This window comes from Scyliorhinus torazame, chromosome 2, assembly GCF_047496885.1.
Source record: "Scyliorhinus torazame isolate Kashiwa2021f chromosome 2, sScyTor2.1, whole genome shotgun sequence".
In the NCBI taxonomy this organism is placed as follows: Eukaryota; Metazoa; Chordata; class Chondrichthyes; order Carcharhiniformes; family Scyliorhinidae; genus Scyliorhinus; species Scyliorhinus torazame.
In genome coordinates, this window is record NC_092708.1 from 297,260,973 (window position 1) to 298,236,147 (window position 975,175).

At 49.2% G+C, this 975,175-nt stretch overlaps 3 protein-coding genes and 1 pseudogene across 3 annotated transcripts; 1 reads left to right on the plus strand and 3 right to left on the minus strand.

Annotated features, from left to right (window-relative positions):
- The first annotated feature begins 242,903 nt into the window (after positions 1-242,903).
- On the plus strand, positions 242,904-245,237 carry LOC140399265 (complement component C1q receptor-like). Its single transcript, XM_072488722.1, has one exon. It carries the CDS (start codon positions 243,015-243,017, stop codon positions 244,335-244,337), a length of 1,323 nt encoding a protein of 440 aa, XP_072344823.1. The 5' UTR covers positions 242,904-243,014; the 3' UTR covers positions 244,338-245,237.
- On the minus strand, positions 244,624-248,143 carry sstr1a (somatostatin receptor 1a). The gene has a single exon (XM_072488735.1). It carries the CDS (start codon positions 247,532-247,534, stop codon positions 246,437-246,439), a length of 1,098 nt encoding a protein of 365 aa, XP_072344836.1. The 5' UTR covers positions 247,535-248,143; the 3' UTR covers positions 244,624-246,436.
- Positions 248,144-418,401: 170,258 nt separating this feature from the next.
- ttc6 (tetratricopeptide repeat domain 6) lies at positions 418,402-972,454 on the minus strand. The gene is made up of 32 exons (XM_072488749.1): positions 972,301-972,454; positions 946,334-947,354; positions 845,721-845,834; positions 844,223-844,471; positions 822,546-822,691; positions 805,294-805,503; positions 793,459-793,618; positions 784,503-784,616; positions 776,791-776,886; positions 772,572-772,664; positions 766,338-766,840; positions 765,708-766,236; positions 753,135-753,264; positions 752,573-752,745; positions 735,766-735,902; positions 714,217-714,386; positions 709,651-709,771; positions 668,153-668,303; positions 646,681-646,763; positions 622,224-622,300; positions 609,564-609,712; positions 593,345-593,485; positions 593,111-593,260; positions 568,888-569,028; positions 563,101-563,214; positions 544,532-544,651; positions 540,094-540,167; positions 532,270-532,480; positions 511,302-511,454; positions 506,071-506,241; positions 480,252-480,477; positions 418,402-419,098 (listed from the first exon to the last, which is right to left on the minus strand). Exons 2-32 carry the CDS (start codon positions 947,330-947,332, stop codon positions 418,971-418,973), a joined length of 6,033 nt encoding a protein of 2,010 aa, XP_072344850.1. The 5' UTR covers positions 947,333-947,354; positions 972,301-972,454; the 3' UTR covers positions 418,402-418,970.
- On the minus strand, positions 702,707-704,336 carry LOC140385606 (nucleosome assembly protein 1-like 1; annotated as a pseudogene).
- Positions 972,455-975,175: the final 2,721 nt, after the last annotated feature.

The following is a 975,175-nucleotide window of genomic DNA, read 5'->3' on the forward strand; positions in this document are numbered from 1 at the left end:
CCAGAGCCACCTGGACATCGCAGTGGCACTCCTGAGCTTGGCCCAGTCACAGCAGGCCATAGCAGGGAACGTCGGCGGCATTGCCCAGGTGCTGGCAGGCGTGGCGTAGACACAGAGGGAGGTGGCCCAGTCCCAGAGGGAGATGGCGCAGTCACTGGCTGATGTGACACAGGCCCAGAAGGTGGTGGTACAGTCGAAGCATGATGTGGCGCAGTCCCAGACGGCAAAGTCATGAGTTTCATGCAAGCACTTCATTTTACTGGATTTCAATAAATCTTAATATCATACCCATGATCCCCCCTCACTGAATATTCAAACCTCACGTCACATTAGCGATGTTTACAATAGGTTTTTAAAGGTGAGATTCAGACAATGGGATCCCTCCGGAGGTGCAAAACTGTGTATAGCCCCCCAGAGGGAGAGGGACATGGCCTGGCACATGTTGGCAATGCCAAATTAGCACAGTGTCAACCTTGCATTGCCAATCTGGCATTGCCAACCAATGACAAGGGGATATGCCAGAGGCAGGCCCTTATGGGGTTCCAGTTATGTGTGGTCGGGGAGGAGAGCAAGCAGCGAGAGGGAAACTTTCAGGCTCGGGGGGAGAGCAGGCAGTGAAGGGGGTATCACTGGCAATACTTCTGCGATGGTTGTGGGGTAAGCCCTGGATGATTGTCCGGGTTACGGGGGGGGGGGGGGGAGACCCTGAAAGCTCCGTGGTGGGGTTCCACTACAGCGCTGATCGGCGCGTCCTTGAAAAATGGCACCTGACCTCTGTGGAGTATGTTGAAATAAGTGACCTGAGCTGCCTGTGCCGGCTTTATGAGGACCCGTCCTGCCAGATTGAAGGTATAAGCCCCACCCATTCATTTCCTTTACTCGGAGAGGCTGAAGATCTGGAGTGAAAGTGGCCTGTGCCACTGTGCTGGAGAGCTTCACGCCGATTTTCAGCCTGAACCTGACAATTTGAAAAAATATGGCCAGGGCCCACCCCGTATCTTTTCTGTGTCCATTGCATTCAGTCATTTCTCGATATCCTGTGAAATGTATCAAATTAGCTGAACATTAGCTTCTGTGATTTTCTTTTGAATTAATTTTAGGGGAGGACAGTGGTGCTCGTTAGGCCAGCATTTGTGGCCCACCCCGTATTGCCCTTGAGAAAGTGGTGGTGAGCTGCCTTGTTGAACCGCTGGTCTCCATGTGGTGTCGGTACACCCACTGTGCTGTGTAAAGGTGTTATCCACTTCAAAGTTCAGCGACTTGACTGTGAGGCAGAACGGCGGAGGCAGAGGAAGGAGCGGGAAGACAACCCGGGGCTGCAAATTCCACATCCCTGCGCAACAACATGCTCCCACTGCGGAACAACTTGTGGATCAGAACAGGGCTCCTCAGTCAGTAGGGAGAGAGTTCCAGGATTTTGACCCAGCGACAATGAGGCGATATATTTCCAAGTCAGGATGGTGAGTGACTTGGAGGGGATCCTCCAGGTGGTGGTGTACCCGAGTAGCTGCTGCTCGTGTCCTTCTCGATGGTAGTGGCGGTGGGTTTGGAAGGTGCTGCCTATGGAATCTTTGTGATGCCACAGCCATCTTAGTCAGTTTGCACAGTGCACAGCACATTCAGCTGCAAAAGAAGACAAAACCTCCATTAAAAATCTGTGTTCAGCCTCTGCGCCTGCCTTCAGCTTCATTTGTATTTGTCCAGAAAGAGATGATACAGCAATGATTGTGGCTCAATAAAGGAGCAGAACCAAAGATAAAACTCTAACCTATTCATAGTGAGAGCACTGTGGATTATTTCTTGGTGATTGGCTTATTCCTCTGTCTTGTGTCAGCACGGGCCAATTTAATAACTAACCGGACTGTGACCTCCGGAAGGGCACATGAAAATCCCACAGCTTTTTTATTTGGGAGAACATTTATACTACTGAATTTAAACAGGCATTTCAAAAGAGAAGTCAGTCGCTGAAAGCCCCAATGTTAATTTAGCTACCTCAAGCCTTGCGTAGGAAATAAGAAAAATAAGATTGTTGAATCATTAGTTGACCTGCTTGCCCTCTTCCATCATTTGCACCATGGTATTTCTTGAACACTGACATGTCGGGCTGCATTTTCTTGGCCCCGATTGTGCAGGAACAGAAGCAGGCCAGTTTGAAAGAAAAATGGCTCTGCACGGTCGCGAGTTCTGTCTCCGTTTTGTAGTCCATAAAGGATCCCACACCGAGTTGTGAATAGGAAAGAAAGGTGTATTACACTGCCTGGACCATCCAAGCCAGATCTCTCCCATTGGTACCCAAACTGGTTTAGCGCAGGGGGCTAAATAGCTGGCTTGTAATGCAGAATAAGGCCAGCAGCGCGGGTTCAATTCCCGTACCGGCCTCCCCAAACAGACGCCGGAATATGGTGACTAGGGGCTTTTCATAGTATCTTCATTGAATCCTACTTGTGACAATAAGTGATTATTATTATTTTTATTGTACAGAAGATAAATGATACATGTTTAGGGTTCCCCGCCCCCTTTAACGGGGGAGCTCGTATTCGGCAAGCTACACGGGGAGTTTAATCATTTCCACCTCGTACATCCCATGCGGGTTATGACACCCCTCACGCCCCAAAGCTCAAAGAATCCGCCAATGACTGTGGTGATCGAGGGCACAGACTCACTTCGTACCTGGCTGTGCGTTGTGTATCCACGATACTGGATCGGGTGGTGCGTACCGGGAAGGCGAACGTTGCTTTCCGCTGGAACGCCGAGGCGGATTCTCTGCCGGAGGCTGTACTGTGGACTCCCTGTCGGAGAGCACTGACGGTTGGGTCTCCATTTCAGTATCCGCGTCGACGATCTTTCTCATGTCGGCCCCCTTGCGTTCTGCACTGGCTTGTTCGAACAGCAGATTCGGCTGGCAAGAACTTTTCATTCACAAGGAATTTTACGAAGAATCGGTTGCCTGGACCTGATGTGATCTCAGTGTTTTTGCATTACATGACTGGAGGCACTTGATAGCAAACCGGCCCTGCATGGTGGATGACGGTCCCAGGGATCCACTGGGTGCCGTCTGCAAAGTTTCAGACACACACTGCGTCACCTGGTACAAAGCGCCTGGGCAGTTGACGTCCTTGCAGGTCTTGGTTGTGGCGCACCTTCCCGCTAATGTCAGGGAAGACCATGCTAAGGCGGGACCGAAGCCTTCGTCCCATCAGCATTTCAGCCGGGGCACCCTAGTCACGGCGGCGGGATGGCCCGGTAGCAAAACAGGAACCAGGCCAGCATAGTGTCCATCAACCCCGTATACTGTTTCCGCAACCCGCGTTTGAACGTCTGGTCCGCCCTCTCCGCTAGCCCATTTGAAATTGGGTGGAATGGGGCAGCCCAAATGTGTTGTACCACATCAGTCTTCAGAAACCCAGACAGCTCTTTGCTCGTGAAATGTGTGCCATTGTCCATGACTAACACCTTGAGTATGGGCAGCACGGTGGCACAGTGGTTAGCACTTCTGCCTCACGGCGCCGAGGTCCCAGGTTCAATCCCGGCTCTGGGTCACTGTCCGTATGGAGATTGCACATTCTTCCCGTGTTTGCGTGGGTTTCGCCCCCACAACCCAAAGATGTGCAGGGTAGATGAATTGGCCACACTAAATTGTCCCTGAACTGGAATTTTTTTTCAACTAAATATTGAGTATGTCATGGTACAAAAAGACAAACTCAGCTTCTCAATCGTTGCCCTGGAGATAGTCGTCCCATCTTGTGGACTTCCAGTTATTTGGAATGGGGGTCAATTAGGAGGAGGAACATTAACCCCTGAAATGGCCCGGCACAATCAGCATGCAACACTACCCATGCCCGCCCTTGCCTTTCTAAGGGTGGAGGGGCATGGCCGGTCGGAGCTTCTGGTGCTCCTGACAGATGGAACATTGCCAATCGGTCAATGTCAGCATTCAGGCACGACCACTAGTCACAGCTGCACGCTAACATTTTCATTTTTGACACTCCCGGGTGTCTGTTGTGGAGGTCTTGCAGGATCAAACTGTGACCCTTTTCTGGGACTACAACACACGCACCCCAAAGCAGGACATAAGAACATAAGAACATAAGAACTAGGAGCAGGAGTAGGCCATCTGGCCCCTCGAGCCTGCTCCGCCATTCAATGAGATCATGGCTGATCTTTTGTGGACTCAGCTCCACTTTCCGGCCTGAACACCATAACCCTTAATCCCTTTATTCTTCAAAAAACTATCTATCTTTATCTTAGAAACATTTAATGAAGGAGCCTCTACTGCTTCACTGGGCAAGGAATTCCATAGATTCACAACCCTTTGGGTGAAGAAGTTCCTCCTAAGCTCAGTCCTAAATCTACTTCCCCTTATTTTGAGGCTATGCCCCCTAGTTCTGCTTTCACCCGCCAGTGGAAACAACCTGCCCGCATCTATCCTACCTAATCCCTTCATAATTTTATATGTTTCTATAAGATCCCCCCTCATCCTTCTAAATTCCAATGAGTACAGTCCCAGTCTACTCAACGTCTCCTCATAGTCCAACCCCTTCAGCTCTGGGATTAACCTAGTGAATCTCATCTGCTACACCCTCCAGTGCCAGTACGTCCTTTCTCAAGTAAGGAGACCAAAACTGAACACAATACTCCAGGTGTGGCCTCACTAACACCTTATACAATTGCAGCATAACCTCCCTAGTATTAAACTCCATCCCTCTAGCAATGAAGGACAAAATTCCATTTGCCTTCTTAATCACCTGTTGCACCTGTAAACCAACTTTTTGCAACTCATGCACTAGCACACCCAGGTCTCTCTGCACAGCAGCATGTTTTAATACTTTATCATTTAAATAATAATCCCTTTTGCTGTTATTTCTACCAAAATGGATAACCTCACATTTGTCAACATTGTATTCCATCTGCCAGACCCTAGCCCATTCACTTAGCCTATCCAAATCCCTCTGCAGACTTCCAGTATCCTCTGCACTTTTTGCTTTACCACATATCTTAGTGTCGTCTGCAAACTTGGACACATTGCCCTTGGTCCCCAACTCCAAATCATCTATGTAAATTGTGAACAGTTGTGGGCCCAACACTGATCCCTGAGGGACACCACTAGCTACTGATTGCCAACCAGAGAAACACCCATTAATCCGCACTCTTTGCTTTCTATTAATTAACCAATCCTCTATCCATGCTACTACTTTCCCCTTAATGCCATGCATCTTTTTCTTATGCAGCAACCTTTTGTGTGGCACCTTGTCAAAGGCTTTCTGGAAATCCAGATATACCACATCCATTGGTTCCCCGTTATCTACCGCACTGGTAATGTCCTCAAAAAATTCCACTAAATTAGTTAGGCACGACCTGCCCTTTATGAACCCAAGCTGTGTCTGTCCAATGGGACAATTTTCATCCAGAAGCTATTTCTTCCTTGATGATAGATTCCAGCATCTTCCCTACTACCGAAGTTAAGCTAACTGGCCTATAATTACCCGCTTTCTGCCTACCTCCTTTTTTAAACAGTGGTGTCACGTTTGCTAATTTCCAATCCGCCGGGACCACCCGAGAGTCTAGTGAATTTTGGTAAATTATCACTAGTCTATTTGCAATTTCCCTAGCCATTTCCTTTAGCACTCTGGGATGCATTCCATCAGGGCCAGGAGACTTGTCTACCTTTAGCCCCATTAGCTTGCCCATCACTACCTCCTTAGTGATAACAATCCCCTCAAGGTCCTCACCTGTCATAGCCTCATTTCCATCAGTCACTGGCATGTTATTTGTGTCTTCCACTGTGAAGACCGACCCAAAAAACCTGTTCAGTTCTTCAGCCATTTCCTCATCTCCCATTATTAAATCTCCCTTTTCATCCTCTAAAGGACCAATATTTACCTCAGCCACTCTTTTTTGTTTTATATATTTGTAGAAACTTTTACTATCTGTTTTTATATTCTGAGCAAGTTTACTCTCATAATCTATCTTACTCTTCCTTATAGCTTTTTTAGTAGCTTTCTGTTGCCCCCTAAAGATTTCCCAGTCCTCCAGTCTCCCACTAATCGTTGCTACTTTGTAAGCTTTTTTCTTCAATTTGATACTCTCCCTTATTTCCTTAGATATCCACGGTCTATTTTCCCTCTTTCTAGCTTTTTGTTGGTATAAACCTTTGCTGAGCACTGTGAAAAATCGCTTGGAAGGTTCTCCACTGTTCCTCAACTGTTTCACCATAAAGTATTTGCTCCCAGTCTACCTTAGCTAGTTCTTCTCCCATTCCATTGTAATCTCCTTTGTTTAAACACAAAACACTAGTGTTTGATTTTACCTTCTCACCCTCCATCAGTATTTTAAATTCCACCATATTGTGATCGCTCCTTCCGAGAGGATCCCTAACTATGAGATCCTGAATCAATACTGTCTCAGTACACAGGACCAGATCTAGGACCGCTTGTTCCCTTGTAGGTTCTATTACATACTGTTCTAGGAAGCTATCGCGGATACATTCTATAAACTCCTCCTCAAGGCTGCCTTGACCGACCTGGTTAAACCAATCGACATGTAGATTAAAATCCCCCATGATAACTGCTGTACCATTTCTACATGCATAATGTTACTATTTGGTGGCCTATAGACTACTCCTATCAGTGACTTTTTCGCCTTACTATTCCTGATTTCCACCCAAATGGATTCAATCTTATCCTCCATAGCACCGATGTCATCCCTTACTATTGCCCAGATTTCATCCTTAAATAACAGAGCTACACCACCTCCCTTACCATCCACTCTGTCCTTCCGAATAGTTTGATACCCTCGGATATTTAACTCCCAGTCGTGACCATCCTTTAACCATGTTTCAGTAATGGCCACTAAATCATTAGGGGGCAGCACGGTAGCATTGTGGATAGCACAATTGCTTCACAGCTCCAGGGTCCCAGGTTCAATTCCGGCTTGAGTCATTGTCTGTGCGGAGTCTGCACATCCTCCCCGTGTGTACGTGGGTTTCCTCCGGGTGCTCCGGTTTCCTCCCACAGTCCAAAGATGTGCAGGTTAGGTGGATTGGCCGTGATAAATTGCCCTTAGTGTCGAAAATTGCCCTTAGTGTTGGGTGGGGTTACTGGGTTATGGGGATAGGGTGGAAGTGTTGACCTTCGGTAGGGTGCTCTTTCCAAGAGCCGGTGCAGAATCGATGGGCTGAATGGCCTCCTTCTGCACTGTAAATTCTATGAATCTATGATAGTCATTCACGATGATTTGCGCCATCAACTCATTGACCTTATTCCGAATACTACGAGCATTCAGGTAAAGTACACTTATGTTGGCTTTTTTACCTCTGTTCTGAATCTTAACACCTCGATCAGTAACCTCTCCTAAGTTATTTTTCCTCTTAACCTTTCTCCTAATTTTCCTTGTCGCTGAACCCATATCTTCATGTAACAACCTGCCGCGTCGCTTACCATTAATGTTTTTACTTCCCGTTTTATTCCTTTTAGTATTCCTGGTCCTATTCACTGAGCTCCCCTCAGCCACTGTACCTTATACTGTCGCCCTTTTAAATTTTTGACTATGGCTTCTCTGCCTTACACTTTCCCCCTTACTGCCTTTTGTTTCTGTCCCTGTTTTACTACCTTCCAACTTCCTGCATCGGTTCCCATCCCCCTGCCACATTAGTTTAAACTCTCCCCAACAGCTCTAACAAACACCCCCCCTTGGACATCGGTTCCAGTCCTGCCCAGGTGCAGACCGTCCGGTTTGTACTGGTCCCACCTCCCCCAGAACTAGTTCCAATGCCCCAGGAATTTGAATCCCTCCCTCTTGCACCATCTCTCGAGCCACGCATTCATCCTATCTATCCTGACATTCCTACTCTGACTAGCTCGTGGCACTAGTAGCAATCCTGAGATTACTACCTTTGAGGTCCTACTTTTTAGTTTAACTCCTAAAACCCTGAATTCAGCTTGTAGGACCTCGTCCCATTTTTTACCTATATCGTTGGTGCCTATGTACACCACGACAGCTGGCTGTTCACCCTCCCCCCCCCCCCCCCCCCCCCAGAATGTCCTGCAGCAGCTCCGAGACATCCTTGACCCTTGCACCAGGGAGGCAACAGACCATCCTGGAGTCTTGACTGCATCTGCAGAACCGCCTACCTATTCCCCTTACGATTGAGACCCCCATCCCTTTAGCCCTGCCATTCTTCTTCCTGCCCAGCTGCGCAGCAGAGCCAGCCACGGTGCCATGAACCTGGCTGCTGCTGCCTTCCCTGGTGAGCCATTTCCCTCAACAGTATCCAAAGCGGTATATCTGTTTTTCAGGGAGATGACCGCAGGGGACACCTGCACTGCCTTCCTACTCTTGCTCTGTCTTTTGGTCACCAATTTTCTATCTCCCTCAGTACCTTTCACCTGCGGTGTGACCAACTCGCTAAACGTGCTATCCACGACGTCCTCAGCATCGCGGACGCTCCAAAGTGAGTCCACCCGCAGCTCCAGAGCCGTCAAGCGGTCTAACAGGAGCTGCAACTGGACACACGTCTTGCACGTGAAGGAGCCAGGGACAGTGGACGTGACCCTGAGCTCCCACATCACACACGAGGAGCATGACATGGGTCTGAGATCTCCTGCCATGTCTTAAACCTCCGGTTAACTTCAACAACTACAATTCCCCCCCCAAAAAACAACGAAGAAAAACTAAATAAATATACCAATGAAAAGAAAAAGAAAACAGAAAAACTACTTACCAGTCACTTACCAGGGATAAAAAGCACTTCCTCCCCACACAGCTTCGAATTCCCAATAGATTCAAATTCCCAAACTCACTCTTTGCTGTCTCACCCTTGCTGTGTCTTCTCTGGCTCACTGGGAGAACTTACTGGGAGTGAGTTTACAAGTTGCACTTTTTAAATTGGCCAGAGTTGACTCCCCCCCCCCCCCCCACCTGCTTTTAGATCAAAGTAGATTAAAGTGACTGACACTTAACTGCCAACCAGTTATGTGAGTGGGTGGGGCAGCCCTTGTTAACCTACACTGCACAATTCTAGATTTATTTAAATTAATTTAAACTCCTGAAATTTAAAAGGAGCTGACATACTGATTTGATTTGATTCAATTCCCACCTAGATTCAAATTCCCAAACTCACTCTTTGCTGTCTCACTCTGGCTGTGTCTTCTCTGGCTCACTGGGAGAACTCACTGGCTGTGTCTTCTCTGGCTCACTGGGAGAACTCACTGGGAGGACACTATCCTCCACACTAAATTCGGACATCTTGGATAAGACAGCCCACCTCAGCTGGAAGCTGTTGATGCTGTCCACCATATAACACGAGTTGTCGAACTTTGGAAAGAACTGGGTCCGTTTGGGTCCACTCACGGATCCTAGGCTCAGTGCCCATCAACGAGTTCATAAAGTTAAGACTGGCGACAACTTCATCCGCCCTGAGAGGAGATGGAGGGCTAGTCGACAAGGGTAGTTGGCTCAATGCATCAATGAGCGCAATCTGAGTGCCCGGCCCATGTTCGAATGAGTACTCATATGCGGCCAACAAAAGGGCCCAGCCTGGATCCTTGCGGAAGTGCTAGGCAGGATGGCCCTGTCCTCCTTAAATAAGCCAAGCAATGGTTTGTGGCCAGTGATGAGGGCGAAATGGCGGCCATACATGTATTGATGACATTTCTTGACTGCAAAAAACACCACCATGCCCCTTTGCAATATGTGCGTACAGTTTGGCCACTGCCAACATCTGGGAGATGAAAGCGATCAGCCCATCCCTCCCATCCTGTGAGAGAGAACAGCCCCGATGCCGTACAGCGATGTGTCACACATGATGATGAGAGGCTTGCGGGATCATAGTGAGCCAACAACTCGGAAGACAAAGCTGTTTCTTCACCTGTTTGAAAACCGTTTCCTGCCACCTGCTCTGTGCCCACTCTTGGTTTTTCTTCAAAAGTAGATGCAGGGGGGCCAGCATCGTATCAAGATTTCAGATGAACTTGTTCACCAACCCTCAAAACGACTGAAGCTCCGTGACGCTCATCGGAGCAGGGGGCTGCTGAATGGGGCACACCTTCTCTGTGACTGGGAGTAGGCCTTCACAGTCCACCCACTAGCCCAAATATACCACTTGGTTCTGCGCAGGTGGACGCCAGCAGAGTACACAAAACGCCAGAGAACTTCTGCCCAGTTGTCCAGATGCTCCTGCTCAGTTGCTCTGGTGACCCGCACGTCATCTAAATATATTGCTACACGCGGTAACCCATGCAGGCTGTTCTCCATTATCCGCTGGAATACAGCAGAGGCTGACAACATGCCGAAAGACAACCTGGTGTACTCGTACAGACACAGTAATTTTGATGGGCTCAACCCGAGGCACCGCCACACAGTTCAGCTGCGTGGAGTCGTCTTCCTCTGGTTCATCCTGACGGAAAGTATGGGTCCTCGGAAGACACCTGCCTCTACCACAACTGATGGGGCATCACAAATTCTGAGGGCCAGTGGGTCCAGTGCTTGGAGTGGTCAGCTGTTGCCCTGCGATATCTTCAGGCAGAGGAAGATGTCATTAAATACAGAGGTCTCCCTGCTGCTTGAAGAGGGGGCCTTCTGATACCCTCGATGAAGAAACCCTGTCTTCTCCCCTCGCTCAAGGCCACTCGGCTTCTGTGCAGTCTCTGCTCCCAGTGGAGGGGTGGCAGTGGCAGGCTTTGGCGCACACCTCTCCCTGAGGACAAACAGCACCCCATCAGCTTTAATAAGGCAGGAAACAAGTCTCCATGTCAATTAAGAACTCACCCCTGGGAAAATCCAGAATTCAGTCAGTTTCCACTGGAGGTGGATTTCCACCACAAAGCGGCGGATTTTTATGGAGGAGGTGGGAAGGTTCAATTGGGAAACCTCACAACCTAGCAGACCCATATCCTTTAAAAAGACCCCTGACCACAATATTTCATGTTGAGGTGGCGGGAGCGAGATGGAGCTGGGTCTGACACCACTGGAGGCAGAAATGGAGACCCTTGAAAACATTATCCTTCACCGCCACCCACCCTATACATCTTCTCATATTCCTCGTGCCTCTCCATATTCCCTTTGCCCTCCCATTCCCCTCATACCACCTTGCCCATTCATGCCAATGCCTACTCCATGCCACCATGAATACCATAGCCTAACACCTAGTATCCGCTATGGTCCAACCTCAGGAACCATAGGCGGGATTCTCCACTAATGGGGCTATGTCCCCATGCCGGCGTGAAATCCGGCGCCAACCACTCCAGCGTCAATGGCCCCCAAAAGTGAGGAATTCTCCCCTTTCTAGGGGGCTAGGTTGGCACCGGAGTGGTTCCCGCAGCTCCAGCCGGCGGAGAACGGCCCGCCTGGGTTTGCGCATGCGCGGAACGGCCGCCGTATTTCTGCGCATGCGCGGGGGTTCCCTTCTCCGCGCCGGCCCCGGGCAATATGGCAGAGCCCTACAGGGGCCCGGCACGGAGTAAAGTAGGCCCCCATGGAACCAGCCCGCCTGCTGATCGGTAGGCCCTGATCGTGGGCCAGGCCACCATGGGGGCCCCCCCGGGGTCGGATGCCCCTGCCTCCCCCCCACAGGATGGCCCCCGCACACTTACCTTCCAAGTCCTGCCGTGTATGAGGTGAGTAATCCACACCGGCGGGACTGGGTCAAACCCGTCGGCCACTCGGCCCATCGGAGAATCGCCGGGGGGGTCGCTGACAATGGCCCCCGACTGGCACGGCGGTGTTCCCACTGGTGCCTGAAAAACGGCGCCGGAGAATAGGAGAATAGGGAAAGCGGCGTCGGGGCGGCGCGGCAGGTTTCGCGCCTCCCCCCGGGGATTCTCCGACCTGGCGCAGGGTCCGGGAATCCCGGCCCATGTCTTACTTGAAATGGAAATGAAAAAAAAATTTAACTTACAACAATTCATGGAGCTCTTGCTCAAACGCACTTCAGTCCCATTTAAAAATGTATATCCTCTCAAGTGGTCCATCTGTTTTAAAGACATACAAACATTTATTTCACTAACCATATCAAAGGCAGAAAATCCTTGAATAACCTTTTAAAACTGTCAATCAAAATGTGAACACAGCCTCCTATTGACATAAATAGTTCTATATCTTTTGAAATTCAGCCAAACATTCATAATGGGCTCAGTTATAACAACCAACACCAGGAAGTTTAAACAATGGAGTGTATTAAAACTGCCAAACAAGGAGGCTTTTCCTTGAAGCTACAAAAGATGTCCTGTCAATCAAAGCAGTCCAGGAGCAGCTGGGGTTTCCTTTTTTCTATGTGAAAACTGATGAATGTTTTTTTTAGTATTTTAAAAGGACTCTGTGCATTTAAATAGTTACAGACCATTACACAATCAGTGCAGTAAAAAATGTAACTTACAACATGTAACCAATGAAACTGAAAGGACAAATATTTTATTTTGTATTTCAAAGCCTACCAAAGAAAGATTTCCAGGAGCCGATGGCGGTGGTTTTGGTTCCCAACTGTGAACCTGGGGAGAGGGTGAGTTTAAATCATGCACCCCCTACAATTGAGTTGACAATGACGAGATCAATGCATGTGGACAGGCCATTCACACATTTATCCCATGCCAATGAAAATTGCCACAATAGGGACAAGAATCTGGGAATCGGATCCTGCCGCCCATTTTCAAATGACTGCTAAGTTCTCTCAACAGTGCAAGTATCTGAGCCAAGGACATCTAGCTTCTATAACCCATCTCCAAGAGGAAAATCCAGCCCCTGGAGTCTATTAGGCCTTTGGAAACTTCAACAACCAATGAGTGTTATGTAGGATTCCCGGTACAACTTTCCTGATTTTACAGTTTTAATTTGATTTGTCAAAAAGAAGGAACTCTCATTTACACAGCTCTTTTCACGACCTCAGCACTTGGCAATGAATTTAGCAGCGAATCGATGACCTTTACTGCAGTTAATTGTTGGAACGGAGGGAAACCTGGCAACCAATTTGTACACAGCAACGTTTCCACAAATCACAATGACGTAAACGGCTAATTAAAGTGTTAATGATGCTGGATGATAAACATTGGCCAGGGAGAACTGATTTGATCTTTTTCAAATGGCCCGATGGAATCTATTACATCCACCTGAGAGGGGGCAATAAAAACAGAAAATGCTGTAAATATTCAGCTGATCAGTCAGCCTTTGCGTAGGGAGAACACAGCGTTAATTTTTCAGCTGGATGCTCTTTCGTAACTAATGGTGTTGTCAGTTTTACCAAAAAGGCGTTCTCTACAAGATTAAAGTCTCGGATATATAAGTGGTGATATATTGAGTGGTATTGAGAGCTGACTGCCAGGAAGTAGTAATAGATTGATGAAGATCTGCTTGGAAACCGGTTGCCAGTGGGGTCCCACAGGGATCATATTGGGTCCTCAGTGTTTTACAATTTGTAGTTGTGATCTAGATTGAGGTGACGGCACAATCTGCAAATTTGCGGAAGATAAGAAGATCTGTGTGGGTGTAAGTGCAGCAAATGGTTTAAGCAGGCCAGAGAAGGAGAGTTATATATTAACCACATCCACGCCTCATTATGACTTGAAAAGCATATTTCGTCACATGGCTCCTCAACCTGCTTAGGTTTTTGAAGCGCCCATTGTTCACTCTGCACTTTTTCACACTTCCCCAGTTACCCATCTGCTGCTTGTTGCTCATCCAAACCCTTATGCAATATAATGTCAGCTCAGTTGCGTCTCAGCATTTACTTGAGCGCTGCCAGTGGCACTCGTGATGTCCCTGCCTGATAATCGACCTTAGCAAGTGCACTGCATTTGTTGGGTGAAAACGCACCTACAGGCATTTACAGATCTGCCAATCCCCCTTCTGGGAAAATGTGCCCAAGATACAAAGTGAAGGGCGAGGACAAGGAGGCCGAGAGGATGAGTGGGATGGAGAGAATGGAACTCTGCAGCTGCATAGTGACAGTGCTCGCATTCCGCGTGTCATTTAAAACTCGCTGACGTTGACAGTTTCAGCACTGAGTGAAATATGATCATTTTAATAATGCTGAGTGTTTTTACATTGCAATTATTCACTCATGACATCCCGTCCCTCCTCCAACGGCTTTACATGAAAACAGCAGCACAAGTCCCTGCGGCGTGATGAATTCTCAGAGGAGCTGATTTCTTTAGGGAGTGCACCGTCACAGGGGTCATGCCTACCACGCGCCAGGGCAGATTTATTAAATTCAGTGGGTTCCCTTTGAGATTGGGGTGGGTGGGTTTTCACCCGGTGACTCAGAATTCCAAGCTGAACAGGAGCAGAGAGTGATGGTAGAGGCAGCTGAGGAGACTCTGAATCGGAGGAAATGACCCTCTCCAAGTTCTGCTCAGTTGGGCACAGATGCTGAATCCCAGGTACCATTGGTGGAATGGATGATCATGGAAAGTTAGAGGCAGATTTGCCATGTTGTATCCTGCACATTAAGCACAGTAACAGAGAAGATGGAGGAATGCAGCTCAGGTACTGGTGGATTGATTTTGAAGGTCATTGCAAGGATGTCTTCCAGAGAGATAGGCTGGCTCTGCAGTGAAACTTCTATCATGGCTCTGAGCTCATGCAGGCCCTGACTATGGCCGTGAAGACTTTAGGTACCAACATGTTTGCTGTGTTAAGTAGGATGACAGATGCCTTGTCCGTAACCTTGCAACACTTCACTGATTTCCGTCAAGTTGTTCCCAGTTGGGAGATAGGAGTGAAATGGCTGGTGGTAGGGAATAGGGACAATGGGCAAGTACACTAATTGTCAGGGTGTGACTAGTGGTGCACCAAACTCATCGGTCCAGAACCCGGTGAGTTTGGATCATGACCAGAACATGTGGGTGTGGTTGGCCGGGCCCCCCGACAACGCTCACGCTATCCTCCACATCCGGGAAGAACCCACTCATCCGACCCTGGGGAGTTAACTGGGAAGCTCCATCTTCCAAAAGGGAATATGCTTCGGTACTTGCAGGTGCGAGACTTCCTCTGCAAGGTGACCATGACATTCCCCCAGATGACCCGGACTCACCCTACTGGACAGACTACTAGCGCTAGGGGACGATAAATGTGGCGCCATATACAGACGACTGTTAGAAGAGGTAAGGACCCCACTGGATGAGACATGAGAAAAATGGGGGGAGGAACTGGGCAAGGAGATAGGGGGGAGGATTCTGGATCGAAGAACTGCACAGGGTAAACTCCACCTCCTCATGCGCAGGGCTGAGCCTAATGCAGCTAAAGGTGGTGCACAGGGCACGCCTAAGCAGGATTCATTTATTAACAGCATAGATGAGTGTCACGGCGGCACAGTGGTTAACACTGCTACCTCACAGCACCAGGGTCCAGGGTTCAATTCCAGCCTTGGATAACTGTCTGTATGGAGTATGCACATTCTCCCCATGTCTGCGTGGGTTTCCTCCGGGTGCTCTGGTTTCCTCCCACAGTCCAAAGATGTGCAGGCTAGGTGGATTGGCCATGCCAAATTGCCCCTTCGTGTACAAGGATGTGCAGGTTAGGTGAGGTTACGGGGATAGACCAGGGAAGTGGGCCTAGCTAGAGTGCTCTTTCAGAGGGTCGGGCAGACTCGAGAGGCCGAATGGCCTCCTTCTGCACTGTAGCGATTCTGTGGTTCTATGATGGGATGGAAAACCACATATTCCAATTTGCTGATTGTAGCGCACAAAGACTCCGTGAGACGAAAGAGTGAAGTCGATGAGGCTTTATTAAGCGTGTCTGTTCCCCCGCAGCTCAATAGTAAACTGGCCTGCGGGGGAAGTCTCCGGCTTCTTATACTCCGCCTTCAGGGCGGAGCTTGAGGTCAACGGCCAACCAGGACCCGGGATCTGTCAGCCAATGACATTAGGGCTTCCAGTCCCACATGACCCCCAATACATACTACCACACTGATGATATTGAGCTAGGTGGCATTGTATATGGAATCGCACAGAGATATTGATAGATTAAATGACTGCGCAAAGCTGTAGCAAATGGATTTCGATATTGTCAAATGTGAGACCATCCAATTTGGACCTAAAACCAAGAAGAGGATTAGTTATGTCCCGGCTTACACGGGTTCCTCTTTCATGAATTTGCATATCTGTGCAAAAGTCTCTATACATCAGTGCATCCATCATCAGCCGAAATGTTCACTCCCCCACTGTTTCAAAAATAAAAAATAGAAACCATTTGAGAAAATTCTGGGAAAAAGAAAAATTGCCGAAATAAAGTTAGAAATGGAAGGTTGTCATGACATCTTGGCTACAGTAGGGAGTGTACCCTGCATGTCCATTGTCTGTTATTGTTTGCACATGGGGGAGTTCCTTGTTACTGTGATATAATTCCTGATCAGAGTACACCTCCACTCTCAAGTTAAGTACTGTAAGTGTGACAAGTGTTAAAATTTCCTTGCTTTATTAACCAATTTTCCAGTAAATTTCTCTTTCAATTTATGAGAAACATAGACCTGAATTTTCAGGATGGTGTGCGCTTGGTACCTGTCATCCGGAGAGTTAGCGGGGCCTCCGGGAGACCCATTTCACACTTGAACGAGCTCTGATTGGCAGCAGGTAGGACTTCTGTTTGCACTTGGAATTTGATTGGCTGACAGCTCACCAACCGAAACAGGCACAGTGCTGATAAGCACCAAGGGTCCTGGGCTGGGAAGATTAGGGGATGCCCTGTTGGGGGGTGCAAGAGGGAAGTCTCGCTAGCGAGGGTAGGAATCTCCAGGGGAGGGGTGAGTGGATGACTCCAGTCCATGAGGGGAGAGCACCTCCAGTCCAAAGGGGCATCTGAACAGAGGCCCCCCCCCCCCACTATTCCTACCCAAGATGAGGTGGGAGAGAGTGTTGTCAGTTTCCCACCATTAGTCATCGGGTGTACACCAGCCTAAAAATTTGGGCAGGGCGGGAAAAACCCTTAAATCACCAATAAATTTCCACTTAAGAACCTTAATAGGGGCGGACTTACCATACAAGGCCCTGTCCGCCCACCGTAAAGCCACGTCCGGATTGTGTCATAATATCCACGCATGTATATAATGAAGTGCAGACATGCAGTGATTGACACACAGGATGACCAGTAAGCACACAGCACAGTGCAGCCAATCACCAGACAGGACACCACCACTATAAAGCCAGAGGGCACTAGGTTTCCCGCTCTCTCTGGACCCAGCCACTGAGACAGAGTCCACGAGCTAGCACAGTTCAAACACCCGTGCGGTAGCTAGTAAGTCTGGTCAGGCTAGTACAAGGTCTCCAGTCAGTTCAGTATAGTGTCGACCCACAGTTAAATATGTATGTTAGTTCTATCGTTCAATAAAACCATGTTGGATCTTCTACAGTGTTAGAGGTCTGTTTCTCGCATTGGTGCATCAAGTCCAGTCCACACCAAACCGACCTGCCTAACACATCAGATCGGGGCTGGTGGGATCCGGGAGGGAATCCCGTCCATGCTATTGTGACTCAGAACCTGCTGTGGGGTGGTGAGCATAAAATTCTGGCCATATCCTTTTTGCCTTTGATCTTTTATACATATAAAATTTAAGGATGACTGGATGGATATAAGATGTAAGATGGGTATAGAGGGTTATGGGCCAAGTGCGGGCAACTGGGACTAGCTTAATGGTAAAAACTGGGCGGCATGGACTGGTTGGGCCGAAGGGCCTGTTTCCATGCTGTAAACTTCTATGATTCTATGATTCTATAATTGGTTGCCATTGTAAAGTATGTTCGTCATTCACGATTTTGCCATTTGCAAGGTTTTGAGGGAATGTAAACTCGGGGAACAGCAGGACTTTTAATGTACTTTCTAAATTGGGAAAAGCTAGAAACACCATCGGTGTCTCCTCCCCCCCCCCCCCCCCCCACAGGGGAGCGGGTCTGGTAGGGAGGGCTGGGCCCCTTTGGGGGGGGGTCGCCCCTGGGCTGGGTTGGGGTGAGGGGCTCAGTGACTGCAGGTCCCACAGGCCACTCCCCGGATTGTGTATACCCATAACAGGGGCAATTTCAGCTGCCGCCTGTCCGTCCCACCGGACAAGACCAGGGCTCTGCCCTGTCCTTGGTAATATGGCAAAGGTCACTTTAACTCCCTCTGACCGTGAGCAGCCTCTGGCTGCACAGCTGAAGACTATTGCTAAAAGGGAATTGACATTGTTAGTTATATGAGCACATCACAGCTCTCGAGTGAAATCCTGTGGGTACACGTGCCATGTCTCAGGCGAGTGTTATTGCCCAGCATCCCAATCAAACTTTCAGGCCTGGACAATGTTGCCTGAACCCTGGAGACGTCAACACCATAGAGGCAGCAACCAACAATCAAACATCCCAGAGCTGGGATTCAGCACTGTGGAGAACCCTGCGACCAGGGGGTGTATGTGTGTTGATCGGGAAGGGAACCTGAGCCCAGTCCAAGCAATGTTCCTGTCAGGGGTCTGGAGCGCAGGGTGTGGGATCCGGGGTCGGGGTGCCCTGCTGTGGATGCCTGTGCAGGGCAGGGTCCGACAGCACAACCAGCTCGTTAGATGGCACCCTGAGAGAAGGCTGGGAATATAAGGGTGGGGGAGGCTGGGGGGCTTGTGGGTCACGGGGTGGAAACCATAACTGATTATCGGCCTCTCACCCTCTCCAATTCCTTACAGATATCACATTATGGATGGTATTGTAGACCCCGTAGCAGCTGCCTTTGTGGTGCTGGTGGCAGTCCAGGCGGCTGGACGCCGTAGAAGGCGGCGGCAGCAGCGTTGACGCAGGCTCGGGAGGCAGCCCTTGTGCAGGGACACAGCCGCTCATCAGGCCGGGAAGGGACCCAGAGGGGGAGGCCAACGACGGTCCAAGATGTCTCGGGGTCATTGGTCATTTGAGGAGATCTCGGACAGAATGTGCTGCAGGACGCTCTGCCTCAAAAGGGGGACAGTGTGGCACTTGTGCAATATCCTTGTGGACTTGGTACCACTGGAGGAGCAGGTTGGCCATCAAGGTCACCGCAGCCCTCAACGTCTATGCTGCAGATTCATTCCAGGACTTGAGGGGCTGCTTGTGCAACATTTCCCAACCTAGAGCCCACAAGTGCATCCGTGATTATCTGCCATCGCCGGGGTGCTCCAGGTTCAGGGGGTAATTGATGGCAAGTATCTTGCCTTGTGCACATCAGGGCATCAGGGAGTGCCCTTCATTAACAGGACTCTGAATGTTCAATTTGTGTGCGACCACCATCTTCGGATCATGGACATGTGTGCACGCTTCCCAAGGAGTGTGCACAACAGCTACGTGCTGGGATGCCCGGAGATCACCAGTACCTTCGAAGGCAAGCCCAGGATGATGGGTTGGCTCTTGGGGTACCCCATGAGGTCCTAGCTAATGATGCCTCTCTCTGCCGCTCCCTCTCTCTCTGCCGCTCCCTCTCTCTCTGCCACGCCCTCTCTCTCTGTCACTCTCTCTGCCGCATCCTCTCTCTCTGATGCTCCCTCTCTCTTTGCCACGCCCTCTCTCTCTGCCGCTCTCTCTCTCTCTCCCGCTCCCTCTCTCTCTCTCTCTCTCGCTTCCTCTCTCTCTGTTGCTCCCTCTCTCTCTGCCGCTCCCTCTTTCTCTGCCGTTCCCTCTCTCTATGTCGCTCCCTCTCTGTCTGCCGCTCCCTCTCTCTCTGTCGCTTCCTCTCTCTCTGTCACTCATTCTCTCTCTCTGTCGCTCCCTCTCTGTCGCTTCCTCTCTCTCTGCCGCTCCCTCTCTCTCTCGCTTCCTCTCTCTCTGTTGCTCCCTCTCTCTCTGCCACTCCCTCTCTCTCTGCCATTCCCTCTCTGTCGCTCCCTCTCTGTCTGCCGCTCCCTCTCTCTCTGTCATTTCCTCTCTCTCTGTCACTCCCTCTCTCTCTGTCGCTCCCTCTCTCTCTGTCGCTTCCTCTCTCTCTGCCGCTCCCTCTCTCTCTCTCTCGCTTCCTCTCTCTCTGTTGCTCCTTCTCTCTCTGCCGCTCCCTCTCTCTCTGCCGTTCCCTCTCTCTCTGTCGCTCGCTCTCTGTCTGCCGCTCCCTCTCTCTCTGTCACTTCCTCTCTCTCTGTCACTCCCTCTCTCTCTGTCGCTCCCTCTCTGTCGCTTCCTCTCTCTCTGTCACTCCCTGTCTCTCTGTCGCTCCCTCACTGTCTGCCGCTCCCTCTCTCTCTGTCGCTTCCTCTCTCTCTGTCGCTCCCTCTCTCTCTGCCGCTCCCTCTCTCTCTGTCACTTCCTCTCTCTCTGTCACTCCCTCTCTCTCTGTCACTTCCTCTCTCTCTGTCACTCCCTCTCTCTCTGTCGCTCCCTCTCTGTCGCTTCCTCTCTCTCTGTCACTCCCTGTCTCTCTGTCGCTCCCTCACTGTCTGCCGCTCCCTCTCTCTCTGTCGCTTCCTCTCTCTCTGTCGCTCCCTCTCTCTCTGCCGCTCCCTCTCTCTCTGTCACTTCCTCTCTCTCTGTCACTCCCTCTCTCTCTGTCGCTCCCTCTCTGTCGCTTCCTCTCTCTCTGTCACTCCCTGTCTCTCTGTCGCTCCCTCACTGTCTGCCGCTCCCTCTCTGTCGCTTCCTCTCTCTCTGTCGCTCCCTCTCTCTCTGTCGCTCCCTCTCTCTCTGCCGCTCCCTCTCTCTCTGTCGCTCCCTCTCTCTCTGCCACTCCCTCTATCGCTGCTGCTCCCCTCTCTCTGAAGCTCATGTTCCATAGAACATAGAACATAGAACGATACAGCGCAGTACAGGCCCTTCGGCCCACGATGTTGCACCGAAACAAAAGCCATCTAACCTACACTATGCCATTCTCATCCATATGTTTATCCAATAAACTTTTAAATGCCCTCAATGTTGGCGAGTTCACTACTGTAGCAGGTAGGGCATTCCACGGCCTCACTACTCTTTGCGTAAAGAACCTACCTCTGACCTCTGTCCTATATCTATTACCCCTCAGTTTAAGGCTATGTCCCCTCGTGTCAGCCAATTCCATCCGTGGGAGAAGGCTCTCACTGTCCACCCTATCTAACCCCCTGATCATTTTGTATGCCTCTATTAAGTCTCCTCTTAACCTTCTTCTCTCCAACAAAAACAACCTCAAGTCCATCAGCCTTTCCTCATAAGATTTTCCCTCCATACCAGGCAACATCCTGGTAAATCTCCTCTGCACCCGCTCCAAAGCCTCCACGTCCTTCCTATAATGCGGTGACCAGAACTGTACGCAATACTCCAAATGCGGCCGTACCAGAGTTCTGTACAGCTGCAACATGACCTCCTGACTCCGGAACTCAATCCCTCCACCAATAAAGACAAACACTCCATAGGCCTTCTTCACAACCCTATCAACCTGGGTGGCAACTTTCAGGGATCTATGTACATGGACACCTAGATCCTTCTGCTCATCCACACTTCCAAGAACTTTACCATGAGCCAAATATTCTGCATTCCTGTTATTCCTTCCAAAGTGAATCACCTCACACTTCTCTACATTAAACTCCATTTGCCACCTCTCAGCCCAGCTCTGCAGCTTATCTATATCCCTCTGTAACCTGCTACATCCTTCCACACTATCGACAACACCACTGACTTTAGTATCGTCTGCAAATTTACTCACCCACCCTTCTGCGCCTTCCTCTAGGTCATTGATAAAAATGAAAAACAGCAACGGCCCCAGAACAGATCCTTGTGGTACGCCACTTGTAACTGAACTCCATTCTGAACATTTCCCATCAACCACCACCCTCTGTCTTCTTTCAGCTAGCCAATTTCTGATCCACATCTCTAAATCACCCTCAATCCCCAGCCTCCGTATTTTCTGCAATAGCCTACCGTGGGGAACCTTATCAAACGCTTTGCTGAAATCCATATACACCACATCAACTGCTCTACCCTCATCTACCTGTTCAGTCACCTTCTCAAAGAACTCGATAAGGTTTGTGAGGCATGACTTACCCTTCACAAAGCCATGCTGACTAACCCTGATCATATTATTCCTATCTAGATGATTATAAATCTTGTCTCTTATAATCCCCTCCAAGACTTTACCCACTACAGACGTGAGGCTCACCGGTCTATAGTTGCCGGGGTTGTCTCTGCTCCCCTTTTTGAACAAAGTGACCACATTTGCTGTCCTCCAGTCCTCTGGCACTATTCCTGTAGCCAATGATGATATAAAAATCAAAGCCAAAGGCTCAGCAATCTCTTCCCTGGCCTCCCAGAGAATCCTAGGATAAATCCCATCAGGACCCGGGGACTTATCTATTTTCAGCCTGTCCAGAATTGCCAACACCTCTTCCCTACGTACCTCAATGCCATCTATTCTATTAGCCTGGGTCTCAGCATTCTCCTCCACAACATTATCTTTTTCCTGAGTGAATACTGACGAAAAATATTCATTTAGTATCTCGCCTATCTCTTCAGACTCCACACACAATTTCCCATCCCTGTCCTTGACTGGTCCTACTCTTTCCCTAGTCATTCGCTTATTCCTGACATACCTATAGAAAGCTTTTGGGTTTTCCTTGATCCTACCTGCCAAATACTTCTCATGTCCCCTCCTTGCTCGTCTTAGCTCTCTCTTCAGATCCTTCCTCGCTACCTTGTAACTATCCATCGGCCCAACTGAAACTTCACACCTCACACCTCTCTGCATGCCCTCCTCCACTCAGGTCCCCATCTATGCTGTTCCCACTCTCTGCCATTCCCTCTCAGTGCTGCTCCCTCTCTCTGCCATTCCCTCTCAGTGCTGCTCCCTCTCTCTGCCATTCCCTCTCAATGCTGCTCCCTCTCACTGCCATTCCCTCTCAGTGCTGCTCCCTCTCTCTGCCATTCCCTCTCAGGGCTGCTCCCTCTCTCTGCCATTCCCTCTCAGTGCTGCTCCCTCTCTCTGCCATTCCCTCTCAGTGCTGCTCCCTCTCTCTGCCATTCCCTCTCAGTGCTGCTCCCTCTCTCTGCCATTCCCTCTCAATGCTGCTCCCTCTCTCTGCCATTCCCTCTCAGTGCTGCTCCCTCTCTCTGCCATTCCCTCTCAGTGCTGCTCCCTCTCTCTGCCATTCCCTCTCAATGCTGCTCCCTCTCTCTGCCATTCCCTCTCAGTGCTGCTCCCTCTCTCTGCCATTCCCTCTCAGTGCTGCTCCCTCTCTCTGCCATTCCCTCTCAGTGCTGCTCCCTCTCTCTGCCATTCCCTCTCAGTGCTGCTCCCTCTCTCTGCCATTCCCTCTCAATGCTGCTCCCTCTCTCTGCCATTCCCTCTCAGTGCTGCTCCCCCTCTCTGCCATTCCCTCTCAATGCTGCTCCCTCTCTCTGCCATTCCCTCTCAGTGCTGCTCCCTCTCTCTGCCATTCCCTCTCAGTGCTGCTCCCTCTCTCTGCCATTCCCTCTCAATGCTGCTCCCTCTCTCTGCCATTCCCTCTCAGTGCTGCTCCCTCTCTCTGCCATTCCCTCTCAGTGCTGCTCCCTCTCTCTGCCATTCCCTCTCAATGCTGCTCCCTCTCTCTGCCATTCCCTCTCAGTGCTGCTCCCTCTCTCTGCCATTCCCTGTCAGTGCTGCTCCCTCTCTCTGCCATTCCCTCTCAGTGCTGCTCCCTCTCTCTGCCATTCCCTCTCAGTGCCGCTCCCTCTCTCTGCCATTCCCTCTCAGTGTTGCTCCCTCTCTCTGCCATTCCCTCTCAGTGTTGCTCCCTCTCTCTGCCATTCCCTCTCAGTGCTGCTGCCTCTCTCTGCCATTCCCTCTCAGTGCTGCTCCCTCTCTCTGCCTTTCCCTCTCAGTGCTGTTCCCTCTCTCTGCCATTCCCTCTCAGTGCTGCTCCCTCTCTCTGCCATTCCCTCTCAGTGCTGTTCCCTCTCTCTGCCATTCCCTCTCAATGCTGCTCCCTCTCTCTGCCATTCCCTCTCAGTGCTGCTCCCTCTCTCTGCCATTCCCTCTCAATGCTGCTCCCTCTCTCTGCCATTCCCTCTCAGTGCTGCTCCCTCTCTCTGCCATTCCCTGTCAATGCTGCTCCCTCTCTCTGCCATTCCCTCTCAGTGCTGCTCCCTCTCTCTGCCATTCCCTCTCAGTGCTGTTCCCTCTCTCTGCCATTCCCTCTCAGTGCTGCTCCCTCTCTCTGCCATTCCCTCTCAGTGCTGCTCCCTCTCTCTGCCATTCCCTCTCAGTGCTGCTCCCTCTCTCTGCCATTCCCTCTCAGTGCTGTTCCCTCTCTCTGCCATTCCCTCTCAGTGCTGCTCCCTCTCTCTGCCATTCCCTCTCAGTGCTGCTCCCTCTCTCTGCCATTCCCTCTCAGTGCTGCTCCCTCTCCCTGCCATTCCCTCTCAGTGCTGCTCCCTCTCTCTGCCATTCCCTCTCAGTGCTGCTCCCTCTCTCTGCCATTCCCTCTCAGTGCTGCTCCCTCTCTCTGCCATTCCCTCTCAGTGCTGCTCCCTCTCTCTGTCATTCCCTCTCAGTGCTGCTCCCTCTCTCTGCCATTCCCTCTCAGTGCTGTTCCCTCTCTCTGCCATTCCCTCTCAGTGCTGCTCCCTCTCTCTGCCATTCCCTCTCAGTGCTGCTCCCTCTCTCTGCCATTCCCTCTCAGTGCTGCTCCCTCTCCCTGCCATTCCCTCTCAGTGCTGTTCCCTCTCTCTGCCATTCCCTCTCAGTGCTGCTCCCTCTCTCTGCCATTCCCTCTCAGTGCTGCTCCCTCTCTCTGCCATTCCCTCTCAGTGCTGCTCCCTCTCTCTGCCATTCCCTCTCAGTGCTGTTCCCTCTCTCTGCCATTCCCTCTCAGTGCTGCTCCCTCTCTCTGCCATTCCCTCTCAGTGCTGCTCCCTCTCTCTTCCATTCCCTCTCAGTGCTGCTCCCTCTCTCTGCCATTCCCTCTCAGTGCTGTTCCCTCTCTCTGCCATTCCCTCTCAGTGCTGCTCCCTCTCTCTGCCATTCCCTCTCAGTGCTGCTCCCTCTCTCTGCCATTCCCTCTCAATGCTGCTCCCTCTCTGCCATTCCCTCTCAGTGTTGCTCCCTCTCTCTGCCATTCCCTCTCAGTGCTGCTCCCTCTCTCTGCCATTCCCTCTCAGTGTTGCTCCCTCTCTCTGCCATTCCCTCTCAGTGCTGCTCCCTCTCTCTGCCATTCCCTCTCAGTGCTGCTCCCTCTCTCTGCCATTCCCTCTCAGTGCTGCTCCCTCTCTCTGCCATTCTCTCTCAGTGCTGCTCCCTCTCTCTGCCATTCCCTCTCAGTGCTGCTCCCTCTCTCTGCCATTCCCTCTCAGTGCTGCTCCCTCTCTCTGCCATTCTCTCTCAGTGCTGCTCCCTCTCTCTGCCATTCCCTCTCAGTGCTGCTCCCTCTCTCTGCCATTCCCTCTCAGTGCTGCTCCCTCTCTCTGCCATTCCCTCTCAGTGCTGCTCCCTCTCTCTGCCATTCCCTCTCAGTGCTGCTCCCTCTCTCTGCCATTCCCTCTCAGTGCTGCTCCCTCTCTCTGCCATTCCCTCTCAGTGCTGCTCCCCCTCTCTGCCATTCCATCTCAGTGCTGCTCCCTCTCTCTGCCATTCCCTCTCAATGCTGCTCCCTCTCTCTGCCATTCCCTCTCAGTGCTGTTCCCTCTCTCTGCCATTCCCTCTCAGTGCTGCTCCCTCTCTCTGCCATTCCCTCTCAGTGCTGCTCCCTCTCTCTGCCATTCCCTCTCAGTGCTGCTCCCTCTCTCTGCCATTCCCTCTCAGTGCTGCTCCCTCTCTCTGCCATTCCCTGTCAGTGCTGCTCCCTCTCTCTGCCATTCCCTCTCAGTGCTGCTCCCTCTCTCTGCCATTCCCTCTCAGTGCTGCTCCCTCTCTCTGCCATTCCCTCTCAGTGCTGCTCCCTCTCTCTGCCATTCCCTCTCAGTGCTGCTCCCTCTCTCTGCCATTCCCTCTCAGTGCTGCTCCCTCTCTCTGCCATTCCCTCTCAGTGCTGCTCCCTCTCTCTGCCATTCCCTCTCAATGCTGCTCCCTCTCTCTGCCATTCCCTCTCAGTGCTGCTCCCTCTCTCTGCCATTCCCTGTCAGTGCTGCTCCCTCTCTCTGCCATTCCCTCTCAGTGCTGCTCCCTCTCTCTGCCATTCCCTCTCAGTGCCGCTCCCTCTCTCTGCCATTCCCTCTCAGTGTTGCTCCCTCTCTCTGCCATTCCCTCTCAGTGTTGCTCCCTCTCTCTGCCATTCCCTCTCAGTGCTGCTGCCTCTCTCTGCCATTCCCTCTCAGTGCTGCTCCCTCTCTCTGCCTTTCCCTCTCAGTGCTGTTCCCTCTCTCTGCCATTCCCTCTCAGTGCTGCTCCCTCTCTCTGCCATTCCCTCTCAGTGCTGTTCCCTCTCTCTGCCATTCCCTCTCAATGCTGCTCCCTCTCTCTGCCATTCCCTCTCAGTGCTGCTCCCTCTCTCTGCCATTCCCTCTCAATGCTGCTCCCTCTCTCTGCCATTCCCTCTCAGTGCTGCTCCCTCTCTCTGCCATTCCCTGTCAATGCTGCTCCCTCTCTCTGCCATTCCCTCTCAGTGCTGCTCCCTCTCTCTGCCATTCCCTCTCAGTGCTGTTCCCTCTCTCTGCCATTCCCTCTCAGTGCTGCTCCCTCTCTCTGCCATTCCCTCTCAGTGCTGCTCCCTCTCTCTGCCATTCCCTCTCAGTGCTGCTCCCTCTCTCTGCCATTCCCTCTCAGTGCTGTTCCCTCTCTCTGCCATTCCCTCTCAATGCTGCTCCCTCTCTCTGCCATTCCCTCTCAGTGCTGCTCCCTCTCTCTGCCATTCCCTCTCAGTGCTGCTCCCTCTCTCTGCCATTCCCTCTCAGTGCTGCTCCCTCTCTCTGCCATTCCCTCTCAGTGCTGCTCCCTCTCTCTGCCATTCCCTCTCAGTGCTGTTCCCTCTCTCTGCCATTCCCTCTCAGTGCTGCTCCCTCTCTCTGCCATTCCCTCTCAGTGCTGCTCCCTCTCTCTGCCATTCCCTCTCAGTGCTGCTCCCTCTCCCTGCCATTCCCTCTCAGTGCTGCTCCCTCTCTCTGCCATTCCCTCTCAGTGCTGCTCCCTCTCTCTGCCATTCCCTCTCAGTGCTGCTCCCTCTCTCTGCCATTCCCTCTCAGTGCTGCTCCCTCTCTCTGCCATTCCCTCTCAGTGCTGCTCCCTCTCTCTGCCATTCCCTCTCAGTGCTGTTCCCTCTCTCTGCCATTCCCTCTCAGTGCTGCTCCCTCTCTCTGCCATTCCCTCTCAGTGCTGCTCCCTCTCTCTGCCATTCCCTCTCAGTGCTGCTCCCTCTCCCTGCCATTCCCTCTCAGTGCTGTTCCCTCTCTCTGCCATTCCCTCTCAGTGCTGCTCCCTCTCTCTGCCATTCCCTCTCAGTGCTGCTCCCTCTCTCTGCCATTCCCTCTCAGTGCTGCTCCCTCTCTCTGCCATTCCCTCTCAGTGCTGTTCCCTCTCTCTGCCATTCCCTCTCAGTGCTGCTCCCTCTCTCTGCCATTCCCTCTCAGTGCTGCTCCCTCTCTCTTCCATTCCCTCTCAGTGCTGCTCCCTCTCTCTGCCATTCCCTCTCAGTGCTGTTCCCTCTCTCTGCCATTCCCTCTCAGTGCTGCTCCCTCTCTCTGCCATTCCCTCTCAGTGCTGCTCCCTCTCTCTGCCATTCCCTCTCAATGCTGCTCCCTCTCTGCCATTCCCTCTCAGTGTTGCTCCCTCTCTCTGCCATTCCCTCTCAGTGCTGCTCCCTCTCTCTGCCATTCCCTCTCAGTGTTGCTCCCTCTCTCTGCCATTCCCTCTCAGTGCTGCTCCCTCTCTCTGCCATTCCCTCTCAGTGCTGCTCCCTCTCTCTGCCATTCCCTCTCAGTGCTGCTCCCTCTCTCTGCCATTCTCTCTCAGTGCTGCTCCCTCTCTCTGCCATTCCCTCTCAGTGCTGCTCCCTCTCTCTGCCATTCCCTCTCAGTGCTGCTCCCTCTCTCTGCCATTCTCTCTCAGTGCTGCTCCCTCTCTCTGCCATTCCCTCTCAGTGCTGCTCCCTCTCTCTGCCATTCCCTCTCAGTGCTGCTCCCTCTCTCTGCCATTCCCTCTCAGTGCTGCTCCCTCTCTCTGCCATTCCCTCTCAGTGCTGCTCCCTCTCTCTGCCATTCCCTCTCAGTGCTGCTCCCTCTCTCTGCCATTCCCTCTCAGTGCTGCTCCCCCTCTCTGCCATTCCCTCTCAGTGCTGCTCCCTCTCTCTGCCATTCCCTCTCAATGCTGCTCCCTCTCTCTGCCATTCCCTCTCAGTGCTGTTCCCTCTCTCTGCCATTCCCTCTCAGTGCTGCTCCCTCTCTCTGCCATTCCCTCTCAGTGCTGCTCCCTCTCTCTGCCATTCCCTCTCAGTGCTGCTCCCTCTCTCTGCCATTCCCTCTCAGTGCTGCTCCCTCTCTCTGCCATTCCCTGTCAGTGCTGCTCCCTCTCTCTGCCATTCCCTCTCAGTGCTGCTCCCTCTCTCTGCCATTCCCTCTCAGTGCTGCTCCCTCTCTCTGCCATTCCCTCTCAGTGCTGCTCCCTCTCTCTGCCATTCCCTCTCAGTGCTGCTCCCTCTCTCTGCCATTCCCTCTCAGTGCTGCTCCCTCTCTCTGCCATTCCCTCTCAGTGCTGCTCCCTCTCTCTGCCATTCCCTCTCAGTGCTGCTCCCTCTCTCTCCTTCCGCTCCTTCCTCTTGTCCATCTGTAGCTTCCTCCACAGTTGCTCATTGTCTTCCTTGATTGAAATTTGGGTCAGGATTCTTTGGGATTTCCCATTGAAGTCACCCCATGCCATCGGGAAACCCACAAAGAAGGGCGCACTGGCAATGGGAAAGAGAATCTGAATGGCCAGAGAATTCTAGCCCAATTCTATAAGAGTAATTCAGTCACCCCCTGGTGATGTTTTCTTTGTGAAAATCTCCAAACTATTCAAGCTAGTCTTTCACATAAAGTGCTTTCTCCAAACCATTTTCTGGAAGGAACTGAGGTAGCAGCTGTGAACAATGGGCCTCTATTAATCTCTGGGTTGGAGCTGGATTTTCCGCCTTCCAATGCCGGCAGGTAGAATGCCGATTGGGCAGAGAATAGCAGGTAATGCAAATATCCCGATTAGCGCCCCCACTGGCGCCGTTGGTGAAGTTCACGCTCTGTACCAGCGAGCCCATGCAAAACCGTAATTTACAAGGGATTGAATGTCATTAGTGGGTTGGACACAATATGCTCCGCCCTTCCGTGATGCTGCACCATTCTTAGACAGGAGTTACGCGGGCGTGAATTGGTGCAAGTATTTACAAGCAGGGCCTGGGCACCAAGGCTGTTGAGGGGGAATGAGAAGGTAAGAAAACACAAAAACTCTCAAAACCTGTTGGGTTGCTGGGGGGTGGCTGCCTGGGCTACGGGGAATAGTGAGATAGGAATTGGTGCAAGGTCCGTGGACCCAGGGTGTCCACCTCGGGATCGGGGTGACCTGGCTCAGACCTCCATTGCTGCAGTATGTGATTTAAAACTTCCCCTCCTGTGTTTCTTACAGGCCCCTAACTGTTGACATTGCTGACTGCTCACTGTGTCGTGTCAATGTCTCTGGTCATGTGGGAGCCCACCCAGGTGCTGCACCCCCCCTAAAACACCAGCAGTATCATCAAGGGGATGGGTGTGGCCATGCTCAGTCACTGGTGTACCAGGTGTTGGCACTCCTCAGAAGCATAATTCCACTATGGAGTAAGTAGGCGATTAGCAGAGCTCACCCCAACCAAAGGACACATACACCATGGTCTTTGGTCCATGGTTCTCCCTGGAACACTGCCCCTCTCAGAGCTGACACCCCACCAGTGAGACCCACCCCTCAGATCACGAGTTGTCTCCTCCTTTAGATACCGGCAGAACTGACTGCTTCTGCCGCCTCCTCCCTGGCACTGTTCAGGAGGGTGGGCCTGAGTCTGCAGCCCACAGTGGGGAAGAGAGTGTCCCTCCACTCCTCCCTCATTGCTGGAATAAGAACGTGTGATGAGTGGGTTATAAGCAGCTTCAACTTGCCAGGCTCTTTGACGCAAAATCTGGCTCCAGTGGATCCGCTGCCAGCGGGGAATGGCAGAGTACTGGCCCATTTGCACATCATAAGAACATAAGAACTAGGAGCAGGGGTAGGCCATCTGGCCCTTCGAGCCTGCTCCGCCATTCAATAATAATAATCGCTTATTGTCACAAGTAGGCTTCAATGAAGTTACTGTGAAAAGCCCCTAGTTGCCACATTCCGGCGACTGTTCAGGGAGGCCGGTACGGGAATTGAACCCGCGCTGCTGGCCTTGTTCTGCATTACAAGCCAGCTGTTTAGCCCACTGTGCAAAAACAGTCCCAAAAAGATCATGGCTGATCTTTTGTGGACTCAACTCCACTTTCCCGTCTGAACACTATAACCCTTTATTCCTTTATTCTTCAAACAACTATCTATCTTTATCTTGAAAACATTTAATGAAGGAGCCTCAACTGCTTCACTGGGCAGGGAATTCCATAGATTCACAATCCCTTTGGGTGAAGAAGTTCCTCCTAAACTCAGTCCTAAATCTACTTCCCCTTATTTTGAGGCTATGCCCCCTAGTTCTGCTTTCACCCACCAGTGGAAACAACCTGCCCACATCTATCCCTTCATAATTTTATATGTTTCTATAAGATCCCCCCCGCATCCTTCTAAATTCCAACGAGTACAGTCCCAGTCTACTCAATCTCTCCTCGTAATCCAACCCACCCCCTCACATTTTGGATTAACTTAGTGAATCTCCTCTGCACACCCTCCAGTGCCAGTACCTCCTTTCTCAGGTAAGGAGACCAAAACTGAACACAATATTCCAGGTGTGGCCTCACTAACACCTTATACAATTGCAGCATAACCTCCTTCGTCTTAAACTCCATCCCTCTAGCAATGAAGGACAAAACTCCATTCGCCTTCTTAATCACCTGTTGCACCTGTAAACCAACTTTTTGCGACTCATGCACTAGGACACCCAGGTCTCTCTGCACAGCAGCATGTTTTAATATTTTATCATTTAAATAATAATCCCTTTTGCTATTATTCCTACCAAAATGAATAACCTCACATTTGTCAACATTGTATTCCATCTGCCAGACCCCAGCCCATTCACTTAGCCTATCCAAATCCCTCTGCAGACTTCCAGTATCCTCTGCACCTTTTGCTTTACCACTCATCTCAGTGTCGTCTGCAAACGTGGACACATTGCACTTGGTCCCCAACTCCAAATCATCCATGTAAATTTTGAACAATTGTGGATCCAACACTGAGGGACACCACTAGCCACTGATCGCTAACCAGAGAAACACCGATTAATCCCCACTCTTTGCTTTCTATTAATTAACCAATCCTCTATCCATTCTACTACTTCACCCTGAACGCCATGCATCATTATCTTATGCAGCAACCTTTTGTGTGGCATCTTGTCAAAAGCTTTCTGGAAATCCAGATATACCACATCCATTGGCTCCCCATTGTCTAGCGCACTGGTAATGTCCTCAAAAAATTCCACTGAATTAGTTAGGCACGACCTGCCCTTTATGAACCCATGCTGTGTCTGTCCAATGGGACAATGCTCATCCAGAAGCTATTTCTTCCTTGATGATAGATTCCAGCATCTTCCCTACTACCGAAGTTAAGCTAACTGGCCTATAATTACCCGCTTTCTGTCTACCTCCTTTTTTAAACAGCGGTGTCACGTTTGCTAATTTCCAATCCGCTGGGACCACCCAGTGTCTACTGAATTTTGGTAAATTATCACAAATGCATTTGCAATTTCCCTAGCCATCTCTTTTAGTGCCTGGGATGCATTCCATCAGGGCCAGGAGACTTGTCTACCTTTAGCCCCATTAGCTTGCCCATCATTACCTCCTTAGTGATAACAATTGTCTCAAGGTCCTCACCTCTCATAGCCTCATTTCCATCAGTCACTGGCATGTTATTTGTGTCTTCCATTGTGAAGACCGACCCAAAAAACCTGTTCAGTTCTTCAGCCATTTCCTCATCTCCCATTATTAAATCTCCCTTCTCATCCTCTAAAGGACCAATATTTACCTTAGCCACTCTTTTTTGTTTTATATATTTGTAGAAACTTTTACTTTCTGTTTTCTGTTGCCCCCTAAAGATTTCACAATCCTCTAATCTCCCACTATTCTTTGACACCTTGTATGCTTTTTCCTTCAATTTGATACTCTCCCTTATTTCCTTAGATGTCCACGGTCGCTTTTCCCTCTTTCTACCATCCTTCCTTTTTGATGGTGTAAACCTTTGCTGAGCACTGTGAAAAATCACTTGGAAGGCTCTCCACTGTTCCTCATCTGTCACCATAAAGATTTTGTTCCCAGTCTACCTTAGTTAGCTCTTCTCTCATCCCATTGTAATCTCCTTTGTTTAAGCACAAAACACTAGTGTTTGATTTTAACTTCTCTCCCTCCATCTGTATTTTAAATTCCACCATATTGTGATCGCTCCTTCCGAGAGGATCCCTAACTATGAGATCATTAATCAATCCTGTCTCATTACACAGGACCAGATCTAGGACCGCTTGTTCCCTCGTAGGTTCCATTTCATACTGTTCTAGGAAACTATCGCGGATACATTCTATAAACTCCTCCTCAAGGCTGCCTTAACCGACCTGGTAAACCAATCGACATGTAGATTAAAATCCACCATGATAACTGCTGTTTCATTTCAAAATGCATCAGTTATTTCTTTGTTTATTGCCTGCCCCACCATAATGTTACTATTTGGTGGCCTATAGACTACTCCTGTCAGTGACTTTTTCACCGTACTATTCCTGATTTCCACCCAAATGGATTCAACCTTATCCTCCATAGCACCGATGTCATGCCTCACTACTGCCCGGATGTCATCCTTAAATAACAGAGCTACACCACCTCCCTTACCATCCATTCTGTCCTTCCGAATAGTTTGATACCCTCGAATATTTAACTCCCAGTCGTGACCATCCTTTAACCATGTTTCAGTAATGGCCACTGAATCATCGTCGTTCATGATGATTTGCGCCATCAACTCATTTACCTTATTCCGCATACTACGAGTATTCAGGTAAAGTACCCTTATGATGGCTTTTATACCTCAGTTTTGAATCTTAATACCTCTATCAGTAATCTCCGCTAAGTTTTTTTCCTTTTAACCTTTCTCCTAATTTTCCTTATCGTTGAACCCATATCTTCATGTAATAACCTGCTGCTTCACTTTCCATTTATATTTTTATTTCCTGTTTTATTCCTTTTAGAATTACTGGGCCTATTCGCTGAGCTTTCCTCAGTCACTGTACCCTGTACTGTGGCCCTTTTTGATTTTTGACTATAGCCTCTTTGCCTTACACTTTCCCCCTTACTGCCTTTTGTCTCTGCCCCGTTTTACTTCCCTCTGACTTCCTGCATTGGTTCCCATCTCCCTACCACATTAGTTTAAACCCTCCCCAACAGCACTAGCAAACACTCTACCAGGACATTGATTCCAGTCCTGCCCAGGTGCAGACCGTCCAGTTTGTACTGGTCCCACCTCCCCCAGAACCGGTTCCAATGCCCCAGGAATTTGAATCCCTCCCTCTTGCACCATCTATCGAGCCTCACATTCATCCTATCTATCCTGACATTCCTACTCTGAATGGCACTCAACTTCGGAACAAATAGTGCTCCCAACGAGAACACGAATTGCACGCGATTCAGTTCTGCCGGAAGCCTAGAGGACTGGATTTTCTGTGGCCCGCTGCCAGTAATGCAATTCCCGATGCACCGGAGAATCCGGCGTTGAGGTACCGAGACTCGCGCCCCATGTCAGCGGGAAGATGTAAATAGGTCAAATTGACCCGTTTACATCTTATTAATGGATTGGGTACTGGATTCTCCAAGCCTGCATGAATCTCCGCTCCTTTGGGCAGGGATTAATGTGGGCAAGAATTGGTGCAGGTATTTCCCAGCGTGGCCATGGCATGGTGGACCTTGCTGTGGGCCAAGTGGGTAACACTTTAAAGAAGTTACCCCAGTGTCCATTGGAAGGCCCCACTCCCCTCTTACAATGCAAATTCTGCCCACCCCTCCACCAAACACCCCTCAACAGATCCCCCCCCCCACCAGAAACTCCCCATTACAGAGACCCCCATTTCACAGACACACACCATTAACCCCCCACACACACATTACAGAGACCCCTGCTTGGAAGCTAGAGTCCAGACAGAGAGAGTGAAAAAAAATCACTGCTTTAAAACTCATCTGCGCCCTATACCTACTAGCACAGGTAGAGAATGCAGCAGCTGTAAATTCCTAGAAAGCGAAAGCCACATCAGCTGGGTTTAAAACCCCTCAGATCATTACTTGGACCGGGCTCAGCCTTTCATTCACATCAATGGGAATTGGTTTTAGTAGGCTGTGATTGACAGCTTGCACACACAGATAGCTGCCTGGATTGTTTAATTTCATTTCCCTTCACGCTTGAATGGATCTCAAGTCCCCTGCTGTGTAACTTACCACAATGTTTATAAACATCTAGCTATAATTGACAGTTCTTGGACCACATCAAAAGCAGTTAAATGCTTTCTGCAGAGAAAAAGAGGAAGTGAGAGACACTTAACTGCTTTTGATGTGGGCTCTCCTATGGGGGTCTCTGATGAAGGTTTATCTTACGAGGGTTTCTGGTGGGGGTCTCTCTTATGGGGGATCTGCAGTGGGGGTCTCTCTTATGGGGGTCTCTGGTCAGGGGCCTTCTTATGGGTGTCTCTGGTGGGGGGTCTCTGCAATCGGGGAGTTTCTGCTGGGGGTCTCTCTTATGGGGGTTGCCCTTAAGGGGGTTCTCTGGCAGAGGGCACTGTAATGGGGTCTCCGTGGGGGGGTCAGTAAGAGGGGGTGTCAGGTCACCCTTGGACTGTGGGGGGGCTGACCCAGCAAATCCAGTGGTGGGGGGGGGGTGGAATTGCGTTGCATGGGGGCAACAGCTGACGGACCTCGCTATCGGGCCGCCATATTTGCATGGCACGTGATAGTGAATCGCCTCTGGATTCTGGCTCCCGGCGCAAATCAGAGATGAGTCATCTCTGGGGCTGTTTAGCACAGGGCTAAATCGCTGGCTTTGAAAGCAGACCAAGGCAGGCTAGCAGCACGGTTCAATTCCCGTAACAGCCTCCCCGAACAGGCGCCGGAATGTGGCGACTAGGGGCTTTTCACAGTAACTTCATTTGAAGCCTACTTGTGACAATAAGCAATTTTTTTTTTCATCTCCTACTCTAGAAGTCTCCCAAAGTGAGAATTCAGCCCTGACCTTTATTTAGTCTCATGAAATATTACTCAATCACAGCTGCCTGTTAATGTTGAGCTTCCTGAAACCCCAGAAACCAGTGCAGAGGTTTTAATGTCAAATTGTGATGAAAATCTAATTAGCGCACTAACACAAAGCTACATCTCCAGAGGAGGTCAATTGCAGACATCCAAAAATGCTACGGTCCAAGGGTGGATTTGCACATGCTCAGCATTGGGTTTGACTTTTAGGTTTTTAACCAATGTGACTCTCCCACTCTCACCCAAATCTACCACAGAGGGTCTAAATTGCACTCCCCCCACCCTGTTGAATGAAATCCTGCTCTGTGGATTGGCCCCATGGCCTTCCAGAGAAGATCATTACCCCTTAGCCAAATCTTATCTTAAATACCAATTTGGGTAAACCAACCTGTTGAAATATTTAGCAGTGCCTTTTAAGGGGATAGTTTCCCGTGTCCATTGTGATTTTTAAAAATTTGTTGATGAGTTGTGAATGCCACTGGCAAAGAGAACATTACTTTTCCGTCCACAGATCCGTGGAGAAGGTGATGGTTTGCTGCTGCCTTAAATCCCTCCACACAACTACAGTGCTGATAGGGAGAGATTGAACCCGCTGCAGTGAAGGAGCAGTGATAATTCGAAGTCAGGATGGTGAGTGAGTTGAAAGGAAGATGGTGGTGTTTCCCTATGTCTGCTGCCCTTGTCCTTCTAGATGGTAGAAGCCACAGGTTTGGACTGTACTGTTGAAGAACGAGCGATGAATTGCTCAGTGCATCTTGTCGATGCTATACTCTGCTGCCACTGTGCGTTGGCAGTGGAAGGATTGATTATGCTGGGTGTGGTTTGATCAAGCTGGCTCCTTTTCCCTGAATGGTGTCCAGTTTCTCGAGTGTTGTTGGAGCTACACTCATCCGTGCAATTGGTGGGTAATCCATCACACTGCAGATCTGGAAGATGTTAGACAGGCTTTGGGAGTCAGGAGGTGAGTTACTCATTGCAGAATTTCCAGCCTCTGACCTCCTCTTGTAGCCCCAGTATTTATATGGCTGTTCCAGTTCAGTTTCTGGTCAACGGTAACCCCCAGGATGTTGATGGTATGGGTTTCCACCATGGTAAAGCCTTTAAACACTAAGGGGAGATGGTTAGATTCTCTTTTGCTGGAGATGGCCATTGCCTGGCACTTTTGTGGTGAAAATGTTATTTGTGGGGGCCTGTAATGCTTCATGTCTGCGTGCCCTTATGCTGTTGTGACTGGACAGTCGAACGTGGGGGGACAATCAGAGATGAGGAGGAATTTCTTCAGCCAGAGTGTGGTGAATCTGTGGAACTCTTTGCCGCAGAAGGCTGTGAAAGAAAAATCACTGAGTGTCTTTAAGACAGAGACAGATGGCTTCCGGTGGCGGCCATGGAGGAGTAGGTCGCGCATTCGGCAGCTCCCGTCTGGAACCGACTCTCAGGCCTTTTTCAGGAGTTTCCATAGACTTTTTGGGGCAGACTGGTGAAGCAAACACTGCCAACTTCTATGAAACGGACCAGAAGTGTAACGGCCAAAGGAGCGGCACTGGAGCAACGGGAGAAGCGAGGGAAAGAAAACAAAATGGCGGTGGCCAGGGACAAAGGGGAGCTGCAGGAGTTCATCAAGCGCTGCTTCGAGGAGCAGCGCGAGGAGATGCGCAAAGAGATGTTGGCACCTATGCTTTCGGCAATTGAAGGACTTGGGATCACGCAGAAGGCCCACGAAGCTAAGACCCAGGAGGTACAGAAAAGAGTCAGTCAGAACGAGGATGAGCTCGTGGGCCTGGCGGTGAGAGTGGAGCAGAACGAGGCGCTACACAAGAGGTGGGCGGGAAGACACGAAGACCTGGAGAACAGGTCGAGGAGAAAGAATCTGCGAATCCTGGGTCTCCCTGAGGGAGTGGAGGGGGCTGATGCCGGGGCATACGCGAGCACGATGCTCGAGACGATGATGGGCACGAAGGCCGCTTCGAGGCCGCTGGAGTTGGACGGGGCACATCGGGTGCTGGCGAAGAAGCCCCAGGCAAATGAGCCGCCAAGGGCGATGGTGGTGAGGTTCCACCGGTTCACGGACAGAGAGTGGGTCCTGAAATGGGCCAAGAAGGAGCGGAGCAGTAAGTGGGACAATGCAGAGATCCGAATATACCCGGACTGGTGCACGGAGGTTGCAAAGCGGAGAGCGGGTTTCAACCGGGCCAAAGCGGCGTTGTACCGGAAAGAAGTGAAATTCGGAATGCTGCAGCCAGCGCGACTGTGGGTCACATACAAGGGCCAACACTATTACTTTGAAACGCCTGAGGAGGCGTGGACCTTTGTACAAGCCGAAAAGTTGGACTCTAACTGAGGGTTTGTGAGGGTGGGGGGGATGTTTTGGGGTTTGATGTGTGATGGTTGTTGTATATAGGGGGTCAATTACGCGCAGGAAATGTTACATGGGCTGGGGGAGAGAGACAAGGCCGCGACAGGAGCTGCGCCAGAGGGGGCGGAGCGGGCTTTGGAAAGCACGGGGTTTTTTCACGCGCATGGGAAGAAAGGCGGGAAGGGGAACGAAGGAATGCATATGGATTGGGAGACTCCCACGCGGGGAGGTCAATGGGACGGCGGGGGAAGCCGGGGTCAGCAGGCGTCAGCTGACTTATGGGAGTGACATGGGGGGAGCAAAAAAGCTAGACAGGGGTCTAGCGGGGGGAGGGGAGGGGGGGAAGGGGGGGGAAAAAGGGTTGCTGCTGCACTGGCCGACAGGGAATGGGACACAGAAGAGGTGGTCGGGACGGGGGTCCCCCCTCTGGGGGACTGGAGGGTGAGGGAGGCGTGGACACAGGACTGGCCCAGAAAAGGAGATGGCTAGTCGGCGGGGCGTGGGGGGGTGAGAGCCCCTCCAATCCGGCTGATAACGTGGAATGTGAGGGGCCTGAATGGGCCGGTGAAGAGGGCTCGAGTGTTCGCGCACTTAAAGGGACTGAAGGCGGACGTGGCCATGCTCCAAGAGACACATCTGAAGGTGGCGAACCAGGTCAGGTTAAGAAAGGGATGGGTAGGACAGGTATTCCACTCGGGACTGGACGCGAAGAATAGAGGGGTGGCAATATTGGTGGGAAAGCGGGTGTCATTTGAGGCCAAGACTATTGTAGCGGACAATGGAGGGCGATATGTAATGGTGAGTGGTAGGCTGCAAGGGACGTGGGTGGTGTTGGTAAACGTATATGCCCCGAACTGGGATGATGCAGGATTCAAGAAGCGCATGTTGGGGCGCATTCCGGACCTGGAGATAGGAGGCCTGATAATGGGAGGGGACTTCAATACAGTGTTGGATCCAGCACTGGACCGCTCCAAATCAAAGATTGGAAAGAGGCCAGCGGCGGCCAAGGTACTTAGGAGGTTTATGGATCAGATGGGGGGAGTGGACCCATGGCGGTTTGCAAGGCCGCAGGCCAGGGAATTTTCTTTCTTCTCCCATGTACACAAAGCCTACTCCCGGATAGATTTCTTTGTTCTGGGTAGGGTGCTCATCCCGAGGGTGGAGGGGACGGAGTATTCGGCTATAGCCGTTTCGGACCATGCCCCGCACTGGGTGGAACTGGAGCTGGGAGAGGAGAGGGACCAACGCCCGTTGTGGCGGCTGGATGTGGGACTGCTGGCGGACGAGGTGGTGTGTGGGAAGGTAGGGGTGTATCGAAAGGTACTTGGAGGCCAACGACAACGGGGAGGTGCGGGTGGGGGTGGTATGGGAGGCGTTGAAGGCGGTGATCAGGGGAGAGCTAATTTCCATTAGGGCTCATAGGGAGAAGACAGAGGGTATGGAAAGGGAGAGGTTAGTGGGGGAGATTTTGAGAGTGGACAGGAGATACGCAGAGGCCCCGGAGGAAAGATTACTTGGGGAAAGACGACGGCTCCAGACGGAGTTTGACCTGTTGACCACAGGGAAGGGGGAGGCACAGTGGAGGAAAGCGCAGGGGGCGACCTACGAGTATGGGGAAAAGGCTAGTCGGATGCTGGCACACCAGCTCCGTAAGAGGATGGCATCGAGGGAAATAGGGGGAGTCGAAGATGGAAGGGGAGCCACGGTTCTGAGTGCGACGAAAATGAACGAGGTATTCAAGGCCTTTTATGAAGAGCTGTACAGATCCCAGCCCCCAGCGGGGGAAGAGGGAATGAGACGATTCCTAGATCAGTTGAGATTCCCGAGGGTGGAGGAGCAAGAGGTGGCTGGTTTGGGGGCACCAATTGGGTTGGAGGAGCTGAGCAAGGGTTTGGGGAGCATGCAGGCGGGGAAGGCCCTGGGACCGGATGGATTCCCGGTGGAGGTCTACAGGAAGTACGCAGACCTGTTGGCCCCGCTACTGGTGAGGACCTTTAATGGGGCAAGAGAGGAGGGGACCCTGCCCCTGACAATGTTGGAAGCGACAATTTCTTTGATCCTAAAGCGGGACAAGGACTCACTGCAATGTGGATCGTACAGGCCGATCTCGCTCCTCAATGTGGATGCAAAGTTGCTGGCAAAAGTGCTGGCCATGAGGATCGAGGACTGTGTCCCGGGGGTAATCCACGAGGACCAGCCGGGATTTGTAAAGGGCAGGCAACTAAACGCCAATGTGCGGCGGCTCTTAAACGTGGTAATGATGCCACCGGAGGAGGGAGAGGCAGAGATAGTGGCAGCTATGGACGCGGAGAAGGCCTTTGACTGAGTAGAGTGGGAGTACCTCTGGGAGGTGCTGCGTAGGTTTGGATTCGGGGTAGGGTTTATCAATTGGGTTAAGCTCCTTTACAGAGCCCCAATGGCGAGTGTAGTGACGAACCGGCGGAGGTCGGAGTACTTTCGACTGTACCGAGGGACGAGGCAGGGGTGCACCCTGTCCCCCCTGTTGTTCGCATTGGCGATCGAACCATTGGCCATGTCATTGAGGGAGTCTAATAAATGGAAGGGGGTGGTCCGAGGGGGAGAAGAGCATCGGGTGTCGCTATATGCGGATGACCTGTTGCTGTACGTGGCGGATCCAATGGAGGGGATGGTGGAGGTCATGCAGACTCTAAGGGAGTTTGGGGAGTTTTCGGGCTATAAGTCAATGCAGGGAAGAGTGAGCTCTTTGTATTACAGGCGGGGGACCAAGAAAGAGGGATAGGGGACCTACCGCTGAGGAGGGCGGAGGGGAGCTTTCGGTATCTGGGGATCCAGATAGCCAGGAGTTGGGGGACCCTACATAAACTGAATCTGACGAGGTTGGTGGAGCAAATGGAGGAGGATTTCAAAAGATGGGACATGTTACCGCTCTCGCTGGCGGGTAGAGTGCAGTCGGTCAAAATGGTGGTCCTTCCGAGGTTTCTGTTTGTGTTTCAGTGCCTTCCCATCGTGATCAGTAAGGCCTTTTTTAAGAGAGTAGGCAGGAGTATTATGGGGTTTGTGTGGGCGAATAAGACCCCGAGAGTAAGGAGAGGGTTCCTGGAACGCAGTAGGGACCGAGGAGGGTTGGCGCTGCCAAACCTGGGGAGCTACTACTGGGCAGCAAATGTGGCGATGATCCGCAAGTGGGTTATGGAGGGAGAGGGGGCGGCATGGAAGAGGATGGAGATGGCGTCCTGCAAAGGAACGAGCCTGGGGGCGTTGGTGACGGCACCGCTGCCGCTCTCGCTGACAAAGTATACCACGAGCCCGGTGGTGGCGGCAGCGCTAAGGATCTGGGGCCAGTGGAGACGGCACCGGGGTGCAATGGGAGCATCGGTGTGGTCCCTGATCAGGGGTAACCACCGATTTGTCCCGGGGAAGATGGACGGGGGGTTCCAGAGCTGGCATCGGGCAGGCATTGGAAGAATGGGGGACCTGTTCATCGACGGGACGTTTGCGAGCCTAGGGGCACTGGAGGAGAAGTTCAAGTTACCCCCGGGAAATGCCTTTAGGTATATGCAGGTGAGGGCTTTTGTGAGGCGACAGGTGAGGGAATTCCCGTTGCTCCCGGCACAAGAAGTTCAAGATAGGGTGATCTCGGGTGTATGGGTCAGGGAGGGCAAGGTGTCGGAAATACACCAGGAGTTGAAAGAAGAGGGGGAAGCGCTGGTAGAAGAGTTGAAGGGTAAATGGGAGGAGGAGCTGGGGGAGGAGATCGAGGAAGGTCTGTGGGCTGATGCCCTAGGTAGGGTTAATTCCTCCTCCTCGTGTGCCAGACTCAGCCTGATACAATTTAAGGTGGTCCACAGAGCGCACTTGACGGGGGCGAGGTTGAGTAGGTTCTTTGGGGTAGAGGACAGATGTGGAAGGTACTCAGGGAGCCCGGCGAACCATGTCCATATGTTTTGGTCATGCCCGGCACTGGAGGTGTTCTGGAGAGGAGTGGCGGGAGCAATATCTCAGGGGGTGAAAGTCCGGGTCAAGCCAAGCTGGGGGCTAGCAATATTTGGAATAGTGGACGAACCGGGAGTGCAGGAGGCGAAAGAGGCCGGCATTCTGGCCTTTGCGTCCCTAGTAGCCCGGCGAAGGATCTTGCTAATGTGGAAGGAGGCGAAGCCCCCCCAGCCTGGAGGCCTGGATAAATGATATGGCTGGGTTCATAAAGTTGGAGAGGATTAAGTTTGCCCTGATAGGGTCTGCGCAGGGGTTCTACAGGCGGTGGCAACCGTTCCTAGACTATCTCGCGGAGCGTTAGAGGAAGGTCGGTCAGCAGCAGCAGCAACCTTGCGGGGGTGCGGGGGGGGGGGGGGGGGGGGGGGGGGGGGAGGGGGGTGGAGGGTTGTCCTGGGAGTGGGGGGGGGAGGGGGGGAAAGGGGGGACTGCCTGGGAGGGTGGATGAGCAAGAGATAACATGAAGGGTTGGGGAAACTGGCACGTACGGGTGAGGGCCAGTGTACAAAGCTGTGTAAATATATCATTTTGCCATGTATATATCTTGCTCTGCGCGATTTCTCGGTTTTTTTGTTACGAGGGGGGGGGGGGGCGGTTATTGTTTGTGAGGGAGAAAAATTGTGTTAAAAAACTTTAATAAATATATATTTTTTTAAAAGACAGAGACAGAAAGGTTCTTGATTAATAAGGGGATCAGGGGTTACATAGAACAGTACAGCACAGAACAGGCCCTTCGGCCCTCGATGTTGTGCCGCGCTTTGTCTGAAACCAAGATCATGCTATCCCACTCCCTATCATTCTGGTGTGCTGCATGTGCCTATCCAATAACAGCTTGAAAGTTCCTAAAGTGTCCGACTCCACTATCACAGCAGGCAGTCCATTCCACACCCTAACCACTCTCTGAGTAAAGAACCTACCTCGGACATCACTCCTATATCTCCCACCCCAAAACTTATAGTTATGCCCCCTTGTAACAGCTACATCCACCCGAGGAAATAGTCTCTGAACGCCCACTCGATCTATCCCCCTCATCATCTTATAAACCTCTATTAAGTCACCTCTCATCCTCCTTCGCTCCAATGAGAAAAGCCCTAGCTCCCTCAACCTTTCCTCATAAGACCTACCCTCCAATCCAGGCAGCATCCTGATAAATCTCCTTTGCACCCTTTCCAATGCTTCCACATCCTTCCTATAGTGAGGTGACCAGAACTGCACACAATACTCCAAATGTGGTCTCACCAGAGTCCTGTACAGTTGCAGCATAACCTCATGGCTCTTAAACTCAACCCCCCTGTTAATAAACACTAACACACTATAGGCCTTCTTCACAGCTCTATCCACTTGAGTGGCAACCTTCAGAGATCTGTGGGCATGAACCCCAAGATCTCTCTGTTCCTCCACATTCCTCAGAACCCTGCCATTGACTCTGTAATCCGCATTCAAATTTTTCCTACCAAAATGAATCGCCTCGCACTTATCAGGGTTAAACTCCATCTGCCATTATTCGGCCCAGCTCTGCATCCTATCAATGTCTCTTTGCAGCCTACAACAGCCCTCCACCTCATCCACTACTCCACCAATCTTGGTGTCATCAGCAAATTTACTAACCCAACCTTCAGCCCCCTCCTCCAAGTCATTGATAAAAATCACAAATAGCAGAGGACCCAGCACTGATCCCTGTGGTACACCGCTGGTAACTGGTCTAGTCTGAAAATTTTCCATCCACCACCACCCTGTCTTCTATGTGATAGCCAGTTACTTATCCAATTGGCCAAATTTCCCTCTATCCCACACCTCCTTACTTTCTTCATGAGCCGACCATTGGGAACCTTATCAAATGCCTTACTGAAATCCATGTATATGACATCAACTGCTCTACCTTCATCTACACACTTAGTTACCTCCTCAAAGAATTCAATCAAATTTGTGAGGCAAGACTTACCCTTCACAAATCCGTGTTGACTATCCCGGATTAAGCTGCATCTTTCCAAATGGTCATTAATCCTATCCCTCAGAACATTTTCCATTAACTTACCGACCACCAAAGTAAGACTAACCGGCCTATAATTACCAGGGTCATTCCTATTCCCTTTCTTGAACAGAGGAACAACTTTCGCCATTCTCCAGTCTTCTGGCACTATCCCCGTGGACAGTGAGGACCCAAAGATCAAAGCCAAAGGCTCTGCAATCTCATCCATTGCCTCCCAAAGAATCCTAGGATATATCCCATCTGGCCCAGGACACTTGTCGACCCTCAGGTTTTTCAAAATTGCTAATACATCTTCCCTCAGAACATCTACCTCCTCCAGCCTACCCGCCTGTATCACACTCTCATCCTCAAAAACATAGCCCTCTCCTTGGTGAACACTGAAGAAAAGTATTCATTCAATGCCTCTCCTATCTCTTCCGACTCCATGCAAAAGTTCCCACTACTATCCTTGACTGGCCATAACCTCACCCTGGTCATTCTTTTATTTCTCACATAAGAGTAAAAAGCCTTGGGGTTTTCCTTGATCCGACCTACCAAGGACTTCTTATGCCCCCTCCTAGCACTTCAAAGCCCTTTCTTTAGCTCATTCCTTGCTACCTTGTAACCCTCAAGCGACCCAACTGAACCTTACATACGCTTCCTTTTTCCTCTTGACAAGACATTCAACCTCTTTTGTGAACCATGGTTCCCTCACACGGCCATTTCCTCCCTTCCTGACAGGGACATACCTATCAAGGACACGCAGTATTTGTTCCTTGAACAAACTCCACTTTTCATTTGTGCCTTTCCCTGACAGTTTCTGTTCCCATCTCATGCTCCCTAATTCTTGCCGAATCGCATCATAATTACCCCTCCCCATTATAAACCTTGCCATGCTGTATGGCCCTATCCCTCTCCATTGCAATAGTGAAAGACACCAAATTGTGGTCACTATCTCCAAAGTGCTCTCCCACAAACAAATCTAACACTTGGCCCGGTTCATTACCCAGTACCAAATCCAATGTGGCCCCACCTCTTGTCGGCCTATCCACATATTGTGTCAGGAAACCCTCCTGCACACACTACAAAAACTTCCCCATCCGAACTGTTCGACCTATAGAGGTTCCAATCAATATTTGGAAAGTTAAAGTCACCCATGACAATTGCCCTGAGACCTCTACACCCATCCATAATCTGCTTTGTAATTTCTTCCTCCACATCTCTATTACTATTTGGCGTCCTATAGAAAACTCCTAACAACGTGACTGCTCCTTTCCTATTTCTAACCTCAGCCCATATTACCTCAGTAGGCAGATCCCCCTCGAACTGCCTTTCTGCAGCCGTTAAACTATTCTTGAGTAACAATGCTACTCCTCCACCTCTTTTACCACCTTCCCTACTCTTACTGAAACATCTATACCCCGGAACTTCCAACAACCATTCATGTCCCTGTAATGGCCACAACATCGTAGTGCCAAGTACCAATTCATGCTCCAAGTTCACCTATCGTGTTCCGGATGCTCGTTGCATTAAAGTAGACACACTTCAACCCACCTTCCTGTCTGCCGGTACACCCCTACGACCTTGATACCCTCCTCAGTACCTCATTACTCTCAACACTGGCTTCTGGACTACAGCTCGTTTTCCCTTCCCCCTGACAAGTTATGGGGAGAAGACAGAAGAATGGGGATGAGAAAAATATCAGCCATGATTGAATGGCGGAGCAGACTTGATGGGCCGAGTGGCCTAATTCTGCTCCTATGTCTTAAGGTCTTATGGTCTTAAATATTTGATCTACATTGGAAATTAGATGTAAGTCAGGATCCCTGTTACATCATTGGCAGGGAGCGGGGACAATCGAGTGGGGAATTCCCATTGGGGTAAAAAACGTTTTGGGTCTCCCGCTCTATTCTTTGCCCCTTCTGCCATTTCTGCCCCCAAAATGGGGAGGGGAAATCTCCCCCTAACAACCATTTCGTGATAGCAGAAAGTATGCCTTGAGCTGATGGAACAGCAAAATTGGCCTGCGAAAACCTTGAAATTAACAGCTGTGCAGCTGCCATTTATAATGTTCATTGCTTGTTGACCCTGATTAATAAAGCAATAAAAAAACACTGACATATTTGAATGCAAGAAGCAAACAATTAATTTTGAACAAATCTCTGTCAGCAATGGATCATGGCTCATGAACGTAAGTATATCCTGACATTGTTACGAGAGAAAATCAACATGACATCCTGCAGTTTTAGATGGATCGATGCCCACTTTACCAATGCTTACTTGATATCTTGCTTGGATTATGTTGTGTTGTTCACCCTGGGGTAACACGGATTGCACACGATGCAATTAACTGATCATGTACACACCAAACAAAGGCGTTGGTTCAATATAAGATTTATTGAACCGTTAACAGTTCTCCTACTTGTGTTTGACTCTCTTGCTAATCTAACTATAGTAACTCAATTAACTAACCAGTCTGCTCTAATCTATGCAGTGGGTGTGATGCTTCCCTGTTCTGCTCCTGTCTCTCTGAGTGTCGCCTATGGAAAGGGCAAGAGCATGTGTGCCCAGTCCTTTTATATGGGTAGCCCCCTTGTGGTAGTGTCACCTCTGTTTGTGTCTTGACTGCCCATTGGTCATGTCCAATCTTACTGACCTATTGGTTGAATGTCTGTGTATCATGATGTCTCTGGTGCTCCCTCTAGTGTTTATCTAGTCTAAGTGTATTTACATTAATCCCTTGTGTATTTACAGTGATGTATATCACCACAGATTACAAATATTTATTTGCGACCAAACCTGTAAAATGACAGTGGTCATCACATTCTCCCCGTGTTTGCGTGGGTTTCGCCCCCACAACCCAAGGATGTGCAGGGTAGGTGGATTGGCCACACTAAATTGTCCCTTAATCGGGAACCTCATCCCCACACAAAGTTTAGACCTGCAGGGTGACCACCTCGTCTAGATTTTAAACAGGAAGGTGCAGGGTGGAGTGAACACAGGTCAGAGTAGAAATTTGTAAAATCTTTTCTCAGTGAGAAATAAGGGGCAAAATTCTCCGGTATCGGCGCGATATCTGCCGATTGGCGCCCAAAATGGCGCAAATCAGTCGGGCATCGCGCCGCCCCAAAGGTGCGGAATGCTCCGCATCTTGGGGGGCCGTGTTCCAACCTTAAGGGTTGGAACGAATTTCCGCCCCGCCAGCTGGCGGAAAAGGCCTTTGGTGCCCCGCCAGCTGGCGCGGAAATGACATCTCCGGGCGGCGCGTGCGCGGGAGCGTTAGCGGCCGCTGACGGCATTCCCGCGCATGCGCAGTGGAGGGAGTCTCTTCCGCCTCCGCCATGGTGGAGACCGTGGCGAAGGCGGAAGGGAAAGAGTGCCCCCACGGCACAGGCCCGCCCGTGGATCGGTGGGCCCCAATCGCGGGCCAGGCCACCGTGGGGGCACCCCCCGGGGCCAGATTGCCCCGCGCCCCCCCCAGGACCCCGGAGCCCGCCCGCGCCGCCTTGTCCCGCCGGTAAGGTAGGTGGTTTAATCTACGCCGGCGGGACAGGCATTTTAGCGGCGGGACTTCGGCCCGTCCGGGCCGGAGAATCGCGGGGGGGGGGGGGGCCCGCCAGCCGGCATGGCGCGATTCCCGCCCCCGCCGAATATCTCGTGCCGGAGGATTCGGCAACCGTCGGGGGCGGGATTCACGCCAGCCCCCGGCGATTCTCCGACCCGGCGGGGGGTCGGAGAATCTCGCCCAAGGATTCCATTCCCAGACTTTACAAGAACAATAAAACTGGTGATAGTGAGTAAACGTCATGGGCAGGATTCTCCCAGCCCTGGGCCGGGCCGGAGAATCCCCGCGACCGGGCCACGTCGCCCCGATGCCGGCATGCGATTCTCCAGAGAATCCAAAGCGGAGAATCTGCGCCATTGGCGCGGCGTGGTTGGCGCGGCGCCGGTCGTGGGCCGCTCTACGCCGCCACCCCCCACCATTCTCCGGCCCGGTTGGGCCGAGCGGCCGTAAGAAAAAAACGATTCCCGCTGGCGCCGTTCTAACCTGCTCTGAGCCTGCGGGACCTCGGCGTTGAAGGGTCGGGTGGCGGCCTGTTGGGGGGGGGAGGGGGGTCCGATCGCGGGGTGGGGGCCTCCGATGTGACCTGGCCCAAGATCGGGTCCCACCGATCGGTGGGCCGGCCTCTCTGGCTGGGGGCCTCCTTTCCTACGCGCTGGTCCCTGTAGCCCTGCGCCATGTTGAGTCGGGGCCGTCGCTTTGGAGGAGGCCACTGCGCATGAGCACGTTGGCACCGACGCCACTGCGTATGCGCGGATCCCTCAGCGCACAGTTCGCGCCGGTATCGGCAGCTGGAGCGGCGCGAACCGCTTCAGCTCCGTGCTGGCCCCCTGTAGGGGCCAGAATTAGTCCTGGCAGCGGCCCGTTCACGCTGTCATAAAACGCGACGGCATTTACGACGGCATGGACACTCTGCCGCGGGATTAGAGAATCCCGCCCAGTGTTTCGCAACACTCACAGTTTTTAGATTCTCAAGCCTCTGGTACATTAACACAATAAGTCAACAGAATTATGTCTAGTTTAGGGCTTAATGAAAATGTAGACTGCCATTTATATGCTGGTTCAAATTTAAAACTTAATTTTGGGAATTGTATATAATCTGGTTTTGTGATATTAAATCTTAAATTGATTCCGCCCGACCCAACTTCCCCCAACCTACCCTGCACCCCAATCCCCCAACCTCCAGAACAGCTCAACAACCTCCCTGTACCACCCCCACTAATGTCCCACCTCCAAACTACTCGCAAATCCCCATCTCCGTCCAACATCCCCCCAACCCCCCACCAAACAACCCGCAACTCTCCACCTCCCTCCAAACCCCCAACATCCACTTCTCTCCCTCCAACTCCCCCAATCTCCCCACCACCCTCCCCCCAAACCCCCATCTCCTCTCTCCCAATCATGATCTAGCCCTAACCTTAACCCACCTCACCCCCACCTCATACACATTCACAGCATCCAATTGATTCCAGAAATTACAGGGACTTCATTTTCACCTTTCAATCGAGAGCACTCTCCTGCACTGCCGCTGACCTGTGGGCACCTTTCTGGTTTTCTGGTGGCCTTTACAAAAACATCAGTGGCGTGATCTATCGGCCTCGCCACGACCTCTCGCGAGATTTACAAGCGTCGTCACGCCTCGTGAGATCTAATAAGATCTCTTGGGCATCGCAAGCTGGATCCCGCCCATTGAGGTCCAGGACCCAGATTTGCATGTTGAAGTGAGCAGTTAGTCTCATGTGAATATGTCTACACCGGATCTGCCCAGCACCCGGGAGCTAATGGCCTTGCCTCGGAGACCACGATTGACCGCCGTTTAGCACTGATTTCCAAAAATGCGGACCAGATGTACAGGCACTTGGGGGCCTCCAAGGCAATCGGGGGCCCCTGGGTGGTCAGGCTCTTGGTGGATGATACCCTGGCACCCCTGATGCCACTTGGGCACTGTTGCACTGCCAGCCTGGCAGCCTGACAGTGTCACCTGGACACCCTGGCAGTGCAACCTGGGTATTATCCTGGCAGTGCCAGGGTACCCAGGTGGCACTGTCAATCTAGCAGGGGTCCTGCCAGGGTGTGAGATTGGCAGTGCCAAGGTACCCAGGTGGCATAATGTCCATGCCGGTGATCGGCCCTGCGGGTGCCCAGCCCTTGTGAGGTTGGGTGCGGGGGGCTTTATGACCCCCTTATTGTTGACCCTTATTATTGAGTTGCGGCTTTGGGGGGAGGGGGTTCCAAAGGACGTGGTGAGGGGTTTCAGAGATCGGGCTGCCATTTAAAAATGCACCCTGATCTCTTCCTGCACTGGCGAGCGGATCCCGTTAGTGCAGGAAACGGGACTAAGTGCAGCCTCGCTGAGGAGTTCCTTGCTGAGGCCCAGAAATGAAGCCAAATCTTGTTTCATCGTGGGGTCGTTCTTGGCGCTGCCAGAACTGGGAAACACCTGGCCAAATGCATTCGACACAGGGCTCTTTCATTTCTATTAAATCATAGCCCAGGACTTTGAAGCTGCCTGAAGTTGAGAAGCAGCAATGCAGCAACTAATGAAACTGACCTGACAGACTGGCATTAAGAATATCGGAGCTGTCAGCCTGGAGGTTGCCATTACTTTAAAGCCAGACGTTCAGGTCTGATGCTCAGTCTGCTCAGTGCGGACGACTTCAGAACTCCACTTGAAAAGCAAAGGCAGCGATTCTCCCGATGGGCGACTAACTGCTCCCACCAATCGGAAAACCAGAATGATTCCCACTGGCACCAGGAGTGACCCCGATGTGCCATTCCATGGCATTTCAAACATATTTCACCCTCAATCTGGTTTTCAGTGTGTTTTTGAAAACTCACCACTATTCTTAGAAGTCCCTCTATACCAAAAAGGGCCGACATTCTAAATGGTGAACAGGGATTTTCACTCCCTGGCTGCGATGCAGGCTTCAGTGGATGCTATTCAGGTCAAACTATGTTTTCAAGTTATCCCCCGGTATAACCCATACCTTCACCGAAGATTTCATCTACTTACCATAGATCATAGAATTTACAGTGCAGAAGTAGGCCATTCGGCCCATCGAGTCGGCACCGGCTCTTGGAAAGAGCACCCTACCCAAGGTCAACATCTCCACCCTATCCTCATAACCCAGTAACGCCACCCAACACTACGGGCAATTTTGGACACAAAGGGCAATTTACCATGGCCAATCCACCTAACCTGCACATCTTTGGACTGTGGGAGGAAACTGGAGCACCCGGAGGAAACCCACGCACACACGGGGAGGATGTGCAGACTCCGCACAGACAGTGACCCAAGCCGGAATCGAACCTGGGACCCTGGAGCTGTGAAGCAATTGTGCTATCCACAATGCAACCGTGCTAAGTTACCACTTAGTAGCATCGATCCTTGGTCCCGCATTGCTAAGTAAGTAAAGTAGACTTTGGAATAACCACTATTTCAGGTTAAATTAAGTTATTTTATTATTATATTTTTTACTTTAAGAGCTGCAAATACTTCTCTTTACAGAAAAGTAAAAAGATGTTGCTTCTGAATCCTTCTGGTTGGTTGAAGGGACCTTCAGGCCCAACTTGACAATCAATCTTCTTTAAAGTCTGGTCTCCCTCAGATGTATTCGCTGATGAGCTCGGTTGCTGTGTCCTGTCTGTCCCATGTACCGAGCTGTGAGAGCTGACTCTGCTGGCTATCTCTGAGCTGACTCTGCCTACTCTTTAAATTCTAGTCTTCCTTAGATGTATTAGCTGTTTTAGCTCGGCTGCTGTGCCTTATCTTTCCCATAGCCGAGCTGACTGCAACCTGACTCTAGCTGCTTGTTCCTTCTCTGCTTCTCTCTCTCTCCCTCTGAGTTCTGGTTCTGGTTCTGCCTGTGTCGCCTTTCTTCGGGTTTATATATTTTTCTAACAGTTATCTAGTTTTAATGACTTTATTGTAAAGTAACTCTTGATTTTCTTTGATTGTAAAAAGTATCTTTGATCTAAACATTCTAATACAACATAGATCTGATTACATTGTTTCGTTTCTGATGTTCAAAATACTTTGACTTCAAGAGATGTTACTTTTGGTTTGGTTCCTGTCATTTCTATAGTTTTATTTTCCAATTGTGTCCTCAGCTCATAATTTTGACTTTGATTTTGGCTTTGAATTATGTTTCTCGTAGACTGATCATCTCCAGTTTTCTTTAATTTACCTGGTATTAGCAAAATTTCACACCTGGAATTCAACTGAACCTCATCCTTTTTTCCAGCTGCTTACTAAGATAGTTAATTTCAATGAAGGTGTGAACCATTGTTTTTACCTTCAAACAAAAATCCTGTTTGTCTTGTTTGCTAAGCCTGCTTGACCAAGGATATCTGCATTTTACAATCCTGCTCTTTGCAACTGCTGTTAACCCTTTGTGGGATCTTGCCCTGTATTCTCTCATGTTTCTCTCAGACCAGATATTGCCAGACTTCCATGTTTCAAATGACACATCTTTCCATATTTTCAATAACAAGTGCCATTCAGTGGCACACTGTGGCGCACAAAGACTCCGTGAGACAAACAGAGTGAAGTCGATGAGGCTTTATTAAGCATGTCTGTTCCCCAGCAGCCCGATAGTAAACTGGCATGCGGGGGAAGGCACCGGCTTCTTATACTTCGCCTTCAGGGCGGAGTATGAGGTCAACGGCCAACCAGGACCCGGGATCTGTCAGCCAATGACATTAGGGCTTCCAGTCCCACATGACCCCCAATACATACTACCACACACACCAAGCTCCTCGCTGGAACTGAGAAGGGCAGGACCTAATTTCTCTGACAGGTCCCACGCCTCAGAAACCGGGGAGCATTTTTAAAGGACTCCCGATCTCAAAGTGTTGCTGCCGCCCCTCCAGATCGCTGGTTGGGCACACACACCCCACCCTAATCGCTGGCAAGGGGCCCCCAATGCCCACCTTCAGTCCCCTCATTTCTCCTTCAGCCCCAATCATTCCTCCCACCCGCCAGACCCCCATTCAGCACCCCCAATTCCTCCTCACCCCCCTAGTCCCTCCCTTCAGCCTCCCCCTCATTCCCCCCTTAGGTTCCTTGGCACGTTGCAGTACAAGATGTGGCATGGGGCTCAGTACCCTCCTCCCTACAATTGCCTCCAGGTTGCCGAGGGATGTCCTTCATGGGTGGTGGGAGTCGGGGGGGGGGGGTATGGTGTGCTAGTGTTGTGCTAGAGGGGCTCAGGCTGGAGGTCTTTCCTGGGATGGAAATGATCTGGCTGCTCTTCCCATCTGCAGTCTTTAAACCCTTCTAGGAAGCACCTGAGAACAAAGAGGCAGCCACATAAAACACTGCGGTTAGAAAGCCACCTGCTATCCTGAGTTAATGGACACCTGCAGAGTTATATAAATAAACAATCCTAATCTCCCCTTTAAAACTGCCTTAGCCTGTCAATCAAAAATATTTGAGGAGGCAATGATGCATTAAATTGAATGTAAACAATGCATATCACAGCGTTTAGCTTGCTTGGCATCTAAAAAGGCTTCTATACTTCATACTTGTGACAATAAAAGTTTTTTTAATACTTTAAAGGCTATGAGATTGACTGTGAGAAAACCACTTCAAAGGTTTACACCACATTAAAGGGATTACTTTTACCCGCATCTCACTGACTATGGCATACTGACAGACTTTTTAAAGGATTTAGGGGTACAGATGGGATCACTTTCACTTTATTATGAGAGATAGGGCGGCCTGGTGGCACAGTAGTTAGTACTGCTGGTTCACAGTGCCAGGGACATGGGTTCAACTCTGGCCTTGAGTGACTGTCTGCGTGGAGTTTGCACATTCTCCCCGTGTCTGTGTGGGTTTCCTCCTGGTGCTCTGATGTCCTCCCACAGTCCAAAGATGTGCAGGTTAGGTGGATTAGACATGATAAATTGCCCCTTTGTGTAATAATAACATCTTGCCAAGGTCATCCTCACACCCCCACGACTTGCCTTCAAACAACCGCGCAACTTCAAACAAACCATTTTTTGCAGCAAACTACCCAGCCTTCAGAACAGTGACCACGTCACCACACAACCCTGCCATGGCAATCTCTGCAAGATGTGCCAGATCATCGACATGGATACCACCTTTACACATGAGAACACCACCCACCAGGTACGCGGTACATACTTGTACGACTCGGCCAACGTTGTCTACCTCATACGCTGCAGGAAAGGATGCCCCGAAGCGTGGTACATTGGCAAGACGATGCAGGCACTGCGACAACGAATGAACGGATATCGCGTGAAAATCACCAGGCAGGAATGTTCCCTTCCAGTCGGGGAACACTTCAGCAGTCAAGGGCATTCAGCCTCTGATCTCCGGGTAAGCGTTCTCCAATGCAGCCTTCAGGACGCGCGACAACGCAGAATCGCCGAGCAGAAACTTGTGGCCAAGTTCCGCACACATGAGTGCGGCCTCAACCGGGACCTGGGATTCATGTTGCATTACATTCATCCCCCACCATCTGGTCAGCGAAATCCTACCAACTGTCCTGGCTTGAGACAATTCACACCTCTTTAACCTGGGGGTACCCCATCTCTGGATCTGTAAAGATTTAATCACCTGCTAATGGTCGCATTCCAAGCATTGTCTGGCAGCTTTGAATTTGTCTATATATATGTTTCTGGAACATACCTCTTCATTCACCTCTTCATTCACCTGAGGAAGGAGCAGCGCTCCGAAAGCTAGTGATTCGAAAGAAACCTGTTGGACTTTAACCTGGTGTTGTAAGACTTCTTACTGTGCTCATCCCAGTCCAACGCTGGCATCTCCACATCATGTCTATCATTGACACCGCAAACAGCCGGCTCAAAGTGGAGAGGATCTCCAGGAAGTTCGCACATATTGATACTGACATTAAGTTTCTACAACGATGCAAGAAAGCAGACAAGATCCAGAAAGGGCTACAGATCACAAACCCACTCAAGTCGACCTACAACACAGACTACGCTGAGAGACTCTGCCGTCGCACCTCTCTCACACTCCTCAACCACCTCGTACGCCAGCTCTACAGCAGACGACGCAACCTGGAAACCAAGATAGAGGCCATATTCTCAACTTGCGCTCAGGACGCAGCAGACCAGCTGCGGAACACCGCCAAACAGATGAGACAACAATACTATGCCACCTCTATGCACACCAAGAACAGGAAGCTTGAGAAACTCGGCATCACCACCAGCAGCAACCAAGCCACCCCCGGTACCACAGTAGAAAACAATACAGGGAAATCTATTGTCAACTTGTCGGACTACACCCTTCAACCAGACGAAATCGAAGTCCTCAGCAGGGGGCTCAATTTCTGCACCACCACCAAAATGGACCCCATCAGTCTCGCGGCAGACACGGAGGAATTCATCAGGCGAATGAGACTCCGGGAATTCTTCCACAGACCCCAAGAGGCCAACAGCGAACCCAAGCAGATTACCAATGAACCGGAACAGCAGACCGAGAGATCTGCGGTGCGGCAACCGAAGAGGAAAGAATTGAATTGGACCCCCCCAGAAGGCCGCTGCCCTAGACTCGACATGTATGCTCAAGCCGTCAGGAGTCGCATCAATGCCAGATTCATCAGTCGCATTCACAAGACAGCCCCGAACGTCACGCAAGCACAACGCAATGCCATCCGCGCTCTCAAGACCAACCGCAGCATCGTCATCAAACCAGCAGACAAAGGAGGGGCCACTGTCATACTGAACAGAAAGGACTACTGCAAAGACGTATACCGACAACTCAACAACCAAGAACACTACAGACAGTCACCCGCTGATCCGACCAAGGAACACATCCGCCAACTCAACAGACTGATCAAGACCTTGGATCCAGATCTTCAGAGCACCCTACGTGCTCTCATCCCACGTACTCCCCGCATTGGAGATCTCTACTCCCTCCCAAAAATACACAAGACCAACACACCAGGCCATCCTATTGTTTCAGGCAATGGGACCCTGTGTGAGAACCTCTCTGGCTACATCGAGGGCATCTTGAAACTGATCGTACAAGGTACGCCCAGCTTCTGTCGCAACACGACGGACTTCCTACAGGAACTCAGCACCCTTGGACCAGTTGAACCAGGAACATTCTTCGTCACAATGGACGTCTCGGCACTCTACACCAGCATCCCCCATGACGACGGCATTGCTGCAACAGCCTCAGTACTCAACACCGACAACTGCCAATCTCCAGACGCAATTCTGCAACTCATCCGTTTCATTCTGGATCACAATGTCTTCACCTTTGACATCAAGTTTTTCATCCAGACGCACGGAACAGCCATGGGGACCAAATTTGCATCCCAATACGCCAACATCTTCATGCACAAGTTTGAACAAGACCTACTCACCGCACAGGACCTTCAACCAACGTTATACACCAGATACATCAATGACATTTTTTTCCTTTGGACCCACAGCGAAGAATCACTGAAACGACTACACGATGACATCAATAAGTTCCATCCAACCATCAGAATCACCATGGACTACTCTCCAAAATCAGTTGCATTCTTGGACACACTCGTCTCCATCAAGAACGGTCACCTCAGCACTTTGCTTTAACGCAAGCCCACGGATAACCTCACAATGCTCCACTTCTCCAGCTTCCACCCTAAACACATTAAAGAAGCCATCCCCTATGGACAAGCTCTCCGTATACAATCAGAGGATCTGCTCAGACGAGGAGGAGCGTAACAGACATCTAAAGATGTTGAAAGATGCCCTCGTATGAATGGGGTATGGCACTCGACTCATCGATCGACAGTTCCAATGCGCCACAGCAAAAAACCGCACCAACCTCCTCAGAAGACAAACATGGTACACAACCGACAGAATACTCTTCGTCGTCCAGTACTTTCCCGGAGCGGAAAAACTACGACATCGTCTTCACAGCCTTCAACACGTTATCGATGAAGGTGAACATCTTGCCAAGGTCATCCCCACACCCCCACTACTTGCCTTCAAACAACCGCGCAACCTCAAACAAACCATTCTTTGCAGCAAACTACCCAGCCTTCAGAACAGTGACCACGACACCACACACCCCTACCATGGCAATCTGTGCAAGACATGCCAGATCATCGACATGGATACCACCATTACACGTGAGAACACCACCCACCAGATATGCGGTACATACTCGTGCGACTCGGCCAATGTTGTCTACCTCATACGCTGCAGGAAAGGATGTCCCAAAGCGTGGTACATTGGCGGGACCATGCAGACGCTGCAACAACGAATGAACAGACATCGCGCAACAATCACCAGGCAGGAATGTTCCCTTCCAGCCGGGGAACACTTCAGCAGTCAAGGGCATTCAGCCTCTGATCTCCGGGTAAGCGTTCTCCAAGGCGGCCTTAAGTACGCGCGACAACGCAGAATCGCCGAGCAGAAATTTATAGCCAAGTTCCGCACACATGAGTGCGGCCTCAACCGGGACCTGGGATTCATGTCGCATTACATTCATCCCCCACCATCTGGCCTGCAAAATCCTACCAACTGTCCTGGCTTGATACAATTCACACCTCTTTAACCTGGGGTTACCCCATCTCTGGATCTGTAAAGATTTAATCACCTGCTAATGCTCGCATTCCAAGCATTGTCTGGCATCTTTGAATCTGTCTATATATGTGTTTCTGGAACATACCTCTTCATTCACCTGAGGAAGGAGCAGCGCTCTGAAAGCTAGTGACATCGAAACAAACCTGTTGGACTTTAACCTGGTGTTGTAAGACTTCTTACTGTTATTAATATATGCTAGTGAGGATAAAGTAGAGAACACAAAATGGCTTCTTATCTCAGCGTTAGCACAAAATGACATTTTGACCTTGTTAAACTATTACAAAGAATATAACAGGAAATTAACCTATAAAGAGATGTGGGTTTTTAAGAAACTATGGCATATTGAATGAGGAACTTAAAAAGGTGAAATAATACTTGTAAACTTAAAGTGTGAATGTTCATTACCAGCTCTGCTGATCAGGGTTAATTCTTTGGCTTGCTGCCAAAATACAATGCTTTCAATTAGTCTGTTTCTTCTGGCATGTGTGCTTAAGTATGTTATCGCTGTAATAGGCACATTGCTTCACCAACTAAATACATTAAAGGCTAATAGTACATATTGGGCCTGATTCTCCTTCGCCCGCTACCAATAGCGGAGTTCCCGATGAGGCAGAGAATCCAGTGTCAGCCAAAAAATGGGATCAGCACCGATTGGTGCAGGTATTTTCCAGAGTGGTCCTGGAGCGTTGGACCTCACAGTGGGCCAAGAGTGTAACTCGTTTAGGGAGCTGCCCCCAAAGTCCATTAGAGGGCCCCCTGCCTCCTAGAATGCAAATACTGCCCACCCCACACCCACCAGACCCACCTAACCACCCTCCAGAAAAGAGACCTCCACTAGAACACCCCAAATACAGAGACCCCTACCTGGAAGCTGGAGAGCAGTCCAGACAGTGACAGTGAAACCAATTACTGCTTTAAAACTCATCTGTGCAATACACCTACTGGCACAGGCAGAGAAAGCAGCACGTGTAAATTCCTAGAAATCAAGAACTACATCAGCTGGGTTTAAACACCCTCAGATCTTTGATCTGCAAGGCTTTTATTCATATCAATGTGAAATTGATTTTACTTGGCTGTGATTGACAGCTTGCACACACAGATAGCTGCCTGGATTGTTTAATCTCATTTGCATTCGCGCTTGAGTGGATTTCATGTAACCTATTGTGAAACTAACCATAATGTTTACAAACATCTAGCTATGATTGACAGCTCTTGGACCACATCAAAGGCGGTTGAGTGCTTTCTGCAGAAAAAATAGGAAGTGTGAGCCCTTAACTGTCTTTGACGTGGTCTAAGAGCTATCTCTATTATGGAGGGTGTCTGGTGAAGGTATCTCTTATGGGGAGTCTTTGGTGAGGGGCTAACATATGGGTCTGTCTAATGGTTGTCTTTGGTGGGGGGTCAGTGGAGGAGTTGGCTCACCATCGTACTGTGGGGGAGGGGTTGGTGACTCAGAAATCCCACTGTGGACGGGAGGGAGCTGAATTGCATTGCGGCTGGAGGGACCCAGCAACTGGATCTTGCTTTCGGGCCATCTGCTCAAAATGACAACCCGATAGCTGGATTTGCGATGGAATCCTCATACATTTGCATGATAAGGCATAGTGAATCACAGCTGATTTGCACTCCCAGCGTGAGCGCAAATTAGAGACGATCCACTTTGGACGGGAGAAAATAGTCTCCGAAGCGGAGAATTCCGGCCATTGTTTGGCTGATCCACATAAACATAAAAACCTGTTCTATGATGCCCTCTAGGTCATGCAGAGATTCAAAAAGAGTGGGAGCTGAGAGTCAGAGCAGAGATTTATAAAGAGCGGTAGCTGAGAGTCAGAACAGTGAACATCCCCACTCTGACCTTCTGATGGAAGGAAGATCATTGATGAAGCAGTTGAAGAAGGTTGGGCCTCGGACACTACCCTGAGGAACTCCTGCAGCAAAACTCTGGGGCTGAGATGATTGACTTCCAACAACCACAACCATCTTCCTTTGTGCCAGGCATGACTCCCACCAGTGGAGAGTTTTCCCCCTGATTTCCATTGACCTCTGTTTTGCTAGGGCTCCTTTATGCCAAAGTCGGTAAAATGCAGCCTCATTCACCTCACCTTGTTACATGAATAGCACAGAAGCATTTAACAGGAAGTCGGATAAACATATGAGGGAGAAAGAAATAGAAAGTTAGACTCAAAAGGTTTGATGAAAAGGTTTGGGAAAAACCCAGGTATAGTTGTACCGAGTGGTACAACTTGGCCTGTAAATATTATGTAGTTCCATGTAATCTCTTACTAATTTCAACAGAAACTAGTTTAATAGGCGGCATGTTGACACAGTCGTTAGCACTGATACTCCACAGCACCAGGGACCCGGGTTGAATTCCAGCCTTGTGATTGTCGTGTGGAGTTTGCATCTTCTCCCCGTGTCTGTGTGGGTTTCCTCCGGGTACACCAAAGATGTGCTGGTCGGGTGGATTGACCAAGCTAAATGTTCCGTTAGTGTCCAAAGATGTGCAGGTGTAGTGGATTGACCATGGCTGGAGGTGGGGGGGTGGGGGGATGGGTCTGGGTAGAGTGCTCTTTCCTAGGGTCGGTGCAGACTCAATGGGCCGAATGGCCTCCTTCTGCATTGTTGGGATTCTATGGATTCTCAATATCCCACATATTCTGAATGTTTATCAGGAGCTTTGACTGTATAATGTATGTGACACTCTGGCTCGCCAATACATAAAATGTGTCTCTCGTTGAGGAAACTAAGTAACAATGAACTGTCCCTGAATAATAAATGATTTTAGCACCATTATTTAAGGCCCGTTTCTTCTGCCCATTTGTGGGTCTGAGGATACCAGATGGAAATTATTCAGTGTGCAGATTTTATGGAGAACTTTCCAAAACGTAGTCAACCTTTGCATCTCTATCAAAATTAATGCCTTCAGCAAGCCAAGATCCAATAATGATTTAAAGATTCATTGTTTCTGGTGCTGTTACTTCTAAATTAATTAATTGGCATGATTTACCAACCTCATCGTGCCCACCTTGACAAGGCCATTGAATCTTGTGAGAGTCCTGTCGCAGGATTTGCGACGCGCGAGACATTTCGTATGCTTCAATCGAACCTTGTGAGATGTCTCAAATTTGTATTTTTTAATTAACCATTAGTGTAGGGCAGATACGAAGGGGCCTCATAAAGGTTGGAGTTTTAAGTGTGGGGGCCCTGAAAGCCTGAACTCTGAGGAGCTGGTCCCACCGGCATGTTCAGCTCCCCAGTGATGAGTCGCGATTGGGTGGAGGATCTCTCTCAGCCAAAAGGCGCTGTGGCCGATGCGGAAGAGAGAGGAGGCAAGCCAAGTTACCAAAGGCGCAAAGGTGTGCTGCCAGGTGTGTCACTGGCTGGGGGGCATCTGCCAGGGCTGCGTGATTGGTGGGGGCCATCAGGCGATGGGCTGTGGGGTCGGGGTGCTCCCTGGGACCGGAGTGTCCAGGCACGGACCGCCATTACCGTGGCCTGCAAGGCAGCCATCTGGCTGCGCCCCCCCACTAACTGCCCACTGTGGCCTGTAGATGTGCAGAGCGCCACTGGCCGTATTTGTACTCCCCATCCCAGGCCACCCCACTAGGAGCCAATCAACCCATCAACAGGATGTGCATGGCCCATCGCAGCCCATAGGTGTTGGCACACCCCAGTGCACCTATTCGAGCACCTGCCCCACTGCAATGAAATGAAAATCGCTTATTGTCACAAGTAGGCATCAAATGAAGTTACTGTGAAAAGCCCCTAGTCGCCACATTCCAGCGCCTGTTCGGGGAGGCTGTTACAGGAATCGAACCATGCTGCTGGCCTGCCTTGGACTGCTTTCAAAGCCAGCGATTTAGCCCTGTGCTAAACAGCCCCTTAGGGCTGCAGGGGCAGCCAGGGAGCCGCGGAGCTCACCCCAACCAGCAACGCATGTACCGTGGTCATCAGCACCCACCCTGGCACACTGCCCCTCACAGGGCAGACATCTCGCCAGTGACACCCTCAGCTAACCCACCCCGCATGACCACCGGCAGTCCCCAGCCCTGTCTGCACACTGCACCTTCGCCCCCATCCATCCCGCCCCCAGACAAGTAGACACAACCGGTGCGCTGCACAATGGACCAGCACAACACACCACAGTGCCAAGGCGCCCTGGTGCCAGTTTGCCCATGCCAGAGGTCAGGCCTGGGGTATACTTTACCCATAAAAGGTGGGGTTAGGGGTGACTCAAGGACCCCGGAAGAGGTAAGTTGAGTGAAGTGGAGGTCCAGTGGCCACGGTGAGGGGGTTCGAAGATCGGCGTTGCCTTTAAAAATGGTGCCTCAATCTGAGCTGGTTAGTGCAGGAAATGACTAAAGTGCAGCCTCGACAGGGCGTTCCTCACCGAGGTCAAAGAAAACGGCAAAATGACGTTGAATAGTGGGATCGTTCTCGGCGCTGCAGGCACCGAAAAACACTCTGCTAAACACGCTCGAAACCAGACACTGGCATTTTTTCATTGAATCGCGCCCTAAGAAATCTTTTGATTGAAGTCCGCCCAATGTCATCAAGTGATCTGATACTACAAGGATTACGGCATGGATGTTTTACAAATTGTTTCCAAATTTCCTTGATGTCGGCTGCACTAAATCTATTCGGAATGTATTGCTTGGCTTCTTCATGCACTGATTTACACTGTCAGTCTTTAAATAATTGTCAGATTTTCACACGTGGTCAAAGATAGGCTAATGAGTTGAATTTGGACAGGATTAAATATCTTTGCCTATTACATTTCGAGGAGTATTAATGCCTTTTCTAAAAGTGGTTCTGTGAAACCACGTCAAACCTGCTTATGCTAATTTTATCTTGTGTGATTCCACTCCATAAGTTAGTACTGAGGTGAAAATTGTCATAACAGCATACAAATGTGTTAATATATTCATGTTAAAATTCTTAGTCTGCTGTTTTAATAGTGGAAATAACCCATTTATTTTCAATGAAATAAGTTACTGAAAAAAGATTACGTGCCACAAGCCTGTCAACTGGTTTCTTTCCATGAGCTTCGTATTTCCTTCATCCGTGTGACGACCGAGATTTTCATCTTCTTCACCATTAGTTCCAATAGAATGAAAATCAGGAGAGTTCTGTAGTGTGTTGAATATTGTTCAATTGATCTTAATGACGTCTTTGTAGTCTTAAGTAGGTAAACTGTATTTATTACTTACAAGAACTATGTATATACAGTAAAGGATTCAGGCTAGGAGCTGTCTCCATGCTTGCTTGCACACACGTCTCTGGCAAACAATAGACTCACCCATAGGTGTGGGTCATGTGGCCTCTGACATCACTGTGTGGCTGTTACTGCACTCAGTCCCAGGTTAGTCTTGTGTGTCAGACCCTTATACTACTCCTCCCCCAATTCTTTACCCAATGTATTTCAACTTATTCTAGTTTATCGCATTTATTTACATCGTTATTACTACCTCAATCTCCCCGCTTCAATTCCCCGGGTTTATAGGTTCAGACGGTCGGGGGGCCTGATAATATTTCCATATTTCACTCACACTATTGTTAGAATAAAGTTAAGCTTTGTTGTTGAAGGTAAGCTGTTGATTTGGAGCTTGTCTCGGCATCTGGGAACCTTTTCAAAATATTACTCTGTTCCGTGGTATTGAACCGCTCTTTGACGATTCAGGAGTTCTGGTGATTGTTATTCCATCCCCATTCTTATGGGGTGCACGAACATTATGCTTGCTCCAGGTCATTCTTTCCTCTTTGTGTTTTGTTGCATGAATCATTGGGCTGGATTCTCCGGCCTGCCCGCTGCGTGTTTCCCAGTGGCGGGAGGCATCACGCCGCTGTCAATGGAAATCCTCATTGAAGCTACCTCACCTCACCAGGAACCCGCAGGCAGGGGTGCAACAATTTCTCCTTTAACTTGTCTCACTTCCTGCAAATAAAATGTGTGGCTCTGCCACGTGCATGGGGCGCAACAATGCCTGTCTTTTTGTGGGATGTGTGGAATATTCCTTGTTTTTTTTCTATTGCATCCATGACTATATCGGTGCTGCTTCACGCTTGAGTTTGGACCTGTAAAAACGTATTGATTTTGCTTCTAATTTCCACCTTCACATGGTCCACCTCCTTCCCTTCCCTGACTTTTCTGCCTCCATTTCTGGCGATAGACTGACCAGCAATACTTATTATAAGGCTACCAACTCCCACAACTGCCTCAAATGCAGCTTCTCACACCCGCCCTCTGTAACCAAGCTGGCATCTCTGCTCCAATGTCTTTTTGCTCAACTGAGGTTCCCCCCGCCCCCCACTGTGGTTGAGTGGGCTCTCAACCGTGCCTGACCTCCTGCCTTCAGCCCTTCCCCTCCATCCCAGAACCATGATAGGGTCCCTCTTGTCCTCACTTTGCACTGCACCAGCCTCCACATTCAAAGGAATATCCTCCGCCAACTCCAACACACTACCACCACTAAGTGCATCTTCCCCTCACCCCCACGTCAGCATTCCACAGCGGCCACTCCCTCCGTGATATCCTGATCCAGTCCTCCATTGCCCCCAACCCTTCACATCTTTCCCACCCACTATTCTATGCAATCACAGAAGGTGCAACACCTGCCCCTTTTCCTCCTCACCATTCGAGCGTCCAAGCACTCCTTTCAGGTTAAGCAGCGTTTCACTTGCACCACCCCCAACTGGCCATTAATCCTTGTTGTTCAGTTTTGCTCCCACTGAGCACTGACCTCTGTTTTCTTATTAGCACATTCTGCTCTCCTACCTTTGCCATTATTAACACTCTTCAGTCCCTAATGGCACTATTAACAGCCCCTCTGTTTCATGTCCATGGCATTGTTGTCAATCTCTTCTTAAATCTGCCCGATAAATATTGTGGCTACAAGAACAGGTTGAAAGTTAGGAATCCTGCAGCAAGCAACTTACCTCCTGACTCCCCAAAGTCTGTCTGCAATCTACAAGGTACAAGTCAGGAGTGTGATGGAATACACCCCACTTGTTTGGATGAGTGCAGCTTTAACAGCACCCAAAAAGCTCAACACCATCCAGGACAAAGCAACCTGTTTGATTGGCACCCCATCCACAAATATTCACTCACTCCACGACCAATGCACAGTATCAGAAGTGTGTACCATCTACAAGGTGCACTGCAGGAACTCACCAAGGCTGCTTAGAGAACACCTTACAAATCCAAGACTACTATCACCTAGAAGGACAAGGGCAGCAGACAGATGGGAATGCCACCACCTGGAAGTTCCCCTGTAAGCCACTCACCATCCTCACTTGGAAATATGTCGCCGTTCCTTCACTGTCGCTGGGTCAAATCCTGGAACGCCCTCCTTAACAGCACTGTGGGTGTACCTACACCACATAGACCTTAGCGGTTCATGAAAGAAGCTCACCACCACCTTCTCAAGGGCAATTAGGGCAATAAATGCTGGCCGAGCCAGCGACGCCCACATCCCAAGAATGAATTTGAAAAAGCCACTGAGGAAACACCTAGCGACAGTAGTATAACCTGATCCCTGCTATTTCCCGAGAGTTCCCGGGTTCCTGCAGGGGTTCTGCAGAATTTCAGCCAACTACACCTCTTTCTCAGTCACTGCATATTCTTTGTCAATGAGACTTTTGTTTTCACATGATACTGAAGTCTCATGTTGTTCTTTATTTTGTTTGCTTGCTGTGCCAGTTCCTCCATTAGATCCATTAATAGATGAAATACATTAACTCAAGGCCAGCTATGTGCCGTTCTGGAGCTTTTATATATTTCCTTTTATTAGATGGTGGTACTGGCCTTTGACATTTGTCTTGTTTCTTTACATTGTTTGTTTCATTTCCAAATGATCATATTGAAATGTTAAAAAGCCTAAGCTATCCTAGGATTGTATTTCCAACATACTGTGCACCAAATCACAGCAGCAGCTGTCATTGCCCAGGATCGTTCATGATAAGCAGCAGCAAATGTTACAATAACTAAAAGAGCTTGAGCCTTTTGTTTAACCTTTTCTTCGAATGTTAAAAACACAGGCAGCATGGTGGCCAGAGGTGAGCACTGATGCTTCACTGTGCCAGGGTCCCAGGTTCAATTCCCTCTTTGGGTCACTGTCTGTGCAGAGTCTGCATGTTCTCCCCGTGTCTGCGTGGGTTTCCTCCGGGTGCTCCGGTTTCCTCCCACAGTCCAAAGATGTGCAGGTTAGGTGGATTGGCCATGACAAATTACCTTTTAGTGTCTAAAGATGTGGAGGTTAGGTGGGGTTACGGGGATAGGGTAGGAAGTTGGCCAAGGCCGGGTACTCTTTCAGAGGGTTGGTGCAGACTTGATGGGCTGAATGGCCTCCTTCTGCACTGTAGGGATTCTATAGTTCAATGAGCAAGACCAGAATATATTACCCAATCTTAATTGTGCAGAGCAGTCATTTTCAAACCCAGCATCGATGGGACCACCGTTTCCAGAAGCCCGAGACCCATCTGGACGGCAGTTAGTCCCTGTTGGCCAGGCCACCCTCCAATCATCCGCCGCTCGGGGGTTACTACCTCACCTGATGTACCACAGCATGTGCTTGGTGTGCACCACATAGTGCGCAAGGAGCCTCTTCACTAAAACCAAGGTGAGTGTCCCTAGGATGGTGGAGGTTGCTGGAGACAACTGTGACAGAAAGCCGGTGTTGTCCCCAGACTGGTGCTCTGAGGTGTTGCGGGCTGGCATTTGGGGGCTCACATCACTGCCTGGTGCCTCCTTGTCACTCGAGGAGTCCTGGGGTTGTGGCCGGGTGGGGGGACACCAGAAGGGCCTGCCTCATCGTCAGGTGATCCTGTAAGACACAAGACATAACGCAATATTGGATCACGGGTTGGGGTGATGATGTTGGGGTGGTGGGTGGTGTGGAGGTGGTTGGGTGCTGGGGTTAGGGTGGAATGGGGGAAGTGGTGTGGTGTGGGATAGCTGGTGTGGTGTGGTGGTGGTGAGGTGCTGGGGTTGGGGTGGTGTTTGGGTGGTGGGGTGCTGGGGTTGGGGTGGTGTGGGGAAGGTGGGGTGGTGAGGGAGTTGTGGGGTGATGTAAAGGTGGTGGGGTGCTGGTGTTGGGGTGGTGTGGGGGTGGTGGGGTGGTGGTGGGGTGCTGGTGTTGGGGTGGTGTGGGGGTGGTGGGGTGGTGGTGGGGTGCTGGGGTTGGGGTGGTGTGGGGGTGGTGGGGTGGTGGTGGGGTGCTGGGGTTAGGGTGGTGTGGGGGAGGTGGGGTGGTGGTGGGGTGCTGGGGTTGGGGTGGTGTGGGGGTGGTGGGGTGGTGGTGGGGTGCTGGGGTTGGGGTGGTGTGGGGGTGGTGGGGTGGTGGTGGGGTGCTGGGGTTAGGGTGGTGTGGGGGAGGTGGGGTGGTGGTGGGGTGCTGGGGTTGGGGTGGTGTTGGGTGGTGGTGTGCAGTGTGGTGGTGTGGTGGTTGTGGGTTGGGGTGGTGTGGAGGAGATGGGGTGGTGTTGGGGTGCTGGGGTTAGGGTGGTGTGGGGGAGGTGGGGTGGTGGTGGGGTGCTGGGGTTGGGGTGGTGTGGGGGTGGTGGGGTGGTGGTGGGGTGCTGGGGTTGGGGTGGTGTGGGGGTGGTGGGGTGGTGGTGGGGTGCTGGGGTTAGGGTGGTGTGGGGGAGGTGGGGTGGTGGTGGGGTGCTGGGGTTGGGGTGGTGTGGGGGTGGTGGGGTGGTGGTGGGGTGCTGGGGTTGGGGTGGTGTGGGGGAGGTGGGGTGGTGATGGGGGGGCGATGGGGGAGAGGGGGGGCGGAGACAGAAAATGCGCTGTGATGACAGTCGATGTGGGCAGCACAGTGGATGGGCAGCTGGTGGCCTTTGTGAACAGGGCACCCAGCTATGGCGGATGGTATGGGTGCTGGCATGTGGTGCAGGGTGGGGTGCGAGCAGACTGCCGGCAGGTGGTGTTCGGTTGCCCTCCACGTGGGATGGGGGCCTGGTGCCGTTTTTCATTGGAATTTCTATCGTTCCACGTGGCTCCGTGTTAGCCCATTTACAGATCCTGAATTGCTCCAGGATCAGCGCCACTTCCGTGGTTATAGAACACCACTGATTCAGTCTCAGCGTCAGCACTTAGACAGAAAATCTAGCCCTTAATCTCTCTCCTGTACCATTCCACAAAGGGCATATTAGTACCAGAGAATCCCTACAGTGCTGAAAGAGACCATTCAGCCCCTTGAGTCTGCACCGACCCTCTGAAAGAGCATCCTGGCTAGGCCTGCAGCCCCGCTCGATCCCTGTAACTCCACATTTTTGGACATTATGGGGCAATTTAGCATAGCCACTCCACCTAGCCTGCACATCTTTGGACTGTGGGAGGAAACTGGAGCAGCCGGCGAAAACCCACGCAGACATGGGGAGAATGTACAAATTTATAGTTGCCCTTTGAATCCCAGATGGTGCCGTTTCCATTCATAAAGGAGCAATTGACACATCAGAATGACTCATTTCGAACTCGAAGGTCAATGGGAAAAGTTGGGAAGTGGAGCATAAAATGTTAATTGGCAACAAGTCCCTGATCACACAATACTGTGCTTTTTCCAAGTTTGATCCTGAACTTATTTGGACGGTTTTAGGTACAATGTTTAGAAACAGAAGGAAGCACATCAAGAACTTCCTCAATCGTATACCATCAATCATTTCCTATTATGAGCATTGTGCTTGAATTCACAAAGCTGATTATCCTGATTCATCTCTCCACCTGGACACCGGCCCAGTTTTCTTTATCAGGCACCTTTATGTGTTCATGGCAGGGATCTGGTGAGATTCCTATTGATAAGTGGGAGTGTGTCGATGATTTATGGCGGTGCTGGAGTGGGAACGCTGCTGCAGCATCTGAAGAATTTAAAGATACCCCAAAGAATGGAGCAGCACAATTATCGAAAACCTTGGGACAAGTCTGTGATCTTCATCAGCTGAGTGATCAGTGGGAATCGAGTCCTCTCCCTTCATTTTATGCATTGGACAATTCACCCCACTGCCAACCAGATGCGTCAGGGACAGGAGGTGGGGTGGGGGGGGGGGGGGGGGGGGGGGGGGGGGTCGAGTTCAAGGCTATGTGATTTCAAGCACCTCCCCTGCGGGAATTACCGGCACAGGCTCCATCACGTCCTCTCTTGGGGTGCCCAGTGGCCCCCGGACTACTCCTTGGGGCGGGGGTGTGACCTGAGCGAATTCCTGGGGCTCCCCCGCCACCTGGTGCCACCAGTCCTGGGGGTCCGCTCTCTTATTGAACAGGGTCTCCATGTTTGCAGCAATAGAGCACAGACACTGGGCCACATCATTTAGTGACTGTGCCACCACCCTCCGGGACTGGCTCAGGTCAGCCAGTGCCCGGGCAAAGCCGTCAACGCTTGCAGCCATAACCCATTTTGATGTTTCAGGAAGCTCAGGGAAGGTGGTAAAAGAGGGGGAGGTGTGGCATTGTTAGTCAAGGACAGTATTACGGTGGCAGAAAGGACGTCTGCTGAGGACTCGTCTACTGAGGTAGTATGGGCTGAAGTTAGAAACAGGAAAGGAGAGGTCACCCTGTTGGGAGTTTTCTATAGGCCTCCGAAAAGTTCCAGAGATGTAGAGGAAAGGATTGCAAAGATGATTCTGGATAGGAGCGAAAGTAACAGGGTAATTGTTATGGGGGACTTTAACTTTCCAAATATTGACTGGAAACGCTATAGTTCGAGTACTTTAGATGGGTCCGTTTTTGTTCAATGTGTGCAGGAGGGTTTCCTGACACAGTATGTAGATAGGCCAACAAGAGGCGAGGCCACATTGGATATGGTACTGGGTAATGAATCAGGCCAGGTGTTAGATTTGGAGGTAGGTGAGCACTTTGGTGATAGTGACCACAATTCAGTTACGTTTACTTTAGCGCAGGGCAAGAGTTATAGCTGGGCAAAAGGCAATTATGATGCAATTAGGCAAGACTTAGGATGCATAGGATGGGGAAGGAAACTGCAGGGGATGGGCACAATTGAAATGTGGAGCTTGTTCAAGGAACAACTACTGTCAGGCAGGGAGGAAGTGGTCGAGCGAGGGATCCGTGGTTTACTAAAGTAGTTGAATCACTTGTCAAGATGGAGGCTTATGTAAAGATGAGACGTGAAGGTTCAGTTAGGGCGCTTGAGAGTTACATGTTAGCCAGGAAGGACCTAAAGAGAGAGCTAAGAGGAGCCAGGAGGGGACATGAGAAGTCCTAGGCAGGTAGGATCAAGGAAAACCCTAAAGCTTTCTATAGGTATGTCAGTAATTAAAGAATGACTAGGGTAAGAGTAGGGCCAGTCAACGACAGTAGTGGGAAGTTGTGCGTGGAGTCTGAGGAGATAGGAGAGGTGCTAAATGAATATTTTCATCAGTATTCACATAGGAAAAAGACAATGTTGTCGAGGAGAATACTGAGATACAGGCTACTAGACTAGACGGGTTTGAGATTCATAAGGAGGAGGTGTTAGTAATTCTGGAAAGTGTGAAAATGGATAAGTCCCCTGGGCCAGATGGGATTTATCCTAGGATTCTCTGGAAAGTTAGGGAGGAGATTGCAGAACCTTTGGCTTTGATCTTTATGTCGTCATTGTCTACAGGAATAGTGCCAGAAGACTGGAGGATTATAAGAGATAGGACTTATAATAATCTAGAAAGGAATAATTTGATTAGGGATAGTCAACACAGTTTTGTGAAGGATAGGTCGTGCCTCACAAACCTTATTGAGTTCTTTGAGAAGGTGACCAAACAGGTGGACGAGGGTAAAGCAGTTGATGTGTTGTATATGGATTTCAGTAAAGCGTTTGATAAGGTTCCTCATGGTAGGCTATTGCAGAAAATACGGAGGTATGGGACTGAGGGTGATTTAGCGGTTTGGATCAGAAATTGGCTAGCTGTAAGAAGACAGAGGGTGGTGGTTGACGGGAAATGTTCAGCCTGGAGTTCAGTTACTAGTGGTGTACCACAAGGATCTGTTTTGGGGCCACTGCTGTTTGTTATTTTTATAAATGACCTGGAGGAGGGCGTAGAAGGATGGGTGAATAAATTTGCGGATGACACTAAAGTCGGTGGAGTTGTGGACAGTGCGGAAGGATGTTGCAGGTTACAGAGGGGCATAGATAAGCTGCAGAGCTGGGCTCAGAATTGGAGTTTAATGCAGAAGAGTGTGAGATGACTGTACTCGTTGGAATTTAGAAGGATGAGGGGGGATCTTATAGAAACATATAAGATTATGAAGGGAATAGAAAGAATAGATGCAGGCAGGTTGTTTCCACTGGCGGGTGAAAACAGAACTAGGGGGCATAGCCTCAAAATAAGGGGAAGTAGATTTAGGACTGAGTTTAGGAGGAACTTCTTCACCCAAAGGGTTGTGAATCTATGGAATTCCTTGCCCAGTGAAGCAGTAGAGGCTCCTTCATTAAATGTTTTTAAGATAAAGATAGATAGTTTTTTGAAGAATAAAGGGATTAAGGGTTATGGTGTTCGGGCCGGAAAGTGGAGCTGAGTCCACAAAAGATCAACCATGATCTCATTGAATGGTGGAGCAGGCTCGAGGGGCCAGATGGCCTACTCCTGCTCCTAGTTCTTATGTTCTTATGATTCATTTTGGAAGGAGTAACAGGAATACAGAGTACTGGGCTAATGGTAAGACTCTTGGTATTGCGGATGAGCAGAGAGATCTCGGTGTCCATGTACATAGATCCCTGAATGTTGCCACCCAGGTTGGTAGGGTTGTTAAGAAGAAGTACGGTGTGTTAGCTTTTATTGGTAGAGGGATTGAGTTTCGGAGCCATGAGGTCATGTTGCAGCTGTACAAAACTCTGGTGCGGCTGCATTTGGAGTATTGCGTGCAATTCTGGTCGCTGCATTATAGGAAGGATGTGGAAGCATTGGAAAGAGTGCAGAGGAGATTTACCAAGATGTTGCCTGGTATGGAGGGAAGATCTTATGAGGAAAGGCTGAGGGACTTGAAGCTGTTTTCGTTAGAGAGAAGAAGGTTAAGAGGTGACTTAATAGAGGCATACAAGATGATCAGAGTATTGGATAGGGTGGACAGGGAGAGCCCTTTTTCTCGGATGGTGATGGCCAGCACGAGGGGATATAGCTTTAAATTGAGGGGAGATAGATATAGGACAGATGTCAGAGATAGGTTCTTTACTCAGAGAGTAGTAGGGGCGTGGAATGCCCTGTCTGCAACAGTAGTGGACTCGCCAACATTAAGGGCATTTAAATGATCATTGGATAAACATATGGATGATAATGGAATAGTGTAGATGGGCTTTAGATTGGTTTCACAGGTCGGCGCAACATCGAGGGCCGAAGGGCCTGTACTGCGCTGTAATGTTCTAAAAAAAAAAATTCATTGTGACTGGGCCAAGCTCTGGAGCGCCGATGCAATTTCCTGGTGGCCCTGGCCTCTGACAGAGCAGTCCTGTCTTGTGCCTCGGCCACCACCCACAGAGTGCCCCAGGCCTTGGACATCTTTATCCATGACCGATACCTTGGCCCACAAGGTCTCCACACTGATGTCACCCGTGCGGCATCGGCCTGGGTGACACGCATGGTCGACACTGCCTCCTGCCCCTGTAGGTGGTTGGACACCTCAACCTGTGTTGGGTGGCTGCTGACAGCCCCTCATTGTAGCCACCTAAATTGGCCAACTCCCGATTTAAAATGGCGAATGGCAAAGGCTGATGGGAAAGTCAGCCAACACAGGTAGAAACCAGCAGGTGCAGGTTTGCTGTGTATTTAACTCTGCAAAAGCCCAAACAGCATCGATACCAGCGACCATCAGCATAACAATGCAGCAGCCATCTACATAGTAATGAGCAATCCCCGGGAACAATAGCAACATTTGGGACACTCAAAACTAAGCCAGACTCCCCGGCGCCAGCAGGAGCCAACACAAAAGAGGTGAACGAACACCTCAAGACCACCCATCGATCAGGGAACCGCTCCAGTATTGGAGAAATTGAACCAAGCGATTGGAACGAAGTCCAATCACCTAGAACCAGGCACAGGGTCCGCCCCGAAAGGCGGGAAGCCCCTGGGGACTATAAAGTTAAGCCCCAAGTTCAAATCGCTCTCTTCATCTCTTCGTCCTGCCCGGGTCACCCAGCAACGCGAACCAACCTTGACCGTGACCGGTGCAGTGACCGCCGAAAGAAGTAAGTCTTAATTCAACGCTCGCTACGAGATAGGCGCTCCTAGCCACCAATCCGTACCAACTTCGAATCCCGCAGACTCAGAACCCAAACGAAAGGCCATTTGTTCCCCTGACCTGGTGGGCCAGTCCGAAGTTAAGTATAGGCCTGTTAGTTGTAGAAGTAGCTTAGACGTAGAGTTTGTGCATGAGTAGCGATTACTGTGTGTAATAAATGTGCTTTGATTTGAATCTTACTAATCGGTGTATTGAGTTATTGATCATTACTTGGACTTGAACCTCGTGGTGGTATCATAAAGATACCTGGCGACTCGAGAGCAAAGGTAATAAAACAGAGCAATTGAACCAACCGGAAAGTTAGCAACATCATACATCCCTGGCTCTGTACTTGCATCTCCATTATCAATGAGACCGCACTTTTCAGATGCCCGGGACCTGTCTGGATGGCAGCTAGTCCCTGGGGTCTCCACGGACTCGAGCTCCAGGGTGTCTCGGGCTGACGTTTGGAGGCGCCTTTCTGTTGCCGACTCCTGTTGCTTGTGGTTGGAGTTGGGGTCAGGGTGGGGGGAGACACCAGAAGGGCCCGCCTCATCACCAGGTGATCCTGCAACACAAAACATGATTGGATCGCAGCTTGAGGTTGTGGGGCAGGTGGGATGGTGAGTGGGTGGTATTACAATGGTGTAGGGGAGGTGGGATGGTGTAGGGTGGTGCGGGGATGGTGAGGGGATGGTGAGGGTGGGTGCTGACGTGTGGTGCAGGGTGGGGAGCGAGCGTGCTGCCCGTGGGTGGGGTTCAGTCACAACCCCTAACGCCCACCCCACCCCCCCAGATGAGAGTGGGGGGTACATTAGGGCTGTGTGGGACAGGGGTTGGTGTTGGGCACAGTGCTGGTTACTCACCCTGGCCACCGTGAGGACGTTGTGCAGCTTCTTTCGGCACTGCTGGCTGGTCCTGGCGATGGGGCCCACAGCGCTCACGGCCTCTGCCACCTGCGCCCAGACCCGGTGTATGGTGGCAGGTGGCAGCCTCCTTCCCACCTCTTGGAACAGCATGACCCGCCTCTCCTACACGGTGTCAGGCACGGTCTCAAGCTCTGTGTTCGCAAACTGAGGTGCCGCTCTTCGTGCTGCCATCTTGTTGACTGGGATGAGTGTGTGTGGGGAGTGGAGTGCTGAATGCGGCTGCAGCTTGTCAGCCTCTCGAGTGGTAATCGACCGATTTCCACGTGGCGCCGGTGCTAGCCCATTAATGAATCATGAATTACTCCGGGACTTGCGCCAATTTGGTTGCCGCAGAAGTCCACCGATTCAGTCCCGGCGTCAACACTGAAATGAAAAATAGCACCCAATGTTTTCAGTGGTAGCAGGTCAGAACTGTGGAGATTAATCTGCAGGCCTAGGGCAGATTTTTGATTAGAAACTGGGGGGAATTAGCATCAATTAAAGTGCAAAGAAGGTTCACCAGAATGTTGCCTAGTCACGAGGGTGTTGGCTGTGAGGAGGGGCTGAAAAAACTAGGACTGTTTTCACTGGAAAGACAGAGGCTGAGGAGAGACTTGATAGAGGTCTACAAAATTATCTGGGCCATAGACGGAGTGGGTAGTCAGAAGCTTTTACCAAGGATGGAAGTGTCAATTACAAGGGGGCACAGTTTCAAGGTGAGAGGGGGAAAGTTTAAGGGAGATGTGTGGGGTAGGTTTTTGATAGGTGCCTGGAACGCGCTGCCAGAGGATGTGGTGGAAGCAGGCACCTTAGCCACATTTAAGAGGCATCTGGATGGATACATGAATGGGGACGAAATAGAGGGATACGGACCGAGTAAGAGCAGAGGGCTTTTTCTATTTAGGGCATCATGATCGGCACAGGCTTGGAGGGCCGAAGGGCCTGTTCCTGTGCTGTACTTTTCTTTTTTCTCTTTGATTTCACAGGAATTTGTTCCCTCCCCCAGGAATGCCTGAATTCTTGGGTCGGGCAGGGTGTCCTAGTAGATACTTAAAATAGGTAATAGGCCCGTTGAATATATTAATGCTGCTCATGGCTCCAAAGCAATATTGAGGTCACTGCTTAATCACGTTATATTAATAAATCTGTATTTAAATATATTTATTAGGCTCTCCCTTATATCTGGGGGAGAGCTGCTGACTAATTGAAGGTGAACTTGACACTCGAAATAAGTGCGACTTCAAAAAACTCAGTAATATTTCTGTTTCCAATTCACCCTCTTCATAAAGCTGAAATAAAAGTCAGGGGACTGACAAAAGAACCCCCAAACAATCGGTGCATTATTTCACCATGCCTCCCACTGAGGTCCAGTGGGAGATCAGAGAGAACCTAATCAGAAATGATTGTAGGCCCCCATTATAAGCAATGTGTAACGGTTGTGCACAGATATCCTCATTAATCGTTCTCTCATTGACAATGGGTGAAACGAATATCTGTGGCCTAGCTAAAAGTAAATAATCATTCCCTTATGATTGTTATAATTGGTCAAATCTTCCCCATGTTTTAGAAACAACGGACAAATTCCTAAGTATCATTTTGGGTGCGATTGGTGGGGTGTTTTGCGACAGCCGGGTTGCCGAGATCCTGGCCGGTATTTAACTTAGTGCCGAAAATGAGCCCCCTCGAATTTGTCGTCATCATTGGCTGACTCGCCGTCTGATTCACCTGACCTGCACCTCAGTGTTTGGATACAGAACTGGCTAGGCCATAGAAGGCAGAGAGTAGCAATGGAGGGATGCTTTTCTAATTGGAGGGCTGTGACCAGTGGTGTTCCACAGGGATCAGTGCTGGGACCTTTGCTCTTTGTAGTATATATAAATGATTTGGAGGAAAATGTAACTGGTCTGATTAGTAAGTTTGCAGACGACACAAAGGTTGGTGGAATTGTGGATAGCGATGAGGACTGTCGGAGGATGCAGCAGGATTTAGATTGTCTGGAGACTTGGGCGGAGAGATGGCAGATGAAGTTTAATCTGGACAAATGTGAGGTAATGCATTTTGGAAGGTCTAATGCACGTAGGGAATATACAGTGAATGGTAGAACCCTCAAGAGTATTGAAAGTCAAAGAGATCTAGGAGCACAGGTCCACAGGTCATTGAAAGGGGCAACACAGGTGGCGAAGGTAGTCAAGAAGGCATACGGCATGCTTGCCTTCATTGGCCGGGGCATTGAGTATAAGAATTGGCAAGTCATGTTGCAGCTGTATAGAATCTTAGTTAGGCCACACTTGGAGTATAGTGTTCAATTCTGGTCGCCACACTACCAGAAGGATGTGGAGGCTTTAGAGAGGGTGCAGAAGAGATTTACCAGAATGTTGCCTGGTATGGAGGGCATTAGCTATGAGGAGCGGTTGAATAAACTCGGTTTGTTCTCACTGGAACTAAGGAGGTTGAGGGGAGACCTGATAGAGGTATACAAAATTATGAGGGGCATAGACAGAGTGGATAGTCAGAGGCTTTTCCCCAGGGTAGAGGGGTCAATTACTAGGGGGCATAGGTTTCAGGTGCGAGGGGCAAGGTTTAGAGTAGATGTGCGAGGCAAGTTTTTTACGCAGAGGGTAGTGGGTGCCTGGAACTCGCTACCGGAGGAGGTGGTGGAAGCAGGGACGATAGGGACATTTAAGGGGCATCTTGACAAATACATGAATAGTATGGGAATAGAAGGATACGGACCCAGGAAGTGTAGAAGATTGTAGTTTAGTCGGGCAGCATGGTCGGCACGGGCTTGGAGGGCCGAAGGGCCTGGTCCTGTGCTGTACATTTCTTTGTTCTTTTGTTTGTCTCACCGCTAACAAGGGGGAGCTGCTTTTAAACGCTCCCTCACCACTCACTCTCAGTCAACATATAAGCATGGCAGCACGCAGACCTGCTCCGCACTTTGGCGATGCCGACCTGGCCAGGCTTCGCAACGTTGTGGATGATAGACGGGACATCCTGTTCCCCCGAGGAGGTCGGAAGACCAGCAGCAGGGTCACCAATATCGCCAGGCAGCAGTGGCAGCGACTGTCAGTGCGGGCAGCATGACCAGGAGGACCACCGTCACATGTCAGAAAAAGACCAATGACCTCCATCGAGCCTCAAGGGTAAGTTACTACCTCTCTCCTTGCCACCCCTCAAATTCCCAAGCCACACCCCCCACAAAACATCACTTGACACCTCGCACCCTCTCCACATCTGATCTTCGTGCTTGTTCCTCAGCACCCCTGGCACCCACCAGCACAACTCTTTCATGTCCAGTTGCGAAGCCCACACATGTCACCTGCTATAGACCCCCTGACCCATCAAGCGTGCTGCTCACAAAGCCCTCTCTTTGTCCCCACAGGAGAATATAGCCCATAATTAGCTGTAAGGGCCAAGACGGTGGGGTGGGGAGGGGGGAGGGGGGGGGGGGGGGGGGGGGGCTAGCATGGACGACCAGAGATTTGATCATTCACCCTCTTTGAGAATCAGGCCCTGAAAATCGTGGGGTTGTCCGAGGAGAGAGCAGTTACCAACAGCAATGTTGGCCTGCACTACAGAGGAGAGGGTCCACTGCCCCTTTACCCGCATGACCTGCCAGAGTAGTTCATGTCAGACAAAATGATGCTTCCCATTCACTGACCATATGCCCATTGTCTCGCATGATCTCCACGTGATGGGGCCGAGCCTTCCGGAGTCTTTGCCACCCCCCCACCCCCTGCCCCTGCCACCCAAGGGACCACCTTCGAGGAGAGCTCTGAGGATACCACCATTGAGGCATCACAGCTTTCACCCACACCTTCCATCAACACAGAGACACACACCTCGGTCGGCGACATTAGTGGATAGGTTTCTCGGGCACAATCTGGTGAGCACCACAAGTTGCTGATGCACATCAGGTGGACGCAAGAACATCCAAGGGCGGCAGCAGTCAGAGGGCTGCTGGATCCCAAGACTCAGTTGGGTCCCAGTCAGATGCCAAGCATCTGGGCAAGGTTCTCCCAAGCTGATGCAGATGATAGGACACAACCGTGTCATTCAGGAGGAGATGGCAGCGACATTCGAGCTAGTGCGTAGCTGATTGGAGGAGTCCCAAAGGATACGGGTGCAGGGGATGATGCAGACATTACGTGGCACTGAGGCCAACACTGCTAGGGTGGCGACCACAGTGGATAGCCTGGAGCAGGACCTCCGTGTCTGGAGTGGTGGTGCCCAAGGCATGGCTCTGTTTGTGACGACCATGGCTGAGGGTCTCGACATCATGTCCCAGTCACTGAGGGACATGATCCAGATGAAGGTGGACGTTGCCATGGCATGCCAGAGAATGGCCATTCACTGAGGATCATCGCATCAATACCATGGTGCAAACAATGAGGAGCTGCCAGGACTGGCAGCGCCAGATGTCTCAGAGACGTCTGAAGCTCACTCCAGCATCATTTTGTCTGGCATGAACTACTCTGACAGGTCAAGTGGGTGAAGGGGCAGTGGACCCTCTCCTCTGTAGCGCAGGCCAATCTTGCTATCAGTGACTACTCTCTCCTCGGGCAACCCCACAATTTTCAGGGCCTATTTCTCATAGTGGGTGATGGTTCAAATCTCTGTTCTATGGAGACCCAAGGGCCCTATGGGCACAGTCAGGGAGGAGGAAGCACTGGATGCCAAGCTGGGGCCTGCCACCAAGGAAGCGACGGTGGTCTCAGTTCTTCTGAATCACCCCTCCTGACACAGCACACCTCTAGGGCAGCGGGCAGAACATGGTGGCACACCTGTGACACCGGTAAGTGAGCCGGGGCGCCCTGGCTTCAGGCCCTCCAGGGGACATCCGCCAAGGGTATCAAAGGCCCCAGGGTGCAGAATGGAGCCGTGTGCCTCCACTTGTGATCTGCATCTTGGGGACACACCTCGACGTAGCACTAGACGATGAAAGATCAAGAAGAGCGAGGAAAACAGAGAGGACACCCATCCTACTGCAGACCCCATTCTGTCAGCAGAAAAACAAGATTCAGACTTTGGCATAAACTGAGGAGCACTGGGGCTAACCTCACAGCGAGTTATCATCACTTTGCTGCCTTGTCTATTGACCCGCTGACAGTGACGACACAGGCCCATTACCCTGGGGTGATGTTACACAGGCCCTTGGAGGGTGGAATCAGGGTGGTCGGGGAGGGGGGAGTTGTTTGGGGGGTGGGGAATGGAGGATGAAGGAAAGCGGGGCAGGGAGGGGGGATGGAAAGAAATGGGCTGAGTGAGGGGAAGGAGGGTTTGGGGGAAAGGAGGGAAATGAGCGGAAGCAGGTGGCACTGCCAGCTGGCATGGGCACTGCCAGGTGCCAAGCTGGCATTTTTGCACGCACACGATCAGGCCCTGCATGGGTGTTGGGGGAGGTGCGGAGAGGGGGGGGGCAGGGACCTCCCATAGTGCGTTTGGACTGGGGGGGGTTCGGGTTCGCTTCGGGGGCTTTGGAGATTGGGATGCCATTTAGAAATGGTGCCCCAATCTCTCGCTACACTGGGGAGTTCCGGCGAGCGGAGCACCCCAGTGTACAAAACACGGGACGTCAGCCAAGAGCTGTGCGCAGCCTCAGCCACGCATTCCCCACTGAGGCCCCTTATACAACGCGAGTCATGTTGCATAGCCATGTGTTTCTCGCCGCTGAGGGCGGCTGAACGTGCTCGTTATGAGACTTTGTTCCCAGTGTAATGGGTCAGGGTTTAGAGAATGCCAAAGTGTGTCATGGAGTTCGCCTGACCCACAACTTTTAATAGATTGTGGTATGGGGAGCACACGGCCCACTCTGCAAGTGTGGTACAGCAGAAATGGAAAAGTATTTTTAAAAACAAAACAATGTTTATTCTATGAACTCAAGTTAGCCTTTTTAAAACATACAGTTGAACATCTTAGCAACCAGTAATTCAAATACAACCCCCAAAGAATACAACACTAAGTAATCCTTCAGCTGTCCTTTTAACATCCATAAGCCTTAAACAAAACCTTCAAACAGAAGCACATCAGGTTAAAGTCACTACTGAGAGCAGTTATTAGTTTTAAATCACCAAACGATCGATTTACAGTTTTTAGATTACAGAGCGAGAGACTAATACCCCTTCTGGCTGTGACTGCAGCTATCCAGCTCTGAAAACAAAACTAAAACACACCCTGCAGTAAACAGCCTAAAACAAAAGTAAAAAGCTGACAGACAGCCCAGCTCCACCCACATTCTGACATCACTGATAAACACCCATTTCTTAAAGGTACATTTCTTAAACACCCATTTCTTAAAGGTACTCTCACATGACACCAGTTAGTTGAATCGTGCCCAATATCATATTGTTCTGTCAGATGTTTTGGTGTTTGCCGCTACTTGGAAGGTTTGGCCCTTAATATTGCTGTAAGATCATCAGTTATGTTAAGCAGAGTAATTTGATTTTTTTCTCTATTCTTGCACCAAGTGTGCTCTCACAATTTTAATTCATTATCAATGCAGCTATTTTGTGTTGGGAGCAGGTGACTTCTCGACCATGAGACCACTTGAACTTGCTGAAGGTGTTTGTTTCCTCTCAACCTTTGGGACATACAGGTTTAAGATGAGTAAGAAAAGTCTTCATCATCTGAGGGATGTCTGTTAAACAATATTATCCTCGCTACTCAGCTGCTGGTTGAGAAGTCTGACATTCATTACACCCAGAACTGTAAACTAGGCAGGTGGATGGATTGTATTTGCTAGGCAAAACCCAAGTGCAATTACTGCCACATCAAAATTGTATGTGTTTCTTCAATATTGTGGAGAACATAATGTGAGATGGATAATATGGCACAATGGCAAGTTGGAATCTAAAACTATTTTCAGTCATTTTATTATTTCAGATCATTACTTGTCTATGAATGCCACTTTCATGGATAACTTAGTCAGACACAATGTTAGACTACAGGGAACTACATCATGGGGATGAAACAAGATGACTTGGGGTCCTTTTAATAAAAACACCAGGTCCCAGTTCAAGGATTCCCGCTACCCATACCGATTTTTAACAAATGTTTTTAAGGATGTGGGCTGGTTCGGGGTTTGAGCCCAGATCCCGTGTTCCCGATCTGGCTGGCTTCATTGTGGGGATCCTACTCTTGCCCCACGACAAGGTGTGCCACCCACCCACCCCCTAAGGCCCTTCATGCCCTCCCGTGGTAAGGTATGCCCCCAAAACTAACCTCATAGCCCCTCATGCCCCCATACCAAGTTATGCCCCCACCATCCCCTAGAGCCCCCCATGTCAAGGTATGACTCCCAAACAACCCTATGACATCCTCATGCCACCCACCCATGTTGAGGTATGGCACTTCCATGCCAATTCACCCACAATACACTCTATATAACCAATAAACCTTACAGTGACAATAGGATGAGTTAAAAAAAGGCTTCACAAAAAACAATCATTCAATTAATAGCTACTCATTTGCTTAAAAATACATGGAAAGTGTAGTTCAATATAGATATATGTTGCAAAAAAGTTGGAAAAAATCTTAAATCGTAACATTATTGGTGAAGCATAAGAATATATAGATCCGAGAGAGCAGTTACACAAATCTTTTAAAACAGATGTCAGGTGGAAAAACATTTTTTTATAAAACAACAGGACCCCGAAGTTTACATAAAAGGGCAATGAATAATAAATGATGAGATGATGCTGAGGATATCTAACAAGCGTGTTCAAAATGATGAAAGTGTTTGAGAGAAATGCCAGCACGGTAGCACAGTGGTTAGCACTGCTGCCTCACGGTCCCAGGGACCCAGGTTCGATTCTGGCCTTGGGTGACTGGATGGAGTTTGCACTTTCTCTCCAGGTCTGCGTGGGTTTCCTCCAAGTGCCACGGTTTCCTCCCATCATTCCAAAGATGTGCAGGCTAGGTGGATTGGCCCTTCAGGTCCAGGGATCTGCAGGTTAGGTTATGGGTATAGGGCAGAGTGGATTAGTGCAGACTCGATTGGCCAAATGGTCTATTTCTACACTGTAGGGGTTCTATGGTTAACAGGGTACAAATTTTTCAAGGATTTTTCTTTCAGTGCAAAAGGGCAGTGATTTCAATTGAATGTAGTCCGAGAGGATTTCATCAGTGCCGCCCATGAGAACATAGAATTACTGACAACAACTTGTGAATTTCTGCATCTAGCTGGGCTGGGTGGATCCCAGAAATTGCTGCTGATTTCAGAGGAGTAATGACGGTGAATGCTGATAGATTCACGATCATTAATGCTGCAAACTCAAGGCTGAAGAGGGCTACACAGAAAATATGGACATCTGCAGCAATAGCATCCAGCACCATTTACAACTGTTCCCATTAGCACTAAAATAAACAATTTGCTTTTTTATTTCTGGTAGTTAAGTTCGGAGTGGAGTAATTCAGTGCGGGTAATTTTCCCTTTGGACAAAAGCTGCTGCAGATCAGTCTCCAATACATGCACCCAAATTTATTTTCTAAACGTAATTTAGGAAGCTTAAAATCATAAATAATTGCTTTGAAATTATGCTGTGGATTCGTAACACATAAATCTTAATATATCAGGGAATCCTTTGTCCACCATTTCAATAGAGATGTTAACCTACTTAAAACAAAACTGTTGGCACTGCCATTAGAACTGCAGCGAAAGGAACTCCATACAAAATTGTTCTTGTACTGGAATCCCACAGCATAACTTTTGTAAGGGCAAGAAGAGTCCACACTGAGTAGGTCAAAACAAAAACGTACTTTATTTTACAATAACTATTATATACAGCTTCAGTAGTCCCCTGCTGCGTGTTCTCTAGTCGGTGTCTTACTGGTCAACTCTATTTATACAAATCCAAGTATTGTTAAGGGTCCCCCGCATGTTCTGTGAGCCCAACAGTGTAGCTAATTATCACTACCCCGTAAGACCCATGTGGGTTATAACAATAACCTTCAAGTCACGATAATAGAGTATCCTTCAACTGTGCTATCCTCTTCCAACTTTATTGACTGCAATAATAAATAAACCAATTCTCCCTCACTCTCCAGCATTCAAACGATTCCAAACGTATCTGCAAATAATAAACACAAAAAGTAAGTTCTCAGACGAAACAGTAGCATTTCCAACTATTATAGGTCAATGACACAAAACTTAATGGGCGGTTTCTGTATCTTGTACGTTTCCTGTCTGGTGTCACCCATGCCAAGGTCAGGAAACAAGAGGTTCAACAGGAAAGCATGAAATTCAAGGGATAAGAAGATGAATGAAATTCATGAAAATACAATTCTGTTTACTTCAAAATCTGATCTGCATCTGTCATGGTATTCATCAGTTAAGTACAGCGAATATCTAAACAATTATGACCATTTTATGACATCTTCTTATCCTGATTAACACTTTGATGAGCTAGAACGCCTCAACCCACTTGGGCTCTGAATGATCCCAAGGCCTTTGCAGGTGTATCACGGGGTTGTTTATATCCACCAAGAGAATTAAACTTCTCAGGGTTTTGCTATAATTTGAGAACTTTTGGTCACAAAAGTCTGAGAGTAATGAGGAGGTGGGGTGGGAAAGGAGGGAATGGGGGAAAACCAAGCAAACTGATGAGATGTAAAATTGGGCCGAGTGATTAGCACTGCTGCCTACGGCGCTGAGGACCCGGGTTCGATCCCGGCCCCAGGTCATTGTCCGTGTGGAGTTTGCACATTCTCCCCGTGTCTGCGTGGGTTTCACCACCACAGCCCAAAGATGTTCAGGCTAGGTGGATTGACCACACTAAATTGCCCCTTAATTTAAAAAAATAATTAGGTACTCAAAATTTTTTTTAAAATTGGGCCGAGTGTAACATCGATTGTCAATCTGATCTCATCGGTTTTCTGTTGGAACATTAGATTAATAGTATCCCCATATCTTAGTCACCAATTAAGTTGTTTCTTATGGTGAACTTACTCATGCTCACATCCCAACTCCTCATCGGGGAGATGATGGTGTAGTGGTAATGTCACTGAGCTGGTAATTTAGAGGTCCAACCTAGAGATTACTTTTACCTAATGCTTTGGGGACACCAATGCAGCTGATGGAATTTAAATTCAGTCAATAAACAGGGAATTAAAAGCCAGTCTCAGAAATAGCAATCATGTCACTTGTCATAAAAACCCATCTAACTCACTAATGCCCTTTCGGAAAGGAGATCTGCCAACCTTACCTGGCCTGGCACAAGACACAAGACCCACAATATTGTGGTTGGCTCTCAACTGCCCACTGAAATGGCCCAGCAAGCCACCCAATTCAAGGGCAATTAGGAATGGGCAACGAATGCTGGCCTTGTCAGTGCCACCCAGATCCCAGGAATGAATACATTTTTTAAATCTCCTAACTTTCACAGGATAAGGTAAAAGGGTTTTTTTATTAGTCGGGGAAACCATTTTTTAAAAATCGCTGCAATTTTACACCCACGTGGGCCATGTTTCCAGGGTTTTCCTGCACAGAGAGCAGGATGATCCAGAGAGAAAACTTGGCTGTGCAGGCTGGTTTTCTCACCTCAGACACCACCCTGTGTGCAGAATGGAAAATACCGCTATACGTTAATTTTAGAATCTCACAATCCTCGGATTTTTTGACGGATATATCTGTCAACCTATTTCAGTTGTTTCCAACGAGTTTCTTTTTTCTTTCCTTTTAGGGCCTGGATTTCCATCTCCAAATGGAGGTGCGAATCAGGTCACAAGATGTTGAGCTTAGGGCGGGATTCTCCGGTCGCGCTCGCCCGGCGACCGGAAATTCCCACCCGAGGTCAATGGACCTTTACATGGCCCGCGTCCCGCCGTGGCGATCTTGCAGCGGGAGCGGCCGAAGAATCCAGCCCTTAGTGTTTTTCTGCTCAAAACATTATTTCCTTGGCTATTCCCACAACATTTTTGTATGGGTCAAGAAGGCGTTGGGTGATACATACTCACAGTGCCAGGGTGGCACTGCCAGGCTGGCAGGGACAGTGTCAGGATGTAAGGGTTCCAGGTTGCCTGTGCCAAGATTTGGGCCCTGGGGTGCTCTGCCCTTAAGAGGTGGGGTGAGGAGGGCTCGAGGGCCCCCTAAGAGATACGTTGTGGTAGTGGGGTGGGCCCGGAGGCCTCGGTGGGGATGCCGAGGGGGTCGAAAGATCGGGATGGCATTTAAAAATGGCGCCCCGATCACAGCTCATCAGTGCAGGAATTGAGGTAAGAGTGACCTCGGTGGGGCATTCCCCACAGAGTCCTGTTAGATAGAAAAAAATGGCAGAGTCCCATTCGATAGCAGGGTCACTCTCGGCACTGCAGGTGTTGAGAAATACCTCGCTAAACACACCCAAAATGCGACTCTGTTTTTTCTTTCTGCTAAATCATGCCCTGTGTTCTCCTGCCAGATTTGAATCGCGGAGGGGTGGAGCACTGGGGATCCAGCCTATAAATCATATTTAAATCTATGCAAATTGGTGTTTTGCATCGGGCCATCGGTGCGGGGCGTGTACCTCATTACCACCACCAATCGGGGACCGGAGCATCGCATCAGCCCGATGTTCGATTTCCGCCCGATCGCGATTCCCGCTGCGAGCATCGGGCAGCGGAGAATCCAGGCCATAATTGATCAAATTTCATGAATCACAGACTTAACCCTCAACATATAATTTTATAATCGTGAAGTTTAAAAGATTAATTAGTGGATTTTTAAACTAAGGATTTTCACAATTTTTAAATTTCTAACCTGACGCCATTTGTGTTGTGTTGGGTGTTCTGGTCTACAAACAGGTCAACACGGCTGGAGATGGTGTAACTCTATTTTATTAACAACTCAACTGTAATAACATACTGTAAGCTTGGGTACGTGCATTGCCAGCTTATCTGTGGACCCTGTCCTATCACTAGCTTTGGTGAGGCACTCAGCATATGGTGAATGTCTGAGAGGCAGGCTGTGAGCTCTGTGCTCTGAGCTGGCTTCTGCTAGAATGAGCGGGAACTCTGGTGTCCCCTGTCTTTATAGTGCGTGTGCTCTCACTGGTGATTGGCTGCGATGTTGTGTATGCTGGTTGGTCCTACTGTATATCCATCAGTGTGTCAGTGTGTGTGTGATTGCACCATGATATGCTGATGTAGTTCATGACAATTTGCATATCCCAAACTTTACTTTGCTCTGTATAAAAAGAACAAAGAACAAAGAAAAAAGAAAAAAGAAAAGTACAGCACAGGAACAGGCCCTTCGGCCCTCCAAGCCCGTGCCGACCATGCTGCCCGACTAAACTACAATCTTCTACACTTCCTGGGCCCGTATCCCTCTATTCCCATCCTATTGATGTATTTGTCAAGATTCCCCTTAAATGTCACTATCGCCCCTGCTTCCACCACCTCCTCCAGTAGTGAGTTCCAGGAAACCACTACCCTCTGCGTAAAAAACTTGCCTCGTACATCTACTCTAAACATTGCCCCTTGCACCTTAAACCTATGCCCCCTAGTAATTGACCCCTCTACCCTGGGGAAAAGCCTCTGACTATCCACTCAGTCTAAGCCCCTCATAATTTTGTAGACCTCTATCAGGTTGCCCCTCAACCTCCGTCGTTCCAGTGAGAACAAACTGAGTTTATTCAACCGCTCCTCATAGCTAATGCCCTCCATACCAGGCAACATTCTGGTAAACCTCTTCTGCACCCTCTCTAAAGCCTCCACATCCTTCTGGTAGTGTGGCGACCAGAATTGAACACTATACTCCAAGTGTGGCCTAACTAAGGTTCTATACAGCTGCAACATGACTTGCCAATTCTTATACTCAATGCCCAGGCCAATGAAGGCAAGCATGCCATATGCCTTCTTGACTACCTTCTCCACCTGTGTTGCCCCTTTCAGTGACCTGTGGACCTGTACACCTAGATCTCTCTGACTTTCAATACTCTTGAGTGTTCTACCATTCACTGTATATTCCCTACGTGCATTAGACCTTCCAAAATGCATTACCTCACATTTGTCCAGATTAAACTCCATCTGCCATCTCTCCGCCCAAGTCTCCAACAATCTAAATCCTGCTGTATCCTCTGACAGTCCTCATCGCTGTCCGCAATTCCACCAACCTTTGTGTCGTCTGCAAACTTACTAATCAGACCAGTTACATTTTCTTCTAAATCATTTATATATACTACAAACAGCAAAGGTCCCAGCACTGATCCCTGCGGAACACCACTAATCACAGCCCTCAAATTAGAAAAGCATCCTTCCATTGCTACTCTCTGCCTTCTATGGCCTAGCTAGTTCTGTATCCACCTTGCCAGCTCACCCCTGATCCCGTGTGACTTCACCTTTTGTACTAGTCTACCATGAGGGACATTGTCAAAGGCCTTACTGAAGTCCATATAGACAACATCCACTGCCCTACCTGCATCAATCATCTTTGTGACCCCCTCGAAAAACACTATCAAGTTAGTGAGACACGATCTCCCCTTCACAAAACCATGCTGCCTCTCACGAATACGTCCATTTGTTTCCAAATGGGAGTAGATCCTGTCTCGAAGAATTCTCTCCAGTAATTTCCCTACCACTGACATAAGGCTCACCGGCCTGTAGTTCCCTGGAGTATGCTTGCTACCCTTCTTAAACAGAAGAACAGCATTGGCTATTCTCCAGTCCTCCGGGACATCACCTGAAGACAGTGAGGATCCAAAGATTTCTGTCAAGGCCTCATCTATTTCCTCTCTAGCCTCCTTCAGTATTCTGGGGTAGATCCCATCAGGCCCTGGGGACTTATCTACCTTAATATTTTTCAAGACGCCCACCACCTCGTCTTTTTGGATCTCAATGTGACCCAGGCTATCTACACACCCTTCTCCAGACTCAACATCTACCAATTCCTTCTCTTTGGTGAATACTGATGCAAAGTATTCATTTAGTACCTCGCCCATTTCCTCTGGCTCCACACATAGATTCCCTTGCCTATCCTTCAGTGGGCCAACTCTTTCCCTGGCTACCCTCTTGCTTTTTATGTATGTGTCAAAAGACTTGGGATTTTCCTTAACCCTATTTGCCAATGACTTTTCGTGACCCCTTCTAGCCCGCCTGACTCCTTGCTTAAGTTCCTTCCTACTTTCCTTATATTCCACACAGGCTTCGTCTGTTCCCAGCCTTTTCGCCCTGCCAAATGCCTCCTTTTTCTTTTTGACGAGGCCTACAATATCTCTCGTTATCCAAGGTTCCCGAAAATTGCCGTATTTATCCCTCTTCCTCACAGGAACATGCCGGTCCTGAATTCCTTTCAACTGACACTTGAAAGCCTCCCACATGTCAGATGTTGATTTATCCTCAAACATCCGCCCCCAATCTAGGTTCTTCAGTTCCCGCCTAATATTGTTATAATTAGCCTTCCCCCAATTTAGCACATTCACCCTAGGAAAACTCTTATCCTTGTCCACCAGTACTTTAAAACTTACTGAATTGTGGTCACTGTTCCAGAAATGCTCCCCTACTGAAACTTCTACCACCTGGCTGGGCTCATTCCCCAATACCAGGTCCAGTACAGCCTCTTGCCTAGTTGGACTGTCTACATATTGTTTTAAGAAGCCCTCCTGGATGCTCCTTACAAACTCTGCCCAGTCTAAGCCCCTGGCACTAAGTGAGTCCCAGTCAATATTGGAGCAGTTGAAGTCTCCCATCACAACAACCCTGTTGTTTTTACTCTTTTCCAAAATCTGTCTACCTATCTGCTCCTCTATCTCCTGCTAGCTGTTGGGAGGCCTGTAGTAAACCCCCAACATTGTAACTGCACCCTTCTTATTCCTGATCTCTACCCATATAGCCTCACTGCCCTCTGAGGTGTCCTCCCGTAGTACAGCTGTGATATTCTCCCTAAGCAGTAGCGCAACTCCGCCACCCCTTTTACATCCCCCTCTATCCCGCCTGAAACATCTAAATCCTGGAACGTTTAGCTGCCAATCCTGCCCTTCCCTCAACCAGGTCTCTGTAATGGCAACAACATCATAGTTCCAAGTACTAATCCAAGCTCTAAATTCTTACCCGTAATACTTCTTGCATTAAAACATATGCACTTCAGGCCACCAGACCCGCTGTGTTCAGCAACTTCACACTGTCTGCTCTGCCTCAGAGCCATACAGTCCCTATTCCCTAGTTCTCCCTCAATGCTCTCACCTTCTGACCTATTGCTCCCATGCCCATCCCCCTGCCATACTAGTTTAAACCCTCCCGTGTGACACTAGCAAACCTCACGGCCAGGATATTTATGCCTCTCCAGTTTAGATGCAACCCGTCCTTCTTATATAGGTCACACCTGCCCCGGAAGAGCTCCCAGTGGTCCAGATAACGGAAACCCTCCCTCCTACACCAGCTGTTTAGCCACGTGTTTAGCTGCTCTATCTTCCTATTTCTAGCCTCACTGGCACGTGGCACAGGGAGTAATCCCGAGATTACAACCCTAGAGCTTTGGAACTTTTAAGCACTATTTTTAGCTTCTGTTGTGGGTCAATGAAAATCTTATTCTGTGTGAGTGGCTGCTTAGACAACCTGATGGAATCATTCCAACTTCATGCTGGAAACTCCTCAGTGAAGAACACTGTAATCAACTGCAGTGCCATTGCATAGTGATTGAGGTGAAATTCTTGCCAGAGGGATTGCTTCATCTCTCAGCAGCTCTTACTCCGTGGCAGACAGTGAGCACCTTTACTTTGCCACTGACCATAAGATGCATCCCAATGCTTTGATCAAAGCTAGATTTACTTTATCTCACAGCTGCTGCACTAGTTAGTGACATTACGGCAGCACGGTTTCACTGTGGTTAGCACAGTTGCTTCACAGCTCCAGGGTCGCAGGTTCAATTCCTGGCTTGGGTCACTGTCTGTGCGGAGTCTGCACATTCTCCCCGTGTGTGCGTGGGTTTCCTCCGGGTGCTCCGGTTTCCTCCCACAGTCCAAAGATATGCAGGTTAGGTGGATCGGCCATGATAAATTGCCCTTAGTGTCCAAAAAGGTTAGGTGGGGTTACGGGGATAGGGTGGAGGTGTGGGCTTGAGTAGGGTGCTCTTTCCAAGGGCAGGTGCAGACTCGATGGGCCGAATGGGCTCCTTCTGCACTGTAAATTCTATGATTCTATGATTAATCTTCCTCCTCCCCTTTTTCATGTTATAAAGTTGCAGGTTTAATAGCTCAATAATTGGAGTGATGTGATTGGTGTATATGGCCTTGCATGGATTTCTCTAATTTTGTGCATTGTTTCTTGTCATTTGCTTGCCTTGTTTAATTTTAACAAATTTTTTTTTGCAGTGCTATGCTATCTTATAATATCATCAGTCGCACATGTAATGCATCCAGAACAGAAAATGACTAGGACATTGGGCCAACAGTGCTTTACAGAGGAGGAATGATCTCTATAGAGGGGGAAAATGGCTTCACACTAACAGAACATGCTGCCATCTTAAACAATAAAATCATAGAATTCCTACAGTGCAGAAGGAGGCCATTCATCCCATCAAGTCTACACCGACCCTTTGAAAGAGCACCCTACCTAGGTCCATTCCCTTTTCCCGTAACCCCCCCTAACCTAAACACCTTTGGACACTAAGGGGCAATTTTTAAAATCATGGCCAATCCACCTAACCTGCACATCTTTGGATTGTGGAGGAAACCGGAGCACCCGGAGGAAACCCACGCAGACAGGGGGAGAACGTGCAGACTCCGCACAGACAGTCACCCAAGGCTGAGATTGAACCCCGGTCCCTGGAGCTGTGAGGCAACAGTGCTGTCCACTGTATCACCGTGTCACCCTGTTGGCCTTGAGTTTCCGCTCTGAGTGAAATCTGGAAAATGTACTAGAAGTTGTGCTGTTTCTTTTCTGTATTGAATACACAATTAAATTGTCTGCTCTGGCACATTTGCATACAACAGCACATTAGATTTCTCATAAGTCTGCACACAGCAATGTAAATAGGCGAGATCAATTAGTAATGAGGAACCGCAATCTGGACGGGGTCATGTCAAAGCTGCTATGAAGATCTTTCCTTCAGGATGAGGTGAAGACTGAAAGGTATGAGGACACAGCACTCTGCAAAGTGCTTTATAGCTTGATTCAACTGAATGATTGATTGATTCATTCATTTAATGCATTGGTTTTGGGAAGAGTAGTGAGTGATTTCAATCTGAACATTGTGCAAATTGAGGCCACTTGGTATGCTGCTCGGGGCAATGATTAAATTGCTCAATAGTCAATGCAGTGATGGTTCAAGCAAAGTGTTCGGTAGTAGCCCCCTCCCTGCGTCTGACTGACAAAACGTTGATAAAGGATGGTTGATGGGGAACTCTTGCCGTTCTGTCAGGATGCTGGTCGTCACTGCTGTTTGACTGATTGGGCGCACATAAGAATTTAAAGCCATCGTGACCTTCATTTGTAAAGTGATGGCTGTGCTGTTTATTGATCGCAGTTTAAGGTCCTCCTTCAGTTAATCTCAGAGCTGGTTGATTGTAGACTTAGTGACGTGTAGGTGGTACACAAACAGCTCCTCTGGCATCTCTTCATAACTTTGTGTATTCAAGGGGATTAGTTGTGAGTAGGGTGTACCCAACTATATTGTAGCCTCATTCATTTTGCTTCGAGGCTGTAGGGCATTACAGCTTCAACATTTGTTCACTCCTCTTCCTTTCCCTTCTCCTCCTAGTTCACCTCCATTATTATAACGGCAAGCGAAATAGCGAGTGTTGACCATTCGAGGCCTGGACCTAAACTCAATGTTAACTCAAAGGTTGGCTACAATAGAAGTATCAAGCATAATAATGAGCCACAAATTGATCTGATGTAACTATTTCTTTAATATAAATGCAGTATAATGATGGTAAAATGGCTCATTTAACAGACGTTAGGCGTCAGCGGCAGCTCAGCCTTGCCCTTGAGTCAAAAATTGTGGGACTTGTAAAATGGAAGTTGATAACTCCAACAGAATACTGAGGGAGAGCTGCACTCTGAGGGTCGCCCTATGTTGGATGAGGTGTTAGACCAAGGCCTTGGCTGCCCTCCCAGGCTGACGTAACAGATCCCGTCGCTCTATTTCAAAGAAGAGCAGGGAGGGTCATCCTCTGTTTATCTCTCAATTGACATTGGGATAAAGAGATAATCTGGGCATTGTCACATGACTGCTTTGGAGAGTTCCGTGTGCAAATTGGCTGCTGACGGTGATTACACTTCAAAGGTAACTTTGGCTGCAAAGCACTTTGAGATGTCCTGTGGCCACGGAAGATACTGTCCGGAATTGTACAGCCCTTCCAGCTGTGGAGGGGTTGGTGAACCTTTGACATCTCCATTCACATCAGTGGGAGATGGAAGATTCCATCGGCGTGAAGGGCTGGAAAATTATAGACTCATAAAATCATAGAATCCCTACAGTGCAAAAGGAGGCCATTCGGCCCATCGAGTCCGCACCAACCTTCTGAAAGAGCACCCAACCTAGACCCACTCCCCTACAACCCTACCTAGCCTTTGGACATGGCTTTTCTTTCTTTTTTAAGTATTTGCTCTAGGTCTTGTAACTTGCTGAGATGATGGTTGATTATTGCAGGAAGGTTGGAATCCATAGCTATCCCTAAAAAAGGAAAAACTGTAAATCTTGGAAATAAAGGCTACCAGTAAAACTTGTCCTAAGTGGTCTTGTATAGCATAAGACAAGGTTTTTCAAAGTGCGGGTCGCGACCCGCGGATGGGTTGTGGGGAGGTGTCGGGAAGGGCATTACCACGGTGGTCCTGATCATGGGAGAAGCACCAACAGCCACCACTGGCTTTTACAATGAGAATGGCAGCCGTTGTTGTCTTTTAAATTAAAATGAATTAGGCTCTGTGGAGTTAGTGCCCAGAAATGGCAGCAGAGAGCAGGTCAAGAGCTCTGCATGTACACGTGACGTCAAGTGCTCTCCAAGTATTTGATTTTGGCGCCAAATCACGGAACAGCGTTCCTTCCATTTTCCACCTGCTGGCAACAAAGCAAGTGAACTGTGAAGATGAATGGTTTTCTTAAAAGTAAGAGATGGCCAGAGACACAAATAGGCAATTTACCTATTGGACAGGATCTCACAACTGAATCTGCTGGAGAGAGCTGCGCAGGAGAGTCCAGGCCAGGACAGAGCAGTGCTGGTGTTAGAGCACCAGGGCCTCTGGTTAACAGCCTACAAAGAAGAAACTTAACTTGGGAACAAAGCAGTATAATTTCTTGAGGTATGGTTTTGTCAATTGTGCCAATGGAAATAAGGATGCAAAGCCCATTTTTGTTATGTGCAAGGAAGTAATGGTAAATGAGAGATTTTGAAAGTGGTGTGTGAAAAATGTCTTTTGAGGTTGAGACCTCAGAGTCAGTTATCAACTTAGAGCTGACTCTAAATGAAAAGACTGCGCTACTGCAGCGACCTGTGATACCACATTAAAAACATGCCAGAGCCGATGCAGCTGTCAGCATTCTAGTGTAGCATATCGTAGGAGTGCCCAGTGCTTAGTAAAACAGGAATTTTGTTGCTATTGCCCTTTAGGATGACTTACATGTGCAAATTTGATTTTCCGTTTTCATAAAGGTGAAGGTGGCACAAAGGAACTGGCTGAAGTCTGCACTTGTCATGCACATTGCCCTCTCCACCTGTGAACCTGATTGGAATGAGATCGTGAGGATGAAGTAAGCTCCCCTTACGCATTAAAGGTACGCGAACGTGGCGTGTGTCACAAAGGTCGGCTAGCGTGGATCCCGAAGGTCGGCTAGCGTGGATCCCGAAGGTCGGTCAGTTGGCAAAAGTGGATCCCGGGAAATAAAGTTTGAAAAACTCATTTACATTGAAAATTCTGCAATCTTCACCATTGATTTGATAAAATGCGCCCGGATTGCTTTGCTAAAGTTTAGCACAGTGGGCTAAGCAGCTGGCTTGTAATGCAGAACAATGCTGGCAGCACGGGTTCAATTCCCATACCGGCCTCCCCGAACAGGTGCTGGAATGTGGTGACTAGGGGCTTTTCACAGTAACTTCATTGAAGCCTACTTGTGGCAATAAGCGATTATTATTAAAACAAATAGAACCAATCGGAGACTCCAAGGCCATTGTGTAAATGGAGCACACAACAGAAAATGTTGAGGTATAGCATTATACTTTAATCATTGCAGTTCTGGAGCCCTCCTTGCTGTTGGAAGAATTGAGTGTTCCATTTTCTCTCACACATTTTCTTGCATTCTTTTGTATGTCTCAATGATCTTCACAACCAGTGTGAGACAGTGAGTTTTGGCAAGATTTTTAACTGTGGGAAATATCACAGAGGAGTGCAATCGTGCTCTCACTCCACATTTCCATTTCCAGTAATTGTTGCTCAGTCAAGATCAAAAATGGTATCTGTATCCAACTTCCTCCTGCTTCCTACTACAGGGCACCGAGATCAATCTTACTGTCTGATCATAAATCTCAACTAATGCAGCACTGCCAGGCATGTATGTCTCAAATGCTCAGTTGGTAAATCCATTGAGCCACTCGGAGAGTGGAAACCACTCTTTTAGCTGATTAATGGTTAAAAAGTAATCAAAATTTTGCAACGCATAGTCTGAATCCTTTATGACAGCAGGGATGTTCAGCTCGCATATAACACTGAATCAGATATAAAACAAGCTTCAGGGGTGACACTTTACCATCTGTAGCAAAATTAGGATAGTCTCATAGGCCGTTTCTTAGGTTTTGTCAAAAGCAGCATTCTGCGTTATAACACTATCAGGATGTGTTAGAAAACATAGAAAACAGGAGCAGAAGTAGGACATTCGTCCCTTCGAGTCTGCTCCACCATTCAACATGATCGTGGCTGATTCTCCATCTCAACATCATACTCTAGTGTTCTCACCGTATCCCTTGACACCTTTGGGGGTGACTTCTCCGCCTCCCCAACCCCATGTTTCTCGGCAGCGTGCCGCCATCGGCAGTGCGCCGTCATCGGCAACGCACCGCCATCGGCAGTGTGACTCTCCATTCCCGCCACCAGCCAATGGGATTCCCACTGTGCCCACCCTACTGGGAAACCCGTGGGCAGGAGTCTGCTGCCGGAGGAACGGAGACTCCCGCCATCAGAGAATTCACCCCTCAGAGTCTAGAAATCTATCTATTTCCTTCTTAAATATTTTCAGTGATTTAGCCTCCATAGCTTTCTGTGATAGAGAATCCCACACGGTTCACCACCCTCTGAGTGAAGTCGTTTCTCCTCATCTCAGTCCCAAATGGCCTACCTCGCATCCTGAGCTGTGACCCCTTGGGCGAAATTCTCCCCAAACGGCGCGATGTCCGCCGACTGGCGCCCAAAACGGCGCCAATCAGACGGGCATCGCGAATTCTCCGCATCTTTGGGGGCCGAGCCCCAACATTGAGGGGCTAGGCCGGCGCCGGAGGGATTTCCGCCCCGCCAGCTGGCGGAAACGGCCTTTGTTGCCCCGCCAGCTGGCGCGGAAATGACATGTCGGGGCGGCGCATGCGCGAGAGTGTCAGCAGCCGCTGACAGTTTCCCACGCATGCGCAGTGGGGAGAGTCTCTTCTGCCTCCGCCATGGTGGAGGCCGTTGCGGAGGCGGAAGGAAAAGAGTGCCCCCACGGCTCAGGCCCGCCCGCGGATCGGTGGGCCCCGATCGCGGGCCAGGCCACCGTGGGGGCACCCCCCGGGGTCAGATCGCCCCCAGGACCCCAGAGCCCGCCCACTCTGCCTTGTCCCGCCGGTAAATACCTACTTTACTTTACGCCGGCGGGACAGGCAATTTCTCGGCGGTACTTCGGCCCATTTGGGCCGGAGAATTGAACGGGGGGGCCCGCCAACCGGCGCGGCCCGGTTCCCGCCCCCGCCCAATCTCCGGTACCAGAGACTTCGGCAACCGGCAGGGGCGGGATTCACGGTGGCCAACGGCCATTCTCCGACCCGCTGGGGGGGTCGGAGAATGACGCCCCTTGTTCTCGATCCCCAACCAGAGGAAACAACATCCCTGCATTCAGATTGTCCAACTCTGTCAGAATTTATGTTTCAATTAGATCCCTTCTCATTCTTCTGAATTCCAGTGAATTCAGCAAATGTTTCTTGGAACATGTCCCACCAGAGGACAAAAAGCATTGTGAGTTGGAAATAGCTCATGATAATTAATCGTGTACACACGCATTTGCTGATTTTAAATTTCAGTCAGTGCAAGGTGTACGAGGCTGACAAGTGGCAAGTGTTGTTCACGTCACACAAGTGGCAAGCAATGACCATCTGCAACAAGAGAGGGTTGAACCAAATCGCCTTGAATTCAATGTCATTACAATCATTGAAACTCCCACCATAGAATTATTGAATAGTTACTGCACAGAAACAAGCCATTTGGCCCATGAGTTCATGTTGACTCTCCGCAAGAGTCAGGGGAAGCAGTGGTATTATTGCTGGATTAGTAATCCAGAGACCCAGAGTCATACTTGAGGGACTCGGGTTCAAATCCCCCCATGCCGGATGGTGAAATTTGAATTCAATAAAAATCTGGGATTAAAAATCTAAAAGGTGACCATGAAACCACTGTTGATTGTTGTAAAAACCCATCAGGTTCACTAATGTCCTTCAGGGAAAGAACTCTGTTGTCCTTACTTGGTCTGGCCGACATGTGACTCCAGATCCACAGCAATGTGGTTGACTTTTAAATGCCCTCAGGGATAGATAATAAATGCTGGTCCAGCCAGCGATGTCCGCATCCAATGAACAAATAAAAATGAAAAGATCAAGTAAAGACCAAGATCACGGTAGCACAAGCGGATAGCACTGTGGCTTCACAGCGCCAGGGTCCCAGATTCAATTCCCCGCTGGGCCACTGTCTGTGTGGAGTCTGCATGTTCTCCCCGTGTGTGCGTGGGTTTCCTCCGGGTGCTCCGGTTTCTTCCCACAGTCCAAAGATATGCAGGTTAGGTGGATTGGCCATGATAAATTACCCCTTAGTGTCCAAAAAGATTAGGAAGGATTATTGGGTTATGGGGATAGGGTGGAAGTGAGGGCTTAAGTGGGTCGGTGCAGACTCGACGGGCTGAATGGCCTCTTTCTACACTGTATGTTCTATGTTCTATGTAATCAGTCCCACTCCCTCTTCGCATAGCCCTGTAACAATTATCTCTTTTGAGAGCCACAATTAAATCTGTCTCCAGCAACCTTTCAGGGTGTGCACTCCAGATTGTAACCAGTCAATTAACAGAACAAGCCACATATATATACACTTGGAGTATAGTGTTCAATTCTAGTCGCCACACTACCAGAAGGATGTAGAGGCTTTAGAGAGGGTGCAGAAGAGATTTACCAGAATGTTGCCTGGTATGGAGGGCATTAGCTATGAGGAGCGGTTGAATAAACTCGGTTTGTTCTCACCGGAACAACGGATGTTGAGGGGTGACCTGATAGAGGTCTACAAAATTATGAGGGGCATAGACAGAGTGGATAGTCAGAGGCTTTTCCGTAGGGTAGAGGGGTGAATTTCTAGGGGGCATAGGTTTAAGGTGCGAGGGGCAAGGTTTAGAGTAGATGTACGAGGCAAGTTTTCTACACAGAGGGTAGTGGGTGCCTGGAACTCACTACCGGAGGAGGTGGTGGAAGCAGGGACGATAGTGACATTTAAGGGGCATCTTGACAAATACATGAATAGGATGGGAATAGAGGGATACAGACCCAGGAAGTGTAGAAGATTGTAGTTTAGTCGGGCAGCATGGTCGGCACGGGCTTGGAGGGCCAAAGGGCCTGTTCCTGTGCTGTACTTTTCTTTGTTCTTTGTTCTATATGAGCAGGTTAGAGGCTGGGTATTCTGCTGAGAGTGTTGTTGGATTTATGCTAAATGCCAAGTGTCTTTCTGACTCATCATACCTGTTCAGGTTTGACCTAAAAGTTTCTAGAAATAGAGCTTTTGCGTGAGTGGAGATATTGGGCTGAATTCTGATTGGGCGGACAGTGAAGAAGGTTATCGAGGATTGCAACAGGATCTTGATCAATTGGGCCAGTGGGATGATGAATGGCAGATGGAGTTTAATTTAGATAAATGTGAGGTGATGAATTTTGGTAGATCGAATCGAGGTAGGACCTACTCAGTCAATGGTAGGGAGTTGGGGAGAGTTGTGGAACAAAGAGATCTAGGGGTACAACTCCTGGAAAGTGGAGTCACAGGTGGACAGGGTGGTGAAGAAGGCATGCTTGGTTTCATTGGTCAGAATATTGAATACAGGAGTTGGGACGTCTTGCTGAAGTTAGTAAGGCCACACTTGGACTACTGTGTACAGTTCTGGACACCCTATTATAGAAAGGATATTATTAAACCAGAAAGAGTGCAGAAAAGATTTACTAGGATGCTACCAGAACTTGGCAGTTTGAGTTTGTGGTATTATAGATATTACGGTACCTGAGAGGCTAAAGAACCATTGGTGGAAACTGTATGCTTGCTATTGGTTAGAGTGTATGATAGATCCGCCCTGATAGGCGGAGTATAAGAACCCGTGTCGCCCCAGCAGCCCTCATTCTGTACCTGAGCTGCTGGGGGAAACATCTAGTTTATTAAAGCCTTCAGTTGGACTACAGCCTCGCTTTAGTGGTCATTGATCGTGCATCAGAGTTATAAGGAGCGGCCTGGATAGATTGGGACTTTTTTCTCTGGAGTGTAGGAGGCTTAGAGGTGATCTTCTAGAGGTCCATAAAATAATGAGGGGTATAGATAAGATAGATATCTTTTCCCAAAGGGAGGGGAGTCTAAAATTAGAGGGCATAGGTTTAAACTGAGAGGGGGGAGATACAAAAGGGTTCAGAGGAGCAATTGTTTCACACAGAGGGTGGTGAGTGTCTGGAACGAACTGCCAGAGGCAGTAGTAGAGGTGGGTACAATTCTGTCTTTTAGAAAATATTTAGATAATTATATGGGAAAACTGGGTTTAGAGGAATATGGGCCAAATGCAGGCAATTGGGACAAGCTTAGTGGTAAAAACTGGGTGGCATGGACAAGTTGGGCCGAAGGGCCTGCTTTCATGCTGTAAACTTCTATGACTCTGTGATGCCGAAATCGTGGGGGCACGGAGTTAACGCCAAATTTCCATGCTTCAATGTCTTGACAACGGCATCAATGCATTCTACTCCTCATGTACAGTAAACGACGCTTGCCTATCATTCGCGGGCCTGAAGCGGCATTCTCTCGGACCTCCGAGGGGGAATTCCTGAGGGCGAGGTTGTCTTGAGCTTTTAAAAATTGAGAAACAGGCTGATGAGGGTGAGAGAGGAGATAGGACAGCAGAGGCATGTTCATGGGCTGCCAGTCCTGACATTGACCGGGTTGGCTCGGGGTTGGGGGGAGTGGGGGGGGGGGGTGGCAGGGGGTGACTAGGGGATGGGCTGTGGGGCTGGGGTGACCATCCATGGGATCAGGCTGTCCAGGCATGCACGGCCATTGCTGTGGCCTGCAAGGCAGCTATCTTGCTGCACACCCCACGCCTTGGCCACGCGTTCCCCGCTGAGGCCCCTTATACATCGCGAGTTGCATTGTATAGCCATGTGTTTCTTGCCGCTGCGAGGGCCAGGAAATACGTAGCTAAACGCGCTCGCTATAGGACTTTGTTCCCAATTAATTGAATTGCGCCATGTGTTTCAACCCCACAGATCCATTCGCTGCAAGTCATTCATAACCCTCTAGTCGTGGGCTGTGATTGGCAGCTTCCACAAACCAGCTGCAGTCTTGATTTATTCATCTCCCTGCATAGATCAGTGACTCGAAGTGGTGAAACCCCAATGTTTACAAACATTAACCAAATCAAAGAGAGGTAAATGTATTCCAAGCACTAATTGCATTCCAATCATTCAAGTCTGGCACTGATCCCGATTTCCCCCCAACTCTCGATTCTCCATCCATCGGGAAATGTACTTGGGGCGTTGCAAGATGGAGAATACAGCCCATTGTGTTCGCTATCTTCAAATCCCCTCCTAAGATTTCTAAGTTTCTCATAAATAAAGCAGGAGCAGTGCTCTGAAAGCTAGTGATTCGAAACAAACCTGTTTGATTTTAACCTGGTGTTGCAAGACTTCTTACTCTGCTCACCCCAGTCCAATGCCGGCATCTTCACAACATACTAAATGCAAAGCACACGTTTCTTTGTTGTGGGTGCTGTCCACTGCAATTCGGGCAGTGTGTGTTCTGTACCGAGAACATTTCTGTTTCTCTCCGTAATTCCTCGGTGCTCCTCTCGGATTGCTCATTTAGTATGCAGACCCATGGCGGACTCTAACGTGAGGTTTTTCTCAGAGCAATTGCTTGCGGACAGCATCGCCATGTATACCACATAATAACAATAATCTTTATTGTCCCAAGTAGGCTTACATTAACACTGCAATGAAGTTACTGTGAAAAGCTCCTAGTCGCCACATTCCACGCCTGTTCGGGTACATGAGGGAGAATTCAGAATGTCCAAATTACCTAACAGCACGTCTTTTGGGACTTGTGGGGGCAAACTGGAGCGCCCAGAGGAAACCCACGCAGACACGGAGAGAACGTGCAGACTCCGCACAGACAGTGACCCAAGCCGGGAATCGAACCCGGGTCCCTGGCGCTGTGAAGCAACAGTGCTAACCACTGTGCTAACGTGCCGCCCACTATTCGGTCCCTAATGAGTACAACAGTGAGAGTACTGAATACTCAATTTTCTCCAGAATTTTCAATGTTGAAATGATTGCATTGATACATTGAGTTTCTGGTTAATGGTGTTAAAAAGATGATTACACTTATTACGGGCACGCATATCTGTTCAGATTTCTCAAGGTCCTCTTGGCCTTCCTCCTCTTGGAAGATAAAGGATTCAGACTTTTTGACTGGCTCCTGCCCTGAGAAGTTCAACAGTGTGTTGACTTGTACTTTCTTTGATTTATTGGAGAGATTGGTACATGGCAGTATATACGCCATTCCTTTTCAAACTTTTTCCAGTTATCGTAGATGCTCTCATCTAAGACGAGCGTGTCAAATGTATCAAAGTCCTTATGCATCTTGATCACTTCCTGACACCATGTAAAGTTTCTGGGTTGTGTAGGAATTGTGACAAAAGACTACTACTTAAATGATTTGACATAAATGATTTGCCATAAGACCTTCAGCAGCTCTTACACAAAATGCCTGTAGCCACACAGGCGAGGACACATTGCCGAGGACACCCGCGCCACGGACACATCACTTCCTGTGTACAGGTCATGGCAATATACATATGTATGGACATTCTACAATGGTGATGTAACAACTGTGTTCCTTTGTGGTCTGAATTAGATAGTTGTGTATTTCACATGTTCTCGAAGGTACACCTCTGCAATTTTTAGAATGGAAATTGTAAGTTTGTCGCTTGATGCCAGGTCACATTGTTAAGCTGTTTTATTTCACAGCAAGTTTATGTAGCGAGCAACAGTTATGATCAGATCCATCAAGTTAATCATTGCAATTGACTTTGCGTGATCATATAAAATAATAAACATGCTGCACTGACACCAGTGAAATATCTTGCTTGATTGAAACAAAGTAACTTCTACCTACCCTTTTGTATTCTTAATAGTACAACAATGGTTACATTTAAAAAGTAATTCATTGCCTGCACAGCACTTTGGGACACACTGAGGTCATGAAAAGGTCATAAAATGTCTGAATCGGAACATCTGGATTCAAGTTCGACCCCAACATATCATGGGGTGGAGCAGACTGCTCGGCCCCTGCTGGAAGCAAAGTCGATGTGGAGCCAATTCACTCCAGGTCAGGCCACCTCGCAGCCATAAGGCTCAATAGGCTGCCAGAGGGACCTCTGCTGCCAATCCGATTGGCTGGCATCTTCAGCAATCCTAACACCGCCAAAGGGGCATTAGAGGCTCTTGGGCACGGAGGGTTTGGGTAGGAAGAAAGAGAGAGTACTATCTTAGGGGGCCATCCTCAGATGCACCAAGATGCCCTTCGCATCCTTTTAAAATGTTTTCTCAAAAATTGGTCTGTCCACACCAACTGTATTATGGGGTACTCCTCCCGTTCCCTGAATAACTATGCTGCAATCTTAAACCATAATTTTAGAGGGTTCTAGTAATTGCCCAAAAGAAGTTAAAGCTGACCGGGCAATTCCACTTTCCAGTTCTTGGGCCCAAGCCTTGTAGGTTTTGGCAATCCGAGTGCATAATCCAAGTACTTTGCAAATTTCATGAGGGTTTTTATCACTACCACCATGTCTGGCAGTGAGTTCCAAATCCCCAACACCCTCTGGGTGAAAAAAGTTCCCTCGAATCCCCTCTGAATCTCCTGCATCTTACCCAAAACTTATGTCCCCTGGTTTTGAACCCCTCCCCCACTATCTCCACCAAGGATGTGAGAGCACTCCTACTGGATCTAGACCCATCATAAATTGATACACTTCAATTAGGAAACACAAACAACTTGGTCAAAAAAGTTAAAGTAATCAGTGTAGTATTTGTAGAATAATAATTTGATCGAAGAAATTTGACAAGATAAAAATTAATTTTCTCAGTGGGCTACATTGCAAACTCCATCTCCAATAACGAGTTCACAGTAACTATTATTTTTGCAACCGAGCGTCATCCGGTAGCTGCTTGTCTCATACACTGCTGTTTCCAATTTACTGCTGCTGCCATTCAAAAAAAGTGCTGTTCTTTTTAATGTTATAATTGCCTGTTAAATACTGAGAGGAAGGAACCTCGCTGCTACAATAATCAAATCGTTACAATTCAATGTTACAATTCAATCTTTCTCCTTTTGTATTTTGGAATGTTTTTGTTTGACCAGCTTGTACAACCTGCCAGTTTGATGATGTACAATGACGGCACGCTTACCGGAATTAATTCAGATTCCCCACAGTTCAGCCAGATAAGTCAATATTCTGGTGGTGTCAGCAGCAGTCACTGTTTAAGTTCTTTTTTTTAAAGATGAATAAATCAGAATGGTACTAACATTGATCATTGTTTTGTGTAGCTGCAGTAAGAGTCATTTTCTAACATGCTGTATGAAATCGTGAACACCAACAAATGTATTTCATCTCTTTCAAAAAACAGCTCACCCCTTCAAGTGAATTTAATATAGATATCGGCTGGAATTCTCTGTCCGTTGCGGTTCAGCTTTTTCCGCTGGCAGTGCACCCCCACCCGTGGGTTTCCCGGCGGCGTGAGGTGGCTTCAATGGGAAATGCCATTGACAAGCGGAGGGAGTAGTGAATCCCTCCGCTAGCAAATAGCGCACCGCCGAGAAACACGCGGCTGGGTGACCAGAGAACCCAGTCCATTATTTAAAATGCTCAGCGGGCGGGATTCTTCGGTCAGTGACGGCGAAAACGCGTTCGGCGATCGGCCGGAGAATACCCATTTCTGACGAAATTGGGGATGGTGCCGCTTTCACGATGCTCTGCCCCCTTCAAAGCGACGTACTCAACGGCTTCAGGACGTTGCCTGAGGCCCAATCTCCGATGCTCCGCCCCCGACCGGCTGAGTTCCCCACGACGTGTCGGTCGCGTGTACTACCATCCGTCGGGAACTCGGCGTGGCGGCTGCGGACTCAGCCCAGTGCCCCCGCAGTCGGGGGAGGGCCAACCCGCGGGCAGGGGGACTTTGTCAGGGGCCAGGGGCACTGTTTGGGGGGGGGCGGCCCGAGCTTGCGAGCCGGCCAAAGGGGGCTCTATTTTGCAGGCCGGGTACACGCCCGGCCGGTTCCATGGTGCACGGCGCAGCTGCTGTAGGCCGCGGCCGTGCGTACGCGCGGCCACGGACCCGGCAATTCTCCGGGCCGTATCGACAGCTAGAGCGTGGTGCTCTACGCTGCTCGGCTGCTAGCCCCCAGCCAAACGGATGAATGGTGGCCATTTTGCGCCTGTTTCGCAGTCGTAAAACACCACCGTTTCCATGCCATAGCCTCAAAATCGGAGATTCCAGCCCTGTTATTTTGCATGAAGACATTTCTGATATTAATGTGCTGACGTTCTACTTTTCCGCTGGATAATCAGTTGTGCCTAATTTCGTTCATTGTCTTCCTTACCAGAATGTGTAGATAAGGTGCAAAATCTAACGGGCATACCCTGCCAGACTGGGGATCAATGCAGCCTCTCATGAGATTTACCCGGCTTGCCACGCCTCGCGAGATCTAATGGGATCCTGCGAGGCGTCACGACCTGGATACTCAGTACCTCAGTTTAAAAAAATATATATAAATTTAAAGGATCAGAAGCTCCCGGGTGGTCAGCCTCTGGGAAGGGTGGCCCTCTGGCACTAGTGATGCCACCTAGACATCCTAGCAGTGCCACCCAGGTGCCATCCTGGCAATACAAGGATTCCCAGGTGACATTGCCAGGATGGCCGCAGGACAGCCATGGTGCCAGGCTGGCAGTGCCATGGTGCCAATGTGGCGTTTTGCCCACACCGGGGATTGAGCCCAGTGAGGTGGGGGGCGGGGGGCTCGAGGACCCCCAACAGGTAGGTTGGAGTGCTGGAGGTCTGGGAGTCAAGTTGGGGGATTGAGAGATCGGGCCACCATTTTTAAATGGTACCGCAATCTCTTCTCCCCCTCAGTGCAGATTTCGGCATCGGAAGCTATTCTCCGCCTGATCACATGCCCCGATTTTGGCGTCGGCCCATGGAGAATCCCGTCCCACATGTTTTGTAGCGAATCATTCTCTGCTTATTGTCTCCTGAGAGAAGACAATAAAAGGAGCCCACTCAGGAATCAATGAAGCATCCTATATAATTTAAATCGAAACTAATGAAATAAGTACCAATATAAACAATATGTTTAGATTATTGGAATGTTCAGGTTTATAAGTAGTTCTGAACTCTTAAGAGCTCCTTGAAACTTGACCTCCAAGACGTCTTGGATTTGAAGGACTGACCCACCCCTCATTGAGTATTGATTTTCGGTGGACTTATATATGGTACGAAAGCTGGAGCACATGATTTCCCTTTCTTGATTTTCAACACAATGTGCCTTGTTTCTATGTGATATCTCACGACAGCTAATAAAAGTTATGCAGCTAAGCCAAGTGAGCTGGCCTGACAAGCCAGGGGATAAAGGATAATAACCTCCACACAAATGACCTGCTAAAAACCGAATACCCCAACCACTTGAGTTACCCGCTTGCTCTGGATTTTACAACTGTATAAAACATACAACAATTTTACAGGACTTTTCAAATAAATCATTTTCAATCCCATAGCTGGACAGCTGGTTTGTGATGCAGAACAAGATCAACAGCGTGGGTTGAATTCCCGTACTGGTTGAGGTTATTGATGGAGGCACCGCCTTCACAACGTTGCCCCTAGCCTGAGGTGTGGTGTCCCTCAGGTTAAATCATCACCCAAAGGGTGATCATTCCCAAAGGGGAAAGCAACCTGTGCCATCTAGGACTATGGCGACTTTACTATATATATATTCTCTACGATTCCTCCCAAAGTGGTTTTTGTAGGCCATGATCTTTCTTTGACTTGCTAGAGAAGTTATTTCATTATTGGCAGTCCTGATCTTGAACCAGGTAAACCACAGGGAGCAGGCAAATTTAAAAATAGACTTCTGTTCCCGCATTGACATGTAAACCAACAGGAAGTCATATGAACAATGGTGTAAAGGCAGCGAGAACATTCAGCTTCTGGAATAATAGGCCTGTGGGAGGAAGTACGTAGTTGCTGCAAAGTGAACAGATTGATGGACTGGGTGAGAAAAAACAACTAAGTGTAATGTCTAATCATTCAACAATGTCAATTACCCGATTGGTTTCACATGTAGTATCCCTTGTATAGACCAATTTTAGTGATGTTATGACCATTACAAAAATAATTAAAGTGATACTTTATGTAAGTGCACAGCTTAAGTCAGTACATCATTAAGCTGCATGGTTGATTTTGTGAGCAAAGAAGGTTCCGGGCTGGATTTGCATGTTTTTTAAAATTCAGTTATGGGATGTGGGTGTCATTGATTAGACCAGCATTTATTGTCCACCCTGGTTGTCCTTCCAAAGGTGGAGGTGAGTTGGCTTCTTGAACCGCTGCAGTCCCTGAGGTGTAGGTACACCAACAGTTAGGGAGGGAGTTTCAGGATTTTGCCCCAGCGACAGTGAAGGAATGGCGAGATATTTCCAAGTCAGAGTGATGAGAGACTTGGAGCGGAACCTCTAGGTGCTGGGGTTCCCAGGTATCTGCTGCTCTTGTTCTTCTCGATGGTAGTGGTCGTGGGTTTGGAAGGTACTGCCGCAGGAACTTTGGTGAGATATTGCAGTGCATCTTGTAGATGGTACACATGGCTGCCACTGTTCATCGGTGATGGAGGATTTGAATGTTTGTGGAAAGGGGAACAATCAAGCGTGCTGCTTTGTCCTGGATGGTGTTGAGCTTATTGAGTGTTCTTGGAGCTGCACTCATCCAGACATGTGGAGAGTATTCCATCACACTCCTGACTTGTGCCTTGTAGATGACGGACAGGATTTGGGGGATCAAGAGGTGAGTTACTCCCCATAGGGTTTCTAGTCTTTGACTTGCTCTGGTAGCCACAGTATTAATATGGCAAGTCCAGTTCAGTTTCTGATCAATGGTAGCACCCAGGATGTTGATTGTGGGAGATTCAGCGATGGTAATGCCATTGAATGTCAAGGGGTGATAGTTAAATCATTTTTCGTAGGAGATGGTCATTGCCTGGCACTAGTGTGGCGCAAATGTAACTTGTCACTTGTCAGCCCAAGCCTGGATATTGTCCAGGTCTTGCTGCATTTGAACATGGGCTGCTTCATTAGCTCTGGAGTCGAAAATGGTGCTGAACATTGTGCAGTCATCTGCAAATATCCCCACTTCTGACCTTATCATAGAATCCCTACAGTGCTGAAGGAGGCCATTTGGCCCATCGACCCTGCACCGACCCTTCGAAAGACAACCCTAGCCAGGCCCAATCCACCTTCCATTCCTGCAACCCCACCCTAAAGGGTAATTGATCATGCCCAATCCACCTAACCTGCACATCTTTGGACTGTGGGAGGAAACCAGAGCACCCGGAGAAAACCCACACACACATGATGGAATGCAGGTCATTGATGAAGCAGCTGAAAATGGTTGGGCCTCGGGCAACATCCTGAGAAAGTCCTGTTGTGATGTCCTGGAGCTGTGATGATTACCTACCACAACCATCTTCCTTTGTGCCACGTATGACTCCAACCAGTGGAGAATTTTCCCCATGATTCCCATTGACTCCAGTTTTGCTAGGGCTCCTTGATGCCATACTCGGTCAAATGCTGCTCTGATGTCAAGGGCAGTCACTCGAACCTCACCTCTGGCATTTGTCTCTTTTGTCCATGTTTGAATCAAGGCTGTAATGAGGTCAGGAGCTGAGCGACCCTGGTGGAACCCAAACTGAGCGTCTGTGAGCAGGTTATTTCTGATTAAGTGCCGCTTGATAGCACTGTTGATGACTCCTTCCATCACTTTGCCGATGATGGAGAGTAGACTGATAGGGCAGTAATAGCCTGGGTTGGATTTGTCCTCTTTCCTGTGTACATGACACACCTGGGCAATGCTCCACATTGTCGGGTAGATGCTAGTGTTGTAGCTGTACTGGAACAGCTTGGCTCGGGGTGCGACAAGTTCTGGAGCACAAGTCTTCAGTACTATTGCCGGAATACTGTCAGGGCCCATAGCCTTTGCAGTATCCAGTGCCTTCAGCCGTTTCTTGATATCACGTGGAGTGAATCGTATTGGCTGAAGTCTGACATCTGTGATGCTGGGGATCTCCGGAGGAGATTGAGATGGATCATCCAGTCGGCACTTCTGGCTGTAGATTGTTGCGAATGCAGCAGCCTTGCCTTTTGCACATATGTGTTGGGCTCCTCCATCATTGAGGATGGGGATATTTGTGGAGCCTCCTCCTCCAGTGAGTTATTTAATTGTCCACCACCTTTCACAGCTGGATGTGGCAGGACTGCAGAGCTTAGATCTTATGCATTGGTTGGGCAATCGCTTAGCTCTGTCTATTACTTGCTTTTTATGCTGTTTGGTACACAAGTAGTCCTGCGTTGCAGCTTTGCCAGTTGACACCTCATTTTTCGGTATGCTTGGTCTTGCTCCTGGCATGCTCTCCTGCACTTCATTGAGCCAGGGTTGATTCCCTGGCTTGGTGGTAATGGTAGAGTGGGTATATGCCGGCCCATGTGGTTGCAGATTATGATTGAATACAATTCTGCTGCTGTTGATGGCCCACAGCATCTCATAGATGCCCAGTCTTGAGTTATTAGATCTGTTCGAAATCTATCCCATTCAATACAGTGGTAATGCCACACCACATGATGGAGGGCATCCTCAATATGAAGACGGGACTTTGGCTCCACAAGGCTGTGCGGTGGTCACTTCTACCGTTACTGTCATGACAGATGCATCTGCAGCAGGCAGCTTGGTGAGGATGAGGTCAAGTATAGTATGCTTTTCCCTCTTGCTGGTTCCCTTACCCAGTCTAGCAGCTATGTCCTTTAGGACCTGGCCAGCTAGGTCCGTGGTGGTGCTACCAAGCCACTCTTGGTGATGGATATTGAAGTCCTCACCCAGAGTGATCACCCTGGGCGTCGGAATTACTAGTCCAGAGACAATACCACTACGCCACCGCCTCCCCGAAGGGAGTTAGAGGCGGTTAGTGAACTTCCCAGCTTGGCACACCCATCTCAGGAAAAAGGGCCCTGAAATGCACGATTTTCATTCTGGGAGAGCAGGTGGGTGCTGACCTTTGGCCAACTGCCCACCTAAAACCCATTGGAGGTGGCCACAGTGCTGCCGAGGCAGGCTGGTTAAAACTCCACCTTGGTTCTCTCGGCCTTCACTCTCATTGCTTTGTTCAATGTTAGGCCCTCTAACCTCAACCCTCATCCCCTCACATTCCTTCATACCCACTCCCCATTCCCCATGCATGCTAACTTATGCATTTCCACCCACCCCAATGGCCCCATACCCTCCATGCTAACCCCTGCCCCTCCATTCACAATGGCTCATCATTCACTCCATGCTAATGCATAGAACTTCTATGCCCATTCACCCAGTATACACGCTACGAACCAATGAACCCGAAAGTAAGCAGAAGCTTAAAAACAGCCATTCATAACTTTCTTTAAAAGATTGCTGTGACTACAACCCAATAAAAATATCAATCAACCGGACCATTAAAGTATCGATACAGAAACTATAAGCATTTGACATCTCTTTAACTTGTGGAAATAAACATTGAACCCTTAACAATCACAGAAACACAGAATCACAGAATAAAACAGGACCTGCCCTGCCTACCTAAACCCATTTTCCAGCACTTGACCCATAGCCTTGAATGTTATGATGTGCCAAGTGCTCATCCAGGTACTATTTTTTAATTTTAAATTTAGAGTACCCAATTCATTTTTTCCAATTAAGGGACAGTTTAGCGTGGCCAATCCACATACCCTGCACATCTTCGGGTTGTGGGGCGAAACCCACGCAAACATCGGGAGAATGTGCAAACTCCACAAGGACAGTGACCCAGAGCCGGGGTCGAATCTCGACCTCGGCACCGTGAGGCAGCAGTGCTAACCACTGCACCATCGTGCTGCCCCTATCCAGGTACTTTTTAAAGGATGTGAGGCAACCCACCTCCACCACCCTCCCAGGCAGTGCGTTCCAGACAGTCACCACCCTCTGGCTTAAACGATTTATCCTCAAAACCTCCCTAAACCTCCTGCCCCTCACCTTGAACTCGTGGCCCTCGTAACTGACCCTTCAACTAAGGGGAATAGCTGCTCCCTATCCACCCTGCCCATGCCCCTCATAATCTTGTACACCTCAATCAGGTCGTCCCTCAGTCTTCTCTGCTCCAGTGAAAACAACCCAAGCCTATCTAACCTCTCTTCATAACTTAAATGTTCCATTCCCAGCAACATCCTGGTGAATCGCCTCTGCACCCCTTCCAGTGCAATCACATCCTTCCTATAATGTGATGACCAGAATTGCACACAGTACTCCAGCTGTGGCGTCACCAAAGTTCTGTACAACTCCAACATGACCTCCCTGCTTTTGTGATCTATGACTCGATGGATAAAGGCAGGTGTTCCATATGCTTTTTCACCACCCTATTAACCTGCCCTTCTGCCTTCAGAGATCTATGGACAAACATGCCAAGGTCCCTTTGTTCCTCGGAACTTCCACAGTGTCAGGCCATTCATTGAATACTTCCTTGTCACATTATTCCATCCAAAATATATCACCTCACACTTTTCAGGGTTAAATTCCATCTGCCACTTTTCTGTCCATTTGACCATCCCGTCTATATCTTCCTGTAACCCAAGACTCTCACCCTCACTGTTAACCACCCAGCCAATCTTTGTGTCATCTGCAAACTTACTGATCCTACCCCCCACATAATCATCTATGTCATTTATATAAATGACAAACAATAGGGGACCCAGCACAGATCCCTGTGGTTCGCGATGGACACTGACAAGATAGATCTAAGAAAAAAACCTGTTGATCAAGCAATGTTTGCTTGTGTGCAACTGTTTTAACAAACTTATGGATGTCTGGGTTCTCAGATGAAATCTGCAGGGGCCAAGTAGATGTCCACCCCAACAGTGGAGTCAGCCAGGTGGAGAATGCACCAGTTTGCTGCCTGCACTCTTCTGTGCTGGTGAAAATAATGGTGCTGGGAATGGGGGCTGAAATTCCGGAAGCAGTCTTCGTTCTCAATTTTTAAAGGGCAGCTGAGTGTTCCTGTCTCTGTGGAAATCCAGCCCGCCATGTTGTTTTGTTCCCTCTTGTGAATTTTGCTGGTAACATATTGAAAGCTCTAACACATAAGTTTTTGAAACAAAATGTTACTTCAAAAAATGTCCAATCTTCCATGGTTGTAAAAGTTGACTGTAAACACGTTGTGCATTTTACATATACTCAAAGTTTTGAACAGTTCAATAACTTTCTGTGGGGCTCAAGAAATTTTCATCAGAAATAGCCACTATTTGGAAACTGACTTGGAAATTGTTGAATTTGAATTCACAGACAGCAAAGATCTACAAAATGTTTTACTTGGGCTTATTATCAAATATTCTTCCAGTTGCAACGGGAGGTACCAGAATGAAGTCCTGCCAATATTTGTGCAGCAGTGATTAAACCTCCACCTGAGAGAAGCAATTTTAAACTTGTATTGTTTCCATGTCTTCCTGCTTAATTTGTGAATAAATACTAATCAAACGTTCTCAAAACATTAATCGGATTTTGTGAAAACAAATACTTTTGGCTTTAAATCTGTAGGAGCAAAATTCATTTATTTAATCTTCAAATTCATTTATTTAATCCCATACTCTGCTATTTTTAATTTATTGAAGCTGCAGCAATTTACGTGTTTCTCTGTTCACAAATTAGTGCAGATAATTTTCTGACTTGTCAGTCTTTCAAACATACTTGGCAAAATCAGGACATGCAACAGCCTATTGAACTATTGTAAAAGAAAATGACTGTGGATGCTGGAATCTGAAACAAAAACAGAAAATGCTGGACAATCGCAGCAGGTCTGACAGCATCTGTGAAGAGAGAAGGGAGCTAATGTTTTGAGCCTGGATGACTCTTTGTCAAAGCTGGAGAGAACTGAAAATAGGATGAGATTTATCCTGCCGTGGGGGTAAGGGGCGTGGAGCAGTGGGGCTGGATAGAGGGACAGTAATAGGTGGCGATGGACAAAGATGTTGTGGACAAAAAGGCAAAGGGAATGTAAATGGGGTGGTCATGGCTAAATAGGGTGCTGATTGTGGACATTATGAGGTCAGAATGTATTAATGGCAAAACAAAGATAAGCAGTGTGTCAAATGACAACTTGGAACAGTTGCCCAAGTGGGGAGGGTTGGGGGACGGGAGACGGTGGTGAGGGAAAAACGGATCGATGGAAGAAATGAAAATAAATTGATAGAAATAAAAATGGGGTGAAGATGGAGGAGAGAGTTCGCAGTCTGAAGTTGTTGAACTCAATGTTGAGTCTGGAAGATAAGGTGCTGTTCCTCCAGTTTGTGCTAGGCTTCACTGGAACATTGCAGCAGGCCAAGGAGGAACATGTGGACATGAGAGCAGGACCGTGAATTGAAATGGCAAGCGACAGGAAAGTCTGGTCCCTGCTTGCGGATCGACTGAAAGCTAAATTGCAGGTTCATCAAGCTATTGGGAAGGTGAGTGATATGTCAACCTTTATCGTAAGAGGATTTGAGTACAGGAGTAATGTCTTGCTTCAATTGTGTAGAAGCTTGGTTAGACTGCACCTGGAGTACTGTGTAGAGCTTGGGTCCCCTTACCTCAGAAAGGATATTATTACCATAGAGGGAGTGCAGCAAAGGTTCACCAGACTTAAATACTTAAAGGGATAGACAGGGTAGAACGCAGTTAAATGTTTCCTCCTCACTGGGGAGCATAGAACCAGGGCACAAATTCCAAAATAAGGGAAATCCACTTAGGACCGGGATGAGGAGAAAGTTCTTTATTCTAAGGATTGTGAATTTTTGGAATTCTCTGCCCCAGAGAGATGTGGAAACTCAGTCATTGAGTATGTTCAGTGCAGAGATTTATAGATTTTTAAACCCCAATGACATAAGTGGATATGGGCATACTGTGGGGAAAAGGCATTGAAGTGGATGTTCCAATATTGTATTGATTGGCGGAGCAGGCTCAATGGACCTAATGACCTAATCCTGCTCCGAAGTTCCTATGTTTCCTACGTTCCCATATCCACCCATTTTTGGAGGTAAAAATCCCTCCCCTCTGCGCCCCACTGACCCCACGAAGAAAGAGATAGAGGGCACAATTTAATGGCTGTGTTGCGCTTAAGCGAGAACATAATGAGTCTATTAAATAGTGGGAGAGGCTAAAATCAAGAACTGTGCCGGTCACCGATCTGTTTGCGATCTAACCAGCCCGCTCCCGTTAGCGAAATCAGGATCCCTCTGTAGCGCGGCGAGAAACCAATAATCAACACTTAAGCCCAACTTCTATACAATTAACGGGAGCGGCCTCCTATCTAACGGCTTCCCCAGCAGGTGGTCATGCGGGCTCCAATTAGTACACCTTTTAAAAAGGGTCCTCCTGCGGGGACCCGAGGAGGTGAGTAGCCATCTTTGCATCTTTGCTCACAGGCAAAGAGCCCAGGAAAACTGGGATTGTTGCCCCGGTGCTCGGAGGAGGGTGGGGGAGCTACCAGGCTACCAGGCGCCAGCCTCGGTCTGTGTGGGCCGCTATCGGTAAGGGAGGGGGGATTGCGGAATGGAGGGGGGGGGGTTGGCCGTCCATGGCCTGGGCTGGCTGGTGGGTGGGGGGTGATATGTATCTTAGCGCCCGTGGGTCTGCCATGCCAACCCCTGGATCACTTGCTCCCATTGCAGGGGCAACCCCAGCCCGCCTGCCCCACTGCCATCCATAACTCCCACTGGCCACGAGACTGAAGACTATTGCTAATTTAGAATTGGCAGTCCTAGTTAAGTGAGCACTTCACAGCTCCCAAGTCATTTCCCGTGGGTAGGTGGCCATGTAGCATGTGGGAGTTATTACCTAGCATCCCAAACAGACCATGACGACTTGGCACTGTGCCTGACACTGCAGGAAGCAACACCACGGATGCAGCGGTCAATATCCAAAGACCCAGGGGCTGGGTCCCAGCAGTGGTGACATTTCCATGACCAGAGCATGGGTGTGTGCACCGGGGCAGGGACCAGCACTCAGTCTAGGTAATGTTACGTGTGAGATTCTGGGATACACGGTCTGGGGTCCGATGAGCAGGGGCCCCCACTGCAGCTAGGGCTGCCGAGGCTGGGCGGGCCGTGTGGTGGGGGAGGTGGGGGGGGGGGAGCATTGGGGGAAATGGAGGGTCCCGGGATGGAAGATACCACTGGTTGTCCGTCTCTTACCTTCTCCCAATTCTTTAAAAGTATTAAACGGTATAGATGATATCTTGGACCCCGTAAAAGCTGCCCTCATGGTGCTGCTGGCAGGTCAGGCAGCCAGATGCCAGATACAGGAGAAGACGGCGGCAGCAGCATCGACAGAGTCTCGAGGCGCCGGTCCATATGTGATGCACTAAGCGTCAAGAACCACAAAGACATGTGAAACTTTAACCAAGGCTTTAATACACTACATAGGAAGCTTACCCGACACAGACGACCCCAGACAAAATGGGTCCGGTCTCAGAAGCTGGGTCTTATACTTAACTCCCCGGGGGAGTGGCCAAGGCGGAGCTCTCCGTGGCCAGGTCAGGTTACATACAGGTGACCGAACCTCTACAGAGCTACAGTACAATACACAGTACCATACACAGGATTACAGGGCCACGTTACACACAACTATTATATAACTATGTACAATGCTAGGGAAGTACAGTGGTGTATCATCACATTATGCACCAAGCTCTCCACTGCGGTCGCCACACTATGCCCTAGAAGTGTTGGGCTGGGTGCCGCGCATTGCCGGCACCATTTTGTGCACCCATAGCCTCTGCGACTCCTCAACTCAGCTGTGGACCCACTGGAGGGGCACTGACATCTCCTTCTGAATCTCACTGCCACACTCCAGCGTCCGCATCAGCTCCGGGTAAACCTGGTCCAGAGGCTCAGCATCTGTCTGGGACCCAGCTGGGGCCTGGGATCCAGCAGACCTCCAGCTGCTGCATTTCCTGCTCCAACTGATGTGCATCAGCAACAGTGTGGTGCTCGCCAGAATGTGCCCCAGACGCCTGTCCACTATCCTTGCCCATCGATGTGTGTGTGTCTGTGTTGGTGAAGGGTGGGGATGGCAGCCGTGCCGCATCGACGGTGGCATCCTCGGAGCTCTCCTCCGAGGTATTCTCATGGGAGGCACCGACTGGGGGGGGGGGGGGGGGGGGGCACCACTCCGGATGGGTCGGCGCCATCGGATGAGGATCCTGCGGGAGATTGGACATGTGGTCAGTGGGAGGGATGGGTCATTCCGTATGACATTCACAACTCATGTGTGACAGTTCATCTGGGTGGGGGCCGGTGGACCCTCACCTCTGCACCGTGTGCCGACCTCTACGTTGATGCCAGACCCGTCCTCGGCCATCCCTGCGACCTCCACGGCCAGTTCCTCTTAGGGAGTGAGGACTCTGATGTCCAGTGCCCCGCTGCTGGTCTGGGCGCTCCGCAGTCTGTTGTGGGTCACCTTCTCTTGCGGGGACACTGAGGGGCATTGTTAGCCACATAAGTCGTTCATCGTGGGGGAGGGGCTCGGAGGGGGGCGGTTCGGTGGAGAGGGGGGGTAGGGGGATGGTCCATATGGGGGCGGAATGGGGAGTAAGGGGGGAATAAGGAGTATCGGGGAATGGGGGGATGGGGAGTGGGAGGGAATATGGGGGATGGGTGGGGGGCGGCATGGGCGGCACTGCTGGACCTATGCTGGGCGGGGGCGCGGGCTGTGCCAGGTGCATTTTTGTGGCGAGGGGGGGTTGGGGGTCTGGTGCCAACCCACCCATGTGGCCTGGTGGAGGTAGTTGATCTTCTTTTGGCACTGGGTGCCGGTCCGCCTGGTGACACTCTCCAAGCTGGCGGCTTCTGCCACTCCCCCCCAGGCGGCACTGGCTGCCCAGTGGCTGACCTTCCTGAGCCACTCACAAGAACAGGGCATCCCGTCTGGCCTCGACCGCGTCCAATAATCTGCCCAGGTTGGCATCCCCGAATCGTGGAGGCTGGTCTTCTCGGAGGCATGGCTCTGAGCTGTGTGAGGTTCGCCGTACAGGAACGGTTTCAGTGCTGCTGTGCGTTGTTAGCGAGGAGCTAGAAAGTGCAGTCCTGGCAAATCAGCCGACGGGACCATCAGTTGCGGCATGAAGCCCGTGGGGCCTCGCTAAATTCACCAATTAACGTTTGCGAGCAGTGGCAGCCTCGCTGGGCTGAGCGTCAGGAAGCTCGCGGCAGATCCCGCTCGCTACCACACTTAGAGCTTTTTGGTTAAATCACGCCCAGCAAGGAAAAGAACTTCAGAACCTGTCTGAATCCTGGTGTTAGAATTAACCTTAATGTAGAAATGATCAGATTGACAATGTAACCTTTGACACCTATATCTCTATTGAGCATCAAGTAATATTTCTCCACATCATTGAGCACTGAGACTCAAATAGCTGTTACCATTGAGGTTAGGAATGTTCAAGCAGCTTCTTCCCCCAGTAAGCTGTTTAGTTCTTCACCACCATTCCCAACTGGATTTGACAGAGCTGTAGAACCTTGTCCTGATCTGTTGGTTGTGGGATCGCTTAGCTCTTGTCTGTAACATTCTGCTTATTCTTATTTTGTTGCTAGACATCAGTTTCAGTTTTACGATAATACGATCAGCGTGTATTGTTTTAAGCAAAACCAGTCATCATGCACTAAATCAGACTCCAAAAAGTCTTCTATCAAATGAATTAATTGGATCACTGATAATGAGGATGGCACAGTGGTTAGCACTGCTGTCTCACAGCGCCAGGGACCAGGGTTCAATTCAGGACTTCGGTGACGGTCTGTGTGGAGTTTGCACGTTCTCCCCATGTCTCCATGGGTTTTCTCCCTGTGCTCGTTTCCTCCCTCAGTCCAAAAATTTGGAAGTTAGGTGGATTGTCATATTAAATTACCCCTTAGTGTCCAAAGATGTGCATATTAGGTGGATTGGTGCATGATCAATGTGCTGGTTTACGGGGATAGGGCAGGGGTGTGGGCCTAGGTAGGGAGCTCTTTCAGAGGGTCAGTGCAGACTCGATGGGCTGAGTGGTCTCCTTCTGCAGTGTAGGGCTTCTACGAGTTCCATAGACACCCTCTCTTCATCAAAATAATGATAAAGTCCTTCTTAAATCCCACATAATTAATAAAACATTGTACATGATGTCCCCAAAATATTGAAAATCAAAGAATTTTTAAACTTATCAATTGCCTGTTTGTTTAAAAACTCCTGAGCTTTACAGAAGAGATTCCAAATGTTAAATGATTTTCAAAACTAGTGACATACCTTTAAGTAATATTCATGAGTTTGTCTTAATCCTTAGTCCCACACAACCTTGAAAAGATGTGAGGGCTGTAATCTAGCTCTGTTTAAATACCACATCTGACTTTGCATAGAGATATGCAACCACACGTTGCAATTATGTTGTGGGTGTTAGTGATTGACCTACTGAGGTAGTGAGCCTGATAGCAGCAGGCAGAAATATTTAATTCAAAATCTCCCTTCCTTAAAATAACAGCATAGAGAAATCTCTATCAAAGATTAATGCGTGCCTTATTGCAAATTACTGGCCCAGATCTCCCAGCCTCTGGATTATCGGAGACCGGGCGTACACTGCAAGATGTGCTTTGGCACCCTGCAGAAACCCCAATGCTCTGAGCCTGTGCGTAGGGGTGGATGACCTTGAAAGTAGCGAGAGGTTGGAGACTGGCCTGGCATGGGTTGAGCGAGTCAGGCGCAGATAAAAAGTGAGCATTTGGAAAGATCCGTTTGAGAGTTTCTTTGTCAATGATGAAGTCCATGTGCCTCGGAAGAGATATCATTGTCTTGTCAGGTGAGTGTGAAAGCTGTAAATGTGGAATGTATGCACCATCATGGGCTTTCCCTGAGGGAGAATTGTCATTGATGCTGTCTTATTAAAGTGCATTGTATTGAATCACTGAAAACATGCTGGTGGCATCGTCTTACCACCACTACCTGGAACAGATAAACGGAGGGACTCTCTGTTTGAGAGACTAAGTGCTGACGCTGGGACTGAATGGTGGGTGTTGCACGGTACCCATGTGGGTGCGACTGCCAGAACCATTCAGGACATGCTAATGGGCCAGAACTCGCGCCACGTGGAACAAGTGCAATTTCAACGCACGCAGGCGTGTGATTCACTGGGGTCGGGAATGGCACTCGAGAGCCTGACAAGCTACAGCCGCGTATAAGCATTCCACTCCCCATACAGTCTCATTCCAGCCAAGAAGATGGCATCCCACAGAGCGGCCATGAGTTTCGCAGGCGCAGAGCTGGAGATATTGCTGGATGCCACGGAGGAGAGGCAGGACACCCTGTTCGCCGGGGTAGGAAGGAGGCTGCCACCCATCAATGTCAACTGGACCTGGGCGGAGGTGGCAGAGGCCGTGAACGCCATGGATCTCACCACGAGGACTGGACAGCAGTGCCGTAAGATGCTGCATGACCTCCTCAGGGCGGCCTGGGTGAGTCACCAGCTCCGTGCCCCTGGTACCACACCCTTGTACCACACACCCCAACCCACGCCCAGCACTCCATCATGTCTGCTGTGCGGTTTTTGTGGAGGACGCAGTAGGCCACCAGACTGTGGGAGATCCTCCGAGGGATTTATTAGAGGACTCCACCGCAGAAGTCCAGGCACCTGAACTACACCTTCAGGATGCCAATGCACTGCTCAATGCTGCCCCTGGGGCTGCATGGGCATCATTCTAACAGTTCTCCACGTCGGTCTGGGGCCTCCCAACAGGTGTCATTAGCTAATACAGCAGATAATCCCTGTCGCCCTGGAGCCAGCCCCCCACCCAAGAGAGCGCCTTGAAGATGTGGGGCACTATCGAGTGTGCCAGGACGAATGCATCGTGCATGCTGCCTGGATACCGGGCACTGACGTGCACGATCAACAGTCGGTGGTCATACACCAACTACACATTCATGGAGTGGAAACCCTTCCCGGTTGATGAAGGGCACCACCTCATGTGCCAGTGCCTGTAGGTAGGACATGTGTTCCATCTATTACCTCCTGGACCTGGGCCATGCCTGCGATAGCGGCAAATCTCGCTGCCCAGGCAACCTGGTGGGCTCAGTCCACACTGAAGCTGATGTAGTGGGTCGCGCGGGCATATAGGGCAATCCGTGACAGCGCGATACACCTGTGAATGGATATCTACGATATCCCAGACAGGTGTCCACTCAGTGCCTGGAAGGGACCCGTGGCGTAAACGTTCAGGGCGACTGTCACCTTGACGGCAACCAAGAGCGGGTGTCCTCCCCCTGCTCCTCTGGGGCAGGCTCTAGTTCTGCAGGGTCCTCCTGAGCAGCTCCTGCTTGTGCGGCCTCAGTGCATCCTCAAGGGCCGTCACGGCCAGGCAGATGCAAACTATTCGTGGTTGGACTTCGAAATCCCTTGTCTGCAGGGGGTAATGGGCAAACATGAAGGCATGGTGCGTACTCCCATGCCAATCTTAGTCTAATGGGCTACATGGTGGCCCTGGCCACTGCCCCCACATATCCCAACTCGGCCATTCCCCCAACACTCTGCCTTCTGCACTGTGCCATTGACCCACCAGTGCCTGGCACTTGGGGGCCTCTAACCCCACCACCCATCCCTTCCAGCAGGGGTACTGGTGGCTGGCGCTACCCATGCCAGTGATACGCCCTGCAGCCCCTGTCCTGCGCCCTCCTGTGGGTCTACTGTGGCTGCCCTCATTGGGTGGGCCATGTGATACACCGCCAGCAGGGTGGCACCTGGTGGGAGTAAGTCACTGTCTGCCACCAACCGGTGCCATGCTTGGTAGCATGTTTGCGGACAGGGCCCAATGACGGGACTGGGTAAGGGGGTGGGTACCTGTTGGGACTATAGCTGCAGTGTGCTGTGGGTCCTGTGTGTGATGTGCCTACCTGTCTGAGGGCAGGATGGAATAGACCAGGGGAGCAGTTGGCAGGTGGGGCTTGGTGACTGCTGGGGGTCTTGCAGGGTGGGCTCGCTGATAGAGTCACTGGTGGGTCATCTGCCCTGAGAGGGGAACTGTGCCAGGGTGGATGCCAAAGGCCACCGTGCATGCTTCCACTGTTCGGGGTGTGCTCTGCTCTTCCCCTGCTCCCTCTGGGGCGCACTGAGGAGTGCCAATACCTGGTGGGCCACTGTCTGCGGTGGACTCCGCCCATTCTGTTGGTTGGGCGGCTAGGGTCTGAGGGTTCCTCGTGGAGTAGCCTCCCGTGTGAGTGCGCCCATATTCTGCACATTTATGCAACATGGTGGGCAGTCGGCGGAGTGCGCAGACAGATGGCTGCCTTGCAGACTGTGGCAATAGTGGTTCATGCCCGTAAACCCTGGACCCGGGTGGTCACCCCGAACCCATGGCCCATTTCCTGGTCGCCCCCCGCTAAATGCAGTTGCAGGGTTGGTGCAGACTCGATTGTCCAAATAGCTTCCTTCTGCACTGTAGGGATTCTATGGAAGATGAATGACCTCCTACGAGCTGCAAGGGTTAGTTACTACCTCTCTCCTCCTGCCATCAGTCCCGCCTGCTACCCCTAGATTCCAACACCGCCCCCCCCCCCCCCCCCCGCCCCCCCCCCCCCCCCCCCCGCCAATCCACTTGCTGGCACCTCGCACCCTCCCACACATGACACCTGCTAAAGAGCTCCTGATCCATCAGTTTACGGCTGACAATGTCCTCCTTTCGTCCCCACAGGACAAGATAGCCCATAATAGGAGGGGAAGATGAGGTGGGGGTGTAGCAGGGGGGAGTCCTCACCCCATTGGCGGAAAGGGTCCCGGAGATTGCAGGGGTGGCCAGGGAGTGAACAGTGACCAAAATACTTTGGACTTTGTATGTCCTAAGTATTTTCATGTATGGAATGATCTGCCTGAACTGTACGCAGAACAATTGTTTTCACTGTACTTCAATACACGTGACAATAAATCAAATCCAAATCAAATCAAATCCAAAATACAGATGACCTGTCTTTAGGGTGTTGTTGGTGTCCCAGGCCCTTGTCTCCCCTCTCACTGACCACATGTCCATTGGCTCGCAGTATCACAACCTGATGAGGCCGGGCGATTGGAGTCACTCCCCGCATACCACCCAAGAGACCACATCGGAGGATAGCTCCGAGGAGACCACCATCGAAGTGTCACAACTATCACCCGCACCCTCCACCATCGCAGAGACACACACTTCGGTGGGCACGATTAGCAGACACACTTCTGGGTCACTATCTGGTGAGCACCACACAGCTGCTGATGCACATCAGGTGGAGGCAGGAACATGCAAGGGGGAGGTCTGCTGGATCCCAGGAGACAGCTGTGTCCCAGCCAGATGTCGATCCTCTGGACAAGGTTCTCCCAGAGCTGATATAGATGATAAACTAGAGTCGTGAGATTCAGGAGGGGATGTCAGCATCATCCCTGCAACTGCAATGCCGATAGGGGGAGTCCCAAAGGTTTCAGGTGTCGGAGATGGGGCCGGCAATGCGTGGAACCCAGGCCAACACTCCAGTGGTGGTGGCCACAGTGGAAAATCTGGGACACAACATCCGAGCCATGAGTGGTGGAGTCCAAGGCATGGCTCAGTCTCTGACATCCATGGCTGAGGACCTTGACATTATGTTCCGCTCACTGAGGGACACGTCTCAGACACAGGTAGACATTGCTGAGGCACTCCAAAGCTTGGCTAGTCACAGAGAACCATCACTGAGGGCTTTGGCACCATGGCGCACACAGTGACAGGCCTCCTGGATTGGCAGCGCCAAATGACTCAGGGGCTTCTGTAGCTCACTCCAGCTGCCACGCTGTCCCATGGAATCAGCCTGGGGCCCACATCATCTGGAGGGAGGATGAAGCAATGAAGCCCGCCCCAGGGCCATTCGCCAAGAAAACCCAGGCGGTCACCAGTTCTTGGGACTCACCCCCTTCTGACGTTGGAACATCTCAAGGGTAGACCCAGAACAGGGTAGCACCTGTGACACCAGTGAGTCGGTAGGAGCCCTGCGGCTTCAGCCCCTACAGAGGACGACTGCCAAAGACATCATAGACCACAGGGAACAGGAAGAAGCAGACTACCTCTACCTCTAATGTGCGTCCTGGGGAGACAAGCAGCACTAGACCACGGAAGATGAAGTTATAAGAGCACTGAGTGGGCACTGGTGAGGTTAGTAATTGTTGTTAAGGAATGGCGAATTGTAACATGAAATGTTCACCATTAAATTATATCACACCTGAAACATGCAAAGCCTCTGTCATTTAAAGCTTTACACAGGATAGGTCTTTCCTCTCATCTGGACTCACTTCCTTCTACAGATTCCCCAAAAGACGCCACCACTGGGAGCCTGTGAAACCCACAGTGACGTACACCTTTGAATGCAATCATAGAATCATCATGGAATTTACAGTGCACAAGGAGGCCATTCGGTCCATCAAGTCTGCACCAGCCCTTGGAAAGAGCACGCTACTTAGATCCAGGCTTCCACCTTATCCCTGACAACCAATTTAACCTTTTGGACACTAAGGGGCAATTTAACGTGCCCAATCCACTTAACCTGCACATCTTTGGACTGTGGGAGGAAACCGGAGCAACCGGAGGAAACCTACACAGCACGGGAGAAAGTGCAAACTCCACACAGCATGGGAGAAACTCCACACACTCATCGGAGGCCAGAATTGAATCTGGGACCCTGGAGCTGTGAGGCAACAGTGCTGACCACTGTGCCATCGTGCCGCCCCATCACTCACTGGATATTCCACTTCTCCCCGCCACCCCTCAACAGTGGCCCAATACAAAGTGCCCCTGACGCACACTCAGTTGTGAGACTGGGAGTTATCGCGGCGTCAGCAGAAAGACAGGAGTCTAATCAGAGCCTGAGGAACACTGCAGCTTTCCTCACTGTGAGGAAATCACCCTCCTGCTTTCTATAGTGACACTGCCAATTCTGTGATGTTACATCTGTCATGATATTCAGGTAAACATCATAGCACATACATACTGATGGACAGATCAACGGACCAATCAACACACACACAAAACCACAGCCAATCACAGGCAAGAGCATACACAGTACAAAACAGGGAACACGACACTTCCTGGGCATTCCAGCAGGAGACAGCTCAGGGCACAGAGCTCATAGCAAGCCACTGAGACATCCACCATGTGCTGAGTGCCACTACAAGATAGTATTCGGAATAGGTCCACAGATTCTAGGGTTATGATCGAACCTCAGTAACCAGTTTACCACTGTAAATAAATGTTAGCAATGAAACTGAGTTGTACCATTCGCAACCGTGTTGGTTCGTCTGTGTAGCAGAGTACCCAACACATCAACATCGACCCTTGGAGGGGAGAGGGGGAACAGGGTGATCGGGAAAGGGGGAACAGGGTGATCGGGAAAGGGGGAAGAAGGTAAGTGGGGAAGGAGGAACAGAGCAATCAGGAATGGGGCGGTATGATATTGGAGGGGGGGGGGGGTGGTTGAGCTGACAGACACAGAGCCTTTTGTCATCTGAATCTGGAGGCTATGAGTGCCCCCTTGCCCTCCTGGCATGTTGGACCCATGCGGACCAGTCCTCCATCTTCCGGGTTCCCCTTGGCATCACCCTCCTGCTCCTCCTCCGCCTCCTCAGACGAGGCCATGTGTTCCTCCTCCTCTTTGTCCAGCATTCGGACCGCTGCTGTGCCATATACCTCGCTAAAGGGCTGGGATCAAGGAAGCAGTGCTAACCACTGCGCTACCGTGCCACCCATCTTACTTCGACTTTAGCGAGGTATATGGGTGACTCTGCTTTTCGAAGGAAATGTTTCACGGATATCTGTCACCTCTTGCAGGCAGACCTGTGCCCTCAAAGCAAGACAAGGACTATGCTCTCAGTGGCTGTGAAGGTGACCATGCCCCTGAATGATTGGGCATGTTAAAGCATCAATGGAAGCACAATGGGGCCATGTCTGAGTTTGATTCCACTGAGTTCCCAATTTAAGCTACACCGCTGTAGAGAGGACGCATCAGAGAGAGAGTGAACTTCCTGAACTGGCACAGGGTGCCTCCAAATGTGATGGAGATTTTCTTAGAGCTGCAATTTCTTTCCCATCAAAACTGTGCACATTATAAAAGATAATTTGAAATAAAAATAGAAAATGTTGGAAATACTCAGCAGATTGAGCAGCATCTGTAGAGAGTAAAACTGGGACTTCTGGTGGCGACTACACTGAACAGTTGTACATTTAGCAGTGCCCGCTCTTGGTGGTTTTTTGACGGCTTTTAAGCTGGATTTTCGCGGAAATGCTTTCTGACATAAGTGGGTAAAAGTGAGAGGAGGAGAAGGTGACCCCTATCCTATGGAATTACGCTCAAAAAATAATTACAAAAAAGGAATCAAAAGTTGGTTGGAAGTGAGGATCTGAGCTTGGTGGCTGCAATGGCAGAGAAGCGAGATCCGGCCCCGTCGGCTCAATGGTCGATGGATCGGTTGGTTACATACCTGGATGAGAAGTTCGCCCGGAACCGTAAGGAGTGTGCGGAGGACCTGACCAAGGTGGCTGCCTCGATTAAGGAGGATGTCGACCGGATGGAGGTGACAGTGAACACCCAGGGACTGTCGATTCAAAAGTTGCAGGAGCAGGCGACAGAGCAAGAGGAGCAGTCCACTGGGGTGACACAGCAAATTGGTGTTTTACAAGATCGGCAAAAGCGGCTGCTAGAAAAGGTGGAGGACCTGGAGAATCGATCCCGCAGGCAAAACGTTTGGATCGTCGGTCTCCTGGAGGGAAAGGAACGATTGGATACCGGTGCGTATGTTGTGAAGGTGTTCGAGAAAATGATGGGGGCAGAGGCGTCCGACAGGCTGTTGGAGGTGGACCGGGCTCACAGGGCACTTATGTGCAAGCCTAGGGTCGTGAGCCCCCGAGGGCGTTGGTGGTGAGGCTACACCGATTCCTGGACAAGGAACGCATCATGAGGTGGGCTAGGGAGACGAAACGGTTCATATGGGAAGAAGCTGAGATCCGGGTCTACCAGGACCTGGGAGCAGAACTTGCTAAGAGGAGGGCGAGTTTCAATAAAGTTAAAGCAGTGCTGTATGCGAAGGGAATAAAACTTCGACTTCTCCACCCGGCCCATGTTTTGGTAACCAACGAGGAACGGGAACTGTATTTTGCCTCGCCGGAAGAAGTAGCGGGCTTTATGAAAGACAACAACCTGGGGGACCCATAAGGACTTAATAAAAAGAGAAAACTGGCCGGTAGCGATTTACATCAACAGGTTCTGTGCTGCACTGTGTTGCTAATTGTGTTTCTCTTAATTTGGCTCTGAAGATGGCGGCCAATATGGTCGCCTTCCTTAATTCTAATTACGTTTGCTCCAGAGTCGCCAGTATCTCTCGATACCGCCACAAGGTTCAAAACCGAATACTGATCAAAGACTCGATACACCAGTTAGTAAGTTCAAACTCAATGCTCATTTATTTACGCACTGTCAAATATACTCATGCATAAAACTCTACAAACTAAACTACCACTACTACTAAAGCCTATACTTAGCTTCGGCGGCCACTCAGTCAGAGGAACAATGGCCGTTGTTCGGTTCTGAGGCTGCTGGGGTCGAACTGGTATGGAATAACAGCTAAGAGCATCTGTCTCGTAGCGTGCGTTGACCTTGGACTTACTTGTTCTGATGTTGCTGTTGGGCAGGTCTCTCCTTGGTGAGAGGCGGAGCCAAGAGAGCGATTCTCTCTTGGGGGATTCTTCTGATACCCAAAAGGGGCTTCGCGCGCTTTTGGGCGGGCCTTGAATTTGGCCCCAATTAATTGGGCCGTGTCCCAATCGTTCCTATCGATTTCCTCCAATAGAGGGGTGGGTGCCCTGATGGCTGCGTGTCCTAGGTGGCCGATGGCCTGCTTTGTTCTGGTCTCCTCTGGCGCCGGAGTGTCTGCCTTGGTATCGTTTACTTAAATATTACTCTTTTGTCCCCAGGGATGGCTCATTAGTATGGTAATGGGTTTTGCAGTTTCGGTCTTGTCTGGGAGCTACGGCTCCAATCAACAGACAAACCCTGCACCTGCTTGCTTTCTCAGTATTGTCCATTTTCCCTGCAATCTTTGCAAAGTGTCCATTTTGTAATCGGGAAGTGGCCATCCCAGATGGCTACAACTGTAACTTGAGTTGTGATGACCGGGAAGAGAAAGCAGGGGGGGGGGGTTGCTTTTTCTTTTTGAGTTACTTAACTTTGACCTTCCAGTGTATGGACTCAGGTACAGTTTCTTCCTTTTTGTTTGTGTTTCTAAAAGGAAAAGGTAAAAATGGGAAAATAATAATAAAGGAAAATAAAAGAATGGAGGGGGGAGGAAAAGAGTTTTCAAATTAAGATGGTCTAGGAGGGAAAGACATCTGTTCGAGTTTTTAAATATAGAGTTTTTTCTGTCTCTCCATTTACCCTGTTTGTTTGCACTTCTATTGTTTGGGGCTCTGTTTGAAGGTGATGGGATTGATAAGATGTTGTAAAGGGGGAGGGGTGGGCCATTGAGTTTGGGCCTTAAGTGGAGGGTGTGTTTGCTTTTTGCACTCGGTGCTATTGTTCTGAAAACTTATGTTCAGAGTTGGGGTGTAAATGATCCAGTAGCCGGTAGACTTTTAGGCTTCGGGGTGGAGCTGCTAGGTTAGCTGGTAAGGCTAACTCACCAAAGCGAAGTGTGGAGTAAGCTGAAAAGTGACGAGGTGGGGGGGGGGGAGGGGGTAGGGAGGGTGGGGGGTGGTTGCTGCTGATGATTTGAGGGCTTCCAGGAGGCTGCAGATGGAGACTAGATGGCGGTTACCGCCGAGGGGCGGATCTGGGGAGGTGCGGGCCATGGGCTAGGGGCTGGCCTAGGAAAGATAGTGGCTGATCAACAGGGGAGGGGGGGGGGCAAGAGCCCCCACCCCCCCCCGACCAGACTGGTTACGTGGAATGGAATAGGCCGGTCAAGAGGGCCCGTGTGTTCGCACACTTGAAACAGTTAAAGGCGGACGTGGCCATGTTACAGGAAACATACTTGAAGCTGGGGGATCAATTTAGGCTGAAAAGGGGATGGGTCGGGCAGGTGTTTCATTCAGGGTTGGACTTCAAAACAAGGGGGGTGGCCATCCTGATTAACAAAAGGGTGGCGTTCGAGGTGTGTAAAATGGTGACAGACCGGGGAGGCAGATTTATCATAGTGAGTGGGAAACTGGAGGGATTGGCAGTGGTGCTTTGGAATATATATGCCCCAAACTAGGACAATGTCGCGTTTGTTCGGAAGATGCTGGGAAAAATCCCAGACCTCGACTCGCACCGGTTGATCATGGGGGTGATTTTAATACGGTCTTAGATCCTAGGATGGACCGGTCGGATTCTAGGTCGGGGAAAGTGTCAGCAATGGCAAAAGAGCTACGAGGGTTCATGGAGCACATGGGAGGTGATGATCCGTGGAGATTTGAGAAGCCAAGGAGTAAGGATTATTCATTCTACTCCCATGTTCACAAGTTGCATTCCAGGATCGATTTTTTTACATTGGACAAAACATTATTAGCGAAGGTCGTGGACACAGAGTATTCAGCAATCGTAGTATCGGACCATGCGCCACATTGGAGAGACCCACAGGTGAACACGGGAAACTATCAGTGCCCACAGTGTAGGCTAGATGCAGGGTTGTTAGCAGACGATGAGATACGTGAGCAAGTGAGGGAGGCCATTCGGGGGTATATAAACACCACTGACATGGGAGAGACCAGGGTGGTGTGGAAGGCATTGAAAGCAGTCATCAGAGGGGAATATATTTCAATTCGGGCCCATAGGGAGAGGGCTGAACGGGCGGAGCTCGATAGGCTAGTAGGAGAAATCTTGCGTGTGGATAGGAGATATGCGGAGTCCCTGAATGAGGAGCTCCTGAAGGAACGGCAGAGACTTCAAATGAATTTTGGGCTCCATTCCACAGGCAAGGTGGAGGGACAGCTGAGGAGGGGGAAAAGGGGCAGTGTACGAATATGGGGAGAAAGCTAGTAGGATGTTGGCGCACCAGCTGAGGAAGCAGGACGCGGCAAGAGAGATAGGGAAAATTATGGATGTGAGGGGGAAAGTATTTCATAGAATTTCATAGAATTTACAGTGCAGAAGGAGGCCATTCGGCCCATCGAGTCTGCACCGGCTCTTGGAAAGAGCACCCCACCTAAGGTCAACAGCTCCACCCTATCCCCATTACCCAGTAACCCCACCCAACACTAAGGGCAATTTTGGACACTAATGGCAATTTATCATGGCCAATCCACCTAACCTGCACATCTTTGGACTGTGGGAGGAAACCGGAGCACCCGGAGGAAACCCACGCACACACGGGGAGGATGTGCAGACTCCGCACAGACAGTGACCCAAGCCGGAATCGAACCTGGGACCCTGGAGCTGTGAAGCAATTGCGCTATCCACAATGCTACCGTGCTGCCCTCTCTTCAAGTAGTGAGGGACCCGGGGGCGGTTAATGACGTGTTCCATGAATTTTATAGCCGTTTATATGAGTCTGAACCCCCTGCGGGGGAGGAGGGAATGAACCAATTCCTGGTGCGGCTAGAGTTCCCGAAGGTAGATGAGGAGCTGGTGGAAGTCTTGGGGGGCCCAATTGGGCTCGGTGAAGTGATAGACGGATTGGGGGCAATGCAAATGGGTAAGGCCCCGGGACCTGACGGATTCCCAGTGGAATTCTACAAAACGTTTTTGGGGCTAGTGGGACCGCTGTTGGTCAAGGCTTTCAATGAATCTAAGGAGTTAGGAATGCTTCCCCCAATGCTATCACAGGCATCAATCTCTCTCATGCTGAAGCGAGACAAGGACCCGGAGAGCTGTGGATCATACAGACCAATTTCCCTTTTGAATGTGGATGCTAAATTACTGGCAAAGATCTTGGCCACCAGAATAGAGGATTGTGTCCTGGAGGTAATAGGTGAGGATCAGACGGGGTTCGTGAAGGGCAGGCACCTGAAGTCCAATATTAGACGGCTTCTCAATGTTATAATGATGCCAGCCGAGGGGCGTGAGGCTGAGGTGGTAGTAGCCATGGACGCGGAGAAGGCTTTCGACCGGGTGGAGTGGAAGTACCTATGGGATATCCTAGGCAGGTTCGGGTTCGGGCAGGGATTTATGGACTGGGTCCGGCTGTTGTATCAGGCCCCAGTGGCAAATGTGAGAACCAACGAACCCGGTCAGAATATTTTAATCTCGGGAGAGGGACAAGGCAGGGATGCCCGCTCTCCCCATTACTGTTTGCCCTGGCCATAGAGCCTTTAGCAATGGCCCTTAGAGCATCGAGTGCATGTTATGTTACAGACCCGGTGGGGGGAATGACCAAAATCATGGAGGCACTGGGAGAATTTATGCGATTTTCAGGCTACAAGCTGAATATGGGAAAGAGCGAGATGTTTGTGATCCAGGCGCGGGGACAGGAAAGGAGACTGAGGGAGTTACCTTTTAAAGTGGTGACGAGGAGTTTCAGATATTTAGGGATTCAATTGGCTAAAGAGTGGGGGCAGCTCCACAAGTTAAATCTGGGCAAAGCGGTCGACCAAATGAAAAGGGATTTCCACAGATGGGACATGCTGATGTTAGCTGGAAGGGTCCAGACGATGAAGATGACAGTCCTCCCAATACTGCTTTTCTTTTTTCAATGCCTTCCGATTTTTGTCCCAAAGGCGTTTTTTAGAAAAATAAATGCGGCGATTACAGGTTTTGTATGGGCGGGGGAAACCCCGAGAGTAAAGAGTGCACTTCTGGAGCGGGGTCACGTGGAGGGGGGCCTGGTCCTCCCGAGCTTTATTAATTATTACTGGGCGGCCAACATATCGATGGTCAGGAAGTGGGCAGTGGGGGAGGGGTCGGCATGGGAGTGAGTGGAAGCGGCATCCTGCAAGGGTACGAGTTTGGAGGCTTTACTAACGGCGCCCCTGCCGTTCTCGCCGGCTCGGTACTCTACAAGCCATGTGGTGGTGGCAGCCCTAAGGGTGTGGGGGCAATGGAGGCAGCACATGGGATTAGAGTGGGATGAGTCAGTGTGGTCTCCGATCTGTAACAATCACCGGTTTATCCCGGGGAGGCTGGATGGGGGCTTCAGGAGATGGCAGCAGGCAGGGATCGAGAGATTTGGGGACTTATTTATCCAGGAGGGCTTTCCAACCTTGGAGGCACTAGAGGAGGAGTTTGAGTTACTGGGTGGGAATGGGTTTCGATATCTTCAGGTCCGGGACTTTGTCCGAAGGCAGGTTCGAAGCTCCCCTCGCCTCCCCCTGAGGGGACTACAGGATAAGGTGATGTCAAAAACTCATAGATTATCATAGAATTTACAGTGCAGAAGGAGGCCATTCGGGCCATCGAATCTGCACCGGCTTAAAACTGGGGTTGGAGAAGGGAGGACTTCGGAGATATATAAGAAGTTGATGGAGTGGGAGGGGGCCCCGATCAGGGTGGTGAAGTAGAAGTGGGAAGAGGAGCTGGGTAGAGAGCTGGAAATGGAAAAGTGGGAAAAAGCCTTGAAGAGAGTCAATTCATCTTCGTCCTGTGCCAGACATAGCCTGATCCAATTCAAAGTGGTCCACAGGGCCCACATGACGGTAGCCCGGATGAGCAGGTTTTTTGAGGAGGTGGAGGAGGATAGATGGGCGGTGTGGGGGTAGTCCGGCTAACCATGTGCATATGTTCTGGGCATGTCCGAAGTAGAGGGGATTCTGGCAGGGATTTGCGGATGTTATGTCAGAAGTTCTGCAAGGGAGGGTAACCCAGAGTCCAGAACTGGCAATATTTGGGGTATCGGATGATCCGGGGGCCGGCCGGGGAGGGGGAAGGGGTGAGGGGGAGGGAGTGAGAGAGAGAGAGAGGAGGCGGATGTCCTGGCCTTCTCCTCCCTGGTGGCCCGGAGACGGATTTTGCTGGGATGGAAGGACTCGGAGCCCCCGAAGTCAGGTGTGTGGGTCAGCGATATGGCAGGGTTTCTCAGCCTGGAAAAATCAAGTTTGCCTCGAGAGGATCAGCTCAGGGATTCGCCCAGAGATGGCAGCTGTTCATCGACTTCTTCAAAGACAACTGAACGTCCGCAGTAATGTGGGTGGGGGGGGGGGGGGGGGGGGGGGCGGGGGGGGGGTAATAGGAGGCATGGCAGTGTTAGATAAGGACAGGGAACTCAGTGTATGGATAGTTAGGAAATAGGGTGCAGGCAGTTGGGGACATCGTGGGTTTTTGGGGGTTTTTCTTGAGATATACATGTGTCGGCCCACGCGTCTGTTTCAAGAAATGTTAATGTGTTAAACTGTGAAAATTTTAAATGCTTCAATAAAATATTTTCCCCCAAAAAAGAGAGTAAAAGTGACTTAATGGGCTGGATTTTTCCCTTCTAGTGCAGGACCAACTCTTTTTGGGTGGTCTTTAAAAACGGCAGGCGGGACTCGATTCCAGGATTTCTTCCAAATGTCCATTGCCGACAATCTTTCGGGCATGAAATAAGGGTGGGGCCGGAAGCCCATGTTCAGCCACTCCGCATTGCCAGCTCTATTGTAGAGATGGGCATTTCAGGGTCCCCACAATTCTGATGGAATTAAGCTGGCTGTTAAAAGCCACATGGTTCACAGCAGTTCGGAGGATATGGCCAGCGATGTGCAAATCCTGTCCTAAAGTTGAGGACCTTTTGAAAAGCAAGTTCAAAAGGTGTTACCAACTTCGAGTGCCATAATTAAATGCTGTATCATAAGCTAACTATATTTTTAATGCAGGTATTGATGATAGGGCTAAGTTCCGAAGAGTAAAGGACGATTAAATTGACCAACAATGTAAAAGTGGAAAACTCTTCAAATGCAGTAAAGTAAATAATCTCTGGATAAAGCGCTTTTCTGCATTGAATAATTTTGAAATTCAGATTTGACTGTGACAATTGTCCCTGATGCTTTCAACTTTTCATTGGTTGAGAACTCAGGGCCGAAATTCTCCGGTTTTCGGGTTCACATTTCCCGCTGGCAGTGCATGCCCGCCCATGGGTTTCCCAGCGGCAGAGGGCAGTTTCAATGGGAAATCCCATTGACAAGTGGTGGGAGGATAGAATCCCACCGCCAGCAAACGGCGCACAGCCAAGAAACACATGGCTGGGGGACCAGGGAACCCCGTCCCTATTTCCCTGTTACAAAGCTTGAACAGATGGCTAATTGTATTAAATGCTTTAATGTATCAAATTCTGGAGGTTTGATCAACACAGTTATGCAATAAAGTCTCATTATAAATGTTTGACTAGGGTACAAACCAACTAATGGATTCCGCTCAACCGAAGTTGTTGACATAGCTGTCAAGGGGGCTTTGACTTTATTTATATGGAAAGTTTCATGAGCTCATCAGAGAGTAACATTTTTTGAAATGATGAGCATCTCAAAGACTTCCAAAATTAATTTTCAGGCTCATGAGGCCTGTACATAATGATACTGGGTGGGTGGACATGAGGGTTTGGGGATATAAGGGCATGGGAGCGAGGGTGTGAAAAGATATTGTGGGGGCATGGGGGTGGAAGGTGATTTGTTATGTTGTAGGTGCAACATAAGCGGCTTCCTTGTGGTGCAATTGACAAAGGAAGGTTCAGATGTGGAGATAACTTCAACACATTTATTAAACTATTTACACTTCTATTACTCGGGTTCAACACTACTGCTAATCCTACTATAGCTATCCAGACTGACTAACCAGCTGCTGCAATCCACGTGGTGGGTGTAATATTGAATCAACCCTGTGTCTGTACTCACTGACTGTCTCCACTGGAAAGAGGCAGATCATGTGTGTGGTGTCCTTTATGGGTTGGTGTAATGCCCCCCTGTGGTCGTATCACCTCCTTGTGTATCGTGAATGTCTGCTGGTCATTTCCTAACTACTTGATATATTGGTTGAGTGTGTCTGTGTGTGATGTCTCTGGTGCTCCCTCTAGTGTCTAGCTAGCCTACATGTATTTACATTGATGCACATCACCCCCCCCCTTTTTATATGTTCATATTTTCTGTACACTTTAAGAAAATCGAACAAAGAACAGGTAGATAAGGTAAGGTATATACAAGTCATGGGAACAGTGATTAAACAATAAGTCCAAATCATTCGTGTGAGTCCAAAAACCATCAATCATCATGGTGAAATGTCTCTCTTGGTTATGAACGCCATCAACGTCCCTGTGCCACAGGAACCAAGAAGTGGTCAAATCACTTCGCTGTCTGATTTGGAGTCCCTTTCTTTTTCCGATGTTTGTGATGTTGCTGTCAGATGGCATCTTGTAGCTGAAAAGGTGTTGATGTTGAAGAGGTACCATCAACAGTATCATTCGAGGTCATGGATGTGCCATATGTTGAAGTTGGATAAGACTGGACATACTGGTTCTGGCCATGTGTTGTGCTGGAAGGGTGATCCTGCTGAGAACCGTTGAAGCTTGTCGAATTAGAAACAGAATTGCTGCTCGCATACCTGGTGATGGTGTGAAACTAGAACCATGCATCTGATAGGAATATGCCATCTGGCCAGGCTGGGATGCAGCAAATCCTGGGCTGTAATTAAGGCATCCAGTCTGTAGTGCAGATTGCGCTTGCGGTAGTCCTCCTTCGGTCTTGATTCCATTAGTGGGCAATCCATAGTGCTGGCCTGTTTGAGAATATGCTGCATAGACTGCTGGCTGCTGCATGCCTGAATGCTGGGTTTGTCCAGCATGAGCTGTCATTGGCTACACTGCTGGTGTGGAAATAATGTGTGGATATAGCTGTGGTGAATATTGGTGTATTCCTCTTGGACTGTAGCCACTGCTTGTTATTACTGACCCAGTGTAATTGTTAAGTCCATCTCCTGTCGTTGTGGCATCTGCTGTCACCCTGAGCGTGCCATCACTGAGGTTGCGGCACTCCCTGTCTGGAGTAAAGTCAGGCTTACGTGAATCAGAGTCGGCATTTGGTTGCTCCCCATCTGGAGTCTGGTCTGTTTTAACTGAGTCAGTGTTGGTTTGTTGATGCTTCCCATCCGGAGTCTTAGCAGGTTCACTGGAGTCAGCTGAGATTTCTTGAAGCTGCACGTCTGGAGTCGGAACATGCAGGAATGCATGGACTTGTGGAGAGGTTTGAGCGAATGAGGGTGGAAGTATCGTGGTGTCACCGGAGTCACCAGTGGTCTCACAGTGATTGTCGAGTGCCTCTGTACAGACTAGCTGAGGTCTGTCACTTTGCACATCTTGCATGGGAAGTGGGATGCTGTCGTCACTCGTCTCACATACCATGGGTAGATCCTCAGTAGCCGTTTGTTGTTCGCTTGGGTTGGGTAAATTGTCAGAGTCTTCATCTGGTGGCGCACAATGTGGGTGGACTGTCATTGTCTTGCTGTTGTCCTTCATTTGGGCTTGGACTGTCATCGTCGCTTTGTTCTTCACTGTAGAATGATAGACCGTCATGGTCGTCCTGCTGTGCACTGGAGCGTGGTAGACTGTCATAGTCTTCTTGCTGTTTACTTGAGCATGGCAGACTTGCATCATCTGCTGCTAGTTGGTCAGAGGAGGTTGCTAGACCCTCATGGTCTTATTCCTGCAAGGACTGCGCGTCGGAGTCTTGCGTTGCTTCTATCGTGGAGGCTGTCCACGAGCTCGCTGCGGAGGCTTGTGACACTGGAGTCACGTCTTGTGTGTGCAAGGACTGTGCTCTGGAGTCTTGCGTTTCTTCTATCGTGGAGGCTGTCCACGAGCTCACTGTGGAGGCTTGTGACACTGGAGTCACTTCTTGTTCATGCAAGGACTGCGGTGTGGAGTCTTGCGTGTCTTCTTTCGTAGAGTCGGGAACCCTGAGCGGTGCGTGGACCACGCTCTGTGTGGCATCAGGCCGCTCTCTATGGGCTTGTACCGCTCTCTGTCTCTTGGTTTCAGGCTGCAGCATCATCCTGAACTCACGAGTTGGATGTCATATCTGCTGGGCTGAAGATCCTCAAATCCGAAGAACGATTCCGCGTCTGCGTCGGATTCAGTACGGGGGTCGCCAATGTACAACACGTCTAGTTGCAGTTCGGATTTGGTACTGGGGTAGCCTCCCAAGGTGAAAGCTTTGTCTGAGTCGTAGTCTTCTAGGACCATTTCATCACTGTTTGCGTCGGAGCTGGCATTGGGCTCGCGAGGTCCAGAGAAAATGTAAAGGTCGGTATCGAAGTATTCAAGGTCGGAATCATCGGTTTGGGCGTAAGTAACTGCTTGTTGCAGGATTCTTCAGAGGTTTATTTTATTTCCTGGTTCAATTTGAGGCATTGTGCTGTCATTCCAGGTGAAGGAAGGTTGTTTTACGGCTTGAAAAGATTTTTTCTTTGATTTGGGACGCTTCCCCTTTAAATAGGCGTGGTCCAGGACCTCTGACGTCATGACACATGTGATGAAATGCGTAGGAAGCGATGCGCATGCACAGATCGCTGTTCTACTTTGGGCCGTCTTTGCAACTGCGCATGCGCGGCTTCTCACGCATGCACAAACAGACATTCCCGTTCTGTGCGCTTCTCGCGCAACTGTGCAAGTGCAGTCCCTTTAGAAAGATGGACACCGATCAAAATCATTCTCTGCTCCGGGATTTAGGCCTCGAGGTGACTACTGGCGCTTCTCTTACCTTTTCTTGCTGGTTGGAGTATGTTTTCCTCACAGTATTTTCCGAATTTGTCCAAGACTGCCTGGAAGTCGCTCCTGTTTTGCCCCTTGGAGAACTTGAATTTTTAAAATATTTCTTCTGCTCTGGCACCGGCTATGGTGATGAGAAGCTCTGTTGTTTCAGGATCGGTCACTTCTTCTAGTTCGGCTGCCACCAGGAAGATTTCAAACTTTTGCCGGAATGCCCGCCAGTTTTCACGGAGATCGCCGTGGCACTGGAGCTGCTGCGGAACACGGATCTCGAACATCTTGCCTGGGTATCATTGCTGGTTGTCACTGTACGCTGAGGTTTGGCTATATGGATTGAAACAGTTCACTGCTGGTACCATGGTTTGTTATGTTGTAGGTGTAACATAAGCGGCTTCCTTGTGGTGCACTTGACAAAGGAAGGTTCAGACGTGGAGATAACTTCAACACATTTATTAAACTATCTACACTTCTATTACTTGGGTTCAACACTACTGCTAATCCTACTATAGCTACCCAGACTGACTAACCAGCTGCTGCAATCCATGTGGTGGGTGTAATATTGAATCAACCCTGTGTCTGTACTCACTGACTGTCTCCACTGGAAATTGGCAGATCAGTGTGTGGTGTCCTTTATATATGGGTTGGTTTAATGCCCCCCTGTGGTCGTATCATCTCCTTGTGTATCGTGAATGTCTGTTGGTCATTTCCTATCTACTTGATCTATTGGTTGAGTGTGTGTGTATGATGTCACTGGTGCTCCATCTAGTGTCTAGCTCGCCTACATGTATTTACATTGATGCACATACCCACAACAGGTAATGGAAGGAGCAATGGATATGAGGGGGGCAAAAGGTTGTGATGAGGTATGGGGATGTACAGGAGCTTGGGGGTTGTGTGGGGAGTATGGAGGTGAGGGGGTATATGAGGAAATGAGCATTGAGCGAGTTTTTTTGGGGGGGGTTATGTGAGAGCATGTGGGATATGTAGAAATTATTGGGTAAGGGGGATACGGGGGGATGGGAATATGGGTGTGTGGTATTATAGGTATTACGGTACCTGATAGGCTAAAGCACCATTGGTGGAAACTGTATGCTCTCTATTGGTTAGAATGTATGATAGCTCCGCCCTGCTAGGTGAGGTATAAGAACCCGTGCCCCCCCCAGCAATCTTCATTCTGTACCTTAGCTGCTGGGGGAAACATCAAGCTTATTAAAGCCTTCAATTGGTCTACAACCTCGCTTTAGTGGTCATTGATCGTGCATCAATTTAATAAGCTTGTTTTTTAAGAAGAAAGGATGGAGCTCCGAATCAAGCCAGAGTGTCTGCAACTCAGCCCCCACGCGGCGAACTCAGCGGCAATCTTTAAGCTCTGGCTGGCGTGTTTTAAAGGGTATCTTGGGACGGCCGAAAACACACCCACGGGAGAGCAGAAACTGCACGTCCTGCATTCAAGGGTGAGTCCGGAGATTTACACCCTCATCGAGGAAGTGGAAGACTTCGATGCAGCAATAGAGCTGCTAAAGGACACTATATCCGCCCGGTAAATCAGGTCTACGCCCGGCACCTGCTTACAACAAGGTGACAAACCCCTGGGGAATCGCTGAAGGAATTCTACCGTGCACTCCTGGTGTTGGGAAGAAGCTGCAGCTGCCCGCAAGTTTCGGCGAGCGAACACACGGAACTCTTAGTCCGGGACGCTTTCGTGGCAGGTATGCTATCTTCACAAATCCGCCAGCGTCTGTTAGAAAAGGACACCCTGGGTCTCAGGGAGGCACGGGCCCTTGCAGGCTCCCTGGACGTGGCCTCCAGGAATGCCCGCACTTACGTTCCCGACTGCGCGGCAGCCCCCTGGGCAGCGTGGAACCCCTCCGCGGCCGACCCCAAGACGTCCCCCATCCCCCTCAAGGCAGCCTGGCAACCCCGGGGGGCCCGCTCCTACTTTTGCAGGCAGGCCAAGAACCCCCGCCAGCGCTGCCCGGCCCGCGCATCCAACTGCAAGGGATGCGGCAAAAAGGGCCATTTCGTGGGGGTATGTCAGGCCAGTGAGGTTGCCGCGATCTCCGGCGGCGAATGCAGACCGCAACCACAAACTTCTCCACGGGCCCGTGCGGCCAGCGGTTGCTGCCATCTTCATATTCCAGGGCCACGTGCGGACCCCGGGCGCCGCCATCTTGTTCCACGGACGCCACGTTGGAGGGATGGGCGCCTCCACTTTGTGCACCCCCAGCAATGTGCGACCAATGGGAGCCGCCATCTTGGATGAACCCCCAGGACCCCAGCTTGGCTGACCGCGCACTGCCCGAAGAGATCAACTGCTGCGATTAGCCTCGGTGACTCTGGATCAGTCTCTGCTTCGAACACTCTCAACTGCTACGAAGACCGTATTCATCAACGGGCACGAGACGCCCTGCCTAATCGACTCTGGGAGCACAGAGATCTTCATACACCCTGACACGGTAAGGTGCTGTTCTCTGCTCATCCACCCCATTAATCAAAAAATCTCCCTGGCTTCCGGTTCACACTCGGTGGAGATAAAGGGGTTTTGTGTAGCAACCTCACAGTCCAGGGAAGGGAGTTCAAAAATTTCCGTCTCTACGTCCTTCCCCACCTCTGCACGGATACACTCCTGGGTTTAGACTTCCAGTGTAACCTTCAAAGTCTGACCTTCAAATTCGGCGGCCCTACACCCCTTACTGTCTGCGGCCTCGCGGCCCTTAAGGTCGACCCGCCTTCCCTGTTTGCGAACCTCACCACGGATTGCAAACCCGTCGCCACCAGGAGCAGACGCTACAGTGCCCAGGACCGGATCTTTATTAGGTCAGAGGTCCAAAGGCTTCTGAGGGAAGGGGTCATTGAAGCCAGTAACAGCCCCTGGAGAGCTCAAGTAGTGGTGGTAAAGACCAGGGAGAAGCATAGGATTGTCATCGACTGCAGTCAGACCATCAACAGGTTTACGCAGCTGGATGCGTACCCTCGCCCCCGCATATCCGACCTGGTAAACAGGATCGCGCATTATAAGGTCTTCTCCACGGTGGATCTTAAGTCCGCCTACCACCAGCTCCCCATCCGCACTAGTGACCGCAAGTACACTGCCTTCGAGGCAGATGGGCGGCTCTACCATTTCTTAAGGGTTCCCTTCGGTGTCACCAACGGGGTCTCGGTCTTCCAGCGCGAGATGGACCGAATGGTTGACTGGTACGGTTTACAGGCAACATTCCCGTATCTCAATAATGTCACCTTCTGCGGCCACGACCAGCAGGACCACGACACCAACCTCCGAAAATTCCTCCAGACCGCTAAAATCCTTAACCTTCCATACAACAAGGATAAATGCGCGTTTAGCACCGACCGTCTAGCCATCCTCAGCTACGTAATGCGAAATGGAGTTATAGGCCCCGACCCTGAGCGCATGCGCCCCCTTATGGAGTTCCCCCTCCCTCACTGCTCCAAGGCCCTGAAAAGCTGCCTAGGGTTTTTCAGTTACTACGCTCAGTGGGTCCCCAACTACGCGGACAAGGCCCGTCCCCTGATTCAATCCACAGTTTTTCCCCTGTCGATAGAGGCCCACCAGGTCTTCAGCCGCATCAAAGCAGACATTGCAAAGGCCACGATGCACGCCATCGACGAGTCCCTCCCCTTCCAGGTCGAGAGCGATCCGTCCGACGTAGCTCTGGCGGCCACCCTCAACCAAACGGGCAGACCCGTGGCCTTCTTCTCCCGTACCCTCCATGCTTCCGAAATCCGCCACTCCTCAGGCCAAAGTAGAAGCTGTGCGACATTGGAGGCATTACCTGGCCGGCAGGAGATTCACTCTCCTCACAGACCAACAGTCGGTTGCCTTCATGTTTGATAATTCACAGCAGGGCAAGATAAAAAATGACAAGGTGGAAGATCGAACTCTCCACCTACAACTACAAGATCTTGTATCGTCCCGGGAAGCTAAATGAGCCTCCTGACGCCCTGTCCCGCGGCACATGTGCCACCGCACAAGTGGACCGCTTCCGAGCCCTCCACGAGGACCTCTGCCACCCTGGGGTCACTCACTTTTTCCATTTTGTCAAGACCCGCAACCTGCCCTACTCCATCGAGGAGGTCAGGACCGCCACCAGGAATTGCCAAATCTGCACGGAGTGCAAACCGCACTTCTACCGACCAGAGAAAGCGCACCTGATAAAGGCTTCCCGTCCCTTTGAACGCCTCAGCATGGACTTCAAAGGGTCCCTCCCCTCCACCGACACAACACGTACTTCCTGAACGTGATTGATGAGTACTCCCGGTTCCCATTCGCCATCCCCTGCCCCGACATGACCGCAACCACCGTCATCAAGGCCCTCCATAGCATCTTTGCACTGTTCGGTTTCCCCGCGTACATACACAGTGATAGGGTGTCCTCCTTTATGAGCGATGAACTGCGTCAATTCCTGCTCAGCAAGAGCATCACCTCGAGCAGGACGACCAGTTACAACCCCCGGGGTAACGGACAGATAGAGAGGGAGAACGGAACGGTCTGGAAGACTGTCCTACTGGCCCTACAGTCCAGGAACCTCCCAGTCTCCCGCTGGCAGGAAGTCCTCCCAGATGCCCTCCACTCCATCCGGTCACTGCTTTGTACGACCACCAACCAGACACCTCACGAACGCCTCCTTGTCTTCCCTAGGAAGTCCTCCTCTGGGACCTCGCTCCCGACCTGGCCGGCAGCACCCGGACCCATCCTGCTCCGAAAACACGTGCGGGTGCACAAGTCGGACCCGTTGGTCGAGAGGGTCCATCTGCTCCATGCTAACCCCCAGTACGCCTACATAGCGTATCCCGACGGCCGACAAGATACGGTCTCCCTACGGGACCTGGCGCCCGCGGAACCCCACGCACATCCCAGCCACCAGTCCCACCCTCCCCTCCACCGCAGCACCTTACAGGAGGATCGGTCCTTCCGCCGGCCCTGTCTAAGCCCCCCCCACCCACCGATGCCCCCTGCAGGAGCTCCCTTCCCAGGTCAACTGTTTTCCCCACCAGCACCGTCTAGGGGTGCCGAAGCTGCCATGGAGATCGAAGCCATGCTCCCGGAGTCACAGACGCCCGAGCCTCCACCGGAGTCACCACCGAAGCTCCGACGATCACAGAGGACGACCAGGGCCCCCGATCAACTGATTGCTTCATTTTAATTGTAAACTCTAAATATAAACCATCAAATGTACATAGCTATCAGAATTGTAAATAGTTACTAAACACTGTACGGAGCTATTACGGTACCTCCATAACTAATTATACCACGTTGCCATGTTTTGTAGTTTCAGGCCACCACCCCCGCTGGACTCTTTTTTAACAGGGGGTGAATGTGGTATTATAGGTATTACGGTACCTGATAGGCTAAAGCACCATTGGAGGAAACTGTCTGCTTTCTATTGGTTAGAATGTACGATAGCTCCGCCCTGCTAGGCGGGGTATAAGAACCCGTGCCGCCCCAGCAGCCTTCATTCTGTACCTGAGCTGCTGGGGGAAACATCTAGCTTATTAAAGCCTTCAGTTGGACTACAACCTCGCTTTAGTGGTCGTTGATCATGCATCAGGGTGCAAGGGGGTTATAGAGGGGATATGGGAGATGCAAGGTGAGGGGACCTTACACTACTGAACCAGGCCCATATCCCAGTGAACAGAAGTGGGCCTTCTAAACTGCCTGCCCCAGTATTCACGCACCTTGGGCCTGCTTCAGGATGCAGCAGCCACCATTCCAGCCTTACCCTCGCTCCCCATATAAAAACAGAGTGGGTGGGCACTGCCAGGCAGGAGGTGATATCACAACATGGGGAAATGGCCTGACCTCAGATTCCCACCTCGAGGGTGAAGATTTGTCCCAATGTTTCAGGTTGTAATCTTTTGTTAGGGCTAGAAAAAGTTGGAGATGTAATAGGTATTTAGTGAGTATCGAGGCAGAAAAAGCGGGGAGGGGAAGAAAGAACAAAAAGAAAGGACTATGGAAGGCAGTAGAATTTAGATGACAAAAAGGATGATGGTGCTGTCATAATATACATCAGTACATTATGGTGCAATCACATACACACACTGATGGACATGCAGTAGGACCAACCAGCCTACATAACACCGCAGCCAATCACCAGTGAGAGCACAAGCGCTATAAAGACAGGGGACAGGAGAGTTCCCGCTGATTCTAGCAGCAGCCAGCTCAGAGCACAGAGCTCACAGCCTGCATCACAGACATTCACCATGTGCTGAGTGCCTCACCATAGCTAGTGATAGGAAAGGGTCCACAGTTAAGCTGGTATCGCTTATACCCACGTTTACAGTATGTTAGCATAGTTGAACAGTTAAGAAAATAGCGTTACACCACTTCCAGCATTGTTGGCTTGTTTGTGTACCAGAAACACCCAACACGACAGCTGCAAGGAAAAAGAGGGTGTAAATGGAACAAGTAAAGAAACATCGCTGACTTGTCTTTTGTTCTCCTTCACACTTTCCCTACCTCTGTCCATGAATTGTGTGTTCCAGTTCTGGCAAAAGAATATCGACCCGAAATGTTCACTTGTTTTTCTCTTTCCAGATGTATCTTGGCCAGCTGAGCAGCATATTCTGTTTGTACATAACCGAGTTGTACTTTGTGCAGGTGCTCGAACATTGGGGGGCAGAGAGGTAACGCATGAGCATGCGATACACACAGAAAGACACCACGCAGTAAACCTCGGCCATTCTCCCTTCTTTGCTTTAATCGTGACTCTCTGATCCATCACAAAAATCATTGTTGTGATGTGCTGTTGTTATTTAATAGCACACAAATCCCACTTCTTATTTAAGATATCCTGTAATAATTCATTCGCTGTTCTCTGAAATTGATGTGTCATAGCTTTTTCTGTTTATTTTAAGGGACAATTTTCTTTGGGGAATTGATCTATAAATAAAGTGTGATGGTTGAAATTAATAAAATCATTGTGTTTGCTTCTTGCCCGATTCATGCTGCAGGCAGACACTGACCTGTCTTTTTCTATGACGATTTACTTTGGTTCATGTATAATAAACCAATGATAAAGGTCAATGATGGATAAAAGCAATCTCTACTAATTTGGGGTTTATGTTCCTCGGTATTTCATCTGTGACAGCTTTATCTCATGTCATTACACCCTGAGCTTATCTGTTCGTCCAGCCGATAGCTTATTTACAAAATCTGGAAAAGTGGAACGTGCATCACTGATTTTACTGTACACCTGCAGTTGCAAGATGGTTACTAAGGGCTGGATTCTTCCGCCCCACCCGCTGCAAGATCGCCATGGGCGGGACGGGGACCATGTAAAGGTCCATTGACCTCGAGCGGGAATTTCCAGTTGCTGGGCAGGCGCGAACGGAGAATCACGCCCTGAGCTAATTTAAATCCTTTCAATAGTACGAACATTTTGTGAGGGCCATGAAGAATCCAGCATGAGTTTGTAGAGTCTTTTTAAAAATAAATTTAGAATACCCAATTCATTTTTTTCCAATTAAGAGGCAATTTAACATAGCCAATCCACCTACCCTGCAAATATTTGGGTTGTGGGGGCGAAACCCATGCAAACACAGGGAGAATGCACAAACTCCACATGGACAGTGACCCAGAGCCGGGATCGAACCTGGAACCTTGCTGCTGTGAGGCAGCAGTGCTAACCACTGCGCCACCGTGCTGCCCAGAGTTTGCAGATTCAAGCAGAAAGTAACTTTATTTACAACAATACGTACACATGGCCAGTAGTTCACTACTGGTTCCCTCTCTAGCCAATACCACACTGGCCAGCTCTATGTATACAGCTGCACTGCTAATGATTGCCCCTCCCCGTCTCACTGGGGGAGCTCATAGGGGCTCAAGGAACATGAGGTAACCAGTTGTCTCAGCCAATCGGATCCAGGCACGTTATAACAGAACACTTAAATTGTGCCTCAAGGTATTGCATTTAGTACTTACACTATTTCTAGATTAGTTTTCTTTTCATTCAAAAAAAAAATGGGGGCTAATTTATGTTCTCAATAGTTACTTTGGTTGACCTCCAGAATCCTCCGAGGTCAAGTAAAGAGTGGATCGTTCGTCTGTTCAACCAGTTACTATGGAAATGATATCAGACATGGAGCAGTCAGGCTGGTGGGTACGTGCAGTTACAACATTCTCATCTATCATTGTTCAGAGACCATGAACTTGGCCGTCACCCACCACTTTGTTGTAATTTACAACGGGCAAGACTTAACAGAAAGAAAGACCAGCATTTTGAAATTGTCCAGTGGACTCACAATAACGTAAATATTTTGCTGACATTGTCTACACATCATTGTTCTGTAATTATTGCCATGATGTAATGTTTACCTGACAGTAAGTTAACCTCCTGCTGGACAATACTTTTGATGTAAGATGCTGAAGTCTCTTAGTTACTGAAAATGTTTGGTAGCTGCAGAGACTCTTTCAGTGATTTATCTGATGAACATATTACTGATAGTCCTGGAACATTGTGTTAAAAAGATGTTAAAGCTTTGAAAACAGTCCCTTGAAATCCTGCAATCTAAGTAATTTTCTGTAAGGACACTCATCAGTACAGGCTCTTAAAGACACACACTTTACATTCTAATAACATGCACATGATCATGAAAGCCTTTCCAAGGAGAAGGGGTCACAAGCATAGTTGCAGAGTGCTTTAACCAAGAATCTTGTGAGGTTCTACGATAGAATCGTAGAATTTACAGTGCAGAAGGAGGCCATTCGGCCCATCGAGTCTGCACCGGCCCTTAGAAAGAGAACCCATTTAAGCCCACACTTCCACCCCATCCCAGCAACCCCACCCAACCCTTTTGGACACTAAGGGTAATTTAGCATGGCCAATCCACCTAACCTGCACATCTTTGGACTGTGGGAGGAAACCGGAGCACCCAGAGGAAACCCATGCAGACACGGGGAGAAAGTGCAGATTCCACACAGACAGTGACCCAAGCCGGAAATCAAACCTGGGACCCTGGAGCTGTGAAGCGACCGTGCTAACCACTGTGCTACTGTGCTGGCCACTATGTTGCATTATGTTGTGCTATTGCTCCATTCAAAGTGTTCCAATCTATTCAATTTTTAAAAATGTGAAGTGATACTTAAGGTAAAACAATGAGCAGAAAAGAATGCACACAGTTCAGGAGCCCTGAAAGATGAATTAATTAGGATTTGCATTGCTGTGGAAGTCTTAGAAGAGACACTCTCTGACTGACTCCGATCCAAAAACTTGACCCTGCCAAAAGTGATACAGATTGTGAGGCAGGCAGGATAAGAAAAACAAAGCAAAAATTTTACTTGAGGCAACAAAGAAATCTCGACGAGAAGTTCAGTTTATAGCATGTAAAAATTGCAGTGCAACAAATTCTAACCAGAGAAATAATTAGCTGCCAAATGTTGTCACTATGGTGAGAAAAGGCAGCATCATAAAATCATAGAATCATAAAATTTACAATGCAGAAGGAGGCCACTCGGCCCATCGGGTCTGCACCGGCCCCTGGAAAGAGCACCCTACCCAAGCCCACACCTCCACCCCATCCCCGTAACCCAGTAACCCCACCCCACGAGGGGCAATTTAGCATGACCAATCCACCTAACCTGCGCATCTTTGGACTGTGGGAGGAAACTGGAGCACCCGGAGGAAACCCACGCAGACACGGGGAGAACGTGCAACCTCCGCACATTCGTCACAAAGAATGCCCCACCAAAAATGTGGATTGCTATTCCTACAAGAGAGTCAATTTAAAAGCACAGCAAACAGCTTTTAACCAAACGATTAAAGCATAAACAACCAAGATCATGCACAATTCAAGAAATTAAAGATGAAAATGAATCAGAAGTACCATTCTCGGGAGAAGTCACCGGATATTGGAGTGCAGATACTATAGTCAACAGACATACATCCAACTTCATTTTAGACACTGGAGCAGGAGTTTCAATTCTTTCATTCATAGAAAAGTGGTTAAAACCAGAGATACTGCAGTCATCAACCAAAAGACTCCATGGTTCACAAGCTGAAAGTCAAGGGGCAGTTGACTGTTCAAGGAAGGGAAATCACCTAAACTTTGTATCTGATTCCCAATCAGGAATGTTCACTGTTAAACCAGAAAGCTGGCATAGATTCCCAATTTATCCTGAAAGGAGATGAATTGAAAAACCTAGAGGAAACCAGAATGAAAATTTCCCTGGAACAACAGGTGTAGGAACCAGGCAAATGTGTACAAGGCAAATAGCAAATTGAGCAGGGTCATTGTCATCCATTCCTGTTGAGAAGCCTATTGCGGAGGCATACATCTTTATGAGGAGGTAGAGGCATACTGCACAATCAGAACAAAATTGATATCAGGAGCCACATGGAGCTGACCAAAATCTGCCAAGCACAACAAAAACAGATGAAGAATGTGCTAACATCAGAGAATACCTTGAAATGGATGGCCAGAATATATTCCTCACAATCTCACCCTGAAACAGTACTTAGAGCAATGCGAACATCTCAGTACTGTGGATATCTTATAAATTTACAACAAGAGGTTGGTAATACCAAGAGTGCTCAGACTTAAATTCCTTCCGAGAATGCACCAGGGATACCTAGCATTTCAGAGCACAAAATTCAGTCTGGTGACCAGGAGTTTTAAAAGCACTCGAGGACATGAATTCCAGCTGCATTAGCAGTGCAATCCATCGGCAAGAATAGAAGGAACGTTTGATCATTCCTATCTAGACCCTGGGAACATCGTGGAATGGACCTAATTGAGCTCAAGGGTTAACCGTCTTCATGGGACAACCTCAGAAGCAGTCGTCAATTCACATAAAGAAATCTTTGCCGCACATGGCATTCTAAACCTTGTCATTTCAACGAATGAAGGGTTGAAGAAATTTACAGAAGACTATTTGTCCACACAGCTAGCTCACCCAGGTACCCACAAACAAATGGTGGGGCCGAAAGAGGAGTAAGTACGGTCAAAGCTTTATTGAAAGAGAATGATGATAAGCTGAGCATTTCAGAATGGATTGGCTCTGTCAGAACTACTGATAAGAAGAAGATTATACATGCAATTCCTGTTCTTTCACATACACTCATGCCAAGACTAAAAAGCTCTGACATTGAGAGACTGAGGGAGAAGGAGGATGAGTTTTGTACAAATCTGACAAAAAATTACAATCATTACCCCAGAGAGTATGAGTTAGCAGAACTCCAAGTAGGTGAACCAACCTTGATTAAAGACCAGTATATAGAGTAATAGAGTGAGAATTTTACACAACATAAAGAAGCCCTTTGGCTCATCGTGTCTGCACCTATCTATTCTAACCCCCTTTTCTAGCACTTGGTGCATAACCTTGTAAGCTATGGCGTTTCAAGTGCTCATCTAAATACTACTTAGATGTTGTGAGGGTTCCTGCCTTGACCACCCTTTCAAGCAGTGAGTTCCAAATTCCCACCAAGGCCAAGACACAAAGTCCAAGATCTTAGCTTGTTGAAAAAGAGAATGGGATGGGTGAGAAGACACAGATGTGTGCTCATAGCAACAAGAGGAAGGCCATCAACTGAATGAACTAACTATCCATATGGTCAGGAAGACAACCTAAACAGAGAACCAATATTCTCTGAAGATTTATAAGCTACTCCACAGAGTTCATGAGAGAGCATGAAGAATTGAATCCAATTTAATCTCCTGAGAGTGATTCAAACAAGGTTGTGAAGATTGGTGAAACCACCACAACATTTATCTCTCTGAATCAGAGATGAAGGCAGAAACGTCAGGAGAGATGTAGATTAAGGTAAATAATATTAATTGAGTCAGAGACGTTGGGGGAGATTGAGTATAAAGGGTTAATGTTAGATATGTAAATATATAGACTACTCACCAGTAATATAAGATTACATGATTACAGGGCATGCAGAGAGAGAGTTCTATGTCGAGCCTTGGGCAGGGACAACCTTGTAAATAGTTAGCATAATGTTCAATAAAAGAGAGCGTTTGCTTACAGTATTGCCTGCAGTCTTATCTGTAAGTTCAGGACAACAACTACCACATACAAGACCTAAAACAACAATAACAGAGGCGGGATTCTCCGAAGTCAGCGCAAAGACCCGACGGCGGTGTCAAAAACAGCGCGAAGCACTCCAGCGTCGGGCCGACCGGAAGTGCGAAATCCTCCACCCCAGAAGGGGCAAACACCGACGTGACACAAAGCGCGACGGCATGACCTGGAACGGGGTCACAGACACGCGCGGCGTAATTGATGCCGTGCGGTGTCGCTCCTCAAAAGACGCCACCGGCGGAGAGACGGCAACGCTGGAACATGGCCGCCCGCCGTGCAGCGCCGAGGTTCCAGGAGCGGGACATTGAGGCGCTCCTGGACGCAGTGGAGCAGAGGAGGGAGGCTCTGAACCCCAGACACGGCCACAGGGTCGCACCAAACATCAGCCGGTGCCTGTGGAGGGAGGTGGCAGATGCTGTCAGTGCCGTGGCCGTAACAGCCAGGACAGGCAGCCAGTGCCACAAGAAGGTCAATGACCTAGTCAGGGCAGCAAGGGTGAGTACCCCACCCCCCCCGATTCTCCCCCCCCCCACCTCCCCCGCCCAGGACGGGCGGCACAGTCCTAGCTGAAACCGACTTGGCTGCACCCACCCATGCAGGCTGCATTGGCAGGATGGGCTGTGAACCTATGCCAACATACGCACAGCCGCTGGTCTGCAACATCCGCCTAATACTGTTGACCTTTATCTCTGTCACCCCCCCCGCCCCCCAAGGAGAAGCGCGCCCATTCCCCCCCCCCCCAAGGAGAAGCGCGCCCATAACAACCGGGAGCGTGACAGTTCCGGAGGGGGTCCACCTGAATTGCGCGCCCTCACCGTTCATGAAGAGAGGGCCCTGGACCTTGCAGGCGGACCCGAGGACTGGGAGGTTGCGGATGCAGAGATCGGGGGTGCAGCACCAAGTGAGACCCCCACTGCCTTCTCCCTCCCCACCCTTCCCCGATCCCTGCTCCCCCATCCCCCTCCCCCTTCCCCCCATTCCCCCTTTTCCCCCATCCTTCTCCCCCCCCCCCCCGCACCCCCCGTCTGCGTGTCTAACCATGCATGCTGTATTGTGTATTGCAGGACCAAATGTTGACCCACCTGTCCCTGCGGATGCCGCCCACCCCCAGAACGTGCCAGGGCGACCACACACCAGGGACCGACCCAGGCCATCAGGCATACGACGCCCACACGCCAGGGACCAACCCGGACCACCAGGCGTCCGAGGCCCCCACCCGGCCTCTTGGCGACCACGAGCCAGGGATAGACCCGGACCATCAGGCATACGCCACCCCCATCTAGTGCCAGTGCGGCGACGCCGTAGGGCCACATCCAGCGACAGGGAAGGCAGCCACACCAACAGACCCCATCCCAGTCAACCCAGGACACTGACAGACAGGACACAACCACCAGACAATTAGAGAGGTCCTCAGAAAAAATAATGATTCCTTCGCCCAACACAAACATGATTGTGGGAAGTTCCCAGGAATGGTCACAATTTCAGGTCCCAATCCTAAGCCACAGAAGCAATACGATTTCCCACAACAAGCCGAGGGTGAGATTTCAAAAGTCATCAATAGCTTATTAGATCAAGGAATAATTTGGCCGGTAGCCTCAACAAATAATGCCCCAATTTGGCCCATGAAAAAACCCGATGGTTCTTGGCGACTGACAATCGATTACCGAGAACTTAACAAGGTCACCCCTTTAGCAGCCCCCACCATTGCCACAAGTCCCGAGATCATGCTCAAGCAGGGAGTACAGGCAAAGTACTTCACAGTGCGGACATCAGCAATGGCTTTTGGTCCATCTCGCAAGACAAGACCTGCCAATATAAGTTCGCGTTCACATTTCAAGGGCAGCAGTATACGTGGACATGCCTCCCGCAAGGATTCCACAACTCCCCCTCCATTTTCCACTGACAATTGGCCAACGACCTTTCCAAATTTTCCCACCCCGAATGCCTTATTCAGTATGTGGATGACTTACTCCTACAGAAGGACACAAATGAAGAGCATGTTAAGCTTCTTTCAGAATTGCTAGGTCTCTTACAATCAATTGGATGCAAGGTTAACCCGAAAATAGCCCAGATCCCAAAAGAAAAGGTCCTTTATATAGGCACCATTATCACCCACGGTAAGAGAACACAAACAAATTGAGTCAATAGTTAAATTGCCCCTGCCCCACAATGTCACTGCATTCCGCTCATTCTTAGGATTAGTTGGATATTGTAGGAACCATATAGATGGTTTTTCCACAAAAGCAGCCCCACTCTCAGAGCTCCTTAAAAAGAACGCCCCATGGTAATGGCTTCCTCAGCAAACGGACGCCATCGATGAATTAAAACGTGCCCTAGGCACAGCCCCCACTTTGCAAGTTCCAGACCCACACTCTCCCTATGCCATAGAAGTAGTGACCACCGACCGAACTCGATCAGCAGTACTCCTACAGGAAAGACATGACCGCTTAGGACCCCCAGCCTATGCCTCACAAATTTTGGATCCCGTAGAGCAAGGACTTACAGCCTGCGGACGGCACTTGCTTGCAGTCTTTTGGGCAGTGCAGTATTTTGCATATATCACAGGCCTTAACCCAGTAATGATTTTAACCGAACACACCCCAACGCAGCTATTGTTAGATGGTAGGTTAAAGGACAGTTCTGTCAGCCAGATCTGAGCAGCTCTTTGGACACCCTCAGCCTCATTGTTGAAACACATTCTTAGGACAGCTAAAGAACCGCACGTACGGTATTATTAAAGTGAGAAGCATCGTTCCTCCCCACCCGGTAATGTAAAGGCAGACGCTTTAGCTAAGTCAGGATCACGCCACAATCATTTTTGGCAACCCCCCGAAAGTGAATCGATACACGCAGTCCAGGTTTCGCAGACCAATATCGAGATCTATCCCAGGCCCAAAAGGCAGACGACACTCTCAAACAAGGACTCACTGACGGTACAGGACGGTATAGTTTTGAAAAATGGAATTTATGTGGGCCCCACCCAGGGCAGAAACCAAATAATTTACCAGTTTCATGACGGACACGGACATCAGGGGATAGACAATACCATTGCCCATTTAAGACCCTTGTGCTGGTGGCCCAATTTAAAATCCGATGTCACACATTATGTTGAGAATTGTTTAATCTGTGCACAGAACAATCCTGAAAGGTACTCCAAGAAAGGACAATTGAGACACACCCGACCTGTTAATGACCCTTGGACAAATTTGCAACTCGCCTACATTGGCCCCCTCCCCCCTTGCAGAAATGGTTTCAAATACGTATTAGTAGTAATCGACACCTTTACAAAATGGGTAGAAGCATTTCCCTCACGGACAAACACTGCAAAGGCCACAGCTAAGATTTTGATTCAACAGATATTTACACGCTGGGAACTCCTCCGCAGCATTGAGGCAGACAAAGGTTCCCACTTCACCGGCAGAATCATGCAAAATGTCCTAACGATTTTTGGAATCAAACAAAAATTTTGCATCGCGTATCACCCCCAATCCAGTGGCATTGTTGAATGAATGAATCGCACTTTAAAAGCGACCACTAGAAAGATGGTGCAACAGAATAATACCACATGGGACACAGTTCTCCCATTTGCCTTTATGCTTATTCGGAACACAGTATCCAGTTCCACAGGTTTCACCCCCCACATTCTCATGACCGGAAGGCCCATGAAAGGAACTGAATATTTATTAGGTCTCGATTTGGCAAGCCCCACAGTCACTGCCCTCATCCATGAAAAAGCAGTCCAACAAGTCACAGACAATATTAAAGCAGCCCAGCTCGCTGCAGCTGTCCGACTAGGCGCTAGAAGGAAACAGAGTAAAGCCTGCTTTGACAAAACCATACACCCCGTAGAGTACACATTCGGTCAGCAAGTAATGGTTTCCCTTTACAATCCCAGTTCTTTCCTCTCCCCAAATTTGCAGGACCCTACTCCATTTCGGACAAAGTGAGCCCCTCTGTGTACAAGATAACGTACCCCAATGGTAAAACTGGTTGGTTCCACACCAACCAGCTCAAAGTCTATGGAACCCAATGTAGCCACTCCCACCATATCTCCCTAACAATAGCAGATGATTCCGCCCTGCCCATCGACAACCTAGTCCAACCCTCCCCCAGCCCTGACAGCACGTCCACATTCACAGACCCGACCTTGTCTCCACCCACAGGTACGACCTTCCACCTTGAGCTTGACTCCGACGACAGCGCCAGCCTCCCCGAACTGACCACGATCACTGACGACTGGTGCAATCTCCCCGGCCCCAGTCACTTTAGCCCCCGGTACCACGACCAAGACAAGTTTGGCCCCCTATACCCCCTTCCACAGCCACAGCCAGAGCCACTGCCACCGCCTGACAACAGTAACTTGCCCTTCACTGCCACCGCCCCTACGCCTCATGACAAATGAACCCCTCTTTGGCACCGCGACAACTCTTGTGGACTGGTTACCCATGACGACTCGGATCCTATGACGGCCCACGCGGCCATGGCACAAAAACGGCAGACACGAGTCTGGCAACCGGGAGATGGTGATGATTCAGATTCTAACTCTGGTTACTGTAATCCTTTTACAACGCTTTTTGATACAGAACTCTGAGGTGTCCAGATGATGAGAAAAAGATGCCGCATAAGAATTACGGTGTCCTACTTTCTGATGGAGCCTGCCCGCCTTTTTATTTTCCTTCTTTCTTTCTTCTTGTTTCATGGTTTTAATTAATGTCGGCCTGACACCCAATTTCTTTATACTGTCATAGCTACTCTTCCAACGCCATTTACTGACGAATGGCCGTTAAAGGAACAATTGTTGGATCTCACATCTGTTACAAATTATTTCCGCTCGTTTAGGTCACGCAGGTAGGGAATAACGGCACTAACCTGTCTGAGGACCCAAATGCATCCGGTCAGTTAAGCTAGGGTAATGGAGCAATGGCATTGATCACTGCCCTACCCAGGGATTCTACCCATTCTTGCCCTGCCACGGCCCACACGCACCTCATGTACACGTCACTTTGAGTACTCTGGAATGATTCTTTACACTTTTCACTGTCTTTGGCAGATCTTAGTTTTCCCTTCTCTGCTCTTTATTGTGGTTTAAAGAATGCCCTTTGCCACAGTCTGTACACTCATCCCTTTACCTTCCCCGACCCTCTGGCCGTTCCCCACCTGCTATTTACACGCTTGACACACTTGGTTGCCACATATGGTGTTCCACGCGAACTACCTTTGGACCCTGGGATGAAGAATCTTTATAAAACTGGCCGCCCTAAAATTCGGCTGGTTAAGATGAGCCTAACCACCACTGGTTGCAAGTAAAGAAAAGACTGGTCGGAGAAATTGTCAGCCCACTCCCCGCATCGACCACAAGCTGCGAGAATCTCTGTACTTTAAAAATTGCTATTTCTTGGGCGGGATTCTGCGGGAATAGGAGGGGCGAGCAACTCCGGCGCCGGAGTGGTTTGCGCCGCGCCGGCTGGCGGGGATGCGGCTTGGCACCATGCCAACCGGTGCCGAAGGGCCTCCGCCGGCCGACGCAAGTTGGTGCATGTGCGGGAGCGCCAGCTTGTGCTGGCGTCATCCCAGCGCATGCGCAGGGGGGGGTTCATCTCCGTGTCGGCCATCGCAGAAGACCACAGCAGCTGACACGGAGGAATAGAGTGCCCCCACGGCACCGGCTCGCCCGCGGATCGGTGGGCCCCAATCGCGGGCCAGGCCACCGTGGGGGCACCTCCCGGGGCCAGATACCCCCGGCGGGACCGGCCTAAAATGGGCTGCCACTCGGTCCATCGCAGGCCTGAGAATCGCTGAGGGGGGCCGCTGCCGACCGGCGCGGCGCGATTCCCGCCCCCGCCAAATCTCCGGCGCCGGAGAATTTGGCAGCTGGCGGGGGCGGGATTCACGCCGCCCCCCCCGACGATTCTCCGACCCGGGGCGGGGGTCGGGGTGGGGGGGGGGGGGGGGGCGGTCAGAGAATCCCGCCACTTGTCTCTCAAAAAGTTATTTTTTTTTTTAAATGAGGGCGTCACACATGGTGACGATCATAATGGGAAATTGGATTAAGGAGAGAAAGACAAGTAAAACGAGATATTAACCGAAGATAATAACAGATATTATGCTTGCACCCTCAGGATCACACGGATTATGGAAGAAGAGAAGATGAAGCAAGGACTGATGACCTACATTGTGATCATCGCTGGACTCCTACAACTGCACGCGTTACAAGCCTCTGTACCCCACACCATACCAGCCCCAAACACCACCACACAACATGACACCCCTAGCCCGGACACCACACCACACATAGAGATAGACACTGAAACCCCCACTTGGTGCAAAAACATTGCCAAATGGTACCCCCTTTCATACAGTAGAGGCCCTTCTGGTAATTGCAATAATCAGCAGTGTCATCCAGACACTGAGACTCCGCAAATGGCGAAAAGGAGCCTCCCGCTCCCCGATATATACACTCCGAGCCCCCTCCTTTGGAATTCACCCAACTCAACAAACACTGTAACCGCTGATAAAAATAAAGACCGTATACCTCTCTAACTTTGATAGATTAAGTAGAAATGTGATGCTGCTGTTTTGAAATCTTGTATTGTACATAAGTTCTTTTTGATATTTGCCAGCAGCATGAGTGTAGCTTAGATAGTGTTAGTTAGATATTCAATTTTGCGGAACAGTGAAATGTTTTATAGTGACCCGGTAGAAATTATGAATGTATGATATGTTAATAAAAAAGTGAGATAAATGCTCCAAAAACATAGGACAGAGTAGTGTAGAACCTGTCCTTGACCAAGGGTAACCGGCACACCAGGGATGGATAAGGGAACAACAGTGTGATCCACCACGCTTCGCGTTCAGGATCAAGAGGACGGGATGTAGCCATCTCAGATGACCACCTGCAAAGGATCATGGGAATTATGGCCAACCCAGGACTCAGACAGACTCAGAGCTTCTGTGTGTATTTGCAACCCAGATAGCTAGACGCGATTGAAAACCCCGCTTGTTTGCAATCTAATGGCCCATTTCCCCAGAACAATAGGACTGCACTCAAGAAACTGCTACAGCCACAGACTGATCGGTGCCACTCCCTTTACTCAGGGAGCCCAAACAGCCAAGGTCAATGTCCGCTCAGGACACGCCCAGCCATCAAGGCACCCGCTCCTTTATTGGCCAAAATCGAAGGCAGTGATCGAAGCCTGCCAAATTATTGGGTCTAAGTTAAGGACCGCCCCAAAGAGCACGAAATCCCAGAGGGATAAGAAGAGACACAGCCATGTGCTCGGTCTCTCTTGGATCCGGCCTGTGCCAACCCAAGTGCAGCATAATGACCAGACAGACAAGTTCAAGACCAACGATCGCTACCAGGCGGTTAAGCCCAGCAGAAACAGAGCCACTTCTTCCACCCAGCCACGCAAGATCCGGACAAAGGCCTTGTCCATCTGCATAGAGCCGGTTGCCCTGAAGTTAAGTATAGGTTATTGTAGTTGTTAGGTGTAGTTTAACTTGTGTTTTGTGTTGCATGTCGAAGTAATCCTTGTGTGTAACTAAACCATCTTTGAACTTGAACTGTTTGTGTGGTCCTGTGATCGATATCCGGTAAAGCCTTGTGGTGGTATCATTTGATACCTGGCGACTCTAAAGAGCATCATTATTAATTGGCAACATTAATTGGCGACTCCGGTGCCGATTGGCAACACAGCGCCAGGCGCCAGGGGTGCCTCGGATGCTGGATCCATTCGCATCTCCGACCCATGGAGAACCCCAGGGCCCATCGGGCACCCCGAGGGAGGAGGAGGTGCTGGGGCCCAATCCGGGTCCCCATGCAGGGAGGTCCCACAACACCTCGACACCTCGGACTCCCCCCTTCCCTTCCAAGTGCATCTGGTGAGCAACGGGAAGAACAGAGTGGCAGCATGCCATCCCACTTGCCCGAGGCGCAGCCTGGCCCATCCAGGTCGGGCCGTCCCAGGAAACAGCCACCAAAGGGGACCCTCGTCACAGGGCAGGAATCACAGGAGTCCCCCTCCAGTTCTGCTGCACCGTCTGGGGAACAACCAAGATGTAATCATAGGGCCCGTAAGGCCAGAAAATTAGACACTGAGGACATTGGCACGGGGGCAGGGCCCAGATTATTCATAGGGACGAGGGCACATGTATGAACTGTTTGTAATTAAAGTCATTTTCACATCTATAGAAGCTGCCTCTGCGCTCTGTCCGATGCGTGCGGGAGTGGGTTGTGAGGTGATGGCTGGTGGGCGGGGTGTGGGTGGTGGATGGTGGGTGGGGTGTGGGTGGTGGGTGGTGGGCGGGTTGTGGGTGGTGGGTGGTGGGTGGGTGGTGGGCGGGGTGAGGGTGGTGGGTGGTGGGTGGTGGGTGGGGTGTGGGTGGTGGGTGGTGGGCGGGGTGAGGGTGGTGGGCAGGGTGAGGGTTGTGGGTGGTGGGCGGGGTGTGGGTGGTGGGTGGTGGGCGGGTTGTGGGTTGTGGGTGGTGGGCGGGGTGTGTGTGGTGGGCAGGTTGTGGGTGGTGGGTGGTGGGCAGGTTGTGGGTGGTGGGTGGTGGGCGGGGTGTGGGTGGTGGGTGGGTTGTGGGTGGTGGGAGGGTTGTGGGTGGTGGGCGGGGTGTGGGTGGTGGGTGGTGGGCGGGGTGTGGGTTGTGGCCGGGGTGAGGGTGGTGGGTGGTGGGCAGGGTGTGGGTTGTGGGCAGGGTGTGGGTGGTGGGCGGGTGAGGGTGGTGGGTGGTGGGCGGGGTGTGGGTGGTGGGCGGGGTGTGGGTGGTAGATGGTGGGTGGGTTGTGGGTGGTGGGCGGGTTGTGGGTGGTGGGTGGTGGGCGGGGTGCGGCTGGTGGGTGGTGGGTTGGTTGTGGGTGGTGGGTGGTGGGCGGGGTGCGGCTGGTGGGTGGTGGCGGGTTGTGGGTGGTGGGTGGTGGGCGGGGTGTGGGTGGTGGGCGGGGTGTGGGTGGTGGGCGGGTTGTGGGTGGTGGGTGGTCGGCAGGGTGTGGGTGGAGGGTGGTGGGCAGGGTGTGGGTGGAGGGTGGTGGGCAGGGTGTGGGTGGAGGGCGGGATGTGGGTGATGGGTGGTGGGCGGGGCGTGGGTGGTGGGTGGTCGGCGGGGTGTGGGTGGTGGGTGGTGGGCAGGGTGTGGGTGGAGGGTGGTGGGCAGGGTGTGGGTGGTGGGCGGGATGTGGGTGATGGGTGGTGGGCGGGGCGTGGGTGGTGGGTGGTCGGCGGGGTGTGGGTGGTGGGCAGGGTGTGGATGGCGGGCGGGATGTGGGTGATGGGTGGTGGGCGGGGTGTGGGTGGTGGGCAGGGTGTGGGTGGCGGGCGGGATGTGGGTGATGGGTGGTGGGCGGGGCCTGGGTGGTGGGTGGTCGGCGGGGTGTGGGTGGTGGGTGGTGGGCAGGGTGTGGGTGGCGGGCGGGATGTGGGTGGTGGGTGGGTTATGGGTGGTGGGTGGGGTGTGGGTGGTGTGTGGTGGGCGGGGTGATGTTGGTGGGTGGTGGGCGGGGTGTAGGTGGTGGGTGGAGTGTGGGTGGTGGGTGGTGTGGTGGGCGGGGTGTGGGTGGTGGGTGGTGGGCAGGGTGTGGGTGGTGGGTGGTGGGTGGGGTGTAGGTGGTGGGTGGTGGGCGGGGTGACGGTGGTGGGTGGTGGGCAGGGTGTAGGTGGTGGGTGGTGGGCAGGGTGTAGGTGGTGGGTGGTGGGCGGGGTGTTGGTGGTGGGTGGTGGGCAGGGTGTGGGTGGTGGGCGGGGTGTGGGTGGTGTGTGGTGGGCAGGGTGAGGTTGGTGGGTGGTGGGCGGGGTGTGGGTGGTGGGGGTGGTGGGCAGGGTGTAGGTGGTGGGTGGGGTGTGGGTGGTGGGTGGTGTGGTGGGCGGGGTGTGGGTAGTGGGTGGTGGGGCAGGGTGTGGGTGGTGGGTGGTGTGGTGGGTGGGGTGTGGGTGGTAGGTGGTGGGCAGGGTGTGGGTGGTGGGTGGTGGCTGGGGTGTAGGTGGTGGGTGGTGGGCGGGGTGACGGTGGTGGGTGGTGGGCGGGGTGACGGTGGTGGGTGGTGCTGTACTGTGCTGTCCGTGCCCATGCTCAGCGAATCCCCCCCTCTACTCTGTGAACTGTGCGGCTATCAACTCGTCCCGTGCATGCTGGCCCAACCGATATCCGTGGGCAGCCTCCCGTCCCTGTCCAGCCCGTATGTCCCGTACATTGCCACCCCCCCCCTCTCCACAACCTCCTCATCTGGGGAGGCCCGCCCTTCATCATGTTGCTCCTCACCCTCCCCCTCCTCTGCCTCCAGCACTTCGCCCCTCTGCTGGGCTATATTGTGCAGGATGCAGCAGACCACAATGATGTGGCCGACCCTCTCCGACGGGTACTGGAGGGCACCTCCAGAGCGGTCCAGGCACCTGAAGCACATCTTCAGCAGCCCAAAGCACCTCTCGACCACACCCCTGGTTGCACAATGGGCATCGTTGTAGCGGCTCTTCGCATCGGTCCATTGCCTCCGTATAGGCGTCATCAGCCAAGACCGCAACGGGTAACCATTGTCGCCCAGCAACCAGCCCAGCAGCCGGGGGTGGGGGGGGTGGGGGGGTGGGGGGGGTGGGGGGGGGGGTCCCTCAAACATGCCGGGGTGAAAGAGTGCCAATATGAACGAGGCATGCACACTGCCTGGGTACCTGGCGCAGACGTGCAGGATCTTCATGTGGTGATCACAGACCACCTGTATGTTCATGGAGTAGGCCCCCTTCCTGTTCATGAACACGGCCCTGTTATCCGCTGGAGGCCGCAGGGCGACGTGCACCCAATCGATCGTCCCCTGTACCATGGCAGCGAAGCCCGCTGCCCGGGCATGCTGGTGGGCGCGGTCCACTGGGAACTGGATGTAGCGGTCCACGATGTCATACAGGGCGTCAGTTACTGCACGGATGCACCTGTGCACCGACGCCTGGGGAATGTCGGACAGGCCCCCACTCGGCGACTGGAACGACCCCGTGGCATAAAGATTCAGGGCGGCTGTCACCTTGACGTCCACAGGGAGAGGGTGTCCTCCCCCAGTCCCACGCGGTGCCAGCTGTGCCATCAGGTGGCAGATACGGGCAACAGTTTCCCCTCCCCTCCCTGGCACCCCTGATCCCCTCCCCCGGCACCCCCGATCCCCTCACCGGCACCTTCGATCCCCTCCCTGGCACCCTCGATCTCCTCCCCAGCACCCGCGATCCCCTCCCCGGCACCACCGATCCCTTCCCCGGCACCACCGATCCCCTCCCAGCACTCCCCGAGCCCCTCCCCGGTATTCCCCGATCCCCTCCCCGGCATCCCCAATCCCCTCCCCGGCACCCCCGATCCCCTCCCTGGCACCCTCGATCCCCTCCCCGGCACCCCCGATCCCCTCCCCAGCACTCCCCGAGCCCCTCCCCGGTATTCCCTGATCCCCTCCCCGACACCCCCGATCCACTCCCCGGCACTCCCCGATCCCCTCCCCGGCACCCTCGATCCCCTCCCCGGCACTCCCCGATCACATCCCCGGCACTCCCTGATCCCCTGCCCGGCACTCCCCCGATCCCCTCCTCGGCACTCCACTCCCCGACACTCCCCTCCCCTCCCCTCCCTGACACTCCCCTCCCCGGCACCCCCGATCCCCTCGCCGGCACCCTCGATCCCCCTCCCCGGCACCCTCGATCCCCTCCCCGGCACTCCCCGAGCCCCTCCCCGGTACTCCCCGATCCCCTCCCCGGCACTCCCTGATCCCCTCCCCGGCATCCCCGATCCGCTCCCCGGCACTCCCTCGATCCCCTCCCCGGCACCCTCGATCCCCTCCCCGGCAGCCCCGATCCCCTCCCCGGCACCCTCGATCCCCTCCCAGCACTCCCCGAGCCCCTCCCCGGTATTCCCCGATCCCCTCCCCGGCATCCCCAATCCCCTCCCCGGCACCCCCGATCCCCTCCCTGGCACCCTCGATCCCCTCCCCGGCACCCCCGATCCCCTCCCCAGCACTCCCCGAGCCCCTCCCCGGTATTCCCTGATCCCCTCCCCGACACCCCCGATCCACTCCCCGGCACTCCCCGATCCCCTCCCCGGCACCCTCGATCCCCTCCCCGGCACCCCCGATCCCCTCCCCAGCACTCCCCGAGCCCCTCCCCGGTATTCCCTGATCCCCTCCCCGACACCCCCGATCCACTCCCCGGCACTCCCCGATCCCCTCCCCGGCACCCTCGATCCCCTCCCCGGCACTCCCCGATCCCCTCCCCGGCACCCTCGATCCCCTCCCCGGCACTCCCCGATCACATCCCCGGCACTCCCTGATCCCCTCCCCGGCACTCCCCGATCCCCTCCTCGGCACTCCACTCCCCGACACTCCCCTCCCCTCCCCTCCCTGACACTCCCCCTCGCCGGCACCCCCGATCCCCTCGCCGGCACCCTCGATCCCCTCCCCGGCACCCTCGATCCCCTCCCCGGCACTCCCCGAGCCCCTCCCCGGTACTCCCCCGATCCCCTCCCCGGCACTCCCTGATCCCCTCCCCGGCACCCCCGATCCGCTCCCCGGCACTCCCTCGATCCCCTCCCCGGCACCCTCGATCCCCTCCCCGGCAGCCCCGATCCCCTCCCCGGCACCCTCGATCCCCTCCCCGGCACTCCCTGATCCCCTCCCCGGCACTCCCTGATCCCCTCCCCGGCACCCTCGATCACCTCCCCGGCACCCCCGATCCCCTCCCCGGCACCCTCGACCCCCTCCCTGGCACCCTCGATCCCCTCCCCAGCACCCTCGATCCCCTCCCCGGCATCCCTGATCCCCTCCCTGGCACCCTCGATCCCCTCCCTGGCACCCGCGATCCCCTCCCCGGCACCCCGGCACCCCCGATCCCCTCCCCGGCACCCTCGATCCCCTCCCCGGCACCCCCGATCCCCTCCCCGGCACCCTCGATCCCCTCCCCGGCACCCACGATCCCTTCCCCGGCACCCTCGATCACCATCTCTGTCATTGTAGCGGTGAAACCTCACCACTATGGCTCGAGGTATTTCTCCTACAAAGAACAAAGAACAAAGAAATGTACAGCACAGGAACAGGCCCTTCGGCCCTCCAAGCCCGTGCCGACCATACTGCCCGACTAAACTACAATCTTCTACACTTCCTGGGTCCGTATCCTTCTATTCCCATCCTATTCATTTATTTGTCAAGATGCCCCTTGAATGTCCCTATCGTCCCTGCTTCCACTACCTCCTCCGGTAGTGAGTTCCAGGCACCCACTACCCTCTGCGTAAAAAACTTGCCTCGTACATCTACTCTAAACCTTGCCCCTCTCACCTTAAACCTATGCCCCCTAGTAATTGACCCCTCTACCCTGGGGAAAAGCCTCTGACTATCCACTCTGTCTATGCCCCTCATAATTTTGTATACCTCTATCAGGTCGCCCCTCAACCTCCTTCGTTCCAGTGAGAACAAACCGAGTTTATTCAATCGCTCCTCATAGCTTAGGCCCTCCATACCAGGCAACATTCTGGTAAATCTCTTCTGCACTCTCTCTAAAGCCTCCACATCCTTCTGGTAGTGTGGCGACCAGAATTGAACACTATACTCCAAGTGTGGCCTAACTAAGGTTCTATACAGCTGCAACATGACTTGCCAATTCTTATACTCAATGCCCCGGCCAATGAAGGCAAGCATGCCGTATGCCTTCTTGACTACCTTCTCCACCTGTGTTGCCCCTTTCAATGACCTGTGGACCTGTGCTCCTAGATCTCTTTGACTTTCAATACTCTTGAGGGTTCTACCATTCACTGTATATTCCCTACCTGCATTAGCCCTTCCAAAATGCATTACCTCACATTTGTCCGGATTAAACTCCATCTGCCATCTCTCCGCCCAAGTCTCCAGACAATCTAAATCCTGCTGTATCCTCAGACAGTCCTCATCGCTATCCGCAATTCCACCAAACTTTGTGTCGTCTGCAAACTTACTAATCAGACCAGTTACATTTTCCTCCAAATCATTTATATATACTACAAAGAGCAAAGGTCCCAGCACTGATCCCTGTGGAACACCACTGGTCACAGCCCTCCAATTAGAAAAGCATCCCTCCATTGCTACCCTCTGCCTTCTATGGCCTAGCCAGTTCTGTATCCACCTTGCCAGTTCACCCCTGATCCCGTGTGACTTCACCTTTTGTACTAGTCTACCATGAGGGACCTTGTCAAAGGCCTTACTGAAGTCCATATAGACAACATCTACTGCCCTACCTGCATCAATCATCTTAGTGACCTCCTCGAAAAACTCTATCAAGTTAGTGAGACACGACCTCCCCTTCACAAAACCGTGCTGCCTCTCACTAATACGTCCATTTGCTTCCAAATGGAAGTAGATCCTGTCTCGAAGAATTCTCTCCAGTAATTTCCCTACCACTGAAGTAAGGCTCACCGGCCTGTAGTTCCCGGGATTATCCTTGCTACCCTTCTTAAACAGAGGAACAACATTGGCTATTCTCCAGTCCTCCGGGACATCCCCTGAAGACAGTGAGGATCCAAAGATTTCTGTCAAGGCCTCAGCAATTTCCTCTCCAGCCTCCTTCAGTATTCTGGGGTAGATCCCATCAGGCCCTGGGGACTTATCTACCTTAATATTTTTTAAGACACCCAACGCCTCGTCTTTTTGGATCACAATGTGACCCAGGCTATCTACACCCCCTTCTCCAGACTCAACATCTACCAATTCCTTCTCTTTGGTGAATGCTGATGCAAAGTATTCATTTAGTACCTCGCCCATTTCCTCTGGCTCCACACATAGATTCCCTTGCCTATCCTTCAGTGGGCCAACCCTTTCCCTGGCTACCCTCTTGCTTTTTATGTACGTGTAAAAAGCCTTGGGATTTTCCTTAACCCTATTTGCCAATGACTTTTCATGACCCCTTCTAGCCCTCCTGACTCCTTGCTTAAGTTCCTTCCTACTTTCCTTATATGCCACACAGGCTTCGTCTGTTCCCAACCTTTTAGCCCTGACAAATGCCTCCTTTTTCTTTTTGACGAGGCCTACAATATCACTCGTCATCCAAGGTTCCCGAAAATTGCCGTATTTATCTTTCTTCCTCACAGGAACATGCCTGTCCTGTATTCCTTTCAACTGACACTTGAAAGCCTCCCACATGTCAGATGTTGATTTGCCCTCAAACATCCGCCCCCAATCTATGTTCTTCAGTTCCCGCCTAATATTGTTATAATTAGCCTTCCCCCAATTTAGCCTTTGGTCTTCGCGCCAGAACTCGATAAGCTCACTCCACCTCCAAAGGGCCGGTCGGGGCCTCCGATCCCATTAGTGAGTGAATCATCGTGCTCACATATGCCCCGACGTCCGCCCCCCCTGTGCCTTCGGGAAGACCCAAGACTCTTAAATTCTTCCTCCTCGAGTTATTCTCCAGGGCTTCCAACCGCTCCACACACCTTTTGTGCTGTGCCTCGTGCGTCTCTGTCCTTACCACCAGGCCCTGTATTTCATCCTCATTCTCCGCAGCCTTTGCCTTCACGACCCGAAGCTCCAGCTCCTGGGTCCTCTGCGCCTCCTTTAGCCCTTCAATCGCCTGTAGCATCGGGGCCAACACCTCCTTCTTCAGCTCTTCCACACAGCGCCGCAGGAACTCTTGTTGCTCCGGGCCCCATACCGAACAGCCACCTTCCAACGCCATCTTGCTTCGAGCTTCCCTTCCTTGCCGCTGCTCCAGTGGATCCACTGCAATCCAGCCGCTATCCTCTCCTTTATCCATATTTATCCGGGGGGATTCCCTCCTATTTCACCGCACAATGATTTTGGCCGTTAAAAATTGCCGTTGGGGCTCCTAATCAGAGCCCAAAAGTCCGTTTCAACGGGAGGTGCCGAAACGTGCGACTTAGCTGGTCATCGACGCACCCGGAAGTCCTTGCTACCCTTCTTAAACAGAGGAACAACATTGGCTATTCTCCAGTCCTCCGGGACATCCCCTGAAGACAGTGAGGATCCAAAGATTTCTGTCAAGGCCTCAGCAATTTCCTCTCCAGCCTCCTTCAGTATTCTGGGGTAGATCCCATCAGGCCCTGGGGACTTATCTACCTTAATATTTTTTAAGACACCCAACACCTCGTCTTTTTGGATCTCAATGTGACCCAGGCTATCTACACACCCTTCTCCAGACTCAACATCTACCAATTTCTTCTCTTTGGTGAATACTGATTCAAAGTATTCATTTAGTACCTCGCCCATTTCCTCTGGCTCCACACATAGATTCCCTTGCCTATCCTTCAGTGGGCCAACCCTTTCCCTGGCTGCCCTCTTGCTTTTTATGTACGTGTAAAAAGCCTTGGGATTTTCCTTAACCCTATTTGCCAATGACTTTTCGTAACCCCTTCTAGCCCTCCTGACCCCTTGCTTAAGTTCCTTCCTACTTTCCTTATATTCCACGCAGGCTTCGTCTTTTCCCAGCCTTTTAGCCCTGACAAATGCCTCCTTTTTCTTTTTGACGAGGCCTACAATATCTCTCGTTATCCAAGGTTCCCGAAAATTGACGTATTTATCCTTCTTGCTCACAGGAACATGCCGGTCCTGAATTCCTTTCAACTGACACTTGAAAGCCTCCCACATGTCAGATGTTGATTTGCCCTCAAACATCCGCCCCCAATCTATGTTCTTCAGTTCCCGCCTAATATTGTTATAATTAGCCTTCCCCCAATTTAGCACATTCATCCTAGGACCACTCTTATCCTTGTCCACCAGTACTTTAAAACTTACTGAATTGTGGTCACTGTTACCGAAATGCTCCCCTACTGAAACATCTACCACCTGGCCGGGCTCATTCCCCAATACCAGGTCCAGTACCGCCCCTTCCCTAGTTGGACTATCTACATATTGTTTTAAGAAGCCCTCCTGGATGCTCCTTACAAACTCCGTCCCGTCTAAGCCCCTGGCACTAAGTGAGTCCCAGTCAATATTGGGGAAGTTGAAGTCTCCCATCACCACAACCCTGTTGTTTTTACTCTTTTCAAAATCTGTCTGCCTATCTGCTCCTCTATCTCCCGCTGGCTGTTGGGAGGCCTGTAGTAAACCCCCAACATTGTGACTGCACCCTTCTTATTCCTGATCTCTACCCATATAGCCTCACTGCCCTCTGAGGTGTCCTCCCACAGTACAGCTGTGATATTCTCCCTAACCAGTAGCGCAACTCCGCCTCCCCTTTTACATCCCCCTCTATCCCGCCTGAAACATCTGGACCCCAACATTCTATTTGCTCTAGCTATCACTTCTTGGTGATATTGTAACATAAATTCTAATCATGTTCATTTGAGACTTTAACCATTTAGGTAACGGAGACAGTTTGGTGAAGTAACTCAGGAAATGTTTAATAAGTAGATTAATACTTATTAAAGACAAGGCAGACTTGACCAGCTGATGAGATCTACCATGTGGAATTAGTGAAGTCTTGCGACACTAAAACTCAGTAGAAATTGGAGTTAAACTTCTTGGATGCACACAAGAATCTTTATTGCCTCTATTTGATTACAATTGAGAGAAACGTAAATCTATTCTCAATAAAGTCCGGCTAACAAAACGACTTAAAGAGAAGTAACTTATAAACAATTTAACTTTCAAAATAATACAGAAATGTTTTTTTGCTTATGGCAAAACAGCTTGCATTTACTTAAAGAATTAGAATGGAAAAGTGAAAATATGAAAATAAGGATAGTGAGTAGTTAGATCAAAGTATAGGATGATCCTGGATAAAGATGGCCGTTCATGTTTAAGGAGAATCTTATAAGACTTTAGGCATTTTTTCTACACCTCTATGTCGTCCCAGTTGGTTTGGGTTAGAATCAAATACATTTGATTTGATAGTTAACTGTCAGTCCTTAATGTGCAACATAAGTTCTGAATGTTTCATGTTTGAATATTTGTGTATGTTATGGAATGCGATTCTGTGCTTTTATCAAGACTGATTTCTACTGGTTTTCTGCTGACTTTGCTTTTATCCACATTCTGGACAATGGTGCCTTCATATTGCTATGGTGCTTACTTGGCCTTGATCTGATTATTGGTACAGCTCATTTCTTAATGTCAAACTGACTTTGAAAATATGTTCATCAGGACAATAGCTTTTTCATCTTGCAGAGTGAAAATGTTGCTTTTATCTCCAATTAGTTTATGCATGTGTCAGGCTTTTTGTGTCTCTGTTGAAGCTATGTGTTTTGTCATGACCTGAGGTTATGAGTGCTAAAATCTTTATTTTAAAATGGGTATTAAAACTTGGTCGTACTATTTACATTAAAATAGCCTTTTTACCTATCAGATCTATCAGGAAATAGTTGATTCTATCGATCTGCCCTTTGATGAATCGAAAGATCAAGTGAGATATATCACAATAAGATAAATGCGATAGGATCGGTAAAAGCGCAAAGAACTCATTCATATTATCATCGCAGTTTTAAACAATAGAGTGGGCAAGCATTGCATTACAAGCATTGCAGCAAAAGATTATTATAATTCTTAAAGAATCATTATTATAAAATAACAATTAATCCATTAATCGAATTTGATTTTACTGATTCAGTATTAATCTATTAGCAATATGTTAATAATACAGTCAAATAAATGATTGATCAGTAACATTTCAACAATAATATTACAGTTCTATTTCATCTAATGATGATGCAGTGGGGTTAATGTGAATCATTCTGACTGTTGGGCCCTTACGTTTAGTGAATAGTTGTTTAATGCACTTGATACACTGGTAGGTTATGTAAATAACGAACTCTGCTACACAGGAGAAAAATATTATTTTTACTGTGGACATTCCTGTGGGTCCCAACCACCTGCAAAGTTTCTCCCAGATAGAGGTATCTGGGGGCGAACCAAGTTTATTGATTTCCTTTTGGATGTGCGATGCCAGATCTTCAACTTCGTTCGAGTTATCTGGAATGAAAGTTCAACACTCCGCACCAATCAGGGCGCAGGTATCGCCTTTTTCGGCGAGCACATAGTCAAGTGCCATTCGATTTGTAATGCCACGGTTCGAATTGCTCGCATTTCGTCAGAATTTTAATAATTTTAGCATACATTGCAGCTTGTAAGGTTATGGCACGTTTATTTCTTCGAGTGGTTGGTTCTGAAACATAAGAGAGATGAGGAAGATGACGGATGGCAGGTACTACGGGTGGGATTCTCCGGCCCCCCGCTGGGTCTGAGAATCGCCGGGGGGCGGCGTGAATCCCGCCCCTGCCGGCTGCCAAATTCTCCGGCGCCGGGGTTTTGGCGGGGGCGAGAATCGCGCGCGCCGGTCGGTGGCTGTTGGCAGTGGCCCCCCGGCGATTCTCCGGCCTGCGATGGGCTGAGTGGCCGCCTGTTTCCGGCGGGTCCCGCCGGCGTAAATCACGACAGGTCCTTACCAGCGGGACCTGGCTCCACAGGCAGCCTGCAGAGTCCTCGGGAGGGCGCGGGGGGATCTGACCCCAGGGGGGTGCCCCCATGGTGGCCTGGCCCACGATCGGGGCCCAACGACCGGGGCCCAACACAGGCAGGCCTGTGCCTTGGGGGCACTCTTTCCCTCCACACCGGCCGCTGTCAACCTCCGCCATGGCCGGTGTGGATAAAACTCCCCCCTGCGCAAGCGCTGGGAGAAAAAACACGTTATTTAACAGCACTTTGCCTTTTTCTTTGGCCTCAGCGTGGATGCCCAGCCAAGGCCGCACTTACATCATTTCCTGCACTGACAATCTCAGCTTACCAGTGCTGGTGCTCCCGCGCATTCGCCAACTCGCGCCAGCCGGTGGAGGCCCTTCGCCGCCGATTGGCGTGGCGCCAGACACTCCAGCGCCGGCCTAGCCCCTGAAGGTGCAGAGGAGTGGCCCGCGCCGCCGGTCGTGGAGAATCCTGCCCTATGTATCCTAAATAGCAAGATCCTGACCAGTATTTTGCTTTGTCATTACAAATAAAATAAGTTCCATTATAAGCAGAGTATTACCGTTCACTTCTTTGTAATAAATTGTCCGTACTTTTATAAGCTGTGTTAACATCCAAATAATTAGTACAAACGCTATTGCCCATTTTCATCCCTTTAGAGTGATTACTAGTAAGGCATATTAATCCTTTTTGTTTAATATTAGTTGGGAGGCTAATATATTTAGTATTTTTGTTGGGGTTATATTTAAGTTGGTGCCATCCTGAAAAGGTGTTTCGTGGATAGCCTGCAGATTTCCATAAGTTCATAAATTTCTTTAAATAAATCTTGTACCTTCCTTTTTCACATGAATATGCTCCAGAACGGACCACTACAGTGCGAGGGACACTTTGATTGATGCACCATTCTACTGTTTCTGAAGCATTAAAGGGGATAGTTAAGAAAGGAATACCTTCTCCTGAGGACCTCTTTCTGATGTCCCTTGTCAGGTGTGAGTGATGTGATGAACTTGTGTCCCAAAAGAAAACCCTATTGGGTCGACATACTTCGATTGTGTGTAAACTAAACTAAAATTAATTATTAAACATCAATTTCCCTACCTGTCTTCTTTAATGATTTGTAAGACTTTAAGCTTGTATGAAAGTTGAGCATTTGGCTGGTTCACATGTATGAAACTGTGCTTACCTAATTTAAGTACTATTTGCTGGTCATGTGCCCAATTTCCCACCACAGTAAGACTGTCCTAAAGAAGACAAACAATGCTGGCAGTCCTAAAACCCACACAGATCTTGATATTATTTCCAAATTTGCAGACTGTGCCTCAAACATCTCCATCCGGCTCATTAATTAAAAATAGCAAAGCTCAATGTCCCAAAACTGATTGCTGTGGGACACCATTGATGACCAGTCTCCAAACAGTTCCAAAACCACCCACAACTACTTTCTGTCTGCAGCCTGCAAGCCAGTCCACAGCCCAGTTCCATATATAGCCACGAATATACATGGGCAGAAGATTTGATTTTATAGGGTTTCTATGAGTCTATGATTTCAATGATTCTAAAAGCCTCCTATCAAGATATTTTTGAAGTCTAAATAAGCATCAGATTTTATTCCTATCTTTGCCTACCCCTCCAATGTCCCTAGGCCAAACAGCCGACTGTCATTTACAATCTCAGATTACATTTGAAGGAAGACCTCTTAGGCACAGCACCAGAGGATGTACAGTGGTTGGAGGACCACTTGAAATAATGCCTTAGAAGAATAGGACAAAATAGGGGAGGGGAAATTGGGAATGACAGGGGTTGAAGTGATATCCTTGGGTAAGGCAAGAGATATTCCATCTTCTGGTCCTTTACGCATTAATATTTTCCATTTGCAGCTTTGTGGAGCATAATATTTAGATTTTCACTTATTTAAGATGAAAGTAAACTTGGGGGCGGGATTCTCTGACCCCCCCCCCCCCCCCCCCGGCCGGGTCGGGGAATCGCCAGGGGCTGGCGTGAATCCCGCCCCCGCCGGCCGCCGAATTCTCCGGCACCGGATTTTCGGCGGGGCGGTAGGCCCCCCACCCCCCGGCGATTCTCTGGCCCGCGATGGGCCGAAGTCCCGCTGCTGTCATGCCAGTCCCGCCGGCGTGAATCAAACCACCTACCTTACCGGTGGGACTGGCGGCGTGGGCGGGGCTCCAGGGTCCTGGGGGGTGCCTCTACGGTGGCCTGGCCTGCGATCATCAGGCGGGCCTGTGCCGTGGGGGCACTCTTTTCCCTTCACCTCGGCCATAGCATTCACCATGGCCGACGTGGAAGAGACCCCCCCACCCCGCTGCGCATGCGGGGGGATGACGTCAACAGCCGCTGACGCTCCCGCGCATGCGCGGACCTCCGCCGGCCGGCGAAGTCCTTTCGGCCCCGGCTGGCGGGGCGCCAAAGGCCTTCCACGCCAGCCGGTGGAGCGGAAACCACTCTGGTGCGGGCCGAGCTCCTCAAGGTGAGGGCTTGGCCCCTAAAGGTGGTCCGCACCTTTGGGGCGGCCCGACGCCGGAGAGGTTCTCGCCACTCCATCCTGTCGGGACCCCCCCGCCCTGCCGGGTAGGGGAGAATCCCGGCCCCTGATCTCCATTTCTTCAAACTAAACTGCTCCTGGGTTTACCCAATATCTTGATTCATGATTCCTGTACTCTTAAGCCTGGACTGAAATGTCCTTTGTCCCACTAGCAGTGTAATGCAAAAGCTAATTCCAGGAGACATTACATACTAACTGCGATTCCCCACAGAGAGCAGTTTCCTGAAAAAGATCTGCTATTGTGCCCATTTCTGTCACAATTTAAAGGATGTTGCCTTATTAATCATGAGCTTTTGTCAAGAAACAAGCACTTGGTTGCTTAAGCTTGAGGATTTCATGCATTTTCAAGTAATACTGGAAGAGGTTGTTGGGAAAGCAGGAAAGAGCAAGAAAAGCTAAACAGGATGTCTCATTATAAATATAAATGCTATAGGCATTGTGCTTCTTTCTGTGTGCATGCCTGCGCCCATGCAGAGGATGTTAACTCTTTAGCAATAACAATGTTCAAACTTAAAACCTAACTGCAAAGTAAAGAATTTAAGCTCAAACACAAAAGCTAAATACTGGAGCTGGAAATCAAAAATAAGAACAGAAAATGCTGGAAATACTCAGCAGTTATGGCATTGTCTGTGACGAGAATTGATGGCCTGTGTTTTACCCCCACCCATCAGGTGTGTTTTCAGTTGGTGGGGCAGGCGGTGGGGGGAGGTTAGCTAACCACCTTCCTGCCCCCGAAACAACTGAGGGTCAATTGAGCTTATAAACCATACAATACATTTGGCGTGGGCAGGCGGACGGGAGTGGGTAGGCCATTCAAAAACAAAATTGTAACAATGGGAAGGAAGGGAGGCATATCAGTCAGGGAGCGCCCTTTGTACATCAGGGGAACTCCCCCAAGATGTTACTCCACCCCTCACCTTTTCCTCCCCACCTGATCTCGTAAACACCCCCTCCCACCGCCCCCCCCCCTCCATTGCCCCCCCTCTCTGACTTGCCCGATCCCTCTCCATCCAAGACTTACCTCCGCTTGGAAACTATGGCTGACTTCTTCATGGTCTTACGTACAGCCCCAGCAGCACCCAATACTGAATTCTGGCACTGCTGAGATTACTAGAGCTGCCAGCCAATCCGATTGGCCAGTGATAATAATAATCTTTATTGCCACAAGTAGGCTTACATTAACACTGCAATATAGTTACTGTGAAAAGCCCCTTGTCGCCACATTCCGGCGCCTGTTCGGGTACATAGAGAGAGAATTCAGAATGTCCAAACTACCGAACAGCACGTATTTTGGGACTTGTGGGAGGAAACCGTGGCACCCGGAGGAAACCCATGCAGACACGGGGAGAACGTGCAGACTCTGCACAGACAGTGACCCAGGCGGGAATCGAACCTGGGACCCTGGAGCTGTGAAGCCACAGTTCTAACCATTGTGCTACCCTGCTGCCCTCAAGGTTGGGACTTGGGACTGAGGGGTGGAATGCTGACTCTGAGCTTGCTTAGCCCATTGGCAACATGTTATGGTCATGGGCTGGACTTCTTTTTAGTGCTGACGTTTGCAATGGGACGGGGGGGAGGTGGGGGAGGCAAGCAGTCTGCACCTCCCTCGCCCCATCCCGCTGGTAAAACTCATTCCAACGTTTCTGGGCAATGACCTTTCATCAGAACTGGGAAACGTTAGAAATGCAATCGGCTTTAAGGAAATTAAAAGGGATTGGGTGTAAAAATAATAAAGGCAAGGTCAACATTAAAGTGCATAACAGGTGAAATTGAATGGCAAGAATACAGAGGTGCGTCCAGAAGAGAGATGAATGGCAGAATGAGGAAAGCAAAAAAAAAGATAAAGTAAGATCAAAACAGGCAATGAAAAAGGAAAAAAAATGGGGATGGAATTATGGTCCGGAAGCTTGCAAAGTTCCTCATCGAAGTATGAAGTGCTGTTCCTCACGATTGCCTGACCTTCCTTTTAATATCTGTATCTCTGATTTAGTCAGTGCTGTTCTGGACTTTTTTGCACGATGAAAATAACTGCAAATTAGTACAATTGAAAAGAATAGATATTTCAACCAGCACATTGCTCTCACGCTTTTTCTCGAACTAGAAGAATGGAGATTTATTCCTTTCAGCATCTTCCCAAAGGCTGAACCCAGAAAAGCTTGAATAACTTTGCCGTGGATTGGTAATGCACCAATCTAAGTACACAAGCCTGATAAGTGGGTCCCATTGCCTGTGGAATAGGAAAATGTATGATAGTCTATATGATTCTTGAACATCGATCTCAATAAAATGAGTTGAATCAACTCTTCGATTCTCAATTCTTCTTGTTAAATTTCTAATTTCAGAGATTATGTATCAGAGAGAGGCGCTGACACACGCTATTTTTTCTAATCTAAGTATTTTGAAAATTTATATTCAAATAAATGAAAAAGGGCTACAAAATACATCTGCAGGGACTAATTAATTTCCTTAGCTCAGAGATAAGTCTTCTTTGAGAAACATTAATATTATATGTTCCACAATAAACTTCAGTTTTCAATTAAATTATCCCCACTAGTATGATTGGATTTTCTGTATGCTAAATATTTAATTCATTATTATGTGAAATTGCTGCTTCCATTTTTATACTTAATTTCCTCTTCAGCAGCAGATGTAAATTATGTTTAAAAAAGGATACTGTAGCAGCTGAAATTTAACACTCATTCTATGGTTATTTGCTAAAAAGAATTGATGCTCACATCTTGGCACACTGGTTGCGAAATGCGCATTATGGGCGGAATTCTCCCAAAAAACAAAGTGTCAACTTGGGTGGGATAACCGGTATGAATGGTGCCAGAACGATCGGCGTGACACAGGAGCCCTACAGAGGAGATGTTTCTCTGCAACATGGTGCTGCCTTCAAGGAGGCCCATAGCATCCAGTGTCACTGAGAACATTGAAAATGACTGTATGTTCCTGCTCTTTGCCCCTTCTCAACTCCCAACCCTCCCTCACCCTCTTATCTGACAGGATGCTGCTGGTGTAACCATTGCCCTCTTCCTTGCCACCCACTCTCCTTCCCACCAACTTCCCCCTTTACGTTCTTAACAAGACAACAGATGATGTGACAGCAGAATGACACTGAATGATAACCATGATTATTTTTAAGTTCTGATCAACAACACCAACAATAAACAACAAAAATAAACTAATTGGCTGGTAGTGCCGGAGTGATAATTCCCAAGCAGGGTAAATAATATGAGAACATTCTTCTGGGCTAACAATCACACTGATGGATATGCAGTGGGATATGCAGTGGGACCTGACAACAAGTCAGTTTCTCTAGATTCGAGGTGGGCTCAATTCCAATTGCGTGAGCTAGAATTTGCATATTATTGAAAAATCTTTACCATGTAAGACACATTAAAAGTAAAAAATAATCAGTAAAATTAGATAAATCAGAATTCAGCAATTGGGTGATGCCACAGTCACTTTACCACCTACCATTCCCAAACTCAAGGGTAATAAGAGCTGACGTAGCAATCTTACTCCCACTAATGTCAGAGAATTCAGTCTATACCAGGAATCAAGGGCTCGATTCTTCCATCGGGCAGCTAAGTGCCGACTCCGGCGTAAAAACAGGAGTGTTTTACTCCGGCGTCGGCGCCCGTTCCGAGGGCGGGATTCTCCGACCCCCTGCCAGGTCGGAGAATCGCCGGGGAGCGGCGTGAATCCCACCCTGCCGCCCTGATGCTAGCTGCCGGATTCTCTGACGGCGGTTTTTCGGCGGGGGCGGGAATCGGGCCGCGCCGGCTGGGGGCTGTTGGCAGTGGCCCCCCCCGGGGATTCTCCGGCCCGCGATGGGCCGAGTGGCTGCCCATTTTCAGCCTGTCCCACCAGCGTGAAACACACCAGGTCCTTACCGGCGGCACCTGGCTCTGCGGGCGGCCTGCGGAGTCCTCGCGGGCGCGCAGGGGGATCTGGCCTCGGGGGGGGGGACCCCCACGGTGGCCTGGCCCGCGATCAGGGCCCACCTATCTGCGGGCGGGCCTGTGCCGTGGAGGCACCCTTTCCCTCTGCACCGGCCGGTGTAACGGTCCGTCATGGCCGGAACGGAGAAGAAACCCCCCTGAGCATGCGTTGGGATGACGCCAGCACATGCTGGTGCTCCCACGCATGCTCCAACTCGCGCCGGCCTGCGGAGGCCCTTCCGTGCCGCTTGGTGCGGCGCCATGCCCTTTGGCACCAGCTGATGCAGCGCCAACCCCGCCGGCGCCGGCCTAGCCCCTGAAGGTGCGGAGGATTCCGCGCCTTCCGGGCGGCCCGACACCGGAGTGGTTCACGCCATTTCTCGGCACCGGTACGGTCAGTTACCCGCCAGTTAGGGGAGAATCCCGCCCCCGATTCTCCGGGTCACAGTGGGGTAGCAGTTGATACCTTTTGGTTGGCTCTTAATTTGGTTCTGTTTAATCACGTTTGCTCAAGAGTCGCCAGGTATCTTTCGACACCGCCACAAGGTTCAGAACCGAATAATGATCAATGACTCGATACACCAGTTAGTAAGTTCAAAAGAAATGTTTATTTATTTACACACAATCAAATCTACTCATGCATAAACTCTACAAACTAAACTACCACTATTACTAAAGCCTATACTTAGCTTCAGGTGCCCACTCAGTCAGAGGAACAATGGCCGTTGCTCGGTTCTGAGGCTGTTGGGTTGAGCTGTTTACAGGGTAGCAACTAGGAGCGTCAACTCGTAGCGTGCGTTGACTTGGGACTTACTTGGTCTGGTGCAGCTGTTTTGTAATCAGGACATGGCCATCCCAGATGGCTACAGTAGCACGGTGCTGGAGCGGCCCACGCCGCTCCAGTAGCCGATCCCGGCGTGAATCCGGCGCCGCTGAGTCCGCGCATGCGCAGTTGGGCCGGCGCCAACTAGCGCATGCAAAATGGCCTTCTTCCCCGCGCCGGCCCAATGCCAAATGGCGCAGGGCTACAGGAGCCGGCACGGAGGAAAGGAGGCCCCCCAACAGAGAGGCCAGCCCGCCGATTGGTGGGCCCTGATCGCTGGCCAGGCCACTACAGAGGCTCCCCCCGGGGTCGGACCCCCCCTCCCCCCCACAGGCCACCCCGGACCCTTCAACGCCGAGGTCCCGCTGGCTCTGAGACTGTTAGAATGGCGTGGGCGGGACTCGGCTTTTTGGTGACGGCGCTCGGCTCATCCAGGCCGGAGAATCGGCGCGCCGGCTGCTTCCGGCCCGGGCCAGAGAGCCGGCGCATACCCCGACCGGCGCCGCGCCAACCACGCCGGCCCCGGTGCCACCGATTCTCCGCTCTGCGGAGAATCACGTCCCGGCATCGGGGCGGCGTGGCGCGATTCGCACGGCCCGCCGGCGATTCTCCGACCCGGCCGGGGGGGGCGGGGGGGGGGGGGGTGGGGGGTCGTAGAATTCCACCACAAACCTGAGTCTCTCCTCATCTGTAATTTTTATTTAGTCATTGAAAACCCAGAGAAAAGCTCTGTCCTGCTACTTTTTTGGCATAGTGTTAGCAGAGTGAATGTGTTACCTGTTACACCCTGCCTGAATGTCTTCAGCTATCTACCCACCTCCCTCAGCTTCGATGTGATACAACCACAGCAGCGTAAAGCTGGATCATAATGCTTCAGATAGTCGTTTTCAAGCAGTTGCATCATCCATGCACTGCAGCACCACGGGACTCACCATTGCGAAAGTCTGGCACCCATGATTACTACAGGAGCACATGGGCACTGTGACTTCAATCTCCTTTCCGTCTGGATCGCTGACAGTGTGTAAGTTTAAAAAATGTATTGGGTTCTACTCCTGCTAATAGAACTCTCACTCAATGTCCATCCACAAAGTTAAGTGTAGAATTACCTGCTGAATAAGGGTTGTTTGAGTACAGTTGGAGTTCAGGATGAAGAGGTCAGGCTCACATGCAGTAAGCCAGGCAGTATCATCACTGCTTTAAAAAGACAGAGTTATGGATCTCCAGTTTTGAGGTTCTGGAAAAGAACACGTGCCGGAAACTACCAAGAGTCCTGATTGCAACACAAAAGTGTGCAGGAGGCGGTGGGACATTCAAAGGTCTCCTCTTGATGCTGCACTATGCAACTGAGGGTGGAATTTTCCCTGCATTTGGCAGAGTGAAATATCGGGCAAGAAAAGTGCCATTTAACCCGCCGGTGGCATTGGCGGGTTTTCGCACCGTATTTTTAAGGGCTTTGAAAAACTAATTTTGACCATGTGTTTCACACTGCCTCCATGGCGAGTGGCATCTGATTCACCCACTCCACCATCAGCTACACTTTAGTCTGTTGGACACTCCTCAGCCACTTCTTCTTGGCCCAAGGCAAAGGATGGCAGCAAGGAAGTCAGCGCCAAGATTCTCAGAAGCCTCCCTCACCAGAATGCTCGATGCTGTAGAGGCGTAATGTGACCCTGTACCCACAGACAGGGAGGAGACCAGCTATTAGGGGCACCAATCCAGTATGGGAGGCGGTGGCTGCGCTGGCCAGTGCCAACTCCCTGCAAAGGAGGGCAGGCATCCAGTGCCGCAAGAGGACGAAGGATCTCCTCCGTTCTGCCAGGTTAAGTCACTCTTCCCATCACTCTCAACTCACACACCCATTACACATCCCCAGGGAGCTCACTCACTGCCAGCCCAAGGGACACCACCACTTGTTCTCTCCCACACATCTTCATCTCACCTGAGGGTCATCTCCTCACAGCCTCACTGTTTACACTCGCCAACAACACATGCCAGGCACCCTGATTATCTTCCCTGGCACACACCCTGCTAACACTCTCGCCATCAGTTTTCATGCAGGGTAAGCTTACACACAAGAGACAGGCAGAGGGATGACCGAGTTAAAAGTCCTCTCTGATTTCGAGGAGAGAGCCCTCCAGCTGGCTGGGGAGAAACTCGGCCATTCCTGAGCCGAGGATGAGGTGAGCGGCGACAAATCAAGTGAGGATCCAGTGCACCACCATCCAGCACATCGAGCTGATGTGAGTCATGTGTCCTTTATCTGAAGGCCCCTGCCTTGCAGTCATGAATTCTTCCTCCTTTTGCAGGCACATCAGGGAAGCGGCCCCGGGTCCAAGAGTTTACCTCAGAGACTACCACATTCGGAAATGGAGATCGAAGGGCCATCACAAATTTCACCCATACCCTCCACATACACATTGGTGAGGCTTAGTATTAAAGAGGTCACGCAGTCACATTCTGGTGAGTTCCTCACTCTCTCCGAACCACAGCAGGCAGAGGCAGGCTTGTCCAAGGGTGCCAGCACTCAGAGCATTGCTGGAAGCCAGAAATCTGCTGAGGCCCAGTCAGATGACCAATGCCTGGACTTGGTCATGCCTCAGATTTTGGAGTTCCAAAGGCAAAGTCGGGAACACCAGGAAAGAATGTCAGTGACACTCTTCGGATTGAAAGGTAGAATGGAGGATTCCCACTGTCTTCTGCCCAAGGAGATAATGCCAACACTCTGAAGCAACCAGCTCAACTCAGCAAGGGTGGCAACCACCGTGGCAACCTTAGTTGCAGCACATGCACTCCATGGTGCAGGCACTTGTAGGCATCCACGAGAACCAATGTCAAGAGACAGCGGGAACGTCTTGAGCTTATTCCAGCTGCCCCTCTTTCCCAAGGAGGAAGCCAGGGGCCCTCAGGTAACCAAAGTGAGGAAGAGAAGCTGGTGCACAGCCTGGGGACATCCACCCAGGTGATTCTGGGAGTGTCCAGCCATCTGAATCCCCGCTTCCTGTAACCGCCTCAGCTCCAGCTCTGCAGGCCAAGGAGATGACCACTGCCACACAGCAGGATCCTGAAAGCAGGCCAGGTCCCTCCAGGCCTCAGGTCTCCAGAGGACGTCTGCCAAGGCCAGTACAGGCAACAGGGTCTGGCAGACAACAGGTTGACTCCACCTCCACTATGGATGTTAGGGATGCATCAAGATATTGCGGCAGGGTTAGAAAGGGTCGGAAGCCCTAATTGCACAGTTTATGCACACAGGTGTTGGGCACTTGTCGATAGCATTCATCACTATAAATAAACTCTCACTTTTTGCACCCTTTCTATGGCTCCTTGTTCTGATGAGATGTCTTCCTGTATTGTCGCTCAGCCAACTGGATTCCTGTTCCACAGTCCAGAGCTTCCCGTTGTACCCTCTGCAGCGTAGCCTGCACATTGGTGGCACATTGGTCATGCTTGTCTTTCGTAGGGAATGAGGGCATCTCCCACAATGTGCCAGGCTACCGTCACTCACCCCAGTCATTGACAATGTACACTCTCATGGCCACAGGTCACACTGGAAGTGGTTAGATCAGGAGAGTTGAAGCTCTCTGCGTGATATTGCCATGATATGACCCTGGTCACTGAGAATAATCCTTCATCCAGACAGGAGCCAGACATTCACAGAAGCTCTGTGAGGATCTCTGAACTGACCCCACTACAAGTCATCATCATCCTCCTGCAATATAGGGACTATGGACAACTGTTCCCTCCCCAAGACAGGAGCCTTATCGTTGAGGCTATACGCTACCAGCAGTCAGATGGGAGTGCCTTGCTTGCAGGAGGGACATGAGGATGAAGGGGTGTGCTCAGTGGTCCGCATCATCGCCATCCATGAATCAGGCAACAATGAGCACGGTAGCACAGTGGTTAGCACTATTGCTTCACAGCTCCATGGTCCCAGGTTCGATTCACGGTTTGGATCACTGTCTGTGCGGAGTCTGCACGTTCTCCCCGTGTCTGCATGGGTTTCCTCCGGGCGCTCCGTTTTTCTCCCACAGTCCAAAGATGTGCAAGTTAGGTGAATTGGCCATGATAAATTGGCCTTAGTGTCCAAAAATGGTTACTGGGTTACGGGGATAGGGTGGAGGTGTGGGCTTAGTAGGGTGCTTTTTCCAAGAGCCGGTGCAGACTCGATGGGCTGAATGGCTTCCTTCTGCCCTGTAAGTTCTATGATTCTATGATTCTATGAGCACGCCCTCAACTAATCTGCCCCATCTGGCCATTAACACTGCCTCATTGCAAGGGTGGCACAGTGGTTAGCACTGCTGCCTCTGGCGCAGAGGACCCGGCTTCGATCCCAGCCCTGGGTCACTGTCCGTATGGAGTTTGCACATTCTCCTCGTGTCTGTGTAGGTTTCACCCCCACAACCCAAAGATATGCAGGTTAGGTGGATTGGCCATGCTAAATTGCCCCTTAATTGGAAAAAAAATAATTGGGTACTCTAAATTTAAACAAAAAACGCTGCCTCATGGCCAACCTCCTCACCCTATAGGATCTCCTCTTCATCGTGCACCTCGACATCCTCCTCATCCAAGGAAATGCGCCTCTCCTCCATCTCCTCCTCGGCAGTTCACCCACCCGTTGAAGCATCAGGTTGTGAAGAACGCAACTGACGACACCCTCTGCGGGCTCTGCAGGGCTCCACCAGACCGGTCCAGGTACCAGAACCTCACTTCCAGCCTGCCAGTGGTCTGCTCCACCAATGTGCGAGTAGCACCATGAGCCTCCTTGTATCTGGCCTCAGTTGCACTCTGTGGCTTCCGCACAGGCTCGCTCAGCCACATCCTCAATGGTTGTCCGCTGGTCCTGAGGAACCAACCCTGTAGCCACTGTGGACCCTTAAAAAGGGAGTGGATCTGACAGCGGCTCAGGATGTAGTTATTGTGAACACTCCCCAGGAACCTAGCACACACCTGGAGGTTGCGCTTTGTGTGGTCACAGACCAGCTGCAAATGTAAGGAGTGGAAGCCCTTGAAGCTGATAAGCTGCACTCCTTGATGCCACGGGGATCAGAGAGCTACATGAGTGAAGTCGATGGCCACCTGCACCTGTGGAAAGCCCGGAATCTGGGCAAACCCATGGCTCATGCATCCTGGCTACCCTGATCCCAATCAAAATGGATGTAGCTCTGTGCCCTTGTGAAGAATGCGTCCATCACCTCCTTGTTGCACTTATGTGCGGAAGCTTGAAAGATGCTGCAAAGGCCACCTGTGGAACCCTTAAAGGAGCCAGTCCACCTTCAGGTTGAGGGCGACTGTGACTTTCAAAGCTACAGGCAGTCGATACCCTCCTGATCCCAGTGGCATAGGTGAGCCACCAGGTCCCTTGACAGATGAAGTGTTCAATGATACTGGTTCTCGCTCCTCTGCAGGAAAGTCAGCCGCTGTCTGTAAGCCCTGGGTCATAGAAGGTCCCTCCTGTGGCAGCGGAATAGGCCCTGCCACCCCGTCCCCTGTCGGGTTCTGCTCCTCCCTCTGGAGAGCCAGGTGCCTCCATTGACATCTCGTCTCTTCTTGATGCCCCAGAAGAATGATAGCAAGTTTCACAGGCTCCATCTGTGCCTCGCACTAATCACTGCAAAAGAAAAGGGAGAGTTAACGGTTAGTGTTTGCCTCCAAGGGTTAACCCTTTGCCCATTCACCTTCATTAGCTGCATCTCAATGGTCATGACTAATTTGCTGGCCACCACATTGAGGACATGTCCCTCACCAAGTCCCTGATTGGGTACCAGCTTGACCGAGTGGCCACAGCTTTGACCAGCCTACTGTATCCTGAGCAAGGCAGAGGCATTTTACCCATGCTTCACTCCAAGGTCTTGCACACAGCCTGGTCAACAAGCAGCAGCACACGCATCTGATGGGTCAGAGCACTCTGATCAGCTAGTGCATCCTTGCTCACTGTGAAAGGATATGTATGTGCTTTCCCACTTGACCAGTAGTGCAGTGAAACCATAGCTGTCACTGAATATGCGCCATGGGCTAACTGCCGAGCCGCAATCAGTGGCACTTACACAGATCAGTAGTGAGGTGGTGGGCATAATTGGGTTAGCTGTCTCCCTGCAGGAATTGCAGTTGAACGATCACAGCTGCAAAGTAAAGTTCATTACTGACATGCTTCACCATTAGACTTGCCCTTACCAATATTGAATTCACTGGCAGCCTCCATCCACATATCAGTGGAGCCATCAATCCATGATGACTGACCATTCACCCATCACGCTAACCCAGGCTTCCCTTCGCAGTGTCAGGGCCCTCCAAGAAGGCAGAGGCCCAGGTGCGGAAGAATGCAGCATCAGCAAAGGTCAGTTTAAAACTTTGTTTTGCCCCTTCTGGCGCTAAGTCCTCCCCTTTCTGGTCCCACCTCTTCCCCACTTTTGTCACCAGGTCCTTTACCTCAGGCTCCATTGCCCCTTCAGCCTTTTCCCTTCAGCCCCTGAGCCTTCAGCCCTGGGCCTTCAATGCCTTGCATTCAGCATTCTGGTCCCTTGCATTGGCTCCTTCTGGTGCCAGTGTATCTCCTACTACCCCCCTCGCTGCTATCCCCATGCTGATTCCACCCTTGCTGGTTCGTTAGCCCACCCCCTCACCACTCCTTCACAGGTACACCCCCCTCACCTGAAGGCCCTTTGCCAGTTCCCCCTTGCCCTTACCTGTGCCCTCTCTCCCCTGTGAGTCAGCGGTGCCCGTGGCAAGCTGCACACTCACATCTGAACCCCCCTCGGAGGTGAGCTCGCCAGGTTCCTGTTTTTTAAAAGCTGTCGTAAATGGCACCATTGCGACATCACGCCACCACGGGCAGATGTTTGAGCGTCAGGGATGGTTTCTGTGAGGAGGCTTGATAATAAGATGCAAATGTATTCAAATGAGTTTCCCAACACTACATGGCAGGGACTCCATGACGTCGCTGGTGGAGACAGGGACAATCGGGACAAGACTTCCTGCCTACGTAAAATGCGCTTTGGGCCTCTCACAAGAAATTCTGTTCCTGTCGCCAGTCACGCCCAGTAAGAACTGATCCTGGCCCTCGTCTCATTTATATCTGCCACCAAGTGGCAGCTGGAACCCTGTGGAAGTATGGTGGAAGCTCAGATTTCCGCTGTATCATGCATTACCATCAAAACTTAGTTTCTAAAATAATTACGCTCCAACTAAGAACTCTGAATTCCTCTTAATTTTAGTAGCATTGGTCTTTGAAAATCCTGCTAATTCGTACTCCTAAATGCATAAAATGCATATTCATAGAATCTACAGTACAGAAGGCCATTTGGCCCATCGAGTCTGCACTGACCCTTGGAAAGAGCACCCTACTTAAGCCCACACCTCCACCCTAACCCCATAACCCAGTAACCCCACCAAAGCTTTTGGACACTAAGGGGCAATTTAGCATGGCCAATCCACCTAACCTGCACATCTTTGGACTGTGGGAGGAAACCAGAGCACCCGGAGGAAACCCACACAGACCCCGGGAGAAAGTGAAAGCTCCACACAGGCGCCCGAGGCTGGAATTGAACTGGGACCCTGGAGCTGTGAGGCAGCAGTGCTAACCACTGTGCCACCATGCCGCCCTTTTAAGATGTATAATATTAAAGCATAATATTATACATCTTTAAAGGAAAACATGGAACGAATTGGGTCAATCAAGATTCGCACTAGAACTCACATCAGCAGTGCAAGTCTTACTGTTGCAACTATTTTTTTCTATTAAATGGTTGTAAATTTTGAAATGTGGTAAAATTATTTTAAATGCAAACTGCTCCCTCTCTCTGAAGGCCACGCCTGACTGTTCTGCATTATCTCAAAGTTTAAAATTACTTATTTACAAGTTGTATACTTGTCATTGGGAGCTTTATTGAATTCACATTGACCTCGATGTGAAGCTTTTCTGATGAAAATAGCGGAGCCCGCCAAAGAGTTGGGCTTTCCTGTGCTAATACATCCACCCAAAAATTATTTGTTTCTTTGGGCTAGGCAAAGGCAAATTTCCAGCAGCCGTTAACTTACAACATGCTTGACTCCTGTTTCCTGCCATTTTCAAATAGCTTTCCCCAGGAAACTCTGCCTCTGAGGCTAACTTCAGGAATAGACGCAGAACGTTCCCAGGCTGAAACACTATCGAATCATAGACTGGTTACATCACAAAGAGGCCATTTGGCCCATCACATCTGCGTTGGCTCTTGCAGGGTTAATTAATCGAGTGCCACTCACTTGCCTTTTCCCTGTTGCCCTGAAAATTCTTCTTTTCTGATAATGATCCCTTTTGCAAGCCTCGGTTGATATTGCCTCCACCTCACTCTTTGGCAGTGCATTTCAGATCTTAACCCGTCATTGTGTGAGAAAGTTTTTCTGCGTGTTGCCATTGCTTCTTAGTTACCCCTAGCAAATCAAGGGGTAAAGTCAAGGCAGGAGAGCCAAATTATAACAGGGGAAATGAGACTCAGCAAATGGTCGGAGCGGACAGGGAGAAAAAGCCTAAGAATACGCCAACAGTCAAGTTTAGATGTTACAAAAATAACAAAAAGACAAAGGGCGGGCGGAATTCTTTACCTCACGCCAGCAGTCGCGGAATTCCTGGTGAGGTGGAAAATCCAGTGTCAGGGGAAAAACGGGATCGGCGCAGCCCCCCGTTGGCGTCGGGCTCAAGGTTCGCGTCGTGCGCTAGCGGATGGGCGCAAATGGGTCTTAATGACTCATTTGCATTCACATAGCGGGCCGGACACCAGGGCCGGGCTTCTCCAATAATGGGACTATGGGGCGAGATTCTCCGACCCCCCGCCGGGGGTTTTCTGTACATAAACGCTGGCTCTGCGCAATATGACAGACCCTCACAGCGAGCTGGCGCGGAAGAAGGTAAGCCACCCCCCAGATCACGCGTGCCCGCCGATCGGTGGCCCCAATTGGCCATTGTGGAGGCCAACCCCCGGAGACTGATCCCCCCGCCCCCCACCAGGACGGCCACTGCAGCTGCGACGCTGAGCTCCCGCCGGGTGGAACCATATAAGAACGACGGCGGTGGGAACTCGGCCGGTCGACCGCAGAGAATCGCCACGGTGGCCTCTTTCAACGGTCCCCGACCGCGCCGCGCACGAGACTGGCGGCGATTCTCCAGTCCGAGCATGATTTCGGCAAGGAGGCTCGTCGTATCCCGGCCCATATTCTCCGGACCCTTGTGATTCTCCGACCCTCTGGGCCGGAAATCACATGGGCGAGAATTACTGCAGGTATGGACAAGCGTGTCCCTGACGTATTGGACCTCGTGGTGGGCCAATGGGGTGGCTCCTAAAGGGAGTTAACCCAAATTCCATTCGAGGGCCACCCTCTCCCCCCCCCCCCCCCCCCCCCCCCCCCCACAATGCAAGACCTGCCCACCCCACCAACACCAGACACCCCCGCCGTCCCCTGCCAGAGACCCCTCCCAGAGACTGTCTAAATAAGGAGACCACCCCAGAGGCCCCGAAATAAGGAAATCCTCCACAGAGACCCCAAAATAAAGAGAACCCCCGGAGACCCCTAAATAAAAAGACCCCCGAGACTGCCTAAATAAGGGAACCCCCAAGAGATCGCCTAAATAAAGAGACTCCCATAGGCCCCCAGAAAAGAGACCCCGTCAGGAAGCTAGAGGATAGTCCAGACAGAGGCAGTGAAAACAATTACAGTTGTAACACTCACCTGGGCAAATCACCTGCTGGCTCAGACACAGGAAGCAGCACATGGAAAGCTGAAAGTGATGACTTGTGTTTGAACCCACTCAGATCCTTAAAAAAAAAATTTAGAGTACCCAATTATTTTTTCCCAATTAAGGGGCAATTTAGCGTGGCCAATCCACCTAACTTGCACACCTTTGGGTTGTGGGGGTGAAACCCCACGCAGACACTGGGAGAATGTGCAAACTCCACACGGACAGTGACCCAGGGCCGGGATTAGTCCGAATGTGTGTTTGTATGCTTCTTTTGGCAATTCCCGCATTTCTCCATTGGCTGATGCCAAAATTCAAAAACACAATTGGGCAGAGAATATGTTCCAACGCCAAAATCGTGGCGGTCGCCGATTTGGCGCCAAATCGCAATTCTCCATCACCTCAACAGCAGCATCAATGTGGTCCAGAACGTATGTACAGTAAACACAAATTGCATGTCACTTGCGAGCCCGACCGAGTATTCTCCGGGGCTCCCGTGATGCTCCGCCTCCGATGGGCCGAGTTCCCAGCGGCGCAGTTCACTTGTGCTTTTAAAATTGGTGAAACCGGTGTGGCAGTTGTTGAGGGAGAGAGGGGGTACGGAGAGTGTCCAACATCACCATAGTTTGCTAACAGTTGTGCCGCTGGTTGTTGGGGTTTCTGCCAGGGCCAGGGAGAGTAGCGGGATGGGCCAGGAGGAGGGCTGTGGGGTCTGGGTGGACAGACACAGAACACCATTGCCGCAGCTGGCAAGGCAGCCTTGCAGCTGCGCACACAGATAACAGCCCACTGTGAACTTAGGGCCACGTGTGGTATAGATGTCCCCCCCCAACACTTAGTCAACACTTAGTCTCAGAAAAGGAGAATCCAGCCCGTGACCTTTAGTTCTTCCATACTTTTACCAATGGGAACAAACTTTCCCCATCCACTCTGTCCAGATCCCTCATAGAATTGTTCCTCCTTTTCTCCACTCTCCAGACCACCCATGAATTTGAAAAGCTCTGCCAAATCTCCTCTTGCCCTTTTCACGATCTCCCCAGTCTTTCTACAGAACTGAAGATTCTCATCCCTGGAACCATTCTACTCAATGTTATCTACACCTGCTCGAATGCCTTCACTTCCTTCCTAAAGTGTGGTGCCCAGAACTGCACACAATACTCCAGTTGAGGCCAAGCCAGTATTCGAAACAGGTTTAACATAATTTCCTTGCTTTTGAACTCTATGTTGCTGTTGATAAAGCCCAGGATGTGTTATGCTCTATTAATTTTGTTCTCAACCTGTTCTGCCACTTTCAATGATTTTTGCACATTTATGTCCACGTTCTGCTCTTGTGCCCACTTTTCTTTCTATCACATGGATCACCTCACACGTCTCTGAGTTAAATTTCATCTCCACTGTCCGTGTGGAGTTTGCACATTCTCCCTGTGTTTGCGTGGGTTTCGCCCCAACAACCCAAAAGATGTGCAGAGTAGGTGGATTGGCCATGCTAAATTGCCCGTTAATTGGACAGAATGAATTGGGTACTCTAAATATGTATTTTTTAAATCAATAAAATTTTCATTTGTCACCTGTCCGCTCATTCCACCAACATGCACATGTCCTTTTGAAGTCCACACTAGCCTCCTCACTTTTCACAATACTTCCATGTTTTGTTTCTGTAAATTTTGAAATTGTGCCCTATACACCAAGATCAAGGTCATTAATGTATATCAGGGGAGACTTCCAGTGACGTAATGAAAGAGCAAGTCACACGAATGGTGGCTTCTGCCGGGGTCCCTGTTTTTCGATTCCTTTTGCCCATTTATGGGGGCTTTTTTGTGTTTAAATCCAGTGGCCAAACTGGGCAATGGTTAGTCAATGGGGCTATGTCGAAAGTCTCACCGAGAAAGCTCACTGGAAAGAAATCCCAGGCTGGTAACCCAGCGAGGAATGCTAAGGGAGAGAAGATGGCGGGGTCGGCCGTGCCCATCACGGTAGACATGCTGACTTGGTGATGGCACAGGAGCTAGAGAAGTTTGTGAAGCAGATGGACAGACAATTTGATCGGCAAAGTAAAGAGTTGAAGGAGTCTTTCAAAGTCACCATCGAGGAGGCATTGGGCCCGATCTGAACACAGCTGGGTAAGACTTTGAAAGCTGTGAAGGAGCAAGGCAAGACACTGAAGGGTGTGGAGGAGGCCTTGTCACGGCATTAAGTATTCATCCTTCCAGAGCTGGATGGGGCTAATTGGGCACTCCGGCAGAAGCCATGGCTGAATGAGCCACCATGTGCAGTGATTATTTACTTTCAGAGGAAAGAGCGGGTTCTGGAGTAGGCCAAGGAGAATAACAATATTGATTGGGTTGGACAACAGTGCAGATCTACCAAGACATTGGAACCAAGTTGGCAAAGAGGTGTGCAGCCTTCAACAAGGCGAAGGCCGTGTTACACAACAAATAAGTACGATTCTGGGTGGTGTATCTGGCGAGATTGAGAGTTGCGATGGACTCGACAGACCATTACTTTGAAACGCCGGAGCAGGCAGAGGCCGTCATTAAAGAGAAATGCCTGGGACTAGTCTGAGGAGGGCCAATGGCAACTTTTTATGCAAAGGACGAGATGAGTTTGTTGAAGATGTTTTAGCATTGTGTGTTAAATCTCCTTTTTGTCTGGATGTCGGTGGGGGGGTGGGGGGTTTGGTTTCTTAGGGTCTTGGGAGGGGTGTCAGGGCCATTGGTGTTTGTAAAGGGGTGATTGATATGGTACTTGGAGGGGAAATGTACAGTAAGAACGCTGGGATATGGCATTTGGGCAGGGAGGACTGGCCAGGGGATTATGTTTTTGCTTTCTGTTGTCTTTTTGGGTTTGATCCCTGCCTGGGGGCTGCCTCACTAGTGATAAGGAATAAGCTAGAGAATGGGAGCTAAGTGGGGGGAGGGGTTGCGACACGTTGTGCCAGTTTTGGTGAGGCACAATGAGTATAACTTGCTTGTTTGGTAGGGGGAAGGGGTTAGTCGAGGCGGCAGGTAGCCTGCAAGCTCGGGGTTGGGTGGGAAGGGGATGGGGGGGAAAGATAGAGAGCTAACGGTGACTTGGGGATTTTCTTTGTCTCATCGTTTGGGTGGGGTCATTGGCCATCTTAGGTGGGCCTGGGACCTAGGAGTTAGCAATGAAGGGATGATTCATCATGGTGGTAATGGCTGACTTGGCGGTTGGGGGGGGCGAAAGACCCCGACAAGGCCAGTCACCTGGAAGGAGCAGGGCCTGGGCAGGCCTGTGAAAAGACTGAGAGTTTTCTCTTATTTAAAGAGTTTGGAGACAATGTGGTGTTTTACAGGAGACACTTGCGGGTGTGGGACCAGACCAGGCTTCGGAAGGCCTCGATGAGCCGTGTTTTTAACTCTGACTTTGATAGCAGGACCTGGGGGTGCCGATTTTAATCAATGAAAGGGTCCGTTTCCAGGCAGGGAAGGTCCTGCTGATCAGGGAGGGGTCGGTAATTGATGATTGCAGGCACACTGGAGGGAAGGTCGGTGGTAAACGTATACGCCCCAAATTGGGATCATGTAACATTTAGAAGGAGGCTGTTGTCCGTAATACGGCATCTAGATTCTCACCAACTGATACTGGGGGGGGGGGGGGGGGGGGGGGGGGGGGGGATGTAAACTGTCTATTGGACCTGAAGCTGGACCGCTCTAGGCTGAAGTCGCTGGCCCCTTCCGGGATGGCGAAGATGCTTTCTGCGCTAATGACGGAGACAGAAGGTGCGGACCCGTAGCGGTTTGTGCTGCCGAGGGGTAAAGCGTTCTCATTTTTTTCCTCCAGTACACAAGGTGTACTCAAGGATAGATTACTTTGTCATGGGTAGGACTCTTCTCCCGGGGTGAAGAAGGCGGAATATTCAGCTGTGACCATGTTTCACATTTGGTAGATCTAGTGTTGTTTTTATTAGCCAAGGCATAGAATATAAGAGAAAGGAAGTCATAATGGAGCAGTACAAATGGTGGTTAGGCCGCAGCTGCAGTCTATGTGCCATTCTCGTCGCCACACTAGAGGAAGGAAGTGATTGTGGTGTTCTTTGTGGTTCAGATCCTAGGATGGTTGGCGCAGTGTTCACAAAGACCACAGCTACCTTTTATATTAAACAAAGCTTAAGATTTATTTACACTACTTAATTGAATTCGACTCTTACTTCTATATAATAAACAATTGACAATAAAAATACAACCTTCACTCATCTACCACTAATCTTTACACTAATACAATAACTATGATCTGCTCTCACTCGCACTATCTTTCCTACAGTCTGTTCTCTCGCCGTCTCTTCAACTCTCTCCCAGAAGGCTCAGCATTGATGCTTTATATAGTTCTGCATCTAGCTCCCTCTAGTGGTTGATTCGGACATGACATTAACCCTTACAGTTCTGTACATTTCTTATAAGGCCACAGTGATTGCACTAGAAAGGGCGCAACGGAATTCACCAGGGGGCTGCCTGGGCCGGACCGTTTCAGCTACCAGGAAACACTGGATAGGCTGGAGCAGAGAAGGCTGAAGGGGGACCTGGTTGAGGTGTATAAAATTCTGAAAGGCATGGATAGGGTGGATAGAAAGGACATTTTCTCCTTAGCGGTGGGGTCAATAACCAGGGGACATAGATTTAAGGTAAGGGGCAGGAAATTTAGAGGAGATGTGAGGAAAGGCTTTTTCACCCGGAGGGTGTTTGGAAATGGAACTCACTACCTGAAAGGGTGTTGGAGGCAGAGACCCTCATAACATTGAAGAAGTATTTAGATGAGCACTTGGAATGCCATAGCATACAAGGCTATGCACCAAGTGCTGGAAAATGGGATGAGAGTAGACAGGTGCTTGATGGCCAGCACAGACATGATGGGCTGAAGGACCTCTTTCTATGCTGTACAATTCTATGACTCTAAGGAAGAAGCCATCATCATGCAAGATTGTGACCACTCATTCTGAGATTGATGTCCTTCATTGAGATGTGGAGTTTAGCAAAGACGGTGTTAGTGTCAAGCCTGCATCGAGGGGACAGGTGAAATGGGCTCGCATGAGCAAGTTGTCTTCATTGCCCTGGGACCTTGTCGTTATCAGGGTCTCACAGCATCTCTGCCATGTCTGGCCCATGTCTGGCCTCTTCCTTTGGGGTGTCAACACCCTCGCTTTCTTCGAGGTCACCTCTTTTGCCATCCTCCTCATCAGAGGAAACATGCTGCTATCAATCTCTTCATGTGGCAATCATCCCCCCTTTAGAGTAGCAGGTTGTGTTGAATGCGGCAAACTACATTGATTCAGGAGATCCTCTGGGGAGAGTACTGGACAGTGCCGTCTGACTGGTTTTGGATTTGGATCTGGATTTGGATTTGTTTATTGTCATGTACACTGAGTTACAGTGAAAAGTATTGTTCTGCATACAGTCCAGACAAATCATTTAATACATTAAAAAACATAGGACATACATAATACACAATGTAAATACATAGACACAGGCATCGGGTGAAGCATACAGTGTTAGTACTGCTCAGTAGAGGAGATGTGTGAAGAGATCAGTTCAGTCTATAAGAGGGTAATTTAGGAGTCTGGTAACAACGGGGAAGAAGCTGGTTTTGAATCTGTTAATGTGTGCTCTCAGACTTTTGTATCTACTGCCCAATGGAAGAAGTTGGAAGAGTGAATCAGCCGGGTGGAAGAGGTATTTGATTATGCTGCCCACTTTCCCAAGGCAGCGGGAGGTATAGACAGAGTCAATGGATGGGAGGCGGGTTCGCGTGATGGACTGGGCTGTGTGCACGACTCTGTAATTTCTTACATTCCTGGGCCGAGCAGTTGCCATACCAGGCTGTGATGCAGCCAGATTGGATGCTTTCTTTGGTGCATCTGTAAAGGTTGGTAAGAGTCAATGTGGACATGCTGGATTTCCTTAGTTTCCTGAAGAAGTACAGGCGTTATTGTGCTTTCTTGGTCGTAGTGTCATTGTGGGTGGATCAGGACAGTTTGTTGGTGATGTGCACACCTAGGAATTTGAAGCTGGCAACCATCTCCACCTCGGCACCATTGATGCAGACAGGGGTGTGTGCGATACGTTGCTTCCTGAAGTCAATGACCAGTTCTTTAGTTTTACTGACATTGAGGGAGAGATTGTTGTCATTACACCACGCCACTAGGTTCTCCATCTCCCTCCTGTACTCTGACTCATCGTTGTTCGAGATCCGACCCACTGCGGTCATGTCATCAGCAAACTTGTAGATGGAGTTGGAACCAAATTTTGCCACACAGTCGTATGTGTATAGGGAGGATAGTAGGGGATGATGTAAGCTGCCTTGCAGGGCCCTGGTATTGAGGACTATTGTTATTTATCCTTACTAATTGTGGTCTATGGGTCAGGAAGGGAAGGATCCAGTTGCAGAGGGAAGAGCCAAGTCCTAGGTTTTGGAGTTTTGATATGAGCTTAGCTGGGATTATGATGTTGAAGGCAGAGCTGTAATCAATGAATAGGAATCTCACGTAGGAGTCCTTGTTGTCGAGATGCTCCAGGGATGAGTGTAGGGCCAGGGAGATGGGTCTGCTGTGGATCGGTTGTGGCGGTATGCAAATTGCAGTGGATCAAGGCATTCTGGGAGTGTGGAGTTGATGTGCCTCTGACCAACCTCACAAAGCACTTCATAATGGTCCAGACATCTGAAATGCATCTTCATCATGCCAATGGTCTTCTCAATCAAGGAGCCTGTTGAAGAATGCGGTGCATGGTACCTCTCCCTGGAAGCACTGTATGGCTAACAAAGGGTTGTCATTAGCCATATTATTTGGCCTTTATCACTGATGAGCCAACTCCAAATCTGCTGAAGGTCCTTGAAGATTTGAGGTACCTGTAAGTGACTCAATATGTGAGAGACGAGTGAGCTCCTGGGGTATCTTGCACAGATCAGCATAATCTGCTTTTAGTGATCACAAATGAGCTGCTTGATGAGGTAGAAGTTTTCACTATTGATAACATGTTGTTGCTGCTGCCAGGGAGCACTTAATGCAACAAGTGTCCAGACATTGGCACTCTGAACCTTTTGGAAGCCGGAGAGTGCTGCAAATTCCACTGCTCTGGTAACCTGACTGGCTTCATCAAGGGACAACTGAACATAATTTTGTGCCTTACTGAATAGGGCATCAGTTACCTCTCATAAGAGCGGAGAATTGTGATATTTCCCAGAGGTTCCCTATTGGAGCCCTGGAACAAACCACTCACAGAAAAGTTGAGTATGATGATCACCTTTCGAGCCACTGGCAATGGATAGCCTCTTGTTCCTGTGGTGCCGGATCCTCCTGAAGAATGTGGCAGATGTGAGCTGCCACACCCTTTGACAAGCAGAAATGTCTAACGCATTGAAATGCAAAAATGAGAGGCACCCTTGGTCATGCCAAACACTTTTGTGGAATTGGTCTCTCCTCCTCAGTTGCATGAAGCCATGTTGCCTGCTGCATGTTTCCTACATTCCACACTCCTCCTTTTGTGTCTGTGGAAAAATAGTTGAGAGACATGATTGAATATGATCCTTCAATAATCACCTTCCATTGCCAAGCTAGGGAGCCATTGTGAAGCCTTTGGGCAGCCCTCATTCCAGATATTTCATCCCCAGATCCTCCCTTGCAGCTGTGCAGTCTTAAGGATTACTGGTTGCTGAGCCGAACCTCTCCCACACTTCAGGCATGTCAGTGCATTCGCAAAGGTGGTTGGATATGAATGAATCAGCCAAGTGCAATCAACCTCAGTCAGGGCATTGACTTTGGAGTAGACTGGGGTCCAGCCTTGCACTAATGTATATTAATTTTTATTATTGTCACAAGTAGGCTTACATTAACACGGCAATGGAGCAATGGAATTGCTGTGAAAATCTACTGGTCACCACATTCTGGCGCCTGGGAGAATTCAGAATGTCCAATTCACTTAACAAGCCCATCTTTCGGGACTTGTGGGAGGAAACCGGAGCATCCGGAGGAAACCCACGCAGACACGGGGAGAATGTGCAGACTCCACACAGACAATAACCCAAGTGGGAATCGAACCTGGGACACTGGCGCTGTGAAGCAACAGTGCTAACTACTGTCCTACCGTGCACTTAATCATTGACCGGGAAAAGCCTGAACCTCTCAGCTGCAATGTGTAGTGTTGTTTGGAGCATTTTGCAAATGTGTCTGAGTCGTGACTCCTTTAGTTGGATCCTCTACCCTTTGTATATTCCTATGAGGGGGATGAATAGTCTCAAACTACATTTGACCCCAAGTCCGAATGAATTCTTGCAAGAATGCGCACCATGAGTTGAGGTCATCATAGAATCATAGAATTTACAGTGCACAAGGAGGCCATCAAGTGTGCCCGGGCCCTTGGAAAGAGCACCCTACTTAAGCCCACACCTCCACCCTATCCCCATAGTGTCCAAATCCTTCAACTGGCATTTGAGTCTTCCCAACATGTCTCAGCTGAGCCTTGCTCTCAATGTGCTAAAGCATAAATTAATAAGGTGCCTCTTCAGTCTGCTCAAAAGTTCAGTAGCCAACTCCTCTCACACAGCCTCGGACTCCACCCTTAGGGATTCTTTTCCAAAGGTATGTTTCAACTGTATAATTACATTGGCTGTTAAAATGGTGCTTCTCCGCTTCTACTACGAGACCAGTTTCCCACCACACCTCCCTGTCACCATCCAAGTCCATCCTGGCATTATGTGCAAGCTTCCTTCCCTCCAATCACACTCCGCCTTCCCCTTTAACCCTGGAGTCCATCGGTACTCTCGTAGATATCCCTGTCCTATCCCCTGAACCATTTTCTGTGGATGTCGGCCTTACCCCTTCTCCTTTTTAAGCCCTATGCACAGTGACCAACCGAGAACCCTCCCCATGAGAGTATCAAATGCCCCCCTCTCATTTGCCAATTCCCCCATTGACAGGCTGTAGATGCCACCCCTGACTGCGATTGTGTCACCTGCAACCTAGTACTAAGCCACCAACTCAAAGGAACAAAATGTATGCGGGACTGACCACACCTGCTTGGCACAACTGACATAGCGCAGACAGGCCCTCCCCTCCCTGGACTGGGTACAGGACATGGGTGCCAGGCATTGTAGCATGGTGCACACTGCCCAGGGTCTGACTTTGCTTTCTGGCTCTAACTGCTTGGTGCATACTGTCTCAGGACTACCCCAGACACATCCCACTCTTCGCTCTTCCTTCAATCAACCTCTCCCCATCCCAGTTATGTGTCACTGTTCACCTCTTCCCTTCTGGATTCCAGTCGTCCCCCCAACCCCCACCCCCACCCTCCACCGCCCCCACCCCCACCTTAATAATACAAGTCCCTTCTCCCTGCTCCTCCGACCTCTCACTGGCCTGACCTGACTAGCCACCTGAACCTCCAACTCTGCCCAACTCTCTCATCCCCACCTGACCCTCCAACTCCCATCCCCCCGACACTCCACTTCACTCTCAAACCTCCTGATCCTCTGATTCCCCTGACCTGACCAAATGTCACCACCCTACCCAGCTGGCACCTTCCCCCTCCTACCCACTTTGATACCTGCCACCCTGCCCAGTTGCCACCCTTCCCACCATACCCATTTATCTCAGTCACACTCATTCACTAAAGCTATTTAAAAATGCCAAAGCTTTTCCGTGTGTTCATGAAAAAAAAACATCTGGTTCGCTAATGTCCTTTAGGGAAGGGAATCTGTCACCTTTACCTGGTCTGGCTTACATGTGACTCCAGACCCACAGAAATGTGGTTGACTCTTCAATGCCCTCAGGGGCAGGCAATAAATGCTGGCCCAGCCAGCGACGCCCACATCCCATGAACGAGTAAAAAAATGAATGAAAACTTACCAAAAGAAGGGAGCTAATGCCATGCTAGGAAGGCGTGGCTCAGCTTCCCCTGGAGATCCTGGGAAATGAGGAGGAATCCCAGAGCAGGTCCGCTCCACATTCTCGAAAAGGCCCGGCTTGGAGGCCTGGGCCAGAACTGCAGCGCTCTGATGCAAGGTAGAAAATGGGGGTGGAGTGACAATCTGAATGGTTACCTTCCCTTGGCAGCTTCGGCCCTATTTTTCTGATCCTTCCTCATTAAAGTGCAGGTCCAAGGGAATTTTCTTCGCCAAATCAAAAGTGCAAGCTGTTGGCTCCGAGCCATTCTTCGCATTCCCCTCCAATACATGGGCATTAAGCCTAGCCCTTTCCAGTTCCCTATCTCTCTCCTTACTCCTTTCTGCACTTTCTAGCCTCTCACTTTCCAATTCTAATTCGGGTTTCCACATTGCTCCTTCTTCTCTGTCGATCTCAAGCTGTTAAAAAATTTCCCTCTCTCTTTCCTTCACCCCCCCTTTCTAATTCTACCTTTTTCATTTTGCTTTCTCTTTCAAATTCAAGTTTTTGCTGTTCTCTCTCCCTTCCAAATTTCATTCTCTCTTTTTCTAATTCACCTTTTGCTAATTCGACCTGAGCATTTGTAAAGCCAGCCTTTCCTTCCTTCAACATCAAGTACTGAGTCACTATCTCTGCTTTCCGAGCTCCTGGTGTTGCTAACTTTCTCCTTGGTTCAATTGGCTCTGTTTTATTACCTTTGCTCTCGAGTCGCCAGGTATCTTTATGATACCACCACGAGGTTCAAGTCCGCGTAATGATCAATAACCCAATACACCGATTAATAAGATTCAAATCAAAGCACATTTATTATACACAGTAATCGCTACCCATGCACAAATTCTATGTCTAAGCTACTTCTATAACTAACAGGCCTATACTTAACTTCGGACTGGCCCACCAGGTCAGGGGAACAAATGGCCTTTCGTTCGGGTTCTGAGTCTGCGGGATTCGAAGTTGGTACGGATTGGTAGCTCGGAGCGCCTATCTCGTAGAGAGCGTTGAATTAAGACTTACTTTGTTCGGGAGTCACTGCACCGGTCACGGTCAATGTTAGTTTGTGTTGCTGGGTGACCCGGGCAGGACGCAGAGGTGAAGAGAGCGATTTGAACTTGGGGTTTAACTCTTATAGTCCGCAGGGGTTTCCCGCCTTTTGGGGCGGACCCTATACCTGGTCCCAAGTGATTGGACTTTGTCCCAATCGCTTGGTTCGATTTCTCCAAGACTGGAGCGGTTCCCTGATCAATGGGCGGTCTTGAGATGCTCGTTCACCTCCTTTGTGTTGGCTCCTGCTGGCGCCGAGGAGTCTGGCTTTGCTTTGTGTGTCCAACATGTTACTTATTGTTCCCGGGGATTGCTCATCAGTATGCAGATGGCTGCTACATTGTTATGCTGATGGTCGCTGGTATAGATGTTGTCTGGCCTTTGCAGAGGTAAATACACAGCAAACCTGCAGCTGCTGGTTCCTGTCTATGTTGGCTGACTTTCCCATCAGCCTTTGCCGTTCGCCATTTAAATCGGGAGCTGGCCAATTTAGGTAGCTACACTGGTGCCAAGTCAATCCTTAACTCCTCTGCCACAGTCTTCAAGTTATCCTTGGTTAAATGTTCCAGGGCACCAAGTGATGAATGTGTTCTCTCCAGAAAGGTCTGAGCACTAAAGGTAGCAACATTGATTCCACTGGCTGGAGCAAAAGTAAATGTGAAATATTTTTGATTTAAATTCAGGAAAACTTCAGAATATTCAATATTTTGAAATCCCAGATAAGCCCCCAATTTATGCTAAACCACAGAGAGACTAAAAGCTTTTCTTAAACAAAAGGAATTCCCATGACACCAATACAAACAAAAGCACTGTGCGAGATTTTGGGCAGGCCAAAATCGGGTAAGATGATTGGGCGGACTCCAAAATCATGGTGGACGTCGGGTTCACGCCAAATCGCAATTCTCCGATGACTCGACACCGGCGTCAATGCAATCCACTCCACACGTACAATAAACACGGTTTGCATATCATTAGCCTATAGAATCATAGAATTTACAGTGCAGAAGGAGGCCATTCGGCCCATCGAGTCTGCACTGGCCCTTGGGAAGAGCACCCTAACTAAGCCCACACCTCCACCCTATCCCCGTAACCCAGTAACCCCACCTAACCTTTTTCTTTGGACACTAAGCACAATTTGGCATGGCCAATCCACCTATCTTGCACATCTTTGGACTGCAGGAGGAAACCGGAGCACCCAGAGGAAACCCACGCAGACACGGGGAGGACGTGCACCCCTAGCCGGGAATTGAACCTGGGACCCTGGAGCTGTGAAGCAACTGTGCTAACAACTGTGCTACCGGGCCTGACCCATATTCTCCAGAGCCTCCACGATGCTCCGCCCCAACTGGGGTAATTCCTGAGGGCGAGGTTCACTTGTGCTTTTAAAAATTGGGAAACAGGCACCGTGGCTGGTGAAGAAGACAGAGGAGGTAGGACATGGAGAGGACTGCCATTGCCACAGCCTGCAAAGCAGCCGTCTTGCTGCACACTCCATTGACAACTTACCTTGGCCCCTGGTTCTGCAGAGTGCCACCAGCTCGTTGGACCTGGTTAGGTACGAGCATACTCACCATGCTAACATGTCAACCTTTCACCCCCTGCAGATAATGGACTTTGGAATACAGCTACCAGTGGTAGCAGTCCTCCTAGTTACCGCAGCCCTGGAGGATACACTGCAGCTGTATGAGCGGGAGCTGCTCGAGGAGGAGGAAGCTGCAGCAGCAGAGCGTGCCCCAGTGGAACAGGAGGCAGCCACTGAGGATGGAGAGCTGGCCGTCCAACAGGCCAAGGAGGAGGAGGTGCAAAGGAGGTGCATGAGGCCTCGTGTGTCCCGGCACCACATGTTATTTGAGGACCTGCTGGACCAGGCATGCCGTCAAAGACTCCAGCTGAGTAGGGGGACCATGCAACATATCTGCCAGATCATGGCACACCTGGCACTGAGGGGAATGGGGAGGACATCGGGTCCCGGTGGCCGTCAAGGGCCATGTGGTCCTTCCAGGCGCCGAGTGGGGAGCTGTCCGGGATCTCCGAAACCTCAGTGCACAGGTGCATCCGTGCCGTCAGGGAGGCCCTATATGCCCAGTCAGCACAATACATCCATATCAATGTGGACCGAGCCCACCAGGATGCCCGGGCAGCGAGGTTCGCTGCCATCGCTGAGATGCCCCGGGTCCAGGGGGTGATCGACGGGATGCATGTCGCCTGCAGATGACAGGCCAGTTTTCACAACCTGAAAGGGGTTCCACTTGATGAACATGCAGCTGATATGTGACTATCAGCTTGCATCATGATGTCCTGTTGTATCCTCCACAACATTGCGTAGCAGAGGGCTGATGTGCTGGAGAAGGAAGATGAATGCCAGTCCTCAAACGACAAGGAGGATGCGGGGGAGGGGGTGGATGAGCAGGACATGGGGCCCGGGCAGGCACGGGAGGCTGCACAACATGTGCTCCAAGGCCAATGCACACGGGATGCTCGAATCACCTCCAGGTTCACCAACTGTGGGGAGGTAGACACTGGCCAGGGGCATGGACACTGCATACCACCTCCATTAAGGCCACTCCCACCCGCCTGCAACCCCATCTGTGATATCCATCTGCCGCACTATGGGATAGGTCTGGTCCATAGGATGAATGTTGATGCAATCTGCTCCAAGATGGGGTCTGATGCTCGCATTGTTTGACAGCATCTGACTCCTGCCCAGGATAGTACTTCCCACCGTCCACCTGGGTGATCCCTGAATGTTAGTTTTTAAAAAAATATATTTTTATTCTCCTCCTTTTTCACATTTTCTCCCACATTTACACCCATCAACAATAAACAATAATCAGCAAGCTATGTCAATCCCATAATAACGATCCCATCCGCCCACCAACCCCCAAACATCAGCCCGCATGTTTACATAAACAAATGACAAAAAGGAATCAGGGATTACCCGTAGCCACCCTTAATCTACACAGCCCCCCCCCCCCGCCCCCAACTAATGTTCAATGTTATCCAGTTCTTGAAAGTGCATAATAAATAGTGCCCATGACTTGTAGAACCCCTCCGAGCTTCCCCTCAGTTCGAACTTAACCTTCTCAAGGGTCAAGTATTCCAACAGTTCCCTCCGCCACGCCAGGGCACTGGGTGGAGAGGCTGCTCTCCATCCCAGCAGGATCCGCCTTTGGGCGATCAACGAGGCGAAGGCTATGATATCTGCCTCCGCTCCCGTTTCCAACCCTGGCTGGTCCGACACCCCAAATATGTCCTCCTGGGGACCCGGGTCCAGTTTCACACGCACCACCTTGGAAATTACCCGAAAGACCTCCTTCCAGTACTCCCTTAGCTTTGGACAGGACTAAAACATATGAACGTGATTCGCGGGCCCCCCCCGCAACACTCACACGCATCCTCTACTCCTTCAAAAAATCGGCTCATCCTCGCCCTCGTGAGGTGCGCTCTAGATACCACCTTTAGCTGTATCAGCCCCAACCTCGCACATAAGGTGGAGGCATTCACTCTCCGGAGCACCTCACACCAGACCCCCTCCTCTATAACCTCTCCCAGCTCTTCCTCCCACTTTGCTTTGATCCCTTCCAGTGGTGCCTTATCCTCTTCCAGAATAACTCGATACACCGTTGACACTGCCCCCTTCTCCAGTCCCCTTGTCGTCAACACCTCCTCCAACAATGTGGAGGCCAGTTCCTCTGGGAAGCTATGTATCTCCTTCCTGGCAAAATCCCGAACCTGCATGTACCTAAACACTTCTCCCCGCTCTAGCCCATACTTCGCTTCCAGCTCCCTCAATCCTGCAAACCGACCCCGAAGAAACAAATCTTTTAGCATCTTAATCCCCTTCTCTTCCCATTTCCGAAAACTTCCATCCCACCTCCCTGGCTCAAATCTGTGGTTCCCCCGAATCGACATTTCCCTTGACCCTAAACCCAACCCGAAGTGTTGGCGAAACTGCCTCCAGATTTTCAATGAAGCTATTATTACCGGATGCCCTGAATATTTCCCCGGAGCTATCGGGAGCGGCGTGTTGCTAGTGCTTTCAGCCCCGACCCCCTGCACAAACTCTCCTCCATTCTGACCCACTGAGAATCCACCCCTCTGACCCAGCTCCGCACTTTCTCTACGTTCGCTGCCCAGTAGTAGCACAACAGGTTCGGGAGACCCAAACCCCCTGCCTGCCTTCCCCTCTGTAGCAGCACCTTTCTCACTCTGGCCACCTTCCCTCCCCATATGAATGAGGTAATCCTTCCCTCAATCTCCCTGAAAAAAGACTTTGGCAGGAAAATCGGTAGGCATTGAAAAATAAACAGGAATCGCGGCAACACATTCATTTTAACCGCCTGTACCCGACCCGCCAGTGACAGAGGAAGGCCATCCCACCTTGCCAGATCAGCTTTCAATCTCCCCACCAAACTAGTGATGTTGTACCTGCAAAGCCTCCCCCACTCCCGGGCAACCTGCACCCCCAGATACCTAAAATGAGTCCCTGCTCTACGGAATGGCAGCCCCCCCCCCCCCTCCCCCCCCCCCCCCCCCCCCCCCCCCCCCCCCACCCTTGCCTCCACACCCGGCCGAGACACCACAAAGTACTCACTCTTGTCCAGGTTCAACTTGTACCCCAAGAAAGGCCCAAATACCCGCAGTAGCTCCAATATTCCTCCTATCGACGCACTCGGCTCCGACACATACAGCAGCAAGTCGTCGGCATATAAGGACGCCCTATACTCTATCCCGCCCCCCCGCACTATTCCTTTCCATGATCCCGAACTTCTCAATGCGATGGCCAACGGCTCAATCGCAAGTGCAAACAGCAGGGGAGACATAGGACATCCCTGTCTCGTCCCACGGTGGAGAGAAAAGTATCTCGAACTGATATTATTTGTGCGGACACTCGCCTTCGGTTCCTTATATAATAGCTTTACCCAGTTCACAAATCTTGGTCCAATCCCAAACCGCTCCAGCACTGCCATCAGGTACCCCCATTGTACCCGATCAAACGCCTTCTTGGCGTCAAATGCCTCAACCACCTCTGTTTCCTTTCTTTCCGCCAATGCCATAACAACGTTCAGAACCCTCCTAATGTTCGAAAACAGCTGCCTCCCTCTCACGAACCCCGTCTGATCTTCACCTATCACCTTCGGGAGGCACTCCTCCAGCCTACCCGCCAGTACCTTCGCCAACACTTTTACGTCCACATTCAGAAGTGATATGGGCCGATACGACCCACACTCCGTCGGATCCTTATCTTTTTTTAGTAACAGGGAAATCGATGCCTGCCCCAAGGTTTGCGGCAACACCCCCTTCCCTATCGCCTCCTCAAACATCCCCACCATAAGGGGTGCCAACCTATCCTTAAATTTTTTATAATATTCCACCGGAAACCCATCCGGCCCTGCCACCTTCCCCGACTGCATCCTCCCAATCGCATCCTTTATCTCCTGCTCCACTATTGCTCCTTCTAATGTAGCCCTGTCCCCCTCCCCTAGCCTCGGGTACTCCAACCCATCTAGAAATTCCTGCATCTCACGGTCTCCCCCGAGTGGCTCTGACTTGTACAACCTCTCATAAAACTCCTCAAAAACCTTGTTAATCAGCACTGGGGCCACCACCAACTTCCCTGCCCTATCCTTCACCTGAAGAATTTCCCTTGCCGCTGCCTCCCTCCGGAGCTGACCTGCTAACATGCCTTATCTCCATGTTCATAAACTGCACCCCTTGCTCATCTCAGTTGGCGCACCGCCTTCCTGGTGGACAGTCGGTCGAAGCTCGCCTGTAGTTCCTTCCTCTTTTCCAGCTTCGCCGGGTCCCCATCCTCTGCATACCTCCTATCTACCTCCAACATCTCATCTATTACCCTCTGCCGCTCCAACCTCTCCTCTTTATCCACCCTGGCCTGAAACGAAATACCACCGCCTTTAGAGCCTCCCAGACGACTGCCTTCAACACCTCACCCGTACAATTGAAGCCTACATATTCCTTAATTACCTTTTCAATTTTCTCACAGAACACTTGGTTCCCCAAAAGCCCCACATCCAGTTTCCACCCCGGTCTCTGCGCTACCCCCTTCTCCAGCACCATATCCACCCAATGTGGAGCGTGATCTGACACTGCAATTGCAGAGTATTCCGACCCCTTGACTCCAGCCAGCAAAGCCTTCCCCACCACAAAAAAGTCGATCCGCGAGTATACCTTATGGACCGCTGAGAAAAACGAATACTCCCATTCCCTTGGGTGCAGGAACCTCCAAGGGTCCACCCCTCCCATTTCCACCATTAGCCCAGCCAGCGCCTTCGCCCCCCCCTGATGGGACCAGCGAGCGCGGCCATGATCTGTCCAACCTTGGCTCCTGCACCAAGTTCCAGTCCCCCCCACAATCAGCTCATCTGTGTCCAAGTCGTGAATGGCCCCAAACACCTTCCTCGCGAATCCCACATCGTCCCAATTGGGACCGTATACACTTAACAGCGCCACTAATCTCCCCTCCAGTGCCCCTGTCACAATCACATATCTACCCCCCTGATCTGCCATCACCTTCTCCATCTGGAAGCGTACCCTTTTGCTGTCCAGCACCGCTATCCCTCGAGCCCTTCCATCAAATCCGGAGTGAAACACTTGGCTAACCCAGCCCTTTTTAAGTCTCACCTGGTCCTTCACCCTCAAGCGAGTCTCCTGCAGCATTGCTACATCGGCTTTCAAACTTTTAAGATGTGCAAGCACCTTTGACCTCTTGACCGGACCTCCTAACCCTCTCATGTTCCACGTGATTATCCTCACTGGGGGTCTCTCACCCCCACCCCACCTTTCTTATCCACCATCACCATACCACCGGGCCCTGCCCCATAAGCCTGACCCGCCCCTGTCCATTGTTAACATCGAACCCCTTCCCCCCCCTCCCAAGAAACCCCCCCCTATAAAAACATCCCCAACATCCATCTCTCCACCCCCTTTTGCTCGCCTCGTAGGCCCATTGAAGCCTGCTATCCAGGCTCCAACGTCCGCAGTCCTCCTCTCACCTCACCCCCGTTCACTAACTGACTTTAGTTAGCTAGCGCGGGTGGCTCCCCCGCCAAGACCTCTCGCCCCCTACCGCCCAGTCCCAGAGAAAGAAACACCAAAACAAACCCAACAATCCAACCCCTACAATTCACTAACGTAACATTTAACCGTCGCAACACAGAACGCCATTAACTTGAACTCTGTAACAAGGCAAAGAGAAGTAAAATTCAATACAAATCAGTAAAAGGAAAGTTGTAACATTTGTACATTTTCCAGCTGCTCAAACACAGTCCACAGTCTCTCTTCCAGTTCCGCTCTTCACGTCTGTCCCAAGCCTTCTGCCCTCACGAACGCCTCAAAATTCCGCTGTCTCAAAATAAAAGTCTTTGGCGTTACATGTTACTCTCAACTTCGCCGGGTACACCACACCAAACCGCACCCCCTTCTTGTACAAAGCCGCCTTCACTCACCCAAACGCCACTCGTCTTTTTGCCAACTCCACCATGAAGTCCTGGTAGATCTGAACCGCAGTATCATCCCACAGCACCTCACGCTCCTGCTTCGCCCAGCTTAATACTTTCTCCTTCATGCAAAACTTAAGGAAGCAGATAATTACTGCCCTTGGCGGCTCGTTCACTTTGGGCTTCGGCCTTAATGACCGATGAGCTCGGTCTAGCTCGTACAGGGTGGGGCTCTCACCCTCCCCCATCAGCTCTGCCAACTTCTTAGCGAAGTACTCTGTTGGCGTTGGGCCCTCTGTCCCTTCGGGCAAGCCCACAATTCTCAAATTGTGCCACCTTGAGCGGTTTTCCAAGTCTTCCAGCTTTGCTCGGAGTCCTCTGTTAACCTCCACCACCCTCCGCAGCTCGTCCCCCATCTAGGTGACCTGGTCGCTGTGTCGTGTCACGGCCTCCTCCACCTCCTTCATCTTCTCGCCCTGCTCTCTCACCTCGGACAATGCCTTTGCCACCTCCACCCTCATCGGGCCGATTGCCTCCTCCAACAATGACATCAACACAACCGCCATCTCTTTCCTCAGGACATCTATGTGCCTCACCAAACGCTGTTCCAGCTCCACCACCATCGCCTCGGTCATCTTCTCCACCGTAAGTAGTGCGGCCCCGCCTTGCAGTTTGGCTTCCGCCATCCTGTCAACACTGGTGCTTGTCTTCTCCTTCAGCGGCGAACCCACATTTCCTCCTTTCTTCGACGCTGCTCTTCACATCCTTTAGCGGCTTATTGTTTTTTATCTTAGTTCCTTTCTCCTCTCTCCCCCTCTCCACCCTCCTGCCCTTCATCAATCTGACATTCTTCTTTTTTGAGAAAAAAAAACTTTTACCAAACTTCCTTAAATTTTCTTTCTTTCTCCTCTGCATTCAACTGGGACCAGGCTTCAACCTTCTTTCTTCTTCCTAGGTGGGAGCCATCCGACGTGGAGCACCCTCCTTACATGGTGCCCTGGCCTCGCGCCTGTCGTCTCGTCCTCCTCTGTAGCTCCGCCCCCGCTGCTCTGACCTGCCGGGCCCAGCGCCTCAGCCCCCGCCGCCCGACACCCGCGCGAGGTTCTTCGCCGGTTTTTAAACCGGCCCCGCTGGCTGCTCGTGGCGGCCCCAAAGGCCGACAATAGTCGGGGAGTGCGTGTGAAGACTCGGGGATTTCCCCAAAATCACCGCGAATCGCGGCCACTGGCGGGGGCTCTTGTTATTGTGGCCACCCTGCTCGCCCACGCCACCGGAAGTCCCCCTGAATGTTAGTTGACCATTCCGTCACAAGGTCCCATTGACCAGGGACACTGGAGCAGTGGGCACTGGCTGAACTGCCAGGAATAACAGGAATGCGGAATATTTGGCTAATGGTAAAGTTCTTGAAAGTGTGGATGAGCAGAGGGATCTAGGTGTCCATGTACATAGATCCCTGAAAGTTGCCACCCAGGTTGATAGGGTTGTGAAGAAGGCCTATGGAGTGTTGGCCTTTATTGGTAGAGGGATTGAGTTCCGGAGTCGGGAGGTCATGTTGCAGCTGTACAGAACTCTGGTACGGCCGCATTTGGAGTATTGCGTACAGTTCTGGTCACCGCATTAGAGGAAGGACGTGGAGGCTTTGGAGCGGGTGCAGAGGAGATTTACCAGGATGTTGCCTGGTATGGAGGGAAAATCTTATGAGGAAAGGCTGATGGACTTGAGGTTGTTTTCGTTGGAGAGAAGAAGGTTAAGAGGAGACTTAATAGAGGCATACAAAATGATCAGGGGGTTGGATAGGGTGGACAGTGAGAGCCTTCTCCCGCGGATGGAAATGGCTGGCACGAGGGGACATAACTTTAAACTGAGGGGTAATAGATATAGGACAGAGGTCAGAGGTAGGTTCTTTACGCAAAGAGTAGTGAGGCCGTGGAATGCCCTACCTGCTACAGTAGTGAACTCGCCAACATTGAGAGCATTTAAAAGTTTATTGGATAAACATATGGATGATAATGGCATAGTGTAGGTTAGATGGCTTTTGTTTCGGTGCAACATCGTGGGCCGAAGGGCCTGTACTGCGCTGTATTGTTCTATGTTCTATGTTCTATATGTAACTGCGGTCCCTGGTCCAAGCCCACCCCCAACGTCCGCCCATCCCCCCCCCCCAGCACCCCCTCTGCAACCAGCCCAGAGCAGGCCAGCCCAAGCTTCTGACAGAGCACCGAGGCATGTTGCAACATTGTGCACAGGTGTTTAATGTGAAAATATATATACAGGTTTGTGCCTTAGCGCCTATCACTATTTTGTGCCCTCCACCCTTGCCAACTTAATTCTTCTTCTTCATAGCCTTCAACATGTCATCGATGAAGATGAACATCTTACCAAGGTCATCCCCACACCCCCACTACTTGCCTTCAAACAACCGCGCAACCTCAGACAGACCATTGTTTGCAGCAAACTATCCAGCCTTCAGAACAGCGACCACGACACCACACAGCCCTGCCATGGTAATCTCTGCCAGACGTGCCTGGTCATCGACATGGGTACCACCATTACATGTGAGAACACCACCCACCAGGTACGTGGTGCATACTCGTGCGACTCAGCCAACGTTGTCTACCTCATACGCTGCAGGAAAGGATGTGCCAAAGCGTGGTACATTGGCGAGACCATGCAGACACTGCGACAACGGATGAACGGACATCGCGCGACAATCGCCAGGCAGGAACGTTCCCTTCCAGTCCGGGAACACTTCAGTAGTCAAGGGCATTCAGCCTCTGATCTCCAGGTAAGTGTTCTCCAAGGCGACCTTCAGGACGCGCGGCAACGCAGAATCGCCGAGCAGAAACTTATAGCCAAGTTCCGCACACATGAGTATGGCCTCATCCGGGACCTTGGATTCATATCGCATTACATTCACCCCCCACCATCTGGCCTGGGCTTGCAAAATCCTACCAACTGTCCTGGTTTGAAACAATTCACACCTCTTTAACCTGTGATTATCCCTCTCTCCAGTTGCTCCGTCTGGACCTGTAAAGACTTAATTACCTGCAAAGACTCGCATTCAAAGTATCGTCTTGCATCATTGACTTTGTCAATATATATGTTTCTGGAACCCACCTCTTCATTCACATGAGGAAGAAGCTGTGCTCCGAAAGCTAGTCAATCAAAACAAACCTGTTGGGCTCTAACCTGGTGCTCACCCCGGTCCAATGGCGGCATCTCCACATCATCAACTTAATTGATGTCTACTTTTTTGGCCTGAGGGGCCCTCATGCTATACCTATGTTGATCCCCAGATGGTACAGCAGGATCGGAGGCGACCAACTGTGATTCCTGTCTTGTAACCTGGGTCCCTTTTAGCGGCCATCTTCTGAGACCGGGCCTGGATGGGCCCTGCTGCTGCTCAGGTGTCCCAGCTGGCTTGGTGCCACCCCATTCAGCCCGCTGCCCATGTGATGCACCAGGGACGAGAGTGGGGGGGGGGGGGGGGGGTCCGAGATGCTGCGGTGTTCTGGCATCACTCCTGCGGGGATCACTGACAAGGGCCCCACCACCCTCTCTTCCCTCGGGTTGCCAGGTGCCACCCAGGCTGCTCCATGGGACAACTCCATGGGACAATAAATATCAGGTGAAGGATATTTCAACTAAAAGATCAATCTCACTTTAAATAGTTGATACAACAAAGAAACACGTAGTTACAAGCACTTACATTACTTCCCGTACAAATGAGGGACCACAGGCAGTCTTTCAACTTTGACCTCTGCTACCATTTCCCACAGTTTTGGTAGCTGGGTCACATTCACCAGCAACTGAATTCCACCCGAAGTCCCCAGATACCGTTACCACTCACAAGGTGAACATCTACAAACTCACTCTCACTCTTGTCATGACAGTCCTGAAGGCACAGAATCACAAGGGACTCTCTGCCCTGAAAACTTTAGATAGTCTGAAAGACTCTGGCAACACTGAGACAGCAGCAATACGTTGTGCATTCATGTTTGTTCCGAGTTGGAACAAGTTCACTTTAAGAGTTTGATCACGTTACGTATTGATGGCACCATCGGCAGTTTGGGTGAACCAACGGTCAGTCTATTCTTGCAGCCTGTGAGAAAGCACCTTTCTTATGAAGCCTTTTTTAAATTTTGTACCTTGGTGGTCTGCAAGCCTCTACTTTTAAAATGCTGCACGATGGCTCTTGTCCAATCCAGAATGTTGCCCTTCCTGTCTTCAGCTGTTTGCAACTTTAAAACGCACAGACCACAGTTTCTGCTCTATTCTCAGGCATCTGCTTCAACACTTCTTCAACACTGCTTCAGGATCTGTTTGAAGACTGCCAAACAGAAAAGTGTTCCGTTTGGAGAGAACCTTGCTTGTTCCCTCTTGACACAAATTCTCAGTGCGTTTTCAATGACTGAACAGAAAACACTGGCTGAAATTTGCTTCCTTTTTTTCCCTTTGACTCTTAGCAGTTCAACCCCATACATGGCAACTTCATGTCATGGGCATTTCTTGGAAGCAAATAATGTCATGATCAGGAAGCCAATGAACCCTCTTTGGGAGGACTCCCACCCCACTTTGGCCTTAAAGGGACATTGCAAATAAGAAAATGGGTCATCACATTTTTTGGAAACTTATTTGCAGTAGATTCCAAGGAAACACCATTGAGCACTGTCCTACTTTTCTGTTGGAGATGCTGCCATTTTATCAGGTACTTGACATCAGAATCTTCAATTAGAAGCACTGAATGTCACGACAGAATTTATGATTTCAGATGTGCATCATCACTGTCCCAAAATATCTTTTTCAATTATATCTTGCACCAAAGCAATCACCTGCGTTGAAAATGTCTCCCTCGTGAGAAGGAAAGCGCTGGAGCTTGAAGGTTAGACAGGGAAGAAGTGGATACAATCAGTTCAGTGAGAGCAGTAGAAAGTCTAAAGCTGGACATGATACTCCCACAGCGGGCATAAAATTATTAGAATTTTGAAAGGTAGCAAACATAAATCTGTCTCTAATCAAAGATAATTGGCCTCAGATTGACACAAGACCACGTGGAAGTCTGTGATAGCTAGGACAATAAATTACTTGGTATAATTGATATAGATCACAGAGGAAAAGGAAAATCGTGCAACCTTTCAAACAATTCAAGTACTGGAAAAAGTGAGGCTAATTATTGTAGGCATTTTTAATTGCTCCTGAATTTATTGTGATAATGCAAGGGATTTTTTTAAAGGATCTTTTCATGACGGCCGTGCTAGACTTCTGTCTGGCACAGGGGGTAGATTCTATACCCCCTGCCACTGGTAGCGGGGTTCCTGATGCAGCAGAGAATTGAGCATCGGGTTAAAAACGGGTTCAGCACCGGTCCTCCACTCCTCTGCCAGCGACAGCCCCGTGTCAGAGGGAGGCTGTAAATGGGCCAATTGAACGCATTTGCATCTGATTAAAGGGCTGAAAACCCTATCCTCCATACCTACCAGCCAGGATTCACATGGGTGTGGAATCAAAGAGCCTTAGTAAAACTGGAGTCAATGGGAATCGGGGGGAAACCCTCTGCTGGTTGGAGTTATACCTAGCACAAAGGAAGATGGTTGTGGTGGTTGGAGGTCAATCATCTCAGCTCCAGGATATTCAAATTTTGTTTATTGTCACGTGTACCGAGGTACAGTGAAAAGTATTTTTCTGCGAGCAGCTCAACAGATCATTAAGTACATGAGAAGAAAATAAAATAAAAGAAATACATAATAGGGCAACACAAGGTACACAATGTAACTACATAACACCGGCATCGGGTGAAGCATACAGCGGTGTCGTGTTAATGAGGTCAGTCCATAAGAGGGTCGTTTGGGAGTCTGGTGACAGTGGGGAAGAAGCTGTTTTTGAGTCTGTTTGTGCGTGTTCTCAGACTTCTGTATCTCCTGCCTGATGGAAGAAGTTGGAAGAATGAGTAAGCCGGGTGGGAGGGGCCTTTGATTATGCTGCCCGCTTTCCCCAGGCAGGAGGAGGTGTAGATGGAGTCAATGGATGGGAGACAGGTTTGTGTGATGGACTGGGCTGTGTTCACGGCTCTCTGACGTTTCTTGCGGTCCTGGGCCGAGCAGTTGCCATACCAGGCTGTGATGCAGCCAGATAGGATGCTTTCTATGGTGCATCTGTAAAAGTTGGTCAGAGTTAATATGGATATTCCGAATTTCCTTTGTTTCCTGAGGAGGTATAGGTGCTGTTGTGCTTTTGTGGTGGTAGCGTTGACGTGGGTGGACCAGGACAGATTTTTTGAGATGTGTACCCCTAGGAATTTGAAACTGCTAACCATCTCCACCTTGGCCCCATTGATGCTGACAGGGGTGTGTACAGTACTTTGCTTCCTGAAGTCAATGACCAGCTCTTTAGTTTTGCTGGCATTGAAGGATAGATTGTTGTCGCTGCACCACTCCACTAGGTTCTCTATCTGCCTCCTGTATTCTGACTCGTCGTTATTCGAGATCCGGCCCACTATGGTCGTATCGTCAGGAAACTTGTAGATGGAGTTGGAACCAAATTTTACCACGCAGTCGTGTGTGTAGAGGGAGTATAGTAGGGGGCTAAGTATGCAGCCTTGCGGGGCGCCGGTATTGAGGACTATTGTGGAGGAGGTGATGTTGTTTATTCTTACTGATTGTGGTCTATGGGTCACAAAGTCGAGGATCCAGTTGCAGAGTGAGGAGTCAAGTCCTAGGTTTTGGAGCTTTGATATGAGCTTGGCTGGGATTATGGTGTTGAAGGCGAAGCTGTAGTCAATAAATAGGAGTCCAATGTAGGAGTCCTTGTTGTCAAGTTGCTCCAGGGATGAGTGTAGGGCCAGGGAGATGGGGTCTGCTGTGGACCGGTTGCAGTGGTATGCGAATTGCAGTGGAACAAGGCGTTCTGGGAGTATGGAGGTGATGCGCTTCATGACCAATCTCTCGAAGCACTTCATTACGACTGAAGTTAGAGCCACCGGACGGTCGTAATTGAGGCACGTTGCCTGGTTCTTCTTTAGCACCGGTATGATGGTGGTCTTCTTGAAGCAGGTGGGGACCTCGGGGTGGAGTAGGAACAGGTTAAAGATGTCCGCGAACACATCTGCTGGCTGGTCACTGCAGGAGTTCCTCAGAGTAGTGTCCGAGGCCCAACCATCTTTAGCTGCTTCATCAATGACCTCCCTTCCATCATAGAGTCAGCAGTGGGGATGTTCACAGAGGTTCAGCACCATTCGCGACTCCTCAGATAATGAAGCAGTCCATGTCCAAATGCAGCAAGACCTATCCAGGCTTGGGCTGACAAGTGGCAAGTTACATTCATGACACCCAAGTGCTAGGCAATGACCATCTCCTACTAGAGAGGGTCTAACCATTGCCCCATGGCATTCAATGACATTACCACCACTGAATCCCCTACAATCAGCATTCTGCAGGTAACCATTAATTGGAAACTGAACTAGACACGCTATATTAATACTGTAGCTACCAGAGCAGGTTAAAGGCTAAGAATCCTATGACAAGTAACTCACCCGCTGACCCCCAAAGCCTGTCCACCATCTACAAGGCACAAGTCAGGAATGGAATGGAATACACCCCACTTGCCTGGATGAGTACAGCTCCAACAACATTGCTTTGTTTGACATTATGTGGCAATGCCGGCTTTGGACTGGGGTGAGCACAGTAAGACATCTTACAACACCAGGTTAAAGTCCAACAGGTTTGTTTCGAATCACTAGCTTTTGGAGAACTGCTCCTTCCTCAGGTGAATGAAGAGGTAGGTTCCAGAAACCTATGTATAGACAAAGTCAAAGATGAAACTTTGAATGTGAGTCTTTGCAGGTAATTAAGTCTTTACAGGTCCAGACAGAGCGACTGGAGAGAGGGATAATCACAGGTTAAAGAGGTGTGAATTGTCTCAAGCCAGGACAGTTAGTAGGATTTTGCAAGCCCAGGCGATTGTTGCACGGTGTACGTTCATCCGTTGTCACAGCGTCTGCATGGTCTCGCCTATGTACCACGCTTCGGGACATCCTTTTTCATCCATTGTCGCAGCATCTGCATGGTCTCGCCAATGTACCACACTTCGGGGCATGCGGGCAATGGATGTCCCAAAGCGTGGTACATTGGCGAGACCATGCAGATGCTGCGACAACGGATGAACAACGTTGTCTACCACATACACTGCAGGCAACGTTGTCAACCTCAAACGCTGCAGACAACGTTGTCTACCTCAAACGCTGTAAGCAATGTTGTCTACCTCATATGCTGCAGGCAACATTGTCTACCTCATATGCTGCATGCAGCATTGTCTACCTCATACGCTGCAGGCAACATTGTCTACCTCATACGCTGCAGGCAACATTGTCTACCTCATACGCTGCAGGAAAGGATGTCCCGAAGCGTGGTACATTGGCGAGACCATACAGAAGCTGCGACAATGGATGAACGGATATCACGCGATAATCGCCAGGCAGAAATGTTCCCTAACAGTCTGGGTAGTCTTCAGTAGTCAAGGGCATTCAGCCTCTGATCTTTGGGTAAGTGTTCTCCAAGGCGGCCTTCAGGGTGCGCGGCAACACAGAATCGCCAAGCAGAAACTTATAGCCAAGTTCCGCACACATGAGTACGGCCTCAACCGGGACCTTGGATTCATGTTGCATTACATTCACCCCCCACCATCTGGCCCAATCCTACCAACTGTCCTGGCTTGAGACAATTCACACCTCTTTAACCTGTGATTATCCCTCTCTCCAGTTGCTCCGTCTGGATCTGTAAAGACTTAATTACCTGCAAAGACTTGCACTGAAAGTATCTTCTTGCATCTTTGACTTTGGCTATATCTATGTTTCTGGAACCCACCTCTTCATTCGCCTGAGGAAGGAGCAGTGCTCCGAAAGCTACTGATTCGAAACAAACCCGTTGGACTTCAACCTGGTGTTGTAAGACTTCTCACTTGTTTGACATTATTCAGGGCAAAGTAGCCCGCTTGATTGCTCCCGCTTTCATAAACATTCAAACCCTCCACCACCAACGAGCAGTGGCAGCCATGTGTACCATCTACAAGATGCACTGCAGGAACTTGCCAAGGTTCCTCAGAGAGCACCTTCTGTTGCTAATTTTGCCTTAGTTTAATTGCTCTGTTTTATCAACTTTGCTCTTGAGTCGCCAGGTATCTTTATGATACCGCCACGTGGTTCAAGTCCGAGTAATGATCAATAGTCCAATACACCGATTAGTAAGATTTAAATCAAAGCACATTTATTATACACCGTAATCGCTACCCATGCATAAATTCTATGTCTAAGCTACTTCTACAACTAACAGGCCTATACTTAACTTGGAACTGGCCCACCAGGTCAGGGAAACAAATGGCCTTTCGTTCAGGTTCTGAGCCTGCGGGATTCGAAGTTGGTACAGATTGATAGCTAGGAGCGCCTATCTCATAGCGAACGTTGAAGTAAGACTTACAGGTTCGATCGGCTCCTGAAGAGTGACGAGAGCTGGAAGAGAGCTGGAAGAGCTGGAAGAGCAGTGGAAGAGAGAGCGCCTTGAACTTGGGGTTCAATTCATATAGTCCCCAGGGGCTTTCCGCCTTTCGGGGCGGACCCTGTACCTGGTCCCAAGTGATTGGACTTTGTCCCAATCACTTGGTTCGATTTTCTCCAATGCTGGAGCGGTTCCCTGATCGATGGGTGGTCCTGAGGTGGTCGTTCACCTCCTTTTGTGTAGGCTCCTGCTGGCGCCGAAGAGTCTGGTTTTGCTTTATGTGTCTAAATGTTGCTCATTGTTCCCGGGGATTGCTCATTAGTATGCAGATGGCTGGTGTTTTGTTATGCTGATGGTTGCTGGTATCGATCTTGTCTGGCCTTTCCAGAGGAAAATACACAGTCAACCTGCAGCTGCTGGTTTTTGTCCTGTTGGCTGACTTTCCCATCAGCCTTTGCCGTTCGCCATTTTGAATCGGGAGTTGGCCATTTTAAGTGGCTACACTTCCAAACCCACAACTGCTACCATCTAGAAGGCCAAGAGCAGCAGATATCTTGGAACCCCACCACCTGGAGGTTCCTCTCCAAGTCACCCACCATCTCGACTTGGAAATATATCGCCGTCCCTTCACTGTCGCTGGGGCAAAATTCTGGAACTCCTTTCCTAACAGCACTGTGGGTGTACCTACACCTCCGGAACTGCAGCAATATAATAAGGCAGCTTACCACCCCTGCTGAAGGGCAACTAGGAATGGCAATAAATGCTGGCCTAACCAGCAATGCCCACATCCCGTAAATGAATAAAGAAATTATAAACATATTATAAATACTTAATTATTAATACAGATTCTCAAGGCGCTGGTTTAGCACACTGGGCTAAATAGCTGGCTTTTAAAGCAGGCCTGCAGCACGGTTCAATTCCCGTACCAGCCTCCCCGAACAGGCGCCGCAATGTGGCGACTAGGGGCTTTTGGAGGCAAATGGAATTTTGTCCTTCATTGCTAGAGGGATGGAGTTCAAGACTAGGGAGGTTATGCTGCAATTGTATAAGGTGTTAGTGAGGCCACACCTGGAGTATTGTGTTCAGTTTTGGGCTCCTTACTTGAGAAAGGACGTACTGGCACTGGAGGGTGTGCAGAGGAGATTCACTAGGTTAATCCCAGAGCTGAAGGGGTTGGATTACGAGGAGAGGTTGAGTAGACTGGGATTGTACTCATTGGAATTTAGAAGGATGAGGGGGGATCTTATAGAAACATATAAAATTATGAAGGGATTAGGTGGGATAGATGCGGGCAGGTTGTTTCCACTGGCGGGTGAAAGCAGAACTAGGGGGCATAGCCTCAAAATAAGGGGAAGTAGATTTAGGACTGAGTTTAGGAGGAACTTCTTCACCCAAAGGGTTGTGAATCTATGGAATTCCTTGCCCAGTGAAGCAGTAGAGGCTCCTTCATTAAATGTTTTTAAGATAAAGATAGATAGTTTTTTGAAGAATAAAGGGATTAAGGGTTATGGTGTTCGGGCCGGAAAGTGGAGCTGAGTCCACAAAAGATCAGCCATGATCTCATTGAATGGTGGAACAGGCTCGAGGAGCCAGATGGCCTATTCCTGCTCCTAGTTCTTATGTTCTTATGTTCTTATGTTTTTACAATAACTTCATTTGCAGCCTACTTGTGACAATAAGCGATTTTCATTTCAATTTTCAAATGCTGCGGAGTAAGAAGCTTATGTTTTTCTCAGGCCAACAGAATAAAAAGAGATAATATGACTTGTCAAGTTTGGCGGGACGGAATGAATAGATTGGTTTAAGGGGTCTCAACTTTGATTGAAAGACAGCTGTGTGGTGATACACCACTGTACTTCCCTAGCATTGTACATAGTTATATAATAGTTGTGTGTAACGTGGCCCTGTAATCCTGTGCATTGTACTGTGTATTGTACTGTAGCTCTGTAGAGGTTCGGTCACCTGTATGTGACCTGACCTGGCCACGGAGAGCTCCGCCTTGGCCACGCCCCCGGGAGTTAGGTATATAAGACCCAGCTTCTGAGACCTGACCCATTTTGTCTGGGGTCGTCTGTGTCGGGTAAGCTTCCTGTGTAGTGTATTAAAGCCTTGGTTAAAGTCTCCCATGTCTTTGTGGTTCTTGACGCTTAGTGCATCAATTTAATACACTACAGTTATAATGGAGGCTGCTCTGAAACCCGACAAGCTCTCGCTCGACCCCCACGCTCCACGCGCGGATCACCTTTTCAACTGCTGGCTCCGTTGTTTCGAGGCCTACCTGGAAGCATCCTCCGCCTTCGCCAAAACGGACGCTGACCGACTCAACCTCCTGTGCTCACGGCTCGACTATAGGCTTTTCGACCTCATCACAGGAACAACGACCTACGCCAATGCCATCGTGAAGCTCAAAAGCCGGTATGCATGAACTGTTAATTCTATTTACGCCCGCCACCGCCTCGCCTCCTGGCACCAGCAGCCGTGTGAACCCCTATCCGTGTTCGTTCGGGACCTCCGTGCCCTCGCGCTCACCTGCAATGCGCCAGCAGTCTCCGCTGAGCAGAACACTGAGGCCCTGGCGCTCGATGCCTTTGTAGCCGGCATCGCTTCCGTCCCAATTCGCCAACTCCTACTGGCACAAACTACCCTGACTCTGGACACGGCAGTCACTATGGCAGAGGCCCAACAGGCAGCCTATGACAATAATGCGTCCTACACACCTGCCCAAACTTCCTATGTGCCTGCCCACGTTCCCTACGTGGCCGCTACGTCCCTGCCGCCCGTCCAGCAACAACCCCTGCAAGTCACGGCCCATCCAGCCACACCAGCCATAAAAATAATGCCTGGGCCCCAGTGTTACTTTTGTGGCCAGGCAAAACACCCCAGGAAATGCTGCCCTGCTAGAGATGCTACCTGTTCAGCCTGTGGAAAGAAAGGCCATTTTGCAAACGTCTGCCGCTCCACCGCTGCCTCGGGGTCCAACACCGCTACTACTCCTGGGTGCCGCCATCCTCCGTTCCCGGCTCGCTATTTGACACGTGCGACGCATGGGTGCCGCCATCTTTGATTATCCCCGGCCCAGCTTCCTTCACTTCCGGTCCGCCGCACGTCACTTTCGGTCCACCGCCGATCGTCGCTTCCGGGTCCGCCCCGCCGCCGATCGTCACTTTCGGACCTGCGCACTCGACCGAAATGCTGCAAACAACTGAGATGCAGCCAACGACAGCAACCTGGCCTCCAATAGCAGTCTACGACGCCGGGGCGCCGCCACCTTCTTCCGCAGGCCGCTCCCCAGATCCGGCACCCTTCTCCAACAGCTCCACTATCGCATCCATCGTCCTCGACCAGGACCGACCGCATCAGCTCGCCAGATCCACCATGGAGGTTCAGGTAAATTGTTTCACTGTTACCTGCCTCTTCGACAGCGGCAGCACGGAGAGCTTCCTCCACCCGGACACCGTGCGCCGCTGCTCCCTCAAGGTACTACCCACGGGCAGGCATATTTCCATGGCCTCCAACTCCCAGTCGGCTGAGGTTTCGGGCTACTGCGTCGTCACCCTCTCAGTGAACGGCGCGGTGTTCCAGGATTTCAAATTCATGGTCCTCCCTCACCTCTGCGCCGCCGCGATCCTCGGCCTGGACTTCCAATGCCACCTGCGCAGCCTCACCTTGCATTTTAACGGCCCCTTCCCCCCCCCCTCACGGTCTCCAAACCCCAGTTCTTCCCTGATCCCCCCCCCAGGTCCCACCTGTAGTCTCTCCACGCTCAGGATCCCCCCCCCCCTTCACTGTTTGCTAATCTCACCCCCGACTGCAAGCCCGTGGCTACTAAAAGTCGGCGTTACAGTTTCGGGGACTGCCAATTCATTTGAGCGGAGATTAAGCGCCTTCTCTCGGAAAAGATCATTGCTCATAGCACCAGCCCCTGGCGAGCCCAAGTGGTGGTAGTCAAGTCTAGCGAGAAACACCGCATGGTCATTGACTACAGTCAGACCATCAACCGGTACACGCTGCTTGATGCGTATCCCCTGCCCCGCATATCTGACATGATCAACCGGATTGCACAGTACCGGGTGTTCTCCACCATAGACTTGAAATCCGCCTACCACCAGCTCCTTATCCGCCCGGAAGACCGTAACTTCACGGCCTTCGAAGCAGACGGCCGCCTCTACCACTTTCTTAGGGTACCCTTTGGCGTCACCAATGGAGTCTCGGTCTACCAACGGGAGATGGACCGAATGGTGGACCAGAACAGACTGCGGGCTACCTTCCCGTATCTGGACAACGTCACCATCTGTGGCCACAACCAGCAGGACCATGACATCAACCTCACTAAATTCCTCCAAACTGCCAAACGCCTCAATCTCACGTACAATGAGGCAAAATCTGTTTTCGGCACCTCCCGCCTTGCCATACTCGGCTACGTGGTGGAGAACGGTGTCCTCGGCCCCGATCCCGACCGTCTGCGCCCCCTTCTCGAACTTGACCGGAAAACCATTTACCCTAGTTACTGACCAACGATCAGTTGCGTTCATGTTCGACAACAAACAACGAGGTTAAATCAAAAATGATAACATATTACGGTGGAGGATCGAACTCTCCACCTACAACTATAGTATCTTATACCGGCCAGGTAAGCTCAATGATCCTCCTGATGCCCTCTCCCGTAGTACTTGTGCCAACGCACAGGATGACTGACTGCGGGCACTACATAATGACCTCTGTCACCCGGGCGTCAGGCGGTTCTACCACTACACCAAGGGCCACAACCTGCCCTTCTCAGTCGAGGAGGTCAAGGCCATGACTAGGGACTGCCAAGTCTGTGCGGAGTGCAAGCCGCAATTCTACAAGCCAGACAAGGCGCACCTAATCAAGGCTACCCGCCCCTTTGAACATCTCAGCATTGACTTCAAAGGGCCCCTCCCCACCCACAATCGCAACACGTACTTCTTCAATGTCATCGACAAGTACTCGCGGTTCCCCTTCGCCATTCCCTGCCCCGACACGACCTCCGCCACCGTCATCAAAGCGTTGCACGACCTCTTCATGCTGTTCGGTTATCCCAATTACATTCACAGTGACCGGGGCTCCTCCTTCATGAGTGAGGAGCTGCGTTGGTACCTGCTCGCCAGGGGCGTTGCCTCGAGCAGGACGACCAGTTACAACCCCCGGGGGAACGGACAGGTGGAGAGGGAGAACGCGACAGTTTGGAAGGCCGTGCTGCTAGCCCTCAAGTCCAAAGGCCTACCAGTCTCCCGTTGGCAGGAGGCCCTCCCGTCCGCACTCCACTCCATCCGGTCCCTTTTGTGTACTGCAACGAATGCTACCCCTCATGAGCGGATGTTTCTCTTCTCCAGGAGATCGGCATCCGTGACATCGCTTCCATCCTGGCTCCTGTCCCCGGGAGACGTCCTGCTCCGCAAGCACGTGCGGACCTCTAAGGCGGAGCCCCTGGTGGAGAGAGTCCGTCTCCTCCACGCCAACCCACAGTACGCGTACATAGCGTACCCCGACGGGCGTGAAGAGACCGTCTCCATCAAGGACCTGGCCCCCTCTGGGGCCCCTGCCGCCCCCGCCCCGCAACCTCCACCCTGCTCCCTCTCTGCTCCCGTCGATCCCTCGGTCTGTTACTACTCCGTGCCAGCCGCTGTCATCCCGCAGTTTCGCCTTGAGCCAGCCGAAGCGGTGGGGGACGTCATGCCGCCTCGCGACCCAGCACCACCGACCGCACGGATACCGCCGGACACTACCTCAGCGCCGCAGCTCCGACGTTCAAAGAGATCGACCAAACCCATCGTTCGTCTCGACCTCTGACGACACGGAACCTCCTGATGGACTCTGTTCGTTACTCCTTGTTTGTTCACTGTGTTTGCTACTCCATATTTTCATCCCGGACTTCTTTCTAAACAAGGGATGAATGTGGTGATACACCACTGTACTTCCCTAGCATTGTACATAGTTATATAATATTTGTGTGTAACGTGGCCCTGTAATCCTGTGTATGGTACTGTGTATTGTACTGTAGCTCTGTAGAGGTTCGGTCACCTGTATGTAACCTCACCTGGCCACGGAGAGCTCCGCCTTGGCCACTCCCCCGGGAGTTAAGTATAAGACCCAGCTTCTGAGACCTGACCCATTTTGTCTGGGGTCGTCTGTGTCGGGTAAGCTTCCTATGTAGTGTATTAAAGCCTTGGTTAAAGTCTCCCATGTCTTTGTGGTTCTTGACGCTTAGTGCATGTGTTAACCAATTTATGGCCGAGACTCAGTCTACCTCAAAATACATGACATAGTTTGAAAAGAAGTGCTGTTTTAAAGCAGAAACAATGTGCACAATTAATGTTTCGTAAACGGGTAAATTTTTATTTTACATTTGACACGTTATTGACCAATTGGCTATTTTCCCATAATTGGCGAAGGTGGGCATTCAACATTTTGAGGTGCAAGAACGGGGTCCCCAGAAGCCATGAGGGACACATGTCTTAGTTATGTGTTCTACAGATATTGTCTATTAGCAGATTGAAGTGTCCTATATCTGTGTTCTACAGATATTGTGTATCAGCAGATTGAAGTGTCCTAAATCTGTGTTCTCACATATTGGATACCAGCAGATTCAAGTATCCTATATCTGTGTTCTCAGATATTGGAGATCAGCAGATTGAAATGTCCTTTGTCTGTGTTCTCATATATTGGATATCAGCAAATTGAATTGTCCTATATCTGTGTTATCAGATATTGGGTATCAGCAGATTGAAGTGTCCTATATCTGTGTTCTCAGATATTGGGTGCCAGCAGATTGAAGTGTCCGATATCTGTGTTCACAGATATTGGATATCAGCAAATTGAAGTGTCCTATGTCTGTGTTCTCATATATTGGATATCAGCAAATTGAAGTGCCCTATATCTGTGTTATCAGATATTGGGTATCAGCAGATTGAAGTGTCCTATATCTGTGTTCTCAGATATTGGGTATCAGCAGATTGAAGTGTCCGATATCAGATATTGGGTATCAGCATATTGAATTGTCCTATATCTGTGTTCTCAGATATTGAGTATCAGCAGATTGACGTGTCCTATATCTGTGTTCACAGATATTGTGTATCAGCAGATTGAAGTGTCCTATATTTGTGTTATCAGATATTGGGTATCAGCAGATTGAAGTGTCCTATATCTGTGTTCTCAGATATTGGGGATCAGCAGATTGAAGTGTCCAATATCTGCTTTCTCATATATTGTGCATCAGCAGATTGAAGTGTCCTATATCTGTGTTATCAGATATTGGTAATCAGCCGATTGAAGTGTCCTACATCTGTGTTATCAGATATTGGGTATCAGCAGATTGAAGTGTCCTATATCTGTGTTCTCAGATATTGGGTGCCAGCAGATTGAAGTGTCCTATATCTGTGTCATCAGATATTGGGTATCAGAAGATTGAAGTGTCCTATATCTGTGTTCTCAGATATTGGGTACCAACAGATTGAAGTGTCCTATATCTGTGTTCACCGATATTGGGTATCAGCAGATTGAATTTTCCTATACATGTGTTCTCAGATATTGGGTATCAGCAGATTGAAGTGTCCTGTATCTGTGTTCTCGGATACTGGGTATCAGCAGATTGAAGTGTTCTATATCTGTGTTCACAGATATTGGGTGCCAGCAGATTGAATTGTCCTATAACTGTGTTCTCAGATATTGGGTGTCAGCAGATTGACGTGTCCTATATCTGTGTTCACAGATATTGGGTATCAGCAGATTGAATTGTCCTATATCTGTGTTCACAGATATTGGGTATCAGCCGATTGAAGTGTCCTATATCTGTGTTCGCAGATATTGGGTATCAGCAGATTGAACTGTCCTATATCTGTGTTCTCATATATTGGGTATCAGCAGATTGTAGTGTCCTATCTCTGTGTTCACAGATATTGGGTATCTGCAGATTGAAGTGTCCTATATCTGTGTTCTCATATATTGGGTATCAGCAGATTCAAGTGTCCTATATCTGTGTTGACAGATATTGGGTATCAGCAGATTGAATTGTCCTATATCTGTGTTCTCAGATATTGGGTATCAGCAGATTGAAGTGTCCTATGACTGTGTTCTCAGATATTGGGTATCAGCAGATTGAAGTGTCCTAAATCTATGTACTCATATATTGGGTATCAGCAGATTGAATTGTCCTGTATCTGTGTTCTCAGATATTGGGTATCAGCAGATTGAAGTATCCTATATCTGTGTTCTCAGATATTGGGTACCACCAGATTGAAGTGTCCTAGGTCTGTGTTCTCAGATATTGGGTATCAGCAGATTGAAGTGTCCTATATCTGTGTTCTCAGATATTGGGGATCAGCAGACTGAATTGCCCTATACCTGTGTTCTCAGATATTGGTTATCAGCAGATTGAAGAGTCCTATATCTGTGTTCTCATATATTGGGTACCAGCAGATTGAAATGTCCCAAGTCTGTGTTCTCAGATATTGGGTATCAGCAGATTGAAGTGTCCTATGACTGTGTTCTCAGATATTGGGCATCAGCAGATTGAAGTGTCCTAAATCTATGTACTCATATATTGGGTATCAGCAGATTGATGTGTCCTATATCTGTGTTATCAGAAATTGGGTATCAGCAGATTGAAGTGTCCTCTATCTGTGTTCACAAATATTGGGTATCAGCAGATTGAATTGTACTATATCTGTGTTCTCAGGTGTTGGGTAGCAACAGATTGAATTGTCCTATATCTGTGTTCTCAGATATTGGGTATCAGCAGATTGAAGTGTCCGATATCAGATATTGGGTATCAGCATATTGAATTGTCCTATATCTGTGTTCTCAGATATTGGGTATCAGCAGATTGAAATGTCCTTAGTCTGTGTTCTCAGATATTGGGTATCAGCAGATTGAATTGTCCTATATCTGAGTTCATAGATATTGGGAATCAGCAGATTGAAGTGTCCTATATCTGGGTTCTCAGATATTGGGTGCCAGCTGATTGAAATGTCCGATATCTGTGTTCACAGATATTGGATATCAGCAAATTGAAGTGTCCTATGTCTGTGTTCTCATATATTGGATATCAGCAAATTGAAGTGTCCTATATCTGTGTTATCAGATATTGGGTATCAGCAGATTGAAGTGTCCTATATCTGTGTTCTCAGATATTGGGTATCAGCAGATTGACGTGTCCTATATCTGTGTTCACAGATATTGTGTATCAGCAGATTGAAGTGTCCTATATTTGTGTTATCAGATATTGGGTATCAGCAGATTGAAGTGTCCTATATCTGTGTTCTCAGATATTGGGGATCAGCAGATTGAAGTGTCCAATATCTGCTTTCTCATATATTGTGCATCAGCAGATTGAAGTGTCCTATATCTGTGTTATCAGATATTGGTAATCAGCCGATTGAAGTGTCCTACATCTGTGTTATCAGATATTGGGTATCAGCAGATTGAAGTGTCCTATATCTGTGTTCTCAGATATTGGGTGCCAGCAGATTGAAGTGTCCTATATCTGTGTCATCAGATATTGGGTATCAGAAGATTGAAGTGTCCTATATCTGTGTTCTCAGATATTGGGTACCAACAGATTGAAGTGTCCTATATCTGTGTTCACCGATATTGGGTAGCAGCAGATTGAATTTTCCTATACATGTGTTCTCAGATATTGGGTATCAGCAGATTGAAGTGTCCTGTATCTGTGTTCTCGGATATTGGGTATCAGCAGATTGAAGTGTTCTATATCTGTGTTCACAGACATTGGGTATCAGCAGAATGAAGTGTCCTATATCTGTGTTCACAGATATTGGGTATCAGCAGATTGAATTGTCCTATATCTGTGTTCACAGATATTGGGTGCCAGCCGATTGAATTGTCCTATAACTGTGTTCTCAGATATTGGGTGTCAGCAGATTGACGTGTCCTATATCTGTGTTCTCAGATATTGGGTATCAGCAGATTGAATTGTCCTATATCTGTGTTCACCGATATTGGGTAGCAGCAGATTGAATTTTCCTATACATGTGTTCTCAGATATTGGGTATCAGCAGAATGAAGTGTCCTGTATCTGTGTTCTCGGATATTGGGTATCAGCAGATTGAAGTGTTCTATATCTGTGTTCACAGACATTGGGTATCCGCAGAATGAAGTGTCCTATATCTGTGTTCTCAGATATTGGGTATCAGCAGATTGAATTGTCCTATATCTGTGTTCACAGATATTGGGTGCCAGCAGATTGAATTGTCCTATAACTGTGTTCTCAGATATTGGGTGTCAGCAGATTGACGTGTCCTATATCTGTGTTCACAGATATTGGGTATCAGCAGATTGAATTGTCCTATATCTGTGTTCACAGATATTGGGTATCAGCCGATTGAAGTGTCCTATATCTGTGTTCGCAGATATTGGGTATCAGCAGATTGAACTGTCCTATATCTGTGTTCTCATATATTGGGTATCAGCAGATTGTAGTGTCCTATCTCTGTGTTCACAGATATTGGGTATCTGCAGATTGAAGTGTCCTATATCTGTGTTCTCATCTATTGGGAATCAGCAGATTCAAGTGTCCTATATCTGTGTTGACAGATATTGGGTATCAGCAGATTGAATTGTCCTATATCTGTGTTCTCAGATATTGGGTATCAGCAGATTGAAGTGTCCTATGACTGTGTTCTCAGATATTGGGTATCAGCAGATTGAAGTGTCCTAAATCTATGTACTCATATATTGGGTATCAGCAGATTGAATTGTCCTGTATCTGTGTTCTCAGATATTGGGTATCAGCAGATTGAAGTGTCCTATATCTGTGTTCTCAGATATTGGGTACCACCAGATTGAAGTGTCCTAGGTCTGTGTTCTCAGATATTGGGTATCAGCAGATTGAAGTGTCCTATGTCTGTGTTCTCAGATATTGGGTATCAGCAGATTGAAGTGTCCTAATTCTATGTACTCATATATTGGGTATCAGCAGATCGATGTGTCCTATATCTGTGTTATCAGAAATTGGGTATCAGCAGATTGAAGTGTCCTCTATCTGTGTTCACAAATATTGGGTATCAGCAGATTGAATTCTACTATATCTGTGTTCTCAGGTGTTGGGTAGCAACAGATTGAATTGTCCTATATCTGTGTTCTCAGATATTGGGTATCAGCAGATTGAAGTGTCCGATATCAGATATTGGGTATCAGCATATTGAATTGTCCTATATCTGTGTTCTCAGATATTGAGTATCAGCAGATTGACGTGTCCTATATCTGTGTTCTCAGATATTGTGTATCAGCAGATTGAAGTGTCCTATATTTGTGTTATCAGATATTGGGTATCAGCAGACTGAAGTGTCCTATATCTGTGTTCTCAGATATTGGGGATCAGCAGATTGAAGTGTCCTATATCTGCTTTCTCATATATTGTGCATCAGCAGATTGAAGTGTCCTATATCTGTGTTCACAGACATTGGGTATCAGCAGAATGAAGTGTCCTATATCTGTGTTCTCAGATATTGGGTATCAGCAGATTGAATTGTCCTATATCTGTGTTCACAGATATTGGGTATCAGCATATTGAATTGTCCTATAACTGTGTTCTCAGATATTGGGTGTCAGCAGATTGACGTGTCCGATATCTGTGTTCACAGATATTGGGTATCAGCAGATTGAAGTGTCCTATCTCTGTGTTCACAGATATTGGGTATCTGCAGATTGAAGTGTCCTATATATGTGTTCTCATATATTGGGTATCAGCAGATTCAAGTGTCCTATATCTGTGTTCACAGATATTGGGTCTCAGCAGATTGAATTGTCCTATATCTGTGTTCTCAGATATTGGTATTCAGCAGATTGAATTGTCCTGTATCTGTGTTCACAGGCATTGGGTACCAGCAGATTGAAGAGTCTACTTCCTGTGTTCACAGCTATTCTGTATCAGCAGATTGAAGTGTCCTGTATCTGTGTTCTCAGATATTGGGTATCAGCAGATTGAAGTGTCCTGTATCTGTGTTATCAGATATTGGGTCGCAGCAGATTGAAGTGTCCTATATCTGTGTTCTCGTATGTTGGGTACCACCTGATTGAATTGTCCTATATCTGTCTTCTCAGATATTGGGTACCAGCAGATTGAAGTGTCCTATATCTGTGTTCACAGATATTGTGTATCAGCAGATTGAAGTGTCCTATATCTGTGTTCTCAGATATTGGGTATCAGCAGATTGAAATGTCCTTTGTCTGTGTTCTCAGATATTGGGTATCAGCAGATTGAATTGTCCTATATCTGAGTTCTTAGATATTGGGAATCAGCAGATTGAAGTGTCCTATATCTGTGTTCTCAGATATTGGGTGCCAGCTGATTGAAATGTCCGATACCTGTGTTCACAGATATTGGATATCAGCAAATTGAAGTGTGCTATGTCTGTGTTCTCATATATTGGATATCAGCAAATTGAAGTGTCCTATATCTGTGTTATCAGATATTGGGTATCAGCAGATTGAAGTGTCCTATATCTGTGTTCTCAGATATTGGGTATCAGCAGATTGAAGTGTCCTATATCTGTGTTATCAGATATTGGGTATCAGCAGATTGAATTCTCCTATATCTGTGTTCACAGATATTGGGTATCAGCAAATTGAAGTGTCCTATATCTGTGTTCTCATATATTGGATATCAGCAAATTGAAGTGTCCGATATCTGTGTTATCAGATATTGGGTATCAGCAGATTGAAGTGTCCTATATCTGTGTTCTCAGATATTGGGTATCAGCAGATTGAAGTGTTCTATATCTGTGTTCTCAGGTATTGGGTATCAGCAGATTGAAGTGTCCTATATCTGTGTTATCAGATATTGGGTATCAGCAGATTGAAGTGTCCTATATCTGTGTTCACAGATATTGGGTACCAGCAGATTGAAGTGTCCTATATCTGTGTTCACAGATATTGGGTATCAGCAGATTGAATTGTCCTATATCTGTGTTCTCAGATATTGGGTATCAGCAGATTGAAGAGTCCTATATCTGTGTTCTCATATATTTTGTACCTGCAGATTGAAATGTCCCAAGTCTCTGTTCTCAGATATTGGGTATCAGCAGATTGAATTGTCCTATATCTGTGTTCTCAGATATTGGGTATCAGCAGATTGAAGTGTCCTATATCTGTGTTCTCAGATATTGGGTACCACCAGATTGAAGTGTCCTATGTCTGTGTTCTCAGATATTGGTAATCAGCAGATTGAATTGTCCTGTATCTGTGTTCACAGGCATTGGGTACCAGCAGATTGAAGAGTCCTCTTCCTGTGTTCACAGCTATTCTGTATCAGCAGATTGAAGTGTCCTATATCTGTGTTCTCAGATATTGGGTACCAGCAGATTGAAGTGTCCTATATCTGTGTTCACAGATATTGTGTATCAGCAGATTGAAGTGTCCTATGTCTGTGTTCTCATATATTGGATATCAGCAAATTGAAGTGTCCTATATCTGTGTTATCAGATATTGGGTATCAGCAGATTGAAGTGTCCTATATCTGTGTTCTCAGATATTGGGTATCAGCAGATTGAAGTGTCCTATATCTGTGTTATCAGATATTGGGTATCAGCAGATTGAATTGTCCTATATCTGTGTTCACAGATATTGGGTATCAGCAGATTGAAGTGTCCTATATCTGTGTTCACAGATATTGGGTACCAGCAGATTGAAGTGTCCTATATCTGTGTTCACAGATATTGGGTACCAGCAGATTGAATTGTCCTATATCTGTGTTCTCAGATATTGGGTATCAGCAGATTGAAGAGTCCTATATCTGTGTTCTCATATATTTTGTACCTGCAGATTGAAATGTCCCAAGTCTCTGTTCTCAGATATTGGGTATCAGCAGATTGAATTGTCCTATATCTGTGTTCTCAGATATTGGGTATCAGCAGATTGAAGTGTCCTATATCTGTGTTCTCAGATATTGGGTACCACCAGATTGAAGTGTCCTATGTCTGTGTTCTCAGATATTGGTATTCAGCAGATTGAATTGTCCTGTATCTGTGTTCACAGGCATTGGGTACCAGCAGATTGAAGAGTCCTCTTCCTGTGTTCACAGCTATTCTGTATCAGCAGATTGAAGTGTCCTATATCTGTGTTCTCAGATATTGGGTACCAGCAGATTGAAGTGTCCTATATCTGTGTTCTCAGATATTGGGTATCAGCAGATTGAAGTGTCCTATATCTGTGTTATCAGATATTGGGTATCAGCAGATTGAATTCTCCTATATCTGTGTTCTCAGATATTGGGTATCAGCAAATTGAAGTGTCCTATGTCTGTGTTCTCATATATTGGATATCAGCAAATTGAAGTGTCCTATATCTGTGTTATCAGATATTGGGTATCAGCAGATTGAAGTGTCCTATATCTGTGTTCTCAGATATTGGGTATCAGCAGATTGAAGTGTTCTATATCTGTGTTCTCAGGTATTGGGTATCAGCAGATTGAAGTGTCCTATATCTGTGTTATCAGATATTGGGTATCAGCAGATTGAATTCTCCTATATCTGTGTTCACAGATATTGGGTACCAGCAGATTGAAGTGTCCTATATCTGTGTTCACAGATATTGGGTATCAGCAGATTGAATTGTCCTATATCTGTTCTCAGATATTGGGTATCAGCAGATTGAAGAGTCCTATATCTGTGTTCTCATATATTTTGTACCTGCAGATTGAAATGTCCCAAGTCTCTGTTCTCAGATATTGGGTATCAGCAGATTGAATTGTCCTATATCTGTGTTCTCAGATATTGGGTATCAGCAGATTGAAGTGTCCTATATCTGTGTTCTCAGATATTGGGTACCACCAGATTGAAGTGTCCTATGTCTGTGTTCTCAGATATTGGTATTCAGCAGATTGAATTGTCCTGTATCTGTGTTCACAGGCATTGGGTACCAGCAGATTGAAGAGTCCTCTTCCTGTGTTCACAGCTATTCTGTATCAGCAGATTGAAGTGTCCTATATCTGTGTTCTCAGATATTGGGTACCAGCAGATTGAAGTGTCCTATATCTGTGTTCACAGATATTGTGTATCTGCAGATTGAAGTGTCCTATATCTGTGTTCTCAGATATTGGGTATCAGCAGATTGAAATGTCCTTTGTCTGTGTTCTCAGATATTGGGTATCAGCAAATTGAAGTGTCCTATGTCTGTGTTCTCATATATTGGATATCAGCAAATTGAAGTGTCCTATATCTGTGTTATCAGATATTGGGTATCAGCAGATTGAAGTGTCCTATATCTGTGTTCTCAGATATTGGGTATCAGCAGATTGAAGTGTCCTATATCTGTGTTATCAGATATTGGGTATCAGCAGATTGAATTGTCCTATATCTGTGTTCACAGATATTGGGTATCAGCAGATTGAAGTGTCCTATATCTGTGTTCACAGATATTGGGTACCAGCAGATTGAAGTGTCCTATATCTGTGTTCACAGATATTGGGTATCAGCAGATTGAATTGTCCTATATCTGTGTTCTCAGATATTGGGTATCAGCAGATTGAAGAGTCCTATATCTGTGTTCTCATATATTTTGTACCTGCAGATTGAAATGTCCCAAGTCTCTGTTCTCAGATATTGGGTATCAGCAGATTGAATTGTCCTATATCTGTGTTCTCAGATATTGGGTATCAGCAGATTGAAGTGTCCTATATCTGTGTTCTCAGATATTGGGTACCACCAGATTGAAGTGTCCTATGTCTGTGTTCTCAGATATTGGTATTCAGCAGATTGAATTGTCCTGTATCTGTGTTCACAGGCATTGGGTACCAGCAGATTGAAGAGTCCTCTTCCTGTGTTCACAGCTATTCTGTATCAGCAGATTGAAGTGTCCTATATCTGTGTTCTCAGATATTGGGTACCAGCAGATTGAAGTGTCCTATATCTGTGTTCACAGATATTGTGTATCAGCAGATTGAAGTGTCCTATATCTGTGTTCTCAGATATTGGGTATCAGCAGATTGAAATGTCCTTTGTCTGTGTTCTCAGATATTGGGTATCAGCAAATTGAAGTGTCCTATGTCTGTGTTCTCATATATTGGATATCAGCAAATTGAAGTGTCCTATATCTGTGTTATCAGATATTGGGTATCAGCAGATTGAAGTGTCCTATATCTGTGTTTTCAGATATTGGGTATCAGCAGATTGAAGTGTCCTATATCTGTGTTATCAGATATTGGGTATCAGCAGATTGAATTCTCCTATATCTGTGTTCACAGATATTGGGTATCAGCAGATTGAAGTGTCCTATATCTGTGTTCACAGATATTGGGTACCAGCAGATTGAAGTGTCCTATATCTGTGTTCACAGATATTGGGTATCAGCAGATTGAAGTGTCCTATATCTGTGTTCACAGATATTGGGTACCAGCAGATTGAAGTGTCCTATATCTGTGTTCACAGATATTGGGTATCAGCAGATTGAAGTGTCCTATATCTGTGTTCTGAGATATTGGGTATCAGCAGATTGAATTGTCCTATACCTGTGTTCACAGATATTGGGTATCAGCAGATTGAAGTGTTCTATATCTGTGTTCTCAGATATTGGGTATCAGCAGATTGAATTGTCCTGTATCTGTGTTCTCAGATATTGGGTGTCAGCAGTTTGAATTGTCCTATACCTGTGTTCTCAGATATTGGGTATCAGCAGATTGAATTGTCCTAAAGCTGTGTTATCAGATATTGGGTATCAGCAGATTGAAATGTCCTATATATGTGTTCTCAGACATTGAATGAATGAATGAATATCGCTTATTGTCACAAGTAGGCTTCAAATGAAGTTACTGTGAAAAGCCCCTAGTCGCCACATTCCGGCACCTGTTTGGGGAGGCTGTTGCGGGATTGTCCTATATCTGTGTTCTCAGATATTGGGTATCAGCAGATTGAAGTGTCCTATATCTGTGTTCACAGATATTGGGTATCAGCAGATTGAATTGTCCTTTCTCTGTGTTCACAGATATTGGGTATCAGCAGATTGAAGTGTCCTATATTTGTGTTCTCAGATGTTGGGTATCAGCAGATTGAATTGTCCTTTCTCTGTGTTCACAGATATTGGGTATCAGCAGATTGAAGTGTCCTCTTCCTGTGTTCACAGCTATTCTGTATCAGCAGATTGAAGTGTCCTATATCTGTGTTCTCAGATATTGGGTACCAGCAGATTGAAGTGTCCTATATCTGTGTTCACAGATATTGTGTATCTGCAGATTGAAGTGTTCTATATCTGTGTTCTCAGGTATTGGGTATCAGCAGATTGAAGTGTCCTATATCTGTGTTCTCCTATATTGGATATCAGCAAATTGAAGTGTCCTATATCTGTGTTATCAGATATTGGGTATCAGCAGATTGAAGTGTCCTATATCTGTGTTCTCAGATATTGGGTATCAGCAGATTGAAGTGTTCTATATCTGTGTTCTCAGGTATTGGGTATCAGCAGATTGAAGTGTCCTATATCTGTGTTATCAGATATTGGGTATCAGCAGATTGAATTCTCCTATATCTGTGTTCACAGATATTGGGTACCAGCAGATTGAAGTGTCCTATATCTGTGTTCACAGATATTGGGTATCAGCAGATTGAATTGTCCTATATCTGTTCTCAGATATTGGGTATCAGCAGATTGAAGAGTCCTATATCTGTGTTCTCATATATTTTGTACCTGCAGATTGAAATGTCCCAAGTCTCTGTTCTCAGATATTGGGTATCAGCAGATTGAATTGTCCTATATCTGTGTTCTCAGATATTGGGTATCAGCAGATTGAAGTGTCCTATATCTGTGTTCTCAGATATTGGGTACCACCAGATTGAAGTGTCCTATGTCTGTGTTCTCAGATATTGGTATTCAGCAGATTGAATTGTCCTGTATCTGTGTTCACAGGCATTGGGTACCAGCAGATTGAAGAGTCCTCTTCCTGTGTTCACAGCTATTCTGTATCAGCAGATTGAAGTGTCCTATATCTGTGTTCTCAGATATTGGGTACCAGCAGATTGAAGTGTCCTATATCTGTGTTCACAGATATTGTGTATCTGCAGATTGAAGTGTCCTATATCTGTGTTCTCAGATATTGGGTATCAGCAGATTGAAATGTCCTTTGTCTGTGTTCTCAGATATTGGGTATCAGCAAATTGAAGTGTCCTATGTCTGTGTTCTCATATATTGGATATCAGCAAATTGAAGTGTCCTATATCTGTGTTATCAGATATTGGGTATCAGCAGATTGAAGTGTCCTATATCTGTGTTCTCAGATATTGGGTATCAGCAGATTGAAGTGTCCTATATCTGTGTTATCAGATATTGGGTATCAGCAGATTGAATTGTCCTATATCTGAGTTCACAGATATTGGGTATCAGCAGATTGAAGTGTCCTATATCTGTGTTCACAGATATTGGGTACCAGCAGATTGAAGTGTCCTATGTCTGTGTTCTAATATATTTTGTACCTGCAGATTGAAATGTCCCAAGTCTCTGTTCTCAGATATTGGGTATCAGCAGATTGAATTGTCCTATATCTGTGTTCTCAGATATTGGGTATCAGCAGATTGAAGTGTCCTATATCTGTGTTCTCAGATATTGGGTACCACCAGATTGAAGTGTCCTATGTCTGTGTTCTCAGATATTGGTATTCAGCAGATTGAATTGTCCTGTATCTGTGTTCACAGGCATTGGGTACCAGCAGATTGAAGAGTCCTCTTCCTGTGTTCACAGCTATTCTGTATCAGCAGATTGAAGTGTCCTATATCTGTGTTCTCAGATATTGGGTACCAGCAGATTGAAGTGTCCTATATCTGTGTTCACAGATATTGTGTATCAGCAGATTGAAGTGTCCTATATCTGTGTTCTCAGATATTGGGTATCAGCAGATTGAAATGTCCTTTGTCTGTGTTCTCAGATATTGGGTATCAGCAAATTGAAGTGTCCTATGTCTGTGTTCTCATATATTGGATATCAGCAAATTGAAGTGTCCTATATCTGTGTTATCAGATATTGGGTATCAGCAGATTGAAGTGTCCTATATCTGTGTTCTCAGATATTGGGTATCAGCAGATTGAAGTGTCCTATATCTGTGTTATCAGATATTGGGTATCAGCAGATTGAATTCTCCTATATCTGTGTTCACAGATATTGGGTATCAGCAGATTGAAGTGTCCTATATCTGTGTTCACAGATATTGGGTACCAGCAGATTGAAGTGTCCTATATCTGTGTTCACAGATATTGGGTATCAGCAGATTGAAGTGTCCTATATCTGTGTTCACAGATATTGGGTACCAGCAGATTGAAGTGTCCTATATCTGTGTTCACAGATATTGGGTATCAGCAGATTGAAGTGTCCTATATCTGTGTTCTGAGATATTGGGTATCAGCAGATTTAATTGTCCTATACCTGTGTTCACAGATATTGGGTATCAGCAGATTGAAGTGTTCTATATCTGTGTTCTCAGATATTGGGTATCAGCAGATTGAATTGTCCTGTATCTGTGTTCTCAGATATTGGGTGTCAGCAGTTTGAATTGTCCTATACCTGTGTTCTCAGAAATTGGGTATCAGCAGATTGAATTGTCCTAAAGCTGTGTTATCAGATATTGGGTATCAGCAGATTGAAATGTCCTATATATGTGTTCTCAGACATTGAATGAATGAATGAATATCGCTTATTGTCACAAGTAGGCTTCAAATGAAGTTACTGTGAAAAGCCCCTAGTCGCCACATTCCGGCACCTGTTTGGGGAGGCTGTTGCGGGATTGTCCTATATCTGTGTTCTCAGATATTGGGTATCAGCAGATTGAAGTGTCCTATATCTGTGTTCACAGATATTGGGTATCAGCAGATTGAATTGTCCTTTCTCTGTGTTCACAGATATTGGGTATCAGCAGATTGAAGTGTCCTATATTTGTGTTCTCAGATGTTGGGTATCAGCAGATTGAATTGTCCTTTCTCTGTGTTCACAGATATTGGGTATCAGCAGATTGAAGTGTCCTATATCTGTGTTCTCATATATTGGATATCAGCAAATTGAAGTGTCCTATATCTGTGTTATCAGATATTGGGTATCAGCAGATTGAAGTGTCCTATATCTGTGTTCTCAGATATTGGGTATCAGCAGGTTGAAGTGTCCTATATCTGTGTTATCAGATATTGGGTATCAGCAGATTGAATTCTCCTATATCTGTGTTCACAGATATTGGGTATCAGCAGATTGAAGTGTCCTATATCTGTGTTCACAGATATTGGGTACCAGCAGATTGAAGTGTCCTATATCTGTGTTCACAGATATTGGGTATCAGCAGATTGAAGTGTCCTATATCTGTGTTCACAGATATTGGGTACCAGCAGATTGAAGTGTCCTATATCTGTGTTCACAGATATTGGGTACCAGCAGATTGAAGTGTCCTATATCTGTGTTCACAGATATTGGGTATCAGCAGATTGAATTGTCCTTTCTCTGTGTTCACAGATATTGGGTATCAGCAGATTGAAGTGTCCTATATCTGTGTTCTCAGATATTGGGTATCAGCAGATTGAATTGTCCTTTCTCTGTGTTCACAGATATTGGGTATCAGCAGATTGAAGTGTCCTAGATCTGTGTTCACAGATATTGGGTATCAGCAGATTGAAGTGTCCTATATCTGTGTTCACAGATATTGGGTATCAGCAGATTGAAGTGTCCTATATCTGTGTTCACAGATATTGGGTATCAGCAGATTGAAGTGTCCTATATCTGTGTTCACAGATATTGGGTATCAGCAGATTGAAGTGTCCTATATCTGTGTTCTCAGATATTGGGTATCAGCAGATTGACGTGTCCTATATCTGTGTTCACAGATATTGGGTATCAGCAGATTGAATTGTCCTGTAACTGTGTTCACAGATATTGGGTTTCAGCAGATTGAATTGTCCTAAAGCTGTGTTATCAGGTATTGGATATCAGCAGATTGAAATGTCCTACATCTGTGTTCTCAGACATTGAATGAATGAATGAATATCGCTTATTGTCACAAGTAGGCTTCAAATGAAGTTACTGTGAAAAGCCCCTAGTCGCCACATTCCGGCACCTGTTTGGGGAGGCTGTTACTGGATTGTCCTATATCTGTGTTCTTAGATATTGGGTATCATCAGATTGAAGTGTCCTATATCTGTGTTCTTAGATATTGGGTATCGTCAGATTGAAGTGTCCTATATCTGTGTTCTCAGATATTGGGTATCAGCAGATTGAAGTGTCCTATATCTGTGTTCTCAGATATTGGGTATCAGCAGATTGATTGATGTGTCCTATATCTGTGTTATCAGATATTGGGTATCATCAGATTGAAGTGTCCTATATCTGTGTTATCAGATATTGGGTATCAGCAGATTGATGTGTCCTATCTCTGTGTTCACAGATATTGGGTATCAGCAGATTGAAGTGTCCTATATCTGTGTTCACAGATATTGGGTATCAGCAGATTGAAGTGTCCTATCTCTGTGTTCACAGATATTGGGTATCAGCAGATTGAAGTGTCCTATCTCTGTGTTCACAGATATTGGGTATCAGCAGATTGAAGTGTCCTCTATCTGTGTTCACAGATATTGGGTATCAGCAGATTGAATTGTACTACATCTGTGTTCTCAGATATTGGGTATCAGCAGATTGAATTGTCCTATATCTGTGTTCGCAGATATTGGGTATCAGCAGATTGAAGTGTCCTATATCAGATATTGGGTATCAGCATATTGAATTGTCCTATATCTGTGTCCTCAGATATTGGGTATCAGCAGATTGAATTGTCCTATATCTGTGTTCACAGATATTGGGTATCAGCAGATTGAAGTGTCCTATATCAGATATTGGGTATCAGCATATTGAATTGTCCTATATCTGTGTCCTCAGATATTGGGTATCAGCAGATTTAAGTCTCTTATATCACATCCGCCTCCACCCTCCACCATGCCACTACCCTTCCCGCCAGCCGTCACCCAATGTTGCTGCATCACATAGCCCACTCAAAGGCAACACACTCACTGTAGCCCCTGTGGCAGCTCCGCACATACCACTGGCAAGAGCAGCACCTGCCAATGGTACTCCTGGCATCAGGGATGATCGCCAGGGCCAGAGGCCCCCATGATGAACGGCACCAATGGCGCCAGGGGTGAGGTGATGTGGGGGGCATACAGGGGCAGAGCCCACCGTACCAAGGGAGGCATGCAGGGGCAGAGCCTGCAATGCCAACGGAGGCTACCATGAAGCCCAGTGGACCTGGTTGGGCACGGGGATACACACCATGCTAACATGTCAGCCTTTCATCCCCTGCAGACAATGGATATTAGAATTCAGCCAGCAATGGAAGCCTTCCTGCTAGTTGCGCAGCCCTGGTGGATGCCCTGCGGCTGTACGAGCTGGCGCTCCTTGAGGAAGAGAAAGTTGAAGCAGTAGAGCGTGCAGCGGTGGAGTGTGCAGCAGCCGAGCCTGCCCCAGAGGAACAGGTGGATGGAGAGCCTGTCGCCCAACAGGCCGAGGAGGAGGGTGTGCCAAGGAGATGCCGCATGAGGCCTTGTGTGTACCGGCTTTGCCTGTCATTCGAGGATCTGCCGTATGGGGCATGCCAGCGGAGACACGAGCCGAGAAGGAGAAAGTGCCACATTTCTGCCAGATCATGGCGCACCTGGCACCCCAGGGACTGGGGCTGGGGGTGGGGGAGGGCGGGAGGCACCCCCGTTACCGCTCCCGGTAGCCGTCAACATGACGGTGGCTCTGAACGTTTATGCCACACAGTCCTTCCAGGCGCCGAGTGGGGACCTGTCAGTGCACAGGTGCATCCACGCTATCACGGAGGCCCTATATGTCCAGGTGGCTCAATACTTCCATTTCAATATTTAGCGAGACCAACTGAATGCCCAGGCAGCAGAGTACGCCGCCATCGCCGATATGCCTCGGGTGCTGGGGGTGATCAACGGGATGCGTGTCCCCCTCCGAGCACCTGCAGATGATAGGCCGCTTTACGCAAACCGAAAGGGGCTCCACTCAATGAACATGCAGCTGATAAGTGACCATCAGCTGTGTGTCATGCACATCTGTGCCCGGACTCAGGCAATGTGCACGACAGGGGTTGTCCGGGCGCAGACATGCATGATGCACAGCTGATGGTCACTTATCAGCTGCACGTTTACCGGGTGGGACCAAGGCAGGCATGGGAGGCCGCATGACATGTGTGCCAGGGCCAATGTGCACAGACTGATCGCTTCCAGGTTCACCGAGTTGGGGGGGGGGGGAGGATAGGGGGGGGGCGCGAGGGGGAAGGGGGGTTGGGCGGGTAGACTGGCCAGGGGCATGGACACCGCATGCTCACACTCCCACCTCACACTCTCCCCCCACCCCCACCCCCCTCCTCACACCCACCGCCTGCAACCCTCTTTGTAATACATACCTGCCGCACGACAGGGTGCGGGCCCTGGGTTTTGGTCCACGGGATGGAGGATGATGACAACCTGCTCTGCGATGAGCTCTGGTGCTCTGCATCGTTTGACTATGTCTGACTCCTGCTAGCACTTTCCACAGCCCACCTGGGTGATCCCTGCATGTGAGTTGGCCATTTCATTAAATGGTCCCATCAGATCCCTGGGGAGACGGTGGTGGGTATGATCGGGGAGCAAGGGAGGATGGGGAGACCAGCCTACCCGCAATGTCCTCAAAATCCCCTCCCCTGCCCTCCCCCTCTCTGGCCAGCCCAGACCAACCCATCCTTCACACCCATCTGACAGAGCACCGAGGCAGGTTGTTACAGTGTTAACAGGTTTTAATGTGCACAATGTTTTACAGATATGTGCCCTAGCCCCTATAATTAAACTGGGCCCTGCACCCTTGCCCACGTGACTGGTGCCTTTCAGGCCCTGACGCTACATCTAGGTGGTTCCCCAGAAGATACAGCAGGAGGGGAGGCGGTTTGCTGTGATGCATGCCCTGCAACCAGGGTCCTCGTCGGCGGGCATCATAGAACATAGAACATAGAACATACAGTGCAGAAGGAGACCATTCGGCCCATCGAGTCTGCACCGACCCACTTAAGCCCTCACTTCCACCCTATCCCCGTAACCCAATATCCCCTCCTAACCTTTTTGGTCACTAAGGGCAATTTATCATGGCCAATCCACCTAACCCGCACGTCTTTGGATTATGGGAGGAAACCGGAGCACCCGGAGGAAATCCACGCACACACGGCGAGAACGTGCAGACTCCACACAGACAGTGACCCAGCGGGGAATCGAACCTGGGACCTTGGCGCTGTGAAGCCACAGTGCTAGCCACTTGTGCTACCGTGCTGTCTTCTAGAGTGACCTAGCCTGAATGGGCCCGGCTGCTGTTTGGGGTCCCAGGTGGTGTGGTGCCGCCCTGTTCTGCCCACTGCCCATCAGATGTGCTAGGTGCTCTGGCATTTCTCCTGTGAGAGTCACCGGTATGTGCCCCATCACCTCCTCCTCCCTCAGGGTGCCCACTATTGGCCTGTCTGGATGGTGTTTCTCATGGCACTCAAGGCCTCTGCCACATGCACGCAGGCACGGCGAATGGCAGCATGTGGCAGCCTCCATCTCGGGACAGGGTACAGGGTAACCCGCCTCCCCTCCACTGCGTCCAGGAGGGTCCCCAGGTCGACATCCGTAAATTGTGGAGCTGCTCTCCTTGTTGCCATCTTGTTGGCTGGGAGTGTGTGTGTGAGTGCAGTGTGCATATGTGGCTGCAGCTTGTCTGCCTCCTGAGTGCCAATTGTAAATCTGGCGAATCCGGCATGTTTCTCCTTGGAATCGATTGTGTTCCGTGTGGTGCCCGTGCTAGCCCCGGAACAGTCGCTGAATCGGTCCAGGTGTGGCACCACTTTTGCTGTCGTGGAACTCCTCTAACCCTGTGCCGGCGTCAACACACCTCAGGAATGGGGAATCCAGCCCATAATCTTTTGTGTTCCCCCTGCCCAGTTTAATTATAATCATGTCCAGCCTTTCTAACATATCTACTAATGAATTACTTTTTAATTGTCACACAATTAATGTTGTCTGCTTAACTAATTTGGCTGGTCCCTAATAATACTGGTTTAGTTTTTATCAAAATGGTTTATTTATTTTGTCAGAAAATACCTAAGAACAAATAATACAATACAAAATGATAGTCACACTAAAACTAGTGATTTTGAAACTACCAACATACCCAGTGCGTGGTAACGCAGATATAGGGCACGTTTATGTGAGAGCACATTTATCGGTCACTCTGCCGGCTGGCACCAACTATCTGAGGACCAACTATTTGGGCAGCTCGGTAGCATTGTGGATAGCATAATTGCTTCACAGCTCCAGGGTCCCAGGTTTGATTCCGGCTTGGGTCACTGTCTGTGCGGAGTCTGCACGTTCTCCCCGTGTCTGCGTGGGTTTCCTCCGGGTGCTCCGGTTTCCTCCCACAGTCCAAAGATGTGCAGGTTAGGTGGATTGGCCATGATAAATTGCCCTTAGTGTCCAAAATTGCCCTTAGTTTTGGGTGGGGTTGCTGGGTTATGGGGATAGGGGGAAGTGTTGACCTTGGGTATGGTGCTCTTTCCAAGAGCTGGTGCAGACTCGACGGGCCGAATGGCCTCCTTCTGCACTGTAAATTCTATGATAATCTATGACACAGTTGTGGAACATTTCTACATTCTGGTATCCAATATCTGAAATCACAGATATTAGACACTCTACCTGCTGGTACCTCACACCTGTGAACACAGGTAGACAGTATTCTTCCCAATAAGTACCCCATGTCTGAGGACACTATTAGAGAACACTTCTACCTGCATTAATTGCAGGAGCAGCAACAACCAGAAGAGGTTTTGGAAGGAAGACGCTTACAGGCTGCTCGGCATATTCAGGTCACACTGCTGCAGGCGGTTTTCTCCTGACTATGACACCTGCACCAATATTCCTCTAAACTTCCCACTCTCCTCCTATTAACATGTCATAGTCTTCCTGTGATCATTATTCTCAATTAATCTACGCGCTCAAAGCTATTCCAAACCTTATGAGAAATAAGGCCTAAGTATGACCACTCTCCCTTTCACAGAGAGTTGGGGGGGGGGGCTGGAGACTCTCTTTCCCACACTGACCCAAGTGCAAGGGCACCTGCCCCGTAGAATGGGCTCTTCTTCAAATATGTCCATTGACCCCTGATGATGCAACTGGCACCCGACCCACTATGCTAAGCATAGACATGAGGAGCGCTAGGATTTAACTTGACTTCTTTTTCCCATCTTACAGTGATACCAATTCCAGGAAATTAGGAGAGAAATATAATTGTGTAAATAAAACACAAAGGACCAGTTTATGACTCTAAACCTTTAGACAGAAGGAGCCCATTCACAGCCAGAATTTTAAACATCTAAATGACGCAAGTGGACATTTAAGAAGAATATTTTGTCATGAAAACTGTTTTTACTGAAACTTGTTCTGCGTTATATTAGACTGGTGTGCCATTTGGAATTGTGATATGTTTCCAGATTCTCCTGTGCTGGTTTCTTTGAAGTACTTCTATTGTCAGAGTTGATTGTAATTCCCTTGTAAAGTTATACCTGCAAAAGGGAAAACGCTCAGGATTCTCTATCATATCGGAGGGGGTAATTTGGTCTCAGAAATGCACAATTATTTGGGGAGTTTGTAAGTGGTGAAATATATCTGAAATGAGCCAAAGCTTGCTTCTCCTGTAGAGGAGCTTTATGATGGAGCACAGAATTCATCAAGAAAAAAGAAACAAATCAATAACAAACCTGCACACTACCTACTCTGTAAAGAAAGATCATTCACTCTGAAATTGCTGAAATAAGGTGTGTGTGCCTGTGTTTACATTCCCAGTTATGTCTTGCTGAGAAAAACATAAGTGAAATAATCTCACTCAGCATAGCAAAATCAAAGCACAATTTCTTTACCAGGGTGCAAGGGTGTAGAATGCCCATTTGTAGAGCATCTGAGAACTCTGGCTGAAAAAATTCTCCGGTATCGGCGCGATGTCCGCCGACCAGCTCCAAAAACGGCGCAAATCAGTCCGGCATCGCGCCGCCCCAAAGGTGCGGAATCCTCCGCCCCTTGACCGGCCGAGTCTTAACCTTGAGGGGCTAGGCCCGCGCCGGACTGATTTCCGTCCCGCCAGCTGGCGGAAGTGCCCCGCCAGCTGGCACAGAAATGACATTGCCGGGGGCGCATGCGCAGGAGCGTTAGCGGCCGCTCACGGCATCCCCGCGCATGCGCTGTGGAAGGAGTCTCTTCCGCCTCCGCTATGGTGGAGACCGCGCCGAAGGCGGAAGGAAAAGAGTGCACCCACGGCACAGGCCCGCCCGCGGATCGGTGGGCCCCGATCGTGGGCCAGGCCACCGTGGGGGCACCCCCCGGGGCCAGATCGCCCTGCGCCCCCCCACCAGGACCCCAGAGCCTGCCCGCGCCGCCTTGTCCTGCCGGTAAGGCAGGTGGTTTAATCCACGCCGGTGGGACAGGCATTCTAGCAGCGGGACTTCGGCCCATCCGGGCCGGAGAATTGCGGGGGGGGGGGGGGGGGGGGGGCGCCAAACGGCACGGCGCAATTCCCGCCCCCGCCGAATCTCCGGTGCCGGGGAATTCGGCAACCGGCGGGGGCGGGATTCACGCCAGCCCCCGGCGATTCCCCAACCCGGCGGGGGGTTGGAGAATCTCGCCCCTGATCCTTTGCTCTGCTTCAGGCAACCTGCGCCAGCCACAGTGAGCATTTTGTTTCCATCTTCTCGGGTGTTAGCTTCCAATGATGGAAATCCCACCGCTGACCTTCTCCAGAAGATTTAAATTAAGTTGACCTGGGAAATTCACCAGAGTCAGAGGTGAGCCAGATGTGCAGATACCAAGTCAAGTAAACCCTGCAGGAGGAAAATCTCAGCTGTAAACATGGATTGATTCAAGGGCGATAGCCCTTAGCACCTTGGTGGCTCCTCTTGTGCAGGTGCGCCACATTGATCACAAACTTATGTATTCTCTGCAGAACTGCATCTTCCAAGACCTCCCTCTCTATGAATGACTTCACTCACCTTGCATGATGTCAAACATGCCTGTAGAACCATAGAAATGTTACAGCCCGGAAGGAGGCCATTCGGCACATTTTGTCCATGTCAGCTCAAGGAAACCCAGGTGCCCTTTCTAATCCTACCTTCCTGCACCCGGTCCATACCCCTGTAGCTTACAGCCCATAAGGTGCAGATCCAGGTATCTTTTAAAATAGTTTAGAGTCTCTGCCTCCAACACCAACTCAGGCAGCAAATTCCAGACTTCCACTACCCCACATAAGAACATAAGAACTAGGAGCAGGCCATCTGGCCCCTCGAGCCTGCTCTGCCATTAAATAAGATCATGGCTGATCTTTTTGTGGACTCAGCTCCCATAACCTTCAATTCCTTTACTGTTCAAAAATCTATCTTTCAACAAGGTAGCCTCAACTGCTTCACTGGGCAAGGAATTCCACAGATTCACAATCCCTTGGGTGACGAAGTTCCTCCTCAACTCAGTCCTAAATCTGCTCCCCTTATTTTGAGGCTATGCCCCCTAGTTCTAGTTTCACCCGTCAGTGGAAGCAGCCTCCCTGCTTCTATCTATTCCCTTCATAATTTTATATGTTTCTGTAACATTTCCGTTCATTCTGCTAAATTCCAATGAGTATAATCCCAGTCTACTCAGTCTCTCCTCATGAGCCAATCCTCTCAGCTCCGGACATCCTTTCTCAAGTAAGGAGACCAAACCTGTACACAGTACTCCAGGTGTGGCCTCACCAGCAAACTATAAAGCTACAACATAACCTCCTGGTTTTTAAACTCCATCCCTCTAGCAATGAAGGACAAAATTCCATTTGCCTCCTTAATTAACTGCTGCACCTGCAAACCGACTTTTACGATTCATGCCCTCTGCGTAAAATGTTTTTCCTCATGCCCCCTCTACATCTTCTGCCATTTATCTTGAATCTATGGCCCCTGATTCTAGAATTCTCTACCAAGGGAAACAATTTTATCATCATCACTCTATCTCTTCCCCTTATAATTTTGTACACCTCAATTAAGTCACCCCAAGGAAAATAACTCCAACCTATCCAATCTCTTCTCAAAGCTCCACTTTTCTAGCCTTGGCAACATTCTTGTAAACCTCCTCTGCACTCTCTCTAGAATAATTATGTCTTTCCTGTAATGTGGTGATCGGAACTGCACACAATACTCCAGTTGTGGCTTCACCAGTGTTTTATGCAATTCCAACATTATATCCTTACTTTTATTTTCTATACCTCTGCCAATGAAGGACAGCATTCCATATGCTTTCATAACAACCTTGTCTCTTTGAACTGCTGAACTGCTGCCTTTAGGGACCTGTGTACTTGTACACCAAGATCTCTCATTTTAACCTCCCTAACTGCATGACCTCACACTTCTCTGTATTAAATTCCATCTGCCATTTTATCACCTACTCCACCATTTTATCACCCACTCTTTATCTTTTGGAGATTATACCTATCCTCTACACTGTCCACCACTCGGCCAATCTTTGTGTCGTCTGCAAATTTCCCAATTGTGCCCCCCATTTTCACGTCCAAATCGTTAATATATAACATAAAAAGTAAGGGTCCCAACACTGAGACCACTTGAAACAACTTTCCAATTGCAAGGGCAGCCATCAACCATTACCCTTTGTTTCCTGTTACTAAGTCAACTTTTTCTTCAGTTTGCACTATCACCCTATGTCCCATGGGATTTTACTTTTTCTTAACTTTGTTCCACTATTTGCCCTGTTTGTTGAAGTACATCCTTTATACATTAGAACAGTGTGAATTAATGAGATGGACCCCTGTGCAAAATGGGCTTCCTGCTCAGGATACTATCATAGATCATAGAATTTACAGTGCAGAAGGAGGCCATTCGGCCCATTGAGTCTGCACCGGCCCTTGGAAAGAGCACCCTACCTAAGCCCACACTCCCCCCTATCCCCATAACCCAGTAACCCCACCCAACCCAAACCAACCTTTTTTTTGGACACTAAGGGTAATGTAAAATTGCCAATCCACCTAACCTGCACATCTTTGAACTGTGGAAGGAAACCGCAGCACCCGGAGGAAACCCACGCACACACGGGGAAAACGTACAAACTCCGCCCAGACAGTGACCCAAGCCGGGAAACAAACCTGGGACCCTGGAGCTGTGAAGCAACTGTGCTAACCATTGCACCGCCGTGCCCCCCAATGGCAGTAGTTCACGTGGAAATCTAATGTTGGATGACTGAGAACACGGCCAGAGCCAAGGAAGAGGAACACCCCCTCTTCCTTGACTGAGAATGCTCCAGCGGTACTGCTGCTCATTTCCCACAGCTGCCCTCTGGATTGCCTGGAAAGGGGAGACTATACAAACGATTGTTCTTTCCTGTGAGGAGGCCCTTGGTAAAGATGATTTAAAAAAACATTTGTTGGGTCAAGTGCATTTGCTGGAAATATTTGGCCCGGCTGCAACACAGAATTTGCATCTTGATATTTGATGAGCGTTTCGGGCCCTATCACCTTTCTCGTAATATCATAAAGATGTCCATGTTTATGTGCAGTATACTTCCTGCCCCGGCCCCTTTCAACTTGTTCAAATCCTTTCATATTTATATTTTCCTTCAGCTCTGAAGAAAGATCCCCGACCTGAAGCCCAACTCTCCACAGGTTGATAATCAACCTGTTACCTACCGACAAGTCCAGGGCAAGCAGTAAGACTGACAGAGAATTGCTGGTTAGCCAGGCTTGATGCAGGGTGGCGCCATAGAACCACTGATTCCCTACAGTGCAGAAGGAGGTCAGTCAGCCCATTGGCTCTGCACCAACCCTCTGAAAGAACATCCTCCCTCAGCCTCCTCCCCACCCCATACCCGCAACCCCACCTAACCTGCACTTCTTTGGACATAAAGCACTAGCTTGCACATCTTTGGATTGTGGGAGGAAACCGGAGCACCCGGAGGAAACCCATGCAAAATCCTCACTTCTCTCTCTGTGAAATAGAGAGAAATGCCCGACTGGGGCTAATGACAGGCGGCAGTATAGTCAGAATAAAGGATTGAAACCCAGGACTCGCATCAACCTGATGGGTTTTATTCAAAAATAGACATATGGTGCGGGATTCTCCAATCCCGCAGTAGTGTCCACGCCGTTTTAAACGCCATTGCGTTTTACGGATGCGTGAACGGGCCGCTCCCAGGACTAATTCTGGCCCCTACAGGGGGCCAGCACGGTGCTGGAGCGGTTCGCGCCACTCCAGCGGCGGATCCCGGCGCAAACTGTGTGCCGCAGGATCTGCGCATACGCAGTTGCGCCGGCGCCAACACGCGCATGCGCAGTGGCCTCCTTCAACGCGCCGGCCCCGACGCAACATGGCGCAGGATTACAGGGGTCGGCGCGGAGGAAAGGAGGCCCCCAGCGACAGAGGCCGGCCTGCCAATCGGTGGGTCCCGATCGCGGGCCAGGCCACAGCGGAGGCCCCCTCCAGGGTTGGACCCCCCCTACCCCCCCCCCCCCCTCACAGGCTGCCACCCTTCAACGCCGAGGTCCCGCCAGCCCAGAGCAGGTTCGAACGGCGCCGGCAGGTCTCGGCTCTTTTCTTTTGGCCGCTGGGCCCATCCGGGCCAGAGAATGGGCGGGCCGGCTGTCTAGAGCGGTCCGCGACCGGCGCCGCGCCAACCTCGCCGCCGGCGTCGGGGCGGTGTGGCCCGTTCGCGGGGATTCCCCGGCCCGGCCCAGGGCTGGGAGAATCCCACCCGGGATATAAGCAATTCACCTTTTGAATATTAATGCTGAAGAGCATCATCAGTCCAGTTGTTGCTAATGCTTGTGTTTGACTAAGATTTTTATATGTTTAGATCTTTTCTTAAAACACATCTACTGATATTGTTTATTTGTCCACAAATGGACCAACGAAAAACAAATCATAATGTGGCCACAAGAGCCGGTCAGAGATGAGGTAACTGAGTAACTCACCTCCTGACTCCCCAAAGCCTGTCCACCATCTACAAGGCACAAGTCAGGAGTGTGGCGGAATACTCTCCACCTGACTGATTTAGTGATGGGCAATAAATGTTGGCCCCCCCGTAAATGAATTTTACAAAATTGTCAATCATCCTGACTCGGCACAAACTTGTGTAAGATAGAAGGGCCCAGATTCTCACTTATACCCGACCTCGAGGCGACTGAATCATTCTCTATAAACGGTGCTCGCTTGATCCTATGTGTGCTTTTCGGAGCCTACAAGCTGTGTACCTTTACAGGATAATGTAACGATCCTGCTGTGCTGTAAACCTATTTAAACCGTGTGGCCTGATACACCGCAGTGTCCCACATTGGACAAAAATCCCTCCATATTGGGACACATTCCGCTGAAGTGAATGTCCCTTTAAAGTGTTCCTACTTCCTACCAACACGCCACAGGATATACAAGTCATAAATATCATTATCAGACTTCCCCTGTCGCTGGGGCGTATTGGAGTCTGTTTTTCTATAGAGGGGGAGTAGGAGTCAAGCTTAGACAAACGCTAACTTATTTCACAGGCTCTCGCTGGGAGAAAAGTGCGCTTCTGGGAGAAGCCGAACATGCTTCGTGTGGTGTTCATGTTCCTCTGGTTCCAGAGCGATTGGCAAAAGTCTGGGGTTCGGTCCGGGGCAACAGCACCCGAGTTCTGCAACGCTGGGGTGTGTTACAGTTTGCACTGGGAGGGAGATTCCTTTTCCCGGGCAAAGAAACTGTGCGAGGGCAGGAAGGGGATGCTGACCACGATGGAAAGCCAAGTCGAGGCAGAGAACATTCGGCAGCTTCTGGCAAAGGCCGCGGGAGCCAGGGCGCAGCTGATCCACCTGTGGATAGGACTCCAGAGAAAGGCCAAGCGGTGTTCCATCCAGGACAGACCCTTACGCGGATTCTCGTGGGTGAGTGGGACTGACCATTCCACGTACAGCCCCTGGGTGCAGGAACCTCTGCAGACCTGCACCCACGAGAGGTGTGTGCAACTGCAGGTGAACTTCACAAGGCCAGCCAGACTGGCGTGGACGACCTGCCACTGTAACAAAAGAAGCGACGGTTTCATTTGCAAGTACGCAAGGTGTGAGGCTTTAAACACTACTATTGGGAAGGTGGTCTATGAGGAATCCCCCCAGAGTGAAAATGTTCCCTCCCCTGGCCTATCCCGAGGTTCAGTCGCTATCATCAGCTGCGCCAATGGCAGGTCTGTTGCCTTGCGGTGCGAGCTTCAGAATGGGCGAATGGGGTGGCCAGCTCCGGGAGGACTGGAATCTCTGTGTACTAGCTGCTGGAAGAGAACGAGTGATGGGCCTTGTCCAACTGGCTGCTTTTCCTTCGGCCCAGGCCTTTTCTGTTACTGTGACAAGGGGTTCATAGTGGACCATCAGCAACACAAGTGTATTCCCGGGGCAGCTTCAGAAAGTGGCTCCCACCAGTCCCCCGGGACCCCTCCGGAAGGCACGCAGAGTCCAGCTGCCAACATCACTCCTCTCCATGTCTGGACACCCACCACCAACCCTCCAACAACCCCCCTGCAACCTGCTGAAAACTCAACACTGGCATTTTCTCCAGTGCTCAGGGGGGGTTCCGGACAAGGAAAGCCGGAAGCTCGTTCAAACGACCTCGTCTATCAGGTCGTTATCGGCGCTTTGGTTTTGATGCTGCTGGTCGCAATCGCGGTGATAGTGATCAGGGGACGGGGCAAAGTCAACGGGGCCGTCGGTCAAGCCGGCGTGGGGGCGCCCGCCCACACTCAGTCTCTCTTGCAAGGCAACGAAAAAGCCCCCGGGGACACAGTTAGCCACGAGAATCATTACGTTGAAACTCCTTCAGCGAGTGAAGGCGATGTCAACGCTCCCGTGGATCAGGGTGAAGTCAGCGAGCCTGTAGCACATTGAGGAGCCACTGGGCGGCGCTCACTCTACAACTGCCTTACCTCTGCCCCTGCTCCCCCTGTGTTCACTTCAATGGAAAAAATAACCTTTCTGGTGTGAGCTAGAGGGTGGGCTTTCGAACAGCAAACCCTGGGTGATGTTTAGGCTGCAGCCAGCACCTGGTTGAAAGGGAAACAAGAATCATTTTGAATGCTCAGGTCAGGCGGAGCGCTGATGCAACAGTGTTATTCTCAATTGTATATTGAATTATCCTAAATCACTCTTCCGGTGGCCTATTTGTTGCTGTGAATTATTTTGTGACAACCGGTGAATGATCGGCTGGAAGTGTTTATTAGCAATCTGTGCAAGAAAAATATTGCCTTGACCCAGAAGGACACTTGGTCAAATAGTCATTAACTTTGCAAATATGACAAGCCAAACAGTCCAATCGGAGGTGCAGCTAGCGTTACTTCAACCATCTCGAATTGACATTGAGCCGATGACTAAATGTCGTTTCCAGGAAACGCACGTTTGGAAGAGCCTCTCTCTATCCCAGAGAGAATCCGGCAAGAAATGTACCATGGCCTTGTTTAAAATAGCTTACATTTCTCTCTTAAAAACACCAACGACGCCGAACACAGACTTTTGATCTTTAATGCGTTGGGCTGTTAAATAATACTTGGTTTAAATAATGACACAAATCTGTGCAGCCCCCACATGAAGTGTCATATTGGACAGCAGACAACAGCGATACCTGGCGATGGGCAGCGTTCTCAACACATTGTTAGCCATTTACAAAGCAAACATCTACCCATCTGTTCACACCGCGCGTTTTCCTTTTCCTGGGGAGCCAATGTATTGCCCCCCTTTTGTTGGTTAATGTCAAATCAATGCGCCAATAAAAAAAGGAACTGTCGAAATCAACTGGGGTTTGCAGCTTTGATTTGATTCGAGGGTGAGCTGGGATGATTTGTATGAATGGGATGTGAGCAGCTAAACTAGCCGAAGGGTGTCCATGCGCCGATTCAACACCAGATGTAACTTCTAAAAGGCTGACAGTGGCGGGGAGGCTGATTGGAGTCCAAATAACAAAACTAGTTTGCCACATCCGCCAACTCTCTTCAGGTCGGTGTGAACCAACAGCCTTGGCAACACCAGTTTGCATGTGTGTCGCTCTTGCTGTTTGCCTGACCAGAAATGGCTATGATATAATCCGCTGATATTTAATAGCTATAAATAGAAATAGAAACTCCTGGATTCAGATTCAAACGCAGAGGAGCTCTGAATGTTGTAACTTAAAAGGGTTGTTTTTTGTTTCACTGGCTCCTAGCTTGGCACTTGTACAGATTTACACCTGACATTTGAAACATATCCCCTTCTCCTTAGCTGTCGCAAATCCTACCATTTAAAAAGGGGAGATACTTTCATGTGAAAATTAACACGGCATATACTGTACTGGCGGATTAACGTTTTAACTTGCTGTTAGTCACGTCTTAAGCCCATTAAAATGTAGAATAGTGGAAAAAAAACCCTCCTCCAGTGATGTGGGCGTTAATTCCTTGTGAAATTAATGCTGGGATTAGGGAATTTTTCCCCCTCAATCAGTACTCATTGAAAATCGTAACAGAAATCCATTCTGATTGTCTAAAGTATATTTTAGAGGAGTTGTAATAACAATCCTTCCTTTCTAAGCTGAAGTAAAGTACCATCCGGCAGATATATTCTGCACTTTCTCAGTGAATGTGGAGCAAAATTCACAAACTGACTTTCACCATCCGCTCCTCGATATGAAACTTCAAAACCTATGGAAACTTAACACAGTTTCAAAATGTCCCACTGCACCCATTTTCAAAAATCAAACTACCAGCGTGCTTCAGGCGCTACAACATTTCACCGAGAGACAGATTCACACACACACAAAAAAACCGACAGGTAAAAATAAAGGTTCAAACAGCAAGAATGGGACCTTGTGGAATATTCCTGTGCAAATATTCACACACTCGCAGCAGCCTAAGACAGCAGGAGAAGGGGGCAACGTCAGGAATAGGGAGCAGAGATCTGTCCCACAAGTAAATAACACATGTAGTGGTTTTCTCTCACACTCCCCAGCTTCAGTTGCTAACTCAGAGGGTAGTGGTCCTTGAGGTACAGGTACCGTTGCGATACACACTATTCGACTCCAGCGGGTCCTGTTGGAAGTCTTCGACGCTGTAAGCTCTGCTTTTGAGAGCGGTGGCATAGTAATCGATGGGCTCCTCCGCCACATTGTCCATCCACCGCAGGCACAGGATCCTCTGGAAGGATCTCTTGAAGTTGTCCGACAGGAAGCCGTAGAGGATGGGGTTGGCGCAACTGTTGGCGTAGCCCAGGATGACGGCGAGCTGACTGACGGTGGCGTCCTGTTGCCCCACGAAGACATTGACCAGTTGGACGATGTAAAAGGGCATCCAGCACATGACGAAGACCGTCACCACCATCATGACCATCAGGGTGATCTTCCTCTCCGACCTCTTGCGCTGCTGCCAGCCCGCTTTGAGGGCCACCACTCTCATCTTGACGATGATGAGGATGTAGCAGAGGCAGATGGCCGCCACCGGGAGGAGGAAGCCCATCAGGAAGGCGTACACCACGAAGCCCGCCAGCCACTGCTTGGTGGGTTTGGGCATCTGCATGTTGCAGGCGACCGAGCCGTCCGAGTTGGTGGCCGTGTCGGCAAAGATAATGATGGGCAGGATGACCATGATGGACATGAGCCACACGGCCAGGTTGACCAGCTTGGCGATAGTGGGTCTCCTGTAGCTGGCAGCTTTGATGGGGTGCACCACGGCGATGTACCTGTCCACGCTGAGCACGGTGAGGCAGTAGATGCTGGTGAACATGTTGATGGCATCCACGCTGAGCACCAGGCGGCACAGCAGAGAGCCGAAAGGCCAGTGGGCCAGCAGGGTGGAGGTCACCAGGAAGGGCACACTCAGCATCAGCAGCTCGTCGGCGATGGCCAGGTTCAAGATGTAGATGTTGGTGGCCGTCTTCATCTTGGCGTATCTGAGGATCACATAGATGACCAGAGAGTTGCCACACAATCCCACGAAACACACCACCGAATAGATGAAGGAGATCAGGATGGCACTGCACTGGGTGCCGCTGGCAGTGCCATTTCGGGTCAGGTTGGCACCGTCCAGGATGGCCAGGGGCTTGGCAGAGTCATTGGGCAACAACATCTTCAGGGGCTTTGACAAGGGGTTATCCAGGGAGCTGCCTTCTCCTCTCCCCAGGTACTGGCAGAGCTGCTGAGATTGTGCCAGTATTTTCAGATTCCAGTATCCGCTGTCGTTTGCTTTTACCTTCTGAGTGTCTGGCGCAAAGCGTCACCGTTGTTCAAATGAGCCCCTTCCGGGGAGCTGGTGGCTCATCCCGAGCTGTGCCTCCCGCATCTCGCCCCTTCCTCCCGGCGCACCCTGACTCCTGGGGACATGGAGCTGCCCAGTGAACTGGGCAAAGCTGGGGGAGAGGGATCGCTCCCCGGAACAGGGAGGAGGGTTCTCGCTCACAGACAAAGCTACAGAGGAATTGAACGCTGTCCTTTTTCTTTCTCTTTAAAAATCCGGAATGATTAACAGCGGCGGCGGCGGCCGGCTGGCGGCTCACATTGCGGATGTGCGAGGAGCCGCCCCAAGCTGATCTCCCTGTCACCCAGATAGCAGAAAGCAACACTGCTCCCAGAGCCCATACACACACACAGCCCGCACCTCATTCAGCTCTGACCCCTCTGATGCCCGGCTTTATACAGATTATCAAACACCAAGCACATCTTCCCCACTCCCTCACGTATTGGTACAAATTGGCAATCACGTGTACAGTTTGTTACGGAACACACGCAGCTCTGTGCATTAACACCCAGCATCAGTGGAAAAGTTTAATCCAAGTGTGGCAGCATTTACAGAAACCTGCAGGTACACAATTACAAATGCACTATTACACACAATTACAATGCACTATTACACATAATTACAAGCGCACTATTACACACAATTGCAAGTGCGCTATTACACACAATTGCAAATGCACTATTACACACACTTACATGTGCACTATTACACACAATTACAAGTGCACTAATTACAATCATTCATTCTTAACACATCATAAAACAATGCAGCTTTATTCCATGGGGATGCCTCACCTCAAAGAGGGTGTGACTGAATGTAGCTCTTTTGTGTTTGATTCCCCCCCTCCCCTTTCAGTGTTCATCGGGACAAAGATTCTTCCAGCATAAGTGCTGTTTATTGGTGCTAACATCACATTTCCATCAATGTCAGCAGGCCTGTCGGGCGAGGAAATTTGCAATGGGATTAGAACCCTTGAAACAGTGATCTCCGCAGGTGTCCAGGCGTCTGTGATCAAATGGCAGCAATTATTCGTGTCTGTTGTCTGCACACATCTGATGTGGGTCTCATTTTGTGGATACACGATTATTCGTGTCATATAGTGCCTAATGTAACTTCGTGTTCCAAAACTTGCAATGCCCCCATTGTTTATAATCTCTCTATATTTTCTGTGCTATTAAAAAGCTTTGATTTGTCAGTCGATTGACAATTTAACTCAGAAATTGAACTGCCTGGTCAAAATTATTTGACCAGAATTTCCTTTCCCCTCAGGATGTTTTCCACATTCCTGGAACCGCTGATTAAAATGTGTTATTTTCCATCAACACCGCTTCTCACTTGTATTGATATATTTTAGTTTAGTCCAATATCAGTTTTCCTCATCCGAAAGTCTGCACTTTCTTTCGACCAACATTTGGGGGAATTTTGCGATTCGTTCTTAAAATGCGGGGAAGTTTCAGATTGCTTAAAGTATTTAGAATGATCGTACCTTCGATGTGATTGCGGTAGGTAGTAACGAACACGCATTCAATTCCTTTGTAGAAACAGACCGATCAAAGCCTGCGTTAAAATAAGAAATTAAAACATGTCATATAGATATATTTAACACGTGGCCACTTTAATCTAAAACAATGTTAGATTGTTATAATCCCCACATTATTAGTGCGCTGAAGGTGTTCATATTTTATACTTATTACTACATTGTATATTTACCTTTATTCTTTCTCTCAACTTTCATTTTATTTAAAGCATATATTGATATATGATATCATAATCTCACTCTAAACGTTTTGATTCTTAGTGCTAATTATTGGGGCCAAGATCAAGGTATCCCCCACTTTACAAACTTGACCCAGAAATGGGGCACGTGATAACTATCTTGCAGGATAATGGCAATCCTGAATTGCTCACTGTCTATAATTCACAACTGAGCCAAATTCCACCACTTTCCGACGCGCGAAAAGTGGCTGGTCTACCTCGAATTACCCTGGAAAGAACCGGTTGAGAAAGCCACTTCACGCTGTTGCTATGCACTGGCTATTCCTGTAGTATTTTCCACTGACAGGATACTGCCATCAGCCCAGAAAAAGACCTCTTTGCCCGTCGCACTGATTGAGCAACATCATCTGTGAATTTCAGTGGCTGGTGTGATATCAGAGACTTAGGCGTTATGTGTCCCAGTGATTGCCATGTTCCTTTGCAGCAAGTTGAGTACAGGCCATACTCAACCAAACTCCCACTTGCAAAACCCAGAATAAAAGGCCTGCTTTCAGATGTGGTTCCGTGTTTGGGCAGCACTTGCTGAACAACCCTGAGTGTGCCCATAGCCAGGCTAACATCCAATGTACGTTCATCAGCCAAGCCCATAATGTGGCTCCTTTATGCTTGCCAGAAGCAGAATGCATTCATACACAAATAAAAGGGATATCTTCAAGCCTTGGACTTTTGTTTGGATTGCCCTGGGATTGGAAAGTCTATAATTCCCTAGTGGTAGCACAGTGATTAGCACAGCTGCTTCACAGTGCCAGGGTCCCATGCTCAATTCCTGGTTTGCGTCACTGTCTGTGCAGAGACTGCACATTCTCCTCGTGTCTGCGTGAGTTTCCTTCGGGCGTGCACTCCAGTTTCCTCCTACAAGTCCCGAAAGATGTGCTTGTTTGGTAAATTGGACATTCTAAAGTCTCCCTCAGTGTATCTGAACAGGCGTCGGTGTGTGGGGACTTCATTGCAGTATTAATGTAAGCCTTCTTGTGACAATAATAAAGATTATTATTATTGCTTTCTCCATGGCAATTCATTGGCTAATCAGTTTCAATCTGCCAACCAATCAGCATCTTTTCTCCTGCAGTATGAATTGTTGTTTGAAATTTGTCATTCTTGCATTTGTCCTGTTGAATGCATGATAAAAAGTGTTGACATCATTATGTCTTTCTTTTCAGCAATATGTTATAAAAGTAGAGATAATAACTTTAGATGATCTAATTCTGTTTCAACACTGACTTTGTTTTGAACCAACATAACTAGACTATAGGAGCAACTAGTTGATCAGGAATGGCCTTCAACCCAGACTGCATTGAGTTCAAGGCTCAAATCTCCCTCTAATATTTCAGTCATTTCCAGAAAAATGACCACTGCTACTTGCTTGGCACATATTCTAATTATAAGCACGTTCTATTCAGTCTGTTGTTTTGTTCAGCAATTGATCCAATCCAGGATTTCACAAGCTTTCAAAAATCTGTCCTGGTCCACCCACGTCGACGCTACCACCAAGAAAGCACAACAGCGCCTATACTTCCTCAGGAAACTAAAGAAATTTGGCATGTCCACATTAACCCTCACCAACTTTTACAGATGCACCATAGAAAGCATCCTATCGGGCTGCATCACAGCCTGGTATGGCAACTGCTCGGCCCAGGACCTCAAGAAACTTAAGAGAGTCGTGAACACCGCCCAGTCCATCACACAAACCTGCCTCCCATCCATTGACTCCATCTACACGTCCCGCTGCCTGGGTAAAGCGGGCAGTATAATCAAAGATCCCTCCCACCCGGCTTACTCACTCTTCCAACTTCTTCCACTCTTCCAACTTCTTCCATCGGGCAGGAGATGCAGAAGTCTGAGAACACGCACGAACAGACTCAAAAACAGCTTCTTCCCCACTGTCACCAGACTCCTAAATGACCCTTGTTGGGAATTTGTACTGAGTATTGTATAAGTATAGGTAACTTGTCCTAGATATGATATAACCTAGATATGGTATAAAGAATCATAGGGTTTAGTGAAATAATAAAGTAGAGTTAGGTGAGCAATGAAATGAATGTGTGACCTATGTAACCTGATGTAATTTAGAATAACCCTGTGTGAGGTAACATAATCAAACACAGCATAGACAACCTAATGTCATCAAGTATAGTTGATATAATCAAAGCAGAAGACCCAGAAAAGTAGCTTAGCAATTACTAATTAATAAAAGCAACTACTAATCACTTGGGAATACAGTGAATACTGCTTCGTGACTTACTTTAATAATAAACCATAATAAAACAGAATAAAGAAAGCAGATGTTTCCTATACATTCGGCCTAAATCAGCTAAACCACGATTGTTGCACAAGCAGAAAAGTATAGATAAGAGCAGGAGTTATAACCACTATGGTTTAAGAGACAGAGAGAGGAAAAAGGAAGCGACCAATCGTGACTAAAACAGATAAAAGGCATCTAAAAATAATAGTGGCCAAAAGCAAGGTCCGGCTGTAGAGTAAGATAAGAGAGATGAGGACCTTGAGATATGGAACTAAAATGTATATAAAAAGCCTGTAAGCCTGAGGGCTCTTCGGATTGTTCCGGACATCCCGATTTTATTCTCTTGTACTAGCTGAATAAAATCTGCTGCTTGGAAGATCGCTGTTCAGACTCTCTGATTTAATCGATAAACACGAATTGTCGTCCTGGGGAACCACGACAGAATTGGCGCTGCGAGCAGGGTTGGAGAGAGATCGCCCAGAAAAACATCTGGAAGGAGCGGCGGAGACGGAGGTCCGACCGGGGCTGGACATCCCAAAGCCGGCATTCTGACAGCAAGGTGAGCAAATTTATATTGCATGTAAATCCTTGTTGTCAGAAAAGGGATCTCGAGGCCCGGCGCACCCGGCTCTTTGCTGGTCCTGGATCTCCCCAAACCCAAAAGATATCCTGCAAAGGTGAAGCTAAATTGTGTAAAGTACTTTGAGAGACTGAGCCTGATCTGAAGAGTGGAGCATTGCATGCAAAAGCGCGCTGAGAATACTGTATTGTCTGTGAATGGGTAAAAAGTGAGACGGGAAAAAAGACCGAACGCTAAATTGATGCAATTAGGTTAAGTCAAGCGGTTTGGAGCGGGTTTTTCAGGTCACGACTTGCCCGGAAGAGAGTAAGTGTGGAAGAATCTGCCAGTCCAAACCTACCCAGGACCTCGGGAAACGGACGTCAACCGAGAGGGAGAGAGATCAGTGAGAGATCGCTCTCTGACCTAATACGGTAATTAAAAGCACATTACACTGACACGACCACCTAGTGGAGAGATTGATATAACAGGCTGAGAAGAAAAATCAGGGGATTAAAAATTAACAAAAAACAGAAGCAACCCTGGAGTGGGAAAAGATTACACACGTAACTAATATAGAAGAGATAAAAAATGAGTGGCCGTATGTGAACTGGGAAGAAATAACTGACAGAAATTGGATAGACGAGATAGAATTAGAAACTCTAGAGAAATTAATAAAGGAATCTGACCGGTACAGGGTTTCTGTACAAATAGACAAACAAGTGAGAACATACTACCCCATAGCCCGGGAGAGGAAGATAGTACCGGGACAGGGGACTACTGGGAAGTGGATATCGGAACCCCGGTTAGAGTTACAGATATTGACAAAGGAAACCCAAGAGAAAGGTAAACAGGGGACTAAACAAGGGAAAATAATACAGCAAGTAATCATCACTGTGATACCTAACTCTGACGAATTGAGTGATAAAGATTGTGACAATAACCCAAAAAGACGAATAATGGAACACAAGTTTAGAACACCAGTGGAGAAATTAGGGGAGAAGTTCCCAGCCCTTAGGGGAGATATAGAACACGTTTCTAAAAAATGGGCCAAAAGGACAAGTAAGACCAATACACAGTGGCCGGAGGAAGGCACATGGGATGTAGAGAGGTGTGAGGACCAGAAAGGAATGATAAAGAATTATAAAATTAAGGATAAATCGAGCAAAAGAAGGGAGAAGCGAGAAAAGGAGTTAGAGATACTAGCGTTATTTGAACAAGAGGGGAAAGAGAAAAGAAGGGCATGGAGGGGAGACAGGAGGCAGATGCCAGTACAATTTCGGGAAAAAGCAGAGTTGGAAGATCCAAACGAAGCCCCGCCCCCATATTTAGGGGAACAGAGCTCCAAGGGACTGTACCCAGTTATATCAGGTACAATGAACTTTGAGGGAGAATATAACATGGAACCAATGACAAAGGATGAATGGAAAGAAAGGGAGAGAGAAAAGAGACAAGATATAGAAGAAGCGGCAAGGAAAGTAGAAGAGGATTTGGATGAGCTGAGTCAAAAAAGAAAGGAATTGACAGAAGAAGTAAATATGGTAGAACTTTTGGAATGGGCAAAGAAGACAATGAAAGAGGATAAGGAAAGAGAAAGGAAAGGAAAGAATGTTAGAGATGGAGGCAAGTGGAGGACAGAAGAAGATCTCTCCAAGTATGGGAGTGAGGCGGTACAGGAAAAAATAGAAGGAAAAAGAGTAGGATGGAACAGAGAGGAGAAAGGAAGAGAAGAGATAGGCTGGGAAGCACCCGAAGGGATAAATAGACAAAGATTGGAAAAACCATGGGCATGGAAACACCCAGAGAGATACCCGGAGAAAAGTAGAACAAAGGGAAAGATGGAAGAAGAGACAGAAGCAAGTAGTGAAGATGAAGGAGGACAATCAGTGTTAGGGGGACGAAGAAAGTCAATGCGGAAAAAACATAAACCTGTGAAGTTTCCAGCTGAGGATAGGAGAGAAAAGAGCGTGTTCCCGGTGATTCTGAAGGGTGGCAGACTGCAGTATATCCCTTGGTCAGGACAGGATCTGCCTAGTTTAATTAATGAATTACCTAATATTTTGGATGGAGCTGGAAGGTGGATTGGACAGTTGGAGGCGGGAATGATGGGGAAAAGGATGGCACTGGGTGACATCAAAGCTCTCTTGACAAAGGTGCTAGGAATGGACCAAATGGCAGAGATAATGAGACGTGCAGGTATCCCGATGGCAGCTTATGACCCAGACGTAGATGGGACACCCATGGACCCGTATCGCCAAGACATATGGCAGGCATTGCGGGATACATACCCCAACCGAATGGATGTAAAAACCCTAAAGGGGGAGCCATTGGGTGAGGAGGAGAATGCGGCTGTGTATGTGGAAAAACAATTAAGAAGATGGAGAAGGGACACGGAAAGGGACATTCTAATAGACCCACTGACCAATGCCATGTTTCGGGCTACAGTGCTGGAGGGCTTGCCAGCCCCAGCTAAAACAAGACTGGAGGAGGTAGTGGGCTTGGATTCAAAAAGTTACCGAGAGTTTGTTGATTATGTTGCCCATGCAGTGGAGAGATATCGCAAAGATGAAAAGAATGCAGATAAACAGTTGAAGGAGATACAACGTAAACTCCTTCAAGCACAGTTGGAGGAGATCAAAAACAAGGATAAGATAAAGGCAAAAGAGGATCTCGTACCCAGAAAGATAGCACCGGTGGTGGTGGAACAAAAATTGGAGGAACAACCAGCACCAATAATATTAGGGGGGAGCGGAGATGGAGGCCAACCCATCGTAACCTATAACATTTCTGCCTTCCCGCTGTCCATGAACCCAGAAGCTTGTGGCCTAAATTATCAAAACCCATACGCCCTGCAAAGTCAAAATGACTGGAATAGAAATGGGAGAGGACAGGGAGGTGGTAGGCCACCCTATCAGAATCAAAGAGGACAGGGACAGGTTAGTAATCAGGCTCCAAGACAGGGACCATTGCCTGGCCCTTCAGGTGTGTGTTGGGGTTGCGGGGAAGCAGGGCACATAAAAAGGAATTGTCCGCGAAATTCCGACAGGCAGGGAGAGAACCAGCGGCAGACAAGCCAGCAAATGATCCAAGTGTCACCAAACAGCATCCCGACGTTTCAAGGGCCGGCAAATCATCAAATTTCCCCATAGGGAGGCCCAGAGAACCCCAAAATGGTAGGACAGTACGTACAAATAACAGAAACCGCAGAGCAAGAACCTATAGTTAACGTTAGAGTAGGAGGGATCGAGGTCCCCATGATGATAGACACCGGCGCCACATGTACGTGCATACAAACGAAATATGCGGATCACTTACCATTGTCAAACCAGTTTATAAAAACTGTGGGGTTCTCGGGAAAAGTAACATTAGCTCGAATGACGACGCCGGTGCCTGTTACCATTGGAAACAAGACTACCCATGTACCTGTTTTAATATATGATAAAACTCCTTTAAATCTATTGGGAAGGGATGCAATCCTAGGTTTGGGACTAAAATTAGAATGTACAGAACAGGGAATTGATTTGATGGGAATGTATCCACTTGAGATACCAGGAGATGAAAGGGTTAATGTATATTGGTTGGGAGATATAGAAGAACAAGTTAAAAGAGAAATATGGGAAATTTGGGGAAAACTTATAGACGCCAGGATACCACAAGCCAAATGGCCAAGAACAGAATTACACAGTACAATGATATTTGATGAGAAGCAGGAACCTGAGATTCAGGAGAAATGGGAAAGGGAGGCGGGACAAGAACAGGAAATAGAGACAGGAAGTATTTTAATTGGACTAGAGGGAGCAGCCCTCACAATCGTTAGGAATAAATGGGTTGATAAATGGTTTTCTGTACCTAGATCAGAGCCACATGTCACATTGAAAGTGAATCCGCAATATAGATCAAAAGACCTAGGGCCAATGGTGTTGAAAGCACAAGACTTAGAATTTGTTCAGACAGACAATGAAAACATTTGGACGTCTAGTGACGGACAAATGACGAAGATAGTTTTGGATGTTAAGTTGCTTGGGAAACCAAAGCAAGTAACAATAGGAGTGCAAAGTGAGAGACAGGAACTGGAATGGAGAGAGAGTTTAGAGAAGGATTTGAACTCCCTCCCACAGGAGTTGTGGTCCAGACAGGACACGGATGTGGGAAGGGTCAAAACTGCTAATCCAGTTGAAGTTAGATTAAAGACAGGACGCCAGGGGCCTTATAGGCCCCAATATCCAATCAAGACAGAAGCAATTGAGGGAATTAGAGGAACAATTAAGGGATTAATAGAAGCAGGGGTATTAAAAGAGACCCGGAGCAGGTGTAATACACCGCTGCTACCGGTGAAGAAAGCGGACGGAGAAAAATGGAGATTGGTGCATGACCTCAGAGCAATTAATGAGGTAGTAGAAGATATGCCGGTAGAGGTTCCAAACCCTTACACCTTGTTGACAAATATACCACCTGAAAGTAAATGGTTTACTGTGATAGACCTATGTTCGGCATTTTTTAGTGTACCATTAGCTCCAGAAAGTCAGTATCTCTTTGCATTTACGTTCGAAGGGAAACAATACACATACAACAGGATGCCCCAAGGATTTAAACACTCTCCACATGTATTCAATCAGGTGTTGAAAGAAGATTTAACAGGAGTGCAGTTGGAAGGAACACTGATACAATATGTGGATGATTTGTTGTTATGCACAGAAACACAAGAACAATGCAGGAAGGATAGTTTAAAACTGTTAGAAAGACTAGCAGAAGGGGGCCACAAGGTGTCCAGGAAAAAGCTGCAGATGTGCCAGGAGAAAGTAGAATACCTGGGAAGAGAAATATCAGCAGGACAGAAAGGGATAGCTTCTCAACAGATCGAAGCTGTATTAAAGATTCCGAAACCGCAGACAGTGGGCCAAATGATGACATTTTTGGGAATGACAGGATTCAGTTCAGAATGGGTGGAAAATTATGCAGAAAAGACACATGCACTACGAAAGGTGATGAAGGAGGCAGGTTGCGAAGAATTGAGAGCCAAGCTGAAATGGGATAACGATGCTTCAGACGCATTTGAGAAAATAAAGACAGAAATGGCACAAGCTCCAGCATTGGCTTTACCAACATATGACAAACCCTTTGACTTATTTGTGAGTAACAGGGAAGCCGGATTTGCTACAGCAGTGCTAACACAGGAAAATTGCAAGGGTAGACGAAGGCAGGCTGTAGCATATTACAGTACCAGGCTGGACGACGTAGCAATGGGATATCCTCCGTGCTACCAAGGCCTGGCAGCAGCTTGGTGGGCGTATGAAAAAGCATCTACAGTCACAATGGGATATCCGATAAACATACATGTGTACCATAAGGTAGCTGAATTGATTGAGAAAGGAAAATTTGTTTTAACACCGGCTAGAATTCATCATTTTCAAATGTTGACCACTTTCCCGGACATTACGATAGTGAAGTGTAATAGGGCCAACCCAGCTGACTATATGCCACTACCACATGAGGGAGAGGAGCATGAGTGCGTAAGAGAGACCAGGGCATTTATGAAATTAAGGCAGGACTTGAAGGCAGAAAGCTTAAGCACCGAAGAGAAGAGGACGTTGTATGTGGATGGTTCGTGTTGTAGGGATCATAAGGGGAATCATGCTGGCTATGCAATAGTCGAACAAAAAGGGGAATTGTTTGAGGTAATAGAGGCGAAAGAATGTGAACAGCCATGTTCAGCCCAGTTAGCGGAGCTTGAAGCATTGACCAGAGCATGTGAGTTGGCAAACGGAGAAGCAGTGGAAATTTATACTGATTCGGCCTATGCCCATGGGGTCTGCCACCTGTTTGGGGCAATATGGAAGCAAAGGGGATTCATGAAAAGTGGAGGAGGACCAATACACCACGAGGGTCAAATTAGAGCTTTAATAAAGGCCATGATGGGCCCAAAAGAATTAGCCATAATTAAGTGTCAGGCGCACAAAAAGGGGACGGATAGCATCACACAGGGAAACATCAAAGCAGACCAGGCAGCTAAGGAAGCATCAGGATACATTGAGGCTACAATAGCCCCAGTAGAGATAGCAAGGCCACACCCAGGGCCAGGTGTGGGGAATATTGAACCTCAAATCACTTTAGAAGATGTGACACAATTACAGGAGGAAGCCCCTGTAGCTGAAAAGACAATGTGGAAAGACAGAGGAGCGATACAAGGACAACATGATCAAGTGTGGAGAAATGGGGAGGGATTGGTCATAGCACCCACAACATTACTGACCGTACTAATCAGCGAAGCACATGGAGTGGACCACTGTGCCAGAGGAGAGGTGGCTAGAAAGATCAAGAAAGAAGGATTCTGGTCACCATACCTGCAAAACTCAATTGATTACATATTGAGTCAGTGTGAGGTGTGTGCTCAGAATAATATCAGAAAGGGCATTACTGCCCCAATAGGACATATACCCATTCCCGAGGGACCATTTCAACATTTATGCATGGACTATGTAGATATGGGAAAGGTGGTAAGGGGGAAAAGATACATGCTAGTGATTATTGATCGATTCAGCAGATGGATAGAAGCAATACCATCCAAGGATCAAGGATCTGGAACTGTCATTAACTTCCTGTCAAAAGAACTTATCCCGAGATTTGGCATACCCATGCAATTAAGTTCCGATAATGGGTCTGCTTTTATAGGGAGGGCACTAAGGGAAACGCTCTCAGCACTCCGAATAAAGCAGAGGTTTGGATGTGTGTATCATCCTCAATCCCAAGGGATGGTGGAGAGAGCAAACGGGACCCTTAAGGCTAAAATCAGCAAAATTTGCAGTGACACAGGAAAAAATTGGATGGATGCTCTGCCATTAGCTTTAATGCAATACAGGTGTCAGGAGAACAGAATCACACATCTGAGCCCACATGAGATGATGACAGGAAGAGTAATGCCGGTACCAAAGATCAGGGGAGCAGGTGGCCCTGCGCTGGAATGTTTAGATCAGGACGCAAGAGAGTATGTGCGACAATTAACTATTATACATAGAACTATATTTGAACAGGAAAAAGCCAAAGAGGAAGAGAGCCCTGCAGCAGAACACCAGATCAGACCTGGAGACCGAGTATACATCAGGAAGTTCCGGAGACGTTGGAACGAGCCGAGAAGGGAAGGACCATTTGAAGTCACTAAAGTGTCTCCCACGGCGTTGCAAGTTGAAGGCAGCACACTGTGGTATCACTTGAACCATTGTACCAGAACGGTAACAGGGGTAGAAGAGAGAGGGGAGGTTGAGGAAGGTGCCGGTGCGGATCAAAGTAGCAGTGAGGAAGACATAGAGCAAGACGAGGAGACTCGTGGGGAGGTAGATCAGAATCAAAATAGACTGGAAGGAGTAGATGATGATGAAAGTGGTCCTGTGCATGGGCTGGCTGATGGTGCAAATGCCCAGCCTGAGCCTGTTAGTCAAGGTGCCGAGGAAGGTGAGAACAGGGAGGGGCCCTCATTCCCTACCTGGGACTTGGAAACTATTTCCTTTGAGGACTTCCTTGAACCATGACAACGGGAAATGGGGTACAGAGACCATAAGGGTGCAGATTCAGGGAAGTGGAGCATTAAGACAAGCAAGACGTAAGCGATCAGCTAGCACAGATACTGTATGGGAGAAAGCACAGACAAACGCCTGGTGGAAATGGGCTGCATATACTGGTAAGAAAAATAATGATGGGAAAGACTGTGTGATATGTGCGGCGGACAGACCACGCACCCAGGTAGCTGATATACCATGGGGGTCAGGAGACTGTTGGACCATGATATTAAAATGGAAAAAAGAAATGTGTCGTCCATATAGCACAATCCCACGTATTTATGTACACAAGAATCGAACTTACAAGTATAATACAATAAACTGTTCAGGAAACGCATGTGATAACCTTTGTAAGGGGCGAATGCCTAGGTGTCAATTTGAATGTATCCTCCGTGCTGGGGCAAAACATCTTTCCTCCCATGTGGCCCGCGAGTGCCCAATATGGCCAAAGTCGGCTGTGGATGCGGCCCCAGAGGAATGGCAGGTAAAACCCAACTTACGCGTCCAAGATTGCTATTGGCGGGAAGAAAAGGCGGGAAGTAATTTGGGGAACTACACGGGACAGTGTGAACGGATTTGGGACATCTCCGATATCCGTGGCCTTCTCAACCCTGCTAATGCCAGACTGACAGGGGGAATGTCGCCCCCTCCTTATGTATTGGAACATCAATCAAATCAACTGGCCGATCTCTGGTGGCTTTGTGGCCCGGAAAAAGGGCTGCTGGCTACGTTACCACCAGATTGGCATGGCCTGTGTGCTCGAGTAATGCTGGCCCAGAGCACTGTGATACTACCGGTGGAAAGCGGTAGTACATCACATAGAGTTAAGAGAGCATATACCCTTGACCCTAATGTAAAACTAGATGCAATTGGCCAGCCCCGAGGCATCCCAAATGAGTTTAAAGCTAGGAATGAAATAGCCGCTGGATTTGAATCCATCTTTTTCTGGATATCACCCAATAAGAATACCGAGTGGATCAATTACATTTATTATAATCAGCAGAGGTTTATTAATTATTCGAACGATGCCCTGGCGGCTTTGGGAGAGCAGTTGGATGCAACCAGTAAAATGGCATGGCAAAATCGACAGGCATTAGATTGGCTTCTAGCTGAAAAAGGAGGTGTGTGTGTTATGTTTGGAGATCAGTGTTGCACCTTTATCCCTAATAACACTAGTCCAGAGGGGTCATTTACAAAGGCCATGAATAAGTTAAAGAATCTTGCGACAGAAATGAAAGATAATGCTGGGTTTGGACAGGGGGTATGGAGTTGGCTGGATAGAATGTTCGGAAAATGGGGGGCATGGTTTGCCAAGGCCGGAGCTATAGCAGTCACAACAATAGTTATTTTGGGATTAATCTTCTGTTGCTTCCTACCCGTTCTGAGATCCTTCCTTTCCAAGATCGCGGCACGACAGATGGTAACTCGGGTGCTCAGCAGTTCACGCCCAGGACGAACGACAGAGGAATGGGGAGACTTTAAGTCGCCCCCACGAAGTGAATTTACCATGACTTTGGTTGAAGTTGAATCTCGTCACTCTGTGAACTAACTGAGGTTCTGGACGATCGCCTGGTGACATGGATACGCACCTTGTTGAACAACGCGGCTGCCCAAAAGAACTTAGTCTGTAAACAGGAATCAGTCTTTTTTCCTTTCCTTGACAAATATGGGGAGGTTTTTGGCTGATGACTGTTAGGGGCAGGCAACCTGGGGGAGCAACCTCAGAATCTGAATCTGTCTAACCGCATTATGTTAAAAAGTATAACAGGGGCATTGGTCCCTGGCCAAAATTTTCAGCTCCTCCACATTGCCTGCAAAGAGCGATTTGTTTTCAAAACAATGAGGGGTTATTTGAGCTTGGTAAATTGTGATGAGGCTAGGAGGTAGCCTCAAAGGGGGGACATGTTGGGAATTTGTACTGAGTATTGTATAAGTATAGGTAACTTGTCCTAGATATGATATAACCTAGATATGGTATAAAGAATCATAGGGTTTAGTGAAATAATAAAGTAGAGTTAGGTGAGCAATGAAATGAATGTGTGACCTATGTAACCTGATGTAATTTAGAATAACCCTGTGTGAGGTAACATAATCAAACACAGCATAGACAACCTAATGTCATCAAGTATAGTTGATATAATCAAAGCAGAAGACCCAGAAAAGTAGCTTAGCAATTACTAATTAATAAAAGCAACTACTAATCACTTGGGAATACAGTGAATACTGCTTCGTGACTTACTTTAATAATAAACCATAATAAAACAGAATAAAGAAAGCAGATGTTTCCTATACATTCGGCCTAAATCAGCTAAACCACGATTGTTGCACAAGCAGAAAAGTATAGATAAGAGCAGGAGTTATAACCACTATGGTTTAAGAGACAGAGAGAGGAAAAAGGAAGCGACCAATCGTGACTAAAACAGATAAAAGGCATCTAAAAATAATAGTGGCCAAAAGCAAGGTCCGGCTGTAGAGTAAGATAAGAGAGATGAGGACCTTGAGATATGGAACTAAAATGTATATAAAAAGCCTGTAAGCCTGAGGGCTCTTCGGATTGTTCCGGACATCCCGATTTTATTCTCTTGTACTAGCTGAATAAAATCTGCTGCTTGGAAGATCGCTGTTCAGACTCTCTGATTTAATCGATAAACACGAATTGTCGTCCTGGGGAACCACGACACCCTCTTATGGACTGACCTCATTAACACTACACCCTGTATGCTTCATCCGATGCCAGTGCTTATGTAGTTACATTGTATATGTTGTGTTGCCCTATTATGTATTTTCTTTTATTCCCTTTTCTTCCCATGTATTTAATGATCTGTTGAGCTGCTCGCAGAAAAATACTTTTCACTCTCCCTCGGTACACGTGACAATAAACAAATCCAATCCAATCCAGTAAGGAAACTGAAATAGACATTTATTTCTGGCACTCATGGGGAAACTTCCTCTTTAGAAACATCTCAGATATTTTACTTCCCTTTCTTCTGCAATGATTGTTAAATGCACATGCCTAAAAATTAACCAGCAGGCTGGCTCAAATCTCACTGAGGGAATGCTTCCCATGTCAAAATGTTTAGGCCTGAGGGCCAGATGATATTGGACCTCGGGCCTCATATATATGGGACCCAAAGCAGCTTGAAAGTGAAGAAGCTTTAAATTTTGGGCGGCTGCATCACCAGCCTTCAGGTATGTCCTGGGATGAAGAGGGGGAAGTGAATGGAACAAAGTGGGTGACAATGTTGGGATGGACGAGTGAACAGGAGGGGGGCCAGCAACTGTCTGACATCGCAGTACTGCATATGGAGGACTGCTGCTCCACATTCAGGTAATCTTTGTGTAAAATGTATATTTTTGGTGGCGGCCACCATTGGTTCCTACAAGTTTCCTGAATGCAGCCAATCCAGTGCTCACTGTCTCAGACAGTCCAATTTAACAAAGGGAGTCTCAAACAGACATTGGGTTCAAACTTGTAAGACTTTTGCAGCAATAAACAAACTAAAAACAACATTGTCTAAACACTACATTGTAGACATCTTATTCTCTAGAAACACTTTTAAAATGTCCAAAAATCCCCCATCGCATTTATACTTTACTATGTCCCTAAATTCCACAGCACCAAGTCCAGAGTCATTCTCAGCTGCCACTGGCTTGCTTCTCTTTTTCTTTTCCAGTCGATCACATCTAACCCCTGAACCGACTTTCAGAGTGAGGGTACCCTGCAGATTCCTCTCTCTAGCCAAAACTGGGCAAATGTTTTAGCCTCATTTAAATCCTCTTGAACTTGGGTCACTTCAATTTGAGCATGAGCTCTCACTCGCAATTTGCATGATGAAGAACATAAACTGGCTGCCTCCCTCTCTCACACACACTCTCTCCCTTGGATTCTTGAACACTGACCTATCTGTAAAGTTCAGGGACATCCTAAGAAAAACCCTGTAACCTAAAACTAAAATAGCTTGCTATGGTCTCTTCCCCTTTTAAAGCCAATTTCCATGTCAATATGAATCACCTGGGTCTTGTATCAATGTAGAAATAATTAACCATCCTTTAGACACCCAACTTCATAATATTTTGGAATGAAATAGACAGTTTAAAGTATAACCATTTACAAAACCTGCCATTCCTAACACCTCCTTGTGACATGGAGACTAATAGTCTATTCACCATCAGCACATTGTTTACGGGTGTGAATATCTCACACCTACTTCTCAGTAAGACAACTTCCCAGCTCCCCAACCAAAACCTTTAACAACCAAGTCACCCAGGTTTCTTGTCAGGCAGAACTCAGAACAGGTCAAAATTCCTCCATTCCTCCATTTTATCCTAAAGAGAATCCCAAATCATAACAATCTTACAAACCTCATATCTGCAACACTTCACCTATAAGCTATGAAGGTTTGTAGAGCATGTGGAACATGAAATAGACATGTACAGCTTATGCCAGATTAGACGCTAACTGCCTCCTCTTCACACGGACATCTAGTTCCTCCTCACCTCCATCCCCACCCAGGACAGTCTGAGGGTTCTCCATCTCTACCTTGAATGGAGGTCTAAACAATCCCCATCCACCATCACCTGCCTCAGCCTGGCTGAACTTGTTCTCTAATTAACAATTTCTCTTTTAACTTGTCTCACTTCCTCCAAATAAAAGGTGTGCCTCTGGGTACCTGCATAGGCCCCAGTTACACCTGTCGTTTTGTGGGATATATGGAACATTCCTTGTTCCAGTCCTACTCAGGCCCCCTCCCCCAACATTCTGCGGTACATCAATAACTGTATTGGTGCTACTTCATGCTCTCATCTGAAGCGGGAAAAAGTTGATCAATTTTGCTCCCAATTTTCACACCCCTCTCACCTTCACTGGTCCAGCTCCAAAACCTCCTTTCCTTCCTTGATTTCTCTATCTCCATTTCTGGGTTTGGACTGTCGACCAACATTCGCTACAAACACACAGACTCTCACAGGTACCACAAATACACCTCCTAACACCCTGCTTCCTGTATATCTCCATTCCATTCTCCCAGTTTCTTCACCTCCATTACATCTGCTCTGATGATGCTTCCTTCCAAAACAGTGTTCCTGATATGTCTTCCTATTTCCTGAGTAAAGGTTTTGCCCCCATTGTGTTTGACAGTGCACTCAACCATGCCTGACCTATCTCCTTCTGCCCTCACCCCTTCCCCTCCCTCCCAGAACTATGATAGGGTTTCCCTTATCCAGCTGCCAGCCGCTGCATTCAAAGGATCATCCTCCACCATTTCCGCCAACCCCAGGATGATACCACCATCAAACACATCTACCACTCGCCTACCTGTCAGCATTCCATAGGGACCATTCCCTCTTTGACACCCTGATCCATGCTTTTATCATCTCAACACTTCATTCCCTTCCGGCGGCACCTTCCCATTCAATCGCAGAACGTGCAACACCTCCCTCTTTGCCTCCTCCCTTCCCACCATCCAAGGTCCCAAATACTCCTTCCAGATGAAGCAACAATTTACTTGCACTTCTTCCAACTTTGTTTACTGTATTCATTGCTCGCAACACGGTCTCCTCCATACTGGGGAGATTAAGTGCAGCTTGGGTGACCGCTTTGTGGAACACCTTTGATCGGTCCACAAGCATGACCCTGATCTTCCTGTTTCTTGTCATTTCAATTCAACATCTTTCTCTCTTGCTAGCATTTCTGTCCTTGGCCTAATACAATGTTCCAGTAAAGCCCTGTGTGAACTGAAGGAGCAATTCGGATTAGGAATTTACAGTCTTCTGGACTTAAAATTGAGTTGAACAACTTCAGACCGTGAACTTGGTTCTCCATTTTGATCACTTCCCTTTTATGTTTTTTTCCTAGCCCGTCCCCCCTCAGAGGGACACTGTTATGGGCCAAGGTTTAGAGAACCCCAAAGTGTATCATGGAGTTCACCTGACCCACAACTTTTAATAGATTGTGGTATGGGGAGCACACGGCCCACTCTACAGGTGTGGTACAGCAGAAATGGAAAAGTATTTTTTTAAAGCGAAACAATATATATTCTATGAACTCAAGTTAACCTTTTTAAAACATACAGTGAACATCTTAGTAACAATTAATTCAAATACAACCCCCAAAGAATACAACACTAAGTAATCCTTTAAGCTTTCCTTTTAACATCCATAAGACTTAAAACACCTTTTACCAGAATCACATCAGGTTAAAGTCACTACTGTTATTAGTTTTAAATCATCAGGATCGATTTACAGTCTTTAGATTACAGAGAGAGACTCTAATACACCTTCTGGCTGTGACTGCAGCTATCCAGCTCTGAAAACTAACCTAAAACACACCCTGCAGCAAACAGCCTAAAACGAAAGTAAAACGCTGACAGACAGCCCAGCTCCACCCACTCTCTGACATCACTGCAGTAATAAACACCCATTCCTTAAAAGTATTCTCACTACAAATACTTATATATACGCCCATTTATAAACACCCACTTCTTAAAGGTACTCTCACATGACACCTCCCCCCAAGAAAAAAAAATAAACCATGAACTTCAAGATGGTTTCATTTTTCACCTTTTCACTATCCTTTAAGAAATGCACACAGTAAATATACTTATCTTTCCAAAAAACAACACCCGCAAGCCGGTACAATAATATAGTCCATTTTTTTCTCGTTCTTCTTCCTCCAACTGAAATCTTTCTGGATTGACAGTCTCTTTGAACAAGAAGGTCTCTGCACGATCCATGCATTTCTCTACGCCTCGGCATTTCTCTTTAAAGTCAGATCCTTTAGTTCAATCTGATCACAGAGTCCCTTGTAATTCTCCAACACAGGAGCATTGGCTATCACAGCTTTCAGGCAGTCAAATGCCTGTTGTAACTCCGCTGTCCACTGAAATTTGTTACGCTTCTTGAGCAAGTCCGTCAGTGGAGCAATCACGCTACAAAACTTTCTCAAATGTTCGACCAAATCCACTCATGTCAAGAAATCGCATTATTTCCCTTTGTCTCGAGGGTATTGAAAACTCCTCAATAACTGTTGGTTTCACATCCCGTGTGACCTTTTGACCCTGTCCTATTGTATGGCCAAGGAAAGTGACTTGGGCTTTTCCAAATTCACTTTTGGCTAGGTTTATCACCAAACCCGCTTCCTGAAGTCGATCGAATAACTCCATCAGATGTTTTAAATGTTCTTTCCATGTCTGGCTGAAAATGACCAGATCGTCGATGTATACCGCACAATTGGGTAATCCTGAAATGATTTTGTTAGTTAACCGTTGAAATGTGGCTGGGGCGTTTTTCATGCCAAATGGTATAACTTTGAATTGGTATATACCATCTGGAGTCACAAAAGCTGAAATCTCCTTCGCCCTTTTGGATAAAGGTGCCTGCCAGTAATCTTTAATTAAATCCAATTTTGAAATATAAGCTGATTGTCCCACTTTCTCAATGCAATCCTCCAAACGTGGGATAGGATAAGAGTCCATTCTTGTAACTGCATTAACCTTTCTATAGTCCACACACAACCGTTGGTACCGTCTGGTTTAGGTACCATCACTATGGGTGAGCTCCATTGGCTGCAACCCACTTCAATTATGCCATTTTTAAGCATACTCTAAATCACTTTGTTAACCTGTGGCAATTTTAAAGGGTTAAGTCTATATAGATTGGAACAGCATTTCCCACATCTACATCATTTACAGCCATTTTAGTACTTCCCAATTTATCTCCACGACCTTGCCCATGTGATATCAATAACTCTTTCAGGTCAGTTTGTTTTTCCTCCAGAAGGTAATTCAACAATTTATCCCAATTTTTAAGAACATCCGCGTTTTCCAATTTAACTTGAGGTATGTCAAATTCACTGTCATCTGGATTTGGTTCGTCACTTTGAGTTAGAATCATTAAAACCTCCTCCTTTTTTTCTCCTTCCCTTTCAAAGTACCTTTTAAGCATATTCACATGACACACTCGGTGAGTCTTCCTTCTATCTGGTGTTTTTAACCACATAATTCACCTCACTTAGTTTCCTTTCAATCTGATATGGTCCACAAAACCTAGCTTTTAAAGGCTCACCTACAACTGGTAACAATACTAAAACCTTATCTCCACTGGCAAAACTACGAACTTTGGATTTCTTGTCCGCTACCCGTTTCATCACATTTTGTGCAACTTTTAAATGTTGTCTAGCCAATTCACCTGCTCTATTTAATCGTTCCCTAAAATTTGACACGTAATCCAATAATGTAATTTCTGATTTCTCACTCACCAATTTTTCCTTCATCAATTTATGTCGTCCTCTTACCTCATGACCAAAAATTAGTTCAAAAGTACTAAATTTGTTTGACTCATTAGGTGCATCCCTAATTGCAAACAGTACGAATGGAATTCCTTTATCCCAATCGTCTGGATAATCGTGACAATAAGCCCTCAACATTGTCTTTAATGTCTGATGCCACCTTTCTAATGCTCCCTGCAATTCTGGATGATACGCAGTTGATTTAAATTGTTTTATTCCTGAGCTATCCCTAACTTCTTTGAATAACCTTGAGGTAAAATTTGATCCTTGATCCGATTGTATTTCTGTGGGCAGTCCATATCTAGTATAGAATTTAAGTAACTCCTCCACAATCTTTTTAGCTGTAATATTATGTACTGGAATGGCCTCTGGAAACCTAGTGGACACATCCATTATAGTCAAAAGATATTGATTCCCACATTTTGTTTTAGGAAGCGGTCCTACGCAATCAATTAGGACCCTTGTAAAAGGTTCCTCAAATGCTGGAACGGGTATTAAGGATGCTGGTTTTATCACTGCTTGAGGTTTCCCTATCACTTGGCATGTGTGACATAATTGACAAAATTTAACTGCATCTTTATGTCGTCCAGGCCAATAAAAATGTTTCTGGATTTTAGCTTGAGTTTTCCTTATTCCCAAATGACCTCCCATTGGTACCTCATGTGCAACTCGCAACACCTCCTTTCTATACCCTACCGGCAATACTACTTAATGAACTTCTGCACACTTTTCATCCGCCTGCATATGTAAAGGTCTCCATTTTCTCATCAAGCCATCACTTTTACGGTAATAACACTCTGGTATACACTTAGATTCCTCTTCTGTGTATGCTTTCTGATACTCCGTTTTATTTCTATATCTTTCTGTTGTAACTCTGCCAATTTTCCTGAACTAAAAATATCCGCCTCATCCTTTACCTGTTCTTGTTCTTTTTCAACCATCTGATCAAAAATCATTTCTGATAATTGCATTTCAACTTTATCTTCGCTCTTTGATTTCTCCTCTTGTCTTAACCTGTGACTTTGCGACCTTGCTACTACACAATCTAGAAAAATCCCAGGAAATTTGTCCTTCAACACTTCAGTTGTCTGATTTTTCACTGGCTTATCAACCACAGAGGGCATCACTCCCACCTGCGATCCAGCTATATCATTACCCAAGATAAACTGTATTCCCGGACAAGATATTTTCTCTATTACTCCTACTACCACTTCACCACTCTTCACTGGACTTTCCAACCTTACCTTATATAATTGAACACTACTCCTCTCACCCGGAATTCCACATATTACCACCTTTTCTGGCAACATTATTCCCAAACTACATAACTCCTCATCTTTTACCATTAAAGATTGACTAGCTCCCACATCTCTTAAAATTGTAACTTCTTTACCTGCTCCTCCTGATACACATGAGTAAACTTTTCCCACACAAGTAAATTATTTAAAGAGATCTGGCACCTTCTTACCAATCAACTCTTGATCAGGCTGTACAATCTTTTGCACCTACTTCGCTTCACTTGGGCTTTCCTTTACCACTTTAACAAACCCCACTGTCTTATCCTGTTTTACCACATCAGCCTTCCCTGTGCTTTTCTTCAACCACCAACACTGTGACTTTACATGGCCTAGTTTATTGCAGTGAAAACATTTGAAACTTTTAATTTCTCTTCCACCCTCCTCGATTTCTTTTTTTATCTGAGGTACACCCTCCTTATTATCTCCCATCAGATCACCCTTACCTTTACCACTTGAGTATTTCTCATGTCCCCAGTTTCTATTCCTCACAGGCTGAAACTGATGTTGGAAACCAAGGTTTGATTTATGAACTAATTCATAATCATCTGCCATTTCTGCTGCCAATCTCACAGTTTTAACCCTCTGCTCTTCCACATGAGTTCTCACTACATCAGGAATTGAATTTTTAAACTCCTCCAAAAGTATAATTTCTCTGAGAGCTTCATACATTTGGTCTATTTTCAAAGCCCTTATCCACCTATCAAAATTACTCTGAGCTTTTCAAACTCCATGTATGTTTGACCAAATTCTTTCCTTAAATTTCTAAACCTTTGTCTGCAGGCTTCAGGCACTAGTTCATATGCACCTAAGATGGATTTTTTCACCTCCTCATACGTCCCAGATACCTTCTCCAGTAGTGATGCAAACACTTCACTCGCCCTACCTATCAGCTTTGTTTGAATCAGTAATACCCACATGTCCTGTGGCCATTTCATTTGTTTAGCTACCTTCTCAAATAAAATGAAAAAGGCTTCTACCCCCTTCTCGTCAAACCTTGGCAAAGCTTGGACATATTAAGATAGTTCCCCACCAAGCCTTCGACTATGACGCTCTTTCTCACTGTCCTAATCGCTATCCTGCAACTGTACGTTTCCCTTTACGTCTGCCAATTTTAACTGACTGTTATGTTTCATAGCCATTTTCTGAAGTTCAAACACTCTCGCTTTTTCCCTTTCCTCTCTATCTCTTTCATTTTCCTCTCTACCTCTCTCTTTGTTTCTTTCTTCCCTCTCATTTTCTTTTTCCATGATCTGGATCTCCCTTTCTCTTTCTTTTTCGCTCATTGCATATTCAAGCTGTTTTTATTCTTTTTCATATACAAGTTGCTTAATCTGCAACTTTGCCATTTCTAATGAGTCAAACTGTATCTGAGGCAACTTTAAATGCTTAGCCACTGCCATAATTACCTCATCTTTTCGCATTTTGTCAGTTAATGTTAACTACAAAGTTTTTGCCACATCTAACAGTCTACTTTTAGTCTCTGTCCGTAAGGTACTGCGTGTGACCGTCTCCACCCCCAAAAACGTCTGAGCCTCTAAAAGAGCCATTGTCCACAACACATTCCCCACTTAAACTAAAATACCACACCTGAAAAGCAACCACAGTATGCTCACCGATCACTGTCTTTAAGTTCACTAAGCCAATCCAATAGTTAGACTTTTATCCCAGATGAGCCCCCAGTTTGTTATGGGCCAGGATTTAGAGAATCCCAAAGTGTATCATGGAGTTCACCTGACCCACAACTTTTAATAGATTGTGGTATGGGGAGCACACGGCCCACTCTACAGGTGTGGTACAGCAGAAACGGAAAAGTATTTTTTAAAAAACAAAACAATGTTTATTCTATGAACTCAAGTTAACCTTTTTAAAACATACAGTGATCTCCTTCTCTTCAGCTCTGATGAAGAGTCATATGGACTCAAAATGTTAACTCTCTTTCTCTCTGGGGTTTCCGGTGGTGGCATGTAGGAGGAGGTCGCACATTGGGTTGCTCCCGGCAGAGTTCTGCATTTTAGGCCTGTATCACCTGTTTTCTGTGGAGGAAATTACATGAAAAGGTGAACCTATTGAGAGTGGTTATTGGAGGATGGCCAAGAACCTGTGGAAAAATTAGGGGAAGAAGGATACGAGCGCCAGTCCTCCAGGAGGTTCGAGCACAATTAGGGGTACGTGGGCAGGGACAATAGCAGAGGCGAGTGGGCCGGGTGGGGCCAACTATATGGCGGTGGGTACAATGACAGAGGTGAGGGCGGTGGAGTTTGAATGGCAGTTCAGTAAACACTTTGAGAGGCAAGGGAGGAAGATGCTGGATCCCTCAAGCATTTGGAGGTGGACTTGCTGGCCCCAATAAGGGGCACGCTCAGAAGAACGTCAGAGACAATGCAGGAGCAGGGCGAAGCTTTGAAAGGGGTGGAGGAGGCACTGCTGAGGCACAGTGACCAGCTCACCTCACTTGAAATGGCCAAGATGGAACATCAGAATAGGAGCCTCAGAGCAAAGGTGGAGGACCTTGAGGACCGGTCTCGGAGGCACAACTTGTAGATTGTGGGTCTGCTGGAGTGAGTGGAGGGTCCAAGACCAATAAAGCAGAGACACTGAGGAAGCTGATCGGGGGGTGGGGAGGGGGGGAGGAGGAAAATACAACCCCCGGGAAATTGGATAGGGCCCATCGATCGCTCTGGCTGAAGCCATGGGTGAATGAGCTGCCGAGAGCGGTGATCGTGTACTTTCATAGCTGCCAGACGACGGAGAAGGTGTTGAGGTGGGCCAAGCAGACATGGGAGATGAAGTGAGAAGGCACTGTGTTTCGGATTTTTCAGGATCTCACGGTGGATATTGCGAAAAGAAGAGCTGCCTTCAATAAAACGATGGCGGCACTGTACAAGAAGTGGAGTGCGCTTCGGGGTGGTCTACCCGGCAAAGTTGAGCATCACAAGCAATAGGACAGACCATTATTTTGAGACGGTGGAGGTGGTAGTTCGTTCAAGCAGAGGGACTGGACTTGGCTGATCATGGCAGACGAGAGACATTGATGTTGGTGGTGGGTTTGGGGGCTGGTGAGGGATGAACGTCTTGATAAATTTGTATGTTTTTGTTTGTCTAGCTGCTCTGATGCCCTTATTTTCTTGGAGGGTAGCTGGGGAGGGTGTAAGAGTTCAGGAGCTGGTCCTTTCGTACGGGTTTTGGTTTTGTTCAGGTGGCAGGGTTGATGGATTGGGTGGAGAGGTTTTGATTCCTTTGTTTCAGTGGGGGGAAGGGGATTCTGTTGGAGGTGCACCCACATTAGCAAGCTTTGGTTAGCTAGCGAATGAGAGTGGAGCGAGGGGAGCAGCTGCGGCCTGCCAAACCTGTGCAGGCAGGTTTTGGTGAGCCTAGGTGGTGTGAATAGTAGGGGGTTGGGTAGAGTGGGGAACAAGGTGGTTCGAGAGGAAGTGGTAGGGGGGTTTCTGGGAAGGGGAGTGGGCAAATTTTCTGATGGTGACTGGGGGGAGTGGTTGGACCATCCAATGGGTGGGGGGTAAAGTGTCATCTTGCACTGGCAAGTTGGGAGAGAATTGGAGGAGCCTTTGGGGGCAGAGGAAGTCAGGAAGGCAATTGGGAATATGCAGACGGTGAAAGCACTGGGGCCGGATGGGTTCCCGATGGAGTTTTATAAAAAGTTTGCGGATAGGTTTTGTCCCGGTGCTGGCAGAAGTATTTGAGGATGTGGTGGTTCAGGAACTGCTCCCAGACACAATGAGTCAAGCTTCCATTTCACGTTCTTTTGAAGAAGGATGTGGACCCGGTAGAATGTGGGTCTTACCGACCTACCTCGTTGAATGTGACGCAAAGCTTTTAGCAAAGGTGTTGGCGCCGAGATTGGAGGAGTGTTTCCCGCAGGTCATTGGGGAGGATCAGACAGGATTGGTGAAGGGTAGGCCATGTCTTCCAATGTGCAGCACCTGTTGAATGTGGTGTTATCTCAGGCAGAGGGGGGTGAGCAGGAAATGATTGCGGCGCTGGATACAGAGAAGGCCTTTGCTAGGGCGGAGTGGGGATATCTGTTCACGATGCTGGAGCAATTCAGGATAGGACCGCAGTTTGTTTCATTGATTAAGCTGTACCAGGAGCAAATACCAGTGTCCGGAGAAATAATGTAAGCTCGGGCTACTTCTGACTGCATAGGGACCGAGGCAGGCTTGGAGGGACGAAGGGCCTGTTCCTGTGCTATATTTTCTATGTTCTTTGAGTCAGAAGTTCCCTATGCCGTCTCTCCTATTTGCGTTGGCGATTGAGCCTTTGGCCATCGCCTTGAGGGACTTACATGAGTGGAGGGGGAGAATGAGGGAGGGGGGAGGAGCATAGGGTGTCTCTGTATGCCGACGACCTGTTGCTGTACATCACGGATCCGCTCCCGACGGTGGGGGTCATAATGGGGATACTCAAGCCGTCCGGAGCTTTTTCCGGGTATAAACTGAATTGGGACAAAAGTGAATGTTTTCACTTCACATCGAGGAGGGGAACTAATTTGGGGTTCTTGTTTTTCAGGTTAACAAACCCGCATTTCAGGTACTTACAGGCTAAACAGCTGGCTTGTAATGCAGAACAAGGTTAGCAGCGCGGGTTCAATTCCCGTACCAGCCTCCCCGAACAGGCACCGGAATGTGGCGACTAGGGGCTTTTCACAGTAACTTCATTGAAGCCTACTCGTGACAATAAGCTATTATTATTATTATTATGGGTACAGGTGGCAAGGGATTGGACGCAACTGCAGAAGCTAAAGCTTGGTGAGCAGGGTGAATGCAGATCTGCAGAGATTGGATAGCCTCCCACTGGCGTTAGTTACGGAAGTGCAATGATTGAGTCATTTATATGGGCTGGGAAAGTGATGATCATCCGAAGAGTGGTCCTACATAAGGACTGTCAGTCAGTGGGGTTAGGGCGGCCAACCTGCTTTACTAGAATTGGGCGGCGAATGAGGAGATGGTATTGGATTGGTGGGGGGGATCAGGAGTCAGTTTTCGTAAAGCTGGAGGCCAGGTCATGTGAGGGGACGGGATTGCGGGCACTGGTGACAGCCCGGCTCCCACCCTTCCCGAGGAAGTTTTTTTGGGGAACCCGGTGGTGGTGGCTCCGCTACAAATATAGGAGCAATTACGGCAGTACGTTAAGCGGTCGAGGATGATAGCGATCAGGGACATCCATCAGCTGGATTCTCCGTTCCTGAGACTAAGTGTTGATACCGGAGCAGGTTTAGGGGACTTCCACGACAGCAAAGCTGGCGCCACACCTGGATCAATTCAACGACTGTCAAGGGGTTAGCACCGGCGCCATGTGGAACACGATTGATTCCAATGAGAAACAGTGCCGGATTCACTGGGTCCGTGATTGACACTCAGGAGGCTGACAAGTTGTAGCCGCACATACACACTGCACTCCCCACACGCACCATCCAAGCCAACACATGACCTCCTCAGGGCGGCCAGGATGAGTACGCACTAAACCCCGTCCCACACACCGGTAACCCCACTCCCCACACCAGAAGATAGCCGGACCCCAACCCTGCACCACATGACAGCACCCATACCAGTCGCCATGGCCTTGTGCCCTGGCTACTGAAGCCACCAGCCACCCTGGCTGCATGCGTCAGACTGTCTAACACTGTGCGTTTTCTGTTTCCATCCCCCCGCCCCGCCTTCCCCAAGGAGAAGGCCGCGCACAACCGTTGGGAGCGGGATAAGACTGGAGTGGGCCCGTCGGACCTGCGGCCCCTCGCCGCAGCAGAACAGAGTGCACTGGATGTGGCCGGAGGGCCTGAGGAAAGGGCAGTCGGGGTGCGGAGGCCGGCATTGGGCGAGGAAGTGAGACCCCGCTGAGTTGCGGTTCCCATGGCATGTGTGTCACTGTCTCCCCACTCCCCCCCCACCACCCCCACTACCCCCACAGGGCTTCTCCACCATCACCGCCCTCTCCACACAACCCCTACCCCCCACACTCCCCACACAACCCCTCCCCCCCCCCACCACCACCACTCCCCGTTGACCCGCGATGCAATCATGCGTCTTGTCCTGTGTCCTGCAGTAGCTGCTAGTGATGGCTCGGGCAGTTCTGGTGTCCCTGCCCCCGACTCCAACCAGAGCCCCATGTCTCAACCTGCAATGAAGATGAGACTGACACAACGGCAGCCCTCGACTCACATCCCGAGACACCACAGAGCACCAGTCCGGGAAAGAACTGACTTCCTGTCACAGTTGTCTCCAACACCTTCCATATCCCAGAGACACTCACCTTGGTTGGGTACAGAGGCTCCTGGGACACTATCTGTAGCGCACCACACACATGCTCCGGTACTGCAGGTGGAGGTAGGAACTCCTGAGGGGGCAGACGGTCATAGGGCAGGCCAACCCCAGGGACTAGCTACCGCCCATTCCAGACGCCCCCAACCCATCTGGAATGGACCCATTGATTGTGGTGATGCAGACGCAGAGCCAGGGACTACATGAGGGGTTGTGAGTGAGCATCCAGGAGTTGCAGGTGCAGTTGGAGAAGTCCAACCACGTGCAGGAGCAGGAGGTGGTGCCAACCATGCGGGCCACCCAGACCAACACCACATGGGTGGCATCCACGGTGGAGACCTTGGGGCAAAGGTTTCAGCCATGGATCAAGATGTCCAAGGCCTGGGGCAATCTGTGCAGGCGGTGACTGAGGCCCAGGTCAGGGCTGCCCCATCACAGGCAGCCATGGACCAGAGCCACCTGGACATCGCAGCAACGCTCCTGAGCGTGGCCCAGTCACAGTAGGTCATGGCTGAGAGCATCAGGGTATTGCCCAGGTTCTGGCCTATGTGGCACAGACCTAGAGGCAGGTGGCCCAGTTGCAGAGTGAAAAGGCACAGTCACTGGCTGATGTGGCACAGACCGAGAAGGTGGTGGCACTGTCCCAGCGTGATGTGGCACAGTCCCAGATGGAGGTGGTCCACTCCCTGTGCTCCATGGCCACGAGCATGCAAATCCTGATTGAGACAATTCCAGGCCTCCAGGACTGGCAGTGCCAGGCGGCGGGGGAGCCTCAGGTGTTAGTGCCGCACGCAACCCCGTCCCATGGAGTAGCCCGGGATTGTGAGTGGGGTAGGAGGCGATGGGGCCCCTGCCAGTGACCCCTGCAGGGGAGGCACCGGAACACTGCAGCACCTCGGACCCCCCCCCCCCCCCCACCCCTCCTGTCCCTGGTGCATCACAAGGGCAGCGGGCAGAACAGAGAGGAACCTGCTACCTGAGACAACCGAGCTGCGGCCGGACCCATCAGGCCCAGAAGACGGCCGCCAAAGGGGACCTTGGTCACAGGTGGGAATTGCTGTGTGCCGCCTCCATTCCTGATGTACTGTCTGGGGATCCACCTAGACGTAGCGTTCGGGCCTTGAATAGTAGACACCAGTTACATTGACATGGGTGCATGACACAGTATAGCGATAGGGGCTAGGGGACAAAGCTGTACATATTTGTTCATATTACACACCTGTGCGCAACGTTGCAACTTGCTTCGGTGCCTGTCAGATGGGTGTGAGTGATGGGCTGGTCGCAGAGGGGGGGGATGTTGGAGTTGGTGGACGTTGTGGGTGGATTGGCACAGGGACCGCTGTTCAGCGAGCGCTCACCGCTCTGGTGCCCCACCCCAATCCCACTCCATCCCTCACCTCCGCCCCACCCCCCCACCGTCCCCAGCTTCGCCACCCCAGGGATTTGATGGGACTATGTGATGGAATGTCCAGCTCGCATGCAGGGATCACCCTGGTGGACAGTGGAAAGAGCCACTGTGGGCAAGGGTCAGACATTGTCCAATGATGCGGAGCAGCAGAGCTCATCGCAATGCGAGCTGTCACCATCCTCCATCCCATGGGTCAGAACCGCTGGTGCTGCCGGCCCAGGGCCTCACGTCATAGTGAGTCAGGTAGGAATCACAGAGGGGGTTGCAAGCGGGGTGGGGTTGCAGGGTGATGGTGGGATGCTTCCATGTCCTGCCCATCCTCACCCTCCCCGCAACCTCCCCACCGGATGAGGCCTGACGTTAATCCTCCTCCTCCAGCACTTTGCCCCTCTGCTGCTCGATGTTGTGGAACTCACAGCAGGCCCCAACGATGTGGGAGACCTTCGCAGCGCTATACTGGAGGGCCCATCCAGAGCGGTCCGGGCAGCTGAACAGCAGCTTCTGGATGCCGAGGCATCACTTGATCCTACCCCTGATTGTGCTTTTAAAAATCGGGAAACAGGCTGATGAGGGATAGAGAGGAATTAGGAGATGTAGAGGCGCCACCATGACCTGCTGGTCCTGACACTGGTCGGGTTGGCTGAAGGGGGGGAGTTGCCCTACCAGGGCCGGGGGAGGGGGGTTGACCATGGAATGAGCAGTGGGGTCGGTGTGACCCCCCACAGAATGGGGCGGCGTCCAGGCATGGACCGCCATTGCTGGAGAGGGAGAGGGTGTTCTCCCCCATTCCCCATGGTGCCAGGTGCGCCATGATCTGGCAGATGTGTCGCACAGTCCCTCTGCTCAGCCGGAGCCTTCGATGATATGCCAGGTCCGACAGGTCCTCGAATGACAGGCGCGGCCAGTACACGCAAGGCCCCATGTAGCACCTCCTTTGCACCTCCTCCTCGGCTTTTTGGACGACCGGATATCCATCCTCACCTGCTGCCTCATGTTCCTCTGGGACAGGCTGCCCTTGTTCCTCTGGGGGGTGGAATATTGGGGTGGTGGGTGAAAAGAGGGGTTGGTGGGGTGAAGTGTGGGGGCTGGGGTGTAAGGGGTGGTTGTGTGGGGCACCCATACAGTCGGTGTCACTCTGCAGAACCACGGGCAATGGTGTATGGTCAGTGGGGTGAGCAGCAAGATGGCTGCCTTGCAGGCCCCAGCAATGGCGGTCCATGCCTTGGCGCCGCCCCATTCTGTGGGGGGTCACACCGACCCCACTGCCCATTCCATGGTCAACCCCCCTCCCCCGGCCCTTGTAGGGCATCTCCCCCTCTTCAGCCAACCCGACCAGTGTCAGGACCAGCAGGTCATGGTCGCGCCTCTACATCTCCTAATTCCTCTCTATCCCTCATCAGCCACGACGCCTGTTTCCCGATTTTTAAAAGCACAAGTGAATCTTGCTGTTGAGATTCCCCCCAGTGGAGATGGAGCATCGCGGAGTCCCCAGATAATACCGGCTCAGGCCTGCTAATGATATGGAAATGCCGTTTACTGTATGTGCGGAGTGGAATGCATTGATGCTGCTGTTGAGGCACTGGAAAGTTGCGATTTAGTGTGAACCCGGTGCCCGCCATGATTTGGCATTAAGACTGATTCTTCGCCCAATCACGTTTCATGATGCTGGTGACAGAGAATCCTGCCCCATATGTTGAGCTGGCTAGGGTGGATGCCAGGTTTTGGGGATGGGAGGATAAGGAGGTGGCAGTAATGGGGGATTTGTTCCTGGATGGGTGGTTTGCGAGTTTGGAGGAGTTAGTGGAGAAGTACGGGCTCGCGCATTCGGAGGCATTCAGGTACTTGCAAGTCCGGAATTTTGCAAGGAAGGTTTATTCGAGTTTTCCGGTCGCGCCATCCGTATCATTGGTGGAGGGGGTAGTGTAGCTGGATGGGTTGGAGGAGGGTAAAACTTCTATGGCAGGCTGTTTGTGGAGGACGAGGCCTCCCTGGCGGGGATTAAAGTGAAGTGGGAGGGGGAGCTAGGGGTGAAGAGAAAGAGGGGGTGAGGTGTGAGGCCTTATGGAGAGTGAATGCCATGTTGTCATGTGCGAGGCTTGGGCACATACAACTGAAGTTGGTACATTGGGCACACTTAATGAGGGTAAAGATGAGTTGGTTGTTTATGGGTATAGAAGATAAGTGCAAGCGGGCGTGGGAGGGGCCCAGCGAATCACGTACATATGTCCTAAGCAAGTGACATTTTGGGGCTCTTTCTTATAATAATAATCTTTATTCGTGTCACAAGTAGGCTTACATTTACACTGCAATGAAGGTATTGTGAAAATCTTCAGCAACATTCAAAATGAAACAATCCAAAATGCTCTTTAAAAAAATCAATTCACCCAATTTCCCAATATTAACAGATCCTTCAAAAAAATTCCAAGATCCAAATATGGGTCCGCATCTCCATTAAAAACGGGGCAGCACGGTGGCGCAGTGGGTTAGCTCTGCTGCCTCACGGCGCCGAGGTCCCAGGTTCGATCCCGGCTCTGGGTCACTGTCCGTGTGGAGTTTGCACATTCTCCCCGGGTTTGCATGGATTTCGCCCCCACAACCCAAAAAGATGTGCAGGGTAGGTGGATTGGCCACACTAAATTGCCCCGTAATTGGAAAAAATGAATTGGGTACTCTAAATTTTTTTTAAAAGAAGAAAGAAAACCAGAAAAAACCGAATCCATTCTTCCTTTGTGTTGCGTGTTTCATTGAAACCCATCCATTAGTTTTGAGATAAATTGTTTACAGACAAAAAAAACAGCTGAAAATATTACCTTTGCCCATCTGCAATGGTGGAGCTAATAATCTGAGTGAATATACTCCTGAGCTGATATCACATATTTTACGGAATTAAATTTTAATATTGTAAGAATTAGAGCATTTCAAAATGGCAGGCAGAGGTTTCAGAATTGATTTTATAAATAAGGTGTTAGTTCATCCATTTCTCAACAGAGACATGACAGAAATAAGATATTAAATAAGCCACTAAACAGTGTTACAGTGGCAAAATATTGCTGCATTTCACAGTGGAGATGAAGGAGCCAATTAGTGTTCCAATACTGGAGGCTCAGAAATTCCTGTCAAATGTGGGTTTTTATATCCCTGCACCTGTTTGACTTGCTATAATGAGAAAATAGCAGGGAGTGGAGAAGAAGCAGGGAAGATATAATCTTGAAGGATGCCTTCTGCCAGAATTTTATTCGGACCTCATAGGACAACCGATCTGAGGAAGAGTGTTCTTGTTATAGAGGTAGTGCAGAGAAAGTTACCTAGACTGAATCCTGGGATGGCAGGACTGATATATGAGGAGAGATTGAGTCGTTTAGGATTGTATTCACCAGAGTTCAGAAGAATGAAGGGGGATCCCATAAAAATGTGTAAAATTCTAACAGGACAAGACAGGGTAGATGCAAGAAGGATGTTCCCGATGATGGGTGTGTACAGAACTAAAGGTCACAGTGTGAGGATATGGGATAAACTATTTAGGACTAAGATGAGGAGAAATGTCTTCATCTTAAGAGCTGTCAGCCTGGGGGGCATGTGGTGCAGTGGTTAGCACTGGGACTGTGGCACTGAGGACCCGGGTTCGAATCCCGACCCTGATTCACTGTCCGTGTGGAATTTGCACATTCTCCCCATGTCTGCGTGGGTTTCACCCCCACAACCCAAAGATGTGCAGGTGAGGTGGATTGGCCACGCTAAATGGCCCCTTAATTGGAAACTAAAAATAATTGGCCATGCTAAATCTAAAAAAAAAGAGTGGTCAGCCTGTGGAATTCATTACCTCAGCAAGTAATTGAGGCCAAAATACTGTGGGTGGGATTCTCTGTCCCTGGGATGCCCGGAATGCTGTCCCAATGGACAAAATCAGGATCGGTGCCGGGATGCAGGCGTGGAAAGCTGAATTACATCCCGCATTACGACCACCAGGGGCAATTCAGCTGCGCCAGGAGAACATAGATTCTCTGGTCGCCAATGCCAAAGTCACGTTCGTCGATTGGCCAGAGAATCAAAGTTCCCGACCAAATCGGGGGCGGCGCCACTTTCTGAGTACAGCACGCGACGTATCGACGGCCTCAGGACATTGCCTGAGGCCTACCTCCTGGTTCTTCGCCCCCAACCGGCCGAGTTCCCGACGGCGTGGGTCTCTCATGGTCTCACCCGTTGGGAACTCGGCATGGCGGCTGCGGACTCAGTGGGAGAGGGCCGATCCGTGGGCAGGGGGGGGACTTCAACAAAGGCTGGGGGCACTGTGGGGGAGTGGTCCGGGGCGTGTGAGCCAGCCGAAGGGGGGGGACTATTTTTCAGGCCAGGTCCGTGAGCAGCCGCCGCCATGTTGCACGGTGCGGCCACTGTCAGCCGCCGCCGTGCATATGTGCGGCCACGGACCCAGCAATTCTCCAGGCCATATTGGCAGGTAGAGCCGGGTGCTCTATGCTGCCTTCCTGCTAGCCCCCAGCACAACAGGGAATTGGGGGCCGTTTTACGCCATTTTTATCTGGCGTAAAACGCCACCGTTCCCACGCCGCCGTGTGGACATAGCCCCAGAATCAGAGAATCCAGCCCATAATTTCCCAAACAGAGGATCCAGCCCTGTATGCTTTCAAGAAGCAGTTAGATATAGGACTTGGGGCGAAGGGGATCAAAGGATATGGGAAGAAGACGGGATTAGGCTATTGCGTTAGATGTTCAGCCATGATCATAATGAATGGCGGAGCAGGCTCGAAGGGCCATATGGCCTCCTCCTGTTCCTTTCTTCTATGTTTCTATATTTGTATAATGGTACCATCAGTTAGAAAGTCTGGATAACTCTTTCTTCTGCAACAAGAAATAGCAGCTTTGTATAAAATCAATTTGAATGATGACCAAAGGCCAGCGTTGACTCACCAACTGCATTCAATCCCTGGGTAATTCCATGGGCACGAGTGTTGACACAAGTGTTGATTGCAATTCTTCAGGAAGTAAATGTATTTACTTCCTTTGTTTACTTGTTTTTATAAGACTGTGCAAAGTAAAAATCATTTCTAAGTTTTGTTGCAATATTCCACTAAAATCACAAATTCTTAACCAAGCTATGTTCCAAAATTTAAAGCAGCATCCAAAGATTTCTATTGCCATGGAAACTAGCTGGTGTTGTGGACCATATACTGATCTTTCCAATCTTTCCGAGAGCAAGTCCTGCATTTACACAGCACCTTTCATGACATCTGCACATCCCAAAGTACTTAGATAATTAATTGTATAAAACTATTGTAATTTGGAAACACAGCATCTAATTTGCACCCTGCAATGTCTGCCGAAAAAGCATGAGGTAATAAACAGACAGTCCATTTTTTGTTGTTTTGGGTGAGGGAAAAATATTAAACAGGGCAACAGGGAGAATCCCCTCCTTTTTAAAAAATACATTTAGAGTATCCAATTCTTTTTTTTCCAATTAAGGAGCAATTTAGTGGGGCCAATCCACCTACCCTGCACACATTTGGGTTGTGGGGTCAGACCCACGCGGACACGGGGGGTGGGGGGGGGGGGGGCGGGGGGATGTGCAAACTCCACACAGACAGTGACCCGGGACTGGGATCGAACCCGAGTCCTCGGCGCTGTGGGGCAGCAGTGCTAACCACTGCACCACTGTGCCGCCGTGGGAGGATCCCGACCTGGTCTTCACTGAAACAGTGTCATGGGATCTTTTACAGGTGCACGGTGGGACTGTGGTTAGTACTGCACTGCTGCCTCACAGCGCGAGGGCCCCGTGTTCGTTTCCAGGCTTGGGTCACTGACTGTGTGGGGTTTGCATTTTCTCCCCATGTCTGCATGGGTTTCCTCCCACAGTCCAAAGATGTGCAGGTTAGGTGGATTGGCCATGCTAAATTCCCCTTTAGTGTCTATAGGGTAGTTGGGGTTACTGGGATGGGTGTTGGTCCTAGGTAGAGTAGTCTTTCAGAGGGTCGGTGCAGACTCAATTGGCCGAATGGCCTTCTTCTGCACTGTAGGGTTGGCCTGATTCTATACATGGATAAGAGGGTATACAGGAGCTCAGTTTAATGTCTCATCCAAAAGACAGCACTTCCAACAGTGCAGTGTTCCCGTGGCACACGCTGAGGCATTTCAGGCTGAATTAAACTAAAATCCCCAGATTGGGATTAATAATGAACTGACATTGCGAAATGCTGCAAGGGCGGGTTTCTACACTTAAAATTAATGTGTTGTGTTATTGAAGCCGAGCCAATTTAAGCACCACTTACATTGTCTAAAGCATCTTCCCTTTCATTAAAGTATATAGATCTCCCTTTCACAAAACCATGTTGACTCTGCCTGATTGCCTTGAACTTTTCCAAGTGCCCTGCCAAAACATCTTTAATAATAGCTTCTGACATTTTTTTCAATGACAGATGTTAGGCTAACTGGCCTGTAGTTTCCCTGGGCAGGATTCTCCCTTACCCGGCAGGGTGGGGGGATCCGACGTAATGGAGTGGCGGGAACCACTCCAGCATCAGGCCGCCCCAAAGGTGCGGAAGTCTCTGCACCTTTAGGGGCCAAGCCCTCACCTTGAGGGGCTAGGCCCGCGCCGGAGTGGTTTCCACTCCGCCGGCTGGCGGGAAAGGCCTTTGGCGCCACGCCAGCTGGCGCCAAAAGGTCTTCGCCGGGCGACGCATGCGCGGGAGCGTCAGCGACTGCTGACGTCATCCCCATGCATGCACAGGGGAGGGGATCTCTTCTGCCTCCGCCATAGTGAAGAACATGGCGAAGGCGGAAGAAAAAGAATGCCATCACGGCACAGGCCCGCCCGTGGATCGGTGGGCCCCGATCGCGGGCCAGGCCACCGTGGGGGCACCCCCCGTGGCCAGATCGCCCTGCGCCCCCCCCCCAGGACCCCGGAGCCCGCCCATGCCGCCTGGTCCCGCCATCCCAAAGGTGGTTTAATCCACGCTGGCGGGAGAGGATTGACAGCGGCGGGACTTCGGCCCATCACGGGCCGGAGAATCACCGGCGGCGCGGTGCGATTCCCGCCCCCGCCGACTGGCACGGCGCGATTCCTGCCCCTGCCGAATCTCTGGTGGTGGAGAATTCGGTACACGGCAGGGGCGGGATTCACGCCAGCCCCCGGCGATTCTCCGACCCGGTGGGGGGTCGGAGAATCGCGCCCCTGGGGCGTCATTCTCCGACCCCCCCGCTGGGTGGGAGAATGGCCGTAGGCCGCCGTAAATCCCGCCCCCGCCCCCACCGAAGTCTCCGGTAACGGAGATTGGGCAGGGGCGGGAATCGGGCCGCGCCAGTTGGCGGGACCTCCCGCTGGATTCTCCGGCCCGGATGGGCCGAAGTCCCGCCCAGAAATTGCCTGTCCCGCCGGCGTAAATCAAACCTGGTATTTACCGGCGGGACCAGGCGGCGTGGGCGGGCTCCGGGGTCCTGGGGGGGTGCGGGGTGATCTGACCCCGGGGGGTGCCCCCACGGTGGCCTGGCCCACGATCGGGGCCCACCGATCCGCGGGCGGGCCTGTGCCGTGGGGGCACTCTTTCCCTTCCGCCTCCGCTACGGCCTCCAGCATGGCGGAGGCAGAAGAGACTCTCCCCACTGCGCATGCGCAGGAAATTGACAGCGACCGCTGATGCTCCCGCACATGCGCCGGGAAACTGTCCGCGGCCGCTGACGCTCCCGCGCATGCGCCGCATTTCCGCGCCAGCTGGCGGGGCAACAAACGCCATTTCTGCCAACTGGCAGGGCGGAAATCCCTCCGGCGTCGGCCTAGCCCCTCAATGTTGGGGCTAGGCCGCCAAAGATGCGGAGCATTCCGCACCTTTGGGCCGGCGCGATGCCCGTCTGATTGGCGCCGTGTTTGGCGCCAGTCGGCGGACATCGCGCCGTTGGGGGAGAATTTCGCCCATTATCTCTGTCTCCCTCCCTATTTGAATAAAGGAGTTGCATTTGCTATCTTCCAATCTAATGGAATCTTCCATGAATCTAGGGAATTTTGGAAAATTAAAACCAACTATCTCATTAGGTACTCCTTTTGATGACCTTAGGGTGAAGTCCATCCGGATCCAGGGATTTGTCACTTGCAGCCCCAACAATTTATGCAATACCACTTCCCTGGTGATTGTAATTTTTCTGAGTTCCTCCCACCCTTCTATTCCCTCACTTACAGCTATTTCTGGGATGTTATTGCTGTCCTCTGTAGTGAAGGCACAAACAAAATAACTGTTCAATTCATCCACCATAGCCCTATCTTCCATTATCAATTCTCCTGAGGAACTTTCTAGAGGACCAACGCTCATTTCATTAACTCTTTTCGTATTTGAATATCTAGAAAAACTCTTACTGTTCACGTTTATACTACTGGTTCAGCATTTTCTCGTAATCCAGTTTTTCCTTCCCTATCAATCTTTTTGATATTCTTTGATGTTCTTTAAGTTCTTTCCGATCTTCTGACCTGCCACTTGTCTGCACAAAGATTTGCTTTTTCTTCAAGTTTAGTACTATCTTTAACTTTTTAAATTAACTATCCTTGGAATTTTTATTTCTTATTGGAAAGTGTCAATTCTGTGATTCTGAAACATCCCTTTCAATGTTTGCCACTGAAAATCTATTGATCTTTCCCTTAAGCACATTTGGCAGTTCACTTTTGCTAGCTCCACTTTCATGCCCTCACAGTTGCCCTTATTTAGTTCAAAGTGAACTCCTCATCAACGCTACCTTTGCCCACCCGATTTTTCCAATCTAAATGCAGATTAATTCCCCCATGCAGTACCTTTCTGACAAGCTCCCATGAGCTCTTCTTTTATACTCTGCTCTGCCATGAAGTTACAATTAGGGGACCTGCATACCACTCCCACAAATGACTCCTTACCTTTATCATTTCACATCTGAACCCAGATTGCTTCTCCATCCTGGTTTTGTGAATTTCAGTCATCCTTCTCTAATGTGCTAATACCCTCATTACTTAAATGTCACACAGCCTTCAATATTCAGGCCCCAATCTATGTCACCCTGTGGTCATATCTCTGTAATAGCTCAGGTCTGTAATCAGATCGTAGTTATTCATTTCTATTTGCGCCATCAGTTCATCTGTTTTGTTTTGAATGTTACCTGCATTCAGATACAGATCCTTTAGTTTTGTGCTTTTATTATTTTTATAGCATCTATCCTTACCTGATTTACTCTTAAAATGTACTTTCTTTCCCATTCTTGCCACAGTCTGTTTATCATTTCCCACAATAGTAGTTTTCTCTCCTGTGTTCTCTCTACTCTTCAGTTTGCCACATCTTCCCATATTTGACCCCTTTCCCCACTATCAGTTTAAAACTCTCCCGACTTAGAATTTCGGTGGGAGCGGCATGCAGGGGCTGCCGGTGGGTGAGTATTTGAGTTTAAAACACTTACCTTGCAGGAGCAGCACTTGGGGTTACGGCGGGAGCGGCGTGCAGGGGCTGCCGGTGGGTGAGTATTTGAGTTTTAAATCACTTACCTTGCAGGAGCAGCACTTGGGGTTACGGCGGGAGCGGCGTGCAGGGGCTGCCGGTGTGTGAGTATTTGAGTTTAAAATCACTTACCTTGCAGGAGCAGCGCTTGGGGTTTCGATGGGAGCGGCGTGTGGGGGCTGCCGGTGGGTGAGTATTTGAGTTTGAAACACTTACCTGGTCCCGTTTCTGTTCTTTTCTGTTTTTTATTTTTATTTTATTTTTTAAGGCGGGAACCGGGGGCGAAATTCTCCCCCAACGGCGGGATGCCCGCCGACTGGCGCCAAAGCCGGCGCCAATCAGACTGGCATCGCGCCGGCCCAAAGGTGCGGAAGTCTCCGCATCTTTGGCGGCCTAGCCCCAACATTGAGGGGCTAGGCCGACGCCGGAGGGATTTCCGCCCCGCCAGCTGGCGGAAATGGCGTTTGTTTCCCCGCCAGCTGGCGCGGAAATGCGGTGCATGCGCGGGAGCGTCAGCGGCCGCTGTCAGTTTCCCCGCGCATGCGTGGGAGCGTCAGCGGCCGCTGAAAGTTTCCCGCGCATGCGCAGTGGGGAGAGTCTCTTCCGCCTCCGCCATGGTGGAGGCCGTAGCGGAGGCGGAAGGGAAAGAGTGCCCCCACGGCACAGGCCCGCCCGGGGATCGGTGGGCCCCGATCGCGGGCCAGGCCACCGTGGGGGCACCCCCCGGGGTCAGATCGCCCCGCGCCCCCCCCCAGGACCCCGGAGCCCGCCCACGCCGCCTGGTCCCGCCGGTAAATACCAGGTTTGATTTACGTCGGCGGGACAGGCAATTCCTGGGCGGGACTTCGGCCCATCCGGGCCGGAGAATCCAGCGGGGGGTCCCGCCAACCGGTGCGGCTGGATTCCCGCCCCCGCCCAATCTCCGGGAGCGGAGACTTCGGCGGGGGCGGGATTCACGGCGGCCAACGGCCATTCTCCGACCCGGCGGGGGGTCGGAGAATGACGCCCCGGAAGTTCGAACCGGACGTTCGACCCGCGGACTTCTGGGAAGGTTCCCCCCCCCCCCCCCCACCCAACCCCCCCAATAAATTCTGGTGGAGAGGAAACCCGAGACACTACACGTGTAGTGTTTCCCACCCGTCCTCCTCCTCTAACCTAATAATAAAACCCATTGGTGTGAGGTAAGTGCCATATTATATTATTATTTTATTTATTTCTTATAAAAAAATTATTTATTAGCCAGATCTTGGTTGGAAGTTAGAGGGATGGCAGGGAAGGGCGTGCAATGTTCCTCCTGCAGGATGTTTGAGGTGAGGGATGCCGTTAGTGTCCCTGCTGATTTTACCTGCAGGAAGTGCAGCCATCTCCAGCTCCTCCAAGACCGAGTTAGGGAACTGGAGCTGGAGTTGGATGAACTTCGGATCATTCGTGAGGCAGAGGGGGTCATAGATAGCAGCTTCAGGGAGTTAGTTACACCAAAGATTGGAGATAGATGGGTAACTGTAAGAGGGACTGGGAAGAAGCAGTCAGTGCAGGGATCCCCTGTGGTCGTTCCCCTGCGTAACAAGTATACCGCTTTGGATACTTGTGGGGGGGATTAATTAATTAATTACCAGGGGTAAGCCATGGGGTACGGGCCTCTGGCACGGAGTCTGTCCCTGTTGCTCAGAAGGAAAGGGGGGAGAGGAGCAGAGCGTTAGTAATTGGGGACTCGATAGTCAGGGGCACAGATAGGAGATTTTGTGGGAGCGAGAGAGACTCACGTTTGGTATGTTGCCTCCCAGGTGCAAGGGTACGTGATGTCTCGGATCATGTTTTCCGGGTCCTTAAGGGGGAGGGGGAGCAGCCCCAAGTCGTGGTCCACATTGGCACTAACGACATAGGTAGGAAAGGGGACAAGGATGTCAGGCAGGCTTTCAGGGAGCTAGGATGGAAGCTCAGAACGAGAACAAACAGAGTTGTTATCTCTGGGTTGTTGCCCGTGCCACGTGATAATGAGATGAGGAATAGGGAGAGAGAGCAATTAAACACGTGGCTACAGGGATGGTGCAGGCGGGAGGGATTCAGACTTCTGGATAACTGGGGCTCTTTCTGGGGAAGGTGGGACCTCTACAGACAGGATGGTCTACATCTGAACCTGAGGGGCACAAATATCCTGGGGGGGAGATTTGTTAGTGCTCTTTGGGGGGGTTTAAACTAATGCAGCAGGGGCATGGGAACCTGGATTGTAGTTTTAGGGTACGGGAGAATGAGAGTATGGAGGTCAGGAGCACAGATTTGACTTCGCAGGAGGGGGCCAGTGTTCAGGTAGGTGGTTTGAAGTGTGTCTACTTCAATGCCAGGAGTATACGAAATAAGGTAGGGGAACTGGCAGCATGGGTTGGTACCTGGGACGGTGGCAGAAATGGAATGCGAGGGTGCAAAGGCAAGGGATCGAGGGAAAGGCCTTGCTTGTTGGGTCTGAGAGTCCTTGATTGTTTGGGGGAGGGAGTTTCTGGGGAGGAATTGTGGGAGAGAGATGGTCTAAAGGTGAGTTTGATGCCTCGGGTTGAACTGAGGGTACTGGGCAATAGAGGGAATAGTTATGGGGAGGACGGGATAGGGTGGCAGCTGCAGAATAATAGTTGGGCAGTTAATGGTTTAATGAGGTGAGAGGCAGTGGTTAAGGAAACAGAAAAAAAAATGAAAATCGCTTATTGTCACGAGTAGGCTTCAATGAAGTTACTGTGAAAAGCCCCTACTCGCCACATTCCGGCACCTGTTCGGGGAGGCTGGTACGGGAATTGAACCGTGCTGCTGGCCTGCCTTGGTCTGCTTTAAAAGTCAGCGATTTAGCCCAGTGAGCTAAACCAGCCCCTATAAACAGGTATAAACAGGACAAACAGGTTGCTTGAATAATAAGAGTGTTAGGGTCGGGGAGACATGGGGACAGTATTGGATGTAGGTTCAGAGAGGAGAGAAGACACGTGGAGGTTGATAATTACATGTCTAAGGGTAATGGGAGAGATTCAAAGGTGACAGAGGGGAGAGGAATAGTTATGTGGGGGTAAGTCAAGACTAATAGGGGGATGTTGCATGACAGGGGAGGGTAGAAAGTGATGGAGTGAGTTTGAAATGTGGCGCCCTCCATTTTTAAAATGTCTCCTCAGAAACGCAGTCGCTTTCAAAGTATGATCCTTTGAATTGGGAGGAAGTTTTTTCAAGGTAGATGGAGTTCAAGGTTGGCGCAGGCTTGGAGGGCCGAAGGGCCTATTCCTGTGCTGTATTGTCCTTTGTTCTTTGTTTCGGTTTGTCAGCACAATTAACTGACTGAAGGGGCACTGTCATGATCATGAGGTAGCCATGCTCAATTGTGTTCTCTTCTCAATGGTGAAGCTCACACGGCAGCAGGTTTGCTCCTGACATATGAGTCTCATAACATTGAGATCCCAGCAAGGTCGGAAGTTGCATTAATCTCATGGGATGATCCCAAAGTCCCTGGGCTAAGTCTGGTGAACCTTGGTTGAAATTCCTTTTTGTGAGGTCAATCCTTCCCGAGGCGAGGAGATGAACAGGACACAAAGGCGAGTGCTCACCAAGGCTGTAGTCAACTGCTGTCAGATCTCTTTAGTCCTGCATTCGATCTCCCTTGCAATCAAGGGAAACTTGCCTCCTTACTGCCGGTTGCACCCACATGTTACTTCACAGTTACTTTGAACAAGGACGGCCAGGTTCATTTGGTTGTCCATACTTCATTATCTCAACGTCTAAGAAGGACACTCATTTTCTATTCCTCAGACCACAGCAGAGAGCCTCAGCCTTTTGTGCCTGGCCACTCACTTAGCCTACCTAACTTTCTTTTGAGACCTCTTTGCATCCCCCTCACATCAGAACACCAGCAGGACTGGCAATGACTTGACACCAAACGCTGGACAGAGAGCATGCCGGGGTGGCTCAAAACCAGGTGAGCAATGCCTACTGGGTTGCCTGGTGCATGTCTAGGCCGCACATCCACAAATGATAGCGAAGGCTGACACTAGTCATGTCAAAATACTCAGTGATGACACTACTGATGATGTGAGACAATAAATTGTGTATTGGTAGAGCCATATCATCGGAATCTGATTGGGAACAAAGAGAAATTAAATTCCTGTGATCTTTGCAACATCATAAAATACAGTAAACCCTAACAGTGAAACAGATATTTAGAAGTGCAAATCATATATGCTGCGATTGAACACCGATGCCACCTATTTGCCTTTAAAATTAATTTATAGATTTTTTTCTATGCCTGCGCCGAGGTGCAGCCCCAACACCTGCAGCTGAGGTGGAGGCAGCCTGCTGACTGCTATGCCTGGTTGACTGTGATGGCCACAATTTAGTTGCCACGCTAGCCATGGGTGTAAATCTCGTAATGGCGTCTAGATCCCGCGAGAGGCCGGAAACAGGATTTGCACCACCAAGAGTTTGGTTTGCGATCTTCCCAGCCTCCTTCTGATGATGCAATCACCTTCATGCCCAGTAAAGCATGAGCCTAATTAGCATGGCATTAGCATGTCATTATTATGTCATTAGCAGCCTTCACGTCTGGCCCCAATATATCTTCCTACCCGTCATCCATGATGTCATGCCTGTGGGAATTACTGCTGCTTTTTAAAAAGGGAAACCAGGCGCCATGACCATTGAGAGGGAGGTTGGAGGTGAGTGCAGATGTCACACTATCCACCACAAGGCCCAAGGGGAGAGATTAAACTGCTCTGGGGGGGGGGGGGGGGGGGGGGGGGAGGGAGGGGGAACCACTAAGAGGGCAGATGTCAGGGGGCTGCGAGTGACTTCAGTGGAGTCTTAAAGTCTGTTTGTGGGTGTCTGTGAGGGCAGGGAGGTGTCTGAGAATGGGAGAATCTCTTATATGTGGAGGGGGGCAGTCTCTGGGGATGCGGTGGGGGAATTGTTATGTACCATGCAGCCTGGTCAGGGGGGCTGGATGGATGGATGGATGGGTATGCCCACAAAACAATGTTAACTGGAGGTTAGTATTGGAAAATGAAACTATAGAAATGACAGGAATTAAAAGTACTCCTTGTGGGTGTGGGGGGCGGGGGGGGGGGGGGGTGTGGCTGCAGCTGAGGGTGAAATACGCAGTGAATTTAATTTTGGAGGGATGGCAGCAATGTATTCCCTTATGGCTGCCGCTTGAGCAACCAGGGTGCATTGCATCTCCCTGAAGGAGAAACCAATTATGGCCAGTTAGTAAGCTGAGATTTATGCTTGTGACACTGATTGGCCCTCAGGCGTTAGTATGTACCACTGTCCTCTTGTAAAGGGTACTGGCATCCACCAATACGACCACTGTCTCTCATGCAAAGCTGGTGACCTTACGGGAGGGTCTCCGGCCCGTCTACAGGTAGATGGTAGCCCTTCGTTCCTCCGCAGCATCCAACGTTTGTGTCAGAGCCTCTTCCATAAACCGCAGAGCTGGCTCCTTAGCTGCCAACCTCCTGCTTAAATGTGAGCAAGTGCTGTGGACCCGCTTAAATGCAGTACCCCCGTGATCGAACTGCTCAGATAACCCTCGGGGCGGGAGAATCAGATACACAGTGCCGTGGGCGTAGCATTTTTCAAGTGGGGAATTTTAATGATTACGGCCTGGATCACACTGACCGACCTGGCTGCATTTGCACTGGTTTTCGTGCCAAGCCTGACACTCAGCCTGATTTTGGGAAGGTTCTACCGGATTACTTTAGTCGACATCCTCTGGTGCCCAAGGCCTAGAAGGCTCTGGCCTGCTGCAGGTCTCCTGCACAGGTGCACCCTCCTCAGTCGGACCTGTTGGAGGCAATGGGGTCACTGGTAGAGGACAGGTGGAGCAGCAGGGCACCCTGGTAGAATCCCAGGACGAAGCTCACCGGGAGCCTGGTTGGTGCCAATCCTCCCTGTGGGTGGCTGATGGCACCTGCCTGACTCCATGAGGAGAAGGGTGGCTGGAGGGAGGCCAAGGTGCCTTGTTACCCTTTCACCTCGCCACTGTTGCATTGCACCCATGGCTAAAGTGACAGAGTGCAGAACAAAGTGCATATCTGGCAGCTGCTGTGTGATCTGTTGGAACTCTGTCTCCAAGGCGACTGCCACCTTTTCCGTAGAGACAGACAAGTGCCTCCATGCCAGAGTTACAACAGCAGGCAGGACATGGACAGGCTCCTTCAGCCTTCGTTCTAATCTGCTCTCGGCCTCTGGCATCTCAGCCTGATGTTCTCCTGCCTGTTTCTGCACCTCCAACAGTTCTCGTCTGGCGAGTCCAGGGGCTCATCATATGCAGGGTCTGTTATTGAAAATATGGAAAGATGTGTCATTTGAAACATGGAAGTCCGGCAATATCTGGTCTGAGAGAAACATGAGAGGATACAGGGAAATATCCCACAAAGGGTTAACAGAAGCTTCCAGGGAAGGATTGTAAAATGCAATTGGTCAAGCAAGCTTAGCAAACAAGACAAACAGGATTTTGAAAGAAGCCAAAACAATGGCTCACACCTTCATTGAAAGTAACTATCTTAGTAAGCATCTGGAAAAGAATGGATGAGGTTCAGTTGAATTTGGTGATAATTCTTGGTGTGAACATTTGCTAATACCAGGTAAATTAAAGAAAACTGGAGACTATCAGTCTACGAGAAACATAATTCAAAGCCAAAATCAAAGTCAAAATTGAGCTGAGGACACAATTGGAAAATAAAACTATAGAAATGACAGGAATTAAAAGTAACACCTCTTGAAATCAAAGCATTTTGAACATCACAAAGGAAACAATGTAATCAGATCTATGAGATGAAGTCATGTCAAAATGAATACTTAGTTGGATTAAAAGGTTTAGATCAAAGATACTTTTAACAATCAAAGAAAATAAGAGTTACTTTACAATAACGTCATAAAAACCTAACTGTTAGAAAGAGAATATAAACCCGAAGAAAGGGGATAGCAGGCAGAACCAGAACCAAAACCAGAAGCAGAACTCAGAGGGAGAGAGAGCGAGAGGGGAGAAGCAGTTCAGAGTCAGATCACAGTCAGCTCGGTCATGGGAAAGAGACAGTACAGTGCAAAGCAGCCGAGCTAAAATAGCTAATACATCTAAGGAAGACTAGAATTTAAAGAGTAGGCAGATTCAGCTCAGAGTCAGCTCAGAGATAGCCAGCAGAGCCAACTCTCATAGCTCTGTACATGGGAAAGATAGGACACAGCAACTAAGCTCATCAGCGAATACATCTAAAGAAGACCAGATTTTAAAAAGAAGATTGATTGTCAAGTTGGGCCTGAAGGTCCCTTCAACCAACCAGAAGGATCCAGAAGCAACATCTTTTTACTTTTCTGTAAAGACAGTGATTGCATCTTTTAAAAAGAGGAAAAAATATATAATAATAAAATAACTTAAAAGTTTTAACCTGAAACAGTGGTTATTAGTCTACTTTACTTATTTAGCAATGCGGGACCCAGGATCGATTCTACTAAGTGGTAAGTAGATGAAATCTTCGGTGAAGGTATGGGTTATACCAGGGGATAACTTGAAAATATAGTTTGACCTGAATAGCACCCACTGGAGCCTGCATCGGAGTCGGGGAGTGAGAATCCCTGATCACCATTTAGAATGTCGTCCCTTTTTGGTATAGGGGGACTTCTAAGAATAGTGGTGAGTTTTAAAAAACAGGTCTCAGCAGGGGCCTGATCTCCAGCAGTCCTCCGAGTGTCAGAGACCTTGGTTGTCACTGCCTCCGCCAGATGTAGGCTTGTGTCAATGAAGTGATCAGCAGATGGCGATCCCAGGTCTACTCTAGATAGATTACCAACTGAGCTGAAAGAGTGTCTCTGCAGTGGTGGAGACACGCCTTGACGCTGTATCCTCTGAAGATCCTGACAGTGAAGTGGAGCTGGAGCTGAGGGTGGGCCTGAGGGACATGGGTTTTCTCCTCATATCCCTGAAGTGGGAGTGGGTTCTGGAGGCTGCATTGAAAAGCATAAATAATGTGTTGTGAGCTGCAAAGCTTACACAAGATATGTATGAGGCGTTGCTGCGTTATCTCCAGCTGGGAGGGGGGGGGGGGGTGGCGGGTGGCAGGGTGGCCGTAGGGGGGATTCCCTTGTTGTCAGGCATTAGTGGTCAAGGCACCCAGCAATGGAGAAGGGCTGCCCACAGAGAGGAATCCCCTTGCCCCACTTAGCCAGACACCTCCTGCTGTGACCAATAAGCCACCCTCACTTACCTGTGGCCTTGCCCCTCACTGACCCTGGGTCTCTGATGATTGCATTGCTTCTGGTGGAGTTGACAGGGAATGAAGCGCTAATGGCCTCTGGCGTGTTTCCTCCCACAAGGTCTTTGATCTTGGAGAAGGCTTACCATTGGCCACTCACGTGCCTGATTGGCACTTCATTCAGCGGGCTTTCCCTAATAGATGCAACACAGGGCTCTCACTGACCCTCCAGTCAGCAGGCAAGATTCCAGTCACCTGGAAAAAACATTATGTGAACATTGGTACTAAATTTGCTTTTCTCTAATTTGAATCTCTACTCCATTTACCTCTGAATTTACCCCAACCATAATATTATTGATGCTCAAACTTCACTCCTCATACACTAGGCTTTGAACCTCATTGCCCTCCCTCTGAAATCGTTCAGTCTAATATTCTACAGATGTAATACTATCACACAGCAATATATTTAGCAGTGAGTAAAACTCCACATGGCATAATATTACACCCTCTCTCGCCAATGGGAACATCTGGTCCCGACAAAGTCCATGGAATTCTGAAGAACTCGCTGTATTTTCCAGCTCTGCCTCTACCACAATGGCCAGCAACATTCCACCCATGATGTTTGGACTTGTGACCTATCAGATCTATTTTTTATATGTCTTTTCAACTTCTCCATCATCCACTTCAGCATAACTACCTCTCATGTCCAAAATCCAACACTTAACCTTGTTTGCATCTATTTTATTCATTCATGAGCTGTGAGCATTGCTGACTAGGCCACCATTTATTGCCCATCTGTCAATGCCCTTCAGAAAGTGGTGGTTAGCCACCATCTTTAACAGCTGCAGTGAATATGGTGTAGGTACACTCACAGTGCTGATAGGGAGAGAGTTCCATTATTTTTACACAGCGACAGTGAAGGAACAGCAATATATTCCCAAGTCAGGATGGTATGTGGTTGGAGGGAAATATTCAGGTGTGGTGTTGGGCCAGGGTTGACGAAAGGACGCGAGTGAAGGAGAGCAAGGAGGGAGGAATAACAGGGTTGGGGGTAGGGGGGCAGAGGAAGAAAGAAGAGGGAAGTGTCTGGGCAAAAGAGGAGAGAATGGAGGGAGGAAGAACAAAAGGGAGGATGGTAAGGAGGAACAGTAGAGGTGAAGGTGAAGTTGCATGAAGGAGCTTTAAACACAGCATTGCTAATGGGCCTTGCTGACAGTTTTTTAAGCATGGGCACTTAACACCAAGGACATGTGCAGACGTAGCAGATACTGCAGGTGGATGTTGCCATTTTTAAAACAGCTTTTGCCATAAGCAGAGCCTGACATAGGCATTTACAAAGCATTTTGAAATTAAATGTTAGAACCCCCTCCAATGTATTATATATCTTCTCAATGGTTCTCCAAAATGTCCTGAGCACAAAACTGGATTAGAAAACAAAATAATGTCCCCTTGTGAAAAGCTACCCAAGTTACCTAACACAAACGTGCTGTCCTTACCACTAATTGTACTTATAACAAAAGCTGCTGGCTAGTATACAGAACCTAAGCAATAGAAAGGATGAAATAAGTAACTGAGGGGTGAAGATTGGTAGCAGATGAAATTTTAATGGTCAATTGGTAGTTTTTAACTTAAGGAGGGGAACAGGGTGAGATGGGATACTATGCCAATAATAATGGATTAATCTTGAGTGTAACCTGAGGAGCTAGGGTTCACAACAGAATATTGTGTATTGGGGGTTAAGTTTATGGTAGCTTGCCGAATGAAGTTTAGAATCAGGGTTAGTTGTTAATTGTGACAAAAGGTGGGAAGGGACCAGACAAGAAGCAGGATTCTTAACATGCTCATTTTTTTTCATCTTGTGGAAAGTATAAATTCCTAACGTGCCTGTGAATTAGGTTATTACATAATTGCAAGTTGATATGAATAGTACAGCTATGTTAGCAAATTAAAATAAACCTCAGCTGTTGTACTGGTCATATTCATTCAGTTAAATTCCGATCAAACCGTGGCACAGCGGACGTGATTATCACTGCTCGGCAACTTCAAGAGAAATTCCAGGAGCAACATCAATCATTCTATACGATATGGCCTTCATTGGTCTGACCAAGGCTTTTGACTCAGTCAATTGGGAAGTACTGACGGATATAAGACAGAAACCTTCAAGGTCAAGACTGGAGTCAAGCAGGGATGTGTCATCACCCCACTCTTTTCTCCATCTTCATCACCACCATCCTTCACTTTGCCAAGAGCAAGCTTCCCAGTTGAATGGACATCGTCTACAGCAGTGTTTTTCAAACATTTTTTCATGGGACCCATTTTGGTCAACCAGCCGACCTTCAGAACCCATGCTGGCCGACCTTCGTGACCCACGCTGGCCGACCTTCGGGACCTACGCTGGCCGACCTTCAGAACCCATGCTGGCCGACCTTCGTGACCCACGCTGGCCGACCTTCGGGACCTACGCTGGCCGACCTTCAGAACCCATGCTGGCCGACCTTCGTGACCCACGCTGGCCAACCTTCAGGACCTACGCTGGCCAACCTTAAGGACCCATACCGGCCGGCCTTCGCAACCCACACTGGCCGACCTTCACGACATACGCCACGTTCACTTGTCTTGAATGTGAAAGGGAAGCCTGATTAGTCCTCGCATTTTCACTCCAATCAGGTTCATTGGATGAGAGGGCAACGCACATATCAGGTGCAGATTTCATCCAGTTTATTTGGGCCATCATCATCTACATGAAAACCATGTAGGTTGTCATAAAGGGCGATAGCAACAAAATGCTTCTTTTCCTCAGCACTGGATGTTCTTGTGAGATGCTATTCCAAAATGCAGACAACCTCATGGGCTTTTGGCATGTTTTTAATGTGGTATCACAGCTCAGCTACAGCAGCGTAACCTTTTCATTTGGAGTCAGCTCTATGTTAATGCCTGATGGTTCCAGCCTCAAAAATAATTTTTCACCCACCACTTCTCTTTCAAAATCTGAAACCCCTCCTCTCATTTTCCATTACCTCCCTGCATATAACGCACATTGGCTTTGCATCCTTATTTGCATTGGCACAATTGACAAAACCATACCTCAAGAAATCACCTTTATACTGTTTTATTTCCAAGTTAAGTTTCTTCTTTGTAGGCTGTTAACCAAAGGCCTTGGTGCTGTGCACAGAGATAATACTAAGCACTGTTTCTGTCCTATCTGGACTCTCCTGCGCAGCTCTCTCCAGCAGATTCTGTTGTGAGATCCTGTCCAATGAGTACACTGCCTATCTGAGTCTCTCACCATCTCTTACTTTTAAGAAAACATCCATCTTCACAGTCTTCTTGCCATCTGCTGGGAAATGGAAGCAACTCCCTCCATGATTTGTCTCCAAAAGCACGTACAAGGTGCTTGATGACAAGCTTACCTGCAGGGAGGGTGACCTGTTCTCTGCTGTTGCTTCTGGCTGAAAGACTCCACACAGCCTTTTATTTTCATTTAAAAGGTGGCAGTGGCCGCCATTCTCAATGTAAAAAGTCAGTAGTGGCCGTTGGGTGCTTCGCCCACGATCAGGGTCACTGCGGGAGTGGCGTGACCAATCGCTCTGTGACCATCCCGACACACGCCCACAACTCACCCACTTTGAAACACCCTGGTTTACAGGATGGATGGAAAACATTTTAACCACAACCGGTTGAAATCCAAGAAGAAAACAATACTGACATCACTGGTGGAACATAAGTATGCGGGTGACATTGCCATCTCCATTCTATCAGAAGAGAATCTCCAAGCCACGCTTGACATCTTTGTGGAAGCATACTGAAGAATAGGCCTCAGCCTCAAAAAGACTAAAGTCCTTTACCAACCCATCCCAGGGCAAAATTCAGTCTCCCCCTCCATCAAGATCAACGGAGAAACCCTACCAAATGTGGAATGTTTCCCCCATCTGGAGAACCATCTCTCCTCTAAGGCTGGCACTGATACGGAAATCCAACATCATATCCAATCCACAAACGTCTCCTTTGGCTGCCTAAGGACCAGAATATTTGATGACCTTGACATCCGAGCTGACACCAAGATCCTCCTGTACAAGGCGGTCGTCCTGTCAACTCTTCTATATAGCTCAGAACCTTGGACTAAGTGCAGACGCCACCTCAAGGCCCTGGAGAGTTATCATTGATGCTCTCTGAGACGGATTCTCCACATCCGCTAGGAGGACAGACATATTAACATTAGTGTCCTTGAAAGAGCCAAGAGCACAAGCATCAAGGCCATGATCATCCAAAAACAACTCCGCCGGCCTGGCCATGTGTTTAGGATGTCAGAGTCCTGACTGCCAAAGCAAATATTCTTCGCCAGCTCAAGGAAGGCTCCGAAACAAGAGGAGGACCAAGGGAACAATTCAGAGACAGCCTGAAAGCTTACCTCAAGAAGTGCAACACAGACGTCAATGCTTGGGTGCCCCTTGCTCAGAAGAAGCTTACTTGGAGGAATCTCATGATTGAGGAGACACCCGACAGTGAGAGGAGGCCCACAAAAGAAGCCTGAGAAAGGATTACCAGCCTCAGCCTGAGGCCTAGCATTCAAGGGGCTAGGATCGGGGCCGTGAGAAAATCGGGGAGGCGTGTCGCTAAAGCAGCGTCGTCAGCACGCGCCGGGCATTAGCGCCGCACAAAAGCGGCGCCGCGTCATCCGCCGTCTTACTGGCGCCACCCACGCATGCGTGGTTACCGTCCTCCCCGAGGCCGCCCCGCAAGAAGATGTCGGATGGATCTTGTGGGGCGCGGAGGAAAGGAGGTCCACCTTCAGAGAGGCCGGCCCGCCGATCGGTGGGCACCGATCGCGGGCCAGACCCCTTTTGAGTGCAACCCCGGTGAAAGAACCCCCCTCGACCCCCCACAGGCCTCGCTAGAGTTCCCGCGCTGTTCCCGCCAGCAGCGACCGGGGGCGTCATTCTCCGACCCCCCGCCGGGGGAATATCCGGCACCGGATATTCGGTGGGGGCGGGAATCGGGAACCGGTTGGCGGGCACCCCCGCTGGATTCTCCGTCCCGGATGGGCCGAAGTCCCGTCAATAAATTGCCTGTCCTGCCGGCGTGGATTAAACCACATTTTGAACGGCGGGACAAGGCGGCGTGGGCGGGCTCCGGGGTCCTGGGGGGGGCGCGAGGCGATCTGGCCCCGGGGGGTGCCCCCACGGTGGCCTGGCCCGCGATCGGGGCCCACCGATCCGCGGGCGGGCCTGTTCCGTAGGGGCACTCTTTCCCTTCCGCCTCCGCCACGGTCTCCACCATGGCGGAGGCGGAAGAGACTCCCTCCACTGCGCATGCGCGGGAAACTGTCAGCGGCCGCTGACGCTCCCGCGCATGCGCCGCCCCGAGATGTCAATTCCGCGGCAGCTGGCGGGGCAACAAAGGCCGTTTCCGCCAGCTGGCGGGGCGGAAATTCCTCCGGCGTCGGCCTAGCCCCTCTCTGTTGGGGCTCGGGCCCCAAAGATGCAGAGCATTCCGCACCATTGGGGCGGTGCGATGCCCCTCTGATTGGCACCATTTTGGGCGCCAGTCGGCGGACATCGCGCCGTTTCGGGAGAATTTCGCCCCAGGTGTGGATGGCGCAGGTGGGAAGCTGTCCTTTTGGGCAGGCCGCTCGGCCCATACGGGCCGGAGAATAGCGGGTGTAGCGGAGAATCGCCATTTTGGGTGTCCCGGGCGATTCTCCGGCCTGCACCGCGTAGAACATGACGGGGCCATTCTCGTCGCTTGGGTGCATCACGGGAGGGCGTCGGACCGGCGTCGCGAGGAAAAATGGCGCGTCAGGCGATTCTCCAAACCAGTGCGGGAGCGGAGAATCACGCCCCATGGTTTTATACATGACAGTTTTGTCCATCTACAGTACTTGATTTTCTTGGCAGAGTTTCTGTATTTTTTCTTGTAAACTCATAAGCATGACACTGCATGAAAAATACATGATTATGATATTACTATAGAGAATAGAAATGGAACAACTGAGTCTGAGACATTTCATTAAGCTGCAAAAGATATTTCATCAATACTCTCATGTTTAGTTCTATGGTGTTGCCAAGCTGTCAATTCAAAATCAACATAGGTTGTTAATGGGATGGTGTCGTCAACATTCATAAACACACCTTCCAGCATGGTTCATTAAACAGTAATCTGGAACAGGAATCACAGTTGATTTTTGTGCTGAAATCTTGATGTTAATTTTAAGTATTCAACCACCTGTCTAACCGATAGTTGCTCTGTATGGATCTGTGCCTGTCCACATAGTGCATTGACACTGGGCCATTGTGGTATTCATGCATCCCTGTTGACTTCTGGATTATCAAGGCTTTAGGCCCAAGCAGCTTCGCAAGTTTTGCTCTGGACCACACAATGAAGCATCAAACTTATATTTGACCCAAATTGTCTGGAGAAAATAGTGATGACTTGAAAATATCAAGGGAATACAATAAATTAGAACATTTTTGCTGATTATATATTTTAAAATCTATGGAAAAATGTAAGCTGCTTAAGGCTGAGCAAATTTGGTGATGCTAACTGAACTAGTTTGTTTGATATGTTGATGCGCCTAGCAACACTGCAAACAGATGCTTACTGAAGGCAAGCTAGCAACAATGGAGAGCAAAGCGTAAAGGGTTGGTGTTAGAGGTTCAAAGGGGAAGAGCTTTGCATTTACACTCTAAAAGCTAGACTCACAAAATTAAGGTAATTAATTTTGATTTCTGAAGAGGTTAATTCTGATCAGAAGGTCAGAAAGGAAAATCTGTATATCACGAGATGATCAAAGCTGTGTGGGTCACTGTTTTAAACCTCAGCAGCAACAGAAATAGCAGTTAAACTCCCAGCAAGCAGTGTCTGTGAAGATAACTTATCTTGAAAAGCCAGTTGTTGGTTTTACCTCAGACACACGCACAAAAGAGATATAACCGCCTGGTGTGGTAATCGTTACTGTATTTTGTATAGTTTTTTAAAAATCTATAAGATGTTGTGGAACGCTCGGGGAGAATTAACTCTAAAGGTAGTGAACCTTGTTTGGAACTGGGTAATTTTAGTAACAGCCATTGCTTTTGTTAAGGGTATTTCTAGTTTATTTTATTGCTTAATTTATTTTATCAAAAATTATCAAAAACCATTCCTTACAATATATCAAATTGCAAAATACAGTTGCTTGGGTCTAAAGCCTTAATCATCCAGAAGACAAGTTTCCCTTGGAATAACCCAGCGTTTACCATCAGCCATATTCCTAACAAAATGCATTTTCAACCAGATGATGTTGGGGCAGCTTGACAGTAGATTGTCAGGAATATTTTGAAATGAAATAAAGGGGAAAAAAGGAATAATATCAAAGTAAACCAAAAAGTATGCATTTTTTAATGAATTTAGGCATGCTAAAAATGAAGGTGAACTTCTTGACCGTTTCAGCATATTTGTAGCATATAAACAATGTAAGAACTTATTTTACTGAGGAAGTTTTCCCCTGCTTGTAGTTGGTTAAAATTCTTCCCTCAGGTTTCCTTTGTTGTTAGTTCTTTCTGTGATCTCCTGCCAGGTCTTCACAGATCCCACCTGAAACTGAAAGTGTGAAAGTCAATGACATAGTAAAGGTGGGTTTCTTGGTTTTATACCACTGTTACATTCTGGCTAATTTAAGATGAGCTACATGAGCAATAGCTGCCAGGACAATCTGATTATTGCCGAAGTGACGGATTTCTGAGGTTTGAAAAGTCTGGAAATTTCCTTTCGGATTTTTTACAGTCTGGTAATGTTTTTTAAATCTTTTCTAACTGAGACTGAAAACCTATCTGAACATGAGGCCTGTTTCAAGGCAATGTGAAATAAAAGTTTAATGACTCAGAGGAAGCTGGCAGTAACTATTTACAAAGTCCTTGTGGTGTTGGGTGTTCTGACACACAGATGAGCCAACACGGTTGTATATGGTACAACGCTATTTTATTCAAACTTACTATGTACAGTTTTGTCTTTGCACTCTGCACGTGGGGGTTCCCTGCTTGTGATGTTGTAACAGCTCTTCTCTGTTTCTTTGTCCCCAGACCTACTGACCACCAGGTGTCGTGCTCGTGCTTTTTATGTGGTTGGTGTTCTTGTCTGTGATTGGTTGTGGTGTTGTGTGCTCTGATTTGCCTGTTGGTGTGTCCATCATGATGTGTGTGTTTGAATATCATGACATCCCCCCTTTTTACAAAGATATGTGCCTACGTGGTAATAAATATGATCGTGTCGTGAGTGCATCTAAGAGTGTGTGTGTGTCGTGTGCAGCATGTGCATATGACGGAACTATGTACATGGGGCGATGTCGGGTGCGTCACATGAACCAAGTTGTACCATAACATAACATAAATGCGAACGAGAGAAGAAGAAAAAAAACTTGAACAGTTGTCCAGTCAGACGACATCTGGAACGATAAACAACAACAGGTTATCATGTAAAATTGTGCAACTTGTTAAACATATGAACGGTATTATAAGTCCAGTCTAATGGGCTTGCGACGAGTTCGGGTTGACCGCCTCAAGGGTGGATCAAGAACCACCGGCTGCTGTGCAGGCATGGCCATGGGTGGCGATGGAAAGGGCGTGATGTGCGGCAGTTCCACAAAGTCATCCTCGGAAGCCTGTTGAGGATCTGGCGTGTGCGTACTGTGTGGCTGTGAGCGTGGAAGTCGGCGAAGGGCGCGCCGATTGCGGCGACGCACTGAACCATCCGGCATGCGAACCAGGAACGAGCGGGGAGCCACTTGTCGGAGGACTTCGGCCGGTGCTGACCAGCCACCATACGGTTGATGGACGCGTACTTTGTCTCCGGAGGACAGGGGGGGCAGGTCCGTCGCTCGTGTGTCGTACCGACTTTTCTGGCGATCACGCTGCATTTGCATGTTCCGAAGAACCGTCTCATGGTCTGTTGTTGGTGCCAGGATGGAAGGTACCGTCGTCCTGAGGGAGCGACCCATTAGTAGCTGCGCTGGCGAGAGACCCGTGGATAGCGGGGCCGATCGATAGGCCAGCAAGGCAAGGTTAAAGTCCGATCCGGCAGCAGCCGCCTTGCACAGGAGCCGCTTGGCGATGTGGACACCCTTTTCAGCCTTCCCGTTCAATTGTGGATGTAGAGGGCTGGATGTCACATGAGTGAAACCATATGCTGCGGCAAAGGACGACCATTCACGGCTGGCGAAGCAGGGTCCATTGTCTGACATGACAGTCCTTGGAATGCCATAGCGAGCAAATGTTTCCTTGTAGGCCCCAATGACTGCGGACGACGTCAGATCATGGAGAGGCATGACTTCCGGGTAGTTTGAGAAGTAGTCTATAATAACGATGTAATCTCTGCCGAGCGCGTGAAATAGGTCAACACCCACCTTCGCCCAGGGGGACGTCACCATCTCGTGTGGTAGAAGTGTTTCCGGAGGTTGCGCCGGCTGAAACCTCTGACAGGTTGTGCAGTTGAGCACCATGTTGGCTATGTCTTCATTAATACCCGGCCAATATACCGCCTCCCGGGCCCTTCGTCTGCATTTTTCGACGCCCAAGTGGCCTTCGTGTAGTTGATGAAGAATCATCTGGCGCACGCTGTGCGGAATAACGATCCTGTGTGATTTCATAAGGACCCCGTCTATGTTGGTAAGATCATCTCGCACATTATAAAACTGGGGGCACTGCCCTTTGAGCCACCCTTCCGTCATGTGGCGCATCACTCGCTGCAGAAGGGGGTCAGTCGCCGTCTCTGCGCGTATGTGGGCCAGACTAGGATCATCAGCTGGCAGATTTGCTGCTGTCAGAGTTACGTGTGCCTCAATTTGACGCACGAACCCCTCCGCATCTGGTGGTGTGCTCACTGCTCGGGAAAGAGTGTCCGCCACGATGAGATCCTTCCCCGGAGTGTAGATCAGTTCGAAATCGTACCTCCTGAGTTTAAGTAAGATGCGCTGGAGGCGAGGAGTCATGTCGTTCAGGTCTTTGTTAATGATGTTGACCAGGGGGCGGTGGTCAGTTTCGACCGTAAATCGTGGCAGGCCATACACATAGTCGTGGAACTTGTCCAGTCCAGTTAACAAGCCCAGGCATTCTTTTTCGATTTGCGCGTAGCGCTGTTCGGTAGGGGTCATGGCTCGTGAGGCATATGCAACCGGGGCCCATGACGACGTGCTGTCTTTTTGCAGGAGTACCGCTCCAATACCAGATTGGCTGGCGTCTGTTGAGATCTTTGTAGGGCGAGTCGTGTCAAAGAAGGCCAGCACTGGTGCCGTGACCAGTTTGTGCTTGAGCTCCTCCCATTCCTGCTGATGCGATTGGTGCCAGTTGAATTCTGTCGATTTTTTTACGAGATGGCGCATATTTGTTGTATGAGAAGCCAGGTTGGGAATGAACTTCCCAAGGAAGTTGACCATGCCCAGGAATCTTAGGACAGCCTTCTTGTCAGCCGGTCGTGGCATGGCTGTGATGGCGCTAACCTTGTCTGCATCGGGACGGACCCCTGACCTTGAGATGTGGTCCCCGAGGAATTTCAGCTCCGTCTGGCCGAAGGCACACTTCGCACGGTTGAGACGCAGGCCATTTTGTCGTATGCGGGTGAAGACACGTCGTAGACGATGCATGTGTTCCTGCGGAGTGGTGGACCAAATGATGATATCGTCCACATATACACGTACCCCTTCGATGCCTTCCATCATCTGCTCCATAATGCGGTGGAAAACTTCAGATGCTGAAATGATGCCGAATGGCATCCGGTTGTAGCAGAATCTGCCAAAAGGGGTGTTGAATGTGCATAGTCTTCGGCTGGCCGGGTCCAGTTGGATCTGCCAAAATCCTTTGGACGCATCCAATTTGGTGAATATTTTGGCTCGCGCCATCTCGCTGGTGAGGTCCTCTCGTTTCGGGATGGGATAGTGTTCCCGCATGATGTTGTTATTCAGATCTTTAGGATCTATACATATACGGAGCTCGCCAGAGGGCTTCTTTACACAGACCATGGAGCTGACCCATGGCGTGGGCTCCGTGACCCTGGATAGGACCCCTTGGTCCTGAAGAACCTGCAGTTGTACCTTGAGGCGGTCTTTGAGTGGCGCAGGAACCCTGCGAGGTGCGTGAACGACAGGGATGGCGTCCGGTCTGAGTCGAATCTTGTACGTGTATGGCAATGTCCCCATGCCTTCAAAAACCTCCTGGTTGTGAGCAAGGAGGGAATGGAGATTTGCGTGGAACTCAGCATCCGGGAAGTCGGATATCTCATCTGGAGAGAGAGACATAATGCGCTGTACCAGGTGAAGGACCTTACACGCCTGTGCGCCCAGTAACGAGTCCTTTGATGAGCCGACAACTTCGAAGGGGAGTGTGGCCGTGTGCATCTTGTGAGTTACCTGTAGCTGGCAAGATCCTATGGACGGGATGACGTTCCCGTTATAGTCAACCATCCTGAGCCGGGATGGCGTGATGGGTGGTTTGACCTTCATGGCCTGGACTGCAGAATATGCAATCAGGTTGGCGGATGCGCCGGTGTCCAGACGGAAGGCGACGCACGATCGGTTGACCGTCAGGGTGGCACACCACTCATCGGCTGGATTGATGGCATTGACCTTGTTGACATCGATGACGGAAACGCGGAAGGCATCCTGGTCATCTGCATCACTTAACTGGAAGTCTTGATGCGTGGGCTGGACGGTCCTGACTTGTCTGCGAGATTGTCGAGGATGCGCCGGATCCATGGGTTGAGCCGAACGACAGTGGGCTGCGTAGTGGCCCATCTTGCCACATCTGAGGCACTGTCGGTTTTTTGCAGGACATTGCCCTTTTAAATGTAGAGCTCCACAATTGCCGCACGTCATGACGTCACGGCGTTCGTTGCGCCACTGCGCATGCGCAGTGCGATCTTGCGGTGGGCGCGCCTGCGCAGTGCGTCCCTCGTTGTGGCCGTTATTTTTGGCGCGCACCTGCGCGGGAGACCGCGAAAAGCGCGGGAAGCGGCCGCTGTCGTCCGGGCCGTGGGTCGGGAAGTAATCGACGGCCTGGATGCGTTCGACGTCGTGGGCGGCCTGGCTTGCCGATTCGACGGCTGGGGACCCCCTCCGTGCCAACTCGGACGCCTGAAATCGGGCAAAACGGCAGGTAGCATTTTCGTGGAGGACACAGGCTTCCACAGCAGACGCTAAGGTGAGGCTTTTTATTTTAAGAAGCTGCTGGCGTAGGCCACTAGAGGCAACGCCAAAAACAATCTGGTCCCTGATCATGGACTCTGTGGTGGTGCCGTAACCGCAGGACTGCGCTAGAATCCGGAGGTGCGTCAAGAAGGGTTGAAAAAGCTCCTCCTTACCTTGCAGGCGTTGCTGAAAGAGGTATCTTTCAAAACTTTCATTTACTTCAACTTGAAAGTGCTGGTCCAGTTTGAGGATGACCGTGTCATATTTGGATTGGTTTTCGCCTTCTTCGAACACCAGTGAGTTGAAGACGTCGGTGGCGTGCTGACCTGCGTAGAAGAGGAGCATTGCAATCTTCGTTTCATCCGAGGCACTCTGTTTTTCGGTGGCACGGATGTACAGGTCAAATCGCTGCCTGAAGAGCTTCCAATAGGTTCCCCGCGACTTGCAACGGCTGCGGTTTGTCGGTGCGGTCCATGTCCAGAATGGCAGGTTAGTAGGCAGGTATCGATCCACTCCTGTACCATGTGGTGTTGGGTGTTCTGACACACAGATGAGCCAACACGGTTGTATATGGTACAACGCTATTTTATTCAAACTTACTATGTACAGTTTTGTCTTTGCACTCTGCACGTGGGGGTTCCCTGCTTGTGGTGTTGTAACAGCTCTTCTCTGTTTCTTTGTCCCCAGACCTACTGACCACCAGGTGTCGTGCTCGTGCTTTTTATGTGGTTGGTGTTCTTGTCTGTGATTGGTTGTGGTGTTGTGTGCTCTGATTTGCCTGTTGGTGTGTCCATCATGATGTGTGTGTTTGAATATCATGACAGTCCTGTGGAAGGCAGCATGCCATTCCCAATACAGTCCTTGCTGGGAGGACTAAACTCAGCAGGCCTTGCTTAGTTCATAATGAGCCCCAGATGCGTGGCCTTTGCCCCAATGGGTCGTGCGTCACATGTGGGTGAGACCGGGTAAGGATGGAAGATTTCCTTCCCTGAAAGTCATTAATGAACCAGATGGGTTTTTACCACAATTGACAATGGGTTTTGTGATCATTAATTCCAGATTTTTATTGAATTCAAATTTCACCATCTGCCATGGTGGGATTTGAACCTAGGACTCCAGAGCAGTACCCTGGGTCTCTGGATTACTAGTCCAGTGACAATACCACTACACCACGGTCTCCCCATGAGTACTCCGTGAATCAATGATGGCTAGATTCGTAGAGGTCTACAGGACAGAGAAGACCATTCGGCCCAACATATCTGCGCCAGTCAAAAACAACCACCTAAATATTCTATTCCCATTTTCCAGTACTTGGCCCATACCCTCGTGTGCCTTGGCATCACAAGTGCACATCTAAATACTTCTTAAATTTTATTAGGGTCTCCCCCTCCAGCAGCCTTTCAGGCAGTGAGTTCCAGACTCAGACCACCCACTGGGTGAAAAGGTTTTCCCTCACATTCCCTCTAAACCTCCTGCCCCTTGCCTTAATTCAATGCCCCCTGGTCATTGACTCCTCCACCAAAAGAAAAAGTTTCTTCCTGCCTGCTCTATCTTTCCCCTCATTATCATATACTTGTCATGTCCCTCCCCATTCTCCTCTTCTCCAAGGAAAACAATCCCAGTCTATCCATCTCTCTTCATACCTAAAGCTTTCCAGCCCAGGCAACATCCTAGTAAATCTCTTCTGCACCCTTTGCAAGTGCTATCACATCCTTCTTACACCTGATCTTACTTATTTCTGTGCTTCTTTCTTAATTTGAAGCCGTGAGCTATAATTATGAGTTAACAGTTCCCAAAGAGACAAAACTCTTATGCTAAGGCAGCCAGAACTCATCCCTGAGCATATGCTCTCACTATTCTACAGATTAAATGCTTATCGACTCTTCCATGTCTAAGTTTGCAGACAGCAGAGATATGACTATAAACAGCCAGCCTGTCAGAATGATGGCATAAATTCCCCAGGAATAAGACAGAGTTCCAATTGTATGAAATTCTTGCTTTGCCATTACTGGTGAGATAAGGGATTGGGAAAGAATGAGCAATGCTTACTGATTGCTGAGATAAGTTATATATAAGTTTAATGAAAGAGACAACATTGGAAATGAGGAATTATAAAATTACTTAAATATCAGGATGACTGGTGGAAAGGATTAACTTATCAAGGACATAATAGGACATGAATCGAAGGCCATTAAATGGATTTGAGGTCCAGATGAAGCATGATCTGATTGAATGGTTTAAAAGGCTTGAGGTGCTGAATTGCCCACTCATGTTCCTAGAAAAGGTTCCTAGAAAATATTGTGAAAATATGGGCAGTTTCTGTTGCCCTATGTTTGTTCCCGTTGGCTTTATTAAGGGAAGTCTGGAGTATAAATTCAATATTGTTGCATCTGTTTTCAAGCATAAAATGGGTGTACATAGAATATAAAACATACAGTGCAGAAGGAGGCCATTCGGCCCATCGCGTCTGTACCGACCCACTTAAGCCCTCACTTCCACCCTATCCCCGTTACCCAATAACCCCTCCTAACCTTTTTGGTCACTAAGGGCAATTTATCATGGCCAATCCATCTAACCTGCACATCTTTGGACTGTGGGAGGAAACCGGAGCACCCGGAGGAAACCCACGCACACACGGGGAGGATGTGCAGACTCCGCACAGACAGTGACCCAGCTGGGAATTGATCCTGGGACCCTGGCGCTGTGAAGCCACAGTGATATCCACTTGTGCTACCGTGCTACCTGAAGAGCACCCGACTGAAGCCCACGCATCTATCCTATCCCCGTAACCCATTAACCCCCACATAACATCTTTTGGACACTAAGGGCAATTTAGCATGGCCAATCCACCTGTGGGGGGAAACCGGAGCACCCGGAGGAAACCTACGCAGACACGTGGAGAACGTGCAGACTCCGCACGGACAGTGACCCAGCCGGGAATCAAACCTGGGACCCTGGAGCTGTGAAGCAACTGTGCTAACCACTATGCGACCATGCTGCCCCCTGAATGGGTGTAATGACAACAATTAAGTTGAGCGACTGTTGGCATCAATTTGGGAAAGAATTTAGGCCGCCACTAAATTCAACAGGCAGGTTGAGTGCTTGTCTGAAATGAATGTAAGGCCATTTTTAAATGAAACCTAATTTGATAATACATGGCTAAGCCAGTTAACTACCAGGTGTGCTGAAGCTGGTGTGCTTTGGGCTAAGTCAGTTTAATGTCAGGTATGATGAGGTTGGCTCCCCTTGGACGAAGCTGTGTGCCAAGAATGCCACATTCTGTGTACTTGACAAATGGATCCACAGACTATGCAGCTGATAGGGAGTACAGTTGTGAGCAGTGGATAGTCTTTCAAGGGGCTGATTCGGAAAGAGTGAATTTGAAGGAATTGAGAAGTGAGATAATGAGGGTTACTAGATGTAAGCATCCTTCCTGTCGATCCCCTTGTTTCCCCTCTCTTTATTCTTGTCATTATTATTTTTGATCCATGGATGCTTAATGGACATGTATCTTTAAGTCAAGCACAGTACGAAGTCTTACAACACCAGGTTAAAGTCCAACAGGTTTGTTTCGATGTCACTAGCTTTCGGAGCGCTGCTCCTTCCTCAGGTGAATGTCAAGCAGCAGAGAGAATGAGGAATTCAAGAAGTATATGGTGCTGCTAGCTTTGGACAGCAGAACTCAGACTTTGTGGCACCCGAGAGATGGGGAGGGACTCAGATCAATTGATTTTTTAAAAAAAATTTAGAGTACCCAATTTGTTTCCAATTAAGGAACAATTTAGTGTGGCCAATCCACCTATCCTGCACATCTTTGGGTTGTGGGGGTGAGAGCCACACAGACACGGGGAGTTAGCTCAATTGATTTGCTGGTGGCAAATGAATTGGCCAAAAGGATGTATTCTGCCTGGTAACAGATAGTGATTGGATCCTGCCTGAGTGTGATGATTTCCAGAAACCTCAGCAACGCAGAATTTGACTCCTGGAAGCACAGGGACAAGAACCCGCTCCCTCCCTCTATGCCTCTAACTCTCTAGAAAGGCTGTGAGTTGATGTATTTCTGAACCTTCAGAAAACCTGAATGAATGAATCTCCAGTGAAACCATTAAAGGCTGCAAACAAAGACCAGGGGCGCGATTCTCCGACCCCCCACCGGGTCGGAGAATCGCCGGGGGCTTGCGTGAATCTTGCCCCCGCCATGTCCCGAATTCTCCGCCACCAGAGAATCGGCGGGGGCGGGAATCGCGCCGCGCCGGTCGGCGGGCTCCCCCCAGCGATTCTCCGGCCCGCGATGGGCTGAAGTTCCGCCGCTGTCAACCCTCGCCAGCCGGCGTGGATTGAACCACCTACCTTACCGGCGGGGGCAGACAGCGCGGGCGGGCTCCGGGGTCCTGGGGGGGCGCGGGGCGATCTGGCCCCGGAGCCCACCAATCGGCGGGCGGGCCTGTGCCGTGGGGGCACTCTTTTCCTTCCGCCTTCGCCATGGTCTCCACTATGGCGGAGGCGGAAGAGACCCCCTCCACTGTGCATGCGCGGGAATGCCGTGAGCGTCCGCTGACACGCCCGCGCATGAGTCGCCCGGCGAAGTCCTTTCGGCGTCGGCAAAGGCCTTTTCTGCCAGCCGGCGGGGCGGAAACCACTCCGGCATGGGCCTAGCCCCTCAAGGTGAGGTCTTGGCCCTGAAAGGTGTGGAGAATTCCGCACCTTTGGGGCGGCGTGATGCCGGAGTGGTTCCCGCCACTCCATTACGCCAGATTCCCCCGCCCCTCCGGTTAGGGGAGAATCCCGGCCCTGGATCTTAAAGCTAACATTGAAGCAAGGTGTGCTTAAAGACAACCATCTGAAAATAAGAGTCCCGTTGTGGGTGGGTTTAATGGGGTGTTTCCTAGCACCTGTCCCATTGTGGGTGGGATTCAGAGCACACAATCTTGCGAGATCCTACTAGATTTCGCAAGGTGTGACAACTGGGTAAAATGTTTAGATGCATCTCGCAAGATTTACTGGCCATGCCGTGTCATCCTCTCTATGTTTGTCTGTCTTGTGTGTGCATGTAGAAGGTGGGGGTAAGTTAAAGGAGGGAATTAGGAATTAGATAATAGTTAACCAGTTAACCAGTTGTGTTGTTGCATAGTTCATTACAGTTCTTATTATTAATCAACAACAATTGTTTTTACATTTACAAAGCCAGTGACTGTAATTATTGGGCAGGCAAGGGTCAAAAACGTTGGGTATTTTTCGAAGAATTATTGGTTAATTCAATTGTGTTGTGACTCCAGGTCAATTGGGGTTGGAATTGACCGTGTACTAGCCCAGAGGGTCATAACAAAGAAAAGTTATAAGAAACGGTGGAGATATCCAAGGGGGGAGGGGAGGAAGGATCAATACAGAGGAAAATGACATGTACATTGTAACCAGCACAGTTATCCTTACTGAATGTATTGTGTATAATACGTAAAAACGTCAATAAAAACATTATTTTAAAAATGATGAGCAGATGTGCTTGGACTCAAAACTGGCACACATTTCTTCCAGAGTCTTCTGAGCACAGCTTTCAGAGGAATACACAGCACAGCATTGCTTAGGGAACTCTGTCAGACTAGAGTCAAGGGGAAGACAGGACGCCTACCCTTTTTATGGTGCTAGCTGCCATATGGTAGGTTTAACGGTCCGGTCTGAATGTTAGTGAGTGGATCGGTCATTTATTACAATTCTTTCACAGAATATGGACATCACTGGCTAGGCCAGCACTTATTGCCCATCCCTAATTGCCCATCAGATGGTGGTGTCTTCTTCAACTGCTGCAGTCCATGTGGTGTAGGTACACCCAGTGCTGTTAGGGAGGGAGTTCTGGGATTTTCACCCAGCAACAGCGAGGAAATGGTGATATAGTTCTACATTAAGGTAATGAATGACTTGGAAGGGAACTTGCAGGTGGTGGTATTCCCATGAAATTTCTGTCCTTGTCCTACCAGATTGTAGAGGTCACGAGTTTGGAAGGTGCTGTCAAAGGAGCCTTGGAGAGTTGCTGCAGTGCATCTTAGATGGTACACAGTGCTGCCATTATCAGCAAAAGCCTGAATGTTGTCCTGGTCTTGCTGCAAATTGGCCCAGAATGATTCAGATTCTGAGAAATGATGAATAATGGTGAACATTGTTCAATCATCAGCAAACATTCCACTTGACATTCTTATGGAGGGAGAGTCACTGATGAAGCAACCGAAGATGGTTGGGCCTTGGACACCATCCTGGGAACCTGGGACTGAGATGATTGACCTCCAACATCTGGAAAAAGTCCATTCCTTCTCATCAATTTACCAGTTTTAAATTTGATGATGTCTGATCTTGGAGTTTCTGCTCTATCAACAATGTTTGTTGGGTTCTCTGTTTTCAGGATTGAACCCTGTACATGCACAACAACTCAGGCATTTGGCATGTCTGCTGAAATGTTGACTTCCTTTTACTTGCGCATCTGTGTTGTTTTATTTCCTCACGGCCATTCCGTGGGTCGACCTTGCATGGCTGAGTTGTCTCGTAATTTCTGTCTTGCAGTAACTCAGCAGGTTATTTCATGTGAGCCCTGAGAGGTGTAGCTCAGAGTGACAATAAGACAAGGTTTGTTTCTTCTTCAGTCTCTCAACACTTAATGGCGGTCCCCTCGACTGTCTGGATGTATCTTTCTGTGAAGCTGTGTTCCATTCAGTGGTGTGGAGACGAGGATATGATGCTGAACCCATAGTTCAGCAAATTCCTTAATTATCGGAGGTGAATTGGGTTCAACTATTATTTAGCTTTCTTTCAGGAATACCTTGCACAGCAAGCTGGACCCATGTGGCTGCGGTGATTGTTGTGGATCTCAAATCTTTCATCCTTCTAATGAATGGGAGCTTTGAGCAATGCTACTATAAGATATAATTATTTGTTGTACTTGAATTACCCCATTAGCCATAGTCATCATTTCCTCTTTCTGTTCTGTATTTTTATATTTCTGGCATTCACTGCATGTAGGTATCATTCTTTCAATGTATTTGTACATGTCTATCCAGTATTCAGCTGATCTGGCTATAAGCTTATAGTCTTCCATTCCCATCTGACCTTCATTTATCTTCTGAAGCAATCATTTCTACATTGTTTTCCGTATGATTAATTTGGATCTGGCCAGCAGCACAACATCTTTTTGTGAGATGTCATTCCTGGTTGACTAATACTGCCCTGTTGCTGGCTGCGTTTGTTGTAATTTATCAGGCTATCCCTAGATTGCTTGCTGAAAGTGCATTTATAACCCAATGTCTTGGCTGTTTTCATCTTTGATTTGACTCAGTTTCTGTGGTATTATGTTCACTGGGTCAGTGTTTTTCAAACTTTTTTCCCCTGGACCCGTTTTTTGCCAACCAGCTGACCTTTGCAACCCATGCCAGCTGACCTTTGCGACACATGCCACATTCACTTACCTTTAGTGTGAAAGGAGAGCCTGCTTGGTCCTCACAATCTCACTCCAATCAGGTTAAAGGAGGAAATGAACATTTACATATCAGGGAAGGGATTCTCCGGGAATCGGTGGGGCCGGCAGAAACTGCGCAGAGGAGTGGCGGGAACAACTGGATTGTCCGCCGCATCAGGAACTCCACGAATGGTGGCAGTGGTGGAGAATCCAGACACTAATTATTCTCTTGAAGTGACAGATGAGGTAGAGCATCCGGCACCAATTTCTCTTCCTGGTTTGTATTTCAAAGCCAGGAGCACACGCGGTCATCGAGATTGGATGTCCAGCCACCCGAGCGAGAGGAGAGCATTCGGGAGGTGTGAGTGCCGCAGTGTTTGAGGAGCAATGTCCCAGCAGGGTGACTTGACCAGAGGCCAGGGCTGAGGGTGAAAGGGCCGGGCAGCAACAGAACCAGCGAGGGCGAGAGTGGAGGCCAGGCCAGATAGCCAGCAGCAGCAGCAAGGCAGCCATTGAGACACCACAAGCACATCTGCAAGCTTAAGTCATTGTGGGGAGTAGGTGCAAGGGCAACTCAACCCCCAGGCCGGGGCTGGGGAGGGTAAAGAAGCCTGCTCTTTCTGAAAATTCATATTTGTTGACATCAGGACAGGTCAGTCAATATGAAGGTACACAGATAGTTGAAGGTGAGCCAAGATGACGAATTCTGGTTTTCCACCGGTGCAACGTGCCATCAACTGCGCTCATGTGGCACTCAGATCTCCAGGGCATCTAGCAGCGGACTGTATGAACTGCAAGGGCTTCCACTCGCTGAAAGTTCAGCTGGTCTGTGACCACACCAAACCCATCCTGCAGATGTGTGCTCGATTCCCAAGGAGTGTGAATGACTCCTACACTCAGCCGCTCTCAGCTCCCTGACATGTTTCTGGGTCCACAGCAGCTGCAGGGTTGACTCATTGGGGACAAGGGCTACCCACTGAGGAGGTGACTGATGATAACTGTGTGGAGGCCACAGAGAGCAGCTGAGACAAGATACAATGAGGCTCATGCTGCAACTCACACTTTGGCAGAGCAGACCATTGGGATTCTGAGGATGGGGTTCCGGTGCCTGGATCAGCCTTGTGGCTGCCTGCAATGCAATCCTCAGAGGGTGACATGCATTGTAGTCACCTGCTGTGCCCTACATGACCTGGGTCTGCAACAGAGGGAGGAACTGCCTGAGGAAGAGATGGAATCATGGAATCATAGAATCCCTACAGTGCAGAAGGAGGCCATTCGGCCCATCAAGTGTGCACCGACCCTCTGAAAGAGCACCTTACCTGGGCCCAGTCCCCCACCCTAACCCTGTCAACTCATAACTCCACCTAACCTTTTTGGACACGAAGGGGTAATTCAGCATGGCCAATCCACCTAACTTGCACATCTTTGGACTGTGGGAGAAAACCGGGGCTCCTGGAGGAAACCCACGCAAACACGCGGAGAAAGTGCAAACTCCACACAGACAGTGACCCAAGGCTGGAATTGAACCCGGGTCCCTGGCACTGTGAGGCAGCAGTGCTAACCACCGTGCCACTGGGCCACCCCATGCACAAAACAATTCCTCCAACGGAGCTGATGTCAAAGGGGACGAGGCTGAGGGGGTCCTCGAGTGGGAAGATTTTGGCCAAGAGGCAAGGTGGCTTGTCCAATTGAGGCAGAAGAGCTCAGGACTCACTCATTGCCACTAGATTAACGGAAGGTGATGGGGACATCCAGTGAGGACATACATTATCTTCACATGGCTTCTGTGACCATTGCTCTGCCGTTTGACTGATGGCCGTGGACACCCTCTGTGAAAAGGTTCCTCTCATGGGGATGCAGCAGTATCCATAGTCCCAACATTGCAGGAGGATGATGAGGGGATAGTGCAGTGATCCTTACAGAGCTCCTGTGAATATCTGAAAGCAGCTCACTTGATCACAATAATATAATTGGGTCATATTATGGCAATGCAGCGGTGAAAGATTAATCTTTCCTGATCTAACATCGCCTTCGTGAGTTGTACCCTTTGAGGTTCAGTTCACTGGCGGCTGAGGAAAATGCTATGGGGAACCAGCCACAGCTCAAAGATGCAGAGAGCACATATTGACAATGAATGGAATGAGTGACACTAGTCCTGTACATTGTGGGAGACATCCTCATTCCTCATGAGAAACAGGCCTGACTGATGAGTTCAGTCACTGTGAAAAATGTCACCAATGTGCTGGGAACCTTGCACAAAGCACATGGAGGAAGTCCTGGACTGAAAACCCTGCGTTTTTCTGGTGCAGAAATCAGGTTTTCAGATTAGGACGACAGGAACATAGCTCATCAGAACAAGGAACCATCGAAAGGGCACAATTATTTACAGAGGTGAACATTGTGTACAAGCGCTTAACACCCGTGCCCACAATATGCCATAAGAGCTTCTTAACCTTTCTAATCCTGCCTTGGTGCATTCCCAACATCCACAGCGGAGGCGGAGGCAGCCTGCTGACTGCCATGCCACGTTGCCTGTGATGACCTTGGCGGGTGTCTGGACGGCCAAGACCTGGGAGACTCGGCCTTCTTCCTGTGTCCTGCTGTGTGGCAGTGCCACCCTCTTGGCCTGTGGAGTTGGGGCTGAAGCTGTCACAGGAAGAGGAGATTCGAATGGGTGGGATACTCCTGGAGTCACCTGGGTGGATTACCCCGGGGTGTGCACAGGTGATCATCTTCTGTGTGGGTTTCTCAGGGCCCCTGGCTTCCTCCTTGGGAAAGAGGGGTGGCTGGACTGAGCTCGAGAAGCCCTGCAATCCTCTGGCATTGGCAATCAAGGATCCCAGCAAACACCTGTGCCATGGAGTGCATGTTCTGCAACAATACAGAACAAACATCTGGCACCAAAGTCTGCACAGCAGCTGCCACCATGGCTTTGCTGACCTTGTGTTGGAGTGTCGGCACAATCACCTCAGACGGACTCCTCCATGCAGCCTTTCAATCAGAGGAATGTACCAGACATCCCTTCCTGATTTTCCCTCCCTTACCTTTGGAACTCCAGCAACTGAGGCATGACCGAGTCCAGAGAGTGACTGGGACTCAGCAGATTCCTGGCCTCTGGGTACTGGCATACTGGAATGTCACAGCCTCAACCTGGTATGCATCTGAAGTGTGATGTGCTTACCAGATTAGGAGCCTGCGTCTGCTCTAAAACTAGGTCCCACTGTGGTGTGTGTCTCTGCGCTGGGGGAGGGTTTGGCGAGCGCTGTGACGGGTCTTCAATGCTGGGGTCTGAGACTTCCTCTTCTGCACTGCTGTGGGGGCTGGAGTCGAGGTCCTGGTTGATGGACTTCCTGGGCTGCTCCCCAGATGTTCCTGTGAAAGAAAAGAGAGGCCATTGGTGCATGGCGGAGGCCTTTCAAACCAGGAGATATGGCTCGCATCATTGTTGTCTGGTAGTTGATGGAGTGTAGATCCTCACTTGTCTTTTAGCGACCGATCCCACGATCAGCACAGGAGCGGTCAGCTGGATCACTCTGTCCGTGAGGGTCATCAGCTCAGGCATCCCTCCGCCCGTCTGAGATCTCTTCCTCTTGTTGTGAGCTAACTTGACCTGTGTGAAAACAGGTGGGGAGGGTGTAAACAGGACTCGTGCCAGGGCAGATGCTAAAGATGCCTAGATTGTGTGGATGGTAAGTGGAACCAGTGAGGTGATGGGGACACGACCCCCAGGGGAGATGAAGGTGTGTTTGGGGGAGCGAGTGATGGTGTTCCTTTGGTTGGTAGTGGGTGAGGTTCCAGTGGATGTGTGAGTGTGTGAGTTGAGAGTGACGAGAAGAGTGACTTACCCTGGCACAATGGAGGAGATCTTTCATCCTCTTGTGGCACTGGGTGGTTGTCCCCTTCTGTAAGGTGGTAAAGCTGACTAAAGCTGGCACCACCTCCCGTGCTGGGTTGGTGACCTTGTTGGCAGGTCTTCACCCAAAGGACAGGTATATCACATCAGGCGGGCATCCACGGGTGTCCAGCAGGCACTAGTTAATTTTGGAGATGTATGCTTCTTAGCTTTCATAGCCGTGACTTCCCAGCAGCAAGCTGCGTGCAGGGGTGGCCTTTAAATGTGGTGCCCCGATCATTAGAGCACTGAGGTGATGGCAGGGCAGGAGACTCAGAGACCGTCTCCCAATAATACAGCATGGGACCGGTGCTTGTCACTAAGTACCGCACCATATCGTGTGAAAAGCCACCATTGCCATCGGGAGCCGAAATGCCGCTCTTCCCACCCGCCATTGGCCTTTGCTGATTTAACTCTCACTGATAACGTTAACGTTTTGAGTCTGTAATACTCTTCTTCAGAGCTGGCTCACCTGTGCCCAGGTTTCATCCCTAATCTCCCCTGGCCAGAATCAACAGAGAGCCACACTGCTAAATGTCTCATCCTTTCCTGTAATCCCTGGCAGGGGCGTGATCGAGTAGTGCGTCGGCATCCTGAAGATGCGGTTCAGCGGCATGGCGGCCCTGGAGGGGGCCTCCAGTATGGCGCTGAGACGGCCGCCCTCATCGTGGCGGCCTTCTGCGTCCTCTGCACCGTTGTGCAGCAGAGGGACGATGTGCTGGAGGAGGAGGAGGGATGCCAGGCCTCCTCCGACGAGGAGGATGTGGGGGAGGGCAAGGATGGGCAGGACATAGGGCCCAGGCAGGCACGGAAGGCTGCATGAAGTGTGCACCAGGGCTAACATCCACGGGACGATCTGATCACCTCCAGGTTCACCGCCCAATCCACCCATATGTCAGCCCATCCCCTCACACCCATCTGACAGGGCACAGAGGCAGATTATAACAGTGTTAACAGGTGTTTAATGTGCACAAATATATACAGATACGTGCCCTAGCCTTTATAACTAAACTGTGCCCTGCACCCGTGCCAACTTAACTGGTGTCTAATTTTCTGGCCTTATGGGCCCTAACACTATGCCCAGGTGGATCCCCAGCCTGCTGTGATTCCCGCCCTGCGACATGGGTCCCCGTTGGCGGCCGTCTTCTGGGGCGATCGGGCCTGGATGGCCCGGCAGCTGCTCGGGTGTCCCAGGTGCTGTAGATTTGGATTTGGATTTGGATTTGTTTATAGTCACGTGTACCGAGGTACAGTGAAAAGTATTGTTCTGTGTACAGTCGAGACAGATCATTCCATATGTGACAAAAATATAGGGCATACATAAATACACAGTGTAAATACATAGACACAGGCATCGGGTGAAGCACAGGGAGTGTAGTATTATTCAGTAGAAAAGATGTGTGAAGAGATCAGATCAGTCCATATGGGAGTTATTTAGGAGTCTGGTAACAGCGGGGAAGAAGCTGTTTTGAATCTGTTAGTAAGTGCCCTCAGAATTTTGTATCCACTGCCTGACGGAAGAAGTTGGAAGAGTGAATAAGGCGGGTGGGAAGGGTCTTTGATTATGCTGCCCACTTTCCCAAGGCAGCGGGAAGTGTAGACAGAGTCACTGGGTGGGAGGCAGTTTTGTGTGATGGACTGGGCTGTGTTCAGAACTCTTTGTAGTTTCTTTGAGTCTTGTGCCGAGCAGTTGTCATACCAGGCTGTGATGCAGCCAGATAGGATGCTTTCTGTGGTGCATCTGTAAAATTTGGTTAGAGTCAATGTGGACATGTCGAATTTCCTTAGTTTCCTGAGAAAGTACAGGCGCTGTTGTGCTTTCTTGGTCGTAGCGTCGAAGTGGGTGGGTTGGTGATGTGCACACCTAGAAATTTGAAGCTGTCAACCATCTCCACCTCGGCACCATTGATGCAGATAGGAGTGTGTACAATACTTTGCTTCCTGTCGTCAATGACCAGCTCTTTAGTTTTGCTGACATTGAGGGAGAGATTTTTGTTGTTACACCACTCTACTAGGTTCTCTATCTCCCTCCTGGATTCTGACTCATCGTTGTTCGAGATCCGACCCATTACGGTCGTTTCATCAGCAAACCTGTAGATGGAGTTGGAGCCAAATTTTGCCACACAGTCGTGTGTGTATAGGGAATATAGGGAGTATAGTAGGGGGCTAAGTATGCAGCCTTGCAGGGCTCCGTATTGAGGACTTTTGTGGAGGAGGTGTTATTGTTTATCCTTACTGGTCTTACTATGATCTATGGGTCAGAAAGTCAAGGATACAGTTGCAGGGTGAGGAGTCAAGTCCTAGGTTTTGGAACTTTGATATGAGCTTGGCTGGGACTATGGTGTTGAAATGAAATGAAATGAAAATCGCTTATTGTCACAAGTAGGCTTCAAATGAAGTTACTGTGAAAAGCCTCTAGTCGCCACATTCCGGCGCCTGTTCGGGGAGGCTGGTATGGGAATTGAACCGTGCTGCTGGCCTGCCTTGATCTGCTTTCCAAGCCAGCGATTTAGCCCTGTGCTAAACAGTCCCAGTTAAATGAAAATCGCTTATTGTCACAAGTAGGCTTCAAATGAAGTTACTGTGAAAAGCCCCTAGTCGCCACATTCCGGCACCTGTTCAGGGAGGCTGTTACGGGAACTGAACCATGCTGCTGGTCTGCCTTGGTCTGCTTTCAAAGCCAGCTATTTAGCCCTGTTCTAAACAGCCCCTGAAGGCGGAGCTGTAGTCAATGAATAGGAGTCTGACGTTGGAGTCCTTGTTGTTGAGATGCTCTCGGGATGAGTAGAGGGCCAGGGAGATGGCGTCTGCTGTGGACCGGTTGTGGCGGTATGCAAATTGCAGTGGACCTGGGCATTCTGGCAGATGGAGTTGATGTGTCTCATGATCAACCTCTCGAAGCACTTCATAATGATCAATGTGAAGGCCAATGGACAATAGTCGTTGAGGTAAGTTGCCTGGTTCTTCTTTGACACCGGTACGATGGAGGTCTTCTTGAAGCAGGCGGGGACCTCAGAAGGGAGTAGGGAGAGGTTGATGATGTCCATGAACACATCTGCTATCTGGTCCGTGTAGGATCTGAGTGCACGACCAGGAACCCCGTCAGGACCAATCACCTTCCGAGGGTTCACTTTCAAGAAGGCCGATCTGACTTTGGAAGCTGTGATGGTGGCTAAGGGTGTGTCCAAGGCTGCTGGGACAGTTGACATTGGTTTGATGGTTTCTTGCTCGAACTGAGCATAGAATGCATTGAGTTCATTGGGAAGGGGTGTGCTGCTGTTGGAGATTCTACTCGGCTTCTCTTTGTAGCTCGTTATGTTGTTTAAGCCTTGTCACAACCTATGAGAAATCTGTGACTCGAGTTTGGTCTGATATTGCCTCGTGGCATCTAATGGTGCTGCCCTGTTCCGTCACTGCCCACCATATGTGCCAGGGACAGGAGAAAGAAGTCTGAAGTGCTGCGGTGTTCCAGATCCTCCTCTGTTGGTGTCACCGGCACAGGCCCCATCACGTCCTCCTCCCTCAGGGTGTCCGATGGCCCCTGGGCTACTCCATGGGGCGGAGTGCGAGCAGAGCAATCCCCTGAGGCTCCCCGCCACCTGGAGGCCCGGTCTGGTCTCCACAGGGTCTGCATGCTCGCGGCCACGGAGCACAGGGAGTGGACCATCGCTGTCTGGGACTGCACCACATCACTCTGCAACTGTACAACCATCTTCTGGGTCAGTGTCACATCAGCCAGTGACTGCACCATCTCCCTCTGGGACTGGGCCACCTCGCTCTGTGGCTGCGCCACATCGGCCAGCGCCTGGGCAAAGCCACCGACGTGCTTGTGCTGTGCAAATGCTACTTTGTGTTGCTGTAGGACTTCCCTAACCTGTTTGCCCTGACTAATGGCTTGAGGGTCGAACCAGAAGTCTCCTACTGCGCTGATTCTGTTTGCATACTCTCCAACTGTAAGCGTGGCGGGGGCTCCTGCTGCCTTTGCCATTCTCCATCCACATTTATTTACCAAATCAAATGAGAGGTTGTGGGAGCTCATAAAGTCGATTCCTAGGATGTGTTCAGCTGTCGGGGGTAGATCGACCAAAACTACGGGGTGTTTAGTCGTAATGTTCCCTATTTGTATTGCTACAGGGGCTGTGATGTGCCCTTGTTGTAAATGACCTGTAAAGCCGCTGAGTGCGATGGTGTCTGTGTGGGCCACATGCCTCGTTGAAAGATCGTGGAGGAATTGAGCGTGGTGCAGGACCCTCCTGTATCCCAAAGAAAATCTACGGGTTGTCCCTGGACTTTGCCTGCTACTACTGGTCTACCGGACTTGTCCCGAAGGGTGTCGCAGACCCAGGTTGGGGAGCCCGAACACCGTCAGTCGGTGCCGTTCATGTCTGCGTTCCCTGAAAGGGCGCTAACACTATGGATTGGCTTTGCCCTATTCTTATTTAGGGTGCTTGTCTGTTGGTTTCTCTGCTGCTTTTGGGGCGCGTTGCACTCTCATGCATAGTGTCCTAATTGTCCACAATTGTAGCATTCCTGGGATTTAGGCTGCGGTTGGCTGTTCCTGCCCTGATTTACCAATGCGGGGTTCTGGTGCGTCCTAACTGGATGCATGTCTGCCTGCTCTGGTTTTGCAAATGCAGTTTTGCCATGGACGGATTGTTCCCAAGTGTGGGACAATCTTTTCAAAACCCATTTCTTGTTGTGGACCTCGTTCTGAGGGGTCATAATTTGTGCAAGCTCTCTGTCCTGCCTCTGTCGCATGAGAGACTAGGATTCGAGTCCATTTGGCCACATTATCCGCGGACAAATGGGCGCAGGCTAACTCTCCAAATACTGCTGTGAAATGTATCCACAAGCATCCAGCAAATGCTGTGGGGTGCTCTGTTTTCTTTTGCCTACACTTGTTTAGACCTTCTACGGGGTCTCCTCTGTTATAGCCAATCGCATCCAGGATCGCTGTGTGCATTTCTTGGAGTGTGCCTCCTCCTACATTCTGTGGGTCGGGAAGGGCTGCCACGACTGAAGGGTCGAGGCTTAAAACTGTGAGCTTCACTTGCTCCTTTTCATTCAGGCCGTACATGGTAGGATGCTGTTTAACGCTAGCGAAAAACTGGCGGGGGTCTGATGTGGGAAGGAACGGTGTAATTTTTTCACACACGTCCCGTAATTGGGTCACGGTTAACGGGGTTGTATATAGGAAATCTGTGTTTCCTTCTGCTGCGGCCCTGAGGTGTGTGGTTACAGAGTTCATGGGGGTGTGTTCTGCCTGTTCAGTCGGGAGTTGGGTTGCTTTTCTTTTCTGGGGGTTTTCTTGCATACATGTCCCATGTCCGTATTTGTGGGCAGTTTAATTTTACTCCTGCCAATCGGGGCTGTTTTCCTGGTCTAACTGAGGTCCAAACGTACTTTGAAACCCATTCTGGACAGAAAGCAGAGATTGAAATTCTGCAATTTGCTTCCGGCACTTTGCGTGATCTACCGAGCTCTGCCTTTGTTCCATCGTGGAAGTGTGGAGTGCTCGTAGGGCTGATTTTAAATCATTGCACTGTTTCTGCAATTGCTCTACCTGTTGCTGGGTTTCTTGTATTACCAAGACCGCGCGTTGCGTGTCCTGGTAGGCCTTATCGTACTGGGTCTGAAAACTACTCAAATGGCCGAGACAAGACTGGTGTGCCCTCTTGGCATCATCCACCTCTCTGTCCCTCACTGCTAACTGTTCACTTAACTCCTTATTCTCCTTCTCAAATTCGCTCACATCTCCCTCGCTATTTCTGTCTCTCTCCTCAATCTCTCTACGGAGCGTCCTAACGACCTCCTCTGTGCCTCGCAATTGTGCCAAGCAGGACACGATTGCCATCGGCTTGCGAGCTTTCCCCAAGCTCTTCTTATGAATCTCTGACAGGTTCTCCCACCAAGTATGTCCTATATTCCGGGGACCTGTTTCATCATTGGCGCAGAATTCACTCCAAAGGTGCCATCCTTTCCCTTTGAGATATTTTCTGATTTCTTCTTCCCATATGGGACACTGTCCTACTTTACTGGTCGCTGCGACCTCGAATTCTTGGGGGTTCATAAGGCGTTCCATTGCCTTCATTGCCATTTTCTCTCTATCTCTGGGTTCTCGACTGAATTTGGAACAGGGGGTGATAAAGTGGTGATGTAAACACGGGTACGGCTTCCGCTATTTTCTGGCCTACAAAACTCCCAACAGTTTTACGCAACAAAATCTCTCAGGTTTACCTTATATCCCTGTTAGTACGCATGCATTAACACACTTCCGAATCTCGGAGGTTTGATCAGTATCGTTCTCACACTTGTGGTTTTTCTGTTTCCAATTGGATTCCAATTCAAATTTGGGTTCTCTCGGAGTGACTAGGCCACTTCTAGGTCGAGTCCCGGAGGAGTCGCCAGTAAATGTTGCTCTCTTTGGTTGGCTCTGAATATGGCGGTCAATATGATCGCCTTCCTTAATTCTAATTAGGTTTGCTCTAGAGTCGCCAGGTATCTTTCGATACCGCCACAAGGTTCAAAGCCGAATACTGATCAAAGACTCGGTACACCAGTTAGTTAGTTCAAAGTCAATGCTTATTTATTTACACACACAGTTAATATCTATTCATGCACGAAACGCTACAGACTGAACTATCACTACTGCTAAAGCCTATACTTAGCTTTGGGCACCCACTCAGTGAGAGGAACAATGGCCGTTGTTCGGATCTGAGGCTGCTGGGGTCGAAGTGGTGAAGGGGAACAGCTAAGGTAGTCCGTCTGGTAGCGAGCGTTGACCTTGGACTTACTTGCTTCAGGTGCAGCCGGTGGACGTGTCTCTCCGCTGTGAGAGCCAAGTCCAAGAGAGCGATTCTCTCTCAGGGCCTTCTTCTTATACCCAAAGGGGCTTCGCGCTCTTTTGGACGGGTCTTGAACTTGGCCCCAATTAACTGGGCCGTTTCTTGATCATTCCTATTAATGTCATCCAATAAAGGGGTGGGTGCCCTGATGGCGGGGCGTGTCCTAGGTGGCCATTGGCCTGCTTTGTTTCGGTCTCCTCTGGCGCCGGGGTGTCTGCCTTAGTATCGGTTACTCAAATGTTACTCTTTTGTTCCCGGAGATGGGCCATTATTAGTATGTTAATGGGCCTACAGTTTTGGTCTTGTCTGGGAGCTGCGGCTCCAATACACAGATAAGCTCTGAACCTGCTTGTTTTCTCAGCACTGTCCATTTTCCCTGCAATCTTTGCAAAGTGTCCATTTTGTTATTGGGAAGTGGCCATCCCAGATGGCTACACTGGGCACAAATAACACTGTTTGGAAAGAAATCCAATTACTTGCTACATCTGGAGTTTCACAAAGATACAGGACTCCTGAGTTCCGAGCAGCCAATCAGTGGCTGAACATGTCTTTTGTGACATGTAACAATGTGTATCTCTCCACAACACAACAATTCATTTATTGTTGACAGGATGTAGGAAGCTCATTTATTAGCCGTTCACTCATTTATATTCAATGCTATTTACTCAAATTTAAAATAGATTCCTTCTCTTTGTTGCAGATATAATACATTCCAATCTTTCCTACTTGCACCTGAAAAAGTTCACATTGGGGTCCTTCTGCACTGTCTCAGGCCTCACATCCTGGCTAACTGCCGACCCCTTCCCACCTGTATCTGGCTACAGGGTCACCTAAAGATGATTGAGATTATGTGTGAACGGAGATCATTCGATCGCGACAACGTTCACTCTTGGCTAGACCGCTGGTTTGTGACGTAGAGCGAGGCCAACATTCCCATACCGGTTGAGGTTATTCAAGAAGATCCCACCTTCCCAACCTTGCCCCTCGCCTGAGGTGTGGTGATCCTCAGGTTAAATCACCACCAGCCAGCTCTCCCCTCAAAGGGGAAAGCGGCCTAAGGTCAGCTGGGACTATGGCGACTACTTATTTCACTAGCACTCAGCACGTGGTGGTGCAATTATTTTGTATTGTTCACAGGATGTGGGCATCGCATTTATTGCTTATCCCTAATTGTTCTTGAGAATGGAACCACTGCAGTCGATGTGGTATAAGTACACCCATAGTGCTCATAGAATCATAGAATTTACGGTGCAGAAGGAGGCCATTCAGCCCATCGAGTCTGCACCGGCCCTTGAAAAGAGCGCCCTACTTAAGCCCACGCCTCCACCCTATCCCTGTAATCCAGTAACCCCACCAAACCCTCTTGGACACTAAGGGCAATTTAGTATGGTCAATCCATCGAACCTGCACATCTTTGGACTGTGGGAGGAAACCGGAGCACCCGGTGGAAACCCACACAGACACGGGGAGAACGTGCAGACTCCGCACAGACAGTGACCCAGGCCGGGAGTCGAACCTAGGACCCTGGAGCTGTGAAGCAACGTGCTAACCACTGTGCTATCGTGCTGTTAGGAAGGGTGTCCCATGATTTTGACCCAACTGACAGTGAAGGAACGGTGATATATTTCCAAGTCAGGATGGTGAGTGACTTGGAGGGGAACTTGCATGTGGGGCTGTTGCCATCTTCTGCAGCTCTTGTCCTTTTAGGCAGTTGAGGCCCCGGGTTTGCAGGTTACTGCTGACGGAGCCTTGGTGATAACACAGATGGTACTCACTGATGCCACTGTGCGTCAGTGAAGGACGAAGTGTGTTTAAGGTGGTGTCAAGCTTTTTGAGTGTTGCGGGAATCAGTCATCATGGCAAGTGAGGGGTATTCCAGTATACTTTTGACCTGTGCCTTGTAGATGGTGGACAGTCTTTTAGGTGTCAGGAAGTGACCACAGAATTCCAAGCCCTTATCCTGATCTTGTAGTATTTATATGGATGGTTCAGCTAGCTTTCTGGTCAATGGTAATCCCCAGGATGTTGAGAGTGGGGCATTCAGCAATGGCATTGATTTTATCAGGGCGGATTCTCTTTTTTTGGACATAGGCATTGTCTGGCACTTGTGTGGTGGAAATGTTACTTGCCACTTATCAGCCCAAGCCAGAATGTTGTCCAGGTCTTGTGAGATGTGGACACGGACTGCTTCATTACCTTGAGAGTCACAAAAGTAACTGAAGCAGTACAGTCATCTGTGAGCATGCCCACGTCTGACCTTATGATGGAGGAAAAGTCATTGGTGAAGCAGCTGAACATGGTTGGGCCTAGGACACTAGCCTGAGAAACTCCTGCAGCGATGTCCTAGGACTGAGATGACTGGCATCCACCAACCACAACAATCTTCCATTCCAGTCGGCATGATTCTAACCTATGGAGATATTTCTCCCGTATTCCCATTGACTTCAATTAGGCCTCCTTGAAACCAGATTCCATCAAATGTTGCCTGATGTCAAGGGCAGTCACTCTCACCTCACCTCTGGCATTCAGCTCTTTTGACCATGGTTGGACTAAGGCTGTGAAGAGAACTAGAGCCGAATGGTGCTGACAGAACCCAAACTGAATATTGCTACGCGAGTGCTGCATGATAGCATTGTCAGGAAGAGCTTCCATCACTTTGCTGATGAGTGAGAAGAGACTGGTGGGGCAATATTTGGCCAGATTGAATTGTCCCTACTTTTTGTGAACAGAACATATCTCAGCATTTTTCACTTTGTCAGGTAGGTATAGAGGTACTGGAACAGCTTGGTTGGGGTGTGGTTAGTTCTGTCTGTCTCTGTGGCACATTTGGATGTGAACCGAATTTGTTTGTGGTTTGAGTTCCCCTCTTGTTGCAAATGACCGAACGGCCGATGTTTTGCAAAACAGTTTTGAGGGTTAAATGGCCTATTTCTGTCCCTATGGAGTTCAAGTCTTCACCCCAAAGTTGGGATGCCTTTGTGGTATCTATCCAGTGCACTCGGTAGGGTTCTTGATAACATGTGTTGGGAATCAAATTGGCTGAAGACTAATTACTATGATGGTGCAGTCCTCAGCTGCAGACTGAGATGGGTTGTCCATCCAACAATTCTGACTAAAGATGGTTGTGAATGTTTCAGCCTTGTCTTTTGTATTGATGTGCTGGACTCCCCCATCATTGGGGATGGGGATATTTGTTATTTGTGGAGCCTCCTCTTCCAGTTAGTTGCTTATTTATCCACCACAATTCAAAACTGGATGTGGCAGGTCTTTAATCTGATATGTTGGCTGTGGGATCACTTAGCCCTGCTGTAACATGCTGACTGTGGTATACTGTAGCTTCACCAGGGTGGAACCTCTTTTTTATGTATACCCGGCGCTGTTCCTGGCATGGCTCCTACACACTGGACCAGAGTTGGGCCCCTGGCTTGATGGTCAAGGTAGAGTGAGGAAAATGCTTGGCCATGGGTTTATGGTCGAATACAGCTCTGCAACTGATGGTGGCCCAAGACTCTTTATGGGAAGCCAGTTTTCAGTTGCTAGATCTGTTTCATGTCTATCCCATTTAGCATTGTGGTAGTGCCACACAACAGTACAGCTGTAGGAAGATGAAACTTTTCCCGTATAAGGATTGTGCTGTGATCACTCCAACCAATACTGTCATCGACAGATAGGTAGATTGGTTAGGACAAAGTGAAACGTGTTTTTACTCTTTTTGGTTCCTTCACCTGCCACAGGTCCAGTCTAGCAGCGATATCCTTTAGGACTCGGCCAGCTCGTTCAGTCATGGTGCTACTGAGCCACTTCTGGTGATGGGCATTGAGTATATTCTGTGCTTTCAATGCTTCTTTCAAGTGATGCTCAACATGGTGGAGTGCTGATTCATCAGCTGAGGCAGGGTGCAGTCAATGGTCATCGGCAGGAGGTTTCCTTGCTGCTGTTTCTCCCACCTGTTGGTTTTCTCACCACCTACTACAGGCTCAATCTGGTAGATGTGTCTAACTGGCAAGCCACTTTTTACAATTAACATTGAAGCCCCCCATTCCGAATGCATTCTGTGCCCTTGTTATCGTCACTTCTTCTTCCAACTGTTATTCAGCACAGAACAGAATCAATGCATCAATTAAGGAAAGGTAAGGGCGGCATGTGGCGCAGTGATTAGCACTGGGATTGCGGCGCTGAGGACGGCGCAGCGTCACTGTCCGTGTGGAGTTTGCACATTCTCCCCATATCTGCATAGGTTTCACCCCCACAAGCCAAAGATGTGCAGGTTAGGTGGATTGGCCACGCTAAATTGCCCCTTAATTGGAAAAAATAAAATTGGGTACTCTACATTTAAAATAAATAAATAAATAACTTGTGCTACCATGGGCAGCATGGTAGCATAAGTGGATAGCACAGTGGCTTCACAGCGCCAGGGTCCCCGGTTCGATTCCCGGCTTGGGCCACTGTCTGTGTGGAGTCTGCACGTTCTCCCCGTGTCTGTGTGGGTTTCCTCCGGGTGCTCCGGTTTCCTCCCACAGTCCAAAGACGTGCCGGTTAGGTGGATTGGCCATGCTAAATTACCCTTAGTGACCAAAAAGTTCAGGAGGGGTTATTGGGTTACGGGGATAGGGTGGAAGTGAGGGCTTAAGTGGGTCGGTGCAGTCTCCATGGGCTGAATGGCCTCCTTCTGCACTGTATGTTCTATGTAAATAAATTAAGGAAAGGTGGTAGGAGATAATCAGCAGATTTTCTTGACCACATTGGACCTGATGCCAGGAGACATCTTAGGGTCCAGAATCAATGTTAAGGTTTCCCTTTTGAATAGATATATATCAACTGCATCTCTGCTGGGTCCATCCTGCTAGTGTGACAGGACATTCCCAGGGGTGGCGATGTAGTGAGAAATTATCTGAAAGGTATGGGGCGTCATTCTCCGACCTCCCAGAGGGTCGGAGAATGGCCGTTGGCCGCTGTGAATCCCGCCCCCGCCAGTTGCCGAAGTCTCCGAAGGGAGAAAAGTCGGCGGGGCGTTAATGTCGTCGCTGCCGTCGGAGAATGTCACGGGTCTGCGCAAGGCAGCCGATTTTGGGCCTGCCGATATTCTCCCTTCCGGATGGGCCGAAGTCCCGTCGACGTGATGACCGTTCACGTCGACGTAAATTAAACCTCCTTTTCATCGGCGTGACCCTGTGCTCCAGGTTCACGCCGACCAGCGTGGAGGTGAGTGACGGCCTGGGGGGTTGGCTCTGGGCAGGCAATGGCGTGGCCGCAGTCTGAATGCGTGAGGAGAGGTGTGTCTCAGGTTGTGTGTGTGTGTGTGCGGCGGGGGGGGGGGGGATGGTTAGAGTAGGCTGGGCTCCGGGAGAGTGCGGGAGGGGGTCCGTGCCGGGGAGGGGGATGGGGGGGGGGGTCCGTGCCGGGGAGGGGGATGGGGGGGATCCGTGCCGGGGAGGGGGATGGGGGGGGGGTCTGTGTCGGGGTGGAGGTTGGGGGGGGGGTCCGTGCCGGGGTGGAGGTTGGGGGGGGGGTCCGTGCCGGGGAGGGGGATGGGGGGTCCGTGCCGGGGTGGAGGTTGGGGGGGGGGTCCGTGCCGGGGAGGGGGATGGGGGTCCGTGCAGGGGTGGAGGTTGGGGGGGGTGGTCCATGCCGGGGTGGAGGTTAGGGGGGTCCGTGCCGGGGTGGAGGTTGGGGGGGGCTCCGTGCCGGGGTGGAGGTTGGGGGGGGGTCCGTGCCGGGGAGGGGGATGGGGGGTCCGTGCCGGGGTGGAGGTTGGGGGGGGGTCCGTGCCGGGGAGGGGGATGGGGGGTCTGTGCCGGGGTGGAGGTTGGGGGGGGGGATCCGTGCCGGGGTGGAGGTTGGGGGGGGGTCCGTGCCGGGGTGGAGGTTGTGGGGGGGTCCGTGCCGGGGTGGAGGTTGGGGGGGGGGGTCCGTGCCGGGGAGGGGGATGGGGGGTCCGTGCCGGGGTGGAGGTTGGGGCGGGTCCGTGCCGGGGTGGAGGTTGGGGGGGGGTCCGTGCCGGTGTGGAGGTTGGGGGGGGTCCGTGCCGGGGAGGGGGATGCGAGGGCAAGTGAGTTGGTCCACCTGGCCAGGTGCCAGCCTCCAACAGTTGGACCCATGCGGTCCATGCCACCTGGCTGGGGGGAGGAGGGGATATGGGCAATGATGACATGTCGTCGTTCCCCTCCCCCCACCCAGGCCGTCATGTTTTCCGATCATCCAGCGATGTTGGCCGCCGTGGCGGCAGCCGCTCATGTCTATGTTGCCCTGGATGAGGAGGAGGAGGAGGAGGAGGAGGAGGAGGAGCGTGCCAGAGAGGCGGCGCAGGTTGCCGCAGGGGGACAGGCGGCAGCCGCCCAGGCTGGAGGGACACCTGACCGACAGGATGAGGAGGGGGAGGAGGACGTCGCGGCCCCACGGCAACGGAGGCACCTGAGGGCGCCCTGTGTATGCCGGCCCCGGCAGTCATACCAGGACCTCACGGACCGGGAATGCAGGAGGAGACTCCGGATGAGGCGGGAAACCGTGGCACACATCTGCCACCTGCTGGCACACCTGTCACCGCGTGGCACTGGCGGGGGACACCCTCTCCCCGTGTCCGTCAAGGTGGCCCTGAACTTTTATGCAACGGGGTCATTGCAGGCACCGAGTGGGGACCTGTCCGGCATATCGCAGACATCGGTGCATCGGTGCATCCGGGCAGTGACAGATGCCCTATATGCCATGGCGCACCGCTACATCCGCTTCCCCGTGGACCGGGCCAGCCAAGATGCCCGGGCCGTGGGCTTCTCTGCCGTGGCCGGGTTCCCCATGGTCCAGGGCGCGATCGATGGGATGCACGTCGCCGTGCGGCCACCTGCAGATAACAGGGCCCTGTTCACCAATAGGAAGGGGACCTATTCGATGAACATACAGGTGGTCTGCGACCACCGCATGATGATCCTGCACGTCTGCGCCCGTTACCCAGGCAGTGTACATGACTCATACGTGTTGTCGCGGTCATCCATCCCCGGCATGTACGAGGGATGCCATCCCCGGCTGAGGGGCTGGTTGCTGGGCGACAGGGGCTACCAATTGCGATCGTGGCTGATGACGCCTATACGGAGGCCACGCAATGAGGCGGAGAACCGCTACAATGGTGCCCATGTAGTGACAAGGGGAGTGATAGAGAGATGCTTTGGCATGCTGAAGATGCGTTTCAGGTGCCTGGACCTCTCTGGGGGCGCCCTCCAGTATCGGTCAGATAGGGTCGGCCGCATCATTGTGGTGTGCTGCGTCCTGCACAACATAGCCCAGCAGAGGGGCGATGTGCCGCAGGCAGAGGAGGGCGGAGTGGAGGAGCAGCAGGAAGAGGCCCAGTCCTCCCCAGATGAGGGGGATGGGGGCAATGGTCAGGGCAGACGGGGTAGACACAGGCGGGTGGCTGTCCACCGTTACCGGCTGGCCCAGCGGGCATGGGACAGACTGATCGCCGCCCGCTTCACTGACTCGATGGGCGTGGGAATCGGGTCGTATGGCCACAGACCGCACACCATGGCAACAGCCGACCACCCACCCCCCCCCACCCATCCACCCACCCAGCACCCTCACTCCCCTCCCCGACCCCACCCACCCCACCCGCATGCACACCACCCCTCCCCATTGCCGATCCACGTGCGGCACAACGGGCCGGGCTCACACAGTTGCGGGTGGACGCGTGTCTATTGCAGGCCATGGAGGATGATGACAACCCGCCCTGCGGTGAGCTCCTGGCTCTACATCGTCAGACTATGTCTGACCCATGGCCACAGTACCACCATCCACCCGGACCATCCCTGCATGCGGCTGTGACACTGCAACGCACGGTCCCGTCCTCTGCCCGGGGGATGGTGATGGCGGCCCAGGGGGAAGGGGGCAGACTCACCTGGGGCTGAGGTAAGACCACCCCTCACACACACACTTGCGCTCAACGTACATGACACCCCCGCACGCTTTGGACAGAGCACAAAGGCAGCTTCTGTAGGTGTAACATTGACTTTAATAACCAAAGGAGTTCATGCACGTGCCCTAGCCCCTAAAACCCATCTGTGCCCTGCACCCGTGCCAACTTACTCAGTGTCTAATTGTTTGGCCTTACGGGCCCTTTGACTACGTCTACGTGGTTCCCCAGACGGTACAGCAGAACTGAAGGTGGACTCCTGTGATTCCTGCCCTCTGACACTGGATCCCTTTGGCGGCCGTTTCCTGGGGCGTCCTGGCCTAGATGGGCCAGGCTGCGGCCCGGGCGACTGGGATGGCGAGCTGCCAGCCTGTCCTGCCCGTTGCCCACCCGATGCACCTGGAACGGAAGGGGGGGAGTCCGAGGTGTCGCGGTGTACCGGGACCTCCCCTACAGGGGGAGCCGGGACGGACCACACCACCTCCTCCTCCCTCGGGGTGCCCGATGACCCCCAGGCCTCTACATGGGTGGGGGATGCGAACGGACTGGCCATCCGACGCCACCCCCGACATCTGGCGCTGCCAGTCATGGAGGCCCGTGCTGGTATCGACAGGGGTCTGCAGGTTTGCAGCCATGGAGCCCAGGGGGTTGGCAAACCCTGTCTGTGACAGTGCGATGCCGGCTCGCACATGGCCACTGGCGCCGATGCCCTCAGCGATGGCCTGCAGAGACTGGGCCATGGCCTGCTGAGACTGGGCCATGGCCTGCAGAGACTGGGCTATGGCGTTGAGCGCCCCTGCCATCTGGCGCTGGCACTGGCTCATGGCCTTCTGTGAGAGGGCAGCCATTTCCTGGGCCACAGACGCCGCCTGCACGGAAAGCCCCAGGCCTCGCAAACCGTTCCGCATGTCTGACACTGTCGCACCCATTGCCTCCACCGTGGACGCCACCCATGCGGTGTCAGCTTGGGTGGCACGCATGACCGGCACCACTCCCAGCTCCTGGACGCGGATGGACTCCTCCACCTGCGACTGCAGCCGCCGTAAGCCGCCCGTCACCCTCTTCGCTCGTCTCCGGGTCGGTGGTTGCATCGGATCTATGCGTGGGTGTGGTAACTCCAGGAACCCGGGATCCATCTGGGCGGCAGATATTAGCTTGGGCTGGGCTGCCCTCCGACCGCCCGGCTCCTCTGCTGCTCCTACCTCCACCTGCTGTACCGGGACGGCTGTGTTGTGCGCACCAGTGAGTGTACCAGACGCCTCATCACTAAAGTGCCCAACCGAGGTGAGTGTTTCTGCGATGGTGGAGGGTGTTTGTGACAGCAGTGGTGTTGTGTCGTGCTCTTCGTCCCACTCTGAGTCCATGGCACTTTGGGGTGAGGGTTCGTCTCCACCCATCCACTCTGAGTCACTGTCCGGTATTTCGTCTTCCTGGGTAGTGCTGTCCCGGGTAGGGGTGTCCTGGGTAGTGCTGTCCCGGGTAGTGGTGTCCTGGGTAGTGGTGTCCTGGGTAGTGGTGTCCTGGGTAGTGGTGTCCTGGGTAGTGGTGTCCTGGCTCGGGTGTGACGAGGGCCTGTGGCTGCCCCCCTCGTCGCTGGGTGGTCGCTCCCGCACGTGACGGGGGTGTCGTCTCCCTGTTGCTCCAGGTCTCTCCGTCTCCCGTGGCCTCCGAGGGGCATCCTGCGGGCGTCGCATGCTGGAGGGTCCGGGTCTCTCCGTCTCCCGTGGCCTCCGAGGGGCATCCTGCGGGCATCGCATGCTGGAGGGTGCGGGTCTCTCCGTCTCCCGTGGTGTGCGAGGGGCATCCTTCGGGCGTCGCATGTTGGAGGGTGCGGGTCTCTCCGTCTCCCGTGGTGTGCGAGGGGCATCCTGCGGGCGTCGCATGCTGGAGGGTCCGGGTCTCTCCGTCTCCCATGGCCTCCGAGGGGCATCCTGCGGGGGTCGCATGCTGGAGGGTCCGGGTCTCTCCGTCTCCCGTGGCCTCCGAGGGGCATCCTGCGGGCGTCGCATGCTGGAGGGTTCGTGTCTCTCCGTCTCCCGTGGCCTCCGAGGGGCATCCTGCGGGCGGTCTGCATCTGCGGGGATGGGTGCCTGGACGTTTGGTCCTGCGATACACAATGAAGCATGCATGGTTAGACATCAGGCAGTGATCAGGTGATATGGGGGAGGGGGATATAGGGGAGGGGGAATATGGGGACGGGCTGTCGGTGGCTCACTTGCTACTACGCCCCCGACCTCTGCATCAGCAACCTCCCGGTCGTCAGGTCCGCCAGCCAGTTCCAGGGCCCTTTCCTCGTGTTCGGTCAGTGGCCTCTCATCAGCGGGGCCTCCTCCAGTCCTCACATGCTCCCTATTGTTGTGTGCGCGCTTATCCTGTGGGGGGGGGGGGGTGGTGGCAGGGGTAAAAGGCAACACTGTTAGGCAGGTATATGAATGCACGCCATCGGTTGCGCGTGCATTGCAGAGGTTAAGGTTAGGGCTGGATTCACTTGGGGATATGGGGGAGGGGGGATATGGGGGATACGGGGTAGGGGGGTATGGGGGATATGGGGGAGGGGGGATATGGGGGATATGGGGGCGGGGCGATATGGGGGAGGGGGGATATGGGGGAGAAGGGATATGGGGAGGGGGGATATGGGGAGGGGGATATGGGGGAAGTGGGGGATATGGGGAGGGAGCATATGGGGATATGGGGGAGGGGGATTATGGGGATATGGGGGAGGGGGAATATGGGGGAGGGGGGATATGGGGGAAGGGGGGATATGGGGAGGGGGGATATGGGGGAAGGGGGGATCTGGGGGATATGGGGGAGGGGGATATGGGGGATATGGGGGAGGGTGATATGGGGAGGGGGGATATGGGGGATATGGGAGAGGGGGGATATGGGGGAGGGGGGATATGGGGGAGGGGGGATATGGGGGAGGGGGATATGGGGAGGGGGATATGGGGAGGGGGGATTATGGGGGATATGGGGAGGGGGGATATGGGGGAGGGGGGATATGGGGGAGGGGGGATATGGGGAGGGGGGATATGGGGGAAGGGCAGATATGGGGGAGGGGGGATATGGGGGATATGGGGGATATGGGGGAGGGGGGATATGGGGAGAGGGGGATATGGGGAGGGGGATATGGGGGATATGGGGGGATATGGGGGATATGGGGGAGGGGGGATATGGGGGATATGGGGAGGGGGATATGGGGGAGGGGGGATATGGGGGAGGAGGGATATGGGGAGGGGGAATATGGGGGAGGGGGGATATGGGGGAGGGGGATATGGGGAGGGGTATATGGGGGAGGGGGGATATGGGGAGGGGAATATGGGGGATATGGGGAGGGGGATATGGGGGATATGGGGGAGGGGGGATATGGGGGATATGGGGGCGGGGGATTTGGGGGAGGGGGGATATGGGGGAGGGGGGATATGGGGGAGGGGGGATATGGGGGAAGTGGGGGATATGGGGGAGGGAGGATATGGGGGATATGGGGGAGGGGGGATTATGGGGATATGGGGGAGGGGGGATATGGGGGAGGGGGGATATGGGGGAAGGGGGATATGGGGAGGGGGATATGGGGGAAGGGGGGATCTGGGGGATATGGGGGTGGGGGATATGGGGGAGGGTGATATGGGGGAGGGGGGCTATGGGGGATATGGGGGAGGGGGGATATGGGGGATATGGGGGATATGGGGGAGGGGGGATATGGGGAGGGGGATATGGGGAGGGGGATATGGGGAGGGGGGATTATGGGGGATATGGGGAGGGGGGATATGGGGAAGGGGGATATGGGGGAGGGGGGATATGGGGGAGGGGGGATATGGGGGAGGGGGGATATGGGGGAGGGGGGATATGGGGAAGGGGGGATATGGGGGATATGGGGGAGGGGGGATATAGGGGAGGGGGATATGGGGAGGGGGATATGGGGAGGGGGGATTATGGGGGATATGGGGAGGGGGGATATGGGGGAGGGGGATATGGGGGAGAGTGGATATGGGGAGGGGGGATATGGGGGATATGGGGGAGGGGGATATGGGGGAGGGGGGATATGGGGGATATGGGGGCGGCGGGATATGGGGGAGGGGCGATATGGGGGAGGGGGGATATGGGGAGGGGGGGATATGGGGGAAGTGGGGGATATGGGGGAGGGAGGATATGGGGGAGGGTGGATTATGGGGATATGGGGGAGGGGGGATTTGGGGGAAGGGGGGATATGGGGGAAGGGGGGATATGGGGAGGGGGATATGGGGGAAGGGGGGATCTGGGGGATATGGGGGAGGGGGATATGGGGGAAGTGGGGGATATGGGGGAGGGAGGATATGGGGGATATGGGGGAGGGGGATTATGGGGATATGGGGGAGGGGGGATTTGGGGGAAGGGGGGATATGGGGGAAGGGGGGATATGGGGAGGGGGATATGGGGGAAGGGGGATCTGGGGGATATGGGGGAGGGGGATATGGGGGATATGGGGGAGGGTGATATGGGGAGGGGGAATATGGGGGATATGGGGGAGGGGGGATATGGGGGAGGGGGATATGGGGGATATGGGGGAGGGGGATATGGGGGAGGGGGATATGGGGAGGGGGATATGGGGAGGGGGGATTATGGGGGATATGGGGAGGGGGATATGGGGGAGGGGGGATATGGGGGAGGGGGGTATATGGGGGAGGGGGGATATGGGGGAGGGGGATATGGGGGAGGGGGGATATGGGGAAGGGGGGATATGGGGGATGGGGGGATATGGGGGAGGGGGATATGGGGGAGGGAGGATATGGGGGATATGGGGAGGGGGGGATATGGGGGATATGGGGAGGGGGATATGAGGGATATGGGGGAGGGGGGATATGGGGGAGGGGGGGATATGGGGGAGGGAGGATATGGGGGATATGGGGAGGGGGGATATGGGGGATATGGGGAGGGGGACATGAGGGATATGGGGGAGGGGGGATATGGGGAGGGGGGGATATGGGGGAGGGGGAATATGGGGGAGGGGGGGATATGGGGAGGGGGGATATGGGGAGGGGGGATATGGGGGATATGGGGGAGGGGGGATATGGGGGATATGGGGAGGGGGGATATGGGGGAGGGGGGATAGGGGGAGGCTCACCCTGCCTCCTCTGACGAGGTTGTTCACCTTCTTGTGGCACTGGGTGCCTGTCCGTGGTGTCAGGGCCGCAGCGGTGACGGCCTCTGCCACTTCCCTCCACAGACGCCGGCTGTGGCGTGGGGCAACTCTGCGGCCGTGCCCAGGATACAGGGCGTCCCTCCTCTGCTCCACCGCGTCCAGGAGCGCCTCCACATCCCGTGACTCGAACCTCGGGGCTGAGCGGCGGCCAGCCATCCAGTCGGGTGTTGCGGTCGGCTGTTCCGGTCGGGTGGGGGGGAGCAGCGCGGCCTTATGAGCTGTCACGCCGTGCGGCGCGTATGATGCTGCACGGCGTGAACCACTGCGCAAGCGCGGATCCCGTTACGTCGCTGCTAGCCCATTTCGGGCCGGAGACTTTCGGCCCATTTTCCCGACGTGACGCAAGTCGGATTTGCGCCGTTTTTTGCGCCGATCGGCGGACTTTCCGCCGATAACGGAGAATTTCGCCCATGATTCTGAAACTCTGAGTATGTCAGGCTTTACTAGTCTGCGAGAAAGCTTTCCAAATTTTGGCGCCAGTCCTCAGATGTTAGTGAGGAGGGCTTTGAGTGCCTTTGCCTTTGCCAATGTCATAGAATTTACAGTGCAGAAAGAGGCCATTCGGCCCATCGAGTCTGCACCGGCCCTTGGAAAGAGCATCCCCCACTTAAGCCCACGCATCCACCCTATCCCCGCAACCCAGTAACCAAGTAACCCCACCTAACCTGCACACCTTTGGACTGTGGGAGGAAACCGGAAGACCCAGAGGAAACCCAGACATGGGGAGAACATGCAGACTCTGCACAGACCGTGACCCAAGTCGGGAATCGAACCTGGGACCCTGGAGCTGTGAAGCAACTGTGCTAACCAGGTGATCGGTCCAGTTTTATTCTTATTATATATTTTCATTGTTGTTTAATACAATTGAGCTGAGGAATTTAGAAGGTATCCATAAATCAACCACATTGCTGTGTGTCTGGAGTCACATGTAGGCCAGACTGGATAAGGGCAGCAGATTTCCTTCCCAAAAGTATATTAGAGATCTGGATGGTTTTTATGATGTTCTGGCGGTTTCATGGCCACCTTTACTGAGACTGGCCTTTTAGTCCAAATGTATTTAATTGATTGAATTAAAATTCCCAAGTTGCCGTGATGGGATTTGAACTCATGTCTCCTGAGCTGTGGTCGAGTCTAGTAATATAACCAGTATGCATTACTGGACTATCTTACTGACCCAATCATGGCCGTTGAAATAAGCAAACTGCTACCAAAATGGTCAATAAAAAGATTACCCTGGCCAGGTGAGAAAAGGATTTAATTCTTCTGAAAAGAGGAGATTTCAGGGTTCTAAGTCTTTTTCCGAAATTCAAAATAGTCACACTTCCATGGCCTATCCTGTGAATTTGCCCAGAGAGCTAATGAACTACCAGATGAATGTCCCCAGATGATCGTACAGCATATTTGAACACATACACAGGTTAGCATTCTGCTTTGTCACTTACATTAGACAGGCCATTTGCTCTCCAGCACACACCAACCTCTCACCTTCCCAGGCTTTGACTGCTAGCTGCATGTTTTTCAGCTGGGGTAACTGGTGTGACTTGTATTGAAGAAATTCTACTAATGCCATTGCACAACACTTGCATTCAGACATTGAAACCCATTATTAATCAGCTCCTAACTGGGTTGTCTGGGGCATCTCTTGAGCCAAAGGCAGCATGGCTGTATCAGAGTTGTTCTACTGGAAGTGCAATCTCGCTTTTCTATATCCTCTGTCACAATTGTCCCCGTTGAACTGCCATTTAATTTGTTCTGTTACAGGTCTAATCCAAATTAGTTTGGAGTGCTCCCTAGGTACAAACGCAAGAGTTTTTTTGCCTTGTATGAATAGATTTTGTGCTACTACTTTGAACAGATGTAGCTGTAAAATCAATGATACTGCGGATTAGAAGCAAAGATACAAAATGCCTAAATTTTGACAAAAGTGCACGGCTCATTCATTACCAAATGCAAAGGAAAGCAACAAGATACAAAAATACAAATGAAACAGATAGATGGCAAGGTGGCACAGCGGCACGGTGGCACAGTGGTTAGCACTGCCGCCTCACAGCGCCAGGGACCCAGGTTCAATTCCGGCCTCGGGTAACTCTGTGTGTACTTTGTACTTTCTCTGCGTGTCTGCGTGGGTTTCCTTCGGGTGCTCCAGCTTCCAAAGATGTGCAGCTTAGGTGGATTGGCCATGCAAAATTTCCCGTTAGTTTCCAAATATGTGCAGGCTAGGTGGGGTTATGGGGATAGGGTGGGGGTGTGGGCCTAGTTAGGGTGTTCTTACAGAGGGTCGGTGTAGACTCGATGGGCTGAATGGCCTCTTTCTGCATTGGAGGAATTCTATTCTATGATTTAAAAGCAACAAATTGCAATTTTTGCATGCACTTGTAAAATATTGTCATTTTCCTTTATTGGTGCTACAAGAAGTGCCAATAATGTTCGGAATTTTGACTTCTAAAAGTAAGGAAATAGAACTGATGTCCATCCCTCTACTACACTGTGACATGTGGAGGAAGAGGAAAAAAGAGGAGGAGGGTAGGAGGATATATGATGGTGTTGTTGGGTTGGATCAGTTCCAATGATTCCCCAAAACTTCCTCAAAAACACTCCAACATTTATTTTAACATATTTACAGATTATGGAGAACAATTGTACAAGCTTCTCGCTTGCTTTCCTTTTACTTTCACTTCAGACTGTCCCAGAGGCTCACATCACATGAGGACATGTCACTTCCTGCCGTGCCATCGCTGACTATTACAGTTAACCCATTGTGGTCCATTACAATTCAGAGCGATTGTAATATCCCGCACGGGTGCCCGTCACTGCATCGCATATTCGTGACTGGACGCAAACCTACTCCGTCCTTGCCAAGGTGCAGCATCTAGTGTTATACGTTGGCCAGCTACTAGGGGAGTTGAAGGCTTTCTCCTTGAGGTTCTCTGGGCTGACCGTAGAAGATGGTGTCCTCCTGTTGGGCAAGAGGGTTGTGGTTCCAACAAAGGGCCAGACAATCATGTTGAAAGACCTTCACAATGGGCACCCGGATTGTCCAGAATGAAGATGCAGGTGAGAGTTTATGTCTGGTGGGCGGTTGGACATGGATATCGAGACGTTGGCTCAACAGTGCTCCATCTGTCAAGAGCACCAGAAGCTCTCTGCGGTGACACCCCTACAACCTTGGGACTGGCCAGGGCGCCCCAGGGCTCGCGTACAGTCTGATTTTGATGGTCCACTCCTGGGTTCGATGTTTCTCGTCCTAATGGACGCCCACTCCAAGTGACTGTCGTGCGATTGTACATTTCTTTTTTCCACCTATGGAATACCAGGGATGCCCCTAACAGATAACCAGGCCTCTTTCACGAATTAAGCATTTACCGCAGTTAGGAAAGGCAATGGGATTCGACATGACTGCACTGCCCCATACCATCCGGCATCGTATGGCTTGACCGAGAAGGCCGTGCAGACAGTTAAACGGAAGTTAAAGACGCAAATTTCAGGTTCGATGAACATCAGGCTTGCACGTCTTTTATTTTTGTCCAGGACCACGGTCACATGCAGCAACTGGGATAGTCCCTGCTGAGATGCTCATGGGCCACAGGCTTTGTGCTCAACTCAGTTTGATTATCCCGAACATCAGCACAAAGGTGCGCGTTACCAGGAATTGCAAGGGCATTGCCCAGTTCGACGCCAACCTCTACGACGCTTCACACCTGACGATGCGGTGTAGTGTTCGCTCGTAACTTCAACGATGCTGTTCACTGGCCCTCTGGGATTGTTGTCTGTCAAACGAGACCAGGCTCTTACCAGGTTCAGGTCCGGGGGCAACTAATGAGGCAGCATTTGGATCATATTCTCTCAAGGAGGTTGCTCCCTTTGGAGGTTGTTCGGAAGAAACCTGTCCTTGATCCTGGGACTTCGATGCTTGACCAGCCTGTTCTGATACCCCCAGTCCATGGCCTCCAGTCCATGTCGGCACCAACATGCCCGACGTTGTATCTTCGGATTCAGAACTGAAGATGCAGATGTCTGAGGCCTGACAGTTCAAGCTCACCTGTTGCATTAAAGGTAAGCAAAAATGGTGTCTTGCGATGGCCTGCGTGGGTCGTGAAGGTCAGCTGGCATGGGTCGCGAAGGTTGGCCGGTGTTGGTCCTGAAGATTGACAGTTCAGCCACCTGCTGCCGATTCGCCAGAGCAACGTTCCTGCCGCAGACAATGTTCCCCTGCAAGGTATGTGCCGATTGATCTGGCAAATCAGGTACACAACCATTTACCGGAACCAAAGAAAGTCTACGTTCTCCACCTGCTCTTCCTTCGCCACTCATCCGCCAGCGAGGGGGTCTTTAAACTTTTGGGGGGGAGAGATATCCCACACAGGACTTATGGGGTGGGAATGAGTATCTCCTCTGTGGTTCTCCAAAAGGTTGGCCAATAAGGCACTGACCAGAGAGAGACCCGGTAGGGACCTCTCGGGAAATATATATACTATGTTGCAAATGAATCAAAGTTCTTTATTTCACAGGGGGGGAAGTCCCTTGTCCTTATTAAAGCGATAATAAAAATAAAATACCGTGGAAGCTGGAAATCTGAAATTAAAACAGAAAATGCTGGAAAAACACAACAGACCTGGTAGCATCAGTGGAGATATAAACAGAGTTAATGGGCGGGATTCTCCCCTACCCGGCAGGGCGGGGGGTTCCGGCGTAATGGAGTGGCGGGAACCACTCCGGCGTCGGGCCGCCCCTAAGGTGCGGAAGTCTCCGCTCCTTTAGGGGTCAAGCCCTCACCTTGAGGGGCTATGCCCGCGCCAAAGTGGTTTCCGCTCCGCCGGCTGGCGGGAAAGGCCTTTGGCGCCACGCCAGCCGGCGCTGAAAGGTCTTCGCCGGGCGACGCATGCGCGGGAGCGTCAGCGGCTGCTGATGTCATCCCCGCGCATGCGCAGGGGAGGGGGTCTCTTCCGCCTCTGCCATAGTGAAGACCATGGCGAAGGCGGAAGAAAAAGAGTGCCATCAAGGCACAGGCCTGCCCGCGGATCGGTGGGCCCCGATCGCGGGCCAGGCCACCGTGGGGGCACCCCCCGGTACCAGATCGCCCCGTGCCCCCCCCCCCCCCCAGGACCCCGGGGTCCACCCGCGCCGCCTTGTCCCGCCGTTCAAAAGGTGGTCTAATCCACGCCAGCGGGAGAGGGTTGACAACAGCGGGTCTTCGGCCCGCCGACTGGCGCGATTCCCACCCCCGCCGAATCTCTGGTGGCGGAGAATTCGGGACACGGTGGGGGCGGGATTTGCTCCAGCCCCCGGCGATTCTCCGACCCGGTGGGGGGTCGGAGAATCACGCCCAATGTTTTGAGTCTGTTTGACTCTGTTTCAGAGTGTATAATTGTTACAGAGTGTCATTTTTAAAAAAAATATATATTTTATTAAAGTTTTTCGATCAAACAAAAATTTCCCATTTTACAACTTTGTAATAATATATACATTGATCGTTTTTAAAATAAATAATATGCTAACTAACGGCAACTGCCAACAACTAAATAAGAAACAACAGAATAACTAAAATAGTAACTTTGTGAAATCAAATATAAATAACTAATATATAAACACACACATGAAACCCCTGAAGACCCAAATGAACCCCCCCCCCCCACCCCCCCCTCCCCCCTGGGCTGCTGCTGCTGCCTTTCCTATTTTCCTGCGAGATAGTCGAGGAACGGTTGCCACCGCCCGGTGAACCCCTGGGCCGAACCTCTTAATGCATATTTTATCCGCTCCAGTTTTATGAACCCTGCCATGTCGTTGATCCAGGCCTCCACGCCCGGGGGCTTAGCTTCTTTCCACATAAGTAGAATCCTTTGCCGGGCTACTAGGGACGCAAAGGCCAACACATCGGCCTCTCTCGCCTCCTGCACTCCCGGCTCATCTGCAACCCCAAATATAGCCAACCCCCAGCTTGGTTTGACCCGGACCCCCACCACCTTCGAGACCATTTTTGCCACACCCACCCAGAACCCATGCAATACCAGACATGACCAGAACATGTGGGTGTGGTTCGCCAGGCTTCCCGCGCATCTCCCGCACCTATCTTCCACTCCAAAAAACCTACTCAGCCTTGCTCCCGTAATATGCACCCTGTGTAGAACCTTGAATTGTATCAGGCTGAGCCTGGCACACGAGGACGAAGAGTTTACCCTACTTAGGGCATCTGCCCACAGCCCCTCCTCAATCTCTTACCCCAGCTCCTCCTCCCATTTTCCCTTCAGCTCCTCTACCATCGTCTCCCCCTCGTCTCTCATTTCCCTATATATATCTGACACCCTACCATCACCCACCCATGCCCCCGAAATCACTCTGTCCTGGATCTCTTGCACCGGGAGCTGCGGAAATTCCCTCACCTGTTGCCTCACAAATGCCCTCACTTGCATATAGCGAAATGCATTCCCAGGTGGCAACCCATATTTTTCTGTCAGTGCTCCCAGACTCACGAACGTCCCGTCTAAGAACAAGTCCTGCAATTTCGCAATTCCTGCTCGCTGCCAAGATTTAAATCCCCCATCTATCCTTCCCGGGACGAACCTATGGTTGTTCCTTATCGGGGACCACACTGAGGCACCCGTCACTCCCTTATGTCGTCTCCACTGCCCCCAAATTTTCAGAGTTGCCACCACCACTGGATTTGTGGTGTATTTTTTCGGGGAGAACGGTAACGGCGCCGTCGCCAGTGCTTTTAAGCTAGTTCCCCTACAGGACGCCATCTCCAGTCTTTTCCACGCCGCTCCTTCCCCTTCCCTCATCCAGTTACATATCATTGACACGTTGGCCGCCCAATAATAATCACTTAGACTCGGCAGTGCCTGTCCCCCTCTGTCCCTACTGTGCTGCAGGAACCCCCTCTTTACTCTTGGGGTCTTTCCAGCCCACACAAAGCTCATAATACTCTTGTCCACCTTCTTAAAAAAGGCCTTTGTAATCAATACAGGGAGGCACTGGAACACAAAAAGAAACCTCGGAAGGACCACCATTTTAACCGCCTGCACCCTGCCCGCCAATGACAGGGGCACCATGTCCCACCTCCTAAAGTCCTCTTCCATCTGCTCTACCAGTCGTGCCAAGTTAAGCTGATGCAAGGTTCCCCATTTCCTGGCCATCTGGATCCTTAAATACCGGAAATCTCTTCTTACCCTCCTCAACTGTAAATCGTCTATTCCCCTGCCCTGTTCCCCGGGGTGCATCACAAACAGTTCACTCTTCCCCATATTCAATTTATATCCTGAAAATTCTCCAAACTCCCTGAGTGTCTGCATTATCTCAGGCATCCCCTCCGCTGGGTCCGCGACATACAACAACAAATCATCCGCGTATAATGACACCCGATGCTCTTCTCCTCCTCTAAGTACCCCCTCCACTTCCTAGAGCCCCTCAGCGCTATGGCCAATGGCTCAATTGCCAATGCAAACAGTAACGGGGACAGGGGACATCCCTGTCTTGTACCCCTATATAGTCGGAAGTGGTCAGATCGTTGCCTATTTGTAATCACACTTGCCACCGGGGCCCTGTACAGGAGCTGAACCCATCTAATGAACCCCTCTCCAAATCCAAATCTCCTCAGTACTTCCCACAGGTAGTTCCACTCCACTCTATCAAATGCTTTCTCTGCAGCCATCGCCACCACTATCTCCGCCTCCCCCTCCGGTGGGGGCATCATCATTACCCCCAACAGCCTCCGTATGTTGGCATTCAATTGCCTCCCTTTAACAAACCCCGTTTGATCATCATGCACCACCCCAGGGACACAGTCCTCTATCCTCGTCGCCATCACCTTGGCCAAAAGCTTGGCATCTACGTTCAAGAGGGAAATAGGCCTGTATGACCCGCACTGCAGCGGGTCTTTGTCTCTTTTCAGGATCAGCGATATCGTCGCCTCCGACATCGTCGGGGGTAGTGTCCCCCTTTCCCTAGCCTCATTAAATGTTCTCGTCAGAAGTGGGGCCAGCAGGTCCTATAGAACTCCACTGGGAACCCATCCGGTCCCGGGGCCTTCCCTGCCTGCATGTTCCCAATTCCTTTTACCACCTCCTCCACCTCAATCTGCGCTCCCAGTCCTGTCATCTCCTGTTCCTCAACCTTCGGGAACTCCAGCTGGTCTAGGAAATGCATCATTCCCTCTTTCCCTTCCGGGGGTTGAGCCTTATATAGCCTCTCGTAAAATAACTTAAACACCCCGTTCACCCTCTCCGCTCCCCGTTCTATCTTTTCCCTCCTCGTCTCTAACCCCTCCAATCTCTCTCGCCGCCCCCCTCTTCCTAAGTTGTTGGGCCAGCAGCCGGCTCGCCTTCTCTCCATATTCATACTGCACTCCCTGTGCCTTCCTCCATTGTGCCTCCGCCTTACCCGTGGTCAGCAAGTCAAAGTCCGTGTGCAATCTCCGTCTTTCCCTGTATAGCCCTTCATCTGGAGCCTCCGCATATTGCCTATCCACCCTCAAAATCTCCCCCAACAATCTCTCCCTTTCTTTACCCTCTTGTTTCCCCTTATGGGCCCTTATGGCGATCAGCTCCCCTCTAACCACCGCCTTCAGCGCCTCCCAGACCACTCCCACCTGGACCTCTCCGTCATCATTGATCTCTAGGTACCTTTCAATACATCCCCTCACCCTTACACATACCCCCTCGTCCGCCAACAGTCCCATATCTAATCTCCAGAGTGGGCGCTGCTCCTTTTCCTCTCCTACTTCCAGATCTACCCAATGTGGGGCATGATCTGAAATGGCTATAGCCGAATACTCCGTTCCTGCCACCTTCGGGATCAGCGCCCTTCCCAGGACAAAGAAGTCTATCCGGAAGTACACTTTGTGGACATGGGAGAAGAAGGAAAACTCTTTACTCCTTGGTCTAGTAACTCTCCAGGGATCCACTCCTCCCATCTGCTCCATAAAGCCCTTAAGCACCTTGGCCGCTGCCGGCCTCCTCCCGATCCTAGATCTGGACCGGTCCAGCCCTGGGTCCAGCACCGTGTTGAAGTTCCCCCCCGCATTACCAACTTTCCCATCTCCAGGTCCGGGATGCGCCCCAACATACGCTTCATAAAGTTCGCATCATCCCAGTTCGGGGCATATACGTTCACCAGCACTACCGCCTCACCTTGCAATCTGCCACTCACCATCACGTATCTACCCCCACTGTCCACCACTGTGGTCTTCGCCTCAAACGATACCCGTTTCCCCACCAGTATTGCCACCCCTCTATTTTTCGCATCCAAGCCCGAGTGGAATACCTGTCCCACCCATCCTTTTCTTAATCTGACCTGGTCCGCCAGTTTCAGGTGCGTCTCCTGAAGCATGACCACGTCTGCCTTTAGCTTCTTTAGGTGCGCAAATACCCTTGCCCTCTTAATCGGCCCATTCAACCCTCTCATGTTCCACGTGATCAACCGGGTTGGGGGGCTCTTTACCCCCCCCCCCCCCCCTCGTCGACTAGCCATCCCCTTTTTTAGACCAGCTCCTCACCCGGTTCCCACGCACTCTCTTATCCCCCGGACGGTGCCCTCCCGTCCCGACCATCCCATCCCGTAACAGCTCCCCCTTCCCCTTAGCAGCAGCAACCCAGTTAACCCCCCCGCCACTAGATCCCTCTCTAGCTTAGTTGCTCCCCCCATATTGCTTCCAGAAGTCAGCAAACTCTGGCTGACCTCGGCTTGCCCCGTTTATCCTTAGCCTCCCATTATGTGAGGTCCCCTCCTTCCTGCGCCCCCTTTTCCCGCCACAATTTTCATAGCGCGGGAACAAAGCCCGCGCTTCCCTCTCGGCCCCGCCCCTGATGGCGCAGCTCCCTCTCTCCTCCCCCCTCCCCTTCCCACCGGCGCCCACATTTCTTCGTGCCCCCCCCTTCGAGGGGAAAGAAAATTTTCCCCCATCTGATTCACAGTCCCTTGCCACCACCTCGCTATTTCATTTCAAACACTCTTTCTCAAATCTAGTCCAACTTCTCCTCTTCAATAAATGTCCACGCCTCCTCTGCCGTCTCGAAGTAGTGGTGTTTACCCTGGTGTGTAACCCACAGTCTTGCCGGCTGCAACATTCCGAATTTCACTTTCCTCTTGTGGAGCACCGCCTTGGCCCGATTGAAACTTGCCCTCCTTCTCGCCACCTCCGCGCTCCAATCCTGATACACGCGGATCACCGCGTTCTCCCACCTGCTGCTCCGTGCCTTTTTCGCCCATCTCAGGACCATCTCCCTGTCCTTGTAGCGGTGGAACCTCACCACTATTGCTCGAGGTATTTCTCCTGCCTTTGGTCTTCTCACGAGGACTCGATACGCCTCCTCCACTTCCAGGGGGCCCGTCGGGGCCTCAGCTCCCATTAAGGTATGGAGCACGTGCTCACATACGCCCCAACGTCCGCTCCCTCTGCCCCTTCGGGAAGACCCAAGATTCTTAAGTTCTTCCTCCTCGAGCTATTTTCCAGGGCTTCCAGTCTCTCCATACACCTCTTATGCAGTGCCTCGTGCATCTCCGTCTTCACCACCAAGCCCTGTATCTCGTCCTCATTTTCGGCAGCTTTTGCCTTCACTCCACGGAGCTCCATCTCTTGGGTCTTCTGCGCCTCCTTTAGCCCCTCAACCGCCTGCAGCATCGGCGCCAGCACCTCCTTCTTGAGCTCCTCCACACATCACCGGAGGAACTCCTGCTGTTCCAGGCCCCATACCAACTGGCCGCCCTCCGCCGCCATCTTGCTTCTCACTTCCCTTCTTTGCCGCTGCTCCAGAGGATCCTCCACAATCTGGCCACTATTATCTCTTCTATCCATTCACATCCGGGGGGACTCCCTTCTATATCGCCTCACAGTGGGTTTAGCCTTTGAAATTTGCCGTTGGGGCTCCCGATAAGAGCTCAAAGGTCCGTTAAAACGGGAGGTGCCGAAACGTGCGACTTAGCTGGTCATCGCCGCACCCGGAAGTCAGAGAGTGTCATTTTGAGAGCATTCCTGTAAGCCTTTCTCCTGTGTAATTAATTGTTTTACTGGCGTCTGTTGAGGGTTCTGAGCATATGTGGGCTTTGGTGGGCTTATCAGTCTGCAAGAGGAAGACCTGTCAGCAAGACCTGTTTTACTAGTGCCCCTGTTTTCATAGTTATTAATGTTCTGCTGAATTTCTGTTATTGTCAACTATCTTATTTATTTATATAAAGACGTTCCTTCTTTTAAACCAGTTTTTTTCAAACTTCTTTTCCTGATAACCCACTTTTACCAACCGGCCAACCTTCGGGACCGACACCAGCCGACCTTGGCGACCCACGCCAGCTGACCATCGCGGCCCACACCGGACAGCCTTCGCGATACATCATTTTTGCTCACCTTTAATGACCCTCGCAATCTCACTCCAATCAAGTTCACAGGAGGAGAGGGCAATGCACATATCAGAGACTGAGCTCAGCCAGTTCCTTTGTGCTATCCTCACCTTTGTGAGGATTGAAAATCCAACCTCGCACATGTAGGTTGTCGTGAAGGGCAAAAGCCAACAAATTGCTTATTTTACTCAGCACTGGATCCTACTTGGAGATGCTAATCCAGAATGTTGACAACCTCGTGGATTTGTGGCGTGTCTTTAATGTGCTGTCACAGGTGAGGCGCAGAAGTTCAGTCTCTTCATTTGGGGTCAGCTGTTCAGTTAATAATTGACTCTGGGGTCTCAAACTCAGAAGAATTTTTCACCCACCTCTTCTCTTTCAAAATCTGAAACTTCTACTCTGGAAAAGCGACAAAAACTGTTGATCAGCGCAGCCAGATGCGACTGAATAAGGCTTGTCAATCCATTGACAGTTCCCTTATAACACTGTTTTCTTCGATGTGTCATAGCAGTGTGGGGAACATGTAATAGTTTGGCTTTATACCAGCACTTGACAAACTTTCAATTACTTTTGGAATGCACCTATTTCTTCACAGTGCTGAAAGCAATAATTATCTTTCTCTTGCAATTTGAGGTTCAGTTCGTTTAGAAATGAAAAGATGTCTGCAAGGTAAGACATAGTTAACATCCAAGTTTCATCACCAAAAAAAGCAGCCAGAGGGGGCAATTTATCAAGGAAGAAAGTGTGGATTTGATACCTCAGTTTGTAAACTCTGACAAGCATCCGACTCCTTGACAACCAACGTACTTCTATGTGGAACAATAAGTGTGTGTGCTCAGCCCCCATATCAGAACACGGAGCCTCACAAAGCCTGATAGAGAATGCGCTATGTTTATTAAAATTCACACTTTCACAATTCCTTTCAACAGCACATCAAGATCGGATGGAATTCCTTTTGATGCCAATGCCTCACGGTGAATAAAACACTGATTCCAAACAATGTCTTGACCAGGTAATGTCAGGTATTACAGCAAATCCTCAACTAATTCATTGTGCCAAACAAACCTAACGTAAACTAACAAGGTTGCACATCTGAAATGTCTGTACTTTCACCCAGTTGCACTGAGAACTCCTGTGCAGACTTTAAACAAGAAATAAGATGGGCTTCTAAATTCTCAGCAATATCACAAATTCGGCCAGCCGCTGTGTTATCAATAAGTGAAATCATTTCAGTTTTTCAGCTGACCTCTCATCTAGGATCATACGAACTATGGGTGGGATTCTCTCAGCCCGGGGCAGGACCGGAGAATCTCCGCGACCGGCGCAAATCGTGCCACGCCGCCCCGACGGCAGCACGCGATTCTCCGCAGAGCGAAGAATCGCCGCCATTGGCGCCGGTGTGGTTGGAGTGCTGCCGGTCGGGGGCAGGTCTATGCGGCCCCCCCGCCGATTCTCGGCCCGGTATGGGGCGAGCGGCCGTCGTAAAAAAGCCCGCCGTCCACACCTGCTCTCAGCCGGCGGGAACTCCGCGTGGAAGGATCAGGGACGGCCTATGGGGGGGGGGGGAGGTGGGGTCCGACCCCGGGGGGGTGCCTCCGATGTGGCCTGGCCTGCGATCGAGGCCCACCAATTGGCGGGCCGGCCTCTCTAGCTGGGGCCTCCTTTCTTCCACGCCGGCCCCTGTAGCCCTACGCCATGTTGCGTCGGGGCTGGAGCGTTGAAGGGAGCCATTGCGGATGCACGCGTTGGAGCCGGTGCCACTGCGCATGCGCGGATCCGGCGGCGCCCAGTTCACGACAGGATCAGCAGCTGGAACAGCGTGAACCGCTCCAGTGCCGTGCTGGCCCCCTGTAGGGGCCAGAATCGCTGATCCTGAGGCCGTGTTGACGCCGTCGAGAAACATGACGGTGTTTCCGACGGCGTTAACACTTAGCCTCAGGATCACAGAACCTTCCCTGTGTTTAACGTTGCACGGAGAATTAATGTCTCTAGTACAATGTGGGTCATTTTCTATTTAACTACATGGTAAACTATCATGTAACAGGCTAATTGTGCTTTGTCATTCAATGTAACATTTCTGCTGAGGACTTCAGCTGCCGATTTAGGTTCGCCCTGCAGCCTTTGAAAAAAATCAAGAGGTTTGTCCTCGAACTCGCCATGCTTAGCCATCAAATGCCTTTGAGGCATTGAGGGTTTTAAACTTTCATTTGCCAGCACTTCTCTGCACATAACAAACATGGGCCGGGATTCTCCAATCCCGCAGCCAAGTTCTGACGCCGGCGTGAAAAGCGGTGTGAACCAGTCCGGCGTCAACGGTCCTCAATTGTCTGGTATGCACCCTTTCCTAGGGGGCTCGGTCGGCGCTGGTGTGGTCTCCACTGCTCCAGCCGGCGCGCTGCAGCCGGCGCGAGTTCGCGTATGCGTGTGTGTTCCCGTCTCCGTGCCGCACCCCGGGCAATATGGCGGAACCCTACAGGGGCCCGGTGCGGAGGAATATAGGCCCGCACGGAACCAGCCTGCCCGCCGATCGGTAGGCCCCGACCGCGGGCCAGGCCACCGTGGAGGCCCCCCCGGGGTCGGATTGCCCCCCACCCCCACCAGGACGGCCCCTGCAGACAGAACTTCCAGGTCCCGCCGTGTGGGACCATACGTGACTCACGCCGACGGGACTCGGCCGAAATCGGCGGCCACTCGGCCCGTCGAAGCCCGGAGAATCGCCGGGGGGGCTGCTTTCAACGGCCCCTGACCGGTGCGGCGGTGATCCTTCGGGCGCCTGAAAATCGGCGCCGGCGAATGGGCGACCCTGCGACGGGGCGGGGTGGCGTGATTCTCGCGCCCTCCCCCCCCCCGGGGATTCTCCGACCCGGCGCCGGGTTGGAGAATCCCGGCCATGGGCTTTGCATCCTGATTTGCTTTGGTACAATTAACAAAGAAATCATCTTTATACTGCTTTGTTCCCGATTTCAGCTTCTTCATAATGGGTTGTTACAAGAGGCCCTGGAGCTTTGTATGCAGCTCACACCAGCACTGCTTTGTCCTGCCATGGACTCTTCTGAGCAGCTCTGACCAGCAGATTTAGTTGTGAGATCCTGACCTGCTTGTGCCTCTGGCCCACTCTTGCTTATTACAAAATGATCCATTTTCATATTTTCACAGTCCGGTTGCCTTGCTTGCTGACAGCTACAAAATGGAGGAATCTCTCCTCCATAACTTTTCACCCAAAGCACGGACGTACAAGGTGCATGACATCAGTGTACGTGCCGGGCTTGTGACCTGCACTCTGCCTCCGCCTCTGGCAGGAAGACACCATCGTTTTTAAAAAGAAATTTGATCCTGGGCCAGCGCGCTGATGTCAGGAGGAGGCAGCACCAGGAAGCACACTGACGTCAGAAGAAGGCAGTCTGCCCTGCTGGGCTCCGGGCCTACGCACTGCTGGATCCGCCTGAGGGGACGTAGGACAGCCGGCATTCGTGAAAAGTGGTCACATTCGGAATTTTGGAAAGCCAGTCCCAGCCTTTGGGCATCACTTCCATGATCGGGAAACCCTCGACCGATCTCTCCATGGCCTTCCTGACAACCTCCCACGATCCACCCGCAGGTCGCGACCCTGACTTTGAAAAACCCAGTTTTAAGCAACACATTTGACTACCCTCTTTGTGGTCACAAGTTGCCACAGTAACACAGAGGAAACCTTCTTAAAAGTGCCAGCAGGTTTAATACACATGTAGGTTTGAGATCATGCTACCAATCTCTGGGGCAAATCATTAGCTCTTGATGTATTTTATACAGCCATTAACTGTCCTACTTTTAATATAGTTTATCCACTTTAACCCAGGTGTATATGTCCAAGGAACAGTTCACAGTTCTTGAAATCTAGTTTGGAATTTAATGCTCCCCCAGTTTGGAGCACGGTGATAACCAGGTCCAACGGGCTGCACAGTGACCCCAGCTCCCACTGCAGCCGTAGCCCTGTACTGCAGCTCCTGCCCCGCACCTCCCCCTCCTCTCCCTCCCTTCACCATCCCCAGCCCCACCACCAGCCGTTACCCCTGGCACTCTGTCCTCCACCACGCACCCCTGGCCCCATCGGTGCCCATCCCATGGGGGCCTCAGGCACCGGCACCCGTTCCTGGGGTACCGGTGGTTGATGCTACCTATGCCAAAGATACGGTCTGCAGCCCCCGTCCGGGGTCCTTCTGTAGGGGCTACAATGGCAATTGCCCTTTGATAGGTTGTGTGATGCCCCACCGGCGGGTGGTGCCTGGTTGTGGGTGGGGGGGAGGGGTGTTGGTGGGGTAGAGTGAGGGGTTGGGATAGAGTGGGTGGGTTGGTGTGGGGGAGGTGTGGAGGGGGGTGGGGTGGAGGGTGCACCCATTCGGCCGATGTCGCTCCGGGCCAGGATGGGCAGTCAGTGGGGTGTGCAGCAGGATGGCAACCTTGCAGGTGGCAGTAATGGAGTTCTATGACTAGACACCCCAGTTCCAGGGGTCACCCAGATACCACGGCCTATCCGCTGGTCAGCCCCGCTACTCCCCCCCCCTTCCCCCGACTACTGACAGAAACCCCCCAGCCCCCTGGCAGACAGCCGTGCCAGCGGCAGAACCGGCAGCCCACAGTCACACCTCTGGGAGCGTGTCCTACATCCTTCCTCTCCCTCAGCAGCCACTGCGCCTGTTTCCCAATTTTTAAAACCACTGTGAACTTCGCCGTCGGTAATTCCTCCTGGCAGAGACAGAGCATTGTGGGTGCCCTGGAGAATGCCAGGAATGGCCCATTAATGATGTGCCAAAGGTGTTTACTATGTGTGTGGTGTAGAATACATTCACATCACTGTCAAGGCACCAGAGCATGGCATTCCATCGGGTGCCTGGCGCCAACCTCGATTTTCAGTTGACACCGAGTTCTCCATCCAACGCCAAATTCTTTGCCCAATCATAGAATCATAGAGTTTACAGTGCAGAAGGAGGCTATTTGGCCCATTGAGTCTGCACCGGCCCTTGGAAAGAGCACCCCATTTAAACCCAGTAACCCCACCTAACCTTTTTAGACACTAAGGGCAATTTATCATGGCCAATCCACCTAACCTGCACATCTTTGGGTTGTGGGAGGAAACCGGAGCACCCGGAGGAAACCCACGCAGACACGGAGGGAACGTGCAGACTCCGCACAGACAGTGATCCAAACCATGAATCGAACCTGGGACCCTGGCGCTGTGAATCCATAGTGCTAACCACTATGCTACCGTGCTGCCCCGATCCCATTGTTGGCGGATGGAGAATCCCAACCAATATCTCTCATAAATTGATCTACACCCCAGGGACATCCAAACCAAACAATATTCCATTAGTCAGCTATCTGTAAACAGGTACATGCTTCTGAAATCTATCAGCAGAACACTCCCACTGCAAAATCAATGATTATCTTGCTTTTATGACCCCTTAATCACAGCTTTAGCAGACATACTGACTGTATACATCTTAAACCCATTTTTTAACATTACTACAACAAATATAAAATGCAACAATATCTTACATTCATCACACAATGGGTTGGGGAATTTGGAGATGTGGATAAAACGTTTAAAAATTCAGGTGTTGATTGGCCAAGAACTAACCAAGATCAATGATTGAATGCGGCTTGATGCAGGTTAGAACTTAAACAGCAGAATCTTGGATAAGCTCAAGTCGATGGAAGGTTGGACAGAAGAACATTGGAATGGTTGAGTCTGGAAACAAATGCATGGAAGGGAGTTGAGTAACAGATGGGAGGCGAGCCAGGGGATCTTGGAATTCTTCAGAGAACATTATTCTAATTACAATGAAACAGCTGCCAAAAAATATATAATTTGTGAATTATATGTTAATTAGATAACTGCTTTACCAAATGATTTCATTTGCTTTGTCGTTAGTATTATAGTAATGGGTGAAAGATTACAAAATGAAATCACTTTGAGTTTGGAATAATTAATAAGAAAATATTTTTCTTAATTAAATCAGAATTTTCCCTTTGTTGCTGTATTATAAAAATCTAAAAGTGTGTATTCCTTTGATTCCACAGAACGTTACAGGTAATAAGTTAAGGTAAGGGGCGGCACGGTGATTAGCACTGCTGCCTCATAGCGCCAAGTGCCCGGGTTCAATTTCAACCTCAGGTGACTGCCTGCGTGGAGTTTGCACGTTCTCCCCTTTTCTGTGTGGGTTTCCTCCGGGTGCTCCACTTTCCTCCCATAGCCCAAAGATGTGCATGTTAGTTGCGTTTGCCATTTTAAATGATCAATTAGTGTCCAAAGGTTAAGTACCACTAGGTACGCGGTACATACCCGTGCGACTCGCCCAACGTTGTCTACCTCATACGCTGCAGGAAAGGATGTCCCGATGCATGGTACATTGGCGAGTCCATGCGGACGCTGCGACAACGAATGAACGGACATCGTGCGACAATCGCCAGGCAGGAATGTTCCCTTTCAGCCGGGGAACACTTCAGCAGTCAAGAGCATTCAGCCTCTGATCTCCGGGTGAGCGTTCTCCAAGGCGGCCTTCAGGACGCGCGACAACGCAGAATCGCCGAACAGAAACTTATAGCCAAGTTCCGCACACATGAGTACGGCCTCAACCGGGACCTTGGATTCATGTTGCATTACATTCATCCCCCACCATCAAACCCCTACCTCCTCCTTCCTCCCGCACCACCCGCACCTCCTACCCCTACCCCCAAAGGGCAGCACGGTAGCACAAGTGATTAGCACTGTGGCTTCACAGCTCCAGGGTCCCAGGTTCGATTCCCTGCTGGGTCACTGTCTGTGTGGAGTTTGCACGTTCTCCCCGTGTCTGCGTGGGTTTCTTCCGGGTGCTCCGGGTTCCTCCCACAGTCCAAAGATGTGCAGGTTAGGTGGATTGGCCATGATAAATTACCCTTAGTGACCAAATAAAAAGGTTAGAAGGGGTTATTGGGTTACGGGGATAGGATGGAAGTGAGGGTTTAAGTGGGTCGGTGCAGACTCGATGGGCTGAATGGCCTCCTTCTGCACTGTATGTTCTATGTTCATTGGCTCTAAAGTGCTTTGGTACATCCCGTGGGTGTGGCCGGCGTTAAGAGGAATAGAGGACGAGTCTACCGTCTGACCTGGCCTTGCAAAATCCTACCAACTATCCTGGCTTGAGACAATTCACACCTCTTTAATCTGGGGTTACCCCATCTCTGGATGTGTAAAGACTTAATTACCTGCAAATGCTCGCATTCAAAGCATTGTCTTGCATCTTTGACTTTGTCTATATATATGTTTCTGGAACATACCATTTCATTCACCTGAGGAAGGAGCAGTGCTCCGAAAGCTAGTGTTTTGAAACAAACCTGTTGGACTTTAACCTGGTGTTGTAAGCCTTCTTGCAAAGGATAGGTGGCATTATGTGAATAGGGTAGGCAATTGGACGTGGGTGGGGCACCCTTTCGGAGGGTCGGTGTAGTCTCGATGGGCCAAATGGCCTCCTTTTAAACAAAAATCTTTTTATTGGCATTTCTCATATTTATAAACAATCGTATATATACATCACATTTTTCTTACCCGCATTAATTTACTTATTGTACAGAAATGTTTATTTTGTCTTTCTCTTAATTGGTCCTATATTCATTTCACCGTCCTCTGAGTCGGTCTATGATCCCTCCCCCTCCCGCCCACTCCACCCCCGTGTGTACTCCCCCTGTCCCTTCCCCCCTCCCCCGTTGGCTTCTCTTATTTTTGTGGTTTTCCCACCTTCCTTCCATCCCCCCGTCTCCCCCCACCCCTGGGTTGCGCAGTCCTTTGGTTTCTCACGTATCTTGGTGTTTTATTCTTAACTTACTCCTAGTTGCTGGTCTCGAACAGGTTTTGGAACAGGCTGACAAACTGCCCCCAAGTATCTAGGAAGCCTTCCTTGGACCATCGGATGACATACTTAATCCTCTCCAGGTGGAGAAATTCCGAGAGGTCAGCGAGCCAGTCTGCAGCTGTGGGTGGTGCTGCCGATCGCCAGTCGAGCAGAAGTCTCCGGTGATTAGGAAAGTGAAAGTAAGGGCATTTGGCCCCCTTCCCAATGTGTAGTTCTGGCTGCTCTGATACCCCGAAGATTGCCACTATTGGGCATGGCTTCACCCTCACCCCTACAACCTTGGACATTGCCTCAGAGAAGGCTGTCCAGAACCCAACAAGTTTGGGGCAAGCCCAGAACATGTGGGTGTGGTTGGCTGGGCCACTCTGGCACCATTCACATTTATCCTTTAACTCCGAGAAGAACCTGTTCATTCAGGTTCTGGTCAGGTGCGCTCTGTGCACCACTTTGTGCTGCATTAGTCTGAGCCTTGCACAGGAGGAGGTGGAGTTCGCCCTGTTCAGTGCTTCGCTCCAGAGTCCCCACCCTACCTCTGTCCCCAGTTCGTTCTCCCATTTTTGTCTGTCTCGTCCAGTGGTGTTCGAACTCTGTCCAGTAACTGTTTGTATATTTTCCCACATGCCCCCCGCCCCCAACTCCTTGCTGCCTGTGCTTATCAGGTCCTCTAGTAGTGTGGTTTCTGGGACCCTAGGGTACCCTACCGTCTCTTTACAGAGGAAGTGTTTTATTTGGAGGTGTCTCATTTCCTGCCCTTTTGCTAATTTCCACTTCCTTGTCAGTTCAACCGGTGTCGCCAGTCTGTGTCCTATGTAAAAGCCCCCGTCAGTGTGCCCCCGTCCCGTCTCCATCTTTTGAAGGTGGTATCTAGCATGGCTGGGGCGAATCTGTGATTGCCGTAGATGAGAGCCATGGGGGACATTTTAGTTAGCCCGAAGTGTTGTCTCAGCTGGGCCCACGTTCTCAGCATGGGCACTACCACTGGGCTCGTTGTGTATCTTGTTGAGGGGGATGGGAGTGTTGCTGTAGCCAGGGCCTGGAGGGTCATTCCTTTACAGGGGGCCTCCTCCATCTGAACCCACTCTGTGCCGGGTTCATGTACCCAGCCCTCACTCTTTCTGCCGTTGCTGCCCAGTGGTAGTATTGTAGGTTCGGTAATGCCAAACCCCCTTTGATTTTCCTTCTTTGCATTGTTGGTTTGGGAATCCGCGGATTCTTACCACCCCCCCCCCCTCCCTCCCCCCCCCCCCCCCACCCCCCCCACACAAATACACACACACACACACACACGCCATTATTAGACTGTCTACATTTTGGAAGAAGGCCGTGGGGATGAAGCAAATGGCCTCCTTCTGCACTGTAGGAATTCGATGATTCTATTATAATTTTCAACAGGCACACATGGCTGGGGCCTGGATGAGCAGGTTCTTTGAGGAGGTGGAGGATAGGTGTGGGCGCTTTGCGAATCATGTCCATATGTTTTGGGCGTGTCTGAGGCTGAGGGGTTTCTGGCAGGGGTTTTCTGATGTCATGTCAGAGATATTACAAATGAGGGTGGTTCCGAGTCCAGAAGTGGCAATCTTCGGAGTGTCGAAGGACCTGGGAGCCCAGGGGGAAAGAGAGGCCGATGTCCTGGCCTTTGCCTCCCTGGTGGCCCGGAGACGGATCTTACTAGGGTGGAGGGACTCAGAGCCCCCGAAGTCGGGGGTGTGGGTTAGCGACATGGCGGGGTTTCTGAGACTCGAAAAAATGAAATTGGCCTTGAGGGGTTCGTTGCAGGGGTTTGTTCGGAGGTGGCAGCCGTGCGTCGACTCCTTCGAGAAGAATTAAACTGTCAGCAGAGAAGCGGGGTGGAAGGGGAGGCATGGGAGGTGGTTGGGGAAGGTGGCATTGTTTATGTAAGCCATGTTCGCTGGGGTTTGTGCCCGGGGGGGATTTGTTGGGTATATAATTGTGGTTCTGTTTTTATTGAAATTTGATGTTTAAAATTGTCAAAATTATAAATGCCTCAATAAAATATTCTCTAAGAAAAAGATAATGTTTCAACACTTTCATTCAACCTAGTAATCAGATCTTTTAAATATTGAGTTTCTTTAAACCTGTCTCGTGTTTTCCTCCAGGTGAGTTATTGGCTTGGTTTCTATTCGTCTCCATTGCCATTTACAGAACATTAATATCATAATAAAATAAAAAAAATAAACCTGGAAAGTATCTCATGTTATTCTTTAATATATTTTATGAAAATTCAAGGGTCAATCTGAGTTTAAGTACAAATAACATATTGGATTGAAATATATCAACGTCTTATAGTACTATATCTGTCAATTTAAAATTAATGCCAGGCAATGCATAATTGCTATTGAAGCAACAGTTGGTAGTTGAGTCAGACTGTCTTCCTGGGCCCCTGCTGCAATGTAATCTCACATGCTAAGGACCGAGTTTTTAAAGGACAACTAAACAAACATTTTATCTGCGGGTACTCTAAGATGACACCTGCTATTATTATCACAATCTGTTTGTTTACATCGCAGTAACTCTGCTGAGGTCAGAAATTTCAAGCTGTCCATCTGGACTTTTGAAAATTAAGCTTCTCACTTTGCATTTTGTGGAAGGGAGTTTTTTTAAAATATCTTACAGCGAGTTGCATCAAGTCTACAGCACAGATATTGACATTTATACTCTTATTATCCAAGCAGTACATGGCTTACACATTCCTCCTACCAAAATGCATCACCTCCCACTTTATATTGAAATGTATTTGTTAATTCAATGGCCAGTCTCCAGGTTTATTCACATTTTATTTCCTTGGTATTAATTATAGACGCCCAATGGGTGTCTGTAAATTTACAAATTGTACTTCTAAAACTGAATCCAAATTGTTCATGTAAATTATGAACAAAAGGGGCGGCACGGCGGCGCAGTGGTTAGCATTGCTGCCTCATGGCGCCGAGGAGCCGGGTTCAATCCCGGCCCCGGATCACTGACCGTGTGGAGTTTGCACATTCTCTCCAAAAAGTTGTATAGGGTAGGTGGATTGGCCATGCTAAATTTCGCCTTAATTGGAAAAAAAGAACTGGGTATTTTAAATTTATATTATCATGGTGAATTGATTGGTGCATGAGTGGTATTAATCAGTCATTTCAGTGACAGACCAATTATGTATTGAACCGCTAAAAAGAACGTTTGTACTCAAGAAAAGACATTGATTAAATATGGCTGTCACAAGTCATCTGACACCTTATATTATAAGTGACCAGTTTCTGGGAAGTTCCAATGTGGAATGCAATTCATACATGCCACAGCCTGTAATTCCCTGGAATTTCATAGCTGAGGAAGTCAAGGTGCACTTCAAAGGAATCTACTGAAATGTCCTTGGGCATGGCATTTACATTTCAAGAAGACCACCTCTCCATCAGAGACAAAAAGCCTGCTAGAACAATGATTATATGGAGTATGTCCCCTTATCTCATCAAGATGGATCATGATTCATTCAGTAGGTTACAGAATCTACTCACCTAATGGCAATGAAACGAAAGCAACCGTTGGTTCAGACATCCAATAAACAAACATCTTCCAAAATCATTATGGGGAGAGAGAGGTCATAAGACTGAAATAACAATTTTTAAAATCTCTTTAAAGAACATGCAACCGGCAAACAGTTCAGTGGTGTGGAAAAGCTACCAGTGGAGCAATACGAACACCCTTCTCTCCTCTCCCAAGTTACGGTATATCTCTTACAGTTTTAAAATCCAGCACAGAGATAGTGAATTTTCCATCGAAAGAACCTCAGGTGCAAAACTCATTGACTTCTGGAAGAGACAGAGAACAGATTAAAAGGAAATTGTCTATGGCAATTGCAGTTATACACAGGCTTTGGATCCTGAATTTGCAAGTGGGGGCAAATCTGCTACAGCCAAGGACTCATAAACAATGAACTCTCGATTTCATTACATTTCAGCATTGAACTTCAATTTGGTTAAGAAAGTATAAACCTACAGTTTAACTTGTAAATGTTACATGCCAATCCACATCCTAATCTTTATATTTTCATTCAAATTTCTATGAATACTTCACTATTCCTTTATTATATTCCATGATTATTTAATTTTGTGATTCTGCTTTGCTTTCCTAATTGTTTTCTTCTTGCTTATCTTCCAAACCTCGTTTTTCTCATCAATTCTATTGTCTACGAACTTTGTGCTTTCCTTTTTTCTTACTTTCAATTTTACCCTTATTTTCCTGGAGCAGATGAGCACACGAGCCACCTGCCCCATGTAGCCGAAAATCAAGGTCCTCGGTTATTCGGAGTGGGCCTCTGTCCTTTCAGAGTAAGAGTACACCCTATAAAAGAGACAAAAGCTGCAATTCTATTTTTTTAAAGAAGCTCTCCTTAGTCTCTCGTCATTGATATGAATCCCCCTGGGATTCAATTGTTGGGAGTGACAGGACAGTGGTGGGCCAAAGAAGCTGATTTGGATTTGATAGCTCTACAAATGCCCTCAACGTCCTTTAGAAAATAGGAGCAGGAGGAGGCCATTCGGCCCTTTGAGCTTGTTCTGCCATTCATTATGATCATGGCTAATCATTAAGTTCAATACCTTGATCCCGCCTTCCCCCCCCCCCCCCCGCCCCAATATCTCTTGATCCCTTTAGCCTTAGAAGGCTCAGTATTCTGAACAATAAATCATTTCTAAAAGGGTGAAGAAATAAATTCAAGGATCACAGCAAAGTGTAAAACAGGTCACCATCATTTTACATGTTTCATTTCAATTCCATTTTAAACAAAACAACAAATCGATTTTCTATGTTTGTGTATCTGTAATCTGTAAAGTTCAGGTACTGGCTCTGGAGCAGAATTTTTCCAGGTTTCAAATGCAGCCTAGGGAACCAATAAATAAACCAGTATGTGACAAATTTCTGCTGATTCCTCACCGCGTGGCACTGATAACACTATGCCTCAATTAATTCAGCTTTGCTTGATGTTATATGCACAATAATCAACAACGGCAACTAAAACATGAATTATAGATTTAGTAAAGATGAAATATGTCCATTTTAATAAGTTAGAAGTACCAATGTTCATTAATGAAATGGCATTATAGAATGTCCCCACAGCTAAGATTATTAACTTCTCTGAAACTATATGTAATAGCATGTTTTATAAAGACAAACAAGTCAGTGAGGCATGGAGCTGAAGTCATGCGGTGTAAGTCACTACTCATTAACTTGGGAACATTTTTTTAGGGAATTCATTGTTTCAGAAGCATTACATTACAAAGATAGTAATTCCATTCAATTATTTCAACAAAATCCCTATTGTTATGACCAGGTGAGAAGAGGCGAACTGACTCTCCTGGACAACAAAGGCTGAAGTTTATTTTTCATAAGGATATGTCTTTTCCAAATCCAAAAGTATTTAGCTACTAATGCAGTGAGCAATAAGGAGCAAATCAAACAAAGTTTTGTTGAGTTAAAGAAAGAGAAAATGCATTAACTGCTAAACCAGAGGAAAGATAATAAAAATGCGATGTCACACATTTGGCCCTGTTGCAGTCATTCTGACACATGCACACACACGCATGCACACACACATGCACAAACACATAAACACACACACACACACGCATGCATACACACACATGCTCACTCACACCCACACACACACACATGGACACACACAGAGTTCATGCCATTTAGTACTTTGTAAAGTGGAATTGCAGCAAAGTACCAAGCGAGGATGAATATTTATCATGCTTGGAGAAAATTGTTTGGCACGTGAAGAAAGTTTCACTTTAAGTAAAACAAAAATAAGAAATAGATATACAGTTAAATTATATGACCAGATTTTATAAAGAATGATGGAGGGGATGCATGGATTTTTTTGAACCAAGGGAGGAGCACCTCAAAAGCAGGATTGTTCAGAGGCCCGATTGCAGATTGTCCCATCCGGTGGTGGATGGAGTGAATGTTTCATTCAATCAAGTAGACTGCTTGGTCCTCTATAACATTGAGTTTTTTGAATGTTGCTGGGGCTGCATCTATCCTGCCAAATAGAGAATATTCTGTCACGTTCCTCAATTGTAGTTTGGGGGCCGTGGCAAAGCTTTGGGTAGTTAGGAGGAGAGCTACTCGATACAGAATTTGCAGCTTTTGATTTGGTCTCCAACCACAGTATTTATGAGGCTAGTCCAGTTAAGTATCTGATCAATGGTGATGCCCAGGATATTGATTGTGGGGGATTTAGCTTTGGAAATATCCCATCGAATATTACAAGGAAATGTTTGGATTCTCTGCTGTTGAAGATGGTCATTGCACCTGTCATTGGTGTGGCATGAATGTTACTTACCATATTATGAACCCAAGCCTGAATGTTGTCCAGGTCTTGCTGCACGCAGATGCAGACTCCTTAATTGCCTGATGATTTAGGAATGCAACTGACCATTGATCAATGGCAGTCACAGACAGCGTGCAGAGTTTCGTTATTGCCTGAGGCAAATTAAATGTTGAAATTGAATCAGACATTTTGAGGACAGCAACAATACATATACTTTATTATTGTGAATTCCTCATTGGGTAAAAACATGTCTATAATCATGCGTGGCGTGGTAGCACAGTAGTTAGCACTGTTTCTTCACAGCGCCAGGGTCCCAGGTTCGATTCCTAGCTTGGGTCACTGTCTGTGCAGAGTCTGCACGTTCTCCCCATGTCTGCGTGGGTTTCCTCCGGGTGCTCCGGTTTCCTCCCACAAGTCCTGAAAGACGTACTGTTAGGTGAATTGAAATGAAATGAAAATGGACATTCTTAATTCTCCCTCTGTGTACCCGAACAGGCGCCGGAGTGTGGCGACTAGGGGATTTTCACAGTAACTTCATTGCAGTGTTAATGTAAGCCTACTTGTGACAATAATAAAAATTATTATTATATTCATAAATTATGCACTGAACGATTCTACCAGTTCAGGGCACTAGCTGCTTGGTTTCTGTGTTAACTGGATCAATGCTGATTGGTGAAGTTGAAACTGAGACACAGCAGAGTTCTTTCCTGGAGAAAGGTTATTGACTTAGTTCACATTTAATACTGCCCCACACCACCAGTGTCCCAGCTATCCCTGTTTATAGGTGTAAAAATATCCATCACCGATTTAACAATGCAATTGGCATTAAACCTTAACAATGTGATTAATAAAACAGTCTGTACCATTTAAATCATAGAATGATAGAATGCCAGCAGAAGGAGGCCATTTGCCCATTGAATCTGCACTAACCTCTAAAAGAGCACCTCAGGCTCATTCTCCCACCCTATCCCCGTAACCCCACCTAACCTTTGGACACTAAGTGGAAATTTAGCATGGCCAATTCACGTAACCTGCGCATCTTTGGACTGTGGGAGGAAACCGAAGCACCCGGAGGAAACCCACGCAGACACGGGGAGAAGGTGCAGAATCCACACAGGCAGTCACCCAAGGTCAGAATCGAACTCTAGTCCCTGATGCTGGGAGACAGCAATGCTAACCACTGTGCCACCATGTTAGTATTAATGAATAAATTAGTCGTAAGTTCAGCTATTTATTGTGCTATTGTTCTCTCACAGTATAAGTTATATAGTTAAAGCGAACAGTAGCTTCACAGAGAGTATACTGTAGTTTCTTACAGAATAATCTACGATACACTGTTGGAATGTGGAGCTACTGAATCCCATGGGCTGTCCCTGAAATTTGTTCATCTATGGGATGCAGGTATTGCTGGCTGGACCAGCCATTTTCCCATCCCTAATTACCCTTGAGAAAGTGGTGGTGAGCCACATTCTTCAACATCTCCAGCCCATGTGCTGTTAGGGAAGCAGTCTCATGACAAATTGATCCAGCATGGACTGTATTGATTCATCTTGGTTTGTGCTGTAGTAAATGTGGCAAGTGGAATCATTTAATTTTCAAATGAAGGAAGAGAAAAAGGACTCGGAAATAATTCTAAAAAAGTTTGAAAACATTTCTCTGCCAATGAAAAATGTAATACTCGACAGGCATGAATTTAACTCCAATACAATCCAATACGGCCACCTTGAAAATCTTAACGGAAAAATGTGCAATTGGCGCCCTACTGATGAGTTAGTCAGTGATCGAATAGCCTTCGGGATGGGCAAAAACTCCCCTAGCCCTCGTCCCATAGCATGATTGGTACGTCTGTCCCATCCAGTTCTTTCTTACCCGCAATCGGTACTTGTCCCTTAGGTGTGTCTCCTGCAGGAAGATTATGTCGGCTTTCAGACTTTTAAAGTGAGCAAAGACTCTGGGCCTTTTCACTGGGCCGTTGAGTCCCCTGACATTCCAGGTGATAATCCTGGTGGGGTGTTTCTGTCCCCCCCATTCCTGCGGGATCAACCATACTTACTTGGTGGACGCGCCCCTGCACTCCCGGGTTTCCCTTGTTAGGGGACCATCCAAATTGGCTGCAGTAGCCTCTCTCACCATGAGGCCGGGCCCTTGCACTCCGGGATTTCCCTTTGTCCAGGGGCACCCAACATGGCCGCCAACTGTGTGTACACCACGTGGGTGTGCCCCTGCACTCCAGGGTTTCCCGTTGTTTAGGGACACTCCAAAGTGGTTGCTTGCAGTGCCATCTGGTTTCCTCGGCCTGCTCCCCACCTGCCAAAGCCAATCAGAGCACCAACTCTTTTCTCCCGTCCTGTTTCCTATGTGTTCCTTCCCTCCCGCCCCACCTCCCTGCATCTCCCCCTCCCCTACCCCCCCCCTGCGTTCCCCCTCCCTGTCCCTGTGTGCTCTTTGCTCTGGTGTGTGACCCAGAGTCTGGCTGGGAAAAGCCTGCCAAATTCCCGTGTGCTCACTCTAGTCTGTCTTGCCCCCCCCCCTGCAGGATCCCCTTCTGGCCCTGATATTGGTGCAGCTTCGTGATGATCACTCTCGGCTGCTCCCCCACCTTGGGTTTCGGCTGGAGCGACCTGTGTGCACTGTCGAGCTCTGGGAGTTGAGGAAGCTGTCTCTCCCGAGAAGGTTGCCCAGCATTTGGGCGATGTAGCCTGTTGGGTCTCTATCCTCGATGCATTCTGGCAGGCTTACAATCCGAACATTGTGTCGTTGGGATCTGTTCTCCTGGTCCTCGTCCTTCCCCTTCAAGCTCCCTTGGTCCGCCACCAGCCTTTGGTCCACTCTAGTCCATCGAGGCTCTCTACAAGTCATGGATCATCCTCTCCTGCACTTCCACTTTCTTCCCCAATCCGTCGATTGTTTATTGTAGGGCGACCATCGCCTCCGTCACCCCCACCTTGACCGCCACCTGTATCTCAATTCTGATCGCCTCTTTCATGGCGACTAGCTCCTGCTTGCGGAAGGTCTTCCATCCGTCTCTGGGTGGCGAGGGGGAGGTGATGCTCGGGTCGACGGTCTCCCCCTCTCTTGGGCGGCTGAGGTCCCCTTGCCTCGTGGGTCCGTCGGTTCATCCGCTCGCTGTTTGTGGCCCATTCCGCCACTTCCGCTATCCCTTCAACCCCTCGAGCTCCCGTTTGCTGGCATTTCTATTGCGGTCGTTCTCTTTCTTCCGTTGTGGTTACTTTGCTATCGATTTTTCAGGCAAAAGTTGCCTAAAAGTGCCTATTTTGATTCTGGGTGGGAGGAGAGCCACCTGATGTGCGTCCGCTCAGCACATCACCGTCACCGGACGTCGCAGCTGACATTTTTGAACTGAATGGGGGACAACATTCATATTCCAGGTAGTTTGAACTCGACTACCTGCCAAACATGAGTCACACAGTCATCATCAAACTCAAGAGACACTTTGCCAAACATGGCATCCCTCAGAGATTCATGAGAGACAACGGTCGCCAATTCGTCTCCACTGAACTTCACACAAACATAGAATTTTTTTTTTTAATCAACATTTTATTGAGGTATTTTTTGGTATTATAACAACAACACATTAAACAATGTACATGAAACTATAAACATAGTGCAAAAGCCCTCTCCCTCCCTTACAGGTCCTACCTTTATTAACCCCCTACTCTAAGCTAAACTAACTTCTGCTGACGATTAATTTTCCGCGAAGAAGTCGACGAACGGTTGCCACCTCCGGGTGAACCCTAACAGTGACCTTCCCAATGCGAACTTGATTTTCTCCAAACAGAGAAAGCTAGCCATGTCCGATAGCCAGGTCTCCGATTTTGGGGGCTTTGAGTCCCTCTAAGCTAATAGTATCCGTCTCCAGGCTACCAGGGAAGCAAAGGCCAGAACGTCTGCCTCTTTCTCCTCCTGGATTCCCGGGTCTTCCGACACCCTGAAAATCACCACCACTGGATTCAGCGCCACCCTTGTTTTTATCACCGTGGACATGACATCCGCAAACCCCTGCCAGAATCCCCAAAGCTTCGGACATGCCCACAACATATGGACATGTTTCGCTGGTCCTCCAGCACATTTTGCGCACCTGTCTTCCATCCCAAAGAATCTGCTCATCCGGGCCACTGTCATGTGCGCCCGGTGAACGACCTTGAATTGTATCAGGCTGAGCCTGGCACATGTTGCGGACGCGTTGACTCTACTCAACGTGTCCGCCCATAGACCATCCTCTATCTCTCCTCCCAACTCCTCTTCCCACTTGCACTTCAGCTCCTCGGTCTGCGTCTCCTCTGATGCCATAAGTTCCTTGTAAATGTCCGAGACGCTCCCTTCTCCTACCCACCCTCAGGAAACTACCCTGTCTTGAATCCACATTAGCGGTAGGAGCGGGAAGGTTGACACCTGTTTACGTAGGAAGCCCCGCACCTGCAGATACCTGAATTTGTTCCCCTTCGCCAACCCAAACTTCTCCTCCAACGCCCTAATACTCGGAAAGCTCCCCTCTATAAACATATACCCCATCCTCTCAATCCCTGCTCTCCACCATATCCGGAACCCCCCATCCATACTTGCCGGGGCAAACCAGTGATTATTACAGATTGGGGACCAGACCGCTGCTCCCTCTGCTCCCACATGTCTCCTCCATTTCCCCCAAACACTCAGGGCCGCCACCACCATGGGGCTGGTGGAGTGCCGTGCCGGCGGGAATGGGAATGGCAGAGGCGCAGTTACCAATGCCCCCAAACTGATGCCCTTGAATGAAGCCGCCTCCATACGCTCCCACGCCGCGTCTCAGGAGGACCGACATCTTCACCGCCTGCATCCTCCCAGCTAATGACAACGGGGGCGCGTCCCATCTCCGAAAATCGTCCTTCATTTGGTCTACCAGCCGGGCCAGATTTAATTTATGCAGCCGGTCCCATTCGTGCGCCACTTGAATGCCTAGGTAGCTAAAGCTTCCCCCGACTACACACATAGAACTTTGAGCATATCACGAGCAGCCCTGTGCCCACAGTCCCACAGCCTGGTAGAAAGGGCAGTATGCTCTGTTAAACGTCTCCTAGAGAAATGTGCCCAGTTTCACACAGGTTACTAAACTGTACTCCTCAGCCTGAGACATTTACCATGACAGAGCCTGCCTTGGCCAGCACAATGAATCTTTTCCAAGTGCATCAGGACCACAATTCCTATTTCCAAGGCTCTTCTGCAGCTCAAATGTGAAGGATACCCTCATGGAATGTCAATTGAGAGGCAAAATCCTTCTAATTACGATGCGCACAGACTCGACCCTCCTAACACCTGGTCAAAAGGTCAGGATCCAGACTGCACGCGGCTGTGTCATGTTGGTGGTGGTACACAGTCATGCCCTGCAGTCGAAGAGTTAAATGATAGCCTCAGATGTAGCCCACTGTGTACGGAACTGCCATCACCTACTCCACGTATTGGAGCCAGCACCAATAGATGCCACCATATCCCAGTCAACTAGCCTACAACACAGGCCCTCTTCACCAGTGGGAATGAAGGCTCCTCCAGAGCCCTACGCAGCAAGCCCTGCCCACTGACAAAATGCCCCAGGGCGATAACACTGAAGACACCAGCCCGAGAGCATCTCCAGCACAGACAATCACATGCTCAGGGTGTGTGATCAAACTGAACACAAGGTTTCAGGACTATGTCAGCAACTTCTCTACAACTAGCCTTCATATTTCATCTTTACACAGTGGTCGGGGGGGGGGGGGAGAGGGGGCGGGAAGGAGATACGGTGGGTTATTAAATTTAATTCACATTTCACCCTATTTAAACCGTTATGTATCATCAGCCTGTTCAATCTGTATATTATACAATGATCTGCACACAGTTACTGTTCATGCACACGTTACATCTGAAAACAGGTTGACCCAACTAAAATGGGGAAGATGTAGACCCAGTGGTCACATGATGATGCGTCTACTTAAAGGGCCACGTGATGGGAGCATGGGAGTTCTCCCTGGAGTGCGGGCAGAGTGAGTGATGAATTAAAATTTATCAATTACAAACACAAAGACCCCTCACAGCTACAGTAATCTATGTATCTATGCCCCCTCCAGATCGCGCCTGCCCGCCGATCGGTACCCTGCGATCGCGAACCTGTCCGCCGTCCAGGACCCCTTGGAGTCTGATTCCCCTGCGCCCCCACCAGGACAGCCACCGCAGCCGCGGGTCCGAGCTCCTGCTGGGTGGGACCAGGTTGGAACCACGCCGGCGGAGCTCGGCCGGCCGACCGCGGAGAATCGCGGCGGAGAACCCTGGCCCCTATCTCTGACCTGCTCTTGTAGCACGTAGCGTTGCTCAGACTAGCGAATAGACTATTGTGGTTCTAAGTCCTTGGTCTCTAGTTATTGGAGCCCAGAACATCTACAGTGGACAACTTGCAGATTGTGGTTTTCCCACCCATCTGTTGGCCTGGTCCTTTGAGGTGGTAGAGGTGGTGGGTTTAGAAGGAGCTGTCGAAGGAGCCTTGGTGAGTTGCTGCAGTGTATCTTGTGGGTGGTACACACTGCTGTGACTGTATATCGGTGATGGAGGAAGTGAATGTTAATTGATGAGATGCTAATCAAGTGGGCTGCTTTCCTCTGGATGGAGTATTCCATTGCACTCCTGACTTGTGCCTTATAGGTGGTTAGGCTTTGAGGAGCCAGGAGGTGAGTTACTCGCTGCAGGATTTCTAGCCAGGATTCTCCAAAATCCCAGCTAAGTGTTTCACGCCGGCGTCAACGGGCCTCTTGGCCCAGCAATTCAGTGGCTCTCAGGGGGCCAGCACGGCGCCGGAGTGCTGCACGCAGCTTCGGCGCCACTACACGGCCCTGCACTGCTGGCGCGGGTCCACGCGAGCACGTGTTGGCCGTTTCCACGTCGGTGCATGCACGAGGTGACCGTTTCCACGCTGGTGCATGCACGTGGTGGCCGTTTCCACGCCGGTGCATGCACGTGGTGGCCGTTTCCACGCCGGTGCATGCACGTGGTGGCCGTTTCCACGCTGGTGCATGCACGAGGTGGCCGTTTCCACGCCGGTGCATGCACGTGGTGGCCGTGTCCACGCTGGTGCATGCACGTGGTGGCCGTTTCCACGCCGGTGCATGTGCGTGGTGGCCATTTCCACGCTGGTGCATGCACGTGGTGGCCGTTTCCACGCTGGTGCATGCACGTGGTGGCCGTGTCCACGCTGGTGCATGCACGTGGTGGCCGTTTCCACGCCGGTGCATACACGTGGTGGCCGTTTCCACGCCGGTGCATACACGTGGTGGCCGTTTCCACGCCGGTGCATACACGTGGTGGCCGTTTCCACGCCGGTGCATACACGTGGTGGCCGTTTCCACACCGGTGCATACACGTGGTGGCCGTTTCCACGCCGGTGCATGCATGTGGTGGCCGTTTCCACGCCGGTGCATGCACGTGGTGGCCGTTTCCACGCCGGTGCATGCACGTGGTGGCCGTTTCCACGTCGGTGCATGCACGTGGTGGCCGTTTCCACGCCGGTGCATGCACGTGGTGGCCGTTTCCACGCCGGTGCATGCACGTGGTGGCCGTTTCCACGTCGGTGCATGCACTTGGTAGCCGTTTCCACGTCGGTGCATGCACGTGGTGGCCGTTTCCACGTCACTGCATGTGCGTGGTGGCCGTTTCCACGTCGGTGCATGTGCGTGGTGGCCGTTTCCACGTCACTGCATGTGCGTGGTGGCCGTTTCCACGTCGGTGCATGCACGAGGTGGCCGTTTCCACGCCGGTGCATGTGCGTGGTGGACGTTTCTACACCGGTGCATGCGCGTGGTGTCCATTTCCACGCCGGTGCATGCACGAGGTGACCGTTTCCACGCCGGTGCATGCGCGTGGTGGCCGTTTCCACGCCGGTGCATGCACGTGGTGGCCGTTTCCACGCCGGTGCATGCGCGTGGTGGCCGTTTCCACGCCGGTGCATGTTCGTGGTGGCCGTTTTCACGCAACATGGCGTAGCGACACAGTGGGCCAGCGCGGAAGGAGGTTGGCCCCCTCCAGATCATGCCCGCCTGCCGATCGGTAGCCCCCGATCGCGAACCTGTCCATCGTGCGGGACCCCCCGGAGTCTGATTCCCCCCCCCCACCAAGACAGCCACTTCGGCCGCGGGTCCGAGCTCCCGCCGGGTGGTACCAGGCTGGAACCACGCCGACGGAACTCGGCTGGTCGACCGCAGAGAATCGTGGCGGAGACTCCCGGCCCTATCTCTGACCTTCTCTTGTAGCCTCTGTATATGAAGTGAAAGTTGCCAAAGTCCCCGAGGACCATAGGCTGCATTCCCATTTTAGGGAGAGAGCTGACTGTTGTGATTTAACCTGAGTGTTACCACACTTCAGGTGAGGGATAAAGTTGAGAAGGTAACCTCATGGTACGGTTTCATGAGGTTTCATGGTAATCTCAGCCAGTACGGAATTGAACCCACACTGTTGGCATCGTTCCACATAATGAACCAGCTGTCCAGCCAACTGAGCTAACCAACCCCACCTATACATATATATTGTCATGGGAGTGTCCCTTTAAGAAATGTTTTTGTCTTATCACATGGCTTCAGTGATGTCATTGTGTGGGTAGAACTGGGCTGTGGCTCTGTGAGTTTTTACTTTTACTTTGAGTTTGTACTGGTTTGTACTGCACAGGTTTAAAGAAAGGTTTCTCTACCTTAATTTTAAAAGCTGTTTCCAGGCTGCTTGATAACTTAAAAGAGATAATTGCTTTCTGGAAGGCATTCAAACCTGCTGTTTGAAAAGGGGAACAGAGTATCACCAACAAGTCGCATACCAGTGAGAGTGCCGTGTGCTGGGCCACACCTTTGAAAAGGGGTTTCTGGTTTTACTTGGATTTTGTTATTGAATTGGAACAGTTATGGGGGAATTCATTAACGGTTAAACATAGATTACTGTAGCTGTGTGGGGTACTTGTGTTTGCAATTGATAAAAGTTCTTGCTGTGTGTGTTTACACAAATGTTCACTAAATTTGTAGAATAAAGCTTGTTTTTTGATTAAAAGCACCTAAGATCTCTGTTGAATAACACCTGAAAAGTGCTCACCTAGGGCGAAGCGCTTGGGTGGATGTCCCTGGTGTTGAGAGGGCTGTGGGTCAGGGCATTGTCAGGACTCCTCATCGGATCACTTTGATGTTCTGTTCCTTTCAGTTTCTGATTCTGGAGAATTATGGAGCCAGTCAAACTGGCAATTCGTTTGATTGGGATTGACCAACAGCAGCAAAATCGACATGTTGCTACACGCGGCCAAGAATAGCACCCTGCAGAGGAATGGGAGGCAGGGCCCGTTGATCGTCCAGGAATTGAGCCACAGATGGTGGAGCCATGGAGAAGACAGTACCAGCCAAGTGTATTCCAGTGTAGAACTTCCCACCTCCAGGTGTCAGAGATCCAGTGCTAGAAAAGATTGTGTCTTTCCCGGGGAATGCTGGACCACCTGTGCTAAGTAATGCAAGAGTTGGCACCACATGGTCTGTGAGGTCACCTATCCCCTGTGGCCCTGAAAGTTAATTCCACTCGTTTCAGGACTGCATGGTGACGTGTGCGGCATTATCCAGACAGCCGCACACTAGTGCGTAAGAGAGGGCACAGATGGACTATTCGCGAGGGCCCAACTTGGATCGGGATCTGGTAAGTCAGGACACCAGTGCCGTGGGCCTAGCCCACATAGCAGGTATGCCCCAGGTGCAGGGTGCCACCGACTGCATCCATGTGACTCTGTGGTCTCCATGGTGGCAGAGAGCACCAGCTATGAACTGCAAGGGACACCACTCCCTCAAAATGACTACGCGATGTGCAACGTGCAGGTGTGTGCCCGTTTTCTGGGAGCATGCATGTAAGTTACATCTTGCAGTGCCCGCAGATCTCAGCCGTCTTTGAGGGAGAACAGCAGCTGGAAGGCTGGCTCCTCGGGGACAAAGTGTACCCACTCAGGAGGTGGCTGATGGCACCAGTACGGAGGCCACAAACACCCGCTGGAATTCACTACAATGAGACTCATTTGTCAATGCGTGCACTGTTCAAGCAAGCAATTGGACTGCTCAAGATACAGTTCCGCTGCCTGAACAGGTCTTTGACGGGAAGGGGGGGGGTTGATCTCCAATACAGCCCCCAGAGGGTGTCCCGCATCATAGTGGTCTGCTGTGCTTCACACAACCTGGCACTGCAGAGGGGAGAGCAGCTGGACGAGGAGGAGAAGGAGGAGCACCACATCTCCTCGGATGACGGGGAGGTTGAGGAGAGCAGTGATGGTCAACAAGTGGAGGAGGAGGAGGAGGCAAAGACCAGGGCCCACGTGGGATGAATGGCTCGGGACAGCCTTATTGATGTTCCATTTTAGGATGACCAGGCCGAGGGAATGAAGAGCTCTCCCACCATGGGGTCTGACATCAACTCACTAATGTGGTGCTTGTGGGAGGTCCTCATGATGATTCCTACATTCATGGGCAGGGTGCTAAAGCCATTGACTGCCCGCTGCAGGAGAATGATGATAACTTGCAGTGAGGACAGATGGTGCTGCTCTCCTCCTCAGTGATACTTCTGAATCCAGCCTGACAGAGAGCTCAATGTGACTTACCAATGAACCGGCTTGTCACACTGGATGACAAGTCTCAGCTACCCCTCCGAGATCAGTGGCGTTTTTCTCCACCTTAAAAACGAGGTGGGCATGATCTCAACACTTTGTCAGCCTTTGGCTTCCTCATCACTAGAGAAGATTGGCAGACATGAGAGGCACGAGCTTTGATGTTGTGAGAAGGGGGCGGGGGAAGCAGGGTGCTGTTAGCTTCCATAGATGAAGGATTTGGGGGGGGGCATTGTGGAAGGCTGAGGGGTCCCATGCTAGCAGCGGTGCATCTTTACTGTGTTGTCAGTGTGGAAGACGGGAGATACATACGCTGCGATTCTCATACTCAACAGAGATGAAGCACTGAGTGTGCACGGGAGCTTGCGGAGCATGGTGCCATGATGTGACAGTGTAGAGGACCTGTATGGGTGAATAAAGTGATGTCTAATACAAGTGCAATATTACAGTGGTAACTTACCTCTACTTATCTCATCCATGCCCGCTGGGTGCCTATGATTTCTTACTCTTCCTCACCCTCCCGCTATCTATGATGTCTCCCCAGGAGCCACAGCTGAGGTTGTGGCTGACTTCCACGCCCTGTTGCCTGAGATGACCTGAATGGGCATCCCCTGGTAAGCCTGGACCTTGGGGGTCCGGCACTACTGTTGGGTTGCAGGGGTATTGCAATGTTGCCCTCCAGGGTTGGAGATGTCCCTCAAAGGAGGGGGGAGGGTCAGATGGGCTAGATGCCCCCAGGGCCTGCTGGTTGGAATGTCCCAGGGCTGCGCTCTTCCCTTTGGGTGCTTGGGGGCCCCTCTACTCCTCCATGGGATAGAAGGACAGCTGGAGGGAGATCTAGAAGCATCACTCTACACTAGCATTGGTACTCATGTATTCCCACTGGAGCCTGCACCATGAAGTTGAAGCCGTGCACCATGGAACTCATGCCCTCAGTCATGGAGGTCATGAGCTGAACCATGGGGTGGACATCCCCATGATGGATTGCATGTCCTGCACCAAGGTCTCCTCTGCAGATGCCACCCTCACAGTGTTGGCCTCGATGCATTAGAGTGATGACACCATCTCCTCAGACCGAAGGTGATGGGACTGCTCCAGTGACCTTGAATTCCGAGGATGGGTGCTGTCATCCCTTCTTGGTGCTCGGGACTCTGCCTTTGCAGTTCCGGCAGCTCTGGGATGACCGGACTCAGATTCACATAATTGGCCAAGGGCTCAGCAGAGCCCTGGGCTCTGGCATCCCTCTGAGTGCCAGCTCCATGGGACGTTCCTTCCTCCACCTGCTGTGGATCCTCAGCCGTGAGCTGCTCACCACTCAGTGACACAGAGGTCTACCTACTAGTTAATGCCACCGAGGTGTGATGCCTGGTGGAGGGTGCGAGTGACAGCTGTGCGGCCTCCTCAACGTTCATCTCCGAAGTGTCTCCCTCTGAGCTGCTTTGGTTTGTGGTATCCAGAGGGTGAGAGGATTGTCCGGGCTGGTTGACACATTGCCCTGCAAGGGAAGTGAGAAAGCATTAATGAATCATGGGGGATAAATGATGGGAGAAAGTTAACTCACGTGAGACTTGTACCATGGCTGCATGTCTTGACGGTTCTCACTTTTGTCTGCAGCCCGTACTTGACCCCCACTCCGCACAGGTGGGGTCCTGCTTCTCACCTGCCAGCCCATGCGCTCTCACCTCAGAGGGCATTGGGCCTCTCAGCTCGGGCATGACTCCAGCAGGCTGTGCTGCCCACACCGACAGCCACTGCCACTGCCTCCCAGGTGGCATTGCTGACCCTACTACTGGGCCTCCGACCCCTTCAGGGGAATAGGATGTCCCGTCTCGCATCAACGCATCGAGAAGCCTGGCCAGCTCAGCATCACTAAAGTGAGGAGCAGGTCTGTGCGCTGCCGTGCTTCAGTATTGACGGAGTGAGTTGTGAGGGAGCGTTTAAAAGCAGCCCCCCCCCCACCTTATTATCGGCGAGCTGCTGAGGCGCGAGTCTGGCGAATCAGATGGCAAGGGAGCAAGGAATGTCGTGATTCATGTGGGGGCACTTTTCTGGCACTGCGTGCTGTTGAATACAGGCTGCGATCTCGCCAATACGGCCATCAAGAAACACCCCACCAAACCCGCCCAAAATGAATTTTACAAATGTTTCCATTGAATCGTGGCCTATATCTTTATATCAGAAATGAGTGAAACAAACTCATTTACGTCCTAATTGGCAGAGAAAGCTCAGAGAAATTGACAGGGCAATTACTTATTAGCTAGTAGATCTAACTACCCATTCCATAACATTGATTAGTCTCGTGTGTTACTCAATTTAGGGCTCAATTGTGCAGTGAGAAAAGTGTGAGCAGTGGAGAGCTGTTTAAAAAGTATAATAGTGTGACCTAAATGTCAGCTATGTTAAGTGCCAGACGAGCTCAGTTGGAATCTTGCTATTGAAGCAATAGGTTCTGGGTTCAAGATCTACTTGTGCTCATAATCTATATTGACACTTTAACAAGTTCCAAGGGAGTGCTGCACTGTCAGATGAGGTTAACTGATAAATTGCAGATCTGTCGGCCTAATCCAGTATTCAGGCGCATATAAAAACCAAATTGCGTAATTTAAGGAGAGCTGGAGATTTTCCTGATGCATAATCATCTTAGTATGTGGTCTGTGGGACCTCACTGCGCATAAAATAAATGCTGTTTTTGATTACAGAAGAAAGGTTTCCATTGCTTGTGAAATATTGAATGGGGAGGGCATAATAAGGCACTATTTAAATGCAAAATCTTTCTTTTTAAAGCTCTCAACTGCAGAAACGGTCTTGCTTATGTTTCCCTTCAAATTGCATATCAGTGAAACATCTTGAATATTCTATTTTTTCATTGGAGTATGGCTTCTCATAAACTGATTGAGTGAATCTGAATTCTTGTTTATTCTTGCCATGCATTCAAAAGAACTTTTCATTTCCCAATGTGCACCTGATCAAATTGCATATGTCTTTATTCGGTGAAAGGTAATTTTCGGTAGGCAAGAATGGACCGTGCCGAGGAACTAATATTTGGGATGTAGTTCTATACAATGACCGATGTGTAGCAATAAATTGTGTAATATCCTGAAGATGGATGACCACCAGGTAGTTTAACAAAGGAAGGTTTATTCAAGTAAGTAACTATATACAGAGAGGACTTCTGGTGGTGGCTATGAAAGAGTAAGTCGCACATTTGGTGGCTCCCACTCTGGTCGGACTTTTGGACCTTTTCCCCCGATTTTCTACCGGACCTAAATTGTAAAACTGATGACAGAGGCAATTGTGTACTGAATTCCCACATCGGTGCATGGAGAGAAGGTCTAGAAGTGCTCGTAAAGGCAGAAACAGAAAGACAGAGAAGGCTTGGGCTGAAGCTGCAGCAGGAGACAGCATGGCGGACGACCGGACCTCTGGTTTGTCAACCCAGCGGTCAACGGAGCAGCTGATGCAAGTTATTCAGGAAGGCTTTGCTGAGCAGAAGCGGGACTGCTTGGACCCGATAAAAGAGTCAATAGAGTGGCTGGAGCTTAGATTGGATGCCCAAGATAAGTCGATCCAGAAAGTAGAGAAGGCGCTGCCTGAGCAGGAAGAACATCAAACTGCGGTGGAGTTGGAGGTGGGGATGCTGAGAGACCAGCAGAAAAGGCAGGTGGAGGACCTAGAGAATAGGTCCCGCCGGCAGAACTTGAGAATCGTTGGGCTCCCGGAGGGGTCCGAAGGAGCGCATGCTGGGCCATATATCGCGGGTATGTTTGAGAAGCTGCTGGGGGAGGGGATATTCTCCCGACCCTTGGAGGTGGACAGGGCTCATAGAGCACTCGCGAGGAAGCCGCGAATGGGAGACCCCCCGAGGGCAATGGTGGTGAGATTCCACAGGTACTTGGATAAGGAGCGCCTTTGACAGTGGGCCAAGCAGACACGGAGCTGTAAGTGGGACAACAGTATCCTGCGGGTTTACCAAGACCTGAGTGTGGAGGTGGCCAGGAGAAGAGCAGGCTAGGTCGATCCTTTTTAAGAAAAAGGTGAAGTTCGGACTGTTTTATCCGGCCCATCTCTGGATCACGCACAAAGAACAGCACTTTTATTTCGAGTCGCCTGAGGACGCGCTGGACTTCGCGAAAAGGAAAGGATTTGTGGTGGACTGAGAACATTTGAACTTTGCTGCAACGTTCTTGTTTTGTTTTTGTTTTAAAAAAAAGTTTCTCATTTTTCGTTTTGTTGAAGCTGTTTGTAATGCCTTTTGCATTGATTTGAGACCAGCTGTAGAGCTGAGTGAGTTAAGGTTTTCATTTGCACTGTTGGGGGATGGAGGTGTGCTTGTTTAGATCTTGGTGTTTTTCTGTTGGCCAATTGTGTGGGGATTGTTTAATGTTGGAGTATGTTTGTATGAGCGGGAGGGAGTGTGGGGAAGGAACAATAGGTGGGAGACTATCCTGCGCCAGGGATGGGGGCCACCAAGCTAGCCGGTCGGGCTAGCTCACGGAAATGCAGTGGGGGGTGTGCATATGTTTGGTTTATTAAAGGGGTTGGGTTACAGAGGGGGGAAGGAAGATAAATGTTCTGGCTGGGTCAGTCAGTTTTTTCACTCGGGACTAGACTCAAAGACCAGAGGGGTCGCGATCCTGATCAACAAGCGGGTAGTGTTTGAAGGGGGTAGAATAGTCTCGGATGTGGGAGGTCGGTACATCATGGTCAGTGGGAAACTGGAGGGAGTGCAGGTGGTATTAGTAAATGTGTATGCGCCAAATTGGGATGATGTGGAGTTTATAAAGACGATACTGGGGAAGATACCGGACCTGGACTCGCACAGGTTGGTCATGGGAGGGGACATCAACACAGTTATTGCCCTTGGCTTGGACCGGTCAAGCTCGAAAATGGGCAGGGTGCCAGCAATGGCGGAGGAATTAAAGGGTTCATGGAGCAGATGGGGGGGGGGGGGGGGGTGGGGGGCGGGGGGCGGGATCCAAGGAGATTTGGGCAGCCGAGGGTGAAGATGTTCTCCTTCTACTCACACGTGCATAAAGTGTACTCCCGGATTGATTTCTTTATTTTGAGCAGGACCTTCCTGGCAGAGGTGGTGGACACGGGGTACTCGGCGATCACAATCTCAGACCAAGCTCCGCACTGGGTTGACCTGCAGGTTAGCAAAGTCAGTAATCAGCGCCCGCACTGGAGGTCAGTTATGTGACTTTTGGCTGACGAAGGGGTGTGCGAGCGGCTGAGGAAATGTATTCAGAGCTACCTGCAGGTCAACGACACGGGGGAAATTTCAGCAGCAGTGGGCTGGGAAGCACTGAAGACGGTGGTCAGAGGGGAGCTGATCTCGATATGAGCCCATAGGGAGAAGGTGGACAGGGCAGAGACGGACTGGTAAAGGAGATACCACAGATCGATAGGAGGTATGCGGAGACCCCAGAGGCAGGGCTTTTAAGGGAACGGCGGAGGCTACAGGCGGCGTTCCGCTTGTTAACCACAGGGAGGACGGTGGAGCAGCTGAGAAAGGCGAGGGGGGCGATCTATGAGCATGGGGAGAAGGCCAGCAGAATGCTTGCAAAGCAACTTTGAAAGAGGGAGGCAGCCAGGGAGATAGGGAAAGTAAATGACAGAGATGGGAACCTGGTTGGAGATTCAGCAGAGGTGAATAAGGCGTTTAGGGATTTCTACAGTAGGCTGTACAGGTCGGAACCCCTTACGGGGCTGGAGGGGTTGAGGCACTTCTTGGAGGAGCTGAATTTCCCAAAGGTGGACAGGGAGCTGGTAGAAGGGCTGGGTGCCCCGATCGGGTTGGAAGAGATAGTGGAGGGTCTGAAGACCATGAAGTCGGGTAAAACTCCGGGGCCGGACGGGTACCCAGTGCAGTTTTATAAAAAGTTCTCTGGCATATTGGGGCCAGTGTTGATGAGGATGTTCAATGAGGCAAGGGAAAGAGGGGTGCTGCCCCCGATGATGTCACAGGCCACAATTGCGCTGATTCTGAAGCAGGACAAGAACCCAGAGCTGTATGGGTCCTACAGGCCGATATCCCTGTTGAATGTGGATACCAAATTGCTGGCCAAAATTTTGTCCTCCAGGTTTGAGGATTGTGTTCCGGATGTTATTGGGGAGGACCAGACGGGGTTTGTTAAGGGTAGGCAGTTGGTGGCCAATGTAAGAAGGTTGTTAAACGTGATCATGATGCCCCCGGAAGGTAGGGAGGTGGAAGTAGTGATCGCAATGGATGCAGAAAAGGCTTTTGATCGGGTAGAATGGGAATATCTGTGGGAGGTACTGGGACGGATCGGATTTGGGCAGGGCTTTATTGACTGGGTCAGGTTGCTGTATCAGGCTCCTGTGGCAAGCATACGAATGAATAGGACAACATTGGGCTATTTTAGACTGCACCGGGGGACGAGACAGGGATGCCCCCTCTCCCCACTTTTGTTCACGCTAGCTATAGAGCCGTTGGCAATTGCTCTGAGAGCCTCAAGGGGCTGGAAGGGGCTGGTCCGGGGGGCGGGATGGGGCACAGAGTCTCGCTCAATGCAGACGACCTGCTTCTGTATGTATCGGACCCAATAGAGGGGATGGAAGAAATCATGAGGATTTGAGGGGAATTTGGCCGGTTTTTGGGGTATAAGCTAAATCTGGGGAAAAGTGAGATGTTTGCGGTCCAGGCGAGGGGACAGGAGAGGCGATTAGTAGGGGGAAGCTTTAGGTACCTAGGCATTCAAGTGGCGCGGGAATGGGACCGGCTGCATAAATTAAATCTGGCCCAACTAGTTGGCCAAATGAAGGACAATTTTCGGAAATGGGATGCACTTCCGTTGTCACTGGCTGGGAGGGTGCAGACGGTGAAGATGACGGTCTTCCCGAGATTCCTGTTTGTACTTCAGTGTCTCCCTATCTTTATTCCCGGGGTCTTTTTTTAAACGGGTCAACAAAGTGATCACTGGCTTCATTTGGGCGGACAAGACCCCGCGAGTAAGGAAGGTAATGCTTGAGCGGAGTCAGGGAGAGGGCGGGCTGGCGCTGCCAAATTTTAGTAACCATTACTAGGCTGCGAATATAGCCATGATCAGGAAGTGGGTGGTGGGGGAGGGGTCGGCATGGGAACGTATGGAGGCGGCTTCATGCAAGGGCACCAGTCTGGGGGCGTTGGTAACTGCGCCTCTGCCGTTCCCGCCGGCACGGTACTGCACCAGCCCTGTGGTGGTGGCAGCCCTGAGAGTCTGGGGGCAATGGAGGAGACAGGTGGGAGCAGAGGGAGCAGTGGTCTGGTCCCCAATCTGTAATAACCACCGGTTTGCCCCGGGAAGTATGGATGGGGGGTTCCGGATATGGCGGAGAGCAGGGATTGAGAGGATGGGGGATATGTTTATAGAGGGGAGCTTTCTGAGTATGAGGGCGCTGGAGGAGAAGTTTGTGTTGGCGAGGGGAAACAAATTCAGGTACCTGCAGGTGCGGGACTTCCTACGTAGATAGGTGTCAACCTTCCCGCTCCTACCGCTAAGGGGGATTCAGGACAGGGTAGTTTTCAGAGGTGGGTAGGAGAAGGGAGTGTCTCTGACATTTACAAGGAACTGATGGGGTCAGAGGAGACGCAGACCGAGGAGCTGAAGCACAAGTGGGAGGAGGAGCTGGGAGGAGAGATAGAGGATGGTCTACGGGCGGACGCATTGAGTAGAGTCAACGCGTCCGCAACATGTGCCAGGCTCAGCCTGATACAATTCAAGGTCGTTCACCGGGCTCGCATGACAGTGGCCCGGATGAGCAGATTCCTTGGGGAGGAAGACAGGTGTGCAAAATGTGCGGGCGGACCAGCGAACCATGTCCACATGTTCTGGACATGTCCGAAGCTTAGGGGATTTTGGCAGGGGTTTGCAGATGTCATGTCCACGGTGTTAAAAACAAGGGTGGCGCTGAGTCCAGAGGTGGCGATTTTCAGGGTGTCGGAAGACCTGGGAATCCAGGAGGAGAATGAGGCAGACGTTCTGGCCTTTGCTTCCCTGGCAGCCCGGAGACGGATACTATTAGCTTGGAGGGACCCAAAGCCCCCAAAATCGGAGACCTGGCTATCGGACATGGTTAGCTTTCTCTGTTTGGAGAAAATCAAGTGCGCCCTGAGAGGGTCACTGTTTGGGTTCGCGCGGAGGTGGCAACCGTTCGTCGACTTCTTCGCGGAAAATGAATCGTCAGCAGAAGGGGGGGGGGGTTAGTTTAGCTTAGTGTAGGGGGTTAATAAAGGTGGGACCTGTAAGGGAGGGAGACGGTTTTGCATTATGTTTATAGTTTCATGTACATTGTGTATTTCGTTGTTGTTACAATACCAAAAATACCTCAATAAAATGTTTATTAAAAAAAAACTACATACAGAGAGTTAGATAAACGCTACCATGTACCAAGACTCCAAACTCCAAACAGATTGGGAAACCCACGCTCCGCCCCCAGAGTTCACAATCTCTGGACCCATTGGTCGATCGGGTCACGTGACACTTCGGGAACTTGCCCCGTGAAACGGATACGATACCACATCCCTCTGCCTTTAGGTTCCTGGTTAAATTCATCAATTAACAAAGGAACTATTTACAAAAATACATCAGTGTCTCTCAAAACAGTCTCTTATGAGGTAAGTCGGTCGGGGAGCTTCTTGATCCATTGAGAGTGACAAATTCACTAACAGGTGCTTCGGCAGTAGGTGTAACTTCAGTTTGAACCTCAATGGGTCAACTCTTGATAGGTGAAGGTACATCAGAGTAGACAGTTCCCTCAGACCCTCCCCCACACATTACTGGGCCTGTCCTCAGGGTAGTTTGCTGCGGCACCACTTTCATTCATATCCGTTTCATCGACAAGCCTACACAGGCCACGTTGTCCCAATTTAAAAGCGGGAGAGAAGCCGGAGATTTAAAAGCACGGGAGAGGAGCCACCTCCTCTCACCTAAGCGGTTGAGTGAATATCAGGTAAGCTCTTTCTTTCTTTCTTTCTTTTTCTTGTTTAATCCGCAAGTTATCTAGAGGGGATGGCAGGGAAGGTAGTGCAATGATCCTCCTGCAGAATGTTTGAGGTGAGGGACACCGTCAGTGTCCCTACTGATTTCACCTGTGGGAAGTGCACCCATCTCCAGCTCCTCAAAAACCGCGTTCGGGAACTGGAGCTGGAGCTGGATGTACTTCGGATCATTCGGGAGGCAGAGGGGGTCATAGATAGAAGCTTCAGTGATGTAGTTACTCCAAAGAATGAAGATAGATGGGTGACGGTGAGAGGGACTGGGAGGAAGCAATCAGTACAGGGATCCCCTGTGATCGTTCCCCTTAGTAACAAGTATACCGCTTTTGATACTGGTGGGGGGGGGGTGACTTACCAGGGGTAAGCCATGGGGTACAGGTCTCTGGCACAGAGTCTGTCCCTGTTGCTCAGAAGGGAAGGGGGAGAGGAGTAGAGCATTAGTCATTGGGGACTCCATAGTTAGGGGGACAGATAGGAGATTCTGTGGGAACGAGAGAGACTCGCGGTTGGTGTATTGCCTCCCAGGTGCAAGGGTCCGTGATGTCTCGGATCGTGTTTTCGGGATCCCTAAGGGGGAGGGGGAGCAACCCCAAGTCATGGTCCACATAGGCACCAACGACATAGGTAGGAAAAGGGATGGGGGTGTAAGGCAGGTATTCAGGGAGCTAGGGTGGAATCTTAGAGCTAGAACAAACAGAGTTATTATCGTTGGGTTGTTACCCATGCCACGTGCTAGCGAGACGAGGAATAGGGAGAGAACAGTTGAACACGTGGCTACAGGGATGGTGCAGAAGGGAGGGATTCAGATACCTGGATAATTGGGGCTCATTCTGGGATAGGTGGGACCTCCACAAACAGCATGGTCTACACCTGAACCAGAGGGGTACCAATATCTGGGGGGGGGGGGGGGGGGAATTTGCTGATGCTCTTCGGGAGGGTTTAAACTAATTCAGCAGGGGGATGGGAACCTGAATTGTAGCTCCAGTGTACAGGAGGTTGAGAGTAATGAGGCCATGAGTAAGGTTTCAAGATCGCATGAGTGTACCGGCACACAGGAAGGTGGTTTGAAGTGTGTCTACTTCAATGCCAGGAGCATCCGGAATAAGGTGGGTGAACTTGCAGCATGTGTTGGTACCTGGGACTTCGATGTTGTGGCCATTCTGGAGACATGGATAGAGCAGGGACAGAAATGGTTGTTGCAGGTTCCGGGGTTTAGATGTTTCAGTAAGCTCAGGGAATGTGGTAAAAGAGGGGGAGGTGTGGCATTGTTAGTCAAGGACAGTATTATGGTGGCAGAAAGGACGATTGATGAGGACTCGTCTACTGAAGTAGTATGGGCTGAGGTTAGAAACAGGAAAGGAGAGGTCACCCTGTTGGGAGTTTTCTATAGGCCTCCGAAAAGTTCCAGAGATGTAGAGGAAAGGATTGCAAAGATGATTCTGGATAGGAGTTGAAAGTAACAGGGCAGTTGTTATGGGGGACTTTAACTTTCCAAATATTGACTGGAAATGCTATAGTTTGAGTACTTTAGATGGGTCAGTTTTTGTCCAATGTGTGCAGGAGGGTTTCCTGACACAGTATGTAGATGGGCCAACAAGAGGCGAGGCCACATTGGATTTGGTACTGGGTAATGAACCAGGCCAGGTGTTAGATTTGGAGGTAGGTGAGCACTTTGGTGATAGTGACCACAATTCAGTTACGTTTACTTTAGCGATGGAAAGGGATAGGTATATACCGCAGGGCAAGAGTTATAGCTGGGGGAAAGGCAATTATGATGCGATTAGGCAAGACTTAGGATGCAGAGGATGGGGAAGGAAACTGCAGGGGATGGACACAATTGAAATGTGGAGCTTGTTCAAGGAACAGCTACTGCGTGTCCTTGATAAGTATGTACCTGTCAGGTAGGGAGGAAATGGTCGAGCGAGGGAACTGTGGTTTACTAAAGTAGTTGAATCACTTGTCAAGAGGAAGAAGGAGGCTTATGTAAAGATGAGACGTGAAGGTTCAGTTAGGGCGCTTGAGAGTTACAAGTGAGCCAGGACGGACCTAAAGAGAGAGCTAAGAAGAGCCAGGAGGGGACATGAGAAGTCCTTGGCAGGTAAAAAACCCTAAAGCTTTCTCTAGGTATGTCAGGAATAAAAGAATGACAAAGGTAAGAGTAGGGCCAGTCAAGGATAATAGTTGTGCGTGGAGTAGGAGGATACAGGAGAAGCGCTAAATGAATATTTTTCATCAGTATTCACACAGGAAAAAGACAATGTTGTCGAGGAGAATACTGAGATACAGGCTACTAGACTAGACGGGATTGAGGTTCATAAGAAGGAGGTGTTAGCAATTCTGGAAAGTGTGAAAATAGATAAGTCCCCTGGGCCGGATGGGATTTATCCTAGGATTCTCTGGGAAGCTACGGAGGAGATTGCAGAGCCTTTGGCTTTGATCTTTATGTCGTCATTGTCTACAGGAATAGTGCCAGAAGACTGGAGGATAGCAAATGTTGTACCCTTGTTCAAGAAGGGGAGTAGCGGCAACCCCAGTAACTATAGACCAGTGAGCCTTACTTCTGTTGTGGGCAAAGTCTTGGAAAGGATTATAAGAGATAGAATTTATAATCATCAGAAAGGAATAATTTGATTAGGGATAGTCAACACGGTTTTGTGCAGGGTAGGTCATGCCTCACAAACCTTATTGAGTTCTTTAAGAAGGTGACTAAACAGGGTAAAGCAGTTGATGTGGTGTTTCTGGATTTCAGTAAAGCATTCGATAAGGTTCCCCATGGTAGGCTATTGCAGAAAATACAGAGACATGGGATTGAGGGTGATTAAGTGGTTTGGATCAGAAATTGGTTAGCTGTAAGAAGACAGAGGGTGGTGGTTGATGGGAAATGTTCAGCCTGGAGTACCACAAGGATCTGTTTTGGGGCCACTGCTGTTTGTTATTTTTATAAATGACCTGGAGGAGGGTGTAGAAGGATGGGTGAGTAAATTTGTGGATGACTAAAGTCGATGGAGTTGTGGACAGTGCGGAAGGATGTTGCGAGTTACAGAGGGACATAGAATAGATAAGCTGCAGCTCTGGGCTGAGAAGTGACAAATGGAGTTTAATGCAGAAAAGTGTGAGGTGATTCATTTTGGAAGGAGTAGCAGGAATACAGAGTACTGGGCTAATGGCAAGATTCTTGGTAGTGTGGATGAGCAGAGAGATCTCGGTGTCCATATACATAGATCCCTAAAAGTTGCCACCCAGGTTGAGAGGGTTGTTAAGAAGGCGTACGGTGTGTTAGCTTTTATTGGTAGAGGGATTGAGTTTCGGAGCCATGCGGTCATGTTGCAGCTGTACAAAACTCTGGTGCAGCCACATTTGAAGTGTTGCGTGCAATTCTGGCCGCCGCATTATAGGAAGGATGTGGAAGCATTGGAAAGGGTGCAGAGGAGATTTACCAGGATGTTGCCTGGTATGGAGGGAAGATCTTATGAGGAAAGGCTGAGGGACTTGAGGCTGTTTTCGTTAGAGCGAAGAAGGTTAAGAGGTGACTTAATAGAGGCATACAAGATGATGAGAGGATTAGGTAGGGTGGACAGTGAGAGCCTTTTTGCTCGGATGGTGATGGCTAGCACGAGGGGACATAGCTTTAAATTGAGGGGGGATAGATATAAGACAGATGTCAGAGGTAGGTTCTTTACTCAGAGTAGCAGGGGCGTGGAATGCCCTGCCTGCAACAGTAGTGGACTCACCAACATTAAGTGCATTTAAATGGTCATTGGATAAACATATGGATGATAATGGAATAGTGTAAGATGGGCTTTAGATTGGTTTCACAGGTCAGCGCAACATCGAGGGCCGAGGGGCCTGTACTGCGCTGTAATGTTCTATTAATTGTTCTGTGTGCGGTTCTCAACTCCTCACATGAGCCAGGTGTTTTTTTAACACTCTCCCTTGAACATCTGCCTCGTACGTGTGTTTGCCACGACCGTTCCTGAAATCCAATTTGGGCCAGCATGCTCTGCAACTCCTTTTGGCATTTTTTATAGCCAGGGCAACCTCTAATTTCTTCTTTCAAGTAATCTCTGCCTTTGCTAATAATTTTCTTTCATGGCCGTGTTGTTAACACCACAAACCAGCTTCTTTTTCAACATGTCATTGAGAGCAGGCCCAAACCCGCACTGCTGAGCCATTTATTTTAGGCACGCCACCAGCACCGTGACCATTTCCCCTGGGGCCCTTGTTGTCGAATTGAATTTGAAACGCTGTATTATTATCAAGGGCTTCGGGTGATAATGCCGCTTGGCTACCTCCACCAGCTCCTCGAATGATTTGAAGTCAGAGCCATCTGGGGAAGTCAGACTCCTAATCAGGTTGTAAATTGGAGCCCTGCAGGTCATTATTAGGATTATCCACTGCATATCTCTGCCCGATTTCATTGACCTTGAACAAATAACATAGGCTTTCGATGTATAACACCCATTGCTTTGAATTAGGGTTGAATTGTTCTAGTTGCCAAAAAGGGGCATTCTGTCATTCATACACTATTGAATGAGTTTATTTCAAAGGAAACATTTTCATGCAAGGTCTGCTCTCCCGATTTCTGATAAGCAGGAAGGCACTCCGGTTGTTACTTGTCACCAAAGGAATATCCTGACAGATGGGCAACTACCAGGTAGATTAACAAAGGAAGGCTTATTAAAGTAGTAAACTATAGACAGAGAGTTAGATAAAAGCTACCGGGCGGGATTCTCCGTCAGCTGACTCCTAAATCTGGAAACGCAATTGGGTGGAGAACTGGTTTTGATGCCAAAATCGTGGTAGGCGCCGGTTTCACACCAAATCGCAATTCTCCAGTGCTTCGATAGCACCGTCAATGCATTCCCGAAAGCCCATACAGTAAACGCCTTTGACATATTATTAGCGGGCCTGACCCAGTATTCTCCGGGGCCTCCACAATGCTCTGCCTCCACCGGGGCGAATTTCTGACGGCGAGCTTCACTTGTGCTTCTTAAAATCGTGAAACTAGGGCAGCACGGTGGCACAGTGGTTAGCACTGCTGCCTCACGGTGCCGAGGTCCCAGCTCTGGGTCACTGTCCGTGTAGAGTTTGCACATTCTCCCCGTGTTTCATAGAAGATTATCGTGGAATTTCCAGTGCAGAAGGAGGCCATTCGGCCCGTCGAGTCTGCACCGGCTCTTGGAAAGAGCACCCTACCCAAGGTCAACACCTCCTCCCAACACTAAGGGCAATTTTGGATACTAAGGGCAATTTGTCATGGCCAATCCACCTAACCTGCACATCTTTGGACTGTGGGAGGAAACCGGAGCACCCGGAGGAAACCCACGCACACACGAGGAGGATGTGCAGACTCCGCACAGACAGTGACCCAAGCCGGAATCGAACCTGGGACCTGGGTTTGCGTGGGTTTCGCCCCCACAACCCAAAGATGAGCAACGCAGGTAGATTGGCCACGTTAAAATTGCCCCTTAATTAGAAAAAATGAATTGGTACTCTAATTTTTTTTTAAATCGTGGGACTGGCGCCGTGGCTGCTGAGGGAGAGGAAGGGGGTAGGGAAAGTGTCCAACATCACCAAAGTTTGCTGACAGTTGTGCTGCTGGCCAGAGGGCTTCTGCCAGGGCCGGGGAGAGTACCGGGGCGGAGGAGGGGTGTGTGGCCAGGAGGTGGGCTGTGGGGTCGGGGTGGATGGGTATGGAGCACCATTGCCAGGGTCTGCAAGGCAGCCATGCAGCTGTGCACGCCGCTGACTGCCCACTGTGAACGTGGGCCACAGGTCTAAAAATTTTCCCCCAGGCCACCCCCCTCAGTGCCCTCTGGCACCAGCCGTTCCATCAGCGGGATGGGCGCGCTCCAGCATATCCAGTGCCATCTTGCTGGCTGGGACGAGTGTGCGTGGGGACTGTAATGTGTATACATGGCTGCAGCTTGCCGGCCTCCCAAGCGTCAATCACGGACCGGGTGAATCACACAACATTTCCCATTAGAATTGATTATGTTCCACGTGGCACCGCTGCGAGCCCTTCCATACTCGCTGAATCGGTCCAAGTACAGTGCCAGATTTGCTGTCATGGAAGTCCACAAATCCAGCCAACCATATTCCAAGACTCCAAACGCCTAACTGACTGGGAAACCCATGCCCCCCCCCCTCCCCTCCCCCACCGCCCAAGAATTCACACACTCAGGCCCCATTGGCCGAGCGGGTCACATGACACTTCATGCACCTGCTACCTTAAAGCGTCACCCTAATACAAATTGCATACAGAGTAATGAATAGTAGTTGGTGAACTATACCATATATACGTGTGTAAACGTCAATTTTGTGAGCCCCGTTTTTTCGGCAAAAGGTTAAGGGGTTGATTTTTACATGGGTAATGTCTTCAAGTGGTTTGCATTCAACTAAAACACATCAGGCCAGCCTACCTAGCATGGCTCTGAAATGAATCCACGTGGGGGAAGTAGCACCCATGCCAGCCATTTATTGTCTTTCTCTGTGTTTTTATTAGAGCCTCCCCCAAGCCCCACGCCCTGGCAATGGAAGCAGCAGCATTGGCTGGGTCTGCAGTTTCAGTGCTGCTCGAGGGCCAGGGAGAGGGAGTAGGGGACAATGTCATGTTGACGTCTCCCAGCCTTTGACATAATCCTTGGTGCAGGAGGATCGCACTGAGTTGGCATTTGCAAGGGCCCAATTGATGAGTCCTGAGCCCCCCAAACCCTCCCCTCAGGATGGCTGAGGGTAATGATTCAAGATACAAACCTAGGCACTCATCTATTTACAGTTCGCTCTGGAAGTTAGTCCCTACGTCTTGTTTGGATGCTGTTTACAACACTTCTCCACTCTGTTGATCCTCCCCCCTCAAAAGTCAAAATCAATCTCCATTCTTCCTGCCTTCATTGACAAGTACGAACTGGAGGAATTCTGGTATGTATAACTGTTTGAATGAATAATGAATTGAGGTTTTGGGTGTGACTGTGGAGAATATGATTAGATTCTGAAATGTTCGGGCTTCCAGCTATGAAAATATAGGTCAACCTTTACATGGAGTGAATGAAAAACTATGTTTTTTAGGCTAAAAATCATGGGGTCAACTTTTACCCTCCTGGGAGGGAGGGTGTGGATGGCATGTCCGCCCCCCCGAAACAATGTCAGCATGGAGCCGGCATGCTGACCCACCCACAGCCATAAAGTGATGTGGGGTGAGCTATCGAGAACTGAGTGCGGCCTCTGCCACTCACTGGGCAGCACGTCCCACCCTCAGCAGCTGCTGGCAGCTCCATCAGTCCTGGCAGTGCCAAGTAGATTCAACACTGCCAGGACTGCAGAGGAGCAGGTAAGCCAGAAGGATTTGGGTAGATTGGGAGGAGATGGAGAGGAGTCGGGGAAGGGGAGGCAGCAGATAAGAAGAAGGTGCGGTTTGACCTTAGGGAGGCTGCCACACAATCAGCAAAGGACTGCCCCCAAAGAACGACCCCTTCTTTCTTCCCACTTTGGGCTTTTGAGATTGTAGCACCTTCAATTACTGCTGCAATTCTTTTGCGTGTACATTCAAGCTGTGGGTTTGGAGGGCAGCTTCATATTTATTCATGTTTTCTGGGAACAAATTGGAGATTTCTCAAATCGATTTTACCTTTGTCCTTAAACAGTAATCAGAATGAGGAAATTTTCATTGCACCTATCTCAGATCACAGAGAAAAAAGATTTATAATTCACCATGTCAGCCTGGCTCTTTCATCCAAAGATATATTTCACACAAAATTCTGCCTAAAGGTAGCATCAGAAACATTTAGCCCGAGGCTATAAATATACGTATGTTTTACAGGCCGTGATGGATTATAAAGGTCAGGTCACACAAGGGACCTGGTCAGAAAAGTAATCCATGCCAGAAGACTGAGGTCTTTAATGTCATTCAGCGGACTGCATGTGCTGGCTTCGCCTTCAAAATAACAAGTCACCAATTTTATTCAGCAACGACTTTCGCTTTATATTGTACATTGTTTTTTTTTTAAATGTATTTTATTCCAAACATATTCAGAAGTACAAAAACATAAATCAGAAACATTGTCAACACCCCAACAGTTCACAGTTTGTGCATTTTTCCCCCTTTTCACCCCTTCCCCCATTCCCACTCTCCCCCCCTCCCCCCCCCCCACCCCCACCCCCGCACGACAAACAATTCCTCAAACATTGTCATGAACAGTCCCCCACCGTGTCCCAAAGCCCTTTGATCACCCCTCAACTCAAACTTGATCTTTCAAAGCCGAAGGAAGTCGTACACATCCCCCAGCCAGGCCGCCACCCTCAGCGACATTGCCGAACGCTAATCCAACAATATCCTTCGCTGGGCAATTGGAAAGGTGAAGGCCGCGACATCGGCCCTCCTCGCCTCCATCGGCTCCCACTCCAACAACGCGGAGGGTGGTGCTACCGGAAAAGTGGGAAAAACCTTTTTCCCAAAATCCCGCACCTGCATAAACCTGAAAACCTCAACCCACGGGATCCCAAATGTCTCCCCCAACTCCAACAACTTTGGCAGTGTTCTATTATATCATTATTTAACATGAATTGAATCACTTCCCTGGCTTTCATCAATTTGGTGGTATTGGGTCTGCAGATATTCTGCTCAATTGGTTTAGCTTTCCTTACATTAACCTCTTGAATAGCCAGAGTGGTGCAACCTGGCTTATGTGCACATACAGGCATTCCCTCAATACCCAGCCGTTTCTTACTTCTGTTGCTTGGGCAGATGATATAGCAGCTCATCCAGATACACCAATAGCTTTTCATTTGTCAGTGACACCACAGGAGACTCAATCTGAGAAATTTCTGTTGCAGACTCATCCTTTGGCTTATCAGTTGCATTGTTATCACCATCTATATTCTCTACCACCAGGGCTACACCTACTGGCTGACTATGCTCACAGCCATACCACCTTTTCAACGTGTTCACATGCTGGTGGCACTGTTGAACGAAGGAAATAGAAGTTTACTGTTCCTGTTTTAGTTATTTTTATAGGAACTGATTGACCAGAAGCAGCCATTCCGGGCTGTTACCTAGGGTTCAGAAAAATGATTCTGCTGGATCCACGCCATCAAGGCTGTTGTGAGCAGAGATGAGGGGCGTTCTACAGCTACCTGCCATTTGGGTGAAGACCATGCCTGTGGAACTTGGGTTGGTTGAGAGCCGATTTCGGATGAGAATTGGTGGCAAACCGTCAAAGAAAGGAAGCTGCAGTTCCACCGGAGGGAGTTCAGAGCTTTAAGGGACTTTGTGGCTGAGATTAGTGCCATATATTCTGGGAGGGCTGTCCAGTAAGTCCATGAAGTCTATTTAGCTGTTTGCTAAATTTGGATCTTGTGGCCTGTTGGTCTCCATGGGGATTCAAATCCTTCTTTTACCTATTCCAGTGCTTCTTCTAAGTGCTATCTGAGGGCATTGATCATGGAAGGTGGTTGACTCCTCAAGCTGTATAAAAAGGCCAAGGCAGTTGGCTTTTGGCCAGAATGTGACTGTGTGCCTGGAGAGAGTACGAGAGCAGCCTGATTTCACCTCCCATGGTCACAGCCTTGGTGATTTGAGAAAGGGAGGCTAGAGAACTGGCATGTGCTGTTGTCTTGGGAGATGGCCTTTTTGGTCTAAGCATCACCGTTTCAGTGACCTCGAGGTCCCTCGCTGGTCTAATTGCAGCTTTCAGATCCTGAAATCCTTGAGTCACAGCAGTCGCTGGACTGAAGCCATGGTTCATGCTGCCCTTTAGTTGTCTATTACTTCCAAAGCTGCAATTCGCCCGAGCAGATTGAGCTACCAACTGATCTCTGGTCACATCTTGACTGGAAATCTAACAAAGCTTGTTACTTCATTGATACTTTCATAGAAGATTGTGTTGCCACAGTTGGAAGCTGTTAACCTCAGAATCACACCTGTCAGTTGCTGCACATCCTTCCGAGGTTGACCTCAGAGTCTGTACGTTGTTACGACACTTTGATCTAGTGCGCAGTCAATTCCAGCCCCACGTGCCCCGGAGTCACAACACAAGTCAATTAACCAATAATTCTTACAAAAATACCCGAAGTCTTTGGCCCTTGGCTGCCCAATAACTAGTCACCAGGGTTGTAAGTTTAAACACAATTACTGTTTATTTATAACAAGGACTATCACGAACTATACAGTAAATGCAACTGGTTAATGTTAAACTAATGCCTACTACCCCGTTTAGCTGTCCCACCCTCTACCCATACACACAAGACAGACAAACACAGAGGGGTGAAAAGGGGTAAAAGATAATAAGGATGAAGGTCAAAGGATAAGAGTCTTTGCTTCAGATGGTGCTTCTTTAGCCTGCTTTCTTCACAGCAAACTTGCTGATTAAAGTCTTTGGTTTACAGCCAGTGATAGTCTTCTTTGTCGATTCTCGTAGTTTAGAAAATTCAGAACTCACAGGCAGCAGGCTTTCTGGAGAGATGCTTTATTTCTTATAAAACTGGGCCTTCAGCTCGGGGTTCACATTCAGGCATATATCTTTCTGTAAAGCCACTTCATTTCACATAAAACCTTGTTTTCAGGCCGTGGTTTGACTTAAAGCCTCTGCAGTCTCAAATCAATGACACCCAGACTTGCTGGGGAGAGAGTCAGCCCTCACAATGGCCTTCTGTAGGGAATTATGTGGATCTTTTTGGAGAGAGATAGTTAGAACCCTTCATCCAGGTTGCAGAATCATAGGTGAAACCAAACTGGAACCTTGTAACTCTGAAAACATTCTGCTGGGATAATATCCAATCACCATCTGTTACTGGGTAGAGCACAGCCTTTTGGGCCCATTCATTGGCCACCAGCCAAATCAATCAAACCAAGTCATCACTGACACTGCCCAGTCTAAAACAAAACATCCCTCTGGAATCTTCTGTTTGAATTAAAGGCACAGGTCGCTGCTTCCTTCTGCTTGAATTAAAGATACAGGTTGCCTGAAAGACACATGTCCATAAATCACCATGGATCAAAAATGTAACGGAAAAATAAAAGAAAGGGGAATTAAGGGAATAAAGAGGGAACAAACAGAAAGGACCCGTACAACATACATCTGCTCCTTCTCACACATCTTACTTTTCAGGTGAATAGCCACGGGTTCTGAATTCCAGAACTCTAAAAGCACTGCTAGTCTTCTCCTCAGCCATCCCTGTAATGACAGCACATCTTCATCCACTCCCCATTCCTCATGTGCAGTGAATGACCCAGTATCACAATCCCATGATCATTATCTAACTTCCTCCGGGTGAAAAAATAAGAGTTGGTACTTGACAGATTGGATGCAAGTGCCACAGTTAGTGAGTTGGAGGGGGTTGAAGCTGAGGAAGATTCAATAAGCTAAAAGCAGTTGACCCGATATTCATGCTCTTCTTCCTTATTACTGTCAGCACCTTATCAATGAGGAAGGCCTATCACAGCAGATCCTTATTCTCCATGTCATCATTATCATCCTCCTCCCACTTTGCATCCCACTGCTGTGGATCTGCGGGAAAGAAGAGGGTAATAGAGAATGTGCGAACAGCATCCCCTTGAGACTAAAAAAAATTGAGAAAGTGGTTAGAAGGTTAAGTGTTGTGGCATGCTTTTGAAGGGCATTATGTGCCAATTATCCTGGCAGGATATACAATAATTAAGGCTAAGGCTGGTAGTTAAGAATACCCATTAGTATGGGCGAGATGAATTATGAGATGTGGGTGTATGAAGCTGATAGGGAGGAATAAGGAGCTTTTGGCTTGCAAATGTCACTTATTAGTTTCATGAATGCTGTGCAACCATGATGTAGGATACCAGGTTTGAGCTTTCCTTATCTGGTGTGCACTGTGGAGGGCTAGTTGTGCAAATATTATTTTAAGTAGGTGCTGGAAGTTAGTGTGTGCAAGGAAAGCGGAGTGTCCACTTGTCAACCACACTGTCAGGCGGCTAACACCTCAGACTATAAACACTTGTTTAAGCAAATCCAAATACCTTTCTGTGAACGGACGGGTGGCAGGTGGCGAACTGAGGACTGTTTAAATTAAAACGCCTCCTCTCCTTACCATTACACTTCCTCCAGCGCGTTTCTGCTTTCTTAATAGGCAGTGGTTGCCACCCTGTGGCGGTGCCACCTAGCTCCAAGCAGCACAAGTTACATTCTGCCCAGCACCCACATCCAGGAGGCATCTGCCTTCTGTCTCCTTCAGGAGGGGTTGATACAGTTTACTCTGCTTCTGGACAATCCTTCCCTTCTTCCCTCTGGAGCGAGATGGTTCTTCGGTACTTGTAAGACCGGACAAATATAATAAAAACTAATGGCTGAGCAGAGCAGTGATGTTTTTGAGGAAGAAGCCAATAATTATTCCTCTCTTATCTATCTGTCGCCCACTCAGCTGCTGTTTTTTCTACAGGTTGTATAGCTGACTCTGGGTAATTTATCTGTTTACAATTGCTTCGGACTTTAGCCGATGATGGGACCAGTTATTTTGCAAATCATAAATCCTGGAAATCTGCGCCGAGCTCCCTCTTCAGGCCGCAGACTAACAATTTTATTTTAAAGATGTAACAACAGCATAATTCCCTTCTAGAAAATTCTAAGCGTAAGTATTTTGGGAAATCTGGTAACAGAAAATAAATTATCCTTGTCTTCCATGTTGTTGTACTGGGACCTCCTATTTGTTCTTCTTAATAATAGATCATTATTTGGCTTTCCTTGCTTTTAGAGATTGCAGTTAATCCAAAGCATTTTAATCCTAGTCTGTTCGTATTGTTCACCATCCAGGGTACGGCCTTTGGAATCATAGAATCATAGAATTTACAGTGCAGAAGGAGGCCATTCGGCCCATTGAGTCTGCACCAGTCCTTGGAAAGAACACCCTACGTAAGCCCATCCTCCATCCTACAGTCGGAATTTTTAGTCTTTAACCTTATTTACTACTTGTCAATTTTGCACATATGTCACCGCCCCCCCCCCCCCCCCCCCCGCCACACACAAACAGATGCCTACTTATGTGTTTAAATAATTTTGCCAAGTGTACAGAGTTGCCGCTGTTGAGCGGGTGCATAATACCCTACCAGTTACTTTATTTGATTTTGTATTTCTCTCGTGTTATTACTTTTTTTTTTCTTCTTTCCCTTTTGTGATTTGTGTGTGTGTGCCCTTCTCTTCTTCTATATATATATATCATATCCTGTGTACATAATGGCAAATATACTTTGTTCAAAAACCCAATAAAAAACATTTATAAAAAAAAAATGTTGCACATATACTTTCTAATGCAATGCTCATTGCCCGAGTTAGACTTGAAGGTCCAGGATCAACCTTGCAAGGAGGTGTTTAAACTTGTAACTGTAACTATCAGTGCAAAAATCAACTCTATCGTTAAATATTCCACACAATATGGAGCAAGTACCTTATGCCAATTACCATTTCCTTCCTTCATCTAAATTTCCTCAGCACATCTCCTCTTAAGGTAGCTGACCCAAGGACTGCAGAGACAGCATGCTTCACGTAGCTAAGCTGTCAATTATTCTTTCTCTAACATTTCATGAAGGGTGTTACTGGGAGTTCCTGTCATGCTGATGCACTCAGACAGACCCAACTGTCTTGTTGCTTTGCTGCCAGAATCTAGATTTTTTAAAATGTAATAGAGATCTGGAAAATGCAAGTAGAACCTACAAATACCGAACTTTGTTTTAAGGGCTGTGACCTAGAAATTACTTTGCTGGTCAGGTTAAAAGGTGAATTATTTCCAAGTTATGGCAGTGTAATATTGGGTATTTGAATTGATATATTGTTCATACATTAGCAACATTTATGTAAAAATGTTCCACACTAGTTTTGGATCGTAACAGGTTTTCCTATGTAAATCTGCTTGGTAAGTGCCTATGAAATGCCAGTTAAGTGGAGATCAAACTTTATTCAGTCATGGCAGTGGCAGTGGCTTTAATGCATTTTGTCCTTTCTCTATGGCCCTCTGCCTATGGTTAAAAGGTTAAAAGAGTTAATTTCCTTTGAGTGAAAGTTGTAAAGGATCCTCTGAAAGGTATGCCTGATCCTGGGTTGTCCCAAAAAAGGGGTTCCACAATCGGGACTCAGGAACTAGTCATGAAAAATCACATTGGGTTACCCAGAATCATGGAATCTTACCACAGCAGGAAGGCATTCAGCTCAACATACCATTTCTGGATCTCTGAAAGAGAAGTTATGCTTAGTCACACCTGCTGCTTTTGGTCTGTAAAGATAAGTTTCTCAACCTCAGGTACCTGTTCGGCCCTCTTTTAAAAGTAGCCTGTCACAGCTGCAGCAGAAGTTCTATGTGTATAAATGGTCCAAAGGAAAGAATCTGGTCTCATTATTCCGTGAGTTTGCGAACTTGCTTAACTGAATCATCCTTCTGGATCCCTCCTTCAAACCAGCAAGGGCACACTGTTGAAAAATCACTCAGCTGAAGCAGTGAGGGACAGAAACATTCAGATGGAGTTCTGGACATTTAACAGTGACAAACCCCAACTGTCCTTCTTCAAGGTGCATGATCACATCATCAGGATCACGAGAAAAGACCAGACTGCTAAGACCAGGAGGGAGGCCACCATCAAGGAGGTGAGTGTCAGTGTTGATGTGAACATGCTGAAGAGACGGGCAGAGCAGATTGCTGGACAACAAGCACAGGTCCAATCTTTGCTCTCTTACCCTCAAGGCTGGTCATACCCAAAGGATGCTACCAAGAGGCAGGGCCAGGGAGAGGAACCATCTTCTAATTCTGGGACCCTTAGCTCCTCCCAATAATTTAACTCCCACCTCCTCCCACCCCGCCCCAATCATAATATTTCCCCTTTCAAGATTTACCAATCAATTCACCAAACAATCACAGAAAGTCCGAGTAAACTGATAACACCCATTGTTGGCAACTGGTTATGAACATTATCCGGTATACTTGCAGAATGGGTCATTAATATTAATATTAAGAGCAGCGACAATATAATAGTGTTAGTTTGTGTACACCCTGTAGGTGATCCCACTGTGACTATTAAACAAATCAGAGAGTGCAAATTTCAGTTTAACAGCATTGTGCAAGATTGTTAATTTGGCAGGAAAATATCCCACTGGTTATTTCCAACACTGTGCAGGCGATAACACTGATTTTAGTGACTGCCTCATGAACATGTTCTGTACATTGCTACAAATGCACACGGTGACAATAAGTTCTTACAAGGGGGTAAGATTCAATACTTATAACCCAGATGGTAAGAAATCCTTTCAGGATCTGTTTCATACATTTCCACCGTCAGACACGAAAAACAGTCTCCATGCTGGAGCTCACATTGTTTCAATTGGAGAGTTGTACGAAAGAAAGATGGAGGGAGGGAAGGGAGGGAAGGAGAGAGAGGAGGAGGAAAGGGGATGGTCCTATTCAGTTGCTGCTGCCTTAGCTCCCTCTTCCCTCCGCGGGCACACTGATGCAGTACTCACTCACATTACACAAGTTAACTCAGTGTCACTGGGAACAAGGCCCCAATTTCCCGGGTCTGTGCTGTGGGACCACCAGATTGGGCCTGGTGCAAGGCTGAGTGACAGCTCCCCTGGACCTGCTCAGGCCTCATTACTGGCAGAGCCTCCTTGCTGTGCTTTCAATTTCTGCTTCTTCCCTTTTCCCTCCCTGAAAATGTCAACACAAATCACATGTTCACAGAATAATACAGGGCAGAAGAGGCCCTCCAGCCCACCGTGTCTGCACCAATGCATCAAAAACACACAACCGGTCTGTCTAATCCCACTTGCCAGCACTTGGTCCATAGCCTTGAATGTTATGACGTGTCAAATGCTCATCCAGAAACTTTTTCTCGCCTCTAGACAAATCGTTTGGTGCCGCTGAAAGACTCCTGCATGATGGCCAATGACAACAACCAGAATAACTGTTCCAGCTCCTCCAATCACAGGTTCCTTCTCTCCTGCCTTTAATTGATTCCTTCTCTGGGGAAGCAGCAAGAGCAGGAGGAAGGGAACCAGTGATTGGAGGAGCTGGAGCAATGATTCACTTCAGTACGGCATGTACAGTATTGTTTTGTCTCATTGGTTTCCCCAGTAGATTGCATCACAGATCTTAGCAACTTCAATGGAAGATAAAACAAGAGCTTCAGGAGAAAGACCTCAGGCTCACACCTGCAGATTGGTTCATACATTCTAAATTCTTCATTCTTTCCCATATTTAAAATGAAGTGCACTGACGGCCAACCTTCACAGACCAATCAGGATGAGAGAGAGGAACAGAGGGCACCATCCACAGGAAAACCAGTTTGGCAGGCAAATCTATTTATTTATTATTCATTTACAGGATCTGGGTCTTAGGCCAGCATTTTTTGTCCATCCCTAATTGCCCTTGAGAAGGTGGTGGTAAGCTGCCTTCTTAAACCGCTGCAGTCCCCGAGGTGTGGATACACCCACAGTGCTGATATGAAAGGGCAAAATGAAGAACTTGCATATATCCAGCAGATCATGTTGGTAAACAGCAGCATCAGCCTACTCTGCATGGAAGCCGTGGGGATTGGAACAATGGATCAAGTGGACCTATTTCTGTACAATGCATAACTATTCCCATGATTTGAACTACATCAGATTCCAATGAAGAGATCTACCATGCGGACCTAGTGAAGTCTTGCAACACTAAAACTCTACTGAGTTAAATTTGAGGTAAATGTCTCGGATGCAAAGAAGAATCTTTTATTGCCTCTACCTGATTACAATTGAGAGAAACTTAAATCTATTCTCAATAAAGTCCAGCTAGCAAAGGACTTAAAGAGAAGTAACTTATAAACAATTTAACTTTCAAAATAATGCAGAAATGATTTCTTGCTTATGGCAAAACAGCTTGCATTTACTTCAAGAGTTAGAGTGGAAAAGTGAAAATATGAAAATAGAGATAGCGAATAGTTAGATCAAAGTATAGAAAGATCCCAGAATAAAGATGGCCGTACGGACCATCATGTTTAAGGAGAATTTTATCAGTCTGACGCCATCTGTCTACACCTCTATGTCGTCCTAATTGGTTTGGGTGAGAATCAAATACATTTGATTCGATGGTTAACTGTCAATCCTCAATGTGCAACATAAGTTCTGAATGTTTCATGTTTGAATATTTGTGTATGCTATGGAATGCGATTCTGTGCTTTTATCAAGACTGTTTTTTCTTACTTGACCTTCATCTTGATTACTGATACAGCTTATTTCTTAATGTCAAACTGACTTTGAAAATCTGTTTATTAGAACAATAGCTTATTCCAAAATGTTGTTTTAATCTACAGTTAGTTTATGCATGTGACAGGCTTTTGTGCTTCTGTTGAAGTTATGTGTTTTGTCATAGCCTGAGGTTATGAGTGCTGAAATCCTTATTTTAAAATGGGTATTAAAACTGGGCTTTAATATTTACATTAAAATACCCTTTTTACCTATCAGAAAATAGTTGATTACTATCATTAAGCCTCCTTACACTATTAAAGCATAGATCCTGTGGTGAGAGTTTATATGTCCAATATAAACCCACAGCATCTGAGTTAAAATGCAGTATCAGCTGACAGTGTGGTGGAGTCCCAAACTTCATTTCCTTCCACCTACACAACAGTTTCTCACAACCTTCAGACAAAGCAAATAATCACAATAATAATCCCAGTAGAAGGTTTTTGACAATTTACCGATTCATCTGTTTAGCTTTGTGATTGCACTATTTCCCAGCATTGTCCTATGGTCCTTATTGGTCCCCGGGGTAGCGACTGCTCTCGGTATATAGGATGAGGGAAGGGTTTGCAGAGTTTGGAGAGACTTGGGTTGAGTCACTCGTTACACACTCCCCTTTCGATTCAGTCTCACTTACTTCAGTAAAAGTTCATATTGGGTAGGTGGCGCAACGGGAAACTAAAACTATTTTGCCTGTTTTATGGCTTTGACCAAGTTCACTCCCAGCCCTATGGATACCCAAAGTGAGCTTTGCTCGGCTCTGGATAAAGTTTTAGATTGATAAAGGTGAATAAATCTGCTTCTCGGATTCAGTGGAGTCCCAGAGACCAGCTCTAAAAGGTGCCATGGTGCCTGTTTTATTGACGGGTCAGTCTCCCCAGAGAGAAAGCATTGCGTCTACCAGTGAGCTGAGGATCTCAGTCTTTCGTGTGGGATGGCAATGAGACGGAAGTGCAAGTAACAGTCAGTGATGTGTGGGTTTTCTGCAGACTCAAAGTTCTGTGAAACAATACTGTCAGAAATGGCTTGTCAGAAAGGTCCAACGGTTAAAAACACAACAATTAAAAGCCTATGTGCTTTCTAATGAATACCATTATCAACACAACTACATTACTTTGACTATTGCAGAGCAGAGTGCATTATTCTAACTTTCCCAAAGAAATGCATATTCCAATATTGTAGAGCAGAAGCTTTTGTAAATGTCAGGAGCTGCAATGATAGCCAGATCAAAATTCTACAATTTAAAAACAAGAGGCTATTCGGATTGAAACATGGTTGATAAATGTAATAAATCTACTGTGTTCAGATGGAGAGTGCCTGTGTTTTACATAAATCTCAGCGAATAGAGCAGAGTAAAATCTCTTCACCTTTTATGCCTGTAAATTTGGTGCTGCTTAAAACCCTAATGATTTGTAATAGATGTCCAAACAATTACCTACATCAGCACAAACACTGTTCAGTGGATCTCACCTGGCAATGGCCCCTGAGGAATACTGTATGGCGACTAGGGAATTTTCACAGTGACTTCATTGCAGTGTTAATGTAAGCCTACTAATCTGTCATTGGAGCAGCAGCTCTGTGTTTCCTGTGGCTGCTACTCCTCCAACCACCCCTCTACAAGCAGTCCAAACTTCAGGCAGCTTCCTGGCTGACTGGTCTAAAGAAAGATCAATACCGACAGTTCTGATTTTTTTTAAAAGCCAGTCTTACAGGTCTGAATCTCTGGCTGCTCAGGCCGGACAACAGAAACTCTGTTTACAGCAAAGATCCTGGGACCTCCTTCACCCCAGCTCCCAGGCCCTGGCATTTCTTAACAGGTGCACTCCCTCTCCCCCGGGCCCTGCTTATTGTTTGGGGTACTGTGCGCAGTTCTGGTCACCTCACTATAGGAAGGATGTGATTGCACGAGAGAGGGTGCAGAGGAGATTCACCAGTGTGTTGCCTGGGATGGAGCATTTTAGCAATGAAGAGAGGCTGGATAAGCTCATGTTGTTTTCTTTAGAGCAGAGAAGGGTGAGAGGGGACCTGATTGAGGTGTATAAAATTAAGAGGGATATGGACCGGGTGGATAGAAAGTCTGCTGTCCCTCTTTATTTTTGCTGTTATTATTTTTGATCCATGGATGATATAATGGATATGTATCTTTAAGTCAAGCTGCAGGCAGATTGAGGAATTCAAAAGTTACAACAGAGAACACTGCTATCTTAGGACAGACAATCTCAGACTTTTTGTCACCCGAAAGATTGGGTGGGACTCGCATCGATTGGTTGGCTGGTGGCCAATGAATTGGCCCAAAAGGCTGTATTCTGCTCGGTAACAGATGGTGATTGGGTCTTGCCTGAGTGGAATGATTTTCAGAGACCCAAGGAGCTCAGTTTAACTCCTGGAAGCACAGGAACAAGGACCTGCTCTCTCTCTCTCTCTCTCCAGAAAGGCTGTGAGTTGATGTATTTCTGAACCTACAGAGAACCTGAATGAATGAATCTCCAGTGAAGCCATTACAGGCTGCAAACAGAGACCTGGATCTGAAAGTTTACATTGAAGAAAGGTCTGCTTAAAGACAACCAACTGAAAGAAAGACTCTTTTTCCTTTTACCTATTATTTTAGACACCTCTCCGCCCCTCTGTGTTGGTCTGTCTTGTGTGTGTAGAGGGTGGGGGCAAGTTAAAGTGGGGAAATAGAAATTGGATAATGGTAAACCAGTTGTATTTGCTGCATATTTCATTATAGTTCTTGTTATAAATAAAACATTATTGTGTTTACATTTACAAACCTGGTGACTGTAATTATTGGGCAGTCAAGGGCCAAAGACTTTGGATATTTTTCTAAGAATTATTGGTTAATTCAATTGTGTTCCAACTCCGGGTCAAGTGGGACTGGAATTGACCGCGCACTAGCCCAGGGGGTCGTAACACTCATCTTTATGAGAGACCCAATTCTTCCAATAGACCATGAGTGGAATTCTACACCCAGCGATGCTGGAATCACGGATCGCAATCAGATGGAGAATTGCGAGTCTGCCAAAAATCGAGGTCGGCACCGGGCACCCAATGGAATGCCATGCTCCAATGACTTGACAGTGATGTGAATACGTTCCACACCGCATGCCGGCATTGGCATGCAAATTATATAATAACGGCCGTTAACATCTCATGAACAGCCCTGACCCAGTATTCTCTGGCCTCCCATGATTCACCACCTACGCCAAGAGGAAGCGACGATGGCACGGTTAACTTTGATATTTAAAATTGGGAAACAGGCACCGTAGCCGATGAAGGGGCGAGAGGAGCTAAACCAAGTTTCCAAAGGCACAAAGGTGGGCTGGCAGTTGTGCCGCAGGCCAGGGGTCTTCCAGGGCTGGGGGAGTGATGGAAGGCGACCACATGTTGGGCTATGGGGTTGGGGTCCTTCCAGGTACCAAGTGAAGACCTATCTGGGATCTCCCAGATGTCCATGCAAAGGTGCATCCATGCTGTTACAGAGGTCTTATATGTCCAGGCAGCACAACACATCCACCTGGATATTGACCAAATGCACCAAGTTGCCCGTCAGTGGGATTCGCCTCGATTACTCTGATGCCCCAGGTCAGTGTGTGATTGACAGGATGCATGTCCCCCTATAGGTACCGCCACATGAGGGGGACCCCTTCACAAACTGGAAGGGATTCCACTCCCTCAATTCATAATCATCTGCCATTTCTGCTGCTAACCTCGCAGTTTTAACCCTCTGCTCTTCCACATGAGTTCTCACTACGTCAGGAATTGAATTTTTAAACTCCTCCAAAAGTATAATTTCTCTGAGAGCTTCATATGTTTGGTCAATTTTTGAAGCCCTTATCCACCTATCAAAATTACTCTGTTTGATCCTTTCAAACGCCATGTATGTTTGACCAAATTCTTTCCTTAAATTTCTAAACCTTTGTCTGTAGGCTTCAGGCAGTAGTTCATATGCACCTAAGATGGATTTTTTCACCTCCTCATACGTCCCAGATTCTTTCACCTACCAGCTTTGTTTGAATCAGTAATACCCACATGTCCTATGGCCATTTCATTTGTTGAGCTACCTTCTCAAATGAAATGAAAAAGGCTTCTATCTCCTTCTCATCAATCCTTGGCACTGCATAGACATATTTAAATAGATCCCCACCAAGCCTTTGACTATGACGCTCTTTCTCACTATCCTCATTACTATGCTCCAACAGTATGTTTCCCTTTACGTCCGCCAATTTTAACTGACTGTCATGTTTCATGGCCATTCTCTGAAGTTCAAACTCTCTCTCTTTATATTTTTCCCTGATCTGTATCTCCCTTTCTCTTTCTTTTTGTTCTGCTAAGGCTATTCTTGCTGTTTTCCTTTCTTCTCTCTCTTTTTATTTTTCCTCTCTATCTCTTTCTTTTTCCTCTCTCTCTCTTTCGTATTCAAGCTGCTTTAATTTTTTCTCATGTTCCATTTGTTTAATTTATAACTGAATTTTTTGCTATTTCCAATGAGTCAAACTATATCTCAGGCAATTTTAAATGCTTAGCCACCGCCATAATTACCTCATCTTTTCGCATTTTGTCAGGTAATGGTAACTGCAATGTTTTTGCCAACTCTAAAAGCCTGTTTTTAGTCTCTGTCCGTAAGGTACTGCATGTGACTGTCTCCAGCCCCAAAATCATCAGAGCCTCTGAAAGAGCCATTGTCCACAACACACTCCCTACTTAAACTGAAATACCACACCTGAAAAGCACCACAATATGCTCACCCCTCACTGTCTTTAAGTTCACTAAGGCAATCCAATAGATAGACTTTTATCCCCTTCGAGCCCCCAATTTCTTATGGGCCGGGGTTTAGAGAACCTCTAAGTGTATCATGGAGTTCACCTGTCACACGTCTTTTACTATTTACTAGATTGTGGTATGGGGAGCACACAGCCCACTCTACAGGTGTGGTGCAGCAGAAATTTAAAAGTAATTTTTAAAGCAAAACAATGTTTATTCTATGAACTCAGTTAACCTTTTTAAAACCTACAGTGAACATCTTAGCAACCATCAATTCAAATACACCCCCGCAAAGAATATAACACTCTAAGTAATCCTTCAACTTTCCTTTTAACATCCATAAGACAAAAATCCTTTTTACAGAAGCAGATCAGGTTTAAATTGCTACTGAAAGCAGTTATCACTCTGAATTCACCAAATGATCTAGAGATAGTCTGTAGATGGCAGAGAGATTGCAATTACACCTTCTTTGGCTGGCTTCAGCTCTAACACTAAAACAAAACCAAAAAACACAGACACACCCAAGCTTTTTCTTAAAGCGAAACTAAAAAGCAGAGCCAGGACTCAGCTCCACCCACACTCTGACATCACTGCAGCCACTTGAGCAGACAAACATTTCTTAAAGTGACATTCCCATGACACAAGGCATCGATTATTAAGCTGTCACAACTGGTGCATAGTCCATTACATCTCCTTTCTCCTCCCCTTTTTTTTTGTTGTGCAAAGCTGAAATTCGATGGCCAGTTACAGACTAGATGGTGACATAGCCCTGGAACATTGTGTTCAGTTTCATAGAATTATAGTGCAGAAGGATGCCATTCGGCCCATCGGGTCTGCACCGGCCCTTGGAAAAAACACCCAACCTAAGCCTATACCTCCACCTTATTCCCATACCTCCACCCTATCCCCACACCTCCACCTTATCCCCGTGACCCCATCTAACCTTTTTTGGACACGAAGGGCAATTTAGCACAGCCAATCCACCTAACCAGCACATCGTTGGACTGTGGGAGGAAACCGGAGAACGTGCAGATTCCGCACAGACAGTGACCCCAGCCGGGAATCAAACCTAGGACCCTGGAGCTGTGAAGCAACTGTGCTAACCACTGTGCTATCGTGCTGCCCTGCACAGTTGTGCTGTAGTTTTTCTCAGGTTGGTATCCTTGGTGAGGATGACCTGGGCCCTTCCATCAGTGGGTGCAGGGTTGACTGCGTAGGCCTCGGTACAAATCTGCATGCCCATTGGTGTAGGGGGCCTACGTTGTAGGCTGGATAGCTGGTGCTGTGGCATCTTTTGGTGCTGATTCCGATACCATTGTCATGGCCTTGTACGGTCTGGATCCTGACTGTCTGACCAGGTGTTAGAGCTGAATCTGTGGGCATTTCAATCATAGTGTGACTTGTTTCTCAATCTGCATTGCATGAGGGTATCATTCACATTTGTTCCAAGTTTGTGCTGCAGCAGAACCTTGGCAATAGGAAGTGTGGTCCTGGTGCACCTCGAATCAATGTGCTGACCAGGTCAGGTCTTGTCGTGGCAGATTTCACATGCAGAGGAGTGCAACACAGTAATCTGCATACATATCTCTAGGAGATGCTTAGCTGAGTGTTCCGCCCGTTCCAGCAGGCCGTTAGTTTGTGCTTGTGTTACTCATCACATTTGAACAAAGAACAAAGAACAAAGAAATGTACAGCACAGGAACAGGCCCTTCGGCCCTCCAAGCCCGTGCCGACCATGCTGCCCGACTAAACTACAATCTTCTACACTTCCTGGGTCCGTATCCCTCTATTCCCATCCTATTCATGTATTTGTCAAGATGCCCCTTAAATGTCACTATCGTCCCTGCTTCCACCACCTCCTCCGGTAGCGAGTTCCAGGCACCCACTACCCTCTGCGTAAAAAACTTGCCTCGTACATCTACTCTAAACCTTGCCCCTCTCACCTTAAACCTATGCCCCCTCGTAATTGACCCCTCTACCCTGGGGAAAAGCCTCTGACTATCCACTCTGTCTATGCCCCTCATAATTTTGTATACCTCTATCAGGTCTCCCCTCAACCTCCTTCGTTCCAGTAAGAACAAACCGAGTTTATTCAACCGCTCCTCATAGCTAATGCCCTCCATACCAGGCAACATTCTGGTAAATCTCTTCTGCACCCTCTCTAAAGCCTCCACATCCTTCTGGTAGTGTGGCGACCAGAATTGAACACTGTACTCCAAGTGTGGCCTAACTAAAGTTCTATACAGCTGCAACATGACTTGCCAATTCTTATACTCAATGCCCCAGCCAATGAAGGCAAGCATGTCGTATGCCTTCTTGACTACCTTCTCCACCTGTGTTGCCCCTTTCCATGACCTGTGGACCTGTACTCCTAGATCTCTTTGACTTTCAGGTAGTTGAGTTGCAATTACCCAAATCAACTAAAACTGAATGTTGTTTACTATTCTATTCGAAGATATCGGCTGCTGTGAATGACCATGGGAGATCCAGAGCTTCATGTAAGTGCAGTGGTTATTTTGCTTGATGTGGCTTGAGTGCATTGACGGTGCACATCTGGAGATTTCTCTTTCCATGTCGGAACACATGGAGGGTCGGTATATTGATATCCTTGGACCTGTATCTGGGTATCTGTCGCAGTGCGGAGCAGTGTTTTAATGTAAGTCCAAGCTCACAGGGTGGCACTAGGAGTGGCAGCTGAGCCCTGGGCAGACCCTGCCAATCGATGGTCAGTCAATGCCTTTGGCAGAGGGGCAGTGTTATCTCATAGAATGGAAGGTGGCATAAAATGATCTGTCGCTTTTGGGTCAAGGGCTTCAACCGATGCTGAGAGAAATTACTCACAAATTGAGAGAACATCGAGCCATCATTACAGGATTAAAAATTCCACCAGTATGTGTACGGGCGTCACGTACTGATCATCACAGCCATTATTTGGGTTATTTGGTGAGGACAAGCCTATTCCTCCTATCAACGGTGGGATTTACTTTTAGCAGCTTAAAACTACGTGTTCCAACACAGATCAGGTGCCCAAATCTCAAACACAGAGCCCTAAGTCGACCTCCACAGCCTCAAACTATATCACCACCCACAATACCTCAAGAAATAGTGTTATCCCTCAATTTCTCAATCTGCTGTCGGTATAATCGAAGCAAATTCAGAACTAGGCTTAGAGAGACCCAGTACTGTCCAAAGTAAAGCGTATCACCCTCTATAGGTGGCATTTTGACAAGCCCGACCAACTCAAGCCATTCCAGTTCTGCAAATATCAACTGAGCTGTGAGGAAGGAATGTTACTGTAGGGATCTAGAGTGGTGGTTCAGGAGCTCAGGAACAGGAACATAACTGCAGGAATTTCACAATGCTCGCCCAGGTCAGACCAAAATGAAAAATGCTCTCCAGAAGATATATTTGGTGACCAGGTATTGATAAGGATATCAAAAATCTAATTAGGAGTTGTGATGAATGCTGATCGCAACAAACTCTGCTTCCTTTGGCTCACTCGCACCCATGGGAGTGGCCAGGCTGACCTTGGGCACAGGTGCATGTGGATTTTGCAGCTTCCTTTATGGACGTAATGTTCTTAATTATTGCTGATGCCCATTCCAAGTGGCTTGATATTCATGAAATGAGATCAACAACATTGTCCCAAAAATTGAAAAACCGCATGCCCTGTATCACGAAAACTTACGTTTCCCGCCTAAAAGCTTTGCTGCTTTTTTCAGACTGTTCGCTTAACATGCAGCTGCTAACGACTGTTTGTAGTATTAAATCTTTCCCTCGCACTAGCTGCTTGCAGGCAAGATCACTATGGACCCCGCAGACTGTTCTATCCCTGACTAACTCATTGGTAGGGGTGTCAAATGCACGTTTCTTTGCTAAGATTTTCAAGATCCCAATGTAAAAATTGTATCAATTCATTTGCTCTTTGGTTTGATAAATTAAACAAATGCCTGTCAAGAATTATATTTTTTACCGGAAGACTAACATTTTTAGAATTATTTCAGGATCCTCTTTCTCCTCTTCTATCTGGAAAACAAATGACTCGAGCTTCTCGATGGCCTGGGGCCCCGCTAAGTTCAATAAGGTGTAAGTTTATACCCTTTTTGATTTGTCAGATAATGCAGCATTGCAGTAAATACGCCACTCTTTCTCATCTTTTCTCAAAAGTCTACAATGTTTCCATCAAAGACGAACGAGTCAATGCGGTGAGGTCCTTGTGCCATCCTGCCAACTCCAGACACCATGTGGAAATTCTGGATTCCCAAACACTGACAACAAGGACTTGTACCAAACAATACTTTATTCAGTAGCTCAGCAGCTACTCCATTCTTGTGCTCTGCCCGCGCTCCGGGTAGAACTCCCAGGTTTCCACCACCTGGCCCTATTTGTAGTCACATTATCACCGGTCACTATCTACTCCTTTGTCAAGTTCCATATTATCTGTAATATGTGTAATGCTCTTCCGTATGTCCGTGTCAATGTCCATTTTAATTGAGAAGAGGCCCTAACATGACGCTTGAGGAAATGGTTATGTTCAATCAGAAATACATTCATCGACCACCACATATTACTAAACTAAATGTTGTATCCATATTGCAACTTTCCCCTTAATTCATCTTCTTAATAAACTCCTACCAGGCACTTTGTCAGGTATTTCCCAGAAGTCCGTATATATATTATTTACTGAACTACATAAATTAAACTTTGGGTGGCACGGTGGCAAAGTGGTTAGCACTGCTGCCTCACAGCACCAGGGACATGGGTTCAATTCCAGTCTTGGGTGACTGTCTGGACGGAGTCTGCAAGTTCTCCCCGTGTCTGCGTGGGTTTCCTCCGGGTGCTCCAGTTTCCTCCCACAGTCTAAAGATGTGCGGGCTAAGTGGATTGGCCATGCTAAAATTGCCCCTTAGGTTCCAAAAGGTTAGGTGGGGTTCTGAGGATAGGGAGGTGGCGTGGGTGTAGGTAGGGTGCTCTTTCAGATGATTGGTGCAGGCTCAATGGGCTGAATGGCCTCCTCCTGCTCTGTAGAGATTCCATGATACTTCGATCAACTGTCATTGTTACCTCACCAAATGTTCAGCTAATTGATCCAGACATGATTTGTTTTCAACAAATCTCTTTGATTAGTACATCTCCTTCCAAATCAAAGTTTATTTCATCCCTGATGATTTCCAATAACTTCCCTAGCTCTGATGCGAGGCTCACTGCTCTATAGTTTCATGCTTTATTCAATTATACAATTTATATTATATGAGAAGAGAGTGCTGATTAATTTACAAGTGGACTCTGATTCGTAGAGGCATTGCCATGGAGAATGCACCAGTTGATACTGACTAACAGTTAACTGGAAAGAATTAATTGAAATTTAAGCCAGGCAGCTTGATCCTGATTAGTCAAGGCATTGACCTGAAAATGAGTCAGCGAATGACTGCTTATGGTCAGAATGGTTACTTACTTTGTGTAATTGAAACAGATGCAATGTGTGTTCATGTTCTTTCTGTCTGCAAAGAATAGGGCCCTGTGTGCTAATATATGTAGCTCCCAGTCCCCTCAAATGTGTCGCACTGTGAGCCCGACCGACAAACCTAAGTTGTTTGTCAGTGTAATTCCTGGCCCACTGAGATGATTTCTGTATCTATTAAAATCCATAAGTTCCCTCTCCTTTTCTTGTGTAAGCTCATTATCTACTTCCTTTGGGCAAACAGGTGCAAAGTACTCATTTAAAACATTAGCATGTCCTCTGCCTCTGCATGAGATTTTGCCTTTGGACCCTGAATAAGCACAAACATTTCCCTTTCTAACTGCTTATATTTTAAGGCTGATAATTTCCAGGTTCCCCAGTGTCACATTTAGGGGGTACCCCTATGACGAGCTGGGATCCCTCTCGGATGTTCCACATAGGGGTCTCCCCGGCAATTGCCCAGAAGATCTAACTTCCTCTGGAAAACTGCGCTGGACTGGGAACCATCTGACAGAAGTAATTTAAATCTCTAATTTTGGGTTGTTCTGCCAGTTTTATCCTGATAGTTACTCTGAAAAAGTTAGGAAAAAACTGCGAAACCCAGCCTCGCGCGGGACACCCCGCACAAACAGAGGCCCCACCCCACCACCCTCATATCCGACCTCAACCCCCACTCCCCAACCTTTGACCCCTACCAGTGCGAACCAGTTCGATTCCCCACACCAACCCAGACTGACTCCCCTTCCTCTCTTGCAGACTGAGCCCACTCCCTCTCTCCCGAAGTGCCCCCCCTCACAGACTAGCCGCACTTCCGGACTAAGCTTCCTCCCTCCAGGACTGACCGCTCTCCTGGACTGACCCCTCCTCCTCCCAGACTGAACCCCTTCCTCCCCCCAGACTGAACCCCTTCCTCCCAGACTGAGCCCCCTCCCTCCTAGACTGATCCCCTCCTGGTCTGACCCCCCCACCAGACTGACCCTCATCCCCCCCCTCCCGGACTGACCACTGTCCTGGAATGAGACCCCCCCCCCCATACCCCTCACCCTACCCCCAACCCACAGACTACCGGGTCTGACACCCTTCCCCACACCAATACCCTAAATTTTCTAACTTACCTGCTCCCTGCAAACTGTCCCTTTAAATCTCCCTTTTACAGCAGCTACTGCCAATAATTGGGGCGTGACTTGCTTGTCTGCACCTTAGTTACTCTACCAAGCTGCTGCTTCGCTTCTCCTGTCTCACCTAGCCTGAGGAAGGAAGGTTGGGCGAGACAGGGGCTTTGAAATCCCAGTGCAGGTAAATCTGGTGAGAGTGGCAATTCGCTGGAGATTGCCACCTTACGGAAGTTACGGGCCAAATTATGTTTATCAAATGATTTAGGGTCCATTTCAATGTTACCTACTAATCTTTTCCCATAACCTCTCTTTGCCTGCGATGTCAACATTTGCAGTTCCCGCCTCAACTTTCTTTGATCTTCCTAGTTGTTTTTTAAAAACAAATTTGGAGTACCCAATTTTTTTTTTCAATCAAGGAGCAATTTAGCGTGGCCAATCCACCTACCCGGCACATCTTTGGGTTGTGGGGTTCAGACCCATGCAGACACGGGGAGAATGTGCAAACTCCGCACGGACAGTGACCTGGGGCTGGGTTCGAACCTGGGTCCTCAGCGCCTAAGGCAGCAGTGCTAACCATTGCGCCACCGTGCTGCCCTAACCTTCCTGGTTGTTAATTGAATCTTGCCCCTGTCCTTTATCATAATTTAGCCTATTTTTGCAGTTTGACTTCAACTTGCCGTGAGTTAGATACTGCAACAGAATACTGAGGTTTGCCAGCCTATGCTCATAGGTTCCCAGCTCAATCAATTAGTCAACGATCAGAAAACCGATTGAAGTTAATAATGAATTACATGAAAGAAGCAAATTGATTTTTCCAGTTTCTTGGACTGAATTATTATTTTGCACTGGCTAGTGATCTATGAGCAACAATCAGTAATAAATTAGCACTGCTGCCTCAGGGCGGCGAGGACCCGGGTTCGATCCCGGCCCTGGGTCACTGTCCATGTGGAGTTTGCACATTCTCCCCGTGTCTGCGTGGGTTTCACCCCCACAGCACACAGATGTTCAAGGTCAGTCAATTGGCCACGCTAAATTGCCCCTTAATTGGAAAAATTAAATCAATACAATCAGTAATAAAGCATGACCAGCTTAGATATTTTAAACGGTATTATATAAGTGCCAAATATTTTAGCATCATATTAAAACCATATGTGAACATGTTTTTTAAAAAACTGAATAATTCACATATGCCTTTTCATCGAAATATTGGAACATCTTTTAGGAACAGATTTCTTTGGCAAATTTTCTTGATCAGATAAGTTGTCAAAGGTTATTTGACATTAACACCCCTGTCATGAAGATAGTGCAGGTCTGAGCCAATAGATGTTTCATGTTTAGTATTCGGCTAGTTAACACCAAATGTCAACGTGAAAGTGAGTTCAATCTAAGAACAACTTGAAACTGACTCGTTTGTTTGATCTCCGTTTATAAGCCGATATGATGAGATTTGAGTCACGGGTTCAAGCCTACTTCTGTATCTCATTTTCGCAAGCAAGCTGCCTACACTCCACCTCCACAAGAAAAATGATAAGAAGCGACTAGCTTACATTCTCTGATAAAAGTGTGCCAAATTTGTGAGATGACACATCTTTTTACTGTTGGTCTGTAATGGATGCTGAAAAGTATCTTCAGTCGAAAAGCATTGTTGCCAAGTTCCATTGCGAGGTTCTGTGACGTGTCTGATTTTAGAAAATTCTGGAAACTAACCAAAATGTTCTGAACACCCCAATCTAAAAATGACACCATGATATGTCCATTTTGCTAGTGTAACATTGCCTCAGGATCCAAATGGGACAGCATGTACCTGCTCATTCCACAACTGGACTGCCCACCATATTGGTTAAGCCTGCTTAGCAGAATTCCATGTTTCTAATGCTGGAGTTAGGTCAATTGCATATGCAAATTAGGGGTCTAACATTGCCTCCATGTTAAATGATTTGATTTATTGTAACATGTACCGAAGTACAGTGAAAAGTATTTTTTTGTGGCCAAGGGAACGGACACAGTACGTACATAGTAGACAAAAAAATAATCGACAGAGTACATTGAGGCTGTAAATGACTGCAACAGGCACAGTGCATACTACAACCAGTTTCTATGGCTTCAAGGTACCATTGGAAACTGGCACCCAGACGTATGTTTCAATTCAAATTTACTTTTTCCTCTACTTAGTCCGAAGGCGTACTTACTACCGTGGTGGCATGGTAGCACAGTTGTTAACACTGTGCTTCGTGGCGCCAGAGACCTGGGTTCGATGCCCGGCTTGGGTCACTGTCTATGCGGGGCCTGCACGTTCTCCCCGTGTCTGCGTGCATTTCCTCAAGATGCTCCGGTTTCCTCCCACAAGTCCAGAAAGACGTGCTTGTTAGGCGAATTGGACATTCTGAATTCTCCCTCAGTGTACCCGAACAGGCGCTGGAGGGTGGCGATTGGGGGATTTTCACAGTAACGTCATTGCAGTGTTAATGTAAGCAAACATTATTATAGTGTGACACTAATAAAGATTTTAAAAGTTGGCCAGGTGGGGGAGGGGTGGGCAGGAGTCTCCTGAGGACCTCGGCATGTTTCCGAGCAGGTCCCCATTTAAGGGAGAGTCTGACTTTCAGTCATAATCCCGCAGATGGTAGCTTCGCACCATCGGCTCCTCAGCAAAGCACATACCCAATGGTTCCTTTGTACTGAGCAGGATTACAATTGCAAAAACTCCCACAACTGATAAGCTGCCCCTCTGGCACTTTGTCAGTAGTATCCACTGTGGTCAACAGTCTAGTATTCCGTGTTTAAAAACAGAAAATTCTGGAAAGATTCAGCAGATCTGGCAGCATCTGTGGAGAGAGAAAGAATCTGAGTGCCTTTTGAGTCTGTATGACTTCTTCAGAAGAGTCGTGCGGACTAATGGCATGGGCGGGATTCTCCGTCGGTGGGATCGTCCGCTTCGCCGGCACGCTCACGGCCATGGATTTTCCGACGGTGTGGGGGTGGCCACAATGGGAAACCCCATTTGCCAGCTGCTGGGTCGGAGGATCCTGCTACCAGCAGGGGCACGCCGTACCAGAAAATGGATCTGGCGGGACGGAGAATCCCGCCCATGAACTCTTTTTCTCTCACCACAGATGCTGCCAGACTTGCTGAATCTTTCCAGAATTTCCTGTTTTATTTCAGATTTCTAGCATTCATATATTTTGATTTTGCTCTGGTATTCATAATCCTTTCTGCTGGCTTCTTTAGGTACATGCAGCTTGAGCTGTGCCCGGATCACACCTAGATCCAATTTCTAGGCCATTGTAACAATGTAAATATCCAGTTCCTAGGACTCAATGCAAAGCTAGATTCATTGCAAAAGGATTCAAGTGAATTCAAGTCTGAACCAATTGCTTCAACAAAAATAATTGTTAACTTATTTAAATTTCTGTCTTTTCTTGACCCAGCAACAGTGGGAAAAATAGCAATGCAGTCAGGATGGTGTGTGTCTTGCAGGGGAACTTGCAGATGCTGGTGTTCCCATGCATCTGCTTCCCTTGTCCTTCAAAGTGGTAGAGGTTGTGAGTTTTGAAGGTGCTGTTGAAGGAGCCATGGTGGGCAGCTGCAGAGCAACCTGCAGATGGTGCACACTGCTGCCACAATGTGCCTGTGGTAGGGGAAGTGAATGTCTAAGGTGGTGGGTGATGTGCCAGCCAAGCTCACTGCTTTGTCCTGGATGCTGTCCAGCGTTGTGTATTTTTTTTGGCACTCCAGTCATCTAGGCAAGTTTTACTGTTCAATTTCTTTCTGATTACTTCAGCGGGAATCGTTGAAATCCTGCCAGACATCAATGTTGGGCACACATTCAACTAGGTGTTGTAATTGTTTGCTTTTAGAATTTAATGGCTCAGTGAATGCTTCCCTTATTCAATAAAATTATTTAAAGACTTTCAAACATTTATTGCTGGAATTTTTGATCCTCTTTGTTAAAAAATGAGTATGTTGTATATCGAGGCAGGTCGGCTTACATAATCTTATTCAATTTCTTGCTCTCAATGATTTTTTTCTTTGCTGAGTACCTCTTTTCATTTGCTTGGTTCAATATTTTCCACAGGGCTTTCTCTGTTCAAGCATTTGGTAATGTAGATATTGATCTTTCAATTCACGTAAAAGAAAGAAAATAAATGACTGATTAGGCAGTCTAACAGGGGAATTACAGGGGAAAAAGTGCTGAGAGAAATGCGTTCAAATCCTATATCTGACAGGCAGCTTAGCCAATGCTTCTATGTGTTTGGAGTTCTTTAACCTGATAGATTCCTCCTCAATTTCTCCACTCTTCAATTCAAATTTCATGATTTATGCATTAGAAAAACCCAGGAAGTTCAGTACTTTGGTACTTACTAGTAATTTGCTAAACTGGGGATGTGTGGTTTGGCAATTCAGATCACGAATTTGGGCAGCATGGTAGCACAGTGGCTAGCACTGTGGCTTCACAGCTCCAGGGTCCCAGGATCGATTCCCCACTGGGTCACTGTCTGAGCGGAGTCTGCACGTTCTCCCTGTGTTTGCATGGGTTTCCTCCAGATGCTCCAGTTTCCTCCCACCGTCCAAAAGCGTTCAGGTTAGGTGGATTGGCCATGCTGAATTGCCCTTAATGCCCCAAAAGGTTAGGAAGGGTTATTGGGTTACGGGGATAGGGTGGAAGTGAGGGCTTAAGTGGATTGGTGCGGACCCGATGGGCCGAATGACCTCCTTCTGCACTGTATGTTCTATATTCTAAGATAACAATGATAGTTGGGGGGGAGGGAGGAACAACTAAGTACATAGGAGCAGAAGTATGCCATTAAGCTCATCAAGCCTGCTCCGCTATTGAAGACGATCATGATTGATCATCCACTGCACTGCCTTTTCCCACACTATCCCTATGTCCCTTTATGTCACTGGTATTTAGAAATCTGTCAATGTTTATTTTAAATGTACTCAATGACTGAGCTTCCACAGCCCTCTGGAGTACAGAGTTCCCAAGATTCATAATCCTCTGAGTAAAAATATATTCTTTTCACCTCGATCCTCAGTGGCTTTCACCTAATTTTTAAAATTCAGTCCCCTGGTTCCAGACTCCACAACCAGTCTTACCTGAATCTACCCTGTCTATTCCTTTAGTATTTTGTAGGTTTCAATGAGGTCACGTCCCACCCTTTGAAACTCTAGAGAATAAAGCCTTAGCTTCCCCAATCTCTCTTCAAAGTACACTCCTGACCCCTGGAACATGTCTGGTGAATCTTTGTTGCACTCCTTCTATATCATCTTTCCTAAGGTAAGCGGACCAAAACTGCTGTAAGTGTGGCACTTCCGCCTGTTACTGCAAGTCCCGCCCCTGGGAGCTGACACACAATCTAATTGGCCGGCAGCTCTTGTGGTCCTGGCAGTGCCAGAACTGAGTTGTGGGCACTGTTGGAACTGCAAGCAGGGCCCGGATGAAGGCGCTGGCTTGGAGAATCCCGGCCTTTGTATCTAAAACTCTTTTAATCTCTATCTTGCATATACTCAGCAACTGCATGAGTATCCATAGATGTATGGGTAAAGAATTCCAAAGATTCACAACCCTTTGAATAAAGACAATTTTCTTCTTCTCAGTTCTAAATGCATGAAGCATTTTCCTGAGACTATGACCCCTGTTCTAGATACCTGCACATCCCTGGACACTGAGGGGCAATTTAGCATGGCCAATCCACCTAACCTGCATATCTTTGGACCATGGAGGAAACCGGAGCACCCGGAGGAAACTCACGTAGACACGGGGAGAACATATAAACTGCACACAGTCGCCCAACCCGTGTCCCTGATGCTGTGATGCAGCAGTGCTAACCATTGTATCACCTTGCCGCCCTGATCCCTGCTGCCCTGGTCAATATTAACCCCTCAATCAACATCACTAAAACAGATTATATGCTGTATTCTCACATTTGTGAGGTTTGTGTGGGATTATTGTGCACAAATCCGCTGCCATTTTTCTTACAGTGTAACAGTGACAATAATTCAAAAGTACTTCATTGCCTGTAAAACATTTTGTAACATTGGGCAGTTGTGAAAGACACTGGCCGAAATTTTCCAACCTCAACCGCGCCTGGGATTTTCCAGTGCCACTGAGAATGAATGGAGTTTTGGCTGGAACGCCAAACTTTCTGTTCTCGCTCACAACGGGTCCCACCATGGGCGGGTATGGAGAATCCCGCCTACTGTATAAATGGAAATTTTTCTTTTTGTTTTCTTTATCTTCTTGAACATGGAGATGATGAAACACCTAAGTATAGTGTGACAAGATGGTTTCAGCATAGAATTAGGACAGCGAGCCTTGCCTCACAAACTCACAAGATGTGGCATGCAATGCAGTAATTAGCCCACCAGGCAAGAAGGCAAACTTCTGAGATGGATTGAAAAATATCTAAATCAAAGATAGCAATGGTTGGATCTAAATGGAACTTATTGACGTTGTGTGAAGTTGGTAATTGGGATGGAGCATGACGAATCGGAGTTAACGTTATACAGAGAGCATAGAAATGAAACCACTGAATTTTAAACAATATAATACATTTATTATTCAGCAAAAATAGTCTTTATGAAGCTTTAAAGCTTTCAGCTTTATTTTTATGTTGAAACAAATGAAAGAACTTTCTGACAACCTGGAATTTTTCTTCCATCGATACTGAAACAGGAATTATCATTAATTTTTAATCGGCTTTTCCTTTATGTCACGTCAGCGAAAAGAATTTTACTCCGAAAAATAGGCGTTTTAACAAGATCCAACCAAATCTCTTTCTGAGTGACAGAAAACCAACAACGTTCCAGCGCAAAATCATTATAAGCTAAATGTTTCAGCACTACATATTATTACCAAGATAATAATTACAAAATTAACATGGTAGTGATAACATCAAACAATATGCTGTATTAAATGATGTTGTTTAAATTCATTTGTATGGAAACATTATTGGAAGTGAGGCATTCACACAATTGCATAAGAAATCGCATTTTGAGGTTCTATTCATTTTTATTTTTAATCAAAGAGATTTCTTCCAAATCTTATAATGTAAGTGTCTTTGTGGAAATTGTTTACTTTCCCTGGTAAAATAATTGGCTATTTTACCTACTTTCTTGAATAACTATTGCTTGTTTGTAATCTGCTACAGCTTCTTCAGTCATACCCAAATGGCCTCGGACATCTGCACGGAGTTTGTAAAATAGAGCATCATCTGGCATTAGCTGCAGTGCTGCAAACAAAATGCGACAGGCAGGTTAATAGCATCATGAACACAATTTTTAATTGAACATCCTTGTTTGTTTTATTTAGCCATACTATGGCTACATTTAAAGCAGAAAGAATTTGGCTCAGGCATTAAATTATAATTTGTCTTTTGTTTAGGGTTCCTTTAGATTATTTTCACGGTGAAGATATTGTCACTTTTTAACCAGCATTTCTAACAGTGGAAATGTGCTTGAACCTTTCCACAATGGCATAAATAATATACTGTGGGGTTAGAAAAATTGTATTTGTACTGTTGAGGAGGAATATAGTGCAACAATGGGAACATTCATGTATGTAACACATAGGATTTACTCAAAAGCTCTGCAAAATCATTCAGATTGGCAGCCGCAGCAGAAGAGTAAACAAAGCAGAATGCACAACCATCTAGAAGCCAAAGCAGACATATGCAGAATGTAAGAATATCAATTGACTGGGTTTTACAGTCAGAGAGAGACAGACAATGCTAGCAGTTCATAACAACTACACTTTTGCACACACCTTTTTTGAACTTTTGCACCTGAACACTGTGTGAGCAGGGTAAGCAACCATGTAGCTCCAAAACCAATCAGATTGAAGAATCTCTGCTGAGCCAAGCAGGATGTCAAATTTGGTGCCGAGCTGCTGAATCTGGGAACTCCATTAATATTGATTGGATCACTTCCAGCCACTTCCACTGTGACATGATTGTGAGAGTGCTAGTGAGGGCCAGATTCCAGAAACAAATAGAATGGACCCTCACAGCTCTTCTTATACACTCCCTGTTATAACCTGCCTGCTGACCATTGGCTGGGGACTAATGACAATCCCACAATCCTGTGGGAGTATGAGATTCCCAAATGAGGGGGGAGTGGGGTAGAAATCATGAGCAGACTCCCTCTAGAAATAAAGCTGGCCAGTTTGGAACCAGCAGGAAGTAGTGAGCAGCAAGCGAAGTTGCTGCTGTTGTATATATATGTTATTGTAAATAAATGTTATTTCTTTGTATCCTTAAAACTCGTGCTGGATTCTTCGTGGCCCTCACAAAACTGGCGACGAGGGTTAAAGTGAATAGCTGTCTACACTGCTGAAGCCACCTCCCTGGATTTTTGTTGGATGCAGGTTGGAAGTTGTTTTCTATTATACCATGCCTCTGTACGGACGTTTGGATGTATTTGATGCTGCACTGGAAAGCTGGAACCAGTACGCACAACGGATGCGTTACTATTTCCGGGCAAACAATATCACCGAAAACGAGTGCCAGGTGGTCATATTGCTCACCGCCTGCGGCCCGCATACGTTTGGGGTGATTAGGAGCCTTATGTGCCTAGCTGCGCCGGACACCAAAACGTTTGATGAACTTGTGAACTTAGTGGGGCAACATTTTAACCCAACCCCGTCCACGATAGTCCAACGTTACCGGTTTAATACCGCTGAGAGGACCCCAGGAGAATCCCTTGCCGACTTTCTATCCAGACTACGCAGGATTGCGGAGTACTGTGACTATGGTGAGACCTTTTCAGAAATGTTACGCGACCGTTTGGTTTGCGGTATTAACAATGCGGCCACCCAGAGAAGGTTGTTAGCTCAGTCAACATTGACTTTTCAACAGGCCATTCAAATAGTATTGTCCCGAGAGAGCACAGAACGAGGAGTGCATGAGATACAGGGAATGGAAGTGCATGCCTTGGGGCGCAACCCCTTCCGTCCGAAAACGTCCCCCCGCACTCCTGCGGTACCTTGGGCAAGACGACGTCCGGATCGACGCCAGTGGCCGTCGGAAACTCCTCCCCGATGGGAGCCTTCTCCAGAACCAATGGATGAGGAGCCATGTCCGTGTCAGACTTGTAACAGCCTCCCCGAACAGACGCCGGAATGTGGCGACTAGGGGCTTTTCACAGTAACTTCACTTGAAGCCTACTTGTGACAATAAGCGATTTTCATTTCATTTCATTTGCGGTTGCAGTGGCAGCACATCCTCCAAACAGTTTCTGGAGGGTTGACTGAGGTGCTAGGACGATACCCAGATGTATTCCAGCCCGGTTTGGGGAAATTAAAAGGGGCCGTAGCCCGTATCCAAGTCAAACCAGGAGCCACGCCGCGCTATTTCCGGGCGGGCCCGGTGTCTTACCTCTTGCTCGAGAAGGTAGAAGGGGAGCTCACTCGTTTGGAGACTTTGGGTATTATCAGGCCCGTCCGTTTCGCTGACTGGGCAGCACCAACTGTACCTGTAATGAAGCCAGATGCCACAGTTCGCTTGTGCAGCGACTATAAACTTACAGTGAATACGACTTCCCGACTCGACCGATATCCAATGCCTCGCATAGAGGATCTCTACACGAAGCTTGCAGGTGGACTCTCATTCACAAAATTAGATATGAGTCACGCCTACCTATAGTTGGAGCTGGACCCTGCCTCCCGACCATATGTAACGATTAATACACACCGGGTCCTGTATGAATATACACGTTTGCCCTTTGGAGTATCCTCTGCCTGCGCTATTTTTCAATGCGTTTTGGAGGGCATTTTGCGAGGTTTACCGCATGTCGCTGTCTACTTAGATGACGTTTTGATCACAGGGACGTCGGAGCAGGAACATTTGGAAAATCTGGAGACTGTCCTTAGACGCTTTTCGGAGGCTGGAGTCTGTTTACGTCGCACAAAGTGCGTCTTTCAGGCGAAGGAAGTAGTCGACCTGGGTTATCGGGTGGACCGCGAAGGTTTGCACCCCGTCGCAGAGAAGGTGCGCGCAATTCAACAGGCCCCCGCCCGACTGACACTTCGCATCTTCGTTCTTTTCTCGGCCTCATAAACTATTACGGGAAGTTCCTCCCCAATCTGGCAACTACGCTGGTCCCGTTGCACCTTCTGCTAAAGAAAAAGCACACCTGGGTTTGGGGTCAGCCGCAAGAAACCGCTTTCCAGCAGGTAAAACAACAATTGTCGTCGTCTGGGTTACTAACCCACTATGATCCTGGAAAGTCTTTGCTCGTCACATGTGATGCATCCCCGTATGGTATTGGGGCCGTCCTGTACCACAAGATGGAGAACGGGACCGAGTGGCCGATAGCTTTCGACTCCCCACATTGACTGCAGCGGAAAAAAAGTACGCGCAGATCGAGAAGGAGGGCCTGGCAGTGGTCTTTGCGGTGAAACGTTTCCACCAGTACGTGTATGGCCGCCACTTCACTATCGTGTCTGATCATAAGCCTCTGCTGGGACTTTTCAGAGAGGATAAGCCAATACCACCCATTGCTCCCGCACGGATCCAGCGCTGGGCTTTGTTGCTCGCTGCATACGAGTATTCTTTGGAGCACAAACCAGGAACGCAGATAGCGAATGCCGACGCACTGAGCCGATTGCCTTTATCGACCGGCCCCGTGTCGACCCCCACGACCGGTGAGGTGGTTGCAACCCTAAATTTTATGGACACCTTGCCTGTCATGGCATCACAGATCTGTGAGTGGACCCAGACGGAGCCAGTCCAGTCAAAGGTTCGGCACATAGTCCTGTATGGTGGGCAGCATAGACAGCTCCCAGGCGAGTTGCGGGCATTTTCCTCCAAGCTGTCAGAATTCAGCGTGGAAGATGGTATCCTCTTGTGGGGGACGCGTGTGATCGTCCCGTAAAAAGGACAGGAGCTGATACTAAGAGACTTGCACAATGGGCATCCAGGTGTGATCAAAATGAAAATGTTGGCCTGGAGTTATGTCTGGTGGCCAGGCCCCGACATCGACATTGAGAAGGTGGCCCAAAACTGCTCCATTTGCCAGGAGCATCAGAAGCTTCCGCCGACCGCGCCGCTACATCACTGGGAATGGCCAGGGCGGGCTTGGGCGCGCTTGCATGCAGATTTCACCGGCCCTTTTCAAGGATCTATGTTCCTTCTATTAATCGAACACAAGTGAGGAGTTTGCGAGGTTCATGAAGATGAACGGCATACACCATATCCGCACTGCCCCTTACCACCCGGCTTCAAATGGGTTGGCAGAGCGCGCAGTGCAGACATTCAAACGAGGCCTAAAGAAGCAGTCTTCCGGGTCAATGGACACGAGACTGGCTCGCTTTTTGTTTTCGTATAGGACCACCCCCCCATGCGGTGACTGGGGTAGCTCCCGCAGAACTCCTAATGGGCCGGAGACTTCGTACCCGCCTTAGCATGGTTTTCCCGGACATTGGCGCAAAAGTACGCCGCACACAAGAATGGCAGGGACATGGTTTTTCTTGTCATCGGCCGATTCGGCAGTTTGCACCCGGTGACCCAGTGTTCGTTCGGAATTTTGCTGGTGGTGCCCAGTGGGTCCCTGGCGTAATCTTTCGCCAAACGGGCTCTATATATTACCAGGTCCAAGCCCAGGGTGGTCTCCAGCGCAAACATGTAGACCACGTTCGGTCCAGAAGACTGTCCCTTCCAAAGATTCCCCGCCCCCGGAGCTCATTTCTGCAGCCTCAGAGACCAGAGACAATGGAAAGTAGTCCTCACAATCTTCCTCTGGTGCCTCACTCAAAGCCTGCGCAGGTCATTACAGAACCGCGTGGAGATAGAGACGCCGAGATGATGGAGGCAGCAGACTCTGACTCCGAGATGGAGACACAAGACGCATCAGAGGGGGAATCCTCAGGCCCATGGGCCATGGATGTACAACCGTTACGCCGTTCATCACGGAAGCGCCGGTCTCCGTCTCCTTACACGCCGCCCGATCCAGCACCTCGTGCAAATGGTGTCCGGCCTGCGGCAAAACGGGTCCGACGCCCTCCTTCGCCAGGGTCTTCGGTGGATTCCTTGGACTTTGGGGGAGGGCGATGTTATAACCTGCCTGCTTACCATTGGCTTGGGACTAATGATCCTGTGGGAGTATGAGTTTCCCAAATGAGTGGGGGGTAGAAATCATTAGCAGACTCCCTGTATAAATAAAGCTGGCCAGTTTGGAACCAACAGGAAGTAGTGAGCAGCAAGCAAAGTTGCTGCTGCTGTTGTATATATATGTTATTGTAAATAAATGTTATTTCTTTGTATCCTTAAAACTCGTGCTGGATTCTTCGTGGCCCTCACAAAACTCCCAATTATATATGTGTTTACCTGGAACCCTTCCCTAACTTGTGCTGTTTAGTCAGATCATAATGGGACTTCCAAGTGAGTTGTTTTTGCCGTTCCTTTGTTGCTACAGAGTAGGTGGAAGTGCTGTATTGAGTATTATTGGAGGAGTTCAGAAAAGCTTTTAGATTTGCAAGGGAATTCCATTACTGGAATTTGACAAGGAGGTTGGAGGACTTTGAAGGTCATTCAGGAGAAAGCCTGCTTACAGCCACAGGTAATATAGTTGCCAACTATCTTAGAGTGCAACAGGACAGGGACATGGAGCACAGGCAGTAGAGGGAGGAAACTGTGGACAGAGAGAGGAAGAGAGGAGCTCTTAATAGAAAGCCCGAACCACCAAGGGACTTTAGGTAGCACTTCATCTACTTGCATCTCAGCTGGGAGCAATGTCAGAGTTCACCAAGGAAGTAGTCACAAAACTGTCATATCCTGAAACCAACCTTACAGTAAACCAGCAAGACAAGAGCAGAACTGCCAGCCGCCATCAAGATTTTTGTCATCCTCAACTTCTATAGCAACGGGTCCTTCCATGTGGGAGCAGGCAATATTGTCAACATTGTATTGTTCACCTTGAGTAGCTATATTAGAATGTACTCCAAGGGCTATCACTCCCTGAATGTGTAATTGGTGTGCAGAGATGCACTGAACATTGTCACTGAATGCCTGCTAGCTCATCACTGCAGAGAACCTAGGAATCCTCCCCATGGCCTGTTGCTGAATTTGCAGACTCCTTGGGCGCGATTCTCCGCTCCCACGACTAAGTTCCCGTGCCGTCGTGAACGCCGTCGAGTTTCACGACGGCGCGAAACGGCCCCGATCGCGATCGATTCAGGGCCCGAAAATGGGCTAGGAGTGGGGCCGCGAAGAACTCGGGGGGCATAGCGTGAAAGCAGTGTCGTAAGCGCGTGACGCCCGAATGATGCGGCGCTGTGCCATAAATGGTGCGAACCGTGCACGGAAAGACCCAGGAGGAGGAGAAGGAGGAGAGATGGCTGAGCCCCGGCGAGCCGCACCGAGGTTGTGGGACACGGACCTGGACACCCTCCGCGATGAGGTTCAAAACCGAAGGGCCACCCTCTGCCCAAGACGTGGGCATCGCCAGCCGTCCAGCACGGTGAGGCGCGGTTGGCATGAAGTTGGCACCGCTGTGAGTGCTGTGGGGCAGACCCCCCGGTCCGGGGAGCAGTGTCGGAAGAAGCTGCACGACCTCACTCGGGCTGCCAGGGTAAGTGCCATGAGGGTGCCCCCGGGTCACAACCACCCCACCACCCGGGCACGAGGGGGGGGAAGTGGGGTGGGGGGGTGGGTGGGTGGGGTGGGGGGGTTCAAGGTGCACAACGTTGTACTCGACCCACATGAGCACCGGGACCCCCCCCAGAGAGGTGCCATGGCGTGGCTCCAACTGTCTCCTCACCCAGCATTAATATAGCCTAGATCTGCACGCCCTGATGACACCCACCTAATTGTAATGCTTAATCCAACCTCCCCCCCCCCCCCCCCCCAGGCCCCAGGACAAGACAGCTCACAACCACCTCAGGGCAGCACAGTAACATTGTGGATAGCACAATTGGTTCACAGCTCCAGGGTCCCAGGTTTGATTCCGGCTTGAGTCACTGTCTGTGCGGAGTCTGCACATCCTCCCCGTGTGTGCGTGGGTTTCCTCCGGGTGCTCCGGTTTCCTCCCACAGTCCAAAGATGTGCAGGTTAGGTGGATTGGCCTTGATAAATTGTCCTTAGTGTCCATAATTGCCCTGAGTGTTGGGTGGGGTTACTGGGTTATGGGGATAGGGTGGAGGTGTTGACCTTGGGTAGGGTGCTCTTTCCAAGAGCCGGTGCAGACTCGATGGGCCGAATGGCCTCCTTCTGCACTGTAAATTCTATGAATTCTATGAGAACCGGAGAGGGTTTTCCTGTGCTGCATCCCCTAAATGTTCACGAGCAAAGGGCCTTGGACCTAGCTGGGGGATCCGCCACCCGGGAGGTCGCGACATGCCAGGTCGGAGGCGCAGAAGCAAGTGAGACAACCCTGCTTGTCCTCACCCACCCCCCCCAACCTGTCATCGCCCCCCTCACACTTGCCACTGCACCCTCGATCCCCTCCCCCCTCACACTCATGCCACTGCACCCTCGATCCCCTCCCCCTCACACTCTTGCCACTGCACTCTCAATCCCCTCCCCCTCACATTCTGGCCACTGCACCCTCGATCCCCTCCCCCCTCACAGTGGCCACTGCACCCTCGATCCCCTCCCCCCTCACGCTCATGCCACTGCACTCTCGATCCCCTCCCCCCTCACACTCTGCCCCCACCACCACCATACACCCGGCCCAGCGTGTCTAACGAACCCCGTATCGTTGTCTTCCCCGGGGCCAGCCGCCGAACATCCAGGGTCGTCTCGGCCAAGACACAGCCGACCATCTCCAACCTCAAGCACACCCAGGGACGCCAGAGGGTGGCAGTCAGTCGGACAGGAGGGCCATCCTCTCAGTATGGGATGCTGGACGGTGACGCACATACGACGGACAGAGACAATACTGAGAGACACAGGACGGACAGTGACGATGATGCACAGAGAACGGCCACACAGTCCACGGATTCACCTGGAGGGCAACATGACATGGACCGCAAGCACCTTGCGCCGGGCCATGAGGGGGACCAGTACACACCAGACTTCCTAACGGACAATGACCTCAGGCTAGCGGCACTGCTGTCTCCCACACCATCTACCATCGCAGAGACACTCACCTCGGTTGGGCAGATAAGTGATGAGGCTCCCGGGTCACGGTCTGGTGCGCACCACACAGCCGAGCCGGTACAGCAGGTGGAGTTTGGAGCAGCCGAGGGGCTGGACGGTCGGAGGGTAGCCCAGGCCCAGCAAACAGCTGCCCCCCAGACGGCTCCCGGGTTCCTGGATGTACTTGACCCACCCGGACAACCGATGCATGTGGACACCGAGGGACTGAATAACGGGATGAGGGCCATCTTCCAGGACCTGCACACGCAGTTGGAGGAGTTCATTCGCGTCCAGGAGCAGGGAGTGATGCCGCTCATCGCAGCCACCCAGGCCGACACCGCATGGGTGGCGTCCGCGGTGGAGGCAATGGGTGAAATGGTTTTGGCCATTGGTCAGGTTCTGCAAGGTGTTGGACTTCACGTGCATGCGTCATCCATGGCACAGGAGAGGGCTGCCCTCTCACAGGTAGCCATGCGCCAGAGCCAACACGACATTGCCGCCGCTCTCCGGGCCCTGGCCGAGTCTCACCATGCCATGGCCGGTCCCAGCAGGCGATGGCACAGTCCCAGCAGTCAGTCGCGGAGGGCAGAGACCACCTGGCACACGTGATGGATGGCGTAGCGCACTCACAGGTTGAGATAGCACAGTCCCTGGCAGGAATGTCGCACTCCCTGGGCTCCGGCTCTGCGAACATTCGGACCGTGGTCGATACCGCTGCAGGCCTCCAGGCCTGGCAGCGCCAGGTGTCGGTGGTGCGACGGGGCGTGTCACCGATCGCACCTCTGTCCCACAGTGAGGCACCGGGCTCCCCGAGGGAGGAGGAGGTTCTGGGGCTCGTCACGGTACCTCCAGCAAGGGACGTCCCGGTACACTCAGCCTCCCCCCGTTCCGTCCCTGGCGCATCTGGTGGGTAGCGGGCAGGACAGGGTGGCACCATGCCATCCAGCATGCCCACCGAGCAGCCTGGCCCATTGAAGCCGGGCCGCCACAGGAAACGCGTGCTGACGGGGAGCCATGTCGCAGGGCGTGATTCTCAGCAGTCTGCCTCCACTCCTGCTGTACCATCTGGGAACACACCTAGACGTAGTGGTAGGGCCCGTAAGGCAAAGAAGTTAGGCAAATAATAAGTTGGCACGGGTGCAGGGCACAGTTTAGTTGTAAGGGGTAGGGCATCTGTATGTGAATGTCACAAATAAACTCACTGTTGCACTTAACTTGTAAGACTCTGAGCTATGTCCGGTGCCAGGGGGCTCGTGAGGGTGACAGAGTGGCGCTGTGGTTCACGAGCGGTTCAACGTCGGTGCCGGATGTGCTGTCCCTTTCCCCCCTGCCACCCAAAATCGGACACCGTAGTCTTTGGCACTCGGACGCCAGCTACCCCACACGGGCACGTGGTGAAATGTCCGTTACGAAGGCTGTGACCACCGGAGTGCATGGTTCAGCTATAGCCATGAGTCAGACCTTGGCTGGCGAATCTGAGCTCACAGCTCATCGCAGAGTGGGCTGTCATCATTCAACATGGCACTGATCACACCCGCTTACACAATCATCAATGTTGTGCAATCCAGTAGTGCCGCAGTGGTAAGGTGATGTGGAATTGGTGCCGTGAACGCGGTGCTGGGGGGGTTTGCTGTGTGGTGCCCGTGTGCAGGAGTGACGGTGCAAGTGGCAGTGTTCAGCGAATCCCTCCCCCACGGTGCGTGGACCGTGCGGCCACCAACGCGTGCCGTCGTGCAGCCTCCAGGACGTAACCAGCACCCAGGCATTGTCTGTGTGCTGCGCCCCTCCCCCCACCCTGATGCACGCCATCTTCCTCCTCCTCTTCCTCCTCCCCTTCGTTCGCGTTAGCTCCGTTGCCGTCGGGTCCTCCCTCCGACTCCTCCACCAGTGCATCTCCCCTCTGCATGGCAATATTGTGCAGCGCACAGCAGACCACAACTATGTGACCGAACCTGTCGGGCCGGTACTGCAGGGCCCCTCCGGAGTGGTCCAGGCATCTGAATCTCATCTTCAGCAGCCCGAAGCACCGCTCCACCACACCCCTGGTTGCTGCATGGGCCTCGTTGTATAGGCTCTCCGCGTTGGTCTGAGGCCTCCGTATTGGCATCATCAACCATGACCTCAATGGATAGCCCCTGTCGCCCAGCAACCAGCCCCTCAGCCGGGGGGGGGGCATCGAACATTGCGGGGATGAACGACTGTGCCAGAATGTATGCGTCATGCACACTCCCGGGGTACCTTGCACACACGTGCATGATCTTCATGTGGAGGTCGCACACCACCTGAATGTTCATGGAGTATGCGCCCTTCCTGTTCATGAATACTTCCCTGTTGTCTGCAGGTAGGCGCATGGGGACGTGCACACCATCGATGACACCCTGGACCATCGGTATCCCGGCCACCTTGGCGAATCCACGTGCCCGTGCTTCCTGCTGTGCTTGGTCCTCGGGGAATTTAATGTACCTGTCCGCGATGGCGTACAAGGCGTCGGTCACGGCCCTGATGCACCTGTCGACGGATGCCTGTGAGATCCCGGATAGGTCCCCGCTCGGCGCCTGGAAGGAACCGGTAGCGTAAAGGTTTAGGGCCACCGTCACCTTGACGGAGATTGGTATAGCGTGTCCTCCACCCGTTCCAAGTGGTGCGAGGTGCACCACGAGGTGGCATATATGTGCGACCGTCTCCCTGCTGAACCATAGTCTCCTCCTGCATGTGATGTCCAGTAGTGCCTCGAACGACATTCTGTCACGGTATACCCTAGGCCTTGCTGGACACCTGTGGCGCCCTGGCACCACCATCAGTGGATCCTCCTCCTCCTCCCCTCAAGCACTTCGATATCAGTGCCCGCTTCCTGTGCATTCCTCGCCGTCGGGGGGTCAATGTTCCCCTCGGCATCCCCCTGGACATTCCGGGCCTGAGCACCTGTGGCCTGCGCAGCGACGACGGGCCACTCCGCGGCCATCCCCTCTGCTGCAGCAGCAACCGCTGCATCTGCAGCCACTGTGGGCCATCTGAGTCTACGCTGCTGGATGGCCACCTGCAGAGCTGCGGCTCCAACCACGGCAGTGAACATCCATGTCTGGTTGGCATACATGGTGACCTGCAGGAGGGTGATGGGGGGCAGAGGAACGACATGTTACACGGAGGTTCTTCCACAGCACGACTGGCTGACGACTTTATTTACCAGGTGTGAACGGCAACGGCGTGAACTGGGTTCACGCCATCGGGACTTCGGCCCATCTGGGCCGGAGAATAGCGGGGGCAGCGGAGAATCACCATTTTGGGTGTCTCAGGCGATTGTCCGGCCTGCGCCGCGCAGAACTCGACGGGGCCGATCTCGCCGCTTGGGTGAATCGCGGGAGGGTGTCGGACCGCCGTCGGGTGGAAAAATGGCACGCCAGGCGATTCTCCTAACCGGCGCGGCATCGGAGAATCGCGCCCCTTATTTTCAGCAAAGTCTTTCTGAGACTGCTATAGCAGTTGTTGGAGCCTGACTACACCACGCCTTCAAGAGTCGCAGGCTGAGCATCAGAAATGCTGGCTAGCTGTATATTGTGCGAGCCATGTACACCGCTGGGTCCCCTGATGAGCATCCAGCCGGTCAGTTTCACGCTAGGCTGCATATAATCACACTGATGAGCATGCAGCATGAAGGTGATGTACTGTCTGCCTCAATTCACTGTGAATCTCGCACTCAAAAACAACCTTATTAAAGTTTTCCTTGCACAATCTGAGCTAGAAAGTCCAATAAAGAATAGTTCATTTGGTGCCAAATCATGCATTGGAAGTGAAAGAGAGGAAAAGAAAAACAGCATTAAGAAAGAGATTACAAAACAAAGAAAAAGTAAAGGAAAATATATTTATTTACTTTTCCAACAATTAAAATCTGAGATCCATGTCTGGCTTGCAGGCTTGTTCAAATTAATTTTTAGTGTCAAAGAATTTAGTTTGGCAGTAATTAAGTCTTAACACATTGCAAACACTTACATCTGAATGGACACACTTGCACATTTTCTGCTGTGTTTTGTGGGTATTTATCGAAGTAACTCAACTTTTTGCTTGTCTATATATTTTAAGACCATGGGCGGGATTCTCCGCAATCGGCGTGATGTCCGCCGACCGGCGCCAAAAACGGCACGAATCAGTCCGGCATCACGCCGCCCCAAAGGTGCGGAATTCTCCGCATCTTGAGGGGCCGAGCCCTCACCTTGAGGGGTTAGGCCCGCGCCGGACTGATTTCCACCCTGCCAGCTGGCTGGAAAGGCCTTTGGTGCCCCGCCAGCTGGCGCGGAAATGACTTTGCCGTGCGGCGCATGCGCGGGAGCATCAGCGGCCGCTCACGGCATCCCCGCGCATGCGCAGTGGAGGGGGTCTCTTCCGCCTCCGCCATAGTGGAGACCATGGCGAAGGCGGAAGGAAAAGAGTGCCCCCACGGCACAGGCCCGCCCGCGGATCGGTGGGCCCCGATCGCGGGCCAGGCCACCGTGGGGGCACCCCCTGGGGCCAGATCGCCCCGCGCCCCCCCCCCCCCCCCCAGGATCCCGGAGCCCACCCGTGCCGCCTTGTCCCGCCGGTAAGAGAGGTGGTTTGATTCTCGCCGGCGGGACAGGCATTCCAGCAGCGGGACTTTGGCCCATCGGGCGACGATTCTCCGACCCGGCGGGGGGTCGGAGAATCCCGCCCCTGGTCTTTCATCAAGATGCCAATATAGCACAGCTGCTGGAGCAGCAGGACAACTTGAACAGCAGCCTCTTGATTTTGATGTCTAATTGCGCAGGTGTGCTCCTACAGAAGTTGTCTGATGCAATATTTGATAATGCTTTTAGTCTCACTATTAGTTTTCCAAACTCCTAGACGGGGCACTGGTAGTCCTGGTCAACGTGTACGCTCCCAAAGGGACGGCACAGAGTTTATAAAAAAGACCATGCGGAAATCCCCGACATAGGCACACACCAAATAATCATTGGGGGGGCGGGGGGGACTTCAACAGGACCCACGGACAGACAGGTCGAATCCCAAAACAGGAAAGACCTCCAACATGGCGAAAGAGCTCGGCATATTCTTGGAGCAGATGGGGGCTGTCGACTCATGGCGGTTCACCCACCCAGGGTAGAAGGAGTTCTCCTTCTTCTCCCAGGTACACAATGTATATTCACGGATCGACTTCTTTGCAGTCGGTGCTTCCAGGGCTAGTAAGAACGTATTCCGCGATTGTAATCTCCGACCATGCTCCACGTTACATGGATGTGAGGTTGGAGACGGGCCATGCCCAACGCCCTCCCATGGAGGTTGGACACGGCCCTCCTGGCCAGTAAGGCTTTCTGTGAGAGAAAATCACAGGCCATAGTATATTACTAATATACTATTATTAGTATATTAATATACTAATATTAGTATATTACGAGTATATTACTAATAATCAGAATGGGGAGGTCTCACACTCCACGTTCTGGGAGGTGCTGAAGGCTGTGATCAGGGGTGAAATTATTGCCTACAAAGCACAGAGAGGGAAGAGAAGATGGCTAGGCAACAGCTAGTCGACTCCATACTGGAAATAGACCGGCGATATTCCCGAGGCACTGACCGTAGAGCTCCTGGCAGAGAGGAAAAAGCTACAGATCGGACTCTGACCTCCTCTCCACGTGGAAAGTAGTGCACCAACTCCGCCAAGCACGGGGGACCCTGTACGAGCACGGTGACAAGGCCAGCCGCCTGATGGCTCACCAGTTGAGAAAGCAGGCAGCCATGAGGGAAATAGCCCAGATGAGGGACAGCAAAGGCAGTCTAGTTGCGGAGCTGGAAAAGGTCAACGATGCATTTAAGACCTTCTACCGGGTGCTCTACAACTCCACACCCCCGAAAGGGTGCTTGAGGATGAAACAGTTCCTCAATGGAATGGACAGTCATGGGGGAAGATAGGAAAGGGGGGCTGGAAGCACCGCTAGGATTGGGACAGGTCATGGAGAGTCATGCAGGCGGGGAAGGTGCCAGGACCAGCTGGTTTCCCGGCGTAATTCTACAAAATAAATCAAGATGGACCTCGCCCCGCAGCTGTGGGATATATTCACAGATTCGCTGGCAAGAGCACCCTGCTGCCCATGCTAGCACAAGGCTCAATCTCACTGATGCGCAAGAAAGACAAAGACCCAACAGAAATACTGGCCAAGATTCTAGACAAAAGGCTGGAGGACTGCGTACCAGAGGTGGCAGCAGAAGACCAAATGGGCTTTGTCAAGGGTAGACAGCTGAAGTCGAACATGAGGCACCTGCTGAACGTAATCATTGACCCCATCTGGGGAGAAAACACTTGAGGTGACCATCTCTCTGGACGCAGATAAGGCCTTCGACAGAGTCGAGTGGAAGTACCTCATGTACGTACTGGAGCGGTTCGGGCTTGAAGCAGAGTTCACCGCCTGGGTGAAACTCCTGTACAACGCTCCCACAGCCAGCATACGGACAATACCACCAGCTCTAAGTTCTTCCAGCTGCACAGAGGCACAAAGAAGGAATACCCGCTGTCCCCGCTGCTGTTCGAACCAGTGGCGATCGCGCTTAAGGCTGCAACGAACTGGAAAGGGATCCGGAGAGGAGACAGAGAGCACAGGGTCTCGCTCTGAGCGGATGATCTGCTCTTTTACGTTTTGGACCCACAAAATAGCATGGAAGGAATCGGTGCTCTTGAAAGGGTTTGGAGCCTTCGCGGGCTACAAACTCAACCTGGGCAAAAGTTAGGTCTTCCCGGTAAACCCGCAAGGGGGAGGGGCAGAACTGGAAGGAATGCCAATCAAACAGGCCCAACATAAATTCCATTACCTGGGGATCCAAATCGCTCATGACTGGACAGCGATCCACAACTGGAAACTGTCCAGTCTGACGGAGGAAGTCAAAAAGGACCTGCAAGTGATGGAACACACTCCCACTCTCCCTGGCAGAGGAGTGCAGACAATCAAGATGAATGTACTGCCCAGGTTCCTCTTCCTGTTCAGATCCATTCTTATCTACAGCCCCAAGGCCTTCTTCAATTCATTAGAAAAACGGATCATGGCGTTTGTGTGTGTGTGTGTGTGGGGGGGGGGGGGGGGGGGGGGGGGGGGGGAAATAGAATACAAGGATCCCAAAAAGAGTACTTCAGAGAACGAGAACCATGGGGGGCCTAGCCTTCCCAATATTACCACTGGGCAGCAACCGCAGAGAGGGTAAAGGGGTGGATAAAAGAGCCAGAAGCCGAGTGGGTGCTTATGGGGGAGGGCTCCTGCAGGGGGACCTTCCTCCAGTCCCTGGCCACAGCGGCACTTCCATCTCTACTGAATAAATACTTAACAAGCCCAGTGGTGTTAGGAAAACTCCAGTTTTGGAACCAGCTGCGACAACACTTCGGGCTAACCAAAATGTCCATTAAAGCCCTCGTCTGCAATAACCACAGGTTCACACCCACGACAATGGACGCCACCTTCAAAAGGTGGACACAGGACGGAGGGACGCTGACAGTTAGGGACTTCTACACTGACAACAGATTTACAACACTCGAAGAACTAACAGAGAAGTTCCAGCTGACAGGGAGGAATGAACCAAGATACATGCAGGTCAAAAACTTCTTATGTAGGGAAACGCAGACATACCCACGACCATTGCAACAGTCGTTGTTAGAGGACCTATTGGACACGAACATCTTAGGGAGGGGGAACTGCGGTGACCTGTATGGGCGACTACGGGGAGGGTAAACACACAACTGGACGAGACAAGAAAAAATGGGAGGAGGACTTTGGGTTTGAAATAGGCTGAGGATTCTGGAGCGAAGCACTGCACTGGGCCAACTCCACCTCCACTTGCGCAAGGCTAAGTCTAATATTGCTGAAAGTGGTACACAGAGCCCACTTAACCAGAACTTGAATGAGTGGAGATTTAAGTGGAGACAGATGTGAACGTTGCCAAGGAGGCCCGGTCAACCACGTCCACATGTTCTGGTCTTGCCCCAGACTTGTTGGGTTTTGGTCAACCTTCTTTGAAGCAATTTCCAAGGTGGTGGGGATGAGGGTGGAGCCTTGCCCAAAAGTGGCAGTTTTTAGTACAGACAGATCTCTTTATGGGGAGGTGGGCCGAAGCCCTTGCCTTTGCCTCCCTAATCGCCCGCCGGAGAATCCTGCTCGGCCGGCGATCAGCAGCACCACCCAAAGCTGCAGACTGGCTGTCCAACCTATCGGAATTTCTCCAGGTGGAGAAAATTAAATTCGCCATCCGGGGGTCGAAAGAGGGCTTCCACAAAACATGGGAGTCATTCACCCAGTTGTCCCAAGACCTGTTTGCAGCCAACAGCCAATAAGCCAGAGGAAAGGAGAGGGTAGTCACTGTATAACAATGAAATGGAGGGGAAAGTGAGGGAATAAAGAGGCATGTAGTCCAACCATGCCCAGCAAATAACAAAATACACGGCATCACGCCAACCCAACAGGAACAGGATATAAGAGCGGGTGAGGGAAGAGGGCACACCAGATGACTAGTAGGGGAGGGGGGGGGGGGGGTGTGGATCAGGAAGAAAAGCGGAAGAGCAAAGCAGAGAAACCATCTGGAACTACACGCCTACTGGATAACATAAAATGAGAAGCTGTAACCGTTGTAATGAACAAAAGACAACCAATGTAAATAATGGAAGACGACCGATGTATATATATTTTTGTTCTCGATGTGTGTTCACACTTACCTCTGTTATGTACAATGTGAAAAATTCTTAATAAAAACATTCAAAAATAAGTTTTACAACACAATTTGGGGAATCATGTTTAATTTTCCCTCTAAAAAAGACAAAATATAAAGTACACAGAATTAGTTTGACTCATATAATAAAAACAGAAAATGTTGGAAAGACTCCGCCCTCGCTCTCCTCTCTTTTCCAGTGCCGCTTTTTTGACCACTCCGCTCCTGGTCCACTCCATACAGTGCTGGGGGAACCTCACTGCTGCTTTCCCACACCAGGAATCGTCATCCAAGTGCCGCTGGGGCTCCTTAAAAGGCCCAAAAGTCTGTTCACGGCAGGAGCTGCCGAACGTGCGACCTACCCAGGCATAGCCGCAACCGGAAGTTCCGGAAATAATCAATGGCTGGGATTTTGTGCCTGCAAATGGCAACAAGGGCACAAAGTCACGCGAGAGGCCACAAGCGAGATTCTTGCTGGTGAGGTCTAACACGAGGGATTATCACCATTCCCCTCCACTGACTTACTGTGTTCCTTCCTAGGAAGGTCAGAAACATCATTTAAATACATCATTAGCGGTCTTCCCCACTGCATCATTTCCTCCCCACCTTGATATTTCCCTCACTGGCTGGGTTTAAAACGGGTTTGGAGCCACATGAACCAGACAAAGGGACCACAAGGGGGGCGCACATGTATGTTTGGCCCCCAGAAGTGAGAGAGATATGTCAATGCAGTACCATGCCAGTGCACTGACACTGCGTGGGCACTGCCGCAGGCACAGGGGACACTGCCAGGGGCAGTCTCAAGTTGCAAAGCCAAGGGGAAGTGCCGGGGTGGGCTTCCTTTCGGGAGCTCCATGAGGTTGGGTTCCTTGTATCCTTGGGAATGGGGGGGGGGTCGGTTCCCCATGTGTGTGGGGGTGGGTCCCCATGTGTGTGGGAGTGTTCTGTGGTTTTTATTTTGAGTGTTGGAGATTGGCGTGTCTGACATTGCCGTCTCTTTCAGGCCCCACCTCACTAGCATGATGGTGTGGTATCTGCCTTCAGGATTTTTTTCTTCAAGTGCTGTACAATGTGGAGAGAAGAGCCTGCTGTACAGCTGGTGAGCCGCACACTACCTGGTCCAACACTTCGAAGAACAAACAGAAAATTCCGCCCACTAGATCAAGCAGTGGAGTGAGACCGACTTAACAGGCAGAATTTTCCTCTCCAGCCGGCTGCAGGTTTTGTGACGGGTGGGGGTGGGAAAGTTGGAGAGAGGGGCCAAGGGCCTCTCCCATCAGCAGGATCTTCTAGTCCTGCCAAGGTCAATGGGCCTTTGGCTGGCTCGCCACATCTGCTTCAGCGGGTCCTGCCACATCCGGGCAGAAAATCCCAGTGCAAAAGTTGGAAACCCACCATCAGGAAAGCAGTTTGATATTTTCGCCTCACCACTTTCATGGTGGGTTGATGTTGAGTCGGGTTTCCTGCAGATTCATGGCAGGAGCCCCATTTGCATGCATTGCCAATTCATGAATACTCATTTAAAACACTATTCTCCAAAATCAAGTAGCCCCTTCCAATCTAGCACCACGCCAGCAGGAAATTAGACTGGCCTGAATCACATTTGGAAATAACTGGTGTGCAGCAGTCAGCCCACACTTCACTCCTGACTTTGAGGTGAGTGCAACACTGGAAGCCTACCTGCCACAGCACCGTGCTGGGTTCTCACTAAAGCCAGTGAGATGCTACACCGGTGGGTGTGTAGGGTTACTCTCCCCACTGGCTTCCACCATTGTCCGGGAGGGTGTTGTCCAGGGGCCCAGGCAAGACAGCCAAGCAGACCAAGTAGGATTGCAACCAGAAGGAGGGGGGAGAAATAGACATGGAAGACAATGGTGGGGTTGGGGGAGGGGAAGGAGACACAGGAGACCATGGACAATGGTGGGGTTGAGGAACGGGGAAGGAGGAAGGAGATACGGGTGGGCAAAGGTGTGGTTAGAGAGAAAGGGGAAATGATGGCAGGCAGAGAGGAGGACTAGGATGGGGAAGCTGGAGCACGACCAGAATACAGACACTTCAGGGGTGGAATGGGGACAGAACTACATGGATTGGAAGGGATGCATGCAGCCTGTGGATTATGAGGGTGGATTGTGTGTGTGGCACAAGATGGTAAGACTTGCACAGAGGCTCATAATAAAGTGAAAGTGTTCCCCTCTATACCCCTAAAACAGTCTGTCAGTATGCCAAGTTCAAAGATCAGTGCGATGAAGGTAAAAGTATTCCTTTTAATGTGGTATAAACCTTTGAAGTCATTTTCGTACAGTTCTTTCATTGTCTTTTAAGGTATTGAAGACTGTTTATATGCCAAGAAGGCTAAAAGCTGACCTAGAAAGAGCATTCCCGAAATGCAACTAACATGGAAAGCCTCATAATAACAGAGATATCTGCTGTCCAAGGCAAGTTCTCATGATCTCTTTGCATTGTTTCACACAGTACTAGTTATGGAGGGGGAGCATATCCTTGCTGCTTAGGTACCACTGGTGTCCTCAGTGGAAATGGAAGCCACAGAGCCAGCACCATCACACCATTCAAGTGCAGATACACAACCACCATTGGGTTCTCGCTGGTAGTTAGAAAGGTGACATTGGGTGAACAGCACTGGAGGAGATAATGGAGACATAGGCAACTGTATGCAGCCCCCTCAGGGGATGGTGGGCAGCCAAGCTGTGCTCACTGCATCAATGCAGGACCTTGAGAGTGACAAGATAGGTGGCTCTACTTTGACCAGCAGTGTGAGATTTATGCCCACATATCTTAGCCACCTCCAGCCGCCTCCTCCTCCATCATCCACTTCCTAATCATGGACACATTGGCCGCCCAATAATAGCTGCAGACGTTCGGCAGAGCCAGTCCCCCTCCACCCCGGCTATGCTCCAAGAATGCCCTTTTAACTCGCGGGGCTTTATTTGCCCACACAAATCCCGTAACAATCCTCTTCACCCGCTTAAAAAGGGACTTGGGGATGAAAATGGGGAGGCACTGAAAGACGAAGAGGAACCTGGGGAGAACCGTCATCTTCACAGTCTGCACCCGCCCCGCCAGGGAAAGCGGGAGCATATCCCACCTTTTAAACTCTCCCTCCATCTGCTCCACGAGCCGGGTTAAGTTGAGCCTGTGCATGGCATCCCAGTTCCTGGCCACTTGTATCCCCAAGTACCGAAAGCTCCTCTCCACTATCTTGAGCGGGAGCTCCCTCAGTCTCTCCTCCTGGACCCTAGCGTGGACCACGAACAGCTCACTCTTCCCCACGTTCAATTTATACCCCGAGAAGCTCCCAAAGTCCCTCAGGATCCGCATGACCTCCCCCATCCCCTCTAGCAGGTCCGAAATGTACAACAACAGGTCATCCGCGTAGAGGGAGACCCGGTATTCCTCCCCCCCCCACGCACCAGCCCCCTCCAATCCCTTGAAGTCCTGAGCGCAATGGCCAATGGCTCATTTGCCAGGGCAAATAGCAACGGGGACAGGGGACACCCCTGTCTCGTCCCCCGGTGCAGCCTGAAATACTCCGACCTTAGCCGGTTCGTGGACACACTCGCTACAGGGGCCTGATACAGCAGCTTGACCCACCCTATGAATCCCTCCCCGAATCCAAACCTGCCTAGCGCCTCCCACAAATACTCCCACTCCACCCTGTCAAAGGCCTTCTCCGCGTCCATTGCAGCCACCACTTCCGCATCACCCCCTCCGAGGGCATCATGATAATATTCAGGAGCCTCCTCACATTCGTGTTCAGCTGCCTGCCCTTAACGAAACCCGTCTGGTCCTCCCCAATCACTCCCGGGACACAGTCCTCTATTCTGGTGGCCAGAATTTTTGCCAACAGTTTGGCGTCTACATTCAGGAGCGATATCGGCCTGTAGGACCCACACTGAAGCGGGTCCTTCTCCTTCTTCAAGATAAGCAAAATCAATGCCTGCGACATCGTCGGGGGGGAGGGTTCCTCTCTCCTTTGCCTCATTGAAGGTTCTTAGCAGGAGCGGGCTCAGTAGCTCCGAGAACTTCTTATAAAATTGTACAGGGAAGCCATCTGGATCCGGGGCCTTGCCCGACTGCATGTTTGTCAGTCCCCTGACTACCTCCTCCAACTCAATTGGGGCCTCCAATCCCTCCACCCTCTCCACTTCCACCCTCGGAAACCTCAACCGGTCCATAAACTTCCCCCTCCCCAGGGGGTTCTGACTCATATAACTTCACGTAGAACTCCCTGAAGACATCATTGACCCTCTCTGGGCTCAGCATCATGTTGCTCTCCTTATCTCTCACCCCCCCAATCTCTCGAGCCGCCTCCCTCCTGCGTAGCTGGTGCGCCAGAATCCTACTCGCCTTCTTCCCATACTCGTAGACTGCCCGTTTCACTTTCCTTAACTGTGCCTCCGCCTTCCCCGTGGTCAGCAAATCGAACTCCACCTGAAGTTTCCGGCGTTCGTTCAGCAGCCCCCCCTCTGGGGCCTCCGCGTATCTCCTGTCTACCCGGAGTATCTCTCCCACCAGCCTCTCCCTCTCCTTCTTCTCTCTGTGGGACCTAATGGAGATTAACTCTCCCCTAACGGGGCAGCACGGTGGCCTAGTGGTTAGCACAGCTGCCTCGCGGCGCTGAGGTCCCAGGTTCGATCCCGGCTCTGGGTCACTGTCCGTGTGGAGTTTGCACATTCTCCTCGTGTTTGCGTGGGTTTCACCCCACAACCCAAAGATGTGCAGAGTAGGTGGATTGACCATGCTAAATTGCCCCTTAATTGGAACAAATAATTGGGTAATCTAAATTAAAAACAAAAAACTCTCCCCTAACGACCACCTTCAAAGCCACCCACACCACTAGCACCGTTACCTCCCCTGTGTCATTCGCTTCCACATAGTTCTCAATGCTCCTCCCGATCCGCCCACACACCTCATCCGCCAGCAGCCCCACATCCAGTCTCCAAAGAGGCGCTGACCCCGCTCCGCCCCCAGTCGCAGGTCCACCCAGTGCGGGGCATGGTCCGAGACCGCAATGGCCGAGTATTCAACCCTCTCCACCCTCGGGATCAGCGCCCTACTCAACCCAAAGAAGTCTATCCGCGAATAGACTTTATGGATGTGGGAGAAAAAGGAGAACTCCTTCGCCCTTGGCCGTGCAAACCTCCACGGGTCCACACCCCCCATCTGGCCCATGAACTCCCACAGGGCCCTGGCCGCCGCCGGCTTCATACCCGACCTGGACTTGGAACGGTCCAAAATCGGGTCGAAGACCGAATTAAAGTCCCCTCCCATAATCAGGTTACTTGACTCCAAGTCCGGGGTCCTACCCAACACACGCCTCATGAAGTCCGCATTGTCCCAGTTTGGGGGCATACACATTCACTAGCACCACCCGAGCCTCCTGCATCTTGCCACTCACCATTATATACCTGCCTCCCTTGTCCGCCACGATGCTCCCCGCCTCAAATGCCACTCGTTTACTAACCAAAATTGCCATCCCTCTGGCCTTTGAGTCTAACCCCGAGTGAAACACCTGTCCCACCCATCCTTTCCTTAGCCTCGTCTGGTCCGCGAGCTTTAAGTGCGTCTCTTGCAACATGGCCATGTCCGCCTTCAACCCCTTTAAATGCGAAAATACACGGGACCTCTTGACCGGCCCATTCAGGCTCCTCACATTCCTCGTGATCAGCCTGGCCGGGGGGTTGGCCCCCGCCCATCCTGCCGACTAACCATCTCCCTTTTTCGGCCAGCCACGTGCCCCCGCCTCCCAATTCCAGCCCTTCCCTCGGCGGGCCCCCAGCCCGACTCTGCATCCATTCCCCTCACCTGGCTCCCCTTCAGTCAGCACAGCAGCACCCCTTGCCACCCCCCCCCCCAACCCCCCCCCCCCTCCCCCCCACTCTGCCAAGCATCCACTTAGCTCTGATTTCTCCCCCACTATACTTCCGTGAGTCAGCTCACCCATGCTGACCCCGGCCGCTCCCGCCCCTATATGCCGACCCTAAACTTGTTGCCTCCTTTGGGCCACCCAACCCCCCCCTCCCCCACAGGGTTGAGGGGCAAGCGCCATCAGGGACCTTCCCATGCGCCAGACAACTCGTCCCGGGCGTATCCCGCCCCCGAAAACCAAACCCCTGAAAAACAAAACAAACAACAAAACCACCGACCAAACTGGAGCAGACAAGCAAATAATCTTATGCTTTACTCGCCATCTTACCCCCGGTCCATCCCCACCCGCACATTTCACCCCCATACAACTGTCCCTTAGTTCAGGTCCAGCTTCTCGTGCCTGACGAACAACAACGCTTCGTCCAGCGTATCAAAGTAATGGTGCCTATCCTGGTATGTTACCCAGAGTCTCGATGAAGGAACCCAAACTTCACCCCTTTGCTGTGGAGGACCGCCTGAGCCCGGTTGAACCCCTCACGCCTCATCGCCAACTCAGCTCCCAAGTCCTGGTAGATGCGGATCTCACCGTTCTCCCACTTACTGCTCCGCTCTTTTTTCGCCCACCGCAGGACTCGCTCCCGGTCTGTCAAACAATGAAACTGTATCACCATCGCCCTCGGTGGCTCATTCACCCTCAGCTTTCTGGCGAGGACCCTGTGCGCCCCATCCAGCTCCAAGGGCCGCGGGAAGGCCCCTGCGCCCATCAACGTCCCCAACATCGTGGTCACATACATGTTCGCGTCCGCCCCCTCCACTCCTTCGGGAAGGCCCAGGATCCGCAGATTATGGCTCCGAGACCTGTACTCAAGGTCATCCAGCCTCTCCTGCCATCTCTTATGTAGCGCCTCGTGCGCCTCCACCTTCACCGCCAGGCCCAGGATCTCATCCTCATTCTCCGCCACCTTCCTCCTCACCTCCTTCATCTCCTTCTCCTGCGCCTTCTGGGCCACCACAATCTTCTCCATGGAGGCCAACATCTCCGTTTTAAGCTCCATAAAGCAGCTTTTTAAGAATTCTTGTTGTTCTTTGGCTCACTGGGCCCACACTCCCGATCTTCTCCGGCCGCCATTTTGTTTTCCCGGACCTTCTCTACCTACTTCCCCGCGTTTTCACGTCTGCTGGTCTCACTCCTCGTTCTCTCCATGCAGCCCCAGGGGGAATCTCTCCCGCACCCGTTCCCACACCGGTCTTAGCCTCTAAATGCCGCCGCCGTCCCGTTCAGCGGCCAAAAATACCCACTTCGGTGGGAGCTGCCATGAACGCGCGACCTAGCAGGTCATGGCCGCCGCCAGAAAGCGTTCAGGGCTTTTATGTAAGTGGTCTCAAAGGGGTCGAGCGTATCCTGTTCGGAGTCGCTGGGAGTGGGGCCTGGTGCAGAATTGAAATTGTGTGGCAGTTCCATGGGGTCTAATGTATCAGTGCTGTCCCTGTCGGTGCTGGTCGAATGAAGGGAGAAGCGGAGTCATGCCTCTGGGGGTGGAGTCGAAGTGGTATCCGAGGACGGGCTGCACTGGTTGGGGGAGGGTAGGAATAGGTCATCCATGGGCGGGGTGTGTTCATCTGCTGGTGCAAGTGAGATGTGGTGGGAGTGGTTGCTCTGTCTGTCATAAGCCTTAAGCTGGTTTATGTGAAACCATCCTGACTTGCCATTAGGATAAGTGATCTTATAAACGGAGGGGCTGACTTTGTCTGAAATTGAGTAGGGTCCTGTGAATTTGGGGGAAAGGAATGAACTGGGGTTGTACAGGGAGAGCATGACCTGCTGTCCTACTGAAAATTCCGTTGGGTGTACCGTTTTATCAAAACATACTTTACTTTGTTCTTTGTGTGTGCCAAGCCTAACAGCTGCGGCGAGCTAGGCTGCTTTAACGTTTTCGAGGATCTGCTGTACTGCTTTCTCATGGGTGAAGGCGGTGACTGTGGGGCTGGCCAAATCAAGCCCTAACAAGTATTCTGTCCCTTTCATGGGACATCCAGTCATGAAGGTGTGGGGGGTCGAAGTTGATATGGTGTTCCTTGTGAACATGAGTGCAAAAGGGAGAACTTTGTCCCATGTGGTATTGTGCTGTTGCTCCATTTTCCTGAGGGTTGCTTTGAGGGTTCTATTTATACGTTCTATGATTCCGCTTGATTGGGGGTGATAGGCGATGTGAAATTTTTGTCAGATGCTGAAAGTTGTGAGGACATTTTTCATGATGCGTCCTGTGAAGTGTGAGTCTTGGTCTGATTCTATACTACGGGGAAGGCCCCATCTTGTGAAGATGTGCTGTGTTAGAATCTTGGTTGTTATTTTAGCTGTGTTAGTCCTGGATGGAAAAGCTTCCACCCATTCCGTGAAGGTGTCGATCACTACCAACACATACTTAAAACCATTCTTGCAGAGGGGTAGGGGACCTATGTAATCAATCTGTAAATTTGTCCAGGGGCCATTAACAGGGTGGGTCTGACTGAGCTGACCTTTCCTCGCATACCTGTCTGGATTGTTCTGGGCGCAAATCAAACAATTTTCAATGTAATGAGTCACATTGGATTTTAAATCTGGCCACCAGCAGAGAGGTCTGAGGTGGGCAAGGGTTGCATCTATCCCTTGGTGTCCATGGTTGTCAAGGAATTGGCAGATAATTTGGTTTATATCTTGGGTGGGGACCACATAAATACCATCTTTTAAAATTATGCTGTTGTGTTCTGTTAAAGCACCCAATTCATTTTTTCCAATTAAGGGGCAATTTAGCATGCCAATCCACCTTGCTTGCACATTTTTTGGTTGTGAGGGCGAAACCCACACAAACGCGGGGAGAATGTGCAAACTCCACACAGTGACCCAGAGCCAGGATCGAACCTGGGACCTCGGCACCGTGAGGCCGCAGTGCTAACCCACTGTGCCACCGTGCTGCCCTGTTAAAGTGTTTCTGTACTTGTCGTAGGGGGCTAGGAAGTTACCTTTTAAAACTTCCCTGAGCTTTTCGTCTTCCTTTTGGGCTTGAGCTAAATCTTGAATATTGGTCTGTGAGACCTGGACCGCATGTTCTGGGGCACTCTCGGGGAGATTCCAAAAGTGACCGTGTCTGGAACCTGCCTTTGCAAGGGCGCCTGCCTTAACCTTACCAGGGGGGGGAAGAACGATGGTGGCTATGGACTTTAATGATACCATATTTACGATCTTTAGCTGTCCTGAGGATATGCTGGAGTAATGGGGCTGAGGGTATGGGTTTTCCATCTGTGAAAACAAAACCTCTAGATTCCCACAGGGGTAGGAACTCAGTTAAGCTGTTGCAGACATATAGGCTGTCGGAGTATATGTCAGCTGGGGTCGGGAACAAGTCGTGGTGGTCTATACATTGTAGAGCATTAGCTATGGCTGCTAATTCTGCTGCCTGCGAACCTAGATGTCCAGGCAATTTCAGTGTTATTTCCTCTAACGCGCGTCCCTGCACGTCCTCTACATAAATGCCACAACCAGTGATTTGTTTACCGTTTAAAACTGTGGAGGAGCCATCCACATAAATCGTAAGAGGAGCGTTTGTGTTTTTGGGCTGGGGTCTCTGGGGTGTAGTATCTGGTTTCGGGGAAGCTGACTTGGGTACAAAGAGTCCTGTATTGTGCCTGGTGGTAATGATCTCACACTCATGTGGGGTGCCTGCGCAATGTAAATTATCTGCTAGAAACGTGTGTGTCTTAGTCCTTTTAACCGTAATATCCCGTCCTTGTAGGAGTAGGGTCCATCGTGCTGCGCGAATTTGGCTGACTGTGCCGTCCTTTAGTCTACCGTCTAGTAGAAGTTGGGTTGGGGTGTGCTCTGTTAAAATGGTTATGGGGTTGAGTCCTGTTATGTACGCAAACTACTGAACAGCCCAAAAAACTGCGAGCAAGTGTCTTTCACAGGCAGAAAATTCTTGCTCTACTGGATTGAGAACTCGTGAAGCGTATGCTACGGGACCTAAACGAACGTGTCTTTCCTGAAGGAGCACGACCGAAAGGGTTCAGTCGGTGGTTGCGACCTCTATTGCGTATGGGGGGAGTGCGTCTGGGACCTGTAATGCGGGAGCTGTGCTGAGGGCTCGTTTTAATGCATCCACGGCATCCGTGTGCTGTGGAAGCCATTCCCATGGGACTTGCATTTTTAGGAGTTCGGAAAGAGGGGCTGCCTTTGTGGCAAAACCGTCTATGTGGTTCCTGCTGTAGCCAACCAGTCCTAGAAATGACCGAAGGGCTGTAACATTATGGAGCATGGATAATTTAACAATGAAGTCAATGCGTTTCTGCTCGATCTCGTGTTTGCCATGTGTGATTACTGTGCCTAAATAAATGACTTTTTCCTGGAGGATCTGGGCCTTTTTGGGGTTTACCTTACATCCAATTTCGTGGAGGAGTCCTAATAATTCGGTGAGAAGCGAAATGTGCTCCCCCTTAGTGTCTGTCTCTAGAAGTAAGTCGTCTACATACTGGATGAGGCAATCGAGTCAGGACAATTTAGCTAATCCATTTGCCAGCTGTCAGTGGAAAATGGAGGGGGAGTTGTGGAAGCCTTGTGGTAGGCACGTCCATGTGTATTGCTGTCCCTGGAATTTGTATTGGCACGCTTTATCCAATGGAATGGACCAAAAGCCGTTGCTGATGTCCAGAACCGAGAAAAATTTTGACTGGGGTCCCTGTATTAACATTGACTCGGGACTCGTGGCTACGGTGGGGGCTGCTAATGGGGTGACTTTGTTTAGTTCCCTATAATTGATGGTCAGTAGCCATGAGCCATCGGGTTTCCTTACGGGCCAGATTGGGGCATTGTTAGTTGAGGCTACTGAACGAAGTAGGCCTTGGTCAAGTAAATTTTGGATGACCTTTGCGATTTCTCCCTCTGCTTGTTGGGGAAATCCGTACTGTTTTTGGGGTTTGGGGTCGGGTCCTGTGATGTTAACTAAACCAGAGATCTTGCCGCAGTCATGCTCGTGCTGCGCAAAAGAAGCTTTGTGTCTCTGTAAAATGTCTCACGTCTTTGTCCTGACTAATGGTTCGTGGATCAAACCAGAAGTCTCCTATTGCGCTAATCCTGTGTGCGTAGTCTCCAACTGTGAGCGTGGTGGGGGCTCGTGCTGCCTTTGCCATTCTCCACACACATTTATTGACGGGGTCGAACAAAAGATTGTGGGAGCTCATAAAGTCTATCCCCAAAATGTGTACGGCTGTCTGGGGTAGATCTACTAGAACAACAGGGTGTTTCATCTTAATGCTGCCGATCTGAATCGCCACAGGGGCTGTAATGTGTCCCTGCTGTAAGTGTCCTGTGAAGATGCTGAGGGTAATGGTGTCTGTGGTGGGCCATGTATCCTGTTGGAACATTGTGGAGGAATTTAACATGGTACGGGGCCCTCCTCTGTCCCAAAGAAATTCTACGGGGTGTCCCCGGACTGTGCCTGCTACTACCGGTCTTCCGGACTTGTCCCAAAGGGTGTCGCAGACCCAAGTTGGGGAGTCCGAACACCGTCAATCGGTGACGTTCATGTCTGCGTTCTCGGAACGGGCGCTAAGACTATGAATGGGCTTGGTCCTGTTCTTATTTAGGGTATTTGCCTGCTGGTTTCGCTGCTGTTTCTGGGGGGCATTGCACTCTCGGGCGTAATGTACTAACTGTCCACAATTGTAGCACTCTTGGGATTTAGGCTGCTGTGGGCTGTTTCTTCCCCGTTTACCGATGCGGGGTTTTGATGTATCCTGATTGGATGCATGTTAGCATCTGCCTGCTCGTCATCTGCTTTTCCCGTATTCTGACTTTCCCTGAAGGGACTGCTCCCAAGCTCGGGATAATCTTTTTAAACCCCATTTCTCATTGTGTGTATCGTCTGAAGGGTCATAATTGACTCAAGCTCTCTGTCCTGCTTCGGTCGCGTGAGAGACTAGGATACGAGTCCATTTGGCCATATTTTCTGGTGTCAAATGGGCGCGGGCTAACTCTCTGAGGTACCCTCAATAACGACGCTTAGAGTGTAAATGGTAAAGAAGGCTTTATTAGACTAAGAACTATGCTAGAGCTGAGACATGTGCTGACTGCTGCACAGCCCATGAGGCAGCCCTTTATATATGGCTCACAGATGGGAGGAGTCAGAGGCGGAGACCCTAGGGTTCCAAGCCCGGTCTTAAAGGGGACATCACCTTACATGATGATAAGGCAGTAACCGTTCATCACACTCTCCAAAGACTGCTGTAAAGTGAGTCCAAAGGCATCCAGCAAACGCTGTTGGGTGCTCGGTCTTTTTCTGTCTGCATTTATTGAATCCTTCTACTACAGGATCTCCCTTATTGTCGCCGATCGCATCAAGGATCGCTGCATGAATTTCTTCAAGGGTGCCTCCTCCTACATTTTGTTGGTTGGGAAGGGCTGCCACGACTGAGGGGTCGAGGCTCAAAACTGTGAGCTTAACTTGCTCTTTTTCGTCCAGGCCGTACATGGTCGCCTGTTGTTTTACTTTCGTAAAGTAATGGTGCGGGTCCGATGTGGGTTGGAACGGTTTGATTTTGTCACACGCGTCCCTTAATTGAGTGGCGGTTAATGGGGTGGTGTACAGAAAATCGGGGTCTCCGTTTGTTGTGTCCCTGCGCTGTGTGGTGAGAGGGTTCATGGGGTTGTGCACTACCTGTGCAGTCGGGGGTGGGGGTGCTTTCCTTTTCTGGGTTTTATCTGGAGTACATGTTCCATGCACATAGCAGTGGGCAGTTTCATTTAACTCCTGCCAATCGGGGCCATTTTCCTGATCTAGCTGGGGTCCAAATGTATCTTGGAAACCATTTTGTACTGAGAGCAGGGATTGCAGGTCTGCAATTTGCTTTCGGCATTTGGCGTGGTCTACCAAACTCTGCCTTTGTTCCGTCATGGAACTGTGGGGTGCTCGTAGGGCCGCTTTTTAATCCTGGCATTGTTTCTTTAATTGCTCAACTTGAAGTTCTGTCTCTTCTCTTACGTTGCGTGGCTTGGTAGGCCTTATCGTACTGGGACTAAAAGCTGCTTAGGTGAGCGAGACAAGATTGGTGTGCCCGTTTGACATCAGCCATCCCCTTGTCCTTCGCCGCTAACTGCTCTCTAAGTTGCCTGTTAACTTTCTCGCACACGCTAACGTCTCCCTCACTATTCTTCTCTCTGTCCTGAATCTCTCTGTGGAGCGTCTTCACGACCTCCTCTGTGCCTTGCAATTGTGCCAAGCAGGACACGATTGCCATTGGCTTGCAAACTTTTCCTAAGCTTTTCTTATGAATCTCAGTCAGGTTATCCCACCAAGTCTGTCCTATACTTCTGGGACCTGGGGCGAAATTCTCCCCCAACGGCGGGATGTCCGCCGACTGGCGCCAAAGCCAGCGCCAATCAGACGGGCATCGCGCCGGCCCAAAGGTGCGGAATGCTCCGCATCTTTGGCGGCCTAGCCCCAACATTGAGGGGCTAGGCCGACGCCGGAGGGATTTCCGCCCCGCCAGCTGGCGGAAATGGCGTTTGTTTCCCCGCCAGCTGGCGCGGAAATGCGGCGCATGCGCGGGAGCGTCAGCGGCCGCTGTCAGTTTCCCGGCGCATGCGCGGGAGCGTCAGCGGCCGCTGTCAGTTTCCCGCGCATGCGCAGTGGGGAGAGTCTCTTCCGCCTCCGCCATGGTGGAGGCCATAGAGGAGGCGGAAGGAAAAGAGTGCCCCCACGGCACAGGCCCGCCCGCGGATCGGTGGGCTCCGATCGCGGGCCAGGCCACCGTGGGGGCACCCCCCGGGGTCAGATCGCCCCACGCCCCCCCCCAGGACCCTGGAGCCCGCCCACGCCGCCTGGTCCCGCTGGTAAATACCAGGTTTGATTTACGCCGGCGGGACAGGCAATTTCTGGGCGGGACTTCGGCCCATACGGGCCGGAGAATTGAACGGGGGGTCCCGCCAACCGGCGCGGCCGGATTCCCGCCCCCACCCAATCTCCGGGAGCAGAGACTTCGGCGGGGGCGGGATTCACGGCGGCCAACGGCCATTCTCCGACCCGGCGGGGGGTCGGAGAATGACGCCCCTGTTGCCTCATTTGCACAAAATTCGCTCCAAAGGGGCCACCCTTTCCCTTTTAGATATTTCCGAATTTCCTCTTCCCATATGGGACACTGCTCTGCTCTATTGGTCGCTGCGACCTCAAATCCCTGGGGGTTCATAAGGCGTTCCATTGCCTTCATTGCCATTCCTACTGTAATCTCTGTGTTTCTACCGTAAATTTGGAACAGGGGGAATAAAGTGGTGGTGCAAACACGGGTACGGCTTGAGTTAATTTCCGGTCTACAAAACTCCCGACAGTTTTACGCAACAAAATCTATCAAGATTACCTTATATCCCTTGTTAGTACGCATACAAATAACACACTTCCGAATCTTGGAGGTTTGATCGATATCGGTCTTACGCTTGTGGTTTTCACTTTTTCCAATTGGGTTTCTAATTCAAAGTTGGGTTCTCTCAGAGTGACAAAGTCACTTCTAGGTCCTGGCAGATGTCGGCAGTAATGTTGCTATATTTACTTGCTATAAATATGGTGGTTAATAAGGTTGCCTTTCTTAATCCTAATTATGAATATGCTTTCAGAGTCGACAGGTATCTCTCGATACCACCACAAGGTTCAACCGAATACCGATCAAAGAGCCAATACACCAGTTAGTTAGTTCAAAGACAAGGATACTTTATTTACACACAGTATGATTTACTCAATAACACTACAGGCTAAACTATGTCTATCACTAACACCTATACTTAACTTCGGGTGCCCACTTAGGTCAGAGAAACAATGGACGTTGTTTGGATCTGAGGCTGTTGGGTTTGAAGAGGTAACAGGAGTACAGCTAAGGTCGTCTGTCTGGTAGCGAGCGTTGAACTTGAACTTACTTGCTTCTGGTGGTGCAGGTGGAAGAGTCTCTCCGCTTGAGAGCCAAATCCAAGAGACTGAACCTTTGGCGGGGGTTCCTTCTTATACTCGGAGGGGCTTCGCGTGCTTTTACGTGGGCCTTAAACTTGGTCCCAATTAATTAGGCAGCTTCTCGATCACTGCCATCGATCTGAGCCAATAAAGGGGCAGGTGCCTTGATGGCTGGGCATGTCCTAAGCGGCCGTTGGCCTTACTTTATTTGTGTCTTCTTGCTGGGATAGTGGCGCCAGAATGTCTGGGACAGGTTCGGTTACCTGAGCACTAGTTCTTTGTTCCTCGGAGATGGGCAATCAATATGTAAATCGGCCCAGAGTTTCGGTTCCGTCTGCAGTCTGTCTTCCAAATATACATTTAGGCTCTGTGCCTGCTTGTTGCTTTGCATTGTCCATTTTTCCCTCTATGCTCTGCGAGTGTCCATTTTATATACTGAAAGTGGCTATCCCAGATGGCTACACTCCCCTACCTGGCAGGGCGGGGGGTCATGGCGGGACAGATTGGCGTGAACCACTTCGGCGTCAGGCCGCCCCAAAGGTGCGGAATCCTCCGCACCTTCAGGGGCTAGGCCCGCCTCGGAGTGGTTGCCGCCCCGCCAGCCGGCGGGATAGGGGTTTGGCACCACGCCAACCGGCGCCGAAGGGCCTCTGCTGGCCACTGCAAGTCGGCCCCGGAGTCGAACCCCGGAGCCCGCCCGCGCCGCCAGGTCCCCCCGGTAAGGGACCTACTCTAATTTACGCTGGCCGGACCGGCTACAGACGGGCGAGACTTCGGCCTATCGCGGGCCGGAGAATTCGGGCGGCCCCTGCGCCCATTGAGTCGCGCCGGATCGCGCCATTCTCCGAGGCAGGCAGCGCGACTCACGCCAGGCCGGTTTTTGGGGGGCGGGAGAATTGGGAGGACGGCAGGGGCGGGATTCACGCCGACCCCCACCGATTCTCCCACCCGGCGGGGGGTCGGAGAATCCCGCCCATAATGTCCTCTTAAACATGGTGATTAGCTTAAGGAAAATAAAACTGGCAATGTTATGTATTGATCGCAAAGAAGCAGAAAAATTGGCATCTTGTTATGATTATGAGTTGTAGAGAATTGTAGTTTCCGACCATGTATTAATTACCATATGTGCTTCTTCAACTTTAATAAAACTGAGCCCAAAATACTCAAAACACAGATGTGTCTTCCTCAGATGCCATATTGCAATCTAAGATTTTAGCCAATGAAAAATCTTCAGCTTTCTGACATTTAATAATCCAGGCACAAGGCCAATAGCATCTCAGCTTTATTACTTTATTGTAAATAAAGTCAAGTGAAATCAGAACAACTTGCATTGATTATGGCTTCTTTCATGTAGAGAATCATCCTAAAGCCTTTTACAGCGGTGTAATTCGACAAATGTGGATGCAATGAAAGAAATATGAGGAGGGATGGTCACAAGCTTGGTCAAACAGATCAGTTTTAAGGAAGACCTTAAAGGAGGGGAAGGTGGGAAGGATTCAGAGGGGCATAGAAAGAAGAGTGTGGAGTATGCAGCCCAAATCACTGGAAGATTGGTCCGCAAAGGTGAAGAGAGAGGATGATCCAGCAAAGTCACCACTATTCAGCATGAGAAAGGTACAACATAAGGTATTTGAAATGGAAACGATAGGACTGGAATCATTGCTAATAGAACAGAGGGTGTATCTGGGCCTAAGATGATAAACAGTAGTTGTAGTGTAGGCGAGAGGAAATTAGAGGCACACGTAATTAGGGTACTACAGTAATGATGGGGGATTTTAGTCTTCAGATAGATAGAGAAAACCAAATTTGCAGGAGGAGTATGGAAGACGAATTCACTTAATGCGTATACAAGAACGTTTTCTAGATCAGCACAAACCAGGACGAACCTTGTCAAAGCACACAGCATAAAAGTGGTCCAGGAAGTGTTAAAGATAGCATTAGATCAAAGCAAGAGACTTATAATATGGCAAAAAGAGTAGTAAGCCTGAAGACTGTAAGAATTTTGGAATTCAAAGGAGGACCAAGAAATTGATATGGAAAGAGAAAAATGATTAGCAAAAGGCTTCATAAGTTGTAAACAGTTTCATTAGTACGTAAGTAAGAAATTAGTGAAAGTATAGGTGGAACCATTCGATGCAGAGACAGGTGGAACTAAAATGGGGAATAAGAACATAATGGAGACTTCAACAGTGCTCTCTTAAATGCCTCTGTAAGTCAAAAGGAATGAAACCGGATGGACCACCAGGCATCAACCTAGGCACCAGAAATGACAGTGATAAACCAGCCCGTTGACGCTGTGAAGTTCGCCTTACAAACATCTGGGGCTGCTGCCTCAATTGGGAGAGCTGTCTCACAGACTAGTCAAGCAACAGCCTGACATAGACACACTCACATTTGTTGAATCATACCATACAGCCAATGCCCCAGATCATCACCATACCTGGGTATGTCCTGTCCCACCAATAGAATAGATTCATCAGAGGTGGTAGCACAGTGGCATTCTGTCGGCATGGAGCTGTCCTGCAATGCTCAACATTGACTCTGGACCCCTTGAAATTTCATGGCATCAGGGCAAACATATGCCAGGAAACCTCCTGCTGATTTCCCCTACTCTGCACTCAGCTGATGAATCAGTTCTCATCCATGTTGAACACCAACTCGAAGAACCACGGAGAGTGGCAAGGGAACAGGTTGTACTCGAGGTGTAGGACTTCAATGTCCGTCACTAAGAGTGATCGGTAGAATCACTACTGACTAAACTGAAGAGCATAGCTGCTAGACTGGGCCTGTGGAGATGAAGTCCTGTTTTCATATTGAGGATACCCTCCACTATGTCACATGGCACAACCACCATGCTAAATGAAACCGATTTAGAACAGATCTAGCAACTGAAAACTGAGTATTGTGAGGTGCTGTGAGCCATCAGCAGCAGCAGAACTGTATACAACACTAGCAGGACGGTGGCGCAGTGGTTAGCATTGCTGCCTAACAGCGCCGAGGACCAGGTTTGAGCCCGGCCCCGGGTCACTGTGGAGTTTGCACATTCTCCCCATGTCTGCGTGGGTCTCATCCCCACAACCCAAAGATGTGCAAGGTAGGTGGATTGGCCATGCTAAATTGCCTCTTAATTGGAGAAAAAAAATTGGGTGCTCTAAATTTAAAAAAAAGGAATTGTATACAACACACAATCCGTAACATCATGTCCCAACATATTTCACTTCACCATTATCATCAAGCCGGGGATCAACCCTGGTTTAATAAAGAGTGCAGGAGAGCATCAGGGCAGCACCAGACATACCTAAAAATGAGGTGTCAAACTAGTGAAGTTACAACACAGTGCTACTTGCATGCCAAACAGCGGAGAGACAGAGCTAAACAATGCCACAATAAAGGATCAGATCAAAGCTCTGCACTTCTGCCACATCCAATTGTGAATGGTAGTGGACAATTAAACAACGAACCGAGGAATGCGGTTCCACAAATACCCCCATCCTCCTGATGGGGAGCCCAGCACATCAATGCAAGTGACAATGTTGAAGAATGTTCAACCATCTTCAGCCAGAAGTGTCGAATAGATGATCTGTCTTGGCTTCCTCCTGATGTCTCCAGCATCATTTATATGGACCGACCATATAAATGCTGTGACTACAAGCACAAGTCAGATGCTGGGAATTCTGTGGGGAGAGTAACTCACCACCTGACTCCCCAAAGCCTGTCTACCATCTACAATACACAATCAGGAGTGTGATGGAATACTCTCCACTTGCTTGTTTGGTTGCAGCTCTTAAAAACACTCAAAAAGCTCAACAGTATCAGGCAAAGCTGCCTGCTTGATTTGCACTCCATCCACCACATTAACTCCCAACATCAGCAACGCACAGTGGCAGCAGTGTGTGCCACCTACAAGATGAACTGCAGCAAGGCTCCTTCGATAGCACCTTTCAAACTCGCGGACCCTACCACCTAGAAGGACAAGGTCAACGGATACATGGAAACACCACGACTTGAAAGTTCCCCTGCAAGAAATTTCCCCCAATTAAATATTGGGCAGACAATTCCTAAAATTGTTGATTTGGAATTTTAATCCCGCTCTTTCACTGCTGCTGGGTCAAAATTCTGGAACTCCCTTCCTAACAGCACAGTCTATGTACCTACTCCACAGCACTGCAGAGGTTCAAGATGGCAGCTCATCAACACCTTTTCAAGGGCAAATTAGAAATGGGCAATAAATGTTGGCCTAGCTAACGACGTGCACATCTTGTGAAGAAATGTTTTTAAAAGTCACAAATCCTAGCCTTCAGCTACACTCCAGGTGATATCAAGAAATGGCTGTAGGCACTGGATAAACTAATGGCTATGGACCCTGACAATGTTCCGGCAATAGTACTAAATGCTTGTGCTTCTGAACTAGCGGTGCCCCTAGCGAAGCTGCATAACAACTACAACACTGGCAATGACCCAAAAATGTGGACAAATTCCTGTCCCACCAGTCTGATCTTGATCAATGGCAAAATGATGGACGCTGTTGCAGACAGTACTATCAAGCAACACTCAAACATAAATAACCTGTTCAGTGACACTCTGTTTGGGTTCTACCAGGGCCACTCAGCTCCTGATCTCATTTCAGCCTTGGCCGAAACATAGATAAAAGAGTTTAACTCAGGAGGGGAGGTGAGGTGAGAGTGACTGCCCTTTACATGAGGCAACGCTTGACCAAATACGGTATCAAAGAACCCAAGTAAAACTGAAGTCAATGGGAATCAGGTGGAAATATCTCCAATGGTTGGAGTCATACCTAACACAAAGGAAGATGATTATGGTTGTTGGAGGTCAATCATCTCAGTCCCAAGACAACACTATTAAAAGTTGCTCAGGATAGCATTCTAGGTGAAACAGTCTTCAACTGCTTCATCAATGACCTTCACTCCATCATAATATTAGAAGTGGGGACATTCGCTGATGATTGTACAGTGTTTAGTGCCATTTACAAATCCTTATATTCTGAAGCAGTCCCTGTCCATATGCAAAAAGACATTCAGGCTTGGGCTGATAGTGGCAAGTACCATTCATGCTGTACAAGTGCCAGGCAATGACCATCTCCAATAGGAAATAATATAACCATTTCTGCAAGCAATTCAGTGTCATTACCATCACTGAAACCCCCACTATTAAGATACCGGGGGTTACCATTGATCAGAAACTGAATTGGACCAGTCATGAAAATAATGTGGCTACAGAGGCTGAGTATTCTGTGGGGAGTAACTCACCTCTTAACTCCCCAAAGCCAGTCCACTATCTACAAAATAATAAAATAATGAGGAGCCTAAGTAAGGTTGATAGTCAACATCTTTTGCCAAAGGTAGAGGAGTCTAGAAATAGAGGGCATATGTTTAAGGTGAGAGGAGAGAGATACAAAAGAGATCAAAGGGGAAATTTCTTCACACAGAGGGTGGTGAGCATATGGAATGGACAGCCAGAGGCAGTGGTAGAGGCAGGTGCAATTTTGTCCTTTGAAAAGCAGTTAGACAGTTACATGGGCAGGGTAGGTATAGAGGGATATGGGTCAAATGAGGGCAAGTGGGACTAACTTGGTGATAGAAACGATTAAGAAGCTCAACACCATCAAGGACAATGCAATCCACTTAATTGGCCGCTCATCTACCACCTTGAATATTCATTCTCTCCACCAGTGATGCACAGTGGCAGTAGTGTGTACCATGTGCACTGCAGTGACTCAACAAAGCTCCTTTGAGCACCTTCCAAACCCATGACTTCTACCACTTAGAAGGACAAGGGCAGAAGGCACATGGGAACACCACCATCTGCAAGGTCTCTTCCAAGCCACATACTTGGAACAGTATCGCTGTTCTTTCACGTCGCCGGGTCAATTTTCTGCTTCTGTTTTAGTTGTGTCGGCATCCTGATTCCACCAACACTCCCTTCCTAACAGCACTACACAACATGGAACAATTACGGGGATAGGGCGGGGGAGTGGGCCTAGGTAGGGGGGCTCTTTCTGATGGTCAGTGCAGATTCGATGGGCTGAGTGGCCTCCTTCTGCAGTGTAGGGACTCGATTGGATTCTATGGAATGGAGTGTGGAGGAGCGAGTGAAAACAATGGCTTTAGTCTGCCCAATATTTAATTGGGGGAAATTCCTGCTCATTCTCTGATAATTTAGCAATGGCAGGGAGAGGTGGTGTTGAGCTGCGCGTTGTCAACATACAAAACAGGGAACTATAGGACAGCTAACTGAACAATTGCAGTAGGAAAAATCTTAGAATCTATGATTAAAGATTTGTCTGATAATCAGGGACTAAATTAACAGTTGCTTGGCCAAGTGTGGATTAATTAAAAGCAAGCATGGATTTGTTCAAGTCAAGTTGCGTTTAACTAACTTGATTGAGGCATGCAGCTGACCACGGGAACATCCAGTATTTCAAAAATAAAAAAATCAGTGAGGCAAAAACATATGGTTCAAGAAGAGGAAGTTAGGTTGGAAGCGGGACAGTGGTTTGGAAAGACAGGAGTTGAGCATGATTTTCTTTTTTATGAACGGGTAAATGACAACTGCTTTGAAAGCAGGAGTAACTGCTGGAGAACAAGAACATAGAACATAGAACAGTACAGGCCCTTCAGCCCATGATGTTGTGCGGACCATTTATGTGGTAGTACCAGGTATTGCAGTACCGAAGAGGCTGATGACCATTGGTTAAACCCAGGAGGTTACCATTGGCTGTTGATACGTGGCTCCGCCCTGACAGGTGGAGTATAAGAAACGGTGCCGTCCCAGCAGCCTCCATTTTCTGTACCGAAGCTGCTGGGGAACAAGTCCTAGTAGATTAAAGCCTTCAGTTATGAAATCACTTCGTCTTGAGTGTAATTGATCGCGCATCAATTTAATCTACTAGACTTAAGCTGGAAGGATGGATCTCCAAATCAAACCAGAGTGCCTTCAACTCAGCCCCCACGCGGAGAACTCGCTTGCAATATTTAAAGGCTACCTCTAGACAGCCGGAGGCATCCCCTCAGAAGGACAGAAAATGCACCTCCTGCGCTCAAGGGTCAGCCCTGGGATCTACCCCCTTATCAAGGAGGCGGAGGACTATGATGCTGCGATCGAACTGCTAAAAGGACATTAGATCCGCCCTGTAAATCAGGTCTACGCACGTCACCTGCTTGCAACTAGACGACAAAGCCCCGGGGAATCGTTGGAGGATTTCTACCGGGCGCTACTGGTGCTGGACCGAAACTGTGGCTGCCCGCAAGTTTCGGGGAGCAAGCACACGGAACTTTTAATCAGGGATGCTTTCGTTGCAGGTATGAGCTCCTCAGATATCCACTGAACACTCCTAGAAAAGGACACCCTGGGACTCAGAGAGGCACGGGCCCTGGCAGGGTCCATGGACGTAGCCTACCAAAACGCGCAGTCCTATGCGCCCGACCGCGCAGCGGCCCCCTGGGCTGCGTGGCACCCTGCAGCGGCAGCCCCACAGACCTTCCCCATGACCCCGCAGGCCTGACCTACGAGACAGACCGCTAACGCCGCCGGGCCCCGCTGTTTCTTCTGCGGGCAGGCGAATCATCCCCACCCGCGCTGCCCGGCCCGCACCGCCGCCTGCAAAGGGTGCGGCAAGAAGGGCCACTTTGTGGGGGTCTGCCAGGCCCGCACCATGGCTGCGGTCTCCAGCGACTCCGGACCGCCGTGGCAACCCCCCTTCAGGCCCCGTCCGGCCAGCGCTCACCACCACCCCGCGGTCTCAAGCCACTCCGGACCGCCGCGGCAACCCCCCCTTCAGGCCCCGACCGGCCAGCGCTCACCGCCACCCCCCTATCCCGCGGCATGGCCGCGGTCTCCAGCAACTCCGGACCACCGTGGCAACCCCCCCCTTCAGGCCCCGACCGGCCAGCGCTCACCCCCACCCCCCTATCCTAGGGCCACGTGCGACCCACGGGCGTGGCCATATTGCACCCCGGACACCACGCTGGATGGGTGGGCGCCACCATTTTGTCTACCCCCGCCGCCATCTTGTCCATCCCCGGCCACCATGTGCGACCCATGGGTGACGCCATCTTGGATGGGGCCCCAGGCGTCCAGCACGGCCGACTACACGCTGCCCGATCAGAACTCGCAACTGCTTCATCTGGCCTCGGTGACACTGCATCAAAGTCGACCCCGGACACTCGCAACAGCAACAACGACGGTCTTCATCAACGGCCACGAGACGTCTTGCCTGATGACTCTGGGAGCACGGAAACCTTTGTTCACCCCGACAAGGTAAGGCGCTGTTCCCTTGTTACCCACCCTGTAAACCAAAGGATCTCCCTGGCCTCCGGGTCACACTCAGTGGAGATAAAGGGGTTCTGCCTAGCGAACCTCACTGTCCAAGGCAGGGGATTCGACAATTTCCGCCTGTATGTCCTGCCGCACCTCTGCGCGGCTACCCTCCTGGGACTGGACTTCCAATGCAATTTGCAAAGCCTGACCTTTAAATTCGGCGGCCCTATACCCCCCCATTACTGTCTGCGGCCTCGCGACCCTTAAGGTCGACCTGCCTTCCCTGTTTGCGAACCTCACCCCGGATTGCAAACCCGTCGCCATCAGGAGCAGGCGGTACAGTGCCCCGGACCGGACCTTCATCAGGTCAGAGGTCCAAAGGCTGCTGAGGGAAGGGGTCATCGAAGCGAGCAACAGTCCCTGGAGAGCTCAAGTAGTGGTCGTAAAGACCGGGGAGAAACATAGGATGGTCATTGACTACAGTCAGACCATCAACAGGTTTACGCAGCTGGATGCGTACCCTCTCCCCCGTATATCCGACCTGGTAAACAGGATCGCGCATTATAAGGTCTTCTCCATGGTGGATCTCAAGTCCGCCTACCACCAGCTACCCCTCCGTAATAATGACCGCAAGTACACTGCCTTCGAAACAGATGGGCGGCTCTATCAATTTTTAAGAGTTCCCTTTGGTGTCACTAATGGGGTCTCGGTCTTCCAGCGAGAGATGGACCGAATGGTTGACCGGTACGGCTTACGCGCAACGTTGCCATATCTGGATAACGTCACCATCTGCGGCCATGACCAGCAGGACCACGACACCAACCTCCGCAAATTCCTCAAGACCGCGCAAATCCTTAACCTGACATACAATAAGGATAAATGCGATTTAGCACCGACGGTCTAGCCATAGGCTACGTAGTGCGAAATGGAGTTATAGGCCCTGACCCTGAGCGCATGCGCCCCCTTATGGAGTTCCCCCTCCCTCACTGCCCCAAGGCCCTGAAGCGCTGCCTCGGGTTTTTCAGCTATTACGCACAGTGGGTCCCCCAACTACGCAGACAAAGCCCGACCCCTAATCCAGTCCACAACCTTTCCCCTGTCGACGGAGGCCCGCCAGGCCTTCAGCCACATCAAAGCAGACATTACAAAGGCCACGATGAGCGCCATCGACGAGTCCCTCCCCTTCCAGGTCGAGAGCGATGCGTCTGACGTAGCTCTGGCAGCCACCCTCAACCAAGCGGGCAGGCCCGTGGCCTTCTTCTCCCGTACCCTCCATGCTTCCGAAATTTGCCATTCCACGGTCAAAAAAGAGGCACAAGCCATAGTAGAAGCTGTGAGACATTGGAAGCATTACCTGGCCGGCAGGAGATTCACTCTCCTCACGGACCAACGGTCAGTTGCCTTCATGTTCGATAATGCACAGCGGGGCAAGATAAAAAACGACAAGATCTTGCGGTGGAGGATAGAACTCTCCACCTTCAACTACGAGATCTTGTACCATCCGGGGAAGCTAAACGAGCCTCCTGATGCCCTGTCCCGCGGCACTTGTGCCACCGCACAAGTGGACCGCCTCCGAGCCCTCCACAAGGACCTCTGCCACCCGGGGGTCACTCGTTTCTTCCACTTCATCAAGACCCGCAACCTGCCCTACTCCATCGAGGAGATAAGGACAGTCACCAGGGACTGCCAAATCTGCGCGGAGTGCAAACCGCACTTCTACCGGCCAGAGAGGGCGCACCTGATAAAGACTTCCCGTCCCTTTGAACGCCTCAGCATGGATTTCAAAGCCCCCTCCCCTCCACCGACCGCAACACGTATTTCCTGAACGTGATTGACGAGCACTCCCGGTTCCCATTCGCCATCCCCTGCCCAGACATGACCACAACCACCGTCATCAAGGCCCTCGAGGGTATCTTTACACTGTTCGGTTTCCCCGCGTACATACACAGTGATAGGGGGTCCTCCTTTATGAGCGACGAACTGCGTCAATTCCTGCTCAGCAAGGGCATCGCCTCGAGCTGGACGACCAGTTACAACCCCCGGGGAAACGGACAGGTGGAGAGGGAGAACGGAACGGTCTGGAAGACTGTTCTACTGGCCCTACGGTCCAGGAATCTCCCAGTCTCTCGCTGGCAAGAAGTCCTCCCGGTGGCCCTCCAAGCCATCCGGTCGCTGCTCTGTACAACCACAAATCAGACACCTCATGAACGGCTCCTTGTTTTCCCCAGGAAGTCCTCCTCCGGGACCTCGCTCCCAACCTGGCTAGCGACACCCGGACCCATCCTGCTTCGGAAGCACGTGCGGGCGCACAAGTCGGACCCATTGGTCGAGAGGGTCCACCTGCTGCACGCTAACCCCCAGTACACCTACGTGGCGTTCCCTGACGGCCGGAAAGATACAGTCTCCCTTCGGGACCTGGCGCCTGCCGGAACCCCATGCGCACCCGCACCATTGCCCCCACCCCCATCCTCCCCACAGCACCTAACTGGAGGGTCAGTACTCCCGCCGCTCCTGCCTAGGCCCGCCCACCCACCGACATCCCTTACAGGCGCCCCCCCCCCCCCCCCCCCCGTGTCAACCTTTTGCCCCAACGGCACCGCCTAGGGGTGACGAAGCTGCCAGGGAGGCCGAAACCACGCTCCTGGAGTCGCAACCACCTGAACCCCCACCAGAATCACCACCGAAGCCCAGACGCTCCAGAGGGACCAGGCCACCCGATCGACTGATTGCTTCACTGTGACTTTAACCGTGAACAGACACTTTGTAAATATTCCCGACAGCACGGTACCTCCATACCTGATCATATCATGTTAAAGGCAACTGTTATCACTGGCCACCACCCCCGCCGGACTCTTTTTAACAAGGGGTGAATGTGGTAGTCCCAGATATTGCGGTACCTAAGAGGCTGATGACCATTGGTTAAACCCAGGAGGTTACCATTGGCTGTTGATACGTGGCTCCGCCCTAACAGGCGGAGTATAAGAAATGGTGCCGTCCCAGCAGCCTTCACTTTCTGTACCGAAGCTGCTGGGGAACAAGTTCTAGTAGATTAAAGCCTTCAGTTATGAAATCACTTTGTCTTGAGTGTAATTGATCGCGCATCAATTTATCCGAATCTAAGATCAACCTAACCTACACCCCTTCGATTTACTGCTGTCCATATGCCTGTCTAAGAGTCACTTAAATGTCCCTAATGACTCTAACTCCACCACTTCTGCTGGCAGTGCATTCCACACACCCACCACTCTCTGTGTAAAGAACCTATCTCTGACATCTCCCCTATACCTCCTCCAAGAAACCATTTACAACGTCAACTCAGGTGGCACGGGTGGCACAGTGGTTAGCACTGATGTCTCACAGGTTCAATTCCACCTTGGGTGACTGTGTGGAGTTTGCACTGTCTCCCCGTGTCTGCGTGGGTTTCCTTCCACAGTCCAAAGGTGTGCAGGTTAGGTGGTTTGGCCATGTTAAATTGTCCCTTAGCGTCCAAAGGTTGGTTATGTAGATGGGGTGGGGAGTGGGCCTTGGTAGATTGCTCTTTTGGGGGATCAGTGCAGATTTGATGGGCCGAATGGCCTCCTTCTGCACTGTAGGGATTCTAGAATTTTGAGCTAATAGTGAATTTAGGGGAGAAGGAAGATCAACTATGTGCCAGATAAATGCAATCAATCTAATCTGAATATCTACAATGCATTCGCACTGGGACAAGCTTGTCTTTTCAAACTAAACAGAATAAATATGTAGAGATCGTGTGGCATATGATAAAGAAAAACAAGCTGTCAAAACAATTACGTATACCAGTGTTGTTAGGTCTTTGCTCATATTTGTCATGTATGACTAGATATTAATAGCTGCAAATGTATTGATACTGATGATGTCATATGATCAGATTCAAAGTACCACTGAAAGGAATTCTCTATGTTTTATTCATTGCCTCAAGTGTCTTTTGCAAATCAACACTTGTCAGCATCTATTCCTTCAAGAGCACAGGGGGGTCTTGCATCCAAGTAAAGCATTGGCAATCTCCTGCATCTCTCCATGTGGAAGAGAAATTTAAACTGTGCAACATATATCTAATCTAATAAATCTGGCTTTGTGGAGAAACACATTTTTTGTACAGCATATCGCCATATACATTCCCTCAATTTAAGCCAATTGTAGCTTTACCTGTACTATTTTATGCATTGTAATGAGAATTTGTGCAATATTTTAGTTTAGCAAAAAGTTCTTTTTAAAATTAGTTAAGTAAGTTGAGACTAATTATATATTCTGTTTCTCTTTAATAAGTATCAGGAATTCCACATTTTCCAAAGCTGGGATTTGTTGTGAACATTATTCACGATTTCCTCCTTTGTTCCTTTTTACAAAAAATTAAAGTGGAAACATTATAATTGATGCTGCAGTTACTCAAAGAATAGCGACTTAACAAATATTCTGTAATTTATCTAATGATATTGTGGGTTATTTGAATCATCCAGTATGGGAGTGAACTACACTAATAAGGTCCGATGATAAATTGCTTGGGCAGGATTCTCCGTCCTGTCGCTCCCGGGATTCTCCATCTCGCCAGCTGGCCAATGGGGTTTCCCATTGTGGGCAGCCCCATGCCATCTGGAAATCCACAGGCTGCCGGTGAAATGGAGAATCCCGACAGCGGAGAATCCAGCCCCTTGATTGTGATTGATCCCAGCACAAATAACAATACAATTAATGTTCCGGTATTAGAGAAGGAAGAAAAGATTAACAGTGGTTCCTTATCTTGATTACTATACTGTAAGGACCCTTCATGTTGATTCCCTTTTCTCACCTTCCTTTATTTTTGCTGTTATCATTTTGATCGATGGATGCTTAATAGACATAGATCTTACATAGATACATGGATAGAAAATGGAAGCAGAAGGAGCCCATGGGCTCTTCAAGCCTGCTCCGCTATTCATTATGATATGGCTGATCATCAGGTTCAATACTCTGATCCCACCACCCCCTCAGCCCCCGCCATATCCCTTGATCCCTTTAGTCCCTGGAGTTAGATCTAATTCCTTCTTGATATCATACAACGTTTTGGCCTCAACTATTTTCTGTGGTTATGAATTCCACAGATTCACCACTCTCTGGGTGAAGAATTTCTTCCTCACCTCAGTCCTAAAAGGTTTACCCATTATCCTTCAACTATGTATGATCCCTAGTTCTGGACTCCCCCATTGTCGGGAACATTCTTTCTGAATCTACCCGGTCTAATCCTGTTAGAATTTTAGAAGTTTCGATGAGATCCCCTCTCACTCTTCTAAACGTCAATGTATATAATCCTAATTGACTTATTCTCGCCTCATATGACAATCTTATCATCCCAGGAATCAGCATGGTAAATCTTCGTTGCTCACCCTCCTTAGCAAGAACATCCTTCCACATATAAGGACACCTATACAATTGCAGTAAAACATCATTATTCCTATACTCAAATCCTCTCACAATGAAGGCCAAGGTACCATTTGCCTACTTTACTGCCAGCTGTACCTGCGCGCTTACTTTTAGCAACTGATACACAAAGACACAAAGGTCTCGCTGAGTAACCACCTCTCAATTTACACCCATTCAAATAATAATCTGCCTTCCTAATTTTGCTACCGAAGTGGATGACCTCACACTTATCCACATACTCATATGCCATGCATATGCCCATTCACTCAACTTGTCCAAATCCCGCTGAAGCATCTCTGCATCCTCCTCACAACTCACCCTCCCACCCAACTTTGTATCATCTGCAAATTTGGAGATCATGGGCGGGATTCTCCCAGCCCCGCGCCGGAGAATCCCTGCGAACGGGCCACGCCACCCCGATGCCGGCACGCGATTCTCCGTCGGCACCATCGGCGCCGGCGTGGTTGGCACGGCACCGGTCGCGGGCCGCTCTACGCGACCGGCCCGCCGATTCTCCAGCCCAGATGGGCTGAGCGGCCGTAGGAAAGGAGCCGAGTCCTGCCGGTGCCGTTCTAACCTGCTCTGGGCCGGCGGGACCTCGGCGTGTAAGGGTCAGGTGGTGGCCTGTGGGGGGGAGAGAGGGGTCCGATCCCGGGGGGGGGGCCTCTGATGTGGCCTGGCCCGCGATCGCGACCCACCGATCGGCGGGCAGGATCTGTGGCTGGGGGCCTCCTTTCAGCCCTGCGCCATGTTGCGTCGGGGCCAGCGTGTTGAAAGAGGCCACTGAGCATGCGCGCATTGGCGCCACTGCGCATGTCCTCATTGGCGCAGGCGCAACTGCGCAGACGCGGATCCCGCAGCACCCAGTTTGCGTCGGGATCTTCAGCTGGAGTGGCGCAAACCGCTCCAGTGCCATGCTGGCTGTCTGTAGGGGCCAGAATTAGATGTGGGAGCGGCCCGTTCACGCGCCGTAAAACGCGACGGCGTTTACGATGGCGTGGACACTCTGCTGCGGGATTGGAGAATCCCACTCACTATATTTAGTTCCCTTGTCCAAATCATTAATATATAATGTGAACAGTTGGGGTCCGAGCACAGGTCTCTGTAGTACCCCACTAGTCACTGCCTGCCAAGCGGAAAAATACCCATTTATTCTCACTGTTTACTTCCTTTCTGCCAACCAGCTTTCTGTCCATCTCAAGACACTACCCGCAATCCCATGCACTTTAACTTTACATAGTAATCTGCTATGTAAAACCTTATTGAAAGACTTCTGAAAGTCTATATTAACCACATCCACCAGTGCTCCCTGGTCAACTCTATTAGTTACATCTTCAAAGAATTCCAGTAGATTTGTCAAGTATGATTTCCCTTTCATAAATCCATGCTGACTTGTCTCATTATACCTCTGGTTTCCAAATGCTGCGCTATGAAATCCTTGATAATGGACTCTAGCAACTTCCCTACTACTTACGTTAGGCTCACTGGTCTATAGTTCCCTGTTTTCTCTCCACCTCCCTTTCTGTATAGCGGGCTTATATTAGCTACCCTCCAATCTGTAGGAACCAATCCAGAGTCCAAAGAATTTGGAAAAAAGACCATCAATGGATCTACTATTTCTAAGGCTGAGCAGGGGAAATGAGGAATACAAAAGTTCCAAAAGAGAACACTATGCTGGTTTTCTGACAGTGGAACTCAGACATTTCGGCACCTGAGAGATTGGTGGGATTTGGTTCGATTGGTTGGCTGGTGTGCAATGAATTGGCCAAAAGGTCATATTCTGCCTGGTTACAGGTGGTGATTGGAAATTGGAGTGGGATGATTGTTCTTCAAAGAACAAAGGAAGGACAGCTGGGTCTCTGGATGCTGTGAGAAAAGAAGTTGCTCTCTTTCTTTCTCTTGTTTTTCTCCAGAAAAGCTGTATAGCTGCTGTATTTCTAAAAGTTCAGAGACCTGAGCGAACAGAAGTGAAAACCATTACAGACTCCAAACAGAAACTGAAAGTCTGGACTGAAGAAAAGTGTGCTAGAAAAGAACCATCTGAAACAAAGACTCTTAGCCTTTTTACTTGCTTCATTTATTTTTCACCCTTCTTTTCCCCTCTGTGTTTGTCTCTCTTGTGCGTGTAGAGGGTGGGGTAAGTTTAAGGGGGGGGGGTTAGGAATTAGTAATAGTTAACTTGTATCTGCTACATTTTTAATCGTAGTTATTGTTATTAATAAAATTAATTGTGTTTAAGTTTACAAACCTGGTGACTAGTTATCGGGCAGCCAAGGGCAAAAGACTTCGGGTTTTTTTCTAAGATTATTTAGTAATTTCAATTGTGCTGTAACTCCGGGTGAAGCGGGGCTTGAAATGACTGCACACTAGCCCAGGGGGTCATAACGATGATGCAGTGTTAAGACAGTGTTGTGCACATTGAAATTGGGCGGCAACAAGGGGAAATTCAGTTGTGATGCCCCTAAAGTGTAATTGCTTACCAGCAGTCTGTATTTAAGCTCACGCATGAAGAATTGTAAAATACCATACATCAGTCAGCGCCTATGAAACTGTAACTCAGGATGCACTACTTGAGGAGAAATAGGGGAACTTGGAAAAAATAGTTTATAGATCTGCATGGTGTTCTAATTCTACTTAAAGATTATTTCAGATTGGAAATATATAGAAAATTAATCTTGTAGATATCAGAATGGAACACATGGAACGTGGGACACAATTTCCTTCTGGGAGCCAGCATGAATATTTAAAAAGGGAAAGGAAGGTCACCCAAAACCAGGTTGCTGGGCAAGATAGTTGGGTAGCCAATGGCTTGTACCATGCCAGAAGTATCTGTTTTCTCCAGAAAATGATCTGAAGGTTTAAACAAAGATAAATGGGTGAGTGGCCCATGATCAGACATTTGATGCATAAAACAGTGTTTTCTGGTTCCATCTCGGGTTTCACCATGAAAAATTGAATTGGGAAACTGGAGATTAACAAACAAAAAGAAAGCAAGAGAGGGGATATACTGATAATTATCTCCTTCTGCAAGTTGAAATAAACAATCGTGTGTGCTGCACTAAACTGTAGTAGTGTAGATGCGCTAATTCTCTGGTCTCACTATAACTACAATGCAATAGTGCTGCAGCAACAGCCCCTATGCAGCATCCCCCTGATTGTATCGCCTGGTATCTGCAGGTTCCACCTTGGAGGCAGGAATCTAAAATGTTTCCAATCTAGGGAAATGACGCAGGGTTGGCCAGGTTTAGGAACAGGTACGAGTCCAAAAATTTACTGACTTGAAAAGTGTCTCCAAAGGCATCTCCATTAGCAGACCTTCAAAAGGCTGGAAGCATTGAGACTGAAGAAATGATCATCAAAAATGAAGGCAAAGCAATACCCAATTAAATTTCATAGAATTTCAGAAAGTTTACACTGCAAAAGTTTGGCCCATCGAGTCTGCACCGACCCTTGGAAAAAGCACCCTACCCAACCCCACACTTCCACCCAACCTTTTTGGGCACTATGGGCAATTTAGAATGGCCAATCCACCTAACGCAGACACGGGGAGAACATGCAGATTCTGCACACACAGTGACCCAAGCCGGGAATCGATCCTGGGACCCTGGAGCTCTGAAGAAACTGTGCTAACCACTGTGCTACCGTGCTGCCCCCATCAATGCCAGCTTTGTTCAGCTGTTGCGCCAACTGTATGGTACATTTATTCTAACCAAGTGAGAAGGAGTAAACTGGTTATCCTTTATTCAACCTTTTTGGATGGTTGCAACAAAGATTTAAGTTTCTTTTTTATGAGGCTATGCCTTTTCAAATCAGAATGTATTCAACTATTTAGGCAGTGAGCACTAAGAAGCAAATCAAACAAGATTTGCTTGAGTTAAAGAAAGAGCAAATTTATTAACTATGAAACCCAAGAAAAAAATTTGATAAAGTCCAATGAATTATTTTTTTTAATATACTGTTAAGTGTCCTTGAGACGCAGGTTGTTAAAAATTGCAGCTGATTTAAGTTAGCTAATTTCTTGGATGCGGTCAGATGGAGAAGCTGTTGCAATTATTACAAGATTTTGGTTCACAGTGGTTAGCACTGCTGCCTCACAGCACCAGGGACCCGGGTTTTATGAGTTTTGATGGGTTTCTGAATGCTTGTTTTGCCCCCTCATCTTGGAAGGTGGCCTTGCATTTTTAAGTAGTTTGTCTTGTTTCAAATTGGAAAACTTTCATTCAGTTCGAAGTTGGAATATCAAAATTTCTAAAATAAAGGAGCATACCCTCAAGACAATATTAGTACCAAGGGCGCAATTTAACGGAAACATTTCTCAGTGTCATTTTGGGCAGTTTGTGGGTTCTCGACGGCCGGTTGACGAGATCGTGGCCAGCACTTAGAGCCTGAAATGAGCCCTCGCAAGCTTTTCACCATTACTGGTTGTCTCGCCGTCTGATTCACCAAACTCGCGCCTCAGCGTCACGCTGCTAACAAGGGAGAGCTGCCTTTCAATGCTCCCTCACCACTCTCACCCAGTCAATACACAAGCATGGCAGCACGCAGACCTGCTCCTCACTTTGGGGATGTCGACCTGGTCAGGCTTCTCAACGCTGTGGATGCAAGACGGGACATTGTGTTCCCGCAAGGGGGTCAGAAGGCCAGAAGCAGGGCCATCAGTACCACCTGTGAGGCAGTGCCAGCGGCTGTCAGTTTGGGCAGCGTGACCAGGAGGATCAGCGTCCAATGTCCTAAGAAGACCAACAACCTCAAGCGAGCTGCAAGGTAAGTTACCACCTCTCTCCTGGCATCAATTCTGTCTGCCATCCTTCAAATTTCCAACCACTGCTCCCAACTCATAGAAAGCATTCTTTCTGGTTGTATCACAGCTTGGTGTGGTTCCTGCTCTCTCCAAGACCGCAGGAAACTACAAAAGGTTGTGAATGTAGCCCAAGCCATCACGCAAACCAGCCTCCCATCTATTGACTCTGTCTATAATTCCCACTGCCTCGGAAAGGCACCCAGCATAACGGTTTAGCACACTAGGCTAAATAGCTGGTTTGTAATGGAGAACAATGCCAGCAGCATGGGTTCAATTCCCGTACCGGCCTCCCCGAACAGGTGCCAGAATGTGGCGACTAGGGGCTTTTCACAGTAACTTCATTGAAGCCTACTTGTGACAATAAGCTATTATTATTATTAAGGACCCCAAGCATCCCGGACATACTCTCTTCCACTTTCTTCCATCAGGAAACAGAAACAAAAGTTTGAGGTCACGTACCAACTGACTCAAGAACAGGGGCGGAATTCTCCGAAACCACCCCGCGTCAGAGAATCGCCGGAGGCTGGCATGAATCCCGCCCCTGCCGAGTCCCGAAGTCTCCGCCACCAGAGATTCGGCGGGGGCGGGAATCGCGCCGTGTCGGTCAGCGGGGGCGGGAATTGCACCGCGCCAGTCAGCGGGCCCACCCCCGCCGATTCTCCGGCCCCCGATGGGCCGAAGTCCCGCTGCTGGAATGCCTGTCCCGCCAGCGTGGATTAAACCACCTTTTGAACGGCGGGACAAGGCGGCGCGGGCAGGCTCCAGGGTCCGGGGGGGGGGGGCGTGGGGCGATCTGGCCCCGGGAGGTGCCCCCACAGTGGCCTGGCCCGCGATCGGGGCCCACCGATCCGCGGGCGGGCCTGTGCCGTGGGGGCATTATTTTTCTTCAGCCTTCGCCATGGTCTTCACTATGGCAGAGGCGGAAGGGACCCCCCCGCGCATGCGCGGGGATGACGTCAGCAGTCGCTGACACTCCCGCGTATGCGCCGACCCGCGTCACCCGGGGAAGACCTTTCGGCCCCCGGCTGGCATGGTGCCAAAGGCCTTTCCCGCCAGCTGATGGAGCGCAAACCACTCCGGCGCGGGCCTAGCCCCTCAAGGTGAGGGCTTGGCCCCTAAAGGTGCGGAGACTTCCGCACCTTTGTGGCGGCCCGACGCCGGAGTGGTTCCCGCCACTCCATTACGCCGGAACCCCCCGCCCCACGGGTAGGGGAGAATCCCGCCCCAGCTTCTTCCCTGCTGCCATCAGACTTTGAATGGACCTACTTCATATTATGTTGATCTTTTTTCTACACCCTAGTTATGACAGTAGCATTACATTCTGTAGTCTCTCCTTCCTGACCTATATACTATATGTGTTGTCTGTATAGCATGCAAGAAACAATACTTTTCACTGTATACTAATACATGTGACAATAATAAATCAAATCCAACCCCTCAACGAATCATTGGCTGACACCACACATCCTTCCCACATCAGGACCGGGATTCTCCGACCCTGCGGCGGGTCAGAGAATCCCCGGGGAGAGGCGCGAATACTGCCCTGCCGCCCCGATGCCAGCTTCCCTATTCTCTGGCGCCGTTTTTTGGGCGGCAGCAGGATTCCCGCCACGCCAGTCGGGGGACGTTGACAGCAGGGTCAATAGCTGGGGACCTGGCTGAGGTGAATAGCACCGATCCCTGCGGTACCCCACTAGTCACTGCCTGCCAATTTGAAAAATACCCGTTAATCCCTACATTCCTGTCTTCCAACCGGTTTTCTATCCATCTCAATACACTACCCCAATCCCTTGCGCTTTAATTTTACAAGCTAATCTTTTACGCAGGACTTTGTCAAAAGCCTTCTGAAAGTCCAAATACACCACATCCACTGGCTCCCCTTCATCAATTCTACTAGTTACATCCTGGAAGAATTCCAGTCGATTTGTCAAGCATGATTTCCTCTTCATAAATCCAGGCTGACTCTGTCCGATCCTGCCACTGTTTTCTTAGTGCGCGGTTATAGAATCTTTGATAATGGGTTCTAGAATTTTCCCCACTACTGATGTCAGGCTTACTGGTCTATAATTCCCTGCTTTCTCCCCACCTCCCTTTTTATATCGTGGAGTGACATTGGCCACCCTCTAATCTGCAGGAACTGTTCCAGAGTCTATAGAATCCTGGAAGATCACCACCAATGCACCCACTATTTCTCGGGCCACTCCTTCAGTACCCTGGGATGTAGATTATCAGGCCCTGGGATTTATCAGCCTTCAATCTCATCAATTTCCCAAACACCATTTCTCTACCGATATTGATCACCTGCAGTTCCTCCCTCTCACTAAACCCTGCATTCCCCAACATTTCTGGTATCTGATTTGTGTCCTCATTTGTGAAGATAGAGCCAAAGTAAGTATTCAGCTGCTCAGCCACTTCTTTGTTCCCTATTATAAATTCCCCTGTTTCTGCCTGTAGGGGACCGACATTTGTCTTCACCAATCTTTTTCTCTTCACTTACCGATAGAAACATTTACTGTCAGTTTTTATGTTCCCTGCAAGCTTACTTTTGTATTCTATTTTCTACTTCTTAATCAATCCCTTGGTCTTTCTTTGCTGAATTCTGAACAGCTCCGAATCCTCAGACCTGTTGTTTTTCTTGGCCAATTTGTATGCTACTTCCTTGGATTGAGTACTACCTCTAAATTCCCTCATAAACCATGGATTGGCCACCTTTCCCATTATACTTTTGTGCCAGACAGGAATAAATAATTGTTGCAGTTCGTCCATGCGCTCTTTGAAATTTTGCCATTGTCGATCCAGTCATCCCTTTAAGTAACATTCCCCATCGATCATAGCCAACTCATGCCGCATTTCATCATAGTTTCCTTTATTAAAATTCAGGACCCTAGTCTCCGAATCAACTACTTCATTCTCCATCTTGATGAAAAATGCCAACATATTATGGTCGCTCATCCCCAAGGGGGTCTTGTACAACGAGATTGCCAATGATTCCATTCTCATTACACAATACCCAGTCTAGAATGGCCTGTTCTCTAGTTGGCTCCTTAACATATTGATCCAGAAAACCATCCCGAATACACTCCAGGAATTCCTCTTTTACGGTATTGTGGCTAATTTGATTTTCCCAATCTATACGCAGATTGAAATCACCCATAATTACAGTTGTTCGTTTATCAATGCATCTCTAATTTCCTGTTTAATGCCATTTCCAACAATATCAATGCAGTTTGGGGGTCCATATTTGGGGCCTAGCAACGTTTTCTGCCCCTTGCCATTTCTCAGCTCTGCCCGTACAGATTCCACAATGTCGGAGCTAATGTCCTCCCTCACTATTGTGTTAACTTCCTCCTTGACCAGCAATGCAACCCCAATGCTGTTTCCCTTTTGTCTGTCTTTCCTAAATGCTGAATACCCCTGGACATTCAGTTCCCATCCCTGGTGTCTCCGGAATCCTGACGATATCATACCAGTTCACATCTGTTTGTGCGATTAGTTCATTACTTTGTTGCGAATGTTCCCCGCTTTAAGGCACAAACCCTTTTGTCATAATATCCACTCATGTATATAATGAAGTGCAGACAGACAGTGATTGACACACAGGATGACCAGTGAGCACACAGCACAGTACAGCCAATCACCAGACAGGACACCACCACTATAAAGCCAGAGGGCACTAGGTTTCCCGTTCTCTCTGGACCCAGCCACTGAGACAGTCAGAGTCCACGGGCTAGCACAGTGCAAACACCATGCGGTAGCTAGTAAGTCTGGTCAGGCTAGTACAAGGTCTCCAGTCAGTTCAGTATAGTGTCAACCCACAGTTAAATATGTATGTTAGTTCTATCGTTCAATAAAACCGTGTTGGATCTTCTACAGTGTTAGACGTCTGTTTCTCGCATCGCTGCATCAAGTCCAGTCCACACCAAACCGACCTGCCTAACACATAACCTTGAAGCTTGTCTTTTTAAAAAAAAAACACTTTGTTAGGGTATTTGTAGTTTTTATAATAATAACAATAACAGCAACATAAACATGGTACATAAAACATTTCCACCCCTATTCCGTGCATCATACCCCAAATAATGAAACAAACTTCGGGCATGCCCAAAACATGTGGACATGATTTGCTGGGCCTCCCGTGCACCTCGCACACCTGTCATCTGCCCCAAAGAACTTGCTCATCCGGGCCACTGTCATGTATGCCCGGTGAACTTCCTTAAATTGTATCAGGCTAAGCCTGGCACATGATAAGGATGTGTTAACCCTGCTTAAGACATCCGCCCACAGACCTGCCTCTATCTCTCCCCCTAGCTCATCTTCCCACTTGCCCTTTAGTTTCTCTATTCCTCTGCCTCCGTAAGTACTTGGTAGATATCTGATACCTTCCCCTCTCCCACCCATGTTCTGGAAACTACCTTGTCCTGTATTCCCCGTGGTGGCAGGAGCGGGAAGGTCGGAACCTGCCTTCTCAGAAAATCTCGTACCTGCAGATACCTAAACCCTGCTGGCAATTCAAATTTCTCATCTAAATCCTTCAAGCTAGGGAAGCTCCGGTCTATGAATAGATCTCCCATCTTCACAATTCCTGCTCTCTGCCATCCCCGGAACCCACCATCTAGTCTACCTGAACAAACCGATGGTAGTTGTATATCGGGGCCCAAACCGATGCTCCCTCCGCCCTCCTGTATTTCCTCCACTGCCCCCAGATTCCCAAAGCCACTACTACCACCGGGTTTGTGGAGTATCGGGCCGGCGAGAATGGAAGAGGAGCTGTTATCAGTACCTCCAAACGTGTGTTGTGACGCAATGTCAACTATACTCGTTCCCATGCCGACCCCCCCCCGACCCCCGACCCCCCCCCCCCCCCCCCCCCCCCCCCACCCCCACCCCCCCCGACCCCCAACTACCCACTTCCTAATCTTGGCTTTATTAGCCACTCAGTGTAATTACAAAAGTTCGCCATGCCAACCCACCCTTCCCCCGACTGCGCTCCAACAAAACTTACTTCACTCGCGTGGTTTTACCCGCCCACACGAAGCCCGAGATCATCTTATTCACCCATTTAAAAAAGGCTCTCAGGATGAAGATGGGGAGGCACTGAAAGACAAACAGGAATCTGGAGAGGACTGTCATTTTCACGGTCTGTACCCTCCCCGCCAGTGATAGCGGGAGCATGTCCCATCTCTTAAAGTCCTCTTTCATTTGTTCTACGAGCTGGGACAGGTTTAACTTGTGCAATGTTTCCCATTCCCAAGCCACCTGGATTCCCAGATAGCGAAAGCTCCTTCCTAACATTCTAAATGTCAGTTCTCCCAGTCTCCTCTCCTGCCCTCTCGCCTGGATTGCAAACATCTCAGTTTTCCCCGTGTTGAATTTATACCCCGTAAACCTGCCACATTCCCCTAAAATCCGCATAATTTCCCCCATCCCCTCTGATGGATCTGAAATGTACAGGAGCAAGTTATCCACGTAGAGCGAGACCCGTTGTTCCATCTCCCCCGAACCAGCCCTTTCCAGTTCCTAGAAGCTCTTAACGTCATAGCCAATGGCTCTTTGGCCAGAGCAAACAGCAGCGGAGAGAGGGGGCACTCTTGCCTCGTCCATCGGTGCAGTTTAAAATAGCCCGACATCAACCAATCCGTGCGCACATTTGCTAATGGTGCCTGATATAGCAACCGCACCCAGTCAATGAAGCCCTGACCAAACCCAAACCTTCCTAACACCTCCCACAAGTAATTCCACTCCACCCGATCAAATGCCTTCTCCACATCCATCCGCCCCCCCCCCCAGGGCATCATAATAATGTTTAAGAACCTTATAACATTGGCCGTGAGTTGCCAGCCCTTTACAAACCTCGTCTGGTCTTCCCCTATCACCCCCGGGACACAGTCCTTTATCCTTGTGGCCAGTATCTTAGCCAACAGTTTGCCGGCCACAATCAATAGGGAGATTGGCCTGTATGACCCATATTGCTCACGGTCCTTCTCCCGTTTCAGAATCAGTGAAAGGCTTGCGACATTGTTGGGGGAAGGACTCCCTTCTCCCTTGCCTCACTAAATGGCCTCACCAGCAGTGGGCCCAATATCTCCGAGAACCTTTGTAGAATTTCACCGGGTAGCTGTCCGGCCCGGGACCTTGCCCGACTGCATGCCCTCCAGCCCCTCCATTATTTCTTCAATTTCAATTGGGGTTCTCAGCCCTTCCACCAGTTCCTCTTCCACCCTCGGGAACCTCAACTCACCCCGGAACTGCCTCATCCCCTCAACCCCAACCGGGGGTTCTGTCTCGTATATTACTGTAGAAATCCTTAAATACCTCATTCACCCCCACTGGGTCCAGGACTGCCTTCCCACCTCTGTTATTTACTCTCCCTATTTCCCTGGCCGCCTCCTTTTTCCTAAGCTGGTGCGCTATCATTCTGCTAGCCTTTTCCCCATACTCGTATACTGCTCCCCTTGCCTTCTTCAGTTGTTCCATCGCCTTCCCTGTAGATAACAGCCCAAACACCACCTGTAACCTCCGCCGCTCCTTCAGTAACCCCACGTCCGTGGCTTTCGAATATCTCCTATCCACCCGGAGTGTCTCCCCAACCAGCCTGTCCCTCTCTGCTCGTTCCACCTTTTCTCTATGGGCCGTATCGAAATTAATTCCCCTCTAACCACTGTCCTCAGAGCTTCCCACACCGTTGCTGCCGGGACTTCCCCCGTATCATTAATTTCCAGATAATTCTGGATGGACTTGCTCACCTGCCTATAGACCGCCTCATCCGCTAATCGTCCCACACCCAACCTCCATAACGGGTGCTGCCCTCTTTCCATACTGACCCGTAGATCCACCCAATGTGGGGCATGATCCGACACCGCGATTGCCGAGTACTTGGTATCCACAACCCGCGGCAGTAGAGCCCAGCTCAGGATAAAAAAGTCGATCCGAGAATATACCTTGTGGACGTGGGAGAAAAAAGAAAATTCCTTCGCTCTTGGCCGTCCAAACCTCCATGGGTCTACCCCCCATCTGCTCCATAAACCCCTTTAGTACCTTCGCCATGGCTGGTACCCTCCCGGTCCTAGATTTTGACCGGTCTAATCCTGGATCACTGACTGTGTTGAAATCTCCCCCCATGATCAAATTATGCAACTCTAGGTCTGGGATCGTACCTAACACCAGCCTCATAAATTCCACATCATCCCAGTTTGGAGCATATACGTTCACATGTACCACCCGCATGCCTTCAAGCCTCCCACTCACCATTATGTACCTGCCCCACGTATCTGCCACGATTCTCCCTGCCTTAAATGCCACCCGTTTGTTAATCAGGATCGCAACCCCCTCCCCCACCGTCTTAGAGTCCAGCCCTGAATGGAATACCTGTCCAACCCACCCCTTCCTCAATCTGGTCTGATCCCACTTGTCCCCTAGTAACAGTTCCTCCCCTGTCAGCAGAGCAGCTAACCTTGTCTTTTTAACATTACTCGTCTGCTCCCAATATTTTTCACTGTGGCCCTATTTGAATCTGGCTCTCGGTTTATCTGCCTATCACTTTTCTTATTGCCCTTTTTTGTCCTTAGTTTTTGTTCTTATTTCCTTCTCCTCTGACTCCTTGCATAGGTTCCTACCCACCTGCTTTATTAGTTTAACCCCACCTCAGTCACTCTAGCAAATACTCCCCCTAGGACATCAGTGTGGGTGCACCCAGGTATAATCCATCCAGTTTGTACTGGTCTCACATCCCCCAGAACCGGTATTAATGCGCCAGGAATCTGAAACCCTCTCCCTCACACCATCTCTTCAGCGCGTATTTAGCCGGTATATCCTGCTGTTTCTACTCTGACTAACACGTGGCACTTGTAGTAATCCTGAGATTACTACTTTAAAGGTCCGACTTCTCAACTTTCTTCCTAACTCCCTATCTTCTGCTTTTAGGACCTCATCCCTTTTTTTAACTATGTCATTGGTACCGATGTGAAACACGATCACTGGCTGTTGATCCTCCCCCTCCAGAATGTCCTGGAACTGCTCAGAGACATCCTTGACCCGAGCACCAGGGAGGCAACATATCATCCTGGAGTCTCGCATGCGTCCCCAGAAACACCTATCTATTCCTCTTACAATTAAACCCCGATAACTATTGCATTCCCACACTTTTAATTCCTCCCCTCTGCAGCAGAACCAACCATGGTGCAACAAATTTGGCTGCTGCTGCTTTTCCCCGAGAGGTCATTGCCCTCAACAGTATCCAAAGTGTTTTGCAGGGGAATGGCCACAGGAGATTCCTGCACTGCCTGCCTAGGTCTCTTGTTTTAACTAACTGGTGGTCACCCATTCCCTTCCCTTCCTGTCTGTGGAGTCTGAGCCTGCAGTGTGACCACCTCTCTATACATGCTAGCCACGATCCACGGATGCTCCGCAGTGTCCCCAGCCATTGCTCCAGCTCCGAAGCTTCGGGCTCCAGGAGCTGCAGCTGGAGATATGTCCTGCACACCTGCTAGCCCCGGCACTGGAAATGTTCCTGGCCTCCCACATGGAGCAAGGGAGGCAAACCGAGGCTTTGAGATCTCCTGCCATGACGTAACCCTTTAAATTAAACCTTTAGAAGATGCTTATATCAGATTATATCCAATTCTCTTGTCCTCGTAACTACCAATTATACCCTTGCAGATTCTGAACCACAAAACAGATTTCCAAACCATAAAAGTGATAGAAGTTGTGAAGACTTGCCGACTTTACCCATTACTTATCAATCAGCTCTCTCTCTTCTAGCCTCTTCTCCCAGTTCCACCTAACTCCCTTTCCACGCAACTCCAAAAGCACTCTCATTCAGCCAACCAGCACACATAATATAGACAGGGAGCATAGCCATCCATGCATCCTAATAAAGCCAGGATTGCTCTCCTGGTTTGATTGTGTTGGAACAATGATAGATGTAAAACCATAAGGTTACAGATTATAGGAGTACATTGGCCTCAGCAAGGCTTTCTGTGTGCGAGGACTCAGGATTGAGGGGCATTGAAATGAAAACCAGCTTTAATTCAATTTGTCTTATTCCAATTAATTTGTTCCAACATTACAATGGTTTGTAGTGGTCCAGTTTCCTCACCTACGTTTGTGTTTAACCTTTGATGCTTTTTCACTTCTGAAAATTGCAGAAAGAGTATATATAGGTCACCCAGCTGTTGCAGTTAATTAGTTTGAAAGCTATAAGCTCTTAAACAAATATTTTTCTCATACAAAAGTAGCAGAACCATTTGTGACAAATTCCTAAATCTATGGAAATGTATAGGCCGAAAAATCAATGTGTGGGTTGGAGAATGCTTGATGTCAATGCAAGTGAAAAGATATCTGTGTTCATTGCACCTATACTTAACATAAGAGCATCCCAAAGCACTTCACAAGTAGATATAAAGAAAATGGATGCTGAGTCAGGAACGGACAGTGTGAGAAGGATGATAGAAGGGTAGGGTTAATTATGTTCTTTAAGGGACAGCACGGTGGCGCAGTGGGTTATCACTGTGGCCTCATGGCGCTGAGGTCCCAGGTTTGATCCTGGCTCTGGGATCCATGTGGAGTTTGCACATTCTCCCCGTGTTTTTGTGGGTTTCACCCCCACAACCCAAAAATGTGCAAGCTAGGTGGATTGGCCACACTAACTTGCCCCTTAATTGGAACAAAAAAATGAATTGGGTGCTCTAAATTTTTTTTTTTTTAAATTATGTTTTTAAAGGTGGAGAGAGAGTTGTAAATACAGAGAGGTTTACAGAAAGCGTTCAAAATGAGAAGGACTCAGGCAGCTGAATGCTCAGTCATCAATGGAGTGTTGAAGGAAAGAGCAATGCACAGAAGTTCAAGAGCAGAGGAACAAAAGGGGACATAAGGCTGGAGAAGACTGCAGGGTTATGATGGTGTAAAGCATTCAGGAACTTATAGATTATTGATAACAATTTGGATTTGATTTGTCCAGTGTACCGAGGTACAGTGAAAAGTATTGCTCTGCGTACAGTCCAGACAGATTGTTCCATATATGAAAAAGCATAGTGCATACATAAATACACAATGTAAATACATAGGCACAGGCATCAGGTGAGCATACAGAGTTTAGTACTACTCAGTAGAGAAGATGTGTGAATAGATTAGTTCAGTCCATAAGAGCGTTGTTCAGGAGTCTGGTAACAGCGGGGAAGAAGCTGCTTTTGAACCTGTTAGTGTGTGTTCTCAGACTTTTGTATCTCCTGCCCGATGGACGAGGTTGGAAAAGAGAATAACCCAGGTGGGTGTCGTCTTTGATTATGCTGCCCGCCTTCCCAAGGCAGCAGGACATGTGGACAGAGTCAATGGAAGGGAGGCTCTGGTTCATGTGATGGACTGGGCTGTGTTCACGACTGTCTGTAGTTTCCTACGGTCTTGGGCCGTATTTTCACTTGCACATGTTCAGAGAAGGATTCTGTGTTGGTCAGTGAGGAAGGAGTTACTGCAGAACAGGATGCATGGAGCAGGATTTTGGACATAGGGGTTATGAAAGATGGAGGTCTGCAAAATAAATGTTTCAGCAGTTGGGCATACGTTACAATGGGATGTATAGGGTGGAGGGGCTGAAGCATGGACAGAGGCAGGCAATACTGCAGAGCTGGAGGTATAATTGTAGATAAATAGGGTATGAGACTTAGAACTCAACTCAATGTCAAAGAGAGAAGCAAAATTGCAAAGTAATCCGGCTCAGCTTGGGAAAGTGTCAGGGAAAGAGAATGTGATTAGTGGCAAGGAAACAGAGCTTGTGATGGGGCTGAATATGGTGTCGCCAGTAATCCTGGTAATAAATGTTCATCCAACACTTGATTTTGACAAGCAGCCTGACTATACTGAGGTATGTGAAGCGTCAAGAAAATGGTAGCAAGGGCTACGTATTACCAAATTACATATAGAGCTGTACAGTTGCATGTGAGTAGTGTGCACCTGTGCCAATTTTAAACTATCTAGTTGATTTTTGCTATACAGTGTTACATTTATGACTGGCCCTCAGATCATAAAGGAAAAATCTAGTTTAGATTTTTAAATCAAGGAAATTATGAATTCAAGACTCTTAACTAAAGCATGAATATAAACATGCAAATTTAGTTCACAGAATGTCGATAGAAGTTACCTTTCTGTGAATAAATATCCAATTCAAGTAAGCTTTCATGGTTTTTTTTCTGAAATTAAGACTTGGGAATGTTTATTCGGAATTTTTCAATGCATCTTGGAGCACTCAACAAAATACTTGTGAAAATATGTATGTTTGTCTTACCCTGTGAATAATCTTTCTCTGCATCTTTGTACTGCTTTAGAGTGGCATAGAGGTTTGCTCTGTTGAAATATATGTGAGCTGAATAAGGACTAAGTTTAATAGCTTCTGCAAAGTCTTCAAATGCCTCTTCAGCACGTCGAAGCAGAACACGGCATATGGCTCGATTCAACAAAGCAGATTCATCTTTTGGTTGCAGATCAATTGCCTTGGTGTAGTAGTCATGAGCCTGGGAAATAATGCATTGAGATTATTAAAATGATAACATTTCATTGGTGGAATGCCTTTGAAATTAGCATATGGTTTACATATTTGTACTCATTAATCATGTATCAGATAATTAAGCAATAAAACACTTGTTTTGACAAATGACTAACCTGTATGTTGCACATCCAATCATAGCCGTAAGAAAATAAAGCTGCCAAATATTGAATATTAAATGAAATTCTCAATTGTTTCTGCTCGCATATGTAATGAAATATACCAGAATCCTTTATTAATTTGACATTTTCAGCCTAGATTGTTTTATACGCAGAACTGCTAAAAATCACAGAATCGCAGAGTCACCCCATCATGTCTGAACTGGCTCTCCAAATGAGCATTATGATTTGTGCCATTCTCCTGCCTTTTACCCATATTCCTGCACATTGTTTTTAGTCAAATAATCATCTTATGCCATCTTGAATGTCTTGATTAAGCCTGCATCCACCACACTTCCAGGCAACGCATCCCAGACCCAAACCTCTTGCTGTGTGACAAAGATTTTTCTTAATAGCATTTGCTTCTTTTGCAAATCACTTTAAATCTGTGTCCTCTCATTCTTGATCCTTTTTATGAACAGGAATAGTTAATAATAATAATCTTTATTAGTGTCACTAAAGGGCTTTCATTAACACTGTAATGAAACTACTGTGAAAATCCCCTAGTCGCCACACTCCGGCACCTGTTCTGGTACACAGAGGGAAAATTCAGAATGTCCAATTCACTTAACAAGTATGTCTTTCAGGACTTGTGGGAGGAAATCTACGCCGACATGGGGAGAACGTGCAGACTCCGCATAGACAGTGACCCAAGGCAGGAATCAAACCCAGGTCCCTGGTGCTGTGAAGCAACAGTGCTAACCACTGTGCTGCCATGCCCACTCCCATCATGATTTTGAACACCTCTAGCCTCTTGGCCTTTGCCTCTCCAAGGAGAACAGTCCCAACTTCTCCAATTTATCTTCATAATTGAAGTTTCTCATCCCTGGAATTATGCATCCGAATCTCTTCTGCGCTTTCACCACCTTCCTAAAATGTGGTGCCCAGAACTACACTCAATACTCCAGCTGAGGTCTCATTCGTGTCTTGTATAAGTTCAGCATACCTCTTTGCTCTTGCACTCTATGTACTATTAATAAAGTCTAGAATACTATAAAACTTTATTAACTGCTCTCTCCACCTGTCATGCCACCTTCAATGATCTATGCACATATACACACAGGTCCCTCCGCTCCTGCACATCCTTTAAGAGTTGCACCCATTTTTTAATATTCACTCTCCATGTTTTTCCTACCAAAATGAATCACCTCACACTTCTCTGTATTGAAATTCATCTGCCACCAACTTGTTTGTGTCCTTTTGAGGTTCTACATTGTCCTCCTTACAGTTTACAATGCTTCCAAGTTCTATATCATCCACAAACTTTGAAATTGTTCCCTGCATACCAAGATCTAGATCATTGATCATTAACATATATCAGGGGAAACAAGAGTCCCAATACTAATCACTGGGGAACACTACTACAACCTTCCTCCAGCCCAAAAGATATCCATTCACCATTACTGCTGATTTCCCACTACTCAGCCAATTCTGTATCCACCTTTCTACCGTCCCTTTTATTCCATGAGCTATACTTTTTCTCACAAGTCTGTGGTGCAGCACTGTAGTGAATACCTTTTCAAAGTCCATGTACACCTCAATAGTATTACCCTCATCAACCCTCTCAGTTAACTCTTCAAAACATTTCAACAATTTTGGTAAATATGAAGCATACTACAGGAGAAAAAGGCTGATGATTGGTTGATGAGCCAACTCTGATTGGCAGATCATTACCACGAGGAACACAACAGAGAACTGTGGCTCCCCAAGCACCCAGATAATTCAAAACAGACCCCAGGCTTCAACATACTTATTTTGATTGCAGAGAATATGTATAAATGTCTGTCACTTCTAACAAGCTTAAAAGAGCAGCTACGAGCTCGACTGATCATCTTAAATTTGTTCTTAGTGTAGCTATTAGAACACTCAAGAATGCTTGCAAATGTTTGTCACGATATGCACTCATGCACATAATGAGATACAGACAGGCAGTGACAGACACCCAGTACAGCCAATCAACACACAGGACAGAACACAACCAATCACCAGGCAGAACATTAGAAGGTGGTTTCCCACTATAAAACACACGAGGCATCAGCACTCTGCCTCTTTCCACTGGTAACAACTGTAGTGACAGGGTGTATATATCAGTTAGCACCTTCCACATGTAGCTCAGAGCTAGTCTGGTCTAAATAGTTATAGTAAGCATGCTTAGATTAGTAGAGTGTCAAACCCACAGCGAACTGTGTGCACTGCATAACAAGTTCAATAAAGCATATTGAACGAACATCAAAGTTTGGAGTCTACTTTCAAGTACAACTGCATCCAGTTCCAGTCCGTGTTACCTCAGGGTGATTAACACGATATGGTACCAGTCGTCTACTTTCTCGAAGTGGCTTACCTCGAGTGATTCCGTGACGACCAGCAAGTGCCATCCTGCGGCATGGAGAAGATCCAGGCCCCTCCACAGCTGCGGACCTCCGGCAAACTCTGAGCCAACTAGCGGGTCTTCAAGCAAAGGTTCCTTCTCTACATTAAGGCTTCAGGCCTTGAGGATGCGTCCGAAGCCAGAAAAACTGTGCTGCTCATATCAACTGCGGGGGACTAAGCCATCCAGATTTTCAACTCACTTGGTAGACAGACACTGGGTCCCGGTTGGATCTGCCGCCTGCTGGCTCCACCCAGTAAGGCAGAGTATAAGAGCCCGGGTTCTCCCAGCAGCCGCATTCTGTAACTGAGCTGCTGGGGAACAAGTCTTGCTTACACCAATCACCCCCTCCCTCCCACCGGCGCACCCCACGGCCGCTCCCTTCCCGGGTGGATCGGTCTTCCTCCCGTGCCCGCCCAGGAGTAAGGAAACAGGGACGAACAGCGCCAGGCTCCCAGAGACGACAGTGCCCGAGCCAGCACCTGCACCACCACCGGGGCTGAGGCGATCGACTAGGACAACCAGGGCACCCGCTCGACTCGTGGAATCCGTGTGACAAAAATCTGTAAATAAGTCTGACAAAACCTGTAAATAGTTAACTGTTGAGCTCAATGCATAGCCACTGTATGAAAATAATTCCAGGACCAGCTTTGTAAACCCGTACCACCATGCGACCCACCACCCCGCCGGGTTCCTTATTAACTAGGGGTGAATGTGGTGGTATGTATTAGGGGTAGTACGGTACCTGTGATGCCAAGAGGCTATTGGTTGACAGACGCTGGGTCCTGGTTGGATCTGCCGCCTGCTGGCTCCACCCGGTAAGGCAGAGTATAAGAGCCCGGGTTCTCCCAGCAGCCGCATTCTGTAACTGAGCTGCTGGGGAACAGGTCTTGCTTAATAAAGCCTCGATTGATTTCATCACTTCTTGACTCGTGAGTAATTGATTGTGCTACACACTGGTGACAACTATAGTGACAGTCAGGGTGTATATATCAGTTAGCACCTTCAACACGTGGCTCAGCGCTAGTCTGGTCTAGTTAGTTATAGTAAGCATGCTTAGATTAGTAGAGTGTCAAACCCACAGCGATCTGTGTGCACTCCATAACAAGTTCAATAAAGCGTATTAAACGAACATCAAAGTTTGGAGTCTACTTTCAAGTACAACTGCATCCAGTTGCAGTCCGTGTTACCCCAGGGTGATGAACACGACAATGCTGTCCAATCGTGGAATCACATCTGACAAGAGACATTTTGTTTTGGGTTTTGCAAGGGCAAGCTGATTGAGTACTGTCTATATTTTGAATATTTTGAATAACCAAAGAAACATGGGCTGGAATTTTCCAGCCATTCTTGCCGGTGGAATCTTCTGGTCCTGCCGACAGTAAATTCTTGCTGCAAGTTTTCTGATGTTGGGGGGCGGTGGCGAGGGTATAGAAATGGAAAACCCGTTGACAGTTGCAGATTTCCTCCGCCACCGGGAAACATGCCGCAGGGGCGAGAGCAAAATCCCACCCATGTTGTTTGGTTCGATCAACCAATCACTTGGACATATGGCCTCTGTACTTGGCATCACGCCAGCACTGAAATTCATATGTGGGATTGCTGAAGTGCATAGTATGCAGAATGTCTTTCTAGACTTCCAGAAGCATCCTGTTGGTTGAAAATACCACTCCTGTAGCCACTGCATAGTAGCAACATGAAAGGGCTTGTTTAATCTGCTGTTCAAATTTTTTAGATTCTTTGCTTTTCCAGGGTAATTTGAGATAAACTGGGCAATTTCCAGGTCCGAAAGTCTTCAGCCCATTTGCAAGCCTGTGTGATGCACAGTGAACAGAATAGCCATTGGCCCACACGATAGCTTGGATTTCTGTGTCAAGCTTGAAAGGTGAGCAAGTGGTTGGGGCCCTATTTACAAGATTGCTCATCAGGCTAATCTTATAGCTTACAAGTCCCAATTATATAGATCAGTGTTAGGCAGTAGCGCAGAACCCATTAGTGAATTTCTTAACTCGCATGTCGAAGAAAGGGAGTATGTTTTATTGCTCCATCTCAAATGGGAATTTCAGTACAGGATGAAGCTGCATTAAGCTGTGTAAGGAAACCATTACTAAGAGCTGCAGATTCATGGGTAGGGGGTATGGGCTCGTTCCAATAAAGACACATTTCTTTGTGCAAACTAACATAAATGTTAGTGAGCATTGGACCTAGAGGGAATCTCGGGCTGAACCACCTATTTGGTATAATTAAAACTGAACTTGGCTGTGGAGCAAATGCTGGTGACTTCCTTCAGCAGCTTTTTAAATAAGCTCACAGTGTCAAAAAAGCACAAAGATAAGGTGTTGCTATCAATATGTCGGTTGCTTATAATCTTCACAAAGGCGAAAGGATCCTTCACCATGTGCATAGAAAACTCACAAGTAGTAATTTGCACAATCAGTTACCCAACTCATGCAGTGCAGAACTGAACATTAATAAAGAGCGTGATTTTGAACATGTTAAACAAGCCATTTCACACGGCTCCTATTCAGTGGCTATACGAATGGTAATTTTGACTAACAGGATGCCGATGTCAGTCCAAAAGGACAATCTGCCTGACTCACAAATGAGCAATGTTATGTATGAATTTCAGTGCCAGGTTGATGCCAGGTACATATGCTGTCCCAATGATTGGCTGATTGAATCAAACAGTATGTTCCTCCAGTTGTTCAACAGTACGTTCCTTTGGTTGTTCACAACAGGCAAAATACAAACCATACCCAAACAGCCCGCTCTTGCAAAACCTAAAACAAAACTGTTTTACTGTTCAATGTGATTCTATGATTAGGTAGCACTTGCTGAACAATCCTAAATGTACTAATAGCTGTAACCAATTTCACATGATCAGTCTTGGTTGTAACAAGGCTCATTTCCACTTGCTAATAGCAACATATATTTATTTGCAGGGTCCCAGTCTCTGCGAAAAAATGGACTATGTTTGAACTTTGCATCTTTTGTTGAATTATCCGGGAGTTTGGAGGACCTATACTTCCCCGTTGCTTTCTCCATGGGAATTCTTCGACCAATCAGAGTCAATTTGTCAACCAATGAGCACTCTTTTCTCCTGTAGTATTGATTTTGTGATAGTTTGAAATTTGGTATTCTTGTGTTTGTCCTGATTGGCAACATGACTCTCCATTCAGCAATATTCATGTTCTGTACTACCAAGTGACTGCTCCAAACATACCACTTATTCCGATCTGAGACCAGACCCCAACAGTAGCTAGGACACTGGACCGAAGCCCCAATATTTTAGGTTACTTTGTAAGACTGTGGGGAAAGAATACTAAAGGAGTGATTGCATGATAAAATAGGGATTTGTAAAACAATACTTTATTATGAAAACAATATTAAACTCTTTAACATCACACCTGAAATTAGCTTACAATTACCCCTTAAACAATACACCTCCATACAGTAAATACAATAGCCTTAATTACTATTTCTATTTCCAATTATGCAACAAGAAGGAAAAAAAAAACATATAGCTCTTCATCCATCCCACATCCCAATAGCACAGATGAATACTTGCTTTCCAGAAAATTTGGCTCCTGTTAAAACCACTGCAGACTCTGGCTGGATTTCTTCAAAAAGTTGTTCAACTGGTTTGTTTCAGTTTTCCCCTTGTCTTCAGACAAGTCTGCACTGCTTTAAATACTATTACTCTTTTTTACCTACCCTACTGGGAGCAAAAGACCTTATTTGTGGTTCAAAGGGTCATCAGAACTCATTCAAAAAGCTTTCTCAAAATGGCTGAATACCTTAGTTCCACCCAGCAATGACATCATCTCCCAAGCTTAAAATAAATTAACTCTCCAGGCTGAAAACGCATTAAATTCCCAGGGACTCTTCCGAGTCAAACAACATTACATTAGCCCAGGCTGAAAACACATTATTCTGGTCAATTTCACCTCTGGCTCCTAAATGCTTTCTGGTCTTGCAAAAACAAGATCATTTTTAAAGCACGACTACTGCAGTCAAACACACTGTAACCCAGGCTTTTAACCCTTAAATTGCCAAATGTTTAGAATATATCTAAAATCCTCCATTTGTCACACACTTCACTTGCGTTGTGGAGCCCCCAAGATCAAGTGTTTCTGTCAGCCAAGTTAGTATAAGGATGCGAGGGAAAATACTCACTATTTAGATGGGAAACTAGTGAAGTGAATTGTGTATTAGTCAATTCTTCTGCTCCAGTCGTAATTTTTCCTTTTTTGCTGAGCTGGTGCACTTCTGAAAAATTGTCATTTTTTTCTGATTCCCCTGTCAAGTGTGTTATAGGTCCCTTTAGCATTATCAAAATAGGAAGCACAGCTTACATCAGAAAACAGGGTGAATCTAACCAATTCTCCCAGATATAAGCAAGCCCAAGGCCAGCACAAGCTCATTTTTTCCAGGAGTTAAAGATTGTGCTCACTGTGATTAGAGTAATTCTTTCTCTTCAGCATATGGCATGCTGCACCTCAAAGAGGCACTGGCTTGGAATCTAGGCAGGAAACTCTGTCTGAATTGGACAACATCAATGTCATTAAAATTACATCAAATGCGGGTAATGCAACAACATTGCTGGGTTATCAGAGATTGCCTCGTTTCATCCCAAGGCTTTGCAAACAGTCAAGAAGATCAATAATCAAAAACTTTGAAAGCATTATAGAATCTGCAAGCCTTGACGTCAGCATTGACAGAACATACTGAAATTATTCCAATATCTCAAAATTTCTTTGCTATACAAGATTTAATCCCAGTAGGCGGCATTATGTTGTTGGGTGTCAAAATATTGATTGTGGACAGATAAAGCACTTCTTTGATGGCACAAACCAATCAGTCTCTCAGTCGATCTCACCGCAATAATTCATTCCTGCATACTTTCTGACTCACCTCGTGCTTCTCTTGTGTCACATTCATTACATTTGTATGTTTATGGCTGTGATCTCTCTGCTACCATACATTTCAGCCTAAATACTTCCCTATCCTCATGTAAATACCCACACTCATGTCACAGATAGATTTTAACTTTTGAAGTTCACAAATTACATTTTGAGCCTATTCATAGTAAATGTCAATTTGGCGAAGTTAAAATCAATTCTGATGTTTCTGCCTAAATGCCATCCTACACATCAACCTGTACCGTGTCTCTACCCTCTGTTCTATCCACTCATGTCCTTACCTACTACTGTATCTTCCCGGGTGACGGTATGGACAGGATCCCTGGTCGTGCACTCAGAGCCTGCGTGTACCACCTGACAGAGGTATTCGCGGACATCTTTAACCTGTCCCGACTCCGCTCCGAGGTCCCCACCTGCTTCAAGAAGACCACCATCATCCCGGTGCCAAAGAAGAACCAGGCAACATGCCTCAATGACTACCATCCAGTGGCTCTGACATCAGTTGTAATGAAGTGCTTCAAGAGGTTAGTCATGAAGCGCATCAACTCCATACTCCAGAACTCCTTGATCCACTGTAATTCGCATACTGCCGCAACCGGTCCACAGCAGATGCCATCTCCCTGGCCCTACACTCATCCCTGGAGCATCTCGACAACAAGGACTCCTACATCAGACTATTATTTATTGACTGCAGCTCCGCCTTCAACACCATAGTCCCAGCCAAGCTCATATCAAAGCTCCAAAATCTAGGACTTGGCTCCTCACTCTGCAACTGGATCCTCGACTTTCTGACCCACAGACCACAATCAGTAGGAATAAATAACAACACCTCCTCCACAATAGTCCTCAATACCGGGGCTCTGCAAGGCTGTGTACTTAGCCCCCCACTATACTCCCTCTACACACATGACTGCGTGGCAACATTTGGTTCCAACTCCATCTACAAGTTTGCTGATGATACGAGCATAGTGGGTCGGTTCTCGAATAACAATGGGTCAGAATAGAGGAGGGAGTTAGAGAACCCAGTGGAGTGGTGCAGTAACACCAATCTATCCCTCAATGCCAGCAAAACTAAAGAGCTGGTCATTGACTTCAGGAAGCAAAGTACAGTACATACGCCTGTCAGCATCAACGGGGCCGAGGTGGAGATGGTTCAAATTCCTAGGGGTACACATCACCAAAAATCTCTCCTGGTCCAACCACATCGACGCTACCACCAATAAAGCACAACAGCACCTATACTTCCTCAGGAAAGTAAGGAAATTCGGCATGTCCAACTCTTATTAACTCTTACCAGCTTTTACAGATGCACCACAGAAAGCATCATATCTGGCTGCATCACAGCCTGGTATGGCAGCTGCTCGGCCCAAGATCGCAAGAAACTACAGAGAGTCATGAACACAGCCCAGTCCGTCATCCATCCATTGACTCCATCTACGCCTCCCGCTGCCTGGGGAAAGCGGGCAGCATAATCAAAGACCCCTCCCACCCAGCTTACTCACTCTTCCAACTTCTTCCATCGGGCAAAAGATACAAAAGTCTGAGAACACGAACAAACAGACTAAAAAACAGCTTCTCCCCTGCTGTTACCAGACTCCTAAACACCCTCTTATGGACTGACCTGATTAACTTCATGTATGCTTCACCCAATGCCGGTGTTTATGTAGTTACATTGTGTACCTTGTGTTGCCCAATATGCATTTTCATTTATTTTATTTTATTTTCATGTACTTAATGATCTGTTGAGCTGCTCGCAGAAAAATACTTTTCACTATAGCTCGGTACACGTGACAATAAACAAATCCATCGATCCATCTGCTTTATTTTCCTTTATCAGATCTGCTCTTGCTCACTCTCCTAGTAAGGGAGAGTTTCAGAAGACTACTGTATGATTGCATTCTCCATCAGCTTTTGCTTTGCTGAAACAAAGTCATGTAATATACTGGATTCATTATGTGGTTGCAAGAGTTCACCTCTTGCATCATTTTTTTCTAACTTTAATTCTCAATCATGATTACTTACTGCTATTATTTCATCCATATGCATACTACTGGTACCTACTATCTATCCTCACCTGCCCTACTTCTCATCTACATGCTGGACCTCAGCAGCATCATATGAAAATACATCATGTTCCACACGTGGTCTAACTAAAAAAATATAGGCCGGGATTCTCCGACCCTGCGCCGGGTCGGAGAATCCCTGGGGGGGGAGGCGTGAATCCCTCCCCACCAACGCCGGCTGCCCTATTCTCTGGCACCATTTTCCGGGGGCCGGCGGGCTTCCTGCCACGCCGGTCGAGGGCCGTTGACAGCGGCACCTCTGGCGATTCTCCGGGCCTCCATGTGCCACGTAGCCGCCAAGTTTTGTCCAGTCCCGCCGGTGTGAATTACTCACCTCAGACACGGTGGGATCTGGCAGGTAAATGTGCGGGGGAGGTCCTGGGGGGGTGGGGGGTGGGGGGATCCGACCCAAGGGAGGCCCACATGGTCGCCTGGCCCGCGATCGGGGCCTACCCAATCTGCGGGAGGGCTGGTTCCGTGGGGGCCTCATTTCCGTCACACCGAGCACTTGTAGGGCTCCGCCATATTGCCCAGGGGCCGGCGTGGAGAAGGGAAATTCCGCGCATGCGCGGAAATACAGCGCCCATTCCGCCCGTGTGCGGAAAAATGCCAGCCGGTCCGCATATGCGCTAGATCACGCCGGGCGTTCCGCGCATGCATGAAGTAGCGCCGGCCCTATGATGCCAGCTGGAGCTGCGGCTACCACTCCGGCGTCAACTTAGCCCCCGAGAAAGTGGAGAATTCCTCACTTTCAGGGGTTGTTGACGCCGTAGTGGTTGCCGTCTGTTTTCACGTCGGCGTGGGGACACTCCCTTCCCTCCCTTCCCCCCCCCCCCCCCCACCACCCAAGGCTGCGCTCAGTGTAATTTCCTGTGCTTGCTGGAGCATCTCCATGCAAGAATGGTATGCTATCTCCAATATCTCGGCCCTCCGACGCAACCCCCAGACCTCCCCCAACATGCCCCAACTCACCTATAAGGGGGTCATTGAGCCTCGCTGCACTGCACCTAATGCAGGCAGAGCACTCCGGGCCATTTTCCAGAATGGCAAAATGACACCCTGGCAATGCACTTGCCAGCCTGGCAGTACCACCTGGGCACACTGACAGTACCAGGCTGGTGTCTGGGTGGCACTGCCAGGGTGCCAGGCTGGCAAAGCCAAGGTTCCAGCTGGCACCAGGAGGGCCAGGGTACCACCCTGCTTGGAGGCCGACCACGCGGGCCCTCCTATCACCTGGGAGATCCCCTAGGTACCATTCCACCTGGTCTTCATTTGTGGGTACCAGTATTGAACGGTGCCCGGCTGTGGTCCACTCGGTGAGGTCGTCAGTTGCTGGATGGCCATTAGATCTGGCGTGAACATGGCTAAGCGTGTTCTTAAACTCACATAGCTGTGCAATACTGGGTCCTGCCCACTGTTCAAGGGACCCAGATCGTGAAGTCTCGTGAGATCTATTAGATCTTGCGAGGTGTAACGGCCATCGGGAATCCTGGGGGAGGCCTCTCCCCGGATCTACCGGCTAGGCGCACCCCGGTTCCAGTGGGTTGCGGTCGGTAGATCGCGCCATATATACTGTCACTATCCAGTTCTACCTCACCATCACTTGTCAAAACCCCTCCACTGTCGCTGAATTATCAGACTGCTTGTTTGACTTTCAGAATTTTTAATCTATAAAGGAAAATCAAAGCCATTGTCTTAATTCCCTACCACAGTTTTTCTTACCCACCAACTATATCATATTTTAGGCTAAACTAGACGGCTTAAACCTTGAAAGAAAAAATAGAAAAATTACATTTATATGCAAGTATTTACACATTTTCTAACCACCAGATGTGTCAGCATGATTTACAGCTAATTCAATATTTTTGAAGTGACAATGTAGGAAACGTGGCAGCCAATTTGCATTCAATACATTTCCACAAACAGCAATGTGAAAATGACCAGAAAATCTTTTTTTTGTGATAATAATTGAGGCATAAATATTGGTCACAACATCAGGAATGTCAAAATAGTGTCATGGGATTTTTTTACATCTACCCAAGCAGGCAAACAGCTGGAGATTCAATTTAACATTTCATCTGAAAGACAACACCAATAACAGTACAATGTACCCTCAGTACCCCACTGGACTGTTGGCCTTGAGGTAGGGCTTGAACTGTGAAACTTGTGATTCAGAGGTGATTGTGCTACCAATTGAGTCACAGCTGGCACATCTGATCCAAGATGAGTTTCTAACCAGACATCCATAGCATCACTAACTTCACCCATTTCCACCTTGTAATATCATCCATCTCCATCCCTTCTTCATTTTATTTGTTGCTGGGGCCCTCGTCTTTGTCACCTTCAAACTTGACTATTCCAACACCCCTTGACCACACATCCCATCCTTCAACCTCCATAAACTTACATTCATCCAAAACTCTGACGTCCATGTCCTAAGTCACACCAACTCCCAATCACCCATCATCCCTGAACTCACTGACCTACACTGGCTGGTTATGTAACATTTCCATTTGAAAATTCCCATCCTTATTTCCAATTCCCTCCATGAAGTCACCCCTCACTAATTCTGTAACCTCTTACAGTATCTCTTACAGAGATACATTTGCTCCTCCAATCCTAGCCTCACGTGCACCAAAATGTTTGAATGTTTTGCCACTGGTGGCTATGCCTCCGGCTGTTGAGGCCCCAAGAACTTGAATTCCTTCCCTCACACTCCATCTCTCTTTTTTCCTCTAAGACTTCCTTAAAACCAAGCTTTTGGTTATCAACCCTAATATCTCCTTCTGTGGCTTGGTGTCAAATTTTGTTTTCTACTATCATTGCAAAGCACTTTGGGACATGTTCCTATTGCAAAACACAGTAACTAACAATGTCTACAAAAGTGCTTCCAATTTGTTAACAAGGGACAAAATTAGACAGCTGTGCCTCAAAATTACAACTATCTTGCAACCAACATGAAGAAAGCCTGCTAATGATAAGTTAAGTCACTCATCCTCAGCTCAACATTTAAATCAAATTTTTCCTTCTATTTAAACTGGGCTGTGACCCAGAATCAAATCTCAGTAATGAATAAAACATTTTAATGCTGAATAGCATAGTATAAATGAATACCTTGGGAATTATAATCATAAGATCCCTTAATGCCATAGAAGGCCCTTTGGCCCATTGATATATCAGCTCTCTATCGAGCAATCCAATCAGTCCCATTCTCCCTTCTCTATCCCCATGGTGTGTTAGAATGGGTGTAAATCGTTATAAATTAGATGCTTAGCTTTAACTTGGAGACCATTAACTAAGGTTTAATTGGAAGGGACTCCCTTATTATCAGAATAAAGTACAGCTGCACTCTCTCAGCTCATCATTACTTTATTTAAATAAGTAATTTTGTTAGGGTTTGCTTACTTAGGTTGTGCTTATTGTGAGTTAAGCAGGTAAGACAGCAACAGCAAGTTAAGAAACACATCCTTAATATCTAGAGTCTGAAAGCATCTTAAACTGTTTTATATCACTGTGATTTAATTATTATCTATAGGAGTAGATAATATGTTTCCTAAATTATACAGAGCTTGGTTAGAAACTAAAGTGGGCAGCACGGTAGCACAACTGGCTAGCACTGTAGCTTCACAGTGCCAGGGTCCCAGGTTCGATTTGCCGCTGGGTCACTGTCTGTGCGGAGTCTGCACGTTCTCCCTGTGTCTGCGTGGGTTTCCTCCGGGTGCTCCGGTCTCCCACAGTCCAAAGATGTGCAGGTTAGGGGGATTGGCCGTGCTAAATTGCCCTTAGTGTCCAAAAAAGGTTAGGAGGGGGTTACTGGGTTGCAGGGATATGATGGAAATGAGGACTTAAGCGGGTTGGTGCAGACTCGATGGGCTGAATGGCCTCCTTCTGCACTGTATGTTCTATGTTATCATCTGGAAGTTTAATCAAAATTGCTTATTTAAAATATTGAGGATTGTCCTGTACACAATTTATTTTAGCATTTGTTATTATAAATCAATAAATATTTTGATTATAGTTAGACTGCTGCAAGGTTAATGGGTGCAATCTAACAGAGGTTTCTTAGTGTGGTAGTGAGCGGGAACTGCCGTGAGCTTCTCGACGCTCGACCCAGCGAGGCTATCACCGGTATCAAACGTTAACTGGTCCACTGTATGAGGCCCCACTGGCTTCCCGCCGCAAATGACTGTCCTGCTGGCTGATTAGCTGGGACTGCATCTGCCAGCTCCCTGCTATCAAGTGGGGGGCAGCATTAACCAATCGTGCAGAGCAAACCCCACACAGCTCGAGCCATGGCTCAGAGGAGACCAGCCCAACGATTCGGGGATGCAGATCTCATCAGATTGTTGGACCCGGATGAGACCAGGCAGGATGCCCTGTTTCCCTAAGGAGCTCCGAGGGTCAGGCACAGGGCACCCAGTGCTGCCAGTATATGCCCTGCTGTGCCACCCTGGCAGTGACTGTCACCAGGGGAACCAGCCTTAAGAAGATCAATGACCTCCACTGGGCACCAGTTGGGTTGGCACCAGCCCCCTGGCACTGCCCTGTCCCTGCCTGCCAGCCCGCCCCCATGAGCACTCGCCTTGCAACACCCCACTGCCCACCCATGTCCAGCAGTGCTTCTCATGCCGCCTTCCATCCCCACCTTGTGATGAACGAAATATGCGGTTTACAACGCCCTCTCTGTCCCGCAGGTGAAGTTGGCCCACAACAGACGGGAGAGGGCCAAGATGGACGGCAGGGCATCAGACATCAGAGTTTTTCTCTTCTCCCCCCCACAAGGAACAGGGCCTGGAGATCTCGGGGGTGGCCAAGGACAGATCGGTCACCGATGTAAGGGCTGTCATACAGCACAGGGGTGAGGATCCACTGGCTACCACCCAGATGGCCTGTCACACGAGTTGTTAATGCCATGCCACTGACCACATGTCCATTCTCCCGTAGGATCTCCATCTGACAGTGCCATCCCATCTGGGCTGGTCCCATCCTATGAGAACACCTCTGGAGGGGAGCTGTGAAGAGACCTCTGTAGTCCCAGCACAGTTGTCATCCCCACCCTCCACCAGCGCCGCGACCTACACCTTGATGGGTGACAGTAGTGGTTAGGCTTCTGGGACACATTCTGGTGAGCACCACACAGTTGCTGACATACATCAGGTGGAGGCAGGAACATCCAGGTGAGACGACAGTTGGAGGTATGCTGGGTCCCAGTCGGATGCTGAGCCTCTGGACCAGGTTTTACCCGGAGCTGAGGAGTCATTAGCGCACGACCATGATATTCAGAGGGGGATGTAGTGACATTCCAGCACGACCATAACCAATTGGAGGAGTCCCAGAGGCTATGGTTGCAGGAGATAGCGCCGGTAATGCGTGCCACAGAGGTCAACACTGCAAGGGTCGCGACTGCAGTGGGGAGCCTGGTGCATGACATCTGCAGCACGAGTTGAGGCGCCCAAAGCATAGCTCAGTCAGTGACAGCCATGGCTGAGGCCTTGACAGCATGTTCCAGTCGCTGGGGGACGTGTCCCAGCCCCTGGTGGACCTTGATGAAGCACTGCAAAGCATATCCCAGACTCAGGTGGGCATTGCCGAGGCACTCCAGAGCATATCCCGGTCTCTGAGGGCGGAAAAACCATGCTGCAGACACTGGGAAGGCGCCAGGGTTGGCAGAATCAGTGCGGTTGTGGAGGGCACAGCAGACCACCACAATTATGCCGACCCTCTGGAAGGTGTACCGCAGTGCACCACCAGAGCCGTTGAGGCATCAGAACTGCATTTTGAGGAGTCGATGCACCGCTCAATGACATAACGAGACCTGTGCGGCCTCCCAGGCTATCTCTTCTCCACATTGGTTACTGGTATCTTTCGCCAGATCCTCAGTGGGTGACTCGTATCCCCCAAGAGCCAACCGGCATTCCTGGGGTGGTCGTCGAAGAGGCACTGTCCAACTGCCCAGGATGTAGCTGTCATGCACAGTCCGTAGGTAGTGTGCACACACATGCATGATCTTCTGGTGGTGGTTGCACACAAGCTGGATGTTCACTGAGTGGAACCCTTTCCTGTTGATGTAGGGCACTCCCTGAATGCCCAGTGAGCACAAGGCAACGTGTGTGCCATCTATTACCGACAGCAGAGAATCCTGCTGCCCGGGCATCTTGGGTCTGGTCCAGGTCAAATTTATGTAGTTAGCTGCTCAGGGATGCACTTGTGGGCTGTGGCTTGTGAGATGCCACACAAGTACCCACTCAAGCCCTGGAATGATCCTGAGGCATAAAGGTTCAGGGCTGCAGTGCCCTTGACTGCCACTGGGAGCGGGTATCCACCTCCACATGGTGCCAAGTCCGCAAGGACATGTCACAGGTGCTGCACCGTCCCCACTGCCTCAACATGCTGTCCCTCTGTTCAAAAGACCAGCGACGTCTGTACACCTTGGGCCGTCACTGGCCTCCCCATGAGTCCCGGGCGGCTGGGTCCTCTGGGTGTGGGGTGAAGCCCTGCACATGGACTACTGTCGCTGCCATCTCTGGCGTTTGGCTTCCTGGCCTTCCAGCAGCACCATGAGGGCAGCCTCCACGGGGTGCAAGATATCATCGAATCTGTGAGGAATTGGAATGGGTAAGATTGGCAACCAGCGGTATCTCTCCCCCCCCCCCCCCCCCCCACATTCCCTGCCATCCGACATGCCAGCCCACACACCCCTGGCTGCAGCAAGGGCCCTAGTCACCGGACCCCATATCCTTTACCTCAAACACCCCCAACATAATGTTACCTGGACCAGCTGCTGGTCCCCTCAGCATTGCATACACCCACCTTTTGGTCACGGAGATGTCTCCGGTGCTGGGGCCTAGCCCCTGGGTGTTCGGATGATGATCGCTGCATCCACGGTATAGCTTCCTGCAGTGTCCAGGCATCATGGTCTGATTGGGATTCCATGCAATAATCCCCACATGCTAAATGGCATGCCATCCACTGAATCAACTTGGGAGCTGTGAAGTGCTCACTTAACTACGATTGCCAATTCCCTGTTAGCAATAGCCTTCAGGCGCGCGGGCAGAAATCTCCACGGTCAGTGGGAGTTATGGGTGGATAGTGGGTCAGACGGGCAGGGTCTGGGGTTGCCCTGTAACAGGTACCCATGACACGGGGTGGCATGATAGATCTGCAGATGCTGAGATTGCCCCACCCCCAAGCACCTAGGCAGCAACCCCAGTGCTCCCGGGTCCTCAAGTGATGACACGTTGCTGAACACCCCCCATCCCGTTCTTTCAGGCACCCCCCTTCCTTCGCCCTGCCAACCTTCTGGAGGTCCCTACACACCCCCTCCCTTCCACCTTCCTTTCATGGGAATGCCCCACCCCCCACACCACCAAGCCTTGGCCATGGCACTGGCAGTCAGGAAACCTGTCAAAATTCCTGCTGGCTTTGCAGTGCCACCTGGACACCTGGCACTGCTCCTGGCAGTGAAACCCAGGCACCTTGATACTGCCAGGGTGGCAGTTCTAAGGTGACCACGTTCAAGGGGAACAGCCAGGGAGCCACCCTTCCCTTTCTCTGGCCATCCAGGAGCCTCCGATGGCCTGAAAGATTCCCTGGGGAGCCATTCCGCCGGTCCACCATTTAGTGGACCACACTGAATGGTGCCTGGCTGGGGTTTCCCTGGGGAGGCCGGTCGATGTCGGGAGCCCGATAGGTCCTGGGTACGCACGCCTAAGTGGGTTTTATACCTATTTAGGCGTGCAACGCGTGATCCCATCCATCTGGGTAGATACCACGAGGTGTACTGGCTGACGGGAGGCGGGGAGGCCTCTCCCAGCATCAAGCGGCCGCACCACACTCCTGTTCGGGCGTTAACAAATCAATTTATTTGTTTTTAAAAACCTTCTACTAATATAAAGCTTTCAAACAGTTCTAACTGTAAAGATTTCAATTAGTTTGGCCATTCACTGCTAATAGTAGTGTAAATCCTGAAGGATTTATACCACTGGGAGCTGAGCTCCTTATTATTTGTCAATCTGCAACCTTAAGCAGCTCTGACTTAAAATAAATTGCATTGAAACATCGTGGACAATATTATAGAGATGGATTTAAACTCTGCCACAATAAATAATTCTTTAAAAGGTGCAATTACAGTAATGTTTATGACATGTTGTGAAATATACTTGATAGAAATATGCTTCGAATTTAACCTACTATTGGTCTCTGGGAAAAATGCATTGATCTCATTATGTTAACTTCTTGGAATCCCAACAGTGCAGAAACAGGTCATTCAGCCCATCGAGTCTGCATCGACCCGAGCTTACTCCCCACCCTATCCCAATAACCCTTAACCCAGTGTTTTTACCAATCTGCCGACCTTTGCGACCCACGTTTCGTGATCCACCATTTTCCCTTACCTTTAATACAACAGGTGAGCCTGCTTGGTTCTCACTATTTCACTTGCTTTGTCATTCAATGTTAAATTTCTGTTATGGCTTGCTCATCAGAGGTCCTGGAGCTCACACCAGCACTGCCTTGTCCTGCCATAGACTCCCCCTCCAGCAGGTTCAGTTGTGAGGTCCTGGCTTGTTTGTGTATCTGGCCCTCGCTTCCTTATTGCGAAACGACCCATCTTCAGTTCTTCATGCAGTCCTGTTGCATTCTTGCTAGCAGCTACAAAATGGAGGAATTTCACGCCCAGAACATGTGACATGTAGTCGACTAACTTGATAGAGTTTTTCGAGGAGGTCACTAAGATGATTGATGCAGGTAGGGCAGTGGATGTTGTCTATATGGACTTCAGTAAGGCCTTTGACAAGGTCCCTCATGGTAGACTAGTACAAAAGGTGAAGTCGCACGGGATCAGGGGTGAGCTGGCAAGGTGGATACAGAACTGGCTAGGCCATAGAAGGCAGAGAGTAGCAATGGAAGGATGCTTTTCTAATTGGAGGGCTGTGACCAGTGGTGTTCCACAGGGATCAGTGCTGGGGCCTTTGCTCTTTGTAGTGTATATATAAATGATTTGGAGGAAAATGTAACTGGTCTGATTAGTAAGTCTGCAGACGACACAAAGGTTAGTGGAATTGCGGATAGCGATGAGGACTGTCGGAGGATACAGCAGGATTTAGATTGTTTGGAGACTTGGGCGGAGAGATGGCAGATGGAGTTTAAGCCGGACAAATGTGAGGCAATGCATTTTGGAAGGTCTAATGCAGGTAGGGAATATACGGTGAATGGTAGAAATCTTAAGAGTATTGAAAGTCAAAGAGATCTAGGAGTACAGGTCCACAGGTCACTGAAAGGGGCAACACAGGTGGAGAAGGTAGTCAAGAAGGCATACGGCATGCTTGCCTTCATTGGCCGGGGCATTGAGTATAAGAATTGGCAAGTCATGTTGCAGCTGTATAGAACCTTAGTTAGGCCACACTTGGAGTATAGTGTTCAATTCTGGTCGCCACACTACCAGAAGGATGTGGAGGCTTTAGAGAGGGTGCAGAAGAGATTTACCAGAATGTTGTCTGGTATGGAGGGCATTAGCTATGAGGAGCGGTTGAATAAACTCGGTTTGTTCTCACTGGAACGAAGAAGGTTGAGGGGAGACCTGATAGAGGTATACAAAATTATGAGGGGCATAGACGGAGTGGATAGTCAGAGGCTTTTCCCCAGGGTAGAGGGGTCAATTACTAGGGGGCATAGGTTTAAGGTGAGAGGGGCAAGGTTTAGAGTAGATGTACGAGGCAAGTTTTTTACGCAGAGGGTAGTGGGTGCCTGGAACTCGCTACCGGAGGAGGTGGTGGAAGCAGGGACGATAGTGACATTTAAGGGGCATCTTGACAAATACATGAATAGGATGGGAATAGAGGGATACGGACCCAGGAAGTGTAGAAGATTGTAGTTTAGTCAGGCAGCATGGTCGGCACGGGCTTGGAGGGCCGAAGGGCCTGTTCCTGTGCTGTACATTTCTTTGTTCTTTGTTTGTATACCGGGCACGTGACCTGCTCTTTGCCACTGCTTCTGGCGGGAAGACTCCATAAAGTAATCTGTTCCTGGGATAGCGTTCTATGTATGGAGGACGTTGTCTGCCCCACTGGGCTCTGGACCTGTGCACTGCTACATCTGGCTGAGGGGCATGCATGTGCGGGGCTGCCGGCATTCGTGAAAGCCAGTCGCGTCCGGCATTTTAAAATCCGGTTGCTGCTGTTGGGCACTTGCATCTTGCAATTGGAAATACCCCGACTGATCGCTCCGCAACCCTCCTGACACCTGCCTGCGGGTCATGACCCTGAGTTTAAAAATGACTGCCTTACCCTAACTTGCATATCTTTGAACACAAAGGGGCAATTTAGCATAACCAATCCACCTAACCTGCACATCTTTGGACTGTGGGAGGAAACAGGAGCACCCAGAGGAAACCCACGCAGACACTGGGAGAATGTGCAAATTCCACACACAGTCACTCAAGGTTAGAATTGAACCTGGGTCCCTGGTGCTGCAAGGCAGCAGTGCTAACCACTGTACTACCCCTCCTTACGGGAAATGTGAGAGGTCAGTGTTTTTGGTTGGCTTTCTTCCAAAAGTTGTATTTTTGTGGAATAACGGGTTGTATTTTGATCCTTTTCAAGATCGACACAATGGCCCAGATTTCCAGAGTTTAAAAATAGGGGGTGGGGCCTGGGTCTGGAAGTCTCAGGCATTTTTGCTGGTGGATGAAATGGGGGCGGGTTGTAATTCATGAAGGAATCCATTCCGATGAGGGAAAGTCAGTGCTGATTTCAAACATTCCTATTTTCACTCTACTGTGGTCAATAAGGCTCTGAAAAGCGAGAAAGGAACTGTCGAGCTGGGAAGTTATTTAAATCTCCAAGCCTTTAAAAGTTGGAAAAAATAGGCTGGCTGTGTCGGTGAGAGATTTAAAAATAAAAAAAACTGGTTGAGCAGTTACAATAACTGTTTCTTGACATTACCCTAAGGACTTATGTAATTATTAATGCTTGACAGCTCTTTACTACCTTGTATTTATCCCAGCAGGGGGTCCTAAATTCACAGTTGATGGACAGCTCAAAGAGATTATAAAAAGACCAATTGTCTTTGTCGGGTTATAATTAGTACTTAGGGGATTTCAATATTTTGAAAAGGCTTCGATGAATGGGAGATTTTTTAATATAGCGATATTGGGTGTGATCTATTGGCTTTGTTGCACCCGACTCGGGACTTGACGCCACCGGTAAATCTCGCGAGATTTACTAGTCTCTCGCAAGGCTTTCCAATCTAGATCCCACCCATTGAGGTTGAAATCCAGATTTGCATATTCAAGTGAGTAGTTAGTTCACTTAAATATGTCTACGTCAGATCTACCCAGAGCCTGAGAAAACTCGGGTGTATTATTTCCCTTTTAAAACTGCATCCAATTGTGCTCTGTCCTTTGCCTCTAAGGTATGTCTGAAGAGGAAGTGCCTTTTGTAAATGTGGTGCTATTCAAAGCTGGATATTCATCCTCTGTGAAATGTAGCATTCCTGAAGAATTCCCATTTGAAAATTGTGAGAACGCGGTGGGAAACAGTGTGAAGCTATCCGGTATAGAATATGACAACATTGAAACACCAAGGTTACTTTGTGAATCGGTCTCATTCAAATCCAGAATGTCAGCCATCTCTCCTATATCTAAATTCACAAACAACAATTATGAAAGCTTTGAGGAAACATCTCCAAATCCTGAGACTCAAAAGCCTAAAGTAGTAAATGGTGTCAATTATAAAACGGGAGGTAAACAATGGAGCACAGGAATGTCAAGCAAATCTACCTCTTCTAGAGGTGCAAATCTCTCCACAATCCTTGAAGAAAGCCATCCAAATGTAACTTTTTCAGAAACTGACCAGATTCATGTGTCTAGCACTGCAAATGCCACTGCTGAAGCCATTACATCTAAAGAAATTGTTGTTCAAAATGATACAACACGACCAACATCTCTCCAACTGCTCAGCAAGAAAAAGGCTAAGGAAGACTTTGAAGAACAATTCAGGCCATTTTCTCGTAAATTTTCTCTCAGTGATCTAAGTCAACTTGGGACATCCATTAGCAAAAGGAAAACGTGGAGGAAGACAAAATTGCCTATAGAGCAGGTACATTAGAGTTTTGTAATGGTAAATGCAAGATTTGTTTTGCAATTTAATTTATCATGCAGCAAGATCTGGCTGGGGGAATTGCTGAACAAATTGACTTTTGGCAATGTCATTTTCATTCAAATGTGCTTTTTGTATCTAAGCTTCGGAAAGCTTATCTGAAGGTTGTTATGGGCCAGGGTTTAGAGAACCCCAAAGTGTATCATGGAGTTCATCTGACCCACAACTTTTAATAGATTGTGGTATGGGGAGCACACAGCCCACTCTACAGGTGTGGTACAGCAGAAATGGAAAAATATTTTTTTAAACAAAACAATGTTTATTCTATGAACTCAAGTAACCTTTTTAAAACATAGAGTGAACATCCTGGCAACCATTAATTCAAATACAACCCCCAAAGAATACAACATTAGGTAATCCTTAATAACTTCCCAAACAACATCCAGCCAAAAGAAACACCTTTTAACAGAAGCAAGTTAGGTTTACATTCACTACTGAGAACACTTATAATTCTGAATTCACCAAATGATTAAGAGATAGTCTTTTCATGGCAGAGAGATCAATAGTACACCTGCTCTGTCTGGCTTCAGCTCCAACACTGAAAACGAAACTAAAACACACCCTGCAGCAAACAGCCTAAAACAAAAGTAAAAAGCTGACTGACAGCCCAGCTCCACCCACTCTGACATCACTGCAGTATTAAACATCCATTTCTTAAAGGTACATTTCTTAAACGCCCATTTCTTAAAAGTACTCTCGCATGACAAGGCCTTAACATTTGCTAACTCCAATCTGAAATCGTTTTTCATTTTAACGAGTCTCTACTTTTGGGTCAGTAGCATGTAGTATTTCCTCTTTTATTTACCGATGAAATTCCTGTATAAAATGCAAAATATTTCTTATCACCTGACTTCGATTTGATATTCAAACTCACAATTTGTCTAAAATGCATCCAACCTATTTACTTGTACCTCAAACACACCAAAATATCTCATTACAAATCTAACACCTAACCTCCCAGGCAATCTGACTCGGGTAACCTTTCCCCAGCTTCATTAAATTTCTCCTGTCTCCTTCTGAAGTTGCTGCCTCGGGTCCAGCCCTGACTTTGTCACCAAACCCGCCAACAAGGGTTGTTGGCTGGCGTACTGACCTCTACCTTACAGAGGCCCACTTCTACCTATTCCACAAACCGACTGTCCAAGTAGGCCCGTCATGTCTGCCTGTTCCTGCCCCATACTCTACACTCTCTCCTCTTGTCCTGTTCCTTCACACCTACATTCCTGATTCCTCTGATACCCTACATCATATCAACAACTTCCAGTTCCTCAACCCTAGCCTCTTTACCATGGATGTCCAATTCCTCTATACCTCCATTCCGCACCAGGATGGTCTGAGGGCCCACTTCCTCAAGGACCGAACAATCCCCATCCACCACCACACCTCCATCTGGCTGAACTTGTACTCACTGAACAATTTCTCCTTTAAAATGTCTCACTTCCTCCAAACCAAGGGTGTGGCTATGGAAACCAGCATGGGTCCCAGTTTTACCTGTTTGTTTATGGCGTATGTGGAACATTCCTTGTTCCAGCCCTACTCCGGCCCTATCCCACAACTCTTTCCAGGTACATCAATTACTGTTTTGGTGCTGCTTTATTTTCCCGTCTGGACCTGGAAAAAGGTATTAATTTTGCTTCCAATTTTGACCTTCACATGGTCCATCTCCGACACTTCCCTTCCCTTCCTGGAGCTTTCTATCTCAATTTCTAAGGATATCTGTCCACTAGTATCCATTACAAACCCATTCACTCCCACAGCTCCCCAACTACAGCTCTTCACACATCCTATAAGGACTCCATCCCATTCTCCCAGTTCTGTTGCATCTGTTCCGAAGATGCCAATTTCCAAAACAGTGCTGCTGACAGGTCTTCATTCTTCCTTTATCGTAGAGCCATACCCACTGTGGTTGAAGGGCTCTTAACCATGTCCGACCCATCTCCTGCACCTCTTCTCTCACCCATTCCCTTCCCTCCCAGAACCTGGATAGGGTACCCTTTGTCCTCCCGTTTCACCCCACCAGCCTCCGCATGCAAAGAATCATCCTCCGCTAACTCCAGCATGATGCCACCACCAAACACACCTTCCCCTCACTCCCCCTGACAGCATTTCACAGGGTCCTCTCCCTCCAGCATATCCTGGTCCACTCCTCCATCACCCTCAACCTCTTCCCACGGCACCTTCCCATGCAATTGCTCACCATCTCAGGACCTAAACACTCTTTTTTCAAGTGTCTTCTGTCCACAACACCTTTGTCAATCTCCACCTACCACTGGCCCTCTATCCAGCCCACTGCTCCATGTATGCCCCCCAACCAACAATATAGATCTCCTCCTATTTCCAGTTCTCTCCAGCTTGAACAAAGAGTCATGCCAACTCCCTTCTCTCTCTACAGATGCTGACAGATCTGCTGTGATTGTCTAGTATTTCCTGTTTTTGTTTCATGAAATACGTAGACTGCCTTCTTCACAGAATAACATCACATTCCCCACAATATTTTATAAAAAATAACATCCATTCTCAAAATTTGTCAGAATGACAAATACAAAAATTTATTTGAGAACAAATATTTCATATGCATTATGGGTGTGCAATAATTACTCCGAATTCAAAAACTGAATGGATTCTCAATCTTTGTAGAAGTTGATGCATTAAAAATTTCATGGGACTGATGCAATCTCTCCTCTATCTGCCCACAGCAAATTCGGATAAAAGAATGGACAATTCACCAGCTAATCAACATTGAAGAAGCCAGGAAGCATGAGCTTGTTATAGAAGTTGACTAAATCTGCAGAAGGTGTGGATGTTTGAAGAGATGTGGCATAAGTAGAAGAGGGTGCTCTTTTGCATTTGTAATTCATGGCCTACTCAAGAAGTAGTGTGTTCTACCTATGCTATAGGAAAGTGTTCTGTCTCTGGTGTGAACCTTCTTGGCATTATGAATTCAGGTTGGGAATGCGAGGGTGGTGGTGGGTGACGCTGTGGAAAAGCAAATAATGGTCTTCAACTGGATTAATTTGTTGTATGGTTTAATATGTAATGTTTTGGTCAGGGAGAGGCGAGACATTAGGCATTAGAAATTAATTACTGACAAGAGTTTTGGAGTGAAAATATTTCTGTTGTCACAGAGCATGTCAAAAGCAATAGTTATGATTTTCCTTTGTTGTTAGGTAGATGTAAATAAACTAGAATCTCTGGCTGCCATTCTTCTGATGGCTATTAAGTGTTGGTTGAAAAATCTGTTAAATTTGAAACCCAAATAAAAATAAGTTGGATATCTGGTAATGTAATAATGTTGCAGAATTATTAAATCCATCAGATTCTATACAAACTGTCTATTGTGGGTGCAAACCTATGGATTTTTACCCATTAAATAGATGGATTACATTTTTTTCATATTTGAAAACTAGACACATGAAGGAATGGTCATCAGCAAAGATGGGGAAATGGAGCATAAATTTTCACAGACGAGAGCTCTGCGCCTCAACTGAAATGATGCCAGTATTGTGAGGTCTGTATGGCATGGAGGTTGTAAGGGCAAAGGGTGGTGGCTGGGATGTTATGGGTTGGCATGAGTTAGCACTACATTGGCAAAGGGGCTATAATGAGTCGTGCTGGGGTCATGAGTTGCCATGGGGTGTGTGCAAGGGGTGAGGGCTAGTGGCCATTATCGTTTTTATTACAAATGGTACTGTTTATGGGACAACTCCAGTATGTACCCAGCTCTCTTATTCCCCCTGCCCCCCCACCCCCCTCCATACACACACACACAACGTAAACATCCAGTGACTTTGGGCAGCCTCTCCCGAGTCGGGGTTTGCGGAGCCTCCGCATCTGGCAAAAATGTATTTAATGCATTGAAGTTTAATAAACTTAAATGTTGGAAAAAATGCAGTACCTGTGAAAACTGTTTGTTGTAGAAATAGAGATTAGCTGCATTAAAATAAGCCAGTGAATAAGTGGGATCTAAAGTTATAGCTTTCTGATAGTCCCTCATAGCATTGGGTAGATCTCCTGTGAACTGGTTAACCACTCCACAATTTGTTAGCATGTTTGCTGACACACTGATCTGAAAGAAAAAACAAAATATCTTCATAAAGGTAATTTATTCAGCATCAAGTGTCTTTTGCATTAATAATCATCAATAGTAATAGGTATGAAGTTTGGTATAATTGGGTGAGCTATATCCTCCCTTTTATGAGAGATGCAGACCAAGAAGGTTCAATATTTACTTGTGGTCAGTGCTGAGTGAGCTGTTTGAACTATCACAAGATTAGGTAGGTGATATAACTCACTGACTGGAGTGTAAAGCTGAACTGACTCAAAGTTCTGCATTCAATATGCAACCGAGGGAATAGGAATCACTGCAGCAGTGATATTTTAATTGCCCTCTTTCTACTTGGACTCAGTCCTTGTTCTAAGTTTCATATACAGTAGGCAAAAACAATAGTTTTTTTTTTTTAGAAAATAATTTTTGAAGCATTTGTAATTTTCAGTTTACAGTTTAACACTTTTAACACTCCTTAAACAACAATGCGGGCCGACACACACACAAAAACTGAAAACTACGTCCCCTACTACCCCCACCCTATTTCCTAATTACTTGTGTACTAAGTTCCCTGTCCTTGTCTTACACTACCATGCCTCCCATTCTCCCCCCCCCCCTCCCCCCTTACTGTTGACGTACAATTTTCCTTGAAGTCGATGAACAGCTGCCACCTCTGGGCGAACCCCTGAATTGATCCTCTTCAGGCGAACTTAATCTTTTCCAGCCTAACGTGTTACTGACCCACGGTCCTGACTTTGGGGGTTCCGAGTCTCTCCATCCCAGCAAAATCCGTCTCCGGGCCACCAGGGAGGAGAAGGCCAGGACATCGGCCTCCATGATGAAGGTGAATCCTGGAATTATGGTTTCCACGACCAGAGCCCTTTCATATCCAAGTGGATAGGGTGGGACATATCATGTGTAAACACATGGACCACTTGAGGAGTAGAGCTGCTCCAGCAGTCAGTATTGCCATCACAAAATGTTTTGAACCTGTAAACGTCCAATATCTGATCTGTTATAGACAAAACTCAAGTCTCCATGGCAGCAAGTAGTGATGAACTGCCTGTACCAGAAGGGGTACCCATTATTGCAGTTCTTCTTGTTGATCCTGTGGAAGCATCTCAGACTATGCAATTGTGCCACTCAAAAAGAAACAGAAAACCCTTCAAAGACGATGTTTATAATGTTTAGTTAGAATTTAGGACGGAGTACATCAGCTACTGAATATTGTATAAAGGAATTAAGGGGGAGGGATGTGGTGATTATCTCTTTTAACGACAACTCGAGGAACGGTCACCTGGCCTGGGTGAACAATCCGGATGAGTGTGGAATCACCCCAGGGGGAGGCGTTCTCTTGAGGCAGAGGGATTCCAGAACTAGCTGCAGACATGTGGCTAGTCTTGTCGATCCTTATCAATAAAGTCGCAGTGCATCATTACAACAAATTGTAAAAAAAAAAACAAGTTTACTTCTTCTAGCACTCGGTTCCCGAAGCAATCTTTCACTGAGTAGCTGTCCTGATTTTTTTTTTTGTTTTTTTTGTCCTGTCCTAATCCATACCTGATGCAGTAGGATACCTGGATAGTTCAGGTCCTTGTGCTGATAGTTGTGGATTTGGATTTGATTTGGTTTATTGTCACGTGTACTGAGGCACAGTAAAAGTATTGCTATGCTTACAGTCCGGACAGATTGTTACATTCATGAAAAAACATAGGACATGCATATATGTATATACACACACACTGTAAATACATAGACAAAGACATTGGGTGAAGCATATGGAATGTAGTAGTACTCCGTAGAAAAGATGCGTGAAGAGATCAATTCAGTCAATGAGAGGGTCATTCAGGAGTCTGGTAACATCGGAGCAGAAGCTGTTTTTGAACCGGTTAGTGCGTATTCTCAGACCTTTGTGGTTGGAAGAGAGAATAACTCGGGAAGGAAGGGTCTTTGATTATGCTGCCCACTTTCGCAAGGCAGCGGGGGGTGTAGACAAAGTCAATGGATTGGAGGCGGTTTTGCATGTTGGACTGGGCTGTGTTCACGGCTCTCTGTAGTTTCTTGTGGTCTTGGGAGAGCAGATGCCATACCAGGCTGTGATGAAGCCAGGTAGGTTTCTTTCTATGGTGCATCTGTAAAAATTGTTAAGAGTCAAGACATACCGAATTTCCTGAGGAAGTAAAGCTTAGGTGCTGTTGTGCTTTCTTCTTGTAGCATCGACATGGGTGGTCCAGGACAGCTAGATGATGTGCACACCTAGGAATTTGAAGCTGTCAACCATCTCCACCTCGGCACCATTGATGCAGACAGGGGTGTGCCCGATACTTCACATCCTGAAGTCCATGACCAGCTCCTTAGGTTTGCTGATGTTGGGGAAGAGATTATTGTCATTATGTGAATTGCAGTGGATCAAGGCATTCTGGGAGTTTGGAGTTGATGTGTCTCGTGGCCAACCTCTCAAGGCACTTCATAATGATAGATGTCAAGGCCATCGGATGGTAGTCATTGAGGCACGTTGCCTGGTTCTTCTTTGGCACCGGTATGATGGTGGTCTTGGTGTCCGTGTGGAGTTTGCACATTCTCCCCGTGTCTGCGTGGGTTTCGCCCCCACAACCCAAAAGATGTGCAGGGTAGGTGGATTGGCCACGCTAAATTGCCCCTTAACTGGGGGGAAAAAAATAATTGGGTACTCTAAATTTTTTTTTTTTTTAAATGATGGTGGTCTGGAAGCAGTGGGAAACTCGGAACGGAGTAGGGAGAGGTTGAAGATGTCCACGAACACACCTGCCAGTTGGTCCACACAGGATCATGACCAGGGTCTCTGTCAGGACCCGTTGCCTTCCAAGGGTTCACTTTCAAGAAGGCCGATCTGACTTCGGAAGCTGTGACAGTAGGTATGGGTGTGTCCAAGGCTGCTGGGGCAGTTGACAATGGTTTGATGGTTATGCATTGAGTTCATCTGGGAGGAATGCACAGCAGCCAGAGATTCTACTCTGCTTTGCTTTGAACCAATCACATTGTGATCAATAAGTAGTGCATTGGCCATTTCATTTTCAGTCAGAATTGTTAATTAGTCCCACTGTCTGATATTGTAGTTGAGGGGGCCTAAATTGGGCCAGCACTGAGAACTTTTCCAATTCTCATTTCAATTTCCTGGCATTGCAAGGGCATGAGATCAATGGTTATTTTCAACTCCACCTGAACATTTAAAGAAGTTGCAGTTGGAAATTGATGCTGTGGCCTCTGAAATTGAGGCCACGAGATGAGTATCAGTGGCACAGGAAGGGCAGAGGTGGGTATCGGGAGAGGCCATTGGAGAGGATCAAGGGGCACAAAGGAGTAAGAGGCTCTATCCTAAGCATTGGTTTTCAGTCATTCCCAGATATCTCCTCTGCCTGTAAATACTGTTTGAAAGAAGACTGCGACTCTAGGCAAATGGTCACAAACATCTATGCTGATATCCGTGCAGACCTCTATATGGCATCTCACAGGAGGCCACACGCTAGCGCATCATGCGTTTGACCGATGCCCTGTTCACGAAGGCTGGAAAATGCAGATTCACAACGAATGGGGCATTGCAGACTCTGGGTCCAGTGCAAGAACCAGTCAGGTGTTGCCTGCTATGCACTCCTGCAAGTCGTAGTAGTCTGCTGCACCCTCTCTGGGCCTACTCCTCTAGCAAGGTGTGGACCTTGAGGATGCTGAGGTCATGGCTCATCAGGAAATAGAGGAGAAGGAATTGGGGATAGAGGGAGTTGCTGTTGAAGAGTGATTGGGACCCTACTCCATGACCAGGTGGTCACTTGCCACCCTCCAGGAAGAGGATCTTCCTCCAGTCCCTCGTGGCTGCCAGGCAGCGAGCTCCCCTGCAACATCTCGTTTCCCTTCTGTGCATTAGACACAAACATTTTCTTCCGGACAACCAGCAGCCACTGATATCTGCTGAGGGTGCCTGGATGAATCCCCCACTTCATTTGATCTGCCATCAGTCCTGCTTCCACTAGCTTTAATTGGGTTTGAAACCTATCTCCATTATCAATTTAAGAGCTCACCCCCATGAAAATCTGAACTTCTGTCAGTTTCATAACTGAGTCATGTTTCTGACACTTGAGACCCAGCTCCGATTTTCTGCCTCTTTTTTTATGGTGAAAATCCAGCCTCAAATCTTAATAGGAGCAAGAGAAGTCTATCACACCTGGTCTGCCATTCAATACCCGAACAGGCACCGGAATGTGGCGATTAGGGGATTTTCACAATAACTTCATACTTGTGACAATAAAAGGTTGTTATTATGATTATATGATCTTGGGCATCAACTCCCATTTCCTGCCCACTCTCCCTATCGCTTGATTCAAGAGAATGTTAGCCTTAAATATATTTATTCATGCATCCACAACTATTTAGGGTGCAGAATTCCAAAGAGTCTCCTTAAGTGAAGAGAAATTATTTTACTCGATCCTCAAGAAATTGGTGCCCGAAGTTAAGAACAGGGAGCGAAATTCTCCATCCCGCCCCGCCACATTTCTGCCCCGACCCGCCGGCGGGATGCTCCGTTACACCGGCCGGTCAATGGGGTTTCCCATTGTGGGGCAGCCCCACGCCGTCGGGAAACCCCCGGGCGCCGGCAAAACGGAGACTCCCGCCGGTGGAGAATGACGCCCAGGTTGTCTTAGTCGATAGGTGTAGTTAACTAGTAGTGTTTATGTTACATGACTAATTGTGTGTAAATAAAGTACCCTTGACCTTGAACTAACTAACTGGTGTTTGGCTCTTTGATTGATAACCGGTTGAAACTTATGGTGGTATCATTTGATACCTGGAGACTCTAAGCATTATGACATAGATAACATAGAAAGAAGGGCAAATTCACTGATTGCCATAATTGGAACAGAGTATAGGATAAAGAAGCACAACACTTCTGTTGACTTCTAATCATACTTTGCTTTCCTTAGTACATTGTTAATATTTCCTTTATAATGGAATCCAATCTAGCAGTGCTCCTTTTTGAAAATCATACTTTTTAAATCATGCTACACTAGAGTCTATGCCTTGAAGTTTTCAGGTAATATTCTCAAGTATACCTGCAATGCAGCATTGATATCCTGAAATGCTCCAAAAGTATTGTTCATCTGAAGATTGACCACTGCTCGACCTTCATAAGCAACTTCAAATGTTGGATCAATATCGATTGCAATTGTAAACTGATTCCATGCTTTTTGAAATCTTCCCAGTACCTGAAAAGTTGGTTTTATTTAAGGCAGTCAACCAGTGTATAAAGAAAAATCATCATGTGTTTTCAATTCGTACTGTATTATAAATGTTCTACTTATAAATACATTTACAATTGAGGTATTTTAAAATTGCATTTAGTTTTAGAAATATAGTAGGTGCCATTCCTAATTTCAGAACACCTATAAATGCAAAACCAGGAGTGGCTTGGAGCTGCTAACCCTCGTACATTTTTAAATCGCAATTTAGCAAGTGAATATTTTTAGTATCAATGCCATGTGGTCGTCCTCCACAGGATAGAAATGTTACCTTTTGATAAATCCATAGCTATTCTCAAAGTCATAATGATTGTGTGAAACATGTAAACTGTCATGATATACATCAGCATATCATGGTGCAATCACACACACTGACACACTGATGGAAATGCAGTGGGACCAATCAGCATACAGAACATCGCAGCCAATCACCAGTGAGAGCACACGCACCATAAAGACAGGGAACACCAGAGTTCCAGCTCATTCTAGCAGCAGCCAGCTCAGAGCACAGATCTCACAGCCTGCCTCTCAGACATTCACCATGTGCTGAGTGCCTCACCTAGATAGTGATAGGACAGGGTCCACAGATAAGCTGGCAATGCACGTACCCAAGCTTACAGTTTGTTATTACAGTTGAGTTGTTAATAAAATAGAGTTACACCATCTGCAGCCGTGTTGACCTGTTTGTAGACCAGAACACCCAACACGACATGGTTCCAGGAGCGGACGCATACTAGCCCCTGTGAGACCTACCTGCAACTTATCAGCATTCCGCCATCCTGCAGCATGGAGAACATCAACCCACCGCTGCCGCTACGCATCGCTGGCAATCTCTGGGTGAATTGGAAGCTTTTTAAACAGTGCTTCCAGCTCTTCCTCGAGGCCACAGACAGGGAGAATGCATCGGACATCAGGAAGATTTCCCTTCTTCTCTTCACGGCAGGGCAACACGCCATCCACATCTTTAACTCCCTTACATTTGCGGACGGCAAGGACAAAACCAAATACAAGACGGTGCTCCTAAAATTTGATGAACACTTCAGCATCGCAGTTAACGAAAGCTTCAAAAGGTACCTGTTCCAGCAGCGCCTGCAGGGGAAGGACGAGCCTTTCCAATCTTATTTAACGCACCTCCGTATCCTCGCGCAATCCTGCGGCTATGGGCTCACCTCTGACTCCATGATACACGACCAGATAGTTTTCGGGGTCATGTCGGACACCCTGCACCAGCAGCTCCTTAAGATCAAGCAACTCACCCTCGCGACGGCCATCGAGACCTGCGTCCTGCATGAGAGTGCCACCAGCCGGTACTCACACATCCAGGCGGCTGAAACGGCGCGGCAGGGGCCCCACGAGGCGGAGCGGGTCCAGACGATCGAGTACCTCCCGGCCCACGGCCCAGAGGAGGGCGGCTTTCATGCGCTTTCCGAGGCCTCCCGCGCTTGTACGTGCCAAAAGAGGGGACGTTGATGCGGAGGAACGTGATGTGCAGGCGCGCACTACGCAGGAGCGCACCGCGCATGCGCGGTGGCGCAACGAATGCACTGACGTCATGACGTGCGGCAACTGTGGATCCGCCCATTTTAAAGCGGCAATTTCTGGCCAAAGCGCGACAATGCCTACGCTGTGGCAGGCTTGACCACTATGCTGCCTGCTGTCGAGCACCTCAGCCTGCCAACTCGCAACAATTTAACCAGCCTCGCAGAAATGTTGGGGCAATTCTACCCACATTCACCAAGTCCGATCCTGACATCATAAAGACCAGTGACACTGAGGACAGGGAGCCTTTCCGCATTGCTGTCATCAACAAGAACAAGCTGTCCCAGAGTCGAACGCACCAGCCGCTGTTGGTGCACAGCATTGATCCAACGACGAGTGGTGTGCCACCCTGACGGTCAACCGATCCCAGATCAGATTCCGCCTGGACACTGGTGCCTCCGCCAATCTCCTCGCATGGTCAGCACTTCAAACCCTGAGGGTCAAGCCAGCAATTCTCCCATCCATCTGTCAACTGGTCGACTATAATGGCAATGTCATCCCCGCCACGGGGTCGTGCCAACTCGAAGTGACGCACAACTCGCATAAAGCCATCCTGCCCTTCTAAGATCATGGGCTCTTCAAAGGACTCTCTGCTAGGCGCACAGGCAGGCAAACTCCTCCACCTCGTTCAGCGAGTACACTCTCAGGCAAGTCTGACTTCCAAGATGCGGAATTCAGGGCGCAACTAAACTCAATCCTCTCTCACAACCAGGATGTTTTCGAGGGCATGGGGACACTGCCCTACACATACAAAATCCTGCTCCAACAGGATGCCACCCCGGTAGTTCATGCACCTCGCAGAGTCCCAGCACCGCTCAAGGACCGCCTCAAGCAGCAGCTGCAGGACCTTCAGGACCAAGGAGTGCTTTCCCGGGTGACGAAGCCAACTGCATGGGTCAGCTCCATGGTGTGCGTCAAGAAGCCTTCCGGCGAGCTCTGGATCTGTATTGACTCGAAAGACTTAAATCGCAATATAATGAGGGAACATTACCCTATACCCAAACGTGAGGCGATCACGTGCGAGATGGCTTGGGCAAAAATATTCACCAAGCTTGATGCCTCAAAGGGCTTCTGGCAGATTCAATTGGATCAGTCCAGCAGGAAGCTGTGTACCTTCAACAGTCCATTTGGAATCATATCGGCCTCTGAAGTGTTCCATCGCATCATGGAACAGATGATGGAGGGCATCGAAGCCGTGCGCGTCTATGTGGACGATATCATTATTTGGTCTACCACACTGCAGGAACATATCAATCACCTCCAACACGTCTTTCAACGGATACGGGACCAGGGCCTGCGCCTTAACAGAGCCAAATGTTCTTTTGGCCAAACCGAGTTCTTGGGGGACCACATCTCCCGGTTGGGTATGCGGCCGGATGCCGACAAGGTGGCAGCCATCACGACTATGCAGAAGCCGACAGACAGGAAGGTGGTGCTACGCTTCCTAGGAATGGTCAACTTCCTGGGAAAATTCATCCCTAACCTCGCTTCCCACACCACAGCTCTCCGGCACCTTGTCAGGAAGACAACTGAATTCCAGTGGCTTCCCACCCACCAGCGTGAATGGGAGGAGCTCAAGGTCAAGCTTACCACCGACCCGGTACTGGCGTTCTTCGATCCTGCAAGGGAGACGAAGATCTCGACTGACGCCAGCCAATCTGGCATTGGGGCGGTCCTCCTGCAACGAGATGACGCCTCATCATGGGCCCCTGTCGCCTATGCGTCACGTGCCATGACCCCCACAGAGCAGCGCTATGCGCAAATTGAGAAGGAGTGCCTAGGCCTGTTGACTGGCGTTGACAAGTTCCACGACTATGTGTATGGCCTTCCCCAGTTCACTGTGGAGACCGACCATCGCCCGCTGGTTGGCATCATCCAAAAGGACCTTAATGACATGACCCCTCTCCTACAGCGCATTCTGCTCAAACTCCGGAGGTACGACTTCCAACTTGTATACACCCCGCGTAAGGACCTGATCATAGCAGACGCTCTGTCCAGAGCAGTCGACACTCCGTCCGACCCAGAGGGGTTCGTTTGCCAAGTCGACGCACATGTAGCCTTCACTTCTGCCAATCTGCCGGCCACCGACGAATGCCTTGCCCACATTCGCCGTGAGACTGCAGCTGACCCCCTTCTGCAACGTGTGATGCGCCACATGATGGACGGTTAGCTCCAGGGACAATGCCCACAGTTTACAACATTCGGGACGACTTGGCAGTCGTGGATGGTGTCCTTCTGAAACTGGACCGCATCGTGATCCCACACAGCATGCACCGGCTTGTCTTAGAACAGCTGCACGAAGGCCATCTCGGCGTTGAGAAGTGCCGACAGCGGGCCCGAGAGGCTGTATACAGGCCGGGAATAAATGAGGACATTGCCAACACTGTGCTCATTTGCCCCTCCTGTCAGCAGTTCCAGCCAGCACAACCACGTGAGACCCTTAAGCCCCATGAGTTAGTCATGTCCCCCTGGTCGAAGGTGGGCGTGGACCTGTTCCATGCACTCGGCAGGGTCTACATCATCATCATCGATAAATTTCCAGCTATCCTGAGGTCATACGCCTGCACGACACCACGTCATCGGCTGTTATCCGGGCCTGTAAGGAGACCTGTGCTCGCCACGGCATTCCGCTCACCGTGATGTCAGACAATGGCCCCTGCTTCGCGAGTCAGAAATGGTCTTCCTTCGCTAGTGCATACAACTTTGCACACGTGACCTCCAGTCCCCTGCACCCTCAGTCAAATGGCAAAGCAGAGAAGGGCGTCCAGATTGTAAAAAGGCTCCTCTGCAAGGCTGCTGATGCAGGATCTGACTTCTGCCTCGCCTTGCTGGCCTATCGCTCGGCTCCTCTGTCCATGGGCCTATCGCCGGCCCAACTGCTTATGGGTCGCACCCTCAGGACCACTGTGCTGTCCATTCACGTCCCAGGCCTCGACCATGCTCCGGTACTTCGGCGGATGCAACAAGAGCGTGAGCTACACAAGGCGGCTCATGATGCTCGGGTAACTGATCTTCCTGCCCTGGTGCCTGGAGATCATGTCCGCATACATCTTCCGGAGGGTGGCTGGTCGGCAACCGCTGAGGTTCTTAGACAGGTGGCTTCCCGCTCGTTTCTGGTTTGTTTGCCTGATGGCTCCATTCGCCGCCGCAATCGGCATGCCCTTTGTCTGGTTCCACGCTCGCTATGAAATTCTGCACCGGTGCCACACCCTCCTGTTGTCCCTGACATGGACTTTGTTGAGCTTCTGGATACCCTGCCTCCTCCTCACTCGACCGTGGCCCGGCCCACTCCTCAGCAGGTGGATCCTGAACCACCCTTGAGGCAGTCAACCCGAATTCGTCACCCACCCCAAAGACTTGATTTATAAACCTTGCACTATTGGACTCACTTGACTTGTTCTGCCATACTGTTTAAGAGTTTTTCATCGTTTGTGAATAGCATTTGTTTCGTTCTTGGTGTAACATAGTTTTCCTCTGCACCTGGCACCTTCCCGTGTATATAGCATAGCCACATGTACATATTGATGTAAATACTGCCCACACATGATCAGACACACTCATTTATTTATTCTCATGTAGGCACATATTCTTTGCGAAAAGGGGGGATGTCATGATATACATCAGCATATCATGGTGCAATCACACACACTGACACACTGATGGACATGCAGCATACACAACATCGCAGTCAATCACCAGTGAGAGCACATGCACTATAAAGACAGGGGACACCAGAGTTCCCGCTCATTCTAGCAGCAGCCAGTTCAGAGCACAGAGCTCACAGCCTGCCTCTCAGACATTCACCATGTGCTGAGTGCCTCACCTAGATAGTGATAGGACAGGGTCCACAGATAAGCTGGCAATGCACGTACCCAAGCTTACAGTATGTTATTACAGTTGAGTTGTTAATAAAATAGAGTTACACCATCTCCAGCCATGTTGACCTGTTTGTAGACCAGAACACCCAACACGACATTAACATTTCCAGATCAAATTGCAGAATATAGCTCCACTTCTTCCATGGCTCCCCCACCTCATTGCCTGCTGAAACCTGCTTCTGAGCTACAATCTTTCCAAAGGCATCCCCTCTTTTTGCATTCAGCCATTTAGATTCCACAGTCTAGAATTCCTGACCTTAAACTCCTCTTAGTTCTCCCTCTTCCTAAAGCCTCCTTTAAAATTTGCCACTTTGATTAAGCCTTTGTGTACACCTCCTAATATCTCCTTCCTTGATTCAACATTTATATTTTTTATTTGTGCCTCTCCGGGAAACATTCCTCGGTTATAATAATCTTTATTTTCCAAGGTGTTTTGTAAATTCAAGTTGTTGTTGTTAAAGAATTGGAGGAAAGTAAGATTTTTTAAAAACAGTGATTACAGGCTAACGTCTTGAGAAATAATGAGATGTGAATAAATCTATCAGTGGAAAATTTTACATATGTGACGAGAGAAATCAATTGGACTACAGAGGTGTTAATTTCAAAGCGGAGAAATAAGGAGATTGACTCATACCTAGAACCATAGAATTTCCACAGCACAGAAGGAGGCCATTCAGCCCACTGAGTCTGCACCGACTCTCTAATAAAAGAATGGCCTACCTAGGCCCACTCATCCTCCATCCCTGCAACTCCACCTAATAATTGTAGAACATTAACTAAAAAGGGAAGAGAGACAGCTAACATCAGAACTTCAGTTACAGGTATAGTTTCCCAAAAGAGGAAGCCATTTTCCACCTTCTTTGAACCGGACAACTATTTCCCAGATGTGGCCAACTTAACCTGGTTGTGGTAATTATTTACTGGATTAGGCTCAAATAGTGTTTCCTAATATTGGATGTTATTTGGGGAAAGAAGTGCCTCTTCTAGTGATGTAGGTTTGGGGGCGAAGGGATAGTTCAATGTATCATTAGGTGTCTATGGGCATCAGTCTACTCGTGTCATAGTTTATTTAATTGTTCACAAAATGACAGGATTGGTCCTCATTGGGTTGTACCTCGTTCCTCACATTATACCAAAAAAACACATACAACACCACAACGAACAGGTGTTCCAAGTTACCCTGCTGGGTTTTGGGATACCCCCGCATTTAACATCGGCGTGGCTCGTAACAAAGGCCTTTGTGTTCCATCCGGCTTTGCCACCACTACTAAGGGGAGCTCTAATCACTAGAACTCAATTCAATGTCATTCTGGAGCATATATTCAATTTTCTTCCTTACTTGTGATAACTTTGCTGCTGGATTTAAGCTAAATGGATGTTGCTTTCCTCCACATCTACATCATGCTTCATTATCTCCGTTCTACCTAATTAATTCCCACAAATACATTTTGTAAGGCTGCAGTAACTTTTCCAATTTGCCTCTGTTCGTATCTGGATGATAACCTAACCTGTTGTGTAACTGTTTCAGAACTTTTTCATTACCCAAATGAATTTGGAGGGAAGTCACTGTCAGTATTTGACCCTTTTTCGTCTGCCTGCCTCATTACTTTCATCTGAGTCCTCATCTCCTCTATCCCAATACCTTAAGCGTGTTAGATTTAAGTTTACCTGGGGTGTGTACCAAATAATTGACTTCACTCCGTTTTCTTTCAATTTGATATGGTCCACTAAATCTAGCGTTTAGTGGTTAGACCATAAGACCATAAGACATAGGAGCGGAAGTAAGGCCATTCGGCCCATCGAGTCCACTCCACCATTCAATCATGGCTGATTTCAACTCCATTTACCCGCTCTCTCTCCATAGCCCTTAATTCCTCGAGGAAATCAAGAATTTTTCAACTTCTGTCTTAAAGACACTCAACGTCCCGGCCTCCACCGCCCTCTGTGGCAATGAATTCCACAGACCCACCACTCTCTGGCTGAAGACATTTCTCCTCATCTCTGTTCTAAAGTGACTCCCTTTTATTCTAAGGCTGTGCCCCCGGGTCCTAGTCTCCCCTGCTAATGGAAACAACTTCCCTACATCCACCCTATCTAAGCCATTCATTATCTTGTAAGTTTCTATTAGATCTCCCCTCAACCTCCTAAACTCCAATGAATATAATCCCAGGATCCTCAGACGTTCATCGTATGTTAGGCCTACCATTCCTGGGATTATCCGTGTGAATCTCCGCTGGACCTGCTCCAGTGCCAGTATGTCCTTCCTGAGGTGTGGGGCCCAAAATTGCTCACAGTATTCTAAATGGGGCCTAACTAATGCTTTATAAGGCTTCAGAAGTACATCCCTGCTTTTATATTCCAAGCCTCTTGAGATGAATGACAACATTGCATTTGCTTTCTTAATTACGGACTCAACCTGCAAGTTTACCTTTAGAGAATCCTGGACTAGGACTCCCAAGTCCCTTTGCACTTCAGCATTATGAATTTTGTCACCGTTTAGAAAATAGTCCATGCCTCTATTCTTTTTTCCAAAGTGCAAGACCTCGCACTTGCCCACGTTGAATTTCATCAGCCATTTCTTGGACCACTCTCTTAAACTGTCTAAATCTTTCTGCAGCCTCCCCACCTCCTCCATACTACCTGCCCCTCCACCTATCTTTGTATCATCGGCAAACTTAGCCAGAATGCCCCCAGTCCCGTCATCTAGATCGTTAATATATAAAGAGAACAGCTGTGGCCCCAACACTGAACCCTGCGGGACACCACTCGTCACCGGTTGCCATTCCGAAAAAGAACCTTTTATCCCAACTCTCTGCCTTCTGCCCGACAGCCAATCGTCAATCCATGTTAGTACCTTGCCTCGAATACCATGTACCCTTATTTTACTCAGCAGTCTCCCGTGAGGCACCTTATCAAAGGCCTTTTGGAAGTCAAGATAGATAACATCCATTGGCTCTCCTTGGTCTAACCTATTTGTTATCTCTTCAAAGAACTCTAACAGGTTTGTCAGGCACGACCTCCCCTTACTAAATCCATGCTGACTTGTCCTAATCTGACCCTGCACTTCCAAGAATTTAGAAATCTCATCCTTAACAATGGATTCTAGAATCTTGCCAACAACCGAGGTTAGGCTAATTGGCCTATAATTTTCCATCTTTTTCCTTGTTCCCTTCTTGAACAGGGGGGTTACAACAGCGATTTTCCAATCCTCTGGGACTTTCCCGGACTCCAGTGACTTTTGAAAGATCATAACTAACGCCTCCACTATTTCTTCAGCTATCTCCTTTAGAACTCTAGGATGTCGTCCATCTGGGCCCGGAGATTTGTCAATTTTTAGACCTCTTAGTTTCTCTAGCACTTTCTCCTTTGTGATGGCTACCATATTCAACTCTGCCCCCTGACTCTCCGGAATTGGTGGGATATTACTCATGTCTTCTACTGTGAAGACTGACGCAAAGTACTTATTTAGTTCCTCAGCTATTTCCTTGTCTCCCATCACAAAATTGCCAGCGTCATTTTGGAGCGGCCCAATGTCAACTTTTGCCTCCTGTTTGTTTTTAATGTATTTAAAGAAACTTTTACTATCATTCCTAATGTTACTGGCTAGCCTACCTTCATATTTGATCCTCTCTTTCCTTATTTCTCTCTTTGTTATCCTCTGTTTGTTTTTGTAGCCTTCCCAATCTTCTGACTTCCCACTACTCTTTGCCACATTATAGGCTTTCTCTTTTGCTTTGATGCATTCCCTAACTTCCTTTGTCAGCCATGGCTGCCTAATCCCCCCTCTGATAACCTTTCTTTTCTTTGGGATGAACCTCTGCACTGTGTCCTCAATTACTCCCAGAAACTCCTGCCATTGCTGTTCTACTGTCTTTCCCACTAGGCTCTGCTCCCAGTCGATTTTCGTCAGTTCCTCCCTCATGCCCCTGTAGTTACCTTTATTTAACTGTAACACCTTTACATCTGATTCTACCTTCTTTCTTTCAAATTGGAGATTGAATTCTACCATATTATGATCACTGCCTCCTAAGTGCTCCCTTACTTTAAGATCTTTAATCAAGTCTGGCTCATTACATAACACCAAGTCCAGAATGGCCTGTTCCCTCGTGGGCTCCATCACAGGCTGTTCCAAAAAGCCCTCCTGTAAACATTCAATTAATTCCCTTTCCTTGGGTCCACTGGCAGCATTATTTACCCAGTCCACCTGCATATTGAAGTCCCCCATGATCACTGTGACCTTGCCTTTCTGACATGCACTTTCTATTTCGTGGTGCATTTTGTGTCCACGGTCCTGACCACTGTTAGGAGGCCTGTACATAACTCCCATTATGTTTTTTTTTGCCTTTGTGGTTCCTCAACTCTACCCACACAGACTCCACATCATCTGACCCTATGTCATTTAGTGCTATTGATTTAATTTCATTCCTAGTGTCACACGGGAGGGTTTAAACTAGTATGGCAGGGGGGTGGGCACGGGAGCAATAGGTCAGAAGGTGAGAGCATTGAGGGAGAACTAGGGAATAGGGACAGTGTGGCTCTGAGGCAGAGCAGACAGGGAGAAGTTGCGGAACACAGCGGGTCTGGTGGCCTGAAGTGCGTATGTTTTAATGCAAGAAGTATTATGGGTAAGGCAGATGAACTTAGAGCTTGGATTAGTACTTGGAACTATGACATTGTTGCCATTACAGAGACCTGGTTGAGGGAAGGGCAGGATTGGCAGCTAAACGTTCCAGGATTTAGATGTTTCAGGCGGGATAGAGGGGGATGTAAAAGGGGAGGCGGAGTTGCGCTACTGGTTCGGGAGAATATCACAGCTGTACTGCGAGAGGACACCTCAGAGGGCAGTGAGGCTATATGGGTAGAGATCAGGAATAAGAAGGGTGCAGTCACAATGTTGGGGGTTTACTACAGGCCTCCCAACAGCCAGCGGGAGATAGAGGAGCAGATAGGTAGACAGATTTTGGAAAAGAGTAAAAACAACAGGGTTGTGGTGATGGGAGACTTCAACTTCCCCAATATTGACTGGGACTCACTTAGTGCCAGGGGCTTAGACGGGGCGGAGTTTGTAAGGAGCATCAAGGAGGGCTTCTTAAAACAATATGTAGACAGTCCAACTAGGGAAGGGGCGGTACTGGACCTGGTATTGGGGAATGAGCCCGGCCAGGTGGTAGATGTTTCAGTAGGGGAGCATTTCGGTAACAGTGACCACAATTCAGTAAGTTTTAAAGTACTGATGGACAAGGATAAGAGTGGTCCGAGGATGAATGTGCTAAATTGGGGGAAGGCTAATTATAACAATATTAGGCGGGAACTGAAGAACATAGATTGGGGGCGGATGTTTGAGGGCAAATCAACATCTGACATGTGGGAGGCTTTCAAGTGGCAGTTGAAAGGCATTCAGGACCGGCATGTTCCTGTGAGGAAGAAGGATAAATACGGCAATTTTCGGGAACCTTGGATGACGAGAGATATTGTAGGCCTCGTCAAAAAGAAAAAGGAGGCATTTATCAGGGCTAAAAGGCTGGGAACAGACGAAGCCTGCGTGGAATATAAGGAAAGTAGGAAGGAACTTAAGCAAGGAGTCAGGAGGGCTAGAAGGGGTCACGAAAAGTCATTGGCAAATAGGGTTAAGGAAAATCCCAAGGCTTTTTACACGTACATAAAAAGCAAAAGGGTAGCCAGGGAAAGGGTTGGCCCACTGAAGGATAGGCAAGGGAATCTATGTGTGGAGCCAGAGGAAATGGGCGAGGTACTAAATGAATACTTTGCATCAGTATTCACCAAAGAGAAGGAATTGGTAAATGTTGAGTCTGGAGAAGGGTGTGTAGATAGCCTGGGTCACAGTGAGATCCAAAAAGACGAGGTGTTGGGTGTCTTAAAAAATATTAAGGTAGATAAGTCCCCAGGGCCTGATGGGATCTACCCCAGAATACTGAAGGAGGCTGGAGAGGAAATTGCTGAGGCCTTGACGGAAATCTTTGGATCCTCGCTGTCTTCGGGTGATGTCCCGGAGGACTGGAGAATAGCCAATGTTGTTCCTCTGTTTAAGAAGGGTAACGAGGATAATCTCGGGAACTACAGGCCGGTGAGCCTTACTTCAGTGGTAGGGAAATTACTGGAGAGAATTCTTCGAGACAGGATCTACTCCCATTTGGAAGCAAATGGACATATTAGTGAGAGGCAGCACGGTTTTGTGAAGGGGAGGTCGTGTCTCACTAACTTGATAGAGTTTTTCGAGGAGGTCACTAAGATGATTGATGCAGGTAGGGCAGTGGATGTTGTCTATATGGACTTCAGTAAGGCCTTTGACAAGGTCCCTCATGGTAGACTAGTACAAAAGGTGAAGTCACACGGGATCAGGGGTGAGCTGGCAAGGTGGATACAGAACTGGCTAGGCCATAGAAGGCAGAGAGTAGCAATGGAAGGATGCTTTTCTAATTGGAGGGCTGTGACCAGTGGTGTTCCACAGGGATCAGTGCTGGGGCCTTTGCTCTTTGTAGTATATATAAATGATTTGGAGGAAAATGTAACTGGTCTGATTAGTAAGTTTGCAGACGACACAAAGGTTGGTGGAATTGCGGATAGCGATGAGGACTGTTGGAGGATACAGCAGGATTTAGATTGTTTGGAGACTTGGGCGGAGAGATGGCAGATGGAGTTTAATCCGGACAAATGTGAGGTAATGCATTTTGGAAGGTCTAATGCAGGTAGGGACAGTGAATGGTAGAACCCTTAAGAGTATTGAAAGTCAAAGAGATCTACGATTACAGGTCCACAGGTCACTGAAAGGGGCAACACAGGTGGAGAAGGTAGTCAAGAAGGCATACGGCATGCTTGCCTTCATTGGCCGGGGCATTGAGTATAAGAATTGGCAAGTCATGTTGCAGCTGTATAGAACCTTAGATAGGCCACACTTGGAGTATAGTGTTCAATTCTGGTCGCCACACTACCAGAAGGATGTGGAGGCTTTAGAGAGGGTGCAGAAGAGATTTACCAGAATGTTGCCTGGTATGGAGGGCATTAGCTATGAGGAGCGGTTGAATAAACTCGGTTTGTTCTCACTGGAACGAAGAAGGTTGAGGGGAGACCTGATAGAGGTATACAAAATTATGAGGGGCATAGACAGAGTGGATAGTCAGAGGCTTTTCCCCAGGGTAGAGGGGTCAATTACTAGGGGGCATAGGTTTAAGGTGAGAGGGGCAAGGTTTAGAGTAGATGTACGAGGCAACTTTTTTACGCAGAGGGTAGTGGGTGCCTGGAACTCGCTACCGGAGGAGGTGGTGGAAGCAGGGACGATAGTGACATTTAAGGGGCATCTTGACAAATACATGAATAGGATGGGAATAAAGGGATACGGACCCAGGAAGTGTAGAAGATTGTAGTTTAGTCGGGCAGCATGGTCGGCACGGGCTTGGAGGGCCGAAGGGCCTGTTCCTGTGCTGTACATTTCTTTGTTCTTTGTTCTAATTAACAAGGCAACCCCGCCCCCTCTGCCCACCTCCCTGTCTTTTCGATAGGTTGTGAATCCCTGGATGTTTAAATGCCAGTCCTGAACCCCCTGCAACCATGTCTCTGTGATGCCTACCACATCATACCTGCCAGTCACAATCTGGGCCACAAGTTCATCTACCTTGTTCCGTACACTGCGCGCATTTAAATATAGCACCTTTAATTCTCTATTGACCGTCCCTTTTTGTTTTCTTAGTGTGGTGGACCTTGGTTTACTGAGCCTTTCCATACACTGTGTCATATTTTGTGGGATGGGGACTATCATAACCTCTCCTGAGTTTTGTCTTTTCGTGCTTTTTTGTATTCCTAAGCAGCTACGCTTCCCACTGATTACTTCACCTCTTGGTTCCCTGACTTTCCCTACCCCCCCAATCTTTAGTTTAAAGTCCTATTGACCACCCTATTTATTCTTTTCGCCAGAACACTGGTCCCAGCTCGGTTCAGGTGGAGACCATCCCAACGGTATAGGTCCCCCCTGTCCCAAAACTGATGCCAGTGTCCCATGAAAAGGAACCCCTCTTTCCCACACCACTCTTTCAGCCATGTGTTAACTTCCCTTATTCTTGCCTCCCTATGCCAATTTGCACGTGGCTCGGGCAGTAATCCGGAGATTATGACCCTTGAGGACCTGTTTTTTAATTTGAATCCTAGCTCTTTATAATCTCTAAACAGGTCCTCTTTCCTAGACTTGCCTATGTTGTTGGTACCGACATGGACCACAACAACTGGATCCTCCCCCTCCCTCTCCAGTATCCTTTCAAGCCGGTCAGAGATGTCCCGCACCCTAGCACCGGGCAGGCAACATACCATGCGGGACTCTTTATCCTGCTCACAAAGGATACTATCTATCCCCCTGATAATAGAATCCCCGACAACTACAACTTGCCTATTTACTCCCTCCCCTTGAATGGCCTGCTGAACCATGGTGCCTTGGTCAGCTGACTCATCCTTCCTGCAGCCCTGTTCGCCATCCACACAGGGAGCAAGTGCCTCATACCTGTTGGACAGAGTCAAGGGCTGAGGCTCCTGAGTTCCTGACTGCTGGTTCCCTTTACCTGCCTGACTTGCAGTCACACCCTGCTGTCCCTGGCCACTGGCAGGATTTAAACTACTTACTCTGACAGGTGTGACTACCTCCTGAAACACAGTGTCCAGGTAAGTCTCCCCCTCCCGGATGTGCCTCAGTGTTTGAAGCTCAGACTCCAGCTCATCAACTCTGAGCCGGAGCTCTTCGAGCAGCCAACACTTACTGCAGATGTGGTCGCTGCAGCTCGCAATGGGATCTGCCAGCTCCCACATCAAGCAGCTCAAGCACATCACCTGACCAGCCATCACTAATTAATTAATTAGTTTAATTTAAGTTTATGAGTTTAGCTGTGTTTTTTTTAAAATTTGGGGCAGATTTGCTATCAACCACTCAGATCACAGCTTCCCTCTGACATCACTTTTGGGAAAAAAACTGGAAACCAGGAAGTTTCCGTTAGGTTTTTATACTCACAGAGACTGCTCCTCCTCCTCCGAACGGCTCCCGAAATTAGGCCCGAAGAAAGAGAGAGAACAAAACAGTAGGGAAAAAACACCTTCTCCCACTCTTCACCGAATTACCTCACTGCACCAAATTACCAAATTCTCACTCGGTCTGTATCTCTCTCACTCAGGCTGTGTGTCCTTGACCTGCGCAATGCTTACTAATGTGCGCTTTCTGTCTGTCTTTTATACAGACTTTAGGATGACTCACACTAAAACTTCAAAGAGAAGAAAACAATGTGTACCTTTGTGCCCCTTACCAGGCCTCAGGTGACTGCCAGATAACTGCCTCTCAGCAATTAGGGTGGGGGCAGCTTCAGCCAATCAGACACTAATCTACACTGCACTTTTAACTGAAAAACAGCAAAATTAGATGAACCACTTACCTTTCCTGGTTACCTCACTGCACCAAATTACCAAATTCTCACTCGGTCTGTATCTCTCTCACTCAGGCTGTGTGCCCTTGACCTGCGCAATGCCGACACAGGTAATAACACCAGCACTTTTCCCCCTGCTACAAAACTCTACGTGCTTTCTTGTCAGCCATTGCCTTTATTCCCTGCTGTGCTACCTTTAAATGCTTCCTTGCCACGTCAAAAGCCCCATTAATCTTTCTCTGGAATTCAATACATAGTCCAAAAGTGGAGTCTCTGACTTCTTACTTAATTTCAGCGATCTTCTAACTTTGTGTCCATAGACCAATTCAAAAGGAGTAAATCTGGTAGAATATTTTTGGCGCATCCCTAATGGCAAATAATAAAAATGGAATCTTTTTGTCCCAATCATGATGGTAATCTTGGCTACAAGCTTGCATAATTGTTTTCAAAGTTTGATGCCACCTCTCTAATGCTCCCTGTGACTCTGGATGATAGACTGATGATCTATACCGTCCTATATCCAGTCTATTCATGACCGCTTTAAATAATTCTGGTGAAATTTGACCCTTGATCTAATTATATCTCTTTCAGTAAGTCATATCTATTTAAGAACTTTGTTAATTCTACCACTTTATTAGCTGCAATGGTCTTAATGGTGTGGCTTCAAGAAATCTGGTGACTATATCCATAATAGCTAACAAGTCTTGATTTCCACTTCGCATTTCTGACAACGGTCCTACACAGTCCACTTGTAAAAGTTTATTTGAAAGCAGGAATAGGGATTATAGGTTATGGCTATATTGCAGCTTGTGGTTTCCCTATCACTCAACTTGTTTGACAAAAGTTACCGACATCTTTATGTCGTTCTGGCCAGTAAAACTGTTTCTGTATCTTAGCTTGTGTTTTTTTTATTCCTCGATGTCTCCCTAATAAAATTTCATGAGCTATCCTTAGAATCTCTGTAATTCTATCAATCTCTCTGAACTAAACATATCAATTTCTTTCCCTTTGTTTGTTCCATCTTCATTCTGCTTAAGAAAGATCTTGTCAGGTAACCTTACTCGCTTTTCTTATTCTGTGCTCTTAACTCCTCCGTCTCTTGTCTTGTGTGCCTGTGACCTCATCACTACACAAACAGGAAACACCGTGGGATGGTCTGGACTGTATGCAATTTTTCTATAGCTGTATTTTTTTTACTAGTTTTTCAACCACCATAGACATCATTTGTATCTGTGACCCAGTTATATTATTCCCTCGGATGACATGAATCCCTGCAACTGGCAATGTCTACTACTTCTACAATCACTTCTCCTGTCTTCAAGCTATTCAAGCTTATTTTCACCAAAGGATTTTTTTCTTGTTTCTCTGTGAATATTGCAGACCAGAAGTTCTTCTATCTGGACAACAAATGTCTTTGTCGCACAGCATTAGGGAGTGGCTCGCTCCTTTATTTCTTAAAATGTTAGTATCTTTCCCCATTCCATTTTATGCACATGGGAAGAATTTCCCTTCCCTTCATATAAAAAATTCAAAACACATTAACCACCTGCTGGTCACTCTGCCCCTGTACAATTTGTAAACACATTTTCAACCTTATTGTTGGTTCTTCTGTGCATAGTCCTTATCAGCTTCTCTTGTTCTCTAATTTCACATTTAGTAGTTCCTTTCTCACCTTTTGGATTTGGCTTTATTGTCACATGTACCGAGGTAGACTGAAAAGTATTGTTCTGGGTATAGTCCAGACAGATCATTCCAAGCATGAAAAATATAGGACATATGCAAATACATAGTCACAGGCACCGGGTGAAACATAGTGTAGCACTACTTGGTAGAGAAGATGCGAGATCAGTTCAGTCCATAAAAGGGTGAGTCAAGAAGTGTTTTTTAATCTGTTGGTGCGTGTTCTCAAATTTTTGTATCTACTGCCTGATGGTAGTGAGAATAAGTGGATCAAGGCATTCTGGAATATGGAGTTGATGTGTCTCATGACCAACCACTTGAAGCACTTCATAATGATAAATGTCAAGACCACCAGATGGTAGCCATTGAGACATGTTGGGCGGGATTCTCCCCTACCCGGCGCGGAGGGGGGTGCCGGCGCCGAGGAGTGGCGTGAACAACTCCAGCGTCGGGCCACCCCAAAGGTGCGGAATCCTCCGCACCTTCAGGGGCTTGGCCTGCCCTGGAGTGGTTTGCGCCGGGGAAGCTTGGCGTCACGCCGGCTGGCGCGAGTTGACGCATGAGTGGGAGCGCTAGCATGTGCTGGCGTCATCCCAGTGCATGTGCAGGAGGGATCTTCTCCGCGTCGGCCATCGCATAGGACCACAGCAGCCGACATGGTGGAATAGAGTACCCCCACGGCACAGGCCCGCCAGCGGATCAGTGGGCCCCGATCATGGGCCAGGCCACCGTGGGAGCACCTCCCAGGGCCAGATCCCCCCCCCCCCAGGACCTCGGAGGCCGCCCGCGCCACCAGGTCCCGCCGGTAAGTACCTACTCTTATTTACGCCGGCGGGACCGGCCGAAAACGGGCGGCCACTCGGCCCCTCGCAGGCTGGAGAATTGCTGGGGGGGGGCTGCAGCCAGCGGCCGCTGACCAGCGCGGCGCAATTCCTGCCCCCGCCAAATCCCCGGCGCCGCAGAATTCGGCAGCCGGCGGGGGCGGGATTCACGCCGCCCCCTACCCGGCGGGGGTCGGAGAATCACGCCCATGACCTGATTCTTCTTTGGAATTTAATAGTTCCTTTCTTAAGATTTATAACTTTAACCAACTTTGCATTGAATTCCCTGCATAATGATTTGGTGTGGCCCAGTTTAGTACAATGAAAGCATCCAACTTTGCTAATAACTTTCATTCCCTCAGCACCATCATTTTTTATTTTGCGGCCAAGTCTCCATGGAATTTTCAACCACTCCCTCTCTTGCTTGACTGTCTTTTCCCGTACATTTCAATTTTCTATCTTTCTCCAATTTAAAACTCTGTCTAACCAAAGGCTTTGACCTCTCAACCAACTCATAGTCATCAGAAAGTTCTGCAGCTTGTCTTGCAGTTTTATAGTTTGGTCCTCTACAAGAGTTCTTAGCACTGCAAGTAATTAATCTTTAAATTCATTCTTTCAACAGAATTACTTCTCTGAGGGCCTCGTAGGTTATTTTCTATTTTTAATGCTCTCACACACATATCAAATAACTTTGTTAATACCCTGTCTGCCCAGGCTGTTTTCTTACATTTAGAATCTTTAGTCTGTAAGTCTCCGACACTAAATGTAACTAAGTATAACTTTCTTCACTGTATCATACTCTTCAGGCTTTTCCTCCGACAAAGACACATAAACTTCACTAGTCCAACCTTTTAAGTGTACCCTGTAAGAGCAGTGTCTAAATATCTTGTGGCCATTTCATTTGTCTGGTTATTTTATCAAAGGAATTAGAGAACGTCACTGGGAGTGGTTCAGTGGCCACGTTACCCCCAACTTGGTGTTGGGACGAGGCTTTTGAATCTCATGAGAGCTCTCTCACTAGATTCTCGATGCTCAAAACGCCTCGCGACATTCAAAGGAGTGGCACAGAGCATGGACGGAGTGGCGCATTTAAATATACATTTGTTGGATTCACCCAGTGCCTGGGACTCGACGGCCGCGCCTGTGAAACCTTGGCACGGCACCATTTAGTACTAGTATACACAAATGTGGACTAGGCGTAACTGCACCTGGGGGGTCCCGCCAGGCCATTAGAAACCCCGGGTGGTCAGGGACAGGGCAGAGTGGTACCCTGACACTCCCTGTGCCGGGTGCCAAGTTGGCACTGCCAGGGATCAGGCCCTGGGGAGGCCTTACTGGGGGGTTTCCCCGGGGCCTCCCCAAGGTTGGGAGCTGAGGGCACGCGGGGTGGGGTGGGGAGGGGAAGAGAGAGATTGGGACAGCCTTCCAAAATAGTTCCCTGATCTGCGACGAGGCAGAAAGAATCTCCCAGAGGCCAAAGAAACAGCAGTGTCGTTGAATAGTGAGATGTTTCTCAGCACTGCAGGCACCAAGAAACACCCCATTAAATGTGCCTTTTAATGGGATGGCAAGAAACTGCTAATGGTCTTCTTTGCAGAATCATTCATTCAGAGTCCCAAAGGCTAGAAAATTCAGAACTCACAGGCAGCAGGCCTTCTGGAGAGTCACTTTAGTTCTTATCAACCTGGACTTCAGCTCGAGGTTGACATTCGGGCACATATCTTTCTGTATAGACACTTTATTTCACACCAAACCTTGCTTCCAGCTTGTGGTTTGACGTCAAGCCCCTATAGCCTCAAGGGAATGACACCCAGACTTGCCGGCGAGTGAGTCAGCCCCCCATGGCTTTCTGAAGAGGATTAGCTAGATTATTTTGGAGAGCACCCTCCACCCAGGCTGCCAAATCAAAAGTGAAACCAAACTGGAACCTTGTGACTTTGACTTTGAAAACATTCTAGTGAATCAGACCTGTTGCCAGGCAGAGCACCCACTTTTGCCAATTCATTGTCCACCAGTCAAATCAATCAAACCATGGGCGAGATTCTCCGACCCCCCCCGCCGGGTCGGAGAATCGCCGGGGGCTGGCGTGAATCCCGGCCCCGCCGGTTGCCGAATTCTCCGGCACCGGAGATTCGGCGGGGGTGGGAATCGCGCCGCGCCGATGGGCCGAAGACCCGCTGCTAGGATGCCTGTCCCGCCGGCGTGGATTAAACCACCTCTCTTACCGGCGGGACAAGGCGGTGTGGGCGGGCTCCGGGGTCCTGGGGGGGGGGGCGCGGGGCGATCTGGCCCCGGGGGGTGCCCCCACGGTGGCCTGGCCCGCGATCGGGGCCCACCGATCCGCTGGCGGGCCTGTGCCGTGGGGGCACTCTTTTCCTTCCGCCTTCGCCATGGCGGAGGCGGAAGAGACCCCCTCCACTGCGCATGCGCGGGGATGCCGTGAGCGGCCACTAACGCTCCCGCGCATGCGCCGCCCAGAGATGTCATTTTCGTGCCAGCTGGCGGGGCACCAAAGGCCTTTTCCGCCAGCTGGCGGGGCGGAAATCAGTCCGGCGCGGGCCTAGCCCCTCAAGGTTACGGCTCGGCCCCCCAAGATGCAGAGGATTCCGCACCTTTGGGGCGGCGCGATGCCCGACTGATTTGCGCCATTTTTGGCGCCGGTTGGCGGACATCGCGCCGATTACGGAGAATTTCGCCCCATGTCATCACTGATGTCAGGCAGTCTGCAATCACCAGCTTGAAACAACACAACGTTCTGTTTGAATTAAATATACAGGCTATCTTAAAGACGCTTGTCTGTGGATCAAAAATGTAATGGCAAAAATAAATAAAAGGGGGAACAAACAGGAAGGACCCTTACAATACACAATGTTACATGAAACTATCCCTTGGTCCCCAAAACTACCTTGGCTGATTTTTGAGACACCCGTTTCACAAACAACATTCAATATTAAGTAATTCTAAGTAATTCTATCAGCTAAATCTAGCAAATAGTTGCCACAACTAGGTTCAGGTGGCCATGGCTGGGGAAATAGTCTTCAGGTTCAGCAACGGTGCTTCTTTCGGGAGACTTTTTCTGCAACTACTGCAGTTCTGATGTTAGCTGTCTCTTTCCTTATCTTAGTTGGTGTTCTACAGTTATACTATTTCTTTCATGGGGTTGGCTTTTGGCAGGTAAATGTCAATTTCCTTATCTGCCCATTCTGAAGTTATCACCTCCAGGCCCCTCTATCCACATATATAAAATACTTTCCACTGATGCACAAATTCATATCTCATCATTTCTCCAGGGGCCTGCCTCTTATCAACTCCATTTTACTTTGTTTTTCATCTTAATTTTCCCCAACTCTTAACATTATACAGTTCCCAGCATCTTCAATACCAGAGAACTGATACAGATTAGAACAATATCACTGAATGAATAATAAAGAAGCACAGGAATACTCCTCACCTGAAAGTTGTATCCCAGATTGAGTCTAGTATTCAGAGATTTAGGATTTAAATGAAGTGCTCGAACAAAGTCTTTTTGAGCTTGCTTTATTCCAGCTCCATGAACAGAGTCCATATATACATTTCCACGTCCATTATACGCATTCACAAAAAATGGGTCCAATTTCACTGCTTGGCTGAAGCCCTTTACAGCTTCTTCTAAATAGAGAAGTCTGAAACACATATAAAAAAGAGCTACAGCTACAATTGTATTCAATGTAACACATTAAACAGAAATGATGTAAAGTTCCAATGAGCTTGTAAAATTGGCATGTGGAGCAACAGTGTAAACCTTTCAGAAACATAAGACTAAAACCAGTCAATACTACTGAACTATTAATCAATTAAACCTTTTCACTTTTGTATTGCTAATGGAGTAGATTTTCTTCTTACTACCAAAGCATAATAATGGAGTTGGTGATCAGCTGTCAGCTATAACAACTGCACAAACTATATTTTCACTGATTTCACAAAAGGTGGCTTTACGTCAGGCAGAAATGTGAAAATCTATCACTGTGGCATGTTTTCATGCTCCATACCCTGCCCAGGCTGGGTGAGAGGGAGGGATGCTGATGGGGAGAAACAGTCACCGGCACTGAGTTTTATAGCCATGTTCTTTTCATTTGCTTGGAGGTGGATTTGATGGCCAGCAGTAATAGAGCTACAACCGACTCCACTCTTGGCCAATATAAACACACCACAGCAGCCATTCCTGTAGTTTTAGTTTATAAGATTTAATTGAGTGTAACCTTGAATGTCTCTGGAAAACCAGAGGCCTCGTATCACGGCAAGGCAGACCCTTGATTCTCTGATGTAGATCTGGAGATCATGGTGGAGGCTGAGCGAGAAGGGAAAGTGGTCCTCTCGAGGCAGGAAGAGGCAATCCCAGACCAAGCTTAGCTGGTTGGAGATAATTAACACAGCTAACAGGGGAAAGAGTGGTGCAAAAAGGTCAGATGAACTGCCGGTAAAGGTTCAATGACATGATATGTCCCAGCAGAACATGTCCAAGCCTTCAGAAAAGCTTCTGTTAGCCACTCTCGAGCAGGGACACCAGTTGAAGAGCCTCCGTGGCAGGCTGCTCCTGAACGTGGGAGGGGTATGTACACTTGCTGAACCATCAAAATAGCATGGTGCTGCTGAAGACCTTGCAACACTGATGCAGGCAACTTTTAATAAATAGGAGCCACTGTCATTGCCATTGAGGTCAGCAGCAGCATATTGCAGTGTTTTTCAAAGCGAGAGTCATGACCTGCAGATGGGTATCGGGAAGGTCATGGTGCGATTGGTTGCAGCATTCCGCAGTGGTCCCGATCATGAGAGAAGCGTCCAACGACCGCTACTGCCATTTTTATTGAGAATGGCGGTTGCGGCTGACTTTTAAATGAGCACAAAATATGGCTGCATGCAATCTTCCAACCATAAGCTTCAGCACTTACACTTGACCTCAAGCATCCTGTATGTATGTGATTTTATTCCAGCTCCACAAAATCAAGGTGAGCATCTTCCATTTTCTAGCTGCTAGCAAGCAAGACAGGAGAATTGGGGAAAATGAATTGTTTTGCTACAAGAAAGAGATGACCAAAGACCCAAATAGGCAGAGTACCTACTGCCAGGATCTCACATCTGAATCTGCTGCAGAGAGCTGCTCAAAATAGTCCAGGGCAGGACAGTGCAGTGCTAATGTTATCTCTGGTACGGCCTCTGGATAACAACCTACAAAGAAGAAAGTTAAATCCGGAACAAAGTAATACAAAGATGATTTCTTGAGGTACGGTTTTGTCAATTGTGCCAATGCAAATAAGGGTGGAAAGCCCATGTGTATTATATGCAGGAAAGTACTGGCAAATTTGAGGAGAAGCTTCAGATTTTGAAAATGAGTGTAAAATTCCTTTGAGGTTGAGGCCCCAAGAGTCAGTTATTAACTTGCAACTGACTCCAAAAGGACTATACCGCTAGAAAGGGCAGGCAGTCAGTGCAGGAATCGCATGTGACTGCCCCTCTCTAACAAGTATATAGTTTTGCATACTGTTGGGGGGGGGGGGGGATAGCTTATCGGGGAAAACAACAGCAACCAGAACAGTGGCACCACAACTGGCTCTGTTGCTCAGCAGGGGAGGGCAATGTGCAGAGAACGATAGTTACAGAGGACTCTATAGTAAGGGGCACAGATAGGCGCTTCTGTGGACGTGAAAGAGACTCCAGAATGACATGTTGTCTCCCCGGTGCCAGGGTCAAGGATGTCTCTGAATGAACACGGGACATCCTGAAGGGGAGGGTGAACAGCCAGAGGTCGTAGTACACATAGGTACTAACGACATAGGCAGGAAGAGCAATGAGGTCCTGCAGAAGGAGTTCAGGGAGTTAGGTAATAAGCTAAAAAGCTCTAGGGTTGTATCTCCCTGTGCCATGTTAGGCTAGAAATAGGAGGATGGTACAGCTAAACACGTGGCTAAACTGGTGGTGTAAGAGGGAGGGTTTCAGATTTCTGGACCATTGAGATCTCTTCCGGGGCAGGTGGGACCTGGACAAGAAGGACAGGTTGCATCTAAACTGGAGGGGCACCAATATCCTGGCTTGGAGGTTTCCTGGAGTCACTCGGGAGGATTTAAACTAACATGGCAGGGGGGTGGGAACCAGAGTGTTAGCTTAGAATGTATAATAACTGAAGGGGAAATAGAGAACAAAAATAAGAGAACAACAACATCACCCTGTCTGCTCAAATGTAGTGCCCTGAAGTGTATATGTTTCAATGCCAGATGTATAGCGGGTAACGCAGATGAACTTCGAGCACTTATTAGTAGTGTTGTGTTTTGGCTATCACAGAAACGTGGTTAAAGGGAGGGCAGGATTGGAAGCTGAACTTTGGAGGATTATAGATGCTTCAGGAGAGATGGAAGGGGATGTAAAGGAGGTGGGGGGAGTAACATTGCTAGTTAAGGAGAATATTATAGCCATACTGTGGGAGGACACCTTGGAGGGTTCATACAATGAGGCAATCGGGGTAGAGCTCAGGAACAGGAAGGGGGCAATCACAATGTTGGGGGTTTATTGTAGGCCCCCCAACTGACAGCGGAAGATAGAGGAGCAGATAGGTAGAGAGATTTTGGATAGGTGCAAAAGAAACAGGATTGCTGTGGTAGGGGATTTTAACTTCCCCTATATTGACTGGGATTCACTTAGTGCTAGGGGCTTGGATGGGACAGAGTTTGTAAGATGTGTCCAGGAAGCCTTCTTGATGCAATATGTAGATAGTTCAACCAGGGAAGGGGCAGTACTGGACCTGGTATTTGCGAATGAGCATGGACAGGTGGTTGAGGTTTCAGTAGGGGAGCGTTTTGGGAGTAGTGTTGGCTGAACCTTCTGCAAGGTCCTGTGTTTTTTCACAAGCTGCCACTATGTTTTTTCCACAAGCCGCCACCGTGTTATCAGTCTGCAGAAGTCTTCGTAGCCATTGCAGTCATATGTAGGCTAACTGATAATTCAATCGTATGGACAGAACCTCAGCAAGAAAATAGCAATGTGTCAGGGCCGATGAGAAAACTAGAGATTTTCAAAGAAAATCTGCCCCTTTACCTCTTCCATGCTTAACATCCCAGGCCCAAAACAGTCATTCCAGGTTAAACAGCATTTCACTTGAACATCTTCCAATCTGTTCTATTGCATTCACTGCTCCCAATGTGGTCTCCTCTGTATAGGAGAGACCAAACACAGACTGGGTGATCGCTTTGCTGAGCACCTTCGGTCTGTGCGCATTCAGGACCCTGACCTTCCCGTTGCTTGCCATTTTTACAAAATACCCTGCTCCCATGCCCACAAGTCTGTCCTTGGCCTGCAGCAATGTTCCAGTGAAGCTCAACGCAAACTGGAGGAACAACATCTAATCTTCCGGTTAGGTACGCTACAGCCTTTCGGTCTCAACATTGAATTCAACAACTTCAGATGATTAGCTCTACCCCACCTCGACCCATTTGTTTTCATTCCATTTCATTTCAACTGTCTTTTACCATTTCTTTCTTTCTTGACTTTCTTAAAATCCGCCCCCCCCCCCATCTTATCCACCTTCCCTTACCCTTTCCCCTCTTTGCTTCCCCCTTCCCCGCCCCCACTTCTACATCTGTCACTTAGCCTCTGATGTTAGTTTCTCTGCTGTTTGGCCGCTCACACCTTTTGTTCTCTCTGGGGTCTGCCATTAGCACTCTTTCCCCTCGGTTTCTGTGGCTGTTAGCACTCCGTTTCCCTGAGTTTCTGTGGCTCTGACTCATCTTTCATTCTCACTCCACAGTATAAATATCTCCCCCTTTCTCTGTCTGTTAGCTTTGTCAACGAGTTATTGGACTTGAAACGTTAGCTCTTTTAGACCTGCTGAGATATCCCAGCATTTTCTCTTTTATTTCAGATTCCAGCATCCGCAGTAATTTGCTTTTATTTTCAAAGAAAAGTTGTTTTCCCCAGGTGAATCGCACCATGCTCTTGGTATCCTCCCATTAATTCGCTCACCCCAGGGAAACCTAATCCCTGCAACCACTAGGGAGCTCTAAAATGCCTGCCCAGCTTTTGTTCCAGATCCATGAGGGGGTGGCAGCAGGAAAGCCAGCACTGCATTTCATGGAGGGACCCCTGACCAGACCCCTGGGTGGTGTGCAGCAGAGGCGGGAAGTTCTGAACCCGCAATCTGGGAAGTTGTGTACCCACAATCTGTGAGGTGTCCCACCAACAGGTTTTCCACCCCTGTCCGGGAGATAATAGTCGTCTTGGTGAGTGCCAGCACCCTCCAGAAGAGGACAGGGCAGCAGTGCAAGATGATTATGATGAAGATGCACCACCCACTCCTCGCACATCCAAGGTGACCTCTCATTGCAGCCAGTCTTCTCCAGTGATGAGGATGACAGTGTAGAGAGGCTGACATACTCTGGAGGTTAGTTGGAGGAGCACAACAGGATCACTGAACTCGAAGGGGGCAGATGAGAGTTCATCCCGCATCTCTAAAGCCCATGATGTCTGTTCCATGGCAGAATGCATTCAGCACTCTGAGGCAGAAGTCAGGCATATGGCTGAGGAAGAGAGGAGCATCGCTCTGTCTTCAATGCAAGTCATCATTGTTCTCTTGCAGGGTCCAGCCATTGGCTTTAGCTTCCTGCCCATGGAATCGGGCACCATCATTAAAACCTATCGCTGGCATCACACTAATGATGCTATCACAATTTCCATGGTTGGAAATCTCTTCACCCCTAGTCCTACTCTTCCCAAACCTAGAGGCTATGAGGGCATCCCTAGCCCGCAGCACAGGCAAGCCCTGGCCCGAGATACTACCTCCTCCTCGTCCTTTGGAGGTTGCCCCTCGCCACCCTCTTCAACCTCCTCTTCATCAGAGGAGAAGTGGCACTCCTCCATCTTCTCCTGTTCCAGGTGGCCTCTCCTCTGCAGTGGCAAGTTGTGGAGAGCGTAGTAGACCACAATTATGCAGGACCCCCTCTGGTGCCAGTACTGGAGGGCACTCCCCGACCAGTCCAGGCACTGGAACTGCATCTTCAGCTGTCCAATCACCTACTCGACCAGCAAGTGAGTTGAAGCATAAGCCTCGTTGTAGCGAGTCTTCGCCTCAGCTTGTGGCCTCCACACCAGCATCATCAGCCACCTCCTTATTGCTACTCCTTGTCCCAGAGGAGCCATCCCTCCAAAGGCTGCTGTCCCTCAAAAGTCATCTGGGATCTGCGAGCAACCCAAGATGTACACTCCCCGGGAAACGGGGGCACACCTGCATAATTCTCATTGTGTAGTCACAGACAGTCTGCATGTTGATGGAATGCAATCCCTTATGGTTCATAAATTGCATCGTATGATGCAATGGACAGTGCAGGGCCACATGTGTGCAGTCTATCTCACACTTAGCCTGGGGCATGTCAGCAAAGCGGGCAAAGCCATGGCCCTGCTGTCCTGGCTCTATCGGTCCCTGTTTAAGTTAATATACACGTGGGCCCCCACATAAATGGCCTATGTCACCTCCCGACCCGAAGGTGAGCGGCTGACTGGAAGATGCCACATATATCATCGGTGCTGATCTGAAACGAGCCACTCACATAGACGTTCAGAGCGGCAGTGACTTTACGAGCCTCACTTGCAGGACCTGGGAAAGGTAGTCCACTGTCCCATGGGACAGATGCAGCTTTCTCCAGGACTGTGGCTCTGACATCTGTAGATATGAAGACTGACATTGGGAGACCCTTTGCCGGTCCCCCTCAACTCCACCAAGATACGGGACTGAACACTAGAGTCTCACTGACACATTTCTCACGGCTATTCCCCAACCCAGCCCTTCCACTCCTTGCGTTAGATGACAGGCCTATTGAGTTGATGCATGGAGTGGTCTGCATCCTCTCAGGTCACCTCAAAGACACACCCCATCATGACCTGTAACTGGATCGTGATGATAGCCTGATTCACCATGCACTGTGAACAGTTAAGAGCCATGGGAATCATGGATTACCTCTGATATGCCCCCCAGAGCCGAGGTTGCCAGGTTCATGCTTTCGTAGACTTGTTGTAAATGATGGCACCATGATGTCACGCAGGCGCCTGGTGAATATTCCATGAGGGGGAAGGTCTGTGGTAAGTCCTCGCTAATTACATTCTAATGTAATAGAATTATGTTATTATGTTCCTGGGCCTCCATGGCACGCTTCGCACTCCTGCACTGGGAGGGGGAGGGGGTGAAAATTGCAAATCCCAACCACGCCAGAGTATCACGGAGAGTGTGGACTCAAAATCGCTCCCTATATATCTAAATTAATTATGATGTCATTAAGGGCTTCTTGCAGGTTCAACATGCGCAATGGCCTCAACTTCATGCTCCCTTTGCCAGCTTTTGAGCTGCTTGGGGGGGGGGGGAAATCTGCCCTTGCCCCATTTAAGGACCTTAAGTGACTACTTAATGACTCCCACCATCCAAAAAATTCAAACCAATAACTTTGTCATTTGTTAGTTAGAAAATGTCTAATCATCCTTGTATGGGAGCCAGTGGATTTTTATTCTATAGCTGGATTTAAACATAGAATCATAGAATTTACAGTGCAGAGGGAGGCTATTCAGCCTATCAAGTCTTACAAAGAGCACCCTTACACCCTTACAAAGAGCACCCTATTCAAGCCCATGTACATATCCTAACCCCATAACCCAGTAACCCCCACTTATCCTTTTTGGACACTAAGGGCAATTTAGCATGGCCAATCCACCTAACCTGCACATCTTTGGACTTTGGGTGGAAACCGGAGCACCTGGAGGAAACTACGGAGACACGGGGAGAACGTGCAAACTCCGGACAGACAGTGACCCAGCCGGGAATCGAACCTGGGACCCTGGAGCTGCAAAGCAACTGTGCTACCCACTATTCTACCGTGCTGCCCGAAACATTAAATTATTGGTATTATAAACAAGGATCGGCTGGATTACAAGTGTGGATTAGTGGGAGTGAAGTTGGTGAGCTTGGAAAGGTTGGAGGAAGAAGTTGAAATAAATGCTTCGGAATGTTAGTGCTGAATTCCTCATTTTCACAGAATTTGGAGTTCTTGCTCCACAAACATGTCATCTTGTTTTGATGGCAGTAAGTTCTGCCCGTCTCCAGTATTCAGCCTATGAGGAAATTTTTTTTTTTCTATCCTCAAAAGAAAGTCATTTTCAAAATCTTGCTTCATGCTACCAGTTTCAACTATTTCCTGACAATTTCCACTGGGTTGGAAATCTCAGAGAAATTGCACAAACAGCTGTTATAAAATGACTTGTCACTTACTTATGGCAGCAGATTGCCACAGCATGATGAATGTGAGCATTTTCTGGTTCTTCAACAGTCGCTGCTTGAAAATCCTGCAAGTGAAAAAATGTAAAATCGTGTGTTTAATGTTCCAGCGAGTACATTCCAGAAACACATGATCAGTCTGCAGTAAAATGTCCCATTGAGTTGTCTGTTGCTTCCATTGGATACATTTGTAGACTTGTTTTTATTTGCTCTTCTGGCACTAATAGTTTGGGATTGTAGACATCCATAGAAAAAATATTGTTATGATCCCTGTGGAGGCTGATAACATTTAAAAACAGATTTGGATTTCTTGTGGCCAACTTAAAAGGAATCACACAACAAGATGACATGTTTGAAGACTTTTACTGTAACAAACTAAAATCAACATCAACTAAATAAGACCTCAATAGACAACCGATGCTCTGGATTGAATTCAACCAAAAAGGTTTGGGCGAGTTTGACGAGATGTTTCCTGCCAGCTTTTTGGGCGAGTTTGAGGAGGTGTTTCCCACCAGCATTTTGGGTGCCATCCAGACTGGTATTCAAACACACTTCGGGTGGGATTAGAGTGGGATTTAACTAAATAGGAATAAAGTCCCACAGTGACCGTGTTTAGCCGCGTGTTTCCCAGCACTCGCACGAGGCCACACATAGCCCCATTTGTGCACTGAGGAGCGCCCCAATCTCTGGAGCCCAACCGCCCCCCCACCAACACCCGCACAGAGCACCCACCAGCCTGATCGCCACTGTGAAAAAGATGCCTATTGGCACCTTAGCAGTGCCAACATGGTACTTTGGCAGTGTGCCTTCTAGTTTGCAGTGCCAGGCTGGCACCCATGTGGCAATGCCACGGTGCCCAGGTGGCACCAGCAGTGCCAGGGTAGCACCCTACCAAAAGGGCATGCACCTGAGGGGCCTCCAATCCCCTGGGAGAACTCCTGAGTGCCATTCTATCTGGACCCCATTTGTGGAGACCAGAGCTGAACAGCGCTCGCCCTGAGGTCTCTGAGGCGAAGCGGATAGAAGATCCCAGCACCTCTGGTGCCTTGGGAATCTGCACATTAAAATTAGATTAGCAGTCTGTCTTCCCAATATGTAGATTTGCCAAGAAGTGATCCTGCCCACAATGGGCGGGATTGACATAGCAACGTCTCACGAGATTGCGTTAGATCTTGCAAAGTGTTGTGAGCCAGGTAGATCCTGGGAACAGGGTCTTCCGGCTTCTCTCGGCCACACTGGGTCTTGGCACACTGCTTTTCTGGTGCAGAGTGGCCATTTGATCACGCCCATAATCATTTTCCATGGGGAGCGGAACTCGCTGGCAAGACCAGCTTCTCAAAGAACAAGAACAAAGAACAAAGAAATGTACAGCACAGGAACAGGCCCTTCGGCCCTCCAAGCCCGTGCCGACCATACTGCCCGACTAAACTACAATCTTCTACACTTCCTGGGTCCGTATCTTTCTATTCCCATCCTATTCATATATTTGTCAAGATGCCCCTTAAATGTCCCTATCGTCCCTGCCTCCACTACCTCCTCCGGTAGTGAGTTCCAGGCACCCACTACCCTCTGCGTAAAAAACTTGCCTCGTACATCTACTCTAAACTTTGCCCCTCTCACCTTAAACCTATGCCCCCTAGTAATTGACCCCTCTACCCTGGGGAAAAGCCTCTGACTATCCACTCTGTCTATGCCCCTCATAATTTTGTATACCTCTATCAGGTCGCCCCTCAACCTCCTTCGTTCCAGTGAGAACAAACCGAGTTTATTCAATCGCTCCTCATAGCTTATGCCCTCCATACCAGGCAACATTCTGGTAAATCTCTTCTGCACCCTCTCTAAAGCCTCCACATCCTTCTGGTAGTGTGGCGACCAGAATTGAACACTATACTCCAAGTGTGGCCTAACTAAGGTTCTATACAGCTGCAACATGACTTGCCAATTCTTATACTCAATGCCCCGGCCAATGAAGGCAAGCATGCCGTATGCCTTCTTGACTACCTTCTCCACCTGTGTAGCCCCTTTCAGTGATCTGTGGACCTGTACTCCTAGATCTCTTTGACTTTCAATACTCTTGAGGGTTCTACCATTCACTGTATATTCCCTACCTGCATTAGCCCTTCCAAAATGCATTACCTCACATTTGTCCAGGTTAAACTCCATCTGCCATCTCTCCGCCCAAGTCTCCAGACAATCTAAATCCTGCTGTATCCTCAGACAGTCCTCATCGCTATCCGCAATTCCACCAACCTTTGTGTCGTCTGCAAACTTACTAATCAGACCAGTCACATTTTCCTCCAAATCATTTATATATACTACAAAGAGCAAAGGTCCCAGCACTGATCCCTGTGGAACACCACTGGTCACAGCCCTCCAATTAGAAAAGCAATTGGATCTCAGAGATCAGGCCGACATTTGAAATAGTGCCCTGATTGCTAAGTGCGCTCAATGTCACCCCCTGCATACATGGGCATTACCACACACCTCGCCAACTGAAGGTACCCCACTATGGGGTCGCGGAGGGCCCCCTCCCTTTCAGGGTCCCTATCTTCAACCACTCTAACCCTTTTATGAGGCCCCTTCATACCCGTTCTTCGCCCCACCCTTCATACCCCCTTTCATGGGCATGGTCCTCCTCCGGGCCTGACCCTTGGCAGTGGCACCTGGGCACCCGACACTGCCACCCTGGAACCCTACCAGCCTGGTAGTGCCATCCAGTGACCCTGGCAGTGCCAAGGTTCCAGGCTGGCAGTTCCAAGGTACCCAGATGCCAGGGGGAGAGCCAGGGCACCACCCTGCTTTGTTCCTGACCACCCTGCTTTGTCCCTGACTCCAATGGCCTGGGAGAAACCCAGGTGTATTTATGCCTGGCCCACGTTTGTGTGGACCTGGACTAAATGGTGCGCAGTTGAGGCCTTACTAGGGAGGCCGTTAGTTTCCGGGCGCCCGGAGAATCCAGTTCATGTATATTTAACTGAGCTGAATGGTTCATTTAAATAGATGAGGTTCCCCATGGTAGGCTCATTCAGAAAGTCAGGGGGCATGGGATACAGGGAAATTTGGCTGTCTGGATACAGAATTGTCTGGTCGAAAAAAGGCAGCGAGTGATAGTGGATTGGAAGTATTCCGCCTGGAGGTCGGTGACCAGTGGTGTCCTGTAGGGATCTGTTCTGGGACCTCTGCTCTTTTTGGTTTTTATAAATGATTTGGATGAGGAAGTTAGCCGATGACACAAAGGTGGTGGAGTTGTAGATAGTATCGAGGGCTGTTGCAGGTTACAACAGGACATTGACAGGATGCAGAGCTGGGCTGAGAAGTGGCAGATGGAATTCACCTAGATAAATGTGAAGTGATTCATTTTGGAACGTCGAATTTGAATGCTGAATACAGGGTTAAAGGCAACCCTGTAAGTATGGAGGAACAGAGGGATCTTGGGGTCCACGTACAGAGATCTCTCAAAGTTGCCACCCAGGTTGATAGGGTTGTTAAGAAGGTGTATGGTGTGTTGGCTTTCATTAACAGGGGGATTGAGCTTAAGAGCCCGAGGTTTTGCTGCAGCTTTATAAAACGCTGGTTAGACCACACTTGGAATATTGTGTCCAGTTCTGGTCGCCTCATTATTGGAAGGATGTGGATGCTTTTGAGAGGATGCAGAAGAGATTTAACAGCTGCTGCCTGGACTGGAGGGCATGCCTTATGAAGAAAGGTTGAGGGAGCTAGGGCTATTCTCACTGGAGCAAAGCAGGCAGAGAGGTGACATGACAGAGATGTACAAGGTGATGAGAGGCATGGATAGAGTGGCTAGCCAGAGACTTTTCCCCAGGGTGGAAATGGCTGTCACGAGGGGACATAATTTTAAGGTGATTGGAGGAAGGTATGGGGAGATGTCAGAGGTCGGTTCTTTACACAAAGAGTGGTGGGTGAGTGGAATGCACTGCCAGTGGAAGTGGTGGAGTCAGAGTCATGAGGGACATTTAAGCGACTTTTGGACAGGCACATGGACAGCAGTAAATTGAAGGGTGGGTGTTAGGTAGATCTTAGATTAGGATGAGTGGTCAGCACAACATCGTGTGGGCCGAAGGGCCTATACTGTGCTCTACTGTTCTATGTTCTAATAAGGAAATTTGAGGGTAAAATATATTTGCCTGAACACAGATTTAGGAAGAAACATCATAGAGTTTTCACCTTTTCTACCTGCAATTATTATGTTCCCTCATAGTTTAACATAAACTGTGCATGATCTGCTGAAAATGCTAAGCTGCCGTCACATTACCTCTTTTGTTGACATGACATGATCAGAAATGAGCCTTTTGGGAAAACTGAGATTGAATCCATGTCTATCCAATATCTGACAGTGCACAATATACCACACCAATCATTTATTATCCCCTCGCCTCTCATTGTATGTACTTATCCTCTTTGTTCTACTGACCTTTAATGCATTGCAGTAATCATCGATCCTCAGATATAACAGGCCACGATTAACTAGTACTTTCAAGTGCAGTTTCTTTTGGCTACCAAGGAGGAGTACTATTCCGTAGTCTTTCAGTGCCTGAAATATATTGCACAATGTATGAATGGAACACATTTTCTTTGAAAACATGTGCAATCCATTTGCAAATAATAAATATATTAATAGGCTGTTTGTTTTAGTTGTTCAATCTTTTAACATGTGTTACCAAATTTAAAAGAAAAGCTCTTAAAACTATGGTTGGGATGTTGCGGCTATTCCTGCTGGTGAGGACGTCCAGTCCTACCGACAGTGAGTCCCTGCCGCGGGTTCCCTGGTGTTGGAGGGCGCGAACAAAGGGAAACCCCATTGTCAGCAGCGGGACCAATAGATCTGGCCACCAGCCAATGGCGGGCCACGTCTGCTGCCGCAGACATGCCGCGGTGGAGTAGAAAATTCCACTCTATTTGTTTTTACCACAAACTGGCCGCCGTGTGTTTGCAGCGTATAATTATTCCAGTGAAAGGCAACTTATTGAAATACTCACCATGGTGACTATATTTGTCATGCCAGAAACATAAATTGTGTTTGTACTTGTGTAAAAACTGATCTCTCGTAAAAGTCAACTACCCTATGAGTTTTGACCAAAAGTAACAGTACCAACAGTACCTCATGTAACTTTCAACTTGAGCTTTATGAAGATCAAAGTCCAAAAATTTCAGAACCACAGTAGAATGGAGATGGCAACAATTTGATTTCATTGTAAATGTATAAATACTAATGAAAAAGAGTAGCAATAAATAAATGACTGAAACATTCATATGTTTAAGTTTTGTTTTTATTCATTCAAATTATTAAAACGATCAGATTAATCATGAAAATGAATATGAAATCTTTAATGTTGTTAGCTTTTACTATATTCTATAGCAATTGCTCTTCAACCAGTGCTGACTGGATGATCCATCTCTGTCTGCTCCAAAGGTCGCCAGCATTACAAATGTCAATTTGACTCACTCTACGTGATATCAAGAAATGGCTGAAGGCACGGATATTGCAAAGGCCCTGAGCTCTGGCAATATTCTGTCAATAGTACTGACGACTTGTGCTCCAGAAGCTACACCCCTAGCCAAGCTGTTCCAGTACATCTATGACACTAGCATCTACCAGCAATGTGGAAAATTGCTCAGGTATGTGCTGTACACGAAAAGCAGGACAAATCCAACCCAGCCAATTACCGCCCTATCAGTCTATTCTCGATCAGTAAAGTGATGGAAGGGTCATCAAAAGTGCACTCAAGCGGCACTTGCTTAGCGATAACCTGCTCAGTTTGGTTTCCATCAGGGTCACCTGACCTCATTACAGCCTTGGGTCATACATGGACAAAAGGGCTTCACTCCAGAATTGAGGTGAGAGTGACTGACCTTGACATCAAGGCATTATTTGACCAAATGTGGCATCAAAGAGCCTTAGCAAAACTGGACTCACTGGAAATCAGGCAGAAACTCTCCGCTGGTTAAAGTCCATCTCTGGTACAATGAAAGATGATTGTGGTGGTTGCAGGTCATTTCAGCTTGAGGACATCACTGCAGGCAGGGTGTCACTTGGTGTAGTATCCTAGGCCCAAACATCTTCAGGTGCTGTATCAATGATCTTCCTTCCATCATAAGGTTAGAACTGGGAGGTGCGCTGTTGATTGCACAATGTTCAGTACCATTTGCGACCCCTCAGATACACCAGCAGACCATGTCCAAATGGAGCAAGAGCCAGACAAAATCCAGTATTGGGCTGACAAGTGGCAAGTAACACTCGTGTCACAGAAGTGTCAAGCAATGACCATCTCCAACAAGAGCGGATCTAACCAACACCCCCTGACATTCAATGGCATTACCATCGCTGAATCCCCACTAGCAACATACTGGGAGTTACCATTGACCAGAAACTTAACTGGATGAGCCATATAAATTCTGTGGCTACAAGAGCAGGTTAGAGACGAGGAATGTTGCAGCAAATAACACACTCCTGACTCCCCAAAGTCTGTCTGCCATCTACAAGACACAAGTTAGGTGATGGAATACTCTCAACTTGCCTGGATGAGTGCAGCTCAAACAATGCACACGAAGCTTGACACCATCCAGGACAAGCAGGCACTTTGTTTGCCACCCCATCCATAAACATTCACTCCCTCCACCACTGACACACAGTGGCAGTCGTGTGTAACATTGACAAAATGTACTGTAGGAACTCGCCAAGGTGCCTTAGACAGCACCCTCCAAACACATGGCTGCTACCATTTAGAAGAACGAGGGCAGCAGACCCATGGGAACACCACTACCTGAAAGCTTAACCTCCCCACCCAAGCCACTCACCATCCTGACTTGGGATATATATCGCTGTTCCTTCACTGTCACTGGGTCAAAACTCTGGAACTCCCTCCCGAACAGCACTGTGGGTGTACGTACATCACATGGACTTCAAGAGGCAGCTCGCCACCAATTTCTCAAGGGGAATTTGGGATGGGCCTAGCCAGTGATGCCCAGATCCCATGAATAAATAAAAAGAAAAGTATTTTTTGGATTTCACTTGATTGATTGATTTATTGTCACATGTACCGAAGTACAGTGGAAAGTAATTTTCTGCGGCCATGGGAATGTACACAGTACGTACATTGTAGACAAAAAGAATAATCAACAGAGTAAATTGACAAATGGTACATCGACAAATAGTGATTGGTTAGTGCGGAACATGGGCCAAATAAAACAAATACATGAGCAAGAGCAGCAGAGATCCAAATCAAGTACTCGAGTCAAACCCTCAAACATAACCTGTGTAATAGGTGACTCCATGACCTTTGGCCTAAAAATGCGGTCTCAATGATTTTGACTTTTACATGTAAGGCTGTGCATTTATACCTTGGTTTTACTACCCTGAGCAATGTTTACATTGGGTATCCATTATTTTGTTGTAATCTGTGATCAAGTAATTATAGTTTCTTGCCGCAATATAAATAGAAACTTATGTGGGTTCTTAAGCTGTGCATCATGTATGTCAATTATTTATTAGTTTTGTAGGAAGGCATCCCGTACCAGCTGAGAATTCTGAATTCTCCCTCTGTGTACTGTTGCTCTTTTTAACCTTAGTCTATTTGCTCTGTTTAGGTCACCTTTGCTCATGAGTCGCCAGGTATCTTTATGATCCCGCCACGTGGTTCAAGTTCAGGTTATGATTAATAACACAGCACACCGCTTAGTAAGGATTAAAACAACGGTCACTTATTATATACAACAAGCAATATTAATACCCTAACACTACTTTCTATATAATAAACCTATCACTACTGGCCAATACTTAACTTAGGAAGAGCCCACCAGATCAGGGAAACGAATGGCTTGTCCAATCAGACCTGGCCCGCGGGATTCAAAAGGCTGCTACAGGTCGGTGGCTAGGTGTCTCTACCGGGTAGCGATCGTTGGATTCAAACTTACGGTGGCCGGTGGCTGGTCTTGAGAAGGTCTTGAGCAGGCAAAGATGAGAGAGAGTGAGATCTGAACTTGGACCTTCACTTTTATAGGGCCCAAGGGCTTCCCGCCTCCCGGGGCGGCCCTTGACCCTGAGTCCCAAGTGATTGGATTCTGTCCCCAATCTCTGGGGTCGATGTGTCCAATGGTGAGGCGATTCTTCGATCGGGGTGTGGTCGCTCACCTGTCTTTGTTTCGGCCACTGCAGGCGCCGACAGGTCTGGCCCGGTATTCAATTGCTAATATGTTGCAATTGTTCCCGGGGATAGCCGATTTAACTGTGGATGTCTGAATAGATTAGGTGTAAACAGTCCTGAATGCAACTGCGGATACCTGGGTTGATGGGCTGTTGATAGCCCTGAGTATCGATCTGGGCTACCTTCCCAGAGCCGAATATGCAAAATTGTCTGCAGCTGCCTGCTTGTGTCTTCTTGGCTGCTTTTCCCAGCAGTCTTTCGGGTTAGCCGTTTTACTGGGTTTTGGCCAGATTAATCGGAACGCAGCCATTTTACATGGCTACAGTACCCAAAAATGTGGCGACTAGGGGCTTTTCACAGTAACTTCATTGCAGTGTTAATGTAAGCCTATTTGGGGGCTGTTTAGCACAGGTCTAAATCGCTGGCTTTGAAAGCAGACCAAGGCAGGCCAGCAGCACGGTTCAATTCCCGTAACAGCCTCCCTGAACAGGCGCCGGACTGTGGCGACTAGGGGCTTTTCACAGTAACTTCATTGAAGCCTACTTGTGACAATAAGCGATTTTCATTTCATTTCATTTCACAGCTAGTAATCTGAACAAAATAATACAGAATAATACGAAATGGAGCTAATACTTTGCTTAGATTTCAGATCCCTACACCAGAAGATCCCTACACCAGAATAAAACTTGTGCCCCTTCCTTTTTTTAAATTAAAGTAACTATCAGTTACTGTAATATTTCATATGGAGGCTCCTCCCAAGAGATGTGCAGGTTAGATGGATTGGCTATGATAAAATTTCCCCTTAGCGTCCAAAGGTTAATTGGGTAATTGGGGTTAGAGATGAAAATATTCACAGGTAGGCCTGTTTGTATAAGTAAAGAAGCAGTTTATTATTTCAAATCTGGGAGAAAGATTTGGAGACTACGCAGTCTTCCAATCCTCTTTCTCACTTAAGCTAAGGTTCGCATTGGGTTAATATACAGATTCAAGGGGCGGAATTAGTTGTATTCTCATTTACATACAATCAATCCCGTCACAATCCATTACATGCAGTCAATCAATTTTCTCAGCATCCCAGTTATCACATATATGGTTAAAGTGGGTGTTGTCTTACCCACCCCTAACTTCGTACAGAAGTCTTTCAAACCTAACACAAGGATAGGTCCCGTCTACAGCGGGGGACCTTGAGCTTATGCATTGCATTCCTTGTTCTGTGAAGCTGCTATCAGCAGCTGTTGAGATACTCCCTAGGTTCTCATGAGATAGTTTACACAGTTTGTAACTTATTGTTTGGCCATTTTGTGTCTTTAGTTTTGCTTTAATAGCTAACAGCCATTTTGTGTCCTTTCTGATATTGACAAGCACTGTGTATACACTATCTATTTCTACAAATTGCCTCTGCTAAACAGGCATCTAAGCCAATGAGTACCTTGTCTCATCAGAATTATTCAAAAGTAATATGGGAGCACAAATGTAGTTACAGAGCCACCTGTAATTTATATCATAGTCCAGTATCAGAAAATGTCCCCCAACAGTGGATTACAGGAATAGGGTGGGGGAGTGGACCCTGGTGGGATGTGCTTTCAGAGGGTCAGTGCAGACTCAATGGGCCGAATTCCTCCTTCTGCACTGTAAGTATTCTATAATTATATTCTATGCGTGCAATCTAACGGGAGAAGCATTAAGTGCGGTAGCCAGCGCAACTTGGTGAGTGCGTCCCGACAGCCAACCCAGCGCGATCGCGATTGATATTTAATGTCAATTAGTGCCAGTAATGATCCCCCATGAACAAAGAACAAAGAAATGTACAGCACAGGAACAGGCCCTTCGGCCCTCCAAGCCCGTGCCGACCATACTGCCTGACTAAACTACAATCTTCGACACTTCCTGGGTCCGTATCCTTCTATTCCCATCCTATTCATATATTTGTCAAGATGCCCCTTAAATGTCCCTATCGTCCCTGCTTCCACTACCTCCTCCGGTAGTGAGTTCCAGGCACCCACTACCCTCTGCGTAAAAAACTTGCCTCGTACATCTACTCTAAACCTTGCCCCTCTCACCTTAAACCTATGCCCCCTAGTAATTGACCCCTCTACCCTGGGGAAAAGCCTCTGACTATCCACTCTGTCTATGCCCCTCATAATTTTGTATACCTCTATCAGGCCGCCCCTCAACCTCCTTCGTTCCAGTGAGAACAAACCAAGTTTATTCAATCGCTCCTCATAGCTTATGCCCTCCATACCAGGCAACAGTCTGGTAAATCTCTTCTGCACCCTCTCTAAAGCCTCCACATCCTTCTGGTAGTGTGGCGACCAGAATTGAACACTATACTCCAAGTGTGGCCTAACTAAGGTTCTATACAGCTGCAACATGACAACAACAACCTGCCCCACGAGCTGATTTGCCTCGACCGTGCCCGGCAGCTCCCCTGCTAACGGCGGGGAGCAGCACATAAACCGCTCCCTCCAAGCAAATCCCAGAAACTCACAGCTATGCCATCACGCAGACCCGTTCCACATTTCGGAGATGCCGACCTTGCCAGACAGTTGGACATGGTGAAGTCGAGGCGGGAAACTCTGTTCTCCCGGAAGATCAGCCACAGGTCAGCTGTGACCCCTGGGAGACATTGGCATCGGCCGTCAGCTTGGGAGCATTACAGGGAGGACCCCAGTCCAGTGTTGTAAGAAGCTCAACACCCTCCGCTGGGCCACACAGGTGAGCTGGCAGAAGTCGGAGGTCTGCTGGATCCCAGGATCCGTTGAGCCTCTGGACAAGGTTTACCCGGAGCAGATGCAAACACTAGGGTGCGGCCGTGAGATTCAGGGGGATGTCAGCAATACTCCAGTGGGTCCATAGCGGATTGGAGGAGTCCCAAAGGCAATAGATCCAGGAAATGGTGCCAGAAATGTGTGGCACTTGAGGTCAACCCTGCTAGGGTGGCAACCGCAGTTGGAAGCCTGCAGCACGACATCAGCATTGATTGGGTCCAAAGCATTGTTCAGTCAGTGATGGTCATGGCTGAGCGCCTCAACCGCATATCCCAGTGGCTGAGGGACATATTCCAGATGCAGGTGGACATTGCTGAGCCATGCCGGATCATGATCCAGTCGCTAAGGAATGCCAGACACAGGTGGACATTGCCGCGGCACTCCTGAGCATGGCCCAGTCACAGAGAAGCATCGCTGAGGTCATCATCCCCATGGTGCGGACAATAGGGAGCCACTAGGTCTGGCAGAACTAGATGATGCAGGAGCCCCTGGACCTCACTCCAGCTGCCCCTCCATCCCAAGGTGGTCGCCAGGGCCCTATGAGCACCATCCGTGAGGAGGGAGTGTCGTATGCTGACCAACTGGGCGACGATGGTGGTCTCCAACTCTCCAGAGTTCCCTCCTCTTGACAACGGAGCATCTCGTGGGCAGAACAGGGAACAAGTAAGGCAGGTGCCCCCGATAAGGTGGCCGGGGCTCTCCAGCCTCGGGCCCTCCAGAAGACGCATGCCATGGGTGTCAAAGGGCACAGGACACAGCTGCCTCCACTTCCGATGTGGAGACACACCGAGACGTAGCAGCAGAGCACCGAGGACTAAGAAGATTGAGGTCACTGAGTGGGCACCAGGTGGGAGGAGGGCAGACACCATCATTAGCTAGGGACAGTTAGGGTTTTGGCTATTCACCATTGAAACATGTTACACCTGATACCTGTGAAGCTTCTGTCACGTGATTCCGCATTGCAGGCTGGCCATGCACCCCCATCCTCTGTTGCCTTCTGCTCCCCTGCTACACCCGCCCTCCCCGGGCACAGTGGTCCGAGATCTGGGGCCACCGAGGCAAACCAGGTGCAGGTGATGGGGGTCAGCATGCTGTCAGCAGAAAGACAGGAGTCAGACTATGCATGGATTGAGGTGCACCAGAGTTTACCTCGCAGCAGGTTATCATCACCCTTGCATATTAACCCGCTGACCGTGCGACACAGGCCCATCAATTGGGAGTGATGTTACACAGACTCTGGGAGGGTGGAATGAGGTAGTTGGGGAGGGAGGGAGGGGGTAATGGGTGGGGGGGCTGGGGGCGAGAGGGGGAAGCGGACAAGGATGAGAGCCTGTCTGGTCCTCTGGGCATGTCGGACCCTCATCGCTGCCTGTCCTCTACTCTCCGGCTGCTCCTGCGAGTCCTCCCTAGGCTCGTCCTCCAGCTCCTCCTGGTCCAGCTCCTCCCTGCTCTCCTACTCAGACAGGGCCGCATGTCTCTCCTCCACCTCCAGCATGTCACCCCGCTGCTGTGCCAGGTTGTGGAGGGCGCAGCAGGCCACCACAAAGCAGGCGATCCTCTTGGGGGGGGGGGGGGGGGGGGGGGGGGGGGGTGTACTGCACCTCTAGGGCAGCTGTTGAGAGGTCAACCACACTATCCAATGTGATATCTGTAAGGAATTGGAGAGGGTGAGAGACCGACAATCAGTTATGGTTTCCACCCCAGGACCCTCGGGTCCCTCAAGCCTCCCGCTCTTACGTTCCCCACCTTCTCTCAGGTTGCCATCCAACAAGCCGATTGTACTGAGGGACCCTGCCTTGCATACGCAACCTCGGTCACAGAAAGGGCCCGAACACCGGACCACACACCCTGGATCCCAGACCCCTGCCAGGAACATTACTTGGACTGGGCTCAGGTTCCCTTCCCGATCCACACATATACACCCCCTGGTCGCAGGGTTCTCCACAGTGCTGAAGGCCAGCTCTGGGATGTTTGATTGCTACCTCTATGGTGTTGACGCCTCCAGGGTTCAGGCAAATTTGTCCACGTCTGACAGTTTGATTGGGTACAACAGTCGCCTGAGTCATGGCATGTGTACCCACAGGATTTCACTTGAGCGCTGTGAAGTGCTCATATAACTCACAATGCCAATTCCCTATTAGCAATAGTCTTCAGCTGTGCAGCCAGAGGCACTCAAGGTCAGAGAGAGTTACAGTGTCTTTCCCCATATTACCATGGACAGGGCTCTGCCCTCGGGCTCTGCCCTGGGGCTGTTCAGTGAGACGGACAGGCAGTGGCTGACATTGCCCCTGTTATGTGTACACAGTCTGGGGGGGGGGGGGGGTTGCCTTTCGGCCCCGTGGGCGGTGAGTCCCTCACCCCCCACCCCCAGCCCAGGGGCAACCACCCCCCCCCCCCCACCGATGGTGCACAGCACCCCGACCAGGGACCAGGATCCAGGAGGATCCAGGAGAATTCCCCCGATTTCCTCAGCATCCATTTTACGAGCTTCACCTTTTTAAATAGGTGCGCTAAACAGCACTCGCGTGACCTCCCACTGGGGAGCTGGTTAGATCTCGAGAGTCTGTTAGATAGGACATCGATTCCACTAATGATATGGAGATTGTCCTCAATTGGTGTTAATTGGAACTGTGGTGTTGGGTGTTCTAACACACAGAAGAGCCAACACAGTTGCATATGGTACAACACTTGTTTATTTAAACTCACTATTTACAACTTGGTCTTTGCACTCTGCACGTGGGGGGCTCCCTGCTTGTTGTGTTTCAACAGCTCTTTCATGCTTCCTTCTCCCCAGACCTACTGACCTCCAGGTGTCGTGCTCGTGCTTTTTATGTGGTTGGTGTTCTTGTCTGTGATTGGTTGTGGTGTTGTGTACTCTGATTTGCCTGTTAGTGTGTCCATCATGATGTGTGTGTTTGAATATCATGACATCCCCCCTTTTTACAAAGATATGTGCCTACGTGGTAATAAATATGATCGTGACGTGAGTGCATCTAAGAGTGTGTGTGTGTCGTGTGCAGCATGTGTCTATGACGGAACTATGTACATGGGGCGATGTCGAGTGCGTCACATGAATCCAGTTGTACCATAACATAACAGAAATGCGAACGAGAGAAGAAGAAAAAAAATTTTGAACAGTTGTCCAGTCAGACGACATCTGGAACGATAAACAACAACAGGTTATCATGTAAAATTGTCCAACTTATTAAACATATGAACTGTATTATAAGTCCATTCTAATGGGTTTGCGACGAATTCGGGTTGACCGCCTTAAGGGTGGATCAAGAACCACCGGCTGCTGTGCAGGCATGGCCATGGGTGGCGATGGAAAGGGCGTGATGTGCGGCAGCTCCACAAAGTCATCCTCGGAAGCCTGTTGAGGATCTGGCGTGTTGTGTGGCTGTGAACGTGGAAGTCGGCGAAGGGCGCGCCGATTGCGGCGACGCACGGAACCATCCGGCATGCGAACCAGGAACGAGCGGGGAGCCACTTGTCGGAGGACTTCGGCCGGTGCTGACCAGCCACCATACGGTTGATGGACGCGTACTTTGTCTCCGGAGGACAGGGGGGGCAGGTCCGTCGCTCGTGTGTCGTACCGACCTTTCTGGCGATCACGCTGCAGTTGCATGTCCCGAAGAACCGCCTCATGGTCTGTTGTCGGTGCCAGGACGGAAGGTACCGTCGTCCTGAGGGAGCGACCCATTAGTAGCTGCGCTGGCGAGAGGCCCGTGGATAACGGGGCCGATCGATAGGCCAGCAAGGCAAGGTTAAAGTCCGATCCGGCATCAGCCGCCTTGCACAGGAGCCGCTTTGCGATGTGGACACCCTTTTCAGCCTTCCCGTTCGATTGTGGATGCAGAGGGCTGGATGTCACATGAGTGAAACCATATGCTGCGGCAAAGGACGACCATTCACGGCTGGCAAAACAAGGTCCATTGTCTGACATGACAGTCCTTGGAATGCCATGGCGAGCAAACGTTTCCTTGCAGGCCCCAATGACTGCGGACGACGTCAGATCATGGAGAGGCATGACTTCCGGGTAGTTTGAGAAGTAGTCTATAATAACAATGTAATCTCTGCCGAGCGCGTGAAATAGGTCAACACCCACCTTCGCCCAGGGGGACGTCACCATCTCGTGTGGTAGAAGTGTTTCCGGAGGTTGCGCCGGCTGAAACCTCTGACAGGTTGTGCAGTTGAGCACCATGTTGGCTATGTCTTCATTAATACCCGGCCAATATACCGCCGCCCGGGCCCTTCGTCTGCATTTTTCGACACCCAAGTGGCCTTCGTGTAGTTGACGAAGAATCATCTGGCGCACACTGTGTGGAATGACGATCCTATGCGATTTCATAAGGACCCCGTCTATATTGGTGAGATCATCTCGCACATTGTAAAACTGGGGGCACTGCCCTTTTAGCCACCCTTCCGTCATGTGGCGCATCACTCGCTGCAGCAGAGGGTCAGTCGCCGTCTCTGCGCGTATGTGGGCCAGACAAGGATCATCAGCTGGCATATTTGCTGCTGTCAGAGTCACGTGTGCCTCAATTTGACGCACGAACCCCTCCGCATCTGGTGGTGTGCTCACTGCTCGGGAAAGAGTGTCCGCCACTATGAGTTCCTTCCCCGGAGTGTAGATCAGTTCAAAATCGTACCTCCTGAGTTTGAGTAAGATGCGCTGGAGGCGAGGAGTCATGTCGTTCAGGTCTTTGTTAATGATGTTGACCAGGGGGCGGTGGTCAGTTTCGACCGTAAATCGTGGCAGGCCATACACATAGTCGTGGAACTTGTCCAGTCCAGTTAACAAGCCCAGGCATTCTTTTTCGATTTGCGCGTAGCGCTGTTCGGTAGGGGTCATGGCTCGTGAGGCATACGCAACCGGGGCCCATGATGACGTGCTGTCTTTTTGCAGGAGTACCGCTCCAATACCAGATTGGCTGGCGTCTGTTGAGATCTTTGTAGGGCGAGTCGCGTCAAAGAAGGCCAGCACTGGTGCCGTGACCAGTTTGTGCTTGAGCTCCTCCCATTCCTGCTGATGCGACTGGTGCCAGTTGAATTCCGTCGATTTTTTTACGAGATGGCGCATGTTTGTTGTATGAGAAGCCAGGTTGGGAATGAACTTCCCAAGGAAGTTGACCATGCCCAGGAATCTTAAGACAGCCTTCTTGTCAGCCGGTCGTGGCATGGCTGTGATGGCGCTAACCTTGTCTGCATCGGGACGGACCCCGGACCTTGAGATGTGGTCCCCGAGGAATTTCAGCTCCGTCTGGCCGAAAGCACACTTCGCACGGTTGAGACGCAGGCCATTTTGCCGTATGCGGGTGAAGACACGTCGAAGACGATGCATGTGTTCCTGCGGAGTGGTGGACCAAATGATGATATCGTCCACATATACACGTACCCCTTCGATGCCTTCCATCATCTGCTCCATAATGCGGTGGAATACTTCAGATGCCGAAATGATGCCGAATGGCATCCGGTTGTAGCAGAATCTGCCAAAAGGGGTGTTGAATGTGCATAGTCTTCGGCTGGCCGGGTCCAGTTGGATCTGCCAGAATCCTTTGGACGCATCCAATTTAGTGAATATGTTGGCTCGCGCCATCTCGCTGGTGAGGTCTTCTCGTTTTGGGATGGGATAGTGTTCCCGCATGATGTTGTTGTTCAGATCTTTTGGATCTATACATATACGGAGCTCGCCAGAGGGCTTCTTTACACAGACCATGGAGCTGACCCATGGCGTGGGCTCCGTGACCTTGGATAGGACCCCTTGGTCCTGAAGAATCTGCAGTTGTGCCTTGAGGCGGTCTTTGAGAGGCGCAGGAACCCTGCGAGGTGCGTGAACGACAGGGATGGCGTCCGGTCTGAGTCGAATCTTGTACGTGTGTGGCAATGTCCCCATGCCTTCAAAAACCTCCTGGTTGTGAGCGAGGAGGGAATGGAGATTCGCGTGGAACTCAGCATCCGGGAAGTCGGATATCTCATCTGGAGAGAGAGACATGATGCGCTGTACCAGGTGAAGGACCTTACACGCTTGTGCGCCCAGTAACGAGTCCTTTGATGAGCCCACAACTTCGAAGGGGAGTGTGGCCGTGTACCCCTTGTGAGTCACCTGTAGCTGGCAAGATCCTACGGACGGGATAACGTTCCCGTTATAGTCAACCATCTGAAGCCGGGATGGTGTGATGAGTGGTTTGACCTTCATGGCCTGGACTGCAGAGTAAGCAATCAGGTTGGCGGATGCGCCGGTGTCCAGACGGAAGGCGACGCGCGATCGGTTGACCGTCAGGGTGGCACACCACTCATCGTCTGGATTGATGGCATTGACCTTGTTGACATCAATGACGGCAACTCTGAAGTCATCCTGGTCATCTGCATCACTTAACTGGAAGTCTTGATGCGTGGGCTGGACGGTCCTGACTCGTGTGCGAGGTTGTCGAGGATGCGCCGGATCCATGGGTTGAGCCGCACGACAGCGGGCTGCGTAGTGGCCTATCATGGCACATCTGTTGCACTGTTGGTATTTTGCAGGACATTGCCCTTTTAAGTGTAGACCTCCACACTTGCTGCACGTCATGACGTCACGGCGTTCGTTGCGCCACTGCGCATGCGCAGTGCGATCTTGCGGTGGGCGCGCCTGCGCAGTGCGTCCCTTGTTGTGGCCGTTATTCTTGGCGCGCACCTGCGCGGGAGACCGCGAAAAGCGCGGGAAGCGGCCGCTGTCGTCCGGGCCGTGGGGCGGGAAGAAATCGACGGCCTGGATGCGTTCAACGTCGTGGGCGGCCTGGCTTGCCGATTCGACGGCTGGGGACCCCCTCCGTGCCAACTCGGACGCCTGAAATCGGGCAAAACGGCAGGTCGCATTTTCATGGAGGACACAGGCTTCCACAGCAGACGCTAAGGTAAGGCTTTTCATTTTAAGAAGCTGCTGGCGTAGGCCACTGGAGGCAACGCCAAAAACAATCTGGTCCCTGATCATGGACTCTGTGGTGGTGCCGTAACCGCAGGACTGCGCCAGAATCCGGAGGTGCGTCAAAAAGGGTTGAAAAAGCTCCTCCTTACCTTGCAGGCGTTGCTGAAAGATGTATCTTTCGAAAGTTTCGTTTACTTCAGTTTGAAAGTGCTGGTCCATTTTGAGGATGACCGTGTCATATTTGGCCTGGTTTTCGCCTTCCTCGAACACCAGTGAATTAAAGACATCATTTGGGTGGGGGCCTGCGTAGAAGAGGAGCATTGCAATCTTCGAATCATCCGAGACATTCTGTTTTTCGGTGGCACGGATGTACAGGTCAAATCGCTGCCTGTAGAGCTTCCAGTTGGTGCCTAGGTTCCCCGTGACTTGCATCGGCTGCGGTTTGCCGGTGTGGTCCATGTCCAGAATGGCAGGTTGGTAGGCAGGTATCGATCCACTCCTGTACCATGTGGTGTTGGGTGTTCTAACACACAGAAGAGCCAACACAGTTGCATATGGTACAACACTTGTTTATTTAAACTCACTATTTACAACTTGGTCTTTGCACTCTGCACGTGGGGGGCTCCCTGCTTGTTGTGTTTCAACAGCTCTTTCATGCTTCCTTCTCCCCAGACCTACTGACCTCCAGGTGTCGTGCTCGTGCTTTTTATGTGGTTGGTGTTCTTGTCTGTGATTGGTTGTGGTGTTGTGTACTCTGATTTGCCTGTTAGTGTGTCCATCATGATGTGTGTGTTTGAATATCATGACAGGAACCTCGCCACGTTTACGCAGGATCCGGAACCCGCCCACAGGAGCATGCCGGTTAGGCCGGAAACCGATCGGTGCCCGGCACAGATTCTGATTTCGGCCTCTCCCGCGATCTAACTGGCTCGCACACATCCAGACCAGATGCAACGCAGCCGTTAGATCACGCCGTAAGACTGAAAAGTTTTTTTAAAGTACTCTAACGTTATATATCACTGATTTAAAACTAACTGTAAATTGCAATTATAGGATTTATATTGGGACAGAAACCAAACACTTGGGTTGTATGTCACTTTAATTGTTGCAAAAACCATTTTTTCAAAATCTTTTGAACTGAGATGTTGATGTATGTAGGGCTGGCTATTTTCAGAGGTGGGCAACTGGAGTTTAGAACGGGAACCCATGGATTTTCATTTCCCAGGTGCTACAAAATGATGAACTCAGCTTTTCTTTTGCTGGCAACACAATTTTCCTCCACCTTGCAGACCCCATGATATTTTTGTATGGTCTTTTTGTGGTTCTGGAAAGCCTTCGGTGTCCCCTCCACATAACAAATCTTTATTCAAACAATGGTGCAGCACTATGCCACCTTCAGTATATAGAGGCATCGAGCAGCAGTAGCAGTCTGAAATGCCTTGTTCGCTACATGTACCGTAGCCGAAGGTGGGAGGAATCAGGACACCGTATAGTTACCAGAGATGTCCTTTTACCGTGGCACTTCACATGATGGGAACCTTCCATAAGGATGAAGGCTGGCCCGAAATACATGCAGAAAGAGGAGGCGTTATCCCCTGAAATGCCACCCAGGCCATGACATATTTTGAGAGCCTATTTACTCACTCACAATCTAGAATTCTACTTATTGATGTAGACTACCACTCAAAGTTTACTGAACAAGGCCTGGGAGAACCCCCAGGTGCCGTTACAACTGGTCCATGTTTGTGTGGACCAGTACTAAATGATGTCCTGGTAAGATCTCCCATGCCTGACCATTGAGGATCAGGTGGCGGGTGAATTAAATGTACAAATAGAGAGGCTTAACATCATGACCAGGACGCTACACTGATTGAGAGTGCTGCATTATTGAATGAAATGTCTGGCTGCCAAGGTAGACCAGCCGTGATACGTCCCTGCATGTTCTCCTCCAGGCCGTTAGGTGAAAGTGGGGGGTACACCTTCCTGAAGATGACATAAGAAGGTCCCACATGGGACGCTTATAAAGAAGGCACATAAGATATAGGATAACCTGATAAGGTGGATTCAAAATTTGCTTAGCTGTATGAGACAGAGGGTGATGACAGGTGGCTGCTTCACTGACTGGAGGTCAGTGTCCAGTGATGTCCACAGAGATCCGTGCTGGGTGGAACATGGCTTAAAATGCAGGCACAGCTGATCCCTCAGCTATGCGCTCTAGAGGATATTGACTCACTTTATTCTTAGCGAGTAAAAAAGCGATAGGTGCAGTTCCATTCAGAGCACTTGAAAGTTAGTGCTGGATTAGAATAATTTAGCAAGGCAGGCTGTTACATGGATGTCCAAATACCCATAAGATTTCTTTGGCACCAGCACTCACTAACAAGTGTGTGAGACAAAGCTCTACTCCCCATTCAATTCTAAGTGGTAGAGGTGTATAATTAATTCAACGAGGGAGGATGGCAGGGACATACCTACAACCCAGGAAGGGGTTGGATATCTGGCGATGGGTAGATGATCACGCAGATGTGTTACTTTGTGCAAACATTGTGCAGATCAGGTTGTCCCTCAGATTCTCTTGCACATCTCTCCGTGGTCCTGGCATCCATGAAAGGCTAATTTGGATTCATGGCCTCCTTCTTAAGCTCCAACAAATCCTCATCCTCTGAGGAGGACTGATGTTCCTTGCACTCTTCCCTCGCAACATCGATCTGCATTGCAACACCAGGTTGTGCAGTGCACAGCAGAGCACTGCAATTCGTGACACCCTCTGGTGTGCATGCCTGACGGGCATGTTGCACCCTGCCTCCAGATCAGTCAAGGCAGCAGAAATGCATTTATGAAGCTTAATGGTATCTTCTATGATGGCTCTGGTGGATGCCTAAGTTTGATTGTACTATGCCTCGTTCTGTGGATGTCTCATTGGCATCATCAGTCATGTGTACAGGGGACATCACTTGTCACTGAGGATTATCCTGGAACCATTATCCTGGACACAGACTTCAAAAAGCTCTGGGAGCTATGTGTTGTGCAAGATGTATACGTTGTGACAGCTCGCTGAGAAATGAGAACAGACCTGCATTATTCTTCTCCTGTGGCTGTACGCCAGTTGTACATTCAAAGAGTGGAAATTTACAAATTCAGCTGACTGTCCCCAGAGTGTGCAGTCAATGTCACCTTGCACTCAAGGAAACCCAGTGCTGACATCGAATGTGGTTCACCATGCAGCCTGGTCATGGTGGAGTGGATAAAAATCATTGGCATAATTAAACAGGGCATCTAAATGTGACAGCCTATGAGATGCCACATTAGTCACCCTGGAGGCCACTTGTGGTGCAGGAATTGAGCGCCCCTGTAACCTTGAAGGCCACTGGCATGGATTTACACCAATTCCACATGGCTATATGTCTTGCTGAACAATCCGTCATATCTTGGTGACCGTTTCCTGGAACAGCCTCAGACACGTTGGCATTGCATCTCTGATATCTGATGGTAGTTTGTTCTTGTCCTCTGGATGCCAGTGCTTGTTTTCGCCAATGCCTTCCCTGGATGTCTGCGTCCAGGCCAGCTTCCCCCTCTGGTGCTGTCTGCTGTTGGCCTTGCAGTCTCTGATGTTGGAAGGGCTCTCGTTCCTTGCATTCTCTCCTCCTGCCTCTGAGGCTGGAAGAAGATCAGGTAAATGAGACCCATGGTTATGGCAATAATTACACTGTGTGAAGAGCATGCTCATCCATGGTTCTCATCCATTTAACTAACATTTGGGAGTCGCTTTAATCGGCCAGTTATGCCCAACATTAACTTCACCCACCCATAATGACCCTCCTTCCAATTCAATTGATCGGAAATCCAGAAAAGCTGAGCTTGAAGAGTCATTAAAATAATGGTGCATGTGACTTTTGAAACTGGATCTTCTACTCTCTCAGTCACCCTCATGCTTGCCCACATCACCCTTGACTCACTCAACTTAAACTTTCCTCTCTGTTATCCTTGAACCTCCCCGTTACTCTGCATCCTATTACTATTTCCCTATACATGCCATCTCTCCCCCTTATGCCTACATCCATGACCATCCCAGTGCCACTCTGACCCTGAACCCTCCCATTATCGTCCTTGATGCTTTTGGTCACTCCCCTGACCCATCTCTTGAGACCTTCCCATACCAGATCCTGACTCTGTACCTGCCTCCATAACAGGTACAACTTCCCCCTTTGACTGTGACGATTCCCACAACCACCCAACACTCTCAGGACTTCAATGGTGGTATCATATGATACCATCCTTTAGGGCTTTCTGTCTTGACCTGACCTATAAAACAGGTTAAATCAAAAGCATCCTGCCTTATTAAAATATTTCAATGCACCTCTTGCATGCAGTTTGGTTCCTCCTCTTGTGATAGCTCTGTTAAACCCAGAGGGGCCAGGTTGTGGTCAGATTAAAGATTTTTAAATTTTTAACCAATGACCTGACCCAGCTTACCTATTTTGGGGATTACAATTCAGTGCTTCTTTGCTTAAAGAAGTACTGTTATACCATAAGATATATGAAAAATAACATAAAATACATAGTGGAAGCAAGGACACCCCTGCCTTTATAACAAGACATTTGACATCCCAGATCAAAGAAGCTGTGATCAGGCCAACAGAATTTCATAGAATCCCAACAGTGCAGAAGAAGGCCATTCGGCCCATCGAACCTGCACCGACCCTTTGAAAGTCCACCCAATACCCTGCCCTATACCTGCAACCCACCCGAAGTGGCAATTTAACATGGCCAATCCACCTAACCTGCACATCTTTGGACTGTGGGAGGAAACCCAAGCACCCGGAGGAAACCCACGCAGACACGGGGAGAAGGTGCAAACTCCACACAGATAGTGACCCGAGATCAGAATCGGGTTGTAAGGCAGCAGTGCCGCTCACTGTGCCAACGTGCCGCCACATATTTACGAATGTAAATCATATCATATTTATATGTAATTGCCAGATTTTGTAATCAGTTTGTCGTGTTGGCTTTATTTCATAACAAAATGACTTTATTTCATAACAAAATGACTCTGGCAATCCAAAACCTATGATAAATGTAGATCTTCGCACTTCATACAACAATTGCCTCTTTAATTTACATTTCATTTAGTTTCAGGAACTTTCCTTTTTTTTTGTAATTGTACCTTTTGAAGATCATTTGCTTCCTGATAACAGACAGCTCTGTTAAAATATCCCAAGATGCAGGTATCATTAATGTTTATTGCTGAAGTTAGATCCTCAACAGCCAACTCATATGCCTGCCATGGAAAAGAGATTTGCATTTGTAAAGGTTAAGTGAAATGCTTGATAAAGAAATATGATGTATTCCTTGTAAGTACAGAAAATAACATGAAATATCACACATTTACCAAATTGTACAGGTGACTAACATTTAACAGCCTCAAGATTTGCATTAGCTGAAACTCAAAGACTCAGATTTTACTCATTGGAATATGCTTTCATTGCTCTGACAGATATTCACAAACCAGGCTGGAGATTTCCTTTAATCGGGTATCTTTTACAAAACGAGGTCCTCTACAATGAACTGCTGACTATGTGATCTAGGCAAGCAACCACAAGGGTTATCAACAAATCAGATTAAAGAATTGTCACTGAGTGATTGTGGTAAACCATTGTTACACCTTTATTAGGTGATGTAAGGTAGGACTTGTACTACAGGTATGCCGGTAGTCCCTGCCTGCTGGCTCTGCCCAGTAGGCGGAGTATAAATATGTGTGTCCTCCATTCAGCAGCCATTTCGCCAGCTGCTGTGGGAGGCGACACATCTTCGAGCAATAAAGCCTCAGTTGTATCCAACTCTAGTCTTTGTTCAATAGATCGTGCATCAGTGATGCAGTGGGGATTGGAGGCAGACGCACAATGATCCTGGCAAGCAGCTGGTAGCAAATTAAGCCAATTATTTCCAAGTAAGGAAGTTGTCAAAGCCCCGTTCTCATTTCAACTGGGATTTTCAGTCAGCATTATGGGTTGACCTGGACATTTATTGCTACATAATATCAAATTATAGTCACATATTTTCGTAGAAGTGTGGGATCTTTATAACTATTATTTGATTCAAATTTAGATGCAGATGCTGGGATTATTGATTCATTAGGTTTAGGGCACCCATTTTATCCATTAAACAAAAAGGTTCCAGCAACAATATTAAAGTAATTTGATCACTAAAATTTGGCAGTAAATGTATGTACCCATTTAAAAATATGATGCGGGATTCTCCGACCACCCGCCAGGTCGGAGAATCGCCGGAGGGCGATGTGAATCCCGCCCTGCCGCCCCGACGCCGGCAGCCGAAATCTCGGCGGCGTTTTGTGGGCGGGGGTGGGAATCGCGCCGCGCCGGTCGGGGGCCTTTGACAGCGCCCCCCCCCCCGGTGATACTCCGCTCCGCGATGGGCCGAGCGGCCGCCCGTTTTCAGCCTGTCCCGCCGGCGTAAATTGCACAAGGTTCTTACCGGCGGGACCTGGCTCTGCTGGCGGCCTGCGGAGTCCTCGGGGTGGGGGGGATCTGGCCCTGGGGGGGGGGGGGGCCCACGGTGGCCTGGCCCGCAGTTGGGGCCCACCGATCCGCGGGCGGGCCTGTGCCTTGGGGGCACTCTTTCCTTCCGCGCCAGCCGCTGTAAAGGTCCGCCATGGTCGGCGTGGAGAAGAACCCCGCTGCGCATGCGCTGGGATCACGCTGGATCCTCCTGGCGCTCCCGCGCATGCGCCTGCTCACGCTGGCCAGCGGTGGCCCTTCGGTGCCGCTGGGTGTAGCGCCAACCCCGCCGCCGCCGGCCTTGCCCATGAAGGTGCGGAGGATTCCGCACCTTCCGGGCGGCCCGCACCATAGTGGTTCACGCCACTCCTCGGCGCCGCCCCACCGGATACCGGAGGATCCCGGCTATGATGTGCACAATGTTAACCAATTGAGTGAGTTCTACAACAACAATCCAGTAGTACCAAAAAGATTTCTTTTGTGCAGTAGACCCATCAATAAGAACACCAAACCATTGCCGGCCTATTGTTTAAATTATTATAACTGAAAGGTTTGCAACAACTTGACCAATTAAAAATTTTAAGACTAATAAAATAAAGAACAAGAAAAAAGAGCCTTGTAATGCCCAGTAAAGGGCATAAACATGGACTGTGCTTTCATGGAAGATTCAGGAACTGCCTTTATTTATTTAAAAAATGGACACTGATGAACTGTTATAATGGCTTCCAAGGGTGCTGGTCATGCAACTTCAATATAGGCCATCAGGCTTCCATAAAATTTCAAATTGAATCACACAAGGCCCAGAAAGTAAAAACAGTTTGGGCCAGTATTCCTATCTCCCCATTTTACTGCTTTTTCCTTAGGGGGCAGGGTCTTCCTTTTCAATGGGCATGCCCAGAGAACACTCATTTGGGGAATACGTTGTTTAAAGTTTGATCTAAACTACAGAGTCAATGGATTCCTATATTCTGTGGCGCGATTTTCCAGCCTTCCTGCCGGCAGGATCTTCTGCCCTGAAGGCTGCCCCACACAGCGGATTCTCCAGCGGTGGTACGGGCAAACCATGCAAAATGCCGTAGACACCAGCAGGACCTCAAGATCCCATCGGCGTCCAATGGCAAGCCACCTCAGCTGCCGGAAAACAGACCATCAGGTGGGAGGCAGAAAATCCCACCTTTTGTCTCCAGGTTTGAGATGAAACAAAAGAAACTGACAAGACCAGTTATCCACAAGTTATGTATGAAAGATCGCCATCTACTTTCTATTGTTTGTCAATGGCTGTTGACCATGTCATTGAAACTGGTTGACTGATACTGAAATACCACCATAAACCTCTGATTGTTTGGTGGAGGGCGGCAGCAGAGAATCTAGCGGGAGCTTGATCGGGTGGCATGGTGGCACAGTGGTTAGCATTGCTGCCTCACAGAGCCAGGGACCCGGGTTCAATTTTGACCTTGGGTGACTGTCTGTGTGGAGTTTGCATGTTTTCCCCATGCCTGCATGGGTTTCCTCCGGGTGCTCCAATTTCCTCCCACAGTTCAAAATTGAGCAGGTTAGGTGGATTGGCCATGCTAAATTGCCCCTTACTATCCAGGAATGTGCAGGTTAGGTTACGGGGTTACGGGGATAGGGCAGAGTGGACAGTGGAGTGGACATGGGTAAGGTGCTCTTTCGGAGGGTCGGTGCATACTTGATGGGCTGAATGGCCTCCTTCTGCACTGTAGGTATTCCACGTATTCAGTACTGCATCTGGGATCTGGGAGCACAGGGGTCTTCTTCCCCCTAGTGCCACACACCAATGTCTTATTGGACAACACTGTGCTGTGGGACTCATGCAGCCACCACAACAAAGGTCCAAAGTTCAACTGGGCATGGGGTGTGGGGTGAGGCCAGAGGTTGAGGTTTGGGTGAGGGGGGGGGGGAGGGGTGGTGAAGCTGACAAAGACAAGCAGGGAAATGTGCATGGAGGGCTGTGCAAGGAGTGGTGGGAGGGCAAGGGCTCACGATGGTAAGCAGAGGGGCAATGAGATCAATAAAGAGCATGAACAATGGAAGGGAAGCTGGAACTCGACAAGGCTGCATGAAAAACAGACAAACATGGGGATTGAAGCAATCGCACATGAATGACTGGAAGGGGATGCACACAGACTGCAGATTATGGAGTGGGAGCCTGTTAGTATGGCACATTAGGGATGGTTCACATGAACAGTAGACAAGTTGGGGACGCACAGTTTGTGAAGGTCAGTGTAGTCCATAGCCCTCTTTGGAAATGGGAACTATGTCAAAATTCCCGTTTAAGATGAGGGCTTAGCAGACAGGAGTCAGCAAACAGCATGCCTCCTCCCACCCCTGCGAAACACAAAATAGCCATTTAGGACTGAGATGAGAAAAAGACTTGTCACTGAGAGGGTGGTGAACCTGTGGAATTCTCCACTCCAGAAGGATGTGGAGGCCAAGTCACAGAATATATTTAAGAAGGAAATTGATACATTTATAAATTCGAAAGGCGTCAAGGGGTATGGGGAAATTACTAGAGTATGGCGTTAAGATGGGGGATTATAATAATCTTTATTATTGTCACAAGTTGGCATACATTAACACTGCAATGAGGTTACTGTGAAAATCCCCGAGTCACCACATTCCGCCACCTGTTCGGGTATACAGAGGAAGAATTCAGAATGTCCAATCCACCTAACAAGCACGTCTTTTGGGACTTGTGGGAGGAAAGCAGAGCACCCGGAGGAAACCAACGCAGACACAGGGAGAACGTGCAGACTCCACACAGTGACCCAAACGCGGAATTGAAACCAAATTCCTGGTGCTGTGAATCAATTGTGCTAACCACTGTGCTACTGTGCCACCCATCGTTATTGGTACAAAGGCGACCCCGGTGTCTGGCTGATAAGCATTCACCCTATGGGTACCAGAGGACCCCAGCAAGATTCTAGCAGGAGCTAGGGCACCTGAAGGGAGGTCAAGGTGCCTCATCCACTTGTGGCCTACATCCTGATGGTGCTCACCAGAGTGAGTGGCCATGGATCGCATGACCAAGCGCATATCTGGCTGGACCAGCTGGACCAAGGTCTCAATGGTAACCGCAGAAGTTCCCATGGTGGCCTTGAGGCACTTACATATCGGAGTCCTGACATCAGACTGCGGACGGACTCCTCCATCGTTCGCTCTTGTCTGCTGAGAGACTCTTGAAGCTCTGCCCGAAGTTCTACTGCCTTTCTTTGCATCTCTACCAGCGAGCTGACAGCCACTTACAGAGGCTCATCGACTGAGCGGGCGGTTTGTCTCTAGCAGCCCTCCAAGTGCCAGAGACCTAGGCTGGCCCTGCCTCCGACTGCTGCGGGGTCGTATCTGTGAGGTGTTCTCCAGAAAGTGACCCTAAGCCTAATCTAGAGCCATATCCCACTGAGGTGTTTGTCTCTGCACTGGTGGAGGGTGCAGGTGAGCGTTGTGACGGTTGTTCCTGACCCCCCTCACCCGCAGATTTGCTCCGTGGCCTCAGAGAGCTGCTGGGCTGGCTAGCTGGTCTGCTGGTACATGAAAAATACATGTGTAAAAGGTTCATGCGCTTTCTCGAGCCATCCCTTGAGTAGAGCACATGCCGGTGGGCTCGGACCATCGAATAGGTGAAAGCTGGTGCTTCTTTCTTCTTGAGGCTACTCACCTTTTGCTTATGGTTCTGGACCTCCTTCTCAGTCTGATGGTGAGCTGGAGACAGTTATATGAATGTGCTGGACTGGTGTTTAAAAATGACACCGGGACCTTTGAATCCACCAGCTCATGGCGGACAAACGAATCAGCTGCTGGTCGCATGGCAGTGCCCAGGGGCAGTTCCTGGGAACTGCCAGGGTACTTCACAAGCATGATCCTCTCACCCTGGCGGCAGTATTTACCTGTGGGCCGCCAGAGGGGACCATTCGCCAGTTCCCCATTGGTCCAGACCTGCTGTATACCCTGCTGACATGAGGTCTCAGCGGTGGGAGCGGTGATTCTTGTGTGGAGAGATAAGACAGCATGGAGAGATATGACAGCATGGAAGTGCGCTAATGATATTTAAATTTATGGTTATGGGGTTGCCGACCATTCATGCCGGGAACACCATTAGGCCACTGGCGGAAGTGGGGACAATGTAATCAGGAAATCCCGCCAACATAAAACCCAGTTGGGGACTCCCATTTGATTCTCCATCCCCTCTGGCTTTCCCGCCTGCCAAAAACAAAGTCGGAAATTACCCCTGCAAAGGTTTGCATCTCACGTCAACTGTCTGTAGCTTCCTTAACAAATAATGCCTCAATGACCAAAGTATAGACTTAGTTGGGAACACATTTTTGATTTAATTATTGAACGAGTAACACCATCTCATAGTTACACCAATCACAACTTATTATTAACTGTTCAAATGAACAGCAAGACATTTTACATACCTTACTGTAGAATTTCAGTGCCCCTCTGCAAAGAAAGGCTCTTATGCTCCTAGGCTGAAGCTTTAGTGCTTCATTACAGCTTAGAATGGCCTTACATATCCGTCCTTGCATTGCATAGTAAATGGCACGGCTTAGATAGACCTACGGAAACAATGAAGCGTTTGATTAAGACGCCATTTTTCATGCATTTTTGTTTGCTGTAAAAAAGTATACATTGAGTAGTATTTCAAGTTACTCTCTTTAGGTACCTGGGGGTGCAGGTTGCCCGGGAATGGGGGGGGGGCTCTGCAGGTACAACATTTCTAGTTTGGTGGGGAGAGTGAAAGCTGATCTGGCAAGGTGGGATGGTCTCCCTCTGTTATTGGCGGGTTGGGTACAGGCGGTTAAAATGAACGTGCTGCTGCGATTTCTGTTTATTTTTCAATGCCTGCCGATTTTCCTGCCAAAGGTTTTTTTCAGAGCGATTGAGTGAAGGATTACTTCGTTCATATGGGGAGGGAAGGTGGCCAGAGATAGAAAGGAGCTGCTACAGAGGGGAAGGCAGGCAGGGTATTTGGGTCTTCCAAGCCTGATGTATTACTACTGGGCGGCGAATGTGGAGAAGGTGCGGAGCTGGGTCAGAGGGGTTGATTCCAGTGGGTCAGAATGGAGGAGAGTTTGTGCAAGGGGTCGGGATTGAAAGCACTAGCAACAGCGCCGCTCCCGATAGCCCCAGGGAAGTACACAGGGAGTCCGGTAATAACAGCTTCATTGAGAATTTGGAGGCAGTTTCGCCAACACTTCGGGTTGGGGGCAGGGTCAAGGGAAATGCCGATTCGGGGGAACCACAGATTTGAACCAGGGAGGTGGGATGGAAATTTTCGGAAATAGGAGGAGAAGGGGATTAAGACACTAAAAGATTTGTTTCTTAGAGGTCGGTTTGCAGGGCTGAAGGAGCTGGAAGTGAAGTATGGGCAGGAGCAGGCGGAAATGTTTAGATACATGCAGGTTCGAGATTTTGCCAGAAAGGAGATACAGAGCTTCCCAGAGGAACTGGCCTCCACATTGCTGGAGCAGGTGCTGACGACATGGGGACTGCAGAAAGGGGGTAGTGTCAGCGGTTTTCGGAGCTAATTTGGAAGAGGATAAGGCATCACTGGAAGGGATCAAAGCAAAGTGGGAGGAAGAGTTGGGAGAGGATATGGAGGAGGGGTTCTGGTGTGAGGTGCTCCGGAGAGTGAATGCCTCCACCTCGTGCGCGAGGTTGGGGTTGATACAGCTGAAGGTGGTATACAGAGCACGCCTCACGAGGGCGAGGCTGAGCCGATTCTTTGAAGGAGTAGAAGATGTGTGTGAACGTTGCTAATCACGTTCATATGTTTTGCTCCTGTCCAAAGCTAGAGGATCACTGGAAGGAGATATTTAGGGTAATTTCCAAAGTGGTGCACGTGAAACTGGACCCGGACCCCTGGTTGGCCATATTCGGGGTGTCGGGGTTGGAAATGGGTGTGGAGGCAGATGTTGTAGCCTTCGCTTCGTTGATCGCCCAAAGGCGGATCCTGATGGGATGGAGAGCAACCTCTCCATCCCAGGACACCAGGACACCCTGTGCCCTGGCGTGGCGGGGGTCTTGTTGGAATTCTTGACTCTTGAGAAGGTTAAGTTTGAACTGAGGGGAAGGATGAAGGGGTTCTACAATTCATGGGCATTATTCATCATGCACTTTCTAGAAATGGATAACATCGAACATTAGTTGGGGGGTGGGGGGGCGGTTAGGGGGAGAGGGCGGTGTGTGTTGATGGTGACTATGGGTGATTCCTGATTCCTTTTTGTCATTTGTTTATGTGAACATGCAAGCCAATGGGGTTTGGTGGGAGGATGGGATCGTTGTTATTGACATGGGGATTGACATATTTGTTACTGATTATTGTTTGTTGTTGATGAGTGTAAATTTGGGAGAAAATGTGAAAAAGGAGGAGAATAAAAAATATTTTAAAAATATATATTTCAGGTTAAGTATTTTATGCAATTTTTTTAAATCTTTGTTGTGCTTGGGAATATTTCGTTTCCAGGTTTGTTGAAGAGGAAATAGAGACAGACATCTGTTTCTGCCTCTACTATGCTGCCCTGGAATTCCCAGGGATTTTGCGGCTAGGTATAACTGGGATTGCTCCTGCAGTAGATGTATCCCATTGGTGGAGCACCAAAAGAAATCGCGCCAGAGGATTAATTCCGGCATCCTTTCCTGATTGGAGTTCTGTGGGAAACCTAGGAATTATCCAAGGATCAATGAAGGAAAAAGATGTATTTCAGATATTTAACATGTTGTCTACCTAGTAGGATCTTTAGGGCTTGGGATTTTCTGGTTGCTGCTCTGCAGCTATAGCTAGATATAAGCCTGGATGAACAAAATAGCGAAATAGGTCTGCACAGAATCTGCAGCATAAACAGATCAGTTGGTCCAACTACGTTATGATTGGTGCTTTTGCTGCTCACAAATCTCTTCTTACCTGACTTCATCTAATCCTATCAGCGTAACCTCCTATTTATTTCTGGATTTCATACTTATCTAATTTGCCCTTAAATGTAGCTATTATTAAATCAACTTGAAGCCAGATGGCGAACCATAAGACCATAAGACGTAGGAGCAGAATTAGGCCACTCGGCCCATCGCGTCTGCTCCGCCATTCAATCATTGCTGATATTTTTCATCCCCACTCTCCTGCCTTCTTCCCAATAAGGACCACCAAACTAGCTGTCAGTCATTTGACTTAATACCAGATTAATTTACAAAATGCAACATTCCATATCAATATCACGAACACAGAAACGCTACAGTGCAGAAGGAGGCCATTCCGCCCATCGAGTCTGCACCAACTCTCCAAAAGAGCAACTCCCCAGTCCCACTCCCTCACCCCATCCCTGCAACCTAGTAACCCCACCTAACCTTTTGGACACCAAGAGGCAATCCACCTAACCCGCACATCTTTGGACCCCAGTATCTTAGAAATCTTTCTTTTGATTAAATCAAAAGAACAAATGATCAACCCTTTAAAGGGACACGAACAAAAACAAAAATGGAAAGGTAACTTATCAAAATGAAATTTTAAAAAATTTTTAAGAGGGGGGGGGGTTATGATGCACTCCAGCTCCTGCGGTGCCCACTGTTTAGAGAGCCCCTAAAGTGCAGGCCATTTGGGCCATCGAGTCTACAGCAACCCAGATAGGGGATGGAAGCTATCCAGCTGAACCCACGCAGACACGGAGAGAACGTGCAGACTCCGCACAGACAGTGACCCAGCGGGGAATCGAACCTGGGACCCTGGTGCTGTGAAGCCACAGTGCTAGACACTTGTGCTACCGTGCTGCCAGAAGGCGTTATCAAACGCTTTCTGGAAATCTCAGTACACTATATCCAGCGGTTCCACATTATCCACAGCACATGTGACTCATTCAAACAACTTCAATAAATGGATTAAACCTAATTTCCTTTCACAAAACCATGTTGACTCTGCATGAGTGCTTTTAATTTTTCTCAGTCTGCTATAACATCTTTAATAATAGCTTTTAACATTTTTCCTGTGATAAATGTTAGGCTATCTGGCCTGTAGTTTCATTCTTTCTGTCTCCCTCCCTTTTTGAATAAAGGAGTTACATTTACTATTTTCCAATATAATGGAACCATCCCCAAATCTAGGGAACTTTGGAAAATTAAAACCCTTGCATCAACTATCTCACTAGCCACACCTTTTAAGATTTTGGAGTGAAGTCCATTGGACTCAAGGATTTGTCAGCCTGCAGCCTGGTGATTGTAATTTTTCTGAGTTCCTCCCTCCCTTCCATTTCCTGATTTACAGCTATGTCTGGAATGTTACTTGTATCATTTATAGTGAAGACTGATTCAAAACACCTGTTCAATTCATCCGGCATCTCCCTACTTTCCAACTCCCCAGATGTACTTCCGATAGAATCCACATTCACTTTGTTAACTCTTTGCTCATTTAAATATCTATCAAAATTCTTACTATTTGTCTTCATATTGCTAGTTATCTTTCTCTTATACTCTAATTGTTGCTCCTTATTGATCTTTTTGTCATTCTTTGCTGCTCTTTTTATTCTGTCCTACCTTCTGATCTACTACCTGTCTGCACAATTACATGGTTTTCTTTGAAGATTGATACTGTCTTTTAAATTTTTTAGTTAACTACAGAGGATGGGTCCTCTCTTTGGAATTTTTTTTCTCATTGGAATGTATATATTTGTGTATTTTGAAATATCAACTTAAATGTTTGCCACTGCATCTATACTCACCCATCACTTAACCTCGTTTGCCAATTCATTTTAGTTAGCTCCACTTTCATGCAATCATAATTGCCCTTATTTAAGTTTTAAATACTAGTCTTAGAATCACTCTTCTCTCCTTTAAACTAAATGTAAAATTGAATCATCTTATGATTGCTGCGACAAAGGTTCCTTCACTATGAGTTTATCGATTAACCCTATCTCAATGATAATGCCAGATGTAGTGAGTAGCATGCTCTCTGTTTGGCTCCAGAATATGCCGTTCTAAGAAATTATCCTGAAAACATTCTATGAACTCCTCATTTATGCTAGCTTTGCCCACCTGATTTTTCCTGTCCATATGTTGATTAAACTCCCCCATGCTTATCCCTATACTTTTCAGACAAGCTCCCATTATCTCTTTTATACTCTGTCCTACTGTGCAGTTACAATTAGGAGGCCTATTCATGACTTCCACAAGTGACTTCTTGCCTTAATCATTTCTCATCTCAACTCAAATTGCATCGACATCCTGGTTTCCTAAACATAAGGGGCGCGATTCTCCACCCCCACGCCGAAGTGGCCGCGCCGTCGTGAACGCCGTCGAGGTTCACGACGGCGCGGAACGGCCCCGGTCCCGACCGATTCAGGCCCTGACAATGGGCCAGTATCGGGGCCGCGTCATCTACCCGCGCCAGGCCTTGTCGCCCGCGTAAAAGCGGCGCCGAATAGATGACGTGGCCGGCGCCGCATAACGGACATCATCCGCGCATGCGTGGTTGCCGTCCTGTCCAAATCCGCCCCGCAAGAAGATGGGGGACGGATCTTGCGGGGCCGCGGAAGGAAGGAGGTCCTCCTTCAGAGAGGACGGCCCGACGATCGGTGGGCACCGATCGCGGGCCACCCCACATTCAAGGTACCCCCCCCCCCCCGGTGCAGGATGCCCCCTCGCCCCCCCCACAGGCCGCCCCCCCCCAGCGTTCACACACCGCCCACAACTGTAGCGACCAGGTGTGGACGATGCTGGGGGGAACTCGCCGTTTTGGGCTGGCCGCTCGGCCCATCCGGGCCTCAGAATCGCTGGGGTGCCGGAGAATCGCCATTTCGGGTATCTCCGGCGATTCTCCGGCCTGCGGCCCGCGAAACTCGATCGGCCTGTTCCGGCCGCTTGGGAGAATCGCGGGAGAGCGTCGGACCGGCGTCCCCGGAAATTTCGGCGGCCCAGGCGATTCTCCCAACCAGCGTGGGAGTGGAGAATCGCGCCCAGGGCATCTCTCTCTAATGTGCTGATACAAGAACAAAGAACAAACAACAAAGAAATGTACAGCACAGGAACAGGCCCTTCGGCCCTCCAAGCCCGTGCCGACCATGCTGCCCGACTAGACTACAATCTTCTACACTTCCTGGGTCCGTATCCCTCTATTCCCATCCTATTCATGTATTTGTCAAGATGCCCCTTAAATGTCACTATCGTCCCTGCTTCCACCACCTCCTCCGGTAGCGAGTTCCAGGCACCCACTACCCTCTGCGCAAAAAACTTGCCTCGTACATCTACTCTAAACCTTGCCCCTCTCACCTTAAACCTATGCCCCCTAGTAATTGACCCCTCTACCCTGGGGAAAAGCCTCTGACTATCCACTCTGTCTATGCCCCTCATAATTTTGTATACCTCTATCAGGTCTCCCCTCAACCTCCTTCATTCCAGAGAGAACAAACCGAGTTTATTCAACCGCTCCTCATAGCTAATGCCCTCCATACCAGGCAACATTCTGGTAAATCTCTTCTGCACCCTCTCTAAAGCCTCCACATCCTTCTGGTAGTGTGGCGACCAGAATTGAACACTATACTCCAAGTGTGGCCTATCTAAGGTTCTATACAGCTGCAACATGACTTGCCAATTCTTATACTCAATGCCCCGGCCAATGAAGGCAAGCATGCCGTATGCCTTCTTGACTACCTTCTCCACCTGTGTTGCCCCTTTCAGTGACCTGTGGACCTGTACTCCTAGATCTCTTTGACTTTCAATACTCTTGAGGGTTCTACCATTCACCGTATATTCCCTACCTGCATTAGACCTTCCAAAATGCATTACCTCACATTTGTCCGGATTAAACTCCATCTGCCATCTCTCCGCCCAAGTCTCCAAACAATCTAAATCCTGCTGTATCCTCCGACAGTCCTCATCGCTATCCGCAATTCCACCAACCTTTGTGTCGTCTGCAAACTTACTAATCAGACCAGTTACATTTTCCTCCAAATCATTTATATATACTACAAAGAGCAAAGGCCCCAGCACTGATCCCTGTGGAACACCACTGGTCACAGCCCTCCAATTAGAAAAGCATCCTTCCATTGCTACTCTCTGCCTTCTATGGCCTAGCCAGTTCTGTATCCACCTTGCCAGCTCACCCCTGATCCCGTGTGATTTCATCTTTTGTACTAGTCTACCATGAGGGACCTTGTCAAAGGCCTTACTGAAGTCCATATAGACAACATCCACTGCCCTACCTGCATCAATCATCTTAGTGACCTCCTCGAAAAACTCTATCAAGTTAGTGAGACACGACCTCCCATTCACAAAACCGTGCTGCCTCTCACTAATACGTCCATTTGCTTCCAAATGGGAGTAGATCCTGTCTCGAAGAATTCTCTCCAGTAATTTCCCTACCACTGAAGTAAGGCTCACCAGCCTGTAGTTCCCGGGATTATCCTTGCTACCCTTCTTAAACAGAGGAACAACATTGGCTATTCTCCAGTCCTCCGGGACATCCCCCGAAGACAGCGAGGATCCAAAGATTTCCGTCAAGGCCTCAGCAATTTCCTCTACAGCCTCCTTCAGTATTCTGGGGTAGATCCCATCAGGCCCTGGGGACTTATCTACCTTAATATTTTTTAAGACACCCAACACCTCTTCTTTTTGGATCTCAATGTGACCCAGGCTATCTACACACCCTTCTCCAGACTCAACATCTACCAATTCCTTCTCTTTGGTGAATACTGATGCAAAGTATTCATTTAGTACCTCACCCATTTCCTCTGGCTCCACACATAGATTCCCTTGCCTATCCTTCAGTGGGCCAACCCTTTCCCTGGCTACCCTTTTGCTTTTTATGTACGTGTAAAAAGCCTTGGGATTTTCCTTAACCCTATTTGCCAATGACTTTTCGTGACCCCTTCTAGCCCTCCTGACTCCTTGCTTAAGTTCCTTCCTACTTTCCTTATATTCCACGCAGGCTTCGTCTGTTCCCAGCCTTTTAGCCCTGATAAATGCCTCCTTTTTCTTTTTGACGAGGCCTACAATATCTCTCGTCATCCAAGGTTCCCGAAAATTGCCGTATTTATCCTTCTTCCTCACAGGAACATGCCGGTCCTGAATTCCTTTCAACTGCCACTTGAAAGCCTCCCACATGTCAGATGTTGATTTGCCCTCAAACATCCGCCCCCAGTCTATGTTCTTCAGTTCCCGCCTAATATTGTTATAATTAGCCTTCCCCCAATTTAGCACATTCATCCTAGGACCACTCTTATCCTTGTCCACCAGTACTTTAAAACTTACTGAATTGTGGTCACTGTTACTGAAATGCTCCCCTACTGAAACATCTACTATCTGGCCGGGCTCATTCCCCAATACCAGGTCCAGTACCGCCCCTTCCCTAGTTGGACTGTCTACATATTGTTTTAAGAAGCCCTCCTGGATGCTCCTTACAAACTCCGCCCCGTCTAAGCCCCTGGCACTAAGTGAGTCCCAGTCAATATTGGGGAAGTTGAAGTCTCCCATCACCACAACCCTGTTGTTCTTACTCTTTTCCAAAATCTGTCTACCTATCTGCTCCTCTATCTCTCGCCGGCTGTTGGGAGGCCTGTAGTAAACCCCCAACATTGTGACTGCATCCTTCTTATTCCTGATCTCTACCCATATAGCCTCATTGCCCTCTGAGGTGTCTTCTCGCAGTACAGCTGTGATATTCTCCCGAACCAGTAGCGCAACTCCACCTCCCCTTTTACATCCCCCTCTATCCCGCCTGAAACATCTAAATCCTGGAACGTTTAGCTGCCAATCCTGCCCTTCCCTCAACCAGGTCTCTGTAATGGCAACAATATCATAGTTCCAAGTACAATCATTAATTAACAGTAATTAACCCCACCGCCTTTACCTAAATGTCACAAATCCTGCAATATTCAGGTTCCAATCTCTGTAATCCTGTAGCAAAGTCTCTCTAATGGCTATCAGATCATACATATTTATTTCTATTTACACAGTAAGTTCATATGTTTTGTTTTGAATGGTATGTGCGTTTAGTGCAGAGTGCAATTCAGCAGACCAAAGTTAAAGTTCGGTTTTGGGCGTGTTTGGCGCAGAATTTGGTGACGGCCACTTGGCGAGATCACGGGCGGTATTCAATAGCACTTAGTGCCAAAAATGAGCCCTCACGAGATTCTCAACATTACTGGCTCCCTCGCTATCTGATTCGCTCAACTTGCACCTCAGCTGCTCGTTGCTAACAAGAGTGAGCTGCTTTTAAACGCTCACTACTCACTCCCAATCAACATACAAGCATGGCAGCTCACAGTCCTGCTCCTCACTTTGGGGATGGCAACCTCACAAGGCTTTGACACGGTGGATGAGAGTTGGGGCGCCATGTTCTGTGGGGGGGAGGGGTTGGAGGACCAGCAACAGGGTGAGCAATGCCGCCTGGGAGGCAGTGGCAGCAGCTGCCAGTACAGGCAGCATGACAAGGAGGATCGCCATTCAATGTCAGAAGTCAGATGATGACCAACGACCTCAAACGAGCTGCAAGGGTAAGTGACAACCTCTCTCTTGGCATCATTCCACCACCCCCTCTCCCATCCCCACAAATCACTGGCTCACACCTCTCATATCTAAACTTCACATATTTTCCTCACACCCCCCTGGCACCCACCAGCACAACTCCTTCATGTCTAGCGGCGGTGCCCATACATGCCACCTGCTATAGACCCACCAACCCATCAAGCACGTGGCTGACAATGGTCTTTCTTCATCCCCGCAGGAGAAGTTAGCCCATAATAAACAGAAAAGGGCCAAGACGGGGGGAGGAATCCCAGAGGTCAAGGCCTTACCCGCAATGAGGAACGGGCCCTGGAAATCGCGGCGTTGCCCGAGGAGAGAGGAGTCCCCAACGTCGAGGGTGGCCAGCAACAGAGAGGTGAGGATCCATTGCCCCTTAACCCACATGACCTATCTCAAGTAAATTGTTCTTGCCAGATGAAATGATATTTCCCTCTTGCTGACCTCATGTCCCTTGTCTTGCAGGATCACCATTTGATGAGGTCAGGGCATCCATCTTCGTACCACTGCTGCTACACAAGAGAACATCTTGGAGGAGAGCTCCAGAACATCTGACTTCTAGTGTGTTTAGCCCCTGGTGATGTGCCAGTTACATGCAGCACTCACCACACCACCGACAAAGCATCAGCAATCTGCAAAAGCATTTCCTCAACAGCGTCATCAGGTGGCCAATCTGGTGCCCTTGAGTTGCATGCCAGAAAATGGAACTGGCCACTCACCTCCTCAGTTCCCCTCAGCAGCCATTGAGCCATCATGACTTCCCGCTGGGGAGTCAGGGAATTCCCGGGATCCACTGCATTCAACTTCAATATCGTTAATGAGAATAAAATGCATGCAAATGAGATTTAATGATAGTCTCACCATTTTGGGCCGAGATCCGGAACTCACCATCGGGAGTGGGCAAGGTGAATCACAAAATGGTTCTCGCCCGGGGGAATTTCGATTTTTACCCTTCCCCCTATTCTTCCGGCGCACCATGATCTGCGGCAGGCACAATGAGGTTGCTGAATTGCACCCAGAGCCTTTAGTTTTGTCATTTTATTGTTTTTGTAGTATCTAGCTTAAGCTGTTGATTTTGTCTTAGATTTTCTTAGATCGCTTCCTCTTACGGTCAGTTATCTTTTCCCATAATAGTAGCTTTCCCTCCTGCCTTCTCTCTACTATTTGGTTTATCACACCTTCCCAAATTTGATCCCCAAGCTCCACTATTTATTTACAACTCTCTCTACTTCCCTAGTTATATGGTTTGCTAAAACACCAGCTCCATCCAGTACGGTTCAGGTATAGACCATTCCAATGGTACAGATCCCACTTTCCCCAGTATGGCGCTAATGCCCCACGAACCAGAACTGAGAGACACGATTTTCCCCCTGCATTGTGCCCGGCTCCAATCCTGGTGCATTGCGGGAGAGGCCACACTCATGTGAGTCACCTGACTCATGGCGCCCGGCATGATCTGTATTCGGCCAGCGAGGCGTGCATTCTCCTGGCACCTGGGAGTCACCGGGGAGGCCTCACCCTGGTGCCGATTAGTACTGGTCTCCACAAGCAGACAACAGGTGTGATGGCCACTCCAGGGTTCTCGAAGGCCATTAGAGCTGCCGGGTGGTCGAGGACAGAGTAAAGCAGTATCCTGGCACTTTCCCTGGCATCGGAGAACCCTGGCAGTGCCAACTGCAGAGGCACTGCAGAGGTGCCAGGCTGATGGTGCCAGGACATGCAGGTGTCAGGTTAGCTCTGCCAAGGGTTGGAGTTTGAGGGAGCCATGCTCATAAAAGGGGGGATGAAGAGGGGATATGAAGGGCGGAGGAGTGAAGGAAGGGGTATGAAGGGACTTCATAAAGTTGGGGGATTGAATGGGGGTCCTGAAAGGGGGGGGCCTACAACAGAGGAGTCCTCAGCGACCCCATAGAGGGATGTGTTCACTTGGGGAGGGGCGTGAATCCCATGACTGTGGGGTCTGGTGACATTGTCATGGGTGGAGGGTGGAGGGGACCTAAAGCTCAATTAGGGTTCAGGGCACCCTTTCAAAGTGGCGCCCCGACTTCTGAGGAGCATGTTTCGCCGATGAGTTCAGCTCCGCACTGCTGAAAAAATTTCGAAGTGTGGTCTAGACCGGGGACAAACTCCCCAAGGCCTAAAAAACAACTAAATGTTGTTTCTCATCCAAAGAACCTGCAGGAAAAACCTCACCAAACTTGCCCAAAGTGACACTTTAGGGCGCGATCTTCCCAAAAGGAACATGTAATGAAATGAAATGAAAATCGCTTATTGTCACAAGTAGGCTTCAGATTAAGTTACGGTGAAAAGCCCCTAGTCGCCACATTCCGGCACCTGTTCGGGGACGCTGGTATGGGAATTGAACCGTGCTGCTGGCCTGCCTTGATCTGCTTTAAAAGCCAGCTCTTTAGTCCTGTGATAAACCAGCCCTGGTTTAGCCCCTGAACCAGCCCCTGAACATAGCCTCCAAGTAAGTGTGCTTAGCTGGCTGTTTCCCGGCACTCAGTGCCGAGAAACACATGGCTATTCAATGCAACTCGCTTTGAATAAGGGGCCTAAATGGCCGAGGCCACACAGAGCCCCATTTTTTTACAATGGGGAGCTCCATTCGCCAGAACTCCCTGTTGTAGAGAGAAATCGCGACGCCATTTTTTCTCCGAGGCCCCGAAAAGAATCTCTTATCTTATTTGTCCTATGCAAATTTGCACTTGGTTTAGGTAATAATCCATAAATTATTACCTTTGAGGTTCTGCTTCTTAATTTGGTGTCTAGCTCCTCATACTGACTGTCATGATATTCAAACACACACATCATGATAGACACACCAACAGACAAATCAGAACACACAACACCACAACCAATCACAGAAAGATATAAAAGCAAAAACACGACACCCGGTGGTCAGTATTAGCTGGAGAGGAGGACCAGGACAGACCTGCTACACGACACACTCAGGGAGACAGCACGTGCAGAGTATCCAGAACGAACTGTATTATAAGAGTTAAAATAAAATAGAGTTGTACCACATACAACTGTGTTGGCTCATCTGTGCACCAGAGAACCCAACACCACATGGTACAGGAGTGGATCGATACCTGCCGGCAAACCTCAGTGTACACAGACAACCAGCAGTGCCCAGGCAAAATGATAGAGCTCGCGGTTCCGCAGCCGCTCCAGTGCCACGGTGATCTCCGCGAAAACTGGCGGCGATTCCGGCAAGCGTTCGAATTGTTCCTGGTGGCAGCTGAACTCCAAGACCTGGATGATAGCGAAAAAATTGAATTTCTCCTCACCATCGCCGGTGCAAGGGCAAGAGAAATATTCACAAGGTTCAGGTTCTTCAGGAGGCAGCAAAGGTACGATTACCAGGCAGTCCTAGACAAATTCTCCAAGTACTGTGAAGAAAACGCAATCCAATCGGCAAGTAAAGGTAAGAAAAGCGGCAGTACTCACCTCGTGGCCGGGATCCCGGAGTCCGAATGCCCAGAGGCCGAAATCCCGGGCCTGAGAGAGGGCTGGGTCGAGGTCGGCGGCCACCTTGCTCAAGGTATCACGCTAGCACAGTTGCGCGAGCAGTGCCCAGAACCGGAAGTTTCGTTTGCGCATGCGCGAGATGCTGCGCATGCGCAGTCAAGAAAACGGCCATCGGTAAAGGAACAGCGATCTGAGCATGCGCAGTCGCTTCCTACGTGCTACATACCGAGCGTCAGGATGTCAGAGGCCCCAGACAGCACCAATTTAAAGGGGAAACGTCCCAAATCCAATTTAAAAGGGAAACGTCCCAAATCAAAAAAACAAAAATCTGTTAAAGCTGTAAAACAACCTTCCCTCACCTGGAATGACAGCACATTGCCGCAAATTGACCCAGGAGATGAATTTGACCTCCGAAGAACCCTCCGACAAGCAGTTACCTACGCACAAGCCGATGATTCCGACCTCGAATACTTCGATGACGATCTTTACAGTGTTTCCGGACCTCGCGAGCCCAATGATAGCTCCGTGGTCCTATACGACTATGACTCGGACGAACCTTTCGTGTTGCACATTGGCGGCCCCCACATTGAATCCGACGCAGATGCGGATTCATTTTTCGGATTTGAGGATTTTCAATCCAGCAGATATGACGTCCCAACTTATCAGTACCGAATGAAGCTGCAGCCTGACATTAACAGACAGGGAGCGGTGCAAGCACACGGAGAGCGCCCTGCTGCCACACAGAGCGTGGTCCACGTCCCGCTCAACGTTCCCGACTCTATGAAAGAAGCCATGCAAGACTCCAGAGCGCAGTCCTTGCATGAACAAGAAGTGACTCCAGAGTCACAAGCCTCCACAGAGAGCTCGTGGACAGCCTCCACGATAGAAGCAACGCAAGACTCCAGAGCGCAGTCCTTGCACGAACAAGAAGTGACTCCAGTGTCACAAGCCTCCACAGAGAGCTCGTGGACAGCCTCCACGATAGAAGCAACGTAAGACTCCAATGTGCGGTCCTTGCAGGAACAAGGCCATGAGGGTCTAGCAACCTCTCCTGACCAACCAGCGGGAGACGATGCAAGTCTGCCATGCTCACGTGAACAGCAAGAAGGCTATAACAGCCTACCATGCTCCACTACACAGCAGCATGACCATGACGGTCTCTCATGCTACAATGAAGGGCACAGCGCTGAAGACTGTTCAAGCCCAACTGAAGACAAGCCAAAGGAATCGCCTCTTCCAAGCCCGAAGAAAAAAGGTTTATGCGCTGACCTTCAGGATCATTATAGCCGAACAGAAATTAATAATGCTGCACGGCCACAGAAGGATGCTGAGGATTTGCTAAAGATATTAATTGAATGTTTAACTTGCAAGGAGCAGACTGAGAATTGCCAGTGTTTTAGCACGGATCGAAAAAATGGACAAGACATTGATCCTCAGGTAATAGAAATAACACAACCTGAATCATATCTACAGCAGGGACAAATGTCTCCCTTCAACACAACGCCGCAAAGTCCCAACTTCGGAGACCAGCAGTTAGTCAGTAATGACTCTTCAAACCTTGAGGGGAACATTAATTGCATTGAACCTATACACACTCCACTGATAAATGAGCAGAACATTGGAGCAAGAATCCTGAGGACACCGACATCGAGTAGCCAGATAACGAATTTAAAACCCGCAGCAGTTTCAAGTGAACCAAGTGTGCTTTCCACTAATGGTGAAGATGCAGATAAGGTCGACCCGATTATCCATTGTACCACACTAACCCCAGTGATTAAGCAGTTATGTATGGGGAGTATAATGTGGGCAATTGAGAACAGTAAAAGAGAGACTGTGACCATGCCTGTCCCAGCAAAATCAGACCCAGAGACCATGAAGGCATGTACATTAGACAAAGATACATATGAGGTACCTGAGAAGAAAAGTGAAACGGAATGTTCTTTGGAAAATAGTACAATGTCGATAGAAACATTGGATCCTATATTCGAGACCATACATATGGGAGAATTTGGGGGTAATAAACAAGGTTCTGCAATGTCTGGGGGAAGATTTAAAATTCCAAAGAAGAAAAGCCCAAATGAAGGACAACGGCAAGACAATGACAGTCCACCGACATGGTGTGCACCACCAGATGAAAACTCTGACAATTTACCCAACCCTAGTGAACAGCAAGCTGCTAATGAGGATCTATCCACGGGATGTGAGACGAGTGACGACAGCATCGCGCTTCCCATGCAAAAGGTGCAAGGTGACAGACCTCGCCTAGTGCGTACCGAGGCACTCGACGATCGCGGTGGGACCACTGACGACTGCGGTGGCGGCGCACCGCTTCCACCCTCGATGGCTCGAGCCTCTCCACTGGTTGGTGCATTCCTGCATGTTCCGACTCCAGAAGTGCAGCTTCAGGGAATCTCGGCTGCCTCCAGTGAACCTGTTGGGACTCCGGACGGGGAGCATCGACGGAAGGCAGACCGGACTCCAGATGGGGAGCAGCCAAGCGCCGACTCTGATTCGCGCACGCCAGACCTTGCTCCGGACGGGCGGTGTCGTGGCCTCGGTGATGGCACGCTCAGGGTGACGGCGGATGCCACGGCAACAGGGAATGGATCGCGTGGCAGTCCCACTGGGTAGGCAGTAGCAACCAGCACCGGCGGTCCAAGACGGGCACACCAATTCGCGCCATCGCCAGACGTTGATGCGAGCAACAATTCTCTCTCCAAGGCGACATGCTTCGACGTTTCTCTGCGGAGTCGCCCTTCCGGCACAGCAGGTGGCCGGAACCAGCGTGCACGGTCTCGGCCAACTTCCACATCTGGCACAGTCATCGCCTTGCATGATATTAGTGATGGTGCTACTTCGATGGCAACGACCCATCGGCTACAAGATGCCGTCCACCACAAACATAAAAAGAAAAAAGACTCCACCTTGTTCCTGGCATGCAGGGCGGATGGATTGGTGCGTAGGCGCAATCAGCGAGCTTTGCGCCACCTTCCACGCTCGCAACTGAACCGTACGCACACGCCGGATCCTCCACTGGTTCCCAAGGATGACTTCGTGGAGATGCCACGGATCATGCCCCTTCCATCGCCACCAGAACCAAACCACAGCCAAGGCAACACTAACAAAGATGTTGAATGTTATATTTGCACAAATGAAAAACCAAGCACTGCACGAAGTACAACAAATGGAAAAGTAGAGACTTCGGCAACAGCATCACCTCCAACAGTCCAAGGTGAACCAGTGTGACCCCAAATCTCCACAGCTGAACCGGCTTGAGGACCAGCCTATTCTTGAGGCGGTCACCCATTAGACTGGACTTATAACGCTGTTCATACGTTCAAAAAGTCAAACACTTCTGTATTATAACCTGTTGTTGTTTATTGTTCCAGATATCGTCTGATCGGACCACTGTTCAAGTTGTTTTTTTTCTCGCATTCATGTTTTGTTATGGTACAACCTTGTTAGTGTGACGCACCCGACATCGCCCCATGTAAATAGTTACGTCATATACACACGCTGTACACAACACACGCACACACTCTTAGATGCACTCACGACACAATTATATTTATAACCACGTAGGCACATATCTTTGTAAAAAGGGGGGATGTCATGATATTCAAACACACACATCATGATAGACACACCAACAGACAAATCAGAACACACAACACCACAACCAATCACAGAAAGATATAAAAGCACAAACACGACACCCGGTGGTCAGTATTAGCTGGAGAGGAGGACCAGGACAGACCTGCTACATGACACCCTCAGGGAGACAGCACGTGCAGAGTATCCAGAACGAACTGTAGATAAGAGTTAAAATAAAATAGAGTTGTACCACATACAACTGTGTTGGCTCATCTGTGCACCAGAGCACCCAACACCACACTGACAATGTACACAACCTCCTTCCACATCCTGCCTATGTCATTGGTATTTCCATGGACCACGACCACTGGATCCTCCCCCTCTGACTGTAGGTTCCTCTCAAGCTCTGAGCAAATGACCCGAACCCTGGCACAAGGCAGACAAAACATAGCCATCTGGACTCTTGCTCTTTTCTACAGAAATCGGTGTCAATCCCCTATACTATACTGTCCCCCATTATTATTACATTCCTCTGTGCTCCTCACTTGAATGGCTCCCTGTACCACAGTGACATGGTCAGTCAGCTCATGCATCCTGCAGCCCCCACTCTCATCCAAACAAGTTGAAAGAACCTCAAACCTGTTGGACAAACGCAGAGGCTGACATTCCTGCTCTCCTGCCCTCTGGGTCCCCTCCTCCCACCAGTCGCTGAAGGCCTCCAGTGTACCAGTAGACACCACGTATTCCCTCTCCAGGAACACCCAGCTGTGAATGTGGCCACAGAGGAGGGACACATATTCTGGCCAGATGACCTCCTCGACTAACTGCTGCTCAGACCTGCAAATGGGCAGGCCCAGGAACAAGCTTACCCTGTCTCCCTCTGCACGGGTATCCAAAGATCAGGACAATGGAGCTGGAGTGCAGCCAAAGCTTCAAAAAGCTAAAAAGGGGCTGCAACCTCCTCAAGGCTTCAGAAAATCCAGGCAACGTGGGAGTCTGGGAACCAGCATAACCGATGGTTACATGGAACTGATGCATGCAACACCCTCCATAACAAATACCCGATGATAAAATGGAGGATTCCCACATAGGGAGCCTCCCACTTGGGGCCCCTGCTGCTTCCAGGCAACAGATTTTTTTTTTAATATGTACTCAAGGAACAGAATCAATCAAAGCTGTGTATCTTTAACTTTGACAATACAGTTAACAAACCATTCACAGCTATGCTATTCACTTCAACTTTCTCATGTGATAGCTAGCTCTCCATTCTAACCTACTTTCTGGCTAAAGATTTATCAGTGACCTTCCTAATACAGTGGTGCGCAGCAGATTGACTGACGTCACTGGAGGCTTGGTGGAAGGATCCACTGGTATAGTTCGGCGATGTGATCAGTTTAACCATCACTGATGAGACCATGACTCTTGGTTACAGAGCCCTGGAGTGTTAGTATTTATTAGTCAGGTGTTGATCATCTCTGTAAAACTTCCTTCCACTCTCCATATCCTTGTCATTTTCTTCCTCACCACGCTGGAGCTCTGGTGCTCCCATAAGGGTAGCATGTCTCCCAAAATGATTTTTTGTAATCACTCTGAAGTTCCCTATTGTTTTTCTGTGCGGAAGGCTTTAAATGGCTCCAAATATAACAATCACTCTGTGACCCGATTTTAACTTTCTTGCACTGGCCAGTTTGCCTGTTCCAATTAAGAACTTTGAATTTAAAATTTAAAAACTTTAAAATAAAATGGCCTCAGTTTACATGACCAGAACAGAACGCAGTCCAGCACATTCAGTGGGTCACCCATCCAAAGGTTTAAGTCTGTCCCTAAGGGCAATGTTGCTTCACAGTGCCAGGGTCCCAGGTTCGATTCCTGGCTTGGGTCACTGTCTGTGCGGAGTCTGCACGTTCTCCCCATGTCTGCGTGGGTTTCCTCCGGGTGCTCCGGTTTCCTTCCACAAGTCCCGAAAGACACGCTGTTCAGTTAATTTGGACATTATAAATTTTCCCTCTGTGTACCCAAACAGGCGCCGGAATATGGCGACCACGGGATTTTCATAGTAACTTCATTGCAGTGTAATGTAAGCCTACTTGTGACAATAATGAAGATCATTGTTATTACCTAAAGGGTTACATTTGGGAACACTGATTCCCCTAGTGAAACCCCCACCCCACAAATTTAACACCCTTCACAAATGATGAGGTTTGTGGACTACTGGATATTGTTCCTCGGGCCTCATCATCATGAAGCCAGTCTGGAGGTAAGGTAAATAAATAAAGTAGAGTCACCAGGTGACCATAGAATGCTTTCCCCATTGAGGGGGAGAGCTAATGGTGGTTTGAGCTGAGGATCACCACACCTCAGGCGAGGGGCAAGCTTGAGAAGGCAGAGCCTTCATGAATAACCTCAGCCGGTATGGGACCCACGCGAGCTAAACTGGCCAAGGACTCCACGTTTGGGTGATTGCTAATGCAGAAGAATCCTTCTGGTGTACATTGGTGGGTGTCAGGAGCAAAATGCAATCTGGTGGTTCACGTGCGGGGGCCAGAAGGAAGATCTGAGATCAACCTTGGTCTTGGATATCAAAAGTCATGGATTTCAACCAGGAGAGAAGGCAATTGTGATAAATACTTAACTTTCACTTATGCAATATTTAGCACTGGTTTTCTCCTCGGCCCTATGTGGCCCAATCTAACGCCACTGCAGTTTAAAGCTGTTATAACCTGCCTACTTACCATTGGCTGGGGACTAATGACAATCCCACAATCCTGTGGGAGTATGAGCTTCCCCAATGAGGGAGGCGGAGAAACCATTAGTAAACTCCTAGTATAAATTAAGCTGGCCAGTTCAGGAACCAGCAGGAAGGAGTGTGCAGCAAGGGAAGTTGCTGCTGCTGTTATATATATATATGTTATTGTAAATAAATGTTATTACTTTGTATCCTTAAAACTCATGCTGGATTCTTCGTGGCCCTCACAAAACTGGCAACAAAAGTTAAAGTGAATAGCTGTCTACACTGCTGAAGCCACCTCCCTGGATTTTTGTTGGATACAGGTTGGAAGTTGTTTTCTATTATACCATGCATCTGTACGGACGTTTGGATGTTTTTGATGCTGCGCTGGAAAGCTGGAACCAGTACACACAACGGATGCGTTACTATTTCCGGGCAAACAATATCACCGAAAACGAGCGCCAGGTGGTCATATTGCTCACCGCCTGCGGCCCGCATATGTTTGGGGTAATTAGGAGCCTTACGTACCCAGCTGCGCCGGACACCAAAACGTTTGATGAACTTGTGAACATAGTGGGGCAACATTTTAACCCAACCCCGTCCACGATAGTCCAGCGTTACCAGTTTAATACCGCTGAGAGGACCCCTGGAGAATCCCTTGCCGATTTTCTAAACAGGCTACGCAGGATTGCGGAGTACTGTGACTATGGTGAGACCTTGTCAGAAATGTTACGTGACCGTTTGGTTTGCGGTATTAACAATGCGGCCACCCAGAGAAAGTTGTTAGCTGAGCCAACATTGACTTTTCAACAGGCCATTCAAATAGTATTGTCCCGAGAGAGTGCAGAACGAGGAATGCAGGAGCTACATGGAATGGGAGTGCATGCCTTGGGGCGCAACCCCTTCCATCCGAAAACATCCCCCCACACTCCTGCAGTACCTTGGGCGAGACAACGTCCGGACCGACGCCAGTGGCCGTCGGACATTCCTCCCCGAAGGAAGCCTTCTCCAGAACCAATGGATGAGGAGTCATGTCCATGTCAGACTTGTAGGCGCCGACCCCGTCGCGGATGGCGGTCCTGGGGGCACCAGAGGCACCGTCGTTCCGACCGAAACTGGGACCAGCCCAGGGGCCGTAACTGGGACCAGCCCAGGGGCCGGACCTTCCATGTGGATGAACCTGCGGCGACTACTCCTGAGGACGTGGAGACGGAGGATGACTGCCTGCAGCTGCATTGTGTGGCAGCTCCCCGTGTGGCCCCCATTAAGGTGACAGTACGGGTCAATGGCCACCCGCTTGAGAAGGAGTTGGACACTGGCGCAGCGAACATTCGACCGCATCAAGCAGGGTATACAGACCCTTACATTAACCGACTCACAGGCCAGGTTGGCCACCGACACGGGGGAACCACTGGACATTGCAGGAACTACAATGACCCCTGTTGTTTATGGACACCAGGAGGGGCGTTTCCCACTTATCGTGGTGTGCGGCCATGGGCCCAGCCTGTTGGGTCGGGACTGGTTGCGCTATTTGCGGTTGCAATGGCAGCACATCCTCCAAACAGTTTCTGAAGGGTTGACTGAGGTGCTAGGACGATACCCAGATGTATTCCAGCCTGGTTTGGGGAAAATAAAAGGGGCCGTAGCCCGTATCCAAGTCGAACCAGGAGCCACGCCGAGCTATTTCCGGGCGCGCCCGGTGCCTTACGCCTTGCTCGAGAAGGTAGAAGGGGAGCTCACTCGTTTGGAGAGTTTGGGTATTATCAGGCCCGTCCGTTTTGCTGACTGGGCAGCACGAATTGTACCTGTAATGAAGCCAGATGCCACAGTTCGCTTGTGTGGCGACTATAAATTTACAGTGAATACGGCTTCCCGACACGACCCATATGCAATGCCTCGCATAGAGGATCTCTACGCGAAACTTGCAGGCGGACTCTCATTCACAAAATTAGATATGAGTCACGCCTACCTGCAGTTGGAGCTGGACCCTGCCTCCCGACCATATGTAACGATTAATACACACCGGGGCCTGTATGAATATACACGGTTGCCCTTTGGAGTATCCTCTGCCTGCGCAATTTTTCAACGTGTTATGGAGGGCATTTTGAGAGGTTTACCACGTGTTGCTGTCTACTTAGATGACGTTTTGATTACAGGGACGTCGGAGCAGGAACATTTGGAAAATCTGGAGGCTGTCCTTAGACGCCTTTCGGAGGCTGGAGTCCGTTTACGTCGCACAAAGTGCGTATTTCAGGCAAAGGAAGTAGTCTACCTAGGTTATCGGGTGGACCGCGAAGGTTTGCACCCCGTCGCAGAGAAGGTGCGTGCAATTCAACATGCCTCCGCCCCGACTGACACTTCGCATCTTCGTTCTTTTCTCGGTCTCGTAAACTATTACGGGAAGTTCCTCCCCAATCTGGCAACTACGCTGGCCCCTTTGCACCTTCTGCTAAAGAAAAATCACACCTGGGTTTGGGGACAGCCGCAAGAAACCGCTTTCTGGCGGGTAAAGCAACAATTGTCGTCGTCTGGGTTACTAACCCACTATGATCCTGGAAAGCCTTTGCTCGTCACATGTGATGCATCCCCGTATGGTATTGGGGCCGTCCTGTCCCACAAGATGGAGAATGGGGCCGAGCGACCGATAGCTTTCGCCTCCCGCACATTGACTGCAGCGGAGAAAAAGTACGCGCAGATCGAGAAGGAGGGCCTGGCAGTGGTTTTTGCAGTGAAACGCTTCCACCAGTACGTGTATGGCCGCCATTTCACTATCGTGACTGATCATAAGCCTCTGCTGGGACTTTTCATAGAGGATAAGCCAATACCGCCCCTTGCTTCCGCACGGATCCAGCGCTGGGCTTTGTTGCTTGCTGCGTACGAGTATTCTCTGGAGCACAAACCAGGTACGCAGATAGCAAATGCCGACGCACTGAGCCGATTGCCTTTATCGACCGGCCCCATGTCGACCCCCACGACCGGTGAGGTGGTTGCAACCCTAAATTTTATGGACACCTTGCCTGTCACGGCATCACAGATCCGTGAGTGGACCCAGACGGAACCAATCCTGTCAAAGGTTCGGCACATAGTCCTGTATGGTGGGCAGCATAGACAGCTCCCAGGCGAGTTGCGGGCATTTTCCTCCAAGCTGTCAGAATTCAGCGTGGAAGATGGCATCCTCTTGTGGGGGACGTGTGTGATTGTCCCGGAAAAAGGCCAGGAGCAGATACTAACAGATTTGCACAATGGGCATCCAGGTGTGACCAAAATGAAAATGTTGGCCCGGAGTTATGTCTGGTGGCCAGGCCTCAACACCGACATTGAGAAGGTGGTCCAAAACTGCTCCATTTGCCAGGAGCATCAGAAGCTTCTGCCGGCCGCGCCCCTACAACACTGGGAATGGCCAGGGTGGCCTTGGGCACGCTTGCGTGCAGATTTCGCAGGCCCTTTTCAAGGATCCATGTTCCTTCTATTAATTGACGCCCAGTCTAAATGGCTAGAGGTGCATAAGATGCAGGGGACAACATCCTGTGCAACAATTGAAAAGATGCATTTGTCGTTTAGTACGCATGGCCTCCCCGAGGTGCTGGTCACGGATAATGGCACTCCATTCACGAGTGAGCAGTTTGCGAGGTTCACGAAGATGAACGGCATACGCCATATCCGCACTGCCCCTTACCACCCGGCTTCAAATGGGTTGGCAGAGCGCGCAGTGCAGACATTCAAAAGAGGCCTAAAGAAGTAGTCTTCCGGATCAATGGACACGAGACTGGCTCGCTTTTTGTTTACGTATAGGATCACCCCCCATGGGGTGACTGGGGTAGCTCCCGCAGAACTCCTAATGGGCCAGAGACTTCGCACCCGCCTTAGTATGGTTTTCCCGGACATTGGCGCAAAAGTACGCCGCACACAAGAACGGCAGGGACAGGGATTTTCTCGGCATCGGCCGATTCGGCAGTTTGCGTCCGGTGACCCAGTGTTCGTTCGGAATTTTGCTGGTGGTGCCCAATGGGTTCCTGGTGTAATCTTTCGCCAAACGGGCCCTATATCTTACCAGGTGCAAGCCCAGGGTTGTCTCCAGTGCAAACATGTAGACCACGTTCGGTCCAGAAGACTATCCCTTCAAAAGATTCCCCGCCCCCGGAGCTCATTTCTACAGCCGCAGAGACCAGAGGCAAGGGAAGGTAGTCCTCACAATCTTCCACTGGTGCCTCATTCGAAGCCTGCGCAGGTCGTTACGGAACCGAATGGAGATAGAGACGCTGACATGACGGAGGCAGGAGACTCTGACTCCGAGATGGAGACACAGGATGTATCAGAGGGGGAATCCTCGGGTCCACGGGCCGTGGATGTACAACCGTTGCGCCGTTCATCACGGAAGCGCCGGTCTCCATCTCGTTACATGCCGCCTGATCCAGCGCCGCGTGCAAATGGTGTCCGGCCTGCGGCCAAATGAGTCCGACGCCCTCCTTCGCCAGGGTCTTCGGTGGATTCCTTGGACTTTGGGGGGAGGGATGTTATAACCTGCCTACTTACCATTGGCTGGGGACTAATGACAATCCCACAATCCTGTGGGAGTATGAGCTTCCCCAATGAGGGGGGCGGAGAAACCATTAGTAAACTCCTAGTATAAATAAAGCTGGCCAGTTCAGGAACCAGCAGGAAGGAGTGTGCAGCAAGGGAAGTTGCTGCTGCTGTTATATATATATGTTATTGTAAATAAATGTTATTACTTTGTATCCTTAAAACTCATGCTGGATTCTTCGTGGCCCTCACAAAAAAAGCACTGCTTGAAAATATGGAGTCAACTCTGCGACATGCCTCTGTACATTGCACATACATCTTAATACCACATTCTAGGGATAATTCAGGGATAGGCAGAGAATGAAAATGTCAGCACCACATAACCACAACCATCCACAAGCTTTTATATGCAACAGCGAGATCAGTGACCAAGGTGTGGGGTGCTTGATGTGAGCAAAATCTTGGGAGAATGTTTTGGGCCAGGACTGAAGGGGAACAGCTCACTGTGTCTTTTATTTTCAGTTAGCACTGCTAAACCAACTGAAAATGAACTATTTCCAAAAGAAATCCTCAGGCTTTGGACTATACCTGAACCAAATTCACGATAAAAGTTTCCAATTTTTTTGTCCACGCGTATTTATTCAAACTAAAAACACTTTAAACATAGTCAATTATATTTCTACACATTGTCCTCAACATTTAAAAAATAACTAATACCTATTAATAATCGATATTTATCTGCAAAACTAATAAATAATTTTGTGTAAATCTGGATGCAATTATCTCAGACCAATAAGTACATAGGTAAATCTCAATACCTCAAAGAGTTGGGGGTTGATTGCAAGGGCTCTGTGAAAGTCATGGACACAACTACGTTCATGGAGCTTCATTCTGCACAATCCTCGCTGATAATAAGCTTTAGCAAACTTTGGGTACAATTTCAGTGCATTATTAAACGAATCAACTGCCTGGAAAATATCAATCAAGAAGTACTCAAAGTAATGAGAAGATCATCAACATGTATATATCAAAGTAAGGAATAATATTCTCACCTCTCTCAGTTTATTCTGTTCAATATAGCAAAGACCCATGTGATAATACAATTCTGCACGGCCTTTTAATTTGCTTGCAACTTTTATGTCAGGGACTTCAAGTTCCAGATCCAAAACGTTCTGAAAGCTGATCACTGCATCCTATATTGTGAAGAGAGGATTTGAGATGTAACATAAACCTTCAGATTATAAGGCTTGATGCTCAAACTGAACATTTGTTTGCAGTGAGATAAGGGGAAGGGGTGTAGAAAGATGTTGAGGGAGAAGAAAGGACAGATTAACGCAAGATGGGGAACAAAAGAAAAAATGGTGCCAAAAACACAATGGAATCTGATGAGCACCAACCGGCCAATATTTTCACAATGCAAACTTTAAACATAGGTAAAGGGTTACAAAAATGATTTGCTATCTTTCGAACCTCATTCAATTAGATCACACTGGGGAGGGGCGGGGGGGGGGTCTATGTAAACAAGTACTTAGACCTGTATTTTCACCCTGGCACGAGAGTACGATTGGCGGGATCGGAAGTAGATGCGGAATCCGCTTCCACCCACAATCAGCTTTACAAGTCAATTTCCAGCGGGCTGTCAATGAACTGCTGGCCAGCATGATGTGCACGCTGAAAGAGGTTCAGCGCCTTTGGCAGGGGTGGATAGAGGGCAGGTACCAGTAACAGGAAGGGTGCAGGCAAAGCACCCTTTGGACTGGAGTATAAGGACGCAGAAGTTATGCTGCATTTTTATAAAACCCTGGTTGGACCCCACTTGGAGAACTGTGCACCACACCTTAAGCATATTTTGGCCTTGGAGGGAGTGCAACATAGGTTTACAAGTCAAACCTGGACTTCAGGGGTTAAGTTATGAGGAGAGATTATACAAATTAGGCCTGTTTTCGCTAGAATTTATTAAGATTAAGGGGTGATCTGATTGAAGTCATCAAGATATTAACAGGAAAAGACATGGAAGATAAAGATAAACTGTTTCCACTGGTTGGAGAGTCTAGAACTAGGGGGCATCATCTAAAATGTAGGGCCAGACGATTCAGGAGAAATATTAGGAAGCAGTTCTACACACAAAGGGTGGTAGACGTTTAGAACTCTCTTCCACAAATGGCAATTGATGGTAGATGGTAGATCAGTTGTTAATTTTAAATCTGAGACTTCCGGGTGCGGCTATGCCAAGGTAGGTCGCACGTTCGGCAGCTCCCGCTGGAACGGACTTTTGGGCTCTCCAGAGGGGCCCCAACAGCAATTGTTTGACGGCTTCCAGTGTGGGAAGGTGACAGCAAGGTCCCCCCAACATTATATGGATTGGACCAGGAGTGGAGCGGTTAAAAAAGTGAGCTTGGAGCAGCGAAAGGTGGGAGGGAGGAAAAGCAAGATGGCGGCGGGTGGAGACCAAGCAGCGTGGGCGCAGTGGTCGCAGGAGCAGCAGGAGTTTCTTAAACGCTGCTTTGAGGAGCTGAAGACAGAAATGCTGCCGCCAATGAAGGCGGCGATTGAGAAGCTTGTGGAGACCCAGAAGGCCCAAGGGGCGGCGATCCGGGAGGTGTGGCAAAAAGCATCAGAGAAAGAGGATGAGATCTTGGGCCTGGCAGTGAAGGTGGATGTGCACGAGGCGCTGCACAAGAGGTGGGCAGAAAAATTCGAGGACCTGGAGAATAGGTCGAGGAGGAAGAATCTTCGGATTCTGGGTCTCCCTGAAGGAGTGGAGGGGCCCGATGCCGGGGCATATATGAGCACGATGCTCAATTCGCTGATGGGCGCGGGAGCTTTCCCGAGGCCCCTGGAGCTAGATGAGGCTCATCGGGTCCTGGCAAGGAGACCTAATGCCAATGAGCTGCCAAGGGCTGTAGTGGTGAGGTTCCACCGCTTTATGGACAGAGAGTGTGTCCTGAGATGGGTCAAAAAAGAGCGGAGTAGCAGGTGGGAGAACACGGAGATCTAAATTTACCAGGACTGGGGTGCGGAGGTGGCTAAGAAGAGGGCTGGTTTTAACCGGGCTAAGGCGGTGCTCCATCGGAAGGGGGTGAAGTTCGGGATGCTGAAGCCAGCGCGATTGTGGGTCACGTTCCAAGATTGGCACCACTATTTTGAAACGCCATATGAGGCATGGAACTTTATACAAACTGAAAAGCTGGACTCAAATTGAGGGTTGGTCGTGGGGGGATGTTTACTGTGTTTATTGCATTTGGGGAATGTTCTCTGGGTTTGAGTGCTGGGTGGGGATGGGTGAATGGATTTGGTGTGGGGGCTATGGGAGAGTGTGGGCGTCGGTGTTGGAGGGGCAGGGCCTCACGGAGGAAGAGGGGGAGTGGAGGCCCGGGGATGGGGAGTTGGGGTAAGGCCGCAAAAAGGAGCTGCGCCAGAGGGGGCGGGGCCGGCTCAGGAAAGCGCGGGCTTTTTCCCACGGTAGGGAAGGATGGGGGTGGGGCCGGGGGGGGGGGGGGGGGCGGAGGCGGTGCTGGAGAGGAGCGCACACTGACTGCCAAGGGATGGGGGGAATTCTCACACTGGGGGGTCGATGGAATGGCGGGAGAGGCTGGGGTCAGCAGGAGTCATGGAGTGTCATGGGGGGAGCAAAATGGCTAGATGTGGATCTAGCGGGGGGAGGGGAGAGGGGGGGAACAGGGTTGCTGCTGCATTGGCCAAAAGGGAGCTGGAAGTAGGAGAGGTAGTCGGGGCGGGGGTCTGCCGTCTGGGGGACTGGAGGGTGCGGGAGGCGTGGGCACGTGGCTGGCCTAGAAAAGGACATCATAGAACATCATAGAATTTACAGTGCAGAAGGAGGCCATTTGGCCCGTCGAGTCTGCACCGGCTCTTGGAAAGAGCACCCTGCCCAAGGTCAACACCGCCACCCTATCCCCAGTAACCCCACCCAACACTAAGGGCAATTTTGGACACTAAGGGCAATTTAGCATGGCCAATCCACCTAACCTGCACATCTTTGGACTGTGGGAGGAAACTGGAGCACCCGGAGGAAACCCACGCACACACGGGGAGGATGTGCAGACTCCGCACAGACAGTGACCCAAGCCAGAATCGAACCTGGGACCCTGGAGCTGTGAAGCAATTGTGCTTTCCACAATGCTACCATGCTGCCTAGGAGATGGCTAGTCGACGGGGGGGGGGGGGGGGGGGGGGCGAGTAACCCCCCCCAATCCGGCTGATAACTTGGAATGTGAGGGGCCTGAACGGGCCGGTCAAGAGGGCCCGGGTGTTCGCGCACTTAAAGGGACTGAAGGCAGACATGGTTATGCTCCAGGAGACACATCTGAAGGTGGCAGATCAGGTTAGGCTGAGAAAGGGATGGGTAGGGCAGGTCTTTCATTCAGGACTGGATGCGAAGAACAGAGGGGTTGCAATACTGGTGGGGAAGTGGGTGTCGTTTGAGGCAATGAATACTGTAGTGGATAATGGAGGTCGATATGTGATGGTGAGCGGTAGGGTTGCAGGGGGTGCGGGTGGTACTGGTGAACGTATATGCCCCGAATTGGGATGATGCCGGATTTATGAAACGCATGCTGGGTCAGATTCCGGATCTGGAGGTAGGAAGTTTGTTAATGGGGGGGGGAATTCAACACGGTGCTGGACCCAGCACTGGACCGGTCTAGGTCCAGGACGGGTAAGGTGCTCAGGGGGTTTATGGACCAGATGGGGGGAGTGGATCCATGGAGGTTTGTCAGGCCGCTGGCCAGGGAATTTTCTTTCTTTTCCCACGTCCATAGAGCCTACTCCCAGATAAATTTTTTCATTTTGAGTAGGGCGCTAATCCCGAAAGCGGAGGGAACGGAATATTCGGCCATAGCCATCTCGGACCACGCCCCGCACTGGGCGGAGCTGGAGTTGGGGGAGGAGAGGGACCAGCGCCCGCTGTGGCGCCTTGATGTGGGACTATTGGCGGATGAGGAGGTGTGCGGGCGGGTGCGGGGGTGCATTGAAAGATATTTGGAGGCCAACGACAACGGGGAGGTGCAGGCGGGGGTAGTCTTGGAGGCGCTGAAGGCGGTGGTCAGGGGAGACCTAATCTCCATTTGGGCCCACAGGGAGAAGAGAGAGGGGAGTTGAGGGAGAGGTTGGTGGGGGAGATTTTAAGGGTGGACAGGAGGTATGCAGAGGCCTCCGAGGAGGGGCTACTCAGGGAGCAACGGAACCTCCAGACGGAGTTCGACCTGTTGACCACAGGGAAAGCAGAGGCACAGTGGAGGAAAGCGCAGGGGGCGTTGTATGAGTATAGGGGGAAGGCGAGTCGGATGCTGGCACACCAACTTCGTAAGAGGGAGGCAGCGAGGGAGATTGGTGGAGTTAATGGTAGAGGGGGGAATACGGTGCGGAGTGCAGTGAGGATAAACAAGGTATTTAGGGACTTCAATGGGGATCTGTACAGGTCTGAGCCCCCAGCGGGGAGGAGGGGATGCAACGATTCTTAGATCAGCTGAGGTCCCCGAGGGTGGAGGAGGAGGAGGTGGTTGGTTTGGGGGCACCGATTGAGCTGGAGGAGCTGGTTAAAGGATTGGGGAGCATGCAGGCGGGGAAGGCCCCGGGGCCGGATGGGTTCCTGGTTGAATTCTACAGAAAATACGTGGACCTGCTGGGCCCGTTGCTAGTGAGGACTTTTAATAAGGCGAGGGAGGGGGGGACCTTGCCGCCAACAATGTCTAGGGCGCTGATTTCTTTGATCCTGAAGCGGGACAAGGATCCACTGCAATGTGGGTTGTATAGACCGATCTCGCTCCTCAATGTTGATGCTAAGTTGCTGGCAAAGGTGCTGGCTATGAGAATTGAGGACTGTGTCCCGGGGGTGATTCATGAGGACCAGACGGGATTTGTGAAGGGTAGGCAATTAAATACAAATGTGCGGCGGCTCCTCAATGTGATTATGATGTCCCCGGTGGAGGGGGAAGCGGAGGTAGTGGAAGCTATGGACGCGGAGAAGGCCTTTGACCGGGTGGAGTGGGAGTATCTTTGGGAAGTGCTGCGGAGGTTTGGGTTCGGGGAGGGGATCATCAGCTGGGTCAGGCTGCTATATAGAGCCCCGGTGGCGAGTGTGGCTACGGATCAGCGGAGGTCGGAGTACTTTGGGCTGTACCGGGGGACGAGGCAGGGTTGCCCCCTATCCCCCTTGTTGTTTGCACTGGCAATTGAGCCTCTGGCCATGGCACTAAGGGAGTCCAGGATATGGAGGGGACTGGTCCGGGGGGGGGAGAGGAACACCGGGTGTCGTTGTATGCTGACGACCTGTTGCTGTATGTGGCAGATCCAGTGGAGGGGATGGCGGAGGTCATGCGGATCCTAAGGGAGTTTGGGGACTTTTCGGGGTATAAACTCAACGTAGGGAAGAGTGAGCTCTTTGTGGTGCATTCAGGGGACCAGGGAAGGGGGATAGACGAGCTGCCGCTGAAGAGGGCGGAAAGGAGCTTTTGGTACCTCGGGATCCAAGTAGCTAGGAGTTGGGGGGCCCTGCACAAGCTCAATTTGACGTGGTTGGTGGAGCAGATGGAGGAGGATTTTAAAACATGGGACATGCTGCCACTCTCACTAGCGGGTAGGGTGCAGTCGGTCAAAATGATGGTCCTCCTGAGGTTTCTCTTTGGGTAAGTAGGAGCATCATGGGTTTTGTGTGGGCGAATAAGACCCCAAGGGTGAAGAGAGTGTTTCTGGAGCGTAGCAGGGACAGGGGGGGGCTGGCACTGCCAAATTTGTGCGGCTATTATTGGGCAGCCAATGTGGCGATGATCTGTAAGTGAGTAATGGAGGGAGAGGGGGCGGCGTGGAAGAGGTTAGAGATGGCGTCCTGTGTAGGCACGAGCCTGAGGGCGCTGGCGACGGCACCGCTGCCGCTCTCGCCAACAAGGTACACCACGAGTCCGGTGGTGGCGGCGACGTTGAAGATCTGGGGGCAGTGGAGGCGACACAGGGGCGAGGTGGGAGCCTCGGTTTGGTCCCCGATTTGGGAGAAGCATCAGTTCATCCCGGGAAGGATGGATGGGGGGTTTCGGACTGGCATCGGGCAGGGATTAGAAGAATGGGGGACCTGTTCATCGATGGGACGTTTGCGAGCCTAGGGGCGTTGGAGGAGAAGTTTGGGTTACCCCCGGGAAACGCTTTCAGGTACATGCAAGTGAGGGCGTTTGTGAGGTGGCAGGTGAGGGAATTCCCGCTGCTCCCGGCACAGGGGATTCAGGACAGGGTGATTTCGGGTGTATGGGTTGGGGAAGGCAAGGTTTCGGCGATTTACCAGGAGCTGAAGGAAGAGGAGGAGGCCTCGGTGGAGGAGTTAAAGGGCAAGTGGGAGGAGGAGCTGGGGGAGGAGATAGATGAGAGTCTGTGGGCCGATGCCCTGAGTAGGGTTAATTCTTCCTCCACTTGCGCCAGGCTCAGCCTAATACAGTTCAAAGTTACTCACAGACCGCATATGACAGGGGCGAGGTTGAGTAGGTTCTTTGGGGTGGAGGACAGATGTGGGTGGTGCTCGGGAAGCCCGGCAAATCACGTCCATATGTTCTGGTCATGCCCAGCACTGGATGGGTTTTGGAGGGGTTTTGCGAGGGCTATGTCCAAGGTGGTGAAAGCCCGGGTCAAGCCGAGCTGGGGGGTTGGCATTATTTGGGGTAACGGACGAGCCGGGAGTGCAGGAGGCGAAAGAGGCCGGTATTCTGGCCTTTGCGTCCCTGGTAGCCCGGCGGAGGATTTTGCTATTATGGAAAGATGCAAAGCCCCCTAGTGTGGAAGCTTGGATCAATGACATGGCAGGGTTCATCAAACTGGAGAAGATAAAGTTTGCCTTACGAGGATCTGTGCAGGGGTTCCTCAGGCGGTGGCAACCTTTCCTAGACTATCTCGCGGAGCGCTAGGAGGAGGTCAGCAGCAGCCCAGGGGCGGGGGGGGGGGGGGGGGGGGGCTTCTTTTGGAGGGGGGGCGTTTGGGTGGGGGGGGGAGGGAGGGGGGGTCTTTTGAGAGGGGGGGGCGTTTGGGAAGCTGCTGTGAGCAATATAACCCTCAGGAAGCTGCTGTGAGCAGTATAACCCTCCTCAGGAAGCTGCTGTGAAATATAATGCTCCTCAGGAAGCTGCTGTGAGCAATATAACCCTCCTCAGGAAGCTGCTGTGAGCAATATAACCCTCCTCAGGAAGCTGCTGTGAAATATAATGCTCCTCAGGAAGCTGCTGTGAGCAATATAACCCTCCTCAGGAACCTGATGTGAGCAATATAATGCTCCTCAGGAAGCTGCTGTGAGCAATATAACCCTCCTCTGGAAGCTGCTGTGAGCAATATAACCCTCCTCAGGAAGCTGCTGTGATTAATATAACCCTCCTCAGGAAGCTGCTGTGAGTAGTATAACCCTCCTCAGGAAGCTGCTGTGAGCAATATAACCCTCCTCAGGAAGCTGCTGTGAGTAATATAACCCTCCTCAGGAAGCTGCTGTGAGCAATTTAACCCTCCTCAGGAAGCTGCTGTGAGCAATATAATGCTCCTCAGGAAGCTGCTGTGAGCAATATAACCCTCCTCAGGAAGCTGCTGTGAGCATTATAACCCTCCTCAGGAAGCTGCTGTGAGCAATATAACCCTCCTCAGGAAGCTGCTGTGAGTAATATAACCCTCCTCAGGAAGCTGCTGTGAGCAATATAACCCTCCTCAGGAAGCTGCTGTGAGCAATATAACCCTCAGGAAGCTGCTGTGAGTAATATAACCCTCCTCAGGAAGCTGCTGTGAGCAATATAATCCGCCTCAGGAAGCTGTTGTGAGCAATATAACCCTCCTCAGGAAGCTGCTGTGAGCAATATAACCCTCCTAAGGAAGCTGCTGTGAGTAATATAACCCTCCTCAGGAAACTGCTGTGAGCAATATAACCCTCCTCAGGAAGCTGCTGTGAGTAATATAACGCTGCTCAGGAAGCTGCTGTGAGCAATATAACCCTTCTCAGGAAGCTGCTGTGAGTAATATAACCCTCTTCAGGAAGCTGCTGTGAGTAATATAACCCTCCTTGGGAAGCTGCTGTGAGCAGTATAACTCTCCTCAGGAAGCTGCTGTGAGTAATATAACCCTCCTCAGGAAGCTGCTGTGAGCAATATAACCCTCCTCAGGAAGCTGCTGTGAGCAATATAACCCTCCTCAGGAAGCTGCTGTGAACAATATAACCCTCCTCGGGAAGCTGCTGTGAGCAATATAACCCTCCTCAGGAAGCTGCTGTGAGCAATATAACCCTTCTCAGGAAGCTGCTGTGAGTAATATAACCCTCTTCAGGAAGCTGCTGTGAGTAATATAACCCTCCTTGGGAAGCTGCTGTGAGCAATATAACCCTCCTCAGGAAGCTGCTGTGAGTAATATAACCCTCCTCGGGAAGCTGCTGTGAGCAATATAACCCTCCTCAGGAAGCTGCTGTGAGCAATATAACCCTCCTCAGGAAGCTGCTGTGAGCAATATAACCCTCCTCAGGAAGCTGCTGTGTGCAATATAACCCTCCTCAGGAAGCTGCTGTGAGCAATATAACCCTCCTCAGGAAGCTGCTGTGATTAATAAAACCCTCCTCAGGAAGCCGCTGTGAGTAATATAACCCTCCTCAGGAAGCTGCTGTGAGCAATATAACTCTCCTCAGGAAGCTGCTGAGATGTAATATAACCCTCCTTGGGAAGCTGCTGTGAGCAATATAACCCTCCTCAGGAAGCTGCTGTGAGTAATATAACCCTCCTCGGGAAGCTGCTGTGAGCAATATAAGCCTCCTCAGGAAGCTGCTGTGAGCAATATAACCCTCCTCAGGAAGCTGCTGTGAGTAATATAACCCTCCTCAGGAAGCTGCTGTGAGCAATATAACCCTCCTCAGGAAGCTGCTGTGAGCAATATAACCCTCCTCAGGAAGCTGCTGTGAGCAATATAACCCTCCTCGGGAAGCTGCTGTGAGCAATATAACCCTCAGGAAGCTGCTGTGAGTAATATAACCCTCCTCAGGAAGCTGCTGTGAGCAATATAACTCTCCTCAGGAAGCTGCTGTGAGTAGCATAACCCTCCTCGGGAAGCTGCTGTGAGCAATATAACCCTCCTCAGGAAGCTGCTGTGAGCAATATAACCCTCCTCAGGAAGCTGCTGTGATCAATATAACCCTCCTCAGGAAGCTGCTGTGAGCAATATAACCCTCCTCAGGAAGCTGCTGTGAGCAATATAACCCTCCTCAGGAAGCTGCTGTGATCAATATAACCCTCCTCAGGAAGCTGCTGTGAGCAATATAACCCTCCTCAGGAAGCTGCTGTGTGCAATATAACTATCCTCAGGAAGCTGCTGTGAGTAATATAACCCTCCTCAGGAAGCTGCTGTGAGCAATATAACCCTCCTCAGGAAGCTGCTGTGATTAATAAAACCCTCCTCAGGAAGCCGCTGTGAGTAATATAACCCTCCTCAGGAAGCTGCTGTGAGCAATATAACCCTCCTCAGGAAGCTGCTGTGAGTAATATAACCCTCCTCAGGAAGCTGCTGTGAGCAATATAACCCTCCTCAGGAAGCTGCTGTGAGCAATATAACCCTCCTCGGGAAGCTGCTGTGAGTAATATAACCCTCCTCAGGAAGCTGCTGTGAGCAATATAACCCTCCTCGGGAAGCTGCTGTGAGCAATATAACCCTCAGGAAGCTGCTGTGAGTAGTATAACCCTCCTCAGGAAGCTGCTGTGAACAATATAACCCTCCTCGGGAAGCTGCTGTGAGCAATATAACCCTCCTCAGGAAGCTGCTGTGAGCAATATAACCCTTCTCAGGAAGCTGCTGTGAGTAATATAACCCTCTTCAGGAAGCTGCTGTGAGTAATATTACCCTCAGGAAGCTGCTGTGAGTAGTATAACCCTCCTCAGGAAGCTGCTGTGAGCAATATAACCCTCCTCAGGAAGCTGCTGTGAACAATATAACCCTCCTCGGGAAGCTGCTGTGAGCAATATAACCCTCCTCAGGAAGCTGCTGTGAGCAATATAACCCTCAGGAAGCTGCTGTGAGTAATATAACCCTCCTCAGGAAGCTGCTGTGAGCAATATAACCCTCCTCAGGAAGCTGCTGTGAGCAATATAACCCTCCTCAGGAAGCTGCTGTGAGCAATATAACCCTCCTCAGGAAGCTGCTGTGAGCAATATAACCCTCCTCGGGAAGCTGCTGTGAGCAATATAACCCTCAGGAAGCTGCTGTGAGTAATATAACCCTCCTCAGGAAGCTGCTGTGAGCAATATAACTCTCCTCAGGAAGCTGCTGTGAGTAGCATAACCCTCCTCGGGAAGCTGCTGTGAGCAATATAACCCTCCTCAGGAAGCTGCTGTGAGCAATATAACCCTCCTCAGGAAGCTGCTGTGAGCAATATAACCCTCCTCAGGAAGCTGCTGTGAGTAGCATAACCCTCCTCGGGAAGCTGCTGTGAGCAATATAACCCTCCTCAGGAAGCTGCTGTGAACAATATAACCCTCCTCGGGAAGCTACTGTGAGCAATATAACCCTCCTCAGGAAGCTGCTGTGAACAATATAACCCTCCTCAGGAAGCTGCTGTGAGTAATATAACCCTCCTCAGGAAGCTGCTGTGAGTAATATAACCCTCCTCAGGAAGCTGCTGTGAGCAATATAACCCTCCTCAGGAAGATGCTGTGAGTAATATAACCCTCCTCAGGAAGCTGCTGTGAGCAATATAACCCTACTCAGGAAGCTGCTGTGAGCAATATAACCCTCCTCAGGAAGATGCTGTGAGTAATATAACCCTCCTCAGGAAGCTGCTGTGAGCAATATAACTCTCCTCAGGAAGATGCTGTGAGTAATATAACCCTCCTCAGGAAGCTGCTGTGAGCAATATAACCCTCCTCAGGAAGCTGCTGTGAGTAATATAACCCTCCTCAGGAAGCTGCTGTGAGCAATATAACCCTCCTCAGGAAGCTGCTGTGAGTAATATAACCCTCCGCAGGAAGCTGCTGTGAGCAATATAACCCTCCTCAGGAAGCTGCTGTCAGCAATATAACCCTCCTCAGGAAGCTGCTGTGAGCAATATAACCCTCCTCAGGAAGCTGCTGTGAGTAATATAACCCTCCTCAGGAAGCTGCTGTGAGTAATATAACCCTCCTCAGGAAGCTGCTGTGAACAATATAACCCTCCTCGGGAAGCTACTGTGAGCAATATAACCCTCCTCAGGAAGCTGCTGTGAACAATATAACCCTCCTCAGGAAGCTGCTGTGAGTAATATAACCCTCCTCAGGAAGCTGCTGTGAGTAATATAACCCTCTTCAGGAAGCTGCTGTGAGCAATATAACCCTCCTCAGAAAGCTGCTGTGAGTAATATAACCCTCCTCAGGAAGCTGCTGTGAGTAATATAACCCTCCTCAGGAAGCTGCTGTGAGTAATATAACCCTCCTCAGGAAGCTGCTGTGAGTAATATAACCCTCCTCAGGAAGCTGCTGTGAGCTATATAACCCTCCTCAGGAAGCTGCTGTGAGTAATATAACCCTCCTCAGGAAGCTGCTGTGAGCTATATAAACCTCCTCAGGAAGCTGCTGTGAGCAATATAACCCTCCTCAGGAAGCTGCTGTTAGTAATATAACCCTCCTCAGGAAGCTGCTGTGAGCTATATAAACCTCCTCAGGAAGCTGCTGTGAGCAATATAACCCTCCTCAGGAAGCTGCTGTGAGCAATATAACCCTCCTCAGGAAGCTGCTGTGAGTAATATAACCCTCCTCAGGAAGCTGCTGTGAGCAATATAACCCTCCTCAGGAAGCTGCTGTGAGCAATATAACTCTCTCCAGGAAGCTGCTGTGAGTAATATAACCCTCCTCAGGAAGCTGCTGTGAGCAATATAACCCTCCTCGGGAAGCTGCTGTGAGCAATATAACCCTCCTCAGGAAGCTGCTGTGAGCAATATAATCCTCCTCAGGAAGCTGCTGTGAGCAATATAACCCTCCTCAGGAAGCTGCTGTGAGTAATATAACCCTCCTCAGGAAGCTGCTGTGAGCAATATAACCCTCCTCAGGAAGCTGCTGTGAGCAATATAACCCTCCTCAGGAAGCTGCTGTGAGCAATATAACTCTCCTCAGGAAGCTGCTGTGAGCAATATAACCCTCCTCAGGAAGCTGCTGTGAGCAATATAACCCTCATCAGGAAGTTGCTGTGAGCAATATAACCCTCCTCAGGAAGCTGCTGTGAACAATATAACTCTCCTCAGGAAGCTGCTGTGAGCAATATAACCCTCCTCAGGAAGCTGCTGTGAACAATATAACTCTCCTCAGGAAGCTGCTGTGAGCAATATAACCCTCCTCAGGAAGCTGCTGTGAGTAATATAACCCTCCTCAGGAAGCTGCTGTGTGCAATATAACCCTCCTCAGGAAGCTGCTGTGAGCAATATAACCCTCCTCAGGAAGCTGCTGTGAGCAATATAACCCTCCTCAGGAAGCTGCTGTGAGCAATATAACCCTCTTCAGGAAGCTGCTGTGAGCAATATAACCCTCCTCAGGAAGTTGCTGTGTGCAATATAACCCTCCTCAGGAAGCTGCTGTGAGCAATATAACCCTCCTCAGGAAGCTGCTGTGAGTAATATAACCCTCCTCAGGAAGCTGCTGTGAGCAATATAACCCTCCTCAGGAAGTTGCTGTGAGCAATATAACCCTCCTCAGGAAGCTGCTGTGAGCAATATAACCCTCCTCAGGAAGCTGCTGTGAGTAATATAACCCTCTTCAGGAAGCTGCTGTGAGTAATATAACCCTCCTCAGGAAGCTGCTGTGAGCAATATAACCCTCCTCAGGAAGCTGCTGTGAGTAATATAACCCTCCTAAGGAAGCTGCTGTGAGCAATATAACCCTCTTCAGGAAGCTGCTGTGAGTAATATAACCCTCCTCAGGAAGCTGCTGTGAGTAATATAACCCTATTCAGGAAGCTGCTGTGAGCAATATAACCCTCCTCAGGAAGCTGCTGTGAGCAATATAACCCTCCTCAGGAAGCTGCTGTGAGCAATATAACCCTCTTCAGGAAGCTGCTGTGAGCAATATAACCCTCCTCAGGAAGCTGCTGTGAGCAATATAACTCTCCTCAGGAAGATGCTGTGAGTAATATAACCCTCCTCAGGAAGCTGCTGTGAGCAATATAACCCTCTTCAGGAAGCTGCTGTGAGCAATATAACCCTCCTCAGGAAGATGCTGTGAGTAATATAACCCTCCTCAGGAAGCTGCTGTGAGCAATATAACTCTCCTCAGGAAGATGCTGTGAGTAATATAACCCTCCTCAGGAAGCTGCTGTGAGCAATATAACCCTCCTCAGGGAGCTGCTGTGAGTAATATAACCCTCCTCAGGAAGCTGCTGTGAGTAATATAACCCTCTTCAGGAAGCTGCTGTGAGCAGTATAACCCTCCTCAGGAAGCTGCTGTGAGCAATATAACCCTCCTCAGGAAGCTGCTGTGGGCAATATAACCCTCCTCAGGAAGCTGCTGTGAGCAATATAACGCTCCTCAGGAAGCTGCTCAAAGTTGTGAGTACTGCATTCTTGAAACCACACAAAACCTGACTGAATCAATCTACAGGAAAGTCATCATGGGCTGTACACAAAGACAAGTATCTACTTTTTCTCCAAAGATAATGAGAGTGTTTATTTCTGAAACCACAGATTCCTGAATGAATCCACAGTAAAAACCTTGAACTGAAGGCCAGGATTGAAGCAAAGCTGTTGAACAAAAACACTATCTGAAGAAAAGAATTGACTTTCATTCTTAATATTTTGCACCCTTTCCCCCCCCCCCCACTCTGTGTTTGTTCGTCTTATATGTGTGGGTAACAGGTGGGGGAAGTTACAATGTGAGTCAGCAGTTAAATGATAGTTACCCAGTTGTATTTACCGTATATCTTACTATAGTTCTGTTAGAAATAAACAGCAATTGTGTTTAAGCTTACAAACATTATTAGGCAGCCAAGGGCCAAAGTCTTCGGGAGTTTTTAAACAAGAATTATTGGTAAATTAATTTGTGTTGTGACTCAGGGGCACGTGGGGCTGGAATTGACCGTGCACTAGTCCAGGGTGTCGTAACATCAGCCAGCTGTCCATTCTGTGAATTAACCAATCATTGATATAAAGTTTCTGAGATATTTGACCCTTGACTGCTCCAATGACTTAAAGGCACCAAATTTGTAAGTGAAACACAACAACTGTTCATTTATAACAGAGATACCACATGCAATAATCATACTAGAATGATGGCCAGTTAATCTACTACTCCCCCATCTATTACCATCTCACCCTCGACCTAAACACACACAAGGCATACACATGCAGAGGGAGGGAGAAGGGAAAAATAAAAAGGATTCATCTGAAATGGAAGATGAGTCCTTGCTTTGGATGTTGAAATTGATTTTCAGCAGGCTGTCCTTCCAGGCTACGGAGAGATAACCCACCTGTTGGATTGCTGATGAGGATCTTCTGGCTGGAACATTCAGGCAAAAGTCTCAGGCTGTGGGATCCCCTCTTGGGCGGGGGGGTCACTTTAAATTGTATTCGCCTGGGCCTTTTCTCACAAGAACAGCCTCAGGCCTGTGTAATTTATAATTGCTTCCAATTCCACCAGGATGTCTAACATCCATTCTGAGATAAGAACAGAGTTCCCCACACGAGATTTTAAAAGGATTTCCAAACAACTGACTCTGCCTGCAGCTGCTGCTGGACTGAACTTCCTGCAATTTAGTCTGGCTGAAATGAGAGAAAGGTCTTTACTTTGAACTTTTAGACAGAGATCATCAGCCAAGAGAGAGATCAGGGATTTGATCCTCCAGCTTATTGATCAATCCAAAACTAAAAGCAGAAAACACAGTGACAAAGTAAGGAACATTCCAGAGATAAACCTGACAAATCAGCATGATCCATTGATAAGGCCCGACAATCTGAAACAATCTGAATTATCATTAATGTCAGAGCAACAGCACAGCCTGCTGGAGGTTCGGGTTTTTTTCAACTTAAAGGTGAAGTTTATCTTAAAGGCATAGGCGAATCTATGACTGCTAAAGCTGTGATTAAGAGGTTAACAGCTAGGCAGGGTGTGATGTCACTCAGGGGAGGGGCTGTGTCTGTTTTAGTTTCACTTTCAGCCCTGCCCTGTGTCTGTTGTATTTGAGTATCATTTTTAGAGTTCTGCTCTGGATTCTGAGGAAACGAGGTGTGTTTCTCAGACTGACTTATGGAAGCTTCTCTCCCAAGGACTATGTGAATAAATCTGTAAGCCACTGAGTGTTAACTTTAGTCATAAGTGACATTTCACCTGTGTGTGGATTTTGCTTAATTGAAATTGTAGAAATAAATGGGAAAGTAAGCTCAAATATCTTTATTTTTTTTGTAAGAACTGTTAATTGAAAAGCTGTATTTTCTTTGGATATTAATGGGGTTAATCCTGTGTTCGTAATTTTAAAAAATGTAATGTAAAAGATCCCTGGTTGTTAGTGGAATCGCTCCTGAAGCGAAATATCCTTTCCTCACAGCTTACAAATTGAAAAATTGTTGGGATCTCATCTGTTTTCCTAATATAAATTGGGTCCTGGTCCAGGTACCATAACATATTTTACTGCACCCACTAAAAAACTAAGCAGGTCTGGTAACATCTGTGGTAAGAGATACACAGTGTGCATTTTTTGTATCCAGTATAATTCTTATTCCGACGATTTCCAAAAATGAAGGACTTCATTTCGATAGATTGTAGAGGCTGGGGCTCTTCTTAGAAAAGAGAGGGTCGAGAGGAGATTGTAAAATGGTGTTCAAAATCATGAGGGGTCTAGACAGAGTAGATAGAGATAAATTGTTCCATTGGCAGAAGGATTGAGAAACAGAGGGCTCAGATTTAAGGTGATAGGCAAAAGCACCAAAGAGGACATGAGAAAAAGCATTTTACGCAGAAAGTGTGGTGGAGGCAGAAGAGAATACATTTGCAGGACTACAGGGGAAATGGCACCCAGTGTGCCTAGCTCAATTGCTCTTACAGAGAGCAGGCAGGGTCTCAGTGGACTGAATGGCCTCCTTCTGCACTCTTAGCATTCTGTGATTCTATAAGAGCCCAACTTCTGGGATGAGGTTCACACACATATGTGCAGCACACATGCGCACACACACACATGTATGCCCACACACACACCAGGTCCCAGATGCACTACATTTGGGTCAAACTTAGTCCTTTGACCTGTACTTAAATCCACATGTTCGCAAGTGTTAAGATTCCCTGGAATTCAAAAAAGTGATTCAGAAATACATATTACCTCATATTTGCGAGCTTTCATTTGACCTTTCCCAAGCAAAGTTAAGATCGGTGCTGTTTTTTCCATGGCGGACAAGATGCTTATAGCTTTGTCATAATTTTTTAGAAACAATTGTACAGTGGCTTGCTGAATCGGAGATGAGTCAGGAGCTGTTTCAGCAAGAAAAGATAAAATAATGGATGATGAAAAGGTCATAAAAGTGCAATAAATTGAACAGTTAGTCTAATTACAACAAAATAATAGAAACATTCCAATGTTTTGACTTTGGTGAATTCAAAATAAGAATGAACTATTTGGGCGAAATACAAACTCAAAATACTGCTGATGCTGGAAATCTGAAATATAAACAGTAAATGCTAGAAATATTTTGCCGGTCAGGCAGCATCCTGGGAAATGTATCATGACCTGACCTGCTGAAAATTTCTAGCATTTTTCTTTGACTAAGTCTATTGTGCATTAATTTGTTTCAGTATATGCAAATCTGCTCTAAAAATGAAACGTGGAGCAATTTTAACCTCACCCATCTGTCAGGATTGGGTGAAATGCTGGTTTCACACAATGGGTAGCAATAATGGGCAGGGGCAAAACCGATTTTCCATCTAATTCTGAGTTTTGCTGCCGATAGGCTAGATTTCAATTACCTCCAGTAATGTATGTGTTGTACATGCTTTTTTTTTATAAAACATTTTATTGAGGTATTTGTAATTTTGTAACAATAACAGAAGAAACAGTGCACATACAAATATAAACATAGTGCAAAGGCCATCTTCCTCCCTCACAGCTCCCACCTTTCTTACACACTAATCTAAGCTAAAACCCCCCCTCCCTCTCTGGTGACGATTAATTTTCCGCAAAGAAGTCGACGAAAGGTTGCCACCTCCAGGCGAACCCTAACAGTGACCCTCTCAAGGCGAACTTGATTTTCTCCAAACAGAGAAAGCTGGCCATGTCCGATAGCCAGGTCTCCGACTTTGGGGCTTTGAGTCTCTTCAAGCTAATAATATCCGTCTCCGGGCTACCAGGGAAGCAAAGGCCAGAACGTTTGCCTCTTTCTCCTCCTGGATTCACCACCCTTGTTTTTAACACCTTGGACATGACATCCGCAAACCCCTGCCAGAATCCCCTAAGCTTCGGGCATGCCCAGAACATGTGAACATGGTTTGCTGGTCCTCCCGCACAGCTTGCACCCGGTCTTCTATCCCAAAGAACCTGCTCATCCGTGCCACTGTCACGTGTGCCCAGTGAACGACCTTAAATTGTATCAGGCTGAGCCTGGCGCATGATGTGGACGCGTTGACTCTACTCAACGCATCCGCCCAGAGACGATCCTCTATCTCTCCTCCTAACTCTTCTTCCCATTTCTGTTTCAGCTCCTTGGTCTGCATTTCCTCTGACCCCATGAGTTCTTTCTCGATGTTCGAAACCCTCCCCTCTCCCACCCAAACACTTGGAAACTACCCTGTCCTGTATCCCTCTTGGTGGTAGGAGCGGGAAGGTTGAGACTGATGTGTTGGGTAGGCTGGGTCGATGTGGACTGCACTTGATGCAGTGTAGCGAGAGGCAGACCTCCAACACTTGATAAGAGGCAACACAATTTTATTTAACATCTAAACTATTATACATGTTCATCTGTGGGTTGACACTATGCTGATTTGACTGGAGACTTGATACTAGCCTAACCAGACTTAGTAGCTACCACATGGTGTTTGCACTGGCCAGCTCACTAACTCTGACTGTCTCAGGGGCTGGGTCCCGAGAGAGCGGGAAAACTGGTGCCCTCTAGCTTTATAGTGGCTGTGTCCTGTCTGGTGATTGGCTGCTCTGTTCTGTGTGCTTACTGGTCATCTTGTGTGTCAATCACTGCCTGTCTGCACTCCATGTATACATAGATGTATATTATGACATCTCCCCCCCTTTTTTTTGTTCTGTATTGTCTGTGTTAAGATAATAAATATTAAGGTGCATGTGCGTGTGGATGTGTATATGTGCGTGACTATATACAGAATGTGCTAAAATGACCTTATGTACACAGGAAGGTGGCGCTAGTGCAGATATAGGGCAGATGAAATGGTAACAACGATATTTACAGAGGTCAAAACGATAAGGTAACACAGTTGTGCAAAAGTTCAGTCTATAAGTTTAGGCTCTGCGGCGGGTGACGAATTCTGGTTGACCGCCTCAAGGGTGGATCAGGGGCCGCCTGCACTTGGATAGGCGTGACCACCGCCAATGCGGTGGTCGCAGAGGTCGGCAGGATTGCTGGTAGATCGGTGGCCTCGTGGTAGGGCACGTCCGGAGGAAGCATTGTGTGAGGCGGGACATCATGGTTAGGTGGCGGGCGTGGAACTCTGCGCAGCGCCTGTCTGTTGCGGAGTAGGAAGGAGCCATCAGCCATGCGGACGAGGAACAATCTCGGGGCCACTTGCTTGACCACCACAGCTGTGGCGGACCAGCCGCCGTACGGCAACTGCACACGAACACAATCAGTTGGGATCAGCTCGGGGAGATCCGTGGCATGATCGTCATATGCTGATTTCTGTTGGGCCTGAGAATGCTGCATCTTTTGTATGACCATGAGGTGGTCAAGGTCTGGAACATGGGTGGCTGGAATCGTGGTTTGCAGAGTGCGATTCATGAGCATCTGCGCGGTAGACAACCCAGTGGACAGCGGGGATGCTCTGTATGCCAGCAGCGCCAGGTTGACATCGGAGCCTGAGTCTGCAGCCTTGCATAGTAATCTCTTGACAATATGGACCCCTTTTTCAGCCTTCCCGTTTGACTGCGGGTAGTGGGGGCTGGAGGTTACGTGACGAAAGTTGTATAGGCGGGCAAAATCAGATCATTCCTGGCTGTAAAAACAGGGACTGTTGTCACTCATCACCTTGAGCGGTATCCCATGCTTGGCAAACGTTTCTTTGCATGCTTTAATCACCGCCTTTGACGTGAGGTCGGACAGTTTCACCACTTCAGGGTAATTGGAGAAGTAGTCGACCAGGAGGGCTACTCCTTGGTGTGGAAAAGGTCGACACCGACTTTGGACCATGGGGAGGTCACTATCTCATGTTGTGTCAGTGTTTCTTTGGGTTGAGCTGGCTGAAATTTCTGACATGTGGGGCAGTTGAGGACCGTGTTGGCAACGTCCTGGCTGATGCCCGGCCAATAGACTGCCTCTCGAGCTCTGCGTTGACATTTCTCGACCCCCAGGTGACCCTCATGGAGTTGGCCGAGCACCATAGCTCGCATGCTCTGCGGAATCACAATCCTATCGAGCTTCATGAGGATGCTGTCCACCACTGTCAGGTCGTCCTTGACGTTGTAAAACTGGGGACACTGTCCCTTCTGCCAGCCATTCGTGAGGTGCTGCATCACACGCTGTAGCAGAGGATCCTTGGCCGTTTCCTCCCGAATTTGGATGACCCTCTCATTAGTGGCCAGAAGGTTGGAGGCATACAATTGCACCTGCGCATCGATTTGGCAGACAAAGTCAGTTTGTTCACACGGTGTGGTGAGAGACCTGGAAAGGGCATCTGCAACAATGAGTTCTTTGTCTGGCGTGTAGACAAGTTCAAAGTCATAGCGGCGTAGCATGAGAAGGATTTGTTGTAACCGAGGCGTCAGGTCATTCAAATCCTTCTGGATTATGTGGACAAGTGGCCTGTGGTCCGTCTCAACCATGAATTTTGGGAGGCCATACACATAGTCATGAAATTTGTCGATTCCCGTTAGGAGGCCCAGGCATTCCTTCTCGATCTGAGCGTACTGTTGCTCAGTGGGCGTCATGGCTCTGGAGGCATAGGCAACTGGGGCCCATGAGGAGGAGTCATCCCGTTGGAGGAGCCCCGCCCCAATACCGTTCTGGCTCGCGTCAGTGGATATTTTGGTCTCTTTGGTAGGGTCGAAGAACGCCAGCACCGGGGCTGTGATGAGTTTTGCCCTCAGCTCACGCCATTCGTTCTCATGAGCGGGCAGCCACTGGAATTCCGTCGACTTTTTGCCGAGATGGCGGAGGGCTGTGTTGTGTGCCGCCATGTTGGGAATGAACTTCCCGAGGAAGTTGACCATCCCTAGAAAGCGGAGGACCGCCTTCTTGTCCTCTGGAGTCTTCATGGTATTGATCGCCGAGACCTTGTCAGCATCTGGCCGCACATCTTGCTGCGAGATGTGGTCACCAACGAATTTGAGTTCTGATTGACCGAACGAGCACTTGGCTCTGTTGAGTTGGAGCCCATGCTCATGGATTCTGTGGAATACCTGCTTGAGGCGATCGATGTGTTCTTGAGGAGTTGTGGACCAGATTATGACATCGTTAACATACATGTGCACCCCCTCGATACCCTCCATCATCTGTTCCATGGTGCGGTGAAATACCTCTGAGGCAGAGATGATGCCAAAAGGCATCCGGTTGTAGGAGTAGCGACCGAACGGGGTATTGAATGTGCACAGTTTGCGACTGGATGCATCCAGCTGTATTTGCCAGAACCCCTTGGCGGCGTCCAGCTTCGTAAAGAGTTTGGCATGAGCCATCTCGCTGGTCAACTCCTCTCGTTTTGGTATCGGGTAATGTTCCCTCATGATGTTGCGGTTTAAATCCTTGGGGTCGATGCAGATTCTAAGCTCCCCTGACGGCGTCTTGACGCAGACCATGGAGCTGACGCAGTCCGTGGGTTCTGTGATCTTTGATATGATGCCCTGGTCCTGGAGGTCCTGTAACTGCTGCTTGAGGCGGTCCTTGAGGGGTGCCGGCACCCGATGTGGTGCGTGGATCACAGGGGTGGCGTTTGGTTTGAGCAGGATTTTGTATCGGTATGGGAGTGTGCCCATTCCGTCGAACACGCTGTGGTGCTGCGTGATGATGTCATCAATTTCACCCTGGAAGTTCTCATCAGGTGAGCCGTCGCCTGTGAGGATGACATGGTGTGGACTCGCTGAACCAAGTTCAGGTGTTTGCAGGCCCGAGCACCGAACAGGGATGCTCTCTCAGGTCCCACGATCTCAAATCGCAGTGTCATTTTAAATGACTTATTGGAAACTCCGAGTTGGCCTGAACCACTGGCAGCTATGGCATTGCCATTGTAGTCAAGGAGCTGGCAGGCCGGTGGAAGAATGCTTGGTCTGACGCGGATGGTGTCGAGATCGGATTTGGAGATGAGGTTCGCCGATGCGCCGGTGTCCAGTTTGAACCGGATGCGAGCCTTGTTGACTGTGAGGGCAGCACACCACTCGTCATCGGGTTCCACGCTGAGGATCGGGAGGTGCTTCGCTGTCTTGGAGAAAGGCAGCGCATGCTTCGTAATGATGCCCACCCGATATGGAGATTTGAGGCTCGCAGCATCAGCATCTGTTGGGCTGTCGGGGTCGGAGTCTGGCATGGCCTGCTGTATTGAACGGACGCTTCTGCGCCACGGCTGGGATCGCTGGATGCTGGGCAGTGGAGCAGATCTGCAAAGGGTTGCTTAGTGGCCAAGCTTGCCACACTGTAGACACCGTTGTGATTTTGCCAGACATTGCCGCTTTAAATGGGCGGAGCCACAATTCGGACACGTCATGACGCCAATGTCAGCGCGTTCCGTGCGCCATCGCGCATGCGCAGTGCGGTCGAATGACGTACGCACCTGCGCAGTCTAGTTGTCGGTCTCACCGTCCCCTCAGTCGTGGCGTGCATGAGCAGGGGCCCGGGAAAAGCGCGCGGAATGGCCACTCTCGTCGATACTTAGGCCCTGCATTTGTGCGATGGCCTGCACCCGTTCCGCCTCGTGGGAGGTTAGCTTTGTCTTTTCTGCCACCCTGATGTGGGAGTACCGATTGTTAGCATGTTTGTGGAGAACGCATGTTTCGATGGTGATGGTCAAGGTGAGCTGCTTGACTTTCAGGAGCTGCTGGCGAAGGGAATCGGAGTGGACCCCGATCTGATCCCGGGTCATGGAATCAGTGGTCGAGTCATAGTTACATGACTGCGCAAGGATGCGGAGATGGATCAGAAAGGATTGAAAAGGTTCATCCTTACCCTGAAGCCTCTGCTGGAAAACGTACTGTTCAAAGCTCTCATTCACCTCAATGTCGCAGTGGCTGTCGAACTTCAGTAGGACTGTTTTAAATTTCGTCTTGTCTTCACCTTCCGTGAATGTAAGGGAGTTGTCAATGTGGATGGCGTTGTCCCCGGCTGTGGAGAGGAATAGTGCGATCTTCCTGGCATCCGATGTGGCCTCGAGGTCGGCGGCTTCTAGATAGAGTTGGAACTTTTGTTTGAAGATCTTCCAATTTGCACCGAGGTCGCCGGCGATGCGGAGCTGCTGAGGAGGGCGGACGTTTTCCATGTCACCGGATGGCTGTTTGCTGGTCAACGCTGATTCACTCAAGGTAGGTCCGTCTGTTTGCTGGTCAACACTGATTCACTCAAGGTAGGTCCGTCAATTTTCAGCATCACTCCCTGGTACAATGATGTGTTGGGTAGGCTGGGTCGATGTGGACTGCATTTGATGCAGTGTAGTGAGAGACAGACCTCCAACACTTGATAAGGTGCAACACGATTTTATTTAACATCTAAACTATTATACATGGTCAACTGTTGGTTGACACTATGCTGACTTGACTAGAGACTTGATACTAGCCTAACCAGACTTACTAGCTACCACACGGTGTTTGCACTGGCCAGCTCACTAACTCTGACTGTCTCAGAGGCTGGGTCCCCAGAGAGCGGGAAAACTGATGCCCTCTGGCTTTATAGTGGTCGTGTCCTGTCTGGTGATTGGCTGCTCTGTTCTGTGTGCTTACTGGTCACCCTGTGTGTCAATCACTGCCTGTCTGCACTCCATTGTATACATAGATGTATATTATGACAGACACCTGCCTGCGTAGGAAGTCCCGCGCCTGCAGGTACCTAAACTCATTCCCTCCCGTCAATTCAAATTTCTCCTCCAATTCTCTCAGGCTGGGAAAGCTCCACTCTAAGAACAGATCTCCCATCCTCTCGATCCCTGCTCTTTGCCATCTCCAAAACCCTCCATCCAGCCTCCCCGGGGCAAACCGATGATTATTGCAGATTGGAGACTAAACCGATGCTCCCTCCGTTCCCACATGTTTCCTCCATTGCCCCCAGACACTCAGGGCTGCCACCACCACAGGGCTGGTGGAGTACCATGCCGGCGGGGGCGGCAGAGGCGGCATTACCAATGCCCCCAAATCCATGCCCTTACATGATGCCACCTCTACTCGCTCCCATACTGACCCCTCCCCCACCACCCACTTCCTAATCATGGCTTTATTTGCCGCCCAATAGTAATTGCTAAAGTTCGGCAGTGCTAACCCGCCCTCCCCCCCCCCCCCCCCGGCACGTTCCAGCATCCCCTTTTTTACTCGCAGGGTCTCACCCGCCCATACAAAGCCAGAGATCACCTTGTTTACCCGTTTAAAAAAGGCTTGTGGAATAAAGATGGGGAGACACTGAAAAACAAACAGGAATATCAGGAGGACCGTCATTTTCATTGTCTATATTCTCCCAGCCAGTGATAGAGGGAGCACGTCCCACCTTCGGAATTCTTCCTTCATTTGCTCCACCAGTCGGGTCAAATTTAGCTCATGTAGCTGTTCCCATTCCCATGCCACCTGGATGCCTAGATACCAAAAACTTCCCCCTACCACTCTAAACCGCAACTCCCCCAGTCGCCTCTCTTGCCCCCTTGCCTGGATCGGGAACATCTCACTTTTCCCCATGTTCAATGTATAACCCGAAAACTGGCCAAATTCCCCCAGAATCCTCATAATTTCTCCCATCCCCTCTAGTGGGTCAGAAATATATAGGAGCAGGACATCTGCGTATAGCGAGACTCTGTGTTCCACCCCTCCCCGAACCAGTACCTTCCAGCCCCTTGAGGCTCTCAGCGCAATTGCCAGCGGCTCCATGGCCAGCGCAAACAGCAGTGGGGAGAGGGGGCATCCCTGCCTCATCCCCCGGTGCAGCCTAAAATAGCCGATGTCAACCTGTTCATCCGTACACTCGCCACAGGCGCCTGATGCAGCAGCCTAACCCAGTCGATGAAGCCCCATCCAAAGCCAAACCGCCCCAGCACCTCCCACAGATAGGTCCATTCCACCGGATCAAAGGCCTTCTCTGCGTCCATTGCGACCACTATTTCTACATCCCTACCCTCTGGGGGCATCATGATCACATTCAACTGCCGCCAACTGCCTGCCCTTCACAATCCCATCTGGTCCTCTCCAATCACATCCGGAATGCAGTCTTCGATCCTAGATGAAGATTTTGGCCAACAGTTTGGCGACAACATTTAATAAGGAGATAAGTCTGCAGGACCCGCATAGCTCCGGGTCCTTCTCCCGCTTCAAGATCAGTGAGATCGTGGCCTGTGACATCATACTCTCTCCCTTGCCTCACTAAATGTCCTCATCAGCAGCGACCCTAGCATCCCAGAGAACTTTTTATAAAACTCCACTAGATTCCGGGCCCGGGGCCTTACATGACTGCATGGCCTTCAGCCCTTCTGCTATTTCTTCACTCCCAATCGGGGCCCCCAGCACTTCTACCAGCCCTTCCTCCACCGTTGGGAACCTCAGCCCCCCCTAAGAATTGCCTCATTCCTTACGGCCCAGCTGGGGGTTCTGACTCATCTTGCCTGCTATAAAACTCCTTGAACACCTTCTGAATCTCCGACCAAGTTCCCGTCTCTGTCCTTCACTTTCCCAATCTCCCTGGCTGCCTCCCTCTTTCTGAGCTGCTGCGCAAGCATTCTGCTGGCCTTCTCTTCATACTCATATATCGCTCCCCTCGCCTTCCTCAGCTGCTCCACTGCCTTCCCTGTAGTTAACAAGCCAAACTCCGTCTGTAGCCTCTGTCGTTCCCTTAAAAGCCCTGCTTCTGGAGTCTCCGCATATCACCTGTCGACCTGAAGTATTTCCCCTACTGGTCGATCTGTCTCTGCTCTATCTACCTTCTGCCTGTGTATCGGAATCAGCTCCACTCTGACCACCGTCTTCAGCGCCCCGCAGACCATTGCTGCCAAGACTTCTCCCGTGTCATTAACTTCCGGATAGTTCTGGATACAGTTCCTCACCTGCCGTCACACCTCCTCATCCACTAACAGTCCGACATCCAATCTGCAATGCGGGCGCTGGCCACACTCCTTGCTCACCTGTAAGCCCACCCAGTGCGGGCATGATCCGAGACCGTGATCGCTGAATACTCAGTGTCCACTACCCCCGTCAGTAAAGCCCTGTTCAAGATGAAAAAGTTTACCCGGGAGTACACTTTATGTACGTGTGAGTAGAAAGAGAACTCCTTCACTCTCGGCCGCCCAAACCTCCATCGGTCCACTCTCCCCATCTGCTCCATAAACCCCTTTAGCTCCTTTGCCATTGCTGGCACCCTGCCTGTCCTTGAGCTCGACCGGTCTAGCCTTGGGTCAATGATTGTGTTGAAGTCGTCCCCCCCCACCTTGACCAGCTTTTGCGAGTCCAGGTCCGGGATCTTCCCCAACATCCTCCTTATAAACTCCACATCATACCAGTTTGGTGTGTAAACATTCACGAGTACCACCAGCAGCCCTTACAGCTTCCCACTAGCCATGATGTACCAACCTCGCACATTAGCAACTATTCTTCCCGCCTCGAATGACACTCACTTATTAATCAGGGTCGCGACCCCTCTAGTCTTAGAGTCCAGCCCCAAATGAAATACCTGCCCGACTCAACCCTTCCTTAGTCTCGTCTGATCGATTACCCTAAGATGCGTCTCCTGTAACATTGCCATGTCAGCCTTCAAACCCCTCAAATGCGTGAACACACGTGCCCTCTTAACCGGCCCATTTAGCCCTCTAACGTATCACGTGATCAGCCTGGTCGGGGAGCTTCTCGCACCCGCCCTCCGCCGATCAGCTATCACCTTTCTTAGGCTAATCTCCAGCTTTCACCCGCAGGCCCGCCCCCAGGCAGCCTCCGTCCCCGACCTCCCTTTTGTCCCCCAGCAACAGCCCCTCCCCCGTCAGCAGAGCAATTCCCCCCCCTCACACCCCCCAATAACAGCACAGTAAAAACAACCCCCTTCAACAAACATAACATCTGCTCACCCCCCACTGAGCTTCCGTGAGCCCGCCCATGGCACCAAACATTTTCCCACCTATTGTTCCCCCCCACCTCCCCCGCTCAGACGCACATATTCAAGAGAAAACATTCCGAGCCCAGTTAACTGAAGGAAACAAAAAGAAAAGAAAAACCCCACATCGAAAATTCACACCCCCGTCCCCCACCAGTGTAAATGCAAGCTTTAACTTACAAAAATACGCAGCGGCTCCAGGATCGATACAGAAGGCATTACAAATATAGTCCAAAAACAAAAACATTTTTAACATGAACACTGCAGCAAAGTTCAAACACCCCAGTCCCCTGCCAGCCCTTTCTTTCTGGCGAAGTCCATCGCTTCCTCGGGCGACTCAAAATAGAAGTGTTGCTCCTCATAGGTGACCCAAAGACGGGGCCGAATACAGCAGTCCAAACTTCACCTTCTTCTTGAAAAGGGTTGACTTTATTTGGTTGAATCACGCTCTTCTCCTGGCTACATCCACGCTCAGGTCTTGGTAAATGCGCAGGATGCTGTTCTCCCAGTTACAGCTCCGTGTCTGCCTGGCCTACCGTAAAATACACTCCTTGTCCAGGTACCCGTGCATCTCACCACCATCGCCCTCAAGGGGTAACCTACACGCGGCTTCTTTGCTAGTGCTCTGTGCGCCCTGTCCACCTCCAAGGGTCGGGTGAACATCCCATCACCCATTAGCTTCTCGAGCATACACGCTATATATGCCCTTGCATCTGCTCCTTCAGACTCCCAGGACACCATCGATCCTCAAGTTCTGCCGGCGGGACCTATTCTCTAGATCCTCCAGCCTCTCCTGGAGCCTTTTCTGCTGGTTTCTCAGCATCCCCACCTCCACCTCCATTGCTGCTTGGTGTTCCTCATGCTCGGTCAGTGCCTTCTCCACTTTCTGGATCGCCGATCTTGAGCATCCAATCTCTGTTCCAGCCGAGCAATCGATTCCCTAATCGGGTCCAAGTATTCCTGTTTCTGCTTGGCGAAGCCCTCTTGGATAAACTTCATCAACTGCTCCGTCAACCGCTGGGTCGTCGAGCCAGAACTCTGGTCGTCCGCCATGCTTTTTCCCGCTGCAGCTTTAATCCAGGCCTTCTCTGTTCGCCTATTTCTTCCTTTGTGAGCACTCCTGGTCTACCAACCATTCACTGGTGTGGGACTCCTCCTTACGGTCACATCCACTGTCAATTCTCCAAGTAAAATCCGAGAAAAAATTGGGGAAAAGGTCCAAAGGTATGACCCGAGCGGGATCACCAAATGTTCGACCTGCTCCTTCATGGCCGCCACTGGAAGTGTGTTGTACATGTTGAACAACATTATATATTTTTTTTCCAATTAAGGAGCAATTTAGAATAGCCAATCCACCTACCCTGCACATCTTTGGGTTGCGGGGGTGAGACCCACGAAGACACGGGGAGAATGAGAAAACGCCGCACGGACAGTAACCCAGGGCTGGGATCGAACCCGGGTCCTTGGCGCCGTGAGGCAACAGTGCTAACCACTGCGCCACCGTGCCGCCCGAACATTAGGTTGGTTATAACATTTTAAAACGATCACTGGATGATCAAAATATTTAAATCACTGACAACATTCACTGCTCTAAGTACCCTATTTATATTAGGCACACCAGCCTAATTTCTTCCAACTGCTAAATTGTTTTATACAATTGATATTATTAGCAGTCTTGGTTCTGTTACAATAATCAGTACAAAATCTGTCCTTTATGTTGGCAATATGGGCGGAAATGTACAACTGTAAATAAGGAATCTAATGTAACTCTTGAATTTACAGCAGTGTTCCAAAACGAGTGAGTGATATCCAAATTTATATCATCTAAAAATGTTGTGAAGGTTCCAGCAAAAATGGCTGTTCAGTTGTGATCCAAATTATGTGATGGTGCAAATAATAAATCTGACAACTCTCTTTTAAAATGATTTCCATATCCTAAACATTCAAGTATATTGATTTGTTCTTGAGTTACTTTGAATAATTGAGAAATTGAATTTTGTCAGCTGATTTCCCATCAAAGTAGTATAATGCATGCAAATGATTAGAGACCAATTACACCTGCCTTTATCAATCTTCATATCATTAAATATATTTAAACACATTTTAATAATATGATTATTGTGTGTGTAGTGATCAGTAAATGTAGTAATATATGTTAAAGTAGAGTTAAGCAAGTACTGGTAAATGATCACTAGATGGCCACACCACTGAGACCTATATAAAGGCTTTCCCGCTCTTTTCTCAGTGACTGTGTGTGAGGAGCGCAGAGTACAGAAGGGAAACAGCTCGAGAGAAGAAGTTATTAGATTAGAAAGTATAGTGTAATCCTATTTGATAGTTATTTGATTTATTATACAGTTGTTTGGTCATTTACTATTCCGTATTAAGTAAATAATTCACTTATTATTTCATATTACTCATTAAATTGTATTGTCATTAACTGGAAGACTTCATCTATATTTCAACAAGTCGGCGAGAGAAATAAGACTAATATATATATTACAGATAGGTAAATATATATATTACAGATAGGTAATAGAACAGTGTGAACGTGTTACCTTCATTGATCTCAGCAGAATATTGGATGCAGAAACTGGCAAGTTCAAAGTTTTTCATTTCATACAGATATTGTCCCCTTTAATAAAAATGAATAAAAATGTTAGGTTACAAAACATAATTTACTTTTAAAAGGATATCCTCATGTAAGGCTTGTAGATAAATATTTTCAACTCATTGGGCGTGATCCAATGAGCACACTGGGTCCGAAAAGGAGCTTGTCGTGGTGCGGTGTGGCCGATAAAAGCCGAGAGACCCTACTCCCGGGATCTACCCGCCTCGCAATGTCTCGTGAGATCTGACGTGATCGGTGTAAACCCCGCCCATTGTGGGTGGGATCACCTTTTGGCAAATATGCATATTAGAGCGAAAGAGTCAGCCTCATTCTAATGTGCAGATTCCCAAAGTATCTGAGGGTTTGGAATTCATCCCCTTCATCTCGAAGACCTCAGGCAAACGCCGTTCTGCACTGGTCTCCACAAATGGGGACCAGGCGGAATGGTACTCGTTGGGGTTTCCCAGGGGCTGGAGGCCCCCAACTGCATGCCCTTTGGGCAAGGTGGTGTCTTGGCACTGCTGATGTATCCTGGGCATCCTGGCAATGCCAGACTGGAACCCTGGCAGTTCTGGGTACCAACTTGGCATTGTCAAGGTGCCCAGGTGGCATTACCAGCTGGCAGGGGTACTGCCAGGTTGGCACTGCCAAGGTGCCAAGCTGGCATTTTTTGCCATTTAGTTGAATTGAGCCTATAATCAGGAAATTTATACTATAGCTGTTGTCCTATACAAATAACCAATTATACACACAATACAGTATGATGATATCTACTAACAAAATATGTAATTCCATAAAAGGAACTATTATATTTGGACATAATTTATTATTTTTGCTTTGAGGTGTAGATCAGTACTACAAAGATCAAATATTGCTTCAATACTATTCTTATGAAATAGATATACGTAGAAAGTTTGAACATCAAAATCTCTGAATGCAGATTGCCAACACTGAGCCAATTCCAACCCTGGGAATGGAACCAAAAAGGTTCTAGCTTCAGAGATAAATTCAACTTCGATCCACATGAAATTAGAACTAAATTAATCCTAATCCCCATAATATCTGGAGCCGGATTCTTCGGCCCTGCCCACCCGAAGATCGCCACGGGCGAGACATAGACATTGGAGAAGTCCATTGACCTCAGGCTAGATTCTCCGGTTGCCGGGCAGGCGTGGCCGGAGAATCCTGCCCGGAGTATTAGTACTTTTGAATTAGGAGCAATGTATATCCAAATTCACTGTTAATTAAATTTCATTGTACAGTACCTATGTAATATTTCAGTGGTTACTTCAGTATGAAAGTCTTAAACCAATTTGACTAATTTGATTACGCAACATTTAAAATCTTAAATTACAGTCTTTTCAAAGGAAATGCACCAACAGTGTGAATGATATGAAGAAATAACTCACAGGCTGATTAATTAATGGGCTAAATTTTCATGGCGATGTGGGGGCAGGACTGGAGATGGGTGTGCCAGAAATTCCACACTACTGACCGATATGCTGGACTGCCGCCGTTTTCCCACCTCTGACCAATTCTGAGGAAGGCTGTTCCTGGGGTGTGATAGAAACTGCTCTTCAGAACCAGCTAACCAATTAGCCCATTAAACTGCCGATTAAGGGCAACCTTGACACACCATTTGGAGCCAGGAGGTGCACCGTACTGGACCACATGATTCACCCTGACCAGTCCTACACGGTCCTGGTCCGGACCATTTACAATATTATCCATCTGGTCCGGGATCTGATCCACCATTCCCAGCGGGTTGGTCTGTCAATCGCCTTCCTGCCTCTTGACAAGGAGAAAGCATTCGGCAGGGTGGATTACAGATATCTGTTTGGAACTCTGTGGGTATTCAGGTTCGGGACACTTTGTCGCCCAGATCCGAATTCTGTACGCTGCAGCAGTGTCTTGTTGAGGTTAACAGGTCCCTGACAACGCCCCTTCACTTTGGGCGAAGAATGCATTAGGGCTGTCCCTTGTCTGGCCAACTGTATTCTATCTGTGTGGAGCCTTTTCTGTGTCTCCTGCAAAGGAGGTTGTAGGAATTGGTCATGCATGGGCCAGGCATCAGGATGGTACTTTCAGCCTATGCTGGGTACTATAAGACCATAAGACATAGGAGTGGAAGTAAGGCCATTCGGCCCATCGAGTCCACTCCACCATTCAATCATGGCTGATTTCAACTCCATTTACCCGCTCTCTCTCCATAGCCCTTAATTCCTCGAGAAATCAAGAATTTATCAACTTCTGTGTTAAAGACACTCAACGTCCCGGCCTCCACCGCCCCCTGTGGCAATGAATTCCACAGACCCACCACTCTCTGGCTGAAGAAATTTCTCCTCATCTCTGTTCTAAAGTGACTCCCTTTTATTCTAAGGCTGTGCCCCCGGGTCCTAGTCTCCCCTATTAATGGAAACAACTTCCCTACATCCACCCTATCTAAGCCATTCATTATCTTGTAAGTTTCTATTAGATCTCTCCTCAACCTCCTAAACTCCAATGAATATAATCCCAAGATCCTCAGACGTTCATCGTATGTTAGGCCTACCATTCCTGGGATCATCCGTGTGAATCTCCGCTGGACCCGCTCCAGTGCCAGTATGTCCTTCCTGAGGTGTGGGGCCCAAAATTGCTCACAGTATTCTAAATGGGGCCTAACTAATGCTTTATAAAGCTTCAGAAGTACATCCCTGCTTTTATATTCCAAGCCTCTTGAGATGAATGACAACATTGCATTTGCTTTCTTAATTACGGACTCAACCTGCAAGTTTACCTTTAGAGAATCCTGGACTAGGACTCCCAAGTCCCTTTGCACTTCAGCATTATGAATTTTGTCAACGTTTAGAAAATAGTCCACGCCTCTATTCTTTTTTCCAAAGTGCAAGACCTCGCACTTGCCCACGTTGAATTTCATCAGCCATTTCTTGGACCACTCTCCTAAACTGTCTAAATCTTTCTGAAGCCTCCCCACCTCCTCCATACTACCTGCCCCTCCACCTATCTTCGTATCATTGGCAAACTTAGCCAGAATGCCCCCAGTCCCGTCATCTAGATTGTTAATATATAAAGAGAACAGCTGTGGCCCCAACACTGAACCCTGCGGGACACCACTCGTCACCGGTTGCCATTCCGAAAAAGAACCTTTTATCCCAACTCTCTGCCTTCTGTCTGACAGCCAATCGTCAATCCATGTTAGTACCTTGCCTCGAATACCATGGGCCCTTATTTTACTCAGCAGTCTCCCGTGAGGCACCTTATCAAAGGCCTTTTGGAAATCAAGATAGATAACATCCATTGGCTCGCCTTGGTCTAACCTATTTGTTATCTCTTCAAAGAACTCTAACAGGTTTGTCAGGCACGACCTCCCCTTACTAAATCCATGCTGACTTGTCCTAATCCGACCCTGCACTTCCAAGAATTTAGAAATCTCATCCTTAACAATGGATTCTAGAATCTTGCCAACAACCGAGGTTAGGCTAATTGGCCTATAATTTTCCATCTTTTTCCTTGTTCCCTTCTTGAACAGGGGGGTTACAACAGCGATTTTCCAATCCTCTGGTACTTTCCCTGACTCCAGTGACTGTTGAAACATCATCACCAACGCCTCCACTATTTCTTCAGCTATCTCCTTTAGAACTCTAGGATGCAGCCCATCTGGGCCCGGAGATTTGTCAATTTTTAGACCTCTTAGTTTCTCTAGCACTTTCTCCTTTGTGATGGCTACCATATTCAACTCTGTCCCCTGACTCTCCGGAATTGTTGGGATATTACTCATGTCTTCTACTGTGAAGACTGACGCAAAGTACTTATTCAGTTCCTCGGCTATTTCCTTGTCTCCCATCACAAAATTACCAGCGTCATTTTGGAGCGGCCCAATGTCAACTTTTGCCTCCCGTTTGTTTTTAATGTATTTAAAGAAACTTTTACTATCATTCCTAATGTTACTGGCTAGCCTACCTTCAAATTTGATCCTCTCTTTCCTTATCTCTCTCTTTGTTATCCTCTGTTTGTTTTTGTAGCCTTCCCAATCTTCTGACTTCCCACTACTCTTTGCCACATTCTAGGCTTTCTCTTTTGCTTTGATGCATTCCCTAACTTCCTTTGTCAGCCATGGCTGCCTAATCCCTCCTCTGATAACCTTTCTTTTCTTTGGGATGAACCTCTGTACTGTGTCCTCAATTACTCCCAGAAACTCCTGCCATTGCTGTTCTACGGTCTTTCCCACTAGGCTCTGCTCCCAGTCGATTTTCGTCAGTTCCTCCCTCATGCCCCTGTAGTTACCTTTATTTAACTGTAACACCTTTACATCTGATTCAACCTTCTTTCTTTCAAATTGGAGATTGAATTCGACCATATTATGATCACTGCCTCCTAAGTGCTCCCTTACTTTAAGATCTTTAATCAAGTCTGGCTCATTACATAACACTAAGTCCAGAATGGCCTGTTCCCTCGTGGGCTCCATCACAAGCTGTTCCAAAAAGCCCTCCTGTAAACATTCAATGAATTCCCTTTCCTTGGGTCCACTGGCAGTATTATTTACCCAGTCCACCTGCATATTAAAGTCCCCCATGATCACTGTGACCTTGCCTTTCTGACGTGCACTTTCTATTTTGTGGTGCATCTTGTGCCCCTGGTCCTGACCACTGTTAGGAGGCCTGTACATAACTCCCATTATGGTTTTTTTGCCTTTGTGGTTCCTCAACTCTACCCACACAGACTCCACATCATCCGACCCCATGTCGTTTAGTGCTATTGATTTAATTTCATTCCTAATTAACAAGGCAACCCCGCCCCCTCTGCCCACCTCTCTGTCTTTTCGATAGGTTGTGAATCCCTGGATGTTTAAATGCCAGTCCTGAACCCCCTGCAACCATGTCTCTGTGATGCCTACCACATACCTGCCAGTCACAATCTGGCCCACAAGCTCATCTACCTTGTTCCGTACACTGCGCGCATTTAAATATAGCACCTTTAATTCTCTGTTGACCGTCCCTTTTTGTTTTCTTAGTGTGGTGGACCTTGGTTTACTGAGCCTCTCCATACACTGTGTCATATTTTGTGGGATGGGGACTATTGCAACCTCTCCTGAGTTCTGTCTTTTCATGCTTTTTTGTATTCCTAAGCAGCTACGCTTCCCACTCATTACTTCACCTCTTGGTTCCCTGACTTTCCCTTCCCCCCCAATCTTTAGTTTAAAGTCCTATTGACCACCCTATTTACTCTTTTCGCCAGAACACTGGTCCCAGCTCGGTTCAGGTGGAGACCATCCCAACGGTATAGGTCCCCCCTGTCCCAAAACTGATGCCAGTGTCCCATGAAAAGGAACTCATCATTCCCACACCACTCTTTCAGCCACGTGTTAACTTCCCTTATTCTTGCCTCCCTATGCCAATTTGCACGTGGCTCGGGCAGTAATCCGGAGATTATGACCCTTGAGGACCTGTTTTTTAATTTGAATCCTAGCTCTTTATAATCTCTAAACAGGTCCTCTTTCCTAGGCTTGCCTATGTTGTTGGTACCGACATGGACCACAACAACTGGATCCTCCCCCTCCCTCTCCAGTATCCTTTCAAGCCGGTCAGAGATGTCCCGCACCCTAGCACCGGGCAGGTAACATACCATGCGGGACTCTTTATCCTGCTCACAAAGGATACTATCTATCCCCCTGATAATAGAATCCCCTACAACTACAACTTGCCTATTTACTCCCTCCCCTTGAATGGCCTGCTGAACCATGGTGCCTTGGTCAGCTGACTCATCCTTCCTGCAACCCTGTTCGCCATCCACACAGGGAGCAAGTGCCTCATACCTGTTGGACAGAGTCAAGGGCTGAGGCTCCTGAGTTCCTGACTGCTGGTTCCCTTTACCTGCCTGACTTGCAGTCACACCCTGCTGTCCCTGGCCACTAGCAGGATTTAAACTACTTACTCTGACAGGTGTAACTGCCTCCTGAAACACAGTGTCCAGGTAAGTCTCCCCCTCTCGGATGTGCTTCAGTGTTTGAAGCTCAGACTCCAGCTCATCAACTCTGAGCCGGAGCTCTTCGAGCAGCCAACACTTACTGCAGATGTGGTCGCTGCAGCTCGCAATGGGATCTGCCAGCTCCCACATCAAGCAGCTCAAGCACATCACCTGACCAGCCATCACTAATTAATTAATTAGTTTAATTTAAGTTTATGGTGGGGGCAGCTTCAGCCAATCAGACATTACCCTGCACTTTTAACTGAAAAACAGCACAATTAGATTAACCACTTACCTTTCCTGGTTACCTTACTGCACCAAACTAGCAAATTCTCACTGTCTGTATCTCTCTCACTCCGGCTGTGTCTCCTTGACCTGCGCAATGCTGATAATATAATATAATAATGCTAATAATAATACAATATGGCACTTACCTCACACCAATGGGTCTTATTATTAGGTTAGAGGAGGAGGGCGGGTGGGAGACACTACACGTGTAGTGTCTCAGGTTTCTTCTCCACCAGAATTTATTGGTTGGGGGGGGGGGGGGTCTTCCCAGAAGTCCGTGGGTTGAAAAAAATAAAACAGAAAAGAAGTGGTTTTTTTTAAAGGATAAACTTACCTCCCAGAAATCACTTGCGCACCGCTCCCGCTGAAATCGACTGGACTGCTCCTGTGAAGGTAAGTGCTTTTAAAGGATAAACTTACCTCCCAGAAATCACTTGCGCACCGCTCCCGCTGAAACGACTCTGCCGCACCCTCTGCCAGGTTCAACTGCGCCGAGTGTTCCGGACTCCTGATCGGTCCGTAGCAGATAGACCCTCTTCCAGAGGAGCTCAGGCCTTTCAACGAGCATCCTCTACCTTGGGAGTCCACCTTTTCCTGGCTGAGGAGTCCTGGCCGGTGAATTGGCAGGAGCTGGAGGCCAAGGTTACCGCTCACTTGAGACGCCGGACGGGACTGTTCCAAGTGCTGATTTACAGGGGCAGAGTTCTGGTCATAAACCAACTGATTGCCTCCATGACATGGTACTGGCTGGTCACTTTGACCCCTCCCTCTGATTTTGTCATAAAACCCAGAGAATGCTGCTACAGTTCTTCTGGGACAAAAGACTGTACTGGGTCACTGCTGAGGTTCTGAGTTTCCCACTTAGGGAGGGCAGTCAGGTGCCGGTGTGCTTTCTCATCCAGGTTGTGATTTTCCACCTTCAGACCCTGCAGCAATACTTCACGTTGATCACCTGCCTAGATGATATGCCCTGGTGATTTTTCTGCCAGGTGCACGGCCTGCACTACTATGTTCAGCTCCTGTTCGTAGACTTGAGGGGTGATAACTCCTTGCAGGCGTTGCCCGTCTTTTACCAGGACCTTCTCAAAGTCTGTAACATGGTCACCTTGCACCACAGCTCTTCCCTGTCAGGAGTAGCGGCTCTCTGATGAGAAACAGCTGTCGTCAGAGAGCCACTGCTCAGGAATCTACACCCCCACGAACGTCATTTTGGGTGGCTGGCGGAGAGCCAGGCTGTGGCTGTCGGGGTAACCATGATTGGGGGGGGGCGTGCTGAGTGGCAGAGCTGTGGGCTAGATAACACCCACGTCACACGGCGGTGGATGACCAGCTTGCGGCAAATGCCATCCATGACCTCAAAACAGTTGTGCTCGAACCTCATGGCACTCGTGGTCTCGAGGATGCACAGGTGTGCAGAGGACTCCCGCCTGAGTGTGCCCCTGCTCCGGCATAGTTGCACATTGGCCCCAAGCCCTAAACTCCCCCTCGGGAACCAGAGGCCCACAACCCTTGCCATCTCGTGGAAATGCCCTCTGTGTCCCTTCACACTGCAAAAGGGGTTTCCTGTATTGGATGCTGCTGCACACCCTTTACTTCCTTGCCCTCGCTCGTCGCCTGGACAGGCCTTGACGCACCTTGTTGAATCCAGCACTGTGGTCCCCAGTGAAGATCCCTGTCCAAAGAAGTCCTCCCCCTTAATCTAGGGAACCTGGGTCGGAGGGTGTTGTATGCAGCAGTCCTATACAACCATAAACTGCACCAGTTCACGGACTCCTGAGATGCTTGCTTTTTTTGCAGGCTTGTGGAATCTGTGGACCTTGCGTTTGTAAGTTGTTTTAGTCTGCACCCACTTTTCAGTATCTTGAAAAACCTTTTGTTGCAGTTTTGTTTGCACTTCAGCCCCTCACTCCTGATCTGCAGCTGCCCGGTATGGAGAGGGACGGGGAAGGAGGGGGACCTCCTCATGAACCTGCTCCTGAGCCAGGCAAAACTTGCTGTAAACAAGTCCAGGCAGTGGGCAACCGAGGGTGTCATCCAGCCCGACTATCTGCCCTTCTTCTGCGCATTCATTCGCGGTGAGGTGTCCCTGGAGTGGGAGCATGCGGTGTCCATGGGCACCATCGAGGACTTCTGTGCCTGGTGGGTACCGCAGGGTCTGGGGTGCTTTATTGACCTTTGTAATCACATTTCTGTTTCATGTTTTAAGTCTCTGTGTTTTTTTTTGTTTAAGGTAGCGTCCATTTAAGGGGCTACCCATTTTAATTTGACCCTCATTTTGTTTAATTATCTGGTTCAATTAAAATAATTGGAGGCAGGAGGCTGTTGAGAGTAGTATGAAAATGCCTGATCTCATCTGATTTCCAAAGCTAAACAGACTCAGGGCGGGTTAGTACTTGGATGGGAGACTGCGTGGGAATACTAGGTGCTGCCGGCTAGTTGGCTGTAGCCATGGTCGAAGTTCAGGCGACAGAATTGGAATCTATTGGGGTCACCCGCGAGAGTTCAAATCCTGCTGAGGGTTCCTTCCTCTCGGAGTCTCCAGCAGCAGCTGAAATAAATAAGTTTAAGAACATCACAGATTTCAGAAGCTGATGCAGATGCTTCCAACTTGTAGCTGGCAATTGCTTTCAATTTCAGCTCCCTCTCCTGTCTCCTGCCTCAACCCCAGCTTCCAAAAATCATCAAGGGACTTGCATGTCCATAATACAAATCTTTAAACCAGTGCACTCAATTGCTCTTTCTGATACTCAAAGCCTGTAAGTTTTTGCGGGCTTTTTGATCCACAAGGCTGTTGAGGATCAGAAGCAACTGCAATAACTGAAATAAAGAAGTTTTAGAAAATCGCAGCTATCAGAATTTGATGCTTCCAATTTTTTTTTAGAATAGGGGTTGTGTTGCAGGCAGTGTGGGGGGATGACTTGAGGGGCTATGGTGGATCTGTATAGTTTACTGTTATCATGCACGGTGCAATGAACAGAACATGTTAATGAAACAGCTTTATCAGTGTGCAGTGTTATAACTAATGTGATAGTTTCTCACAGATTATACTCCGGTAAGGTAGAAAATACCTGGAAATTTGTATGGGGAGGTTCATGAGATGCGGCATTTTCATGAAAGGAGTTCATGGGACATTTGACTGGGAGTTTGACTGGGAGACTTGGGTAACACTGGAAGGGTATGGTAGCGGGAGATGTTGATTGCAAAGTACTAGTATGAGAAATGAGCACACTAGGAGTTTGGCTCCAGTGTATCAGAGGGAAGTTTCAGGGGAGACTGGAGGAAGGCTCGGCGGAGAACTGAGGGAACACTCATGGGAGGCTGTGGGGGAAGATTGTCAAGTGTGACTAGCACCTTCCTGAGGCTGCCTTCTGCTGCTATGCCATGGGCTTCTTAAAAGAGCCTCACAGAGAGAAGGTAAGTCTGGGGCAATGTGGTGGGCAGAGGCAGTCATCACAGATTGACGGTGTTCTTGAAAGTTATAATGGTGCGCAATTGGCTCCTTTCAGGGTCCCACAGGTGACCTCTGCGGAATTTCACAAACCTCCACATACACGTGCATCCAAGAGGTCACAGAGGCAATTTCCACGATGGCACCAACTTTGTGCATTTCAACCAGGATCAGGCACACCAGGATGCAAGAGCAATGGGCTTTGCACAAATCTCTGGCTTTCCAGAGGTGCAGGGAGCCATTGACTGCACTCACATGGCACTCAAATCTGTGGGGCATCAAGCAGTGAACTACATGAACCGCACGGGCTTCTGATTAATTCTCCTGTGAGCGGTTTCTCTGGGGAGCCCAGCAAACATATCCGATCACACACCATGCACTCACTGAATGTTCAGCTGCTCTACACCAAACACATCCTCCAGGTGAGCTCCCTTTCCAAGGGTGATGCAATATGGATTGTTTCATCTTTCTTGATCTAACATCGTCTTCATGAATTGTACCTTTGAGGTTCAGTTCACTGGCGGCTGAGGAAAATGCTATGGGGAACCAGCCACAGCTCAAAGATGCAGAGAGCACATATTGACAATGAATGGAATGAGTGACACTAATCCTGTACATTGTGGGAGACATCTTCATTCCTTATGAGAAACAGGCCTGACTGATGTGTTCAGTCACTGTGAAGTGACACCACCAATGTGCTGGGAACCTTGCACAAAGCACATGGAGGAAGTCCTGGACTGAAAACCATGCTTTTTTCTGGTGCAGTAATCAGATTTTCAGGTCAGGACTACAGGAACATCAAAACAAGAAGCCATGGAAATGGTGCAATTAGTGAGAGTTTAATTACACCGGTGAACGTTACCTACAAGTGCTTAACACCTGTGCCCATGCTGTGCAACTAGAGTTTCTTAACTGTTCTAATCCTGCCGCTATATCTTGGTACTTCCCCAACATCTACAGCAGAGGTGAAGGAAGCCTGCTGACTGCGATGCACTGTTGTCTGTGATTACCTTGGGTGGCGTCCCCTGGAGGGTCAAGATGCAGATCTGCTTTCAGGATCCTGCTGTGTGGTAGTGTCACTTTCCTTAGATTGTAGAACTGGAATTGAGGCGATCACAGGAAGAGAGGATTCAAATGGACAGGGCACTCCTGGAGTCACCTGAGTGGATGAACCTGGGATGTGTACCAGCTCCTCCTCCTCCCTATGACCATGGATATCTAAGGAGGTGAGGGAGAGTATCAAATTGAAGGAAAAAACATACAAGGTGGCAAAATTAGTGGGAGACTAGAGGACTGGGAAGTCTTTAGGGGACAACAGAAAGCTACTGAAAAAGCCATAAAGAAGAGTAAGGTAGACTATGAAAGTAAACTGGCTCAGAACATAAAAGCAGATAGTAAAAGCTTCTACAAATATATAAGACAAAAAAGAGTGGCTAAGGTAAATATTGGTCCTTTGGAAGATGAGAAGGGAGATTTAATAATAGGAGACGGGGAAATGGCTGAGGAGCTGAACAGGTTTTTTGGGTCAGTCTTCACAGTGGAGGACACAAATAACATGCCAGTGACTGACGGAAATAAGGATATGATAGGTGAGGACCTGGAGATGATTGTAATCACTAAGGAGGCAGTATTGGGCAAGCTAATAGGGCTAAAGGTAGACAAGTCTCCTGGCCCTGATGGGATGCATCCCAGAGTGTTAAAAGAGATGGGCACTCATAAGAACATACATAAGAACATAAGAATTAGGAACAGGAGTAGGCCATCTGGCCCCTCGAGCCTGCTCCACCATTTAATGAGATCATGGCTGATCTTTGTGGACTCAGCTCCACTCTCCTGCCCGTACACCATATCCCCGAATCCCTTTATTCTTTAGAAAGGTATCTATCTTTTTCTTAAAAACGTTTAAAGAAGGAGCCTCAACTGCTTCACTGGGCAAGGAATTCCAGAGATTCACAACCCTTTGGGTGAAGAAGTTCCTCCTACACTCCGTCCTAAATCTACCTCCCCTTATTTTGAGGCTATGCCCCCTAGTTCTGCTTTCTCCGACCAGTGGAAACAACCTGCCCGCATCTATCCTATCTATTCCCTTCATAATTTTATATGTCTCAATAAGATCCCCCCGCATCCTTCTAAACTCCAATGAGTACAGTCCCAGTCTACTCAACCTCTCGTCATAATCTAATACCCTCAACTCTTGGATCAACCTAGTGAATCTCCTCTGCACTCCCTCCAGTGCCAATATGCCCTTTCTCAGGTAGGGAGACCAAAACTGAACACAATATTCAGATGCGGCCTTTGTAGGCTGCCAGCATGTTGTAGTTGCCATACAGATTGGGTGAGTCAAATTAGTCACTGTACAATAGAGGTGGAATTTCTGGAGTGTGTAGGGATGGTTTTCTGGACCAATACGTTGAGAAACCAACAAGACAACATGCCACCTTAGACTGTTGTGCAATGAGAAAGGATTAGTTGGCAACATGGTTGTGAGAGAACCCTTGGAGTTGAGTGACCTGAATTTGATAGAATTCTTTATCATGATGGATAGTGAAGTGGTTAATTCTAAGACTAGGATCCTGAATCACAATAAAGGTGTAGTAACCTAGCAAGGCCTAGATTTAGGCCCGATTAAAATTGGATATTTTAAATTAAAGAATTTGCCTGATTAAAATGGATATCCTAAATTAAAGAATTGGGCATTTTAAAATAATACTGCAGTCAAACCTCAGGCAGGCTATTGGAATTCAGACTTGACTAGTCAAATACACAACCAACACACAAACTGCCAGAATATGTCTGGAACTGCCCCGTTACCCACCCATCAGGGAGATCATTGCACAGGTCTATTGTCAGTAGCCCAGAACAGGCCATAATTTCTGTCACTCAAAATTTCTACTGTTACCTTATATGGGAACAGGTTATGTGCAACCAACGCCGCCAGAGATGGGATATTTGGGACGGGCTCAGGTGGCCTGTCAAACCTGGTCATCAACCGGACCATTAGGTGCTGAGACCCCCTTCCGAGCCATCATTGCAGAAAGCCAGAGGAAATGGCAAAAGGGTGTGAAGGAAGGGGGATAAAAACAGCTACTCCCCTCAGAAGCAAAGACTTGGGGCGGGATTCTCCGACCCCCCGTCGGGTCGGAGAATCGCCGGGGGCTGGCGTGAATCCCGCCCCCGCCGGTTGCCGAATTCTCCGGCACCGGAGATTCGGCGGGGACGGGAATCGCGCCGGTTGGCGGGCCCCCCAGGCGATTCTCCGGCCCGGATGGGCCGAAGTCCCGCTGCTGGAATGCCTGTCCCGCCGGCATGGATTAAACCTCCTCTCTTACCGGCGGGACAAGGCGGCGCGGGTGGGCTCTGGGGTTCTGGGGGGCGATCTGGCCCCAGGGAGTGCCCCCACAGTGGCGTGGCCCGCGATCAGGGCCCACCGATCCGCGGGCGGGCCTGTGCCGTGGGGGCACTCTTTTCCTTCCGCCTTCGCCATGGTCTCCACCATGGCGGAGGCGGAAGAGACCCCCTCCACTGCGCATGCGCGGGGATGCCGTGAGCGCCCGCTGACGCTCCCGCGCATGCTCCGCCTGGAAAAGTCAGTTTCGCGCCAACTGGCGGGGCACCAAAGGCCTTTCCCGCCAGCTGGCGGGGCGGAAATTAGTCCGGCGCGGGCCTAGCCCCTCAAGGTTAGGGCTCGGCCGCTCACGATGCGGAGGATTCCGCACCTTTGGGGCGGCGCGATGCCGGACTGATTTGTGCCGTTTGGCAACCCCCCTGACCCAGCCCCCAATCTAAAATGCTGTTTGAACTGTCTCCAAATCATCAACGTGGCCACCACCACCGGACTCACCATATACTTCCCTAGGGTCATAGGAGCGGCACCATTGCCATGCCCGGATCCCTGACCCCCTGCAAGAGCCCGCCTCAATCCTCACCCACAAAGCCCCCCTGCTCCAACCCCAAACCTTTTGGGATGTTTTATTACATTAAAGGATAATAAAAGTTGTCTGCTGTAATTTTTCACAATGTGCTGGAGAACAGTTTATGAAGCAGCTTGGTTTTCATCAACCCAACATCCTTTATTTTTTAAAGATCTCCGCAGCACTGCATTTTGAGCATATCTTTTTTCTGAATTTAAGCAACCTCCAACTTCCAGTATGCACTCAGCTGAGGGTAACTGCAATCCAATCAATGAAAGTGAATTGTATGCTACAGTCTCCCTCATGTGGCTACAAAACAAACTGCAGCAACAGTTTGAAAGTGTTAACTAGCCAATCAGTGTAACTTATGCATGTCTGATTGTATACATGTCAGATGGTTGTAGTAATCCAGGAACATATAGCTAATGTAATCATACTCCTCACCACGATTCTTTTTCTGAGAAGAAAATAATTCCAGAATGTCAGTATAGCTGAAATTCAACCAAAATTCAAACTAATCCTCGTATCTTAGCATACACTACAGTAAATGTAGCCGGTTTAGCTCATTTGGCTGGACAGCTGCGATGCAGAGTGAGGTTAACAGCACGGGTTTAATTCCCGTTAAGGCTGAGGTTATTCAAGAATGCCCCGCCTTCTCAACCTTGCCCCTTGCGTGAGGTGCAGTGATCCTCAGCTTAAATCACCACCAGTCAGTTCTCCCCGTCAAAGGGAAAAGTGGCCTTTAGTCATCTGGGATTCTGGTTACTTTACTTTTACAGTAAATTATACCAGGGGTGCCAGCAGCCAGAATGATCCGAGCACCACTCCAGCACTTCCGATCAGGACTTGGGAGGAGGTGCAGACGAGTCCAAACCTGGGAGCTGGGGGGTGGGGGGGGGGGGGGGAGAGTGGGCGTGCCTGCTCATTCCTTCAGCCTGTCTATATCCGCTTGAAGTCCATCACTATCCGCCCCAAAGTTCACAATACTTCCAAGTCTTGCAGCATCTTCACATTTTGAAATTGTGCCCTGCACACCCAGGCCCAGGTTAATATAAATCAAGAAAAGCAATTTTCCCTCAATATACCATTCCCCAGTCAGAAGTGAAGTTTTCTTTAATTCATGTTTTTAATAGGCTTGAATTAAATAATTAAACTGTGCACAATGAAATTCTAGCCATGCTAAAGACTAATGATTCAAAATACCACATAAAATGAAATAAATTGTCCACAGCACTAATATTTTTCCCTTAAAAAGCAAAGTTTTACAGATGTTTGGGGAGGCAATTGATTAATACATAGAAAATTAATGTAATAATAGATTTAGAAATGATATTTGGCCAGCACATTTTTGGAGAACTCTGGGTTACACACCAATACAGTCATAAGGATAAACGTTCCGGTCTTGCTGCGGTAATCGTCACAGACCGGACAGAAAATTTGATGGACTACTTAAAGGTCTGTTGACCTCAAGTCCGATTTTCTGGTCTGGGGCAGGCACAACCAGAAAATCCCACTCTCTCCCCGAACAGGTGCCGGAATGTGGCGACTAGGGGCTTTTCACAGTAACTTCATTTGAAGCCTACTTGTGACAATAAGCGATTTTCATTTCATTTCAAGGCCAGATTTACATCTCCCGCTGCCTCAGGAAGGCAGGCAGCATTGTCAGAGACCCCTTACACCCAGGCTTTGCCCTCTTCCATCGGGCAGAAGATACAGAAGTTGAAGACCCACACATCCAGACATAGGAACAGCTTCTTCCCCACAGCTGCCAGACTCCTCAATGTCTCTTCCTTGGACTGATCTGTTCCCTGTAAGAACACTATTCACAACGCCCTATACTGCTCTTGTTTGGCCCTTGTTCCGCACTGTAACCAATTGCTATTTGGTGATGTACCATTTGTCAAGGTACTCTGTCGATTATTCTTTTGTCTACTATGTACGTACCGTGTACGTTCCCTTGGCCACAGAAAAATACTTTTCACTGTACTTCGGTACATGTGACAATAAATATCAATCAATCAACCAGATTTCTGACACAGGGTAAACCTGTGTCAGGCGACCAGAAATAGAGGCTGGGTAGAGCTTGTCGTGTTGGGTGCTCTGCTACACAGACGAACCAACACGGTTGCGGATGGTACAACTCAGTTTTATTACTAACAATAATAACATCTGTAAACTGGTTACTGTGGTTCGTTCATTACCCTCTAACCTGTGGACCCAGCCCTAACACTATCTTGGAGAAGCACTCAGCACATGGTGAATGTCTGAGTGGCTTGCTGTGAGCTCTGTGCCCTGAGCTGTCTCCTGCTGGAATCAGCGGGAAGTGTCGTGTTCCCCGTTTTATAGTGTGTATGCTCTTGCTTGTGATTGGCTGTGATGTTGTGTGTGTATTGATTGGTCCGTTGATCTGTCCATCTATGTATGTTTGCACCATGATGTTTATCTGAATATCTGAATATCATGACATCCCCCCTTTTTTACAAGAATATGTGCCTATGTGGGAATAAATATCGATGTGTACTGAGTGCAGCTGAATGTGCAATATCTACAACATGTACATGAGGCTAAACTATATACATAGGAAGGTGTCAGGTGCAACATAACAATGAGGTTGTACCATAAACAAAACATCAAGCATCAAAACGAACTCCTGTAACGACAAAAAGAGAAACATATTAACATTATGGCATAATACTTCAGTGAGTCCAATGTTCAAACAGGCTCATACGTCCAGCCTAGTAGGTGGGCAATGAATTCGGGTTGACCGCCTCAAGGGTGGGTCAGTATCCACCGGCTGAGGAGTGGGCCTGGCCACAGGCGACAGAGGAATGGGCATGGTGGCAGGAAGCTCCACAAAGTCGACATCGGGAACAACAGGAGGGCGTGGCACCGGTGTATGATCACGTAGCGAGCGCGGAAGCAGGCGAAGAGCCCGGCTGCGAATGGAGCCATCAGGCATGCGAACCAGGAATGAGCGGGGAGCCACACGTCGGAGAACTTCGGCAGTTGCCGACCAGCCACCCTCTGGTAGGTGGATGCGGACGTTGTCTCCAGGCGCCAGGGCAGGGAGATCAGTTGCCCGAGTGTCATGTGCCAACTTCTGCTGAGCACGCTACTGTCGCATCCGTTGGAGTACTGGAGCATAGTTGGGTGTAGGGACCAGAATGGATGGCACAGTGGTCCTGAGGACGCGACCCATCAGCAGGTGGGCTGATGAGAGGCCAATGGCTAGCGGGGCCGAGCGATAGGCCAGCAGGGCTAAACAGAAATCCGATCCGGCATCAGCAGCCTTGCAGAGGAGCCGCTTGATGATGTGAACGCCCTTTTCCGCCTTGTCATTTGACTGGGGATGCAGAGGGCTGGACGTCACGTGTGTGAAGCCATACGAAGCAGCAAAAGAAGACCATTCTTGGCTCACAAAACAGGGCCCATTGTCCGACATGACAGTAAGCGGAATGCCTTGGCGAGCGAAGGTGTCTTTGCATGCCTGATGACAGCGGACGATGTCAAATCGTGCAGGCCTATGACCTCTGGATAATTCGAAAAGTAATCTATGATGATGACGTAGTCCCTGCCAAGCGCATGAAAAAGGTCCACACCCACCTTCGCCCAGGGGGATGTCACCAACTCATGGGGCTGAAGCGTCTCAGGGGGTTGCGCGGCTGAAACCTTTGGCAGGTGGGGCAGTTGAGCACCATGTTGGCAATGTCGTCGCTGATGCCCGGCCAGTATACAGCTTCTCGGGCCCTCTGTCTGCACTTCTCAACCCCCAGATGGCCTTTGTGTAGTTGGTCGAGGACCAGCTTGTGCGTGCTGTGTGGAATCACAATCCGGTCCAGCTTTAGGAGGACACCATCAATGACGGCCAAGTCGTCCCGGACATTGTAGAATTGTGGGCCCTTGCACATCACACGTTGTAGAAGGGGGTCAGCCGCAGTTTCCCGGCGAATACGGGCCAGACTTGAATCATCAGCTGGCAGATTTGCCGATGTGAAGGCCACCTGCGCTTTGACCTGATAGACGAACCTCTCCGAATCGGGCACTCTGCTCACTGCTCTGGATATGGCATCCGCAATGATGAGGTCCATACCCGGGGTGTAGACCAGTTGGAAGTCGTACCTCCAGAGCTTGAGCAGGATGCGCTGGAGGCGAGGGGTCATCTCGTTCAGGTCCTTATGTATGATGCTGACCAGGGGGCGATGGTCGGTTTCCACGGTGAATTGGGGGGGGACCATACATGTAGTCGTGGAACTTGTCTATGCCAGTTAACAAACCCAGGCACTCCTTCTCGATCTGCGCATAGAGCTGTTCTGTGGGGGTCATGGCCCGCGAGGCATAGGCGACCGGGGCCCATGATGCAGTGTCATCCCGTTGCAGGAGTACCGCCGCAATGCCGGACTGGCTGGCATCAGTCGAGATCTTCGTATCACGAGAGGTGTCGAAGAACGGCAATACCGGGGCTGTGGTGAGCTTAATTTTGAGCTCCTCCCATTCCTTCTGGTGTGCGGGCAGCCACTGGAACTCCGTGGACTTCTTTACTAGGTGGCGGGGAGCCGTTGTGCGGGAGGCAAGGTTGGGAATTAACTTCCCCAGGAAGTTGACCATGCCTAGAAAACGTAGCACTGCTTTCTTGTCTGCCAGCTGCGGCATGGCTGTAATGGCGCTCACTTTGTCTGCATCCGGACGCACTCCTGACCGGGATATATGATCCCCCAGAAACTTCAGCTCAGTTTGGCCGAAAGAACACTTGGCTCGGTTGAGGCGCAGGCCGTGTTCCCGTATCCGCGCAGAGACACGCTGGAGACGACTGATGTGCTCCTGTGGTGTGGTGGACCAGATGATGACGTTGTCAACATAGGCGCGCACCCCTTCGATGCCCTCCATCATCTGTTCCATGATTCTGTGAAATACCTCGGATGCCGAGATGATGCCAAACGGCATTCTGTCATACCAGAACCTGCCGAAAGGAGTGTTGAATGTGCACAGCTTCCTGCTGGACTGATCCAGTTGGATCTGCCAAAAACCCTTCGAGGCATCAAGCTTTGTGAAAATTTTAGCCCAGGCCATTTCGCTCGTGATCTCTTCCCATTTAGGTATGGGGTAGTGTTCCCTCATGGTGTTGTTGCTCAGGTTTTTCGGGTCGATGCAGATCCGGAGTTCGCCAGAGGGCTGCTTTACGCACACCATGGAGCTGACCCATGGCGTGGGCTCCGTGACCCGGGATAGCACCCCTTGGTCCTGGAGATCCTGCAGCTGCTGCTTGAGGCAGTCTTTGCGTGGTGCTGGGACTCTGCGAGGTGCGTTAATGCCCGGGGTGGCATCCGATTTGAGCCGTATTCTGTAGGTATAGGGCAGTGTGCCCATGCCCTCGAATGCCTCCTGGTTGTGGGCGAGGAGCAAGTGGAGCTGTGCTCTAAATTCTGCATCCGGGAAGTCTGATGTGCATTCTGGAGACAGAGCGTGTACCCGCTGAACGAGGTAGAGAACCTTGCATGCCTGTGCGCCTAGCACGGAGTCCTTCGATGATCCAACTATCTCGAAGGACAGTGTGGCCGTGTGTGTATTGTGTGTCACCTGGAGCTGGCAGGATCCCATGGCCGAGATAACGTTTCCATTGTAGTCGACCTTCTTACAACGGGATGCCCGAATTGGTGGTCTGACCTTCAAGGCGTCGAAGGCTGACCATGCTGTTAGGTTGGCGGAGGCACCAATGCCCAAACGGAATGTGATTGGTGATCGGTTGACCGTTAGGGTGGCACACCATTCATCACCTGGATTGACACTGTTCACTGTCATCGGCTGGTGGGTCCTGCTTGGAGACATCCGGTTCCTGTCAATGACCGCAACGCGGAAGGCGTCCCGGTCGTCTGTATCACCGGTCTGTATATCGTCCGGGTATGACTCGGAGTATGGAGGCTGAATAGTCCGCACGTCCCTGCGAGGCTGTCGGAATTGGGGAGCGTTGGCAGGTTGAGCTGCTCGACAGCAGGTAGCGTAGTGGCCCATCTTGCCACAGCAGAGGCATTGTTGGTTCTTTGCCGGACATTGCAGCTTTAAATGTGCGGATCCACAGTTGCCGCACGTCATGACGTCATGGCGTTCGTTGCGCCATCGGGCATGTGCAGTTCGTTCCTGCGTAGAGCGCGCCTGCACGTCACGTCCCTCTGCGTCGATGTCTCTTTTGGCACGTACAAGCGCGGGAGGCCGCGGAAAGTGCGCGAAATGGCCGCCCTCGTCCGGGCCGCAGGCCGGGAGGAACTCGATCGCCTGGACCCGCTCAGCCTCGTAGGACTCCTGCCGTGCCGATTCGGCCGCGTAGGACCCCTGCCGTGCCGATTCGGCCGCCTGGAATTGGGAGTAGCGGCTGGTCGCGTTTTCATGGAGGACGCAGGCTTCGATGGCGGTGGCTAGGGTGAGGCTTTCAATTTTGAGGAGCTGCTGGTGGAGGGTGCCTGAGGTGACCCCAAAAACGATCTGGTCCCGAATCATGGAATCGGAGGTGGCCTCGTAACCGCCGGACTGCGCGAGGATACGGAGGTGTGTTAGGAAAGATTGAAAGGGCTCATCCTTACCCTGCAGGCACTGCTGGAAGAGGTACCTCTCTAAACTCTCATTTACCTCGACGCTGAAGTGTTGCTTGAGTTTGAGAAGGACCGTCTTGTACTTCGTCTTGTCCTCACCTTCCGCGAACACCAGGGAGTTGTAGATGTGGATGGCGTGTTGCCCTGCCGTGCAGAGGAGGGCGATTTTCCTGGTGTCCGAAGGATTTGCCCTTTCTGTGGCTTATAGGAAGAACTAGAAGCGCTGTTTACACAGCTTCCAGTTGACGCCGAGGTTTCCAGCGATTTGGAGCGGCTGCGGCGGGCTGATGGTGTCCATGGCGCAAGATGGCAGATTCCTGAAGATGTGTAGGTAGGTCTCACAGTTACTGGGTTCCAATCCTGGTACCATGTCATGTTGGGTGCTCTGCTACACAGACGAACCAACACGGTTGCGGATGGTACAACTCAGTTTTATTACTAACAATAATAACATCTGTAAACTGGTTACTGTGGTTCGTTCATTACCCTCTAACCTGTGGACCCAGCCCTAACACTATCTTGGAGAAGCACTCAGCACATGGTGAATGTCTGAGTGGCTTGCTGTGAGCTCTGTGCCCTGAGCTGTCTCCTGCTGGAATCAGCGGGAAGTGTCGTGTTCCCCGTTTTATAGTGTGCATGCTCTTGCTTGTGATTGGCTGTGATATTGTGTGTGTATTGATTGGTTCGTTAATCTGTCCATCAGTGTGTATGTTTGTTTGCACCATGATGTTTATCTGAATATCATGACAGAGCTAAGAAGGAACAAGCAGCAAAAAACCTCAGTGGGAGTTGTCGCTAGTCCTCCAAACAGTAATGGTAATTTGGTGGAAGGCATTAAACAGGAAATTAGAGATCTATGCAACAAAGGTGCTACAGCAATCATGGGTGACTTTAATCTACATATAGATTAGGCAAAGCAAATTAGCAATAATATTGTGGCAGATGAATTCCTGGACTGCGCATGAGATGGTCTGTTAGACCAGTATGTCGAGGAACAAACTGGAGAACATGATATCCTAGATTTGGGATTATGCAATGAGAAGGAAGTTAATTAATAATCTTGTTATGCAGGATCCTTTAGAAATCGGGGCGCAGTGGCATAGTGGTATTGTCACTGGACTAGTAAACCAGAAGCCCAGGTAATGCTCTGCGGACCCAGATTCGAATTCCCCCCATGGGATTCAATAAAAAAGGAATTACACATCTAATGATGACCATGAAATCATTGTCGATTGTTGTAGAAACCCATCTGGTTCATTAATGTCCTTTAGGGAAGGAAAGCTGCTGTTATTACCTGGTCTGGCTTACATGTGATTCCAGATTGACAGCAGTGCCCCCTCAAGAGCAATTAGGAATGGCCAATAAATGCTGGCCCAGCCAGTGATGCCTACATCCCATGAAATAATTTTTAAAAAAGAATGCTTCGTCAGGGTGGAAAATGAAAAAGTCCGATCTGAAACTAGGTTCCTAAATCTAAACAAAGGAAACTACGAGGGTATGAGGTGTGACTTAGTTAAGATAGACTGGGGAATTTAACCAACATTACGGTGGCTAGGCAATGGCTAATATTTAAGGAACAAATATATGCATTGCAATAGTTATACATTCCTTTCCTAACAGCCGGCTGAAATGGATAACTCGCCGGCATTTTACGACACCAAAATCGGCGCTGAACCCTCACCAGTTCCGGGACCGGTGAGGGGCTAGCAGCGGCGCCGGGTCAAATTCCAGTCTCACATGCCAAAAATGCAGGATCCCTGACCACACATGTGCATGGCAACGCCCTGCAGTGGTCGCGCTGTACAACGTAGCGCTGGCCATGCGCGGACCCAACCCACCATCCGCGACACCACAGGCCCACCACCCCCTGGCCACTCCCCACCAGTCCCCCCAGTCCTGGCAGAAGCCCCCCACGGCCAGCGGCATGGATCCCGGCCGAGTGTGGCCGCGCTGGACACAGTCCGCAGTCGCCATGCCGGGTTCCGGACCGCTCAGACCACATGTCAACCACGCGGTCGGAAACTCGGCCCATCCAGGGCGGAGCATCGCGGGAGGGCCTGTCAATGACGCGCCAACGCCATTGCAATGGCACACGATGTGATTACAACACTTCCGAGAGGCAGAACATGGCTGACTGGCATCAAACCTGCGCTGTCCCCGAGTTGGTCGTTGGAGTGGATTCTTCGCCCAATCACCAATTACGATGTGAGTAAAGTTGCAAGTAACATAAAAGCAGACCGTAAAAGCTTCTATAAGTATGTAAAAAGAAAAAAGATTAGAGATGACAATGTAGAACCCGTACAGTCAGAAACAGGAGAATTTATAATAGGGAACAAGGAAGGGCAGAACAACTAAACAACTACTTCAGTTCTGTCTTCATGGAGAAAGACACAAATAAGTTCCCAGAAATGATAGGAAAGCAACAGTCTAGTGAGAAGGAGGAATTGAAGGAAATTATTACTTCAAAAATAGCGCTGAAGAAATTAATGGAACTGGAAGCCGATAATTCTCCTGAGCCTGATAATCTAACATCCCAGAGTACTAGGAGGAGGTCATGGAAATAGTAGATGCGTAGATGTCATCTTCCAAAATTCTGTAGATTCTGGAACAGTTTCAGTAAGCCAAAGGGTGACAAGTGTAACCTGACTATTTATAAGAATGAGAGGAGATCTAATTGTAAGTATATAATTCTGACAGGAATGGACAGGCTGGGATGTTGTTTCCTCTGGCTGGGGGTCTAGAAGAAAGAGTCACAGTCTCAGGGTATTGGTTATGCCATTTAGGAGTGAGAGGAGGGAAAAAAAACCTCTTCACTCAGAGGGTGGTGAACCTGTGGAATTCTCTGCCACAGAAGGCTGTGGAGGCCAAGTTACTGAATATATTTAAAAAGGAAGTAGATAGATTTCTAGACTCTGAAAATGTTAAAGACTTACGGGGAAAGAACAGGAGTAGGGCAAAGAGATAGAGGATCAGCCATAATCATATTGTATGGCGGAGCATTCCCAAAGAACCAAATGGCCTACTCCTGCTACTATTTTATATGTTTTTATGTCTAACATCAAACCTGCTCTAAGTAACGCACACTAGTATTTGACCTTCATATCAAAAGGGATTTTGGTGCTAGTTTTACTTGACTTTCCTCAAGTATTGCTTTGTCCCGAGGGAGGAACTTCCAAGTGGAAATCCTCTTCTTCATGCGGTACAATTAGGAGGAGAATGACAACATGGAAGAAGACAGTCCAAAGATGTGCAGGTCAGGTGGATTGGCCATGCTAAATTGCCCTTCGTGTCCAAAAAATGTTAAGTGGGGGTTACTGGGTTAAGGGGGTAGGGTAGAAATGTGGGCTTCAGTAGGGTGCTCTTTGTAAGGGCCGGTGCAGACTCGATGGGCCGAATGGCCTCCTTCTGCACTGTAAATTCTATGATTCTACGAAGACCGCTATCCCAATGCAATGAAGGAACAAAGGTTGATATTAAGTCACTTCACAACTGTTGCACAAAGACTCTCATTGTTCTCTTATCATCATTCAAATCCCAAAAGTTGAAAGTATACACAGATATGAACTCAGACCTTTATGGAGCTAAGCAATGTTTATTTTACAGAACATTGACCACATAATTCCAGAAATTGAGTTTTCAGAGCCATTGTCCTGTAGTTGAGCACAGGAACAATTTAAATAGCGTAACAAAATTCTTGCCCAAACAGAATGGAAACAGAAAGTATAGTTTGCTCTGCCAATGTATAAAGCAAAATCTATCACAAAATCATTCTGCTTCATGGACATGGGTTGAATATCCATGGTGTACATTAAAATCCTTAGTTTTAAATAATATTTAATAATCTTTATTGTCACAAGTAGGCTTACATTAACACTGCAATGAAGTTACTATGGAAAACCCCTAGTTGCCTGTTCGGGTACACAGAGGGAGAATTCAGAATGTCCAAATTACCTAACAGCACGTTTTTCGGGACCTGTGGGAAGAAACCGGAGCACCCGGAGGAAACCCACACAGACACACGGAGAATGTGCAGACTCCGCACAGACAGTGACCCAAGCCGGGAATAGAACCTGGTGCTGTGAAGCAACAGTGCTAACCACTGTGCTACCATGCCACCCAAATAACCACATCTATAAAGATCCGATTCGGTTATTAACTTGCTTCATAGCACAATTAAAATGCTGTTATAAAAAATAAACCCTTCATCCTCACCTTAACAGGTAGAAGTAATGTGTCTGAGGCTGGAGGTGGATGGCGCATGTTATATCTTTCAATGCACTTTTCAGATTGTGGATCTGCCAAACAAATTCAAACATAAAACAAATCACGGATCATTATGAGCCAAAAACTGTTTTCTGCTTATTCGTAACAACTTTCTCTAACAAAATTTAGATTTTAAGTGTAGAGTTTCTGCATCCTTCCATTAGTTTAGTTCCCAGGTTCCGGTGCAGTCAAGTGCATCAATCTAGAAGACCAGGGAATTTCAAACATAATTGAGTTGCGCACAAACCATTTACTTCAGAGTTTCGCCACAATGCTTTGCAATGCTTTAAGATTCAATTTGCCTGAATCAGGCCTCTCCAGAAAACTGGCCATGGTCCCATTTTGACACGGAGAGCGCGATCTAACGGAAAAGTTTCTTAGGGCGGTATTTTCTGCGCAACCCGCCACGTGTTTTTTGGTGTCAGAGGCAGCCCACCAGCGAGATCTTTTGGTCCCGCCATTGTCAACGGGATTTCCCATTGAATGAACACCTCACCCCCACTGAGGTGGGGGGGGGGGGGGGGGGGGTGCCGTCAGTGGGACCAGAGGATGCTGCCAGCATGAACAGCCGACAAATTCCACCCTAAATGTCATCTGTTTTGCTGGGAGTTTCCCACAGGATCTGACAGCGAGTTCCCCACCACCATCTAACCACACTTTGGGCGCAATCTTCCCAAAGGGGAACAAAGTCCCCGAGCGAGTGTGTTTAGCCGCGGGTTTCCCAGCACTTGCAGTGCCGAGAAACGCACGGCTATTCAATGCATTGAATAAGGGGCCTGGACAGGGAATGTGCTGCCGAGGCCGAACATAGCACTGTTTTTTACAATGGGAGCTCCGCCTCAAAGAACAAAGAACAAAGAAAAGTACAGCACAGGAACAGGCCCTTCGGCCCTCCAAGCCTGCGCCGACCATGCTGCCTGTCTAAACTAAAATCTTCTCCACTTCCGGGGTCCTTATCCCTCTATTCCCATCCTATTCATGTATTTGTCAAGATGCCCCTTAAACGTCACTATCGTCTCTGCTTCCACCACCTCCTCCGGTAACGAATTCCAGGCACCCACTACCCTCTGTGTAAAAACTTGTCTCGCACATCTCCTCTAAATCTTGCTCCTCGCACCTTAAACCTATGCCCCCTAGTAATTGACCCCTCTACCCTGGGAAAAAGTCTCTGACTATCCACTCTGTCTATGCCCCTCATAATTTTGTAGACCTCTATCAAGTCGCCCCTCAACCTTCTTCGTTCCAGTGAGAACAAACCAAGTTTATTCAACCTCTCCTCATAGCTTATGCCCTCCATACCAGGCAACATTCTGGTAAATCTCTTCTGCACCCTCTCTAAAGCCTCCACATCCTTCTGGTAGTGTGGCGACCAGAATTGAACACTATACTCCAAGTGTGGCCTAACACAGCTGCAACATGACTTGCCAATTTTTATACTCAATGCCCCGGCCAATGAAGGCAAGCATGCCGTATGCCTTCTTGACTACCTTCTCCACCTGTGTTGCCTCTTTCAGTGACTGATCATGGCCTCATCGGAACTGCCCATTTGATGGTCAGCATTAGACTTTTAATTCCAGATATTTATTGAATTCAAATTTTACCATCTGCCATGATGTGATTTGAACCTTGGTATTCAGAGCATTATTATCCTGGGTCTCTGGATTACTAGTCCAGCGACACTACTACTACACCCCTGCCTCCCCTTTGGAGGACCTCTAGAAATCAATGAAAGAGGCCTGGGCTGTACTGGAGAAGACCAATGAACCCCTGAAAGCCCATGTAGCCATGTTCAAAGATATGGAAGTTGCCCTTTCGAGCCACAGTGATCGGATTGCTTCACCGGATGCAGAGATGTCTTTGGTGGCCAACGTGAACAAGGCGTTGAAGGCCAAGGTGAATGATCTAAAAAATCTGTCCAGGAGGCAAAACATTCGAATTATGGAGGGGATGGAAGGCCCAACGCCCATGTAGTACTTCGCAGAAATGTAAGATGGTGAGGTAGGGGGAGATTCACATCCCCTCCCGAGTTGGACCGAGCCTATCGTACACTTCGGTAGAGGCCTCTACTTGAGGATTCACCGCGTACAGTAATAGCAAAGTTCCATAACTTCAAAGAGAAAGAGCGGGTTCTGAAATGGGTTAAGGAGCATCGAGACTTTAAATGGGAAGGCTACGCCATTAAGTTCTACAAAGACATGAGAGTGAGCTGTCGAAGAAGAGGGTTGCGTTCAATAGTGCCAAGGCCACCCTGTATAAAAGTGGAGTCCGGTTCAGTGTGGTCTACCTGGCTCTGCTTAGAGTGGCTTTTGATTGAAAGGACTATTTATTTGATGCGCCGGGAGAGGCGGACTCCTTTGTTAAGAAACACGGGTTGGGCGCAGTGTGATTGAGTGTTAGGGTGTTGGGGACGTGTATGTTGAATTGTTGCATTGTAGGAGTTGCAATTGTGTTTAGATTTGGATTGTAGTCCGATGTGGGGTTCTGTTCCATCATTGAGAATGGGGATATTTGTGGAGCCGCCTCCTCCAGTGAGTTGTTTAATTGTCCACCACCATTCAATGCTGGATGTGCAAGGACTGCAGAGCTTAGATCTGATCCATTTGTTGTGGAATCACTTAGCTCTGTCTATTACTTGCTGCTTATGTTGTTTGGCACAGAAATAGTCCTGTGTTGCTGCTTCACCAGGTTGACACCTCATTTTTCGGTATGCCTGATGTTGCTCCTGGCATGCTCTCGGCATGTTCTCCTGCACTCTTCACTGAACCAGGGTTGATCCCCTGGCTTGGTGGTTCTTTTGTTACCTTTCTGTAGTGTGGTTGGTAGCACTAACTGTAGGTAACATGCATTACTCAATCCAGTTGCAGCAAAGGCGTTCTGTACCTTGATGAAGAAGGCTCAAAGTCGTCCAAAGGTTTTGAAAGGTTTATTGAGTAACAGAATTTAACAACTGCATGAGTTCTTACTTTAAGATCAATACCAGTAGAAAGGTTACAACTTTTATATATAGTAGCTATGTCTGACCACACTAGTAGCCCTGAGCTAGATCTATGCTCCTGCTCTCGTCACAGTCTAATCACCAAGAGAGGCAGAGAGCCGCTTGCGTCTGCCTTTATACCCGCCAGTGCTGCCCCCTAGTGGTCTTTCAATTTCCCATTAACCCCTTATGTACATACCCATGTAAAGATCACTACAGTGGTAATGGTAGAGTGGGGGATATGTCGGGCCATGAGGTTGCAGACTGTGGTTGAATACAATTTTTCTGCTGCTGATGGCCGACAGCGCCTCATGGATGCCCTGTCTTGAGTTGCTAGATCTGTTCGAAGTCTGTCCCATTTAGCACAGGGTTAGTGCCACACAACACAATGGAGGGTATCCTCAATGTGAAAAATGGACTTTGTCTCCACAAGACTGTGTGGTGGTCACTTCTACCGATACTGTCATGGACAGATGAATCTACAGCAGGCAGATTGGTGAAGATGAGGTCAAGTATGTTTTACCCTTTTGTTGGTTCCCTCACCACCTGCTGTAGTCCCAGTCTAGCAGCTATGTCCTTTCGGACCCGGTCAGCTCGGTCTGTGGTGGTACTACTGAGTCACTCTTGGTGATAGACATTGAAGACCCCGCGCAGAGCATATTCTGCACTCTTTCCACCCTCAGTGCTTCCTCCAAGTGGTGTTCAACATGGAGGAGTAGCGATTCATCAGCTGATGGTGGCAGATACGTGGTAATCAGCAGGAGGTTTCCATGCCCATGTTTAACCTGAACCCATGAGACTTCATGGGGTCCAGAGTCAACGTTGAGGACTCTCGAGGCAACTCCCTCCCGACTATATGCCACTGTGCCGCCACCTCCGCTGGGTCTGTCCTGCCGGATAACAGAAGAAATGTGTATTTATATTTGGGTGTGATAGTATTCAAGGGCAAAGGCGAGGGGGCGAGAGCAAGTGAGGGTATTTTGTTGACGGTGGCTCAGATTTTTCTTTGTTCAGTCACTTGATTTGGTTTGGTGGCCACCTTGGGTGGGCCTGTTTGCTGGACCATTTACGTATCTTTTAGGCAATCTCTCTTGGTGGAAATGGCTGGCTCCGGATTGAGTGGTGGTGGGAGAACGCCAATTCATTTTGTCAGCTGGAACATTAGGAGGTTGAACGGCCCAGTGAAAAGGTCAAGAGTATTTTCTCACCTTAAGTGTTTAAACTCCAATGTTGTGTTTTTGTAAGAGTCTCATTTGCAGGTCAGGAACCAGACAAGGCTGTGGAAGGCGGGTGTAGGACAAATCTTTCATTCGGGTTTCAATGGTGGTACCAGGGGAAGGCAATATTAATTAATAAAAGTGATTAGTTTTCTGCCTCTAAGATCTAGGTTGACCCCAATGGCATGCATCTTTGGCTAGCTCCCCAGTGGTTATGATTAACCTCTATGCCCTAAACTGGAACAATACAAATTTTATTAATAATCCGCTGGCCTCCTTCCCCGGTTTAGATTTGCATCAGCTTATTTTGGGTGGGGACCAAAACTGTGTTCTGGACCCTAATCTGGATTGGTCAAAGCCCAAACCCTTACTCCATCAGGAGTGGCCAAAGCTTTGTTGTCTTTCATGGAGTAGATCCTTGACACATTTTGAATCAAGGTGACAAAGATTTTTTGTTTGTCTTGAATGTTCATCAGGTATACTCGGGAATCCGTTTTTTTGTGGTACACAGGTCTCTCCTCCTTTCAGTGGTGGTGGCTGAGTACTCAACAATTGTAATTTCAGACCATGCCCCACACTTTGTTGATTTGGCGCCAGAGTCAGGACCCTCCCAGCATCCGCCATGGAGTTTGGACACACCATTACCAGCGGATAAGACATTTTGTGAACGCATGTCCATTGTCATTGGGGACTGTATAAAATTTAATAAAACTGAGTCATTCTCACCTTCCACACTGAGGGAGGCCCTGTTGAAGAGGATTTTGTTTTTGGCCGGGTCAGTTGGGCATCTATTTCGGGTGTTATGGGCCAGGATTTAGGGAACCCCAAAGTGTATCATGGAGTTCACCTGACCCACAACTTTTAATAGATTGTGGTATGGGGAGCACACGACCCACTCTACAGGTGTGGTACAGCAGAAATGGAAAAGTATTTTTTAAAGCAAAACAATGTTTATTCTATGAACTCATGTTAACCTTTTTAAAACATAGTGAACATCTTAGCAACCATCAATTCAAATACAACCCCCAAAGAATACAACACTAAGTAATCCTTACTAAATTCCCAAACAACACTCAGAGGACAAAAGACCCTTTTTACACAAAGATCAGGTTTAAATTCACTATTGAGAGCAGTTACCACATTGAAAACTCCAAATGAACATTCATAAGCTTGCAGAGATTCATACACATCCTGCTGTGATTTCAGCTTCTCCAAGACTAAAATGAAACCAAACCCACCCTGCAGCAAAAAGCCTAAAGCGAAAGTAAAAAGCTGACAGACATCCCAGCTCCACCCACTCTCTGACATCGCTGCAGTAATAAACACCCATTTCTAAAGGTACTCTCACTACAGATATTTATATATACACCCATTTATAACCACCCATTTCTTAAAGGTACTCTCACATGACACCTCTCCCCAAGAAAAAAAACCCCATCAATTCAAGATGGTTTCATTTTTTACCTTTTCACTTTCCTTCAAGAAATATGGATAATGAATATACGTTTTTGTTAACAAAACAAAACACGCAAACATTTATAATAATATAGTCCATTTTAATTCTTCCACCAACAGGAATCCTTCTCGATTGACAGTCTCTTTGAACAAGAAGGTCTTTGCACGATCCATCCATTTCTCTATGCCTTGGCATATCTCTTTAAAGTCAGATACTTTAGTTCAATCTAATCACAGAGTTCCTTGTAATTCTCCAACACAAAAGTATTGGTTATCACAGCTTTCAGGCAGTTAAATGTCTGTTGAAAGTCCGCTGTCCTCTGAGATATTTGACGTTTGTTCAGCAAGTGGAGCAACCACGCCACAAAACATTTGCACAAAGTTCGATCAAATCCACTCATGCCAAGAAATCGCATTATTTCCCTTTGTGATGAGGGTATCGGAAACTCCCCAATAACTTTTGGTTTCACATCCCATGTGACCATTCGACCCTGTCCGATTGTATGGCCAAGGAAAGTGACTTGGGCTTTTCCGAATTTACTTTTGGCTAGGTTTACCACCAAACCCGCCTCCTGAAATCGATCGAATAACTCAATCAGATGTTTTAAATGTTCTTTCCATGTCCGCACAATTGGGTAATCCTGAAACAACTTTGTTAATTAACCGATGAAATGTGGCTGGGGCGTTTTTCATGCCAAATGGCATAACTTTGAATTGGTATATACCATCTGGAGTCACAAAAGCTGAAATCTCCTTCGCCCTTTCGGATAAAGGTATCTGCCAAACCTTTAAATAAATCCAGTTTGGAAATAAAAGCTGATTGTCCCACTTTCTCAATGCAATCCTCCAAACGTGGTGTAGGATAAGAGTCCGGTCTTGTAACTGCATTAACCTTTCTATAGTCCACATACAACCATTGGGAACCATCCAATTTTGGTACCATCACTATGGGTGAGCTCCATTGGCTGCAACCCACTTCAATTATGCCATTTTTAAGCATACTCTCAATCTCTTTGTGAACCTGTGCCAATTTTAAATGGTTAAGTCTATACGGATGTTGTTTGATTGGAACAGCATTTCCCACATCTACATCATGTATAGCCATTTTAGTACTTCCCAATTTATCTCCGCAAACTTGCCCATGTGATATCAATAACTCTTTCAGGTCAGTTTGTTTTTCCTCTGGAAGATAACTCAACAATTTATCCCAATATTTAAGAACATCCTCATTTTCCAATTTAATTTGAGGTATGTCAAATTCACAGTCATCTGGATTTGGTTCGTCACTTTGAGTTAGAATCATTAAAACCTTCTCCTTTTTTTCTCCTTCCCTTTCAAAGTATCTTTTAAGCATAGTCACATGACACACATTGAGTTTTCCTTCTATCTGGTGTTTTTACCACATAATTCACTTCACTTAATTTCCTTTCAATCTGATAAGGTCCACAAAACCTAGCTTTTAAAGGCTCACCTACCACTGGTATCAATACTAAAACTCTATCTCCACTGGCAAAACTACGAACTTTGGATTTCTTGTCCGCGACCCGTTTCAACACATTTTGTGCAACTTTTAAATGTTGTCTAGCCAATTCACCTGCTCTATTTAATCGTTCCCTAAAATTTGACACGTAATCTAATAATGTAATTTCCGATTTCTCACTCACCAATTTTTCCTTAATCAGTTTAATTGGTCCTCTTACCTCATGACCAAAAATTAGTTCAAAAGGACTGAATTTGGTTGACTCATGAGATGCATCCCTAATTGCAAATAGTGCGAATGGAATTCCTTTATCCCAATCCTCTGGATAATCGTGACAATAATGTCTTTAATGTCTGATGCCACCTTTCTAATGCTCCCTGCAATTCTGGATGGTATGCAGTTGATTTAAATTGTTTTATTCCTGAGCTATCCCTAACTTCTTTGAATAACCTAGAGGTAAAATTTGATCCTAGATCCAATTGTATTTCTGTTGGTAGTGCATATCTAGTAAAGAATTTAAGTAACTCCTCCACAATCTTTTTAGCTGTAATATTACTTACGGAATGGCCTCTGCAAACCTAGTAGACACATCCATTATAGTCAAAAGATATTGATTCCCACTTTCGTTTTAGGAAGCGGTCTTACGCAATCAATTAGGACCCTTGTAAAAGGTTCCTCAAATGCTGGAATGGGTATTAAGGGCGCTGGTTTTATCACTGCTTGAGGTTTCTCTATCACTTGACATGGATGACATGATTGACAAATTTAACTACATCTTTATGTAGTCTAGGCTAATAAAAATGTTTTTGGATTTTACCTTGAGTTTTCCATACTCCCAAATGACCTCCCACTGGTACCCCATGTGCAACTCGCAACACCTCCTTTCTATACCCTACCAGCAATACTACTTGATGAACCTCTGCCCACTTTTCATCCGCCTGCATAAGGTAGACCTGTAAAGGTCTCCATTGTCTCATCAAGACATCACTTTTACAGTAATAACACTCTGGTAAACACGCACATTCCTCTTTCGTGTATGCTTTCTGATACATCCGTTTTATTTCTACATCTTTCTGTTGTAACTCTGCCAATTTTCCTGAACTAAAATATCCGCCTCATCCTCCACCTATTCTTATTCTTTTTCAACCCTCTGATCAAACATCGTTTCTGAAAATTGCACTTCAACTTCATCTTCACTCTTTGATTTCTCCTCTTGTTTTAACCTGTGACTTTGCGACCTTGTCACTACACAATCCAGAAAAATCCCAGGATACGCGTCCTTTAACACTTATGTTGTCTGATTTTCCACTGGCTTATCAACCACAGTAGGCATCACTCCCACCTGCGATCCAGCTATATCATTACACAAGATAAACTGTATTCCTGGACAAGATAGTTTATCTATTACTCCTACTACTACTTCATCACTCTTTACTGGACTTTCCAATCTTACTTTATATAATGGAACACTACTCCTCTCACCCTGAATTCCACATATTACCACCTTTTCTGGCAAAATATTCTGCCCAAACTACATAACTCCTCATCGCTTACCATTAAAGATTGACTAGCTCCCGTATCTCTTAAAAATTGTGACTTCTTTACCTGCTCCTCCTGACACACGAGTAAACTTTACCCACACAAGTAAATTCTTTAAAGACATCTGGCACCTTCTTATCAACCACCTCTTGATCAGGCTGTACAATCTTTTGCACCTCCTTCACTTCACTTGGGCTTTTCTTTACCACTTTAACAAACCCCACCGTCTTATCCTGTTTTACCACATCAGCCTTCCCAGTGCTTTTCTTAACCACCAACACGGGGACTTTACATGGCCTAGTTATTACAGTGAAAACATTTGTAACTTTTCATTTCTTTTTGACCCTCCTGGATTTCTTTTTAAATCAGAGGTACACTCCCCTTATTATCTCCCATCAGATCACCTTTACCTTTAACACTTGAGTATTTCTCATGTCCCCAGTTTCTATCCCTCACAGGCTGAAACTGATGTTGGAAACCAAGCTTTGATTTATGAACTAATTCATAATCATCTGCCATTTCTGCTGCCAACCTCGCAGTTTTAACCCTTGCTCTTCTACATGAGTTCTCACTACATCAGGAATTGAATTTTTAAACTCCTCCAAAAGCATAATTTCTCTGAGAGCTTCGTACTTTTAGTCTATTTTCAAAGCCCTCTCATAGGGATATTTCCACCTATCAGAATTACTCTGTTTGAGCCTTTCAAACTCCATGTATGTTTGACCAAATTCTTACCTTAAATTTCTAAACCTTTGTCTGTAGGCTTTAGGCACTAGTTCACATGCACCCAAGATGAATTTTTTCACCTCCTCATATGTCCCAGATACCTCCTCCGGCAGTGATGCAAACATTTCACGAGCCCTACCTACCAGCTTTGTTTGAATCAGTAATAACCACATGTCCTGTGGCCATTTCATTTGTTTAGCTACCTTCTCAAATGAAATGAAAAAGGCTTCTACCTCCTTCTCATCAAACCTTGGCACTGCTTGGACATATTTAAATAGATCCCCACCAAGCCTTCGACTATGACGCTCTTTCTCACTATCCTCATCACTATCATCCAACTGTACGGTTCCCTTTACGTCTGCCAATTTTAACTGACTGTCATGTTTCATGGCCATTTTCTGAAGTTCAAACTCTCTTTTTATCTTTTTTCCTGATGTGTAACTCCCTTTCTCTTTCTTTTTGTTCTGCTAGAGCTATTCTTTCTTTTCTCCTTTCTTCTCTCTCCTTCTCTTTGTCCTCTTTATCTCTCTCTTTCGTTTTCCTCTCTCTCTCTTTCGTATTCAAGCTGCTTTAATTCTTTCTCATGTTCCATTTGTTTAATTTGTAACTGAATTTTTGCAATTTACAATGAGTCAAACTGTATCTCAGGCAACTTTAAATGCTTAGCCACCGCCATAATTACCTCATCTTTTCGCATTTTGTCAGGTAATGTTAACTGCAATGTTTTTGCCAAATCTAACAGTCTGCTTTTCGTCTCTGACCATCTCCACCCCCAAAAACTTCAAAGCCTCTGAAAGAGCCATTGTCCACAACACACTCCCCACGTAAACTGGAATACCACACCTGAAAAGCAACCACAATATGCTCACCCCTCACTGTCTTTAAGTTCATTAAGCCAATCCAACTTTTATCCCCCTCGAGCCCCCAATTTGTTATGGGCCAGGGTTTAGAGAACCCAAAAGTGTATCATGGAGTTCACCTGACCCACAACTTTTACTAGATTGTGGTATGGGGAGCACACGGCCCACTCTACAGGTGTGGTACAGCAGAAATGGAAAAGTATTTTTTAAAGCAAAACAATGTTTTTTCAGTGAACTCAAGTTAACCTTTTTAAAACATACAGTGAACACCTTAGCAACCATCAATTCAATAACAACCCCCAAAGAATACAACACTAAGTAATCCTTAATAAATTCCCAAACAACATTCAGAAGACAAAAGACCCTTTTAACACAAAGGTCAGGTTTAAATTCACTATTGAGAGCACTTACCACTTTGAAAACCCCAAATGAACATTCATAAGCTTGCAGAGATTCATACACATCCTGCTATGATTTCAGCTTCTCCAAGACTAAAATGAAACCAAACCCACTCTGCAGCAAAAAGCCTAAAGCGAAAATAAAAAGTTGACAGACAGCCCAGCTCCACCCACTCCCTGACATCACTGCATTAATAAACAGATATTTATATACACACCCATTTATAAACACCCATTTCTTAAACTACTCTCACGTGACACCGCGGGCATATATGGCCATATCCTCTCACTGGAGTCAGTTCCGTTGAGTGAGGTGAGGACAAAATGGGAGGATGAATTGGGTCCTATTCTGAATGGTGAGGTGTGGAGTGATGCTCTCCAGGGTTAACCTCACATCTTCATGGTGCTTGGCTAAGTCTGATCCAATTCAAGGGGTGCACAGGGTCGATCTATCTAAAGCAAGGATGAGTGGATTCTTCTCTGGGTTGGAGGTTAAGAGGTGAGTGCTGCTCTTCAGGCCGGCTAACCACACTCATATGTTCTGTCCCAAATTGGTAAGCTTATGGATCTCTTTCTTTCACATCATATCGGAGATACTCAATGTAGATTTGGATCCATGTCCGCTGGTGGCCATATTTGGGGTGTGAGACTCACGGGTGCTTCAGTCGGGGGTGAAGGCGGATGTCCTCACCTTTGCCTCATTGATAACCCGGAGATGAGTTCTGTTAGTGTGGAGGTCTCCTAGTCCACCTAGTGCCTCGGTTTGGTTGGGTGACCTCATGTATTTTCTACATTTGGAGAAGGTTAAGTACACCATCAGGGGGTCGGTGGAAGGATTTTACCAAAGATAGCAGCCACTCATTTCCTTTTTTAAGAAGCTAGTCACCATCAGCTGTTAGGGGGTGTCATTTAGTTTTGGAGGGGTTTAAAGTTAATATGTGGATTGTTTGTTTGTCGCTTTCTTCTATTGTGTATTTTGGTTAATTGTTTTGAATGGTTTTGTTTAATATGAAACATTTTTGCTAAACATATTTTTCTTAAACCAAAACCTTACGATACAATGGTCACTGTCCCCTAAATGCTCTCCCACCACTTGGGCCAACTCATTCCCCAGAACCAGATCCACCATTGCCTGGACCGGACACATACTGCTGCAGAAAATTATCTTGAATATATTCCAGGAATGCTCGGCCCCACTGTCCCATTGCACTATTCTATCCCAATTTATATTTGGATAACTGAAATCCCACATTATAATTACTCTATAATTCTTCCACCACTCAGTAATTTTTTTTCAAATTTGTTTCTCTACACCCCTTCCACTAGTGGGTGATCTGGAACATTGGGCGCGATTTAACGGCCTTGTTGAATCCAACCTGGTGTTGCAAGATCCAGATCAGCATAGCTCACTTAAATATGCATTTGCCGGATTCTCCTGGGACCCGGGATTCACTGGCCGTGTCTGGGAGACCCTTCCAGGGTGCCGTTCAGTACTGGTTTCAACAAACATGGACCAGTCGCAGCAGCACCAGGGGGGTGTCTCCCAGGCCATTGGAGACCCCCGGGTGTTCGGGGGCAGGGCAGGGTGGCACCCTCTGGCACCTGAGCACCTTGGCACTGCCAACCTGACAGCCTCCAATCAACTTTTGTCTTTCTTTCCTGCATCTCCTAAATGCCATCTACCCAGGAATATTGAATGGCCAAATGTCTTTGAGACATGTAATAATAATCTTTCTTAGTGTCACAGATAGGCTTACAACTTAACACTGCAATGAAGGTACAGTGAAAATCCCCTAGTCGCCACATTCTGGCACCTGTTCGGGTATACAGAGCAAGAATTCAGAATGGCCAATTCACCTAACAGGCACGTCTTTCGGGACTTTTGGGAGGAAACCGGAGCGCCCAGAGGAAACCCACGCAGACACGGGGAGAATGTGCACACAGTGACCCAAACCGGGAATCGAACCTGGGTCCCTGACGCTGTGAAGCAACAGTGCTAACCACTGTACTACCATGCAGCCCTCTGTTACAGCAGGAGTATCATAATACAATTCTGTCAATCTGTGCCTATAGTTCACTAACCTTATTAACCACACTCCGAGGAATCACACATATGCACATTTAGGCATTTTTACTTTTCCCCCTTACTCTGACCCCATCGAATGACTTATTATTGCCTACTCTGCACTTCGGGTAGAGCTCTGTATGGGGAAGACATGCACGGGCCATCTCCCGCTAAAGGACTAAACTTTCAGGGTTTTTTTTTTTGTTTTGTTTGTTTAGTTCCGGGGGTATTTTTATTCTTTTTTTTATATAAAAAAAGAAAGAACCCACGCAGCGCTCCCCCGAAAATACGAACAGGAAGAAAAAAAAGCTGCAAGGGTCCGGACCGACGGTAAGCTGTGGCCCGTGGGAGAGGAGCCGGAGAATATTTTTTTAAAGGTGCGGGAGGAACCGGAGCCGGAGGCTAAGAAGCGGCCAAGGAGAGTCGCGTCCCCGAACAGAACTAGCGCCTAAGGGCGCAAGCCTGCGAGCCTGCCCGACCGAGCCCCCACTCCCGTGGCACAAGAGAAGCGGCAGCCCGGACCGCGAAGCCAGAGACTCAAGCGCTCGGGAGCAGAGCCAGCGGGGCCAACGAGCAGGAGAGAGAGAGAGGGGGGGGGGGACCCGAAACAGACCAGCAGCGACCACGTGGAGAGCGGCGAGACAAAGAGGGACTCCGGAAACATCTCTCCCAAACCCTCCTAACCCAGTGAGAAAGAAGGGGGTGAAAAAAGAGACGAAGGGGGGGGGGGAAATAAAAGTAAATAAATAAATAAATAAAGAGACAAGGAAAGAGAGAAAGGACGGAAGCGAGGAAGGTAACCAACCACAACCCAGCCCCCCCGCAACAAAATAAAAGGGAAACCCGAAGCCCGAGGCAGACCCAGTGAGAGCAGAGTAGCGGGGGAAATGAAGCAACTCCAGGGGAAGGAACAGCAGCGGGAAAAGAAAGAGAGACAGACAGATGGCTGGAGGAAAGGAAAACTCCAAGGCGAAGGGACAACGAGACTCAAGCAGCAGCAGCAGCGAGGGTAAGGCGCATGAGTGGCGGACGCACAGGCAGACGACCCCACAAGACGAGATGGAGGTACAGGCGAGCCTGAAAGGGAAAACGATGGCGGACCAAGCAGCGGAGCGTGAGCAGGACGCAGTGACTGGCATAAAGGAGGCGCTCTGGTGGGAGCTCCAAGCAATGATGAAGGAGACGACGCACAAAATGCAGCAGACCATCGAAGGCCTGGAAAGGGAAGTGAAGGCGCAGTAAAAAACGATTCTGGAGTTGGAGAGGGCCGCCTCGGACCAGAGCGACAGGGTGATAACCCTAGAAGCCGAGGTCAAGAGGTTAGTAACGGCCGAGGGGAGCCTAAGAGGGCAAGTGGAGGACCAGGAAAATAGGTCCAGACGGCAGAACATTAAAATAGTTGGTCTGCCAGAGGGGATAGAGGGCAGAGACCCAGCAGGCTACGTCACCCAAATGCTGGGCAAGCTAGTGGGAAGGGAGGTATTCCCAAACCCACAGGAAATAGACAGGGCACACAGGTCGCTCCGACACAAGCCCAAAGCCGGGGACCAGCCCAGAGCAATTATTGCGAAGCTGCAACGGTTCCAAGACGGGGAGAAAATCCTAAAGTGGGCCCGGCAAATGAAACAGAGCATGTGGGAAGGGAAGACCATAAGGGTGTATCAGGACATTGGGGCGGACCTGGCCAAAAAAAGGACTGAATTCAACAAGACAAAATCAGCACTGCACCAAAGCAAGGTAAAATTTGGGATGTTATTCCCGGCCAAACTCTGGGTAACATTTGAGGGGAAAGAGCTGTATTTTAACACCCCAGCTGCGGCTGATGAGTTTGTTAGAGCGAACAAGCTGGGGGAGGACACACAGAACCGCAATGAAAGACATGGGGACGGAAAAGGGAGGTAAAACCAGGACAAAGAGCGGAGGACAGACCGCAAAAAAGGACAAGGACTCATGAACTGTGTACATGTGTGTTATGCCTTGCATGGGACTGTGCTGCCTTGTCTCCGAGTTTGTCTCCTCCCTCAATGCAATGGTGGGGGGGGGGGGGGGGGGGGGGGGGGGGAGTGGAGCGAGGGAAATGAGGGTGAGGAAAGCAGACAGGAGGGCGAGATAAGGGCCAGTATGAGAAAGGTTAAACAGAGCCAGAACTGGGCAAATACTGGGAGGAGGGCCACTGTACTAGCGAGGAGGGCCAGTACGGGAGGGCAGGAAGGGAGGAGGCCGCGGCGCCCCTCTCAGGGAAGGGGGAGCGTCTGGCATAAGGAGGGGGGGGCAGAAAGGGGGGGTAGAACGCAGGGGGGGGGGGACAAAAGGACAGGGGCTAGGGGGGGGAGAGGAGTCTGGGGGAGAACGAAGAACAAAAGAGAAGCAAAAGAAGGGTGAGATAGTGAAGCAGTACAGATATAGGCCTCGGCAGGCAGGAGCAGGGCGAGGAACCAAGAGGGCGCCGCAAACAGCCACTCGAGAGGGCATCAGGGCGGAGAGAGGCTTCAGGCGCAGGACGCACCGTGTGGCGTGCACACAACTGGTGGCCACATTGGGTGCCCCCTGGGCAAAGGGAAACCCCTGAGCGCTGGGGCCCGACCCCATGGTGAGAGCGGTGACCCTGGCCATTTTGGACGGCCCCCTAGCAAAGGGAAACACCGGAGTACAGGGGTGCGTCCGTCAGGTAAGTATAGGTGATCCCACAGGATTGGGGGGTCAGAAACCCCCCACTAGGATTGTTACTGGAATGTAAGGGGACTCAAGGACCCAGTGCAAAGATCCAGAGTCTTCGCCCACCTAAGAAGCCTAAAAGCAGACATAATCTCCCTATAACAGACACACCTGAGGGAGAAGGACTGACTGCTGGTAAGGAAGAGCTGGGTGGGACAGGCGTACCGCTCATGCTACGGGACGAGGGCTAGGGGGGTAGCAATATTAATTAGCAACAGGATGAGATTTACGGGAACCAAGACAGTTACGGACCCAGGGGGAAGGTACGTCATGGTCAGCGGTGTCCTGGAAGGAGCACCTGTCCTACTGGTAAATGTGTACGCTCCCAACTGGGACAACTCAGAATTCATAAAGAAGACCATGGCAGAAATGCCCGACCCTGACACATAACGACTGATTATGGGGGGTGATTTTAACTGCGTGCTGGACCCACTAACCAACCGATCAAACCCCAGAACGGGGAAAACGTCTGGCATGGCTCAGGAGCTAGGGGCCTTCATGGAACCGATGAGTACAGACCCACGGAGGTTCCTGCACCTGGGAGAAAAGGAGTTCTCGTTCTTTTTGCAGGTGCACAGGTAGCGACTTCTTTGCAGTGGGGAAATTGGTGGTTCCAGGAATCACGGGAATGGACTACTCCGCGATGATTATCTCTGACCACGCTCACATTATATGGATGTGAGGTTGAAGACAGGCTGGGCCCAGCGCCCCACATGGAGGCTGGACACGGATCTCCTGGCCGACAAGGCTTTCTGCCAAAAAATATCGCAGGCTATCAGCGATTACGTTGGTAACAACCAAAAAGGGAATCCCTCACTGAAGGCCGTGATCTGAGGAGAGATCATAGCCTACAAGGCAAGTAGAGATAGGGAAGAGAGGGTGGCCAGGAAACAGCTAGCGGACTCCATTCTGGAAGTCGACAGAAAGTACTCCGAGGCCCCGACCGTAGAGCTGCTGGCGGAGAGGAAAAAGCTGCAAATGGACTTTAACCTGCTATCCACGAGGAAAGCAGTGTACCAACTCCGCCAGACACGGGGGACCTTCTACGAACACAAGGCTGACCGCCTATTGGTTCACCAGCTGAGAAAGCAGGCCGCCACAAAAGAAATAGCGCAGGTTAAGGATGGCAAAGGCAGACTGGTAACAGAGCCAACGGAGGTCAATTGGGCATTCAAGACCTTCTACCAGAGACTGTACACCTCCAAGCCCCCCCAACGGGGACGCGGGGATGAAACTGTTGCTAGACAGACTGGAACTGCCAGTGGTGGGGGAAGACAGACTGGGAGAGCTGGAAGCACCAATAGACCTGGGAGAAATCATGGAGAGCATCAGCTCCATGCAGGCGGGGAAGGCACCAGAACCCAACGGGTTCCCGGCGGACTTCTACAAAACATTCGCATCAGTCCTGGCCCCACACCTAAGGGACATGTTCGTGGACTCACTGGCAGGGGGCAACCTGCCCCCAACGCTAGCACAGGTCACAATCTCACTAATACACAAAAAAGATGAAGACCTGACGGAATGTGATTATACAGACCCATTTCACTGCTGAACGTGGATACGAAAATACTCACAAAGGTGCTGGCCAAAAGGCTGGAGGGCTGCGTACCAGAGGTGGTCGCAGAGGACCAAACCGGCTTTGACAAGGGTAGGCAGCTCACAGTGAAACAGTGAACATCAGGCGGCTGCTGAATGTGATAATGACCCCTCACCCCCTGGGGAGAGAACACCAGAGGTGATCGTCTCCCTGGACGCAGAAATGGCCTTTGACAAGAGTCGAATGCAGTTACCTCCTCGAGGTACTGGAACGGTTTGGGCTAGGAGCGGGATTCACCGCCTGGGTGAGGCTCCTGTACAACGCTCCCAAAGCGAGTGTCTGAACTAACACCACCAGCTCTGAATACTTCCAGCTACAGAGAGGAACAAGACAGGGCTGCCCCTTACCCCCACTCTTGTTCGCGCTAGCGATCGAACCCCTGGCGATAGTCCTGTGGGACGCAAAAAGCTGGAAGGGAATCCGGAGAGGAGACAGAGAGCACAGAGTCTCATTCTATGCAGATGACCTGCTCCTCTATGTCTCGAAGCCACAGGAGGGACTGAAGGCAATACTGCAAATACTGAAAGAGTTTGGAACCTTCTCGGGCTACAAATTAACTTGGGCAAAAGCGAGACATTCCCAGTGAACCCAAAAGGGGGAGGGACAGAGCTGAAGGGGCTCCCATTCAAAACGGCCCAGAACAGATTACGTTACCTGGGGATCTAAATAGCCAGAGACTGGACACAGATCCACAAGTAGAACCTGACCAGCCTGGTGGAAGAAGTAAGAAACAACCTTCAACGGTGGGGCTCACTCTCACTCTCCCTGGCGGGAAGAGGGCAGACGATCAAGATGAACGTACTGCCAAGGTTCCTCTTCCTGTTTAGATCCATCCCGATCATCATCCCCAAGGCCTTTTTCAAAAACATAGACAGGCAAATCATGGCGTTTCTGTGGGGGGAAAGAACCCGAGAATTCCCAAACCGACACTGCAAAGAGGGAAAGTCAGAGGGGACCTGGCTCTACTGAACCTACAAGACTATCACTGGGCAGCAACGGCAGAAAAAGTGAGGGGCTGGGTACAAGAACCCGACACAGATTGGGTACAAATGGAGGAGGCATCCTGTGAAGGAACAACCCTGCGGCCCCTGGCCACAGCAGCACTCCCATTCTCCTCTACAAGCTCAGTGGCAGCGGTCATGCTGAGAACGTGGACCCAGTTGAGACAGAACTTTGGGATAACCAAAATGTCCCTTATGGCCCCCATCTGCGGCAATCACAGATTTCCCCCAGCCATGTTAGATACCACCTTCAAAAAATGGAGGGGGTATGGGGGCACTCTGACGGTCGGGGACTTCTACGTAGGGCGCAGACTGGCAACACTGGACGAACTGACGAGGAAGTGGAAACTATCAATGGAGACACCTCCAAATAAAACACTTCCTCCGCAAAGAGACAGTAGGGTACCCCGGGGCCCCAGAAAGCACACTACTAGAGGACTTGATAGGCACAAGCAACGAGAAGGGGGGGTTATGTGGGAAAATATGTGGACAGCTACTGGACAGAGCCCGGACTCCACTGGACGGGACCAGACAAAAATGGGAGGACGAATTGGGGACAGAGGTGGGATGGGGACTCTGGAACGAAGCACTGAGCAGGGCGAACTCCACCTCCTCCTGCGCAAGGCTAAGCCTAATACAGTTCAAAGTGGTGCACAGAGCACACCAGTCCAGAACCCAAATGAGCAGGTTCTTCCCAGAGGTGGAGGACAAATGTGAACGGTGCCAGAGGGGCCCGGCCAACCACACCCACATGTTCTGGGCTTGCCCCAAGCTTGCTGGGTTCTGGACAGCCTTCTCTGAGGCAATGTCCAAGGTTGTGGGGGTGAGGGTGAAGCCATGCCCAATAGTGGCAATCTTCAGGGTATCGGAGCAGCCAGAGCTACACATGGGGGAGGGGGCCAACGCCCTTGCTTTCGCTTCCCTAATTGCACGCCGGAGAATCCTGCTCGGCTGGCGATCGGAAGCACCGCCCAAAGCTGCAGACTGGCTCGCTGACCTTTCGGAATTTCTCCACCTGGAGAAGGTTAAGTACACCATCCGAGGGTCAGAGTAAGGCTTCCTGGATACTTGGGGGCAGTTCGTCAACCTGTTCCAAAACCTGTTTGAGGCCAGCAACGAGGAGTAATCCAGGGAAGAAAAAAAAAAGATGAGAAGAGGAAGGGTGCTGAAACCAATGGGGGGGAGGGAGGAGGAAGGGGGGGATATCATAGACCGATCCAGAGGGCAGCAAAATGTACATAGAGTTAGTTAAATGAAGGACAAAACAAACCTCTGTAAAATAAATGTCATGTATATAAGTAACAACAGTTTATAAATATGAGAAAAGACAATAAAAAGCTTTTTTTTAAAAAAATGATTGCCTACTCTAATTCAATCCAAGTCTAAAGTATTCTATTTGCCTTGATACTACTCTCTGAAATATCCTGCTTATCAGTTAATATTTTCTGCTTCCCACTGCCAGTTTTTCTCCTCGCCACTCTGAGGGCTGGATTTTCCGCAGCCCCGGGCCAAAATCGTGTTTGGAGGGGGGCGGAGAATCGAAGTTCCCGATGGAATTGGGCCCAGCGCCGCTCCTGCGATTCTCCGGGTCCCGAATATCCGTGGGTCCGCGAATTACGGCGCGCGCGGCTGCGGGGCCGTTGCCAGAGGCCCGCCCAGTGATACGCCGCACCCGACTGGCCAAGTTCCGGCAGCGTGGTACTAATATGGTCTCGCCAGTCGGGACTCTCACGCGAGGGCTGCGGACTCAGTCCGCGGCCGCCCTGGTGGGGGGCAGGTGGTTTAAGCACCGGGGGGCCTTATGGGCGGCCGGCGCAGCAATTGGGCCGGTCTGATGCGGGAGCCCGTGGCCCATCAAGGGGGCCTAGTTTGTTTGTGCTTCCAAGTCCGCCATGGCGCTCGGCGCGGTCACTGGAGGGCGCCGCTGTGCGCATGCGCGGACTTGGAACCGGAAGTGCGGGAGCCCGTATCCGCAGCCAAAGCTGCGTGAAGCACCCCGGGTCCCTGCTAGCCCCCTGCACGCAACTGAATCGGATTGTTTTATTTCCAGGAAACTCGGGAGTGCAACGCCAGCATTTTAACACCGGTTTGGAGACATAGCCCCATTTGTGGAGAATCCAGCCCTGAATTTCCCTTCAGTTTCCTTTCCCCCTGCCAATCTAGCTTAAACCCTCCCTAACTGCACCAGGAATCCTCCCCAGGAGGGAAGGGGACATTAGTCCCAGTCCTGTTAACATGTACCTCATCAATCCTGCCCAGGTCCAAACTACTTCAGAACCAGTCCCAAAGCCTCAGAAATCTAAAACCCTTCTCCTATTCCATTTCATTAGCCACATATTGAACAGCTCAATCTTCCTATGCTTATACTCACTCGCATGCAACACTGTCATTCCTGCTCTTTAGGTCCTTTTTAATTCCCTTCCCAACTTCCTAAAATCTGCTTTCAGGACTTTATCACTTTCCCCACCTGTCATTACTTCCAATGCGGAACATAACCTCTGGTTGGTCACCCTCTATCAAAAGAATGTCCTGCAGCCGCTCTGTGCCATCCTTGACCCTGCCACCAGGGAAGCAATATAATATCCTCGAGTCATATCTACGGCCGTAAAAATGCATATCTACTTCTCTAACTATGAAATCCCCTACCGCTGTAGTACTTCCACTCTTTCTCTTCCCCTTCTATGCAGATGAGCCACCCATGGTGCCATGAACACGGCTCTTGCTAACGGACACTGAGGAGCTATCTTGCTCGCCAATACCAAAATGGAAAAATGATTAAAGAGTGAGATAGCATTGGGAGATTCTTGCACTACCTGACTGTTTCTCTTAAATTCTCTGGTGGTCACCATTCCCTCTCGGTCTGTGTACTTCTTGGCTGCAATGTGACCACCTCTCTAAATATGCTATTCAGGTAGTCCTCAGCTGCCACTCGAGTTCCGCAACTAGGAGCTCAAGTTAATGTAGTCAGCAAGGGCACTTTGTGCTTGCATGATTTCCCACATCTCACAGGATATACATTCCCCAGTACTAAAGAGAAAATGCTACCACCTTGAAATGCTATTAGTGCCTGAAGACACCATTTGGTCACTACTCATGTTTGAGTTGCGGAGATGAGTGTCTGCAGGCTATATAACCATGGAAAATATCACAGCTGACCATTATTCTGATTGTGTCTACTTCCAATAGAAGTCAACTGATAGTGGCTCGCTGATTTAAGCCTTACACAACTAGAGATTACTGGGGTCAAGGTATCTCAGCATTTTCCAGCAGATCAGTAAACTTTTGATGATGAATCAAAAATGGGACTTTCATGGCAATTAATCAAGTAATATACAGACAATCAACTGAGCCACAAAAATCAAGTTTAACAATTTTATTTCAAGTGTATGTGTACCTTATGATTTGCCTGTGCTCGACACACATATGCCCTTATAGAAGTTGGTTCAGCCTTTAAAGCATTTGTAAATCTACGAATTGCTTCATAATAATGATCCAGTTTTAAAAGGAAAATAAGTCCAAGATTTATATGAGCGAAGGAAATGGATCTAGAAGCAAAACATAAGCTGTATTAGTCACACAGAAAAAGGCACAGATTCTGTAAGAATTATATATATTCTGTATATTGTATGGATACATTGTCAGGGTCTTTCCTGTTGGTTCCCTTATTTCCCCTTTCTTTATTTTTGCCGTTATCTTTTTTGATCCATGGGTGCTTAACGGACATGTATCTTTAAATCAATTAGGAGAGAGAATGAGTAACATAGAACATATGCAGAGGAGGCCATTCAGCCCATCAAGTCTGCACCGACCCACTTAAGCCTTCACTTCCACCCCTCCTAACCGTTTTGGTCACTAAGGGCAATTTATCATGGGCAATCTACCTAACCTGCATGTCTTTGGACTGTGGGTGGAAACCGGAGCACCCGGAAGAAACTCACGCAGACACGGGGAGAACGTGCAGACTACGCACAGACAGTGACTCAGCAGGGAATCGAACCTGGGACTCTGACGCTGTGAAGCCACCGTGTTAGCCACTTGTGCTACTGTGCTGCCCATGAAGGAATTCAAGAAGTTGCAGTATAGTATATGGTTTTCGAATAGGAGAACTCAGACTTTATGGCACTCGAGAGATGGGGGGAACTCGGCTTGATTGGTTGGCTGGTAGCCAATGATTTGGTCAAAAGGCTGTACTCTGCCCAGTAACAGGTGATGATTGGATCATGCCTTAGTGGGATGATCTCCAGAGACCTAAGGAAAGCAACGTTTGAATCCTGGATGTTAAAAGGGAAGGACCTTCTCTCTCTTCCTTGTGTTTTCTCCAGAAATTCTGCTGTATTTCTGAAACTGCAGAGACCTGGATGAATCTACAATGAAAACTTCAAACTGAAAGCAATGTTTGAAGAGATGAAAGGTGCCAGAAACAATCATTTGAAACAAAAGCTCTACTCTTTTTACTTTCATCCTTATTATTTTCACCCCTCTCTTCCCCTCTGTGTTTATATGATGTATGTGTGTAATGGATGGGGCCAAGTTAAAGTGGAGGGCGGGTGTTAGGAATTCGAATATAGTTAACCAGTTGCATTTGCTGAATATTTCATTATAGTTCTTGTTATAAATAAAAAACAATTGTGTTTAAATTTACAAACCTGGTGAATGTAATTATTGGTTAGCCAAGGGACAAAGACTTCGAGTATTTTTCGAAGAATTATTGGTTAATTCAACCTGTTGGGACTCCAGGTCAGGGGCGCTGGAATTGACCGTGCCCTAGCCCAGGGTTTTGTAACTACATAGTGTCATTCAGAGATTGAACCACATTTTTATTATACTGCAAACCATCATCTGCATTATTTAGAATGTGTATCTGACAATATTCATGTTTACTGCGCTTTGTCTCCAGAATTAATTCATTTATGTTTAAAAAGTAATCAGATGGTTAGCAGCTTTAAATCCCTAGGGGTACACATCTCCAAAAATCTGTCCTGGTCCACCCATGTAGACGCTACCACCAAGAAAGCACAACAGCGCCTGTACTTCCTCAGGAAACTAAGGAAATTTGGCATGTCGACATTAACCCTTACCAACTTTTACAGATGCACCATAGAAAGCATCCTATCTGGCTGCATCACAGCCTGGTATGGCAACTGCTCGGCCCAAGACTGCAAGAAACTTCAGAGTCGTGAAAACAGCCCAGTCCATCACACGACCCTGCCTCCCATCCATTGACTCCATCTACACCTTCCACTGCCTGGGGAAAGCAGGCAGCATAATCAAAGACCCCTCCCACCCAGCTTACTCACTCTTCCAACTACTTCCATCGGGCAGGAGATACCAAAGTCTGAGAACACGCATGAACAGACTCAAAAACAGCTTCTTCCCCGCTATTACCAGACTCCTAAACGACCCTCTTATGGACTGACCTCATTAACACTACACCCTGTATGCTTCACCCGATGCCGGTGTTTATGTAGTTACATTGTGCACCTTGTGTTGCCCTATTATGCATTTTCTTTTCTTTTCATTTATTTTCATGTATCTGTTGAGCTGCTCGCAGTACACGTGACAATAAACAAAATCCAAATCCAAATTTTACTAGTTTATCTGGAAAGCAGTAAACATTTCCAACTCCATAGTTCCTTGGCACATGTCTTACCAGCCATCAGCATGCTGGTAATGATTAAAATTATTTATATTTTTCAAATAATAAGAATGTCAAAAGTACACACAGTTAAAAGTATAGTCCAGTTTCATGACATGCAGTTGCTCATATGTCAGATTCTAATCCTCAATATTGGCAAGATGAAAAGAATGTCTGATAAAGTACATTGGCCTGGATTCTCCACCGCCGGTAGTGAGGACACCAATGCGGCAGCGAATCAAAAAATCAGGATCGGCACCGGATGTCGGTGAGTGCCGAAGCGAACGCAATGCTCCAACATGCTTGAAAGATTGAAACGCAGTTACCTCTCTTAGATGTTTGTAAACAGTGGGATTTCAGCACTTAGAGTCACTCATCCACAAAGGAAGATGAATGAATCAAGACTGCAGCTGTTTTGTGGAAGCTGTCAATCCCAGCCCACTACTAGAAATGAATACATGGCTTGCAGCTAATGGATCTGATGGGTTTAAATGCAGGTCACAGCTGTTTTCCTTCCAGGAATGGACATGTGGAGCTTCCAGGCAGGTGTTACAACTGTAATTTACTTCACTGCCCCTGTCTGATTGCTCTCTGGATTCCAGACAGGGGTCTTTTTTCAGAAGGGGGCCTCCCTTTTGTCAGGGGGTCCCTGTGGGGGGTGGTTCCTTTAGTTAAGGGGTCTCTGTGGGGTCCCTCTAGTTAAGGGATCTCACAGTTGGGGGTACCAGGGGTGTCTCCTTATTCATGGGGTCCCTGCAGGGGGGGTCTCCCTATTAAGGGAGTCTTTGGGGGGGATCTCCCCATTAAGGGTGTTGCGGGGGCACTCCCTATTAAGGGAATCCCGCGGGGGAGTCTCCTTAGTTAGGGAGTCCCATGGGGCGGGGGGGGTGGGGGGGAGGTGCAGGACGGGTCACTCTCGTATTTGGGGGAAGTGGGGAAGCACCCAGGCATTCCGGGGGTGGTGGGATGCTTTGAGGTGCAGGTGGGTCTCAGGTGGCGGGATTCCCTTGGGAATCCCTCATGTTCCTCAACATGCAAACATTTGCATGGCAAGGAATACTGAATTGCTTCCTGGTTTGTGCTCCCAGGGGGAACATATATCGGTAGCAATTCTCTTCCGACAGGAGTGCATAGGGCTGGATTCTCCATCGGCGGGATCTTCCATTTGGCCAGTAGCACACTCATACCTGCGGATTTCCCGACGGTGTGGGGGCGCCCACAATGGGAAACCCCATTGATCAGCTGGCGTGTCGGAGGTTCCTGTTGCCGGTGGGGGGGGGGGGGGGGGGCACCAGGAAGCTGTTGGAGAAGTCAATGTAGAAGGATAGTGTGAAGTTGAGTGAGAGTGTAGTTTATATATATTAGAGAAATTATTCATTACTGTATTACAGATTCAATACTATTATTTAGTTAACTGTTACGCAGTAGAGTGTGCGAACCAAATCAAGTTAAGTACTGTAAAATAAATTCGTTTTGATTTAAATATATAGCTTTATGTTCTTTGTCAACACTATATCTTTGGCTATCTTAGAGAACAAAACAAGGAATGTAACAATATAATCTTTTTTATTTTTATTTTTGTTTTTATCAAAACCTGTGGAATCTCGTGGTCTTATTCCAAAAGCAGGGTCTTGAATCTCAACCTTTGTCAAATCCAAACAAAACATCGTTGGTCCCTACCCGGACCTCCCCCACGTCACATCTCAGATCATAACACAGGCAATTTGTATTCAGTGAAACTATACACTATACACAAGGAACATAACATGCGACCAGTAGTGGAAATCTAACATGGTACCAGGAAATTACTGAAGTAATTTAGTTAGCAAATAGTTAGAATCTAAGAAAAAAGAAAACCAACATGCGGCTCAGACTTCAACGGCAAGACTGCTTCCAGTCCTGTTACTTCAACACACAGACAAGTCCCGACCTAATGGAGATACTGAAAACTCAGGCTTTCTGGTAAAATTGATGGAAAGTATTTAAGCAGCAATTTCAACTATACCTCTCTGCATCAGATTTAGATAATGCCAGTAATAACAGAAAACTCACGTTATTTTTAACAAAGGCTGGACCACAGGCTATTGAACTTTATAACTCTTTCCAATTCTCCACGGAAGAAGGTAAAAAAAAAATGATAATCGTAATTGAAAAATTTGACCTTCATTGTAAACCTCAAATTAATGAAACGTATGAATGGTTTATCTTTAAAAAGAGACTGCAAAAAGATGGAGAATCCGTAGATTGTTTCATTACAGATTCAAGGCTAAAGTCACAAACCTGTAACTTCGCTATATTGTCAGACTCAATGATCAGAGATCAAATAATTTTTGGCATCACAGATGAGAAACTCAGAAAACGTTTATTAAGGCAAAAAGAATTGAAATTAGAAGATGCTATTGAAATGTGTCGAGTGAATGAAAGATCTCAAAATCAGTACTCTGAAATTATGGTTAAAGAAAAGGGCTCAAAAATCTGTGACGCAGTTGAGAAAAATGCGTGTTTCGGACGGCAGCCATAATGCGCATGCGCATAACCGACCCGCACATGCGCACTTCAACAAACTACGTGATTTGGATGAAGACCATTCTGCGCATATCCCAAAACAATTTGCGCATGATGAAAGCAATGTCATGACGTGTGGACACGCCCACCCACATAAAAAATGTCCAGCACTTGGAAAAATATGTTCCAAATGTTGCAAACTGAATCACTTTGCTGTTCAATGCAGAACTTCACTAAAAGGAACACACTTTAAAACTCCAAACTTAATGAAGAAACACATGAATATACAGAATCTTCATACAAGTGCAGACTCCTCCAAAATTGATAACCCTAATGATGAAATAGATGCTGAAAGTCTAGAAGATTCTTTCTTTGTGGGAATTATTGAGACGTTCCACACAACTGTGAAGAATACTTCCAATCCACAAAGATTTCCATAGATGCAAGCCAGAATGGAATTGGGGCAGTCCTACTTCAAAGAAATGATGATATCTTTTGGACACCAATTGCATATGCATCGAGATCTATGACTATCCCAACCTGGCTTCACAAACAACAGCATTGCGTAACATCATCAAGAATAACACATTATTCTCGTGGACTGCAGAGCACAACAAAGAATAGCTACGCCTCAAGTCAGCATTGACTACCGCACATGGCTTTTCCTTCTTTGACCCTGGGAGAGAAACAAAGATTTCCACAGATGCAAGTCAGAATGGAATTGAGGCAAGAAATGATGATATCTTTTGGACACCAATTGCATATGTGTCGAGATCTATGACTACCACTGAGCAAAGATACGCTCAGATCGAAAAGAGTGTTTAGGCTTGCTTAGTGGAATACATAAATTCCAGAACTATGTCTATGGACTACCAATGTTCACGGTCGAAACAGATCACAGATCATTAGTTCACATCATTCACAAACATTTGAATGATATGACTCCAAGACTGCAACATATCCTCATGAAACTAAGAAGGTACGATTTTCAACTGGTCTACATTCCAGGTAAAGATCTTATAATTACTGATGCATTATCTCATGCTATTGACACAGATGAACAAAGATCTGAGATTGTTCAACTAATTGAAACAACGTCTAGCTGAAACGCTTACTGTTTCTGATGAAAAACTCAAGCTCATCAGAGATGAGACTACAAAAGATGAAATATTACAATGAGTCATCAACCACAGAAAAAATGGTTGGCCGAAAGAACACTTCGAAATTTAGAAATATTCAATCTGACCTCAATGTTGTAGATGGTTTTCTACTTTGTCTCGATCGTCTCAATATTCCTACGACACTAAGACACATGATACTCCAAGAAATTCATGAAGGTCATCTAGGAATTGAGAAGTGCAAACACCGAGCAAGACAGGCAGTATATTGACTCTGATTCAGATATGTTCTTAGCTTTATTGAATTACAGAGCTTCTCCTCTTTCAACTGGTTTATCTTCTGCTCAGTTGTTAATGAACAGATCGTTGCGTACAACTCTTCCATATCTACGACTACCTGATCCAGATCTTCAGCCAGTCATAAAGAAAATGCAACATCAGAAGAATCTTCAGGAGAAATACCATAATGAACATGCAAAATCACTGGAACCACTTAATCCAGATGATCTAGTGAGAATTCAGATTCCCACTGGAGGATGGTCTGATCTAGCTAAGGTCATACGTCAAGCAGCACCTCATTCGTACATTGTTCAGGTGACTGATGGTTATGTTCTGAGAAGAAATCGATGTGCTCTTCTGAAAGTTAAATCTTCTAGAAAGTTATTTCCAAGTCTTCAATTTGATGATAATTTATTTTGGATTACGACAACATCTGCCAAGATACAAAATGACTTCTAGAAGCCGTTAAAGACATTTACCACTCCACTGACAAGATTGAGAAGATCATCCAGAATCAGAAAGAAACCCGTCAGACTGAATTTGTGAAGTAAAACAAATGAACTGTTTAACAAATTTTGACTCACTTGTTAACTTTTAGTATACATATCAATGTATCATGTAATAATGTTACTCATATTTTCCTTTTTGTAATGTACAAAAACATCTAAAAAAGAGGGTAATGATATATATAATCTAAGGAGAGTAAACAAGATAATGGTCATGCATATCAACACTAGATGGCGTCACCAAGTAGTCTTATAAAAGGCTGCGTCTCTCGGCATGCTGGGAGAAGCTGTTGGAAAAGTCAATGTAGAAGGATAGTGTGAAGTTGAGTTAGGGTGCAGTTTATATATATTAGAGAAATTATTAATTACTGTATCACAAATTCAATACTATTATTTTGTTAACTGTTACTCAGTAGAGTGTGCAAACCAAATCAAATTAAATAGTGGAAAATAAATTAGTTTTGATTTAAACATATAGCTTTATGTTCTTTGTCAACACTATATCTTTGCTATCTTGGAGAACAATTAAGGAATGTAACAGTATAGTCATTTTTATTTTTGTTTTTATCAAAACCTGAGGAATCTTGTGGTTTTATTCCAAAAGCAGGGTCTTGAATCTCAACCTTTATCGACTTCAAACAAAACGTCGTTGGTCCCTAACCGGATCTCCCCCACGTCACATCTCAGATCATGACACAAGCAATTTGTATTCAGTAGAAACTATACACTTTAAATAACTAATACAACAACGATAAGTCTGACAGATTTACTGTCCATTTGCTAGCAAGTCCCCAAATTCCTTCACAACTCTGACTTCCTCAAGTAGAATTTAACTCCTTCCCCTCAAGAAGGAAATTGAGCATTAAGTAGCCTCCAACAACAGCTGTACTCCATCTCAATTCCATGGATACGTGTTTAACCAAAAAGGTGCACTACAGCAGAACCTTCTTCACTCAGTTCACAATTGTCCTAATGGCACGTGGCTTCCACACAGTCACCTTCCAACCACTCAATAACACCTCCAGACAGAGGCCTCTCACTCCAGCCCTGCTGCCTGGGGTTGACCTCTGGCTCTGGCTGAGACACCCACTCCCGTTGGCCTCTGCTCTCCGATTCCCCAAAACACGAATCCAGCGCTTGCATTGTCTTCTTTGCATCTCCCGACTGCTGCTCCACTCGCCTCTCGGCTCTCGCTCATGCGGCCGAACCTCGAGTCTCAATGGCCGCGTGTGCTCCTGGCTGGCTGCTGCTGCTGGACATCTGGCCTGGTGGCCTCTGTTCTTTTTAGTTGGTTGCCCACCCAGCCTCCTCAGCCCTGGCTCAATGTCAAGAGTAACCCCACTGTTCCTCTCGACGGCCATTGGCCAGCGCCTCCTCACCGCCTCGCTGAAGGCTTTGCAGGCTTGCACCCTGATATTAGATCGGTGTCCTCATTTCTGCCTCAGGCTGCCCACCAGACCAATTGCCAGAAACCTGGCTGCTGCTTTGCCCCTTTACTCAGAAACTTCACACCAATTCAGGAGATCCGTGACTGAACAAAGTCTCCACCACCTCGCAACTTCTGGCAAATTGTTTTCCCGCTCTGAAGGAAAGTCCACTAAACAGAGCCCAATGTCGTTCTGTATTGCCTGCTGAGAGGCTGAAGAAGCTAGAATGAGTCCATCAACAAATTTAGCGCTTCCAAGGCTGAGATTGGTGTTCCCACCACAACAGTCACCTCTCCATATGGGGCTCCCCATTGGCTGGGGCCCCGCGCTTTGTGTCTTATTTAAAGTCTGCATCTGCCCCCATAAACGGTATGGCCGACTCTAGTAAAAACTCTCCAGCTCCTTGGCGTGCCTGCACTGCACATGCAACTCTCCCTAACCTCTATACTGTTCCATTGGCTGGAAACACAAATTATCTGGAGCCCCTGCATTCGTTCTTACCTGAGGCTGAAGTGTGACCTGTCAGGTTAGTGTTCGTCTTCCCAGTCAATCTCTCTTTCCCTGGCAACATGAGTCAGGGGTTGATTTCTCAGGCATCTGATGTCAAGTCAGGAAATCCAATTAACAGCTCCCCTTTCCAGAAACCTGGAACTTCTGGGTTTCCCTTTCAGTTAGGGACAAACATTTCATCACATTCTAGATTTGCATTGTTACAAGGAGATGGAACAAAGGCTGCTGAGAGGGTAAATGCTGCACGATGCCTGATGCCAAGTTGGAGTCGAGCAACTGTATGTTCCTTGACGATGACTGAAGGCTGCCTGGAATGCCAGCGTTGAATCTGGCATCTTGGTTTGCATTCCCATCAGCTTAATACTGTGTGTGCCTTTTGAGATTCTCATCTGAATCCCCTGCAGCAGAACCCATCTGCAACCTCACCCTCCAATAAGCTGGCAAGGAAACCATCCTTTACATCTGGCCTGATTACAGCCCGTGCATGCCCTGTGGCTCACTATGTACTGATCCCAACTTAATACACCACATGCAGAGCATTTGCCTGGGTCTCTAGTCCACTGACATTACCACAACACCATCATAGAGTCATAAAACACATAAAAGGACCTCCTGTCAACTCTATCTATTACCCTCATAATTTTATACATCTCAATCATGTCCCCCCTCAGTCTCCTCTGTTCCAAGGAAAACAACTCCAGCCTATCCAATATCTCTTCATAACTAAAACTCTTCATCCCAGGCAACATCCTGGTAAATCTCCTCTGCACCCTTTCCAATGTTATCACAGTCCTCTAATAGTCTGGATTCCAGAACTGCACACAATACTCTAGCTGTTGCCTAACCAATGTTTTGTACAGTTGCAGCATAAACTCCCTGCTCTTAAACTATGCCTCAGCTAAGGAAGGCAAGTATGCCTTCTTTTTTTTTAAATAAACATTTCATTGAGGTATTTTTGGTTTTACAACAGCAACAAAATAAACAATATACATGAATTTATATACATAGTGCAAAAGCCGTCTTCCTCCCTTACAGGTCCCACCTTTATTAACTCCCGACACTAAACAAAGCTACACCCCTTCTGCTGATGGTTAATTTTCCCGAAAGAAGTCGACGAACAGTTGCCACCTCCGGACGAACACTAGGACTGACCCTCTCAAGACGAACTTGATTTTCTCCAAACAGAGAAAGCTAGCCATGCCAGATAGCCAGGTCTCCGACTTCGGGGGCTTTGAGTCCCTCCAAGCTAATAACATTCGTCTCTGGGCTACCATGGAAGCAAAGGCCAGAACGTCTTCTTCTTTCTCCTCCTGGATTCCTGGATCTTCCGACACGCCGAAAATCGGCACTTCTGGACTCGGTGCCACCCTTGTTTTCAACACCGGACATGACGTCCGAAAACCCCTACCAAAATCCCCTAAACTTTGGGCATGTCCAGAACATGTGGACATGGTTCGCTGGTCCTCCCCCACACCTTGCACACCTACCTTCGACACCAAAGAACCTGCTCATCCAGGCCACTGTCTTATGAGCCCGGTGAACAACCTTAAACTGTATCAAACTAAGCCTGGCACATGTTGTGGACGTGTTGACGCTACTCAGCGTGTCCGCCTAGAGACCATCCTCCATCTCTTCGCCCAACTCCTCTTCCCACTTGCGCTTCAGCTGCTCCATCTGCGTCCCCTTTGACCCCAAGAGTTCCCTTCTCCCACCCACACTCTGGAAACTACCCGGTCCTGAATCCCCCTTGGTGGTAGGAGCGGGAAGGTTGAAACCTGCTTACGTAGGAAGTCCCGCACCTGCAGGTACCTAAACTAGTTTCTCCTCGCCAATCCAAATTTCTCCTCCAGCTCTCTCAGGCTAGAAATGGTCCCCTCTATAAACACATCTCCCATCCTCTCAATCCCTGCTCTCTGCCATCTCCGAAAACCCCCATCCATCCTTCCCGGGGCAAACCGGTGATTATTGCAGATTGGAGACCAGACCGATGCTCCCTCCGCTCCTACATGTCTCCTCCACTCTCAGGGCCGCCACCACCACGGGGCTGGTGGAGTACCATGCCGGCAGGTACAGCAGAGGCGATTGAGGTGTTGGGTGCTCTGAGGTACAGACGAACCAACACGGTTGCGATTGGTACAACGCAGTTTTATTCCAACCAACTATTTATACATTTGACTTGGTACTCAGCACGTTGTGACTGTGTGAGTGTCTTGCTAATGAGGTCCTGGCCCTGTGCTGTCTCCAGATGGACTGGCCAGGAAGTGTTGTGTTTCTTGTCTTATACTGTGTCTGCTCTTGTCTGTGATTGGCTGTCGTGTTATGTATGCTAATTGGTCTGTTGGTCTGTCTATCATTATGTATGTGTTATGATGTATGTTTGAATATCATGACAGCGATGTTATCAGTGCCCCAAGCTGATGCCCTTGCATGAAGCCCCCTCCATACGCTCCCATGCCGACCCCGCCCCCACCACCCACGTCCTGATCATGGCTATATTCGCTGCCCAGTAATAATTACTGAAGTTTGGCAGCGCCAGCCCGCCCTCTCCCCGGCTCTGCTCAAGCATCCCTTTTACTCGCCCGCCCATACAAAACCAGTGATCATTTTGTTGACCCGTTTAAAAAAGGACCGCGGAATAAAGATGGGGAGACACTGAAAATCAAACAGGAAACTCGGGAGGACCGTCACCTTCACCGTCTGGACCCTCCCAGCTAATGACAGTGGGAGCGCGTCCCACCTCCAAAAATCGTCCTTCGTTTGGTCTACCAGTCGGGCCAGATTTAATTTGTGCAACTGTTCCCATTCCCGCGCCACTTGGATGCCTAGGTACCGAAAGCTTCCCCCTACCACTCTAAACGGCAGTTCCCCCAGTCACCTCTCCTGTACCCTTGCCTGGACCGCAAACATCTCACTTTTCCCCATATCTAGTTTATACCCCGAAGACCGGCCAAATTCCCCCCAAATCCTCATGATTTCTTCCATCCTCTTTGCTGGGTCCAATACACATAGGAGCAGGTCATCTGCATAGAGTGAGACTCTGTGTTCCACCGCTCCTGGACCAGCCCTTTCCAGCCCCTTGAAGCCCTCAGTGCAATTGCCAGCGGCTCTATGGCTAACGCGAACAACAGTGGGGAGAGGGAGCATCCCTGTCTCGTCCCCCGATGCAACCTAAAGTAGTCCGATGTTGTCCTATTCGTTCGTACACTCGCCACAGGAGCCTGATACAGCAACCTGACCCAATCAATAAAGCCCCACCCGAATCCAAACCGTCCCAGTACCTCCCACAGATATTCCCATTCTACTCGATCAAAAGCCTTCTTTGCATCCATTGCGACCACTACCTCCACCTCTCTACCTTCTGGGATGTGGAGATGCCGGCGTTGGACTGGGGTGAGGACAGTACGAAGTCTTACAACACCAGTTTAAAGTCCAACAGGTTAGTTTTGATGTCACTAGCTTTCGGAGCGCTGCTCCTTCCTCAGGTGAATGAAGAGGTATGTTCCAGAAACACATATACAGACAAATTCAAAGATGCCAAACAATGCTTGGAATGCGACCATTAGCAGGTGATTAAATCTTTACAGATCCAAAGATGGGGTAACCCCAGGTTAAAGAGGTGTGAATTGTATCAAGCCAGGACAGTTGGTAGGATTTTGCAGGCCAGATGGTGGGGAATGAATGTAATGCGACATGAATCCCAGGTCCCGGTTGAGGCCGCACTCATGTGTGCGGAACTTGGCTATAAGTTTCTGCTCGGCGATTCTGCGTTGTCGCGCGTCCTGAAGACCGCCTTGGAGAACGCTTACCCGGAGATCAGAGGCTGAATGCCCTTGACTGCTGAAGTGTTCCCCGACTGGAAGGGAACATTCCTGCCTAGTGATTGTTGCGTGATGTCCGTTCATTCGTTGTCGCAGCGTCTGCATGGTCTCGCCAATGTACCACACTTCGGGACATCCTTTCCTGCAGCGTATGAGGTAGAATCACCGAGCAGAAACTTATAGCCAAGTTCCGCACACATGAGTGCGGCCTCAACCGGAACCTGGGATTCATGTCGCATTACATTCATCCCTCACCATCTGGCCTGTGAAATCCTACCAACTGTCCTGGCTTGATACAATTCACACCTCTTTAACCTGGGGTTACCCCATCTCTGGATCTGTAAAGATTTAATCACCTGCTAATGGTCGCATTCCAAGCATTGTTTGGCATCTTTGAATTTGTCTGTATATGTGTTTCTGGAACATACCTCTTCATTCACCTGAGGAAGGAGCAGCGCTCCGAAAACTAGTGACATCGAAACAAACCTGTTGGACTTTAACCTGGTGTTGTAAGACTACCTTCTGGGGGCATCATGACCACGTTTACCAACCTTCTTACATTGGCCACCAACTGCCTTCACTTAACAAACCCCCTTCTGGTCCTCCCCAATAACGTCTGGCACACAGCCCTCAATCCTAGAGGACTAACTTTTGGCCAGCAGTTTGGCGTCCACATTCAATAGGGATATCGGCCTGTCAGAGCCACACAGCTCTGGGTCCTTTCCCACTTCAGGATCAGCGAAATCGTGGCCTGTGACATCGTCGGGGAAGGACCCCACGTTCCCTTGCCTCATTGAATGTCCTCATCAACAGCAGCCCCAATATCCCAGAGAGCTTTTTATAGTACTCCACTGGGTACCCATCCGGCCCCGGAGCTTTACTCGGCTCCATGGCCTTCAGACCCTCCGCTATCTCTTCCATCCCGATCGGGCCCCTTAGCCCTTCTACCAGCTCCCCGTCCACCTTCGGGAAATTCAGCCCCCCTCGGAAGTGCCCCAACCCCTCCGGTCCAGCTGGGGGTTTCGACCCGTACAGCCTACTGTAAAACTCCTTAAATGCCTTATTCACCCCTGCTGAGTTTCCAACCAGGCTTCCGTCACCGTCCTTTACTTTCCCTATCTCCCTGGTTGCGTCCCTCCTTCTAAGCTGCTGTGCAAGCATTCTGCTTGCCTTCTCTCCATGCTCATAAATCGTTTCCCTCGCCTTTCTCAGTTGAGAAAGCTCTACCACCCTTGGTGTGGTTAACAAGCCGAACTCTGCCTGTAGCCCCCGCCGTTCCCTTAAAAGCCCTGCCTCTGGGGTCTCTGCATACCTCCTGTCGACCTGTAAATCTCCTTTGCCAGTCGGTCCGTCTCTGCCCTGTCTGCCTTCTCCCTGTGGGCACGTATCGAGATCAGCTTCCCTCTAACCACCGCCTTCAATGCCTCCCAGATCACCGCTGCCAAAACTTCCCCCATGTCGTTGACTTCCAGGTAGTTCTGAATACATTTCCTCAGCCGCCCACACACCTCTTCGTCAGCTAAAAGTCTCACATCTAACCTCCAGTGCGGACGCTGGGTTACTGTCTTTACTAACCTGTAGGTCAACCCAGTGCGGGGCATGGTCTGAGATTGTGATTGCCGAGTACCCTGTGTTCACCATCCCGTCAGTAGAGCCCTGTTCAAAATGAAAAAATCAATCCGGAGTACACTTTATGCACATGAGAGTAGAAGGAGAACTCCTTCACTCTCGGCTGCCCAAATCTCCATGGGTCCACCCCCTCCATCTGCTCCATGAACCCTTTTAGTTCCATTGCCATTGCTGGCACCCTGCCCGTCTTTGAGCTCGACCGGTCTAAACCAGGGTCTATAACTGTGTTGAAGTCCCCTCCCATGACCAACTTATGCGAATCCAGGTCTGCTTTCTTCCCCAGCATCCTCTTTATAAACTCCACATCGTCCCAATTTGGCACATGCACATTTACTTATACCACCGGCACCCCCTCCACTTTCCCACTGACCATAATGTACCGACCTCCCACATCCGAAACTATTCTTCCCGCCTCAAACGTCACTTGCTTGTTGATCAGGATTGCGACCCCTTTAGTCTTCGAGTCCAGTCCCGAGTGAAAAACCTGTCCGACCCATCCCTTCCTTAATCTAATCTGGTCAGCTTTCCTAAGGTGCGTCTCCTGTAGCATTACCACGTCCGCCTTCACTCCTCTCAAATGCCCGATCACGTGTGCTCTTTTGACCGGCCCATTTAGCACCTCGTACATTCCAGGTGATCAGCCTAATTTAGGGGCTCATCGCACCCCCCCCTCTTCGCCGATCAGCCATCCCCTATCTTGGGCCAGTTTCCAGCCCGCGACCCACGCCTCCACCTTCCTGCCCCCATGCAGCCTCTGCCCCTGACCTCCTCTCTGCCCCTTAACAAAAGTCCCTCCCTCGTCAGGAGAACATTTTCCCCCCCATCCCCCCTAGTAACAGGAAAAGTAAATTGACCCCGTTGATAAGCCTAACATCTGCTCACCCCCTACTGTGCTTCCATGAGCTAGCCCACCCAGCTAGCTTGGTGGCCCCCGCCCCTGGCACCAAACATTCTCCCACCTATTGTTCCCTCCTCACCCTCCCTCCGCTCATACACACATATTCAAATGAAAGACAATCCCAACACAATTGCCCGACAAAAAAAAAAACCACAAAACAAGGAAAAGATCAAGCAAAAGATCCAGCATCTAACAAACACACCTCCACCCCCCAACAGTGCAAATGTAAACTTTAACTCACTCAGCTCTGCAACTGGCCCCAAATCAATAAAAATATAAGAACTAGGAGTAGGAGTAGGCCATCTGGCCCCTCGAGCCTGCTCTGCCATTCAATGAGATCATGGCTGATCTTTTGTGGACTCAGCTCCTCTTTCCAGCGCGAACACCATAACCCTTAATCCCTTTATTCTTCAAAAAACTATCTATCTTTATCTTAAAAACATTTAATGAAGGAGCCTCTACTGCTTCACTGGGCAAAGAATTCCATAGATTCACAACCCTTTGGGTGAAGAAGTTCTTCCTAAACTTAGTCCTAAATCTACTTTCCCTTATTTTGAGGCTATGCCCCCCTAGTTCTGCTTTCACCCGCCAGTGGAAACAACCAGCCCACATCTATCCTATCTATTCCCTTCATAATTTTATATGTTTCTATAAGATCCCCCCCTCATCCTTCTGTACCCAATGGGTACAGTCCCAGTCTACTCAATCTCTCCTCGTAATCCAACCCCTTCAGCTCTGGGATTAACCTAGAGGATCTCCTCTGCACACCCTCCAGTGCCAGTACGTCCTTTCTCAAGTAAGGAGACCAAAACTGAACACAATACTCCAGGTGTGGCCTCACTAATGCCTTATACAATTGCAGCATAACCTCCCTAGTCTTAAACTCCATCCCTCTAAAAATGAAGGACAACATTCCATTCGCCTTCTTAATCACCTGTTGCACCTGTAAACCAACTTTTTGCGACTCATGCACTAGCACACCCAGGTCTCTCTGCACAGCAGCATGTTTTAATATTTTATCATTTAAATAATAATCTCTTTTGCTGCTATTCCTACCAAAATTGATAACCTCACATTTGTCAACATTGTATTCCATCTGCCAGACCCTAGCCCATTCACTTAGCCTACCCAAATCCCTCTGCAGACTTCCAGTGTCCTCTGCAATTTTTGCTTTACCACTCATCTTAGTGTCGTCTGCAAACTTGGACACATTGCCCATGGTCCCCAACTCCAAATCATCTATGTAAATTGTGAACAATTGTGGTCCCACCACTGATCCCTGAGGGACACCACTAGCTACTGATTGTCAACCAGAGAAACACCCATTAATTCCCACTCTTTGCTTTCTATTAATTAACCAATCCTCTATCCATGCTACTACTTTCCCCTTAATGCCATGCATCTTTATCTTATGCAGCAACTTTTTGTGTGGCACCTTGTCAAAGGCTTTCTGGAAATCCAGATATACCACATCCATTGGCTCCCCATTATCTACCGCACTGGTAATGTCCTCAAAAAATCCACTGAATTAGCTAGGCACGACCTGCCCTTTATGAACCCATGCTGCGTATGCCCAAGGGACAATTGCCATCCAGATGCCTCGCTATTTCTTCCTTGATGATAGAGTCCAGCATCTTCCCTACTACCGAAGTTAAGCTCTCTGGCCTATAATTACCTGCTTTCTGCCTACCTCCTTTTTTAAATAGTGGTGTCACGTTTACTGATTTCCAATCCGCCGGGGCCACCCCAGAGTCTAGTGAATTTTGGTAAATTATCACTAGTGCATTTGCAATTTCCCTAGCCATCTCTTATAGCACTCTGGGATGCAGTCCATCAGGGCCAGGAGACTTGTCTACCTTTAGCCTCATTAGCTTGCCCATCACTACCTCCTTAGTGATAACAATCCTCTCAAGGTCCTCACTTGGCATAGCCTCATTTCTATCAGTCACTGGCATGTTATTTGTGTCTTCCACTGTGAAGACCAATCCAAAAAACCTGTTCAGTTACTCAGCCATTTCCTCATCCCCCATTATTAAATCTCCTTTCTCATCCTCTAAAGGACCAATGTTTATTTTAGCCACTCTTTTTTGTTTTGTATATTTGTAGAAACTTTTACTATCTGTTTTTATATTCTGAGCAAGTTTACTCTCATAATCTATCTTACTCTTCTTTATAGCTTTTTTAGTAGCTTTCTGTTGCCCCCTAAAGATTTCCCAGTCCTCTAGTCTCCCACTAATCCTTGCCAGTTTGTATGCTTTTTCCTTCAATTTGATACTCTCCCTTATTTCCTTAGATATCCACGGTCGATTTTCCCTCTTTCTACCATCCTTCCTTTTTGCTGGTATAAACCTTTGCTGAGCACTGTGAAAATTCACTTGGGAGGTTCTCCACTGTTCCTCAACTGTTTCACCATAAAGTCTTTGCTCCCAGTCTACCTTAGCTAGTTCTTCTCTCATCCCATTATAATCTCCTTTGTTTAAGTACAAAACACTAGCGTTTGATTTTACCTTCTCACCCTCCATCTGTATTTTAAATTCCACCATATTGTGATCGCTCCTTCCGAGAGGATCCCTATCTATGAGATCATGAATCAATCCTGTCTCATTACACAGGACCAGATCTAGGACCGCTTGTTCCCTCGTAGGTTCCATTACATACTGTTCTAGGAAACTATCGCGGGTACATGCTGTAAACTCCTCCTCAAGGCTGCCTTGACCGACCTGGTTAAAATCCCCCATGATAACTGCTGTACCATTTCTACATGCATCCGTTATTTCTTTGTTTATTGCCTGCCCCACCATAATGTTACTATTTGGTGGCCTATAGACTACTCCCATCAGTGACTTTTTCGCCTTACTATTCCTGATTTCCACCCAAATGGATTCAATCTTATCCTCCATAGCACCGATGTCATCCCTTACTATTGCCCGGATGTCATCCTTAAATAACAGAACTACACCACCTCCCTTACCATCCACCCTGTCCTTCCGAATAGTTTGATACCCTTGGATATTTAACTCCCAGTCGTGACCATCCTTTAAGCATGTTTCAGTAATGGCCACTAAATCATAGTCATTCACGATGATTTGCGCCATCAACTCATTAACCTTATTCCAAATACGAGCATTCAGGTAAAGTACACTTATGTTGGCTTTTTTACCTCTGTTCTGAATCTTAACACCTCGATCAGTAACCTCTCCTAAGTTATATTTCCTATTAACCTTTGTCCTAATTTTCCTTGTTGTTGAACCCATATCTTCATGTAACAACATGCTTACCATTCATATTTTTACTTCCCGTTTTATTCCTTTTAGTATTACTGGTCCTATTCACTGAGCTCCCCTCAGTCACTGTACCTTGTACTGTCGCCCTTTTTGATTTTTGACTATGGCTTCTCTGCCTTACACTTTCCCCCTTACTGCTTTTTGTTTCTGTCCATGTTTTACTACCTTCCAACTTCCTGCATCGGTTCCCATCCCGCCTGCCACATTAGTTTAAACCCTCCCCAGAAGGCATACAGAAGGCATTACAAATAACGTCCACAGAATGAAAAACGAGAAACCTTTTTAAACATGAACGTTGCAGCAAAGTTCAAAGTTCTCAGTCCGCCACCAGCCCTTTCCTTTTCGCGAAGTCCTGCGCTTCCTCAGGCGACTCAAAATATAAATGTTGCTCCTCGTACGTGACCCAGAGACGGGCCGGATACAGCAGTCTGAACTTCACCTTTTTTTTTTTTTAAAAGGGTCGACCTCATCTGGTTGTACCCCACTCTTCTCCTGGCCACCTCCACACTCGGATCCTGATGGATCCGTAGGATACTGTTCTCCCATTTACAACTCCGTGTCTGCTTCGCCCACTGTAAAATACGTTCCTTGTCCAAATACCTGTGGAATCTCACCACCATTGCCCTTGGGGGGTCTCCCATTCGCGGCTTCCTCGCGAGTGCTCTGTGAGCTCTGTCCACTTCCAAGGGTCGGGAGAATGGCCCCTCCCCCAGCAGCTTCTCAAACATGCCCCAGCGTCCGCTCCTTCGGACCCCTCCGGGAGCCCAACAATTCTCAAGTTCTGCCGGCGGGACCTATTCTCTAGGTCCTCCACCTTCTCCAGGAGCTTTTTCTGCTAGTGTCTCAGCAGCTCCACTTCCATCTCCGCCACAGTTTGATGTTCCTCCTGGTCAGCCAGCGCCTTCTCTACTTTCTGGATCACCCGATCTTGGGCATCCAATCTAAGGTTCAGCTGCGCAATTGACTCTTTAATCGGGTCCAAGCAGTCCTGCTTCTGCTTGGTGACGCCCTCCTGGATAACTTGCATCAGCTGCTCCGTTAACTGCTGTGTCGATAAGGCAGAGCTCCGGTCGTCCGCCATGCTTTCTTCCACTGCAGCTTCAGCCCAAGCCTTCTCTGTCCGTCTGTTTCTGTCTTTGCGAGCACTTCTAGTCTGCCTCACCATGCACCAATGTGGGAGTACCCAATTGCCTCTGTCATCGATTTTCCAAATCAAGTCCTATTAAAAATTGGGGGGAAACGTCCAAAAGTCCGACCCAAGCGGGAGCCATCAAATGTGCGACTTACTCCTTCATAGCCCCCACCGGACGTCCTACCTATGCCTTCTTAACCACTGTACCCACCTGCTCTGCTACCTTAAGGGACCGATGTACATGCACACCAAGGTCCCTCTGATCCTCGGTGCTTCGTAAGGTCCTGCTGTTTATCATGTAATCCCTTGTCTTGTTTGCCCTGCCCAAGTGCATCACCTCACACTTATCCAGATTGAATTCTATTTGCCACTGACCAACCCATCTGACCAGCCTGTCTATATCTTCCTGTAATTGAAGGCTATCCTCCTCACTATTTACCACCCCACCAATTTTAGTATCATTCGCAAACTTACAGATCAGACCTCCTACATTCATATCTAAATCATTTACATGAACCACAAACAGCAAGGGCCCCACCACTGATCCCTGCGAGACCCCACTGGACACAGGTTTCCAGTCAGGATACCATCCCTGCCACTCAGCCAATTTTGGATCCAATTTGTCAAATGTCCTTGGATCCCATTGGTTCTTACCTTGACTATCAGTCTCCCATGTGAAGGCTTGCTGAAGTCCAAGTAGACCATGTCAAATGCATTTCCCTCATCTACACACCTGATCACCTCCTCGAAAAATTAAATCAAGTTGGTCAGACATGATCTCCTCTTAACAAAACCATGCTGACGGTTCTTGATTATCCCTGCCTCTCCAAATGCATATTAATTCTGACTCTCAGAATTGCTTCCAATAGTTTCCCCATCACTGAGGTGAGACTGACTGGCCAGGAGTTTCCTGGTTTCTCCTTTCCTCCCTTCTTGAATAATGGCCCACATTGGCTATCCTCCAGCACCTCTCCTGTGGCCAGAGAGGAATTGAAAATTCTTGCCAGGTCTCCTGTTATTTCCTCCCTTGCCTCACTCAACAAACTGGGATACATTTCATCTAGCCCTGGAGATTTTTCTCCATTTAAGCCTGCCACACCACTCAGAACCTCCTTCCTGTCTATACTAATCTCTTTAATTTTATTACAGTCCTTCTCCCTGATTTCTATACCCACACTGTCCCTCTCATGAGTGAAAATTTAGAACCCTACCTATGTCCTCCAGCTCCCCACACAAATTACCACTGTGGTCCTTAATGGCCCCAAATCTTTCCCTATTTATCCTTTTACCCTTAATGTACTTGTAAAACAACTTAGGATTTTCCTTTATTCTACCTGCCAGTATCCTTTCATGTTCCCATTTTGCTCTCCTAACTTTCTTTTTAAGTTCCCTCTTGCACTTTCTATACACCTCTAGGGTGGCACGGCAGCACAAGGGTGGCATGGTAGCACAGTGGTTAGCACAGTTGGTTCACAGCTCCAGGATCCCAGGTTCGATTCCTGGCTTGGGTCACTGTCTGTGCAGAGTCTGCACGTTCTCCCTGAGTCTGCTTGGGTTTCCTCCGGGTGCTCTGGTTTCTTCCCACAGTCCAAAGATGTGCAGGTTAGGTGGATTGGCCATACTAAATTTTCCTTAGTGTCCAAAAACGAATAGGTGGTGTTGTTGGTTGCGGGAAAAGGGTGGAGGTGTGGGCTTTGTTGGGGTTCTCTTTCCAAGGGTCGGTGCATACTCGATGGGACAAGTGGCCTCCTTCTGCGCTGTAAGTTCCATGATTCTATGATTGGGCTTCTGCTGTTTTGAGCCCTCGATATCTGCCATAAGCCTCCTTTTTTTCTCCTTATCCAATGCTGTATATCCCTCGATATCCAGAGTTCACTGGATTTGGTGGTCCAATCCTTTTTCTTGTTTGGAACACGTCAGCCCTGCGCTCTTCCTATTTCCTTTTGAATGCATCCCCACTATTCTGTCACAGTTTTACCTCAAAGTGTCTGCTTCCAGTCCACTCTGGTCAAATTATATCTGATCTTATTAAAATCGGCCTTCCCCAGTTTAGAACTTTGATCTCAGGCCCATCTTAGTCCTTTTCCATAACAATCTTGAATCTGACGGAGTTATGATCACTGTCCTCAAAACGCTCCCCCACTGATATTTCAACCACTTGCCCATCTGCCCCAGTTCTACCTTGCTTCCTTTCATTATGCGCCACCTTGTTTTGCAAGAGAAAGGAAAGTCAACTCAAAGACAAAATGTTGTGGATGCTCAAGTTCGGAAATAAAAACAGAATGTTCTGTAAATACTCAGCAGAAAGAAACAGAGGGTTAGATTTTCTGGCCCCACTCACAAAGGCCGTCATAGCGGGTGGAAGCGGAAAATATCACAAGATCGGAAAAATGAACTTCTCACTGTCGTAAAAAGAAGCACGGCATCATCCGCTCCAGCCGTCAATGAAGGCTGAATTTCCCGCCACAGCCATCAGAAGCATCATGTTCGTCAGGTGGGCATGTCCTCAAAAAGGACTGGAAACAGGTGACTTGAGAGATAAATGCCTGGAGTCTCGCCCTGAGGACTTGGTAGCAGTGCAGAAATATGACAACTCCACAGTTGTGGTAAAGGTCAGTGAATGCATCTACACATCACATCTCATGCTGAGCAATCAGTCCTGTTATGTTGCCAAATTCACCACAACTCCATCACTCACCTGACTGCATTTACTAGAACTATAGGAGGCAGGCCTAACAGTTGCATACTCCACCTCACACACACAGCTTCCAATACCAGTCCCTTACCCAACTCTCGTTGCCTCTATGGACTTGATACCACCAAGATGTAGCATCATACTTACAGCAAAAGGACATCAATAATAGGAGTGATTGGCAGATGACCAGCAGGAGACATGCTGCCACAACTGCATCCACTCACCCCAATGGAGGACTTGGTGCTCCTTCTCAAGGGGACCACAGCAAAAAAGCCCATGGAGATGGAATCCAGTGTTGCTGAGGACATTGAAGATGGTGGTGTGTTACAGCCCTTTGCCCCATTTCAACTCCCTACTCATCATCCTGAGATACATCATAAATTGAAAGTTAGTGCGACCATGAGCCTAATGTTTTCCTCCCTCAACCCATCCCTGACCCCAAAATCTCTTTCACCTTTTGTACTTTCACTTATCCAATATTTGCCACGTGGCCAGGCCCTAACACTGCCAGGAGGAAGAGAGAGGTCAGGCCTACACCTGTGATGAAGAATTAGACTCTTGATCTGATAGGGCTTTAAATTAAATAGTCGGGGGCGGGAGGGTTCAATTGTATGGAAAATTAGAAAGTCAAAGTTAAAGGAGAAGGTATGGATGCAAGTTAATGATGAGTTAAAGGGGCCAAGGGCTCAGGAAGGTTAGTAAAGTTTCCAGAACAAGTAATCGAGCAGAGAGTATGTGAAGTGGCAGAAATCTAACTTCAGTTCCAGCAGTACGGGGACAACTCTGAAAAGGGGAGCAGGCTACGCAGGACTGAGGGTGTTGTACATATATACGCCCAGTGTATGAAACAAGGTAAATGAGCTTGTTGTGCACATCACAGAGACGTGGCTGGAAGGGGATCAGGACTGGGATCTAAAAATTCAAGGATATATGTCCTATTGAAAGGACAGATAGATGTACAGAGGGAGCAGGATTGTCTTGTTAGTAAGAAATTAAATTAAATCGATAGCAAGAAGCAATATACGGTCGAAAGGCATAGAATTTATGTGTAGAGTTGAGGAATCACAAAGGTAAAATACCGTGATGGGAGTTATATACAGGCCCCCTAAAAGTAATCAGGATGTGGGGCAGAAAAGAAATCATGAGATCGGAAGGGCATATAATAAAGTCAATGGGTGCGATCTAACCAAATTGGAACAGTGTCCCGTGACCAGCACGATTAGCTGCGTGTTTCGTGGCACTCACAGTGCCGAGAAACACCACGCTATCTATTGTTATGTTCTGTGCTGTAGCTGTGGTAAAATTGCACACAGAACATCTAGTTCTTTAACGAGTAAGATAGTTTATTAATAAAATGAACACGTGGAAAGATGACTAATGAATGAAAGTACAAACGGTAACGAATAATTGAATTCGCTTGGAACATCTTTGAATGCGACTGTCCTCTAGAACGACTTAATACCAACTGCCGGTTCTAAGTAGTCACATGGTGGATCTCTGTCCCTAGCATATGCATATCACCACACCCCCCTTCCTTTCGAAATGCGAATTGTCATGATATTTAGATCAGCATATCATGGTGCAATCAAACACACACACATGGACATGCAGTAGGACCAACCAACACACACATAACATCGCAGCCAATCACCAGTGAGAGCACACGCACTATAAAAACAGGGGACACTACACTTCCCGCTCATTCCAGCAGCAGCCAGCTCAGAGCACCAAGCTCAGAGCCTGCCACTCAGACATTCACCATGTGCTGAGTGCCTCACCCAGATAGTAATAGAACAGGGTCCACAGATTAGCTGGCAATGCACGTACCCAAGTTAGCAGTGTGCTGTTCCAGTTAAGCAGTTAATAAAATTGAGTTACACCATCTCCAGCCGTGTTGGATCACTTGTACATCAGAACACCCAACACAACATGATACCAGAAGTGGACGCAAGCCAGCGCCTGTGAGACCTACCTGCAACGTATCAGCAATCCGCCGTCCTGCACCGTGGAGAACATCAACCCGCCGCCGCCGCTCCGAATCGCTGGCAATCTCAGGGTCAATTGGAAACTGTTCAAGCAGCGCTTCCAACTCTTCCTCGAGGCCACAGACAGGGAAAATGCATCGGACACCAGGAAGATTGCCCTTCTTCTCTCCACGGCGGGGCAACACGCCATCCACATCTTTAACTCCCTTACATTTACGGACGGCGAGGACAAAACCAAATACAAGACGGTGCTCCTGAAGTTCGACGAACACTTCAGCGTTGAAGTAAACAAGAGCTTCGAGCGGTACCTGTTCCAGCAGCTCCTGCAAGGTAAGGACGGACCTTTCCAGTCTTACTTAACACACCTCCGCAACCTCGCGCAGTCCTGCGGCTATGGGACCACCTCTGACTCCATGATACGCGACCAGATAGTTTTCGGGGTCATGTCAGACACCCTGCGCCAGCAGCTCCTTCGGGTCAAGCATCTCTGGCGACTGTCGTCGACACCTGCGTCCTGCATGAGAACGCCACCAGCCGGTACTCACACATCCAGGCAGCCGAAGCGGCGCGGCACGGGTCCCACGAGGCGGAGCGGGTCCAGACGATCGAGTACCTCCCGGGCCGCGGCCTGGAGGAGGCCGGATATTTCGCGTGCTTTCCGAAGCCTCCCTCGCTTGTACGCGCCAAAAGAGGGGACGCTGATGCAGAGGATCGTGATGCGCAGGTGCGTTCTACGCAAAACCGCACCGCGCATGCGCGGTGGCGCAACGAACGCACTGACGTCACGACGTGCGGCAACTGTGGCTCCGCCCATTTAAAGCCTCAATGTCCTGCCAAAGCGCGACAATGCCTACGCTGTGGCAGGTTGGGCCACTATGCTGCCTGCTGTCGAGCAGCTCACCCTGCGAACTTGTTCCCCTTTTACCAGCCTCGCAGAAACATTCGGGCAATTCAACCCACATTCACCGAGTCCGATCCCGACGTCACACAGACCAGTGCCACTGAGGACAGGGAGCCCTTCCGTGTTGCTGTCATCAACAAGAACAAGCTGTCCCCGAGTCGAATGCACCAGCCGCTGTCAGTGCACAGCATTGATCCGGACAACGAGTGGTGTGCCACCCTGACAGCCAACCGATCCCAGATCAGATTCCGCCTGGACACTGGTGCCTCCGCCTATCTCCTCGCATGGTCAGCATTCCAGACCCTGACGGTTAAACCACCTATTCTGCCATCCAACTGTCGACTTGTTGACTATAATGGCAACGTCACCCCCGCCACGGGGTTGTGCCAGCTCGAAGTGACATACAACTCATGTAAAGCCACACTACCATTCAAAATCGTGGGCTCCTCAAAGGACTCTCTGCTAGGCGCACAGGCGTGCAAAATCCTCCACCTCGTTTGGCGTGTACACTCTCTCTCTCCAGAAGGCACGTCCGATTTCCCAGATGCAGACTTTAGGGCGCAGCTCAACTCAATCCTCACGCACAACCAGGATGTTTTCGAGGGCATGGGCATACTGCCCTACACGAACAAAATCCGGCTTAAACAGGATGCCACCCCGGTAGTTCACGCACCTCGCAGGGTCCCAGCACCCCTCAAGTACCGCCTCAAGCAGCAGCTGCAGGACATTCAGGACCAAGGAGTGCTTTCCCGGGTAACGGACCCGACTCCATGGGTCAGCTCCATGGTGTGCATCAAGAAGCCTTCCGGCGAGATCCGGATCTGTATAGACCCGAAAGACGTAAATCGCAACATAATGAGGGAACACTAGCCCATACCCAAACGTGAGGAGATCACGTGCGAGATGGCACAGGCAAAAATATTCACCAAGCTTGATGCCTCAAAGTGCTTCTGGCAGATTCAATTGGATCAGTCCAGCAGGAAGCTGTGCACTTTCAACACTCGATTTGGCAGATACTGCTACAGTAGGATGCCATTTGGCATCATATCGGCCTCTGAAGTGTTCCATCGCATCATGGAACAGATGATGGAGGGCATCGAAGGGGTGCGCGTCTATGTAGACCACATCATTATTTTGTCCACCACACCGCAGGAGCACATCCCACACTACAGCTCTCCGGCACCTAGTGAGGAAGACAACTGAATTCCAGTGGCTTCCCACCCACCAGCGTGAATGGGAGGAGCTCAAGGTCAAGCTCACCACCGCCCCGGTACTGGCGTTTTTCAATCCTGCAAGGGAGACGAAAATCTTGACTGACGCCAGCCAGTCGGGCATTGGGGCGGTCCTCCTGCAATGGGATGACGCCTCATCATGGGCCCCAGTCGCCTATGCGTCATGGGCCATGACCCCCACAGAGCAGCGCTATGCGCAGATTGAAAAGGAGTGCCTAGGCCTGTTGACTGGCATTGACAAGTTCCACGACTATGTGTATGGCCTTCCCCAGTTCACCGTGGAGACTGACCATCGCCCGCTGGTTGGCATCATTCAAAAGGACCTCAATGATATGACCCCTCGCCTCCAGCGCATTCTGCTCAAACTCCGGAGGTACGACTTCCAACTTGTCTACACCCGGGCAAGGGCCTCATCATAGCAGACGCTCTGTCCAGGGCAGTCAACACGCTGTCCGACCCTGAGGGGTTCGTTTGCCAAGTCGACACACATATAGCCTTCCCTTCTGCCAATCTGCTGGCCACTGATGCACGCCTGGCCCACATTCGACGTGAGACTGCGGCCAACCCCCTTCTGCAACGTGTGATGCTTGACACGATGGACGGGTGGCTTAAGGGACAATGCCCACAGTTTTACAACATTCAGGACAACTTGGCAGTCGTTGATGGTGTCCTCCTGAAGCTGGACCGCATCGTGATCCCACACAGCATGCACCGGCTTGTCTTAGAACAGCTGCACAAAGGCCATCTCGGCATTGAGAAGTGCCGGCGGAGGGCCCAAAAGGCTGTGTACTGGCCGGGAATAAGTGAGGACATTGCTAACACTGTGCTCAATTGCCCCACCTGTCAGCGGTTTCAGCTGGCACAACCCCGTGAGACCCTTCAGCCCCATGACTTGGTCACGTCCCTCTGGTCGAAGGTGGGCGTGGACCTGTTCCATGCGCTTGGCAGGGACTACATCATCATCATCGACTACTTTTCCATCTATCCAGAGGTCATACGCCTGCACGACACCATATCATCGGCTGTCATCCGGGCCTGCAAAGAGACCTTTGCTCGCCACGGCATCCCGCTCACCGTGATGTCAGACAATGGCCCCTGCTTTGCGAGTCAGGAATGGTCTTCCTTCACCAGTTCATACAACGTCACACACGTGACGTCCAGTACTCTGCATCCTCAGTCGAATGGCAAAGCAGAAAAGGGCGTCCATATCATTAAAAGGCTCCTCTGCAAGGCTGCTGATGCAGGATCTGACTTCTGCCTTGCCTTGCTGGCCTACCGCTCGGCCCCACTGTCCACGGGCCTATCGCCGGCCCAGCTGCTTATGGGCACACAGCACCCTCAGGACCACTGTGCCATCCATTCACGTCCCAGACCTCGACTATGCTCCGGTACTTCGGCGGATGCAGCAACAGCATGAGCAACAAAAGGCGACACATGATGCTCGGGCGACTGATCTTCCTGCCCTGGCGCCTGGAGATAATGTCCGCATACACCTTCCGGAGGGCGGCTGGTCGGCAACCGCTGAAGTTCTCCGACAGATAGATCCCCGCTCATTCCTGGTTCATCTGCCTGATGGCTCTATTCGCCGCCGCAATCGGCGTGCCCTTCGTCTGATTCAGCGCTCGCTACGTGATCCTGCACCGGTGCCATGCCCTCCTGTTGTCCCTGCAATGGACTTTGTTGACCTTCCAGACACCCTGCATCCTCCTCACTCGACCGTGGCCCGGCCCATTCCTCAGCCGGTGGATCCTGACCCACCCTTGAGGCGGTCAAACCGAATTCGTCGCCCACCTGAGAGACTTAATTTATGAACCTTTTCATATTGGACTCACTGGCTTGTTCTGACATAATGTTTCAGACTTTTTGCCATACTGTTTAAGATTTTGTTATTGTTTGTTAATGACATTGGTTTCGTTCTTGGTGTAACATAGGAAGGTGCCAGGTGCAGAAACTGTGTATATAGTATAGCCACATGTACATATTGTTGTAAATATTGCACACACATGATTAGATGCACTCACCACACTTCTTTATTTATTGTCATGTAGGCACATATTCTTTGCGAAAAGGGGGAATGTCATGATATTTAGATCAGCATATCATGGTGCAATCAAACACACACTGATGGACATGCAGTAGGACCAACCAACACACACATAACATCGCAGCCAATCACCAGTGAGAGCACACGCACTATAAAAACAGGGGACACTACACTTCTCGCTCATTCCAGCAGCAGCCAGCTCAGAGCACCAAGCTCAGAGCCTGCCACTCAGACATTCACCATGTGCTGAGTGCCTCACCCAGATAGTAATAGAACAGGGTCCACAGATTAGCTGGCAATGCACGTACCCAAGTTAGCAGTGTGCTGTTCCAGTTAAGCAGTTAATAAAATTGAGTTACACCATCTCCAGCCGTGTTGGATCACTTGTACATCAGAACACCCAACACAACATGATACCAGAAGTGGACGCAAGCCAGCGCCTGTGAGACCTACCTGCAACGTATCAGCAATCCGCCGTCCTGCACCGTGGAGAACATCAACCCGCCGCCGCCGCTCCGAATCGCTGGCAATCTCGGGGTCAATTGGAAACTGTTCAAGCAGCGCTTCCAACTCTTCCTCGAGGCCACAGACAGGGAGAATGCATCGGACACCAGGAAGATTGCCCTTCTTCTCTCCACGGTGGGGCAACACGCCATCCACATCTTTAACTCCCTTACATTTACGGACGGCGAGGACAAAACCAAATACAAGACGGTGCTCCTGAAGTTCGACGAACACTTCAGCGTTGAAGTAAACAAGAGCTTCGAGCGGTACCTGTTCCAGCAGCTCCTGCAAGGTAAGGACGGACCTTTCCAGTCTTACTTAACACACCTCCGCAACCTCGCGCAGTCCTGCGGCTATGGGACCACCTCTGACTCCATGATACGCGACCAGATAGTTTTCGGGGTCATGTCAGACACCCTGCGCCAGCAGCTCCTTCGGGTCAAGCATCTATGGCGACTGTCGTCGAGACCTGCGTCCTGCATGAGAACGCCACCAGCCGGTACTCACACATCCAGGCAGCCGAAGCGGCGCGGCACGGGTCCCACGAGGCGGAGCGGGTCCAGACGATCGAGTACCTCCCGGGCCGCGGCCTGGAGGAGGCCGGATATTTCGCGTGCTTTCCGAGGCCTCCCTCGCTTGTACGCGCCAAAAGAGGGGACGCTGATGCAGAGGATCGTGATGCGCAGGTGCGTTCTACGCAAAACCGCACCGCGCATGCGCGGTGGCGCAACGAACGCACTGACATCACGACGTGCGGCAACTGTGGCTCCGCCCATTTAAAGCCTCAATGTCCTGCCAAAGCGCGACAATGCCTACGCTGTGGCAGGTTGGGCCACTATGCTGCCTGCTGTCGAGCAGCTCACCCTGCGAACTCGTTCCCCTTTTACCAGCCTCGCAGAAACATTCGGGCAATTCAACCCACGTTCACCGAGTCCGATCCCGACGTCACACAGACCGGTGAGACGGAGGACAGGGAGCCCTTCCGTGTTGCTGTCATCAACAAGAACAAGCTGTCCCCGAGTCGAATGCACCAGCCACTGTCAGTGCACAGCATTGATCCGGACAACGAGTGGTGTGCCACCCTGACAGTCAACCGATCCCAGATCAGATTCCGCCTGGACACTGGTGCCTCCGCCAATCTCCTCGCATGGTCAGCATTCCAGACCCTGACGGTTAAACCACCTATTCTGCCATCCAACTGTCGACTTGTTGACTATAATGGCAACGTCACCCCCGCCACGGGGTTGTGCCAGCTCGAAGTGACATACAACTCATGTAAAGCCACACTACCATTCAAAATCGTGGGCTCCTCAAAGGACTCTCTGCTAGGCGCACAGGCGTGCAAAATCCTCCACCTCGTTTGGCGTGTACACTCTCTCTCTCCAGAAGGCACGTCCGATTTCCCAGATGCAGACTTTAGGGCATAGCTCAACTCAATCCTCACGCACAACCAGGATGTTTTCGAGGGCATGGGCATACTGCCCTACACGAACAAAATCCGGCTTAAACAGGATGCCACCCCGGTAGTTCACGCACCTCGCAGGGTCCCAGCACCCCTCAAGTACCGCCTCAAGCAGCAGCTGCAGGACATTCAGGACCAAGGAGTGCTTTCCCGGGTAACGGACCCGACTCCATGGGTCAGCTCCATGGTGTGCATCAAGAAGCCTTCCGGCGAGATCCGGATCTGTATAGACCCGAAAGACGTAAATCGCAACATAATGAGGGAACACTAGCCCATACCCAAACGTGAGGAGATCACGTGCGAGATGGCACAGGCAAAAATATTCACCAAGCTTGATGCCTCAAAGTGCTTCTGGCAGATTCAATTGGATCAGTCCAGCAGGAAGCTGTGCACTTTCAACACTCGATTTGGCAGATACTGCTACAGTAGGATGCCATTTGGCATCATATCGGCCTCTGAAGTGTTCCATCGCATCATGGAACAGATGATGGAGGGCATCGAAGGGGTGCGCGTCTATGTAGACCACATCATTATTTTGTCCACCACACCGCAGGAGCACATCCCACACTACAGCTCTCCGGCACCTAGTGAGGAAGACAACTGAATTCCAGTGGCTTCCCACCCACCAGCGTGAATGGGAGGAGCTCAAGGTCAAGCTCACCACCGCCCCGGTACTGGCGTTTTTCAATCCTGCAAGGGAGACGAAAATCTTGACTGACGCCAGCCAGTCGGGCATTGGGGCGGTCCTCCTGCAATGGGATGACGCCTCATCATGGGCCCCAGTCGCCTATGCGTCATGGGCCATGACCCCCACAGAGCAGCGCTATGCGCAGATTGAAAAGGAGTGCCTAGGCCTGTTGACTGGCATTGACAAGTTCCACGACTATGTATATGGCCTTCCCCAGTTCACCGTGGAGACTGACCATCGCCCGCTGGTTGGCATCATTCAAAAGGACCTCAATGATATGACCCCTCGCCTCCAGCGCATTCTGCTCAAACTCCGGAGGTACGACTTCCAACTTGTCTACACCCCGGGCAAGGGCCTCATCATAGCAGACGCTCTGTCCAGGGCAGTCAACACGCTGCCCGACCCTGAGGGGTTCGTTTGCCAAGTCGACACACATATAGCCTTCCCTTCTGCCAATCTGCCGGCCACTGATGCACGCCTGGCCCACATTCGACGTGAGACTGCGGCCAACCCCCTTCTGCAACGTGTGATGCTTGACATGATGGACGGGTGGCTTAAGGGACAATGCCCACAGTTTTACAACATTCAGGACAACTTGGCAGTCGTTGATGGTGTCCTCCTGAAGCTGGACCACATCGTGATCCCACACAGCATGCACCGGCTTGTCTTAGAACAGCTGCACAAAGGCCATCTCGGCGTTGAGAAGTGCCGGCGGAGGGCCCGAGAGGCTGTATACTGGCCGAGAATAAATGAGGACATTGCTAACACTGTGCTCAATTGCCCCACCTGTCAGCGGTTTCAGCTGGCACAACCCCGTGAGACCCTTCAGCCCCATGACTTGGTCACGTCCCCCTGGTCGAAGGTGGGCATGGACCTGTTCCATGCGCTTGGCAGGGACTACATCATCATCATCGACTACTTTTCCATCTATCCAGAGGTCATACGCCTGCACGACACCATATCATCGGCTGTCATCCGGGCCTGCAAAGAGACCTTTGCTCGCCACGGCATCCCGCTCACCGTGATGTCAGACAATGGCCCCTGCTTTGCGAGTCAGGAATGGTCTTCCTTCACCAGTTCATACAACGTCACACACGTGACGTCCAGTACTCTGCATCCTCAGTCGAATGGCAAAGCAGAAAAGGGCATCCATATCATTAAAAGGCTCCTCTGCAAGGCTGCTGATGCAGGATCTGACTTCTGCCTCGCCTTGCTGGCCTACCGCTCGGCCCCACTGTCCACGGGCCTATCGCCGGCCCAGCTGCTTATGGGCACACAGCACCCTCAGGACCACTGTGCCATCCATTCACGTCCCAGACCTCGACTATGCTCCGGTACTTCGGCGGATGCAGCAACAGCATGAGCAACAAAAGGCGACACATGATGCTCGGGCGACTGATCTTCCTGCCCTGGCGCCTGGAGATAATGTCCGCATACACCTTCCGGAGGGCGGCTGGTCGGCAACCGCTGAAGTTCTCCGACAGATAGATCCCCGCTCATTCCTGGTTCATCTGCCTGATGGCTCTATTCGCCGCCGCAATCGGCGTGCCCTTCGTCTGATTCAGCGCTCGCTACGTGATCCTGCACCGGTGCCATGCCCTCCTGTTGTCCCTGCAATGGACTTTGTTGACCTTCCAGACACCCTGCATCCTCCTCACTCGACCGTGGCCCGGCCCATTCCTCAGCCGGTGGATCCTGACCCACCCTTGAGGCGGTCAAACCGAATTCGTCGCCCACCTGAGAGACTTAATTTATGAACCTTTTCATATTGGACTCACTGACTTGTTCTGACATAATGTTTCAGACTTTTTGCCATACTGTTTAAGATTTTGTTATTGTTTGTTAATGACATTGGTTTTGTTCTTGGTGTAACATAGTTAGTTTCTGCACCTGGCACCTTCCTGTGTATATAGTATAGCCACATGTACATATTGTTGTAAATATTGCACACACATGATTAGATGCACTCACCACACTTCTTTATTTATTGTCATGTAGGCACATATTCTTTGCGAAAAGGGGGAATGTCATGATATTTAGATCAGCATATCATGGTGCAATCAAACACACACTGATGGACATGCAGTAGGACCAACCAACACACACATAACATCGCAGCCAATCACCAGTGAGAGCACACGCACTATAAAAACAGGGGACACTACACTTCCCGCTCATTCCAGCAGCAGCCAGCTCAGACGACCGAGCTCAGAGCCTGCCACTCAGACATTCACCATGTGCTGAGTGCCTCACCCAGATAGTAATAGGACAGAGTCCACAGATTAGCTGGTAATGCACGTACCCAAGTTAGCAGTGTGCTGTTACAGTTAAGCAGTTAATAAAATAGAGTTACACCATCTCCAGCCGTGTTGGATCGTTTGCACATCAGGTGCGAAATTCTCCCCAAACGGCGCGATGTCCGCCGACTGGCGCCCAAAGCGGCGCCAATCAGACGGGCATCGCGCTGCCCCAAAGGTGCGGAATGCTCCGCATCTTTGGGGGCTGAGCCCCAACATTGAGGGGCTAGGCCGACGCCGGAGGGATTTCCGCCCCGCCAGCTGGCGGAAACGGCCTTTGTTGCCCCGCCAGCTGGCACGGAAATGACATCTCGGGGCGGCGCATGCGTGGGAGCGTCAGCGGCCACTGACAGTTTCCCGCGCATGCGCAGTGGAGGGAGTCTCTTCCGCCTCCGCCATGGTGGAGACCGTGGCGGAGGCGGAAGGGAAAGAGTGCCCCCACGGCACAGGCCCGCCCGCGGATCGGTGGGCCCCGATCGCGGGCCAGGCCGCCGTGGGGGCACCCCCGGGGTCAGATCGCCTCGCAGGACCCCGGAGCCCGCCCACGCCGCCTTGTCCCGCCGTTCAAAAGGTGGTTTAATCCACGCCGGCGGGACAGGCAATTTATCGACGGGACTTCGGCCCATCCGGGCCGGAAAATCCAGCGGGGGGGCACGCTAACCGGCGCGGCCCGATTCCCGCCCCCGCCGAATATCCGGTACCAGAGACTTCGGCAACCGGCGGGGGCAGGATTCATGGCAGCCCCCGGTGATTCTCCAACCCAGCGGGGGGTCGGAGAATGACGCCCCAGAACACCCAACACGAAATGAATGTTCAACCAATGTAACTGTGCCCTACAAAACATGATCTACATAACAATTTCCAACATGTCATATATACAAATCTAACTGCGCTTTACAGAGCATAATATGCATAACAATTTCAAAGGTGTCCCTTGTACACAGTTCATTACATGTTCAGTCTTTCAGGTTAACAACATCTTTGTGTTGGTCTCCTGAATCTTGACCAAATACGTTATCTTCTTTCATCTTTCAAAAGATTATTTTTCAGCCTGCTCTTTGAGTCACCAACTCTTTCAGCCTTTTGAAACGATGCCTCCTACTACGTGTGTGTTCTTTTATATTCGCCTTATTGCCAATGCTTGTGTCTTCACTGTCACGGCTGCTACCCAGTCGACCAACTGTGTCCTCAACTCTTCTCTCACCCTTCCTTCTCTTTTTTATAATCAGCTCTGTCCTTCTCCTTTTCTTATTGGCTTTGGTGGCATCATCCGTGAAGTTGGTGTGGTTCACACTCACATATAACTGTGCACCTTGAGCATCATTCTTGCTCCTGGTTGATGTCAAGGGATTAGCTGTTTCTGAATGCCCTGAGGCAATGGCTGCTTCTGGATCTTTTGTTATGGTAGCTGCTTTGGGTCGTCTGCTGTTGTAGCTGTTTCTGGATCTGCTGCCAAGATGGCTGATTCTGGAGCCTTTGCTGGATTGAGGAGTTGATCCATGCTGCTTGCGCTTGAATGCTGTACTGCATGCCCATCAACTGGTGAGGCATCCAATGCCGGTATATGTTTGGACGCTTTTGCAGTTCGAGGCAAGTTTGCAACTTCAAAAATGATCTGCAAACCCTCGCATTCCCGTATATTAGCTGGATCAATGTCCTCAACGTTAGGCATTACTTCTTCACTTTGTGTTTTAGTCTCAATTAGTGGCTCATCCTCATCTGATATACATGCCTCGTCTGTTGAAAAACTGCACGAAAATGTATCCATTTTTTCTTGCTGCACATTGTCTAATGGACTGGCCTCGAGTGTTTGGGAATTCACTGCAGGAACTATTCTGTGGGCAGAGGAGAAATCATAGTGCTTCTCTGGAGCCAATTTCTCCAAATGGGGACTATTTCTTCAGTTCGCAGTCGATTTGCTCTCAGCTAATTTGCTTGCTGTTGCACTCTCGCTTTCAAACTTGGCACACTCCATTTTGGAACTCATACACGCATCGTTGTCCTGCGCAGATTGGAAGCTACTTGTTATCACCTCATTACTATTGCCAAATAAAGCAAGAAACCCTCATGGTTTTTCTCTTCTGGCGCGTCATCTGCTTCTTCACATTTCTCATTGTAATCATTATCTTGTGATGATGATCATCGTAATCATCTTCGTCATAATCATCATTGTAATCTTCATCATCATAATCATCATCATCGTAAACACCATCATCGTAATCTTCTTCATCGTAATCAACACCATTGTCTGCGATAGCTTCTCCTGTGAAGTATAACACCGCTCGTGCAATTACGTGTACCTGCAAAAGTGAACAATTTCAGAGTCCTGCCACAGAACCTTCATCTAGATCCCCATCGTCTGGAACTGCAGAAGGGCTAAAATAATTGAAGAAAGAGTTATTTTGTATAGTTTTCATAACTGTTCTACCAGTGCGCCGACCCTTATGCTTCTGTTTCGTTTTAATGGTCTTCATTGTGACTTTTTTTTCTTCCTTCCAGTCGATCTGGCATCCTGTGCTTCCTAGAATTTCTGGTCCATCAAAAAAGAAAAAATCTGAATCATTAGGAGGCGACTCCATCCTGTATGTTATTGTCAGTGCTTCATTTGTGAAGTACTCATTTGTCTCAAACTTATACTCCAGAGTAAAACTCATTGGCTGACCTGGACCTGAAAATTTCACCTTTATGTCTTGTAGATGCTGCAGGATGGGCACTTCATGCTCCTGTATTATGTCACTGAGCATATCCACATTTTTGAAGACTGTTAACCAGAATTCTGGAATTCCTATTGGCTCTTCCATCTCTTCATCTGGTTTATCTTCCTCCACCCTAACTGTTGCTTTTGTCTCATCGGTTAACTGTGTCACTTCATCGCCTTACCATTTGCAATCATACTCTGTCGTAGCGCTGTCTGGAATGTACAGCCGCTCAATTAGGTTCAATGCCTCACATGCTTCCGCTCCTATGGTGGGCTCCCGTTCCGTGCCGCAATGGAAAATGTTATGGCGTGACATCTGTCGTGTACCCATGCTTCAAACTCACATGTGCCTAACGTTGCAATCGCCTTCCCATTGTCTCCCAGCAGTCTTGTCTGAGTGACGACAGTCGGTTTAACTCTTAGCCTGTTCAAATCTGACAAGCTGATAAGGTTGGTCCTTGCTCCCGTGTCAAGCTCGCAGTCAATTAAAGTGCCATTGATCATCACTGGAATTGTCTCTCTCATTTCCATGGCGTCGGCATCACCATCACTATTGCTGCAACCGGTAAGACTTCTTCACTTTGCATATTCAGTCTCATTGCGTTGTCAGTCGAAATCAAATCAACAAAAAACAGGTCTTCAATGCACATCTCATCAATCACGTTAACTGATCCTGTTTGGTCCCAGTTGGACGTGAAAAACATTGTCTCGCAAAATTATTTGTTCTGCCACACTTGGAACACACCTTCCCCCATGCTGGACATTGTCGCGGCCCATGTGGAGTGCCATACTTATGGCACAAAATGGCGGATCCGGTCGGCCGTTTAAAATGGCCGTCCGCACTTGGACTGCGTTTCTTATGTGTGTGTTCTATGTGAATGTGTCACTAAGCTTATGTATGACTTCTTACTGTGCTCACCCCAGTCCAACGCTGGCATCTCCACATCATCACTAAGCTTATGGTTCTGGTGTCTTCTTACACTTTGGCACCAAAATGTTTCAGGTCGAGCGTGCTAATCTGCTGTGCAGCTGGCTCGCTTGCATGTCAAATCTCCACGACAGATTCACCTGAGGAAGGAGCAGTGCTCCAAAAGCTAGTGATTTGAAACAAACCTGTTGCACTTTAACCTGGTGTTGTAAGACTTCTTACTGTGCTCACCCCAGTCCAACGCCGGCATCTCCACATCATGACAAATCTTGATAGTGTTTTCTAATTGAAGGTCTTCTTCCCTCAATAGTCTCTAACGTACCTTATCATTTGATATCCCGAACACTATCTGATCGCGGATCATCGATGACTTTAGCGTACTGAAATTGCATGACTGCGCCTTCAATCACAAGTCGGCTGGAAAACTATTGAAAGATTTGCCCGTCTTCTGAGTATGCGTGCGAAACATACACCACTTGAACATTTCATTTTTTGTCGGGGGAGCAATACCAATCAAAGTGTTCAATTACTTCATCAAAGGTTTTGCTTTCTGGTTCGATGTCGAATGCGAAGGTATTCTAAATTTCGATAGCTTGAGGATCTGCTACCGTGAGCAGCAGCGCAATAAGGCTCTCGTCAGGCTGTGCCTGCATGCCAAGGACTTCCTGAACTGTCTATACTGATGATGAAACACATGCAGGAATTGCCAAAGCAAATTTAGCCTTAGGCTGACTTTGAACATCAGTCTGGGAGTGAAGAGGACAAGTCTGCCTACCAAACTGAACGCCTTTAGGGCAATAGTCATGCTCACTCTCTCTTTGCATGTAAGACTTGGACTGTAGACCAGCATTATGCCAAGAAGCTCAACCACTTTCACTTGAGCTGTCTTCAGAAGCTTCTGAAGATCAGATGACAGGACAAAACTATAAGGCAGTGAGATGCTCATCCAAGCTAGCATGCTACCATCAACACCATATTGAGAATGTTGCACTGGTCATATAGCCTATATAATTATCTTTACTATTGTCACAAGTAGGCTTACATTAACACTGCAATGAGGTCAGTTGAAATCCCCTAGTCGCCACACAACAGCGCCTGTTCGGGTACACAGAGGGAAAATTCAGAATGTCCAATTCACCTAACAAACACGTCTTTTGGGACTTGTGGGAGGAAACTGGAGCACCCGGAGAAAACCCACACCGACACGGGAGAACATGCAGACTTGGCACAGACAGTAACCCAAGCGGGAATCGAACCTGGGACCCTGGAGATGTGAAGCAACAGTGCTACCGTGCCGTCCATGCCTGACAACCCACTGGAACCCTTACATACTCCAACATGAACATGGTCACCTTTGCATTGATAAACAAATAAGATGTAAAAAGAAGACATGATTTGGAAAGAACATTCACTTGATAATAGCATTCTCTAGTATATGGTGTTTACATAGCTGCCATGTTGGCATCATGGCTCTTCAGACAAACTCCATGGCCTATCTGAACAGTAAAAAATCTCTAGTGGATTTAAGATTGAGTCTGCAGTCCTTGGAGCTTTATTTAGACGATGTTAACACATAACATTGTCGAACATAACATAGCATGCGATATTACACTTCCTGTTTGCCTGCTAAAAGATGACAACATGCAATTGTTCTCTTAAAGTGTCCCCGTTCTGCTACAAGGCGGCGAGTGAAGAAAGACAAAAAAAATTGTGGGTGTGATTCTCCAGCCACAGCCGCATATTTCTCGGCGATGCACCGTTTGCTGGTGGCCAGATTCTCTGCTCCTGGCTGAAGCCACCCGATGCTGCCGGGAAACCCACGGACAGGGTGCACTGTCGGCAGGGTCAGAGTATCCCACTGCCAGCAAACGGCCAGAGAATTTTGACCTATGAATGCTCAACAAATTCATGATGCGTTTTTGTAAGGGCCCCGAAGAATCCAGCACGAGTTTTAAGGATACAAAATAATAAAGTTTATTTACTATAACAATATATACATAGCAGTAGCAGTAACTTCCCTTGCTACCTTCTCCTTCCTCCTGGTTCCTGGACTGGCCAGCTTATTTATAGTAGGAGCTTCTCCGCCTCCCTCATTGGGGAAGTTCATACTCCCATAGGATTGTGGGATAATCATTAGTCCCCAGCCAATCGTCAGTAGGCAGGTTATAACATCCCTCCCCCCCAAAATCCAAGGAATCCACCGTAGGCCCTGGCGAAGGGAGGCGTCAAACTCGTTTGGCCGCAGGCCGGACGCCATTTGCACGCGGCGCTGGATCAGGCGGCGTATAACGAGACGGAGACCGGCGCTTCCGTGATGAACGGCGCGGTTGTACATCCACGGCCTGTGGACCCGAGGATTCCCCCTCTGATTCATCCTGTGTCTCTATCTCGGAGTCAGAGTCTGCTGCCTCCGTCATGTCAGCGTCTCTGTCCCCATTCGGTCCCGTCATGACCTGCGCAGGCTTTGAGTGAGGCACCAGTGGAAGATTTGGAGGACTACCTTCCCTTGTTTCTGGTCTTTGCCGCTGTTGAACTGAGCTCCGGGGGCGGGGAATCTTTTGCGGGGATGATCTTCTGGACCGGACGTGGTCTACATGTTTTCGCTGGAGACGACCCTGGGCTTGCACTTGGTACGATATAGGGCCCGTTTGGCGAAAGATTACCCCAGGAACCCATTGGGCACCACCAGCAAAATTCCGCACGAATACTGGGTCACCGGGCGCAAACTGCCGAATCGGACGATGCTGAGACAATCCCGGTCCCTGCCGTTCTTGTGTGCGGCGTACTTTTGCGCCAATGTCCGGGAAGACCATACTAAGGCGGGTGCGAAGTCTCCGGGCCATTAGGAGTTCTGCGGGAGCTACCCCAGTCACTGTATGGGGGGTGGTCCTGTACATAAACAAAAACCGAGCCAGTCTCGTGTCCATTGATCCGGAAGACTGCTTCTTTAGGCCTCTTTTATTTTCCCCAGACCAGGCTGGAATACCTCTGGGTATCGTCCTAGTACCTCAGTCAACCCTCCAGAAACTGTTTGGAGGATGTGCTGCCATTGCAACCGCAAATGGCGCAACCAGTCCCGACCCAACAGGCTGGGCCCATGGCCACGCACTACGATAAGTGGGAAACGCCCCTCCTGGCGTCCATAGACAACAGGGGTCATTGTAGTTCCTGCAATGTCCAGTGGTTCCCCCGTGTAGGTGGCCAACCTGGCCTGTGAGTCAGTTAGTGTAAGGGTCTGTATACCCTGCTTGATGCGGTCGAATGTCCTCTGGGCGATCACGGAGACCGCTGCGCCAGTATCCAACTCCATCTCCAGCGGGTGGCCATTGACCCGTACTATCACCTTAATGGGGGCCACACGGGGAGCTGCCACACAATGCAGCTGCAGGCAGTCGTCCTCCGTCTCCACGTCCTCAGGAGTGGTCGCCGCAGGTTCATCCACATGGAAGGTACGGCCTCTGGGCTGGTCCCAGTTACGGCCCCTGGGCTGGTCCCAGTTTCGGTCGGAACGACGGCGCCTCCGGCATCCCCAGGACCGCCGTCCGCGACGGGGTCGGCGCCTACAAGTCTGACACGGACATGGCTCCTCATCCATTGGCTCTGGAGAAGGCTCCCTTCGGGGAGGAATGTCCGATGGCCACTGGAGTCAGTCTGGTCGTTGCCTCGCCCAAGGTACCGCAGGAGTGCGGGGGGACCTTTTTGGGCGGAAAGGGTTTCACCCCAAGGCATGCACTTCCATTCCCTGTAGCTCCTGTACTCCTCGCTCTGCGCTCTCTCGGGACAAGACTATTTGTATTGCCTGTTGAAAAGTCAATGTTGGCTCCGCTAACAACTTTCTCTGGGTGGCCGCATTGTTAATACCGCAAACCAAACGGTCGCGTAACATTTCTGACAAGGTCGCACCATAGTCACAGTATTCCGCAATCCCGCGTAGCCTGGATAAAAAAAAAATCGGCAAGGGATTCTCCAGGGGTCCTCTCAGCGGTATTAAACCGGTAACGCTGGACTATCGTGGACGGGGTTGGGTTAAAGTGTTGACCCACTATATTCACAAGTTCGTCAAACGTTTTGGTGTCCGGCGCAGCTGGGTACGTAAGACTCCTAATCACCCCAAACGTATGCGGTCCGCAGGCGGTGAGCAATATGACCACCTGGCGCTCGTTTTCAGTGATATTGTTTGCCCGGAAATAGTAACGCATCCGTTGCGTGTACTGGTTCCAGCTTTCCAGCGCAGCATCAAAAACATCCAAACGTCCGTACAGAGGCATGGTATAATAGAAAACAACTTCCAACCTGTATCCAACAAAAATCCAGGGAGGTGGCTTCAGCAGTGTAGACAGCTATTCACTTTTACCTTCGTTGCCAGTTTTGTAAAGGCCCCGAAGAATCCAGCACGAGTTTTAAGGATACAAAATAATAAAGTTTATTTACTATAACAATATATACATAGCAGTAGCAGTAACTTCCCTTGCTACCTTCTCCTTCTTCCTGGTTCCTGGACTGGCCAGCTTATTTATAGTAGGAGCTTCTCCGCCCCCCTCATTGGGGAAGTTCATACTCCCATAGGATTGTGGGATAATCATTAGTCCCCAGCCAATCGTCAGTAGGCAGGTTATAACATGCGTGTAGTGATTATTTATGAACAATCATGATGTTTCATTACTTTTATTTTCTGATGCAAACTGACTAACAATGCAAGAAGATTCGGGCAATGTACCTGTCAAGCTTGACAACACTTTCAAAGTCAAATATTGCTTCCTGCCACTCATTGAGTTCAGTGTACAAAATCCCTCGATGCAAAAATGATTCCAAATTCTCAACTTCACTGTTGATGAGCACTATAAAGAAAAGTAGGTAAAGATCATTAATACATATATATTATCTACTACATTGAGAGAAAACTATAGCTTGTTAATTTCCAAGATCTCTATACAATAGTTAGACATAGGAGAAAAATGTAAATGGTGGCAATACAGAAATGCATATGCCCCTAAGCTACACCACTGACAACAGCAAAGTTTGCAGAGTCATAGGGAGTTTCTGAGGTTGGCATGCCTTCAATGAATTGGGAGCTCACCCGGGATGGTGTATCACTGATATCGGCAGGAACATATTGAATGTTATCCATGCCTGCCAGCAAGAATGCAAATAGGTATGAAGGGGGGAAAGGACAGGAAAGAATGGAACATGTTCCAATTTCTCCTCCCACCCATACCAAGTCCTTTCAGAAACTGAGAGAAGAACTGGGGAAAATCAAGTCAATGTGCATTGATTTTTCTTTTGGCGAGTGTAAGTTGCTATATTTTATCACAACCTCATACCAAATTTGCATTACTACACAAAAGTATCATAATCATTGTTAAGAAGAAAAATAATAAAAAACAAACTGCGCTGAACATAAGGAATATCCGATCATACAGGCCCAAAACTCAGAATTAAATAATTTGTAATCATAAATACATTAAACCAGATTTAAACGAACATATTCACTTGAGGCTTGAAATTGGCCATTCCAATGAATGGTAGAAAAGGAGGTAAAATCATTCTTCGGTAAAAATATCAAATAACTAAGCAATTTGGATTACTTGAGGTGGTCCTGAACCTCCTACATAAAGGGATGCCTTTTCAACCCTCAGATCTTGATTTCTCCTCTCCAGGCTTTGCAAAGCAACCATTTAATGCAAATAAAATGTTGATGTGCATCTGCCTGTGCTATTACTTGCACAAAGTGGTACTACTCTGGACCCAACCCTCTCTCTTACAGAATCATAGAAGAAGTCTTACAACACCAGGTTAAAGGCCAACAGATTTGTTTCAAATCACTAACTTTTGGAGCACTGCTCCTTCCTCAGGCAAATGAAGAGGTAGATTCCAGAAACATATACACAGACAAAGTCAAAAATGCAAGACAATGCTTTGAATGCAAGCATTTGCAGGTAATTGAGTCTTTACAGGTCCAGAGAGAAGAGTAATCCCAGGTTAAAGAGGTGTGAATTGTCTCAAGCCAGGACAGTTGGTAGGATTTCGCAAGCCCAGGCCAGATGGTGGGGGGTGAATGTAATGCGACATGAATCCAAGGTCCCAGTTGAGCCCGTACTCATGTGTACGGAACTTGGCAATAAGTTTCTGTTCGGTGATTCTGCGTTGTCGCGCGTCCTGAAGGCCGCCTTGGAGAACGCTCACCCGGAGATCAGAGGCTGAATGCTCTTGACTGCTGAAGTGTTCCCCGGCTGAAAGGGAACATTCCTGCCTGGCGATTGTCGCACGATGTCCGTTCATCCGTTGTTGCAGCGTCCGCATGGACTCGCCAATGTACCATGCATCGGGACATCCTTTCCTGCAGCGTATGAGGTAGACAACGTTGGGCGAGTCACACGAGTATGTACCGCGTACCTGGTGGGTGGTGTTGTCACGTGTAATGGTGGTACCCATGTCGATGATCTGGCACCTCTTGCAGAGATTGTCATGGCAGAGTTGTGTGGTGTCATGGTCACTGTTCTGAAGGCTGGGTAGTTTGCTGCAAACAATGGTTTGTTTGAGGTTGCATGGTTGTTTGAAGGCAAGTAGTGGGGGTGTGGGGATGACCTTGGCAAGATGTTCATCTTCATCGATGACATGTTGAAGGCTGCGAAGAAGATGTCGTAGTTTCTCCGCTCTGGGGAAATACTGGACGACGAAGGGTATTCTGTCGGTTGTGTCCCGTGCTTGTCTTCTGAGAAGGTTGGTGCAGTTGTTTTCTGTAGTGCGTTGGAACTGTCGATCGATGAGTCAAGCGCCATATCCCGTTGAAGGGGTTGCCTGGACTTGCAAAATCCTATCAACTGTTCTGGCTTGAGACAATTCACACCTCTTTAACCTGGAATTACCCCTCTCTTTGGATCTGTAAAGACTTAATTACCTGCAAATGCTCACATTCAAAGCATTGTCTTGCATCTTTGACTTTGTCCATATATATGTTTCTGGAATCTACCTCTTCATTCACCTGAGGAAGGAGCAGTGCTCTGAATGCTAGTGGTTTGGAACAAACCTGTTGGACTTTAACCTGGTGTTGTAAGACTTGTTACTGTGCCCACCCAGTCCAACGCCGGCATCTCCACATTATAGAATCATAGAATCCTACACAGCAAAAGGAGACCATTCGACTCATCGAGTCTGCACCAACCCTTGGAAAAAGTACCCTACGTGAGCCCATGCCCAAACCTATCCCTGTAACTCAGTAACCCCCTCCTAACCTTTTGGTCACTAAGGGGAAATTTTGCATGGCCAATCCACCTAACTGTGGGAGGAAATGGGAGGAAACCGGAGCACCCGGAGGAAACCCATGCAGACACAGGGAGAAAGTGCAAACTCCATACATCACCTGAGGCTGGAATTGGACCCAGATACCTGGCATTGCAAGGCAGCAGTGCTAACCACTGTGCTACCGTGCCGCACTCTCTCTCAATTTGGCCTTGCCACTTTCCTTTGTCCCTCATTTCTTCCTTCCCCCTCCTGTTGAATTAATTTTCACAGTTTTAGCTACTTGTCTCTGACAGGTTCCTAGTCTCCTCCATCTTTCTAACTTGAAGCACCAGTTACATCTATTGCACAGGCACAGATACTCACCAAGCATTCTCATTCTCTTCCCATGGCAATTTCTTCAAATGTTATTCTGCTTGTTGAAAACCTATAAGGTACGGAAAACTCAATGGTGGTGCTCCTACTCAAACCCAAGGGGAGAATGCTAGGCTTTCTCAACTGAAAGATGGTCACCATTGCCACTAGTGTGTTATAAAGGTTAGGCGAGCTGGATGTCATACAAGTGCTGTTGCAGGTTAGCATAGGATACTTCATTGCTGGAGTTAGACTGAATGCAACTAAATACTGTGCAATTGACAGAACAACTCTATTTTTGAGCTTATGTCAAAGCAAAGCTCATTGATAAAGCACATTAAATTGGATGTGTCAAGAACACTTCCCTGAGAAACTTTTGGAGTGAAGCATTTTCTTTAATTTTAGGGATGACGTCCATCACTGGGGGGCTTTCCCTTTGACCTCACCTGACCTCAGTTTTCTCAACCTCCTTGGTGTTATACTTTGTTGGATGTTGTCTTGAGGTCAAGGGCAGCATCTCTGAACTATAGTCTGCAGATACTAACCATTTGGCCACATTTCTTGGAATTTAGAAATGATGGCTTTTAACATATTCTCTTAATATAGCCAGTTATCAAAATGTATTTAAAATGTACCAAATTATAAGATTAGATAAGCCACTAAACATCAGGGGATGGAATTCCACAAACATTCCAGCACATTCCCACCACAGCTCCAAAGGGTCACAAAGCTAGCCAATAAGTAAGGGATAAAACTTGAAAATTCTTCTCCAACCCACTTAGGTGATCAAAACTAATCCAGGAGATCACATTACGTGACAGGATACCAAACCCCTGTTTGAGGTGATCTTCATTCAAGCAAGAAATAGGTCCAGCTTTCGCTTGAAGGAATTCAGAGAATTGTCATTCATTGCATCAGCTCTCAATCTTTTTCACAGATCCATTATTCTCAGAGAAAAGAATAACCACCTAGCAGCCATCTCAATCTGCCCCATATAATGTAAGCATGACCCTTAGTCCTCCCTAACCTATTTAGTTGTCTTCCGAGGCTATTTAGTTGAAATAGCCTTCTAATGGATAGAACTTTTGGTATGAAGGAAGTGGGGAAAAAGGTAGAAACTGCCTATTATGAAGCCCCCTGAGCTCAGCCTTTCAGAGGCTGAGGCCCAGTGAAAAGAAACAAAGAGGCTGATGCACAAAAATGAAGTGAACCCAAGATTCCAGGCTGCATTAATTACACTTGAGCAACACAATTTTTTTTCAATTGACATTTTTAGCCTCCTCACAAAAAGGGTCAAAGGTATAATAAAATCACTATTCTGGGAAGAAATTATTTACCCCACCTCCTTTACACCCCATGAATACTTTCCAATCTCTTCACGGTGGCAGGCACCCAAGGCAAGTCTGAAATGGTGCAGGAACCCATTGGCATTATTTAAACCAGATGAACTCATACAAATTTTGCAGCCACCAGCAGAACAGTGGCAAAGACCACCAACAGGCATTATTCTGATATAATTGCCAGCACTGATTTGATTGCAGAAAGCTACAATCTAATTTACTGCAATCAATATCAATAAAATTTAAAATTTACAACATTTCTAGTTTTGGGCAGGGCTTGATCGACAGTTCCACTTCTTTTAACATTTGTATAATCACCGTCTACAATATATATTAAGTTTGCATTATACCTGAAACACTAAAGTCCTGTAATGCTTTTTGTGCGTTAAGCTTTCGCAGAAGGCAGCCTCTGTGATAGAAAGCCGTCCAGTTGTTGGGATCCAAATGCACAGCAGAAGACAGATCCTCAATTGCTTCCTTGAACATCCCTTGCTTAGCATATGCTTGTCCACGATAATTCCTAATATGGAAAAATTGGAGAAACATCATACTGGAATCATAAAGTGATACATGGAGGCCATTTGGCCAGTCGTTCCTGTACTTATCTTTTGGTAGAGCAGTCCAATCAGCCCACACAATTGCTTTTTCCCCAAAGCCCTGTATTTTTTTTCACTTCAAGTATTTCTGTTTTGAAAGCAATTATTGGATCTGCTTTCATCCCCTGTTTCGGCAATGAATTCCAGTACACAACAAATCACTGTTTTCATTATTTTCTTCCTCATGTCATTTCTGATTCTTTTGTGAACCCCCATAAAAATTGTACATTCTCTTGTTAGCACCAGCTGTGGTTCAGTTGGTAGCACTTTTATTTGAGTCAGAGGACTGGGGAGTTCGAGTCTACTCCAGAGGCTTGAGCACAGAAATCTAAGCTGTCACTTCAGAGTATTACTGAGGGAGAACTGCACTGCTGGCGTTCAAATGAGATGAGGGGCTGGATTCTCCCATTTGGAGACTATGTCCCCACGCTGGCGTGGGAATGGTGGGAAAACTGGCGCAAAATGGCCACCGATTCCCCGTTTTGCTGGGGGCTAGCAGGGGGGCAGCGTAGAGCACCCGGCTCTAGCTGCCGCTACGGCCTGAAGAATTGTCGGGTCCGTGGCCGCGCATGCCCACAGTGGCGGCTTGCAGCAGCCGCGCCGTGTTTCATGGCAGATGCTGCTCGCGGATTCGGCCCGCAAAATAGTCCCCCCACCTTCGGCCGGCTAGTGCACCCTAGACCGCCCCACTACAGTGCCCCCAGCCCCAAATAATGTCCCCCCTATCCGCAGATTGGCCTTCCCCCGACTGTGGCGGCACAGGACTGAGTCCGCATCCGTCACGCTGAGTTCCCGATGGGTGAGACCACACGTGACCCATGCCATCGGGAACTTGGCCAGTTGGGGGCAGAGCATCGGGGGCAATCCTCAGGCAATGGCCTGAAGTTGCCGATACATGGCTCGGCGTACTCTGCGAGTACGATGCTTTGGAGGGGGAGCAGCATCGTGGATGCAGCGCCGCCCGCGATTCTGTCGGGAATTTGGATTCTCCAGCCCGTCGCCGAATGCGGTTTCGGCGTCGGTGACCGGAGAATCCAGCCCAAGGTCTTTATCTGCCCTCTCAAGTTGATGTAAAGCATTCCATGGTGCGATCTTGAAGAGCAGGGAAATTATCTCCAGGGTCTTGGCCAATATTTATTTCTCAACCCACACTACAAAAAGAGAATAGCAGGTCATTATCACATTGCTGCTTGTGGGAGCTTGTCTTGTGCCAATTAGCTACCATGTTTCATGCGTTACAACAGTGACTACACTTAGCCTACTTCATTAGTTGTAAGTTACTTTGGGATGCCATGAGGCTGTTAAAAGCATTCTCTCAATACAACAGTGTTAGCAGATTCTTCTGAGACATAAATTAGTTTCTCCTTATCTATCTTCCAGGAACCATTCGTGATTTTGAGCACCTCTAAGTTACTTCTTAACTCTTTCGATCTGATCTGAGAATAATTCCAGCTTCTCCAGTCTCTCTGCATAACTCATCTGTGGATCAAATCTCTTCTGTGCCCATTCCAAGGCCTTGACATCATTCCTAAAATGAGATGCTCAGAACTGAATGTAATATTCCAGCTGAGGTCGAACAAATGTTTTAGAAAAAATAGCACGACTTTCTTGTTTTACACTCAATGGACAGAATGTTATGACCCCCCCCCCCACCACATACTCCAGAAGAAGGCTCCCAGGTGGGAGGCTTAAATTCGTGTGACATAGAGGGAGAGCATTTCAGGAATTCTGCAATTTTCATTAAGGCAGCAGCAGAAGAATCCAAAATGTGAGTAGAAATAGTGGGCTGGATTCTCCGCCACGTCGCCCCACATTTCTGCCCCAACCCGCCGGCGGGATTCTCCATTACACCGGCTGGTCAATGGGGTTTCCCATTGTGGGGCAGCCCAGGCCATCGGTAAATCCCCGAGTGCCGGCAAAACGTAGAATCCCGCCGGCAGAGAATCCAGTCCAGTGTTTCCATCTTTACAGTTCATCATGAAATGCTGTTACCTGGGTTATAGCTGTTTAGTAAAGAGAGTGATTGCTTGCAAAAGTGAAAAGGTCTTCAAATGCATTATGATAGATTATTCACCGGATATAGTGGTATTCTGCAATTTGCAATGTTGAAACCATGGGTGCGATTCTCAGGCCTCATTGCATTGTTACTCGATCGAAACGAGGCCGATGAATACCGGGAGAGACCGAAAACGAGAAACGTGCCAGGCGCCAAACAGTTTGCGATACAACCAGCCTGTTCCCAAAGGCGAAATCAGGATCTCGCCGCAGTGTGGCGAGAAACCGATTATCACCACTAAAGCTCTATTTCCATACAATTAAGGGGAGCAACCCCATATCCAATGACCTCCCATGATTTATCGGCCTCCTCCACAAGTGGTCACGCTGGCGCCGATTAGTACTCCTTTTGAAAAAGGTGAACCTGGCAGAAGGGCTTCTGCGAGGATCCCAGGAGGTAGGTAGCCATCTTTGCTCACAGGCAAAGAGCCCAGGGGCGCTTGGGCTTGCCGCACCAGTGCTCGGCGAGTGGTGGGGGACTCTTGGCTGGGTGGGGGGGGGCAACCGCGCACGGCACCAGCATGCCAACCCCTGGATCATGTGTATCCATTCCGGGGACAACCCTAGTCCCTGCCCATCTGCCCTCTCGGCCACCCATAACCCGCACTAACTGCCGAGGTCTCTGGCTGTGCGGCTGAAGGTTATTGCTAATCGGGAATTGGCAATCGTGGTTAAGTGAGCACTTCACACAACACAAGTAGATGCCCGTGGGTGGGTGGGCCACGTAGCATGTGGGAGTCATTGTCTAGCATCCCAATCAGACCTTGATGCATGAACCCTGTGTTGAACACTTTGGGAGGCAACACCACACACGCAGCGGCCAACATCCGAACACTTAAGAATGGGACACAGCGCCAGGGACATGTCCACTGCCGGAGGGTGGGTGAGTGCTACAGGGAATGGGGGATGCCTGGAGAGAGAGCCATGGGTTCAGAGGTCGGGCCGCAGTGTGGAAGAAAGTGACAGAGACGTCATACTGCTTGTGGTCAAGGGTTTTTATGTGCCACATAATTCAAGAGTATGGGGCTGATATGGTAATACTTTCAAATCATGTTCCCACAATTAAACGCTGGGAAATGTGTCCCATCACTGACAGGGGGAAGGGGACAATCACATCACACAGCATGATAGCATAGTGGTTAGCACAGTTGCTTCACAGCTCCAGGGTCCCAGGTTCGATTCCCGGCTTGGGTCATTGTCTGTGTGGAGTCTGCATGGGTTTCCTTTGGGTGCTCCAGTTTCCTCCCATCCAAAGATGTGCAGGTTAGGTGGATTGGCCATGCTAAATTGCCCTTAGTGTTCAAAAAGGTTAATAGGGGTTACTGGGTTAAGGGGATGGGGTAGAGGGAGCGTATGCTTGATTGGGGTGCTCTTTCCAAGGGCCGGTGCAGACTCGATGGGCTAAATGGCCTCCTTCTGCACTGTAAATTCTATGATTCTACTATGATTTACTCCAATGTAAAACCCGACTTTGCAGTTCTCGTGATATTTTCCACTTCCGCCATCGAACTCTCCCGAACAGAACAGGAGGTAAAAATCCCAGCCAAAATGTTTATCATATTAAGAACTTGTTTTTAAAACACTGTTGGAAATAAAACTTTATCAGTAAAACCTTCTTCTTTCTCACAGGGGGCTGGGAAATGTGACAACTTTTGACCTAGAAGTAGGTTTTCTGCAAGTGAGAAGGCCCGTCACCGTCTGGTACAAATCAGGGAAAGGCGTAGCCCTGAGGAACAAGAGCCAGCAGGGCCTCAGAAAGACCCAGATGCTGACAAGCAGCGACAAAATCCAAAGAGGTGTTTGCTGCAACCAGAGGTCTACAGATGACGCCTCTCATGGAGATGAGCAAGACATGCCACAGGAGCCTTCATATATGAATGGATATGGTGGATCATATAGAATCAGAGCAGGTTTATGTCACACAAAGAGATCACTTGGCTACTGTGTTTCTGCTGGCTGAAAAATGATCCCCCCACCCTAAGCCCATCCCAGCATTTGGTTCGTAGCCCTGCAGGTAATGGCACTTAAGGTACATAACCTTTTAAATGATATGAGGGTTTTTGTCTCTAGTACCCTTTCAGTCAGTGAGCTCCAGACTCCCACAACTCTCTGTGAGAAAGGTTTTCCTCATCTCCCCTCTAATCTTTCTATCAATCATATTAAACCTGGTGGATGGCTTCTCTGTTAACGTAAATAAGTCCTCCCCATCTACTCTACCCAGGCCCCTCGCCTGTACATTTCAGTCAATTCTCCCCTCAGCCTCCTGTGTTACACAAGACCATAAGACATAGGAGCAGAATTAGGCCACTCAGCCCATCGAGTCTGCACCGCCATTCAATCATGGCTGATATTTTTTTTATCCCCATTCTCCTGCCTTCTCCCAAATAACCCCTGATCCTCTTATTAATCAAGAACCTATCTATCTGTCTTAAAGACACTCAGTAACTTGGCCTCCACAGCATTTTGCGGCAAAGAGTTCCACAGATTCACCACCCTCTGGCTGAAGAAATTCCTCCTCATCTCGGTTTTAAAGGATGGTCCCATTAGTCTGAGATTGTGTCCTCTGCTTCTAGTTTTTCCTACAAGTGGAAACATCCTCTCCACGTCTACTCTATCCAGGCCTCACAATATCCTGCAAGTTTCAATAAAATCCCCCCTCATCTTTCTAAACTCCGAGAACAGACCCAGAGTCCTCAACCGTTCCTCATCCGACAAGCTCTTCATTCCAGGGATCATTCTTGTGAACCTGCTCTGGACCCTTTCCAAGACCAGCACTTCCTTCCTTAGATACAAGGCCCAAAACTGCTCACAATACTCCAAATGGAGTCTGACCAAAGAAGTGCATCCCTGGTCTTGTATTCTAGCCCTCTCAACATGAATGCGAACATTGTATTTGCCTTCCTAACTGCCGACTGAACCTGCATGTTAAACTTAAGAGAATCGTGAACAAGGACTTCCCTCGTCAACCATGGATGCTTTGTTCTCCCCTTAGCATGTTTCCTCCTCCTTGGGTTGAATTTCTGTTGTGTCTCCCGAATAACCCACAAAAACTCCTGCCATTGCTGTTCCACTGTCTTCCCTGCTAGGCTCCTTCTCCAATCAACTCTGGCCAGCTCCTCCCTCATGTCTTTGTAGTTACCCTTATTTAACTGTTATACGGTTCCATCTGATTCCAGCTTCTCCCTCTCAAACTGCAGGGTTAATTCTAACATATTGTGGTCACTGCTCCCTAAGGGTTCCTTCACCTTAAGTTCCCTAATCAAGTCTGCCTCTTTACACATCACCAAATCCAGAACTGCCTGTTTTCTAATCGGCTCAGTCACAAGCTGCTCAAAAAAAAACATCTCTTAGACATTCCACAAATTTATTTTCTTGGGATCCACAACCAACCTGATTTTCCCAGTCCACCTGTATATTGAAGTCCCCCATGATTACTGAAATAAGCCTTTTTTACATGCCTTTTCTATCTCCTGATTTATTTTCTGCCCCACATCTTGACTACTGCTTGGGGGCCTTTACATATCTCCCATCAGGGACTTTTTACCTTTGCAATTCCTCAACTCTTTCCACAGAGATTTTATGCCTTCTGATCCTATATCGCTCCTTGCTATCGATTTAACTTCATTCCTTACTAACAATGCAACCCCGCCCCCTTTGCCCGTCTGCCTGCCCTTTCGATAGGACATATATCCTTGGATATTTAGATCCCAGCCCTGTACCCCTTGCAGCCATGTCTCTGTGATGCCCACCACATTGTACCGACCAATTTCAATGTGCGCAACAAACTCATTTACCTTGTTCCGTATACGTGCATTTAGGTACTGCACCCTCAGTCCTGCATTGACCACCTCCCTTCCCCCACTTGTCACCTTTTTTACTGTGCCAGAGGGTGATGTTGTTCTCTTATTTTTGTTCTCTATTTCACTTCAGTTATTGCACCTTCTAAGCTAACATTCTGGTTCCCCCCCTCCCCCCCCCCCCCACTGTCATACTAGTTTAAATCCTCCCGAGGAGAACAACCCCAGCCTATCCAATCTTTCCTCAGAGCTGCAATTTTCCAGTCCAAGCAACATCCTTGCAAATCTCCTCTATACTCTCTCTAATGCAATATCTGCCACATTTTCTGTAAGGATCTCTCTTTGCACAGACTGGAACACCATCCAATTCCTTTTGCTCTGAAGGTAACTGCCACTCGCAATCTTTTGACCAGCGGATCATTCTAGGGCTCCACTGGGGGCCTCTCTACAATCTCACAATCATCCACTTGAGAATATAAAGGAGGTGACCAATGTCCTCCTCAATTATGTGAAGTTCACCATAGACGAGGCAAGCCTGATTGGCAGAGCTGTGGGATTCACAGCAATTTTGCTTCCCGCAAGTGCAGGGCACCAGTTACTGCACACTTGTCGCCTTAATTGCTCCCTGGCAGCAACCAGTAAGAGCTATCAATAGGAAAGGATTCCACTCTCTCAACATTGATCGCCCAAAGCAGATAATGTATGTTGTGCGAGGTACCCTGGGAACTCGCACATCTCTTACATCTTGAGTCACTTGCAGATGCCACAGATCTTCAAGCGTCTGCAGTGCCACCAGGATTGCTTCCTTGATGATAAGGTGTACCACCAAAAGACGTGGGGCGGAATTCTCCGACCCCCTCCCCGCCGGGTCGGAGAATCACCGGTGGGGCTGCGTGAATCCCACCCCACCGCTCCGACTCCAGCTGCCGAATTCCCCGCCGCCGGTTTTCGGGCAGGGACGGGGATCACGCCGCGCCGGTCAGAGGCCGTTGACAGCGCCTCGCCCCGGCAATTCTCCGGGCCCCAATGGGCCGAGCGGCCGCCCATTTTCAGCCAGTCCCGCCGGCGTGAAATGGACATGGTCCATCCCGGCGGGATCTGGCTTGGAGGGTGGCTAGCGGCGTCCTCGGGGGGGGGGGGGGGGGGGGGGGCTCTGGGGATTCCGGCCCCGGGGGCCCCCACGGTGGCCTGGCCCGCGATCGGGGCCCACCGATCTGCGGGCGGGCCAGTGCCGTGGGGGGACTCTTTCCCTCCGCGCCGGCCTCTGTAGGGCTCCACCATGGCCGGCGCGGCGAAGAAACCCCCTGCACATGCACATGAAACACACTGGCGGTTCTGCGCATGCGGCAGAACACGCCAGCAGTTCTGCTGCGCTAACTCGCGCCGGCCCACGGCGGCCCTTCAGCGTGGCGCCAACCCCTCCGCCACTGGCCTAGCCCCTGGATGTGTGGAGGATTCCGCAACTTCCGGGTAGCCCAACGCCAGAGTGGTTTGCACCGCTCTTGGTGCTGGCGTCGGGCCATCCGGCCAGTTGCGAGAGAATCCCGCCCATGGTTAATGAGGCCCATTCAGTGGCCACAGAATGCATCTGAGGGGAAGTGCCAAACAGCACATAGTGCACCATGGTTCTTAATAGACAGACCATTGGCATGTTGAGGATGTGTTTTCAGGTGTTTTGAGCAATCAGGTGGGGCTCTCCAGTACTTCACACAGGGGATATCCCTTATCATTGCGGTTTGCTGTGCCCTGCATAACCAAGTACTTCAAAGGAGGGAAACACAGTGGAGGTACACATCTCTTTGGACAAGGGGGAGATGGAATAGGATTAATTCTGATGACCCACAGGAAGAGGCCATTGCATGGGCATAATGCAGATGTGCCCATGAGATCCTCAAAGAGACAAGGTTCCAGGGTGAATAAGATTAAGACTAGCTGATTATCATAGAATTTACAGTGCAGAAGGAGGCCATTCAGCCCATCGAGTCTGCACCAGCTCTTGGAAAGAGCACCCTACCCAAGGTCAACACCTCCACCCTATCTCCATAACCCAGTAACCCCACCCAACACTAAGGGCAATTTTGGACACTAAGGGCAATTTTATCATGGCCAATCCACCTAACCTGCACATCTTTGGACTGTAGGAGGAAACCGGAGCACCCGGAGGAAACTCACGCACACATGGGGAGGATGTGCAGACTCCGCACAGACAGTGACCCAAGCCGGAATCGAACCTGGGACCCTGGAGCTGTGAAGCAATTGTGCTATCCACAATGCTACCATGCTGCACTTTGATACAGGAGCATTTCTTCTGTCCCTCCAATGCAGGGTAGACATTAAGCCCTTCAGTGTTATTCTCAACATCTCAATGAAAGTCGATAACCTCAAAGTGACGAATCACATTTATGCGTAACAATGCCTCACCCCGGACTTCCGGTGGAGTATGCGAGCGGGGCGGCTGCATCAAAAAGAGCTCCCACTGGTGGCCATTATTTGCGGCGCTTTCGGGGATTTCTCGATTCATTGATCACCCCCCGACTACCGTCGGCCTTCGGGGCCGTCACGGGCAGCTAGCGGGCCAGTTTGAAAACTGGCGAGGAACCCCGCGCGGGTGTCGGCCGGCAGGTGCTGAGGCGCTGGGCCCAGCGCGCTTGAAGGCCAGAGCAGCTGGGGCGGAGCCAAATGGAGGCCGAGGCGGCAGGCCCGAGGCCAGGGCGCGATGTAGGTGGGATGTCCCACATCAGGTGGCTCCCACCTAGACTGAAATAAGAAGGCTGAAGTCCGGTCCCAGGGGAACTCTGGGGGAATGTAAAAGAGAAGAGATAGAAGTTTTAAAGAAGTTTGGTGAAAGTTCTTTTTTTCTCCCCTTTTTTTTGTGTGAAGGAAGAAAAATTGTTTGTTTTTTTTAAAAAAAACATATTGATGAAGGACAGAAGGGTGAAAAGGGGAAAAAAGAAAGGAAAAACAATAAGCCGCTAAAGGATGCGAAGAGCAGCATCGAAGAAAGAAGGAAACACGGACTCGCCGCTGAATGAGAAGGCCAGCAAAAGTGCTGACAAGATGGCGAACCGCATGGTGGGGCCGCACTACTTACGGTGGAGAAGATGACCGAGGTGACGGCGGTGGAGCTGGAAAAACAGATTGCGAGGCACATGGAGGCCTTGAGGAAGGAGACGGCGGTCGCATTTAAGTCATTGGTGGAGGAGGCAATCGCCCCGGTGAGAGTAGCTGTGGCAAAGACATCGGCCGAGGCGAGAGAGCAGGGCGAGAAGATGAAGGAAGTGGAGGAGGCCGTGTCGCAGCACAGCGACCAGTTCACCTCGATGGGGGACGAGCTGCGGAGGGTGGTGGAGGTCAACAGAGGACTCCGAGCAAAGCTCGAGGACTGGGAGAACCGCTCCAGGTGGCACAATTTGAGAATTGTGGGCTTGCCCGAAGGGACAGAGGGCCCAAGGCCAACAGAATAGTTTGGTCAGAAGTTAGCGGAACTGATGGGGGAGGATGAGAACCCCTCCCAGTACGAGCTAGACCGAGCTCATCGGTCATTAAGGCCGAAGCCCAAAGTGAACGAGCTGCCAAGAGCAGTAATTATCTGCTTCCATAAGTACTGCATGAAGGAGAAGGTGTTAAGCTGGGCGAAGCGGAAGCGCAAGGTGCAGTGGGATGTGTCATGATATTCAAACACACACATCATGATAGACACACCAACAGACAAATCAGAACACACAACACCACAACCAATGACAGAAAGATATAAAAGCACAGACACGACCCCCGGTGGTCAGTATTAGCTGGAGAGGAAGACCAGGACAGACCTGCTACCAGACACACTCAGGGAGACAGCACGTGCAGAGTATCCAGAACGAACTGTATTATAAGAGTTAAAATAAAATAGAGTTGTACCACATACAACTGTGTTGGCTCATCTGTGCACCAGAGCACCCAACACCACATGGTACAGGAGTGGATCGATACCTGCCGGCATACCTCAGTGTACAGAGACAACCAGCAGTGCCCAGGCAAAATGATAGAGCTCCCGGTTCCGCAGCCGCTCCAGTGCTACGGCGATCTCCGCGAAAACTGGCGGCAATTCCGGCAAGTGTTCGAATTGTTCCTGGTGGCAGCTGAACTCCAAGACCTGGATGATAGCGAAAAAATTGAATTTCTCCTCACCATCGCCGGTGCAAGGGCAAGAGAAATATTCACAAGGTTCAGGTTCTTCAGGAGGCAGCAAAGGTACGATTACCAGGCAGTCCTGGACAAATTCTCCAAGTACTGTGAAGAAAACGCAATCCAATCGGCAAGTAAAGGTAAGAAAAGCTGCAGTACTCACCTCGTGGCTGGGATCCTGGAGCCCGAATTCCCAGAGGACGAAATCCCGGGCCTGAGAGAGGGCTGGGTCGAGGTCGGCGGCCACCTTGCTAAAGGTATCACGCTAGCACAGTTGCGCGAGCAGTGCGCAGAACCGGAAGTTTCGTTTGCGCATGCGCGAGATGCTGCGCATGCGCAGTCAAGAAAACGGCCATCGGTAAAGGAACAGCGATCTGAGCATGCGCAGTCGCTTCCTACGTGCTACATACCGAGCGTCAGGATGTCAGAGGCCCCAGACTGCACCAATTTAAAGGGGAAACGTCCCAAATCCAATTTAAAAGGGAAACGTCCCAAATCAAAAAAACAAAAATCTGTTAAAGCTGTAAAACAACCTTCCCTCACCTGGAATGACAGCACATTGCCGCAAATTGACCCAGGAGATGAATTTGACCCCCAAAGAACCCTCCGACAAGCAGTTACCTACGCACAAGCCGATGATTCAGACCTCGAATACTTCGATGACGATCTTTACAGTGTTTCCGGACCTCGCGAGCCCAATGATAGCTCCGTGGTCCTATACGACTATGACTCGGGCGAACCTTTCGTGTTGCACATTGGCGGCCCCCACATTGAATCCGACGCAGATGCGGATTCATTTTTCGGATTTGAGGATCTTCAATCCAGCAGATATGACGTCCCAACTTATCAGTACCGGATGATGCTGCAGCCTGACATTAACAGACAGGGAGCGCTGCAAGCACACGGAGAGCGCCCTGCTGCCACACAGAGCGTGGTCCACGTCCCGCTCAACGTTCCCGACTCTATGAAAGAAGACATGCAAGACTCCAGAGCGCAGTCCTCGCATGAACCAGAAGTGACTCCAGTGTCACAAGCCTCCACAGCAAGCTCGTGGACAGACTCCACAATTGCAGAAACGCAAGATTCCAGAGCGCAGTCCTTGCACGAACAAGAAGTGACTCCAGCATCACAAGCCTCCACAGAGAGCTCGTGGACAGCCTCCACGATAGAAGCAACGCAAGACTCCAGAGCGCAGTCCCTGCATGAACAAGAAGTGACTCCAGAGTCACAAGCCTCCACAGGGAGCTCGTGGACAGCCTCCACGATAGAAGCAACGCAAGACTCCAGAGCGCAGTCCTTGCACGAACAAGAAGTGACTCCAGTGTCACAAGCCTCCACAGAGAGCTCGTGGACAGCCTCCACGATAGAAGCAACGCAAGACTCCAATGTGCAGTCCTTGCAGGAACAAGACCATGAGGGTCTAGCAACCTCTCCTGACCAACCAGCGGCAGATGATGCAAGTCTGCCATGCTCACGTGAACAGCAAGAAGGCTATAACAGCCTACCATGCTCCACTACACAGCAGCATGACCATGACGGTCTCTCATGCTACAATGAAGGGCACAGCGCTGAAGATTGTTCAAGCCCAACTGAAGACAAGCCAAAGGAATCGCCTCGTCCAAGCCCGAAGAAAAAAGGTTTATGCGCTGACCTTCAGGATCATTATAGCCGAACAGAGATTAATAATGCTGCACGGCCACAGAAGGATGCTGAGGATTTGCTAAAGAAATTAATTGAATGTTTAACTTGCAAGGAGCAGACTGAGAATTGCCAGTGTTTTAGTACGGATCGAAAAAATGGACAAGACATTGATCCTCAGGTAATGGAAATAACACAACCTGAATCATATCTACAGCAGGGACAAACGTCTCCCTTCAACACAACGCCGCAAAGTCCCAACTTCGGAGACCAGCAGTTAGTCAGTAATGACTCTTCAAACCTTGAGGGGAACATTAATTGCATTGAACCTATACACACTCCACTGATAAATGAGCAGAACATTGGAGCAAGAATCCTGAGGACACTGACATCGAGTAGCCAGATAACGAATTTAAAACCTGCAGCAGTTTCAAGTGAACCAAGTGTGCTTTCCACTAATGGTGAAGATGCAGATAAGGTCGACCCGATTATCCATTGTACCACACTAACCCCAGTGATTAAGCAGTTATGTATGGGGAGTATAATGTGGGCAATTGAGAACAGTAAAAGAGAGACTGTGACCATGCCAGTCCCAGCAAAATCAGACCCAGAGACCATGAAGGCATGTACATTAGACAAAGATACATATGAGGTACCTGAGAAGAAAAGTGAAACGGAATGTTCTTTGGAAAATAGTACAATGTCGATAGAAACATTGGATCCTATATTCGAGACCATACATATGGGAGAATTTGGGGGTAATAAACAAGGTTCTGCAATGTCTGGGGGAAGATTTAAAATTCCAAAGAAGAAAAGCCCAAATGAAGGACAACGGCAAGACAATGACAGTCCACCGACATGGTGTGCACCACCAGATGAAAACTCTGACAATTTACCCAACCCTAGTGAACAGCAAGCTGCTAATGAGGATCTATCCACGGGATGTGAGACGAGTGACGACAGCATCCCACTTCCCATGCAAAAGGTGCAAGGTGACAGACCTCGCCTAGTGCGTACCGAGGCACTCGATGATCACGGTGGGACCACTGACGACTGCGGTGGCGGCGCACCGCTTCCACCCTCGATGGCTCGAGCCTCTCCACTGGTTGGTGCATTCCTGCATGTTCCGACTCCAGAAGTGCAGCTTCAGGGAATCTCGGCTGCCTCCAGTGAACCTGTTGGGACTCCGGACGGGGGGCATCGACGGAAGGCAGACCGGACTCCAGATGGGGAGCAGCCAAGCGCCGACTCTGAATCGCGCACGCCAGACCTTGCTCCGGACGGGCGGTGTCGCGGCCTCAGTGATGGCACGCTCAGGGTGACGGCGGATGCCACGGCGACAGGGAATGGATCGCGTGGCAGTCCCACTGGGTCGGCAGTGGCAACCAGCACCGGCGGTCCAAGATGGACACACCAATTCGCGCCATCGCCAGACGTTGATGCGAGCAACAATTCTCTCTCCAAGGCGACATGCTTCGACGTTTCTCTGCGGAGTCGCCCTTCCGGCACAGCAGGTGGCCGGAACCAGCGTGCACGGTCTCGGCCAACTTCCACATCTGGCACAGTCATCGCCTTGCATGATATTAGTGATGGTGCTACTTCGATGGCAACGACCCATCGGCTACAAGATGCCGTCCACCACAAACATAAAAAGAAAACAACTCCACCTTGTTCCTGGCATGCAGGGCGGATGGATTGGTGCGTAGGCGCAATCAGCGAGCTTTGCGCCGCCTTCCACGCTCGCAACTGAACCGTACGCACACGCCGGATCCTCCACTGGTTCCCAAGGATGACTTCGTGGCGATGCCATGGATCATGCCCCTTCCATCGCCACCAGAACCAAACCACAGCCAAGGCAACACTAACAAAGATGTTGAATGTTATATTTGCACGAATGAAAAACCAAGCACTGCACGAAGTACAACAAATGGTAAAGTAGAGACTTCGGCAACAGCATCACCTCCAACAGTCCAAGGTGAACCAGTGTGACCCCAAATCTCCACAGCTGAACCGGCTTGAGGACCAGCCCATTCTTGAGGCGGTCACCCATTAGACTGGACTTATAACGCTGTTCATACGTTCAAAAAGTCAAACACTTCTGTATTATAACCTGTTGTTGTTTATTGTTTCAGATATCGTCTGACCGGACCACTGTTCAAGTTTTTTTTTTCTCTCGCATCCATGTTTTGTTATGGTACAACCTTGTTAGTGTGACGCACCCGACATCGCCCCATGTGAATAGTTACGTCATATACACACGCTGTACACAACACACGCACACACTCTTAGATGCACTCACAACACGATTATATTTATAACCACGTAGGCACATATCTTTGTAAAAAGGGGGGATGTCATGATATTCAAACACACACATCATGATAGACACACCAACAGACAAATCAGAACACACAACACCACAACCAATGACAGAAAGATATAAAAGCACAGACACGACCCCCGGTGGTCAGTATTAGCTGGAGAGGAAGACCAGGACAGACCTGCTACCAGACATACTCAGGGAGACAGCACGTGCAGAGTATCCAGAACAAACTGTATTATAAGAGTTAAAATAAAATAGAGTTGTACCACATACAACTGTGTTGGCTCATCTGTGCACCAGAGCACCCAACACCACAGGATGGTGCTGTAGTTCGGATTTACCAGGACTTGACGGTGGAGTTGGCAAAAAGACAAGCGGCGTTCGGGTGAGTGACGGCGGCATTGGACAAAAAGGGGGTGCGATTTGGTTATGGTGTACCTGTCTAAGCTGAGGGTAACGTATGATGCCAAAGACTTTTATTTTGAGACAGCGGAGGCGGCTGAGGCATTCGTGAGGGCAGAAGGCTTGGGACAGACGTGAGAAGCAGAGCTGGAAGAGAGACTGTGGACTGTGTTTGGGCAGCTGGAAAATGTATAAATGTTACAACTTTCTTTTTACTGATGTGTATTGGAATTTACTTCTCTTTGCATTGTCACAGAATTCAAGTTACTGGTTGGGTTGATTGGCGTTCTGTGTTGCGACGGTTATATCTTATTTTAGTGAATTGTATGAGTTGGATTGTTGTTTTTGTTTTTTCTGGGACTGGGTGGAAGGGGATATATCTTGGCGGGGGGAGCCACCTGTGCTAGCTAACTAAAGTTGGCTAGTGAACGGAGGTGAGGTGAGAGGAGGACTGCGGACATTAAAGCCTGGATAGCAGGTTTCAATGGGCCTACGAGGCGAGTGTGAGGGGGGGGAAGGGATTGATGCTGGGAGATGTTTTTTCAAGGGAAAATGTAGGGGGGATTCTTGGGAGGGGGGGAAGGGGTTCGATGTTAATAATGGACAGGGGCGGGTCAGGCTTATGGGGCAGGGCCCAGTGGTATGATAATGGTGGACAAGAAGGGTGGGGGAGTGAGAGACCCCCAGTTAGGATAGTCACGCGGAACATGAGAGGGTTAGGAGGTCCAGTCAAGAGGTCAAGGGTGCTTGCGCATCTTAAAAGTTTGAAAGCCGATGTGGCAATGCTGCAGGAGACTCACTTGAGGGTGAAGGACCAGGTGAGACTTAAAAAGGGCTGAGTTAGTCAAGTGTTTCACTCTGGATTTGATGGAAGGGCTCGAGGGGAAGCGGTACTGGTCAGCAAAAGGGTACGGTTCCAGATGGAGAAGGTGGTGGCAGATCAGGGGGGTAGATATGTGATTGCGACAGGGGTGCTGGAGGGGAGATTAGTGGCGCTGGTAAGTGTATACGGCCCCAATTGGGACGATGTGGAATTCGCGAAGAAGATGTTTGGGGCCATCCCCGACTTGGACACACACAAACTGATTGTGGGGGGGGACTGGAACTTGGTGCAGGAGCCAAGGTTAGACAGATCAGGGCCGCACTCGCTGGTCCCATCAGGGGGGGCGAAGGCGCTGGCTGGGCTAATGGTGGAAATGGGATGGGTGGATCCGTGGAGGTTTCTGCACCCAAGGGAACGGGAGTACTCGTTTTTCTCAGCAGTCGATAAGGTATACTCGCGGATCGACTATTTTGTGGTGGGGAAGGCTTTGCTGGCTGGGGTTAAGGGGTCGGAATACTCTGCAATTGCAGTGTCAGATCACGCTCCACATTGGCTGGATATGGTGCTGGAGAAGGGGGTAGCGCAGAGGCCGGGGTGGAAACTGGATGTGGGACCTTTGGGGAACCAAGTGTTCTGTGAGAAAATTGAAAAGGTAATTAAGGAATATGTAGGTTTCAACTGTACGAGTGAGGTGTTGAAGGCAGTTGTCTGGGAGGCTCTAAAGGCGGTGGTGAGGGGTGAGATATTTTCGTTTAAGGCCAGGGTGGACAAAGAGGAGAGGTTCGAGCGGCAGAGGGTAATAGATGAGGGGCGGGATTCTCCGCAATAGGTGCGATGTCCGTCGACTGGCGCCAAAAACGGCGCAAATCAGTCCGGCATCGCGCCGCCCCAAAGGTGCGGAATTCTCCGCATCTTGAGGGGCCGAGCCCTCACCTTGAGGGTCTAGGCCCGCGCCGGAGTGATTTCCGCCCCGCCAACTGGCGGGAAAGGCCTTTGGCGCCCCGCCAGCTGGCGCAGAAATGGCTTTGCCGTGCAACGCATGCGCGGGAGCATCAGCGGCCGCTCAGGGCATCCCCGCGCATGCGCAGTGGAGGGGGTCTCTTCCGCCTCCGCCATAGTGAAGACCATGGTGAAGGCGGAAGGAAAAGAGTGCCCCCATGGCACAGGCCCGCCCGCAGCTCGGTGGGCCCCGATCGCGGGCCAGGCCACCGTGGGGGCACCAGGATCCCGGAGCCCGCCCGCACCGCCTTGTCCCGCCGTTCGAATGGTGGTTCAATCCACGCCGGCTGGCGTGGGTTGACAGCGGTGGGACTTCGGCCCATTGCAGACCGGAGAATCGCCGGGGGTGGGCCCGCCGACCGGCGCGATTTCCGCCGACCGCGCGGCGCGATTCCCACCCCCGCCGAATCTCTGGTGGTGGAGAATTCGGGACAAGGCGGGGGCGGGATTCAAGCCAGCCCCCGGCGATTCTCCGACCCGGTGGGGGGTCAGAGAATCGTGCCCCTGATGTTGGAGATAGATAGGAGTTATGCAGAAGATGGGGACCCAGCGAAGCTGGAAAAGAGGAAGGAACTACAGGCGAGCTTCAACCGACTGTCTACCAGGAAGGCGGTGCGCCAACTGAGACAAGCAAGGAGTGCAGTTTATGAACATGGAGATATGTTAGCAGGTCAGCTCCGGAGGGAAGCAGTGGCAAGGGAAATTCTTCAGTTGAGGGATATGGCAGGGAAGTTGGTGGTGGCTCCGGATCTGATTAACAAGGTTTTTGAGGAATTTTATGAGAGGTTGTACAACTCAGAGCCACCTGGGGGAGGCCGTGAGATGCAGGAATTTCTAGATGGGTTGGAGTACCCGAGGCTAGGGGAGGGGGACAGGGCTACATTAGAAGGAGCAATAGTGGAGCAGGAGATAAAGGATGCGATTGGGAGGATGCAGTCAGGGAAGGTGGCAGGGCCGGATGGGTTTCTGGTGGAATATTATAAAAAATTCAAGGATAAGCTGGCACCCCTGATGGTGGGGATGCTTGAAGAGGCGATAGGGAAGGGGGTGTTGCCACAAACCTTGGTACAGGCATCGATTTCATTGTTGCTAAAAAAAGATAAGGATCCGACGGAGTGTGGGTCGTATAGGCCCATATCATTTCTGAATGTGGCGCAAAAGTATTGGCGAAGGTACTGGCGGGTAGGCTGGAGGAGTGCCTTCCGAAGGTGACAGGTGAAGATCAGACAGGGTTCATGAGAGGGAGGCAGGTTTTTTCGAACATTAGGAGGGTATTGAATGTCGTTATGATACCGGCGGAGGGGAAGAAAATAGAGGTGGTTGTGGCATTGCTGGTTATTATTTATTGTTGGTCGGTGTAAATTTGGAAGAAAATGTGAAAAAGGAGAATAAAAATATATTTTTTAAAAACAATGCCTCACCCTCTGGTGCATGTGGCCATTCTGCAATATTATGAGCATTCCACCGCACTCAATTTGAAGCAAATAGATATGGTGCAGTCCTATCCAGCATTTCACTGGCCATGAAAGCCTTCAAGTCGCAAGAATACCGCTGCAAACATCAATGTACTCATAGCAATACACCAAAAGCGGCTCATGAAGGAAAATTATCGGTCACTTGTTATCGTTTGACCATCTGATGCTGGAACTAAATGCAGACAGCGACATCTCCAAATGACAACTCTCATGCATGAGGCCTCATCTTGATACTGAACTTCCAGATGGCATTGCTCTTTTGGTTGATGTGATTTGTCACTCTACAGAATGAAAGCAAACGTGCCAGTTAAGTTACCCATGTAAGTACAGAGAGTGTTTCAGCAGGACCATCGTATGATCACTGACAAGCACTCATGACCTTGCCTTCTTTGGAAGCTTCCAAAACTCATGGCCAACATTGTCCAAGTACCTGGGAGAGGTGTGGCCCTGGTCAGTATTGACACAGCATTTTATGATAAAACAGTAACAATGTAAACACTAACAAGCACTCAGGTGTGCAGGAGCTTTGCTCGTCTCCCATTACAGTCCTCCACGTTTTCAATCTACCCAAGTGAGATGTGTATGAGGAAACCCAAGACACTGATGGCACTGTCAGGTTCAGAGATCCATACCGATTGCCCTTAGGAGACCAACCACAGGATTCTGTTAAGCCGAGCTATCCAGGTGCAAACTAGCATCCCCATGTATTTAAAGGCCAGTATCGGCAGGTGAGGCACACACCTTCATCACAGACTCACTGCCGCCTAGCATAAAGCAAGTGGATAAATGCTGAATGTTGCATTACATGGAAAAGCCATTCAGCACCTGACACTTTGATGGTGTAGAGCAAAATACAGTTATAACAGTGCAAAGTATATACAGTGAGTGAATACCTGTGCCAACATTATGCTTTCAAAACATCTTAACGTTTCAAGCCATACCAGCACATTTAGATGCAGCTCCAGTGTCTGCAACAGAAGTGGAGGCAGACTGCTGGCTGCTTTGCCCTGTTATCTGTGAAGATCTTGGCGGGTGTCCTATGGGGGCCCGAGATCTGGAGGGCCACAACCTGTTAAGGATCTCCTGCTCCAGGATAGGTACACCCTCCTTGCCCTAACCAAATTAAGTTGATCGGGTCACAGGCAGGGGATTTGGAGTGACTGGACATCCCTTGGGAAATCCTGGGCAGATTCCCCGGGGAGTCTGGCTGACAGTCCTCCTTCACAGTAATTTCATTGTGCAGTGTTAATGTAAGCCTACTTGTGACGCTAATAAATTATTATTATTGAGGGTGCCCGAGGGCCCCTTCCTGACTCCTTGAGGAGGTGGGGCCTTTGGGGGGGGGGGGGGGGGGTCGAGCTGGCCCATTCCCCTCTTGCCTATCTACTGCTGGAATACCCCCATGGCTAGAACAATGGTATGCAGGTCTGAGTACAAATCCAGCACAAACTGCTGGACCTTTGTTTCCAAGGCAGCCGCCAATCTTTGATGTGCTTGCATGCTGGAGCCACAACATCAGACAGAGCATGGATGGATTCCTCCATCCTTCTTTCCAATCTGCAGTCAGCCTCTGACAACATGCATGCTTGTGATCTGCCCTTTCATCCATGATGCTCACAGTCAATCCATCTGTGAACACCAGGAAAAGATCTCCCAGAACAAGAGAAAGAGATCCCAAACAGAAAGGAGGTGGATGGAATTGAGAGCACTCACTCCCTTCGAGGATCAGGCAGTAGAACTGGATAGTGAGGACCGAGAGATTGCTCCTGCACAGAAATTGAGATTGGCTCCATCCAACAAGCCAGGGACATCCTTGATGACATATCCAGCTGGTGTGGACATGGTTTCGGACTTCCTACTCCCATCCTGAGGAAAAAAGACATCCTGCCGGTCCTGGGAAGCTTGGAGGAGTTTCTCCAGGAAGCAGACGGGTTTGGGTCTTTCAGGCATCATGGAAAAACATCATGACACAACATCAGGCCTAAAGATAGTGAAAGTGTGTGTGGGTGCTATTTAAATGTGGCACCCGGATGTTTGATCCAATGAGGTAATGGCAGGGCGGACAAATTCTTGCCCACTCGGCTACAAGATTTGGCAAGTTCCTCACTGATGCATAAATGATAAGCTGTCAAGAGAAAGGACTGGCACGGCCCTCCCCGCCGACCAGCGGGAAATATGCCGACTTACCCGACCACATTTTGGGCACAATTTAATGGGGACAAAAAAAGTCCTATTTTGGGCGGGGTTAGTGGGGTCATTCCTGGCGCTACACCTGCTATCGAAGGGACTCTGTTATTTTTTCGGGCCTCAGCAATGAACCACCTCAGCTGAGGCCGCACTCAGTCACATTTTCTGCACTGAGGAGCTTCATTCGCCAGTGCAAGAAGAGAAATATGGTACCTGACCTCTCTGCCCCCAAAGCGCTTCCTGGACCCCCTAACGCTCCAACACACCTGTTGGAGGGTCTCCTAGCCCCCCCCCCCCACCCCACTTCATATGGGTAGGACACCCCGTGCCCAAATCCAGCGCGGGCAAAATGCCACACTGGCACCTTGGTATTGCTGGCCTGGCACCCTGACAGTGCAACCTGGGCACCCTAGCAGTACCAGGCTGTCACCCAGGTTGCACTGCTTGGATGCCCAGATGAGACTGCCAGGCTGACAGTGCCACGGTGCCCATGTGGATCAGCAGTGTCAGAATGCTACCCTGCCCAGAGCCCAACCACCCAGGGGCCTCCAATCGCTGGGAGACCCCCCCCCCCCCCTCCACCCCATCCCAAGTGGCATTCCACTTGGTCCCCATTTGTGGAGACCAGTGTATAAGGCATCAGCTGCGCTCCGAAAGCTTGTGATTCGAAAAAAAACGATTGGACTATAACCTGGTGTTGTAAGTCTTGTTACTGTGCCCACCCCAGTCCAAAGCCGGCATCTCCACATTATAGTTCTGACATAGGCAGAGTTAAGTGAGCAGTTAAGCTCACTTAATTACGCAAGTCTGGATGCGCCCATTGTGGGCAGAATTCAGATCTCGTTAGATCTTTCATTTGGGCAGCATGGTAGCACAAGTGGATAGCACTGTGGCTTCACAGCACCAGGGTCCCAGGTTCGATTCCCTGCTGGGAATCTACGGGCGGGCTGGTTCCGTGGGGGCCTTCTTTCCTCCGCGCCAGGCCCCTGTAGGGCTCCGCCATATTGCCCTTCGGTGCCGGCTGAAACTGCGGGAACCATTCCGGCGTCAACCTAACCCCCTAGAAAGGTGAGAATTCCTCACTTTCAGGGCCGTTGACGCCGGAGTGGTTGGCGCCGGTTTTCACGCCGATGTAGGGACATAGTCCCATTATTGGAGAATCCCGCCCCATATATTATTACTAACATTGGCAACTGAATTTCCACAATGAACCGCCATTCAATCACTGTAATTTTGACAAAAGAACCTCAGAAGCTGTGGAAGAACGCTTCAACGCCATCATAACAGAATTCTGGGTTTTCGGCAGATCTTCCATCTGAGTTACAATGAACGATTAGATGAACCCAGGTAGAAATTAATAGCAATGGTGGTTTCTAGATATACTTGATAATTTAACTAATGTTTGCAACACAGCAAAAAACTTTGATTGTGGCTTACCTTGCCTTAGCATTAATCGGATTCCATTTGATCAGTGTTGTAAGATCTTGAATTGCTAAATGCCAGTTGGAATTCTCAAAATAAAATAAACCACGTTTCATCATAGCATCTGTTCTTTTGGGGTTTAAATTAAAAGCCTACACAAAATAAATAAAAGGCCATATCATGATGTGTAACAATAGTATTTGTGCATATACCACATTTTGTTCAATTGATTATATAAGAAAATATAAAATTAAGCTAATAATGTAACAGCAAAATATGTTACATCCGTAATGTTAACCGGTATGGATAAACACAACTTCTAAAGAAGTGATAAATTTAGGAACATTCTTTTAAAATAATCTAACATCCTCAGCATGTTGTACCAAACATTGTCCTCCTTTAGAAACTGCATCTCCGTTCATTTTCTGTCTAATATAGCTTGCATGACTTCCAGTGGTGGCTTTGGTGAGCAGTCACACACAGGATGGCTCCCACCAGGGTACTTTGTTTTTGGCCCTGTTCACGTAGGTTTTTGTGTGATGTTTGGGATGGAACCCGAGTAGTTCGACAAGGTCAGGTCCCACATAAAAGTAATGCATCAAAACAAAGCATCAGACGGGCAAAGAATTGTCGTCGGACTCAGAAGCCCCTTGTGCCCCGTTGATGGAGAAAATGGTGGGGGCTCCTGCTGCGACTTTTGTCTCTCCGTGGATGGCCGAGATGCTGCCGAGCTTCTTGGAGGGGGAATTTAAGAAGCACCAACAGGTCGTCTCTGAGGACCTTGATAAGGCAATGGAAGGGGCTCTAACCCCATCCGTGCAGCCTTGGAGAAGACGGATCAGAACGTCAAGGAGCAAGGCATAGTGATACGAAAGAGTGAAGGTGGCACTCTCGATTCATAGCCAGAGAAATGAGCCACAGAAGACACAGCCAGAGTGAGGCACAGCAAAGAGTGAGTTTGGGAATTTGAAGGTTGGTGGAAATTCGAAGCTGGGTGGGGAGGAAGTGCTTTTTATCCTTGGTAAGTGACTGGTAAGTAGCTTTTCTTTTCATTTGTCTATTTATTTATTTATTTTTTCTTTCGTTTTTTGGAATTGTAGTTGTATAGGTTAACCTAGGGTTTAAGACATCGCAGGAGACCCCAGACCTGTGTCATGCTCCTTGTATGTGATGTGGGAGCTCAGGGACACATTTCTGGTTCCTTCACGTGCTGGAAGTGTGTCCAGTTGCAGCTCCCGTTAGACTGCTTGACGGCTCTGGAGCTGCGGATGGACTCGGACATCGTGGATAGCACGTTTAGCAAGTTGGTCACACCGCAGGTAAAAGTTACTGAGGGAGATAGAAAATGGGTGACCAAAAGACAGAGCACGGTAGGAAGGCAGTGCAGGTGTCCCCTGCGGTCATCTCCCTGCAAAAGAGATAATCCGTTTTGGATACTGTTGAGAGAGACGGCTCACCAGGGGAAGGCAGCAGCAGCAAAGTTCGTGGCACCGTGGCTGGCTCTGCTGCACAGGAGGGCAGGAAGAAGAATGGCAGGGCTATAGCGATAGGGGATTCAATCGGAAGGGGAATAGACAGGCTGTTCTGCGGACGCAATTGAGACTCCAGGATGGTATGTTGCCTCCCTGGTGCAAGGGTCAAGAATGTCTCAGAGCGGCTGCAGGACATTCTGGGGGGGGGGGGGGGGGGGGGAGGGGGGAGGATGGTGAACAGCCAGCTGTCGTGGTACACATAGGTTCCAACGACATAGATAAAAAACAGGATGAGGTCCTACAAGCCGAATTCAGGGAGTTAGGAGTTAAACTAAAAGGTAGGACCTCAAAGGTACTAATCTCAGGATTGCTACCAGTGCCACGAGCTAGTCAGGGTAGGAATGTCAGGATAGCTAAGATGAATGCGTGGCTCGAGAGATGGTGCAAGAGGGAGGGATTCAAATTCCTGGGGCATTGGAACCGGTTCTGGGGGAGGTGGGACCAGTACAAACCGGACGGTCTGCACCTGGGCAGGACTGGAAGCGATGTCCTGGGGGGTGGGGGGGTGGGGGGGGGGGTTTGCTAGAGCTGTTGGGGAGGGTTTAAACTAATGTGGCAGGGGGATGGGATCTGATGTAGGAAGTCGGAAGGAAGTAAAACGGGGCCAGAAACAAAAAGCAGCAAGGGGGAAAGTGTAAGGCAGAGAAGCCATAGTCAAAAATCAAAAAGGGCCATAATACAGGGTACAGTGACTGAGGAGAGTGTGAAAAGGGTGGTGGCCAATGCAGGATTGAGGGTGTTGTATCTAAATGTGCGCAGTATATGGAACAAGGTAAATGAGCTTGTTGCGCACATTGAAATTGGCCGATACGATGTTGTGGGCATCACAGAGACGTGGCTGCGAGGGGATCAGGGCTGGGATCTAAATATCGAAGGATATATGTCCTACCGAAAGTACAGGCAGATGGGCAAAGGGGGCAGGTTGCATTGTTAGTAAGGAATTAAGTTAAATCGATAGCAAGGATCGACATAGGATCAGAAGGCATAGAATCTCTGTAGGTAGAGTTGAGGAATCGCAAAGGTAAAAAGACCCTGATGGGAGTTATGTACAGGCCCTCTAGGAGTAGTCAGGATGTGGGGCAGAAAATAAATCAGAGATAGAAAACGCATGTAAAAAAGACAATATTACAATAATCATGGGGGACTTCAATATGCAGGTGGACTGGGAAAATCAGGTTGGTAGTGGATCCCAAGAAATGGAATTTGTGGAATGTCTAAGAGATGTTTTTTTGGAGCAGCTTGTGACAAAGCCTACTAGGGAACAGGCAATTCTGGATTTGGTGACGTGTAATGAGGCAGACTTGATTAGAGAACTTAAGGTGAAGGAACCCTTCGGGAGCAGTGACCACAATATGATAGAATTTACCCTGCAGTTTGAGAGGGAGAAGCTGCAATCAGATGTAACGGTATTACAATTAAATAAGGGTAACTACAAAGACATGAGGGAGGAGCTGGCCAGAGTTGATTGGAGAAGGAGCCTAGCAGGGAAGACAGTGCAACAGCAATGGCAGGAGGTTTTGGGGGTTATTCAGGAGGCACAACAGAAATTCATCCCAAGGAGGAGGAAACATGCTAAGGGGAGGAGAAAGCATCCATGGCTGACGAGGGATATCAAGGACAGCATAAAGGCTAAAGAAAAAGCATACAAAGTGGCGAGAATTAGTGGGAAACCAGAGGGTTGGGAAGCCTTTAAAAGCGAGCAGAGGACAACTAAAAAGGCAATAAGGGGGAGAAGGTGAAGTACGAGTGCAAGCCAGCTAGTAATATAATGGAAGATAGGAAGAGATTTTTTCAATATATAAAAGGTAAGAGAGAGTCAAAAATAGGCATAGGGCCACTAGAAAATGTGGCTGGAGAAGTAATAATAGGAAACAAAGAAATGGCAGACAAACTGAATAGTTACTTTGCATCAGTCTTCATGGTGGAAGACACCAGTGGGATGCCAGAGCACCAGGAGAACCACGGGGCAGAGGTGGGTGCAGTGACCATTACTAAGGAGAAGGTTCTGGGGAAACTGAAAGGTCTGAAGGTGGATAAGTCACCTGGTGGACTGTACCCCAGGGTCCTAAAAGAAATAGCTGAGGAAATTGTGGAGGCATTAGTGATGATCTTTCAGGAATCACTGGAGGCAGGAAGGGTCCCAGAGCACTGGAGTGTGGTGAATGTAACACCACTGTTTAAGAAGGGAGGGAGGCAGAAGACGGGAAATTATAGGCCGGTTAGCCTGACTTCGGTCATTGGTAAGGTTTTAGAGTGAAGCTTCTTTGGTGTCCTCCTCTGACATCTCCTCAAGTCATGTCAAGGGTGGATGGTGGGGTCTGCTGGTGGGTGGGCCAGGCTAATCGGGCCATGTTCCTGCAAGGAAAGGGATATGGTATAAGTACATGGTCAGGTCAGTGGTCTAGATACACCGACCTCACTTGAGATTGGTCATCTGGGTGGATTGGCCGTGATAAATTGCCCTTAGTGTCCAAAAGGGTTGAGTGGGGGTGCTGCGTTGCGGGGATTGGGTGGAGACATGGGCTTGGGTGGGGTGCTCTTTCCAGGGGCCGGTGCAGACTCGATGGGCCGAATGGCCTCCTTCTGCACTGTAAATTCTATGAACTATGAGATCGCAAAGCACTTGGAAGTGCATCGTAAAATAGGACTGAGCAGCACGGCTTTGTCAAAGGGAGGTCGTGTCTGACAAATCTGTTAGAGTTTTCTGAGGAGGCAACAAGCAAGTTAGACAAAGGAGAACCAGTGGACGTGATTTATTTAGATTTCCAGAAGGCCTTTGACAAGGTGCTGAAAAGGAGATTGTTAAATAAGTTAAGAGCTCATGGTGTTCAGCGTAAGATCCTGGCATGGATAGAGGATTGGCTGACTGGCAGAAGGCAAAGAGTGGGGATAAAGGGGTCTTCTTCAGGATGGCAGCCGGTGATTAGTGGTGTGCCTCAGGGGTCTGTGCGGGGACCACAACTTTTTACAATATACATTAATGATCTGGAAGAAGGTACTGAAGGCACTGTTGCTAAGTTTGCAGATGATACAAAGATTTGTAGAGGGACAGGTAGTTTTGAGGAAGCAAGGGGGCTGCAGAAGGACTTGGACAAGCTAGGAGAGTGGGCAATGAAGTAGCAAATAAAATACAATGTGGAAAAGTGTGAGGTTATGCACATTGGAAGGAGGAATCTAGGAATAGACTATTTTCTAAATGGGGAAATGCCTCGGAAAGCAGAAGCACAGAGGGACTTGGGAGTCCTTGTTCACGATTCTCTTAAGGTTAATGTGCAGGTTCAGTCGGCAGTTAAGAAGGCAAATGCAATGTTAGCATTCATGTCAAGAGGGCTAGAATACAAGACCAAGGATGTACTTCTGAGGCTGTATAAGGCTCTGGTCAGACCCCATTTGGAGTATTGTGAGCAGTTTTGGGCCCCATATCTAAGGAAGGATGTGCTGGCCTTGGAAAGGGTCCAGAGGAGGTTCACAAGAATGATCCCTGGAATGAAGAACTTGTCGTATGAGGAACGTTTGAGGACTCTGGGTCTGTACTCGTTGGAGATTAGAAGGATGAGAGGGGATCTTATTGAAAAGTACAAGATACTGCGAGGCCCGGATATAGTGGACTTGGAGAGGATGTTTCCACTTGTAGGAAAAACTAGAACCAGAGGACACCATCACAGATGAAAGGAACGATCCTTCCAAATAGAGATGAGGAGTAATTTCTTCAGCCAGAGGGTGGTGAATCTGTGGAACTCTTTGCCACAGAAGGCTGTGGAGGCCAAATCACTGAGTGTCTTTAAGACAGAGATAGATAGGTTCTTGATTAATAAGTGGATCAGGTGTTATGGGGAGAAGGCAGGAGAATGGGGATGAGATAATAGCAGCCATGATTGAATGGCGGAGCAGACTCGATGTGCAAGTGGCCTAATTCTGCTCCTATGACTTATGGTCTTATGGAAACGGAGATGGTAGTGCTGGTTGACGGTCATAAAACATTGAAGGCCAAGGTGGATGATCTGAAAACCGCTCCAGATGGAAAAAAATTTGAATTGTTGGGCTGCCGGAGGGTCTGGAGTGCCCAAGTCCTGACGACTATATGTCCAGGATGTTTGGGAAGATGGTTGGGGAGAGGGGCTTGCAATCCCCTCTCGAATTGGACCGGGCCCATCAGTCGGTCAGGCAGAAGCTCCATTCTGGGGAACCATCACAAATGATCATTGTCAGGTTCCACAGCTACCAAGAGAAAGAACTGGTCCTGAGGTGGGCAAAAAAACCATCGAGAATATAAAAGGGAAGCCATGATGTGGAGATGCCGGCGTTGGACTGGGGTGAGCACAATAAGAAGTCTGACAACACCAGGTTAAAGTCCAACAGGTTTGTTTCGAATCACTAGCTTTCGGAGCGCAGCTCCTTCCTCAGGTTCATTTACCTGAGGAAGGAGCTGCGCTCCGAAAAGTAGTGATTTGAAACAAACCTGTTGGACTTTAACCTGGTGTTGTCAGACTTCTTATCATAAAGGGGAGGGTCATGCTGTCAGGATATATGAAGACGTGGGAGCAGAACTAGTTAGAAGGCATGCAGCATTCAACAAGGCCGCGTTGTACAAAAGTAATGTGCGACTCAAGGGGATGTGCCCTGTACTTCTTCAAGTGACTTTTAATGAGAGACTGCAGGATTCTCCATTGACAGGATCCTCCGCTTCGCTGGCAGCATACCCATGCCCACGAGTTTCCCGAAGGCGTGGGGTGGCCACAATGGGAAGCCAAATTGGCTGGCTGCGGTAATGGAGAATCCGGCTGCCGGCGAGGGCACGCTGCGCAGGAAAATGAGGCTAGCTGACTGAGAAACGTGACCAGAGACTATTATTTTGAGGCGCTGGAGGATGTGAATGTGTTTGTAAACAAGCATGGCTGGACGCGAACGAATTGCTAGGTACATTTGTATCTGTATTAATTGTGAGATTTTTGTATTGTGGGTGAGGATTTGTGATTCTGGGAAAGTTTGGAGTTCGTATTTTTGGGGTTGTTTGTGGGATGGATATTGGTTTTCTTTTTCCCTCTATCTTTTTACATTAAAATTGGAGGTGAGCGGGGGGCTGGTTGTCGGTTGATCAACAAGAGGGTGTCTTTTTCAGCTATTAAAATATTGGCGGACTCAGGCAGGTGGAATGTAATTGTCAGTGGGTCGTTGGTGGGCTTGTCGGTGGTCCTAGTTTTAATTTGAAAATGATTTTTCCAATTAAGGGGCAATTTAGCCTATCCAATCCATCTATCCTGCAGATCTTTGAGTTGTGAGGGTGATACCCATGCAGAGACACGGGGAGAATGCAAACTCCACAAGTTCTGTGACCTATGGCCGGGATCAAACCCAGGTCCTCAGCGCCATGGGACAGCAGTACTAACCACTGCACCACTATGTATGCACCGAACTGGGAAGATATGGGGCGCGATTCTCCGACCCCCCACCGGGTCGTAGAATCGCCGGGGGCTGGCGTGAATCCCGCCCCCCGCCGTGTCCTGAATTCTCCGCCACCAGAGATTCGGCAGGGGCGGGAATCGCGCCGCGCCGATCAACGGGAATCGCACCGGTCGGCGGGCCCACCCCCGGCGATTCTCCGGCCCGCGATGGGCCGAAGTCCTGCCGCTGTCAACCCTCGCCCACCGGCGTGTATTAAACCTCCTTTTGAACGGCAGGACAAGGCGGCGTGGGCAGGCTCCGGGGTCCTGGGGGGGGGGGGCACGGGGTGATCTGGCCCCAGGTGATGCCCCTACGGTGGCCTGGCTCGTGATCGGGGCCCACCAATTCGTGGGCGGGCCTGTGCCGTGGGGGCACTCTTTTTCTTCCGCCTTCACCATGGTCTTCACTATGGCGGAGGCGGAAGAGACCCCCTCCCCTGCGCATGCGCCGGGATACCGTGAGCAGCCGCTGACGCTCCCGCGCATGCGTCGCCCGGCGAAGACCTTTCGGGGCCGGCTGGCGTGGCGCCAAAGGCCTTTCCCGCCAGCCGGCGGAGCGGAAACCACTCCGGTGCAGGCCTAGCCCCTTAAGGTGAGGGCTTGGCCCCTAAAGGTGCGGAGAATTCCGCACTTTTGGGGCGGCCCGACACCGGAGTGGTTCCCGCCACTCCATTACGCCGGAACCCCCCGTCCCGCGGGTAGGGGAGAATCCCGCCCAAGGAATTTATCAACAAGGTGCTGGCTTCTATTCCGGATCTGGATTCATATCAACTAATTCTGGGTGGGGGGGCTTCAATTATGTTTTGGATCCTAGGTTAGATATTAATTAGAGTTACTGTGAAAATCCCCTAGTCGCCACATTCCGGCACCTGCTCGGGTACACGGTGGGGGGGGGGGGGGGCAAATTCAGAATGTCCAATACCTAACAGCATGTCTTTCGGGACTTGCGGGAGGAAACCAGAGCACCCGGAGGAAACCCATGCAGCCACTGGGAGAACATGCAGATTCCGCACAGACAGTGACCTAAGCCGGGAATCGAACCTGGGACCCTGGCGCTGTGAAGCAACTGTGCCAACCAGTTCTACCTTGCCACCATGAGGTGGTGGATGGGGTGCAGATCATGTGGGATAATTTACCCCTATTCTGTTCAGCTTCTTAAGTGCTGTTGGAGCTGCACTCATTCAGGAAAGAGGAGATTATTCCATCACCCTCCTGACTAGTGCCTTGTACATGGTGGACAGGCCTTGGAATTATGGTGAGCTATCTTGTAGGCACAGCATTTATATGGCTTGTCCAGTTAAGCTTATGGTCAATGATAATCCCCTAAGATGTTGATTGGTGGGGAATATAATGATGGTAATGTCATAGCGACATGGTTATATTCATTCTTGCCTCGGACTTGTGTGGTGTGAAGGTTACTTGTCATTTCTTAGCCCAAGCCATCATATGGTCCAACAAGGTGGGACAAGGAGAAAACTTGGAGGTTGTGAGGTTGGGGGTGGCAGGTCGATGCATTTCAACCCTCAGGGGATCTTACCAGAGGCAGGGGAGCAATGGCAACAGCTCCCTGCCCAGAAATGATGGTTAGTCAATACTGATCAATTAAGAGCCAATGAGAGGGATATCCAGAACTTGCTGCATGCAGGCACAAACTGCTTCAGTAACTGAAGAATCATGTGTGCTACTGAATACCGTGCAACCAGCAGTCAACATCACCATTTTGACCTTATAATGGAGGTAAAAGCAGCTGAAATGTTTGGCACTACCATGAGGAACTCCTGCAGTAGAATGAGATGATTGGCCTCCAACAATCACAGCCATTTTCTTTAGGCTTGGTGTGGAATGATGTGGTCATCTGTCACCAATTAAAGTATCACGGGCACATCTCCTACGTCCTCTTTCCTCCATGACATCATCATGTTCATTCTGACCCTCAGCAGCCTCCTGCAGTTCGTGTGACTCCAGGGGCGGAATTCTCCGTAATTGGCACGATGTCCGCCGACCGGCGCCAATAACGGCGCGAATCAGTCCGGCATCGCGCCGCCCCAAAGGTGCGGAATTCTCCACATCTTGAGGGGCCGAGCCCTTACCTTGAGGGACTAGGCCCCCGCCGGACTGATTTCCGCCCCGCCAGCGGGCGGAAAAAGCCTTTGGTGCCCCGCCAGCCGGCCCAGAAATGACTTTGCCGGGCGGCGCATGCGCAGGAACGTCAGCGGGCGCTCACGGCATACCCGCGCATGCGCAGTGGACAGGGTCTCTTACGCCTCCACCATAGTGGAGACCATGGCGAAGACGGAAGGAAAAGAGTGCCCCCACGGCACAGGCCCGCCCGCGGATCGGTGGGCCCCGATCGCGGGCCAGGCCACCGTGGGGGCACCCCCCGGGGCCAGATCGCCCCGCGCCCCCCCCCCCCAGGAGGCCGTGTCCCGCCATCCCAAAGGTGGTTCAATCCATGCCGGCTGGCGTGGGTTGACAGCAGCGGGACTTCGGCCCATCGCGGACCGGAGAATCGCCGGGGGATTCCCGCTGACCGGCGCGGCGCGATTCCCGTCCCCGCCGAATATCCGGTGGCGGAGAATTCACGACACGGCGGGGGCGGGATTCACGCCGGCCCCCGCCGATTCTCCGACCCGGTGGGGGGTCGGAGAATCGCGCCCCAGATCTTCATCCTCCGATGAGCTCTCCTCGACCTCCAGTTCACCCTCTGTCAAGGGATCACCTCTTTGCATAGCCAGATTGTGAGGGTGAAAAACACTGCGATAATGCGGGAAATCCTGTCGGGAGTGTATTGTAGTGAACCACCTGAGTGGTCCAAGCATCTGAAGTTCATCTTTGGAAGCCCTAGGGCATGCTCTATAAGGGAGCGTATGGAGCTGTGAGAAGTGTTGTACCTCTCCTTGGAATGATGCTGAGGGTGATGCACCAATATCATCAGCCAGCATTTCAGTGGGTATCCCTTATCCCCAATCAGCCATCCCTGCAGACATACTGGCTCTCGAAAATCTCAGACACCTGGCAGTGACCCAGGATGAAGGAGTCCTGGCAACTCACAAGTTACTGTGCAGAAACTTTCAGTGTGCACTTGTGGTGATCACACACCAATTTAACATGGATGGAAGGGTAGCCCTTGCAGTTTATGAACATTTGGGGCTGTTGCCATGGAGCCCATACAGCTATGTGGGTGCAGTCTTGCAGTCTGCACCTTTGGAAATCCTGAGATGGCTGATGAATCTTGCAGCTTGACTACCTTCGTTCAGAGCAAACCTGACCTAATGATGGGCCTTCCTGTAAAGGGCGACAGTGACCTCCGTTATGCATCGATGTGTTATGGACTGAGATGTCGTTCGGGCTTCCTGTTGATCCCTGGAATAACCCAGAGGCAAAGAAATTGAGTGTTGCTGTCACCTCAAAGCCATTGACAGGGAATAGCCTCCAACTACACATGGTGTCAAGTCTTTCCGAAGAACGTGGCACATTTGATGTACCAGATCTCGAGACGAGTGCCTGGAACTGCCTCTCACTGTGTGTAAATAGGAAACACATTGACAACAAATCCTACGCCTGGTGAGTCCCCTCTGTTGGCAAAGTCTCTCCTCCTGACCCTAGAGTTCATGCTCTGGCTCTCCTTTACAATATCCCTCAGATTTGGAGCCTTCCTCGGTGCCACCTCTCCCTCCTTAGCCTTCTCCATTGTATTTGGACTCTGACAAAGGGAGCCTTGAGCCCTGGATCCATTTTTCCTTTTGTCATCCCCCAATGAGTGGATGCCTTTTGGCCCGTTATGAATTCCAATTCTTCTGAACACATGACTGGCCTTCCTTGTGACTTTCTATCAAAGTCTACATTCTCCAGTGTGACTCTGGAGATACAGCTACTTTGCTGTGAAGCCATTGGGTTCTGAGTGTTACTTTGACAGCACTAATGAAGGCATTGTCTTTCAGTAGCTTTCTTCCCAAGGAGGTCTTCATCCTTTCTAACTAAGCTGATGCCTGTCCACTCTTGCACCAACAAGATAGAGGGTGCCACCTTCGCCCAGCTATGCCCTCCTCCCATGTTGCCTTAGACCCCTCCCGATCAAATTCACTGTTACTTTCGTTTTGAGCCAGCACCATTAAAATGTGGTACTGCAACTTCACTTTGATCGCCAAACAGAATTAGACACTCTGGGCGAAATTCGCCAGAAACGGCGCGATGTCCGCCGACTGGCGCCCAAAACGGCGCAAATCAGACGGGCATCGCGCCGCCCCAAAGGTGCGGAATGCTCCGCATCTTTGGGGGCCGAGCCCCAACATTGAGGGGCTAGGCCCGCGCCGGAGGAATTTTCGCCCCGCCAGCTGGCGGAAAAGGCCTTTGGTGCCCCGCCAGCTGGCGCAGAAATGACATCTCCGGGCGGTGCATGTGCGGGAGCGTCAGCGGCCGCTGACAGTTTCCCACGCATGCGCAGTGGAGGGAGTCTCTTCCGCCTCCACCATGGTGGAGACCGTGGCGGAGGCGGAAGGGAAAGAGTGCCCCCACGGCACAGGCCCGCCCGCGGATCGGTGGGCCCAGATCGCGGGCCAGGCCACCGTGGGGGCACCCCCCGGGGCCAGATCGCCCCGCCCCCCCCACCAGGACCCCGAGCCCGCCCGCGCCGCCTTGTCCCGCCGGTAAGGTAGGTGGTTCAATTTACGCCGGCGGGACAGGCATTTTAGCGGCGGGACTTCGGCCCATCCGGGCCGGAGAATCGAGTGGGGGGGCCCGCCAACCGGCGCGGAGCGATTCCCGCCCCCGCCGAATCTCCGGTGCCGGAGACTTCGGCAACCGGCGGGGGCGGGATTCACGCCAGCCCCCGGCGATTCTCCGACCCGGCGGGAGGTCGAAGAATTTTGCCCCCTGTCTCTCACTGTCCTTGTACCAATTTGAACCTCATGATGTGAAGGTAGAACAAACAAAGAACAAAGAAAAGTACAGCCCAGGAACAGGCCCTTCAGCCCTCCAAGCCTGCGCCAACCATGCTGCCCGTCTAAACTAAAATTTTCTACACTTCCGGGGTCCTTATCCCTCTCTTCCCATCCTATTCATGTATTTGTCAAGATGCCCCTTAAATGTCACTATCATCCCTGCTTCCATCACCTCCTCCGGCAGCGAGTTCCTGGCACCCACTACCCTCTGTGTAAAAGACTTACCTCGTACATCTCCTCTAAACCTTACCTCTCGTACCTTAAACCTATGCCCCCTAGTAATTGACCCCTCTACCCTGGGAAAAAGTCTCTGACTATCCACTCAGTCTATGCCCCTCATAATTTTGTAGACCTCTATCAGGTTTCCCCTCAACCTCCTTCGTTCCATTGAGAACAAACTTCCTCCTGTTGTTTTCCAGTCTCATCCAATAATACTGGATCCCACAGTTGTGCTGGATTTTCCTACTATTCCCCCCCCCCCCCCCGAAGCCCATCACCTATGATGTGCCCATGCACCATGTGGATCTCTACCCACCCCATCTAGAGGCTGTGTACACAGTCACCTACCGAGGAGGAACCAGGAGAGCTTCACATACCACCCCCACCCCTCCTTTATGAAGAGTTTCTAATCTACAGGCTGCAGATGCTTCTGGCTACCATCACCATTCCATCTGCAGGCCAGTACAGAGCCGAGCCCAGGGGCAGCAACTTAGAGACAGCACTGGACACCAAGGATGGAATTTACCTAAACAAAATGGCGAAATGTCAGGTTTTGACAGAAAATCAGCATGTTTGTTCCCAGAAATACAGCCAGGGTGTCACTCCAGATCTTCTGACACTTTAGAGTCAGAGACTCACAGAGGTCTATGTGGTGTTGGGTGCTCTGAGGTACAGATGAACCAACACGGTTGCGATTGGTACAACGCAGTTTTATTCCAACTTGTTATTTACAGATCTGTATTGGTACTCAGCACGTGGTGACGGTGTGAGTGTCTTGTTAATCAGGTCCTGTCCTTGTCCTTGTCTCCAGATGGACTGTCCACCAGGTGTCGTGTTTCTTGTCTTATACTGTGTCTGCTCTTGTCTGTGATTGGCTGTCGTGTTATGTGTGCTAATTGGTCTGTTAGTCTATCTATCATGATGTGTGTGTTTGAATATCATGACAGTCTACAGCACAGAAAAGGCCCATTGGCCCATTGTGTCTGTGCTGATCAAAATCAACCACCTAAGTATTCTAATCCCATTTCCAACATTTGACCCATAGCTTTGTATGCCTTGGCATTGAAAGTGCACATCTAAATACTTCTTACATGTCATCTAAAAGCAGGGAAGCGGGTTATGCTCCGTCATTCTGACGGCATTAACAGCAAGCTGGCTCCACAGAGACCAGGGCGCCCTTTTTAAAGTCAAAGTAAAGGGCATGAAAATCGTGGCTGAAGCTGTGTATTTTTTGCCTCTGGGGCACACAGCCCTTGCTCGTCCCTGCAGCTGGAGTGCATCATGCTCCAAATGATTCTTCCTGCTGCATGCACTCTGCATCTCTGGACATCTAACTTCGAGGTCCACATAGACCCTGGATTGTTTGTAATATGTGACTCTATTCTACATTGCCACAGGAGTGTCTGTGCTATGTGACACTTGACTGTAAGCCTGGACTTTCGCAGGACTAAGGACCATAGTATCCTCTCTCTAATCAACTCCCGCACAGTCTTGATGTACGTCCGACTCATTCCGCATATGCCACTCTAAGAACCACCATCCCGCTGCCCTTCTATTCCGGAGTCTGCATGCATCCCCTTTCGGACAGAAATGCCTTTGACCCCCTTATATGTCAACATTTTGCATACCATTATAGGGCCCCAGTTTCCCAGCCCGGCCTACTCTCTGCCTTTCTCATTCTCCTCCATCTCCTTATCCCTCTGCCTTCCATTGTGCCCCCTTTCCCCTCTCAGAGCCTTTGGACAGCCTTCCTCCCCTTTGCCCCCCTTGTGTTAGCCTTTCCCCCCCTCACAGCCCTTGTGCAGCCTTCCCTCCTCAGTGCTTCCCATGCGTTTGCTCTTCCTCCTCACAGCCCTTGCACAGCCCTCCTTCCCTGTTGCTCCCGTGTGTTCATCATCCCCACTCTTCCCTCACGTCCCACCCCCAGGTGAAATGCTCATGTCTGAAAGTGGAGGTCTGCCTCAGTACTGCAGCACAGTAGTGTCCTTCTGGACCATGTTGGTAAAGACCAGGAGCAGATCAACCCTACAGCCCCAACAATATGGCATTCATCACAACAAGAATGGCACAGTGCTATGGCAGGTAAGCTATAGATGTTTCACTCACCTCGAAGTTATGAGCAAACTAAAGTCCCACTTGTGCGTGTCACCAATTTTCCACTGGCGTTACATAAGATTGCAAGATGTGAGGAGATTCTGGTGAGCAGCTGTTTTAATGAGCATTCATAGGAACATAGGAATTAGGAGCAGAAATAAGCAATTCAGCCCTTCAAGACTGCTGTGCCATTCAATCAGATCATGGCTGATGTCTTCCTGGTCTCAAATCCATCTCCATATTTGCTCCCTATATCCTTTTAACCTGTTTTTTTAAAAATCAGAAATATATCTATCTCCTTCTTGGAACCAATTAATGATTCAGACTCCACCGCACTATGGGGCAGCGAGTTCCACAAATTCACTACCCTCTGCGAGAAGTAGTTCCTCTTCATCTCAGTTTTAAATCTACCACCTCTCAACCTATATCTGTGACCTCTCGCTCTAGATTGTCCCCTAAGGGGGAACATTTGGTCTACGTTTACTTTATCAATCCCTTTTAGTATTTTATATACCTCGATCAAATCCCCGCTCATCCTTCGAAACTCCAGCGAATACAAGCCCAAATTGTTTAATCTCTCCTCATAAGTCAACCCTTTCATTCCCAGAATCAATCTGGTGAACCTCCTCTGAACTGTCTCCAATGCCACCACATCCTTCCTCAAATAAGGACACCAAAACTGGACACAATACTCCAGATATGGTCTCACCAACACTCTATGCAATTGCAACAATACTTCTCTACTTTTATACTTCAGTCCTTTTGCAATAAACGCTAAAATTCCATTTGTCTTTTTTATTACATGCATACCAACTTTCTGAGATTCATGAAGAAACACATCCAGATCCCTCTGCCCAGATGCATTTTGAATCTGCTTCTCATTTAGATAATAATTTGCCTTTCTATTTATTGGCCAAAACTTATCACTTATCCACATTAAACTCCATCTGCCAAATGTTGGCCCTTTCTCCTTGCCTATCTATATCCGTCTGCAAACTCTTTACCTTCTCTTAACTGTCTGCTTTCCCACCTGTTTTAGTATCGTCCGCAAATTTTGCTATGTCACACTCTGTCCCTGCTTGCAGGTCATTTATATAGATTGTGAACAGTTGCAATCCGAGGACACCCCGCTAATTACAGTTCATCAGCCAGAGGAGAACTCATTTATCCCAACCCTCTGCTTCCTGTCAGTCAGTCAATCCTCAATCCAATTCAGTACTCTTCCCCCTTCTCTCCTTCTGGATCAGTCTTTTATGCGGCACCTTGTCAAACGCCTTCTGGAAGTCTAGATCTACCACATCCACAGGTTCTCCATTATCCACCTTACAAGTTACATCCTCAAAGAACACAAGCAAGTTTGTCAAGCATGACTTACCCTTTATAAAACCATGCTGACAATGGTGGATTGAACTTTGTCTTTCCAAATGTTCAGTCATGATTGATTCCAGCAACTTTCCCACCACAGAGGTCAACCTAACCATTTCCTACTTTTTGTCTCTCTTCCTTTTTGAATAGGAGCCTCACATTAGTTTGTTTCCAATCCACCAGGATCTTTCCAAAATCCAGAGAATTTTGAAATATCATAACCAATGCTGCCATCTCCTTTCATACCTTAGGCTGCAGACCATCAGGTCCCGGAGACTTATCTGCCTTTAGTCCCGTTAGTTTATTCAATACCTTCTCCCTAGAGATGATTATTGCACCAAGTTCCTCTGCATTAACTGCAGTTTTGCAAAATTATCTTTTGTTATATCTTTTATCTTTTATTTTATTATATTTTATTATGACTTGTTAACAATGTTTTGCTGCTGCTAGATTCGCTGCTCCCCCCCAACACCAAATCCAATGTTGGTGGAATGAGAGAATTCTGCTCTTATTTGCCAAAGAGTATGTAGCCTCTGTATTCTTCGCACTACAGTGAATGTTTATTTATGGCTTGTGTGTGACATTATGACCTCTCTCTCTGGCACAATGGTTAGCACTGCGGCCTCACAGCACCAGGGACCTGGGTTCAAATCCGGCCTTGGGGCGTTTGTGTGGAGTTTGCACATTCTCTATGTGCCTGCGTGAGTTTCCTCCATGTGCTCCATTTTTTCCCCCGCAGTATAAAGACGGGCAAGGGGCAGGGGAGTGGGCCTGGGTAGGGTGCTCTTAAGAGAGTCTGTACAGACTCAATGGGCCAAATGGCCTCCTTCTGCACTGTATGGATTCTATGGATTCTAACCAGACTTCCAAAAAATTTTGAAATTGTACTTTTGATTCCCTAGTCCAAATAATTTATATAAACAGTAAAACACATTGGTCTTTGTGGTCGCATTTTTTGCCAGTCTGACTAACGGACTTGAACCTCTACTCTACCCTTTCTGTTCTGTAGCCTGTTTACTATCAATCCTGCTACTTTTTCAGATGATCAAAAGTGAAAGCATTTTGAAACTGCAAGTAATAGTTCAGCTGTTTTTAGGACACCACTCAAAAATAACAGGAAAAACCTGGAAAAAGTTGGATCTGAATTAAAATTAACAAATGTGATCATACCTACTTGTTGAAAGAAAACAAATTCTATCTGTGAAATGACATCCAAAGCAAGTAAACTTACCATAAGATAATCTTCCATTGCCATCAGTAGATCATTGTTTTTTTCATACATCTCAGCTCTCTTAAAATGGACATCATCATCAGGTCTGCACTTGAGTCCCTGAGAATAATTTATGATTGCCAATGTAGTGTCCCCTCTGTTTCTATAAATGTCTCCCTTTGAAGTGTAAGCATCTAACAGTAAAAAAAATGGATGGTATAGTAAATAACTTCGTAAATTGGATCCATTATTGTGGAAGATGTTTCCAAAATTGTTATACAGAAGAAACGACGGCACATTTCGATGATAGGAAATGCAAAATGAAAACAGAACATTTTCATGAAAAACTGCGACTTTATGAAACTATATCTAAGCTTAAAATTATTTCTTTCATATTATTAATATTTTAATGGATAACATTTATTTGAAACGAACCACAATGCTAGAGGAATTATGTATATTTATCTGTAATTTTCTGTATCCTATATTAATAATATCTAAATGCGTATTTTCCAGTGGACACATGATTGAATAGAACAATTCTGGTTCAATCTGAAAAATAGGAAATAAATAATTACTATACCTGCATGATTTTTATTGTGCTTAAGCACAAAATTTAGATCGTCAAGTGCATTAGCTGTTTTGAACTGAAGAAGGTAAATGAAATGCCTCTGCCAATAGGCATTAAGCAACATTGGTTCTAATTTAATAGCCTAAATTAAAAACAATTAAATGATTATTCAAATGGAACTTTTGTTAATAGTATTTTGACCAATCAAATGCACGATCATTAAAAACAAATCATTAAAGCAATTGATTTAATCAGTAATTCCATCAAAAAATAACAAATTCAAAAAGGTCCACACATTGCTATGAATATAATCCATCCAATCTTTTAATTTGCATACACACGGAAATGTACAAATAAGTGGATTTCTCATTATTTTGAGACTTCCAATGGTGGCCATGGAGTGAATGTTTGCACATTTTGTGACTCCTACTCGAGGTGGAATTGTTCGGTCCTTTTCACAAGATATAGGGGGTGTTAGCTGGTGCAAAGTGCATGAACAGTGAAAGATAGAAATTCTCCTTCGATAGAGCCTGTTTATGGCTTAACGAACGAGGAATGTAACGTTCAAGGGGCAGCAGTATAGACGGGAGGATTTTCGAAATGCGACATAGGGGATGATGGCGGAGGGCTCTGGGGTGCCGTTGCCTGAAATGTGGTCTACTGAGCAATTGGTGGATTTCCTGAATGCCATTATCCAACAGCAGAGGCAAGAGGCCTTAGGGGACCTGGCAAGGTTGGCAGAACTGATCAGGGCAGCTATCGAGAGAGTGGAGCAAAGGCTGGAGGCACAGAGTTTGGCGCTCCAGAAGGTGGAGGAGTCGCTGCTGGATCATGAGGACCGGTTTGTCTCATTAAGGCAGAGATGGTGCTCGTGGCGGAGGTCCAGAAGCGGCTGATGGAGAAGATGGAGGACCTGGAGAATCGCTTCAGTAGGCAGAATCTGTGGATTATGGGGCTGCCTGAAGGGATTGAGGGAATGCAGGCCACAATGTATGTGGTGAAATGTTGGTGTGGGAGGAGATCTTTGGCCGGCCGCCCGAGATCGAACGCACAGAGCGTTGAGGAGGAGGCCGAAAATAGGGGAGCAGATGAGGGTGATGGCACTGCAGCTGCATCAATCTCTGAATAAAGGTAAGATTCTATAGTGGGCAAAGATGATGAGAGAGTGTACCTGGGAAGGAAATGTGGTGCGTATCTACCAGGCCTTGGGTGCGGAATTTGTCAAGCAGTGGGCTGGGGTCAACAGGGTCAAAGCCGCCCGCTACAAAAAAACAAGTGAAGTTCGGGGTATTATATCCTGCTTGTCTGTGGGTCACTCACTGGAATCAGGAATTCTATTTTGATATGCCGGAGGAGGCGAGTAAATTTATGAGGGACCATGGACTGGAGGACTTGTGAGGACATTGAATTTTTGGATGCCAGTACACGGAATGTGAGTGTGTATGCCAGAAGGATTGTTCTATTTACTGTGCTTGGATGTGAATTGGGTAAGTGTGTTCAACTGTTCTTTGGGAATTTCAGGTGAGGGGTGGTAGAGGGGAAGGCGGGGTAGGCAGGCGGTTGCCTCGAGTAGGGGCCACCATGCTAGCAGGTAGGCTACTTAACAGGAATGAAGTGGCGGGGTCTATCCGTGGAGGGAGTGGGGTGGGTGATGGTGTGTGTTGGTTTTCTTTCTCTTTGTCTATGGGATGTGGGGAGGGGTTGCTGACGCATGTCGAGTTGGGATGGCACAGTTGGTTAAGGGGGGATGGTGGCGGACATCTTGGGGAGGCCCCGATGGTGAGCAAGGCGTGGATCTGGGGCAGCTGGTTATTGCAGATCTGGGAGGAGGGGTGGGGGTGCCCCATGGCCCGATTGATTACGCGGAATGGTCGGGGATTAAATAAACCGATTAAGAGGTCTCACGTTTTCGCGCATTTAAGGAGTTTGAGGGCGGACGTGGTGTTACCTCAGGAGATATATTTGAAGGTGGAGGGGCCAGATGAGGTTGAAGAAGGACTGGGTGGGGCAGGTATTTCATTCGGGGTTGGATATGAAGATGAGGTGGTGGCAGTGTTGATCAATAAGAGCATAGTTTTTCAGGTGCAGAGTATAGCGACAGGCCCTGGGAGTAGCTTTTTGATGGTGAGTGGGAGGTTGGAGGTGACACCCTTGATGCTGGTGAATGTATGGGCCCCAAATTGGGATGATGTAAAGCTTTTGATTGACAAGGACCCCGGACCTGAACACACACCGGCTGATTATGGGTGGGTGGATTTCAGGGTGCTGGCCCCTAGGTTGCACAGGTTGTGTCCCAGGTCCCTGAAGGTGTCGGTCATTGCAAAGGGGCTGTTGGGGTTTATGGAACACGTGGGAAGAACAGACCCATGGCGGTTTGAGGGGTCGAGGGCAAAGGAATTTCCGTACTTCTCGCAGGTCCACCAGGTATACTCCCGGATTGATTTCTTTGCACTGGACAAGGTGCTGTTGGCGGGAGTGGTTTGATCAGAGTATTCGGTGATTGTATCAAAGAAACACAGATTTTACAGTGCAGAAGAGGCCATTTGGCCCAGCGAGTCTGCTCTGGCCATTGGAAAGAGCACCCTACTTAAGCCCACACCTCCACCCTAAGTCAGTCACCCTTCCTGACCTTTTTGGACACGAAGGGCAATTTAGCATGGCCAATCCACCTAACCTGCACATCTTTGGCCTGTGGGAGGGAACTGGAGCACCCGGAGGAAACCCATGCAGACACGGGGAGAACGTGCAGACTCCGTAAAGTGACCCAAGCCGCAATCGAACCCGAGACCCTGGAGCTGTGAAGCAACAGTGCTACCCACTGTGCTACCGTGCCGCCCACGCTCTGCATTGGGCGGCTTTGTGAGTGGCAAAGGGGAATCCCCAACGGCCACCGTGGATGTTTGATGTGGGGTTATTTGTGTATAAGGAGGTTTGCGAAAACATAGTTCTGAGTAGCCACCCCTATGTGGAGCAGAATAAGACAGGGGAGGTTTCCGCCTCTACGTTGTGGAAGGCACTGAAGGCGGTGGTAAGGGGGGGGTTTATCTCGATCCGAGTGCACAAAGAAATGTTGGAGTGGGCTGAGAGGTTGAAATTGGTGGAGGCCATTCTGAGAGTTGACCAAAGTACTCAGTAGCGCCTGAGGAGGTGCTGTTGAAGGAAAGGCAGAAGCTCCAGATGGAGTTTGGACTTGTGTCCATGGGAAAGGTGGTGGGGCAACTGCGCAGGACAAGGGGGGCAGCATATGAATATGGGGAGAAAGCCAGCAGGATGTTTGCGCATCAGCTGAGGACGAAGATGCAGGGACTGGGGGCCAAGATCGGGCTCAAGGAGATAATGGATGGCATGGGGTCGATGTAGACGAGGAAGGCCCCAGGTCCGGATGGGTTCCAGCCGAGTTCCACATGAAATTTGGGTCGGAACTAGCCCCCTGTTATTCAAGATATATAATGCATTGATGGAAAGCTCCCCCCCCCACCCCCACCCCCCCTCCCCCCCCCCCACTGTCTCAGGCCTTGGTATCACTCATTTTCAAGAAAGACAAGCACCCGGAGTAATGTGGGCCATACCGCCCGATTTCATTGTAGAATGTAGATGCGAAGTTCTTGCCGAAGGTATTTAGCGATGCAGATAGAGTATTGTGTGTTGGGGGAGATAGGTGAGGACCAGAAGGGATTTGTGAAGGGTAGCTGTCGACGAATGTTCGGAGGTTACTGAATGTAATTATGATGCCCAGAGGGCCAAGAAGTGGAAGTCGTTGTGGCAATGGTCAGAGAAAGCTTTAAATCATTTTGAGTGGTGCTGGGGCGGTTTGGGTTTGGGCAGGGATTCGTGGAATGGGTTTGGCTGTTATATAAGGCACCTAAGGTGAGTGTTCGGACTAACAAGATCAGCTTGGAGTATTTTGGGTTGCACCGGGGGTCGAGACAGGGGTGTCCACTCTCCCTGCTGCTCTACCCTGGTGATTGAGCTGCTGCCGATGGTGCTTAGGGTCTCGAGGGTGTGGGGGGGTATTGAGTAGCAGGGGGTGGAGCACCAAGTCTCTTTATATACTGGTGATCAACTGGTGCATATTTCGGACCTGGTCGGGGGCTTTGATAGGATCGTGGTCGTGGGGATTTTCGGGGAGTTCGGCCTATTATCGGGGTATAAGCTCAACATGGGGAAAAGTGAGATATTCACAATTAATGCCCAAGGACAGGGGAGGGGTTTGGGTAGGCTGCTGCTTCGGCTGGTAGGGACGAGGTTTCATTACTTTGGGGTACAAGCGGATGTGCTGCCATTGTCGTTGGCTGGTCGGGTCCAGGCGCTAAGGGTGACGGTGTTGCCGAAGTTTTTGTTTGTGTTGCAAAACCTCCCGATCTTTGTGCCCAAATCCTCTTTTGGAAGGATAATGGGATGATTTTGAGGTTTGTGTGGATGGGTAAGGCTTTGCAGACTAGGAGGGTGTTCTTCGAGTGGAATGGACATGGGAGTGGGTTAGCGCTGCCGAACTTGCAAAACTATTATTGGGCAGCAAACATTGCAATGGTTAGGAAATAGATGGTGGAGGAGCAGTCGGTTAAAAAAGGGAGGGCATGCACTGGGGTGGCAGCGGGTAGAGTGTGGGGGGGATGTTTTGGGGGGGTTGCCAGGATGTTGTGACTGTTTGTTGTTGCCGTGGTTGGTTTTGTTTTTCTGCTTTGTTAAGTATATGTTTGAAAATGCCTCCAATAAAATATTCACGTTATTTTGCCCATGGTAAAACTAACATTGGCGCGATCATGCGACCTCATTATGCACTCGCTCAAGAAACTAGGCTGGTGAATAGCGGGAGAGGCCAAAATCGAGATCCGCACCAGGCGCCAAACAGTTTGCGATGCAACCAGCCCGCTCCCGTAGGGGAAATCGGGATCTCGCTATAGTGTGATGAGAAACCATTTATCACCACTGAAGTCCGATTTCCATTCAATTAGCGAGAGCCATATGTTATCCAATCACCTTCGCTCATTCAACGGTGTCCCCAGCAAGTACTCACGCTGGCGCCAATTAGTAGTCCTTTTGAAAAACGTGAATCTGGTGGAAGGGCTTCTGGGAGGATCTGAGTAGTCATCCTGGCTCACAGGCAAAGAACCCGGGGGTGCTGGGCTTCCTGCCCCTGTGCTCAGCAGGGGATGTGGGACCCTCGGCTGGGGGTGGGGGCACCCTCCGCAGGGGTCGGTAGCCATGGGAGGGTGGGGTGCTGGGGGAGGCAACCGCTCGCTGCACCACCATGCCAACTCCTGGATCGTGTGTACCCATTCCTGGGGCAACCCTTGTCCCTGCCCGTCTGCCCCACCGACCACCCAATTCCCCCACCGACTGCCGAGGCCTCTGAAGGCTATAAGCCTCTAGGGAATTGCCAATCATGTTTAAGTGAGCACTTTACAGATTCCAAATGGATTCACATGGGTGGGCGGACCATGTAGTTTGTGGGAATCATTGCCTGGCATCCCAATCACACCTTGATACCTGGACAGTGTGCCAGAACACTGCGGGAGGCAATACCACGGACGCAGCAGCCAACATCCGAACATCCAGTGGGTGGGACACAGCTCCGGGGTACGTGTCCACAGCCAGAGGGTGGGTGAGTGCCACGGGGAGGGGACCAGCACCAGGTACAGGTGACGTTGTGAACGGGTGTCTGGGGTACAGCGCTTGGGGCATGGTGAAGGAGGAGGCTCACTGCGGCCGAGTGTGCATGGGCGGGGCATTCCGGGTAGAGGCGAGGTGGGGGGATCAGTGGGGGAATGGAGGGTTCCGGGGTCGGGGGCTCCGCTGTTTGTCAGTATAACACCTTATCCCACTTCTTTACAGATATTGAACGCTATGGCAGGGAAGTTAGACACAGAGGTTGCCCTAGTGGTGCTGGTGCTATGCAATGCGGCCAGGCACTGGAGAAGGCGGCAGCAGTAGTGTCTGCAGATGTTCGAGGCAGCTGCCCAAGTGTTGTACCCCGCCCCGCACCCTGAGGACACGGCCACCCATCAGGCTAGGAAAGGACCCAGAGGGGGAGTCCAGCGACTGCCCAGGGTGTACAGTTGCCGCAGGTCCTTTGAACAAATGACGGACAGCAAGGAGATGGTGCGGGACCTGTGCCATATCCTCACGGACTGGGCACCACGTGGAGGAGTAGGACACCTGCTCCCGGTTGCCGTCAGGATCATCGCAACCCTGAACACCGAGCCAGCTTCCCAGGGAGCGTCCACGGCAGCTACATCCTGGAACAGTCGGTCATCCCTGCTCTCTTCAAGCAGTATTCCAGGGTGGGTGGCTGGCTCGTTGGAGATAAGGGATATCCACCGACATCCTGGCTCATGATGCCAGTACAGAGGCCAGAGTCCGAAGCAGAGACCCGGTATAACGAGGCCCATGCGATCACCTTGGCTCATTGAGCGGTGCATCGGACTCCTCAAGATGCAGTTCCGATGTCTCGACCGCTCAGGAGGTGCCCGAAGGGTCGCCCACTTGGTTGTTGTCTGCGGTGTTCTCCACAACCTTACAAGGCAGCTGGGCGCCAAACTGGAGGTTGGTGACGAGGAACATGTGGCCACCTCCAAGGAGGAGGATGAGGATGAGGAGGAGGACAAGGAGGAGCGATTGGGGTGATGCTGAGGCGCTGGACCAACAGGGGCTGGCGAACTAGGCCGGGGCGGAACCTGAGGCCCAGCCAGAGGCTGCAGGACAGGCAGTAGCGGTGAGGATCCGGCTGGGCCTGAGGACCAGGGAGGCCCTCATAATGGCCCGATTCACCTAGGATGTGGCCTGGTCCATCACTGCATCCTTACCCACCCACCACCCTCCTTTCCCACCCTCCCAGGGTATCGGTCCAGTCTGCTGGGACCGTGTCGGCACTGTCAGCGGTTCACTTTCAAAGGTAGGGGGGGTGATGATAACCTGCAGAGAGCTGGGCACTGGTGCTCCTCAATCTATGCCATGGTCTGACCTCTGCCTGTCTGCTGAGTGCTCGCTCACACCCATCACCTGCACGCGGTGATGCATTGCGGAAGAAAGTGACAAAGGCTTCCTACTGGTTGTGCACAAGGGTGTTTATTATTGAATAAATGTTCCCACTCTCCCACCTGGGGGGTTGTTCCCTTGGGGGGTGGGAGGAGGGCTTGGTGTCTACTCACTCGTGCAGCCCGGTTTAGGTCATTGATGTTCTTCCGCCACTGGAGGCCAGTCCTCCTGGTCACACTGCCACCTAATCCCAGGCAGCACTGGCTGCCTTGTGGCTCACCTTCCTGGACCCCAGAGGGAACAGTTTCTGAAATATGTCCAGCAGAATTTTTCTCATGGATATTGATCTAAACCAACGAGGAAGGAGGCATTCTTGAATCAAGCTCTGGGGAATGACATGGGTCATATGGATTAAGTGTTGATAATGGAACATTAAAGGAACAATAATCATTATAACAGAGGGACACAGGTCTTCCGATATGGAAAGATGCCTCTGTCTCAATTTATGTTGCTGATATGTGTTGGGACTCTGAGGAAGTCCAGGCCATTGCACATACATGGTATCAACATGGGAAGAATAAAATTCCGATTGCCAGTTTTCTCTTATCTGGATCTTTCCTCAAGTCCAACAACAGTCAGATCAGACAGCCAGGACCATGGAGACTTGGGTCACTTGTGCTATACTTCGTACACGGATTAATTTAGAGATTTTCACAGCAGGTATAAAACCAGTGTAACTAAAGTCAGCTTGAGTGTCAAAGCACTTCATCATCCTCAGAAATGTTCACCCCCATCCCAGAAATGTCCACACCATCCCCCTGACAATGTTCACCCCCTCCTCCCAACAATGTTCAGCCCCTATCCTGGCAAGGTTAGCCACACCCCACCCCACCCCATCGTGGCAATGCTCACCACCCCACTCCTGACAATGTTCACGTCCCTCCTGGCTATATTCCTTCCCCCACCCCTTTGCCACCAGACAGTGTTCACCGGCTTTCCCATCCCAGACAGTGCTCCGCTTTCCCCCTTGCAGAACAGCACTCACCCCATAGAATCATAGAATCATAGAATTTACCGTGCAGAAGGAGGACATTCGGCCCATCGAGTCCGCACCGGCTCTTGGAAAGAGCACCCTACCCAAGCCCACACCTCCACCCTATCCCCATAACCCAGTAACCCCACCTAACACTAAGGGCAATTTTGGACACTAAGGGCAATTTAGCACGGCCAATCCACCTAACCCGCACATCTTTGGACTGTGGGAGGAAACCGGAGCACCCGTAGAAAACCCACGTGCAGACGGGGTGAATGTGCAGATTCCGCACAGACAGTGACCCAAGCTGGGAATCAAACCTGGGACCCTGGAGCTATGAAACAATTGTGCGAACCACTATGCTACTGTGCTGCCCCTCCAGCCCCTGGATAATACTCACGATCCCACCTTCACTATCCCTCTCCTGGCTCACCTAGAATCCGTAGCTCCTGTCCAGCAAATATCAGCAGTCAGCATTGATGGGGAGCGGTGGGTTAGGGGGTGATGTTCATGGGGTGAGGGTAAGTTGGATTGAACATCATCAGGAGTGAGGGAGTGAATACTGTTGAGGATAAGGGAAAGGTGTGAGCACTGTCAATGGGTGTGGGGTGAACACTGTAGTGAATAAGGGAGGGAGGTAAAGAGGGGTTTGAGGAGAGGGGGAATGATCACTGTCAGTGATGGAAAGTTTTTCAGTGTTCATTTTAAACACTAGGGCACGATTCTCCCACCTCGTTGTGCTCGAGCAATCGCGGGAGAGGCTGAAAATGGGAACCGCGCCATGTGCTGAACCATTTGTGATGCAACCGGGCCTCCTTCTGCACTGTAAATTCTGTGGACCACTCCCAAAGACGAAGGCGAAATCAGGATCTCACCGTAGCATGGCAAGAAACCGATTATCACCACTTCAGCCCTATTTCCCAACAATTAATGGGAGCCACCCCACATCCAATGGCCTCCTGTGATTCAGTGGCCTCCCCAGCAAGTGACAACAATGTCACCGATTGTACTTTTTTTGAAAAACTTCAACATGGAGGATGGGCATGCTGCGGGGAGCCGAGGAGGTGCGCAGCCATCTTTGCTCACAAGCAGTGAGCCAGGGGCACTGGGCAAGCTGCCCCTGTGTTCGGTAGGAGGGGGAATAATGCGGGGATGCAGCCCCAGTTGAGGGTAGGCCACCACAGGGCTGGTGTTATCGGGGCTCAGGGGAGCTCTGCCATGCCAACCACTTTGGCCTGTCTGCCAAACACCCATAATCCCACTGACCGCAGAGGCCTCAGGCCTTGCAGTTGAAGGATATTGTTAATAGGGATTTGGCAATCGTAGTTATGTGCGCACTTCACACATCCCAAGTGGAACCCCGTGGGTGGGCGGGCCATGATTGCTTAGCAATCCGGGGGGGGGGGAACATGTCTGGGGGGCTGGGGTATGGGATTGGTGGTCAGCGCTCATCGCAGAACTAAGAGATAGAGGTGTCATCCTGGTTGTGGTGAGGGTATTTTAATGTTCCTCGCACAAGTGTACACCATTGCCCCACACTCCCGATGGTGCCGCCCCACTATCCCCACCCTCCCTCCCTTCCCCCCAAACTCATCCACAATACCCCCTTCACCCCAGTGCACACTGCATTCCTTACCCCCTAACCTCACATCCCACCCAGTAACCTCAGTGATCCTCGATGTGCTTGGCCTTCGTTGCTCTACCGCTATGTCTAGGGGAATCCCCAGGATGCATATCTGAGGTGGAGGCAGCTAGCTGCTTACCATGTCCCATGGCCTTTGATGCCCCTGGTAGGCGTCCTCGGGGGGGCTCTGGGAGCTGGTGGCCACCGTCACCATAGAATATCCATAGAATGCGTCCGGGTTGCCACTCAGTGCCCTCTTCTCCTGGTCGGTGCCGATAGGGCCCTGGGGTTTACCTCGGGATGGCGGGGCAGCTGGATTAAGCTCCGGCTGTCCCTGCGTCACCAGGCTCTACCAGCCCTGGCTGCTCCCCATTGTCTGCACCATGGTGTCGACGCCCTCAGTGATGCTCCTCAGTGACTAGGACATGCTCTGCAGTGACTCAACAATGCCTACCTGCAACTGGGACAAGCTCCGCAGTGCCTTGGCCATTCCCATCTGAGATCGGGACATGTCCCCGCAGCACCTCATCAAGGTAAGCCTGGTATTGGGTAACATCCCCCATCGAGTCGGACAGTCTACCGAGGCCCTCCGCCATGGTCATCACCAACTGTGCAACGCCTTGGACACCTTCACTCATGCGCACTGCGGTCGCCACCCCAGCAGTGATGGCCTCGGTTCCACGCATTGCCAGCGACATCCACTGCGCCAGTAGTCTCTGGGACTCTTCCAATTGGCTATAGACCAGCTGGAGTGTCGCTGACATCTCCCTCTGGATGTCTCAGCCGCTCCATAACATCTCCATCAGCTCCGGGTAAACCTGTTCCAGAGGTTCAGCATCTGACTGGGACCCAGTTGGGTTCAGGGAAGCAGCAGACCTCCGACTGCAGTCTTGCCCGGGCGTTACTGCCTCCACCTGATGTGCATCAACTGTTTGCTGCTCGCCAGATTGTGCTTCAGAAGCCTGTCCACTATTGTTGTCCACCGAGGTGCGTGTCTCCGCTCTGGTGGAGGGTGTGAATGACAACTGGGGCGCATCGACTGTAGCATCCTCAAAACTTTCCTCCAAGGTGGTCTCACGGGAGGCAAGGGAGGCGGCCACTTCGGATGGGCCGGCGCCATCGGCTGGAAGACCTGCAGGGGATTGAACGCGTGGTCAATGGGAGGGATGGGTCATTCAGTATAGTAATAACAACTCAAATGGACAGTCCATTCGCAAGGGGCCCGGTGGATCCTCACTTCTGCAGCATGCGCCGACCTCTGGTTTGGTGACTGCTCTGTCCTCAGCCACCCCCGTAGCCACCAGGGCCTGTTCCTCAAAGGTCATGAGCATTCTGATGTCCAGCTCTCCTCCGCCAGTCTGGGCCCACTCCTGACGATTGTGGGAGAGCTTCTCCTGCGGAGAAACAGAGAGGCATCGTTAGCAACATGTGTGCCTCACATTCATTGAGGGGGGGCAGGGGGTTTTAGGAGGGGGATGTCAACTCAAGTTTGCTGCCCGGTGTAGATCGTTGACCTTCTTGCGGCACTGGAGGCTAGTCCTCTTGGTCACGCTTCCCAAGCTGACGGCCGCTGCCACTTCATCCCAGGCAGCACTGGACTCCCTGTGGCTCACCCTCTGACATCCTCGAGGGAACAGGACATCCGTCCTGGTCTCGACCGCATCTAGGAGCTTCGCCAGGTGTGTGTCTCCAAACCTTGTGACCGGTCGTCTTGGCGCCATGGCTGCAAGCTGAGTGCGGTTGAACGAATAAAAAGTTTACCAGCAGTGATTGCAAAGTGGTGGGGAGCTCCATGTTTTTTGAATTATGTAGTCAGAATCCTCTCAAATTCATATTCAGATAAGCTAAAGCTTGCTTTGTCAGTTGCAGCCTTTCTGACAGTCCTTTTTAGGTCACACATCGAACTGGTTTCCTTGAGCATTAGTGTAAATCAATCTTACAGTTGCGGTCTCAAACGGGTCTTAGGGCTGTTATTTGCATATGCAAAGAGATTATTGGCTGCTTCGTGTGTGGGCATTGCTCACCAAAAATTTGGCTTTTACCAATTTGTTGAGTGGTAGAGTTTCAACTCATAATGATTCTGTGTTTTTTGTATGCTATTTAAGAGATTTAGTATCTAAACAAATATTGGATTGGATTGGATTGGATTTGTTAATTGTCACGTGTACTGAGGTACAGTGAAAAGTATTTTTCTGCGAGCAGCTCAACAGATCATTAAATACATGGGAAGAAAAGAAAATACATAATAGGGCAACACAACATATACAATGTAGCTACATAAGCACTGGCATCGGATGAAGCATACAGGGTGTAGTGTTAATGAAATCAGTCCATAAGAGGGTCGTTTAGGAGTCTGGTGACAGTGGGGAAGAAGCTGTTTTTGAGTCTGTTTGTGTGTGTTCTCAGACTTCTGTATCTCCTGCCCGATGGAAGAAGTTGGAAGAGTGATCTGTTGGGGAGAGCTCGCAGAGAGTCGCCTCGCTCCGGCGCCATCTTGGTAAAACATGCCGTAAAGCTAAATTTCAAGGTCCAAATACCTTGAAAATGGAACTTGGAGAACTCAAACAAAGGAAATAAAATTAAGGGGTAAGTTTACCAATGACAGAAAAGTGTAACAGATAGGCATGATGGAAACACATGGTGAAAAAATTGATAGGAAAACATTTAGGAAGCCAGAAGCAACAGCATTAACCTTTTAAAATAGACATAGATCCTTATATCAGATTTCTCAGCAAATAAATAAAATAATGGAAGTAAATTCCAAAAGAGAAACAATGCTTAGCATTTTGGAGACGATTCTAGAGTAAAACTGCTTTCAAATTTCCAGTTCATCAGTTTGTCTCTTTCTCCCTTAATTCTCAACTAACTTTTCTTTATAAGAGTGTGTACACAGAACAGTTTCCAACAATATTATTACAAATCTAGCATCTTCAATTCTGGGTGCACCTACTTTATTTAAATCTTCCATGGCTGACTTTAACTGTCCTAACCTTCTGTTCACAGCACCTCGGCGGCAGTAATTGAATGCAGTGGCTTCACCCTTTACAGCTATCTGGTATGTTAGCTCACTAATTGCAGACTGCAAGGTAGCCCGAGTGACTTCAGATTCTGCAGCCACAGGATACATTGCTGTTTCGTCTTGTTCTGTTGGTGGCTGTAGATTCAGCAGTACCACCTCCTTCAGGTCAGTGTGCAAATGAAAAGGTTCTTTTCCTTTCAGAGCCAGCGGGCTATCTTTTTTATCAACAGCTGTTTCGCTGTGTGGTTTTGATGGTGGGAAGACATCATCAAACCACATGTTCCAGATATCTCTGACCCACTGTCTGGTAACTGCACCTTTAGGAACTCCCCCTTTCTTTTTCGCATAACCTTCAAAGTCAAATAAGGTTGGAAGGCTCGAATTTCGCCGGAGAATTTTAGGCCGATGTTCTTTTCCACCAAATGTACTCAGGCGAACTATTGAAGGCAAGGATTCAGATCTGTGGAAGAGAGTTTAAAACATAAAATTATAAATTATATAATAATGAAAGTTCAGTTTTTGAGACAATCTTATTATTTCTTAAAGGGATAATTAGAAAACCTAGTGAGAGATTTTGCAGGCATCAACAGTTTTCTGTAAGCAAAAGCGATCTTTCGTGGTAATAATGGTTTTCTCATATAGGCTTTAACTTTTTTTCGGTGTTTCGTTTTTTTTGTTGTTTTGACCACTGGTTCCACGATTGAAACTGAGACTGCAGGCTGTTGGCTTTCAACAAGTGATTTGCTTGGTGACACTGCATCCAATAACTGAGAAACTTGTGTCGTCAAACTGGCTTTTGTTACTATTTTCATATTGTCATTTTCTACAGTTGTCTGTAATGATGTCTGAATTAACTGTTGCCTCTGTAGTTCTGTCTCCTTCATCAGAGTTTGAAAAGGAGCACTTATTGTTTGGCCGGATTCATCAAAGTAGTAGAGGTTTGGTAAAGAGTAATGCTTGTCAAGGCTTATCGAAGGCTTGTCAATGGTTTTATTTAAATTCATATATATAATTATTCTCCGCTTTTCTTCAGGATGGTGTACAGTGGATTCGGAGGTCTTCATCTGAATTTCAAGCAAAATAAAATTCATTTTAGTGCCCTCTACTGTCTATATGAATTAAAAAGCCAGAGACATGCAAGAGCAAGACGCACAAAAAGTGGCTCTGAGCTAGGTCTTGATTTTCAAGGGGATTTGATGACAAAATGCCCGTTGTGAGTTTAGAGAACTTGTTCCTTGATGGAGTCAATTCAAAAGTGTTGACAAAACCCAACACTAAGGAAACTCAGGAGGGGGCCTGTTGAAGAAAGGTGAAGGAGGGAAGGTGGCTGCCGTGCCCATTACCCCGGACACGTTGATGGTAGTGATGGCAAAGGAGCTGGAGAGGTTTGGAAATCAAATGGATCGGCTGTTTGAGCGGCAGGGCAAGGAGATAAAAGAATTCTTGAAATCCACTGTAGAGGAAGCTTTGGACCCAATTCGAAGGCATTTGGTGAAGACTTGAATGTGGTCAAAGCGCAGTGTGACACATTCAAGGGTGTGGAGGAGGCCCTGTCACAGCAGAAGGATCAGATGGCTCGTTGGAGGCCGAGTTGCTGATGGTGGCAGATATTAACAAAGGCCTGCTGAAGAACAGCTCATGGCGGTTAGGTTTGTGGGGCGGCCGGAGGGATTGGAGAGCTCGAAGCCTACCAGAGATTTTTTCCCTGGAATTGGATAGGGCTCACCGGACGATCCAGCAGAAGCCAAGGCCGAATGAGTCACTGCAGGCAGTGATTATCCACTTTCATAATTACTAACGGAAGGCGCAAGTCTTGAAGTGGGCAAAGAGGATTCGGAATATCAACTGGGACAGGCGCACGGCTCGGATATATCAAGACTTTGGGATTGAGCTGATGAAGAGGAATGTGGCCTTTAACAGAGCAAAGGCTGTTTTCTACAGTAAGGGCGTGCGATTTGGGGTGCACCCGGCGAGGTTGCGGTTCACCATAGACCCAAAAGATAATGTTTTCAATACGTCGGAGCAGGCAAAGGCCTGAAGGGGCCACGTTGAGGAGGGCTGTTTGGGACTCTGTATATGGAGGAGGGATGTTTGTGTACTGTACTTATGCCTTTGTGCGTATGGGCGTTGGATGCTTTTGGCCTTGTTTGGATCCGAGGCTGGGCAGGTCATGACCCAGGTCTATGAGGGTGTCAGCAATGACGGAGGAGTTGTTGGGATTTATGGAGCAAATGGGGGCGGCGGACCCATGGCAGTTTGAGAGGCTGAGGGCAAAATAAGTTTTGTTCTGACTAAGATGTCAACAGCGGTTGGTGGGGAATTTTTGTTGGGGTGTTGTTTATGTAAGCCTGTTGGGTGTTTTTTTTTCCTTGTGTGTGTGGTTGCTTATTGTGTTAAAATTTATAATATAAATGCCTCAATAAAATATTTTTTTTAAAAAAAAGAATTTTTGTTCTTTTCGCATACCCACAGGGGGTACTCTCGGATTGATTTCTGTTGTCCTGGACAAGTCTCTAGCAGTCAGGCAAGGCTCTGGGCCCAGAAGGGTTCCCTGCAGAACTTAAGAGGTTTGTGTCGGAGCTGGGGTACCTGTTAGTGGAGATGTACAATGAGTTTGGGGGGGGGGGGGGGGGTAGAGTTCCCTCCCCCCTCCCCCTCCCCATGCTGTATCAGCGTCTATCTGGCTCATTTTAAAGAAAGATAAGGACCCATAGCAGTGTGCGTCATATCGCCAGATATTGCTGTTAAATGTGGATGTGAAGCTATTGGTGAAGGTGCTGGCGGTGCTGATAGAGAATTGCATGCCGGGGTGAACGGAGAGGACCAGACAGGAGGGGCAGCTATCAGCAAAATGTTCAGAGGTTATTGTATGTGCTAATGATGCCCTCGATGGGCCAAGGAGGTGGAGATGGTTGTGTCCATGGACTCAGGGAAGGCATTTGACTGGCAATATTTGGGGTGTCGGAGAATCCGGAGTGCAGGTGGAGAGAGAGGTTAGGATGGTAGCCTTTGTCTCCCTGATAGCCCGGAGGCGGAATTTGTTGTGCTGGCGGGGCTCGGAGCTGCCATATGCGGGAGCATGGGTGAGCGATTTGGCAGAGATCCTAGGTCCACAAAAAAATCAGGTTCGCCATAAGTGGAGTGGCTGGATGTATTCGAGGTGCGGTTCGGATTTGGGCAGTGGTTTATCGACAGGGTGAGTGCAAGGACCATTAGTGTCAATTCTGAGTATATTGGGTTGCATCGGGGGACGAGGCAGGGGTGTTCGCTCTTCCATTTACTCTTTGCCCTAGCGATTGAACCGTTGGCAGTGGTATTTAGAAGTTCGAGAGGTTGCGGGGCATTGGGGTGGAGGGGGGAGGGGGGTGTGGAGCACCGATGCCCTCTTGTTATGCGTGGCGAACCCAGTTGAAAGTTTTTGATAGAATTATTGAATCTTGGGGGAGTTTAGTCTTTTTGGGGTACAAGCAACCCACCCACCCCTCCAAGCCGCCGAAAGTGGGGCATGGGTGAGCAACTTGGCAGAGTTCCTCCATCCAGAAAAAATTTAAGTTCACCATAAGAGGGGCGGAGGAGGGGTTCTCCACAAGGTGGAGGCTGTTCACTGACTTCTTCAAGGGACAGCAATACGTTAGTGGGGGTGGAGGTTCTTTGTTGTTTCTGTTCTGTATATCTTTGAAAATACCTCCAATAAAATATTTTTCAGAAAAAAAAAGGACTGACTTCTTTGTTATGGGCAAGACTTTACTCCCTGGAGTATTTGGCCATGGTCATTTCGGACCATGCGCCGCAATGGGTGGATTTGAAGCTGGAGGTGTGTCAGGCGCAGCATACAAGGTGAAGGTTGGATGTGAGTCTGCTGGCTAACTCTGGTTTTGTGCGAAGATTTCTTGAGCCATAAAGGACTATGTGACATGGAAAGAGAATGGGACGGTGTCACCCACCACGTTGTGGGAGGCATTAAAGGGGGAGGTCATCGCGGACAAAGCTCATATGAATCAGGGGGCAAGGCAGGACTGTGGATGAGATTTTGGTTGTGGATAGGGAGTATGCGAGTGATCCCACACCAGAGCTTTGGGCACACAGGAAGAAGCTGCAAATGTGGTTTGACCTTTTCTCCACAGGCCGGGTGATGAATCAGCTGTGGCAGGCAAAGGAAGAAGGCTAGCCGCCTTTTTCCACATCAGTTAAGGTGACAAGAAGCTGCTAGAGAGAGATTGTGCAAGTGGGTTATTCCGGTCCTTCTATGAGAGCTGCCGGAGGACGAGCAGGGAATGTTAAGGTTCTGAGGGGCTAAAGTTTCCTCAGGTGGAGGAGGAGTTGAGCGAGGAATTGGAGGCACCGCTGGGGTTTGAGGAGCTGTACACGTCTCTGGGGAAGAGGCAGGCCAGGAGCCTTGTGTGGAGACAGAGGAAATGGGTGAGGTACTAAATGAATACTTTGCATCAGTATTCACCAAAGAGAAGGAATTGGTGGATGTTGAGTCTGGAGAAGGGTGTGTAGATAGCCTGGGTCACATTGAGGTCCAAAAAGACGAGGTGTTGGGCGTCTTGAAAAATCTTAAGGTGGATAAGTCCCCAGGGCCTGATGGGATCTACCCCAGAATACTGAAGGAGGCAAGAGAGGAAATTGCTGAGGCCTTGACAGAAATCTTTGGATCCTCACTGTCTTCAGGTGATGTCCCGGGAAACTGGAGAATAACCAATGTTGTTCCTTTATTTAAGAAGGGTAGCAAGGATAATCCAGGGAACTACAGGCCGGTGAGCCTTACGTCAGTGGTAGGGAAATTACTGGAGAGAATTCTTCGAGACAGCATCTACTCCCATTTGGAAGCAAGTGGACGTATTAGCGAGAGGCAGCACGGTTTTGTGAAGGGGAGGTGGTGTCTCACTAACTTGATAGAGTTTTTCAAGGAGGTTACAAAGATGATTGATGCAGGCAGGGCAGTGGATGTTGTCTATATGGACTTCAGTAAGGCCTTTGACAAGGTCCCTCATGGCAGACTGGTACAAAAGGTGAAGTCACATGGGATCAGAGGTGAGCTGGCAAGATGGATACAGAACTGGCTAGGTCATGGAAGGCAGAGAGTAGCAATGGATGGGTGCTTTTCTGATTGGAGGGCTGTGACTCATGGTGTTCCGCAGGGTTCAGTGCTAGGACCTTTGCTGTTCGTAGTACATATAAATTATTTGGAGGAAAATGTAACTGGTCTGATTAGTCAGTTTGCGGACGACACAAAGGTTGGTGGAATAGCGGATAGCGATGAGGACTGTCAGAGGATACAGCAGGATTTAGATCGTTTGGAGACTTGGGCGGAGAAATGGCAGATGGAGTTTAATCCGGACAAATGTGAAGTAATGCATTTTGGAAGGTCTAATACAGGTAGGGAATATCCAGTGAATGGTAGAACCCTCAAGAGTATTTTTTTATTTTATTTAGTGTAGCCAATTCATTTTTTTCCAATTAAAGGGCAACTTAGCGTGGCCAATCCACCTACCTTGCACATCTTTGGGTTGTGGGGGCGAAACCCATGCAAACACGGGGAGAATGTGCAAACTCCAAACGGACAGTGATCCAGAGCCGGGATCAAACCTGGGACCTCATCACCATGAGGCAGCAGGGCTAATCCACTGCGCCACCGTGCTGCCTAACCCTCAAGAGCATTGACAGTCAGAGAGATCTAGCTGTCGAGGTCCACAGGTCAATGAAAGGGGCAACACAGGTGGAGAAGGTAGTCAAGAAGGCATACGGCATGCTTACCTTCATTGGCCGGGGCACTGAGTATAAAAATTGGCAAGTCATGTTGCAGCTGTATAGAACCTTAGTTAGGTCACACTTGGAGTATAGTGTTCAATTCTGATCACCACACTACCAGGAGGATGTGGAGGCTTTAGAGAGGGTGCAGAAGAGATTTACCAGGATGTTGCCTGGTATGGAGGGCATTAGCTATGAGGAGAGGTTGAATAAACTTGGTTTGTTCTCACTGGAACGAAGGAGGTTGTGGGACGACCTGATAGAGGTCTACAAAATTATGAGGGGCATAGGCAGAGTGGCTAGTCAGAGACTTTTCCCGGTGGGTAAAAGTTAAGTGTGAGCAGTCCTGCCCCAAAATGGTGGGTTTCGGGGGACCTTTTTTTAAACACCATATCGGCAATTTTGGATGTGGATTTGGAGCCCTGCCCATTAGTTGGGATATTGGACCTGCCGGAATAGAGGATGGGTGTGGGGGCGGGTGCTCTGGTTTTTGCCTTGTTGTTGGCTCAGTGGTGGATTCTGCTGAGTTGGAGGCAGGCGACCCCGGCCAGTGCTGTTACTTGGCTGGGTGATTTGATGGAGTTTTTGTACTTCGAAGGTTACGTTCAGGTTGAGGGGAGCAATGCATGGGTTCTACCATAGATGGCATCCATTTATATTACTTTTCAAGGATCTGGTCACTGTTAGCTGTTTGGAGTGGGGTTCTATTGGAAAGGGGGTGGATATAATTGGTGGGGGTTTTAGAAAATATACTTGTTTGACGTGGTTGTTCATACATGTTTTATTGATTGATTGTTTATGTATAAAACATTAAAAGTTTAATGAAAATAGTTTGTTTTGTATATATAATATATATGATATCAAGATTTTGTTAAATTATAGAAGCATCATTCACTTTCAAATAATGAATGCTTGTGATATCTTTACTGCCAAAATAAATATGATACAATGTAAAAAAACACATATGGCTTATAATTAACTTTAATATTTATAAGATATGTTACAATCCTGTATAATCATACAACAAAATGTAAAAGGTACCTGAAAGTGATTTCTGAATGATTCATTGGAAGAATAAAAGGAAAACACTCGTAGATCTGGTAATGAGCTGTGCTTTTTAAAAAGTGTTCTTAACTGAAATAAAACATATTATTTATGACAACAACCATTTGGTAGGTGTGTAGCACCATTAACAAACATCCCAAGGCACATAACAAAACTGTTAGCAGTAAAAAAAAGTTTCATCACTGAAGCACAGAAGAAGATACCAGGAAAGAGGACCACAAATTTGGTCAAAGATAATTTTAGGAGCATTTTAAAAGAGGACAAAGAAGTAGAAAAGCTCAAGAGGTTTCAATCCAAACTTAAAGGCCAAGGCGTTGAAAGCGTGGTCACCAAAGAAGGATGATTAAGGTTGTATATTTGCAGAGGGCAGAACTGGAGGAAAGTGGATATCACAGAGGGCTGTAGGGCTGGATGGGGCCGGTTTAACTCACTTGGCTAAACAGCTGGTTCATGACGCAGAGCAAGGCCAGCAACACGGTTCGATTCCTGTACCAGGTGAGGTTTTCATGAAGGCCCCACCTTCTCGACTTTGCCCTGCGCCTGAGGTGTGGTGATCCTCAGGTTAAAATCACGACCAGTCAGCTCTCCTCCTCAAAGGGGAAAGCAGCGTATGGTCATCTGGCACTATGGCAACTTTATCAGGATGAGATGACAGACATAGGGAGGAGCAAGACTATAGATAAATTTGGCAAAAAGGAAAAGGATTATAAAATTGAGGCATTATCAGACTGGGAGGCAGAATAGGTTAGCAAATTGTTACAAACGCCTGATCAGCTCTTGACAGTGGCTAAGAGACTGAACCCAGAGCCAGAACTTTTTTTCAGTTTAAGATGGTATGGAAAGATCGATTCATTCCAGGAGTGATAATATAAGAAATAGGGCTTTGCTACTTTAAAAACAAACTTTATTAAAAGAAAACATAACAATATTTACACCCTAACAATAATGGATTACATGTAATTTTGTAACTTAAAGAGACTAGTTCCCATTAAAGAACACTTTAAAATGAACATGCAGCTTTTGTTCCACTTACACAGACAGGAAAAGGCAATACTTGCACTTAGAAAGTAATTTTTCTTCTGTTAAGGACGTTCGTTCTGAATCCTTTTTCAAAGCCTGCCTCGTTGGCAACATTCTCCCGGTCCATTTGCAAAGCCTTTTTCTCTGTAACTTACATGGCCTCTCTCGGTCGCTTTCCACAGCCTTCACCCCCGTAACTGTTCAGAACAGCATTCTTACTCCCTCTCTCGCCAAGTTCTTCCAGCCCCTCAAACAAAGGTTCTCTGCTGGGGTTTCCAGGCTTGAACCCATCAGTGTTATCTTGGCTGTTTAATTGCCCACTCCCGTTTATAACAAAAGAACAGAGCCATGTTATTGACATGCAACTAATCTCCCATAGACGGACAAAGAGGCCATCAGATTCTGTAATGGGCTAATAGGTGGTCATACAGGAGTGACCCGAAGAATAATATCTGGGGCATCCGGTGTATTCCCACTAACAGGTTTAAGTCTGACTGGCACAATGTAACTCGGCCCGGTGTGGGTGTAACCTTGACTCTGTGTTCGCAGGCTTTTTCCCCCATCAGTCTATTTAACCCCTAAATTGCATGGTACATTGGTGTCTAATTTCTGGACCCAATTTCCTAATATCTCCGTCACATACCAAAGTAAAGGGATGATGCAAATTAAGATTTGGGCAGCAGAGCTTTGGAGGTGAGGTGAGAGTACTGACTTGACACCAAGTAAGCATTTGTGGTATCAAGAAGCCCCCGAAAAATTGAAGTCAATGGGAAATAGTAAGAAAGCACTCCATTGGTTGGAGTCATTCCTTGCAAACCTTGTGTTGCTGGAAGCCAATTGTTACAGCCCAAAGTTTGGCTGCAGGAGTTCCTCAGAGCTGGCCTAACCATCTTCAGCTGCTTCATCAATCGCCTTTCCACAATATAAATTCCAAAGTGTAGATGCGGGATTCTCCGTCGGCTGAGGCCGGAATCGTAAAATGCGGTTGGGCGGAGAATCGTGGTGGGCGCAAGCGCACGTCAGAATTCCATAATTCCATGCTCCGGTGCCTCGACCACGGTGTCAATGTGATCTACTCGGCACATACAGTAAATTCCAAGGGGAATTACCAACAGCGGGTTTCACTTGTGGTTTTGAAAATCGGGAAACAGGCGTCGTGGCTGATGAGGGAGAGAGAGGATGTAGGATGTGCAGAGGCAGGATCGTGGGCTGCCGGTCATGCCACTGACAGGGCTGGCTGGTTGGGGGGGTGGGGGGGGGGGGGGGGGGTGGAGCGGGGGGGGGGGGGAATGGATATCTGCCAGGCCTAGGGGGGGGAAAAGGGGAGTGACAGGGGGGGACCAGGGGATGGGCCGTGGGGTTGGGATGACCCCCCCATGGGACTGGGTTGGCAAGGACCGCCATTGCTGAGGCCTGCAAGCCAGCCATCTTACTGCACACCCTACTGACAATCTACGGTGGCAGGTGGTTGTGCAGAGTGACACTGGCAGTATAGGTAACCCACTCCACCACTGCACACCCCACCCCGCACTCCACCTCTCATCCTCCATTCCACCACCCCATTCCACACCCCCCAACCCACCAATTCTCCAAACCCCCATCCCACCACCCCTGCACACCACACACCACACCCACCAACTCTTTACCCCCCAACCAGCTGCCACCCGCTGGCAGGGCAGTGCACGGCCCATTCAAGAGCCATGTCCACAGTAGCCCCTGCAAGAGAGCGGCGGGCAGGGACCGCAGAGGGTACCACTGGCATAGGTAGCACCAGCCAAAGGTACCTCCGGTGCAGCAGGGATGGGTGCGAGGGCTTGAGGCCACCACAGTGCCAGGTGTGAAGGGCAGAGTTCCAGAATGAATGGCCAGAGGTGGGGAATAGGGTCATGCGGAGGCAGAACGGGCCACCGTGTAGCCCGGTGGACCTGGTTGGGCACAGGGCTATACATCATGCTAAGATGTCGACTATCACCCCCTATAGACAATGGACTTCGGAATTCAACCAGGAATACTGGCCTTCATCCTAGTCGCCTCAGCCCTGGGAGATGCACTGAGGCTACAAGAGCTGGAGCTGCTTGGGGAGGACCCTGTAGCAGCAGAGCCTGCCCCAGAGGAACTGGAAGCAGCCGGTGAGGATAGAAAGCCGGACACCCAACAGGCCAAGGAGGAGGAGTTGGGAAAGAGGTGCCACATAAGCCCTCATGCCCGTCAGTCATGGACCTGCTGGACCGGGCATGCCGTCGAAGACTCCAGCTGAGCGGGGGGCAGTGTGACATATTTGCCAGGTCATGTCGCACCTGGCACCGCGGGGGTATGGGGGAGGACACCTGCTCCCTGTGGCCATCAAGGTGACGGTCGCTCTGAACTTTTACGCCACGGGGTCCTTCCAGGTACCGAGTGGGGACCAGTCTGGAATCTCACAGACCTCAGTGCACAGGTGCATCCACGCTAATATATATTATAAATAATTGTGGGCCAAGCACTGATCCCCGGGGCACTCCATTAGTTACAGGTTGCCTTCCTGAAAATGCCTCTCTTCTCCCAACTCCCTGTCTTCTAACAGGTAGTCAATTCTCTATCCATGTTAATATACTACCCCAGCACCTTGGCACAATGGATAAGAATGATCTTTCAGATTTTCAGCTGTTCATTGGGAATTCAAGATCAGGCTTACTGGCTGCTGATTAAGAGAAACCAAGAGCAGCAAAGACTATTACCTGAAAACATTGCAGGAAAAGAATAAAAATGTATCATTTAACACACAACATTTGACTGCTCCAAGACCTCCACAGTCCTTCCAGTTAGTGGAGATCTAGAAACAGGGCAAACGACAGTTGTAACAGGGAAATGAGAAGGAGACCAGTAACTCCTTCCTGATCATTTGCATTACACCAACAATACTGTGCCTACTGCAGACACAAACACAGCCACAAGATCAGATGCAGACTCTGCTATAGCCCCAGCCCAATAGAATCCCTAAACTCTCAAGGCAATGTGAAAGGTACAAAGACCCAATGAAACAAATCTTCATTCCTTTGTACTGACTTTTGGCCATGACAAGACAGCGATTTCCTGGGTGCAAGGATCAGGAAAATCAACCCTTTTAGTTCCTGAAAAAGAACACTTTAATTTATTGTATCAGACAGTAAATGAAAATGCCACTGGTGATTCATACCATCGCAGCTTTCTCTTCCAAATTTTGCTGCTCCTCATCCATGTCAAAATCTTGATCCGATTGGAATGTTTCCATGGAAAAGTCATCCACTTGATCCTTTAGTGTTGGCAAAGAGATTGTTCAACAAGATTACATGCTAAAATCTTGGCTCCATATGTCTAAAATACATGAATCAATGTCTCAAAACATTTGATTTGATTGGTAATAATAATTTGGAAGCAATGATTCTTTCAAAAATGTAATTAACTATACAATTAAAAGATAATAGTTTTGGAACCAAGGATATCTATTTAATTTAGTTCCCTAAAATAATACCTCTTCCATAATACTTGATTACTTATTTCTTATGGCTCCCCTATTTGCACCACAATCCCAAATATATTCACTTGACTCCAAAATTCAAGTAACATAAACAAAGGTATGGGGCACAATCTTGTGGTGATTGTTTGTTTTCAGCAGTTGGGGACACTGCTGGGTCTTGATTCCACACAGGTCAGCAATATGCACTGTGGTGGAATGTTCTGTGAAGCAGCCTCCTGCTTGGCCTGTCTCGGTGTCCATCATTCAATTAAGGATGGCTCACTGGGTCCTGTGGATGCAGCCCCAATCAGAAGGCTTGCAGATTTGAAAGGATGGCAGGCCCACTAGGAGAAATAAACACTGCTCTGGCAGAAAGGCAGGCTTCAATTTCAAAAATGATGCAGACCAAAGCTGATAGCCTTATCATAGCAAAGGGAAAAATTCTCTTGGGGGGGCCACAGGCGTGGTCATTCCTACCTGCAGCCCCATCATTGGAGCATGGAAACTTTACTGTGCTGGCCATTGGCCTGCCAGTGGGAGACTGCCTCCATGGAGTCAACAGAGTCCGTGGCAATGTACTATTAATCTCTGTGTATGTGAATTACCTTGTTAAGGGAATTGCTTATTAAACATGTGATTTTATTATCCTTTTAATACAGACATCTGGAACACTTGGGGCGGGATTCTCCACCCCCACGCCGAAGTGCCCACGCCGGCGTGAACACCGTCGAGGTTCACAACGGCGCGAAACGGCCCCTATCCCGGCCGATTCAGGGCCCGATAATGGGCTAGGAGCGGGGCCGCGTCATTTACACGCGCCAGGCATTGTCGCCGCGTAAAGGCAGCGCCGCATACATGACGCGGCCGGCGCCGCATAACTGGCGTCACCCGCGCGTGGTTGCCGGCCTCTCCGAGTCCGCCCCGCAAAAAGATGGCAGGTGGATCTCGCGGCGCTGCGGAAGAAAGGAGGTCCTCCTTCAGAGAGGACGGCCCGACGATCGGTGGGCACCGATCGCGGGCCACCCCACATTTGAGGTACCCCCCGGTGCAGGATCCCCCCCCCCTCCCCCGCCCCCCAGCGTTCCCGCGCTGTTCCCGACGGCAGCAACCAGGTGTGGACTGCGCCGGGGGGAACCCGCCGTTTTGGGATGGCCGCTCGGCCCATCGGGGCCTGAGAATAGCAGGGGTGCCGGAGAATCGCCATTTTGGGTGTCTCGGGCGATTCTCCGGCCTACGGCCCGCAGAACTCGACGGGGCCGTTCCCGCCGCGGGACGGCGTCGGACCGGTGTTGCGGGAAATTTTGGCGGCCCAGGCGATTCTCCCAACCGGCGTGGGAGTGGAGAATCGCGCCCTTCGTGTGAGAGCTTATTGTCGGTTAGTAGCTATATGGAAGTGCTTCACAATAAACCAAGCTTGAACCTAAAAGACTGACTGGGTTGATAATTCTACTGTAACTCTTAATTGTGAAAAACAGTCTGCTCTGACATCTGGCAGGACCGAGCAGGAGCTGTCATTAGGCTCTTAATTGCTCATTATTGGCTAACGTTCGCTGCCACATCGATAGCCATTGTCATTGTTCACTGGCTTTGAGCAAGATCACCTGAAGGTGGGGACACATTGGCCCACTGACCCAGCACCCTGATCTGAATGTTTGTTCCTGCCTTCAAATTTGCTTCAGTGGGCCTAGGAGGATCCCACCAATTATGTCCACATTTTGCTACTCAAAGATTGTTATATGTTAGTGTTTACATCAAAACTGGATTAGGGTGGCACAGTGGCACACTAGTTAGCACTGCTACCTCACATCACCAGGGATCCAGGTTCAATTCCAGCCTTCAGTGACTGTGGAGTTTGCAGTTTCTTCCTGTGCATGCGTGGGTTTCCCCCGGATACTCCAGTTTCCTCCCACAGTCCAAAGATGCGCAGGTTAGGTGGATTGGCCATGATAACATACACACTTACTCCCACTTACAAACACACTCCCCTCACACGGCTCCCCTCCCACACACACACCCCACATCCACACTCACCTCACAAACACCTCACATGACATCTCTCGGGTCTCCGCAGCCCTAACTTCCCTTTGGGCCCCCGCGATCCCAGCCTCTCTTGGGCCCGCTTCCTCTCTCTCGAGCATCCTCTCCCTCTCTCGACCTCCTGTTCCCTCTCTCTATCGCCTCCACACCTTCACACTCTCCCAAGGCCCCTGCTCCCTCCCTTGATTCCCCATGGTCCCTTTCAGCCCGCCCACTGCTCCAGCCTCTCACTTGGCTGTGAGTTTAAATAAAGTATTTCTAGCTCGTTCAATCAGTGGCCAGCTTCTCAATTCATTGATTGCTAATAGGCTAGATTGTAGCACAATCAATCACTCACGAGACGAGATGAGAAGGAGTCGAACGATGGCTTTATTACGCAGACTTGTTCCCCAGCAGCACAGTTACAGAATGCGACTGCTGGGAGAACCCGGGCTCTTATACTCTGCCTTACTGGGTGGAGCCAGCAGGTGGCTGATCCAATCGGGACCCAGTGTCTATCCACCAATAGCCTCTCGGCATCACAGGGTACCTTAATACCCCTAATACATACCACCACATTCACCCCTTGTTAAAAAGGAACCCGGAGGGGTAGTGGGCCGTATGGTGGTAGGGGTTTCCAGAGTCGGTACCTAGGATGCCGCTAACACGGCGGCTATGCTCCGATATCAACTACTTACAATGCCGCTTTTACTGGGCAACCAAAAAAATTATTTACAGAGGCATTTCTTGCTTAACTATACTGATTCGATGAGTCGAATGGGTGCCCTGGTTGTCCTCGCCGATTGTCTTAGCCCCGGTGGTGATGCAGGCGCTGGTTCAGGGCCCGTTGTCTCTGGGAGCGTCGCGATGCCTCTTCCCGTTCCAATACCCCTATTCGGGGCTGGGGGAAGGACCGATCCACCCGGGAAGGGGGCGGCTGTGGGGTGCGCCGGCGGGAGGGAGGGGGTGATTGGTGCTGGGGGGATGTGTGTGGCTCCAGAGGGGGTCACTGGTATTGGGGGGGGGGTGCTCCGGCGGGTGCCAGTGCCGCAGGGAGACCGTGTCCTGTCGGCCATCGGGGTACGCCATGTAGGCGTATTGAGGGTTCGCGTGGAGGAGATGAAACCTCTCGACCAACGGGTCCGATTTGTGCGTCCGCACATGCTTTCGGAGCAGGATGGGTCCCGGGACTGCCAGCCAGGTCGGAAGTGACGTTCCGGAGGAGGACTTCCTAGGGAAGGCAAGGAGGCGTTCGTGAGGTGTTTGATTCGTTGTTGTACACAGCAGCGACCGGATGGAGTGGAGGGTGTCCGGGAGGACTTCCTGCCAGCAGGAAACTGGGAGACTTCTGGACCGTAGGGCCAGTAGGACGGTCTTCCAGACCGTTCTGTTCTCCCTCTCCAACAGACCATTCCCCCGGGGGCTGTAACTGGTCGTCCTGCTCGAGGCGATGCACTTGCTGAGCAGGAATTGACGCAGTTCGTCACTCATGAAGGAGGACCCCCTATCGCTGTGTATGTTGGTGGGGAAACCGAACAGTGTAAAGATGGTGCAGAGGGCTTTAATGTCCGTGGCCGCGCTCATGTCGGGACAGGGGATGGCGAATGAGAACCGGGAGTATTCGTCAATCACATTCAGGAAGTACGTGTTGCGATCGGTGGAGGGAAGGGGGCCTTTGAAGTCCAGACTGAGGCGTTTAAAGGGACGGGGAGCCTTTATCAGGTGCGTTTCATCTGGCCGGTAGAAATGCGGCTTACACTCTGCGCAGATCTGGCAGTTCCTGGTGGCGGTCCTGACCTCCTCGATGGAGTACGGCAGGTTGCGGGTCTATACGAAGTGATAGAACCGAGTGACCCCCGGGTGGCAGAGGTCCTCGTGGAGGGTTCGGAGACGGTCCACTTGTGCGTTGGCACACGTGCCACGGGATAGGGAATCGGAAGGCTCGTTCAGCTTTCCGGGACGATACAAGATCTCGTAGTTGAAGGTGGAGACTTCGATCCTCCACCACAAGATCTTGTCGTTCTTGATCTTGCCCCGCTGTGCATTATCGAACATGAAGACAACCGACCGTTGGTCAGTGAGGAGAGTGAATCTCCTACCGGCCAGGTAATGCCTCCAATGTCGCACAGCTTCCACTATGGCCTGGGCCTCCTTTTCCAGTGAGGAGTGGCAGATTTCTGAAGCATGGAGGGTGCTTAAAAAAAAGGCCACGGGTCTGCCCGCTTGGTTGAGAGTGGCCGCCAGAGCTACGTCAGACATGTCGCTCTCGACTTGGAAGGGGAGGGACTCATCGATTGGGTGCATCGTGGCCTTTGCGATATCCACTTTGATGCGGCTGAAGGCCTGGCGGGCCTCTGTCGACAGGGGAAAAACCGTGGACTGGATTAGCGGATGGGCCTTGTCCGCGTAGTTGGGGACCCACTGGGCGTAATAAGAGAAAAAGCCCAGGCAGCGTTTCAGGGCCTTGGAGCAGTGGAGGAGGGGGAACTCCATGAGGGGGCGCATGCGTTCAGGGTCGGGGCCTATCACTCCATTCCGCACTAGGTAGCAGAGGATGGCTAGATGGTCGGTGCTAAACACGCATTTTTCTTTGTTGTATGTGAGACTCAGGGCGTTCGCGGTCTGGAGGAATTTGCGGAGTTTGGTGTTGTGATCCTGCTGGTCGTGGCCGCAGATGGTGACGTTGTCGAGGTACGGGAACGTGGCCCGCAAACCGTACCGATCCACAATTCGGTCCATCTCCTGTTGGAAGACCGAGACCCCGTTAGTGACGCCGAATAGAACCCTTAAAAAATTATAGAGCCGCCCATCTGCTTCGAAAGCAGTGTATTTTCGGTCACTCGGGCGGATGGGAAGCTGGTGGTAGGCGGACTTAAGGTCCACCGTGGAAAAGACCTTGTACTGTGCAATCCGGTTGACCATGTCAGATATGCGGGGGAGAGGGTACGCATCCAGCTGCGTGTAAACTACCACCTGGGCTCTCCAGGGACTATTGCTGGCCTGAATTATGCCTTCCCTCAGCAGCCGCTGGACTTCTGACCGGATAAAAGATCGGTCCTGGGCGCTGTACCGTCTGCTCCTAGTGGCGACTCGTTTGCAATCCGGGGTGAGGTTCGCGAACAGGGAAGGCAGTTCGACCTTGAGGGTCGCGAGGCTGCAGATAGTGAGTGGGGGTATAGGGCCGACGAATTTAAACGTTAAACTCTGGAGATTACACTGAAAATTCAATCCCAGGAGTGTGGCAGCGCAGAGGTGGGGAAGGACGTAAAGCCGGTAGTTCTTGAACTCCCTCCCCTGCACCGTGAGGTTCATGATGCAGAACCCTGTTATCTCTACTGAATAGGACCCTGCCGCCAGGAAAAACTTTTGATTACTCGGGTGGATCGGAAGGGAACAGGGTCTTACCGTATCGGGGTGTATAAAACTCTCCGTGCTCCCAGAGTCGATCAGGCAGGGCGTCTCGTACACGTTTATAAATACAGTCGTAGATGCTGTTTGGAGCGTTCGGTGCCGCGACTGGTCCAGGGTCACAGAAGCCAGTCATAGTTGCTGCATCGGGGCGTTTTCTTCAGGCCCCGTGTGGCCATCCATCCCGGGGTCCTTAGTCATCAGCCAAGATGGCGGCGTCCACGGGTCGAACATGAACGTTCGAACGTTCGGGTTGAACGTGGATCGCACGTTGCTGGGGGAGCACAAAATGGCAGTGCCCATCCCTCCCGCGTGGAGTCCGGGACCAAGATGGCGGTGCCCGTTGGCCGCACATGGATCGCTGGGGGGGTTGAGTTTGGGGTTCTCCCCCAGAGATTGCGGCTACCCCCCGTGCCTGGCACACTGCCAGAAAGTGCCACTTTTTGCCGCACACTTTACAGAGGGCCAAGCGGGCCGGGCAGCGCATTCGGGGGTGTTTCTTCTGTCTACAGAAATAGCAGGGGGGCCCCCGGGTGATCTGCTGTTCCGGCAGCGCAGGACTGTGGTTGGGGGGTGGGGGCGGCAGGTCCCGGGGGTTCAGTCGCAGCGGGGGTCCAGGGTGCCCAAGGGGCTGCCGCGCGGTCAGGGGCGTAGCCATTCTGCGAGGGCCCGTGCCTCTTTGAGGCCTAGTGTGTCTCTTTCCAGCAATCGCTGGCGAATTTGGGATGAAAGCATACCTGCCACGAACGCATCTCGGACCAGCAGCTCTGTGTGTTCGTTAGCCGAAACCGATGGGCAGTTGCAGTTTCTCCCCAGTATTAACAGCGCATTGTAGAATTCATCCAGCGATTCCCCGGGGATTTGCCGTCTCGTCACGAGCTGGTGGCGTGCGTAGATGACAGGCCGAACGTAGATTCCTATCAGCATGGCGATCGCCGTCGGAAAATCGTCCGCATCCTCTATGAGCGTGTAGATTTCAGGGCTCACCCTGGCATGCAGGACCTGGATTTTCTGTTCTTCTGTAGGTATGCCGGGGGCTGTTCGGAGGTATCCCTGAAAACACGCTAACCAATGTTTAAAAGTGGCCGCTCACTTTGCCGCGTGGGGGCTGATTCGCAGACACTCCGGAATGATTCGGAGCTCCATGTCCTTAAAAGTTTGCGTAATAAATTGTAGCACAATCAATCACTCACGAGACGAGATGAGAAGGAGTCGAACGATGGCTTTATTATGCAGACTTGTTCCCCAGCAGCACAGTTACAGATGTGGCTGCTGGGAGAACCCGGGCTCTTATACTCTGCCTTACTGGGTGGAGCCAGCAGGTGGCTGATCCAATCGGGACCCAGTGTCTATCCACCAATAGCCTCTCGGCATCACAGGGTACCTTAATACCCCTAATACACACCACCACACTGATTAGTGCCTCAATCAGTAGCTAACAAAGTGACACAACTGCCTTTGATTGTTCAAGCTGGAAGAGAGCTTTTTAAAAAATTTCAACCTGCTGGATCTATCGCAGAACATTTGGAGCTGTCCCGCAGAACCCTGGGGTTCCAAGGAACACCTTTTGGGAAACCCTAAATTGGATCATATCTGACCTGTACCCCAACTCCGTTTACCTGCTGCTGTTTTATCCACTTGGTGGAAATAGAGCAAGATTCATGCTCCATCCCCACATAGTAAATAACCAGCTAATAATATTAACTCTCACACAAAGAATGATCACTTCGGTAAAGAATTAGGAAGTACTCAGCACTATTCAAACATACCTCCGATTGAATGCAATGGTGTTTAGGAGAGGAAGACGATAGTTTGAGGGTGAAATTTGACCCAGAATGGTTGTATGAATAAAATTAGTTGTTCTTTTTTAGTTTTTTAATTTATTATAGATCAGACAGATGTATTTTTTCCCCTGGAATCAACATAGAAATCTGAATACTATTTTTGCTGCTGAAGATCAAGTTGAAAGTGAATGTTATTTTAATTACCAGTTCCACTTGTAACTTGGGAAATAGGATTTCTTTCACGTGTGAAATAGGAACTGCAAACTTAGGAAATGCTGGTGTCCATAACAGCTTTGTTGCATCTTTGTAAATTTGCATCTGTTCAAACCAAATATGATATATTAGCCACATTTTCATGCAAGAAAAACTTCTAAAAACAAGGTAATCATACAAATATTGTCAATGATGTCAACATGTATCAAAATAGTGAAAATTCTTTCTGTCATTTTGTTGGAATTTCAGAGGGTCTCACAGTAAAATCAGTTGTTCAAAACACAATGATGTAAATCAAATACTCCTCCTCCACCCTGATCCATAGCTTTTCCCATATCTCTCCACTTAACTTCCTCACCAGGTCATTTGCTTTGAGAAAATGTTGTGCCAACCAGCAGCTCTTGATCTGTCCATTAATATACCTGGTCCCAGTGCTCACTGATATCATTAATGACCCCTTACTCATTAATACCCTAACCCTGTTATTGAAAATACCCTCTTGAAAATTTTGAGACTCTTCCCTCTGGTCAAGAAGCCTATGTGACCTTCCCGTAACAGCCTCCCCAAACAGGCGCCGGAATGTGGCGACTAGGGGCTTTTCACAGTAACTTCATTTGAAGCCTACTTGTGACAATAAGTGATTTTCATTCATTTTTTCTATGTTCGACCTATTCATTTCATCAACTACCACACTAAATCTTATCATGTTTTTCTCTCTAAATCTTCAAATACTCATCTGCCATTTTTCTGGTGAGACACCGGTCATAATATCCACTCATGTTTATAATGAGATGCAGACAGGCAGTGATTGACACACAGGATAACCAGTCAGCACACAACACAGTGCAGCCAATCACCAGACAGGACACTACCACTATAAAGCCAGAGGGTACTAGGTTTCCCGCTCTCTCGGGACCCAGCCACTGAGACAGAGTCCACGAGCTAGTAAGTGCAAACACCATGCAGTAGCGAGTAAGTCTGGTCAGGCTACTACAAGGTCTCCAGTCAGTTCAGTATAGTGTCGACACACAGCTGAATATGTACATCAGTTCTATCGTTGAATAAAACAGTGTTGGATCTTCTCCAGTGTTAGACGTCTGTTTCTAGCTTCCCTGCATCGAGTGCAGTCCACATCGAACCTATATGCCTACCACATCATGGTACTAGAGTGATACTGATCTTGAAGGACCTACCTCGAGTGAATCACCATTGACCAGCAAGCAGCCATCCGGTGAAATGGAAAACATCCAGCCTCCTCCGCAGCTCCGCATCTCCGGCAACCTCGGCGCCAATTGGAAAACCTTCAAGCAAAAGTTCCTCTTATACATCGAGGCCTCCGACCTCGAAGCAGCATCGGATGCCAGGAAGATCGCACTATTTCTCTCCACCGCAGGGGACCACGCCATCCACATCTACAACTCCCTTACGTTCGCTGACGGCGAAGACAAAACAAAATTCAAAACAGTCCTGCTGAAGTTTGACAGCCACTGCATCATTGAGGTGAACGAGAGCTTTGAACGGTACGTTTACCAGAAGAGGCTTCAGGGTAAGGATGAACCTTTTCAGTCGTTCGTCACCCATCTCCGCATCCTAGTGCAGTCATGTAACTATGACTCGACGGCTGATTCCATGATCCGGGATCAGATCGCTTTCGGGATCCACTCCGACTCCCTTTGGCAGCAGCTCCTGAAAGTCAAACAGTTGACCCTCTCTGTCGCTATCGAGACGTGCGTTGTCCATGAGCATGCGAAGAATCGTTATTCCCACATCAGGGTGGCAGAAACTGCGAAGCTGGCCTCCCACGAGGCGGAACGGGTGCAGGCCATTGCACAAATGCAGGGCCTGAGCATCGAGGAGAGTGGCCGTTTTGCGCGCTTTTCCCGGGTCCCTGCGCATGCGTGCCATGACTGAGTGGACGACGAGGTCGACAACCCGACTGCGCAGGTGCGTACGTCGACCGACCGCACTGCGCATGCGCGATGGCACACGGAACACGCTGACGTCAGCGTCATGACGTGGCCGAATTGTGGCTCCGCCCATTTAAAGCAGCAATGTCCGGCAAAAGGACGCCGGTGTCTACAGTGTGGCAAGCTTGGCCACTATGCAGCCCTTTGCAGATCTGCTCCACAGCTCAGCAGCCAGCGATCCCAGCTGAGGCGCAGAAGTGTCCGCTCAATACAACAAGGCAAGTACGATCCCGACAGCCCAACAGACCCTGATGCTGAGTGCCTCAAGTCCCCATACCGGGTGGGCATCATAACTACACATGCGCTGCCTTCCACCACAACAGCGAAACGCCTCTCGATCCTTAGTGTGGATCCCGACGACGAGTGGTCTGCTGTGCTCACAGTGAACAAGGCCCGCATCCGATTTAAACTGGACACCGGCACGAACCTCATCTCAAAATCTGACCTCGACACCATCCGCGCCAGTCCAAGCATTCTTCCACAGGCCTGCCAGCTCCTTGACTACAATGGCAACGCCATAGCTGCCAGTGGCTCCTGTCAACTAGGGGTATCCAACAAGGCGATCAAGGCAACACTGCGGTTTGAAATCGTCGGGCATGACAGAGTATCCCTGCTCGGTGCTCGAGCCTGCAAGCTCCTGAACCTGGTTCAGCGAGTCCACACCATGTCATCATCACCGGCGACGGCCTCGCCTGATGGAAACTTGCAAGCCGACATAGATGACATTATCACGCAGTACCACAGCGTATTCGATGGAATGGGCACACTCCCATACCGATATAAAATCCTTCTCAAGCCGAACATCACCCCTGTAATTCATGCACCACACCGGGTGCCGTTACCCCTCAAGGATAGTCTGAAGAAGCAATTACAGGACCTCCAAGACCAGGGCATCATATCGAAGGTCACAGAGCAAACAGACTGGATCAGCTCCATGGTCTGCGTAAAGAAGCCGTCAGGGGAGCTTCGTGTTTGCATTGACCCTAAGGATCTAAACCGCAACATTATGCGGGAGCATTACCCAATACCAAAACGTGAAGAGTTGACCAGTGAGATGGCTCATGCCAAATTCTTTACTAAGCTGGACGCCTCCAAGGGTTTTTGGCAAATACAGTTGGACGCGTCCAGTCGCAAGCTGTGCACGTTCAACACCCCGTTCGGTCGCTATTGCTACAACCGGATGCCTTTTGGGATCATATCTGCCTCCGAAGTATTTCACCGCATTATGGAGCAGATGATGGAGGGCATAGAGGGGGTGCGAGTATACGTTGACGACGTAATTATCTGGTCCACAACGCCCCTAGAACACATCGCTCTCCTCAAGAAGGTATTCCAGAGAATTCATGAACATGGTCTCCAGCTCAACAGGGCCAAGTACTCATTTGGTCAATCGGATATTAAGTTCCTGGGTGACCACATCTCGCAGCAGGGCGTGCGGCCAGATGCCGACAAGATCTCGGCGATCAACGCCATGAAGACCCCGGAGGACAAGAAGGCGGTCCTCCACTTCCTCGGGATGGTCAACTTCCTCGGGAAATTCATTCCCAATATGCCATTCCACACCATGGCCCTCTACTATCTTGTCAAGAAGTCGACGGAATTCCAGTGGCTGCCCACACATGAAGAGGAATGGCGTGAGCTGAAAGCAAAGTTCACCACAGCCCCGCTTCTAGCATTCTTCGACCCAACCAAGGAAACCAAGATATCGACTGATGCAAGCCAGGACGGCATTGGGGCGGTGCACCTTCAGCGAGATGACTCCTCGTCCTGGGTGTGGTGGTATGTATTAGGGGTAATACGGTACACCACGTGTCGACAGGCGATTGGTGGAGGGATGCCAGGTCCTGATAGGATCTGCCACCTACTGGACTCCACCCAGAAATGCCGGTTATAAGAACCCAGTTTTTCCCTCCATTTCCCTCAGCAGCTGCATTCTGTAACCACGCTGCTGGGGATAAAGTTCTGCTTAATAAAGCCTTCAATTGACATTACCTCAACCTGCCTCGCGTCATATTGACGGTGCTACAATTTATTAAGCAGAATTTAAATTGAAGAAAACGACGTGGGAACATGGAGCTCCGAATCACCCCGGAGTGCCTGCGCATCGCACCCCAAGCAGTTAACTCGGCCTCTATCTTCAAGCACTGGATGGCATGCTTTGAGGGCTACCTCCGAACGGCCGCCGGCACACCGACTGACGAACAAAAGATGCAGGTCCTCTATTCCAGGGTGAGTCCTGACGTCTACTCCCTTATCGAGGACGAGGACGGTTTCACCGGTGCCATCGCCGCGCTGAAGGATATCTACATCCGGCCCGCCAACCAGGTTGTTGCGGCTACCTGCAAAAGCTGCGGGAAGAAGGGCCACTACGCGACGGTGTGCAAGTCCCGCGGGGTCGCCGCTATCTCCGGGGAATAAATGGGACCACAGACCCAGCCCCCCCAGCGATCCACGTGTGACCAACGGACGCCGCCATTTTGGACCCCGGACGCCACGAGGGAGAGATGGACGCCGCCATTTTGTCCACCCCCGACCGCGCTCGATCCGTGGACGCCGCCATCTTGGCTGAAGGACCCCGACACAGACGGCCATATACTGCCTGATTACGATGCTCAACTTCAACAACGACGTCTGGCTTCGACGGCCCTCGGCCAGTCGCGACCCCAGACGCTCCAAACTGCAACCGCTACAGTCCTAGTGAATGGCTACGAGACGCCGTGTCTTATCGACTCTGGGAGCACGGAGAGGTTCATTCATCCGGACACGGTAAGGCGCTGTTCCCTCGTAATTCGGCCAAGCACCCAGAAAATTTTCCTGGCGGCGGGATCCCACTCCGTTCAGATCACGGGGTTCTGCATCGCTAACCTAACGGTGCAGGGGGGGGGGGGGGGGGGAGTTCCGAAATTACCATGTCCTCCCCCATCTCTGTGCGCCCACACTCCTAGGGTTGGACTTCCAATGCAACCTCCAGAGTTTAACATTTAAATTTGGCGGCCCTCTACCCCCACTGACTGTCTGCGGCCTCGCGACCCTCAAGGTTGAACCGCCTTCCTTGTTTGCGAACCTCACCCCGGATTGCAAACCCGTCGCCACAAGAAGCAGACGGTACAGCGCCCAGGACCGAGCATTTATCCGGTCTAAAGTCCAGAGGCTGCTGAAGGAAGGCATCATCCAGGCTAGCAACAGTCCCTGGAGAGCCCAGGTGGTAGTTGTTAAGACCGGGGAGAAACAGAGGATGGTCATCGACTATAGTCAGACCATCAACAGGTACACTCATCCGACATGGTCAATCGGATTGCACAGTACAAGGTCTTTTCCACCGTGGACCTCAAGTCCGCCTACCACCAGCTCCCCATCCGTCCCGGTGACCGCAACTATACTGCCTTCGAAGCAGACGGGCGGTTATACCACTTTTTAAGGGTTCCATTCGGCGTCACAAACGGAGTCTCGGTCTTCCAACGAGAGATGGACCGAATGGTTGACCAGCACGGTTTACGGGCCACGTTTCCGTATCTCGACAACGTCACCATCTGCGGCCACGACCAGCAGGACCACGACGCCAATCTCCAAAAATTCCTCCAGACCGCTCACGCCCTGAACCTCACTTACAACAAAGAAAAATGCGTGTTCCGCACCGATCGTCTAGCCATCCTGGGCTACGTTGTGCGTAATGGAGTGATAGGCCCCGACCCTGAACGCGTGCGCCCCCTCATGGAGTTCCCTCTCCCCCACTGTGCCAAAGCCCTGAAACGTTGCCTGGGCTTCTTTTCTTATTACACCCAGTGGGTCCCCCAGTACGCAGACAAGGCCCGTGCACTAATCCAGTCCACTACTTTTCCCCTGACGACAGAGGCATGCCAGGCCTTTAGCCGCATCAAAGCGGATATCGCAAAGGCCACGATGCGCGCCATCGACAAGTCCCTCCCCTTCCAGGTCGAGAGCAGACGCATCGGATGTAGCTCTGGCGGCCACCCTCAACCAAGCAGGCAGACCCATGGCCTTCTTCTCCCAAACCCTCCACGCTTCAGAAATCCGCCACTCCTCAGTGGAAAAGGAGGCACAAGCAATAGTGGAAGCTGTGTGACACTGGAGGCATTACCTGGCCGGTAGGAGATTCACTCTCCTCACTGACCAATGGTCGGTTGCCTTCATGTTCGATAATGCACAGCGGGGCAAGATCAAGAACGACAAGATCTTGCGGTCGAGGATCGAACTCTCCACCTTCAATTATGAGATCTTGTATCGTCCCGGAAAGCTGAACGAGCCATCCGATGCCCTATCTCGCGGCACATGTGCCAATGTACAAGTGGACCGTCTACAAGCCCTCCACGAGGACCTCTGCCACCCGGGGGTCACTCGTTTCTACCACTTCCTTAAGGCCCGCAACCTCCCTTACTCCGTCGAGGACGTCCGAACAGTCACCAGAAACTGCCAGATCTGCGCTGAGTGCAAACCGCACTTTTTCAGGCCAGATAGAGCGCACCTGGTTAAGGCCTCTCGACGCTTTGAACGCCTCAGTTTGGATTTCAAAGGCCCCCTCCCCTCCACCGATCGCAACGCGTACTTCCTGAACGTCGTTGACGAATACTCCTGTTTCCCTTTCGCCATCCCCTGCCCCGACATGACAGCGTCCACGGTCATTAAAGCCCTGAACAGCATCTTCACACTGTTCGGTTACCCCGCATACGTCCACAGCGACAGGGGGTCCTCTTTCATGAGTGACGAGCTGCGCCAGTTCCTGCTCAGTAAGGGCATAGCCTCAAGCAGGACGACCAGCTACAACCCCCGGGGGAACGGGCAAGCAGAGAGGGAGAACGGCACGGTCTGGAAACCCGTCCTACTGGCCCTACGGTCCAGGGACCTCCCAGTTTCACGGTGGCAGGAGGTCCTCCCGGACGCTCTCCACTCCATCCGGTCGTTATTATGTACGAGCACTAATCAAACGCCTCATGAGCGTCTCCTTGTCTTCCCTAGGAGGTCCTCCTCTGGAACGTTGCTGCCGACCTGGCTGGCGGCCCCAGGACCCATCTTGCTCCGAAAGCATGTGCGGGCACATAAGGCGGACCCGTTGGTCGAAAGGGTTCGCCTCCTCCACACGAACCCGCAGTATGCTTACGTGGAGTACCCCGACGGCCGACAGGACACGGTCTCCCTGCGGGATCTGGCGCCCGCCGGCAACACACACACACCCCCGACACCATTCACCCCCCCCCCCTTCCTGCCACCGCCGCACCCCGCGACCACCCCCTTCCCAGGAGGATCGGTTCCCCTCCCCTCAGGCCCGACCAAGAATAAAGCCCAAGCTGAAACCGTAAGGCTCCCGGAGACGACAACACCGATACAAGCACCACCACCACCACCGGGACCGAGGCGATCGACACGGACGACCAGACCGCCCGACCGACTTGTGGCGTCGATCTAAATCAAAATATGGACTTTTCACAAGAACATTTTGCTTTTCTCTCTATACCCTCTGTAAATAGTTGAAACAGGACAAAATTGTACAATACTGTATTGCCATGTGAATGTTTTTTTTTTCCTCTCAGGACCAGCCCTGTAAACCCTTACCACCATACAAAGCATCACCCCGCCGGGTTCATTTTTGACAAGGGGTGAATGTGGTAGTATGTATTGGGGGTCATGTGGGACTGGAAGCCCTAATGTCATTGGCTGACAGATCCCGGGTCCTGATTGGCCGTTGACCTCTAGCTCCGCCCTGAAGGCGGAGTATAAGAAGCCGGAGTCCTCCCCCGCAGGCCAGTCTACTATTGAGCTGCGGGGGAACAGACACGCTTAGTAAAGCCTCATCGACTTCACTCTATTCGTCTCACGGAGTCTTTGTGCGCTACATTAGCCTTCTCAAGGCTCATTTGGCCCTCCTTCCTTTCCTCCCTGAGTTTCCAGGCGCCTTGGTGCCCTTCTTGCCTTGGCTCTGGGTACCAGACACCAGAGGCTTGTCATCAGCCTGGGCTCATGTATCCGGATCCCCTCCAGCACTACTCCAAGTGCCAGAGGCCTGCACTATGTGTCCCTGATAGCTGGTCTTGTGACACATATGCATGTGCACACACGGAACCACACAGACACACACACATAATATGCCTCCCCAAATACTGCAAGCTGCGAAACTCAAACCCATAAATGCTTCCTTCCCACACCCTTCCCCAATTTCCTCTTTCATCCACACTCCTGGTTATCGACTGCCGGTGAGCTGAGCAGTAGCAAGAAAGGTGGCTCTCTCCTAGGAACGTTAGATTAGACCTTCTAAACCGGCCAAACAGGCCCGAAAAGTGCAAAATGTTCCCCAGCTTAACTCCCATCCACCGCTTAATCAATCAGGATACTGGCAATCAGGCCGCAAAAACCGTAAGAGCAGGAAGAGGAAAACCTCGACCCCTGAATTTCAGAGAGATGTTACAAGATTGAAATGTCCTGAAAAGTCCAAATGATTTGCAAAAATCTCAGAAGAAAGCAGTGACAACGTTAACAAAACTCTAGTATAAGCCCGCACCAAACTCTCAATAACTCTTACTAACTTGGCCTGCCTTTTTGCTCCCGCCCTTGGATGATAAAAATGGTTTGGCCGTCTGCTGGTGTTTCCCATGCACCAAACCAAAAATCGCACCGCCAACATTGGTGTTAAAATAATTAAAATTGGGTTCTTAACAGTCGGCAGATGCACATCCAACTCACACCCGTCTACTGAAATATCGCATGACTGCACAACGACGTTTGGAAGCACGCCTGACATCTTGTCATGCAATTTCGTATGCACGTCTGGGTCGGGTGTGGAACTTTGGATGTTAAATTTTGCCCCTGTGAAACTTTGATCCCGTAATATTTAATCATTTATCATACTTTCAGTTTATGAACAAAATAGTCATCTACAGCAGAAGTTTTGGGATAGTCAAAGCCTGTAATTTAATGTGACAATATTTTTTCATGATAATATAACAAAGATTGTTAAATTAATTGCTTACTGATTCTCCAACGAGCATTATTCTGGGTTCCTCCACATAATATTCTGCAATTCTTTGCCATTCCAACAAAAATTCAGATGAAACTGGTGGTAAGGCTCTGACACCACCCTGTACATTTTCCTGAGTCACTTCTGATAGAGGAATTCCTTCATTAATGAGCCTGGAATTTAAAAAACATTCATCACAACTTCATAGTTCTAACTTAAAAAAGAAACAAGAGTGTGAAGACATGTAGCACCACAGACTACACAAATACCTACTTTGTTAAATGCAAGAGGGGAAGGAAAAATTGCATTAATGCAATTCCTCTATCGTGACTTTGCTATTACACAGTTTGATAGATTAATGCAGGCTGTATTTCCACCAAAGTTTAGTGAATTTGAAATTTAGTCCCTACAAAGCTGATGTCTGAAATATTAAAACTGCAATTTGCAACTTGTTAAAAAATAGAGACTTGTCAACTTCTCCCTGACCCGCACGGTAGCACAGTGATTAGCACTGTTGCTTCACAGCACCAAGGTCCCAGGCTCAATTCCCGCTTGGGTCACTGTCTGTGCAGAGTCTGCACGTTCCCCCCGTGTGTCTGCGTGGGTTTCCTCCGGGTGCTCCGGTTTCCTCCCACAAGTCCCGAAAGATGTGCTTTTTAGGTGAATTGGATTCTGAATTCTCCCTTAGTGTACCTGAACAGGCACCAGAATGTGGCGACTAGGGGATTTTCACAGTAACTTCACTGCGGTATTAATGTAAGCCTACTTGTGACAATAATAAAAATTATTATAAAGGCAAATAGCAAAAATTCTAGAATATAACTGAAGTTTCTATTATTAAATTTTGACCAGTTTCAATCTACTGATAGTTCAAGCAGCATAGAAAATACATTGTTCAAAAAGTAGTTAATCATATATACATAGAACATGAACATAGAACATACAGTGCAGAATGAGGCCATTCGGCCCATCGAGTCTGCACCGACCCACTTAAGTCCTCACCTCCATCCTACCCCTGTAACCAATAACCCCTCCTAACCTTTTTGGTCACTAAGGGCAATTTATCATGGCCAATCCACCTAACCTGCACGTCTTTGGACTGTGGGAGGAAACCGGAGCACCCGGAGGAAACCCACGCAGTGTACTTCATGTAACCAGCAAATCCAACCTTAACCAGCTCTATTATAATCACGATGACATTCTTATAATTATAGAGTGGCCTAATATCTGTAGTAGAGAAATTGCTTGAGACCATTTCAATGATCATCCCAAGTGTACATTAACAGTTCATTAAAAAGGAGGGGCAAGAAGGTTGAACAAAAATCATAAATCATAATTATGTGGGAATTCTAACTAAATAATTTGATAAAATTGCTGACAATGCTTAAATGCAGTATTTATACTGCTGTAACCAGTCTGACACTCACTTCAACAACTCCAGCTGAGCTGTCTTTCTCTCTTCAGGTACCAACCCCGAAGAGGGCATTGGCGACAATGGATTTCCATGTGATACATAGAAGATAGGAGCAGGAGGAGGCCTTTTGGCCGTTCGAGCCTGCTCCGCCATTCATCACGATCATGGCTGATCATCGAACTCAATAGCCTAATCCTGCTTTCTCCCCATAGCCTTTGATCCCATTCTCCCCAAGTGCTATATCCAGCCGCCTTCTGAATATATTCAAGGTTTTAGCATGAACTACTTCCTGTGTAATGAATTCCACAGGCTCACCACTCTTTGTGTGAAGAAGTGTCTCCTTATGTCTATCCGAAATGGTTTACCCTGATCCTCAGGCTGTGACACCTGGGGCGGGATTCTCCGATATCGGCGCGATGTCCGCCGGCCGGCGCCAAAAACGGCGCGAATCAGTCCGGCATCGCGCCACCCCAAAGGTGCGGAAGTCTCCGCATCTTGAGCGGTCGAGCCCTCACCTTGAGGGGCTAGGCCCGAGACGGACTGATTTCCGCCCCGCCAGCTGGCGCGAAACTGACTTTGCCGGACGGCACATGCGCGGGAGCGTCAGCGGCCGCTCACGTCATCCCCGCGCATGGGCAGTGGAGGGGTCTCTTCCGCCTCGGCCATGGTGGAGACCATGGCGAAGGCAGAAGGAAAAGAATGCCCCCATGGCACAGGCCCGCCCGCGGATCGTTGGGCCCCGATCGCGGGCCAGGCCACCGTGGGGGCACCCCCCGGGGCCAGATCGCCCCAGGACCCCGGAGCCCACCCGCGCCGTCTTGTCCCGCCGTCCCAAAGGTGGTTCAATCCATGCCGGCTGGCATGGGTTGACAGCGGCGGGACTTCAGCCCATCGCGGACCGGAGAATCGCCAGGGGATTCCCGCCGACCGACGCGGCGCGATTCCTGCCCCCGTCGAATCTCCGGTGGCGGAGAATTCGCGACACGGGATTCCCGCCAGCCCCCGGCGATTCTCCGACCCGGTTGTGGGTCGGAGAATCGCGCCCAAGGTTCTGGACACAGCTATCATTGGTAACATCTTCCCTGCATCTACCCTGTCTTGTCCTGTTAGAATTTTATAAGTCTCTATGAGATCCCCCCTCATTCTTCCGAACTCCAGCGAGAACAATCCCAACCCAGTCAATCTCTCCTCATATGACAGTCCCGCCGTCCCTGGAATCAGTCTGATAAATCTTCGCTGCACTCCCTCGAGAACAAGAACATCCTTCCCTCAGAGAAGGAGACCAAAACTGCACACAATACCCTGATCATTCTTGTAAACCAAGTTTGAATGGAAGAATTATACTCCAAATGCTAGCAAACTACAGCATGTATTTGTCTCTGGATTAGTTTTGATCATGTAAAGGGGTCAGAAAGGAATTTTCCAGATTCTTTTCCTATTTGGTCTGTGTTTTCATCTGTTGTTACACTTCTCCCAGGGGATCACATGGCTCTAGATGGGTAGGGAATGCCTGTATTACGATGCACAATGAATGCACCGTATCAGACAGGTTGGTTGAACTAGTTGATTTATTTCCTGTTGTACATTTTTCTAATTTCATCTGCTCCAACGGGTCTCCAAAAAGATGACTGTGCCTTTATATTTCAACTTTGGCACTGCTGTGAGGGTGATGTTGAAGTTGTAGTATAAGCTCATTCTAAAAGGTTCTGAGAAACAATAACATTTAAGTCAGTGTCCAGATCAAAAGCTAGCTCAGCACTAGAAAGAAATAAAAATTGGAACATAATCCAACAGCACAGAAAGTCTTTCAACGTGCCTGTACTGGCCCTTTCTAAGAAATATCCAATTAAGCTCACTCAACATAGCCCTGAAAATGTTTCCTTTCTAACTGTAAAACAAAAACTCAGAAGGTCTGGCAGCATCTGTAGAGGGAAAAGGCCCTACAGCTCGCAGGAGCTGGATTGCACCAACAGTGAGGTTAGCCTGTGGCAGAGAAGTGAGGTGGCACTGCACCTTCATCCAGATGACCTGTCTCAAGTAAGTTATTAAGTGCCCAAACCATTTACTGAAACCATGTCCCTTGCCCTGCAGGAACATTAGCTGATGAGCCCAAGCCTTCCAGGAGCAGTGCCACCACCCCCCTCCCCCCGCCTCCCCCCCCCCCCCCACCCCCCCTGCCCCTCCGCCCCTCCTGCACCCCCCGCACTCCCCGCCACCGACCCCCCCTCCCTCCCCATCTTCCCCCTCCTCCCCAGCATGGCGGCATCTTTCACCCCCCCCACTCCTTCCCCCCCAGCATGGCAGCATTCTTCCCCACTCCCTCCTCCATCCCCCCCCCTCCTCCCACCTCTCCCCTCCTCCCTCCCCCTCCCCCCCTTCCCCCTCCTCCCTTCCCCCTCCTCCCTTCCCCTCCCCGAGCATGGCAGCACCCTTCCCGATCAAAGGCCTTCTCTGTGTCCATGGCGACCACCACCTCCACCTCCCTTCCCTCGGACGGCATCATAATTACATTTCGCAGCCTTCCAATGTTCGCCGCTAAATGCCACCCCTTCACAAACCCCGTCTGGTCTTCCCCTATCTCCCCTGGCTCACAATCCTCAATTCTCGAGGCATCTACATTAGAAGGGAGATTGGCCTGTACGACCCACATTGTTCCGGGTCCTTATCCCACTTCAGGATGAGAGAAATTGAGGCCTGTGACATCATCGGAGGCAGTACGCCTCGCTCCCTAGCCTCATTAAACACGCTTACCAGCAGGGGCCCCAGCTTTCTGAAAACTTTTTATAGAACTCCACTGGGTACCCATCCGGCCCCGGGGCTTTGCCCGACTGCATCGCCTCCAACCCCTCCATCACTTCCGCCAACCCAATTGGGGCCCCTGGACCCTCCACCAGCTCTTCCTCCACCCTCGGAAACTCCAGTCCCTCCAGAAACCGCCTCATCCCCTCCGCCCCGGCTGGGGGTTCCGACTCATATAACCTGCAGTAAAAGTCCCTAAACACCCCGTTCACCCCCACGGCGTCCAAGATCATATTCCCCCCCTCTGTCCTCCACTTTCCCAATCTCCCTCGCCGCCTCCCGCTTCCTTAGCTGGTGTGCTAGCATCCTACTAGCCTTCTCCCCATATTCGTACCCTCTCACCTTTCACAACTGCCCCACCCCCTTCCCTGTAGATAGCAACCCAAACTCCACCTGCAGCCTCTGCCGCTCTTTCAACAACTCCACCTCCAGGGCGTCCGAGTACCTCTTTGCTTCCTACAAAACTGATGCTCCCCGAACCTGCTGCTGTAATCTTCATCCATTCTTGGCAATTTGAAGACTGCGTTCCTTATTTCAAACCTCAACATGACCCCCTAACCACCGATCCAGAAGTGAGCACTATGCCACACGTGAGTTGTGCCACTGAATCAGCATTAGATATTTAATGAGTTGAGCACACAATTTAGAACAAGGTCAGCAGCAGAGAACCTACTTGGTGAGTTGAAGTCCCACTTCTAATGCACACACTGGCGTAAAATTACCTTGTGAAATTTAGGGCTTCAATGTCCACCAGGCCACATAGACCACAAGGGGCATATCCTCGAATCCTTAGGGGATTGAGTGTTGAAATAAGAGAGGCTCTGATTAATACATTCAAGAGTAGACATCTACTCGTACAATTCTGGAAGATATTTAGCAAAATGTTGTTAATGTTCACGAGTAAGTACTGAGGTCACAAAAGCAAATCAGCACTTACATTTTTTGACAAGGTGACTTAATTAATAGATGAGGAAATTCAGTGAATCTAATATACTTTGACATTTGAAAGGTCATATGAAGTACCATAGTCTCCGTTTCAGAGACTATTGCTGATTCTAGGACTGAATCGCGAGAGTTCTACGTCGACAAACGCGGTGTCGGTCCCACCCATAGTGATTCAGGATATGTTAATGGGCGAGCACCGGGCGTCACATGGAACTAGTGCAATTGCAATGAATGCCAGTGTCTGATTCGCCGGGGTCGGGATTGGCACTGGAGAGCCTGACAGGCTGCAGGCACATATAAGTACCCCATTCCCCACACACACTCATTCCAGTCTAGATGATGCTATCCTGAAGAGTGATGTGTTAGGCAGGTTGGTTCGATGTGGACTGCACTCGATGCAGGGAAGTTAGAAACAGACGTCTAACACAGGAGAAGATCCAACACTGTTTTATTCAACTAGATGAACTGCTGTACATATTCAGCTGTGGGTCGACACTATAAGGCCACTCTCCTCAATGCTCAGGCCTTGCATCTATGCAATGGCCTGCACCCTTTCTGCCTCATGGGAGGCCAGCTTTGCAGTTTCTGCCGCCCTGATGTGGGAGTAACGATTCTTGGCATGCTCATGGACAACGCAGGTCTCGATAGCAACAGAGAGGGTCAACTGTTTGACTTTCAGGAGCTGCTGCCGAAGGGAGTCGGAGTGGACCCCGAAAATGACCTGATCCCGGATCATGGAATCAGCCGTCGAGTCATAGTTACATGACTGCGCTAGGATGCGGAGATGGGTCAAGAAGGACTGAAAAGGTTCATCCTTACCCTGAAGCCTCTGCTGGAAGATGGACCGTTCAAAGCTCTCATTCACCTCAATGTCGCAGTGGTTGTCGAACTTCAGCAGGACTGTTTTGAATTTCGTTTTGTCTTCGCCGTCGGCGAACTTAAGCGAATTGTAGATATGGATGGCGTGGTCCCCCGCAGTGGAGAGAAATAGCGCGATCCTCCTGGCATCCAATGCTGCCTTGAGGTCGGAGGCCTCGATGTACAAGAGGAACTTTTGCTTGAAAATTTTCCAGTTGGCACCGAGGTTGCCGGAGATGCGGAGGAGGCTGGGTGTTTTCCATTTCGCTGGATGGCTGCTTGCTGGTTGATGCTGGTTCACTCGAGGTAGGTCCGTCAAGATCAATTTCACTCTGGTACCATGATGTGTTAGGCAGGTTGGTTCGATGTGGACTGCACTCGATGCAGGGAAGTTAGAAACAGATGTCTAACACAGGAGAAGATCCAACACTGTTTTATTCAACTAGATGAACTGCTGTACATATTCAGCTGTGGGTTGACACTATACTGATCTGACTAGTGACCTTGTAGTAGCCTGACTAGGCTTACCAGCTACCGCCTGGTGTTTGTGCTTGCTAGCTCGTGGACTCTGACTGTCTCAGTAGCTGGGTCCCGAGAGAGCGGGAAACCTAGTACCCTCTGGCTTTATAGTGGTAGTGTCCTGTCTGGTGATTGGCTGTGCTGTGTTGTATGCTTACTGGTCATCCTATGTGTCAATCACTGCCTGTCTGCATCTCATTATATACATGAATGGATATTATGACCAAGAGTGGCCCCAAGATTTGCAGATGTGTAGCTGGAGACATTCTTGGATGCTGTGGAGGAGAGGCGGGACACCCTGTTCCCCAGGGTGGGAAGGAGGCTGCCACCCACGGACGGAAATTGGGCCTGGGTATAGGTGGCAGATGCCGTGAGCACTGTGGACTCCACCGCCAGGACCGGACAGCAGGGCCGGAAGAAGCTGCACGACCTCCTCAGGGCAGCCCAGATGAATCACCACATCCATGACCCTGGCACATCCCACACACCCCATTTTCATAACACTACCCCCCCCACCCCCACCCCGCCCAGACGTGGCCCCCACCAGGTGGATCGGTATGCAGCACTGGGTGAGAGTGAGCAACCCCCAGGCCAGACGGGGTGAGATACCCACACCAGTGTACCCCTGGCACCAACCACCGTCCCACACACCCGTAACCCCCTCCCCTCTTAGGGGGCAATCAAACCCCACCCGCCGACAATCTGCGCGCACCCCACCCTGCACCACAAGGTTAACGTGCAGGTTCAGACGGCAGTTAGGAAGGCAAATGCAATGTTAGCATTCATGTCAAGAGGGCTAGAATACAAGAGCAGGGATGTACTTCTGAGGCTGTATAAGGCTCTGGTCAGACCCCATTTGGAGTATTGTGAGCAGTTTTGGGTCCCGTATCTAAGGAAGGATGTGCTGGCCTTGGAAAGGGTCCAGAGCATGATCCCGGGAATGAAGAGTTTGTCATATGGGGAACCGTTTAGAACGATGAGGGGGAATCTTACTGAAATTACAGGATACTGAGAGGCTTGGATTGAGTGGACGTGGAGAGGATATTTCCACTTATAGGAAAAACTAGAACCAGAGGGCACAGCCTCAGACTGAAGGGACGATTCATTAAAACAGAGATGAGGGGGAATTTCTTCAGTGGTGAATCTGTGGAATTCATTGCAGCAGAAGGCTATGGAGGCAAAATCACTGAGCGTCTTTAAGTCAGAGATAGATAGGTTCTTGATTAATAGGGGGACCAAGGGTTATGGGGAGAAGGCAGGAGAATGGGGATGAGAAAAACATCAGCCATGAATGAATGGCGGATCAGAGTGGCCTAATTCTGCTCCAGTGTCTTATGGTCTTATTCCAACACCCATACCGCCCGCCATGCCAGTGCCCTGCACACACAGGCCACCAGCCTCTGACCTCCTGTGCTGCCCGCGTCGAAGTGTCTCACACTGTGCATTGTCTGTCCACCCCCCAGGAGAAGATGGCCCACAGCCACATGGAGAGCGGGAAGACCGGAGGGGACCCCCCGGCCTGCGGCCCCTCACCACCGCAGAGCAGAGGGACTTGGACCCGGTCAGTGGGCCCAGAGAGTGGGCAGTCGCCGAGACGGAGGTCGGCATCAAAGAAGCAGGTATGCCCCCAATGAATTTCACTGTCCCTACAGCACATGTGGCACCCCCCCACAATCCCTCCACCAACCCCATCGCCCACCAAAGGGGCAGGAAGTGGTGTTGACCATGCGAGCCACCCAAGCCAACACCGCACAGGTGGCGTCCACGATGGAGGCCTTGGGTGCGACAGTATCAGCCATGGGTCAAGATGTCCAAGGCCTGGAGCATGCCATGCAGGATGTGGCTGCCCAGTGACAGGCAACCATATACTAGGCCACCTGGACATTGTTTCGGTGCTCCAGAGCATGGCCCAGTCACACCAGGCCATGGCTGTGGGCGTCGACGCCATTGGCCTGGCGCTGGCTAATCTGAACCAGATACAGAGGGACCTGGCACAGTCCCTGAGCGACGTGGCACAGTCTCTGAGGGACATGGCATAGTGTCCCTGTGCACCATGGCCGTGAGCATGGACACCCTGGTCGAAACAAGAGCTAGACTCCAGGACTGGTAGCGCCAGGTGACAGCGGAGCCCTCGGAGCTCGCTCTGGCCACATCCCCGTCCCAAGAAGTAGCCCGGGGGCCATCAGGAGGTGGTGGAGCCCGTGCCGGTGTCCCTGGCACATCCGATGGGCATTGGGCTGAACAGGGTGGCTCCATGCCACCTGTGACGCCCTTGAGACCGCCGGGTCCATCCAGGCCCAGTCAGTCACCCAAGAGGACTACCGCCAAAGGGGATGCAAGTCACAGGGCGGGAATCGCAGCAGGCCGCCTCCACTCCTGATGTACCACCTGGGGACCCACCTAGACAGAGCGTTATGGCCCACAAGGCCAGAAAGGTAAACACCAGCTAAGAAGGAACGGGTGCAACACATAGGTTAGCAAGAGGGGTTAGGGCACAATACTGTAAAAAGCACAATAAACACCAACATTCTGAACTGCTTCGGGCCTCTGTCAGAAGAGTGTGAGGGATGGGCTGGGAGCAAATATGTGCTGGGTGGAGGTGCGGGTTGGGGTGGGATTCCGCAGGTGTGGGGTGCAGGTATTGGAGGTGTGTATGGGCAAGGGCCCCAAGGCCGGTCACCGCACATCGCCCCATTACCTGCACACCACCTCCCACTTCTTACCCCAGACCCCATCCCACCCCCGCCACTCCAGGGGTTCGATGGGACCGTGAGATGGAATGGCCAGCACGCATGCAGGAATCACCCGGGTGGACGGTGCTACCGAGGGCAGGAGTCAGACTGCGCCCAACGATGCAGAGTACCAGGGTTTATCGCGGAGTGGGCCATCATCATCCTCCATCTCATGGATCCAGCCCATTGATTTTTCTTAAATATTTAGAGTGCCCAAATCATTTTTTCCAATTAGGGGCAATTTAGTGTGGCCAATCCACCTACCCTGCACATCTTTGGGTTGTGGGGGTGAAACCCACGCAAACATGGGGAGAATGAGCAAACTCCACACGGGCAGTGACCCAGAGCCGGGATCGAACCTGGGACCTCGGCGCCGTGAGGCAGCCATGCTATCTGCTGCGCCACCTTGCTGCCCACAACCAAGCCCATTGATAATGCCAACCCAAGGCCCGCAGCCTAAAGTGCAGTAGGTAGAAAATTGACTAAGCAAGAGAAACAAAAGGTGATGAAAAATGGAATAGGCATTCCTAAATATATTGGGTATCCCTGCCAAGGCTGGCATTTATTGCCCATCCCTTTTGCCCTGAAGTGGTGTTGATTTTCTTGCATTTGTGCACAGGTTTATACAACTCAGCGACGTTCTAGGCTGCTTTATACGGTACTTAAGTGTCAATCACCTTTGTGCGGGACTGGACCTACATATACAGTATGCATGCTTTCTAAAGGGTATTAGTAAACCAGTTGGGTTTTTCAGCAGCTTCATAACCACTTTTACTCACCAATTTCTAACTTTTATTTGAAGTGATTTTAAATTCCCAAATTTTCTCGTGACCTTGTCCTCTGCCCTTTCTTTACCTTTATCCTTCTTTTATTGTATGAGTGCAAAAAGGGGCAGACATTGCGAAAATTCCTTCCCTGCTTTTGTATGTGTGTAAAATAAACAAATCCTCTTATTTTACCTTGCTTTGAGTTTGCTGTGGGATTATCAATAGTGGTTTCGATCATGCCTAACTGAAGGGTTGGGGAAATAAGCCGTTGCTTATAAAAGGGGAAAATACAAACACCTTTCTGTTTACGGATAGTGAGGGGAGAAATCAGGGCTGTTTAAATTAATCCCCCTTCTGTACCTAACATTGGATTTAAATTCACCTCCTGTATTGCACTCATCTGATCTGATCCATGTAGCCTATATTCCAACATGCCTATAACGACTTTCCATTATAATATCTTTCCAAATTGCTTGTTTCCCGGGGTGTTAAATATTTGAAAACTTAACATTAACTTACTTTTAGAAATATCTTAAAGTGAATTCAAATAAAATTTCTTATACACTATATTCCTGAGACCCAGAGTTGCACAGGGAGAGCGGAGAGGAGATAAATGCGGGCAAGAGAACAGAATGCAAATGAAGGAAGGGGAGACATATTTCCACTGCAACATCATCATCCGCAGCAGCAGCAATTTGTCCAGTTTTATCTCTTATGCACTGTGATTTCCTTTTGTGCATTTTGATGCATTTTATTTCATATGAAGCTTATTTAAGCTAAACAAATTGTTAAAAGTTTTTCATTTTATCAGGTGCTTTAAATGTAAATTAAAATAAATTAATGTAACCCCAGTAGCTATTTATAAATTGTTTGTATTGTATTGTACTACACATCTTTGTGGAGAATGTAGGCTCTATTGGATCTACTAATTGTTTGGGGTCCTTTGAGAAATCACTTAAACACATACTGGGAAATAAAATGATTCCCAGAAATACTGAGTCTGCAAAAGTATAACCAACTGCGAAAAAATGAGTTAACTATTGAACCCTTAAGGTCATGTCTGGATTCTAACAATGTTTCAAAGGATGTACCATGAGAGTAAAAAACAATGAATAAGGGACTAAACCATAGATAAGGAGTTACTTAAGAATATGATCATATGATTAATTTTTTAGAAGCATTCCAGCCTTCCGGAATTCTTGAAGCATCTATAGAAATTATTTTTATTTTTTTGAAGTATTTTCTTTCCCTTTTTCTTATGTTAATGTTTTAATGATTTTTTTGCTGTATTCTGACGAGTTTATGTATTATTTGATCTAAGTTTTGATTCAGTTCTTATGCAAGTGTATTAAGTAAATTCTGAGGAATAAAGTGTGTTTTGGACACCTCTATCAACCAGACTGAGTACCTTATTTTTGGAAGAAAAATAAAAGATCCTACAGGCTTAGAATCGTGCCTGAAGTTGGTGGAATGGCCACTAGACATTTGCCACCCTGCTTCATTTGTTCATATCTGGTTAATATCTGCAGAATATGGGGGAGGTGGGAGGAAACCTGCATCCATCTCCTCTGGACTACTCATTTTTAAAACAGTCCTCTCAAGTCTCTTAGCATATGAGAATCCTAGAATAGACCTCAAATTTTGCAGGATATTACCATTAGGGAACTTCCATGAGGCCCTTGAAGGCGAGCATAATCAGCAGACAAGGTTTCCTGTAATGCATCTCTGCATTGACACTAAGATGTATCTCTGGTGGATTTTCAAGACCATTGTCGTTAAAAAAAAAAGTACTACTTGGTAGTACAAGGTATTACCTTGCTGTCTCCTGTTGTTTCGAAGAAGAAAAATCCTTATCTAAACAGGTTTCATATGCCTCTTGCTGGATTGACTCTGGAAGTTTACTACAGCCATGTCCTTTTCTGCTTGGAGTGTAGTACAGCTTTGAAGCCAGTTGCAAATCAATTGGTAATACATGACTCGGCTCAACAGTGCAAAAGTGGTGGATAGTCTGATACCCTCGAGCTCTGCAAAAGAAAATCCAGATAATAACAGAAATCAATTTGTCTCATACACTTTCTTTACTGTTTTTGAACCCTCTTGCCTCCAGACCTGCCTCAAAGAACAAAGAACAATACAGTACAGGAACAGACCCTTGGGCCCTCCAAGCCTGCGCCAACCATGTTACCTGCCTAAACTAAAACCGTATACACTTACGGAATCCGTATCCTTCCATTCCCACCCTATTCATATATTTGTCTAGATTCCCATTAAATGTCATTATCGTAGCGTGGGCCATTGACAATTCAACCTGATGCCTCTATTTATGAAGTCCAAGATCCCATTTTCTCAATCTGCTCTACCATCTTCAATACCTTTTGCACACAAACTCCCTTGCTTTTCAAGGTCCTGCACCACCTTTGAAATTGTACCCATTAATTTATATCACTTTCCCTTGACCTTACTTTCAAAATGTATCACTTCACCACATTTCCCTGCATTGAATTTCTTCAGCCTATGTCCTCTTGACACCTAGCACCATCCTCCAAATATTTCATTATACTTTCAAGTTTTGTGTTGTCTGCAAATTTTGAAATTGCGTTTTATTAACCTAAGTCCAACTAAAATGGTTGCAGCCTCATAGTGGCTGACCGGCAGGGGTCAGTGCTGGAGGGTCCAATGTGGAAGGTGGTTGCTCCAAAACCCGGCCACAACCGCAGCAGTGCCCATTTCTGAAGGGCTTCCCCCATCATGTTTGATGGCCCCAACTCTTCTAGTCCTCATATTTACCCTATTTGTAGCTGTGGGAAGGGAGCCCCGATGTTGACAAGGGGAGGAGGCGAGCCCAATGTTGATGTTAGTGGGGAGGGAGCCCCAGTATTGACTTGGTGAGACCCGATGTTGACATTGTGGGGGTGAGCCCCGATGTTGCCGTTGGTGGGGGTGAGCCCTGATGTTGTTATTGAGGGGGTGGAGCTCCGATGTTGGAGTTGGTGGGGGTGAGCCCTGATGTTGCTATTGAGGGGGTGGAGCCCCTATGTTGGGGTTGGTGGGGGTGAGCCCTGATGTTGTTATTGAGGGGGTGGAGCTCCGATGTTGGAGTTGGTGGGGGTGAGCCCTGATGTTGTTATTTTGGGGGTGGAGTTCCGATGTTGGAGTTGGTGGGGGTGAGCCCTGATGTTGTTATTGAGGGGGTGGAGCCACTATGTTGGGGTTGGTGGGGGTGAGCCCTGATGTTGTTATTGAGGGGGTGGAGTTCCGATGTTGGAGTTGGTGGGGGTGAGCCCTGATGTTGCTATTGAGGGGGTGGAGCCCCTATGTTGGGGTTGGTGGGGGTGAGCCCTGATGTTGTTATTGAGGGGGTGGAGCTCCGATGTTGGAGTTGGTGGGGGTGAGCCCTGATGTTGTTATTGAGGGGGTGGAGCCACTATGTTGGGGTTGGTGGGGGTGAGGCCTGTATGTTGTTATTGAGGAGGTGGAGCTCTGATGTTTGAGTTGGTGGGGGTGAGCCCTGATGTTGTTATTGAGGGGGTGCAGCTCTGATGTTTGAGTTGGTGGGGGTGAGCCCTGATGTTGTTATTGAGGGGGCGGAGCTCCGATGTTGGAGTTGGTGGGGGTGAGCCCTGATGTTGTTATTGAGGGGGTGGAGCCCCTATGTTGACATTGGGAGGGGGGGTGAGCCCTGACATTGACATTTTTTTGAAAATAAATTTAGAGTACCCAATTATTGTTTTCCAATTAAGAAGCAATTTAGTGTGGCCAATCCAACTACCATGCACATCTTTTGGTTGCAGAGGTGAAACCCACGCAGACACAATGAGAATGTGCAAACTCCTCACAGACAGTGACCAGGAGACAGGGATCGAACCTAGATCCTTAGTGCCTTGGGCAGCACTGCTAACCACTGCGCCACCGTGTCGCCCTCCTGATGTTGACATTCAGGGGGGCAGGGGAGCCCCGACGTTGACATTGGTGGGATGAGCACTGATGTTGACGTTGGGGGGATGGGGGGGGGGGCGGTGAGTCCTGATGTTGACATTGAGGGGAGGAAGCCCCAATGTTGATCGTGAGCCCTGATGTTGACAAAGCAGGTTTTGGGGGGAAATCCCCGATGTTGATGTTGTGGGGCAGGGAGCTTGATGTCAGCATTGTGGAGTGGGGGAGATGTTGGGGGGACGGAGGAGTGAGTCCGATGCTTGTGAGGGGGAAATTTCCCTGTCCATTGGCGGGGGTGGGGCCTGTGGGAGTTTGCTTTCTGTGCTAATCAGGGCGCCCTTTAACGACATCCCGATATCTGTGGAACTAACGTTGCTGGCTCCATCAGACCCTGTCCCGCCAGGCTGACCCCGCCCACTTTTCTTCAGAGTGCCTGAAAATCTGGACTAAAAATTCAGCTATGCCGCCAGAGCATGCCACACGAGTTTTCAGTCAGCGCCTGACACTGAAAAAAATGGATAAATTCCGCCCCTTGATAGCATGGTGAGTAGCAGGCTGCATTACGCCACTGAGGTCTCCACATGCTGCCTGAAAGAACCCTGTAAAGAGATTGAGTGTGACAGTGACCTTGACAGCTACAGGCATTGGGTGTCCCCCAATGCAGCTTACTGCAATCACTCCTGCAACATGTCACAAAGGAATGTGACTGTGGCTCTTGAAAGCCTAAGCCTCCTGTGGCATTGTGTTTCAGACATCTGCAGATAGCTCAGTCTCTGCCGATATACTCGAGGGGCAGCATAAGTCCTCTGCTCCTCCTTTGGTGGTTCATGATGGTTTCACCACCCTTTGGATCTGGCGTAGCTCTGCTACCCTCATGCACCAGCAGTGCATCCTGGACCTCCTGATGTGCCCTGCTTTCTATCATTCTCCTCCTCCTCACTGAAGGTTGTGTCTCCCACAGAGACCACAATCCCTTTCAGAGAAACCCATCCCCTATGTTTAGCCCAGTTTGAAGGCGAAGGAAATGGTCAAGCTTAAATGGTCCTCTATGCAGGAGGAATAAGACTGTTAAATAAGCTCTTACAAAGCAAACACTACACGTCCAGCAGTCACAGAACTCTGAACTGCTCAGTTAAAGTTCAGTGCTCAACTGAACCATTTAAAGCTATCCTGACAAGCTGTCTGATAAAACAAAATCAGCAGGGGGCGGGATCCTCCAATAATGGAGCTAGGTTTGCACTGAGGGCTGAATTTAGTGCATTTGAGTGCTATAGTGAGAGTTTGGTGACTGAGGGAGTATAAGGCTTCATTTTTATCTAAAGTCTAGGGCGAGATTCTCTGACCCTCCGCCGGGTCGGAGAATCGCCGGGGGCTGGTGTGAATCCTGCCCCCGCCGGTTGCCGAATTCGCTGGCACCGGAGATTCGGCGGGGGCGGGAATCGCGCCGCACCGGTTGGCAGGCCCCCCCCCCGCAATTCTCCGGCCTGGATGGGCCGAAGTCTCGCTGCTAGAATGCCTGTCCCGCTTGCGTGGATTAAACACCTCTCTTACCAGCAGGACAAGGCGGCGCGGGCGGGCTCTGGGGTCCTGGGGGGAGGGGCGCGGGGCGATCTGGCCCCGGGGGGCCCACCACGGTGGCCTGGCCCGCGATCGGGGCCCAACGATCCGCGGGCGGGCCTGTGCCGTGGGGGCACTCTTTTCCTTCCGCCTTCGCCATGGTCTCCACCATGGCAGAGGAGGAAGAGACCCCCTTCACTGCACATGCGCGGGTATGCCGTGAGCGGCTGCTCACGCTCCCGCGCATGTGCCGCCCGGCAATGTCATTTTCGCACCAGCTGGCGGGGCACCAAAGGCCTTTCCCGCCAGCTGGCGGGGCGGAAATCAGTCCGGCGGGGGCCTAGCCCCTCAAGGTTAGGGCTCGGCCCCCAAAGATGCGGCGAATTCCGCACCTTTGGGGAGGCGCGGTGCCGGACTGATTTGCGCCGTTTTTGGCGCCGGTCAGCGGACATCGCGCCGATAACGGAGAATTTTGCCCCGAGTCTTTTTTTTATTTAGTTAATTAACTTAAAAGTTGCTGTTTGGTTTAGAGGAAGGTGAATTTTCAATCAGCTTTAATCAAAGGTTCTACTTGTAGGTACTTGCAGCTGGACCTTGTTAATTAGTTAATTGGATTAGGCCAGTTTTCAGAGGCTAGATTCACAGTATAAAGGTGATCCCTCACAGTGCAGACTTTGTTTGCACAGAGTGCTGAATTATTTGAGTGCTATAGTGAGAGTTTGGTGACTGAGGGAGTGCTGAATTTGGTGCATTGGAGTGCTATAGTGAAAGTTTGGTGACTGAGGGAGTGCTGAATTTGGTGCATTTGAGTGCTATTGTGAGAGTTTGGTGACTGAGGGAGTGCTGAATTTGGTGCATTTGAGTGCTATAGTGAGAGTTTGGTGACTGAGGGAGTGCTGAATTTGGTGCATTTGAGTGCTATAGTGAGAACATAGAACATAGAAAGTACAGCACAGAACAGGCCCTTCGGCCCACGATGTTGTGCCGAACCTTTGTCCTAGATTAATCATAGATTATCATTGAATTTACAGTGCAGAAGGAGGCCATTCGGCCCTTTGAGTCTGCACCGGCTCTTGGAAAGAGCACCACACCCAAACTCAACACCTCCACCCAACACCAAGGTCAATTTGGACATTAAGGGCAATTTATCATTGGCCAATTCACCTAACCCGCACATCTTTGGACTGTGGGAGGAAACCGGAGCACCCGGAGGAAACCCACGCAGACACGGGGAGGACGTGCAGACTCCGCACAGGCAATGACCCAAGCCGGGATCGAACCTGGGACCATGGAGCTGTGAAGCAATTGCGCTATCCACAATGCTACCGTGCTGCCCTTAAGAACAAATAAATCTACACTATATCATTTTACCGTCATCCATGTACCTATCCAATAGCTGCTTGAAGGTCCCTAATGTTTCCGACTCAACTACTTCCACAGGCAGTGCATTCCATGCCCCCACTACTCTCTGGGTAAAGAACCTACCTCTGATATCCCTCCTATATCTTCCACCTTTCACCTTAAATTTATGTCCCCTTGTAATGGTGTGTTCCACCTGGGGAAAAAGTCTCTGACTGTCTACTCTATCTATTCCCCTGATCATCTTATAAACCTCTATCAAGTCGCCCCTCATCCTTCTCCGCTCTAATGAGAAAAGGCCTAGCACCCTCAACCTTTCCTCGTAAGACCTACTCTCCATTCCAGGCAACATCCTGGTAAATCTTCTTTGCACCTTTTCCAGAGCTTCCACATCCTTCCTAAAATGAGGCGACCAGAACTGTACACAGTACTCCAAATGTGGCCTTACTAAAGTTTTGTACAGCTGCATCATCACCTCACGGCTCTTAAATTCAATCCCTCTGTTAATGAACGCGAGCACACCATAGGCCTTCTTCACAGCTCTATCCACTTGAGTGGCAACTTTCAAAGATGTATGAACATAGACCCCAAGATCTCTCTGCTCCTCCACATTGCCAAGAACTCTACCGTTAACCCTATATTCCGCATTCATATTTGTCCTTCCAAAATGGACAACCTCACACTTTTCAGGGTTAAACTCCATCTGCCACTTCTCAGCCCAGCTCTGCATCCTATCTATGTCTCTTTGCAGCCGACAACAGCCCTCCTTACTATCCACAACTCCACCAATCTTCTTATCGTCTGCAAATTTACTGACCCACCCTTCAACTCCCTCATCCAAGTCATTAATGAAAATCACAAACAGCAGAGGACCCAGAACTGATCCCTGCGGTACGCCACTGGTAACTGGGATCCAGGCTGAATATTTGCCATCCACCACCACTCTCTGACTTCTATCGGTTAGCCAGTTCGTTATCCAACTGGACAAATTTCCCACTATCCCATGCCTCCTTACTTTCTGCATAAGCCTACCATGGGGAACTTTATCAAATGCCTTACTAAAATCCATGTACACTACATCCACTGCTTTACCTTCATCCACATGCTTGGTCACCTCCTCAAAGAATTCAATAAGATTTGTAAGGCAAGACCTACCCCTCACAAATCCGTGCTGACTATCCCTAATCAAGCAGTGTCTTTCCAGATGCTCAGAAATCCTATCCTTCAGTACCCTTTCCATTACTTTGCCTACCACCGAAGTAAGACTAACTGGCCTGTAATTCCCAGGGTTATCCCTAGTTCCTTTTTTGAACAGGGGCACGACATTCGCCACTCTCCAATCCCCTGGTACCACCCCTGTTGACAGTGAGGACGAAAAGATCATTGCCAACGGCTCTGCAATTTCATCTCTTGCTTCCCATAGAATCCTTCGATATATCCCGTCAGGCCCGGGGGACTTGTCTATCCTCAAGTTTTTCAAAATGCCCAACACATCTTCCTTCCTGACAAGTATTTCCTCGAGCTTACCAATCTGTTTCACACTGTCTTCTCCAACAATATCGCCCCTCTCATTTGTAAATACAGAAGAAAAATACTCATTCAAGACCTCTCCTATCTCTTCAGACTCAATACACAATCTCCCGCTACTGTCCTTGATCGGACCTACCCTCGCTCTACTCATTCTCATATTTCTCACATATGTGTAAAAGGCCTTGGGGTTTTCCTTGATCCTACCCGCCAAAGATTGTTCATGCCCTCTCTTAGCTCTCCTAATCCCTTTCTTCAGTTCCCTCCTGGCTATCTTGTATCCCTCCAATGCCCTGTCTGAACCTTGTTTCCTCAGCCTTACATAAGTCACCTTTTTCCTCTTAACAAGACATTCAACCTCTCTTGTCAACCATGGTTCCCTCACTCGACCATCTCTTCCCTGCCTGACAGGGACATACATATCAAGGACACGTAGCACCTGTTCCTTGAACAAGTTCCACATTTCACTTGTGTCCTTCCCTGCCAGCCTATGTTCCCAACTTATGCACTTCAATTCTTGTCTGACAACATCGTATTTACCCTTCCCCCAATTGTAAACCTTGTCCTGTTGCACGTACCTATCCCTCTCCATTACTAAAGTGAAAGTCACAGAATTGTGGTCACTATCTCCAAAATGCTCCCCCACTAACAAATCTATCACTTGCCCTGGCTCATTACCCAGTACTAAATCCAATATTGCCCCTCCTCTGGTCGGACAATCTACATACTGTGTTAGAAAAGCTTCCTGGACACACTGCACAAACACCACCCCATCCAAACTATTTGATCTAAAGAGTTTCCACTCAATATTTGGGAAGTTAAAGTCGCCCATGACTACTACCCTATGACTTCTGCACCTTTCCAAAATCTGTTTCCCAATCTGTTCCTCCACATCTCTGTAACTATTGGGGGGCCTACAGAAAACTCCTAACAAGGTGACTGCTCCTTTCCTATTTCTGACTTCAACCTATACTACCTCAATAGGGTGATACTCCTCGAACTGCCTTTCTGCAGCTGTTATACTATCTCTAATTAATAATGCCACCACCCCCCCCACCTCTTTTACCACCCTCCCTAATCTTATTGAAATATCTATAACCAGGGACCTCCAACAACCATTTCTGCCCCTCTTCTATCCAAGTTTCCGTGATGGCCACCACATCGTAGTCCCAAGTACCGATCCATGCCTTAAGTTCACCCACCTTATTCCTGATGCTTCTTGCGTTGAAGTATACACACTTCAACCCATCTCCGTGCCTGCAAATACTCTCCTTTGTCAGTGTTCCCTTCCCCACTGCCTCATTACATGCTTTGGCGTCCTGAATATCGGCTACCTTAGTTGCTGGACTACAAACCCGGTTCCCATTCCCCTGCCAAATTAGTTTAAACCCTCCCGAAGAGTACTAGCAAACCTCCCTCCCAGGATATTGGTGCCCCTCTGGTTCAGATGCAACCCGTCCTGCTTGTACAGGTCCCACCTTCCCCAGAATGCGCTCCAATTATCCAAATACCTGAAGCCCTCCCTCCTACTCCATTCCTGCAGCCACGTGTTCAATTGCACTCTCTCCCTATTCCTAGCCTCACTATCACGTGGCACCGGCAACAAACCAGAGATGACAACTCTGTCTGTCCTGGCTTTCAACTTCCAGCCTAACTCCCTAAACTTGTTTATTACCTCCACACCCCTTTTCCTACCTATGTCGTTGGTACCAATGTGCACCACGACTTCTGGCTGCTCACCCTCCCCCTTAAGGATCCTGAAGACACGATCCGAGACATCCCTGGCCCTGGCACCCGGGAGGCAACATACCTTCCGGGAGTCTCGCTCGCGACCACAGAATCTCCTATCTATTCCCCTAACCATTGAATCTCCTACAACTATTGCTTTTCTATTCTCCCCCCTTCCCTTCTGAGCCCCAGAGCCAGACTCCGTGCCAGAGACCTGACCGCTAGGGCCTTCCCCCGGTAGGTCATCCCCCCCAACAGCATCCAAAACGGTATACTTGTTTTGAAGGGGAACGGCCACGAGGGATCCCTGCACTGTCTGCCTGTTTGTTTTTTTCCCCCTGACTGTAACCCAGCTATTCTTGTCCTGTACCTTGGGTGTGGTTACCTCCCTGGAACTCTTCTCAATCACCCCCTCTGCCTCCCGGATGATCCGAAGTTCATCCAGCTTCAGCTCCAGTTCCCTAACACGGTCTTTGAGGAGCTGAAGTTGGGTGCATTTCCCGCAGGTATAGTCAGTGGGGACACCGGTGGTATCCCTCACCTGCCACATCCTACAGGAGGAGCATGTAACTGGCCTAGCCTCCATCCCCTCTTACCTTAAAGAATATAGCTGCTGTGTGGACTAACTAGATCTCCGCCCTCCGACTCTGCTCCCAGTCAGCTGCACTCTCTGTAAACTCCTGGCTCTCTTCGCACTCTTTGCGGAAATGTCGGAAACAAAATGAAAGGAGCACCTTACTCCCTCCTCACCTAACTCCCTCGGTCACCAAACTCTCACTATCGCACTCAAAAAGCACCAAATTCAGCACTCCCTCGGTCACCAAACTCTCACTATCGCACTCAAAAAGCACCAAATTCAGCACTCAGTGCAAAGGGAGTTTGGTGACTGAGGGAGTGCTGAATTTATAGTCCCTGGTTATAGATGTTTCAATGAGATTAGGGAGGGTGGTAAAAGAGGAGGGGGGTGGCATTGTTAATTAGAGATAGTATAACAGCTGCAGAAAGGCAGTTCGAGGAGTATCTGCTTTTCGAACACAGTATGTAGATTGTCCGACCAGAAAGAAGGCCATATTGGATTTGGTACTTGGTAATGAACCAGGGCAAGTGATAGATTTGTTATTGGGGGAGCATTTTGGAGATAGTGACCACAATTCTGTGACTTTCAAGAGGGTGGCAGCGAGGGAAATAGGGGGAGTCAAAGCTGGAAGGGGAGCCACGGTTCGGAGTGCGACGAAAATAAACGAGGTATTCAAGGCCTTTTATGAAGAGCTGTACAGATCCCAGCCCCAGCGGGTGAAGAGGGGATGAGACGATTCCTAGATCAGCTGAGATTCCCGAGGGTGGAGGAGCAAGAGGTGGCTGGTTTGGGGGCACCAATTGGGTTGGAGGAGCTGAGCAAGGGTTTGGGGAGCATGCAGGCGGGGAAGGCCCCGGGACCGGACGGATTCCCGGTGGAGTTCTACAGGAAGTACGCAGACCTGTTGGCCCCGCTACTGGTGAGGACCTTTAATGAGGCAAGAGAGGAGGGGACCCTGCCCCCGACAATGTCGGAAGCGACAATTTCTTTGATCCTAAAGCGGGACAAGGACCCACTGCAATGTGGATCGTACAGGCCGATCACGCTCCTCAATGTGGATGCAAAGTTGCTGGCAAAAGTGCTGGCCACGAGGATCGAGGACTGTGTCCCGGGGGTAATCCACGAGGACCAGACGGGATTTGTAAAGGGCAGGCAACTAAACACCAATGTGCGGCGGCTCTTAAACGTGATAATGATGCCATCGGAGGAGGGAGAGGCGGAGATAGTGGCAGCTATGGACGCGGAGAAGGCCTTTGACCTAGTAGAGTGGGAGTACCTCTGGGAGGTGCTGCGTAGGTTTGGGTTCGGGGTAGGGTTTATCAATTGGGTCAAGCTCCTTTACAGAGCCCCGATGGAGAGTGTAGTGACGAACCGGCGGAGGCCGGAGTACTTTCGACTGTACCGAGGGACGAGGCAGGAGTGCCCCCTGTCCCCCCTGTTATTCGCATTGGCGATCGAACCATTGGCCATGTCATTGAGGGAGTCTAATAAATGGAGGGGGGTGGTCCGAGGGGGAGAAGAGCATCGGGTGTCGCTATATGCGGATGACCTGTTGCTGTACGTGGCGGATCCAATGGAGTGGATGGTGGAGGTCATGCAGACTCTAAGGGAGTTTGGGGAGTTTTCGGGCTATAAGCTCAATGTAGGGAAGAGTGAGCTCTTTGTCTTACACGCGGGGGACCAAGAAAGAGGGATAGGGGACCTACCACTGAGGAGGGCGGAGGGGAGCTTTCGTTATCTGGGGATCCAGATAGCCAGGAGTTGGGGGACCCTACATAAACTGAATCTGACGAGGTTGGTGGAGCGAATGGAGGAGGATTTCAAAAGATGGGACATGTTACCGCTCTCGCTGGCGGGTAGAGTGCAGTCGGTCAAAATGGTGGTCCTTCCGAGGTTTCTGTTTGTGTTTCAGTGCCTTCCCATCGTGATTACTAAGGCCTTTTTTAAGAGAGTAGGCAGGAGTATTATGGGGTTTGTGTGGGCGAATAAGACCCCGAGAGTAAGGAGAGGGTTCCTGGAATGCAGTAGGGACCGAGGAGGGTTGGCGCTGCCAAACCTGGGGAGCTACTACTGGGCAGCAAATGTGGCGATGATCCGCAAGTGGGTTATGGAGGGAGAGGGGGCGGCATGGAAGAGGATGGAGATGGCGTCCTGTAAAGGAACGAGCCTGGGGGCGTTGGTGACGGCACCGCTGCCGCTCTTGCCGACAAAGTATACCATGAGCCCGGTGGTGGCGGCAACGCTAAGGATCTGGGGCCAGTGGAGACGGCACCGGGGTGCAATGGGAGCATTGGTGTGGTCCCCGATCAGGGGTAACCACCGGTTTGTCCCGGGGAAGATGGACGGGGGGTTCCAGAGCTGGCATCGGGCGGAGATTGGAAGAATGGGGGACCTGTTCATCGACGGGACGTTTGCAAGCCTAGGGGCACTGGAGGAGAAGTTCGAGTTACCCCCGGGAAATGCCTTTAGATATATGCAGGTGAGGGCTTTTGTGAGGCGACAGGTGAGGGAATTCCCGTTGCTCCCGGCACAAGAAGTTCAAGATAGGGTGATCTCGGGTGTATGGGTCGGGGAGGGCAAGGTGTCGGAAATACACCAGGAGTTGAAAGTAGAGGGGGAGCGCTGGTAGAAGAGTTGAAGGGTAAATGGGAGGAGGAGCTGGGGGAGGCGATCGAGGAAGGTCTGTGGGCTGATGCCCTAGGTCGGGTTAATTCCTCCTCCTCGTGTGCCAGGCTCAGCCCGATACAATTTAAGGTGGTTCACAGAGTGCACTTGACGGGGGCGAGGTTGAGCAGGTTCTTTGGGGTAGAGGACAGATGTGGAAGGTGCTCAGGGAGCCCGGCGAACCATGTCCAGATGTTTTGGTTATGCCCGGCACTGGAGGGGTTCTGGAGAGGAGTGGCGGGAGCAATATCTCAGGTGGTGAAAGTCCGGGTCAAGCCAAGCTGGGGGCTAGCAATATTTGGAGTAGTGGACGAACCGGGAGTGCAGGAGGCGAAAGAGGCCGGCATTCTGGCCTTTGCGTCCCTAGTAGCCCGGCGAAGGATCTTGCTAATGTGGAAGGAGGCGAAGCCCCCCAGCCTGGAGGCCTGGATAAATGATATGGCTGGGTTCATAAAGTTGGAGAGGATTAAGTTTGCCTTGAGAGGGTCTGCACAGGGGTTCTACAGGCGGTGGCAACCGTTCCCAGACTATCTTGCGGAGCGTTAGAGGAAGGTCGGTCAGCAGCAGCAGCAACCTTGGGGGTGGGGGGGACATCCTGGAGGGGGGGGGAGGGGGGGGACTGCCTGGGAGGGTGGATGAGCAAGAGATAACATGAAGGGTTGGGGAAACTGGCACGTACGGGTGAGGGCCAGTGTACAAAGCTGTGTAAATATATCATTTTGCCATGGAGGCAGCACGGGGCAGCACGGTAGCATTGTGGATAGCACAATTGCTTCACAGCTCCAGGGTCCCAGGTTCGATTCCGGCTTGGGTCACTGTCTGTGCGGAGTCTGCACATCCTCCCCGTGTGTGCGTGGGTTTCCTCCGGGTGCTCCGGTTTCCTCCCACAGTCCAAAGATGTGCGGGTTAGGTGGATTGGTCATGATAAATTGCCCTTAGTGTCCAAAATTGCCCTTAGTGTTGGGTGGGGTTACTGGGTTATGGGGATAGGGTGGAGGTGCTGAAATTGGGTAGGGAGCTCTTTCCAAGAGCCGGTGCAGACTCGATGGGCTGAATGGCCTCCTTCGGCACTGTAAATTCTATATGATAATCTATGATGATATATCTTGCTCTGCGTGATTTCTTGGTTTTTTTTTGTTACGGGGTGGGGGGGGGGGGTTATTGTTTGTAAGGGAGAAAAATTGTGTTGAGAAACTTTAATAAATATATATATTTTTTAAAATTCTGTGACTTTCACTTTAGTAATGGAGAGGGGTAGGTGCGTGCAACAGGGCAAGGATTACAATTGGGGGAAGGGTAAAAACGATGTTGTCAGACAAGAATTGAAGTGCATAAGTTGGGAACATAGGCTGTCAGGGAAGGACACAAGTGAAATGTGGAACTTGTTCAAGGAACAGGTGCTACGTGTCCTTGATATGTATGTCCCTGTCAGGCAGGGAAGAGATGGTCGAGTGAGGTAACCATGGTTGACAAGAGAGGTTGAATGTCTTGTTAAGAGGAAAAAGGAGACTTGTGTAAGGCTGAGGAAACAAGGTTCAGACGGGGCGCTGGAGCGATACAAGATAGCCAGGAGGGAACTGAAGAAAGGGATTAGGAGAGCTAAGAGAGGGCATGAACAATCTTTGGCAGGTAGGATCAAGGAAAACCCCAAGGCCTTTTACACATATGAGAAATATGAGAATGACTAGAGCGAGGGTAGGTCCGATCAAGGACAGTAGCGGGAGATTGTGTATTGAGTCTGAAGAGATAGGAAAGGTCTTGAACGAGTACTTTTCTTCTGTATTTACAAATGAGAGGGGCCATATTGTTGGAGAGGACAGTGTGAAACAGATTGGTAAGCTCGAGGAAATACTTGTTAGGAAGGAAGATGTGTTGGGCATTTTGAAAAACTTGAGGATAGACAAGTCCCCCGGGCCTGACAGGATATATCCAAGGATTCTATGGGAAGCAAGAGATGAAATTGCAGAGCCGTTGGCAATGATCTTTCCGTCCTCACTGTCAACAGGGGTGGTACCAGCGGATTGGAGAGTGGCGAATGTCGTGCCCCTGTTCAAAAAGGGATTAGGGATAACCCTGGGAATTACAGGCCAGTTAGTCTTGCTTCAGTGGTAGGCAAAGTAATGGAAAGGGTACTGAAGGATAGGATGTCTGAGCATCTGGAAAGACACTGCTTGATTATGGATAGTCAGCACAGATTTGTGAGGAGTAGGTCTTGCCTTACAAGTCTTATTGAATTATCTGAGGAGGTGACCAAGCATGTGGATGAAGGTAAAGCAGTGGATGTAGTGTACATGGATTTTAGTAAGGCATTTGATAAGGTTCCCCATGGTAGGCTTATGCAGAAGGTAAGGAGGCATGGGATAGTGGGAAATTTGGCCAGTTGGATAACGAACTGGCTAACCGATAGGAGTCAGAGAGTGGTGGTGGATGGCAAATATTCAGTCTGGATCCCAGTTACCAGTGGCGTACCGCAGGGATCAGTTCTGGGTCCTCTGCTGTTTGTGATTTTCATTAATGGATGAGGGAGTTGAAGGGTGGGTCAGAAAATTTGCAGACGATACGAAGATTGGTGGAGTTGTGGATAGTGAGGAGGGCTGTTGCCGGCTGCAAAGAGACATAGATAGGATGCAGAGCTGGGCTGAGAAGTGACAGATGGAGTTTAACCCTGAAAAGTGTGAGGTTGTCCATTTTGGAAGGACAAATATGAATGCGGAATACAGGGTTAACGGTAGAGTTCTTGGCAATGTGGAGGAGCAGAGAAATCTTGGGGTCTATGTTCATACATCTTTGAAAGTTGCCACTCAAGTGGATAGAGCTGTGAAGAAGGCCTATGGTGTGCTCGCGTTCATTAACAGAGGGATTGAATTTAAGAGCCGTGAGATGATGATGCAGCTGTACAAAACTTTAGTAAGGCCACATTTGGAGTACTGTGTACAGTTCTGGTCGCCTCATTTTAGGAAGGATGTGGAAGCTTTGGAAAAGGTGCAAAGGAGATTTACCAGGATGTTGCCTGGAATGGAGAGTAGGTCTTACGAGGAAAGGTTGAGGGTGCTAGGCCTTTTCTCATTAGAGCGGAGAAGGATGAGGGGCGACTTGATCGAGATCAGGGGAATAGATAGAGTAGACAGTCAGAGACTTTTTCCCCAGGTGGAACAAACCATTCCAAGGAGGCATAAATTTAAGGTGAATGGTGGAAGATATAGGGGGGATGTCAGAGGTAGGTTCTTTACCCAGAGAGTAGTGGGGGCATGGAATGCACTGCCTGTGGAAGTAGTTGAGTCGGAAACATTGGGGACCTTCAAGCAGCTATTGGATAGGTACATGGATTACGGTAGAATGTTATAGTGTAGATTAATTTGTTCTTAAGGGTAGCACGATAGCATTGTGGATAGCACAATTGCTTCACAGCTCCAGGGTCCCAGGTTCGATTCCGGCTTGGGTCACTGTCTGTGCGGAGTCTGCACATCCTCCGCGTGTGTGCATGGGTTTCCTCCAGGTGCTCCGGTTTCCTCCCACAGTCCAAAGATGTGCAGGTTAGGTGGATTGGCCATGATAAATTGCCTTTAGTGTCCAAAATTGTCCTTAGTGTTGGGTGGAGGTGTTGACCTTGGGTAGGGTGCTCTTTCCAAGAGCCGGTGCAGACTCAATGGGCCGAATGGCCTCCTTCTGCACTGTAAATTCTATGATAATCTATGAGTAATCTAGGACAAAGTTTCAGCACAACATCGTGGGCCGAAGGGCCTGTTCTGTGCTGTATTTTTCTATGTTCTATAGTCTATGTCCACACGCAGTGTCAAAACGCGGACGTTTCACTCTGGACTTTTCTTAAGAAACATTAATAAACTTGACATCCACAGGAACAGAGAAAAAAGAGAATACAGGCGGAAGACGGGAGGGCCGGCTGAAGGAAGTGAGCACGAGAGGACAACAGCAGCGAAATCCGTCCGGGAGAAGCAAGGGACAACACCAGCACCAGACCCATTAGAGTATTGCCCTCCGTAATTGTCTCTTCTGCACCCAAATGTATATCTACCCCCCCCCCCCCCCACAAACAGATGCCTACTTACGTGTGTAAATAATTGATTTTGTATTTCTCTTGTGTTGTTACCTTTTATTCCCCTTTGTGATGTGTGTGTGTGCCCTGCTCTTCTTCTATATACATATATATATATATATATATATCATATCTTGTGTACATAACAGCAAATATACTTTGTTCAAAAACCCAATAAAAAACATTTATATAAAAGTGTAAGGCAAAAGGGAGTAAAGAAACAAAATATTGCAGGAAAATCCAGGAAGATTGGCAAGCCTCCTTTTTTGAGGATTGTGCGTACTTAAAGAGCAGTCGATGGATTAAAATTTGTCAATTGCATCAGTAGCAAGGCTGGCATTTATTGGCCATTCCTAGTGCTCTTGAGCTGCTGCATTCCTTGAGGTAACGGTACTCCCACAGTACTATTAGGGAGGCAGTTCCCAGATTTTGACTCAGTAATGATTTTATACAATCTCCCAAAAATGCACCATTTTTTACCCAGATTATCATTTTCATCAAGATTAGGAGCAAAAGCAATCCCGAGATAATTATGAAGTTCATCTGCATGTAGCAAACGCAGATGTAGCAAATATGCATTTTGAACCTCTGCTGTGAAAGATTTTACTTGTGTGGACACCAATCAATGCCTGAGCTAACAGAAGTAATTTGTGACCAATCTTATGACAGTTCCAGCTGGACAGTATAATATGCTGTATCTTACTTGAATTTATGAAAAATATGCATACTTTGCATTCTGATTGTGCTTTCATGAAGTAGATTTGCTAAAATTTGGTAATTAACTTAAGAGGTAACTTAGGCTAGCCAATTTTACTATTGTGGACAATTCATCATTCATTCATACTGCTATGTGTGTGGCCTGCTTGGTTATTTTTAACAATGGTTGAAAAAGCAGTTTGATACTTCATAAAGATTGCATGACAACCATTTACCATAATTATTCACCCAAGCCACAATATCACAATCGGCCATGATAGAACATTTATAACATAAAACTTTATTAAATAACAAACTCTAAATCCCGTTAAGGACACATAATGTACTGAGGGGTCACTCAGATGCCACTCTCAAAGGTCATAAGCACTCTTCCCCATCAGCCTGTTCTGAACAATTTATTTGAAAGTGCTATCCATTTATGAACTCTAGGTAATTCCATATAAAGGCTGACTTCCATGCACTGCAAACCTTTCAGAAACCTCAGTAGTTACAAAAGCTAATAATTAAATCTTGTTCGAACCCCAATAAAGATTGGAGAGAATGAATAAGGTGTGTCCATTGCAGCTTGATGCTAGTTAGAAAAGCTCTATTGACAAAGAGGAGTAAAATTAGTTGAGTTTCACGTAAACCACATAAGTGGCTGGCACCAGACCAATTGGAGCCTAAATAGTACCTGAATGAGTAATTACAGCAATTTAAATCGGTACAGTGAGGCAGCTCGAGTTGAAGTTTGTAAATTATGATGGCAACAGAGTCGTTAGTGATTGTGGTGAATTTCCTCAAGTCTATGCACAGGGAAATGAAACACAAAGCTAAAAGCCTCTCTGACTGTGTCCTAGCATTATAATTACATGATATCGAATACAGTATGACTTGTTTTGCTAAGATTCACAAGCCATTTTATGTGAGAACCTCTCTGAAATGCAACACAGATAATAATTGTATTTTACTTGTTTACTGCAGTCCATGTGGCCAGCGCTGAGGCTTGCTGCAGAGGCTGTTCCTCCTCTTCAAGCAGCATTTGCTTGTCCTCTGAAATTCCCTTTGCCGTTCCAAATGCAGTTCCTTTTATATTAATTATATCAGAAAAAGTGACCTAGAAATAGAATAACAGTGAATCATTCTCTCACGAATGAGTCAATTGTCTTTCATGGAATTAAAAATCCACATCATGCTGTCCATGGATGCATAGGTAGTTCCCAGAATGTCAAATTACCTCAGAACTACTTACTTAAAGTCATTACAAGTTAATTTTAACAATTGCAAATTTTAATTAGGCTGCAATATCAAGCAACATTTTTTTCAAAATTTTCAGAAGAAAACTTGTCAATTGTTGAGTCCTTAAGTGGTCATTTGTGTTGTCTCATATCTTATTAAATTAAATTAATTAACATTTGCTCTTGTTTACATGTAGCCAAGTTGGAAAACACTGCTAAGTGAAGGTGAGCATCTTGTACAAGCCATGAGTTATTTCCGTTATTACTTCTCAAGCTTTCCCCTGCAACTTTAACTTCCTTAACCAAAGGTAAAATATCTGGGCCCAAGTCTTCCGATCTCCGGAGAGTTGGATATCTGTATCCCCCATAATGTGTGACGGAACTCCGCAGAAGTCCCTATACAATGACTCCATTGGAACTGCCATGGAAGTTTGAACATCCAATTGGCAATTCCCCTGTTTAGCAGGAGCCATCCAAAAAGTCTCGGCTTTGAGTTCGAATTCTGGACTTCAGGCTGTTCTGACTTACTTATGTGGGAAGTTACACAGGAAATGCCAGGCCGATTAAAACCTAGACTAACACCTGGGGAACTACAAAACTGACCCTCGGATGACCCATACTCAACCCGCCCACTTGATCCCCGACACCCTCCAAACCCCCCAGTTCCCCCCTTCCCCATCAAGACCATGGCTAGCCCTCATCACCCAACACCCCATACAATTCCCGTGAAACTCGCAAACGGGGAAATCGCAAACAATGAAATGCTTTTCAATGGGACGCAATTAGATAGATTCTAGCAACGTGAGGGCAGCACTAGTTTGTGCAGTTACTATACTGTGCAACAAATTTTGGTACCTGAATATGACAGACAGGGAGGATCTCTGAGCAATAAGAGTCATGTTGCTAACTTTTAAAAAGAGACAACCCGCATTTAAGAAAAAATTAATTACCTCAAAACTGACAACACAAAATTAGTGAACATTTCAAAATTAAGTAGAACCATTATTGCAGTTCTCATAGCATCATAGAATTTACAGTGCCGAAGGAGGCCATTCAGCCCATCGAGTTTGCACCGGCCCTTGGAAAGAGCACCCCACTTAAGACCACACCACCACCCATTCCCCACAACCCAGCAACCCCACTCAACCGTTTTGGATACTAAGGGTAATTTAGCATGGCTAACCTGCACATCTTTGGACTGTGGGAGGAAACTGGAGCACCCGGAGGAAACCCACACAGACACGGGAAGAACATGCAGACTCCACACAGACAGTGACCCAAGCCGGGAATCGAACCTGGGACCCTGGTTCTGTGAAATGACAGTGCTAACCACTACGTTCTGGATCAAGAGATTCAGAATTTTCCAGATTAATTTCTCCATTCGAGTTGCAACCATTCCAATAACCATCTCTCATGCCTGTCGGAAAGGTGCTTAAAAAAAGAGAATTGAAAGTCCACAGTCAGGACTAATGGAGGGAATTATATTTTTATTCATTCATGGATTCTGGCCATCATTGGCTAGGTCAAGATTTACTGCCCAACTCTAATCGCCCTTGAAAAGGTGGTGGCGAGTGCATTCTTGAAGCACTTGTGTATACACCCACAGTGCAGTTAGGGAAGAAGTTCCAGTGACAGTGAAGGAACGGTGATATATTTCCAAATCATGGTGGTGAGTGATTCGGTGGGAAACCTCCAGGTAATGGATTCCCAGGTGGCTTCTGCCCTTGTCCTTCTCAGTGGCAGTGGTTGGATCTGGAAGGTGCTGTCTAAGAAGTCTTGGTGAGTTCCTGCAGCACATCTTTCAGAAGGTACACACTGCTGCAACTATGCATCAGTAGTGGAGGGAGTGAATGTTGGTGAAACGGGTACCAATCAAGCGGGCTGCTTTGTCCTGGAAGGTGTCAAGCTTCTTCACTGTCATTGGAGCTGCAATCATCAAGGCAAGTGGAGAGTATTCCATTACACTGCTGACTTAAGCCTTAGAAATAGTGGACATGCTTTGGGGAGTCAGGAGGTGAGTTACTCACCACAGGATTTCTAGCTTCCAACCTGCTCTTGTAGCCACAGCATTTATATGGCTAGTCCCATTAAGTTTCTGTTCAATTGTAACATGCAGGATGTTGATAGTGGGGGATTCAGTAATGGTAATGTGAAGGAATGATGGTTAGGTTCTCCCTTGGAGATAGTCATTGCCAGGCATTGGTGTGGCACAAACGTTACTTGTAACTTGTCAGCCAAAGCCTGGATATTGTCCAGGTCTTGCTGCATTTGAGAGGTCACGAATTGTGCTGATGTCCAATTTCTGGGAACATCCCTACTTCTGATCTATGATGGAAAGATCATTGATGAAGCAAGTGAAGATAGTTGGGCCTAGGCCACACTGCCCTGCAGTGATGTCCTGGAACAGAGATGATTGGCCTCCAACAACCACAACTATTTTCCTTTGACCCCAACCAGTTACTGCTTCCAGAGACTTTGACACCATCTCACCGTTAAAACGTGCCAAGGTCTCGGGCAGCACGGTGGCGCAGTGGGTTAGCCCTGCAGGCTCACGGCGCCACGGTCCCAGGTTCGATCCCGGCTCTGGATCGGAGTTTGCACATTTTGCCGTGTTTGCGTGGGTTTCGCCCCCACAACCCAAAGATGTGCAGGCTAGGTGGATTGGCCACGCTAAATTGCCCCTTAATTGGAAAAAAATTAATTGGGTACACTAAATCTTTTTTTTTTTAAACGTGCCAAGGTCTCTGCTCCATCACGCTTTCAGTGCCCTCAGGGAAAGAGGGGATAGGGGAAAGGAAACACAGCTTAGCAAGAAATTTCTCATGATATGTGATGGGGTGCACAAGGGCTTTAGGGTGGGTAAGCAAATAGACCAACAAGGAAGTCATGAAATGTGGGACATTACCATCTACCAAGAGCCATTTTTCATACAGCAAGATCACAGAGAGTACTGAAAAGAATCATCACTTAATCTGTTTTTGGTGGTGTTGGTCAAAGGAAGAATGGTAGCCAGAGCAACAGAAAACGTTGTTCTGAATCAAATATTAACACCAGTTTAGCTTCTCATGCTAGGACTCTACTACATGACATCCACGCTAGGTTCTGTCCTCAAGAGTAGATGTGGGGCCATGAAGCTGTAATCTCTAACTCAGAGGCAAAAGTGTTTCAGGGAATCTGACACTGCTGCCTGCTGCTCTGCGTCTTGTTGTGGGAGGAACTGAAGGGCGCAGAAGGCAGTGGATGCTGTTGTGATTGCAGTGGATGGCATTCGCTGGTGTCTATCATGCTCTTTAGACACTGAGGAAATCTGAATTTTATATTGTTTTTTCATGTTTTGAGACTGGGGACAGATATGCAATGTGCCTGTGTGGTGAACAGCGCAAGCTTCAGCGTGAAAATTAAACCATCTGATGTGTGGGGGGGGCGTCTGAAAAGATGAACCCACATGACAAGATGAGCTTGGAGCTGAAGAGGCAGCAGCTGATGTGCTGTCATTAGCTCCATGCAGCTGGGGCTCAGATGTGTCCCTTGAGAGCTGAGATTAGAGAAGTCCAGGGGCAGTTAATAGCTCCATGCTTCTGAGGAGTTGGGGCTTCGAAAAGCCATGGAGCAGTTGGCGGGTCAGTGAAACTGAAGTGTCACTGTCTGTCCCAAGGAGTTGGCAGTTGGCACATGGTTGCCTGCTCAGTAAAGCTAGGTCGCTGGGGTCATGCATGTGGTTCGATCCTGGGGTGCAGCCTGGCCAACCCAGAATGGTACGACCTCAGACAAAGTGAGAGAGTGGCTGGGAGGTGAGCAGTAGTTGGGGCAGTCTGAGATGAAGTCCGGTTGCCTGATAACATTGCAGGCAGAAGAAGCAAGGGGGCTTTGGGGTTGAATTGGAGCTGTTGTTGAGGGAAACTAAAGGCATATCCTCAAAAGAAAGGAGTTAAAATCCCTCATAAGGAACATAAGAACATATAAATTAGGAGCATGAGTAGGCCAATAAGTCCCTCGAGCCCGCTCCACCATTCAATAAGTTCATGGTTTATCTGACTGTAACCTCAACTCCAAATTCCTTCCCCCGATAATCTTTCACCCTCTTGTGAATCATAAATCTACCTAGCTCTGCCTTAAAAATATTCAAAGACTCTGCTTCCACTTCCTTTAGAGGAAAAATGTTCTAGGGACTCATGACTCTCAGAGAGAAAAAATTCTCCTCATCTCGGTTTTAAATGAGCAACCCCTTATTTTTAAATAGTGATCCCTGGTTTTAGATTCTTTGACAAGAGGAAACATCCACTTCACATCCACCCTGTCAATACCCCTCAGGATCTTAAAGATCAAGTCACCTCTCATTCTTCTCTACTCAACTCTAGTGGATACAAACCTAATCTCTCCAAACTTTCCTCATCAGACAACACACTCATTCTTGATATTAGTCACGTAAACCTTCTCTGAACTGCTTCTAACACTCCTTCCTTAAATAAGAAGAGCAAAACTGTACACAGCACTCCAGATGTGGTCTCATTAGTGCCCTATGTAACTGAAACATAACCTCCCTACTTTGTAATCCATTACCCTCACAATAAAGGATAACATTGCTAATTATTTGCTGTAATTGTACATAATTTGCCTTTTGTGATTCATGCTCTAGGACACCCAGGTCCCTCCGCACCTCAGAGATCTGTGATCTCTCGCCATTTCGATAATAAGTATTTCTTTTATTCTTCCTGCCAAAATGGACAATTTCACAAATGTACTCCATTTGCCAGATTTCTGTCAACTCACTTAACCTACCTACCTCCCTTTATAACCTCTTATAGTCCTTTTCACAATTTACTTTCCTTGCTATCTTTACGCCATCAGCAAATTTAGCAACCATACCTTCAGTCCCTTCATCCAAGCCATTTATATAAATTGTAAAAATTTGAGGCCCCAGCACTGACCACTTGCCACATCCGGTGAACCAGTAAAAGACCTGTTTATGCCAACTTTGTTTCCTTTGAGCTAGCCAATCTTCACCATATCAATATGTTTCCTCCTACACCATAAGCTTTTATTTTACACACTAAGCTTTGATGTGGCACCTTATTAAATGCCTTCTGGAAATCTGGAAGACAGAGTTTAAAGGACTTTTGTGACTTAAAGTGATCACTGGTGCCTGGATTGGTTGCTAAGATAATGTGTTGGATCTGTCTTCCAATGAACAAGCAGTTTGTGGTGTGTTTGAACACGGTTTGCCTGTGAATTCATGTTTACCTCAAGTTAATTCTGAATGTTAGGGTATAATATGGTTAACATTGACCATTTGCTTTGTTGGCTCTTGTGCAGAAAAATGTCTTCTGTTTGTTTAAACCATGGAATCTTGTGGCTTTATTCTCTTGGTAATCACATGGGAATTCAAATTTCATCTATTTTACAACACATGTTGCTGGTCCCAAATTAGTTGCACCAAAACATATGCATTACCAGCTGCTTGCTGATGTGAAAGACAGCAATGCGTACTGGCAGAAAGAGGTCACCTCATCTAACATCCTTAACTCCTCATAAGGAGAACCCCCTGAGACTTCTTGCCTGGAGTAAATCAAAGCTACTGGAATGGGTAAGGTAAGATGCATTCCTAAGCTCATAGTTTGAAATAACCTTTTTTAAATTGTTATCTACTTACTCACTCCTGAATCCCTTGCACACAGGCATACATTGTGGAACAAAGCACAATACACTAGCTTATGAAAAATGCCGGTCATCAAGTCTGGCAACTTCTATGGAGGAATGAATGACAGTATAATGAACAACTAGCTAAATTGCCTTCTCTGTTCTATAACTATTTGATGACTCTATGACCGCAAAATGGGTTACAAGGGCTTACCAGCAGTTGAACCTTTAAGGCTGCAGTAACCACAGGAATAGAGATGAAAACTGTTTCCCAGGTGTAGCCCTCTCATCCCACTGCAGGATCCATTAGGCTGCACTAAGGTGAGTTCTCTGAAGGACAACCTCTCCGACCAAACAGGACTGGACAAAAATGATCAAGACATTTAACAGAGGAAGTGTGCTCCTTCCTCTGACAGTGAAAATCAAGAGGATCCAGGACTCAGGAGAGCATGACAGGTGAGTGACACTGTCTCATGCCAAGCTCATGCGCTGATTTGTCCAGCATTCTTCTGCACAGTACTGCTCAGAAAACACATCTTGCAGCTTCATATAAACCTAAACAAGTCCATCACAATGCGAACCCTGGACCTTAGCACCGTAAGCACTGATAAGGGTCTATAATACAGGTCTAATGTACCTGATGACAATTGGAGTTATCAACACGCCACGTAATGCATTATATTACTGTCCCCTAAAAATGTGACTGTAAACGCAGATATTTAATAAAATGTAATTTCTTACAAAAGCTCAGGAGACCCGAGAAGGTGAATCAAAACGGCAGTTTATTTTCAGCCGAAAGAAATGACCTCAATACACAGTACTTAAGCCTCAACCGGGACTACTGATCATGCTGGTCCGAATCCGCGCTGGCTTTTAAGAGGTGATTCTATGAGCCTCAGCTGATGGGCCTCCGCCCATTAATGGGGGAGCTCATATTCCATGATGAGATAAGGTCATCTCCGTGGGTCTCATGAGGGTTATTACATCCCTCCCCGCAAAGTCCGAAGGACCCTCTGTCGCTGGATGCAGAGGAGGACTCCTTCGCTGCTTGTCCTGCGATTGTGCTTCCAACAACTGTGGGGCTGGGTCGGGGTGTGTGCAATGCATCGGAGAATGTCGTTTCTGAGCTGAACGTCGGAGGAGTCCTGTTGAAGCCGCACAGTAGCACAGTGGTTAGCATTCGATTCGATTCCCAGCTTGGGTCACTGTCTGTGCGGAGTCTGCACGTTCTCTCCGTGTCTGCGTGGGTTTCCTCCGGGTGCTTCGGTTTCCTCCCACAGTCCAAAGATGTGCAGGTTAGGTGGATTAGCCATGATAAATTGCCTCTTAGTGTCCAAAAAAGGTTAGGTGGGGTTACGGGGCAAGGGTGGAGGTGTGGGCTTCAGTAGAGTGCTCTTTCCAAGGGCCGGTGCAGACTTGATGGGCTGAATGGCCTCCTGCTGCACGATATATTCTATGATTCTGTGATTCTCTGACCATACTGTCCTCTGAACGTATTGAGGGTTCGGTATCCATTTCTGATGCTGAGTCTTCCATCTCTTGCTGACTTGGACCCAGGTCCCTGGAGAATTGTGCTCCCTAATTAATAGATGGTAGACAGGAGGACGCAGGATCGATTCATCTGGCGGGGTTACTTCTGGTGCGGGTTCCCTGCCTTTGAGGTGTTCCAAGTTCTTGCGTACAGTCCATTCTCTGGTTTTGACCATATAGGAGATTGGCACTTTCTTGTCCACCATGGTCCCCGGTACTCCCGGGTGCCGTCTCCAAAATTCCTGACATATGCTGCATCCACTGATTTGAACCCTCTGTCCTGCTTCTGGTGGTCATGATTCCTCTTCTGAAAGTCTTGTTTCTTTTCCACCTTCCTGCCAAGGTTGGGAAATATCAAACTTAGACGGGTCTGGAGCCGTCGGCCCATCAGTAGTTTTGCCGGCACTACTCCGGCAACATGTGGCATGGTTTGATAATTAAGTAAAAAACATGCCAGTTTTGTTTCAACTGACCCCGTAATTTGTTTTTTCATGCCCACTTAAAGGTTTGCACTGCCCGCTCAGCGAGACTGGTCGAAGAAGGGTGATATGGGACAGTTTGCATGTTCTTCACCCCATTTGTTTGCATAAACCACTGAAATTCTTCACTTGTGAAAGGGATACCATTAACGGCAACAAGCACCCAGGTCGGAGTGGAGGGAATGAGGAGTTTTTTGGATGTGTTGGAGTTTCCTACGGAGGAGGAGGATCTGGTGGAGGGACTGGGAGCCCCCATTAGGCTGGTGAAGGTGTTGAAGGGTATGGGGGCGATGCAGGCAGGGAAGGTTCCAGGCCCGAATGGGTTCCCGGTGGAATCCTGTAAAACGTTTTTGGGGAACCTGGGGCCCCTGGTGGTAATGGCATTCAACGAGGCGCGGGAGCAAGGGGTGCTCCCCCTACATTACTGCAGGCCTCGATCTCCTTAATTTGAAAGAGGGATAAGGATCTGGAGCAGTGTGAGTCTTACAGGCCAATTTCATTATTAAATATGGACGCTAAGTTGCTGGCCAAAATCCTGGGACTATTTGTGGGAGGTGTTGGGGGGTTTGATTTTGGGCAGGGGTTTGTAGATTGGGTCCGGCTGATTGCCGACAGCGAGTGTGCGGATGAACCAGGTGAACTCGGAGTATTTCAGGTTGCACCGTGGGACGAGGCAGGGATGCCCACTCTCCCCACTGCTCTATTCGTTTGGTGCAGCCTCTCGAGCTTGGAAGGGTTGGTGGAGGAATTTGAGTTGCCCGGCGGGTATGGGTTTCGGTATTTGCAGGTGAGGGATTTTGTCAGGAAGCATGTGCGGTCCTTTCCCGACCTGCCGTCCCCGGGGTTGCAGGACAAGGTGCTGCCAAAAACAGTGGTGGGTGAGGGCAGAGTGTCAGAAATCTATAAAGCGCTAATAGATTGGGAGAGAGCCTCGATAGGGGTAGTGAAGCGTAAGTGGGAGGAAGAGTTAGGGAGGTTGTGGGAAGAGGTTTGAGGAAAGTGAACACATCCTCTTTGTGTGCTAGGCTGAGCCTTATTCATTTCAAAGTGGTTCACAGGGCACATTCGACTGTGGCCAGGATGAGAAGGTTTTTGAGGGTTGGAGGATAGGTGTGGGCGGTGTGCGGGTGGGCCTGCGAATCATGTACACATGTTTTGGGCCTGTCCGAAGCTTGAGAAATTCTGGCAGGGGTTTACTGATGTTATGTCGGAGGTCTTGAGGGTGAAGGTGATCTCGAGTCCAGAAGTGGCGATCTTTGGAGTGCCAGAAGAGCCGGGAGTCCAGGGGGTGAGAGAGGCCGATGGTTTGGCCTTTGCCTCCCTGGTAGCCCAGAGATGGATCTTATTGGAATGTCAGGACTCGGGGGTTTGGGTGAGCAACCTAGCAGAGTTCCTCAGACTGGAGAAGATAATGTTCGCCTTGAGAGGGTCTGTAGAGGGGTTTGCCCGGAGATGGCAGCCGTTCATCGACTTCTTCAAAAACAGTTAAGACATCAGCAGTGGGTGGGTGGGGGTGGGGGGAGAGAAGAAGAGGGAGGGAGGGCGGGGGAGAGGTTAAAAAAGGAGTTAGGGGAGTTGGGGAACAGGAGGCAGGACGGTGGGGTGTTCGACATTTATTTGTTTTGATCTATGCATTCCTGTTTGCTTGCTTTTCCATGATTGTGTTTAATGTATATATATATATATAAATGCCTGAATAAAATATATATTTTTTTTAAAAGGTGACAAGCACCCCTGGAAGACCGTGGGTGCTGAATCATTGGCATAGCTTCTCTATGGTGACTCGCGAAGTGGTGGAAGGCATCTGGTGTACATCCAACCACTTTGATTGGCATCAATCAGTGGCAGAAGAGCCCAGCGAAGTCGGCGTGCAACTGCACCCAAAGGTGCCTCAGCCACTCCCACGGGTTGAGCGAGGCTGTTGGCGGGAGGTTCTGATGCTTCGTGCAAGCCTCACACTGCTGCACCATCCTCTCAATATCGCCATCTAGCCCTGGCTACCACACGTAGCTCCTGGCGAGCCTATTCATTTTGGAAACCCCCGGCCTGGATGTCCACTGTGCAAGTCCTGCAGAACGGTTTTCCGGTCTTGCCTCGGGACAAACACACAGGATCCCCACAGGAGGTTGCCATCCTCTACACTGAGCTCCTGCTGCTTTATTGCAAGTGCTCACACCTCTTCCAGAAGTTTCCCTTGTAATCCCCCACGTAGGATGGCATGGTGCAGTTTTGCCAATGGGGGGTTCTTTTGGATCCATGTACGAATTCGTGAGGCAATGACAGGTAACGTGTCCATGAAATTTAGTGCCAACACAACTGCATCTGCTGCTGGGAGAGACGGGGGAGCATACAGGCTGCAGGAGTCAGCTGAGGGCATCCATGTACGCAATCTGTGCACCAGGGCAGGACTCAAAAGTATATTCTTATGCTGCCAACAGCAATGCCCATCGTTGAATCCCGCCCGAAGTGGGACAGTAAAGATGATTCATATATAGCATTGCTAAGTTATCGAACATCCCCATTAAGATGTGGTTTATCGCCAGCAGCAATGTTGATGAATCGAAAACTACAACCAGCTCTGCCATGCCAGCTTTAACAAAGTGTTATCCAGATTCAGCAAAGGCTGAATGAGAAGATAAGCGATCAAATTGAATCTCAGAAGAATAAACAAAAGGAATATTATAACAAGTCTACCAGGGGTCTGAAACCTTGGAAACCAAATGACATGGTGAGAGTGGAGGATCCTGATTGCTGATCAAAATGTGCTAAGGTATTGCAGAAAACAGGTCCAAGGTCCTATACTGTGATACCCAAGCAAGGACAGGTTTTAAGGAGGAATAGATGAGCACTCCTAAAAGTGAAGCAAAAAGCTGAACAGCAAGGCGAGGATGTATATGAAAGTTTACACTGAGTTCTGGCAAAGAGCCCCCAATTTTATTACAATCCCAGATCAGACCTCTAACAGTGGCTAAGGTACTGTACAGAAATCCCAATATTTTATTTTAATTTTGTAAGACTGTGAGGAAAGGATACTTCGCTCTAGGAGTGATTACACAAAGAAATAGGGATATGGTGTATTAAAACAAATTTTATTACTAACACAGTATTAAAATCTCTTTAATCACATGAGAAGATAGCTTGCAATTACTTCTTAAACAATACTACTCAGTACAGTGAATACAATACACTTAACTTCTATCTTTATTTCCACTTAAACTATCTGGGTTAAAAAATCTTAGCGCTACTATTAACCAGTGGCACTCGGGAATATCTGCTTTAAGAGATGTTCTTTGAGAAAATGTTCTTTCAACATTGCTTTAAAGAAAAGATCAGGCTCCTGTAAGAACCATGCAGAAATTTTGCCTGTATTTCTTCAGAAGCTGTTTCAGCTGGTTTTCAGCTCCCCTTGTTATCAGAAAAGTCTGCACTGTTTTAAATACTGTTAATCTCTTTTAACTGAACTGCAGTGAGAGCAAACTGCTTCATCTCTGGTCACAGCTTCATTCAGCTCACAACTGAACTACTTTCTGCAAAATGTCTGATGCCTTAGCTCCATCCAGCAACAATATAATCTTGCCAAGTTGAAATCGAATCAACTCCACAGGGAATCCCCTTAATCCAAACAAAATTACAGTAGCCCGAGCCTTTCACGATGGTTTAAGTGCAACTCGGCTCCCAAAATATACTTGCCTTTCAAACTAGGATTTCTTTTAAAACAAGAGTGCAGCAGTCTCACACACACACACACACACACTAACCCAGACGTTAAACCCTTACTGCACCAAATACCCATAATACAATACATCTGTAAGAAGTCTTCCAACACCAGGTTAAAGTCCAACAGGTTTGTTTCAAATCACTAGCTTTCGGAGCACTGCTCCTTCCTCAGGTGAATGAAGAGGTATGTTCCAGAAACATATATATATAGACAAAGTCAAAGATGCAAGACAATGCTTTGAATGCGAGCATTTGCAGGTAATTAAGGCTTTCCAGATCCAGTCTGTAATTAAGTCTTTTCTGGATCTGCAAAGACTTAATTACCTGCAAATGCTCACATTCAAAGCATTGTCTTGCTTCTTTGACTTTGTCTACATGTATGTTTCTGGAACATACCTCTTCATTCACCTGAGGAAAGAGCAGTGCTCTGAAAGCTAGTGATTTGAAACAAACCTGTTGGACTTTAACCTGGTGTTATAAGATTCCTTACTGTGCTCACCCCAGTCCAAAGCCGGCATCTCCACTTCACAATACATCTGAAGTTCCTACATTCATCACAGTACCAACAACAAAGGTAGGACTAGGATAGAGGTTCCACTTAGAGAGTATGAGCAGCATGGGGTTATAATAAAAAGCATAACCTCAAAGATAATAACTATTAGGTAAGTGGCAAGCAAATTGGAGTTGAAAAATAAGACTAGAGATTTAAATGTGTGCCTCAAAAATTGATGTGGGAGAAATGGGTCTCGATTCATGGGAGCACTGGCATCAGTCCTGGAAAAACTGCATGCCATCCTGTTGGGGTGGTGTTCATCTGAACCATGCTGGGACCATGTTCTGGTGAGTCCTAAGTAGGGCAATAGAGGGGGATTTAAAATTAATAGCATGGGCGAGGAATCATGTGAAGGAAGATATGATAATTTGAAGAGAGAGGACAAAGCAAGAGAATAAGATAGCAATAAGAGAATTGATCTTCTGACTGTGGCAGGAAGAGGCAGAGCATACAAACCTATGAGGGCGCCAGCAGATAGGGTCACAAAAACGGTTCCAGAAATAATGCGAAGATGGAATTAAAGGCACTCTATTTTACTGCACAGAATATTCACAAGGTATATGAATTGATGGTGTGGATCCATGGTATACTGTTCCTTAGCAAGAGACATGAGTTAGTATGAAATCCATAATATCCTGTTCCTTAGCGAAGGACACGAGATAGTGTGGAATCCTGATTTCCTTTTCCTTAGTGAAGGACATAAGTTAGTATGAAAACTATAATAACCTGTTTCTCTGTGAATGACGTAAGTCTGTGGAGACAGGACGATGGAGGTAGCCTTCTCTCAGGAATGCACTTCTCTGTAAACTACCGTAACCTCCAAGGACAAAGGGGAGATGATTATGTAAAAGAAAGATTGAAGACCTTGCTCTTCTATTGGTCAGTTTGCCCTGTCTACTATTACTGTCCTTTCATTGGCCTAAAATGAAAGGTTAACTGTGATATTATTGGTGTGTGTGACATGCAAATGAAGGATTAGACTGCAAGTGTAATTCTATTGGTTAATCAAGCTATAAATGTTTCTGCTTCGCTGGACTAAGACAGGAGTAAAGCAGTGTATCCCATTGGTTTGTTCTCTGTGTGCACATGTCAATAAAGATTGATCAAAGAGTGCTCCTGTGCCTGCCTTGTTTAACTTCGACAACGGTACAAATTGAAATAAACTGGTAGGATCTAATTGCCATTATGGAGACATGGTTGCAGGGTGTCCGGGACCGGGAACTGAATGTTCAAGGTTATTCGACATTTCGGAATAAAAGTAGAGCTGCCAATAAATGATAAGAGAGAGAGGATCTTAGATTGGAAGATCAAGATTCAGAATCAGACTGGGTGGAGCTGAGAAACAGCAAGGGACAACAAACATTGGTGGGAGTAGTTTGTGGGACACCAAACAGTGCTGTAATGGTAATGTAGGGTACAGTATAAATCAGGACATTAGAGGTGCATGTACCAAGGTTAACACAGTAATTGCCCAGATGGTGGTTTAACTACTCTATCCCAGAGGGCTCGGTCATTGAGTATATTCAAGGCAGAGATTGATAGATGTCTAGGTATTAAAGATATCAATGGATATGGGGATAGTGTGGAAAAATGGTCTTGAGGTAGAAGATCAGCCATGATCTAGTTGAATGGCAGAGCAGGCTCGAGTGGCCTACCCTGCTCCTATTTCCTATGACTAATCATCACCACACACCTGTGCTCCAGTGAGACTTGGACCAATTATTGGAGATATATAAGAACACTTGATAAATTCCATCAGCAGTGTCTCCAGATCTAATGGGAGAGCTGTCGAACAAATGACAATGCCTTTCTTGAAGGCTGCCCACAAGCATTCAGATAAACTCTTGCAACATCAAATTTGATGGGCAAGATACTGCTTGCAAAAACACTCTTCCCCACCAGGTCCTATCTAAATCTAAAATGGCCAATATTCCAGAGGGGCATCAAAGAAAATGCTCCCTCTGAACACCCTGAAGCTCCCCTTAAAAGTGTGGCAGCATTGATCTTAATGACTGGAAGGTGATAGCTACCAATTATTCAGAATGGAGACAATGGGCGGGATTCTCCGCAATCAGCGCGATGTCCGCCGACCGGCGCCAAAAACGGCGCGAATCGACTTCCGGGTGCGGCGATGCGGAGCTAAGCTGCACAATTCGGCAGCTCCCGCTACCACGGACCTTCGGGCTCGCTAGAGGAGCCCCAACGGAACTTTTTTTGACAAAAACCCGTGGGGAAGGGAAGAGAGAGGTCCCCCTCCAACGCCTATGAAACGGACCCGAAGTGCAACGGCCAGAAAAGCGGCACTGGAGCAACGGGAGAAGTGAGGTGAAAAAAACAAAATGGCGGCGGCCAGGGACAAAGGGGAGCTGCAGGGGTTCATCAAGCACTGCTTCGAAGAGCAGCGCGAGGAGATGCGCAATGAGATGCTGGCGCCTATGCTTTCAGCAATTGAAGGACTCGGGATCACCCAGAAGGCCCACGAGGTTAAGATCCAGGAGGTAAAGAAAAGAGTCAGCCAGAACGAGGCCGAGCTCTTGGGCCTGGCGGCACGAGGCGCTACACAAGAGGTGGGCGGGAAGACTCGAAGACCTGGAGAACAGGTCGAGGAGAAAGAATCTGCGATCCTGGGTCTCCCTGAGGGAGTGGAGGGGGCTGGTGCTGGGGCATACGCGAGCACGATGCTTGGGGCGATGATGGGCGCGGAGGCCCCTTCAAGGTCGCTGGAGTTGGACGGGGCACACCGGGTGCTGGCGAGGAAGCCCCAGGCAAATGAGCCGCCAAGGGCGATGGTGGTGAGGTTTCACCAGTTCACGGACAGAGAGTTGGTCCTGAAATGGGCCAAGAAGGAGCGGAGCAGTAAGTGGGACAATGCAGAGATCCGAATATACCCGGACTGGAGCACAGAGGTGGCAAAGCGGAGAGCGGGTTTCAACCGGGCCAAAGCGGTGTTGCACCGGAAAGGAGTGAAATTCGGAATGCTGCAGCCAGCGCGACTGTGGGTCACATACAAGGGCCAACACTATTACCTCGAAACGCCTGAAGAGGCGTGGACCTTTATACAAACCAAAAAGTTGGACTCTAACTGAGGGTTTGTGAGGGTGAGGGGGGGATGTTTGAGGTTTGATGTGTGATGGTTGTTGTATATAGGGGGTCAATCACGCGCAGGAAATGTTATATGGGCTGGGGGAGAGAGACAAGGCCGCGACAGGAGCTGCGCCAGAGGGGGCGGAGTGGGCTGTGGAAAGCGCGGGGTTTCTCCCGCGCGCGGGAAGAAATGCAGGAAGGGGAACGAAGGAACGCATATTGATTGGGAGACTCCCACACGGGGAGGTCAATGGGACGGCAGGGGAAGCCGGGGTCAGCTGACTTACGGGAGTGACATGGGGGGAGCAAAAAAGCTAGACAGGGGTCTAGCGGGGGGGAGGGGAGGGGGGGAGGGGGTGGGTGGGGGAGGGTTGCTGCTGCACTGGCTGAAAAGGAATGGGACACAGAGGAGGTGGTCGAGACGGGGGACCCCGTGTGGGAGACTGGAGGGTGAGGGAGGCGAAGAATAGAGGGGTGGCAATATTAGTGGGAAAGCGGGTGTCATTTGAGGCCAAGACTATTGAGGTGGACAATGGAGGGCGATATATAATGGTGAGCGGTAGGCTGCAAGGGACGTGGGTGGTGTTGGTAAACGTAAACGCCCCGAACTGGGGTGATGCAGGATTCATGAAGCGCATGTTGGGGCGCATTCCGGACCTGGAGAAAGGAGGCCTGATAATTTGGAGGGGACTTCAATACAGTGTTGAATCCAGCACTGGACCGCTCCAAATCAAGGACTGGAAAGAGGCCGGCGGTGGCCAAGGTACTTAGGGGGTTTATGGATCAGATGGGGGGAGTGGACCCATGGCGGTTTGCAAGGCCGCGGGCCAGGGAATTTTCTTTCTTTTCCCATGTACACAAAGCCTACTCCGGATAGATTTTTTTGTTCTGGGCAGGGCGCTCATCCCGAGGGTGGAGGGGATGGAGTATTCGGCCATAGCCGTTTCAGACCATGCCCCGCACTGGGTGGAACTGGAGCTGGGAGAGGAGAGGGACCAACGCCCGCTGTGGAGGCTGGATGTGGGACTGCTGGCGGACGAGGTGGTGTGTGGGAAGGTGAGGGGGTGTATCGAAAGGTACTTGGAGGCCAACGACAACGGGGAGGTGAGGGTAGGGGTGGTATGGGAGGCGTTGAAGGCGGTGATCAGGGGAGAGCTAATCTCCATTAGGGCTCATAGGGTGAAGACAGGGGGCATGGAAAGGGAGAGGTTAGTGGGGGAGATTTTGAGAGTGGACAGGAGATACGCAGAGGCCCCGGAGGAAAGATTACTTGGGGAAAGACGACGGCTCCAGACGGAGTTTGACCTGTTGACCACAGGGAAGGCGGAGACACAGTGGAGGAAAGCGCAGGGGACGACCTACAAGTATGGGGAAAAGGCTAGTCGGATGCTGGCACACCAGCTCCGTAAAAGGATGGCAGCGAGGGAAATAGGGGGAGTCAAAGATGGAAGGGGAGCCACGGTTCGGAGTGCGCCGAAAATAAACAAGGTATTTAAGGCCTTCTATGAAGAGCTGTACAGATCCCAACCCCCAGCGGGGGAAGAGGGGATGAGACGATTCCTAGACCAACTGAGATTCCCGAGGGTGGAGGAGCAAGAGGTGGCTGGTTTGGGGGCACGAATTGGGTTGGAGGAGCTGAGCAAGGGTTTGGGGAGCATGCAGGCGGGGAAGGCCCCGGGACCAGACGGGTTCCCGGTGGAGTTCTACAGAAAGTACGTAGACCTGTTGGCCCCGCTACTAGTGAGGACCTTTAATGAGGCAAGAGAGGAGGGGATCCTACCGCCGACAATGATCCTAAAGCGGGACAAGGACCCACTGCAATGTGGATCGTACAGGCCGATCTCGCTCCTTAATGTGGATGCAAAGTTGCTGGCAAAAGTGCTGGCCACGAGGATCGAGGACTGTGTCCCGGGGGTGATTCATGAGGACCAGACAGGATTTGTAAAGGGTAGGCAGCTAAACACCAATGTGCGGCGGCTCTTAAACGTGATAATGATGCCATCAGTGGAGGGACAGGCGGAGATAGTGGCAGCTATGGACACGGAGAAGGCCTTTGACCGAGTAGAGTGGGAGTACCTCTTGGAGGTGCTGCGTAGGTTTGGGTTCGGGGGAGGGCTTATCAGTTGGGTTAAGCTCCTTTACAGAGCCCCGGAGGCGAGTGTAGTGACGAACCGGCGGAGGTCGGAGTACTTTCGACTGTACCGAGGGACAAGGCAGGGGTGCCCCCTGTCCCCCCTGTTGTTCGCATTGGCGATCGAACCATTGGCCATGTCATTGAGGGAGTCTAATAAATGGAGGGGGGTGGTCCGAGGGGGAGAAGAGCATCGGGTGTCGCTATATGTGGATGATCTGTTGCTGTACGTGGCGGATCCAATGGAGGGGATGGTGGAGGTCATGCAAACTCTGAGGGAGTTTGGGGAGTTTTCGGACTATAAGCTCAATGTAGGGAAGAGTGAGCTCTTTGTATTACAGGCGGAGGACCAAGAAAGAGGGAATGGGGACCTACCGCTGAGGAGGGCGGAGGGGAGCTTTCGGTATCTGGAGATCCAGATAGCCAGGAGTTGGGGGGCCCTACATAAACTGAATCTGACGAGGTTGGTGGAGCAAATGGAGGAAAATTTCAAAAGATGGGACATGTTACCGCTCTCGCTGGCGGGTAGAGTGCAGTCGGTCAAAATGGCAGTCCTTCCGAGGTTTTTGTTTGTGTTTCAGTGCCTTCCGATCGTGATCACTAAGGCCTTTTTTAAGAGAGTAGGTAGGAGTATTATGGGGTTTGTGTGGGCGAATAAGACCCCGAGGGTAAGGAGAGGGTTCCTGGAACGCAGTAGGTTGGCGCTGCCAAACCTGGGGAGCTACTACTGGTCAGCAAATGGGTCGATGATCCGCAAGTGGGTTATGGAGGGAGAGGGGGCAGCATGGAAGAGGATGGAGATGGCGTCCTGTGAAGGAACGAGCCTGGGGGCGTTGGTGACGGCACCGCTGCTGCTCTCGCTGACAAATTATACCACGAGCCCGGTGGTGGCGGCAACGCTAAGGATCTGGGGCCAGTGGAGACGGCACAGGGGTGCAATGGGAGCATCGGTGTGGTCCCCGATCAGGGGTAACCATCGGTTTGTCCCGGGGAAGATGGGCGGGGGATTCCAGAGCTGGCATCGGGCGGGGATCAGAAGAATGGGGCACCTGTTCACTGACGGAACGTTTGCGAGCCTAGGGGCACTGGAGGAGAGGTTTGAGTTACCCCCGGGAAATGCCTTTAGATATATGCAGGTGAGGGCTTTTGTGAGGCGACAGGTGAGGGAATTCCCGTTGGTCCCGGCACAAGAAATTCAAGACAGAGTGATCTCGGGTGTATGGGTCGGGGAGGGCAAGGTGTCGGAAATACACCAGGAGATGAAAGAAGAAGGGGAAGCGCTGGTAGAAGAGTTGAAGGGTAAATGGGAGGAGGAGCTGGGGGAGGAGATCGAGGAAGGTCTGTGGGCGGATGCCCTAGGTAGGGTTAATTCCTCCTCCTCGTGTGCCAGGCTCAGCCTGATACAATTCAAGGTGGTTCACAGAGCTCACCTGACGGGGGTGAGGTTGAGCAGGTTCTTTGGGGTAGAGGACAGATGTGGAAGGTGCTCAGGGAGCCCGGCGAACCATGTCCATATGTTTTGGTCATGCCCGGCACTGGAGGGGTTCTGGAGAGGAGTGATGGGAGCAATATCTCAGGTGGTGAAAGTCCGGGTCAAGCCAAGCTGGGGGCTAGCAATATTTGGAGTAGTGGACGAGCCGGGAGTGCAGGAGACGAAAGAGGCCGGCATTCGGGCCTTTGCGTCCCTAGTAGCCCGGCGAAGGATCTTGCTAATGTGGAATGAGGCGAAGCCCCCCAGCCTGGAGGCCTGGATAAATGATATGGCTGGGTTCATAAAGTTGGAGAGGATTAAGTTTGCCTTGAGAGGGTCTGCGCAGGGGTTCTACAGGCGGTGGCAACCGTTCCTAGACTATCTCGCGGAGCGTTAGAGGAAGATCGGTCAGCAGCAGCAGCAACCTGGGGGGGGGGGGGTTGGGGACGTCCTGGGAGGAGGGGGAGAGGGGGGGGAAGGGGGGGCTGCCTGGGAGTGTGGATGAGCAAGAGATAACATGAAGGGTTGGGGAAACTGGCACGTATGGGAGAGAGCCAGTGTACAAAGCCATTGTTTGTAAGGGAGAAAAATTGTGTTAAAAAACTTTAATAAATATATTTTAAAATAAAAACGGCGCAAATCAGTCCGGCATCGCGCCGACCCAAAGGTGCGGAATCCTCCGCATCTTGAGGGGCCGAGCCGTAACCTTGAGGGGCTAGGCCCGTGCCGGACTGAATTCCACCCCGCCAGCTGGCGGGAAAGGCCTTTGGTGCCCCGCCAGCTGGCGCGAAACTGACTTTGCCGTGCGGCGCATGCGCGGGAGCATCCGCGGCTGCTCACGGCATCCCCGCCCATGCGCAGTGGAGGGGGTCTCTTCCGCCTCCGCCATAGTGGAGACCATGTATCACCGTGGGGGCACCCCCCGGGGCCAGATCGCCCCGCACCCCCCCCAGGACCCCGGAGCCCGTCCGCGGCGCCTTGTCCCGCCGGTGAGAGAGGTGGTTTGATTCTCGCCGGCGGGACAGGCATTCCAGCAGCGGGACTTCGGCCCATCGCGGGCCGGAGAATCGCCGGGGGGGGCTGCCAACCGGCGCGGCGCGATTCCCATCCCCACCAAATATCCGGTGCCGGAGAATTCGGCAACCGGCGATTCTCCGACCCGGCGGGGGGGGGGTCGGAGAATCCCGCCCAATGTGTCCATCAAGCTGCATCACACTTCGAATCTTAAAGCCTTTTTTAAAAATATTTTTTTTTAATTTTAGAGTACCCAATTCATTTTTTTCCAATTAAGGGGCAATTTAGCGTGGTCAATCCACCTAACCTGCACATCAAACACGGGGAGAATGTTCAAACTCCACACGGAAAGTGACCCAGAGACGGGATTGAACCTGGGACCTCGGCGCTGTGAGGCAGCAGTGCTACTCACTGTGCTATGCTACCTTCTCTGAATCATAAGGTCTTAACAATGAGGCAGAGCAGTGGCAGAGAAGGAAAGAAAGGGAAGCAAATTCTGTGCCCTGGATTCCACTACGTCATTGGACTTCCTGCCCCATGTGCACAAAAATCTTTAGGTTTAGAATTGGCCTATTCAGTCACATGAAGACTCATGCAAAATCTTGTGACCTTAATTAGAAGCGAAGGTCTCTTCCTTCTGTCAACTGGTAAGCGACCTCCTGGCCTGCCCAGACCACCTGGAGGAGGACACACGGAGATGGATTTCTGAACCATGGGACAATTCTGTGTGTATGCTAAACCATGAGGCGATACTGTGTGTACGGCGACATGTCTTTAGCGCACTGGGTCCTGTTTTTCAAAGTGCTCACAATGAGGAAGCAAGATGTTCATTTTGACTCTGCAGTTTTCAAGAACACACTCAGAGGTGCAAAGTTGAAGTGTGCTTTTCTTCACAATTCTGTTGTCAGTGAAGCTTTGAAAGGGATTTTAAACCCTGCAGTCAAGACTGGCGACTGTTTAAAAATGGTGGCAAGGTCTACACATCCATGAGCTGCCACTGGGATTTCGAACTGACTCCCACCTCCATGGCTTGATTGGACAGGCTCCATGCCATCGGCTGATTAAAAGATTAGCTGCCATGTGCCATGTGATCCCTTCTCTCCTGCTTGCAAATGCTGTCCACATTTGGGCCCCTGGGATCCATGTCGCACAGTAAAAGTCTGCCCAGTATTTCTCTATCTACCCCAGCTCTAACTTTAAAGTTGTGTTCCCTTGTTTTGCACCTCCCCATCAAAGGAAATATTTCTCCAACTAACCTATAAAACCATTTGGTCATCTTAAACACCTCAAATAAATGTAAGATTACCCTTAGAAGACATGATTTAACAGTAAACAAGTGCGTGCAAGAAATTTGAAAATTATAGATTTGCAGAAGTGTCAGCCTCATGAGGAAAACTGGGCAGGATCCTCCATCCCGCTAGCCGGCCAATGGGGTTTTTCATTGTGGGCACCCCCACACCGTAAGGAAATCCGTGAGCGAGTGCGCATGCCGGTGAAACGGAACATCCCTCCGATGGAGAATCCAGCCCACTATCTTTATGTGGAGAATGTTTAGGATCTGGGATGCACTGCCTGAGATTGTGATGGAGGCAGATTACATCAAGGCTTTTAAAGAGAACTGAGTAACTATCTGAAGAGAGAGGATTTGTAGGGCTCCAGGAAAAAGTCTGGGAGGGGACTGGCTGAGTGGCTCGAACAGAGAGCTGGCATGGCCATTTTTGGGCTGTAACCATTCTATGATTCTAAGCAGATGAGATGCTCAAAGCCATGCTACTAAATTATTTTAAAACTTACCTCTCCACGTAATGCAAGAACCTTTTCTGCTTCCTCATTGGTTAGAGTACCTAGCAAACTGTCTGTAACCGCAGAAGAAGTTGGTATTGAAGGTGTTACTTGTGCTAAAGTAAACGTATCCGTAGGTGTTGGTGTTCTGACTGTTCCTGGAGAGGTAATTATACTTATTGCAGAGCTGTCCAAATCCCTTGTGGTTTCTTCCACCAATCTGACTTTATGATCAACTTCTGTAATTGATCCTGTAATCTCCTGAATAATGTAAAAACAAAAATAGCATGATTAATTTTAGAGAGATATTTTAATACTCAAGAGATAATTATCTGAATGGTTGGAAAATCTTGCATAGCGTATCCCCTTTTTTTTTGATACATGCATTCATGTAGGAGACTAAAGTTGGAAAATTGCCCCTTCAATTGTCCACCTTCAAATCCATTACTAAAATTTTAGTCTGACACCTTTATTTGAACGGTTTTTTCTTCAATATATTATGATTTGTTTATTTCTGCTCCGTCCATTTTATAAATTACTTTCTTCCCTGTGCAATATACCACTCACTTTATAATTAAATAGAAGCACCTCTGCTTCTCTTTGAACACCTTGTAAGATACAGTTAATCTATTTTAAATGTGGGCAGCACGGTAGCACAGTGGTTAGCACAGTTACGTCACAGCTCCAGGGTCCCAGATTCGATTCCGATTGAGTCACTGTTTGTGCTAAGTCTGCACATTCTCCCTGTGTCTGTGTGGGTTTCCCCTGTGTGCTCCGGTTTCCTTCCACAGTCCAAAGTTGTGCAGGTTAGGTGGTTTGGCCATGCTAAAATTGCCCTTTGTGTCCAAAACAAAAGTTAGGTGGGTTACTGGGTGACAGGGTGGAGGTGTGGGCTTGGGTAGGGTGCTCTTTCCAAGGGCCGGTGCGAGCTCAATGGGCTCCTTCTGCACTGCAAATTCTATAGCACTGCATTTAAGCTGGGTTATATCCTGCAATCGTGGAGGTCAGCAAGCAGCACAAAGTTCTCATGCTGCCTGTATCACCTCAATTAGGGGCCAGTAATCTCTCACCATGATACCAATGCCCACAAATGAGCCATTTCCAATTTTTTGCCCACTATCCCAATGATCCCCTTCCTAGACTCCCTCAACACCGGAGGAATCATGTCATTTGAACCAGAGGAGTTTTTAACTCTTCAGTGTATTTAACCTATCAAGAATCATGTTGATTTGCTTTTGAATCTTCCCTCCCTCTATTTAGGGAGCACGTTACTCCAAATCATCTGATTGAGATGTAAACTTACTGAGTTTGGAATCACAGCAAATTCCTCTTTTCAACAACTCGTGAATAAAATCCAAAAATTCAATTTCATTACATGTTTTTCAGTTTCAACATTTAACTTAATGTAACTTTACACAAACCATAAATCATTTCATCATTTTGAAGTTGAAACATGCTATTCAAACAAATATATTTCTTTTTCATAACAGCAATTACAGTTGAACTGTACCTTTTCAATCTGCTTTTCAGCTTCCTGTTGGGAATCTGATATCTTTCCTGCAGGGGATTTCGGGGAGGCTACTTTATCTCCTTCTTTCTGTGCAGCAGTGACGTCTATAACCTCCTTCAGAATGAAGAATTTTTTGGATTACTTACTTATATTTTAACATTAATCTGATATGCATGCCTATACTTTTATTATAATCCTTGAGATACCAAACATTAGAGGATAGAAATACCCCTGTCACTAATGCTCAGGATTTGTGAAAAAAACAATTTCTTAAATAATTGACAATTGAAGCTTATTTTTATTTATTAAAAGTCATGTGTGTATTGAAACACCAGGTTAAAATTAAGCTACAGACACTGCAATTCAGAAGTAATTCAATAAATCTCATACAAAAACGAAACACTCCAGATGCATGGAAGGGTGCTCATATGGACATGTGACTGGCAGTAGTCTGTAGAGCGAGTGACATCAATTAGCTTCTGATTTGACACCTAATTTGCCATTTTGGACATTGCCATTATTAAATACTCCCATCTGAACAAGAGACCGTGCCCACCACCACCCTCCCCCACCCCCCCCCCAACACACACACACACACACAAAATCCCCACCAACCCGTTCCCAATGCCCACCACCATCAGCACTATTTAAAGACATCAATCAACACGGGGTTTTCAAGGTGAGCTTCTTTTGACTTTCTCTTTCTTAGTAAAAGTACCATGCACTGTGTTGCTGGAGGTGCTCTGACGTTGGAATCAGAAGGCAGTGGTGCTGGACTTTTCCAAGGAGTTCATTAATGTTTGAAAACTGTGAGCAAGACACCTACAATCACTCATGGGGGCTAAAGGTATAGTTCCCCTTGGACTCCAGCACCTCAGAAAGACGGAGCGCAGGCAGCAGAGGGGAAGCTGTGCACAGAGGCAAAAGGAGCAGGCTCTTAATAGAAGGCCATTCTAGCTTTGATATTCAGGATGCACTTCAGGATCAGTTTCAGCCAGGAGCAATGTCTGAGGTGTCTACAACACCTGAAGGTGGTGGTTACCGAGCAGTGCCGCCTTCTTGAAGCAGGTCTGGTATCACAGAGAAGGGTGGAGATGGTGCTGCCAGTGACTGTGAAAATCATCTTAAGTCTCAATTTCCAAGCCCATGGATCCTCCCAGACTAGAATTAGTGATATGGTCAGCATCACTGAATTGTTACAGCACAGAGGGAGGGCATTTGGCCATTCATTCCTAAATGGTTCTCCGAATGAACAAGTCACCTAGGGTTATTCCCCCACCTCCTACCTGTAACCCTGAAAATTCTTCCTTTTCAGATAATAATCCAAGTACCCTCTTGAATGCTGCGACTGAACCTGCCTACACCTCAGTGTCAGTGTATTCCAGACCTTAGCGACAGAATGCATGTGCTCTCTTACTGCCTGTAATCAGTATGATTTGTATGATAAGAGGTGTGCATTTCCTTACCCTTTGAGTATGTGTTCCAATTAAAACATTCACCAATATGTTTTTGTTTTGGTGAGTTTTAAATTAATATTGATTATTTTTATCATGCATTTAGCCCAAATTAACACAATGTCACATACCCGGGGGGGGCGGGGCAATTTACAGGCAGTATTCATCATCAGGGAGAACAGCGACATGGGCAGAAAATCTGCGAGAAACAAGAAACGCAATTCTCTCCAGTGATATCTCCAGTGATATCTCTATTTGAGAGACTAAGTGTTGACGCTGGGACTGGATCGCGTGTTGACAAAAGCGATGCTGGTATTGCAGCAATTCAGGACTTGTTAATGAGCTTGCCCCATCGGTGCGCCACATGGAACTAGTGCAATTCCAATGCATGGCGGCGTCTGATTCGCCAGCGTCGGGACCAACACTCGAGAGCTTGACAAGCTGCATATAAGCACTGCACTCCCCACACACTCATTCCAGCCAACAAGATGGCACCCTGAAGAGCGGCACCCCATTTTGCAGATACAGAGCTTGAGATCCTGCTGGATGCCGTGGAGGAAAGGCCAGACAGCTTGTTCCCCAGAGTGGAAAGGCGGCTGCCACCTGCAGACGTCAACTGGGCATGGGCGCAGGTGGCAGAGGTACTGAGCACCATGGACCCCACCGCCAAGATCGGCCAGCTATGGTGCAAGATGTTGCATGACTACCTCAGCGAGGCCATGGCGAGTAACCAGCCCCATGCTCCTGATTCCATCCCACACCCCTCACACCCATAGCCGCCCTTCCCCCATCAGGCGGACTAGTAGGCAACGCTGGGTGTGGATGGGCAACCCCCCAGGTCAGGCCACCATCATCATCACTGTGCCCCGACATCAACCCCTATCCCACACACCCTTAGCACCCCGCCCACCCCCCATGAGGGCGATCCAACCCCACTTGTCAGCAGGCCATCTACACCCCACCCTGCACCACAGGCCAACAACCATACCACCCCACCATCACCGGGTGCCCTGCACACACAGGCCACTAGCCGCGGAGCTCCTATGCTTCCCGCATCCAAGTGTCTCACACTATGCATTATCGGTCCCCCAGGAGAATGCAGCCCACAACCGTGGAGAGTTAGAAAGCAGGCCGGCAGGAGCCTGTTGGACCTGCAGCCCCTCACCACCTCTTAGTGGAGGGCGTTGGACCTGTTCCGTGGGGCCGGGCAGTCGCCAAGGCGGAGGTCAGCATCCGGGAAGCAAGTGAGCCCCGATGGATTTAAGGGGCGGCAATGGCGTAGTGGTATTGTCACTGGGTTAGTAATCCAGAGACCCAGGGTAATGCGCTGGGGACATGGGTTCGAATCAATGATGAAATTTGCATTCATTAAAAATCTGCAATTAAAAGTCTAAAAACCCATCTGGTTCATGTCCTTAAGGGAAGGAAGTCTGTCATCCTTACTTGGTCTGACCTACATGTGACTCCAAACCCACAGCAATTTGGTTGACTCTTAAATGCCCTCAGAGATGGGCAACAAATGCTGGCTCAGCCAGCGACGTCCACATCCCATGAATGAATAAAGAAAAAATGTCCTAATGGCACCCCCCCCCCCCCACCACCACCACACCCCCACCATGCTCTAACCATGCATCTTGTCAAATGTCTTGCAGGATCACTTAGCGACAAGATGGGCCCATCCGGCGTCCCCCACTCCAACACCAGGAGCATCCAGCGGCGAGGCAGGACTGCTGGTGCCACGAGCCCCAGCTGCAGACCCGTGACACCCGGAGGACACGTCCAGGGACAACAACGGCGTCTGGGGATAACACTGTCACGGCTGCGGGCATCGATGGCATTGGCCGTGTGCTGGTTGCCCTAAGCTAGTCACAGAGGGACATGGCACGATCACTGAGTGATGTGGCACAGTCCCACAGGGACATTGCCCAGTCCCAGAGGGATATAGCACAGTCCGTGTGCTCCATGGCTGCAAGCATCGAGACCCTGGTCGAGATGAGAGCGGGCCTCCAGGACTGCCAGTGTCAGGTGGCGGGAGCCCCCAAAGCTCGCTCCAGCCGCACCACCGACATTAGGAGTAGCTCAGAGGCCTGCGGGCACCCTGAAGGAGGAGGTGGTGCTGGCGCCTATGCCGGTGACTCACGCAGGGGAGGTTCCTGAATACCGCAGCACCTCTGAATCCCTCCCACCTGTCCCTGGCTCTTTCAATGGCACATCCATGGGCTGTATAGGGTGACACCACGCCACCTGGGACATCCGAACGACTGCCGGGCCCGTCGAGGCCTGGTCGCTGCAGGGGATGGCCGCCGAAGGAGACCCACATCATGATCAGCTCTGGTGTAGCAACGTTGGATGGAGTCTGACACGTGCCCTGGGTAAATCATTCCACCGTCTACCCGGGTGATCCGCAGTCACAACACAGGATTCACAGCAGGCCGTCTCCACTCCTGATGTACCGCCTGGGGAACCACCTAGAAGGTGCATTATGGCCCGTAAGGCCAGAAAACTAGATACCATTTAAGTTGGCATAGGTGCTGGAGATAGGATAGCACTAGGGGCTAGGGTACGTGTATATATCATGATAAACACCTCTGTACACTAACATTCTGATCTGCCTTGGTGCTCTGTTTGCGGGATGTAAGGGTAGGGCTGGGCTGCTGCTGGAGGGGGAGCATGGGTGTCTGAGGTGGGCACGGGGAGGGCCCGTAAGGCAGCCGCTTCACACTACCCTAGTCCCCAGCCCTGTCAGAAGAGTATGAGGGATGACCACAGTGGGGGAGCACAGGGGGAGGGGAATCTGCAGACATTGGGGTGAGCTTGGCTCAGAGACCACAGTGCAGCCAACACTCACCGCTCCGGTGTCCCATCCCCATTCAGTACACACCCCCCCCCCCCTCACCATCACCACCTCTGCCACCCCAGGGATTCGATGGGGCCGTGTGATGGAATGGCCAGCTCACATGCAGGGTCCCAGATGGACAGTGGAAAGTGCTACTGTGGGGAGGAGTCAGACATTGTCAAATGATGCGAAGCACCAGAGCTCATCGCGAAGCGTGTTGTCATCATCCTCCATCCCATGGACCATACCTGCTGTTATTCTCAGCAGGTCCATACCCTGCAGTGCGACAGTTTTGTATCACGGAGCGGAGGTTTGTATCACGGAGGGTGGGTTGTCGTGGGGGGCACGGTGCAGGATGCGGTGTTCCTGCCCCTGGCCAGCTCTGACCCCCAAGTCGGTGAACCTGGAGGTGATCAGAGCGTCCCGTGCGCATTGTCCCTGCTGCACACATTGTGTGGCCTCCCGGGCCTGCCCGGGCCCCTGTCCTGCCCATCCTCGACCTCCTCCCCATCCTCCTCGCCAGACGAGGACTGACGTTCATCATCCTTCTCACGCATGATCTGGCAGATATGTTGCACTGTCCCTCTGCTCAGCCAGACTCTTTAGTGACATGCTAACATGGCGGCCTTTCACCCCCTGCAGACAATGGACAATTTGAATGACAGGCGCTGCCGGTACACACAAGGGACGTCATTCTCCGACCCCCCGCCGGGTCGGAGAATGGCCGTAGGCCGCCGTGAATCCCGCCCCCGCCCCCGCCGAAGTCTCCGGTACCGGAGATTGGGCGGGGGCAGGAATCGGGCCGCGCCGGTTGGTGGGACCCCCCGCTGGATTCTCCGGCCCGGATAGGCCGAAGTCCCGCCCAGAAAATGCCTGTCCCGCCGGCGTAAATCAAACCTGGTATTTACCGGCGGGACCAGGCGGCGTGGGCGGGCTCCGGGGTCCTGGGGTGGGGCGCGGGGCGATCTGACCCCGGGGGGTGCCCCCACGGTGGCCTGGCCCGCGATCGGGGCCCACCGATCCGCGGGCGGGCCTGTGCCGTGGGGGCACTCTTTCCCTTCCGCCTCCGCTACGGCCTCCACCATGGCGGAGGCGGAAGAGACTCTCCCCACTGCGCATGCGCGGGAAACTGACAGCGGCCGCTGACGCTCCCGCGCATGCGCCGGGAAACTGTCAGCGGCCGCTGACGCTCCCGCGCATGCGCCGCATTTCCGCGCCAGCTGGCGGGGCAACAAACGCCATTTCCGCCAGCTGGCGGGGCGGAAATCCCTCCGGCGTCGGCCTAGCCCCTCAATGTTGGGGCTAGGCCGCCAAAGATGCGGAGCATTCCGCACCTTTGGGCCGGCGCGATGCCCGTCTGACTGGCGCTGTGTTTGGCGCCAGTCGACGGACATCGCGCCGTTGGGGGAGAATTTCGCCCAAGATATCATGCGGCACCTCCTTTGCACCTCCTCCTCGGCCTGGTGGGCAGCCGGCTTGCCATCCTCTGTGGCTGCCTCCTGTTCCTCTGGAGCAGGCTCCGCTGCTATAGCTTCCTCCTCCTCGAGCAGCTCCAGCTCGTATAGCCGTAGGACATCCCCCAGGGTTGCAGTGACCATGAGGAAGGCCTCCATTGCTGGTTGTATTTCAATATCTATTGTCCGCAGGGGATGAAAGGCCAACATGTTAGCATGGTGCGTACCCCAATGCCCAACCAGGTGGAAGGGGCTACACGGTGGCCCTGGTTGGCACTCTGGACACTGCCCCCACATGTCCTCCACCCCATCCCCGCACCCCTGGCCCCATCAGTGTCCGGCACTGTGGGGGCCTCTGACCCTAGTACCCATCCCTGCTGCCAGGGGTACCATTGGCTGGCGCTGCCCATGGCAGCGGTATGCTCCGTGGTCCCAGTCCAGTTCCACCCAACCTGCAGCAGCTACTGTGGTTGTTGCTCTAGTGAGAGTACGTGATTCTCGTTGGCGGCTGGCAGCCGGTGGGGGGGTTGATTTGGCGGAGGGTGGGATGGAGCATGGGTGCCGGGGTGGTGGGGTGGGGCCGGTGACCATCTGCAGAACCAGGGAAAAGTTGGATGGTCAGTGGGCTGCACACCAAGATGGCTACGTTGCAGGCCACGACAATGGCGGCCTGTGCCTCGACACCCCAGTCACGTGGGGGGGGGGGTCACCACGGCCCCATGTCCATTCCCCCGTCACTCCCCGTCCCCCCCGACCCTGGCAGGCCGCCAGTGTCAGGACCATCAGCCCGCAGTCGCGCCTCTCTGTGTCCTACCTCCTCTTTCTCCGTCATCAGCCACGCCGCCTGTTTCTCGATTTTTAAAAGCACAAGTGAACCTCGCCATCGGGAATTCCCCTCAGTGGAGGTGGAGAATCATGGAGGCCCCGGAGAATACTGGGTCAGGCCCGCTAATGATATACAAACGGCGTTTTACTATACGTGCGGAGTGGAATGCATTGACACCGAGGCACCGGAGAATTGTGATTTGGCGTTAACCCAGCGTCAAAACCTATTCTCTGCCCAATCGCCTTTCCTGATTTTGGCATTGACTGACGGAGAAACCCGCCCATAGAATAACAGTTGTGACTTGATTCACTCATTTCCATTGATGCAACTTGTTTTCATATGATATGATCAACAGAATCAGATACCCCAGTTCCATGGGCTGTCTTCCATGATTTCAAGCTAATTTCAAACTCCCCTTTCTCCTATTCAATCGTTCTGACAATAAGCGTGAGTAATCACTGGAATGTTGCACAATCCTTCACTGCCTCCACCACACTGGAGTGTGTTTTCTTCATTTGGGAACTGTGGCTGCAATGAATCCTTCAGATTTAAAGGCAAAAATAAAAATTTATTGCCGACTCCTTTTTCAATACACTTGTTCATTGTCCACCCTTATGCCAACTGTCCTTGAATCTATTTCCTCTGCACACAATTTCGATTTCCAGCCATCCATAAAAGTTTAAATATTTAACTATTCTTCTTAGTTAAAACTTTAACCTTCTATTTTTTGTTACAGACAGGAAAGCAAGCTTATTAAAATTCCTTGTTAAACAAGTCCTGAAACCAAACAATGTATTATGGAACTCATTGGTTTGAGTTTTGTTCCAGGGTCTGGAAATCAACGTCAGGACCATTTCTAGTTCCCAACTCCATCGCAGTGCGGGACGGATTCACAGCCCTGATTTTTATAGAAGTGGGCCATTAATTACATTTAGGGAAGGTTGGGCAGCCAATTGGCGGCCACAGGCGTGGGAATGGAAGAGGGCCTGCGTATGTGAAAGTCCAATTGAAACACACATTAAATCTATTACTGTGGTTGACATTTGGCTGAAAAAATGGATGCACCAATGATGGAAGAAGAAAGGCAAAGATGCTGGCAGCTGGGGCAATGTTGTCTCTGTTCCTTGAGGCAGTCAGGAACAGTAATGAGGTCTTTTTGGAGGGTAGCAAGAGAAGGCCTCACTCCCAAACCAGTGAGACCATCAGCAGCTGAAGTCAGGAGGAAATGGTTTGAGTGCGAGTAAAGCTTCAATGATTTTATTCGATCTGGCAAGGTGAATGCAATACCTCATAACAGACCTCTGGGTATTCAATCTCCAGTAGATACACCAGTTAAAGAGGCTTAGGGCACATGCTGCTCCTGAACATTGGGGGAATGAGTGCCGAAGGTACCTACTAAACCCTCAGCGAAGCCCAAAGTCATAGTTCTATTGAAGACTTGCCTGCAGTGATATAGATAGCTTCCTGTGTCACTGAGCGATTGGCATGGACCACAGAGACCAGCAATGCCTATCTCTTTCTCTTCTGTCCTTGGAGGAGAAAATGGTTCACAATGCCTAAGAAACAGTGCTGGCAAGAGGAAAGCCCCTGTCTGCACATCATCACTGACATTGAGGAAGTAGCCATGGAGATTGGCAGGATGGCCCCCCAAAAGTAGGTCTCATATTCCTGGTTGAAGTTGAAAATATATTGCAATCTGTAGATGCCCAATAGTATTCAAAAGGCTCAGCTACTTTGTGAAGTCCCAGCACTGCAGAGGATTCTGCTCTTCAAGGCTAGTTTAGGAATATAGGAACATAATTTCTATATCTTCTTCTGTCTCCTGCAGGTTCTGAGTTGGAGGGTGAAGGGACAGAATGACAGCATTGGAGCAAACTTTGGAAGCAGAGACATCTACTTCAGTCCGCTGACTCCAAGGTCACTCCCACCAGTTTTGAGCTGGAGATTGCCCTGCTTCATTAAATGAAACATTGAAACAATGAAATTAAATGCTTCATCGAAACAAACCTGTTGGACTTTAACCTGGTGTTGTAAGACTTCGTACTGTGCTCACCCCAGTCCAACGCCGGCATCTCCACATCATCATTAAATGAAGTCTGTGAATTTCAGTGGACCAGTCTTCATGTTGGGTTCCCTGTAGGTTTCCTTCCATTCCACCCAAAACAAACATGCTCCCATTTGAAATCAACCCCCAGATTTCAGTAAAGAATCTTACCGTCTGGTAACTCAAATATGAGTTATATAAATTAGTTATTTCCAAAAAGAATCAAACTACAATGCCATTAGTAACCAACAGATTCTGTTTACAAGAACAGTGTTCTGAGCTTGTGTTGTGGTATGGTATGTGGTGGCTTGGAGCACTTTTTAAGTAGAATTTCCAAAATTATGCATAAACCAAGAGAGATATAGGGCGTCATTCTCCGACCCCCCAGCGGGTCGGAGAATGGCCGTTGGCCGCTGTGAATTCCGCGCCCGCCGAAGTCTCCGAAGGGAGAAAAGTCGGCGGGGCGTTAATGGCACCGCAGACGTCGGAGAATGGCACGGGTGGGCGCAAGTCGGCCGATTTTGGGCCTGTCGACTGAAGTCCCGTCGACGTGATGACCGGTCACGTCGACGTAAATCAAACCTCCTTTTAATCGGCGTCAACCTGTGCTCCAGGTTTACGCCGACCAGCGTGGAGGTGGGTGACGGCCTGGGGGGTTGTCCGCTGGGCAGGCGATGGCATGGCCGCAGTCTGAATGTGTGGGGAGAGGTGTGTGTAGGGTTGTCTGTGTGTGCGTGCGGCGGGGAGGGGTTAAAGTGGGCTGGGCTCCGGGGGAGTGCCAGAAGGGGGGGTCAGTGCCGGGGAGGGGGATGGGGGGGTCCATGCCGGGGAAGAGGATGGGGTCCGTGCCGGGGAGGGGGATGGGGGGGTCCGTGCCGGGGAGGGGGATGGGGGGGTGGGGTCCGTGCCGGGGAGGAGGATGGGGAGGTCCATGCCGGGGAGGAGGATGGGGGGGTCTGTGCCGGGGAGGAGGATGGGGGGACAGGGTCCGTGCCGGGGAGGAGGATGGGGTCCATGCCGGGGAGGGGGATGGGGTCCGTGCCGGGGAGGGGGATGGGGGGACGGGGTCCGTGCCGGGGAGGAGGATGGGGTCCGTGCCGGGGAGGGGGATGGGGTCCGTGCCGGGGAGGGGGATGGGGGGGACGGGGTCCGTGCCGGGGAGGGGGATGGGGGGGACGGGGTCCGTGCCGGGGAGGAGGATGGGGTCCGTGCCGGGGATGGGGATGGGGTCCGTGCCGGGGATGGGGATGGGGGGATCCGTGCCGGGGAGGGGGTTGAGGGGATGGGGTCCGTGCCGGGGAGGAGGATGGGGGGGGGGGTCCGTGCCGGGGAGGAGGATGGGGGGGTCCGTGCTGGGGAGGAGGATGGGGGGATGGGGTCCGTGCCGGGGAGGAGGATGGGATCCGTGCTGGGGAGGGGGATGGGGGGACGGGGTCCGTGCCGGGGAGGAGGATGGGGGGGTCCGTGCCGGGGAGGAGGATGGGGTCCGTGCCGGGGAGGGGGATGGGGGGACGGGGTCCGTGCTGGGAGGGGGATAGGGTCCATGCCGGGGAGGGGGATGGGGGGGTCCGTGCCGGGGAGGGGGATGGGGGGACGGGGCCCGTGCCGGGGAGGAGAATGGTGTCCGTGCCAGGGAGGAGGATGGGGGGACGGGGTCCGTGCCGGGGAGGAGGATGGGGTCCGTGCCAGGGAGGAGGATGGGGGGACGGGGTCCATGCCGGGGAGGGGGGATGGGGGGTCTGTGCCGGGAAGGAGGATGTGGGGGGGGTCCGTGCCGGGGAGGAGGATGGGGGGGTCCATGCCGGGGAGGGGGATGGGGGGATGGGGTCCGTGCCGGGGAGGAGGATGGGGGGGTCCGTGCGGGGAGGAGGATGGGGTCCGTGCTAGGGAGGGGGATGGGTGGACGGGGTCCGGGTGGGGAGGTGAATGGTGTCCGTGCCAGGGAGGAGGATGGGGGGACGGGGTCCGTGCCGGGGAGGAGGATGGGGTCCGTGCCAGGGAGGAGGATGGGGGTCGGGGTCCATGCCGGGGAGGGGGGATGGGGGGGTCCGTGCCGGGTAGGAGGAGGATGGGGTCCGTGCCGGGGAGGGGGATGGGGGGGTCCGTGCCGGGTAGGAGGAGGATGGGGTCCGTGCCGGGGAGGGGGATGGGGGGATGTGGTCCGTGCCGGGGAGGAGGATGGGGGGACGGGGTCCGTGCCGGGGAGAAGGATGGGGTCCGTGCTGGGGAGGGGGATGGGTGGACGGGGTCCGGGCCGGGGAGGAGGATGGGGTCCGTGCCGGGGAGGGGGATGGGGGGGTCCGTGCCGGCGAGGGGGATGGGGGGACGGGGTCCGTGCCGGGGAGGAGGTTGTGGGGGTCCGTGCCGGGGAGGAGGATGGGGGGGGGGGTCCGTGCCGGGGAGGAGGATGGGGGGACGGGGTCCGTGCCGGGGAGGAGGATGGGGTCCGTGCCGGGGAGGGGGGGAGCGAGGGCAAGTGAGTTGGTCCACCTGGCCAGGTGCCAGCCTCCAACAGTTGGACCCATGCGGTCCATGCCACCTGGCTGGGGGGGAGGAGGGGGTATGGGCAATGATGACATGTCGTCGTTCCCCACCCCCCCCCTCCCCCCCCCCCACCAGGCTGTCATGTTTTCCGATCAGCCAGCGATGTTGGCTGCCGTGGCGGCAGCCGCTAATGTCTATGTTGCCCTGGATGAGGAGGAGCGTGCCAGGGAGGCGGCGCAGGCTGCCGCAGAGGGGCAGGCGGCAGCCGCCCAGGCTGGAGGGACACCTGACCGACAGGACGAGGAGGGGGAGGAGGACGTCGCGGCCCCACGGCAACGGAAGCACCCGAGGGTGCCCCGTGTGTACCGGCCCCGGCAGTCATACCAGGACCTCACAGACCGGGAATGCAGGAGGAGACTCCAGATGAGGCGGGAAACCGTGGCACACATCTGCCACCTGCTGGCACACCTGTCACCGCGTGGCACTGGCGAGGGACACCCTCTCCCCGTGTCCGTCAAGGTTACGGTGGCCCTGAACGTTTATGCAACGGGGTCATTCCAGGCACCGAGTGGGGACCTGTCCGTCATATCGCAGACATCGGTGCATCCGGGCAGTGACAGACGCCCTATATGCCATGGCGCACCGCAACATCCGCTTCCCTGTGGACCGGGCCAGCCAAGATGCCCGGGCCGTGGGCATCTCTGCCGTGGCCGGTTCCCCATGGTCCAGGGCACGATTGATGGGATGCACTTCGCCGTGCGGCCACCTGCAGATAACAGGGCCGTGTTCACCAATAGGAAGGGGACCTATTCGATGAACATACAGGTGGTCTGCGACCACCGCATGATGATCCTGCACGTCTGCGCCCATTACCCGGGCAGTGTACACGACTCATACGTGTTGTCGCGGTCATCCATTACCGGAATGTCCGAGGGACGCCATCCCCGGCTGAGGGGCTGGTTGCTGGGCGACAGGGGCTACCCATTGCGATCGTGGCTGATGACGCCTGTACGGAGGCCACGCAACGAGGCGGAGAACCGCTACAATGATGCCCATGTAGCGACAAGGGGAGTGATAGAGAGGTGCTTTGGCGTGCTGAAGATGCTTTTCAGGTGCCTGGACCTCTCTGGGGGCGCCCTCCAGTATCGGTCAAATAGGGTCGGCCGCATCATTGTGGTGTGCTGCGTCCTGCACAACATAGCCCAACAGAGGGGTGATGTGCCGCAGGCAGAGGAGGGCGGAGTGGAGGATCAGCAGGAAGAGGCGCAGTCCTCCCTAGATGAGGGGGATGGGGGTAATGGTCAGAGCAGACGGGGTAGACACAGGCGGGTGGCTGTCCACCGTTACCGGCTGGCCCAGCGGGCACGGAACAGGCTGATAGCCGCCCGCTTCACTGACTAGATGGGCGTGGGAATCGGGTAGTATGGCCACAGACCGCACACCATGGCAACAGCCGACCACCCACACCCCCCACCCATCCACCCACCCAGCACCCTCACCCCCCTCCCCAACCCCACCCACCCCACCCGCATGCACACCACCCCCCCCCCCCCCATTGCCGATCCACCTGCGGCACAACGGCCGGGCTCACACAGTTGCCGGTGGACGCGTGTCTATTGCAGGCCATGGAGGATGATGACAACCCGCCCTGCGATGAGCTCCTGGCTCCACATCGTTGGACTATGTCTGACCCATGGCCACAGTACCACCATCCACCCGGACCATCCCTGCATGCGGCTGTGACACTGCAGCGCACGGTCCCGTCCTCTGCCCGGGGGTATGTTGATGGCGGCCCAGGGGGAAGGGGCCAGACTCACCTGGGGCTGAGGTAAGACCACCCCTCACACACACACACTTGCGCTCAACGTACATGACACCCCCGCACTCTTTGGACAGAGCACAAAGGCAGCTTCTGTAGGTGTAACATTGACTTTAATAACCAAAGGAGTTCATGCACGTGCCCTAGCCCCTAAAACTCATCTGTGCCCTGCACCTGTGCCAACTTACTCAGTGTCTAATTGTTTGGCCTTACGGGCCCCTTGACTACGTCTACGTGGTTCCCCAGACGGTACAGCGGAACTGGAGGTGGACTCCTGTGATGCCTGCCCTCTGACACGGGATCCCTTTGGCGGCCGTGTCCTGGGGCGTCCTGGCCTAGATGGGCCAGGCTGCGGCCCGGGCGACTGGGATGGCGAGCTGCCAGCCTGTCCTGCCCGTTGCCCACCCGATGCACCTGGGACGGAAGGGAGGGAGTCCGAGGTGTCGCGGTGTTCCGGGACCTCCCGACAGGGGGACCCGGGACGGACCACAGCACCTCCTCCTCCCTCGGGGTGCCCGATGGCCCCCAGGCCTCTACATGGGTGGGGGATGCGAACGGACTGGCCATCCGACACGCCCCCGACATCTGGCACTGCCAGTCCTGGAGGCCCGTGCTGGTACCGACAGGGGTCTGCAGGTTTGCAGCCATGGAGCTCAGGGGATTGGCAAACCCTGTCTGTGACAGTGCGACGCCGGCTCGCACATGGCCACTGGCGCCGATGCCCTCAGCGATGGCCTGCAGAGACTGGGCCATGGCCTGCTGAGACTGGGCTATGGCGTTGAGCGCCTCTGCCTCCTGGCACTGGCACTGCTGGCTCATGGCCTCCTGTGAGAGGGCAGCCATGTCCTGGGCCACAGACGCCGCCTGCACGGAAAGCCCCAGGCCTCGCAAACCGTTCCCCATGTCTGACACCGTTGCACCCATTGCCTCCACCGCGGACGCCACCCGTGCGGTGTCGGCCTGGGTGGCACGCATGACCGGCACCACTCCCAGCTCCTGGACGCTGGTGGACTCCTCCACCTGCGACTGCAGCCGCCGCAAGCCGGCCGTCACCCTCTTCGCTCGTCTCCGTGTCGGTGGTTGCATCGGATCTATGGGTGGGTGTGGTAACTCCAGGAACCCGGGATCCATCTGGGCGGCAGATGTTCGCTTGGGCTGGGCTGCCCTCCGACCGCCCGGCCCCTCTGCTGCTCCTACCTCCACCTGCTGTACTGGGATGGCTGTGTTGTGCACACCAGTGAGTGTACCAGACGCCTCATCACTAAAGTGCCCAACCGAGGTGAGTGTTTCTGCGATGGTGGAGGGTGTTGGTGACAGCAGTGGCGTTGTGTCGTGCTCTTCGTCCCACTGAGTCCATGGCACTTTGGGGTGGGGGTTCGTCTCCACCCATCCACTCTGCGTCACTGTCCGGTATTTCGTTTTCCTGGGTAGTGCTGTCCCGGGTAGGGGTGTCCTGGGTAGTGGTGTCCTGGGTAGTGGTGTCCTGGGTAGTGGTGTCCTGGGTAGTGGTGTCCTGGCTCGGCTGTGACGGGGGCCTGTGGCTGCCCCTCTCGCCGCTTGGTGGCACACGCCTGCGTCGTCGCACCCGCACGAGACGGGGGCGTCGTCTCCCTGTTGCTCCAGGTCTCTCCGTCTCCCGTGGTCTCCAAGGGACATCCTGCGGGCGTCGCATGCCGGAGGGTCCGAGTCTCTCCGTGTCCCGTGGTGTGCGAGGGGCATTCTGCGGTCGTCGCATGCCGGAGGGTCCGGGTCTCTCCGTCTCCCGTGGTGTGCGAGGGGCATCCTTCGTGCGTCGCATGCCGGAGGGTCCGGGTATCTCCGTCTCCCGTGGCCTCTGAGGGGCATCCTGCGGGCATTGCATGACGGAGGATCCGGGTCTCTCCGTCTCCCGTGGCCTCCGAGGGGCATCCTGCGGGCGGTCTGCATCTGCGGGGATGGGTGCCTCGATGTTTGCTCCTGCGATACACAATGAAGCATGCATGGTTAGACACACAGGCAGTGATCAGGTGATATGGGGGAGGGGGATATAGGGGAGGAGGGATATGGGGACGGGCTGTCGGTGCCTCACTTGCTAGTACGCCCCCGACCTCTGCATCAGCAACCTCCCGGTCCTCAGGTCCGCCAGCCAGTTCCAGGGCCCTTTCCTCGTGTTCGGTCAGTGGCCTCTCATCAGCGGGGCCTCCTCCAGTCCTCACATGCTCCCTATTGTTGTGTGCGCGCTTCTCCTGTGGGGGGTTGGTGGCAGGGGTAAAAGGCAACAGTGTTAGACAGGTATATGAATGCACACCATTGGTTGCGCGTGTATTGCAGAGGTTAAGGTTAGGGCTGGATTCACTTGGGGATATGGGGGAGGGGGGATATGGGGGATATGGGGGAGGGGGGATATGGGGGAGGGGGATATGGGGGAGGGGGATATGGGGGAGGGGGGATATGGGGGATATGGGGGAGGGGGGATATGGGGGAGGGGGGGATATGTGGAATATGGGGGAGGGGGATATGGGGGAGGGGGGGATATGGGGGATATGGGGGAGGGGGGATATGGATATTAGGCAGGGGGGGGGGGGAGGCTCACCCTGGCTGCTCTGACGAGGTCGTTCACCTTCTTGTGGCACTGGGTGCCTGTCCGTGGTGTCAGGGCCACAGAGTTGACGGCCTCTGCCACCTCCCTCCACAGGCGCCGGCTGTGGTGTGGGGCAACTCTGCGGCCATGCCCGGGATACAGGGCCACCCTCCTCTGCTCCACTGTGTCCAGGAGCGCCTCCACATCCCGTGACTGGAACCTCGGGGCTGAGCGGCGGGCGGCCATCCAGTCGGGTGTTCCGGTCGGGTGTTCCGGTCGGGTGTTCCGGTCGGGTGTTCCGGTCGGGTGGGGGGGGAGCAGCGCGGCCTTATGAGCCGTCACGCCGTGCAGCGCGTATGACGCTGCACGGCGTGAACCACGTGAGCAGGCGCGGATCCCGTCACGTCGCTGCTAGCCCATTTCGGGCCGGAGACTTCGCGACGTTTTTGGCGGCGTGATGCAGGTCGGATTAGTGCCGTTTTTTGCGCCGATCGGCGGACTTTGCGCCGATAACGGAGAATTTTGCCCATAGAAGCTATGCCTTTGTCATAATGGTGAAATGGAGAATTTGTTGTTCAAAAAAAGGATTTGAACTTCAATGTGTTGCTGGAACAATAAGCAAGGGATTACCATTGTCGAGGAAGGATTGGTGAACGACAGCAGTCAGACAGAGCACTGTATTAGGCAAGTTGAAGTTTGTGAGGGGAGGTGGTCATGGGGCCAGTGATTAAGGGAAAATATCAAATCTAGAATTGATATTCTAGTGTGGGAAAAGTGTGGGAATAAGAGCAGGACAGTAGCAAGAGCATTAGAGCCTGATGCAAACCTTCAACACTTAATTAACTTTTGAAAATGAATATTGTGCATTAGTATGAATAAACATTCTGGATTTATAGTCAGAAGTATTTTACATGAAAAAGGAGAATGTTATGATAGTAATTGTACATTCTCATAGTTCTGGCATTAAGTGTATTTGTTTCAATGCTAGAAGTATAGCAGGTAAGACAGATAAACTTAGAACCCTTATTAGTACTTCGAACTATGATGTTGTGGCTATCACAGAAACGCGATTAAAGGAAGGGCAAGATGTAGCCAGCTGGGTTGGCCAACTCCCGACGTAAAATGGAGAACAGCAAAGGCTGCAGGGAAATTCAGCCAACAGAGGCAGAAATTAGCAGGTGCAAGTTTTCTGTGTATTAAACTCTGCAAAAGCCCAGACAGCATTGATACAAGCAGCCATCTGCATAATAATGTAGCAGCCATCTACATACTAATGAGCGATCCCCGGGAACAATCAAAATATTTGGGATAAACAAAACCAAGCCAGACTCCTCGGCACCAGCAGGAGCCAACACAAAAGAGGTTAACGGACACCTCATGACCGCCCATCGATCAGGGAACCGCTCCAGTATTGGAGAAATCGAACCAAGCGATTCGAACAAAGTCCAATCACTTGGAACCAGGTACAGGGTCTGCCCCGAAAGGCGGGAAGCCCCTGGGGACTATAAAGTTAATCCTCCAAGTTCAAATCGTCCTTCTTGACCGGGTCACTCAGCAACGCAAACCAACCCTTGACAGTGACCAGTTCAGCTGCCGCCAAGATCCAGTAAGTCTCAAGTCAATGCTCGCTACGAGATAGGTGCTCCTAGCTACCAGTCCATGCCAACTTTGAATCCCGCAGACTCAGAACCCGAACGAAAGGCCATTTGTTCCCCTGACCTGGTGGGCCAGTCCGAAGCTAAGTATAGGCCTGTTAGTTGTAAGACCATAAGACCATAAGACATAGGAGCGGAAGTAAGGCCATTCGGCCCATCGAGTCCACTCCACCATTCAATCATGGCTGATTTCAACTCCATTTACCCGCTCTCTCTCCATAGCCCTTAATTCCTCGAGAAATCAAGACTTTATCAACTTCTGTCTGAAAGACACTTAACGTCCCGGCCTCCACCGCCCTCTGTGGCAATGAATTCCACAGACCCACCACTCTCTGTCTGAAGAAATTTCTCCTCATCTCTGTTCTAAAGTGACTCCCTTTTATTCCAAGACTGTGCCCTCGGGTCCTAGTCTCCCCTGCTAATGGAAACAACTTCCCTATGTCCACCCTATCTAAGCCATTCATTATCTTGTAAGTTTCTATTAGATCTCCCCTCAACCTCCTAAACTCCAATGAATATAATCCCAGGATCCTCAAACGTTCATCGTATGTTAGGCCTACCATTCCTGGGATCATCCGTGTGAATCTCCGCTGGACCCGTTCCAGTGCCAGTATGTCCTTCCTGAGGTGTGGGGCCCAAAATTGCGCACAGTATTCTAAATGGGGCCTAGCTAATGCTTTATAAAGCTTCAGAAGTACATCCCTGCTTTTATATTCCAAGCCTCTTGAGATAAATGACAACATTGCATTTGCTTTCTTAATTACGGACTCAACCTGCAAGTTTACCTTTAGAGAATCCTGGACTAGGACTCCCAAGTCCCTTTGCACTTCAGCATTATGAATTTTGTCACCGTTTAGAAAATAGTCCATGCCTCTATTCTTTTTTCCAAAGTGCAAGACCTCGCACTTGCCCACGTTGAATTTCATCAGGCATTTCTTGGACCACTCTCCTAAACTGTCTAAATCTTTCTGCAGCCTCCTCACCTCCTCCACACTACCTGCCCCTCCACCTATCTTTGTATCATCGGCAAACGTAGCCAGAATGCCCCCAGTCCCGTCATCTAGATCGTTAATATATAAAGAGAACAGCAGTGGCCCCAACACTGAACCCTGCGGGACACCACTCGTCACCGGTTGTCATTCCGAAAAAGAACCTTTTATCCCAACTCTCTGCCTTCTGCCTGACAGCCAATCGTCAATCCATGTTAGTACCTTGCCTCTAATACCATGGGCCCTTATTTTATTCAGCAGTCTCCCGTGAGGCACCTTATCAAAGGCCTTTTGGAAGTCAAGATAGATAACATCCATTGGCTCTCCTTGGTCGAACCTATTTGTTATCTCTTCAAAGAACGCAAACAGGTTTGTCAGGCATGACCTCCCCTTACTAAATCCATGCTGACTTGTCCTAATCCGACCCTGCACTTCCAAGAATTTAGAAATCTCATCCTTAACAATGGATTCTAGAATCTTGCCAACAACCGAGGTTAGGCTTATTGGCCTATAATTTTCCATCTTTTTCCTTGTTCCCTTCTTGAACAGAGGGGTTACAACAGCAATTTTCCAATCCTCTGGGACTTTCCCTGACTCCAGTGACTTTTGAAAGATCATAACTAACGCCTCCACTATTTCTTCAGCTATCTCCTTTAGAACTCTAGGATGTAGCCCATCTGGGCCCGGAGATTTATCAATTTTTAGACCTCTTAGTTTCGCTAGCACTTTCTCCTTTGTGATGGCTACCATATTCAACTCTGCCCCCGACTCTCCTGAATTGTTGGGATATTACTCATGTCTTCTACTGTGAAGACTGACGCAAAGTACTTATTTAGTTCCTCAGCTATTTCCTTGTCTCCCATCACTAGATTACCAGCGTCATTTTGGAGCGGCCCAATGTCTACTTTTGCCTCACGTTTGTTTTTAATGTATTTAAAGAAACTTTTACTATCATTCCTAATGTTACTGGCTAGCCTACCTCTCTTTCCTTATTTCTCTCTTTGTTATCCTCTGTTTGTTTTTGGAACCTTCCCAATCTTCTGACTTCCCACTACTCTTTGCCACATTATAGGCTTTCTCTTTTGCTTTGATGCATTCACTAACTTTCTTTGTCAGCCATGGCTGCCTAATCCCCCCTCTGATAACCTTTCTTTTCTTGAGGATGAACCTCTGTACTGTGTCCTCAATTACTCCCAGAAACTCCTGCCATTGCTGTTCTACTGTCTTTCCCACTAGGCTCTGCTCCCTGTCAATTTTCGTCAGTTCCTCCCTCATGCCCCTGTGGTTACCTTTATTTAACTGTAGCACCTTTACATCTGATTCTACCTTCTTTCTTTCAAATTGCAGATTGAATTCTACCATATTATGATCACTGCCTCCTAAGTGTTCCCTTACTTTAAGATCTTTAATCAAGTCTGGCTCATTACATAACACTAAGTCCAGAATGGCCTGTTCCCTCGTGGGCTCCATCACAAGCTGTTCCAAAAAGCCCTCCTGTAAACATTCAATGAATTCCCTTTCCTTGGGTCCACTGGCAGCATTATTTACCAAGTCCACCTGCATATTGAAGTCCCCCATGATCACTGTGACCTTGCCTTTCTGACATGCACTTTCTATTTTGTGGTGCATTTTGTGCCCCTGGTCCTGACCACTGTTAGGAGGCCTGTACATAATTCCCATTATGTTTTTTTTGCCTTTGTGGTTCCACAACTCTACCCACACAGACTCCACATCATCTGACCCTATGTCGTTTAGTGCTATTGATTTTATTTCATTCTTAATTAACAAGGCAACCCCGCCCCCTCTGCCCACCTCTCTGTCTTTTCGATAGGTTGTGAATCCCTGGATGTTTAAATGCCAGTCCTGAACCCCCTGCAACCACGTCTCTGTGATGCCTACCACATCATACCTGCCAGTCACAATCTGGGCCACAAGCTCATCTACCTTGTTCCGTACACTGCGCGCATTTAAATATAGCACCTTTAATTCTCGATTGACCGTCCCTTTTTGCTTTCTTAGTGTGGTGGACCTTGGTTTACTGAGCCTTTCCATATACTGTGTCATATTTTGTGGGATGGGGACTATCGTAACCTCTCCTGAGTTCTGTCTTTTCGTGCTTTTTTGTATTCCTAAGCAGCTACGCTTCCCACTGATTACTTCACCTCTTGGTTCCTGACTTTCCCTCCCCCCCCCAATCTCTAGTTTAAAGTCCTATTGACCACCCTATTTACTCTTTTCGCCAGAACACTGGTCCCAGCTCAGTTCAGGTGGAGACCATCCCAACGGTATAGGTCCCCTCTGTCCCAAAACTGATGCCAGTGTCCCATGAAAAGGAACCCCTCTTTCCCACACCACTCTTTCAGCCACGTGTTAACTTCCCTTATTCTTGCCTCCCTGTGCCAATTTGCACGTGGCTCGGGCAGTAATCCGGAGATTATGACCCTTGAGGACCTGTTTTTTAATTTGAATCCTAGCTCTTTATAATCTCTAAACAGGTCTTCTTTTCTAGACTTGCCGTTGTTGGTACCGACATGGACCACAACAACTGGATCCTCCCCCTCCATCTCCAGTATCCTTTCAAGCCGGTCAGAGATGTCCTGCACCCTAGCACCGGGCAGGTAACATACCATGCGGGACTCTTTATCCTGCTCACAAAGGATACTATCTATCCCCCTGATAATAGAATCCCCTACAACTACAACTTGCCTATTTACTCCCTCCCCTTGAATGGCCTGCTGAACCATGGTGCCTTGGTCAGCTGACTCATCCTTCCTGCAACCCTGTTCGCCATCCACACAGGGAGCAAGTGCCTCATACCTGTTGGACAGAGTCAAGGGCTGACGCTCCTGAGTTCCTGACTGCTGGTTCCCTTTGCCTGCCTGACTTGCAGTCACATCCTGCTGTCCCTGGCCACTGGCAGGATTTAAACTACTTACTCTGACAGGTGTGACTGCCTCCTGAAACACAGTGTCCAGGTAAGTCTCCCCCTCCCGGATGTGCCTCAGTGTTTGAAGCTCAGACTCCAGCTCATCAACTCTGAGCCGGAGCTCTTCGAGCAGCCAACACTTACTGCAGATGTGGTCGCTGCAGCTTGCAATGGGATCTGCCAGCTCCCACATCAAGCAGCTCAAGCACATCAACTGACCAGAAGTAGCTTAGAAGTAGAATTTATGCATGAGTAGCGATTACTGTGTATAATAAATGTGCTTTGATTTGAATCCTACTAATTGGTGTATTAAGTTATTGATCATTACTTGAACTTGAACCTCGTGGCGGTATCATAAAGATACCTGGCGACTCGAGAGCAAAGGTTATAAAACAGAGCCAATTGAACAAACCATTAAATAAGTTAAAAGCCCATGGTGTTCAGGGTAAGATCCTGGCAGGGATAGAGGATTGGCTGACTGGCAGAAGGCAAAGAGTGGGGATAAAGGGGTCTTTTTCAGGATGGCAGCCGGTGACTAGTGGTGTGCCTCAGGGATCTGTGCTGGGACCACAACTTTTTACAATATACATTAATGATCTGGAAGAAGGTACTGAAGGCACTGTTGCTAAGTTTGCAGATGATACAAAGATCTGTAGAGGGACAGGTAGTATTGAAAAAGCAAGGGGGCTGCAGAAGGACTTGGACAAGCTAGGAGAGTGGGCAATGAAGTGGCAAATGAAATACAATGTGCGGCACCTTGTCAAAGGCTTTCTGGAAATGTAAATAAACAACGTCCACTGATTCTCCTTTGTCTAACTTGCTTGTTACCTCCTCAAAGAACTCTAACAGATTTGTCAGACACGACCTCCTTTTGACAAAGCCGTGCTGACTCAGTCCTATTTTACCATATACTTCCAAGTGCTTTGCGATCTCATCTTTAATAACAGGCTCTAAAATCTTACCAATGACCGAAGTCAGGCTAACCGGCCTATAATTTCCCGTCTTCTGCCTCCCTCCCTTCTTAAACAGTGGTGTTACATTAGCCACCTTCCAGTCCTCTGGGACTCTTCCTGCCTCCAGTGATTCCTGAAAGATCATCACTAATGCCTCCACAATTTCCTCAGCTATCACTTTTAGGATCCTGGGGTGTAGTCCATCCTGTCCAGGTGACTTATCCACCTTCAGACCTTTCAGTTTCCCCAGAACCTTCTCCTTAGTAATGGTCACTGCACTCACCTCTGCCTCCTGATTCTCCTGGAGCTCTGGCATCCCACTGGTGTCTTCCACTGTGAAGACTGATGCAAAGTAACTATTCAGTTTGTCTGCCATTTCTTTGTTTCCTATTATTACTTCTCCAACCTCATTTTCTAGTGGTCCAATATCTATTTTTGCCTCTCTCCTACCTTTTATATATTGAAAAAATCTCTTCCTATCTTCCTTTATATTACTAGCTAGCTTGCACTCGTACTTCATCTTCTCCCCCCCTTACTGCTTTTTTAGTTATCCTCTGCTCGCTTTTAAAGGCTTCCCAATCTTCTGGTTTCCCACTAGTTCTCGCCAATTTGTATGCTTTTTCCTCAGCTTTATGCTGTCCTTGACATCCCTCGTCAGCCATGGATGCCTTGTCCTCCCCTTAGCATGTTTCCTCCTCCTTGAAATGAATTTATGTTGTGCCTCCCTAATAACCCCAAAAACTCCTGCCATTGCCGTTCCACTATCTTCCCTTCTAGGCTCCTTCTCCAATTAACTCTGGCCAGCTCCTCCCTCATGTCTTTGTAGTTACACTTATTTAATTGTAATACTGTTCCATCTGATTGCAGCTTCTCCCTCTTAAACTGCAGGGTAAATTCTATCATATTGTGGTCACTGCTCCCTAAGGGTTCCTTCACTTTAAGTTCCCGAATCAAGTCTGCCTCATTACACATCACCAAATCCAGAATTGCCTGTTCCCTAGTCGGCTCCGTCACAAGCTGCTCCAAAAAACCATCTCTTAGACATTCCACAAATTCCATTTCTTCGGATCCACTACCAACCTGATTTTCCACCTGCATATTAAAGTCCTCCATGATTATTGTAATGTTGCCTTTTTTACATGCCTTTTCTATCTCCTGATTTATTTTCTGCCCCACATCCTGACTACTGGTAGGGGGCCTGTACATAACTCCCATCAGGGTCTTTTTACCTTTGCGATTCCTCAATTCTACCCACAGAGATTTTATGTCTTCTGCTCCTCTATCGCTCCTTGCTATCGATTTAACTTCATTCCTTACTAACAATGCAACCCCTCCCCCTTTGCCCATCTGCCTGCCCTTTCGATAGGACATATATCCTTGGATATTTAGATCCCAGCCCATATCCTCTTGCAGCCACGTCTCTGTGATGCCCACAACATCGTACTGGTCAATTTCACTGTGCGCAACAAGTTCATTTACCTTGTTCCCTATACTGCACACATTTAGGTACAACACCCTCAATCCTGCATTGGCCACCTCCCTTTTCACACTCTCCTCAGTCACTGTACCCTGTACTGTGGCCCTTTTCGATTTTTGACCATGGTTTCTCTGCCTTACACTTTCCCCCTGACTGCTTTTTATTTCTGGCCCCGTCTTACCTCCCTCCGACTTCCTACATTGGATCCCATCCCCCTGCCACATTAGTTTAAACTCTCCCCAACAGCTCTAGAAAACAGCCTGCCCTAAGACATCGTTTCCAGTCCTGTCCAGGTGCAGACCATCCGGTTTGTACTGGTCCCACCTCCCCCAGAACCGGTTCCAATGACCCAAGAATTTGAATCCCGCCCTCTTGCGCCATGTCTCGAGCCACGCATTCATCCTATCTATCCTGACATTCCTACTCTGACTAGCTCGTGGCACTAGTAGCAATCCTGAGATTACTACCTTTGAGGTCCTACTTTTTAGTTTAACTCCGAACTCCCTGAATTCAGCTTGTAGGACCTCATCCCATTTTCTACTTATATCGTTTGTGCCTATGTGCACCACGACAGCTGGCTGTTCACCCTCCCCCCCAAGAATGTCCTGTAGCCGTTCCGAGACATTCTTGACCCTTGCACCAGGGAGGCAACATGCCATCCTGGAGTCTCAATTGCGTCCACAGAACCGCTTGTCTATTCCCCTTACGATTGAGTCCCCTATCACTATAGCCCTGCCATTCCTCTTCCTGCCCTCCTGCGCAGCAGAGCCAGGCATGGTGCCATGAACCTGGCTGCTGCTGCCTTCTCCTGGTGAGCCATCTCCCTCAACAGTATCCAAAGCGGTATATCTGTTTTGCAGGGAGATGACCACAGGGGACACCTGCACTGCCTTCCTACTCTTGCTCTGTCTTTTGGTCACCCATTTTCTATCTCCCTCAGTAACTTTCACCTGCGGTGTGACCAACTCGCTAAACATGCTATCCACGACGTCCTCAGGATCGCGGATGCTCCAAAGTGGGCCCATCTGCAGCTCCAGAGCCGTCAAGCGGTCTAACTGGAGCTGCAACTGTCCACACCTCTTGCACATGAAGGAGCCAGGGACAGTGGATGTGTCCCTGAGCTCCCACATCGCACACGAGGAGCTTGACACGGGTCTGGGATCTCCTGCCATGTCTTAAACCCTAGTATAACGTATACAACTACAATTCCAAAAAACGAAAGAAAAAATAAATAAATCAATAGACAAATGAAAAGAAAAACTACCTACCAGTCATTTCCCAATGATAAAAAGCACCTCCTCCCCACCCAGCTTCGAATTCCCACCTAGCTTCAAATTCCCAAACTCACTCTGGCTGTGTCTTCTCTGGCTCACTGGAAGTGAGTTAAAGTTGCTCTTTTAAAATTGGCCTGAGTTGACTCCCCCCCCCCCCCACCTGCTGTTAGATCAAAGTAGATTAAGGTGACTGACACTTAACTGCCAACCAGTTATGTGAGTGGGTGAGCCAGCCCCTTGTTAACCTTCACTGCACAATTCTAGATTGATTTAAATTCCTGAAATTTAAAAAGGAACAGTCTTACCGATTCAATTCCCACCTAGCTTCAAATTTCCAAACTCACTCTTCGCTGTGGCTCACTCTGGCTGTCTCTTCTCTGGCTCACTGGTTCACTCCCAGAGAAAGTCGGAAGGTACTTAAGTGAGAAATTAGGAGGGCTAGGAGGGTCATGAAAAGTCGTTGGCAAGTAGGATTAAGGTGAATCCCAAAGCTTTTTATTCATATTTAAAAAGCAAGAGGGTGGCCAGGAAAAGGATTGGACCACTTAAGGACAGTGGTGGGAATCTATGTGTTGAGCCAGAGGAAATGGGCGAGGTACTAAATGAGTAATTTGCATCAGTGTTCACCAAAGAAAGGACTTCGTGGAAGATGATTCTTGGGTAGGGTGTGTGGACAGTCTGGGTCACGTTGACATCAAAAAGTAGATATTGGGTGTTTTAAAAGACATTCAGGTAGATAAGTCTCCTGGGCCAAATGGGATTTACCCCTGAATACTTAGGGAAGCAAGGGAGGAAATTGCTGGGGCCTTAACTAACATATTTGTATCCTCATTGGATACAGGTGAGATCCCAGAGAACTGGAGAATAGTTAATGTGGTACCGCTGTTTAAAAAAGGTAGCAGAGATAATCCAGGAAACTATTGGCTCGTGAGCCTCAAGTTGGTAGTAGGTAAACTTTTGGGGAGAATTCTCGGGGATAGGATTTATATCCATTTGGAAACAAATAGACTCATTAGCAAAAGACAGCATGGTATTGTGAAGGGCAGATCATGCCTCACTAACTTGATGAAGTATTTTGGGGAGGTGACAAAGATGATTGATGAGGGGAGGGCGGTGGACGTTGTTTACATGGACTTCAGTAAGGCAATTGACAAGGTCCCTCATGGCAGACTCGTACAAAAGGTGAAGTCACATGGGATCAGAGATGAGGTGGCAAGATGGATACAGAACTGGCTCAGTTACAATAGCAGTAGAAGGGTGTTTTTCTGAAAGGAAGGTTGTGACTAGTGGTGTTCCACGGGGATCTGTGCTGGTGGCTCTGTTGTTTGTCGAATACATAAACGCTTTGGTGGAAAATGTAGCTGATCTGATTAGCAAGTTCACGGATGACACAAAGGTTGGTGTAGTGGCAAATAGTGTTGAGGATTGTCAGAGGCTACATCAGGACATAGGTAGGTTGGAGACTTGGGCAGAGAAATGGCAAGTGGAGTTTAATCCAGACAAAGTGAGGTAATGCATTTTGAAAGGTCTAACATCGAGGGGAAATTATACTGTAAATGGCAAAACTCTCAGGAATATAGAAAATCAGAGCGATCTGGTCGTGTAGATCCACAGATCTTTGAAAGTGGCAACACAAGTGGACAAGGTAGTCAAGAAAGTATACGGAATGCTTGCCTTCATTGGATGGGGAATCGAGTATAAAAACTGGCAAGTCATGCTGCAGTTGTTTAGAACCTTCGTAAGGCCGCACTTGGAATACTGCGCACAATTCTGGTCACCACACTACCAGAAAGATGTGGAGGCTTTGGAGAGGGTGCAGAGGAGATTTGCCAGGATGTTGCCTGGTCTGGAAAGTGTTAGCTATGCAGAGAGGCTGAACAGACTCAGACTGTTTTCATTCGAACAACGCAAGTTGAGGGGTGACCTGATAGAGGTCCACAAGATTATGAGGGGCATGGGTAGAGTGGATAGGCAGGCACACTTTCCCAGGGTGGAGGGGTCAGTCACCAGAGGGCATAGGTTTAAGGTCCGTGGGGCAAAGTTTAGAGGAGATGTGCGAGGCAGGTTTTTTTACACAGAGGATGGTGAGTGTCTGGAATGCGTTGCCAGGGGAGGTTGTGGAAGCAGATACATTAACGGCATTCAAAAGGCATCTTGACAAATACATGGATAGGATGGGTATAGAGGGATAAGGCACTAGGTAGTGCTCAGGGATTTGGCCAAGGGAGGTATCATGACTGGTACAGGCTTGGAGGGACGAAGGGCCTGTTCCTGTGCTGTATTGTTATTTGTACTTTGTTCTACACTTTTCATGTAATATATAATCGAAGAATTGCACATTATAATGTGTTAAATAGCTCACAAGATGTAGTACCATGTATTCCTGCAACAGTTATTAATTTAAGTGCAATTTTACACAATTTTTAATTATTATGATCGAGCGGGCTAGGTTAAATTACATTAGTTGATATTCTTTACTGGTTTCCAGTTTTGGAATAGACGTGGAGATGTACAAATTTATAAAACTGTCACAGAAACAGAATAAGAAATAAATATTAAATTTTGGGAAATGCTGCAACGTAATGTAAGAGTCCTTCCTGATGATTCCCTCATTTCCCCTTTGTTTATTTTTGCTGTTATCATTTTTGATCCATGGGTGCTTAACAGACATGTATCTTTAAGTCAAGCAGCAGAGAGAATGAGGAATTCAAGAATTGCAACATAGTATATGATGCTGCTAGCTTTGGACAGCAAAACCCAGACTTTGTAGCACCCAGGAGATGGGGTGGGACTCGGTTCGATTTGTTGGCTGGTGGCCAATGAATGGGTCAGAAGGCCCTATTTTGACCAGTGAAAGGTGGTGACTGGATCCTGCCTGAGTGGGATGATTTCCAGAGACCGAACGAAAGCAGAGTTGAGACATGAACACGCAGGAACAAAGACATTCTCCCTCTCTTCCCTCTCTCTTTCTCCAGAAAGGCTGTGAGTTGTTGTATTTCTGAACCTACAGAGAACCTGAATGAATGAATCGCCAGTGAAACCATTATAGGCTACAAACAGAGACCTGGGGCGGGATTCTCCAACCCCCCGCCGGGTCGGGGAATCGCCGGGGGGGGCGTGAATCCCGCCCCCAGCTGCCGAATTCTCCGGCGCCGGGGTTTTGGCGGGTGCGGGAACCGCTGGCAGCGACCCACCCGGCGATTTTCCGGCACGTGAGTGGCCGAGTGGCCGCCCGTTTTCAGCGGGTCCCGCCGGCGTAAATCACAACAGGTCCTTACCAGCGGGACCTGGCTCCACAGGCGGCCTGCAGAGTCCTCGGGGGGGCACAGGGGGATCTGGCCCCGGGGGGTGCCCCCACGGTGGCCGGGCCTGCCATCGGTGCCCACCAATCCGCGGGCGGGCCTGTGCCATGGGGGCATTCTTTCGCTTCGCACCGGCCGCTGTCAACCTCCGCCATGGCCGGTGCGGAGAAGAACCCCCCTGCGCATGGGCTGGGATGACGCCAGTACCCGCTGGCGTTCCGCGCATGCGCCATCTCACGCTGGTCGGCGGAGGCCCTTCGCCGCCGGTTGACGTGGCACCAAGCCCTTCCGCGCCAGCTGGCGCGGCGCCAAACACTCCGGCGCCGGCCTAGCCCCTGAAGGTTCGGAGGATTCCGCACCTCCGGGGCAGCCCAACGCCGGAGTGGTTCACGCCACTCCTCGGAGCCGGAGTGGCCCGCCCCGCCGGTTCACGGAGAACCCCGCCCCTGGTTCTGAAAGCTTACTCTGAAGGAAGGTCTGATTCAAGACAACCACCTGAAACAAAATCTGGGCGGGATTCTCTCAGCCCTTGCCGGATCGGAGAATCCCCGGGGGGGCCGGGCGAATCCCACCACGCCGCTCCGATGCCGGAAAAAAACGGGCGCCGCGCATGTTTCCACACATACGCTGCCGGGGGGGGGGGGCGGGGGGGGGGGGGGTGGTTGGCGAAGAAGTGGTGGCGGAGACAAAAGCTGCAGGCGGCCATGGCCCGCCATGGCAGGGCGGGTCCAACGGCCCAGACGCCATGACGGCGGACATGCGGATGTCCACCCAACCCGTTCGCTGTCACGGCTCAGGCCTCACGGCCGTCCTCACGTGTGCCAGAATCCCCATACAGCCCCAGTTGGTGGCACCCAGCGGGTAGGTCCAGGGCGGCACACACGGCAGCCCCCGGTGAGGGCAGTGCCATCAGACGGTGGCCCTGGCAGGGGGGACAGCCGACAGGTCTCAGGGCACCGAAGGGGGCGAGGGTGGGGCGCGTGCTGGCAACTGGGTCCGGCTATGTAGCCTATGGCACCTGGTTGTGGAGGAGGGGTATGGCAATGATGAAACCCTGTCTACACCAACCCCCTGCAGATCGTACAATGCTTAGCCATCTTCCAGCGTTGTTGACCGCCATGGCGGGGGCCGCTGCCCTGCATGAGACCCAGTGGGAGCTGGAACAGGGGCATGACAGGGAGGTGGCAGAGCCTGCTGTAGAGGAGTGGGCCCCAGTCGGGCATGTGCAAGACGCCCAGGCCGCAGGTCCACATGCCCGAGAGGCGCAAGAGGAGCACCACGACGTGGGGGAGCCACAGCACGAGGATACCGAGGAGGAGGAGGAGGAGGGTGTGCCATGGCCACGGGGGTGTCCAATGAGGCCTCCTGTTTACCGGCGCCACATGTCCTTCGAGGACTTCCCGGGCGTGCAGGAGGAGACTCCGGATGAGCCGGGAGACTGTCGCCCACATCTGCCATCTTCTGGTACACCTGGCATGAGAGAACCATGGGGTGGTGGGGGGGGTGGTGCCGCGGGGCCGCATGTCACACTCACCGGAGCTCAACATTCCATCGCATCACCCCGCACCCACACTGGCACCCAGTCCCCGCCCCACCCCACGCGCATCGGACAGAGCACAGAGGCAGCTTACATAGGTGTGAAAGGTGTTTAATAATGGACATCCTGTACATGTGCCCTAGCCCATATAACTATTCTGTGCCCTGCACCCGTGCCAACTTACTCAGTGTCTATCGTTCTGGCCTTACGGGCCCTATTACTACGTTTAGGTGTTCCCCCAGATGGTACAGCAGAACTGGAGGCGGACTCCTGTGACCCCTGTCCTGTGACTAGGGTCCCGTTTGGCGGACGTTTCCTGGGGCGGCCCAGCCTGGATGGGCCGGGCTGCACCTCGGGCGATTGGGATGGTGTGGTGCCACCCTGTTCTGCCCGCTGCCCACCAGATGCACCAGGGACAGTGCGGGGGGGGTGGGGGGGGGGGGGGGGGGAGTCTGAGGTGGCATGGAGTTCTGGGACCTCTACTGCAGGGGGACCCGGAACGGGCCGCATCACATCCTCATCCGTCGGGGTGCCCGGTGACCCCCGGGGCTCTCCAGGAGACGGGGGTGCGAGCAGATCCAGCACCGGGGGCATCTCCGTCACCTGGCGCTGCCAGTCGTGGAGGCCCATGCTGGTATCGACCAGGGTCTGAACGTCTACAGCCATGGAGCTCAGGGAGTTGGCCATCCCTGTCTGGCTCTGTACAATGCTGGCCATCACCAGGGCAATGGCGCTGATGCTCTCAGCGATGGCCTGCTGAGACCGGGCCAGGTTGTTGAGCGCCACTGCGATGTTCAGCTGGCTCTGGCTCATGGCTGTGAGAGGGCAGCCCTGTCCTGGGCCGCGGAGGCCTCACGCACAGATAGCGCCAGGCCTTGCAAACTCAGACCCATGCCCGACACCGTCGCCACCATTGCCTCCACCGCGGATGCCACCCGTGTGGTGTTGGCCTGTGTGGCACTCATGACGGGCACCATTTCCTGCTCCTGGACGAGGATGCACTCCTCCACCTGCATCAGCAGGTGCTGGAAACCAGCCGTCCCAGGGTCCCTGACTGCATCGGGTCTATGGGTGGGTGAGGGAATTCCAGGAACTCGGGACCCGTCTGGGCGGCAGCTGTTTGCTGGGGCTAGGCTGCCCCCCGACCTTCCAGCCCCTCGGCTGCTCCTACCTCCACTTGCTGTTCCAGATCGGCTGTGTGGTGCGCACCAGTTAGTGTCCCAGAAGCCTCATCACTAAAATGGCCAACCGAGGTGTGAGTCTCTGCGGTGGCGGAGGGTGTGGGAGACAGCTGTGATGCAACCTCAGTGTCTTCATCGGACCTGTGGTCGGGGGTCTCCTGGAGTGCGGTGTCCTGTCTGTCCGTCCCCTCCGTGTTGGTGTTGTGTTGTGTTCTTTCATGTCTGTCTGTCCCCTGTGGGCTAGTATCCTGTGTCATCGTGTCGTGTCTGTCTGTCCCCTGTGTGCTGGTGTCCTGGATCGTTGTGTCGTCTGTCTGTCCCCTGTATGCTAGTGTCCTGTGTCATTGTGTTGTGTCTGTCTGTCCCCTGTGTGCTAGTGTCCTGTATCGTTGTGTCGTCTGTCTGTCCCCTGTGTGCTCGTGTCCCGTGTCGTCGCTGGACGAGGCCGGAGGCTATTGTTGGAGCTGCCCTCCCCATCGCTGCTAGAGTCCCTGTGGGCTGCCTGCCCAGGCGCACAAATAACAGGCGGTCCGATGCATACAGCCCGGCAGTTGGGTCTATGTTGGCATGGATGCACAGGGCACATGGCCAACGCGGCATGCATGGGTGGCTGCAGCCATGTGGGTCACGGCTGTGGTTGTACTGGCCCCCAGGGAGGGGGTGGGTGTCACATGTGTGGGGGGGGGGGTAGAGGGGTTGGTGCCATGGGTATATTGCTGGGTACTCACCCTGGCTGCCCTGAGTAGGTCTTTCACCTTTTTACGACACTGCTCGCCAGTCCTGGGTGTCACCACAATGGCACTGACGGCCGCGCCCACCTCCCTCCAGACGCCGGGCTAAGTTGGCTGGGACCCTTTGGCCAGGTCCGGGGTACAGGCGCCGCCTCCTCTCCTCGAGGGTATCCAGGAGCATCTCTATGTCGTGGTCCATGAACCGGGGCGCCGCTTGGCATGGTGCGATCTTGCTCCGTCGGTGGTCTGTGCGCTCACGTCGCCTTATGTGCGCCGCGGCACCGCGTCCATTGCATGGTGCTGGGTCTCTGAGGGTACTCTGCGGCCGCACCCCCGCGCTTCTCGCCGCGCCCGTACTAGCCCCCTTGTGGACCGGAGAATGGGGCCCCGAAACGACCGTTGACGCCGGCGTGCAACACTCCCATTTTGACGCAGCGTCAACACCTAGCCGATGTATGGGAGAATCCCGCCCACTATTTTTCCTTTTAGTTATTATTTTCACCTCTTTCCTCACTTCTGCGACTGTCTGTCTTGTATTTATGTGTGTTTGTAGAGGGTAGGGGCAAGTTAAAGTGAGAATTAGGAATTAGATAACAGTTAACCCATTGTATTTGCTTCATACTTCATTCTAATTCTTGTTCTGAAAAAAAAATTGGGCACAATTGAACTAAAAAAACTGGGCACTCTTGTTTTTCTTTCAGCCCCCGATAGGGAATGCCCTGCTCAGGCCACACTTAATCGCATATCCTGCATTGAGGAGCTCCAGAGAGCAGAGTTGCTCAGTGGAGGAAGAGATCGGGGCACCCTTTGAAAACAGTACCCTGATGACTCGACCCCCCCTGACGCGCCCCCCCCCCCCAGCCCCCCCCATGCTGCAATTCACCTATTGGCGGGTCCTCAACCCCCCCCTCCCCTGCTGCGAGGCACCCTGGCAGTGCCATGCTGGCACCCAAGTGGGACTGTCAGGGTGCCTAAGTAGCACTGCTTGGGTGCCAGGCTGGTTGTGCCAAGGTGCCCGGATGGCATTAACATTGCCAGGGTGCCAGCCTGGCCACAGGCTGATGACCCGGGAGCCTCCGATCGTCTGGAAGACTCCCATTGCACCTGGTCCCCGCTTGTAGGGAGCAGTACCAATCGGCGCTCGGCTGAGGTCTCCTTGTGGAGGCAGATAGATGCCGGGTGGCTGTTTGATCCGGCATCAGCAGGCCTAAGTGGGTTTTTAAACTTACTTAACCAAGAGACTGGATCTTGCCAATTATGGGCAGGATCCAGATCACGGTGTCTCGCGAGATCTGGTTCGATCTCGCGAGGCGTAACGGGCATCAGGAAGCCCAGGCCAGACCGCTCCCGTGCTCCAACGGCCACATCCCATCCCGATCCCGGCGGGACTCAGACGGGAAATCACGCCCATTGCGTTTAAATTTACAAACCTGGTGATTGTAATTGTTGGGCAGCCAAGGGCCAAAGATTTTCAGTATTTTTCGAAGAATTATCAATTCAAGAATTGGTTAATTCAATTGTGTTGTGACTCCTGGTCAAGGGGGACTGGAGTTAATTGCGCCCTAGCCCAGGGTGTCATAAAAGTAAATCTACATGAATATCAGTAGATGAGCATATATATCGGCAGATCAAGACCTTTCATTCCCACTGCTGACACCTATTTGTCTATCTATGCATTCCATTCACCTTTTTTCACCCAAACTGCCGCTCAAGATGACAGTCTCAAGATCACCCAAGGCCGGAATGAAACCCGAGTCCATGGCACTGTGAGGGAGTAGTGTTAACCACTATGCCACTGTGCTGCCCTTCTGGGTTGAAAAGGCACCAAGGTTTCACACAGTCTGGTCCAGCCCAAGCATGCCCGTTCAACAAAATAAACACAATGGGCCGAATTCACGCTAAATGGGAGTTTGGGTGAGAAAAACTGAGGGTAGCCCACCGACATAGTCAGCGAGAAATCACACCATATCTTCACGTACTTGGTGAAAAAAAAATTAGCATGAGTTTCACGTTGCACCCATGGTGGTCTGACTCTGATTCACCCAGTCTGGCATCACTTGAGCTGATCAATCAGGGATATGCACCATTTAAATGCCTCCCCAGCACTTGTTCTAAATCTAGTCATAGAGTTATACAGTACATTTCAGCCCATTGTGTCTACACCGATAAAAACTACTCTAAATCTACAGCAAGCCCACTTTCCAGCTCTTGGCCCATAGCCTTGACTGTTATGCCATTTCAAATGCTCATCCACATGCTGTTTCAAGGTTGTGAGGTTTCCCAGCTCTACAACACTCCCAGGCAGTGCATTCCAGACTCCCACCACCCTCTGAATGAAAATAACTATCCTCAAATCCATTCTAAATCTCCTGCCCCTTGCCTTAAAATTAGCCCCTTCGTTATTAACCTTTCAACTAAGAGGAACAGCTGCTTTCTATGCACCCTGTCCATGCCTCTCATGATCATATACACTTCAATCAGGTCCCCATCAGCCTTCTCTGCTCTAAAGAAAACAACCCGAGCCTGTCCAGGCTCTCTCCATTGCTAACATGCTCCATCCCAGGCAACATCCTGGTGAATCTCCTCTGCATTCACTCCAGTGCAATCATATCCTTCCAATAGTGAGGTGACCAGAACAACTGGTACTCAAGCTATGACATAACCAAAGTTTTATACAGCTCCAACATAACCTACCTCCCTGCTCTTATAATCTATGCCATGATTGATAAAGGCAAGTGTCCCGTATTCCTTTTTAACTACCCTATTAATCTGTCCTACCAGCTTGAATTTCTGTGGACAAGCACCCAAGGTCTCTCTATTCCTCTGAGCTTCCTCGTGTCCTGCCATTCATTCAGTACTCTCATGTCTTCCTACTCCTTCCAAAGTACATCACCTCACACTTTTCTGGGTTGAATTTCATCTGCCACTGACCTGCCCATCTGACCAACCCATCAGTATCTTCCTGCAACCTACGACCTTCCTCATTATCAACCACCTTTGTGTCATCTTTGTGTCATCCGCAAACTTACTTATCAACCCCCCTACCCATCACATCTATTTTGTTTATATATATTGAAGTGTTGGGTGCTCTGAGGTACAGACGAACCAACATGGTTGCGATTGGTACAACGCAGTTTTATTCCATTAAACTATTTATACATCAGACTTGGTACTCAGCACGTTGTGATTGTGTGAGTGTCTTGTTATGAGGTCCTGGCCCTGTGCCGTCTCCAGATGGACTGCCCAGGAAGTGTGTTTCTTGTTTTATACTGTGTCTGCTCTTGTCTGTGATTGGCTGTCGTGTTATGTGTGCTAATTGGTCCGTTTGTCTGTCTATCATTATGTATGTGTTATGATGTATGTTTGAATATCACAAACAATAAGGAACCTTGCATTGATCCTTGAGGTATGCCACTGGACACCAGCCTCCAGTTACACAAACAGCCTCTGTCTCCTACCACTAAGTTAGTTTTGAATCCAACTTGTCAAATTATTCTGACTCCCATGTGCTTTTGCTTTCTTTATCCATTTCCCATGTTGGATCTTGTCAAAGGTTTTGCTGAAATCCATATAAACTATATCAACTATACTACCTTAATCTACACACCCGATCACCTCCTGAAAAAATTCTATCAAATTCATGAGGCATGACCTCCCTCTGACAAAGCCATGCTGTTTATCCCTAATCAAACCTTTCCTCTCCAAGTGGAGATTAATTTCCTCCTTCAGAATTTTCTCCAATACTTTCCCTACTACCGATGTGAGACTCACTGGCCTGTAATTCCCTGGTTTATCTCTAGTACCCTTCTTGAAAAGTGGAACCACATTAGCTGACTTCCAATCATCTGACCCCTCCCCTGTGGCCAGAGAGAAATGAAAAATTTGTGGCAGATAATGGCCGGGATTCTCCCTTCTGGGGACTAAGTCTCCACGCCGGCGGGAAAACCGGCGCCATCCACTCCGGCGTCAACAGCCCCCGAAAGTGCAGAATTCTCCACACTTCCGGGGGCTAGGTGGACGCTGGAGGGGTTGGCGCCGCTCCAACCGGTGCCGAAGGGACTGCGCAATTTCGCGCATGCGGCAAATGGCTGGCGTGATCTCGCGCATTGCGCGGAACCGCCAGCGTGTTTTGGCGCATGCGCGGGGGGTTCTTTTCTCCGCGCCGGCATGGGGAGTGCCCCCACGGCACAGGCCCGCCCGCAGATCGGTGGGCCCCGATCGCGGGCCAGGCCCCCCCCCCCCCCCCCCGAGGATCGCACCAGCCGACTTACCCGCCAGGTCCCGGCGGTACGTGAGCTGAGTGATTCACACCGGCGACACTGGCCAAAAACGGACGGCTGCTCAGCCCATCGGCACCCGGAGAATTGGCGGGGGGGCCGCTGCCAACGGCCCCCGACCGGCGTGGCATGAACCCCGCCCCCGCCCGGAAAATGGCACCGGAGAATACGGCAGCCAGCGTCGAGGCAGCGGAGCGGGATTCGAAGCCCGCCCCCGGGGATTCTCCGACCCGGCGGGGGGTTGGAGAATCGCGCAGAATATCTTCAGAAGTCCCCAGAAGGTTACGTAAAGAAGGTTTATTTTGGTAAACAAAAGTAAAGGCCGCAATGTGGCATACAGCGCTTAAGTCCCAGCTGGACTACCAATCTTGCCAATCCCAATCCAGGCCAGATTTTAAGTACAAGATTCACGAGCCCTAGCTGTTAGGCCTCCACCCCTCAGCGGGGGAGTTCGTATCCACAAGCCCCACGGGGAAATCAATTATGTCATCCCCGTGGGTCGTGTGAGAGTATTACATCTTTCCTCCCCTTGAAATCTGTAAGCCCCTCTGTTGTTGGTTTTGGAGGAGGTTTCCTTCACCGCTTTGCCAGTGGCTGTGTTTCCAATGGTTGTGGGGCTGGGTCGGAGGGTGGGAGGGTGTAATGAATTGGGAAGCATAACATCCGTGCCAATCATCTGGGGAGGTCCTGTTGTGTGGCAGTATCTATCTGACCAAACTGTCATCTGAGGTTATGGATGTTTCTGTCTTCATGTGTGACCCAGAATCCTCCGTCGCACACATGACATTGGGAAGTACTACTCCTGGCTCATAAATGGCGGGCAAGAGGGATTGATTCATCGCTGGCACCAGTGTGGGTTCACTACCTTTGAGGTGGACCATATGTTTGTGTACCATCTGCTCCTTGGTTTTGACTGTATAAGAGACTGGTCCAGTCCTCTCTACTACAGTCCCCAGTATCCACTGGGCACAGTCCTCAAAATTCCGGATGTACACAGTTTCCCTTGGCTTGAATCCTCTGTCCTGCTTACAGCAGTAATGGCACTTTTTTTTGGAGATCTTGGGCGAAATTCTCCTACCCGCCCCGCCACATTTCTGCCCCGACCGGCCGGCGGGAGTCTCTGTAACACCGGCCGGTCAATGGGGTTTCCCATTGTGGGGCAGCCCCACGCCGTCGGGAAACCCCCGGGCGCCGGCAAAACGGAGACTCCCGCCGGCGGAGAATGACGCCCCTTGTTTCTTCACACTTTCCCATCAAGATTGGGAAACATTAGAGTTCGATGGGTTTGTAGTCTTCAACTTATCAGTAATTCTGCAGGTGCTACAGTGGTTGTCATATGCAGCTGGTCCAATAGTTGAATAGGAAACGGGGCCAACTTTGCCTCAACTAACCCTGTAGCTTGTTAAAAGTCGGTACCACACGTTCTGCCAAACCGTTTGAAGAAAGGTGGAATGGGGCAGTACGAATGTGTTTCACTCCATTCACCTGCATGGACTTCAAGATTTCTCACTGGTAAAAGGGGTGCCATTATCATCGACGAGCATCTCTGGGATACGAAGGACACTGAATGACTAGTTTAGTTTCTCTATGTTGGTCTGCTAAATATCCGATATACGTCCATCCATTTTTAGGTGGCATCGACAAGTACTAAATTCATTAAAACTAAGCAGGGCCGGCAAAGTCAGCGTGTAACTGCACCCAGGACCGGCCTGGCCTCTCCCAGAGTTGAAGTGAGACTGATAGTCGGAGCATTTGATGCTCTTGGCATGCCATACACTGTGGTACCAATCTCTCAATGTCACCATCGAGCCACCACATGTAGCTCCTGGCGAGCATCTTCGTTTTAGACATCCTCGGATCCATTGTGCAGGTCCTGCAGGATGGCTTTCCTGTCTTGCCTGGGGACTAGTACACAGGCTCCCCACAGGAGAATACCATCTTCAATGCTAAGCTCCTGTTGCTTAGTTGTGAAAACCCACAGTTCTTCAGGCAGTTTCTCCTGTAGTCCTCCATGTAGGACGGTGTGGCACAGCTTTGCCAACATAAGGTTCTTTTGGGTCCACATACAAATTTGCGAGACTGTAACAGACCATTTGTCCATAAAGGTTTGCTACTGGGGGGGGGGGGGGGGGGGGGGGGCGACATGTTGGCATTGGGAGTCGGTTCAGGGCTCAGGGCATCCTCGTGCGCAATCAACTCAAAGGCATACTCACACGCTGCCAACAATAGTGCCCATCTCTGGATCCTGGCCGAAGCAATCAATGGTAATGCCTTGTCTTCTTTGAAGAGGCCTGATAACAGTTTGTGGTCCATAATGATTGCAAAGTGCCGTCCATAAACGTATTGATGGAACTTTTGACCGCGAAGGTCACGGCCAGCCCTTCCTTTTCAATCTGCGCTTGGCATTAGCCAAGGTTGTCGATGCATGGGCTATTGGCCTCGCCATCCCGTCATCAATCCAACACCGCCCCGATGCCACATGGGGAGGCATCACACATGATTAGGAGCGGTCTGGCAAGTTTGTGATGTGCTAGCAGCTTAGGGTACGACAGTTGTCATTTGACTTTGCCGAAGCCTCATCTTGTGGCGCTCTCCATGCCCATTTCTGATGTTTCTTTAAAAGAGCGTGTAATGCTGCCAGTATGGTTGGCAGATTTGGAATGAACTTTCCAGAATATTCAATGAGCCCTAGGACTGACCGTAGCTCCGCTGTATTCTCTGGCATGGGGGCCTGCTTTATAGCTCGGACCTGCTCCTGCATTGGGTGTAAACCGTCCTTGTCCACTTGATACCCCAGGTATTTGGCCTCTTTCGCCTGGAAATCACACCTGCCCCTTTTCAGGTGGTAAACTGCCTCCAAGAAACGGTGGAGTACTTCTTCTAAATTATCTAGGTGTTCCTTCTCGGTGGCTTCAGTAATCAACAACTCGTCCAGGTAGACTACCTGGAAGCCCTTGAAGGATGCTTTCCATAGCCTGCTGGAAGATTGCACAGGAGGATGATACTCCAAATGGGAGTCTGGTGTATTCAGACTGTCTCCTGTGGGTATTGATGGTCATGTAGCTCCTGGATCCCTCATCCAACTCCAACCGGAGGTATGCGTGACTCATGGCCAACTTGGAGAAAGAATGACCCCCAGCCAACTTTGCATAAAGATCCTCCATGCGTGGCATTGGGTACCCATCCAACCGGGAGGGCACTTTCACCGTCATTCTATTATCGCTGCACAAGCGGGCAGTCATAGAATCATAGAAGTTTACAGCATGGAAACAGGCCCTTCGGCCCAACCAGTCCATGCCGCCCAGTTTTTACCATTAAGCTAGTCCCAGTTGCCCGCACTTGGCCCATAACCCTCTATACCCATCTTACCCATGTAACTATCTAAATGTTTTTTAAAAGACACAATTGTACCCACCTCTACTACTACCTCTGGCAGCCCATTCCAGACACTCACTACCCTCTGAGTGAAGAAATTGACCCTCTGGGCCCTTCTGAATCTCTCCCCTCTCACCTTAAACCTATGCCCTCTAGTTTTAGACTCCCCTACCTTTGGGAAAAGATGTTGACTATCTACCTTATCTATGCCCCTCATTATTTTATAGACCTCTATAAGATCACCCCTAAGCCTCCTACGCTCCAAGGAAAAAAGCCCCAGTCTATCCAGCCTCTCCTTATAACTCAAACCATCAAGTCCCGGCAACATCTTGTCTGACTTCAGCACCGAGACCACTGGTGCTGCCCACCCCACAAACTGAACCAGGCTAAAAATCCCCAAGGGCTCCAGCTGGCTGAGCTTGTTGTCCACTTTCAACAGTAGCGCATGTGGGACTAGGCGAGCCTTAAAATACTTGGGTTGGGCTTCTAGGTCCACTTACATTTTGGCCATCACTGCCTTTATTTTCCCAAAACCATCTTGGAAAACCTCTGAGTATTTTCCCAGGACCTCGTACAACCCACTTGTACCCATTTAAAAAAGATTCTGCCAGTCTAGGCAAAGCCTCCGTAATCATCATGGCCCAACAGACTGCATCTGGGCCCTTGAACCACTACCAGTGGCAGGCGAACAGATTGCTGCCCATTGGCAACTGGGGTCATTGTTGTTCCTATGAAGCATAAATGCTCTCTGGTATATGTTGCTAACCATGCCATAGTGTCCCTTAGGCCAGGTGTTGGATCCCTGTATGGACTTTCCAGTACGTTTGTTGTCCGATGACCGAGATGGCAGCCCCAATGTCAATTTCCATCTCTAGTGGGTGGCCATTTACCTGGATGGTGATCTTGATGGGGGCTACTTTTGGTGCCATAATGCAATTTAGTTGCATGCAATCATCCTCATCGGGTTGTCCTAAGTGTAAAGCCCTGGCTCTGGACAGATTTGTCACTCAACCAAGATGACACGCTCACTGGTGGTTCTGGCGTTCCCGGCCCCCATGGTTCCTGCGACCACAGGTACAGCGCCATTGCAAGTCTTCCTCCTGGAGCTCAAGAGAGATGTCTCGTCAAGCTACATTGGTTCTTAACCAATGGGTCTGACCACGATGTTCCTCAGGTGGCAACTGGGTCTCATAGGCTCTGCTCTTGGGGGGCACTACTCGTCAGAATGGGGGGGGGGGGGAGGCGCCAGTGCTATTTACCTCCATACCCATGGAGCCCTGGAGTTCCTGGACTCCCTTTTCTATGTTTTCACATGAGAGGGACATTTGAGAAGGCCCTTTTGAAGTCCAAAAAAGGGTCTGCCAATAACTTACGTTGGGTAGCCATGCTGTTTATGCTACATAAGAGGCAGTCCCACAGCATATCGGGAAGGGATGGTCCATAGTCACAATGCTCGGCTAGCTTGTGAAGGCATCCCAGCCAAGAAGGTGGTACTGGTTGTGCTGGAGAGTGCCCATACTGCTGATGGCTCGGCTGGGGCCAGAGGGCACCCAGGGGGGTGGCCTCGGACAACACCTATATGATCCATGGCACTATGTTCAAAGTGGCTGTTAGAGCAGCTGCATGGCTGCCTTGCCGGCTGCAACATACATAGAAGATAGGAGCAGGAAGAGGCCTTTTGGCCCTTCGAGCCTGCTCCGCCATTTATAACGATCATGGCTGATCGTCCAACTCAATAGCCTAATCCTGCTTTCTCCCCATAGCCTTTGATCCCATTCTCCCCAAGTGCTATATCCAGCCGCCTCTTGAATATATTCAATGTTTTAGCATCAACTACTTCCTGTGGTAATGAATTCCACAGGCTCACCACTCTTTGGGTTAAGAAATGTCTCCTTATCTCTGTCCAAAATGGTTTACCCTGAATCCTCAGACTGTGACCCCTGGTTCTGGCCACACCCATCATTGATAACATCTTCCCTGCATCTACCCTGTCTAGTCCCGTGAGAATTTTATAAGTCTCTATAAGATTCCCCCTCATTCTTCTGAATTCCAGCGAGAACAATCCCAACCTCGTCAATCTCTCCTCATATGACAGTCCCGCCATCCCTGGAATCACTCTGGTAAACCTTTGCTGCACTCCCTCGAGAGCAAGAACATCCTTACTGAGAAGGAAACCAAAACTGCACACAATACTCCAAGTGTGGCCTCACCAAGGCCCTGTATAATTGCAGCAACACATCCCTACTTCTATACTCGAAATCTCTCGCAATGAAGGCCAACATACCATTAGCCTTCTTTACCGCCTGCTGCACCTGCATGCTTACCTTCAGGGACTGATGCAGAAGGACACCCAGGTCCCACTGCAAACTCCCCTCTCCCAATTTACAACCATTCAGGTAGTAATCTGCTTCCTGTTTTTGCTTCCAAAGTGAATAACCTCACATATATCCAAATTATACTGCATCTGCCATTGATTTGCCCACTCGCCCAACCTGTTCAGATCATGCTGTAGGATCCCTGCATCCTCGTCACAGTTCACCCTCCCACCCAACTTGGTATCATCTGCAAACTTTGAGATGTTACATTTTGTTCCCTCATCCAAATCATTAATAGATATTGTGAATAGCTGGGATACCAGCACCGATCCTAACAACAATGGTGTTCCATGCCTGTCCACCCCTACCCCACAGCCCACCTGCTGCCACCCCCCCACGACTCCCCCCGGCCCTGGCAGAAGCCTTCCGGCCTGCGGCACAACTGTCAGCAAACTATGGCGATGTTGGACACCTTCCGTACCCCCTCTCTCTCCCTCAGCAGCCCCCACGCCGGTTTCACGATTTTTAAATGTACAATTGAACCACACCATCAGGAACTCAGCCCATCGGAGAATCGCGGAGGTCTCAGAGAATACCGCGTCGGGCCACCTAATGATGTGCAAACGGTGTCTACTGTTCATGTGTTCCGGAACGCATTGTCACCATTGTCAAGAAGCTGTAGCATTGCGATTTGGCGGCAAATCGGCGCGTGCTACGATTTTGGATCGGAACTGATTTTGCGCCGAATTGCCTTTCCCGATTTCGGCATTGGCTAATGGAGAATCCTGCCCCGCATCTGTTCAGCATACTGGGCCGACACTTGTGTCGAAAACCTCAAATATCCCAAAAGGCAAAATTTTTAAACTTAGTTTGACCTTGCTCTTGTGCTGAAGAATTCAAAGGCGGTCCAGAAGTCCAGAATCGCAGCAGTAGCTTTTCCTTGTCACCAGTATAATATCTTCAAGAGTCCCAAGAAGGTTGCACAAAGATTTATTTTGGTAAACAAAAGTAAAGGCTGCAATGCGGCGCAGAACACAAGTCCCAGCCAGGATTATCGATCTTGCTGGTACCAATCCAGGACAGCTTTTAAGTACAAGATTCACGAGCCCCAGCTGTTGGGCCTCCACACCTCAGTGAGGGAACCCATATTCCACAAGCCCCACTGGGAGATCAATTGGGTCATCCCCATGGGTCTCATGAGGCTTATTACAGGTCAGAGCCCTGTAATTTCTTCCCTTAGCTCCCAGCATCTTGGGATACAACTCATTCCGGACCTGGGGATTTTTCCACTTTTAAGCCTGCCAAAACCTCCAATACCTCCTCATTCCCTATGTCAAATTGTTCAAGAATCTCACAGTCCCTCTCCCCTAAGTCAGGAGATGGCAGTCAGGAAGACAGCCCTAAGCTTTTCTGAGGGAGCAGTCACCAAAATGCTGGATGTGGTGGAATAGAGACGGGACATCCTCTACCCACCAATGGGCAGAATTTGCCAGCAAGGCGACCAACCCTGCGCAAGAGAACAGGCATACAGCATTGGAAGAAGACAAATTACCTCTTTTGTGCAGCAGAGTAAGTCACTCGTCTCATTTTTCACCAATCACCCACACACACCTATCACACTTCCACTGGGACCTCACACAGTGCCACCTCAAAGGGCCCCCCCACTCGCCCTCCCACACTCCTCCTCATCTTATCTTCAGCTCTTTTCCTCATCATATCCCAGGTTCCACTCAGCAACCACACATGCTAGACATCCTTACTATCTGACCCGGTGCGCGGCCTGTTTACACTCTCCCCATTTGTCTCATTACAGGATAAACTGGAGCATGGTTGAGGGCATGAACTGCATGGTGCAGAGCATCAGCTGCATGGTGCAGGCACCTGTGGGCATCCACCCAGATGACGGCAGAGCTTCTGGATCTCACTCCAGCTGCCCCTTTATCCAATGGAGGATCCCAGGGCCCCCCGAGAACGCCTAGGGAGGAAGATCAGCTGGTGCAAAGCTCGGGGCCTGCCACCCAGGAGACCCAGGGAGTGTCCAGGATATCGGACTCTCCCCTTCCTGTGACCAATACACCTCCTGTCCTGCTCAGTGAGGTAGGGTAGCATTATAATCTTTATTAGTGTTACAAGTAGGTTTACATTAACACTGCAATGTTACTGTGAAAATCCCCTAGTCACCACACTACGACGCCTGTTTGGGTACACTGAGGGAGAATTCAGAATGTCCAATTCACCTAACAAGCACGTCTTTCAGGACTTGGGAGAGGAAACCGGAGCACTCGGAGGAAATCCATGCAGACACAAGGCAAATGTGCAGACTCCGCACAGACGGGGACCCAAGCCGGGAATCGAACCCGGGTCCCTGGTGCTGTGCAACAACAGTGCTAACCACTGTACATCGAGTTCTCAGCCCTCCAGAGGATATCTGCCAAGGTCATCGCAGGCAGCAGGCGTGGCAGACAACAGGCTGACTCCACCTCAGCTGTGGATCCTAGGGAAGCACCAAGACATAGGGGTAGGGTTACCAAGGTTAAGAAATTATAGTATCACAGTGTGGGCATTGGCGACGTTAGGCACAATTACATAATGAGCACTTATATGAGCACCATATTATGTATTAAATGTCATTTCTGTACCCTCCTAGTGCCTCCCTGCTCCTAATTCATTGCTGTGTGTCCTACCATCTTTCACATAAAGGCTGGACGTCCACTGATGGTACCTCCTTCCTGCACTTGGGGGCAGCACGGTAGCATTGTGGATAGCACAATTGCTTCACAGCTCCAGGGTCCCAGGTTCGATTCCAGCTTGGGTCACTGTCTGTGCGGAGTCTGCACATCCTCCCCGTGTGTGCGTGAGTTTCCTCCGAGTGCTCCGGTTTCCTCCCACAGTCCAAAGATGTGAAGGTTAGGTGGATTGGCCATGCTAAATTGCCCTTAGTGTCCAAAATTGCCTTAGTGTTGGGTGGGGTTACTGGGTTATGGGGATGGGGTGGAGATGTTGACCTTGGGTAAGGTGCTCTTTCAAAGAGCCGGTGCAGACTCGATGGGCCTAATGGCCTCCTTCTGCACTGTAAATTCTATGATAATCTCCTGTCTGCGAGGATATCAGCTGATTGGTTGACCTTCCCTTAAACGGACTCAACACAGTAATACTAATGCCATCCTGGTAATGAGGAGCCCCACACGCCCTACACCCTCTCTCTACAGTCTGCCAATCCCCACATTCAGGCCCTCGTAATCGCACAACAACCCTTCTCAGCCTGCACCAGGGTTTCCACTTCAGCACCCTCCTCTACATCATCCTCATCAGAGATGTGCTGATCATCCATCTCCTCCTCTGCCAACTCCTCGCCCAGTTGTAGCACCCGGTTATAGAGAGCGCTGCACACCACAACGATGCCCGAAGCCTACACTGTAGGCCTCCCTCCACCTGACCGGTCCAGGCACCAGAACCGCATCATAAGAATGCCGATTGTCTGCTCCAATGAGTGAGTTGCAACATGAGTCTCATTGTAACTCATGCTGCATGAGTCTCTGCTTCAATCTATAGTCTCCACACAGGTGACATCAGCCAGGTCCTGAGGGATATCCATTGTCCCCGAGGAGCCAACCCTGGAGCCCCTCAAAGACCTCTGGTACTTGAGAGCGGCTAAGGAAGCAGCTGTCATCGATGCTCCCCAGGAACCTGGCACACATCTGCTGGATGCACCCAGCATTGTCACAGATGATCTGGACGCTCAGAGGGTAGTGAATCTGTGGAATTCTTTAACGAAGAGAGCTGTAGAGATTGGGTCTTTAAGTATGTTTGAGGCTGAGATAGTCAATCTTTTAATCAGTTAGGGAATCAAGGGTTATGGGAATAGGGTGGGAAAGTCGAGTTGAGGATTATTTCAGTTCAGCCATGATCTCATTAAATGTCGGAGCGGACTCGATGGGCCAATACCCTACTTCTGCTCCTACGTCTCATGGTCTTAGAATCTTTTGGTTCATGAAGGTACACCGTGACTCCCTGCATTTGGGGGAATCCAGCAACGTGGGCAAACCCCATGGCTCTCGTGTCTTGGCGAGCCTGGTCCCGGTCAAGGTTTATGTAGTTATGCATCCTTGCGAAGAGCACACTGGGGACCTCGCTGATGCACAAAGATCACCAGTGCAATCCTGAAACAAGCCATTGCATAGAAGTTCAGGGCATTGTCACATTCAGGTAGACAGACAGTGGCCTCCGAACCCATGTGGTGCCAACTCTTGAAAGCCTGGCAAAGGTGGGTGAGTATCTCCCAGGGCATCCAGTCTCCTCCTGCACTGATTCTCATTCACCTGCAGATAATTCATCTGCTGGTGGTACACACTGACCGGGTAATGTCACCTCTGATCGAGAACTCTGTGTGGTGCAGCCTCCAGCAGCTGAGCAGACCCTGCCATTCCTTCCTCCTCATGCTTCTGCTGTTGCCTCCATGCAGCCACACATTGACGCTGCAGTTTTCTCCCCTGCCCCATGGCTAGTAGGATCACCGCCAACTCCACAGGCTCCATGACTATATTTGTTATAACTTAAAGGGAGGAAACAGAATGTGAGCACTGAGAACTTCTGTCAATGCCCCTGACCCATTGTACATTCATGCCATGAAACATCCCACCGATGGCCAGCCACTGCTGTGAGCGTCTTCTCATAGAGCTCCACTCCCTGACTCTCACCCACACTGGCCAAGACTCCACACCAGCCTCTCCCAACTCAGCGTGACAGATGGACATGAACTCCTATGGCTCTCAGGATTCCCCAAGGGCGATCACATGAAGGCCCATGTGTTAACTGAAGAGCCCTGTGTGCAAACTTCCCAGGGGATGTGGAAGGCCAGTGAGGATGCCACTGCAACAGCACATGTTGGAGCTGGGAAGCCTGGTGAGCTCTGAAACCTTTGGCCCTTCCATTGTGTGCAGTACTTCTGCTTACTCTCTCAGTGAATGCTGAGTGAAAGCCATGGACTTCAATGAATGGGGGACTCTCGTGGAAAGGATTAACTCGTGAGTGACGATCAGTGGCAGAATCATACCTTGCAAAACTAACTAACTAGGCATAATCGGCTCGTCCAGGAAGGCTCAGGAATGGGTTGAGTTGGCAGATTATTAAGGTTCAATCAGGAGCTTCAGCACACAGCCAGACACTGGTTCCCTTTGCTATCTCTTCATTCTCAATGATTTATTCACATTTTGGTTTACTGTTTTAAGTTCCATTTGTGATTATTTATTTTTTTGGTTCAGGTAGTATCCCTTCAAGGAGCTGCCCCTTTAATTTGGCCCTCAGTTTATTTGATTTTGTTTCATTAGTTATGTGATTTGACCAAAATGCACCTCCTGTGGCAGGTATGGGTGAGCTGATAGCTATCAAACCTCCAGATTAAATTTAACTTGATCATACACCATCACTTGCAGCCCCCGCTCCCCAGAGTTGTGGCCTACACGAGTCTTGCATTTTATATACCCAACCATCCACACACTCTTCCCAGGTGGCCAGGCTTCACGGACCAGTGGCAGGGCCCTCAACACTGTTCAGGCCCTGCCAGCTCTGTATTGCACCCTGAGGGTGAGTAAAATGTGTTTGCGGCGTTGTTGTCCACTCAGCTCAGGTGTCCTTCTCCCCTCATGGGTGGAAAGCATAACCTCCTGTCAAAGTCCTCTCAAATGTCTCCCACTCCACCTACTAACAGCACCTTCACCCCTGTGCTGACCCAGTGGCCGTCCCCCCATCCGCTTCCCTCAAGCTACCACCCAGGATCGCCATTCCCTCTCAGGACCCAGCGCAAACACCCAAGCAAAGGTGTTCGACACTGGGGAAGGGGGAGGCCACAGAGGCGATACTGATGCCCCCATCAGATGACACACTCATGCTGCCAACCACCATCCGCCCACCCCCCAGGTGCCACACTCAAAGATCTCACCAGACCCACCCCCAGCCCTTCTCTCCCCCGCCGGCCCCGAGACTAAAGGCCAACACTGAAGCTGTGCCCAACATATTTACATTTATTTAAATAAGGTCATCAACCTTCCTGGGCAGGCACCTTGTTATACCGGGAAAATCAGAAAACGAGATCTAGCCAGCGCGAATCCAGTTTATCAATTCTCGCAAGGTTTTGCACTCATGTTGCCGTTCGCACTCACGGCTAACGCAGGCGCAAGGTCACCCCCAATGAAATAAACAAGCTAGGATTTTCCATGTTTTAAATATAAAAGACAATGGATAAGAAATTAATGAATACAGTGCCGCTTCTCGTGCTGCTGGACAGATTTCCATCCTTTCTTTGCAGTAGGCAGTATTGTGGTAGCTACCCACCCAGCTGGCATTGCTTGACCTGATGAACTGATGTAAGTCCGTGCAGCACCACTAGAAGCAAAGCTACATGAACAAATTTCTCCCCCAATAAATGTTAACATTGTGGATTTCAGTCAGAAATATGTAATTGAAAGCAACAGATGCAATAATTTTACATACATAACATGATAATCAGAGTAAGGCAGCAATGTACACCTGAACAAGAGGAATCCTCGATTTTACTGCAGTCCAAGATCTAGAGGGGGGAATGAAAAATCTGGGATATGGTAGATAACCAAATTCAATTATCTTAATGACCCTTCATGGTCTGAAGAACCTAGCAATAAAACTAGCATAGGCTCATTTGAAAAATGTAAAGGTGAAGCTACAAAACGTTCGCTTCAGGAGACGGCTGCTGTTCTTTATATTTTAACATGTTTCCAGGTGCAAAACAAACAGAAAAACAAGTCTCTGCTGAAATCAGATTTGAAAAGCTCCAAACGCTGAACAGAACCTGTACTTCACACAGTCAGGCAAACACAATGGATATTTCTTCCCAAAACCTTCAGTCTTGCTCAAGCAAACACAAAATATTTAAATGGAGCTAAATTCTATTAAACAGGGACTAATACTTTTTCAATCTAACGATCAAGGTTGGTTAGACTACAATTATGCAAAAAGGTACTAAATCCAAACTTCATTGCGCCAACACTTAGCTTAAAACGATCAAATGAAACTGTAACCGTCACAAACATTTAAGTGCCAGAAAAACCCCAAGTAGTTAATTTACTGCATCTGTACTGATTTTATTTTAGAATCTTAAGTTTTCAACAGAACAAGCAATCCAGTCCTCTCCAAGAAATTTGTCCAATTATTCTCGCAGCCCAGTAGCCTAAAGCTCAATTTGCATCTGAGCCCAACCCGACCAACAGCCATGAATGTAAATCAGTTCGATAGTAATACTTCTCTGTTGCTTAAACGCATGAATTACCACTTTGTTCCTCTCCCCATTTCCACTATCTAAAAATTAAATCTTTCAAAGCTTCAAAATTCTCCATGTTACTGATACGAGCACAGTACTACACTGTGTTGAAACAAATATGTGGTACATTTTAACTCTTATCTGCACCGGATCCTTAATTTTATTTTTAATCCAAAACTCAATTCAATTTCAAGATGCCATTAAAATCTTTTAACGATTCTTGACGATTTCTTTTTAGTACACAAATTGCGCACAGTGCACAATCTTAATAAGACAGTTTTTGACACATCAATAAAGCCAACTTTGGAGCTGGGATTCAACTCTTTTAGGGCGGAATGTCATTTTGGGCGAGGTGGCGGGATGTTTCTCACCGTTTTTTTGGGTGTGATCCACACCAGCAATTACCCTCTCGGTCCCCTGGACGCCCAGAATGTGTTCCCCGATGGGACGGAAAAGAAGGTGCTGAGCAAAATTGGGATCGGCATTGGGCACCGACCCAAATGCCATTCTCTGACTCCTCACTGGCGGAGTGAATGAGCTCCATGCCGCATGCCAAGGGGAGCATGGGATCTATTTAGCGGGCCCGGTGACCTGTGCTCCGTCCTCCCGTGGGAAGCATTATAGATGTGATACTTACCTTGCAGCTCCACAAATGCATTCCTTGAAGTAGAGCCGGTGTGTTTGCGTCTGGTTCACACTGATCCACTATCTGCAGTCCATTCATGGCTTTCAAGTAGTGGTATGTGATTGATAGCTGGTAAAAACCATCTGCAGCTTTGGTCCATTCCTATCCCTTCAGCTTTAGTGGCCTAAGTGGTGAAACCCCAATGTTTATAAACACTGACCACGTCAAAGAGATGTAAGTGCATTCCAAGCACTAAGTACATTGCAATCACTCAAGCGTGGAAAGCCATGAGGCCAACCTTTATGAGGCGCCTTCATACTCACCCTTCACCCCTCTACCTCCTCATACCCCTTTCATGGGCATGGCCCCCCTCACCCCAACACTTGGCAGCACCACCCTAGCACCCGGGCAATCAATCACTACCACCCCAGCTCCCTGGCAGCGACCCTGCCAGCCTGGCAGTGCCACAGGGATACCTTGGCAGTGCCATGGTGGCCGTGCCAAGATTCCATGATGGCAGTACCAAGGTGCCTGGGTACCAGAGGGAGAGCCAGGGGGCCACCCTGTCATGTTCCAGACTATCCAGGGGTCTCCAATGGCCTTGGAAACTCCACAGGTGCCTTAGGCCTGGTCCACATTTATGTGGACAAGTACTAAATGGCGCATGGTCCAGGCTTTCCTGGGGAGGCCGTTAGTTCCCAGGCACTGGGAGAATCCGGTGGTGATTCCATTATTAAATGACCCAAATGGCTCATTTAAATATATTAACCTGGATCTCGCCAGCGAGATTGAGATCCAGATTGCGACGTCTTGCAAGGTTCGAATGACTCTCACGAGATGCCTCATCACCAAGTTAGGCGAGGCCGGTAAATCGTGCCCTTGGTATATTAGCAGCACCAGCATTGCACTGGAAGTGCACAAGGGAAGCTTTCTTGAATTTTTCAGTGTCCTTTTTCAAGTGGGGCACTCCCAGTTATTTCAGTCATGTCATAGAAGCAGAGATCAGGGGCGAAATTCTCCCCCAACGGCGCGATGTCCGCCGACTGGCGCCAAAGACGGCGCCAATCAGACGGGCATCGCGCCAGCCCAAAGATGCGGAATGCTCCGCATCTTTGGCGGCCTAGCCCCAACATTGAGGGGCTAGGCCGACGCCGGAGGGATTTCCGCCCCACCAGCTGGCAGAAATGGCGTTTGTTGCCCCGCCAGCTGGCACGGAAATGCGGCGCATGCGCGGGAGCTACTGACCCCGGAGTGAACTGTGCGTTGCGGGATCTGCGCATGTGCAGTTGCGCCGGCGCCAACGCACAGATAGGCAGTGGCTTCCTGCAACGCGCCGGCCCCGTGCGACATGGCACAGGACTACAGGGGCCGTCGCGTAGGAAAGGAGGCCCCCAGCCACAGAGGCCGGCTCGCCGATCGGTGGGCTCCGATCGTGGGCCAGGCCACATCGGAGGCCCCCCCCCTCCGGCGTCGGACCCCCCTTCCCTCCCACAAGCCGGCACCCGACCCTTCAATGCTGAGGTCCCGCCGGCCCAGAGCAGGTTAGAACGGCGCCGGCAGGACTCGGTTCTTTTCTTATGGCCGCTCGGCCCATCCGGGCCGGAGAACCTGCGAATCGGCTGTGTAGAGCAGCCCGCGACCGGCGCCGCGCCAACCACGCCAGCACCAATAGGGCCGATTCTCCGCTCTGGACAATCGCGTGCCGGCGTCAGGGCAGCATGGCCCGTTCGCGGGGATTCTACGGCCCGGCCCAGGGCTGGGAGAATCCCGCCCAAGGTGTTCTGCGAAAAAATATCACAAGTCATCATTGCAGGGTATGTAACCTGCAACCAAAATGGGTCTCATCCTCCGCATTCTGGGAGGCACCGAAGGCAGTGATAAGGGAGGAAAATAATAGCGTATAGCAGTCATTTTCAAACTCAGGGTCGTGATCCACGGGTGGGTCACAGCGGGTGTCGGGTGGGTCGTGGGGCCATCGGTCTCGCTTTTCCCAATCGCGGGAAGAAGTGCTCAACGACCGCGACTGGTTTTTCAAAATGCTGGCCGCAACTGGCTTTCAGAATATCGGCCGCCTCGCGCATGCATCCCCCTCAGCAGTGCACAGGCCCAGAGCCCAGCATGGCAGAGCGTCTCCTCCTGATGTCAGCGTGCTGACCCAGGAGCAGATTTTTTTTAAAGATCTCCAGAAACGACAGCAGAGGACAGGACATGTGCTCCATACACTGACGTTGGGTTGTTGGATTTGATTTATTGTCACGTGTACTGAGATACAGTGAAAAGTGTTGTTTTGTGTACAGTCCAGATAGATCGTTCCGTATGTGAAAAAAGATAGGACATATGATAAATACACAATGTAAATACATAGACATAGACATTGGGTGCAACAACAGTAGAGAAGATGCGTAGGGAGATCAGTTCAGTCCATAAAGGGTCATTCAGGAGTCTGGGAACAGCAGGAAAGAAGCTGTTTTTGAACAGATTAGTGCCTGCTCTCAGACTTTTGTATCTCCTGCCTGATGGAAGAGGTTGGAAGAGATATGAACCTTGGGTTGGAGGGGTTTTTGATTATTTGATTCTGCTGCCGCTTTCCCAAGGAAGTGGGAGATGTAGACAGAGTCAATGGATGTGAGGTGGTTTCACGTGACATCATGTGCTCTCGGCGCGAGAGAGATTCCTCCATGTTGTAGCTGCCAACAGTGCTGGTGTGATTCCAGGGCCTCTGGTGAACAACCCATTAAGAAAAAGCTGAAATCAGGAACAAAGCAGTATAAAGATGATTTCTTGAGATATGAGATAATTAATTGTGTCAATGCAAATCAGGATGCAAAGTTCATGTGTGTTATATGCAGGGAAGTACTGCCAATAGAAAGCTTAAAACCCTCAAAACTGCAAAGGCATTTCAAGCCAAAGCATGGTGAGTTTGAGGACAAACCTCTCGACTCATTTAAACGGATGCAGTTAAATATTCAGCTGAAGTCCTTAGCAGAAATGTAACATTGAATGGCAAAGCAAGTGAGATTATGAGGACCACGCAGGTTCACCAGTCACATTAAAGTTAAGCGAAAATGGTGGGTCGTGAAGTTTGGGTGCCGTGGGTCATGAAGGTTGGCCAGCGTGGGTCACAAACGTCAGCCAGCGTGAGTCGTGAAGTTCGGCCAGCCGTGAAGGTCGACCAGCGTGGGTCGCGAATGATGGCCAGCTGGAAAAATGGGTCCCGGGCGAAAATGTTTAAAAACATTTGCTTCTGTGGACGTGAAAGAGACTCCAGGATGGTATGTTGCCTCCCTGGTGCCAGGGTCCAGGATGTCTCCGAACGGGTAGAGGGCATCCTGAAGGGGGAGGGCAAACAGGCAGAGGTCGTTGTACATATTGGTACTAACGACATAGGCAGGAAGGGGCATGAGGTCCTGCAGCAGGAGTTCAGGGAGCTAGGCAGAAAGTTAAAAGACAGGACCTCTAGGGTTGTAATCTCGGGATTACTCCCTGTGCCACGTGCCAGTGAGGCTAGAAATAGGAAGATAGAGCAGCTAAACACGTGGCTAAACGGCTGGTGTAGGAGGAAGGGTTTCCGTTATCTGGACCACTGGGAGCTCTTCCGGGGCAGGTGTGACCTGTATAAGAAGGACGGGTTGCATCTAAACCGGAGAGGCATAAATATCCTGGCCGCGAGGTTTGCTAGTGTCACACGGGAGGGTTTAAACTAGTATGGCAGGGGGGTGGGCACGGGAGCAATAGGTCAGAAGGTGAGAGCATTGAGGGAGAACTAGGGAATAGGGACAGTGTGGCTCTGAGGCAGAGCAGACAGGGAGAAGTTGCTGAACACAGCGGGTCTGGTGGCCTGAAGTGCATATGTTTTAATGCAAGAAGTATTACGGGTAAGGCAGATGAACTTAGAGCTTGGATTAGTACTTGGAACTATGATGTTGTTGCCATTACAGAGACCTGGTTGAGGGAAGGACAGGATTGGCAACTAAACGTTCCAGGATTTAGATGTTTCAGGCGGGATAGAGGGGGATGTAAAAGGGGAGGTGGAGTTGCGCTACTGGTTCGGGAGAATATCACAGCTGTACTGCGGGAGGACACCTCAGAGGGCAGTGAGGCTATATGGGTAGAGATCAGGAATAAGAAGGGAGCAGTCACAATGTTGGGGGTTTACTACAGGCCTCCCAACAGCCAGCGGGAGATAGAGGAGCAGATAGGTAGACAGATTTTGGAAAAGAGTAAAAACAACAGGGTTGTGGTGATGGGAGACTTCAACTTCCCCAATATTGACTGGGACTCACTTAGTGCCAGGGGCTTAGACGGGGCGGAGTTTGTAAGGAGCATCCAGGAGGGCTTCTTAAAACAATATGTAGACAGTCCAACTAGGGAAGGGGCGGTACTGGACCTGGTATTGGGGAATGAGCCCGGCCAGGTGGTAGATGTTTCAGTAGGGGAGCATTTCGGTAACAGTGACCACAATTCAGTAAGTTTTAAAGTACTGGTGGACAAGGATAAGAGTGGTCCTAGGATGAATGTGCTAAATTGGGGGAAGGCTAATTATAACAATATTAGGCGGGAACTGAAGAACATAGATTGGGGGCGGATGTTTGAGGGTAAATCAACATCTGACATGTGGGAGGCTTTCAAGTGGCAGTTGAAAGGAATTCAGGACCGGCATGTTCCTGTGAGGAAGAAGGATAAATACGGCAATTTTCGGGAACCTTAGATAACGAGAGATATTGTAGGCCTCGTCAAAAAGAAAAAGGAGGCATTTGTCAGGGCTAAAAGGCTGGGAACAGACGAAGCCTGCGTGGAATATAAGGAAAGTAGGAAGGAACTTAAGCAAGGAGTCAGGAGGGCGAGAAGGGGTCACGAAAAGTCATTGGCAAATAGGGTTAAGGAAAATCCCAAGGCTTTTTACACGTACATAAAAAGCAAGAGGGTAGCCAGGGAAAGGGTTGGCCCACTGAAGGATAGGCAAGGGAATCTATGTGTGGAGCCAGAGGAAATGGGCGAGGTACTAAATGAATAAATTGGTAGATGTTGAGTCTGGAGAAGGGTGTGTAGATAGCCTGGGTCACATTGAGATCCAAAAAGACGAGGTGTTGGGTGTCTTAAAAAATATTAAGGTAGATAAGTCCCCAGGGCCTGATGGGATCTACCCCAGAATACTGAAGGAGGCTGGAGAGGAAATTGCTGAGGCCTTGACAGAAATCTTTGGATCCTCGCTGTCTTCAGGGGATGTCCCGGAGGACTGGAGAATAGCCAATGTTGTTCCTCTGTTTAAGAAGGGTAGCAAGGATAATCCCGGGAACTACAGGTCGGTGAGCCTTACTTCAGTGGTAGGGAAATTACTGGAGAGAATTCTTCGAGACAGGATCTACTCCCATTTGGAAGCAAATGGATGTATTAGTGAGAGGCAGCACGGTTTTGTGAAAGGAAGGTCGTGCCTCACTAACTTGATAGAGTTTTTCGAGGAGGTCACTAAGATGATTGATGCAGTTAGGGCAGTGGATGTTGTCTATATGGACTTCAGTAAGGCCTTTGACAAGGTCCCTCATGGTAGACTAGTACAAAAGGTGAAGTCACACGGGATCAGGGGTGAGCTGGCAAGGTGGATACAGAACTGGCTAGGCCATAGAAGGCAGAGAGTAGCAATGGAAGGATGCTTTTCTAATTGGAGGGCTGTGACCAGTGGTGTTCCACAGGGATCAGTGCTGGGACCTTTGCTCTTTGTAGTATATATAAATGATTTGGAGGAAAATGTAACTGGTCTGATTAGTAAGTTTGCAGACAACACAAAGGTTGGTGGAATTACGGATAGCGATGAGGACTGTCGGAGGATACAGCAGGATTTAGATTGTTTGGAGACTTGGGCGGAGAGATGGCAGATGGAGTTTAATCCGGACAAATGTGAGGTAATGCATTTTGGAAGGTCTAATGCAGGTAGGGAATATACAGTGAATGGTAGAACCCTCAAGAGTATTGAAAGTCAAAGAGATCTAGGAGTACAGGTCCACAGGTCATTGAAAGGGGCAACACAGGTGGAGAAGGTAGTTAAGAAGGCATACGGCATGCTTGCCTTCATTCGCTGGGGCATTGAGTATAAGAATTGGCAAGTCATGTTGCAGCTGTATAGAACCTTAGTTAGGCCACACTTGGAGTATAGTGCTCAATGCTGGTCGCCACACTACCAGAAGGATGTGGAGGCTTTAGAGAGGGTGCAGAAGAGATTTACCAGAATGTTGCCTGGTATGGAGGGCATTTGCTATGAGGAGCGGTTGAATAAACTCGGTTTGTTCTCACTGGAACGAAGTGGGTTGAGGGGAGACCTGATAGAGGTATACAAAATTATGAGGGGCATAGACAGAGTGGATAGTCAGAGGCTTTTCCCCAGGGTAGAGGCGTCAATTACTAGGGGGCATAGGTTTAAGGTGAGAGGGACAAGGTTTAGAGTAGATGTACGAGGCAAGTTTTTTATGCAGAGGGTAGTGGGTGCCTGGAACTCGCTACCGGAGGAGGTGGTGGAAGCAGGACGATAGTGACATTTAAGGGGCATCTTATAAAATACATGAATAGGATGGGAATAGAGGGATACAGACCCAGGAAGTGTAGAAGATTGTAGTTTAGTCGGGCAGCATGGTCGGCACGGGCTTGGAGGGCCGAAGGGCCTGTTCCTGTGCTGTACATTTCTTTGTTCTTTGTTCTTTGTTGGGCCCTTAGGGGTAGGAAGGAAAGGGCGGCCAGGCTCCACATTGGAAGAGGATTGGCAATACTCCACCACCCCAACCGTGGATCTACTGGTGGAGAGGAAAAACCACAAATGGAATTTGACCTGCTCTCCATGGGGAAAACGGTCAACCAGCTCCACCAGACACGAGGGACCTTTTATGAGCATGGGTACAAGGCCAGCCACCTCCTGGCATACCTGCTGAGGAAGCAGACGGCCATGAGGGAGATAGCACAGGTGAGGGATGGGAACAGTAGGCTAGTCACAGCGGCAAACTAGATCAACAGGGCCTTCACAACTTTATATCAGGGACTGTACACCTCCGTTCTCCTGGAGGAGGACTTCGCGACAGGCTGGACGTACCAGCAGTGGGGGATGTAGCCACCTAAAATGGCTGATTCCCGATTAGAATGGTCAAACCCCGATCTAAAATGGCGAATGAAAGAGGCTGATGGGAAAATCAGCCAACAGGACCCAAACGGACAGCTGCAGGCAAAACAGTGTATTCGGCTCTGAGGAAGTCGACCCAGACTGATACCTGCAGCCATTAACAACACAGCCATCTGCATACTAAGCAGCCATCCCCGGGAACAATTGCTACACATTAGCAACATAAAGCCGATCCAGACTTTTCGGTGCCCGCAGTGGCTGTGACAAAGAAAGGTGGACGACCAACCCCCCCCCCACCCCCGATCAAGGAATCGCCCCATTATTGGAGCATATCGAACCAAGTGATTGGGACCAAGTCCAATCACTTGGGACCAGGGTCAAGGTCCGCCCCGAGAGGTGGGAAGCCCCTGGGAACTATAAAAATAGGGGCCAAGTTCAGATCGACCCTTCTTCTCCTGCTCGCAACCTTCGAGACCCTTCGACAAAGAAGCAAGTAAGTCTTACTCCAGCAATCGCTACCAGATAGGTGCTCCAGACTATCGACTCGTACCAGCCTTTTTGAATCCCGCAGGCCAGACCCAATTTGATAGACCATTCGTTTCCTTGGCCTGGTGGGCCATTTCCAAAGTTAAGTATTGGCCTTTAGTGGTAGGTAGTAGTCTAGAAATAGGATTATTGTATAAGTATTTATTGCTGTATATAATAAATGATCGTTGATTTAACCTTTACTAAGCGGTGTGCTGCATTATTAATCATTACTTGGACTTGAACCACGTGGCAGTATCAGAAAGATCCCTGGCGACTCATGGGCAAAGGTGACAGAATTAGAGCTAATAAAACTAAGGCTAATAAGAGCAACAGGGAGGAAAAGAAACAGGGATTGGAAGCACCATCAGACTGGGGGAGGTCATGGAGAGTATCAACTCCATGCAGTTAGGAAGGCACCGGAACTGGACAGGTTCCTGGTGGACTTGTATATGAAGCACTTAAGCCGCACCTGCGGGACACGTTCAATGACTCGCTGTCAAGGGGGTCCTGCCGCCTTCGCTGGTATGGGCCTCAATATCACTGATCCCTAATAAAGATAAGGACCCGGCAGAGTACGGGTCACAGAGACACATCTCACTCCTTGATGCACCATCAATTACGACGAAACGAGAGTAGAGAGTAATCGAGGCTTTACTAAGCAGAGATGTGTTGCCTCCTGCAGCTGCTACCAGAAATGGTAGCAGCTTGGTGTGCACACACATTTATACTCTGCCTACTGGGCGGAACCAGCAGGCAGGGATCTACCCCACGTACCTGTAGTACAGGAGCCTTACCGTATTACCTCTAATACAATTATTATACAAACAGTGGTGACTACCACATTCACCCCCTGTTAAAAAAAGTGCCCAGCGGGGGTGGTGGAAAACTATTTACAGGTATGTGAGCATTTAAAGTTTACAGTCTGGTGAAAATTTACAAATTTAGCCGGTCGGGTGCCTTGATCCTCCGCTGTGAGCGCCTCGGTCCCAACGGTGATGCAGGCGCCGGCTTGGTCGCCTGTGACTCCGGGGGCGTGTTGTCCTCATCTTCATCTCCGGGTGGAACCAGTGGGAGGACGGATCGTCCTGGGCGGGCGCTGTAGTGAGGTGCGCTGGGGGGAGGGTGGGTGGCACCGGGGCAATCGGAGGGGGGGGGGGGGTCAGGTGGTGTGGGGCCGTGGGTGGGGATCCAGCTGGTGCCAGGTCCCTGAGGGAGACTGTGTCTTGGCTGCCGTCGGGGTACGCCACGTAGGCGTACTGCGGGTTCGCGTGCAGCAGCTGTACCCTTTCGACCAACAGGTCCGCTTTATGAAGCCGCATGTGTTTGCGGAGGAGGACAGGTCCTGGAGCTGCCAGCCATGTTGGGAGCGAAACCCCGGAGGTGGACATCCTGGGGAAGGCAAGGAGACGTTCATGGGGGGTTACGTTAGTTGCAGTGCAGAGTAATGATCGAATGGAGTGGAGCGCGTCGGCGAGGACCTCCTGCCAGCGGGAGACCGGGAGATTTTTAGACCGCAGGGCCAGCAGGACGGCCTTCCAGACCGTCCCATTCTCCCTCTCCACCTCCCGTTTCCCCGGAGGTTGGAGCTGGTTGCCCTGCTCGAGGCAATACCCTTACTGAGCAGGAACTCACGCAGCTCATCACTCATAAAGGAGGATCCCCGGTCGCTGTGGACGTAAGCGGAGAAACCGAACAGGGCAAAGATGCTGTTGAGTGCTTTAATGACCATGGCAGACGTCATATCGGGGCATGGGATGGCGAAGGGGAATCTGGAGTATTCATCGACCATGTTCAGGAAATACGTGTTGCGGTCGGTGGAGGGGAGGGGCCCTTTGAAGTCCATTCTGAGGCATTCAAAGGGGCGGGAGGCCTTCACCAGGTGCGCTCGATCTGGCCTGTAGAAGTGCGGTTTGCACTCTGCGCAGACCTGGCAGGCTCTGGTGACAGCCCTGACCTCCGCAATGGAGTAGGGCAGGTTGCGGGCCTTTATGAAGTGAAACAACCGGGTGACCCCTGGGTGACAAAGGCCATCGTGTAGGGCCCGGAGTTGGTCCACTTGTGCGCTGGCTCATGCACCTCGGGATAGGGCATTGGGGGGTTCGTTGAGCTTACCGGTGCGATACAAAATCTCGTAATTGTAGGTGGAGAGCTCGATCCTCCACCTTAAGACTTTATCATTTTTGATCTTGCCCCGCTGCATATTATTAAACATGAAGGCAACCGACCATTGGTCAGTGAGGAGAGTGAATCTCATGCCGGCCAGGTAATGCCTCCAATGCCGCACAGCTTCTACAAAGGCTTGGGCCTCCTTTTCGACAGAGGAGTGCCGAATTTCGGAGGCATGAAGGGTGCGGGAAAAGAATGCCACGGGTCTGCCTGTCTGGTTGAGGGTGGTGGCCAGAGCGACGTCCGTTGCATTGCTCTCGACCTGAAAGGGGAGGGTCTCGTCGACCGCGTGCATTGCGGCTTTGGCGATGTCAGCCTTGATACGGTTGAAGGCCTACCGGGCCTCAGTCGTCAGGGGGAAAACTGTGGAGTGGATGAGTGGGCGGGCCTTGTCCGCATAGCTAGGGACCCACTGGGCATAATAGGAGAAAAAACCCCGGCATCTTTTGAGGGCCTTGTGACAGTGGGGGAGGGGGAGTTCCATGAGGGGGTGCGCATGCAGTCGGGGTCGGGCCCTCGAACTCCATTTTCCGCAACATAGCCAAGGATGGCTAAATGGTTGGTGCGGAACACGCACTTCTCCTTATTGTATGTGAGGTTCAGGATTTGGCGGTGTGGAGAAATTTGAAAAGGTTAGCGTCGTGGTCCTGCTGATCGTGGCCGCAGATGGTGACATTATCTACGTACGGGAAGGTGGCCCGCAGTCCGTACTGGTCAACCATTCGGTCCATCTCAGGTTGGAATACCGAGACCCCGTTAGTGACGCCGAAGGGAACCCTAAGGCAGTGTATTGGCGGTCCGCCTTGCGGATGGGGAGCTGGTGGTAGGCAGATTTCAGGTCCACTGTAGAAAAGACCCGGTACTATGCAATCTGATTGACCGTATCAGATATGCGTGGGAGGGATACGCATCGAGCTGCGTGGACAGATTGATGGTCTGACTGTAGTCAATGACCATCCTGTGTTTCTCCCCAGTCTTTACTACTACCACTTAGGCTCTCCAGGGGCTGGCCTCAATGATACCTTCCCGCAGCAGCTGCTGGACCTCCGACCTGATGAAGGTCCTGTCCTGGGCACTGTACCGTCTGCTCCTGGTGGCGACGGGTTTGCAATCCGGGGTGAGGTTTGCAAATAGGGAAAGTGGGTCGACCTTAAGGGTCGTGAGGCTGCATACGGTGGGAGATGGTAGGGGTCCGCCGAATTTTAGAGTTAGGCTTTGGAGGTTACACTGGAAATCTAGGCCGAGTAACAGGGCAGCGCAGAGGTTGGGGAGGACGTAGAGCCGGAAGTTGCTGAACTCAACGCCTTGGACGGTGAGGGTGGCGATACAGTACCCCCGGATTTCCACGGAGTGGGATCCGGAGGCCAGGGAGATTCTTTGGGTAACGGGGTGTACCGTGAGGGAGCAGCACCTTACCATCGAGGGGTGGATGAAGCTTTCCGTGCTCCCGGAGTCAAGAAGGCTGGATGTCTTGTGTCCATCGACTTTAACCGCCGTCGTCACGGTTGCAAGGTTGTGGAGGCGAGCTGCGGCTGGTGTTGGTAGGCCCCGGGCTGGTCAGCGGCGGTGGCAGGCGATGAGCGGCCAGATGAGGTGCCACGCAGCGTTGGCTGCTTGCGGGTGCAGCTGTCGGCGATCAGGTTTGAAGCGTAGTTCCATCGCTGTAATATCTCTGCTTAATAAATTGATGCACTATCAATTACGACGAGACGAGTAGAGAGTAATCGAGGCTTTATTAAGCAGAGATGTGTTGCCTTCTGCAGATGCTACCAGAAATGGTAGCAGCTCGGTGTGCACACACATTTATACTCCGCCTACTGGGCGGAACCAGCAGGCAGGGATCTACCCCCGTACTTGTAGTACAGGAGCCTTACCGTATTACCTCTAATACAAGTATTATATAAACAGTGGTGACTATCACACTCCTGAACACGGACGTCAGAGTCCTGCCGAAGGCTCTGACAAGGCCCCTGTCCTAAGGAGTGAAGTGGAAGAAAATAGAGGACATTGATGAGTAACAGAGGATTGCTGCCGGACACCAGTCCACCTTAAATAGGAATAGTGGAAAGTTGGCGAAAGAAAAGTATAAAAATTAAAGTTAATTTGAAGTGACTCCAATCAGACGCCTGCTGAATTGATCATGATCCCACCCAGGGAGGATACACCAGAAGTGATCATCTCTCCAGACACAAAGAAGAACTTTGACAGGGTTGAAAGGAGGTACCTCATGGAGTTGCTGGAACAGTTTGGGTTTGGGCTTGGGCCAGGGTTCACCTCATGGGTGAAATCACTGTACAGCGCTCCCATGGAGGGCGCATGGACAAACGCCTGAATATTTCCAGCTACACAGAGGCACAAGGCAGGGCTGCTATTTGCCCCGGCAATCGACCCACTGGCTATCACTCTCAGATTAGCGAAGGAGTAGAAAGACATGCAGAGGGGAGACACACTCTATGCGGATGACCTGCTCCTCTACGTCTCAAACCCACTAGCCAGCGTGGGAAAGATAATAGAAGTCCTAAGTGAGTTTGGAGCCTTTTCGGGTTACAAATATAACCTGGGCAAGAGCGAAATCTTCCCCATGAACCCGAGGAGGCGGGGGAGTGGGGGTGGAGACATGCTGCCAAGGTTCCTTTTCCTATTCAGATATCTCCCAATCTTCATCCCCAAAGCCTTCTTCACTAAGGTAGATAAGCTAATTATGGCATTTATGTGGGCTGGACAAAACCCCAGGATCCGCAAAAGCATCCTACCAAGAAGGCGGAGCATGAGGGTTTTGGCATTGCCGAATCTCCTACTCTACCACTGGGTAACAAATGCAGAAATGGTGGGGGGGTGGCTTGGAGAATCGGAATGGATGCAGATGGAGGAGACCGCCTGTATTGGGACATTCCCCGAGCACTCGTCACAGCCCCACTCCCATTTCCCCCAGCCAAATATACGAGGAGCTCGGTGAGGGTGGCCATACTAAGGACCTAGAATTAGCTCAGACACCAATTCAAATTTGGTGTCATGTCTGCTGTGGCTCCCACCTGCAGAAACCATCGATTCATCCCAGCAAAAATAGATGCCACCTTCAAAATGTGGAGAAAGGACAAAGGGGTACTAACAGTTAGGGACCTGTACGTAGATAGTAGAGTAGCGACCCTGGGAGAAATAACAGAGAAGCTCCAGCTCCCGAAAGGGAACAATGTCCGATACTTACAACTGTGGACTTCCTCCGCAAAGAGACTGCAACGATCCCCCAGTTACTCGGCCACACCCTACTTGGCAGACTGTTAGTGGCGGACGAATTAAGGGTGAGGGTGGTGAGGGGGGGGGGCAGGAGGGAGGTTGAACTAGATGAGGAAAAGGAAGGTGGGGAGAGTGAAAGGAGGGTGGAGAGAGGAGGTAACCCCCAAAACAAAGGCGAAATATACATTACAACTGGGGTGTGAGCAGTGCTCCAGAATCACCCCCCCCCCCAAAAGAAAGGCAAGTTCTCCTGAAGAGGCCTCACCACCCTTGGTGGGTTTCACCCTACTGTACAGCATGCTAGGACTCCCCTCTTCCCCCCCCCCCCACAGGGGACAATTTGAGAGGTGGGTCTCTGTATTGTGACCCTAAACCATGCCAGACACGATCCACTAATATAGACCACACCGGTATAATGTATAGCACAATTGTATAGTTTGACCGCAAAGTGTTTAGAAAGACTTAAAAGATGTAAAATATTTATGAATGTTTCAGTTACTTTGATCATATTTTTATTATGTTCATTACGATGTAGTCTGTTTATATGTTCTGGTATGTTTGTTACAATTCTGTATTTGGAATATACTGTTACTATGTTTTTTTCTGTTGTAAATATAAATGAAAATGTTCAATAAAAACATTTTTTTTAAATATTCTGCCAAATGGTTATGCATCTTTATTTTTGTAAATATGATTTTCACTTTCAGCTGATTGAAAATTTTGCTATTTGAACTGAGACAGAGCAAACATCTTCGAAAGAAAGGCACATTCCAAGGTGAAGATGAGAGACAAACAAATAGCCCTCAGTGAGGTGTGAAGAGGGATACATTTCCTGTAATCCAGGCACCAATCAAAAGTCAGAACTGTCTCAGGAAATGTAAAGCACTGGAGATTGAAACAATGGCTGCCACAGGCAGACATACACAAAATCTCTTGGAAATACAGAACGGGTGAACTTTTTCAAGGCAAAGCTGCTCAACCACTTTAGATAAGATTGCAAGAGACACAGGTGGTGCCAAGAGAGTCTTTAGCAGAGGAAATAGGCTGAAGGATACTCGCTGTCCCTCTCTCTCTCTCTTTTGAAATAAGTGTGTTGCCCATTTCAGGAAGCCAGCTCTACCAGAAATCCCCCAGTGAATCAAGATCTCGCAATAACTGCAACATCTTCCAAATCTGACTGCACCCAAGGAAGCAGCTCACCTAAATTGGCCGCAGCATTTAAAATCTACATCTTAAGGACAATCAAAAGACCCCTAACCATATATTCGTCTACTATGTTTAAAATTGGACTCTTGCTCCTCATTCTTCTGAAACATGCGTGTGTGCCCAAATGATTGCATGAGGACTGAATGCTTGACGTTGCATTTTTATTATTTGTCTTGGGCTTAGTAGTAAATAACTTTGCTCTTTCTTTGACTCAATAAAAACTTTGTTTGATTGGCTCCTAATTGCACACAAATTAAGTTGTCAAATGCGATATGATTTGGAAAAAGGCACATCCTCAGGGGGAAAAAAAACTTCAACCTTTGTTGTGAAAACTGAAAAGACTGAATAGATGGAGCCAGTTCACCACTTGTCATAAGTTCATAATATATATAGGAGCAGAATTAGACCATTCAGCCTAGCGAGTCTGCTCCGCTATTCGATCATGGCTGATATGTTCCTCATCTGCTACAGACCAAGATCTGGATTGCAAAAGCAGCCAGAGCATCTCCTCCCTAGAACACAGGATCTCGGAACAGGAGTGGGCAATTTAGCCTCCCGAGCCTAAACATCCTCAATATGATCATGCCTCAACTCCACTGCCCTGCCCATTCTCCATAACCCTTCAACCCATTACCAATTAAAAATCTGTCTCACTCCTCCTTAAATAGACTCAAGAACATAAGAACTTAAGAACTAGGAGCAGGAGTAGGCCATCTGGCCCCTTGAGCATGCTCCATATTCAATGAGATCATGGCTGATCTTTTTTGGACTCAGCTCCACTTTCCGGCCCGAACACCATAACCCTGAATCCTTTTATTCTTCAAAAAACTATCTAACTTTATCTTAAAAACAATTAATGAAGGAGCCTCAACTGCTTCACTGGGCAAGGAATTCCATAGATTCACAACCCTTTGGGTGAAGAAGTTCCTCCTAAGCTCAGTCCTAAATCTACTTCCCCTTATTTTGCGGCTATGCCCCCTAGTTCTGCTTTCACCCGCCAGTGGAAACAACCTGCCCGCATCCATCCTATCTATTCCCTTCATAATTTTATACGTTTCTATAAGATCCCCCCTCATCCTTCTAAATTCCAATGAATACAGTCCCAGTCTACTCAACCTCTCCTCATAATCCAACCCCTTCAGCTCTGGGATTAACCTAGTGAATCTCCTCTGCACACCCTCCAGCGCCAGTACGTCCTTTCTCAGGTAAGGAGATCAAAACTGAACATAATGCTCCAGGTTTGGCCTCACTAACACCTTATACAATTGCAGCATAACCTCCCTCGCCTTAAACTCCATCCCTCTAGCAATGAAGGACAAAATTCCATTTGCCGTTTTAAGAACATAAGAACATAAGAACTAGGAACAGGAATAGGCCATCTGGCCCCTCGAGCCTGCTCCGCCATTCAATGAGATCATGGCTGATCTTTGTGGACCAGCTCCACTCTCCGGCGCGTACACCATATCCCTGAATCCCTTTATTCTTTAGAAAGGTATCTATCTTTTTCTTAAAAACGTTTAAAGAAGGAGCCTCAACTGCTTCACTGGGCAAGGAATTCCAGAGATTCACAACCCTTTGGGTGAAGAAGTTCCTCCTAAACGCAGTCCTAAATCTACTTCCCCTTATTTTGAGGCTATGCCCCCTAGTTCTGCTTTCCCCGACCAGTGGAAACAACCTGCCCGCATCTATTATATCTATTCCCTTCATAATTTTATATGTTTCAATAAGATCCCCCCGCATCCTTCTAAATTCCAATGAGTACAGTCCCAGTCTACTCACCCTCTCGTCATAATCTAATCCCCTCAACTCTGGGATCAACCTAGTGAATCTCCTCTGCACTCCCTCCAGTGCCAATATGTCCTTTCTCAGGTAAGGAGACCAAAACTGAACACAATACTCCAGATGTGGCCTCACCAACACCTTATACAATTGCAGCATAACCTCCCTAGTCTTGAACTCCATCCCTCTAGCAATGAAAGACAAAACTCGATTAGCCTTCTTAATCACCTGTTGCACCTGCACACCAACCTTTTGTGACTCGTGCACCAGCACACCCAGGTCCCTCTGCACAGCAGCACGTTTTAACATCTTACCGTTTAAATAATAATCCATTCTGCTGTTATTCCTCCCAAAATGGATAGCCTCACACTTGGCAACATTGAATTTCATCTGCCAGACACTAGCCCATTCACCTAACCTATCCAAATCCTTCTGCAGACTTCCGGTATCCTCTGCACATTTTGCTTTACCACTCATCTTAGTGTCATCTGCAAACTTTGACACATTGCACTTGGTCCCCAACTCCAAATCGTCTATGTAAATTATGAACAACTGCGAGCCCAACACTGATCCTTGAGGGACCCCATTAGTTACAGGTTGCCAACCAGAGAAACACCCAGTTATCCCCACTCTCTGCTTTCTGTTAGTTAACCAATCCTCTACCCATGCTACCACTTTACCCTCAATGCCATGCATCTTTAGTTTATGCAGCAACCTTTTGTGTGGCACCTTGTCAAAAGCTTTCTGGAAATCCAGATATACCACATCCATTGGCTCCCCATTATCTACTGCACTGGTAACGTCCTCAAAAAATTCTACCAAATTAGTCAGACACGACCTACCCTTTATGAACCCATGCTGCGTCTGCCCAATGGGACAATTTCCCTCCAGGTGCCCCGCTATTTCCTCCTTAATGATAGATTCCAGCATTTTCCCTACAACCGAAGTTAAACTTACCGGCCTATAATTACCCGCTTTCTGCCGACCTCCTTTTTTAAACAGTGGTGTCACGTTTGCTACTTTCCAATCCTCTGGGACCACCCCAGAGTTTAGTGAATTTTGATAAATTATCACTAGTGCGTTTACAATTTCCCTAGCCATCTCTTTTAACACTCTGGGATGCATCCCATCAGGGCCAGGAGACTTGTCTACCTTTAGCCCCATTAGCTTGCCCAATACTGTCTCCTTAGTGATTACAATCATCTCAAGGTCCTCACCTATCATATCTTTATTTCCATCAGTCACTGGCATGATATTTGTGTCTTCCACTGTGAAGACTGACCCAAAAAACCTGTTCAGCTCCTCAGCCATTTCCCCGTCTCCTGTTATTAAATCTCTCTTCTCATCTTCCAAAGGACCAATATTTACCTTAGCCACTCTTTTTTGTCTTATATATTTGTAGAAGCTTTTACTATCTGCTTTTATGTTCTGAGCAAGTTTACTTTCATAGTCTACCTTACTCTTCTTTATAGCTTTTTTAGCAGCTTTCTGTTGTCCCCTAAAGACTTCCCAGTCCTCTAGTCTCCCACTACTTTTTGCCACTTTGTATGTTTTTTCCTTCAATTTGATACTGTCCCTCACCTCCTTAGATATCCACGGTCGATTTTTCTCCTTTCTACCATCTTTCTTTTTTGTCGGTATGAACCTTTCCTGAACACTGTGAAAGATCGCTCGGAAGGTTCTCCACTGTTCCTCAACTGCTTCACCACGAAGTCTTTGCTCCCAGTCTACCTTAGCTAGTTCTTCTCTCATCCCATTGTAATCGCCTTTGTTTAAGCACAAAACACTAGTGTTTGATTTTACCTTGTCATCCTCCAACTGTATTTTAAATTCCACCATATTGTGGTCGTTCCTTCCAAGAGGATCCCGAACTATGAGATCATTAATCAATCCTGCCTCATTACATAGGACCAGATCTAGGACCACTTGTTCCCTTGTAGGTTCCATTACATACTGTTCCAGGAAATTATCCCGGACACATTCTATAAACTCCTCCTCAAGGCTGCCTTTACCAACCTGGTTAAACCAATCGACATGCAGATTAAAATCTCCCATGATAACCGCTGTACCATTTCTACATGCATCCGTTATTTCTTTGCTTATTGCCTGCCCTACTATCAGGTTACTATTTGGTGGCCTATAGACTACTCCTATCAGTGACCTTTTCGCCTTACTATTCCTGATTTCCACCCAAATTGATTCAACCTTGTCCTCCATAGCACCAATATCATCCCTTACTATTTCCCGGATGCCATCCTTAAACAACAAAGCTACATCACCGCCCTTACCGTCCATTCTATCCTTTCATAGAGTCTGATACCCTTGGATATTTAACTCCCAGTCGTGACCATCTTTTAACCATGTTTCAGTAATGGCCACTAAATCATAGTCATTCACGATGATTTGCGCCATCAACTCATTCACCTTATTCCGTATACTATGAGCATTCAGGTAAAGTATACTTATGCTGTTTTTCTATGTCTTTGTTATGAATCCTAACACCTTGATCAGTAACTTCTCGCAAATTATTTTTCCTCTTACCCTTTCTCCTAATTTTCCTCGTCTTTGAACCCATATCTCTACATAATAACCTGTCACGTAACCTGCTGCCTTGCTCTCCATTAACCATTATACTGTCCATAGCTTCCCTTCCCCCCAACTTGCTAGTTTAAAGTCCTTGTGACCAACCTATTTATCCTATTCGCTAGAACACTGGTCCCAGAATGGTTCAGGTGAAGACCGTCCCAACGGTACAGGTCCCTCCTGCCCCAGTACTGATGCCAATGCCCCATGAAATGGAATCCCTCTTTCCCGCACCACTCCTTTAGCCACGTGTTAACTTCCCTAATTTTCTCAACCCTATGCCAATTGGCACGTGGCTCGGGTAGTAATCCAGAGATTATAACCCTGGAGGACCTGTTCTTTAATTTAGTCCCCAGTGTTTGACAATCCCCAAACAGGTCCTCTTTCCTAGTCTTACCTATGTTGTTAGTCCAACGTGGACCACAACAACTGGATCCTCCCCCTCCCTCTCCAAAATCCTTTCAAGCCGATCAGAGATGTCCCTCACCCTGGCACCGGGCAGGCAACATACCATGCGGGACTCACGATCTGGCTTACAAAGGATGCCATCAATCCCCCTAATTATAGAATCCCCTACAACTACCACTTGTCTTTTTGCTCCCCCCTCTTGAATGGCCTCCTGTACCACGGTGCAGTGGTCAGTCAATGCATCCTCCCTACAGCCCTCTTCCTCATCCACACAGGGAGCAAGTACCTCATACCTGTTGGACAAGGTCAAGGGCTGAGGCTCCTCAACTCCTAAACTCAGGATCCCCCTACCTGCCTCCCTTGCAGTCACACCACTCTGTCCCTGACCACTGACCGAATTAACAGTACTTATTCTACCGGGTGTGACTGCCTCCTGAAACAAAGCGTCCAGGTAATTTTCCCCCTCCCTGATGTGCCGCAGTGTGTGCAGCTCGGTCTCCAGCTCATCAATTCTGAGCCGAAGTTCCTCGAGCAGCCAACACTTGCTGCAGATGTGGTCACTGACGGTCTCAATGGGATCCACCAGTTCCATCATCATACAACAACAGCACATCACCTGTCCAGCCATATTCAACTAGTTAATTAATTTAAATAATTTTTTTTTAATAGAACCTCAAAGATAAACCCGAACACCAACAAAAACACAGCCCTCTCTCACCACTCACCCAAACTCAGTCACTCACCTAAACTCAGATGCACTCTGTTCCAATCAGCACTCAGTCACTCACCTAAACTCAGATGCACTCTGTTCCAATCAGCACTCAGTCACTCGCCTAAACTCAGATGCACTCTGTTCCAATCAGCACCCCGTGTCTAAGGGCACTCCTGCCACACCTTTTGTACCCTGCCTGATTTCCAATGAGCCAATAGGCCCGCTCCAGGAAGTGAAGTCTCCAACTGCCACTCAACGTGTAAACTAAGCACTTCTAAATATGCACTCACCTCTCCCAGCAACCCTGCAGCCTGTGGCCTGCTCCAGGAACTGAAGTCTCTTTTAAATATGCACTCACCTCTCCCAGCAACCCTGCAGCCTGTGGCCTGCTCCAGGAACTGAAGTCTCTTTTAAATACGCACTCACCTCTCCCAGCAACCCTGCAGCCTGTGGCCTGCTCCAGGAACTGAAGTCTCTTTTAAATATGCACTCACCTCTCCCAGCAACCCTGCAGCCTGTGGCCTGATCCAGGAACTGAAGTCTCTTTTAAATATGCACTCACCTCTCCCAGCAACCCTGCAGCCTGTGGCACCTGTAAACCAACTTTTTGCGACTCATGCACTAGCACACCCAGGTCTTGCTGCACAGCGGCATGTTTTAATATTTTATCATTTAAATAATAATCCCTTTTGCTATTATTCCTACCAAAATGGTTAACCTCACATTTTTCAACATTATATTCCATCTGCCAGACCCTAGTCCATTCACTTAACTTATCCAAATCCCTCTGCAGACTTCCGGTATCCTCTGCACTTTTTGCTTTACCACTCATCTTAGTGTGTTCTGCAAACCTGGACACATTGCACTTGGTCCCCAACTCCAAGTCATCTATGTAAATTGTGAACAATTGTGGGCCCAACACTGAACCCTGAGGGACACCACTAGCTATTGATTGCCAACTAGAGAAACACACATTAATCCCCACTCTTTGCTTTCTATTAATTAACCAATCCTCTATCCATGCTACTATTTTACCCTTAATGCCATGCATCTTTATCTTATACAGCAATCTTTTGAGTGGCACCTTGTCAAGAGCTTTCTGGAAATGCAGATATACCACATCCATTGGTCCCTGTTATCTACCGCACTGGTAATGCCCTCAAACAATTCCACAAAATTAGTTCGGCACGACCTGCCCTTTATGAACCCATGCTGCGTATGCCCAATGGGACAATTCCATCCAGATGCCTCGCTATTTCTTCCTTGAAGCTAGATTCCAGCATCTTCCCTACTACTGAAGTCAAGCTAACTGGCCTATAATTACCCGCTTTCTGTCTACCTCCTTTTTTAAACAGTGGTGTCATGTTTGCTAATTTCCAATCCGTCGGGACCACCCGAGTCTAGTGAATTTTGGTAAATTATCAATGGTGCATTTGCAATTTCCCTAGCCATCTCTTTTAGCACCCTGGGATGCATTCCATCAGGGCCAGGAGACTTGTCTACCTTTAGCCCCATTAGCTTGCCCATCACTACTTCCTTAGTGATAACAATCATCTCAAGGTCCTCACCTGTCATAGCCTCATTTCCATCAGTCACTGGCATGTTATTTGTGTCTTCTGCTGTGAAGACTGACCCAAAAAACCTGTTCAGTTCCTCAGCCATTTCCCTATCTCCCATTATTAAATCTCCGTTCTCATCCTCTAAAGGACCAAATTTACCTTTGCCACTCTTTTTTGTTTTATATACTTGTAGAAACTTTTACTGTCTGTTTTTATATTCTTAGCAAGTTTACTCTCATAATCTATCTTACTCTTCTTTATAGCTTTTTTAGTAGCTTTCTGTTGCCCCCTAAATATTTCCCAGTCCTCTCGTCTCCCACAAATCTTTGCCACTTTGTATGCCTTTTCCTTCAATTTGATACTCTCCCTTATTTCCTTAGATATCCACGGTCTATTTTCCCTCTATCTACCGTCCTTCCTTTTTGTTGGTATAAACCTTTGCTGAGCACTGTGAAAAATCACTTGGAAGGTTCTCCACTGTTCCTCAACTGTTTCACCAGAAAGTCTTTGCTCCCAGTCTACCTTAGCTAGCTCTTCTCTCATCCCATTGTAATCTCCTTTGTTTAAGCACAAAACACTAGTGTTTGATGTTACCTTCTCACCCTCCAACTGTATTTTAAATTCCACCATATTATGATCGCTCCTTCCGAGAGGATCCCTAACTATGAGATCGTTAAACAATCCTGTCTCATTACACAGGACCAGATCTAGGTTCGTTTTTTCCCTCTTAGGTTCCATTACATACTGTTCTAGGAAACTATCGCGGATACATTCTATAAACTCCTCCTCGGGCTGCCTTGACAGAGCTGGTTAAACCAATCGACATGCAGATTAAAATCCCCCATGATAACTGCATTACCATTTCTACATGCACCAGTTATTTCTTTGTTTATTGCCTGGCCCACCATAATGTTACTATTTGGTGGCCTATATATACTCCTATCAGTGTCCCTGCATTCACCACACTCCGGGGTAGCAAATTCCACAGATTCACAACCCTTTGGGAGAAGTAGTTTCTCCTCAAATCTGTTTTAAATTTGCTACCTCTTATTCCAAGATTATGGGGTGCGATTCTGTGGGAATCGGTGGCACGAAGGAGTGGCGTGAACCACTCCGGCGTCGGGCCGCCCCGAAGGTGCGGAATCCTCCGCACTTTCAGGGGCTAGGCCAGCGTCGGAGTGGTTTGCGCCACGCCAGCCGGCGCCGAAGGGGCTTGGCACCACGGCAACCGGTGCCGAAGGGCCTCTGCCAGCCGGCGTGAGTTGGCACATGCGCGGGAGCGCCAGCGAGTGCTGGCTTCATCCCAGTGCATGCGCAGGGGGGGTTCATCTCTGCGTCGGCCATTGCGAGGTCCACAGCAGCCGACACGGAGGAATAGAGTGCCCCCATGGCACAGGCCCGCCCGGGGATCGGTGGGCCCCGATCGCTAGCCAGGTCACCATGGGGGCACCTCCCGGGGCCAGATCCCCCCGCGTGCCCCCCCCCCCCGAGGACCCCAGAGGCCGCCCGCGCAACCAGGTCCCGGTTGTACCTGTTGTAATTTACACTGGCGGGACTGGCCTAAAACGGGCAGCCACTCGGCCCATTGCGGACCGGAGAATCGCCAGTTGGCCACTGCCAGCGGCCGCCGACTGGCGCGGCGCGATTCCTGCCCCCGCCAAATTCCCGGCGTCAGAGAATTCGGCAGCCGGCAGGGGCGGGATTCAAGCCGCCCCCTGGTGATTCTCCAACCCGGCGGGGGCCGGAGAATCCGGCCCCATGACCTCTCGTTTTAGAATGCCCCACGAGAGGAAGCATCAGCTCCATGTCTACTTTATCCATACCTTTTAGCATCCTGTATAGCTCAATTAGACCTCCCCCATTCTTCTAAACTCTGGAGAGTATCGGTCTAAACTGCTCAACCTTTCCTCATATGACAAACGCCTTGGGCGGGATTCTCCATCCCGCCAGCTCTGTTTTCCGGCACCGTGCGTCCCTTGCCTGCAGCAGGATCCTCCCTTCCAACAGTCGCCCAATTGGGTTTCCCACTGTGGGTTCGCTGCCGGCAAAGCGGAGGATCCCGCCAACGGAGAATCCCACAGCTCATCTCTGGAATCAATCTAGTGAACCTCCTCTGAACTGCCTCCAATGCAACTACATCTTTCATCAAATAAGGGGACCAAAACTGTGCGCAATACTCCGGGTGTAATCCCACCAATGCCTTCTATAGTCGCAACAACACTTACTTATCTTTATACTGAATTCCTTTTGCTATAAATGCCAACAGTCCATTTGTTTTCCTTATTACCTTCTGCACTGCATGCTAGTTTTCTGTGACTCATGCACGAGGACACCCATCACTCTGCAATTGGAGCACCCCGAAGTCTCTCCCCATTTAGTTAATAAGTTGCCTTCCCATTTTATTGACCAAAATGCATGACCTCACATTTAGCCACGTTAAACTCCACCTGCCACATTTTGGCCCACTCTTCTAGCCTATTGTGGGTTTCCTCCGAGTGCTCCTCTTTCCTCCCACAGTCCAAAGGTGTGCAGGTTACGTGGATTAGCCATGCTAAATTGCCCCTTAGTCTCCAAAAGGTTAGGTGGAGTTACTGGGTTATGGGGATAGGGCGGAGGCGTGGTCTTAAGTAGGGTGCTCTTCCCAAGGGCCAGTGCAGAACCCAATGGGCCAAATGGCCTCCTTCTACACTGTAATTTCTATGATTCTATGATCAATGTCCATTTGTACGGTTCTTATTTCCTCATTGCAACTTACTGTCCCACCTATTTTTGTGTCATCTGCGAATTTGGCTATAGAGCTTCTATTCCTGTATGCAAGTCATTAATATAGATTGTAAATAGCTGGGCCCAAGGACCGAAACATGTGGCACCCCACTAGTTACATCTTGCCATCCAGTAAAAGACCCATTTATTATGACACTCTGTCTTCTGTCCGTCAGCCAGCCTTCTATCCAAGCTAATAAGTTACCCCAATTCCCATGTGATCCCATTATCTTCTGTGTAGCGCCTTATCAAAAGCCTACAGGATCTACAGGATCCCCAATATCCACTTTGCTTTTTATATCTTTGAAGAACTGTAGCAAATTAGTTAAACATGATTTGCCCTTCATAAAACCTGGTCGTAACAAAATTGGGAGCTTGTCCGGGATTGTTCCCACAGATTGAATGTCTAAAGAATTGGAATAGGCAAAGTAAGTTGTCCCTTCAAAAGCAATTTTTTAAAACTGCAAATGGTTTTCTTGGGCCTATAATACTAAAATGCTAAAATCTTCACATTAGATGTCAATGGTATCACAGAACAGGATGAGATAATTGGCAAGAAGTTTAGGGCGTTGTCTTTGGAAGAATGAAAAGGTTAGCTAGGCACTAGAGGTGATGGGCGGGATTCTCCCAGCCCTGGGCCGGGCCGGAGAATCCCCGCGAACGGGCCACGGAGCGGAGAATCGGTGCCGGCGTGGTTGCCGCGGCGCCATTGCGGGCCACTCTACGCGGCCAGCCTGCTGATTCTCTGGCCCGGATGAGGCCGAGTGGCCGTAAGAAAAGAGCCGAGTCCCGCCGGCGCCGTTCTAACCTGCGCTGGGCCGGCGGGACCTCGGCGTGGAAAGGTCGGGTGACGGCCTGTGGGGGGCAAAGGGGAGTCCGACCCCGGGGGTGGGGGGCCCTCCGATGTGGCCTGGCCCACAATTGGGGCCCACCAATCGGCGGGCCGACCTCTGTGGCTGGGGGCCTCCTTTCCTACGCGCCGGCCCCTGTAATTCTGTGCCATGTTGTGTCAGGATCGGCACGGAGGCCACTGCGCATGCGCGAGTTGGTGCCGGCGTCACTGCGCATGTCCTCGTTGGCGCCGGCGCAACTGTGCATGCGCGGATCCCGCAGCGCACAGTTCGTGCCAGGATCGGCAGCTAGAGCGGCGTGAACCGTTCCAGCGCCGTGCTGGCCCCTAAATTAGTCCTGGGAACGGCCTGTTCACATCGTCGGAAAACGCGACGGCCTTTACTACGGCGTGGACACTCTGCCGCGGGATTGGAAAATTCCGCCCTGTGTTTCACCCCAAAAGCCAGTGACTGTGTGGAATTTGCACTTTCTCCCATGTCTGCGTGGGACCCCTCTGGGTGCTCCGGTTTCCTTCCACAGTACAAAGAAGTGCAGGTTAGGTGGATTGGCCATGCTAAATTTCCCCTTAGTGTCCAAAAGGTTAGGTGGGGTTACGGGGATAGGGTGAAGGCGTGGGCTTAAGTAAGGTGCTCGTTCCAAGGGCTGGTGCAGACTCGATAGGCTGAATGGCCTCCTTCTGCACTGTCGGGATTCTATGAAAATGAACAAGAGAGGGAGTTTGAATTAAAACAGTTCAAGCTGGGAAGAAGAATCCCACTGTGTCCATTGAAGACAGCATGGTGAAGAAACCACATCCCAGGTCAGATTTAGGGGCTGTGATGGTCATATTTACCCATTTACTCCTAAATGTGATGAGCAAGAGGATAACACCTTCTTAATCTCTTTTGGAAGGTTAGCACAGCAGTGGTCCCAGCTGTTGCAAAGTTAGTTGACATGAAAAGTTCATGAGAACAGTGCAGCAACTAACTAATTAGTGCCACAGGCATACAATCCGAAGTTCTGTGCCCTCAGGAAACAGCCAGACAAATCTGGAATTAAAATGGCTTCAGCAACTCGTTTTGAACAGTATAAACAGGCACTTAAAATTGAGGCCACCTACAAAAACCTTTGTGAAACAATTCTCATCGATGCGTTTAAAAACTCCTTACCCTTCCCAATAAGAACTCACGTAGAGCAATAGAGAGTAACAGGGACCGTGTAGCAGCAACCCTAGTTGATGATTATGTACTTGTTCCCAAACCATCAACCCAAACTTCAGCACTGCAGCTGCCCTGCTAACAGACCTACTACAGAAAAAAGCAAAAGTGGTACAGACTGAGAAATGCGAGACAGCTTTGGTGAAGCTGAAAGCCAGTTGAATAAACACACTATGCTAGCAGTTCCAGACTTTAACCAAGCATTTAAAATAGCCATCGGTTCAGGAACACAAAGATCAATCAGAGACTTCTCCAACAAACTGAGCGTACATCAGAAACCGTATTCCACAGTGGAAAAATAAACCCAAGGTTTATCACTGGCTCTCAAACACTTTGAGGTATATATCCAAAATAGATGCAGAGAGACCACAGTCTATATTGACCATAATCCCTTGATCTTTGTGGGGAAATTCAGGATGCAAAATGCAATGTTATTCTGTTGGAGATTGTTTCTCCAACCATGTCACCTAAAAATCACCCACATTGCAGGGAAATTCAATGTGACCATGGATGTCCTGCAGAGAATTTAAGAGACCTGGTTAAAACTGATGGGGACATCCAAACCAAGGCGAAGAGAGTGAATGGAAGTAAATGTGCTTTATTTTGCTTTGTGTTTTTGAGAGTAAATCTCATTTCATTTTTCTGTGATGGGCGGGTGTCGAGTATTTCAAGAAAAGGCTGCCCAGTCATTGAGAGAGATTGCAAGTGACACAGGAGGTGGCAAGAAAGTCTTCAGCAGAGGAAACAGCCTGATGGACACTCTCTCTTCCTCTCACCCCTTTGGAATAAGTGTGTTGCCCGGTTCAAGAGACCAATGCAACCAGAAACCTGCCGGCGAGTCAAAATCTCGCAATAATTGTAACATCTTCACCATCTGACCACATACAAGAAAGCAACAAACTAAAAATGGCTGCAGCAGTGTTTAAAATTCATGCCTTGAGGGCAATCAATGGACACTTAACTGTACATTCTTTTACCCTTTTTGAATTGGACTCTTGCTCCCCGTATTTCTGGTGCGTGTATGTGTCCGCATGACTGCATGAGGAGCAAATGCTTCTAGGGTTTAGTGAATAATGAATTTACGCTTTCTTTGACTCAAGGAGAACTTGTTTGATTGGGCAGCACGGTAGCACAGTGGGGCAGCAGGGTAGCACAGTGGGGCAGCACAGTTGCTTCACAGCTCCAGGATCCCAGGTTCGATTCCGGCTTGCATCACTGTCTGTGCGGAGTCTGCACATTCTCCCCGTGTCTGCGTGGGTTTCCTCCAGGTGCTCCGGTTTCTCCCACAGTCCAAAGATGTGCAAGTCAGGTGGGTTGGCCATGATAAATTGCCCTTAGTGTCTAAAAATATTGAGTGGGGTTACTGGGCTGCGGTGATAGGGTGCAGGCATGGGTTAGGTAGAGTGCTCTTTCCAAGGGCCGGTGCAGACTCGATGGGCTGAATGGCCTCCTTTTGCACTGTAAATTCTATGATTTATGATTGGCTCCTTATTGCTCACAGCTGAAGTAGTTAAATACATTCTGATTTGGAAAACTGAATATCCTTGCGAAAAATAAACTGAAACCTTTGTTGTAGCCAGCTGAGGAGGTTCAATAGATGGGAGCCAGCTCACCCTTTCTCATCTGCTTGTAACAATTGGCATGCTATCCTGAAATGTATTATTTCGTGCTGAGATGAGGCATGATACCATTGATGTTCAGATGGCAGGCAAATCTCAATTTGATACAAGTGGTGGGAAAGAGGTGAGCATGCCGTAATGGGGGTGTTGCATTCTGAGCAAGGGACATGGAGGCCATGTCATTGTTAATGGTGGGCCTCATTAACATAGTTCCACCTGAATCCGGCCAGATCCACTGCCTGGCTGGCTGGCAGGCAGTGTAGTTAGCACAGGAAGTTTTTTCCTTGGCTAATTCAGAAACTCCAACATTGATAGTATTTAAAAATATAGGAAAAGGTCTTCCGGCTGTTCACACTGACGGAATCTTCTGGCCCACCAACAGTGCACCCCCGCTGTCGGTTACCCGACGGCATGTGGTGGAATCAATGAGAAATCAAATTGACAACGTTGAGACCAGGATATCCCGCCACTGGTTAACAGTGAGCTTTCGCCAAATGGGAAGAGTTTTCCTCAAAATTCCAACTATTAGGGCACACCTGTTCCGATATTTTCTATTGCATGACTTAGTTGTAGGGCTTGCCCTGCTTTCCCCTTAGCACTGCAGACCTCCCTTTGGAGGAAATCTTACGATTGGCGAGGGTTGGGGGGAGGTCTTGAATATCCATGAGCGGACCATCTCATCAGAATCTGCGTCGCTTGATCAAGTGAAGGTGAAATGGGAGGAGGTGAAATGGGAGGAGGAGTTGGGACCCAACCTAGATGAGCTTATGTGGAATGAGGCCTTTTGTAGGGTAAATTCCATCTCCTCTCACACATGGCTCAGCCTGATCCAACTCAAAGTGGTCCACAGAGCTCATCTAACCAAAACTAGGATGAGTGGGTTTCTGCTGAAGTGGAGAATCGGTGTGAGCGGTGCTTTCATAGGCCCGCCAATCATATCCGCATGTTCTGGTCATTTCTAAAGATGGTTAGCTTTTGGGTCTCCTTCTATAGCACCATGTCAGTGGTTCTTAACATCGATCTGGAGCCTTGTCCATTGGTGGCCATTTTCTGGGTATCCTACTCGCCAGGGCTACAGACACGGGTAAGGGCAGATTCTCTCACCTTTGTTTCGTTGATAGCCCAAAGGTGACTTCTGCTGGGACGGAGAGCTTCTGTTCCGCCTAGTGGCTCGGTCTGGTTGGGCGACGTCATGGACTTTTTATACCTGGAAAAGGTCCAAGTCCACCATTCGGGGATTGGTGGAGGGAATCCACCTGGGGTGGCAGCCGTTTATCTCATACTTCAAAGAGTTCATTACCATCAGCTGTTTGGGGGGAGAGGTAGGGTTTGGTTGTGGGACTAGAGGGGCTATGGGGGGGGGGGACATTGGATGTAGCTGTTGTTGCTTGTTTTTCTTTTTCTCTGATCTATTTTGTGTTATTTGTACGACAAATGTGCCACGTTTGAACCACTTTCAGAGTTTTGTTCTAGTTTAGTATGTGTGTTATCGATAAAAAATTACTTTTTAAGAAGTAGTCTGCCTCCCACAACCAAGAAACACATCGCAGGGAGGCCAGAGAATCTCACCCGTTATTTTAATGATATCTCAAATCTGTAATATGCAAAATAATATATATTGAAATACAAAATTTTGTTTACAGTTAAAATGAATTAGTGCAGGACATCACATGATATGAACATGTGAGCAGCTGCGTTTTCATGAGCTCGGGCTCTGCTCATTTTTCAATCTTGCGCACATCTCTTTTAAGTCTTTTTTTGATCTACATGACTTTTACTATGTACCGAGATTTGTTGGTCAATGTTTCAGCACTTTTGAGTCAAGACAATATTCAAACGACCCTGACCTGTACAAGAAATCTAAATACGAACTCCGCAAAGCTATTAGGGATGCCAAGAGACAATACCAGACTAAGCTAGAGTCACAGACTAACGACACGGATTCTCGTCGGTTGTGACAAGGTTTAAACAACATAATGGGCTACAAAGCAAAGCCAAGTAGAATCTATGGCAGCAGCGCACCCCTCACCGATGAACTCAATGCATCCTATGCTCGTTTCGAGCAGGAAACCATCAAACCCCTGTCAACTGCCTCTGCAGTCTCAGACACACCGAAACTTACCATCATAGCTTCCGAAGTCCGAAGTCAGATAGGCCTTCTTGAAAGTGAACCCTCGGAAAGCAACAGGTCCTGACAGAGTCCCTGGTTGTGCACTCAGATCCTGTGTGGACCAACTGACGGGTGTGTTCACAGACATCTTCAACCTCTCCCTACTCCGTTCCGAGGTTCCCACCTGCTTCAAGACAACCACCATTATACCATTGCCAAAGAAGAACCAGGCAACGTGCCTCAACTTCCGGTGGCCTCGACATCTATCATTGTGAAGTGCTTCGGGAGGTTGGTCATGAGACACATCAACTCCATACTTCTAGAATTCCATGATCCATTGCAATTCATATACCGCCACAACCGGTCCACAGCAGATGTCATCGCCCTGGCCCTACACTCATCCCTGGTGCATCTTGACAACAAGGTCTCTGACATCAGATTCCTATTCATTGACTACAGCTCCGCCTTCAACACCATAATGCCAGTCAAGCTCATATCAAAACTCCAAAACCTAGGACTTGGTTCCTCCCTCTGCAACTGAATCCTCAACTTCCTACCCATAGACCACAACCAGTAAGGATAAACAACAACACCTTTGCCACGATAATCCTCAATACTGGGGCCCTGCAAGGCTGCGTACTTAGCCCCGTGCAATACTCCCTATACACACGGCTGTGTGCAAAATTTGGCTCCAAGTCCATCTGCAAGTTTGCTGATGACCCGACCGTAATGGGTCGAATCTCAAACAGTGATGAGTCAGAGTACAGGAAGGAGATAGAGAACCTAGTGCCGTGGTGTAATGGCAACAATCTCTCCCTGAACGGCAGCAAAACTAAGGAGCTGATCATTGACTTCAGGAAGCAAAGTATCATAATCGTCCCTGTCACCATCAATGGTGCCGAGGTGGAGATGGTTGACAGTTTCAAATTCCTTGGTGTGCACATCACCAACAATCTGTCCTGGTCAACGCTATGACCAAACAAGCACAACAGCACCTATACTTCCTCAAGAAACTAAGGAAATGCGGCATGTCCACATGGACTCTTACCAATTTTTACAAATGTACCATAGAAAGCATCCTAACAAAACAAAAAAAACAAAATTTGTTGGAAAATTTGAATAAACACATTTTTTTTTAAAAGCATCCTAACTGGCTGCATCACAGCCTGGTATTGCAACTGCTTGGCCCAAGAACATAAGAAACTACAGAGGGTCGTGAACACCTCCCAGTCCATCTCGCGAAACCGCTTCCCACTGATTGACTCGTTCTACACCTCCCCCTGCCTTGGGAAAATGGGCAGCATAATCAAAGACCCCTCCAACCCGGGTTATTCTCTCTTCACACCTCTTCCATCGGGCAGGACATACAAAAGTCTGAGAAAATGCACGAACAGATTCAAAAACAGCTTCTTCCCCGCTGTTACCAGACTCCTGAATGACTCTCTTATGGACTGAACTTATTTCTCCTCACATCTTCTGTACTGAGTAGTACTACACTCTGTAAGCTTCACCCAATGCCTGTGTCTACGTATTTACATTGTGTATTTATGTATGTCCTATGTTTTTTCACGTATGGAACAATGTGTCTGTATTGTACGCAGAGCAATGGGCTGGATTCTCCGCAGCCCCGCGCAGGCGTTCGGTCCGGTGATTCTCCAGGCCCCGAATATTGGCGCGTGTGCATAGTACTCCGCGCAGCTGGGGGACCATTGCAAGAGGCCCGTCCAGCAATCCTCTGCTCCCGACCGGCCGAGTTACCAATGGCATGGAACTAACATGCTATGGCCAGTCGGGATGCTCGCGTGGCGGCTGTGTACTCAGTCCGTGGCCGCCCTGATGGGGGACAGGGGGAAGAGATCAAGATCTTCGGGTGCGTGGCCGATCGGGGGGGGCCTACATCTTCCAGCTGCATCCGCGGTCAGAGTCCGCCATTGCGCTCGACCCGTCTCTGGAGGCCGCCGCTGTGCGCATGCGCAGACTCGAAACTGGAAGTGCGGAGGCTCGTATCCACAGCCAAAGCTGCGTGAAGCACTTCGGGTACCTGCTAGCCCCCTGAAGGTGAGTGAATCAGCTTGTATTTTTTTGAGGAAATTCAGAAGTGCAACGCCAGCGTTTTTATGCCGGCGTGGGGACATAGCCCCATTTTGGGAGAATCCAGTCCAATACTTTTCACTGTACCTCGGTACACATGACAATAAATCAAATTCAAATGTGCTTTAATCCTTGTTGCGTCGAGGTGGCTGGTGCGAGTTGGGCTGGGGCTTAGTTTTTGGTGGTGCAGCTACCTTTGAGAGCAGCAACAGGTACAGGACCGAACAGAACCTGGGGTTGGAAGGCAACCCCAACTCCAGGCCTTGGAGACAGGATTGGAGACATAGAATCATGGAATTTACAGTGCAGAAGGAGGCCATTCAGCCCATCAAGTCTGCACCGGCCCTTACAGAGAGCACCCTACTGAAGCCCACGTATCTACTCTATCCCCGTAGCCCAATAACCCCCACGTACCAAGGGCAATTTAGCATGGCCAATCCACATAATCTGCACATACCGATGTATGGTGGCTGCTTGCAATGCAGGTGATCTGGTTGATAGTCTTGGCTCTGCAGTGCAGGACATTAAAGCCCAATTCCAAGAGTTGCGAGGCGTCTTTATGGAGGCAGTGGCAGCGCATGAGGAGGTTCTTGTAACAGAGAGAGCATTGTCTCTAGTGGAAGCCCGCCTCCACACAGTTGAGTTCTTGTTGCATGGCCTATCGTCCATCCTTAGGAGTTCAGGTGAGGACAATGGGGGGGCGGTGAGGAATGTGGCTCTAGTGAGGTGGTAGAGATGTTCCCAGCTGAGTTTGAGAACTGACTACCATGTCTTGGGAGTTTCGATCTGGAAGTCGGGCAGCTTGGATTCAATGGAGCACATTTAATCCTGTCTCCAAGGCCTGGAGTTGGGGTTGCCTTCCAACCCCAGGTTCTGTTCGGTCCTGTACCTATTGCTGGAGCTTAGGTAGTTGACTGCCTGGGCTCAGTCAAGTCCTGAGGGGTGCTCTCCAACTCAGATTCTGCTTTATCCTGGATGCCTACTTTCTTCTGTCATGTGAGAGTACCTTTAAGAAATGGGTGTTTATAAATGGGTGTGTGTATATAAATACCTGTTTATTACTTCAGTGATGTCAGAGAGTGGATGGAGCTGGGCTGTCTGCCAGCTTTTTACTTTCACTTTAAGCTTTTTGCTGCAGGGTGAAAACAAAAGTTATTGGGGAGTTTCCGATACCCTCAAGATGAAGGGAACTAATGCTGTTTCTTGGCATGAGTGGATGATCAAATATTTGTGCAAAAGTTTTGTAGTGCTCCACTGATGGACTTGCTGAAGAAACGTCGAAGATTTCAGTGGACAGCGGACTTTCAACAAGCATTTGACTGCCTGAAAGCTGTGATAACCAATGGTCCTGTGTTGGAAAATTACAAGAGACTCTGTGATCAGATTGAACTAAAGTATCTGACTTTAAAGAGAAATGCCGAGACGTAGAGAAATGGATAGATCGTGCAGAGACCTTCTTGTTCAAAGAGACTATCAATCGAGAAGGATTTCAGTTGGAGGAAGAAGAACAAAAATGGACTATTATTACATCTTGTTTGTGTGTGTTGTTTTTTGAAATGAAAAAGTATATTTACTGTGTGCATTTCTTAAAGGATAGTGAAAAGGTGAAAAATGAAACCATCTTGAAGTTGATGGGGTTTTTTTTGGGGGGGGGAAGGTGCCATGTGAGAGCACCTTTAAGAGATGGGTGTTTATAAATGGGTGTGTATATAAATATCTGTAGTGAGAGTACCTTTAAGAAATAGGTGTTTATTACTGCAGTGATGTCAGAGAGTGGGTAGAGCTGGGCTGTCTGTCAGCTCTTTACTTTCGCTTTAGGCTTTTTGCTGCAGGGTGGATTTGGTTTCATTTTAGTTTTGGAGAAGCTGCAATCACAGCAGGATGTGTGTGAATCTCTGCAAGCATATGAGTGTGCATTTGCTGATTTCAACATGGTAACTGTTCTCAGTAGTGAAGTTAAGCCTGATGTCTTTCTGTAAAAACGTGTTTTTTAAGTCTTATAGATGTTAAAAGGAAGGCTTAAAGGATTACTTATTGTTGTATTCTTTGGAGGTTGTATTTGAATTATTGGTTGCTAAGATGTTCACTGTATGTTTTAAAAAGGTTAACTTGAGTTCATAGAATAGACACTGTTTTGCTTTAAAAAATGCTTTTCCATTTCTGCTGTACCACACCTGTAGAGTGGGCCGTGTGCGCCCCATACCACAATCTATTAAACGTTGTGGGTCAGGTGAACTCCATGATACACTTTGGGATTCTCTAAACCCTGGCCCATAACACTTCATGCACCAGTGGAGTGGTCTTTATCCTGATGACTGCCTCCTTTTTCAGCTCTTATCCTGGACTTTACTCCCTGATAATCATGTGGTTGTCTTAATGTTTTCTATTCATTTGATTGCAGGGAAATAAATATTTCAGATGTGATGCACTTTGGTTATCCTGAATTAATACAGTTTTATCATGTTAGGTTGAATTTTGCATCCAGGCGTATGCATTGATTTTTTTATGCTAATATATCCTTTGGGGGAGGATGAGCACAGCCAGAGCGAGGGGCGGGGCGGAGAATGTGGGTGGTAAGGTTGGATTTCTCCTTGCTATGTTCGAGGAAGGACCCCCATACTTAGAGTTATGGTTTTTTTAGGGCTGAGCTTTTTGCTTCTTCAGGCCCAGTCTGTTGATGACTGAGGTTTGTTTGGTGTGGTGAAGGAGTTTAGTGCAGGTAGGCCCACATCCAGAGGGGTGTGGGTTGGGTACGGGTCTGAAGACTGTGTCCAGTAATTATCCTTCTCATCTTTGGAGTTGGATGGGGCCCACTTGGCGGTTGGTTGGCCAGTTCTTGTCCATTGGTAATATTTCAGGAGGTGGGTTGTGGATCCAAGGGGTTAGTTCTGACAGTTCTTGTTCTACACATTCAGTTTTCCTCTGATGTTGTTTCTATTTCTCTTATAATACAGGTGCCTGTGAGGGCTGGCTATTGTGGTGTTGGATGTTTGGCCTTGGTGACATGGACACGTTGGCTTTTGGCTGGCCTAATCCTTTTGTCTTCTTAATGGTCCTGGTCATGGTTCTGGCGGGGGAGTTTGGGGGGGGTGGGGGGGGAGGGGGGGGGGGTCAACCCTTCACTCCAGGGCGCACCCCAGTTTGGGGGTCACTCTGGCGGCCCTCCCATCCTGGAGTGGATCGCTCTCTTGTCCTACGACTGGGATCAGTTTATATTATTTTTGGTTCTTGGCCCCAAGATATCCTGTTGTCTTATTGAGGGTGGTGCTGATGCTGGTGGTCCGATGATCTGTTTTGTCTTTTTGTGTTGGGATGGGAGTGGGGATTATGAAGTGTGGATTCTTGCTCTTAGCTTTGGTGCTTGCTCTTTTTTTTTTAAACTTCTTCTTTGGGAGACCCTCAGCTGAGTATTAAGGTTTGGTTGTGTGCAGGCCTCTCTTAGGCTTCGTTGTTGTCATATTGCCAGCTCGATGGTGTAGGGTGGTTGCCTGTGTCAGTCTGGATCTGGAGAAGAGTTTAAATTACGCTGTACGAGTTAGTCGATATCCCTTAGCACAGGGGCCCTCGGGGTATTGTTTTCTTTCTCTGTCATTTTGGTTTGTAGTTATGGGTGAGATGTCGATCTGTAATGTTGCCTGTATCCTGTTGGGAGCAATGAGTCATTAATCCGTGGAAGGAACATGTTGGGGATCCTGGCCCTGAATCATCTGGTTTTGTTCATTCCCAATTATATCATGAATATTGTTTTGTGGTGCACCTTTAGCTATCTTTCTGCTTTTGTTTCTTTGTTGTGAACTTTTTGTAAAAATTGAACATTCTAATTATTAGATTTTTTTAAATGAATTAGTGCAAATTTTTCATCTGTTCAAAAAGAGGTTCAACTAAGATACATGAAATTACATAATTTGGAAACAAGATTAGAGATAGATTAAATGGTTTGTTTAGATTTAAATATACTGTATCGTAGACACAAATTAATATTAAATCCATGTGCATAATCTCACTGCACTGAAAAATATTGCAAATGCAAAGCATTTCAACAGCTTATCCATAACTGCTCATGCTTTTCTCCGATAAAAACTGTCAAGGTGTGTATAAACTAATCTTTCCTCCCCTTTTCCTGAAAGAATAACACAGAATAAATATTCAAGCTTAATTAAATGAGATTTAAATAAAGTTAACAAATCTGGCAAATCTACCATCCTGCCACTCCATTCATATATAGTTCCCCCTTTCCTGTCTGAACTAAAACAAGAGGCGGGATTCTCCCCTACCCGGCGGGGCGGGGCGGGACATACCAGCGGCGAGGAGTGGCGTGAACCACTACGGCGTCGGGCCGCCCGGAAGGTGCGGAATCCTCTGCACCTTCAGGGACTAGGCCGGCGCCGGCGGGGTTGGCGCCGTGCCAGCCGGCGCTGAAGGGCTTGGCGCCGTGCCAACTGGAACCAAAGGGCCTCCGCGAGCCAGCATGAGTTGGCGCATGCGCGGGAGCCCAGCGTGTGCTGGCATAATCCCAGAGCATGCGCAGGGGGGGGGTTCTTCTCCACGCCAGCCATGGCGGAGGTTGACAGCAGCTGGCGCGGAGGGAAAGAGTGCCCCCACGGCACAGGCCCGCCCACGGATTGGTGGGCCCCGATCACGGGCCAGGCCCCCCCCCCCCTCCCCTCCCCAGGACTCTACAGGCTGCCTGTAGAGCCAGGTCCCGCCGGTACGGACCTGGTTTGATTTACGCCGGCGGGACTGGGCAAAAACGGGCGGCCGCTCGGCCCATCGCAGGGCGGAGAATCGCCAGGGTGGCTGCTGCCAGCGGCCGCCGACCGGAGCGGCACAATTTCCGCCCCCGCCAAAACCCCGGCGCCAGAGAATTCGGCAGCCGCCGTCGGGGCGGCGGTGTGGGATTCATGCCGCCCCCCAGCGATTATCCGACCCAGCGGGGGGTCGGAGAATCCCGCCCATGTTCTCTCTTGAAGAACAGAAATTTAGACAGGAGAACATGGTACAGGGACAGATTTGTTACATTTTCTTGCTTCACCAGTTGTTTGCAATCCAAGACAACTTAGATGACTTTTTTTCAGCACTTTTTCTTCACAAAATAATCAATAACATCATCATGGGTAAAATCTTATAAGGATGCATTTTCAATTGTCAGTATTGCTGAACTTGACAAAGGTTCCTGGATCATTGTATTTTGTAGATCATTTTTCACTCTTTTCAATGCCGACAAAGAAGGTTCACCTGAAGCATTTGTGACTGGCATTGTTAAAAAGATCTTCAAAATCTTTTCGACATTTGGAAAGATTGCCAGTAAACCATCATATAGAAGTCTGTACAAATCAGCTGGTGATCTCAAAGCACAGAGCTCATCATTATCGATGGAATGAATGAATTATTTCACTTCATCTCAAAAAGATTTGTGTCTATGTCCTCCCAATATAATTCAATTAACCTTACTGCAGTGGCTCTTAAGTGTTCTCATCCAAACTTTTGTTTTGAACAAAGTCAAACGAATGTACGGCTGCCTCACACGATTCAGCTACTGCATTGCAAATTAAATTCAAGGAGTGACAGAAACATGGAATTGTCTTGCTTCTGGACCTGAATATTATCCTGCCATATTTGCAGCATTGTCAAAGCTCTGCCCAATATAGCTTTTGATGTCCAAACTTATATTTGAAATGATATCCAAAACCGTCATCTACAGGCACTCAGAAGTGCGGGACTATAGTTGGACAAAACATAGAAATTGCTCTGCATCCTCACCATTGCTGGTCACACATCTTAAATTAATGTTAATTGGTCCACATGACTCCCATCTGGTGTTGAATCAACTATTGTGGAATAGTATTTGGCATCTTTGACTTCATTCATGAATTGGTTTCGAAGCTGTTCTGGCATTATACTGATGAAATCGTCATAGGTTCTGTGCGTTAAAATGTTGGTCTTCGCTGACCCACAATATTGATAACGTTTCAAATGCTCTTTGAGAAGCTCGTCAAATTCACTGAGAAATATTAGGCAGGCTAAAACAATTACCTCTTCGACTTGACACTGATAACGTATCATGTACTTCAAGAGGTAGTCCCAAGGAAGTCAGCAGTTTGATTGGGGCAACAACACATCTCAGCACTTTCCCCCTGTAAAATCATTCCTTTTCAAACTGAGGTGATAATAGAATGAATTCCTCCAGATAATTTACATCTTTGAATGAATGCACACATAGCTTTTATATGAGCTTTGGAAGTTTCATGATTAGCAATATCTCTTCCAACATTTCTCCAGTTAGAATACCCATCAACAAATGATTGTCTCCTTTTACGAGAGTGAAGGAATAATTTGGAAGCATAACAGTAGAGAGATTTCTGAAAAAAATCAAACAATTTCTCCTTTCCAACATGCCATTTCTCTTCACCCTCAGAAAATAGGACTCACGAAGACTTCTAAACTGCTCTTTTCTCAAATTTTCCACATTACATATGTTCTCTGGTCATTTTTTTAAAAATCTACAGTACCCAATTCATTTTTTCCAATTAAGGGGCAATTGTTTTTTTAGCGTGGCCAATTCACCTACCCTGCACATCATGAGTTGTGGGGGCGAAACCCACGCAAACATGGGGAGAATTTGCAAACTCCAGACGGACAGTGGCCCAGAGCCGGAATCAAACCTGGAACCTCAGTGCTGTGAGGCAGCAATGTTAACCACTGCGCCACCGTGCTGCCCATTCTCTGGTCTAATTATTACAAAACATTCAATCATACCCAGTGGTACAGATTTTGGTCACAAGGCAATGCCTTCAGGGTACGCTTCTTCCCTCCATTCAACAGCAGAAGAACAATGAGCTTGAGCAGTATCTTGTAGTTCCCTTGCCATTTCAGAGTCCATGGGCGGGATTCTCCGGTTGCCGATGCCGAAATCGAGTTCGGCGATCGGCCGGAGAATCCCGTTCACGACCCAATTGGGGACGGAGCCACTTTCGCGATGCTCTGCACCCTCTGCGTAGCAAGAGCCTCAGGACACTGCCTGAGGCCCACCCATCTATCCCACATCAACTTGAGCCTATCAGCAAAATTGGAGCTACCAAGGTGTTCCTATGGTGTTCCCACTACAATAGTCCCATCTCCGTATGGGGCCGCCCATTGATGTGTCATTGAAAGTCTACCTCTGGGCATAGCACACATGTTTCCACTATTTGTGAAGGTTTTCTGCATCAACCACGCACCGCTTCCATTCGACACAATCCTGTTCCTTGAATGGCTTGTTGAGGAACCCATCCAAAGGATAAACCATGGGCATTGGACCCCCTGATATAACTGCAATTTTGATTCTATTTCTTCGCAGTCACCTCTTGATCACATCAGTTATATTGGATATGAATATGTCCCACACTAAACTGCTGCATTCTTTGCACAGGCCACCAATGCAATCTATTATCAATCATTATGAATCTACAACTTCTTTCCACCCTCATACATCCAACTGTTGTCATGGACATACACAAAATTCCCTGCAGGGAACTTGATTTTCGGCATGGTTTTCTGTTTGAAAATTACCATAGGCTTTAATTTTGTTCCTTCAATCAGACAGGCCAGTATCACCACAAATCTTGTCTTCCCATGTCCCATGGCGTTTGCCAGAACTTTTTCCAAACCTTTCCCCTCCACAGATCAGATGCTGGGCATATCAAATTTCAAGGGCATTTCAACCATGTTGCCAATGTGACATAATAGATACTCATTTTGTGGCTATCTTGATGATGAATCACTGGAAACTGGTAATTTTGACATTGAGATCCCTCACTAATCTCTGGGCAATCATGGTCTTTTGCAGAAAAACTATAAGCAGCTATGCCACCTAGCTGTTGCTCTGAAATTTTTCCTGCTCTCACGATTTGATTTGGCCCACTTATGTGCATTTTTACACATTACATTTCGGGTGATGATGTAATAATTCTGACAAGTTTCAGGCACCCATTCCAACACACGCTTCTCGAAATCAGGCCAGTGGCTGGTCTCTGTTGTCATGGCACATTTAGTCTTGGGCATTTTCTTCAGGGCACATTCCTTCTTCTTCCATTTCACACCAGTATTTCACGAACACTAAATTATCTCACTGCAGCAGTTATTTGTTGAGTTAGTCCCTGAGCAAGAGAGGTGCTGGAGGTCGTAGTTCAAGGTAAGTGAGGTTCCCCTAGTGAAGGGAGGTGCGAGTCGCAATTGGGAGGTCATGTTCGGAAGTCAGGTAGGGTGACCATTTCACTGGAGGGGCCCTTCATAGGGCAGAGAATGCCCAATCTAGAGAAATACCCCACTGTTCAGCTGCCAGCCTGCAAGGATATATCTCATAGAACCTCAGAATCACAGAATTGTTACTTTGCAGAAGGAGGTCATTGACCCCATCGTGTCTACACTGGCTTTCCAAATGGGCATTTCACTAAGTGCCATTCTCCTGCCTTCTCCCCATAAACCTCACAATTTTTTTGTTTTTCAAATAATCATTTAATACCCACCTGATTGCCTCGATTGAAGCCCCCTCCACCACACTCTCAGGGAGTTTTTAAAAAATTCATTACCAGGATGTGGACGTCGCTAATTAGGCCAGCATTTATTGCCCATCCTTAGTTCCCTTCAGAAGGTGGTGGTGACTTGCCTTTTTGAACTGCTGCAGTCCCCGAGGTGTAAGTACACCCACAGTGCTGTTAGAGAGGAAGTTCCAGGATTTTGAACCAGTGACTGTGAAGGAGCGGCGATATATTTCCAAATTAGGATGGTGTGTGACTTGGAGGGGAACCTCAAGGTGGTGAGATTCCCAGGTATATGCTGCTCTTGTCCACCTAGATGTTAGTGGTCATGGGTTTGGAAGGTGCTGCCTAAGGAACCTTGGAGAATTCCTGCAGTGTATCTTGTACATGGTGCACATGGCTGCCACTGTTCGTAGAGGGATTGAATACTTGCGGAAGGGGTAGCAATCGAGTGGGTTGCTTTGTCCTGGGTGGTGTCAAGCTTCTTGAGTGTTGATGGAGCTGCATTCATCCAGGCAAGTGGAGTGTATTCACTCCTGACTTGTGCCTTGTAGATAGATGGTGGACAGACTTTGGGAGGTGAGGTGAGTTACTCGCTGTAGAATTTCGAGCTTTTGACCTGCTCTGGTAGCCACAGTATTAATGTGGCTAGTCCAGTTCAGTTTCATGGTAACACACAGGATGTTGATTGTAGGGGATTCAGCGATGGTAATGCCATTGAATATAAAGAGCCGATGGTTAGATCCTCCCTTATAGGCGATGGTCAGTGCCTGGCATTTGTGTGGTGTGAATGTAACTTGCCACTTGTCAGCCCAAGCCTGAATATTGTCCAGATTTTGCTGCATTTGGGCATGGACTGCTTCATTATCTGAGGAATCATGGATGTTGCTCAACATTGTGCAGTCATCTGCAACATCCCCACTTCTGACTTTATGATGGGAGGTCATTGATGAAGCAATTGAAGATAGTTGGGCCGAGGACACTACCCTGATGAGCTCCTGCAGTGATGTCCTGGAGCTGAGATGATTGACCCACAACCACAACCATCTTCCTTTGTGCCAGGTATGACTCCAACAAGCGGAGAGTTTTTCCGATGATTCCCATTGACTCCACTTTTGCTCGGGCTCCTTGATGCCATACTCGGTTAAATGCTGCCTTGATGTCAACGGCAGTCACTCTCACCTTACCTCTGGCATTCAACTCTTTTGTCCATGTTTGAACCAGGGCTGTCAGGAGCTGAGTGACCCTGGCAGAATCCAAATTGAGCATCCGTGAGCAGATTATTGTTGAGTAAGTGCCGCTTGATAGCACTGTTGATGGCTCCTTCCATCACTTTGCTGATGATGGAGAGTAGACTGATAGGGCGATAATTGACCAGGTTGGATTTGTCCTGTTTCTTGTGTACAGGACACACCTGGGCAATTTTCCACATTGCTGGGTAGATGTACAATCCAGACCCAAATGGCTCGCCATGTGAAATAGTTTTTTTTCATACAGCTTTTACTTCTTTTATATATTACTTCAAATCTGTGCTCTCTCATTCTCAAACCTTTCATGAGTGAAAAGCTTCCCCCTTGCCTACTCTGTCCAGGCACCCTAGTGATTTTGAACTTCTATCAAATCTCCTCTCAGCTATCCTTTCTCCAAGGAAAAAAGTCCCAACTTCTCCATTCTATCTTCATAGCTGAAGTTTCTCATCTCTGGAACAATTCACGTAAACCTCTTCTTCACTATCTCCAATGCTTTCTTAACCTTCCTGAAATGTGACACCCAGAACTGTTCACAATATTCCAGCGGAGGTCGAACTAACGTCTTATACAAGTTCAACTTAACATTCTCGCTGTTGTAATATCCCTTTAAGGGGCTGCCTTTTTATCAGTCCCTCAGTTTGTTAATTTAGCTTAATTGATTTTCCAAGAATAGGATAACCTCCTTGCTCATGAACTCTCCGCCCCTATTAATAAAGCCTAGAATTGTATATTACGCCCCTATTAATAAAGCTTTAGAGTTGTACCCTTTATCTTATACTGTCTCTCTATCCTACTTGTGACAATAATAAATAACATCATTATTATTATTATAAATGCACAGTAATCAGGCTCTGATTGGTTAGTCTGGAAAAGTGGGAAAACATTGGTCCACACCGTACACACGGTTAACTTGAGGCGTGGACACACGAGGAGTGAAGACAGGCAACCAGGAGCGGAGGGAGAGGTAGAGGCTGCTGAGGTTTTATCATTTTTGAGATAGGCGAGCAGGTCCACGACTCAGCCCAGGGCAGGCCAGAAACAGTGAAGCCCCAAAAGTCACCACTGGTTGAGGTCAGCCGCCAAGGGGAACAACAGGCAATGCTAGTTGGTGAATCGACTTAGGGCTGAGGGTCCCAGCCTTGTCAAATCAGAGATTAGGAGCGATTTAGTGACCGCGTTGCACTTAAGTTAAATCACGGGAGAGGCCAAAATCGAGAACCGCATTGGCCGGCAATTGGTTTGCAATCTAACCAATCTTCTCCCATTGCCGAAATCAGGATTCCACCTGAGCATGATGAGAAACCAATTATCATCACTTAAGCCCAGTCACCATACAATTAATGAGAGCGGCTTCCCGTGATTGATCCACCTCCCCAGCGAGTGGCACACGGGTGCTGATTAGTACTCCTTTACAAAAACGTGAACCTGGCAGAAGGGCTACTGCGGGGGACATGAGGAGGTGAGCAGCCATCTTCGTTCACAGGCACAGACCCCGGATGCACTGGTGCAGCTGGCCCGGTGCACGGAGGGATTGGGGAAGACCCCAAAGGCTGCGCCTCGGTCAGGGCAGACCACCATCAGGGTGGGGGGTAGATGGATGCCCTTGTACCCGTGGGTCCACCATGCCAACCCCTGGACCATGTGCCCCTGTTCCAAGGGCAACCCCAGTCCCTGCCCCACCAACCACCCATAACCCCCACTGGCCGCAGAGGCCTCTGGCCGTGCGGCTGAAGGCTAATGCCAATTGGGAATTGGCAATCGGAGTTAAGTGAGCACCTCCTTCTCAAGTTGATTCCCGTGGCTGCCATCTAACATGTGGGGGTTATTGCCTTGCATCCCAAACAGACCGTGATGCCTGGACAATGTGCTTGAACATTGCGGAAATCTACACCACGGATGCAGCGGGCAGCATCTGACTACCCAGGGGCTGGGTACCAGCACCGGGGACAGTACCACGGTCAGAGGGTGGGTGCATGCACCGGGGAGGGGACCAGCGCCCAGTGTAGGTAAAGCTGACATCCTCCACTGAATCTCGCGGTCTCACCTTATCGGCTGCATCAGATCTGGGCAAACCTGGTCCAGATGCTCTGCATCTGTCTGGGACCCAGCTGGATCCTGAGATCCAGCAGACCTCTGACTGCTGCCTCCCCTGGATGATCCTGCCTCCACCTAATGTGCACCTGCAACTGTGTGGTGCTCACCAGAATGTGCCCCAGAAGGCTGGCCACTACTTTCATCCACCGAGGTGGTGGAGGGTGGTGGTGACAGCTGTGATGCAAATTCAGTGGTGTCCTCAGAGCTCTCCTCCAAGATGTTCTCTTGGGAGTCGGGGTATGGGGGCCACTCTGGAAGGCCCGGCGTCATTGGCTGCATGTTCTGTGGAGAATGAATATGTGGTCAGTGGGAGTGATGAGTCAGTCTGCATGGAATTAACAACTCTCATGTGACAGGTCATCTGGGTGGGGGCTGGTGGATCCTCACCTCTTCACTGCAAGCCGACCTATAAGGTGGTCACCGCTCTATCGTCGGCCATCCCCATGGCCTCCATGGCTCTTTCCTCATTGGGGGTGAGGACATGTATGTCCGGCACACCGCCGCCCATCTGGGCCCTCTCCCTGCGTTGTGGGCCAAACTCTCCTGCGGGGACACAGAGGAGGTATTGTTAGCCACATGTGTGTTTATCCACAAGGGGGTGAAGCTTGGATGTTGTGGCAGGGGCTTGGGGAGATGGATCATATGTTTGGGGGTGGAGGGAGTGGGGCTGGGTTCTCCGTTTTTGGGACTATGTCCCCACGCCGTCGTGAAAACTGTGGTCTTTTACGCCAGGAAAACTGGCGTCAAAAAGGCCACAGATTCACAGCCTTGTAGGGGACGAGCAGGCAGCTGTCGTGGAGCTCACAGCTCCAACTGCTGATACGGTGCCCCGATCTTCCGGGTCAGAGGCCGCACATGCGCATGGTGGCGGCTCCCAGCGGCCGCAGGCGGACTCCATGGCGGACTCAGACCACAGACCTGGATCACGGATATAGTGCCCCCAATCGGCCGCTTGCCCGACCCGGACCGCCCGCACAAAAAAACAGTCCCGAATGAGTCCCCCCCTGCCCTCCAATCGGCCCTCCATTGACTGTGACGGCCACGAACTGAGTCCGCAGCCACCACGCGGGTATCACGGATTGTGGAACCATGAGTGGTCCACACCATCGGGAATTCAGCCGGTCGGGGACGGAGAATAGCGGGGCGGGCCTCAGGCAATGGCATAAAGTGGTGGATAATCGGCATGGCACGCCCTCCGAGTACGCCACTTTTCTGGGGGCGGAGAATCGCGGAACCAGCGCCGGGCCCGATTTCATGCTGGAAACTGGATTCTCCGCCCCATCACCGAACGTGATTTCAGTGTCAGGGTGCGGAGAATCCAGCCCTGGGACTATGGTGCGGGGTATGGGGGGGAAAGAGTATGTGGGCATGGTGGGGTGCGTCGGGTTCGTGTACCCAGTGCAAACTCACCCGAGCAGCCCAGTGGAGGTTGTTGATCTTCTTGCAGCACTGGGTGCCAGTCCTCCTGGTCATGCTCTGGCTTTTCCTCCCAGGCGGCAGTGGCTGTCTGGTGTCTAACCCTCCTGGAGCCTTGGGGAACAGGACATCCCTCCTGGCCTCCATCGTGTCCAGTAGTCTGCCCAGGTCGCCTTCTCTGAATTGGGGTGCTAGTCTCCTTGGTGCCATGGTTGCGAGTGGAGTGGGGTTGGCTGTGCAGCAGCGGTTAGGTGCTGCTATCACTTGTTAGCAGGGGGCTTGCGAGCGCGATCCCGGGCGAGTCAACTGACAAAGCATGATTTGCGGCGTGAATCCTGTGGGGCCTTGTTAGGTGGACCAATTAATGTTCGATAGCAATGACGGTCTCACAGGTCCGAGCATCAGGAAGCTCACAGCAGTTCCCCCTCGCTACCACACTTAGAAACATTTTCATTAAATCCCGCCGGTAATTCTTTGGCCTGCCTTAAATATCTCAGTGAATTTGATGAGCTTCACAAAGAGTATTTGAAAAGTTATCAATGTTGTGGCTCAGGGAAGACCAACTTTTTATTGCACAGAACCTACGATGACTTCATCACTACAATGGCAGAGCGGCTCAGAAACCAATTCACTAATCAAGTCAAAGATGCCAAATAATATTCCATAATAGTTGATTCAACACCAGATATGGGCCAATCAATCACATGGTTTTGTTAAGGCAGGGTCATGTCTGACCAACTTGATTGAATTGTTCAAAGACATGACCAGATATATAAATGAGGGCAATGCATTTGATGTAGTCCACTTGGAATTTATTACGGTTTTTGACAAGATCCCATGTGGGAGACTGATAGCGAAGGGATCAAAGAAAATTTGCCAAATTTGATCCAGAATTGGCTGAATGGCAGGAAGCAGAGGGTGATGGTCAAGGGTGTTTTTCCAAATGGAAGTCAGTCATTAATACTTGTGGTTTCTATAAATGATTTAGACATGAATGAGGGAGGGTTGATCAGTAGATTCGCGGATGATACGGAAATTAGTGGGGCTTTAAATAGTGAGGGGGATAGCCTTCGATTACAGCAGTATATATTTGGGTTTATCAGATGGACTGATCAGAGGCAAATGGAATTCAATCTGGATAAGTGTGAGGTAATGCACTTGGGTATGACAAAGACGGCAAGGACAGCAGGACCCTGGTCAGCACCGAGGGACAGAGGGACCTTGGAGTGCATGTACAGCGGTCCCTTAAGGTAGCAGGGCAGGTGGACACGGTGGTTAAGAAGGCATATGGTATACTTGCCTTTATTAGCCGAGGCATAGATGTTAAGGCAGGGAGGTTATGCTGGGACTGTATAAAACATTGGTTAGGGCATAGCTAGTGTATTGTGTGCAGTTCTGGAATCCACATTACAGGAGGGACACGATAACACTGGAAAGGATGCAAAGGAGATTTACCAGGATGTTGCCTGGGCTAGAGAGTTTTAGTTATGAAGAGAGGCTGGATAGACTGAGCTTGTTTTCCTTGGAGCAGGGGAGAATGAAGAAGGACATGACTGAGATGTATAAAATTATGAGGGGCATAGATAGGCAAGAAGAAACTTTTCCTCTTGGTGGAGGTATCGATGAGCGGGGCAAAAGTCTAAGATGAGGGACAGGAGGTTTAGAGGGGATGTGAGAAAAAACCTTTTCACCCAGATGGGTGGTCGGAGTCTGGAACTCACTGCTGGAGGGAGAGACCCCCATAAGATTTAAGAAGTATTTAGATGTGCACTTGCAATGCCAAGGCACACGAGGGTATGGGCCAAGTGCTGGAAAATGGAATTAGAATAGTTAGGTGGTTGTTTTGACTGGTGCAGTCGCGATGGGCAAAAAGGCCTTTTCTGTGCTGTGGACCTCTATGACTTAATGACTCTAACCTGAATGAGACTCTGTGATATATACTGAATGGCAGCATGTGCATCTTGTGGATTGGAGTATTTTCTCCTGCTCTGGACTGTCTCATTCTGTCCTCCACTCGCCTATGCTGCAGTGATGTCATTGGCTGATTTTCCCATCTTGTTGCTCATCAGCAAATTCCAAGTGTGCTCTGTTCAAGACACACACATCGCAATATTGATCATCTTTACCGTCATTCTGACACGAGGTAACCTTGGACTTTAATTCAGCAGTTATTCATACAGGCGTGTTTTTACAATTTAAAACGCCATGTGTATTTTTGTGGCTTCCGCCTTTGCATTCTGTGGGGTGAGGGTGGGTGGGGTTGGGAGGTGTGTGAGGTTGGCAGAGGGAGGGGGGGGAGGGGGAGGGGGAGGCCTCAGAAATGTGGATGAGCGCAGGTCCCCAGAGACTGTAAATCCACTTCTGATGCTGGTTCTCCTTAACTAACCTGCATTTTTCCATGTGACTGAATTTAAACTGACAGGCCTGTAGTTGTTGGACTTATCCTTGCACCCATTTTTAAATTTGGGCATTATGTTTGCAGTTCTCCAGTGCTTTGGCACTATCCCTGTGTCTAAGGAGGACTGAAAGATTACGGCCAGTATTTCTGCACTTCCCTAAGTATCCTTGGATGCACCTCGGATGCACCTCATCAAGTCCCAGTGTCTTGTCCATTGGATCTGTAAAGATTTAATCACCTGCTAATGCTCGCATTCCAAGCATTGTCTGGCATCTTTGGATTTGTCTATATATATGTTTCTGGAACATACCTCTTCATTCGCCTGAGGAAGGAGCAGCGCTCCGAAAGCTAGTGATATCGAAACAAACCTGTTGGACTTTAACCTGGTGTTGTAAGACTTCGTACTGTGCTCACTCCAGTCCAACACCGGCATCTCCACATCTTGTCCATTTAAGGGCAGACAGCCTATCCAATACCTCCTCCTTATCAATTTTAAGCTCTTCTAGTGACTGAATGTCCTCCTCTTTCACCTCCTTTTACTATTTATATGCCTATATCAGACTTTGAGATTCCCTTTAAGCTGCCGGTCTCTTTTCATAATCCCTCTTTGCTTTTCTTACTTGCATTTTCACCTCTTTTCTGAACCTTCTGTATTCCGTCTGGTTCTCAATTATATTTTCTACCTCACATCCGTCACCTGCACATTTCTTCTTATTTTTCTCCATTTCTATCTCCGTTTAAAGATCACCCATTGTTCAGCTACCATTTTTCCTGCCAATCCTTAGCTCCAATTTATTCATCCCACTGTTCCATTCTTGCTCAAAGGTTAAAGTGTGAGGGTAAATTACACAAGCAAGATTGCATTCCCTAGAATTTAGAAAATTTTGACTTAACCAAACTTTCCATGGCAAACTGATGAAACAGATTTTGGGGACTTAAGGACAATGGGGTAGGGTCGAAAAGTTAAGAGCCAGGCCTTTCATGAGTGATGTTAGGAAAACGTCTACATGCAAAGTATGAAGTGATTCATATTGGAAGGAAAAATGAGGGTCACTGTCTGGGAGGAGTCTGAACTTTCTCCCTGTGTCTGCGTGGGTTTCCTCCGGGTTCTCTGCTTTCGTCCCACAAGTCCCGAAAGACATGCTGTTAGGTGAATTGGACATTCTGAATTCTCCCTCTGTGTACCGAATGTGGCAACTAGAGGCTTTTCACAGTAACTTCATTGCAGTGTAAATGTAAGCCTCGTTGTGACAATAAAGATTATTATTATAAGAGAGGCAATAAAAAGGGTGCAATTCTAAAGGAAGTGTAGGAGCAGAGGAACCTGGGGGTATATCTGCGCAAATCATTGCAAATGGCAGGATGGGATGAAGAAGCGGTTAATAAAGCATTTGGGGTTTGGGGATTTATAAATATGGTAATCGAGTACAAAAGCATGTAAGTTATGTTTCACTTGTAAAAGCACTGGTGCAGCTTCAACTGGAGTCCTGAATCCAGTTCTGGGGACCATGTTAGGAAGGAGGCGAAGGCATGGGAGAGGGTGATGTAAAAAAGATTTACAAAATAGTTCCAGAGATGAAGAACATTACTTACGTGAATGGATTGGAGAAGCTGGAGTTGTTCTCCTTGGAGAAGTGAACATTAAGAGGAGATTTCAAAGAGGTGTTCAAAATTATGAGGGGTCTGGGCAGGAGAAATAGAGAGAACTTGTTTCAATTGCCAGATGAATCAAGATCCAGATATGATAATAATCGCTTATTGTCACAAGTAGGCTTCAATGAAGTTACTGTGTTACTCCCCTAGTCGCCACATTCCGCCGCCTGTTCGGGGACGCCAGTACGGGAATTGAACCCACGATTCTGCCTTGTTCTGCATTACAAGCCAGCTGTTTAGCCCACTGTGCTAAACCAACCCCTAGATAGACAAAGGAAGCATCAGCAACATGCTTTTCCAAGATCAACCATGACAGCTGGTTATTCAAACTCCACCAGGAGAATGCTTTGCACCAATTTGCAGATATATTTTACCCTCACATTAGAGAGGTAATAACATTCGAGGCTCAAGTCAATGGATGCTGAAACACCTTTGAATATCAAATCTCCCACAACCACTGCATTTTACTGTTCCGCTCAACCTTGTGCAGCCATTTAATAAAAATGGGTTTGGAAGTGCTATACCCGCAGATGACTCCTGAACTACTTCTTTCTTCTTCCTACCCTGTAGGATGGCCACTCACTTAGTATTCTGGAATCTCTATGGCTGCAGGATGATCGCCTCCGTGCGATCCAGGAAGTTTTCATTCTCCGATGTGCGCTGAAGTTATAGCAGCCATTCCTCAACTTCAGAGACCCTGAGCAGTCAAAGGCATTTCTTGCATACGTAGTTGCTAAAGGCACACTAAGCATTCTGAAGTTCCCACATGGCACAGGATGAATAAACAACAAATCTAAACTGTCCCGCTTTAACATTGTTACGGTCTGTTTACCTGAAGTTTAGTTTAATCATTGACTTATATTGTATTTCCAGTTAATAATCCCTTATTTAGATATTTAGATAAATCCACATATTTAAATATTAAAATACAAATATATAAAGCACATAGGTCAAGATATTAACAAGGATGGGTTACATAGGTAGGGATGTGTGGAGGGGGCTAAGTGGGGAGGAGCAATATTCCACATGGGAAACTTGGAACTAGCTAGAGGACCAGGATGGTTTCAACCATACACCTATGGTGAAAGGTCTGTTCCTGAGGGATGGTGGGGTAGCAGAGGGGAGGTGGTATTCCAATTGCCAATCCTAGGAGTCTTTATATAGGCCAGGGGTTTGGGTAGTGGGATCTCAAGTGGTGCTGGGGGAAAGCATCCCTATTCCTCCTGGCCCACAAGCAGTGCTGTGAAGAAACTCACTTTTCCTCCAAAGCTGCCTGCATCTCGCTTCAGCTGTCAGGTTAACTGAGCACTGAGCAGCCCAGTCACTCACTGTAAAGCCTGCAAACCAAGATAGGTCAGAGAATTTAAACTGCCAATCCACTTCCTAGGAGCAGGTTGACTGCGGACCCCTTGTCCTGCCATTTTAAAATCCAGAAGTGGATGGATGGGATTAAGGTTCAAATCCTTTTAATTTTAACCATCCAACCTACCCACATTGGAATTCCCCTTTTAGCATCAACTTCCAAGGTTGCACTGCAGTTTTTCTGTGTTATCTGCAACTTCACTTATCGATTTGTTTTATATGTTTCACAGCACTCTCCGAATCTGCTACTCTAGTTTCTCAATTTTATTACAAAATTAATTAATGTATTTTGATGAATTTTAAGTCATGTATACATTTCCCCCAGTGTAATCGATATTGATGACACCTTAATCAGTCAAAGAAAGCTAAATAATTAAACTTAGAAGTCTTATGTCACACTGCATTTGTACACTTAGTCATTTACAACATAATACAACCAAATAACAAACTTACTGTATCCACATCTAGGCTTTTGTTCAGTGTTTCGAAGCCACTGGACTCATTACTCCTTCTGTTGATTTTGTCTGGTATATTGTAACAACAAACTGTGCTGTAATTTTGGAAAAGTACATTTTTCATGACATTCAACTTTAAGCTAATAGAAAGTATCACTCTGTTATGGTTCACCTACCTCACTTTTACTGCTATAACTGTAGCCAAACACTCTCTCCAAGAGTCCTTTGATCTTCTGGTCTGAAGCAGTCTGGGAGGTGCTGTGGCTACCAGACCGCAGTGAAGCAATGATTTCATCAACAGATTTTGCCTTAGCTGTAAATGTTTGCTGTGCTGCGGTCAGAGACTGCTCCGGCTTGCTCAGTTGGAAGTTTCTTTCATATATTTTTGGTGCATCTGGCATTGCTATATATTTAGCCTCTTTCAACAGATCTGAAGAAGACCTCACACCTAGAGAATGAATGGAATGAGCACGATTTTCTTCATCAATTGGGACACCTGTAGCATCTGATGGTATTTGTTCCATCACAGGAGATTTGTTGAGGTTTTCCTTTTCATTATTTTGTTCAGTTCTATCAGGAGGGAGACGTTGACGACTTCCATCTTTTTTACTTTTAATTTTAATGTTCGAAGCAGAAATTTTGCCCTTCTTTGTAAGAGGAGGAGGTGTTTTTGGTGTAGAAGGCTTAAATGTACCAAAAAGTTTTGAAAAATTAGGTTTTGGTGGTGGTTCAGGTCTCTTTGACATAGACAGACCTGCAGCAGTACCTGCAATTGGAGCTATTGCTGACTTGAAAACAAACGGTTTCCTACCATCTACTTCATGTAGTTCTGTGCCTCCCACCATTTTCTTTTTGCTAGCTGAATGTCCCTTATCCACACCCAACCTCTTACTGTTTATTCTAGAGGCAGTTTTAGCTACTTCAGTTGGTACCCGAGAGCTATATTCAATATAATTTATTGAAATCTCTTTTATTTTTGTATCTTCAGGTATTTCCACAGGACTGATAGTTATCCGGGTAAACTTTTCTTGTACAGGATTTCCCGCTGTTGAGAGCGCAGCACTCGATGTCTGCCTCAAATGGAGAAAGTCTGGTTGCGATTTCTTATGTAAACCATCCAGCTCTTGTGTTTCCTCAGAACCATGTGAAACCAAATGCTTCTGCGTCTCAGACATTTCTGGAGTTTACGTTATGGATCTGTGGGGATGGAAGCCATTCATTTAATTCTGCACTGCACATGCATTGTCTACATTATTTGTGCACCTGTAAGACAGTGACATAATGAATGTACAACAGCTTCAAAACTAAACTAGACACATAAATAGATAAACGTCAGTTAATTGCGTTTAGTTCTACTTGTTCTCCAAATTAGAATACTTTTCACACAAATTTCAGCTTCATGATACCCCAGACCCCCCACAGCCATGGACAATGCAACCGCCCGCAGATATGGGCATCACTCACCCCCCAAGTGAGCACCCCCCCCACTTTTAGGGCCCCCCCTCTTTCAGGACTACCCTCCTGCACCGCACCCCCCCCCCCGCAACATTCAATACGTCCCTTCATGCCTCCCTTCACCACCCCCCACCCCGCCCTTCATAACCCACTTTCACCCCCCCCTCAGGCCCCAGCCCTTGGTGGTGTCAACCTGGCACACTGGCACTGCCACTCTGGCATCAAGGCAGTAGCCCAACACCCTGACAGTGCTAACATGGCACCTTGGCAGTGTTACATTGGCACTGCCTGCGTGCCCGAGTGCCAGGGGCAGTGCCCCCTATCCCCAGCCACCCGGGTGAGCTACAATGGCCTCCAAGACCCCAGGAGTGACCATCACACCTGGTGTCTGCCTGTGGAGACTAGTACCCTAATCGGCACCCAGGTGAGGCTTTGCCGGAGGGACCTGTGACTCCCGGGAGACTTTGGCCTCAAACAGGCAAGGGACGGCACAGCGGTGCAGTGGTTAGCACTTTTACCTCACAGAGCCAAAGACACAGGTTCGATCCTGGCCCCGGGTCATTGTGCGAACTCCACACGGACATTCTCCCCGTGTCTGCGTGGGTCTCACCCCCACAACACAAAGATGTGCAGGGTAGGTGAATTTGCGATGTTAAATTGCTCCTTAATTGGAAGAAAAAGAATTGCGCACATTAAATTTTAAAAAATAACAAGCTATTCATCTTCAAATGTCTGGATCACACCTTCACTGGGCACCATGTGTTGGGTGACTCGCGTGTGTTTTTGGGCCCACGCAAACCCTCATTTGGGTCACTCCCATGATGCTTCTGGTGCAACGGGATGAGCGATGGGCACAACAGGGTGACAAAATTATGCCCCAAGTGTGGGTGAATAAAAGCATGGATCTCACCCCAAAAAAGTGAGAAACAACCTACCAAACCCACCCAAAATGACACATGTTTTGGTGAATTGCGCCCTATGTTCCCCGCCGGACATAAATCACTTCTGGTTTGCGCTGGTGCATGGAGCAACATCCAGAAGTGATTCACTTTCCCCTACCGTGCAAATTTATGCATGGCTGGGAGCGCAAAGGATTCCGCTCCAAATCCCATTTTGGGCAAGCATCCCAATAGGATGGTCCGGTGGCTGCCCCCCCCCCCTCCTCCTCTCAGCACGCATGCATGAGGGTGACCCAACTCCCCATCACAGACCCCCACCAGACTCCCCCATGAGACACCCCACAAGGCCCCCCCCCCCACCAGACCATCCCACCAGAGACCCACAGAAAACCCCCATCAGAACCCCCACCAGACCCACCCCATATCAAAGACCCCCATATGAGGATACCCCCATCAGAGATTCCCCCCCAACATCAGAAACTCCCCCCAATCAAAGATCCCCCCCCCCCATATCAGAGACCCACCCAAAAATCAATCACCACTGCCTGGAAGTTAAATAGCAGTCCAGCAGAAACAGTGAAAAATTATTGCTTGAACATAGAAGAGGGCATTCGGCCCATTGAGTCTGCACCGAACCCACTTAAGCCCTCACTTCCACCCTATCCCCGTAACCCAATAACCCCTCCTAACCTTTTTGGTCACTAAGGGCAATTTTATCATGGCCAATCCACCTAACCTGCACGACGTTGGACTGTGGGAGGAAACCAGAGCACCCGGAGGAAACCCACGCAGATATGGGGAGAACGTGCAGACTCCGCACAGACAGTGACCCAGCAGGGAATCGAACCTGGGACCCTGCCGCTGTGAAGCCACAGTGCTTATTCACTTGTCCCTTACATCTGCTGCCTCAGACAGATGTCTGGAAAGCAGCAGCTGTTAGAATGCCAAAACACATCACAAGGCTTTAAACCCCCTTAGATATTTTTTATCAGCAAGTCTTCTATTCATTTTCAAAGAGAAATAGTCTTTATTAGGCTGCATTTGACAGATATTTTCATTTCCTTTCACGCTTGAATGCATCTCAAGTACCTGTGTAGCATTATATACCGTATATTTCACCCACTGCCTATGGTTTTGTATTTTCATTATGTATCCTCATGTATTTATCATATGTTCTATTTTTTCCTGTCTGGAGTGAACTGCCTGGACTCTACGCAGAACAATATTTTTCACTGTACCTAGGTACATGGGACAATAAATCTAAATCTAAAATCTAAAAAATGTTTTTAAATCTAACTGCCACATTTATAAACAACTAAGAGTTAAATGCTTTCACTTCTTCATTTTCTCAGCAGAATGGACTTAACTGCATTTGTTGTGGTCAGGGGCTGTTAATCACAGCTAGATTTTATGGGGGTCTCTGATATGGGGGATTCTCTAATTTGGATGGGGTTCGCTGATATGGGGGGTCACTGGAATGGGGGTTCGTTGTTGGGGAGGTCTGGTGGGGTTCTCTAATGGGGGTGTCTCTAATGGGGGTTCTGGTGGGGGGTCCAATGGGGATCTCTGATGGGGGATCTGGTGAGGGTCTCTGACGAGGGGGTCTGCTGGGGGGGTCTGATGGGGGTGGCTAGATGTTGGGGTGGGCAGAATTTGTGTTGTGGGGGAGGGGTCCCTTCAATGGACTTTGGGGGCACTTACCTTAAATACCTACCTCCTTGGCCTACCACGAGATCCACAGTTTCAGGGCTACACTGACAAATACATGCACCAATCCATGTCCACTTGAATCCCAGCTGAGAGGTTCGGAGCATCACGGAGGCATGGTGAATCCACTGTCCATCCCATTAAGAGGATGCAAATGGGTTCAAATAACCCATTTGTATCCTCCTGCTGGCATGGGGCGGGAAGCTTGATGCCGCTGCCAGCGGGAGACCAGAGTACCGGAATGGTGCCAATCCTGTTTTTCCCTGACATGAGAATCTCGGCCACATCGGCAACTCTGCTACTGGTGGCAGGGAAGCCCCACCCCCATATTTCAGGCCATTTATGTTTACTTTCAACCACAGAAGGTTAGATACCATGAAGGCAATTGAGGAAACAAGAAATAGGTGGCTTGATTCTGAAATGAATTACACCCAGAATGTTGTTCAAATGCTCAAACTTTTCTTTGCTTAAAAATTATGTTAAAACGTCATACAATCGGGCAGCAGTGGTTAGCACTGCTGCCTCAGGCTCCGAGGTCCCAAGTTACATCCCGGCTCTGGGTCACTCTCATGTGGAGTTTGCACATTCTCCCCATGTTTGCGTGGATTTCGCCCCCACAAATTAAAGATGAGCAGGATAGATGGATTGGCCACGCTAAATTGACCCTTAATTGGAAAGAATGAATTGGGTACTGTAAATTTTTTTTTTAAACTTTATAGAATCAACAGTGCAGAAGGAGGCCATTTGGCCCATCAAGTCTGCACCAGCTCTTGGAAAGAGCACCCTACTTAAGCCCACACTCCCCCCTATCACCGTAACCCAGTAATCCCAGCTACCTTTTTTTGGACACTAAAGGCAATTTATCATGGCCAATCCACCTAACCTGCACATCTTTGGACTGTGGGAGGAAACTGGAGCACCCGGAGCAAACTCACGCAGACTCCGCAGAGACAGTGACCCAAGCTGGAAATCGAACCTCGGACCCTGGAGCTGTGAAGCAACTGTGCTAGCCACTGTGCTACTGTGCTGCCCAAAACTTGTCAAGAGGTAAACGATATCTGTTCAAGATAGTTTTTAAATTTGGTTTAAAAATAGGCATTAAATCTAATGAAATGGTTCAAATATTTTTATTTATTTGGATAACAGTACAAATAGTAAACTAGCCAACCTCAGTTAAAGCAGAATCTTTAAAGATGGAGTTCCTTTCCCCTTTTATACGCTCAGGAATGTTGGGTTTTGTGCAGGAAATGGCTGAGGAAACTCCACTATCATTAATGGTTACTCCTTCTTAAAAACTGTAAAACAAATAGCTCTGAGTTGCTTGTCCATGAGGTCTCTGAGAAACAGTGAAGTCTTGTACTATTGTGTAGGTGAAGCTTTGATAACAAGAAGTCACTGGACAAATGTATCATTAAAATCAACGCAGGTATTTTTTAAGCTGCCTCTGCTCACTGGGATGCTGAGAATAGTTTATTTTCTAATTTATGTTGCATGACTTGTGTTATGGTCCACTGCCCAGGAATACTAACCATATCATAAGCAGCCCCAAGCAATAATTCCATCCCTTGGATTGCTTTTGAGAGATTATAGTATGGTTATTTTCCCAGTTCAGTAATTATGTAGCTAAGGTTCAATACATCAAATTCTCGAGTGGTGGCCGTCAGTCCAAGATAGGAGCGAGTTCCAAAGGTAGCCACAATAATTCAGTTGTTAATAATAATAATCTCAATAACATATTCTATTCTCATGGAATTTGAATTACGATATCGATATCCATTTGTCCTTCAGGCTGAAGTGCGGATAAATACTAGCAAAGATTTGGACCATCATGGATTTTGGTAAAAAGATGCGCAATCGACAGTAGCAGCGCGATTATTTAGGCATCAGACTCATGTTCGAGGCCCGAGGCCTCAAGGTATAGATTGAATTTCTGCTTGAAGACCCGCCAGTTGGCGCCAAGGTTCCCGGAGATCCGGAGCTGTGGATGTGCCTGGATCTTTTCCATGCCCCTGGAAGGCAGTTGCTGGTCGTCAGTGAATTTTCGAAGGTAAATTACTTAGAAGCAGTAACCACTCCTGGTACCATGTCGTGTTGTTCACCCTGGGGTAACACGGACTGCAACACGATGCAGTTAAATGATCAAGCATACACCAAACGTAGTCGTTGGTTCAATAAGATTTATTGAACTTCAGCAACAAAGCACACAGCTGCCTGTGGGTTGACTCTCTACTATTCTAAGTAAACTAACATTAATTATCTAGACCAGACTAGCTCTGATCCACATGTAGAAGGTGTTGAATGATTTGTACACCCTGACTGTCACAACAGTTGGCACCAGTGGAAAGAGGCAGAGTGCTGATGCCTCGTGTGTTTTATAGTTGGAAGCCCCCCTCTGGTGTTCTGTCTGGTAATTGGTCGTGTTCTGTTCTGTATGTTGATTGGCTCACCTGGGCGCCTGTCACTGCCTGCTTTTACCTCATGATGTGCATGGGTGCATATTATGACAATCCGGCCACTGTAATGTGAGCCCGGTGAATGACCTTGAATTGTATCAGGCTGAGCCTGACATATGTTGTGGATGCGTTGACTATACTCAACGCGTCTGCGCAGAGACCATCCTCTCTCTCTCCTCCCAACTCCTCTTACCACTTGCGCTTCAGCTCCTCAGTCTGCATCAACCTCTGACTCCATGAGTTCCCTGTAAATGTCAGAGACCCTCCCATCTCCCACCCACACTCCAGAAACTACCTCGTCCTGTATCCCCCTTGGTGGTAGGAGCGGGAAGGTTGAAACCTGCCTGCGTAGGAAGTCCCGCACCTGCAGGTACTTAAATTAGTTTCTCCTCGCCAATCCAAATTTCTCCTCCAGCTCCCTCAGGCTAGGAAAGCTGCCTTATATAAACATATCCCCCATCCTCTCAATCCCTGCTCTCTGCCATCTCCGAAACCCCCTGTCCATCCTTCCCGGGGCAAGCCGGTGATTATTACAGATTGGAGACCACACCAATGCTCCCTCCGCTCCCACATGCTTCCTCCATTGCCCACAGACCCTCAGGGCCACCACCACCACGGGGTTGGTGGAGTACCGTGCCGGCAGGAACGACAGAGGCGCTGTTATCAATGCCCAGTAGCTGGTGCCTTTGCATGAAGCCGCCTCCACACGCTCCCATAACGACCTTCCCCCACCACCCACTTGCTGATGTTCGCCACCCAATAATAATTACTGAAGTTTCGGCAGCGCCAGCCCGCCCTTGCCCCGGCGTGCCGCAAGCATCCCCTTTTCTAATCGCGGGATCTTGCCCGCCCATACAAAGCCAGTGATTAACTTATTGACCCGTTTAAAAAAAGGACCGCGGAATAAAGATGGGGAAACAGTGAAATACAAAAAGGAATCTCGGGAGGACCGTCATTTTCACTGTCTGCATCCTCACAGCTAGTGACAATGGGACACGTCCCATCTCCGAAAATCGGCTTTCATTTGCTCTTACCAGTCAGGCCAGATTTAGCTTGTGCAGCCATTCCCATTCCCGCGCCACCTGGATGCCTAGGTATCGAAAGCTTCCCCGTGCCACTCTAAACGGCTGTTCCCCCAGTCGCCTCTCCTGCCCCCTTGCCTGGACCGCAAACATCTCACTTTTCCCCATATTTAGTTTATACCCCGAAAACCAGCCGAATTCCCCCAGAATCCTCATAATTTCTTCCATCCCCTCTAATGGGTCCGATACATACAGGAGCAGGTCGTCTGCATAAAGCGAGACTCTGTGTTCCACTCTCACCCAGACTAGCCCCTCGTGGCTCTCAGCACAATTGCCTGCGGCTCTATGGCTAACGCGAACAATGGTGGGGAGAGGGGGCATCCCTGTCTCGTCCCCCGATGCAGCCTAAAATTGTCCGATGTTGTCTTATTCGTCCGTACAGGACCCTGATACTACAACCTGACCCAGTCAATAAAGCCCCGCCTAAATCCAAACCATCCCAGTACCTCCCACAGATATCCCCATTCTATCTAATCAAAGGCCTTCTCTGCGTCCATTGCGACCACTACCTCCAGCTCCCTACCTTCCGGGAGCATCATGACCACATTTAACAACCTTCTGACATTGGCCACCAACTGCCTTCCCTTAACAAACCCCGTCTGGTCCTCCCCAATAACGTCCGGAACACAATCCTCAAACCTAGAGGACAAGATTTTGGCCAGCAGTTTGGCATCCACATTCAATAGCGAGATCAACCTATAGGACCCACACAGCTCCGGGTCCTTGTTCCGCTTCAGGATCAATGAGATCATGGCCTGTGACATCGCCGGGGGAAGCACCCCACGCTCCCTTGCCTCATTGAATGTACTCATCAACAGCGGCCTCAATATCCCAGAGACCTTTTTATAGAACTCCACTGGGTACCCATCCGGCCCCGGGGCTTTACCCGACTGCAGGGCCTTCAGACCCTCCACTATCTCTGCCAACCCGATCGGTGCCCCCAGCCCTTCTACCAACCCACCGTCCACCTTCGGGAAATTCAGACCCCCTAAGAAGTGCCTCATCTCCTCCGGCCCTGCTGGGGGTTCTGACCTGTACAGCCTACTGCAAAACTCCTTGAACGCCTTATTCACCCCTGCTGAGTCTCCAACCAGGCCCCCGTCGCCATCCTTTACTTTCCCTATCCCCCTGGCTGCCTCCCTCTTTCTAAGCTGCTGTGCAAGCATTCTGCTGGCCTTCTCCCCATGCTCATAGATCGCCCCCCTCACCTTCCTCAGCTGATCTACCACTCTCCCTGTAGTTAACAAGCCAAACTCCGCCTGTAGCCTCCGTTGTTCCCTTAAAAGCCCTGCCTCTGGGGTCTCCGCATACTTTTTGTCGACCTGCAGTATCTCTTTATCAGTCGGTCTGTCTCTGCTCTGTCTACCTTCTCCCTGTGGGCCCGTATCGAGATCAGCTCCACTCTAACCACCGTCTTCAATGCCTCCCAGACCACCGCTGCCGAAACTTCACCCGTGTCGTTGACTTCCAGATAGTTCTGAATACATTTCCTCAGCCGCCCGCACACCTCTTTATCTGCTAAAAGTCCCACGTCCAGCCTCCAGTGCAGGCGTTGGCCACTCTCCTTGCTAACCTGTAGGTCAACCCAGTGCGGGGCATGATCTGAGATTGTGATCCCCAAATACCCAGTGTCCCCCACCCCCGTCAGTAGAGCCCTGTTCAAAATTTAAAAAATTAATCATGGAGTACACTTTATGCATGTGTAAGTAGAAGGAAACCTCCTTCACTCTCGGCTGCCCAAATCTCCATGGGTCCACTCCCCCATCTGCTCCTTCAACCTCTTTAGCTCCTTTGCCATTGCTGGCACCCTGCCCATCTTTGAGCTCGACCGGTCTAAATCATGGTCAATAACTGTGTTGAAGTCATCTCCCATGACCAACTTATGCGGGATCTTCCCCAGCATCCTCATTATAAACTCCACATCATCCCAATTTGGCGCGTACACATTTACTACTACCACCTGCACCCCCTCCAGTTTTCCACTGACCATAATGTACCGGCCTCCCACATCCATAACTATTCTTCCCGCCTCGAACACCACTCACTTATTAATCAGGATCGCGACCCCTCTAGTCTTCGAGTCCAGCCCCAAGTGAAAAACCTGTCCAACCCATCCCTTCCTTAATCTGATCTGATCAGCTACTCTAAGGTGCGTCACCTGTAGCATTGCTATATCCGCCTTCAGTCCCCTCAGATGCGCGAACACGAATGCCCTCTTAACCGGTCCATTTAATCCTTTTACATTCCAGGTGATCAGCCTAGTTGGAGGGGCTCATCGCTCCCCCCTCACTTCGCTGATCAGCCATCACCTTTCTTGGTCCATTCTCCAGCCCGTACCCCACGCCTCCACCAGCCCGCCCCCAGGCAGCCTCTGCCGCCGACCTCCTTTCTGTCCCTCAGCAACAGTCGCTCCCTCGTCAGCAGAACATTTTCCCCCCCAGTAACAGCACTATGTAAACCAACCCTGTCGGTAAGCATAACATCTGCTCACCCCCACTGCGCTTCCGTGAGCTAGCCTGCCCAGCCAGCTTGGTGACCACCGCCCATGGCGCCAGACATTCTTCCACCTATTGTTCCCTCCCCAACCTCCCCCCCACTCATACATACTCAAATGAAAAACCAGTCCCAACGCAATTGCCCAAGAGAAACAACCGATAAACAAAGAAAAGATCAAACAGAAGATCCAGCATCTAACAAACACACCTCCATTCCTCATCACATCAAATGTAAACTTTAATTCACTCAGCTCTGCAATTGGCCCCAAATCAATACAGAAGGCATTACAAATAATGTCCGAAAAATGAAAAACAAGAAACAAGAAACTTTTTTAACATGAACGTTGCAGCAAAGTCCTCACTCCGTCACCAGTCCTTTCCTTTTCGCGAAGTCCATCGCTTCGTCGGACGACTCAAAATAAAAATGTTGCTCCTCATCGTGACCCAGAGACGGGCCGGATACAGCAGTCCAAACCACATTTTTCTTAAAAAGGGTCGACTTTATCTGATTGAACCCCGCTCTTCTCCTGGCCAGCCCTGCACTCAGATCCTCATAGATCCGCAGGATACTGTTCTCCCATTTACAACTCCGCGTCTGCCTGTCCCACTGTAAAATACGCTCCTTGTCCAAGTACCTGTGCAATCTCACCACCATTGCCCTCGGGGGGGGGGGGGGTCCCACTTGCGGCTTCCTCACGAGCCCTCTGTGAGCCGTGTCCACCTCCAAGGGTTCGGAGAACGTCCCATCCCCCAGCAACTTCTCGAACATGCCGCTATGTATGCCCCAGCGTCCACTCCCTCGGACCCCTCCGGGAGACCGACGTTTCTCAGGTTCTGCCAGCGGGTCCTATTATCTCGGTCCTCCACCTTCTCCAGGAGTCTTTTCTGTTGGTCTCTCAGCATCCCCACCTCCAACTCCACCGCAGTTTGATGTTCCTCCTGCTCAGCCAGCGCCTTCTCTACCTTCTGGACCGCCCGATTTTGGGCATCCAATCTGAGCTACAGCCGCTCAATTGATTCTTTAATCGGGTCCAAGCATTCCTGCTTCTGCTTGGCGAAGCCCTCCTGGATAAATTGCATCAGCTGCTCCGCTGGGTCGACAAGCCAGGACTCCAGTCATCCGCCATGCTTTCCCCCGCTGCAGCTTCAGCCCAAGCCTTCTCTGTTTGTTTGTTTCTTCCTTTGCGAGCACTTCTAGTCCGCCTCTCCATGCACCGATGTGGGAATCCAATCAACAATTGCCTCTACCATCAATTTTCCAAATCAAGTGCGGTAAAAAAATCGGGGGAAAAGGTCCAAAGGTCTGACCCGAGCGGGAGCCACCAAATGTGGGAACTACTCCTTCATAGCCGCCACCAGAAGACTTCCTTATTAATAAAGTTAACACTCAGTAGCTTACAGATTTATGCACAAAGTCTTTGGGAGAGAAGCTTTCAGAAGTCAATCTCAGAAACACAACTCCTCTCCCCAGAATCCAGAGCAGAACTCTAAAAATGAAACTAAAAACAGATGTAGGGCAGCACGATGGCGCAGTGGGTTAGCACTGCGGCCTCACGGCACCGAGGTCCCAGGTTCGATCCCGGCTCTGGGTCACTGTGGAGTTTGCACATTCTCCCTGTGTTTGCGTGGGTTTCGCCCCCACAACCGAGAAAGATGTGCAGGTTAGGTGGACTAGCCACACTAAATTGCCCCTTAATTGGAAAAAAAATTAATTGGGTACTCTAAATTTTTTTTTTATTAAAACAACAGATGCAGGATAGGGCTGAAAAACAAAACTAAAAGAGACCCAGCCCCTCCCATGAGTGACATCACAGCCTGCCGAGCAGTTACCGAGCCCTTAATCACAGCTTTACCATAGACATATAGGACAGGATTCACCATTTCGGAGACTATGGGCTGGATTCTCCGTTTCAGCGGCTACGGAGAATTCGCGGGAGGTTTGCGATGAAAAAAATCAGTGCCGACCCCTCACCAATTCTGGGACTGGTAAGGGGCTAGCAGCGGTGCCTGGTGAAAACCCCCAGCTCCCGTACCGAAAACGGACGGAGAATGGCCGGGTTACGGGCCGTGCATGCGCATGACTGATGACCTGCTACGGTCGTACCATGCAACATGGCGCCGGCCGTGTGCGGACCTGACCCACCGACCGGGACACCACAGGCCACCCCCTAGCCTAGGCATTTCCAAAGTGGGGGTCGCAACCAGCGGGTGGGTCGCAGACGGGTTTCGGGAGGGTCGTGGAGCCGTCTGTCGCGGCGTACCCAATCACGCAAATTCGCGCGCAACAGCCGCAGCAGCTGGCTTTTAACAATGACGGCCGCGACCATATAAAAGCATGCAGGTGCTGCGCGTGCGTGCCCACTCATCGGTGCGTATGCGTAGAACCACGCATGAAGCACCGCCTACTCCTGTCGTTAGCGCAGTGACGCAGAAGAAGATTTTTTTTTAAACTTCATTGTAATCCTCCTGCCTGAAGGGAGGCAGAGAGCAGGTCATGCGCCCCGAACGCTGACGTCACGGGCTTTGGCCGTGATTGCAAATCTTCCATTTTGTCAGCAGCAAACAAGTAAGTGGGGACCAAGCAGGCTCACCTCTCACATTAAAGGTAAGAGAAAATGGTGGGTCGCGAATGTCAGCCAGCGTGGGTCGCGAACCTCTGCTCGTGGGAGTCGCGAAGGTCGGCCGGCATGGGTCCCGAAGGTCGGCCGGCGTGGGCCCCGAAGGTCGGCAGGCGTGGGCCCCAAAGGTCGGCCGGCGTGGGTCCCAAAGGTCGGCTGGTTGGTATAAACGGGTCCCCAGAAAAAAAGTTTGAAAAACACTGCCCTAGCCATCCCCACACCAGTTTCCCCGGGCAACGGCACGGATCCCGACTGAGTGTGGCGGCGCTGGACACAGTCTGCAGCCGCCATGCCAGGTTCCCGACCTGATACCACACGTGTCCCGCAGTCAGAACTCGGCCCATCGGGGTCGGAGGATCATATGAGGGCCGGCCGATTACGCCATTTCTGAGGGGGCGAAGCAGGGCTGGCTGATTTCAAGCATGCGCTGACCCAGATTTGGGTGTCGGAGTCGATTCTCCACCCGATTGCCAATTACGATATTGGCGTTGGGCAACGAAGAATCCCGCCCTATGTTCTTCTGCCGAACCTGATCGCACCCGATTTGCACTCATATTGGGAGAGCAAATCAGGAAGCGAGTCACAAACCTTTGCCATGCAAATTTATGCATGGCGAGGGGGTCTATGGATTCCTTAGGGAATCCCGCTATCATGTCATTATTTTGAGCGGGCAGTCAATAACAAGGTCTGCCAGCTGAGCCGCCTCCCGCAACGCAATTCAGCTCCCCCCATCTCGTAACACAATTCAACCCCAACCCCCCAGGATTTTCTGGGTCACACCAGCCCCCCACAGTATGAGGGTGACCTGAGCCCCCCCCACCAGAGACCCGCTAATTAGAGAGACCCCCCACTAGAGACTCCTAATTAGGGAGACCCCTATCAAACACTCCCAGCAGAAATCCCCTCAATTAGAGAGACCCACCAGCAGAGACCCCAATGAGTGAGAACCCTGCCAGAGACCTCACTCCATGAGAGACCTCTGCCAGGAAGCTAGACAGCAGTCAGAGGCATTGAAAAAAAATCATTGCTTTAAAACTCAACTGTGTAATACGCCTGCTGGCTCAGTCAGAGGAAATAGCACCTGTCAATTTCTGGGAAGAGTAAACCAGTCAGCTGGGTCAGACCTTAGATCTGCAAGCCTTTCATTCATTTCTCTGTGAAATTGCTTTCAACTAGGCTGTGAGTGACAACTTCCATACACACCCAAAGGACCTTAAGATATAGGAGCAGATTTAGGCCACTCAGCACATCGAGTCTGCTCCTCCATTCAATCATGGCTGATATTTTTTTCATCCCCAATCTCCTGCCTTCTCCCCATAACCCCTGATCCCCCTATTAATCAAGAACCTATGTGTCTCTGTCTTCAAAATACTCAGTGATTTGGCCTCCACAGCCTTCTGCGGCAAAGAGTTCCACAGATTTACTACCCTCTGGCTGATGAAATTCCTCCTCATCTCTGTTTTAAAGGATCATCCCTTTAGTCTGAGATTGTGCCCTCTGGTTCAAGTTTTTCCTACAAATGGAAACATCCCCTCCACATCCACTCTATCCAGGCCTTGCAGTATCCTGTAAGTTTCAATAAGATCTTCCTCATCCTTCTAAACTCCAACGAGTACAGACCCAGAGTCCTCAACCTTTCCTCATACGACAAGCTCTTCTTCCAGGGATCATTCTTGTGAACTTCCTCTGGACCCTTTCCAAGGCCAGCACATCTTTTGTTTGATACGGGGCCCAAAACTGCTCACAATACTCCAAATGGGGTCTGACCAGAGCCTTATACAGCCTCAGAAGTACATCCCTGGTCTTGTATTCTAGCTCTCTCGACATGAACGCTAACATTGCATTTGCCTTCTAACTGCTGACTGAACCTGCATGTTAACCTTAAGAGAATCGTGAACAGGGATTTCCAAGTCCTTTTGTGCTTCTGATTTCCTAAGCATTTTCCCATTTAGAAAATAGTCTATGCCTTCATTGCTCTTTAGAAAGTGCATAACCTCACACTTTTCCACATTGTATTCCATCTGCCATTTCTTTGCCCACTCTCCCAGCCTGTCCAAATTCTTCTGCAGCCCGCCTGCTTCCTCAACACGATCTGTTCCTCTACAGATCTTTGTATCAACTGCAAACTTAGGAACAGTGCCTTCAGTTCCTTCTTCCAAATTGTTAATGTATATTGTGAAAAATTGTGGTCCCAGCACCAACCCCTGAAGCACACCACCAGTCACCAGCTGCCTTCCTGAAAAATACCCCTTAATTAACTTCATTCCTTCCTAACAATGCAACCCTGCCCCCTTTGCCCATCTGCCTGTCCTTTCAATAAGACACATATCCTTAGATATTTAGACCCCAGCCCTGATCCTCTTACAGCAGGAAAAGACAAAAAAAAAAAACTCACTTTGAGCGGTAGCTACCAAATGTGCGACCACTCACTCCATGGCCGCCACCAGAAGTCCTCTAGTTTCAGACTTAAGCACATCACTCAAGCTCAATGTGAAATTCCATCATATTATGATCACTCGGGGCGGCATGTGGTGCAGTGGATAGCACTGAGACTGCGGCGCTGAGGACCCGGGTTCGAATCCCGGCCCTGGGTCACTGTCCGTGTGGAGTTTGCACATTCTCCCCATATCTGCGTGGGTTTCACCCCCACAGCCCAAAGATGTGCAGGTTAGGTGGCTTGGCCATGCAAAATTGCCCCTTAATTGGAAAAAAAATAATAATTGGGTACTAAATTTATTTTTAAATATATTATGATCATTCCTCCCCAGAGGATCACGTCCAATAATATATTAATTAACACTGTCACATTGCACAGCAGAAGGTCTAAAATAGCCTCTTGTCTGGTTGTATTGCTCCTGGACACTGTCTCAAATGGGTTCCATGAGCAATTTGACCTGTCCAGTCCATAAGGAGATTAAACTCCCTCATGTCATCAACTTCTCTTACAAGTGTATTTTGCCCCTTGTCATTTCTTATTTGCATCTATACCGATTCTAAATTGTGCACCTTCAAGCCAAGATCCATCCTCAGCACTCTGCGTATGTCATCCTTTATTATCATAATACAAAGTCTTACAACACCAGGTTAAAGTCCAACAGGTTTGTTTCGATGTCACTAGCTTTCGGAGCGCTGCTCCTTCCTAAGGTGAATGAAGAGGTATGTTCCAGAATCACATATATAGACAAATTCAAAGATGCCAAACAATGCTTGGAATGCGACCATTAGCAGGTGATTAAATCTTTACAGATCCAGAGATGGGGTAACCCCAGGTTAAAGAGGTGTGAATTGTATCAAGCCAGGACAGTTGGTAGGATTTTGCAGGCCAGATGGTGGGGGATGAATGTAATGCGACATGAATCCCAGGTCCCGGTTGAGGCCGCACTCATGTGTGCGGAACTTGCCTATAGGTTTCTGCTCGGCGATTCTGCGTTGTCGCGCGTCCTGAAGGCCGCCTTGGAGAACGCTTACCCGGAGATCAGAGGCTGAATGCCCTTGACTGCTGAAGTGTTCCCCGACTGGAAGGGAACATTCCTGCCTGGTGATTGTTGCGCGATGTCCGTTCATTCGTTGTCGCAGCTTCTGCATGGTCTCGCCAATGTACCACGCTTCGGGACATCCTTTCCTGCAGCGTATGAGGTAGACAATGCTGGCCGAGTCGCACGAGTATGTACCGCGTACCTGGTGGGTCGTGTTCTCACGTGTAATAGTGGTATCCATGTCGATGATCTGGCACGTCTTGCAGAGATTGCCATGGCAGGGTTGTGTGGTGTCGTGGTCACTGTTCTGAAGACTGGGTAGTTTGCTGCAAACAATGGTTTGTTTGAGGTTGCGCGGTTGTTTGAAGGCAAGTACTGGGGGTGTGGGGATGACCTTGGCAAGATGTTCATCGTCATCAATGACGTGTTGAAGGCTGTGAAGAAGATGACGTAGTTTCTCCGCTCCGGGGAAGTACTGGACGACGAAGGGTATTCTGTCGGTTGTGTTCCATGTTTGTCTTCTGAGGAGGTCGGTGCGGTTTTTCGCTGTGGCGCGTTGGAACTGTCGATCAATGAGTCGAGTGCCATATCCCGTTCGCACGAGGGCATCTTTCAACGTCTGTAGATGTTTGTTACGCTCCTCCTCGTCTGAGCAGATCCTGTGTATACGGAGAGCTTGTCCATAGGGGATGGCTTCTTTAATGTGTTTAGGGTGGAAGCTGGAGAAGTGGAGCATCGTGAGGTTATCCGTGGGTCTGCGGTAAAGCGAAGTGCTGAGGTGACCGTCCTTGATGGAGACGAGTGTGTCCAAGAATGCAACTGATTTTGGAGAGTAGTCCATGGTGAGTCTGATGGTTGGATGGAACTTATTAATGTCACCGTGTAGTCGTTTCAGTGATTCTTCGCCGTGGGTCCAAAGGAAAAAAATGTCATCGATGTATCTGGTGTATAACGTCGTTTGAAGGTCCTGTGCGGTGAGTAGGTCCTGTTCAAACTTGTGCATGAAGATGTTGGCGTATTGGGGTGCGAATCTGGTCCCCATGGCTGTTCCGTGCGTCTGGATGAAGAACTTGTTGTCGAAGGTGAAGACGTTGTGATCCAGAATGAAGCGGATGAGTTGCAGAATTGCGTCTGGAGATTGGCAGTTGTCGGTATTGAGTACTGAGGCTGTTGCAGCAATGCCGTCGTCATGGGGGATGCTGGTGTAGAGTGCCTTTATTATCATGGCTAACCCCACCCCTTTTTCATTTTGTCTGCCTTTTCAAAACATCAAGTGCCTAACTTCGATCACCATGCAACCACATCTCTATAATGGCCAGTAGTCAAATCCATTTATCTCTACTAGGTCCATGAATTCAACTATCTCTCTACAAATCCTTCATGCATTCAGGTATGGGACGGGATTTTCCAGCCCATCCCACCAACCGAATCTTCCAATCCTGCCAAAGATGATCCCCTTGTAGCAGTTTCCCTGGCAGTGAGACGGGAGAGCCACGCAAAATGCTGTAGACAGGATCGGAAGATTGTGCCGGTGGCCAATGGTGGGCCGCCTGCACCCCCAGAAAACACGTCATTGGGGGGAGGAAGAGGGAAATCCTTCCCAAATTGCCTTTAAATTTAACTTTTTAGAATTTTTCCCTGATTTGACCTTATATGCTGATGCATTACTACTGTTAAACTATTTCTCTCTTGCTGACACACACTGCTTATAGAAATGCAAATGGAGGTTGTTATACTGACATGGTCATCCACTTTTACACGATTAGTTATGCTGTAAAAATCCTCAAAAAGGTTACACCTTTTTTTAAATGAGGCATAACTGGGTTTTTACAACAAGCTAAAGTCATAATTACTGTTGAACAATCTCTCTGGCACTGAAAATCTAATTTTGTGTTATAAAAATTTTGCCATTATGATTTTTAAAATCCATATATTATTTTTAAGTTTATTTATGGAATTTCAGCTTCCAGCTTACTCACATGCCTGTACATCAATATTTAGGTCACTCTCTGAACAATTATATTAAAAAGTGAAGGCTAATCAGTGCTTTCTAAGTTCCTAGTTTGCAGACTGCGAGAATTCCTCAATACACTTGGCTGCTTGATGATATCATTGTTACTGCAAGCTTGAAGATTCCCTTGAATTGGGGCCAATTCAAACTGACATCCAGTAAAGCGGATCACAATACTTAACCACTGTTATCAGTTCACATTATACCAATTCTTTTGTAATCCACTATTGATCTCTGAACACTCCATTTGTCTAAATCATTCACAGGTTGTAGGGATCGCTGGTGAATCTAAAGATCGAAGGCCCAACAGCGCCCAATAGCGCTCCGAAGACCTTCTGTAGCAATGTCCCGGGGCTGAGATGACTGACCTCCAGTAACAACCTTTGTGCTTTGTATTAATTGTAAGTTTCCTCTGATATCCATTGACTTCAATATTGCTTGATGCTGTGGCCAAATGCTGCCTTGATGTCATAGGCAAACATCTCTGGAATTAAGTTATTTTGTCTGTATTTGGACCAAAAACTTAATTGAGGTCTGTAGCCAAATGAATTAAAAATTGGCTTCCATGACAGTGGGAGCTTTAGGAGGGGATTAAGATGGATCATCCACTCGGCACTTGTATTTTGTACCCACTTGTGGGGCTCGGCCATCGTTGAGGATAGGGATGTTCACTGAGACTCCTCCTCCTCCTGTTACATGTTTAGCTATCCACCAGCATTTACAACTGGATGTGACAAAATGGCAAAGCTTTACTCTGATCTATCTTTGTGTAATCACTTAGCTCTGCGCATAGCATGCTGTTTCCACTGTTTAACATGCATCCAAACTTGTCATGTTACCAGGTTAGTATCTCAGTTTTATGAGATGCTTATGCTGCTCCTAGAATGAGAATGTTCTTCTACACTGCTCATTGAATCAGGGTTGATTGCTTGACTTGATGGTAGTGGTAAAGTGAGGGATATGCCAAGCCATGAGGGCACAGATTGTGAGGATTACTCATTCATCAGCTGAGAGATGATAGTTAGTAATCAGTGGGAAGTTTCCCAACCATGTTTGACCTGATCCCATGAAACTTCATAGGATCTTCAGTCAATCTGGAGCACTCCCAGGACCATGCCTTTCCGACTGCATACCACTGTGCAACCATCCTTGGTGGGTCTGCTCAGGCAAACAGAACTTTTGTAAGGGCCCCGAAGAATCCAGCACGAGTTTTAAGGATACAAAATAATAAAGTTTATTTACTATAACAATATATACATAGCAGTAACTTCCCTTGCTACCTTCTCCTTCCTCCTGGTTCCTGGACTGGCCAGCTTATTTATAGTAGGAGTTTCTCCGCCCCCCTCATTGGGGAAGTTCATACTCCCATAGGATTGTGGGATAATCATTAGTCCCCAGCCAATCGTCAGTAGGCAGGTTATAACAAGAACAATCACGGGAATAATGTTGGGGGAGTCTGAACCATTGGTTATAAATATAATTCAGTGAGTATGCCTATGTCAGGCTTTTGCTTAACTAGTCTGTGAGACAAATATCCCAATATTGGCACAAGTCCTCAGATGTTAGTGAGATGGGCTTTGTAGGAGTAACTGGAATAGTTGTGTCTTTGTCATGTATGAATCCAATACCTATGTCAATGCCTGGTAGCCTGTCCAGTTTTATTCTTATTATACTTTGCCTTAGTGGTTTGATATAACTGAGTGGCTTGCTAGGCCATTTCACACAGTGGTTAAGAGCCAACAGCATTGGCCATCATGCGGAGTATGTCTAGATTGCATAATGTTTAATGGCAAGGATTTCCATAATACTGCTATAAGTCTCTGGGACATATTGGGAAGATTGCCCAAGGATAGTCTTCAGCTAAGTGTATAATAATGCCACCTGTTTCATCAACAATCATCAGGGTTCTTTTCAATGTACACAATTTCAAGAAATTGAACTACCTTCTGGAAAGGTTAGGTGGGGTTACTGGGTTATGGGGGGAGGTGGGACATGTGTCTAGATAGGGTGCTCTTTCAGAGGGTCGATGCAGGCTCGATGGGTCGAATGGCCTCCTTCTGCACTGTAGGGATTCTATGGTTCTATAATTGTACGATTCTATGAAAAACTGATATCTCAACTTAGAGTGGCTTTTATCACTCCATCATTTAAATTTATGTTACAGATCAAGAACTATAAAATACCTCAGGGGCCTAGTACATTTCTCAGCTAGAAACTGCTACTTGAAGCTGTGTTTACAAACCCTGGCATCTTCCTGGGATAGTTAGAGAACAATAACCCAAGTATGTTTAGCTTCACCATGGAGAAGCTTATATAATGCCATCGATTGGTGGTAAGCTGACCTGCAGACAATAGCAACCACATAAATAGTACTGTTCGAGGCATTGAGGGTCACCATAGCCTGAACTTTTTTTTTTTTAAATAATTTTTATTAAAGGTTTTCATAAAATATCAATAACAAAATGAGAAAGAAAAAAGAACCTAACAGGGTTAAGTACAAAACACAATCTAAAAAAGCAACCTCCCAAACCCCTCCCCCCCCCTTACATAAATAATAAATTAATATTAACACCCCGACTTAACACAACAGGTGTATACACCCCCTCAAACCCTCCAGTGTAAATAACATAAACAAAAATAAAGTAAACCCCCCCCCCCCCCGAGCTACTGCTGCCATTGACCAATGTCTATCGTTCTGCCAGAAAGTCTAAGAACGGTTGCAATCGCCTAAAGAACCCTTGTACCGACCCTCTCAAGGCAAATTTCACCCTCTCCAATTTAATGAACCCTGCCGTATCGCTAATCCAGGATTCCACGCTTGGGGGCCTCGCATCTTTCCACTGAAGGAGAATCCTTCGCCGGGCTACCAGGTACGCAAAGGCCAGAATTCCGGCCTCTTTCGCCTCCTGCACTCCCGGCTCCTCTGCCACCCCAAATATTGCGAGCCCCCAGCCCGGTCTGACCCTGGATCCTACCACCCTCGACACGGTCCTCGCTACGCCCTTCCAAAATTCCTCCAGCGCTGGCCAGGCCCAGAACATATGGATGTGATTTGCTGGGCTCCCTGAGCACCAGACACACCTGTCCTCACCCCCAAAGAACCGGCTCATCCTTGTCCCGGTCATGTGTGCCCTGTGCAGCACGTTAAACTGTACGAAGCTGTGCCTCACGTTGGGAAGAGGAAGAATTCATCCTCCCTAGGGCATCTGTCCACCTCCCCTCTTCGATCTCCTCTCCCAACTCCTCTTCCCACTTCCCTTTCAACTCCACCACCAAGGCCTCCTCCTCCTCCTGCATCACCTGGTAAGTTTCCGAGATCTTCCCCACTCCCACCCACCCCCCCCGAGAGCACTCTGTCCTGTACTGTGTGTGGCAGTAGCCGCGAGAATTCCACCACCTGCCGTCTGGCAAACGCCCTTACCTGTAAGTACCTGAAGGTGTTCCCCGGGGGGGTGCCCGTACTTCTCCTCCAGCTCACTCAAGCTCGCGAACTTCCCGTCCACAAACAGGTCCCCCAACTTTTGTATCCCTGCCCTGTGCCACCCCGAAAACCTTCCACCTGTTCTTCCTGGGGCGAACCGGTGTTTCCCCCGTAATAGGGTCCACACCGAGGCCCCAACTTCCCCCCTATGCCGCCTCCACTGCCCCCAGATTTTGAGGGCCGCCACCACCACCGGGCTCATGGTATACCTCCTTGGAGGGAGCGGCAGCGGCGCAGTTGCCAGCGCCCGCAGATTCGTACCCACACAGGACGCCATCTCCAGCCTCTTCCATGCAGCCCCCTCCCCCTCCATCACCCACTTGTGCACCATCGTCGCATTGGCGGCCCAGTAATACCCACAGAGGTTGGGCAGCGCTAGCCCCCCCATATCTCTACTCTGCTCCAGGAACACCCTTCTCACCCTCGGAGTTCCTCGCGCCCACACAAACCCCATTATACTCCTGTTAACCCGCCTGAAAAAAGCCTTCGGGATAAACACGGGGAGGCACTGGAACAGGAACAAAAACCTTGGGAGCACCGTCATTCTGATTGACTGCACCCTACCCGCCAAGGACAGCGGCAACGCGTCCCACGTCTTGAACTCCTCCTCCATTTGCTCCACCAGCCTTGTAAAGTTAAGCCTATGCCAGGCCCCCCAGCTCCTGGCCACCTGGACCCCCAAATATCTGAAGCTCCTCTCCGCTCTTTTTAGTGGGAGCTCGCCAATCCCCCTCTCCTGGTCCCCTAGCTGAACTACGAACAGCTCGCTCTTCCCCATATTGAGCTTGTACCCCGAAAAGTCCCCGAATTCTCTAAGGATCCTCATTACCTCTGGCATTCCTCCCACCGGGTCCGCCACATACAGCAGCAGGTCGTCCGCATAAAGCGACACCCTATGCTCCTCCCCACCCCGGACCAACCCCCTCCAATTCCTCGACTCTCTCAGTGCCATAGCCAGTGGTTCAATCGCCAGTGCGAAGAGCAGGGGAGACAGGGGACACCCCTGTCTCGTCCCTCGGTGCAACCGAAAGTACTCGGACCTCCTCCTATTTGTGGCCACACTCGCCATCGGGACTTCATACAACAGCCTAACCCACCTGACAAACCCCTCCCCAAACCTGAATCTCTTCAGCACCTCCCACAGGTACCCCCACTCTACCCTATGGAAGACTTTCTCAGCGTCCATCGCCACCACTATCTCCGCCTCCCCCTCCCTCGCCGGCATCATGATAACGTTCAAAAGCCTCCGCACATTCGCGTTCAACTGTCTCCCCTTCACAAACCCCGTCTGGTCTTCATGGATGATCTGCGGCACACAATCCTCAATCCTCGTGGCTAAGACCTTCGCCAGCACCTTGGCATCTACATTTAGCAAGGAAATCAGTCTGTAAGACCCACATTGCAGGGGATCCTTGTCCCGCTTCAGGATCAAGGAGATCAGTGCCCGGGACATCGTCGGGGGTAAAGTCCTCCCCTCCCTTGCCTCATTAAAGGTCCTAACTAACAGCGGGCCCAACAGGTCCATATATTTTTTATAGAACTTGCCCGGGAAACCGTCCGGCCCCGGTGCCTTCCCCACCTGCATGCTTCCTATCCCTTTGATCAACTCCTCCAGCCCAATCGGGGCCCCCAGTCCCGCCACCAGTCCCTCTTCCACCTTTGGAAACCTTAATTGGTCCAGGAAATGGCCTCCTCCCTCCCTCCTCCTGTGGGGGCTTGGATCGGTACAATTCCTCGTAGAAGTCCCTGAAGACCCCATTGATGCCAACCCCACTCCGCACCACGCTCCCTCCCCTGTCCTTAACTCCCCCGATCTCCCTAGCTGCGTCCCGCTTCCGAAGCTGATGCGCCAGCATCCGGCTTGCCTTTTCCCCATACTCGTAGACCGCCCCCTGGGCCTTCCTCCACTGCAGCTCCGCCTTCCTGGTGGTCACCAGGTCGAATTCGGCCTGGAGGCTGCACCTCTTCCTCAACAATCCTTCCTCAGGCTCTTCCGCATACCTCCGGTCTACCCTCACCATCTCCCACACCAGCCTCTCCCTCTCCCCCCACTCCCTCCGCTCCTTGTGGGCCCTACTGGAGATAAGCTCTCCCCTCACCACCGCCTTCAGTGCCTCCCATACCATCCCCACTCGGACCTCCCCGTTGTCGTTGGTCTCCAAGTACCTCTCTATACTTCCTCGGACCCGCTCGCTCACCTCCTCGTCCGCCAACAGCCCCACCTCCAAGCGCCACAGCGGGCGCTGGTCCCTCTCCTCCCCCATCTCCAAGTCCACCCAATGCGGGGCGTGGTCCGAAATGGCTATTGCCGAACACTCGGTATCCTCTACTCTCGCTATCAGCGCCCTACTCAAAATGAAAAAGTCGATTTGAGAATAAGCCTTATGGACATGTGAGAAGAATGAAACATAGCCTGAACTTTACACCACAAGGTCCTTCCACTACAGCAGATGGAAACAATATCAGTAGTGCACTGAAGAACCAAGTAGCTCACTAAATGCTCACCGGGCATTGACAAGTGACAGGTGCAAACTTTCTCCTGATCATTCTAATCTTAGTCCCTCATTCATGTCTATGTGTGAACCCATATGCCTTACCATGACAGTCTTAATGAAAGCTTTTGAAAAGGTTGTTCACAAGCACACTATTGTAATCTATATTACACTAGGTATTCCACAGGAAGGAACAAAAGAAGGCCCAATAACAAACTAAGCACACATTCTTACACTATATTTCTTCCAAGTAGTAAATCAGATAAATTTAACCTGGAAGATTTAAACAGTGAGTTCAGAGGGAGCGCCAGAGTGAGACACAGAACAACTGTGCCTGCACTGCTGTTGATAGTGATAGTGATGCTGGCAGTGGAAAAGGAAATTGCTGTTTACATCTCTGCTAAGTTAATAACTCTGCAGCTCACAATTTCCCAGTATCTGCATTTCAAAGGATGCTTTCGAAAGTCATCATTAGCGACTTTCCCAAATAGTATGGTGCAGAGGGCAACTTGGTTGGAAGTCCCATTAGCCACATAGCTCAGCTTTGAATGGAAGTTTCACAATATTGCAGTACACCATAAAGCATATGATAATTATAGGGACATTTGCAGCAGAAACTAACACCACTGCACCTACCTAACCACTATCTCCATGGCCCCCCATTACTCCCCCAATACCATGCCATGTGGAAGTATTCTCCCAAGGATGCTCAGAATGCTGCAATAGTGACCTGGGGATCCAGAGTTGTTACTGTGTCTGCTTTTGCACAAATCAGTGACTGTTGTGAAGGAATCCCCAGTAGTATGGGTGTAGAGACTGTATGGTCTTTCAGGCTGTCAAAACATCACCTTATCCAAGACGTGGAGATGTGCCAAAGTGCACACAAGTCACTCATGCAATTGTAGAGATTTAGCAGGTTATCTTAGGGTCTTCATCTCACAATTTCAGAGCCATCTCAGTTCAATGAGTGAATAGCAAGCAGAGGAGGGCATTATGGCAATAATATGACCAAACACAGCTGCTGATGTTACTTTTAATCTATTAAAATTGAGCAGTTATGCACCCTTTAAAACACACACCATCTGTAGGTAATATGGAAGTATTCTGAGCTAATTATTTGTCAGTTCAAAAAACTGAAGATGTTCCAAAATTCTTCAAGAAGGCAATAACATTCCTTTAAAGTGTACAATTTCTACCATTAGTTTTATTGTCCGAAGGAGAAAAAAATTAGGCAAGTCCCTTCCTCCTGTTCACGCTCAAATAACATCAGTGGAACATAGATATCTAAAATTGAGTTGACAACTGCACACGGGTCACTCGTGCAGTTGTAAAATGAGGACTGGATTCAGTTCAGTTGTGATGGCGTCTACTGTCAAATGGCCTGTCCAACACTCAGTGCCCGTGCCCAGAATTTTATATTTACTCATTGAAATACATCTGCAGACACAACCAACACAAATGGAATTTTATAATTGTCTTTCATATCCGCTAGCTCAGAAAATCTTGAATTGAGGTGGCTCTGAAGTGTTGAGAAGACCCTGAGATACCTGGCACACTTCTACAACTGCACGAGTGACCCGTGTGCACTTTGGCATCATGGCGAGGAAGTGGGACCACATGCCAGTGTGAGTGGAACCTCCATGCCAGACCAGCCAGGAATTGAAGAAATACGATAAGATAGTTGTCTCATCCTGTAACTGCATCGTGTGATGGCAAATTATACCGTTGAAACTACGATGGTTTTAGCGAATGCATTCACTTTACCAGGGGAACGACTAGCCTTGATTTTAACTTCATTGTCACATACTATAGGTATTGTTGTTCATGAAACCTTCTGCGGCTATGAAAATGTCACCTTGCTATAAACCGAATCAGTTAAAAAAAAGTGTAGTCGTTTTTCTGAATGACTCCAGCTTGCATTCCCTTGCGCTGCTCTGACTTTTAAAAAAACACAAGGCTCTGCATTGCCCTCACCTTCAAGCGGTTCTGTGCTTCTTTCCGCACAAGTTTTGCAGACGGGGTGTTGCTCACCGACAGCCCTCCAGCCGCAGTGGGATGAGTTGAGAGATGTTGGTTATGTTCTTTGTGGGTGTTTTTTTTCACCCTCAGTTCATCCCGGGCTTTGCTGCTCGAAGCCGGGCGGTCGGTTCGGGACTGTTGAACGCCGTTGCTTAGTAACCGGCCGGCCGGCGGGGCAGGAGGCCGCGCGCGCGCACCTCGGCTCAGGCGCTCCGGCGCTCGGCCTGCAAGCTCCTCGGTGCCTGTTTGCGACAATGTCGATCCCTCCAGCAACGCGCTCCGCCTCCGCCGCCGCACTCAAATCCACCTTGCCAAAAGCGATTGCGTCTCTCAAATAAGCCTGTGTAAAATTAAACTCAGCGGCAACAAAAAAAAAAATCACCGGGTGGCTCGTTTGTGAGAACGACACCAAACGTGTCCTGCTTTCAATTATTGTGCTTTTATTGTGTTTTTTTTAATGCCGAGGGATATTTTAATGATCATTATTAACGCGGGGTTATGCAAATCACAGTAATCCAATTTAAATGAGTTTTCGGTCTCCCTGCTTTGTAGCTGTTCAATCATACATGTGAAGGTTGGCGGGACTGCTGGGAATTCTGATAAAAGTTTTAAAGTGACTTTCGCCAGGAAGTGTGTTTGTGCAATAACAACAACTTGCATTTGTAAAGCGCCGTTAATATTAACGTCAACATCTTAAGCAGATAACAGGAGCATTGTCAGTCAAGCATTCGCCACCAGAATGCAAACGAAGATGGAGACAACAGGGCAGATGACTAAAAGCATAGTCAAAGAGTTTTAAGGCGCAAACTCAGAGGGGAAAAGGCGGATGGGGAGTTGGAAAGGTTTGCACAGAATTTCCAGTTAACTAATGACATAGCGGCTAATGGTGAGGCGAAGCGAATGGGGACTGTACACGAGACCAATATAGTATATTGAATATACCTAGAGTTCACGAAGCGTTGTAGGGATGGAGCAGGTTACACAGATGGAGTGAAGAAGGTCATGAGGTTTTCAACATGAGGATGATCATTTTAAAATTGGGTGTTAGTGAAACAGGAGCTGGGGGTGATAGGTGAAGTTGACAGTGCACATTGGAATACATGCAGCAGGAGTTTTGGGTGAGTTTAGACCCTAAAGATTTGGAGATGGAGTGTCTTTAAAAGAACATTGGAATAGTTGAGGTTGGAGGTAAGAAAAATGAGGGTCCTGCAGCAGCAGCTAAACTGAGGCAGAGATGAGAGATATTATGGAGGTGATATTTTTATAGCAAGGATATGGGTCATAAGCTCAGCTCAGGGTCATATACGAATCCAAGGTCGTAAACAACCAGATTCGGTCCATTACCTTACCCAATGAAAATTGGTGACTAGGAAATGGAGTTTATGACAGAACCAAAGACAATGACTACAGTCTGCTAAATGTTTAAGTGATGGAAATTGTAACTCATCCAAGACTGGATGTCAAGCATGGAGTTTGACAACACAGAAATATTGGAAGTATCAAGGGAAATAGTGATGAGGTAGAGCTAGGTGCCACCGGATGATGTCACTGAGAAACAATATATAGATGCAAAATAGGAGTGGGCTAAGAATATTTCCCTGGAGGAGTCCAGAATTAGCAGTGCAGGGAGGAGGAGAGATGTTATTGCAGGATACTCTCTTGCTAAAACTGGATAGATATGGGCAAAACCAGACAAAGGTCAGCCCTTTTGACTTGACAACAGAGAGATGTTGAAGAGTGTTAACCATGTCAAAGACTTCAGACAGGATGAAGAGGGAAAATGCACCATGATTACATTCAGAGAGGAAGCCATTTGCTATTTAGTTAGGGTTGCTTCTTCACTTGGGCTGGGGCAGAATTCTGAGTGTAGAGAATAGAAGCACAATTGAATTATGATATTATACCTTCTGTTTTCTTAAAACAAAAGCTTAGTCATGAATTTGTTATTTACATTCAACCACGTGCAGAACTTAACTACTTGGGTTCATTGACACTGAAAATAATGGGCTCATAAAATAGTCTAAAGGATGTTATTCATGAAGTATTTACCAAATAATTTATCCTCTCAAAGCAAAGATCATAATTATGTGAATTTTGTTGAAATGTATTATAATGTGTATTTTGCTATGATTAAACTAATTCTGACTTGTTTCCCTCCCAAATCCCCCCCAAATTCTAATGAAAATGATATTGTTCTAAATAATGCCTGATTTGATAAATTAGAGTCAATGCTTCCTTAACTTGTAATGAACATAATGAGTTGTTCAAAATAATCAATGCAAATTCCCTTTTATCCTGTGTAATGAGCTTGAAATGCATGAAACAGGAATTAGGATCATTACCATTGCAAATCAGGGGCCTAATATCTCTTTCAGATGCTTTTGTGAAATTGGGCCTCAAATGAGCTCACCATGTGTGTCGCTGCAATATGTTTTCTCAGGCACACAGCACCCCAACCAAGGATCTTGAAAAGGAGACAGAAGGGTTACCACCCAAAGGTTAAATCAAAAGATTTGTACTTGGGCAGCACGGTGGCGCAGTGGTTAGCATTGCTGTCTCATGGTGCCAAGGTCCTAGGTTCGATCCCGGCTCTGGGTCACTGTCCGCGTGGAGTTTGCACATTCTCCCTGTGTTTACGTGGGTTTCGCCCCCACAACCCAAAGATGTGCAGGGTAGATGGATTGGCCACGCTAAATTGCCTTTAATTGGAAAAAATGAATAGGTACTCTAAATTTTTTTTTTTTAAAGATTTGTACTTGTGGGGCAACACGGTAGCACAAGTGGATAGCACTGTGGCTTCACAGCGCCAGGGTCCCAGGTTCGATTCCCT

What these genes read in the sequence shown, in the direction of transcription:
- LOC140399265 (XM_072488722.1), top strand. Translation starts at nt 243,015, where the DNA reads ATGCTTCGTGTGGTGTTCATGTTCCTCTGGTTCCAGAGCGATTGGCAA.
- sstr1a (XM_072488735.1), bottom strand. Translation starts at nt 247,534, where the DNA reads ATGTTGTTGCCCAATGACTCTGCCAAGCCCCTGGCCATCCTGGACGGT.
- ttc6 (XM_072488749.1), bottom strand. Translation starts at nt 947,332, where the DNA reads ATGTCTGAGACGCAGAAGCATTTGGTTTCACATGGTTCTGAGGAAACA. An exon ending in AAACAACAGGAGACAGCAAG is followed by an intron (nt 793,619 to 805,293) that starts GTAATACCTTGT and finishes TTTAAATTCCAG; the next exon opens with GCTCATTAATGAAGGAATTC. An exon ending in ACAACAAACAGTTTTCACAG is followed by an intron (nt 480,478 to 506,070) that starts GTACTGCATTTT and finishes ATTATTTCCCAG; the next exon opens with GCTCATGACTACTACACCAA.